Source organism: Lissotriton vulgaris, chromosome 12, assembly GCF_964263255.1.
Source record: "Lissotriton vulgaris chromosome 12, aLisVul1.2, whole genome shotgun sequence".
Classification (NCBI taxonomy): domain Eukaryota; kingdom Metazoa; phylum Chordata; class Amphibia; order Caudata; family Salamandridae; genus Lissotriton; species Lissotriton vulgaris.
In genome coordinates this window covers 273150371-274303803 of record NC_141700.1, presented here as the reverse complement: position 1 = coordinate 274303803, position 1153433 = coordinate 273150371, and the positions used below count along the sequence as shown (strand labels likewise).

The window sequence follows — 1153433 nt, the reverse complement described above, 5'->3', positions numbered from 1 at the left end:
CTTAACCTCATCAAGCACCTTATCCTCAGTCATGGCTTCCAACAACTTCACCTTGCTAATGGCACACACATCATCCATCTCCAACACATCATGAATAGTTGCAACGGCTCCCTCTTTTTCCTTAGATATAACAGTAGGACCATCCACCACCTTCCAGTCTAAATACAACCTGGACAAGCAATCACCTTGGCAATTCCGCCATCCTGGTATGTGCTGCACCACATAACAAAACTCTTGCAATCTGGGAGCCAGCCTTGCCAACCTTGCAGAGGTGCGACTTTCCCCTCCTGCCAGCAGACCCCTAACAAAGGGTTTGTGATCAATGCGCATGACAAATTTATAGATAGGTCCTAAAATACTCAGCACCCCAAGCTGCTTCCAGTGCCTCACGTTCAATTACTGAATAGTTCCTCTCAGAAGTTGTCAGGGTGCGCGAAGCAAAGGCGATCGCCCTTTCACTTTTACCATGCATTTGTGACAGGATTCGTTATGGCACTAACATCCACAGTAGGTATCGACTTCAAATTTGTATGAGAAGGGTCTAAAATTCCTGATTGCAAATTTCTTTCTTGATTTCACTCAAAGCACTGTTGCTGCTCCACCCCCCACTCATACATAGCACTTTTTTTTCAACAACGATCTCAAGCAGCCTGTCTTATTAGAGAATCCTTTCACACATTTTTCATAGTATTTGAGAAGGCCTAAGAACGACCTCAACATGTCTTTCTCCATAGGGGCTGGGGCCATCTCAATAGCTCTTAAGAGATCGTCTTTGGGTTTGACTCCTTCGCTGTGATGCTGTAACCTAAATAATCTGCTTGCTGGACGGAAAATGTACACGTGTCTTGGTGAAGAGTCAAATCTACATCCTTGAGCTGGTGCAGTGCCTGCCCTAATGCTGAAGTGTGCCGTTGAACCTTGTCTCCAAAAATCAAAATGTCATCTTGAAAGTACAAAATGTTCTTCATTCCTTTGAATATCTCACTCATCAACCTTTGGAACACAGGTGCCTCTCAACATAGTCCAAAGGGCATACATTTGAATCTGAATGTTCCTTGCATCGTAATAAAAGAAGTGATTGACTTTGAATCCTCATGCAGTTTGATTTGGTGGTACGCATTCATCAAATCAAGTTTTGAGAAATACCTACCACCCCCCAATGCTAACACAAACTCATTTATTTTGGGCGGAGGGACCGTCCGATATTTCTGTGATCACCACTGGAGAAACCCAGCTGGAAGCTTCCACTAGCTCAATCACACCATTCATGAGCATGTCATCCGATAACTCCTTCACCGCATCTCGAGTGACCAAGGGAATTCTCACCTTATGTTGAGCAGGAATCACATGAGGTTTTAAAATAAATTGAGAGCATATCCCTTAAGGAGGCCTGTTCCCTCTACAAACACCTCCTTAGCTTCTGACAAAATATCTGCAAGTGATATATCATCGACTAACATTACTTGACGAGTACTCCTTGAATTGATTACTGATATGCAGATCATAGTGATGCATTGTGGGCGTGGGAGTAGGGACGACCGTGACACCAGGTAGTGAGGTCAAAGATGGTTTTATTTTTATAGGTCTCAGGGGTTTGGACATAAACGTCTTTCGGTTCCGCAGGGTCAATCTCTCTCGGGCAAAAGCACTTGGGTCCGTGGCGATGATCTTCTCCCGTCTTTTGGTGGGGCTTGGTGGGTTGTCACTCTGGATACCGCCGGCTCCGTGACATGCAAGAGACCAACAAAGAGGGAGGCCATTAGATCAAGTCCTCTAGGGGTGGTGCACCAAGAGGGACCAGGTAATGTGAGGGTAAACCCAGTAAAACGTGCTCAATCTTTGTACAGTGCTCGGTGAACAAGGGGGGGGATAGATGCGAGGTACCGGGGAAGAAAAGGGTAATGGAAGGGAAGGGAGACTACAGAGGTAAGGGACGAACCGGGATTCTTTACACTATTTACACTCGAGCACTCCGGCTCCCCACCCAGGCTGCCCAACGCCGCCGTACCTGTGACAGCCACACTCCTCCCTCGGGAGTGTGGCACGGCGGTTCACGGGGTCGTTGGCCTCCTGGCTTTCCTCCGTTCTCAGTCCCTCCTTCTTCTCCGCGATGTTCCTTCGGGATGCCTCTTTCTTCGTCTCCTCCGCTTCCTCTGCTCTTGTAGCATTCTAATCTAGGACCCTGATCGATACTGTGACCTTATGCCCCTATACGGCTATAAATCCATTTATTCCCTATATTGGCATAACCGATCAAATGCAATATTCAGAAACTCGTCTCTGGCCTCACACGAACAGAGCCACATTTCAGAATCGCTTTCTCTGCCACTTCCTTTGCAGCCAATTAGTGCAATGACATAGCAGAAGTTACTATCTAAGATTCCTAGATTAACACTCCGAGTTCTTCAACAAGATAAAAACTCAGCAACCTGGGAAAGCCCCGCTTGCTATGTTTTGATTAGTAATAGAACTCTAATGAGCACTGATAGAAGATCACTTCCTAGTGACATCTTTATTGACGTCTTATGTCCAACAACTTACGTCAAATAAGGCACCTTTCAGGTATAAATATTACCAACGTTGCCTTAAGCAAACGCTAGCTGCCTCAATGCCATCGCTGCTGACGAAGCTGCTGTTATGCTGATGATACCATAGCTGCTATCGCTACTGCTATCGCTGCTAACTAGCGGACGATGGTGTGGTGAACTTAGGAGCTGAACAGCCGTCCCCTGCAAGAGCCCAGCAGATGCAAGCTGCCCGCAGATGCTGCCCCTCCTGTATATATGTTTTATTCATTTTAAACCATTGTATGGCTAAGAAACCATATCAATGCTTTTACAGTATTATTTCGTAATACTCATCTCACTGTACGTACTTTTTATAATAACAAGTCTTGCAATTGTGGCAATTCATTTCTCTTGTACGAGAAGAAAGACTGTTCAATAAATGTTACCCTTTATTGACAACGCCCTTCTCTCTATTCTCTACATATTGTGAAAGTAAACTGCACAACCACTGACTGAGTAAAATAACTGTCTATTGTTCACACGACTCTAGAGATTGACTCTTATCTGAGGAGCAAAGTTGTCATGTTGCACGGTTGTTGGAAAACTGAATCCCTTCTTGTCTGTACCAGGGAAGCTGATCACTTCCTATTCAGTCAAGAAAGTTTCCAGTGACCTCTGAGCTAGTTGGTAACAAACCCAATTAAGTTTAGCATAGTCAGTAGAGGCCTGGAAGATCCGCACTTCTACGTCGATACTACTGTTTATGTTATTCCAATGCGCAGGGCCTAATTGGAAAATAGGAACTACACTACATGGCGCCCAAACGTTTGGTAAGGTGATAAACTAACGCAAGACGTTAGAGTAACTCAGTCGTGCATTTTTCACACAGACCCCTTTCTCCCGTAAATACTCCAATAGACGTCTGGAGTGGGTGAAAGGTTAAAATCCGCCCGAACTCAGTAGGAAGAGATTCCTATGTAAAGCTCTGGTTTATTCAACGTTGAAGGATACAGTGTTCCAAAATATTGTGCACCTAATCTTTGTCTCCTTGGAGACCTGCTCTGCAAACCTTGCATTTATACAATGCCAGGAGAAAACGGAACCACTGGGGCCGCAGCTGGTGCGACTCAGCAGGGTCCCGACGATACTACTGAACCGGGTGCAATAATCATCCCGGCACATTTAAGAAAATCTATAACGTTAAAACTTATAGTAAGTAAATAAGTAAGTAATAAATTTATTGTGCAGTTAATTAAAACCATTACAATGATTGACCCACTATTATAAACAATAAAACCTCAATTTTCTTTATAAAAAAGCTGATAGCCATAGTTAAACAAAAACATGCGTTAAGATTGGGAAGAAAATCCACACCCCCGGCCTCGGTAGTCCATAATCTTGTTTCTTCATAGAGAAAATGGATAAAATTTCCAGCGGCAAACGCCGCAACACACGAGTTCCACTACTATGTAGTAGGAGTTCCACCGGATGAATACGCTCCTTTCGAGGAGATTGAAATCCCATTAAAATACCAAGAACATTTACTTTGGTTTAAAGGCGCCCTAAAACATAATGATCATATTACCAGGCTCGGTCCACTAGGTAGACCAGGAGGAACGTGGCCGGTTCTAGCCAGCTACACATCACATCTGGACATTGCAAAAATGTCAAAAGAAGAGCTGTTAGTACAGCTAAAAACATTAATTAAAATACATAGGCAATTAGTCCAATATGTAATGCGGACTACTACAGTCCAACCAGCTGTTAATGTACCACAGCTGACCCCTCATCAGGGGAACACTAATAAAATTACACCACAGAACATACAGTCATGTCTTGGTAAAACACCCATAAAACGGGAACACATTCCTTTCTGGTTAGCGTAAAAAATCACTCAAATAGAGGCAGTATTTCCGGATACTACCCCTATCGAGAAACACAGAATCTTGACCATCTGCCTTTCTATGGGAATCGCACCACACGTGGAGGACTGTGACACTTGGGGTACAGTCTTTGCTTCCATTTACACAAAAACACACGGTGTTCCGTCTATGGCGGTAATACCAGATGTACTAAGACAGATTCAGAATGAATACGGTCCAGAACCTGCTTTAACTCTTGGTATGAAATTACTGAAAGACTTCAAGCAGGTCTCGGCTATATTACTAGCCAATATAAAAGGAGAAGCAGCATCTGTGGCGATCCGCCAGAAGTTGAGGGAAACAGATATAACAGATCAGCCAATTGAGCTTGCCAGAATCATAGAGAAATGCTATGAAGAACTAGGTAGAGACAGCTTGGGTGGAAAACCAGTAAAGCCCCAACTGCTCGAAAATCCTGAAAAATTATTTATTAAAAATAATTCAAATACTCCTAAAAAGAGCTGGGATGGAAATAAACAATCCACTCCCAAGGAAAAAGTTTTCCAGTCCAGAGGAAGGTCTCCTCGACGGAGGGAAAGAACTCCGACTCGAGAACACCAGTCTCCCCAGAGGGAGCCCTCTGAGAAAAGATATAACCTTAGAAATAGGGATAATTTGAAAAAACCTGATAGATATCAAAGTATTGATACACGTCCCTCTCGATCTTTTTCGCAGAAATCGGAAAGAAGTGGATGGTCAGACCCAGGAGAGCACACCAAGTCCAAAGACAAGGAACCTGCTCAAAGTAAAAAATCTCAATTTCCGAAAAAGAAGGTAGCCAGTATTAGAGTAATCAACCATGCCGAGAATACTGAGGACACAATTGAAAAACGGGGAGTGGGCACAGACAATGTTAGACAGTGCAGCAGAAATTAGTATAGCCCGCAAGATCTTGATGTGTCATCTGGAGACAGTGGACACGAATGAATACATTCAGGTTGAAACTGCCGACACCAGACTTAGCGAGCCCCATAAGATATACGAAATAACATTGCGTATAGAGGGTGATAAGACTAGGAAAATAAAGGGTCTATTTTGGGATAAACTCTCAAAAGGCTATGATATTCTGTTAGCTGAAAAAGATTGGCCCCCAGAGTTTGTCAGGGAGTGCCCTCGTGGCGAAGAAATTATTATGCCTGCCTTCTCGAATCATATTCCGATTCACAAAAAATATACTTATGCAAGGAAATGGGCAGTAGCCCAGGCACCGGCATTATATAAAAATCATGTAGGATGGGATGAGGACTCACCTCCTCACAAAATCCAGTTAAAAAGTGAACCAACTGCCCAACGACAGTATCCCATTAAGCAAGAAGCTAAAAAATAAGTCAGGGAGATCTTAGATCAACTTGAATACCAGGGGGTGATTGAAACATGCACCTCTCAAATGAACAATCCTTTGTTTCCTGTCTCCAAGCCAGACAATTCATATCGTCTAGTTTTGGACTACAGACACCTTAATGCATGTTGCAAAACATTTGCAGTACAAAATTCGCATAGTGCAGCCCTAATGAATAACATAGTTAGGAAAAAATATAAAACAACATTAGACATATCTAATGGTTTCTTTTGTCAAAACATTGCACCAGAAAGCAGGTATTTGACCGCTTTCTCCGTAATGGGGTCTCAGAAAAATTTCTGTAGGCTCCCACAGGGGTTCAAGAACAGCCCAGGACTATTCTCAGCTAGGGTAACAGAGTTACTACAAAAATATGATGATGAGGCATTATCTTACGTAGATGATATCTACCTCACAGACGACGACTTGGATACTCACTTGAAAAGAGTGAACACCATTATACTTGGGTTCGCGGCAGAGGGTTACAAATTCAACTTTAAAAAGTCTCGAATTGCCCATCTGACAGTATTATTTTTAGGATACGAATTATCAAGTGAAGGAAAAAGCCTAGCGGACAATTTCTTAGAGAAGTGCGCTGTACTCCAAGCTCCAAAAACGCTGAAGAATTTACAATCAATTCTAGGCTTTCTGAATTTCGGAAGAACATACATTCTAAATTACGCAGAGAGGGTTAAACCTCTCTACGAACTAATTAAACCTGATTTGAAACAAATCACCTGGACTCAAAAACGCACAGAAATTTTGAGATCACTGCGAACAGACATGTTAGCAAAAACAAAATTAGACACACGTGACAACACACGCGATCTTGTAATCCGAGTCATCCCAGGAGGATGCGGATTCACGTACCTGACCTCTAAGGAGGGAGAAAAGGTACCAATTTCAATTAAATCTCACTTGTACACACAAGTAGAAAAAACATTCAGTCACACAGAAAGAACTGTGAAAGCAGTGCAAATTGCATTAGCAAATGAACGAGAATTAGCACATGGTAAAAGGATTAATATCCTCACAGCGGAATCCGCCTTCGAGGCGCTATTCAGCCCAGTAAACCTGCCTACAGTGTCACTGGATCCGAAATGGATACAGTGTGTAGATTCTCTAGGAGCGGAAGATGTGAAATACTATTTCGCCCCGCAATTCGAAGAACTGAATGATTTCGAATATGAAGAAGAATATCCTCTGCCAATCGAACTTCTGCCTCTCCCACAATACGCCTGTATAATCTATACAGATAGATTTGTACAGCATTTCAACGTAGAGAGCAAATCCTACGATGCAGCGTGTGCGATTGTTAAAGGTCGTTGGCTGTGCGGTAAATTCAGACCGAAAGTAACAAAAACTGAATCAGTAAGAAACTGTTCGGCTCAGAGAGCTGAAATCAGATCTTTAAAGATGGCGCTCGAAAATGCAGAACGTGAATTCCCGACACTAATTGTGTGTGATTCTCATTTATGCGTCAACTCTTACAACAATAAGTTGCAGAGCTGGATTGAAAACGATTACAAAGATGACACAGGTGCCACAATAAAGCATAAATTGCTCTGGAAACAGGTAGCTCTTTTACAGAAAGAACTACAAAAGACTCACGGGATACAGGCACAGAGTCTTCAACGTGATGGCGTTCACGTTGCAGGGAATTCATTGGCTAATACAGCCACAGCGGAAGCAACTAAACTGGCTTCCGTAGCCACAAAAAAGCGTGCAGAAAAATACATAGACGGGGAAACCATGCTGGCAGTAAAAACGACCGTAAAAGGCGACTGTGCAGCACTACCCGTGAACTATCCACTCCATTATGCATACGTAATCGATGCAAACTCCGTTCCTTTTGCTCGAATCCCTGGAGTGGGGGATAGGGTAATTCCAAACATGAACAGGAGAATACTTTTAATAGCAGACGCACACATGGGTTTGGGTCCTAAGCACAGAATGATTAAGGAATCCCTGACTGAATTACAATCGGTATACTGGTGGCCGGGAATGACTGTACAACACCAAATATATGCAAACAATTGTGAAAACTGTAACAGGGACTGTAGTAGTGAACTACGCTACCGGCTACCAATCAGAAACAGCGTAACGCTGTCTACATCCCATCCTGCGTCCTATTAATCCTTAAGGCTAAACACACTTAAAAAATGTGGCCTCCAGCGCTCGGCTGACGCCAGAACAGTTATAAAAGATCTGCGAGTCTTTATCGGCACATACGCAATTGCCATGTTCCATTCTGACCAGGGTCCTGCTTTCAGCTCTCGAGCTTATAAGGAGGCCATGGCCGGCATGGGAGTTGGGTTGCGGTATTCTTGTCCGTCACACCCCGAAGGGAATATGTGGTAGAAAGAAAAAACCGAGACATAAAGCGATCTATAACAGCGAAGGTATTAGGTTCGGGTGCTGGGTGGGTCAAACATCTAATAAGTGTCCAAATCAGTCTTAATAATTTGCCAAGAAATTCTCTAAAAGGTTTCAGCCCATACGAACTATTGTTCGGAACTAGAATGAGAGTTCAGGACCTCGATAGTCAGATATCAGTGGTACAAGAAAATCCAACAGACTTTGATATAAAAGATCGTTTGGCTGTTTTACAGGACTTGAACGAAACAAGAAAAACCTTAAGCAACATAAAGTTAAAGCAACAGCCGGATACCACTGACGAGGCACCACAAGCAACAGCCCCAGCAAGGCCTGTCTGGATTCCAAAGATTGGGGATCTAGTCAGAGAAAAAATAGCGGTGAAGAAGGAATTTGGGCCTTCTTACAGAAAAGCAGTACCTGTCTTGGCAATCACCGGAACAAGATCAGTTGTACTACCGCCCCTTGCTGGTAAAAAGGAGAACAGAGTTGTATCAATCGACCTGGTAAAACCACAAGCATGTGGCCTATAATCAACAGTAGGCCCAGTGGACTCCCGAGAAACAACAGAATACCCAAACTTGCAACAATCCAAGAAGTTCAAACTGAAAGACTAATCACATTCGATCAGCATGCAGTGCACAGAGAAGGACTATGCAATAATGCCATGGAACTCGTGCCTCTTGAGACACAGATTGAAACAGTCCGTCAAGAAACACCAGTCTACAATAATGTGGCATCAGAAAGTGCTACCGAAAGACAAATTGAAAGAACAATCCCAACAATTGACAGAACTGCCTCTGGTTATTTCATCGACTTCGACAACTTTTCCGAGGATCAAAGCAACCCCGAAGTGATGCCAGAAACAAAAAAGACTTTTAAAGAAAAAGCAACAGAACTCTTTCATCAACTGAAGGAAATGTACCTTATTTCTCCATGGTTAGAGTTCTGGTTCGGTCTAGGTGTATTTTTCCTCCTGCTTTGGCTCATCATGGTACTTTGTTTGGGAAAATTCATTGAGGGAAAATATAGTACAATGGACACAGCAAGTCAGAACATCAACTTAGTCCTCAAACCACACAGATCATCCCACGTGAAGAAAAGAGAACTGTCAACAGTAAATGTCACAGCCATTCCAATACCCGGTGGGGTAGTATGGGAGAAAACTGACTATGAGATCAATGGTCCGGTCGAGATCCTGAAGTATCCTCATGAACTGAAGGTTTCCTTAAGTGACTTTGTAAAACCTAGTACATTCTCTGATGATTGGGACTTTGACAGTATTAATAACATGATGTCTGATTTAGTAATGTCAGCTAGATTCACAGAACATGATTATTTACAAGGTTCATCTAGTTATGAACAGATGTTCTGTTTTACACATTATGTGTAATGATTGAAAGCAGCGCAAGAACTCGCATGCGCCACTAACCTTAATGCAATGCCCAGCAGGAACGATGGGATGACTGTCCTTGTCACCTCCCACTGCACGTCACCCAACAATGGGACAGACACCGCTGTTAGAGCACGCACAGCCGGAGGCCGCAAGGGGAAAATGACAAGGTGGAGGAATGTGGGTTTCTCTGATCTCTTCAGTTCAATTTCTAGGGTCAGCGGCTTCACTGAGAAGACCTCCCTGGAGGTGGGTGAGAAGAGAGAGAGAGAATAATGTGACTCTGTACTGCTTTGAACAGCCCCTCTTCCCCTGTGTTCCGGGACTTACCACTGGTAAGAATGGATACTCCGTGGATAAAGGCTACCGCTTCTATGGAAGTCTTTGTAGCTGTCAACAGGTTTCGAAGAGTTAACTCACTCTCCGCTCCAGGATCACGCACGGAAAAGACTCTCCCCCGTAATATTCTTGACAAGGTACTGCTAGAAGAACCCAAAATACTCCTTTTGGGAGGTAGTCTCGCAGCAACGGCTCTGCAGGCGTAATACCGCCTGATATCCAAGGTTTCCAACGATACAACAAAAAGGAACGATGCAATCTGCACAATCTCCCACTAGGGGTTGAACGGATAACTCAGAAGAAAACACAAAGGTAACGGAAGAGAGCGAGCCCGCTCCCCTCGATCTGTACAACAAGCGCGGTTCTGTTAAACTCACAGGGACACGTTGGCGGGTCGTCGCGGCGGGTGTATGATCACTGGCCTCGCTGGCACTTCGCCGTCGCGGCGGGTGTTGACATAAAGGAAGAAATGGCTTGAACATGAATCTTCACGGCAGAACTCTGGATGAACTAGCAAACAGGTAACGAACCAGGAACAGGATTGACAAGCCCCGTTTTGATCAAGGGGAGGAGCTTAAATAAGGTCTTCCCATTTTGCCTGATCCCGGCGTCGCTTGGCCTTCTGGGACTGGTAGTTTTTCCTGAGATGACTTACATGACGCTGTCTGCAGCAACCTGCCGTTCTGCCTAGGGCGATCGCTACAGAACCCCCTCTCGAGGACTGCCGTCCCGGCGGTCGTCCTGGCTTCCCAGGGTAACGGTCGTGAAAAAGGGCAACCAATTCGGGACAATGTAAGTGATCCGTAGGTTCCCAGGAGCGATCTTCGGGGCCGTAGCCTTTCCATTCGACTAGATATTGAACCCGACCCCGTACTACACGGGAGTCCAGGATGGCCCCTACTTCGTACTCTTCTTGCCCTTCCACTTCCACAGGGCCAGGGCGCTCTGGCAACCGGACACTAGGTAGACAAGGCCGCAGAAGTGACACATGGAAGACTGGATGTATGGACCAAGACACAGGCAAAGAGAGTTTCATGGCCACAGTGTTGATCACCTCACAGATGCCATACGGACCGACATATTTGGGTTTCAATTTGTTCGCACCTTTCAAGTGCAGGTTACGAGTGGAGAGCCAAACCTTGTCGCCCACCTTATACTCGGGCTCCTGAGACCTTCGTTTGTCTGCGAACGTTTTCTGGGCATTCTGAGCCGTTCTCAAACTGTTCCGTGCCTCTATCAAGATCGCTCGAAGATGAGCATGGTGTTCCTGAATAGCGGGTACGAGGGAATGAACCGGCCACTCAAAGGGAAGCATGTTCGGATGGTATCCGTGCAGACAGAAGAAAGGAGAACATCCCAAGGTGGAGTGTACTGCATTATTGTATGCGAATTCAGCCAACCATAGAAGAGTGGTCCAATCAGTGGTGTTTTGTAGGGTGAAACAGCGAAGATATTGTTCTAGGGTTTGGTTCAACCGCTCCGTCTTACCATCCGTTTGCGGATGGTAACTGGAAGATAGGCGTGCGTCTATTTGCAGGGTGTTACAGAGAGCTTTCCAGAAATGTGAGGTGAATTGTGTACCGCGATCTGTTATCACCACACTTGGTAGTCCATGTAAACGTACGATGTTCTGCAAGAATACCTTCGCTAACTCTCCGGAGGTAGGCAAACCGGGTAGGGAGATGAAGTGTCCCATTTTGGTGAGATGATCGACCACCACTAAAATGACTGTTTGTTTCTCACAGGGAGGCATTTCGACTATAAAATCCATGGACAAAGTATGCCAGGGTTTGGGCGGAATAGGTAAGGGGTGCAACAATCCTGCTGGTTTAGCATGGCTAGATTTTCCTTGCGCACAAACCGCACAGTTCTTTACATAATCCTTCACATCCTTTCGGAGACTGGGCCACCAAAAGGAGCGTTCCACGGTAGCTATCGTTTTGTACTCACCCATGTGTCCTCCCAATACTGAGTCATGGGCCCATTCCATCACTGTCTTTTGCAACTCAAGTCGAGGAATGTATAATGCATGGTGATGATACGCCAATTGATCCTTTTCACAACGATGATTTGGCTCTTCAAGGACCCATGTGGGAATGTCAAGATCAGTGAGGGCTATTTTGACGTCCTCCAGAAAGTCATCAGAGGTAATCAACGCAATGGATGCCTCAGCGTTCTCAATGCCTTGGAGGATGGAAGGGGTTTCCACTGGTCGCACGGTCTCTTCCTCCCCCAATCGAGAGAGAGCATCTGCCTTGCCATTTCGGGTTCCAGGTCTATAACGGATAACAAAGTCGAAGTCAGAAAAGAAAAGGGTCCACCTCAACTGCCGAGGTGTCAAGGCCTTTGCTGTTTTTAAAAACAGGAGATTGCGGTGATCCGTAATGATTTCCACGGTATGCATGGCCCCCAGGAGGTAATGTCTCCACTCCTCACATGCTCTTTTAATGGCCAGGAGCTCCTTATCAGTGATGGTATAGTTTATTTCACAAGGTGTGAGTTTCGTTGAATAGAAAGCCACTGGATGAAGCTGTCCGGTGGTAGGGTGGCGTTGTGACAGTATTCCACCTAGCGCATATTGGGAGGCATCCGTTTCGAGAATGAAAGGCAGCTGTGGGTCTGGATGCCGAAGGATAGGAGCTTGCGTGAACTTCTCCTTGAGGGTTTGAAAGGCCTTGTATGCTTCTTCCCCCCATTGGAACAAAACGTTTTTCCGCAACAGAGCTGTGATCGGATGTATTATTTTGGAAAAATCTTGAACAAAGCGCCGGTAATAATTGGCAAAGCCAAGAAAGCTCTGAACGGATTTGACATTCTGTGGTGTTTTCCAAGTGAGAATAGCCTCAACCTTTTTCATGTCCATCTTAAAACCTTGAGCATCAATCACATAGCCCAGAAACGCCACTTGTCGGACATGGAAAAGGCATTTCTCTAGCTTTGCATATAAGGAATTGCGTTGAAGCCTCTCCAATACTTCCTTGACATGGGTGATGTGCTCTGGGAGAGTGGCAGTATAAACCAGAATGTCATCGATGTAGACTATGCAAAAGGTCTCCAAACACCCCCGCAACACCTCATCCATAAAAAATTGGAAGGCGGCAGGGGCGTTGCATAGTCCAAACGGCATTACCCTATATTCATAGAGGCCGAATTTGGTTCTAAATGCCGTTTTCCACTCATCCCCGGTTTTTACTCGCACCAGATGGTAGGCACCCCGAAGGTCAAGTTTGGTGAAGTACTGAGCTCCCTTAAGCTGGTCCATTAAAACGGGAATCAAGGGCAAAGGATAGCGATTTTTAATTGTCACCCTGTTGATAGCTCGATAATCGATGCATGGACGCAACTCTTCGCAATCCTTCTTGGGAATGAAAAACATAGGAGAGGACACGGGGGAAGTGGAATGTCTGATGAACCCAGAGGCCAAGTTGTCGTCGATATAGGTTTTTAGGTACTGTGTCTCCTTTTCGGTTAAGGCATATACTCTGCTGCAGGGGAGATCTGCCCCTGGAACGAGGTCCACACGGCAATCATATGCCCTATGTGAAGGCAAATGAGTAGCTTTTTTCTTGTCAAACAAGGAAGCGAATTCTTGGTACTCAGATGGTAAGACCGTGGCACAGCAAAACTTGTCAACGGAACAAGCCCGAGCTATGTAAGAAGCAGGCGAGGGTTCGAAAGAACTGAGGAGAAGGTCCGGGTTTTGACAATGTTCGTGACAGTATGTGGACGTCATTCTTACCGTACGAGTCGACCAGCACACTGAGGGGTCATGTAGGGTAAGCCAAGGCATACCTAGAATGAGCCGGAATTGAGGTGCGTCAATAAGGTCGAATTGGATGTATTCGTAATGATTGGCTCCGTATTCCATTAACAAGGCCAGGGTATGCTGAGTTACAGGTCCTGATGACAGGACTGATCCGTCTACTGCCTTGACCGTCTCGGGCGTTGTTTTCTTCTCGCAGGGGATACCCATTTGCAATGCATAGGCTTGATCAATATAGTTCCCTGTGGCCCCCGAATCCAACAAGGCATCGACCTGAAAAGGTTTCCGATTTATCACCTGTAAAGACACATTGATATTCATGTGTGCAACTGCAGGGTGAAGGGTGTTCGCTACATAAGGAGAGACCGGAGGGGACGGGAGTCTTGGATAAGTGGTCTCCTTCTGATCCAAGACCTTCAGTTTTCCGACGGCTCCTCCCTCCTCGCGGTGGCCTGGACTCTAGGAAAGGTGTTCTTACCGGATGTAGAAGCCCGAGCTCGACATTCATTAATAAAATATCCGCTTTTGCCACAATACATACATAATTTAAGTCGTCTTCTCTGGTCCTTTTCTTCCTTAGTAGGGGGGCCCCGAATCCCTCCAATTTGCATGGGTTCTGGCCCTTCTTGAGGCTTGGCTTTTTCTTCACCCGTTTGTCGAGGTCTGAACAGAGGATATGAATACCTAGCGTCCCCTCTGCTCCGATCCCCTCTCCGTTCCAACAAACGGTGGTCCAGTTGTACGGTCAGATCAATAAGCTCTTCACATGTCGTAGGCAACTGCACCACCTGTACTAACACATCCTTCAATTCCCCCCGAAGGCCCTGATAGAACAAGGAGATACGTTTCTGTGCTGGCCAGTCTGTCTCTACGATGAGACGATTGAAGGTGGTGATGTAGGATAGTAGATCTTGTGATCCTTGGCGTAAGGTCATTAACTCCCGATCTAATGACAGCATGTGGGACTTTCTGTCAAACAGTTTCCGTAATTCAAGACAGAAGTCGGCAAAATTGTGTAACACGGGATCATTTCTCTCCACTAAGGGAATGGTCCAGCTGGAAGCATTTCCTCCCATGTAGGACATTACGAAGGCTGTCTTGGATGATTCATCTTGAAAGATTTGGGGTTTACAGAGGAAATGTAAGCGACATTGGTTTAGGAAGGTCTCGAACTTACGTGGGTCTCCGAAAAACCTTTCAGGAGGAGCGAGAGGGATGCCATGGGTCTGTAAGATGTGCACCGTAGGGGCGGCATCTGTGGGTGTGGAAGGGGCTGCAAATGCTCCTCCAGGTTGAAATGACTGAGGTGGGGGCAGGGTTGCAGGCCGAATCAAAGGTTTAGGGCTCGACTCCTTCTGGGCGAGATCTGACATATCTCTGCGCAAATCTGACACTTCCTTATATAATGCTTGATTCTCGGCACGAGATGTTTGGACCTCGTTTTGTAACTCCGTGAAACTCTCCAACAAAGAGGTAAGGACGGCATTGGTATCCATCGTCCGGGCTGGTTAGCGTTCTTGGGCTTGTCAATCTGTAATGATTGAAAGCAGCGCAAGAACTCGCATGCGCCACTAACCTTAATGCAATGCCCAGCAGGAACGATGGGATGACTGTCCTTGTCACCTCCCACTGCACGTCACCCAACAATGGGACAGACACCGCTGTTAGAGCACGCACAGCCGGAGGCCGCAAGGGGAAAATGACAAGGTGGAGGAATGTGGGTTTCTCTGATCTCTTCAGTTCAATTTCTAGGGTCAGCGGCTTCACTGAGAAGACCTCCCTGGAGGTGGGTGAGAAGAGAGAGAGAGAATAATGTGACTCTGTACTGCTTTGAACAGCCCCTCTTCCCCTGTGTTCCGGGACTTACCACTGGTAAGAATGGATACTCCGTGGATAAAGGCTACCGCTTCTATGGAAGTCTTTGTAGCTGTCAACAGGTTTCGAAGAGTTAACTCACTCTCCGCTCCAGGATCACGCACGGAAAAGACTCTCCCCCGTAATATTCTTGACAAGGTACTGCTAGAAGAACCCAAAATACTCCTTTTGGGAGGTAGTCTCGCAGCAACGGCTCTGCAGGCGTAATACCGCCTGATATCCAAGGTTTCCAACGATACAACAAAAAGGAACAATGCAATCTGCACAATCTCCCACTAGGGGTTGAAAGGATAACTCAGAAGAAAACACAAAGGTAACGGAAGAGAGCGAGCCCGCTCCCCTCGATCTGTACAACAAGCGCGGTTCTGTTAAACTCACAGGGACGCGTTGGGTCTCCGCTGATCTGACCCCGCTGGCACTTCGTCGTCGCGGCGGGTGTATGATCACTGGCCTCGCTGGCACTTCGTCGTCGCGGCGGGTGTTGACATAAAGGAAGAAATGGCTTGAACATGAATCTTCACGGCAGAACTCTGGATGAACTAGCAAACAGGGAACGAACCAGGAACAGGATTGACAAGCCCCGTTTTGATCAAGGGGAGGAGCTTAAATAAGGTCTTCCCATTTTGCCTGATCCCGGCGTCGCTTGGCCTTCTGGGACTGGTAGTTTTTCCTGAGATGACTTACATGACGCTGTCTGCAGCAACATGCCGTTCTGCCTAGGGCGATCGCTACATTATGGCGATCATTATTTGCATAAATCTGCACAGCCTAGAAATGTTTTTAAGTATAATCAATGGGAACATTGTGCTACACCACCTAAAAGCAGTTCTAAAACATTCTTTGAGAAATTCAAGTACTTCTCAGGGTTTAACACCAGTGATGCAGAAACGTTTTATTACAAACTGTTAGATAAAACAGGAATGAAAACAATGCTGACAAACACTAAATTAATATATTCAGAAGCATTTTATGAAAAAATGATGACATTTGGTTTTGATTATTGGAAAAAAAACATTGAAACAAAAACCATTTGGGGTACGAAAGATTGGCAGGTACAAGGCCTAGAAGCACTATTCAGAACCTGCATGATACCAGAACAAATGATGTTTTTAAATGACACAATTCATCAAACATCCTGTCTTGGCCTAGCTAAGATCAAAGACCTTAACAAACCATCTATTCCAAAGCCAATACCTGAAAATGCAACAACAGATATTGAGATAGACGTATCTAAAATTTTACATTTAAACAGGACACATCCTGATTGGAAAAAGTGGTTAATCTGGCCTACTGACACAAACAACTGTCAAGATAGATTCCTGAATAAAGCACAGGGGTTATAAATGACCAGACAAGACCCTAGATACTCCCAGAGACAACATCCAGGGATAGTAACAACATACAGTGTAGGGAAACTCTGCCTCGAATGGCTAGGATCATCCACACTGGCTGAAATTAAGCAACACTTATCTTTACTTAAAGATGGTGCTGATTTGCGCGATTTCATTCTTGGACCACGCAAACGGCGTCAAAAGCGTTTCATAGCGGCCAGCATCTATGCTGCATACAACGAGGCTTGGAAAGTCACACAAATTGAAACAGCAGAAAAAATACGAGAAATTGATCGTATTAATTTGGAAAAATCACTTTCTGTAGTGGAAAATGGGTTAAGGACTCTGTCCTCCAGAATATATTCGTTGGACAATATTGTATCCTCTGCCTTTGATATGATAGACAGACACTTGCTAATGTTACAGCATGGCCAGTCACAATTACGTTCTATTGTACAATTAGGCTGGATGCTGCAAAATCTTTGTTCAGGCTATGTGCCTTGGCGTTTAATCAACACAACGTCATTGTTTTCCATTTTTAACCTTACTGATAAACAAATCAGCTTGGCACAGAAAGGAGCAGACTATACAATCATGAGCATCGAAAAACTTGAGAGATTACCATTGACAATGTCAGAAAGTCCTGTCATTGAATGGATAATACACAGAATTATCACTATTCCGATAACAACTTTCCGATTTAAAAAGTGCCTTGAATACATACCTACTGGCCAGTATGAACAATTAGGTAAAGGATATGTTAAGTCAGCATGGAAATTACCATACACACACTCATGCTATAGTGACAGCGACAAAAATGTATTTCTTAGTGGTGAAAACTGTAAACGTTCACTAAGCGGTATACTTTTGTGCCAGGGTATTAATTTACATGGAGCCTGTGAAGGTAATTCTAACAACCTTTCATGCCACCAGCTTGTCACACCTGCAACGCAGATAGAGCCCTTCTTTATGCAACTTGCGAATGGGAGTTACATTCTAAGAACGGATCACAGATGTTGTGGCCTTTTGCCAGGAAAAGCGTATCTCGTAAGCGTAACTTCCATGGTCAAATGCTGTATGCAAGCATTGTTCCCGAGCGGCCCTGGAGACATAGAGACTCCCATCTGGCCTCGTCTGCATTTCTCTTCTATACGAATTGATACTTTAAGCAAAATGAAGTCTGTGCTTTTGCAGACAACAGTGCCCATAACGTCATCAAAAGAGACGTATGATCTCCTAGTTGCAAGGACAGATAAGGAGGTTCATGACCTTTTATCAACAAATTGCCCCGTGCATTTCGTAGAAATGTTGAGCCAACTCCTTAACATGTCTAATGCCACAGGCATCCCAGGCATATTTAAGACGATTTTTACGGGACTGTTAACACCATTTCAAGCAATTCTGGGAATCGTTCCAAATTTTGTCCACTCTGTTTTTGGCGGCATACCCCTATTTTTGGGACTTGTAGCAGGGATTTTATTTTTGACCCTCCTTCTTCGATATGGCAAGCCACAGCTCAGACATGACTCCTATGGGAATGGAAGAAACAATCCTGGCAGTGCGCTACCGGGACAGAATAACTAGAGTCCTTGGATTGACCAGGCTGAGAGATCTAAACATGACCTGGTTCCTTTCATTCAGACCGATATGGCAAAACTGCATCTTACCTGTACTTCGATGTATGCTATGCGGAGATGAGTGCGTGTTGGACACCTGCCTTTCACTTCCATCAGCAGTACCAATGGATATCGATACTTTGCTAAGTCCGATAACGGCTCACGCATTGTGTTGTCCCCAGCGGCTACCAATCCTGATGACGGCATTCGTTGAGACTCCTGTACTACGACTAGGTGGTAACAGTGGAGCGAGTGACAAAAGCAACATCACCCAGGTACGACCTTCTGTGAGCATTGCTGATCCAGACTTTGATGACAGCAATCATTCTCACACCTGCCAAGTTACAGCACTATCGAATTTGGTCGAACTGTCACCTGATTTTGTAGACCAATTCTTTGAGAGTCTGTCTGATATGATGTTCTCACCCGAACAGAAACAATAACTTTAAAGAAGCATTCCGACACACAGCGTTCCCATGAACTCTGAATTCGGCCTTCAGTTTTGAACAACAAAAACTGCTAAAAGCGTTGGAACTCTATTTTCCCCGTTCAGCAAGAATTCTTTTGAATTGAACACTTTTTAATATTCACCCTTTTTCTGGCACGAAAAATTCTTTGCTTAAAGTAGAACTATTCTTAGAGAACAGAAGCTTCTACTTCTATTTTTAAATACATCTAGAGACATAATAACTTTACACCAGCCTCTAGCACATTTTACTGCAATGCATTTATATGTGATGAAACTATCTCGCCCTTCCTTTCTGTATTCAGAGATATTTTCATGTGTAATTCTTTTTGCAAAATCGTTCATTTATTCCATATGCTATAATTTTTGAATGATTTCTATGCTTCAATAACGTACAGTACCTAAATTTTCACGTATTACAAATACGCCTATTTCAAATGCATATATGTATTTTGGGGTGGGCAATGTTACACATGCATCTTATTGCTCTAGTTTTAGTAATTTGATGGACATGAATTTGTGGAGTGGGTATAGCGTTCTAATCTAGGACCCTGATCGATACTGTGACCTTATGCCCCTATACGGCTATAAATCCATTTATTCCCTATATTGGCATAACCGATCAAATGCAATATTCAGAAACTCGTCTCTGGCCTCACACGAACAGAGCCACATTTCAGAATCGCTTTCTCTGCCATTTCCTGTGCAGCCAATTAGTGCAATGACATAGCAGAAGTTACTATCTAAGATTCCTAGATTAACACTCTGAGTTCTTCAACAAGATAAAAACTCAGCAACCTGGGAAAGCCCCGCTTGCTATGTTTTGATTAGTAATAGAACTCTAATGAGCACTGATAAACGATCACTTCCTAGTGACATCTTTATTGACGTCTTATGTCCAACAACTTACGTCAAACAAGGCACCTTTCAGGTATAAATATTACCAACGTTGCCTTAAGCAAACGCTAGCTGCCTCAATGCCATCGCTGCTGACGAAGCTGCTGTTATGCTGATGATACCATAGCTGCTATCGCTACTGCTATCGCTGCTAACTAGCGAACGATGGTGTGGTGAACTTAGGAGCTGAACAGCCGTCCCCTGCAAGAGCCCAGCAGATGCAAGCTGCCCGCGGATAGTGCCCCTCCTCCTCCTCCTCGACGCGCTGAGAGAGATGCTGTCTTTTCTCCTGCAGAGAAATCCAGCTCCGGCGTTTCCAAGCCACTCTTGCGAGTGACTGGGATATCGACCCCCTGAAGGAGATACCAGACCTCCATCATTCTATTCCAGAGGTATGGTGTTGACTAAACCCTTAGAGAGAATTCTTGAAGCAAACCTTGGCAAAACCAACTTAACTTAAAGCTACTTACTTACTCCCCTCCCAAGAATTAGGCTTAGGTCAGGTACACTGGGGTAGGCGTAGTTAGAAGCACCAGTTGAGCATTTTAGGCTAATGTATATATGAATGTATATATGTTTTATTCATTTGAAACCATTGTATGGCTAAGAAACCATATCAATGCTTTTACAGTATTATTCCGTAATACTCATATCACTGTACGTACTTTTTATAATAACAAGTCTTGCAATTGTGGCAATTCATTTCTCTTGTACGAGAAGAAAGACTGTTCAATAAATGTTACCCTTTATTGACAACGCTCGTCTCTCTATTCTCTACATATTGTGAAAGTAAACTGCACAACCACTGACTGAGTAAAATAACTGTCTATTGTTCACACGACTCTAGAGATTGACTCTTATCTGAGGAGCAAAGTTGTCATGTTGCTCAGTTGTTGGAAAACTGAATCCCTTCCTGTCTGTACCAGGGAAGCTGATCACTTCCTATTCAGTCAAGGAAGTTTCCAGTGACCTCTGAGCTAGTTGGTAACAAACCCAATTAAGTTTAGCATAGTCAGTAGAGGCCTGGAAGGTCCGCACTTCTACGTCGATACTACTGTTTATGTTATTCCAATGCGCAGGGCCTATTGGGAAAATAGGAACTACACTACACTCTGCTCCGTGCCGCTTGCTTCTGCCTTCCACTCCTCTGGGGTGATCACACACCCTGCGTACATTGCTTCCTGACTTTTGACCAGTCTTGTCTCGCTGACGTCCTTCGGAGGCGGTTCCTCCTCCTCAGATGAGAACGCCCAGTTAAAGGAGCCACTATTTTCTTCCTCGTCGTCAGGGCCGATCAGACCGTCCTTCCACTGGTCAGTCTGTAAATAAGGAGGCGATGCATGGTCAGCAGGGCAAGGACTCCACCATTCATGAGTGGTACGCATCCCTACCTCGTTACACGCATCCAACCCATGAAAAGTGGTCCACCTTCTGCAATATGCACCTCACCCTAGGTTGTCCTACCTTCAAACTGTATACCTGCAACAATAGAACCCATTTAGTTTATGGTCTCCCCTGATACCCACATGGTTGAATGTTGCTGTGCAACAGTTGATACGTTTTCCAATTCTTTAAAATCATGCTCTTTGTGATGATGCTGTACATTGACCTCCAATCAATCAGCAATTCAACTTATATACCACTGATGATAAAATATGCACAAGGTCTAGTCAAGAACCTGCCCTCTCCACACAAAGCATGCGATCTTCAGTACCACCACACTCATCTTCCGCAGTGACTACCTTGGACCTGGCACTTTGCCTAAATATATGAGCAAAATGGCTTCTTTAGCCACATTTCCTGCAATCTTTTTGTAGTAACATACTCTATTGGATTATTTAGGCCTAGAGTAAGAGGTGGGAGATTTGATCACTGCTCCAACTTCCATTTCTTCTTTACTGACACTCATTACTTCTCCCACTAAGCTTTCTTTCCTCTCCATTTCATTCATGCATAGCTGTGATTGCTCGATATCCTTTGCCATGTTTATGGCATCTCTTAAAGACAGATTTTTGGCCGCCCATATAGGCTACTGAATTTTCTTGTTCCTGCATTGTACTATTAATTGATTGGGTATCAATTCTTCAGACATTTTACTGATAGAAAAGAGCCACAAATCAGCCCCCTTGACTTCCACAAATGAACCAGCAAACAATGCTACTTTAAAGGATATTGACATACTTATTTCAGAGGTTGAAACTCTTTTGGGGACGGGTAAGGAGTCTGGTATACATTCCTTTGTAAGTGTGAAGAAAGTCCCCTCTATTTTTAACAAGAAGCAGAAAGTTAAAAACAAAACACCACTAGTGCTGCAGTAAGGTGTAAACCCTGCCATTTGCTGAGAGAAATCTTCTCTGATAGATGTTATCTAAATCCCCTATTGCTAGTAAAATGCCACTACCATTATCACCAACAATTATATGCACAAATAGGTTCTTACCATTAGCCTTGCTTGCCCCTGATTTGGAATCATCACTAACTGCATTAGATGATAGGTGCCCATTGTTATTGCCCTCTCCTAAGGCTTCCTCCCTAGATCTAATCACCCCAATCCCACTACCCACACCAGCAGTGAGGATAGCCAAGTTTTGAAGCTGGTAGGAAATCTGCAGGCTGAGGTCCTTGATTTAAAGTTCCAATTGACATCCTTAAGCTCCCAATTGGAAGAGTTAAGATCAATGGTGGAGAAACCCAAACCTAAAAGTTCCCAATCTGGTATCTGCCCCTCCTATACAAGCCTGAGTAATGAGAGAAATAGTGCAAGAAATCACATCGTTTCGACTTGTCACTCATCTGTGGAAATACTCAGTTATATAGAGTTACACCCTTGCCACCAAATTTGTATCACACCCAGCCCGTCCATCACAAACTATGCCCACAAGAAACATCTGTAAATATCTGGCAAGTGAACATATGAACCATATTGGATGGCCCCATCTTGCTGTGCGTGACAGAGAGAGGGGCAGTATTGGGGGGCCCTCCCGGGCTGGAAGGGTGGCTTTACCATGGAATAAACCAACAACCTTGATGTATATGACTAAGATTCCTCCCTTATATAAGGGTGCTCATGAAGATACAGAGTCACTTATAAATAAGTGTATCTTCCAGCTTCGGTCCGTTCACCTGTGTTATTCGGTTATTTACTCTGATATCACTCCATGATTCCTAGGACCCGTTAGGTGCTTATGATTACATCAGGCTAGAGCAGAAGTCAAGATCTCTAGTTGAAGGCCTAGTGAAAATGGAGTTACAAGATCGTCTGACCAAAGCACCAATGATTAGGGTTAAATTCAATCCCCCCTGCCCACTAAGCCCTACCAAGGGGTAGTCATTACGATCAAATAGATTCTTTCGGCCCTCCAATGGTAGGAGGTATCGATCCCATACGCCCCTTTATGTTTAGCCTGTGATGTTACTCACCAGGACACCCTAACCCTAAAGTTACTGTTCCCCCTATTTCTGTTTCCAATACCCCCACTTGTATAGTTACCACCCCCTCTAGCCCCTTCATATCCACTCTTATTACTTTTAATATGCTGTAGTGGAATGTAGAGGGAAAAAGGAGCAAGCTGTAGGACGTGTCATGGGGGACTTTTATTGACCAAATTGAACTCCGTTTTTTCCAGAAACATGGGCTACTGAACCCCTTTATAGATCTGGATACAGAACCTATTATGTAGTTGCTTGTAGTTCTGGAAAGGGCCGACCATCAGGTGGCCTCCTTATTTGGGCTAAAACACACATCAGTGCCAAAATACAGTTGTTCTCTCCAATTTCACATGATATCTTGGGGATATCGATCACTGGTAATGACTCCTGTAATTTTTTATCACTTGTATAATGTTTACAGCAGGATGACCAGGAGTGGGGGGGGGGGGCTGACACAATTCGGGATCTTGCCTACCATAGGGCTATGTTTGATTCCCATGATAATGTGATTTTTTTGGGTGACTTTAACACTACATATGAAACCTTTGATATGGGTACCCAATCCCCCATACGTGAAGAAGACGAGGAATGGGGGATACCAGCTCTTAACATTTCCCCATGTAAAGCGATGGACTAGAGCCACATACCAACTTCCGTCATTTACTATGACCTAAGGCATGAGGGCATGTAATGGATATTTCCCTTCTGATTTAAATGCCACGTATACCTTTTACTCGCTGAGGATGCACCACAAGAATTGATTATATTTCAATATCACTCCAACTTTGGAAATATGTGATAGATTTTAAGATTATTTCGAGAGATGATAGTGATCATAATGCTCTCCATTGTATATTACATGACCTCTTTTATCCTCTGTTAAATGTTCCAATATCGCTTGCTTCCAATTTATTCCCATTCAATATTAGGCATAGGATTAAATGGGGTCAAGTAGCTCATAATCAACTAACTAGAGATTGTATGAATGGGGCCCTTGGAGAAGCGTTGTCTGAATTAGGTAGGCTAAGTTCCCTTTGCCCTGGGGACAATTTGTGACCTCTGGTATAACAAGGATAAATGAGTCCTTATTTGAAATCTTGGGTGTATGTTTCACATTTACCCATAAAATGACAAAGACCCATAGTAATTCCAAGCGCTCCTGGTATAATAAGTTGTGTACCAATAAAAAAGAACGAACTTCATTTGGCCCTTATGTCGGGGAAATCAGCTGTAATTAGACAGAAAAGGGAGGATTATAATGCAACCCAAGCAAAAGCACTCTGGGATTGGGAATCCAAAGCATAGGAAAATATCCATGAAGCAGCTGTATCTAAAGATTCTAAAACTGTTTGTAAGTTGGTTGCAAATGATCATTATAGTCCTTCGAGATCCCTATCAGACACAATTCCACCTGAGGTCTGACATGCCCATTTTTCGGATCTGTATCAATTACATCAAGCTCCGAGGTGGCTGGATTAACGCAGCCTAAGGATGCAGATTACCCTCTGACAAGTTCTCTCGAGATGAGGGACATGTTGGAGACAGTCAAGGCTATTGCTTCAGGCAAATCAGCTGGCCACGATGGGATCCCAGGTGACATTTTTGGGCAGATATTGAGACTTGGGCCCTCACTTTTAATACATTGGCAAATTATATTTTAAAAAGGGCCATGGTCCCTGCCAGATTGAAAACGACCCAAATAGTGCTAGTCTATACAAAAAAGGCCTGTGCGATTCCCCTCTAAACTATGGTCTCATTAGCTTTATAGATGTCGCCAAAAAGGTCTTTGCCAGACAATTATTGGTAGAATTAGGCTCTGGGACTGAGGAACACCATGTTCTTTCCTCCCTCCAGGCAGGTTTTGGAAGAGGGATTAGTACGATTGACCAGATTTTTTTAGATTTTTACTTATATATTGGAGAATTGGGCATATGCAAAAATCTCATCTTTTTCTGGTCTTCGTTGATTTAAAATCAGCGTTTGATTCAATCCCTTGAGTCAAACTGTGGGTTGTGTTAAGGAATAGTGGAGTGCCACTTGATAACTTGATATTCTGAATATGTTGGACCGCCTTCATCAGGTCACCTATGCTCACGTGAGATGGGGCGGGGGAGGGAAGCTGAAAGATTGAATTGAGATTAAGAATGGTGTACGCCAAAGCTGTGACCTTGCCCCAACCCTTTTTTCTCTGTATCTCAATGATGTGGTATCCTATGGAAAATATGATCTAAATGAAAGCCCATGCTTAGCTGATAACAAAAACTCCCCTTTTGCTATTTGCAGGATGTTACCCTTTTAATATTTAAGAGCCCGAGTGGTCTCAAATGGCTGGTGAATACATTTGAAGTCTTCTGCACTGAGCAAGGGTTTACAATAAACCACTTCGAAAACAAATGTATGACCCTTAATCTGCATAAAACATTCAGGGGATCGATAATGTTGGGGGATGTCTTTTAGAGAGGGTTTCTGAGTTTGACTATCTAGGAGTCAGGTTCACAAAATCTATGACATGGGCCTCACAGGTGGATAAGAGTTGTCTGAAAGTATCCAATCAATCTGCTGCAATTTTGAGGCACTATAGAATGTCCCAGATTAAATCTATATCCCCTGCTCTTAAGGTCTAAGAAGTTAAAGCTGAGGGCAGCACCCTGTATGGGGCTGAAGTATGGGGCACACTTAATTTGTCCAAACGTGGTGTAGCAGAGAACAACCTGTTGTGTTCATATCTAGGACCCTAATTCTATATTCCCGATATATGCCCTTGTGAGGTTATAATCAAAAATATCCTGATAAAGGCATAAGAATCAGATTCATATTCAGTAATAGCCCATGCAATCCAAAGCACAGCACGGCTACTCCCATCCACTCCTCGAAAGCACAACGCGTTCTTTAAACAAACCAAGCCTCCAGCAGCCCGGGAAAACCCCCCTGCTTTTGTTTTGATTTGAACAAGAACTCCTGAAGTCCAGAAAGAACTGTTAGTTCTTAGTGACGTCTTATGTCCAACCTTACGTAAAACCCGGCACCTTCCAGGTATAAAATACCAACAGTTGCCTTAAGCAAAACACACAGTGGTTTGGAGCAGAGCGGTCATCTACTTGCCCGAGAGCCCAGCTGATGCGAGTGACCACGGAAGCCGCCCCTCCCGTTTGACGCACTGAGAGAGACGCTGTCTTTTTCTCCAGCCGAGAAAATCCAGCTCCGGTGTTTCCAGCCTACCCTTGCGGGTTGCTGGAATATCGAGTCCTGAGGAAAGAGATACCAGACCTCCGACATTCTATTACCAAGGTACGGAGTTGACTAAACACTTAAGAGAATTCTTGATGCAGATTCTTGGCAAAATAATCTTAAACTAACTTAACTTAAACTGCTTCTTACTCATCCCTTCCCATGTATTAGGCTTAGGTCAGGTACACCGGGGTAGGCTTAGTTAGAAGCACCAGTTGAGTACATTAGTCAATGTATTTATGTATGTATATATTTGATCAATTTTAAAGTATCATATGGCTAAGAAACCATACCAATGCTTTTACAGTATTATTTCATAATACTACTTTTACTGTACGCACTTTACTTTACTTTAAGTATTGCAATTGTGGCAATTCACTTCTCTTGCATGAGAAAGAAGACTGCTCAATAAATAACACCTTTTTATTGAAAACGCCTGTCTCTCTATTTCTCTGCACTCTGGTGAAACTAAGTATGCACTGCTGACTGAGTGAAATAGCACGACTCTAGAGATATACTCTTATTCTGAGGGAGCAAAGTTGTCATGTTTATGCGGTTGTCGGAAACTGAATCCCTTCTTGTCTGAGCAAGGGGAGGTTGTCCCTCCCTATTCATTCAAGAAAGTTTCCAGTGACCTCTGAGCTAGCTGGCGCAAACCTAAATTAAGTTTAACATAGTCAGTAGAGACCTAGATGACCTCAGTCCTACGTCTACACTGCTGTTTATGTTATTCCAATGCGCAGAGCCTATTGGGAAAATAGGAACTTCACTACATGGCGCCCAACGTTTGGTAAGGCGATAATCTAACGCAAGACAGTAGAGTAACTCAGTCGTGCTTTTTCACACAGAACCCTTTCCTTGTAAAAACTCCAATAAACGTCTGGAGTGGGTGAAAGGTTAATATCCGCCGGAACTTAGTAGGATGAGAATCCTATGCATTCGTTTTTGGTTTGATCAACGTTGAAGGATACAGTGTTCCAAAATATTGTGCACCTAATCTTTGTTTCCTTGAAACTCGATCTGCAACAGAAAACTTTCAGTCAGTTAAATGGCAGAAAATGACGAAGAAAGGGAGCGAGCAAGAATAGCAGCTCGGCTCTTAGAAGAAGACGTAAGTCTCCATGAAACTGACCCGGATGCAATATTCTTTCCAGTCAATGTAAGAAGAACTATAACTCTTAAACTTAAAGAAAACGGACTGACACCACGAGGTGGTGCAGTCATATTCGTGATAGTGGCACATGAATATCGGCAGACAGAGGTATTCTATTCATGGATACATTTTCCAGCAGCACACGCTACGACAAAAGACTTCCACTATTACAAAATAGAGGAACCTCCGGATGAATACACTCCTTTCGAGGAGATTGAAATCCCACTAAAATACCAAGAGCACCTGCTCTGGTTTAAAGGAGCCTTAAAACATAAAGATCACATCACCAGGCTCGGTCCACTAGGTAGAGAAGAAGCAACGGGGCCGGTCCTATGCAATTATGCAACACACCCAGACTATGAAATAATGTCAAGCGAAGAACTCCTAATTAAACTAAAAGAATTAACAAAGGCATATAGAGAATTAGTTCAAGTGGCAAGGGATGATATAAAGAACCTCCAGAAATTGAAGGAAACAGATATAGCAGAACCACCATTTGAACTCGCCAGAATCATAGAAAAATCCTATGAAGAGCTAGGAAGTGATAGTTTGGGTGGGAAACTGGTAAAACCCCAACTAACTGAAAATTCTGAAAAAACATTTATTAAAAATAATTTAAAAACTCAAAAAAAGAGTTGGGAAGGTAATAAACAAACCATTCCCAGGGAAAAACGTTTCCAGTCCAGAGGAAGGTCTCCTCAGCATAGAGAGAGATCTCCAGGCCGAGAAGACAAGTCTCCCCAAAGGGAACCCTCTGAAAAAAAAAAAAAACTTAGAGATAGGGATAAAATAAAAAAAACAGATAGATATCAAGATATTTATACACGTCCCTCTCGATCTTTTCAGACTTCCTCACAGAAATCGGAAAGAAGAGGACGGTCAGAACACAGAGAAGAGCACGTCAAGTCCAAAGACAAGGAACCTGCTCATCAAAGTAAAAAATTAAAATTTCCCAGAAAGAAGGTAGCAAGTATTAAAATTAAACATGCAGAGAATTCTGAGGACGCAGCTGAAAAACGGAGAGTGGGCACAGACAATGCTAGACAGCAGAAGTGAGCATAGCTCGCAAGATCCTGATGAATCTTCTGAAAACAGTGGACACGAATGAGTACATTCAGGTGGAAACTGCAGACACACGAGTTAGTGTGCCCCATAAACTAAATGAAATAACATTACGTATAGAGGGAGATAAAACTAGAAAAATAAAAGGTCTCTTTTGGGAAAAACTCTCAAGAGGCTATGACATTCTGTTAGCTGAGAAAGACTGGCCAGCAGAGTTTGTCATGGCGAAGAAATGATTATGCCTGCGTTCTCGATTCATAAAAAATACACATTGGCAAGAAAATGGGCAGTAGCCCAAGCTCCGGCTTTGTACAAAAATCAAGTAGGATGGGATGAGGACTCTCCTCACCACAAGATCCAGTTAAAAAATCAGCCCACTGCACAAAGGCAGCATCCAGTCAAGCAAGAAGCTAAAAAACAAGTCAGGGACATCTTAGATCAACTTGAATACCAAGGGATGATCGAAACATGCACCTCTCAAATGAACAATCCTTTGTTTCCTGTCTCCAAGCCAGACGATTCATATCGTCTAGTTTTGGACTACAGACACCTTAACTCCTGTTGTAAAACATTTGCAGTACAAAACTCACATAGTGCAGCACTAATGAATAACATTGTACGCAAAAAATATAAAACAACATTAGACATCTCTAATGGATTCTTCTGTCAAAACATTCCACCTGAAAACAGGTATTTGACCGCTTTCTCAATATTTGGATCGCAAAAACAATTTTGCCGACTCCCACAGGGATTCAAGAATAGCCCAGGATTATTCTCAGCAAGGGTAACAGAGTTACTACAAATATATGATGATGAAGCATTATCATATGTCGATGACATCTATCTCACAGACCTGGAGACTCACTTAAAAAGGGTAAACACCATAATACTTGGACTCACTTCAGAGGATTACAAATTCAACTTTAAAAAGTCACGAATTGCCCATCTAACTGTCCTATTTTTGGGATATGAATTATCAAGTGAAGGCAAAAGCCTGGCAGACAATTTCTTAGAGAAATGTGCTGTACTCCAAGCACCAAAAACGCTGAAGAATTTACAATCACTACTAGGTTTCCTGAATTTCGGAAGAACATACATTCTAAATTATGCTGAGAGGGTTAAACCTCTCTATGAATTAATAAGACCAGATTTCAAACAAACCAATTGGACTCTGAAACACACAGAGATTTTGAGATCATTGCAAACAGACATGTTAACTAAAACAAAATTACAAACTTGCGAAAATACACGCAATCTTGTAATCCGAGTCATCCCAGGAAGATGCGGATTCACATACCTGACCTCTAATGAGGGAGAAACGGTACCTATAGCTTACAAATCACATTTGTACACTGAAGCTGAAATGAAATTCAAGTCTACAGAGAAAATTCTGACAGCGGTTAAAACTGCTGTAGCTAAAGAAAGAGCCCTAGCCCAAGGCAGGAGAATATCTGTTTTTTCAGCAGAATCAGCCCTAGAGGCATTAACAAGTCCACGTAATCTGGTTAAAGTGGCCTTAGATCCAAAATGGATAGAATGGGAAAATCCTTTTGCTACAGAAGACGTGAAATACTATTTTGACCCATGTTAGACCTGGCACCTTGGCGTGAGTCTCCCTTCCACTTTTTGCTGATGTGCCTCCGATGTTTTGCTGGTTTTCCGATACTCAGGGCACTGCGCCACGGCTGACCCATGCCGCAGTGCGAGTGCTCCCTACTGTAAATTGTACATGCGATTGGTATCCATTTTTTTTTATTTCAAATCTTTTTTATTGAAGATTGGAGAAAATTGAAAACAAAGACAATACAATAAGTCTTCCAATGCGTAGATGGATGTAGTGATGGCACAAGGACTCTTACAGTAATCAATAATCAAATCAAATGAAATGAACAAAGAGAAAAGGGGGAAAGGAAAGAGGAAAGGAGAGAGAAAGAAGGAAAAAGAGAAAAAAGAGAGAGAGAGGACAGGTGCATCAAATCATCATCAATAGCAATCGATTTACAGAGGCATGGGTCGCAGTGTAGGCGGTAACAAGGACACAGTAAAACATTCTATATAGACAAACAGTCCGTTAAAATGTGTATCATGGGGGGTCAAAGTGTGAGGATGACGCATCTAAGGAGGACCACAGTCTTTTGTTCGAAGGCTTCCATGTGGCTGACTGCAGTGCTGGATTATCCGCCCCTCTCAAGAAGGAAAGCCATTCCAACCATATTTTAAAGTTGACTTCAGCAAAGTTTTTCCATTTATACAGGATGACCTTGCACCCCAATGTTAACATGACGTCTAGCAGTTGTCGGTCATGGATGTCAGGTAGTTGTGTTTCTAAGGGTCCCAAAATGACATATACAAATTCTTGTACAGGTGTGATGCCAAATATTCGATGAATATATGCAAATATTTTATTCCAAAATGACCTCAATAAAGAACAATCAAAAAGCATGTGCGCCAGGTCTCCAGGAGCTTCCTGGCAGTTCCAGCATGTAGGCGTATCCCTCAGTTTACATTTAAACAGTTTCTGAGGGGTCCAGAACACTCTGTTCAGCAACATGTATTTCGTTTGACATAGAATCGGGGATATCTTATTTGACAATGCAGTGTTGTGTATTACCTCCCAATCTATTGGTATACCTGTCGAGTTAGGTTCCGACTCCCACTTGCTTTCCGTTAGCTTATGTGGTTTCTTGGGCAGGGGGAGAAGCAATTTATATATTCTGGACACAAAGTGGTCAGCATGGTACAGTATTCGGAGACGGGTCAGCAGCCAGGGTAAGTCTGTAGTAAGGGCACGCTTAGAGATGGCGGCTTTCAGTTTCAGGAATTGATAGAATTCTATGGGTGGCAAATTGAATTTCTCTTGCAGTGTCGAGAAGGGTAGGGGCCTGCCATTTTCATAAAGGTCAATTACCATATGGATACCACATGTGGCCCACAGTTCCCAGTAGAGAGTTTTCCCCTCTATTCGAAACATAGGGTTATGCCATAACGAGAGTAGGGTGGATTTCTTCATCACCAAATTAGTTTTATGGGACTGGTCAAGTCTGAGAAGCGCCCTTCTGGTATTCAATAGAATGTACTTGGAATGGGGGACATGGGACAAGTCCATGCTGAGGAGAGCCGATAGGGGTGCACCCGCCATTAGTGACCGCTCAATAGACAACCACACCGGAGTATAGGATGCAGAGTCAACCAGCCATAGAGCCCCTTGCTTACAGAGGAAGGCCGTCTGGTAGTTCCTGAACGAGGGTAGGCCCAGGCCGCCTTTTACTTTTGCAAGTTGCAATTTTTTCAGTGATATCCTGGCTTTTTTCCCTTGCCACAGGAACTCTCCAAACAGTCTGTCCACTTTTTTGATAAATTCGTCCGAAAAAGTCATTGGGAGCATGCAAGCCAGGTAGTTAACCAGGGGTGTGCACATCATTTTGAGAGTCTCAGCCCTACCCCACCAGGATAAAAATTTGGGTGACCAGCCATCCAACAACGTAGAGATCTTTTTTAACGTTAATTCCTCATTCACTTTCAGGGTCGTTATCAAGTCTTTCTCGAAATCTAAGCCCAGGTATTTAAAAGCTTTTGGCTGCCAAGTGAGGCCAGATGAACCAAGTATGTCTTTACCCCCGATGTTGTTTAGTAGCTTGACTTCTGTTTTGTCCTTATTCAGCCTGTACCCTGAGACTTCAGAAAACCCATTAATTGTGTCCATTAAGGCCGGGATAGCCTCATCAGCTTTCTCCGTCAAAATCAGCACATCATCGGCGTATGCAGTCAATTTTACAGTACAGTCATCAAACGGGATACCAGCAATGGCTTCATTATGTCGAATATGATATAGAAAGGGTTCTATAGCCAGTAAGAACAGAGATGGTGATAGTGGGCACCCTTGTCTTGTTCCCTGTTTCAAGCAGAAAGAAGAGGAGAAGGAGCCACCCGCTCTAACCTTACCGGTAGGACCGGCATACAGAGCCATTACAAGTTTAGTGAATGTCTTCCCTAGATTAAATTTGTGTAAAACTGCCTCAAGGAAGGTCCAGTCCACCTTGTCAAAGGCTTTTTCAGCATCTAGTGTGACTGCTACCGTGGGGGTATTTAGAAGTTTTGCTTTTTCTAGGGCATGGGCTAGTACTCTGGTGTTATCGCTAGACAGTCTATGTTTTAGGAAACCCGATTGAGATGGGTGTACGAGGGCAGGAAGAACTTTCTGTAAACGGGCTGACAAAATCATGGCTAGTAACTTACAATCTAAGTTAATCAGGGAAATCGGTCTATAATTTTTGGGTAGTGACGGATCCTTGCCATCTTTTGGTAGAACCGCGATAGTCGCCTCTGCCAATGTGCCTCTCACTTCACCTGACTCCGTGAACTCGTGGAAGAGGTTCAGAAGAGGTTTGACTAGATCTGTGGCGAAACTTTTGTAAAATTTAGCCGTAAAGCCATCAGGGCCTGGTGCTTTCCCACATTTCAGCCCCCTGATTGCTTTCTCCACTTCAGTAGCCGAGACCGGTTCATTAAGGCTGTGTTGTTCTTTCGGCCCTAGCACTGGTAGGTCACATTCCTGCAAATACCCCTGAATTTTGTCCTCAGCAACCGAGTCATTCTTAGCATACAGGTCTTCATAGAAGTCTTTAAAGACTTCAGTTATTTTTTGGGGATCCGAATGGCCTACTCCAGCAGAGTCCCTTATGATATTAATTGTATTTTTCTGCACTTTGAACTTTAGGTATGCAGCCAGGCTTTTACCAGCCTTGTTAGATTCACAGAGCTTAAATCTTCGCCTTCTATCTAGCCACACTCCTGCTCTTTCGCTCACCAGCTTGTTATATTCATATTTTCTGTTGGTCATGGTATTGAGTGTCTCCCGATCCCTTGTTCTTTGGTGTCTGTTTTCTAGATTAGCTATCTCAGCTTCTAACGCTTCCAATTTTGCATTGCAATCCCTGTTCATTGCTGAACGGATTTTGATGCACACCCCCCTTAAGGTACTTTTCAAAGCTTCCCAACGCACAAGGTCTGAAGTGTCCCCTCTCTTGTTTATCTCTAAATACGAACGGATTGCCATTTGGATGGCAGTTTTATTTTGTTCTTTATTTAAGATTTCCTCATTAAGTCTCCATGACGTTTGTTTGGGGGACGGTTTGATGTTGCTGATGGATAGAGAGATACATGAGTGGTCTGACAGCACTCTCGGTTCTATTGATGTATCTTCTATCCTTGCAATGCCATTTTGTGTGATGAGGATGTAATCAATGCGGGAATATGAATCGTGAGGGGACGAGTAAAATGTGTAGTCCCTGTCAGTAGGGTTTTGTAATCTCCACGTATCAACCAGATTAAACCGCTGGCACAATTTAAGGAAAGCATTATGTGATTTGTTCGGTTTAAACACACACTTCGAATCTCTGTCTAGGGTAGGGTCAAATGGAAGGTTAAAATCACCCCCTAGTATATGTACTGCCGTGTCAGGTATCGTTGCAATCTGTTTGACTAAGTCCTGCCAGAAGTCTAGATCATTGGTGTTAGGTGCGTATATGTTAGTGACAAAGAATTCCGTGTTATCCCTGGCAAGCTTTACTGTGACCCAGCGCCCCTTTTCGTCAGATGAGGAAGACAGTAATTCTATCTTTGATCTTTTTGATAATAATATCAGAACTCCATTCTTTTTACCAAGTGCACTTGACCCCACGACCTCCGAATAAAACTTATTGCGTAGAGTATAGAACTGTTTGGCGTCTAGTTTGGTTTCCTGCAACATAACAATGTCTCCTTTCTGCCTGCGTACATAATCTAATATCTTCTGTTTTTTTATGGGTTGGTTCAAACCTTTAACATTCATAGACAGAATTTTCAGTTGGTCAGGTGAGGTCGTTCCAAGTGGAGTGGAGAGTGTGGTGTGTGACATTTATACTAGTGTGTGTAACATGAGTGCATTATGACTCCCGAAAAGTAATGTGCCACGTGGCACCTTATATGAGGAACTCCTTGTTTTGAGCAATATGAGGTAACACGGGTAAAAACCATGAGCAGACACTTGGGCACACAGAGATAAAACATGGATGATTTGAGTATGATTATACAGATACAGCCTGTGAGTGATACAACTTGTCCAATCAAGAAAAAAGGGACAGATTAGAAGAGAGAGGAAAAGCAGAGAAGAGGGAAAAGGAAAGAGAAAAAGAAAAGGAAGTAAGAAAGCAAACCCTAGCACGTAACACATATCCCCCCTCTCCCCCATATCCCCCCACCCCACCCACCCCAACTGTACTGCAGAAGCATGGCGACGCGAGGAAAACCGCAGTAACCCTCCCGTCCATACCAATCTAGCATAAACATTGGAACAATTATGCTTAATGCCTATAACCATCCACGTAAGCAGTAATGACATTTAAACGGTGCGATTTTACCAATAAGGCACAATCTGGATATCTGGATGTAATCTGAATTACTTCTATGAGGTTATAGCAGTAGAACGGCAAATAAAAGCAACATGAAGTACACTGAGGACCTTCATAGGATATTATAGCATCATATCCATCGACAGGGCACCCATAAGGGCCAGTAGATTCTAGGCCTATTCCATATTGATAAGTAGCAAAAACAAGAGCACTAAACTGCCGACTAGCGTTCTCTTTAGTCTAAACATCTCAGCACGGCCGTGCTGATACCTGAGCTGCACCAAAGGCACATATTGGTGTACCGAAATATGGACATATTCAGATCATTCCGATTTACGCCACTTCGGAACTAGTGGCAATATATACCAAACAGAACAAATCCAATCAAGTCAAAAGGTTAGATCAGCAGCAGCAGATCGATAGCAGTTCGATAACAAGAAGTGAAGAGCAAAGAAATTCCCAAAATGTGGAGCCAAACCCCTCCAACATAGTACAACTCACGGCAACACTTCCAATGTCAGAAGAAGACTGCGAGCATGGAGCCTGATCCGGCAGGTGACAAGCCTACCAGGCCTGTGATCCTATCAGGACAGAGATAAGCAACTGAAACAGCAACTCCCCACGATGGTCATTTGTAGCCTGAAGACGAGGCCGCCATATTCTCTGGATTGTTGGTTTCCATGTCGCGTTCCATGTCATGACCTTCCATATCCTCGAGCATGCGTCTGAGTTTCATAGGGTCTGTGAAATAGTGAGACGAGCCGCGTATCGTTATTCTGTATTTCGCCGGGCCCGCAAAGCCAAATTGATATCCCCTCGATTTTAGTTGTGGTCGCAGGGCCAAGAAGGCCTTCCTGATCTCCACAGTCTCCTTACTATAGTCTTGGGAGATGTAGATCTTTGCATCCTTCCATAGAATATGATTGTGCTTCCGAACAAAGGCGAGTATTTGTTCCACATGTTGGTAGCGCAACGGCTTACAGGCGATGGGCCTAGGACCTTTTTGCGTCTTGGTGATTCTTCCGGGCACTCTGTGCGCTCTATCAAATTCTAGAGGATTGGCAAAAGTCATACTCGTGGCCTGGGCAAACCATGATTCCAAAAACTGGACGCACGACCCTTCAGAATCTTCGGACCCTTCCGGAACCCCAAAAATGCGCAGGTTCCCTCTTCTATTTCTATCCTCTAACTCAGCCAGCCTTCTAGTAGTTTGGTCAGAGGAGATGTGTAGGTGTTTCATGGCTGCACAGGTTTTGACTTCGATGTCTTCGGGGCTTGTAGAGGCCAATACTGCTAGTGGGCTTGCAGCGCTGGTTGCGCCACCCACCGAAGCAGCCGTAAAGATGTGTCTGGGAACTGCGACCGCAGAACCCGCGTGCAGTCTCGTACTGTCACGCCAGCTGGGCAAGTGCACCCACTTGCCAGCCCCGAACCTTCCCTTGACTACATATTAGTCACCCCTATGGTAGGCCTGCGGGCAGGGTGCGTTGTAGGTGTAAGGTAGGACAAGCCCTGATGTGTGTGGCATGTCCTAGTAGTGACTTACCACCAAAACCGTATTTCACTATTGAAGGCTACCTGCTCCATTAGGCCAGACTGAGCTGCTGGAATTATTACACCCTATAATCCCAGCAGGCTCAAGGAGCATGGTAGCGAGTCATGTTTAGTATGCCTGAACTCAGGATGATAAAATATTTCTTTTAGTAAAGTTTATTTTAGTATCCTGGGTTTGCAAATGCTACTTTTAGAAAGTTAGCATTTTCTTGCCTAACCATTTCAGCCGCCTCTGCTGGTATGTGTATCTGACTGTCTGGGACGTGTGAGTGACAGGGCTGGGGGGATGACAGGTGGTGAATGCGCCGATTTCACCTTAGTGGGAGGTGGGAGTGCCTCTTGACTCGAACTGTAACTGTGCTCTGCCACCACAATGCTGGCTCCACCCTCCTGGGGAGCGACTGATGACTCAGCCGGCACCTGGCCCAGGAAGGGCGAAGCCCCCATCAACAAGGTACTCTGGCCGCCCCTGTCCGCACAATGCTGGCTCCACCTCCTGTGGGGCGGCTGATGCGCCTGCCCCTCACACTGAAAGCAGAAGCCAGAGTACACCCGCCAGGGTACTCAAGGACTGAGAGTGGCTATGCAAAGGCCCCCCTGGCCTGCGAGAACAAAAGAATTGGCCTATAAAAGAAGGAGCCCTGCTCCTTGAAAATTAGATCCTGTTTGGGCCACAGAAGGACTCTGCCCGACGAGAAGGACCGTGAGAGACAAGGAAGGGTGCTGACTCTTGCCTGTGTCTGGTGCCTTGCTGCCGAAGGAGGGGAAGAAGAAAAGACTACGAGAAGACTTTTGCTTTACTTTGTGCCAAACTCTGCTAAAGAGATCTCCAAGGGCTTGCAACTGAACTTGCCCCCTGACCAGCGCCCCAGGACCAGTGGGCGCTACCCCCTGAAAGAAAGCGACTGCGGGTGCTGACCCTCGCTGCAGTACCGACGGAGGAATCTCCTCCAAGGCGACGACATCTACCTGACCACCGTGACCGGGGCCCAAAGCAACAGCGAAAGCAAAGTAAGGACCAGCCGCCGCTGGCCCGAACACCGTGACCGCAACTGCACCGGGAGCCCGAGAGCAAAGCGAAGGAGGACCCGTCCGGTCCAAGCTCTCGAGTGGACTGCGCTATGAACAGCCACTCACCTGCAAAGACGGACAGTTGCCCTGTGAGAATCCGCAAGGTCGGTAACCTGCCCGACAGCTCAGCTGTGAGCGCACAGCTGCACCGGCACTTGGCTGGGTACGTCCTGCACTTGGGGACCGTACTGCCACTTGCCACCACCGCACAGCCGCCGCGCCAGGGTCGGAGCGGACGACGAGGAGAGGACCCTGCCGCCACAGAACACCGCTGCCCCGGATGACCCGTGAAACGCTCGGCTGAGAGTCGCAACGAACAGCGACCCCGGGAAGGCAACGCGACGTGGGACAGATCCCCTGAGAGCCGCCTGCTCCACAAGAACTTTGTTGACATCGGCCTGAGGGCCCTAAGAGAACGCTTAAACTGCTAGAAAGAACTGTGGTAACCTGAACTGAGTAATTTGCAACCGTTATCGTAAAGTACGTTGACTGTATTCACAAGCCTGCTTAAAATCTATATAAAGATATATATTTTTACAGAATACAGTCTGGTCTCGTTGTGTGGTGGGTTGGTTGTAAAGGTGTACTATTGCAAGTGTTTAACCCTATGTGCCCCAAAGATTAGCCTACGACTGCTTAAGCCACACTACCTAGAGGGTAAGCAGAGGTTGTCTGGAAGGTAACCCTCAGCCCTGACGAGGAAGAGAGAGTCCCTGCTTGTCGCTAGTGTTGCACTGCGCCAACTAGAGCCTCCCCCTTCCTACAACCCAAAACTGAAAAAACTAGATGATCTAGTATATGAACGCGAATATACTCTGCCAGCTGAAATTCTACCTCTAGAAAAATATACCTACGTAATCTATATAGACAGATTCGCACAACACTATGATGTAGAAAATAAATCCTATGATGCAGTGTGCGCAATTGTTAAAGGTCGCTTGCGCTCTGGTAAATTCAAACCAATGATTACCAAAACTGAATCACTCAGGAAATGTTCAGCTCAGAGAGCTGAAATAAGAACTTTAAATATGGCGCTTGAAAATGCCGATCGCGAATTCCCCACACTAATAGTGTGCAATTCGTATTTCTGCGTTAAATCATACAACAGTGACAAGCAGACATGGATCAAAAACGGTTACAAAGATGACACAGGTGCTACAATAAAGCATAAAAGGCTTTGGGAACAGGTAGTTCTTTTACAGAAAGAACTACGAAGGACTCATGTGATACACGAATTGAGTCATCAACGTGATGGCGTTCGCGTTGCAGGGAATTCATTGGCTAACACAGTCACAGCGGGAGCGGTTCAACCAGCTTCTGTAGCCACTGAAAAGCGTTCAGAAAAACACATAGATGGGGAAACCATTATGGCGGTAAAAGCCTCATTAAAAGGCGATTATGCAGCATTACCCCTCAACTACCCCCTCAGTAATACATACATAATTGATGCAAACTCCGTTCCGTTTGCTCGAATCCCTGGAGTGGGGGATAGGGTAATTCAAAACATGAACCGGAGAATCTTCTTACTACAAGAAGCACATATGGGGTTGGGTCTGAGGCGGATCACTGAAATATTATCGAGAGACAGAATATCGACCATCAAGAATATCGTTGACAAAATATCGACTGACAAAATATCGAGTTTCTATCTACAAACAGGTAAGTACAAAAATATCGAGTTAAAAATATTGTTTACAAAAATATAGTTTTAAAAAATATCGACTTTACTAAAAACAATGTTAAATTAAATTAATATTAAAAATGAATTACTAAAATATACTTAAAAATACTTAAATTAACTTATAATAATTAAATAATTAATGAAAGTAAAAAAAAAAATATTCATATTTCTTAAAACATATATATATATATAGTAACAAAATATAATTAAATAATAGCCAATATTATCAACGTACAATAACAAAAGTGTAAAAAATACTATTCCCACTCCAAAGAGTGCAACAGTAGGGAAAGCGTTGGATGGCGTAGGGGTTAAAATTACTATTCCCACTCCAGTGAGTGCAACAGTAGGGAAAGGGTTGGATAGCGTAGGGGTTTAAATTACTATTCCCACTCCAGTGGGTGAAACAATAGGGAAAACGTTGGATAGCGTAGAGGTAAAATTTACTATTCCCACTCCAGTGGGTGCAACAGTAGGGAAAGCGTTGGATAGCGTAGGGGTTAAAATTACTATTCCCACTCCAGTGAGTGCAACATTAGGGAAAGCGTTGGATAGCGTAGGGGTTAAAATTACTATTCCCACTCCAGTGGGTGCAACAGTAGGGAAAGCGTTGGATAGCGTAGGGGTTAGAATTACTATTCCCACTCCAGTGGGTGCAACAGTAGGGAAAGCGTTGGATAGCGTAGGGGTTAAAATTACTATTCCTACTCCAGTGGTTGCAACAGTAGGGAAAGCGTTGGATAGCGTAAGGGTAAAAATTACTATTCCCACTCCAAAGAGTGCAACAGGAGGGAAAGCGATGGATAGCGTAGGGGTTAAAATTACTATTCCCACTCCGGTGGGTGCAACAGTAGGGAAAGCGTTGGATAGCGTAGGGGTTAAAATTACTATTCCCACTCCAGTGGGTGCAACAGTAGGGAAAGCGTTGGATAGCGTAGGGGTAAAAATTACTATTCCCACTCCAAAGAGTGCAACAGTAGGGAAAGTGTTGGATAGCGTAAGGGTTAAAATTACTATTCCCACTCCAGTGGGTGCAACAGTAGGGAAAGCGTTGGATAGCGTAGGGGTAAAAATTACTATTCCCACTCCAAAGAGTGCAACAGTAGGGAAAGTGTTGGATAGCGTAAGGGTTAAAATTACTATTCCCACTCCAGTGGGTGCAACAGTAGGGAAAGCGTTGGATAGCGTAGGGGTTAAAATTACTATTCCCACTCTAGTGGGTGCAACAGTAGGGAAAGCCTTGGATAGCGTAGGGGTTAAAATTACTATTCCCACTCCAGTGGGTGCAACAGTAGGGAAAGTGTTGGATAGCGTAGAGGTAAAATTTACTATTCCCACTCCAGTGGGTGCAACAGTAGGGAAAGCGTTGGATAGCGTAGGGGTAAAAATTACTATTCTCACTGCAGTGGATGCAACAGTAGGGAAAGCGTTGGATAGCGTAGGGGTTAAAATTACTATTCCCACTCCAGTGGGTGCAACGGTAGGGAAAGCGTTGGATAGCGTAGGGGTTAAAATTACTATTCCCACTCCAGTGGGTGCAACAGTAGGGAAAGCGTTGGATAGCGTAGGGGTTAAAATTACTATTCCCACTCCAGTGGGTGCAACAGTAGGGAAAGCGTTGGATAGCGCAGGGGTAAAAATTACTATTCCCACTCCAAAGAGTGCAACAGTAGGGAAAGCGTTGGATAGCATAGGGGTTAAAATTACTATTCCCACTCCAGTGGGTGCAACAGTAGGGAAAGCGTTGGATAGCGTAGGGGTTAAAATTACTATTCCCACTCTAGTGGGTGCAACAGTAGGGAAAGCGTTGGATAGCGTAGGGGTTAAAATTACTATTCCCACTCCAGTGGGTGCAACAGTAGGGAAAGTGTTGGATAGCGTAGAGGTAAAATTTACTATTCCCACTCCAGTGGGTGCAACAGTAGGGAAAGCGTTGGATAGCGTAGGGGTAAAAATTACTATTCTCACTCCAGTGGATGCAACAGTAGGGAAAGCGTTGGATAGCGTAGGGGTTAAAATTACTATTCCCACTCCAGAGAATACAACATTAGGGAAAGTAAATATTTTATATATTATTCAAAAATCTAAAAATGAATATCTATTATTAATTAATTAAAAATAAATTATAATGTTATCTAATATAATAATTAATATTTTAAAATTACTAATTAACAATAATTATTTCAATTAATCACCTATTAATACAAATTAATTAAACATTAACAATCAATTATTTAATAATTAAAAATTATTTTACAATTATTTCCAAATAAATACATTTTAAATTTTTTTATTATTTAATTAAATATTAATAAATTACTTCCCACCCTATTCCTCTATAAACCCACAACTCGCTACAGAAATTAAATTAGTAAAATTTACATAATTACCAATTAATCAATTAGTAAAAATTATTTAACAATTACAATTTAATTAATTAACAAATATAAATGAATTAACAATTAATTACTAATTACTATCAATAAATAAATTTACATATTTAATTAATTATAATTAAATTACTTCCCACCCTATTCCCCTATAAACCCACAACCCGCTACAGAATTAAATTAGTAAAATTTACATAATTACAAATTAATCAATTAATAATAATTATTTTCCAATTACAATTAAATTAATTAACACATAAATTAATTAACAATTAATTACAAATTACTATCAATAAATAAATTTACATATTTAATTAATTATAATTAAATTACTTCCCACCCTATTCCCCTATAAACCCACAACCCGCTACAGAATTAAATTACCCAATAATTATAAAAACAAAATTCATTAAATAAAATTATTTATAACATAAATACACACCTTTCAAACATATTATAACATAAAAATACACTATAAAAAATTATATATTATTAAAAAAACAATATTTTTAACTATCTATATTATACACTTCGATATTTTAACTATCTATATTTTTAACAGTCGATATTACTTCACTTACTTTAAAAACGATATTTTTGTTATCTATATTCTGTCCTGTCGATATTTTGTCCAGTCTATATTAAAAACTCGATATTATGTCCAATCGATATTTTGGACTCGATATTATGTCTGTGCACCCTCTGGGGCACCAAGAGATCCTGATATCTCTGATGGAACTACAATTGGAATACTGGTGGCCGGGAATGAGCGTAGACATCTGCTATTTTGCAAAAAATTGCAAGGACTGCAACAGAGATCGCAGTTGTGAAACGGTCCAGCCTGTAGCCCAGATACCACTATTAGGTAGCTTCAGGCTATCTATAGCACAGAAATCCAGTCGAAGAAATGCATCCCCATAATAATTAAGATTAAATTCACTTAAAAATGTAGACCCCAGCGCTCGGCTGACGCCAGAACTGTTATAAAAGATTTGCGAGTCTTTATCGGCACATACGCAATTGGCATGCTACATTCTGATCAGGGTCCTGCGTTTAGCTCTCGAGCTTACAAAGTGGCCATGAACAGTATGGGCATCGCATTGCGGTATTCTTCTCCCTTCCATCCTGAGGGAAATGTGGTTGTGGAAGGAAAAAACCGGGACATAAAGCAATCTATAACGGCGAGGGTATTAGGTTCGGGTGATGGGTGGGTCAAACATTTAACAAGTGTCCAACGTAGTCTTAACAATCTGCAAAGAAACTTTCTAAAAGGTCTCACTCCATACGAACTATTGTTCGGAACTAGAATGCATATTCAGGACCTTGATAGTCACACTTCAGTGGTAGAAGAAAAAACCTTTGATATCAAAGATCGTTTGGCTGTTTTACAGGATTTAAATGAAACAAGAAAAAACCTGAGTAACATAAAGTTGAAACAACAGTCGACAGCCACTGAAGAAAAACCACCTGTCCCAGCAAGACCTGTCTGGATTCCAAAGATTGGGGATCTGGTCAGAGAAAAGATCGCGGTAAAGAAGGAATTTTGGCCTACTTACAGAAAAGCAGTACCTGTCTTAGCTATCAACGGAACAAGATCAGTTGTACTACCGCCACTTGCTGGTAAAAAGGAGAACCGAGTTGTATCCATTGACCTGGTAAAACCACAATCATGTGGCCGATAATAAGTAGTAGGCCCAGTGGACTGCCAAGAAATAGCAGAATACCAAAATTTGCAACTATCCAAGAGGTTCAAACTGAGAGACTAATCACATTTGATAAACCTACAGTGCATAAAAAAGGACTATGCAACAAAGCCATGGAACTTGTGTCTCTTGAAACACAAATATCACCAGTTCGTCAAGAAACACCTGCCTACAACGATGTAGCCTCGGACTATGCAAATGAAACAAATAAAAATGCAAAAGCAAATGAAATCCGGAAGCAATTCCAACAATTGACAGAACTGCATCAGGCTACTTCATCAATTTCGACAATTTCTCTGAAGATCCAAGCGAGCATGAAGAAACGCCTCCAACAAAAACTTTTAAAAACAAAGTAATTTAACTTTTTCAACAACTAAAAGAAACATATCTAATTTCACCATGGATTGAATTTTGGATTGTGTTAGGTGTACTTTTCCTCCTGCTTTGGCTCATCATGGTTCTATGTTTGGGAAAATTCATTGAGGGGAAATATAGTACAATGGACACAGTAAGTCTGAACATCAACTTGGTCCTAAAGCCACACACATCCTTTCACATCGAGAAAAGAGAACTATCATCAGTGAACATCACAGCCATTCCAATTCCCGGTGGGGTAGCATGGGACAGAACTGATTATGACATGGCCCGTTCGAGCTCTTAAAGTATCCTCACCAGCTCAAGACTTCATTGAGTGACTTTGTGACACCCAGTACCTTCTCTGATGACTGGGAATTTGAAAACATTAATAACATGATGTCAGATTTAGTAATGTCAGCCAAATTTACAGAACATGATCACTTACAGGGTTGATCCAATTATGAAGAGCTATACTGCTACAACCATTATGGTGATCACTATTTGCATAAAACTGCTCAGCCTAGAAATGTTTTATCTTTTAACCAGTGGGAACATTGTCCAACTCCACCAAAAGGCAGTTCGAAAACATTTTTTGAGAAATTCCAATACTTCTCAGGGTTTAATAACAGTGATCCAGGAACGTTTTATTTTAAAATAAACTGGCTACCCGTCGACTCCAGAATCAAATTGAAGACCCTCATCATGACCTTTAAAATCATTAAACTCGATACCCCTCCACTGCTTCGACCTCTTCTTACCCCCTATGCGCCGTCACGCAACCTGCGATCTTCCAACCAAAACCTACTACGTGTCCCACGCATAAAACTCTGCCGCATGGGCGGCCGCTCCTTTAGGTTTCTTGGAGCCAAACTTTGGAACGATCTGCCGCAACATATTCGCTCCATAGAAAGCCTACCGGCGTTCCGGAAGGCAATAAAAACGTACCTATTCCCGTAATTCCCTTCCCCTTCCGCCCAGGCCTAGGTCTTGGTTTCTTAGCGCCGGGACGCCTCATTGCTGGGGCAGCTGTGCGCGCTCTACCAAAACTATAGAATAGAATAAAATGTTAAATAGAACAGGAATGAAAACAATGTTGACAAATACTAAATTGATTTATTCAGAAAAATGTTATGACAAGATGTCTACATTAGGTTTCGAATTTTGGAAAAACACCATTGAAACAAAAACAATCTGGGGTTCCAAAGATTGGCAAGTACAAGGCCTAGAAGCACTATTTTGGGTCTGCATGATCCCAGAACAAATGATATTTTTGAATGACACTATTCAACAAACTACTTGTCTTGGACTAGCTAAGATAAAAGACTTGAATACACCGTCTATTCCGAAACCCACACCTGATAGTGACAGCACTACTGATGTGGAGATAGAACACATACTGATTGGAAAAAGTGGTTGATCTGGCCAACAGACATGAATAACTGTCAAGATATATTCCTGAACAAAACACAGGGGTTCAAAATGACCAGACCAGACCCTAGATACTCCCGGAGACAACGTCCAGGGATAGTTACAACATACAGTGTAGGGAAACTATGCCTTGAGTGGCTACAGAAATCCACACTGGCTGAAATTAAGCAACACTTGACTTTACTTAAAGACGGTGCTGACTTGCGTGATTTCATAATGGGACCACGCAAACAGCGTCAAAAACGTTTCATAGCGGCCGGTATATACGCTGCATACAACGAAGCATGGAAATTAATGCAAATTGAAACAGCAGAAAAAATACGAGAAATTGATCGTATAAATTTGGAAAAATCACTTTCTGTTGTGGACAATGGGTTAACGACTCTGCCTTCCAGAATATATTCACTGGACAGCATTGTATCATCTGCTTTTGATATAATAGAGCAGGACTTACTAATGTTACTACATGGTCAGTCTCAATTACGTTCTATTGTACAGCTTGGCTGGACGTTGCAAACTCTGCGTTCTGGCTACGTACCATGGCGTTTAATCAACACAACATCATTATTCGGTATCTTTAACCTTACTGATAAACAAATCAGTTTGGCACAAAAAGGAGCAGACTATATGATTCTGAGCATTGAAAAACTCGAGAGATTACCATTGACAATGCCAGAGAGACCTGTCATTGAATAGATAATACATGGACCGATTACAATTCTGATTACAACTTTCCAGTTTAAATACTGCCAAGAGTATATACCAGCAGGCCAGTATGAAAGGTTGGGTAAAGAATACATCAAATCAACCTGGGATTTACCTTATACACACAGATGTTAAAGTGAAGGAAATAAGGAGGTATTTCTTAGTGGTAAAAATTGTAAAAAATCACTAAGCGGTACACTTCTGTGTCAAGGAATTAATTTGCATGGAGCCTGTGAAGGGTCTTCAAACAACCTTTCATGTCACCTGCATGGCACGCCTGCAAAACAGATAGAGCCATTTTTTAGACCTCTTTCTAACGGTAGTTACATTTAAATAAGTGACCACAGCTGTTGTGGCATGCTGCCAGGAAAAGCCTATCTGACAACTGTAACTTCCAGGGCCATTTGCTGTATGCAAGTATTGTATCCACACAGCAATCCAGATATGGGGGCTGCGTTATGGCCTCGGTTGAATATCTCTTCTATTCGAATTGATACTTTAAACAGAATGAAGTCTATTATTTTCCAAACAACTGTGCCTTTAACGTCATCAAAAGAAACATATGATCTGCAAGTTGCAAGGACAGCAGCAGAGATACATACCCTTTTATCAACAAATTGCCCTGTACATTTTGTAGAAGTGTTAAGCCAAATCTTAAACATGTCTGATACCATTGGCATCGCACATGTATTTAAGACAATTTTTTCTGGACTGTTAGCACCCTTTGAAACAGATCTGGGCATCTTCCCGAATTTTGTCCATTCTGTCTTCGACGGGCTACCCTTAATCTTGGGACTCGTGGCAGTAGTTTTATTTTTGCTCCTTCTGCTTCGATATGGCAAGCCAATCCACAGGCAAGACTCTAGCAACGATGGAAGAAACGATCCTAGCAACACGATACCGAGACCGTATCACTAAGGTCCTTGGATTGGCCCGGCTAAGAGATCTAAGTACCACCTGGTTTCTTTCATTCAGACCGATCTGGCAAGATTGCATCATACCTGTGCTTCGATGTCTGCTATGCGGAGAAGAATGCGTGTTGGACGTCTGTCTTACACTACAATCAGCAGTACCAATGGAAATCGATACTTTGCTCGGTCCGGTAACGACTCATTTATTGTGTTGTCCCCAGCGGCTACCGATTCTGATGACGGCATTCGTTGAGACTTCACCACTACGAGTAGGTGGCGGTGAGGTACGAGAGGAAAGCAGCACCGAACAGGTACAACCATCAATGATAGCAATCACACAGAGAACTGCACAGTTGCAGCATTCTCATACTTAGTCGAACTTTCCCCTGATGTGGTAGACCAATTTTTTGCAGGTCTGTCTAAAATAATGTTCTCTCCAGTCAACGAGAATAACTCTTAATAAAAACAATGAGCACACAGCGTTCCCTGAACTCTGAATTCGGCCTTCTGTTTTTGATAAACAAAGCTACAGAAAATATTCGGAACTTTTCCCCCGATAGCGAAATTATTTTTGCCCATTTTTCAAAATATTTACCTTTTATTTTGGCACATGGTACTCTGCTTAAAGTAGAACTATTCTTAGAGAACAGAGCTTCTATTTTAGGATACTAGAGACAATATTTTACCTCAGCCTCTAGCACATATACAGCAATTTGTATAAACATGTGATGAAATGGTCTCAACCTTCTTTTCTGTATTTAGAGCCATTTCATGTGTAATTTTCGCAATTCATTCAGCTGATATATATATGCATTTATCTGAATGATGACACTGATTGAATAGCGTACAGACAAACACTCATTTTTTCGTGTATTTATCTTATACCATTTCAAATGCGAAATATGTATTTTGGGGTGGGTCGGAAAAAAACATGCATCATTGAATGTTTACTATTGCTTAGTTTTTTAGTAATGATGGACATCAATCCGTGGAGTGGGTGTCGTGTTCATATCTAGGACCCTAATTCTATATTGCCGATTTATGCCCTTGTGAGGTTATAATCAATAATATCCTGATAAAGGCATAAGAATCAGATTCATATTCAGTAATAGCCCATGCAATCCAAAGCACAGCACGGCTACTCCCATCGACTCCTAGAAAGCACAACACGTTCTTTAAACAAACCAAGCCTCCAGCAGCCCGGGAAAACCCCCCTGCTTTTGTTTTGATTTGAACAAGAACTCCTGAAGTCCAGAAAGAACTGTTAGTTCTTAGTGACGTCTTTTGTCCAACCTTACGTCAAACCCGGCACCTTCCATGTATAAAATACCAACAGTTGCCTTAAGCAAACACACAGTGGTTTGGAGCAGAGCGGCCATCTACTTGCCCGAGAGCCCAGCTGATGCGAGTGCCCACGGAAGCCGCCCCTCCAGTTTGACGCACTGAGAGAGACGCTGTCTTTTTCTCCAGCCGAGAAAATCCAGCTCGGTGTTTCCAGCCTACCCTTGCGGGTTGCTGGAATATCGAGTCCTGAGGAAAGAGATACCAGACCTCCCACATTCTATTACCAAGGTACAGAGTTGACTAAACCCTTAAGAGAATTCTTGATGCAGATTCTTGGCAAAATAATCTTAAACTAACTTAACTTAAACTGCTACTTACTCATCCCTTCCCATGTATTAGGCTTAGGTCAGGTACACCGGGGTAGGCTTAGTTAGAAGCACCAGTTGAGTACATTAGTCAATTTTTATGTATGTATATATTTTATCAATTTTAAAGTATCATATGGCTAAGAAACCATACCAATGCTTTTACAGTATTATTTCATAATACTACTTTTACTGCACGCACTTTACTTTAAGTATTGCAATTGTGGCAATTCACTTCTCTTGCATGAGAAAGAAGACTGCTCAATAAATAACACCTTTTTATTGAAAACGGCCGTCTCTCTATTTCTCTGCACTCTGGTAAAACTAAGTATGCACTGCTGAGTGAAATAGCTGTCAATTGTTTTCACACGACTCTAGAGATATACTATTATTCTGAGGGAGCAAAGTTGTCATGTTTATGCGGTTGTCGGAAACTGAATCCCTTCTTGTCTGAGCCAGGGGAGGTTGTCCCTCCCTATTCATTCAAGAAAGTTTCCAGTGACCTCTGAGCTAGCTGGCGCAAACCTAAGTTAAGTTTAACATAGTCAGTAGAGACCTAGATGACCTCAGTCCTTCGTCTACACTGCTGTTTATGTTATTCCAATGCGCAGAGCCTATTGGGAAAATAGGAACTACACTACAAAACTTTTGAGAGCATTGACCAATCTCCTTAATACCACTAAGAAGGAACATGGCCCTGCATTCAATAATACACAAGGCCCAATTAAGGCCGTTGCTCAATTGGAGAAAGCTGAAATATTCTGGAGAACAAGAGAATTATCAAGAAGTTTAGTAGGAGGTGATATCAATGGCTGGCTGTTCTAAAATTAAATGGCTATTTTATATCCAAAAGCTCCTCATACAAATTGGGCTAGGGTAATTTTGGTCTGCCCCACTAACTAATTTCTTATAGATGCATATTGGGCCCATGTTCATTACAGAGAATGCCAGAATGTAACAAAGGGTTCTCTTGCTTCATTTTTCCTAGACTTTAAACATAACACTCAAAGAGACCCTTTCTTGAATTTTATCAACCCTCTACCAGCAAAGACCCTATTTATAAAATGTTGCTATGGCACTTTACCTCTAATGCCCCTACAGAAAAAATTGAACCATCCGATTGCAGCAAGTACCCTATCACCAGTTTGCCAACAAGCTGCTGGATCACTAGTGCACTTTATGTTTTTCTGTCCGGATTATACCCGCACCAGGAAAACATGGATTATACCTTCATGCAGCCAACTAGGTTGTCGAAAGCTCGAGATTGCTATGCGAATCCTCTGCACAAAATTCTCACAGGTAGTTGTGTGTGCGGTATCAAAATATATACACTGGTGTTGGTCTATTAGAAGCAGGGCCATCGCATGATATACATAGCTGATCCATTTTATAGGGTTTTAATTATTGTATTTTTATTGCATTGATGACATGTATTTTTTAAACTGGCATAGCATAGGGAGACCTGGAAAACATTATTTTTATACCCCATAGCTATTGCTATTAATTATTTGCAAGTTTGTGTTTGATATGTTTCAGAGTCTATTTTATATTGTCAAACTGTACATTTATAGCTACTGTGCCAACTTAGTGACTGTTATGGGTGGATAGCCCGAATAAAGTATTTTTGAGATAAAATATGAATGAGGTCTAGTCAATTTAGAGCCTGCTCCCTCCACACAAAGCATGTGATCTTCAGTACCACCACACACATCATCCACTGCATCTACCTTGGATTTGGAACTTTGCCTAAATACATTAGCAAAATGGCCTCTTTTACCACATTTCCTGCAATCCTTATTTAAAGCTAGACATTTTCTGTAGTCTGCTGAATGGTACTTGCTGCCATACCTGTAACACACTCTGTTGGATTGTTTAGCCCTAGAGTAAGAGGTGGAAGTTTTGATCACTGCTTCAACTTCCATTCCATTTTTTACTGACACTCATTACTTCTCCCACTAAGCTTACTTTTATCTCCATTTTTTTCATGTATAACTATAATTGCTCGACAACCATGGCCAGGTCTGTGGCATCTCTTAAAGATAGATTTTTGGCTGCCCATAGACGCTCCTGAATTCTTTTGTTCCTGCATTATACTATAAATTGATTGCATATCAATTCTTCAGACATCGCACCAAACATGCATTTCACTGATAACTCTCTTAATCTGGCCACAAACTCATCAATGGTTTCATTTTCTATTCAGGGGGATGTAAAAATCTTAAATCTATTAATAAGTACATTAATTTCTTTAGCAAACCTGTTGTGTAACCTTTTCTTTGCTTCAATATACACATCAGTAATCACATCTAAATTAGCTTGAGCACAGATAGGGAGATACTTGAAATGCATTGACCCTCATTTCCCAAAGTGTTTAGTAATAAAACTTAATTGCCAGTTGCGCTAAATTTTTGCCCATCTAATGCTCCTATACATTTCAAACATTTCAAACATTTCAATCAAATCCTCCCATTCTACATCCAGAGGATCAGGTTACATTAAAAACAAGGCAGTGTGACTATAGCACCCTGGGATTACATAATGAATCCATAATACAACCGGTGAGATCTTTAAAATTTGCAAAACTAAATACAACTTTTGAAATACAGTCAGTGCTAATTGCATGGGTCTATAAAGAAGAGTCACATGCTAAATAGTGAGTAAATTATGCACTTAGACAGCATGTGCATCACTGATAGATGTATAGTTTAAGCTTAGAATTGGGTTGTAGACACACTTAGAAGTTAGTGAGTGTGTGACACTGTATGTGTTGTTGTAATGACCGGATTCTCAGACCAAGAATTACCCACTCACCTAGATGCAACCAACCCAGCCAAAACGTAACACCATCCCTTCCCGGATCCTATTTACAACAGTTTCTGAGTACTTACCCGAATGGGGAATGGGGAATTCGCAATATACAAGCTTATACCATCAAAAACACTGCTAGATCTAAGGGATTACTAAGAATAGTCACTAATAACTACGGAATTCCATGTCTCATCCTATGATCTCACCTTATAGCCCCGCGTCAATCTGGCCCGGGCTATTCTACCCTCCTTCTCATATTGGAGAGCAGCTCACTCTACCACACCAACCACAATTGGTGTTCTCATTAACGCCCTGTCTTGAGCGATCTCATTACACACCAATCACAATTGGTGTTCTCATTAACGCCCTATCTTGAGCGATCTCACTGTCCTATTTATACCTTCTGCTCTCTCTCTATTGGGAAGTTCCTAAGTACCTAATATTCATTGGAAGTTGTTTCCTATCAAAACTACCCTGTCTTCCATTTCTCAGTTACCTGTAAGAAGGGAATTGCCCATCCTTCTAAACGACAGCACCTGGCTAAAAAGAAAGGTTAATTCAGTCTTAGTAAACAACTCTCAAGTGCAATCACTACATATTGGGGCCTCTTTACACATGAATAGGATGACAAGGAGGAATAGCAATATAGATGAAAGGGAAAATAATTAATCATGAGAATGCACACATACACACCTAAAAGATACACATATCTGACTAATGCATTTGCAGTTATTCTCTGATCAGAAGCAGTACACTTCACTGTCTTCAGTTACCTGTAAAAAAGGGGATCACCAGCCTTCTGTACGTCCGCACCTGGCTATGAAAAGCCCAGTTACTCCCTCCCAAAGGAAAACATACAAATGATACTAATGCACATTGGAGTCTCTTTATTAGAATGACAAGAAGGAAGCTTTATTACTAAAATAACAATTACCAACACATTCACACATAGCTGAAAGGAAAGTGATTCATTATAGCTAATCATTGGGGTCGTTATTAGAAAGAGAACAAGACAAAGAAAACATTGCAATAATACAGTAGGGAATTATTGATGCAAACAGGAACCTAAATATAACCTAGAAAACAAAAGAGGATGAATGATTATATATAGTGCAAACTAGCTAAGAATACCTCACCCTGTTAAGAAGGGTCCAACTGTCTGTTTCTCTCTCTGGTGGAATCAGGACTCTCTCTCCTTCACCATCACCAACGTACTAGCTTCACTCCACTGGTTCAACTTCTGGTATTTCTCCTGGCATCTGTATTTCACTGACTCCAACTGCACTCCAAATGTAACTTCATCGCCTGTTAACAATTCCAACTCTTCCATCTGCCTGGTAACTGCTCCACAGATCAGCTGTCCAACTCACAGCTCCAGCTCTCAGCTCCAGCTCTGCAAACCAACTGACTCCATCTGACCAAACTGATCCAACCGACTTCTTCAATTCCAAAAACCATCTGACCTCTCTGCTCTTCTGTTCTCTGATAATATGGTAGGCTCTCTGCTCATGGAAATTTCCAGCAAGCACCCTGCCTCCCACCGAATTCCTGTACCAAGCCCCGCGCTCCCTGCGCTCCCACAGTGGCCAGCTGTAGTTGCGTCTAGAGCCCGGGGAAGTAAGCACATTCCTTCGATAAGGGCCGGTCCTCACCAGTTTCTAACTAGCGAATAACAGGCTCAACTCTAAACATCACTTCTGACCTACAAGCGCCTCAGACAACTGAGGCAGGAAGACAAGATGGCTGCTCTCTAGTTTAGGCCTTTAGGCTCGAAAAGAGGCAAAAGAGACATAGAATCATGTCAAAGCCAATAGGCAAACACTGCAAATAGATAAATACTGCAAAGGAAAGATGGCTACCCTCTAGTTTAGGCCTCTAGGCCCGAAAAGAGGCAAAAGAGACATAGAATCATGCCAAAGCCAATAGGCAAGCCCTACAAATAGGCTAAAAATAGGGACCTAACCATTATACTAGGATGGTAGTAGACCAAAGTCACCATTACTCAGAAATACAATAAATTATCCGGTCACTACAATTGTAGTCCTTCGTCTACACTGCTGTTTATGTTATTCCAATGCGCAGAGCCTATTGGGAAAATAGGAACTACACTACAAACCTTTTGAGAGCATTGACCAATCTCGTTAATACCACTAAGAAGGAACATGGCCCTGCATTCAATAATACACAAGGCCCAATTAAGGCCGTTGCTCAATTGGAGAAAGCTGAAATATTCTGGAGACCAAGAGAATTATCAAGAAGTTTAGTAGGAGGTGATATCAATGGCTGGCTGTTCTAAAATTAAATGGCTATTTTATATCCAAAAGCTCCTCATACAAATTGGGCTAGGGTAATTTTGGTCTGCCCCACCAACTAATTTCTTATAGATGCATATTGGGCCCATGTTCATTACAGAGAATTCCAGAATGTAACAAAGGGTTCTCTTGCTTCATTTTTCCTAGACTTTAAACATAACACTCAAAGAGACCCTTTCTTGAATTTTATCAACCCTCTACCAGCAAAGACCCTATTTATAAAATGTTGCTATGGCACTTTACCTCTAATGCCCCTACAGAAAAAATGGAACCATCCGATTGCAGCAAGTACCCTATCACCAGTTTGCCAACAAGCTGCTGGATCACTAGTGCACTTTATGTTTTTCTGTCCGGATTATACCCGCACCAGGAAAACATGGATTATACCTTCATGCAGCCAACTAGGTTGTCGAAAGCTCGAGATTGCTATGCGAATCCTCTGCACAAAATTCTCACAGGTAGTTGTGTGTGCGGTATCAAAATATATACACTGGTGTTGGTCTATTAGAAGCAGGGCCATCGCATGATATACATAGCTGATCCATTTTATAGGGTTTTAATTATTGTATTTTTATTGCATTGATGACATGTATTTTTTAAACTGGCATAGCATAGGGAGACCTGGAAAACATTATTTTTATACCCCATAGCTATTGCTATTAATTATTTGCAAATTTGTGTTTGATATGTTTCAGAGTCTATTTTATATTGTCGAACTGTACATTTATAGCTACTGTGCCAACTTAGTGACTGTTATGGGTGGATAGCCCGAATAAAGTATTTTTTAGATAAAATATGAATGAGGTCTAGTCAATTTAGAGCCTGCTCCCTCCACACAAAGCATGTGATCTTCAGTACCACCACACACATCATCCACTGCATCTACCTTGGATTTGGAACTTTGCCTAAATACATTAGCAAAATGGCCTCTTTTACCACATTTCCTGCAATCCTTATTTAAAGCTAGACATTTTCTGTAGTCTGCTGAATGGTACTTGCTGCCATACCTGTAACACACTTTGTTGGATTGTTTAGCCCTAGAGTAAGAGGTGGAAGTTTTGATCACTGCTTCAACTTCCATTCCATTTTTTACTGACACTCATTACTTCTCCCACTAAGCTTACTTTTATCTCCATTTTTTTCATGTAGAACTATAATTGCTCGACAACCATGGCCAGGTCTGTGGCATCTCTTAAAGATAGATTTTTGGCTGCCCATAGACGCTCCTGAATTCTTTTGTTCCTGCATTATACTATTAATTGATTGCATATCAATTCTTCAGACATCGCACCAAACATGCATTTCACTGATAACTCTCTTAATCTGGCCACAAACTCATCAATGGTTTCATTTTCTTTTCAGGGGGATGTAAAAATCTTAAATCTATTAATAAGTACATTCATTTCTTTAGCAAACCTGTTGTGTAACCTTTTCTTTGCTTCAATATACACATCAGTAATCACATCTAAATTAGCTTGAGCACAGATAGGGAGATACTTGAAATGCATTGACCCTCATTTCCCAAAGTGTTTAGTAATAAAACGTAATTGCCAGTTGCGCTAAATTTTTGCCCATCTAATGCTCCTATACATTTCAAACATTTCAATCCAATCCTCCCATTCTACATCCAGAGGATCAGGTTGCATTAAAAACAAGGCAGTGTGACTATAGCACCCTGGGATTACATAATGAATCCATAATACAACCGGTGAGATCTTTAAAATTTGCAAAACTAAATACAACTTTTGAAATACAGTCAGTGCTAATTGCATGGGTCTATAAAGAAGAGTCACATGCTAAATAGTGAGTAAATTATGCACTTAGACAGCATGTGCATCAATGATAGATGTATAGTTTAAGACTAGAATTGGGTTGTAGACACACTGAGAAGTTAGTGTGCATGTGTGTGTGTGGGTGTCACTGTATGTATTGTAAAGGTACAATTATATGGTACTCAGTAATGTATAAAGTTTGCAACACACTTTGAAGTACCCTGTGTGTCACTGGGATGTAGAAGTAGCTATTACTTACAGTCACAGCATGCTTGTCCTGCCCTGACACTGTGAAAGGGCAAGAGTGCTGCATACATGGTAAGACATGGCGGGTGACATGTACGTCATGGGTGCTCATGTGCAGCTATTGATAAATCCTGTAGAGACACGCCCCAAAGCGTGTGCGCATTACGTGCTGATCACAGCAGTGATAAGCTCCAGAGCTCGCGCCGCAGTATTGGCTTCGATGAGACTGGGGATCGAGTGGGTTTAGTCGTGAACCACTTGCACAGAACAGCACTGCAGCAGAGTTGGCTCAGTGGGAATCCACAAAGGCAAGTTCAGGGTCACTCGAATCTACGTATCGCCCTATTGCCGAGTGCTCATGGGTCTGTCTGCTTCTGGAACGGAAGAAGAGGCTGGTAAACTCGTTGCCAAATTCTTATGAAGTAAAAATAAAGATCATAGGGTCGAAGGTAAGTTAAAGAATGGTTTTATTCAGAAGTAAAGATCACCTGAACCAGAAATCAGTCCGCTCACTGCCAGCCAAGCAGCAACTGCCACTCCTGGAATCTCCCCACCGACCGAACCATGCAAAATGTAGAGTGTTGGGGGCGTGGCCAAGATGGCGGGGTGAGGAGTCGCTTTCTCCCGGAGCTCCCGACCCAGCCGTAGCCTAGAGCCTTTAAAATCGCCTGTTCTCTCCCCCTTCGGCACAATACCGGACGGGGAAGGTGTGAGAACCAGCCAGGCAGTTTCGGGACCGGAGATTAGCCTTGCGGTGGCCCGGGAAGCGAAGGCTGGAGCGCAGCGCAGATCGGCGCCGGAGCCGGAACGGAGGTGGACGGCGACAGAATCGGGGCGGGGAACAGGTCTCTGACCAACGCCCGACGAAGCCTGCAGTAGCGCTGTGGGGGACAGCGGCGGAGCACCTGGGTGCCGCGGTGGCGCGGGGTGGCCCAGGAAGGTGTCGGCTGCCCGCCAGGACGCCCCTCCCCTTGGGGACGGCCCTTCCACGACTCGAGGCCGCGGCTGCGGCCTGGATTTCCGGAGGCCTGTGGGCTGGAAGGGCAGAGCTGCTGGAGACATAGCCCGAACAGGGGGCCTCGGAGAAGGGATCTGGGGCCAGACTAAAGAGGGCGTCCCCATAGCCTTGGTAGCCCGGCAGCAGAGCTCCTCCAAAGAGGGCTACGCGGTGCGCTATAACCGGGGGGTCCACTGAGACGGTTCCCCCAGGAGAGAGGAGTGAGAGGCATCACCCGTAGCCACTCGGGGTATGGCGGCTAAGAACAGTTGGAGGAGACCGGACCCGCAGCTATCGAGGGGTCTGGCCTGGGCGTGAGGGGGTCTCACGAGTCCATTGGGCACGAGGGCCTGCACAAACTGCACAGACGCCTGGCTCCTCAGCTACCGCGTATGGAGTGCCACTGGGGATTGCAGCCTTTGGGGCCTTAGGCGGCCAGCCAGTGGTGGTGGGAGGACGGCGGGCGGTTCCCCTCCCCCCCGCGGTCGCGACACACGGCCTGTGGATTTGGGCGCTTCGGAGGAGCTGACGGACCGCAGCGCGGTGGTCACTGGCACGACCTGAAGAGTGGACGCTGACGTGGGCCTTCTGGGGTGGTACACCCGGACAGAGAGCGGGCGGAAACCTACCACCCCATCAGGAAGAGACACGTGTGGTCGGAGATCGGAGGCCTGGTCGGCTGCGGAAGCGGTGGGCGGCGGAGCTGCCCGGCAGAAGGGATGGCGAACCAGAAAGGTGGTAAAAAGAATGAGCGCACGCTCCCGGAACTGCTTGGTAGGTCCCAGAACAGGGGGGACAGAAATCAGCCATCCCCGAGCGCAGCGAGTGGCTCACACTCTGCAGGAGGCGGTGAACTGCCGGTCACCAGGTCTTTCTTGGAGTCGCTCTTCGGCACGTTGCGCGATGACTTTCAAACGCTAAAGCAGGAAGTGGCCGGGGAAGTCCGTGAAATCCGGAGAGAGGTGGATGGCCTAGGAGAGAGAGTGGCCACGATAGAATGCTCTACGCAAAGGCAGGACGAGGAAATCACGCAGCTACAGCAAGAGGTGCTGCGCTTGAGGGACCAACAGATGGACCTCCAGGCACATAATGAGGATTTGGAAAACCGCTCCAGGCGGAATAACATAAGGGTCCGGGGAATTCCATCAGCGGAAGAGGGATCGGATGTGGCGGGATACCTGCGGGAACTCTTCAGAGACATATTGGGCGAAGTGGCCCGATAAGGATTGATAGGGCTCACAGAGTGGGACCCCGGAGATGTGCTAATGCCCCACCTCCGGATATTTTGGCCTTTCTTCCTGATTTCCCACTGAAGGAACGAATCATGGCGGAGGCCCGGAAAACACCCTCACTGGCCTTCCGAGGGCACCCTGTGGCCTTGTACCAGGACTTGTCCACGATCACCCTACAAAAGCGTAAAGCGTTTAAAATCGCAACAGACTTCCTAAAGCAACATGAAACACCTTATTCATGGGGTCATCCTTTCCGCCTTATTTTTAAGTGGAACGGTGAGGTACATCAGCTGAGGTCCCTGCAGGACACATGCGAGGTATTAGGGATCACCGCGGAGGAGGAGGACTCCGCCACGACGCGCAGAAGACGCACCTCGGAAGACGGATGGCGCAGGGTCTCGAGACGTAGAACATTGGCGGCACCTCCGCGTCCAAGCTCGCCCACCATCAGGGCCGAAATGGCGAGCGCCATCCAAGCGGCTGCAGGAGACACTGCGATGAGTGATGGTGTCGCGCTAACAGCGTGAGATTGCTCCGGGGGGAGAACGACATAGCATTGCTGTTATCGCAGGCTTGGGGTCATGGAGGGTGGGGAGGGAGCGGAGGGTGGAAGGGTGTGGCTGGACGTCCACTTCGATACTTTACCACGGACTTGTCCGGATGGACATGGCTGGGACAATTCTTCAGAAGGTGTTGGGGGACCTGGAGGGGGAGGGGGTTGGGGGAAGTTGGGGGAACGGGAGGGGTGCGGGAGGAGGGAGAGTTGGGGAGTTGGGGGTCAGGGGGGTTGGGTGTTGGGTGAGGGGTGGGGTGGGTACAGTCCGTTCAGTGCTCTTGTTGCTTCCGCGAAGACCCGGTGAGGGTCGTGTCGCTGCGAAGGCTCACACACCGCCCCTCCCTATGTGGAATCGCTGCGTATATCACTTTGTTCTAACTCATCATGGCATCCCTTAAGGTTGTGACCTTCAATGTCAAAGGGCTTAACAACCCAGTTACGAGAAGGGCAGTCCTGTCCTTGCTGGAGAATACTCAGGCTGACATTTGTCTCCTCCAGGAGACTCACTTGCTCACACAGGATTGCCATAGATTACGATCCCGCAAATTCCCCACGCAGTTCTTCTCATCGAACACCACCAAAACAGCTGGGGTAGCGATCTTAGTGTCTACTTCCTTTAGGGGTGAGGTATTGCACAAATTCGCAGAGCAGAAGAGGAGACTCTTAGCGCACAGGTTCAAACTAGGGGCCCTGACATTTACCATCGGGTCGATATACTGTCCGAATGAACAACAGGATAGCTTCCTGCGCTCAGCGCTAGTAGACATAACAGCATCTCCAGACAGACACATTATTTTGGGTGGTGATCTGAATATGGTGTTTGACTCAGCTACAGACAGGTCAGCCCAGCGGTCCCCACAGGCGGGGGAACTATCACAGCTGACAAGGTTCCAATTAATAGACCTGGATCTTCATGACCTTTGGCGCTACTTGCACCCTGCAGACCGGGACTACTCTTTCTACTCTCACGCACATAAGACATATGCTAGGTTAGACCACCTTATAGTTACTGGCCCAGTCCGTGCTTTGGCCACGACATCGGAGATGGGGGTCATTTCCGTATCGGATCATGCGCTGGTCTCGGGGAATTTTTCTTTGCCCGCTGATCGGGCTCCTCGCGGGGTCTGGCGCCTTAGAGACGCTCTCTTACATAGGAAAACAGTTGTGCAGCACGTTACGGATGCAATCAGGGACTTCCAAACACACAATGACAACACGGACACTTCAGTGGCAACTCAGTGGGCCGCACTTAAGGCGGTAGTCAGAGGGGAATTCGTTGCGGTCTCCTCGGCAGAGAATAGGGATCGGAGACAGAAACGGGACGAGCTCACGCAAAAAGTCAAGGAACTTGAGGAGGTGCATCGTCGCACAGGGGCCCCCAGGATTTGGAAGCAGCTGAAGGCAGCGAGGACACTCCTGTCCTCATTAGATATGGATAGGGCGGAATATGCGGCGCTGCGGCTGAAACATGCTTATTATACAGGGGGAGATAGGTGAGGCCGCCTCCTGGCAAGCAAACTCAGGGTGGCCCACTAACGCCACCGGGTGAAGGATATCGCGGTGGGGAATGGCGGGATGGTCTCAGAGGACGCACAGATAGCCGAGGCCTTCCGCCGTTTTTATGCCGACTTGTATACAGGTGAGGGCCTGATGGCGCAGGAGACGGAGGACTACCTAGACTCGGTCACCCTCCCGTCCCTAGCACCGTCCCAGACGGAATATCTGGAGAGGGAGATCCGGACTAAGGAGGTTATTGCTGCCATCTCTAAGCTTAAACACGGCAAGGCCCCTGCCCAGATGGCTATACAGCGCTCTTCTACAGAACGTTTAGTGCCACACTGGCGCCTATACTGACGAAACTATTTAATTCCTTCTCCGAACCGGGGGCGATCCCACCAGATCTTTTGCAAGCCACGGTGTCGGTCATACCCCAACCCGGGAAGGACAGGGCCCAGTGCAGCTCGTACCGACCGATCTCCCTTTTAAACGTTGACCTCAAACTGTACACGGGAATTTTGGAGGCACGCCTAGCGCTCCATCTGCCGGGTCTGGTGGAATCGGATCAGGCCGGCTTTGTGCCCGGGAGGCAGACGGTGGATAACACCAAGAGAGTGGTACATATCTTAGAGAAGGCATCCCGGGTTCCTGGGGAAAGCATGCTATTGTCGGTTGACGCTGAAAAAGCGTTCGACCGGGTGCACTGGCCTTATTTACAGCGGGTACTGGCGAAGATGGGCATCGGCGGAAAATTTCGCTCCTGGGTGTTTAATTGCTACCGGTTCCCATCGGCGGTGGTGCGGGTCAATGGCTGTAGTTCTCAGAGGTTTAGTATTGAGCGAGGCACCAGACAGGGGTGCCCATTATCCCCACTCCTCTTCGCTCTGTATATGGAGCCATTTGCCCAGAGAGTACGGCAGAACCCGGATGCGATCGGCGTGAAAATGGGAGGATATATTCACACGGTCAGCCTCTACGCAGACGAAGTGATATTGACCTTAGAGGAGCCGAGGCGTGCTTTGCCCGCGTTCGTTGACGAACTAGAGGCCTTCTCACGGGTGGCGGGGTTCAAGATGAACATGGGGAAATCGGCGGCCCTAGATATCTCTCTTACACCTGCAACACGACGGGAATTACAAGACCTCTTCCCCATGCAGTGATCGGCCCGTCAGGTCCAGTACTTGGGTATTCTGCTAGCGCCCACGCTGCAGGCAACGGTGACAGCTAATTATGCAACTCTAGGTAGAAAGATTAAAGAGGAACTGGGGAGATGGAGTAAAGGCTTGATATCCTGGCTTGGGAGAGTGGCGGCGGTTAAAATGACGGTCCTCCCCCAGATCTTATATCTGTTCCGGCGCTGCCGCTGCAACCACCTAAAGGTTGGATTCAGCAGACGCAGGCGGCCTTATCCCGCTTCGTTTGGCAGGGCCGCAGACCTCGGATGAAGAGGGCTCTCTCCACGTTGGCGCCAGAGTTGGGGGGACTGGGTGTCCCAGACTTGCGCAAATACTTTCAGGCGGCGCAGCTGAGATACCTGGTGGAATGGAGCCGGTGGGAGTCAGACAAGCACTGGCTCTTCCAGGACCAGGCGGTGGCGGGCCGTCCCTTGTAGGAAGTGCCCTTTCTGCGCAGAACGCATCGCCCTCCGAACCTATATGCATCTTTTGTTACGCGGGTCCTACTGAGAGTGTGGGATGTTACCAATCAGACACACAAGCTCACCACGTTTCCCTCTCCGTTTACACCTATTGCAGACAACCCTGACTTCGCACCGGGGACTGCCCCGGGTGCCTTTACGCACTGGCGTGTAGCCGGATGCAGGGCTCTTTTCCATCTGTACGGGTCGGAAGGGGTCCTCCCTTTTCAGAGTCTCAAAGAGGAATATCGGTTATCAGAGACGGACAGGATGCGCTACTGGCAGGTGCGACACTGGGCTTTACAGCCACAGGTACGAGACTCGGCTGACAGGAAGCTACTGCCGTACGAGAAATGGTTGGCGACACGCACCTCGGATGCAAAACTAATTACGGATCTTTATAAGATGTTGCAACCCCCCCCTCCCCACTTTCATAATCCTGGTAGGGAACGCTGGAACAGGGAGCTGGGTAGAACATTGAGCCATAAGGAGTGGAACCAGGTCTCGTATCGTGCACAACACTCCGCTTATCATGTAGGACTGACTGAAACATTCACCAAGGTATCTACATATTGGTACTATACCCCGGAACGGTTACACGAGATGAATAGGCATATTGATAAAACCTGTTGGCGGGAGTGTGGGCACCCTGGCACTCTGACACATGTTCTGTGGGACTGCCCGCTATTGCTTCCTTACTGGAAGGAGGTACTTGATGAGATCGATGCCCATTTTGAGATAGAGTTGCCCCGCTTCCCAGCATATGTCCTCTTGGGCTTACCTAATGGGTTGATGTATCCACTGAAATCACGCAGGGGCAGACAAATTGCCATAGCACTAGGCTCGGCGATTCAAAACATCCTAATACACTGGCGCAACACCACTGTTCCGTCCATTACAGGTTGGCTGCACAGATTGTGGCATGTCCTGGGCATGGAGAAAATGTCACTTATGATGGCTGGGGAGGTGGAACAATTTGAGGAACTATGGCAGCCCTTCCATGCACTACTAGCCACCGAGTTCAAGGAACTAACCTGTCCAAGATACCTGAGATTATTGAGACTCACACCACCGATCGACTACACTGCTTAACAGCCATTAAACCTGGGGGCGTGAGAGGGGAGGGTCGCGGGCGGAATCAAATACATATTTAGCTGAGCAGGGCACTGGACGGGGGTGGCAAGGGAGGGAGGGAGGGACAGGGTGGGGGCGAGTTGGGGGGGACAGTTTCTAGAAAATGGGGAGGGTGCAGAGAGCCTTTTTCTACCTCAGGGTGTTGTTTAATGTTATGCACATGGGTGCGGAGCTCACAAAGCCCCTACTACAGTTGTGGGGTGTCTGACACTACTTTAAGAGGGGTTCCCAGGGTTACAGCACTGATGTCATTGCTTGAATGTTTTTTCTATCTGTGTACTCCTTCAATAAAATACTTTAAACCTAAAATGTAGAGTGTTGCATACACTCTACATTACTCTATCTGATTCCCACCCAGACAAGGCATAGCATGAGGTACAGCACAAGATCATAAAACCTCTCCATACACCCTAGTGCATTCTCCTGAACATTTCCATCACCATCCACAAAGCGGATAATAAAACTCAGCTGCTCTGTGAGACATCTTTGGTTCATCAACTGGCACCGCAAAATATTTTGTCACTTTTTTTTACAATACGCTCAAGTCGTTTTAGCAATCATGAGAGGTAAAGTGCCCACACCTCCTGGACATTTTTTCTTTTAACCTCTCATCTTTATCAGAACTCATCCCTAGCAATTCAATGAAATGTCCCCTATTGTGAGAATCCTCAGTTTCATCTGCGGCAAGGAATGCAAGCCCTTGACGACCCAAGTAACATACTGCCTTGAGAAGATGCTCCACATGTTGTCCATTCTCCTCAACATCCTGCTCCGCACCTATTACTATCATGGAAGAAACTGTCTGTGGACGATTTGTAGGCTACTGTAATATTTTGGAGTTGGGACAAGCAATAACTGACGATTTATGCTTCTGTGACTGTGAATGTTTGGACAAAGAACGAGTAAGCTTTTGTCACTTACTGAAGCCAACATCAACAACATTGTCAGGTTCATTTCCTCCTCTTCCCACAGAAACCACACTAAAATGTGTGCATGCAAAACAATAAACAGCATCTTTAAGAACTGAATACTCTACCCAAGAATGGGTTTGCAATCCCCATTAAACGTACAGTATGCAGTGAAGGGAAATGTTTGAAGTTTTGGTTCCACTGGGTCGCTATAATAATTCAGTGACAAGTTGTCTGCTAAGAAATGTCTTGCGGTGGGATTCTGAGGTTTGTGTCTGACTAGTTTATTGGATTTGAGGTGACTCAATAAATGAGCTGGCTGCATAGTCATCACAGGATGATGAACAGTCAGCAAGGCCAGCCTGGGAAGTACTGTCATCTAAGCTGCCAACATAAGAAGATGAATCTTCAACCTCAGTGTGAAATGAACTCTCAGCTATGTCAGCACGTGAAGAAATATCAGTAATGCTAACAATGGCAGAACTAACGTCAGCACAGGGAGAAGCAGCTGCACTGGCAGCAAATGATGTTTCATGGATGTCATAAGAATGTGAGCATAAGCCATCAATGATAGACAGAGCAGCATCAGACAACGCTTTTGTTCTCTTGCCTTCATTAGAACCTGAAAGAGGGTCTTTGGTATTCCTCTTTTTTAGTGAGCCGACCCAATATTGATCTTACTTTTGGATCTTTGGGTTTTGTTGTAGAGAAAGACATTTTCTGTGTTCCTTTGTTTGCAGCTGAACTCAACAACTGCACAGCTAAAATGTCAAACATACAGAAAAAAGGGTTATGGCATGCCATGGTACACTGCGAATAACAGTGAAGATACATCAGACCATGCTGGGCAGGAAGGAGGGGGCAGGTGTATAGTCTCAGACAACAGAGGGCAGGGATGCAGTGGGTAGGAGCAGCAAGCTAACTGTGTTGGGCAGGAGGGAATGCCAGAGGCAGAACAACAGCCACACAGGGCTGGATGTGGTGGAAGGGGTATGGACTTAGACAAAGGAGGAGGGGGGTTAGGGGCAGAAAGTTTGGATGGGGCAGCACAATGGACAATGCCAGGCCAGACCATGCATCCAGATCCCCTTCCATGCATTACGATGGACATGTTACTTTACAAAAACCCTAGACATTCCCTGGAAAAAAACAAAGGAAAAAGTGACATTATAGTTACGAATTGTAAGAATATCAACTTTATATTAACCAAACCTTAGAAATTCACTGGTATAAACAAAGGTTAATCAATCAATCAATTCCTTATTTCGGATACAGATGTATATCCATAAAAGTACAGACAGGCGACAACATATGCATTAAAAATTACCAGTAACAAAGGGGACATAAAAAAATTGTAATTAGAAACCGGTCTTCCATTAATACAGTACACATAAAAAAAGAACATGATAAAAAAGAGCAATTAATCAAAGTGTTAATTTACCATAAGTTAAAATTTGTGGTTTGCAAACAGAGGGGCCGATTAGGATGGCGGTCGGATCGCCACTGCCATGCAGGCGGTGGCAATCCGTCCCCCATCTGTGCCCGTCCGCCACCTATTTCTCCCCGCCATATTACAATGGCGGGGGGGGGCCGCGGCGGACGGGAAGACCATCTGCCGCATTTCCGCCACTGTGGCGGTGCATCCTAAACCGAGGCACAGGACCTCCGCCCCTGTGGCGGACGGTCCCGTCCCCCGACAGGATGGTCCGCCATCCTAATTGACCCCAGAATGAGGTGAGCGAAATTCCTGGGGGCGCACATAGACTTGCGAGTAAGTACTGCCGCTTTCAGAAAAGAGCCCACCTGGAAAAATAGCTCATCATCTTCCAAAGCAATGACCTTCCCATAAGCGGCCTTATAGTCCATCACAGATTTTGTCCTAAAATAGGGTATCAAAAACCTTTTTACTAAATATCAAATAATAGCTACAAAAGAATAAAAAATACAGCATAGATTGTTTGCGTTGACTATTGCAGGGACAAAGCAAATGATCAAGATGAGAACTATATCCTGCTGAAAAATAAATTTCAGGGTGTCGATCCTTAAACGGAAAAGTAGACCCCTTTCCCAGCGACCAATGGGTTTTAGAAAATAGCCAGACGGGGCATGGAGAATGTTCTCAATGCACATATATCTAACAGAAGATTTTTTAGACTCCTTATCATATCTGAAATTCCTGCAAAATGAGTATAAAGCTGTTTGAAGGGATTTTTTACTCACAATACCAGGGTCTAAGGGGTTTAGAAATAATGGTTCACACTGGTTAAGCTTTATAAACAGCGGCCAGCCAGGGTATTTCCAACCCCCTATCACATTTTAGACAGTCAGATATAATATCCCTAGTAAGTTGGGCTGCAGGGTTTTTCCAAACTCGAAACCAGAATAATGCGGGACAAGCCTTGATATAATCATCAACGTATGGCAAATTAAGTTTGCAGTGGCAAGCATACTGTGAAGAGGAAATGGGGGCGCCCAGGATTGTGCGAAAGAATCTATTCTCTTCTTCCTGGATGCTACCACAATTAGTAAATTCCCATACTTCTGCGCCATAAGTAGCGGTTGGAATACTTTGGAGTTTAAAAATCTTAACAATAGCAGATACAACCTCTGTGTTCCTAGGCTTAGGCAGACCGAGTATTATAGTAGTGGAATTGGAAAACTTTCTCCTGCAGTGGGCCACATGTTCAGACCACATACTGTTAGAGGCAAAAACCAATCCTAAATAAGGAAAAATGTGAGTGCTTTGTAAGCTGTTCGAATCTAAAACAATTGATGAACTAAAATACTTCTTCGATCCACACACCATTAAAAAAGATTTTTTTAAATTGGTGCATAAGTCCAAACTGACCATGAAGTTGACACAACCCTGCACCAAAATGCAGAGAGCTTTTGGGGTGCGGCCCATTAGAACCGCATTGTCGGCATATAAAAGGGCGGGGATTTTGTTGCCATTAATACAGGGAACATCATGGGTGAGTGTTACCAATGGTTTATTCAGGTCATTGATATAAAGAATAAATAGCAGGGGGGCTAGGACACAGCCCTGCCTAACCCCTCACCCAACTTCAATGTCTTTTGATACCTCGCCATCCATACTGATACGCACCCGGGCGTGTAGGTCTTCATGCAGGTAAGCTAAAAAATGTACAAGGGACTCCTCCAGGCCATAGTTTAAAAGAATATTCCAAAGCCATGACCTGTTGACAAAGTCAAAGGCCGAGATGAGATTCATAAAGGCTAAATATATAGGTGGTTTTTTTGCTATATTATATTTGCCAATAATCAGATTGAGGTTAAGGCAGTGCTCAACAGTGTCTATGTTGCTTCTGAACCCCAACTGACAGGGATGTAAGATCTGATCTTCCTCGGCCCATGACCTAATCTTTTTATACAGGACCCTCCCTAAGATTTTTAGCGTGTTATCGATCAGGGAGATTGGCCCGTAACAACTTTGATTTGAGCGGTCCCCTTTTTAGAAAATAGGCACAATAATACTGGAGGACCATGAATTGGGTGAAATGGAGTTTGTTAAATTATTAAAAACGTTCAATAGTAAAGGAGCCCAAAAGTCTGGCTGACTTTTAATAAGATCGATGGGTAGACCATCGGGACCGGGGGCTTTACAGCTCAGGCTCTGATCAATAGCCTCCTCCACTTGAGATAGGTTATTCAAAACCCTAGTTGGACTTTCATACTCGTTAGTTTGGATAGATGGAACAGGAACTAAATAAATCTTCGTGAAATGTGCTTCCCATGTCCCACTAGAGATGTTACAACTAATTGTGGTCAAGGGGTGTCCCAGGGACCTCATGTCCTTAACCGCTAACCAGAAATCCTTCCCGTTTTTTAGCGTGACTGTCCGAGCAAGATTATCCCAGCGCTCACTTATAACTTCCTCTTTTCTAGCCGAGATAGCCAATTTATAGAGTTGTCTGAGGGATTTGATAAGGAGGCAATCTCTAGGTTTGTTAGCGAGCGCCCTACGAAGAGCTCTATTAGTTGCGGAACAGTCAGCGTTAAACCAGCCTGGACCCGGGTGTGTTTCCTATTGAGCCTAGACAACAACATTTTGATGCCCACGCATAGCTGCGTGAAGACGTCAACTGCCTTAGAGTTGTGTTCCTTGAAGGATAGGCATATATCCATTAATTCAGGATATGTTCTCACCATCCTGCCAAATAAGGCTTTATTGTCTATACCACACCAGACCAGTCTAAGATTATCAGTGGAGGGGGACACATCCCTTGCACCACACTCTTTGGTATAGATCTGCTTGGGAGGAAAACTCATAGTTAGGTTGATGGGGTTATGATCCCAGAGAGTTGTGGGCACTACCTCAGCTTTTAACACATGATTCCCTAATGGTGACGTAATAAAAATAAAATCAATGGTAGACGCCGAGCCCCTACCTCTATAGGTGGGTTCTATGCATTTGGCTCTTGTGGGTGCAGCAACGAGTTCCATCACATCTAAAAAGTTATAGGTGCTTATAAGGTTTAGTAATTTCTAGTGGAGTGAATTGCTGAGTAAATGCTATTTGGTAACTTATAGTTAAAGTTGCCCCCAAGACAAATTCCTACAGAATTAGTGACACATTTAGACTTTTGTAGATTATAAATGAAGTTGAATAAGCTGATGAAATTCATATTAGGAATATTCTTAAAATCATTGTTATAAAAATAATTAAACAAAATGAAGCCCCCCGTTTGTAAATTATAGCCTGAAATTTGTAATTGTCGATAGCAAGGGTCCTTGCACAACCACCTGCCACAATGTTAATCCAGATTGAAAGACTTCCTGCTGGTCGACCAAAGTTTTGGGTAGAATCTAGAATATTAAAACATTCAAACCCCTCCAGAAATAGCTCCCTTGTAGCCCAGGTCTCCTGAAGCATTAATATGTCTTGTTTTTGGACTAGTTCCAGCCAATCAGGCAATTTCATCTTAGACGCCAAGTCAGCAACATTTCAACTCAATATTTTAGGAGTAGGTTCTACCTTAAGAACAGTTGGAGCATCTGGTTCACAAATTGGGGACGCAATTGGGAGAGGCACTGGCCAGATAAAACTGGTGTAGTCAAAGGGGGAGATAGTCAATCCTGACGGTCCAAACCTGATAGAGGCAAGAATCTGTTATATAGGGACAGGGGAGGGGATTAGGAGGTGCTTCAGAAAATGTTGTACCCATGGAGGGTTTTTAGAAGTAACCCAGGGGTAAGGCCAATATGTTGGTGGGTATGTTAAAATGGTCCTCCTGTGCCCTTAGTAGTGGTTTAACCACTGACAGATTACGAAAGTTAAGAACTATGCATACCCCTTTGATGCTCTTTGTGGACTGCCCCACCCACCCAACTCTACGTACCATAATGATGTTATCAATAAATGGTACCTTAAACCCTTTATGTTTAGATAACCAATCTACACTCTTATGGCCTAGTTGTTCCCATGATCCAACTTGATTTGGCCTTAAGGGGGGCACGCCAGTCAAGATCACTACATAGGGACAAGCTGCCGGGGGCAGATTTAACACCTCCCTGCTACCAGTGGGGCCTGACAGAGATGTAGTGTCAGTATCGCCCTCACGTGGTATACTACTCAATGCATGAATGTTAATCTGCGCCAAGGTGGGTATTCGGGTTAATAAACCGAGGCATGTTGTTGGCAGATATACTATCTAGATTACCGTTGTTGGAAATACTATTTACTGCACCGCTGCCCTCTAACACAAAACACTTTTTAATTTTCTTACAAACATCACATGGGGTGGGGTTAGGCATACAGGGCAAGATATTAGAATTAGAATTTAGCACATTATTGGGTTGTGCAAGTAAGTCTGTCCTCGGGACCCTAATAGGCACTGTGGGGCTGTCCTGGGTGATTGAGTTCGTCTCAGATATCTTGTGACGAGGCAGGAGCAGCTGTTCCCTCATAGAGGCAAAATTACTATTTAGTACCTCTTTTATATGTTCAAAAACAGTGTCCACAATTCGGTTGGTAACATCTTCACTTTGAATGGAATTCTCTGAGAAAAACTGATTAATTTCAGTCTGAGTACTAATAGAACGGCTGGGTACAGCAGTTGGAGTGTGGACGTTGGCTACGACAGTCTGGGGGTTCGGAGGAGCACGTATCCATGTGCTCAGGCCAGAGCGAGATACACTAGGGCGGGTGGGTTGCTTTCTCTTGGCGCTAGTAACTTTGGCAGGCTTTTTCGTTTCGCCCCGAAGATTGCCTCTGGGGCCGTCGAGGTATCCAGGGGAGTTGCAGCTGATGGAGAACCGTCAGATATGGTACCCTCAAGAGGAATAGCACAGTTGGTGCTGATACCATTGCGTACGCTAGCGTTCTGATTAATGCCCCCCCCCCCCCGAGTTTAGAGGAAGGGAGGACCGAGGGAGAGACGCCTCTCAGTCAATTCAATCTCGTTAGATACAATGCTAACAGCCCTTTCAAACATACTGCCAATACTTGTCTTAGTTGGCCTTAATGGTAGCTGCCCCACTCGCTTTCCCATAGTTGCGATGGGCTGATAAAACAGAAGGAGCAAAGTAATTGTCCTCACCTCAATGAGCTTGACTAGTTCAACGGGGCTCCCTTGGCCTGGGCACACCGGCACGCGTCCCACGCTGCTGGAGCCCTGTAGACCTTTTAAACACCTCCTGGTGCTCTCTGGTCCCGTCAGCAGTGCGCACCCGCAGGGGCTGCTGGGACAAGTGGTCCGTTGGTCCCCCGCAGTCTCTGATGCTGGAATGGCTGCAATGACTCTGGCGGCAGTGGCGGCACCAACAAAAGCAGGTAAGATTCTTGAGCTCCCGCGCTGCGGGAGCCCTGTAGGCCTTTTAAACACCTCCTGGCGCTCTCTTGTGGCATCAGGGGTGTGCGCGCTGAAGGGGCTGCTGGGACAAGTGGTCCGATGGTCCCCCGAAGTCTGCCGACGCTGGAATGGTCGCAATGACTCTGGCGGCGGTGGCGGCACCAACAAAAGCAGGTAAGATTCTTGAGGGAACAAAGGTTAAAGGGATGTTATAGTTAGGTGAAAATGTCACGTAAAACATATAATTTGAAATTGACAAAAAGCACTGAAATTCCCATCAAACTAACTATTAGTTGCACCCTTGCCGAACACTGCTTAAGCCCATAAGAGAGAAAGAGAGACACAGTCAGAGATAGCTAGAGAGACAGAGCAAGATATTTTTTAAAGAGTCAGAGGTGAGAAAAAAAGAGAGTGAGAGATAATTTTATCAGAAGGGATCTTGGAAGGTGGAGGCCTTTGCAATTGTCCACATAGCTCATTCCTTAAAATGTATCTGGCTGTTTTCTTGCTCTGGCAGGCTGAGTGCGGAAGGTGGCCCAGCCATAGTGAAGTGAGTCGGGACGCTTGAATGTCCCTTACTGCTCTGCTGGTGATGGGGTGAGAACCATAAGCATCCCTCAACATTAGTAAGAGCCTTATTAGAAATTAAGATATTGCCCCATTAAAGTATTACCACTGTGTTTAGAAGTGCTCTTGCAGTCCTATTAAAAGTCCCTTTAAAGTGGCAGCCAGAGCTACCTCCTTAGAAGTCCCCCCTTTTAAAGCCGACAGAGCAGCTGCCTTTCTCTTAGTGCTGTCAGACTAAAACAGGAAAATTGATTAATTCAACTTCTTTTGGGAATTACTCTTGGGTTTTCATTACTCGTGTTGACAACTCAGTGAGAAGTTGGCCTGGTATATGCTGTTCACTATTCTAGTGGGCACCTTGCACCAGTCCATTCGACCCTTATTGATGGTAGGTTATAAAGTCAACCTTATAGAAAGCTATCCTAGGGGTAGCAGTGGAGAGCGGCCTTCAGGCTAAGACTTGGAGACGAGCTAAGCAAGTTGTTTTACCATTTATAATCTCTTGACTACCAAATGTAAGCACACCACACAAGGTATATATCAAATATTTATGTATTTATTCTAAACACAACCCCTCTGGACTCTTTATGAGGTCAAAGGTAAAAATACAATACAAGGAACTTAATTAGCATACGATAAGTTGCACAGTATACGTTTTGCCCTAGGGGCCTCACAAACCATATACTAAAATAGTAGTATAAGAACCACGTCTGGGATAGAAAGCAGACCTAGGGCCTGTGGAATCGCTGGGGCTTCTAGGAACAACCAAAGGTTAGGAAGTAGGAGGCCCATGGGAGACGCGTGCAGTGTCTAAACACAGCCGTGGGTTATTATTGACTTTCTATGGAGAACGAACAAGTTAACATTTCAGAGATAAAGGGAACAAGGAGGTGAACTGCGATGGAAAACTTTTAGACTAGGACACTTGGAGAGTCAATACCCACGGGAGCATCCGAGTACTCGTGTTACCTCACACAGGGAATCCGGGTGCATAGTGTCTTTTCGTGTCGGGTTTCGTCGTCGATTCAAATGGAGAGCTGCGAAGAAGTGCTGCAGGTGACCAGAGGAAAAGTGTCGGGGGACCATCGGACCACTTGTCCCAGCAGCCCCTGCAGCGCGCACACCCCTGACGCCACAAGAGAGTGCCAGGAGGCGTTTAAAAGGCCTACAGGGCTCCCGCAGCGCGGGAGCTCAAGAATCTTACCTTCTTTTGTTGGTGCCGCCACTGCCGCCAGAGTCATTGCAGCCATTCCAGCATCAGAGACTGCGGGGGACCAACAGACCACTTGTCCCAGCAGCCCCTGCGGGTGCGCACTGCTGACGCCACCAGAGAGCACCAGGAGGTGTTTAAAAGGTCTACAGGGCTCCAGCAGCGTGGGACGCGTGCCGGTGTGCCCAGGCCAAGGGAGCCCCGTTAAACTAGTCAAGCTCATTGAGGTGAGGACAATTACTTTGCTCCTTCTGTTTTATCAGCCCATCGCAACTATGGGAAAGCAAGTGGGACAGCTACCATTAAGGCCAACTAAGACAAGTATAAATAGTGTGTCACATTGGTTCCGAATTTGCATGCTCTACAAGTAGAGCATTTTCGGAAACCTTGTGCTGGTTGGAGCCACATAGTGTTTTGCCTAGTCTCCGGGCTACTCTTGTCTAGAACAACACCCATGCTTTTAGCCCTCCTGAATGTAATCATGGGAGTGCTTGGTAACCTGGAGCCTAAAATCACATCAGTTAATACTATGGCCATTTTTTCTTTATGATGGTCCTGATTTTTCTTTCTTCATTACTGAATGTAGGGCCATATGTATCAACACATTTCCCCATGGACACAGAATGGGCAACACCCTTTGATACATCTGGCCTGTAGTGATTAGCCTAGGACTTTCATTTATACTTATTTCATCACTAATGGCATCCTCAACACCTACATCCAAAGTCTCCAGTGGTTTAGATTGAAACAAGCTCTCTCTGGGATGCAAACTGGCCTTAGCAATAGCATGTTTGAGTATAGTATCAGAGTACCCACGTGCTTTGAATCTCATCATCATTTCTTGTAAACATACTTCAAAATCCATAGTCAAACTACATATTCTTTTCAATCTCAAAATCTCCCCATAGGGAATGCTAGCTATTAAATGCTTAGGATGCAAACTAGTTGCATGTAGCGTTGCATTCCCAGCGGTGGGTTTCCTGAACAGGGTGGTTTCAATTCTCTCATTCTTGACATATACTTTCACATCTAAAAATTCTATACTTGTTGATATGTGATGTGAAATGGAGATTGAGGGAGTTGCAATTAATGGTTTCAACAAAGGTTAAGGCTTCCTGCTTATATATATATATATCCAACCAAGCAGGTTTCCATTTGAAAAAAGGCTGCAGGAAGATGAAAATCTTTCACAAGGTTTTGATGGCAGCTTGCTAGCAGATGAGACCACAGAGACTCACATCAAACAATATCCATACGCCAGACGCGTTTCGGGAATCTCACAGTCCCTCTTCCGTGGCATGTTGCTGAAGGAGAATGGCAGCGCTGTTACTTAGCGCGCGATTTATTTACAACACCTGCCTCAGTGGGCGTGGCCAAGGACATGGCCTTCTGGGTGTTGCAGTGCACTATTAGTTATCCACAGTGGGCGCACTCCATTGTCCAAATAAAAGCAAATTAAATCCCCAGTGGGTAGGTGCGGGAATCTGCGGTCATCTGCCCCGCTTTATAACTGTCATTAGTGAGCGCGCTGGCACCATCCTGCAAGGTTGTGGGAGATGAGGTTCGCAAAGCAGGTAAAATCTCCTTTTAGTAAGTTCTGCCGTGAATTTTCAATTAATGTAATATTATTTCTCTGAGTGAGTCACGATGTGATACAGGCAGGCTTAATCCGCATAACATAACGGCAGAACTTACTAAAAGGAGATTTTACCTGCTTTGCGAACCTCATCTCCCACAATGCACCAAGGGACAATGTAATCCAGACACACCCCCGGAAGGTGGGGATGGGAGTAAAGAAAGTTGGAGAACGATGCAAGCAGGCTTCAGGTGTGAATTTTATTTTGCCCAAGAAGAAGGGGCTGCAAGCCCTGAAACGCGTAGGTAGTGTTAATTAGCACACGAAAGAAGCAAGCAGGCTGCATGAAGAGGCCAGAGGGCAGAGCGAGGTCGAGTTCATTCCCAAAGCTACAGGGCTATTTGTTGATATATATATATATATATATATATATATATATATATATATATATATATATATATATATATATATATATATATATATATATATATATATATATATATATATATATACTAGCAGCCCGCCCAGACGTTGTCCAGGGGCAATCAGGCTTCGTGCAGGCAGTCCGCCAAACTTTACCGCTCCTCCCCGCGCTACAAACGGCCCGCTCCAGTCCGCCAAAGTTTACCGATCCTCCTTTTGCTTGACCCTCCGGGGGCAATCAGGCATCGCGCAGGCAGTCCGCCAAACTTTACCGCTCCTCCCCGCGCTCCAAACGGCCCGCTCCAGTCCGCCAAAGTTTACCGCTCCTCCCCTTGCTTGACCCTCCGGGAGCAATCAGGCATCGCACAGGCAGTCCGCCAAAGTTTACCGCTCCTTCCCGCGCTTCTAAGTTAGTCAGTGATGTAATTTGAGATTTTATCAGTGATGTCATCAGTGATGTCACTGACCATGTCATGAGTGATGTATTATGTGACATCATCAGCAGTACATTGCGGGCGCGCGAGTTATAGTTAGCTCAACTAACTATAACAGGCGAATTTCTCTGGTTTTATTTGAGTCAAATGTCCAACTAACTATAACATCCCTGAAACCTATGTTTTTTTCTGTGAATTTCTAAGGTTTTTTAAATGCTAATTCCTAACTATAAAGTCTGTAAAACCTATGGTTTTTTCAGTAAATTTCAAAGGTTTTTTCAATCTTAATTTCATATTTCAATATTCATAAAACCTGTATTTTTTGTAATTGTTTTTTAATATTTTGCAACTCTATTATTCTTTTTTTTTATTAAAAATGATGCAATATTTTATATCTTCCCCCAAACAATATGTATATCACTTTTTCTTTTTTTAGAGAAAACTTAAGTCCCGTACCGGTAGTCTACCAAGCTCCATCAGCATGCAAATCCTATCCACCATATTTAAATAATGCGCATTTGGAATGTAATGCATTCATGACACCGTGTCCCGCGTAACAACATAGATGGACGAGGTCGCGCCACCTACTAGTTTGGTATGCGAAGGATATGCAGTATCAAGCCGCGCATTACGTCATGTACGTATGGGATCGCGCCTGCTGCGCGTTGCGTATGCCATGAATGCACACTGCCAGGCCCTGTCTTACATCATAGATGTACGGTGTTGCGCCAGGTATGCCATACCCTCATTTTTTTATGTCTCAAAAGTATATGTAAATAACTTTAAAGTGTATATGACAGCAAGCAATAATCTAAAATATTACAAACATTTATATATTTCTAACTGTAATAAACATATTATAGTAAATATATTGTTTCAAAATTGCATCGGGTGCGGTCTCCTTCCGCACTGAGTGCGCGATTACCATGTGACCTTAAAATAAAGCTTTTGATTAGTGCATACCCTTTCCCATTGTAGCAGTTGAAGGACACCACCCATTTTAGTCATTCTCTCTACAGCAGTTCATGAGACACACCACTTCTGCTTAGAGAGCTTTTCTGAAACTTTTTGCTATGTACACATATCTTGCACTACACACAACATTCAATGACCATCTTCATCAATATTCATCGTCTGTAAAGTAGCCTTCCACCTATGATAGCCATACACCTAAAAGTTGCATAACCGAAGTTTTCCCCACTACCAGAGGTAACATAGTTACATATACTGCCCACAGCACAATGTAATGTAATACAGCCCAGGGGCAGTATCATGCATAGATAATGAACACACGGACACAGATAGATAGTGGAAGTGGGTATGGGTCACGTGCGCTCACAACATTTTATTACCAGGGTCACATATCCAGTGACGTCTGTGGTGGATGTGTGTGGAGTCAGTGTAAACCAGCCCTCAGGGAATAGTTGCTGCTATCATCAACTACAACAGTAATCATTGGCTCACACACAGACATTCAATAATAAAAGAATCAATAGTTTGTACTGCAGTAAGGTAGGGACAGTAGATGTGAAGTAATACAGAAAAATATTCTATTGTAAAAGAAACACAACTTGTGGTATACTGAGACACAGTTAATAGATCTGAAATAATACACAAAAAGATTGTATCATAAACGGTACATCAGTTCTAGTGCACTCAAAAAGCCACATTAAAATCATTCAGCATGTCAACAACCAGCGATGATGTGTGCTGTAGATGGGCAGGCCGTACTACGAGTGATATCTGTTGCCATCAACAGAACATCATCTGCAAGAGAAACTCAATAGAAATTGTGAACACTGGTGTCTACAGTGTAGGCCAGAGAGAGCGGTCCGCATGGGCCCACAGCTACATAAGGTGGAATTCAGCTACACAGTTTGTCATACACGAAGCAACGAAAAGCGTGCCTGGAGCCTGTAATAATACGTATGCATGGTGTAGACAGAGCGCACTGGAGCAATGTCTTTTCCTACAGAACTGCATCATCTACAAGACCAACTCGATCTGAATTGTGAACACTGCTATCTGCAGTGTTAATTGTGGACAGTAATCACACAGACATTCATGAAAACTTTCTCTCACTTCCTCTTCACAAAACACAACAACATAAATTGCAGAAAAATCTGCACTAAATAAAACAAAATAATTCAAATACCATTTCTGCTGTCTACAAAGTAGACTATTCAGTGTTCCTTTGCACTTGCAAATTAAATTTGGTAATTGTAGTAAACCTATAAGTTGTTTCAAAAAACGTCTTCAAGCAAGTATACTAAAAACATAATATGTATATTTCAATAGACGTTGTAGTTACTTGAGTACTGGATTCTATAATTAAGCAATCAGCACTCTGAATTGTGAACACTTCAGTCTGCATTGTAGGCCAGACTCACTATTCAATAACACCTGACAGCCATGTACCGTTCAATTAGAAATCATGGACTTGGTTGCAGCAGATAAGAGGGGGTGCATAGAAATAATAACAAACTTCAACTTGTGACATCCTCAATCATACAATAAAGACCCTGTTTCACTGTTTGGTCCTGCTGTACCACAGTGCACTCCATCGACTGGTGTCAACCAAGCACAATAATCATGTGCAACTGTTAGCTACGGAAGCAACGAGTCTGAAGAACCTCAACGGAGGGAGTTCTATGAAAACCAAGCGTCAAGTAATATCGAACATCTTCCATTGTGGAATCAAGACACCGTTCCGCTGTTGGGACCTAGAGTTGCTTGCACCTAGTCAAAGCGAGTACCTTCATCTCCACTCTTAAATTAAGTTCTAACATCCTCCATTGAGGGATTAAGACACTGTTCCACTGTTGGGACCTAGATTTTGATGCACCTCATTGGAGGGTGTACCACAAATCATCACAAACTGTAACTTCTGACATCCTCAATCATACAATCAAGACCCCGTTTCACTGTTCAAACCTGCTGTACCATGTGTTCTCCACCGACTGGTGTCAACCAAGCACAATATTCATGTGCAACAGTTAGCTACGGAAGCACCAAGTCTGATGCACCTCAACGGAGGGAGTTCTATGAAAACCAAGCAACAAGTATTATCGGACATCTTCCATTGTGGAATTAGGACACTGTTCCACTGTTGGGACCTACAGTTGCTTGCACCTGGTCGAAGGGAGTATCTTCATCTCCACTCTCAAATGAAGTTCTAACATCCTCCATTGTGGGATCAAGACACCGTTCCACTGTTGGGACCTAGAGTTTGATGCACCTCACCGGAGGGGGTACCACAAATCATCACAAACCGTAACTTTTTACATCCTCAATCATAGAATTAAGACCCCGTTTCACTGTTCGGACCTGCTGTACCGCGGTGTAGTCCACCAACTACATTCAACCAAGGCCATTAATCATGTGCAGCAGTTAAATACGGAAGCACAAAGTCTGATGCACCTCAACAGAAGGACCTCTGTGAAAATTCACCTGCACGTTATATCGGACATCATCCATTCTAGGATCAAGACACCGTTCCACTGTTGAGACCTGGAGTTGGTTGTACCTGGTCAAAAGGAGTACCTTCATCTCCACTCTCAGATGCAGTTCTAACATAATCCATTGTGGGATCAAGACACTGTTCCACTCTTGGGACCTACAGTTCGTTGCACCTGATCAGAGAGGGTACGCAAAAATCATCACACACTTTAACTTCTGACATCCTTTATCATAGAATCAAGACCCCGTTTCACTGTTCGGACCTGCTGTACCACGGAGTACTCCACCGACTGGTGTCAGCCAAGTCCAATAATCATGTGCAACAGTTAGCTACGGAAGCACAGAGTCTGATGTACCTCAACAGAGGGAGTTCTATGAAAACCAAGCATCAAGTAATATCGGACATCTTCCATTGTGGAATCAAGACACCGTTCTGCTGTTGGGACCTAGAGTAGCTTGCATCTAGTCGAAGGGAGTACCTTCATCTCCACTCTCAAATGAAGTTCTAACATCCTCAGTTGAGGGATCAAGACACTGTTCTACTGTTGGGACCTAGAGTTTGATGTACCTCATCGGAGGGGGTACCACAAATCATCACAAACTGTAACTTCTGACATCCTTAATCATAGAATCAAGACCCCGTTTCACTGTTCAGACCTGCTGTACCGCGGTGTAGGCAACCAACCACAGTCAACCAAGGCCATTAATCATGTGCAGCAGTTAACTACGGAAGCACAAAGTCTGATGCACCTCAACAGAAGGACCTCTGTGAAAATTCACCTGCACGTTATATTGGACATCATTCATTCTAGGATCAAGACACCATTCCACTGTTGGGACCTAGAGTTGGTTGCACCTGGTCAAAAGGAGTACCTTCATCTCCACTCTCAGATGCAGTTCTAACATAATCCATTGTGGGATCAAGACACCGTTCCACTGTTGGGACCTACAGTTCGTTGCACCTGATCAGAGAGGGTACACAAAAATCACCACACACTTTAACTTTGACATCCTTATTCATAGAACCAAGACCCCCTTTCACTGTTCGGACCTGCTGTACCGCAGAGTACTCCACTGACTGGTGTCAGCCAAGCCCAATAATCATGTGCAACAGTTAGCTACGCAAGCACAGTGTCTGATGCACCTTAACGGAGGGAGTTCTATGAAAACCAAGCAACAAGTAATATTGGACATCTTCCATTCTGGGATCAAGACACCGTCCCACTATTGGGACCTAGAGTTGGTTGCACCTGGTCGAAGGTGGTAGACAGAAATAAACACAGTCTTTAACTTCTGACATCCTCAATCATAAAATCAAGACCCCATTTCAATGTTCCGACCTGCTGTACCATGGTGTGGTCCAGCGACTACACTCAACCAAGCCCAATAATCCTGTACAGCAGTTAGCTACGGAAGCACAGAGTGCAATGCACCTCAATAGAGGGAGTTCTATGAAAACCAAACAACATGCAATATCGAACATCTTCCATTGTGAGGTCAAGACACCGTTCCACTGTTGGGACCTAGAGTTGCTTGCACCTGCTCGGAGGTCGTACACAGAAATAATCACTGACTTTAACTTCTGACATCCTAAATCATAGAATCAAGACCCCGTTTCAGTTTTCGGACCTGCTGTATCACGGTTTACTCCACCGCCTAAAGTCAACCAAGCCCAATAATCCTATACAACAGTTAGCTACGTAAGGACACACTGTGATGCACCTCAACAGAGGGAGTTCTGTGAAAAGCAAGCAGCAGGTAATATTGGACATCATCCATTCTAGGATCAAGACACCGTTCCACTGTTGGGTCCTAGAGTTAGTTGCACCTGGTCAAAAGGAATACCTTCATCTCCACTCTCAGATGCAGTTCTAACTTAATCCATTGTGGGATCAAGACATCGTTCCACTGTTGGGACCTACAGTTCGTTGCACCTGATCAGAGAGGGTACACAAAAATCATCACACACTTTAACTTTGACATCCTTAATCATAGAATCAAGACCCCCTTTCACTGTTCAGACCTGCTGTACCGCAGAGTACTCCACCGACTGGTATCAGCCAAGCCCAATAATCCTGTGCAACAGTTAGCTATGCAAGCACAGTCTGTGATGCACCTTAACGGAGGGAGTTCTATGAAAACCAAGCAACAAGTAATATTGGACATCTTCCATTCTGGGATCAAGACACCGTCTCACTATTGGGACCTAGAGTTGGTTGCACCTGGTCGAAGGTGGTAGACAGAAATAAACACAGTCTGTAACTTCTGACATCCTCAATCATAGAATCAAGACCCCGTTTCAATGTTCCGACCTGCTGTACCGCGGTGTGGTCCAGCGACTACACTCAACCAAGCCTAATAATCCTGTACAGCAGTTAGCTACTGAAGCGCAGAGTGTAATGCACCTCAACAGAGGGAGTTCTATGAAAACCAAACATCATGCAATATCGAACATCTTCCATTGTGAGGTCAAGACACCGTTCCACTGTTAGGACCTAGAGTTGCTTGCACCTGCTCGGAGGTCGTACACAGAAATAATCACTGACTTTAACTTCTTACATCCTCAATCATAGAATCAAGACCCCGTTTCAGTTTTCGGACCTGCTGTATCGCGGTTTACTCCACCGACTAAATTCAACCAAGCCCAATAATCCTAAACAACACTTAGCTACGTAAGGACACACTGTGATGCACAGCAACAGAGGGAGTTCTGTGAAAATCAAGCAGCAGGTAATATTGGACATCCTCCATTGTGGGATCAAGACACCATTCCACTGTTGGGACCTAGAGTAGGTTGCACCTGGTAAAAGGGAGTACCTTCATCTCCACTCTCAAATGCAGTTCTAACATCGTCCATTGTGGGATCAAGACACCGTTCCACTGTTGGGACCTACAGTTCTTTGCATCTGGTCAGAGGGGATACACAGAAATGATCACAGACTTTAACTTCTGACATCCTCAACCATAGAATCAAGACCCGTTTCACTGTTCAGACCTTGTGTACCGCGCTGTAGTCCAGCAACTACAGTCAATCAAGCCCAATAATCATGTGCAGCAGTTAGTTACAGAAGCACAAAGTGTGATGCACCTGCACGGAGAAAGCTCTGTGAAAAGCAAGCAGCAAGTTATATCGGATATCGCCCATTGTGGGATCAAGACACTGTTCCACTATTGGAACCTACAGTTGATTCCACCCGTTCAAAGGGAGTACCTTCGTCTCCACTCTCAGATTAAGTTCTAACATCGTCCATTGTGGAATCAAGACGTCATTTCACTGTTGGGACCTAGAGTTGATTGCACCTGGACAGAGGGGGCACACAGAAATTATCACAGACTTTAACTTCTGACATCTTCAATCATAGAATCAAGACCCTGTTTCACTGTTCGGACCTTACGTACCGTATTGCAATTTTAACTGCAAAGCAATGGCTCCTTCATTTTCCAGTATTGGTCGTCCAAGAAGATCGTGACTACATGGACCACTAGTTTCATTATCTTGAGAACTTTCATTACTAATTTCAGCTGTAATAGTCTTTTCCTGTTCAACTTCATCATTCAACATTTTTAAATATATAGCAAAAAAAGTAAATGCAACACTACCTTTACATGTATTACAAGAATCTTCGTAAGAGTCAAAGTCTTCAAATAATTCACTTTCACTACACCATGGTTTAAACAGTTGCAGAAGTGCTAAATAGTAAAATTCTCGCTTATCTAAAGTTTCACAACTAACTTTCTTGTGGTTTATGAGATTACTCATTGCATGCTTTACTAAACAACCATGACATCCAACTACTGCATATTTTCCGTCTTTTACATTCTTTTAACATTTCTTTTCAAGATGTAATGTTGAAGTACTTCATACAGACATAGATGTTCCAGATGCTGACTCCTTTTTGGTTAGTATGTGTCCAACATATTAGTTTTAAGATTGGCTGTACTGTCTGTTTCATTTACTGCTAATTCTTCAATTTCTTCAAATGGTTTCAACACTCTATATCATTTGCAGGCAAGACCTAAACCTACCAAAATGATTCCTCGTGACTTTGAATTCAAATTTGAAGAGCACAAGCAGTCTGAACATTCATACAATCCAATTTCTCGGTGGGAAAGCATTTTCAAAGTAAACCTGTACAATTCTTTACTAAGGCTTTTCTCTTGTGCAATATCTTCCCACATTTCTTTCATCTCTATTTTTTCTGACTTTGTTATTTACGATGTAACATAACATGCAACAGCAATTGAGTTATCTGCAACATACTGAATGTCCATGTTCGCATTCCACATTTAAAAAATGTCTGGATTGCAATCATTGATATACTTTGAAACTTCTATTCTTTTTAATTTGTAGTTATTCTTTGGAGATTTTCGAGTTATTCTGTGCATTACAAAAGAAAAAATGAATTTACTCTTCCTTTACAAATGACTGGACAGGAAAAACCAAACCGACATCTGGTGTAAAATTTTCCTTTAGACTTGTATTTTCTTATGCAACACTTTCAACAACCGTGACTTTGGAAACTTAAAACTTCCTATATCAAGCTTCTATCTCTGTCTTCTCTTGGTATCTCACCTGTCACATACTATTCAAGAAAAGACAATACTGTTTCATCAGAATCATTTCCAAATTTAAGTTCATCCTTGATCCATAGTAGCATATGTATATGAGGTGCACTTCTTCCTTGATACTCCTTTCTCCAAAAGAAATCAGTAACCTCCAAGAGGTGTATTCTTTTTATTGCAGATAAAAGACATCATAGCTTGAAACCTATCATTAAAATATATGTACACATTTACAGGACCCAATGAACACAGTTCACCACGAGTCTTTATTTCAACATTTTTTATATTGGATTTTGCTTCTCTTAGAAAGTCAAGCAAATCTTCTCATGCATACTCTGCACAGCTAAGTGTGACAAACCATGTTGGTGTACCTAAGTTCCGTAACATACACTTGAGTTCTTCATGACGACAATATCAATACTCATTTGTTCCACGGTGACATGCCATCAAATTGATTAAGTGTCCTTCTAAATTTTCATCTGTTTCTTGAACTTTCTCCAAACATTCTTTCACAGAAAGAACTTATTGATGAACTTTAGTTTTAAGTATGTGGTTCACTGCATATGACAGAGAAGACAGATCACTTTCAAACAAAAGGTGAAATATGTATGAAATGCACTGTTGAAATCTAGGATCTTTCAGAATATAATCTGAAAATTCAAGTGGTCAAATTGAGAAAGTGGTCAAGTCAAGGACTGAAGATATTAATGAACATTACACAATATATCCTTTGCATTCAAAAGAAGTAATAGGAAGCAGCATTGAGTTATTTGAAATAAAAAAAACACAGGGAACTCCAATGAGTGTATGGGAGAAAATCTTGGAAGGTCATTATTTTCCACAGCTGTTTCCTACAGGAGAAGGTGGACGGTATAATGATCAACCTGTACAGATTGCAGCTTCAGAATATCGGTCAACAAGATTCATCTTCTAAACTTATTACCTGTTCACCCACATTTACAGTTTTGTAATAAATATTGTTCTCTATAAGATAAAAGGTAGCCTTTTCAACTTTAACACCCACAAATTCTTGCCATATTTTGCAAATTTTTTCTTACTGCACCACTTACTAGAACGACTACTGCCCAATTTTCCTCTTTCATTCCAGAAATAGTTTCAATATTTTTCTTAAAATCCAAAATTAAGTACACCACTCTTCCTTCAAACCTTTTTGGAAGTCTGTTGGTGGCAGTTTACCTGTTTTAGGCTCCATCCGAATTATAGTTGGAAAAAAATTACCACATTGAATTAGAACAGACTCATATATATTCAATTCTGCCAGTTCCTCCGGAATAGGTACTAATTCTAAGTTATTATGTACAGCTCTAAAAGGCATTTTGTTCACTTCTAATTTGTTGTAACAATATTTACATATACGTTGATCACTACCTAACTCAAATTCACCTACCACCAACAAGTAAATTGCAAATTCTACCCACTTACCACTGTTCTCCTTTTCACTTTTCAAATACAAATCAACATTCCTACTTTGACTTTTATAATAAGTATGTTGACAACAAACACAAACATAGTTTCGTATTTCAGACCACACTACATTAAACGTTCCAATTTCTTCTTCAAACTGATCAGTGCTAATCACTTTCCCATCTCCTCCAACATCTGTAATTGTCAAACTTTCACTTTCTATGAATAGCTGCTCTGAACCAAAATATTGCATTTCAATATCATCACACTTTTTTGAACAACTAATAAAGAAGCATATAAAACACTTGTATTCAGTTTACTTAAAAATAATGCAGGACTTTTTACATAGTACACTTTCCTCACAAACCTCCGCATTTCTGAATCACGTACTGCTAACATCCTCAACTGATGAAAAACACTTTTACAAACTTTTCTTGAAAGACAAGCCAGAGAATGCCCATACTTCTCAGTATATTTCCTGACATAACATGGATCTAGTCCTTGTAACAACTTAACGTTCTATTAAATACTTTCTCTTCAAAATCACAACGAAAAACTTCAGTTTTAAATTGAAAGCACTATCCACTATACTTTCAATACGCTGCTTTTCTTCGAATTCAAACATTTTCCTTTTATATTTTCAGCATGTTTTCATTGAATTCTGAATCACTCTAGATCGAAAAAGTGTCTGACGAATTTCATGAAACTGCTTTTGTCTCCGAATAACAGACACTATTTCTTAATCATATTTCCTTTTTCTGGTATTTGAAATTGAACTCTACTTCACCTTACTTGAAAAATTCTTCTTTTTCCTCCTGTGTGATCCTTTTTTCATTAAATGTTCTTAAAAAAGAGTTCACAAAGTATCTTGTACTTATAGTCGAACAAACTGTTTCTGTACTACTCACATTTTTTTTTAATTGCAGATTTTGCCTTTTGTTGAAATATATACTTTTCTTCTCTTTTCTTTATTTTTCACTTCTTCTTGGCATTTCCAAATTTTAATCCAAACCAAATAACTTTCTGAAAAACAAAAAATAGATTCAATTATTTTTCACATTTCTTCACTATGTTAAAATAGTAACATACAATTACAAACCTTCCACTAACAACTTCCACACCCAGTGCTGCAAATTGATGGAGCACAACAAAGGAGCACTAGGATGACAAGTAGATCCATATAACATACAGCAAGTATGTATTTAATTATTTAGATACACCTTTACAATTTATATGTAACTGCACTACCTCATACTTTTCACCTCTCCGCTGCACCCCACCACCCCACAGCGCTCTCTCTGCAACCCACCACAGACAACTTTATAGATAGTATTTTTAAAAATGTTGATCTATGTACTTAGAACGATATTATCAACCAAACAGCACACACAAAAATTATCATTATTAGCCTACAATTTTATCTACAACTTCCCAAACATAGCACTGCACCCCTGGCTTTAAGTGGGGGGGGTAGAGGGAGGTGTCTGTAGGGGTCTCAGCACCAGCACTTTATTTTTGGGGGCCTCGAAACAGGTCTTTATGGGAGTCTATTTTTGGGCATCGCAAGCCTCATATTTTTTATTTCTTTTTTGCACTGCAGTGAGACTGTGGGAGCATTCACATTACTCACTACTTAAAAGTGCAGAATCATGCCAGGTGACTCGCATTGTAGGAGAAGAAAAATTCTTTAAAAAGACACATTTTCTCTCAGAATTTCTCTTCTCTTTTTGCAACGCATGAGCAACATCATCGTGGGGTAAATAGCAAACAGACCACCAGGCACGCATCGCCCATTGCCCCAGACTCTCTCAGACAGCTTCCCGGGTGCACAGACACAGCCACACCCGAGTACTTCACAGGTCTTCAAAAGATCATTTTTTTAGTAAAGAAGACTCTGTTCTTTTTCACCCCTTTTTACAGCCCCTACATCCCCACTCTCCCTATTGCTGAAAGAATTAGGCTCCCTGAAATTTCACTCTGGTTGCGCCTCTGGAAACGACTACAAGCAAGCAACTCCAGCACAAACCTGCTCTGACCTTACACACTCTCTTGTTTTAGTGCTACGAAAACACACGCCTTGCCTGGGTCTCCTAGTTCTCACACCCCCTCTATAATATGAACATAAAAGCTTTCCAATTACTTTTATATTCCTATACTGTGCTTTACATGGAAATATAGAACTCAAGCTTCTCACCACCCCAAATTAGCACTCTGGTATACTTTCTCAAATGTAAGAAGTACAGGTATTCAGTATCTGTCAGTCACAGCCACTTTAAAACAGTGTAGCTATATACAACTCGACAAAACGTTATGTTTTTAAATTAACGCCTTACACTTAAAAGCTCCTTTACATTTCTTTGGCTAGATGTATCCTTGTTTAAAACACCACCAGAGAAGGTTGGTGAAGTATGCTCCACAAAGAGCAACTCAAAGCTTTGTTATTCTTTATAAAAAATCTGCCTGTCAATACTTTTCGCAAGCCTTTTCGACGCCTTAAGAGGCTGGGTGGATGAGTATAATACGTCGTATTTAGGATCGGGCGGACGATGCACGGAAATAAGAACGTATAGTTGAATAAAGGGCGAGTGCATGCATGGCCGGATAGATCAATGGATAGGTAGATGGATGGATGTATCAATGTATGGATGGATGGAAGGATGAATGCATGCAGGGACCAGTACTTATGATAAACGGGTGGGCTGATAGATGCTTAGGATTGGTTCTGGGATAGATGTATCTATGCATATATAGGCGTATTTCTGCATGAATGGCACAGTGCTTACTATAGGCGAGTGGGCTCATTGGCGCAGGAACAGATATATGTATGTATATAAGTAGGAACATATGCATCAATTAAAAGATGGTTGAATGGCGCAGTGCTTAGGATGGATGGATACTGCGCTTTAATTGGGCCGGTTCTGAGGACCGGCACTTATTTTCAGAGAGCCTCCAAACGGCTCTCTATCGGGCTTTATTTTCGGCCCGCACAAATATAGTCAATTTTTTTTATTGCACTGCAGTGAGAGCATGCACATCGATGTTCGCATGCTTATTTTTTTGCTCACTGCTGAGAACTGGAGACATCACGTTAGGTTACCCACATTGTAGAAGGAAAGGAAATCCTTTATAGAATGTTTTTTTCTGAACATAGGATAATTGAAGAGAATTTTCTAAAGCACACAATGATACTTATCTTGATAACTCCTTCCCCCCTCCTCCCCGCAGCCCTGGGCCACTCCCAGCCGAGTATCGACGCTGTGGAGTTAGTCCCGGGCACAGAATAGTGGCGGCCATATTGGGTGTGGCTGGGATTCCTCGCGCTCTAGTTGCGCATAAAAGGGGACGTCCATGCCTCCGCGCAGCGGACGCGCCGGACCTGTGCCCGGAGTCGTGCCAGAGTCCTGCCCGTCTGCGCCCGTCCACGGCCGGACGGGCCCAGGGGCCGGGGATGCCGTCACTACCCTTACTTATTCTCCCACCGCCCTTAGGAAATTACAATCCGTACACTGCGCTCTCTCTCAAGCAAGTCGAGAGCGTGCCTCCTCATGTGGCATTACGCGCAATGCCTTTCCCCCACGCTCTGCCTGCAAGCCCCTAGCCTGCCCCAGTACCACTGAGACGCATATCCGTGTATTATATTTAAATACACGTTCCTTTGTGAAACACCAGGCCGACCTTTTTCTTCTCCTTAGTGATGAAAGACCTGATATCCTCCTACTCACTGAGACCTGGCTGACTGACGATTCTCTCCCTGACATCTTGGCTGCACTGCTCCCCGATTACTACATGCTTAACATGAACCCACCATCTGGTCGGGCTGGCGGAGGGGTGGCAGCTGTCATTCGAAAGGAGTTCAAATGTATCTCCACGTCCTCTCTCATCCTCGCTGATGTGGACAACCTCATTATCAGCTTGGAAACTGGAGAGGGAGCTCTTACCCTTATCGTTCTCTATCGCCCCCCCATCCCATGCCTCTGTTTCCCGTCGCCTTTAGCGAACAGCTAGCCAACCTGATCACTTCTTCAGCCCGAGTCGCTGTTCTCTGAGATTTCAACTATTGGTATAACGACTGCGATGCTGGCCCTCATGCGGCTGAGCTGTTCGAAGTTCTCGCTAGCCTCAACTTGACCCAACTTGTCACCCCTCCCACCCACATCAGGGGCCATATACTAGACCATATCTGGACCCATAACCTTACAATCTCCTGCCCCGTGATCACGCCCTGTATCTCGTCGGATCATTATATGATCGACACCGTGATCACTGTCAGGGGTCGGGTAAAGGTCCCCCCACTCACAGGTGGGGTAGCCCGCAAATGGAGCGCACTTGATTCTCAAGGCTTCCTCTCATTCCTGGCTGATACTCGCCCTCAGCCGCGTAGCGCCGCAACTGTTCACATACTGGAGGAAGACTTCTCCGGATGGATCACCAAGGCTAGTGACCAATTTGCCCCCCTCTCCAGATACCCTCGCTCCAGGTATAGTAAATCACACAGGTGGTTTAACACCACTCTGAAAACCCAGCAACTTGAATTATGCCAGATGGAACGTAGGTGGAGACGCAACTACTCGCCCACCGATAGAGAGTTATACGTCACTGCACGAAAAAAATACAAAAGTGCAATCTTAGCAGCTAAATCCCTATATATATCTGAAAGGATTTTCACTGCCCCAAATAAGTCCAAGGAGATCTTCACAGTTATGAGCGAACTTACGTCTGACGCTAGAACCCTTCCTTCTCAGACCCCACCCAAGAGTCCTGTAATGCCCTAAACAGTTTCTTCTTTGATAAGATCACTAAGATTAAGAACACTATCCCCCCTGCCCCCCCTGCTGTTATATCAGCTTCCCTCCCTGGAAACCCACTTTCATTTTTAAGTTTTCCCACCCTTGACTCTAACACTCTAGCCAAACTCATTGCTCGAGTCAAATCGGGTTCGCCCAACGACTGTTGTCCCCCCTCTGTGTTCCACGACATCTGCCTGGCTCTGCCGGACTGCATCCTACCCCTGTTAAATACCTCCCTTGAGACGGGCACGGTGCCCAACTCCTTCAAGGAGGCAGTCCTGGTGCCTTTGTTAAAAAAACCTGGTGCTGACCCAGAGGACCTTGTTAATTATCGGCCTATTTCCCTTCTGCCCTATCTATCCAAACTTTTGGAGGCACATGTCACCAGTTGCCTCTCCCAATTCATCGAGTGTTCCAACTACCTCGAACCCAACCAAGCCGGTTTAAGACCAGCCCACTCCACCGAGGCTGTAATCCTGGCAGTTATGGATTCCTTAAGGGACAATGCCGACAAAGGGGCACCTCAAGCGCTCGTCCTATTAGATCTGTCAGTGGCGTTCGACACGGTGGACCATAACATCCTTCTCCACCGTGTCGAGCAGGCCGGCATCCAGGGCCTGGCCTCTGCCTGGCTCAAATCCTTCTTGTCGGGCAGAACCCAAGCGGTTCGCTTGGGTCCTTTCACGGCTGCCAAGGTGCCATCGACCTGCGGAGTGCCTCAGGGATCTTCCCTGTCCCCTCTGCTTTTTAATCTCTATCTTCAACCACTCATTCACTCCCTGAAGAGGTGGGACATCACCTTCTTCAATTATGCAGACGATCTGCAAATCATTTTCCCTCTGAATACTCCAAATGCAGCCACTGACTGTCAAGCGTGGATGCTACAAATCCAACAATGGATGAATCTGAACCAGCTTAAGCTGAACCCGGGGAAAACAGAGTTAATTCTCCCAAGTAACAGGCCCACCTATTGGGGTCCACAGTTCTGGCCGGCGGAGCTTGGCCCTCCACCCGTTCCAGCCAAGTCAGCAAAAAGTCTTGGGGTCATTTTTGACTCGGAGCTCTCCCTTAAGCCCCAGGTGGGTGCTGTCGTGTCATCATGCATGTTCCAGCTTAGAAAAATCAGGAAAGTCTCCCATCTCCTTACACCCGAAGCTTTGATACAAGTCCTGATCGCCCTGGTACTGTCACACCTGGACTTTTCAAACTCTCTGTACCATGACCTACCCAAATCCCTTCTTCACAGGCTTCAAATAGTACAGAACCAGGCGGCCAGGCTGGCCTACAGGACCCCGAAGTGGCAGTCCGCGAAGCCATTACATCGCAAACTCCATTGGCTGCCGGTTGAACGGAGGGCCGCATTCAAGATCGGCTGCCTGGCATTCAAAGCTGTCTCTGGAACTTCTCCTGCCTTTCTCAAATCCTTGGTCACCCTCTACCGCCCGGCACGCAATCTACGGTCTTCTCATCACCAGCTCTTAGCTACCCCCCTAATTAAGCTCAAAACATTCGGTGGCCGCAGATTCGCTCACTTAGCCCCCAACCTCTGGAACCCGCTGCCTCTTCCGTTCAAATCCTCTAATTCTCTTCTGGAATTCAGAAAACTTCTGAAAACTTTTTGGCTAGACCCCCGTGCTTACATCTCTCAGCATTCAATCAGCGCCAGGAAACTTATGGTGACAGAGCGCTATACAAAACCCCCTTAAGATAAGATAAGATAAGATAAGAAGATTTACACCACAGCCAACTTGCATAGCCCACACCCTTTTAAGAGCTTTGCCCCCCTTTTAGTGTACCCACACTTTTTTCCCACCCCTAAGAACACTAACTACACCATAGTAACAAAGAAACAGTGTAAGCTTCCATTGAAATCTACAATGGCACCAAGTTTCATAATTTTCCATCAACACTATCAGACTTCTACCACAGTACAAGAGTGTCTATCAGCACAAAGACTTCTTATCCACAGAAATGTTGTGTAATTTGTGTACCTGTTTGCTGGAACACTCATTACCAAAAGGTATTAAAACATGGGAATTTGCCAGAAAACACATACCATACCATAAAGCGATTCATAAATGGGCACACTGCCACTGCACCACCCTCTTCCCCATCCATCCTTAACCTTACAAAATCAAAGAAAGAGCCACACCAAACCAAGTACACACACTATAGCAATACAGGAACTTAATTTAGAAAACTGTCTGCCGGAACGCTCATGAGCAAAGCGTATTAAAACATGCAAATTTTCGGGTAAAACATATACCATGCCATACAGCACTTTATAAGTACTCCCAATGGTACTACAACACCTCCAGTAGCTTAACATCTGCATGTTACTAAATTCTGTGTTTCAATCAGCAACATAACCACCTCCCACACACCCACCCCAGCCCTTCCTTAACCATACAAAATCAAACAGAAACCCCCACCATTCCTAGTAACGCCACTATGCCCATGCACAGGCTTAATTTTAACAGGTGTGTGCCGGAACACTTATTAACAAAAAGTATTCAAACATGCAAATTGGCAGGAAAAACATAAACCATCCCATAGCACAGTTAATAAATGGGCCCAGTGAAACTACATTACCTTTACTAACTACACATGCCCAGGTTACAAATGTCTGTCTTATAATCAGCAACATACACACCTCCCCCACCCCCACCCATGCCCATGCTTAACCTTACGAAATCGAACAACGAGCCCCAGCACTCCCGTTACCGCCACTATAGTCATATATAGACTTAATGTCAACAGGTGTCTGCAGGAATGCTCATCAGCAAAAACCTGCAATTTTGCAACTAAAACATACACCATTCCATAAGACGCTTTATAAATAGTCACAGTACCACTACACTACCTCAACACCCGCCCTTGCTTAACTTTATGCAATAAAAGAAAGAGCCCAAGCAAACGTAGAAGCGCCACTATAGCCATACAGAGGCTTTATTTCAACAGATGTCTCCCGAAACGCTCATCAGCAAAACGTTTAAAACATGCAAATTTGCAGGTAAAACATATACCATGCCATATGGCACTTTATAAGTGCTCCAAGTGGTACTACATCACCTTTAGTAGCTCCACATCTGCACGTTAATATATTCTGTGTTTCAATCAGCAACATAACTACCACACCCACACCCCTCCCAACCCTTGGTTAACCATACGAAACCAAACAGAAACCCCCATAATTCCTAGTAGCGCCACTATACCCATACACAGAGTTAATTTTAACAGGTGTTTGCCGGAACACTTATCAGCAAAAAGTATTCAAACATCCAAATTGGCGGGTAAAACATAAACCATCCCATAGCACGGTTTATAAATAAACCCAGTGAAACTATATTACCTTTACTAACTACACATGCCCACGTCACAAATGTCCGCCTTATAATCAGCAACATACGCAACTCCCCCACCCCTACCCATGCCCTTGCTTAACCTTACGAAATCAGACAACGAACCCCAGCACTCCTGTTACCGCCACTATAGCCATACATAGACTTAATGTCAACAGGTGTCTGCCAGAACGCTCATCAGCAAAAGCTAATAAAACCAGCAATTTTGCATCTCAAACATACACCATACCATATGACGGTTTATAAATAGTCACACTACCACTACACCACCTCCACGCCCGCCCTTGCTTAACTTTACGCTATAAACAAAAGAGCCCCAGCAAACGTAGAAGCGCCACTACAGCCCTACAGAGGCTTAATTTCAACAAATGTCTCCCGAAACGCTCATCAGCAAAACGTATTAAAACATGCAAATTTGCGACTAAAACATATCTCATGCCATACGGCGCCTTATAAGTGCTCCCAGTGGTACTATATCACCTTTATTAGCTCGACATCTGCATGTTACTATATTCTGTGTTTCAATCAGCAACATAACCACCTCCCCCACACCCACCCCGCCCTTGGTTAGCCATACAAAATCAAACAGAAACCCCCACCATTCCCAGTAGCGCCACTATACCCATATACAACGTTAATTTTAACAAGTGTCTGCCGGAACACTTATCAGCAAAAAGTATTCAAACATCCAAATTGGAGGGTAAAACATAAACCATCCCATGGCACGGTTTATAAATGGGCCCAGTCGAATTACACCACCTTTACTGGCTAGACATCTATATGTTACTAAAGTCATTTAAACACTCTGTAGAGTGTATATCAGGGGATGGGGAGAGTAAACAAAGTTCTAATTCCCACACTTTTGATATACCGTCCCTTTACTACATCTATAATTAAGATATTAAATGGAAAGAATAAATTGACGAGTGTCTCAAAAGGGATAGTGAAGCTGAGATTCGGTAAAACCCGGACATCTACATATATCCAGCACAGCAACACAGCCTAACAAGTAGTATCACTTAAAATCACATGTAGTTCTATAATGTCAACAAAGTCATACAGAAAATATACCGCACATTTTCATTTCTTTTTTATCTCTCACACATTTATAAAACATCTCTTCTAAAGAAGCACTCCCCAACCACTTCTATTCCATAAGAACATACAATAGTTAATACATTTACTACCATATATTTTAGTATATCTACCTTTTCATTAATCACTAATAAGAAACTACGAAAACTATTTACTATACCCAAATGCAAACCAGAAACCATGTTCATATTATATCTCAACCTATGATCACATGATTTAAACTATGCAAACATATAAAAGGAACGTATCACTTTTGCTATCTCCATTTCCTCTCCATGTAATCTACAAACACTGTAGACGGCCTCACAGTACAACAACCCAACTTGACTTGCATTCAAATCTACCTCTCAGTGTCAAAAACTAGACCACAACCTGCCCACATAACATTTCTGGGCTTCGTTTTATCGCTTTTAACTTAATAACACATACATCTCCTACCACCACCCCACCCCACTATTTCCACAAAAAGTTTAATTTGCAAACGTGCAACATTTTGATTATCTCCCCAAATACATTACTAACCAAAATTAACGCTGTACCTCATTTTCAAAACCATACAATCCTATAAAGATGACAAACTACACTTCTTCTTTTTGAAAAATTCCTAAACATATATAAATTACTTATCTAACAACAGCTCAAATTGTATGCATATTTTATAACCAATATCAAACATCACACTTTACTAACACTATATTATTTTGAAATAAAAAATACTTTCAAAATTAAAAACATCACCTCAAATACTTTTTTTTTTTTTTTTTTGAAACCTTTATTGCACATTAACAGCAAAACAAATACGGGCCTACAACCATCCTGCCGGCCACGACACATATTGAAGCAAGTTTGCAAGCAAAGCGACAACTCGATAGTATCTGAGCATAAAATAGCAATCAGCCTGGGTTACACTGGGTATCTTCACACTATCGAGAGACAGGAGAAGTGAAGGTTAATTTTAAAATTTTTAGCATATTCCAAAATATAAACAATAGGAAGGATCAGAGTTCCAACAATCCACCAATGACATAAGAGGGCAACGTCAACCAGAAGAAATCCGAGCAACAGAAAACATAATCAGACTAGCGGCATGAGAATAATACAACAGGATAGTAAGAACAAAATATGTTGCATGCCAGTCGCCGCACCCCTCGCACCGAGCCACCCTACTGACCCAAGAAAGAAACAGAAAAGGAAAGAAACCCAAAAGTAAGAGAAAAAGAAGGCCCATAGAAACTGAAACGGACAAAATAAAAACCCCACCCCCCTACCCCCACCCTACATGCATGCAGAGGCTATGGCCTACCCCCCCCTAGCAGTGTGTCTGTCGCCCCAAAAAGAGTACCCGAAATACAGATGAAGAAAAAAGAGAAGAGAAAATGGTATCACATAAGATCGGAGGAGGGCCATACACATAAACTCAAAACAATCAGCATTCAGCATGTAAATCCTCGGCCGCCCATCCCCGGATCCCCGAACCAAGCAAACAATATTCAACTCCACTGTCTATCCCCTGCAGCCCCAGCAGTATACGCTACCGCAGTCAATGATAGGGGGAACGTCCTCAACCATGGCCCCTGCGATCGGGGGTATCGACGTGGTCCAGTTGCACGGTAGCCATCTTGAGTGGGATAAGCAAACGGAGTGACCCCAGCAGAGTAGGACGCTGTCCAACAAAGTCTGTCCAGTCCAAAGCCATGCGTGCGACAACGATAGAAAGGGGGAGAACGCACAGTAGCAGCCTACCAAAATCAGCCGGCCAAAGCAGTAGCATCCGTTTCAGGAGAAGGTTGTAAGTGTCGCCAGTAGAACACAAAGGCATAGCCAAACATGGCGTCCATGGACGACTCTCCGGCCATTGCACGAACCCACCGTCCTCAGACCACTTCACCACCTTTTCAATCACCACTGAATTGTCGTCAGGCTCACGCACCCTCAATGCCCCTGAACACACCCGAATAGGCACTCCACAACAATCGGGGACAGGATGTGGCACAGTGTCCTGCAATCGAGAGCCAACTCTTCCCACCGGGGGCATGTAGGGGGAAATGGCGTCCAGCCGGTCTCCTAAGTCCCGGGCAGTATCCTGTAGAGCAGATCTAAAAGTACCCAAGGCGCACAGGATGTCTGCAATCTGCAGCGGCGCCGTAGAGGGAAGAGAAGCAGCAGGTCCCTGCACGCAGGGCTCGTGGAGGTGTTGTAGTCCTCGAGGCTGGTCTCCACCTTCACTGCCACCTAGCTGGTCGCTCAATCCGGGTTCCGCATAACATGAACTGGCTGGGGGCACAGGGGCAGCACAAACCATGCCGACACCGTGCACGGCGCCAGAGCAATGTGGGCAAGCAAATATCTCACCGGCAGCAGCCCGGAGTAAGCACAGGAGCTGGGGACACAGCCGTCAATATGGCATCCACCGCTGCACTGGAGGGGACAAGCGATCAATCAGTGCCGTCTGCGGACGGAGCGTAGATACAATGTTGCACTGTAAACGCGATATTCCCCAAGCACGAAGATGAGCAAAGCAGAGCAAATCCCCACGGCGGCAAGCACAGCGTAGCAGCTGTTCCCGCTGGTCGCCTCTGCCCCGCTTCAGTGTCCGATGGGAGTGCAGACATGGCCGGCCATCTCAAGACAAAGACCCGATCAGCCACAGCCAGCGCCGGAAAGAAGGTGAGGGCGCCCCGGTACTTCTACCGCAGGGGGCGCGCAAAGAAACACACCGCTGGAGTCAGAATCACCTCCCGGTCCCGAGGGTTCAAGTCAGAAACAGGATCGGTAACAGGAGGAGTTGCGGGCCGGGAGGAAGACGGAAGGATCGGCGGAGCCGAGGGATCAAGCGGCCATCATGGATGCAGGCTAGGCTCCTCCTTCCACCTCAAATACTTAATCACTACTACAGAACACATAACACACCCTGTTAATTTCTAACTCACCTTTGTAGTTGTTATCCAGATTTCAAATGTCACACACGCATGCAATTCTTTCTTTGTCACATAGTATATGTAAAGCTTCGACTTCATCAAGAATGAAACCAGGAATGGCACAATTTCTCTGTTGCTCCACACATAAATACATGTAAAGAACAAATCAGAATACTTCATTCCTTCAACGACATTCTAAAACTTATCTCTATTGGTTAATTTTGAATTTTCTATACGAAAAGCAACGTAATATTCCCCGCCACATACAGGTCACAAGTTCAACCTATTTTATCACCACACTTTCTGGAACATTCTACCACACCTGTATGGTTAAAAGTTCATACTTTTTTTTGTAACCTAACTAAATACTTTTGCAACATTTTATCGAACATTTAACAGCACGTGCAGGTTAAAAGTTCACAATAGGGGTCAGTAGTTCATCAGGTTTATCCCCAACTCCAGCAGAACCTCAGCTTACACCCCCAGCGCCATCAGACCCGTAGGTCTGATGGCATGAACTTTCCAAATACCAAATTCATTTCATACACACAAATTTACCTTCGCACTCCCTATATAACACCCCCTAAGCACCATACACAAGTTACAATGTTCGAAACAAAAGTTCCTCCGAGTAGCTATAACTACATGCTGACACTACTTGGACAGATGGGGCACAGCGGCCAGAGCACATGACTTCACAGCATTTGACACACAGTTTGGGCTCACGCTTTCATACCTGAGTCCGGCAGCAGCTCAGCTTACCAGCATGAGACTCTACACACTACCTCACATATTTTCCGTACCCCAGGACTTTCAGTCCAGTACGGGTCAGTAGATCGTCCTATTAGTTATAAACACATGCTGACACTACTTCCACAGGTATAGTGCAGCGGCCACGGCACATGACTTCACAGCATAAGACACACAATTTCGACTCACCCTTTAATCCCTGAGTCCCACACCAGCTCACCTCAGCAGCACCAGACTCTAGGCAATATGTTGTAAATAGTTATTTGTGTATCTCATTCCTGCTTTCCCTTTATGTAGGTATTTAGAACTATTGTACATTCGAGTATTCTGCCTCTGCCAAGCTGCATTCCAGACTTGGCAGTTACGGTCGGGTCAGCTGGCGAGGTCCACATTGTTTCTTTGCTCCTCAAATAAATAAGCATTACTTATCAGATCTGCCTCCCTGAAGCTTGATTACCTGCTTACAACACTTGGCGACAATCTTGAAGACTGACCAGACGGAGGGGAGCAGAAAGAAAAAAAAAAAGAGGAAAACGAAATAGTGGAAAGCTGGAGAAAACAACGAGGGACATCTTGCCCAAAAGAATCCATGTCGCGTGAACGAAAATAATTTCTGTGACAAGTTCGATTGAAGGAGAGAGGAAAGTGTAGAAATCTCCGGTTGACGTACGTCATCACAAGGAACTGTAAGTTATGCTCAAGCGCATGCGTTACCTGACATTGACTTTACGTCTAGAGGAGTGCTGCCAAGCAACCGCGCTTTACATCTGTGACACACTGTTGCCAAGTTACAGACGCTATTGTGTGATGGTAACATTACGCACAGAGAAAAGCTTCTGCGCAACCGCGTCTTGCCTTCGTAGCACGCCGTTGCTAAGATACTGACGTTCTCTTATGAGCTAGTATCAGTGTGCAGACGGCCGCAGCGCGTCGCAAGGTAATCTTCAGCGGCACCACTTCAGAGCTCATTGAAGCATTCAACGTATTCAAAGACACTTTGGGCGTTACCGGGCATAATCATTTTCTCAGCAACGAGCGTGTAATCGATGATACGCTCATCAAAATACCTGTCTATTTGATTAAGTGTTCCTTATGTGTGGCGTAAATTCGATGATTCGCTCATCCAAGACGATCTTTGAAAGGTCTTCCTCGCAGAAACCTCATCTGTTATTGTAGTAAGTGACAAATTTTGCCATTTTGACAGTGTGAGGGCAATATTGGTAATACACTCACCATCTTTTGGTCATTGGTTTATGATATTCATCCTCATGATTCTGGAAGTAGGTATCCATGCAATACATACATGTCTTCTTAAGTGATTTAAAATTTCATTCTGTGTGCAACCATTATCACCCACCTGTTAGGTAATAGGTGTGAGCGCAAAATCCGTTCCGCTCGCGGATTTTGCGGATTTTCGGTAAATCCGCAATCCGCAAACTCCCGCGAATTTACCGAAAATCCGCGAATCCGCGAGCGGCGGATTCGGGGGGCAAAAGTTCAAGCCTTCATGCTTGAAGTTGTAACTATTTTAGGATGGCGCCGGAAAGCTGCCAGCGCCATCCTAAAATAGTTACTAAGTTAGCTTCAACAGGAAGTACTAATAGATAAAATAAAGCAGGTGCTTGAGCACCAGCTTTATTTTATCTATTACTGCTTCCTGATGAAGCTAATTTAGTAACTATTTTAGGATGGCGCTGGCAGCTTGCCGGCGCCATCCTAAAATAGTTACAGGATTATAGGTTGACAGCTCACTCAAGGGACCCCTGCGCCCTTCGGGGCGATTCGATAGTAACACACACATGGTCGCTGGAACTAGTTGAAACTCAAATTCAGTGATTCATTCATCAGCCCAAAAACAATCGCGAGCGTCGTCGAGGCTGGGCAGGTGTGCCTTCTTCCCAAATCTACCGTCGAAAATCAGCTGTGATGCTGGATAGAGGCCTTTGTATCCTTGACTTTCACGAGCGCAATCCAAATCGTGCTGTTCCTGTGACCAGGAGCTTCTTTCTCTTGATCTGCTGCTCTGATCGGTCTCTGACCTTTTATACACACAAGAGGCATGTGAACTCGCATGGAAGCTCCGCACGTTTGGTCCCGCTCACAAACTCGCGGTGTGCACCGTCTTCCCGCCATTTACCCACTATGATGGACATGGACAGCTCACTCAAGGGACCCCTGCGCCCTTCGGGGCGATTGCATAGTAACACACACATGGTCGCTGGAACTAGTTGAAGCTCAAATTCAGTGACTCATTCATCAGCCCAAAAACAATCGTGAGCGTCGTCGAGGCTGGGCAGGTTTGCCTTCTTCCCAAATCTACCGTCGAAAATCAGCTGTGATGCTGGATAGAGGCCTTTGTATCCTTGACTTTCACGAGCGCAATCCAAATCCGCGAATCCACAAATTCACGGATTTTGCGGGTCCGCGAATACGCAAATCCGCAAATTCGCAGATCGTGGATCCGCGAAATCCGCCCATGCTTATTAGGTATATATATATCTTTTTTTAATAGTAACAGAGTGTATACTAGTGCATCTGTTAATCATTAATCCAGTGGTATTTGTCACATTATGTCTCAACAAGTAGTTGTGGCTTTACCTCCACAATTTCTTAGTGAGCTGGGTACACCATTCATTTCATGGGAAGATTGGATAAAAATGTTTGATAATTACTTAGAAGCTCTTGATGGACAAGACTTTTCAGCGAAGCAGAAAGAAACTTTATTGCTGAGTGCCTTAGGAAAAGAGGGTCAAAGAGTCTTTCAATATCTTCCCCAAGCACTACAATCTGGACAGTCTACAGTTGATGAATACAAATAAGCAGTAACAAGACTTGAAGTAAGATTTGCAAAAGAAAACTTAGTAATAAACAAATATAAATTCTACATAAACAAACAACAAAGTGAAGAATCAATTGATGATTTTGTTGCACGTTTTCGTGAACTTTCTGTTAAATGTAATTTTGGACAAATGGCAGATGAGCTGATACGAGACCAAGTTATTGTACAATGTAACAACAGGAAAATACAGGAAAGGTTATGGGCAGCTAAAAATCCTCCATTAAAATTGGCTATAGATCTAGCAAAGGTTGTAGAGGAATCAGAAAAGTGAATGAAAGAATTGCAAAATTGTAATTCGCAAGGTCAAATATCTGCAGTTTCTGAAAAGTTGATGGATGATGGGGAACCAATTGAAGATAATAATGTAGCAGTAGTAAAAAACAAGGGTAAGAGTTTACAAAAGAAAAGTTATCCGAGTGAAATGTCTAGTAAGTTTTGCACGAGATGTGGTTGTAATACGCACACTTCAGAAGCAAGGTTTTGCTATGCCAACAACAAAGAATGTCTCAGTTGTGGTAAGTTAGGCCATTTTTCAAAAATGTGCCGTAATAAGTCTAAATCACAAATAGCGGTCATTGAAGATAACTCTTCAGAAATCAGAAGGGACAAAAACAAGACATTGATAATAGAAGGTTCTGATCCAGACATTATCACCTGTAATGAGATGAGAGAGAATAGACCTAAAGCAGATTTTGTGATTGATGGTCATACTGTTAGTCTTATGGTAGATACTGGTTCAAGATATACGATTATACCTGAACGAATGTTTAAGAGCGAATGGGGAGATACTTCACTAAATGATAGTGACATATGTCCAACCGGATACCAAGGTGAGACCATAGATTTAATAGGTTGTTTTGATTCTAATATCATTTTTAAAAACAGATCTACCTACGGCAGAGTATATGTCTCAGTTGATGGTCCACCTATTCTGGGCTGGATTCACCAGTATGATTTACATATTATAGTCAATCCCAGAGCTCTGGTACAGGGAATGGAAGTGAATGAATATTCAATTGAAGACATTCACGATGAAAAGCGTGTATTTAGAGAAGAATTAGGTGAGCTAACCGGTTATGTTCATAAAATTCAGATGAAAAGTGATGCTATACCAGTACAACACGAAGTGAGAAGAGTACCTCTTGCTGTGAAGGAGGAAGTAAAAGGTGTAATTAATGAAATGTTGCAAGGTGACATAATTGAACCTATTGAAGCTTCACCTTGGGTGTCTCCAGTTGTGATCATGCAGAAAGCTGGTAAAAAAATCAGATTCTGTGTGGATTTGAGATCTCTGATCAAAAATGTTGTTGCCGATGTCTTTCCTCTTCCCAAAATAGGGGAATTAGTTTCCACTCTAAAGGGTGCAAAGTTCTTCACTAAGTTAGACTTGAAGAGCGCGTACCATCAAATTCGTCTTCATGATGAGTCAAAGCATCTAACAGCGTTCATAACGAGTGAGGGCACCTTTCAATTCACAAGACTTCCCTTTGGGTTAATATCAGCTGCAAGTGTATTTCAGCAAATGGTGACTGAGATAGTTAAGGGCATGAACAAAGATGTATTCTTTCAAGATGATATTTAAATTTTTGGTGACACCATATCTGAACATAATCAAGTATTAAAATCTGTTTTAAACAGAATAGGTGATGCAGGTTTGACCTTACGCAAAGAAAAATGTTTGTTTTTGGTACAACAAATAGAATATTTAGGATATGAAATATCATCCGAAGGTGTCAAACCAAATCAAGACCTTCTAGAGGCAATACAGTTGGCCCCGTGTCCATCTAACAAGGACCAACTGTGTTCCTTTATGGGTCTAATAGAGTTTTATGCGAAATTTGTCAAGAATTTTTCAGATAAGACAGCCATATTGAGGAGTCTACTTAAAAAAGAAGTAAAGTTTTCATGGGATGATTCTCACACTAACTGTTTTGATTTCATATACAAAGAATTGTGCGAAGCAAGCGTTCTAGCTCCTTTTGACAACAAATTTAAGTCTATTGTGATGGTTGATGCAAGTAGTACAGGTTTGGGTGCAGTACTATTACAGAAACATGTACAAGGATAGAAGACAATTGCCGTTGCTTCTCGTCCTCTCACAAACTCTGAGAGATAAACTATTCAGTAATAGAAAAAGAAGCTCCAGCTGCTGCATGGGAAGTACATTATTTTAGAACCTACTTGTGGGGAACAAAGTTTCAGATCAAAACAGATCACAAACCTGTAGTTAGTGTTTTGTCACCAGGTGGAGTAGGGAAAGGTTCTCCCAGATTAGCAAGACTTGCCTTTAAGCACCAAGAATACCAATACGACATCACTTACATTCAAGGTTGGCGCAATATACAGGCCGACTGTCTTTCTAGGCTTCCAGTGGAGAGTCCAGGTGCTAATATTGATGTTTTTGAGTGTCAAGAAGAGAGTGCTGTTGCTTTTGTTTATGACATGGTCAAGTTAGGAGAGGGCACCTTCACCAAAGAGGAGTGGTTTTCAGCTATGGATAAAGACGTAGTCTTGAAGGAAGTGATAGAACTTGTTAAATTTGGAACAAGGTGTGAGAGTTGCGTAGCACCCTCAGTACGACCTTATATCAAAATATTAGATTAACTTTTAATTTATGATGACTGCAATCTTTAAGGGGTGATAGATGTATTCCTCCTTTTGAATTGAGACCTAAGTTGATAAAACTTGCACACGAGGGACACTTAGGTCAGGCTTTTACCCAGCGCAGAGTTAAGGCAGACTTTTGGTGGCCAGGAATCGATACACAAACAGCATCTTGGGTTAAAAATTGTTCTTGTTGTAAGGAAGGAGAAAAGAGACTAAAAGTTGCTAGTAAGTCTAATATAGGTCACATTTCATCTCCAAGTCAAGCTTGGCATAGTGTTTGTTTGTTTGCAATTGTTGCAATTGACGTGTTTTCAAAGTGGCTTGTTGTTAAATTTGTAAAAGAAATAACCACTGATTGCACTATATACTTTCTTAAAAAATTATTTTTAGATGAGGGCTTTCCATCTGTAGTCATAACAGATAATGGTACGCAACTTACCTCCAACAAAATGCGGCTGTTTTTATCTAGCAGTGGGGTGTCACATCATTGCACCACTCTTTATAACCCTCAGGGAAATGGCCTTTGTGAAAGGGCCAACAGAGTTGTAAAAGGCATAATAAAAAATGACATGTTCTTCTAACTCTTTTTCAAATGATATAGTACAAGAAATGGTGTGAGCTTATCGTACCACTGCTCATGAAAAAGATGGAAAATGCCCTTTTGAACTCATGCGAGGTAGACGTGCTGGTACAAAACTTACACCTTCTTGGCTTAAGAATAGTGTGGTTGAAAACACGTCTTCATCATCTTGTAGACCCTGTATGAAGTTGATTTCTGTAGGAGATTTGGTAAAAGTTAAGCCAGGAAGGATAACTAAAGGTCTCTCCAAATTCAGAGGTCCTTATTATGTAAAAAAAAGTCTTTCCACACTATGTAGTTCTAGACAATGATAAAAAGTGGAATATTCGCAGAGTTGCTCTGTATCAGAAATCAACATCTTCTGAAAACACAAGTAAAAATGTTCTTGATTCAACATCCAGCCATAATATTCATGATTCAATGCATAATAATGGTTATATGATTTTTACTCCTAAAGAAATGTGTGCACCTTCAAGTTCAAGTGCATTGAATCCTAGGGAGGAAGGTGGTGGTGATGCTTTTGATCAGATTGGTGCTCAGACAAATGTTGATATCACTTATTCTCAAAATGATGTATTACAGGATTTCTCAACTTCACGTAGTACTAGATGTTCACGTACTCGTAGACTTCCAGTATATTTAAATGATAATATATGTTAAATGTTTTATCAAAATGTTTATTGCCCTAAGGGAAGGAGGTGTGTTGTAAATAGTTATTTGTGTATCTCATTCTTGTTTTCTCTTTAAGTAGGTATTTAGAACTATTGTACATTCGAGTATTCTGCCTCTGCCAAGCTGCATTCCAGACTTGACAGTTACTGTCTGGTCAGCTGGCGAGGTCCACGTTGTTTCTTTGCTCCTCAACTAAATAAGCATTACTTACCAGATCTGCCTCCCTGAAGCTTGATTACCTGCTTACAACACAATACCTCACTTAATTTTCATAGCCTAGCACTTTCAGACTGGTAGGTATGAGTAGTTCACTTCGCACCCCCTGCATAGCACACCCTAAACACCCCACAGGGGTTACAGTGCTCCTACCCTCCTCTTTCCTACTTTGTTTGCCCTTTTTTACCCTTACTCGCTTCAACGGAATCACAAAATGGTAGCCAACACTTCCTAGTTCCATGAGACTCGAGACAATACATCACATATTTTCCGTACCCACGACTTTCACACAAGTACGGGTCAGTAGTTCATCCTAGTAGTTATAAACACATGCTGACACTACTTCCACAAATATAGCGCAGCGTCCACGGCACATTACTTCACAGCATAAGACACACAGTTTGGGCTCACGTTTTAATCCCCGAGTCCCGCACCACCTAACCTTAGCAACAACAGACTCTAGGCAGTACTTCACTTCATTTCCGTAACCCCCCACTTTCACACCGGTAGGGGTGAATACTTCGCTTCGCACCCCCTCTATGGCACACCCTAAACACCCACAGAGGTTACAGTGCTCCTACTCTCATATTTCCCACTTTTTTCACCCTTTTTTCCCCTTACTCGCTTCAACGGAATCACAAAATGGTGGCCAACATCTCCAAGTTGCAACTACTCGCAGCAGATAAGCAACAAGCTCGTGCTGGTAATGCCTCAGCCAATCAGATGGGAGAATTCCCGAATATCGATATCTGTAAATTTCGATATTTCTCAAAAACTTCTGAACGGATTTACACCAAATAAACATAAGCGTGCTTTCTAGACCGAGACCCTTCTCCCTGCCAAATTTGGAGTAATTCAGTTCACCCGTTCGACCTGTAGCCTTGTCTAAAGTTTCCTATGGAAATTAACATGGAAAAAACACATTTTGGGACCCCCCTTTTTTCTCAGCTCCCCCTTGACGAATCACCCCCAATCTTTCAACATAGGAGCTGATTTCAACAAAGAATTTGTTTTGAAAATTTCATGAAGATTCATCAAACCACCCCAAAGTTATTGGGAATAGAATGTTGCGATTTTCCTATCGTAACTAGGTCCTAATTATAACTACCTACTGGCAACTGCCAGTAGGTAATATATTAATATATATATATATATATATATATATATATATATATATATATATATATATATATATATATATATATATATATATATATATATATATATGAAAAACTCGTCTCCAACCTCCAACGCTGCCAAGTTTCACACAGCCATGGACAAACGAAGAGAGGAACCCAGAAATGGTGCCAAACAAGTGCGTTTATTTTTGCTCAATCTCGCCCAGCATGCCCGCCATTACGCGTTTCGACAGTATCCACTGTCTTGATCACATGATGTGATCGCAGAGTTACATGGGAATTTATTTTCATTTTCATTGACACAAAAGGTGGACTACATAACGGCCACCATGTTCAAAAAAGTGCTTTCAAAAAGGGTACATTGAAACAGATAAAGGACTAACCCATCAATCTTTTAGCCCTCCCTGTATAAAAAATATAACCCATAGTGGGTGAATAAACAGAAGTATATACATATATGTGCAAAGTTGCAAATAAATAAGTATGTACAAAAAACTTCATGACTATATACATATAAATATATAAATACGTAGATCATAAAATTTCAGATGTTAAATCCACAAAATTAATTTGAATTTCTATTTTCTGACCCTTCTAAAAATCACAAATTAGAAAAATATATCCCAAGTGGGATTTTTCAATAAAGTGTCAAGTGCTATATGTAAACACAATCTCATGTAAACATTGGCAATTTATATCATTAGATTCCCATAATGTAACAAGGAGCAGCCATCATTGCTAAAGTGCAAGAAAAGAATATTTAAAGTGTATAGTGCAAACAAAAATTGTTCAAAATTATTAAAAAAGGGAAGAGCCCCTCCCTTTGGAATTCATTGAACTGACAGGTGTTAACACACAGTTCCATCCGGGAATGCAAAACAGTTTCAATGACAAGTTATTTATCTTTCAAGTTTGCACAGGACAGCGTTGTGCCATTACAAAACAATATAATCAGTTCGGGGTTGGGTACAGCTACAAATAATATGAACTACAGACAGGTGTATAAGTCCTCACTGGCGTTAAGACCTCCAGGGGCACGGCTGTTCAGTTCCAAAATGTACAGAGTCTCCAGGACCCTCAGTAGCCCATCCCTATTTCCCCCTCTCCTAAGGGGTGGTACACAGTCTATAACAAAATAGGTGAGGTGCTTGGGATATATATATATATATATATATATATATATATATATATATATATATATATATATATATATATATATATATATATATATATATATATATATATAAATCGCTGCAGGCGCCACAAATTGAAGGAAGCCACAGGAAGATAACTTCATGCTCATTTATTAAATCAGGCAGCTTGCTGGCAAAGCCCAGTCCAGGACACCACAACAGAAATGTAACGCCGGACGCGTTTCGGGTTTAGACTCCCCTCTTCAGCGGCGAATGGTTACAGCAGAAGTGAAGGCGCAGGACGATGCACTTTAATGTTTCTTGTCCCTCCCTGATAGGCTTGGCCCTCTGTGTGGCCTTCTGGGATTCGTAGTGCAGGTCCGTGTTACCCCAGTGGGTGCGCTTACAGTTCATGCAAATAAACCCAATTATACCCATGTGGGCTGTAGTGCTGTCTTGGAAGGTACTTGTCATGCTTTGTAGATGCCTGAAAGAGCTCCAAGACGACAACTCCCTGCTGAGTATCGGCTTGACTTCCTCCCCGAATCCGAAGCTTGAATGGTCTCGAAGCGGGTCTGTGAAACAGTGGGCTTCCTTCACGACTTTGGCAAGCCGTAATACACAAATCGCTGCAGGCGCCACAAATTGAAGGAAGCCACAGGAAGATAACTTCATGCTCATTTATTAAATCAGGCAGCTTGCTGGCAAAGCCCAGTCCAGGAAACCACAACAGAAATGTAACGCCGGACGCGTTTCGGGTTTAGACTCCCCTCTTCAGCGGCGTATGGTTACCGCAGAAGTGAAGGCGCAGGACGATGCACTTTAATGTTTCTTGTCCCTCCCTGATAGGCGTGGCCCTCTGTGTGGCCTTCTGGGATTCGTAGTGCAGGTCCGTGTTACCCCAGTAGGTGCGCTTACAGTTCATGCAAATAAACCCAATTATACCCATGTGGGCTGTAGTGCTGTCTTGGAAGGTACTTGTCACGCTTTGTAGATGCCTGAAAGAGCTCCAAGCCGACAACTCCCTGCTGAGTATCGGCTTGACTTCCTCCCCGAATCCGAAGCTTGAATGGTCTCACAGCGGGTCTGTGAAACAGTGGGCTTCCTTCACGACTTTAACGGCTGGCCCAGCCGTAGAAGAGCCCCGCCGAGACACAACAGACCTGTGCAACCCCACGAGCGGCAAGTGCGCTTTGGGACAGGTGCTTCACAATGAAGGCTAAAATGTGTCACAATCAAGGTAAACACGGCCAAGCAACCCACTGTGGATAAAATTATGAACAATCACAGGACTGTGTGCCAGCTCACATGAGCGTTATTTTTTGGTGACTACAGATTCCAGCAGGCCATGCAGTTGGCCACGCCCACTGGGGGCTGGATATCGAATTAAAATGTAAGAGCACCCAAGGCTCGCAAATCCTGTTCGAATGCCTCTGAAGAAGTGAAAGGTCACGAAATGCATCAGGCAGTTACGAGCATGCTGTTGAGTGTTTTCAACCTTCATTGATGCAGCCTTCATTAAAGATCGAGTAAGCAACAAGAAACCTGTGTGTGGGCTCTTCTGTTGGGGTAACTCTCTTGGACTTTATATATATATATATATATATATATATATATATATATATATATATATATATATATATATATATATATATATATATATATATATATATATATATATATATATATATATATATATATATATATATATATATATATATATATATACACACATACATATATATATATTCGGCATAGATCTCCCTCCAAAGACAGAGCAGGAACCCAAGGGGACGGTTTGGAGAGACTTTATTAGGCAAACAACTGCTCCGGTGGCGGCGAATGCATTTCGGTCCTTTGCCTTCCTCAGCGCCCCGCATCGTTACATTGTGGCATCAACATAGTCCTTTCTCGCTGGCTTAAGAGTAGTGCAGGCTGGACCGCTCCTCCCCCGCTGGTGAATGCATGCACCTGTTGTAGTCCGTCGTGATCCTTGGACTACAGCACCCATAATGCCGTGTTGCAGCACTGCAGGTAGGTGGAAAATAGCGGGAGTAGGAAGATGCTTTCTTGTTGCGGTCCCCCGATGTCAGCAGGTTTGATGGCACAAAGTGCCGATTGTCCGCTCATTAAGTCTCCCCTTACGTCCCCTGTACCGCCACTAGCCTCAGAGTCAGGTTTCCGCTGTGCAGGGACTGAATGCGGACAGCAATTAGCCCAGGAGAGGTAGGATACCTCAGACTGCTTCCTTCCTCCTGACACCAAGGCGGGAACATATATATATATATTGAGAATTTTTTTTTTTTTATTTAACAAAGAGGGAGATGTAGTGTCTTGCAAGTAAGAAATGATGGAACCCTTTTTGCTCCTGATGGACTCCATAGAACTGTGATGTAATTGTTAGAGCAGAATGCAATGAAGGCTGGTTTCGAATGTGGGGTTTACAGTTACATGCAAATAAATACATGTGTGTAATACTAAGCTCCATGTGTGGCGTACTCATTGGTACTGGGGAGGACACTACTAAGAATGGCATATATAACAAAGTATTTTGAACATGCCATTTGAGCAAGTATGTGCCATTGTTGGGGTATTGATTAGGTTACTATTCTCATACCAGCAAGATTTAGAAAAATAAATTGAGGGAAAATATTTTCATCTTTGACTTGTATCAAAGTTGAGGCACGTTTTGGCAGACAAAGGGTAATTTAAAGCAATTTGTGTCTTTAAAATGGAAGTTTCCTGCCCAAATCTGTGTTGACTTTTATGCCATATTACTCCATGTCACAAAGAACCCACAACTCAAGTTCAGGACTTTTTCTTTTACAAACATTTTTCTTAGATGTCTTAATTTAATTGGATCACCTACAGTAAAACAGGAATACACTTCTCAGAACGAGCAAGACTACCATTTGAAATGGGGTCATCTGGTAATCTCAGCGTTGTTATAGAAAAATATCAACAAATTCAGCCCTGCCAAGTGCCACGCATCTTGGTATAATAACACATTTGCAGTCATTTTTCCGCATTACTGCAATGCCTGAGATTGTCACGTAAAGGCAGTTGCAGCCAGTATGACTCACAGGTAAAGGGGCGGGGGATTTTTTTTTTTTTAAAGTTACGTTATCGACGCCGGCCGGGTCCCACAACGTTGGTCTGCGTCGTCCTCTCTACAAGAGGAAGCAGCTGCAGGCAGCCTCCCTCCCCTCCCCAAAGCCAATTACAGCACTGCAATGGCAGAGTTGTGATTGGATGGGACGCCAAACACAAAGATGTCTATGGGGAGGCCATTTTCTCCATGCAAAAGACACACGATTGATGGTCAGAATGCAGAACAAATCAAAACATTCACCCCCAGTCAAGAGATCTGGATTAAATCCATCATTCTTTTATTCACCATGCCACCCTAGTTTAGACCTGGCCATATGCAAATCAGTCTTGACCCTGTGCTTCATTGGAACAGTCCAGCCCGAAATGCCAAGCAAGGTCCTCCCTGGACCGGAAACAAGCATCCTAGGACCCGTTTCGGGGTTTCACACCTCATCAGCCAGTATAGCTTGAATCCAGTGGCACAGTGAGCCCGGGACCCACGTCTGGACATACCCAGCGCACTTAGGGCGAGAAAGCCAAAGACACACAATTTATGGACGGAATGCAGAACAAATCAAAACATTCACCCCTAGTCAAGAGATCTGGGTTAAATTCCTCATTCTTTTGCTCACCATGCCACCTCAGTTTAGACCTGGCCATATGCAAATCAGTCTTGAACCTGTGTCTCATGGGAACAGTCCAGCCCGAACTGCCAAGCGAGGTCCTCCCTGGACCGGAAATAAGCATCCTAGGACCGGTTTCGGGGTTTCACCCCTCATCAGCCAGAATAGCTTGAATCCAAAGGCACAGTGAGCCCGGGACCCACGTCTGGGCATACCCAGTGCACTTAGGACGAGAAAGCAAAAGACACACAATTTATGGACAGAATGCAGAACAAATCAAAACATTCACCCCCAGTCAAGAGATCTGGGTTAAATTCCTCATTCTTTTGCTCACCATGCCACCCCAGTTTAGACCTTGCCATATGCAAATCAGTCTTGACCCTGTGCCCCATGGGAACAGTCCTGCCCGAATTGCCAAGCGAGTTCCTCCCTGGACCGGAACAAGCGTCCTATGACAGGTTTTGGGGTTTTACCCATCATCAGCCAGGATAGCTTGAATCCAGTGGCACAGTGAGCCCGGGACCCACGTGTTTTGAATGTGGCTTCTCACCAATAAGCCACACCCAATCACTGCACTACCACCTGGGAGGCAAATATACCAATGCACCTTTGAATAATATACACTTTTGAGCATGTCTTACCACCCCTGGCACAGCAAGACTTATAGGTTTTATTTGAAAGACTCTTACACTTTTAGAATAAGGCTTGGGGTTTATTACATAATACTCTCTTAACAAAGGCTGTCTCAGATACCAAATGCATTAGATTCAAATATATGTAGGAAACTTATAATATAAAGGCATGAATCAATAACTGAGCAAACTATAATACTGATTAATAAAAAAGCAATAACTGATATAAGATAAGATACACTGGACGTCCTGCAAGAGATCAGAAAGATATATATATATATATATATATATATCCGAAAGGCTGCATGCACAGGTTAGGTGCAACGACGAAGTCCCAGTCAGCACCAAAGAAGCAGACACGAGCCCAAAGTAAGTGCAAAAAGCAAGTAGCGTTTATTCCTTCATGAGTCCGCCATAACGCGTTTCACCACCGGAGTGGCTTGATCACATGACGATACTGATTTATAAAAAAGCAATAACTGATATAAGATAAGATACACTGGACGTCCTGCAAGAGATCAGAAAGATATATATATATATATATATATATATATATATATATATATATATATATATATATATATAAAACAGGCTCCCAACTGCTCTGGATGCAGTTCAAACGGGCGCAGACCTCCAAAGCATCAACTCCAGTCAATTCAGATAAATTATCAGCCAGCACAAGGATACGATGTCAGCAGTGTATTTATTTAGCAGACAGTGCAGAGCAAGTGCCCTCCATGACGCGTTTCGCCCCGCGAAGGGAGCTTGGTCACATGACGCGTCAGGAGTAGGCGGTGAGTTAAATAGTGATTAAAAGCCCAAGCGCCTAAAGACACAGGTCGCAAGGGTAAAATAACAATGTAAACAGGCAATCAAAATAATGTGATGAAAAATCCAAAACAAACATCCAGTGATTGTGAGTATTGGAATGTCAATTAGAGCATATTGCTCAAACAGGCCAAATACAACAATTTATACCATGAAGAAACAAATTCATGACAAATAAATTAAACCCTCTGTTGTTCTCAAGTGAGAAAAGAATGGCGGTGTAAACAATTAAATCCCCCGTCACATCACAGAGATAGAAAGAATAGAATCCCACAAATAAAGGAAAAACGATCAAATGCAAGTGCACATTGAGATTTCCCTTATAGTAAAGTGGCCTGGTAGTAAAGTGGTCATCACAAGATTGCTGATGTATATAAATACAGATTATTAGACCAAAAAATTCAGATGTTAAATACATGGAATCAACATAGCAGCAGAAGACTCTTCTAAAGGAATGTCAGGGTCTCAGGTCTTTGCGCCTGCATTGCCTGTGCACTTACAAGGAGCGTACACAGACAGAATATACAAGAGACACTATATTTAGATAGGGACTACAACTCCCATGATCCCCGATAGGGGAAGTACTTAGGCGGCGTTCACACGCTTCCTGGTTGCGTGTAATTCGGATTGTTTGTCAGCAGATGCCGGAAGCCGCTGCATGCCGCGGCTGTTCAGAGCAGAGCCTAGAGGAGGAGAAGCCGGTGTTCGTACCAGCGTTTGAACAGATCCAGGTAGGATCTGTCCTTTTGGGACTTCGTGTTCGCGGGCGGTAGCTTCTTGCTCCGCCGCACGTTCTTGTTGTCAAGACCAGGAGCGGAACGCGGTGGTAATCCCGCCACGCGTTGCCGTTCCAAAAGCCTCCCCCGAGTGAAACTAACTTCGGGGAGAACTTGTTAAAAGGGGAATTCGATTGTGCTCAGTCATTCCAGCTGAGTGGAAGTCTTGTGGAGTATTTCGATGTGCGGGCGCTGTGGTGGTCGAAACTACGCGCCACCGTCTTAAGCTCAAAGGGTGCATGCACAGCAGAGCTATTGACGAATAACGTTACTATTAGAACCATTTGACTCAGTTGTTTATGCACATTACTAACCCTGGTGGAAAGGGTCCTATGAATTTAAGTTCTTTGGCGTTCTAGTGCAGAGCGGAGTGTTGTGGTTCTTGCTTCCCACACACCGCCGTTTCTGACAGAAGAGGAATCATTCTTTGCTTTGTCCTTGAGAATCACTTTTGCCGTATCTTCTACAGTCGAGTGCTGCTTATTATTTTGTATCCAGTTATAACGTCTCTCGCCTATTGTCCTGGTATGCCACTTACATGGATGGAGTTGTTTGGTGCTTAGGTATTTTGGGAGGTGTGTTGTGCCTGACGTATCTTTTGTGTTCACTAGGCCAGACAGGTGCCAGAAGGCGATAGAAGAGACGTATGATCACAAAGGCAGTGGACAGTTTTATCTCAAGGTATACTGAGTTCATTTAGCGAGATATAATGAGTGTAGCCATGTGTTACTGATAGTATATCTAAGTGGTCTGTTTTTGTCGTTACAGGTAATCCCTTCCCAGCTGACCCCTCCCTTTCCCTTCCTGGTTCTATTTATCCCTCACCTAATGGCTCAACCCCTCTGTGCTTTACTACCAGAGGCGTTGTGACGTTTGGAGGTGGAACATTGTAAGCATCGATCGTATTCAGTGGAGCAATTCTGGACAAGGAAACTACCAAAGAAACTTTAGATGTTACAAGTATATGCAAGCTGTAAATTCATCAAATTTGCATCTGAGCTATTCATGATTTCAAAGACTCAAGATCGTTATGAATCATCAACACTACTTCATATTTAAAAATTCATCAATCAGAAGAAGTAGATCATAAAAGCCATCAAACATATAACAAAAGAAACACACAAATATGGATGACTAAATTCATTATGATAACAACTCTGGAAAAAACCACTAGTTTCATAGGTAATGATGCAATTCATCAAAAGCATTGAGGCCATTGGGGGATCTGGTATCGAGCAAAATAATGAAAAAAGCTTCTCTTTGACGGAGAAGTCTTTCTCGATCACCCCCTCTGCCAGGATTAGCCACAGAGCACAACAGAGTGTATTTAAGGTCTTTTAATTTTTTGTCGTGCACTGATTTAAAATGACGCGCGACAGGGTAGTTCATATCCGAGTTAACTATAGCCCGTATATGTTGCAGAATACGTTGGTATGCTTGCAACTTGGTACTCCCAATGTATGATAAGGAACAAGTGCAGGTCTATTTGTAAACCACAAAATCACTGCGACATGTTAGATGTTCCCTGATTGGTATGACACGGTCACTAAATGCAGATGTATAATAGGTACCATTGACTGCAAAGGTGCAGGCACGGCACGAGGTACATCTGTAAAAGCCCGGTTTATTGAGCCAAGTGGTTTTAGATTGAAGTTCTGGCTGTATACGGTCTAGGGAATCTTTCATGGAGGGAGCTCTCCTAAAAGTAATAGCCGGAGATTTGGGCAAAAAAGGGGCTAGGATTACATCTGTCAATACAATCGGCCATTCAGATCTAATGATTTGGCTAAGTCTGGAACTTTGAGCGCAATATGTAGTGATAAATCTTGCTGCTATCCCACTGGTCAAATCAGTGTCTATTTTGATCTTAGGGGTCAGCAATGTTTCGCGTGAGCGTGCTGATACTTTGCTGAGAGCTTGATCTAGTACAGCTCTTTTGTAGCCCCTTCGAAGTAACCTATCTCTAGATTCTACTAGACATTGTTGAGTGACATCTGGATCACTACATATGCGTTTAATTCTAATGAATTCCCCCAGAGGTATGCTATTGATAGTGTGAGGGGGGTGGGCACTGTGGGCATGCAAGATGGAATTGCCCGTAGTGCTTTTCCTGAAAAGTTTGGACTGTATGGTATTATTGTCAATGTAAATCAAAACATCCAAAAATTCAGCAGAAGTAGCTGAGATGGTGGCAGTGAACTTAAGATTCCTGTCATTCACATTGATTTCATTGACGAAGTCAGCTGCCAGAGTTTGAGATCCTTTCCAGACGATACAAATATCGTCTATGAATCTCCAGTAGGCTAATAGGTGGGGGAGCCAATGAGCGTGGGTGACGCCAAGAACATGCCTCTCCCACCAGCCAACATGCAAGCATGAATAGCTGGGGGAGAAGCATGAACCCATTGCCACCCCGCGCTCCTGATGGTAAAAGTCCCTGCCAAACTGGAAATAGTTATTGAAGAGGCAAATACGTATCATGTCCAATAACATGAGATTATGGTCCCGCATAGTTGCCTCCCGAGAATCAAGAAAAAACTGAACAGCTTCCAAACCCTGGAGATGGTTGATACTGGTATAAAGTGCTTCAATATCCATCACCAGGAAACATAAATCAGGACCCCAAGTGATGCAATTAATCTTCCCCAAAAAATCAGTGGTATCTTTAAGAAAGGAAGGGAGAGAAATCATATGAGGCTGAAGAAAAAAGTCAACATATTTCGAAATATTTTCATTCATGCTGCCCTGTGCTGAAATGATAGGATGACCTGGGACTGGGGTGGTGCACTTGTGGATTTTAGGTAACAAATAAAACAAAGGTGTGATAGGGTGCAATACATTCAAGAACTTAGATTCCTCTTTAGTCAATAAACCACGTTTAAACCAGGCATTGATATCTTTTCTGGTTTTGTCATGACTGTTCAGCATTATAAATTTGGTGGTTTTAGAATAACAAAGGGGATCATTAAGTTGGCGTGCTGCCTCTGTAACATAATCACTTTTTGACCAAAGAACAGTATTCCCCCCTTTGTCAGCACTCTTCACAACTATCTGATTGTTACCTTGAATCTTTTTGACAGGTTTAGTATATTGCATGTTGTTAAAGTCACACTGTTTTTTCTTTCCCAGTAACGTCCTATTCAAAGTCTTAAGTTCTGTAATGACTCTGTCACTGAAGACATCAACAGCATCTTTAGGCATTAATGGCATGAATGTAGACTTTCCCCGAAAGGCTGTAGATGGTGAACGATTAACTGTAACAATCTGGCTGACTGTGGGTTCATTCTGTGAACTGTCTTCATTTGCTAAGGAAATAAGGGTTTGTAACCCCTGCAGATTCCTTACTGAAACAGTTTCTTCCGTTGATGGAGTAATCTGTCCTATGTCCTTGTTTGGATTTTTAGGATGTAGTAGGAAGTATTTTTGAAGTTTGATCTTCCTAATAAATTTAAACACATCAATCCGAGCCTGGACATAGGAAAAGTTGTTCGGTGGACAATAGGACAAGCCTAGGGACAGAAGTTGCTCTTCCGCTTTGGACAGTACAAAGTCAGTCAAATTGATTACTGTGTTATCTTGTATCTGAGTTATTTGTTCCAATTTCTGCGCGTTCTGCCCCTCCCTCCACCTCTTTTTGGCAGCTCGTTTCCTGCGCCGATGTTTTTGGCTGCTGGTTTGCCTGCTTGTGGAGGATTGTTCCGTGAGCGCAGAGAGTACCTCCGGTCCTCGCTTACAAAATGTAGTTCATCGACTACTGAGAAAGTTGTCAGATCAGAGGACCCTGCATCTGTAGAAGGTGTACTGTCCTCAGAGCCTGTGAAGGAGGCTACTGATAGGTTGTCATCGTTAGTTACGCCAGCAGCACTGGTCTGTACATTGGAACTGGAGGAAGCACTTGATTTGTGTTGAAGAGACATTGCCTTTCTTTTGTAAGAATCATACTTACGGGAGAATGTAAAAATGCGTCCTGTAGCATAATCCTGCTTGTCTCTAGCAAACTTATGTATTTTGCGTTCCTGAATAGTTTGTTCCAATTTCGCCAAGCGTTGATCAATTTCCTTTCTGGTGTTAACTATCAAATCAGTTTCACCTGTCGCTTCCAACAGAGCATTTATTTTATCAATTTCAATCAATAGCGCTTCCCTATCAGTATGGGCATATTTTATTAGAATCTGTAGCATGTTTCTAGATGATTGTAGGTTGTTTTCAGCCCACTCCTGTAGCATTTTGGGGTCCGGGTTTTCATAGGTAGGGACAATCATTATCCGTAAGCCCCGGGGAACACGATTAGCCTCAATGTACTTTTCCAAAGATTTTTTCTCCCACCACTTCGATAACTCACTTCGAAGTAGCTTTTCCAGAGTTTTTAAAAGGTCCTTCGTACTGCTGTTGGTGCCGGTAGTACGATTGTCTTGAGTGGTTTCTGCTGAAGTAGCTGGCAGGTTCCCATATAGAGCCTCCGCTGCCGTCTCCCTACTCCTTAGCGCCTCATTGGAAAACATGTTCTGCGAAGGTTAACAGCGGTTTTTACAATCAACCGCTTCACTGCTGGCTGGCTTTAATTAGAGGAAAACATGCCCACAAACCCGCTAAACTCGAAGAAATTAACAAGGCAAACAAGCCCACCTCCGGTGCCCTACCGGCTTCCGCCTCCAAACACCGAGGATAGTCAGCCGACCTCCCTGGCTGCGAAGCTCCTCACCGGGTCCGGTAACCGATAGCACGCCAATAACTGCCTCAGTCTGTTGAATTTGCGGGGGGCACGGCAAGAATACTGAAACAGTATAAGTCCCAAACGCCAATAGCGTAGTCGGATTGCCGAACGCCGAGCCTCCAAACAAAGGGCGGGTCCACAAAAGCCGGAAGCAATCCACTCCCGGTGTATGAATAGAAAACAGGCTCCTAACTGCTCTGGATGCAGTTCAAACGGGCGCAGACCTCCGAAGCATCAACTCCACTCAATTCAGATAAATTATCAGCCAGCACAAGGTTACGATGTCAGCAGTGTATTTATTTAGCAGACAGTATATATATACACAGTAGAGGATCACTCTGGATGTGCACCTTTTACACCATAAAGAAAATACCTCAAAAAATCACAGCCACTGGCTCACTTCACAATGGCAGTAACCACAAAACTCAATACATCACCTGATGCATACACTGCCCACTTCTGGCCAGGGGAAGTCTTCACACAGCTGGGGATCAGAGCTCAGCAATCAGGGTTCAATCCGAGATAGACACGTCTGCCCTAAATCGGAATCCAAACTCCCAAACTTTCACCAGACCAGTGAAGGCTACCCTTTTTAATACAAATCCAAGCATAACGAAGCTTCTAGCAAGCCTCGCCCCCTCGTTCTCATGAGAGCCCGTACCAGTCTGCTCCAAGACCACGGCATCGGTTGATCAGGCCTTTGCTATGGCTTTGAGATGGACCATGTACATTCTTCTGATAAGAACCGGTTTTCTCAAGTCAAAGAAGTGTGAAAAACAGGAGGAAAGCAAAACATGCCCTCTTCAGCTCTGCAGCTTCGTGCAGGCACAGAAAATGGCTTCAGTCATGAATATGGATTTAGTTAAGCCATGCACACAGAAAGGCCCAAAGCAAGATGGAATTGAAAAGCAAGATGACATGATAGCATGTGAAAGGCAATAGTCAGCACTGCCATAAAGCAAGGTAAAGTCAGAAAACAGAATGGTCAAAGCCAATAGTAAAAACTCATATTTCTCACCAACACACAATACAATACACATTCCTGCACAACTTCACACCTTCAAATGCACATCCCACATGCTCTGCTCTTCTTGGCAAGACTGTTCCACTCCGTAACAGCTCCCACTGAAAGACAGCAAGATTACAGAGCAGAAGAGAAGCAGGCAAATGCAGCAACATCCTACATTAAGGAACACACTAAAGTCAATTAAAATGGTGGTGGTGAGGATCATTATAGGGTGCCAAAATCACAAGAGTGGCTCATTTATTACATTCCACCCCATGACCCTCGACCATCACCATTCACATATATCAAAAACTGAATCACATAACTAAAGACATAACTATCAATGAAAAACTGCATTTCTCAACTAAAAAACACAACTATGATTGAAAAAATCAGTAAAACCACAAAAGCATATGTCAAAGCAAGTCTCAACTGAAAGACACAATTATATCATTTCTCAATAGAAAGCAAACCATCTAAACCTACATGTCATAATTTAAAGAAGACTGCATTTCCCAAATACATGTAAAAGCAATAACTCCGGTGCTAAACTGAAAAGCACAAAAATACATATCTGAATACCTATTGAATGGATACACAAAATAAATGAATCAAGCTTGTGAATGCTCCTAATGTCTCTAATGGTAAAACTGGAACTTCTACTGCTTTGGCAGCCAAACTAATATGAATTGCCTGCTGAAAAATAAAAGCATCATCAACAGGTGTCTCTCTGTTCAGTCTCTAGCTCAAAAAATATCTGCTCAAATTGCAGCACAACATCTCAGTTGTTCATCTTTTTCCAAGTTCAAACCAACAGTTCTTCTGTGTGAAAGACACACAGCTCTTCTCACTTGTCGCGTCATCTCCATCTCCAACACATCAGTTCAGTGCGCTCTGCATAGAAGGACCACATCCGGTCCATTCAGCAAAGGCGGACCCCATCCGGTCCGGTCAGCCACAGGACTTCAGCTTCCACTGTCCGGTGTTCACTCCAGGCTTTGGGGGGAGGAGAGGGGCGGGGTGCACAGACATAATATCGAGTCCAAAATATCGTTTGGACATAATATCGAGTTTTTAATATAGATTGGACAAAATATCGACAGGACAACAAAAATATCGTTTTTAAGGTAAGTGAAGTAATATCAACTGTAAAAAATATAGATAGTTAAAATATCGAAATATATAATATAGATAGTAAAAAATATCGATTTTTTAATAATATATAATATTTTATAGTGTATTTTTATGTTATAATATGTGTGAAAAGTGTGTATTTATGTTATAAATAATTTTATTAAATGAATTTTGTTTTTATAATTATTGGGTAATGTAATTCTGTAGCGGGTTGTGGGTTTATAGGGGAATAGGGTGGGAAGTAATTTAATTATAATTAATTAAATATGTAAATTTATTTATTGATAGTAATTTGTAATTAATTGTTAATTAATTTATATGTGTTAATTAATTTAATAGTAATTGGAAAATAAATAATAATAATTGATTAATTGGTAATTATGTAAATGTTACTAATTTAATTCTGTAGCGGGTTGTGGGTTTATAGGGGAATAGGGTGGAAAGTAATTTAATAAAAAATAATTGAATATGTAAATTTATTTATTGATAGTAATTAGTAATTAATTGTTAATTAATTGATATTTGTTAATTAATTTAATTATAATTGGTAATTAATTTATATTAATTGATTAATTGGTAATTATGTAATTTTTACTAATTTAATTTCTGTAGCGGGTTATGGGTTTATAGGGGCATAGGGTGGAAAGTAATTTATTAATTATTAATTAAATAATAACATTAATTAAACTTTATTTATTTGGAAATACTTGTGAAATTTTTTTTTAATTATTAAATAATTAATTGTTAATGTTTAATTAATTTGTATTAATAGGTGATTAATTAAATGGCTTCAGTCATGAATATGGATTTAGTTAAGCCATGCACACAGAAAGGCCCAAAGCAAGATGGAATTGAAAAGCAAGATGACATGATAGCATGTGAAAGGCAATAGTCAGCACTGCCATAAAGCAAGGTAAAGTCAGAAAACAGAATGGTCAAAGCCAATAGTAAAAACTCATATTTCTCACCAACACACAATACAATACACATTCCTGCACAACTTCACACCTTCAAATGCACATCCCACATGCTCTGCTCTTCTTGGCAAGACTGTTCCACTCCGTAACAGCTCCCACTGAAAGACAGCAAGATTACAGAGCAGAAGAGAAGCAGGCAAATGCAGCAACATCCTACATTAAGGAACACACTAAAGTCAATTAAAATGGTGGTGGTGAGGATCATTATAGGGTGCCAAAATCACAAGAGTGGCTCATTTATTACATTCCACCCCATGACCCTCGACCATCACCATTCACATATATCAAAAACTGAATCACATAACTAAAGACATAACTATCAATGAAAAACTGCATTTCTCAACTAAAAAACACAACTATGATTGAAAAAATCAGTAAAACCACAAAAGCATATGTCAAAGCAAGTCTCAACTGAAAGACACAATTATATCATTTCTCAATAGAAAGCAAACCATCTAAACCTACATGTCATAATTTAAAGAAGACTGCATTTCCCAAATACATGTAAAAGCAATAACTCCGGTGCTAAACTGAAAAGCACAAAAATACATATCTGAATACCTATTGAATGGATACACAAAATAAATGAATCAAGCTTGTGAATGCTCCTAATGTCTCTAATGGTAAAACTGGAACTTCTACTGCTTTGGCAGCCAAACTAATATGAATTGCCTGCTGAAAAATAAAAGCATCATCAACAGGTGTCTCTCTGTTCAGTCTCTAGCTCAAAAAATATCTGCTCAAATTGCAGCACAACATCTCAGTTGTTCATCTTTTTCCAAGTTCAAACCAACAGTTCTTCTGTGTGAAAGACACACAGCTCTTCTCACTTGTCGCGTCACCTCCATCTCCAACACATCAGTTCAGTGCGCTCTGCATAGAAGGACCACATCCGGTCCATTCAGCAAAGGCGGACCCCATCCGGTCCGGTCAGCCACAGGACTTCAGCTTCCACTGTCGGGTGTTCACTCCAGGCTTTGGGGGGAGGAGAGGGGCGGGGTGCACAGACATAATATCGAGTCCAAAATATCGTTTGGACATAATATCGAGTTTTTAATATAGACTGGACAAAATATCGACAGGACAACAAAAATATCGTTTTTAAGGTAAGTGAAGTAATATCGACTGTAAAAAATATAGATAGTTAAAATATCGAAATATATAATATAGATAGTAAAAAATATCGATTTTTTAATAATATATAATATTTTATAGTGTATTTTTATGTTATAATATGTGTGAAAAGTGTGTATTTATGTTATAAATAATTTTATTAAATGAATTTTGTTTTTATAATTATTGGGTAATGTAATTCTGTAGCGGGTTGTGGGTTTATAGGGGAATAGGGTGGGAAGTAATTTAATTATAATTAATTAAATATGTAAATTTATTTATTTAAACTGAAAAGCACAAAAATACATATCTGAATACCTATTGAATGGATACACAAAATAAATGAATCAAGCTTGTGAATGCTCCTAATGTCTCTAATGGTAAAACTGGAACTTCTACTGCTTTGGCAGCCAAACTAATATGAATTGCCTGCTGAAAAATAAAAGCATCATCAACAGGTGTCTCTCTGTTCAGTCTCTAGCTCAAAAAATATCTGCTCAAATTGCAGCACAACATCTCAGTTGTTCATCTTTTTCCAAGTTCAAACCAACAGTTCTTCTGTGTGAAAGACACACAGCTCTTCTCACTTGTCGCGTCACCTCCATCTCCAACACATCAGTTCAGTGCGCTCTGCATAGAAGGACCACATCCGGTCCATTCAGCAAAGGCGGACCCCATCCGGTCCGGTCAGCCACAGGACTTCAGCTTCCACTGTCGGGTGTTCACTCCAGGCTTTGGGGGGAGGAGAGGGGCGGGGTGCACAGACATAATATCGAGTCCAAAATATCGTTTGGACATAATATCGAGTTTTTAATATAGACTGGACAAAATATCGACAGGACAACAAAAATATCGTTTTTAAGGTAAGTGAAGTAATATCGACTGTAAAAAATATAGATAGTTAAAATATCGAAATATATAATATAGATAGTAAAAAATATCGATTTTTTAATAATATATAATATTTTATAGTGTATTTTTATGTTATAATATGTGTGAAAAGTGTGTATTTATGTTATAAATAATTTTATTAAATGAATTTTGTTTTTATAATTATTGGGTAATGTAATTCTGTAGCGGGTTGTGGGTTTATAGGGGAATAGGGTGGGAAGTAATTTAATTATAATTAATTAAATATGTAAATTTATTTATTGATAGTAATTTGTAATTAATTGTTAATTAATTTATATGTGTTAATTAATTTAATAGTAATTGGAAAATAAATAATAATAATTGATTAATTGGTAATTATGTAAATGTTACTAATTTAATTCTGTAGCGGGTTGTGGGTTTATAGGGGAATAGGGTGGAAAGTAATTTAATAAAAAATAATTAAATATGTAAATTTATTTATTGATAGTAATTAGTAATTAATTGTTAATTAATTGATATTTGTTAATTAATTTAATTATAATTGGTAATTAATTTATATTAATTGATTAATTGGTAATTATGTAATTTTTACTAATTTAATTTCTGTAGCGGGTTATGGGTTTATAGGGGCATAGGGTGGAAAGTAATTTATTAATTATTAATTAAATAATAACATTAATTAAACTTTATTTATTTGGAAATACTTGTGAAAATTTTTTTTAATTATTAAATAATTAATTGTTAATGTTTAATTAATTTGTATTAATAGGTGATTAATTAAATGGCTTCAGTCATGAATATGGATTTAGTTAAGCCATGCACACAGAAAGGCCCAAAGCAAGATGGAATTGAAAAGCAAGATGACATGATAGCATGTGAAAGGCAATAGTCAGCACTGCCATAAAGCAAGGTAAAGTCAGAAAACAGAATGGTCAAAGCCAATAGTAAAAACTCATATTTCTCACCAACACACAATACAATACACATTCCTGCACAACTTCACACCTTCAAATGCACATCCCACATGCTCTGCTCTTCTTGGCAAGACTGTTCCACTCCGTAACAGCTCCCACTGAAAGACAGCAAGATTACAGAGCAGAAGAGAAGCAGGCAAATGCAGCAACATCCTACATTAAGGAACACACTAAAGTCAATTAAAATGGTGGTGGTGAGGATCATTATAGGGTGCCAAAATCACAAGAGTGGCTCATTTATTACATTCCACCCCATGACCCTCGACCATCACCATTCACATATATCAAAAACTGAATCACATAACTAAAGACATAACTATCAATGAAAAACTGCATTTCTCAACTAAAAAACACAACTATGATTGAAAAAATCAGTAAAACCACAAAAGCATATGTCAAAGCAAGTCTCAACTGAAAGACACAATTATATCATTTCTCAATAGAAAGCAAACCATCTAAACCTACATGTCATAATTTAAAGAAGACTGCATTTCCCAAATACATGTAAAAGCAATAACTCCGGTGCTAAACTGAAAAGCACAAAAATACATATCTGAATACCTATTGAATGGATACACAAAATAAATGAATCAAGCTTGTGAATGCTCCTAATGTCTCTAATGGTAAAACTGGAACTTCTACTGCTTTGGCAGCCAAACTAATATGAATTGCCTGCTGAAAAATAAAAGCATCATCAACAGGTGTCTCTCTGTTCAGTCTCTAGCTCAAAAAATATCTGCTCAAATTGCAGCACAACATCTCAGTTGTTCATCTTTTTCCAAGTTCAAACCAACAGTTCTTCTGTGTGAAAGACACACAGCTCTTCTCACTTGTCGCGTCATCTCCATCTCCAACACATCAGTTCAGTGCGCTCTGCATAGAAGGACCACATCCGGTCCATTCAGCAAAGGCGGACCCCATCCGGTCCGGTCAGCCACAGGACTTCAGCTTCCACTGTCCGGTGTTCACTCCAGGCTTTGGGGGGAGGAGAGGGGCGGGGTGCACAGACATAATATCGAGTCCAAAATATCGTTTGGACATAATATCGAGTTTTTAATATAGACTGGACAAAATATCGACAGGACAACAAAAATATCGTTTTTAAGGTAAGTGAAGTAATATCGACTGTAAAAAATATAGATAGTTAAAATATCGAAATATATAATATAGATAGTAAAAAATATCGATTTTTTAATAATATATAATATTTTATAGTGTATTTTTATGTTATAATATGTGTGAAAAGTGTGTATTTATGTTATAAATAATTTTATTAAATGAATTTTGTTTTTATAATTATTGGGTAATGTAATTCTGTAGCGGGTTGTGGGTTTATAGGGGAATAGGGTGGGAAGTAATTTAATTATAATTAATTAAATATGTAAATTTATTTATTGATAGTAATTTGTAATTAATTGTTAATTAATTTATATGTGTTAATTAATTTAATAGTAATTGGAAAATAAATAATAATAATTGATTAATTGGTAATTATGTAAATGTTACTAATTTAATTCTGTAGCGGGTTGTGGGTTTATAGGGGAATAGGGTGGAAAGTAATTTAATAAAAAATAATTAAATATGTAAATTTATTTATTGATAGTAATTAGTAATTAATTGTTAATTAATTGATATTTGTTAATTAATTTAATTATAATTGGTAATTAATTTATATTAATTGATTAATTGGTAATTATGTAATTTTTACTAATTTAATTTCTGTAGCGGGTTATGGGTTTATAGGGGCATAGGGTGGAAAGTAATTTATTAATTATTAATTAAATAATAACATTAATTAAACTTTATTTATTTGGAAATACTTGTGAAATAATTTTTAATTATTAAATAATTAATTGTTAATGTTTAATTAATTTGTATTAATAGGTGATTAATTAAAATAATTATTGTTAATTAGTCATTTTAAAATATTAATTATTCTATTAGATAACATTTGTATTTACTTTTTATTAATTATTAATAGATATTCATTGTTAGATTTTTGAATAATATATGAAAGATTTACTTTCCCTAATGTTGTATTCTCTGGAGTGGGAATAGTCATTTTTACCCCTACGCTATCCAACGCTTTTCCTACTGTTGCACCCACTGGAGTGGGAATAGTAATTTTAACCCCTATGCTATTCAACACTTTCCCTACTGTTGCACCCACTGGAGTGGGAATAGTAATTTTAACCCCTACGCTATCCAACGCTTTCCCTACTGTTGCACCCACTGGAGTGGGAATAGTAATTTTAACCCCAACGCTATCCAACACTTTCCCTACTGTTGCACTCTTTGGAGTGGGAATAGTAATTTTAACCCCTACGCTATCCAACGCTTTCCCTACTGTTGCACTCTTTGGAGTGGGAATAGTAATTTTAACCCCTATGCTATCCAACGCTTTCCCTACTGTTGCACCCACTGGAGTGGGAATAGTAATTTTAACCTCTACGCTATCCAACGCTTTCCCTACTGTTGCACTCTTTGGAGTGGGAATAGTAATTTTAACCCCTACGCTATCCAACGCTTTCCCTACTGTTGCACCCACTGGAGTGGGAATAGTAATTTTTACCCCTACGCTATCCAACGCTTTCCCTACTGTAGCACTCTTTGGAGTGGGAATAGTAATTTTTACCCTTACGCTATCCAACGCTTTCCCTACTGTTGCACCCACTGGAGTGGGAATAGTAATTTTAACCCCTACGCTATCCAACGCTTTCCCTACTGTTGCACCCACTGGAGTGGGAATAGTAATTTAAACCCCTACACTATCCAACCCTTTCCCTACTGTTGCACTCACTGGAGTGGGAATAGTAATTTTAACACCTACGCTATCCAACGCTTTCACTACTGTTGCACTCTTTGGAGTGGTAATAGTAATTTTTACCCCTACGCTCTCCAACGCTTTCCCTACTATTGCACCCACTGGAGTGGGAATAGTAATTTTAACCCCTACGCTATCCAACGCTTACCCTATGCTTGCACTCTTTGGAGTGGGAATAGTAATTTTTACACTTTTATTATTGTACGTTAATAATATTGGCTATTATTTAATTATATTTTGTTACTATATATATGTTTTAAGAAATATGATTTAATTTTTTTTTACTTTCATGAATTATTTAATTATTATAAGTTAATTTAAGTATTTTTAAGTATATTTTAGTAATTAACTTTTTAATACTAATTTAATTTAACATTGTTTTTAGTAAAGTCGATATTTTTTAAAACTATATTTTTGTAAACGATATTTTAAACTCGATATTTTTGTACTTACCTGTTTGTACATATAAACTCGATATTTTGACAGTCTATATTTTGTCAACGATATTATTGAAACTCGATATTTTGTCTATCAATATTATTTCAGTGATCCGAGGGGCGGGAATCCCACTCATACGGGGACTGGGCGCCACACGCACACCAAGGCGCTGCAGTATGATGATCTGAAAAAAGAAAAAAGCATCACTCTTCTTGCAAAAAACATTTTCCATCACTGTCTGCATAGCTCTCCTCTAGCTCTGGGGAATTGTCTGAGAATTCTACCCAAGCTTTAATCTCTGAATCCTTGGTATGAGAATGAAACTCTCTTTTCTCTGTACAGCAAGAAGAGCTGGGGCAGTATCCTTCCTGTCTATTTCTCCACTCACTGCTGGATACGTGCTCCCTTTATCTATTGGCAGAAACCCAAGACACTTCATCTGCTCCGATAATTTTCCTTTCCTCAACCGGCATTTCACTTTCTTTGGGACTTGTCTGGCTTGTGAATTCTGGCACATACGAATCACAATTCTGATTAAATCTAGGGGAAATGCCTTCATTTTCTGCCCACCTGCTTGTATGATCTTTATCTCCTAGGTGCTCGTATTTAGGTATGCACACCAAATCTGAATCGTGTCTCTAAGACTTTAGCCTTGTCATCTGTAAGGAAATCAAAGGTTCAGTCATCCTCCGTTAGCACACTCTGGGGAATCTTATATTCTCAATCTCCACGCCAGGACTTTTCATGAGGACCTGAGAAATCCCATTGTATTTCATTGTAATACTCTCTGTCCAGTATCTGTCAATACGCAATAACACAAAAGTATCTGTAACTTTAAAAAAAAAAGAAAAAAAAATCCTTTCCCTGTTCATTACAAAAACTATAAAGAACACATTTCTCTTGAACTGACACACAAAATAGACTGTCACATTTCTAAATTAACTACATTTTAAAACCATTCTACGCAAACTGCTTGTGCAGAGTTAAAAACATTGCTGCATTCATTTCCTAAGATAATATTCCTCCCTGTAAAATAAAATTCTGTCAAGATGGCGGTCGCACTCTAAGAGTGCTCAGGACCTCCTCTGTCATCCGCCTGGCATTTGCCCACTACCACTGGCTATCAGCATCCTAGAGTCTCAGGGACGGCTCCTAATCCTACTTTCTATCGTCCTGACCCCTTGCGAGGCCCGCCTGGTACCCGCATCGTCTTACCTGGCTCTCTGCTCCTGGCGGCCTGTAGGATGGCGGCCCCCATGTCTCCTGCTCCCGGAGCCTGACATCCCGGCCGGACGCCTGGCCTGCCTGCGCTCCTCGGCGGGCAGTGGCGCTCGCTGGAGGCACAGGGCCGAGCGCGACCCGCGTCCCGAGAGGGGTCCTCCCGCCCTGGAGTGGGCGGGCTGGTTCTGACAGCATCGACGGCCCGGTGGAACGGAGCCTGAAGCCCCTTGGGGCGAAGGTCGCTGGGAAGCTGCAGCGGTTTGCGGCTCCTGCCGCGCCACTTCTGTGCCCGCCGGCGGCCGTGAGAGTGAGCGCGGACTGCACCTTGACCTGACCCTCGGTGGAGGGCCCACCGAAGCGGCAGTGGCGACACCTGGAGCCCGAGGAGGATCTGCATCATGACTGGGAAGAGGTGAGGAGGCGGGGGAAGCTTTCTGGGTCTCCTCTGCCCCCGTGCCCTTTGGCGGCAGGGTCGGGCTACACGGGCTGGAACCCCTGCTGCTGTGATTGCTGAGGGCGGAGAGGCTGTGCCTAGTAGCCATGTGCGGGGGTGCTGCCGGGCCGGTTGGGCCTCTGCCGGTGCCCGGACTCGCTCCGCTGCTGGGGTAGGCCGTTGCGCCCCTTTAAGGATCCCCGGCTGGGGCGCCCCTCCTCCCCCTCCGGCTGGCCTTGACTGACTGTGCCCTCCGCCCTCTTAGGGGGGAGGGGTGAAAAGAAGCGCGGGAAGGCCTGCAGCTGCGATGCAGGGACTGACGGTGATGTTTTAGGAGTCTCCTCCTCTGGCGCTAAGGTGTGGAACTGCGGGTAGCCGGCCAATGTCAGGGGGTGTACTGCCCTATTCCTTCTCCCAGGTGCCGGAGTGGGGAGTTCCCGGCCTTGTGGGCCCACCAGAGCTCCTCATCTGCCCTGCTCTGAGGACTGGGGGTTCCCCCCCTCTTTTCCCCCCACTGGCTGTATGTCGTGAGGCGCATTGGGCACTGGTGGGGGGCCGATCGGCCACTGAGTCGAGTGGCGCACGCACGTGGGTGCCTGCCTCCCTCCCTCCTGCCTGGAGAGCCCCGGCCGATGGGGGGGCCTTGAGATCCTGGGCCTGCTGAGATTATTTCGGGGGCCAGCGTCGTCTGGACGAGAGGGTTGCCCTGTGATCAACCACCTTCCTTCATACGAGGAGCTGGGGAGGGACTGGCCGCCATACCGGGTGGCGGGCCGCGGCTGAGGTGTTGCTGAGTGCCCCCCTCGGCTGGGCGCCTACGCCTGTCCCCCCAGGGGAATGGGCAAGAATCGCGCTTCTCAGGCCCCAGGGCCCTCCACTCAAACTACAATATACCAATTCATCAGGCCTGATCATGACCCGGCGGCTGGGTCTGTGGCGGCACCGGGGGCGGCTGGCGGAGACCTCTCCACTATCCTGCAGGCGATCAGTGCATCGCAGGCGTCGGTGGAGACCAAGATTGGGGAAGTGCGGGTTGATGTGGCACTGATACGACAAGACCTCCACAACGCCACGGCCTGGATTACGGAGGCGGTGTCCTGTATCTCCACGGTGGAGGATGACGTGGGCGCTCTTAAATCCCAAGTGACCCGACTACAGGCGCAGACCGCGGAGTTGCATCGTAGGGCCGAGGATGCAGAAAACAGGGCCCGAAGAAACAATCTACGCCTCCTAGGCTTTCCGGAGGGAGTGGAGGAGGGGCGCACTGACACATTCCTCGAAACATGGGTCAGGTCCTGGATCCCTAAAGAGAAACTCTCCCCCTGGTTCGCGGTGGAGCGAGCTCACCGCTCCCTTGCTCCTAAACCCCCTCCTGGAGCTCCCGCTCGCCCCATTATTCTCCGGGTCTTTAACTTCCGGGACAGGGACGTGATCCTGGAGGCCGCCAGGGTGCACGGTCCAGTTCATTTCCAAAATTCCAGGATCCTGGTCTTCCCGGACTATTCTAAGGAGGTGCAGTCACAACGCCGGTCCTATGATGAGGTCGAGCAGAAGCTCAGGGCCATGGGTCTTCGGTATGGTCTCCTCTTCCCGGCCCGCCTGAAGGTGTTCTTCCAGGACAAGACCTTCTTCTTTGACACCCCTCAGGCGGCATGGACCTGGCTTACGGAGGAGCGGCCCCTCCTCCCTGGGGTTGCCCCGACGCCTGTCCCGAAGACAGCGCCCCAACCTCGGCTTGGGACGCCCAAGGTGCAGCGGCGCCGAACTGGATCCAGGCGACGGGGCGCCCGCCAGGGGAGGAGCTCTCGGTTGCCGGAAGCACGGCCCCGGAGCTCCCCGAGTCCGGCCTTGAGCCGGAAGGCCTCCTCTCCTGTGCTGGTGTCTTCACTCATCGAGATGAGTGGTGCCCCTGAACTGAAGGGTAGCCAACGAAGGGCCCTGTCGGACTTTGACCTCTCTGGGAGTCCTGTGATCCGTGGTTCTGAGGGGGAGGGAGAGGTGTGATCAATGTTCCCAGTTGCCTGCTTTCACTATACCCTTCCGAGCCGGTACTAACGAGCCTCTCCTAGGCCCCGTGAATGGGGGTCTCCCTTGGCTCTGCTGGGCGATTTGGCCCGGGTCTACCTCCATATTGCCCTCCTCGCCTTGTTATGTTTTCTGCTTTTTTTGTCCACTCCATGCCTCTCCATCTGTGGGCCTATATTCATATACGAGGAGGGGGGTCCGATTCGGCCCTGCTCGTGTCTGACGGTGCCTAACCGTTATAAAGTCTACCTTCACATTGCCATCCGGACTCTGCACTATTCAGCGACTTCTCACTATCCATTCCATGCTGGTTAATGTGGGTGTACATCCGTATACATGGAGGGGCGTTCTCCAAAGCCATGCTCCTGGTTTACGGTTGCTAATCGTTTTAGAGTAGCGTATCACCTCTTGGGGGGGTAGTTGGGAGGTTTTCTTGGGTTTGGGGCGACAAATGCTTCCACTTCAGAAGTGTAGGATGGGGGAGTTGGGTGGGCGGGGAAGGACGGGGGAATGTTGTCCCCCAACAGTTTGTTTTATTTTGCCGCCTACGGGCCGCTGGTTGCAGTTCTCCTTAGTAGGTCGGTCTTACAGGCAGGTCCGCAGCAGACGCGCAGTTCAGTACCTCCACCAGTTTGTTATTTTTGTCTGCCTGCGGGCCACCACTGGGAACGGCTGTGGGCAGTCGTTCTCCCCCTCCTCTCTCTTGACCTTCATAGTTGACGGACAGATCACCACTTTCCATTGCCTCCTTTCTGGGCCTGCTTCTGGGTGGATGACCCTCCCCGGCTGGGGGTGGTCCCATGTGGTTATCAGTCCCTCCCCATCCTATATCTTCCGATGACGCACACTCTCACTAGACTCATCCACATCCTCTCCTGGAATGTCAATGGCCTCTTAGATCGCATCAAGCGCACGGCTGTCCTTCGCGCTGCCCATGCCACACACCAGACATTCTTTTCCTACAAGAGACTTACCTCCTGGGCACACAATGCAACTTCCTAGCCCGCTATGGCTTCGACAAGGTCTGGCACTCGGGCTTCACACGAGGCTCCCGGGGGGGGGGGGCTATATTGCTTAGGAAGGGTATTCCCTTTACTCTGACTACCGCCGAGACAGATGTGCAGGGCCGCTATGTGGTGGTCTCAGGTGCTTGGAATGGCGCCGCCTACACCTCCTGAACCTTTACATTCCCCCGGCACTCCTACCCCGACACTCCGCCAACTTACACATGTGATTTCCTCCCTCCCGCAGGGACTTACGGTGGTTGGAGGGGACTGTAATGCCGTTATGCAGCCCCTTTGAGATACGACAGGGACCCTGTCCGAGGCTCGTGTCACCTCCGCTAAGATCCTTTCGAGCTGGACCTCGGCCCTGGGTCTCTGCGACGTGTGGCAGGTTTGGAACCCCCGCGAGAATTGTTACACCCACACGTCGGCGGCCCACCATACTCACTCCCGCATTGATCACCTCCTGATGCCGGCCACCGACTGCAAGCTAAGTCTCTGGTGCCGCGATCCTACCGAGAGGGATTTCGGATCATCTCCTGTCTCCCTCCGGCTGGGATTTCCTCTGACGGGTCCACGAGTGGTCTGGCAGTTGAACGCCTGGTTCTTGCAGGACTCGGAGTTCGTGGAATCACTTGGCCAGGAACTTCACCATTATTTTTCCTCCAATGTAGGCCCGGTTCCCTCACCGGGGCGCTGTGGGAGGCGGGCAAGGCCGTTGTCCGGGAAGTGGCCAGGGGATTGGTACACGCAAAGCGGTCGGAACAGATGACCCAACTCACGCAGCTGGAATCCCGGGCGGCGCAGCTGGAAGCTGCCCAACTTTCTGGCAGTCGGGAGCAACACTCCCGGAAACTAGCAGCGGTTCGAGAGGAGATCCGCCAGATCTCGCTGGAGTCGGATAAAATGCTCTGGCGCTCGATGGTGGCTAGCATTTATGGGTGGGGGATATGAACGGCAAGCTCCTTCACAACCTTGTTTCTCATCCCAAAGTTAACCGTATTATTCCTGAAGTTCGTTCCAACGATAGGACCCCCAGGTGACGTCCGCAGCCATAACACAAACTTTCGCTACCTTCAAGGCGCACCTCTACGCCCATCGTCCCTCGGGTGCTCCTTGGGCCGCTCTGCTGGATGGCACTGGTACCCGACTGCCTTCTCTCTCCCAGGAGAATGCGGACATTCTGGACCGCCCCTTCACCCTGGAGGAGGTCCAGGACGCTATCTCGCTCCTACACCCCGGTAAAACACCTGGCCCCGACGGGTACCCTCCGGAGTACTACACCGGCTTTCGAGCTATTTTGGCCCCCACTTGCTGGACCTCTTCCACCATGTGGCAGAGACTGGTGCATTCCCACCGGAGTCGGTTTTGGCCACGATATTGGTCATTCCGAAGACGCAGCCACCGTCCTTGAGCTGTGCGGACTACTGCCCGATCTCGCTGATCAACACGGAGATCAAGCTCTTCGCCACTGTCTTGGCTCAAAGACTCCGACCCCTCCTGCAAGACCTGATCCACCCTGATCTATGTGGGTTCATGCAGGCCAGAGGCACCCGCCACTGTATTCGTCGTCTTCACCTAGCTCTGGCCCATCGTGATTGGCTAACCCCATACCAAGCCCTCCTTTTCATAGACTTCGAGAAGGCCTTTGACACGGTGAACTGGGATTACCTGCAAGATGTGCTGGACAGGATTGGTTTCGGTCCCTCGTTCCGCCGTCTCATTAAAGTTCTCTACACTAACCCCAGAGCCCGTGTACTCATTAATGGAGAGCTCTCCGAGGCCTTCCCGATCCGCAGGTGTACGCATCAGGGGTGCCCTCTCTCGCCCCTCCTGTTCGTGTTGGCGATGGAGCCCCTGGCGGCGCTCATCCAACAGGACCCACTTATTGGGGTCTGGGCCTGGGTTTCGAGCCAAGTGGACAAGATAGCCCTATATGCGGACGACGTGCTGCTTCACCTAGCGGATCCTGCAAGTTCTGGCCCGAGGTGCCTGAAGGTCCTTTCGGAGTTCGAGCTCATCTCCGGGCTTCGCCTCAACGCGGCGAAGTCCATCCTGGTCCCGCTGCATCCCTTCAGAGAGCGTTATGACTGGCAGTCGGATATCCCCCTTAGGAGGTACTCGGTCAAATACCTTGGCATCTGGGTGGCTCTTCTACCGGAGCTTGAATGGGCCTTGAACGTAACGCCCTTGGTCGTCAGGATGAAGGCGGATCTCAAGAAATGGTGGACCCTTCCCCTAAACCCCCTGGGCAGAAGTGCGCTCTTCAAAATGATGGTCCTCCCCTGTTTTCTTTACATACTGCAGAACATCACGGTCCACCTTTCGGGTAGTTGGTTCCGTGAGCTTAAACTGCACCCTCACCCGGTTTCTTTGGGGTGGCGGAAGACCACGCTTATCCCTGGCACATTGTCGCATCCCCCCCATTGACGGAGGTATGGGAGTGACCAATCTCCACTCTACTACCTAGCCACAAAACTCATTGTCATCCATGACTGGTACGCGGGTGGCTGGGCCGACCCTGCCTATCGTGTGGAGCTCAGTGTGATGGACTTTGCACGGGTTCAGGTGTTTTTGTACGGTAGTCCAGTGCCACAGGCGATGGCCCCGGTCACCAGGACGATGTTTCTGGCCTGGCGCACGGCCCTACGTCATGTGGGGTGGGACAGGAAGCTCACTCGGCAGACGCCATTTTGGCATGGGTCCTGGATTCGGGAGGTCTCGTCCCTACAGAGGTTCCGCAGGTGGGACCTCATTGGAGTCTCTGTACTCGGGGATGTCTGGGTGGGGGATCGTATCCGTTCCTTTGCAGACCTACAGCAGCGGCACGCTCTTTCTCACTCCCAACTCTATCGCTACCTGCAGCTCCGACACACCCTCTACGCGCATATTTCACCTCCTGTCTCCCTTCCAGAGTTTAGCCCATTAGAGGCTCAGGTGATGATGGGGAACCTTGGCAGAGGGGGGTATCCTGTATATATCGCTCCCTAGTGAATAATGGTCCCGCCTCCCTAGATCTCTCAAGGCTCGCTGGGAGGGTTGGCTGGGCCCCCTAGAAGAAGCAGATTGGAGGGATGCCCTTATGGCGCCAAAACCCTGACCACATCCTCGAAGCTGCGCCTGGTCCAATTGTACTACCTCCACGCGGCGTACCTTACCCTGGCGCGTCTATTCCGGGCCCGGTTGCAGACCTTCCCGACATGCGCGCGATCTGCCTTTGCCCCGGCCGATTTTTACCACATGGTATGGTGCTGCCCGTCGCTTGCGCCGTTTTGGAGAGAAGTTGAGCTTGAGCTTAAGCAGACCCTGGGGTGGGAGGTTCCACATGATCCATTGCGTATGCTGTTGGAGGTCTTTGATGGCCTTGATGGCTATAGGATGGACAAACGCCTCTCACTGCCGACCAGCTCGCGACTTCCCTGAGCAAGAACCCCCCCACCAGCACAACGAACCCAAGCCAGGCGGCCACCAACCTCACGAAGTGGATCACCGACTGCGCAGATGACCTCGCCCCCCTGAGGACCCCACCTAGCAGACCCGGTAGCAAGAAAGCCCCATGGTTCACCGACGAACTCAAGAGCTCCAAGAAGAACTGCCGAGCCCTCGAGAGAACCTGGCGCAGAGACCCAACACCGGACAACATGACTGCCCTCAAGCTCGCCACCCGAAAACACCACCAACTCATCCACGCCACCAAGAAAACTGCATTCAAGGAACGACTGGACAACAACGCACACAACAGCAAGGAACTCTTCAACATCGTCAAAGAGCTCTCCAACCCTAACGCCGGAAACAACGACATCACCCCTTCGCAAGACCTCTGCAACTCCCTCGCCTCCTACTTCCACAACAAGATCGCGGACATACACAACAGCTTCAACACTCAACCGACGAACGCCACGACTGAACCACCGCCCCCCACCACCACCCTCTGCGCCTGGACTCCGATCAGCACCGAAGACACCGTCCGCACTATGAACTCCATCCACTCCGGATCTCCGACCGACCCCTGCCCTCACCACGTCTTCAACAAGGCCGACGCTGTCATCGCACCCCACCTGCGGGACATCATCAACACCTCCTTCGACACCGCTACCTTCCCGGAGAGCTGGAAGCACGCCAAACTCAGCGCTCTACTAAAGAAGCCATCAGCCGACCCCACCGACCTCAAGAACTACCGCCCCATCTCGCTGCTCCCGTTTCCTGCAAAAGTCATCAAGAAGACCATCAACAAGCAGCTGGCCGCCTTCCTCGAGACGAACGGATCCCTCGACCCCTCGCAGTCTGGCTTCGGGGCCAACCACAGCACCGAGACCGCCCTGATCGCAGCCACCGATGACATCCGAGCCCTGCTTGACAATGGAGAAACAGCAGCCCTCATCCTCCTAGACCTCTCCGCGGCCTTCGACACTGTCTGCCACCGTACACTAGTGCAGCGCCTCAGCAACGTCGGAATCCAGGAGAAGGCACTGGAGTGGATCATCTCCTTCCTCGCCGGAAGGACACAGAGAGTCCGCCTCCCTCCGTTCAGATCAGAAGCCACCGAAGTCATCTGCGGCGTTCCGCAAGGCTCTTCGCTCAGTCCAACCCTCTTCAACGTCTACATGAGCCCCCTCGCAGACATCGCACGCCAGCACAACCTCAACATCATCTCCTACGCCGACGACACCCAGCTGATCCTCTCCCTTACCAACGACCCCGCCACCGCCAGAGCCAACCTTCACGAAGGGATGAAAGAGGTAGCCGAATGGATGAAGAACAGCCACCTGAAACTGAACTCGGACAAGATGGAAGTCCTCATCCTGGGATCCTCACCCGCCGCCTGGGACGACTCCTGGTGGCCCCCCGCCCTAGGCAGCGCACCCAAACCAACAGACCACGCACGCAACCTGGGCTTCATCCTGGACTCCTCCCTCTCCATGACCAGACAAGTCAACGCCGTCTCCTCGTCGTGCTTCAACATCCTGCGCATGCTACGTAAGATCTTCCGGTAGATCCCCACCGAGACCAGGAAGACGGTCACCCAGGCCCTCGTCACCAGCCGTCTGGACTACGGCAACTCCCTCTACACCGGAACAACCGCCAAACTCCAGAAGAGACTCCAGCGGATCCAGAACGCCTCAGCACGACTCATCCTAGACATCCCCCGTCGCAGCCACATCTCCGGACACCTGAGAGACCTGCACTGGCTCCCGGTCAACAAGAGAATCACCTTCCATCTCCTCACCCACGCGCACAAAGCCCTACACAACCAAGGCCCAGGATACCTCAACAGCCGCCTCAACTTCTACGCTCCCAAACGCCAGCTTCGATCGACCAGCCACGCCCTCGCCGCCGTCCTCCGCATCCGAAGAGCCACCACAGGGGGACGGTCCTTCTCCTACCCCGCCGCCAAGACTTGGAACTCCCTCCCCACCCACCTCCGCCTGACCCAGGACCACCTCGCCTTCAGGAAGCAACTCAAGACCTGGCTGTTCGAGCAGTAGCAGACCCCCCTCCCCCAGCGCCTTGAGACCCTCTGGGTGAGTAGCGCGCTATAGAAATGCGTTGATTGATTGATTGATTGGGGACAGCGGTGGCGGAGGCCAAGAGAGACAAAGCAGAAAACTGGTCACAGGCCAAGGCACCTACCGTGCAGGGTTGGAGGAAGGGAGTAGACTGGTGTGGGATCCAGGAAGAGGTCCTATTTGAAGCCTGGGTTGTCCTGACCTATTCAACAAAGTGAAGGGTAAATGGTTTAAAATGCTGCCACCATGATGCTCTGTCTCCCCTTTTTAATCCACGTATCACTGTATTTACTGTATGGATTGCTGTGTTAGAGTCTGCTGGACCAGCCATATCTCTGTCATCAATCAGCCCTGTCATGTTCTTTTTAATGCTTACTGAACTGCAACCAATGAATTTTCACTGTTCTTGTAAAACTAATAAAGTTGATTATCAACACAAAAAAAATTTCATTATTCACCAACATGTCTAATTTATACCTTTGAACAGCGATCGTTAACTCAAATAATAAAAACTGGTCTGCTCATTTTCCTCACGTTCTCTAAACTCAAATTTTTTCACATCTGACTCATCCTAGCTGGTCAAAACAAATGGCTTGAGTACATGTGTAATTCTCTCTTCAAAAAAAAAAACTAACTTGTTTTTAATTGCTTTAAAAATATATCTCTTCAACTAATGTTCAAATCTGTTTCAAGGGTGGCAAAAGGACACCTTTTAACTCCTATTCTCTTTACCTTTTTCCTACTTCATTTTTTCAAACTATCAGAAGCTGCTCTCTGTGGCTGTCTCTCAATCCCCCTTAAGGGCTGCATCTCCTTCTTAAGATTTCTGCGGAACCTGCTGGCCTATTGTCAAAAATAACAAGCAGAGCCTTCTTTCTGGCCCCCACCGTATTTCCTCCAAGGCCGAAGTGCCATGCACGCCTGCCAACTTTCATCTGCTCCTATCTGCTCTGCGACTCTCCTCATGGGGGGAAGGAAACCTGCGCCTTTGCAAGCCTCCCAAACATCTATGTCAAAGAAGCTGTCTCTGTCTGCTGGGGCGAGGAGCTGGGATGACCCCTCCCATAGGAATTTCTCCTCAGTCTTCACAGAAAGCCTAACCTCTTCTCAGCGCTGCTGGATGATCTCACTGCAAGCCTCCCAAACATCGAACTCAAAGACGCAAGCACTTCACCATCACTGACGGTGTATTTCATTTCTCCTCCTGCACCAGATTTTTACGTGCCATCCACTCCCAGGACACATTTCATGTCTGAGACGGAAAACAGCCTCACAATTTTTCTTAACCCTTTCACCTCTTGTCAGAACGGAACAGAATTCTCAAGCTAAACATTTTGTTCAACACTAATACACTCTGTCTCCCTTTCTTTCTTTTTTCTGTTCTTATCTCAGAGCTATATACTACCCCCTGTCAGACCATGAGTCTGTGTTTCACTTGTCCTAGTGCACATTTAAAATGTGTGTCTGAGCAGCACAAATTCATACCTCATGTGGAATCACTTACTATGCTAAAATAATGTACATTCTAGTACTTCTAATCAGACCATATTTATACATTTGTTACATTTTACAAATTAAGAACAACCAGGACAACAAGAAACTCTTTCCAAGCATTTTCAGAAAAGGACTTAATTCATTAGTTTGCCTCGGAAATTAATTTCAAATGCTCCTTTTATTTTATCACGTTCTGAAAGAAACCAAACAATTTCAAGCGCTTTTTCCAAAGATGTCAAACAAAGAACATCCCACATTTCAGGATTCCAGTCAATTCCAACCTTTAAACGAACTGTTGTCCTATTAACTCTTCCTCTGCTTTGCCTTTACTTATTTTGCATGATACAAACCATATCCTTTTTCTACCACAGTCTTGTAAGTTTCTCACTTATCTTTGCAATAAGTTATTCTGACAGGTTAACATTGCAGAGGTATTTTTGGCTCCACAAACCGTGTCTCTCATGTCTCAAATTCACACTGCAGCTGAACATGTTTTGTATGCATTTCTTAATAAACATTTGAAAGGGATCCAGCCCTTTCTGCCTAACGTAGCAAATTATTTATAAGCACTTTTTACAAAACACAACTAAACAACACTCCAATTCTCACACAATACAGCACAATTATCCCACTCACGGGCTAGCACACCTTATGGGCTACCTCCCATCCAAATATATACATATATCAATTGGTATCTGAGAGTCCGCTTTTAATTTCTAGAAAACATATTTCTTCCCCTTTTAAATCAATGTTCATATCCTGCTGACTATGTCAAAAATGTTTTGAATGTGGCTTTTCACCAAAAAGCCACACCCAATCACTGCACTCCCTGGGAGGCAAATATACCAATGCACCTTTGAATAATATACACTTTTGAGCATGTCTTACCGGTTGTATGTCTAAACAACTACTGCCTAAACCACGACTGCCTTAACCACGAAAGCCTAACCACTATCTAACCACTATCTATTTTTAACCACTACCTTTTTTAGCACGACTTCCTAAACCACGAAATTAAACATCTCGTGTTTAGCCATTAGATGGCACTATTGTACTTGCAATTCTTCTTGCGTGAACCACTTTGTTAAAAAAATAACTGATCTAAATGTTCTATGTTAGTATGCTTTGACAACGCATACCATTATAATATATATTTTTTTAATTTATACTTTTTTTCACCCCCCTAATCTTCCCTTAATTCTGACAAGTGACGTTATACAGGATACGTTATACTTCGTTGTTCAGCCTTTCGTTGTTCCGGCCGACGTTGTTCAGCAGTCTTCGTTATTCTATCCTCGTTGTTCAGGTGAGTCGTGGTTAAATCATCGTGGTTTAGGATGTTTCCCTGTCTTACCACCCCTGGCACAGCAAGACTTCAACACAAAACAAACAGCACCTTTTGAAAAGATGTTTTATTTAAAAGACTCTAACACTTTTAGAATAAGGCTTGGGGTTTATTACATAATACTCTCTAAACAAAGGCTGTCTCAGATACCAGATGCATTAGATTCAAATATATGTAGCAAATGTATAATCTAAAGGCATGAATCAATATCTGAGCAAACTATAATACTGATTAATAAACAAGCAATAACTGATATAAGATAAGATACACTGGACGTCCTGCAAGAGATCAGAAGGATATATATCACAGTAGAGGATCACTCTTGATGTGCACCTCCTACACCACAAAGAAAACACCTCAAACAATCACAGCCACTGGCTCACATCACAATGGCAGTAACCACAAAACTCAATACATCACCTGATGCATACACTGCCCACTTCTGGCCGGGCGAAGTCTTCACACAGCCGGGGATCAGAGCTCAGCAATCAGGGTTCAATCCGAGATAGACACGTCTGCCCTCACTTGGAATCCAAACTCCCAAACTTCCACCAGACCAGTGGAGGCTCCCCCTTTTAATACAAATCCAAGCATAACGAAGCTTCTAGCAAGCCTCGCCCCCTCGTTCTCATGAGAGCCCGTACCAGTCTGCTCCAAGGCCATGGCATCGGTTGATCAGGCCTTTGCTATGGCTTCGAGACGGACCATGTACATTCCTCTGATAAGAACCGGTTTTCTCAAGTCAAAAAAGTGTGAAAAACAGGAGGAAAGCAAAACATGCCCTCTTCAGCTCTGCAGCTTCGAAAATGGCTTCAGTCATGAATATGGAGTTAGTTAAGCCATGCACACAGAAAGGCCCAAAGCAAGATGGAATTGAAAAGCAAGATGACATGAGAGCATGTCAAAGGCAATAGTCAGCATTGCCATAAAGCAAGGTAAAGTCAAAAAACAGAATGGTCAAAGCCAGTAGTAAGAACTCATAATTCTCACCAATGCACAATACAATACACATTCCTGCACAACTGCACACCTTCAAATGCACATCCCACACGCTCTGCTCTTGGCAAGACTTTTCCACTCCGTAACAGCTCCCACTGAAATACAGCAAGATTACAGAACAGAAGAAAAGCAGGCAAATGCAGGACCATCCTACAATAAGGATCACACTAAAGTCAATTAAAATGGTGGTGGTGAGGGTCATCATAGGGTGCCAACATCATAAGAGTGGCTCATTTATTACACCCACGTCTGGGCATACCCAGAGCACTTAGGGCGAGAAAGCAAAAGACACAAGATTGATGGATGGAATGCAGAACAAATCAAAACTTTCACCCCCAGTCAAGAAATCTGGGTTAAATTCATCATTCTTTTTCTCTCCATGCCACCCCAGTTTAGACCTGGACATATGCAAATCAGTCTTGACCCTGCGCCTCATGGGAACAGTCCAGCCCGAACTGCCAAGCGAGGTCCTCCCTGGACCGGAAACAAGCATCCTAGGACCGGTTTCGGGGTTTCACCCGTCATGGAGAAAAAGCAGAGTGCGTATGGCTCTGGGGCCGACCAGTCACCTCCCTCAAAGTGGGCAAGCCACTTCTCCCCTGCCCTACGCCCGCCCCCAACCAAACCCTTCTGGCTTTCTCGCAGTACAAGAAGCAGAAACGTAAAATGGTATTTGTAATACCATTTTATGTTTCAGCTTCTCGCACTGCGAGAAAGCAGTGGGGCGGCGCTCCATCGCCCACATGGAGGAGCCACCCCTGCGCAAAAAAGAAAGTAGTCTTGAAGTGTGATAAAACCCTGTAATTCCAATTTCAGGCTTTACTGGGACGAATGCATAAAAGCGGAGTTCGTTTTTCAAATGCCACAAGATGGCACTAGTGTACAACAAAAGGAACAGGAATCTCACTATATTATGGCATGGAAATATCCTGTTATCACAGAAACTTGCAACCCAAACAAACTTTAGAATTTGAAGACGAAAACGCAAAACCCTCACCCACCTAATTAATGTGAAAAAGCACACCCGGCTCAAACCATAGTATCAAACAGATGTGGATGTCCAGCTGCAAAACAAAGCTTTTAAATAAATGCCAAAAACTGTAGTAAAAGAGGGGCCGAATTGGAGAACTGTAAATGGAGACGATCCCCTCTGGGGCTACTTTCACATCCTGAAGTCAGTGGGTACCACTTAGCAGAGAGCCTAGACAGACTCTCTCAATTGGTCATGATCTGGTCATGCCATTAATTTGCATGGTCGCCAGCCAGTGAGGCAGAGGCTGGCAAAGACAGGGAATCTCTGTTTAATGTGTTTCTCTGTTGCCCGCCCGGCAACAGGTGTCCAACCTAGTCTGTAGGCTGTTCTATGCTACTGCTAAGTGTGGGTGGCATTATACTTTTAGCGAGAAAGTGTGACTCATAGTTGTTGAATGTCACTGCCACTCATAATTACAATGAAATAATGAAAATGTCGCACATAAGCAATCTGAAACCTTGGCAGCTTTGCAAATTTAAAAGAAGTCCTGAGGTCCACCAAAGAATTCTATCAAATCTGTTAATTTTGCAGATACAGATAGGTAGAGTGCTTTAAAATGCTTTATGTAGCCTTTTTTTTAAGTAACGGTGATTAAGTTATATAGAACTAAAATGTGTAGATGTATGGGGCAGGGTGAACGTTGCTCGCTCGCTCGCTCGCTCTCTCACTCAATTTGCATGGTTACTTAGTTGTCTTGATATGTGATTGAACAATATGGTAACCTTACCTACTTATCAAAACAACTGACATTTATCAGCAGAACCACATCACCCACAATACATTTCTCTGCTGCCATTAGTAAAGATGGCGATGCGCCCGTACACAACCCACATTCAGAAGTTAATTTCCGGTACCTGCCTTTCCCTCTTTTAAGATGGCAGACGATGCAACTAAGCGAGCTGTTTCTGAGATACCCCTCTTGAAAACCAACGCGGGGCCGCGGGATAAAGAGCTTTGGGTTCAGCGGCTGAAGGAAGAATACCAGGCGCTCATCAAGGTGAGGGAGCAGTGTAATGCCAATAGGAAAAGGTACCTCTCGCTCGATATGGGAAGGTTTCTAGTCTGTGACAGCGCTCCATGACAGAGACGTGTCAGTGTGGCGGCCATGTTGAAATGGGGTATTTTGCTAATAATATTAGGAATAGTCATCCCAGTGTACTTAAGGAAATCATAGTTCTGCGCCGACAGTAGGATCTGCAGTTATTGGGCTCCCGTTCTTATAAAGGCGTGTATTAGTTATTTTATTGCTTTATTTCGTTTTACTGTCTTTTTATAACCGTTAGAGCCGAATATGCCCGAGGATGTTGAAAAAATATTGACACTCCAGCGTACTCTCCCGCAGTGAAGAGGAGCGAGAAACAGTTGGTGAGGAGTCCGTCATACATAACTGCTTGCGAAAGAAAATGTACCTTTCCTTTTCTGCGTCCACCACCCTTCCAAGATGTTACCTGAGTGAGGGGTGGACAGAATTTTTATATGGAACCTGCCGTGCACGAAGCTGGGCACGCAGTGGGCAACAACTGATTCACCGACGTCTTTATTTCTCCTTGTTTTAAGAGAGATGGTGAATCGAGGAAAGAACTGTGGGATGAGCAATTGCGATTGCTGTCATTCCAGAGGATGGACGAGGCAGAAGAGTGTGGAAAAGTCAAACTAAACTAAAGAGAGTGCTGACGTGTCCCATAAATCAGCTTGAGTTCAGAGCGCTAATTGTCCCAATACGGGTTATAGATTCATCCCACTTTCAAGAGTGAGGGGGTAGGTTTTAGTGGCTGTACCCCACAAGAGGTAGCCCTTCCGGATCGCCCAAACCACACGGTTTTCATAGCTGCCACGGTTTCAGATTGCTTATGTGTGACAATTTTCATTGTAATTATGAGTGACATTCAATGACTAAGACTGCAGGGTTGGATTGGGATTAAAAATCGGCCCGGGCATGCATAAAAAAATCGGCCCACATTACCATAATGCCTTCCCTCAAATCACTGCTTCAGTGTAATTTTACATAAAAAGGGGTGGGGGGGGGGGGGGGGGGGGGGGGGAATGCACGCATCAGTTTACACTAGTGAGACACACCTGAAAACAAGTGAGGCCACTTCTGCTCAGGCCCCCTTCCCCGCTCAGTATGCCTACATTAATGGGAGGCCTAGCTAGAGAAAAGGGGTGACATCTCTACCTGTTGCTGCTATAAGGGAGGTAATAAGCACCCATCTCCCTCCAGAAAGGCCACTCAGACACACACTGGGCCGCTGGTGGGATAGTCGAACAACAGAGACACCGCTCAAATCGGCCCCCAGGCTGCTCAAAAGCAGCCCTCAGGTGGAACTCGGTCCCCTGCCCCTCGGGCATTGCCCGAATGCCCCCGTTATCAAACCGACGCTGACTGAGCGACTTTATCACAAGCAATAATCGAAGGCGAGTGAAACATAAATCTCAGTAATTCCATCCATTTGAGCAAACAAGATTTTAAAAAGGCTGCAAAACACCAGAAATGGAAGGGGACTAACCCGCCTGACACACAGTGTCTGTCCACAGGGGACACTTTTAACCAAACTGAAACAGGATGTGAGAGAGGTCTCAGCACCTAGATCTCAGCTGCCTCAGTAATTATGATAATTACTAGTCCCTACAGGCTGACGTACTGACTCAGTCTTTTGGACTCAGAGTGCGGCTGCTGCCCTGGGCAAGCCTCAAGAGACTGAGAGGCTGCACGTTCACATTACAGACTGACTCCGTGAGCCTGCTTCATCTGCCTCTGCCAAGACAGGATGAGGTGCACTTCTCCTTAGGTGGGCAGAGTATAGCAGAGCTGCAGGGGTTGTTCTTTAGAGAAGAGTTCTGAAGAGAACACATTTTCACTGACCCCGCTTCCATTGTACTGAGGATAGTTCCCACACGTGCCTTCCGAACGTTACCGGTAACTCTCAGATTTTTGTCAATTATACATGCTCTAGTCAGAGCAATCAGTTCGGAAATTTGAGCAGAATTGATCCCCTTTAGGCAGGATGCTTCAAGAACCATAGCCACTGTGCGTACTGAATAAGCAACACTTACTGCTCCTTTTTCATCTCTCAAACAAGATCCATCCACAAACATCACACTGTCTGACTCTTCTAGTGGAGTATACTTAATGTCAAGTCTAGGCTTCGTACACAATTCTGTAACATCTAAACAGTCATGATTTGCTTTATCTCTCACTTCTTCACAACTTGAACTCGGCAACTAAGTTGCTGGATTCAATGTTGTACATCTTGTCACTGTCACATTCTCAGCACCCAAAATCACTCTTTTATATCTAGCCAGTCTGCTATATGTCATTTGCTGAGTCTGTGTTCTTGTTAACAGTATCTCAACAGAGTGTGGCACAAATACTTTCACTGGATGTCCCATAACAATTGTTTCACTCTGCTCAAGACTCACAGAAGTAGCAGCCACTGCTTTTAAACAGCCTGGTAATGCTGCAGCAACTGAATCCAAAGTAGCAGAAAAATATGCCACTGGACGACGTGCCAATCCATGTTTTTGTGTTAGGACTGATAATGCACACCCATCTCTCTCACAACAAAACAATGCAAATATCTTTTGTGTAATCTGGCATTCCCAAAGCAGGTGCTCTACAAAGACCGTCTCGTAATTCAATAAAAGCTTTCATACTTTCTTCATCCAACTCAATCGGATCAACCACATCTTTTCAACCTCTGTAGAGGTTTTGCAATTAGTGAAAACCCATTGACCCACGGTCTACAGTATCCAACAATTCTCAAAAACATTTGAACTTCTTTTTGAGTCTTAGCAGGACCCATTTGCAAAAGCACATTCATTCGGTATTGTTACCTTTCTAACTCCTTTCTCAATTTTGTGTTCCAAATATTGAACTTTTTTTTTACAAATTGTAATTTTGCTGGTGATACTTTTATGCCCACCTTCTGCCAAATGATTTAGTATCTGTCACACAGGCCTCTCATGTTTTTGATGCCACAGCAGGTCATTAATGTACTGTACTAACACTGAATTCTTGGCATGATCAATGACTCCAAACACTTTTTCAATATCTGATAAAACAAGCATTTACAGTGCAATGGTTTCGCCTTTGCAAAAGTTAGAGCTATTGGCATTGCTCATGACATTATTTTTATGTATGTATTTTTTTAAAAAACATAAATGGCATTGTCATTTACAATGCCAATAGCAGGGCAGGAGAGCAAGCACAAGCAACGAGGGGGCAGGACAGCAAGCACAAGCAATGAGGGGGGGATAGAGGACAGCAAGCACGAGCAACGGGGGCAGGGAGCAAGCACATGCAACGGCAGGACAGCAAGGGGGGCAGGACAGCGAGCACAAGCAATGGGGGACAGGGGAACAAGCACTGAGGGGGAGGACAGCAAGCACGAGCAACGGGGGGCAGGGGAGCAAGGATAAAAGTCCCACACAAAGAGGTCCCAAAAAACAAACCACTGTTAAAAAATTTTTTACTCTGAAAGTAAATATCATTCTTATATTGTGTCGAACATATCATAACTCACTTAATTATGTACTCATTCGCTTGTAGCTCCGACTTTCGTTGTACAGAAGAGGTGCATAACACCCCTGCTGTGCATTAGTATTTCATTTTGAGTTGTCCATCCCTTGCTAATCGTTACCTTGCAAGGGGACAGATCAAGACAGGGCAGCAGGTTGCACAGAAAGTAATACCAAAATAAATACAACCTCATCAAGCTGTAAAACGCCTTTGGGTGACCAGTAGAACTCTCCAGATGAAGCTGACCTCCAGACAGCCATCCACTGCCCAACCAGCCCATGGCAGCTGATAGGGGCGGGGAGGTGGGGCAAAAGCCATATTCGCCCAAGCCCCTCGTATTTAATGTATGGTTCATATGTCCTCCAAGCCTTTCAGGGAACCTTTTGAGGAGAGCTAGTTACATCTAAAATGACTCCCAACCCCACTATCTCCGTCTCACCAGCGCTTTTGAGGCACGCAATAATGTACAAGAGCTATGGAAAAGTATAGTAGAGCAAATTAGAACTATAACTGGAATCTAATTAAAACTAGAACTATTAACCCTGTTGTTTGGCAATACAGCAGAAGACTCAGAATGCACCCTTAATATTGTATTTGGGAGATTAGTTATTCATATGCTGTAGAAGCAAGGCTCACTAAAGCACATTTCTGGTGCTTCATATCACCACCCTCACTGCCGCCCCATTGAACATGGTTAGTGTACAACATGGAAAAACAGCCATAGTGAGGGATAATAATGAGTAAATTCAGAAAATAATGGACCCTATTCCAAATAGCACTGTCGAGGCCTTGAAATGCCCAGGTCTGCAAGGTGCTCAATCAAATGTCCCTAGGGTTTCATTATTCAAACGAATGACTTTTAATTCTGTTTACTCTCAAATTTTTGGGTGAATAAATATTGTACCAAAGTAATTAATCAATATACAGAAAAAAACCTTTGTCAGTCAAAATAGTATAGACCAAAATTGTCTAAAGAAAAATACTCTAGAACTTTATAAACTTGTTACAAACATTATCATATGTTATATGCATTGTATTACGATTGTCAAATCTCTCAACATAAAAGCCCAATGCATTTCGGGTTTAAATAAACCCTTCTTCAGGGAAAAATGTACAATTTCATATTTCGTACACGTTTCCTTGACTTTTAGTCCCGTCGCTGCACACTACAATACAAACCATAGAAAGAAGTGGCTTACACTCTTGGTGCTTGAACATTGTGTCATACATTCAATGTATGTTTAGAATTTGTACATATTTGATGAAAAGAAACAAAAGAGAGAAAACAAAGTAAGAGGACAAAGTAAAAGTGCTAACGAACCTATCCCGTGATGCTTATGGTGCAGGCAAGAAGAAGTGCGTCCTGATAAGTGTTCAAGAAAAAGTCTGTTTCAAGCCGTAATCCCAATATATTATCAAGAGCCACCCTCTTTATGTTACGTGCCGTGTCATGTGTAAGAAAATAAATACTTCTGAAATGTACTCACTGCGCCAGTGTCTTATAAACTTTTCTGGATCTACAAAAAACGATACATGTGTTTAAGAAGTACCATCCCAACTGACAATTGCATCTCCCGAGACATCGAACAAGAAAGAAAATCTTACCGGCTCCTTGTTTGTTAATGGCGTCAGCCAACCGTTAGTTCAGAAGATAATCTCTAGCGATAAACCGGGAGTCAATAGAACGTGGACGTATGCTAATCACATCTCTTCGTGCCCGCTAAAACCCGGTATATTAGATTTATCAAGAGAGTTGAGAAAATAAGTACATAGAAACATCCATGAGTCATGTCTCCTACTGCACTATAACAACAAGGAAAGGCACGGACAGCGGGAGGGCGGGGCGGGAAAGACACGGACAGCGGGAGGGCGGGGCGGGAAAGACACGGACAGCGTGAGGGGGGCGTGGAGGCACACGGACAGTGGGACGGGGGGGCGGGGAGGCACACGGATGGCGGGAGAGGGGGCGGAAACGGCCAGCACTCACCTGGACCTGGACTTCCTCTGGCGGAGGTCGGCCGCACAATGACCAAACGAAACGGACTAAAAAATAAATAAATCCCGCTCACGGCCTTGATGACTATGCGAAAAGGGTGGAGAGGGTAAAAAATGCAGGAACGCCCACGAATCTGGTCCGGCCATGACGGACAGATCTCTGTTCCAATGGCTAGCCTCCATTTATGGAGCTAGCCAATGGAACAGAGGGCGGGACTAAGCCCCACACTGTAGTGACATAAGATTTCTCCTGGGCGGAGCTAGGAGCTCCGGCCCCAGGCGAAACCTAAAAAGTAAGGACTCTGTATACCCTTGAGGAACTCGGCACCATGCCAAAACATGATCTCCAAACCGGAAGGCAAATAAAACATTGACTATCCGGATTTAAAGGTATCAAGAAAAATGCTTGATCACTGTGTAACATTCCGCATCGCAAGGAATTTGATAAAGTATCACCGCTGGATTTGGCACTATTGGGCAGCAAGGTACTGCAATCCTATTCGTTTTCCTCAAATCTTGAACTATTCTATATTTTCCACTTGGTTTCTTAATCCCCTTAATAGATAAGTTACAAGGACTACTTTGAATTTCTTTTTAAATACCTTGCTCAATCATTTGATGAATTACTCCTGCTGTGATTTCAGGACTCATCCTGTACTGAGGTGTGTTTGGATATATGGCACCTGGTTTAGCCGTAACTTGTGTAGGATCCACACCCTTCATCAGACCAATTTCTTTTCCTGTAAAATCCCACACATCAGATCTTACTACATTTCTCAATTCTGCAAGTAAATCTTCTGTAAGTAATGAGTACATGTCATTCACTTCTGTCCCTTGCTTCACTAACATCATTTTAAAAACAAAATCCTCATCTGGTGTTTGAAAAGCAATTCCATCTGGTGTACAATAGATGGTACAGTTAATTTTACACAGCAAGTCCCGAACTAAAAGGTTAATTGGACTTGTATCATATATGACAAATCGGTGCATATCTCTGAACTTTCCAATATGAACTTCTATTGGTTTTGTGATTGGAGTCTTAATATATTTATTTGAAACTCTCACAACTTGGATAGTTTCTCCCGAGAGCGGTAGGTTTGGAATTTCTGCTGCTCTCACAGTACAATGGGTAGCACCAGTGTCTACAAGGAATGTAATATAATTACCTTCCACTTTCCCTTCAACAAAAGGACCTGATTGATCTACCTCTAGAGATGCCCCAAGCACACACTCTTTCTCCCTCCTCAGGCACCGTCATTGAGGTGAGTCTGAGTCACTTTCTGAACATTGCAACAAATATTGTGAAACTACTTGCATAGTTGTATTCTTACCAACTTGTTCACTTGCGTGAAATCCAGAATTTGCACTGTATCTCTGTACTTGAGCATTCACATTATTTGGCATAGGAGCTGAGGCTGCACAGGGGTCTGAGCGGAGGCCACATTCCTGCATTTCGGGACTGACCAAAGGCAACAAAGATAGCTACAAACACCGGATCTTTTCCAATTTCTTCTACGAGGGCGCTGGAACACGCATGAACAGCGGCTACCTGGTACAATAAATGGAAAAATAAGGTGCAGACAAGACGCAGACCCAAACCCTGATGAAGTTGCCGGTAAATCTAAACAGGCAATGAAACATGTTGGTTTTTAATAGAGCGGGCTTACAGCAAGGAATAAAAGTAATATAGCCAGTGTAGCCTAGCTCCTTTTAATTGATAAGTGTCCCAATTCCCATGTACAGAGTTTGGCACACCTTTTGGGTCACTAGCACATAAGCACATATGTAATTTTTCTTTATCTGCACTGTTTATTACCTACCCGGTTTGTTTTCAGTTGGCAGTAGCTGATGATGAGAACGTGAGGACACAGGTGAGTACCAGCCTGTTTATTCCTCCCCGGGTGTTGCTCCCGTGAGGCTCTGCCAACTCCCCTCACCTTTTTTCCTTGTATTGGTGGGTTGTTTTCACGTACACTTAGGGTACATAGGTTACCACAGCTCCACACGTGTATACAAAAAATCTTCTTGCAAAATATGACATGGTTCTATATATAAGCGGATGTACAAAGTTGTCCACTGTGGCGGATATCCTAGGATAGGTATCTAGTAAAAATCTTTTGGAAGACGTGGGTCTTCGCAAAGAATAGGGGCAGGTCTAGTAGTGATGAAAATAGGAGCTGAGGCACCTGTACTTGTGTCTGTGCTGTAACTCCCTGCTGCTGTTGTTGATTCACAACCACCTCATTCTACATCTGCGGATTGAAATTTTGATTTGTTCCATTAATTTTCAGTAGAGATCTACACTCATTACTCCAATGTCAACTTTCCGCACGCATGACATGGACCTGGGGCTTTGTCCCTGCTTTGTTTCCTCTGCTGCCGCCACAGCCACAGCCAAAAAAGTCATCTTCGCATTCTGGAAGGTCCCGGTCCCGGCCGTGAGAGAGGATGCCGGTGGGGGACCACAAGCCCCAGCAGCCTCGGCGGCGCACACGCCGCCCACACTAATTCATAGTGCCAGGAAGCGCTTAAGAAGTGCGCAGGGCTTCCGCAGCACGGGATGCGCCCGTCTGCAACCGGAGTAGGCCGGGCTGGGCCACCCCTCTGACATTCGCGATCACCTTGGACATCTGTATAGTGAGTGAAGCAAGGCGTGCCCCCAGTGGAATTTTTGTAATGGCCAAACTGCTATGTCTAGTTTGCGAGCCTCGGCTTCTATAGACAGTATGTTGGAGAGAGTTGTTAATATTGTCAGCACCAAAACTGAATTAACTGAGAGGCATATGTCCCTGGGATTCATAACCCCTCAACCCATCCCCTCACCTATGAACGGTGATCATATCGGCTCCCCTATGACGCTGAATTCACTAACTGACCTTAACGCGCCTTTGCCAGCCCCGGGAAGCAAAACGAGCATCGAAGATAACAATTCTATCGGGGCCCCAGGTAGGCTGCGAATACTTTGACATACAATTGTTCCAAGGACACAGGCGTTAATGTGATTGTTTCCCCAAATCCTAAAATCCCAGGGGCAAAAAGCAATAGAACTAAGCCTGTGTGCCCAAGGAGGAATCCACCACCTCGTCTAAAACCACAGGTACTGCTCTAAGTACATGGATTCAAGGTTCAACGTTCGCGGCTGATAGTGATTGATACAGTAACTGCTGGCGCCCCTGCTGTTTAAAGTCTATTGATATGCCTAATCACTCAATTCATAATCGGACTCAGAGTCCATACCAGCACCTTTTAATAATTTTACACTGGGAGGCACTGCTATTGACATTATTGTAGACACTATTTTTGAGCGTGTTAAGGAACCTGTTGACAAAAACTTCGCCTCAATCTGGAAGCGCTTGGATTGTCTAGAATCACTTGTTAACAAGTCTAGTTTGCACAGTAATGTATCCAAGTTGTCTGATAAATCACAGGTTCAGAATGGATTAAGCTCTAGCATTTCTAGCATGCCAAGGCTAACCAAAACTGCTGCACACCCTATGTTAATTGGGTCTTGTGATACTTGTCGCAAAGTTAAAGAATGTATTTTCCCTGAGCCTACCATCAACTCGGGAAAAAATTCACACCCAGGTACTTCCAACTCACTACAGTTGTTCAGCCAACGAGCAGCCCTCATTCCTAATATAGCCCCTGTAAATAATGCAAGCCCAGCACATAAGCCCCAGAGTATGGACCCTGCTACCAGAAAAAAATGCTCTAAGTTCACCACCTAAGGCCTACTCTTATGTCGTGGTCTTAGCAGGGGTGCCCCCATAGGGAAAAATCAGCCAGAGTCCTGGAATCCACTACGTAATAAGAGTGCCAATTGGCTGACCACGCATAAAGGGTTTAGTGTGTTTAACATCAGTGATATCTTGATGGTGCACTTGGTTGGTCCCTCATACAAGACCATAGAAGGAGACTGCGTTATTAACTTTCTCCGGCCGGCCCAGATAAATCAATATTAAGCTCAAGAGAGTACAACAGCTCCTTACTTAATGACATTTGGTCATTGCCTCTCTGCTATTTTTATAAACCCAATTTCATCCATAACACACCAGTTATTTCTCCATTCTTGTCACAAAATAGGTTTACCTTTTTCTGGCCTAGACAGTCAAGATTGACTGCCTCTCATATCACTGCCCATCGAATCGGCCCCTATTACATTAGCCCCTGTCCCCCTGGTAAGAGATGTTTCAGGGCCCTCTGATCAATATCTGCAGGTGCTAAGCTGGAACGTTGCCGGCTTAGCCTCTAAAGTTAACAACAAAGACTGGGTTAAGCTGGTAAACAAATTTGACATTTTAATGTTTCAGGAGACCTGGGCCACAGGGGAGCTATATCTCGAGGGCTTTCAATGTTTTAATGTCTACGCATCTGCCCCCATACATGGGCAACCTTCTGGCGGCTTATCCATGTGGGTTAACATTTTGTCCAGTGGCAGTGTCAAAACTATTTCTACAAATAGCCCCAACTTCCAAGCCTTGATGTATACACGGGGGCATCCCTTGATGTATACACGGGGGCATCCATTTGTTTTATTAATTTTTATAACAATGATTTTCTAAGTGTACCTAATATGATTGTAGCAAATCTTTTCAAATTTTTTGTCTGACATACAAATTGCATCAGGGAATCGTAATCTAGCTGGAATTTGTCTGGGCGGAGATTTCATTGTTAAGATTTCTGGGGAAAATATATTGGACACTGACCACGTACCATATGTAAATCTGTGTAAAAGGGGAACTGAATTAGTGGACTATTTGTCAACCCACGAGGTATTAAATGTGATGGACATTGCAGCCACAAATCATAATGACAGTCACCCAACACCAACGTTTAGAGGTCGTGGATGTGCCTCAATAACTGATTATGTTTTTATATCAACCACCCTGGAAGATATTTTAGTTAGATCGGAGGTTATACCGACTGTATTTGGGGACCATAACCCAACTTCATTTGTGCTTAGGGTCACTTCTAGAGCCAATTTTACTGTAGAACCAGGAGCAAGTAATTTATCACCCTCAACTGACAACTTAAGAATTATTTGGAGAGGCATCAACAACAGTAACGTGTTCGATAAGATGTTACCATATTCAAGAACACTTGTCGATACCGGTTTGTCGCCTTTGGACCCCAACACTGAGGCAGTTGCTGCTTTTGCCCATTTATGTGCAGGCATCAAAGAAATGATCTCAAAACCCCGTCTATTAATAACCACAACACTAAGTGGTTTGACAGTGATTGCTCACGAACCAATAGAGAGCTTTGTGCTGCTTTGTCATCTACACCAAGGGCACGCAAGCCTTGTTAGATCACTGAGGAATATATACAATAAAGTGGTTCAGCAGAGGAAAGATGAGATCCTAAGAGAACAATGGGATAACTTGGCCAGCGCTGCGAGTTTAAAGAACCCAAAAGGCTTGTGGGCATCTGTTAAAAATATGAGAACTATGGGCCAGGCTTTAACTCCTTTAAGCTGTAATATAACCAGCGAAGCCTGGGTAGCACATTTAAAAAAAATATATACAGCTCCTATCCAAAATGAGGCCCATATAGACCTTCAATCTGCTACACGAGTCCAGATATCGATAACTGAAGTTGAGGATGCTATTAATCAAAGTCTATGCAACAAGCCCCCTGGCCCTGATGGGCTTTATATTGACCTTAATAAGCATAAACCAGAGTTTTGGGCACCGCTTTTACTCAATGTTTTTAACAACCTAACACATTCTCATATCCCCAGCACTTGGTCAACTAGCATTATAGTCCCGTTTTTTTTTTAAATGGGGGACAGGTCCAACCCTAGCTGTTACAGACCAATCTCTTTGATCGATAATGTACTCGAGATACTGGGGCGGGTATTATTAAAAAATTAGGAGTTGGGCTGAGGATGAAAGTTTTGATAAATGTCAGATTTTAGAAGTAAATTGGGAACTGTAGAGCAATACCTCAATCTAAATTTGATTATTGGTAAATACACAATAGCTTGACAGTCCCCAATTTACTTGGCTTTTATGGACCGCACCGTAGCATTTGATTTTGTAAATAGATCGCAACTTTTAGCAAGGTATTTTAAATTACGGGCTGGGCGAAGGTTTAGTACACCTTTTGGCTTATATACATAGGGATTTGGGGGCTAAGGTGAGGATCAGTAGGGACTGGGCAGTATCAGAGAAAATTGTGATTGGCAGAGGGGTCTGCAGGGATGCGTACTGGCCCCTCTGCTCTTTATCTTATATGTCAATGAGCTGCATAATGAGTTGTCTAAATTGACTAAGGACGTCCCGATGATAAATGGCAACAAGCTACCCGCTTTATTATATGCGTATGATGCGGTCCTAATGGGCCGCACACCCAATGTACTACGCACTTTAGTTGGGGGTTTCGTAGTGTTTATGAAAAAGCTGGACCTTCACACACATTTAAGAAAATCTTTTTTAATGAGTTGCGGCCCCAAAAAATATTCTATCAATGTAATTAACTCTGGTTCAGAAAAACTGTTAAGCACACACACTTTTCCATATTCAAGCGTGGTATTTTCAGATAATGGCTCTTCGCTGCTCATTTGGCACATAGTAGGAGAACATTTTTAAAGGCTACCAACTAGATTCTGTGCTTCCCCCAACCGAGAAGAACCAAGGTAGTGTTATCCCTATTGAAAATATACAAAGCTCAATGTCGCAACTTATGGAGCGGAAATTTGGGGCTACGTGAACTGCAACAGCATCCAGATAGAAGAAAATAGATTCTGTCGGAGAGTTTTGGGGTCACCGATATGTTCTTCTTCCTTTCTTTGCCATCATGAGTTATAATTATCCTTTATTGAGGACTACATCAGGACAGGTCCAGTCATTTTTTGGTTGAAAGTATGGCAAAACCCAGCAGCCACGTTAACTAGAGACATCATAGTTGATTGCCTTAATTGTGATAAGGGTAGCGACATACCATGGTTGGCGGCTGTCAAGGCTAGCCTGACCATTGTAGATCTGTTACACATTTTCACAGACCCAGGCAATATGGCAGGCATTAATAAAACGATTATGCAGGGGGCCCTGTATGAATACTATGGCGACTTGAGACGTAAGCAAGAAACTTTGAAATCCTCAGTCGCTCGATATAGAACTATGGCAGATGCCGATGCACTCCCCCCCCCCCCCCCACCCCCCATATAACTCCCATCCAGTTATCTTTTAAAGGTGACTAACTGCTGGGAACGAAGCTTGCTCTTTCGTCTTAGGGCTGGCACTATAAAATACTTACTTTGCTTCCCCTTAGGCTTCAACATTAATCTCGAGCAAATGCCCTGCCCCTGTGGAAATCGTGGTAGCCAATCTATGCTACACTTTCTATTTTTTTTGTCATTTCTATCAAATATATAGCAAGCAGCTGCTGATCCCTTTCTTTAAGGCTTCGACCATTACTGATTTTAAGGTGCCATACAGGGACATTGTCATGCTCAATGGGGAAAATGTAACCCTCTGTGTTAGAACCTTTCTAAGACTGGCTGTTCGCTCTCGCACCTCTATGAGCACAGTATAAATAGTTTTGTTTTATTCTGGATATCTGACTTAACCTTTTTGAGGTCCGCAGAATTTTATTGTATGTATCATGTTACGTGTCAAAGTGTCCGCATTTTAACATTTTATGCTGTTCTATTCTAAGTAGCATATTGTTACTATCTCTAATTTAACAATCCAAATTGATTGACAAGGATATTCCTTTTTCAACTCCTCTCTACTCATCTTACCACTGCCTCTACCTCCATTTGGTACTTGTCCATTCTGATTTTGTCCTTTCATCTTAAAATCTGTTTGAGAACTATTGTTTCCATCTTTCTGCTCTGCCACTTTCACCTGTGCCCACATCATTTTCTCTTCCAACTTTTTATGCCTTTATTCAATATCATCACTACAATATTTAGCATATCTCAGAATCTCATCAACTGTTTTACTCTGCCAACAAATTAAATGTTGCTGAATCATGGTACTAATATCAGGTTTTAATCCAAAAACAAACCTATATACAAAATGTTCCAAATCTTTGTCACTTATGCTTTCAAAACCACTATACTCTTTAAACACCTGTAATAACCTTTCGTAATAGGCATGTACAGATTCTTTTGGTTCTTGTGTTGTCCTATCAATTTTAACCCAATCTGTTTCTTTTGGAGAAATCTTACTCTTCAAATAAGTAATTGCTTGATTATATTTTTACTTCTTCTGAAGGTGCTCCTGTTTTCAAATCTCTGGGGTATACTTCTTTAGGCCATTCAACAGTAATTTTACACTCAGTCCATAAATCTACAATCTCAAACAAACCATCTAAATCTTTCAACCAAACTTTTGAAACTTTTACAAACCTCTCTACCTGTTTGTACAACTCAAGAGGTTTCTCCCACAACCTGGGGAAATCATTCGTAAAGGATAATATATCCTGCCTTGTCCAAGCACCTGGAACTTCTCTCATTGGACATACCCTTTCAGCCTGTCCTGTTTCCCTTAATGGAAATAAAGACGCATTTTTACTACGTGCAGGCATTTCTTCCTTCTTTTTTGCCTATCTACCTTTCCATCGATCAAAATTATCCAATTTCTTCAGAGTATTCATTAATTCTTTTATCTGCAATCGTTTGCCAGACATATTCAAACTCTCCGAAGTCCTTGTCAGTAAAAATCCAGTCTATACTTTTTCTGCAAAACCTTAGATTTCTCAATATCAACTCTGTATTCTTGTACAGCTTCTGCCAACTTTTCATGTAGATTCTTCAAGATCCACTCTTAGTCTAGCTACATCTATTCTCGATTGAGACTTAATATTTTCCATTCCTCTTATCCAATCATCTAGCTCCTCTGGCGAAGGTCCCACTGAACTCCCTGATACTGGAGTCATTCCTCTATCATTCTGCACTATCTTCCTAGGATCCATCAGTACACTTCTCTGGGGTGTTTCAGTTATCTTCTCACCCACTGGAAGATCTATCAATGAAGTATTCATCTTAACTTGTCCTTACCCACTTATATTCCTAACATTATTCACAAGAACTGTCAATGCATGTACTCTTAATATATTCTGACTCTCACCATACAATGGAACTATAGGACCAATTGTTACTGGTACCGATAATGCTTCTGTATTCAGAGTTATTTGACTAATTCTCTAAGTTAATTCTTCTACCGCTTTATTCAACATATCAATCTCACTCCCTTGCAACACTCGAGTAGCTGATGAAACTTGTGATGCTACTGGAACATTTGTATAACTTATGAAGCTTGCAGAACTTGCGGAACCTGTATTTCAATTAGTGGTGCATTTGGAAATGTTTCTCCTGAACTTTCTTGTTATGGTGGAGGTCTTTTCAATAATATTTCATCCATTAATTCACCATCAGTCTCATAAATTAGAGCCTATTTCTAATTCTGAAGTCTCTGTATGATTCTTTTTCTCTTTACATTTACCTCCTGTTTTGTCTTCAGCAAATATTACTGGATATAATCCATCTGCACTCACATCTCTCCTCCATCTTTTCGTTTGTTCATCCCATCTAGCCTCAGAATACCTCAAAATTATATTTCTGTATATTATCCCATTCCCGTCTCGCTCACTCACTCAATGCCTCATGTTTCCATTCCTCTAGTGCCTCATACTGCATAGGTCTAGGATTTGGTTTCAACAAATTCATTTGTCCTCTCAAATTCTCCAAAATCCTTACATTAAATGTACCATCTTCTGGAAATGCTAAAACTCCATCATCTTCCGTATAACTCTAGCAATTCTCTAACCATGTACACGTATGATATCCACGCTCAAACATCATAAAAGAAGCAGGTGTTCTCAGAGTAGTAGGAATAGGTAGTCCCTCTCTAGTAACTATCAGCTTGTCCTTATATCTTATATCTTTTTTTTTATCATACTCCTTTTTCAACTCTTTACACAAATATCTCAGTAAACTAAATAAAATCCTTCCGTAATTCCGCTAATTCTATTTGCTAGAATTCGACCAATACCAGCGCACCTCACACAACCTACCAGTCAGGGCTCACTACGTAGCTACTATTCTAACCAATAGCCGCACAGCTCATAGCAATTAACCAATCTCGTTTCACTACATGCCCGCTGTCTGACCAATGCCAGCACAGCTTTTTATGACGTCCGTATTACTCCTGCTACTGACCCATCCCTTTACAAAATAATACGGCAATGTATTTCTAGATCTTTTTCAGCTAAAATCTTGGTAGAAAGAACACAAAACAATGCTACTTTGTCTGCTCCACTAAAAAAGAGAGAATTTTTCTTATACTCAAGAAATTCTTTTACTTCCAGTAAAATAACGACCAGCGTTACTCTACTCTCAATCAAGTTAAAGGAGGTCTTGGTACTCCTCTGGGGATACTAGTCAGCGTTTCAGAAGAGCTTTTTCCTTTCAGAAAGAGGTCTTGGTACTCCTTTGGGGATGTAAGGCCAAAGTTTCAGAAGCGGACATTTCACCATTTCATGCAATCTTCTCTCGATCGAGTAGTCCCTATAATAACATCCACAGCCTTTCGCTGTTCGATATTACAACAACAAAGTACTTCTCCAGTGTGATACCTTTTCTATACTAGTCCTCTGCCACAATAGGCTAAAATAACATCATCCCAGGATCTTAACCCCTTCACTGCGGTGGCTATTCCGCCGCAGTGCTAAGGGGGCGGGGCGGCCGCATGCTGGTGACGGAACCGCTCCGTCACCAGCGTCTGTTGCGCTGTGCTTATGACAGAGCGGTTCCGTCATGGCCCGCCCCGCTCAATGGAACGCTCAGCGCAGGCGCGGAATTTGTGCCGTGCAGGCGCGCCAAGCGGGCCATGACGGAACCGCTCCGTCATCAGCACAGCGCACCCGCAGCTGATGACGGCGCGGTTCCATCAGCGTCCAAGGGGTTAAGTAACTCTGTACCCGTACTTCCAAACAACAAAAGAAAGACGCTAACTTTTCATGTTAAAGATCATTAATCATTACCAAACTAATCAATAATTAACCATCCTCTGCTACCAAAAACTGATCCAGCGATCAGGAATCGATAATTTTTCAATCACCTAGGCCCATTTACACTACCCAACTAATCCCTTCACACTGGGGTTCAGTGTGATGCAGGTTTAAACCTAACTTATCAAAGTGCACTACATAACCTGCATTTCTCTTCATATAATTGTGGCGACGGACCCATAGTTGAAGAGTTGATGGTAATAATTATTTACTCACCTATGCTTCTTAATGACCAACTCTGTATATAATTTTTATGAATATTTATCATAAATAATGTAAAATGTAATGCTTATCAAGGTCAGTTACACAAATGCAAAACATAAATTATCACGGAGAGAGAACATAAGCAATGTATAGGAACAAACTCATATCAATTAACCTGTGCATTAAAGGAGTGGCTAGACGAAGAAAGAAAAGTTTCATAAACAAAATACATTTGCAAAAATGATTATGCAATTTCAGGAGAACTTCTATACTAACCCAAGTAAGGAGACAGAGAAATCTACCCTCAGGCCTAAGGGCAGTAGACCACTCGAGAAGAAACGAGCAGCAAAGATTTAGTCAGGAAAAAAGGAAACGGGTAGGCGTCTATCTGGAAACCGCAAACTGACGTCAGCGACTATCTCCCTCTAACTAACATCAGCCAAACCCACCACCACACCCCCAGGGCACCTCAATTATACCCTAAAACCTAAAAGTCCAAACAACATTTGTTTCAGTGTTCGTAAAATCTCGAACCATTGGCTAAGAACGGGGGTGTCTCTGTCACACCACTTTCATTATGACTAGTTTATTAAATGAACGTTGTCCTGAACATTTAGCATTACGTATGTTCCTACCCAGGAAACCATTTTGAACACAATCACAACTCCTATTTCCTGAAAAGGAATACATGTATCAAAACTATCCAGTCCTTCACTCTCTCTTTGTTTGTTTCTGCCATCTCATAAGGAAGTTGCATCGCTTCCACTTGTTTATTGAAATGTCTTCCGCAACTTGGCAGTAAGTCAGCACCCCATGAAGTACAAACGTCATACTTTGCATTCTCTCTTCAATTTGATTACTTTTTATTTTCATTAAACAAATTTAACCCCCAAACTGGCATGCAGGTAAGTAGGCCCATGATTGTCTTTCTACAAGAATCAAACAAAACATTTATTATTTTCATGAAATGTAGTTTGCATTGCACACCATCCCAGCTTTGCACTTACCCATGTTATTCCTAGCTGAATAATATTTACATGCACAAAAGCAAGCGGCATTAGTCTTTTTATTTTTTTCAAAGCCATATGCAAAATGTGACCTAGTTTTCATGCATTAGTTCACATGATTTGTTTTACACATGCGTAAAAGCATATCCCCATATTGTAGCATTTATCAACAAAGATCTTCACAGCACACCGGTAATGTATATTATTGAGGGTTAAAACCTCAAAACCCTGCTCCATCAGCAGAGAATAACAGAGTAGCGGGGTTGTTCAATTGAGCAGAGTTCTGAAGAGAACGCATTTTCTGTGGAATACCAAACATTATACAACACTGGTCCCATTTTCACTGACCCCGCTTCCATTGTCCTGAGGATGGTTCCCACACGTGACTTCCGAACGTTACCAAATGCACTTCTGCACATTGAAGCATAACACTTAGCATTTTCTTGGAATGACTCGTATCAAAACGATGGGACTATCTTGCAGACTGTACGAACATTATAGCTAGACCCCTTTCACAATTGGTAAATATGCTATGTGACAGTAAACCTGTGGACACTTAATCCACGGAAACAAAGATGTTACTCACTGACTTGCACTGGAATGAGGATATATTAAAAAGCTTAACACTTTTGAGAAGCGTCAGCACTATCATCCCTGGGTCAGAACCTGGAGAGTCTCTGAGTAGATATTAAATAGAAGTGATAAGGTGATGGCTGCCGGCTTTACCATACACACCATGGGGCGTGCAAACCAACATTGCTGTCTTTGTTTCATGAGTGCTGGTCACCGGGCTTGGTGAAGCACCTGACCTAGGCATGCAATATCCTAGAGCACTGATGAGGCTGCCATACCCCCTCATTGAAACTCAGGTCTGTATATGGTAGTGGTGGTCACCTAGTCGGCCTGCCAGGCGTGGACACCACACTGGCTGTGGAAAGGGGCTGGCGGGCCGTGCTACAGTGCGTGAAAGGAGCAGTGAGTGGACCTCCGCAGGAGCGAAGTGCTGCATTGAGGGTGGAGGGGACGTGGCATCCACCTTTACCTGTGAGCGTTTGCATCAACGTGTCTTCGAATCTTTTCAAGTCCAAGAATTCCATACTGTGTGAAGCCATCTAACACCCTTGCAGCTCCTGCGCGATTTCTGCAGATAAGGATTCACCCAGTCCACGTCCTGAGGAGAACCCTCAACTGACCAGTGGTTCGAAACGCATTGACCCCCAGCCTGTGATAAGGAAGAAGGGTGCAGCTAGGGAATAATTAATATCACTGCTACTCTCCCTAGCTGTTTAATCCTAAAAAGACTTAATCACAGGTGTATTGAGACAGGCAGGCAGTTCCATCTAATTCGTGTGTCCGCCTGTCCATTGGTTCATTGGTTCATTATTAGAAGGACTGGTGTTTTGTTAAATGTTTTCATGTTTCAATTGATTTGTACATAGTATATTCTTTTGGTGTTTGCAAATTTGAGTATTTATTGTGAACTATTTCCACTCTTGTATACATTGCGCACATTTTTTGTCTGAATGTTAACTTGATTGCTTTGACAAAGGTGTTCTTTGAAGACATACAGATGAATTAATGAAATTTGAATAAAATAGAATAAAAAATCTCTGTATAAACAGACTTGTGGTTCACGCAGTATAGACAGGCTGGGTGTTTCCTAAATAACTAGAAAATAAACCTGACTAGCTACTTTGTTCTGTTTTCTGAGATTGTTGAGGTCCAAGCTGGTCAGTGACAGTACCAAAACTTTCTTTTGTTTAGTACATCCTCCTTGTCTCGGCAGTAGGCATCGGGCAAAATCAGAATGACTCTCATAATGACAGTGCTGAATGCCGTGGTGTCGGAGATGAATGGGTTACAGTGTAGCCAGTCAAGCGAGCTCAGCGGAACCAGCCCTTACGCCTGCCGTAAGCAGCTCAGATCACTAGATGCCACTAGCTTGCACAGTTATGCAGTGGTGCTAATTAGACCAGCTGAGGAGGCACTAGAAATGCATGACTTTGCTTTTCAATGCAGTGATGCTGCCCACCACACTGAAATCTTAGTCTAACACCTGATGCATGGTACTTGGCAGGGCTGGGTTTCACCTTTTTGGAGGGTTTCACCTTTTTGGAACAATTGAGGTTGTGGTTTATTAGGTAATTTCCAACTGTACAAGCGATCCTTTACCAACCTTCTTTTTCAGTGAGCCTGTGCCCTCCATACCATACTTATGAGCACAGTACCCTTTATTCAGTGCTCAGTATTGTTTTACCTCACCCTTTCAAACCATTCCCCCACGTTTAAGGCTTTTAGCTTCCCGTTCTATGTTATAATCTCTTCAGGCAAGCTCTTGGCTCCATTTCGCCCAGGTGACCCTTCACCTTGGAGGCAACCCTTTCCTTGTACTTTAGGGAAAGTGTCTGCTTCCAGCCCAGTCTGGTGACTCTTCACTGCCGATGGTAACCTGGCCATTTTATTTCCCGGCAAGCATCAGGTTCCAGCCTGTTCGGTGACCATTCACTGATGTAACATTTTAATTTTCCTTCCCCCCCGCAAAAGTTAGTTTCCAGCCCAGGAATGAATATCGGTAACCTGAATGAAAGTCTTCACCCTTCCTTTTACAGGTGACCCAGTCACCTACCCACTAACTTCTTCTGTGGCACAAGCACTTCCACAGACTGCTTTCTTCCAGTGCAACATTCGAGACCATTGCGGGAGCCTGCCAGTACCTGTCCTTGGTCCTAACTGTCGCCTGATGCAGCCCTGTTCCCCTTTGGCGGCATGCCCAGCCTGTCCTTATACCAAGCAGGACCGCGTGTAAGTCTCCTCTGCGATAGATGTTTTATGGTCTACCAAATCTTTACTCTTCACTTTCTCAAAAGTGGACAGGTTGGTTTTCTCTGTTTAATCCCAGTAGAAAGAGTGCCCATTGCCAGGCACCCGCAGTTTAATACACTCTTCACCCACAAAGCCCTATTCTGCTAGCTACATTTATGGTTTGGAAAGTCCTAGAGTACTTGTAAACAGACATTGTACCACCCTGCATTCCTCTATCCATCACATCACCTCTAACCAGTACGGGCACTGCTTCCTTGGCGTGACCGCCACTAAATCCCTTGAACCACGTATATCCCAACCCCTTTTGGGAAGGGTGGGGTGAATCCCTGGAATACCACTAATGATTTTTTAGAGTGTGAGAAGGCTTAGTGAGGGAGAAAACATAACTCTTATTAAATTAATATGCATTGGAATCTGTACTGAACTCAGTTGAAGGTTAAACAAGTGAACTCTTATTAAGATTGGCATATTTTTTTTGTGGTTTTTTTTTTGTAATTTTATTTTTGGAAGGTTTTAGCGACAATATATCATCAAAGAGTGCATTTACATGTACACATTTTAGTCCATAATCCACAATGCATGCATATAACCAGGGATCCGGACATATATTCTTTCGTTACAATATTACCTTACCATTATCAGTTAGTCTTACACTGTACACAGCAGGAGTCCACATTGCATCTCGGTTGACTTGTATCAACAACACATTTCTACAAAGGGAGATCTCTACAAATTAACATATAGGAAAAAAGCGCCCTATTTACCCAAGCCCAGGTTCCAAAGAACATCAGAGCAGTTTATCCAATGCATGCCCGCATATTAACACATCACTATCCTCCGAAACGAGAATTCATACATTACTCAGGCCACCATCCCAGGTCTACATTCTCTGTACCCTGTACTCGCTTGTGCGCCTAAAGAATATCTCATAGAAGACCCTTAAGGGACCTCCTAGGAAGTCCTCTCCTCCTCATTATCGCCGTTCCCTTTTAATAGGTAACATTGTAATGGGGCCCAGATATCCGTGGGTCGTGAGGTGATTGGCAATAATTCCAAATATGTATTTAACTGTTCTTGGCAATAAGTAAGGTCACGGAGCCAGTCCTTAAATTTAGGGGCCCTGCCCCTGCCCCATCTACATGCAACTCTCCTTTTAGCCACCAATAGGGCTAGTGCAATAAATTTGCAGTGTGCTGCCTGTATGAGCTCCACATATCCCAATAGAGCCAGAATAGGGGAGGGGTCTATCTCTGTATTAATCATTTTAGACAGTGCTGCGAGCACCTGGCTCCAGTATAGCTGAACTGCATCGCATGCCCACGCCACATGCAAAAAATCAGCCCCTGGGGCGCGGCATCTGTCACAATTGTCAGTGGTGCGAAGTTGAAACCTACACATTCGGGCTGGAGTGTAATACAGTCGGTGTACAAATTTGTAATGTATAATTCTGTATCTGCTGCTGGAAGAAATGCGCTCTGTTTGCTGGAGACAAAATTCCCATTGCCTGTCCGTGAGTGGCGTCTCCAGTTCTTGATTCTTCCAGTATAAAGGATGAATGTTAGAATATTATTTCAGCAGGTTCATATGAAAGTCACATTTCAAAAATTATATTGCTACAGCATACATATTGTAAGACTTCTAGTAGTTTATATTCTACGGCAACTGGTGCTTGCTAGAACTAACGCCCTGGCTCTGGAGTTTCCAACCCTGTATCCCAGCATGCTTGTCTCGTTTAAGATGAACATTCAGATTCTTTTCATAGACACAGGTCTGCTTACTGTGAATGTTTCTCATTTCATTGTTCTTCTTTCATTATCCAGTATGTTGAGAACAACAAGAATTCGGACAACGATTGGTTCAGGCTGGAGTCCAACAAAGAAGGAACCAGGTAGGCTGTGGCAATTACAGAAATAAACTGGTGGCTCAGCTGACAAATGTGCAGCATTCATAAAGTTACAAAAACAAATGAAACCTGAAAACAAATGTTTTATTCCGCAAATAGTGCGGCGGGCAAAAGGGAAAGTGTGAAAAAAAGATGTGAAAAAAAGATATGAACAAATTAAAAGGTCCAGGGAGGTCACATTGCACGGTACCTTACAGACTATGAAATGTCTTCATGTAATGAGAGTGGGGGGCTAAAGAGTCAGAGGGTTAATAAAGAGTGAGGAGTTACCCTGTCTGCTTTCTCTCTGCCTACCCCAATAAAATGAAAACTTTGAATTTGGTTTTAGAGGTACTTTTTCATTCGTTTGGATTTCTTGATTATTTTTTTTTTATCAGGCCTCGCTTGGGTACGCTTGCACGGTCTCTTCGAGACATCCTGTATCAAGATATGTGGATAAAGCTCCACTTACTTTCCACCCATTTTTTTAAATGGCTTCTGTCCCTGCCCTTTGTAAATGGTGTCTTTTCATTGCCCATTAGGCTCTGTAGTCCCTCCTTAGTTCTGCCTTGTCTCTTCATGGAACCTCCCATGAGGACACCTCCTGTTACTTGTGTTACGCCCTAGGTTTTAATTACAGCCTCAATGCAGTATTTTCTTAAAGCCCTTCAGACAGGAGACTCACTTAGTCCTAAACTAGATTGGCATTGATTACTTTACTCGCTAGCACATCTCACATATATATTAGACTTTCTATGAATTTCCCTTCATCAGAGAGTCCGCCTCCCCCATTCAAATCAGAGGCCACCGAAGTCATCTGCGGAGTACCACAAGGATCATCACTCAGTCCCACCCTCTTCAACGTTTACATGAGTCCCCTCGCATCCATCGTGCGACAACACAACCTCAACATCATCTCCTACGCTGACGATGTTGCGTGCTTATCTAGGTTCCTGATCGATACTGTGACCTTATGCCCCTATTCGGCTATAAATCCATTTATTCCCTATATTGGCATAACCGTTCAAGTGCGATTTTCTGAAAAGTCATCTCTGGCCTCACACGAACAGAGCCACATTCCAGCATGACTCTCTGCTACTTCCTTTGCGACCAATTAGTGCAATGACAGAGCAGCAGTCACTATCTGATATTCCTAGATAACACTCCGAGTTCTTCAACAAGATAAAAACTTAGCAAACCTGGAAATCCCCGCTTGCTATGTTTTGATTAGTAATGGAACTCTAATGAGCAACTGATAACTGTCACTTCCTAGTGACATCTTTAATTGACGTCTTATGTCCAGCAAACTTGCGTCAAACCCGGCACCTGTCAGGTATAAATATTACCAACGTTGCCTTAAGCAATGCGAGTTCGTTGCCTGTTGCTGATGCCAGCTGCCTGCATGACCCTGTGTTGGTAAATCTAGCACTCTGTCGCTGCAGCCTGCTATCCTGTGGTGGTGAAGCTGCTGATTACCATTATCGCCGCTACAGCGCGAACTATGGTGCAGTACGCTTAAGGAGCTGAACAGCCGTCCTCTGCGAAGACATCCAGCAGATTCCAGCTGCCCGCGGACGCTGTCACCCCTCCTTCCTCGACGCGCTGAGAGAAGCCGCTGCCTTTCTCGTGCAGAGAAATCCAGTCCCGGCGCTTCCGGTTTACCCTCGCGGGTGACTGGGATATCGAGAGAGACCCCTGAAGGAGATACCAATCCTCCATCATTCTATTCAGAGGTATGGTGTTGACTAAACCCTTAGACGAGAATTCTTGAAACAAACCTTGGCAAAACCAACTTAACTTAAAGCTACTTACTTACTCCCCTTTTCACGTGTTAGGCTTAGGTCAGGCACACTGGGGTAGGCTTAGTTAGAAGCACCAGTTGAGTATGTTAGCCTAATGTATATATGACTGTATATATGTTTTATTACTTTTAAACCATTGTATGGCTAAGAAACCATATCAATGCTTTTACAGTTCTATTTCGCAATACTTATCTTACTGTACGTACTTTTTATAATAACAATTATTGCAATTGTGGCAATACATTTCTCTTGTACGAGAAGAAAGACTGTTCAATAAATGTTAACCCTTTATTGATACACGCCCGTCTCTCTATTCTCTACATCTCGTGAAAGTAAACTGCACTAGACTGACTGAGTGAAATCTATGTCTATTGTTTCACACGACCCTAGAGATTGACTCTTGATCTGAGGAGCAAAGTTGTCATGTTGCACGGTTGTTGGAAAACTGAATCCCTTCTTGTCTGTGCCAAGGAAGCTGATCACTTCCTATGCAGAGAAGAAAGTTTCCAGTGACCTCTGAGCTAGTTGGTAACACAACCCAATTAAGTTTAGCATAGTCAGTGGAGGCCTGGAATATAAGCAGTTCCACGTCGATACTACTGTTTATGTTATTCCAATGCGCAGGGCCTAGTGGGTAACTAGGAACTACACTACATGGCGCCCAAACGTTTGGTAAGGCGATAAACTAACGCAAGACTTGTAGAGTAACTCAGTCGTGCATATTTCACACCCCTTTCTCCCGTAAATACTCCAATAGACGTCTGGAGTGGGTGAAAGGTTAAAATCCGCCCGACCTTAGTAGGAAGAGATTCCTATGTAAAGCTCTGGTTTATTCAACGTTGAAGGATACAGTGTTCCAAAATATTGTGCATCTAATCTTTGTCTCCTTGGAGACCTACTCTGCAAACCTCGCATTTTTACAATGCCAGAAAACGGAACCACTGGGGCCGCAGCAGATGCGACTCAGCAAGGTCCCGAATACACAGACCCGGATGCTATTATCATCCCGGTCCACTTAAGAAGATCTATAACTTTAAAACTTATAGAAAACGGACTGACACCACAAGGTGGTACAGTAATTTTCGTGATAGAGGCTCACGAGTATCGGCAGACAGAGGTATTCTATTCATGGATAAACTTTCCAGCGGTAAACGCTATAACAAAAGAGTTTCACTATTACAAAATAGAGGAACCTCCGGGAGAGTACGCTCCTTTCGAGGAGATTGAAATCCCACTTAAATTTCAAGAGCACCTGCTCTGGTTTAATGGCGCCCTAAAACACAATGATCACATAACCAGGCTCGGTCCACTAGGTAGACCAGGAGCCACGTGGCCGGTTCTAGCCAGCTACACACAACATCCTGGCATTGCAAAAATGTCTAAGGAAGAGCTGTTAGTACAGCTCAAAACACTAATTAAAATACATAGGCAATTAGTCCAATATGTAATGCGGACTGCAACAGTCCAGCCAGCTGTTAATTCACACCAGCTAACCCCTCATCAGGGGAACACAAATAAAATTACACCACAGAACATACAGTCATGTCTTGGTAAAACACCTGTAAAACGGGAACAAATTCCTTTCTGGTTAGCCCAGAAAATCACTCAAATAGAGGCAGTATTTCCTGATACTACCCCTATTGAGAAACACAGAATCTTGACCATCTGCCTTCCTATGGGAATCGCACCACATGTGGAGGACTGCGACACTTGGGGTACAGTCTTTGCTTCCATTTACACAAAAACACACGGTGTTCCGTCTATGGCGGTAATACCAGAAGTGCTAAAACAGATTCAAAATGAATTCGGTCCAGAGCCCGCTTTAAATCTAGGTATGAAATTACTGAAAGACTTCAAGCAGGTCACGGCTATATTATTAGCCAACATAAAGGGAGAAGCAGCATCTGTGGCGATCCGCCAGAAGTTGAAGGAAACAGATATAAAAGATCCTGTTGAGCTTGCAAAAATCATAGAAAAATGCTATGAAGAATTAGGTAGAGACAGCTTGGGTGGGAAACCGGTAAAACCCCCAACTGCTCGAAAATCCTGAAAAATTATTTATTAAAAATAATTCAAACACTCCTAAAAAGAGCTGGGATGGAAATAAACAATCCACTCCCAAGGAAAAAGTTTTCCAGTCCAGAGGAAGGTCTCCTCGACGGAGGGAAAGAACTCCGACTCGAGAACGCCAGTCTCCCCAGAGGGAGCCCTCTGAGAAAAGATATAACCTTAGAAATAGGGATAATCTGAAAAAACCTGACAGATATCAAAGTATTGATACACGTCCCTCTCGATCTTTTCCACAGAATTCGGAAAGAAGAGGACGGTCAGGCCCAGGAGAGCACACCAAGTCCAAAGACAAGGAACCTGCTCAAAATAAGAAATCTCAATTTCAGAAAAAGAAGGTAGCCAGTATTAGAGTAATCAACCATGCCGAGAATACTGAGGACGCAGTTGAAAAACGGGGAGTGGGCATTGACAATGTTGGACAGTGCAGCAGAAATCAGTATAGCGCGCAAGATCTTGATGAGTCATCTGGAGACAGTGGACACGAATGAATTCATTCAGGTTGAAACTGCCGACACCAGACTTAGCGAGCCCCATAAAATATACGAAATAACATTGCGTATAGAGGGTGATAAGACTAGGAAAATTAGGGGTCTATTTTGGGATAAGCTCTCAAAAGGCTATGATATTCTGTTAGCTGAAAAAGATTGGCCCCCAGAGTTTGTCAGGGAGTGCCCTCGTGGCGAAGAAATGATTATGCCTGCCTTCTCGAATCACATTCCGATTCACAAAAAATACACATATGCAAGGAAATGGGCAGTGGCCCAGGCACCTGCATTGTATAAAAATCATGTAGGATGGGATGAGGATTCACCGCCTCACAAAATCCAACTAAAAAGTGAACCAACTGCCCAACGGCAGTATCCCATAAAGCAAGAAGCTAAAAAACAGGTCAGGGAGATCTTAGATCAACTTGAATACCAGGGGGTGATTGAAACATGCACCTCTCAAATGAACAATCCTTTGTTTCCTGTCTCCAAGCCAGACAATTCATATCGTCTAGTTTTGGACTACAGACATCTTAATACATGTTGCAAAACTTTTGCAGTACAAAACTCGCATAGTGCAGCCCTAATGAATAACATAGTTAGGAAAAAATACAAAACGACATTAGACATTTCTAATGGTTTCTTTTGTCAAAACATTGCACCAGAAAGCAGATATTTGACCGCTTTCTCCGCATTTGGGTCACAGAAAAAATTCTGTCGACTCCCACAGGGGTTCAAGAACAGCCCAGGACTATTCTCAGCTAGGGTAACAGAGTTACTACAAATCTATGATGATGAAGCATTATCTTACGTAGATGATATTTATCTCACAGACGACGACTTGGATACTCACTTGAAAAGAGTGAACACCATTATACTTGGGTTCGCAGCAGAGGGTTACAAATTCAACTTTAAAAAGTCCCGAATTGCCCATCTGACAGTACTATTTTTAGGGTACGAGTTATCAAGTGAAGGGAAAAGCCTAGCGGACAACTTCTTAGAGAAGTACGCTGTACTCCAAGCTCCAAAAACGCTGAAGAATTTACAATCCATACTAGGTTTTCTGAATTTCGGAAGAACTTACATACTAAATTACGCAGAGAGGGTTAAACCTCTCTACGAACTAATAAAACCTGATTTAAAACAAATCAATTGGACTCAAAAACACACAGAAATTTTGAGATCACTGCAAACAGACATGTTAGCAAAAACTAAATTAGATACACGTGACAACACGATCGATCTTGTAATCCGAGTCATCCCAGGAAGATGCGGATTCACGTACCTAACCTCTAATGAGGGAGAAAAGGTACCAATTTCAATTAAATCTCACTTGTACACACAAGCAGAAAAAGCATTCAGTCGCACAGAAAGAACTGTGAACGCAGTGCAAATCGCATTAGCAAATGAACGAGAACTAGCACACGGCAAACAGATTAATATCCTTACAGCGGAATCCGCCTTCGAGGCGCTATTCAGCCCAGTAAACCTGCCTACAGTGTCACTGGACCCGAAATGGATACAGTGCATAGATTCTCTAGGAGCGGAAGACGTGAAATACTATTTCGCCCCGCAATTTGAAGAACTGAATGATTTAGAATATGAAGAAGAATATCCTCTGCCAATCGAAATCCTGCCTCTCCCACAATACGCCTGTATAATCTATACAGATAGCTTTGTACAGCATTTCAACGTAGAGAGAAAATCCTACGATGCAGCATGTGCGATCATTAAAGGTCGTTGGCTGTGCGGTAAATTCAGACCGAAAGTAACAAAAACTGAATCTGTAAGAAACTGTTCGGTTCAGAGAACTGAAATCAGATCTTTAAAGATGGCGCTCGAAAATGCAGAACGCGAATTCCCGACACTTATAGTGTGCGATTCTCATTTTTGCGTCAACTCTTACAACAATAAACTGCAGAGTTGGATCGAAAACGACTACAAAGATGACACAGGTGCCACAATAAAGCATAAATTGCTCTGGAAACAGGTAGCTCTTTTACACAAAGAACTACAAAAGACTCACGTGATTCACGCACAGAGTCTTCGACGTGATGGCGTTCACGTTGCAGGGAATTCATTGGCTAATACAGCCAAAGCGGAAGCAACTAAACCGGCTTCCGTAGCCACAAAAAAGCGTACAGATAAATACATAGACGGGGAAACCATGCTGGCAGTAAAAACGACCGTAAAAGGCGACTGTGCAGCACTACCCGTAAACTATCCACTCAATTATGCATACATAATCGATGCAAACTCCGTTCCTTTTGCTCGAATCCCTGGAGTGGGGGACAGAGTAATTCCAAACATGAACAGGAGAATATTTTTAATAGCAGACGCACACATGGGTTTGGGTCTAAGGCACAGAGAGATCAAGGAATCACTGACTGAATTACAATCAGTATTCTGGTGGCCGAGAATGAGTGTAGAACACCAAATATATGCAAACAACTGTGAAAACTGTAATAGGGATCGCAGTAAGGAACCATGCTACCGGCTACCAGTCAGAAAGAGCGTAACGCTGCCTACACCCCATCCTGCGTCCTATTAACAGTTAAGACGAAAAGCACTTTAAAAAAATGAGGCCCCAGCGCTCGGCTGACGCTGGAATGGTTATAAAAGATTTGCGAGTCAATATCGGCACATACGCAATTACCACGTTCCATTCTGACCAGGGTCCTGCTTTCAGCTCTCGAGCTTATGGGGAGGCCATGGCCAGCATGGGAATTGGGTTGCGGTATTCTTGTCCGTCGCACCCCGAAGGGAATAGTGTGGTAGAAAGAAAAAACCGTGACATAAAGCAATCTATAACAGCGAAGGTATTAGGTTCAGGCGCTGGGTGGGTCAAACATTTAATAAGTGTCCAGACTAGTCTTAACAACATGCCAAGAAATTCTCTAAAAGGTTTCAGCCCATACGAACTATTGTTCGGAATTAGAATGCGCGTTCAGGACCTCGATAGTCAGATGTCAGTGGTACAAGAAGAAACAACGCACTTTGATGTAAAAGACCGTTTGGCTGTTTTACAGGAACTGAATGAAACAAGAAAATCATTAAGAAACATAAAGTTAAAGCAACAGCCAAGTACCACTGACGAGGCACCACCCGCAACAGGCCCAGCAAGGCCTGTCTGGATTCCAAAGATTGGGGATCTAGTCAGAGAAAAGATCGCGGTTAAGAAGGAATTTGGGCCTTCTTACAGAAAAGCAGTACCTGTCTTAGCAGTCACCGGAACAAGATCAGTTGTGCTACCGCCCCTTGCTGGTAAAAAGGAGAACAGAGTCGTGTCTATCGATCCGGTAAAACCACAAGCATGTGGCCTATAATCAACAGTAGGCCCAGTGGACTCCCAAGAAACAACAGAATACCCAAACTTGCAACAATCCAAGAGGTTCAAACTGAAAGACTCATCACATTCGATCAGCCTGCAGTGCACAATGAAGGACTATGCAATAATGCCATGGAACTCGTGCCTCTTGAAACACAGATTGAAACAGTTCGTCAAGAAACAACACCAGTCTACAATGATGTGGCATCAGAAAGTGCTACCGAGAGACAGATTGAAAGAACAATCCCATCCATTGACAGAACTGCCTCTGGTTATTTCATCAACTTCGACAACTTCTCTGAAGATCAAAACGACCCCGAAGTGATGCCAGAAACAAAAAAGTCTTTTAAAGAAAAAGCAACGGAACTCTTTCATCAACTGAAGGAAATCTACCTAATTTCCCCTTGGCTAGAGTTCTGGTTCGGTCTAGGTATATTTTTCCTCCTGCTTTGGCTCATCATGGTACTGTGTTTGGGAAAATTCATTGAAGGAAAATATATTACAATGGACACAGCAAGTCAGAACATCAACCTAGTCCTGAAACCACACAGATCATCCCACGTGAAGAAAAGAGAACTGTCAACAGTAAATGTCACAGCAATTCCAATACCTGGTGGGGTAGTATGGGAGAAAACAGACTATGAGATCTATGGTCCGGTCGAAATCCTGAAGTATCCTCATCAACTAAAGGTTTCCTTAAGTGACTTTGTGACACCAAGTACATTCTCTGATGATTGGGACTTTAACAGTATTAATGACATGATGTCTGATTTAGTAATGTCAGCTAGATTCACAGATCATGATTATTTACAAGGTTCATCTAGTTATGAGCAGTTATTCTGTTACACCCACTATGGGGATCATTACTTGCATAAATCTGCACAGCCTAGAAATGTTTTTATGTATAATCAATGGGAACATTGTGCTACACCACCTAAAAGCAGTTCTAAAGCATTTTTTGAGAGATTCAAATACTTCTCAGGGTTTAACACCAGTGATGCAGAAACGTTTTATTATAAACTGTTAGATAAAACAGGAATGAAAACAATGCTGACAAATTCTAAATTGATATATTCAGAAGCATTTTATGACAAAATGATGACATTTGGTTTTGATTATTGGAAAAATAATATTGAAACGAAAACAATTTGTGGTACAAAAGATTGGCAGGTGCAAGGCATTGAAGCACTATTTAGAACCTGCATGATACCAGAACAAATGTTATTTTTAAATGACACAATACACCAAACATCTTGTCTTGGCCTAGCTAAGATCAAAGACCTTAAAACACCGTCTATACCAAAGCCAATACCTGAAAATACAACCACAGATATTGAGTTAGACGTGTCACAAATTTTACATTTCAACAGAACACATCCTGATTGGAAAAAGTGGTTAATCTGGCCTACAGACACAAATAGCTGTCAAGATAGGTTCCTGAATAAAACACAGGGGTTAAAAATGACCAGATTATACCCTAGATACTCCCAGAGACAACATCCAGGGATTATAACAACATACAGTGTAGGGAAACTCTGCCTAGAATGGCTAACTACATCCACACTGGCTGAAATTAAGCAACACTTGTCTTTATTAAAAGATGGTGCTGATTTGCGCAATTTCATTCTTGGACCACGCAAACAGCGTCAAAAGCGTTTCATAGCGACCAGTATCTATGCTGCTTACAACGAGGCTTGGAAAGTAAAGCAAATTGAAACTGCTGAAAAAATACGAGAAATTGATCGTATTAATTTGGAGAAATCACTTTCTGTGGTAGACAATGGGTTAACGACTCTGTCTTCCAGAATATATTCTTTGGACAATATTGTATCCTCTGCCTTTGATGTGATAGACAGAGATTTGCTAATGTTACAACATGGCCAGTCTCAATTACGCTCTATTATAGAATTAGGCTGGACGCTGCAAAATCTTCGTTCAGGCTATGTGCCTTGGCGTTTAATCAACACAACGTCATTATTTTCCAGTTTTAACCTTACTGATAAACAGATCAGTTTGGCACAGAAAGGAGCAGACTATACAATCCTGAGCATCGAAAAACTCGAGAGATTACCATTGACAATGTCAGAGAGTCCTGTCATTGAATGGATAATACACGGAATTATCACAATTCCGATAACAACTTTCCGATTTAAAAAGTGCCTTGAGTACATACCTGCTGGCCAGTATGAACAATTGGGTAAAGGATATGTTAAATCCGAATGGAAATTACCATACACTCATTCTTGCTATAGTGACAGTGACAAAAATGTATTTCTTAGTGGTGAGAACTGTAAACATTCACTAAGCGGTATACTTTTGTGTCAGGGTATTAATTTACACGGAGCATGTGATGGAAATTCAAACAACCTTTCATGCCACCAGCTAGTCACACCTGCAACTCAGATAGAGCCCTTCTTTATGCAACTCGCGAACGGGAGTTACATTCTTAGAACGGATCACAGATGTTGTGGCCTGACGCCAGGGAAAAGTTATCTAGTACAAGTTACGTCCATGGTCAAATGTTGTATGCAAGCATTGTTCCCGAGCGGGCCTCCAGACATAGTGACTCCCATCTGGCCTCGTCTGAATCTCTATTCTATACGAATTGATACATTAAGCAAAATGAAATCTGTACTTTTACAGACAACCGTGCCTATAACGTCATCTAAAGAGACGTATGATCTTCTAGTCGCAAGGACGGCTACTGAGGTTCATGACCTTTTATCAACAAATTGCCCCGTGCATTTCGTAGAAATGTTCAGCCAACTCCTTAACATGTCTAGTGCAACAAGCATCCCAGGCATATTTAAGACAGTCTTTACGGGACTGCTAACACCCTTCCAGGCAATTTTGGGAATCTTTCCTAATTTTGTGCACTCCATTTTTGGCGGCATACCACTATTTTTGGGACTCGTTGCAGGGATTCTATTTTTGACCCTCCTGCTACGTTATGGCAAGCCTCGGCTCAGACATAGCTCCCATGGGAATGGAAGAGACAATCCTAGCAATACGCTACAGGGACAGGATAACTAACGTCCTCGGATTGGCCAGGCTGAGAGATCTAAACATGACCTGGTTCCTTTCATTCAGACCGATATGGCAAAATTGCATTTTACCTGTGCTACGGTTTATGCTTTGCGGCGATGAATGTGTGTTGGACATCTGTCTTTCACTTCCATCAGCAGTACCAATGGACGTCGATACTTTGCTCAGTCCAATAACGGCTCACGCATTGTGTTGTCCCCAGCGGCTACCAATCCTGATGACGGCATTTGTGGAGACTCCTGTACTACAGCCAAGTGGTAACAGTGGAGCGAGTGACAAAAGCAACATCATCCAGGTACAACGTTCTGTGAGCATTGCTGGTCCTGCCTTCGATGACAGCAATCATTCTCACACCTGCCAAGTTACAGCGCTATCTAATTTGGTTGAACTATCACCTGAATTTGTAGACCAATTCTTTGAGAGCCTGTCTGATACGATGTTCTCACCCACAGAGAAACAATAACTTTTTGAGAAGCTTTCCGACACACAGCGTTCCCATGAACTCTGAATTCGGCCTTCAGTTTTGATCAACAAAGACTGCAATAAGCTTTGGAACTCTGTTTCCCCGTTCAAGCATTAAAATTTTTTTTTTTTTTTAAATTGGACATTTTTAATTGACCTTTTTTGGCACGAACAATTCTTTGCTTAACGTAAAAACTATTCTTAGAGAACAGAAGCTTCACACTTCTATTTCTAAACACATCTAGAGACATAACAACGTTACACCAGCCTCTAGCACACATGTTATTACAATGCATTTTTATGTGATGATTTATCTCGCCTTTCTTCTGTCAGAGATACTTCATGTGTAATTCCTTTTGCATAATCGTTCATTGATTTCAAATGCAATAATTTTTTGAATGATTACTATGCTTTAAAAAAACGTACAGTACCTAAATTCCATGTATTACAAGTACGCCTATTTCGAATGCATTTATGTATTTTGGGGTGGGCAATGTTACACATGCATCTTATTGCTTAGTTTTAGTAATTTTGATGGACATGAAAACGTGGAGTGGGTGTTGCATGCTTATCTAGGTTCCTGATCGATACTGTGACCTTATGCCCCTATTCGGCTATAAATCCATTTATTCCCTATATTGGCATAACCGTTCAAGTGCGATTTTCTGAAAAGTCATCTCTGGCCTCACACGAACAGAGCCACATTCCAGCATGACTCTCTGCTACTTCCTTTGCGACCAATTAGTGCAATGACAGAGCAGCAGTCACTATCTGATATTCCTAGATAACACTCCGAGTTCTTCAACAAGATAAAAACTTAGCAAACCTGGAAATCCCCGCTTGCTATGTTTTGATTAGTAATGGAACTCTAATGAGCAACTGATAACTATCACTTCCTAGTGACATCTTTAATTGACGTCTTATGTCCAGCAAACTTGCGTCAAACCCGGCACCTGTCAGGTATAAATATTACCAACGTTGCCTTAAGCAATGCGAGTTCGTTGCCTGTTGCTGATGCCAGCTGCCTGCATGACCCTGTGTTGGTAAATCTAGCACTCTGTCGCTGCAGCCTGCTATCCTGTGGTGGTGAAGCTGCTGATTACCATTATCGCCGCTACAGCGCGAACTATGGTGCAGTATGCTTAAGGAGCTGAACAGCCGTCCTCTGCGAAGACAACCAGCAGATTCCAGCTGCCCGCGGACGCTGTCACCCCTCCTTCCTCGACGCGCTGAGAGAAGCCGCTGCCTTTCTCGTGCAGAGAAATCCAGTCCCGGCGCTTCCGGTTTACCCTCGCGGGTGACTGGGATATCGAGAGAGACCCCTGAAGGAGATACCAATCCTCCATCATTCTATTCAGAGGTATGGTGTTGACTAAACCCTTAGACGAGAATTCTTGAAACAAACCTTGGCAAAACCAACTTAACTTAAAGCTACTTACTTACTCCCCTTTTCACGTGTTAGGCTTAGGTCAGGCACACTGGGGTAGGCTTAGTTAGAAGCACCAGTTGAGTATGTTAGCCTAATGTATATATGACTGTATATATGTTTTATTACTTTTAAACCATTGTATGGCTAAGAAACCATATCGATGCTTTTACAGTTCTATTTCGCAATACTTATCTTACTGTACGTACTTTTTATAATAACAATTATTGCAATTGTGGCAATACATTTCTCTTGTACGAGAAGAAAGACTGTTCAATAAATGTTAACCCTTTATTGATACACGCCCGTCTCTCTATTCTCTACATATCGTGAAAGTAAACTGCACTAGACTGACTGAGTGAAATCTATGTCTATTGTTTCACACGACCCTAGAGATTGACTCTTGATCTGAGGAGCAAAGTTGTCATGTTGCACGGTTGTTGGAAAACTGAATCCCTTCTTGTCTGTGCCAAGGAAGCTGATCACTTCCTATGCAGAGAAGAAAGTTTCCAGTGACCTCTGAGCTAGTTGGTAACACAACCCAATTAAGTTTAGCATAGTCAGTGGAGGCCTGGAATATAAGCAGTTCCACGTCGATACTACTGTTTGTTATTCCAATGCGCAGGGCCTAGTGGGAAACTAGGAACTACACTACAACGACACCCAGCTGATCCTCTCCCTCACCAAAGACCCTAACACCGCCAAAACCAATCTACACGAAGGCATGAAAGAAGTAGCCGAATGGATGAAGAACAGCCGCCTAAAACTAAACTCGGACAAAACGGAAGTCCTCATCCTAGGATCATCCCCCTCTGCCTGGGACGACTCATGGTCGCCACCGGCCCTGGGTACAGCACCCATACCTACAGACCACGCACGTAACCTGGGCTTCATACTAGACTCCTCCCTCTCGATGACCAGACAAGTCAACGCCGTCTCATCCTCATGCTTCAACGTACTTCGCATGCTCGAAAAAATCTTCTGTTGGATCCCCACCGAAACAAGAAAGACTGTCACCCACGCACTGGTCACTAGCCGACTGGACTATGGAAACACCCTCTACGCCGGAACCACAGCCAAACTACAGAAAAAACTCAAACGCATCCAAAACGCATCAGCCAGACTCATATTGGACATCCCTCGTCAAGCTCACATTACCGGTCACCTGAAAGACCTCCACTGGCTTCCCGTCAACAAGAGAACAATGTTCCGTCTCCTCACCCACGCACACAAGGCCCTCTACAACCTAGGACCCGAATGCCTCAACACACGACTGTCCTTCTACACACCCACCCGCCAACTACGATCCTCCAATCAAGCCCTCGCCGCAATTCCGCGCATCCACAGATCCACCATGGGAGGAAGATCCTTCTCCTACTTAGCGGCCAAAACCTGGAATTCTCTCCCCACTCACCTCCGCCTTACACAGAACCACATTTCCTTCAGATAGCAGCTTAAAACCTGGCTATTCGATAAGTAATGCACACACCCTCCCCCAAGCGCCTTGAGACCCTCTGGGTGAGTAGTGCGCTATACAAATTCCTGAACTTGAACTTGAACTATAAAGAGTACAACCTAATCTGGAATTAATATAATAATTATTTTGTCACATTCCAAAGCTACTAATTCTATTCATGGACAAAGCTATTTGAATGTACTTGTGGTACTGTCTTGCATGCAATGCATTATGGGTAGGGTAGATTTACCATATCTCTCAAGTTTATGATGTACACTAGGGACCTCTAGGCACAGCTTGTGCTACTGCACCTGGACAAGCAGTGATGGTGCCTTGCTCACTAGGGACATCTAGGCGCAGCTTGCTGTACTGCATCTACCACATCTCATTTATTTAGACCTTCTATAAATTTCCCTTCATCAGCTCCACATAGAGTGCAACCTAGTCTAGAATTAATATAATAATTACTTTGTCACATTTCCAAGCGACTAATTGTATTTGTACTTAGTACTTATAGTCGTTGCTTATGAGAAGCAAGGCTGGCAGTAACTGCGCCTCTTTTACGGTCAGCCTTACTTTTCCAAAGCAAGGACTATAAGCACAAAATGCGTGTTAGGCACCGCTTACAGGTTTTCAAAACGCATAAATAAAATACAATGTCATTTACAATTGCAATCGCTCCAATTCTCGAAAAGCGAGACCTATTGCATTGCAAATGCATGTTTTTTTTTTTGTAACTTATTTTCGTTTTGTAACTTTGGTCTATCGTGTCCTGAATAGAAGAATCTTGCAAAGACCTAAGTCCATGCCCTGTAGGACATGTAGAATCAATATTGATCCCATCTGGATTTGGAGAACTGTGAAACATTTGCAGACAAGTAGCATGGGATATTATCCACCTTACAGTTGTATCTTTAGCCATGAAGAGTACTTCATTCAGTCCATCATATGTGATAAGTTGGTGGTAAGGGGAGCAAATGGTGCAACAGTTCTAGAAAGAACTGTAATACCCATTTTGCACCCACAACAGAGAATCCACTTGGCTAAGGAGTAGTGAGGTCTGGAATTAAAATACTAGTTTACAAAAAACCTAATTAACCTGGAAGGCATACGGTATTTAATAGCAGGTGGTTGCAACATAAGCTCATTTAGGTTCAAAATGATTACTTATGAGGGAATACGCTCTGATTTAGCTGAGAACCTGATGCCAATTAGTCCTCTAGCAAAGGCTTTGGCTTCTAAAAAAAAAAGTGAGTCACAGGGCTCACTGGGTTTTGAGGATCATATCCAGTAAGCCTTACTGGCCCAAATTAATTTCCATCTTTGGAGCCTGTGCTCTACAAAGTAAGAAGGTAATATAGATAGTGTTATTGAGTAAAGAGGAAAACTCTCCAGAACTATTTGTATACGCTGCGGATGTGGAAAAGCGGGTTCTGCAGTGCTCCTTAAAATACGACTGCTCTGTTCGGAAGTAATGTAACTGCCCCATTAAAGGTGTAGCAACCCTAATAGGAAGTGTGGATACTTCCCTAATGAGCTAAAGCTTTCTATAAACTTCTATTAAATGATATGACCCAGAGCATTGTGTGAGTCGACTTTTACCTCCAAGTCCTGGCTCTCTCACAACAGCACGGTCACTCATTCTTGTTCTAGGATTACTCTTTGGAAGTGATTTCGAGCTCCAAAGAGGACTCTGCAGAGTTTGGTGACCAAAGGTTTGATATTCAGGAGCCACGCCCCCTTAGTCTAGGAAAGGAAAGGCCAGTCAGCTCAACTGCAAGAAATGGGCTGAGACCCAAACATGCAAACCCATGTTAATTCTATGTAAGCAAATCTTCCTGTTCCCAAATCGTCAGAGGAGTCTGGTCAAGGACTCGACACTGTGAAGGGCTTTCAACTTTCCTCTTTCATTGCCTGGGAAAAGTGACTCCTCACAGTGGCCTCGATTCCACACTGGACTTAATATATACATCAGATGTGTCAGGTGTCTCATTAACATGGTCCAATTTAGAAGGAAAACCTAGCATATGGTATTCCAGCTGAGAGAATGCAGTATACTGCTGAAGAAAAAAGGAGCAACAAAATAAGGGACAAAAAGCATCTAAATTGGTGAGGAGTGCAACGAAAAACTGAAGACTCCTTATATAGGGTCTAGGCTGTAAATGCCATCACAGGAAAAGTTGACACCACCTTGGACTGGGAAACTCTGACAAAAAACACCAGAAAGGGACCATCCAGGATAGTTGTGGATTCAAGACTGGCCACACCTAGTACTTCAGGGTAATTGCGTTTCCATGATTAGGCAGGCATAAGAAGAAGAAGCTTATGTTTAAATTCCTTCCTTTCCACTATGATCCTACACTTTACCAGCTGGCCTTTCAGCCCAGAGCTCTGCACTGCTCGCAGAAGAGCCTGATTGCAGTAGGCAACTTGCGAGGCTGCCACATCTGCAGAACGTGGACCATGGCCGGGCAGTGCAGGACCAGAATCTCCATTGAGTACTAGAGCCAGAGGCACCCCTCGTTCCACTTTCTAGATGTAAGGCCAAACAATCATGCCGCTTCTGGTGAGTCTTGTTCCCGGGTCCAAATCTCTTGGCACAGGAGGAAGGAGTGTGGAATGCCCCGGTTACTTACCGGTAATCTTCATTACTCCGAGTCCATGTCTTCCTCGCCACAGTAATTACCCATGAGCCTCCGGCTCCACACAGAACTCCAAGTACAAAAACAGCGCTCTAGTCTCCCTCTCCCTCCTCCAAGATGGCCCCCAGTGGCTCCAGCCAATCCCATAAAGGGACACAGAAGCACCAACACGACCTGAAGAACCAAGCCGCAGACATGAAGCCACCACCAGGGCCGGGAGGGAAGGGAAACTATACTGTGGCGAGGAAGACATGGACTCGGAGTAATGAAGATTACCGGTAAGTAACGGGGGCATTACCTCCTCGTCCTGTCTTCCTCGCCACAGTAATTACCCATGAGCCGATACCAAAGCAATCAGCTTCATGCAAGGAATACACTCTACAGAAATCATGTAGAGAACACATCCAAACACAGGAGGTACAAATATTCCACAGAAATATACACCTCAAGGAATCCCAGCCGACAGGACAGAGGAGGCAAAGGAAACAGAAACCCCACCCCAATCCGAAGTCGACAATGGGACCCGAAAGTATGCGGGGACGACCAACCGGCCGCCCGGCAAACATCCATGGACACCCCCCAAAAGCGGCCCACGATACAGAAACAGATCCTGTGGACTGACCCTGAACAGTAAGAGGGGGAAGAACAGCAACAGAACCGAAGCCAACCGTATGGTCTCCACAATCCAACGCCTGACAGTGGACAGTGAGGGCTTCAGGCCCCGACGAGACAAACCAAAAATTGACAAACAAAAAGTCAACCTTACAAAAGTAATGAGTGCATGAGAATAAACCAACAATGCACGACGCACATCCAACAGGCGGAGAAGGTAATCCGCAGTCGAGGAAGGTGCAGGACAAAGAAATGGAAGAACCACTTCAGCAGAACGGTGAAAAAAGAATCCACCCCAGGAATAAACGTAGGATGAGGACGCAAGACTGCATGATCAGACAAAATGACCAAACTGGAGTAGACCGTAGGAAGGCACCCAGCACACCAATACGCCAGGCAGAAGGAAGAGCCACAATAAACACCACATTGAGTGCCAAGAACATCAGGCCCACCGACACCAAAGGCTCGAAGGAGCCGACAGCAAGGAACGCAATACCAGAGTAAGGTCCCAAGGAGAAGAACACAAGAAAGGACGGGGACGTGGCAAAGAAAACGACATAAAAAGCCGAGCCATCAAAGGAGAAATGCGAACCAAAGGCAGGACATGAAATGCCCGAATGGCGGCCCAATGAGCCCTGAGAGTGGAAACGGCCAAGCCCAAAAGGAAACCATGAAGTAAAATAACAGAATCAGATCAGGTTCCAAGGAAGCCAATAACAGCCTGTGACACACACCCCAAGAGGCAAAGAAATCCCAATGCTTAGCGTAAGACCTCAGAGTAGAAGGCCTCCGATATTGCTGAATGACGTCCGCCACAGACACAGACCAACCGCCATGCCCCAGAGAATCCCACACAAGAGCCAGGCCCGCAGACCCATGGAACGTAACACAGGTAGAGGAAGAAGAGGACCCAATAGAGGGTAAGGCACGAAGGGAAGGCCCACCCTGGAGACACAGCCAATTCCAACATTAGGGGATATCAAGTGCGACGGATCCAATCCGGAGCAATCAGAAGAATAAAGGATCCCTTCCCCTAGATCTTTTGCAAGACCGCCGGAAACAGGGGAACAGGGGGAAAGGCAAACAACAGGCCCCTTGGCCGAAGGAACGACAGAGCGTCCACCAACCAAGCATCCTCGCAAGGCATAATCGTGCAAAAGCAGCGGATTCAGGCAACAGCCCAGGAAGCAAAGAGGTCCACAATCGGAGACCCAAACAACCACCGCCACCCCATGAACATCAAATGTGTGAGGGACAAAGACTCCATGGAAGGAAACACCAGGTTCAGAAAATCCGTCACAGTGGTCGCCGGATACGGCAGGTAAATGGCAGATAGGGACGCCAGGTTCACCTCCGCCCAACAACAAAACAGACGGCTGAGGCAACTGAGGGAATGAACCCTGCATCCCCCTCGACGGTCCACATAAGACCCACCACCGGACTGTCCGTCCGGACAAGCACATGGATACCCCGAAGAAGATCCGAGAATCCAGCAGAGGAAAAAGGACGGCCCTCAGCACCACGCAAATGGAGGAACACGACAACACCGACAGAGGCCAAACCCCCAGAGTCGCTGAATCCCCCAGATCAGCACCCCAACCCAGCAGGCGGGCATCGGTAGTGACCACGCGGGTGGGAACAACCAGAAAGGGGTGGCCCCCGGACAGACGACCCTCGTCCAACCACCAACTCAGGACCACCCGAACAACCACCGACATATGAACCAAAACACCCATATCGAGGGAACAGGGGACCTGACGCGACCAAATGTGGGAGCACTACCGGGTACATGTGGAGGCGAGCCCAAGGCATCTGTAATAAAGAGGCCGATATCACACCTTGAATCCCCAACCACAGGTGTACAGGACGAGAATGCCCCCAACAACAGGGGATTAACATCAGACATCAGGGACAGAACCCGGGGAGGGATTTGGAACACCAACCCCAAATGAGTCTTGAACAGAACCCCAACGAAAGCCAATCCCCGTGTAGGAACCAGGAAGGACTCCGTCACATTCACGAGGAAACCGTGATGCCCCAGGACATGGAACACACTCCGGACATGAAACTCTGCCACAGAAAAGAAGAAGCAGAAATGAAAGCGTCGTCCAGAGAAGGAATACACACAAATGCTCCCCCCCCTGCAAGAGTCCAACAAGAGGAGCCAGACCCATAGTAAAGGACCCGGGAGAAGAGCAGAAACCAAAAGGCAATACCAGGAACCGGTAAAGACGACCCAGGACGCAAACCGGAGAAACCGCTGAGAGACGGGAAGAAACAGGCACATGTATACAAGCATCTTCCAAGACCAAAGACTCCAGGAAACACCCTGAGACACCAGAGGAAGGATCAACTGTAGTGAAACCATAACTAAATACCGGCGCGGGACGAAAGCCCCGACCTACAACAGGCCCATCACAGGATGAAGATACCCGGTGCGTTTGTACACAATAATATAGTAAGGAATACACGCCCAACCTGAACAGATCGCAGGGCACAGGAATCACCGCACGACTGGTCATCAGGGAAACAAATGCCTCCCAAAGCATCAACCGCCTTAGAGGGGCTCAGGGACAAGGTGCGGACCTGAAACAGCCTGGGGGAGTCCGGGTAAACCCAAGAAGTACACCCTCTGAAACCACTTGAAGAACCCATAGGACTGACAGTCAAAAGCCAAGAGCCCACGAATCAAGTGAGGCGACCCCCAACCGGACCAATACCAGGATCGATCCAGACATGACTTGTAAGCCCAGCACGTCCCCTCCTAGAACGACCAAAAGCATGCCGGGAAACAAAGGCACGGAAGTAACCAGTACGCTCAGGAGCAATGATCTTACGGCCCAACACAGTAGTAATCACCATGTCATTCAAAGGAGGACCAAGCAAAAGAACACCCGAAAAAGGGATCATCACCAGGAGACACCACTGCGCAGCGTCAGCCATCCAGGAACGAGTCCACAACTGACGCCTGGCAGCGACAGATGACCCAGCTGCCGAAACCGCCCGCCCCCAATGAATCAAAGGGAACATCAGACATCAGGCGTACATGCCGCTCCAGCATTTCCAGATCAGAAGAAGCATCCTCCCCCTTATCCAACATACAGCCACAGATTGAAAATCCATCAGCAAAGACTGGATCGTGCAAGATGAACAGGCAGCAGCCCCGACAGAAAAATTCATAGCCTCAAAAGTGCACATCACCGCACTATCCACTTTACGGGTAACCGGGACAGCAGAAGAAACCACTGAAACAACAGTCCCTTGAGAAGACATGCTGACCATCAAGGAATCAACCCCCAACGAGGAGGGGCAGTACACAGCAAATCCTGCAGGGGTTTCCTTTACACAAAAAACACGGAAAGGAACCAAGTACACAACCAACCACACAAACTCCAGAACCCTCAAAACTGAAGAATGTAGGGGCAATGATCCAGGCTCAGGGCGCTGACACAGAAAGAATAAAACATCAGCAAGAGGTGACACAGATACAGGAAAACACCAAATGCTTGTGAAAGTGCCCAAGGACCAACGTAAGAACGGCCCCATGCACAAAGAGTCATCAACACAGGCCCACTGCACCGCAGGAACCGGCCCCTGACACCGTAAAGCAGCAGCCACAGCAATAGCAAACATGCGCTGCAACAACCCCATAAAGGGAAACGCCAGCCCAGAAGGAGAACCCACTGAGAAGGAGCAAGGACAGGCACGGCAGAAGCATCACGCCCCATGTCCACTCGAACAAACACAGGCAAAAGTGAAAACTACACGCTCGGTAAAAAAGGACCCTAGGTCGCTAGGCAACCGTCCCAATCACCATAACACACGCCCCCAATAGAATAAGAGCGCATGCAAACCGGCGCGCTCCGCCTAATTATTTGTTTTTAGCCAAAACACACGTCTGAGCACATCTCGCCCATCGACAAGCAACAACACACAGACGTGTCATAAAGAAAGCGGAGGGGAAGAGGAACCGTCACCGCACCCGGCCGCGCCAAGTTAGCTCAGCATGACGCGCAGCCGGGAAAGAGCAGTCCCGAAAACGGTCCCGCTCAGCAGGACCACAGGAGCCCCTACATAGCGTGAGGTCCAAAGCGACCGAGCACAAACAAACAAACGCCCCCAAGGTCCGCTACAGCAGGACACGGAGCGCGGAGGCAAACGAATGGGGAATAAAAGCATGTAAAATTCACAAAATGAAACATAGCGATTCAGAAACAATAAAAACGATATCACATCCCCCACCGAAATACCCAAGGCCAAAAAGGGGCTGCTCAAGCAAGACCCCAGCCTTCAAGAAACAACAACAAACACTCACCCGACCAGCAGGGAACACAGCACTCGGAGAAGTGCAGAAAAAAAGAACAGGTCGTGTTGGTGCTTCTGTGTCCCTTTATGGGATTGGCTGGAGCCACTGGGGGCCATCTTGGAGGAGGGAGAGGGAGACTAGAGCGCTGTTTTTGTACTTGGAGTTCTGTGTGGAGCCGGAGGCTCATGGGTAATTACTGTGGCGAGGAAGACAGGACGAGGAGGTAATGCCTAAAGAAACTTCAATCCGTGACCACATTGGCATTCTTTATGATCCTAGGATCTGTCCAAAAGGATTTGGTGCTTTGGGAGGTTGCACATTGATCAGTTTAGGGGGAGGGTGAACGGGTAAATGGAGCAGTGGAGCTGAGGGTGTGGGAGAGCAGTTTTTTTCTGCACGTGAGCTGTGACTTAGGTTACACTGTGCCCAAACTCAGTGAAGGAGTGCTATAGAAGAAGTCCAAATTGAAAAGTAAAATTATCCTACTCCCAGCTATGTCGGATTATTTCCAATCTTTAAATATGTTTCATAATATTTCCACTCCTCCGTTCCTTTATGCCGATCTATTGTTTCCTTGTATTGATGTATTTTTTCTTAGCGTTCTATGCAGAGGGTCTTTGCCTGTATGTAAGGGAGTTCTATAAATAAACCACTAAATGAATAAACTGCAAGATCCACAATGGGAAACCAGTCCGCATAGAGGATAATCTATGCTGCAATCAGTAGCAACGGCTTGCACAGAAGTCGATCCCCAGATAAAATGTGTGAGGTGTTGCGTGTAACAAGCAAATGTACCATGAACAAAGAACGGCACATTGGAAAATGAAAAGAAAAAAGCAAGATATGCGGTTCAAAAGTGGGGGAAAAGACAAACTGTTTACTGTGAAAGCCAGAAAGTTTGTAAGATGTGATAGACTTGGCCCTATGTGCAGCTATATATTGAACTATGACTTCATGTGGTTAGGCTGAACTTCGCCTTTTAGCATGTATTTGTGTTCGGACTTTTAACGTTTTTTGAAAAACAAATTACCATCCTAGCACACTTGCAGTGTATGTCTAAGAGCTTTAGAAGGTCAAATACACTGCTCAGGCAGTCGCATGGGAGCCCAAACCTGGCACCATATAGCGTGGAGTTCTGATGGCGATTACTGGTGGTCAGGTCTATGTTCAAGGTCATCGCATACTTTGGATGCCTGTCACTTTCACTTTATTAAAGATTAAACATATTGGAGGTTGTTCTAGTCAGCCATGCAATTGTACCTGTGTAGAGCTCCACTGTGTCAGATGTAGGCGCCTCTGAAGCCTTGTTGGTGCCGCAAACCTTAAATTGGAAAAAGTTCAAAGTTTAGCACACCAAAGGCATATTTCCTTCTTTTTTTTTTTTTGCATTTACAGTCCGCGCACTCAGTCTTCCGATGGAGGTGTTTTACAGTCCAAAATGTTAACAAAAGGTCTCTACACCAGTATTAACTTGCAGTCCTTACTTTGATTTACAGGACTGGTTCCTGTGACACCAGTCTTTTTTGACTTGCTTGCAAAGAGACCAAACTGAGAACCCACAAACCAATCCATAGGTCCAAAAATAATTTCAGTATCTGCTTATCAACTGTGATCCTTCCAGCCAGGCCACTGGCTAGTAAGCTACTATATCAGGGTTTTGGGCCCTTTTTGCCATGTTGATTATCTGGAGGATTAAAACGTCAGATTAAGACAGTCTCTTGGTTTATATCTGCATGACAATTCAGTGGTGTTCATCAGTAAGGCTGAGATTCTTCCCTTTCCAAAAAGAATCTGAAGGAACATGCGCACTCTGTTGGCTGTGGACCGAAATTCAGGACACACTCTTCAGGTCTCTTCAGTAAGGGATATTTGGAACATCACACTTGTTTCTGTTTTCCAGAAAAGTCGAGGAATGTCTCCTCTCGCCCTCTGCGTTTTATGAAAACTCCTTTGAAGTGTTTCAGATGGCTATTCTTGACAATCTGAATGGGATTATGCAACTCTGACCCGGGCAGAAATTTCCAGTAATTTCTCTTATCGGTCACATTGTCAAATAGAGCATCTTTTTCTTGCACATGAATAAAACACTTTTGGAAAATGATGCCTTCCGACTCAAGAGCTGCATATTCTAACTAAGGTATGCATTCCTTTTGACATCCGTATTCACCACCAGACCCTAGATTGCAATTCCTCTGTCACACTTTAAACCCTCTCCCAAATTACGAAAGGCCGGCGATGAGTAAGGTCTCAGTATGAGCAGAGGCACCAAAAGGAAAGTGGGATAAGGAGGGGCACAATGACCGGGAGGAGCATGAGTGATTTAGTCTCTGTTTCTTGCTTGGAACTCAGTGATTGGCCAGATGGAAGCGGTGAAAGGATGCAATGAAAGCCTTCTGCAAGACAGAACATTTCTACTGAATATCATTCTGTCACAGGACCTTCTAGAGCTAATCCACTGTTGCCTGAAGATGATAATGAAAGTGGAACATTGCGCTCCTGCTGTAGACAAACATTTATAATGGAGTTACAAATCTCAAGCGGTGATATATAAGCTTGCCACATAAAGGGTCAGTGTAACCTACTAAGATGTTCTGATAATCTTAAAATGGCTTAAGGCAGTGAGGTAATATTGAAGCACAGGTAAATGTTCATCTTCAGGTCACAAGTGTGAATCCCTGTCAAGGCCAATGAGTCTTTCTTGCTTCTGGCGTTAGTTAAGAGAGTGCTGTTACATTATGGAATTGTCACAACTGCTATTTAAGGTGCTTAGAAATTGCAGAAGTGTGATATACGTTATTCTAATTGTAACCTTGTTACCTTGAAGGGATGGATGATCATTTCTCACAATGCAGGAATGTTCTATAGAGGACAAAGGGGAGTAGCTCAGAGAAAAGGAGCCACTACAAGGGAAGGAGTTCCTTTTTGGAAATGGGGCCCTCAAACACCTTGCAGTTGTCATGCTTCATCATCAGGCTTGCTTCTCATAGGGCGGGTGCTGCAATGCCTGATGGGCACTCTCAAGGGGGATCTTTATCAGAGGTCTTCTTCCAAAGCTTGATGTGAAGTGCAAGTTAAAGAGCCTTTTGTGTAGACTGATGAAAATGTAGGTGTTGGTGTAGTAATTAGTGACTTACAAAGGCTAGGCAAGTCTAAAATCAAATTGAAATCCATGAGTATGCCTGATTTATTAAAAACGTGATGTCACTAGTGGGGCAGTGATCCCTGGCGACTTATAAGGTCAACATGTTTCATGCCGTCACTTAGTCAAGCTGTGATCTAGGGCAATTCTTCAGGGCAGTAACATTTATAACTAATCTACACAGTGTCTGGGACCAAGGATGTAACAAGTAGTGTCCAAACACTAAGTGCCCTATAGGTGTACCTGCAGAATGTAAAATAGTAAGAAGTTAAAATGAAGCATGACACCTGCAAGGGTGTGTGAAGGTCCCATTTCCAAAATGGAACTACTCCCCTTGTAGTGGCTCCTTTTCTCTGACCTATTATTATTATTATTATTGGGACATTTGTAGAGCGCTGCGATTACGCACACCGGCGTGTCCACGCGCTGAAAGTGGGAGAGGCAGATAGCAGGGGACACAAAAACTGAGCGGACCGTTATTTAGTATAGAGAAATGTTTTGAGTTTCGCTCGGAACCTAGCCTCCTCTGGTTCCAGGCGCAAGTCCGCTGGCAGTTTATTCCAGTTAGTTGCCGCTAGGCATCTGAAGGACCTGCCTCCCATGCGGGCCTTCTTAATTCTCGGAATCCTCAGTAGGCCGCACCCTGTGGATCTAAGCGCACGTGTTGGTTTGTACACTTCGATCAATTTAGTCAGAGGGTCGGGTGCCCTGCCATTCAAGATGCGATGACAGGTGCAGAGGGCTTTATATTCCACTCTTCTCCTCACAGGGAGCCAGTGTAGCTGCTGGAGGGCCGCCTTAGAAGGCGCCCTTTTAGGCAGTCTAAGAATCAGACGCGCTGCCGCATTCTGCAGCACTTGCAGGCGAGCCATGCTTTTTTCTGGAGCCCCCAGGTACAGCAGGTTCCCATAGTCCGACCTAGCTGTCACCAGGGCATGGACCAGGGTTTGGCGGGCTTCAATCGGGAGTAAGTCCAGGACTTTTCTCATCTTCTTCAGAATCCCGAAACAGACTCCCACCACCCGATTAATCTGGGGGCCAAAAGTAAGACCAGCGTAAAACCACACCCCCAGATTGCGTGCCTCTTGGCAGGGGGTTGGGGTAGGTCCAAGGCAAGAAGGCCACCATGCCGACGACCAGGCAGACTGGGCTCTCCCCACCACCAGCACCTCTGTCTTGTTGCCGTTCAGCTTCAAACAATTGATGGCCATCCATTCGGCTAGATCTTTCATGCACGAACGGAAGCCATCGGCAGCAAGACAGGGCGCATGCGATAGGGAGATCACCAGCTGCGTGTCGTCGGCGTAAGAGACCAGTTGGAGGCCATGGCTCTCCACAATCGAGGCAACAGGCGCGACATACATATTAAAGAGGGTTGGGCTCAATGACGAGCCCTGCGGCACGCCTTGGCCCAGAGGCACCCCCTTTGAATAGCAGTCTCCCTGCCTGACTCGGAAACTTCTCCCATTGAGAAAGTCTTGGATCCATCTCAGCGCGGTGCCAGAGATGCCACCTCTGTTCAGACACTGTAGCAGGATGTTATGCGCTACAGTGTCGAACGCCGCGCTGAGGTCCAACAGGATCAAGGCCATAGTTTGGCCTGCATCCACACCCTCTCTCAGATGTTCCGTAGCCATGAGAAGGGCGGACTCGGTTGAATGTCGTGGCCTAAAGCCAAACTGCGTCGCATGGAGCAGTCCCCTCTCTTCCACGTGCTTCATAATTTGGGTATTGACCACCTTTTCCGCCACTTTTGACAGAAAAGGCAGGAGGGAGATGGGCCTCAGATTTTCTAGTACCTCGAAGCCTAAGTGGGGTTTCTTCCGGAGCGGGAGCACCACCGCCTGTTTCCACCCCTCTGGCAGCTTTCCTGATCCGAAAGAGACGTCGAGGATGTGCCTTATATAAGGCTCCAGGACTTCCAGGCTATCTGCCAAGCGTTTTGGCGACACCGGATCCCACGGGGACCCTGATTTAACAGAGCGGCACACCACTACTAATTCCTCAAGAGGAGGGGTGCGGAAGTATGTAATATGCCCTGCCGTCTGTGTGTCCCCCATTGCTACCTCCAGGTCAGACCCTGTCGGCGGATTAGGGAAAGTCGAGTAGATCTTCTCTACTTTAGCGGAGAAATATTCGGCAATCCGGTCACATGACTCCGTTGAGCAGCTCTCCGGCTCTGTAGGTGCATTTACCGAAGTCAAGGATTTGTAGATGCCGAAAAGTTCCTTGGCGGAGTTTTCCCTTGTCTCCTGTAGGAACAGCATACCTTTTTTGTTGGACTTGGCCCTTTTGGCAGGTTCACCCCTAAACTTTTTGCTTTTAAATGTGACCTAATGTTAGTTGTTTTTGGCTTCTGCGCACTTCAACACTGTGTCCCAGTGTAAAGTGCGTGCGCAAATCTGAGTGCGTGTGGTGAGCTTGGCCTGCCCTCCCATAGGAATGCATGGGGAATAGTGTGTCCATGGTAATTCCTGGTGTGAGAGGAGTGCAGGTGCGAGTTTGGTATGTGCGAACTCATGAGAATAAATGCTGCACAATGGTGTGCACAGATTTAATGTGACTAGTGGAGAAGTGCCACTTTTAGAAGTTGGTAATTCTGTGTGCAGTGAATGTGAATTGCCTGCCTGCCTTGTGATTGACAGGGGCTGGCTGGTATGCCTGGCTCCAGGAGCCAGGATGGGTCTGCCCGGTGGTGAATAGGGAGATCTGCATGTAGATGGGAGGGAGGAGTTGCACCTGAGACCTGAATAGGGCTGTGCCTTCCCTACACAATGCTGGCTCCACCTCCTGTGGTGCGTCTGATGTCCCTAGCCTGTCCTGTGAATAGGGAGAGGGGCTGAGCAAAACAAAGTGCTCCGGAACCAGTTGTAACTGGTTCTCCCCTTGCCCTACAGTTTGAGACAAAGGAAATCTGTGTATAAGAAGGGGCTGTGACCCCATGATAATGTTCTCTTGTTCCTGACTTGAGGGGGGCCTGCTGCTTCTGGGCGTCAGGAGGAATTGCCACTGGGGTCTGCCTCCCTGCTGGAGGGCCCTGTGAGCTGGCCCCTGGGCCCAGACTTTGCCCCCCCTTCCTTCCAAGACTTCCCTGGAGACTTTGGGCTGTAGCTCCTGGGAGTGCTTTATTTTTCATCCTGGGAAGCGCCTGATTGTGGTGCCCTTTTCTTGAGAGGAGCAGCGCTCCTGTTTGCGAGCTGCAGTCTGGAGCTGCGATCATTTTACCGAGGGAGCCCCCGGCGTGGGGATCCCCCTGCTTTAGGGCCCTGATCGAGCGGGTGCCTACCCCGCAATAAACCCGATTTCGGGGCGGGTGGCCACGCCGCATAATTGCTGTTTTTTTTTTAATATCCATAGCAGGCACCTACCCCTCCGAGGACCGTGTGCTTTGCAAATACCCCTAGCGGGTGCCCACACCGGCAGGGACTGCATGTTTAGAGACGGGTGCCCACGCCTCACTGGTGACGGAAAGAAATCACTGCCGCCGGCCCGAGATCAAACTAGTGCCTTGAGGGCCGGTATTTCTTCCCCACCGGCCCCCGATTGCCAGGAATGCAGGCTCGGAGTTGGTAATGCCTATCACTCCTTGAGCCGCCTGCCCGAGGCTGGGTCCGGGAGCTAAGGGGATCCGCGTGGCCGACCTGCCGTAGGGTTGCCTAGCAACCGGGACTCTCGCGGCGATTCCCCTTAGAGTGAAGCGGAAGCAGGAAGTCACGCCCCCGCAGCTGCCGGGTTGGAAGAGAAGAACTTCCGGCGAGAGGTCGCATCCCGAGAGAAGACTCCGCCGAGCGGAGCAACGAGGAAGAGCCCGGTGCGTAGGGGCCCTGCAGAGGCGTCGTTGCTTTGCTAAATCGCCACAGTGGCACCGCAGTTGCAGGCCGCTGCAACGTCTTGACATTGCCCGCAAAGCTATTTTTCTTTAGAACTCCCTCGGCACCGAGGGTGCAGTGCCACTTCCAAGGGGGGCTCACGAAATACCGGGGTGCCCAGGACTCTTCTCGTATGCACAGCTGCCCCGCCAGACAGTGGGCAGCTGCAACGATAGGACATGATTGTGCTGAGAGCCTAGGTGGCTCCAACGCTGGGGCACAATTACTTTAGAGCCCAAGTGGCTCCAACAGAGGCAATATTGTTCAAAGAGCCCCAGAACGGGGCCCATAGGCACTGTAATGCCAGTGCTTGTTTGTTGGCCAAATTCCCCAGCTGTCCCGTGTGACAGAGGGCAGCTGCAACGTTGCGCAATTCTTCTACAGGTGGCACAGTGAATGCCCGTGCCCTTTGGGTGATTTCACAACTGCCCAGCAATTAGTGGGCAGCTGCCACGTTAAGGCCTACCACTCTTGCGCACTCTTGTTTTGCTGCATGCGCAGCCTGCCCTGACACTGTTGGACAAAGGGGCGTTTGAGCCCCATGGAAGGCCAGTTGGCCTGGGGTCATTATCTAAAGTGATTCTGTCGCTAAGTGATTGCATCCTGTGTTTCAGGTCTAATATGTTTTATGCCTATGCGTAATGTATTTATGCATCCTGCCTGGTACCTCTACCAGTATTCTATGATTAGGAGGTTGTTTTACCTAGTATGGTTTATGCTAGTGAGTTCATGTTTCCCTGCGTGATCTATGCCTAGGGTGATTAGTATTGCGTAGTGTGTTCCTACCTTTTACCAGTGGTTACTGGTTGTGTTGTACAATTGTTATTTGGTGCTACAGTTATTCTATGTTCTACATCTACTATTTCTACTAAGTGTTGATTCTGACAGTGGCCCACGTGGCCCTGTCATGTGTAAATTATCCCCTTTAAATACTGCCCAGTGCCAGTTGGCACAATGTATATGTGTGATTATGATCTAATGCAGGGGTCTCCAAACCGGTCCTGGAGGGCCGGATCCATGCCAGATTTTTTAAATTACTATATGTATCTCAATGGGGATATCCAAAAAATCTGGCATGGCTCCGGCCCTCCAGGACCGGTTTGGAGACCCTTGCTCTAATGTGTTTATGGTAATACAAAGGCTATTTTTATATATAACCTTGTGTGAAGTTCCTTTTTGTGGTGTGCCTAGTGTGTTGCTGGTGTGTGTGTGTTGCGCAAACGCGTTACACATTGCCTTCGGGATAAGCCTGACTGCTCGTGCCAAGCTACCAAGGGGGTGAGCAGGGGTTATCTTGGCGTGTAACTCTCTTGCCCTGACTAGAGGACTAGAGTGGTGGTCTCTGCCTCGCTTTGGCGCAAGCCTTAACCAACCAGAGATCCCATTTCTAACATTTTTCTTTTGAGAATGAACACTGGAACATGTATGCTGGACCTTTATGTGCTCTAAGCCCCCAGTTTTTTGTGATGAATGCAGGAAGGTTACCACTCTATCAGAACCTTGATCAAAAATGTTGAGGCTAAACGATAGGGTGGTCTGTAGATGAAATTCCCACTACAAACACAAGGTGCTGTTGTCTGTGAAAAGTTGCTTCCCAAAGATCAGTGGAGTAAGGCAATACTTTTGCTGAATTACAACCAGGATTTGAGTCAAGGTGGATATCTTGAACTTCTGGAGGAGCAAACACATGTTGAAATGAAGACTTGGACGATCCGCCTACACCCTCCCACTATTTCATTTCTCTGAGGTGAAGTAGCCTATATATTTTTACAAGATGCTTTAGCGACACCCACATGGGTGCTGGAGTTATGAGCTGTTGGCATACATTTTCTGACGTGTGTCTGGTTATTGGACCCCACTGAGGGGCATTAAGAGAAATCCCGCCCTGCGAAGGTCATGTTTCTGATATTTGATATAGGACCACGGAGGTTTGCCCTAGAAAACTTGAGCTGATATTTGTTTTTATTATGTACTTTTATGATCTAAAAGATCGAAATAAAGTTGAACTTGAGCTGATGTTTTCTTCTTTGTCAAAAAAGGCAACACGCGTCTTTTGCACAGTCCTATGACGCACTCTTATCCTGTAGTAAGCTGTAATGGTGGGACCCCAGAGGAACATGGACTTCAGGTTGGATCATATTGGAACTCGTTGGTGCCAGTCACAAGCTCCTTTTACACGATCCTATTTTGATGTGCATGCTTCTTTTGTTACAGGGAATGGTGGGCAATTCGGTGTACTTGTAGCGAGAGGCAATATTCTAACCCTTGAAAGAATATTCTAACTTTCTTCTTAGCCTACTGCTGCAAGGACTTGCCAGCAAGACTGGTTCTATAATACAAGAATGACTAATAGCCTCCCAGAAGTGTCACAGTTCTTTTGTGATCTGAAGTTTCTCCTTTTCTGCTTCTCTATCCCAACGCCGTGTAAAGAACGGTGTGACTATACATTTCATTTCACCTACAAAGTATATCATTGATTTATGATTGCCTGGTATAACTTAAGTAGAAACAACACAAAGTTGGAACCCCCTCTGGCTTGCCCTGGATGAGACTCCTTCTCTGTCCCATCAGAGGGACTATGAAAATCAGTGTGTGTGTGTGGGGGGGTGTCTCATGAACATTGCCCTCTTATATGCCCCACCAAAAAATAAACTGCATAGGTTTCTGTCCGTGCTCCTGAGCGATGATTGAGCGTTAGTGCTGGATGTTCCTTGGTACATGTAACGAGAGATACGGTGGTGGGTGTCTGGAGCCTTCGTTCTCTTCGGGGTCATATAAGACATAATAATTGGTAACGGTATAAATACACAAACAATGGAGGGTGAGGAGCCGGAACCCTGAGTATTCGACGAGCCATTCCTGCAGGTAGTCTTGTGTAGCTTGCCTGCTGATATTGAAGCAGGGGGTGACCTTGTGCAGAGTGTTGTAAAGGGTTGTCTTTAAAGGAGAAGCAAGACAACAGAAAGCATCTAGGGGCATTCAAAAAGGTAAACTGCAGCCTCTTTCTTCAGGGTCTTCATTATGATTGGCTCCTTTTCAAGCTGGTACTTGTTGCAGCTAAAGATTGTTCAGTTTAGGGTCTTTCCTTACCTCATGCACCTATCCGCTGTCCAAGACCATTTAATCCAATCCGAGTCAGTGTGGACTTTGGCTCCCATTCAGATTTCCACATATACATCTATACTTAATTACTCTAAGGGATGCCTGACCGTGGGTTACTTTAGAGGCCTCTAGAAAGTGTGCCCCAGTAAAAATGTGTGTCTTTTTTACTGCAATTTTTGGTCCCCAAGGGCATCTCCTCCCTTCCATTGGGTCCCGAAGCAACACCGCAATACCACCACAACACGAAGCTGGAAAAATGAGGAACAAGGCGTTTCTAGGCATTCATTGGGGGTGGATATCCCAGGTGCCGGAAATTTAACTGCTGGGTTATTGAACTCGCCCTCCTTTTCTGACCATATTCGGAAGAGTTTTTTTTACACTCTGCTGTCCGTGTGAAACTAGGCTGCCTGTGGCCTTCGTAGCCATTACCAAAGGGTTGGTTCACTACATTGATCTTTGACTCTGTTCCGTGTTAGGTGGTGAGGGTCGCATGGCTTGCTGTCTGACCTGGTGTTTGTGAAGCTACATCTGTTTTATTGATTAGATTTTGTTCTCTTTTAAACCCAGGACTGAACTAGGATGAAGAATATCGGTCCTAACTGAGGGAGTGGGTAGATTGAGAATAACCTCATCTGACACTAGTGACTAAGTCACAACTTTAACATGCATACAATGGTCCCTCGTGGGTACTTCTGTTGCAAGGCTATGCGCTGTGAGGGTTCGGATTCTTCCAGATCCTTTAAGTTTTCAACTTAAACCAATATATGGAGATTGGGCCATTTAGTAACTTTTTCTTGTAGATCCGAACCTTGAACTGCTACCGTGGCCACTCTGAAAGCAATGGTGGATTAATTGAGCAGACAGACTCAACAGTTGAAATACAACCGTGTTCATCAACACTCACTCAGACCATCAGCTTCAGTAATTCAGACCCCGCAGCCCACATTTCAGCCCCCTATGTTCTTCATTAAAGTATAACTGGGGAATACTGTTTACTTAAAAAAAAAAGAAGAAAAAAAATATTTTCTTTGATCTGCGGGGTCTTTTACTTGACAAAACAAGTTACCAAATTCTTGCAAATGTGTATCTTGCCATGAATGTTTTTTTCTGCAAATGTGTACCTCAAACTAAATAGCTTTTTGGCACTAAAGTAAGCAACCCAATTCATTTTACGCTTTTTATTGGCCTATTAAGAATGAACAGCTACATTGGAAACCAGTATACATGTGCCTCTCTTTAGCCAGTACTCGCCCTATTAAACTACCTCATTAGTTAAATAGTAATTTGACTGATATTAGGTACTTACTTGGCTTTTTCACAGTACACAAAGTAGCAAAAAGGCATTTTACCTTTAAAAATAGATTTCTTTATGCCCTGTGCTTATGAGGGTGGATCCACAGATTGTTGGACCTTCTTGAAATAAATGCCCGAACTTTTTTGATGTGCAATAGATTCACTTCAAATGTCTCAGTGTTTCCAAGAATTTAGCCCAAAATTCTGCACTCTGTTGCTCAGTTATGGTGGGTTTTATTCATAACTAATAGCTGTGGGGGCTTACTTATGTTGCTTTACTTTGGCGTCTCTCCTTACTAACTGTACTGCCTTTCTGTTCTGTTATAGGTGGTTCGGGAAGTGCTGGTACATTCATGAACTTCTAAAGTATGAATTTGAAGTGGAGTTTGATGTAAGTTTTTTTTGTGTTCGTTTGACATACCCTTCTTGATATTCTTTAGGATTCTTGACACCCTGTATCCTGTTTGGTGCATGAGTGTGAGAGCATGTCTTATAGACTCAACATGTTGTTCACCTTTACCCTTTTATTAACTGTTTGGCCTTTTCTGTTAGATGCCTCTTTGAATCCTCTTCCTTGACGTGTTTCTGGTTATCCTGGAGGTTATGTCACAAATTTACTGACCATTCTGTGATGAAAATGTTAATGCCTTTTCTGAGAGATATCTGGCAGTCTTTTATTCACCCCTTCTCTCCTTGTTTCTCCATCCTGTCCGCACCTTCTCTTTGTCACTGCTAAAGAGGGTTACCTCTTATACATTTAGGGTTTTGAATGATCTGACATTTATTTCCTCTGGGCTCCGAATTTTAGGCAGTTTCATTATTTTGAATGTCCCCTCCTCTGTCTGTTGTAAACTGTGCTTAATTTCGATTGAACATCTATTCTCTCAAACTTGCCTTTAACTTTCCAGCGATGTAGTCTCCAGACCTGGACACCATACTCAAGACAGGGCCTCTGCAATGTGGAATACAATATTTATCTTATGTATATGGTTCTTGACACCCAAGCGATGGTTGTAGAGCACGTCACATTTGGGGTTGGAACAGAATCCATAATGGTACATATTTGAGCATTTAACGGGGGGGAAACAAACGTAACAGATCATTAGTGGAGCATAAATCTGCTGAAGGACCATACATGAGCACATCGAGAAACAAGCACATGTTTGGTCATAGTGTGCCTTGATGGTGGTCCTTCCGTTTAGTTTGAGCAGTGTAAAGGAAAGGCTATTTGTATAGTAGTAGGGAGGGAGTTCTTGGGGCCTTTGATGGAAAACATTCCTTTCATGGTGGAACTTTCTTTGAACTTCAGAAAGGTGTTGACGTAACCTACCTTTTTCTACTTATTCTGTCTCTATTGTGTACCCTTTGGCCATTTGACACCACCTTGTCACCTTAATCTCTCCCAGTTTAAGTATTTCTTATCATGTAATGTGCTATTTGCAGTTTTCCTCTCAAACTGCTGATGTTGAAGATTTCAATGTCAATTCTGTGAATCCTCTCCAAATGCCTATGTTGTAATTTCATCGCTTTGTGCCTTTGTGTAGTATTGCAAAACGTCTTGCTGAGGGTATAGTGTGTGGGATGGGCAAGAGTTTGATGTGCTGAAAATGCACGCCCTCACAGAAATCTGCATAACGTTTTCTCAGACAGTCTGAGTAAAGAGATATTACTTAAGTTGAAAATATGTGTTCAGATATGCCTGACATATGTGTATGCTTGTGCGTTCTGTATTTATCGTTCTGTAGAACAGGTGGGGGCTGGCCTGCTACCAGTCTTGGTATGTCTGAACTGCTTGTAACGAGTGCTGGCTCTCTAAAAAATCACAATTTCTATCCCAGACTTGCTGAGAATTGTGAAATAAATTCACTGATGGTGTGGATAGAGTGACGAAATCCTTTCAAACGGGCTTTCCCTAGTACCCATTTCGAATTTATCACACGTGGTTTGAGTTTGGAATATTGTCTTTGTGATTTGTTTAGAATGCCGAGTCAGTCAATTTATTGATATTAGGAACCGCTCGGAGGCCTCGATTGTAAATTGTTTCTTTTTGACATTTTATGACCAGATTCCTGTTACATATCCTTCCACGGCTCCAGAAATTGCAGTGCCGGAACTGGATGGGAAAACGGCAAAAATGTACAGGTATAGCCTCTAAATAAATTACGGTCACATTTGAAGAACTGCGTTGGTTTTGGTCTTACACTGGGCCAATTCAAATTTGGCCCAGGCTAGTAGCAGGGTTGTTACCATTGGGTATTTTGGTTGCTCCTGTGTGATGAGTCGGTATCACAGTACTTTGCAATGGATAGGTATTCATTGGGAAAAACAGACTATTGTGATTGGTGAACACTGTATGTTCATTTGGGTTCAAGAGAACACATTTGCAGGTATATCAGAGCTCATCCAACCCTCTTTCATTGGAGAGTTCGGTTCACTGAATACCTTTTGTGCATCGTATATAACCAGAAGTCCACTAGCTATTAGACTAACTGTCCTTTCGGTGTATAGATAAAGATTTAGGGAAAACAGTGAGTTTTCTAAAAAGATAACCCTCCCCCACCAAATTGATCGACACCCCGTCCTGCAGCGGGCGGGAAGAACACAATGATAAAGCATACCTTGGGTCACTGTGGTGGGTGAGGGTTATTTTAAGAAAACTCACTGTCATCATTAAATCTTTATCTATACCTCGATAGGACAGTTAGTCTAATAGCTAGTGGACTTCTTTTGGTTATCTACGTAATACAGGATGCTGAGTCCACAGTGAATCTGATCCCCCCCCCCCCCCCCCCCCTTCCCTTGATTGTTTTACCTTTGTGCATCCTCACCAAGGACTTATTGGTGGACTGAATGATCCTGCTGGTGGACCTCAACCCTGTGCAGCCTTTGGCAACCAAAACCACACCTTTGAGTTGTTACAAGTCAGTTGTGTGTTATAAACATGTCTATAGGTTATTCTACCATGTGTGTGCTCCCACAAGGCTTTCGTAGTCTGGGCACCAGTTAAGATTCCACGTTTCCTGTTATTAAACCTTTATCAGTATCACTTTAATCAATAGTGCAGCTCTCAAAACAATAGTCCTAATATTCAGTGTGCAGTTATTGTAATCTGTACACAAAAAGGAGTTGGGGAATATCCCCGTACCTGAAGGGTTGAGAGGTTTCTCAATCGAGTATGTCCTCTCTGGGCAGAATATAAATCACAAAAAATACCCCAATGGACCAACTCGTGGTCAATGGTGCTGGTACTCAAACTATACAAAAGAACAAAGGGGGGGGAGCAGGAAGAGGAAGGTGGGTCTCTCTAGTGAAAGGTTGCACCTAACTCAACCATGAGTGTGGGGAAGGAAAACACTCTTTGTTTAATTACGCTCACACACCCTAGTGGTGTCATGCTTCATCATCGGGTCACCCCAATTCCTAAAAGTCGTGGTGGGCTCGACCACAGTGTTGGGAGCTCTTTGGATAGATGAAGACCAGGGGGACTAAAGATTAAAAGACCTCAGGCAGACCCCTGGTTTCCCTTTATTCCTGGGTCTGTCTGGGTTATTAAAAAATCTTAAAAACGGGTCCGTAGGAGTGTTATGGTCCTAAGACACTAGGGCCAACATGTTTCAGTCCTGGGTGGCCGTGTAGGTCCTGGACTTTATTCAGGGCAAAGGATACCCCCTCTGGGAATTTTAAGATGGGGAAGTCCCTATCCTATCAATGTAGCGAGTGTGGAGTAGCTACTCCTCGTGCGTGTGTAACAGATAATTGATCAGTTGTGTGTGATACTCCATCCTTCTTGGGGAGGCTCAGTGTCTCGCCCCGCTTCTCAAACCTAATAGGTACCGGTCCTCGAGGGCTACAAATCTTTCTCCTAAGGCCCTCCATTTAACTAGTTCACTCCCTAGCTTGACATCCCTCCTACTGGATCTCCCAGAGTCACTTAAGGAATGGACTTCAGCTCTTTTCGTCATGCTAATAAGGCATCTGCCATTTTCATTGGTGGTGCTGGTAGACATGATGTTATGTCTTTACAGCAGCCATCCCAAAGAGAGACATTGGTATTATAGCCAATCACACTGCACGCTGCTTGTCTCTTATATGTCATCAAATGAGAGACTCTGGTCTTGTATTCCCCCATGCCATTACAAGGGTTTGTTGTGTGGGACCTATTGTCTTCAAATAAATGTAAGCATGTATCTTGTTGGCATTGTTTCGATGAAGATGCAGTTCAGACAGGCGTTGAAGCTTTGCTCCTCTGAATAAATGGATTGTGCTCGGTGCATAAGAGCATTCCACCAATGCATATCCACTGTACAGACTGCTGCTTCAATTACTCGCCAACTTCTTTTAGTTCCCACCACCACCAACAACCCCTCACCTTTGGCCCTCACAGAACTTCCACAGCACCGGCCAGAATAAGATGTACATCAGACCAATGATTTACTAGTTGATGTCTTGCTTCCCAAAGCCAGTAGTCTCATTCGAAAACATATTGCACTATTGAGAGTGGAGTGGAGGTCGGGTTCATGGGGTTTGTCACCATGCAAATGACTTCTGCCCATCGTACGCTAGCCTGCAGGGGTGCTCTCGTGCTAGTGAAGCTCTTTATTAGTTACCATCTGCTCTTGTGTAATAGGACGGTTTATTTGCATGTTCTCGATCGATAACCAGAACTGGTGCATAACAGCAATTTACTAGCCATTCCCTAATGCATGCACAATTCTAAGAACTAAAGAAGGTATCACTTGTGTACAGTCGTTAGGATTTAACTAAGGGTCCATTCTGTTATTTAATGATTGCAAAGCTAAAATCAGAAGATTGTAAGCACACTCCTAGTTTGGTTGATTTACATTGTCTAGCATGGCTATAAAAATGCTACAGCATGTTATCCCTAATATCTTGTTTTTTTTTTGTTCGGTACAATTTTTCTCGCCCCCATCATTTTCATCATTAACTGTCACAGTTCAGTTTATTTAGGGCAAAAGACAATATAGGGGGGGGGCGTGGCTGGCGGCCGAACATGGCGGCAGCATAGAGGACTAGCTCCGGCGAGGAAGCGACCTCTCCATCTATCCGCACGATAATCCGTGACTATTTGTTACCTCCAACGGCAGCACCGAACGCACGGGACCGGGCGGGACTGGCGGCAGGTTCCCAGACGAAAATCGCGCATTGGATGGCGGAGTTATCGTCGACTGTTGAATCGGCCGGAGCACAGGCCCACCTCCGGGCCCTCGAGTGATCGCTGAGACCAACCGGAAGTGCAGCCTGCTCAGTTGCTACAGACAGGAAGTGGTCGGTGCAACACCCAGTGACGGTCCTGCTCCGCGTCACTCGGCTCGCTCTATCCAGCGAAGACTCATTGGCAGGGTGGCCGCACTTTCTTAAGACTGTCATCCGAACTTTGCCCGACAGTCTGCCCTGCGGGGACCATCACGGCGTCTCACTTTTCAGCAACGGAAGCCTCCTCCATCTTGAACTGAGATCAGCGTAGTGATTGCGCATTCACTCGATACCCCACCGGACCGGCGAACTGTATTCCCTCCGCGATCGAACGATGGCAGGGAAAGGTGTGAAAGGCGGCACAACCCAGACTCGTATCGACCGCTTCACAAACGATAGGACCGCTTCCCCACCGGCGGAGGGAAGAACTCCCCCCGTAAAACCAGGCGAGTCTGGGGGAACGAAGAAGGCGACGCTGGATGATGTTATGAAGGCTCTTACACAGGTCCAAACAACGGTGGGCTCTATCTCGACCGAAATCACACTTATCCGCGCTGACTTTCACAAGATGGCCGAAAAGGTAGGCTCTCTAGAGCTTGTCACGAAATCGCTGGTGGAGGATGTTTCGGAACTGCAGACGGCCATGGAAGCGGTCATGGCGGAAAACAAGCTCCTTAAGGACAAGCTCGACGACCAGGAGGGCCGCTCCAGGCGGAACAATGTACGCATTCTTGGCGTTCCGGAGTCTGAAGGTGTGAGGGCTACGGATCTATACGTGGAGGAACTCATCAAGACTCATCTTCAACCCAAAGGCCTGTCGGCCTTCTTTTCTGTGGAACGAGCCCACAGGGTCCCGGGAGGTCAACCAAAACCAGGGGCCGCGCCGCGGCCAATCCTAGCGAGACTGTTTAACTACCGCGACGGGACATCATCCTACAGGCGGCGCGTGTCTCGCCACCGGTGAAAATCCTCAACTCAACGGTGGCATTTTTCCCGGACTACACGGCGGAGGTGGCCAGGCGGCGAAAAACATTCTTGGATATTAAAAAGGAACTTAGGAAACGTGAACTCCCTTACTCTATGATCTTCCCAGCCAGGCTTCGGGTGGTGGCGGAGAACAGGACATGGTTTTTTGACGACCCAAGCACTGCGCGAGACTGGCTGGACGGCTGGCGTCCTGCTTCTCACTCTCGCCGCCCTGGACGGACTAAGAACAGCTCGCCTCACTCTGATCACAACGCTGCAGGAGCCGAGGGTACGAACAGTGGCAGAAGCTCTCCGGTACGAGATGAGGCTACTCTAAGTCTGGAGGTGGACCCTTGAACATATGTACGTGCTATTGAAGTTTGGGACTGTGGCTGGAACCGCCAAGGACACTGGGCCGAGGGCCTCCGTGGAGGGTATGAGGGGTCGCTAATTCCGGAGTGCTCCTCACCCCCAACGAGCAAGTAACTGTGTGTTTTCTTTGGGGTGGGTTTAAGCACTCTGCTAAATTGGGGTGGCGGGCAGTTTGGAGTCCGTGTAGCAGGGAAGCAGGGAGGGTGGGGATGTTGGGTGTGGGGGGGTTATGTTGGATGATTGGTTTGAACTGTTTGGCTCTACTTCTCATTTTGAACATGCTAGTAGTCACATATGACCGTATTCCTGACACCGGGTATACTGCCTCTGATCCTCGAACACTGAATCGGCGCAAACACACGCTTCGTTGCACGGGGTTGGGGAATTCCCACCTTGATATGGCTCCGTCCCACCCTCTAGGACACCCAATTGCACGCTTGATCACATTATGGCGGATCCCCCACAACCTGCTGTAGTAACGCATGACACTGGGGTGGGGGCGGTACCACCGCTGCGGGTAGTGTCCTGGAATGTTCGGGGGTTAGGAGATAAAGTGAAGAGAGGGCTGGTCTTGCAATGTATTAAAAGACTGAACTGTGATATCGCCCTCCTCCAAGAGACGCACTTAGTGGGGGTGGCCACCAAAGCCCTGGATAGGAGAGGATACCGCATGTTAATACACTCGGACTTTACTTCGGGGTCCCGGGGGACGGGTGTCTGGGTGAAGAGGGCGTCACGATTCATACATCACTCCACGAAAGCGGACGAACATGGCCGCTTCGCGGCGGTGTGTGGGCAATGGGAGGGCGTGCCCATTAACGTGGTGTCTGTGTACATCCCACCAGCGCTACATTCATCGGCACTTCCGGACTTGGGCAAATTTCTCTTGGAACTCCCGGAAGGGGATCTGTTAGTGGGCGGCGACTTCAATGCATTGGCTGATACTGATATGGACAGGTTCCCGGCTCGCTCCCTCCCTACTGGCCCAACGAAATTCAGGGACTTCTTGGAGGCACAGGGTCTGGTAGACATTTGGAGACAACTTCACCCTACTGATCGCCATTATTCGTACTATTCCTCCACCCATGCTTGCCTGTCACGCATAGACTACTTTCTCACATTGGGGGGTGGCAAACTCACTTTTGACAAAGTACAGATTGCGCCACGGGGTATTTCAGACCATTCTCCCTTGATTGCTACACTGTCCAGTTCGGCCACGGCTCGCACACGTCTCTATCCCATTTACCCTGGTTATCTCAAAATTCCCCCGATCCGAAAATCCCTCAACTGCCACTAAACATTATTTTCCAGGAGAACTCCGGGTCGGTGTCCTCACCGGCGATTCTCTGGGAAGCATACAAAACGGTACTAAGGGGCCAGGCCATTGCGACCATAACCGATCATAAACGCAAACAAAAACTAGAACTGGTAGAACTGGAACTGCAGTTGGAACAGGCTAATGTGACTCATATGACCACACCGTCAGAGACCACTCGACACGCGCTGACTCTCTGCCAGCAAAAACATGACGATCTTCTCCGCCGAAGGGTGTTAGAACGTATAGAATCGACAGCATGCAGAGTATATGATGTGGGCAACAAATTGCTGGCTTGGTTGGACAAAAAGCGGGACGGAGGCAGGCACATTCTGCAGTTGCGGGACCAACTGGGGACGTATCACACGTACCCTCCCAAGATCGTAGACCTCCTGGCAGACCACTTCCAAGGGGTGTACACCCCAGAGGTGGTGGTCACGGCTGAAAAGGCGGAACTGGCACTTCAAGATGTAGAGGTGGAGGTGTTAACGCCGGAGGCGCAAACTGAGTTAGAAGCGGATCTCACGGTAGAGGAACTCCGTATGGCGATAGGCGCACTGCACACGGGCAGAGCGCTGGGCCCCAATGGGATACCAATCGAATGGTTCCAAACGATGTCAGACACACTAGGCCCACCATTGTTGGCCATGTTCGAGAACTGCCGTGAGACCGGAACGCTACCCTTGGACCAGCGCTTGGCAACGATAGTAGCTATCCCAAAACCTGATAAACCTCCAGAGTGTTGTACATCCTATCGCCCGATCTCACTCATCAATGCAGAGGCGAAGATCCTGGCGAAGGTCATTGCTAACAGATTGACCCCACACCTGTCCCAGCTGATCCACCCAGACCAGTCCGGCTTTATGCCGCACAGGAGTACGGCATTAAATCTCCGTAGAGTGCACGGCGCGTTGGCACGAGCACACTCCCTGACAGAACCGGCGGCCATCTTGTCACTGGACGCCAGGATGGCCTTCGATATGGTAGAGTGGCAGTACCTGTTCGCAGTTCTGCATCGGATGGGCTTCGGACCGAAGTTTCTATCGTGGATCCGACTACTCTACACAGGCCCAATAGCCCATGTGGCGGCCAATGGCCATATCTCCCGAGCGATCTCTTTAGCGCGTGGGACTCGCCAGGGCTGCCCCCTATCCCCATTGCTGTTCGCATTGGTCCTTGAACCCCTTGCGATCGTTCTCAGAACGACACCACTGTTGAAGGGCATCAGATGGACGGAGACCTGGGAAGATAGAATATCATTGTATGCGGATGATATGTTGGTGTACGTGTCAGCCCCCGAACAGAGTGTTCCGATTTTATTGGCACTCTGCGACAAACACGGTGCGGCCTCTGGCTACACAATCAACTGGACGAAATCGGTCCTTTATGTTTTGAAGGGCCCTCGACCAGTCCTCCCTGAACACTGTCCGTTGGTGGTGACCGATGTCTCCTTCAAATATTTGGGCATCCATGTCACTAGCGATACGGCCGTCTTTACCGACCGGAACCTGGCGCCCCCCCTCCTCCGTCTGAAGGCAGACGTGAGACACTGGTCGTCCCTGCCACTCACACTCTTAGGCCGCGCTGCACTGTTTAAAATGATGGCGCTCCCGCGCCTCTTATACATCTTTGAAAATACGCCAGCCGTGATCCCGCCCTCCTACTTGCAGAAAGTCACCGCAGTTGTCACCACTCTGCTTTGGGGTGGGCGTCCCCCGAGGATAGCTCACCTCAAGCTCAACCGCGGCTGGTACGATGGTGGAATTGCGCTACCGAATGTGCAGCTTTATTATTGGGCATCCCAACTCAAGGTACTCAACCAGTGGATCCATGCATCACACACCGACCCGGCATACATGGCGGACAGGGCCCAACTGGGAACACAAACTCTCCTGGCCCCCCTCTATAACCCAAGTCTCCTTAAGGACCTGATTGGCCCCACTAAACACACAGTTACCTTATGGTACAGGGCACTCACCAAGCTACAGTGGAAGGGAATCATCACGAAGCTCACCCCGCTTTGGGATACCAAAAAACTGGGCTGCCTAAGGACCAGTAAAGGGTTCACCCAGTGGGACAATATAGGCATCTCTACGGTGGGAGATCTCTGGACGTCCACAGGGGTGATTCCATTCGAGCAACTTCAACAACAATATGCCTTGGGCCCCACAGAAACATACAGGTACATCCAAATCAGACACGCTCTCCTGTCGGTGTTGGAACCGGGAACCATTGTCCCAGAATCCTCCCCCCTGGAAGACCGGCTCCTCACGGACTTCATGCAAACGAGGGCCACCTCACTCACATATCGTAAATTGCTAAATAATCTCCCAGACCCCCTACAGAAACTGCGAGAAAAATGGGAGGATGAGTTGGGTGCTATGGATGAGACGGATTGGAATGCTGCAATGGCGTCCCCGAGAGAGGCTGGGGTTTCGGCCAGGTTCAGGCTCATACAGTTAAAAATACTACACAGAACGTACTATACGAGGACCACCCTACACAAAATGCACAGGGCTGACTCCCCTCGTTGTCTTAGGGATTGTGGGGAGGATGGCACATTATTGCACACACTATGGGGCTGCCCTCTCATTGCCAGATACTGGCAGCAGGTCATGCGCACGATCTCACAGGCCCTTGATACCTCCCTCACACCCGAACCGCGCCTTTGTCTCCTGAATATATGGGAGGGCACTGATCTTAACCTCAGACAACAGCAATGGGTTACAATTGGAACAATGGTGGCGAAGCGTGATGTGGCGCAGAGATGGGGGATAGCGGAGCTACCTACTTTGGCGCTATGGTGTAAACACATGGACAAATTAATGATAACTGAAAGAACTGTCTACAAACTCAGAGCAAACCCAAAGAAGTGGAACAAGGTGTGGGAGGCTTGGAATAGGTACAGAGGGGACCTGTGTGACCCGTTGCAGGAGAATGAAGACGAGGATTCAGAGGATGAGGAGGGAATGATTGATTAACCTATGGGTCACTGCGGGGTAGGACTAGAAATGTACTCTTATAGTTGGAAATTCAGCTCACGCTACGCGGGGGGGTGAAGGGGGTAGGCCTGGGGTTGGGGGTCGGCGTGTTCTACTAGTATCTTATGTTCTATATTGCTTCATGTCTATACACTACTATTGAGCCATTATGTTTGGTTTGGTTTTGATTTTTCATAAATGGAACAAAACAAAAATGAACCTTAAAAGTAAAACTTCATAACTCCGATATTTACATCATGATGGTCTGCCATATCATCCTCATCCAGTGCTGCCGGACCGGAGGGTTGTCGGCTGAATAGCTGTGTAGAAGTACGTGATATTCTGTTCTTATCTCATGTCATGATTACTGCGTAATTGTACTGTTGTAATGTGGATGATGAGTATCAATAAAAGTTTTACACCAAAAAAAAAAAAAGACAATATAGGGAAAGTTATTTTAATAGTCCAGTGTACTGTATAAACTGATAGTCAAGTCCCCTTGCTGCTAGTGCTGCCATCCAGCTATGGCGAGACCTGTCCTTGCTGCCTTTTCGATGATGATCATACATGTTCTGTATTAGTATTTAATCTTTAAGGAACAGAGAATTTAATACGAGACCAGTAGGTCAGGCAACTTTTACTGTGATTTTGACCTGTGGTTCCAGGCCATGAACTTTCATCACTTCACCATCCTTCAGACTATTGGCTGATTCATTTCACGCTATCTGTATTCTTCCTTCTCTGCCTTGCATGAAAAGCTAATTTCTATTACTGTTGTTCCTGGTTTTATTGTTCACAGAGGTGGAAAGATCTGTCTGACTGATCACTTCAAACCCTTGTGGGCGAGGAATGTTCCAAAATTTGGCCTGGCACACCTCATGGCTTTAGGGGTAAGACCTTTTTTTTGTTGTGATGTCTGAGAGTTGAAGAGTTTGAACCAATGCAGTGATGGGTTCCAGATTCCAGAAGATGTTTGATTCCTGGGCTTCAACGTTATGTAGTTATCCTCGTGAGTGGGTTTAGCTGTTGCTTACCAGGACCCATATTAAAAAATCCTATGGGCTAAAGGAATTTGTTTCTCGGTACTGGGATTTCTTTTCTAGATACCTTTTGCACTGTTTAGGAGCATCTTTCTGGTTTCCATTGTTTTCTTTGAGGTTAACCAAGAATCGCCTTCCTATCTATTCTCTTAAGATATCCTATGCCTTCAAGGCTTAAATGTATTTAAGTCAGACCTTTACGAAGTAGCGTAGGTGATCCTCAATGCTTCAACCTATACTTCAGTTACTAATGTTGCATTCTGCAACTATTTGCATAGGTGGAAGTATGACCGCAACATTTAGAAGGCATGGGCTGTGGCATTTTAGTGGTGCCCTGAAGTAGGTTGAATATTAGTTGTGCCCGCTTGCCCACGTTCCAAAAGTATGAAATGGCCTGTTTGTTGTACCATGGCTCCTAGTACCCTTGGTTGCTGGCAATGTCAAGACACTTGGGTGACCTTTTGGAAATTAAAGTAAGTTAACATGTTACATAAATGAATCAACTTGTCAACTGTTACTGCTGTTTTCTAGTTGGGCCCCTGGTTAGCAGTCGAAATTCCAGACCTGATCGCCAAGGGACTTATCGAACACAAGGAAAAATGAAGATTGGCTAGCGTGGAGAAGAGAGACCAGTTGGAGAGTGAGGAGATTGATAACCATCTATGTAGCTGCTTACAACTGCATAGGGTTCAGTTACCTTATGAGGTATCATTCCCCAAATGAATAACCAATAAGTTCATCATCGATGCAAAAGTCATACGCCCTGCAGAAGATGGGATGGGCCATCTGATTTCTCTGATTTCCCGTGGTGCTGCTGAAACTGGGACGCATATCTTTGCTTGCCAATAGATCATGGTGCATATACACACCTTGCTAGGTTCACAGTTCCTTCCTAATAATGATTCTTATAAACATTAGAAAACTGTGGTTGTCCTTTCATCAAAGCGATCCATAGTATTAGCCTGTGTGTAATAAGACTTGTGCAGTTTATTCTATGCTCTCGTTTGTAGCATCAGGTTACCTATGGCCGTTACAACATGGACAAATTTAGACCCGAATGGTCATATAGCCGAGAATTGTCAATCAGACACATAGTAGTTTAATACACCAGATAATAATGTAAAGCAGCTGTGTTGTAAGAAGAATTTGATTTATTCTGAGATTTTGGCTGTCATACAGAGAAGAACATAATTTTGTCAAAATTACTCTGCATATCTTCTGTTTGGCCAGATGTGTGTCTTGATGTGGGTTTCACTGTTCTGATCAGTCCATCTTGCCGCGTCTGCTATCACGAAGACTGAGACCGCTCTCAGACTAATTAGATACTCTGGTTCTTCACAAGTTCCCTTTCCTAGTTGGTTTCCCAAGCCTACTACGACCAGGCGCTGCACATGGCCCTTTCGGCTTTGTCCAGGACTGAGTTCCAACTGAAGCCTTTGCTTTGAAACTCACATATGTACCCTAGATGCAAGGAGTGGGAGGATGGCAGTCACTGTCTGGAAATGATTACCCTGGAGGCTATCCAGGTACCTCTCCCTTGTTATCTATTGTTAAGAATCCAGCCCCACTCTCTACTCTACTCTAGTGGATGGCAGGAAACCTGTCCTTGTATGTGGAGACTAGCGTAATCACTGTTTTTTAAATCTATTTATTATCTTGCTCCAGGGTTTAAAACTGGACTGCATAAGGATTTAATTAATCATATTTATTATCATTTGTTTTAAAAGATGGTATCCAAGTGAAAGACTGCCATCCAGCCATCTAGAAGGCGAGTCCAGCCACTGCTCATTTAGGCAATTCTAAATTCTTCTGCAGGGGCCACTGAGTGACTTGTTCTGCCCAAGTTCAACTTTCTCTGCAGTGAGTGTCCTATGCATTGACCGTGCACCGCAGCCCCTCCCCCATACACGCCCAATGGTTGGATGTAGCAGCTATAGTGGTTTACTACAGAACTCGTATTGTGCCTCTCTGCGGCTGTGGCTGTCAGAAAGGTCCACCTCCAGTGCTCATCCTCTGACACCACCCCTTCCTCCTAGGGCTGGCCTGATGATTGTGTGAGTTAACTTATACTGTTCATCACAGAACTTCCGACACACTTGGGCAAATAAATCACTCTCAAACTTCATTGAGTACGCAACGTTTACAGAACTAGTGTATTGTGTTTTACTCTGGGATTATTGGACTGCTTCTTCTCCAGGTGTCTGTAAATTTAATAAATCAACGTCCCTGGTTACAACTTTTCAAAGTAGATGTTTTTGTTCATTTCTTGGTTTGACTTAAATCATGACATGGCTGTAAAATTGTAAAATGTCTCCATTAGAAAACTGTCCCATGGAACCACGGTTGTAATGCTGTGTCTTCTGGGAGGGTTTTACTTTATCCCACATGCATCAGTTGAGACTGAGGCTCTTTGTCTTCTTGCAGTAAATCAAAGCCATAGGACAGTTTTCACGGATTCATTCATTCATTCATTCAAAGTTTTATATAGCGCGAACAAGATCTTTGCAGATATCAGAGCGCTTTACAGAAACAAGGGGTAGGGGCAACAAGAGGGTGATTAGACAAACTATTGAGTACAATATAGTAGTCGGTAGTAAGTGAGAATCAAAATAGGATAGCAATCATGTAAAAATATAATACCAATAAATAATCAGGTAACCAATAATACAAAAACGGTGCAAAGTCTTTGATCCAACAACAATAGAGTTCAGGTGAACTTGGCCATAAGGATGGCTTTTACCTCTTTCTTAAAAAATGCAGTGGAGGAGATAAGCCTGGTTTCAGGAGGGAGTGCATTCCAGATCCTGGGTGCCATTCCTGAGAAGGAGCGTTTGTGTGTTTTTCCTTCCGAAATCTTCGAGGTTTCAGGAGGAGATTTTTTGTACTTCTATTGGATCTCGAGCCTCCTGATATAGACAGCTTTTGAGTGAGGTAGTTGGGTGACTTGGGGTGTACGGCCGAGTGTGTCATACAGGCAATTTTCAGCTGTATTCTGGCTTCAAAAGGCAGCCAGTTCAGGGATTTTAAGTCAGGGGATATATGCGAATGTTTTCTTGAACCAGTGATGAGTCTCGCGGCAGCGTTCAAGGAGGCTCTTAGGGGTGCGGTTGTTGAAAGGGGGAGTCCGCTGAGGGCCACAATTCCGTAGTCTATGCGAGGGATGACTAGGGCTTGTACAGCAGTTTGGAAGTCCTTAGCTGGGAAGAAGGGTTTAAGTTTCCTCAAAGTGTTGATTTGGAAATTAGCTCCTTTAGTTGCTTTGCTAATGTGCTGCTGCATGTTGAGGTGTGCGTCCAGTGTGATGCCTAAGGATTTCGCGGATTGCACGATGGTGGGTTGGACATTGAGCGCAGTTAGGTGATTGAGCCAGGTTTGGGTGATGGCGATTTTCGCAGGACGTGAGATCAGAAGGAACTCAGTTTTCAGAGCATTTAGTTTGAGGTGATTATCGGCCAACCATGATTGGGTGTTTGAGTGTGGAGTTCAGACGTTTGATGTCTTCCGGGGATTGTAGCTTGAGGTAAAGTTGAGTGTCATCGGCGTACATATGGAAGAGTACATTAGATGCTTGAAGCAAGGTGGTGAGTGGTTCCTTGACGAGGTTGAACAATGTGGGGGATAGGGAAGATCCTTGTGGGACGCCTATAGTTACAGGCACAGATGAGGACATCACGTTGTTGAACTTCTGAGATCGGTTATGTAGGAAGGAAGTGAACCATTTGAGAACAGTCCCGGATAAACCAATTCTGGTATTTAACAGCTCCAGTAGGTTCTCATGTTTGACAGTATCAAATGCTGAGGAGAGATCAAGAAGGATGAGGAGGCAGGAGTCATTGCGATCAAGGATTTGGAGGGCGTCATCAATTATGTGCGTCATAGCTGTTTCCGTGCTGTGTTTCGCTCGGAAGCCTGATTGATGGGGTTTGAGGAGGTCAAACTGATCAATGTGTTTTGTCAGTTGGAGTTGTACGCATTTTTCCAGCAGTTTGGCCAAGGTGGGGATATTGGTGATAGGGCGGTAATTGTTTAGGTCAGCTGTAGGTTTCTTGAGTATAGGCGTGACTTGCCCCACCTTGAGGGAGTCTGGGAGGAGTTCTTGTTGAAGGGAGCTGTTAATGATTTTAGTCCAGAGTGGGAGGAGCAGGGGGTGAAGTCTTTTACAGGATTAGCAGGTAGGGGGTCTGTGAAGTGATTAGAGGGCTTCAAGGTGCCGAGCAGTTTGTGAGTTGTTTCTTCAGAGTAGGTGTCGAAGGACGTCCATGATGCGTTGTTTATAGGTTGAGTGGTAGTCAAGCTGATGGGGCTAGAGAAACGGCTTACATCATTGAGGAGATCACTTCTTATGTTGTCGGTCTTTAGCTTAAAGAAAGCAGAAAAGTCTTCACAGTGTGGAATATCGCTTGTTGTGCTGTTTGATTGTAAGGGTTGCATCTTGGTTTGAGTTTTGACTAGTTCGAACAGTTTTCTTGGTCGGTTTTTTGCTTGGTCCAGCTGGAGGCTAAAGAAGTCAGATTTCGAGCGCTTGATTTTCCTAAAGAAGGCATTTCTCTTGTTCTTAAGCGTTTTAAGGTGCAGTGCTGAGGGGTCAGATCTCCATGTGCGCTCTGCCATTCGCACAGCACGCCTGTCTTCATTGAGTCTATCATACCAAGAGTTCGAGTTCTTGGTGGAGACTCTTCAGTTGCAGGGGGGCGGCTTCGTTGATTATTGAGTTCATAGAATCGAGGTAGAGGTCGGTCAGTGATTGAACATCAGAGGCGCCCGAAGGGGGAAGGAGGAGACTGCAGGTGTGGGAGGGCAAGGAGTTAGGGTTAAGATTCTTCATGTCCCTTTTCCAGATCTTGGATTTGGTGGTTTGAGCCGGGTTAACTTTAACTTTTTCGTTGATGAAGAAAGTGATAATGTGGTGGTCTGACCAGTCACAGGGTTGGATCGCCCCCAGTTGGGTAGAGTCCTCTTTGGCGATGATAAGCTTGAGGATCGAGCCTTTGTTGTGTGTCGGGCTGTTGCAGATTTGGGTGAGGTCAAGCGCATTAAGGAAAGTTTTGAGACTATTCACCACTGCGTCTTTCTGATCGTTCCAGTGGAGATTGAAGTCACCCAGGTAGATTTGAGTGATCTGCCGACCGGCGTTGGATGAGATTGTGTCCATGAGTTGTTGGGTGAAGGTGAGGTTGTCCCCGGGCGGGTGGTAGATGACATGTAAAGAGCATACAGGTTTGCCCTCGCTGGAGATATCGAGGCAGAAGAGTTCACAGGAAGTGAGGGAGGGGGAGGTGACTTTAGTAACAGAGAGGTTGCTCCTAAAAATGCATGCGATTCCCCCGCCCGTCTTGCCGGTCCTGTCGAGTCTAATGATGTGGAAGTTGGGGGGAGGGGGGGGGGGGGGGGGGGGGGACTAGTATGTCCATTATAGGAGTTGAAGTTTCAGGTAGCCACGTTTCAGTCAGAATGGCTAGGTCAAGATCCATTGTTATGATGAGATCCATACTGTAAACAAAAACAGTACAATTGGGATTTCGATCCAGCAGCAGAGGCATGTCATGTTCAAAGACAAAGCACATCAGAGATACTAATGAGGTGTATGACTTGCTGCTAAACTTTATGCATATTTACAAGCAGTATACTACTCCCACACAAAGAGTTGAGGTCTCTCGCAGAACAAACAACCCTTCATTGAACTAGCTAAACTACAAATTCACCCACCCAGCAGTGTCCCCTCTTCCCCAACACAAATCAATGTAATGTAGCTTAGGTAGGCTATATCTTCTAAGTAGTCCCTGCCAGCCACTCCCCTTCCAATGCCCGCCAAAGTAACGAACACATCAGGGATGGAAAGTAGAGTCAAACCTGGGCATTAGGCCTTTGACCGAAGGCAGTGCCATCTCCATCGGTCTGGAAGTAAGCCAGAATCATGTCCAAGGATTTGTTTGAAATCTAGTGTGCCGTTCTTAAAGCAGTATTCGTTCGTTGATGAGAACGTTTGCTCAATTTTAAGTTTTCATTAACTTGCTCTGTGTTTTTTTTCTCTTGATGTTTCCTATTTATTTTGCTAGAAAGCACCCAAAGAGTTCTTCCATTTTAACAAACGTATTTTTTTCACTTTACTCTATTAGTTTAATAAATGAGGCACCTGTTCTAATATTGCTGAAAGAACACACACAACATACAAACAGAATGAACAGAATAACGTAACAATAGGGGTCCTTGCCCAACACATTGCTACTTGTTTTATCGATATTCAATGAATGTCGGGCTAAGCAGACCCACAAGAATACAGATCTGTGTTCTTTCGTGTTACAAATTCCTATACCAGTTTGCCACCTTTTTATTTGGCAGCCTTCCACTGGGAGTCATTACAACGCAGGTATATTTTTCTATCTTTACATTTGGAGTATATTGCTTCTTCTGTTCGCCCACCGGCTTCTGTGACTTCTCTCTCAGATCTACTCAATCAGCCTTACCCTTCACCCCATTTTCTCTCCTCCTGACACTATTTCATCTGTCTTTGTTACATTCTTCCCACTCTATCTTCGCCCATAAACTTACACATCTTTCTAAACCCACTGATCCTGACCCTTGAGTTCCTCGCAACTTTCCTTCCCACTCCTTTTTCCATAACTTTACTGTTCACATAAACCCACTGCCCCATCTTGTCCTATCATCTGCGCCTTCGTAGTCTACCCTATTTTCCCTTCCATCTTAATGGCTCCATTAGCCTCTTCCACCTTTAACAGCTTTCTCTCCCCCTGTACTACTTTTCATATATCCACCTATCTCTTATGCAAGCTTCTCCAGTTCCCCCTGCCATTGAAGTGTCCACTGTCAAAAACCTCAGTTTTAAAGCAACAGAACATATTAAGGTAAAACCTATTTCTGAATGTCAAAGGCTGAATAAGTAAGATACACATAATAGCCATCCAAAGACTTTACAAATTAGAAACATATTGCCAATAAGAAAGCTCTTGGAGTTGCTTCTGCTAACAATATTAAAGGCTATATTTATGATCTGTGCATCCCAAAAGATGTCCAACCCAGTTCAAACAGTGACCACCAACCATCCACCCACCAATTTCTAATACGACCCGCATGATGTGAAATTATATATGACCAAAGAATGTTCTTAACAAAGTTTTAAGTATTTCTCTCTGTGAAGATTTTTCCTAGTGTTTGCTTTCTTAACAAGTTAATATTCCAGTAAGCCATTTCTATACAAATGTGGGCTTATTTTTCAAATTCAGAACCACAAAGAAGTACTTGAATAACTTAATTTGGACCTTATCAACACATGTGGATACTGCACCCAAAACACATGGGCATTGATTAACCGAAGGTTGGTTGTGAAAGTGTTGAACTTTGTAACTTTATAAAGGTTCTTCACAAGACACAACTTAGGCTATGTTCCCTAGTTTTCAGTGCTGATAAATGAGATGTATGACATGACCTTTATGGCAGCTGATTTTGTCAAATGAAATTCCTGAATAACTATCATTCCAAACTCTGCCAATACTACAAGAGCCCAACACTATAAAGTTTCCCTCATTGACCATCATGCTTTACCAAACGAAATTGTTCAAATTCTTCATAAATCAGTTTTTAAAGTACAACAGTGAAGACAAAAATCATCTCATTATGTCTTTTTATTTTCTCAATGCACTTATCTTTCTATTTTTCTTTTTTCGTTATTTCATGTTTATCAAAAGATAATTTTCTTTATCTCATTATTTCATATGATTTCTAAAAAATACATACATGGAAAACAATTCATAATCATGAATGCATTTCTATAAAGTTAATACAAAAGTCAACGAAAGAAAATTTCAAAACAAGTATATACAACAAAACACCCCTGGATACCATTCAATATACACAGTCCTACATCAACCATTCCATATCATCCAATCTCACATCAACTACACTCACACAATATCTGTACACAGTAGAGTTTTATGAGACAGAAAAAATCTCTGCCTATAATCCAGTCTCAGTGTGAAACACGAGACTACGCACTAGGTCGACGCGCGTTTCGGTGGGTTTGAAGTTGTAAAAAACCACCTTCCTCAGGACCTTTCCAGATGTGACCTTTCATTTCCCAGGGGGCATCCTGTCAGGGGGGAAAATTTTATCTCAACTAGTTTCCTTGTCGTAGGGTAGCCTCAAGGTTCTATTTCGAATATCATCCGATATCCGATATACCCTTGATTTTCAGATGGAAGATATATTCATTCACTGAAAAAAACCAAAGGTTACAGGGACGTTATAGTTCGAAATTAGCATTTTAAAAAACCTTGAAATTAACAGAAAAAAACAAAAATTACAGGGACGTTCTAGTTGGGCTTGGGTTTCACTTGTCCAAAACCAGTGAAATTCAGCAATTCTAGTTAGGGTAGCTAACTATAACTCACGCCCCTGCAATGCACTGCTTATGACCTCCCATCTTACATCACTCATGACCTGGTCAGTGGCATCACTGATGACATCTACAAAATCACTAACGCGCACTAAAACAGTAATCCCACACAACAGGAATTCTAAGAGGTTGTTGGAGATCACGCCCCCTTTTTCCATCTCTCTTCAAACGTGCCTCCTGGCACACTACCCGTTGGGGGAAGAAGTCCACTTTAGTCCTGAGGCCCTCAGGAGTGCAGCAGGAGTGGTGGAGAAAGGGAGTGTGGCCTCCGAAGACCTCTCCGCAATCATGCTGTCGATTGAGGTTAAATTCCAGCCAAATTAAAGTATTCCTTGTGCATGCTGGAAGACTAAATAATTTTTATAAGCTGCGCAGTGGATCTTTTTAAGATCCAGCGCAAAGTTGCCTGGAAACGCCTGTATCGCATAATAAAGGGACGGTAATAGTTTTGCCCTCAGAATAAAGGGACGGTAATAGTTTTGCCCTCAGGACTCGCTGAATAGCTGTAGTTGTTGGGCTTTCTAAAACGGCATAAATTTTGCAGATGGCAAAAGTGACCATTTTTCCTTTCTGCTTAAGCTTGTGGAGCGCCCAGTTTCGCAGAACCAAATTCCAAGATAGTTATATGTTTGTGCACTATGTAGTGTTAATGGGCCCAAGCTCCATTTCATCCACTTCTTTTTTCGGGTGGCGTCCAAAGATTACTATCTTGGATTTTGTTGGATTTGCAACCAGCTTGTTTTTAGCATTATAATGTAAGGGTGCTGTCTGGACCTATGGCAACTTAATCCCCGAACCGGCAGTGTGCCAGGAGGTGTGTTTCCAGAGGGGTGTGGAGAGGGTGTGGCCTCCGGTGACTTGCCAAAGCTTTTTTTCTTTTTTGTAAAACGTTTTTTAGGGGAGAGCAGCTGGGTGGTCCCCCTTCCCTGCGCCATTTTTGGCCCTGAGGACCCCATCCCCCAGGACCAGGCCTCTTTTCAAGGGGTGAGGTGGGCTGTGCAGCTCCAGGGACCCCATCCCCCATGGCCTAACCTTTTCTTTTTTTTTCTCTTTAATATACTTTATCGGGAAGGGACCCCTCTTGAGCCGATTTCAGCTCCAGGGACCCCATCCCCCAGGTCCTACCCCTTCCTTTAAAATTTTATTTAAAAGGGAGCTGGCCGATTTCGCCCCGGGGACCCCATTTCCCAGGGCCTGGCCTCTATACAGGCTGCCCTGGTCCCACCCAGGGCACCCAGTCATTTGTGTTGGGGACTGTAGGGGGGAGTCTGGCGGCCCTCTGAGTCACTTCCTGCATCCTGCGGGAGCCAGTATTTCATTTGGAGGGGTGGAGGACACCAGCGCCATCTAGAGCTCCAGAAGAGGGGCTGTCTTTGAAGTATTTAGCCCTGGGCAGGTAGTGATCGCCAGGGATGGGGGGGGTCAACAAAGGAACCCCTTAATTATTCTGTTTGCGCCCAGGGGAGGGGGTGGTCCCCGGGGCTGCATGGCCCCCTGTTTTTTTTTCTTTTTTAAATTAAAGCCCTAGGGTGGTGGTGGCGGCCCCTGGGATGCAGGGGTGTCCATGTGCCACCCCCTGCATTCTATTAAGAACAGCCCCAGGGCCTCCCCTGCTTTTTGAAAAACAGCAAACCCCAGGGAGGAGGTGGTCCCCATATCATTTGGAAGCCATAGGAGGGGGGGGTGCGCCCCCTCCCATTACTGTACACTGCCCCCGGTACCTGGCCCCGCCGGAGGCTAATTACTAACAAAGTGCTGCAGACGGGCTTTATTTTTTAAAAAGAATAGGTAGCAGTAGTGGTGAATACCAGCGCAACTTTTGCTGATTTATTTATTTAAATTTTTGTTGTTATTGCTTCTTTTAGCCCTGCAGTGTCCCTGTGGGACCCCCCAAGAGGTCGAGGGGGGTCAGGGTGTTTCTACCCTGCCCCCAACCATCCCCCTTTTTAATTTTTTTTTATTTATTATGTTTTTGCCTGTGACTTGGTTAAACCGTGTCACAAGTTTGCTGCCAACACTTCCTGGTTTGAAGTGTTGGCAGCCAATCAGATCTCAGCACAAGATCGGGAGGGGTCTCAAATCCACTGCGTCCCTAGACATTTCTTTAAATAACTCCAAAACTACTGAACAGACTTATACCAAGTCACACAAAGGCACTTCCCTGGACCAACCTCTACCTCCCTGTCAAAGTTGGTGTAATTCTATTCAGCAGTTCAGGCTGTAGCTCTGTCTGAAGGTCCTATGTGAATTAACATGGGGAAACGGGCTTTTAAGAAGCCCCTGGTTCTCGGCCCCACTTGAAAGATCACCACCAAACTTTCAAGACAGCAGTTAAAGCGAGCGATGTATCAGTTTTGGAAAATTTGTGAAGATTGGTCAAACTGTGCCAAAGGTATTGGCAAATGAATCAAGCATTGGCATAGCCAATAGGTCTCGCTTTTTATTATTATTATTACATTTCTTATATAGCGCCAGAATCGATCCCCGAAGGGGTATCTCCGCGCTTGCCTTGGGAACCCGTCCTGGTTTTTCCCTGTGAGATAGCCCCTACAGGGCATCCCCAAGGTGAAAGCCAGGCATCCCGCCGCGGGGGGGCAGTTGTGGAGATTAAGCAAGCTTAATGCTCAGAGTTGCAGAGTGTGAACCCATGATTAGGTCAGGCACCGAAGCGAGAATTATCGAGTCCGTGGACATTTGAGCTCAACACCCTGCCGCGTCGGGAATCGAACCCTGGTCCCGGGTCTGACCTCTGCTTCAGGGTCTGCCTGCTCTAACCAGTGAGCCACACTTCTCCACCTTGGGACCTTATAAGTATTTAGTTATACAGCACAATATCCTTGGTGCAACAACATCAACTGTTGCATGGCTAAACACTTATTAGGTCCCAAAGGCGAGACCTATTGGCTATGCCAATGCATATTCTGTCTTTCTCTTGCTCATTTGTCCCATTTTTGTTTTTCACTATCTTGCACTGGACCAACACTTGCTGAAGGAAAATAAGTGTGAGTCCCAAAAATGTGTGCTGATGTGCCCCACCTGAAGCCACTAGCTCACAGCGAGCACTGAGTCTAGCATTTCACCCATCACTTCAGTGCAAATTAGCACCAAAGGGGCCGGTGGGCTTATTAGACTGCATGTTGTTAAGTGGTGTGAACAGCAGCAGGGTGACAACAGCCATGGTGCCGGGTGTCCCGTGTTTCACACATGCTCAAATGCTGAGTGCCCACCAGACATCAGTGGAGCCCGCCCTTATTTGTAAAGTGCGCCTTTCCCTGCGCTGCACACGAAGGGCCATGTTCCGTTCCTTTAATAAGGTCCCGTCAGAGCTCCTGTAATCCTTTATTGTGAAAGCCAGGCTCTAGTATGTTTATGTTCAACCCAGACACAATGCTTGGCTACACACCGCCAGAGTCTTTAAAGTAATTAGCACCAAAAAATAAGCCTGTCAAAATGCAGACGCTACTGTAGGCGGTGGTACCAGGGGCCCTTATTTTCAAATACTTCTCTTCCACAGCACCTCTCGTTTTAAAGCAGACCCGTCCATTCCTGTTAGGTTTGTGAAATATACGCAATTTCCGGTAACGTCTTTGGCCACAGAGTGGATATCATTTACACTAGAATCTCGTTTCTTGTTGAACATTAGACCAAGTGGTATCTAATAATGATGACGGTTGGCAAAAAGGACAGCTGAGTATTCGAACTTTGGTTACAATACTCTGGAGGTTCAAAATGTTTAGCCACTTAAGTGATAGCATTAAAGGACATAAGATTACAGTTTACTCCTCCCTTCCGCCGCTCACGCCTCCAAGAGTTCGCACAATAGTCCAAAAGAGGCGGAATCTAAAATTGACTATTTTTGCCGTTTCATATAGCGTGAACTCGACCCAAAGGAATTGGAGCGCTTTACACCAACACCAGTTACGTGTTACTCAAGAACACGAGGACTTGTGGTAGTGGTGGAAAATTAAATTATTAGTATAACTTTACAGTGTGATTGTTTCGCTGCACCTGCTTTTCGTGTCTTCACTCTATAAAATACAAGTCATATGGCTTTCATAAAATAAAACAATTTAAAGCTGAAGGTTTGAAATGTTAAAGTTTCGCAAAACATTTTAACAACTACAAGAGCAGAAACGTTAATAACACCTGTGAACTATAGCGCTTGGAAATGGCACAAGTACGGTATGAAGCGCTATGTGGAACACATTTCCATCATTCTATTGTCATTACGTGTTTAGACATTCTAATCTAGTCTCCTGCTAACCCTTGCAAGCATATTGTATTCATTTTCGTCCCTATCGGTGTTTATTTTATTTACCTCAAGAAGTATGAGAGGCAGTGATTGAACGCCGAGAACAGAAGCATCTTTCGAGATAACCCTCAGCCCAAGAGCCAACCAGGTAAAGTCGAAGAGCCAATCACATCTTTTTGGCGAGGAAGGCGCATGTTGTTTGTGTATTTGGCCAGCCAGCCATCGACACTCAGAGTGTTATTTCACACCACGTGCATTGCCAGATTTTGGGAAGTCAACTGTTGTCTCACATGGAAATAAGTGAGACCTGCAAATGGGTAAAGAGCACCAACTGGGCTCTCACTGGCAGACAGTTCACAAACTAGTTAGTTATGCCAGTTTAGGTCACTGGAGGTAAACTTAAACAAGCATCGGCCGTGAAAGTGATCGCGATCAAGCGCGCTTAATGAGCATGACGAAAGCGTAACCGCGAGCTGTAGGCCACAGTGGTGGCATTTTCTGAAGCCCTTACCAAAAGTCTCGCCAGACAGCGCATGCGCTGGCTCAGGCGAGACCTAAAAACGCTCTTCCAATATAAACTAGGTCCAAACTATAACTATATACTGTCAACCACCAGTAGATAATATCTATATATCTCAAAACCATTAAACAAAAAGTCCTACTACCAACTTGCACAAGTTGCTTGTTACATATGCACTACATCAATCTTTTGCATCCGCACAAAATCATAGTAATTCAGAGTACATTTGTGTTCTTATCCAGTCTGTTAAACTAGTTTATTTATTGAACAGGTCACGCAGTATGAACGTGATCCCACCATAATCTCAAAATTCTTTTAAACTTTTGAGGAAGCCCCTCGCTTTAAAATTTGTTTCCATCGCAAGGGCAATATAGGCCATTCCTCCGTGCCATTCAGTCTGAGTATAAGCTCTGGTAGGCCACCAGGGGAGGCAATGTCTCTTATTACCAAAGTAATACCAATAGTCACCAACATTCTTGCATCCCTATTTCCAAACGATTTTAGCAGCTTGCCAGGTTTTTATTGCCAGATTAGGGTTTTTACTGATTGATATACCAATTACTGCTTCTAATGTATTATTTATTTAAGACCAATATGCTTGTATAACTGGCAGTCCATTGAAGTATGCAAGAAAGTGCCCCAGGCCATTTTCCATCCCACACAATTTGGGTTCGCTTCACTCCCCAGTTCTCTTAGCCTTTTCAATTGGATATGGTGAATACTAGCTGAAACCACAAACCATCATCCCACTGTCTTAGACTCTGTCCAGTCTTATTCTTCAATATTACACAGGTCTTGCTCCCAGCTCTCTCTATGCTGATTTTAAGGGCATCTGGTGCATTGACTACATAAGCTCTGTAGAAACGTGAGGTACCTTTCCAGCCATAACAGTTTTAGCCTGCAGCAGATTCACTTCAGTCTATCTTTGTACCCCTCTAGTGTGTGTATCAGTTGTAAATGACAAATGAATTGTGACTTATGAAGTACAAATTTCGTTGCTAATTACTCCAAATCTTTAATTTGGCTCGAAACCCAGACACCCCCAAGCTTCTCAATCTTGTTGCGTGCTCGAAAACCTTCTGCAGGGCCTTCCTAGCAATCCAAGTATCTTATCATGGTGGCCTTTCCCTTTTTCAACCTCGTTCCACAGCCAGTTCTTTTCGGTGCCTGATTCCAACATTTAAATAGTATTTTAATGATTGTGCAGTGTTAGAGTTGTTTTCTTCCATGCTGCAGGGACAACAGGCCATTTTATTCAAGGGTATGTGTTTCCAAATTCTCAGTGGGTTCCACTCTAGCTTCAAAAAGCAATCCTTAATCGAGAGCAACAAGGTAGCTCAGTAATAAAGTTGTTTAAATTGGCGTGCCCCAACCCTCTGTCATACAGAGTTTGGGAACATTTGGTAGAATCTAGTGGAGTGGGCCCATCCACAAGTAAATTGTCAGAGGATGGCAGTGTGGTGGAAATGTTAGCGGAAAGCGTGTAGGGGTAATTTTTAAGTGTATGTTCAAGATCTGTAGACTTGCATTCATTTTAAACAAAGCGCCCTTCCCATCAGTGATTTTGGCTATTTATTCCAAGCATCTATTCTCGCTGTAACTTCTTGTAACAATGGGGTAAAATTCAAGTTCCTGCACTCCTGCGAGTAACTAGTAATCGGAATGGCTAAGTCTTCTAGCATCTCATCCTCCATAACTGAACGACCTAGAGTTATTTTACGTCATCCTGCAGTTAGGAAACTGGTATTGTTGACTATCTGTGTTTCTTATTCCAGGGTGGTATTTCTTGCCTTTTGTATATATCCCATATTGTGACACTACGCATGCGTTCTTTGAGTCAATCAGTCATTTTTATGGGAGGATTTAGCAGTCTCCAACCAACCAAATATTACCTCATCTGCAAACAACAAATATTGTATTTCAAGTGAATGGATCAGACTCGTTATTGAGGCATTTTCGCTGACTTTATTCCTTTTATGTATGAAATTGTTTTCACATGGATAACCGCTTTGAGTGCTCCCAATAAAGAGGATATGGTTTTCCCATTGAGCTCTAAGAATAAGTCAGTCCCATCCTTTAGAAATTTAGAGAAATTATCATCTAATAACCACTTAGTCACCATTGTTTCTTGGCTTTTCTTTGTGGGTGCTGGTTTGGCAATGATGCCGCAATATCTGCCCCCAGTAACAAACGCAGCAGTGGTGGGTGCCAGTTTTGTTCAGCTGCAGCTGCTGCAGTGTTTCAAGCTTGCGCCCCACCCAGTGTGGGGGCCGGTCTGTCAAAATTGCCATGGCTGATTTGGGTTCCCATTCTGGCCCTGAACTGCCTGGTCTTGCAGAAGAGCCATGACGCTATATTGTTGTTTTTATTGAAGCCTATAAGGATCCACAAATCCATATAAACTCAGAGAGAAATGAAAGGAGCCATTTGATTGGTTTAGCAATCCACAGTATCTAAAAACTAAGCCCACAGTCTAAACAAACAAGACACCCACCCTTTGTAATTTTGCAATTTTCAAGACCACACTGCAGAGCAGCACATTTTTGGAATATCCGTATCCATTGCATTAAAAAAGGAAGATGTTTCAGGAAGTGCGCACCAGAATTGAAAAGGGAGCAACCTGCTGCACAGAACCTCTACCATTGGCTGAGGAAGAAGATGTTAAAGTTCAAAGAGCTGGATAAGCTGCAGAAAACCCTGGTAGGGTCAATCGTGTATTATCCATCTTCAAGGGAAAAAAGAGTGAATGCATGTATGGTGACGTGCACTCTTGCTGCAGAAAGGACTACCTGGTTTAAAGTCAGGTTTCAGGTTTCAAGTCTTTATTTCGATTTTTAACAAATCATAAAAGACACATTAAAATACAAAGGAAGGGGGGCGTGGCCAAGATGGCGATGTAGACGGACGTGCTCCGCTGAGCTCCCGCCGCCGGCCACCAACTTTAGCACTAAAATAGCGACTGCCCGGCTGAGAACGGCCCCGCGAGACACCCGGCGCCGGCCCCGCTGCAGCGACGCCCTTTCTGGACCGGTGCTGTGACCGGAGGTGCCCCGACCCTGGTGGGGAGCTGCCGCGGAGGTGGCAGCAGCTGAGGCCTGGCGAGATCCCCGAGCGGGGGACGAGGACGGGAGTGAGGCCGCGGGGGGAGGAGCCAAGAAGCCGCCTGGGGTCGCCCGCGGCGGGCAGCAGCATAAGTGGTAGGTCCGGCCCGCACAGCGACGTGCGAGGCCTCCCGCGACCCACCGCGGAGGCTTCTGCGGACCTGCCACGCACATCACTCGGCGGCGCGGCCCTGGCCCTGGTTCCCGCCAGGATCCACCGCCCGCCTCAGCGGCGGCCCCAGGGACCGGGCGGCGCGCGCAGAGGAGGCGCGACAGGGCGGACACCCGGCGGACCAACACAGCGGAAAGGAGGTACGAGGGAGGGGGGGAGAACTAGTGACACCGTGCCCCCCCCTCCCCTCCGCGGAGCGCCCGCTTCCCGCCCCCGCCCGGCAGGCGAAAGTCGGGGCTGGAGCTGCGACCCACGACGGGGGTCCGCCATCTTGTCTGGCCTAGTGCCGGGGCCACAGTGGAGCCCTGCAGCTTCTGGCGCCAAGCACCTCATGGGGGTCTCGGCCTAAGACTGCCCACCCGCCCACGCTGTTGCCTTACGCGGTGGGCTCCGCACTGGCCCGGGGACCGGCTGTGAGATAAAACTGAGTGACACGGCGAGAAGGGGCCCCCACACCAGACTCAACCCCTGCCTCCTTGGGGAACCCTTGGTGGAACGCTACCCAGGGCCCTCACCGCAGGGCCACATTGCGACACCGGACTCCGGCGGGGTCCGCAGCTACCGCACCTGGCGCACCACTCACTCCACTGCCCACGTGCCGGGCACCGCAGGACACGGCCACGCTCACGGCCTGGGACCGCCAGTACTAGTGGCGGCCGGTCGCCGGGCAGGGGTGGGCCGCGCAAGCCATGTCCAACAACAGGACTAGGAAGGACCGCTCCATTGCGGAGCTCTTCACTCCCGGCGCGGTGGGAAAGAAGACGGAGGCCGCAGCGACCAGCCACCGAGTGGGCGCCGAAAAGAAAAGCCAGGCCTCGCCGTCCCAGGGACAGACGGACCCGGAGGGCCCGGTCACGCGCTCCTTTCTGGAGTCGCTCTTCATGGGGCTGCGAGAAGACATACAGGCCCTAAAGAAAGAACTCCAAGACGAGATAAAAGAGGTACGCCGTGACACCGACGCCATTGGTGAGAGAGTGGCGGAGTTGGAGACGAAGAGCGACGCACGAGACACGGAAATTGAGGCGCTGCGACAGGAGCTCGTACGCATACACGACCAGCAAGTGGACCTCCAGACCCACGCCGAGGATTTGGAGAACCGCTCCAGGCGACATAACATCAGAATACGGGGGGTGAGGCACTCCCCGGACACAGAGGACCTCTTTCTGTTTACACAGGGCCTGTTCAACCACATCCTAGGCCGGCCGACGGACTCTCCACTGGGCCTGGACAGGGTGCACAGAGCGGGCCCACCTAGAGCATCGACAGCCCACCCGGCCGACATCCTGGCGTGCGTTCAAGACTTTCGGACCAAGGAGGAGATCCTCAACAAGGCGCGCCAGATGGCGCCGGTGGCCTATGGCACGCACTCCCCTGCTCTATATCAGGATCTCGCAGCACTGACTCTGGAGAAGCGACGCATCTTCCGGCCGGTCACAGCAGAACTGCGCAAGCGCCACATCTCCTATAGCTGGGGGCACCCCTTTAGGCTCGTGTTCAAGATGGACAACAACCTCCACCAGCTGCGTTCCCTCAGGGAGGCGTGTAGTCTCCTGAATATCGAAGAGCCGACTGAGACTGAGAGCCGGGGGGATGGAGGCACCGCCGGTGCAGAGGCGCCGGGACGCTGGCGGCAGCAGCGGCGGCGACACAAGCCAAGGCGTCCCGCCACTAAAGAGATAGTAGAAGGCCAGCGGGCGGCAGTGGAGGCCGTCACTCACGGCCTGGCGAACCAAGACAATGACTGACCCCCTTGCCAGGGGCCCATGGATCAATGGGGTGGCGGTTCGACCGGGACTGCTCACTCCGGCGGCGGGGGCGAAGCCTTTCTAATTACACCCTTTCTCCACGAATCCTTTGATGGTCGACCCGGATGGAGAGGCGCTCTGTCCGCCGACACCGTCACCACTGCCCACACTCCAAGTGACTTCCTTCCCACGGGTCCAGCGGACATTCACCTGGATCTGGGACTGTAATGGATCAGACTTCTTTGGGGTTGGGTTGATCTGGGTGGAGGGTGGGACGAGGGGGGGGAGGTTTGTTGGTGCTTGCACCCTTTTCAGCGTTTGGACAATGGGACAGAGGGGGTTCTGGGAGGGGGGTGTTGCACCAGTTGCGGTTGGGGCTGGGGGGGAGTTGGGGGAAGAGAGGGGGGGGTGGGGGGGCTCTCCTTGTCCAGGGGGTTCTACCGTCACCGATGGAGTCAATAGGACTTCACGCGCAATGTCTTTCAGGGTCTTTCGTCACACGACCACCGCCTGCAGGCGGGACCTAGCATCTCCCCTATTGCTTCAGCCATGACGCGTCACCTTACGGTGCTCTCACTCAATGTGCGGGGTCTCAATAGCCCAAACAAACGCAAGGCGATCTTGTCCTTCCTCGAGCGCTCCAAAGCGGACATATGCCTCCTCCAGGAAACACACCTCGTCCGCAGCGACCAACATAGGCTGAAATCGCGCGCCTTTCCCTGGCAGTTCTTCTCCTCGTCCCAGAAAAAAGCAGCCGGAGTGGCAATTCTAGTAGCCAAGTCATTCGAGGGGAGAGTCCTCCAGAAAGAAGCTGAAATTAAAGGGCGGCTTCTACTTTATAGCTTCCAGGTCGCAGGCCATCCTTTGCTTGTGGGCTCGGTCTATGCCCCGAATGAGGGACAAGAAAAATTCTTACACTCGGCGCTAGAGGCGACGACATCCACCACACACACCCGCTTATTACTCGGGGGGGACCTCAACATTGTATTCCACAATACAGCAGACCGCTCAGGCCAGAGATCCGGGCAAGTAGGGGCACTTACGGCGGCAGGACATGCACACATAGCAGACTTGGGCCTCATAGATCTATGGAGACACATACACCCCCAGACAACGGCCTACACATATTACTCAGCGGCGCGCAAGTCCTACGCGAGGCTGGACTACTTTTTGTGCTCCTCTCAACTGGCACTGCAGGTCAAGGAGGTGGAGATACTACCAGCCTCACTATCGGATCATTCCCCGGTGGTAGCGACATTCCGAGTGGGGGCCACACCGGCCCCACAGCGACACTGGAGGCTGCGCGATGGCCTCTTGCAGCTGCCCGACACCCACACACGGCTTACGGTCGCGATTGACCACTTTCTGGAACACAACGCGAATGACGACACCACAAAGGCCACCCAATGGGCAGCCCTCAAAGCGGTCCTGCGCGGTGAATTTATTTCCATTGCCGCCGCCAACAACAGAGAGAGGGCTCTAAAGCGAGCCGAACTCACCCAACGGGTGGCGGAATTGGAACAAATGCACCAACGCACAGGGGCGGCACGGGCGTGGCGCCAATTATGCGCTGAGCGGAATGTCATGTGCTTATCTAGGTTCCTGATCGATACTGTGACCTTATGCCCCTATTCGGCTATAAATCCATTTATTCCCTATATTGGCATAACCGTTCAAGTGCGATTTTCTGTAAAGTCATCTCTGGCCTCACACGAGCAGAGCCACAGAGCCACATTCCAGCATGACTCTCTGCTACTTCCTTTGCGACCAATTAGTGCAATGACAGAGCAGCAGTCACTATCTGATATTCCTAGATAACACTCCGAGTTCTTCAACAAGATAAAAACTTAGCAAACCTGGAAATCCCCGCTTGCTATGTTTTGATTAGTAATGGAACTCTAATGAGCAACTGATAACTATCACTTCCTAGTGACATCTTTAATTGACGTCTTATGTCCAGCAAACTTGCGTCAAACCCGGCACCTGTCAGGTATAAATATTACCAACGTTGCCTTAAGCAATGAGCGAACATGTTGCTGATGCCAGCTGCCTGCATGACCCCGTGTTGGTAAAAACTAGCACTCTGTCGCTGCAGCCTGCTATCCTGTGGTGGTGAAGCTACTGATTACCATTATCGCCGCTACAGCGCGACCTATGGTGCAGTACGCTTGAGGAGCCGTGCAGCCGTCCTCTGCGAAGACATCCAGCCCAGCTGCCCGCGGACGCTGTCACCCCTCCTTCCTCCAGACGCGCTGAGAGAAGCCGCTGCCTTTCTCGTGCAGAGAAATCCAGTCCCGGCGCTTCCAGTTTACCCTCGCGGGTGACTGGGATATCGAGAGAGACCCCTGAAGGAGATACCAATCCTCCATCATTCTATTCAGAGGTATGGTGTTGACTAAACCCTTAGACGAGAATTCTTGAAACAAACCTTGGCAAAACCAACTTAACTTAAGCTACTTACTTACTCCCCTTCTCACGTGTTAGGCTTAGGTCAGGCACACTGGGGTAGGCTTAGTTAGAAGCACCAGTTGAGTATATTAGCCTAATGTATATATGACTGTATATATGTTTTATTACTTTTAAACCATTGTATGGCTAAGAAACCATATCAATGCTTTTACAGTTCTATTTCGCTATTCTTATCTTACTGTACGTACTTTTTATAATAACAGTTATTGCAATTGTGGCAATACATTTCTCTTGTATGAGAAGAAAGACTGTTCAATAAATGTTAACCTTTATTGATACACGCCCGTCTCTCTATTCTCTACATACTGTGAAAGTAAACTGCACTAGACTGACTGAGTGAAATCTATGTCTATTGTTTCACACGACCCTAGAGATCGACTCTTGATCTGAGGAGCAAAGTTGTCATGTTGCACGGTTGTTGGAAAGCTGAATCCCTTCTTGTCTGTGCTAAGGAAGCTGATCACTTCCTATGCAGAGAAGAAAGTTTCCAGTGACCTCTGAGCTAGTTGGTAACACAACCCAATTAAGTTTAGCATAGTCAGTGGAGGCCTGGAATATAAGCAGTTCCACGTCGATACTACTGTTTATGTTATTCCAATGCGCAGGGCCTAGTGGGAAACTAGGAACTACACTACATGGCGCCCAACGTTTGGTAAGGCGATAAACTAACGCAAGACTTGTAGAGTAACTCAGTCGTGCATATTTCACACCCCTTTCTCCCTTAAATACTCCAATAGACGTCTGGAGTGGGTGAAAGGTTAAAATCCGCCCGACCTTAGTAGGAAGAGATTCCTATGTAAAGCTCTGGTTTATTCAACGTTGAAGGATACAGTGTTCCAAAATATTGTGCATCTAATCTTTGTCTCCTTGGAGACCTACTCTGCAAAAACTGCATTTTTAAAATGTCAGACAATGAAGAAGCAGCTAGGTTGGCTTCCATACTAATAGAGGAGGACTCGAGTCTCCTACAGGCAGACCCGGATGCTATTATCATCCCGGTCCAGTTAAGAAGATCTATAACTTTAAAACTTATAGAACACGGACTGCCACCTCAAGGTGGTACAGTAATTTTCGTGATAGAGGCTCACGAGTATCGGCAGACAGAGGTATTCTATTCATGGATAAACTTTCCAGCGGTAAACGCTATAACACAAGAGTTTCACTATTACAAAATAGAGGAACCTCCGGATGAGTACGCCCCTTTCGAGGAGGTTGAAATTCCACTTAAATTTCAAGAGCACCTGCTCTGGTTTAATGGCGCCCTAAAACACAATGATCACATTACCAGGCTCGGTCCACTAGGTAGACCAGGAGCCACGTGGCCGGTTCTAGCCAGCTACACACCACATCCTGACATTGCAAAAATGTCTAAAGAAGAGCTGTTAGCACAGCTAAACACATTAATAAAAATACATAGGCAATTAGTCCAATATGTAATACGGACTGCAACAGTCCAGCCAGCTGTTAATACACCACAGCTGACCCCTCATCAGGGGAACACAAATAAAATTACACCACAGAACATACAGTCATGTCTTGGTAAAACACCCGTAAAACGGGAACAAATTCCTTTCTGGTTAGCCCAGAAAATCACTCAAATAGAGGCAGTATTTCCTGATACTACCCCTATTGAGAAACACAGAATCTTGACCATCTGCCTTCCTATGGGAATCGCACCACACGTGGAGGACTGCGACACTTGGGGTACAGTCTTTGCTTCCATTTACACAAAAACACACGGTGTTCCGTCTATGGCGGTAATACCAGACGTGCTAAAACAGATTCAAAATGAATTCGGTCCAGAACCAGCTTTAAATCTAGGTATGAAATTACTGAAAGACTTCAAGCAGGTCACGGCTATATTATTAGCCAATGTAAAGGGAGAAGCAGCATCTGTGGCGATTCGCCAGAAGTTGAGGGAAACAGATATAAAAGATCCTGTTGAGCTTGCAAAAATCATAGAAAAATGCTATGAAGAATTAGGTAGAGACAGCTTGGGTGGGAAACCAGTTAAGCCCCAACTGCTCGAAAATCCTGAAAAATTATTTATTAAAAATAATTCAAATACTCCTAAAAAGAGCTGGGATGGAAATAAACAATCCAGTCCCAAGGAAAAAGTTTTCCAGTCCAGAGGAAGGTCTCCTCGACGGAGGGAGAGAACTCCGACTCGAGAACGCCAGTCTCCCCAACGGGAGCCCTCTGAGAAAAGATATAACCTTAGAAATAGGGATAATATAAAAAAACCTGATAGATATCAAAGTGTTGATACACGTCCCTCTCGATCTCTTCCACAGAATTCGGAAAGAAGAGGACGGTCAGACCCAGGAGAGCACACCAAGTCCAAAGACAAGGAACCTGCTCAAAATAAGAAATCTCAATTTCAGAAAAAGAAGGTAGCCAGTATTAGAGTAATCAACCATGCCGAGAATACTGAGGACACAGTTGAAAAACGGGGAGTGGGCATTGACAATGTTGGACAGTGCAGCAGAGATCAGTATAGCGCGCAAGATCTTGATGAGTCATCTGGAGACAGTGGACACGAATGAATACAGTCAGGTTGAAACTGCCGACGCCAGACTTAGCGAGCCCCATAAAATATACGAAATAACATTGCGTATAGAGGGTGATAAGACTAGGAAAATTAAGGGTCTATTTTGGGATAAGCTCTCAAAAGGCTATGATATTCTGTTAGCTGAAAAAGATTGGCCCCCGGAGTTTGTCAGGGAGTGCCCTCGTGGCGAAGAAGTGATTATGCCTGCCTTCTCGAATCACATACCGATTCACAAAAAATACACATATGCAAGGAAATGGGCTGTAGCCCAGGCACCTGCATTGTATAAAAATCATGTAGGATGGGATGAGGATTCTACACCTCACAAAATCCAACTAAAAAGTGAACCAACTGCCCAACGGCAGTATCCCATAAAACAAGAAGCTAAAAAACAGGTCAGGGAGATCTTAGATCAACTTGAGTACCAGGGGGTGATTGAAACATGCACCTCTCAAATGAACAATCCTTTGTTTCCTGTCTCCAAGCCAGACAATTCATATCGTCTAGTTTTGGACTACAGACACCTTAATACATGTTGCAAAACTTTTGCAGTACAAAACTCGCATAGTGCAGCCCTAATGAATAACATAGTTAGGAAAAAATACAAAACGACATTAGACATTTCTAATGGTTTCTTTTGTCAAAACATTGCACCAGAAAGCAGATACTTGACCGCTTTCTCCGCATTTGGGTCACAGAAAAAATTCTGTCGACTCCCACAGGGGTTCAAGAACAGCCCAGGACTATTCTCAGCTAGGGTAACAGAGTTACTACAAATCTATGATGATGAAGCATTGTCTTACGTAGATGATATTTATCTCACAGACGACGACTTGGATACTCACTTGAAAAGAGTGAACACCATTATACTTGGGTTCGCAGCAGAGGGTTACAAATTCAACTTTAAAAAGTCCCGAATTGCCCATCTGACAGTACTATTTTTAGGGTACGAATTATCAAGTGAAGGGAAAAGCCTAGCGGACAACTTCTTAGAGAAGTGCGCTGTACTCCAAGCTCCAAAAACGCTGAAGAATTTACAATCAATACTAGGTTTTCTGAATTTCGGAAGAACTTACATTCTAAATTACGCAGAAAGGGTTAAACCTCTCTACGAACAAATTAAACCTGATTTAAAACAAATCAATTGGACTCAAAAACACACAGAAATTTTGAGATCACTGCAAACAGACATGTTAGCAAAAACTAAATTAGATACGCGTGACAACACGATCGATCTTGTAATCCGAGTCATCCCAGGAAGATGCGGATTCACGTACCTAACCTCTAATGAGGGAGAAAAGGTACCTATTTCAATTAAATCTCACTTGTACACACAAGCAGAAAAAACATTCAGTCGCACAGAAAAAACTGTGAACGCAGTGCAAATCGCATTAGCAAGTGAACGAGAACTAGCACACGGCAAACGGATTAATATCCTTACAGCGGAATCCGCCTTCGAGGCGCTATTCAGCCCAGTAAACCTGCCTACAGTGTCACTGGATCCGAAATGGATACAGTGTATAGATTCTCTAGGAGCGGAAGACGTGAAATACTATTTCGCCCCGCAATTTGAAGAACTGAATGATTTAGAATATGAAGAAGAATATCCTCTGCCAATCGAGATCCTGCCTCTCCCACAATACGCCTGTATAATCTATACAGATAGCTTTGTACAGCATTTCAACGTAGAGAGTAAATCCTACAATACAGCATGTGCGATCATTAAAGGTCGTTGGCTGTGCGGTAAATTCAGACCGAAAGTAACAAAAACTGAATCTGTAAGAAACTGTTCGGTTCAAAGAACTGAAATCAGATCTTTAAAGATGGCGCTCGAAAATACAGAACGCGAATTCCCCACACTTATAGTGTGCGATTCTCATTTTTGCGTCAATTCTTACAACAATAAACTGCAGAGTTGGATCGAAAACGACTACAAAGATGACACAGGTGCCACAATAAAGCATAAATTGCTCTGGAACGAGGTAGCTCTTTTAAGTAAAGAACTACAAAAGACTCACGTGATTCACGCACAGAGTCTTCAGCGTGATGGCGTTCACGTTGCAGGGAATTCATTGGCTAATACAGCCACCGCGGAAGCAACTAACCCGGCTTCCGTAGCCACAAAAAAGCGTACAGATAAGTACATAGACGGGGAAACCATGCTGGCAGTAAAAACGACCGTAAAAGGCGACTGTGCAGCACTACCCGTAAACTATCCACTCAATTATGCATACATCATCGATGCAAACTCCGTTCCTTTTGCTCGAATCCCTGGAGTGGGGGACAGAGTAATTCCAAACATGAACAGGAGAATATTTTTAATAGCAGACGCACACATGGGTTTGGGTCTACGGCACAGAGAGATCAAGGAATCACTGACTGAATTACAATCAGTATTCTGGTGGCCGGGAATGAGTGTAGAACACCAAATATATGCAAACAACTGTGAAAACTGCAATAGGGATCGCAGTAACGAACCTTGCTACCGGCTACCAGTCAGAAAGAGCGTAACGCTGCCTACACCCCATCCTGCGTCCTATTAATAGTTAAGACGAAATACACTTAAAAAAATGAGGCCTCCAGCGCTCGGCTGACGCTAGAACGGTTATAAAAGATTTGCGAGTCCATATCGGCATATACGCAATTACCACGTTCCATTCTGACCAGGGTCCTGCTTTCAGCTCTCGAGCCTATAAGGAGGCCATGGCCAGCATGGGAATTGGGTTGCGGTATTCTTGTCCGTCGCATCCCGAAGGGAATAGTGTGGTAGAAAGAAAAAACCGTGACATAAAGCAATCTATAACAGCGAAGGTATTAGGTTCAGGCGCTGGGTGGGTCAAACATTTAATAAGTGTCCAGACTAGTCTTAACAACATGCCAAGAAATTCTCTAAAAGGTTTCAGCCCATACGAACTATTGTTCGGAATTAGAATGAACGTTCAGGACCTCGATAGTCAGATGTCAGTGGTACAAGAAGAAACAAAGCAGTTTGAAGTAAAAGACCGTTTGGCTGTTTTACAGGAACTGAATGAAACAAGAAAATCATTAAGCAACATAAAGTTAAAGCAACAGCCAAGTACCACTGACGAGGCACCACCCGCAACAGCCCCAGCAAGGCCTGTCTGGATTCCAAAGATTGGGGATCTAGTCAGAGAAAAGATCGCGGTTAAGAAGGAATTTGGGCCTTCTTACAGAAAAGCAGTACCTGTCTTAGCAGTCACCGGAACAAGATCAGTTGTGCTACCGCCCCTTGCTGGTAAAAAGGAGAACAGAGTCGTGTCCATCGACCTGGTAAAACCACAAGCATGTGGCCTATAATCAACAGTAGGCCCAGTGGACTCCCAAGAAACAACAGAATACCCAAACTTGCAACAATCCAAGAGGTTCAAACTGAAAGACTCATCACATTCGATCAGCCTGCAGTGCACAATGAAGGACTATGCAATAATGCCATGGAACTCGTGCCTCTTGAAACACAGATTGAAACAGTTCGTCAAGAAACAGCACCAGTCTACAATAATGTGGCATCAGAAAGTGCTACCGAGAGACAGATTGAAAGAACAATCCCATCAATTGACAGAACTGCCTCTGGTTATTTCATCAACTTCGACAACTTCTCTGAAGATTTAAATGACCCCGAAGTGATGCCAGAAACAAAAAAGTCTTTTAAAGAAAAAGCAACGGAACTCTTTCATCAACTGAAGGAAATCTACCTCATTTCCCCTTGGCTAGAGTTCTGGTTCGGTCTAGGTGTATTTTTCCTCCTGCTTTGGCTCATCATGGTACTGTGTTTGGGAAAATTCATTGAAGGAAAATATATTACAATGGACACAGCAAGTCAGAACATCAACCTAGTCCTGAAACCACACAGATCATCCCACGTGAAGAAAAGAGAACTGTCAACAGTGAATGTCACGGCAATTCCAATACCTGGTGGGGTAGTATGGGAGAAAACAGACTATGAGATCTATGGTCCGGTTGAAATCCTGAAGTATCCTCATCAACTAAAGGTTTCCTTAAGTGACTTTGTTACACCTAGTACATTCTCTGATGATTGGGACTTTAACAGTATTAATGACATGATGTCTGATTTAGTAATGTCAGCTAGATTCACAGATCATGATTATTTACAAGGTTCATCTAGTTATGAGCAGTTATTCTGTTACACCCATTATGGGGATCATTATTTGCATAAATCTGCACAGCCTAGAAATGTTTTTATGTATAATCAATGGGAACATTGTTCTACACCACCTAAAAGCAGTTCTAAAGCATTTTTTGAGAAATTCAAATATTTTTCAGGGTTTAACACCAGTGATGCAGAAACGTTTTATTATAAACTGTTAGATAAAACAGGAATGAAAACAATGCTGACAAATTCTAAATTGATATATTCAGAAGCATTTTATGACAAAATGATGACATTTGGTTTTGATTATTGGAAAAATAATATTGAAACAAAATCAATTTGGGGTACAAAAGATTGGCAGGTGCAAGGCATAGAAGCACTGTTTAGAACCTGCATGATACCAGAACAAATGTTATTTTTAAATGACACTGTACACCAAACATCTTGTCTTGGCCTAGCTAAGAACAAAGAAATGAAAACACCGTCTATACCAAAGCCAATAGCTGAGAATACAACTGCAGATAATGAGTTAGACGTGTCACACATTTTACATTTCAACAGAACACATCCGGATTGGAAAAAGTGGTTAATCTGGCCTACAGACACAAATAGTTGTCAAGATAGATTCCTGAACAAAACACAGGGTTTAAAAATGACCAGATTAGACCCTAGATATTCCCAGAGACAACATCCAGGAATTATAACCACATACAGTGTAGGTAAACTCTGCCTAGAATGGCTAACTTCATCCACACTGGCTGAAATTAAGCAACACTTGTCTTTGTTAAAAGATGGTGCTGATTTGCGCGATTTCATTCTTGGACCACGCAAACAGCGTCAAAAGCGTTTCATAGCGACCAGTATCTATGCTGCTTACAACGAGGCTTGGAAAGTAAAGCAAATTGAAACTGCTGAAAAGATACGAGAAATTGATCGTATTAATTTGGAAAAATCACTTTCTGTGGTAGACAATGGGTTAATGACTCTGTCTTCCAGAATATATTCTTTGGACAATATTGTATCCTCTGCCTTTGATGTGATAGACAGAGATTTGCTAATGTTACAACATGGCCAGTCTCAATTACGCTCTATTATAGAACTAGGCTGGACGCTGCAAAATCTTCGTTCAGGCTATGTGCCTTGGCGTCTGATAAACACAACGTCATTATTTTCCATTTTTAACCTTACTGATAAACAGATCAGTTTGGCACAGAAAGGAGCAGACTATACAATTTTGAGCATCGAGAAACTCGAGAGATTATCATTGACAATGTCAGAGAGCCCTGTCATTGAATGGATAATACACGGAATTATCACAATTCCGATAACAACTTTCCGATTTCATAAATGCCTTGAATACATACCTGCTGGCCAGTATGAACAATTGGGTAAGGGATATGTTAAATCCGAATGGGAATTACCATACACTCATTCTTGCTATAGTGACAGCGACAAAAATGTATTTCTTAGTGGTGACAATTGTAAACACTCACTAAGCGGTATACTTTTGTGTCAGGGTATTAATTTACACGGAGCATGTGATGGCAATTCAAACAACCTTTCATGCCACCAGCTAGTCACACCTGCAACTCAGATAGAGCCCTTCTTTATGCAACTCGCAAACGGGAGTTACATTCTAAGAACGGATCACAGGTGCTGTGGCCTCGCGCCCGGACTAAGTTATCTAGTAGAAGTAACGTCCATGGTCAAATGTTGTATGCAAGCATTGTTCCCGAGCGGGCCTCCAGACACAGTGACTCCCCTCTGGCCTCGTCTGAATCTCTATTCTATACGAATTGATACATTAAGCAAAATGAAATCTGTGCTTTTACAGACAACCGTGCCTATAACGTCATCTAAAGAGACGTATGATCTTCTAGTCGCAAGGACGGCTACTGAGGTCCATGACCTTTTATCAACAAATTGCCCCGTGCATTTCGTACAAATGCTCGACGAACTCCTTAACATGTCTAGTGCTACAAGCATCCCAGGCATATTTAAGACAGTCTTTACGGGACTGCTAACACCCTTCCAGGCAATTTTGGGAATCTTTCCTAATTTGTGCACTCCATCTTTGGTGGTATTCCACTATTTTTTGGACTCATCGCAGGGATTCTATTTTTGACCCTTCTGCTACGTTATGGCAAGCCTCGGCTCAGACATAGCTCCCATGGGAATGGAAGAAACAATCCTAGCAATGCGCTACAGGGACAGGATAACTAACGTCCTCGGATTGGCCAGGCTGAGAGATCTAAACATGACCTGGTTCCTTTCATTCAGACCAATATGGCAAAATTGCATTTTACCTGTGCTACGGTGTATGCTTTGCGGCGATGAATGCGTGTTGGACATCTGTCTTTCACTTCCATCAGCAGTACCAATGGACGTCGATACTTTGCTAAGTCCAATAACGGCTCACGCATTGTGTTGTCCCCAGCGGCTACCAATCCTGATGACGGCATTCGTGGAGACTCCTGTGCTACATCCAAGTGGTAACAGTGGAGCGAGTGACAAAAGCAACATCATCCAGGTACAACGTTCTGTGAGCATTGCTGATCCTGCCTTCGATGACAGCAATCATTCTCACACCTGCCAAGTTACAGCGCTATCTAATTTGGTTGAACTATCACCTGATTTTGTAGACCAATTCTTTGCGAGCCTGTCTGATACGATGTTCTCACCCACAGAGAAACAATAACTTTTGAGAAGCTTTCCGACACACAGCGTTCCCATGAACTCTGAATTCGGCCTTCAGTTTTGATCAACATAAAACTGCCAGGAGCTTTGGTAAACTGATTTTTTCTTTGAATTGGACAATTTTTTTAAAAAATATTGACCCTCTCTTTTTGGCACGAACAATTCTTTGCTTAACGTAAAAACTATTCTTAGAGAACAGAAGCTTCACACTTCTATTTCTAAAAACACATCTAGAGACATAACAACATAACACCAGCCTCTAGCACACATATTATTACAATGCATTTTTATGTGATGATTTGTCTCGCATTTCTTCTGTCAGAGATACTTCATGTGTAATTCTTTATGCATAATCGTTCATTGATTTCATATGCAATAATTTCTGAATGAATTACTATGCTTTTAAAACTACGTACAGTACCTAAATTCCATGTATTACAAGTACGCCTATTTCGAATGCTTTTATGTATTTTGGGGTGGGCTATGTTACACAATGTTACACATGCATCTAATTGCTTAGTTTTAGTAATTTTGATGGACATGAATTCGTGGAGTGGGTGTCATGTGCTTATCTAGGTTCCTGATCGATACTGTGACCTTATGCCCCTATTCGGCTATAAATCCATTTATTCCCTATATTGGCATAACCGTTCAAGTGCGATTTTCTGTAAAGTCATCTCTGGCCTCACACGAGCAGAGCCACAGAGCCACATTCCAGCATGACTCTCTGCTACTTCCTTTGCGACCAATTAGTGCAATGACAGAGCAGCAGTCACTATCTGATATTCCTAGATAACACTCCGAGTTCTTCAACAAGATAAAAACTTAGCAAACCTGGAAATCCCCGCTTGCTATGTTTTGATTAGTAATGGAACTCTAATGAGCAACTGATAACTATCACTTCCTAGTGACATCTTTAATTGACGTCTTATGTCCAGCAAACTTGCGTCAAACCCGGCACCTGTCAGGTATAAATATTACCAACGTTGCCTTAAGCAATGAGCGAACATGTTGCTGATGCCAGCTGCCTGCATGACCCCGTGTTGGTAAAAACTAGCACTCTGTCGCTGCAGCCTGCTATCCTGTGGTGGTGAAGCTACTGATTACCATTATCGCCGCTACAGCGCGACCTATGGTGCAGTACGCTTGAGGAGCCGTGCAGCCGTCCTCTGCGAAGACATCCAGCCCAGCTGCCCGCGGACGCTGTCACCCCTCCTTCCTCCAGACGCGCTGAGAGAAGCCGCTGCCTTTCTCGTGCAGAGAAATCCAGTCCCGGCGCTTCCAGTTTACCCTCGCGGGTGACTGGGATATCGAGAGAGACCCCTGAAGGAGATACCAATCCTCCATCATTCTATTCAGAGGTATGGTGTTGACTAAACCCTTAGACGAGAATTCTTGAAACAAACCTTGGCAAAACCAACTTAACTTAAGCTACTTACTTACTCCCCTTCTCACGTGTTAGGCTTAGGTCAGGCACACTGGGGTAGGCTTAGTTAGAAGCACCAGTTGAGTATATTAGCCTAATGTATATATGACTGTATATATGTTTTATTACTTTTAAACCATTGTATGGCTAAGAAACCATATCAATGCTTTTACAGTTCTATTTCGCTATTCTTATCTTACTGTACGTACTTTTTATAATAACAGTTATTGCAATTGTGGCAATACATTTCTCTTGTATGAGAAGAAAGACTGTTCAATAAATGTTAACCTTTATTGATACACGCCCGTCTCTCTATTCTCTACATACTGTGAAAGTAAACTGCACTAGACTGACTGAGTGAAATCTATGTCTATTGTTTCACACGACCCTAGAGATCGACTCTTGATCTGAGGAGCAAAGTTGTCATGTTGCACGGTTGTTGGAAAGCTGAATCCCTTCTTGTCTGTGCTAAGGAAGCTGATCACTTCCTATGCAGAGAAGAAAGTTTCCAGTGACCTCTGAGCTAGTTGGTAACACAACCCAATTAAGTTTAGCATAGTCAGTGGAGGCCTGGAATATAAGCAGTTCCACGTCGATACTACTGTTTATGTTATTCCAATGCGCAGGGCCTAGTGGGAAACTAGGAACTACACTACAGGAAGATGTTGGCTGCACTAGACCAGGATGTGGCGGAATACGCCGCCATGCGCCTCAAACACGCATACTATACTGGCGGCGACCGCTGCGGGAAGCTCCTAGCGAGCAGACTGCGGGCGCAGACCCAACGGCAACAGGTGCGCTCCCTCCTATCCGCTAATGGCAGCCAGATCACGGAAGATGCGGCTATAGCGGCAGCCTTCGGCAACTTTTACGCGGCGCTATATGACGCGGACCGCCTAGACCCTGACGCCGGTCCGGCCTATCTGCACGGTGCTGCGCTCCCCACCCTTAACCGAGCCCAAGCGGACTTCCTGGAGCGGCCCATAGGCCTGGAGGAGGTCATCTCTGCCATTGCCCGCCTCAAGGTGGGGAAATCCCCGGGGCCCGACGGCTATACTGCAGCCTTCTACAAGGCCTTCTGTCAGCAGCTCGCCCCCCTCCTGCGCGACCTGTTTAACACCTTCGACACGCCTGGTGCCATACACCCGGACCTACTGGAGGCGTCTATCTCTGTGATCCCCAAACCAGGCCGTGACCCAACGGCCTGTGGTTCATACAGGCCCATCTCCCTGCTGAACGTGGACCTGAAGCTCTACACTGGCATACTCGCAAGCCGCATTGCGCCATACATGCAACAGCTGATAGACCCTGACCAGTCAGGCTTTATCCCCCAACGACAGACCAGTGACAATACTAGGCGGGTGCTACACCTCATTGAGGCTGGGTCGCGCACTAGACCGGGCTGTATGCTCCTCACCATCGATGCTGAAAAAGCGTTCGATAGGGTGCATTGGCCCTACTTGGACCAGGTACTTCGCCACTTCGGGTTTGGAGAGAAACTCCGCCACCGCATCTTCAATTGCTACCGCCGGCCCAATGCCACGGTCCGGGTGAATGGTTACACCTCCCCGAGATTTGATATCGGCAGGGGTACGCGCCAGGGCTGCCCACTATCGCCGCTCCTGTTTGCACTGTACATGGAGCCGATGGCACAGAGGGTGAGACAACATACCGTCATCTCTGGCATTCAGTTCGGTGCGGACACACACAAACTCAGCCTTTACGCTGACGACATTTTGCTATCCCTCACCGACCCGATGCAATCTCTACGTGCTCTCTTTGTGGAGCTTCACGCCTTTGCCCGGGCCTCGGGTTTCAAGATCAACGAAGCGAAGTCGGAAGCCCTAAACATCTCATTACGCCTGGATGAGGTGGACGAGATTAAATCCGAGTTCAGCATACAGTGGTCGGACGCGTCTGTCCCCTATCTGGGCGTCCGCCTGTCCCCAACTGTGCGGGCCACGGCACGAGCCAACTACGAAGCCCTCACAATCAAACTCCGGGAGCAGCTGCGGCGCTGGAAGCCGCTTACTCTATCATGGCTAGGCAGAATTGCCGCGGTCAAAATGACGCTGCTGCCGCAGATTTTGTATCTGTTCCAGACACTCCCCTTGAATCCTCCGGCTGGATGGCTTCAACAGACCCAATCGGAGCTATCGCGCTTCATTTGGAACGGCCGCCGACCGCGGTTCAAGCATACCCTTGCCACTCTGCCCCCTGCTAACGGAGGGGTCGGCGTGCCCGACCTCACCCTGTACTTCCAGGCGGCGCAATTGCGCACCTTCGTGGAGTGGTTTCAACTAGAATCGGGCAAGCACTGGCTCTTCCAGGACCAGGCAGTGGCCGGCCGTACCCTTCAGGGTGTGCCTTTCCTGCCACGCCGGCATAGGCCCCCTAACCTGTACGCCTCTGAAATCACAAGCACCGCCCTGAAAGTGTGGGACAGAGTGGCTGTGGTCAAGGGACTGACCACCTTTCCATCGCCTATGACCCCTATTTTCGAAAATCCTGACTTCACGCCGGGCTTGGTTACCGGAGCGTTTACGACTTGGCGCACGACGCCTTGTAGAGCGGTGGGCCACATGTTTGACCTGAAAGGGATCCTCCCGTTCCAGCAAGTCAAGACAGACTATGGCGTTGCTGAATCGGAACGCTTACAGTACCTACAGGTGCGACACTGGGTGCTTCACCCCTCGATCCAGCCTGGTGCACAACAACACCTCACGCCTTATGAAAAATGGTTGCTGACGCGCACTTCGGACAAAAAACTGATTTCAGACCTCTACCAACAGCTGCTTCTCACCCAGGCTCACACATACAACGCAGGACAAGTAAGGTGGGAGAGGGACCTGGGGCGACAGCTCACGAAGAAAGAGTGGGAAGGGGTGTACCATAGGGCCAGGCATTCAGCACACCACACCGGGCTCACCGAGACTCTAACTAAAGTCGCCACGTACTGGTACCACACCCCTGAGAGACTACACCAATGGGATGCCCGAGTTAGCGATAGGTGTTGGAGGGGGTGCGGGGAACTAGGGACGTTGGAACACTTGCTGTGGAGCTGCGAGGAGCTCCGCTCCTATTGGAACCCTATCCTAGATCTCATAGACACACATCTAGATACACAGCTGCCGCGCTTCCCAGCCTACATCATATTGGGCCTCCCAAACGCTCTCATGTATCCTCTGAAGTCCTGGAGGGGGCGGCTGATCGCACTTGCTCTGGGGGCAGCGGTCCAGAATATTGTAGCTCATTGGAGAACCGTCCAGGCTCCGCAACAGCTGGGATGGCTGCACCGGCTCTGGGCGATCCTTGGGATGGAGAAACTATCACTGGCTGCGGCAGGGAGGGGGGCGGACTTTGCGGAGCTCTGGCGACCATTCCTCGCCCTACTGACGGGGGAGTTCCGTGAAGTGAGCTGTCCACGCTACCTGCGGCTGCTGCGCCTCGCAGAAACACCTCTCCCGGAGCCCAAGACACGCACCCATAAGCGCACAGTCCTGACACGCGCAGCGCTACCTGACCGATAGTGGACGAGAGGGGCCTACCACTTATGCCCGGACATGGACAAGGAGAGGGGAGGGTGAGGGTGGGAGGGGAAGGGGGGGTTGTTCACTGTTCTTCGTTCCCTTAATGTTGCACTAGCACTACACAGCCTGCACCTCTGTAGCACCTCTTAAGACGCGGCCGGCCCGGTTGGGTTGTAGGCGGCTTGCTGTGTTAAACGGACAGTGTGCCCCGCTGGCCCTGTGACGGGTGTCAGCGGGGCCTCAGACTTTGGCTTCCCCAGGTTGGCTCTGGCCCGCATGTTAGTTCGGAGGTGCATAATACTTGACTGTGCTCAATAAAAGATTTAATACATAAAATACAAAGGAAATTGATTGATTCAATAAATTTAAACAAAAAAACTGTTCACGAATAGAAAAATAGAAAAATAAACAACCATCGAAAGGCAAGCACAGAAGGACATTTAAAACAAATAAATAAAAAAGAATTAAATGTCAATTAATGAAGAACCTGAATAATTTATGAAAGGATGAATTATGTTAAAAAGAGACATTACAGTTCATATTCATTATCAGTGAGCCCTTTCTTGGCAAGAATACAAGGAATGCAGATGGAAAAAGCTAAATCTAATCACAGATGGTTTAACTGGTACATGTTCTATCAGATTCTAACAAATTACGATCCATTTTGGTCGGCCAGGGAGCTATGGCATGTTTTTTAGCCTTAGGAGCCAAGCCCAGCCCAAATATTTTGCCAGACTTACAACAAAAAGTTCGGAGGTATTGGTCCTAAGCGCCCCAATGGCTTCCGTAGATGTTTTGAATGGTAATTTCTGAAACAGAGGTTTTAACCATTTCTTTCGGGGTGCAGCATATCTAGGACAAGCAAAAAGAAAATGTCCTTCAGATTCAATATGACCTGGACAACATTTACAGTTGGATGATGACCCTGTAGACCATTTGTTTGAGAAAGAGTTCAGAGGCAAGGAACCCACTCTAAACTGATGGTACAGCTTTTTGTCTAGCGGTCTAGTTATTATGTCCCAATAGGGCTCTCGCAAAAGGTCAAGTTTGAATGTTAGGAACCTGCCCGTGAGGCTATTTTTGTTAGAGAGTAGAACTCTTTTTAGGCGAGCCGTGGCCCAGTACAGGGATTTGAACTCATCTTTAGAGGGGAAAACGTTGGATTGGGGGGATGACCAAAGGTGTTCTAAGCCCATATCAGTAAGGATAGTTTTTACAGCAAAAAAACATGGGATTTTCCCTGATCCAGTAATAGACCTAACTTCGGCCAGTTCCCTTGCTAATAGAGATAGATCTGGAGACGTCCATATACGTCTCCACAGGGCCACCAGCCTGAATCTAGCCATCTCGTTGATCGGAGGGGAACCTAGGTCCAAGCAGAGGGGGATCGAAGGGGTCGACTGTGGAAGACCTACTAAGTTGCGAAGGAACTTACATTGGGTTTTGAATAGGTTAAGCAGGTCCATATGGCCCCAAAGATCCGCGCCATATAAAATGGCGGTAGAGATTTTAACATCATAGATCTTGAGGGCCGGTAGGACCCGCTTTGTGGTTGATTCCTTTTGCTCTTTAACGAGGCAACCAGTCAGGCTTGCAAATTTGAGATGTTGAATGTTTATTTGGTCCTTCCATCTCAAACGGCTATCAAGGGTAACCCCTAAGTAGGTCATGGTATCAACCTGCTCGAGGTTTACTCCATTCAACCTCACGGAGCTGCGAACTGGATGATTTTTAGTAAAAACCGTGAACTTCGTTTTCCCCACATTTACCACCAGGTTGTTGATGGCACAGTACTCCTCGGAGCGTTCCAAAGCCCGCTGGAGTCCGCTACGTGTTCTTGAGAGGATTAAAGTGTCATCTGCGAAGATGAGAAGGGGAAATCTCATCCCAGCCAACATTGGGGCATCAGTGGGGGTGTCCATGAAGAATTTGACAACTTGATCAATAAAAAGGAGGAAGAGTGTTGGGGCCAGAACGCACCCCTGGCGGACGCCTCGGGTTACGGGAAATGTCTCCGTCACTTGTCCTTGGCCACCCCACCTTACCCTCGCATAGTTGTCCTCATGAAGTCTAACAATGAGGTCTAACAGTTCTAATGGGCACCCCAGATTTTTCAGCACACCCCACAGTTTATCCCTTGGCACCAGGTCGAAGGCGGACTTCAGATCAATGAATGCAGCAAAGATGGTACCGCCGCCAAGCCAAACCACCTTCCAATAGATCAGGCAGAGTCTAAACACCTGATCTATGGTGCTCATTCCTGATCTGAAGCCCGCCTGCATGGGAGACAAAATGCCCTCTGTTTCAATCCATCCCTGGACCCGTCATAGGACCATACGTGCTATAATCTTTTGAATCGAATCGATCAAACTGATGGGGCGGTAATTTCCTGGGATGGACTTATCGCCCTTTTTATAGATCGGGACTATTTCGGCTCCCCTCCACGATTTCGGGACTGTGGGTCCATGGGCTAGGGAGTTGGCTATCATAGTTATATACGGGAGCCACAAGGCGGGATTGGATTTAAATAAATCCGCCGGGATCAGATGCATGCCAGGAGCTTTCCCTCGGAGAGTCAAGGCCAGAGCCAGCTCGGCCTCAGCAGCTGTAAAGATTAATTTTTCCCCATGAGGGGTCAGCGAGAGTGGCTTGCCCAAGGGATTCTTAGCTTCGAGGTCATCGGCTCTGAATTGGGCAGAGTAAAATAATACCCAATCCTCAAGGGGTACATTGTTTCCCGGGGTAGAGGAGTCCGAGTTTTTCCCCCATTTAACTAAATCCCAAAACCTTTTTTGGTTGTTTGAGGAGGATGCCTCCAGAAGATCTGACCAGAACATATCTTCCCACTCCCGTTTAGCTTCCCTAAGGGTTTTCCTGTAATTCAGCCTGGCACCCTTCACTGCGACCATGTCCCGTGATTTAATGGCTGAAATGAGAGCCGAATGTGCCTCCCTGCATTTCCTATTGTACCATTTCTGGGGCAAGGGATTTGTTTTAGTAGGGGCATTTCGGCACGGGAGGGAAAGAAGGGATTTTAGCTGGTCAAAGCATCTAGTATGTAGTCCTATCACATTATTAGCCAAACCAGAATCCGCCCCCAACAAATCAATTTGCGACATTTCATTGTACGCGTTATTTGCCACAGAATTAATATTGTCCCATAGAAGCTTATCCTCCATGACCCGAGGCCATTTCAGTCTCCTCCTATCGTTAGTTAGTTGGGCATCCCCTGTATAGGTGACGGTGGACTCCTCCTGTCTCTTTAGACCTGGTATCTTTAATGATAGTGACAGTGGGTTGTGGTCGCTTTCCGGGCGCTGTAGTACTGCCATGTCAACTAGTAACTGCCAATGTTCCATATTCAACAAGATATAGTCAATGCGGCTCTGCCTCTGCCCATTGTCAAAAGTACAATTTGCTTTAATGTCCGAGGTTGAGCGGCCGTTACATGCACGAAATCCCTTGTGTAGGCAGAATGCCATCCAAGACACTGCCGCCTCTGTTGCTTTTGCCCTCTTTGCCACTTTTAAGCCGGGGATGCCCCAAACAGAGTTCTCAGCCATGCTCCAGGTGTCTCCCATATCAAACAGTGGTTCTATGGTGCAATTTAGGTCACCAGCCAGGATGGTGACATTCCCGCTGTCCATTTCAGAAATTATGTGGTCGATGATGTTCAACAAGGGCGGACTTCGAGCACCGGGCAGACCTCTAGCATAGATATTAAAAATGTTCACATATTGCTGGTTCTCTTTACTTAGTTTGATTTGGAGGAGATCCGGATGCTCAACAGGGAGTTCAGTTGGATAGAAACCAAGAGACTGTTTCACCCAGATCGTCAGGCCACCTGAGGCCTGCCCTTTGCCCCCTTTAATCGCAGGTTTGAAAAAGTTAATGTAACCCAACTTGTAGACAGGCTCGGTTGCCCAGGTTTCTTGCAACAGAATGATGTCGTAGTTGTCCACAAAGTTCGACCAATCAGTAGAGGCAAGGCGGGCCTTAATACCCGCTATGTTCCAGGACAAGATTTTCAAGTTGTCATTCAATTGGACCACGGAGGGAGGTTGCAAGGGTGAGGGCTGTGTGACTGCCTGTGAATGCCCTTTACCATCTTTAACCTCTACGTGCCTAACATGGTCAATTAGAGCTATGGAATTATCCTTAATTGGGATCTCTTGAACAACTATATGGGGTGGTGGATTAAGTAGCCAGGAAACTGGACCTCCGCCCTCAGCTACTGGATTACTGAGTAGGAATGGGCTCACCATACTGTGCTTGATAGGCTCTTGGGCTACTGCTTTAACAGGGGAAGGCTCACTGGGTGGATCGTTGAGTCAATCGATAGCCTCAAGGCCAGAGAGGGGACCAAAGTGATTAAAAAGGAAGGGACGCTGACAGTCGAGAGGGGTTAATACCCAGGGGTGTCTTACAGCTGGGGCCTGACGAAATAAAGGGTAGGATGGGGGGGGTATTTGCCTATGTGGGTAAAAATATGATAAGGCTAAGGTTTGTACATCCCCCTGTCTTGCAAACCTCGGTTCTCTTCGGATGGCATCTACCACCCACATATCTTTGAACGAGATTAAGATACAATCTCCCTCTAAGTCTTTGGTCCCATGTCCCACCCAATCCACTCTCCTCACGAACAGTATCTCCGTAGGAGTGGAGGGAGGTAAAGGGCGGTTTTTATTTAGCCAGAAAATGACTTTATTACGAAGGTCCCCATAAGACTCCTTGGTGCCTGGTTTTAGCGGGGCTACACCTGTCAGGACAATAGTGTGTTGAGCTGCTTCAGGTGGTAAGTCCCCCCTCCCTGTAGTTGGTGAGGGCAGTGCGTTGATCTCTTTGCGTGCTAGGGGGGGCAGGGTTTGTGGTAGGTTGTGGGGGAGGTCCCATGCTTTGACGCCCACCAGTATTTTGCTTATCCACTGTTTTTGAATTTGGCTTTGATGCCTGGACGTGGGTGCTAGTGCCTGGTTTAGAAGATGTAATATTAGGTTTTGCTCCCCCTTTAGGTGTGGCAGTATTTGGCCCTGAGGATTTATTAGGTAGTGGTTTACCCCTTGCCATATTATTGTTACCAGTGGCCTTAGTGGCTGTTAGTGTTTTACTGCCACCCGTGTGATTTGTGCCAAGTAATGTTTGTAGCGGGGCGTGGCTTGGACGCCGATCGGGATGGCGGCGTGAGCTCGCGGCTCCGCGCGGAATCCCGCTAATTCTCCTGTTTTTGGGACCCTAGGCGACCCGAAGACGACGTTCCTGCCCTCTGAAGTGTAAGGGGACAGCTGGGCGCAATTGGAGAGTCGCTGGGGGACTGCTGGCCCCGAGAAGATCGAGAGCGGAGGAGGCCGAGGTGTTGCCGAGGGTGAGAACAAAATGGCGGCGAGGAGGTCGGACGGTCCCGAACTTCAGCCCTGAGCCAAGTTGTCGCCGAGTGGCAAGAGATCCTGTACTCGGCTGCCCGAGGCACTAGGATTGGCGGTGCTGTGTCCTGAGACCAGGGGACGCTGGCCTGATTCGCCCAGGAGTTCGGGGACCCTCGCTGGCCACCGCCCTGAGACTCATCCTTCCCCCCCCTCAGGCCGGAGGGGGGTGACTGAACGGAGGTCGTCCACCTGGCCATTGTTTCTGAGATCGGCGGCGGGGACATTGCACTGCCCGGTGCCCGGAGACCGGCACGGAACCACGGGCGAATCGCTACACGGGCGACTGGGCTTGTGACGCAGCACCCTGGCATGGCGGCGATCGGAGGGCCGATGCCCGGGAGTCGCGAGGGGGACTCAGCGACATCAACTCGGCTGAGTGAGAGTCCCTCCCCGGAGCCTGATCAGGAACAGCGGCTGAACCGGCGTTTGGATGCCATCCTTGATGCGATCACCTCCACTAAAGAAGCATTGCACAATGACATTGCCCAAGTGGCCACGGGCCTGGGGCTGCTACGCGCGGATCACGCGAAGCTGGCAGACAGGGTCAAGGACCATGACCAGCTGTTGCTGGACCTGAAGCCATCGGTGGTGACCGCGGAGCACAGGATCTCGGACATTTTGGCCCGACTGGACTCACTGGAGCGGAGGGCGGAGGATGCCGAAGGCCGCAATAGAAGGAACAACGTGCGGGTCGTAGGCCTGCCGGAACGGATTGAGGGGGAGGATGCGGTGGCCTACATGGAGAACTGGTTCCGCACTGTGGTGGCGCCGGAGGGGCTTACTCCTTTTTTCACTCTGGAGCGAGCTCACCGGGTGCCCGCTCGCCCGCCGGGGCTTGGCCGCCCCCCCCGACCGATGGTGGTGCGGCTCCTCCACTACAAGGACCGGGATCTTCTCATCCAGCGGGCCAGGATGTCGGGCCCGTATGAGGTGGAGAACAGTAAGGTGACGATCTTTCCGGACTATACTCAAGCGGTCCAGAAGAACAGGGCATCGTTCCTCGCTGTGAAGAAGGAGCTCAGGGAGGAAGGCATCCAGTACTCCTTGCTCTACCCAGCCAAGCTGCGGATCATTATGGACGGCACTACGCATTTTTTCCAGACTCCGGACGAAGTTTGGCAGTGGCTCGAGTCATATAGAGCGGGGACGGACAGATCACACCAAAGTAGGCGAGACCAACCCAAGCAGCCCCGGGTGCGGCAGTCACAACGCATCAGATCCCGCAACAGGCGTCAGAGGGAAAAACGGGAGGCACAAATGGCGGCGGAGAAGAGGGATGCGCTCGCAGCGACGGCGGCCATTACAGGGTCGCAACAGGACAGCGAACGAGCAGGAACGGACTCGGGAGGGGAAGGCAGCAGAACAGGAGAGGAACTTTCAGAGGCGGAAAGCTCGAAGGGGCCGATAGTCACCCCACAGACATCGGATGGTATTTTCTGCGGCTGAGATAGAACTGGGACTAGATCGGGACTTCATGGTAGGGTGATATCATGTTGATGGAGGGCGGGTTGCCGGGAGGGGGGGCTGTATGCTTTGGAGGGGATGTAGGTGCGGGGTGCGGGCTCCGCTAGCTGGGGTCGGCGGCGACTCACCCCCCTTGGGCCCTTAAGGTCGACTGTGGTGGAGACCACAGGGTAAGAGTGTGCGAAGTTGGTTCGAGGTTTGGATGGGGGCGGCCATTGGGTTCGTGTGCTCTGTCCTGGGGAGTGGGGTTGGGGAAGTGTTTCAGTTTTGGGAATGTTCGGGGGGGGGCAACTGCAATGGGGGGGCCATGGACCTTTGTTGTTTGATTCGGACTGTACGAAGTTGGAATGGGGACATTACCTAACTTGAAATGCCTAACGTGGAATGTCCGGGGGCTGCGGACCATGGTGAAACGTCACAAAGTCCATGCATATCTGGTACGCAGGGGGGTTCAGATTGCTATGCTCCAGGAGACTCATCTCACCAAAAAAGAGTGCGCTGCCTTGCAGAAAAGATGGCGGGCCAGGTGTTTGGCACCACTTACTCAGCGTATGCCAGGGGGGTGTTGATCTGGGTGAGGGCGGGGATACCCTTTCAAGTGCTGAACCAGGTAGTAGATCCGGATGGCAGGTTTGTGGCGGTGGAGGGGAGGTTATATGGACGGGATGTGGTTTTCTGCTGTGTCTATGCACCGAACACTGACCAAGGCCGATACTTTGATGGTCTCTCGGGGTCCTTGGCCTCTTTCCTGGCGGGTCCGATAGTGTTAGGGGGGGACTTCAACTCGATTACGGATGTTACTCTGGATAGGTCCCATCCCCCCCTAGTAGACTCTCCGGTGCGCAGGCTGGCCGCGCACAGGAAGGACTGGCAGGAACGATGGGGGTTGCTGGATGTCTGGAGGGAGCGGCACGGGGGAGCCAGGGATTATTCCTTTTATTCCGCTCTCCATGATCTACATGTCAGGATCGATTCGGTGCTTTGCGGGGGATCCCTAGCCCCGTTGATTACCCATTCGGAGTACCTGGCTAGGACTATATCCGATCATAACCCCCTATTGGTGCACATTCAGTGGCAGAGGGAACGCTCAGTGATACCAACATGGCGGCTTCGGCCGGAGACGCTAGAGGATTCTGTGTTCAGCGATGCGGTTCGGCAAGGCATTGATAGTTATTTCGGAGTGAATGAGGGCACGGCTGCGAGTAGGTCTACTGAGTGGGACGCAATGAAAGTGGTTGTGAGAGGGGTGTGTTTGGGTAGGTTCTCAAATGCTCGTACGACTGTGCTGAATGACCTAATGAAAGCGGAAGAAACTTTGAGGGACTTGGAGCGCCGCAGGCCGGCTAGGCCAGGTTTACAGGCCCAGTTGTTGGAGGCGAAGGAAGTGGTTGCCACTGAGACGGAACGTTTGAGGTGCTATGACTATAGGCAGTACATCATCAGGGCACACGCAGAAAGGGACAAGGTGGGTACCCTCTTGGCCAGACTAGCTAACCCGGAACTAAGGGGCTGCCCGATTCTCAGCATTAATAACGCGCAGGGTGAGATGGTGTACTCCCAGGCAGCGGTATTGGAACGATTTAGGGGGTATTACGAGGAACTATACCGGAGTCAGCTGGGAGTAGGGGTTCAGGACATTGCGGAATACCTGGGGGAGAGGCAGCTCCCGGTCCTGGACGAGGACGACGCGAGGGAGCTGGGTAGCCCGGTCACGCTCACAGAAATACGGGTGGCCATCAAACATATGGCCCGCAACAAGACGCCTGGGGTGGACGGACTGCCAATTGAATTCTATCAACAATATATGGACAGCCTGGCGCCCAGGCTGCTGGTGGTGTACACGGAAGCCTTCGAGACGGGGGTATTGCCTGGGTCCATGCGGGAGGCCTTGATTGTACCGCTCCTCAAGCCTGGCCGGGATGCCGCGGATGTGAGGTCTTATCGCCCGCTGTCCATGTTGACGGTGGATTATAAGATCCTGAGCCGAATCCTGGCCACCAGGCTGGCCCCGCATATGACGGGCCTGGTACACAGGGACCAGGCCGGGTTTATACCCACGAGGAGCACGGCGCTGAATATCCGCCGCCTGGTGGGAATAATGGACGCCATCTTGGACAGGGAGGGAGCACCGGCGGTTCTGTCTGTGGACATCGAGAAGGCCTTCGATAGCTTGGAATGGCCTTTCTTGGAGGGAGTGCTAGAGAGGTTTGGCATGGGCGAGGGGTATCGGAGGTGGACGAGGGTCTTATATACCTCGGCGACGGCGAGAGTACGAATGGGCGGCCTGGTGTCTGCGGCGTACCCGGTGGGCAGGGGAACACGACAGGGGTGTTCTCTCTCCCCCCTATTGTTTGCCCTGGCGATGGAACCCTTGGCGGTCCATGCGAGGTCAGGTGACCGATACGCGGGGATAGTTAGTGGCGGGCAGTGGTATTATATATCGCTATACGCGGATGACTTGCTCCTGTACCTAGCTGACACCTCGGGGGCATTGGTTGGAGCGATGGATCTGTTGTCTGAGTTCGGCCGGCTGTCAGGCCTTAAGGTCAATTGGGCGAAGACTTGCGTGTTCCCGCTGCGAGCGGGATCGCCAGCCCCTAGCAGCGATTTGGGTGTGGTATGGGAACCCTCTTGCATCACCTATTTGGGTGTCCGCATTTACCACGCGGCTGCGGACCTATTGGAGGGCAACATTGGCCGCTGTGTCCGGGCGCTGCGGGGCAGCTTGTCTTTCTGGTCAACCCTCCCGCTGACGGTCCTGGGCAGGATAGCACTGTTGAAAATGGTGGCGCTCCCCCGCTTCCTCTATTATTTCCGAACGCTGCCTGTCTGGATTCCCCAGGGGGTGTTTAGAGAACTGCGGTCAATGATAATTGGCTTTCTGTGGGGGCACGGCCGCCGTAGAGTAGCCCTGAGCACGCTACTTCGCCCCAAGCAGGAAGGGGGCATGGCTGTGCCCGATCTCGAGCTGTATTATCTTGCAGCGCAGTTACAGGTCCTTACCCAGAACGTGGCCAGGGTGTTCCGGGGCCCGGAGGAGGACCGGGATCGGGGAATACAACGCCACGTGCTGTCCTACATTATTATGCAGCAGCGGATCGAGTTACGGGCCCTCACCATGGAAGAGCGGACGCTCCGGCTGTGCTGGCAAAGGAGCCTTCGGAGGGCGAGGGCATCGCGGCCTTATGCCCCGGAGATCCCGGTCGGAATGTTGACGGCATTGCCGCACGGAGGAGATTGGTCCCCGTTGCTGGATTGGGAGGAGGCGGGCCTGCAGGTGGTGGGCGACTTGTACATAGATGGGGCTTTGGCGCCGTTCGAAGTGCTCCGGGACCAGTTCGGGCTACCTGCTGGGGGCTTCCTCCTACACGCGGCAGTAGTGGCTGCCATACAAAAGCATTGGAAAGAGGGGCTCCTGGAACCCACGACGACTATGGCGTGCCAATATGTGGTGATGGCGGCTGGTACGTTCAAAGCTGTGGCGTGCCTCCATAATAGGATGCTGAACGAGGGGCTGGAACCACTCCAAGGGCTCAAGGCTAAATGGGAGGTGAGCGTCGGCCGGCCCATACCGGATACGGCATGGGGCCACATTCTGCGACGCACGTGGAAGGGCACTAGAAACGCGCGTTTTCAGCAGGTGCATTTCTATGTGCTCCATAGGGCCTATTTAACTCCTGAGAAATTACAGCGGTACTTTCGGGTGCCGGATGCCTGTTGCCCGCGATGTTCGTCCCCGGGAGCGGACATGGACCACTTGTTTTGGGGGTGCCCACAACTGGGGACCTATTGGGTGGAGGTAGGGGAGCTCCTGAATGAAGTGACTGACAGGGAGGTGGAATTCGACATGGCGGCGTGCCTATTGCTCTGGTTCCCGCATACTAAGCACACAAGGGTGACAAGCAAATTCATAGATCTGGGCCTGATATTGGCACAGAGGGAAATATCATGGCATTGGAAGTCCAGGGGGGGACCCTCACTGCGTAGATGGAAGAATGAGCTGTTGCGGTGGTCTGACTGCGAGAGTGTGCTCCGGATGAAGCAAGCTGTGAAGTTGGGGAATGAGAAGGCATTGGATGCGGCGCGTGCATGGGAGTTAGTGGTACAGGCTTTGCGTGATTCTTTGATAGAGGATGAGGATGGCGAGAACTAAGCCGCTGGACACCGCGGGGCGAACACAGAAATATGGTACCGCGCACTGTAGTGGACCCATCCAATTCGACAGAACGAGGCACGCACCTTAGCAGTTGCCAGGGGAGGGAGGGCTTTGGGGGGGTTGGTTCTAGGGTGTTTGGGGAGGGCCGGAAGCCATTAGTTGGTCGCTTGCTAGGGCCTTGGATCTACTGGGTGGATATTATGTGGAGGGTAGAATGGCTGGGTAGAGCGGCCAGGTGTGACGGCCCATAGCGCCTAGGGCAGGTCCCGATAAGGGCGACGTCACTGACTATCACGGGAATGGCTGACGGGAATGTTATTGTGGGTGGGGGGGTAAAAGCAGATACATAAAACGATCTTTCAACCAGGGTCCCTATGGGACGTGCACTGTGATGTGTTCCTCTTGAGCGATATAATATGCCGCCCGGCCTCCGGGATGCGGGCTGAATGGCTGTGTATGACTGGGAATTCTTATTGGACGGGGGGACCCCACAAGTGTACTGGCTGAACAATTGTATCCTGTGGTTTATAACTCTGCAATAAAAATATATTTAAAAAAAAAAAAAAAAAAAGTAATGTTTGTAGCATCGCATGGTTTGAGTTAGTCATAGCCTCCATGCTATCAATTTTTGAGGTCATGAGCCTTGTTCGCTCCAGGACAGGTAGTAGTAAAGTTTTAAACATGGCCTCCATTTTTGCTAACAAAACTTTGTCACTATTGAGGCACATGGGGCAGGTACTTGAGGAGCCCAAGGCCGAGAGGGAAGGGCATAGCATATTGGTAAATACAGAAGGGATTAGAGGGTCTGGAGGGAGCTCAGACCCCTGACTCCTATCGTCTTGGGCTTCATTTATTTTAGGGATTTTTATGTCTCTCTCCCCTGACAATCTAGAGTCCAACTTTCTCTTTTTAATGTTGGGACCAGGGTTGGGTGCGGGGTGGTTGGTGGTTACAACAGAATTAGAGTTGTTAGAGTGATTAAGGGGATGATATCCAGAGAGCTGGCTAGGATCAAGCCCCCCACTAATCAAGGAGTCATCATCATCATCCCCCTGGCTCTATTGGGAGGCCTCTATACTGTGCCTCTCTTCCTTCAAAATATCAGCTGTTGGGCTCGCCCCTATACTTTCTAAATGGACGATTGCGTCCGTAGAGGTAGTGTGGACGCAGTTAAAGGCAGCATGTGGAGCAGAGGGCACAGGGGAGGTGGAAGTAGCTAAGGCCCCCAATGACGATCTCTTGCCACTGATAAGATCAATTGAGTCTTTTCTCGACCATGGCAATTTCCTTCTCCAGGATTCCAGTAGCCCGTGAAATAAATGCGTCAAGGGGGCCAGATACGACTCCCTTGGTAGTGTGGATTTGCACGGATCGTTCTTTGCCTGACCGTAGCGGCATTGCAGGGGGTACAGATGGCAGAGTTTTACAAGAATGTCAGGCTGTATTGGCAACACCAAGGGACAGGAGATGTTAGTGCGGAATCCGCCGCCTACCTTATGGCCTTCCAATCGACCAGGGGGGGTGGGCCTAGGCCGGACTCTGCCGTACTCGAACGGCCTCAAACGGCCCGCTCTTTGCCCGGTCTTCGCCCCGGTCGCTCCCGCGCAGCGGCAGCCCCGCCCAGTTATGTAGGGTGTTGACAGGGCAGGGGGCGTGTCCGGCAGGGAGAGCGGCCACAGGTGTTCCGCGCAGGGACTCCTGGTCAACGGAGTCCCTGCTAGGCTGCTCGCAGCCCTGCCGGTGCGGGAGGGGTCAGTTGGTCTTCTCCTCTTCTCCCACGGATGCTCCTGGCGCAGCGGGACCCGCGGAGCGGGTCCGGCAAGTTACAGCATCTTTCCCCTCAACTCGGGAACAGGCGGTGAGTTGGCTCCTCAGACAGCACGCAAACAACAAGGTTTCCCGCAGGCTGGAAGCACAGAACGGCTTTTGAGCTGTCAGGGGCGTGTCCGGCAGGGAGAGCGGCCACAGGTGTTCCGCGCAGGGACTCCTGGTCAACGGAGTCCCTGCTAGGCTGCTCGCAGCCCTGCCGGTGCGGGAGGGGTCAGTTGGTCTTCTCCTCTTCTCCCACGGATGCTCCTGGCGGAGCGGGTCCGGCAAGTTACAGCATCTTTCCCCTCAACTCGGGAACAGGCGGTGAGCTGGCTCCTCAGACAGCACGCAAACAACAAGGTTTCCCGCAGGCTGGAAGCACAGAACGGCTTTTGAGCTGTCAGGGGCGTGTCCGGCAGGGAGAGCGGCCACAGGTGTTCCACGCAGGGACTCCTGGTCAACGGAGTCCCTGCTAGGCTGCTCGCAGCCCTGCCGGTGCGGGAGGGGTCAGTTGGTCTTCTCCTCTTCTCCCACGGATGCTCCTGGCGCAGCGGGACCCGCGGAGCGGGTCCGGCAAGTTACAGCGTCTTTCCCCTCAACTCGGGAACAGGCGGTGAGTTGGCTCCTCAGACAGCACGCAAACAACAAGGTTTAAAGTCATTTAGGATGTCTTTGTGCTTTAACCTCAAGTTAGTTTCCTCATGCAAAGATGGAGCGCTAGAGTCATGAGCCAGAAGAAGGAAAAGGAGTTCCAGCTGAAGTTTTGCGGGCTGGGAGGAGTCCAATCACCAGCTCACCGTGTGTGAGACACACTGCGGAAAATGCAAAAAAAATCTGCTCTGGAGCAGACAGCAGAAAAGTCATCTCTACATTAATGACCAGATACTTAAAGCATTAGCGTTGCGTTGAAAGCTTACAACAATAAAAGAATTTGCATCTATGCTGCCTTGAAAAAAGTTAAAACATTGTTCGATGAACAACAGTTAAAAACAAATTAAATAAAACAATTCCTTCTTGGGACAAACCAATTTAAAACAAAAACTTCAACGAAAACAAAAACAAAAACAAAAAAAAGATAAAACAACGGATTCCATTAAAAACACACATACCCAAAACATAGGTGAAACCTGCGTACAGTGGGGGTTGGCTGTCGGTTGAAGGTAGGGTACAGGGCCAGGATGCAGGCCAAGCCCTGTGCCCAACCCCTGCTGTGCACAGTCAAAAGCTACTGTGCAGGAAATCACTTGCCCATGGAGGGCAACCCCTGATGCACAGGAGTGAAGGCCAGTACCAGGTTCTGGGGCATGTAGAGGGTGATTTGCAGGGCCTGCCCAAATGCTATGTCCTACGCGCAGTGTGGGGTTGAGGATTGGCAGTCAGCAGTGGTTTGGGAACTGGGTCTGGCTCAGGAATCACCGGTGCAGGTAGCGAAAAGGGTTTTCCCATAAGTCACGCTCCACAGCCAAACCCATCTTCACTAATGGGCTATGCTGTAGGGGTAAGATATCCACAATAGATTGAGTGCAGGACCTGTAGCCAGTCCCTACTACGCACTGCCAAGACTGTGCGCTGTGACGGTTAAACTTACAGATGTTGGGATCTCAAAAACAGTTCCATGTGGAATATGATCCCAGAAATAAAGGTTCATGTGAAGTTATGATTAGCTATGTTTTAACTCCATACATATGTTAGCAAATATCTTAAATGTACAGAAAAACACAGCTAAAGTGCTGTTCTGGTTGCAAAATCAAAACTAAAAAAACTCTGATATCTGCTCGTTCACTAAACTAATCCTAACTTGCACCACTGTCGTGCAATGATTACAACTCACATATTCATCACTCATGACATGTTAAATTACACCATTGAAGACAACATTGATTACATCATACCTGACAGTGCTGATGTAAATGACGAATTTTGATGATTACATTTTAAGAAAAATTAGAAAAACCTCTTTTTCTGATTTGTCATTTTAGGTTTAGTGTTTTTCTGATAGGTTATACTATCAGTAATGAATAGATAGCCAAAGAACCCGTTTTGTCAATATTTCCGTTTTCATTGGTCTCCCTGATGAGGGATGCCTCAACTAAAAATCCCTCTTGATATTAAGGTCTCCAATTGCACAATATCTATCCCTTTCTGCGGGGCTCTAAACCCATTGTGTTATGTCGCTTGGGCTCTTTAAATGTTCTAGGGTTAGTCCGTCACATTTTCACACTCGCAACCTTGACACACATATGGAACTGGTGAATTCAGTGGGGACAATTTCGAAAGCATTTCAGAGTACGGGAAGTGTTACTACAAGAGTAGTCTTTTACATACTCTTACATGTCTTTGTGAATCGTCCCTTTTAAGAAAAGTGCAAACAGGGCTTAGTACTTTCTGTTTATACTCTGCATATGAATAGTCCTTTGGTATTCCCACTTTAGCCATGGAACTGCAGATGCCTGGTTACTGATATATATCGGCGGGCCCGATCATGATAATTTGGAGGTGGGGCGTTACACGGATGACTGAAGTCATATGAGGTTCCCCTCATCGGTGAGGCCGATCTGCAACAGGAGGGGTGACCTTCTTAGTACTGGATAGATTGGGCTAACTCACCCAGCGATAACACACCAGGGGGATGCAGGTGGACCCCGTGACAAGGAGGGGCCCATTCTTCTCTACCAGGACTACTGCCTGTGGAACAGCTGAGAACTGCCTTGCAGACGGCTGGACCACTGACTCAGACAGTGCCTGTGGGGCTACCCTCCCCTTACATGCCAATAGGGACAACTGGGGGTGAGCTGGCACCCAAATAGGGTACACCGCCCTCGTGGGCACAGCATCCAGGATCCAAAAGGGACAGTTCGTTTTGTCCCCCCCACCCACTCCTGGGGCGTGCTGATGGCGGGTTAAGCAGGCTCAATCCCATGAGAGAACCCATTTACTTGGGCTCGTGCTGCCTCCCCTTTCCACCCAGCAGTGACAGCAAGGCAAGAAGGCCAGAGGGGGACTCATTAACACCTCAAAATAGCGCCATCGAACGCACAAAGCAGGTCAAGATGCTGCTATGCTCTTCACAGACTCCTGACCAGGACCTAGAGTCTTTGATGCCCCCCCCCATGCCAAGATTCCCTGGATGCCATCCTCATGGCGATTGAAACCTTGCGGATTCGCCTCGAAAAGAAAAGATGCAGTAGCTGAGGATATCTATTTTCTCTGCAGGGCAACAGAAAGCTGGCCTAACAAGTCACTATCGCAAAGCGCTCTTTGGCTGATGTCCACCCCAGGCATCAGACTTCCAAAAGCAATTGTGGGACCTGAAGGAACAGGTACACTTTTTGGAGACGCGATTGGAAGTGACAGAGGGCAGATCCAGATGCAGCAATGTATGTATTATCGGCCCGCCGGAGGGAAGCAAAGGCCACAATATGATGACCTAATTGGAGTGGTGGTTTAAAGACCTGGTACCAGTAGAGGACCTTACCCCATTGTTCTCCATCTAAAGGGTGCATCAGGACCCTGCGAGGCACCCTCCCTGGGGAGCCGCACAGCAACCAAAAGTGACCAGGCTCCTACACTTCAAGGATTGCAATTCTCAAAGTAGCTTGCCACCATCATCCGGTCCTCAGAGAGAACTATTGCATCCTTTTCTTTCAAGGCTACACCCTGGTAGTCCATTGCGAATGGGATTTTTTTCTGGGGTCCAATGTAAATTAAGGGAATTGGAACTTATTAAGTATGCACTTCTTCTCTTCCCTTCCAAACTAAAAGTAATCTGCAACAACAAGTCATTCTTCTCAGGACCATCAGAGGCCTGGGACTGGCTAGAGGCCATAATGTCTAACCCTGATTCCTCAACAAGAGTCATCCAAGTGATGGGCCAGACACTGTCACCACTCCGGACACTCTTTTAAACTGGGTGGGAGCCGCTTCTTCCATCTGTCCATCTTTCAGGACTCTGGCCCTTGGACACACAAGTTCCAGTCCCTCTCCTCTTACCCAGTTTGGGCGACAGTCCGTTGCCATGCTGCCCGCAGTTTTGTTCTTTGTTGGTTACGGTTTATTTTGAGCTTTCTTCTAGGGTGTTACTGGTCACATTCTTATACTGTACTTTTGTGATGGGACTCCCCCACATGCTTTCCCCAACCTCATTATCCCTACCACATGGGGCACCCTATGGGAATGGGGGTGGGTCATACCTTGACCCCATGACGATTCGGACATGTAATCTATTATCCTCAATTGTTCGTGGGATGCACACCCCAACCAATGGCTATCGCATCCACTTTCCTCAAACAGAAGGTCAATACAGGTTGCTCTATTACAGGAGCCATATACTACACTGGTCGAAGGCATCAAGCTCCAGAGGATATGGCGAGGCCGAGTTTACACCACTAATTTCTCTGCCTTTGCAAGAGGGGCACTCATTTGGGTGCACACTGGGACTCCTCTAGTGGTTCTGTCACAAGGCGTAGATAGAGACAGTGGATACATTTTTCTTTAGATGCGGTTAAATGGTAATCATACACTGACTGATAGGCAGCATATGTGCCCCCAACACAGAACAACCCAAATTCTTACAGCAACTTTCTCTTAGTCTTGCTAAATTGGCTCATATTAACTGGTTAAGAGGGGAATTTATTTTGGTTCTGGACCCCACCTAGGACCGCTCCCACCAACCACTCTCCAGCGAGCCTACAGCTACCATAGCCAAGAGTCTAAAACTCTGGGTGTGGCAATGGGCCCTATTGGATGTCAGGCACCATTATAATCCGTCTATTAGACTCTATTCGTTCTACTATCCTATCTATAGGGTCTATGCACGTCAAGATCACATAGTATGTTCCCACTCCATTCGCCCCTTCATCTGCTCTCCATACTGTCTCAGTTAGGAGCTCTATGATCAAAATACCTTATTGTTAGGCCTACAATGGGGTAGGAAGCTGTCCCCATACCAATCTGGCAACTATAACCCTTCACCTTCAAGGATCCACTGTTTCATGTCACACTGGTCAGTAAGATCTAATATTTTGTTTAACAGAATGAGGGCACGGCCTCCTCCAAAGTGAGGGAATGGGAGGCCTTTAAGGTGGTGATCCAGGGTGAGAGTATATAAACGATGGTGGGTATTAGAGCAAACATTTTGTGTGATCTGGAGACCAATGAGAAAGAATGCATAAACTTGGAGAGGTGGGCTGCCTGGGACCCCTGCTCCCGCCTGCCCTAGGTCAGTTCCTAGAGATGGAAGCCCAGCTACTAGAGAATCTCCGATACCTAGACTGTGCCTCACATTCTGCTGGAGCTCACTCAAAAAGGACTGATCGGGCAGGCTACTAGCTTGGCTAGCCAATAGGGATACAAAATATTTACCAGTGATGGCAATCAGAGGCCCAGATGGTGGGATCCTTTGCCCACAGCAGGCAATACAGGAAGCCTTCGCCTTTTACTATACAGACCTCTATCGGCCCCCAGCGTAGCAAACTTTCCTGATCTCCAGGCATTCCTGGAATGGACTTCTCTCACCACGGTGACTCCAGAGGAGCAGGGGGATCGCAAGGCCTTACAGGAGATAGGGGCGGCCTTCGTGGCCCTGGCGTCCAGAAAATCACTCAGGACAGATGCTCCCCCAGCTGACTTTTACAAAACGTTCCTGGGAGAGTTGGCCTCCAAATTGCTTTGGCTTTAGAGGCGGCACTCTAGATTGGGACCCTCCCCTCTACTCTTTGAGAGGCCTCTATTATCTCACTGCTGAGACTATCTATTGGATGTCCTAGTAAAGTTCGGCTTTGGTCCTTACATTATCTGGCTGAACCAACTTTTATATTCTGCCCCCACAATTCAAATTCACTTTGGAAGGTCTATCTCTCATTTTATCCCAGTCTGGCGCGGTACTAGAAAAGGCTGCCCCCTTCTCGCCACTTCTGTTTATCATGGTGATGGAGCCACTGGCTTCCAGGGCACAGGTTTTGGGATTCACTTGTTAGAATGCCCCCACGCAATCTCATTATATGGCGATAAAATTCTGATTTACTTACATGACATCGCTTCCGACCTCACCCCATCGCGTCTCTCCTGACCTGATTTCAGTCAAGTGTCAGGGTTCAAGGTCCGCTGTGATAAGTCCGACTTGTTCTCATTGGTGGTCAGGGCCGAATGGCAGGTTGCAAACCAGGCAGGGCGCCCCTGTTCGGTGGGAGCCACCTTCGGTCCGATACTTGGGGGGTCTAGGTCTTCCATGCACCCACTGACCTACTTGAAGGTAATTTGACAATGGCGGTTGCCTCCAACAAAGCGCAAATGCAATTCTGGACATCCCTCTCACGATTGGTAGCGATTTGAATAGCAATTGCCACGAGGGAGGAGGTCCCTCACCTTCTCCATTATTTCACTATCTTCCCCTGCTACTCCTAACTCCTTTTTTTTTTTCTTCAAGAACTTCACATCCTCTTAGGTGAACGTTGTTGCCCTAAGTCACACAGACGAGCAACAAGTGCCAGCTCCCCTCAGAGCAAGGAGGCTTAGACACCCTCATCTTTGAATACTATTATCTGGCAGCTCAGCTACGGACACTCTCTTATTAGTTGGCAGACCGCTACCTGGACAACACAGTGCGGCCGACACCCCACTTTCTCGGGTGTGCGTCCTCTGCCTCCTACATCCTACCACTCGGTCTTCCCATAATTTGCCCTTACTGTTGCAGGTAGCACTTTCCTGCGTACTGAAGGTGCTTCACTTTACTACCCATCTCCTGCCCTGTGTCCCCACTACCCCATTCCCGACAAGGAAGAGCCATCTCACTAAATGACAGATACTGGTGTGGGAGGAGGCTGGTCTATCCACCATGGGGGACCCCTTCCTGAATTGGCAACTGATGTTGATCGTGCAATAGGAGGTTCCCAGGGGCCAGTTCCTCCTCTATGCCTGAAAGGAGCAATCTGAGATGCATGGGCCACTCAGGGAGCCAAACCTTCTGCACATCAAGTAATACAAACATTACATACCATGGGCAAGGGTCTAGGGTTAATTAGCTGGCTCCCCAAAGCTCTAATAGTACATACACAAACAAACATCCCTACAACCCCTGAGCATTACATGGGAAACTGAATTTTGGTAGGCAGAACCATGATAAGGAATGGGAAAGGGTCGAGGCCTACCTGTTTAAGGTGTCCATCAAGTATACTGGTCTCCCAGCCAGCTGGTCCTCTTCTTTTCTGGTACCATGGACTTTGTGCCAGATGCAATGCTCCAGGGGCGCATCTGAAACATATATTATGGGATTGTCCGCAGTAACGTTTATATTGGGCTACTCTATGCTCCCAGCTGGAACAAGTCAAAGGAATCCCAGGTGTCTCATCCTGGGAGGCAGGAGCCTTGGGAATATATAACCTAGACCATGAAAATGCAAAACCTCAGCACACTTTCTATATTTGGCCCTCATACTGGCTAAAAAAAAGTCGCAGCATGTTGAAAACTGTCCACTCCCCCAAACCTGGATGGCTGAGCACATTCACCCACTGGGCAAGAGCTGAAGCAGTGGTGCTACACAGAGAGGATGCCAAGGGGCCACCCGATGGCCCACAGCTGGGAGACAATGCTATCCCGATTGATCAACCCAACCCTGTAGTCCATCTCCGATCCCCAGAATGCTGATTCCGACACCTCACCCTGGAGGATCATTACCCAACCCACCTTTCATTGAGACTCCACTTCTGACCTCCATACCCAGGGCTTTAAGTGGGCCAGGTCCTGCCGAAGCTCAGCACCGGAAGTTCTAAAAAGCAGGTGCTGAGACCGGTTCCTAACAGGCTCTCCATTTTGCCCTCACCCTTAGGTTGAAAAAAACAAATCTTAACTCTGCAGCAATACTACCCTACACTGCTTTTGATGTAACGTCAAAGAGACTCCTATTTCTTTCACAGTCTCACAATTTCAGAACTGAAGCATTTTCAATATTCTATACAACAAAGCCATAGTTGTTGCTTATTTATCTTATGCAACTAACAACCATTGACAAAGCCAATACTCCTGGATTGTGGTAGGTGCTTTGGTTACTTGTTGTATCATATATTTGGATGCAATGACAGAAACAGCAAAATATCAGGTGGCACACAATGCTACTCACAGGCTTTAGCTTGGGAGTTGTTAAGCCACGCCCTTAATTACATAGGCCACGCCTCTGAGAGACCCCACCCAGTTTTTTCATCCCACTTAAAGACCTGTCCACACCCTTATATGAACCTAACCTGACAGACCATCTTCTATTATCTGCTCCACCCTCTTCCCACTCGTACACTCCTAGTCCCCTGACCTTGGGACTCTGCAAAACTACAGGGGGTATGAGGGTTATTAGAAAATTAAATAATATTGTCAGATTAATAAAGTGTACATAAATAAAACATCAAATGTAAAACTGAATATTTTAAAACGTTCAATAAATGTTAGGGGGTTTGAAACTGGAAGCCGGAAATTAAGTAAGTATCCTCCGATTGATTCATGGGAGCAGTGCAAGTACTTCAAACAGAATATAGTATTGACGATAATGGGTCTCCATTTAATTTAAAAAGGCTTCAACCGTCATATCAAAATTAAAAATATATATTTATTTGTTTGTGAATTAAATAAAATAGTACAGCATTTGTGTATTTGTTGAATGAATGCTTGTTTCTGTATTTTTGTGTGTATTGTTTTGTGGTTCAAATCATTGAAAATGGTTAGGCTGATGTCCTTGGCTTCCAGTAATGACTCAGTGGGCAGTCACCAGGTTCCAATAATGATTTACTGAGGCTCCCCGGGTTCCAGTAATGATTAGAAGAAGGGCCACAGAAGTCAAAAGGTTAAGAACTGCTGCTTTAGCCAAAGATGAAACATAGGGCCTAGCGCCAACTAGCGGTGTGACTACACATGCAGCCTTATTATTACTGAAGACGGGTAGGCTTCAATCTATAAATGTGGGTAAACGGGTAGAAATCTATAGATGTTGCTGAAGGAGCAGGCTCTGAAAAGTATGGGACCTAGGTCAGAATTCCCCCTCCCCACACCACAGAGACTTTGTAAACACTAGTCCCTTTTTCTATTGGACGTTGTTCTCTAGGTTAAATAGGAGCCCATTCGCTGTATTGAAGAAGACTGGTTACACACCTATTAGTGAAATTCTCCACCAGTCCAGCACTCCATCTACATTTCTCATCCCACTCTCTCCATTTGCAAACCCAGCCGACAAAGTGGCACACCAAAATTCCTTGACCCCACAACCCAGGTTTAACTGAGCAGTGAAGGAGGTAACAGTGGCAACTGCTATGGAACATCTATTTCTTTTAGAAAAATAGCACATAAGAAGGAACCGAAAGTGGGGACAAGCTAAAATGTATTACACACCACACTTACATAGAACCCCATCCACATAAAACTGATCTTATCTGTAGACTGGCCAACAAAGTCCTTCCATACAAAACCACAATACACAGAACACACCCACATACAGGACAGATAAACACCTCATTAAGCCGTTTATCCACAAAGGCCCAGGAATCTCTCACCCAGTGCTTTAAATGGGCTGGTATTGTCCGGTACGGAGTACCGGAACTTTTTATTTTGAGAGGGAGAGTACAGTCCCTTCTCAAGAGTGACATAATACTTTTAATTGGAGAGTACCGGCACTATTCAGAAACAAGCAGGTACTCTGGTACTGGGTACCTGCACTTCTGTTTTTCCATTCCAAGCACTGCTCTCGCCCATCACCAGCTACTGTATACAGGTCCTGGGAAACATCTCCATCACCTTACTCTGGACACAGACCTCAGGCACACACTGCAATCTACTGCACACAGGACCAGGGAAGCACATTGCAGACCCTCTTCTGTGCGCACGATCAGAGAACTCTACGTGGCGCAACTCCTAGGCTGTTTGTTTAATATCCAGTTGCACTTTCCTCTGCTCAGTGAGCACTTGACTCGCTTTGCTGTTTATTTTCCAAAAGGAACATTCTAAAGATCAAATAACGATCCTTGATCCAAAGATCCGATTTTGTTGTTTTATTTTAATTTAATTATGTTTTAATTTGTTCAGTTCTTAGACTGTAACAATGTTGTCAGTTGTGACACAAACTATGTATGCAATCTCTTGTATAGTTTTGCTGCCCCATTATAGCTACAGGAGGTGAGTGAAGGAGACTTATGGGAGAACCCCTTTATGTTTGTGAAGATACCGGTTAAGCTATTGAGAGATTTTAAATACAGATCACATTGTGACTGAATAAACCGGCCCTCGTAGCCGTGAAGGCCCTTTTCTTACACTGATCATGCCCTAAACCTTCTAGAAGTGCTGGATGTTTGAACTAAGGATTCCTCAGGCCTCCAATATTAATTTGACTATACTGATAAGCTGGAACTGCTCCATCTCGAACACCATTTATCTATCTACTGGTGTTGGTGTCACATTCAAACCCTATGAACACATCTATATCTTTTCTCTGCTGTGTTCTTTTTTTAATTTTTGCTGAAGTCTAAGCTGTAAAATTAATTTTTAATACATATTGCATTATGTGTTAGCTTGTTGTCCAGCTGACTTTATTTGCAAATTAATTTCCTCAACAGTGTGCCCTCCTCACTTTTGGTAATGAACAAAACAGGTTGCCAGTACTGTGCAACAATTTACTAAGCAATAGATGAATGAGCAAGCAATTGCTCATTCCCAAATGACCACTCTTTCAGTCGAGATTCTAGTAGAAAATTAATTATACTTTTATTTTTTGTTTTGAAAAATAGAATTATTTTTTGAATTTTTAAATTTTCTTGTTATCGACAATAAACATCAAACATTTTTGAACAATGAGGAGAAGTGGAGCATATTCATGGACGAAAAAAGTGGTTGTGGGGGTGAATTAAACAGACATTTGACACGATACTAGACACCATAAATGCACACAAGACAATGAGTGAACACAAATCAATAACAGGGGAAATGGTGACAGTTGGTGGTGTAGTTTTTTTCAAAAGGTTTGAAGGAACTAGAAAGTTAGTCTCCTACAGAAGGTTATACCCTCGTCCTATTTACAATCACAGGAATAACCTAGTACATTTAATGAAAAAATACATCAAAAAAATGAACAAAGACCATCAAGAGCTTCAATAATTCTTGGTTTGCAGTTATTATGCAAAGTGATGATTGGTCTAAACCCTCAAAAGTGACACCACGGTCAACTAGCACCTTGGTCGACGCGTTTCGAATCCTTGTATAATCAAAGGATTCTCTTCAGGACCATACACATTTAATCTGTAAGACATAATAGATAAAAAGCAGTCTGTCAGTCATCTCCAAGAGAGGCTCTCAACTTTCATTCGAATCAGCACGCATTCTCAGTTTATTACCTGTCGAAGAGTTTGAGGGCTTGGAGCTGTAATTAACTGCAAATTAAAATAATTGGAAATAGGTCAGGAAAAAGTTTGCTATGACCTGCCCAAATATATTTGAGAGACTAGTCTAATATACTCACTAGCAAGTTGGTGCTGTCATGCCCTATTACGAATTGGGAATCCAAATATTCCGGATCCGTGTCCGTCAAATCTTTGAAAAGCCTCGTGGTTAAATCTGGGAAAAAGAATATAAGGGAACATTTTCAGAAAAGATTGTGGGCTTGATTCGTCCCCAACCACAAGACCGATGTTGGACTATAGAGACCGTTACTTGTGCCAAGTATAGTGCTTGTCGGGTGTGGCGTTGATAAAAAATGATGACAATGTACACACTGGACTGTCCGCGCTATCCCCTTACACCGTTGAGGGTATGCTAATCTAAAAAAGTCCCGCGAGGGAATGTCAGGGGGCCGGTATCTATCTTTAGCAACTATGCTCGCAATGCACTTCGCATTCAAACTGCCTACTCGTCGGATTTACGGTACACGTTAATTAGAGGTCATTAAGCTAAGAATTTACCTGTGGCTAAGCGTCCGTCTCCTCCAGTTTGAGTCGCATCCAAGTGTGTACGCGATAGAACTGGTTCCGGGTCTTCACGTCTTAAATGTAAAACGCTTCCGGGTTTGTGTGTCAATCACTTGGGGTTTGTAGTTCCATTGACTTTGTAGTTTATTGCGGTCGGCATGATTGGAACGAGCTTGGTTAAGATAAAAAAGTTTTATGAGAAAAGGTTTTTTTGTTTATAGCCTAATTTCGAAATCTTAGTTCTAAAGGGCAAGTAAAACTAATCGCATGCAGTTTTACTTACTGTCAGATTCCTATGGAAAATTTGGAAGTATAGAGCATGGTAGGAAGTAGCTAGTCATCTCAAATTTATATTATGCAGTTGAAAAAAGATTTTACAAATTATAAAGCTCGGACATTTCGTTCAGACCTTGGATCGTGGTGTTAAATTTCAGAATCAGCATTGCTTCTCGTTGTCGCAACCTGGCCTCTAAGTCTCCTCCTCTAGGGTCATGGTCTATTTTGGATATTATCGTCCATTTGAAATCTTGTTCTCCATGTGATTGATCGATCCAATGTTGGACCAACGGAGCTGTGAGGACTTTTTTCTTTATTCTGGACTTATGTTGGGACATCCTTTGTCTTACTTCCTGAGTTGTTTTGCCTATGTATAGTTTGTCACATGTACATAGTATTCCATAGACCACATTCCTTGTCTTACAATTGGTGAATTGATCATGCTTCCACGATATCCCGGCATGTTGAAAAAGGTTTCCTTCTATAGTAGAAGCACAACAGAGGCATGTGCCACATTTGCGGTGGCCAGGTATGGGCGGAAGATTCACATAATCACGTAATGTGGGTGTTTTTTGTTTGGGAATGGCTGCTCGAACGATATGGTTCGCTATACTTTTGTCTTTTTTGTATGCGAAAAGAGGAACGTTTATCAGCTGGGCATCAAGTTCTTTAAGCAGATGCCAGTTTTGATGGATCATTTTTTTGAAGATGTTAGATGAAGGGCAGTATGTGGAGACACAGACAATGCGTTGTTGTTGACCTTTTTGCTTTTTTACTAGCAGGTCTTCCCGTGGCGTCCACCAGGCTCTTTTGATTGCTTGTTTTAGTAATTTAGCTGGATAGCCGCGAGCTAGGAGTTTCTCTTTTAGGGCATTAGCATGGTCCATGAATTCATCCTTAACACCATGCGCGCTAGCGGAATTCCGCTCGCACGCTGAGATTTGCGGAAAATGCATGTTACGTGATGAGCTGGGCTCGTCATCAGCGTGCGAGGAGGCTACGCCATGACGAGCCCAGCTCGTCATCAGCGTGGAAGGGGTTAAAGGTGCAGTTTCTACGTATGCGTAGAAACTGCCCTACAGGTAGATTTTGTTTTAGACTCCTTGGGTGGCTGCTTGAAAAATCTAGTGCCTTGTTACAATCCGTTTTCTTTTTATATAAGGTAGTAACCAGTTGTCCGTTGGCACAGTAAACTTCAACGTCCAAAAAGGACATTCTTGTCTCGGAAGTCTGAAGGGTGAATTTAATATCCTCTGTCCTATTGTTGATCCATTCGTGGACCTGATTTAGTTTTTCCGAGGTCCCAGACCATGTGAAAAAGACATCGTCGATATATCGTACCCATCCACCAATCCATTGGTGGAATGGGTTGTTGTTGTGGATGAATGTATCCTCATATTGACTCATAAAGAGGATCGCCATTTCCGGGGCAAAGGGACAGCCCATGGCGACCCCCTTTATTTGGAAGTAAAAATCGTCTCCAAACTTAAAGTAGTTTTTGTCCAAGCTAGTTTAGCCAGCTTCAGAATAAATTCTGTTGGGTCATCATTTTGACCCAAACATGAGGTGGGCACAAGATTGGGTGGATTAGTTGTCCTTTCTATTCCACGTCCTGTGTCCACTTAATTATTCGCTTCTTTTTTGTGTTCAAAAAGTTTCATTGAATAACATGAAAAAGATACATAATGCTAGCAAACACAAATTAGGAATAATTAGCAGCTGGGAACAAAGTACAGCTAGCATTAAAAACAAAAAGAAAGCTATTTATATTTTATAACGGCGATAAGGACAAGGGAATAAGGGGAGGGAGGAAGGAAATACTCTTACAACTGGGGAACGTGGTAAATGCATAGCCATAAATGAATAATAAAACAGTCTTATAATAATTAGAAACTCAGTGTGCCAACTAGAAATTAGACAAAAAAGAACAGCGAAATTAAAACAATTACAGAGGTTTAAAATTTTCAGAACGTATATAAGAACTTTTTGTTATTACACTCTTCTCTAGATATCATGTAAGTGGCAACCAGAAGAGATCTCTATTAACAAATGGCTTACAATATGAGGAAAATGCAATATCTAATTGGTGGGAATGGCATAGATTATTCCACCAGTGTTGGACGGAAAGTTTTGTTGAGTTTTTCCAATTAAGTGCAATTTGTTGGAAGGCTAAAGCCAGCAAAAGGTCAAATAGACCATGATTATGAGTAGGGAGGCCCAAAGACTCTAATAAACTATCTAAGAAAAGAGTGACATTAGAAAAAGGAAGGTGTACATTAAATACAAGAGAAATATAGGACTACATTTTTCTCCAAAATAAAATAACATTAGGGCAAAGAAAGAGAGGGGGCATTAGATCAGCTGTGATGGAGCCACATGTCCCACTTTTCATGGTAGTTGAATGGTAAAAAGTAGCTGTAGATATAGGAGTGAAATATAATCTATAGATTGAGTGACTGAGGAAGATCTTGAGATTGGCCCCAGAATTTGTCCCAGAAAGTAATGCACCATTCACAGCCCAGATCTGATTCCCAGGCAAGTTCCACCTTACTCTTGGGTTTGGCTGGATCAGGAGATAAGTTGTGTCTATATATTAGAGAGGCCTTAGGAAGGGTAACAAGAATCTTAAGAAGAGAATCCTCTCCCGAAGAAAGAGGGATTAAAGGAAGAGAATAGAATATGTCAAGAATGATTGTTATTAAAATGGAGAATCTATGCCAAAAAGAACGGGGACAATTAAAAGTGGATTGAAACAAGGGGTCGTACCATCAGATAGGTGATTGACCCAAGCTATTCTCCTCAGTCTCCAGGATTTCCAAAAGAAGGTTCTGTTATTAATGGTAATAAGGGAATTATGAAAAAACCAAAGGTGATGATGGACGGAGCGTTGACAATACGAACACTCACCCCCAGTCAACTGACCTGGGTTTAATCCATCACCGTTCTTTAGCTCACTCCACCACCCCAGTTCAGACATTGCCATATGCAAATCAGTCTGACCCTGTGCCTCATGGGACCAGTCCAGCCCGAACTGCCAAACCATGTCTTCCCTGGACTGGAATCAAGCTTCCCAGGACCGGTTTCTGGCATTACAGCCGTCTTCAGCCGGGCTTGCTCGACTCCAGTGGCAAAGTGAGCAAGGGACTCACGTCTGAGCATACCCTGACAACTAAGGGCGAACAAAGAAAAAACAAAGGTGATGATGGACGGAGCGTGGACAATACAAGTACCTAGGAGCGACAATAAACACTCTGACAGCAACAGCGCAGCCAAACTCTGCCAGAGTCAACAGCATGCAGCTGCTAATTCAGAAATTCAGGCCCCAACAATCGCTCCCAGCGCAAGTATTTTATGCAGCTGATCGGTATGATGGCATCCTGCATATTCATAGTCCCGCACGCGAGGCTACACATGCGTCTCCTTCAAGAGTGCTTAGCACGACAGTGGAACCAGGCTCATGGGCATCTAAAAGACCTAGTGTTGGTAACCGGTCGTGCATACAACTCTCTGCATTGGTGGAACACACAAAACCTTTGCAGGGGACGACCGTTCCAAGAGCCTCTCCCACAAGTAGTGCTGACAACGGACGCATCTCTCCAGGGCTGGGGAGCGCATGTCCTCCATTATACTGTGCAGGGACTATGGACGACACAGCAGAAAAAGATGCATATCAATCTTTTGGAGCTGATGGCAATCTTCTTGGCAATGAAAGCATTCAAATTGCACCTGTGCAACAAAGTCGTGTTGATCCGGACGGACAACATGACTGCCATGTATTACATACAGAAGCAGGGAGGCACACACTCTCTGCAGCTATCTCATCTGGCCCAGAGCATGTGGAAGTGGGCTATCCAGAGGAACATCTTCCTCATGGCCGAACATCTCCCAGGCAAGGACAACCAGATGGCGGACCTGCTCAGCAGGCACAGTCCTCAAATGCACAAGTGGGAGATTCACCCCTCCGTGCTCCAACCATATTTCCAGCAGTGGGGTCATCCAGAGATAGACCTCTTCGCCACAAAAGAAAACGCAAAATGCCAAACCTTCGCCGCCAGGTTCCCACACCCGCAATGCGATATGGATGAACTGGTCAGGCAAATTTGCGTACGCTTTTCCTCCAGCTCCGCTCATACCGCTAGCGGCACGCAAACTGCGGCAGCACTCCATGACGCTCATCCTGGTTGCTCCAACGTGGGCACGTCAGGCTTGGTACACCACTTTCCTAGACCTCTCAGTGGTGCCTCACCAGCTGCTGCGCCTCACTCCCAGTCTCCTCACTCAGAACCATGGAGACATACAGCATCCAGATCCACAACAGTTGAGCCTTGCGATATGGCTCCTGAGGTCATAGAGTTTGGCTACCTCAAACTTGCCCCCTGACTGTATGAACATCATCAAAGAGGCAAGGCGGCCTACAACTAGGGCGTGCTATGCAGCCAAATGGAAACGTTTTGTCATCTACTGTTCCAATAATGACATTAATCCGCTGGATGCGTCCACGCAAAACATCATATGTTACTTGCTGCATCTATATCGATGCAATCTGGCGTATAGTTCCATTAGGATACATTTGGCCGCCATAGCAGCTTATCTTCAAAACAGGCAGCATCTTTCCCTTTTCAGAGTGCCTGCCATTAAAGCCTTCCTGGAAGGACTCAAAAGAGTGATCCCTCCCAGACACCCTCCTTCACCTGTCTGGAATCTAAACATCGTTCTCACCAGGCTCATGGGGCCACCCTTTGAGCTTCTTCATTCTTGTGAGATACAGTTTCTTACATGGAAAGTGGCTTTTCTGATAGCCATCACATCACTAAGAAGAGTTAGTGAGCTTCAGGCCCTAACAATTCAAGAGCCCTTCCTACAAATTCATGCTAATAGGGTAGTGCTGCGCACCAACCCCAAATTTATGCCTAAGGTGGTCTCGCAGTTCCACATTAATCAAACCATAGAACTGCCAGTTTTCTTTCCAAACCCAGATTCAGTGGCAGACAGGGCACTGCACACCCTAGATGTTAAAAGAGCTCTCCTGTATTACATCGACAGGACAAAGGACTTTAGAAAGAACTGTTTGTTGCCTTCTCTCCACAACACAAAGGCAACCCTATTTCCAAGTCAGGTATAGCCAGATGGATTGTTAAGTGCATACAAATCTGTTATCAAAAAGCTAAACGCACTTTAACAGTTTCCCCAAGAGCGCATTCCACACGCAAGCTAGGGGCATCCATGGCTTTCCTAGGTAACATTCCTCTAGAGGATATATGTAGAACAGCCACATGGTCCACCATACATATATTTATCAAACACTACTGTGTAGATGTGCACTCCAAACAGCAAGCCGCTGTTGGACAGGCTGTTCTCAGAACTCTCTTTCTGACTGCTGCAGCTGGCACGGGCAACCGCCGCTAAGGAGGTAACTGCTATTTATTCTATGCACAGATATGAATTCAGCAGCCCACATGCCTCGAACGGAATATGCTACTCACCAGTATGCATCTGTTCTTGGCATGTAGGGCTGCTGACATTCATATCTCCCGCCCTCCTCCCCGGTGCCTGTCGCAGCTGTAGAATCATTTTCAGGCATGGTCATCACTTTCAGTATTACACTCCATCTCTGCCACAATGGCGAAAAACAATCTGGGGATGGAGAGGATGCCCATGCGCACTGTAGTCCATGGGAGGAGCCACCTATCTCGTGATACTTCGAAGACTCTTCCAGGACAACAATGTGCAATCATCCGGACCCAACACTAGGCGGCGATCTATGCACAGATATGAATGTCAGCAGCCCTACATGCCAAGAACAGATGCATACTGGTAAGTAGCATATTCCGTCTCAACAATACGTTTTGGGTTCTTGCCTGTCGCGGGTACTTGGCCTACCACACGAGTGAGGTACAATTTTTATCAGGAGACCTGGGGGAACGCCGGGTGGTAGGAAAATTGCGTCAGCCCGGTGATCCTACAACATTCCTACACAGAAATTTTTGAAAAACGTGATTTTTTTTTCAGCTAAATTTGACGTTTGCAGGGGATTCTGGGTAGGAAAACGTTGGGTGGTCCATACAACCCATACCTCCCTGGACTTCACAGAGTGTCTATTTTTCAGGAATGGTAGGTTTCCTTAGGTGGCCGCTGAGCCTGCGACCAAAAATGCAGGGGATCCATGCAAGCCACACCACCAGCCAAAAGTCAGTACACGCCAGACGCACAGCGCCCATAGGGCTCAAAGGGCTTCAGCCCCCCGTTGTGTGTTTGAGCCTGGGTTGAGACAGCCTCCTGGTCTGAAATCCATCTAATTTCAGCCACGCCAAGTACTTCACAGCTCTTTAAAAGACCATTTACTTGTAAATGAGGCTTTGTTGTTTTCACAACTTCTTAGAGACCCTGCATCTCCACTCTGCCTATTGCTGGAAAAATTAGCCCCCCCCAAAAAAATTTTCCTTAGCCCTCCCCAAAACTTGGCTCTAGTTGCACCTCTGGTACACGCACACCACGATCCACACACACCACCAGTCAAGAGCCATCCACGTACATGGCCAGCCAAGTGCCATCCACACACACACCTCCAGCCTAGTGCCATCCATGCACACTGCCAGCCAAGTTCCATCCATGTACACCGCCAGCCAAATGCTATCAATACACACAGTCAGCCAAGCAAAATCCACGTACACCGCCAGCAAAGCACCACCCACGCACTCTGCCAGCCATGCGCCATCCCAGCACACCACCAGCCAAGCAGGGCCCGACTGGGAACAGCAACCAGCCATGGGAGATTGCTACTCGACCGGCCTTGGGAACGGGGGCATGCTAGTAAAAAGCACTGCCCCTGCTTTTGTTACTGGGGCCCAATATTCCAGCACTGCTGCAAAACCAGCCCCCAGTGACAAAGCCGTCCCCAAAGGCCAGAAAACGGCCTCCACTGCTTTGGCCCGGCGGGTAAAAGTCCAGTGTCCGCTACGGCCAGTTCGGACCTGCAGCCAAGCACCATCCATGCACACAGCCAAGCCTCAGTCCACGTACACCGCCAACCAAGCGCTACTCCTTGCCCACAACCAGGCAAGCGCCAATCTATACATACCATCATCAATCGCGAGTCCACCCACATCATTAGGAATCCACTAGGGAGGGGTACCATGAAACGATAACTCTCCTGATTTTCTACGTGCTCAGTGGGCTGTGATAGCCCCATGAGCACGTAGAAAGTGAAACTGAAATGGGCCTAACGGCTCAATTTCAGTTTCGGTTTCTATGAAATGACGTCAGCGCGACGTATGCGCTGATCGTCATTTCACAGAAACCAAAGCTACAGCCTTGGGAGCAGGGGCAGTTGGGGGGGAAAAGGGAATCCCTCTGGTGCCAACACCAGAGAGATTTCCTGTACCAATGGCGTCAGACGCACGGGAGCCGTCGATGCACACGAGTACTTATGCGTCGGATGGGTCCTATGGGTCCAACACATAGAAGGGGTTAAATCGGGCATAAAAACTGTCCTTTAGTTAACACTTCTGTTTCTTACCTCTCTTTTTTCCTCTCTCTTTCAATGTCGTGCGTCGGACGCGTGGGAGCTGTCGGACGCTCCCACACGTCCGACGCATAGAAGGGGTTAAATCCGGCATTAAAAAACTGTCCTTTAGTTAACACTTCTGTTTGTCACCTCTCTTTTTTCTTCTCTCTTTCAATGTCCCTTTCATTCCATTGTAGTGTAGTTCCTATATTCCCAATAGGCTCTGCGCATTGGAATAATATATCCTATAGATTAGACGTAGGAATGAGGTCAACTAGGTCTCTAATGAATATACTAAACTTAATAGTGAGTGTGCCAGTTAACTCGGAGGTCACTAGAAACTTTCTCGAATTCCCAAGAAGGGATTCGTTTCTGACAACTGCATAAACATGTCAATTTTTTTTTTCAAGAATAAGAAATATATCATTAGAGTCGCGGAAACAATAGGTAAGCATTTCACTCAGTCAGTCGTGCATGCTTCGTTTCTACAGAGTTGCAGAGAAATAGAGAGACAGGCGTTTTCAATAAAAAGGTTTATTGAACGGTCTTCTTTCTCATGCAAGAGAAGTGAACTGCTACAATTGTTATGCAGACTGCAAGGTATAATGCGTACAGCGTAAACAGTAATATGAAATATTACTGTAATAGCATGGCATGGTTTCTAAGCCATATAAAAATACTTACATAAATAACAATGCCTAAAAATACTCAACTGGTGCTTTTAAAATATGCCTACCCCAATGTACCTAACCTAAGTCTAGTACGAGGGAAGAAGTAAGTATTGTGTAGCATAGGTTTAGTTTTCTTTGCCAAGAATCTATCCAAGATTTCTCTTAGGTTCTATTCAGCTCCATACCCTAGTTAGAATGAAGGAGGTCTGGTATCTCTGTCTTGGGACTCGATTTCCCAACACCGTGCAAGGGGAGCTTGGAATCACTGGATCTGGATTCTCGGCAGGAGAAGGGACAGCTTCCTGATCAGTGCGCCAGCTGGAAGGTCGGCTTCCTTCAGCACTTGCTGTAGCAAGCTGCGTCGGGTAAGTAGATAGTCGAACTGCTCTGAACCACCGTCGTGTCTTGTTAGAGCAAGTGATGGTATATTTATACCTTGAAGGTGTCTAGGAATGCAGTAGTTTGACGTAAAGTCTGGCATTATAACGTCAGGAAAGAACCCCTAGGGAATATTTGTTCTTTGCAAAGTACATGAGTTCTTGGACAAATCAATATTCGAGCAAGGGGAAGTTTCCTAACTGCTGAAGCCGATTTTCCAAGAAATCGTTGTGACGTTTGGTACGGGTGGAAGTAGCCATGCCTGTATTTGGTCTGCATGGGCTATGTCTAAATAAGGGCTTGATTACTATGCCTACATAAGGGCAATGTGAATTGTACCAATATAGGGGCATGAATCGGGAAAATTCACTCTGAGCCTAAAACGCCATACAATACCCACTCCACTTTAATATGTACAACATTACTAAGTTCTAAACACATTAAACATATCTAAATATGATGCGTTAAAAAACCCACCCAAAATACATAAAAAATGCATTGGTATTGGTTGTTCACGAAAAAGAGCATTTGTGCTGTACGCATTTAAAAGCAATCTTTCATTCAAAGCATATAGATGACATTTGAAAATTCTATCCGAATGAATCACAAAAATACATTTATGAAATGGCTCTTAAATACAGAAGAAAAAGTTGAGACCATTCCATGGCAGAATATATAAAATGTTTGCATGTGGACAAGGTCAAATATTGTCTCTTGAAAGTTTTCAAAGAATTCTAGTTCTCTATGAATAGTTCTACTTTGAGCAGATTAGTTTGTGCCAAAAAATGACTTTGGAAAAACAAAAGCTTGATCATAGAAAAAATAGAGTTCCAAAGTTAGAAACTTGTTTTGAAAAAATGAAGGTCGAATTCAGAGAATCGCTGACAGAATATCGACTCACAGAATATCGACCTACAGAAACATCGACGCTGGAATATCGAAGGCAAGTATATCAACATCCTATCTACAACAAGGTAAGTACAAAAATATCGAAACTAAAATATCGATGTTATGAATATCGTTTTTTTCTGTTAAAAATAAATGTGTAAAATAAAGTAAATAATACTAATTAATAAAATAAACACAGTTAAACATATTTAATAATGTTTAAAATTAATAAAGCACATATAATAATATAAAATTAAATAAACATATACATAAAATATATAATATATACTTAATAATAACTTTTAATAATTATTTTAATTACTCATAAATTATTTATAAATACTATCAATTACAAATACATCTACACACATAAAATATTAACAAATAAAAAGAAAATAATTATTTTAGTAAATTAAAAATATTAAATATACTTTCAAAATATTTTAAAGTAATTAAATACTACATTATCTAAAATGATACAAAAAATATTAAATAGATAAAAAAAAAAAAACTACAGTAATGAAAACAATGGATAGCGTAGAACATAAAATTACTATTCCCACTCCAGAAAATGCAACAGTAAGGAAAGTGTTGCATAGCGGAGGTGTAAAAATTACTATTCCAACTCCAGAGAGTGAAACTGTAGGGAAAGCGTAGGATAGCGGAGGGGTAAAAATTTCTATTCAAACTCCGGAGAGTGAAACAGTAGGAAAAGCGTTGGATAGCGGAGGGGTAAAAATCACTATTCCCACTCCAGAGGGTGCAACAGTAGGGAAAGCGTTGGATAGCGTAGGGGTAAAAATTACTATTCCCACTCCAGAGGGTGCAACAGTAGGGAAAGCGTTGGATAGCGTAGGGGTAAAAATTACTATTCCCACTCCAGAGGGTGCAACAGTAGGGAAAGCGTTGGATAGCATGAGGGTAAAAATTACTTCCCACACTACTCCCCCGTTAACACACAACACACTACACATACAAAAATACAATTACTATAAATATCAATTAATCAATTAATAACAAATAATATTATTACATTGATGTAATTATAAATTAACTAATTAACATATTAATTTCCAATTAATAAATAATTACCAATTAATAATTAACAAGATATTTACAAGAATAAACAATATTTAGTAATAAATTATTTAGAATTAATGTTATTAAATAAAAAAAATTACCAATTAATTAACAATTAATTAATAGATAACAATAAATAAATACAATCTATTTAATTAATTTAATTTAAGTATGTCACACCCTATTCCTCTATAAACACACAACCCACTACACATAAATAAATCACATAAAAAATGTAATTGTCATTTAATCACTTAATAATAATTAATTACCAATTATTTATTAATTAATAACAAAATAATAAATATTACTACATTAACTCTAATTTAATTAACTAATTAATAATAATTAATTACCAATTAATTATTAATTATTATTTATTAATCAAACATATTACAAAAAGTATTAATTAATTAATTGTAATTAAATTACTTCCCACCCTATTCCCCTATAAACCCACAACCCGCTCTGATACTAAAACGCAAAATGTAAACAAAATTACTCCTTTCTAAACATACATTAAAAAACATGTCTAACAAACATATAAAATACATATAAAAATACACAACACTAAACAAAATTTCGATATTAGTAACATTGATATATTTGATATCGATATTACTGACTTTGATATTACTTACCTTAATATCGATATTCTGTCTATCGATATTATTGCACATCGATATTCTATACCATCGAAATTAAAACATCGATATTTTAATTTCAATATTTTGTCTCTCTACCGGCTCCAACAGGAGGTGGGATATCCGTTTACATAGTATACCATAGAACTGGTAGCTATTCGGTATGGGGCAATCTAATAGAATCAGCTTGGAACATCTGGCCAGGGCTGACCCTGTAATTTGTTCAATGGCGGACAATAATGAAACCCAGAAGGGTTGTTTTTTGGGACAAGACCAAAGTATGTGGGCAAGGGAACCCTCTGCCATGCACCTCTAGCAGCGAGGACTGCCCCCTTCACAGTGCCATTCTAGACAGAGGCCCGCCTTATGCAAATCAGAAATGAGAATGCTTTTCATGGGAACCACCAGGTTAGGCGGTTCTAGCAAATAGACTAAACCATTGTATGCTTTTTAGCTGCCAGACACTCAACAGGTTTTCGACCTTGATTACCCAAAAGGTAAGTGATATCACCCATACTGAATTGATCCTTGACGCTTAATGATAACAAGGAATAGTGGAAAACATTGAAAAATCCCACGCTGGCTTATTTTTAATTGCAATCGTTGTGGCCTGTCTTTGTATTGCAAAAAAACAGATTGACCCTGAATGACCCACGTTTGAATATTGGTGAGAAGAAATGTGCGATATTTACGCAACAGAAAATGCGATACATAGGGCAAAAGGTGTCAGGGGCCGACATCAAGGTCCAATTATATGGGGGACACTTGGTCCTTGACTCAATAAAGATGGACTATGATGAATGTAATTTTTGTTATACTAATACAGGACATTCAGTGAGTCCCCGGAGAACTTCTAGCAACTATATTTCATGTCGTACGCAGTGATTATGTACATGACGCCTTTCTATTTTTTGTATGCCTTCTTATCGAATAATATAATTATCTGCTTTCAATACCTATGTGGTCTGAAAGGGATCATCTGGAAGTTGTGATATAACAGCTGTAGAATGATTGAGGCCTGGCAGAAAGAGTACATCCATTGGACAGGACTCCATTTTGGTCTTTATGAACCAAAGCCTTCTTTACGTATATATAAAAACAGGTTATAAAAATCCTATGAGACCACTAGAACAGGCTGTAGCCAGACCTAAATATGATACCTTGCGGTTAACTGCAATAAACGTCTGCTGCAAAATGTGCATATGGATCCTTTACTTTCAAAAACCTTTATTTAGACAATGAAGTCTGTCAAAGTGCGTAGGTGCCATGTAAAATTAAAATGATAGTGTCACAATTTTTCAAAAGTGTCGGTGATTCGACAGGTAACCCATAGATCATCAGCAAGTTTCCTTAACGGTTAGAACTTTTAAATGCAATTCGACAAACCACTAATAACTCGTTAAAATTATCTTTAGTTAACATTTGCCATATATAGCTTGTTATTACTGTTCAGTCTGCTTGGATAAAATCCAACACTTAAAGAACTAATACTATGTTTCTATTTGAAGGCAGTCTTTGAGGCTACTGAGATTCAAGGTTCCTACCCTTCATTTTGAGCTTCTGTGTTGATTAACTCTGGTTTAACCGCCCATGGTGGAGACAGATCTAAAGATATGGATCCTTGTTTCACATGCCTCCTCCTGCTGTTGTAACACTTATCTTTACAGCTCGAAGTTGGTTAAGAAAGTCTGGTCACCCTACTCTTAGTAGCTCTCGAGCAAAGGGCAAGTGGCCATCTTCTCTGTGTCTGAACACCACAGTCCCATGTTCGGACATATACTTATTTATTTTATTTTTATTATATAAGCATAGACTTGGCCCAAAGGCATTATAGCGATTCACAAGAGAGCAGGAAGTTCTGGTTAAAAAGCATCATAAAATAACCTACTGGCACAAGGAAAACAAGGAACAATCAGTTCATACCAGCAGGGATGTTACAGGGTAAGAAATAATTATCTAACCATTCAGTAAATCAGTAGAAAATAACTATAAGAGCAGAGAGAACAAACATTTCTTAAAAGAAAAGATGGCTCAAGACAACATAGGAGATGTCAGCAATGATCTGTACTTTTATCAAAATATCTCTAAAATAGCTCCGTTTTGAATGTGAACAGTAAAAAGATTATGCTTATAAATGGTGGGAGGGAGCTCCAAAGATTTGTTGGACTACCAGAGAGTGGCTGTCTTGTCTGAAAGTAGAAGATTTGAGTAGAAGGGGCTTTGCGATTCTTGAGCCTTGTTGAGCTCCAGAGACTTTCAGGTTCCCAACTAGGAAGGAGGGAGCAGAGTTGTGGAGGGCTTCATGAGTAATGCATATACAAACCTACCAGTGCCGGAATTAAGGTTAATCCAGAAGGATCCCAAAGCTGGCAGCATTTATTAAGCCAGATCAGGGATTCGTCTAGCACCAGTCAAATATACTGAATTTGTCCTCGTGTATTTTACCAACACAGGGATCCAATTCAGCAGTGTACGGTAGGCGCCTATAGATTTATCTATGATTTTACTTTTGATTTTCTCAGGAACTACTGAACCGATTTACACCATTTAACAAAAAGGGTGATCTGCGAACCGAACACTACCTCTCTGCCAAATTTGGTGTAATTCCGTTCAGCCGTTCGGGCTGTAGCCCTGGCTAAAGGTCCTATGGAAAATTGCATGGGGAAAACACGTTTTGGGACCCCCCTTTTTTCTCAGCCCCCTCTTCACGAATCACCCCCAAACTTTCAGGGAAGGAGTGGAGCGGAGCAGGCCATTTTCTTAGAGAAATTCACAAAGATTTGTCAACCGGCGCCAAAGTTATTCCAAACAGAATGTTGCGGATTTCCTATGGAAACTAGGGCTGAAGTCTGCTCTCCACAGCTACCACTTTGAGAGCCTAAGGTAATCGAAGACCACTAAAATCACCATAAGGGTTGCCTGGATTAGTGCAAGCTGCCTCACTCCTTTATGTGTGCACCATTTCTAAGCCTAAGCCAGTCTCATACGCAGACCGTCTCCCTTGAGAGGTTTTTACACATTTCTAATTGTAGAGTTCTCTGTCTCTGACTCGTGGATCTCTTTAGCACTAAGCATGTCTCTTTTTAATGTGCCTTTTCTCCTTGTGTCTTCCTCTCCACTGTGCTCTTCTCTTTTTGTATTATGCGTCGCTGTCTTCTTAGTGTGGGCATCTCTCTGTATTATGACTATATGTGTGCAAGGTCTTCCACGTTTCTTCATCAGCGATGGAAAATTTTTAACTGTCCCAGTCTTATATTAAGACGCGCAGAGATTACAAATCTATATGTATGTCATAGATGTGATGTGGCCTCTGTTTGCTTTATTTAAGCTTTATTAGCTGTCACAAGAGTGAAAGGGTTTTTAGTGAGAGGCTGACAATCATTATTATTATTGGTGTGTAAAAATGTGCAGATAAAGAAAATGTTCTTACAGGGAGCTAGTATGGTAGGGAAAATGTTGAAGGGGGGATATGTGCTTGAAGGAGATTTTCACTCAAATTATGTTATGCTTTGTACAGCGCGTGCTTATACCATTGGCATTCAGAGCCCTGTATAATGTAAAAAGAGTAAAAAATAACTCTCAGAAAAAGAAGGTATTAAAAGAAGGAAACCATATTGTGGGTAGCAGTGCTTAATTTAAGGCTACAGTGGGGCTCACTAGCACTCATTTCTTGGGATTGGAACTTATTTTTCCTTGACAGACTTCGATTCAGAGTAAGAGAGAGAAAAAAACAGAAGGGGATATGAGAAGGAAAAGCAAGATGAAAAAACAATTACAGAGTGAAAAAGCAGGGGTGAAAAAAAGCCTGCAAGAGTGTGACATAGAGGCAGGGAGTTTTGGGGGTGAACTTAAGAGGCATAAGGTAGAATCAAGACTACACTGCCTTGGTATTCAGCACTCAGACCTTTGATGGCACCGGCAGTGGGCTTCCGAGCAAAACTTTGAGTCCTGGCACCTATTAGTTTCCAAATTAAACACTGGTAAACGTAGGCATCTCTATTTCTCTTTCTTCTTCACGTCTTGCTTCCTATCTGTCTCCTATTATTGCATCTCTCTCCTCTTTTCGCATCTGTTCCTCTGACTGTGCACTTCTTTGTACTGTGTGTTTGTATTGTGCACCTCTCTCTTATGCTGGAAAATGTTGAACTGAGTCCTGGACGTTGATGGTCCTGTTTTAAGACTTGCACCCATTAACAAATATGCAAATAAACCAAATGCATATCAAGCAGCACTTATGTAATGTGTCCGGTTTGCTTTCTTAAAGCTCTCTTACCTGCTGCTAGGATGAAATGTTATTCAGTCAAAGGTGGACTGGCCACAATCATTATGGGGGTTTCAAATCATTCAGTGCACAAAAAAAGAGGGAAGTCATAGGGTGATTCTTAGATGAGCAAAGGATAAGGTGAGGCAAGGGTATGTACCTGAACTCAGATTTCCACTAAAATGTATTATTTTGAGACTTTGTATAGTGCATAACTAGTTTAGAAAGTGCAAAATATATTTGCTACTTGTACATTAAAAAAAGATGGTACTGCAGAAAGGAAATACCATGGTGGGTATGGTACATTAGTACACAAAACAAACGTTATCTTACGCTCATTCTGTCTGCCCCTCTCTTCACATTAAGGTGATACATTCATGTAAAGATGTCTTTCTGTTTTCTCTTGGGAACAAAGAACCTCAGAAGTCTGCTGCTTCTGATGAAAAGTAATCTTTCAAAATCAAACTCTATCCAGGTCCATGTTCAACAAAAAACTGCTTCTTCAGGGACTAACATTCATGTTAACAGGGAAGAATCCTGTGACAACCAGTGGCCAACGTTTGCTTGGTGTACATGTTTGCTATTTTTGTAAGAAATTCAGTTTTATATACATTAATGAGCAATACTGTAATGTATTATACAGACCAAAGAACATAAACCTATTTTGACTTGTATGACACAAACAAGGTGGTGGCTAGGATAATCGATGCACACAGCTTAAAAAGTACCAAATTATCTATATATAACAGTCCGTTATGCCAATGTCCATATATCATTTGGTGCTCTGGAGGAGGGAGAGCCACCTGATCTTCATCGTTTGGAAAGAAGCATTTTCCAAATCAAATTAGAGAGAGTTCTCCCAGCACTCAAAAAATCACTTCTAATGTCGAGGTTGTGGTATCAACTGTCCTTTATTGGTTCATCCAAAATAATCTCTGTCTTTTCCTGCCAACACATGTTTCGTCTATTGCTGAAATCTTAACAGCAGACTTCATCAGGGCTGGGGTATAAATATGATGATGTTATAGAGAAGAAACTCAAAGAGTATTTGTAGTCTCATTACTAGAGTCAGTGACCCAAAGGGGAGCCATTGTATGCTACAAGGGATCATGTGGGGTACGTACACAGTGCAACATAATGTGATATTTTAAGTGTTAAGTAGTAAAAAAAAAGGGGGGAGGAAGGAAGAGGTGGGAGGAAAAAGGGAAAGTGGTGGGTTCTGCGGTCTATGTATGATATGAATATCAATATTATGTGCTTCAGTAATAAGTGCCACACACACGCCAAGTGCAGCACGAGTCACATGGTGTGTAGACAAGCAACTAATTAGTGTAGTGATCCTGTATTGATTGGTATAAAAAAAAATCTGATCCCGATATAACCAAAATTGCGATGGCCGTCACTCAAATCATGAGAAATGAGACTCACTATGTCAAAAGTATTATAAAGCTTATATTCTAGTCCGAAATATGAAGGTATAACAAAGGTAGTCTAACAAAGTATCTGAAAGATTCTGGGGGGTAACCAGAATCCTATTAAAATGAATGAATTTTATTGTATCAATTAACAAAAATTGTTACAAAAAGTTTCCTATAAAATATCCACAAAACGTACTTGCTACAGTAGTCATTATTAACAACTACAAATTTGATGTACTACATCCAGTAAAACAAATCCTGAAAATACAGATCATAGATAATAAAAACACTAAAACCCATGCATCAATTATGAAAAGAAAAGGGAATAAAAAGTGCAAAATGGGTACGCACACTTTTTTTTTTTAATCTAGGGACTTTCCCCTGTATAGCAACTTCACGAAAAAGGCACATTCATAAAAAGATTTCAGATCGAGAGGCATTCAAGGGCCTATTTTGGAAGAGATTCCAATAAAGTGCAGAATACATACATCTTGTCACAACATGCAAATCAAACTCTAGGCATGACCAAAGTGCAGTCTTGAATCCTATTAGTGTATTAAAACTGTATCTCATTGCCTCATAACTTCAAAAGAAAGGCACCATCCTAGTTTGATGTCTTACCTTGTACACCCAAAGTCAAATATGGAGACTTGGTACAAGCAGTGCTAATTGCATAGGATTTGTAATGAAACAGGGATTGACACCAAGTATACTATGTATATCCATACAATATGTGCATCAATAAAACAAATTAGGTCCCAGTAATGAGAAGAAATATGTGTTCCCATTTGTGGGGGGAAGGCGGTAATTGTAATGACAAGGAGCCATGATCAGTGAAGGGTTGTTAGTACATGTAGGGACAAAGTTAAAATGATGCCCCACAGCTCCTGTCTGCATTTAATGGTCAAATATGTCTAACGAGCATAACTGACTAGAATACTGTAAGCTGCAAAGTAAATATGGGTAGAGTAAAACTGCAGAGAGATGCTCCGATGCTCCAAATTTCTGTAAATCGTGGCTGCTTGCGTTGGTAATCAGCAGTAACCACCCTCCTATTATCGAGTCCGGTAAAGACCGCCATTGTGACCTGCTTACCTCAGAAAGCTGCCGGTTCCATCGTGTATCAGGTCCTTAGCGTACTGCACACGTGCCATATTGGATGTTCTATTTACACCTATTGGGATAGTAAATGGACTAGCCCCTACTGCTGGACTAGCAATTTCTCTCCAAAATGCAGTGGCCACCTTGTAGTGTGTAGCGGTACGAAAAGATATAAGTTGCTATAAAGGGCCAATCTATATGAGTGAGCCAGTGGTGTATTATTATACCACAGCAGTGGAATAATAGCAAGTGTAAGTAACTAAAAAAAGCCAGTCTATTAGAATGAGCCAGTATTGTATTATTATACCACGGTAGAAATGACTAAATGCACGCTCGCCTGTATTCGATGAAACTGGCGATCCTACGTAATGAGTTGCAGGACCAAGGTGATCATATAAAAATACACACGACCAGTATTGAATAGAAATGGTAAGTGTAAACATGAGCTAACATTCAGTAACGGCCATGATGGTAGCATTATTAGTATACATCACTTGCATGTATCTATTGAGCATAGTATGGTAATATCCTACTGAGTGCATAGTATCTTATAACCATGAAGGTAAGATAGGAGATGAATAGGTAGTGAGAGAGATACAGAGAGTAATTACCAGAACTATGATTTCACAAATACAATTCCAAAGGGTATAGGCTCAATATATTATGACATTTACAATTTCGATTTTTTCAGTAACATTATACTCCAGAAAGATTAATGCTATTCGGAATATTACACCGTCGTAATGCAATGAGTAAGTATGTCATTAGTACATATATATACCCCATGTTAGTTGAGTTGGTCACGGGGTTCACTGTCAGTGTCCTAACAGAGCAGTATTGCTTATGGGTTAGTTGAACCCAGTGTTTAAGTGAACTGACAATGCAGGGAATAAATGAAAAAATATGAAAATATACAACATTTTCATTATCCCTTCTATTTTGTTAGGTAACGTTCCTTGTCACAATGGCTCAGTATATTAGGCAGTAACCTAATCAGCCAGGAAGTAGTGCAATTCTTGATCAATATTCAGCCTCATCTCAACAGCTCTGAGGCGCATGATCCAAAATGTTTCCTGTCATCGCAGTCTTAATTTCATTACAAGACCTGAGGCTACCATTATGCATATACTTTTTTTTTGCTGCCCAAACATCCAGCCCTTTAACCACATCGCTGCGGCGGCTATTCCGCCGCAGCGCTAAGTGGGCGGAGCGGCCGCGCGGCAGCCGCATGCTGGTGACACAACCGCTCCGTCACCAGCCGCGGTTGGGCTGTGCTTGTGACGGAGCGGTTCCGTCATGGCCCCGCCTGCTCAATAGAATGCGCCGCGCAGGTGCAGCGGCAGGGCCATGACGGAACCGCTCCGTCATCAGCACAGCCCAACCGCAGCTGATGACGGAGCGGTTCCGTCATCAGCATCGAACGGGTTAAAGAACATTAATATATTATAAACTTATTCAGCCTCAAGCATCAAGCAGCCAAATAGCGATTCCTAAATACCGATTTTTAAGTTATCGCTATTACAGATTCGCAAATAGCGATTTCTTATTCCTGATGCTTCTTGATGACATCACCATCCAGGAATTGAATCTGGGATTGCTCACACCTGTTCACTGAGAGAGGCAGAGGAGTAGGCACAGTGTTGGAGCAGAGACAAGCTTAAATGTGAGGAGAATCTGTGGAATTACACCAGTATGGCTCCTGAAACAGAGGACAAAAAAGCTGAGGGGCGCAAGAGGAAGCTGAAATTCAGCAAAAAAGAACTTTAAGTCCTCATTGAGGAAGTTGTGCTGATCTATGACAAACTGATTGGAAAGCAGTCTCTGCAGGTCCCAGAGTTTGTTAAAAGGAAGCTTTGGCTTGGGATCCAATCAAATGTCAAAGCAGTGGAAGTCGCACAGCGCACAATATCCGACCTGCGCAAGAGCTGGTATGACCTGCGTACCAGTGCCAAAGAAAGGGTGGCTGAAATGCTTGCCAAAGCTATAAAAACAGGAGGGGACCATCTACCGAACGTGCCAACACACCCCTGGCGGACAAGGTGGAGTAGACACTACAGTCGGAGGCAGTTGTTGGCATCACACAGATTGACACCTATGAACAGGCCACCCCCTAGACGCAGGACCAAAGTTCCACCACTTCCAGATTTAGAAAGTGAGGAGGAGATCCAAGCTGACACTCCAACTCCACAGGCTGGCCATACACCCACAAGACCAACAGAGGTACCAGTGCGGCGCAGATTCATAGATTTTCGTAGGCGAAGGCCATGGGCAGCTGCAGGAGACGATGGGTCCGCTGTCTGGGATGGGCTGGAGGGACAGAGGCTTAAGGTCCAGTGCCTGCAATGTAAAAACATGCAGGTTATGCAGGTCAAACTTGGGATATTGGCACCCAACATGGGGGAATTCCGGGACTGCATGAGGGAGCTCACCACTGCTGTTGTGGAAGGACATGGGGCCAACAATGAGAACTTTGCTAATGTCACCAAAGCAATGCATGACTTGTGCAGGGTGATACAGGATGACCATGCATCCCAATGTGGAAAGTACCATAATTTGATGTTGCGCCTAGATGGTTACACCTGGGCCATCAATCGGCTGAGCACAACAACAGCTCAGCTGTCCTGTCGTGCTGTGGGGTTGCAAGTTGAGATGAGCCATTGCTGTGGGGATGTGGCCAGAGGCATTATCCAGGACACCATATTCAGGCTATTGCGGGATAGCGGCCATCTTAGACACGACTCGCGCTCATCGCGGTCAGCGTTCCAGTTGATACACTCTGGCTTTAGGCAAACCCTATTTAAGAGGGTCAGCCCGGTCGTGCAGAGCTTGAGAAAGGTCAATTTTGCAAAACTTATTAATTGAAAAAGCTTCATTTTCGTCCGCACAACAGAGGGAATTTGGGGGGAATGCTTTGCCTGTAAACTGCTGCATCCAAGATACTTTTAAAAATCTGGAGAAATTGTTTTTTATGTCCTGTTACCTTCGCATATTTAAAAATTTGAGTGCACTTTACTCCCCGCTCACTTGGCTGCATTTCTTCTGGGAGGCTATTGCGGGATAGTGGCCATCTTGGACGCGACTCGCGCTCATCGCTGTCAGCGTTCCAGTTGATGCATGCTGCACACCGGCTTCAGCCACACCCTATTTAAATGGTGGCTGCTCGGACGCGCAGCGGGCGTGCCGATGGAGCACCTAAGGCAAGCCCGTCAGCTCTAAGTCAGCGCTCAGGGCGAGCCATTCTGCTCGATCCAAATCAGGGAGCAGTTGTATGATTTGCTTATCGAGCGAGTTATTAAAATCCCTTAGACCTCTTCCCTGCCCTTCACATAGCGGCAAGCTGGTAGAGCTCACAAGGGACCATGTTTGTGTGGACTGTGGGTTTAGATTCATACCAGAAGCACCTCCGAATGCTATGTCTTCTGAAACATTTAGGCCTGGGAGAATTAGTGCTTGCCTCATCTATGCCATATCACTGAAAAAAAACTATGTAGACGTTGCTGATCTGATTACTGACAACTGCTTAGACCTATTGTTTATTATGAGACTTGGCTTGATGCCTTCTCAAATCCCATTGTGGCGTTGGCTACACCTGTGGGCTTTAAAGTCCACCGGGTGGACCGCCCAGTAGGTAGAGGTGGCAGTCTGGCTATTTTGTATAGGGAATGTTGTACTCTTTATAGCAAATTACCCACCCGCTGGGGAGACTGTGAGGCCCTGGATTTTAGCCTACAACTTTCGGCCCACTTTACCCTAGGGGGGGTCCCTGACATATCGGCCACCTGGTTCAGCCAGTGTCTTCTTGGAGACCTGTGGGGATGCGTTGGCAGAGCGGGCACTGCGCTTTTCGAATTATGTGGTTCTTGGGGATATTAATCTCTACCTTGACCATGCTGACACGAACAACTGTGCAGCTTTTCTGGACTCCCTGCACTTGGCCAACCTTTTTCAATGGGTCAGGTATCCTACCCATCAATGAGGACATACCCTGGATACTATTTGTTCTAATTTCCCTATATTGGTGGTGAGGCCAAGTCCGGTCACTTGGTCGGATCATTTTCCCATATTCTTTTCATGGGACATTAAGCACTTCTCACGACCAGTCAACTGCCACTGCCCCCCTTCCACAAGGAAATTGGACCCCCGGCAGCTTAGTAGCTCTCTGGCAGTCTCCTGGCCCTCCCTTCTGGGGGACCTGGAGGAAACTCTGTCACAGTTTGCTGACTGGATTTCAAGCGCGGTTGCTACTCTGTCGGCACCATGTCAGCCTAGGCTTAGGAGAGAGTCCCCTTCTAAGCCTTGGTTCACTCAGGAGCTGAGGTCTCTGAAACATGCGTACAAACTATTGGAGAGATTATGGCGCTCCAGTGGCTATGGTTCTACTGATAAACACGCCCTGCGATACAAACAAAAACTCTATTATGCGGCTATTGGAGTGGCCGAAGGCCAGTATTACTCCGCTCGCATTGATCGGGCAACAACAATTCAAAAGAAATATTTGATATTGTGCAGAGCTTCTTAGCCCCTAGTGCCCAGGTGGCGGGGGCCCCTATCTCGGAGACCTGGTGCAACATTCTGGTGAATATTTGTAAGGGACAAAATAACCAGCATACAAGAGACGTTTTCGACTTTTCTCAGGATGCTTATAGGTGGTTTGTTGGCGTGGCCGTTGGTAGCATCTGCCTCCATTTTTTCTGCGTTTAGATTGGTCGATCTGCCCAGCTCTCTCAGAATCCTTAAGGCACTTAAGTCGGATTCACCTAACTACCCGTGTGCAGCCAGGCTTCTGTTTGATGTGGGGGATGCTATTAATTCAGAAGTGAATTTAATGGTCAACCAATCGCTTTTTTTAGGCGCATGTTCCAATGTTATGGAAGCAGGTGCTGATTCTTCCTCTCCTCAAAAAGCTGTCACTTGACCCTTTGCTTCCTGAAAATTACCGTCCTATCTCGCTTCTGCCAAGTCTGGCCAAGGTATGCGAAAAGGTGGTTACATCCCAACTTACCAAATATGTTGAGGTGTCAGGCTTGCTTCATCCGGCACAATCTGGCTTCCGTGCTTCGTATAGTACGGAGTCAGCACTGCTAGAGGTGACAGAGGCGATTCGGGAGTGTTTGGATGCCGGTGGGAGAGCGGCTTTGGTTATGCTAGATCTCTCGGCGGCATTCAACACTGTACCCCACTCCTTCCTCCTGGACCGTTTATTAGAGATAGGTATTTCTGGCTCTGCCCTGCAGTGGATCAGGTCCTTCTTGGAAGGTCGGTCGCAGCAGGTCTGGCTTCCTCCGTGTCTATGCAGGTGACTACTGGTGTGCTACAGGGGTCATCACTTAGCCCCCTGCTTTTGAACATCTATGTGACTCCGCTGGTCTATCTCGCGGAGTTATTAGGGGCTAAAATGCTGGCTTACGCTGACGATACCCAGCTTCGGTTTTCATGGGGCAAGGAGGATGACTCGGTTGTGGCTGCGCAACATTGTTTGTCTTCGGTTTTTCAGTGACTGGCGAATGCAGAGCTGAAATGTAATGAAGGAAAATCCGAAGTGCTTCTCTATGGCTCATTCTCATCGGATATCAAAGAAAGGCTTCGGCCTCCAGGTTTTCCCCGACCAACTGTGGACAAAGGCGCCGCAAAAAAACTTGGCGTCTGGTTCAATGAAAATCTAAATTTTTCGACACAAGTGGAGAAGCTGGCGGGTACCTGCTGATGAAGTTTCTTCCCCTTCTGCCAGGTAGTGCCAGAAAAACTGTGGGCCATGCCCTTATTTTGTCCAGTTTGGACTATGCCAACGCCCTTCTGGTCGTCAGTCCCATTTTTTCTTGCTAATAAACTGCAAGTGGTCCAAAACTCTGCGCCCAGACTTCTTTTGGGTGTGTCATCAAAGGCATAGTGTTCGCTCCCAACTGCGCCCCTTGCATTAGCTCCCAGTTGAATCTCGTTTGAAATTCAAAATGTTGTCTGTTGCACATCAGGCCCTGTACGGGTTAGGCCCCATTTACTTGCAGAAGAGGTTTGCCTTTTATATACCAGGGAGACAGCTGGGCTCGTCTGCCCAGCTGTTGATACAGACTCCTAGGTTCAATCGCCAAAGACTTGGTGGGAACTCCTTTGTGCGCAAAGCCAGTCTGGCTTGGAACAAGCTGCCCTTGGATCTTCGGGGCACCCAGGACCCACTGATGTTTAAGAAAAAAATCAAAACGCTGCTTTTTTAGTCTTTGATTGGTGTGCATTTGTTCATTTCTAAAGCTAGTGCCGGGACACTTTCGAGTAGCTGTGCGGTGTATAAAATAAATATAACATAACATAACATAACAATGCAGTGGAGCAACTCCAGACTGCTGCAGTTGGCGGTGACAACGTTCTGGGAGGTGGGGGAGAGTGAGGAGGCCTCCAGCCTCAGTAGCCTATGGCACTGATAACCACTACCAGGAGGCGCAGTACTCTGAGCACCACTGGCGCCAAAGTCCCCACAAGGGACATGGCAGAGCCAACTGAAAGGCCCCCGGGAGTGCGTGGCCGCAAAAATTTACCTTTTTGAAACTTAAAAATCATGTGAGGTGATCAGTAGCATAAGCATTGTCTGGACTGCCATCTAAGTACCATTGTAATGCCATGTATTTTACTTTTTCACAACACTTGTTTGCACCTGGTATGTCTGCATTAACACTACCTAATTTAGTTTCATTAAACAGTTGAGCATGTAGTGTGTTGTCTCCTTATTACCCACCTTAAAATAAATGCTGAGTGATTTCTGCACGTATCTGTCACCCCTCTGCTGCACTTGTACTGCATGGTGCTTGTGGTGGTTGTTTGGATGTTTGTCTTTGTCTGACTCACTGTCAGAAAGTTCCAGGGTTATGCCTCTGTTAGCGGCAATGTTGTGCAACATGGCACAAGTGGCGACAATTTTGCAGCATATCTCTGGCCTGTACTGCAAAGCACCACCAGTTTTGTGGAGGCAGCGGAACCTAGATTTCAGTAATCCAAATGTCCTCTCAATTACGTTGCGGTGGAAATAAGGGCGGCATTATATCGCTGCTCACTTTGGGTTCCTGGAATTAAGTATGGCGTCAGAATGAAGGACCGCACAGCGTATGCGCTATAACCTACAGGGTGTAAAACAAATACATTACTCACTGCTATGTCTCACCATGGCAGAAGAGTCTGCAAAACAGTATTACATCTGTTTACCAAACAGGTATCCTCCAAATTCCACCGTAAGGAGACATCAGTGTATGCCACTGTGTCTAAAGATATACGAGTCATGTGTGCTGCCAGGGTAACTAGCCACTATATCTGTCATGATGTTTTTTGAATTGCAGACTCTTGTATGTTCCATGAATAGTAGGATTTCTTGTTTCTGAAAATGTACTCATTCACTGAGGGGGGCAAATGGCTACATTGTGTGGATACTATGCTGAGCACTGAAGGTGCTTTTTAACATTGTAACCTGTCTTAAAATATTGTGTCTCTGTTTTTTTTTAAATTGCTATTTTGCACAATTGCACAATTTCTGAAGCGCTGATAAAATTGCCTATATCCTCTACTTTGCAGCGTCCTGAGGCGGAAAGCCGGGACCTGCCCTTAACGCTAGTAAAACAAAGCCAAACCGATTTTAGAGTTTTCAGGCCATTTGCTGCCAGTCACTCACCTCGAGGGTAGCAGAGGTAGGACTACGCAGGGCGGCCATCTTGGATGAGGAGAAGGCTGGTGGGCGAGGACTCGAGTCTTTAGCCACGCCCGCACTCCTGCCCTCGAGCACATAAAATGGCACCCCCTTGCAGGCAGAGCAGCGGACGGGCGCAGCGGGGGCGCCGGCGGGGCGCCGAAGGCGCGCCAAAGGCAAGCCCGTCTGCGCCCGTCCGCGCCTGGCCGGGACCAGGGGCCAAGACCCCTGCTCCAGCTTCCTGGTACTCAAGGGAAGACCTGCTTGCACTAAACAATAAAACCGGTCATATTAGCCCGCTAACAATGGAGGCACTAAGGCGGAATGAACTGCTGATACCCATAGCAGACCCATCCTCCACTACAACTTATATTAGGAGGGAAAAAGGAACATTAACATCTCAGAGCGTGGCCCTGCTTAATACACGCTCTCTCCAAAAACACAATTTGGAGGTGTTCTCCTTGCTCCATGAAGGCAATCTAGACATTCTAGGAGTCACAGAGACGTGGCTAGAAGATTCTTCTATGCCCGACTTAGTGGCTGCACTCCCACCTAACTTCAGTGCTACCATCCATAATAGGAAGGATGGCAGGAAAGGGGGGGGGGGGAGTTGCCATCTTCTATAAAAACTCCTTTAAATCAGAAACCATTTGCGCAGAAAGTATAGAGGGTGCGGACATCTTGGGGGTCAAGCTCTGTTCTACCACCAATTGCCTGGCGATACTCATCGTTTATCGCCCTCCCAGAACTCCCACTTCCTTCCTTGAGCCGTTCTTGGGACTGGTTCACGATCTCCGTACAAGATATGAGGGACTAGTGGTAATGGGAGATTTCAACCTCCATTGGGAGGAGGCCACCAAAGACACTATGTCCAAACAGCTAGATGAGGCCATGACTGCGCTAGAACTTACCCAGATAGTGACAGGCCCTACACACAAGAAGGGCCACACATTGGATCTGATTTGGACCTCAGTTCCGGTGTTGAGCCCTGTCACTATCTCGCCTTGCATATGGTCAGATCATCACTTGTTACAGGGTAAATTAGCTTTCCCAGGGCAAGGAGTAATCCCTACCGCTGCGTGGCGGGTGGTGAGAAGATGGAATTTAGTTAATACCGACACTCTGTTATCTACACTAGAGAAATCCTCCCACCTTAACAGACCACCAAAAGATGACGTAGAGAGGGCCAGCCTCAAACTTTCACAAAAACTGAAAAATGCCATTGAGGCAGTGGCACCTGCACGTAGGGTAAAAATCCAAGACAAAGGAAAAGGGGCCCCCTGGTTTAATGATGACCTTAGACGTCTCAAACGCTCCCTACGTCAGAGCGAGAGAGCATGGCGTAAGGGGTATGATCCTTATTCCCAAGCTTTGTACGCAAAAAATCTTACCACCTATAAACAAGCTATCAGGACTAGGAAAGGTGCGTTCTACGAAAACAGAATTGCGACAGCACCTAATCCCCAAAAAGAAACTTTTAAAGTCCTCACAGAACTGAGGAAAAAGAAGGAACAGCCCCCCTCCTTCACGCAAGAAGACTGCAATAAATTCCAGTCATTCTTCACCACCAAGATATCTGCCCTCCTGACAGAAATTGAGTTCACCCCTAGACTGGAATGCCCAGGAATTAATCCAATACCTATCCCTACTGTCGTACAGCCCCTAACTTCACTACCATTAATCACTAAAGAAACCTTGGAAAGAGTGATGAATCAAGTCAAATCTGGATCACCGGCAGACCCTTGCCCTCCGAGGATCTTCAAACAAGCATGGCCAGGACTGGAGGAAGACATATTATCGCTTCTAAACAGCTCCCTCACTTCCGGACAGGTTCCTTTGAACCTCAAGGAAGCCCGATTAATACCGCTCTTAAAAAAGGCAGGGGCTGACACCAAGATCTTAAAAAACTACAGGCCCATTTCCCAACTGCCTTTCCTAGCTAAATACTTGAGCAACATGTACTGCCCAGCCTCTCCCACCATCTTGAGTTCAACTCCTTGCTGGAACCCAACCAAGCCGGATTCAGGGCCCACAATAGCACGGAATTGGTCATGCTCTCCGTAGTAGACGACCTGCGACTTAAAGCAGACAAGAAAGACCCCTGTGCCTTGGTGCTGCTTGACCTCTCCGCGGCATTTGATACGGTCAATCATGACCTACTATTGTTGCGGATGTGGGATTTCGGCATCCAGGGCACGGCCCATGCCTGGCTGACTTCTTTTCTTACTGAACAAGTTCAGAGAGTACAACTAGATGACCTGGTATCAGAGGCAGCAGAGATCACTTGCGGAGTCCCACAGGGCTCGGCTCTGTCACCCTTGCTGTTCAATGCATACTTGCAGCCCCTCATTTCATCTCTGAACCAGATGGACTGTAATATATATAATTACGCTGATGATACCCAGATCATCATTCAAATCAGTAACACTCCAACAGCAGATTATAAATTACAAAACATCCTAAAATTTACCGTCAATTGGATGACGGCAAACTCCTTAAAAATCAATCCTGATAAGACGGAGGTACTTGCAATTACGACATCCTCTAGCTCTTGGTGTGACCTCCTGTGGCCTCCCGAATTAGGAAGTCCCCCAGTACCGGCAGAATCAGTAAAAAGTCTCGGCATAGTTGTAGATGCTAACCTCACTATGTCGGCCCAGGTCTCAGCTGTAGTGGGCACCTGTGTGGGCTTAATGAGACAATTGCGCAAACTGTCGCCCATTCTGACGGTGGACACTCTCAGGAGAGCAGTATAAGCATTAATACTAGCTCGGCTGGATTATGGCAACGCCATGTATGTCGGTACCCCAAAGAAACTAATGAACAGACTCCAGATCGTAATGAATGACGCAGCCAGACTCCTTTTTAACAAACCAAGAAGGACTCATGCTACCCCCCTTCTTCGCAAACTTCATTGGCTGCCAATAAATCAGCGGGCAAAGTTCAAGGGCCTATGCATCACGCATAAAGCCATATACGGGCAAGCTCCTAAATACATCAAGGAACATCTTGTCCGTATGCCCCTAACAGGAACCTCCGTTCATCAGAAGCCGCATTACTGATCTGCCCACGGTTCAAACTATCCTCCATAGGAGGTCGCATGTTCTCCTACACAATCCCTAGTGCCTGGAACAAACTGCCTGAGAACCTGCGCAAAGAAACAAGTTTGCTGCCTTTTTTTATGAAAAAGCTAAAAACCCTGCTATTTCAGGAGGCATGGGGTACCATCTAGCATCTTGCCTTACAAACAGTGCCCACTTGTATTTACACCCCGCTAAGCGCTTAGAGACCCCTGGGTGATAAGGCGCTCTACAAATCAAAAATACAAATACAAATACATGCATCCCATCAATGCAACCTATTATGTGTGGAAAATGGGCTACCTGGTAGAAATCAAATTTGGTTTGCTGCAATTCCTGTGATGTTGTAGGGAACCTAATGTGGTGGTGTATCCTCTGCAACATGGCGTCCAGGAATGATTTAAAAAAGCACGAAAATGCACTTTGAGAGACACCTCCAGCTCCAGCTTTTACTCCCTGGAAGCTACCTGATGCTAGGAGGTGCAGACACCATAGGACCTGCACATGAGTGGAGATGGCATGTGCCCTGCGAGTATGACGCTGAAATATAGGATCTAATTTTGCTATGAGATCATAGATTGTGTCTGCATTCAGCCTATATTTATCATATATTTCTTCCTCTGTCTGCCCTAACAAAGTTATGCGCACTTTGAAAATTCTGATGCCTTCTGGGACTGTTTAATTAGTTTGGTAATGGTTACCACCTAATTTGTTAACTTTGAAATGGTTACCATCTGGTTTCAAATAAGAAATGCAAATTGCGATTTCCAGCAGAATCGCAATTTGCGAATGTATCTTGCATAAGGTTAGCGAATACCAATTTGCGATTATTTATTAAGGAATCGCAAATTCCGATTCGGTATTTAGGTAATCGCAATTAATTGTGAATTTATGGACAATTCTGCAATTTTGCTTGATGCATGGCTCCTGGCTATTTTGCGATTGCAAACACACCATTTTTGCGATTTGCAACATTTGCGATTGCAAAATAGCTTGATGCATGTGCCCCAGTGAATGTTCGTGAACAAGTATAACTATCCAGTGCACAGGGCTGTCGTCCTCTTTTGTTATCTGCTCAAAACGAGATAATTATACCACTCTGTTGTTTTCCATACTCCTATTGATTACAACTGTTATACTATCATTTCTTTACAGTTTTACGACTAATATATGAGTGTACTATGTGATTAGCCTTAATCTACATTACAGTTTTACAACTAATATATGATTGTACTATGTGATTGGCCTTAATCTACATTTGTTTTATGTGAAACGCTTCCTTGAGCGTTTTTTCAGGCTTACAGATTATCGTGCCTTACACGCAATTGTTGCGATTTACAGGGTTGTTCCTCTTACTTATGTTTAGCCTTCGAATGTATGGTCGGCTTACGTTGATTTAATAAATTTGGATGCTCATGGCCCCTAAATTTTAGGGTAAATACCCTCTCCTTGTGCCTTTTTGCAATCGGGAAATCCCCCCGCTTACGAAGTGACGCACGACTTCACAGATGCCTCACATCGCTTCCTTTTCACAAGTCGAGCACATTCAAGAACAAGCATTTACAATGCAATGGTTTCGCCTTTGGAAAAGTTAGGGCTATTGGCATTTTAAATGACAAAATTTGTATTTATGTGTTGGTTTTGAAAACAGATAAATAAATGGCATTGTCATTTACATTGCCATTAGCTTAATCTCTCGCAAATGTGAGACCTAGTGTACCCTCCGGACGAGCTCAACAGACAGCAATTACTCACGAACAAAAATCATGCAATGAAGACGAGGGAAACTTCAAAATATCAGAAATTACAGCCATTTGAGCAACAAGAAACTCCAAGAAGCTAGTGCTCCCTCCTGGAACCTCATATTAAAGGGCAAAATTACAGGAAGCTAAAAATAATGACACAGACAGCGGGAGGGGGGACGCATAGCAGCCAAGGTTTCAGATTGCCATGTGTGACATTTTCATAATTTCAGCGAATTTATGAGTGACATTTCAGCGACTATGAGTGACACTTTCTCACGAACAAAAATCATGCAATGAGGACGAGGGAAACTTAAAAATATCAGAAATTACAGCCATTTGAGCAACAAGAAACTCCAAGAAGCTAGTCCTCCCTCCTGTAACCTCATATTAAATGGCAAAATTACAGGAAGCTAAAAATAATGACATTTCAGACATTGACAGCTGAAACGCTTAGCACTGAGAACTTGCTACACTGCATGAGATACATAAATTCACTACATGGAATTCAGTTGTGCACGTTTATTTTAAGGTTAGACTACTGCAGTGCTATATTGTAGGCAGCTTTCAGAGATCCCCCCGGCCTTTTGACCAATTTTTAATGAAAAGTCTCACTTTGCTCTGGGAGTGACGGCAAAGGGAGCAGGAGCAGTGGCAGTAGGAAAATTATGACGGACATTAAGCGCAGGGCCCGTGCATTACAGGAGGAAAAAGTGACATGTGTGCAGGTTACAAAAGCGTCCAAAGTACAAGTAGAGGTATGACACTCAAGCACAAGAACAAACGTTACGTAGGCAATGGTGGCACTTGTGCAAGTATCTAAAGCAAACAAAATGTAAGAGGTAGCACACAGTGTGTTACAAGAGAAAAGTGGCGTGTGTATGTTACAAACGAATATCAAACACAGGTAGAGGGATAATACTGCAAAAACTGGCAGACACACTGGCCCCGGTTTGTAAGGCTGTACCAACAAGTAAAAATAAGAAATAGTTGTACATATGCTTCATACGACGCTTCTGACATTTCTAACAGTAACTGGCAGGAGGTGCAATTACTAATTTTAATGGCACGGCTATACGTGGGATGAACAAAGTAGTAGCTATTTCCAGGATGTTGTGTTCTGTATTTTGTGTATGTGTATGTAGTATACTATTCCTGTATCGTGCACACTTGAAACTGAGTTGCACCCACATGTATACACAGGACCTGAAAATACACAGGAACCAATAGACGATGACATTTACATTTGTTCAGAAATCGATCAATGTTTTTGCCGTTTATGCTATGGACATCAACATAGGGCCAGACTAGGACTCGCGTCGATGTCTGTTTATAAATACTTCCGGGTCTGAGCACCGGCGAGACCCGGCACACTTAAAGCACTGGTTAATGGCCTCTGAGAAACGCGCATCAGAAGGATAGTGGAGTCAGCAGTCATGACCTGAACTTCACCCCTGCTCTAGAAGACAGGCCTTCACTGAAGCCTTACAAATGCCCATCACGGAGCCCTGATTACAATTCAAATGCAAATAACTGATGCAAACTGCGCACCTGCTAATTACCATAGCTCCAGGAAGCAGTATTAACCGGGCACCTTCTGTGCTGCGTTACACCCCCTCGCAAGGTCCTGGGAAGGCGAGGGGGGGGAGGGGGTGCAAAGTAGAATTGCGCTCACTTCTCATTTGCGCCACATTTCACCGGGCGCGTATTGAGAGGGCTACCTCCTGAATTGGCCAGAGTTTGCGCCCGATCTGTTAGCCCTGTGGAACACACGACGGAGCCGGTTATCGATACAGGATCAACGACCCCATTGTAATTAGTGACACGTGCAGCTCTTTCCATCGACGTAAGTGCAGCCAATGCATTCACCCACCACGCTACCACATAGGTGCTTTGTGTTAAAACAGTTATAATTATTAGGAACCAGCCAGAGCGAGCCGATGACTACATTTCACATTTAAAGTAAGGTGTACACTTGGAAACATTTTCCACAGTTAAGAAGCACACCCGTATGTAGGAGTGTTTTGTTGCAAGGATTGGTTAACCTTCTCCCTGTCTGACGTCAGTATCAGTGTACAGTGTCAGGGCTGTCACTGTGCACGTGTCTTGCTAAAGGAGCTGGTTGTATACTGTCCCAGGATGATGTGATGTCTGTCACTGTGTGCATTTGTCTTTCTTCAAGGCGCTATGTGTATACTCCCCCAGGCAGTATGTGAAAGGATACTGGCGCCTGAAGCCATTCCCGGCCAGGCCTTCTTTTCGGAAACCACTCCCCGCCTGACTTAAGGAACAAGGAAAGGCACGGACAGCGGGAAGGAGGGCAGGAAATGCACGGACAGCGGGAGGGTGGCGGGAAAGGCACGGACAGCGGGAGGGGGGACGGGAAAGGCACGGACAGTGGGAGGGGGGTGCGGGAACGGGCAAACGGACAGCGGGAGGGGGGGTGGCGGGAACGGCCACAATCAAAAGCACTCACCTGGACTTCCTCCGGCGGCGGTCGGCCACGGAATGACCAAAAGAAACATGGACGACCAAAAAAATAAACCCCGCCCACCGCCGCACTGACGTGCTAAAAGGGGCTGGATGAGAAAAAATCTCCGGAACGCCCACGAGTCGCCTCGCAGAATGACGGACGCCTCTCTCTTCCAATGGCTAGCCTCCATTTATGGAGCTAGCCAATGGAAAACAGAGGCGGTACAAAGCCCACATACTGTAAACGAAAGATTTCCACTGCGCGAATCGCTGCGTAGCTTTCGACAGGCGAATCCTAAAAAATAACTCACCCGCTGACGCGTGCTCTCCTAGGCAACATGCTCTCTAAGCAGCACGCGTGGAGTCTCCAGGCAGAGGTCTGACCCACAATGTCAGCTGAGAAAGTCCTTCCTCTTTTCCAACGTCCTTCTCCTCCAGCGGAAAACTGTCACAAGGAGCAATCAGCTCCCTTTTGGGCTTATATTTAAGCCATTTTCGATCCTCTGGCACCACCTTGTGTTCTTTTACTGTATTTGTTTACTGACTTTCTTCCCTGAAAGAAATTAATTCATTACAATCCTTCACAAATAAGGATTTATAATCAGTCTAAATATTTGATATCATAATTTAACCCTTATTAACTTAATGGAGATGAATAACCCCCAGAACCAGGGAGAATCAAGCATTTTGGGGGACAATATTAAAAGATATTTACAAGAGGAGCTTAAAGTCTCCCTTAAAGAGGCAGTAGATGCAGCATTATATAAAAGAAAGAGGGGATCACCCTCTAAGGACAATTATTTTTCACTCTCTGACGAGGATTTACCCTCTACCTCCCTGCCTAAAAAAAGGGGAAAAGTTGCTCATAAAAGCAAACACCCATCTAAAGCTCTTGAACAGGCTTATACTACTGGTAGCCCTCGTGCTACAATAGATTCAGGAGCTAGCTGCTGCACAAGAGAGAATGCCACCTTAATGATTCACCAAGAAAGGTAGCCCTTAATGGCACAATAGATCAAGAAAATACTATGTCATCAGCAGATAACACTTTTGATAATGACCAACCCTCTACTTCCCAGGGAATTTAAGACCCCTTGGTGAAGAAATGTTTAACCCCACCACCATTAGGCACCCACGCAGAACAGATTGGTGGCCACTAGAACACATCTCCCATTTCTTAAGTCTCTGGGTCAAAAAAAACCCTAGATAAGGACACATGCAACCTCCTTAGACGCAAGTGTCCAAGACTTTCCACGGAGGACAAGGTGTGCATTACAACCAACTTGGACCACGAGATTTTAAGTTTCCTTTTCAAGTTTGGCACAGGTCCTAGGAAGGGCATACAGAGGTACCTGAAACAATCTCAGGATAAACTCCTGGATATCCTAGGCCCTCTCACACGTATCTTGGACATGACTGAAAAAGCAAGGGGTAAAAATATTCCAGTAAACATTGAACTACTGAGAAATTGGGTGCAGAGGGCCTTATACATGCTAGGTAATGCAAATGCCAACCTCATAATGGAAAGAAGAAAAGCTGCCCTGATAAGAATTCCCCCCAAACTGGCGGATCTTGCCTCCAAAGAAGATACTAACCATACCAATGACCTCTTATGTGGAGAAAATTTCATGAAGTCCTTGGTCAAATATGTTTCGACCTTCACTGCCTTCAGCAAAGTGTAGCACAATATGCGTAAGGTTTTTAGCTCACGCTCATTTTTTGAAAGGGCTGACAGTAGGGGACCACCTGCCAGCGGTGGATCCTTCAGGTCCCAGTTCTATCAGTAAGAATACAGAAACCCCCAGTACTATGGGAGAGACTTCCTACAGAATTCTAACCTCTACCCTCAAAGGGTCGGACCCCAAGAAACCGTGGAGGAAGAGCAAGAGCCTCCACTCAAGGTTATCATGGTGAGCACATCTTCTTCGTCGACTCTAAAAGTAGGGGGCAGACTAAGACTCTTTGCCCAGAATTGGGAATTGATAACTCATGAACCCCAGGTTTCAAGTTTCAATATAGATTTTTGGCAAACACCCCATCAAGTCACTAAAGGAATTACAATTAGAAGAAGAGAAGATGACCCTTACAGACATAGAGGTAACTCAGATGTTATGCAAAAGTGTTCTAGCAATAGTAGGCAAACAGGACACTACACAAGGTTTTGTATGTACAATATCCCTGGTAAAGAAAAAGGACAAGGGTTGGCGGCCAGTCATAAATCTGAGATATCTGAACATATTCTTGACTTACAGGAATCTCAAAATGGAAAGTATTCACCTGTTGAGAGACATCCTACAGTCGGGAGATTGGCCAGTAAAACTAGACCTCAAAGACACCTACTTCACGATTCCCATGGACAAGGACAGACAGAAATATTTTTGTTTCAGATGGAAGGGCATACTTTACCAATTCCTTTGCCTCTCGTTCGAGCTGTCCAAGGCCCCGTGGTGTTTCCCAAAGGTACTTCGTCCAGTGGTCACTCAGCTCAGAGAGAGGGGAGTGAGATTAATCATTTACCTAGATGACATACTCATCATGTCACAGGACAGACTAGAGGTACAAAATCATGTACTTATGACTACGAATCTTCTGGAAAGTCTGGGTTTCTTTATAAATACAGAGAAGTCAGTTTTGACTCCCACTCAAAAGGTAGAAATCCTCGGTTTTCAGGTAGATTTGGTCCTATCCCACCTGATTTTACCACACAAGAAAGTGGTAAAGATAAAGTAAGACTTGAGGACAGTCTTATCCAAGGACATGATACTGCTCCGAGACCTTGCGAGGATTTTAGGGCTCCTTTCATCCTCTATCTAGGCCATATCTCCCGGCCCTTTGCACTATAGAGGTTTACAGAGACTAAAGACCTTATGTCCAAGGAAAGGACTATGGTACGAAGACTTGATTCCCCTTTCACCAGATGAACGAGAGTATTTAACTTGGTGGCTAAACAACCTCGGTGCATGGAACGGCAGGGCCATTTACGAGAATGTACCAGACTTTATAATAGAGTTCGATGCAAGCAACACAGGTTGGGGAGCCTATTTAGGAGAAATAGAGACAGGGGGAAGATGGTCCCTGGAGGAACAGTCTCTTCATACAAATTCTTTCGAAATGCTGGTGGCCCTGAACTCTGTTATGAGCTTCAATGACCTTCTAAAGATTTCAAACACTCTGATCCACTTAGACAACTTCACAGCAGTATCCTATAACAAGCATTTGCAATGCAATGGTCTCGGCATCATTAATGGTAGAGCTATTGGCATTGCTCATGACATTTTTTTTTCTTTAAATCACAAATAAATGGCATTGTCATTAACATTGCCAATACACAGCACTCTGCACTCAACAGCACACAATGCTCTGCACACTCACTGCTCTGCACACTCACTCTGCACACACTCACTCTGCACTCACTCACTCTGCACTCACTCCTCTGCACTCACTCCTCTGCACTCCCTCCTCTGCACTCACTCCTCTGCACTCATTCCTCTGCACTCACTCCTCTGCACTCACTCCTCTGCACTCACTACTCTGCACTCACTACTCTGCACTCACTACTCACTATTATGCACTCACTACTCTGCACTCAGCACTCACTACTCAGCACTCACTACTCAGCACTCACTACTCTGCACTCACTACTCTGCACTCACTACTCTGCACTCACTACTCTGCACTCACTACTCTGCACTCACTACTCTGCACTCACTACTCTGCACTCACTACTCTACTTCAACTGACTACCTGTGCTTAGTGTACACTGGAGCTACTAATTAAGCACAGTATAGAAGGCTATTTCCGGTGCGAAGCCCTATTTAGTATCCCTTGCGTGGAGGACTTCCATCTATGTCCAGGATAGCACAGGTACAGCTGGTAACACATGCCCCCTAGTAGTCAGGGGCCGCTTAGATCATGCTACTGAGAAATAGCACCTCTATAAAGGCTGCCACACGACCCTCGCCATAATAGATACTAAGCTGGATCAAGGAGCTCCCAAAATTGGCGATAGGAAACCTCAGGACAACACCACACCCTGGGAGGTGCACCAGGAGTCTAAAGGTTACTCAGGTACAACACAACGCTGTACCATGACAAACCAGAGGAGCAGTGTTAAACTTATTTTACTAACAAATAGAGGAACTGGTACAACCTTAGCCTGAGCCTGGAGAGCAATGAAAAAAACTGAAGGAGAAGGTCCCTAGAAGACTCCTATGGTAAATTGCTCCAGAAGTGGCTTACCAGCTGTAGAGCGAACTCCGAAGTAATTCTCTTGGTCGGGTTGAAACACCAACACGTATACTGATATTAATTAAAAGCATATTGACATAAAGGGGGGCACTGGGCCTTACATACCCAACAGTGACCTCAAACACACTATGCCATGATGACTTACTAGAGTACAGGAGAAAGATGAGGATACCAGCCAAATAATATACCCATTTCTAACTTGACACTAAGCTACAGCTGAAAAGTACAAGCCAAGAATGTGATGCCATAGACAAACCTGTATGTGGTAGCTTGGAAGACTATTATCAATGGTATGCAAGAGAGCTGTGCTAGTGCGCTCATGAACTCGAGGGCTCAAATGAGAGGAACAAACTGAAACTGGAGGGTATACAAAATATACAGGGTACAGGATAGTCCATTGAGACTTACAGTATAAGAATATTTAGGAATAGAAGCAAGGGTCGAAGAAAAGGATAGTTTCCAATGTATATGTCTAATGAACCACTTGGACCCTCCAACGCAGACCGGAAATTGTTCTGCTAGATAATCAGATGGTGCTGTAATTATTCGATATATATCCTGAATATTTTGATCGTAAGCATGTCATTAGCTGCCCAAAGGTTGTAGACACACGTGGTCTGGAGGGAATACAATAGGCCTAGTTGCCCCCCAGTGCCTCTGCTCCATTAAAACGCGAGAGGCCTGCCCCAGTGACAGCTTCTACTTTGCATTACATACATTTACAATACTTCACTGCGCAATCCCACGCAGGGAGCATTAGACGTGTGACGAGACATAAACATGCCTATAATACATAGCGACACGCTCTTTTGGAAGGCCAGCGCTTAGGCATGCTTGATTCGGGACCATGATGGTGTTTTGCACCCTTGACACTTAATTCCTCGTTCCTGACTCTAATCACATCCGTTCCTGCATAAAGGATGCTAAGTTTCCAAATGAACATTCCACGCTTCGAAGAAGACGTACATTTCGCCACTCCAAGAAAGACAAGCAGCGTCCTACACAGTCCAGAAGCACGCCAAGGCGGGGGGGGGGGGGAGGGGGGGGTCTGTGCTCAAAGGGGGCTGATTATTATGACAGATTGTCAATCACTGACATATCACTGCCTCGTTTGTTATTGCAGTCTGCATCTTGGTCTTTAATAAGAGGCGCCTAATACCTTGGAACAATAGTTCCGATTCCCTAAACATGGGAAATCTTGTTTCCTTGTCAAAACTGTGAGTACTATCCATGCGAGAGTCGGACCTATTGCAAGCCTCCTGAAATAGTGAGCTGTTACCATATGCGGCCTTTCCGATCATGCGACTCTGAAGCCTTAGAGGCTGGCGGTTGCCCTACTGCGAGCTGCGAAGGCTCTCAAATGTTAAATGTACACACACCATGTAGCGAAAACCAAAACACTGGAACAGTGCCAACCGGTGCTAAAACGCGTGGCACATACTGCCGGACCCCCTGCCCGGAGCCCGAAAACCCTGCTAAATCACTCAGCCCCAGTTGCTTGACGGGGCCAAAATTGCAACTGCCGCCCGTGTAGGCCTCCCAAAGTGGATATTTTACCACTGAAACATATTAGATGCACGGAACTGACCGTTTAACGTTCTCACCAGGCTTCGAACCCGTGACCGCTGGTCCCATCGTACTTCGGCAGCAACGCTTACTACCATGAGCCCTATTTAAGCTAACATGGGAGCTGTTGTACCTCAGGAGGTGCCCGCGGCCCGGCCCCTGCAACACCCAAGCCCTTCTCAGCGCTGGTCGTGACTAGGCAATACTGCAACCTACGCACCAAACCAGGAATAAATAATCACACTCGGATTGGACCCCAGATGAGGCATCACGCTATAATTTTGTCCAACACCGGGGTGGCGCAAGAAATTCTACAGAACAAATAACCGGCACCAGGGAGGACGCAGGCTATGTACGACCCAAACGAAAGCCACGTAGCACCTATGTGCTGTTAAAGACAACGCCATGTTAGCCATCCCTGCTACCATGACATATGCAATAAGTCCCGTTCAGGAAACACTTGTGTTCAACCCCATGTGATTGATAGGCTCCCTGGTAACAGCAGACCTGCCGTACTGCATGGACCCTTCATAATTTGCCGAGTTTACACGAAGACTGGGACCAATCCCTCTCCCCCGGGGACAAAACTAGAAGGGGGAGGGGGCACAGGCAGCGACAGAACACGCCTCAAAGCTTTCCCAACCAGAGAAGTAACAGTGGGCGCGCAGCAGGAGCTTAGCGCACCATGGTCCCCTACACCCGCGGAAAACTGGAAAGACGATAATGAAAAGGGGGGGAGGGGGTGGGGTAGAACACACGAGCTGGAAAATCACACACACCCCATCAGCGCTAAGCACTTCGGAACAGCTCGCTGCAACCTGGTCTTCGACTAGATGGCACCCATAGTATACTGGCCATACCTGCTTACTAAGGCGAAGCCCAATAGCGATCAGGCCTGCAAATTTCACAAGCCAGAGAGGAGCACTCGTAGCAAATATGCAAATTAAATGGGGCCACATGGAGAGGGTGGTGAGAAGGTATGCGCGTATCTGGGTGACCAAACCAGCTCTAGTGTACTACCGCGACCGGCATAACTAATCGCGTCCTAAAGATAGAAATACCATGCGTATTGCAGCGCTACGACGCCCTATACCGGTCTCACAAACCACTGCCATAAGCCCCCAGGAATACCTGTACCACGTGCTAAGGCTCACAATGCGAGCCAGGGGAGCTTTGTGGAAGGCGCCCGTGGGAAGAGGCAGCACGAGCCCTGGCTCGGAGGAAACCTGGGGAGGCACTGGCGCAGGACTGGGCGCATTGTGCTCTACCCCCCAACATCCCGCTCGCCATCGGAAAAGCCAGCCTGCAGGTAGTAGTGTCTGAATCGGGCCTAAAACACGCCTCACAGGGGCCTCCTCCCGCCACGACTCTTATGACGTACCAGACTGGGCCACGGGCCGCCACATAGGTTAACCATTTAAACACCATCTTTCCCCCTATCGCATAACAGCGCAAAACCGCTATGCCCTTAACATATCCAGGCCATTACTAACTTGCATGCCGGAGGAGAAAGTGCAGGAGCGAATGCTGACACCCATATGCACGCCATCCTGTCAATCTTCACCCCTGGCCATCGCTAGACGCTCGCGTAAAAGCCCCCCGGGCAGGCAGCATGCGGCTCTAATAGTCCCGAGACACCACGCCGATCGTGGACCCCACGCGGCGAGTGTGCTGCGGCCGGAAGTCAGGCACGGTCGCCTGTGACGGGGGCGGGGCCACGTCCAGACCGGAAGAGGAGGCAGGCGGAGTGAAATGCGTCTCGCGCCCGGGGCTCCTGTGAGCGGTGTGGAGCCCCGGGCAGGAGGTTGGGCGCCGCGTGCTGAGCAGAGTCCCCGACATTGGCCAGGTAAGTTCCAAAAGGCTGGGGGGGGGGCTTGGTGCACTTGTGTGTCTGCGTGTATGCTCGTGTGTGTATGTAAGAGTGCGACGGTGACGGCGGGGGGGGCCTCGGTGCACTTGTGTGTGTGTGCGCGCGTGTGTGTATGTGTCAGGGGTGGTGTCTCTGTATGTATGTATGTGCGTGCGTGCATGGGTGCTTGTGTGTGTGTGTATGCGCATGCGTGTGTGGTGCTTGCGCTTCCCAGGAGACAGCGCCTGGCCACAGCGCGCGTTCCAGTTACAAATCGCCTGGAAGGATGCGCGTGGCCGGGACTGTCTCCTGGGAAGCATAGTCGCTAACAAAAGATCTCGGCGGAGACGCGCTTCCGCGCGTTGACGCCGAGACCTAAAAACAGACTTGGAGGTGTGAGATCCAAAGTACTCTCAGACTTAGCACGACAAATTTGGTATTTTTGTTGGGAACACAAGATTATCCTAAGCGCTGAGTTTATTCCAGGGATTCAAAATGTAAGAGCAGACTGGAACTCGAGATCCCTGAGGGTTTCCAGCGATTGGAAGTTACATCCAGAAGTCTCTGCTCTGATTCAGGACCTATGGGGCCCAATCCAGATAGATCTCTTTGCGAGCTGATTAATCTTTCAGGTTCCAACCTACTTCAGCTGTAAACCATACCCAGGGGCTGCAGCAATAGACGTTATTCTTCAATCTTGGGGCAAGAACATAGCCTATGCATTCCCCCCTTTCTCCTTAAACCAGAGAGTCCTGTGGAAAGAGAGAGTAGAGTCTAGCACTATCATTCCTGTGACTTCCTCCTGGAAATCCCAGGTATGGTTCCCAGGAGTGATGGAACTGGCTATAGATATCCCTCGTCTAGCTCCAGCATCCCTGAACCTGCTTCAGGACCCAGAGGGATAGGAAAACCCTTTGGTTTTAGAGGGGAAAATGAACCTTCTTGTTTGGAGGATTTCAGGGGACCCAAGAGATATTCAGACCTTTCATCAGAAGCTAAGAACTTATTGGATAAATCCTGGGTTCCAGGGACCAGGAAAAGATATAAGGATGTGTGGAAAAAATGGTGCAGTTGGTGTCTGGAGAGGAGTTTGGATCCTGTGGAGGTCCCTGTTCAACAGATAGCAAACTATTTAGCAACCCTTTTTAACTCTGGTCTTTCTTATAAGACCATTAAATCTGCAATTTCATCTGGGCATGCTTTAGTGAATAATCTAGCAATAGATAACAACTCTCTTATCAAACGAGTTATGAAAGGGGTTAGACTTAAAAGACCCCCCAAAGCACGTTATGATTCCTTGTGGGATGTTGGTTTTATTTTCAAAGTTTTTGTATCTTGGCAAGATAATACTATCTATCTCTTAAACAGATTTCCATGAAATTGGCAACTTTACTCTACCTAATTTGTTTCAAATGAGTTTCAGATATAAAGGATCTTGAGTTATCTAACAGATTTTATTATAACCAAGATGTACATTTTGACATTTGGAAGAGAACAAAGACTATGTCGGACTCTGTTTTCTATCCCATTTTCAACTACTGTGAAACATTGTGTGTGGTAAGATGCATTAAAGTTTATGATGACTACATTGCACAATTTAGGAAGAATGGAGTTGATCATCTGCTTTTAACTTATGCCATACCCCATAAACCAATCTCTTCAGCAACTTTAGCTAGATGGATACGTACCATAATGAGTGAAGCTGGCATAGACCTACCAACAATAGAGCAACCCACTATTCCCCAAGGAACTGGGTATAATCAGTAACATAGAAAAATGAACCTTGAGGAGTTATTCTATACAATACTTAATCATTCTTAATTGCCACTTAGAGTGAACTCATAAATTATCCATACGGGAGACTGGATTTTTTATATCAAAGAATTTTTCATTATACATATAGTAAATGCATTACATCCGTATTTTATTTGATTGAGGAGTATATAAAATCAGTTTGAACACATTTCTTTATACACATTCCTTTAAGGCAACACAAAAACTACTGATGAAATTCAGCCGCTTTTTACAGTAGTATGTACACCATTTGATCATAGGTATGGACAATGCATCCAGTTAGCCATACAACAAAAGTTCATATTATTCCACTTATTTAAATTCATTCAAGGACTGTAAACAATCAAAGTGGTGTAGTAACGTCGACGTTTCGGTCTTTTCAGATTAGTTCACCAAGACCATCCTCAGGATAATTGTTGTTGCTTCAACAAGCTAGCATCAAAACATAACAATAAAGTTATACTAATTCTCATTAAAACCAGCTCACATATACAAAGATCGTCTGCTCACATCAAAACCAATTACTCTAAATACACCAAAAGTGCCACAATCACCAATAACCAAAAAAACAAAACCTCTGTGTTCTATCTCAATTGATACTCACAAGTACACTATATACATCTCCGATTTTTCACCCTGTAAGACACATAACCAATGCCAGCCATAGTCAATATACGCTAAATTACCCAATGTGAAAATCTACCGTAGCTACCATCTCGTGATCTATTTAACAGATCTTACCTTCCAACAACCAAAGCGGTCCCCACTGTTATTTGTGGAACTTATTTTGGAACGATGTCCTTCAATCTGTATATATATATGTATATATATATAGGTAGATTTCAGAAAGGTTATGGCCCCAACTTTCACAGCTCGAAGTTTGAGCTCTACCCGGAATCCCAGCAGGCCCCACAGGCTGCAGACCTCGCTCTACAACTCCTCCACATTGCCTGCTGCGCCCCGGAAACTTGCGCGGTTCAGGACTTCTGTCTCTGTGAGCCATTTATCCCTCACAATCAACCCCTCACATACATTGTCTCTGCTGCTATCTCTCCCTTAATGCCAGAGACCGCTTGACCAGATAGGATGTTTGGAGCTGTAAGGCAGCCAGCGAGTAGTTTACAGATTTGCAGCCATCACAATGCCTTGCAGGCCAAGCCCTTTTCAATTTGCATTGTACGTGTTTAAAACCTGCTTCGAAACATAATGGGGCCCACGAGTCCTGTGCCTGAATATCAGGGGCATCCTCTATCTGAATTAGGGGATCTTTATGTCAGAAGGGGCTTTAGGGACAGATGAAGATTAAATAAGGTCTCGGTTTGAGAACTGTTGTGATTTGTCACAGGAATTAAACAGTTCTCTTTGCAGTTGGGCATTTAAAATGAATATACAGGTAGCTTTTGGAGAGGTCGCCTTGCGGCAGCGAGGGATCAGGGCCAGCTCAGCTGTTCAACTTTCCAGTGTAAATACAGTGAATGCCACTGGACTTGTTACTGTTCTTGCAATGTGAATGTGCGATATGAAATGTTGTTCCTATTGTTAACATAATTATTTAAATTGCAGGCAGAATGTCGCAGTAAATCCGGTTTGCCTCCCAGGCATTGTTTAACTCTCTTCAGACTACTGGCTGGCTGGACCTTGGCTCCCATCCGGCCAGCCCATGTACTATCAGTAAAGTGCAGTATTCTGCAGGGCGCTCTCACAGTGGAGGCATTCTTGTACATATTTATTTGCTTTTAAGACCTGGAGATTTATTTCCAATGCTCATTCCAGTCTCCAGTAGTTACATTCTTCTCTCCCCTTTTTTACTTTCATGGAAATTAGAACGAAGTTCAAAAACGTTCTGTTTATTCTAAGATGTGGCAATCAGTGCTTGAAATGGAAATATAAAAGTGCAGGTACCCTATTCCAGAGTACCCTCCAATTACAAGTATTGCGCCTCTGCTTAGAAGTGCAGGTACTTACTGCCTCTCAAATCAAAGAAGTGCAGGCAGTCCGTACCTGACATTACCGCCCATCTAAAGCACTGGTTGCAACAGCCTTAACTCCTTGTGTGCTCATGGCGAGCTCAGCTCTTCATGAGGCACGGTGGCCCTGTGCTGATGACGAGCTGAGCTCGTCATGGCACGCGGGTCTTATTCCCCCGCTGTGCTGAGCGTTCTGAAAAACGGACGTGGTCATGACGAGCTCAGCTCGTCATCAACACAGCGTCACCTTGCAGCGTGACGAGCCGAGCTCGTCACAATCACCGTGGCGCTGCGCGCCCCCCCCCCCTCCCCCCAGTGCCGCAGGGTAATTAGCCCCGCAGCGAAGGTGTAAAGAAGCAGCCAGAGCCCTGCCTTCTCCTAGCCCATCTGCTTGCACATTGATATTCTCCTGCTTCAAAGATGTCCACGTGCCTGCATAAACCTGCGCAGACTTTTATTAAGCTCTCAAAGAGGAATGCATAGTGCATCCCTGGTAGTGAATTCTGAAACATAACAACACCTAATTAAACACAACTTCATATTTAATATCGGGCACTTTCCGCTTTTGCTCGTACTGATATTTTGAGTGTCAAGGAAAGTTGAACAAGAACAACCCACTGCTTTCCAAACTGTTCAACCCTCACAACACCGTTCCCTTTCTTTGGTTTCTTTTTAGGAACTTCCGTCTTTGCCGAGCACTTTGCCCAGTCCACATCGAGTCTAACTTTCAGTCTGCTTCAACACCTCGCTAGTGGAGTGAAGCAATATATTAATCCAACTTACTATGCTGGTTACGCCAGTGGCGTAACCAGGCGCTTAATAAATGTCCAATAATAATAATAATAATAATAATAATAATAATAATATGCTACTCTGTCAGCAAAACTGCACATTGATTGCAGAAATACCTACCCAAGATCTGGTCCTGCACACTTCATGACACGCTCCTGCTTAAAATAATAGTGCCGGACTGCCGTTTCCGGTGCATGGGTGGTTATTGGTGGTAAGGCTGGGGGCGTGGCGGTGGAATTTAAACAAGCATTTGCAATGCAATAGGTCTCACATTAGGAAAGTTTGAGCTATTGGTCTTGTAAATGACAATTTTTTTATTTATGTGTTGGTTTTGAAAATAGCTAAATTAATATCTTTGTTAGTTACAATGCCAATAGTTATAACTTTCGCAAATGTGACACCTATAACCTGGGGTTGCGCTGAGTGATGCTGTGGTGGTGCTGCTGAGTTGTGCTGTGGTGGTGCTGGGTGATGCTGTGGTGGTGCTGAGTGATGCTGTGGTGGTGCTGAGTGGTGCTGTGGTGGTGCTGAGTGATGCTGCGGTGGTGCTGAGTGATGCTGTGGTGGTGCTGAGTGATGCTGTGGTGGTGCTGCGGTGGTGCTGTGGTGGTGCTGAATGGTGCTGAGTGATAATGTGGTGGTACTGTGGTGGTGCTGAGTGGTACTGTGTTGGTGCTGAGTGGTGCTGAATGGTGCTGTGGTGGTGCTGAGTGATAATGTGGTGGTGCTGGGGTAGCGCTGAGTGGTGTTGTGGTGGTGCCGAGTGATGCTGGGGTGGTGCTGTGGTGGTGCTGAGTGGTGCTGTGGTGGTGCTGAGTGATGCTGGGGTGGCGCTGAGTGATGCTGTGGTGGTGCTGAGTGATGCTGTGGTGATGCTGAGTGATGCTGTGGTGGTGCTGAGTGATGCTGTGGTGGTGCTGAGTGGTGCTGAGTGATAATGTGGCGGTGCTAAGTGGTGCTGGGGTGGTGCTGCGTGGTGCTGTGTTGGTGCTGAGTGGTGCTGTGTTGGTGCTGTGTTGGTGCTGAGTGGTGCTGTGTTGGTGCTGAGTGGTGCTGTATTGGTGCTGAGTGGTGCTGTGTTGGTGCTGAGTGATAATGTGGTGGTGCTGAGTGATGCTGTGGTGGTGCTGAGTGATGCTGTGGTGGTGCTGAGTGGTGCTGTGGTGGTGCTGAGTGGTGCTGAGGTGGTGCTGAGTGATGCTGTGGTGGTGCTGAGTGGTGCTGGGTGGTGCTGTGGTGGTGCTGAGTGGTGCTGTGTGGTGCTGTGGTGGTGCTGAGTGGTGCTGTGGTGGTGCTGAGTGGTGCTGTGGTGGTGTTGAGTGATGCTGTGGTGATGCTGTGGTGATGCTGTGGTGGTGCTGAGTGATAATGTGGTGGTGCTGAGTGGTGCTGTGGTGGTGCTGAGTGGTGCTGCTGAATGATGCTGTTGTGGTGCAGAGTGGTGCTGTGGTAGTGCTGAGTGATAATGTGGTGGTCCTTAGTGGTGCTGCTGAGTGATGTTGTGGTGCTGCTGAGTGGTCTGTGGTGGTGGTACTGAGTGGTGCTGTGGTGGAGCTGAGTGATAATGTGGTGGTGCTGAGTGATAATGTGGTGGTGCTGTGGTGGTGCTGAGTGATAATGTGGTGGTGCTGAGTGATAATGTGGTGGTGCTGAGTGATGCTGGGGTAGCGTTGAGTGATGATGTGGTGATGCAGAGGGCAGAAAGGCACAAAAAACGAGTCTAACAGAGGGCAGAAGGGCAGAAGAACAAGGGAAAAACAAGTCTAACAGAGGGCAGAAGGGCACAAAAATGAGTCTGACAGAGGGCATAAGGGCAGAAAAAAAAAGGGAAAAATAAGTCTGCATACACTTTGCATCTAGGTGGGTTCAATCCCAGCGAACATTATGTCTCAATGCACAGAATATTTGTTCAGACAAAATTATGCCGGAAATTTTACAAAGGCCACAGACACCTACTTTAAGGTACAGTGTCCATTCAGCAAAAGATATTCAGAACTGGGACCAATAATACAAACGTCATAGTTATGAAGGTGTAAGTGCGAGGATACCGGGGTCTCAATATGAAATATTCACCAGCTATCCACAGCTTAACAAGTGCCCTACATAAGAGGCATTTGAACCCAAGAATAGAACGCTTTTATCGAGAACAGATATCAGAAAAGAATGGTTCCGCCCACAGAAAGTGGAGTAATCCACGTTCAACATGGCCGTCTGGACACGTGCGCAGTCTGTGCCTGTGAAGGAAGCCATGCCCGGTCCAGGCAACCAACCGGATACCTGGTGTTTGTTTTTTTACAAATATCGGATGTAGTGTCTTGTATAATTGCAACCTCCTTGTAAACAAGAACGTCAACGAGAGCGTAGCCAAGTGAACCACGCAGCTACGGGTCACCCACATATAATTAAGAGGCAGAGGGTTCGGATGTCAGTGTTGAGTTGCGGAAAAAAGGAGGATACAGAAAAATTACAAGTTGCTCTTTAACTACAGTAGTCGTTTCCTGTAACTCATGAAGTGAATGAATGAGTTCAGTGCTGATTCGCTGAGGTGCTTTGAAGAAGGAATTCCGTTTTACAATGAACAAATTGTATCACAGACATAACTATGTACTGTCAGGACTTAAAAACAACATGTTGTTTTCTGTATAAGTGAATGCAATTTCAACGAGCATTGGTGCTGCGCGGCTGTAAATGTGACGCTGCGCGGCAATAAAAAAAAACAAGTCAGATGGGGTGGGGGGCGGGGGAGAAGGGGAGTGAGCTAGTGGGAGGGAAGTGTTGGCTCTCGGCATTGCTTGGGCGGGGGGTGCATTCCTTTGAAGTGTGAAGCAGGCAGGCGGTTCGGGAAGCAAATGGAAAGCGGGTGCACAGACACACATGCACTCGGCTCAATCCGCCTGGTTTAGCTTTCCTGGTTTCAACTCAATAGTCTCGACATCTGCAATGCGCAAGCGCATTGGCAGAGGTTGAGACCTAAAAAGGTTACGCACGCACGCTGCCCCGCCTGTCGTAGCCACACATGACTAAATCCAGCCCAATCAGAGGCCCCCCACCCACCACAACACAAAATGAAGGCATGGATTTATAAGTGTCTCGGCGCTTCACGGGGAGACAGAATTAGAGTGCGGATCTTATGAACACTGAACATTCAATTTTACTCATTTTTTGACTCAATCTGTTGATGTGAGTTAGAAGTGGCAATCTGGTATAGACCCGGCCCTGATAAATAAATGCCGGTGCTAAGCACCGGCACAAATTAAGCCCTGACTAACCCATAAGCAATATTCCTCAGTTGGGACAATCACAGTGAACCCTGTGACCAATTAACAGGGGTTATATATGTGTACTAATGACATACTTACTCATCACATTGCGACAATGTAATATTCCGAATTGCATTAATCTTTCTGGAGTTGATGTATAATGTTACTGAAAAAAATCGAAATTGTAAATGTCATTATATTGAGACTAGACACTTTGGAATTGTATTTGTGAACTTATAGTACTAGTATTTACTCTCTGTATCTCTTTCACTACCTATTCATCTCCTATCTTAACATCACAGTAATAAAGTACCATACACTCAGTATGATATTACCATACTAAGCTCACTGGACACATGCAAGTGATGCACACTATGAATGCTACTATCATGGCTGTTAATGAACGTTACCTCATGTTTACACATACCAGTTCTATTCAATATTGGTCATTTTGTATTTTTATATGAGCACCTTGGTCCTACTACTCATTACGTAGGATCGCCAGTTTCACCGAACACAGGTGAGCGTGCATTTGGGCGTTACTGCAGTGGTATAATAATACACCAATGGCTCATTCATATAGACTGGCTTTTTACAGTTACTTACACTTGCTGTTATTACTTCTTTGAAACTCAACGGTTCAAAGACTGACATTCTCCTCCTTGGTCAGAAGGGGCTCTCTCTTTCACAGAACATCTGGCCACCTAGTCTGGGCCCGCCCCTAGACCCGAAACCAGAGGTGAAAAGCCTGGGTGTATGGCTCGAAAAGGATCTATCATTCACAACTCAAGCAAAAAAAGTAGCCGGGACATCCTTTGGGCTCCTCAGGTCGATTCGAAAGACTGCCCCTACTCCCCCCCAACTCTCAAAAACTGTTGATCCAAGGCCTGATACTATCTAGGCTCGATTATAGTAATTCCATCTACTTAGGCGCTCCTGAGGCAACCTTGAACAAACTGCAAAGGATCCAAAATGCAGCCGCCCGGATCCTCACCAACACTCCCGCCAGAGCCTCAGCCAAACCAGCCTTGAAGCTTCTCCATTGGCTCCCGGTAAGAGAACGTGTGAAGTTCAAGGCCCTTTGCCTGGCCCACAGACTGCTTCAAAACAAAGGCCCCCCAATATTAAGAAAATTCATCAAACCATATAAAGCCACAAGATCCCTTCGGTCCGATCAGGAACATCTCATCATCATTCCCAGAGTCAAGAAGGCCCGAACAGGTGGAAGGCGCTTCTCGGTCCACACTGCACGCCTTTGGAACGCCTTACCCCGCGACCTGAGAACTGAACCCAACTATCTACGGTTCAGAAAGCTATTGAAAACCCACCTCTTTCCTTAAATCCTGCCCCCCTCCTTGCCCCCGCTGACCCGCAGTTGTACTGATCTTAGCGCTGGGATACTTACGGGTGACTACGCGCTTTATAAAAAAAGAATGTAATAATAACTTCACTGCCGTGGTATAATAATACACCACTGGCTCATTCATATGTTCCTTTATAGCTACCTATATCTTTACCTAGCGCTACACACTACAAGACGGCTGCCGCGTTTTTGAGACAAATTGCTAGTCCTGCAGTAGGGAATAGTCCATTTGCTATCCCCAATAGGTATAAATAGGACATCCAATATGGCACTTGTGCAGCACCCCAAGGACCCGATACTCAACGCGACTGTCAGCTTTCTGAGGTAAGCAGGTCACAGGGCGATCTTTACCGCACTCGATAATAGGATGGTGATTACTGTTGATTACTGATACGAGCAGCCACGAGTTACACAAACTCGGAGCATCTCTCTGCAGTTTTACGCGAGTGTCAGCTTTCTGAGGTAAGCAGGTCACAGGGCGATCTTTACCGGACTCAATAATAGGATGGTGGTTTCTGTTGATTGCCGATACGAGCAGCCACGAGTTACACAAACTCGGAGCATCTCTCTGCAGTTTTACTCTCCCCATAGTTGCTTTGCCACCTACACTATTCTAGTCAGTTATGCTTGTTAGACACATTTGACCAATAAATGCAGACGGGAGCGGTGGGGTATCATGTTAGCTTTGACCCTACGTGTACTAACAACCCTTCACTGATTAGGGCTCCTTGTCATTACAATTACCGCCTTCACCCCACAAATGGAAACACATATTTCATCTCAATACTAGGACCTGATTTGTTTTTACTGACGTACATATTGTATGGATACAAATAGTATACCTAGTGTAAATTGCTGTTTCATTGCTGATCCTATGCCATTATCACTGGTTGTACCAAGTCTCCACACTTGAATGTGGGTGTACAAGGTAAGACATCCTACTAGGATGGTGTCTTTCTTTTGAAGTTATGAGGCAATGAGATACAGTTTCGATATACTAATAGGATTCTGGTTACCTCCACAGAATTTTTCATATCATACATTGACTATGGAACCCACCACCTTTCCTTTTTCCTCCCACCCTGCCTCCCCTCCCCCCTTTTTTTACTTATCACTTAAAATATCGCATTTTATTGCACTCTGTACGTACCCGACATGATCCCATGTAGCACACAATGGGTGCCTTTTGGGTCTTTGATCCTGGTAATGGGAATACAAATATTCCTTGAGTTTCCTCTCTATAACATCATCATATTTATATTCCAGCCCTGATGAAGTCTGCTGTTAAGATTTCAGCAATAGACAAAACATATGTTGGCAGGAAAAGATAGAGATTATTTTGGGTAACCCAATAAAGGACAGTTGATACCACGACCTCGACATCAAGGAGTGATTTTTTGAGTGCTCGGAGAACTCTCTCTATTTTGACTTGCTCTTGTGGTGGGTGTCTGTGTACTTACTTATTTAATAGAATTTGACCTCCTTTGCTGTCAGGAAAATTGACTTCTTGTCCTGAATTTTTGTTCTGAATTTTGAACGTTTGTCCTGAATTTTTAGTCACTGTACAGAATTTGCCTCCATATCAGGTGATCACCCTGTCTGGCACTGGAAGTTACCCTAAGACTAAACACTGACCTGATATCATCTCAGTTCCACTGAACTACCTGGCAGCTCATTGGCTGCAGTCAGGGCTCGAGTCGAGGGTAGACATAGTCTAACTCCTATTTTCAGGAGGTAGGCATTGTCTACCCCGCTACAAAGCTGGCCACTTTCAGCAGAGTGCCACTTTCCTACTTCTCCCAAATTCACTTAAGTATGTTGAACACCTCCCAGTGTTATTTTCTGACACCGGGTGTTTCAGCAGCGCCTGCACCTTGCTTGCTTTTGTTCCGAGTAGCAACGTGCAGGCGGCGAAGGGGTTGTCAGATTCCAGCTCTGCCCATGACACAAAGCAGGAATTAAGGGGCTATTAGGCCTCTTTTTGTTGGGGGTATTCTGGCTGGGAGCTGCCAGGAGCCTCCTACCGACACGCAATGAAGCTAAACAAAGGCTCGCATCTTATCACTTCACAGGTACTTAAGAGAGAAATGCTTTTGGTTATGTTTACTCCCTGTATATAAGATGCATACACTGTAAGAATGTCAGATGTGTTGGTCGCCCCAGTGTTTACACAAATAATTTAAATACCACTATTTAGTTTAATTTCTTTTATAGCTCTTTAGCACTACTCATACCAATGCACGGTGTCACAGTGCTCTACATCACACACACACACAGATTTTACATTGACAATAAATCATATGTGTGTGCATCATTGTTTACATAAGACAGTGAGAGTTATAAGGTGTAAGAGCCACATGTCCTTCATACCTCACTGTGCTATATTAGAAGAATTACAATTTATGAATTGCAAATAACAAAAGGATCTCGGTCTAAAAAGCAGTAACCCACTTACCCATTTACATCAAATAAAAATCGGTCATCTGAGTGTTACATAATGAGCTCTGCAGGCAACATATTAACCCTCTATGCTACGATTCACAATTAGGACTAGACAAAACACAGATCTCTCCAGCAAATACTTTATCCTCCAGAGTTATCTTACCATTAGTATTATCTGAGATTTAGCTGGCATACAGAGATCTCTGCAGCAGGTGCCTTAACTCCATAAGATGTTTTTTTAAATACAAACATTACAATCAATTAAGCAGAACATAGTTACTGTCACGTTGCTCCTTGTTGCCAATTTCTTTGTGGCAGCAGGGTTTAACAAAAATAAATTTATAAATTGAGGCGAGGATTTGCGTCATTATTTTGGCTCAACCCCAATGCAAAATCTAATTTGCTAAATAATGCAATGCATTCAAATGTGCTCATGATAAACCTGCAAAACATATCTGCAGTCATTTCCTATGAGGTTATGGGTTGTGATGTAACATGCAATGTCACTTCCGATGATGTCACACCCATTCTGCCTAACTTGGTGAGTCCCCCTACTTCTTTTTTTAGGTCTTGAGCCCCGAGTAAAGTATAGGGGCTAGGAGCTTACATGTAGTTTACGGCTTTGACGTGTATGTTACCAGCCTAATTTAAGACCCACTCCCGAACATGTACCCGCTCGGTGCAACCGGACAACAAGCCCGCTCGCGGTCAAAGACTCGCTCAAGGGACGAGTCTGCTCTAGTATTTATCCAGCAGGCGGGGCTGTCCGCACAGCTCCCTCGTCACAGGCAGGTGCAGGCACTGACAGACACACGACTGAACGCGTAGTCTGCAGAGCCGGCCCCCGAGCAGCTGTACAATACCTTCCGGGGGCACAGGAAGGCCGTTTCCTATGCAGCAGCAGAGACTATCTCTTCCGGGGCAGTGGGGAGGCCTTTTCCGGTGTGTAGCAGTAGTGGTGGTTTCTATGGGGATGGGTGGGCCGTCTTTTTCTGGGCGGGTCGTTTTGTCTAACCAATCGGACGGCTTGCTGGAAAGTAAAGCCTCAAAGACCCTCCTTGTGCCTCCCCATAGCCTGTCAATCTGTTTAAAACCATCTTTATGATTACCTTCCCTTGCTTTACCGTATCGAAGTTGTTTGGAGTCAATAGGAAAGAAAAGGCAGTCGGATGTTTGAAATCTTCTGTCGCCTGGAGACGGAAGGTAAGGCCCATTTTCGCGTGCTTCCCGCTTGAGTCGGGAGGTTTGAGATGCAGGTACTTTCACGTATGTGATTGTACTTACCTAAATGTGATGATGTTTTCTCACCATCGTGACGGTAGGTAGCCCTGTCTTTGATCGCGTATTGACTATTCAAATAACGTGAATGATACCAAGTGTTAGTATGTAATTACCGAGCCACCGCTTCCGTTGTTAGGATAGAAACATGCCAAGACTCAAGGGTAGAACCCAGAGTGCCATCAGTACCTGTCACAACATGTCCTTGTCAATTTGTGATACCACTGGCGTTGAAGCCATGAGACAATTTGTAGTGATTGCTACTCATCCTGTCTTGCTCATCCCCTGCTGTCACCTTGTGGAATGTTCATATTCATGACACATTAGAATGTTGGGTTCCTAGCTCTTGTGAATTTAGTTGGGAGCTTGTGATTGAGTTGTAAAAAGACAGCTCCTGGTGGGGTTTTATTCCTTCTTAATATCTAATACCAACTACTACCATCTTGTACCACCATATCAATAAATACCTATTCTTCAAGAACCTACACTGGATTTCATCATCATATATTGTACTACTCAATTCCATCCTGCTATTTTGAATACTTAATTTACATGTGCATTAATGAATAGCGTCCGTGCTGGAATTGGAAATAACTTACTGCCGGAACTCGTAAATTGGGGGTCAAAGGTATAGAGGAGGAAAGGGGCTGAAGTGACGAGGGTTGTAGCTTGAAAAGCAGTGTCTTACAGTCAACATACCGTCTTTTCAAAATAAATCTGCTGCAAAGACATTGGCGCAAGGACATATGTGACAGTAAATCTGTCCTAGATTACTTTATTGGTCATAAAAAACATGCTTTTAAAAATATTTTCCATTGTTAGGACAACTGCTACAGAGATCTTTGTGTGCCCATACATTGTGAAGGGATTATAATAGCAGTAAGATAGCTCTAGTGGTTAACACAGTTCTGGGAGTGTTCTGTGTTTTGCTCAATAAAAGTGTTTGCTCATAATGTAGCATAAATGAGTTTAGATTCTTTTTGTTTTTTCTCAATGTGATATTCTAAGATTGCAAAGAAGGGTTCCTTTGAGAAGTAATAAAGTCTTATAGTACAAACCACTGCAAGCACTGGCTTTGTTTTTATCCCGACCGTTCAATCTCATCATATAATGTCTACAAGTATCGTTGATATGTGATTCATTCCTTCACCACATAATTTATAACCCTTATTGTCTTGTGTAACATTGCCTGTACATTGATTTACACAATTGTATGATTTATTATGCCTTTGTGTGTGATGTAAAGTGCTCTTAACACCCCAAACTGGCTTAAGTAGTGCTATAAAAGAGTTAAATAAAAAATAAGTAGGTGTCATTTACATCTATGTTTGTGTAATTATTCATACAGGCAAATGAAGCTTGCATTCTTACAGTGGAAGCACATCTATTACACAGGGAGTTGAACAAATCATAGTTTCTCTTAAGTGCTTTTGAAGTGATAACATTCTGCGTGCCTTTGTTTCCTACCATTTCTTCTGCGTCTAGGTGTTATGCTCCAAATTTCTCCCTTCAGTATTATTCTCCAACAAAAAGAAAGTTGATGGCCATTTAAATCACACTTTTTTTTTGGGTCGTGCTAGAAGTGTAAATTAGAAAGCCCCCTCTCCGCCTTTGCATTGCTACCTCATGATGGAAAATGCAAAAATAATGTTTGATGGAAGAATGCTGAAACAATGTTGAAAATTCACTCCCACTACAGAGATCTGGGCCTAAATCCATTGTTATTTTGCACACCATGTCATTCCAGTTTAGACCCAGCCATATGCAAATCAGTCTTGACCCTGCTCCCCATGGGAACAGGCCAACTCCAACTGCCAGACCAGGTCCTCTCTGGACCAGAAGCAAGCATCCTGGGACTGGTTTCAGGGTGTCACCCCTCATCAGCCAGGCTTGCTTGACTCCGGTGGCATGGTGAGAACGGGGCCCACGTCTGGGCATACTCTTCCACTTAGAACGATAAATGCAAAAGAACACTTGAGGGAATGCTGAAGCAATGTCGAAAATTCACCCCCAGTACAGAGATCTGGGCCTAAATCCATTGTTGTTTTGCACAACATGGAACTGGAAACAAGCATCCTGGGACCGGTTTCAGTATCACCCCTCATCCGGTCCATGGATGTTTGTTTCCGGTCCAGGGAGTACTTGACCTGGCAGTTCGGGTTGGACTGTTCCCACGAGGAGCAGGGTCGAGACTGATTTGCTTATGGCTGGGTCCAAACAGGGTTGGCATAGTGAGCAAAAGAAAGATGGATTAAACCTATATCTCTTGACTGAGGGCGAGTGGTTGAAAAGTTTCAGCACTCCGGCAATCATCCTACTGTGTTTGTGGTGATGGAAAACACAATGGGTCCCGAAATAGCTGTGTGAACTGGGACTTAATACAATCTTCCTGCTTTCTAGTACTCGCTGGAATTGGCAAACCTTTTATCCAAAAATCCATACATTGGGGGTGAATGTGTTGAAGGGTAAAGGAGGTGGAGTCATGAGGGGAGGAGTCTAACTGCCAATGTATCTTTTTTTAGGTCTCGACCTAGCGTACACTGCGCAGCAGTGTTGGCACAGGCCGAGATTTTATGTTATCTCAATACTGTGTACTTGAACCCGCCCCTTCTTCCATTGGCTAGCTCCATAAATGGAGGCTAGCCATTGGAAGAGATGGGTGTCAATTACTCTTTCCCACGGCTGGATGCGATTCGTGGGCGTTTCTGTGTCTTTTTTTAAGTCCCACCCCTTTTTTCGTCATGGCATTCTGTGGGCGTTTGTAAGCTTCTTAATCCCGCTGTGGGCAGGCCCTGCATGGCCGCTCCCCCCCCCTCGCCTCCCGATTGGTGACACCGCCCGGGCGAGTGGCACAGCCCGCACCGGCCTGAGCCCTGCTCTGATAACATGTACAAATCGGCATTTAGTTTGTTTTTGAACTCGCGATGCTCTCAGGATCACGCAATGTGTAGAAGTGGGGGAGCCGAGATTTTACACATACTGGATGCGATTCGTGGGCATTTCTGTGTCTTTTTTTAAGTCCCGCCCCTTTTTTTCGTCATGGCATTCTGTGGTTATTATTCAGTGAATGTGTTCATGTATTTATTGGCACCTAATTGAAAATGCTGTGGGATTGTGCTGCATCCTCAGCTCTGAGCTGTGACCGGGCAGTGCAGAAGATTTGAGACAGAGATTATGCTGGAGCTGAGCCCCTCCAACACACAGCGCCAAAAACGGAGCGAGAGTCAAAAATACCATATGTACTAATCGCTATAAACATGGCTGCCATATTGAAATAGTCTTTCTTGGGTGTCGCTAATTCGAAACATAACGCTTATTCAAATCATATGCCCATTAGGGATTTATGTGATTTTTTTTTTTATTATTTTTCAGCCCGTGGCAGTACGAAGAAGAAATGCACCACTGTTTCGTTCTTGCAGTTCACATGCCTCTTTTATCATCTAAAATACATTAGTGTTCTTACGTTGCCACTTTAAACATAAACATTAGGCCATATTGTACTCTAGTAGAAAGTTCCTTCCTCGTAGCCACTGCCCTTGGTTAACATACACACATTTATGTTTTGAAAAGATGTGGATGCAGCACCATTTTGTTATTTAATTTGAGAGGTGGCAGTGCTAGTATATCTCTTCAAGTGTAGTCCTGTAAGATATTAGAAAGTCACTGAAATGTGGTATCAGCATTTTCAGCACGTGCTGCAGGCAGAGAGCTGGAGTAGACTGGCTGCTCCCCGGCATGGTTATTCCTCGTAGACTAGAGAAGAACGTGTTTAATAAAATCAAGCATTGGCAAAGCCCATAGGTCTCGCGTTGCTTCCAACCTTTTGTTTTTGCGAATGCTTACTTTTTTTGTTGGGTTTTGTAAAACTTTATTTAGATAACCCTTTTTGCTTCATCAATCTTGTTAATAAAAAGCCTACACCGAGCCACTAGTCGCTGAGATTACAGGACCTTACTTTTTCTAAATTAGTGCACATCGTGCAGGAGCTCTCAGTGAAGTTAGCCAATGGCTGAAGTGGGCTGACACGTTGCACTATGCTGTACCAGTAGTTATTGAAAGAAAAATGGGAATGACACAAAATTAGATCAATGCACGAAGGTGACTGGTTTAAGGCACCACTAAGCAAGGCCTCCTTGAATTATGTGGCGGAGGAGGACCATATTATGCGACATAGTTGACTAAGTTAAGCAGCCAGAAAAGCTATTGGCAATGTAAATGACAAAGCCATTTATTTATCTGTTTTCAAAACCAACACATAAATAAAAAAATTGTAATTTACAATGCCAATAGCTCTAACTTTTGCAAAGGCGAGACCGTTGCATTGTAAATGCTTCTTTTAATTTTTATATCCAGGGCCAAGAAATTGGCAACAAGGACAGACGTAACAGTAAATCTCTTCTGCCTTACTTAACTGGTCACGATAATGCTGCATTATAAAATATTTTTCAAGGTTAAAATACTGGCTCCAGAGACTTTTGTTTCCCCAGCAATTTTCATGGATAATATTAATGGTAATATATCTCTGGTGGGTAATGCATTAACTGAAGGGATCTTTGTTCTGTCTAGTCACAGTTTTGACACAAATTAGCATGGAGGGTTAATGTACCTGCAGCAAAGCATATCGTGTAACATTCAGCTTTGTAACTCACAGTTGCTTGCTGCCTATTTGCTGGTGTTATTTATATCGGGCTGTCCAGTAGGTCTTTCTCCCTCCCTCCCTTGGACCATAGCCTGTTTAATGTATTTTCCACGTGTGCTCAAAAGGAAGCCCTGAAGGAACTCCTTTCTTTGGGCTACGAAGGACAAGGCCATACCTGATGGCCGACCTTGTACCATTGAAACAACTCGCCACCACCCAATTCAAGGAAAATTGTCCTGCCAACTGTCCTTTGGCTCCCCATTAGACCTTTACCCACCCCAAGCTATTGGGAACCCTTATTACAAATGCTGCCTTCCCTGTAAACACCATCAGCAACTCTCATAACTCTAACATCTTCCCACAACAACTTCAAGACCTCCGATATCAAGTCAAACAATAAAAAGAACCTTGGTTGAGGAGTCCAAGACCGCTACTGATCTCTTGCCAAAAGTACATGCGTAGGAGAACTGCTTGTTCTGTCACAGCAGAGCTTTTCAAATGAATAGGTGCTCACATTAATCATATTGTGAGAAAGGGTTTGGATGAGTCGAATATCACTGTGATGGGAAGTGCTAAACGTTGCAAAAGAATCTGTAGAAGCTTTCAGGAGGCATGGGACTAGATGGTGGCAATCCTAGGCAGATCAGCACAAACTTTAGAGTTACTTAGCCTCCCAGTGTCCAAACAATGTCACTTGAAAGCCAGATAGGGCTGGAGACGGATTGATTACAAATAATAAATCGTAGCTAACTACAAATCAAATGTCTTGGGAGCGTAGACCCAAGTTGCATTGCGTGGGGATTAAAATTACCAGATATTTCAACACTGTCCTAAGCTGGATCACATTCTGCTCCGAAAATATTTCTCCCACCTGCACATTAACACCAAGTGAATCAAAACCACCTCCTCCATGTTACTTCTTGAACAATTGTTGGGCGATATATATTTTTGTGTGCAATGCTAGCTGTAAAGTAGCCCATGTGGAAATGCTTAAATTGGACGAGGTGGAACCTGCATTGCTTGTTGTTTTCTTTGTATATGTTGGGACTGTGTTAGGCTCAGTGTTTGTAATCTTTGTCCCACAATCCTGTTCCCATTTTAATCAGAACCATAGACGTGGATTGGGGCACCCTTCAGTGTACCTCCATGAAGGGAGGAAAAAGTGAAGCATCTGTATCAGCAAGGCTAGTTCTCGTACCATGTGTTTAGTGCTGCACTCTACAACCTGCCATTTGAAATAAACTGACCTGCACCCCATCTGAGTTCTTGCCTATTCAAACACCCGGATGGTCTTGCCATTGTTTTCGTCATCTGCCAGTGTGCACACTCCATCCACCCAACCTGATGCATGACCTCCTTGTGCAATTTACCTTTCCAAGTGGCACCACAATGACAAAAAAACACCACTTTTGAAACCATCATTTTCAACCAGTCCCATATCTTGGACATAAAAGACACCACATGAGAAAACCTAACTGGACTCAGCAGGAGCAAGAAATTGGTATTTTAAGTTTCTTGTTAGCAAGGCAACCTGTCAGTAAAGAGAAGTGCGCCCTCTAGAGCCTGATTTATTTTGCAGAACGTTAGAAAATGTGCTGGAGAAGTTGAAAGTCACCCTTTCTGTGTGTAGTTGTTTAAAACGCAATTTAAAAACATAGCGCGTTTCCTCCTGAATAGAAATGAGGATCCTATGTCTAGGATTAGACTCCGACGTTGATTGAGAGGACAGACCATAAAAAAAAAAAAAAAAAATTTGATACTCGCGTCGTTTGATTGGCAGTTCGTTTTGGCCATTTTGCTGAGAACCAGTGTCACCTAAAATTGACATTTCGGCTTTTCTTATGAACTAATGAAACGACGCCTGTCGTAAATGGATTTCCGATTTGTTCTAGTTTTGTTGCATATTTTGATTGAAAAGAAAGCAGCCAGGTCGCTCTGCGGAAGTAGCATGGCATTGTTGTTGATAGGAGGGCGGGGAGCCTTAACGGGCTCGCTTTCTGTCGTTCCCGCTGCCTCGGGTAGATTAGTCCAAGGCTACCTACAGCAAGACACAACTACCACTTGTGCTAATGCGATCTCCCGCCGCCAGCCTGCTCCTGGCACTGTGTGAGTAAAGTGGTTGCCAAGACACCAAATGGAATAACCTGTGCACAGTACACATCCGTGTGCTTTGTTTGAAAACTTGAGCAAGGGTCAAAACCTGCTTTCACGGCATGCGTCCTTGCTCCTTTGAATTCCCGTTCACTTTTCATCCAAAAAAGGCTGCTGCTCCCTTTCCAGCAACACCGTTGGGATATTATCTTTTCTAGTCTGAAAATAAGTACTTGGCCTAAACCCCTTTAAACTCACTCGCCCACTTATCCAAGAGAATGGCCTACTGTTTTGTCAAGGATCATTTACATCAGTGAATCTGAAACAACATCAGAAGTTGTTAGATTGGTGAATTGGATTTAGCACGAAAAGAGGTATTGTTAATGTAAAGGTACACTAAGATTTTACAATCTTAAAGTGGCAGACCGTGATGTTTCGATAACCAGTATTTATAGTTTAGCTAATGTTTGGACACCTCCGGCTGTTGGTTTGCAAAGACTTCTTGGGGGCATTCGGAAAGCTTTCCTGGAAACGTATTGCCCCTCCAACCCCCCCCCCACCCCACCCCCACCCCCCTTTCCTTATGACTGGTTTTGTGCTTAGTCAACTCACAGTTGCTTGCTGTCTATTTGCTGGTGTTATTTATATTGGGCTGTCCAGTATGTCTTGCTCCCTCCCTCCCTTGGAGCATAGCCTATATTCCACGAGTGCTCCATTTCTGTAAACAAGCCTTTAAAATGTGTTCTCATCTTATTTATTTATGACACTTATAAAGCGCTCGATCACCTAATAGGCATCCTGGCGCTGAACCAACCGTGTACACTCAAACTAGTGTGCCGGGGAATGCAAAAGTGACCAGTTATGTACTAGGAAAGAGACACGTTTTTAATCTCTTTCTAAAAGGGAGGAGATCCTCCATTTGTCTCAGCTCCAGTGGGAGCCTGTTCCATAGTCGTGCAGCCGAGGTGCCAAATGCCCTACCTCCTAATTTTTTTAAAAAACCTAGGCACCTTTACCAATACCAAGTAAATGTCCTCCTCAGCAGTATCGGCCCAAGCCCGTGCAGGGATTTAAAAACTGTACAAAGAGATTTAAACTGGACTCTCTGAAATATCGGGAGCCAATGCAACTCAGACAGAGCCAAGGAAGTAGAGGAGCGTCTTTTTCCCCAGGGCAAGTTTAGCTGCTATTGCTTGAATCCTCTGGAGCCTTTCCAATAAATACCTCGGGGATTCCAGCAATAAGGCATTGCAGTAATCTAATCTACTTACAATGGTACATTGCACTATCAATGCTCGAGCATGTATTGGCAGAAGCGGAAGAATTTTGCTCAGGACGCTAATAATGGCAAAACAGCTCCCCACGGTTTTATTGACCTGTGATTCGAGAGTCCACTTATTATTGAACATGACACCCAGGTTACGGACCTTCTCGACCGGCAGCAGTGGGCTGGCTGATGCTAATGGCCAGAAGTTCGGGTGGAGCCCAGTCGGGTTCTTCCCCACTGGACAATGGAGAATCTCGGTTTTCTCCAAATTAAACTGAAGCGAATTCTCCTTCAGCCATTGGGCAGTATCTCGAAGACATTCTTGAAACACCTTCAGTGGTGTGGACTGTTCTCCCTCTAAGGAGAGAATACGTTGGGTATCGTCCACATAATTTACAATATTAATATTGTGTGACCTTATAACAGCAATTAAAGGTGTCATATAAATATTAAATAGGATAGGGCTGAGCGCAGAGCTCTGCGGAACGCCATGCAGGATATCAGTAAAATCTGACTTATAGGGGGAAAGCGCCACTGCCTGTCTCCTATTTGAGAGAAAGGATTGGAGCCAGCTCAAAGCCGTGCCTGCTATTCCCACCTCTTTAAGTCTCTCCAAAAGAGTGGCGTGATTGACCGTATCGAATGCGGAAGACAGGTCAAGCAGTGGTTTTAATCCTGCTTGACCTGTCCTCACGCATACGAAGCTCGTCCATCACAGTCACTAAAGCTGTCTCTTTACCATGGGCTGGTCGGAAACCAAATCTTGTCACATTGGCTGTGCTTTCAAAGACAGAGATACAGTGTGGGGCTCTGTCTTCTGAGGGAGCTTTGTGTTTACTTTTCTTTAACTGACTTCAAAGTGAGAGGATTTATGTGACAGTCATGCTGGATACTGGAAGAAAGTTGTATAATGTTTTATTTTTCTCGTACACAACCACATTTAAGTATCTGTAATTGAACTGTGTAAATACTTCAGAATATATCAGAATTAGGAGAGCACTAGTGAAAGACTTTTGTTTAGTAATTCTGAAGTGTGGTGGAAACAAAAAAATGAATACCATCAAAACAAATCAACACACTAGGTGATGCCATTTGCACACACTATCGTTTGTGCACTGTATAGCTTTATCAGTAAAACTGTCTATGTGCAAATGTAATGGTCATTTCAATTGAAAATGTGTTGTCTGTAATGTACTTCACCATCACACCCTCTACTCCGCAACACTCTACTCCCCTCTACGCTACGCAACTCTCTACCACTCTACTCCATGGCATTCCACTCTAAGCCACACTATCCACACTATACCTCTTCACTCTAGGCCATACCACTATATACCACACTACTCCACTCTGTGCCACCCTATAACACTCTACAACACTTAATGCCACTCTGCGATACTCCGCTCTATGCCACTATACTGTACAACAATCTCTGCCATTCTATGCCACTTCACTTTAGGCCTCTTCACTATACTGAAGGACACTCCACCCCACTCTGCGACACTCCACTTCAGGATAATCCACTGTGACACTCCATGCCACTACATTCTAATACACTCTGCCACACTACATCACTCCACTCTACACCCCTTCACTTTAGGCCACTCCACTGTACGACACTCCACCCCACCCCACTCCAGGATATTCCCCTCCATGACACTCTACTCCATTCTACTCTACGCCACGCCACTCTACGACTCTCTACTCTACTACACTCTATGCCATTCCACTCTACTCCACTCTGCGCTACTCTGTGCCACTTCAATCTAGGCCTTTCTACTCTACGACACTCCACACCACTCTACTCCACTCTACAACATTCCACTCTGCTACACGTCACTCTATGCCCCTTCATCCTACGACACTCTACGCCGCTACACTCTACTCCTATCCACTCTACAACACTCTATGCCTCTCTGTGACAATCTATGCCACACTACAATACTCCAATCCATGACACTCTACGCCACTCTGACATTGTACTCCACTCTAGGCTATGGCACTCCACTCTACGACGCTCTGCTCACAACACTCCCCGACACTCCAGGACCCTCTATGACACCCTGCCATTCCACACTCCACTCTGCTATAATTTGCTCTAGTCCACGCCCACTCCACTTTACTCCACTCCCCACTCTATTCTGTGCCTTCACTCCACTCTGTGCTCCGCTCTACTCTGTGCCCTACTCCTCAACCTTTCGACAATCTGCCACTTTTGACACTTTACTCTATGCCCCACTCCACCCTACCACTTTACAATATTCTATTCTACTCTACCACTCTGACACTACACTCTACTCCACTCAATTTGCTCCACTCTACTCTACACTCCACACCACTCTACTCCATTCTATGCCACTCTGCTCAATTCTTTACAACTCCCCTCCATGCTACTCTCCTCTATGTCACTAACCTTTAGCCATGCTGAACAGCAGCCAAGCTTGTGTACAAAATGACTAAAACACATTGGCAAAGCCAATAGCTCTTGCATAGGTGATACCTACTGGTTTTGCCAGTTCTTGTTTTTCCTAGTTATGCACTTACTGCAGACAGACTTGAATAGGGGCCTTGCTGCAGAGTCATTTAACAGAAGACAAATGAAAAAACACAACATAGTTACAATAGACACCTACCCTTGCTTGGGTTCATATTGTGTAAGAGACATGTCTGGGACAGAAGGATAGGTTTAGCAAGTAGTCTGAGGTAGTGAGAGTCACTGTTTATGATCCTTTGTGACCTAGGACCACTACATTGTACCACAATATTTCATTTGGTTGTGAGTGAATTAAGCAGGGATGTAATTTGTCCTCTGAACAGAGGCATAAATGTCTATGGTTCCTGCTGGAAGGAGAGGAGCAGAGTGCAGTAGGCTGAACATTCATGCCTAACGAAAACCCAAAGGGCGATGAAGTCTGTTGGGTCCCTTTTTAGGGGTAGCTTGATACATTGGTGTGTTCACATGAACCAGTCTGAGTTTTTGGTACGGTTCACCTTCTAAAAAAAGAAGAGATCACCTACCACCTACCCTTGGATAGTCTCTTAAGCAAATTGAGATATCCTGGATGTACCGCTGTGGGTGTGGGGAGAGTGGTGGGGCTGCTTGGAGTTTGCTTGTGCTGGCAACCCCCATGGTATGTGTCTCCTGCTTATGATTTTATCACCTAAGTGCGTGAAAATTGAATCTGAGGTGCACAGTGAGGGACTTAATTTTAGGACGGATTCCCATAAGTTGTTCCAGAAGAGTGGAGCTGCTATTCCTCCATCTCTCTTCGTTTAAATTTAAGACAGATTTTCTATACTTGCTGCTGCCCTCTGCCTCTATCATTTTTGTCTGATTCTGTACAACTGATACATGTTTACTTGAATATTCTCACTGACTAGGTACGTAATTAGGTATTTAGGAAACCCCTGTTTATAACGTATTGATGAACCTTGCCTTGGGCCTCTGCCAGACCATGGTGCTAAGTGCTATGCAGACCATGGTGCTGTTCAGCAGTTGCAAAATATGATTTCCAAACCTTTAATTACTTATTAAACAGGATTTAAAGTCAGAAATATCATCGGGAAGCATTCCACCACCATGGTCATCCATTTCTCCTGTACCCATCTATTTATATATCCTTATCCGGAAGTGGAAATTCGCAGAATATTTTTTTCACTGTTTTTTTTCCCCTTTGATACACCCATGAGGGAGACTTTTTCATCTGCTTTCTAGCCTTTACTCTCTGGAATAATGTGTTGATTTAGAGATCACGTTGGGGCATGATTGCGAATGACATTATATTGCCACTGGATAAAATTTGTCAATCACTATTCAACCTTTTTGGTACCTTTTATCTTAGGAACTCTACCAATACTCGTGGTTACAGTTAATGATGACCATTTGGAAATATGTTCTTTTGGGGTTGGAGTGTGGAAGGAAACTGGTTTCCCATTTTTCTGTTACCACATTACCAAAAAGTTAGCTTGTGATCTTGTGTCAGTCACCCTCTGAAGTTGCGTAAGATTGTGGCTTTTCAAAGGGGATATTACTATTTTTACTACTTTGCTTGCTATAATTCCGTAAAGTGCTCCGATGCAAGCGTCATGTTTGCGCTATAAAAAAACACGATTTAAATAAATAAATACAGTCCTGCAGTGTGTTTCTTCCTGTATTAGATGTTAGGGTGAATTGTGGCCGACGACCGAGGTGAATGTCATTTCCTCTTCTGCAGTAAATGTGTTTAGAAAACGTTGGATGAGCAGCAGGAAATGTCTGTACCTCATGTCATGCCATACCGAAAAAATGCAAACTAGTGTACTGTCTTTCTTTGTCCGAGCACTACAGATACATACTTTGATACTGCTCAAATCATCAGAGTTGTGCCTAGTGATACCATGCTGCCGTAATATACAACTCTGCTGCCAATACATTCAAGATTCAGAGGGATAGTCATTGCAGACCATGTTACCCCTTTATAATGCCCTTCTATCAGTTACTACACCAAAGAATTCCAACAGTGATCCATTCTGGTTCCGTGGTAGAGGAGGGTCCCTAAAAGTTCCTTTAACTCTGCACAGTCTGTGAAAGCAGTAAGTGTCCTAGGGTGGCATAGGGAAGCTTAGGAGTTTTCAGGCAGGGTACGGTTCCAAGACTTGTTGACCTCCAAAAGGATCCTCTGGTGGAGCGCTAAGTTTTAGCATCCTATGTTTGCTATTTAATTGGTACATCAAATTATTGCTTGTCAATGTGCCAAAGAGTTATTGTAATAAGGTCACTTGTGCTCCTAATAAAGTCACTCGTGCTCCACCTTCTTCCTGTATTGGCAGTACTACACTTGGAAATTTTCATCTGGGACTCATTAATTGGATTCAGTTACCCCAGTCAGCAGCAGTTTCCACTCGTTGTTCCCCCTTGTGCTCCCATTCTCACTGATAACATTCTCGCTCTTATTTATTGTTTTTAATTTATCTGTGGGTGTCCCATGTTTAAAACATTAATAAATCCACTGTGTTGAGGCCGGTGTGAACCCATCTCTCCATAAGCAACTCTTACCCAATGCATCATCCTAATCTTTCGAAATTCAACTAAGAAGCTGTTAACAGTGAATTACGTTGAATGTTCATCTTTCTAGCAATGAATGGGGCTATATGTTCTAAGCCCCTTTTATGATGGCAAAAGTGAAGAGTTTGCGGCTAGAAAATAGCCTTTTCATGTATTAATCATCTGTCAAATGGTCTGTTGATGAGTACCTTCACTAAAATCTTCACCCAAATACTCAGTAAAGAGTTAGGCCTATATGAAGTGCGTTCCTCAGGCGCATTACCCCCACACCTCCTTATGAATCTGTGTTATTGTGGCAATACAGAAGTCCCAACAGCATACACCTGACCGATCCAGCCTCCTTATATATATGCAGGGTTTGATCCAGAACTTTGCTAGAGAATCACTAATAGAATTCAGTGGAGAACCCATTTGGTCCTGGAACCTTAACTCCCTTAAGTTGGCTGATTTCCTGTTGTATTTCTTCTACTGACACATCCACATCTAGCATTTCCCTGTCTTAAGCGTTATTTTTTGGGGGATGGTTGGGTCTACTACAAATTCTTATGTATCTTCCGTTCAGATTACGTAAACATTAGGTGCAGGAGGACAGAAGAACTCATGGGCCCAGGAGAGTGAAGAGGTCCTTTTGAGTCTAAAAGGTAAGGGAATACATACTCCCTAATAAATATACAACAGCAGGTAGAGTATCCCCCACCTCTTCCTAAGGGTGGCTGTAATGGTAGGAAAGGAAAATAAGCTACACCTTCGCTCAATCATACTCCATGGTGGGAAAAAGGAAAACCCTTTTTTGTTATACAACCCTCGCCCACATTAGTAGAGTCATGCTTCATCATCAGGTTCACCCTGATTCCTAATGTGTCCAGTTGCTTCAAGCTGCACATAGCGACCTGACATATTAATAAAGCAAGTTATTATGCAAATCCCTGCGAGACGGATTAAGCAGTGCAACCCATTGCTTAATAGGTCACATTGCAAAATTAGAGACGAGTCGCAAAACATGGTACACAGTTTGAGACCTGTCTTAGTACATCTGGTGTTGGGTATTTGACGGAGAGAACCCAAAGGAAAAACCAGAGTATGACATTGGAGTTTTGGTGCGATTATTAATTATTGAAGTTTAATAAATGAAGATTATAATTGCCTTTCATTAAAAAAGCTCATCATGACTGTGTTTGGTAAAGCAGATTTTTACAGATTTGTTTAGAAAAAACACAAAATGTAAGTAAAATATTAATTAAATTTATTTTTCCGGTTTCTTAGGCAAACATTTCCTATTTCTCCACATTCAAGAGGTCTTTAATGTACTGGACTCGGAGAACTGCATCAATGATGGAGGCTCAAATCTGCCAAAGCTGCTTTCCTGATCAGGGTTAAGATTGTTAAAGCGTGCCTGCTAGACAAAAGACATTGGCATCACTTCTGCAAGCAACTTGACATGTATGTAAAAAAACAGGGTTTTGGGGGGTGGTAAGTGGATTTGTTATTGGGCATTCATTTCTACCCCATCACAGGTGTCCCTCAGTGCAAAGTAGAGATTGTAACTTTTTTTAAATAACTCACTGATGCAATTAGTGGCATCTGTATATTTGATGTATGTTTCAACTGCTATTGCTTGTCTTATTCATATAGTATTTATGGTTTAGAGGAAGTTAGGAAGAACACCCTATTTACATACTCCCGTTCTTGCATGTCAAACTGTAGTAGGTTAACTGATTCATTGCCTTGGGGTAACTTTGACTTACCCCTTCTACATGGACAGGGAATATGGGAGACTGACTGAAAAATATAACCACTCATATGGAGTGCTTGAAAACAAAAAAAATGAATCAAAAAACAGAAGCAATGGATGGATACAGGTACTGGGTCCATGCTCCAGGGGATGGCCAAACACAAACGGGAGCAAAGGAAATGAGAGCAACACTCAAGCTAATAATTGGCAAGATATGGTGTGGCTGTAAGCCCACTGTATGTAAAGAAGTCTCAAAGAGACAGTGCATGTGCTGCCCAGGCAAAACCTAAAAAAAGCCAAGGGGCTGGGACTTAGTAGAACATGTGGATCTAACTGTAAGTGATGCTTTCTTGAGAATAAGTTAAAAAAAATAGGGGCAGCCCAAGGAAGACCTTCACTTGGTGCAGTTACAGAGCACTGCTTTTCAGTGCGGAAAGTGATCTGGAGAAGTGACCCAACTCTTAGAGATACAGAGAGGGTCAGACTTGGAAGAAGGAGAGCAGGGATAGTGGGGCAAGTTTGTGTGGTACCAAGTAAGGTGCAAGGGGAGGACGGGAAGGAAGGTGGGAGAAAAGAAAATACATTTTTCATTGATTCAACAAGTAGAACAATGAGCTAACCACATATTAGTTAAAATTAATATCTCAATGTGTATGGACTAAATATTCAACCAAGCAGCAGGTAATAATAACATGGCTCTATAAATGTAGACCTTTATCCTCCTACAAGTGACCCATATTAACAAGCATTTGCAATGTAATAGGGATCGCATTATTAAAGTTTGAGTTATTGGTATTGCTAAATAATGCAACACCAATAGCTCAAACTTTAATATTGCAAGACCTATTGCATTCAGGACAGAATGTCAAAATAAGGACAAAACTTTGTGAAAAAGGTGACGCTTTACAGACACATCAGAGGAAGTTGCGCAATAGTATACAGGAAGTAAATAGACAACCACTATCAGCTGACTATCGATGGCAGAAGGGGGCTTCGGAGGATTTGGGGAGATGCTGGTGTCCTTGGTTTGCGGTTCGAGGCCCAGTTTTTGTGCCCTCGGCCTTTCGTCCATCTGAGGCCAGGTGCAGTGCCGTGTCGGCCGTGGTGCCTGCAGGCCCACGGCCGACGCAAAATAGAGTGCGTTGGGGTGTTGGAGATTGTCTATGCTGGTCGCTGGTGCCAGAAATGAGTTGTGGACAAATGAAATTTGCGATGAAAAAGACTACAGAATTATGGCTATTGGGGGATACATTTTTCCCTATAAAGATGGAATTCTTGAATTTGGAGATCCTTAAATAGGTTTCATTTCAGATGGCAGGGGTAGAGAAGCCAGTTGAATAACTAACAAAAAGGGTGTGGGCTATGCACTAGAAATACAATATTTACTTTTATTAAGTAGTATTTTGAGATCTCAAAGAGTGGAAGTAGTAAGTCCCCTGAGGAAGAGAACTATGAAGATGTTGAAGAGGGGTTGAGAGACCATTGATTCCTAATTCTTTATTTTTATTAAATAAGGAGGCAGAGACCGATTCAAAACATTCCTCTGTTCTATTGTATATTCTGTGCTCACCAGTCACTCTTAACATTAAGCAACGTCTGCATGTAATACTTCAATTTTGTTTTTAGCTGTGGAAAATGATTGGTTTTGAATAAAAATTCTACTAGTAAACAGTGTGGTTATTTGAAAATGTGTTTACTGTTTTTATATAGGGACGTAGTGAATGGGAAGTCTTCTGAAGACTGCTGACTGGGTTCAATGTAAGACCAGTGCCAGCTGGGAGAGGAACACAACGTTTTGTGATCGGTGCGTATTGTTGTTTGTCTTTCTTTTCATCTTGGCTCTAGCCTAGGGGTTGGAGCTTTTATGTTGTGTTATGAGTGACTGAGCATGAGCACTTCCTGGGGCACCGTGTGAGTCTTGTTTTGATCTCCATAATCTGTAGTCAGTAGCTGTAATTACTTGCCATGTGAAAACTGATGGCCTGATGTGAAAATCTGTGAGGCTGAGACTGTGTTGGCATTATATAAATTACAGAATAGGTGTATAGGATGAAGGGTATAATAAGACATGGTACACAAGTAAGACTTTATTTCTTGAGGCCTGGGCCTCCTTTACTTCTCCCGAGTATGCTGCAGACAGACCTCTACACTTTTAGTTCTGTCAATGGTTATGATGCTTCATCCAGGATGAATACGTTTATGGTGATTCAGTTGCTTATGATGGTAATCAGTCTGCAATGTGTGGTCCTCTGAGAATTGATGCCAACGCCTCGCACTTTACAAGATAGTTGATACATTGCCCATACTTCTATGCCAGATTTTAAGGTACAGGATTAATTATCCATAATTACTTTCATTTGCATTTTTGGTACTGAGCAATATCCGACAGTGTATTTACTCCCACAGGTTTTTGTACTATATTATGGTATACTGGAACCCAAAGCAAATCTGATGTTTTGGTAATGTGTCCATGGTCTGTGGACCCATTTCTCCTAGATATTTTGCTGTTGAACTGTTTTGAGTGTATAACATTCTCATGTTCTGATATTTGGTCAATGAATCATGAGATTGTCCACTATAGGTGTTGATGCTGTACCTTTGGTTCACTGGTCATTCTGACTATTTTATGATTTTTGTTCCATGTTCAGAGGGTATGTTTCATGTATGATAGTACATCTGTGACATGGACTTTGCACTTCAAGATATCTTTACAAACAGTCTGTGTTCTGTGTCTGCCAGATTCTTATTCTTAATTGATGGCCCATTAGGGATTTCTGCCAGTGTTCCTGCTGCAACATTTATTTCACTATGCCTACAGAGAGCAAAGAGGAAATTGGAATCTTTTAAACCCCTCACTGCTGAGGTGTTTACTTACCCCTGAAAGTAAATCCCTTGGTGAAAATGAAAGCCCCACAAAATAGAAAAGGTTGAATTAGTGGCTGTGCTATAGCCCATATAGTAGAAGTGAATGTCAATAACAAACTAAAAATAGTTTTTATAAAAAACTGTTGATGCTTTTATTTTCAAATAATTAAAAAGGAGTTTTTTTTGTACAAAAATTACTTTAAAAACAGTGCATGCTCAATACATTCAAATATACCATAAAATCATCTTCAAATTAAAAACTAAACACAATTGGTTCTGAAGATAGGAAAAAGACAGAGGAGAGAACAAAAAGACAGACTATCTTATTTGTCATAACAGTACATATCTGGGAATACGAAATGGAAGAGGCTAGCCCAGGACACGTTTTGCTTATATTGTCTATGGAAATAGCTCTGTCCCTTGATTATGTGCTTTCTTGCGTCGACGCGTTTCGATGGTTAGTTTGAATTTTAGACCATCTTTTTCAAGACAGAAATGATGTGTCTCTCCTATTAAAATGGCACGGGATGTTTGCCAAATTCATGAAGGTCCTGCAGGTAAACATACTCATATAAGTATTATGCATATTTTTTCTATCACTTTCATAATACAGATTAAGTTTTTTGAAACGTTAGATCTTGAATTATCAATACAATTCTTTGCAAAAATTGTAATATCGTTATTCCACATACAGATATCCATCCACTTTCGACCTGGATAGCCATTTCATAAATTTATATTTCTTAATCGTATATACATTGTTAAGTTACCCATTTTCCTATTATTGTAGTGATGAATTAATCATTTCTCATATATGGGCTTTCAGCACAATGTGTCTCATGTACCCGCATTGTATGAGCAGGTCCTTAGAATTGCATTATTGGTGGTACCCCCAGTTATCCCTCCCCATGGGTAAAATGGGAATGTGGGTAGGGACTGGAAATGTTTAGATAACTAGATAATTTACCTTATGACATGGGCTCTTCTATTTCATATTGCTCGGCAGTTGTTCTTATTAAACATGGCATCTGCCCAATGATTGTCGTTGCCTTTTCTGTATGGCCATGGTTCCAACCTCAAATCAACAGGCGTGACACGCGAGTCGTTCGAGACGGGAAGAATTTCAACCCGGTTTTTGCCGCATTTAAGTTAAGGAGACTGCGCAGGGACACCCCATAATTAGTGTGCACCGTATGTTAGAAGGAGGTTACTGTCCGTAAATTCTAATGGCAGAAACTGTTTACATCCCCTCCCTCATGTTTTTACGATTACAGAGAGGTTTTCCGTGGGGTTTTAGAAGTACAAGATACTAACATTCGGGCTAAGAAACTGAATTGAAGAGAGGAAAACCGGACTACTCTCGAAGAGAGTAAGTAAGAATAAACGTAGCTCGATCAATAGGACGCTTTAAACTTTAGAATGGAATACTCATAAGTATATGTTTTGATTGTACTACAGGGAGGTTTTTATATCGAAGCCCGTTTTTAAACACTACCAGACAGCGTGAGAAACTAACCTGTGACGAAGGAAGAAAAAACCAGAGGGCAATTTTACATTGTCTAGAAAGGTATGACACAATGAGTTTAGAATGTAGAGATTCCTAACTAAGAAGGAAGCACCGACCCAAAGCACCGACCCAAAGTACCTATCTATACCTTGTTTCCTTATTACAGAAACAATAAAGAGTGCAATATCAAATCAACCCTGGGAAGTGGGAGGCCGGAATTCGATGAAATTAAAAGTGCTGATAGACAAATAGCCCACTGAACAAAAAGAGGTACATAATTATCATGATTAATGTATGCTAAATCGGAAATAGAATTTTTGGGATAGGTTTTTATATAAAAAAATGTGTGATACACCTCTTCCCTACAGAAAAGGCAACGACAATCATTGGGCAGATGCCATGTTTAATAAGAATAACTGCCGAGCAATATGAAATAGAAGAGCCCATGTCATAAGGTAAATTATCTAGTTATCTAAACATTTCCAGTCCCTACCCACATTCCCATTTTACCCATGTGGAGGGATAACTGGGGCTACCACCAATAATGCAATTCTAAGGCCCTGCTCATACAATGCGGGTACATGAGACACATTGTCCTGAAAGCCCATATATGAGAAATTATGAATTAATCACTACAATAATAGGAAAATGGGTAACTTAACAATGTATATACGATTAAGAAATATACATTTATGAAATGGCTATCCAGGTCATTGAAAAGTGGATGATATCTGTATGTGGAATAATGATATTACAATTTTTGCAAAGAATTGTATGGATAATTCAAGATCTAACGTTTCAAAAAACTTAATCTGTATTATGAAAGTGATAGAAAAAATATGCATAATACTTATATGAGTATGTTTACCTGCAGGACCTTCATGAATTTGGCAACCATCCAGTGCCATTTTAATTGGAGAGACACATCATTTCTGTCTTGAAAAAGATGGTCCAAAATTCAAACTAACCATCGAAACGCGTCGACGCAAGAAAGCACATAATCAAGGGACAGAGCTATTTCCATAGAGAATATAAGCAAAATGTGTCCTGGACTAGCCTCTTCCATTTCGTATTCCCAGATATGTACTGTTATGACAAATAAGATTGTCTGTCTTTTTGTTCTCTCCTCTGTCTTTTTCCTATCTTCAGAACCAATTGTGTTTAGTTTTAAATTTGAAGATGATTTTGTGGTATATTTGAATGTATGCAGCATGCACTGTTTTTAAAGTAATTTTTGTACAAAAAAACTCCTTTTTATTTATTTGAAAATAAAAGCATCAACAGTTTTTTATAAAAACAATTTTTAGTTTGTTATTGACATTCACTTCTACTATATGGGCTATAGCACAGCCACTAATTCAACCTTTTCTATTTTGTGGGGCTTTCATTTTCACCAAGGGATTTTCTTTCTCATACTACTTACTAGTACCCTATTCCCCTGGTGTGCAAGGGGTCTCTCATTTGATTAACCGTTTACTTACCCCTGCCAAAGAATGTTTCTGTTGTTGAAAACATCTTTAGAGGTGTGCTTCAGGGTGTGCCTCAGTCATTACTCAGGCTCTCTTTTGCACCTGTATGTCCTTTGGTGGCGAATATTGCGTATGTTTTCTGCCTTCTGGATCCCGCTACCAACAATAGGTCTGACTTGTTCATGGCAGCCATTTGGAAGCTTACAGACTTTCATGCTTGAAAAAGGAGTCGTCTTCTGTGGCAGAGTGCCAACTTAGCGAAAGGGCCTGATGTAGTCCATATCTCAGGAGGTTTTTAAGACCGTGCTAGGAGGTTATTAAGACAGTGCTCGTCCCTATTTACACAAGTCCACTCATATCCAGTAACAATCTTGAGTTGGAACATTGCCGTTATGCACTCCAAGATTCTACTTCACGAGTGGAAAGCGTTTATAAGAATATATGACATTGTGTTATTTCAAGAAACATGGGACATTGCCCCTACTGTCCTTCAGTTGAGTATGTTTTTCCTAACCAGCGTCCATCTTGGGGGCTTTCCATCTGGATCAATTTGCTACTTGAAGGTAGAGCAGAGGCCTTAGAAGTAAAGGGAAATAACTTCCAAGTAGTAGTAGTATAGAGGGGGGCTTTGGAGTTATACCTTGTGAAACAACAATGATCTTTATAACACTCCCAACAAGAATTTCCAGTGTATTTGATTGTATTTCCTCTCTATTAGAAAGAAGGATAAATGTGGGCCTTCAATTATATGTTTGGCTGGCAGGGGACTTTAATGCCAAACTCCCAATTAAAAGCAATGGTAACATTACAATGGGTGATATGGGAGGGGACACACTGGGTAAAGAGTTAGAGGTACTACTTGATTCAACTGACATGCACAATGCTTTAGAGACTGCTAGTAGGGACAATGTAAGGATATCAACGTTCAGAGGGAGAAATTGTTCCATGGTTATAAACTATGTATGTGTCTTCCGTAACTTGATAAATTGTTTAATTTATGGCACTACTAAATCCATCCAATTTGGCGATCATAATCCTGGTGTAGTAGCATTTGACATCCCAGCTAGAAAGACTCCCAAAATTAGCAACTGTCCTGAGCCTACTACAACCGTCCACTGACAATCTGCGAGTATGTTGGAAATTGTCTTACCCAGTGCAATTTTTGGAAACAGACATTTCAGAGGATACCACCTTAGCGTTTGGATGCTTAGCAAAGCATGGGGAACAGGGGAAGGTAGTCCGTGCCTTTGTAGGCGCTTCTGTGACAAGATAAAAAAAACCTCTTAGTAGGCCCTATAGACCTATGGCACAGTGTCTGTAATGGTTCGATCATGCGAGTTAACTTGCCAGTCACTCACTATTAGAGCCCTGTGCAATAAAACAGAGATCATGCTGAGGAGGTCCGTATGAGAAAGGAGTATAAAACTGTGGGTTCCCATAGGGGAAATGTGGTTATCACCCAGCAATGGAAGGTCTTATCTGATAAGGCACACACAAAGTACAGTAATCTGTTCTGGAAAGCTGTGTCTAGTGTGCGTTCTTTCAACCAGACATCTACCACCCTCTGCTGCCATATAGAGAGTGATGCGTGGGTGGAGCACTTTGCCAAGATTTATTCAGATAATGTTGCAAATTCCTTATTTTTGTTAGACCAGGCTCTCATCTCTTTTAAAGTTTTACATGTTAGTCTTGATGAAGTTACAATAGCATTTTAGTGCGGGGTAAATCACCAGGCCCTGATGTGGTTCACATCGATTTAATAAAACACACAAGATGATGGATGGAATGTTGCACAATGGCAAAACATTCACCCCCAGTCACAGATCTGGGTTTAATCCATCGTTATTTTGCTCACCAAGCCACCCCAGTTCAGACATGGCCATATGCAAATCAGCCTTGACCCTGTGCCTCATAGGAACAGTCCAGCCCGAACTGCCAAGCCATGTCTTCCCTGGACCAGAATCAAGCATCCTAGGACCGGTTTCTGGCTATCGGCCATCTTCAGCCAGGATAGCTTGACTCCAGTGGCGTAGTGAGCACAGGACCCACGTCTGGGCATACCCTTCCCACATAGGGTGAACAGCAAAACACACAAGATGATGGACGGAATGTTGCACAATGGCAAAAAATTCGATTTAATTTGGCCCTATGGGCTCCCCTGCTGAAAAATGTTTTTAGTAGCATGACATCTTCTACTATACCAAGTTCTTGGGTGTATTCTATTATAGTTCCCATTTAAAAAAAAAAAAGGCGACCGTGCAAAGCCCTATTGTTAACGTCCAATTTATTTCATTTACATACCAATCAAGATTTTTGGTTGAGTTCTTTATAACAGGATTCAGGACTGAGTGCATGAAAAGAAAATACTGGATCCATGTCAATACGGCTTCCGCACTGGTATTGGCACTGTGGAGCAGTGTTTAAATTTAAATCTGGTAATCGGCAAGTATATTGTAGCCAAAAAGTCCCTTCTGTACTTAGGATTCATGGATTTATCCATAGCCTTTGATTGTGTAAACTGAAATAGGCTTTGGCAGCATCTCTATGATTTTGGAATTGACGGGACCCTTATCCACATACTGGCTGTGCTTTATTCCAATACCTCAGCAAGGGTACGGTATGGACAAAAAGGTGAATTGGCCGATATTATCGAGACTCACCATGGAGTGCGTCAAGGCTGCGTATTGCTCCCTTATGATTTATTTTTTATATGAATAACTTAACCACCCAACTGATAGCCAGTACTTTAAATGTCCCAAAGATATTTGGCACTCCGCTTCCTGTACTTCTGTACGCAGATGATGCGATTTTAATGGCCTACAAACCAAAAGCTCAGAGAACAGTAGCCCACACTTTTGGGACGCGCCGATTCTTTCAGTGCCTGCCGTGAGGGGAACGGCTTTCTTCTACCCTCCACACTGCCCTTACCTTGCTCTCCCGGGGCCAGCTGCATTGCCGCGCCGCCACACCGCTGTGAGGGGAACGGCCAGGCGGCGGCCTACAACATCTAGGAGGCCCTGCGCAGCGCAGGGCAAAGACGTCATCGGAGGGCGCCAGAGACCCTCTTAGGCAGCGCGACCCTCCCGCAGCGCGGAACACGCGCAGTTGTGCCCGGGCCAAGGGCGGGCCCGTCTGAGCCCGGAGGAGACTGGGCTGGGCCACCCCTCTAACGGGCATCCATGGGTAAGCGCAAGCACCTGGGCAATCAAGATCAGGGGGGGGTAAAAGCTAAAATCCCTAGGAAATCACTCTCCATAATTTCCTATCTGACTTCGGCTGTGGGTGCCCTGAATAAAGAGATAGCCAATGCGTAAAAGGAACTGGGCTTGGGCGCTAGGGAAGACCTTGGCTAGGTGATTAATGTAATGGTAGTGGTGTCTCCCATCTCCGTACCTTTGGAACCGGTGGTATTGATTAGTGGTCCAATAGTGAGGAGTGACGGTCTGCCCACTTACTATAGCTCCTGATGGTGAGGACAAAGAACTGAGGGTTTCTACACCGGCAGAGGATAGGACTCAAAGGTAGTCTATCGAGGAGACCACTGGGATAAAATGTACCAATAGAAAAGCAACTAAGAGGCCTAAGGGTCTCAAAAACACCACGTCTAAAATTGACATTGCGGATTCTCATTGAGAATATTTTCAGTGAACAATTTGAATCTATATTGACTTCTATTGCTAAAGATGTTATTGACACTATGAACTCTTGTGTGGCTGATTTAAATAAAAAATTTGAGCGGTTAAATATTTTTATGGAGTCATGTATGAGGGACAAAAGATTCCCCCCGGAAGCTGCTGTGAATTCAGACCCACTGCATACATCCCCAGAAGCAACCAGGAACTCCTCGTGAGGGAAAAGGAATATGCTACTTCCCAGTATACATCTGTTCTTGGCATGTAGGGCTGCTGACATTCATATCTTGTGCATAGATCGCCGCCTAGTGTTGGGTCCGGATGATTGCACTTTGTTGTCTTGGAAGAGTCTTCAAAGTATCACGAGATAGGTGGATCCTCCCTTGGACTACAGTGCGCATGGGCATCTTCTCCATCCTCAGATTGTTTTTCGCCATTGTGGCAGAGATGGAGATAGTAAAGTAAGAGATGGCCATGCCCGAGATAATGCTGCAGCTGCTACAGGCACCGGGAGGAGGGCGGGCGACATGAATGTCAGCAGCCCTACATGCCAAGAACAGATGCATACTGGTAAGTAGCATATTCCGTTCGAGGCATGTGGGCTGCTGAATTCATATCTTGTGCATAGACTGAATAGCCGTATCTCCTCTAGTGGTGGCTACCTGTGCCAGCTGCAGCAGTTTGAAAAATAGTTTTGAGGACAGCCTGGCCTACAGCAACTTGCTGTTTTGCTTGCACGTCTACACAGTAGTGTTTTGTGAAAGTGTGTATGGTGGTCCATGTGGCTGCCTTACAGATATCTTCAAGAGGAATATTTTCTAGGAAAGCCATGGATGCCCCCATTTTTCTTGTGGAGTGTGCTCTTGGGGGGACGGTTAAAGTGCGTTTTTACCTTTTGATAGCATATTTGAATGCATTTAACTATCCATCTGACTATTCCTGATTTTGAAATAGGATTCCCTTTGTGTTGTGGTGCAAAAGCAACAAACAGTTGTTTTGTTTTCCTAAAGGATTTAGTTCTTTCCACATAATAAAGTAGACCTCTCTTTACATCTAATGTGTGCAGGGCTCTTTCAGCTACTGACTGTGGATTTTGAAAGAACACTGGCAGTTCTATTGATTGGTTGATATGGAAATTGGATACAACCTTAGGCATGAACTTAGGGTGTGTTCTAAGAACCACCTTGTTGGCATGTACCTGCATGAAAGGTTCTTGAATTGTTAGTGCTTGTAATTCTCTCACTCTTCTGAGTGAGGTGATGGCAACCAAGAATGCAACCTTCCACGTTAAGAATTGTAGTTCACATGAATGTAAAGGTTTGAAAGGAGGGCCCATGAGTCTGGTAAGCACTATATTTAGATTCCAGACTGGGGAAGGCGGTTGCCTTGGAGAAATCACCCTTTTTAAACCCTTCATGAAGGGTTTGATTGCTGGTACTCTAAACAGTGAAAGCGTTGCCTGTTTTGAAGGTATGCTGCTATAGCAGCGAGGTGTAGTCGTATTGAAGAGTATGCTAAGTTACATCTTTGTAAATGCAGCAGGTAACATATAATGTTTTGTATTGTAGCGTCGAAGGGGTTGATTTGATTATTGTTGCAGTAAATAACAAATCTCTTCCATTTAGCTGCAAAGCACGCTCATGTGGGTGGTCTTCTTGCCTCCCTAATGATGTTCATGCAATCTGGGGGCAAGTTAAGGTATCCAAACTCTAAGACCTCAGGAGCCAGATCGCTAGGTTCATCTGATTGGGATCTGGGTGTCTGATTTCTCCATGGTTCTGAGTTAGAAGATGAGGTACAAGGCACAGTCTTTGATGAGGAACCACTGAGAGTTCTAGGAACTTTGTGTACCACGGTTGTCTCGCCCATGTGGGAGCAACTAGGATTAGTGTTAGGGAGAGTTGCCGCAGTTTGCATGCCACCAGCGGGTTCAGTGGTGCTGGGGGAAAAGCGTACGCAAATCTGCCTGACCAGTTCATCCATATCGCATTGCCCTGTGACAATGGATGTGGGAACCTGGAGGCAAAGTATTGGCATTTCGAGTTTTCTTTTGTGGCGAACAGGTCTATCTCTGGGTGACCCCACTCCTCGAAGAATGGCTGGAGAACCTGGGGGTGAATCTCCCATTCGTGTAGTTCTTGGCTGTGCCTGCTGAGCAGGTCGGCAACCTGATTGTCCTTCCCTCGAAGGTGCTCTGCTAGGAGAAAAATGTTTTTTGGAATCGCCCACTTCCATATGCTTTGTGCCAGATGGGACAGCTGTGGAGAGTGCGTTCCTCCCTGTTTCTGGATATAGTACATTGCGGTCATGTTGTCCGTCCGGATCAACACCGTCTTGCTGTACAAGTATTTCTGAAATGCTTTTAAGGCTAGGAATATTGCTAGCAATTTTAGTTGGTTGATATGCAGCTTTTTCTGTTTGTTTGTCCAGAGCCCTTGTACTGTGTATTGAAGGAGATGGGCTCCCCAGCCTGTCAGTGATGCGTCCGCTGTTAGTACTAGTTGTGGAACCGGCTCTTGGAACAGTCGCCCCTTGGAAAGGTTTTGTGGGTTCCACCACTGCAGAGGGTTGTGAGTGCGACTGTCTACCAAAACTAGGTCTTTTAGTTGTCCTTGAGCCTGGTTCCATTGCCGTGCTAGGCATTCCTGTAATGGGCGCATTTGAAGTCTGGCATGGGGGACAATGAATATGCAGGAGGCCATCATGCCCATGAGCTGCATGAAGACTTGAGCTGGCAGAGAGTGTTTTGGCAGGAATTTGCGAATGAGTGTCTGCATACTGGCTATCCTTGCTGAGTTTGGATATGCATTTGCCACTGAGGTGTTCTAGTGGCTCCCAGGTACTGCTGTTCGTGGGACGGTTGCAAATGTGATTTTGCGTAGTTGATTGAAAAGCCTAGGCTGTGTAGCATCTGTATTGTTTGAGACGTGTGTGCTGCGCACTGTTGGTATGATTTTGCTTGTATCAGCCAATCGTCCAGATAAGGGTACACATGGACGTGGTGCCTTCTGAGACGCGCTGCTACTGTCGCTAAGCATTTTGTAAACACTCTTGGAGCCGTGGTAACCCCGAAGGGCAAAACCTTGAATTGGTAGGGTTGACCTTCTATTGTGAACCTGAGGTATTTTCTGTGGGCTGGATGGATGGGTATGTGAAAATACGCATCCTTCAGGTCTAGGGTTGCTAGGAAATCTCCTTGTTGAAGCAACGGGAGCACTTGTTGTAATGTGATCATATGAAAGTGCTCGATAGTATGTATTGATTTAGGGGTCTGAGGTCCAATATTGGTCTGAGGGAACCATCCTTTTTGTGAATAAGGAAGTATAGGGAGTACACTCCTGTCCCTTGCTGTTGGAAAGGGACTTGTTCTATGGCCCCCTTTTCTAGCATGCAGTTCACCTCTTGTTGTAGCAGGGTGATGTGTTCCTTGGACATTGGACGATGTCTGGGTGGTATGTTTGATGGTGTGGAAGTCAGTTCTAGGCAATAGCCAGACTGGATCATTTCTCTCACCCACCTGTCTGTGGTAATTGCGTTCCAGACAGGCAGGAACTGTTGGAGTCTGCCTCCGACCGGTGTTAGGTGGTCTGGAGGTAGCGTAATGAAGTCACTGTTTTGTGGCCGTGGAGGCTCTGGTGTTATTGCCTCCACGTCCTCGTCCCTTAATGTTGTTTCCCATGTAACCTCCTCTGTTTGTGTTCTTGTTGAAGGAACCTTGTGTGTTACTTTTGTATGAGGCTGAGGTTTGTGAGGAATTTCCTCGTGTAGTTGCTCTGTATGAGGAGCGACGAAAGGAGCCTCTATGTTGCTGAAATTGCAACGCCCCCATTGATTTTGCGGTCTCTGTGTCCTTTTTCATTTTATCCAAAATGGTGTAGACAGCAGGGCCAAATAGAAAATCCTGATTGACAGGCTGGTTAAGAGTGGTGGACTGCACCTCATTTTTAAAACCAGAAATACGCAGCCATGCATGTCTGCGTAGTAGGACGCTAGTGTTGATTGACCTAGCTTCAGTATCTGCTGCGTCAAGCGCGCATTTGATGGAGGCGTTTGTTATGAATTTTCCTTCTTGTATAAGATCTTGGGCTTGTGCTTTGAAAGGCTCAGGTGGGTGTTGCATTAGGCTTTCTAGCTGATCGTAATGTGCCCTATCGTAACGAGCCAGTAGGGCTTGTGTATTAGCAATCCTCCATGAGTTGGAGGCTTGTGCTGCTACCCTTTTGCCTGATGCCTCTAGTATTTTTGACTCCTTGTCGGGGGAGGTGCTTCCCCAGTGGTTTGGGAGTTGGCTCTTTTCCGTGCGTTGGCCACTACCAGGGAGTCCAGTGGCAACTGTCCTTTGATGTAAGTAGGGTCTGTAGGAGCTGCCCTATACTTTTTTCTATTCTGAGGTTGATTACCCGTGCCCTGGCTGTGTCCTTAAATATGTCAGGTGCATGTTTCAGAACTCCCTTTAACATGGGAAGTGTTTTGACACATTTTTCTGATGTAGGGAAGGTGTCAAACAAAAAGTCTTCCTCAACAGGGTCGTTATGCATATCTACGTTGTGGAATTGTGTGCCCTGTCTATGAGTTGATTAAAAACTACGGTGTCATCAGTAGGTGACGGCTTAGTAGGATAAGAGGGTATATCAGGGATGGGATGGGTGTTGTAAGGGTCTGTTGGCTCCTCCCATGGTTCCTCTTGTGGTTCAGGATCTTGTGGGAAATCATATTGAGGCTGTGGCTCATCCCCCGTGTTACCTTCATTGTCCCCGTGTTACCTTCATTGTCCCCGTGTTGAGAAGGAGAATAAGGAGAGTAGGGAATAAAAGGTGTAGTAGGCATGATAGGCTGAAAAGGAATGAAGGGTCTCGAGGGAGAAGTCCCAAAGTCCTTTTTCTTTAATGGAATAGGGGACTGAGGTTCAAAGTCAAAAGGCCTCTTTTTTTCTATGCAGGATGGTAACTTTACCAGTCTCTGGATTAATGTATATTTTTGCCTGGTCGTCAGAGGGATCTGGGTGGAAGAGTTCTTCCTCTACAGTCCTGGGTTGAGTGTTAGACTTTGGTTTTTCGACGACTTTTGGCTTAGTAACGGATTTTTTCGGCTCGGGGCCTTTTTTCGGGTCGACCGGAACTTTCGGTTCGACGCGTTTCTTGTGCTCCGTAGGTTTCTTTGGAGGAGTGTCCTTTACCGAGTCGATGTTCTTTTTCGGATCGACTGGTGACTTTGGCTTTTTTGGATTAGTGTCTTTTTTCGAGTCGATGGTATTCCTGGGATCGACTGTGTTTTTGGAGCCGGTGTCTTCGGGTCGACAGGCTTTTCCGGCCTTGGCGCGGGTTTCGGTACGGCACCCTTTGCCGGGTCGACGGATTTTGGAACAGCAGGCCTGTTCGGGTCGGCGACCTTTTTTGGTTCGGCGCCCTTTGGTTGTGTGCCCTTGTTCGGTTCGACAACCTGTCTCGGGTCGACAATTTTTGGCTGGGCGGCCTTCTTGGGGTCGGCAGTCTTTTTTGGCTCAACGCTCTTTGGCTGTACGGCCTTTCTCGGATCGACGCCCTTCGGGTCGACTACCTGTTTTGGCTCTGGAACCTTCTTTGGAACGATGGTACTGGGCCCTGGGGTCTTAGAAGGTTTCGGTTTCGATTTTGGAGCCGAGCCGGATGGCGGTGCTTGCAAAACTTTTTCTGATCTTGGCTAAGGCCTTTTGGCGATGCCTTGACCGGAGCCTTTGGTAACTGGGTAATCGGTGTCTGGGGCAGGGTACTCACGATTTGCCCCGGTGGGATGTCGTCATCGGAGTCCGAGTAGTCCTCGACGGTGACGATTTCCAGGTCCAAGTCTGGAGCTTCCTGTAGATCCTGGTCATCATCGAAGATGCTGTCCGGGTCCGGTGCCTGTCGCTGCATTTCTTGCCTAGCGGCCCGTCGTTTCCGAATAGTTTTCTTCGATCGAAACTGGGCGCAGGCTGGACAGGTTTCTTCTTTATGGTCTGGGGAAAGGCACTTGTTGCATACGGAGTGCTTATCAGTATGTGGGAACTTGGAGTGGCATTGTGGGCACCTTTTAAACGGGCTTCTTTCCATCGACGGTCGACTCACGTGACGTCGAAAAGGCCCAACGGCCCGCGTCGACGACCGATTCGAGATGGAAGTCTGGATCGAGTAGAGAGGTACCGAGCGAGAACAGTACCATCGAATCGAAGGCCTTTTGGCCTTTAGAAAAGTTTTGTTTTTGATTCCAAAGTTGGAGTATAGGAGTTAGCATCCGAACCCAATGGCGGAAAAAAACAATCTGAGGATGGAGAAGATGCCCATGCGCACTGTAGTCCAAGGGAGGAGTCACCTATCTCGTGATACTTCGAAGACTCTTCCAAGACAACAAAGTGCAATCATCCGGACCCAACACTAGGCGGCGATCTATGCACAAGATATGAATTCAGCAGCCCACATGCCTCGAACACCTAGGAAACCATTTGTTGCCTTTCCCAGGGGGGAGAGCTAAGTTGAGTCTGGGTGGTGGGCTTGAAGTCTGTCAAGATTGGGATCGTGAGGGTGTAAAGGCACCTAATATTGGCCCGTATTCTGTCAGTTCGCAATTGAGGGGTCCATCTATAGTAGAGAGGAGGAACCTTATACATGGCAAGAACCATAAAATCCCTAGTGATAGGAGAATTGATCTCCCTCCAGAAGCTACCCCTCTGGCTGCAATCCTTTTTGGGGTTCCTCCTTTAAATTTTTCTGATCAAGAATCAACAGCTGCTTTGTTGCGTAAAGCAAAAAATTGGTGTGATAACTATTGTTCAGGACAATCCGAGATCTCTAATCACATCATAATGGCCAGAAGGGTGTCCTGGGTGGGCAGCCGACCCAAGCAAGTTCCTGGCGACTATATCGTAATAAATTTTAATAAACTGTACATAGTCGACAGGTTGTTTTGGGATGCTACTGATGTTTGTGTAGGGGGTATGAGGGCTCTCCCGTTTGGCTGCTTCTATCCCCCAGTAAGTGTGAAGTTTCCCCCTGTTAGGACAAGAGTTAACAGTACTCATTGGTCTTTGATGGGTTGGTCATCTAATTCAAGCTTTGTCCCTGGTCCTGTAAGTCTAGGTGGAGGGGCAGAGGTATTGCCTAAACTGTCAGGATTATTGTTAAGGACTAATGTGGAAGGACTATCCCCTTCTAATAGATTTTCCCCACTCACCCGGCTGGATACAAATGACTGACTAGAGGAGAATGAGGAAGGTATATCCGTAATAAACCCTAGTAATTCTGTCGGTGGCGATATTGGGATAGAGGCCTGCTCATCTGTCTTAAGTCTAAATAACCTGGCTAAGGTTGATACCGGGAGGGAAAACCCCACTAATTGCAGAATTATGTACTGGAATATCGCTGGCCTAAGGTCCAAAAGAGATGACCCAAATTGGCTACATTTTATTAAAACATTTGACATAATCGCTTTTCAGGAGACTTGGGACAGGGGGGATAATTTCTGGTTGGATGGTTTTAGTTCTTACTTTCCCGACCAGCACCAGCGGGAAGAGCAAAGGGTGGTCTTATGTTCCTTTTTTCTTTGAAATTATTGGGGTACACAAAGAGGATAGAGATAGACTCTGCTAATTGTCTGATAGTAGAAGTTAGCAAGTTAAATTACCCAAAGTTATTGTTTGTGAATTTTTATAATTCAGGACAGAGTGAGTTCACGAACCAACATCTGTGCAATTTGAAGTCTTTTTTTTAGAAGACTATAGGATAAATCAATCCACTATTTATCATGTACTACTTATGGGTGATTTTAATATTCATTTGTGTGATCCGCAGTGCTCAATTGATGATTTGCATGGTTGTAATTTTTCGACGATTCCCTACTTGGAACACTCAGTCAGGGGTGAGGATCTAGAGTCCCTCTTGACAGAAGCTGATCTTTTTGAACCCGGCTTTGTTGATCATCATGAACGGTGTCCCACGTTTAAATCCAGGGCTAGAGACCCCATTATTGATTATATTTTCTTGTCACCCACGCTACTAGGCAAGGTAGTCTTTTATAATGCCCGGGAATCACCTTTTAGCAATCATTACCTGGCCATTTTAGAACTGGACAAAAGTTGCGGCTTAGTGGGCAAAGGAGGTTAGAACTTGGTCCCTAGGAGTGTGGTAACACGTGACCAGGGGGGGAGGCTGAGATGGTCCAAGGTTATGCCTGGCACTTTTTTTAGGGACTTATGCGAAAAAATTATATGGAACATTACAATTTGTACTGACCCTTTGAGTACTAAGTATGCGGTACTCAGAGCTTTTGAGGGTATCTGTTGTCAGATAGCACGTGATCTAACCGTCATCACCAAACTAAGAACCACGTACGCTTAAGATGGTTTGACGATAATTGTTCGCATGCCCATCACTCCCTAGTTTTAGCCTTGAAAAAATCACCTTGTGATAGGGCTCTGATAGTTAGACTACGGAAGCAGTACAAGAGAGCAGTGCATACCCGGAAAGTAGAGATCAAGGCAGAGGCACGGGATGCACTATTATCTGTCGAGGTACTAAAGGATAGCTCAAGTTTTTGGGCAATCATTAACACTCCTTTTTAGGGCTCGGGCCTACGTCACCACGAAGTGGGGGCGGAGTTTCCGAGATCTTTTGAGTTCGAAAAAAAAAAGAATTCTGAAAGGGGTCCGGGCTGCCGCATTCTTTAGTGTGCGCCGCGTTTTTAATGGCATCTGCCTAGTGATTGGTCTTCGCTGTGCTGTCTATTTAGTAGCCTTGACGTGAGAGGCTATATTTACTTTTCGTCCGTCATTTATTGCAGTTGTATGGCATATTCTGTGCGCGAACTAGCACGGCAGAGTGATTAATCTTAATTAGGAGCTGTCAGAGTGCCCGTGTAATGCAATCCAGATAGTGCAAGCGCGTTCACCATTGCATTGCATGTATCATGCGCGCGTTTAACATTTACCTTTCGCGCACGGCAGTCCATTCATTTTAATTATGAGCTGTCAGGGTGCCGCGTTCACGGCAGAGATAATGGAAAGAAGTTTCCTGTAGCTTCAAGGGCAGGCACAGTATTTTTTTAAGATACCTCGCATACAAGCACCCTTGCCTTGCCAATCCGCGTGTCTTCTAAAATAAAAGTGCGCAGTCTTTCAAGATTTCTGAAAAAATATTTCTGTTGTTGCACGAACATTTGCCTCTTCTCTGCGAGGAGTGATTTCCGTAGCTGTTTTCTCCTCCCTTCAATATGGTAGAGTTTAACAGAGATTGTCGCAATAAACAAAAACACCTATGTAGATTGCGGCGTGTTTTATTTGCCATCACCTTGAGTTGATTTTTACGTACGTTTTTCACACACACACAGTAGGGAGGGCAGAGTAGTGAGGGCAGAGTGCAGAGTAGTGAGGGCAGAGTGCAGAGTAGTGAGGGCAGAGTAGTGAGGGCAGAGTAGTGAGGGCAGAGTAGTGAGTGCAGAGTAGTGAGTAGTGAGTAGAGTAGTGAGTAGAGTAGTGAGTAGTGAGTGCAGAGTAGTGAGTAGTGAGTAGAGTAGTGAGTAGAGTAGTGAGTAGAGTAGTGAGGTGAGTAGTGAGTGCAGAGTAGTGAGTAGAGTAGTCAGTAGTGAGTAGAGTAGAGTAGTGAGTAGAGTAGTGAGGTGAGTAGAGTAGCGAGTGCAGAGTAGTGAGTAGTGCGTAGAGTAGTGAGTAGTGCGTAGAGTAGTGCGTAGAGTAGTGCGTAGAGTAGTGCGTAGAGTAGTGAGTAGAGTAGTGAGTAGAGTAGTGAGGTGAGTAGTGAGTGCAGAGTAGTGAGTAGAGTAGTCAGTAGTGAGTAGAGTAGAGTAGTGAGTAGAGTAGAGTAGTGAGTAGAGTAGTGAGGTGAGTAGAGTAGCGAGTGCAGAGTAGTGAGTAGTGCGTAGAGTAGTGAGTAGTGCGTAGAGTAGTGAGTAGTGCGTAGAGTAGTGAGTAGAGTAGTGAGTAGAGTAGTGAGTAGAGTAGTGAGTACTGAGTGCAGAGTAGTGAGTAGTGAGTAGAGTAGTGAGTAGTGAGTAGAGTAGTGAGTAGTGAGTGCAGAGTAGTGAGTGCAGAGTAGTGAGTGCAGAGTAGTGAGTGCAGAGTAGTGAGTGCAGAGTAGTGAGTGCAGAGTAGTGAGTGCAGAGTAGTGAGTGCAGAGTAGTGAGTGCAGAGTAGTGAGTGCAGAGTAGTGAGTGCAGAGTAGTGAGTAGAGTAGTGAGTAGAGTAGTGAGTAGTGAGTAGTGAGTGCAGAGTAGTGAGTACAGTAGTGAGTAGGACATCACAGGCAGCAGCTGTGCAAGCTTCTTACACTCACAAGGAGACCACAGGCAGCTGAGGTGCAATCTTCTCCCACTCACAAGAACGACATCACAGGCAGCAGCAGTGCAAGCTTCTTACGCTCAAAAGGAGACCACAGGCAGCAGAGGTGCAAGCTTCTCACACTCACAAGAAGGACATCACAGGCAGTAACGGTGCAATATTCTCACACTCACAAGGAGATCACTGGCAGTACACACCACATGAACACACTCCATAACACATAGCAACAATACATTGGCATTTACAATGCCATTAGCTCAAACTCAAATAAATCCGAGCCCGATTGCATTTCTAATGCTTGTTTTTTGTGGTGAGGACAATGAGGTGCAGGAAAGCAATATCTCAGAGGCCCGTGGCTTTCACACTTTGAGGCAGTTTATGACTCTAATGAGGTATGGATAGTATTACGAGCCAATCATCTTCCCAAGTCATAGCTCCACTTGTTTTTAATGAGGAGGAAATTGAGAATGCAATCCGAGACATTTCTAGTGATGAGGCACCTGGTCCAGACTGTGTACCTGCAGATCTTTATAAAAGTGAACCCAAATTTGGGGTAAAAATTCTGGCCAACGTTTTTAACGCCTCTGGTTCACTAGGGTTCCCTGTATCATGGTCACAATCGATTAGCATCCCTGTTTTTAAAAAGGGTCAGAGAGGGGATCCGCGGTGTTACAGACCAATATCCCTGATCGATTCCTCTGTAAAAATATTAGGTAAGGTGATTTTAGCCAAAATCACAGACTGGGGAAATGAGAGTAAGATCCTATCTAACTTACAATACGGCTTTAGGGAAGGCAGAAGCACTATGGATCAGTGTCTTAACTTATTTTTAATAATTAGTAAATATACCATGGCTAAAAAAGGATGTCTGAGGATAGCTTTCATGGATTTATCTTCTGCGTTTGACCTGGTTAACATGTCAAAGCTATGGAATATTTTGCTGGAAAAGGGCCTTGATCCTTGTTTAGTACATTTCCTGGCCAATCTTCATCAAGACCTGAAAGCTTCGGTTAGGATCTCCCAGGACGGTAAATGTACAAGACCTTTTAAATCAGGCAGGGGTGTCCGTCAGGGGTGCATTTTGGCTCCCCTGCTTTTTACTTTATATTAATGACCTGGATAAGTCCTTAGTGAAGGCGTCCCTGGATATTCCGCGTGTAGGAGACTGTCCTATCCCGGTTTTCCTATACGCGGACGACGCTGTTCTTGTAGCCCGTACTGCGGTAGGGCTCCTATTGCTTTTGGAGCCTACATGCAGTCTTTGGACCTGGTAGTAAATAACTGAAAGTCACACATTATGTCAACAGGTAACCGAGCTAGACAAGTCAAATCCTTTTATTGTAATGGGATGGAAGTGTCCTCCTTTACTTATTTATTTAGGGGGTTTATTTGATGATAGGTCCTCCTGGTTAACCCAACATTTTTTTTTTTTAATGCACTCATTCGATCCTCTTTAGGTTTATTAGGGTTTGCACAGTGTTTGGGGGTCAGACCAATATAGGCCATTTTGAAGATCTATAGAGCTAAATGACTGGCCATTGTGGCCTATGGCTCCTCTATATGGGGTTTTAAAGAGCAGGCTGGGGTCCAGATAGCGGAAAATAAATTTTTACCAAGCCTCCTGTCTGTACCTCAATCTACCCCTACTTTTGCTATACATCAGGAAATGGGGCTAGGCTACGTTTCTGATATTTTGAGCACAGCTCCGTTGCTCTGCTGGCTCAAAACTTGGCTAAATCCCGATCTAACCCTGAATCACCAGATCTTAAGGGATTGTGTCAATTTAGACAAGTCTAGTGAAATTAAGTGATTGTCCTATGTGAAATGTATGTTATCTAAAATAGGGCGGCCTGAATTATTTGAAGCACCCGAAAAGATCCAGAAGGAGGAAGTGAAATGGGTGAAAAATTAATTTTAAGAACCTATTGATGCTGTAGCGCGAAGAACAGGAGCTACGCAAACCTTTAGTTAGGGCACATTGTTTGATGAAAACAACTATTCTTATTGAACCCTATCTGGTATTGGTGAATAAGCCTTTCCATCCATGGCTCCTAACTAGGTTCCGCTTCAATTTGATCCATCTCTCACTTGGGTTTTTCCGGGGTGGTGCAAACCTGAGGATGTAGATCCCTGTCAGTGTGACAACTTTTCACCCCAGGACACCTTACATTTTATGATGTTTTGTCATTTTTATACTGATATTCGCAGGAAATATTTGATACCCATTTTGAGAGGAAGGGGCTTTTTACAGTTCCGACCAGCGTTAGTCTATTTACAGATGCTGAGTAACCCTTGTGACATTTTTCATATTGCGTGTATTCTTGTAATGGCTGTGACTCTTAAGAAAAATAAAAATCTGACCATGAATTTTGCTTAAATAAGATCAATTGGGTGCACAGGAAATTTAAATTGTGAAAATGTTGTAATTTTGTATTTGATGATCTCATAAATGATACTGTTTTTTATTTATTCTATTTAAATGTTTTTATTGTCTGCATTTGTTCTCTAATGTACTTTTATGATTTTAATTAATTGAATAAAGTGGATTGACTGATTGATTGACTTTTATGTCAAAGCCTGATCTTTTAACTAACTTTGGCATGTCATGACATGTGATGCTAAAAGACCTCTGGATGTTTAAATCACATTTGGTCCAAACACTTTAAAAAGTACAAAACGTTTTCCTATTTGGGTGTAACTTTTAGTGCAACAGGATTTTGGGGCCCACATATTTCACAAAATAGGGCAAAATTGGCTAGATCATTGGGATCACTCCTTAGTCTTCTGTGTCCGTTGAATGGTTGGCATTTGACCCCAGTGCTACAAATCTACACTTTACAATGTTTTCCAAAAGCATCCTATCGGGTGGGTGGCTGGGGTTTGGCTGACTGCACGGTATTACAGAGAAAGGAAAATCATTTTTGTAAGAGAGCTTCGGCTGTTCCAGCCTTCCTCCTCGCATTTTATTTGTCATAGCGAACTGCGTCTTACTTGTCTGAGCGATCTTATTCAAATTAGACCCCCCCCCCCCACCCCTTTGTTGTGGCTTTCTTTTTGGCACAATGAGGAAGCTTCACTAATTAAGGCTATCATTTCTGGCTGCCTGACTTGTGACAAGGGCATGTCAATTCCAGGGATGTTACATGTGAAAAATTCTCTTGATGACGTTGGTCTATCTCATGCTTTTTATTCCACTACCTCATGCGTATCCATCAATATGACAGGCGTCTGCATTGTTGCTAGCTCAATTGCACAACAAGAGCTTTGAGGATGAGTCATAGAAAACAACCATTGGAAGGTATTTGTTTTTTGAGTATTTGCTCATAAATGTGGAGGTCACCACAGATAGTTATTTGTGGAAATCCAGAAGGTCTTGGGAGGATTCTTTGCTATTTAGGTTTAGAGCGGATACAGTGAAGTACCTACTCTATTTTCCCCTAGGGCGTCAACCAGATGTAGATGCGATTCCATGTGTGAGAAGTTGGCCTGGTATATGATGTCCACTATTCTAGTGGGCACCCTGTATCCGTCCAAACAACCCTTATGGTGATGGTTGTAAAGTCAACCTTATAGACCAGCTATCCTAGTGGTAGCATGGACAAAGCAGTCTTAGGCTAACACTTCAGAGAGCATGTGAAGCCAGCTGTTTTACCAATTATTATCCCTTGAATATCAAATGAAAGGACACCACACAAGGTATATATCAACTATATATGTATTTATTACTAACACAACCCCTCTGCACTCTTTATGAGGTCAGAGTTCGAGATACAGCACAAGTTACTCAATAAGCATACTATAAGTTGCACAAATACAATTCTGCCCTAGGGGCCTCACGAACCATATACTAAGTAAGTGGTATAAGAACCACTTCAGGAAAGGTGAATATGCCTAGGGCCTAGAGAATCGCTGGGGCTACACTGGACAACCCAAAGTTAGGAAGTTGGAGTCCCACAGGAGGCGTGTGCAGTGTCTAAACACACACGCAAGTTACCATAAAGTTATAATGGGAACGTAAAAGTTATAAAGTAGTAGATTTCGGACACTTCCGGATGGACTACGGGAAAGCCCTGTTAAACTAGGACACTTGGATAGTTAATACCCACGGGAGCACCGGAGTACTCCAGTTACCTCACCCAGGGAAGCCGGGTGCATAGGTGTTCTTTCGTGTCGGGTTTTGTCGCTGAATCCTATGGAGAGCTGCAAGAAAGTGCTGCAGGCGACCAGGAGGAAAGTGTCCGGGTGGATCCAAGGGTGGATCGGAGTCGAGAAGAACCTGAAAGCAGAGGGGACAGAGTCTGGGTCACTAACCAGTGACCAGGAAGGAACCAGGCGATGTCGAGATGCAATCAGGTGAAGAGGTGAAGCTTGTCTCTGCAGCCACGAGAACCAGGAAGCGTCGACGATGACCAAGAGCTGGAGTGGAGCTGTCCCACGACGGATCTAGCTGTTGGCGGTGTCGGTATCCGGATTGGACCTAACAAACCTTGGCAAATGCAATCCACGCAGGATGGGAAGATTGGCTTCTGTTCAGACCAGCAAGGTCTGGGGAGCTTCTCCTTCGCAGGGAAGCTGGAGCAAGCCTGGAGCAACCAGGCAAGCGGTGTAGTTTCACAAAGAAGTCTTCAGAGGGGCCACTAGCCAACGGGCTAACAACCGCGAAGACGCGTTGAGCTGAAATGCAGGCGAAGGCCCCACGCGGCACTCGTGGAGTGTGGTGGGCTGAGCTTCGGTGCAAATGCTGCTCTGGTCTGGGGCTTCTCAAACCCCAATGCACAGCTTCGAGGGTACCTCAGGAGCTGCACAGGTAGCAAAAAGCAGGATGTCCGGTCCCACGTCTCTCGTGTCCGCCACTGGTCTCAGCTTTGCTGTGGATGTGGATCGGAGTCAGAGAAGTCTGGAAGTCCAGTTCCTGCGTTGCTAAGTCTTTGGGTTCCGGCGGGAGCGTCGACAAAGCAAACCGGCAAGTTACTGATGGTGCCTGTTTGCACAGGGTGGTCACTCCTTGACCACAAGGGAGATGTCTTCAGTCTTCCAGTCGAAATGGAACGTCGATGATCCAAGAGTTCGTTTCAGAGTTTCTTTCCAGCATAATCTAATGTCTCTAGACTCAGCTCCTATCTTTACACTAAACTAAGGGGCTGTATTACCTGCTAGGTCCCTCCTATGGGTGGAACCTGAGAAGGGGATGGTTACACCCCTTTATCTTTGTCCAGTTTCGCGCCAGAGCTGGGGCTGGAGTGCCCCAGCAACTGGTTTGAACGGGACTATGCATGGAGCACCTTGTGTGCCCCAGGCAGTGTCTGGAAACGCATCTTTCCATTGAACCCACCCTGCTCCAATCCACTACAGGCTGTCTGGATAGGTGCTAGCACCTCCTTCGACAGGAAACCTATTGTCTAGGCCTCCCCTGCCGGAGTTTCGTCCAGCAGCAGGAGGTCAGACTCGTGTCTTTGGCAGCAGCATCCATTTTGTGATGCTGAGGCTCTGTTTAACTTTAACCAGGTAAAGCAGTAATTACATGTCTTCTCCCTCTAGAAGGGTGGAATGCTGTCCCCGCCGGGGGAGGGGGGGGTAGTATTCCAAAGTGTTTGACACCTTACACAACATGTTTTGATAAAGCCAAACCAAAGTTAGCATTAACGGCGAGGATTATAATGCACTTAAGAGTATATGGTATGGCTATATCATTGAACTGCTATAAGGACATGTTTCCGAAAGCTGCAGACAGGCTAAGCTCATGCTAGAGCACCATCTCAGATAAAACCAAGCACTCTGCCTTCAGGATTGTTAAGGCCTGCCATAGGAGTGACCTATAGGCATATATGTGTCTATATATAAGGATAGATATAGGCATACTATATCTAAGCAAGGAGTGATTACTCCACCTTGCCCAAGCTGAGTGATCAGCCTGTGGTGTCAGTTTGGATGGGCAGCCAGGGGTGGCATAATTCATGCTGCAGCCCCTGGTAGGCCTTGGATGCACCTATGCCCTGGGTACCTATGGTACACTATACAGGGGCTTACAAGGTCACCCAATATCCAATTAGATATGTACCTAAAGTACATGGAGTTCATTTTACAGAGAGAGCAGATAGCCTGGGGCCCTGAATAGCAGGATCCCAGGCCAACTAAGTCAAAAACCAGCTAAACACTAGGCATAAAGTTGGGGTAACCATATAGTCAGATATCTGCCTTCCTACAACATGTCCCTGCAATAATGTTGCTAGTCAATCAGTGGTTCATTTTATTTTATTTTCTTTTTTAAATGTTATGTTTTATATACTAAAAGATTTATGGCTCCATCTCTGAGATCTAGATATTTGAGACATTGAGACAGCTTACCTTCTCCTCCAACGCCTTTCAGATAAGGAAACTTGCACTGTTGTAACTCGTTTTCTTTGCGCTGCTGTATTATCACGTCATACTATGCACTTAAGTTAAAACGTGTTGGGGCAAGTATCTCAGGGGATGCTATTTTGAAATGAAAGGCACTATGTACCTTATTTGCATTATGTATACAGGATTATTATTTGGGCTTTGTTGTGCTGGTACTGTTGTTTAGTTCCTACCAATCCGTAGGATCTGCGCATTGTTTGAACAACATAAAGTAGGAGCTTGGTGTCTAGACTGATTCCGGACACCCCGCAGGATATGTTGGCCTATAGAGCAGCTAGCTCACAGTGCCCTGCTAACCTATCGTGAAGCGAATGGCTTTCTGGCAAACACTGAACATGACAACCCTGACCTCTCAGGGATCGTTGAATCAGTACAGAACCTTTTGCTCAGTCACTCGTGCTCACTTATTCTCAGCGAAATATACAGAGAATACATAGTGGGACGTTCTCAATAATATTTATTGACCCAACGTTATGCTTGTATAAAATACGTGTGCTGCAATGATTAGTAGACAGAAGCAGATAAAAGTGATTACAAGCACCAAAAGCATAAATGGTAGATATGGTATTACCATGGTGCTGAAACAATGTATATATGCAGGCATATAAAACAAGGCAGTAATCTAGCATGCTCTCATGATGCAAACCCTACTTTGTGTACCTAGAGTGTGTGTTGGTGTAAAGCCAAGAATCCCCCCCAAGGGACAAACCAACCCCATTACCTGATGGAATAGGATGAAGGACCCACTCTTGGTCACTAAAAGGACATCCCTCACAAGATGTCAGACCGCTCTGTGGTGATTTTTCATCATGCAAGGACCTTGGTGTCAGAGGAAGTGCCTCCTCTGCTAATCTATGCTCATCTTTTATAATAGAAAGCAGCCTTGTGATTTGCGTATAGATTAATGATGTTATGGATATATAGGTAGCCCTGTTGCCCCGTGGATGAAGATTTTAACATAGTGCAAACCGAGACCTTGTACATGATGCTCAGGGCGTTTTGATAATTTTGTGCGAAGCTAGATGTGTAAAAAAGTTTAGTTTCAAGGAAACTAATCCAACATTGTTGTGCACACAAATATGTACAAAAGGTCACAGCTGAAAGTGTTATTTGTAAGGACAATGTGAGAAATAAGCTGCTTCACTACATGGGCCGAACTGGAATTTAACAGTCTTATTTTAACTCTTATCAAATATGGGTGTATTTTATTGTATGCTTTTTAGTGTTTTTACATGCTGGTATGCATTTATTATCAATTAAATAAAGTTATTCGGAACTGAACTAGTCGATATCCCAGAAACCACAGAAATCATTTAAGCACTTTCATTGCAGTCATCGTTCTAGTTTAATGTCAGGAGTTTCGACATCCAGAGCTTGTGTGTTCCATCTTGATGTTGCTTCCTTGTCCATGGCTGAGCTGTTTGATTTGGAGACCATGTTCCACAAGACTCTCTTCACCCTTGACACCTTCTGCACTGCAATGCAGTATTTCTCTGTTTGAAGGTAGAGAATGGCCCCATAATCTTCAGCAGAGCAGCACAAGAACATCAGAGTAAGGTCCTAAAAGACTGAGCCGGGCTTCCAGTGTTGAGAACTAACTCCTGTATCATATGAGCAGCCTCAGACTGTTTCTCCCGGGTGATTCCTCCCTGAAATAGGTTGCCAGTATATGGCCTGAACTCATGTCTGGAGAGATGGTTCTCCACATTATAGATGCAGAACATGTCCAACATATAGGTTCCATGAGCTCTGATCTGCTGACACTAAATGGACACCACAGAAGATGGACCATCTCGCAGCCTACTCTCTGATTGCAACGCTCAGTCTTTCAAATCAGTTAGTTCGAGAGCATCAGCAGTTGATAGTATTATTATTGGATTCATAAAGTTACAGACATTTAAGTGAGGAAACCCCACTTAGACACATCGATACCTTAAGTTCACACTGCTTTATATATCAAACTCTTCAGTTGCATTCTAAAGCCACACCTCTGGTTTAGTTGATTTGGGCCATCTACAGTACATCTTTGAGGTCTTCCTTACAGTAGCCTCTGTCAGATAATCTAAGAAGGGATGAGTAAAAGTTTCAGCCACTGAGGAAAAACCCCCTGTTCTAGAGACAACATGTAAATGGAGTGCAAAAGGTGGTTTTGCTAAAGTGCAAGCAATACTTTACACTTTTGGAAAACAGTCCAAATCCTCTGCCACATTAAACTTTTCTCCATTGTTCACTGTTACATTTTTAACACATTTGTTCTGGAGAGAGACATGCATTTTTATTATACATCATGCATGTGATGGGGTGATGGCTCAGCATACATACTGTGGACTCTCATTCTGCTTGCCAGCACAGGGGCTATAATACTAAAGATATTGGAATCTCCACACACTGGGTGCTCCCACACACTTCTCTTCTGTGCTTTCTTTCACTATCCTCTCCCTTTTCTCTGCCTCCCTTTCACTTATCATTTCGCTCTCATCAGTTCTCTTCTCCATCCGCCCTCATATTATTTTATCTTGCTCCTCCACTCCCTTTATCCTCCCGTTATTTATTTCCTTGTATTTCCATTGATTTCTCACTTCTCTTACCATATTGCCACATGCGAAGAGCTGGACCACATTGATAATATTAATTCAGTTACCTAATTCAGTTTATAGGCCTAGTTATGGCTTTCACTTTATGATATGGTGATACTTTTTTTGACAGTTTATTTGCCCTTATTTACGGCATATAAAGTGGCATTGGTACAGAGATAGGAACTTGAATCCCTTGACACGATCGCAGCCCCACAAACCCGTACAATATTGTTCACTAAGCCCCACTGGTATCTGGACCTTATTTTAGACATACCCAGAATAATTGAGTATATGTCCCTGTACTAGGAATCAATCCCAATACACAGTAGCAAGTTGAAACCAAAATTGGATTTGTCATGATTGAGTGGCATGTGATCCTATTTTGTTTGAACTAATATAAAACAGGCCCAAGGATTGTCTAAGCTGTCAAATAGGGTGAATCCGATTCTATGTGAGCCATGTCTGGCAACGCAACTAAAACGCCCTTTCGGGAACTGGCTCACAACAGGTAATGTTTGTTTGTGGGCTTTTCTTTACATCTACTACCTAACCAGTCTTCCCAGAGCACTGTGGCGGTTAGCAAAGGAGCTGATAAATGAGCATAGTTGGGAGCAACAATCCACAGTGACCAAGGTAAAGTGTTGCAAGTGAAAGAAGCGTGCAATGAAGACGGCCTATAATTTCAGCCTTACTTTGAGCCGACATAATATGATTACATTCACCATACACATCAGATTCGTCACAAGGAGTCTTTGAAAATAATGATATTGTACTTATGGATGGTTTTTGTTGATGTTCATGGAAAACATCTGATAACCAACAACAAAGGTTGTGCGTTCTATTTTTTTGGGATGGGGTGGTTTTTTCCTTTCTTCACTTCCACATTCAATTTTGAGTTTGTTTAGAATCACTACTGTACTAGATGAGCAAATTCCAATGCCACCCCCCTATTTTCAATTTAAATTTGTAATCTCTTTTCCAGATTACCTTTGCTGGTTCACATCTCTGCATTGAACCCATTATTAGTATTTGTTTGGAAAATACCCTTAAGCTCCTAGTTTGCCGTGGGGTGAGCTATTATTTATTGACTTACTATCTCTGGCCCTCTCTCTGCCCACTGCAACACTAGAGATAGGATAGCATGAATGTAAACTGTGTGAGCAGGCAGTTTTCCTTCTTGCACAAGTTAGTTTCTCCAGGAAGCCAGTCACTGCACCCATTGATCCTTTTTTTTTTTACGCCTGCCATTCAGATGGATTTCATAAGCTTGCCCTTCTGCTGGGTAGGAAGCCTGGGTTCCAAGGGGATGACCTAATGTAGGACTGAACAGGGTGTTTTACTGTATAATTTCCCCTGCTCCTTTCTTGCCAAGGATCTTTCAGAATATAAGGGAGACCCAGGGTGGGCTTGCTCATCATGCTGGCTTGGAATTGGCCTTGCAATGTTTAGTGATCAGACCTCTTTCCAATAACTTCAGAGTAACAACATCCCTTTCCAAAGAGTAGAGACCTCCCATCTATGAAGGAAAGTAGAGTGATACACTGTCTCCTAATTTGCTCAGCTTGCAAACATGGTTTCTGGGAGGCTGCCTTTTCAAGATTTAGACTTCTTCTCAGGGAACTTGGAGGTCCTGGCAAGTGCACGTTAATACTCTGCCAGCAACTACTAGATGAGCCACATGCTCTACCATCTCGGTAAACAATAAAGTATTTCAAAGATTGGAGCCTGCTCGTTCACACGCCTGGCCCCCCATCTTTCAATGCTTTAAAAATACTTAGTTAACCAATCATAGGTAATAGGAACACAAGAATTGGCAAAGCCAATAGCTCTGCATGAAGGGCTGAGCTTTTGGCTTTACCAATGATAGTTTAATGAAGTTACCTGGCAAATAACCGCATAGCCTGTGGATGGAGTGTACATAAAATCATGCAATACCAGTGCAAAAAGTTTTGTATTTAAAAACATTTAGGACTCGTTTTGGGTTCCACCACTAGATGACAATATCACCCCCAATTTGAAACTAAAGAGTAGAAGAAGCAATCTCCATAAAAGTAACTGAATCATGCTAAAGTTAACTGTATCCATTTTGCATAGTTCATTGAAGTCTCCTGCTGGATCATCATGTCCAGCACACACTTTTTAAAATCTGTAGGGCCCTGGAGTCTTAGACACTCTGTGTTCTCTGTTAGTAAAGTAGTGATTTGAGCTTTTGCATTTTATGCATTAAGATGAGCTATAATGGCATGTACCTTTTCTTATCTTTTCTGATTCTGTGGTACTAATGTTTTCTTTGTTGTTTTCAACAGCATCTTTTTTCCTTTTGCTTCTGAAATGCCCCAGGCATCGGAGCACCGAAGTGTTCGAACAAGAGAGCCAGTGATTATTTCTACACAACCCAAGTCCTTAAGCCGTACCTCAAGTTTCCAGCGGACTGTAAGCCAGGAGCGACCAAGCTCTTCATATGTCCCATCCAGCTTAACAAATGTGATTTTTCAAACAAAGGTCCCACGCCCCTTGCCACCTAGGCCTATTCTGGTGGATGAACTTGGAAAACCTGATCGAGGGCGCTCTTCAAAACGAAATGATGTGTCCCGCAATTCTGCTGCCAAGCGAGGGCCATTGAAAGGAGACCACAGCATCACCAACCCTGGCTCTGCTCAGACAAATGGACTTTCAGCTGATGTCCTCCTCAGTCCAGCACCAAGTCGTGAATCTGATAGGAGGAAGAGCAGTCTTTCCCGGTCTAAATCCATCAGCCAAGGAGACTTGAGTGGCCTGAGGGAAAAGGAGCCCGAACTGAGCCATATTTTTAATAATTTTACTATAAAGGAGCGGAGTGCTTCTCCAAGTAGAAATCTGATTCCAGAGCCACTTGCCCTAAAAAGAAGCTCGTCATTGAAGAGGCTCAGCGCATTTTCTGGAATAGAGGGTAAAGCCAAGGCTAGTGCCAACAGTGTGCTATTAACTAGTCGAACTAATGGCTCTCCAAGGACGCAACCTGATCTGCCTGACCATGTTCAGTCCCCTCACACACTGTCCAGTAGTGCTACTGTGAGCAAGCACCCAGTGTCCAACAGCACCCCTCTAAACAAATCCTCAGCTACCAGCGCTCCACTGAGCAGGGCACCCCTGACTATCCCAGTTTTGAGCAAGACGCCGGTTTCCAGTGTTGACAGTATTGAGGAGAAGACAACCGTTTCCACTGTGAGTACACTTTTTGCATTCCACTCTTGTTCATTGTTATCTGCAAGGATAAATATGCTATTGGCGGCATTCCCCTATATAGAGATGAAAGAGATAATAAGCAGATTATTAGCTTTGCATCAAAGGATCGTCACTGATACTCCTAAAAGTAGAATATTCATAACTGCATAAGGGGAACCCGGAATAATTCTTTAAAAAAAGATATAGTCTCTGCATTATTTTGGAGTGAAAACTGTAATTTTCCAAATTGCCTAAAATTGGCAGATTTTTCCACTTTTTTTATTATTTCTCAATATTATATATTACTTCATTTAAATAAATCCCCAAACGATCTGATCAATCTTAGACCTCAGAATATCCAATAATGAGTCGGGGAGCATCATCTCTGGTTTCGATTTAAAAATATCATACATTGCTATTCATATTCATATAATATTTCGTAATGGAAACCATACTATTATAAAGCTGCTATTTTCTATGCACTTTATCACTTAGTTTGTGGTAGAAAACAGTATCCGTATAAAGCTGCTTCTAATTCTTTGAGGTTTGGGAAATGAGAGAATAAATTGACCTGTGGTCCTTTCGGTAGTGATTAAAAGAAGGAAGTCAAATCATAGTCCGTGTTTTTACCACATGAAATTAAAATGTTACATATCTATAGGCTGACCTAAGTTTCGCTGCATCCTATCTTATCCCTGGAATAACTCAAAAACGCTATATGTTGGTATCTATATGTACTTTTTAGCTCATTTTTATCGTCTTTTATTGCAACTGTTTAAAAAAAAATCTTGTACTATTTTTAAATTTAACTCTCAGTTTTAAATTATGACACAGAATTGTTGTATTCACCCATTATGCATTTTTAGATTGCTTCTATGGTTGAACTGAATAAAGCTGAAATCAAATTGAATTGAGTCGGGGAAAACATTCAGAATGCCAGGTCTGCATTAGATTTTCCCCAGCTCAGGAATTTGGGCTAGATATGCTCATTGTGGCATAGAAGATACATGCATAGACGTTCCAGTGGCAACAAAGCACAGGACGTTCTTAAAGTTCATGATGGGCTAATCTAATTGCGAATACAAAGTTCTCTCCTTCAGTCTGAAATCTGCTCCTCAGACTTTTATAAAGTGCTTGATTGCTGTGTAAGATAAGCAGTTTTCTGAAACAAATACATTTTGCATTAGGATCTGCATTCAAAAACCATTATGACAGGGGAGTCCTCCTACAGAACTGATGGTGCGGGTTTGTGAGTGGACAATAATGTCCTCATCACATCAGTGCTCTGGAGTTGCAAGTTGCTAGTAGACTATCTAGGTTTGAAGATTTTTTTTTGTTTTCTGTAGCAACAAACACAACCTCTGATCCAGGTAGATGACACAATACCTCAGCACCAGGTATGATGGCACCAGATCCTGGACTCTTTGGCTGAAAGTTCAAGCAATCTGGCACTGGCTCTTGGCAATAAAATCTATCCATGCAGACCGTGCATCTCCTGGACCAACAAAACTCTCAAGCAGGCTTCTTTAGCAGATATTTAGTAGAAAATAATAAATGAGGTATTGAAAACTGGAGGGCATTTTCCAGGATGGGGTGTCCTCAAGTAAGCTTATGCACTACATGGCAAAATGTCCAAACTTCTCCAGCATTTAGGAAATCTGAGCACATGGCAATGCCATTTTGAAACACTAGTCAGAGAATTTTCTTTGTGCTTTTTAGCCAATACCACCGATTCAATCTGTCCTTCTGAAAATTAGGTATAACGAAGTAAAGATTATTGCTATTGCCCCAGAGTGATCAGGACAGTGGAACTTTTTAGAGCTTCTTTGCCTGTCTTTTATGACATCACAAGAAGCTTCCTTGTAAACCACATCTACTATCCGGGGTGCAGGATTAGTTTAATCATTCCAGCGTGGTTTGCTCTTTCAATCATGCAATAAAGTCACTTGAATTTACCAAGAATGTGCATGGACATCCAGAATTAGGCAAAAAGTTCATCTACAGCATCATCAGATGCTTTCATAGGGAAAAGGATTATTTTTATGGTGCTTTCGTAAGACATGAACCAATGTCCTGCTGGCAGGATTTGATAAATCTTTACCAATTTGTCCCAGCCAAAATTGCAATTTGCCTCTCAAAAAGTACATTGGCTACCGTCATAGCATACAGGCACTTTTGTCATGTTTTTTTTCCGTACCTGAGAGTTCGGAGTTGTTTTTTCTTGATTGCATACATCATGCTGCAGTGTTTCCTTATATCATGTGCCATTTTTATATTATTGAGGAATGAAGAAACTTAGCCTGTTTGGGGTAGCTAATTTGAGCATGAGTTTGGAAATAATAGCTTTATCCTCCAAAATAATGCCTAGGCTATTGTTTTTGCAAAAGTGTTAGAGGGTTTCCTCAGGCAGGCTGGAATATTCTACTGTTATGGCTTCAATGAAGATTCCTACGATGAAGAACTAGGATTACAAGTAAGTAAAATGTCCTTCTCCAGCATTTTGTTGTCTGTGTTATTGTAATTGTATTTATATAGCGCTTAACACGCCTGACCAGGTGTTGTAGCACTTTTTGGCGAGTAGCACGCTACTCCAGAACCCAAAAGGATTAGTGGTGGGTTAGTATAGGGCATGGTACTCACAAACTTTCTCTCGGGGGCCACATTTACAGTGTGGTTTGTGTCCGAGGGCCGCACCGGTGGGGGCGGGGTCAATGGGGGAGGGGGCGGGGTTAGAGCAACAAACAAACTGTGACCATGAGGTTGATCACAGGTCCCTGCAGCGGACGCCTTCATCCACTGAGCCACCAGAACCGGCATACACATATATCTATCTCCTTCTCCCTCTCCCTCTTCCTCTCCCTCTCCTTCTCTCTCACTCTGATTGTCTCACTCCCTCTCTGTCTCTCTGTCTCTCTCTGCCTCCCTCTCTCTGTCTCCCTCTCTCTCCTTCCCTCTCCCTCCCTCTCTCTCCCTCCCTCTCTCTCCCTCCCGCTCTCTCCCTCCCGCTCTCTCCCTCCCGCTCTCTCCCTCCCTCTCTCTCCCTCCCGCTCTCTCCCTCCATCTCTCTCCCTCCCGCTCTCTCCCTCCCGCTCTCTCCCTCCATCTGTCGCCCTCCTCCCTCCATCTGTCGCCCTCCTCCCTCTGTCTGTCGCCCTCCTCCCTCTGTCTGTCGCCCTCTTCCCTCTGTCTGTCTCCCTCCTCCCTCTGTCTGTCTCCCTCCTCCCTCTGTCTGTCTCCCTCCTCCCTCTGTCTGTCTCCCTCCTCCCTCTGTCTGTCTCCCTCCTCCCTCTGTCTGTCTCCCTCCTCCCTCTGTCTGTCTCCCTCCTCCCTCTGTCTGTCTCCCTCCTCCCTCTGTCTGTCTCCCTCCTCCCTCTGTCTGTCTCCCTCCTCCCTCTGTCTGTCTCACTCCTCCCTCTGTCTTTCTCCCTCCTCCCTCTGTCTTTCTCCCTCCTCCCTCTGTCGCCCTCCTCCCTCTGTCGCCCTCCTCCCTCTGTCTGTCTCCCTCCTCCCTCTGTCTGTCTCCCTCCTCCCTCTGTCTCCCTCCCTCCTCCCTCTGTCTCCCTCCTCCCTCTGTCTGTCTCCCTCCCTCCTCTGTCTGTCTCCCTCCTCCCTCTGTCTCCCTCCCTCCTCCCTCTGTCTCCCTCCCTCCTCCCTCTGTCTCCCTCCTCCCTCTGTCTGTCTCCCTCCTCTGTCTGTCTCCCTCCCTCCTCTGTCTGTCTCCCTCCTCTGTCTGTCTCCCTCCTCTGTCTGTCGCCCTCCTCCTTCTGTCGCCCTCCTCCTTCTGTCGCCCTCCTCCTTCTGTCGCCCTCCTCCTTCTGTCGCCCTCCTCCTTCTGTCACCCTCCTCCCCCTGTCTGTCTCCCTCCCTATCTGTCTCCCTCCCTCTGTCTCCCTCCCTCTGTCTGTCACCCTTTGTCTCCGTCCCTCTCCCATTCTCTCTCTCCCTCCCTCTCCCATTCTGTGTCTGTTCCCTCTGTCTGTCTCCCTCTGTGACCCTATGTCTGTCTCCCTCTGTGACCCTATGTCTGTCTCCCTCTCCCTTCCTCTGTCTCCCCCTGACTCCCTCCCTTTCCCTTCCTCTGTCTCCCCCTGACTCCCTCCCTCTCCCTTCTTCTGTCTCCCCCTGACTCCCTCCCCCTGACTCCCTCCCCCTGACTCCCTCCCCCTGACTCCCTCCCCCTGACTCCCTCCCCCTGTCGCCCTCCCCCTGTCGCCCTCCCCCTGTCGCCCTCCCCCTGTCGCCCTCCCCCTGTCGCCCTCCCCCTGTCGCCCTCCCCCTGTCGCCCTCCCCCTTTCGCGCTCCCCTTTCGCCCTCCCTCTGTCGCCCTCCCTCTGTCTCATTCACTCGGTCTCATTTGTTCAGTCTCCCTCCTCCCTCTGTCTGTTCCCCTCCTCCCTCCCTCCGTCTCCCTCTGTCTCCTTCCCTCTTTGTCCCTCCCTCTTTCTGTCTCCCTCCCTCCCTCTGTCTCCCTCCCTCCCTCTGTCTCCCTCCCTCCCTCTGTCTCCCTCCCTCCCTCTGTCTCCCTCCCTCCCTCTGTCTGTCTCTCTCTGTCTCCCTCCTCCCTCTGTCTCCCTCCTCCCTCTGTCTCCCTCCCTCTGTCTGTATCCCTCCCTCTGTCTGTCTCCCTCCCTCCCTCCGTCTCCCTCCCTATCTCTGTCTGTCTCCCTCTCTCTGTCTGTCTGTCTCCCTCTCTCTGTCTGTCTGTCTCCCTCTCTCTGTCTGTCTGTCTCCCTCTCTCTGTCTGTCTCCCTCCCTCTTTCTGTCTCCCTCCCTCTGTCTGTCTCCCTCCCTCTGTCTGTCTCCCTCTCTCTGTCTGTCTCCTTCTCTCTGTCTGTCTCCCTCTCCCTTCCTCTGTCTCCCTCTCCCTTCCTCTGTCTCCCTCTGTCTCCCGCCCTCCCTCTGTCTCCCGCCTTCCCTCTGTCGCCCTCCCTCCCTCTGTCGCCCTCCCTCCCTCTGTCGCCCTCCCTCCCTCTTTCGCCCTCCCTCCTTCTGTCGCCCTCCCTCCTTCTGTCGCCCTCCCTCCTTCTGTCGCCCTCCCTCCCTCTGTCGCCCTCCCTCCCTCTGTCGTCCTCCCTATGTCGTCCTCCCTATGTCGTCCTCCCTATGTCGTCCTCCCTATGTCGTCCTCCCTCTGTCGCCCTCCCTCTGTCGCCCTCCCTCTGTCTCATTCTCTCGGTCTCATTTGTTCAGTCTCCCTCCTTCCTCTGTCTGTCTCCCTCCTCTCTGTCTCCCTCCCTCTTTCTCCCTCCTCTCTGTCTCCCTCCCTCTTTCTCCCTCCCTCTGTCTCCCTCCCTCTGTCTGTCTCCCTCCCTCTGTCTCTGTCTCTCTCTGTCTCCCTCTCTCTTTCTGTCTCCATCCCTCTCTCTGTCTGTCTCCCTCCCTCTCTCTGTCTCCCTCCCCCTCTCTGTCTGTCTGTCTCCCTCTCTCTGTCTGTCTGTCTCCCTCTCTCTGTCTGTCTGTCTCCCTCTCTCTGTCTGTCTCCCTCCCTCTTTCTGTCTCCCTCCCTCTGTCTGTCTCCCTCCCTCTGTCTGTCTCCCTCTCTCTGTCTGTCTCCTTCTCTCTGTCTGTCTCCCTCTCCCTTCCTCTGTCTCCCTCTCCCTTCCTCTGTCTCCCTCTGTCTCCCGCCCTCCCTCTGTCTCCCGCCTTCCCTCTGTCGCCCTCCCTCCCTCTGTCGCCCTCCCTCCCTCTGTCGCCCTCCCTCCCTCTTTCGCCCTCCCTCCCTCTTTCGCCCTCCCTCCTTCTGTCGCCCTCCCTCCTTCTGTCGCCCTCCCTCCTTCTGTCGCCCTCCCTCCCTCTGTCGCCCTCCCTCCCTCTGTCGTCCTCCCTATGTCGTCCTCCCTATGTCGTCCTCCCTATGTCGTCCTCCCTATGTCGTCCTCCCTATGTCGTCCTCCCTATGTCGTCCTCCCTCTGTCGTCCTCCCTCTGTCGCCCTCCCTCTGTCGCCCTCCCTCTGTCGCCCTCCCTCTGTCTCATTCTCTCGGTCTCATTTGTTCAGTCTCCCTCCTTCCTCTGTCTGTCTCCCTCCTCTCTGTCTCCCTCCCTCTTTCTCCCTCCTCTCTGTCTCCCTCCCTCTTTCTCCCTCCCTCTGTCTCCCTCCCTCTGTCTGTCTCCCTCCCTCTGTCTCTGTCTCTCTCTGTCTCCCTCTCTCTTTCTGTCTCCATCCCTCTCTCTGTCTGTCTCCCTCCCTCTCTCTGTCTCCCTCCCTCTCTCTGTCTGTCTCCCTCTCTCTGTCTGTCTCCCTCTCTCTATCTTCCTCTCTCTGTCTGTCTCCCTCTCTCTGTCTGTCTCCCTCTCTCTGTCTCCCTCCTCCCTCTGTCTCCATCTGTCTGTCTCCCTCCCTCTGTCACTCTCTCCTTCCCTCTGTCTCCCTCCTCTCTCTGTCTCCCTCTGTCTGTCTCCCTCCCTCTGTCTCCCTTCCTCTGCCTCCCTCTGTCTGTCACCCTCTGCCTCCCTCTATCTCCCTCCCTCTTTCCCCCTCCCGCTGTCTCCGTCCCTCTGTCTCCCTCCCTCTCCCTTTCTCTGTCTCCCTCTCCCTCCCTTTCTCTCCCTCTCTGTCTCCCTCCCTTTCCCTCCCTCCCCGTCCCTCTGTTTCCCTCCCTCTCCCTTTCTCGGTCTCCCTCTCCTTCCCTTTCCCTCCCTCCCTCTCCCTCTGTCTACCTCCTTTTCCCTCCCTCCCTCTGTCTCCCTCCCTCTCCCTTTCTTTGTCTCCCTCCCTCTCCCTTTCTTTGTCTCCCTCCCTTTCCCTCTCTCCCCCTCTGTCTCCTCCATCTCCCTTTCTCTGTCTCCCTCTCCCTCTCTTTCCCTCCATCGCTCTCCCTCTGTCTCCCTCTCCCTTCCTTTCCTTCCTTCCTTTCCCTCTGTATCCCTCCCTCTCCCTCTGTCTCTGTCTCCCTCTCCCTCGGTCTCCCTCTACCTCCCTTCCTCTCCCTCGATCTCCCTCCCTCAACCTCCCTCTGTAACACTGTCATCTCACCCTGCCTGTGTGTCAGCCCGGTCTGAGACAGCTTCCCGGGCACACACACTCTCAGTGGCACCCGAGCACTTCACAGGTCTTTAAAAGACCATTTGCATCTTAATGAGGCTTTGTTGTATTTCACCTCTTCTTAGGCCCCTGCAGCTCCTCTCTATCACTGGAATCGCTGAGACCCCACAGAGCAGCAGAGTCTCTCTGAGTCTGCGCTGCTACAACCAGCGGTGTTTGCGGACACTTTAGAAACAAACAAAAAAATACATATTCGATGTCTGCAAGGTCCGCGGGCCGCCAAGAAAGGCATGCCGGGCCGCGGGCCGTACTTTGAGTACCTGTGGTAAAGGGGAATAGGAGTTAATTTGAACGGTGGACATGTGAGTCTGTTAGTTGGATCAAATACAATAATGGAGAAATAGAAGAGGTAAAAATCTAGAAACTTTTATTTGGGAGATCATAGTAGTAAGATGAGGTTTGCAATGAGTAAAAAAGAGAGATGGAGGAGGGAAGAATCTCTACAAAGGTATTCAGGAGATCATAGTAGTAAAATGAGGTTTGGGATAAATCGAAAGAGGGATGCATGAGGGGAAAATGTAAAAAAAAAGTTGTTTGGAAGATCATAGGTGTAAAATGAGGTCTGGATTGAGCCTGGAAGGATAGCGGAGGGAAGAGTCTAGAAAGGGTTATTTTGAAGATCATAGTAGTAGAATGAGTTTCGGGATGAGCCAGAAAGTGGAGGTAGAGCGTCTATTGAAAGAGGTATAGGGTGAGACAGAGTAGTTCATTGGCAAGATAGTTTTTTTTTATTCTACAGTAGGAGTAAATTAATAAATATATAGATACATGACTACATAGAAAAGTGATGTTTTCTATCGAGTTAAATTGAACACATTTATTTTCAGTGATTGATAGCAGGAAAATTAAAAAGGAAAACTACTGTTAGGCCAATAATCATGATATTTGTGGAGCTACACTTGAGTAATAATAACATTGCATCTCCAAAGTTGGGATGCTGGAGGGCTTTATTTTTATCAAAATATATTTTTACCTCCTTCAGAAAGACACTTTTTTTCCAACCCTTGCATTATTGCTTTTTAAAGTACCTCCTGTGCCAAAGTGTGGGTAGAGGTACGGGGTGGGAGTGTATGCGCCACTTTTGCCATCATCCCATTGCATCCAAAATTTTTGCTTATGAATGTTAGGTGCCTATCCATTGAATTTGAGCGAATTTAGTTGGGTTGCTGATGAGGCTGATGGGTAGGCGATGAAGCTAACTACCATTCTTAATAAATCTGAGAGGGAAGTCCAGCAAATAAGGATTTCAGTCATCCTGTGCACCATCACCCACCCTTATTGACTAATTATCACAGGAGAAAGCTTCTGCTAATAGAGATTGTATTGGAACCTAGAGAGTAGAATCAATTTCCTATAAAAGGAAGCTTCCATTAATGCTTTGTCAGTTTTGCAATACTTTAATGAGAAAAAAAGTGAGGCATTCATTAATATCAGCCACTGTTAGTTACTCTGGCTACCATTCCAGTCTGTCAGTTTTTGATTTTTGCTCTATGCAAATCAGCTTGTTCCTGCTCCTAGAGAAATGCCGGCTGGCTCTCAAGGTGGGAACACCCACAACCCCTGACAAGTTTTGGCCTTTTTGAGATTCATCAGTGAGGTGCAACTTGCATCCAGTGGAACTGCGAGCTCAGGATCCATGTCTGAGGATATTAAACAGTTATGCCTCCTATTGGAGGAGGATTAAGAATTATTTGCTTAAGGTTGCTCCACGTCTGTAGTGGCTGTGTGGGGGGAAATGGACTGGAATTTGGGCCAAGCAATTGCAGGGGGCAGAGATTTTTGGAAGAATAAACATTTTTCTAGCTGAGGAGACAAAGAATTTTCTATTCATATAAGGACACAATGATGAGAATTACACTTCTCTTCCTCTACTTAAACCACCTCAACAGCAAGAAAAAACACTATACAAAAAAATAACTTGCGATTGCAGTCTTTATTGTAGTCCGCTCAGTTATCCATTAGGGTTACTTACCCCGTCTTAGTCTTGTTTTTGTTCAATCCTGCAGTAAAAAAAAACATATGTATGACCTACTCTATGTAAAGTCAAACATCCATAACTTATCAAAAAACTGGAGGTAAAGTAGTCCTCTTGAAACTTTATATAACATAATTCATTTAATGGCAGTTTTGATTAAAACACATACCTTCTAGTAAAGCAAAACAAAAAAGGTGGTAAAGTCCTCTGCTCGTGCCCTTAATGGAACTGAAAATTCTTAGTTGCATAAGCAAAAATGTTATTTATTTATTGTAATTCTGTGAGACGAAGAGAGGTTCGGACTCTGCTTGAACTAAGCTGTCAAATAACCATTGAAGCTACTTCTATGTTAGGTTCAAAATAAAATATTTTAAAAGTAGAATCAGAACGCCAGTGTGCAGCTTTCGCTTTCATTATATCTTCAAACCTATTACCCAACACAAAAGATTTGCCCCCTTAAAATGCACACTAACCAATCTTACATCAATGACTACTTTTTTCCTAAGACATTTTTCCACCTGACAGTGTAACTCCCTTGAGGCACTTGCAGACCAATGGCTGTACCCAAACTGGCTCATTAGATAATGGTAGGTGGCCTGCTGAAATGGACGACCTACACACATTCACATTTCGGTCTCATTTAGACCCCACATACCCATTAACACCTGGAAGATCTGTAATTTTAGCCTTAAGTGTCTGGCACCTGTTTCAGGTGTAGACAGTTCTGATGGCACTTTAGTTTTACTTGGGAGATAGTTTTCATTCACTGGCACTCAGTGTTAGAGGCAACAACGTATGACCTTGTGTCTCCAAATTTGTTGCTGTATTGGACAGCTGAAAAATTGTCCAACGTCAAGAGGATGCAGCAATTAATCTTCTGTGATGGCAGACATTTGATGGTGAATGAGCTGGTCAATAGTTCTATGAATTTGATGTGCTATTCTAGCTCTTCACAGAACCAACATCCTACTTCTGAAGGGAAGCCACACTTGGCGCCCCGTCTGCTGACATCTGATTCGATGACCATATCTGGTTGGGATTAAAAGATGGCTTTGTCATTCCAGGCCTCCATGTGGTTCAGCCACTGGCGCAGCTCTCATTTGACTTTTTCCAAGAGGGCCATTGCACTTGCAAAGGTGTTGAATTTTCAGCCTCTGAAGGGCCCTGTACTTGACAGGGCCCAAGGTGGTCTCTTGGATCCATTGTATTAGTAGGCTCATGAACTGAGATAACTGTCATAGTGGCTTCTGGTCCTTGAGTAGGACAGCTGTCTGTTCCTTCTTGATGGATTTTATTTCTGCCATCAGAAGTTGAAGCCAGGCTTAACATATATTCACTGCTTAATACAACACCAGCAAACTTGTGCATTTTCCACCTCATGAGAAACAAGACCCTCTATCGAGATAGGGTAAAAGTAGATTTTTTATTGTTGCAGGTAATCCAACAGCATGGCGTAGCATGAGGTGTTTAGACCCTGCTCATATGCACATTGCGAGGAGCCGTTACTTCTTCACAATTAATGTAATATAGTTATGAGAGACTAGCGAGCAGGCACTTATCTTGAGATTTAGAGCAGCAAAGAAAGAGTCAAGATTTTGTTAGCTCCGTTTGGAATCATTTGGAGGTGTAAGTTCGGATTGATTATATTGATTATTTTTTTTCTATGTTTCTTGGAAGTTGATTTTGGTTTCGTATAGCTTCTTGCTGCTGTGGAGTTCTAAGTAAAGCAATAAAATCATAATCTAGGCCTCTGGCCCTTCTAAGAATTCTTTCTATTGCCTCTTGTTTTAATTTCATCACTACTTTTGCTGATAGGCAACACTGAATGGAGAATGCCAGCATTGGAAACAATTCTTCTAAGGTTTCTGTAGCTCATTCGCCAATAAGGATAGTGAAAGGTGAATTTGCCAACATAAGATTGTTACGTGATTACATACTCAAAATAAATGCGATATGTGACATGACTGTGTGCATCACCCACTCTTTGTTTTTATAGGTTCACACAATACAATTACTTAGACAATTCTGGAAAGTCAGCGGATGTATGAGAAATATACAAAACATGACTCAACTGTACTCTACTCTATATTATGTCAGGAATTAAGTGTAACATTACCTCGCCTTTTAGGGACAAACATCTTACTCTTAAAGAGTATTCAGGCTAGTTTAAAGCAGCGCATCACTAGAGGGCTGCCCCCACATTGTTCCTCCTGAAGACAAAAACAGAACTGGATCAGCCTCATAAACTTTGTTGATTAGGCAAGTGATTATAATCTGTGCAAGACTGAAGCTAATTTGCAAGAAATATAGCAAAAGGTTGCAAGTTGGCTTGCTATTTTAAACCAAATATTTCCATTTTAGTAACTGTTTCTACTTGAATATTAGATCAATTACAGTTTTCAAGCAACATGGGACAACTTTATTTTCTACGCAGTTTATCCCTCGCAGGTTGAGGACTTCTATAACCCATGTTTAAGCAAATGCAAGATTCTTCAGTTCATGAGTCTCTTTGGGGAACTCACACACAGTTAACATTTGTTGCTTAGGAACCCAAAGCAACTTGCCTGGAGCCTCTGGAGTGCAGGAGACCTCTCTCCCAAGACACATGCTTCATGTTCCCGGGATATTTTTCAACAAAAGATTGTGTCTTTTTGTAACTAAGAAACGGTGCAGATGGCCAGTGTTTTTAATTTGCTTCAGTTCAATGTTTCCCGTGGTTCATATCTAAGAGTCCTGTCTGTGGCTATGTGTGTAAGCCAAGTGCTTTGTTTTGGGGAGTGGACGATTCCTAAAATTTCAGCTACCCTTTTATTTTCAGGAGAATTTTATTGAGCAATTATTTTTATAAACAAACTATGAGAAAAGGACAATCGGAGAATACAAGGGTCCAGTTTAAAATATACAGTTCAAATGCATAGAGTCCTGGAGGGTTGTTCGAGACCTGAGGGTCTAGATTACAGAACAAAATCCAGATAACAGATGATGAATAAGAGGATAACAACATATGGAGATTCGATAAACCCAAGATGTTCAATATGGTGAAAAAATAAGTGATAGAAGTAAATTAAAATGACTAAGAAGAAAGGGGAAAAGGAGGGGCACTAGTAGGTATAGAGACAAAACACATGTATAATTGTGTAAAGTCCAAGGAAATCTTAGCGTGTATAAGTGCAGGTGCATTCCAGCTCGTATTCTCCACTCAGTCCAAGGGTTCAGCCCAGGGTTTTGAAAGGTGATGGGAATAGTTTTAAATATCTCTCATATTTGTACCCAAGCGATAGAGGACAGGTGTATAAGAGTATCGGGTGGACAATTGAGAATCAATAGACAATAGAGAATCGCAGCTACCCTTTCTAATGTGGATATTCAGTGCTTGTGCTTTTAATGGGCATACATATGGCAGTGTTCAATGCTCTGCCTCACCCCTCCAGGGAAGAGGAGAGACTCAATCACTTGGATTCCAAGAGAGTGCTGAGCTTTTACATACATCATACCAAAGAACACAGGGTGGACAATCAGCTCCTTGTCGGGGTCTTTGTAGCAAAGAAAAGGTAAGACTGTGCATAAGAGAACCACCTCCTTCTGGATTGTGCTCTGCATGAAGATCTGCTAAGCACAGGCTAACGAGTAGCCTCTGGAAGTGTTGCGTGCTCATTCCACCATGGCCAAAGCTGCAACTACTGCGTTAGGATGCTGATTTCCTGTCCTGGACATTTTCCAGGCGGCAAATGTCTGTTCTATTCACAATTCACTATTGTCTAACAATCAGGTTTGCCAAGAAGAGCATTTTGCTCATTCGGTCGTGCAGGACTTCCTGGTTTGAGTCCATCTACAGTCCCATTTCCAAATGAGTACTGCTTTATCTGTTCAAAAGTGAGGAGTCTGCAGTTAGAAGTCTCTATCAGAAGAACAAGTTACTTACCTTCTGTGACGCCCTTTTTAGTTGAGACCCTACCTAGCTGCAGATTCCTCTCCGATCCTCCACTGAACAGACCCTATCCATTAACAGGATCCCAAGTCTAGGAATCTGCACACTGGTCAGACCAACTTGCATTTGGGGGCATATGCACACTCTTGAAAGCAACTGATGTCAATGTACAGGAGTGGTACTGCATATTTACATGGTTACATAGTACATGCATAGGTTCTGCATGTCATTTCCAGAGTGGAACGGCATCAGTGGTACCGCTGCAAAGTTTCTAGATTCAGGCCGATGCCGGGAGATTATTCAAAAGTTAGGGAATCTGTGGTTAGATAGTCTGTTTCAAAAAGTGCATTACTAAAGGTAAGTAAATTGTTTATTAATTTATTTAAAAAATATATCTACTTGCCTTCAGTGATGCAAAGTAAAATACTGCAAATTGAAAAGCACTCCTGATCTAAAGACTTCCAATGTAATAACCGCAGTGTAATCACTTCTACTGTAATTGTCTACGAAGTAACAATGGACATTCATCTTTGGCAGTGATAGTCAAAGTACGGCCCGAGGGCCACATGCAGCCCTCCTGATCTTTACAAGCAGTCTCCTGGTTTCCAGCCGAACTAGACTGCTGCATACACGACTCAGCGCTAACCTCAAAAAGATGTTCAATAAACCAGACTTTATTGAAAGGATAATTGAAGTTGAATAAAGGAAGTAGGTAGGGTGTCCTACACCACTTGACTTTAAGAACACCATCATTTTTTAACACATCTTGTAGCAAACACTAAAACATATGACAGTCTCTTCGCTTACCCTACACCCTCCTTACCGCCAATCCCCCTCGAACCCCACTCGCCGGACAGCCACCCCGCTGGCGGCATTGTGGCCCTTGGTCACATCATGGAACAAACTTTTTGGCCCCTGGGAAAATGTTTGCGATTACATATGATCTAGGGTGAAGTATCACACTACTTTCAAATATCACTAGCAGCTACTGTTGCCATCAAGTACATCTGGCTTCCATGACATGCGGTCAGTAGCCACACTGTTAACTCTTCCACTCCCCCCCTTCCTCCCACAAAGCTCAATTCTGTGAGTTACTGCACTTCTTTTTTTTTCTCCTTTAACTCTCTTCCTGGTAATCTGTGATGATGAGTACCGGCCATTTAAAACACTGTGCCTGAGTCCTAAACCAGACTTTTTTGTGAGGAATGGAACCTTGCTCCTCCTTAGACTTTCCTTAAGGGGTTTCTTTACTGGGCTAAGGTGTTCAAGTGAAGGAGAACAAAGAATTTCTGTTAGTGTCTATTGGGAAATCCTGGAATCCTCCCTTCCACTTTCACAGCAATGGCTGATTGAAACATGCCTTCCTTCCCTACTTGCTCGTACTTTCTTCACAGCTTGTCCCCTAAATGGCACCCACTCACAGTATTCAATGCTGCAACCTCTAAATCTGGCTGCTGATCTTTTGTTGCTATCCTGTGCCAAACAGTTGTTGCCTCCCCTTGCCACTGGTGGCTCTCCCAGCCGTCTAGGTGTTAAAGGTCATGCTGGAGCAGAACAAAAGTGATGCTATTCTCAGTCCGCAGTACCATCAATTTTACCAGGTTTATTTTTTGGGGGCGGGGGTATTTTTAGATCTAAGAGGTTTAGTAGGCCATTTATTCTCCCCAGTACATTACATACTGTATTTTAGCTGTCTTGCTCAACTCTGTTTTTGTTGTCCATATGTCTATGAATTCTTTTTTCATTTGCCTGCAAGGCTCAGCATTTTTTGTTATTGAACGGGACTCCTAATTTGATGATGGATTGTAATATTTGATATGTTTTTTTAATTTATATGTCGTGTCTGTAAATCCCAACATGCAAAGTGTTACTGGATAATACAACAGGTTTGCCAAAGGAGTCAAGCATTTTACAAGGTCAATGTAATGCTGTGATTTATTTTAAAACATTGTATTAAGTTGTTCCCAATAGAGTAACTACTTGTATAGTGCTATGATGGTGCTTTAAAAAGCATGCATTTATTGCCAATATTATTAAACAGTTCCTATCTGCACCCATTGTGCCTTTGACTGTCATTGAAATCTTAGTAAGTAAAGGACAGTGATTATGTGGAGCTAGGTAGTGCACAGAGCACCGTTGTCCTGTCAGAGTATGTATTCGAATTTGGAATAGGTAGCAGGGAAAGCTGACTGGAGCCAAGATACCTCCCTGATGCCTGCCTTACTTCAGAGGAATGTGCCCTATGTCCTGTAGAAAAGACCTGTGGCCCGAAGACGAGACCCTGGTTAAGTGACCTAAACATGAGGCAGGTGATCTGAACAGGGAGAGCTGAGAGGGCCTCTAGATCACAGTGACAGACCCACTGGAAGAGTTTGCAGGTAAGGAGTCCTCTAACCACGGTACCTTAGGACATCCTGGTGCTTTGGCTGTACGATCAAAGGGTTGTGGACTTGTCCTTGCTGTATGTCTGACACACCTGCATTACTTCAACCCTCCAAATGATTTTGGACCCCTTTCTTCCCTCTCGCTGCTCAAACACAATTGCAACAGTATTCTGTAGTTCCCACTAATCTGTACGATGTGCGTGTTTGTGGACAACATAAACATTGGGTTAGGTACCTAGACTGATTCCAAGCATGCCCATATTGTACTCTGGCATAGAGACCCGCTAGCTCACGTTGTCACCATAAGCCTCCCTAACCCAAACAAGGGACAAATGGTTTCTGGCATTCACTGAATATGACCACCCTAACCCCTCAGAGATCGAGGTCACAGATCAGAAACTTTTTGCTCAGTCACTCGTGCACTCTTACTCTCACAGAAATATACTGAGAATACACAGTGGGACATTTTCTATATATTTATTGAACAAATGTTCTTCTCGTATAGAATACATGTGCTGTGAATCAGTAGCAGATGAAAGTAATTACAAGCACCAAAAGAGTTAATAGCAGATACAGTTTCTCCATGGTGCTAAGACAGTGTATATATGTAGGCATGTAATACAAGGTAGTAATCAAAGGCATACTCCTACTATGCAATCCCTACGCTGTGTATGTCTAGAGTGTGTGTAGGTTTAGAGTCAAGAATCCCCCCACTGAATGATCCAACCCCATTACCTGGCAGAAAAGAATGTAGTACTCCCTCTTGGTCACAAATGGGACACCCCTCACGGAGCTGTCAAGCAGCTGCTACGGAAGGCCTCAGCATGCAGGACCTTTCAATCTCAACAGAAGTGTTTCCTCTGCCGGCCCCTGGAAATGCTTCTTTATTTATAATAAATAGCATCCTTGCGATCTACACAGAGATTAGACTTGTTTTGGATATGTAGATAGCCCTGTCGCCCTGTGAAGATGGAACAACATTTTTACGTCATGCGCAGAGGTCTTGTACTTGGTGTTTGAGGCATCATTATAATGTTGCGTGAAGCCAGGTGTATAAGCAAATCAGTTTCAGAGAAGCAAATCCAACATTGTCACACACTCGAATTTGTGCAAAGGTCACAGCAATAATTTGTTTGTGCAGAGAAGAGGAGAATGTAAGAAAATGTGCTGCTTTGTTACATGGGCCTTACTCAGGCACACAGTGCTGCAAAGCTCACTAGAAAACACTATATTAACCACCTGTATCTGAAAGAGACACGTTAGTGATAGATTCCTTACCTTAGAATATCCCCAGGCGTCAGACTGGATCCGGAAACTTTAGCGTAGCAGTACCCTTGCGCGTCGGTAGGTGTCGTCTGCGGCTCCGCGTCCGTCGTCGGCGTCGTGGGCGCCGTGATGGCGTCATCAGAGTACTTAGACGCCACCTCCGCATGCTGACGTCAGTTCTTCTTTTTTCCGTGCCAGCAAGCGCAGATCTGGAAAAAGCAGTAACCCTTAGTCAATTTTTGACTAACTTTTTGGATCTCTTTTGATCATTTCTCGAAGTCTTACGACTCCGATCGGTGCCATAGGGATGCCTGGTTTCAAGCACTGCGAGGATTGCGACCGCACGATGTCGGTCACGGATCCTCACCACCTGTGCCTAACTTGTCTAGGCGTCGACCACGACGACAAGGCCTGCTCCGACTGCTGGGCCCTCTCTTCGAAAGCCAGGCGGGAGTGGTCCCGCAGACGACTCGAACTCCGGCAGTCGGCCCCGCGCCGTGAGAGGTCCCGGTCCCACAGGAGGTCGAGGGACAGGTCTCGGGCTCGGAGCCACCACTGTTCCGAGAGTCGACACTACTCCTCTGGTTCAAAGTCGTCGTCGGGTAAGAAGCACAAGAAGTCGAAGAGGCGTCATCGCTCTTCTGACTCCCCCCCCGACGCTCGCGCGATGCGGCGGGGGGTTCAGGTGATACCGCCCACGCGGCTCCTTCGGAGTCACGGGCGTCCCGTCCTGCTCCACACCCTCCGGTCCCTGGGCGAGACGCGACGCCGGAGGAGATCGAGCGCTTCCTCATGGCCATGAGGTCCCTCTCTCCTTCGACGGGCTCCGCGGCGCCTTCGGGCCCAGCGGACCCATCTGGGGCCCCTATCGGGTTGGGGGCTTCGGCCGCGGCGCCGCAGGCCCCACAGTCCCGACACCGCCGGCGCCTTCGGGCCCGGCGCCGCAGGGTCAAGCAGTCCGACACCGCCGGCTCCTTCGGGCCCGGTGCCGCGGGACCCCACTGGACCTTCTTCGGGATCAGGATCGTCGACTGTGGACCTTACGACCCCCTCGGCGTCGTTCCGTCAGGTGTCGCCTCCGGCGCCGTCCTCGGGTGGCGCCGCCCCCGATGCCTCCTTCGCTCCGGTTCCGACGTCTGAACGGCGCCGCTTTTGACGGCGTTTGGAGATTTTCACTTCTATGAACAGGCCCCATTGATTGAAAACCCTGAGTATCATGAGATGGGTGATGAGGAGGATTGGGAGGGGTCTGAGGACCCTCTGACCCGAGAGTGGCAGCCTCGAGAGGACTGGACAGGGGAACTTGGGGATGCCAGTGGCCTGGACACCTCTCCAGACACTGGCTTTGTCTCCCCTCCTACCGTGGCTTCGGAGGAGGGGGCAACCTATAGTGTGGTGTTGATGAGGGCTGCCAAGGCCTTAGGCCTTGAGCTCCCCGTCGCGGCCGTGAGGACTAACCTCCTCACTGAGGTCCTTAAACCGCAGTCAAGCTCGGCCGAGCCTCTGCTGCCCTTTAATGAGGCCTTGACCGACGTTCTTTTGGGCACTTGGTCCAGGCCCGCTACGGGTTCGCCCGTAGATAGGAACGTGGCCAGACGCCACCGCCCGGCCCCGGCGACCCATGTTTCTGTAGTAGGGGATCTCTGTGTATAGTCATAATCTAGTGAATAGTCCCGCCCATGTGCGTGGACCCCGGCAATCAAAAATAATCTCTTAAGTTGTCAAAATAATGCAGAAACTTCAAAGACACTTAAGAGAGAATTTAAAGACAAATAATGCAGCCTATATCTACAGGCTACACTGTCCAGTACTTCAACTAGAAATTCCACCAAAAAGCACCACACACTGCACAGCCTGCTAGTTTCTACCATAGAGAAACCTGCCTCCCCCAGTCAAAGACTCAGGAATGATAGAGAGGAAGGTAGGGACAGACAAGCCCCATAGGCTGCCATTATGTGGCTTAAATAGGATACTGTGCCTTTAAGAGAACTTTCCAGAACTTCTCCCAGTATCCCAGAATGCATAGCAGGTCCCTCTACTTTCAGTTCTTTTTTCCGGCTCCTGCTTACAGGACCCTGGCATTGAGCTCTCCCTTTTTCAAGGGTTTATTGGAATTTTTTTGGCACTTTTGTATTCTAAAAGTGTTGCAGTTTACTTCTTGGTATCCTCTTCTCCTGTTTTGTGCTGTTTTAGGGCTCTAAAATGCCTGGCCTTTTTGTTAAGTGCCCAGCATGTGAGAGGAAGAAGGCCAAGACTGACCCCCATGATGTCTGCATCGTGTGCCTCCCAGAAGATCATGTCCCTGAGGCTTGTGTCATCTGCCAGCAGCTTTCTGCTCGGACTCTGAGGGACAGATTGAAGATCAGGCTGGCTGGCCTGGAGGAGAGGCGTCTGCAGGCTGCAGGTGGGTCTGTGCAGGCTGGGAAGGTTCCCTCTGCCTCTGCTGAGGCCCCTGGGGGGCTCCCCGGGGGCAGGAAGTCCAGCAAACGGTCCCGGTCTCCGTCGACGTCGATTGCATCGACGACGATGTCGAGAGGGATGACGGCGGTGTGCTCCCCTTCTCCCCGGGGCTCCGGGTCGAGACGGCGTGACGGATCGACGTCGAAGGAGAAGCCGCCGTCGACGTCATCGTCTTCGTCGACGTCGAGGTCTTCCGACCGACGCCGAAGGCAAAGTGGCAGGCATCGGCGCTCGCCGTCGAAGCGGCACCGACGCTCGCCGTCGAGGCGACACCGACGCTCGCCGTCGAGGCGACACCGTCGATCGACGTCAAGGCACCGGTCGACGTCGAGGGGCTCCTAGACGTCGAGAACATCAAGATGACGGCGACGTTCGTCGTCGAAGACGGAACGCTCGACGTCGAGAAGACGGCGTACGACGTCACGGAAGAGGAGGTCGACGTCGAGAAGTCGACGGTCGACGCCGAGGACAAGAGGGTCGACGCCGAGGAACCGGCAATCGACGCCGGAGTCGAGGAAGCGTCGTTCGACGCCGGAGAAGCGTCGCTCTGCGTCCAGCAGACAGCGGTCAGGATCTAGGAGTAGGTCAGCCTCTCCAAAACGACGCAAGAGGGATTCTCGTCCCAGAAGTCACGCTGCTTCGAGTGGAGGACGCAAGAGGAAGCGGTCGCCTGCTGATGGGACTGGCTCTCCGCACCCTTCGCCGAAAGGGTCACCGGGCTCGGTGTACTCGGAGGTGTACACACCATCTCGGCCCAGGACTCCGACTCCTCCTCCTGTTTCTAAGGAGGATCCCCCACCCAAACCGCCACTGCCTTCAGGAGACCCTCCTCCGCCTTCGGTCCCTCCGCATGGGCCCACCCCGCAGCCGAAGGTTCCTCCTCCGAGGTCCACTTCCCTGCCGTCCCTACCTGTTCCTCCTAAGGGGACCCCAAAACCGAAACCCCGTGAGGAACCGACGAAGCCCCGTGAGGATCCGAGGAAGATCCCTCCACGTAGACCGAAGGAGCGGCCACGTGCAGGCAGATCTCGTTCTCGCTCTGGGAGGAAGGAGAGATCGCGACGCAGATCATCCACAAGGTCGAGACACCGCCGTAGGAGGCGCGAGTCTCGCTCACAAACGAGGTCCTCTGGGACCAGGGACTATTCTCCCACCCTATCGGGGTCACCGGACACTAGAGTGTCCCCGATAGATGACCTGGTGGCGTTCCATGACGTCCTTTTACGGGGCGCGGCGAAGTTGGGCATATCTCTGACGGTGCCCACTCCGAAAACATCAGTCATTTTCGAGACGTTACATCAGAAACATCTGTCTCCTCCCCTCCTGCCTCTGGTGCCGGGCCTGGAAGAACCGGCGATGGCCCTGTTTCTCACCCCTGCGGTGACGAAGGCGGCCCCATCCAGATTACTGAAGAAATACCGGGCCCCCGACTCGGATCCGACCTTTTTAAGAACGGAACCTCCTCCTGACTCGGTCATTGTGACGGCGGCCCGCAAGCAGCATGCCACCACTCCGTCCTCCACGGTTCCCCCGGATAAAGAGTCAAGGTGGATGGATTCGGCGGGGAGGAAAGTCTGTGGCACTTCCGCTACCTCCATGAAAGCTGCGAGTGCCACGGCACTGTTGGGCCGATACGACCGCGCCCTCTGGGACTCCCTCGAGCGCTTTGCGGAGCATTTACCTCGGGAGCAGCGGGAAGACTTCGTGGAAGTACTGAGTGAGGGGATGCTGGTGGCCAACCAGATTATCAGCGCGGCAGCGGACTCTTCCCTGTTGGCTGCTCACGGATTTTGCCACTGAGTCAACCAGCGGCGCCACGCATGGCTCCTGCTTACGTCCCTGAAGCCGGACGCTCAGCAGAGGGTAGCCAATCTACCGTTCTCCGGTGAGACCCTCTTCGGGAAGCATGCGGACGACGAGATGGCCCGCATGAAGGCGGAGGCCGAGACGCTGACGGCTGTAGGCTTGGAGAAGCCTAAGGAGACCAAGAAGCAGTACCGCCCATTCCAACGGCGGTTCGGCGGACAGGGCCGAGGACGGGGACAGGCTTCGGGGCAATCGCAACAGCAACACCAGTTCCGTAAGCCGTTCCAGAAGCGCCAGAAGGGCAGGGGAGGCCAGCAGTCGGCCCCAGCGCCCAAGGGCCAGGCGGGGTCTAGGCCCTAGGAACCTACTTCCCCCGGATCTGTTACCCACTCCGGTAGGGGGAAGCATCCAATTTTTTCTGGCAGAGTGGAGAAAAATTACTCAGGACAAGTGGGTGCTGAATATTGTTTGCAATGGATACAGTCTTCGGTTTACCAGCCCTCCTCCAGCTATTCCCCCGGTCAGCTCGCAGTTTCAGCTGCGCGAGCTTCAGGCGGAAGCGGATATCCTGTTGAGGAAAAGGGCGATAGAGAGGAAGAGGTCTGTACTCCCGGTTCTTTCTGGTTCGCAAGAAGGACAAGAACGAGTTCAGGTCCATTCTGGATTTGCGACAGGCAAACAAATGGATTCGCAGAGAAAAGTTTTGCATGCTGTCGTTGCATCAGATTTACCCTCAGTTGCAACGGGGAGACTGGCTATGCGCTATAGACCTACAGGATGCTTACTTCCATGTGCCCATTGCACACAAACACAGGAAGTTCCTGCGGTTCCAAGTCGGCACCAATCACTATCAATACACAGTACTCCCATTCGGACTGAAGTCTGCGCCGAGAACGTTCTCGAAGTGCATGGCGGTGGTAGCAGCGCACCTGAGGAAGCACAAGGTGTTTGTCTACCCGTACTTGGACGATTGGTTGATCAAGGCATCCTCCTTCTCGGAAGCGCGAGCACACTTCCAGAAGACGTGCGTTCTCTTGAACAAGCTGGGGCTGCACATCAACATGGCCAAGTCTGTCCCGACTCCGGTCCAATGCATACAGTACTTGGGAGCCTCCATCAATACGCTGTCAGCAAGCGTGTCTCCTTCGGAAGAGCGACGATTATCACTCCTTCGGAAGGCTCAGGCTCTTATGACGACTCCATCTACAACAGTGAGGACGGTTTCTTCTCTACTGGGATCGATGGCCTCTTGTATCTTCCTGACGCCACATGCACGGCTGCACATGAGACCGCTGCAGGAGTGCTTGGAGGACCAGTGGGATCAGAGGAAAGGATCTTGGGACGACAAGATTCGCCTGTCGCTGCATGCCCTTCAGTCCTTGAAGTGGTGGTGTTCGGCGGAGAATCTCCTCAGAGGGGTTCCCTTTCACAAGGACATTCCCACGCAGACTGTCGGGACGGATGCGTCTCTTCTGGGATGGGGAGCGCACTCCGGGACTCTACAGATTCAAGGCACGTGGTCACCGAGGGAGGCCACGTATCACATCAATTTCCTGGAACTCAGGGCTGTTCACTTGGCGCTGAAGGCCTTTCTTCCGTCCTTCCAGACCAACTCCCTGCTTGTACAGACGGACAATACCACCACGATGTATTACCTCAACAAGCAGGTGGGCTCGAGATCGCGCACTCTGTCACAGGATGCGCAGACGATCTGGCACTGGCTCCTAGCCAGAAGACTGACGATAACGGCCACCCATCTACCAGGTGTGCAGAATGTTCAGGCAGACGCACTGAGCAGACTGCTTCAGGAAAACCACGAATGGGTCATAAACGACGAGGTACTAGGAGAAGTCTTCGCAAGGTGGGGAACTCCAGACGTAGATTTGTTCGCCACCGCCGAAAACAGCAAGTGCAGAGACTTCGCCTCCAGGTACTTCCAACAAGGGACGCTGGGGAATGCGTTATGGATCAACTGGACGAACAGCTTTCTGTACGCCTTTCCTCCCATTCCCCTGATTCCGGCGGTGCTCATCAAGCTGGCCCGGTCCAGAGCTCGGATGATACTCATCGCCCCGGAGTGGCCCAGGCAGTGGTGGTTCACGGACCTACTTCATCGGTCTCTCCTTCCTCACATTCGGTTGCCGTGCAGGCTGGACCTTCTCACGAAGTTCAGGGGACGGATGTTACACCCCAACCTCTCGTCTTTGAGTTTGGCGGCATGGCTCCTGAGATAGTGCAATATGGCCATCTGAATCTGCCCGATGATTGCATGGACATACTGAAGGAGTCTAAGAGACCTTCCACTCGGACTTCATATGCTTACAAGTGGAAGAGGTTTTGTATCTGGTGCCAGTCTAAGAACCATGATCCTACGACCTGCAAGGAAGATGTCATCCTTCCTTACCTTTTACATTTGGCGCAGTCTGGCCTTAATGTCCATTCCATTAAGGTCCATCTTGCTGCATTGACTGCCTACAGGAAATGCCCTTCACAGACTTCCTTTTTCCAGATCCCTGTGATCAAAGATTTTCTGGAAGGTTTGAAGAAAGTATTCCCTCCTGTCAGGCTTCCCTCGCCTTCATGGGAATTGAATGTGGTGCTGTCCAGATTGATGAAAGAGCCTTTTGAACCTATTCATAAGGCTTCGTTGCAGCACCTGTCCTGGAAGGCGGCGTTCCTCGTGGCCATTACATCGGCCCGCAGGGTGAGTGAAATTCAGGCGTTGTGTTGTAATGAACCTTATACTGTATTTCATGCTGCTAAGGTTGTTATGCGTACTCACCCTAAATTTCTTCCCAAGGTTATTTCTGATTTTCATGTCAACCAGACTATAACTTTGCCTACGTTTTTTCAGAACCCTTCATCCCCAGCGGAGAGGTCTCTCCATTCCCTGGATGTTAGGAGGGTGTTGAAATTTTATCTGGATAAAACCAAGGATATTCGTAGGTCTGACCAGTTGTTCATCAATTATGGGTCGGTCAGGACGGGTCTTGCGACCTCGAAGCAGTCCATCTCTAGGTGGATTGTGTCCTGCATACAATTGTGTTACCAAAAGGCTAATAAGACCTTAGGAGGTAAGCCTAAGGCTCATTCCACCAGGGGCAAAGCTGCCACGACGGCTCTGGTCCGTAACGTGCCGATTGCTGAAATCTGCAAGGCAGCCACTTGGAAGTCGGTTCATACCTTTGCTAAGCATTACTGCCTGGACACTGACGCCAGGGCAGACGCTCAGGTTGGGCAGGCTTCGCTGCGGAATTTGTTCGCACAGTAGTGGCGTTATGTATTTATTCTCCACCGCCGCTTTGGTGTGGGGATGGGCTTGCCATTCTATTCACTAGATTATGACTATACACAGAGATCCCCTACTACAGAAGGAGTAGTTTCTGTCCTGTAACTCCAGTTCTGTAGTAGGGGTATCTCTGTTATAGTCATAAGCGCCCGCCCTCCTCCCCGGTGGAGATTTTTCATCATGTAAAGAATGCGACAGGTCTGGCGTGCTTCGCCTTCAAAAAGAACTGAAAGTAGAGGGACCTGCTATGCATTCTGGGATACTGGGAGAAGTTCTGGAAAGTTCTCTTAAAGGCACAGTATCCTATTTAAGCCACATAATGGCAGCCTATGGGGCTTGTCTGTCCCTACCTTCCTCTCTATCATTCCTGAGTCTTTGACTGGGGGAGGCAGGTTTCTCTATGGTAGAAACTAGCAGGCTGTGCTGTGTGTGGTGCTTTTTGGGGGAATTTCTAGTTGAAGTACTGGACAGTGTAGCCTGTAGATATAGGCTGCATTATTTGTCTTTAAATTCTCTCTTAAGTGTCTTTGCAGTTTCTGCATTATTTTGACAACTTAAGAGATTATTTTTGATTGCCGGGGTCCACGCACATGGGCGGGACTATTCACTAGATTATGACTATAACAGAGATACCCCTACTACAGAACTGGAGTTACAGGACAGAAACTACTCCTTCCTGTCCACCCACCCCACCCCCGAGAGTCTGGTCATCCAGGCCTCCAATTCCCAGACTACATTCCCGTCAGCTCCGCCGGACCGGGAATCCAAGAGGTACGAGCAGTACGGAAAAAAGATCTTCTCCTCCCTTAGTCTGGGACTGCGGTCTTCCAATACCGCATGCCTCTTGGGCCGCTACACCCACTCTCTGTGGGAGACGGTTGCGGAATTGCTGCCAGAGTGTCTGTTGGAGGTACAGGCCAAACTCGGCCAAGCCCTTGTGGAGGGTCGGGATGCAGCAAAGTATTCTATCCGGTGTGGACTGGATACCTCCAACTCAGTAGGTAGAGCGATCGCAACTACGGTGGCGGTTAGACGCCACGCCTGGTTGAGGTCCGCCAATCCAATTTTTCGGCAGATGTCCAAACACTCGAATGGACATGCCGTTTAATGGCCTTTTTGGCGACAAGGCAGACCACGCGCTTGAGCGCTTTAAGGACTCCAGGGCTACGGCCAAGTCCTTGGGCCTCTCGGCACCGCACCAGCAAACGGGTGCCTTTCGCGGCCAAGGAAGGGGCGCCCCCACACGTGCTGCCAGCCACACGCCGCAGACTAACATCCAGCGCGGTGGCGCCCGTGGAAATCGCCGTGGGGGCGGTTTGGGACAACGGCGAGGCAAGTCCACACCTTCCACCGCAGCATCCGCCTCTAAACCCTCCTAGTCCGTGCTTCTCGGCCCATGTGACGCCAGTGGGGGGCAGGGTTCGCCATCACCACTCTCACTGGCGCACCGTCACTTCGGACAGGTGGGTGCTGCAGATCGTCCGGAGGGGCTACTCCCTCCCCTTCGAGACGACCTCTCAAGCCATGCCACCGCAACACCACCACGTATCGGGGGATCACTTGCGGCTTCTCCAGGAGGAAGTTTCGCCCTCTTGGCCAAGGGGGCCATCGAGCGCGTTCCTGGGCCAGAAGTAGGACGTGGTTGCTACTCCCACTACTTTCTGGTACCCAAGAAGGGCAAAGGGGGCCTATGCCCTATCTTGGACCTACGGAACGTAAACGGCTTCCTCCGGAAGGAGAAGTTCAAGATTCTGACTCTGGCTCAGGTCTTAGATGCCCTGGACCCAGGAGACTGGATGGTAGCGTTGGACTTGCAGGACGCTTATTTCCACATCCCCGTCCTGCCGGCCCACCGGCGTTACCTGCGGTTCACGGTAGGCCACGAGCACTTTCAGTTTACCGTGCTCCCCTTCGGCCTTACAAGCGCCCCACGGGTGTTCACGAAGGTGATGGCGGTGGTCGCAGCTCATCTGCGCAGGTTAGGGGTTTCAATTTTCCCCTACCTCGACGACTGGTTGTTGAAGGCGGGTTCTCCCCAGACAGTCGTCAACCACCTCCAGACGACGGCGGACCTCCTGCACTAGCTGGGGTTCTCCATCAATGTGCCGAAGTCACACCTGTGTCCCTCTCAGAAGCTCCTTTTCATCGGAGCAGTTCTCGACTCGGCGCAGTTTCGGGTTTACCCACCAGAACAGCGGGTTCAGGATATACAGGCTCTGATTCCAATCTTCCAGCCTTTATCCTGAGTTTCGGTCAGGTTGACGCTGCGGCTTCTGGGGCTGATGGCTTCCTGCATCCTTCTGGTGCATCACGCCCGTTGGCGGATGCGGGTTCTGCAGTGGGACCTGAAGTTTCAGTGGGCCAGCATCAGGGCTACCTGTCCGACCATGTCCTGATCTCAGAGGGCACTGCGAGACAGCTGCAGTGGTGGCTCACGGACCGCGATTGGGTCAGCGGCAGATCCCTCTCCCTTCCCCAACCGGAGCACGTAGTTGTGACAGACGCGTCCCTCCAGGGCTGGGGAGGCCACATGGGAGAGGCGGAGATCAGAGGCCTCTGGTCTCCGGCGGAGTCCCGGCTCCATATCAACCTTTTGGAGCAGCGGGCGATTCATCTAGCACTGAAGGCATTCCTCCCCTCTGTCCGAGGGAGTGTAGTGCAGGTGTTCACGGCCAACATCACCGCCATGTGGTACTGCAACAAATAGGGCGGGGTGGGTTCGTGGACCCTCTGCCAGGAGGTTCTGTGCCTCTGGCAATGGCTGAAACATCAGGGCGTGACTCTGGTGGTTCAACACCTGGCAGGTTCTGTGAACGCCAGGGCGGACGAACTCAGCCGCCGGTGTATGATGGATCATGAATGGCGTCTGAACTCAGACGTGGCGCGAGGTCTCTTTCAGCAGTAGGGAGAGCCTTGGTTAGATCTATTCGCCACCGAAGAGAACGCGCAATGTCATCAGTTCTGCGCGTTGGAATTTCCAAGACGGCACTCGCTCGGAGACGCTTTTCGTCGCAAGTGGAGTTGCGTTCTGTTGTACGCCTTTCCGCCTATACCACTTCTGCCCAGAGTGCTGAAGAAGATCAAGCGCGACTGGGCACAAGTCATCCTTGTGGCTCCGGACTGGGCAAGAAGGTACTGGTATCCCGAGCTACTCAGTATGTCAGTCGATCCCCCGATTTTGCCTCTTCAGGAGGACCTTTTGTCGCAGCAGCAGGAGACGGTCCTCCACCCGAACCTGCCCAGCCTCCACCTCCGTGCTTGGAGATTGAGCGGCGACAGTTGAGGCCATTTGACTTGCCTCCTGAAGTCTGCAACATCATTCTGGCAGCCAGGCGTCCCTCCACAAAGTCGGTATACGCCTGCAGGTGGAACAGATTTGTGGCATGGTGCACAGCAAAGGCTATGGATCCCCTCAATGCCCCTCTTTCTGAGGTTCTTCTCTTTCTTCTTTCTCTTGCCCAGCAGGGCTCTGCTCTGGGCACTATCAAGGGCTACCTTTCTGCTCTTTCAGCCTTTTTGAGGCTGCCTGATCAACCTTCTTTGTTAACGTCCCCTATCGTTAATCGATTCCTGAAAGGCATCACACATACGTTCCCTCCTGTTCCCTTTGTGATGCCTCAGTGGGACTTGAACCTGGTTTTAACATTTCTGATGCGCGCTCCCTTTGAGACACTTCACAACTGTCCTCTTCGCCTTCTCACTTTGAAGACTTCCTTCCTGGTAGCCATCCTCTCTGCCAGGAGAGTGAGTGAGCTCCAGGCTTTATCCTGTAAATCTCCTTTCCTTTCAGTCCATCCGGACAAGGTTGTGTTGAGGACACGGCCCTCTTCTCTACCCAAGGTAGTCACAGCCTTTCACATTGGGCAGTCCATTACCTTGCCCACCTTCTTTCCGCCTCCGCATCCCTCGAGAGAGGAAGAGCGGCTCCACCGTCTGGACCCAAAACGTGCGCTCTCGTTCTATCTGGACCGCACACGCCAGTTCCGGGTGGATGGCCATCTCTTTGTTGGTTACGTGGGCGCTAAGAAAGGGAAAGCGGAGCACAAGCGGACCATCTCGCGGTGGATCATCTTGTGTATCCAGGCGTGTTACTCCTTGGCAAAGAAGGAACCCCCTGTTGGGCTGAGGGCTCATTCCACTCGAGCCACAGCGACTACAACTGCTTTGGGCCGAGGTGTGCCCTTGCAGGACATTTGCCAGGCGGCTACGTGGGCCTCGCTGCACACGTTTGCAAGACACCATTGCCTGGACAGCCAAGTCCGGAGGGATGGCTTCTTTGGCCTTTCCGTCCTCCAGGACTTTCTGGTGTGATTATTGGTTCGCAGACCCACCACCTGGGTTGGTATTGTTGGGGTATCTATTCTAAGGTAAGGAATCTATCACTAACGTGTCTCTTTCAGATGCACAAGTTACTACTTGTGTAACGATATATCTGTAAGAGACATTAGTTAGTGATAGATTCCTTACCGACCCACCCATCCTCCCCGTTCTGCGAACCGATATCTAAGATTAAGGTCACCCCCTTTCAGGGCCCTAGTTTCAAGGCACCAGTGTTGGTTTTTAGCATATCTCTGCGTTTCTGGCGTGGAAAAGCTGTGTCTAAGAACTGACGTCAGCACACGGAGGCGGTGTCTTAGTACTCCGACGACGTCATCACGGCACCCACGACGCCGACGACGGATACGGAGCCGCAGACGACGCCTACCGACGCGCAAGGGTACTGCTACGCAAAATTTTCCGGATCCATTCTGACGCCTGGGGATATTCTAAGGTAAGAAATCTATCACTAACTAATGTCTCTTACAGATATATCGTTACACAAGTAGTAACTTGTGCTACTCACCTTTAACCTCCTGCCCACACAGGACTTTACTAACGTTGCAAAAGCTTGAAGACCAGCACGATCACCAGTAAACCTGTGTCCTGCTCATATATGCAAGAATATCTTCAATAATAGCAATGCAACTAATCTAGCCAGAACTATCAACTCCTTGGATAATGGTCTCTTATCAAAAGAACTCCCTAAAAAAAAGAGGCCTTCAAACAAAGGCTTCTTCTAACTTCCGGACAATAACAAACTGTTTCTAGACAAAAAAACTAAAAGGTCGGCGTCAAGACAAACAGCTAAATTCATTGAACAAAGTAACCTTCTCTTAGATTACCAAAAGAGATTCTGGCTTGGCTGTGGCACGAAAGCAGCACTGACTTCCACACGTGAGAATTCACATAAATGTGAGAAAAAATTGTTTTTTTTTCAACAAAATTTGAGGTTTGCAGGGGATTCTGGGAAGGGAAATGTTGGGAGACCCAAGCATGCCATTCCTTGCTGGACTCTACCGGGTGTCTAGTTTTCAGAAATGTGTGCGTTCGGTAGGTTTTCTAGATGGCCGCCGGGGCCAAAAACTCATGGGACCCCCCCTTGCAAAACCTGGTTGTTTTGTGATAGGTCATTTTGATGTCTCCTAAATACGTTTTGGGCCCTTGCCTGTCGTGGGTACTTGACCCACCCACACGAGTGAAGTACCATTTTTATCGGGAGACCTGAGTGAATGCTCTGTTGAAGGAAATTTGTGGATCCGCACAGATTCCAGAACTTTCCCACACAGAAATGTGAGAAAAAAGTTATTTTTCAGCCAAATTTGAGGTTTGCAGGAGATTCTGGGTAGGGAAACGTTGGGGGACCCACGCAAGCCCACCTTGCTGGACTCCCCCGGGTGTCCAGTTTTCACAAATGTGTGGTTTTGGTAGGTTTCCCTAGATGGCCAACGAGCCCGGGGCCAAAAACTTATGGAACCCCCCCCTTGCAAACCCAGGTTGTTTTGTTATAGGTCATTTTGATGTCGCCTCAATAGGTTTTGGGCTCTTGCCTGTCACGTGAACTTGACCCACCCACACAAGTGAGGTACCATTTTTTTGGAAGACTTTGGGGGATGCGGGGTGGGTAGAATTTTGTGGATCCACGCAGATTCCAGAACTTTCCATCACAGAAATTTGAGGAAAATGTGTTTAAAAAAAAAAAGAAAATTGAGGTTTGCAAGGGATTATGGGTAACAGAACCTGGTGAGAGCCAGAGAAGTCACCCCATCCTGGATTCCCCTGGGTGTCTAGTTTTCAAAAGTGTATAGGTTTACTAGTTTTCTCTAGGTGCCGGCAGAGCTAGGGTTCAAAATCCACAGCTAGGCACGTTGCAAAAAAAAGGGTCCATTTTCACTGTGAAAATGTGGTGTGTCCACGTTGCGTTTTGGGGCATTTCCTGTCGCTGGCACTAGGCCTACACCCACAAGTAAGGTACCATTTTTTTCAGAAGACTTTGGGGAATAAGGGGTGGGTGGAATGTTGTGCATCCACACAGATTCCACAACTTTCCACCACAGAAATGTGAGGAAAATGTGTTTTTTGAGGTGTGCAAGGGATTCTGGGTGACAGAACCTGGTGAGAGCCAGAGAAGTCACCCCATCCTGGATTCCCCTGTGTGTCTAGTTTTCAAAAATGTATAGGCTTGCTAGGTTTCCCTAGGTGCCGGCAGAGCTAGGGTTCAAAATTAACAGCTAGGCGCTTTGCAAAAAAAGGGTCAGTTTTCTCTGTGAAAATGTGGTGTGTTCACGTTGCGTTTTCGGCAGTTTCTTGTCGCGGGCACTGGCCTACCTAGGGTTCAAAATCCACAGCTAGGCACGTTGCAAAAAAAAGTGTCCATTTTCACTGTGAAAATGTGGTGTGTCCACGTTGCGTTTTGGGGCATTTCCTGTCGCTGGCACTAGGCCTACACCCACAAGTAAGGTACCATTTTTTTCAGAAGACTTTGGGGAATAAGGGGTGGGTGGAATGTTGTGCATCCACACAGATTCCACAACTTTCCACCACAGAAATGTGAGGAAAATGTGTTTTTTGAGGTGTGCAAGGGATTCTGGGTGACAGAACCTGGTGAGAGCCAGAGAAGTCACCCCATCCTGGATTCCCCTGTGTGTCTAGTTTTCAAAAATGTATAGGCTTGCTAGGTTTCCCTAGGTGCCGGCAGAGCTAGGGTTCAAAATTAACAGCTAGGCGCTTTGCAAAAAAAGGGTCAGTTTTCTCTGTGAAAATGTGGTGTGTTCACGTTGCGTTTTCGGCAGTTTCTTGTCGCGGGCACTGGCCTACCCACACAAGTGAGGTACCATTTTTCTCCGAAGACTTTGGGGAATGCGGGGTGGGTGGAATTTTGTGGATCCACACAGATTCCAGAACTTTCCACCACAGAAATGTGAGGAAAATGTGTTTTTTACAAATTTTGAGGTTTGCAAGGGATTCTGGGTAAATGAACCTGGTGAGAGCCAGACAAGTCACCCCATCCTGGATTCCCCTGGATGTGTAGTTTTCAAAAATGTATAGGTTTGCTAGGTTTCCCTAGGTGTCGGCAGAGCTAGTGTTCAAAATCTACAGCTAGGCACTTTGCAAAAAAAGGGGCAGTTTTCACAGTAGAAATAAAGTGTGTCCATGTTGCGTTTTGAGCCGTTTCCTGTCGCGGGCTCTAGGCCTATACACACAAGGGAGGTACCATTTTTATCAGGAGACTTTGGGTAATACAGAATTGTAGAGCAGCTGTTATTACCTATTGACTTTCGGGGCATTTCTGCCTTCCAAATAAAAGACATTGTGTCAAAAAGAAGTCATTTTGAAAAATGTCCTATAATTCCCATGATAGTATGGGTACTCAAAATTGCGGAAATGTGCAAATATCTACTGTTTCTAAACTCAATTTTTTGTTCCAATTTCAGATATGAATAGGTGTCTTTCATACCGATTTTTCCATGTATATATTTTCCCAAATGAATTGCTATATACCCGGTACATAATAAAAAAACATTGCAAGACACTGCTCAGTTATTGGCTCTGGGTTCGTGGGGTTTTTGGTGAACCTACAAGTCCTATATATCTCCAAAACCAGAACAACCAGAAAGGTCCAGCGGATGTAACGGTATATTGCTTTCAAACAGCTGTCATAATTAGAAGAAGTTACAAGTGACAACGTTGGCACAAATGGCTTTTTTTCAATTAATTTTCAATTTTTCCTATATTCAACTGTTAGTTTCTATAAAGAAACTTAGAAGGATCTATACAAATGACCCCTTGCTGAATTCAGAATTCTGTCTACTGTTCTAAAATGTATAGCTTTCCAGGATCCATTATTGCTTTTATACCCATTTCTACAATTAACTAGAAGAAGGTTGAAAGCACACAAAATAGCAAAAATAGGCTGTCCCAGTAAAATGCCAAAACTGTGTAAAAGAATGTTGGTTTTCTGACCAAAGTCTGTCAGTCCCTAAAAGCTGGGAAAGAGGTGATTTCAGCCCCGCAAACCCTTTGTTGATACCATTTGCAGAGAAAAAAACAGACGCTTTCATTTACAGCACTTTTTCCCCCAAAAACCAAAAGTTAGCTGTTTTTTGGCTACATTCTGTGTCCCCTCCAGGGGAATCCTCAAACCCTGGGTACCTTTAGAATCCCCATGATGTTGGAAGAAAAGGACGCAAATTTGGTGTGGATAGCTTATGTGGTCAAAAAGTTACAGGGGCCTAAGTGCGACCTATCCCAAATGGCTAAAAAAAGGCTTAGCACAGGGGGATAAAAGGCCTAGCAGCGAAGTGGTTAATAACAGCGGGTGCATTCTGCCTGGATGTGCCTCAGTATGCTTTACATATATGGGATCTGCTCACTGTGGCATGCTTACAATAACAACTGGATTTTTTTTAGTGTATCATAGGTGTGTGGCAGTGCATTCACAGCAAGTCTCAAGAACATTGTCAATATCTAAACAACTTAATCCAGAGAGAACTCTGTTTCCGATGAGACCAGGGTAGCCCACGTGAAGCCTCTATATACCGATGCCCAGAAAGACACCTGTCTAAACAGATATTCTACATCGAAAAAGTCAGATAACATCAGAGCGGAACTCCCCGGGCCACCAGTGGAATCTGCAGTTCCTAGCGAGGTAGTAGTTTGCTCTGTCCTTAAAAGGATTTGACAAAATGGAGCTCCTGGCCGAAATGGGTTGCCCGACTCCCTCTTCAGGGAGGACATAGACTTCTGGTTTTCAAATCTTTCATCGCTGTATACAGAATGCAGGCTTCTGTAGGACCTCCCGGACTCCTAGAGGGGCTCACTGTTGCAACCAATCTTCAAAAAAGGGTCAAGCCCCGACCCCAAGAATTATCGGATGATTGCCCTGTTGGACATCGAGGGAAAGGCTTATGCGAGTACACTCTTGCAGGAATTGGCAGAGTGGGTACACACCGAAGGCCTCCTGCCATTTTACCAGACTGGGTTTGGACCAATGGGCTCAACTGTAGACAATATTACAGTCTTGTCATACTTAGCCCAACGGGCAATAGCACAGTGCTCTCCTCCACTCTTCGCCTGTTTCATCGACTGCTCTGCAGCTGTTGATTGGGTAGTCCGAAGCATCCTTTGGCAGAAAGTGGCACGGTGGAATATCTGCCCAAAATTACTACATGCCATCAGATCTTTGTACTCGTGAACTTAAGTAAGAGTTAAACTCTCTGGTGAGTTTGCCACAGAGAAAATAGTCACTGATCGGGAGCTAAAGCAGGTATGCGTTCTGGCACCAATGCTTTTTAATCTGTACACTGCCAACTTAGGCTCATCACTGCTAGGACCCTCTCTCGCTTCTCCAAAAATCGGGATCACAAAGATCCATCTGATGCAGTATGCTGATGACCTTGTTCTTTTTGGATTACACTAAAACAGGCCTCCAAAAAGCTCTTACTGCTCTGTCAGAATATAACGTCAAGAATGCGAGTAAGTCCAAAATTGGGATCTTTGGCTGCCACCTGAAGAAAAAATTCTTAAGTGGCACCTGGTCCCCCCTGATTATGAGCTGCGCACAAAGCTTTAACTATCTTGGGGCTTGGCTCAGTCAGACCGCCCCCCGCCCACGGCTCCATCGACAAAAACTGCGTCAGAAAGGGAATTGGTCACACATGCTCTCTTCAAACTATATGCCACCTTACACAACTCAACAACTTCGGCAATTCAAAGGGGCAAACTACTGCAGTCACTCAATTATGTGCAACAGGTATTTCCGGGAATGTTAGCACAATGCCTGGAAAAAATACACTACACAGCATTTAAGTAGATATTTTGCTTGCCCGCCTGCACAAGAAACACGTTGATCCGCCTTGAATTCGACCTCACTCAACATAAATTAAGTGCTTGACCGCCTTGGCAAAATACTTCTACTTGAGAACTGCAGTGCCTGAGAATTCCATGAAGGCCTTCATAAAGTCCATATTTCTAAAGCTGAGAAATCCTTGGTCCGCCAGGCTTACCATGGCCAAAGATCTGCTACAATTAGCGACCGAGAACTGGGATCCCAGCTTAATTAATTATGCAACTATGAAATCATCAATAAAAAGGCAGCTACGCTCTTGCATTTTGGATATTGAATACTTGGCAACCAGAAACTTTCAGTCTCCCGCAAATTTTGCACACCCATAAGTTCCACTTTACGCAGGCTGTCTGGAGACCAGCACTACACCAGATTTTAGCCACAAGGCTACATCCGCTCCCCTTAAAGGAACGATATACATCCTGGAAAGCACGGCCGGACACCACAGAGTGTCTATGTAACTACAAAAGGGAGTCCCTGGTACACATTCTGCTATGCGGCCTAACCTTGCAACAAGCCAGCAGAATCTATTTTAGACCCATTTTTCTTCAACTGGGTACTTGCTCTGCAATGGAGAATGTCTGTCAGCTTTACACGTTGGACATTGTGAAGAACATGGCCAACTTTGGTAAATTTGTACATCAGTCTTGCGTACTCTTGAAAGACAAAATGGCACAAGCAGAGTCAGACGAAAACCCCAGTTGATTTTTCTAAGGGGCAGCAACGAGGATTATTCTACCCTGATGGGTTTTAACTACTAAGACAATACTGGCTGTTAACATATCTCTCTTATGGCTTGGTTTTAAATACTAGGTGCTTTTAACTACTACTTTTTCATAATGATTTGCACTTTTTTGTATATTGTAATGGTTTTTATTAACCACACAATAAATGCATTCATATCAGTGCATTTACATGAAGTAATATTACCAGCTCATTGGCACACAATTAACTACGGAAAAAGAAATGGTATTTGGGGAAATATACCTATCACTTACCAGTTAACATGTGGTAACCCACAAAAGAAATCCTTAATTCATAAAATAATAAAGGCGGGGGCCCAAGGTTTTGCTCAAACGCCTGTGCTCTGCAATTTCAAATGTTGGCGGAGCTTAATACCAAGACCGCCTAGACGTGATTCAACCATGTGCCACTTTCATCCACCACCAGGCACTTCCTGCCCCTTTATCTCACTCCTGCAGATTCTTTTTTATTTGTTGCTTTCTCTCTTTATCATAATTTTTCCATCTTTTTCTTTCTCCTTTCACCATTTTCTGTTTTTCTCTCTTTTGTTTTGGAACAAAGTCTGATGAAGAAAAAGTAGGCTCCACCTGCAACCACCAGCCCGCATTAGTCACTGCCACTAAGCCCAATATTTTGAGCTCTGTACGTAAGGGCAAAAACAATAACAACTGGAAAAAAGCCCGAAACCGGTCCTTGGATGCTTGTTTCCAGTTCAGGGAGGACCTGGCTTGGCAGTTCGGACTGGACTGTTCCCATGGGGCACAGGGTCAAGACTGATTTGCATATGGCTGGGTTTAAACTGGAATGGCATGGTGAACAAAAAAACGATGGATGTAGGCCCAGATCTCTGTACTGGGGTGAATGTATGACATTGTTCTGCATTCTGTCCATCAACTGTTGTTTTTGCATCTGTACGTAAGGGTAGCCTCACCCATGAATATTTTGCAGCATCCAATTGGGTAAACTAAATTGTACCTTCAGTCATTAATGGCGCAGAAGCATGTTTGTGGACTTGCAATTATAAATATTTCAGAAGCAAATTATTCTGCACAGAAGGAATCTGGAATTGGCAAAAAGAGCCTTGTCTTGAAGTAACGTTGTCAAAACACGTCTTATGTGCTTTGGATTGAAATTTAGAGAAGCTGTTTTTGGTTGTCAGTGAACTAGATCTGTTTTTCAAAGATCACTGTGAGTAGCCTAGGAACAATGACACATCTACAAAAGCATGCTCGTTCTAATATCAAGTTTGTCGGATATGTTAAAATGCACAGTTTGTCATTTGTTTTTCCTCATAATGGATATAAGGATAGCTCCGACCCCACTTCTGAAACTGCTTGTCCTGTCTCATTGATGGAAGTATTAGAAGTTCGGCTCTAGTTACTCCCCTGTCTCCTGCGGTCATGTATATTTCTGTGGACCCAAATGCACTGTTACACCTTTATGCAGCTTTGCATTCTTTTAGTCCCATTTAAATCCTTGAGACCTCGGATGCTGTGAACGCACCAAAGAATATTGATTCAGCCCAGACTCTCAGAGGATCTGACTTGTCCTTCACATTTTGATTCTATGCTCCTGAGCTCCTTTTGCAGGACATGGATGCCACATCAGAGACCAGGCAGTGCAGGTTCAGGCAGGAGACTGTTACCAGGTTGTACACAGAAGCCGACGTGTCGGAGTACCAGGTTTTCAGGTCAGTGCCTGAAGCAAGTTGTCAGGCTAGAGACCCAGGTGGCAGACACAGTGGAGACCACAAGAGGGGCTCTGTGGCAGCCAGTCTTTGCCTGAGCCAGGATCTGTTTTGGTTTTTGCAGGTACCGGCAAGCAGGACACTGCATGGCCTATATGCAGAGCAAAAGTCAAAGAAAAAACAATCCTTTTATTCATGATCTTTTTTGTTTAAAAACAAAGTTGTAGAATGGCTTGATTTTATACCTGCGCTGCACCACCAGAAGCCCTGATATTTTTTTGTACACATATCCCACAGAACCCATACACACTTCCTGCAGACACAACAATATCTCTGAGATAGAACTCCCGCCTGCAATTTAATTGATCAGTCTGCTACAGTTTGTTGATACGCACTATAATGTTTGTTGACTATGAAAACAACATCCCATAGGAAAATCCACATTTATTTGGTATTGCTAGACTTTGGGCTTTCAGAACCGCGTGTCCTTAGTAGCTTTCTGGTACTCCTGTTTTTCTGATGGATACATATGCCTGTGGCTCCTGTTTGTCCGTTTTAGAAATGAAACAATATTTTTGTTACAAATCTGCCCTATTTACATGTTTTCGCCAGGGCACAATGAGGTATTGATGCAGGACTTGTATCAATATGCAGTTCTAAATATGTTTTTTTTAAAAATCCTGTGTGCATGGGGTGCACGAGGCAAAACAAGTAAACATCTTTAAACGACAACACCGGGGCTGGGTCTGGCCACGCGAGAAGATGGACGCTTGATCCCAGAGCTCTACATCGTAAGGAGCCCGGGGAGGCGATATGAGCTCTTCGAGGATCCGTTATCTGCTTTAAACCTGGTTCCTGAATAGTGGGGAGACCGAAGGTGAGGCAACGACGTCTCCCATGCTGAATGACGACCCCTGTCTGCTGAGGCTTGAGCGAGGTTGTATGATGGGTGGAAGACCGCCTCTCAAGACACAGGTGCAGTGCCGGTGTGGTGACTCACGAGAGTCATTTGAAGTAAATGCGGCTTCCTGCTTTACTATCATTGACGGTCCTGGGATGAATTCCTGCATCTTTTGACGGAGAGTTGACAGCGAGACGATGAATGCTGTTCTGTATTTGACCTCAGACTGTCTGGTTTCGATATATGCTCCCGCGAGTTCTGAGGAGCATATGTGAATTTATGAGCTGCCTTCTACTCTGTAGCCAATTGCTTAAACTGCTCTAGAACTGAGCCTTTGCCTGCTCTTTTCCAACTTTTTTTAGCAAAATAAATTGGGGAATCTAGAATTTCGCCTTGACTGGGTGTGCTGCAATACTGAACTATTGAACTACAACCAATTACAGTTACTGATTTCTCACGTCAGTGAAAAGGGACTGCCTATCCATTCTGGGGAACTGTGCTGCTTGATATAGATATTTTCCCCCTGGCATCATACTTGTATGGTTAATTGCCTCTCGTTGTTATACACTGACCTTGTTCTACCACTTCCTCCTTAATATCAGGACTTACAGTATTTATGGTGTCCTACGGCATGCCATTTTTGCTTTTCATGGGCTACTGTTTAATACTATAAAAACAAACACAGAGGTGACCTGGTTTCACTAAACAACATATATTGGAGAATTCCTCCCGATCCATAGAGGTCAATTCTGTTCCATTGTAGATTACAGATAATCTACCTGGTTTACACAAAGCTAATTCTGACCCAAAGTAGATGCTGATGATCCTTCCTGTGAAGAGTTTGACGCCAACTAGTCACTGTGGCAGATCTGCTCCATCGTGGATTTCATGGCTACGCTTTTACAGAGATGCGCACTAGACTTTGCCTAAGTAGGTCTGGCATCAATGCTAGCATTTTTACATATCATTATTATACTACTATTATCCGACACATCTACTACCTAACTAATACTTCTGTGATTGGATAGACCTTTTGTGCTAAGTAAATTAGATGAGATAGAGGACGCCATTAGGGTTCTCTAAAACATAACATTGGCATAGAAGTATGGACTTGAGCTTCCTTCCAAAACCATAAAATAAAACTGCTATCGTCTGTTCTTCAACAGTCTTCTCTGCCATATGACATAACTCTTTAACCTAAGGCAGGCTTGAGTTTTACCATTCGCATTCCTGGAGGGAAAAGGAGAAAAAAAAGATAGAGGGGGAAAAAATGGTATATCCCGAAATTCCAGATGGAATTGTTTTGTAAAAATCTTGTACATTCGAGGTGTGTGCTCCAAATTGCTTTAAAATAGTTATTGGACCCTTTCACCTAAATACACTACTCTCTAGTACTGTTGTAAATCCGGATTATATATACTACTACATCTGGCTTGCTCCACATATACTTATGCCTATTGACTGATGCATAGATGACACTTACCGAGTACAACAGTTATATATCAAAGGATTTGCGCTGAGAAGTCAAAGATGCCTTCTGGCAAGACAAATGGAAAACCTGCAAAACAACTCCTCTTTTCTGAAGCTCTAAGCCAGGGTCGTTCTACTTCAGTTGTAAGGGGTACTACTCCCTCGACATCAAACCATCCTAACCCTATGATGTCTTCATCATCGGACTCCACCATGGAGTGTATACTCCAGGAAATCTGATGTAGGCCGATGACTGGAGGGTAAGGAAATGTCCATATCAACTCTTTCGACCAAAACCAAATCTATTAGCACAGATATTGCTGGATTCCAGAGTTGGATGGATGGTCTAACTGCGTGAGTAGTAGCAATAGAGAACCGCCCGATGCTATACCAGACCGAGACCAAGAGCTCCTCTTTCTCAGGAGGAAAGTAGTAGACCTGGAAGACTGAAGACGTCGAAACAATGTCGGTTGTTTTGGCTTTCCGTAAAAAATAGAAGGGTCAGATGTCAAATCTTTTCTCAAAGAAACCCTTCCAAGGCTCATAGGCCTAACCTTCAAACCACTGTTAGAGATGCAGAGAGCCCACTGTATTGGACCGCCCAACACGGGGAAAAATGTGAGACCACGCCCGTTCAACATCTGCTTTCTACGACATGAACATGCCCGCCAATTGATCACAGCGGGCCGTACTCCTGGACCATATATAGTTGAAGGTCATGAGATCAGAATGGCTGCGGATTTTTCAAAAGAAACTTAATGACAGTCGTAAAGCTTTCCTCTCTCTTAGACCCTGTCTCAGTCAACGTAATATAAAATATGGCCTTTCTGAACCTGCACGTTTACGGATCACCAAAGGTGAGATATCCAAGGAGTTCCTCGACCCAGAAGACCTTTTTTATTTCCTAGACAATCTTTCGCCTCAAAATATGGAGTTTGCTGAATCTCTACCAGAGTCTTGCTCCCAACTTCTATCATTGAAATCTATAATGTCCTCTAGTGAAACTAGACGTAACTCAGGGCGCTCCCAGAGTCGAGGACGAGACCTAGACCGACCTGCAGATTCCTTGGGAGATCGAGCACAGGCCCTTCTGGCAATTGCTGCCCCTACAAAGGAAAGAGACAGGGACAAGTCACGCTCTCCTCTAAAACTCCTCCATCCGCGGAGGGTGTGCCTTGAACTGTGGCTGATTGATTGACCTTCCTACACTAACGAAAAGATGGAAATTGATTCACTAGATGTCTGCTGAAGAAGACGATTAGATTAGTACTCAAAAATGTGCTTACTTGTCTATATTACTTGTTATTTAATGTTCCTCTTTAATCTGATGTCTCATCCTTACTTCTTCCTTAATAATCTCCAATGATAATACTTAATCATCCTTTTAGTGTTTGCAAAGCTTGTTTAATCGTACTCTTCATATTGCTAACTTGATATGATACTGATAAAGATGATTTCTCTTGTTAATTGCTATACATTATGTACGCTCTAATGTGTTTTTCTTCTTCTTTTATCCTTTCTCCCACATCCACTCTTCTCCTTTTTAGGTCTCGCCTAGACGAAAGCAAAAGCGACGCTTTTGCTGTCTATGCGAGACAACTTATGTTGCCACTTTTCTGGGAATATTGTGGACATCAGACTGTTACGAGCTTTTTCTGCTGTAGTCAGGCTGTCACGAGCTTCTCCTTTGGAGATTTGACCTCGTGAGCGCGCCTTGACTGCATCTAATGGGCCGTGCGCTTCCTTTAGTCAGTTTCACTTTGACGCCTGCACTTTCAAAGTGAAATGAAACAATGTGTCTGGTAGTTGTTCATGTGGAGTGCCTTCTGACCTCGTGAGCGCGCCTTGACTGCATCTAATGTGTGTGGCTTTTTTTTTCAACGTGGCCCGGGCGCTTGCTTCAGTCAGTTTCACTTTTAAGGTGCAGGCGTCAATGGGTCTGGTACTTGTTTTATTTCCATTTAATGCTCTTTGGAACAACAATTTTATATTACTTGTGTGTATTACCACTGGCCAGAATTTCAAAGACTTATATTCACGCAGGTGAAATAATACTATTGTGATTAGGGCCGATTTTTGGAGTCTGACCGTTCAGAGTGCAGAGTGGAGCTTCAGAGTGCAGAGTGGAGCTTCAGAGTGGAGCTTCAGAGTGGAGCTTCAGAGTGGAGCTTCAGAGTGGAGCTTCAGAGTGGAGCTTCAGAGTGCAGAGTGGAGCTTCAGAGTAGAGCTTCAGAGTGGAGCTTCAGAGTGCAGAGTGGAGCTTCCGAGTGGAGCTTCAGAGTGCAGAGTGGAGCTTCAGAGTGGAGCTTCAGAGTGGAGCTTCAGAGTGGAGCTTCAGAGTGGAGCTTCAGAGTGGAGCTTCCGAGTGGAGCTTCAGAGTGCAGAGTGGAGCTTCCGAGTGGAGCTTCAGAGTGCAGAGTGGAGCTTCAGAGTGGAGCTTCAGAGTGGAGCTTCCGAGTGGAGCTTCAGAGTGCAGAGTGGAGCTTCCGAGTGGAGCTTCAGAGTGCAGAGTGGAGCTTCAGAGTGGAGCTTCAGAGTGGAGCTTCAGAGTGGAGCTTCAGAGTGGAGCATCAGAGTGCAGAGTGGAGCTTCAGAGTAGAGCTTCAGAGTGGAGCTTCAGAGTGCAGAGTGGAGCTTCAGAGTGGAGCTTCAGAGTGCAGAGTGGAGCTTCAGAGTAGAGCTTCAGAGTGGAGCTTCAGAGTGCAGAGTGGAGCTTCAGAGTGGAGCTTCAGAGTGGAGCTTCAGAGTGGAGCTTCAGAGTGGAGCTTCAGAGTGCAGCTTCAGAGTGCAGCTTCAGAGTGCAGCTTCAGAGTGGAGCTTCAGAGTGGAGCTTCAGAGTGGAGCTTCAGAGTGGAGCTTCAGAGTGGAGCTTCAGAGTGGAGCTTCAGAGTGCAGCTTCCGAGTGGAGCTTCCGAGTGGAGCTTCCGAGTGGAGCTTCCGAGTGGAGCTTCCGAGTGGAGCTTCCGAGTGGAGCTTCCGAGTGGAGCTTCCGAGTGGAGCTTCCGAGTGGAGCTTCCGAGTGGAGAGTGGAGATTCAGAGTGGAGCTTCAGAGTGCAGCTTCAGAGTGCAGCTTCAGAGTGCAGCTTCAGAGTGCAGCTTCCGAGTGGAGCTTCCGAGTGGAGCTTCCGAGTGGAGCTTCCGAGTGGAGCTTCCGAGTGGAGCTTCCGAGTGGAGCTTCCGAGTGGAGCTTCCGAGTGGAGAGTGGAGATTCAGAGTGGAGAGTGGAGCTTCAGAGTGGAGATTCAGAGTGGAGAGTGGAGCTTCAGAGTAGAGCTTCAGAGTGGAGCTTCAGAGTGCAGAGTGGAGCTTCAGAGTGGAGCTTCAGAGTGGAGCTTCAGAGTGGAGCTTCAGAGTGGAGCTTCAGAGTGGAGCTTCAGAGTGCAGAGTGGAGCTTCAGAGTAGAGCTTCAGAGTGGAGCTTCAGAGTGCAGAGTGGAGCTTCAGAGTGGAGCTTCAGAGTGGAGCTTCAGAGTGGAGCTTCAGAGTGGAGCTTCAGAGTGGAGCTTCAGAGTGGAGCTTCAGAGTGGAGCTTCAGAGTGGAGCTTCAGAGTGGAGCTTCAGAGTGGAGCTTCAGAGTGGAGCTTCAGAGTGGAGCTTCAGAGTGCAGAGTGGAGCTTCAGAGTGGAGCTTCAGAGTGGAGCTTCAGAGTGGAGCTTCAGAGTGGAGCTTCAGAGTGGAGCTTCAGAGTGGAGCTTCAGAGTGGAGCTTCAGAGTGCAGAGTGGAGCTTCAGAGTGCAGAGTGGAGCTTCAGAGTGCAGAGTGGAGCTTCAGAGTGGAGCTTCAGAGTGCAGAGTGGAGCTTCAGAGTGCAGAGTGGAGCTTCAGAGTGGAGCTTCAGAGTGGAGCTTCAGAGTGGAGCTTCAGAGTGGAGCTTCAGAGTGGAGCTTCAGAGTGCAGAGTGGAGCTTCAGAGTGGAGCTTCAGAGTGGAGCTTCAGAGTGGAGCTTCAGAGTGGAGCTTCAGAGTGCAGAGTGGAGCTTCAGAGTGGAGCTTCAGAGTGCAGAGTGGAGCTTCAGAGTGGAGCTTCAGAGTGCAGAGTGGAGCTTCAGAGTGCAGAGTGGAGCTTCAGAGTGCAGAGTGGAGCTTCAGAGTGGAGCTTCAGAGTGGAGCTTCAGAGTGGAGCTTCCGAGTGGAGCTTCCGAGTGGAGCTTCCGAGTGGAGCTTCCGAGTGGAGCTTCAGAGTGGAGCTTCAGAGTGGAGCTTCCGAGTGGAGCTTCAGAGTGCAGAGTGGAGCTTCAGAGTGGAGCTTCCGAGTGGAGCTTCAGAGTGCAAAGTGGAGCTTCAGAGTGGAGCTTCCGAGTGGAGCTTCAGAGTGCAGAGTGGAGCTTCAGAGTGGAGCTTCAGAGTGGAGCTTCAGAGTGGAGCTTCAGAGTGGAGCTTCAGAGTGGAGCTTCAGAGTGGAGCTTCAGAGTGCAAAGTGGAGCTTCAGAGTGCAGAGTGGAGCTTCAGAGTGGAGCTTCAGAGTGGAGAGTGGAGCTTCAGAGTGGAGAGTGGAGCTTCAGAGTGGAGAGTGGAGCTTCAGAGTGGAGATTCAGAGTGGAGAGTGGAGCTTCAGAGTGGAGCTTCAGAGTGGAGCTTCAGAGTGGAGCTTCAGAGTGGAGCTTCAGAGTGGAGCTTCAGAGTGCAGAGTGGAGCTTCAGAGTGCAGAGTGGAGCTTCAGAGTGCAGAGTGGAGCTTCAGAGTGCAGCTTCAGAGTGCAGAGTGGAGCTTCAGAGGGCAGAGTGGAGCTTCAGAGGGCAGAGTGGAGCTTCAGAGTGGAGCTTCAGAGGGCAGAGTGGAGCTTCAGAGTGGAGCTTCAGAGGGCAGAGTGGAGCTTCAGAGTGCAGAGTGGAGCTTCAGAGTGGAGCTTCAGAGTGGAGCTTCAGAGTGGAGCTTCAGAGTGGAGCTTCAGAGTGGAGCTTCAGAGTGGAGCTTCAGAGTGGAGCTTCAGAGTGCAGAGTGGAGCTTCAGAGTGGAGCTTCAGAGTGGAGCTTCAGAGTGGAGCTTCAGAGTGGAGCTTCAGAGTGCAGAGTGGAGCTTCAGAGTGCAGCTTCAGAGTGCAGCTTCAGAGTGGAGCTTCAGAGTGGAGCTTCAGAGTGCAGCTTCAGAGTGCAGAGTGGAGCTTCAGAGTGCAGAGTGGAGCTTCAGAATGCAGAGTGGAGCTTCAGAGTGTCAAGAGCAATGCCAATAGCTCTAACTTTAACAAAGGCAAAACCATTGCATTGTAAATGCTTGTTATTTTACCGAATCACATGCTCATGCTGCTGCCTGGTTTGTCTACATGCACACAGGCAGAATCACTCGGTACAAAATGGCTCCTGTTCACTCGTCAGTACGGTCTTGCGCCGCCCCACCTTCCCCCTGCCAAATACATTCATTCCAAATACTGCTTATTTTCATATCAGACTGACTTCTCACATCTGGGATAGCAGGGGCACCTTCCACAGTGATTAGTGCTTCACAAAAAATAATTCTCGGCTAGCGCTCAGAAGCCTTGAAGCTTTGATTGAATGACACTGCAGTTTGATGCCCCGCTCGTTTTTTGATGCTATGCGTTCCAGACACTGATTTTATTAAGACTCACTTGGAGCTCTAAACTGTCACTTGATCTTTCTTTGGGTCATTTCGTTTGCCCGGAAGGACTAACATATCTGTGAAACCCTCTTCTTTTATAGTTTGAGCATCGTCTTCGTTTAGCAGGATAACATTATACATTTGAAAATACAAATATCCGGGAAGAGCAGAGAGCAAATCTCCGCGATGTTGGGCATTCTCCTATCATAAAGGAAGCGTGTTGGTGGGACCTGTAGCATCTAACGCATCATTTAACCCTATATGCGTGGGCACCTACCACAATAATGTATAGGATGAGTTTGTTCCGTTCCCGTTTTTAATTTGATGTAAAACTCAAATCACTGCACACTCTCTACTACACACTCTCTACTACACACTCTCTACTACAGTCACTACTCTCTACTACACACTCCCTTCTACAGTCACTACTCTCTACTACACATTCTGCTACACACTCTCTACTACAGTCACTACTCTCTGCTACGCACTCTACTCTCTAATACACTCTACTACACACTCTCTACTACACACTCTACTACACACTCTCTACTACAGTCACTACTCTCTGCTACGCACTCTACTCTCTACTACACACTCTACTACACACTCTACTACACACTCTCTACTACAGTCGCTACTCTCTACTACACACTGTACTACACACTCTACTACAGTCACTACTCTCTACTACACACTACTACACACTCTCTACTACAGTCACTACTCTCTACTACACACTCACTACACACTCACTACTACAGCCACTACTCTCTTCGACACACTCTATACTAGACACTCTACTACACACTATCTACTACAGTCACTACTCTCTACTACACACTGTACTACACACTCTACTACAGTCACTACTCTCTACTACACACTACTACACACTCTACTACAGTCACTACTCTCTACTACACACTCTACTACACACTCACTACACACTCACTACTACAGCCACTACTCTCTTCGACACACTCTATACTAGACACTCTCTACTACACACTATCTACTACAGTCACTACTTACTACACTCTCTACTACACACTCTACTACACACTCTACTACACACTCTACTACACACTCTACTACACACTCTACTACACACTCTACATTACACACTCTACATTACACACTCTACATTACACACTCTACATTACACACTCTACATTACACACTCTCTACTACACACTCTCTACTACACACTCTCTACTACACACTCTACACTACACGCTCTACTACACTCTACTACACACTCTGCTACACACACGCTCTACTACACACTCTACTACACACCCTCTACTACTCTACTACACATTCTCTACTACTCTACTACACACTCACTACTTTCTACTACACTCTACTACAGACTCTCCACTCTCTACTCCACACTCTCTACTTCAATCTCTCTAATTCAATCTCTCTACCTCAATCTCTCTACCTCAATCTCTCTACTTCAATCTCTCTACTTCACATTCTGTATTACACACTCTCTACTACACACTCACTACTCTCTAGTACACACTCTCTACTACACACTCTACTACACTCCCTACTACACATTCTCCTACACACTCTACTACACACTCTACTACACACTCACCACTCTACTACACACTCACCACTCTACTACACACTCACTAGTCTCTACTGCTCACTCTCTACTACACACTCTCTACTACACTCTCTACTACACACTCTCTACTACACACTCACTACTCTCTACTACACACTCACTACTCTCTACTACACACTCACTACTCTCTACTACACACTCACTACTCTCTACTACACACTCACTACTACTCTCTCTACTACTCACTACTACTCTCTCTACTACTCTCTCTACTACTCACTCTCTACTACTCACTCTCTACTGCTCATGACAATGCCATTTATTTATCTGTTTCCAAAACCAACACATAAATAAAACATTTGTCATTTACAATGCCAAAAGCGCTAACTTTTGCAAAGGCGAGACCGTTGCATTGTAAATGCTTGTTACCATATACATCTGATAACATTCAACAGTTATTTTTAAACTATGCAAAGTATGTTTGATTTTACTCTACATAAAATAAATTATATGTGCCATAGTTCTTCCTCTTTCTTCCCTTCTCCTTTCAGCTGATTTCCTTTTCCTTCTCTATTCACATTACACTTCTCTAATGCTTGTTTTCTCCTCTTTCCCCCTCAACTTTTAACAAGATTTAACACCGACCGTTATCTCATGGACTGAATGCTCTCTACCTCATTATCTGCAATATCATTGTATGGGTGCTTCTCCTTTTTAGGTCTCGTAGCGAAAACACAGCGCGTAAGCGCTGTGTCTCGCCAGAGATCTTTTGTTGCTGACTCTGCTTCCCAGGAGACAGTGCCGGCCGCGCGCATCTCGCAAAAGGCGATCGGCGCAGGCCACGCTCGTGCGAACGCGCTCGCTGTGTCTGTCTCCTGGAAAGCTCCAGCGCATGCGCATACACAGCGACCCAGTCCCCACTGTCTGCTCTCACCTGTCGCACAGATCGCTCTTCAATCATAAATCAGTGCTCCCCCAAGCCACACGCTTCCCCGGGCACATCAGACTTGCGCTTCCCCGGGCACATCAGACTTGCGCTACTGCTTCTTACCTTCTCGTGAGAGGCTGACCTCCGGCGCAGTCCTCGGTGTCGAGTTCCTGAGTTCGCCGTCCGTCTTGCGGGATCACGGGCTGAAATACTCCTCCACCTAACAAAAAAAAAACAGCGGGGCATCTGTAGGGTCCCCGCCAGACGCTTGCAACCCACAGGGCGCACTCCTGGCCGCGGCCGGCATGTTTTCGGCCAAGGTTTACGTGCACTCTACTGGCCCCGTCACGGAGCCGCGGGAGGGGGCGTGGTGCGTTGCGTGCGTGAGCTTCTACCGAGACAGCTCACGTTGCGCGCCTCTTAGGTTTCGCTTTCGTTGATCTCTTTCCGTGTGATTCATCATCTTGAAAGCGCTCTGAGCCGTCTTCAAGAGTGAGTAACCCAGTGTTTGAACTTACAAAGCCACTTTTAAATTATTGAATTACTGTAGAGTTATGAAGCAGTCGGAGACTTTTTATTCGCAAATATTAACTCAAATCAGACTGTCATTTTATTTTCCTCTGTACTTCATCACGGCTGCTAGTGGGAGGGGCCGAGGAATCTGAGCCCCCGAGATACAAGATGGCAGTGCTTCTGTGCTAGGGTTAACCAGCGGCAGAGACCTCCTCAATTGGTGATTTCACCTCGGTGTAGCATCTGTTCCAAGTCTCAGCCCATTGATTTCTGAGGCTCGCAGTGTGCTCTTGAGCAACGTGGTACCTCATAAATAATGAGCATTTTGTATGAAAGGTGAGGGGGGGCATCTATGGCCACCAGCGTTATTTCTGGTTTTAGATGCTCTGACTCTCGATCAGAAAGAAACCAAAGCGCGCTGGATTGGGTGTCACACGGGGATGGACGGAGAAACTGACAAATGTTATCGCATCCAAACATTGCCTTCGAATGTAAAAAAGTAATACGAGCAGAAGTGAAAATAGTGACTGTTGAATGTTAAACTCATTCTATCCGCAGTTGTTAATTTATTACTTTAATGAGCGCGGCGCCCACTAGGGACACCGCGCTCACTTTACGTTTCGCGCATGGTGGATCATCATCCGGCCGAGATCACTCAGAGGCGCTCACAGACTTCTCCCTGGTCCGCGGAACAAACTGAATCACTGTGTGCAGCCGGTGCCGAGCGGGCTCTGTGTGCTTGTTTATTTACGTGCGTGGTTGGTTGGTCTCCGGCCCCATGACTCAAGGAGTTTACAGACCTCTCCCTGGTCCGTGGGTCAGACTCGATGCCCTCACCGGTGCCGGGTCCGCACGTTTGCCGAGCTCCTCCCGGTTCCACGGAACTCGCCGTGTGCATCAGGTGCTGAGCTGTTTGTTGACTCGCGGGGGGTTGATCACCGGCCCCATCACCCCGGTCCTAGTGAACAGATTGACTCGCACATAAGATGAACCGCTATGTGCAGCCGAGACCCCGGAAAGAGAGGCAGAGAATAAAAATGAGCAACACAAAGTGTCCACCCTTGTTTGGCCGCCTCCATTGTCCCCAGCCCGTCCCGCAGTCGTAGACAGCTGCCACCAGCTCCGCGAAGAAAGGCCGGCCCTGCATCTGCTCCGGGCACCCACTGTGTTTGGCAGAGTCCAAACAAAAAGAGCCATTTGCTGGGTATTATGCGCCAGCACCGTCTCCCAGATCCCTTTTTGTGTGCCCTGATATGTGTGCTAAATGAAGTCTTAATTACATCACTTTTGAATGATAAAACAATGTTAATCAGGCAGAAGAAGTAAATATCAGTTTCCGCCGCCCCTTTTTTATTTGCTTCGCTACTTGTTTTGCAAAGAAATTACATAAAAGCCGGCATAAGGATCACGATCCCCAAAGGAAAAAAAACAGGGAGGGTACATGGGTTGGCACACGCTACCTACACCAAGGGGCAAAATGTACGGAAACAAAGGGCCGAAAGCCAAAGCCCCCCTGGTAGTGGCAAACTCACCCTCTTCCTACTCCACAGCATAAAATACCCACCCCAGCATGCTCATATCTCACTCAGAGGAGCCCCTCACTCGAAGCATAAAAGCACCAGCGAGGCTGTGGACTTTAAGGTGGTGTCAGCACAGCAGCATGTTGCAGGCAGACCTCGCAAACACTCGCATGCAGGCCGTCGAGTGCAGGACAGACTGCAGAGATATATCCCCCACCAGAAACTCAGGCCAGCTGGAGACACACACAAAGACTCAGGTCCTCACCCAGTCACGGCATAGGGCTGCTGCAACACAAACAGACTGAGGTACACCTACATTCCAGCTACACTTACAGCACAGCCAGTGGTGCAGACACAGGCATTCTAACATTCACATGCACTCACACACATAAACACACGCTCACCCGCAAGCATGCATACAAAATACATTTAACAGTAATCTTTTTACTTACCTTAGCTTCCAGATAGGGTCATATTCTAGCTAATATACTCCATTTTATATAACACTAACAGTAACGAATATTATTCACTATTTGCAAAATTAAACAAGCATTTTCAATGCAATAGGTCTCCTATTTGCAATACTTTAAGCTATTGGCATTGTAAATGACAATGTCTTTGATTTATGTTTTAAAAAACAATACATAAATAAAAGGCATTGTCATTTACAATGACAATAGCTCAAACTTGCGTAAATACGAGACCTATTGCATTGCAAATGCTTGTTCCACTCTGTCACCAGATAGGGCTCCTTCAACGCGCATCGCCTGAAAGTTTAGACGTACAGAGAGCAGTTCTATACCCCTAGTGCTACGATCTTTCTGCATGGCACATCCCCTCTCTCCTCCCCTTTTTCATTTTCATCCTCCTTTTTCCTTTCCAGTTTCTTTAGAACCTTACTTCTCTCCATCACCTATCCTTTTAAGTGCACATAACTGACTATCGTACTCTTCCTTTACAATTCTTTAAAGTAAAAATTTAAATAATATCCCGAAAAAAGAAAATAAAACAATGTTTTTGTAATATCTACATGTCTGGCTCCTATCTATAGCATCCTACTATATGTAAATGTTTTTTGGATATATTCCTTTGACAAAAGCAATATAGGTCTTTTAAGAGGTACCCTTTATGCCTAGCTCACCCTTTGTCTTTCTCATTGCCCGGTGCTTATTTCTTCCTTTTCTACCTCCCTTTTCAACTCCCTCTTTTTCTCACTTTTTTCTCCTTGCTTACACTTTTCCCCTTATCCCTATCACACTTTTTCCTGATATCCCTTACCTACGCAACTTTTACTTCTCTACTTCCTTTCTTGCTCTCATTCCCCCATATTCTAAAATCTCTATTTCCTTCTTATTAGCTATTCTTTAAACACCAGTCTCTTTTGACTTTAACACACACATGATAATGAATGTTTCTTCTCCCTCTCATCCAGTACACATCATCTCATGGAATGTTAATGGTCTTACACATTACATTAAACGTTGGAAAGTCCTTTTTTGCAAACGAAAAGAACTGACATTGCTCTTTTACAAGAGACACACTTAGATGCTCTAGAATCCTCCAAATTACGACGCAAATGGGTGGGAAAAGTAATTCACTCGGAAATGTGGAGTGGCTATCCTTTTGCATAAATCCCTACTTGCCACAGTTGTCAAGACTTGGGTTGATCCAGATGGCAGATATGTTTTTGCTAAGTTGAAAACAAGCGATAGAACCCTTTGTGTTGGCTCAGTATATGCTCCAACTGGAGCTAAACGCTCCTCTCTTCTTAATCTGAACTGTTTATTAGTTGAAATTGGAGCATCTAATTATATCATTGGTGGAGGTTGGAATCTTGCTCGTGATGCAGTCTTAGATAGGACGGGTCCATTGGACAGGTGTAATGAGGGAGATAGAGCCTCACTCTGAGATACAACTTCAGACCACGGGCTAGTGGACCACTGGCGCCTTTGTCATTCCACAGATCAGGAGTATACCTTCCTCTCCTATGCTCATAGCACATAGTCTAGGATAGGTTATTTTCTTATATCCCATTTGGTAGTTCCAACTACTAGTGAATCCCACATTCTGGAAGCTGCTACTTCTGATCATTCTCCGCTTCTTGCTCTCGAAGTAGACTTAGTTTCTCCATGTCATAAACAATGGCGAATGAGCACTCAGAGATATCGTTCACCGCAGAGTAAGATCCAACTGCGTTTTCATCTCTCTGACTATTTAATTAATAATGAAGCATCAGTTTCTACTTATAGGACCATATGGGCTGCTGCGAAAGCAACTATTCGTGGGAGGATGATGAAAGATGCAGCGGAGTCTAATAAGATTGCATCCCTTCGTCGCAGTGAGCTTGAGGATCACATTTTTTCTCTCACATGTCAATATTCCTCAATATGCCCAAGTACCGACACTTAGAACTAGCCTGAATGGCAATCAATATTGTGTATACCTCCTAAGCTTAACACGCAAATCACAGTCTGAAAGTTACGCATTATGAACAAGGGGAGAAAGCAGGCCGACTACTTGCAGCACAATTGACACAGCGTGAGGCAGCCTGGAAATTCCCGCCATGCAGTCTGATACTAGTGTAAGCCTTACTAAACCCCAAGATATAGTAAACACTTTTGCATCATTTTATGAGAGACTTTACACCAGGCAACTGAAGATCAATTGACCGCCTACACCCGGCAACTGAAGATCAATTGACCGCCTACCTCACGGATATTGACCTTCCATGTCTCACAGACGAAGGTAGAGATATACTTAATGGTGACATCAGCACAGAAGAAATTGCTGCAGCCATTGCCAAATTGCCATACTATAAATCCCCGGGAGAATATGGAGTTCCTGCATAATATTATAAACGGTCTGGTGAAGAGGCAATTGATACTCTACATGTGGCTTTCCAAGAAGCTGTTCAGACAGCCTCATTAGGCCCCATTTCTAATAGAGCAATAATTGTGGTTATACCAAAGATAGGCAGAGACCCGCTTGCCTCTAGTAGCTATTGCCCTGTCTCTTATAAATGGAGATGATAAAATCTTAGCAAGTATTTTGGCGGCACGCCTTCATAAATTTATCCCATCTCTCATACACCATACACAGGTTGGCTTTGTCCCAGGTCGCTCTTCCAGGAATCACCTTTGAACATTAGCCCACACTATGGACTGCAAAAGAAATAGGGGAGGACGGAGTTGCTCTTTCCTTGGACGCATAAAAGGCATTTGACCGCATTTACTGGGGTTATCTCTTTGCTACCATGAAGCTCTTTGGCTTAGCTGATCAGTTTATTTCCAAAGCCCGCCTACTATATGAAAACCCTGTCGCACAGGTCAGTTGTGGTGGATTTATTTCAGATCCTTTTCCGATACGTAGATGCACCCGTCAAGGTTGTCCCCTTTCTCCCCTTTTATTCTTGGAACCAATTGCTTCACTTATACAACGTTCACAACAGATTCACGGTATACTTATTGCGGGAGGTATATCAAAGATATATTTATATGCTGATGACATTCTCCTTATTCTAAAAGGTCTTTCCCATTCTTTACCAGCCTTGCTTGAGGTTATTGACGGGTTTGCAGTCCTTTCCAGTTATAAGGTAAACTGGGATAAAAGTGATGCTTTACCGTTGTATTCGGCTACCACAAAAGCAGCAATTAGAAAGATACCCCTTTTGCTGGAAATTGTCACAACTCAAATATCTAGGTATTCTGGTTAATCGTGGTTTGCAAGGAATGGTCTCAGACAATCTTTCACCCCTTATAGCACAAATGGAAACTGATATTTGCCAAATGGTCTCTTTTAAGTTTCTCTATGTGGGGTAGAGTACTGACTGTACGAATGGTCACTCTACCTTGCTTCACTTATGTTCTTGGAATGCTTCCGATTTTAGTCCCCCTATCCAAACTACGTCGTATAGATGCTCGCATACGGGGTTTTATTTGATGGTCCATGTGCACTCGTTTTGCTGCTGCCAAACTAATGGCTCGCCGCTCCCATGGTGGTCTAGGATTATGATCTCTAGAACATTATTCTATAGCCCTGCACCTCTCACAACTAACCTATTTACGTCCAGGTGCGACTGATCCTCCACAATGGGTCATAACGGAACACTCATTACTTAACCGTGATGATGGCTTGATTTTCTTTTTTTTAATGGAACCCGTAATCCACGAATATCCCCTCCTCATCCTGTGATGCAAGCTACATACCAAACATGGTATAGAACACACGGTCTTCTTGAGATCTCCCATCGTTTGCACTCTAAGGCTCCACTTTGGGGTAATGAGAGCATTGAAATAGATGGTCATGCACTTCACTGGTCTAGTTAGAGATCTAGAGGAATATTGACATTAGACCTGGTCATGCTAAATGGAGAGTTGAAATCCTTTGACCTCCTCTGTGAGGCATTTGATCTTTCATTACACTAGACATCGCAACACCTTCAATTACAGCTCTGTCTGAGGCGATGTCTGGGCCCCCATTCATGGACGTTAGAACCTTCGCCAATATATGGCTATCTCCTCATCTGGGGACGTCACAAGGGAGTGATGTCTGGTTTGTGTAAATCATTAACTTATCACTTATATTCGCAACCACTACTTAAAGCTCTTCGCGAGAAATGGCAGGAGCGTCTTCAGATTACAATAGAAGAGGAAGTCTGGCAGGACATAGAAGCTCTTGATAACGGTACTCGTGAAGCGCGTTTGAAATTCTGACTTTTTAAAACTTTACATGATTTGTACTGGACACCATTGAAATTACAGCATTCAGGATTATTGCCAAACTCTAAATGTTGGAGGTTCTCGGGCGTTAACTGTGACCTCCTTCATACAATTTGCGGATGCCCTACTATACAATGTTTTTGGGCATATGTGGGGGATACTCTGAAAAAACTATTCCCCTCTGACTTCCCCTTACCCCTATCATTATCGTATTACATGATCTTGGAAACTCATCTGGCTTCACACGCCCACAACGTCTCCTTTTACACATTGCGCTTTCTACAGCCAAAATGTGTATCTTAAGACAGTGGCAGTCTCCCAACCCCCTTCTCAGGAGGATTGGATAATAGCAATGATTCAGACGGCCTACCATGAACATGTAATATACCGAATGAAAGATCAGGAGGAAGTGTTTCAACAAGTATGGACTCCTTTCCTCAGTTACTCTTGAATTATCTTTTTCCCTTTTCTTACACCTCATTGCGCAGGCATCTTTCCTTTCCTTTTCTTTTCTTTTCGTTTCTATTCTTTTCCTTTCATTTCTCCCCTCCCCACTCCCCCCTTATTTTAGGTCTTGCTACCGATGCAGTGCATGCGTTGCTCGCGTAGCGAGACTTATTGTCGCCGTGTAGCTCGCGAAGTGAAGACAGGAGAGGTGCACGAGCTTACCAAAGCCATTGCAGTCAATGGCTGTGACTGCACGCTTTAGGAGACACGCGCTGTGAATGTACGCGTCTCTTATCGCGCTCTTCCACACTTTCACTTTCACAGCGCGTGTCTCCTAAAGCGCGCGGTCACAGCCATTGTCTGCAATGGCTTTCGTAAGCTCGTCAGCAATGCGTCCCCGGACTCAGATAACACCCCTGACCCTGCCCCCACTACTCGGTGGCAGAACTTGCTGACGGCGCTGGTGGGGCACGAGCGCATACAGACAACCTGGGCTCGCGCCGATGAGCTGCGCTTGTACGCCAAGCGTGTGAGCACAGGACTGGGGCCGACAGATGGAAGCTGCAGGTAAGTCTTTATATGTTCCCCTGTGAAATTGATCCAATAAAAGGTGGAACACGTTGGCTGGAAATGTCCTCATTCTGTTTTCTATTCAAAAGTAAAAACGCCAGGACATGTTCGTTACTCTGGAGCGCTGCCAATGTCCAGGCCGTCTGCTCCCCCCTCCTTAAACTTGTAAACTCCAGGGACGGTTACTATGTGGGGGACACTGGTCGTGACGTCACTGCAGCCACGGCCTGGTTCATATACTCTGTGCCCCCCCCCCCTACATGGGCTTTCAGGGGTGCTGCCCTGCTCGGGGTATTGATTCCAATGTCCAGGCGGCCTGCCCCTCTCCCCACACCTTAACCTTGGTAACTCCAGTGGTTAGGGGGACACAGGGTGTAGTCTCTTGACTGAGGGATACAAGTTGACTTGTCCACTGTCTCTCCACGCACAGCACGGCCACCGTAGACCCCTAGCGCCCTGACGCTCTCCTCTAGGCGCTGCCTTGAACTTGGCACTGTCTTCGTGGCGTTGTCATCCTCCGGAGCGACTCCTGGTACCAACCTGTGGAGAGACTCCTGGTACCAGCCTCCAGAACGACTCCTGGTACCAACCGCTGGAGAGACTCCTGGTAACAGCCTCTGGGACCACTCTCCAGAATCAGTGTCTCTATAGTAACTCCCGGGTACCAGCCTCTGAAGTAATTCCTTGTGACCCGACTCAGAAGCGACTCGCCCCCTGCCAGTCTCCGAGTGACCCTTCTCTGCCACCGTCCGCAGTGGTACGTTCTGCATCCACCGCCCCGCGGACTCTTTCCTTTCTCCGTTTTGCCGTCTCTGTATTTTTTGGGTTCCTCCCATCTCTCTGACTGGGTTTAATTATTTCAAGACGAAAACATGTGTTCACCCTCAAGTGGTGCAGTATATCCTCAGTGGCACCTCCGTGAGCTGACCACCCTGCAACCACCCTACAACTTCGAACGATGCACCGCATCCACACTATACCCTCTGCTGTGGCGCTTGCACCTAAAGCCACTAGTATTGTGCTTTGCACCCCCACTAAACCCTCTGGTATAGTGCTTTGCACCCAGACTAAACCCTCTGGTATGGTGCTTCGCACCCACACTATACCCTCTGCTATGGCGCTTGGCACCTAAACCCACTAGAATTGTGCTGTGCACCCACACTAAACCCTCTGGCATGGTGCTTTGCACCCACACTAACCCCTCTGGTATGGTGCTTTGCACCCAGACTAAACCCTCTGATATGGTGCTTCACACCCAGACTAAACCCTCTGGTATGGTGCTTCACACCCACACTAAACCCTCTGGTATGGTGCTTTGCACCCACACTAAACACTCTGCTATGGCGCTTTGTACCTAAACCCACTAATATTGTGCTTTGCACCCCCACTAAACCCTCTGGTATGGTGCATTGCACCCACACTAAACCCTCTGCTATGGTGCTTTGCACCTAAACCCTCTGGTATGGCGCTTTGCACCCACACTAAACCCTCTGCTATGGTGCTTTGCACCTAAACCCTCTGGTATGGCGCTTTGCACCCACACTAAACCCTCTGCTATGGTGCTTTGTATCTAAACCCACTGGTATTGAGCTTTGCACCCACACTAAACACTCTGGTATGGTGCTTTGCACCTACACTAAGCTATTGCCTTTGTAAATTACAATGTCTTTTATTTATGTTAAAACCCAAAATAAAAGGCATAGCCATTTACAATGCCAATAGCTCAAACTGGCGTAACTGCGAAACCTATTGCATTGCAAATGCTTGTCTTTCATTCTCTCATTCCTTATTTACTCGGGTAAGGAGATGGTAATCTCTCTCATTCATGATTATCAATGTCTTTCTCCTCCTACATCTCTTATATTTTATAGTCTCAAATCCTGGTTCCCCTCTCCATGACCCAATATGTTTAACTCAGTCCGTGGCTTTGAGTGATGGAGATCGTGGGTCACTCTTCATAGCATGCACAATATCCTTTTCTTTCGTCATTTAATCCTTGTTTTCTACGTTACCCTTTCCTCCCCCCTCACCCCCTGATTTTGTGTAGTTCTCTCTTTAAAAGTTCACTAATTATCTATACCGGCAATTGACTTCTTAGTTCATTATTGTGTGCAGTACCTATATGTATATGTATGCCTTTAACTTTTGATCAAAAATTACGAAACATTTTTTTTTTATATTAAACGACTTAACACCAAATGTTTAAAAAAGATGTCACTCGGGTGTGCAAAACCACAGCAGTAAAGGAGTTAAAATGCAGATGCTGGTTTTAAAATATTAACACCCTTTAGGATCTGCCTACCTTTGTATCAGCAAAACTCACAAGATGATAGCCAGAAACCGGTCCTAGGAAGCTTGTTTCCGGTCCAGGGAAGGCAAGGCTTGGCAGTTCGGTCTGGACTGTTCCCATGAGGCACAGGGTCAAAACTGATTTGCATATGGCCATGTCTGAACTGGGGTGGCTTGGTGAGCAAAATAACGATGGATTAAACCCAGATCTGTGACTGGGGGTAAATGTTTTGCCATTGTGCAACATTCCGTCCATCATCTTGTGTGTTTTACATGTGTATCAAGCATTGATTGATACTAAGCATTGCTGTATCCAATCTGCTCCTGCAATTAGTTCCCCATCCAAAATGAAGATCTGTGGGTTTCAGGAGGCTTTTAGGCCTGAACTAAAGCATTGAACCAGGGAATAACAAAGACACAGTACAGGATTGAAATTTCTTTCTTTTTTTTATTTAGAAACAGCAGATTTTTTTTTCTGTCATATTTGCTAGGATTGTGTTTGTGGATGACTTTTTTTCTTGGGCTTAAATCTGGTTTGGTCAGTGGTATTTTTGTTATAAATAAACGGTTGATCGTCCGGTTGATCGGCAGCCCAGCTGATTATTGTTGATGTATTTACATTTTTTTTTTAAATTACGAAAACCTTATCAATGAACTTTTCTTCTAATTCTCATACGAGGGTGCTTAGGTGATGTGGCTTCTGTTTTTTTCATGGTTGTCCTGATCGCTCGAGAGAGAAGAGCTACAACCCAAATGAAATTGAGAGGTTTAAGATGACCCAGAATTTATTAGGAGCTTGGAGCATAGTCCCTTGGTTTCGATGTTAGCTACTTTGTGTTGCTGGTAGTTTAAAGAATAGCAATTATCTACTTCTTTTCACCTGTGCACAACAATATTAGACGTCTATTTTGCAGTGGGAATGCAGCGGGCCATTAAATCCAATCTCTGGATTTGTCAGCGTTAGTGCCCATCGAGGAAAGACATGATGATACTTGGTTTTGAACTAGTACTAAAACCAAGTCCTTGTTTGCAGCTATGCACTTGCTTGTTGGTCTTCCAGCGCTTGCGTGTAAGAGCTTGAGAGATGCCCTATCTAACACTACGGCTAATTAATCCCACAAAGGTGATCTTAGCATGGTCCCAAAAATAGCCCAAGCAAATAAGATTAGTTAGTAAGCTGAAAGTGATTTTGAAAAAAACTTGTAGAGGAGGAGATGTTTCTTTTCAGTAGTGCAAATGAAGATCCCGGTGGAACCCGACTGCACTTGTCCAGCGAATAGCAAAATGCCTGGTCTGATGTCGTCTCCCTTAGTAGAACTTCCCCTGAAACTGCAGCAAACGCTAGCGATCAAGCAGGAGCTTAATGGCAGGGGAGCAGATATCTCGGAATCAGTGGTACATACAGCTGTTATGGGTCTACTACTGATGATACATGAGGTAAATTAAGGATATATTGTTAAATCCTGAGGCCTGTCATAATGTCACAATTTGTTCTCCTAATTATATATTTTCAGTAAATGGTCTTTCTAAAGGACTGTTTTGTAAACCTGCAAAGATCTGCTGTCATAAAGAAAATGTCTTCTAAAATTGTATGTTTTTCCAGGTTTTATGCTTAAATACGTTTCTTTTAATAGTTTTTTAAAGTGCACGTTGAACTGCTTTGTGACAGTTATTCCTGAACTAAACGTTTTGTGCCTGCCTAATGTATCTTCGCACCTGTCACAGACAGGGGTGCAGCGTGCAAGTGGCTTTGGATGCCTGTTCAGTAAATATCTGCCTTACAGTCCAATGTGTCAATATGTCTTAATGTTGGATCTGAAAACTCATAAGGTTAAAAAGCTCTGATGTGGCAATTTTGACCTCAAAGCTTTGCACGGTTTCTTCTGTGGATGTGGTGTTGTGTAAACTGTCAGAGGACTACCCTGGACCAGCATTTCAGGGGTCCTGTTGCCTTTGCCCAGAAACAGATGGATTGCACAGATGTTTCTTCATGGAGGTCAGAATAACACGTTCATACTCTCCCACTTGCCCCATGTTGAAGTTAGGAGTCGTTGTCCTTTTTGTGTGTTGTAAGGTCTTTTTAAGAAAAACAGCTGATTTGAATAAAACATGTGCTGTATGAGTCCTCTGGCTAAGCCAAGGGGAGTTGAATGTGACCGAGAGGTGGGGGGGACACCCCACAGCTGCTTTATTTGTACAGTAACCTCCTGGCGTGCACATGGGAATTTCTATTAGGTATTATTGATTCGGAGTTCTGAATTGGATGCTCCGAATTATTAGATAATTTACTTCCTATGAATTTGACTCCACAGTGATTCGAGGACTGTTGTTAAAGTCCCACCCTAGGCCATCTATGAAAAACCCTTCACGCTTGGGTTTTGCATTCTCTTAGAATCAAAAAGTTTTCATTTTTCTTTTTAAAAGTATGTTCCTGCCCAGTTTTTACATTACCGAATATATGTGATGCCTGCATTAGCAGGCGAGTGAATGAAGTTGTTTCTTGCTATAAAATTCAGTTAGGATGATCCAGTTAGAAATAACAGTCGCTAAGATACAAAAACCTATAAGCACCTTCATATTGTAACGTTAAATATATCATTTGTAGGGGTGTGGGCGAGCTGTAAATTGCAAAGCAGAAACATTGGAGTAGCTCCTTTGGCAATTCTGTTAAATGAATTTAAGAAATGTGCACAGTAGGCAAGATGTGTGCATATTTTATTTATATCGAGTTTTAAAAAAGTGTTGTACGCCCAATTTAAGTGCAAATCAGCATGTTCTGTTTATTTTCAGGTGAAAATTATAAAGTGGGACAGATTTATTCTAGAGCTGCTGCCTTCTGAATTTTCTTGTGAGCATACATCCTCTTTATAAGGCACTTTGTGCACATTGAGCATTAGAGAGCTGTATCGCCCAAGAACTTGATAAGTCTTTCCTGACATTTTAGCGCTCATCTGGAGTCTGATTGGAAGGCAATGGGGCATTCACCTTTTTGCAGGCGATGTGAGCCGCGGTGACAAATGATGAAAATTGGAAAGAGTTTCGTATATCACTCTACTAATCTAAATTGATCATTGGAAATCTGTATCCCTTTATCTCTCTGCATTCCTTTACTTTCACTCTTTCCCCCAGACAATGATACTTGGTCTAGAGACCAAGAGTGGAACTTGTTTGCGCAAAGGTAGTTTACCTAGGGTGGTTTGTTATTTTCGTATCCAGCCTGTGAAACTGCTTTTAATCTTTCAAGTTTTTATTAGTTCTTCCTTGTCTTAAAGACCCACAAAGTCTTAAGCTTAGTGAATGGATGCGTCTGCAAACTTTGCCCGATGGGATGGAGAATTTTGGCCAACCCATCAAATTACTAACTAGTGATGCGATGTTTCATTAACATTATTAATTCTTAATAAAAGCTAAGATGTGCATAATAGAGAAGGGATTTGTTGCCTATTTCATACTGGTTGTTTTCGAGAATAGAAAAACGACACATTACCCCATCTCACATTCTTTATCCACTATTATTGGAAGCCTACTTTCCATATTTGTTTGAATGTTAATAACACCTGCCAGATCTATAAGATATAGTTAATGTTTTTGTATACTTTCTTCGCATTAAAAATCACTAAGCTGTACATTCCCTAGGATGGCAAGGTAATGACAGAAAAGTTATCAAGGTCACATGATGGAGCTCTAATGCTTAAGTGTATGACGTTTCTAAATAAGGATCATGCTAATTTGGCAAAGAGAAACAAACGACTCTTATTCAGGTTAGTGTCGACCATTGCTCAAGTATAGTAATACTAAAATCAGCCACCGTGACTTAATCAAGTAGTTGAAGTGCCTTCATAGAAGGAGAAATACTGAGATTTTATTGGGCTTTCTGATAATTGTGCACGTCAGGAAGTAGAACTTTTGGATCCGATCAACCACAACCGAAATCGACTGAGGTAGTGAAAGTGATTAGAACTGTAGAAGAGAGAACAACACAAATCCCAAGACAATCGCTATCACCACTGAAAATGCTGAACCACTTGGAAGTAGACACTGCCTTACCATCAGTTTCCTGCTCATGACATAGCCAGATGAGTACTCTTCTGCCAGGACCACCCTGCATTCCTCAATTGTTCCGTGACATTGTGTGCTGATTATAGCATTTTACTTGTTTCCTGTATCACTTTTTAACATGTTTAGATTAAATAGGGTAACCTCCCTCACTTCCGTCCTTTAGCTTCTATCCTAGTACCCTCACCGCTTGGGTGATGGTACTGAAGATGGCTGATCCCCAAGCACAGATGACCATCCCCAGGATGGGAGTGATGTACACATGTTGTGCAGACAAATATTGCATTACATACAATGCTTCTCCAGAAATGAATGCACTTGACTGTTATTGGACTATGCTATCAGTATGTTACGAGCCCAAGAAAACAACCTTGAGATATTTCAGTGAAATGCGCCCTAATCTGGTGTGAGGCACTGGCCCTCCTCTCCTCCACTTTCTACTACGGCATGTACATAGTATTACTTGCTCTCTCTTCCTCCTAAACACTCCCTGCCCACTATACCTTCTCTCTTCCCCAACATGCCCCGTTACACTACCCCTCCCTAATGCTCAGTGTTGCATGAATCAACTATAAAGGCCGAAGCATCACCCCTGCAGGGCTCCAGATGCAACTGAGAATGAAGACCCACAGCTAAGTGATACGAGCAGAGAACACATACACACATACATAGTCGCTGCATCCATGCTTCAAACTCAGTCACTTGCAATTCGCTTGTATATTTATAGCTGCTGGTCCAAATGGATTGTGCTATAGAAACCTGGGTGAGTTAATGATGCAGACAAAGTGATCCCAGATACAGAAGCAAATGAACTACGATTAAGTAATATCTCAATTAAATTCAAGGAGAGTATCACAACATTGTTTTTAATCACAACGTGTACAGATATTTAATAAAAACGCTATTCATAAATTACATCAATATTTGATCATAAATGGTGCCCCTAACAGAAAGGAAAGGGAGGGGTAGTGATGTGGAAGGTGAGGGAACTAAACAAGTGGCAAAGCAGTGGTCAATTTGACCTCAATGTAAAATTACTAACAATTGATTAACAAAGGATAATGATCCCAATTCATAAATTAATATAACAAACTCATGCCTAAAAAACAAGTCCACAAAATGGTAAATGGAGAAGAAGGCTGAGGATGGAAAAAGTGTTGACGTTTCGACCCAATTTGATGCAGGCGTAGGATAGAGCCTTGCTAGAGGGTCTTCATCAGGACAGGGATGCAGAAGGGGCAATGGATCTGCACGGAAAATTAATCATTTTAATTACGGTCAGAATGATCCATATTACTCATAAAAATGTACACTATTACTGGTCGAGGAGGGAAACATTACCAGGGGGACACGGAAGTTGAGACCAAGGTAATGTGAGGAATACTCATATAGTAAAAATCACCAAATTAGAAGGACTGCAGGCTAAACAAAGGACATTACATTGGAACAGTGCCACTCCCAAGTTATTCAAAACAACCGACAGAGATACTACAATGGTTACTTACATTAATGAATGTCATATAAGGCAGTGATTTCGAAGGATGAGGGAATGAACGGGTCCTAAAAAGGTGACAAAATAGTGGCCCCTTACAACTAATCTGAAAGGTGAGACAAAATTCTCATAACATCAGGTCAAAGAGAATGTAATTAGATTCACTAGATAGGGAATTTTGCAGAGTGAACAGCAACGGGGTATGATGGATGTCCACGTTCAATATATCTGTCGAGCAAACAGCTAGGTTAGTTGTTAAGAAACCTTATATCGAGCAGTTTAAAATAGACCGTAAAAGTGAGGGCATGGTACTCATCAAGTGGATTACCTCGATATTGATGTGTGGTTGCATGGTAGATAAGAAATCCGCCGCTTAGGTCAGGATCCTATAAAAGGTGAATTGTCGACAGTTACCTAACCATAAAGAAGGTACTTAATCAGAGCAGGCGGTGATTTAAAAAGAAGCCTACCTGAAATAGGTAGTTGAGCCGCTAGCCCACGGGGATGTGAAGTCAGTGTCTGTAGATAAGAAACGGCCGCATAGGTTACTTCGGTCCGATTTCTAAAAACATTAGGATGGATTGGCATAGGCAGGAGTGGCCCCATTCCCTTTCCATTCTGCCAACCGACTCCTACACTTCCTCATATATCCCTGTTCTCTGATTCGAATTGGACAACATACGTTATACTTCAAACACACAAATCCTTTAGAGATAGGTGCTGGCTTTGCTTCCACCGATAGGAGCAGGCTTTGCTTCCACCTGACTCAAATATGGCAGCTTCTCAGTAATATTAGACTCTAAGTAAGTGGCATGACAATTACCATCAAAAGAAACACGTGTTTACTTACTTAGCCTCTAAATGAGTAGACATTGCTCTTTTACAAGAGACACACCTTTCAAAAAGGGAGAGAAAAAACTGAAGGGGAACAGAGTAACAAATGTTGTTATTTTGAGCTGTAGAATGCCTCAGTAGGTCCCTACAGCTCAGCCTTTCCTGGCCAGCTCCAAAAACAGGTGGGGTAGCCATCTTGGTGAAAAAAATCTGTTCCTCGTGCAGTGATCCAATTCTGGGAAGACGATGAAAGGAGATATGTTTTTGCCAAGCTGGAGATACCTACAAGTATAGTCTGTTTGGGATCTGTCTGTGCACCGAATGGAAAACAAGGCCCTCTTCCTTCTCCATGTCAGTGGAGTCCTAACTGAACTGAATACGATATACATGATCATCCAGGGTGATTGAACCTGGCCCAAGACGCAATTATGGGGAAACAGTTCCGACTGACACCACTGATAACAAGGACAGTGTACTTTTTAGGGACATCCTAGATGACCAGGCCTCTGAATATATGACTCCTGTTGATCTATTGGAAAAAGAGTACTCCTTTTTCTTAGCTGTCCAAGGCACCCAATCACAGCTAGACTGCTTTCTGGTGTCACTCCAATAGTGCTAGACTGAATATCCTGGAAGATCTCTTGCAGATCATTCTGTAGCCTACTTAGGTGTAGAGTGTGGGAACTCAATAAACCTAGTGGTGCCTCACTGTTTAACACTATTCGATGCCTCGTGCAAAGGCACATATTAAAGCCCCCTTGACGGCCTATCTAAAGGAAAATAAGCCAACAGTTCTATCTGCATAAATCCTATAAGCGGCAGCCTAAGTTACTGTTAGGGGGGAAACTGTTGAAGGACTCCGCATTGGCCAACAAACGCAGAGTAGAACATCAGACCGCCTTAGAGCATGATATTAAAATACTCACTTGAAACTGCACAGTAAACTCCATAACCCTAAATTAGGCATCATTTGGAAAGGGAAAACATGGATCTAAATAATCTCTACACAACCAAGGCAGAATATATGTTTTATAAGCTTAAAGCAAAGCACTATGATCTTGGAGTTACTTATACAATGAAACGTTCCGATGCCTAGTCTAGCAATTCCTGTCAAGGCAGGCCAACTGATCAGAGATGCACAGGAAATTGCAAACACCTTTTGCACTTATTGTACCAGACTGTAAAGTTCTGAGATAGGGTATGCTGTAGCCTGAGAAGAGTTTTATATTTATTTTGAAAAATGTTTATCAACTTAAAGCTACTCAGCCTTAATGCGGACTGTAGAGCACTGATGGTGGGTGAGATCAATAAAGATGAGATAGCCCAGATCTCTGATCTTCCTTATAACTAGGCACCTGGAGAAGGTGGTTTTCCAGGAACATTTTAGAAGTGAGCAAAGGAAAAAACAGTGAAACAGCTTTAGGAGGCCTTTAAAGGGGTGGTAAAAACTGATAACGTATCCTTCATCTCCTAAAAAGCAGTGATCGCTGTCTACCAAAGCCGGGAATAGTCCCTGTGGTAGCTACCATTCCATATCTGGTTGCCGCCCCTAGACTCTGGAACACCCTTCCTGCACATATCCGAGCAAGTCCCTCCCTGTTCACATTCCGCAAACAGCTAAAGACGTGGTTATTTGACCAATAGCCTTGTATATCTTCTTTACCCTAGTTGCTGATCCATCCCTTAACTAGCGCCGAGAAGCCCACGAGTATTCGCCGCGCTCTACAAATGTCAATAAATAAATAAATAAATAAATAAATATCCCTTCTAAATGCTGATATGAAGATTCTGCCAGCAATATTAGCCACTCATCTTAAAAAAAAATAAAAAAAAAATCACACTGGATTTGTTACAATAAATCCAGGTTGGATTTTATCAGGTTAAACATCCTGCAACTATCTGCGCATCTTGACACACCATTTATGGTTAAGAAGGAATTCCTAAGATAACATTTTAATGCTCTCCCTTGGCACAGAAAAGGTGCTTGATTGCCTAGAATGTGACTACGTGTTCAGCACTCTTTTGTGGCTGGGTATGGGAGACAATTTTATTGCCAAAGTCCAATGGCTGTACACTACTTCCACGCGCAAGTTAATTGCGGGGGCTTTCTTTAAATGGAGGAACTCACCAAGGATTCCCATGCCCCCCTTACTGTTCCTGCTGGCACTGGAGCTTTTGGCGGTGGACATTCGCTAATCCCATTCCCCAAGATTTTATGTATACGTATTTAAGCACGCCTATCAAAAATACTGATATATGCAGATAACATTCTGCTAACACTTGCAGACTTCAATCGTTTGCTCCTGCTCTTTATGTCCTTTGTAGCCGAGTTTTCTGTGATATCAGGTTATAAAGTCAACTGGGCCAAATCAAAGCGTTTCCCATGTCAGGGATTATAACCAGAACCACCATCGTGGACTAACCGTTCCAACAGAAAGTAGAGCACTTAAGTATTGGTTGAATATTCATCAGTAGAAGGAATGATATCAGACAATTTAGACCCACTTCAGCCAAAACCAAGTTGGACTATGCAACATGGTTCCACCTTACTTTATCAATGTGGGGATGCAAAACAGGTCTTTACAATGGTGGTGGTCACTTGATTTACGTGTGCCCTTGTACCCTTTTCAGTGAAGACCTCCTTGCTGATGTCTATTAAGAAGGGTTTTAAATATTTCATATAGGGCAGAAGGAGACCAAGGTTGAGCATATCTAGATTAGTGTCCCATACAAAATGTGGGGGCTTAAGTCTATCATGCATTGGACACGCCTACAGCAGCTGGTTTACATGTGTCCCAGAAAAAGAGATACCCCCTATGGGCCCACCTAAAATGTGACTCCGTCCAAAAGGGACCAGGTCTCTAATTACTCGATCAACTCAAAACACCTGCTTTATTGACATCTAACCTCATGATCCAAAACACGATGCAAACCAAGAACCCCTCTCTTAAATTAGATTTCATACTTAGGCACCCATTTTGAATAATGTAGGTATACGTGAGGGAGGGCAACTTATCCAAAGCGAAGTATGAAAAAGAACAGGAATCCTTATCCTGGATCAGCTGGTGAAATCGGGCAACTTGAAATCCTTTGAGGCAATACAGGAGGAATTCCGCATTCCCACATATCAAAGATGGAAATGCATACAATTGAGACGTTGCCTACACAACATACTGAGGGCAAAGGAGTGGGATATCCCTGACTCTCCCGTACATCAATACATGAAGCACCAGGGATGCATAAGGGAGCTACAGCAGGCTTTTATGATTTATTGGGACATCTATACTCTAAACCCCTTCTATTAATGTGAACTGCAAACTAAATGGCAGAGACTTGTGCAAATGGAATATGCAAAGACTGACTGGGAAGACGTGATAGTGAATCTAGATAAAAAATAAAAACAAATCCATAATGAAGTTTTGACTCTTCAAAACGCTACAGGATTGGTACTGTACACCTTGGAAATAAGCAATCAAATGTCTGAAGCACCATTCAAACTGCTGAAGATGTGAACAACCTGCTGTGACAAGGTGCACATCCTCTTACTGCCCAGATATACGCTGACTATGGTCTCAAATCAGAAGCTCTCTCAGCGTAACCTTGAATTACCACTTTCCATGACTAAACCATTAGCCCTGTTACACAACACCACAGATGACATGCCACAAAAGACATTTGTTAACGACAGCCATGACTACAGCCAAGCATGCTCTGCATACCAAGACACTGGTGAACACTACAGCTGCCATCCCATGATAGATGGTTAACTGAGATGTACAAAGTGGCCTTGTAGGGGTGACTTATCTATTAGCTGCTTGACAAAATAGAGACCTTTAAGGGCATTAAATCCCCTATTTTAGATACCACTATGAATGCTTCTTGAGAGGGACATAGGGAATAAGCACCAACATGTGGCTAAGCAGATCAAACGTCCTTTCTCTCCTTTCTTTTTTTCATGCCCTCTTCATGTGCCCCCACTTTCTTTTACACCCGCCGTTAATGCTAGTGACGGGTAGAGAAAATTCTTCTAATGATTTAATGGGAGTTTTTTTTACCAATCTTCCTCTTATTGGTATTATTTTTATCGGTTTTTTCCTACTTGGAATTCACAATATTCATAAGTTATCCGCTGTAGTTCGATTATTGCTTGTATATTCCTGGTTGTCACTGCTTTAAGGTCACTGAAATGGACCTGTATAATTACCACAGACTTTGGAGCAACTTAAATATCTGGGGATATTCATCAATAGACGCGTACAAAAGATAACGTCAGACAATTTACACCCAATTGTAGCTAAAGCCAATGTGGACTATGCAAAATAGTCCCACCTTACTTTATCACCTGCAGTTATATTATTGCCTGTATATTCCAGGTTGTCAGTGCTGTGAGGTCACTGAAATAGACCTGTGTAATTACCACAGATGTTGGATCACCGGGTGCGTTCCCTATCCGTTTGGACCGATAAACTTTATTTGTGTCATTATCTTTTATACTTTTAAGGCTCATTGTATTGTGTAAATACCGTGTAATGTTTGGAAATTGGCATGGATAACTTTATATCCATCTTGCACGATGATTATTATCTCTTCTCTAATTGCATTGATCAGCTGACTGTCAATGAACACATACATTTAAAAAACAGTACATCTACCAGAGTAATATGTGGGACAGGGGGTGTGGTTGAAACCATGGGAGCCACTAGAATTGCCTACACTGCAAATATGCTAGCTGTGTATCATTATGCCTCGGTGATTTAAAGGTCCAGTTCAGAAACCGTGTTACTGGTGACTGAAAACTGTTAGTTAAAGACCATTTTGAGAATTACACTTTCACCTTTAGAAATGGTATTTTGGCAGTTGGGTGCTTCTCAAGTGATTCTTTTCCAGCACCAAAGACCTGTGCTACTGTGCAGACAATAGGAAAGAAAGAACCCTAATCACTAACCATTAGTGCCCAACAAAGGTGATGAAACAGTATTCCTAGTTCAGATTGCCTTGGCTGCCTCTTGTAGAGAAACCTCTACCTTTGTTGGAGTATGAAGGTTAGCTTAGGTATTCACAGGAGACTTTGTATTGGATTGACTGTTCTTTTAGCAGTGTTCGGAAACCATTACCGTAACAGAGGGACATTGGAAGATGCCTTTCAGGACAAATATTCTATTCTTTGCTACATTGAACACAATATTACACTTGTAATTTTGTATTAGTAATTTTTGTTCACAAACCGCATAAATGTGTGTATATAAATGCTCCATAGAAGGTAAAGCAATAAGTCCGATGTTCTCCTCTTTTCGTCTAAAATATTCAATCTTTATTTATTGAGGCACCTCTATGGGGATTTAATACATAACATTAGGGAGACGCAGACTGGACTTTGATTTAAAATTTAGATTCAAAGAGACTTCCTGGATTGATAAATTGCAGCCAATGAGGCATGGCTTGAAAATAAACATAGAACTATACACCTTATTGTTAAGGAATGTTTATAAAATAATACCTAGTGTATTGTTAGTATATTCAAACGAATAAAAGGCATTTCAAGAGAACAGAATGGAATGAAAGGTGTATCCTCCCGTGTTTTAGTCCGCATAATTGTAAGGACTATCGAGAATAACATTGCCACTAGGAGTATATTCCTTTAGAAGTGATTCAGCATTACTAAAATCTGTAGCATTGTATGTAACAATTTTTTTAGTCATCAGCGTTTTGTTTCCTTCCGATTAAATATTTTATTATTGTTTTGGTTGGTGGATTGTTTGTGTATTCAGACTAAATGGAGGGAAATCAAAGGGAATAGGATAAAGTGGAAGGTGTAGCCTCCCGTCTTTTAGTCCGCACAATTGAAAGGACTATTGAGAATGAGGTTGTGTAGTAGAGGTACATATAGCATGATGGTTCTGCAGACTGGAACACTATTAGGGTTCGATACTGGAAGAGGGTTAATATAATTTTGATAAATTAGAGTACCTGTCTGAAAGGACTATTGTGAATGGGATTGTATAGTTGAGACGCATAACAGATCTGGCATCAGGGCATGATGAAATTCAAACGGGGTCAACACCAGGAGAGGGTAGATTTATTTTCAGTAAATTAGACTATTGTTTTTCTGGATAGGTCCTTGAGAAATGCGCTTTTCTGTGGATAAATGGAGTGTGATGGATTTATAGACCAGGTATGATAAAGTGTGAATAGAGTTCAACTATTGGATAAAGTATATGCATTTTTACAGATTTTTCGGTAGTTGTGATTATGAATTATTTTTTATCAGTAGTTCATTCTTAAACATTTTTAAATTTTTAAATTCATTCTTATTCTTCATTTTTCATTTTGAGTGAGAAAGAACATATTTAATTGTTGATCAGCTACAGGATTGATTGATGATATATATTGAAGAATAATTCAGTTACGAATGGCACATTTATACCAGTTGTTTCGCTTTAAAGCTGAACCAGCGCAGGTGTAATGTGGTTCATGACCCTCAGGTGCTATTAATTGTTGCTTTTTGGTGGGCTGTTGAGAGTTTGCATATATTGGGCCATGACAAATGTGGCTGATTTTTTTCGGTGCAAGCTCCCACTCTGAATTGTGATGGGGAAACCCGGGGTTCCAGGTAAGTGTAGGGATGTGTCTTTCACGATGTGCGTTTCAATTTGTAACTTGTAACTGAGTTTTGTATCGCGCCAACTCACCGACAGGTCTCAAAGCGCTACTGACAAAGTACAGCAGCAAAGACGGAAAGAGGATAAAGAGATGTTAACTTGACTACGGGGATGTAAACGCATCCTTGAAAAGTAGAGTTTTCAAGGTTTTCCTAAAACGGAGGAGATTGGCTTCTCTACGGAGCGCCTCCGGTAGCTTGTTCCAGATGGTGGGAGCTTGGACTGAGAAAGCTCTACCTCCTTTTGTTGCCAGTTTGAAGCGTGGGCAAGATAGCAGGAGGGAATCGGAGGATCTCAAAGTGCGCTTAGGTTCGTAGAGTTTTAGCCTGTCTTTTATATAGGCTGGCGCCTGACCGTGGATAGCTTTGTGGCAGATGCACAAGCTCTTGAATTCAACTCTTTGTAGCATAGGGAGCCAGTGCAACCTATGAAGTAAGGGAGAGGCATGAGTTTGTCTTGGTGCTCCAAATATCAGGCGAGCTGCATCATTTAAGATGACCTGTAGGCGATTGATGGAGTATTTTGGGAGGCCTAGATATAATGCGTTGCCGTAATCGATTCTAGACACAATCGTAGCTGAAACAATTGTTCGAAGTAAGCTCCTTGAAAGTAAAGTGACAAGCTTGCGTAATTGCCTGATCAGATTCGTGCATGAGCCAACCACCGCGGACACTTGGTTAGACATTGATAATTCCTGGTCAATTTTCACCCCAAGACTCTTTACACTAGAGCTTGGTTTTGGGGTGGGTCCAAGTTCTTGTGGGGAGAAAAAATCATTCCAGGGGGAGGTAGATGTTGAAACTACAAGAACCTCCGTTTTATCCGGATAGATTTTCAATAGGTTGGTTTTCCATGATGCAATATATGCATCATGGAAAAGGTGGTGTGCTGCCTGTCTTTTTAACTGTGTATTGTATTGGTTTAATGTTCAGATACTACTTCATGTGGGGGCTCCTTTACTTTAAATGATGGATGAGATATGTTTTCTTTAGGAAGAATGAACTGAGTATAGGTCAAGAGTGAAAACTTTTTTGGTGAGTTGGTTCTAATTGTTTAACAATTAGTCTGTGAAGAAATTCTTGGGTGAATTGGTGTTTATGATTTTTATTTTTTCTTAGAAATCGGGGCTATGGATAAACATACTTTTTATAAATTTAGTTTTTTAAGTTCTGTTTATTAGTTTTCAGTAACAATCCAACATCCACATAGCACTTACATCCATGTGCATTTCACCATCAGAGTGAACCCGCCTCCCCGTCAGCCAGTGCAAGCAAACACATCTTTTTTTATCACTGCTGGAGCATTAGTAATCGCATCCAGTTTGTCAGGGTTCAGAATTCACATACATGTTCAAGACACATTGAGCCTACATAATACACATTGACCTATGCTCCAAGGGAGCCAGGCTACCCCTTCAGTTCTTCCATGATGTTCAGTGTCCAATCGTTTAAAAAACTCATCCCATTGTCCACATATTGACCATATAATACTATCTATCTCTCCTCACCTCCCCCCCTGTTCAGCCAAAAAAGATAACGTCTTAACCATCTGTGTCTCGGCACTGTCAGTGCGCAGTTATTGTCACATTATCCGCTCACGTTTCCTGTGGGTGTGCCAGTAAGTAACACCTTAGTGGGACCCACATATATCTAGGTCTGGACACACCTGGTAATATCTCAACGTGTGTAGTCAATTGTTCCTGACACTTCACCAGGTCAGCAATCCAATCTTAGAATTTCGGCGCCCTCCCTCTGCCCCAACGCCAGGCCACCTGCCTCTTAGCGAGTAGCAAAGCAAGGGCGACATATTTGCGATGTGTCGCCTGTACCGGCTGGACATAGCCAAGTAGGGCAATCAGAGGTGTGGGTTCCAGATGCGTGTTCATCATTAGTGCCAGTGCCTCAAATATCTGTATCCAATATTTACCCACTCCTGGACACTCCCAAGCTAAATGCATGAAGTCTGCCCCCGGTGCTCGACATCTGTCACATCTGTCTGACTCCCTCAGGTGGTATCTAAGCATCCTAGCTGGTGTATAGTACAGCCTATGTAAGAATTTGTAATGTAGTATTCGAAGTCTGCTACTAGATGACACTCTTTCCGTCTGTAAGCAACAGTATGACCACTAATCGTCTGTTAATTCGAAGCCTAGTTCCTACCCCCATCGTGCGTGAGCAGGCGCAGCCAGCAATTCCCTCTGTTTGTGAACTGACCGGTAGAGCATGGAAACAAGGCTTCTAGCCGTGTCGTTCTTAAGCAACAGTTGCAGTGGCGCTAGCTCCTGTGGCTCGTCTGGGAAATCGGGGGTAAGGGATTTGATGCCCTGTCTAAGCCTGATTTATAAAAAAACGTCAATCGGAGTCCGTTCCAGTCCCTGAAATAAATGGTCCATTGTGCAGAACTGACCCTCGTGATATACGTCTCCCCAAGTGCGGATATGTGTACGTTTCCTGAACTCATGAAATAGCAATTCCTGGAGAAGAGGCATGTTCGGGTGGTATGTGAGAGGGAGAGATGAGGCGTATGGATAAACAGACTTGCATATACATATGCTCCTGAGGAGGGATCATGTACAGAAACTAAATGAATTTAAAACTCGTATATTGTGAAGGGGCAGACAATTGGGTGAGCTATGATGTGATGAAATTTCCATGTCCTTCAGCGTATGTCTATGCGTCTTGGAGTATGGTTGAGTAATGATGAGTTTTTAAGCCCAATACAAAAGTCTTGTGCTTTCTGCCCACAAGAGTTGATACTGGGATTAATGGCAGTGTTGATTAAAGTACATGGAATTCGATGTGTTGATATTTTCACTGAAAGAAAACTAACGTACTTGATGATTAATGATTTGTTGGTAGATATGGGTCTACAGACTGGGCATGATGGAACACCAACAGAGTTCGATGACGGGAGAGAGTAGATGTAATTTTGTTAAATTAAAATACTACCTGATGAAATTTCCTTCAGCAGGTGGCTATTTGTCTTTGAGTATGTTTGAGTGATGGAGTGTTGGATGATGAGTGTTCAACCTAATACAGGAGCTATGTGCTTTCTGACCATGAGATTTGCTACGGATACCAATGGCAGAGTAAATTAAAGTACAGTGAACTCAATGGGCTGAAAGAAAACTGAGCATATTGAAGAATGATGAATTGTGAAACTGATTCAAATCCCATGATCCTGGATTGTTATACAATAATTGGAAATGATTAAGTATGTCTACTACATTAGTGTTGAGCAATTATATTTGTTTGTTTTTTGTCGTGGGTAGGATGAGGATGTAGCCATGTATAATGGATTAAATAAACTATTACTGCATCTATCAACACTAAAAATAAAAATCTAATTTCTATAAAAAATATGGGCATAAACATTTTGTACAGGTATGAGAAATATAGAACATATGTATAATCAATAAAATAAGTTATTGCACCAGTACTTTCATCAGTAAAGGCAAAAAAATACGCCTTCAAGGGTGCATGCTTTTTTAGTTATGTATTGCAGAATGGTCACATCCAAATGAGATTACAATATAACCACAGACTTTCAAAGCAAGAGCCATAACATCAATACGGAATGCCTGAATAATCGAACGGCTAACTTAAGTGCACTCTGTGGGGGTCTTCTTGTTCATCAGTGTCTTGTGCAGGACAGTAAGAAGTTGCATAGTTAATATCCTGATGAGCTGTTAGAAGAGCTAGTAAGCCTGTTCTGAATTCACTCAATGCATCAGACATGAGTAATCTAATTGTTGGTGTTCAGGTGTAGTAGCTTAAGCTGCTTGAATATGTTATGCTAAGCACTAAATTTGCCAAGCCCTAGGAAATTATTCCACTGGAGGTCGGGCTGGTGTAGCTTGAAGCTCATAGTGTTGCAAGCATGAGAATATTTGCCTAACTGTGATTGATGTCTCATCTGCCTTCCTTGACCAATCATTTATGTTTGAAAGGTGCAGGGCCTTGAATTGTGAACAGTTGTCTAAACAAACAAGAGCAACCCTAATGCCCACAGGAACATGGGTATCAAGTAAAGAACTTGGAACAGGCATTCACATGGAACTAATTTTTAGTGATATTATGTAATGGCGCTGGAATTCCTGAATAGACTTAATCTGAGTTAAACAAATTATATTAGGACAGACAAGGTTCTGTCTAGAATTAATCTACATCAAGCTCACAGAAAACAACCAATATTTCATAGTCCGATTCGATTCAGCCAAATCGAAATTAAACACCCCAAATGAAAGAAACCAAAATCACATAAGCAAAATAGTGACAAATTGAGTCTTCATAAATGGTATAGGTTATTTTAGCAAATTACATCCAGTTATATTCCATACAATTAAACGCAAAGGGTAGGGTCTCAGTGTGTAATTTACAAACTCATAGGGTCAGTCTTTTTGTTGGTGTTGACGGCGTTTCGACCCTTTACAAGACACTAGGGTCTCATCAGGGCTAAAAAGAACGTGGGGGACTGAGAAAATGCATACAATTTATGATTGGGACATGTAGGGCTAGAAGTATACGTAGATAATGTTAAGGTTACATACTGGTTGTGCTGCTAGATGTCTAATTCCATTGGGTAAATGACCACAAGATTGGTCCGCATATAGAGGTCCGGAGGGTGAGCTAGGAACATTCTTTGTCTCTGGAAAGCCATAGCCTGCACAACACAAAACCATTCTCTGATTTAGCGATTTAGACTCCAGACAACCTTACTCCAAACAACATGAAGCGACTCACCAGCACCCCTCACCAACAGAGCAAATGCTCAGGTCCAAGGTAAATGAGCGGCTCACCTGCATAGAAAACCAACTAGAAAAATTACTACAGGGCCTCCACAGTATCACAATTAACCTAAACGTGTCTTTTTCCTAACCTTCACCCTCAACCCCCCTTACATGCAGAATCACAAAACTCAAGCGAAGACAGTCCTGCAGCTGGACCACTACACCTCTCAACAGCAAAGCTCAAAGGCCTAAAAGAACAACCACCACAATGTCTCTGAGCGAGGCGGGAGAGCTAGCCAAATCCTACAACTGGACATCTAATAGACACCCCCCTTGCTCTAAAATCAAGGTTATCACAGGACTAGGGCGAAACCTCCCACCAACGAACACCTCATCAATATCCCCCTGCCCTCCTCCCCTAGAGATCCTAAGAAATGCAGAAAGACTAAATGTATGCTAATAAACTGCAGATCTGCAACCAAACATGCAACCAGAATTGGCAGAAACTATACTGAACCACGACATTGATAGCGCATTCATTAAGGAAACATGGCTAAATGAATCCTCCTACCCGATTATGAACATGTTAGTCCCACTGAGATTCTCAATCATCAAGAAAGACGGAAGGACCACCACAGTGGAGGTATTGCCATTATCCACAAGAACTTCATCAACGTGGGTGAAACAGACACCTTCATCTACAATACATTTGAATACATCAGCATCACCATAAGGATGAAAGACAACATAACCATGAACTGTCACCTTCTCTACCACCCACCAGGTAATCTACTATCCTTTGATGAACACCTAGCAGATCTGATAACGCATTGCTCACTCTCACACACCAATAACCTCATCCCAGGTGTCGTCAACCTCAACTGAAACGATAAAAACAGTACCCTAGTCCAATCCCTAAACAACCTCTTAGTCCGTAATACCCTTGCTCAGCCCTGCAAAGGTCCTAGCTCATGAAGAAACATTAGCTATTGTCCGCATCCTCCCCGTTGACTGGCTGGACCACTACATCTTCTTGTTCCACATCAACAAAATGTCTCCCCTCCCAACTCTTACTCAAACCCTCCAATGGACGATAAACATGAGACAAATTCCTCTATTGAACCTTGAAGAAAGAATTGTGTCACTTCTTCTCCACTGATCAGAGATCATCTCAACACCTGAACTCGCCACCCACTGCAACTTAATGATGTCCTCCATCCTGGACCAGGTAGCCCCTCTAAACTGAAAAGGCGATAAACACTCCCACCAGATCATAGCTCGTTGAAGACTTCAACACTGACAGAAGACAGCTCAGATCAGCTGAATGACTCTGACAAACAAATTCATCTACAGTCCACCAGGAACAATTTAGGAAGAAACACAGTAAATATAAAAAACACATATTTGATGAAAAAGTCTCCTTCTTCCGCAACGCTCTAGATAAGGCCAAAAACCTCCCAAAAGAACTCTTCAACATCATCAAACCTCCAAGCCAGCCTTAAAAAACCCTCCGATATCCAAAGAACGGTGTGACAAATTTGCCATCTTCTTCAGTGATAAATGCATGAAAATCGAGCTCTCCTCTGATGATCACAACCAGTCATACAAAGGGAACCCTTCCCAGAAATGAAGATAACACCCCAGCAATGATTATTCCACAGGACGAGTGCACAATTGATTCCAAGGACCCCACACAAACCTCAGTAGCTGGAAGGCTTTCAGTCTGCTCTCAGAGGCAGACATATCTGCGCTACTGGCCACATCCAAACCCTCTTCCCACCTTGTGAACCCCCTCCCTGGCAAAAAAGTTCAGCCATGCCCTAACACCCCCCTGGACTAAGATCATTAACAGCTCCTTGTTGTCTGGTGTGATGCCAGACTGTCTCGAACTAAGTCAAGTCACGCCACTGCTTAAACGGTGAACTGACCCGAACGACCTCAATAACTTGACCAGCTTCCACTCTCCTCTTCCTAGCTAACACTCTAGAGAGATGTGTCCTCACTCACCTCAACCAACATGTTGCAAACCAGTCTCCTGGACCCTCACCAGTCTGATTTCAGAAACGGATGCAATGCGGAAAAAGCCATTTTGAACATTTATTTATTTATTTATTTATTTATGGTCTTGTATCGCGCCTGAATCAGCCCCGAAGGGGTATCTCCGCGCGTAGCTTGCATGAATTGAGCAGACTGTAGTAAGTGGGGTGACAGAGAGAGTGGCCATGTTATTCGTGTGAGAACAGGTGAGTTTTTAATTTTTTTCTAAAGGAAAAGAGGTTGGGAATTTGCCTCAGCTGAGGTGGAAGAGAATTCCACAACAAGGGGCCTTTATAGGAGGGTGCACGCCCCCCCTGTCTCGCTCTGGAGACTTTAGGAACATGCAGCAGCATGGTGTTGCTGGAGCGCAGAGCACGTCCAGGAGAATAGGGCAGAAAAATTTCTCTTAGATATTTGGGGCCAGATCCATATATGCACTTGTGCATAATGCAGCAGATTTTGAAGTTTATACGCTGTTGCACTGGGAGCCAATGGAGGTGGGAGAGAAGAGGGCGGGAAGGGGTACGGGGGGGGCATTCAGGATGAGTCTTGCCACAGTATTCTGCACCACCTGCAGTCTGCGTAGTTGTTCCTGGTTGGCGGAAATGAGTAGGCTATTGCAATAGTCCACTCGTCCAAGGACTAGTGCCTGTACCAGCGTTTTCCTATAGATGTTGGGTAGGAAGGGGAAGATACGCCGTAGAAGACCAATTGTACGGAAACATGTTCCCGTAACCTGACTGACGTGATCTTTCATAATCAGAGCTTGGTCTAGGCGTACTCCCAGATTTTTGATGGTCAATTTGGGCGCTGGGACAGGTCCTAGCTCAAGTGGCCACCAATCTGGCGACCAGAGCAGAGTGGCCCCTCCGAACAACATGACCTCCGTTTTGGACACATTGCACTGGAGGAAGTTCTGAGCCATCCAACCCGCCACTGCTCTCATGCCGTCTTGAAAAGATTTCATGACTGCAGGAGTGATGGTCTGAAAGGGAAACAACAGCTGAGTGTCGTCAGCGTAGGAGATTGGAGAGAACCCGTAAGATCTTATAATCTCTGCCAAAGGGGCCACATATACGTTGAATAACGTGGGGCTCAAGCATGAGCCCTGTGGCACACCCTTGGTAAGCTTCCTGCAGACAGATTTATGAGAGCCTAGTTTGACCCCTTGTTGTCTGTCTTCAAGAAAGCTTTCAAGCCATGCAAGGGCGGTCCCTTTTACTCCCACTGCCTTCAGACGGTCGAGGAGAATTTCATGCGACACCGTGTCGAAGGCAGCGGACAAATCCAATAGCACCAGAATCACTGAGCTCCCCCTGTCAAGTGACATTCTGATGTTATCTGTCACTGAAAGGAGAGCTGATTCGGTGCTATGGTTAGGCCTGAAACCAGATTGCGAGTGGTCTAGGCCGCCCGCTGCCTCGATGTAACTAGACAGGTGTGCATTGACATGTTTCTCGGCCATCTCGCTGTAATAAGGCAGAAGGGAGATGGGACGGAGGTTGGAAAGCTCTGTCCACGGGAGTGCCGCATTCTTGCGGATGGGGTTCACCACTGCATTTTTCCACTCAGCTGATACTTTTCCCTCTTTCAAAGACTGATTTATTACATCCTGAATGTGGGGGGCTAGCAAGGTGCGGAGGGAGGTCAGGGTTTTGGCAGGAATAAGGTCGTTCGGTGAACCAGATTTTACTTGGGTCATAATTATGTAGAGCTCTTCGGTATTGACAGGAGGAAATGTGGTTAATATGAAGTTGGTATTATTATTGGGGGAGGAAGTATTCATGGTATCGCTATTTGGTTGGGATGCCAAAAATTTTTCATAGATTGCTTCTATTTTGTTTTCGAAGTATGATGAGACCTCTTCACATAGATTTTGTGAGAAGTCATCTGGACTTGTGCAGGCCATGGGTTTAGCGAAAGTTTCCAGAATCCTATACAATTCTTTAGGGGAATTGCCTGCTTCTAATAGTTGTTGAGCAATAGTGTTTTTGCGGGCAGCTTTAATATGTTTATAATAGTTGTTTTGCGCTGCACGGTGTGCCTTTTCGTTCTCCTCAGAATGTAATTTCCTCCACCTTTTTTCTATCCTCCTGCATTCTTGTTTCTCTTTTCTAAGGGCCTCGGTATACCATTTCTCCTGCTTAGCTACAGGAAGCTGTTTGAATGTTTTCAGGGGGGCAATTTTATCAATGGCTGTTGTGAGAGATTGCTGGAACATAGTTAATTTGTGTTCTGCATCTTCGGTGTCTCTAATCTCGGGTTTTTCCCACACCTTTTGTAACGTCTCCAGTGTAAGTTTATGCCACTGTCGATGACCTACACAAATCCCAGACTACAGACCGAAGCTGCCTACTCATGCTCCTATACCTATCGGCGCCTTTCGACACGGTTGACCACAGGCTTCTCTTGGATTCCCTCCAAAAAAGGATCGATGCTTACTGGATGGTCCTTCGCTGGTTTGCATCTTTTCTACAGAACCGCTTCCAACAAATAAAAATATGCAAGCAAACCTCTGATACAACTCATCTGGGATGTAAAGCACCACAATGCAAAAGCCTTCTGGCGATCTGTTAACACCCTGAATGGCAAATCGCTGCCATGCCCAGGATCAAGCCTGTCCAAAGAAGCCTAAGCCTCCTTTCTCATTGCTCATTTTATCAACTCCACACATTTAGTTGATGCATCGGGCTGCCCAAGGGTAGCTTTAGTAAGCAAGCAAGGCCCTTTGTCCATCGTCTCAGAGGAGGAGTTAACCTTAGATGAAAACACGTTGAAAAGACAACCAAAGGCAGACTCCCAGGTGCTCCAGGCCCAAATGGAATCCCCCAGACCATCTATAAGACCTACCCAGCAAAATGGGCTTGATACATGCCCCCCCTTTTCATCCACGATCTGTCAGGTGCTACAATCCCAGCCTCCTGGAAAGGATCTAACATTTCACCAATTTTTAAAGGCGGCAACAAGTCAATACCTGAAAACTACTGTCTGATAGCTCTTATCGCTAATGAGGCAAAGTAATATGCAAGCGCTTTGCTGGAGCGACTCTATGACTGGGCTAACACCACTTCAATCATCTCGACCAATCAGTCGGGGTTCACAAAATGAACTGGAAGCCTGTAAAACATTATGGCGCTGACCCTGCTGCTTGAAGTCTCAAAATCAACCAAGCAATCAATCTATCTATGTTTCATAGATTATAAAGCCGCCTTTGACTGTGGCATACAAAACCTGCGCTGAAAAGAACTGGGTGCACCACCAACGCTTCTAAGAGCAATTGAAAATCTATTCACACACGCTTGAATCAGAATAAAGCTGAGAAACTAGGATAATCTTTCTAGAGCTATCTCAACACCCTGAGGGCTTAAGCAGGGGTGTGTCTTGGCGCCATCGCTCTTTAATCTATTCCAGGCAGACCTCTCGCCAACACTAGCATCGATAAATGTTCATGCCCCGAAACTTGGCGCTATTCCTCTTTCAAACTTGCTGTATGCTGATGAGCTGGTTTAGCTCAGCCGTACCAAGATGGAGATGCAGCGTCTTCTGAATGCCACCCATGATTAGTCACCCAAAAACTGTCTGAAAACCAACACCAAGAAAAGTAAAATCATTAACTGTTGCAGAAGAACGGGCGTTAAAAATGTGCTGGTTCTTCTATTCCACAAAGGTCAAAGAAGTTACCTAATACAAATGGTATAACATTCAATAACAAAGCACACTTCAAGCCATACAGGGAGGAAGTAAAGAGGAAAGGGCTCGCCCTGGCAGGGGGTCTCAGCATATTCTTCAGGAACCTGAATGGGCCAACGATCAGCCTCATCTTGGAAGTAGCAAGGGCGAGGATTGTTCCAACTCTGGCAAATGGAAGCAAAGCCATCATAGGGTGGTCCTCAACTACTGTGAACCATACGGTCATTATAATCTACAGGAGAATTTTCCATCTACCCAGATATACCTCGACCGCCCAGATCAGGTTAGAACTTGGTCTGGTCAAACAAACGATAGCCAGAAGAGCGGCTTTCGTCAACTTGTACTACAGGATCCAGTCAGCCGAAAGGGGCACCATAAATTACAACACCTGGCTCAAAATGAATAAACCCTGTTCAGCTTCTGGAAAATACCTTGAAAATGGCTTAACCCGGACCTAACCTTAAATCAACGCATATTAAAGGACTGTTTTAGCCTAGATAAGGGAGAAGATATCCAATGGCTCCTTTATGTAAAATCTGCATTTGCCAAACTAGGGCAACCTGAAATTTATGAAAGCTCAGATACCATCACTAAAGATGACATAAATGGGTAAAAAGGCACTTTATGTCTCTAAGAACTCAGGAGCGAGAGGCTGAAGAAACCCTGAAACCCACAGTAAGAGCCCATTTCTTAATTGTTACCCCCGATTCACTAGAATTATATTTAAAGGTGGTCACTAGACCATTTCACAGATGGCTCTAAACAAGGTTCAGGTTTAATCAAATATCAACCCTACTGGGCACAGTCCAGGGCTGGAGCGCATCTGAAAAGGCTCTACCTTGTGACTGTGATAATTGCTTCACCCAGGATACCACTCATTTTATGTTATTGTGTAACCATTATGCCGTCATCAGAATAGGTAGCCGCTGGGGACAACACGTTACATGAGTCGTTACTAAACAAAGCAAAGCGTCGATATCCATTGGTACTGCTGATGGTAGTGTAAGACACACGTCCAACACGCATTCTTCTCTGCATAGCAGACATCGAAGCACAGGTAAGATGCAATCTTGCCAGATTGGTCTGAATGAAAGAAACCAGATTGTACTCAGATCTCTTAGCCGGGCCAATCCGAGGACCTTAGTGATACGGTCTCGGTATCGTATTGCTAGGATAGTTTCTTCCATCGTTGCTGGAGTCTTGTCTGTGTTTGCCATATCGGAGCAGAAGGAACAAAAATACAATTCCTGCCACGAGTCCCAAAATTAAAGGTAGGCCGCCAAAGACAGAATGGACAAAATTCGGGAAGATGCCCAGAACTGTTTCAAAGGGTGCTAACAGTCCCGAAAAACTGTCTTAAATACATGTGCGATGCCACGGGGCAATTTGTCGATAAAAGGGTATGTATCTCTGCTGCTGTCCTTGCAACTTGCAGATCATTACTGATTGATCTTAAACTGTACCTATTTATTGATTGTAATTTTTTATTGTGTCCTTTTATGATTTTAATTTATGGAATAAGGTGATTTGGCTCTGACTTTGAAGATTCTATTGATCAGGTTGGGCTAGCTCAGTTATGGTCCCCACTGCGCATCATCAAATCATCTCTCAGGACAACTATCAAAATGTCAAAACAAATTTCATCCCTAGAGGACAAGGCTTCTCTGGAGAGCCGCGCCCATGCATGGATGGTCCTAAATAGTTACCCACTTCTCAAACCATTCTGGGGGGAAGCATTCAGCAACAGGATCAAGGGAGCCTTCCTAAGACATTGACTTGGTGTCCTTCCTACTATTACGCATGCAGCACCCTGACTAAAGGCAGCAGGGGAAGTTCCCTGCAGGCTTTGTGGTTAACCAAAGAAAGACCTGACCCACACCTTTTGCCTTTGCAAGTCCACTCTAAACTTGCACCGTCACTGGCTGAGGGTCTTCTGGAACCAGACCGGAACCCAATCCTGAAGGCAAGCAATAATAGCATGTTTAAATTTTGGGGAACCTCGTGCAATAGCCCAAACAGTAAAATATCTACAGGGAGTTGACCAGGCCTTAAAGAAAGTACTTTATCAGTCTGCACAGCACAGTACCTTACCCCTTAAATACTGTTCTGGATTTGAAACTCAAGCTGATACACAGGACTTGTACTCCAGTCATCATTCGCACATTTCTCCCCTTTGCACAATGCACTTTTTTCCACCTCCACCATTTGAATCCCATTTGCTTTATGCAGAGCAAACTGTTAAATTATTTCTTACAGGTTTCACCCCCTCTTATTACTCGCATTAAGCGGGATTCAATTTTACAGTAGAGACACTGATCTATGAGCCTTGAAGTTCTCATTTTAACGAATTCCATTGGTTACAGTATTTCGTATTGTAGCGATTTTAATTAATTCTAATAATCAAGCTTTCACAAATTGGATGACCCTGGAGTCAAGCTTGACATTTTACAGCCCCCTCCTCTTGGTTGGAATTAATAAATTATGAAATGCACTTCTACTGTAAGGTTTGTACCAGGTTCAGTATTTTATCCTTGTAGAACCCAGCACTGTACCTTTTATCATATATCCAGCACTCCAGCCTGGTTTTTCTATACGGAAAAGCTGTTAGATGTAACCAAATCCTAGTATTCCCCCTCATAAATGTCAGGCTAACATTGTTGCATTATTTAAAATGCTTAGGCTGAAGTTGATTCATATATATAAGTTCACGGGAAAAGCCACTTGCATTTTATATGGGTACGCATACTGAGATTCCTTTGCCATAATTTTATGTCTTATTTAAATCATGTTGTTGACACTTTAACAGACTGGATTGCCTAAATAAAGTATTTAAATCTCTCTCTCTTTCTCTGAAACAACTGTCATAACCCGGTGCTCCCCCCCATAACCCCCCACCACCCCCTCCCCACCTCGGCTCTGTCCTCTAACCCACACTGTTCAATATTTACATGGAATCCCTCAGCGCCAACCTCAACTAAGTAAAAATCCCCTTCCATCTCTTCGCAAATGACACTCAGCTCTACATAGAGATCTTCTCACTAGAAAGCATACACCTGTTGAATGCCACCCTCAAAGAAGTCCCAACACGGGCTATCTCACAACTACCTTTAACCCAACCAAGATGAGACAAAAATCCTGCTCATTTCAGACAGTACAAAACACTAAACAAAATGCCAGTACTGACTCTGAAACTCCACATATTCTTTTTTTCTGGTCACTGTATTTAATACCAGTGATCACCTTTAATTTCTTCTTTTTTACTTTACAGTTTTTTTTCATGATGATTGTTTATATAATACAAATTGAAATATACACGAAATTATAAAACATCACACCATTTTTCTGTACATTGAATTATCAACCACCCACATATGACACACTACACAGACAAATCTTTGCAAACTAACATGCAACAAAAAATGAAACCGTTCAGATTTATGGTGCCCATGAGGAAACGTTATTAATCTTAAATTACTCCTGTCAAATAAGTTCCTCTTCAATGGCCTTCCTCTACCTCACTATGCCAAGCTGATTAACAACAAAGGAATAGCCAAATAATTGTTCAGCATCATCCTTCGATGTTCCAGCACTCATTGAACATGTTTTGAACTTTTCACATTTTATAGGTTCTCATCAGGACTCAGAACTGGCACAAACTCATGCTAGTTTACTCCAATTGTCGTCTGTATTTGTCCTCCTTAGTGAACCAATTCGACTACTATCCACCTCAATTCTTCTTACAAATTACAAAGCCTGTCCTTACAAAGGCTCCATATGTTCACAAAGAAAGACTCCAATCACCGAGAACAGGTAGGCTTCTTCAATTTGTTTGGTGTTTTGTAGTTTCAGTGGCCTAGCCTTGCTAACTATTTAACCACATCGCTGCTGTGCATTTTCCCCCCGGTGCTGGGATCTCAGATTCCCCACTGTTCATGACGAGCTCAGCTCGTCATCAGCACAGCTCAACTGTGCATCATGACGAGCTGAGCTCGTCATGAGCATGGAAAGGGTTAAGGGCATATGCTCGCTTTTGTCATTTCAAAGACCGAGCACCCCCACCCCAGTTGCAAGAACGGATAAACTCCATAGACACTCTTAACTGTACTCTAACACTAGCTGATTCCATCAAATCACTAGGAATCACCGTGGACCCCAAACTGATCATGAAAGATCCTATAAAGAACAGTGGGAAGACTGCTTTCTTCACCATGAAACTTCTCATAAGAATCAAACCCTACCTCCTGCCGACTGACCTTAAATCTGCCACGTGAGCACTGGTGCTGTCTAGATTAAATTATGGGAATGTCACCCTCACAGGCACTGCCAAATCCCACCTGACACCACTTAGAACCGTTCACTCTCAACGCAGCAGCCAGGATGGTTACAGGAATCAAAAAATGTGACCACATCTCCCTGGCATTGAACACTGAAATGGCTCCCAATTGAAGATTGTTGCAGCTTCAGAACTGCTCGTCTTTCCCACAAAGCCCTTCACACTGGAAAATCAACTTACCTCACCTCTGAACTCAAAAAGGCAGGTCAGACCAGAAACCTCAGAAGCTCAAACACCCTACTCCTCATCCCGCCTAAAACCCACAAACAAAAAACACTGGCATGCTCCTTCTCGACCAACGCCCTAAATCTGGAACTCCATACCAATACATATTAGATGAAGCCCTTTTTCTTGAGCTTCAAGAGACAGCTAAAGGATCTCCTCCTCAACCAGCACCTCAACTAGCGGGTCATCAATCGCCCAATTAGTCATTATCTCTACCCCTAGCTCTCCTTGCACCCCCTCCTTGGTCCTTGGTACTTTCCCTTCTTCCTACCCAACCGTTGGTTTGTTATGATTCTACTTATTTATGATGATTCTACTCATTACTTTGATGTTAACACATTCTGATGTTAAGCGCTCTGATACCTTCAGGTCTTGCCAGCGCTATATAAAACTACTAAATAAATAAATGCAGGCAGTATTAATTTATTAGGGGAGGGAGTGGCACGTGGTAAGCAGAGAGGAATTGGGAATTAAGGAATTGTGAACAGATCGTTGCTTGAGAATTACAGATGGCAAGACAGTTGGGGATGGTGTTCGGATTATGCACTTGCCAGAAGTTAAACCTAATTTTTGTCATTTTTGATGATTCATAATACGAACAAGAAGGTGTGAGGATCATCTAACCTAACTTGTATCCCCGTCATGGGCTTACAACTTCTTAGTCCTTACCCTATCACCAGCTCTGTGGTCTTGTAGATGCCAAATTTCAGTTGAGGTGGATTATAACTGTGTAGTGTGGTACAGTTCCGAAATTGCTCTGAGCCATACAATGATCTTACATGAGGGACACAGGCGTCTCTGCTATTCGTAGGACTGCACTGTGGATTGAATGTTGTTAAAACCTTTTGCTTTGATCCACCAGAAAGACTATCATTATTACACCTGACTATTATTTTTTGTACATATGTGGCCATTTGGCTTCTTGGGCCATTCATTTCTTATACTCATTGTTTTATTGTTGCCTTTTTTTGTGTAAAACAAAAAAAGTAATGAAACTAAAAATAATCACCGCATGCATATTTAACATAACTAATCCAGGGCCATACAAGCCACCAAATAAAAAACACAATTTCGGTTTGTCAAAGCTTATAGACCATGTTACTGGGAATGACAGAACATCTTCTGGTTAGAATGCATGGTAGACAAAGATGTGTAAACTATGTAATATATACATCCTATTACCACTAGTAAACTTCATTGTTAAGTTAAAGAGAAAAATGGGACCATTTATTGTCCTTTCTACACCTGCCGAGTTAGGACCAGGCTCAATTGCATAGCAGAGTACCTTAAAAAAAAACAAAGAAAAGAATATTAAAAAAACTGTCTCTGTTCAGAATAAGCAGAATATCTAGCTATAGGTAGTGGACAATTCACCACATGAATCGAGCCTTGGCTTTCAAAAAATGTTCAACAATAAACAACCATATTCTTGGTTAAATTTCGAAAATGTTCAATATTTAATACAAAATAGATCATAGTAGGTATCAGCAATTCTTATACATATATTCTCTGAACTTATAAAACTACACTCTCATAGATTACAAGGAATACATATGTTGTCTTCTTTTTTCCATCCCCCTACACTCACTCAATCTACTCAAACTCACCTACACTCCTATCACACATACCACATACAGACTTTTCTACTAACATACATTGAATCTTGATTAATATTTGTAACCAGCACAGTAGTGAAAACAATATGACAGGACCAATAATTTAAAGCTCTTTTCATCTAGAAAATTTAAATACAGTAAATGCGTTGAGGGACATTTCAATCGCTCTTTTAGTATAGATCCTACATCCGATAACATAAAAAAAGTATTCAGCTTTGTATCTAATTTTTTTTAATGTAATCAGCATAGTCCAATATAACGGCACTAATACTCCTGTTTGATCATGTGCCGACGCGGATTTCTGTGAAAACCATGGAAGTGGCCACACCTTCCTCAGGGAGCTCAGGTGTCTTGTTCCATAACTTGAAGTGGGATAGAAAAATGGGAGGGGGGGGGGGGGACTCACGCAGGTCCCAAAGGAGGTTCGTCAGTGGAAGGAGACGCTCGTTCTAAAGTCAAAGCCAATACACAATGAGCTGTATGTGACTGTCCTGGTTTTCAAGGGAAAGTACTGTATCCTGATTTGTTTGTCACAATTTCAATTGAAGTTAGATGGCAATAGTCCAAGGATGTTCTTAATATCTTAGGGAAAGGTGAAAGAGATTCTGTGAGAAGTCTTGCTCCAGATGTGGCTCGGGTTTGCGAATTACTCAATTGGCTAGCCTTAAAATATGTCTATGTCAGCATTCTCACTGTTAAAGAAAAACAGGAGAGGTATAGCAGGTCAATCCACGGATCTCCTGATGGTTAAGTACCTTCCTTCCATCTCCCGCTTTAAAGGCAACTTAGCATTTGAGAGGCCTTTATATAAATGCATGATCAGGGCATTTTATTCAACCCTATAGCTAACCCAGAACTAGAAACTTGAGAGAGAGGTATAGACTAGTGGAGAATTATATTCTTGCAAAAAGTTTTTTTTTTTTGGGTTATTCCTTTCTCTTTAGTTACTGAGCACAGGAAAGTAAATTATGTGTACTACGTCAGCTTAATTAAGATGACGTCTGATACATTTTACTGCAATGTTGCTCCCTTTGAGCAGTCCAGGAGGATAGAAATGTGTGCATCAGCCTCTGTCACATCTTCGCTTTATAGAACTAATCCTCATTGGCCGGGGCATGGTACCATTGCAGTCCCTAATATCCCCTGATTACTCTTGCCTTACTAATGATCTGCTCTTGCGTGCCACAGGCCTGAGGTATGCGCCCCATAGTACTAGACAAAATGCAAAATACCTTTTGAGAATGTGTATAATTAGTTTGAGGAATATTAAATTATATTAAATTGCTTTTGATGTGACCTGAAGGTACAAAATGATCATTCAAACTATGAAACCAGTGGACCTACCCCCCCCCACTCAATTCCCATGATATCCAGTACATTCTAGGGTGGCTGACCGTTTTCCTAGATGCGAAATTGAGAATTGGCTGATGGAATCTTGAATTTCCAGGTACAGGAATTTATTTTTTCCTATTAAAGACAAATGTACGTCTTGACATTTTTCATACTGTTGTTTTTATTGTGTTTTTCAGGAATGATTTATAATTAGTTTCAGAACTTATGCGGACTTTTAGTGGTTCTAACCCCTAAACTTACTGATTCTCTTTTCTGCATTTAGTTTATAAATTGGCAGAAGTCTACATTCTCAAGTGGGATGCTTAAGAGCATTTATTTTTGGTTTCAGGAGTTGAAATGGCAGTGCTGACAGTGAATACGAGTATTCTAAAGTTATGGTAGTGAAATTAGGGAGAGGGATATTTAATGTTTCCTAAACACAGGGATTAAGTTCTTCAAATATAGCTAAAAAAAATGAAGGGTAAAAAGGGCATCCCTGGCATGTCCTAACTGGTAGCAAGGCAAGTTTGGTTGAGAAGGATGGTATGACTGACCATTTACAACAGAAATAAAAGTTTCTAGAATTCCATTCCTGTTTAGAACATCCCTGAGAAATCCCAGTGAGACATTTGTAAGGATGTCTCAATTTCTGAAATTACCACAGTCGTTAATGGTCCTATAGTGGCTCGAGAGAGGAGTTCAAATAACTGTGGACATTGCTGTTGGATTTCACCCAGCTGGACCCACACCACGGAAGCGAGGATGGCCCCAATCCTCTACCCCTATTCGGACCGCCACACACCTTTATGTATCACAGCGTGACAGCGGACCGAACAAAGGGAGAAGGTAGGAAAAACAAAATAAAGAAAGAGAAAACGCCAAGGCTCTTTCTATGTGTCAGCTAGGCAGTCCCAGTGATCGTCAGTATAGGACTTCTAACCTGCAGCAGAACAGAAAAAGAAACAAAAGAGAACACAAACAGTCACTTCAATTCCCAGTGTCCTGTTACCTGAATCCTCCAATACCCAATAAAGCCCAACACATCCCAATTCCTCTCCTTACCTTGGAGACATAGAAGAATCATCAAAAGGGAGTCTTGTGGCTGACTTGTCCACACAAAGAGAATGCAACAGACTCCTCAAAGCCCAGCGTTATTTTAACAAAGGGGAAAAAATCATACTACTGATAAAAAAAACCCTTCAAAAAGCTATTAACAGCGGAAACGCTGTATTTGCATAGCGTTTTTATCCTATTTGTGGCCACAACTAAAGCGCGTTCACTGAAAACGCCAGAAGCAAAATCTGCTTCAAAAATAGTCCAAAACCATTCACATAACGATGTGAATTGGTAAACAAAAACCCGGAAACCGGCTTTGCCGAGGGTCCCCCGTTAAGGAACCTAGTCCCACTACAATGGTGGAAGAATTGGCCCAATCCCTACCAGGATGTCCTCCAAAATAAGTATTTTCTTGAAGGAATTTCCCACGGAGACAGCTGGCAGGCAGGCGTCCGACGTACTTCGACTCCAGAAGCAGAACGAAGCCTCGTTCTGCTCGGCAGGCTTCACAGCGTCCAGGCACTGAACGCGAAGAAAAAACACCAAAGGGAGAAAAACGCTAACTCCCCATCACTTACTCTGGCCAGTAACACAAAAACCCAACCAGGCTAGAAACCAAGCGTCTACCACTGGCGCTGGATCTCAGATAAGGAAGTCTGAGGAAAGGGGGCGGAGACTACCGAAAAAGAAGAAACAGAAAGAGGACACCGGGAACACCAAACACTCACAGGCACGAAAGGAAGAAACCTGTCTAATTCCTAACAGTACCTCCCCTCAAAGGCCTCCCAACAGGACGGGGTTTAGAAGGGTGACGAAGGTGAAACAATCTGATCAACCGGGGAGCATGCACCCCGGTAGCCGGCTCCCATGTACGCTCCTCAGGAGGATACCCTTTCCAGTCTATCAAGTACATCAACCTCCCTCGTCTCCTTCTTGAATCAAGAATGGCATTTACCTCGAATTCCTCCTCTCCATTCACCAATACCGGAGGAGGAGGAGGCAGGGCCTGATCAGTGTCCCTATACGGCTTTAACAAAGAGGTGTGAAATACAGGATGTATGCGATATTCATCAGGCAACTCCAATCTCATGGCCACAGGGTTTATCACTCGTGTTATGGGAAAAGGACCCACGAATCGGGGTTGCAATTTCCTAGAGCCTTCCAATCTCAAGTTCTTTGTAGATAACCAAACCCGATCACCCACTACGTAAGAGGGGGCCGGTACTCTGTGTTTGTCAGCATGCCTCTTCATATCTTCCTTTGCCTTGACCAAATGATCCTGAGCAATACCCCAAATCCTGCCCAATGCTATCCCCAATGAATCAACCGCTGGGACATGCCCTGAGGGTTGAATAGGAATGGCCTTTGGATGAAAACCCATGGAGCAATAAAAGGGGGACATACCAACTGCAGAATGAATGCTGTTATTATATGCAAATTCTGCAAGGGGGAGGGCTAATACCCAATTACACGTCAAGGAAGTCAATAAGCACCTCAGGTACTGTTCCATAGTCTGGTTGACCCTCTCAGTCTGCCCATCGGACTGAGGATGATAGGCAGACGACAGACAGATTTTCATTTTTAGAGCCTCACATAACTCAGTCCAGAAATGGGACACGAACTGAGCACCCCTATCGGACACAATGGCAGATGGCAACCCATGAAGCCTCACTATAGATGACACAAAAATTAAAGCCATTTCCTTTGCAGTGGGTAGTTTGGATAAGGGGACAAAGTGGGCCATTTTTGTGAAAGAATCAACCACAACAAGGATCACCGTACAACCGGACTCCAGAGGTAAATCCGTAACAAAGTCCATACTGATCGTATGCCATGGCACAGGAGGTACGGGCAAAGGTAGTAACAGGCCGGACGGACTGGAATGAGATGACTTACTCACAGCACATACAGGGCAAGACGCTATAAACTGTTGAACATCCTGTGCCAATGCCTCCCACCAGAACCAACGCAAACATAATTCCCTGGTCTTATGTATTCCCGGATGACCTACTAAGGCCGATGAATGACACCATTTCAGCACTGAGTCCCTCAAGACTGGAGGAATGAACAATTGGGTGTCATGATACAACAATCCATCTCTCATAGAAAAGCCAGGCTGGGAATCCCAAGGAGCCAGATCTAAACCCCTCAACTGGTCTTTCACCGACGTCAAAAACCCATCCACAGAAACGCTGCCAACAATCTTATCGGGAGAGATGAAACACCCCCTGTCCTTGTCTGTCCCCCACTCGTTTGGTTTCACATGTATGCGGGACAAGGCATCAGATTTCAATTGCTGAGCGGCTGGCCTATAGGTAATGATGAAATCGTATTCATTGAAGAATGAAACCCACCTCATCTGCCTAGGGGTCAAAGCACGAGCGGACCTAAAAAATTCAAGATTCTTATGGTCCGTAAAGATGGTAATGGAATGCCGTGCCCCCCACAGATGATGTCTCCACTCCTCAAAGGACAGCTTGATCGCCAACAATTCCCGTTCTGCTACAGTATAGTTTCTTTCAGCAGGTAACAATGTTTTCGAAAAGAAAGCTATAGGATGCATAAATCCGGTTTCTACATCTCTCTGAGACAAGACTCCCCCCACAGCGCCCAAAGAAGCGTCCGCTTCTACAAAAAAAGGTAGCGCCGGGTCAGGATGGACAAGAACAGGAGCTGAGGTGAACCGTTCAATCAACTGATCTAAAGACATTTGCGCCACATAAGACCACACAAATGGTACTCCCTTTCTCAACAGAACAGTCATGGGGGCAACGATTTCCGAAAAATGGGAGATAAACCGCCGATAGAAATTGGCGAATCCAAGCAACACCTGCACCTCCTTTACACATTTTGGCGACGGCCAAGAAGTTATAGCCTCGATTTTGCGAGGATCCATCCGAATGCCCGCAGCAGAAACAAGGAACCCCAAAAACTCTACTCTGTCAGTATGGAAACAGCATTTCTCCGGCCTCACGAATAATTGATGATCTTTCAAGGTCTGTAGTACTTGGCGAACGTGTTTTTCATGTTCAGCCACGGTGTTGGAGAATATTAAAATGTCATCAATATAGACTATTACGCTCGTATCCAAATATTCCCTCAGTACCTCATTGATGAAGAACTGAAAGGCAGCCGGAGCATTACACAATCCGAAGGGCATAACACAATACTCATACAAACCGAACTTAGTCCGGAAGGCAGTTTTCCATTCATCGCCTTCACGGACTCGTATGAGATGATATGCCCCTCGGAGATCTAGTTTGGTAAAAACCGTTGCATGCCTCAGTTGTTCAAGCAATACTGGGATCAAGGGAAGAGGATACTTGTTCTTAATCGTACCCTTATTGAGCGCCCTATAGTCCACACAGGCGCGGAGACCACCTTCACGTTTGGGTATGAAAAAGATAGCAGAGGAGGCAGGTGAAGAAGAAGGACGAATAAACCCTTTCGCCAACATCTCGTCTATGTACTCTTTCAAATGTAGTTCTTCTGGGCCTGACAAAGCATAGATGCGACAACAAGGCAGGGTAGCCCCGGGAGCCAAATCAATCCTACAATCGAATGAACGATGGGGAGGCAAGTCCTTCGCTCGTCCTTTGTCAAACACTTCGGCAAACTCTACATACGCCTCGGGTATCTTTTGCACATCACATCTTAACCCATCACCTACAGCACAAGTTAAAGGAGTAACCCAATCGGTGGCTTCCATATAACAGCTTTTTAGACAATAGACAGAATCAAGAGTCACCGTTCTGCTAAACCAATCTATCCTGGGATTGTGAGTTTGCAACCAAGGTACCCCCAAGACCACACCAAATGAAGGAGCATCTATTAGATCAAACCCAAGGTATTCGGAATGTCCGTTATCACAAATCATACACAATGGTTCCGTCTGTTTTGTTATGGTACCAGAAGACAACTCGGTCCCATCTATTGCCCTCACCGGTTCGGGTTGGTCTTTCATGATCCAGGGCAGCTTCAATTGTTCGGCTAACTTGATATCCATGAAATTACCCGTGGCACCTGAGTCCAATAAAGCCGATACAGGCGCCCTATGACTGTTAGTTATAACCAAACAAACTGTGATCATGAAATGTTTAGGGACCCTCTTGACAATACCAGCTATCTGATATGATGGATTAAGTTTATCTTCTGTTATCACATCCTCAGGTGGCTGCACACATGCCACCACCTTTTTAGATGACATTGATGAAGGTTTTACAGTACATTCTCTGGCAAAATGACCACCTCGCCCACAATACAGACACAAATTCTGCGAACGTCTTCTACTCTTCTCTTCGGCGGACAGGGGACCCCTCACTCCACCTATCTCCATCGGTTCCGGAGTTGTTCGACCCTCTCCTATACTCTTGGCTTCGCTTCTAACGGGAACCACTCGGGATACCTGAAAGCGGTTTTTCTCTCCTCTCCTTTCCTGTAATCTATGGTTCAACTTCACGACTAAGTCTATGAATTCCACACAGTCCTCGGGGGGGTTTACCACCTGTGAAACGACATCTTTCAAGTCCTCTGACAGCCCCTGATAGAACAATGAAGTTCTCTTATCAGCGGGCCAATGAGTCTCTGAAACTAAACGGTTAAATGTGGACACATAAGTCAGTAAATCCTGTTTCCCTTGCCTCAACTTCAATAACTCGGCATCACTGGCTTGCATAAAGGCATGTTTTGCGAAAAGACAACGCATCTGATCCTTAAATGCCCCATAATTATATAACACAGGGTCATCATTGTCTACCAAAGGAACTGCCCAAGAAGCCGCAGTGCCTGCCAAATAGGAAATTACAAATGCCACCTTGGAAGAGTCGTTAGGAAACGAAGTGGGACGACACATGAAGTGGAGATGACACTGGTTCATGAACACACTGTATTTACTGGAATCCCCTGTAAACCTTTCGGGGGCCGCCAACGGTACAGGGGTCGGAGTTGTAACATTAACAGTAAAAGGGGGATTACTAGCGCTAGTACTCCTATCAAAATGGAAAGTAGCTGGTTGAACTAAGGGTGGTTTACTCATCCCCCAGACGGGCTCCTTAGCCTTTCCTGCACTCATTTCCTGTCTCAGCCCTTGATTCTCTTGCTGTAATTCCTGAACTTTAATCTGTAGAGCATTTACAGCCCCCATCAATTCCTGCATGGTAGGGGCCCTCTCCTCAAGCATATTCCCATCCTCATCCATTCTCGCTCGGGCGGTGTAAAGTTCGTGGGCTTGGTTTTCTGTTGGATTTCACCCAGCTGGACCCACACCACGGAAGCGAGGATGGCCCCAATCCTCTACCCCTATTCGGACCGCCACACACCTTTATGTATCACAGCGTGACAGCGGACCGAACAAAGGGAGAAGGTAGGAAAAACAAAATAAAGAAAGAGAAAACGCCAAGGCTCTTTCTATGTGTCAGCTAGGCAGTCCCAGTGATCGTCAGTATAGGACTTCTAACCTGCAGCAGAACAGAAAAAGAAACAAAAGAGAACACAAACAGTCACTTCAATTCCCAGTGTCCTGTTACCTGAATCCTCCAATACCCAATAAAGCCCAACACATCCCAATTCCTCTCCTTACCTTGGAGACATAGAAGAATCATCAAAAGGGAGTCTTGTGGCTGACTTGTCCACACAAAGAGAATGCAACAGACTCCTCAAAGCCCAGCGTTATTTTAACAAAGGGGAAAAAATCATACTACTGATAAAAAACCCCTTCAAAAAGCTATTAACAGCGGAAACGCTGTATTTGCATAGCGTTTTTATCCTATTTGTGGCCACAACTAAAGCGCGTTCACTGAAAACGCCAGAAGCAAAATCTGCTTCAAAAATAGTCCAAAACCATTCACATAACGATGTGAATTGGTAAACAAAAACCCGGAAACCGGCTTTGCCGAGGGTCCCCCGTTAAGGAACCTAGTCCCACTACAATGGTGGAAGAATTGGCCCAATCCCTACCAGGATGTCCTCCAAAATAAGTATTTTCTTGAAGGAATTTCCCACGGAGACAGCTGGCAGGCAGGCGTCCGACGTACTTCGACTCCAGAAGCAGAACGAAGCCTCGTTCTGCTCGGCAGGCTTCACAGCGTCCAGGCACTGAACGCGAAGAAAGAACACCAAAGGGAGAAAAACGCTAACTCCCCATCACTTACTCTGGCCAGTAACACAAAAACCCAACCAGGCTAGAAACCAAGCGTCTACCACTGGCGCTGGATCTCAGATAAGGAAGTCTGAGGAAAGGGGGCGGAGACTACCGAAAAAGAAGAAACAGAAAGAGGACACCGGGAACACCAAACACTCACAGGCACGAAAGGAAGAAACCTGTCTAATTCCTAACAATTGCAATGGCCTCTCCTGGGTCAGACAACTGTGAATTGGTGGAGAGGTGGATACCTCTACCTCATGTGGTCAAGTTGGCGTATTCTCAGGAGAGAGGGACTTGGGTGGGTTTTATTTTTTTAATGGAAAAACAAGGGGAGAGTGAGGGATAGAACATGGGGTATGTCCTGGACCCCAAATTTGATACTAAACATAAACAATGTGGGCTGATCCACTATGTGTAAGCATTACAATCACTATGTGTAGTATGAACATGGAACCATTAGGTGTTCTTAAAAGACCCCTCACACACCAACCTAGTTGGGGTCATGCTTCATCATTGGGGTCCCAACTGGGCGTCCGAGTTCCCCCCGGTTGTGCTACGACGCCTGATTACAGCAGAGCTGGTGTTGTGCAGGTATGTGATGTGAGGTGAATTACTAAAGTTTTAAAATATCTCTAAAATTTTAATATTGGCGGCTCAGGATATGGATAAAAGCAATATATGTATTGCAACTTTTAGGGGATTATTACTGTTAGTTGACTATGTGTGGCGGTCTACATGTTTCAGCCCGTTTAAAAAGAGAAAGGGCTTTCTTCAGGACCAAGTGAGTGATTAGGGTGTGGCAAAGGTGAAAAAATGCCACGTGAAACCTGTGCGGTATGTACTCACGCGCTAAGGTGTGTGGTATAAGTGTCGGCGTACTCACTGACACTTGAAAAATGACCTGTTAGGGGAGGAAAAGGACAAGACATATAATTTGTTGCAACATAAAATGCAATCTTACAGGCAATTTATGAAGGCGCTGTAGTCATTGTCTCAGTGACTACTACAGTGATTGTCGTAGTGGCGTGTGGCCCATGCTCACAGCAACGTGCGAAGACTCATTGTATGCTGTGCCTGTTAGAAAATAAATACTGGCTAGTGAGTGCAAGCGAGCAATTTCCAGGGTTGTAATAGCGAGGTCTCGAGCAGGCGGGTGGCTACTGCAACATGGGTGCCTGGGCCAGGAGACCCGTTGAGGGTAATGGTGGCGCCCTGTGGAGCCAGTCGGCTGTGCTTGCTGTGGCACCGTGTAGTGAGTGGGGGCCACTTGGGGGATGTGCCAAGTGGTCCACGGCGCACTGTGCATAGAGAATTATTATGCAAAAAACTTTCTCATGCTATTGTGTGACATTGTGCACTAAATAAAGATCGATTTAAAGGTAGAATAATTAAAAAGTTAAAAACATGCACATTTGTTATGCGGTCATAGTTACACTATTTAGTGATATTAGGCAGATTATCGAGTCTCTGCCGTGTTCTCTTCGAAGTCCCAATTTGAAAGTCAAGGGCGATAATGAGCATGGTAGTCTATGTGGGCTCGAATGGTTAGCAATGTTGGAGCGTGCATAGTCTTACTTGGTCTCTGTTTGAGTGTCCTGATTCAAACCTGTATCAGTCCCCCATAGTCCCGGCTGGTGCAGTGTGCCTGAGGGACTCCGCTTTTGTAGTGAAAGACCAAGCCCCGGTATGTGCCGATGCCGCTGACACTGCCGTTCATCCAGCTGCGCCCATCATACGGACCCGGATCAGATGCTTGCAAGCACCCACTTCAGGAGGACTCGCACTGAGCCTCCTTGAGTACCTGACGACTTCGTTTGAATTGGAGCTGACCGCGTGACGGTGACCCTACTTATCCCACTTACCGTCATTTTCAACTTTCAGTGCCCAGTACCCCTCGGAGTTCAGCCGCCGCTCCTCGAATATCCGGAAATTTGATTTTTCCAAACTTCCTGAGTACCCGTTAATTCTACACGCTATGTCCTTTTGATCTGTCCCATACCATACCTTTCCTTTTATACCCTACAGTGATTTTCTCAGTTTTTTTGCTGCCTGAACCATTCTCTACAACTTACCTCCAGTGTCCAGATACCCCCACCTCTGTCTCCAAGGAGACACGTGCCCTGATGAAGGTGAGACCTACAGTAGGTCACACACCGAAACCTACGTCGGCACCACTACAATAATCTGGCGAAGCCTATCTGAACTGTTCATCTATTCATCGTTTTCATTTGTAATATCATTTGAAATCCTTATTGTTTAACATTGCAACATATATTCTTTGATAGGATACAGTTTTTTTGTATTTCTGGACTGTTACCCACTTGGAGACATAACAACACTGTACCCAGTAGGATTCCCTAGTCTCCTATTCTTTGTTCTACTTAGACCTATAGGTCTTCGCCCTTTGCAATTTTTAAGATTTTTATTAAATTTGAATGAGTGGATCCTTACAGGATCAGGACGTATGTGTTGGAGTGATTGTATGAATGATTGTTTTCTGTGGGGGTATATAATTTTCTTCTCATTGTGTTTTTGCTGTTATCTAATATATTGGAATTTATGAATTGCTTATTTATGAATATTGATTAAAACCTATTCATGGATTTATATCCTATTTTGGCCTGTTGATCTATTTTCTCCTGGTTCATAGTGACTTTATAAGCACTGGTTGATTAAGTACAGGTGGAGATTTTTGTTGTCTCATTATATTGAATTGGCAGTGACTCAGCATGAGTATAGCGTGCATGTGCGTTGGAGATCAAAGGACTAGACTGGATGACCTACTATGGGCTTCCAACTCGGCGGACATCTTGGAGTGGAGAAGAAGTGCACAATGACTGTTGTGCTGAGGCTCAAATGAGGTGCCACGTATATGACTGATTTTGTGGAGGTCAGGGCACTTGTAAATGTGGTGTATGTGGACAGAGCAGGTCAAGGAGACATCGCGCAAGTTAGCGCGGGCAAGCATCTTGGTTCCTCGTGGTGTCCATTTAGGGCTTAGACCCCAAGCCCCTGTTGGAAAGTGGACATGAGTGTGTGCCACTTTGAGGCTAAATAAAAGGGATGGACCAAAGGTCATCCTGGTCTAGGTAATACACTATTACGTTATATCTGTGTTCAAGTCTGGAGGTAAGGTCTCTTAAAGCCTTAAGAGGAGAGTCATAAGTCATGCTTGGACACTGTAGTGTCATCTGTAATCTACAGAAGTGTCTGATAGAGGTGGAGTACATGCTGTTATGGTCTATTGAGACTATTCCATGGAATATTGTCATTGAGGCCTGTCTTACGGCTGAATAAACAATAGATCCATCTCTGTTCTTTCTGTAGTAGATAGTGTTGTATGTTGGGCATATTAGGGTCCAAGGCCTCAATGATGACCCAGCGCATGTCGTTTGTCGTATTGCCTGCTTTGAGGAAGAGGTTTGTCATTTTCGTGGTGTTTTTTCTGCATCTTATGGTGCTGCGGTGTTCACAGATTCTAGTCTTCACCTTTCTGTTTGTCATCCATATGTAGGTGAGATTGCAAGGGCACAGGATGCAGTATATGACGCGTGCTGTGTTGCAATTAGTGTGTTGTCGTAATTCCCATGTCTTGCCTGGTTGTAGGTAGAGATTATTGGTGGTTTCAGCGAGGTGGAATACACTGCAATTGCCACATGGGAAGTGACCGGTGACTTTTGGGAGCTGCCATGCGTTTAGGACAGTGTTCCCTGGCTTTTGATGTTGGGCTGGTCGTGTCGCTACTAGGGCATCTTTTATAGATTTTGCTTTGTTGTGAGACAATAGGGGAGGATCCCAATTGAGGTTCCCTGTCTTGAGGATTTGCCAATGTTTTTTAATGATGTGGGAGACCTTGTTGGAGACCGTGTTAAAAGTAGTGGCGCATGTCAATGGTGTCGGGGTGGCTTCTCATGACTGTATTTCAATGATCCCCTTGCGGTTTTGGTCCTGCGCTCGTTTTCTGGCTTTGTCTGTGATGTGTTTTGGATACCCACGCTCCAGTAGTTTGGTATTCAAGTCCTTAGCTTGGTCTTTGAAGTCTGCCACGTTGCTGCAGTTTCTCCGCAGCCGGAGGTACTGGCCGTAAGGCAAATTCTCCCGCAGGGACCTGGGATGGAAGCTGGAGAAGTGTAGGAGTGAATTGCGGGCCGTAGGTTTGAAGTACGTTTTGCTCTTTAGGTAACAACCGTCTGCTTCAATGTCCAGATCTAGGAATGTGGCTTTGTGATGATCAAAGCTGTGTGTGAATTTCTGGTTCGGGTCGCAGGTACTGAGCCATCAGGAGAATGTTACGAGTGACTCTGTATCTCCTTCCCAGATGAGTAGGATGTCGTCTATGTACCATTTATAGAATTCTATTGCAGGGATCCGTGACACGTTGTTGGTAAATATGTACTTGGTCTTGAAATCGTATACATAGAGGCCGGCCACAGTGGGTGCGAAAACTCTCCCCATGGATGTGCCGTATTTCTGAAGGTAGAGTTGGCCTTCAAATTCAGGAAAGTTTTCTTTAAGCGCCAATTTGGCGCATACCAAGATAAATCTTTTAGAAGTCTGGTATTGCCAATCCGTGTTATCCAGAGCCGTCTCTAAGACCTGTAGGGTGTCGTCTTGCGGGAGACTGGTGTAGAGGCTCTCTACGTCGAGATAAACCATAAATGAAGTTTCTGGGTTGTAGGCCATGTTTTGTCCTTTTACTCCCCTAACAGGTCATTTTTCAAGTGTCAGTAAGTACGCCAACACTTATACCACACACCTTAGCGCGTGTGTAGGTACCGCACAGGTTTCACGTGGCATTTGTTCACCTTTGCCACACACTAACCACTCACTTGGTCCTGAAGAAAGCCCTTTCACTTTTTAAACGGGCTGAAACATGTAGACCGCCACACATAGTCAACTAACGGTAATAATCCCCTAATAGTTGCTCTACATATATTGCTTTTATCCATATCCTGAGCCGCCAATATTAAAATTTAAGGCAAGGATTCTCAGAGATATTTTCAAACTTTAGTAATTCACCTCACATTACATACCTGCATAACACCAGCTCTGCTGTAATACGGCGTCGTAGCTCAACCGGGGGGGCACTCGACCGCCTGGTTGGGACCCCAATGATGATGCATGACACCAACTAGGTTGGTGTGTGAGGTGTCTTTTAAGAACACCTAATGAGTCCATGTTCATACTACACATAGTGATTGTAATGCGTACACATAGTGGGTCCATCCACATTGTTTAAATTATTTTTTTTAAGACATCCATTATATCTACCTTTCTCTCCCCATTGTTGTCTCTCTTTCCACTCCCCCACCTCGCCAGGCTCAAGTTGAGCCAATGTGAAGAATACAAGTGATTCAACTTTGTATACAGAGCTCATAAACATTTTATATTTGTTAAAGTTAAGACCAGATATAAAGGAGTTACAGCTGGTGTACAGCATACCTTTCTGAGTTTTCATGAGTGTGAACTCTTGTGCTGTTGATCTTTAATAACATAATTGAAACATAGAAGGGCCTCAGCAAAATCTTGCTGCTCAGCGTGTGCTATATTTATATAAATTGTTTTTGGAGTAGTTGATTGGCCAAGTATTAATCTAGTATCAAACAGGGTTTGATGTGTGTCCTGCCTTTCCTGAATGAGTCATGGCTGGGATGAATAGACCTGGGCTACATTCAGAGTAGTGAGAGGAGTTTTCACTACCACCTCAATAGGCGTGGTCTGCATTTAGAGTGGTGGGAGGAGATTTTCCTTGCACCTGAATAGGCCCTGTCTGCCTTGGAAAATGCTGTCTCCACCTCTTGCCAGGAAGCTGGGCCAGAGAGGGCCAAACTGGTTTGGACTAAGCACAGACAATCTTTGCCTGAGAGAACAAAGGAATTTTGAGTATAAATATTGGGGCCCAGAACATTAGAACTCGCTGGAATCCAGGAACCTGCCAAGAAGAGCTGGAAGAGCTGCCAGGAGGAGTACTGCCCCTTTGCTGTGTTGTTGCTTTGTTGGGTTGGCCTGCAGTTGCTGCTTCTGCCATGGGCAGTTAAAGGACTGGACTGAACTTTCTTTACTTATGCTGAGTATCTCCAAGGGCTTGAAGTAGACCTTCCCTCCTGTTCTGAAGTCTCGGGGACTGTAAAGACTTCACCAACTTCTGGGTACCGCTTCTGGGACCACTGTTTCAGTTGCCACAGAGAAAGGGAAACGCAACCGACTCCGTCACCAACTCCATCGCTGGTTCTGTGTCTCCTGCGGCACCGCAGAAGGCACTGTTGGCATCTCGCACCCCAGCCCTGGTCTCACTGGCGACGACGCCACTGAGCCGCTGCTTGCACCGTGACCTGTGGGCCACGCACTCCGCACCGCGTCACTTCACTTCACCATCCTGGTCACACCTACACTGTCGCTGCTGCTGACTTCAAAACCTGTGACCTCATTGTGGCTGGGCGGACCACTCGTAAGTTTCAAAATGCACCGCTTCGTCCACCATAGCAGTCTGGGCAGACCGACGGCAGCTCCCGCTAAACGGCTCTTTCGCTTGCACCATAACCTTCCAGCACCACATCGCACACCGCCTCACCCTGCACCGTAAACCTTGGTCTCACTGACACTGGGCGATCGTCACCAAGCCTATGCCTGCACCGCATCGTGAGGGGACCACACCCTGCACCTCTTCCATTTTGCAACGCAACCGCAATGGTTGCCACGACCGGCTCCCACCAACATTCCAGCCGCATCGAGAAAGGTACTGTTCACGAGTCTGTTCATGCATTCGCTGGCCTGTACCACCGCGGTCTGCTGGAACTGTTAGACTCTGTTGGTTTTAGCATCACATTAGCCCTGGACGGAGCTACCGACTCGTAGGAACTGTGTTTTTTAGATACTTCTGCAATTATAAGGATATTTTGCAAAGTATATCTTTTTAAGTACTGTATGCTGGATTCTTAACGTTTTGGTCTTGTTTTGGATATATAAAAATATTGGATATTTTTCTAAACTGGTGTGGCGTCTTTTTGTAGTGTTGTCACTGTATTAATGTTGGTTATGTGCAAATGCTTCACACACTGCCTCTGAGATGAGCCTGCCTGCTCATGCCAAGCTACCAAGGGGGCGAACAGGGGTTATTTTAGAAGGGTATCCCCTTTACCCTGACTAGGAAGAAGGGTCCCTGTTGGACAGCGGTGCAAACCATTGCTAACTAGAGACCCTCCATTTCTAACACACCTGCATTGAGTAAAGTAGTGAGTTGGTGTGAAGAGCAAAGCTTGACATTGTTATCTTTCTTGGGAAAGGCTGTGACAATACCTCTTCTCTATCCCTGGAGAGGACATTGTCCCTGATAACAATGTGGCATCACGTACCATTGTAGTCCACTAAGTTCCTGAAAAAATATTTGATATCATTTATTGGTGATTGTATTTTCACCTGCAAAACAAAAATTTGATAGTAGCTTAAGAACTACATGATGTATATATTTGCCTGCATCATATCTGTATGTACAATCAAAAAAGGGGGGAGATAGTGGTACTGGTTAGGTTCACCCTCAAATGTACATGTAGTTCACAAAAAAACTGTAAATGCAGATTCAAAAAAACCTAACCCAGGGAATGGGGATTCCGCTGAATGCCCGAAAAAACAAGACCCCTGTCCAAAGAAAAGAAAATTATTTTCTGGAGTCCCCTCATTCACCGAGGGTTACCCCAAGGTGACATGCTTCATCATTGGGGCCATCCCAAACAGCTGCTGCTTGGGGCGTGCTGCAACTTGCAGAACTACGTAATAGCACTTTTTCGTGAAGAAATGTGTAGTGCAGTATTCGTGGAGTGGTGAAAGTGTTGTTAAAAATATCTAGCTAGTGAGCTACAACTTCTAGTTGGTAGGGATAAAAAGGGGTTAAATAGTAGGGAAAAGATATAACTGTTATGTGTATACAGTCCCTAATATTCGGTCGACATGTTTCGTGGTATCCCCTAAACCTCTTCTTCATGACCACACGGGGACCAGCCCCATGCTTACCACTCCTTGTGAAAACCTATAATAAAGTGAGGATATACACCAAATGTGTGAGAACCCAATTCAAAATACATACGGTTTAGTCTTTGACTCGTGGTATTTATGCTTTGGCAATACTATCCCTCATGGTCTGCCGGGTTAGACGGTTTGTAGTCATACCTTCGTCAAAGCACACCTCCGTCTAACAACACCTACTGGCACCCGGGCGGACTGCATCATATCTGTATATGCCAGTTATCTTCTACAATCTATGCTATACCATGATACAGCAGCTAGTTTGAGAACAGGATGGCTAGGTATAATACCGAACAGCAAAACACTTTCTGTACTTAGCATGACTGTCAGATTTGCCTGGTGGGCCAGAATAGTCTGTGGGGGTTCACATGCATGGGCTCCGCCCTGTTGTGTGTAGGATTCACAAAGATATTCAGAGGAGAGCTTCTCTTAAGACTCACTTTTAGTTATACTGGATAGCATTCAGAACTCAAGACCAGGGGTTGTACGTAATAGCCCCAAAGCACAAGGAGGGCTGATTTAAGGTCTTCTATCCTAAAGCTGACGGTACCATGCTAATTAATTCATTCTGAGTCAGACAATAGAATTTGTTAGTTAATCTTTGTGATTATGTGCCATTACTTTTGGGAGAGACAGGTCTTAACTTTCTTCCAGACAGCAAGTGATCTGAATATTTCTTGTCTTTGCTGGGGGAAATTCAATTGTTTTGCAGATAGTCCAGAAAATGTGTTCCACCGGTCAAGATGCGAGTAGAGAGCACAGTGTCCTCTGATTAGCTTTGGAAATTTGCTTAAATTACAAATGGACTTCCTCCTTGTATGCATCTTTTGACAATGTAGACTATTGGGAGACAGTGAAACACTTTGAGCATGGATGTGTTGCTTTCCCACAGTTCCTAAATGCTTGAAGACACATTGTATTATGTAGGTGGTTGGTGAAACGGATAACTCGCTTGTCACTTCATCCACTGGTGGGTGTATTATTCCATTCACATGCAAAACTGGCTGATTGAAAGCATAAGTCTGTTCTACCTAATTAACAGAATAACACCAAATTTCGCAAACTTTTCCCCCCAAAAGCTTCGTAACAAAAGAATTGATTGAGTTCTGTTCACAATGATTTTTTTTGCTATAGCAACTTCGGTTAATTGAAGCAGGCCAACTTTCATATGTGGGGGCACCGTGAGTGCCCCACATATAAAAGTTGGCCTGCTTCATGTTTCTTTTCCATGGTCCAAAAATAGTTGTGCAAAGTTCTGCTCTTAACTAAGCTACTCATGACTTTTTGACGTCTTCTTTGGTGATAAAATCTGTTATCTGACTAATTAAGACTGATTAACTGTCATTCTTGGCTTATTTCCACAGCCGCAGAGTCCACTTGTCCTTGGAACGGGTCAGGTTGGATTAAGAAATCTTGGGAATACAGTAAGTTATTGCAGCTCTATTTCATTATATTTTGTTTTCATTAATAGCAATTTGAAGTAAACCTTTCTGAGCTTGAAGAGTCCTTTCAACGTTTGAATAGTTTTTCCTATTCAGAATTTGACCCCAAATGTCTCGTATCTCTCCAGAGCCAAAATCGGATTGCCCTATCACTTTAGTTTGTCATTTATTTCAGTTACTTTTGGGCTGGGCATATTGACCATAAGAAATGCATTGTCAATTACGTAATGGACATTACTTACTATGGTCTGATTGGGAATAGTTTCCTATTGTTTTCTTTACCCAAGTTGACTGATCATTGGTCATGATTTAAAAGGTAGCACTCTGTTATAGCACTTAAGGAATGTAGCTGTTTTTCTGAGATATACTTGTCTGAGACAATGTAAGGGGGAATTTCAAAGTAAGAGCAACAGTCACACCTTACCCTGCATAACGAAGATAGCCTGCTTTAACTCCATGGTTCTTCCAGAAAGTCTGATTTAGAGTTTGGTGCAGAGGGTATTCGTTGCAAATGCAATGGAGTACTCTCTCTGCCAAACTAAAGTTCCCCCGTCTCATTTAGAGTCGGGCGGAACTGAAGTATGCCAGTGGTGGAAACCACTCCGTCTTAACCATTGACATGCTCCTCTGACTAAGTGCAGTCAGAATATTGGTAATTTGACCCCCGTCTGGTTTAGAGGTGCCAAATAACCAGTGTTCACCGTCCATCATCACCGCCAAGTAAAGTCTCACCGCAAGGGGCAGTGAAAACTTGTAAATCACCCCACGCCATGTTAGAAACTTCCCATGGCAAAGGGGGGTGGGGAAATTGTGGTATTTTTTTTTGTTAAGAAAATCCTGCTTTGAATTTTGTTTTTGAAAATAAAAAGAATATTGATTGTTTGCCATACAGCTCCATCACGTTGATGGAGCCGTCCATCAAACTTTCAATGTATTAACAGGAACTGTCATGACGGTGGATCCTGCCATTGTAAGGGATATCCTCTGGGATGGCGGATAGCTCTAAATCCTGTTGCGGGTACTCAATCAGTCGGGTACTTGTAAACCATGGCTACTCACCCGTCTCCAGGCGCTGGGGGACGGGGGCTGCTGGTTGGGCTGGGTGGAATGATTTGAAGGGCCAGGTCTTGAGGTCCTTCCTTCTTTGGGTCAGCGACTCGGATTGGCTGAGGTGCAGGGGCATGGGTTTCCAGGCCTTAGCGGTGAGGTAGGAGAATGACCTTCCTCCGGTTCTGGTCTTGTCGATCCTGGGTATGGAGGCGAGGGCGAGTTGAGAGGATCGGCGTTGTCTGGCGGGTACGTGGAATGGGAGACTGAGGTTCAGGTATGCTGGTCCTTTATTGTGTAAGGCAACAGAGTACTTTATTTCGTTGCCCTGGCACAGTAAATCATGTCTGCCAAATTCTAAATCAGACCCCAAGTCAGTTCTTCCTAAACCAGACCTGCTAATTCACATGGTTCAATTTTTTCCAATTCAATTCAATTCAATGAACTTTATTTGAATAAAAGACAGCATATCCATAAAAGTACAAGTTAAAAAACATACATCAAAATTAATATGGGTCTCCAATAATACAGTACATAGTTCATAGTTAATCATTAAAACGATCAACTAAAAACGAATAATAATATACATGTAATTTAACAAAATTGCATAGAATTGCAAGTGCGCACCGCAGCTTTCAGAAATGATCCAACCCGGAAGGTTAATTCATCATCATTTAAACCTAACACCCTCCCTTAGGCTGCATTATAATCAATTTCGTGTAGAGCTTTGAAATAAGGAATCAAAAATCTTTTGGTGAGAAGTAAATAATAGGAACAGAAGAATAAAAAGTGCAGCATTGATTGTTTGTGTTGGTTGTAACAGGGCCATGGTAGAAGATCAAGGTTATTAGTAAAACCCACTGGAAATGACAGCATGTATTTCATGGTATCTATCCTTAGTCGGATTAGTAGACCCCTTTGCCAGAAATATCTCGACCGCTGGTATCACATTCTCGATTTCCATGTATCTAGCCACTGAGGTTTTTTTGCATTCAGTAGTTAATCTAGCTTTTTTATATGAAGCATACAGGGTCTTCTGAAGGGATTTGCTGCTAATAGAGCTGATGTCTAAGGAGTTTTTTAAAAATACATGTTCCAGGTTCACACTAGCTAGACTTTTGCGAACCGCAGCCAGCCATGGTATGTACATCCCCCTGTCACAATTCAAACAATCTAAAATTATCTCTCTTGTTAACAATACTGCAGGATTGTTCCAAATTCTCAACCAAAATAGCGTAGGGCGAGCCTTAATATGATCTTCTATGTATGGGAGGTTGAGTTCGCTTTGGCTTGCATACTTGGATGAGGAAATAGATGCACCCAGGATTTTACGACAAAATCTATTCTCTCCACCCTGGATGCAACCACTAGTCGTGTGCCCCCAGACTTCCGCGCCATAGGTTGCAACTGGTATGCATTAAAGTCTATAGATCTTAAGAGTCCAAGGAGTGTTGAGCATCACCTCAACACTCCTTGGTTTGGGAAACCCAAGTATGATGTTAATAGAGTTGGTAAACTTCCTCCTACAATAGGCCACATGGTCATTTTACAAGCCATTAGATGCGAATACCAAGCCAAGGTATGGGAAAGTGCGAGTGCTCAATAATTGATTAGAATTTAAAACTATTGGTGAATTAGAATACTTCTTAGACCCACACGGCATCAAAAAAGATTTTTTTTAATTACTACATAAGTCTAGGGTGGCCATGAACTCTACAAAGCCATTAACCAAAGTGCGTAGGGCTTTTGGGGTATGTCCCATCAATACTGCGTCATCGGCATATAACAATACCGGAATTTTGTTATCATTAATAGATGGGACGTCCTGGGTTAAAGTCACCAAGGACTCACTTAAATCATTAATATATAAAATAAATAGGAGGGGGGCCTGGACACAACCCTGCCTGACTCCCTACCAACTCCAATGGCTTTGAAGACCTCACCATTCCTACTAATACAAACTCTGGCGTCTAGGTCTCTATGCAAATATGCTAAAAAGGAGACCAGTGTCTCCTCCAATCCATAATCTAAGAGAATGGACCACAGCCGGGATCTATTAACAAAGTCGAAAGCCGACGTAAGATCTATGAATGCGAGGTATAAATGTGTTTTCTTGGCTATTTTATATTTGCCAATAATCATGTTGAGGTTGAGGCACTGTTCCACAGTGCCCACTTTGCTCCTAAACCCCAGCTGACATTGATGTAAAACCTGGCATTCTTCAGCCCACGATTTGATCCTGTTGTATAATACCCTCCCTAAGATTTTCAAGGTATTATCGATCAGGGTGATCGGCCTGTAGCAACTCGGATTCGACCGGTCCCCCTTCTTAAAGATTGGTACTATAATACTAGAGGACCGGGTTTGGGGTATGGGGGAATGTATTAAATTATTAAAAACATTGAAAAGTAGTGGTGCCCAAAAGTCGGGGTGACTATTTATAAGGTCGATGGGGAGGCCATCAGGCCCGGGGGCTTTATGTCCCAGGCTCTGAGTAATTGCCTCCTCAACTTATTCAATCCATATCCCAATGGTTGGGATACGCGCCTCACGGACTAGACAAGGGTCCGGAGCAACGTAGATCTTGCTAAAGGGGTTCTCCCAGGACTCGCTAGATATATTACAACTAATGGGCGACATTGTGTTTCCCAGGGATCTCATGCCTTTAACTGCCTGCCAAAAATCCTTGCCATCTTTTAAGGTATTTGCCCAAACGAGATTATCCCAGTGGTCTTTAATGATCTCCTCTTTTCTGATTTTGATGGCTCTTTTATAACTTATCCTAAGTGATGTAACAAAAGAGCTACTTCTAGGTTTTCCAGCAGGCGCCCTCCGCAGGGCTCTGTTAGCTATAGAACAATCAGCATTGAACCATCCAGGGTCTAAGTGGGTTTTCTTGTTGGGCTTAGACAATAGGGATTTAATACCAGTGCAGAGCTGTGTAAAGGCACCAACCACCTCCTGATTGCACTCTCTAAATGTTAAGCAGGTGTCAATCAGAACAGGATAAGATCTTACCATCCTTTCAAATACTGCTCTGTTATCTATGCAACGCCACACCAGTCGGAGATTATCAGTAATGGTTGTTAAATCACTAGCACTGTGAGCATGGTCATAGGTTGGTCTATCTGTAAAACTTAAGGTCATGTTTATCGGATCATGATCCTACTGGAGTGTGGGGATTACCTTTACCTTTGTCACATGTTCGTCTATGCAAGCACTTATAAAAATATAATCAATGGTAGAGGCTGAGCCCCGTCCTCCATAAGTGGGTTTAATATGACCATCCCTAGAGGGCACTGCTGCGATCTCCATAGCATTTAAAAAGTTATTAGAACTTAGGAGATTCACTAGCTGGTCACCTCTCTGGCTCAACAGACCCATGTTAGTAAATTGAGTGGCTGGGCAAATGCCCTGTGGGATTTTAACATTAAAGTCACAACCTATGCATATACTTTTGGCTTTCATATCGCAATTAGCGATTTGTAAAGTAGAGATAAACTCAAACAATTCGATAAAGTTCATATTAGGAACGGATTTAAAATCATCATTATAAAACAAATAAAGTGAAGCCCCCGTGTATAAATAGTAGCCTGAAACTTATTACTATTGGTACGCAGAACTCTAGCGCAACCTCCTGCCCTAATATTAATCCATGTTGAGAGCCTGCCAGCAGGCCTGCCTAGTTCAGGGATGGGGGATAGGACATTAAAACATTCGAAACCCTCCATAAACAGCTCCCGAGTTGCCCTAGTCTCTTGGAGCATAACAATATCTTGGCTGTTAATTAATGCCTGCCAATCCGGTAAATTTAATTTGGATGCTAAACCCGCAACATTCCAACTTAATATTTTAAATGACGGGTCCGCTATCCTTGTGGTCCAGATATCGGGTTTGCGGGGCTGGGGACAAGTTCCAGGGGATACTAATTCCGCTACCTCAGTTAATACTTGAGTCATCGGGGGGTAGTCAATCCTGACAAAACAAATCTGATAAAGGCGCAAATCTGTTAAGGGTTGGGATGGAATAGGGTATGTTAGGACGAGATGCCTCAAATGGGGGTTTATAAAAGTAGCCCAATGGCAAAAGCACAAATACTCGTAGTAAGATCAGTCTGATCCATATGTGGTGATTATATAGCTTTTGCCACAGAAGGCCTGCGGAAATTAATGACTATACAATCCCCCCTAATAGATTTTTGAGATATACCCAACCAACCCACTCTCCGTGCCATGATAATATTCTCAGTCAGTAATGGCCTAAATCTTTTGTGTTTAGACAGCCAGTCCACACACTTACAACGTAACTGCGCCCATGATTCTGTCTGGTCAGATCTTAGGGGGGGGACGCCTGCTAAAACAACAACATATGGGCAAGCCTCGGGTGGTAGGTTTAACACCTCCGTGTTGCCCCCAGTCTCTGATACACAAGCGAAGGTGGTGGCCCCTTCTCATGATCTATTAGATGACATAGTGTTTTTTAAATTACCATCAGTGGTTGTATTTGAATCAACCCGCACTATGTTCCTATTAGCCCCTGTGGTCCCCACAGTTTCGAAACAAGAACGAATTGTATTACACATAACACAATCGTCAACACCTCAGATTAGTTGGGTCATTTGGCGTTTGTTGATAAGTACGAATGCTATTAGAGGGTAGATTTGACATGCTTGGTATTCCTGTGCCATTAGTTTCAGGAGTAGTAAGATCTACCCTGGAGGCAGTATTAGGGATCGTGGATTGGGGGACAGAAAGGGCGGAAAACACAACAGGCACGGAGTCCTTTAACGAAGAAACAAAATTGTCAAGAACACATTTAACACGATCAGTAATTGTGTCCATAATAAAACTCATAGCCACTTCGCTGCTGCTGCTGCCATTACTAATTGTAAAAAAACTGATCAATCTCAGTCTGAGTGCCAATAGAGCAGTGAAGAGAGTGAGTGTCTGGAGCATGAACTTGAGCCTCAACTGTTGTAAGGTTGGTGGAGAGACAAATCCAAGAATTCAATGTTGTACGGGTAGAACAGGGGTGAATGGGTTGCTTCCTCTTTGCGCTCACAGTCTTAACTGGCTTCCTCTTGCGTTTTGACCCGATAGGTGCAGCGGTAATTATAGGGGGATCTGATGCAGGAGGATTGGTTATGATAACGTCTCTAGAATCCTCACAAGGAGCAGTTAAAATATCAGGGTCATGCACGATTAAACTTCTAACTTCAGCTACCGAAGTCAAGGGTTGAAGTGGTAGCCCTAAGCCAAGAGAAAGACGCCTCTGTCAGTTCGATTTCGTAGCTAACAATGCTGACTGCTCTTTCCAGCATGGTGTCAATGCTTGTTACAGGAGTTCTGGATACCACTTGTCCTACACGTTTCCCCATGACTACTTTTAACACACAAGTCTTTTAGATATAAAATGAAAATATCCTTAGCTCACCTAGGGGGACTTGCATCAACAGTCGCCAGATGAAAGAGGGGTGGCCCAGTCCAGTCCTCTCCGGCCTCTGACGGCCTAAGACGGCCTGCCCTTGTCCTGGGCTTCTCCCGGCGCTGCCTGCACGCGTCCCGCGACGCGGGGCGCTGTACTCCTTTTAAGCGCCTCCTGGTGCTTTCACCCCGCGCTGATGGCGTGCGCGCCGCAAGTGCTGCCGGGCATTGTAGTTCAAGCCCCGGCAGCAGCGGCTATGGCGGCAAGGGCAGTAGTGCAAGCAGTGATCCACAGTGGCAGTAAAAGGGTCCCGGGCACTCCCCACGTCAGGTAGGACAACAGCAATGGAATTTATAAAATGAGCAGGGCTTCATTATGTCAGGCAATATCAGCACTCTTAACAAAGCCACATGGTGAGGATCCAATATCACGTGGTGGAAGAAAAGAAAAGCTGGAAACCCCTGCATTGAGCGAATTTCCTGCTCATCCTTGAAGTCTCTGGACAATCAGTGTTCATTATGGCTTTTTAAAACGCCCTAGGACATTGGAGGCAGGATTAGCAAGCTTTTTGTATTTTTCTTTTTGAGTGTCTGGGAGAGGTTGATGTGGAGAGGTGGAAGAAATGCCTTTTGTAGGTCTCTGCACTCTGCTCCACCCTCTCTAATGCCTTGACCTCTTCTCACTTTTGTTTGGGAAGTTGGCAGGTCTGCGTAAAATATTATGGCCAGTAAAATGAAAACGATTGCTCAAAAATTACTTTAATGCCTTTTCTTTAAAAAAATAAAAAAGAGAGAGAGGGTGGTTTTGAAGTGGGAAAAATCTAGTTAATGGTTGCCTCAAGTCTGGGCTATTTAAACATTGTCACTTTGTCTTTGCTTCAGAAATTCTTTGTATTTGTTTATAAGATAAATGTGACTGGCTCACCAGCTCTATTGCATTTCATAATGTCTGGTGATTTTGTAATTTATCATTTCACAGTCCCATTATCCTTCTTTGCTTTTGTACACTACAGTGGAAGGTGGTGGGGGCCATCAGCGCTCATTTTTGGGAACCAGGACTTATTTTCACGATCAGGCTTAGGAAGAGGAAAAAGGCAGAAAATGGAGAAAGTAAAGAGGAAAAGAAAGATATGAAAACCTTGACAATTTGGAGAAAGCAGAAATTAAAAAAAACATGCAAGAGTGAGATATGGAGGCAGGAAGTGCAGGATGGTGGAAGAGTCATTGGATGGAATCCAGAATAGCCATTCTTTATTTAGCACATCTGGTTTTCAGCTACAACAAAAAACAAAGCAATAGGTTCTAGAATACATATATATTTTAACAATTTGAACACTGGGTGCAAGAATAGATTCTTCAACAGCTGCAATTCCAGCTTGTATAAAAGGCTGGGTCACTAGCTTCCATGTTATGGAACTGCAGTCTCTTGGGAGAAGAGGTTTGCTAAGTCTGCTGTTTTTCCTAGTTTACAAAAAAATTAAAAGGCTGACAAGCCATTCTTTAGGATTAGCCTACTAGTCAGTACATGTGCTGTCTTTTGTGACACACATAGTAGGATTACCAAGATCATACAAGGGCTTGGACCCCACCTATTGCTGACATTTGGTTAGCTTTCATTTGCCTGCTGATGTTAGTCCCTCCTATGGAATATGGCCTCATTAACTTCTCTTGTGATTAGCTGCTTTCTGTGCTTCCATTGGGTGCTTCTCAAGCACTACTTTTTTACCCAGTTAAGCGATCCATGAGGGTACATGTATTTTCCGGCTGTCTCTCATGTACTTCTCTTCCCATACACTTTGCTTTGCTCACTATTGCCTGTGTGCTTCTCTGTGAACCCCTCTGTCTTGCACTTGGCCCTGTGTATCTGCCCACCCCTATTGCATTCTCACTGTGTGCTTCTCTTACCGCCGTTCCAGGTTGTGATGCAGGGATTCTGCCCATGAACAGAACTATGTGCAAGATTATAGGACCTTGGTGTATAGCGACTGACTCCTCCTACCACCTTACCCAGAAGCCCAGGACCGAATAGCTATAGTGTCTCACTTGCTCTCCTACACACTCGCAGAGAAACAAGTGATTAGAAACCCCAGAACACAACACTCCCAGATCTCTCAGGAATCGTGGTAACAAGACACACCCTTTCGCTCGCACTCTTGATCTGACAGAGACACTGAATAGTTTAAAATATTTATTTTAACTAACGTGACCTAACATTTATTTATTTATTTATTTATTTATAAAAGCATTTGTAGAGCGCGAACGAAGGCCCTTGGGCATCTCGGCGCTAAAACATGAAGTATACATGCCACAACAAGCAGGAAAATGCATAGTACAAATACAGTCAGCATAGCGGCTAGTCCATAAATCAAAAAGGGAGATGTCATCATGAAAAGACAACGGAGAACAGACAATAGAGCCTAACCTCCCTCCCCTGGCTAAGAAGCAGTATTATTATATATTAGAAGATCTCTTGGCTTTGTCAGCATACCACATACCTTAGCCTATAGATGGGAGTTCTACATCATAGGTGCTGTCTCACTCTTCTCCCTGGAAAGGTCCCCCTCCAAGTGTGTTTTTACCTATTTGTGTATCCGCATAAGACCAAAGTATGTTGTCCCAACCAGCAGCTGCATCGGTATGTTTTGTCTAGGTGCTAAGGCCTGACCAGAACAGAATAACAAGGGCCATTGTTTATCAACCTTGCTCACAATGTTCAGACTAAATACAGAGAACAGGCAGAGAAAGCACACATCAGACTGTTCTCATGTGAAAGGTGCAAACAAAGCCATTTAAAAAATAAAGCTATGTAGTACCATGCACAAAGCTGTGTAATGTCTGCAGAGCTCATGCTAACTTAGTGGAGACGGACATGTTCCCAGGGCCACATGAGAGTTGCTGTCTGTCCCATTGCTTCTCCTCCCCATCTCCACTCTGTGTTGCTTTCGTCCCACCCATGCCCTCTTCTGTCGCCTGTTGCTTGTGATACCCACCAACACTCTGTGTTACTTCCTAACACCCACACCCTCTGTGTTGGTTCTGCCCCCAACCCCCCACCCATGTCCTCTGTGTTGCTCCCACCCAGCCTGGCCTTGTGTTGTCCCAATACTTTAAAAAAAACATTCTTCGGTGCTACATAATTTTATTTGTTTTATTTACCAATGAAAATTGGTTAATTATAATTAAAGAAAATTGTTCATGTCATTCTCTAGTTGCGTGCATGAACCAACAAAGTGACACAACCACCACATCATAGCCCTTTTTAGGTCGCATCCTACCAGACAGTGCAGCTGTGCGGTATGCTAAAGACTTCTTGGAGAGTTTCAGAACGTTGACCTGGGAATGCATTCCGCTTGTTGATTGCTATTGGCTTTGTGAATTGTAACTCACATTTTCTGGCTTTCAGTTTGCTGGCTTTATTTGCTTTAGGCTGTCCATCTTGAGCTCTTACCTCCCCATGCCAAAGTCGTTTTCACAGTGATCTTCCACAAACGCGTTTTCTGTTACAATGGTCCTTTAAACCTTGTTCTTATCTCCTCACATTTACTGGGCATTCTAAGACCAAGACCAAATGTCAAGCTGTATCTTCAAGGAAGCCTGGTGTATATTTTGCTTTTAGCTGACTTCAAAGTGAGATCGTTTACAGGAAAGAGGAGTGCAGCATACTTTCTCCATGGAGCCTGCTTGTACCCTTTTTCTTAAATTTTATTTTATGTAAATGTAAATGTGTTTGTATTTATATAGCGCCTTCTACCCAGAGGTCTCGTATTGCTGTATTCATACCGCTGTGGAACCCGTCCTGGCTTTCCTGTGAGATGCCCACTCCTGGGCACCCCCAAGGTGAAGCCAGACATCCAAGTGCTGCTGGGGCTGTTGTGGAGATTAAGCAAGCTATTGCCCAGAGTCACAGAGTGGGACCCATGATTAGACTAGGCACCGAGGCGAGAATTATCAGGTCCGGGGAGATTGAGTCCAAGAGCTGTCGAGGCGGGAATTGAACCCTGATCCCTGGCCAGACCTCTGCAGCAGGGTCTGCCGCTACTCTTCTCCACGCATTTTAGACATAGCCTTCTCAAAATGCATCTTGTTCTTCACTTCAAAAAACATTTGCCTTTCCATTTGTGTTTGCATGAAGTTTACTATTGGCATTGTCATGGTGGGTGGAAGCATGAATGTTTCTAAAACCATGTTTGAAAACTATTACAAAAAAAAGTGCACTGATTTAGTCTGCTATACTTGTACCACTAAGCTGAAACGGTTCTGCATGTGAATGAAATGCATTTCTGATAGATACTTCTGCCTCTGGATTCCTCACCTTTTGAATGACTCCTTGCGCAGAATTCTACTGAAACTTTTTTCATAGCTCTCCCACGTCGAAGAGGACGTCACAATGGTATGGCTCCGCACACAATTCTGCGTGACATCATCAGAGCCATAAGAAGACCTCAGTGGCGTACTGACGTCCGTTCCCTTTATTCCGCGTTGTCGACCTGTAGTGGTTTTTCTAGGACTCTCCATTTCTTTGAACTCTACATTGTCACAGTTGTCTGACAACTGTTTCTGTGCAATGGCTACTCAGAAGATGCCTGGTTTTAAACCCTGTAGGGAATGTGGGGGCCACATGTCTGTCACGGACCCCCACAAAGATTGCCTTTGGTGTCTTTCTTCTGACCACAACGTCGAAGGATGCTCTTATTGTTGTCAGAGTAATCCGAAGTCCCTCAAAGAGAGGGAAGCGAAGTTGTTTTTGGCCCAGGCGAAGAAAGAGAAGAGAGGTCGGAAGAGGACAAAGTCGAGGCCGAAGTCGCCGACTCCACACACCTTGAGGTCGTCCAAAAAACACAAGAAGAAGCGGCCTCATGGGTCCAAGCGTCGCTCTTTGAAGGACAGATCACCAGAGCTCTTGTCCCCGGTCCAACGGCATCAGAGGAAGGCTGACCTCTCACCTTCTCCTTCACCGCAGGTTACTGCGGTACATTCTCTGATGCCGAGGGACTTTCCGGCGCCCAGGGAAGCGAGTCCTTCACCTCCGTCCACTTCACCGCCTGCTCTGGTGTCTATGGTGCTGCAACCAGAACCCGCCTTATGACATCAGCCTGTTCCGACAGTTTCGGATCCGTACCCACCTTTCCTGGCTCCAGGGGCGGATCCTTCGCATTTTCTGAATGCAATGTATGTCATGTTTGCCAGGGCAGTTACCCCCTCTGGCGTGCCCGGTGGCACAGTGGAACCGCTTTCCTTTAGCATGGGCGATCTTCAACATTAATGCCAATGAATCCATCTTGGACTCTCCCGACCCGAGGTTCCCAACGCCAATACCGTCCCAGGAGGGAAGGATGGACTTTTCTCCGGAGCCGCCGGGCTTCGGTCCTGCGCCGTCTCGACTTCGTGCTCCGCCAGCCGCTCCTGAAGGGCCTCCTTCGACGCCGGCTCCAAAGTCACTGACGCTGCATCTGGCGCCGCCGATTCCGAAGATGCATTTGAGGAGGAAGGCTCAGAGGCTTCTGGAAGAGGAGGAATTCCAGGAGCTACAGGAGCAAGCTAAGGAAGGAAAAATACTGGATCCGATGGATGATTTTGAAAGGCTTCAAGAAGCCAGTGGTCTGGACACATCATAGGAGTGGGAGCTCTCTTCACCCAAAGCTCTTCCTTCTCAGGAGGTGGTCGCATACCATTAAGTTATAAGGAAGGCAGTTGCCCACTGCGGAGGTCAAGTCAAACATTCTATCGGAGGTGCTTCACTCCCCTTCATCAGTGGTGGAACCTCTGCTTCTGTTCAACTAAGCCTTGACAGAACCAATATTGGAGATATGGCAGAAGCCAATGTCTGCCCCAGCTGCTTCTAGAACTGTGGCAAGACGTTACAAGGTTGCACCAGTGGATCCAGCATTTTTATCGTTACACCCTTCACCTTAGAGCTTGGTGGTTCAAGCTTTATGCTTCTCAAAGCAATCCGCAGGTTTCTGTCTCTCCACTCCGGGGGATAGAGATTCCAAGTAGCTAAAGCAGTCGGCTAAAAAGATGTTTTCATCGGCCAGCATGGCTTTGAAGTCAACTAATGCCACGTGCCTGTTTGGCCTCTACATCCATGCATTGATGGACTCGGCTAAGGAGGTGTTTCCTAAGCTGCCAGAGGATGTCCGAGTCATTTCACTGAGGTGCTGTTGGCCAATCAGTCGGCAGCCTGTCAGGTGATCCAGACTCCAGACTCGATACGAATGACTCCGTTGCTAGGGTGATGGGCTCTTCAGTGGCAACTAGGAGGCACGCCTGGTTGAGAGGATCAGGTACATCGCCAGGGCTGGTGCTCAGAGAACCATCTGTTGCTTCTGCAACAAGAAGTCCTGTCCTTGTTCCAGAAAGGTGCGATAGTGGTTGTTCCGGAGCGGGAAAGGGGTCGGGGATGCTACTCCTGGTATTTTGTGATCTCCAAAAAGGATGGGCAATTGAGGCCAATCCTAGTCCTCAGGACCTTGAATTTCTACCTCAAGCAGGAGAAGTTCAAGATGTTGACTCTAGCTCAGGTTCCTCTGGCGCTGCAGCAGGAAGACTGGATGGTATTGATCGATTTAGAGGATGCATATTTTCACATTCCCATCCTGAAGTTGCATCGGAAGTATCTCTGTTTTATGGTGGGGTCTCAACATTAACAGTTTGCGGTCCTTCGGTTCGGACATGCATCCACGCCTCGGGTCTTCACGAAGGTGATGGCGGTGGTGGCGGTGGTGGCAACGCATCTCAGAAGGTCGGGGATTCCTGTTCTCCCCTATCTGGATGACTGGCTGCTCAATGCAAAGTCCACCATGCACGCTGGCACATGAGGGCACTCCGGGGGTGCCTCTGCAGGCAGTGGTTTCAACACAACAGGGATCTCAGGGAGGTGGTCAGAATCTCCAGAGACACTGCAGCATATCTGTTATGGTGCAGTGTTTCAGGCAACCTGTCTCAAGGGAAGCCCTTTCAACCGCCTTCTTTGGTGACCACAGTGATAACAGATGACTCCACTCTAGGGTGGGGTGCTCATCTGGGGGATCTTGAGATCAAGGGTCTTTGGTCTCCAGAGGAGAGATTGCTTCACATCAATTTTCTGGAATTACGGGCAATATGTTTGGCTCTCAATGCCTTTCATCTCTCCCTTTGCGGTCAGTCAGTTCTGGTCCTGACGGACAACACTACTGCGATGTTGTACATCATCAAATAGGGATAAGTAGGGTTGTATCATCTCTGCAACTCTGGTCCTGGGCTCAGGACCATCAGATTTGTCTAATTGCAAATCATCTGGCCGGGGTGCTAAATGTGCATGTGGAAAGTCTCAGTCGGCAATACTCAGCTGATAACAAGCGATGTCTTCATCCGGAGGTGGTCCATCACATTTTCAGGATTTTTGAATTTCCTCGGTTGGACCTGTTTGCCACTCATGAGAACGTACACTGCCCGTCGTTCTCCAGTCACCGATGCAGGGAGCGTTGGGGGTCACGTTTCAGTTAGATTGGGGCTCTCAGCTTCTTTACGCGATCCCTCCCATACCCTTGATTCCTCAGGTTCTGAGGAAGAGTTGCCATGACCGGGCCCAAGTCATATTGATTGCCCCGGATTGACCAAGAAGAGTGTGGTACACAGACGTCTTTCACCTCTCATCGCACCCTCCTCTCCATCTACCTCTCAGGGAAGACCTCCTCTCGCAGTCGCAGGGGCAGGTTCTACACCCCCACCTCCAGAGTCTGCACCTTCATGCCTGGAGGTTGAACAGGGCAAACAGAGTTTTCTCCCACCGGATGTGGTGGATGGTATTTTATCGGCCGGAAGATACTCCACCAAATCTGTCTATTCTGGTAGGTGGGCCAAGTTTGTTAAATAGTGTGGAGAGAGAGAGATCAATTGATCCCTTGCAGGCCCATTTATCTGATATTCTAAGATTCGCTCTTCCCTTGGCTTAGCAGGGTGTGCTGTAGCAACTGCTAAGGGCTACTTGTTGGCCTTTCTTCCCTTACCAAACCAACCCCCTTTGTTTAAGTCTCATATAGTCATGAGATTCATTAAAGGTCTCACAAACCGGTTTCCTCCCACTCCGTTTTTTATGCCTCCATGGAATTTAGTTCTTACCTTCCTGATGAGGTCTCCCTTTGAGCCTCTTCATAGTTGTCCTTTGAGGTTCCTGTCATTCAAGACAATCTTTCTGGTTGCAACTACATTGGATAAGAGGGTTGGTGAGCTACAGACTCTGAGTTCCAAGCCTCCTTTCGCCTCTATTCATGCAGATAAGATGGTTCTTATGACCAGAGCTGCTTTCCTGCCTGAGGTGGTCACTCCTTTCCACCTACGGCAATCTATCACTCTACCCACTTTCTATCCTCCCCCTCACCCTTCTAAGGAGGAGGAGAGACTTCACCGTCTGGACCCTAAGGGGGCGGTCAGCTTCTACCTAGTCAGATCTAAAGACTTCAGGCTGGACGACCAACTCTTCATTGGATATGTTGGAAAAATGAAGGGCAAGACTGTGCACAAGCGAAACGCTATCCAGGTGGATCTTCGTCTGCATCAAGATCTGCTATGCCTTGGCCAAGAAGGAGCCTCTTGAAGGTATTTGAGCTCATTCAACTAGAGTTGTCTTCTTCAGCTTTGGCTAGAGGTGTCCCTGTTGTAGACATCTGCAAGGCGACAATTTGGGCCTTCCCCCACACATTTGCGAAGCATTACTGCTTAGACTCGAAACTGAGGAGGGATGGCCACTTTGCCCATTCTGTGCTGCAGTATTTTTTGGTATAGGTAGGCAGACACCTTCCTCCGGGAGAGGGACTGCTTGAGGATTCAATTGAAAAGGTAAGGAATCCACAGACGGATGTATCAATCATAAGAACAAGTTACTTAGCTTTGTTAACATTTTTTTTATTGGATACAGTATCTGCCTGTGGATTTCTCACTGACCCAACCGCCTCCCCATTGTCTGCCTACTTATACCGAAAATAATTTTTGGAATATGTCATTTTTGTAATTCATTGCCACTTGGAACGATAGGATGCTTGTCATTAGGAAATGTTTATATTTTAGAATTTCCAGTTTCCTTTCTTTTTTGAATCATATACTCTTTATATTTGTGAATATATTGTATACTGTGTATATTTGTGAATTATTGTCGGTTCACCCGTTTGCCTCGAAGGCACGGAAAAAATGGGTGGAACTGACGTCAGCACACCAACAAGGTCTTCCTATGACTCCAATGACGTCAGGCGGGGATTGTGGGTGGAGCCGTCCCATTGTGACTTCCTCGTCGACGTGGGAGAGCTATGAAAAAAGTTTCTGTGGAAAGCTGCGCAAGGGGTAATTAAAAAAATGAGGAATCCATAGGACGATACTGTGTCCACCAGAAAAAGCGTTACCGAAGGTAAGTAACTTGTACTTTTGGAATTTTTGCAGAGATGTTTTAATATTTAGCACTTTCTTTGCAAAATTCCTCCTTTTTTGTGAGTCCATTTAATTTGTGAAACTGCCTTTTTGTGAACAAAGTACAAAAACGAATTTCTGTCTCAGGCTAGCATATGGTGATCTTGGACAATTTACATTGTTTATGGCCCGTTCACTGTCAAGCACAGGATAAGATGTTTTTACAGGAAAAATCCAGCCACATTGTAACACAATTTAACAATGATTGGTTTCCACTTTGATGTGTAAAGCATATGTTTTATGTATGACATCCATGGCAACTCATTTTGGATAGTAGGATACATGTAAAGGTACTTTTTGTTTGTGATAGCTATTTGTTTAGTTAAACAATAATGATGTATCCCGTCTGCCACTGTGCCTTTGTCAGAACACATATATTACTGGATATGTAAACTATTTCTTCATTTGTCCTTGCAGGCACTAGGGTCATGATTTGAATGGTGCAGCAGGTGCAGTAGCACAGGGGCCAAAAGATCTAGGAAGCCCACTGAGCACCGATTATGGCTATATTTTGCTACTAAACAATCAATCAAAAGTACAATTAACTTGTAGGAACTACAGTCATGATGTGAATGGGGCATCAGGTGCAGTGGCACAGGGTCCATAAGTTCTAGGAAACCCACTGAATAATTACATTTACCTTGCAGGCACTAGGGTCTCTTGAATGGTGTAGTAGGTGCAGTGGCACATGGGCCAAACACTTTAGGAAACCCACTGAACACCAATGATGCTGTATTTTACTACTAAACAAGTAATCAAGTGCAGTTACCTTGCAAGAACTGGGGTCATCGTTTGAATAGTGCAGTAAGTACAGTGGCACAGGGGGTCAAAAGGTCTAGGAAACCTCCTGAACACCGATCATTGCTACATTTTACTACTAAACAAGCAGTCACAAGTGTACATGTATTTTCCAGCTGTCTTCCTCATGTACCTCTCTTCCATACACTTCTCTGTTGCCCTTGTGCTTCTTCGTGAACCCCTCTGTCTTGCACTTGCCCTCATGTATTCTCTCACCTCCATTGCATTCTCACTGTCTGCTTCTCTCTCTGCCGCTCTAGGTTGCATTCTATCCCATTACTACTTCTCCTCATCTCCACTCTGTGGCAGTAGGGTCCTGATTTGAATGGTGCAGTAGGTGAATTGGCACAGAGGCCAAAAGATCTAGGAAACCCACTGAACACAGTTAATCGCTATATTTTACGACTAAACAAGCAGTCAGAAGTGCAGATTAACTTGCAGGAACTAGAGTCATGATTTGAATGGTGCAGCAGATGCAGTGGCACAGGGGCCAAACGCTCTAGGAAACCCACAGAACACAGTTAATTGCTGTATTTTACTACGAAACAAGCAGTCAGACGTGCAGATTAACTTGCAGGAACTAGAGTCATGATGTAAATGGTGCAGCAGGTGCTGTGGCACAGGGGCCAGAAGGTCTAGGAATCCCAATGAATACTGATTATTGCTATATTTTACTACTACCCCCAACTCGAAATCGGTTCTGGCTGCGATCTCCCTGCTCCCCGGCAGTGCGAGCACCAAATACTTCACCACTGCTGCTGTGGTACCTGACTCTTCCTCCTTTCCCTAACGGGCTTCCTCCCTTTCAGGCTTCCTTTTGTCCTCACCTAGGACACTAGCACACCTTAAACGTGTACCTAATCACCTTTTTTCACAGTATGGGCAGCTCTTAAAAAAAGCACTTAAACATGTTCTAAAGTATTTTAGTGCTTTATAAGAGCACCAGTTCTGTTGCACAAAGACTCTTTTTTTTATAGCACTGGGGAGATTAAATGATATGGCCAGGATCACAGGATGCTGAGCTGACGCCAAGACTCTAATGCGGTTTCCCAAGTCGGCAGCTCTTTTCCTTATTTCAGATCTTTATTATAGTCACCTGCAACCTGTACAAAAAACATTGACAAAGACAATAGATTTCACATAGGCGAAACCTTTTGGCTTTGCCAATGCTTGTTCTTTATTATTACATGTAATACGATCTTGAAATACATACCTTCAGGTTGTGCACTATACGAAAACCTCTCCAACATTTGATTTTACTAAAATGTTGTCCATGTAGATAAGCAGCCAAGGTCATCCAAAGCTGCACATCACTGACTTGCCTCTTAGTTCACTATTGGCATTGTCAAGGTGGGTGGAAGCATGAATGTTTCAAAATTCATGTTTGAAAACTATTCCTTAAAAAAAAATACTTGCACTGATTTAGTCTAATGTACTGCTACTACTAAAATGATACGTTTCTTGATGTGAAAAAAATACATTTTTGGAATTTTTGAAGAGACTTTTTAATATTTTACACGTTTGTTGCAGAATGTCTTTAACAATGAAGATGACCCAAAAGTTAACTGTGGAGGACACCCTAGTTACTTGCTTTCCTTCACATCAATTAACTTGTAAATTAATGCTTGCCCGTTTTGAACAGGGAGCCACATGCAAAGGTCAGGAGAACGAGGCCATAATAAAAGCTCTACAAGGACGTTATAGTATAGATTATACAGCAGCGCTGGCATCAGTGCAACTAGCTACCAGTACAGAAAAAAAACGCTAGCGCAGTCAACGCTGGTTGTATGAAAGATTTTCTTTCTTTACTTTCAGCCATTTGCAAATGGCTAAAAAACATTGGCTAAGCCAATAGATCTCACAAGACCTATTGGCTTTGCCAATGCTTGTTTACTTTGTTTTTATAGCCATTCTGCACAGCATCCGGGATGCTGTACATCAATGCTAAAACCATTGGCAAAGCCAGTAGATTCTAAAGGCGAGGCCTATTGGTTTTGCCCGCATGCACGTACAAAGGGACACAGCGGCCACATTATAAGACCCCCCCAGGATATAGCGGCATGAACTAGTAAATTTAGCGGCACAAATCAGGAAATTTAGCGGCACAAATCTGGGAATTTAGCAGCATTTAGCGGGATTTTATTTTGGGGTTTTTTCGACAACAAACACATATCTTATTGTTTGAGTTATTTTACAACATGGAGCTATGTATATTTTGTTTATTTACAATTCAGGCCATTTGTTTTGGTTAAAAGGCTACATGTAGGACATAACTTGTTACTGAATAAATGGCCACGGAACATGTATGCCTGGCATGTTAATCTTGGCCATGTACGTCCAGTTCTTCTGAGCACTCCAAATCTAGCCCAGTATTGTGCTGCTGGTTATAATGCAAAAACAATAATGCCCGGATGGATTGCTCTGAAAGGGACCGTCGTCTGGATGACAGAATAATTTTGTAGATGCTGTTGCTCCTTTCAGCATCTGCAGAACTGGTCACACAGTCCTTGTACACAGCTGCAAGTTGGGAAAGAGCTGGAATGCGGTCAGCCAGCCCACGCCAAAAGGTCTGTGTCAATCACTCCAGAAACAGATGCCTGCACTGCTTCTGGGCCTACATTTTCAAAGTAGAGGCGAAGCTCCTGATCGGGAACTTCGCTCAAACCAGGGATGGCTGAATATGCACTCTTCTCATTAGGCAGGATGTAGAGTCGCGCAGGATTGAAAAGGCGCACTTGATTCAAGAATTGTATGCCCACCTTTTCCAGTGAATGTTCAAAAGCTTCATTAAGCTGGACTGATATCTTTTTTTTCTGTGCCAGACTTAATTTTGCCCCTGCAGTGATCTGTAGAAATGGTTGTAGCGACTCCACAGTGAGGACTGAATTGTTTGTTAGGTTCACGTGGAGGTCCTCCAAATAATCATATACCTTCATGGTCACTGGTGTCTGACTCTGGAATAACTCCATCAGGTTTAAAATGCTTTGGCATTTTTCTGCCAAAATGTCCAATTGGACTTTAATGCAGTTTCTTTGGTCGCTGTTCAAAATCTTCTGTAGATTTTCAAGGGAATCTGGAGGAGACTTGCTGAGTTGCATCTCAGACTCAACAAACCCACCATAGGCCTCAAAGTGCTTGCAGTGGTACTGGACAGCAGCACATCAAGAATTCCAGTGGGTACTGCAAGGGTCAGGTGCCACCCGTGCTTTCATCCCTGGTTCTCAGCAAGATGGTGCAGGTCCCTTCTCTTCCTGCTACCAGCCATGTAAAAGATGTGCGAGAAGTACAGAAGGAAAGCCTTTAGCTCCACAAAAGGCTTGCTAAATGACTCTCCAACAAGATTCATTATGTGTGCCAAGCAGGTGATGTGTATGGAGTTTGTATACAGATTCCTCAACACAGTGTTGTATGCCTTGAGCATGTATGCAGCGTTGTCAATGTTAAAAGACAAAATCGTTCTGGAAGTCTATGCTGTACTCTGTGAGCACCTTTACAACAGCTTGCGCTACAGTCCCATGGTTGCACTGTGATAGGAAGACTGTGTCTACCAGGTGGGTATGGATCTGACGGGCACCCTGCAAAGAGACTACTGCAACTAACACATTCAATACACACCACCCTTCGACATCTGGTGTTTCATCAAATATAACACTGATCTTCTGATCTTTCAATAGTTCTTTCAGCTCGTTCTTGGCACTTATATATCTCTCTGGGAGATAACGTTCTTGAAGCTGATGACTTCCAGGTATCGCTCCACCATTCCGTACTCGCTCGTGGAGAAACTTGCACAACACAGGGTGGTCGGTTTTGCTCAGCGGAATGTTCAGCGCTGTGCAGACATTGACCCACTCACTTATAATTTTATGGTTTGAGGCACCTGCAGCTGTACTCTTTGTGAATAGCGAGTTCACAGTCATCTGACGTGCACGTTTTGGCGAAGATTGAGGGTCAGAAGCATCTGAAGAGCGCTTCAAGTGCTTTTGGGACCGCACATGCATATCTACAGTGTGTTTCCATATGTGGTCCCCCGCCACATTGCACACACTGCAAAACAGCACGCCACCATCAGCATGCATCACGGTACTGTAGTCTCTGGCCCGATCTGCTGCGGTTATCTGGGTAGGCAGATGTGATCGGTGCTTCACAGGCTGCAGAAACTTCTCCATCCTGCTTTCGTTGTGGTGGCTTGTTGCTCCCTTGGAATACAGAAGATCTCTGGGTTGTGGCGCAGTCAGTTAGCTCACCTACAAATATATTTGGTGTTACTAGATGCATTTCAAGGGGGGGAAAGGCAATTGTTGAATGGTAAGTTAAGAAAGCGCCGGGGATCAATGATTAAAAATTAACGCAACAATGAAGCACTACACATGGCCAAAAATTGGAAAACTTTTTAGGACGCAACTGCAATAGGAAATGCCGAACGGCGTTGAGCAAACCGTGTTAAAACAGCATGGTCAGTCGCCTACAAATATATTTGGTGTTAGATGTGTTTCAAAGGGGAAAAAGGCATTGCAATTGTTGAAAAAACCTAAGGCAAAAATGTTTTCCGAAAAACAAGCAATCCTGGCCCTAAGTGCTTGCAAATAAAAAATACTATGACAAAGGTTGCATGGCTGGAGAAACTGGACAAAAAAGAGCACGATCAGCTGCCTGCAAAGAAAGTCAAACTTAAGCGCCGAAAACAAATTTGTACAAGTGTGTTTTGTAGGAGCACATAAGCTAAGCGTTGACACTCAGGGGAGGAGAAGAATAGGACCAGTCAAGTGCTATCTGGTATGTACGTAAAAACCTACAATTGCCCCAAACCAAAATAAAGAATTATGAAACTCCCCAGAAGTGTACAGAACCCCAAACTTACCAGCGCTATGAAGCAGGCGGCCCAATTCTGGCTCTTGAAACAGCAGATTTTTTCCTCCTAGACTCTGCAAAAGAACCAAAATAAAGATTTATGAAAGTCCCCAGAAGTGTACAGAACCCCAAATTTACCCGCGCTGTGCAGCAGGCGGCCCAATTCTGGCGCTTGAAACAGCAGTTCCTTTCCCCATAGACACTACAAAAGACCCAAACCCAAAATAAAGAATTATGAAACTCCCCAGAAGTGTACAGAACCCCAAACTTACCAGCGCTGTGCAGCAGGCGGCCCAATTCTGGCTCTTGAAACAGCAGATTTTTTCCTCCGAGACTCTGCAAAAGAACCAAAATAAAGATTTATGAAAGTCCCCAGAAGTGTACAGAACCCCAAACTTACCCGCGCTGTGCAGCAGGCGGCCCAAATCTGGCGCTTGAAACAGCAGTTCCTTTCCCCATAGACACTACAAAAGACCCGAACCCAAAATAAAGAATTATGAAACTCCCCAGAAGTGTACAGAACCCCAAACTTACCAGCGCTGTGCAGAAGGCGGCCCAATTCTGGCTCTTGAAACAGCAGATTTTTTCCTCCGAGACTCTGCAAAAGAACCAAAATAAAGATTTATAAAAGTCCCCAGAAGTGTACAGAACCCCAAACTTACCAGGGCTGTGCTGCAGGCGGCCCAATTCTGGCGCTTGAAACAGCAGTTCCTTTCCCCTTAGACACTACAAGAGACCCAAACCCAAAATAAAGAATTATGAAACTCCCCAGAAGTGTACAGAACCCCAAACTTACCAGCGCCGTGCAGCAGACGGTCCAATTCTGGCTCTTGAAACAGCAGATTTTTTCCTCCGAGACTCTGCAAAAGAACCAAAATAAAGAATTCTGAAACACCCTAGAAGTGTACAGAACCACAAACTTGCCAGCTAGGAAGTGTGAGAGTGATATCCCCCTCAACAGTCAACATAAAAAAAAATAATGACCCCCCCACCCCGGGCCCGCCGCACACCAGGCACGCGGCGGGACCCAAGGCCCAATACTTTTTTTTTTAAATGTGCCCCCGGGGCCCGCCGCCTGCCCCATGTGTGGTGGGCCCCCACAGAATGTGGCCACTGGGCCCGCCGCACACCGGGCACGCGGTGGGACCCAAGGCCCAATACTTTTTAAAAAACATTTGCCGCCGCGTGCCCCATATGCGGCGGACCCCCACAGAATGTGACCCCTGGGCCCGCCGCACACCAGGCACGCAGCGGGACCCAAGGCCCAATACTTTTTTTTTTTTATTTGCCGCCGCACATGGGGCACGCGGTGGGCCCCCACAGAATGTGGCCCCTGGGCCCGCCGCACACCGGGCACGCGGCGGGACCCGAGGACCAATACTTTTTTTTTTAAAAAATGCCCCTGGGCTACACATACCGAAGTCGTCTGTAGTCCCCGCCGCAACATCCTGGGAGGGAGGGTCAGCAGCCTCAGGAGCAGCAGGAGCAGGACAGCACACAGGTGAGGGTGAGGGGGGTATACATGCACGGGCGAGACCACCCTGACCTGAGAGACCCTTTCTATTGGCTCCGTGGTGACGAGAGCCACGGAGCCAATAGAAAGTGCCGGATTTCGCGGGCAGTTTTGTAAAAATCGCAGCATTTTTACAAAACTGACGATTTCGCAATTTTTTTGCAAATCGCGAAATGGCGATATCCTGGAGGGTCTGATTATAGCACTGTTTAGGTCTCGCCTAGCCAGCGCATGCACTGTCTCTTCGAGTCATGCTGTATCTACTCTGTGGGCTTAGAGCACACACATCGCTTTTCATTTGTTCCTTTGTATGTCCTTGCTTCTCTATGGCGAATCAGTTAGATGTGTGCCTCCCATGGAGCCTGGCCCTATTACATGTAGCATTTGCCTACTGCCCATTCATGCTATTTTTTTTGCCTCAGCTCGTGTTTTAGGATTGTTTTGAGTTTTGGCTTTCTGAACAAAACATGCTCAGCCAATGGTATTTTTAGTGTTGCAAACATGCAGCATATATAAAGAGCGAGCTGCGTTGCATTAGTCTCTTGTCTTCAGTTGTCCAACGGTACATTGCATGTAACTGCTTTGCATGCCTTTTACACACATTTTTAGCATGCATATTTTTACCCCAGAAAAGCATTTAAAACGCATACCAATTCCACGCATTGTTTTTATATTTAAAAACAATGTATTTGTGGGGGAGACCCTCCTCCAACGTACCTTAAATGCGTTGTATTGGCATGCGTTTTAAATACATATTCGCTTAAAAAATATCACCGCCAAAAAATGCATTCTTAAGGCTTAACGAGGTAAAAACCTCGTTGCAAAGGCTGTTTCCCCTTGTCTTCATGGCTTGCAGATCACTGTGTATGTTAGCTGCATGGTTGGAAGGGAAGATCGCTGTGTATGTCAGTCGTCCTAGTAGTCCCATGACTCTCCTCACCGAACCCAGGTAACATTTGAAATGCTTCCAAGACTATTGGTTAGTTTGACCAAGCATCATTTGTGTTAACCTGATGTTACTGAAGAAGAGATGTAGAATCGTTTTGTTCCTGCTTTAATATTGACTTAATCTCCATGAAAAAGAAGGAATCGACCTCAGCTGTTGTGACAAAAAAAATTGGACAGAGAGTTTTAACATTCCAGACAGAAACTTTAATGCTAACAATTCAAAGATTCTTTGTGGTGTTTTTTTTTTTCAAACTTAAAGTTGTACTGTTTCTGTCGCAGATACTGGATGTTTGGGTTAGTGCCAGATCCTGTTTATATATGGTTCCGCTGGTCAGCGCATGTCTTACTGGTCACTCTCCACCAGATAGTTCTCCCCCAGCACCCTAATCCATATTAACCTACAGGCAATCCCAACAAGAAACTAAGGTACTTGAGCTGTGTGTGAAGTATTTGATGTTTACATTTGGTTTTCATGTGTTGTTGAAGCTAAATATGGTGTCGCTGTCTCTTGCCGGTATGCTACTCTCCATACCCCGTGATGCACTTACCGTTGTTTTTGTTGGTTTCTGCCCAGAATAGGAGCACATATGGTTTCAGTTGCTTTGTTCCTGTTTATTGTCACATTTGCTGGGACAGATGTCGCTCCGGGCTACATTCCTGTTTATCGTCACATTTACCAAATTTGTCACGATCGCTCGAGTTTTGAGTCTCTCTGTTCTTGTGTATCATCACATTCTCTGAGACAAATGTCACTACAATCCTGCTTATCGTCACGTATGACAAATTATTTTTTACATTGTGTGTTGTAATTTTGGTTTTTACATTCTTGTAAGTATAATTTTATTCTTAAAATGTTGGCATGTTATGTAAAAAACCTTTGCTTATTCAGATCCTCATATTGCTTGATCCATTAGCAGAACCGGAGTGCCTGAGAGGATCATTCACAGGAGGTGCGGGGCTAACACTGGGCACATTGCGCATGCGCATACTTTGTTTTTTATGGTATTCTGCACAGCAGCGATTTACTACAAGACTGAGAAAAGTCTCCTCCCTCTCTCTCTGGTGTGGACCTGTCACAGGGGATAGGATTGACAATAGACTGGGCCTGGACCCTCATAGCCTCGGGGATTAGTTTCCAAGTCTTTGCTTTCTCTATCCAAAACATTTTCCTTTCACACATGTTTTCCTCACAGCTGCTTCACCAGCTCTTGCTGTTGTTTTAATACTCCTTTCTTCCATAAAAGAGCAGTGCATTATCCAAAGTCCATCACTGTATGAAGGATTCCTCCCTAGGATATGCAGTATTCAGGGAGCTTCTGTGCTGGCCTCTCCCCTTTCTCCATCACCTAAATGCAGTAGTTTCCTTAAATCGGTGCAGGTGGAACCACTAGTGTATGTTTTGATAAGAAGAGACTTTCTGTACCTACTGATGAGGCTGATCTGAAGGATATAAGAATTTTGTGCTTGAGTATTCTTGTTCTGAATTACTTCTTCCCCTTTGTGGCTATTCGTATGCATAATATATTGGGTACTCTCTTCTGGTTTCTGTCCGCTTTTTGTGTGGCAGTAAAGAATGGCTCTACATATTGTTATATGGTATACAAAATTGATAATAGAAATTGCTTTCTGATGTTACTTTGAGATTGTTCGTGGGCATTGACCGCATTGGTTTAAAAAATATACTGTTATTCAGACTTATAAAGTAGTGCAGTACAGGAGTCTTTGCACCAGTTAACAATACATTCAGTGAGTTTCCCAGAGCATGCAGTTAATGGTATCGAATACGAGTGAGCATATTAAAAATAGGAGAAAGTGGTTGGTTGTTCGATTGAAGACTGTATCGAAGCAGTCATATATAAGAGGCATTACGATGCGGGTGCTTGGGATAGCAATTCTCTGAGTGTCATGAGGGGAGCTACTACAGAATATGTTGAAGTATGCAAAGACTGATGGACCCCTTGTCCTAGAGGAACCCATACAATAACAAGATCCATAAACCATTCCCCAAAGACTAAGGTGTGAGTTAGGGATTCAGCTAACTTACATCTTAGACTTTGGGGAACTTATGACAATTTAACAACCATTCAAGACCAGTATACTCCCTGGAGTGGCGGGTTATAAGCGCATGAGAGTGTAGTATGTGGATGTTTAGATTCTGATGTAGTGAAATGAGGATGTGGGGAGTCCATGAGTTTCATTGCATGGCCCCGGCTAAAGGTCTGACTGTGGTGGAGGTGCAAAATCCAGAGCTGATAATAGCTGTACCTGTCCTGTGTGGAACTGGGTACTCTACAGGGAGGGCATTACATTTTCATTCCTGTTCTCTGCTTGAGTCGCGCATGAGTCAGCCCACTCTCTAGCTTTTAGGAATTTCCGTAGGCCACCGGCCTCCTCCCAGTGTAATACCGTGCTTTAGCTGGAAGTGAATCATTTGGCGGCTTCTTCCCAATGTTTATTTTGTGTGCCTGAGGAGGGTTTCCACTCCATGGTAATGGTAAGCTTCGACAGAATTAGTATGTAATCAGCAAATTTAGTGCCCGCTTTCCCACGTTCAGAGCGAGGTGCAAGATTCAAAAGGAATGCGTCTGGGGTTGTGTAATAGTACCTACCCGTTATGTCTTTAATAATAGTTTGAACAATGCCAGAATAGATTTATGATAGGACAGGCCCGTATCATGTGGTAAAAAATCTGCTGTTTCATCGCGGTGGCTGGGGCAGCAGGTTGTTGTGGTGAGATGTAATTTGTTAATTAAATTGGGGTACATATGAGCCCTATGGAGTTGAAGGGTACTGAATGTGTTGGGGTCTGTCATTATGGGAGACTTTCTTAGGGTATCCAAGGAATTTAGCTCACTCCTTATTGCTGAGCAGGTGTTCTAACGCTCTCTCCTAGTAAAATTTGAGATTTGAGCTTTACCAAAGGGGGTGGGGGGTAGATGTGTTAACAAGAGAACTGTAGAACCAGGTAATTAGCTTGCATCCCACACCCATGATAAAAAGTGCCAACATGTAATTGTATAGCTGTGGTTCTGTGTTAGTAATATGTCAAAGCTTGTGCAGTGGAGCCAGGAGCATCCTGTGACTCAGAAATGCACCCGGAGGGAGGTCACAGCTATTTAGTAATGTTTCTAAGGGAGAAGTGACGCCATTCCCTAAAAGGGTACCTACTGTGGTATGGTCAACTCGTTCCCATCCCGTTGATGTCACCCTGCCTTTTATGGGTGGGATTGCGAAAAGTAAGGAGAGTGGAATGGCAGGTGCACAGAAGTCAGTAGCAGGTGAGCGATTAAAGCACCTTCCAGTGACTGTATTGGGCTACCCTGGACATACAGGTTTGGGAAATCAGTGGTCTAGAAGCATGTAAAACCCATTGTGCTATTTGAGCCATTTTACTTGACTTCCCTGCATTACCAAGTTTAGCAGGAATTAAGATAATAAAGCTCAAAGTCTGGAGCACTATGTCCCACGCTTGGTCTGCCTGTAGTTGCCACGGGGGAGAAACTCCAAAAGGAGACCTGAGAACAGAGAGATCGTACTGTCCTCTCTATATTCTCTGCAATGACGGCCAGGGGGCAGGAACTCCAAAAGGAGACCTGAGAACGGAGAGATCGTACTGCCCTCCCTATATTCCCTGCAATGACGGCTGACTCAGCGTGGTAGACCCACACCCAAACATATTTGAAGGTGTTAGTCTCCCATCTAGGGAGATTAGACGTGGTGGACTCTCATGTTAATGGGGTCCTAGATCCGAGTGGAAATGGGTTTGTCTTGTCCCAGTTCACCCTTAGGCCTGACACTCAACCAAACAATTCCAGCTACTTGCTATTACACGCTCGCGTAAGCTGCTGCTACCTGCTGATTTTATTATTTTAAAACCACTTGCACCATCGCGCTGCACGAATTTAGGACGCAGGCATTTCTCGAGTATTGTGGACATCTTTGGGGGCCATAATTACTATTTAGCTCTTACCTGCACTATAATCGTCTTGCCACCCGCATTTTGCGGGACTTAGGTCGAATCAGGGCTTGTTGGAACCGCATCACGGTGTTTTGGCCGCCATCTTGGGTGTGGGTAGCCAGGAGGTGCTGATTAACAGGCGCCATCTTGGGTGAGGGGCCAGAGGTTTGCCTCGCAAGACTCCCGCGCTCAGAGGAGTCTATAAAAACAGGAACTTCCTCAGCTCAGGTAGACTTCTACTTGCTATTGCAAGCTCGCGTAAGCTGCTGCTACTTGCTGATTTTATTATTTTAAAACCACTTGCACTTGCACCTGCACTTGCACCATCGCGCTGCTCGAATTTAGGACGCAGGCGTTTCTCGACTACTGTGGACATCTTTGGGGGCCATAATTACTATTTAGCTCTTACCTGCACTATAATCGTCTTGCCACCCGCATTTTGCGGGACTTAGATCGAATCAGGGCTTGTTGAAACCGCTTTGCGACGTTTTGGCCGCCATCTTGGGTGTGGGTAGCCAGGAGGTGCCGATTAACAGGCGCCATCCTGGGTGAAGGGCCAGAGGTTTGCCTCGCAGGACTCCCGCGCTCAACGGTTATATAAGATGTGCCTTCCTCAAGCGCGCAGCGCAGGCGGCGGGCGCGCTGACGGCGCGACAGCGGTGTGCCAGAGGTAAGCCCGTTTGTGCCCGTTCGCGCACAGATCGCGACTAGCGCTAGTTATGCTGCCTCTCCGGCTCCACCCCGTCTAACCTACTCCAGAGCAGAGCTTATTCAGCTCGGTCAACATCTCCCGGTAAGTAATCTGCTGGGTTCTACCATCAATAACTCTGGGGTGCTGTCCTCTGGTCTGCTCAATGTTCGGTCGCTCTGTAAGCATCATGTTGAAATCGCACTCCTAATTGATTCATATGGGCTGGATGTGCTCTTTCTTACAGAGACATGGACTCGAGCAGACAGTGAGGTAGAACTTGGGCTGGCCTGCCCTTCGGGATATAAAATCAGGCATAACCCTCGTCTGGGGAGTAGAGGTGGAGGTATAGGGCTTATCTTTAGAGACACTTTGGCCTTTTCTCAGTTTGAGGTAAAGGTGGTCCAAGGATTTGAACTTATGGGCTTCTCTCTTAAAGGACAAAAAGGAGTTTGGCATTCCGGATTGTTATGTTATAGACCACCCGGCAATGCATTGTCCAAGCTACCAGAACTGATAGACTTAATTTATGATATTTCTAATACTCATGCCAGATTAATTATCTTGGGGGACTTTAATTTGTTGCCAAACGGGCCTTCGGATACTGCCTATAGAGAACTGTGTTAGGCCTACAGCAATCTTCAGTTGCAGCAGCTGATACTCTCTCAGACTCACCTGAAGGGCCATGCCTTAGACCTGGTTTTTGCGGAAACCACCCAGGTTGTGATTAGGGATATAGTCACCCAATGCTGGACGGATCACGCTCAAGTCCATTTTTCCCTATGCCTCCCCGCCGACTCCTTGAGAGAGAGCGGTTCGGGGCCTACCAAAGTCAGTAGGCAATGGTCCAAACTTCTGAACAATACTGCCCTTGAGGATAAGATTGCCATTATCCTGAGTGGACTTTCTAATTCAGGTACTCCCTGTCCCCAGTCACTAGCTGCCCCTGCACCTATTCTCATCTTAGGTGAGTCAGAAGAACTGACAGGTCATCCACGGCTGGAGAGTTTTACTCTTCCCCCGTTCGAGGATTTCTGTTCTCTAGCAAATGGTGTGTCCTCGGGCTCTCCCCTTGACCCACTACCCCATAAATTCTGGAAGCTTTTTCAGGAGGAACTCTTTCGCCCCCTCTATTCCATCTGTCATCAGTCTTTTAGTACTGCCACGGTTCCGGAGTGTTGGAAGCTGGCAGTGGTCTCTCCCCTCTTGAAGAAACCCACACTCGACCCCACCTGTCTGGCGAATTATCGGCCAATCTCGTTGCTTCCCTTCCCGGTCAAGATCATGGAGAACCTCGTGACACAGTCTCTGTCCAGCTTTCTGGAAAGTAACACCTGTTTGGATGTGGCCCAGTTCGGTTTCCGGCCGGCTCATGGTACGGAGTCGGCGCTGGTGGTCGTGCTGGATGCTCTTCGCTCGCGGGTCGACACTGGCCGGGCAGCCTTTTTAGTGCTGCTCAACATGTCGGCCGCGTTCGACACGGTCAGACACTCCTCTCTCATCAGCAGGCTGGAGGAGATTGGGGCAGCGGGACTGGCACGGGATTGGCTAATCTCATATCTTCAGAATAGACACCAGGAGGTGGCCTTACCCCCTTTCAGGTCAGGCATCAGGAGAGTAGGGCAGGGTGTGCCCAAAGGGTCAGCGATTAGTCCCATTTTATTTAATTTGTACCTCCGTCCCCTGATTAGTTTGATTAAGTCCTTCGGCATCTCTGTGATTAACTACGCTTACGACACCCAGCTTATCTTCTCCCTTGAAGGAGATGACGCTGTGTCCAAGGAGACTTTTCATCGATGCATGACTGCCACTGCAGACTGGTTGAGAAACAATTCTCTCCAGTTTAATGGTTCAAAGACCGAGGTACTGTATTGTTCATCTGACCGTACCCCGCGTTCTTTACCAGCAGATTTTTGGCCTTCATCCTCCTTGGGCACAGTGGTGGTGGCGGACTCTGCTTGCAACCTTTGGAGTTATGTTCGGCCCTAATTTACAGCTCGATGGTTTTGTTAACAAAACCATTTCTACTTGCATGATGCTACTCCGCACTCTGCGTAAAAGTCTTCCCCTGCTCCCGGCTCAGGCCAGGCCAGAGGTGGTGCGTGGTATTATCCTTAGCAGGATTGATTACTGCAACGCACTGCTTCTGGGGGCACCCAGTACTTTGATTAGCAAGCTGCAGCGTATTCAAAACATGACAGCGAAGCTCGCTCTTTCCAGGCCGCGCGCAGCTTCCTCCTCCCTTGCGCTAAAAGACCTTCACTGGTTACCAGTTCAGCACCGAATCTGCTTTAAAGCATGCTGCCTGTTCTTTAAGGCTTTGCACGATCAAGGACCAGTCATGCTGCAGAAACTTTTTTCGTGGTACCATTCAGCGAGACCATTACGCTCCTCCCCGGCATGTCTGGTGGTGGTCCCGAGAATCCAGAGGCTACAGATGGGTGGCCGCTCCTTTGGATACGCAGCTGCCAAACTCTGGAACTCCCTCCCCCTGTCTTTGAGGAGTCTAAGGGTATTTCCATCTTGTAAAAAGGGTTTAAAGACCTACCTCTTCCCTAGGACAGTGTAACGGTGTGACTGTGTATCTGGTTCAGTAGAATCAAAGCGCCAGGATACCTTTTGGGTGACAGCTTGCGCTATACAAATGTGCAATAGATACATACATACATAACCTCACCTTTGTTGGCTTCCGTGTCCCTAGGCTATAGAAAGAGGTAATCGACATAGAGTGAGATTGTATCCATTACTTTGCCCTTTGGGATTCCTAATCGCCTGTCAATTGTGCATAGCCGAATTGCAGTGGGTTCCATTGATAGGGCAAATAAAAGAGGAGGGATGGGAGAACTCTGGTGAAATGGTATACTTGGTACGGCTCTGTAATCATGCGCCCAGTATGCACGCTTGCTGATGAAAGGTTGTAGAAGAGTTTAATTGTGTATATTTAACAAGGACCCCCTGAAAGTATGAATCATATAATTCCTAGGTCAGGGAAAACAATATATATGAAAAGTAACAACCTAGGCAATCAATATTTAAAATACCTTATTGGTAAAAGGTAATAAACGAATAGCTACAACTGACTAAAAGACATAATTTTTTATTTAATAGTTAAAACAGTAAACATTTCATTCACATAACACAAAATTAAAATTCACAATGTATTATATCATAAGCATCAACAATTAAAAATTAGTGAACAGTAAACAGTTGATTCTTTATCTATAGTAGATAAGTGGCGAAATTATATGACTCTACGCGCGTTTCGACGGCCAGCGCCTTCTTCCTGGAGTAGCCACGTAATATTACTAGAAATTTTTTCTCTTTAAAGAAACGACCAAGTTAAGATGTCTGCTTCTTATTATGACTTCTTCAGCGTCAGGGGTTGCCGAAGCTAGTTGATATGAAGGATAAATACTAAACGTCCGCCACCGGAACCCTTAATGTAGATTCGAGCTCTGTAGAATCCACGATTTGGCTCTTCTCGAGGTATTCTAGGTATCTATTTAAAATTATAATGTTCTCATAATATTTTGGATGTATTCTTCAGTTTTAGAAGATAATCAGTTGGCAAGGTATTGTTTTAGGAAGCCTCCTATTTGCCTTGAGGCACGAATTCCTTTACTTCTGAGATGGCGATAAAATTATAAAAGATTCTCAAATGTTGGATAGAAGGTTGGTATTAAAAGATCTCCCTGCCTGAGGATAATCGGCAGGGCTCTGTATGTCCGGTGGCGGGTAACTACGTCTGGCAACTGCAAGCGCGGGAAAATGGTGAAACTTTTCATATGTAGAAGAGTTTAATCCATTTATTAAATGCTTCGCCTAGGCCGATGCAGTCTAAGGCCTTATGCAAGAATCTCCAGCGAAAAGAATCTAAGGTCTTATCTATATTGACCACCACCACTGCCAAGTTTGGCCATGTGGAGGATGCTGATTCATCAATTCTAAACACTCTCCTAATGTTCTGGGACTTACTTTGGTCTGAATAAAACCATTCTGGTCAGTGTGGACCAGGCGTGCCATATGAGGCAGCAGCCTGTTGGCCAGAATTGTCCCTAGTATTTTACAGCCTATATTTAAAATTGAGAGGGGTGACATGATTTATCCTCTCTGGAGATCGCTCGAGTATCAGAAAAGCTGCGACCAGTGCCTCCTGAGTAGTGGGTGGGAGAATCATTTGTTTGAATGCCTCGTTGTAGAACACAACTAATTTGGGAGCCAGTTTCTCCGTGTATGATGCGAAGAATTTGAGTGGTAGGCTCTGGGGACTTTCCCTCTGGCTAACAGAGATGTTGTCTTTAACCTCTTGTAGGGACATTGGACACCCTTTTTATGTCTCGCTAGAGCCAGCGCATGCGCTGGACTGGCAAGACATTTAGTAGCTGGCTTTTTGAAGTGCTACCAAAAGGCTTTCTCCGGCCATCAGCGAGCGGTTACGCATGCAGGCGCCATCTCGCCCTTACAACCGCAATTTATGGCCGCACGGCCAATGCTTGTTTCTAAGAATTGTTGCATTTACTGGATTAACTAAAGGACTCCGTAGGTAATTTCTTTCCAGTGTAAAACTGCAATGCTGACATCTAGTGTCCAGTTTTTGGTAGTGTAATGTGAACAGTTCGGGTAATTTTGTCCGATTCTTGAGGATGTTTTAAATAGGCTTTCAATTTATGTTTCATACTAAAAGGTGCTACTAACTAATCTCACCAAAAATTATTTTCCTTTTATCGACCCCAGGAAATTAACAATTCTACAACTGATCACATTCAAATCTGTGGTTTGAGGAGTACAGAGACCGCCATTAATCTAAGCCACTTGCAGTAAAGTGTAGACACGTAGCTGATGCAGAAATTGTAAATCTAATATACAGAAACACTATGGGCTAGAAACAACCTCCATTCTTAAGAAATGTAACTTCCTATACCTTGGTGCTCGAAATAGAATCACAAAGTACATTTGTTTACATCACAAAATCTACAAAAATATTCAATTGAATACTATGCCCCTAGATACTCAAAAGAAAAGTTTAAAATATGTAGCATTGTGACTGCAATAACAGAAACAACATTTATTTTTAGTAGAAATAAACAAGTTTAATCGATGACCTTCTAACCGGTATTTCCGGTCGAATCCCAGTCAAAGAACATGCGGCAAGGATGTCTCTTTTGGAACACCATGTTCCTATCACTGTTCTGTAGCTGTCACTGACTATTGAAGCAATTCAAACAACTGCTCCTGAACATTAGTTTACCCTCTGTAAGCCGAGGAGTGGAAACAGAGCCCAGAATCAGGACTCTAGGAGCTAGGTGGTAACGCATGTGGAGATTGGTAGAATGTCCCTCATCACGACCCTCAAGGACAGGGAAAACGTACTTTAAACTTTCTTGAACAATCACTAAGCTGGTCACCTGTTCATGTCGCAGTATATTTTTTCATTCTCTGCAATGAGAGGATGTGGCCTAATGGCTAGAGGAGTCCACCTCGAAGCTGGGGAACCAGGTTAGAGCCTTGTCAACAACAGCTCAACATCCTGTGATTCTGGGCAAATCACTTATCTCCCATGCCTAACAAAATGAATGTGTCTATCTGTAACACACCTAATGCTCATGTAAATCGCTAAGATACCTGATATCTTTGGGTCGAGTTCGCACTATATAAAACTCTATGTAACACTCAAACCCCCCCCACCAAAAAAATAAGCATTGGCATAGCCAATGAGTTTCCCTTTTAGGACCTTAGTTATGCAGCATAATATCCTTGATGCAACAACATCAACTGTTGTGCTGCATGGCTAAACACTTATAAGGTCCCAAAGGCGAGACCTATTGGCTATGCCAATGCTTGTTCAATTTTATCAGCATGTGTCAATGCAGGGAAGGAAATAGTGGTCAGGAAGGTTTCCACGTTGGAATCTGGTCCGGTGCCATTACTTGGGTATAGTGTTTGTGTTATCGGAAAAAGTTTAATTAATGGACACCTGGGAAGGGTGAAGAGACACATCTATGTCAGTAACCTTGGTAAAGATGGTGCCTCATCTCTCCGGAATAACCAACTAGGTATGTAATCCTCTCAATTTGTCACCTTCTGCGTGTTGTCGGTCAGTGTACGTTATACGATCTATGCAGCGTTGCTGTTCTACAAAGGCTGCATGTTGTTTTCTAACTGAGTGAGGGAAGCATGGTCAGTAATTGGTGTGTCTTCGAAGTCTCAGATACGTTAATCTACTATATCATGTTGGTGGGGAACACGTTTTCTCATCACAATCCTATTCTGTATGCAATGTCCCCACAGTGATACTTCAAAGGTCTCCCAAATATGGAAATGGAGTTGGTTGTATCTGTATTCTATCTAAAGTAAAGCTCTATGAACTTCTTAAGGGAATCATGGAAGGCAGGGTCCTCAAGTGTTCCACATTGTAGCCTCCTGGTTGGTGTGGGTGTAGTGCTCCATCCCCTATCTGATGGAGGATTCTAGCTGCTGATTCCTTAACTTAGAATTTCCCAGGTGTCATAAAAGTTCCAGAAGATTTCTTGTGAGCAGTACCCCTGCGTTTTTCAGTCCTCGTGCGTCGTCCGTGCTGAAAGTGGCATCAGCAGCACTTATATAGATGCCACCTAGGTGTATGGATGTCAGTTAGTTTTTTCAGCGCCAGCAAGTGCTGATCTTGAGAAGGGCTGCCCCGTCAGTCACTGTTGGACTGGATTTGTTTGGCCCTAATCTTGAGGTTAGCAGGAAGCAGGAGTGCATATTGTAGGCCCATATTCCGGTGTTTATGTGTGACTTCTGTAAAACTAACACTGCGGTGTAGCACTGCTATGTAGTTTGAAAAGATCATGGGGTTTGGGGCAGAGGGGGAATACTACAGAATAACTAGCCGGAAGTCTCTGGAGGCTCCTGGTTGCTCCGTGTCTTATGGGCTACTACTCTGCCCCCATCTTACAGTCTGCCCGGGTATGAGGCCCTCTGGAGGTCAGAAAGCACAGAGTGAGTCAGGGTGAGCACCTCTGAGCCCTGCACTCAGGCTGCACTCACTGAATTGCTTCTGCACCCAAGCGTTATTGTCCTGGGAGCCTTCTTTAGTGATCGTCTGCCACATTGTCCTCCAGCTCAACTAGTGGGGGTTTGTTGTCTTATGCGGCGCGCATGGATGCACGCCCCCAAACCTCCTATAGAGTTGTGTCTGCACGCTCAAGGGAGCGCTTCAGTTCCCAGCGGCTTCCAGGAGGAAGCAGTTGCTGATGTGAAAGTCCATTCCAGCTCCCCACTGCCATTTTGGAAGTAGACACTGCGTTAGGCTGTAGGGTCGGTGCGAGTAAAACTGCCAGAAAGGATCTGGAAGTTGATATTCAGGAAGGGTCGCTGATGTCATGAAGTGCCTGAGCTTTGCTTAGCGGTGGCTCCTTAGTTGTGTTATCTTCGGGAAGGCTGATTGACCCTGGGCCAGCACAGGAGCTCACCGAGTCTGGTCTACCATGCCTCCATGGGCATTGGCAACATGAGCTGCTATGGCACTCCCATCTCCAGCTAAAACTATTAGATTCACTTAATGATACAGCTTTAAATTCGTATCCCATCTGGTGGTTTGGTTTGGTTTGCAACTATCTTTTTTAGGAGCCTGACCTTTGGGGACGAAGTGATGAAACATGTTGATTTATTCCTTCATGAATCGGAGGAGTCCATATGGTTTTCCCTTGTGGCAAAGGATTTGCTGTCAGACTTTGGTTCTGAACATGCAGGGTTGAGTCCTGACAATATTATATTTTAACTGCTGGGACAGACGAGCTTGAGTATTTATGGAAGGTAATTGTCAGTCTTCTGGAGAAGGAATGTGATTCATGTGCTTGTGACTGGGTGGAGACTGGGTGTGGTTAATTATATTCCTGGTGCCCAAGTTCTGCAGCACCAGTCTTCTGACTGACTAAGACCATTTGTTTTAGCCCCATCTGGTTCATATGTGGGCCTCCCTCAAATGCTATCCCACAAGTTTATCGAAGGAAGGTCATCATTTGGCTTCCTAGCATGTTTCCATGAGAGGTCTGTATTTTTAACTTTAGTCAGAAGAGCCCCACTTCTGATTTTGGGGCTCTTTTGGCTCTTGTGGTTGTAAGAGTTTCTATAGAGGTTATAAACACATCCTGCAACTTCAAGATCTGACAAGTTCTTGCCTCCGTCTATATGACTTTTCTCTGCACTGTTGAAGGAGAAGGTATCTCTTCCACTACCATCCATGTTATAACATCTTACCAACAAAAAATGCCCAGAGTGTGGCTTACATGGAACTTTTTTTCAGCAGATGGAATTTTGATCAATCATTAGTATGTTCCTTCCATTCCATTAGTGCCATTGTTTCATTTGCAACTGACATACTGCCATGCCATTCCTCATGTTCTGGGCTATGTTGTACCCTATGGGCTTTTTTGCCATGGACTAGGGCACCTCTCTACCTTTTAGTGGCGTTCCTGCATGTGTGCTCCTAAGGCCTTAAGATGGATCTGAAAATGAATCACAGCTTTAAGTGTGGTCTACTGATATTGTCCTTTTAACCAGTGACAGCTAGTGCCCCAATCTCCTCTAGCTGTATTCATGGCAAATATCATAATGCATGGATAGAGGGGCCATTCTAGCTCCCTATATTTGCAGGGGAGGGGCATTGCAGCAAACCAAGGGAACAAGGGTGGTTTCTGCCTTTGTGAAACTGACCATGAAGGCCTGTAAGTAGCAATAATTGAGCAGTCTTTTCAGATAGTGTACCAATCCAGCCTTCCTGAATCTTTCATATTGGTCTGTAAGCTCACTAGGCACTTCCCTAATTTACCCTGTTGTGTGCCTTTGTCAGTCCTGCCAGTTTACACTGTCTTGGCTTAGAGAAGTGAGCTCCTGTATCTTCATATTTCTGTTACTGTTCCTTGTTCCTTATGATCTTTTTCTCTTACTGAGTGCACAGACAGTAGTCTTATTTCTGATTGGGAAGGTTTACCCTAGTTGTGAAGCATAACTTGCCTGGCTGGCAAACAGCTGTTCTGTTTGTTTGCTTATCAGCTAATACAGGACTTTTGGTCTCCCTCGGCGGTCCTCCTCTGGAGTCACTACTAGTTAATCTGTCTATCTATCCTCTGGTATTCATATATTCACTTCCAGTGAGATGGAGTGTCATTGACCTATGGCTGGGGTGCAACCATCAGCAACATTCGTAATCAGCCATTTTACTGTCTACATACGGTTTTTGTGAGATATAACTGCTGACAATTAAATAACAGGCCTCATAGATGTGAAGAGCAAAGTGTTGCAACCTACTATGGCTGGAAAACACAATAGGTGCGTGAGTGTGTGTGTATACTTGTGTGTGTGTGTGTATACGTACTTGTGTACGTGCGCTAATGATTGGTGTCTTGGGTTTGGTTGTCAAATTGAGGATTATGGGCCTGAAGACAGGGCTGCTTTTGTTTTCCTCATTAGTAATGACTAGGAGAATGAAGAAGGACTTGCAAGTACTGCTTGGTTAAGAAAATTCCTCATCTGGCGACCTTGAAGTTTGAGATACCAGCTCCTTTTGTGGCAATCATACTGGGTGGCCGTGCAAGGAATCTCAAAAGCTACACTAATTTCCTGTCTCAGAGGTGAATCCCACCTCATTAGTGCAGAATGTGACCAGGAAGAATAGGATTGTAGGCAAGGTAGTTCACTGATGAGTAAATATGGCACAAGAACGATTCCAATTTTATATTCACAAAAGTTGAATTTGGACTCATAAATAGATTTGTCAACATTAAAATTTCATCAGTATTGTATGATTTCTCATGCAAGTAAATCTCAAGTGGGCTGGGTATGAACATTCGAGGGGGGAACCTTCAAAGTTGAGGGTAATCGCCATATCCTTGCTAGTTTCTAGGTATTCACATAATATTTGTAGACTCTTCCTCATTTTGGAGGTAACAGAAAATGGAGAACATCAGCGGACGATCCAGATTGGTGAAACTCTATGTAGGTGTATTTTAAAACGAGGCAATCCTCAACCTTAACGTGAGGAAATTTGACAGAAACACTATTAATGGTGGCAAGCAAGCTAGGTGCTATGGAATGGGTTTTGGGGAGATAGAGGTACTAGGGTATGGGAAGGGTAGAGGCACTAGGTTAGAAACTGGGATGTAAAAATTAGAATTTAGGTAGAACTACTTGTGTACTTCAAGATGTTTAAGGAGGCAAAAATGAGTGGGAATTCACCCCCCCCCCCCCCCCCAAATTAAGACAGGGTATACTAAGGAAGAAGGGGGGGGGAATGCCCCCCTCTCTCCCCTCTGTAAAAGAGAAACAATGGATCTTTGATATTGTGGGAACTAAGACTTTAAGCATTTTTTTGGACAACATCCAGATGGAAGCAACATTTTAGAAATGTAATTTATTTGGAAACTTTCTAGAAAGCATGTTTAAGAAGAAAGTAAATGCAGTTCAGCTCAGTTCAATAAAACTTTATTCGGCCATGTTCTGGCCATGAAAGTACATTTCACAGAAAACAACACATGCATATATAATTTAAAACTACAGTACGAATGTGGTTAAGAGCATAGATAAAATTCATCCCTATAATAAAAACATTTCCAAATCATTGCTATTGCCAAACCCATATTTTTTCTTTTGCGTATTACCCCTGATAAAAAACCTGCAACCCTATAACAAATAAGTGGGAGGAAAGCGTTTGCAGGTAAATCCGTGCTGGTCTTACTTGTGCAAAATAGCAATTTCTTAAAAGTGGTAAAATATATTTTGCTCTTAACTCAGTATAAAAACCACAGAAGAACATAAAGTGCAACAGATCTTGGTCATAAAAATTATCACATGCACATGGTTGTAAGGTTCCTAACTTTGAGAAACCTTTAGGAGAAAGTAAGGAACCAGTGGATACAATTAAATATAAATCTGGATAAAAGAAAACGATGGTGTGAGTTATTAACAAAAGACCAAAAAGGTTTATCTAAAACCCCGGAACTTATCATCATAACATGTCTGCATGTAGGTTTCTTAAGTTCATTTGATAACCTATCCAGTTTTCTCCTAGTTAAGAATTGAGTTTTTATAACTTTCACCTCCACAGGTTGCAGCTTTTTTTGTTGATTTAATAGGTTGCCCTAGTGCTGAAAGCTGCCGAGAAACATAGCTTAACCAGGGACTATATGCAGCTCTATCTAGCTTCATGCAGTAATCTAAAATCATTTGATTTAGGTTTGGCTCAGTTCTAGACCATATTTTTAACCACCATATCAAGGGAGCTGCAGCATTATTATCTGTAATGTAGACCTGCCTTAATTCTGCATGCACCATAAAGGCTGGAATGTTTGAGGGAGCAACTGAGGGGCAGATTTACAATTCCTGGCGCATCTCTGCAAATCAGCAGGGATGCGCCAGAACAGATGCGTCACGTAATCCCACCCCTTGCGCCACCACGGACGGGTCGCATTTACAATACGGCGCACCATGGTGCAAGGAGGGGCAGATGTGTGACGCATTTTGTGGCATACGCGCTTGAGGAAGGAAAGTTCTTTTAAACTGTGAAAGGAGCGCCAGAGAAGGGCTCGCTCTCATTTTTAAAAACGCACTGTCTAAATCTGTGTTGCGTGATCATATCTATAAAAGCTGAATTTGCACTTAAAATTGTATTTTGCACAGTCTCACCCTTAGTTCCAAGCTCCCCGGTCCACCGCCATTATTTGGAGTGATTGGAGGGACGCGGGACGAGATTCTGGCACCCGGAAGTGATTTACCATTTCCGGGGCCAAACTGCCAATCAGCTGCTTGCAACTGCCAGCACAAACATTTTAAAGCAGATGCCTTGCAAGACGCGCGCAGCGGGCGCGCGCAGCGGGCGCGCCTAAGGCAAGCCCGTCTGCGCCCGACCGGGTCCAGGGACCACGAACCCTGGCAGTTCCCTAAGAAGTATCCTTTCATCAGTGTTCAGACACTTCGTGACTTAAGTGGACCTTTCTGTGCTAAAGGCCTGCACTCCCTGGATATGGCCAATAGCCCCCTTGGCTGCCCTCACTGTAATTTCAAGTTCCAATCATACAATGAGAAGGCTATTCCTCCTATAAAATTCTACTTAATGAACTGTCGCTCACTTCCCAAACATGCAGTGGAACTCACTCTGTTAATAGAAGAGCTTAAACCAGACGCGATATTTCTCACGGAGACCTGGCTACAGGATGAAGTAGACCCAGCTGTCATTCAAACCCTACCACCTGGCTACCTGATTCAAAGAGTGGATCGCAAAATCAGTAGAGGGGGAGGGCTAGCAATAATCTTTAGGGACCAACTTAGCTGTTGGTTCTCTATCGAGGAGCTGCCAGATTGTGAAAATATGAATTTTTCTTTAGAATTCTCGCCTACCTACACATTCTCCGGCCTGCTGCTCTACCGGTCCCAGGTCCCCCAGGACAGTTTCTCAGCGCTCTTCCAGCTCTGGCCGCTTTTTAGCTCTCCCCTCAGCAAATTACACCATCCTGGGGGATCTCAACATCCACTTGGATGACCCCTCTGACCATATGGCCAATGAGCTTTTATCCAGTCTCTCAGAACTCCAATTTAATCAGAAAGGATTCGCGCCGACGCATGTAAAGGGTCTTCTCCTGGATCCCGTGCTCAGTAATGCTCGGAACCTCCGGGTTGATTCTCCCATCCCCCTTCCTTGGACCGACCACTCCCTAATTCCTCTTATCTGGGAAACTGTAGCCAGTATCCCCCCCCCCCCCCCCCCAAGAGCACCACCCTAATTTTAGAAAGGAAATGGTCAAACCTTTCCGCCAGCCACTGGTCTAATCTTTTGGAAGAAACCATTCCACCCACTAGTCTAGATCCAGAAAGGGCAAATAACAACTTTAACCTCTGGATCCAAAACTCATTAGACACGCTAGCTCCCAAGCGATCTCTCCAAAAACAATCCAACCCAAAAACAGCACCCTGGTTCTCTGCTGAACTAAGGGAACTCAAACAAATTTGTAGAAAATTAGAGAGAAGTTGGAGACGGAACCCAACAGAAAGGAGGAAATCTGTTTACAGAAAGGCAATTAGGAATTACAAGTCCGAAATAAAATCTGGCCAAACCTCCTTTTATGCGTAGAAAATCAGTGCAGCCTCCAACTCCCCAAAAGAGGTTTTCCGCATTGCCAAATCCCTGGTCACTATCCCCCAAAAAATACCCAATCCAGAGGACGCACCGACCCGGTGCAATAATTTGGCAGAATTCTTTCACCAAAAAAACGAACGGATTATCCACTCTTTCACCCCCTCCCAGTTTAACTTTCCAGAGTCCAACACCAGGAGTTCTCTCCCCAATCCCACATGCGCCCTAACAGAGTTCCCTCTACTAGATGAGTCATCATTAAAAGCAACCATCTCTAGAGTGAATTCGGGCTCCCCATTAGACTCCGCGCCCACGCGTCACCTCTCTCTAGTCCTAGATGTTATATGCCCAGTCATTCTGGGTACCTTAAATGACTCTATATCAGCCGGTACGGCCCCCCTTGCCTGGAAATGCGCCCAGGTGAGGGCCTTCATAAAGAAACCTACCCTGGACCCCTCCAATCTATCCAACTACCAGCCCATTTCCCTTCTCTCCTGGCTAAGTAAGTTAACAGAGAGACATATCAACTCCACTCTAGTACAGTATCTAGAGTCCAACAATCTGCTTCACTTCTCACAAACTGGCTTCCGCCCCTGCTTGGGGACAGCCCTTCTGGCCGTAACCGAAGAAGCGCGGCGACTTCTGGACCAGGGCGGCTCCACAGCCATTATTCTTTTAGATCTCAGTGCCGCTTTTGACACTGTTGATCATAACATCTTACTGAACCGACTAAAAAGTCTGGGAGTGTCCCACTCGGCATTCACTTTGCTACGGTCTTTCCTCAAAGAACGGGTCTTCCAGGTCTACGAGGGCAACATTTCCTCGAATTGCTGGCCGCTTAGCTGTGGGGTTCCTCAGGGCTCCTCCCTGAGCCCCACACTTTTTAACACCTATATGGCGCCGTTAGCTGAGGTAGTCAGCCCTTTCGGCATACAGATTATAACATACGCAGACGACACCCAGCTGGTGGTATCTCTAAGCCATCCAGATGGCTCATCCAGCTCTCTTGGCAGCTGCCTGGAGGCAGTTGCAGAGTGGATGGAAAGGTCCCAACTCAAACTTAACGATGACAAGACTGAGCTGATGTTCCTAGGAAAATTGCCATCTCCCCTAGCGGCTCCGCTTTGGCCAGCCTGTCTTGCCCCAATGCCTGCTCCTAAGCAGCAGATAAAGAGCCTCAGCATGTGGCTCAACAGTTCTCTGAGCTTTGGCCACCAGGCCACTAAGCTAGCAGCTGTCTGCTTTGGCCTGTTGAGGATGCTGGCCTTAATACTCTCCCGCTTGGATTGCGGAAACGCATTGTATCTGGGTGCCCCGCAGGCAACCCTACAAAAACTTCAGGTAATCCAGAACTGTGCAGCCCGCCTACTACTCCAAATTCCCAGGAGACAATCTGCAAAACCTGCTCTTAGAACGCCTCACTGGCTCCCGATTCGGGCCAGAGTTCAGTTTAAATCGATGTGTCTGGCTCACAGAGCCATGTGGAAATCTGGCCCAGCTATTTCACACTCCCTCATCACCCCCTACCAGCCGTTAAGAAATTTGCGTTCAAGCTCAGCCTTCCTTGCTACCACTAGGAAGGTCCGTCGCGCCAAGTGGGGCGGACGTTCCTTTTCCATGAATGCGGCAAACCTTTGGAACTCTCTGCCCCCCACCCTGCGCGCTGAATCAAACCTATTGGCCTTCCGCAAACTTCTTAAAACCCATCTGTTTTGCAATATGTCCTAAGTAACTTGCCCTCCCTTTGCGGTCCACAAGCGCTACGAGGCCTCAGGGTAGCAACGTGCTATATAAGCACTACTTCATTCATTCATTCATACGGGCGGCACATTGCTGGAGTCGCGTTGCAAGCGCGACGCAGCTCCTGCAATGCACAGGGACCCCAAATTCTTAACGTGGTGCGTCACTCCTTACGCCTGCTTCAAGCAGGCATAAGGATTTGACGCAACAGCGTCGTAAAACTGACTCAGTGAATCTTGTAGATTTCACTGCATCAGTTTTACGGAGCTTTCCTGCGAGGGAACGCCCACCCTGCGACAAAACGCCCACCTGAAACCTGAAGCAGGTTTCATGTGGTGCAGGGCTTTACAACGTGACGCATCTGCCTTGATGCGTCACGTTGTAAATAAGTCGCAGCGTGACGCATGGTTTACGCCGCCACTGCGTCACAAAAGTGACGCAAGGGCGGCGTTAAAGTGTCGCATGGGGCTTGTAAATCTGTCCCTGAGAGTTTTCGTACGTGTTTATTTTCAACTCCTTGTAGTTCATTGCATTCCTTGTTGCCCCATACCACGCTTCCATACACTGTCATGGAGACGCATTTCTCATTATAAATCTTCAGCAGTGGTGGTATGGGTTTACTCCCTAATCTTCTAGCAACGTCCAGTGTGGCTCCTGGGGCTCTTGCTAAAATCTTTTTCTTAAGTGCACGCTGTGCCACCCAAGTGCCGTTTTCGTCGAATAACACACCCAGTAAATGCATTATGTAGTAGTTACTTATTCCAAAATGTGCATGTTATATTTTCAGTGTTTTACAAATGTTTGCTTAATGTGTACTCCTCGGATGATGTGACGGTTGGTTGCAATTCTTTGTAAATTTCAACAAATGATAATTTTGCAGAACACATAGTAAAATCCTCTTGGAGCGTTTAACTTACTTTTCTTTTCACTCGCACAGACAGAGAGAGGGCTATGCAAGATTGTCAAATTTAAACTTGTGGTTAAACGGATAAAGTGCATACAGACAGGACTGCTATGTCCTTTAAAAGAGAACAAATTGAACAAACTGTGCAGTCCATGAGGTTTGTTCAGATATGCTAGAGTGATTACCAGATAGCTTGACAATGCTTGTTTTCCAGGAGATTACTTAAAGAACTTAAATTGTGTAAGAACAGCATGGGTGGGGGCACTTATTCTAAGAGTATAGGTGTACAGAGGGAAAGCAGTGAAGTGATCCCAGCTATATGCATTTCCCTATGACAGATGTCTCTGACTTTGGCCACCTTCCTATTAATACGTTTTTGTTTCTTTTACAGTGTTTCATGAATGCAGTGCTCCAGTGTTTAAGTAACACTAAACCACTCCGGGATTATTGCCTCAGACGAGAACACAGACAGGAGCAAATGGTTACTTCAAGAGCACAGCAAGAGCTCACAGAAGGTATGTTAATATGTATATCCTTTGTACGATTTCCTTAACTCTCCCTTGTTACCATCTGTGGGACATCTACATAAACTCTATAGATTTGTGAATTGGGACCTAATTAAGATGTCGGCGGTCTTAAGTCCGCCCAACACTGTCTCGGTCCTGGGACCGAGAGACCTCTGGTCAGTGGTCCTGACCGCAAAATTAGGATGCGACCGAACACTGTTCAGTCACATTCCTACATTTCCCTAGGGGAGCATGCATTAGGGCCGTAATGCATGCTCCTATAGGGAAATGGGAGGTGCTGTTTATCCGTACACCTAGTGGCAGGCACTTCAGGTGCCTCCCACGGATGCAAGGATCAACAGGGGGAACCATAGGTGCCCCTTTGGTCCCCAACCAGAGCCTGCACACACAAGGAGGCCCTGCTGGGGCCCCCAAACACGCTTTCTGACATGGTTTCCATGTCGGACACACCGGAATGGAAACCATGCTGGAAACCTTGCATCGTAATCCCAAGGGTGGAAAGGCCTGCCCTTTGGGATTACGAGCCGGCTCCGCCTGGTCAACGGGTTCCTTGAGTCCGTCAGAAGCCAGCCGAAATGACCGGCTGGTTTAGTTTCTGGCCGCCAGCATTGTAATGTAGCAGTCGGAAAGTAAACCCAGGGGCCGATTACGATGCAGCCCGGAAGGCTTCGACCATCGGTGAGAGTTTTTCCTGGCCGCATCGTAACTGGCCCCTTAGTGTTTCCTACTGGTCTTCACCATGCTAGTATCACTCCAACTGCTAATGATCTTCTGTTCCAGATTCAGCACAATAGAAAAGCAAATACAGCCACTACTAGAAATCCGTTTTATTGGTAAGGGCTCAGTTATTTAGGCCCAGCCCAATTCATCTGGCAGTACTACAACCTCACCCTAATGAGTGAACTAGCATGATGAAAGGGTCAGCTTTTGTTTGTCATCGCCACCCGCGCTTCCACATTGCTCCTCTTCTGCCATTACCCATCACCACCACAATAGCACCTAGGTGACTGTATGGAAGTTGGAGACCGGTAAACTGGGAAATGGTGAAAGCTATACATTCCCTCCCTATGATCATTGTGATGTGGCTTCCACTGCCAATAACAGACCAAATTTTGAAATGTTGTCTAGGCAGTAACTTGAAGCAGCAATCTCCTTTTGTGAAACAGCACCATCACTCCTCAGTCTTCAACTCTCTCATTTACTCTTCTGTAGGAATACAGATAGACTGAACTGGGCATATAAATATGGTGCAGTTAATAAGCCTTATGTAGTGTCTTTTGTACACCCTTTTAACCCCTTCGCTGCTGGGGTTATTTTCCCGCTGTGCTGGGGGGGAGGGGGGAAACGCACGGCGCCCGCATGTTCATGACGATCTGAGCTCGTCATGAGGCACGGCGCTCCTGTGCTCATGACGAGCTCAGCTCGTCATGACCACACCTGTTCCTGTGGAACGCTCAGCACAGCAGGGGAATTATCCCCGCATGCGAGCGTTCCACGGCTCATGACGAGCTGAGCTAGTCATGAGCACCGGAGCGCCGTGGCTCATGACGAGCTCAGCTCGTCATGAGCATGGAAAGAGTTAAGTTACACATCAGGCCACTTGCTACTTGATATTAGAAGTGAATAATGGCATTCAACAGATACAAATTTCAAATATGTCACAAAGGGACCTCTTGTTTGCTGCTTCTCTTTTCATGTTATGCCTTGAAGGTATGAAGTACGACTGGTCATTTTTCTGTGACCAGATGCTTATCTAAGAAGCAGGGTACCGTTTGGCTGCATTCTCTAGACTATGGTATACCACAGTTCTGCATTGTATGATATTCACAGATAGTCATAAATGTAGAATATTGCCACCCGCATACGGGTACCCAGAACACATCTCTCTCTCTCTCTCTCTCTCTTTTTTTTGTTTGTTTTTTTAAAATATAGTAAAATCTCATCTGTATCTTGAACTGCACTTGAAAAGCACCTATTTTCCAAAACTCAGGTCCACCTTCCATAGAAGAAACAGGCCATCTTCCAAATATTTCTCTCTGATAATCGTCATTTTTTTTTAACACCCAAACACACAGATCTAAAGCTTAGCTCCTACCCATTTCTTCTCTTTCATCACCAAATGGGTAAAGCTTATCCACACAGTTCCACACCGTACAATTCAACTCAATGCATTTGCAATCCCCACCATATAATTTGACATCAAACCACATAATACAAATCAACAACACAGTTACACAACACACCACATACATCTAATCCACACCACATATTTCCACATTGTGCCACAAAATTCAACAGCACACCATACAATTAAACTCCACTACATACTACTCCACAGTGCAAAATACCATTCCGTATAATTGCACTCCATAACACACAATCACACTCCACATAATTCTAGTAGTCAGTACCACATACATACTATCTATATATTTCCACAGCAGAGCATTCCGCATAATTCCACAACTCAAATCCAATCCACTCCACACAATTCCATGCCACACAATTACACAACTAACTAATCCAATTCAATCCAAAATTTCTTCATTTCGGTCGAGGACCATAAAAGTACATTACATATATGAACAGTATAAAAAACGGATTAAAAAGTGTTAAAATCATGATAAAATTTGTACACAGACATTTAAAAGGAATATCAATCAGCGTTTAGCCCAATACTGGTTTCTAAAAAAAACGTAAGCGTACACCGCATAGGGGATAGAAAGCGAGAGACAGCGTATACAATTGGTAGATGGGTATTATACTTCAGGAGTCTAAAAGTATCTTCACTTCTCCTTGTGCCCAGATTCCGACACAGTTGTACCAGCCATCTTTGTCTAACTTTTTTGGTATCCTGAGCAGAAAAAGAATACATAAAGTTTGTTCTCTTCTGCCGTGCTGCATGCCGAACACCCCAGCGCAATACTGGTGGACCATTTTTTGGGAGAATGCTCGTAGCGGAAGAGAACCATGCCTGGACTGGACATAAAGCTTCCTGGCGATGGCTGGTTGTATTTCATCTAGGCATGACTCCAGATTATAGGCATCCTCATCGTTCAATAATTTGGCAGGAAGGGAACCAATGACAGGATTTTCATGATCCCGGCCAAATTTGCCCTCCCTATAGCTACTAACCAATTGTATACGTGAGATTGCACTGCAGGCTACCTCCGGACTGCTACAGAAACTGTCTCTACCTTAGGTATGGAAACCATTTTTGATGTGTCCAAACCAAGCCAATTTGCTGATACCAGGGAGATCCAATATTTCTTTCAGCTCTGACCTATATTCGGTCAGTTCAGGGGTCACCCAAAGTCCACACCAAAATAGTAGGGGTCTGCAGCCAATTTCCTCTTTAATGGGTCTTACCCCTAGATCCAGATGCAGTGGGACAAGTGGGGAGTTAGCTGGTAGACGAAGCAACTGTCGAAAAAAACTATCCTTGGTTTTACTCATGTTCTTCGGAGGGCAATGCCCCCATAATTCTGTCCCATACATAACAGAACTTCTTAGTTTGGTTTTATATATCTCTAGAACAGGTCCTATTGGCATGTGCAAGGAATTTCTGTAAAGCTTAGCCAGCCCGCCTACGGTCTGGGTTAGCTTGAGACTGGATTTGACCATATGGGGCCCCCTATCTATTTTATCTGCTACGGTGAGACCGAGATACTCAAAGACAGATACCCCCTCAAGTTGGATGCCATTCATATGCAGGTTTGGGCGAGTTGTGTGAACGGGGTTAAAGACCATGTATTTTGTTTTCTGTATATTTCTCTCCAGCCCCCTTGTTCCACAGAACTCAGCAAAACCATCTAATGTTCTCTGGATACCCACCTGTGATTTGGACAACAGGAGGGTATCATCGGTGACCTTCAGTGCCCAAGATTAGTTTGTGAGCTAGCTTGGGAGCATCTATGTCCTTCAACCCACTCAATTGGTCAACCAATTCGTTAATATAAAGACAAAACAGGGTGGGGGCCAGCACACAACCCTGCCTAACTCTCTTTATTGGGATGAACAGGTTAATTCCCCATGCTTACCATATCTAATTTGTGCATAATTAACCTCATGCAATCTCCTTAACATATTCAGGAGATAGTGGGGAATCCTGAGATCACTTAACACCACCCAAAGTGCATCTCTGGGCACTAGGTCCAAAGCTCTTTTAGGATCCACAAAGACCAAATATTGACTACCACCGTCCAAATGCACCGTTTTCCAATAAAGGAGTTTGAAGCCTAAATATTTGGTCTACAGTGGAGGATTTTTTCCATAAAGCCTGCTTGTAGGGGACTCATGATTTTGTGTTCCTCCAACCAGGCCTTCAGGCAGCCCAACAGAATCTTTGCAAAGATTTTCTGGGTTACGTCTGACAGACTTATAGGTCTGTAATTGATGGGCAATAATGGGGACTGCAAGAACTGGCATTTCTTGGCGTGATTACCCCTGATTTTTTTCCTCTACCTCCTCTATTTTTGGTACTGTGATAGATTTTGTTTTGCCAACTTAGAGGTTTTGGACACTTTGCCACTGCTAAACAGTCTCAAAGCGCAAGTGTTCCCTGTGTAAAGTCTAATGGTAATTGGTTGTCCATGATTGGTATGTTTGCCTTACTAGTAAAGTCCGTAGTAAAGTGCACTATGTGTGCCAGGGCTGGTAATGCAAATGTTACTAGTCGGCCTGCAGCACTAATTGTGCCACCCACACAAGTAACCTTAAACAGTGAACTCGGGCCTGCCATTGCAGTACCTGCGCGTAGTTTATTAAACTGCCATGTTGTTCTGTCAAGAGCACTCACTTGCCAGACCTTACCCTTCCCTTTCTATGCACATCAGACACCCCTATGGTAGGTCCAAGGTACCCCCTGGGCAGGGTGCAGTGCATGTGCAAGGTAAGACCTGTTCTAAGGTGTGTGCCATGTCTTGACAGTGAAATAATCTCCATTTCGTTTTTCACTGTGGAATGGCCATTTTGCCCATAGGATAGAATGGGAAGACTGTGTAATATGTTTTCCAGCCTATCTTCCCAAAGGCTTAAGATGAAAAGGTGAAGTTTAGTATGCCTGAACTCATAATGTAATAACACATCTTTTTATGAAAGTGTTTTTTTGCATTGTGTGTTTAGAAGCCACTCTTTTAGAAGTGGCTGAGTTTTTGTGCTCTAACATTTCTGTGTGTCTCTGACTGGCTGTGCATTGACTGTCTGGATTTGAAAGCGATAGGATCTGGGGAATGTCTTGACCCAGGGGAGGAGGTGTGACAGCAAAAGGCTGACCTGCATCTGGAGTGTAGAGGGAGGAGAAACCCCTAGAGGTGAAGAGGCCTGGGTTGCTGCTGTAAAACAATTGTCCCATCTCCTGCTGAGTGATTGAGAATCCAGACCCCCACTAATCAAAGGAAGAAGGTGTCACTGTCAGGGAGGCACCCAGAACTGGGTTGAACATGGGTCAGTGCCCCTCAACAGAAATACTTCAAAGCCATTGAGGGGTATAACTATGAGAGCTGAAGCCCTGAACTTTGGAGAATGGCTTGATCAAGTGTGAACAAGACTGGAGCTACTTCGTGGTCAAGAGGACCTTTGCCAAGGAAGAAACAACTGAATAGACTGAAGGAGAGGACTGACCATTGCTGTGTGTTCTTGGGCTGGCCTGCAGTTTGCTGTTTTAACCACCAAGGAAAGGCTAAAGGGACTTTGCTGTGTGCTGTGTCCCCCTGCTTTAAAGGACTTTACTGTGTGCTGTGTCCTGAAGTAACTTATCCCCAAGGGCCCAAGGTGAGCTGGCTCTCTGTTGCGGAAACACAGGAACACAGAAGTTTCCAGGAGAGTCTCAGCGGCACTGTGTTTGCATGCTTGTTGCAGCCTGAGAACTGTGAGGTGTGCCCTGTGATTGTGGGCATCTGGAGTCCAAGCAAGGATCAGTGATGTGGTGTGCATGTGCTTTGTGCAGCCTGAACCCCTTTGTGAGGATTGTCCAGTTATCGTGTGCACCGGAATCCAAGTGAGTCTCATCGACGCTGGGTGCGTTGTGCACCGTTAGACCTTCATGAGCATTTCCCTTATCGTGTGCACCAGAATCCAAGTGAGTTTCATGGATGCTGTGTGTGTGAGCATTGTGCACGCGAGACCTTCATGAGGATTTGCCTTGTTATTGTGCATCCGGAATCCAAGTGAGTCTAATTGACGTTGTGTGCGTGTGCGTTGTGCACCATGAGACCTTCGTGAGGATTTGCCTTGTTATCGTTGACCCAGAGTTAAAGTGAGTCTCCGTGACACTGTGCGCGTGATTTTCATGCAGCCTGAGACCTTCGCGTGGAGTGCCCGGTAAACGTGCACCCGAAGCTCATGGAAGTCTCAGCGACGCAGTGTGCGTGTGCCCTGTGGCAGCCTGAGCTCTTTATAGCGGCCTGGACCGGCAACCCTAGAGGAGTTGAACCGCCGGCCCGAGCCCGCTGTTGCCAAGTCCCAAATATTGCATTGGAGGCCCAAACCACTGGACGAGGAGAGGAGAGTGAGTTTGCACCCCCCAGGTAATGTGTGTCGACTCCTGGGGTGGGGCACGGGCTCGGAGGGAGACGCTCTCTGCCTCTCTCTCACTTCAGCAGCGCGAGCCTCTGCTTTGGCTTGTATCGCGGCCCGTATTTCCAAGGGAGTGCCAGCACCGGGCCGGAGCGCAGAGCTGCACTTTTTGTGTTATGCCATATCCGTGGTGGGGGACAACTGTTGTCAGAGGCTACCTGCGAGTGAGCACGAGTGGCGGATTGACAGCCTGAGGCACCGTGATCGGACCGGGGTGTAGTATGTATTACTCCATTTCTGCATAACGGAGTACCTGATTGCTGTATTACGCATTGCATTATTTCTACATAACGAAGTACCTGATTAGTGTATTATGCACAGCAGCTTTCTAGGAACCTCTTGCATCACGGACCTATCGCAAGGAGCTGGACTCTGAGAGCTCATCCTTAATCCTCCATGTGAATATCGTTTTTTATCCTGTGAAGAACATCATGGCTTACACCTGACACAGAGACTCATCATATCAGCGGCTTGCTGCCACAGTGAGCTAGATGTATCAGGAGCTCACCGCCAGCTCGTTGGTTTTATTAAAAACCCAGCTCCATCTGTTTGTCCATTAAATATCCTACATATAGTAAAATCCAAACGCAAAATATGCTGCATTAGCTTGAATAAAGACACTATTCCATGAAGTAAAGGAAGTTCAAATCTTAAGACATATTTACCTTCAGTATTTCAGCAGATTTTAACTGAGACGGACCCCTGAAGAAGGCATTGCCAAAACGTGCGTAGTGTTTATATAATTGACCGCCAGTTTATGTCGATGCTTCTGTGTGTCATCTATTTAGGACTAAACTCCACTTTTACCTATTCTTAGATCAACTCGGTGTAATACATTGTACTATAAGAGAAAGAAAGCACAACAATGAAGTTTGCATTACTTGGTTAGCATTGCTATATAAAATAATTATGATCATCAATTCATGCCAAGAAATGTATTTTAAATATATACAGAAAAATATTTATATAAAATATTAATGATTACTTTTTTACAAATTAAATCATTGAACATCATATCTCTGTCATTGTTTACTGTATGTGTATAGCAATCTGTTTGTCCATGGTTTCTTTGTCCATAGTAGCTCAAGTTATCGCCTTGCCTTAGGCAACTTTTCCTTTATAGTGTATTACCCATTGCATCTTTCCTGCATAACAAATTACCTGATTAGTGTATGACGCATGGCATTGTTTCTGCATAATGAACTACCTATTTGTCGCATGAGGCATTGCATTGTTTCTGCATAACGAACTACCTGATTAGCGTATTACGCAGTGTATTATTCTTGCATAACGAACTACCTGATTAGTGTATTTCGCATTGCCTCACATCTGTATAACGATGTACCTGGTGGTTGTATTACGCATTGCATTATTTTTACATTGCAAAGTACCTGATTGTCGTGCTACGCATTGCATTATTTTTACATCCCAAAGTGCCTGATTTTTGCGTACGCATTGCCTTATTTGTACATTGCAAAAGTGCCTGATTCTAGTATTACGATCTGCATAACATGCTCATTATTATCGCCAGAAACTCACAAGAGCTGGCTGGCTTAACAACCGGCCAGGAGGAATATTACAATACGCATATGTTAGATTTATATTGTGTGGTCTTATCGTATATCTTTTTATATAAAGTTTAAACTTGTTTTTGTAAAACTTGTGTGGAGTCTATTTGTGGTGTCATCATTGGGTTGCTGTGAGCGTGGTTGCAAATACTTTACACATTGCCTTGAAGATAAGCCTGGTTGCTCGTGTCAAGCTACCAAGGGGGTGAGCGGGGCTATCTCAGAAGGTGACCTTCCTTTCCCTGACGTTGAAACGCGGGTCCCTAATTGGCCTAAGGTGTACCTACCTCAGCCAACCAGGTACCCTTTTTTTATATATTGAGAGTATCTCCACTCCAGCCCAGGTTGTAGGAAGTGCCATCCCTTGTAGTATAGAGCCCCAGGTATCTTGTCCAGACCTGGGGCTTTACTGGACGCGTTTTTTCTCACAGCACTGGTGACTTCTGACCAGGTCAGCTCAGGAATCACTGTAAGGGGGTTAGATAATGGCTGGGTTTCTAAGGTCTGGGAGCTAGCCCCAGTCTCCAACAAAACGTAAAGGGCCTGAATTTTATTTCCAGCTATCAGCCGCTGTATTGGGCTCCTGGGCCACCTTTCCAGTTCTGCTACCTGTGCTTACAAGATTTCAAAAGGCTTTCATGTCCTTGTCCTCTAAGGCCTGCTTCAGAGATGCCCATTGGTCCATGTCCCATGTTTTCTTTGCAAGGGCAAGGTGTCTTTAGAGACCGCTCTCGCAGTTCTGATTTAGGATGTGCTCTTAGATTTTATGGCCTCTATCAAGGCCCGCTTTGCTTCCCGACAGCTGCAGCTGAACTAGGTCAGCTTGACCTTAGCTCGCCCCCGAGGGGTCAGTGTGCTTCACAGATGGTAGCATCTGCAGTTCCAGGGTTAGAGCGTTGTGATCACTGTCATGCAGTAGTAAGACAGTGAAGTCAACAACCCTATCCCACATCCTTGTTTCAATCAGGATATAATCTAATATGGAAGAGTGACCAACCCTATTGAAAGTGTGTCTCCCAGAGAATAGTTTAGGGTAAATAACTTGAACTGTAGGCCAGCGGTGTCCATGCACTGATTGGGGAAATATTGGGATCTGGGATAGCCCAAATCTCATCCTCCTCAATAGGTGGTGAATCATAAAGATCTTTTCATTGGCTCGAATTGGCAATTAAAATCACCCCTATGACTACAATAGCATTTTCAGTGAGTGTGGGAATTAGGCGATCTAGATAGTCTAGGGTCGGGGATTCATGGCCTGTCCTCACAGGCCTCGGGTAGACATTGACCAGAGCCCCTTTATGGTTGGGCAAGTAAGTAAGGGTAATACACAAGATGTCAGCTGAAGAGGACTTGAGTTGGGTGGTCTTGCACCCTAGGTGGGAACCTACCCAAATACACAGGCCCAGGAATGTCTATCCCTTCCCTTTGAGGTGGCAACAATATTAAAAGTTGCAAACCCTGTATGCAAAGTCTCCTCCATTGACCATGTTTTCTGAAAAATACATATATCAAACTCTCCAACAAAATCCGCCACAGTCTGGATTGCCTAATTTGATCTTAAGGCCTGTGACATTCCAAGAAAGCATCCTCATTATGTTTGGATCATGTTGTCTGGCTAAAATGGCTCCTATGGAAACAAGCTCCAAGAGTTGTGCCATTTCGGTCAGGACAGTATGACAAGTACTCGCTAGTCTGGAGGGAGAAACCTGCTCCATCCTGAAGGTTTCAAGGCTTTGAAGTTCTGGTATTTCATGGGTGTTACTCTGGCCGGGGAACCTACGGAGCTAGGGTGGGGTTTTTCTTGGGAGACTCCCTTAGAGCTAGTAGTGAGACTGTCTAGTGGTCCTGATGTATTAGTCTGTACGTGTGTGTTAACAGAGCTGGAGTGTGTATACGTAGGATGGTCACTGCGACTCAGGCTTGAGGGTCCGGGCTCCTCATTCTTTACACCATTTTCTCTGCCCCATGAAATCTCACTCATTCGCTCCTTCCTATTTACCCGCTCTGTCCTATATAGACCAGCTGACTTGACCAGGGGACTAGACCATGAGTCCCATGAGCCCCTCATTCAAGGAACCCTTCGGTAGATAGACACCGGGAAGGGCTAGAGTTTGGTATTAGTCAATCAATGTCCTCCAAAATCCCAAATCTGTTTACCACTGGCACAGTGAATATTAGCGGTCTCAGGTATTGGAACCCATATTCCAGTGGTGGTTGGTTATGATACTGCTCCATCTGGGTAATATATTGGTTCTCTCTTACTTGTGGTGTTAAACTTTTAATATAAAAGTGGGTGAGTGCGAGTAGCCTAATTGTACCAGAATCCTGGGCAGTAGGGTTCCGTTGTAAAAGGTGCTGAACAATCCTTGGGTTTTTTAAGTTAATTACAGCACAGTCCCCACTTAGATCTTTGAGTCTTTTGCCCACCCAACTAACCCTACGGGTCATGAGTATTTCGCCTGCGTATGTGTAGGTGAATTAGAGGTACCGTGCAAGCTAGTGGAGGCATTTATTTTTAAGTTCTAGCTGAGATTCTCTCTGGCCTGCTTTGGTTTCTGGTACTCCAGCCAAAATAATAACATTTGGCGATGAAGCAGGTGGAAGATTGATAATGGGGAGACCGTCTCCTAGCCCACACCCCTCACTCAGGAGCCCTGGTCGATCCAAGCTATTCTTCGGCATATCCTTGCTAGGTACCCCCTGCTCCCCCTGCTTGGGTCCAAACCCTATACTACCACTCGCTTGGTCTGGGATGATAAAGTCCACCTCTATTTGTGCTTTGGGCCTTTCCATCTCCTCTAAAACACCTGTGCCAATAAGTTAGGGAACGTTGGGTTCACTAACTCTCACTGACGTGGGTATTGCGGGTGAATTTCCACCACTGTAACCTTACAGATTGGTCAGCTTGTCAAGGCGGGCCACCAGAGGGACAAGCTCGTCTCTCACAATATTTCGAATTTGACCTCGAAGCTCCTCCAACAGATTTGTCAACCATGGCGAAAATGGAATATCTGGTAGCACACCTTGGGCTTGGCCAATGTTCAGAACCGGGTTGCTCTGTATAGCCATCCTGGCAGATGACCCTTCGTTAAATTTATTCCGCTTTACTCCCACCCATACTGATTGTTTGGATTTGTTGTTCTTGGTTGGGCCCTTGATCACACCCCGTACCATGCAACTGGTTTGGAAACAGTTTCAGTGGCAGTGTCTGCTAGTTGTAAAGATAACAGGGGGGCTTTCCAGGACTCTACTAGTTGAGGGTGGGGCCTGGTCTGGTCTGTTGGGATGCGGCGATGAACAGGGGTCAACTGTCTTTCAGTTTGTTCTCTCTCTGTAGATATTAACCCTATGGCCATCTGAAGCATCCGATCCATGCAGGTTTGCAGTAGAGGAGGAGGTATTGACTGTGGTAACACTTGTTGCTTGTCTTTGATAGCTCTCTTCCCCATATTAAATTCGGCTAGACAGATTTCAATATGGGCCCCCAACTCACACAGCAAGGGACGGGGAAAGCACTGTTAGTGGGAGACCTCTAGAAGTAAAGATGAATAGGAAGAGGGGAATTAAAAAAAAAACACTTACAGTTCGACTCTTCCGTCTTTGCTTGAGGACCGCCTGGAGATAGGCGGGAGGTGAGGGAGAGAGACCAGGTGAATAGCCGAAATCCTTGCGGACTGTGGTTGTAACCAAGGGAGGTGGCACAGCCCAGTCTTCTCCAGTCTATGATGGGCTAAGATAGGCCTCCTGTGCTTTTGTAGCTCTCCGGCACCTTCCAAAAACATTGCGGACCCTCCTCCCTGGGCCATTGGCAGAGTCAGCACCAGCAGTGCACAGGCGATGACCAACTGAGGCTCCCGCTAACTAATCCAATCCAACACACATAATTCCAATACACACTGCATACTTACATTCCAAACACATAGGTAAAAGACATTGCCATTTGCAGTGCCAATAGCTCTAGCTCAAACAAATGCGAGACCTTTTGCATTTTCAATGCTTGTTAAATATTACAAATGGCAGCATTGCACCACCTAGCCAAAGACTGTGCTGGAGTGTTAGATATAACCTTTCAAACCCGTACATGACGGTGAGAAGCATGAAGGAAAAGGGGCTGGTAAGTTCAAAGTCCAATAGGTTGAACAACATGCACCGGTGCTTTAAGATGCCATCAGGTTCCATCACTCAGTGTACACTGTGTTAGCAGTTTGCCTCATAGCCTCATTCCTTTTTTTCTGACGTGTTGAATGAATCTTTGAACACCTCTGAGGGGTTTCACCCTGTTTGTTTAGGTTCTCTACTCAGGGCTGAACTTGAACAATCTTTGTTTGACATCTTTAAAGCGTTTGAAACTTTTACCTTCAATTGTTGTCACTTTTAAAGGTGTTTTGTACTCAAATGCCATCTCTTTTTTAAGGTATCCCTCTTGTGTGAGGAAGAAGGCTTCCTCTTACCCACATTCTGTGTGTTTGGTCCTTTTACCCGTGTCAAATTATGTTACGGAAAGTAAATATTTTCAGAAAACAACAAAAAGAATGATCAAATAGTGTGAGGATATTCATCTAAGAGGAAACCTAGTAGATCTCAGGGTGAAGGAAGAGTGAAAGAAACATAGGAAGCTCACCAGAGAAAGTGCCCCTTCTGTTGAGTGTGTGTGTTCCCCGGAAAAGAATTTCAGAAGAGAGACCCAGGGAGAATAAGAGAGTCTCCACCATTATATGTAGATTCTCTTGGCTCTTCTGAGATCACCAGTCCGCATCACTCATCTCAAAGCATGGTTTGGCACGGATGTGATCAGCTGCATGTAGAACATTGATGCCACAAGCACGTCATCCACTGAAGTTCTCCATGGTTTCAAGACAATCGCAGTTGAAACATTTGCGTGTGCGTTTGAAGTGATCGATGTCTTCCCACTTGACATCAGAACACACGACTTCGAAGCATTCAACTTCAAGACATCTCTAGAAGGTTGGTGTCTAGGTACTTGCTTTTGAAGATCAATGTTGAGGCAGTCAGAGGCATGTGGTTTTTTCAACTGTCCTCTTGAACACCTTTTCTTCCTTGCTTCACCATCGGTCTCACCTAGAATGATAATTCCTCCCGAAGATCCTATTCAGGTGCCACTTTCTCCCTTGGATCTTTTTCATAGACCAGCGATAATATCCAGGGGCAATTCTGTGTCACCCTTTAGGAATATGGTTCTAGATTTCAACACATCCATCAGACCTGGCTAGAACCCCTGAATCGTCCCTCCTCTTAAGTAACTTCTCCTAGAAGACATAATAGAAGGTGGTCTCCATCTACCTCTTCTTCCACACATTCAAATGACTTATTTACACATCCCACACACTCCCATCATCTTCCATGATGCCCTTTTAGGGAAGTGACAAATCTCAATATACAGGATGAGGCCTTTCAATCCAGTCTGTCATTATGGAGATGGTGCAACTGCAAGATGCTCGAAGGCTCTTTTTGCCTTTGTTCCCTCACTTTGTTGATTTTGTGGTGAAAAAGTTCATCTCTCCTGCTGCAAGAAAAATGGTGAGCCTGAGACTGTTGAAGTACAGACATTCTAATCAGGATCCAATGTACGTATGCCAAGAAGCTAAAGCAGACTCCGTCATAGCCTCTGTGAGAAGTTAGCCTGGTATATGATGTCCACTATTCTAGTGGGCACCTTGCACCAGTCTAATCGACCCTTATTGATGGTAGGTCGTAAATTCAACCTTATAGAAAGCTATCCTAGTGGTACCTGTGGAGAGCAGCCTTCAGGCTAAGACTTGGAGACGAGTTAAGAAATTTGTTTTACCATTTATAATCTCTTGAGTACCAAATGAAAGCACAACAACACAAGGTATATATCAAATATATATGTATTTATTCTAAACACAACCCCTCTGCACTCTTTATGAGGTCAGAGGTAAAAGTACAATACAAGGAACTTGATTAGCATACAATAAGTTGCACAGTATGCGTTTTGCCCTAGGGGCCTCCCAATCCATATACTAAAATAGTGGTATAAGAACCACGTGAGAATTAGGAAGCAGGCTTGGGGCCTGTGGAATCGCTGGGGCTACTCAGAACAACCAAATGTTAGGATGTAGGAGGCCCATGGGAGACGCGTGCAGTGTCTAAACGCAGCTGCGGGTAACCATTGACTTTCTATGGGAAATGAAAAGGTTACAATTTTAAGATTAAGGTTGCAAGGAGGTGAACTACGATGGAACCCTTTTAGACTAGGACACTTGGAGAGTCGATACCCACGGGAGCACAGGAGTACTCGTGCTACCTCACCCAGGGAAGACGGGCCCATAAGTGTCTTTTCGTGTCCGGTTTCGTCGTCAATTCCAATGGAGAGCTGCGAAGAAGTGCTGCAGGCGACCAGAGGAAAAGTGTCCGGGTGGATCGGAGATGTGAAGAACCAGAAAGCAGAGGAAACGGAGTCTGGGCCACTAGCCCGTGACCATGGCGGCAATAGAAAGATATATTTTCAGAGAACAAGGGAGACCCAATGGGTGCCTAGGGACCTTGGGCAATTAATTATTATGAAAAACAGTGGTCCATAGGATTGAGTTTTCACAAAGACAAATAGAAATATAGACTCAAATCAGTACTATATTGACAAGATTTTCAGTACCCAGCCGGGCCTGAATTTTTATTTTCAAATATAGGTAAATTTAAAAGACCATCAAGAAGGTCTAATATAGCAGTTAATAGGGTACAAGCCTGTACCTATCCAAAAGTACACTCAAGAAAAATTCAAGAGTAGGAAGAGAGCAAGGAAAAAGAAGGTGAAGAATATCAGGCAAAAAGAGCTGCGGAGCCAATTGTCCCTTGCATCAATAACATGTTAGCACTGCAAGTTCAGACAACCAATTCATGTAACATTATAAACACAATGGACAGGTTACATAATCGGAATGAGTGTCGACGGCGTTTCGATCCCCGGCTCCTAGTGAACTGGGATCATCATCAGGACAGTAAAAGTGTATTGCCTGTATGTGCTTTCTTTAAAACCTTTTAGGCGTTTTACATCAGCCTTCTAGTAGTTATAAAGATAAATGAATCGAAGGGCTGGTACCTCGGTGTCCTATTAGGTGGGTTTTGGGGGTGCTGCCTTAAGTTTCTATCATATGATGGATGAAGAATCCAATTATTCTTGGAACTTTAGTCGTGTGTATTCCGTAATGGGCATATACACTGGGACTCGAGGGTCTTGGCGAGGAGATAATAATCCTATTACTCGCGGTCCGAGTTGGCAGCAAGCGGTGTGCACAATGGTAACGCGCCGGCTTCACGATGATACGGAAGTCCTTCCGTATCATCGTGAAGCCGGCGCGTTATGCAAGGGACAATTGGCTCCGCAGCTCTTTTTGCCTGATATTCTTCACCTTCTTTTTCCTTGCTCTCTTCCTACTCTTGAATTTTTCTTGAGTGTACTTTTGGATAGGTACAGGCGTGTACCCTATTAACTGCTATATTAGACCTTCTTGATGGTCTTTTAAATTTACCTATATTTGAAAATAAAAATTCAGGCCCGGCTGGGTACTGAAAATCTTGTCAATATAGTACTGATTTGAGTCTATATTTCTATTTGTCTTTGTGAAAACTCAATCCTATGGACCACTGTTTTTCATAATAGGCAATAGAAAGATGCCACCAGATGTCGGTTGATTTCAGATGAAAAGGTGAAGTTTGTCTCTTCAGCCACGAGGTCCAGGAGGCATCGACGACGACCAGGAGCTGGATTCGAGCTGTCCCACAAAGGATCTAGTTGACTGCGGTGTCGGTATCCGGATTGGACCCAACAAGCCTTGTCAAACGCAACCCACTCAGGATGTCGAGATTGGCTTTGGTGCAGACCAGCAAGGTCTGTGGAACTTCTTCTTTGCAGGGAAGTTGTAGCAAGCAATAACGGATGTAACAGAAAAGCAACAGAACCTTAGGACTGTGAACTTTAATTCTTTTTGTCCATAATGTTTTTTAGTTTTCATTTGAGAATTTCCTATGCTAAATCGCTGTTTAGAATGTTCCTTAATACTAATATAAATTAGAAATCAAACCGTATCTACACTGAAAGTCGGCAATTGAGCCAAACCGGACATTCAGATCGGGGTCAGGTGTCCAGCCTTGCTCATAACTGTTCCTGTCAAAATGCAAATGGCTTCAGATTTCTAAATTTTATTATTTGTTTTGAATGCTTGAATGTAGTCTGTACTTTTTCCACTTAATGAAGATCTTCTTTCAGTATAGCTCAAACTATTAGTTGATTGAAGCATGTTGTACTGTGCTTGAGACAAGACTAATTTGCAAACAGTTGATTGAAGCATGTTGTACTGTGCTTGAGACAAGACTAATTTGTTTCCTTTTTTAAATCCCAACCTCTCATGTTTTCTATTAAGCATGCTGCATCCACTCATAGTATTTCTAAATTAATCTCCAGCATTCTTTTCCATTTTGTGTTTAGCTTTCTCTGATGTCATTGTTGCCTTGTGGCACCCTGATTCTACTGACGCTGTGAATCCCGTTCGGTTTAAATCTATCTTCCAGAAATATGTCCCTTCTTTCATGGGATACAGGTAAGATGCATGCCTCTGTGATACATATGCAGTCTTGGTTTTTGTATTTATATGGAGAATTCCTCATTATGAATTTGGCCAAGCCATCATGTCCCTACAGTCTAATAAATGCCAATTTTAGTCACTTAGGGCCTGATTACGATCTTGGCTTATGTGGTACTCCGTCAAAAACGTGATGGATATCGCGTCCGCCGTATTACAAGTTCCATGATATCGTATGGAACTTGCAATACATTGGACGGGATATCCGTCACATTTGTGACAGAGTAACCCATCCGCCAAGATCGTAATCAGGCCCTAGGTGAGGGATAGTGCCTGTTCAGACTATCTGATCTCTTGAACAGGATATTATCATTGTCCCATTCTGCACATACAACTGGTGAGTACATCAAAATATCTGCCAGTCTAAAAATATATTTTGAATTTTTATCAAACGAAAGGATATTGTAGATTTTTTATTATAAAATTGTATTCAAGTTTCCTAACTATTAATATGATCCTTAAGATTTCATCTTGCAGAGGATATTAAAAAAATCCTGTTACCTAACGTTACAACAGGAATTATAAAAAGTGCAAAAATAATTTTGCATTAACAATTTCAAGAAGAGGGTTACACTTCTCCCTCTTTGTTAACATAACCTACATCTTTTTTGATGCCTAAAATATTATTTTGCATTATGGGATGTAAAAGGCAAATGAAATACAAAGTCATGGAACCATGTAATTTGTATGAAGTGCCCAGTTGTCTCTATCCTAAAAACAATTAGAAAGGTTCGCATACCCGGCAGTATCAGAGAGAATGACAGACGGAACTTGGACAAATAGAATCTTACTACATGATTTACTTAGAAACTAAACAACTATTGCACTTGGATACAATTGAAGAATTAGCAATATAAGAATCTTTTTAATGAGCTTAAGTTGTGAAATAATTTTGTAGTCAATAATTTGTGGCTTCAGTAACGGTATTCATTGAGTACTAATTTGTGTGTGCACAAATGATCAATCAATGGCATTGATTTAAATCATAATTGTTTAATTTGTTGAAATTGTTGTTAGAATTACTTTTCATACAAAAATCCTGTAGATACATGCATAAGATGTTTGCCCATTTATGCTTCACTGCACAGACTGGAGAGAGAGAAAAAAGACTGGTTACTTTACAATTATAATTTTCATACAAAGAATTCAAATGTCCTAGTGGATTAATGGAAATGTAAATTATCATTTTTTTGGTTTTTGCCCACATGAGACAGATTCCCCATAGGTATGGACTTCATTGAAGCAATCACACTTCTCCAGTGTAATATGGGGTGTACACATGGTTTTACCAAATAGATGCTTGTATGTCACTATAGATTAATTATTTTGAGTGCAACCTATACAAACTTATGGCCCCAGATGATTTACTGGTGTTGGGACAAAAGTTTGGATACAAATATTGTGTACAGAAATATCGGGTCAAGAATATCAGGACTTTAAATATCTTATGAACAGGAATATCGAAGGTAAAAATATTGTTTTAAGTGTTGTTTTTAATATTGTCAGAAATATCAATGTAGTAAACATCTTTGCATATAATATTGTTTCTTTTAGTGTTAGTATGTAAGATATTGTATTTTCTTTACTTCTATTTGTTTATAATTGTTTTATTTTGTTTTTATTTTGCATATTGGTTTATTTTTTAAATTGTATAAATTTGCAAATTTAAATTGTATTAATGTGTTTATCTTTTTATTTTTTAATAGCTGTATGTTGGGTTATTATGGGATAAAGGTGGGGAGATTTTTATAACAAAATGTATTTTCATTTTCCATTTTAAGGTAATATTTTAAAAAAATGGGAATTGTTTAGAATTTTTTAAAAATAAATTAATATGTTTTTGATGTTTTAAAATTACATATTAAATAGGATATATATATATTTATGGATTTTTAAAAAAATAAAACATGATGTTAAAATATTTTATTAATTATCATAAAGAAGTAGATCTGGATTTATTATGTTTAAAGTGATTACATTATTTTTATGAAATTGTTAGAGGTATGAAAAAGTAAATTCAAAATTATTTTGTTAATGTTTTAAATATTTTTACAAATGTTTTAAAATATAAAAATATAAGAAATATATAGTTTTTAACTGTTATCAATAGTTTTATTTGAATTCTATGTAATTGTATTTTTTACAGTTTGAGTGGTAGGAAATAATTTTTAAATATTGTAATTTTGTATTCATTTAAATATGAATTTGTATTTTTTGATTATATATAAGGTTAGTTAAAATTGTGTTTTAATATATTTTTAATTTTGTAATTTACTAAAATGTAAAATGTATAGTATTAACTGTGTATTGTACATTTGAATTCTTTAATACTCTAGGTTTAACGTTTTATTTTGAACTCTACTTATAATACATGAAGTCTTTAGTGTCCTAAGCCTTCCCTCAAATTAGCATATATTGGAGTGGGAATACTAAATGTCACCCTTTTAGGGTCCAGCGCCTTCCCTCAAGTTAGTATAAATTGGAGTGGGAATACTAAGTGGCCGATTACGAGATTGGCAGTCCGACTGCCGGATAACCGTTGCAGCGGTCGGGATAACACCGCCAAGCCTTCAGCTTCCCGACCACCAAATTCTGAGTTGACTGGCGGTGAGCCGGCAGCAGTCTTGCTGCAGCGGCATGCTTTGGCTCACAGAGTGAGCCTCAAGGCAGTGCCCCTGCACTGCAGTGCCTGCACTGTCATCAGTGCACTATTACCATGCACCATGTCGTGCATGGCACAAAGTGGATGCACAACAGTGCAGGCATAGGGGAGTGTAACGTGTCCCCAACTACAATCCCCACTGTGCCAAAACGCACAGGGTCCTGTTTGGGGCCCCCTCCCTGCCTTTCTGCCAACTTTTTTTTATGACGGGATCCCCGCCATGAAAAGGTTTCCTAAAAGTCAGCTCATAATATGCACGGCTGAGCCGGCATCGGCACCGCTGCCATTGTGGCCAGCTTCTCTGACTGCCGTGGGATCCAGGATCCTGGTGGTAGCGGCAGGCTTGTGTCGGGGTGGTTGCAATCTAACTACCGTACTTGTAATCGGGATGTCGGTCCGCCGAGGTTGTAGTGGTTGGACTGCCACTATGAGTACGACCGTCTTTGGACCGCTGTACTCGTAATCAGGCCCTAAATGTCACACTTTTAGGTTTCAACACCTTCCCTAAGTTGATTTGGATTGAAGTGGGAATAGTAAATGTCATCCCTTTAGTTTCCCCACACCTTCCTCAAGTTAGTTTAGATTGGAGTGAGAACAGTAAATGTTATCCATTTAGTGTCCAACACCTTCCCCAAGTTGTTTTTTTAAACTTGTCTTTATTAACAAAGTTGCACAGAGAGTTTTACAGAGAAATACATTCAGCAGAGTGTCATACATATCAATTACGAAGCCATCCATATGTGGACACAAGAAATCTTGATTCAACATTTATGTGCCATACACTTTACCGTCACTTTCATTTGGATGCTCGGATAACTTGTGACAGTATTCAGGATTCTATCCATCCCGTATTCTTGTGTGCAACCATTTTGTTTCAAATATAATAATCAGTACAACATTACAACTTCCTACAGAAGAGAAATAGAAAATGAAAATGTGAGCCAAGGAGGGGGGCGGAGAGCAGCGACCAGGTATCGTCGTCGTCATATCCCTTCCCCAAGTTATCTTAGGTTGGAGTGAGAATAGTAAATGTCACCCCTTTAGTGTTCAACAATTTCCTCAAATTGGTTTAGATTGGAGGGGGAAACAGTAAATATCACCCCTTTAGTGTCCAACACCTTCCCCAAGTTAGAGCGGCGGATGAGCAGCCTTCCCCCTTGCAATTGACTGATCGACCTGCAAGTATTCACTTGCGGACTTTTGACCTTCTTTTGGATGGGAGGGGGGTCTTATCCTAGTTATCCTGGGGAGTGGGAGTTGGGGACAATGTTTAATTGTAACTGGTAGAGGACACCTTGAGTTGCAGCATATCAGAAACCATGAGGGTTTGAGTGGGAAGAGCGGTCGGGGCGTCACACAAGGAGGGGGATGGGTCAGTAACATTGATACCTCCGAATGGCTGATAAGCAAGCGTATAAATGCATGACTTGGAACATCTGTGGTATGCACACAATGACGAAATGCCACAAAGTTCTCTCACACTTACGAAGGAGGGGAGCCCAAATAGCCTTACTACAGGAGACGCACCTCACTCAGAAAGCGGGACAAGCTTTGCATAGGCGATGGAGGGGCCAACTTTTCTATACTACCTACTCAGCATATGCACGGGCAGTGGCGTCACTAGGGGGGTGCGGGGGGTGCGGACCGCACCAGGTGACACCATCACATGGGGTGACACCGTGCAGGCCTGCCAAGTATCACCATAGGGCTTGACACTAACGCATTTCTGGCAAATCTGACACCTGTGCGTGCGACCGGGCCGGCAGACTTCACTTGCCAGTGCTGGCTCAGTAACGGTTAAAAATCTCTCTGTGCCGTGCTACAATCTTACAATATGTCCTTTGCTGCCTGGAGACTCGGGGGCCTGCCCTCAGCAGAGTCGTTGCGTTGCAGGCTCTGTGGCGCCGTGGTGGGGGGATGTGACCTCATGTCAGTCAGAAGCGGCGGCGGGAGACTGCTGCCTGACACAGGACATGCTGCTCTGTGTGAATTCCGCTCCGATCGTGTCTGCTTCAGCCTGCCTGGAAACGGGACTCACTCCTCTCTGCTGTGCAGTGATGCACTCTGACTCCGAGCGCCCGCGCTAGGAGGTGCTGGGGGAGGTCCTGTGAATACCCACACCAGGAGGTGAGCAAGTGCCGAGCAGGTCCTCTGAAAGGCGGCGCCAGGAGCCCAGCCAGGGTAAGAGTATTATACAGCACGGGCGGGCCTCGAAGCCCAGCTGAACCCCAGCCTGGGCCTTGTGTTGCACGGTCACCAGTGCAACGTTTATCTGAGGAAAACACGTATTTCCTAATGTGCGCAGATGTTGGGACTCAGTGGGTTAGAGATTTCAGAAATACCAGAGTTTGTTTTATTGCCGGTAGTTTCAGGCAGGGAAAGGTCTGTAGATGCTTCTGAAAGGAGGGATGAATAACGGGCACAACATTGCAGGGGTATTTGTATAGCTCTCAGGTGACAACGATTAGAGTGCTTACACCTTTTCTGTAGCTGTTCAGACCACAGCTTCCATGAGTGGGTAGAAAAGTCTGAGATGGGTGGGACGGAGCCGGGATGTAAGAGTTAATCCACGCAACCAGTGCAGCAAAGAAGCTGCTTCCGCGAGGCTCGCGCTTGCAGGGGTATCCAGAGAGGTGCGTGCCAGGGTGCGTGCATGAGATGTGGGGAGCGGAAGCACGAGGCACCTGCTATACAGGGCAGTGGCACTACGACAGTCACTGAGGCAGGCAGCGAGACCTCCCTCCTGAACCACAGAGCAGATGAACGCCCAGCCTTGCCGTCCAGGAATCACCTGAATGTGCCAGCAGCACGTGGGCTCTGAAGGGCACATAGAAAATGGTGCCGAGGTGATGTGAGGGTGGGTGTGTGAGACGGAGGAGAAAGAGAGAGAGTGCAGTGTGATTGTGTACGAGTAAAGAGAGACCTAAAGGGAGAGGGCGAATGCACGCATCAGAAAATGAAGGAAGCTGACCAAAGGAGCGCGAGAAGGTGGAGAAAGAGACAGCATAGGAGATCAAACTAAAGGGTGTGAAAGAAAGACACGTTTCTGAACATGTTAAATTCCCACCTTAGAAAAATTCGAAAGCTATGGAAGTAAAATATGTGCCATGTTTTGGCATTTACTTGAAAAGTTTGAATGTGCATTTCCACTTTGTTCACTTCCCACATACAAATGTGTCAGTTTTTACGCCACAGAAAAGTAAAAAAAGATTTCTGCTGATTTAGTAAGAATTTTTCAGCAGGGTTAGTTGCCCTCAAGTCACAAGGTTCCTGAAAACACAGTTGCTGACACAGCATTCCGGTGTATCTTGGCGAAGCACATTATCCTACACGAGCCCCCTGTGAGAAGTTTAAAGTTATCCACGTGTGTGTATTTTCCGTCTCTGGTTGGAGGAGAGTGGAGTTAACTCACAATCCAAATACTAGCAAAACATCTAAACAATTACAAGGTCTGCCCCTAAAGGTCCTGACCAGTTGTGGGGCGCACAGGCACCCCGACAGCTTGCTTTATACATCTCAACTCCCTTGACGCCTAGTTCTGGACTGCCGTGATTGGTAGGAGGCCTTTTTGAAGCACTGGCCTGTCATGTTGTCCCAGCGAAGTATTTCACGGCTTCACAATCACGCGAAACTGACTCAGAACCAGTCCTCTTGTCTTTCAGTAGAGACATCTCACGATTGGAACCCCGTTTCCTGCAGTGTGGGTGGGTGATTCTCACATGCATTATCGCAGGAGACAAGGTCGCAGCTCCAAATTCAGGCAACGCATCTCTCACTTTCGCCTAATATATATACAAAGAAACACAGATCTGCTCTGGTCCGCTTAGTAGCCACAGCATCCCTGATGCATTGTGTTCTCTTGCGCAGCCACCAGCAAGGGGGAGGGGTGCTGCCCGACAACGCTCTTGGTGTTCTGCGGCATACTTCCGGGGCAAGCGCGGGACAGTTTAGGGTTTGAAGGCGTATTCTAATAGAAGGTGTAAACTCTTTATTGCAAAGTACGATCCAGAGAGGCTCAACGCTGACAGAGGCGAGCAAGTGCCAAGAAGGAGCTCTGTGTGCCCGCACTAGGAGGTGAGGAAGTGCCAACTGTAACTTGCCATGACTGCTAAATTGATTAATTCCTAGCCGCCTTCCGTGCCCCTATATGTTTCCCCCGTCTTCAATGCTTGATTTTTGCTCGTGTCACTCACTGTTGTTAAAACGTCACATAATTTCACTGAAATTATGAAAATGTCACACTGAAACCTAAGTTACTTAGTGTAAATACAAATGTATATAATAGTTCTTAAATCACATCGAAGGCCATCTCGGTGCTGCAAGTATTTAACAAACACAGCCCAGAGCCCCCAGTCCAGATGAGCCATGTCCGGTTAGCAGCTCTCTGCCAATGCAGCCCAGAGGTCGGCACAGGCACACATGAAAGCTCCAGCCGACTGCCCAAATCAGTGCACAATAGTTTCAAAATGAGAAGGTGGCAGACTGGACCAAAGCCGTCAAAGTGCCATAACAAGAGAGAGCTGCTTAGCACGGTGCCAGTGCGTGTCACTGCACCAACAAGGCAAGCCAACCATCTCAAAAGCACAGACAGCCACCTTCAGTCAGTCTACAGCACTACAGCCTGCAGCTTGAGTGACTCTCTTCCCAAGAACCTGATGAAAGACGCTCTGGCTCACCTTGGCACTACAGGGGGACACGTAATTGTGGCACAGGTGAGAGAGCACTAAAGTAGTGCAATTATTGTCTGTGAGTGGCAGTTTTGGGTAAATTATGGTAAGTCGTGAGGGGGGTGACACCATGAGTTACCGCACTGGGTGACACCAACCCTAGTGACGCCACTGTGCACGGGGGCACTAATATGGATCCAAGATTGGCCCCATTTCAGCTGACCTGGAGGGTCGTAATGTGGCTATAAAGGGGCTTCTAGAGAGCCGAGACATTAGTATGATTAGCGCCTGTGCCCCCAATATAGAACAGCCAGCCTTCTTTGCGAAATTGAGCCATTGCCTGACACAGTACCTGATGGGCACAACCCTAGTGGGGGGCGACTTTAACAGTGTAGATGACATGCTCCTATATAGATCGCACCCACTGGTGCGCAATTCGCAAGCAGCGCGTGCCTCGCAAGCATTTACGGCCTGGACACAGGGATGGTAGATGCCTGGTGAATCTTGCATCCCCAAGATAGAAACTACTCGTACTTTTCGGCAGTCCTTGAGGTTAATGTGAGGCTAGATGTCCTTCTGTGCTCAGCAGACACGCAGCGCCATGTCATTGCAGTGGACTGCTTAGCGCGCACGATATCAGTTCATAATCCATTAGTCCTCTCCCTGGAATGGATACCTACGTGGAGGCTTTGTCCAGACACACTGGAAGAACAGGTCTTCTGTGAAGAGATCAGGGGGGAAATCGCACAATATTTTGAGGCCAATGTGGGGACAGCCTCCTCGTCGAATGGGACGCCTTCAAGGTGGTCCTACGGGGCCAATGCATAACGTGTTACGGAGGTCAGTCTTGTCCTACTTAGAGAAGTGGAAGGGGCGAGACAACCCTCCGGGAGCGGGAATGTAGAAGGCCATGACTCCCAGAGCTCCAGCGGACATTGGTGGATGCCAAGGAGGAAGTGGCGAGGCAGTAAGAGATGCTTAGATGCTTCAACTACAAGAAATATCTAGAACGTACTCATGCCGACTGAGACAAGTGAGGGACGCTCCTAGCATGGCTAGCAAATCCGGTGAGCAGAAGCCAGCCACTGGTGTAAATGAGAACGAGACAGGGAGCCAGCACTTTACGCAGGCGAAGATCAACAAAGTCTTTACCAGATACTATGCACAGTTGTATAGAAGGTCGAGGGAGGCTGATCATGCAGATGTGGGAGAATATCTTGCGGGCCTGCAGATAACAGGATTGGCTCCTGAAGAGGTGGAAGAGCTTGGAGCAGATATAACACAGCAGGAAGTACGAGCTGCCATTAAGGGTATGACAAGGAACAAAGCCCTGCGCACTGACGGCCTACCGGCCGAGTTTTATGCAACATACGTAGAAGAGCTGACTCCCAAATTGATCACCATGTATCAGGAGGCTCTGGGAGCTGGAATAAGGCTGGAGAGTACTAGAGAGGCCCTTATCGTCCCGGTGCCTATGCCTGGGAAGGAACCGCATGACTACACAGGCTACAGGCCCCTGTCCATGCTAAATGTGGATTACAAAACCTGAGCAAAATGTTAGCTATGCGCCTTCTCCCACATATGCCTGACCTACTTCACGCAGACCAACCAGGGTTTATCCCTGGGCGGAACACGGCCATAAATATTGGGCGACTCCTGACGGTCATGGACTTCACTGGGTATGATAAGCGTGAGGCGGTGGTGTTCGAGGTGGATATTGTAAAGGCTTTGACAGCCTGGAGTGGCCTTACCTCTACGAGGTCTTGTCCAAGATGGGACTGGGAGGAGGTTTCTAAGCATGGTTACGGTTACTGTATGCATCGCCCACGGCCAGAGTGCACACCAGACAAACCATTTCTCCCAGGCAGAGGGTGGAGAGGGGTACAAGACAGGGGTGCCCCCTCTCCCCGCTCCTATTTGCTCTGGCCATGGAGCCGTTGGCGTGCAGGGTACGAAGCGGACAGGATTATAATGGTTTAACAGTTGCGGAAGTGCAGCACTTTATTGCATTATACGCGGATGACCTCCTACTGTTCCTCGGTGACATGGATAGCGAGTTGAGAGGGGCACAGAGAATGGTAGACCTGCCATTTCTGGCCTCAAGGTTAATTGGAGAGCAGTACCCCATGATATCTAATGCACTCCTGCCGTCTGATCTTGGCCACCTGAAATGGGAGCCCAACTGCCTGCAATATTTGGGAGTTAAAATATATCATGAACCGGCGGAGTTACTAGAAGAAAACATGGGTAGAGCAATCAGATTAGTGAAGTTTGCAATTGTATTCTGGAGCACATTGCCGCTTTCAGTAGCGGAGCCGGTGGCAGTCCTGAAGATTGTGGCGCTCCCTCGTCTTCTGTACTATTCCGGAACCTTACCAGTGTGGATCCAAAGACCAATGTTCAGAGATCTTGACTCACTAGTCACGTCATTTATCTGGGTATCAGGGCGTGGAAGAGTAGCGCTGACCTCATTACAGTGCCCGATGGCGGAAGGGGGTCTAGCGGTCCCAGATTTTGAGGAGTATTATAATGCCACCCAGTTGTACTGGATGTTTCAATAGTTGGCGACAAGTCGTGACCCAGAACGGGAACAATACCCTGCCGCGCCGGACACCGCAACCCTGACAGAGATTTATCGAAGGGCCCTACGAAATGCGTCTGACTATACCATGGAAACTAGAGTGGTGGTACGATACTGGGCTAGATACCTGAGACGGGTGGGGGTCAATATTCTCTACTCTGCAGACATACCAATCACAATGTGGGCGTGGTTGCCGCAGGGGGCTCATTGGGCGGGGTTGTAGGACTGGGAAGCAGCAGGGCTGACAAAGATGGGGGAATCTATACCAGAATTCCGCGTTACTCCAGTTTGTAGAGCTCCAGGCTGCATATGATTTTCCGGTAGGCCACTTCCTTAAGCATGGGGCTCTCACCAGAAGGATTAGACAACACTGGGGTGGAGGAGGTTATTATTTTATAACGCGCCTGGTTACCCTTGGGCATCCCCGCGCTCATCCAGAGAGAGACGCCATGACACGAGGCACAGGAAATAGGCAGGAAACAGGTGGGTTTTTAACAGCTTGCGGGAGCGTAAGAAGCTCGTTTCCGAGCGCAGGTACAGAGGAAGAGAGTTCCATAGGATGGCCACATTGATGTAGAATCTCCTGCCACCAGTTCTTACCTTCCTTACCCTCGTGACCTGCAGCAGATGTTGATGGTCTGAGCGGAGGGAACGGGAAGCCTTATAGGATTGAACCATGTCCCGTAGGATAGGTGGGCCTTTCCCCTGCAAGATTTTGTGGGCCATACAGAGTGCCTTGAATTTCACCCTCTCCCTAACAGGGAGCCAATGAGGCGCCTTCAGCACAGGTCGAGCTGACTGACGCCTGGGAAGGTCCATCAGGAGCCTAGCAGCCGCATTCTGCACTTGCTGCAGTTTGTTTAGGGTGGACTCTGGAGCCCCCAGAAACAACGCGTTACTGAAGTCCAGCCGGGAGATGATGAGCCCCTGGATGAGTAACCTCCTAGAAGCCACTGGGAGGAGAGGTAAGATCTTCCGGGCTGATCGGAGCAGACCAAAACACACGCCTGCGGTCTTTTTAGCGTGTGTCTTGAAAGAAAGGTCCTGCTCCAACCACACCCCCAAGCTCTTGATCTCCTGTTTGGGGGTGGGAGCCGCTCCCAAGCAGCTGGGCCAGCTGCTCGGGGATAAGGAGGGAGGGGAATTCCCCAACATCATCAGTTCCGTTTTGGAGCCGTTAAGCTTGAGTGCTGAGCTACACATCCACGTGAAGATCTTATCCAAACACGTGTGCAGCCGGTCGGGATGGTAAGCCGACTGGGGAAGCCCTACCACCAGCTGAGTATCATCAGCGTAGCTGATGATCTTGATACCCAGGGGCAGTATCACACTCTCCAGGGGGTCCATGTAAATGTTAAATAAAGTAGGGCTCAACGATGAGCCCTGTGGCACACCACACTGGAGAGGGACCGATGATGATTTCTCGTGGCCTTCCCATACCTCAAACATCCGGCCTTCCAAAAAGGACACAAACCACTTCAGGGCCATCCCGGAGACCCCTACCCCCGACAGCCGTTGGAGAAGCACCTGATGGTCTACGGTGTCAAATGCCGCACTGAGGTCCAGGAGGATCACTGCCACCGATCCCCCTGAATCCAAAATGCTCCTGGCATTCTCCACGACTGCCAGCAGGGCAGTATCAGTCCCCTGACCGGGGCGAAAGCCCGTTTGGGAGTCACCCAGAAGGGAGTTTGACTCCAGGAAGCCCTATAGGCGGCTATTCACCAACTTCTCCGCCACCTTGCTGAGGCCGGGGAGCAGGGAAATAGGCCTAAAGTTGGCAAGGTCGGGGGGGTCCAGGTTAGGCTTCTTCAAGAGAGCCTTGACAACCGCTCCCTTCCAACTAGGGGGCACCACTCCTTGGGTGAGAGATAGGTTTATCAGGTCCGTCACTGGGCCACCGATGGTGGGGGCTACCTGCTTAAGATATTTCATTGGTGCAGGGTCTTTCGGGGAACCACTTTTCAAGGTCGTCAAGACTGTGAGAACTTCTTCCACAATGACAGGGCCGAAGGAAACCAACTCCGCTGACCGCACCCTGGGCTGAGACTCTGGGTTACCACCAGAGGGAGTCTCCTCGGCTGGCCGGGGGAGAGATGCCAAGATGTTGTCTATTTTGGTTTTGAAGAAGGAAGCAAGTTCAGAACATTTCTCACGTGGGTCATCGTGAATGACCTGAGGTTCGGGAGTTTTAAGGAGTTCTTTAATGACACTAAACGATTCTTTTGAGGAGTTGGCCGCAGAGCCTATTCTCTCCTCAAAGAACACAGATTTTGCTACCCGAATAGCGGATTTGTAGGTACTAAGAGCCGCCCGATATTCTCTCCGGCTCGTTTCGCTCCAATCTTTCCTCCAGGACCGTTCCAGCCTCTTGCAGCCTTTCCTCAAAGTTCTCAGCTCAGATGTGTACCAGGGCGCAGATCCCACTCTCTTACCCCTGGTGAGTTGTTTCTTCTTGGGGAGGAGAGCATCAAGCGAGTTGGTGAGCCAGATGTTTAAATTCTCATCGGCAACTAACGGATTGGACCCAGGGGGAGGCCGGGACGCCTCCAGATGTACCGCCCAAGTGTCCACTGGGAGCCTGGACCAGGCTCTTTCCACGGTGTATACCCTGGGGGCCGATGCAGCTGGAACTGGTACGGAACTGCATGCACTAGCGGGATGTAGGTATGTGGCACTCTCAACAGGAAGAATCAAGACAGTTTCTTGCCTTTATAAGGCAATGAGGCAAGACATGCAGAAGCCACTAGAGCACCCGCGATTACAATGGGAGGAGGATTTGAGCAAACACATCCCAGAGGTAGAATGGGACAACATTTTAGACAGACCCCGAAAGTGTCGACTAACACGCGATTCAAACTGATTAATTTCTACATATTGCATAGGGCGTAACTGAACCCATCCCGCATTTGGCTATACTTTGGCATAGATGCTGCAGCATGTCCGAGGTGCGTAGAGAGAGAGCACGTATCATCCACATGTTTTGGAGCTGCTCCACGTTACAAACCTTCTGAGAGGAGATCAGACAAGTGGTAGGTGGCCTCATAGACATGAAACTCCTGCACACCTCAGAACATTTCCTCCTAGGGTGGTTCCCACACACGGCAAAAAACAGAACAACTGGGAAGTTCAGGATCTGGCCTATGTCCAGAGAGAGATAGCCAGAAACTGGAAGGCACCAGGAGGGCCTAGAATTGCTTCCTGGAAAAGGGAGCTAGAGAAGTGGTTGGGCGGTAGGTAGACTGCTGCTTAGGGAGGCTACCGAGAGGATAGGTAAGACAGATAGGGCAAGAGCCTGGGAAAATCTAGTAAGCGAATTGGCAGCGAATAGACAAGACAATGGCGGGGCGGGCTCCCCACCACCCGAAAACCCCAAAGAGGAGCAGGGCAGACAAGGGCATTTGAGAACAAGGTTGACCGATGCAGAGACGCTTCGAGCACAGAGGTGGATGTTGCATCGTAGGGACTGCAAGTCCCAGGGAGCAAGGTTGTTTTTGCTCACACCTGAGCCTGCTTGTCAACAGCGCCAGTACCAGCACTACTTAACTGCTCGCCGCTCCTGCTTCGCTGGAGCCGATTCGAGCACAGAGGTGGACGCTGCATCCTAGGAACTGCAAGTCCCAGGGAGCAAGGTTGTTTTTGCCCGCACCTGAGCCTGCTTGTCAACAGCGCCAGTACCAGCACATCTTAACTGCTCTCCGCTCCCGCTTCGTGGGATGCGTGCCGGGCCAAGGGCAGGCCCGTTTGAGCCCGTTAGAGACCGGATGAGGCCGGCTGGGCCCCCCCTCCTCTGAAAATAGCGGTTCCCCAGGTTAGTCTAATTTTGCCTTTTGTTGTTTCCTTGGGACACTAACATCTTGGGCTGCCTGTTGTCACTGTACCCAGCTTGAAATGAATACCCGCGAGGGAAAGAGCAGAACTGCACCATCTGGGGGAAGCGTGGCAGGGACTTTGGACCAATTTGTTATTAGGGCCAGCTCTGTCTTAGCCCATGAAATTGCATTGACCGAGCACTGTTTATCCTTGGATATTTTGCAAATGAAATAATCTTCCTTGGACGGTCTGACATCTGCTCGTACACCTGAACGTTGTTTGGCCGCAGGTATCGATTCTTATCGATTAGCTGAGGTGCTAGTCAGACCATGTATGTCCCGCTGCATTTTTCTGCAATAGCGGAGGTTCCAAATAGCCCCCGTCCTGATGATTTGGTCCGAGAAGGTACACCTGGAGGCACTTTACCACGTATCGCTACAAGGTCTGTGCACAAATCTAAAACTCAAATCAAGGAAACTATGGTTCCAATTCCGGAACCACCAATAAAGAGGAAGAGGGGAGGGGGACCGCAAAGGCAGAAAAGTGCAAAAATGCAGAAGACAAACAAGAATGGTGGAACAGTGACTATGACATCCCCATTGATAACAGAGCCGCATCCTTCTACATCTATCTCTGGTACTTTGAACTCTAACCCACTTAGGGGTCAATTCCGATTCGGAAAAAACCGCTCCGAATAGCCGTTCGGAGCGTTTTTCCCATACGAATCGTACCCTGCAACGTCCCCCATACGTACGACGAAGTACGATTCGTACCAGGAGCTGGACTCCGTACGAATCGTACAGAGACCGTATGAATCAAATCCCCGTACGAATCTCCCTCGGAACCCGCTGTACGCGACATCTGTACAGTTCGCGGCTCGTTTTGCTGACCCAGCAAGTACGATTTGTGTCTGGTACGCACCGTACTATGACCCTTTTTCTACAGGAGCTGAAAACAGCCGTAAAAGCAGAGTTCACCCCGAAACAGGTACGGAACGCCCCCACCCCATGTTCGCTGGGTGTACAGTGCGTACACCCTGCGATACGGTGTGTATGTGATTGTGTGCTTTTCTGTACGAATCGCCCTTACCTGACGTGTCTCGTACGAATCGCGTCCTCATACCCTGGTCCGGATCGTACTCGTCAGGTCGTACGGCATGTTTACGATTCGTACGGAGAGGGCTCCGGATACGAATCGTACGGACCTTCTTTTTTTTCCAGGATCGGAATCGACCCCTAAGTGTTCCCCCTGAAGTCTCTGAGGTTTTATGGGTCAAATGGGGGCTTTAATTGCATCATCTCTTATGCCTATCCTCGATAGGCTATCAAGAATTGAAGATAGATTGATTAACTTTTAATTGTTTTTTATGCCTAATATTCGTATCATTGAAGATTCTTTGACAAAAATTGGTCGGCGGACCGAAATCCCAACAAATGTGTTGTGTAATCCTGTAATCTCTAAGGGCTAGGTGTAGGTAATAGCAAATTACCGAATGGCAAATACCGAATTCTACAGATTCGGTATTTACTAATCGGTAATTGCTATGTAGGAAAAGAAATCGGTAAAAATACTGAATCAGTAATATTCGGTAATTACTGATTCGGTAATTACCGAATCAGTATATGCCATTGATTCCTATGGGCCTTGAAGCCCAAAGGATTCAATAGCAAATACCGATTCGGTAATTACCGAATCGGTAAAAATACCGAATTTCCAAGGGGGACAGGGTGTCACTTTGACACCCTGTTGCACCCCTGTTTCTGGCTTGTGTGCCATGTGACACACATACATGCCCTAAGGGCATGCATGTGTGTCACATGGCACAGGTGTACATGCACAGATGTGCATGTACACAGAAATTCGTAATTTACCACCCAATAGTATTCGGTGGCAAATAACAAATTTCTAAGGGCCTGTGGCACTGTAAACTGTGCCACCTACATATTGAATTACAGAATCGGTATATTTACCGATTCGGTAAATATACAGATTCTGTAATTTTCTAGCCCCCTACATTACAATACCCAAATACCAGTTGGTAACGGCCGAAATCGTCCGTTACCGACTGGTATTTGGGCTCCTACATCTGGCCCTAAATCTCCTCCCTCTATTCCCTCATCATCAAACTCTAGGCCTTCATCTTCTAGCAGAATTAGTGGGGTAGGCATAGAACCTGTTGTGGGGTTGGTAGCTTCGGGTGGCTATGTGGGCGAAGAAGGGAACATCTCTAGTGAATTTGCTCAGTTAATACTAAGTACCTCAAGGGAGGCGGGAAACAGACCCCGGGCTAGACCAGCAAGTAATATTATGCAAAATTGTCCTAACTATGGCGCAGGAAATCAATCAACTTTGGTTTGTGGGCAGTCTGGCCAAGTCTTCCCAGCCGTGCAAAATAGTTTGGTCCATAGCTCAGTTGAAAATGGTTTTAGGGCAGTTCACCTCCCACCGGCCGCCGCTCCTTTTGAGGAATGTACCTACCCTACACGCTGGGCAGTTAGAATCTATTGATCAGCTAATGGCCAAAACAATGCATTGGCTCACTGCACAACTGAAGGTAGCCAGGGTTCGGGTCTGGGACATTTGTAACCAAATGATTATGGCAAGACGTGCATCGTGGGTAAGACACACGAAGGATGGGGGGGGGGTGATTGTGTAATTGCTAATTTCAATAATGAGCATGTTGTCAGACTTTTACTAGAGCATCTAGGGAGCAGGAAGCAAGGGTACCATCATGGGGAAATTTCCCTCCTACCTCTAGGGTTTTTTATAGACCCAGTCATTTTTCTTTGCTTACGGGGGAAGTCGAAGCATACCCCTTAGGCCCATAGGCGGATCTTCTGACCTTGAACTAGCTAATAGATTTGCCCCTTTGTCCAGCTTAGATGCCTGCGATTGACTGCCGCCAGTAGCTGTATCAGTGATAAAGAATTCTACTATCCAATCTGATGTTTCTCCTGTGCCTGATTCAAGTCCCCAGTTAGCCTTAAGTTTAATGGTAGGAAGTCATATTACATCTGAAGGTATTAACAGGGGTAGTGTGGACTTTAACTCTGACCCATGCCCTATTGATCTGCGTACTGATGAACATGCTGGCGATAATACCCATAATTGTAGAATTTTGAGTTGGAATATCGCGGGTCTAAGTTCTGTTTACATGCATGTCCGGCACTAGCGGGCAAAGCAAAAGGCGGCCTCATGTTTTTTCTTTCTCTGGATTTAAGGGGCTCCGTAAAAAGGTTAGAGATCGATTCTCCCCATTGTATGATATTGGAGCTTAGTAAGCAAAACTATCCAAAGCTATTACTAGTGAACCTTTATAATTCAGGGGAGTGTGAATATGTGAATCAGGACTTGAGTAGTTTGAATTATTTTTTAAATGAATATAGGTTGAAGCAATCCACTGTTTAATATGGTTTATTAATGGGCAATTTTAATACTCATTTGTGTGACTCGTATTGTTCAATTGATGACCCGCTTGGTTTCAATTATGCTATGATTCCACACTTCGGACACTCTCCACGTGGCGAAGGCCTAGAGTCCCTTTTGACTGATGCCGATCTCTTTGAACCGCGTTTTGTAAACCCCCAATATCGGTGTCCCACATTTGAATCTAATGCAAGAAACACCATCACAGATTATATTTTTATGTCCCCAATGCTACTGAACAAGGTTATCTTTTATAACGCTTGGGAATCGCTTTTTAGCGATCATAACCCGGTCATTTTAAATTTGGACAATTCCTGTGGCATTTTCTGCAAAGGAGGTAGGAATTGGGTTCTGAGTAGGGTGGTAACATGTAACCAGGGGAGAAGGCTTTGATGGGCTAAAGTAACTCCGGATACCTTTTTTAAGGGTCTGTGTGAGAAGTGTTTAGATAATATCACAACCTGCACCAACCCTTTAAGCACTAAGGATGCGGTTCTCAGAGCCTTTGAGGCCATTTGTAGTCAGATAGGCCGTGACCGAACCATAAACACTAAACCGAGACTTACATGTGGTCCAAGATGGTTCAATGAGAAATGTTCACGTGGCCACCGCTCCTTAGTTTTAGCTTTGAAAAAACAACAACTTGATGGGGAATTGATAGTCAGGATGAGGAAGGAGTATAAGACAGTACTCCATACCCGGAAAAAAGAGATCAAGGACGAGGCGTGGAACTCACTATTATCCGTGGAGGTGTTAAAGGACAGCACTAGATTTTGGTCTATTATAAATACCCCTTTTTTAGCGGTGAGGGCCATGAGCCCCAGGAATGTAATATTACGGAGACCCAGTGGCTTTCCCATTTTGAGGCGACTTACGAGTCCAAGGGGGCGTTAGATTCCATCCCTTGGTCTTTGTTTCATCAAGCTAGTGCTCTAATTGAGTTTAAAAAGGGGGAAATTGAGAAAGCTATAAGAGGTACCTTCAGCCATAAAGCGCCGGGCCCAGACTAAGTTCCTGCAGATCTATATAAAAGCAATCTTCAATTCTGGGCTAAAATCCTTGCTAATGTTTTTAGTGCTGTGGGTACAGCAGGGTTTCCGGCATCTTGGTCAAAATCAATTATTATACCTATTTTTAAAAAGAGATAGAGAGGGGATCCTCGGTGTTACAGACCGATTTCAATTGAATCTTTATTATGTTTTGGAACTCTGTGGAGGTCCACATAAAAGAAACACACGATACAAAACTCCATTCATTACCAGAAAGACAGTTTACAACAATTACCGCAATACAAAATATTTCATAGATACATACTTCATAAGCAAGCCTTCAATAAATAGCTAAAAAGCATTTAAAAAAGTTAAAAATGTTAAAACAGAATCTCTCATTTGGGGGGTTATATAAGGCAAGCATAAAAGAATTAGCATTTAAAATACCCATTTGCAAGCATATTTGCCTTAACCATTTACGGCGAAATGGACGCAGCACTGGACATATAAAAAGTGCATGCATTCGATCTTGAGTGGACAAGTGACAAAGGTCGCAGATTGCAGGGACTCCGTACCATTTAAACAAAAGATTATTTAGAGGTAGCAAGTCCTGCCTCAAGAGCAACCAGAATCTCCGGACGCCGTGGGGCAAATTCCAAGCGACATAAGGTTGCACAAATTTTCTTGCAAATGAGTCAGTAAGGGGATTAACACCTTTCTTAGTAAGAATCGAGGCGCTGTCCAATCTGTAGCTAAGGTCCCAGGAGGCCTCTTTCAAGACAGACTTTAACTGGGCTGCGGATAAGGAAAAGAGGGTAATCTCCTCCAACTGCAGAAGCGATACAGCCTTTCTAAAATTTTTAACAATTAGGGAATATTCTCTTAAACTTCCCAATAATTCCGCCTTTAAAAGAATTCTCATAGTCCCCGCTTCTCCTCTGGCTAAGCTTGCGACCCAACGTACTACAGCTGCCAGGCCCTGCACCCAACTGCTGCGCAGGCCGAACTCAAGTCTGCAAGCGGCCACTGAGCAAGCGGAATTAATGGAGGTTACGCTTCTTAATAATTTTCCTTCAACCACATTTAAAAAATCCCAATGCCTTAGGTCGACCAGTTCCAATCCATACAAGAGGGTAGAAGGAATTTTGCCCTGAAGACCTCCAATAAATAAGAAAAGTGTCTCCTTCCCATTGCCGAGTACAATGCACTTAAGCTTCTCCCTTGGGATAAGGCTTTCCGGGCATTGTTGTCGATATGGGATTTATCACTTAAAGTGTCTGAGATTAATTTTCCTAAGAAAACATAACTCTTTACCACCTCAAGTTTGTCACCTCCCACAGACCAGACAAAGCTCTCAAACTTATGTTTTTTCCGGCCTGAAATACACATAATTTTACTCTTTGCTGCATTGATTTTTAGATAATGGGTTTCTGCATACAAATGTAAAGCATGGAGGCGTTTGGCAAGACCTTTAGGCATAAGATCCATTATTAAAATATCATCCGCATAAAACAGACATGAAATGTGCTTTCCACCCAAGACTGGGGCTATACCGTCACAAGAGGAGAGTGAGGCGGGTAGATCTGCAATATACAGAGAAAAAAGCAGTGGGGCAAGGAGGCAACCCTGCTTAAGGCCATTAATTGAAGGAATGATCTTAGATAATCCCCTATCTCCTCCTTGAAGAACTTGACACCATGTGTCTGTATGTAGTGCCTGGGTCATATCTAGCAATTGAGGGGGCATACCCAAAGCAGATAGCTTTCTCCACAGCAGAGGGCGATCAACCTTATCAAATGCTGTGGAGAAGTCTATGAAGGCCACATACACTCTTCCGCCACGTACCCTTATGTATTTATCAGTAATAATCTAAAGGGCGGAGAGATTATCCAGGGTTCCATGCCCCTTGCGAAAGCCTGTTTGTTCTAGTGGCAAAATTTGATTTAGAACCACCCAATCAATAATTAAGGACAATAAGCATTTAGAGAAAACCTTCACGATAGCGTCTAAGAGGGCTATTTGTCGATAGTTATTGGGAAGATTTCTATCACCCTTTTTGAACATGGGCACCAAAATGCTCCCCTTCCAAGAAGATGGGATAGTTTTTTTAAAGAAACAGAAGCTGAATAGAGGGAATAGAATTTTACTCAAAGATACTGGATCCTGTTTCAGGACTGATATCGGGAGTTCATCCGGTCCCATAGCTCCTGATGGACGCATATCCTTAATAGCCAGTTCTATGGATGATTCAGAAGGGGACTCAATTGTGGAATTGATATCTTCACCAATTCCCCTAAGTTCCAGTCGCAGGTCATTACTGGCATATAAATATGAAATGTAGACTACCCAGGTTTGTTCCGAGATAGGAATTGGGAGGGGACGCACTCTTGTACCACAACCCTCCCCAATGAGAGTCCAAAACTGTCTAGATTTTCCTTGGACAGCAGCCTCCCGCAAGCCAATCCATAGGGAGTCCTCCTTTTCTTTTTTCATTTTTTTCTTTACCCTGCTTCTCCTTCTTTTGAGGAGAGATATTTTCTGAAATCTCTCTGCTGATCTACATATATATTGCTCCCTCACCAACTTATTTATTTCCTTATTGAGGGTAATAACTGCTTTAGGGAGGGAGATCTTTCTTATAATTAAATTAGATTTTTTTACTGCAGAGATAATCTCCTTCATAAGAGCCTCAAAAGAGGGTAATTCCAACCCCTGCCAATTATCTAGGTTAGTTAAAGTTTTTTCAAGGATAGGCTCCAGACCCTTCATAGCTTTAAAATCCCAGAAACATCTGCCTGTTTTTTTTTTTTAAAAGAGACCACGTCACCATTAAGCAACCAAGGGTCAGATTTAGGAGGATCCACTGAAAGTGTTAACATAATAACATTATGATCACTGAAGGTTGATTCTACAACAACCAAGTCCCTTAAAAGAGAGAAAATACAGTGATCAACAATTACATAGTCCAGAATTGATTTACTTTGGGAGGAACTATGCGTGTAATTTGCGGGGACATCAGACGGAAGCCTACCGTTAGCTATGAGCCCCTCCATAATGTACAATTCTTCTAACAGTAGTTTACCCCGTTTATTTGTTTTTATATTTCCTGGAAAAATTGCTTGGGGAATCAACAGAGCCTCCTCTTTTGCTTTATTTCTAAAGAGCTCTAGACTAAGGTTGGAAACTTTGCAATTTAAATCTCCTACTAACAGAAAGTTGGGGGAAAGAACTGTCTCCTTGATTTGTTTAATAAAAACAAAAACTTGTTGTAATAAAATATTAAAATGATCGTCTGGCGGTATATAGGCGTTTATTATCACGAAGGGGTACTTTTCTCCCATATTATCTAAATTTAAAAGAGTCACTGCCTGGAAAAGATTACTGGGGTCTACGTAGTGGGAGAAATTCCATTCTATTGGTCAGTAGGCACGCAATTCCCCCTTTTGCATGTCCTCTACTGGAAGGGGTGGCTGCCACCTCCAACACAAAGTAATCTCTCCCTACATTCAATTTGTCAATGCACCATGTTTCCTGGATGCAAATTACACTGGCATTCAAGGAAGAGAGGTACTGTAATTTTTCAGGGTTGTTGTTAATGCCAGCGGCATTCCAGGAAAGAACAGTGAAAGAGCTGCTAAAGGTGAGAAAACAATTTTGGGTTGTCTGTCACCTTGGTCGACAAGGCACCAGGTAACCAGTTCCATTGCTGTTCATTCTCAATTATACCCCTATTTATTGTCATTGGTGCGGGGATAACATGTGTAACTAGCCTTTTCGTTTTTAAGACACGAATCTTTAAGTCTTCGAAAGGCTGAGAAGAACCGGCTTGACCCAGGACCCGTTGATAGCCGTTCTCATAGTGGTTATTAACACATGTAGCAAAAAAGGGCACCACATCAATCCCCTGACTCTGGAAAATTTCTGCTTGATTTAGTATAAGATTCACTATCAACTTGGAATGGAACCTTACCCTAAAAAATGACATGGCCCCAGTTCCTAATATCGTTACTAAGTCGATATCCTTTGATTAAAGTAGTTTCAGACACTCTATGTCCTTAAAGCATTTCAACAATAAAGTTCTATTCAATACCAAATCAAGATCAAATAGTGGGAGAAAATCTAAAATCAATGAATCTGTACGGGTTTCCACCGTATTATTAGAAAAGTTTTGAGCAGGAACTACCCCTTCTGCCAATGTATGGAAAGAAGGGGCAGTAGGGTTAAGAACGGTTGATACCACGGGAACAGATATTCTTATTTCCACTACAGGAAAGTGGACCATGGGCCTTTCTTCTTCTGCGTCCAGTTCTCCTGAAATTGGATTAGAACAATTGGTGGTAATTTCATTGATTTTAACAGGAGGAACCACAGTATTGAATAGCAAAATATTTGAATCATGCCTCGAGATCCCATTATCGATCTCAACCTTAGCAGGGGGCGAGTTATGGCAAACTTGGGAGTCCTCGAAAATTATTTGTCTCTGCCTCCTCTTTTTAAATCTACGGAGAGGCTTCCTCTTTTTTCCTTTACTCTTTTTTTGTTTTCCCACTTTCTCCTCAACCTCCATCCCCTTGAATTCTGGACCAAAAATGGGAAATAGTACCTTTTCTGCATTGGCGTCTGACAATACAACACTTTTTTCATCTATAACAATGCCTGGTTCTGAATCTTTTATACAATTATAAGCAGACATTTTAAAAACTGGGCATAATTCCTTCATAACAGGAGCAACTGGTATATTCTCAGATGGCAAACAAGATGCATTAGCTGGTATTTTTTCAGGAAGTAGAATAGTACAAGGATCCATGCAGGAATTCTTTTCTGGAGTTTTCAATAATAAAACCTTTAAGACTTGAGTGACAGATTCTAATACACAATCTGTACTGCCCACAAATTTACTCAATAACGTTAGAATTGAAGATAACAAATGTTCCAAGGAAATCAGGGATTCTGATATAGGTTTCTCAGATGAATTTGAGCTAGGAGCATTAATGGCCTCAATCCCCGTTATATTGAGCATCGGACTCTTTGACATGTTAGTCTGAAAAGATAAATCTTGGGATTTGAGGGATGGAGTGCTACTATAAAGATGTAAACCAGAGGGGGTAGCGCCAATTGGGGTCTTTATAACCTCTAGTAATTTCCTGGACTCATCTGCCAAGTAGCGTCCACACAACTCTAAGTCAATATCCAAAGGCTGAGAATCCCCATTAATAACCTCCCTTAACTTGGAATGGCCTAACGAGGCATTGGGAATAGAGTTTTCGGATGTTAATGGATCCTTAGTTTGATGTAAAGTATCCAAGTTAGGGGCTGAACACTTATCATTCTCAGAAAATATTGGAGGAGATGATAAAACACCCAAACTTGAATGTAAGCTTAAATTTAGATTTCCCAATTCCGTCTCCTTCTTTACCTGATCAGGCACTGAGTCATGCAAGGGAGTTGAACAAGCGCCCTTATTGAAAACAGTCTTTTCCGGGGGCACCTTATCCACCGTTTATTCCCACAACTGAAATATCTGGCTTTGGCCCTTCAATTGGAGAGTTGAGGCATCCTTGTTTCGCAGGGGGTTGGATCTTGTCTTAGCACAGGATCTTCCCCCCAACAATCTCCCAGATCGAAGCTTTTTTGCGGTCATATTTCAGACTATGCCTCAAAGAAGGTGAAACAATACACAATGCCAGAAAAAGATTTTAAATATGCTCAACGTTTAAAAAAGGCAAAGCAAATGAAGCGCATCGATCAAACTACAAATATTGAGGCAATTGCCAAGGTCTATAAGGGCTTGAATGGATACGAAATAGATATGTTTAAAAATAAATGTTAATAAGTGGGCCCAGCCCAGCCTACTTCAGCCACTGAGGGCCACAGAGGGCCCGCCCTTTGCCCGGGCTTAGCCAGGCGTGTCCCGCGCGCGTCCCGCGACGCGGAGGGCACAACGATGTTTTTAGCACCTGGAGGCGCCGGAAGTGGGCGTGGGTGGGCGGGTGAAAGTTCCCAGGTCCTTCTGGATACTGTGGTCCCCCCGCTCGGCGTCCACTTGATGTCCGTGTAGGTGGCGGTGAGGGGGGGGGCCAATTTAGCAGCAGGGGCACACCGCGCTCACAGCACCAGGTCCGGCAGCAGAGTGTCCGAGTCCACAGCGGGGCACACGCGCTCAGAGCGCGAGGAGCAGGCAGCAGGACAGCAGAGCTCGGGTCAGAGCCCCACAGCCAAAGGTCAGTGACTGGTAAAGAAAAATCCGCAACAGTTTCCCGCTCCCCCCAGGGCACAACGATGTTTATAGCAACTGGAGGCGCCGGAAGTGGGCGTGGGTGGGCGGGTGAAAGTTCCCAGGTCCTTCTGGATACTGTGGTCCCCCCCGCTCGGCGGCCGCTTGATGTCCGTGTAGGCGGCGGCGGGGGGGCCAATTTAGCAGCAGGGGCACACCGCGCTCACAGCGCCAGGTCCGGCAGCAGAGTGTCCGAGTCCACAGCGGGGCACACGCGCTCACAGCGCGAGGAGCAGGCAGCAGGACAGCAGAGCTCGGGTCAGAGCCTCACAGCCAAAGGTCAGTGACTGGTAAAGAAATATCCGCAACAGTTTCCCGCTCCCCCCAGGGCACAACGATGTTTTTAGCACCTGGAGGCGCCGGAAGTGGGCGTGGGTGGGCGGGTGAAAGTTCCCAGGTCCTTCTGGATACTGTGGTCCCCCCGCTCGGCGGCCACTTGATGTCCATGTAGGCGGCGGCGGGGGCAATTTAGCAGCAGGGGCACACCGCGCTCACAGCGCCAGGTCCGGCAGCAGAGTGTCCGAGTCCACAGCGGGGCACACGCGCTCACAGCGCGAGGAGCAGGCAGCAGGACAGCAGAGCTCGGGTCAGAGCCCCACAGCCAAAGGTCAGTGACTGGTAAAGAAAAATCCGCAACAGTTTCCCGCTCCCCCAGGGCACAACAATGTTTTTAGCACCTGGAGGCGCCGGAAGTGGGCGTGGGTGGGCGGGTGAAAGTTCCCAGGTCCTTCTGGATACTGTGGTCCCCCCGCTCGGCGGCCGCTTGATGTCCGTGTAGACGGCGGCGGGGGGGGGGGGGGGCAATTTAGCAGCAGGGGCACACCGCGCTCACAGCACCAGGTCCGGCAGCAGAGTGTCCGAGTCCACAGCGGGGCACACACGCTCACAGCGCGAGGAGCAGACAGCTGGACAGCAGAGCTCGGGTCAGAGCCCCACAGCCAAAGGTCAGTGACTGGTAAAGAAAAATCCGCAACAGACCGATTTCCATTATTGATTCGTCTGTGAAAATTTTAGGAAAGGTAATTTTAACTAAAGTTACAGATTGGGCAAATGAGAGGGGGATCTTGTCTAATCTGCAATATGGATTTAGAAGTGAGAGGAGCACTATGGATCAGTGCTTGAATCTGTACTTAATAGGCAAATATACCATGGCTAAAGAGGGTTGCTTGAGGATGGCATTTATGGATCTATCCTCTGCGTTTGACCTGGTTAACAGGTCAAAGCTATGGAATATTTTGTTGGAAAAAGGACTTGATCCCTGTCTAGTCTATTTTTGAGCTAATCTTCATCAAGATCTTACCGCTTCGGTTAAAATATCCCAGGCTGGTGATTGTACTAGGTCTTTTAAATCAGGTAGGGGCGTCCGGCAGGGATGCATTTTGGGACCCCTGCTTTTTACTCTTTATATTAACGATCTGGATAAATCACTTGTGGAGGCTGCATTGGATATTCTGGGTGTGGGAGACTGTCTAATTCCTGTTCTCTTATACGCGGCCGATGCTGTACTTTTAGCCCGCACTGCGGTAGGCCTTCAGCGGCTTTTAGATGCCTTTGGGGCGTACATGCACTCTCTGGACCTGATTGTGAATATTGGAAAGTCACACTCTATGACAGTGGGTCACAAGCCCAGAAAAACAAAGTCCTTCTATTGTAATGGAGTGGAAGTCTCCTCTGCGTCCTTTCTTACTTATCTGGGGGTCCTTATTGATGATAGGTCAACTTGGGTTTTGCAACAAAATGTCAAAAAGAACGCAGTTACACGATCTTCCCTATCTCTTTTAGGGTTTGCCCAGCGTTTGGGGGCTAGACCAATAGAGGCCATTTTAAAGGTTTATAAAGCAAAGTGTTTGGCCATTGTGGCCTTTGGATCCTCTATTTTGGCTATAAAGATCAGGCTGAGATTAATATAGTTGAAAATAAATTCTTAAGGAGTCTCTTGTCTTTTCCACAATCCACCCCATCGTATGCTATACATCAAGAATTAGGATTAGGCTACGTTACTGATATTTTGAGTACAGCTCCATTGCTTTGTTGGCTCAAAACTTGGCTTAACCCTGATTTAACCCTGAATCATATGATTTTACGGGACTGCGTGAAGTTGGACAAATCTTCTAAAATTAAGTGGCTGCTCTACGTTAAAAATGTTATTCAAAATAGGACGGCCAGAACTTTATGAGGAGCCTGATAAGATCCGGAAGGAGGATGTGATGGGGCTAAAATTGAATTTTACGAATCTTTTGATGCTGGTCCGAGAAGAGCAGGAGCTATGTAATCCTTTAGTTAGGGCTCATTCCTTGTTAAAAACAACCATCAATATGGAACCTTACTTGTCAATGGCAAATAATCCTTACCATCGTTGGCTCCTAACTAGGCTCCGCTTTAATTTGATCCACTTCACATTGGGGGATTACCAGGGATGGTGTAATCCTGATGATGCAGAACCTTGCCAATGTGATAATTTCTCATCTCAGGATACTTTACATTTTATGATGTTCTGTGACTTCTAGTATTCGCACAAGATATTTAGTACCTATCCTAAGAGAGGAAGGGGTTTTTCTCAGGGTAGACCAGCGTTATTTTTTTTACAGTCATTGTGTAACCCAGGTGATATTTTTAATATTGCATCTTTTCTTGTAGCTGCAGTGAGGCTAAAGAACAAAAGGTATTTGAGGATGATTAAACCCTAATTAAGATTTTAAGGATTGTTGTAATTTTTACAAAAAATCTTGGCAACTTAGATAAGATGTTTTATTTTTTGATACTGTTTACAAACATTAATCCCAAATGAACTGTAATATTGTCTATGTATTTTAAACATTATGCCTAATGTTTTGTAATATTGTCTATGTCTGTTTGTTTTTTGTGCTTTTATGATTTTAATTATTCGAATAAAGTGGATTGACTGACTGACAGATGCAGAAGTGTGCTAGGAAAGACGCTCGACAACTACGAACCCATGAATACTCAGGGATCAGACTATATATGTATAGGCGCAACTCAAAGGGGGGAGGGGGCATTGTTTTGCCGGGATTAAGTGTTAAATAAATGCACCAAGATTGCTAATAGCATGTACTATGTACTAGATTGGAAGTGCGTAAGACTCATGATTGTAGCTGATGCTTTTGAAAACCAATTAAATCTGGTTGTAAAATAAAAAAACCTTCCCCAAGTTGATTTAGATTGGAGTGGGACTAGTAAATGTTACCACTTTTGCGTCCGACACATTCCCCAAGTTGGTTTAGAGCGGAGTGGGAATAGTAATGTCAACCATTTCGTTTCAAAGATTTTCTCCAAATTTAGTATTGTAAAAAAAGTCACACATTTTTTTAAATTGTGTTTTTTTTACAGTTTTCATTTATTATAATTTTACATTTTAGCAAATATATTTTTAAGTAAAATATAGGCAATTATAAAGTGAATTAAATAAAATATTTTGTTAGTCTAATTGTAAAAACCAAAAGTCAGATTTTATATGCATTTGTATAATGAACAAATGTATTTCATTGATTACATTGTTTTAAACCTTTTTTAACTTTTTGTCAATGCATTTTTAACATTAACATATTCTTTATTAGTTTATATTAAGTAATTGTATATATTGTATACTATTATTTATTTTATGCTTTACAATTTTTCGAACTTTTTTACAACATGGCTTGACATATTTAACATTTTCAGCAATTTTTTAAATTTTTACGTTTAATAAACTTTTTTTTACTATATTTCCCATTCAAACTCATCTTTTTTTCGATCTCATGAAAGCAGATCATAAAATATAAAAGCACGAAATTACATTAGAAATAAAAACAGGTAAAACATTAGCAAAGGCATATAAAAACATCAGAATCAAGCAGTGCATATCAATTTGTAGAAGAAACGATATTGTATAAAAGCTGCAAGGCCCTTTATGATAAATACTAAAACAGCATAGTTTCAGTATTGCATTAACGCAAATAAAGTGCATTCTTTAAAATAAAAACTACAGACTTGCAAGTAGAGGGATCTTCAAGGTGTTGAAGAAAAATTGACGCAACTCTACAACTGCACGCTTGTGTTTACGCAATAATGTAAGTAAAAAACATTTAGTGAGAGGGATATAAAACTTGCAAAAAAATACGAAGTGTAGAAAAATGGTCTTTGGTGAGGACTTGTCTCAGGGGCAGATTAGTATATCTGTAAAGGCAAATTGTCCCTTGGGAAAGCACAGATACCATCTAATAGAGCCTGTTCTGAAGCGTGTCAGTAACATCCGTTCCCATATGTTCTTTACAACAGTTAGATAGGGGGCTGCTGCTTCTGTAGTTTTAAGGAGGCAGTAATCTCTGACTGTTGGTTTCATTACTTTTTCCCCCGACCCCCCCCACCCCCCCCCCCCACCCTCCCCCTCTGAGCCCTTCTATGGGATAGAAAACAGCTCATAATTCCCCCTTCATCTCTCCTTGTGATGCTTGTTTTGTTTTGAAAGATGTGTGTGTGAAACCTAGGGCTAGGATTGTCTCCCTGATGTACCTGAGCCAGAGGATGTTAGAACCGTGATGGCAAGACAGGCAATCAGATATAATTGCATGGTTAACACCAGCTTTATCGTTTGACCAAATTGAATACCATAGTAACAATAGGGCAAGATTTACACGGTCCTCCATGTATTCCAGGCCTAGCCCCTGGTAAACTATAAAGTGAGGGGTTGAGGGAGGAACATTCAGTATCCACCTGCAGACTCTATTCTACTCCACTTGCACCCTGCTGGTGTCTCTATAGCCCTATACCCCCCGAGCCATAAGTCCGAGAAGGGAGACACTTACTCCTGTACATTTCCAGAAGACGAGTGATTGATTTGCTCCCGAAGGAGGTAGCTAAGGAGAAGATGGAGCCATCAGCTCATGAATAGTGACTTATTCTGCTCCCAACAGAATGGGTCCAGGAGCATGCCTTGTCATACAACAATCCTAAAAAAGGAAACTGGCTCACGCTCTCAATTAGATTGCCTCCTATACATATGGGACGTATTTTAGTATTTCTGATGCTGCATACCATTATAAAGGTCTTGTAGAGGTTGGTCTGCATGTATAGTTTCTCCATGAAGCTCATAAAACAAGATATCAGTAAATTTAGACGGTTAGCAGTCCTAGCAAGCAGCACGGTGTCATCCGCGTAAATTAGTGCCGGCATGGGCTTATTTTTAACTACTTGTTAATCAGTTCACAAGACCAGATTCAAGGTCATTTATGTATAACAAAAACAGGATCAGGGCAAGCTCACACCCCTGGTGTACCTTTCGGATAACCATTTCTCAATCATTTCTATTGGGTGATAGTCTTTTCTAAGTTTAATTTAGCTGGTATTTTCTTTTTTTTTTTTTAACGCTACCTTCTATTTTGTAGTTATTGGTGTTATTTTGGGTCATTTTTCCAAGAACCAAGTCGCTACTCATAATTTTTGGACGGTAGTCATTATATGTTTGTTATTTTATATAGTTTTGGAGTTCATTGTAGGTGCTGCTTTGTTTGGTAGTAAAGCATATATGAATGGGATATTGGTGTGTTGATATTCACCATGTATGGTGTATATCTGAGTGAATGGTTTGGAACACATGTTGAAGGTCCCATCCATCATCCAGGTTTGACATTGGGTAAGTTTAATTTAGTTGTTTACTGTAGATAAGAGTAGGATTAGTTTTCATTATTTAGGTTGTCCTGTAAAAGGAAGGGTTCCTCAAGTATTATTTTTAAATGGTCATGTATGTGTATGTCTTGGTATGTTCTAGTGGCAGGTGGGGTATTACTCTTGGCTTTTTTTTTATAGTGCATGCATTTAAATGTTTTAAAGTGGGAATAGATGGTAGTTAGCTCGTTTACATGGACTTTGGGTAGTATGTCTGTAACGATTTTGCTTGTGGGTTCCTAGGAACTAGTGCTTGCCTTTCTTTTATCTTGTAAGATTTCTCTAGCTTCTATTTCTGTCACATTTGGGGGTGATTGTGCTCTTTTACATTAATTACAAAATTATCTTTTGTAATTACCTTCCCATAGCATGCATTAGAATAATATTTAGTACGTTTCCAGTTTGTAGTTTCTGTTGATGTATTTTCTTGGTTGTAGGTGTTGCCCATGTGATTTAATAATTGCTTTCCTTTCTATGAAGTGACAAATTTGGCGGCTTCTTTCATTATATATGCAAATAGTTTAATGGTGTAAATATATATTATAATTTAACTTTTGCATGTTTGTTGTTAATATGTTAAAAATTTATTTACTTGTCATTTGTTTACTTGCTTGTAGTTTTGTTGAGATGTTTTGCACGATTTTGCAGCTACTCTTTTGAGCTTGTTTTAATGTACAGCAGGTGCTTACTTCTCTGTTGAAAGAGAAAAAAGTTAGATTAATTAAAAATGGTATTTAGTTGCTAGTTTGTCGAGGTTTAAGGAGTTAGGGTTATTTTTAGTCACTGTTTAGGAGAGTTTATAATTTATTATTTATGCGTACTTTCTTTTTTATATATTCTTGATGCTTTGTTATAGATGATATTTTCTGGCAGTTTGGTTTGGATGTGTTTTTTTTTAGGTAGTCAATGTAAAACGATAAAGGTTAGTGTGTTGCTATTTATTTGTTAAATTTATTTTTGTTGTTTAATAACAGTTAGTTTTTAGTTTAACCCCTTCGCTGCTAGGCCTTTTTCCCCCCTGTGCTAAGCCTTTTTTTGGCTATTTGGGGTAGTGCGCGCTTAGGCCCCTGTAACGTTTTGACCACATAAGGTATCCATGCCAAACATGCGTCCTTTTTTTCCAACATCATGGGGATTGTAAAGGTACCCAGGGTTTGTGGATTCCCCTGGAGGGGTCCCAGAAATTAGCCAAAATACAGCTAAATTTAGTTTTTGGGGAAAAATGGGAAAAAGGGCTGCAAATGAAAGCGTCTGAGTTTTTCCCTGCAGATGGTATCAAAAAAGTATTTGTGGGGCTAAAATCACCATTTTCCCAGCTTTTATGAAATTACAGACTTTTGTCAGAAAAACAAGATTTTTTACACAGTTTTGGCATTTTTCTGGGACATAGCCTATTTTTGCTCTTTTTTGGGCTTTCAACCTCCTTCCAGTTAATGGTAGAAATGGGTATGAAAACAATAATGGATCCTGGAAAGCTATACATTTCAGAAAAGTAGACAACATTCTGAATTCAGCAAGGGGTAATTTGTGTACATCCATCAAGGTTTCCTTATAGAAACTAACAGTTAAATAAAGGAAAAATTGAAAATTAGTTGAAAAAACAGCCTTTTGTGTCAACGTTTTTACCTGTAACTTCTAATTATGACAGCTCTTTGAAAGCAATATACCATTACATCCGCTGGACCTTACTGGTTGTGGGGATATATAGAACTTGTAGGTTCACCAAGAACCCGACGAACCCAGAGTCAAAAACTGAGAACCAATTTGCAATAGCTTTTTATTATTGTGGGAAAATGCATACATGGAAAAATCGGTATGAAAGACACCTATGAATTTCTGAAATGGGAACAAAATATAGAGTTTTGAAACAGTCAGCGTCAGTACAAGAGCGTGACAGGACGTTCCTGAAGCCGGCCTCTCTAACCTTCTTGAACATCATGGCTTCCGGTGTTTCCGTAGATGATAACGTTGTCACTGCGTTCAATGAGATGAAGGTGAGGAAACACTCGACCCCAGAAGAAATTAAAAAGAGGAAGAAGGCGATCATTTTCTGCTTAAGCCCGGGCAAAAAAAGCATAATCATTAAAGAAGGAAAGGAGATCCTTGTAGGCGATTGTTCTGCGTGTGAGGATGCGTACAAGCGATTCATCGACATGCTTCCAAAAGACGATTGCCTCAATGCCCTTTTCGATGCCTGTTATGAGACCAATGAAGGCAAGAAGGAGGATCTGGTTTTTGTCTTCTGGGCTCCAGACTGTGCGCCTCTGAAGAGTAAAATGATTTATGCTAGCTCCAATGTTGCAGTTAAAAAGAAGTGTTCAGGAGTCAAGCACGAGTATCAGGCCAACACCTACGAAGATGTCCAAGATCGATACAATTTGGCTATAAAGCTTGGAGGTCAATCGGTGATCAGCTTTGAGGGAAACCCGTAGGAGGCAGTCACCGTGGCAGTGGCTGAAGGAGCTTCCACCTTTGTCTAGTGCTATGTTTTTTTTGTGAGGGGTGGTCAGGAGGAGGGTTCAACGTCTGGTCAGGTAGTTTTTCTGCTCCTTATCTGTACCTTCCCTTTGCGTGTGAAGAGCTTGATGTCCTATTCTTATTGAAACACCATAACGCCAACCTTCAGTATGTACGTGATTACTGCCCAAACTATTTGCCAAACTGTTGTAATTTAGTGTACAATCTACACATTACTCCAAGCTTTGGTTTTCCAGAGGGTAGACTGCTGACAAATGGTCTGGTCTTAAATTCCATATCTTACTTTGTTTGGCACATTCCACATTTTTTATGGTCTTTGCTCATTCTACTTGAGGGAGGAATTCCTTTGTCCTGTGGAACAACTGGATGTCTGGCTGTCAGTTAAAAAAAATCTTATCACGACCCTCTGATATATCTGTGGTACTAGCGGGGTTTTCTCGAGTACATTCCAATTTTGTTTTGGGACCAATCTAACTTATTCCTTTAGTGCTACTTCCTCCTCATCACCCCATAAACCCATTTAGTGAAACTTTGCATAGGTTCAGAATTTAAGCAGTCTACCTTACCTAAATTGCTTCCACATGAAACCAGCTCCCCCAACCTAAAGTCCCAGCCACCAATGAACATTGACCTTTACGAGAATGAGAAATCACTTTCCATCTGTTGTAATGAACTTAATAAAAAAATGTACTGGATAAAAAAATTACAAAAAAAGAAACAGTAGATATTTGCACATTTCCAAAATTGGGAATACTCATACTAGCATGAGAATTATCGGTCATTTTTCAAAATGACTTCTTTTTTACACAATGTCTTTCATTTGGAAGGCAGAAATGCATCGAAAGCCAATAGGTAATAACAGTTGCTTTACAAATCTGAATTACCCTAAGTCTCCCGATAAAAATGGTACCTCATTTGTGTGGGTAAGCATAGTGCCCACAACAGGAAATGGCGCAAAACGCAACGTGGACACACCCCAATTTCACTGTGAAAAATGACCCTTTTTTGGCAAAGTGCCTAGCTGTAGTTTTTTAACCTTAGCTCTGCCGGCACCTAGGGAAACCTTGCAAACCTATACATTTTTAAAAACAAGCCACCCAGGGGAATCCAGGATGGGGTGACTTGACTGGTTTCCACCAGGTTTTGTAACCCAGAATCCCTTACAAACCTAAAAAATTGTCCAAAAAAACACATTTCTGTGTTGGAAAGTTCTGTAATCTGCATGGATCCACAAATGCCACCCCCCAGCGTTCCCCAAAGTCTTCCAAGAACAATGGTACCTCACTTGTGTGGGTCAGCCTAGTGCCCTGCAACAGGAAACGGCGCAAAACGCAACGTGGACCCACCTCAATTTTGCAGTGAAAAATGACCCTTTTAAAGTGCTTAGCTGTAGTTTTTTAACCATAGCTCTGCCGGCACCTAGGGAAACCTATCAAACCTATACAAATTTTTAAACTAGACACCCAGGGAAATCGAGGATGGGGTGACCTGAGTACCTCCCGCCAGGTTCTGTTACCCAGAATCCCTTGCAATTCTAAAAAAGTGTCAAAAAAAATAATTTTCCCCACATTTCTGTGGTGGAAGGTTCTGAAATCTGTGTGGATCCACAAATTTCCACCTACCCCGCGTTCCCCAAAGTCTTCAGAGGAAAATGGTACCTCACTTTTGTGGGTCGGCCTAGTGCCCGCGACAGGAAACTACGCAAAACGCAACATAGACACAAATTTGCAGTGAAAAATTACCCTTTTTTGGCGAAGTGTCTAGCTGTAGTTTTTGAACCATAGCTCTGCCGGCACCTAGGGAAACCTAGCAAACCTATACATTTTTGAAAACAAGACACCCAGGGGAATCCAGGATGGGGTGACTTGGCTGCCTCCTACCAGGTTATGGTACCCAGAATCTTTTGCAAACCTAAAACACATTTTCCACACATTTCTATGGTAGAAAGTTCTGGAATCTGCGTGGATCCACAAATTTCCTCCCACCCGGCTTTCCCCCCGGGTCTCCCGATAAAAATGGTACATCACTTGCGTGGGTGGGTCAAGGACCCGCTACAGGCAAGGGCCCAAAACCTATTGAGGTGACATTAAAATTACCTATCACAAACCAACCTGGTTTTGCAAGGGGGGGTCCTATGAGTTTTTGGCCTGGGGCTCTGCAGCCATCGAGGGAAACCTACCTAACCCACACATTTCTGGAAACTAGACACCCGGGGGAGTCCAATGAGGTATGGCTTGCGTGGATTCCCCAACGTTTTCCTACCCAGAATGCCATGACACCCTCAAATTTAGCTGAAAAAAACACATTTTCCACATATTTTTGTGTGGAATCACAGTGCCGGCACAAATGTCCTACCACCCAGTGTTCACCTTGTTCTCCCGAGTAAAATGATATCTCACTTTTGAGCACTGTGCCCGATGCAAAGTCTTTTTCCAAGAAAGAAGTTATCTACAAATAGATGGTGGCCTTTGTTAAAAAATCCTCTACCAAGTTCCCACACAATTTTCTCAGTCACTCCAAAAGTGGATGGACAACCAGGGAAGTTAAACCTAGATTCCTTACCTGTCTACACCCTGAAATTAGAGACATATCCAGCATATATAGCTTAATTCCATAGCCTCTTACTATGAATGTATTGCCTAAAAACCAAGCGGCCCTTGAACAATACAAAAGACTCATCCACTGCAATTTCTTTTCCTGGAGCATAGATCTCAGAAAATCGATCAACAAAGTGATAAATGACAGGCCGAATCTTAAAAAGACGGTCACAATCAGGGTGAACTTGTGGCAACGCTAAACCATTATCGACAAAATGCATCATCTGAAGCAGACGCAAATACCTGTCATGACTCATGACTGCCGGAAATATAGCAGTTGCCATCAAGGGACTAGTAGACCAATATGAAGCCATTGATGGCTTCCTTAGCAAGCCCATCAAAAAAGTTAAGCCCAAGAACTTCTTCATCTCTTCCAGATTTGTAGGAGTCCACCGGGTTGCTCTAGAGTGGGGCTTAAGGCTGGCACTGTTGTCCCTCAAAAACTGTTCGGCATACAAATTAGTCTGCTCAACAATCTCTGCTAAAAATACATCTTCCATAAACAACTGAAAAAAATGTATCGGCAACAAGTTTTCTGTATTCACTCTACACCCTGGAACACCAGTAAAGTCTGGCAATGCCAGCTGCACCATGCCTGGGGCAACCCAGACGTCAGCACTTTCAACGGGAATCCTTGCAGCCCCAGGCAGCAGCCCAGATGCCTCTTGCCGCACTATACCAACAGGAAGTCTTGCAGCCCCAGGCTGCAGCCTAGATGCCTCTTGCCACACTATCACACATCAATGTCCTCCTCTAACACAGGCACTTCATCCACACTGAGCGTAGCTTCATCATCCGATGATGCCATGTGGAGACAAAACTCACTGCCTGAATCTTCCCCTCCCTTTTCTGCCTCAGATGCATAGTCAGTCTCTGAACCATGGTCAGAGGAAGACAGAGGTAGACTAAAAAAGCATACCAACTACCTTCTGAGCAGTAATCCTGTGGCTAGCCAATATCCTACCTAAGAAAGGAGACTGCACAAACAAGGCAACAACAACCAACACTGTGCAAAATAAGTAAGTAAAAAAAATGTGTGCCTTTATTACAAAGATCAATATACTCAAAAACTATACGATTCACTTGCAAGAGACCTCTACACTCACCAGCACCTACACTGCAGAGAGACAGCAAAAACTATATGCGCTGAAAAGACTTTAAAAAAATGTGCCCCCTAAGTAGGCGACCCTTGCCCAAGGGGTTGCTTCCTTTAGATAAGAAAAGGACTCCCTGGTGTCTAGTGGGGTATTCTGCCCCCCCCCCCCTGGGGCCAGAAAGGCCAAATACACGGCCCGATCTGCTCCCAGGGGGGGCAGAATACAGATTTTTAAAAATGAGGCCCCTGGAAGCGACCCTTCCCCAAAAAATCCCTGGCTCTAGTGGGCTTTTCTGCCCCCCGGGGCCAGAAACGCCAAAAAAACAAGGCGATCTGGCCCGGGGGGTGGGGGGGGGGGGGCTAAAAAGTCTTTAATTAAATTGCCCCCTGTAGGAAGTGACCCTTGCCCAAGGGGTCGCTTCCTTTTACAAAATAAATATCTGGTGCCTAGTGGGGGCATTCCTGCAGCACGATCGCAACGCTGTGCGCAATCGTGCTGCAGGAATGCCCTGTATTGAGACATCAGGGGAGAGGAAATACTCTTTCCTCTCCCCCAATGCCTCAATACATAAGAAAATCCCCCCCGACCCACAGGAGCATGGAAACTCACCTGCTCCTCCTGGACGCGCTGGAAGCAAATGGTTTCCAGCGCGTCCATCGCTTCCTGATGACGTCGGTGTGCGCTGTGCATGCTGACGTCATGGGAAAGCGTGGGGGATCGAGGGTGGCAGGGAAAACTCTTCCGCTGCCATCCCCCTCTGTGGGGGCAAGATCAATACCCCAGGCGAGAGCGCCAGCGCTTCCCCAGGGGCTGTGCTCATGACGGAGCGGTTCCGTCATAAGCACAGCCCAACCGATGCTCATGACAGAACCGCTACGTCATGAGCATCGAAGGGGTTACATTTAATAATTATTTAATTGATTATGTAGTTGTTATTATATATTATTTTTTTTAAGCCTTTGTTGTGAGAATCTAGAAGAGTTTTATTCCTCTTTGCAGCATTTGCCGTTTTTTGCAGCATTTCGTTGTTTTAATTAGTGTGCCTTTTATATTGTTGATTTAATTGTTTGTTTGATTTTATTGTTTAAAGTTGTTTATAGTGTTATTTTATAGATTAAGTATATATATATATTTTTATCAGTTAAGTCCTTGTTTGGTAAACTCTAACTTATGTTTTTCTTTTTGTAGTATAATATATACTTTATTTAAGTTACATATGCATTTGTTTGTAAATGTGTATTATATATTTATGTTTGTGTTTAAATGTTTATAGTTTGTAGGAATGTGTTTGGTGTTTTTATTGTATATATTTTAGGGGCACGATTTTGTGTGCCTTTATTACAAAGATCAATATACTCAAACTATACGATTCACTTGCAAGAGACCTCTACACTCACCAGCACCTACTCTGCAGAGAGACAGCAAAAACGATATGCGCAGAAAAGACTTAAAAAGAAAATGTGCCCCCCAAGTAGGCGACCCTTGCCCAAGGGGTTGCTTCCTTTAGATAATAAAAGGACTCCCAGGTGTCTAGTGGGGTATTCTGCCCCCCCCCCCCCTCTTGGGGCCAGAAAGGCCAAATACACGGCCCGATCTCCTCCCAGGGGGGGCAGAATACAGATTTTTAAAAATGAGGCCCTGGAAGCGACCCTTCCCCAAAAAATTCCTGGCTCTAGTTGGCTTTTCTGCCCCCCTGGGGCCAGAAACGCCACAAAAACAAGGCCATCTGGCCCCAGGGGGGGGCAAAAAAGTCTTTAATTAAATTGCCCCCTGTAGGAAGTGACCCTTGCCCAAGGGGTCGCTTCCTTTTACAAAATAAATCCCTGGTGCCTAGTGGGGGCATTCCTGCAGCACGATCGCGACGCTGTGCGCAATGTGCATGCTGACGCCATGGGAAAGCGTGGGGGGATCGAGGGTGGCAGCGGAAACTCTTCGGCTGCCATCCCCCTCTGTGGAGGCAAGATCGATACCCCAGTGGGAGCGTCAGCGCTTCCCCAGGGGCTGTGCTCATGACGGAGCGGTTCCGTCATAAGCACGGCCCAACCGATGCTCATGACAGAACCGCTACGTCATGAGCATCGAAGGGGTTACATTTAATAATTATTTAATTGATTATGTAGTTGTTATAATATATTATTTATTTTTTTAAGCCTTTGTTGTGAGAATCTAGAAGAGTTTCATTCCTCTTTGCAGCATTTGTCTTTTTTTGGATCATTTCGTTGTTTTAATTAGTGTGCCTTTTATATTCTTGATTTAATTGTTTGTTTGATTTTATTGGTTAAAGTTGTTTATAGTTTTATTTTATAGGTTAAGTATATATATATATATATTTTTATCAGTTAAGTCCTTGTTTGGTAAACTCTAACTTATGTTTTTCTTTTTGTAGTATAATATATACTTTATTTAATTTACATATGAATTTATTTGTAAATGTGTATTATATATTTATGTTTGTGTTTAAATGTTTATAGTTTGTAGTAATGTGTTTGGTGTTTTTATTGTATATATTTTAGGGGCACGATTTTGTGGGGATGATTGTTTCATTTGTTGTTGATGAAATATAGTTTCATTCAATTATAGATGTTTATTACAAGTTTTGTGTTTATTTGAAGTAATTGGTTTTTTGGTGTATTTTTCAAGGATTTACTAGTTATGTTGGTGACAATATTGTAGTCAATATTGTGGGAATCGATATTTTTTACATGTTATATGTTAATTTATAGGTGACAGTATTTGTGTTTCCTATTTTTTTAATTGATGTATGTAAAATTTGTTATTGACACCGATATTTGTGTGCTCGATATTTGTGATTTAAATAGTTGGGTATATTAAGTTGATACTTTCGTTTTGGAGATGTCATTTCCGATATTAGTGTTGTTCGATATTTGTTGGATCGATATTATGTCAGTGATCCCTATGAAAATTAAAGAACTTTTCATTGTCTGTGATTACGATGCTACTAATTTATACAATCCTTCCATTTCTGATCTCCGCAATATGTTTAGAGAAAGACCTGTAGGGATCGGAATGTGTGGATTCTCGAGCCATACTTTGGATGAAATTTTTGAAAATGAAGGGGCTTGTTTTTACTTGTCAGGTGCTGGGGATTTATTTATTCTGGGTGACAAGACTTGTCAAAATGAATGTATATAATAAAACAGGAGATTTACATATGACTCAAACAATGTGGTATACTTAATCCTGTGTATAAAATACTCAGTTGAATTATATTATTTTGGAGAACGAGCCAACCACTAGTTAAGTGAATAAATGTCCACTGACCCCTCCTCAAGGGACCAGACAGTGATCGAACCACATCATCAAACATCTAAAGATTGCAGTACTCCAAGGTCACTTCAAGTCAGGAAAGGAAATAATGACCTCTGAATAGGTGATTTGAAGAGCCACTGCAGATTCAGAACCCCCTATCCCAACTGACAAACTTCCGCCCCTCTTCCCCACCTTTAGAGGTGCCCAGGTTGTATCATTTTGGCCTGACGAGTCCTTTCTGAAACACTTGTCTGCCATGTGAATGACTTTTCCCTAACCCTCTGGCCTAGAGAAATGTTCATCTGCAATGTAACTTGCTCCACCCAAACCGATCTGGCCTGCTAGAGGCAGCAACTTAACGCAACTCACTGCATCCAGCTGTATAGGAATGCATTGCAGAGACATAAACCCGGCATGCTAATAACCTTCCGCATCACATAGCGTTCTGTCTTAAATATGACTGGCAAGGTTAAAAACGTGTTCAGTTGAACATGCAAATTTCTTTAGCCGTACAGTGTCCCTAATTGCCATTCGCATCAAAAACAACAACGCCTAAGAAAAATCCTGAGTGAGAGCCACTGAGTGTTATAACTTAACACCCCGCATCTTGGTGTGCTTGCAAGTCAATAAAAAGTTTTTAGAACGGTTGGTAACCGAACCAAGAGAGCCAAGAAAGATGATGAATTCCTGAAACAGAATATTGAGACCGTTTGGGGTTCTTGAAAGTAAAATGACATAGTCCGTTTATAACAGGAAAGGAACCTTTTTATTGTCATTTGAAGGGCATCAGAAATGTTGACAGACAGAGCGGTGCCTAGGCCATTTATATACAGCCCGAACAACAAGGGGGCATTAAAACTCCCTTGATGTACCCCTCGCTCTATCTTGAACCAATCTGTCCTCTCTCCTGAGGGATCAAACCTCACTGATGTAGAGATGTCATAATGCAGGGCTCTCAAAAACTGAACAAGGTCGCCCTTAAACCCTATTTCAGTCAGAATCTACTAGAATTTAGACTTCACCACACTTTCGAAGGTGCAGTATAGGTCCATGAAGGCCAGGCAGATGAAGCCCTGCTTGGCGATGGTGTATTTACTAATCAGCAGGTGCAAGTTAAGGCATTGCTCCATCGTGCCTAGCGCCTCACAGAAGCCATCCCGTGCCTCCGACAGGGTGTCGTTATCCCTAACCCAGTCTAGAAGGCGTTCCAACACCGTTCTCCCCTTCAGCTTGACCGCAGAGTCCAATAGAGATATCGGCCGATAGCACTCTGGGGATTAAGGGTTGACCTTTTTGAATACTGAGACTATTACAGCTGTACGCCATGATTGAGGAAGGCCTGTCTTACAGAGAGCATTGAAACGGTTCACAACAGAGGGGACCACAGATCCTGGGACCACAGATCATGGGAACCCCATCCGGGCCAGGGGCCTTCATAAGTGGACTTTTATTAGTTCCCTCCCTCACTTCCTAAACTGTGAATTCCCATGCTAGGGGAAATGCTACCTTCTCCACGCTAGACTGAGTGGCACTCGTGGACCCATAGACTGCCTTAAAATGGCTGACTCGGGCCTCCTGGCTGATGGCAGTAAGAACGGTATTGGGCTTAACCCCCACAAATTTAATGTTTGCTGTAGCTGCCGGAAAAGCTCTAGGGCCTTTCGACCTGCAAGCCATAACCAACTCGCCCCAGGATTCATTCTGAAATCTTTACGTCTTGTAATTTGGGCAATTCTGTAGTCCACTCTACATTGGTTACTTTCCATGGGAATCCCTGGGTGTTTTCTTTAGGGCCTTGTGAAGTTGCATTGAGTCCTTTCTGCATTATTGATCAAACCACTTATGCCCACCTGGTCTTGGTCCGCTAGGTTTCATCAGCAGACTACTAGCTCCTAACAAACTGAGTGGACACAACCCAATGGCTCTCAGTCAGGTTATGGCAGACATGTACCACCGGGAGGTGGTTAGAGCAATTTTGTCTAATAGGGTCATCATATTAACATTTCTCCACACCAAATGCAAACCTGGAGTCGACTTTAAGAAAATGGACAGGCAAGATTGTTGACTCATTGGGTGGCTTAGGCATCTCTTTACCCTTAAGGTTAGTAGTGAATTCCAAGGTATCAGGTAAACTAAGATGAACAGCCAAGTTGCCCAGATCCCTACTAACCTCCTGATTGAGGAAGGGATTTATCGCATTATACGGGCTGAGTCAGTCATTTTCAGAGAGATCACCTAAGGGAGAAAGGCGGTTATGAATAGGGACAGTAAAAGGAGGTATTTGGGATGGGGGGCTTTGGCAGATATCTATAAAAGAACCCAAGGGGCAGGATCTTAATCTTACCACTATTGGAATTGCCTTGTTTGGAGGTCCCAATTAGGTGTCTTGAAAGTGACAATGACACAATTACCCTCAAATTCCTTGTACATTTTTCCCAATCCATCCCACCCTTTTGACCATAAGGACGTCAGAAAATTAACAAGCCTATAATTCTCATTAATCCAGTCTACAGATGTGTTAATAAGTTCCAGGGTGGACTCACTTACTTTGGGGCGCAGCATTGGAACATCTGCCAAGATGTCCACATATGGGCACACAGCCGAAGAGAGATGACATCTGAAAGCGCAGGCAGAAATTAACCCTGCTGATTTAAAGCTGATTTAACAGAGTGGGCAGGGTTTCCTATTGAGCGGTGCCCCCCCCCCCCCCGCCCACCCCCACTAATGTGTCAGATGATACAGTTTCCCTCAAAACCAGGGGAGATAAAACAACAAGCCGGGCACAGAGACCTCACTCAATGAATAGGTAAGAGACCGCCCCGCCCCACTACTGCAGCCTGTAAGTCCTGAGCAGAACCTGGGGTTCTCTGCTCAACAATATTGACCCCTCCAACCCCGCTATGGTCCAGTCTGATGTCCAAAGTTCTTAATTTGGCTTCAATGTGCCCCAAGCGTTTGTACAACCCGGACATCTTATACTCAATAAGATCAACAATGTATTTGCTGAATTGCTTAAACTAACCTTCAGTGGTTTCTTTACAAATAAAATGAAGATGCGGTGTGGAAGAATTCAAAAGAGCTGGCTTAATAGGATTGACAGTCTTTCTGAGTGAAGTCCCTTGTTGTAACTAAGTGCTTAATGAAGCTCACCTTAAAATGTTGATGTGCTTCACTTGTCAGCTGGTGCTGGAGGATCCAGTCAATAAACGCATTCTCACTTTTCTTATTCATGTTGGCGTCACATTTAACAGCCCTCTTTTCCATTTTATGGATAACGACGTAGTTTGAATGACAGTTTGAGCAGGAGGGGAAGAAACCTGTTTAGTGAAATGAGTTCTATCCACACCGTCCTGTTTAGTAGAGCTAGCGTGGACTTCTGGATCAGATTGTGACAGGACTATAGAGAGCCGTTACTCAGCAAGAAGGATTTCTTTGTCTAGAGCGCCCACAGCCTTTTCAATGTACCCATCAAGGGTTCTAACTTTCTTGACGGCAGCCCTTTCAGAATTTGGCCCAACTTGCACTTAGCCATCTGAGTTGAAATCACAAGACCACTCAACAGACAGCAAATTAAAACAAATTTTATTGCTCTTTATTGACCAGTTAAAGCCATTCCAAAAAGGGGTTTGAGGAGGAAACTCCGTAAAAAAACTGTACCTCAAAATAACGAAGCCAAGGGGGATGGCCCAGCGTTCGACAGGCTCTGATGGGCACGGACAGGCCAGCCTTTGGCCCGGGTTTTGCTCAGGCGCGTCCCAAGCAGCGGCTTAGCAGAACGCACAAGGTAGCACTGCCCAGGTTGTGTGCCCACCTTCTTGCTTGTGCTCGCATTGGCACCTCCTGGCACTAGTCACTCTGGGACTGGAAGTATGTTGCCAAATCGTCCCATGCAGTGGGGAAGTAGAACGTGCTAGGGGTATGGCTTGCATTGGTGCCACCTGCTGTTAGTCATTCTGGGACTGGAAGTCCCTTGCCAGATCGTACTGTGCAGCGGGAAAACAAATTGCGCTATGTAGCGCTGCCCGGTGTTGTGTCCGCCTTCTCTCCGATGCGTGCGTGGGAGCCTCCTGGCGCTAGTCACTCTGGGACTGGAAGTCCCTTGCGTATCATTTATATAAATATTATGAACATATAGATCAATATAAGCTTAATTAAATGCAAATCAGTCTGTCTGGTCGGAAATTCATTCAAGTGGGATTAGTATGGAGAAGTGGAGAAGTGTGGCTCAGGGGTTAGAGGCGGCAGACCCGGAAGCTGAGATCGGCCGTGGACCAGGGTTCGATTCCCCGCCTCGGCGGGTCTCGGGCTCAAAAATTCCACGGAGTCGACAATTCTCGCTCTGGTGCCTACTCGACTCACGGGATCACACTCTGCGACTCTGGGCAATAGCTTGCTTAATCTCCACTATGGCCCCTCGCGGCGGGATGCCTGGCTTTCACCTTGTGGACACCCGACCGGGGTATCTCACAGGGGAAAACCAGGACGGGTTCCCTAAGCAAGCGCCTAGAGACCCCTGGGTTATAGTGCGCTATATAAATCGAAACACATTTACATTTACATTTACATGGCTTGAGTCTGGCCAAATTACCCAGCATTTTTCTGCTGTTCAATCCTAAATCCTGTCATGCTTTGAAGTTGGAAATCCTGTTATTAGTGGCAAAGCAGTTTTTTTTTTTAGTTCTTATGAAAGCTGGCTTGATTTTCTGGTTGTCACAATGGACTGATTGTCACAATGGACTGATGACTTTACATTTTATTCTATTAAGAGCTGCTCAAGAATCTGCCAGAAATACTTAACATCGCAGGAAGTAGAGTCCAAAACAAAAAAGAGTTCCCAATCTTTGGAGCAATCAAGTTCTGCAGCATTCATTCTCTATGTCCCCTGGCATTATTCAAATGATCTGTACTATACATCTGAAAATCTACACCTCCACAGTTACTTAAGACCTTGATTTGTTCACATACTGTCAATTTGCTAATTTGTTCAGTTCCGGCACTCTGAATTACAGGCAATGATTCAGATGTTCCTCTTTCCCAGCCCATTCTTTCTCCTTCCACACCTCTCTTTTGCTTCTCCTATTCCCTTCTATCTCCCCTAGCTCTGTTTCTTCCTTAATGCTTTGCAGATGTGCATTTTACCAGTTTTTAAGTCCATTCTTTCACACTGGTATCTCTTATGCAGTCTGTACACGTTGTTACATAGTTGTGCCATGAGAAATCAATGGGTACATCTGACCTTTGATGTGTGTCCCATTGTTTCACCTTCTGGGTTCATGTGCCCCAGTCGGAAGACTTGGGAGCACTGTATTTTGGTAATTAGTAATACCTGCACTTAAGTCTTTTCCTGCTGTTTGGTAATAAACCCCACTTCTGTCTTTGGTGAGGCAGGGCTTAACAACCTCAATGTCTCCCTGCATTTTCACTGGGGGACTGCCCTCTTCCCACTCTTTCCGCCAGGAACCTTGGTGTCCTAATTGACCCTGTTCTCTCATTTGATTCTCAGGTAAACAGAACGGTGTCTACTTGCTGTGCCATAATTAGAACACTGAGGAAGATTGCCCTGTATCTATCTCAGGCAGCCCGGAAACAATCTACTGTTGCCTTAGTGTCATCTAGATTAGACTATTGTAAAGCCCTTTACAGTGGCATTAACAAAAGTTCCATCCACCGCCTCCAAATGGTGCAGAATTCCGCGGCCAGGATGATCCTGAATCTCCCTAGGCTTGCCTCTGTAACCATGGCCAGAAGGGACCTACATTGGCTTCCGATCTCCTCTCGGATTTCCTTCAAACTTCTTTGTCTGGCCCATGGTGCAATTCATGGCTCAGGCTCAGAGGGTATTAGGTCCCTCCTACGCGTTGATACCCCTCAAAGAACTCTACGCTCTGCATCTAAGAACATGCTCTCGGTTCCCAGATTTGTGAAGGCTAAATGGGGAGGTAGAGCATTTTCTACCCTGGCTCCAAAACTTTGGAACTCCCTCCCTTTGGAGCTCTCCAGTCAGTCTTCTTTGGTGGTTTTGAGGAAGCGCCTGAAGACCTGGCTCTTCTCTCAGGCATATTAGCGGCTCTGCTCCTAGCGGTATTTTGATTTTGCAGTTGGTAGTTTTGGACTTTTGTTTGTCTGTTTTTGCGCCTTGATGCCCCTTGGGGCTAAGTTTTGCGCGTTATAAAACTCCCTTATTTGAACAGTATGGGGGGCTAAATTCTCACCTCTTATCCAAGGTGACATTGAACAATTATGCTCCTACTCCATCCTTGGGCAAGGCAGGGTGTGAGAAGGGTTTCACTTTCCTGACCACACTTGGACAAGACAGCTCATCCTTTGGTTAAATGGAAGACCAATAAGGAGCATCCCCTTGTCCTTGACTAAGCCCGAGATGAGCTAATATACACGGAGATGGGGTTAATAGTACTAAAAATGTCCTCTGTTGAACAGAGCAGGGGAGCCAGGACATCTCCAACCCCCATTGGTCAATAGATATAGAAGAAATACATCCCCAGCCTTTGGCCAAGGAGGGGGCAAGAAAGAACAAGGAAATCTTAAAGACAATTAAGGTCAGGCATGGTTATGAATGCAAAAAAATGCAATTCCCCTTGAACAGGGGAAGGTTATAGGGGAGTTGTGATTTTTTTTCATTTTTGGTCGTCATTTGCCTCATAAACACCATTCCACTTGCACCTTGACCGAGGTGTATTGCCCTTTTTGCTGGGAAATAAAACGGAAGATAGGCAGGGTTTTACACAAACCCACCCTTGGATTTTTTTTGTTGATAAGCAATTTTATTGGTTTTTGGAAAAAGAAAACCAGCATTCATCGACAGTAGCGTGTTAAAGCAGTTATAATATTTCACCATGTTAGATATATAGAGAAAACATTTGCAATACCTAGGGCCAGATGTAGGTAGGCTTTTACCGGTCGGTAACGGACGAAATCGGCCGTTACCGACCGGTAAAAGTCTTTTCCTATGTAGGAGGCTTTTTCACCGATTCGGTAAATTCCGAATCGGTAAATGTTGATTCGGTATTTACCGAATCAACATTTACTGATTCGGAATTTACCGAATCAGTAAATGAGATGTAGGAAGCACTTAAAAGAGTGCTTCTGTGCTTAAGGAATTCGCTATTTACCACCAACTATTAGTTGGTGGTAAATAAGGAATTCCTATGTAAATGCATAAATGTGCATTTACACCTGTACCATGTGACAGACATACATGCCCTTAGGGCATGTATGTATGCCACATGTACACACCAACACTAATCAGGGGTGCAACAGGGTGTCAAAGTGACACCCTGCCAGCCTTGACTTTTTCCCAATTTTACCGATTCGGTAATTGACATTCATTCCTATGGGCCTCCAGGCCCATAGGAATCCATGGCAAATACCGAATCGGTAAATACCGATTCAGTAAATACCGAATCTCACCGATTCGGTATTTTTTACCAATTTTTTTACCTACATAGGATTTACCGATTCAAAAAAACCTGAATCGGTAAAATTCGGTATTTTAGAATCGGTAAATCCAATTTACCTACATCTAGCCCTATGTCTCAGAAAAGCTTGCATATTGCTCACAGTTCCTGAAGTGAGGTATTTTCACTCTATCTGCCCGAGTCATTTGCCCCATACTTTACAATGTTTCGCCGGGCACCCCCTAGCCTCATACATAGCCTTCTCTTGTGCTGCGCACCAGTGCACCCTTCTGTGTAATTTTGTCATGGTGGGTGGGTCAGGCTTTATCCAATTAGCAGCAATGTAGCTCTTGGCCACCACCATGGCCGTGGTCAGAAGAAATGGTTTATCGAATCTAGAGCTGTCTAACCAATCTGTGATACCCGGGAGCACATTTAGTGGGTTATGTGGGACCTCTCAGCCAAGATCCTCTGTGAGCTCTTTTTCTATGAGTCCCAATATTGTGCAAAAATGGGGCAGGACCATACCATACGAAAAAAATCCGCTTGGTCTTGCTCGCAGTGTGAAGGCGTTTTGGTGTGAGATAGGCAGCATGCATATAGTACATCTGGACCAGACGGAGACTAGCTGAAGTGGTGACTGTTTTAGGCGCCATCAATGCGTCTTTCCAGTCCTCTCCTCAAGAGGTCCGGTCCATCCCTCCAACTGGTTTCTAAGTCGACCCACGAATTTGGAGTGTTATTTGTCAGGGAGCGGTAAATACGAGAGATTCCTCCCTTCTCCAGGTTACCTGTCATAGTTTGCGTTTGGTATGTGCATGTGGAGGGCATGGCGCAGTTGCAGGTATCTTTAAAATTGAGAGGGGTGTGGGTAGTATTGGGTCTGCAAGTCTTGGAAAGTACGCATGTGGTCGCCCGTCCATATGTCCCCAAGCTGTAAAATGCCAATAAGATCCCAGGCCCGAAATCCCTCAAATTGGCTGACCTCTCTGAGATAAGAACCCTGCCAAAGCGGCGTGTACTGGGTCAACCTATTCAACCATTGGATGTGGCGCAGGGAGGCACGTCAAGCCAGGAGAACTACCTGTGTCACCATGGGTAGAGTCCTGGGGACAGGTCCTCTGTCCATCATTGCGTGGATTCTGGGTAGGCCTAAATTGTTTAATTCTACTCTATAAGCCGGGTCAGACCAGCCTCTGGTAAACAAGTCTTGTAACCTGAGCAGGCATGTTGCCAAGTAGGCCACCCACGGATTTTAAGGCCTCCTTCTTCAATCACACTTTCTCTATGAACAGACCTGCTTCTTTAGAAAAAAAGTGCCAGCCGAGGCAGATAAGGCTTAATCATTGGACCCCTGATCTGATTCTCTATCTTGTTGCTCACACCAACTCAGCAGGGGTGACCAGAACTCATGCCTTCTATGTCCCGACATATCCAAGCTGGCAATACACTGCCGTGCGCTCCTAAGCAGTACTCTTCTCTCGCAACCCAGCCACTTCTCCATCTGAGAGTGACCACTGTGCCTTTGTCAAGGCCTGGTCACCCCTCCTGCCAGCCGCCACTCCTGCTGCCTGCCAGCTCCTGCTTCAGCGACCCAGCCGCCGCTGGGCCGCCCGGATCACCCCTCCCGCCTCCCGTGACCTCCTTCAGCTACAGAGCGACCCAGCCGCCGCTGGGCCGCCCGGATCACCCAGCCTGCCGCCTCGCCTGCCCCCGGGCCGAGGCCGCCGCCCAGAAGCTCCCGCCGCTGACTCCCTGCGGCCCCGCCCACCTCCATCCCATTCGCCGGCCCCGCCACCCAGCTGACCCGCCCTCCCAGGCTCCTCACTTAAGGGGCCAGCAGGGGAAGAGCCAGGAGTGACCACTGTGCCTTTGTCAAAGCCTGGTCACCCCTCCTGCCAGCCGCCACTCCTGCTGCCTGCCAGCTCCTGCTTCAGCGACCCAGCCGCCGCTGGGCCGCCCGGATCACCCCTCCCGCCTCCCGCGACCTCCTTCAGCTACAGAGCGACCCAGCCGCCGCTGGGCCGCCCGGATCACCCCGCCTGCCGCCTCGCCTGCCCCCGGGCCGAGGCCGCCGCCCAGAAGCTCCCGCCGCTGACTCCCTGCGGCCCCGCCCACCTCCATCCCATTCGCCGGCCCTGCCACCCAGCTGACCCGCCCTCCCAGGCTCCTCACTTAAGGGGCCAGCAGGGGAAGAGCCAGGAGTGACCACTGTGCCTTTGTCAAGGCCTGGTCACCCCTCCTGCCAGCCGCCACTCCTGCTGCCTGCCAGCTCCTGCTTCAGCGACCCAGCCGCCGCTGGGCCGCCCGGATCACCCCTCCCACCTCCCGCGACCTCCTTCAGCTACAGAGCGACCCAGCCGCCGCTGGGCCGCCCGGATCACCCCGCTTGCCGCCTCGCCTGCCCCCGGGCCGAGGCCGCCGCCCAGAAGCTCCCGCCGCTGACTCCCTGCGGCCCCGCCCACCTCCATCCCATTCGCCGGCCCCGCCACCCAGCTGACCCGCCCTCCCAGGCTCCTCACTTATGACGCCCCCAGAGCGACCCATTACATGTAATGGGGTAACCCTGTAACCCTCAGAACCTGGGTGGGTAATAGACAAAATAATAATGGTTCTGTCGGACAAAAATACACACTGCTTTAGTATTTCAATGTTTCCTTTTGCAGGTCTCGTTCCTAACCAGGATATCAAGACAGGTGTACTAATACATTCACAAACGAACACACTGACCTCAAAGAAAAATGAAAGCAAATTTTTACTCAAATACTTTCACATGTGAAGACAAATATTTAAAACATATATGGCACAAAACCTTTGTGCTAAAGCATAATACACACTAAAAAAAAACGCAATCCCCGCTTTTGGCGTGAACAAACTATTCAAAACCCTGTAGGATCCAAGATTGAATTGATGTACCTACAGGATTATTGTATATATATAGTTGTTGATTCCAAAACGTATATGAAGTAACACATTTTACTTGTTGTTTTTAGTGTGTATTATGCTTTAGCACAAAGGTTTTGTGCCATATATGTTTTAAATATTTGTTTTGGGACAGTGATTGAAGTAATTTGTCTTCACATGTGAAAGTATTTGAGTAAAAATTTGCTTTCATTTTTCTTTGTGGTCAGTGTGTTCGTTTGTGAATGTATTAGTACACCTGTCTTGATATCCTGGTTAGGAACGAGACCTGCAAAAGGAAACATTGAAATACTAAAGCAGTGTGTATTTTTGTCCGACAGAACCATTATTATTTTGTCTAGCCCCCAGAGCGACAGCGCAGCGGACGCGCGCAGCGGGAGCACCGAATGAGCGCCGAAGGTGCGCCAAAGGTAAGCCCGTCTGCGCCCGTCTGCGCCCGTCCGCGCCTGGACCGCGCCCAGGGCCAGGACCCCTGGTCCCCGCAGACCCCAGCCCGCCCGCCGGACGTACGACGCCGCCACCCTCAACGCACTCAACACCGGCCGAATCCCGGGATGCTACCGAGCCACCCCGAGACGCACCCACGGACCCTTCAGCTGCCACGCCTGCAAGTTCTCCTGCATCCGGACCTGCCTCGCACCAGCACCCGCCAAGCCGAACACCAGCAGCAACCACCTCAAGTGCATCCTGCTCAACACCCGCTACGTCCACAGACACGCCATCGAGCTCTGGAACCTCCTCGACACCACAGCTCCTGACGTTGCCTTCCTCACGGAAACCTGGATGAACGACTCCTCAGCGCCCGACATCGCCATCGCCATCCCAGAGGGCTACAAGATCACCCGGAGGGACCGCACCGCCAACCAGATGGGAGGAGGCATCGCCATCATCCACAGGGACACCATCCACATCACGACCAACACCGACGACACCCTGACTACCGCCGAACACCTACACTTCCAGATCCGCACCGACCCGAAGACCACCCTCAGAGGCACCCTGATCTACCGACCCCCGGGACCACGCACACAATTCAGCGAGGACATCGCCGACTTCGTCAGCCCGCATGCCCTCACCTCCGCTGACTACATCCTCCTGGGGGATATCAACTTCCACCTGGAGAACAACAACGACCGCAACACCATCACCCTGCTCGACAACCTCGCCAACCTCGGACTCAAGCAGCTGGTGTCCACCCCCACCCACCTCGCCGGACACACACTCGACGCCGTCTTCTCATCCAGCAAAGACATCGACTTCAGCCACGCCACTGGATTACACTGGACGGACCACAGCTGCGTCCACTTCACCTTCAGAAGAACGACTATCCACCACCGCCAGCAACAGGTTGCTCGAAGAAGCTGGAACAAGATCACAGCCGACCAGCTCGCTGCTTCCCTGAGCCAGCACCCTCCCGCCAGCTCAGCGAACCCCAGCCAGGCCGCCGACAACCTCACGAAGTGGATCAGCAACTGCGCGGACGAACTCGCCCCACTCAGGACCCCGCCCAGCAGACCCGGCAGCAAGAAGGCCCCATGGTTCACCGACTAACTCAAGAGCTCCAAGAAGAACTGCCGAGCCCTCGAGAAAGCCTGGAGAAGGGAGCCAACACCGGACAACATGACCACCCTCAAGCTTGCCACCCGGAAGCACCACCAACTGATCCGCGCCACCAAGAAAACTGCATTCAAAGACCGGCTGGACAACAACGCACACAACTGCAAGGAACTCTTCAACATCGTGAAAGAGCTCTCCAACCCCAACGCCGAAAACAACGACATCACCCCATCGCAAGACCTCTGCAGCTCCCTCGCCTCCTACTTCCACAACAAGATCGCGGACATACACAACAGCTTCAGCCCTCAACCGACGCACGCCACGACCGAACCACCGCCCCCCACCACCACCCTCCGCGCCTAGACTCCGATCAGCACAGAAGACACCGTCCACATGATGAACTCCATCCACTCCGGATCTCCGACCGACCCCTGCCCTCACCACGTCTTCAACAAGGCCGACGCTGTCATCGCACCCCACCTGCGGGACATCATCAACACCTCCTTCGACACCGCCACCTTCCCGGAGAGCTGGAAGCACGCTGAACTCAGCGCCCTACTAAAGAAACCAACAGCGGACCCCACCGAACTCAAGAATTACCGCCCCATCTCGCTCCTCCCGTTTCCAGCCAAAGTCATCGAGAAGACCGTCAACAAACAGCTGGCCGCCTTCCTCGAGACGAATGGATCCCTCGACCCTTCACAGTCTGGCTTCCGAGCCAACCACAGCACCGAGACCGCCCTCATTGCTGCCACCGATGACATCCGAGCCCTGATGGACAACGGAGAAACAGCGGCCCTCATCCTTCTAGACCTCTCCGCGGCATTCGACACTGTCTGCCACCGCACCCTAGTGCAGCGCCTCAGCAACATCGGAATCCAGGAGAAGGCACTGGAATGGATCATCTCCTTCCTCGACGGAAGAACACAGAGAGTCCGTCTACCACTGTACAAGTCAGAGGCCACCGAAGTTATCTGCGGCGTCCCTCAAGGATCCTCGCTGAGCCCCACCCTCTTCAACGTCTACATGAGCCCCCTCGCGGCCATCGCACGCCAACACAACCTCAACATCATCTTCTGCGCTGACGACACCCAGCTGATCCTTTCCCTGACCAACGACCCCGCCGGCGCCAGAGCCAACCTTCACGAAGGGATGAAAGACGTAGCCGAGTGGATGACGACCAGCCGCCTGAAACTGAACTCAGACAAGACGGAAGTCCTCATCCTGGGCGCCTCGCCCTCCGCCTGGGACGACTCCTGGTGGCCCCCCGCCCTGGGCACCGCACCCAAACCGACAGACCACGCACGCAACCTGGGCTTTATCCTGGACTCCTCCCTCTCCATGACCAGACAAGTCAACGCCGTCTCCTCGTCATGCTTTAACATCCTGCGCATGCTACGGAAGATCTTTCGGTGGATCCCCACCGAGACCAGGAAGACGGTCACCCAGGCCCTCGTCACCAGCCGACTGGACTACGTCAACGCCCTCTACGCCGGAACCACCGCCAAGCTCCAGAAGAGACTCCAACGGATCCAGAACACCTCAGCCAGACTCATCCTCGACATCCCACGACACATCCACATCTCCGGACATCTGAGAGACTTGCATTGGCTCCCCGTCAACAAAAGAATCACCTTCCGCCTCCTCACCCACGCACACAAAGCCCTACACGATCAAGGCCCGAGCTACCTCAACAACCGCATCAACTTCTACGCTCCCAAACGCCATCTACAATCAGCCAGTCACGCCCTCGCCGCCGTCCCCTGCATCCGAAGAACGACAACAGGAGGAAGGTCCTTCTCCTACCTGGCCGCCAAGACCTGGAACTCCCTCCCGTCCGACCTGCGCCTGACCCAAGACCACCTCTCCTTCAGGAAGAAGCTCAAGACCTGGCTGTTCGAGCAGTAGCAGCGCCCCCCCACCCCCCCCCAAGCGCCTTGAGACCCTCCGGGTAAGTAGTGCGCTCTATAAATGCCCTTGATTGATCTCGTGTCTCCACCTGAGAAAATTGGGGCCCCCCGGTTTCTTCCAGATACTAGTGATTTCCCACTTCACCAGAATGAATGCCAAATCCTGAAATCTGGATGTGGTGTTGGTTTGAGCAGAGTGTGGAAATAAGTGAAGCAGTACGTGAGCCGGTGTGCATGGGACCACCCTTTCCGTAACTCTCGCTGTCACTTGTCACTTCTTGCCAGTATTGGGTTAGGGAGGGACAGCTCCAAACCATATGTATAAACGTCGCCCCCTGCTCCTGACACCTCGGGCATCTAGCATCCGCACCAGCAAAATATCGGTTAATACGTTCTGGGGTTAAATAGGCTTGGTGGAGTATGTAAAAACTGATCAAACTAAACCGGGCATTTCGAGAAACTTTAGCAGCTCGCTACAAAACATTGTCCCAGTCCTTATCTTCTAGGGGCCTGCCAGTGTCGTCCTCCCATTTGTGTTTCAGTCTATCAAGTGGTTGCACGGAGTCACGCCCAATAGCTCTGTATAAGCAGGCCACCGCCTTGATGGTGCCTCCCGCCAGGCTCATGTATTCACATGGGTGGCGTTGCGGAGGTTCCGCCGTCCCCGCCCCCCACTGTCGCCGTATTGCTCCTGTGACGCCCGGTGTAGGAGGAAGTGTCCTGGTGGTATGTCCCAGTCCGCTCTGAAATCCTCAAAGGAAAGAAGCTCCCCATCCCGAAACAAATCCCCGACCTTTGTTGCCCTCGCTTCCCTCCATATGTGCAGGCCGTGCCACTGCCCTCCGTGAGGGAGAGCCTCCAGTACCTGCACCTCTATCTCTGGGGAGTATGGGCGCTTTGATTTAGTTTTCTGCAGGCATCGGCCCCAGCAGCTGTATATCACCCTATGCTCATTACTGCCAATTTGTTGGGGTCTAATCGTCCTCCGCAGGGTTCGAAACACCGCAGGCCCGTCCGGGGCAAACGGAGGCACCCCCCTATCTGGGTCCTGGTCCCCTGCAATCCATTGTGTAAACCGCTGCAGCTGTCCCGCCAGGTAGTAAGCTTCCATATCAGGCAGTGCCATGCCACCCCCTAATCTGGTTCGCTTTAATGTAGCAAGGGCTACCCTTCTTCGTCCCTACCCCCATATAAAAGCCGACATGCAGGAGTTCAGCTCCCTGAACCAGGCCCCTGATATCCAAATTGGCAATGTTACGAAAAAGTAAAGCAGCCGGGGTAACGCCACCATTTTAAGTAGCGAGATACGTCCCATCACTGAGAGTGGGAGCTTCCCCCAGAAGGCCATAGTGTCCTTAAGCGAGCGGAGCGCCCTCCTTCACGTCCTCCACCGTGTGGAATATGTGGACCCCTGATAGCGAAAGCAATGGGGCTCCCATCTCAAATTCTCCAAATTCAGAGGGGGTCTTGCTTCCCTCACCAGGGAACCCAGCTTGGACTTCAGCCAGATCACACGTAGCCCCGACAGGAAGCCATATGCTCAATCATTGCCTTAGCTCCCGGTAGGTCACCCTATGCATCATTGAGGAATAGTAGGAGGTTGTCTGAGTATAGTGCCACTTGATGCTGTATCTCTCCCACCTGAATCCCCTGGTACTCCCTGCCGGACCGTGCCACACAGGCTAATGGCTCGACTTCTAAGGATCCAACCATTATATTGAAAAAGGTAAAATATCAGGGTCTCTCCTAATTTTCCTGGCTAGGGGTTTGTTGTACAGATTAAACAAAAGTGGTGACAGGAGGCAACCTTGCCTTGTACCCCAAGTAATCTGAACAGGGTTTGTCAGGGAGCCATTAACCAGCACCCTAGCTTCTGGTACTGCATAAAAACCTGCCATGGCTCTGCAAAAGTTTGTCCCTAGGTTTAAAGACATCGCCACAGCTTGTAAATAAACCCAGTTAACCCGATCAAAGGCCTTGGTGGCACCTAATGCCACTACCGCAAGTGGGAGCTCATAGGCAGTGGCCTGATCTATAGAGCCAATCAGCATGTAAGTCAGCTTTTTCAGCGATCTTCCTCGGAAGAACCCTTCTTAATCTTCAAGCTCAGCCATCACCCCATTAAGTCTATCAGCCATATATTTCTCGAAGATCCTATAATCGCAGTTTAAAAGCGATATTGGCCTGTAGGCGTCACAATTTTTGGAGCACTTGCCTGGTTTCAGAATTAGCGCATTGATGGCATCTTTCCATGATACAGGCATTTCAACTCCTGTCAAAAACAGTTCATTGAAGATTTCAACTAGGATAGGTGTTAGTGTACTTGCCAGGGCTTTGTATACTGCATGAGGCAGGCCATCCGGTCCAGGTGCTTTCCCCTTCTTACCTTGTCCTATAGCCCCTTCTACTTCCCTCATATTGATCTTTCCTTTCAGCTGTCTACTCTTACCAGGCGTAAGGGGTTCAGCCCTGTCTTGCCTTAGCCAAGTCATCACCTCTTCTTCTGTAATTTCCAGCTCTTCCTGATAGACTTTTTCTCAAGTAACTATAGAAGGCTTGCTCAATCCCTTTATTATCTCCAAGTAGGGCCCCCGTTTGTTCACATTTGACCTGTTTTATCCTATTCCTCACCTGCTCATTTTTAGCTTTCCGTGCCAGCAGCTTGCCCTCTCCATATTCAAAGTGGGCCAACGGACTGACCTCTCACTTCTTTTTACCCTAACTTGTAAAACTACAGTCAGATTGGATTTTACTTCTGTTATTTCCCATAGCAAACCTCCCTGAACCCCCTTCATCTACTCCAGGGTTGATAAGTTCCCTTTCTATTGATCAGACCTGCTCTTCTAATGTTGAGACTTCTTTATAAAAAAGACGCCTTTTTGCCGCAGCTAGTGCACCCAGTCTGCCTCTTAAAAAGGCTTTATATGCATCCCAGATCATACCAATTGACATGGAACCCCGGTTGATTTCAAAGAGCTCTTTTGTCTCCCTATTTAGTGCCTCTATGACTTCCTCCTCTAGTACGATCGTACGATCCATGGTCCATCTGATTTGGCCAGCCCCCTCGCCTAAATTCAAGCGGAGTAGCACTGCTGAGTGGTCTGACAAATGCACCCTCACGTGATTAATTTCTTGTACCCAATCCTTCATGCTGCTATCTATTAGGAAGTAATCAATCCTTGACTGGTGTCTGTACTTTTTGTTGTAAAATGTGTATCCTTTCTGCAACCCAGCCCTCTGGCGCCAGATGTCGCACAGGCCCAGCTGCTCCATCATTTGTTTGATAAACCCCGACATTTTGGGATTTACCAAGGCCCTGCTGTACGTGGATCTGTCTAGAGTATGATCCAAGACCACATTAAAATCCCCTGCCATGATAATCGGGTCAGAGAAACTGAGTTGTTCAGTGAATAATTCCTCTAAGGGGGTAGTGTCATCCTGATTCGGATTATAATATCCCACCAGGGTGAAGCCACGATCCAGGATCTTCAGTTTTGCCACAAGCCATCTTCCAGCTTTAGCCAAGACACTGTCTTCTATACAGATTTTGCCCCGTGCTTCACCAGGACCGCCACCCCCTTTGTTACGGCTGATTGCCCTGTACACACTACTCGGCTAATTCATTTTTTGGTCTTAAAAAATTCCTGACCCTCCTTCTTCGTCAAATGTGTTTCCTGCATGATAATAATCTGAGCAGGGCAATCTTTTAAGTATTGCAGTATCCTCTCTCTTCTTCCCCGCACTCTAAGGCCATTCACATTCCACGATAGCATTCTTATTGCATTCTCTCGCTTCTCATCCATTCCCTCTAAAGTCTAAAATTAAGCGCCAGTTCAATGGTAATGAAGCTTCTGAAGATATGTTTTTTCATTTTTCTCCCACATGCTCCCCATCCTGTGCTCCCCAGGCCTCCCCTTCCCATGGAAATCCCAACCCCGACTCTTCATGGCTTAGAGCCCTATGAGTGTCCCCCCAAAGTGTGCATCAGATCTAGTGAATATTTGTGAGTAAGCAGAAACTTAAAAAGACAAAAGAAATTTGAACAGCCCTGCAAAAGGTTGGGAAAAACAGAGCATAGACCGTATATGGATAGCCTGGATCCTATACCAGAGGTACTAGCCACCTGGCTGCAGGCTTTCTATAAGCTTGTCTACCTCCTCAACAGAGCGAAAGGTGGGCATCTTATTGTTGAACATCACCTTAAAAAATGCTGGGAACTTCAACTGCACTGACGCACCCAACCTCCTTAATGGTTCAATCCTTTTTCCTAGTTCCCATTACCTTTTGGAAGTGACACTTGAGACGGCTGATCTGAATTCATATTTAACCCCATCTACCTCAATCGACTCCTTGCTCAGAGCCTTAGGCAGAATCTTCTCTTTTAATCTGTAGGTTAAAAAGTTAAGCAGTATTCTCCTGGGCTTGGGCCTGTTAGTGTTGAGTCTAAAGGGGTCCCTGTGAATTCTCTGAATGCCTTTAGCAATCCTGCTCTGATTCCTCCAACTGCAGCTCCCTCTTAATCAATTGGACTATGTAGGATTTAATATCGCCCCCCCTCTCTGCCTTCCGGAACTTTTAGAATCTTCAAGTTATTCCGTCTCTGGAAGTTTTCCAAACTTTTTACTCTATCTAGCTCCTCCCTCTCCTTCGGATTTATCTCCACTATTTCAGTGCGATTTGCCCCCATTGCTTCTCTGAGCTCCCTTACCTCCCCTTTTAGAGTTATTGTTCTATTGCTTAATCATCCATCTTCCTCTCTAGTCCTTCACAGGCAGACCATTATCTCCGCCTGATTTCCCTCCAAGATTTCAAATCTGCTTTTAATCTCCGTAGTCAGGGCTGCTAAGAGAGCTCCAATAGATGGAAAACATGGCGGCCGGCTAGAAGGGGGTCGCTGGAGCGCTCCGGAGTGTGCAATAAGGATATGAACGGAACATGATATTTACAGCCCAAAACTCGGACAAAAGCGAAGTTTTCGGCCAGAGGAAAGAATCTGACTACTAAAGGCTAATTTCACTATATCTGGAGCTCCGGCGGCGTCCTTGGGTTGGCAGCAAACACGGCGATGGAGCGGTCGTGGAGAAGAGCGGCCCTGGGGCTACGCAAGGGCAGCACGCAGCCACAAGGCTCCCCTTCCAGGGGAAAGGAGGCAGCGGCAGAGTGGAAGCTGTCAGGGCCAAGGAGGTGATTGAGGTGATTGAGACTGGCGGCAAGGACGCTTCTCGCCTGCAAAACCGATCACTGCTTCGCACCAAGAAGGGCGCGCAGCCACTGAACAAACGGATTTCCCTGGACTAAAGGTGGGTAACGGTAGGAAGAGTGCAGAGGGTGTTAGTGATTGTGGAAGGGGATCTCCAGATATACATTAAAGAGCACAGGGAGAGGTAGAGGTCGGGTAGATTCTGACTCATTGGAGATTGCTTTTAAGGCGGAGGAGGAGGTAGGGAGGGAGGCTAAAGGCTCTGCTAAGTCAAGACCTACAGTGAGGGAGTCACCAGTCCTACGGGCTGCACCAAACCCCAAAAAATACTGGGATTTTATTTTACCCAGGCGCAGAAGATCAAGGTCACCCCATCACTTAAGACCTATTTAAAGGTTCTGCCCAAAATGCTTATTTTGAGTGAAAGTAGAATGGCAGAGGTCAAGAAATACTTTATTCGGTTCAATTTACAAAAACCATAAAAGTACAAGACACATAAAAGTGGTCCACAAATCACCGAGCAACATGACAGTAAAAAAAACAGCATTTTATAATTAAAAAAGAACATCAATAAAAAATTACAGGATAAAAAACTTGATTCAAGTTACAGTGGGACAATGTTTATGGTGGATGTTCTACAACCAATTGATCTTTTTACCCAATCTCACCGCAATGGTTAAGAACTTAGCCACATTATAAATTTCCCAGATTTCTGCTAACAATTGGAGATACAGTAAAGCTGGTTTGACCTGTCTGAACCCTTTCCCCTTTAACAGGGGTATAATAAATTTTTTCCTAATGTCTTTAAAATGATCACAAAAAAACAAGAAGTGGGCAGTATCCATGATTGAGTAACCGTCACAGTTACATAGATTCAAATCCAAGTCCCTGGTCCAGCTGGGGCGGCCTGAGATTAATAGGTGGACTTTGTTCAGTCGGAACTTGGTTAGAAGATACCTGTGGTTTGTGTTGTTAACAACCTTCAGGTAAAGTTCCAGATCATGGTCAGGAGAAGCAATCAATTGATGAGTCCTAACAGAGGGCTTTAACAGCTCCCTGCCTTCTCTGTCCATACCACTGTACAGCAAAAAAGTGTTCTTTGTCCACTTCAGATCGGCTTTCACCAGGGCGGATGGTTTGTGAAACAGTTCGGGCCGTCCCAACATTACACACATTTGTTCTACATATTTCAGCCAGGGAATCTTGTTCCAGTGATCTAACTTTAGGCAGTCCTTCAGGATTTCATGGTTGACTTCAAGCTCTGGATTGAGCCATACCAATATCCATTTTAAAAGGGGGGCCATAGCAATTCGATTCTCCAAATAATCCACGCCGCATTCCTGATGGACTATGAAGCTGGCCGTGGATCTTGGCAGAGAAAGAATTGATTTTAAAAAGTTATCTTCTATGACTTGAAGAGATTTGATAGGCCTAAAGCCCCACAGGTCTGCACCATACATAGCAATGGCAATACATTTAGCAACATACACTTTTAAAACTGCCTCTATGGGCTTCACCCCCAATTTGTGTGAAAAACCCAGCACCGCGGAGATGGAGCGTGCCAAAACTTTTTTTTCTCTAGCATTTGGGGGTGCCATGTGGAACAGTCATCGAAAACAACCCCCAGATAAGGAAATCTGGAAACTCTTGACAGCTTGTGGCCATTACAGTGCAGCGTCATCACATTTTTTTTGGCCTTTGCTTTGTGGCCTACCACCATAACATGAGACGTACCAAAGTTAATACTTAAATCAAGGTTTGTCATAAAAGCATAAAAAGAATTCAACAGGCTTTGTAGACCCACTGCGGTTCTGGCTATAAGGGCAGCGTCGTCCGCATATAATAGGGCGGGCAGTAGATATTTCCCTGCCCTGGGGATATCCTTGCAAGCTGTGCCCAAAATTCAGCCCAGGTCATTTATATATAGTGTAAAGAGCAGGGGAGCAAGAATGCATCCCTGCCTAACACCATTGGTAATACTGTTTTTCCCCGTACAGTTCCCTTTTCTATCGTAACAAACCGTGGCAGTAAGGTCCCTATGAAGGTCTGCTAGAAAATACACGATATTTGGGTCTACTCCAACACTGAGAAGCTGGCCCCACAACTTGGATCTGTTAACTCGGTCAAATGGCGAGGACAGATCCATGAAGGCAATGTACAGGAATCCTTGCTTCACTTGTGTGTATTTCCCTATGAGCAGTTGTAGGTTTAAACGTTGGTCGATGGTGCTACGCCCCTTTCTAAAACCATACTGAAGGGGGGAGAGGGTGTTAGTCTCCTCTAACCATTCAGTAAGTTTACATAGGACCACTCTCCCTAGGACCTTGACTGCGGAATCTATGAGGGATATGGGGCGATAATTTCCAGGGTCCCCCCTATCCCCTTTTTTGTAAATAGGGACAATCACTGATTGGGTCCATGATTCTGGGATACCTGCTTTGAAAATTCTGTTAAAAACTCTAGCTAAGATTTTGGACCAAAATAAAATATCAACTTTAAAAAGGTCAGCGGGAACCCCATCCGGCCCGGGTGCTTTGTTACTGGTCATTTTTCCAATGGCCACAGCCACCTCTTCCTCGTCCACCGTTAAACTAAAGGGAAGTTGGTAAAAGCTAGTCGTGCCCTCTGCCCCCAATGTTTCCTGTTCATAAACAGATTTAAAGTGCAAGTGCCATTTGTCTGCTTAGATTCCACAATCCAGTACATTGTTGCTTGAGTCTGAGAAAAAGGGTTGATTGACCACGGCCCAAAATTTGGCGCTGCTTTTCAAAACATCGGTTGAGGTCAAATCGGCCCAAGCGTCCTCTCTGATCTCGCGCCGCCTTTTTTCAATGGTGATCTTGTATTCTTTCCTGAGGGTAGCCACGAGCATTCTATCTACTGGTTTAGATTTAAGTGCTACTTTAAGTTTATGGTTAGCAGCAGAACATTTCTTATCGAACCAGCCTTCCTTCCCTTGTGTTTTACTTTTTCCCTGTCGCGTCAGGTCAGACAGAATGTCGGCGCAGACCCTTTTATACGCCTCTATTACCTCATTGTCCCCCGCCTGATCATCCATACAGAGTTTTAGAGCCTCCTGGCTACTAATGCAAAGATTACAAAAGAAATCCTCAGGAATTATTCTACACCACTTAATTCCACGTGTCTGGTCAGTCGATCGTATATCACATTTATCTACAAGATTCAAGCTACATTCCTTGATAACAAGTACATTCTTAACTTTTCACCAAGAAGGGCGCGCAGCCACTGAACAAACAGATTTCCCTGGACTAAAGGTGGGTAACGGTAGGAAGAGTGTAGAGGGTGTTAGTGATTGCGGGAGGGGGTCTCCAGATATACATTAAGGAGCACAGGGAGAGGTAGAGGTCGGGTAGATTCTGACTCATTGGAGATTGCTTTTAAGGTGGAGGAGGAGGTAGGGAGGGAGGCTAAAGGCTCTGCTAAGTCAAGACCTACAGTGAGGGAGTCACCAGTCCTACGGGCTGCACCAAACCCCAAAAAATACTGGGAATTTTTTTTACCCAGGCGCAGAGGATCAAGGTCACCCCATCACTTAAGACCTATTTAAAGGTTCTGCCCAAAATGCTTATTTTGGGTGAAAGTAGAATGGCAGAGGTAAAAAGGCACCAGGAGGGGGTAAGTAAGGAGCGAGGGGTGCAAGAAAGAACCCTTGAAGGAGAGAATACGGAAGGTATGGAGGATTGGATCAACAACATGACCCCGAATTGGTATCAAGTTCTCGCCTCGGATTCATCAGCTGTCTCAGAGGGGGACATCAAATTTCAGAGGAGGTGGAACCGGCCCCAGAAGGGTCAGAAGGCTCAAATCATAGCACCAACGGAAGACGGTCAGTTGGGATGAGCCTGAGAGACAGGGATGAAAATGAGGGTGCCGCACATAACTCAAAATATTCCAACAAGGGAGTTGTGATTGATGTGGTGTAATAATGGCTACAGCACAAAAGGGTCTCAAACTTAGTTATTGAAATGCCTTAGCTTTCACTTCTAAGCCCATTTCTCCCTATTCCTCCCACTGGACACCGTTTTCAACATCAAAAGTACAGTTTCACCTATTGTTAGTTTAGGGCAGGTGTGTGAGTTAGGATGAGACCTTAATTTTGCTCAACGCTAGATGTCTTGTCCGACTCTCAGCTGGCACCCCCACTACACATTATCATCCAATTTGTATTTAAGGATCCCCCAATGCCTCTCGTTGAACATCTTTGATGTTCTGCCTTTCCCAAATTTGACTTGTCCCTAGTCAGGCGTGTCATATAACCATGGAGAACAAGCATTTGCAATGCAATAGGTCTCGCATTTGCAAGAGTTTAAGCTATTGGAATTGTAAATGACAATGCCTTTTATTTATCTGTTTTCAAAACCAACACATAAATAAAAGGCATTGTCATTTACAATGCCAATAGCTCAAACTCTCACAAACGCGAGACCTCTTGCATTGCAAATGCTTGTTTTGTGGTAGGCACTGGGAGATTACATGATTTACGCAGAGTCCAGTGCTTGGAATGTGCATATTTACAGGGGTTGTTAATTAAGGTTAGTGTGTAAGGAGAAGACGTTGGGGCACTTCACACATCTATATCACCAGCCAAAGGCAATCTGCCTCTCTTTGCCACCGTTGCCCCTCTCAAACCCTTGCCATACCGCCTCAGGCTAGGCCGTGTGCATCCACTACAGGTGCATGAGAAAGAAAGGCCGCATCAGTCCTCAGAGGCCAAGGCCTTATGTTATGAAGATGCTTAGAGCGAGGTTTTGCTACCCTTGCAGCACACCCCTGATAACCTGCTGCTGAAACTCACTCCTTGGTTTAGGGTCGGTGCCTCAACCGGCTGAATGTGCACGCCTAAGATGGGTAGCATTGAGATGGAAAATAACACTTGGACAAAATACATTTTGCAGCAAAGGGTATACCACACTAATGGGAAGGTCTCCCGTATTTATAGCATGTGATACTAAGCAATCGCAAATAAGAACAGTTCCTGGAATAGAACTTCAGTGACAACCCCCGCCTAACATGTTTGAAACTCCTTAGCACACGTTTAGTAAATTATATTCAATCATATACATGTGTTTCCACCATAGAGTTCACATAAAAAATTGAATTCTCAGTCCTTTTGTTCAGGGTTGGTTTGTAGCTTTATTTCAGGAGACGTCACAGCCAACACGTGTTTCGTCGATTTGGGGAATGTAACTTCCGACTTTTTCAAGGCTATTCTCCACTGTTTCTGTAGTTATATTTTGAGGTGATACTTCCAACCCTCAGTGGGGTTCTTGTGGGGACGAAGTAAATATAACGGAATCTTCTTCCCAGTGTTGACCAAGATATTGGTTCAATATCGGTGAGCTTATTGCAGTGTTCTCGATCGGGAGGTAATACGTCCCTTCTGCTCCGTATATGTTGCAGTATCACCTCAAAATATAACTACAGAAACAGTGGAGAATAGCCTTGAAAAAGTCGGGGGTTACATTCCCCAAATCGACGAAACACGTGTTGGCTGTGACGTCTCCTGAAATAAAGCTACAAACCAACCCTGAACAAAAGGATTGAGAATTCAATTTTTTATGTGAACTATATGGTGGAAACACATGTATATGATTGAATATAATTTACTAAACGTGTGCTAAGGAGTTTCAAACATTGTGTGGCTTTTGCCTAACCAGAAGAGGGAAGTGGTTCTCTTCTCCTTGTAGCACTGTGTAATTATTATAATTGAGTACCCAAATTTTGGACAGGTGCACATCCCTGAGTGGCGCCAATACCTAGTAAAACTACCACTATTCCAGTAACTAAACCCCCGCCTAACATGTTTATTATTCTCCCAACACATCTCAACCGTCTCCAGCTGTGTCAATGCTGCAACACTCTGAATGCCGTGTGTACATTTAGAAACCAATGCTAATTTGTTTACTTATTGGTCTACCACCCTTATGCTTGATATCACAGGGCGCTGAATGGGACTGCAAGAAGTCTAGGTTTATGACTAATAGCCAAATTATCACGCGTGAAGTCAGGACTCACATCCGCTTGCAGGGACATGCTAGTGTGTGTCTGGAATAAAAGCTTTGCGGATTAGACGCATCTGTGATTTCCACCATGACCACGCATGAAGCAAGGATATGTAGGCATTTGGTAAAACAAACAAATCTATTGGCACCAACAGCCGTTTACACTTTATTATTATTCTACTCAACAGCATAATAGTTAATGCGAGGCATTGTTATATTTTTTTAAATGATGCTGTGGGCTTAAATAAACACATGTGGTTAAAAGCCAAAACAGGCTTGGGATGTATAGCACTCTGTCCATGGAGCTGCAAGTGTAGTCAATGTTGCCAATTAAGTGTTATTTTGGGGGTGGGGGAGAAGGGGCAGGGTTTTCCCTCAGACTGGACTCGTATTTTGCGACTTTCAGCTTTAGCCATGTGACCAGAGTGCCTGTGGGTAGAGGCGGTACCTCGCACATTATTGTCGCATTAAAGGAAGGGGTTTACCAACTTCTTGCAAGCAGGTGTATGGTGCTCATGACAGACCTCCCCAATGAGGGTGAGATGTGATAGTAATCTTTTAACAAATGGGCTACAGGCTGACGTAATCTTTTAGGGTGAGGGAGATAAACACATACAACCATAACATACACCTCTCACCTCTTAAAGCGGCCAGGTCGCTTCTTTTATTGGGGATACTTTTCGAGAACTGGGTTTTCATAAAACAACAGAATGCATTAAGGGTGTCCTATTTTGTTTGCTTCAATGGACTAATCTCAACGAACAGTTCTGTAGCTAAAATGGCCAGCAAACTGCGCTCGTAGTAACATGCAGCGAGATGGCCACCTTGCCCTACATATCAAGATTGTATAACTAGATTATAATTATGAGTGCTTTATACCACAAGCTGAAGAACTGAAGTGATATCGCGGGACGCACTCCGGAAGTCAGGCAGCCTTTGTTTGGACGTGGGCGGGGCCTGCTAAAAAAACAGGATGGAACCGCCGGGGAAGACGTCCGAAACCCTGCAGGCTCCATGCTGAAGTCCCAGCCCCATCAGAGGGAGCGTGCGAAGAGCGAGGGCAGACTGTATGGCACCAGAGGCAACACGGGGCTCCCGAGTGCTGAGGAGACCCCTGCGACATGCCAAGAGTTGGCCAAGGAATGTGCACACCGAGCCGGTGAATGAGAGCTTGGCTGGGTGCATTGTCGGCGCCGTGAAATGTGTACGCGTCACGGACATCCCAAGTTGAGCGCGCGTGCGCATAGAAAGCAAAAGTGAAAGTACAGGAGGCTTGCGAGGACGGAAGGGGGGCAGGAGATGTGCACGGCGCAGCGCGTTCACATTTCCAGTCCGTCCTGCGTGTGCCCATCTCCTGTCTCCCTTTGGAGGCAAGTCAGTAACAATAGAGCTCGCTGGCGACAGCGCTTTCGCGCTAAGGTCGCCAAGCGAGACCTAAAAAGGAAACGGCGTCTATAATAAGGAACTTAATAGGATTTGTACCAATGTTTTAGCAGTATGTGTTGTTTTTCGTTTTTTAAACTCTTTCGCCTTCGCTTTTCCACTTTGTCGGAGGAAAGCAGGTGGCCATTTTGGCTAGCGAAATCCCTTATAACATTCACCACAAGGAAATATAGCCAAACTCTCTTTTCCCTGCTCCCGCACATTGGAAGACAAACAATATTTATACTGTGTCTTGTAAAATAGCACCTATTTTATTCTATTCTATTCCATTCCATATGTGTTCTTTACATTTACACTTCAATTTTTTTTCCTTCGTTTTGAGATTTTAACGTTAAAAATGGGAGGGAGGCGTAAGCTCAAAGGGTAATAGTTAAGATGAACATATATAACATAAGAGATGATTTAACATTAGCCAAAAACTAGAAACCATTATTTTAAAGGAAGAAATGTTGGTGGGGTGTGGCTTGACTGTGTGAGATGGCAGACATCACTGCCTGAGGATCCGGACTAATTTACACTCAAGATCCTAATTTGGAATTCCAGTTGTCTTGTAGCATCTCTTGGTAGGAAGGATGCAAAGCCTCTTTACTCTGGAACATTAATGTTGCTTAAATTGCCTTCGGATAGCATTCGCCTGAGGCCCGGGTGGATGGCTGGTCATGTTGTGAAGTGAGGAGTACCCAAGCCATGGGGGCCTGTCGCTGCACAGGCCACCGGAAGCCGCGTGAGTGCTGTGTGGCGCTCTTCCCCCTGTATGCCAATGTGGAGGACTATTTGTGTCTCAGACAATCCGCAAGGGCTATGGTGGGCTTCGTGGAGGAGCTGCAGTTGAGGCTGCACCCAGGCGTTGCATTAGCACCACCCTTCCCGGGCCACAGGAGGTGAGAGGGGCCTCCCCTGTTACACGCACCATCGATACAAGGCTAGACTTTCCCCAATGGTGGGTCTACTCTGCCTGACCTTACATGCCCACCTGGCATAGGGGGCATGTTGCGTTGCTCCGGGTGCAGAAACTAGGGCGCTAGTTGGAGATGAAGCCCCCTGCTGGAGCACTCCAAGGCCCCGGTCGTCAGCCCAACCTCTGTTGGCACTGGCAGCGAGTTGAGGGGGATTAGCCCCAAGGAGACACCTGCAAGCGCCTTGACCTCAGCCCTTCCCGGTGGAGCACTTAAGAAAAGATAGGGTTTGGAGAAGCTACACTCTGGGATGCTTTTAATGTTCAACAAAAGAGAGGGGGGGACCAAGGAGCCAATAAAGGTTCAGTGTCCATGCTCCTAAACCAAATCTGTTCACAAAAAGAGGACAAGGTTCCTATACCAGGGTGCAAAAGTCACCCACGTATCAGGGTGCAAGCAGTCACCCATACATTAAAAACAGGGAAGAATGGGGAAAAGTAATCCTAGGCAAAAAGTACCCTAATGAGAGAGGGAAAGACATTCTACATCCTCTGCTGCCCTCACACACCCCGGAGGATGTCATGCTTCATCATCGGCATTTTGCTCCTCGTAGGGCCGGCGATGCAATTCCCTACGGGTCCCCCGAAGGGTCACTTTGTCGGAGATCTTTTAGAGGATTAGCTGGATGTTGCATGCGGGTGTGTGGGGAAGGGAAAGGGAGGGTAAATCAATTACGTGCAAACATGATAGTGTAGTAAAATCAAGGGTATGGAAGCAGCGACAAGATTGTCCTGGTAACCCTTGGCAGTTAAAAGTACTGCTTAAAAATGACTGACCCCACAAGGCCCACTATGCCTGGGTGTCACTAGTCAAGGTCAACATGTTTCGCGCCTCTATCGCCCTTAGGTCATTGGCGCTTCTTCAGGACCAAAAACAAAAACAGTGAAGTGCACGTGAACAAAATACATAAAAGTTAAAATGAGAACCCTCTTATCTCAGCCAGGGATGGTCAGAGGACCTGTGTCCCCACTATGTGGTTATAGCTGCTACATAGAAGCTGCTCCTGGATGATACCTAGAAAAAGAGAAAGCAAAGTAAGCCGCATGTGAGCATCAGTAACAACTTGATGCATCACAAAGTGCCACTTATGTGTACACAGGCTTCAAATAGAAAGATTACGCAGGCACACTGGTCAGAGGACCTGTGTCCCCACTATGTGGTTATAGCTGCTACATAGAAGCTGCTCCTGGATGATACATAGAAAAAGAGAAAGCAAAGTAAGCCGCATGTGAGCGTCAGTGACAACTTGATGCATCACAAAGTGTCACTTATGTGTACACAGGCTTCAAATAGAAAGATTACGCTGGCACACAAGACTAGTCCACAGTAAGTCGGGGCTGCTAATTCAAGGAGCCCTTTGGCTCAAATAACGCATATAATGGTGTTAAAAGGCAACTAAACTTGGCTGTATGGGGTTGATCAAACGTATAACAACTATGGGGCAGAAATCTGCCAATGTTGAAAATTGGTAAAAGTACCAAACCGTGAGGCGGGTAGTTCACATCAAATTGCTTACCAAATACTAAATTGAGCTCTCCTCCAGTGGTCGAGGGAATGGACGCCCGCGAAAAGTCGGGCTGTGGAAACAATAGACACAGACCAGGTACATAAACACAAGGGAAAAAACAACGGTGGAGTAAGGTGGAATTAATTGAAATGGCACTTACTAAGTAATGCGGGTGTAGCCTCTAGTACACCTACCCCTGTCCAAACGCTCGCCGAGAATGAATTAAAGGCGGCGAAATGCAGAGTTTAAATAAATGGAATTGGGCGGGGGGAGAGAGGCGGTAACTCTTGACGGTGAAGCCTCACAAGGAGGTGTCATATTGCGCATGTGCGACACAGCGAAGCAGCGGCGCATGCGTATTAGCCGTGCACACTGCTCCATCGCTTCTGCACTCTGGCCTAATAGTCAAGGAAAATAACAATGCCGGTAATGATTTAAGAGTTCACAACAATCTGCAAAATTAATCCGGTTATAGTTACTCCTCACTAGCTAAGGCCTTCCCGTATAAAACAGGTCCTAGTATCATGATTGGACCACACCTCGAAAATTAACCTCAATCTGTGTAGATATTTCCCGTATGTAACAGGTCCTGATATCATGACTGGACCACACCTCGAAAAATAACTTAAATCTATGTGGATGTTTCCAGATTCACAACCATCAACACATAGTCGATGATGAGGCCATAAAATGGGGGCTAAGAGGATACAGCCAAATTGCCTAACACAAAGGACTACAACTTTAATGTTGTCATAAGGGGCATAGTACACATTAAAGGCAAAGCAGTGAAGCGAAAATTGCTCCCAGGACTCTAGTAATTTTCTCCAGACTCCGCCTCATTTAATGTAAATATTTTCATTGATACTAGTACAACTCCACCTCTTTCGCGCACGGACAGAGCAGAAAACCCCAACTGCCTAAGGTGAAAGATTTCACTTTGTACCGATTTTCACACAATGCAGGAATGACTGCAATAGCAAGCTATTGGTGCGAGATAACCACTACCCTAGGTAGAGTAATTGGTAAAAGTTTAAAACCTGACCGTAAAATTATCTTATTAGGGATTATGGATGATTGTAGAGGTCCACTCACTCCTTTATCGCTGCGGCAGGTGGTTTACTAGTTGCAATGATCAGACCCAGTCGCTGAACGAATGGTCAAGAGGCATGGATGTTTATGCAAAATCCGAGGAATTAATGTTTAAAGTTATGGGTGTGCAAAAAAAAAAATACGGAAGAACTTGTGACCTGTGGTGGAACTGTATTCTGGCAGCGTCATAGCAACCTGCATACATACGATCTCAGAATAATTCAGACAACCTTACCTAATATTTATGTTGATGTCTTGTGTCGAGCACAAATACTGTGTAAATGTTTGTACTGCTTATAATTGTACTTGATTTATTCATTTCATGTTAAAAACAATTAGAGTTTTAAAAAAAAAAAGGGAAAGAAAGAAAGATTACTAAGGCTTCCTACAATCTAATATAGTTAAAAATATGAAAATATAAAAAGAATTGTGAAAATTAACATCAAAATAAAGAGTGGCTCTCCTTGTACGTATGTATATAAAGGGGGGAATCTAATGTATACATCACATTTTCTAAAACAAATAACTAAAAAGAAGTCAGTCACTAACAAGTGAGTTATTGATTTTAAACGGGGTCCAGGTTTTTCCCAAAGTCTTATGGGTGGCTTTCAGTTTTCTTGTTTACTATTCTTCTGAGCGGCCTACCTTTCTAGATCGGTCTCTATTTTTCGTTTCCTTTGTAGTTGGTGTTAAACATTAGAAATAATGATTATTGAAAATTACTGCAGAGTGATCACAACTCGATGTGTGTGATTCTTTTACAACAGCCAACAAGACGCACAAGAGTTCCTTAAGTTTTTAATGGATCGCCTTCACGTGGAAATCAACAGAAAAGGCCGACGGACTCCCAGCATCCTCTCTGATGTCAAACGTGCCTCTGTGCTCGAGCCTTCAGACTCTGTGAGGTAACCTAGAGGGGAAACTGGCGGCAAACCAAGCAGCATTGCATGTTTTAAGTCTGCAACGGTGGTCCGTTCTTGTGTGTTTGTGGGGAGAGTTTACATTTCATCTCCTGTCAGACCCCCTAGAATGTGTGTATAAACCACAAGTGCCACTTGTCACAAGTGTGCCAAATTAGAATGTATTGCTTTCCTGCCCATGTGTCAGGAGCATGGATTGTTGTTTCCTGTGCAGATCTGAGATGTGTGTACCCTCTGTCTCATTTTGTCTGTTGTTTTTCTCAGGTTTTTAAATGCTTGATGTGTTTCTCCACTTTTTTTGCCAGTAGTAAGTAGCCTGCAATCGTACTGTGCTCCCAGGCGACCATTTCTGTATATGACTAGGCCACATAGCTGTCCTTTTCATATAGCACTTCTGCCTGCTGATCAAAGTGCTGACCTGACTGTGACCTTCAACAAACTGCATTTTAATTCACTCGCAGGCTGTTTTAGTGCATAGGAAGTGATTTGCATAAGAGCAAGGGCGTGGGAACTTGCAAATTGTATTTTTCTGCAACCTTTACAAAGCTTTAGAGGAAATCTTTCCCGCTTTGTGAAAGATGTTAATTGTTCTGTTTCCCACACTTCCTTGTGAAAATCCTGACAATTTGTCACACACATCATCCCTAATTAACATTAATACAATTGATCTACAGAAGATATACTTTGCATAGACAAGTTAGTGTGCTTTTCCTGCTTAATGCCATTATGCACAGAAAACATATGCAAATAATAAATCCGCCAAGACAAGTCGAGCAAATATTCGCCATTGAGGCGTAAAGCAACGCTTTACGAGATGTAAACTTGTAGAGGAAACATTTGCACCCTTTTCAAGGTTGTCAGGTTTCGATTAGAGTGGAAATTCTCTCCTTCTAGAGAATGTCTTGGTAGGGATGAAGGTAAGTAACCAATATATTTCAGAACCTTCGCAAAGGGCGACAATCGTAATTTTATAAAACGTTTCTGATGAAACATTGATACCGAGAGGCTTGCTCGGGGCTGTGTTTATTACAGTAGTGGGAATAACTTCCAGGACCGAGTCAGCACTCTTGCTGTTAATCTGCGCGCTGTCCATAGGCTGGCTGTAGCACTTCGTACTGTGGTTATCAAAAGTATTCATGGAATGCTCAGGCCCCCAGGCTTCACATTTGGCCAAGTTGGTTCATTACTTGAACCAGTCCGAGTGTAACTGACAGGAAACATTATCAATATTTACAAACCACACTACAGATCGGCCATACAGAGAGATACTAACGACTACGTGTTTTTACCCAGCGCCTGCACCTGTAGTTCTGTTGTCCTCCAAACAACGGGTATTCATATTACCCAGCTCAACAGAACTTATTTATCAACCTCCGAAGGATGAAAGGCTGAGCCTGGGATGCAAGGGTTCTACCTGGTACCCGTTTTACTAATTTAACAGAGCGTGGGTGGGGTAACTGAGAAATACCCTGTACGAGGAAGGGCATAACATTATATTGACTGCTTAATGGGTGGACCTACACACTGCACCATAGGACACTCATTCACCCTACATATTGGTGCGCACATTCATGGAGGAAGGATCCACAAACCTGTATGTAAAATGTTTCTTGAACCCTAGCAAGTCATTGCGAGCACCTTTGAAACAACATTCTTTTTTTATTTTATTTTTTGTATAGGCAGTCAGTACATTTCAAACCTTGTACTAGAAACACATTTACACCTTTCAGCCATCATATCATATATGACAAAAAATACAGCAGTATCTCCTCTTAGAGGGACCTTTGTGTACAGAACATCGCAGTAGGAAAAATCACCTGCTAATCCTTCTCTCGCAGATATTTGCCCCCACCCCCCAGTTACTCTCAGACATGAATCCACTGATTCCTGTCTTTCGTGTGCAGAACTCTCCACGAGCTCCCCAAATTTAGCAAGGGTCTCCGATTATGTTTGCAAATCCTCCTGTGCATGGTCATCTCCCCTACAGCAATGGAGTCGCACCTCTCCTGCCTCTGCCCATTCTGTTACATCCTCGATCCACCCCCTTTCCTAGGTCCCAGCAGGTTCATACATTAGATGGCAACTTGTCATTTCGCTAGTAGCAGGGCCAGTTGTGTGAATTTCCATTTAATTTTCCTGCCCTTGCATTTCCTGACCATCCCCAAGAGACAGGTTGCCGGGTCTAATTTCTCTTCTATATCCTCAATGCCCTCCAATAGTCTGACCACCAACTCCCAACAAGCATGCACCAGGGGACAGTACCAGACTAAATGAAGAAATGTTGCAGTTCTACCCTGATAGCAGTGGCATCCATCTGTTCGGTGGGGTCTATTCTATGTAGGAACACTGGGGTAAAATATGTGCGGTGTATAGAATTGAAAAGTACTGCTTTGTACCGCGCATTGCTCGTCCCTTGCTTAACAATTGCACAAGCAGCTTTCCATTGTGTGTCTTCTAGTGGTGCTCCAAATACTTCTTTCCACATCTCCCTAGCCCGAAATGATATCCTTGGTTTGTCAGCAGCCATGGCTCCGTATAAATGTCTACCTCCACCATATTTTAGTAGCATTCAAAACAGTTCAGAGGAGGGCGGACGTCCGAGTATGTGGGCCAGACCTCTCGCACTATGCCCACAATGCTTGCACTTAGTTTTATTGCCATTTCGTATATATTGTTTCAGGACATAGGCTTAGTTTAATATAAAATCATCTGGTATGGTCGCACAGATCACTGTAGCATATTAGCTTTTTGTACACTGTATATAGTTGTTAGCATATATATATATCTCTAGCACCTTTCAATGATAGATTCTGTGTAACCGTTTAGTTCAAGCTATACAGATGAATTATTTATTGTTCATTTTGTGATGCATTTACATTGTCACAGCTTCTATAAGGGCAGCCAACAGCCTCACATTAGGATAAAACAATACCATCCAAAGGCAATAAGTTTGCTTTTTGAAGAAAACTTCAAAATGTAAACATAAAACTTGCAGAAGAGTGTCATAACTTAAGCTCTAACTGTAGGTAGCTGACGGGTCGGAGCTCAGTGTACCCTCCAAGGCCAAGGGGGAAGAGGTGGAAGGCCCCTCTCCCCTTTGCGCTGTCCATTGTGCATACTATCACATCTCGCCTCACCCTGCGGAGTCTGGGACCCAAACATGGTGCGGGATCAATCCCTGTGGGGACAGGGAGGAACCACTACACTGCGTTGCCAACGCCTAGGTTTTCACGTTCCCCACCATCACTACTTTGTGTTAGGTGTTCCCATGACCTCACCTTCTCCCTCCACTGATCCGCTATGGGACGCTTCCGCATCACTCTCGCCTTTTCCCATCTCAGTGCTCTGCCCTCTGCCCAATTAATTACATCCCGGTCCCAGCTTTCAACTCTAGGTCCCTGCGTTGACTTCCACTCTAGTGCTATCCTTTGTTTGGCCAGACCCATGACCAAGTCAATCAGCCTGTTTCCAACTTTCCTCTTGTGAGGCCGAGGGAAAAGGCCCAGCAGGCACACCTGTACCGTAAGAGCAAAAGGGCACAGCTGCTGGCATTCCCATGCCATGTGGGTAAAGTCTGCATCAGGTTGGAGATATCGTGGACATGACCGTGCTTCCCCCCATATGTGATGTTCAAGCGATGAGGTGTCATATAAGTCATGTGTAGGACATTGAATTGTATGTATATCTGAAAGAGACACGTTAGTGATAGATTCCTTACCTTAGAATTACCCCCAGGCGTCAGACTGGATCCGGAAAGTTTTTATCAGCAGTACCCCTGCGCGCCGGAAGGTGGCGTCGCACAACTCCGTGTCCGTCGTAGGCTCGTGATCGCCGGGATAACATTGCGGCAGCTACTTAGACGCCACCCTCGCGTGTTGACGTCAGTTCTTTCTTTTTCCGTGCCAGACAAGCGCAGATCCGGAGAGAGCGGTACCCCCAGTCAATTTTTGATTGAGTTTTTAGGGACTTTTGTCTCTGTCTTTTAAGTCTTTGACTCCTGGTGTATAGGGATGCCCTATTTCAAGTCTTGCAAGGTTTTTTACCGCTTGACGTCGGTGACGGACCCATACCTACTCTACTGCCTGGGGCACGACCACGACCCCGCGTCGAGCCCCGACTGCCGGGCCATTTCTCCCAAAATTTTGCAGGAGCGGGCCCGAAAGTTGCTTGAGGCCCGGGAGTCGGCTTCACACCGTTCAAGGCCCCGGTCCCATGGGAGGTCGAGGGACCGGTCACGGAGCCGCCACCATCGTTCGATGAAGTCTTCACACTCGGGGTCAGGTAAGATGAAGCACAAGAAGTCGAAGAAGCGACGCCGCTCTTTGCCTTCCCCTGGCCTGTCCCGCAACAAGGCTCAGGGTGTGGATGGTGCCTCCCCAGCGGCTACGGCGGAGCCTACGCAGTCGCCGTCGGCCTACCCGCCCTCCCCGGATCCATCAGCGACTCCGGCCCAGCTGCAGGAATTTCTGTCAGCCATGGCCCGCCTCTTTGGCCCGTCGGGCCCCGCCAGAGCGCCTTCGAACCCACGGGTCTGACTGGGGGCCCTCGCCCTTTTTCATTGGCAGCTCCGGCCCAACGTCATTGACGGCTCCGGCCTTGGCGTCCCGAGACCCCCATTTATCCATGCAGAGATCGCAGCCGATGTTGGTTGACTTCGTACAACCTCCTTCGACATAGACGTCTACGGCATCGGCCGGCTACCCGGCCGATGTCGTCCCCGGCTTCCACCCCGATGTGGAGACGGTGCCGGACCGGTGTCGATCGACTCCGATTCCGACGCCGATGGGGAATTTTTTTCCCTATCTCCATCCTCCTCCTTCTTTCTCACCTGCCCAGCAGGTTATGGCGGACGGGGAGGACTGGGAGGGGTCTGAAGACCCTCTCGCAGCAAATGCCAGTTAGACCCGGACTGGGCAGAGGATTTGGGGGCAGCCGGTGATCTGGATTTCTGACCAGAACCTGACGCACTGTCTCCTTCTACCGTGGCTATGGAGGAGGGTGGTGCTTATTCAGTGGTGTTACGTAGAGCAACAGAGGCTCTCGGCCTCAAGCTCCCTACAGTGGCCGTCAGGACTAACCTGACAGAAGTGCTGCAACCTGCTGCTGCCCTTTAATGATGCACTTTCAGGCGTCCTTTTGGGCATCTGGTCCAGGCCCAACACAGGGGCTCCTCTGGATAGGAATGCGGCCCGACGCCATCGCCCGGCCCCGGGCGACCCCATTTTCCTTTTCCAACAACATACCCCCGAGACCTTGGTTGTCCAAGACTCTGCGTCCCCAAGCGCATTCCTTTCTGCACCTCCGGACAGGGAATCCAAGAAACAGGAGCAGTTTGGGAAGAAGATTTTCTCTTATGCAGGTTCAGGGCTGCAGTCTGTGAACACTGCATGCCTCTTGGGCTGTTCTTCCCACTCTGTGTGGGATACGGTGGCGCAGGTGTTGCCTCAGTGTCCGGAGGAGGCCCAGACGGTGCTCTCCCAAGCGATTGCTGAGGGGAGTGGTCTAGTCAAGTTCACGATTCGTTGTGGCCTTCACGCCGCTGACTCGCTGGGCAGTGAGATTTCCACAACAGTGGCGCTACGCTGTCAAGCCTGGCTGAGGACCACTGGTTTTTCAGGGATGTCCAGAACGCTCTGATGGACATGCCATTTGATGGCACTCGTCTTTTTGGAGACAAGACTCGCGGGCTACGGCCAAGTCTTTGGGCCTTTCGTCCACACACACTCCTTTGGGGTCTGCTTTTCGCTCATTTCGTGGCCAAAGAAGGGGGGCACCCAGATACGTTTGTTTCAAACCCACAGACCTGCGCAGCAACAGTCTCAGCTCAGCCGCGGACGTGGAAACTGCCGAGGTGGGTCACGGGGCCAGGGTGCGGGTCAGTCCACTGCCTCCCCTGCCACCACTGCCTCCAAACCTTCCTAGTGCGGTGTTTCAGGCCCACCAGACGCCAGTGGGCGGCAGGATTCGCCATCACCTTCCCCACTGGTGCACCATCACTACGGACAGCAGGTTTTACAGATTGTCCGAAGGGGCTACTACCTCCCCTTTGAGACTACCCCTCCAGCCATGCCACCTCAGTACCACCGCATGTCGGGGGATCTTTTGGCACTTCTCCAGCAGGAAGTTGCGGCCCTCTTGGCCAAGGGGGCCATCAAGCACGTTCCGACGTCAGAAGTGGGTCGTGATTGTTACTCCAACTACTTCCTGGTTCCAAAGAAGGACATGGGCCTGCGTCTTATCTTAGACCTTCGGAACCTCAATCGCTTCCTCCGTAAGGAAAAGTTCAAGATGCTCACACTTGGCTCAGTTCTTGTCTGCCCTGGACCCGCAAGACTGGATGGTAGCGTTGGACTTGCAGGACACTTATTTTTATATCCCCATCCTTCCGGCCCACCGGCGTTACCTGCGGGTCACGGTAGGCCACAGCACTTTCAGTTTACCGTGCTCCCTTTTGGTCTTACCAGCGCACCTCGGGTGTTCACAAAAGTGATGGCAGTGGTCACAGCTCATCTGCGCAGATCAGGGGTTTCAGTTTTCCCCTATCTCTACTATGGGTTGTTTAAGGCGGGCTCGCCCCAGGCAGTCGTCTCCCACCTCCAGACTACAGCCGACCTCCTGCATTTGCTGGGGTTTTCCATCAACGTGCCGAAGCCGCACCTGATTCCCTCTCAGAAGCTCCTCTTTATCAGAGCGGTTCTTGACACAGCGCAATTTCAGGTTTATCAATCAATCAATCAATCAATCATTGCATTTATATAGCGCACTACTTACCCAGAGGGTCTCAAGACGCTGGGGGGGGGGGGGGGATCTGCTACTGCTCGAACAACCAGGTCTTGAGTTGCTTCCTGAAGGCGAGGTGGTCCTGGGTTAGGCGGAGGTGGGTGGGGAGGGAGTTCCATGTCTTGGCGGCGAGGTAGGAGAAGGACCGTCCCCCTGTGGTGGCTCTACGGATGCGGGGGACGGCGGCGAGGGCGTTGCTGGTCGATCGAAGCTGGCGTTTGGGAGCGTAGAAGTTGAGGCGGCTGTTGAGGTATCCTGGGCCTTGGCTGTGTAGGGCTTTGTGTGCGTGGGTGAGGAGACGGAAGGTGATTCTCTTGTTGACCGGGAGCCAATGCAGATCTCTCAGGTGTACGGAGATGTGGCTGCGACGGGGGATGATGTGAAAAGAGAGAGACCTGTGGTTTGCATACAGCTAAATAGAGTCATAGATACTGACTTGAACTAGACTATGCTAAGTAGAAACCGATACAAATATATCAGTCACTGGAACACATTGTGGAAAATGGTTTGAATTTCAAGCACTGTCCATTTCTATCTCTCCCTAAAAAATTGTAATCAATAAACAAGATCTAACAGGTAAACACACAACAACAATGGGATTTAAAAGGTATAAACACAATTTATTAAAATGCCTCCCTATGAGGGTTACAATCTAAATAAAATACAATAAAAGTATTCACATAGGTGAAATTAATCTAAAAAGAAAGGGGTCAAAGTACAGAGGTCGACACTGCGTTTCGGTGTTCGTTATTATTGGTTACACCTTCTTCAGGACACTTTGACGATTTACAAATCAATCTGATATCGTTTGAAGAATCTCTTTTTAAAAATTAGGAGGACTTCTTGTTCAACCAGTTATGTATTTATCATCTGGTCGTTTCGCGTCATCAGATAATGCGATTTTTTCTGTCACCTGTTTCTGATATCAAGGTGCAGATTCAATAAACCACGGAGGAGCCACCGGACTTCTCTCTTCACTTACGAGTCTATATGGAGTGATGTCGGGTCCTTGTTACAATTTTTGGGATCCCACACTTATTATAGCCTTCTTGCAAACGGTGTGAATATTTGAATGGTAGCGGTTCATCACCTTCAGTTTTAGGGTCGGCCTCCCTGCTCCTCCGTGCTCCGCGTCATTCGAGTGAACTACGGGGGATGTCCAGGATGAGTCGTGCTGAGGTGTTCTGGATCCGCTGGAGTCTCTTCTGGAGTTTGGCGGTGGTTCCGGCGTAGAGGGTGTTGCCGTAGTCCAGACGGCTGGTGACGAGGGCCTGGGTGACCGTCTTCCTGGTCTCGGTGGGGATCCACCGGAAGATCTTACGTTGCATGCGCAGGATGTTGAAGCACGACGAGGAGACGGCGTTGACTTGTCTGGTCATAGAGAGGGAGGAGTCCAGGATGAAGCCCAGGTTGCGTGCGTGGTCTGTTGGTTTGGGTGCGCTGCCTAGGGCGGGGGGCCACCAGGAGTCGTCCCAAGCGGCGGGTGAGGATCCCAGGATTAGGACTTCCGTCTTATCTGGGTTCAGTTTCAGGCGGCTGTTCTTCATCCATTCGGCTACCTCTTTCATCCCTTCGTGAAGGTTGGCTCTGGCGGTGGCGGGGTCGTTGGTAAGGGAGAGGATCAGCTGGGTGTCGTCAGCGTAGGAGATGATGTTGAGGTTGTGCTGGCGTGTGATGTCTGCGAGGGGGCTCATGTAGATGTTGAAGAGGGTTGGACTGAGCGAGGAGCCTTGAGGGACGCCGCAGATGACTTCGGTGGCTTCAGATCTGAACGGAGGGAGTCGGACTCTCTGTGTCCTTCCGGCGAGGAAGGAGATGATCCACTCTAGTGCCTTCTCCTGGACTCCGACGTTGCTGAGGCGTTGTACTAGGGTACGATGGCAGACAGTGTCGAAGGCCGCGGAGAGGTCGAGGAGGATGAGGGCCGCTGTTTCTCCGTTGTCGAGCAGCGCTCGGATGTCATCGGTGACTGCGATCAGGGCGGTCTCGGTGCTGTGGTTGGCCCGGAAGCCAGACTGCGAGGGGTCGAGGGATCCGCTCGTCTCGAGGAAGGCGGCCAGCTGCTTGTTGACGGTCTTCTCGATGACTTTAGCGGGAAACGGGAGCAGCGAGATGGGGCGGTAGTTTTTTAGGTTGGTGGGGTCAGCCGATGGCTTCTTGAGTAGAGCGCTGAGTTCGGCGTGCTTCCAGCTCTCCGGGAAGGTAGCGGTGTCGAAGGAGGTGTTGATGATATCCCGCAGGTGGGGTGCGATGATAGCGTCGGCCTTGTTGAAGACGTGGTGAGGGCAGGGGTCGGTCGGAGATCCGGAGTGGATGGAGTTCATCGTGCGGACGGTGTCTTCGGTGCTGATCGGAGTCCAGGCACAGAGGGTGGTGGTGGGGGGCGGTGGTTCGGTCGTGGTGTTCGTCGGTTGAATGCTGAAGCTGTTGTGTATGTCCTCGATCTTGTTGTGGAAGTAGGAGGCGAGGGAGTTGCAGAGGTCTTGCGAATGGGTGATGTCGTTGTTTCCGGCGTTGGGGTTGGAGAGCTCTTTGACGATGTTGAAGAGTTCTTTGCTGTTGTGTGCGTTGTTGTCCAGTCGATCCTTGAATGCAGTTTTCTTGGTGGCGCTGAAGAGTTGGTGGTGTTTTCGGGTGGCAAGCTTGAGGGCAGTCATGTTGTCCGGTGTTGGGTCTCTGCGCCAGGTTCTCTCGAGGGCTCGGCAGTTCTTCTTGGAGCTCTTGAGTATCCTCCCGAGCAGCGAGTCCGGGACATTCGGGCTATGAATCTGATCTTTCGGCCCTTGTCCTGGGTTTCGGTCAGGATGACCTTGAGGCTGCATGGCCTCAGGGCCTCCTGCATCCTGCTGACCAATCATGCCAGATGGCATATGCAGGCTCTGCAGTGGGACATGAAGTTCCAGTGGGCGCAGCATCAAGGGGACCTGTCAGAGTACGTCCAGATATCGGAGGGCACTGCACAACAGATGCAGTGGTGGCTCACGAACCAGCATTGGGTCAGCGGCAGATCACTCTACCTTCCCCAACCGGAACACACAGTAGTGACAGATGCGTCCCTCCTGGGGTGGGTGGCCACATGTGAGAGGCGGAGATCAGAGGTCTCTGGTCTCCTGCGGAGTCCAGGCTCCATATCAACCTTCTGTAGCTCCAGGCGATCCTACTTGCACTGAAGGCATTTCTTCCCTCTGTCAAGGGGATGGTAGTGCAGGTGTTCACAGACAACACCACCGCCATGTGGTACTGCATCAAGCAAGGCTGGGTGGGTTCATGGACCCTATGTCAGGAGGCTCTGTGTCTCTGGACATGGCTGGAACGTCAAGGCATTTCCTTTGTGGTTCAACACTTGGCAGGTTCTTTTAACGCCAGGGAGGACAAACTCAGCCGCAGGTGCATGAGGGATCACAAATGGCATCTTCACACGGAGGTGGCGCAAGGTCTCTTTCAACAGTGGGGAGAGCCTTGGTTAGATCTATTCACCACCAAGAGAACACTCAATGTCAGCAGTTCTGCACACTTGGCGATGCTTTTCTTCATGAGTGGAGTTGCGGTCTATTGTACGCCTTTCCACCTGTATCACTACTACCCAGAGTGCTGAAGAAGATAAGGCGAGACCGGGCCCAAGTCATTATTGTGGCACCGGACTGGGCTCGAATAGTTTGGTATCCCGAGCTAATATGAGGGTGGATCCCCCATCCTACTGCCTCTTCGGGAGGATCTTTTGTCGCAGTAGCAGGGGACGGTCCTCCACCCAAACCTGTCCAGCCTCCACCTCCTTGCCTGACTTGGCTCCTAAAGTCTGTGATATCATTCTGGCAGCCAGGCGTCCCTCCACTAAATCGGTATACGCCTGTAGGTGGAACAAATTTGTGCCATGATGCACAGCAAAGGCTGTAGATCCCCTTTCTGCCCCTCTTCCAGAAGTCCTTTTGTTCTTCCTGTCTTTGGCCCAGCAGGGCTCTGCTCTGGGCACTATTAAGGGCTACCTTGCAGCAATTTCAGCCTTTATCAGGCTCCCTGGTTAGCCCTCTCTTCTCAAGTCCCCTTTCGTAAGTTTATTTCTCGAAGGCATTACTTACCCTTTCCCTCCTATCTATTTGTGATGCCGCAGTGGGTCTTGAATCTGGTGCTTACTTATTTTACGTGTGCTCCTTTTGAGCCGCTTCACAACTGTCCTCTTCGTTTACTGACCTTAAAGACTGCTTTCCTGGTTGCCATCACCTCCGCTAGGCGTGTGAGAGAGCTCTAGGTTCTTTCCTGTAAGCCTCCTTTTCTGTCTGTTCATCCGACAAGGTTGTGCTCCGCACTCATCCTTCCTTCTTGCAAAGGTTGTTGCTGCCTTCCACATCGTGGAGTGGTGTGGCTCACTGGTTAGAGGCGGCAGACCCGGAAGCAGAGGACGGCCCGGGACCAGGGTTCAATTCCCGATGCGGGGGTAGTGGACCAGGGTCAGCAGACTCGATAATTCTTACCTCGTGCCTACTCTAACCAGGGATCACACTCGGCAACTCTGGGCATTAGCTTGCCTTATCTCCACAACGGACCCCACATACGCCGGGGATGCCTGGTTTCACCTTGGAGGTACCCAGCAGGGACCATCTCACAGGGAAAGCCAGGACGGGTTTCCCAGCGGTCTACAGCGGCGGGGTGATACATGCGCTTTACAAGACACCATTACATTACATCGGGTAAACTATCACCTTGCCCACTTCCTTTCCACCTCCTCACCCTTCCAGAGAGATAGAGAGGCTCCACGTGCGCTTTCGTTTTACCTGAACCACACACAACAGTTCCTTGTGGGTGACCAGCTCTTTGTTGGCTATGTAGGCGCCAAGAAAGGCTGGCCTGTACACAAGCGTACTATCTCCTGATGAGTCATCTTGTGTATAAAAGCCTGTTATTCTCTAGTTAGAAAGGAACCTCCGGTGGGGCTACCCGCCCATTCTACCAGGGCGACAGCAGCTACTACTACATTGAGAGGTGGTGTCCCCCTGTAAGACATCAGTCAGGCAGCCACATGGGCCTCGCTGCACACTTTTACTAAGCATTATTGCCTTCACACCCAAGTCCGGAGAGACGGCTTCTTTGGCCGTTCTGTTCTCCGTTACTTTCTGGTGTGATCTTGGTTCGCAAACCCAGCACCGGGTTTGGTATTGCTGGGGTATCTATTCTAAGGTAAGGAATCTATCACTAACGTGTCTCTTTCAGATGCACAAGTTACTTACCTTCCGTAACAATATATCTGTAAGAGACATTAGTTAGTGATAGATTCCTTACCGCCCCACCCATCCTTCCCGTTCAGGTGAACTGATTTCTAGGGTTAAGGTCTTCCCTTTCAGGGCCCTAATGGTCAGTATCTTGCATGACTCTGCGTTCTTGGCGCGTAAAGTCGTGTACAGAACTGACATCAGCGCGCAAGGGCGGCGTCTTAGTAGCTGCCGCGACGTCATCCCGACGATCGCAATGCTGACAAAAACTTTCCGGATCGTGTCTGACGCCTAAGGGTAATTCTAAGGTAAGTAATCTATGACTAACTTATGTCTCTTACAGATATGTGGTTATCGAAGGTAAGTGACTTGTGCTTTAGGCGCGTATTATGAGAGATCTTCTTGGGGGACTTCAATATCTAACCCCATTCAGCATCTTTAAATTCTCCACCCGCTATCTTCTCCCATTTCTCCTGGAAACCACACAATGGGTCCAAGGATGCCGTAAGAAGGGTGGCATAGAACCATTTCACCTGATGTCCAGCTGCGCGCAAGGTTATCAGTGCGTGTAAGATTTGGTGCGTCTCAGGTTCCTCCCACCCCACAAGTGTTCGAAGGATCGGACCAATGCTGCATAGTGCAGAAACTGTCCCGGGGGAGCCCACAGCTATCCAAAAGTTCCTCAAAAGGGATTAGGGTTTACTCCATGTAACAGTCTCCCACGTTCTCCAATCCTGCCTCTAACATGGGGCACTGTAGCATCATTAAAGAAACTCTCTGCCTCCCATCATCCCACTCCAGATAAGCAGCAGGGAATTCAGAGGACGGAATCAAACTGCCGACATCTAGACTGGGAGGTTGACAAAATAATACAAAAGACGGGGTAGCATAACCATTTTGGAGAGGGAGATCCTAGCCATGATAGGGAGCTGCATACTCCGCCAAAATTGGACACACGATCTTAGTGACTGCATAGCTCTGCCTAGCTTTCTTCTCTTAAATCTTCTAAAGAATGAAAGATATGGATGCCTAGGTTTTTAAATGTATTAGGGCTCCAAAGAATGTTGTGCTGTAATGTCTCCAGTCTGAATATTGGACCTGCTACCGGTAACAAATAGGTCTTAGCTCTATTAACCCAGAGTCCTGATACCTGCTCGAAGCCCTCCAAAATCTGCATCACTGAAGCAGTGCCCACCACCACCTCCTCCAAGAAGATCAACAGGTTATCTGCATACAATGAAATTGTATGCACCTTTGTTCCCTGTGTAAGGCCCAACCCCTCACCTCCGAATCGGGCCCTCTCCTCAAGTGGCTCTATTGCCAGGGCGAACAGAATGGGCGAAAGGGGGCACCCCTAGCTAGTGCCACGGAATATCCTGTATTGATTAGAAATTGTCTTACCCGTTTTGACCCTTGCTGTTGGTGCATCATAAAGGAGCCGTACTCACTTCACCCAATCGTTCCCAAGACCCATCCCCAACATGACTTCAAATAGATGTTCCCACCTAATCCTGTCAAACGCCTTTTCCAGGTCAATTGACCGTATCGCCGCCTGATGGCGAAGCAGCGCCTCCTCATGGTACAGCACAGAGTAGAACCTACAGAGATTGAAGGAAGTGCAGCGAGAAGGAATAAACCCATTTTGGTCGGAGTGAACAAGGGATCTCATGTGAGGAAGTAACCTGCATGCCAGGACAGCTATGAATTTTAAAATCTAGGTTGAGCATTGAAAGCGGTCTGAAATCACCATTCCAGGCCCTATCTCCTTGGTTTTAGGGAGTCAGATTACGAGTGCGTCCCGAGTAGTATCCGGGAGGATCCCCCCACTTGAGGGATTCAGCATAGAGGATCTCCAGATGTTGTGCCAGGTTAGTGGTGAATGGCTTACAGAACTCTACCGGGAGGCCATCTGGACCCGGATTTTTACCCGGTGCCATGGCCCCAATGGATGTCATTCAGAGTCACTGGGCCCCCAACTCCTCCTGTGTCTGGCCACCCACAGTTTTGAGTGGTAAAGCATTAACAAAGTCCTTAACATATGACCGATTGGCAGCTGCCGGGGCAGCATACAATCTCTCATAGTAACTCTGGAAGGAAGCATTGATTTTGTCTGGGATGTAAAGTGTCTCCTGCTTCCTGCTTTATCGGTGTAATAGGCGCACCATGTGCCTCCAGCGCGATAAACATCACCAAAAGCCGTCCAGCTCTCCCCTCCCCCTCTGTACCCTATCCAGGTTCTCCTTGTAACTGTGGCACACTTTAAAAGGCCCATCCTTAATCAGGTAGGGGACTCAGTAGGGGGTGGCAGTGACAAGTGTAATCTTAAGATGCCTGGACTGTCCAGTTCACACCGGCCCAAACCAGTGCGGGCCGAGTGAGTTCCAGATAGGCATCCGGGGCCCTCCCGCCTCGCCCTGCAAGAATTGAAAAAATCACCGTCCCACCATGTAATCAAATAATCTCTTCAGATGTGTGAGGATTCACCACAGGTAAAGTTACACTGTCATTATGGGAAGAGTCTGAGTCAATCCCTTCCGTTTCTCTAGATGAGCGAGACCCTATCTCGGAAGGGGACTTCCTGCTCTGCACAATTGCTGGTACTGCCTGCAGTGACTCCGCTCTCTCTTTTGTGAGGCCTTTGGGCGCCTGGAGGCCCCCGGTCTAGATCGCCCTCTGGTTCTCCTCTTGGGGTCTCGGTCCCCAGGCCCGGCTATACTAGTTTGTGCAGTTTGAGGTGTTCCAGCTTCATATGATTCTATTCAGTCCCTCGCAGCCTTTGGGTCTTTTCAAAAGTATGTTTTACCCTCAAGGAGTATCCTTAAGCTGTCAGGACAGATCAAAAAGTACTGGAGGCCTTCTTCTCTGAGCGCTTTCTTAACCGCTAGGAAAGAGGGTTGTTTCCTCTGGACATCCAGCGTGTAATCAGGAAAGATGGAAACCCTACTATTGCCTACAAAGTATGGCCCCTCCATCCGGGCCTTATGCAGAAGAGTGTCCCTGTCCCTAAAGTGGAGGAGACTAGCCACCACCGGGCGAGGTGGGCGGCCAGTAGCCGGAGGTCTAGCTGGCACTCGATGCGCTCTCTCAAGCGTATAAAAGTTCGACAGGCCCTCAGGGGCCACCACAGTTCGGTGCCATTGTTCCAAATAGGACACCATATCATTGCCCTCTATTTTTTACGTCAGGCCGAGAACCCTGATGTTGTTTCTCCTATTTCGGCCCTCAGCATCCTCCACTCTCCATTCCAGTGTGCAGACTATCTCAGTGGGATCCCCTACCTGCGATTCCAAGGACTGCTGTGCCGGTTCGATGTCCATTAATTTGGATTCCGTGGTTTTCACTCTCTCAGCCAGCTTCTTGTGCTTCTCTCGGGGTAGGTCCAGCCCCACCGACACCGTACTAATGTCCTGGTGCAGGGTGGCTTTGGTATCCGCGATGGCCTCCAAAATTTTCGTTAGCTGCTGTTGCACTGGGTTGTACATATCTCTGGACGGCCTCTCTTGTGAGGTTTTTTCCATGTCCTGGTTAGCCCCCACGGCTTTTGCTTTAGTTTTCCCCATTGCAGCGAGAGGTCAAAGGCGTAGCTCCACTAAGCACCGTTGACGTAGAATGTACTGCCCTGGCTCACCTTCCAGTATTTTAATGTGCCACTGACACTTCTATCGCTGCCCAGCCGCCCGCCTCCAGCGTGATTCGACTCCTGCCTAACGTATTGCACCCCAAGTACCTTTTTACTCTGCTGCATTATTGAATCTGTTATTGGATATCCAAAATACAGAAATTTCAGTTAAAGACCAAGTCCATTAGCGGTCCTCCCCAGGGTAAATGAAAAACAGTGTCTGTCACAGGGGTCCATCAACCGGGACTGCAGCCTCCTCCATGGTTTGTGCTTACACCTTTCCTTGACACTGCACACACCTTGTCCGGTTTCCTCTGAGAAACTCAGCCCATCTGTTGTTGATGGTAGAGACCCACAGCCATTCGGTGCAGGCCTAATGATGGATCAGCCCCCTCACATTCACAAGGGCCTTATTAATAAAAAAGAATCACACTAGGGTCAATTCAGTACACCGCTCAAGGGCTTCAGCAGGCCAGGTGCTCCCTTTCTGTTTTGGTGACTCCAAGGATCTGCCACCTAGGACCAATCCACCTCACCCCAGCAATCTGTGGCAAGTGTGCTCTTATCTTGGGGCCAACCCCCAGCGTATCGCCCGGTTTGTCACCGTTGTGTTTCGTGTAGTCACCTGTTTCCTGGTGCCTCCCGGATTAACACTCCCATTTTTTCGCAAGTCCGCTGGATCTCCGGGGCTCAGGGCCAGGCTCTCAAGCCTCCGCCTGCGTCCTGGGCCTCTAGTACTCCCAGGGGAACCCCCTGCTTTGGCTTTCCCAGCCAGTGGGGGATCACACGGCCCGCACCCAGTGCCTCTGACCTCCAGGGTCGCCCGCCTGAGGCCAGCGCACTATCCCAGCTGCCCTCTGCAAGATCCCACCCGCTGCAGGTCTCCACCTCCAGGCCTCACCGTCAACAGGTCACCGTGCCCCCCCAGTGGGGTTCTAGAGGGCCAGACTCCGTGAGGTCACTCAACGCTCTGTACCGCCTCAGTGGCTTCCCCAGGGATCCCTGGTCCCGGGATTGATCTACGGCGCCATCTTGGGTAGACGCAGGTCAAATCACTGATCCCTCAGGTAATGGCGTGTCAGCACCTCCAGTCAGTGGAGTGTCCAGCTGTTATCTCAAAGACCGCTCCTAGCTCCAGGGCTTTCACCAGTCCGGCGTTCAGGCCCCGGATGCCGCCGGAGTAACAAGATAATCGAGGAGCAACAGGCACCCACCACTGTCTCTACACCACCTTCACCGCATGCTCGCTCCCATAGCGATGATGTATGTGTAAATAGATATGGTAGGGTGGAGTCGGCCCTCCCACCATGGTAAAGCAACTGTGTCATTTCCGAGTAATACCCTATCCCAGTTTTCCCCAAAAGACAACCAATGCGTTTTGTAGCTGAGATACTACATGGTAAATTTCCATATTGGGCAGTGCCAGTCCCCCATCCTCCAATGGTAGGTGCAGAACCTCACAGGTGAGCCTCCTCCGCCCACCCACACCAACGTTGTTAATAAGGAGTATAGGCACTTAAAAACTACCCTAGAAAGTGTGTCTAAAGAGTTGCTGTAGAGTGTATAGACCGCTCTTGAGGAACACCATTTTTGCCACTGCAACACGTCCTACAAGTGAAACGTGGGTGTGTTCCAAAACTGCACAGCTTTAGTCAAACCCCTGTCACACGAGCAATATTATATTGGTGCCTCTTTTGAGTTGTATGTGCCACCATTATCCCCAAATAATGGAAGTGGTCAGTTTCCCAGTGTGGCAAGATCGCAGTGCTGTGGGGGTCTCGCGTCATCATCTGGCCCAGAGAAATAGCAAAGACTTGGCCACATTAATATGCAGTCCAGAAATGTCCCCGAATATCTCAAACTGCTCTAAAGGTAAGGGGAGTGATTCTCTCAGAACTGCCAGATAGAAGTGTGGTCCGCATAAAGCAAAATAAAAAGATCCGTACCTCCACTCGAATTCCCCACCTTGCCATATCTCTCCTGAGTCTCAGGGGCAGTGGTTTCTGTGCCATCGCGAATAACAGGGCAACAATGGTCACCCCTGTCGCATGCCCCTGGTGGCCGTCCGAGAGATGGAGCACAGTCTACCCAACCTGACCCTAGCCGTGGGCTCGGTCTGTAAGTGGCTCACCCTTATTCTAAATAGCAGACGAAGCCCCATGCACTCCAGGACCGCCAAAAGGTATCTCCCATTCAGTGTCAAATGCCTTGGCAATGTCAATTGACACCAAGGCCAGCTCCCCTTCTCTGTCCTCCACTTCATGCAGGACATGCATTAACCATTGAATATTCATGGTAGTACTCCTTCCTGGTATGAATCCACACTGTCACAATACACATATCTATATTTATCATTGTATTGTGATGGGACGATAGTAAGATGGGTCTGAAACCTCAATGATACCTTCACGCATTGAGGGCAGAATTACACTCTTTATTTAGAGCTTCCGTATAGATTTCAAGTAATCGGGAAGCCACTGCTGTACTATAGGTGTGGTAAAATTCATCTGTAAAGCTGTTGCTTCCTGGTATTTTACCCATAGGAAGGGACTTATCAGCTGTCCGAATCTCCTATAAGGAGATTTCAGCATACAATTCCTGCAGTGTCTCAGCACCCAGCTGTAGGATCTGCATCCCTGTCAAGTAGTCCCAGAGAGTATCGCAGTCTGGTTCCTCCAGGTTGGCGTAGACTAGCTGTCAAATGGCACCTAAAAACTTCTAATATGTCACCTTGGGTTTGTGCATCATGCGTCATCCGTTGAAAAGTGTGTACTCAAGACAAAAATGTAAGTATTTTTAGAACTCCTAAGCTGATGTTTGGAGAAAATATTGTTGAATTTCGAACATATATTTATAGCTCATATTTGAGAGTAACATCATATGGTGTTGAGTAGACTTATTACTAATATTATTACCTTGGTGCCAGGACTGTTGAAGCTGTGACTATTCTGTATTATCCAGGTAAAGGCATTCTAAATTGTAAAATCCTTTTTTTATGTTCCTGCTGGCAACCCTGCCTGATGCTCTGAGGGGATCACTGGTGCTACTATTGCATAGGGTGGCCACCAATGTAATCTTGTCCGACAATTGATCGCTATTACAATACTAATATTATTCGTAGCTTAGGATGATTTTCATTGAATACAAGTGGCTCTTAAGAAAGAAAATGTTGGAGGTCCCTGTTCTAGACTGTACCTAGTTTCTATTAGTTGCCTCAACATTTCCTTTTCAGTGTCCTGTTGTCTTTCATCCCTTTCTGAATGCCTCTGTAGGACTGCCAAGGCTTCCTTTTTATGAAGAAGTCCTACCTGTAGGATGCAACACACTCCCTGCGAAAGACCAACACAGTTTCCCCGTAGCACCACTTTGAGTGCCTCCCATTCTGTCGCTCGACTGTGTGGTCATCCAGTTCATGTCAATATAGCCTGTCAGGGACTCGCATCGTTTTCCTAACCACCATCAGGTCCTGCAATATTTCCGGAGGGAATCCCCAGGAGTGGGGGGGAGGAGGAATAGACATGCAACTGGGATGTGATCAAATAAATACTGTGTCCTATGCACCACTTCCTGAATTTTAGTGACTTTCTGTTGTGTAACCAATATTCAATCCAACCTGCTAAAAGTGCCATGTGTAGCCGAGTAATGGGTATATTCCTAATGAGCCGGGTGAGTATCCCTACAAACATCCGGAAACCCCCAATTGATACATGACTTCAACCAACCTGGTTGTCCTCCTAGGTTTAGTGCCTTGTTGGGGGGGAGGGGGATGCTTGATAGTGACAATCTAACTCCCCATTTACCAGACAGTCAAAATCGATCACCCAAAATGTATCAGTCCCAGGAGTAGCCGCCATAACATCCATCACTGTCGCGTAAAAGGAGTCTGCATCAGCATTGGGACCATATGAGTTAATAACTACCATGTTCTGGCCTTTTATTGTACCTGGAACCATTGTCTATATATGCCTTCTACATCAGCCTCCACATATTTGAATGCGAGCGGCACTCCAGGGGCTATCCACACTAGCACCCCCCTAGAGAACGATGAGTAGGCAGCGTACTATTTCTACCCCATCCATTTCTTTTGCAAGGTCCTTGGCTTCAGGTTCATTTAAATGGATTTCCTGGAGACATGTTATATTAACCCCATGTCGTTTAAGTAAGGACATCGCTCAATAGCGTTTGGTACAGGTGCCAAGTCCTCGAACATTCCAGTATAGAAGTTTATAGTTAGTATTGACAGTCATGGTATTGTGTGTTCTGACGTCCCTGTTGCTGTAATGCTCTATGTGAAGATGGCTCTAACCCTCTTGTATAAACCTGTGTACTCTTATCATGAATGGCATACAAAAAGAACCACCCACTCCCCACATACCCACGGACAACCATAGTGGCAACATATGACTAAAGGAGCCCACTCACTGCCATGTCAGGACGAATACGGCACCACAATCTTTTCTACAGGGACCAACTAACTAGAGCAAAAAAAACAGCCACTCTCCTGGCCAGGAGCTCAACCTCAAGATACTCCTAGTCGCATGTGCATCTAGTGACCACAGTAGTTGAACAGAGAATCAACAGTGAGAAACATTAAGCAATAGCAAACATATACATGAAACACCAAAGCACATTTGAGTAATTCTCAAACTGCACAATCAATAAAAGACTTTTTAAAGATGAGTATACAGATTATTTTAGACCTGTACATTTCCACCCTCCCCAATAGACGTACCCATAACCATCTCAGATGCTGGGCTTCGGACCCTCGATACGGCATCCACCAGTGACAGTCTCCCAGGTGACATTTTGCCCACCTCAGAGGACACAGGCGAGTCAAATGCATTGCTCCATTCTCCCCTATATGTATTCTACCAGTACTCAAGGGAGACAAGTTGGGATTGCCTGTGTCGGTGCCTGTCCTCGCCGGGGTGGCACAAAGTCATGTCTCCCATTTCTGGCGATGGTTGGGGCGATGGTTGGGGCTACCAAGCAAGGTAGTAGCTGTGTCTCTATTCTCAATCCAGCCCCAAACATCTTCAGGTCTATAAAAAAAGTGGGCTTTATCTTTGTGCAAGACTTTGAACTTGGCTGGATACAATAACTTATAACTCATTCCTAGCATTCTTAATTTCTGTTTGGCGGCTATGATAGACTTACACCTAAACCAGTTCCGTGTAATCCAGAAAGATAGCTATGTTAGTTCTCGAATCGAGGGAATTCTGGTGTTCGAGGCATGTGGGCTGCTGAATTCATATCTGTGCATAGAGGCAGTCACCTATCTCGTGATACTTCGAAGACTCTTCCAGGACAACAAGGTGCAATCATCCGGACCCAACACTAGGCGGCGATCTATGCACAGATATGAATGTCAGCAGCCCTACATGCCAAGAACAGATGCATACTGGTAAGTAGCCTATTCCTTTCGAACGGCTCTCAAAATGCAATCCTATCTCGGTAAATGAGCACCTTAGCTGTGATGGCCCTAGGCGGGGCCCGTGACACGGCGGCGGAACCAAGGCCCTGTGGCCCGCTGGATGACAAAGATGTCGTAAAGGACTCCCGGTTTTGGGGACAATCTGATCCAGTCCTCCAAGAAACGCTCTGTAGACGAGCTCGCCGCTTTCTCAGGAAACTCCAACACAAGAATGTTGCTGCCGCGGGAACAGCCCTCCGCATGTTCTGCTCTTCCGTCCCAATCTAGAACTGTAGTTGTTATTTTGGCCACCTGACACTTCATGGTTGTGACCTCCCCTGCAGAGCCTCTGTTAGTTTCAGCTTTGGTTATCTTATCGGAGACGTTACTTAAATCATCTCTCAGTAAATTAACATCTATGGAGGTGGCTTCAATCTGATGTTCCAAGGCCATTCTGGATCCGTGGATAGCCAGCAGGAAGTCTGCCCTGGAGGACTCTGAGGTTCTCTCCCCAGTGTCCCCCGTTTCTGTAGTATCCGATTGCCTTGTTAACCTCTGTGTAGGTTGTCGTAGTGTGATGTACTGTGTAATAGCATTCTTCGCGTGTAAGCGTGCAGCCTTGTCTTTACCCATAATGTTTGTCTTGTTGGCGTTTTACCCACCCACTATACAGGCACATAAAGGCCAGCTTTATTGTGCCCTGTAGAGCACACCAATGAAACTGGGGCCGTGACTTCAGCGATTTGGTGGCTGGATGCGAAGGAGAGTCGGAAGAAGTGCCAGTCAGAGACCTTCAAGATCCTATGTCTGATTTTTTTGTGTCCCGCACCACACTACTGAAGAGAGTGCTCAATAGTATCTTGCCGCATCACAGAGTCCATGTAAGATTTATTCTCTACACCCACGCCGCCAAGGTGCAACAGAGGGTCCCAGACGACATTGACCCACAAGGAGCAGGGGAGCCAGGCCTTCCAACCACGTCAGGTAGGAACTGTTAATCTGCACAGCAACCCCTGTGCACCTGGCAGCAGGCAGTTAGCCCCACTTCAAAGGTCCCAGCAGCAATCACAAATTCCACAGGTAGGGGGCACCCAGAGTCTATGGTCACAGGTGTTGTGGGCGCTCTCCCACCACCCGCTAGCTGGCCGAGGGCTGAACTAAAAATGAGACTTTCTGGTATTCACCTCAGCATCATCTACTTCTACAGGATCCGAGGTCCTCCAGGGAGACAAGGAATGGTCGCATTGCCCACCTGCAGTGATAGTAGAGAGGGCAGGGGGCCACCAGCACTCCAAGTAGAGGCTCCACGAGGCAGGGAACGCACTGCAGGAGAGGAAGGCAGCCAGGTCACCCCCTGCATCCAGTGGGCTACAATGCCGGCACTCGAACCCCCACAGTTCTTCACATCCCCCCAGGGACAGCAAGGCACTCCGGCAACGCCATCAGGGCCAGGGGAACCACTGGCAGCAGGCAGCGTCTCCTCTGAGGGGAGCTTCCAGTAAGGGTCAGACCCTGCACAAATGCAGCCTCCAAACACCAGGATCACCCAAGTGGAGGGGCGTCAGGAGCGCGGGGCCAGCCGCCTTCGCTCATCATCCCCCTGCAGCACCGCTGTTCCTAAGTATTATTTAGGGAGAACCTGTGAAACCATCCTTAAATTCGAGTACATTACAAACTCAAATGCTTGTTAGTAAAAAGGCATAAGCAATGTAATGGGTACAAACGGGCTCCAACAGCTGATTAGTCCCTGCATGCCATTGTTGTGCCAAAGGTTAACACACACACATACTTACCTAGAGCTGATATCATTTTTTTACATTTTGAATGCCAAGCATTACTGTATAGTAAGCAGTTTCCACTGTAGTATAACTGAAACAGCTGGACGCATAGGTGCTATAAACATCTTCTGTAACAGCTTTTATTGTGCTCCTGACTAATGCAATATTTTAGAAAACAAACCGGTTTGAAGGGCAAGTTGGTAAAACCTTCGGCATTTCCCCAGTCAAGAATAAGTTCTTCGCATCCCTATATAAAGGAATCCTGCCCTTATGAAACGGGGCAGGTCCAGGGCCATATCCTGGGCGAGTAAAATAATTAAAGTATGAATGAAACTGACCTGCAATGACGGTAGCAGGAAACCATGCATGCAGAAGCTAGAAACATTATTAAAATGTCATAAGATTTTTGTTACTTTTTATTTTCGGCTGCATCAGTATATATTTAAATATGGAAATATTCAATTCATGATACTTGTAAAGAGCTCAGTTGGCTCCCAAGAGGCGTCCCAATGCTAGCGGCGAGCACTAGAGACAGAAAACCTAAAAAAAGCACAGGCCTAGATGCCCACTATAAACAAAACAGGGCCTCAACTTGTAGACACTTATTCCCATTAAACGTGACAAAAACCAGGGTTTTCAATATGTTTCTCAATTCCCTTCTGTGTATGAACTCCAACTACTACCATCCATACTCCCCACCTTTCATCCAATGAAAAATGTGGGAAGAGAGAGAGTACCTCACGGTAGAACCGCCAACGGGGTTACTAGCTAGTAATTACCAGTTTACCCACTTATCATCATCGGTAACTCCCTCTCTTTAGTGAACGAGAAAAAGAGAAAGAAGAAAAGAAAAGCAAGCAGAACCAGTGCTTGTTCTCCTTCTCGAGAACCACAAACAGTGATGATCACTTGTGTAATAGTAAACAAAGAAACCCCAGTGAGAAATAATCAATGTAATTCTCACCATTAAAATTGTAGATGCCCACTAGACAAGAGTCAAAAAGCATGTCTGAAAACAGATTTAGAAGGACTACACCGCTTGGTAAGCGGAAATGCATTCCACAAATTAGAGGCAAGATAAGTAAAAGATCTCCCGCCTCTTCTAACTTTGTGAATGTGGGGAACTTGGAACAGCTTGAGATTATTAGATCTGAGAGATCTATATTGGAAGTAGGGCTTAAATCTTCTCCTAAGGTAGAGAGGACCTTTATGAGTAGAGTCTCTAAAGGCAAAGGTGAGTGCCTTCAATTGGATCCTGTTAATGACAGGAAGTCAGTGAAGATGATGGGACACCGGATAACACAGAGGGTTCTTCAAGATTAGGGTGCGTCGGAATTCCAAATTGTTTGGAGCTGTTGAGTTCGGAAAGCCGGCAGACCCAACTATAGACTGTTGGCATAATCTAATTTAGGTGTAACCAAGGCATGGACAATCGTTTTCCAAAAAGTCTCTGAAATAATGCTAAGCATCCTTCTTAGAGACCTAAGGGTATCAAAGCAAGTGGTGGATTCTTGTCTCAAACGTGAGGTTGGAATCACATTTTACCCCAATGTGCCTAGCCACCAGTGCCAGGGGCACCCAATTCAGACGTTCACCATTTACTAGACTCCGGGGAGGACTTGGTGCCAAGGAACAGAATCTCTGTTTTTTCTGAAATGAGCTTAAGGCAGTTTTCCTTCATCCATTCCACCACTGCCTTCAAGCAGAGCTTGAAAGAACTCGGGGTTGCTGGTGCATTATTATGAAAAACCAGTAGAAGTCGGGTGTTATCCACATAGGAGACCACCCGCACCCCCAAGGTCTCAACAAGTTTAGCCAATTGCTCACTGTAGATATTAAAAGAGGGGGGCTGAGCGCAGAACCCTGAGGCACGCCACACAAGCGGCTTGGATGAGGAAGTGAAAGGTGGTAGGAAGACTGCTTGAAAGCAATCTTTCAAGAAGGATTTGAACCTGGTCTGATTCCAATCCTCTCGAGTCTGTCTTTACAGGGTAGCATGGGAAACAGCCTCAAATGCTGAGGCCAGATCCAAAAACATGACCATAACTGGGGAGCTCCGGTCCAGATTTTCCTTACTGAAATCTGATACCTGAGTAGGGCAGACTCAGTGCTGTAACCTGCACAAAAGCCCCATTGAGAGTCTTTTAGAAGGCAGTGAGACTCTTGGATGTGTTATATCTGCCTGTTGACCCTTTTCTCCAAACGATTAGCAACTCTGGGGAGAAGAGAATCGGTCTAAAGTTGCTTAGGACTTTTGGGTCGGCAGACTTTTTTAGCAAAGGGAGCAATAGTGCTTCCCTCCAACTTTCAGGAACCAATGCCAATTCAAGCGAATTATTCATCAAATTGCTGAGGACGGGGTTAACCACAGATGTGGCAAGATTAATAATGGCAAGAGGGCAAATCCAGAAGGAAAACAAATTTACAAATTGCAAGTTGCTAGCTGAGTCTTCTTTGGAGATAAGGTCAAACCTGGTGAGAGGAGGGCCTGACTAAGAAATGAAGCCCCACGACCAGGAGGGACCTGTCCAGTGAATTGCTCATAAATCTGTTGGATAAAAAAAAAGAAATCTGAAATATCTTGACATAAGTTCAATGAGGGAGAGAGAACATTTTCCTTTTCTTTGGGAGAGAGGAACGAATTCCCCTTTTTAAACTGCTCACAGGGTTTATTAGCTGCCTCAGAAATGGAGGAAGCAATTAAGATGTTTTAGCTTTACCATGATGGTATGATAGCTTCTCAGTGTGGCCTGGTAGGTTGCTTTAGCCTCGTTATCATTTTATTGATTTATATAAATTTGTAACGCGCAACAGCTACCCGCAGTGTGTTTCCCGGCGCCAGGGACAGACTCAAGAAGGAAAAAGGATAGGCATACTGAAGCTAGCTGATAACGACATCTCATTGATTGAAAAACAGAGTTTTGAGTCCTTTGCGGAAACAAAACAAATTTGTTTCAGATTTTAAAACCGTGGGTAAGGCATTCCAAAATTTTGGACCAAGGTAGGAAAAGGACCGACCACCCATCTTTACAAGTTTAAATCTTGGAATAGTGAAGTCACCATTCGTTGAAGATCTCAAAGTGCGGCTTGGCCTATACGGTTGTACTAGGCTCTGTAGATATTTTGGAGCCGAGCCTTGTCTAATTTTTAAAAGATGACACATGGCTTTAAACTTGACACAGCTTGGGATCCTGAGCCAATGCAAGTCACGTAGTGCATGTGAGGCCGATGTTCTCCTCGGAACGTTGCGGAGAAGTCGAGCAGCCGCGTTTTGTACAACTTGCAATTTATTAATAGTTGAAGAGTCAGCTCCGAGATAGAGAACATTTCCATAGTCCAGGCGAGATACCACCAACGCCTGGACTACAGTTCTTTGAGTAGAAGGGGGCAGCATCCACAAAATGTTTTGGAGCCATCTCAGAGTGGCAAAACAGATGGAGGCCACCTTAGTGGCCTGCTGCCTCATAAGACATTCTCCATCTTCGTTCTAACCCTTTGCATAGAGATGTTCCCACCTTAAGTGCATCTGAAAACCAAGGTGCCATAGGTTTTCATTTACAAGAAATTTGGATTTTTAGGGGAGCATAATTGTCGAAATTACAGACTAGCCATAATTTTTTCACCACAGTCATGAGGGCCCTTCCAGTCACATCTTACCATAGTCGGGAACCAAGCCTCGAGGCATGGGCCTTTATCTAGCTAAAGTACCAAAACAAAATCTTGCCTTTAAAGGTTTGCTGGCTGGATCAATTGCACTCCTTTTTGCAATCCATTAGACTAGGATACTTTTTGTATTCTTTTAATTTTTGATGGTGCTTGGAGGAGTAGAAGATGGCGGGTTTGAGCAGGTGGATTCTTCCACCTCGTTTATTTTGTTTCGTTAGCATTTGGGATTGCCTACTCTTACTAGCTTGATAGTTGCAAGAACCGGCACAGTCACTTCGTGCATTGAGATGGTGAGCATTTGTGAGCTTATGGTCCTGAAATGTGGGGTTATTCGGCTTTGGGTTGTTAGGTGTTGGTGGTGAGAAGTTTGTATGACGCCATCATTGCAGCCCTGTGAAAGTGGAACATTTTACTAGTTCTGGGTTAAAAGCAATTGTGCTCCTTTTCCTTCTTGGCTTACTCAAACTTAATAAATAAATGTTGACATAAATAACAAGCATTTACAATGCAATAGGTCTCGCAGCATTAAAGTTTGAGTTATTGGCATTGTAAATGACAATGCTTTGCATAATTTTTTTTTTATTTGCAATTGGTATATAAACATTGTTTGTGAATGGTTAGCTGTTGCTTATGCTAAGCAAAGTTGGCAGTAATATAGAGTGCTAGACTTGCTTGTTATCAGCATGCTGATTTAAAGCGCTGATACCTGCACTGGCGGCAGGTGGTGTGTGTTCATGGTGGAAGCGTGCACTGATGGCTGGTGGTGTGTGTGTGTGCCTGGTGGAAGCGTGCACTGATGGCTCGTGTTGTATGTGCCTGGTGAAAGCGTGCACTGATGGCTGGTGGTGTGTGCCTGTTGAAAGCGTGCACTGACGACTGGTGGTGTGTGTGTGTCTGGTGAAAGCGTGCACTGACGGTTGGTGGTGTGTGTGTGCCTGGTGAAAGCGTGCACCGACGGCTGGTGGTGTATGTGTGCCTGGTGAAAGCATGCTCTGACGGCTGGTGGTGTGTGTGTGTGCCTGGTGAAAGCGTGCACTGTCGGCTGGTGGTGTTTGTGCCTGGGAAAGCGTGCACTGACGGCTGGTGGTGTTTGTGCCTGGGAAAGCGTGCACTGACGGCTGGTGGTGTTTGTGCCTGGTGAAAGCATGGACTGACGACTGATTGTGTCTGTGCCTGGTGAAAGCATGCTCTGACGGCTGGTGGTGTGTGTGTGTGCCTGGTGAAAGCGTGCACTGATGGCTGGTGGTGTTTGTGCTCTGTGAAAGCGTGCACTGTCGGCTGGTGGTGTTTGTGCCCGGTGAAAGCGTGCACTGACGGCCAGTGGTGTGTATGCCTGGTGAAAGCGTGCACTGACGGCTGGTGGTGGGTGTGCCTGGTGGCAAAGCATGCACTGACAGCTGGTGGTGTGTGTGTCTGTAACCGTGCACTGACGGCTGGTGGTATGTGTGCATGGTGGAAGCATGCACTGACCGCTGGTGGTGTGTGTGCCTGGTGAAAGCGTGACAGCATTGTTCACAAACATCCACAAAGCGAATCACTTAACCCGTATTTTTTTGACATGTGTAATTTTGGAGAGCCTTTGACGTGACATCGTTGTTCTTCAACATTCAATTGCTTAGTAGCTCTGGACATAACGCCACATCTTTCACAGGGACCGATTGGAGCAGGAAAAAACAGGCCAGGGTATAGAAATTAAATTGCTCCCAATACCTAATCTAATAGCAAAATGAAAGCGTCCCACGTGAAAATCTGAAAATAGGGCAGTTTTGAACTTGTAAACACACGTTGTGTTAGGGTTGGCAGTGTACTCCTACCACTCCACTTAGCTGCCAGCGACTGCCAGAAGGGGTCAACAGTCATTGTTTAGCCTTTTGTTTATGATGTACATATTGGCTACTCCTATGGAACAGGGTGCTTACTGTCGGTCCTATTTCCCCCTGTGCCTGTCACCTTCCATACAATGGTAGATGCTGCTTCCAGGACATTCTTAATGTATGCAGGATGGGATTTATATGTCTGTCCACGTAACGTTATGTACAACTGGAGGTGCTTTTTGACTAAATGCCAATAAAGAAATGTAAAAAAAAACGTGCTTTGTACTTCACAAGGCATGGGAGACGGCATCGTGCAGGCAATGTTTGTTGCAAGATTCGGAGAATCAACAGTGAAACCTGCCCCACTAGACCATAAAACAAGCCCACAAACAGACAGAGAAAACAAGAGTTTGATTGCTGTTATCCCAAGTACATTTTCAACTCTAGAAAATCCACATAATCATGGCATTAAAGATTGGTTCATGAAAAGATAAAGACTTTCAAATGAACTTTAATTGTACGTGCAGTGCATTTTGAATGTATTATTTATCGAGTTTTATATAGCGCGGACTAGACCCGAAGGTATTAGAGCGCTTTACAGAGATATCACAGCAGCAATAACGAGATACATGTGGAGTAAATAAAAATACATAGTGACACTTTATAAAAATAAAATACAATATATGGTAGGAATGTGGTCAAATAGTTCAGAGGTAGTTACGGTAAGGTGTTACATAATTGGGGAGAAGTGGACGCACAGAGCTGGCACAGCAGCCATACCATGAGTTACTTTTGGAGTAAACAGTGACACATAGTAACAGTTTACTTTCTTTATCCGAAGTTGGTCTGGATGCTGTTGGGACGTTTGCCCTCTTTCTGTCCGTGGCAGCAATAATAGTGCCTGCCGGTACATTTTCTTGAATATATGGTGAGTCTTTTGAGGAGTGTTTACATTTCTTCTCTGGCCTTTGTGCTACTGACTTGCATGTTGAAAGTTCTTTAAAAGCTTCTCTTCCCTGATCCATTATACTTGGGAACTTGGGTAGATATTGGCTCCTACTTTAGGAAGGCAACCATGTCTCTAAAAGGAAACATAATTGTGATCTTTCTTCTTCCAGTTGCACAGTGTACTTGCCTGCTGCACTTTGAATTAACTGATTTTACATTGGAATATCACCCGGAGGCGAAGGCCTCAATGGCTATCAATCCCAGTCCACTCGTTGCCTGGACACAGTAGGTGGCCACATAACCGACCCCCTTCCCTCCCGAAGCTGTCAGAAGGCATCAGAGAGCCCCATAGAGACACCACAGCCTCAACACACAAGCACCACTCAAACCTCCAAAACCCAAACACACCCATTTAAGTCCTCCAAGCTTTGCAAAATAGCTCCAAAAAATGAAAGCAACCGCTTCAAAACACACATGCAGCCAGTCACTTATAGGAGTGTCCCTTTGACATCAACCTCTCTGGGTGCTCAGTGCGTCCCTGCTTATGTAGGTCGACCAGCATTGTGTTCTAATCCCAGAGCTCTGCGACCCTTGTCTTGGAAGCCATCAACTTGGGGTTGCCAGGACAAACTGGTCTGCATTGGTTATGCTGATGTCATTGCCTCTTTGGGGCACTTGCCAAACCCTTCTTTCTGGGTGCCCTGAGTGCACCATCGCCTTTCACTGCAATGGAGACAACTGATTGTGTATCTGTGTGGTACATGGATGCTAAAAGCCTTGAAGGCGTGTGCGTCTCTGCGTGCCGCAAGGCCTACTTCCTGTCTAAGGAAATATTTCCTTTTGGAAGCCCCAGTGGCTGTACAGTTTTACCTTTTGAAATATGCCGGCTGAATAAGTACGCTTTTATCATTTATCAGCTGAGACAAGAAATGAACGTTCTTACAAGATGTTTATCTGTTATCCTATTAAAAAAAGGTGACCATGTTTAATCAATAAACCTGAAGTACGTGTGAAAAGATGAAGCTGAACTACAGAGTGATATTGCTGTGGAGAATGGTTGTAGTCATAATAGGTCAATTAAATAGGTCAATTAAAGACTAGCTTTTTATAATTCCTAACAAAGATCCTAACATAGATGTAGACAAGTCTAATCTAATAGTGACATCTAGCCACAGATTTCTTATTTTAAAATATTCCCCAGATGTCAAATTGGGTCTGGAAATTTTAGAGAAATTCCCTTGGGTGCCGAAAAATGGCAGCATTTAGCTATGCTTGGCGTTGTTGGCATCATCCGCTCCAGAAGTGACGCGTGTGGTGCCTATTTAGGTGGCACCATAGCACGCTGACCTCAGTTCCTTTTTTTCTGCATCATCAGCGTTGATCTAGAAGAGCTCCCCTCAGTCACTTTTTGCCGGACTTTTTTTAGACAGTTTGTCAATGTCTAGTGTGCCGCCTTCTCACACTTTTTTCAAGGATGTCCCTGAAGAAACCCAGGGTTCAAGCCTTGTTGAGCCTGTCATCGACAGATTTCAGTGACAGAAAACCACTTGGTGGGTTTGTGGTGCCTAGAGAGGGACCACGACTCTGGGTCATGTGCGGAGTGCAGGAACATGAACCCGAAGGCCATCGTGAGCGGGCCATGAAGCACCTGGCTTTACGCCATACGTCTCTGTGCTGCTCCAGGGGCTGTACATATGGCAGGTCTTGAGACGGCTCCCGGAGTCAGTCCTCATCACAGTCCTGGACTTCTTCAGGAAAGTCTCAAAGGAAGAAGTCCAAGACGTCAACTTGCTTTTAGACTTCTCTGCATCACTCTCATTCTTTGGATGACACGAGAGAACAATGCCCCAAATCCGGGCCGTTGTCTCAGGTTGTTCCTGTGCAGGCAACGCCAAACACCGTTCCGGTCCGCACTTCCCAGAACCGGAGCGACCCCGCCCAACTCTGAGAGTTTTATGAGGATATGAGCCTCATTTTTGGCCAGCCAAACCTCTCTGAAGCACCCTTGGGCCTCATGGGTTTTGGAGGGTCTTCGACTGAGTCTCCGCCTGCGGGTGCACTCTCTGTATTAGTCGACTCTTCAGAAATGGTTTGTGGATCCGGATTGGCCCAGACCGTGGCTTTGCAAGCTCCTCTGGGGACCACTGCTTTGACACACTTTTCAGCACCACCGGACCCATTGTGTTTCCAGACTCAGATACGGAGCTGGACAGGTTCTGCACAACATCGGTTCTTATGCTGACTAGGCCCACACGGCCTGAATTGGAGATGGAGCCCTGTTTCCCTGAAGTACCTGGTGAGGTACATGATTGTAGGGGATCGGAGGATCCCTATGGCTACTTTGACCCCCTACCAGAGTCCATGGTCGATGACAATTGGTACGAGGACCTGGCTGATGCCAGGGCTCTGTTCACCTCAGCAGACACTGGACTCCTCTCTTGTCCGACAGTGGCTAAGGAGGAAGGTGATTCTTTTGGGATGGTGGTCCGAAGGGCGGCTGAGGTCCTGCACCTAACGCTGCCCACAGTAGATGTCTTGACTGAGGTGCTTCATCCTGGGATATCTTCTTGAGGACCTGTACTACCTTTTAATGAAGTCCTCTCTGGTGTCCTGCTGAGGGTCTGGGCCAAGCCCTGCACAGGCAGTCCTGTGTAGAGGACCATTGCTCGGTGCCATTGCCCCGCTCCTGGTGACCCAAAGTTACTCTCCCACACCACCAGCTAGGGTATCCAAGAGGCTGAATAACTTCAGTAAGAGGATTCTCTCTTTCGCCAGCCTGACACTGGAGTCTGTGAATACCTTGTGCTTATTGAGACTTTATTCCATACTGTGTGGCATAAGGTTGCACAAGTGCTGCTTATGGTTCTGGCTGAGGCCTGGACCATTCTCTCCCAAGCTATTGCTGATGGAAGAGATGCAGCAAAGTCCAGCTCAGATGCTGGCTGGATAAATCCAACTCACTGGGCAGAGCCACTGCTTTGACGGTGGTACTCCAACATGACACCTGGTTGAGGAATACTGGCTTTTCGGGGAATGGGACCACCTCTTTTGTGAGAAGGTGGATTCGGCCTTGGAAAGATCCAAGGACAGTCAGCCCTCTGCCAGATGGTTGGGGCTCACCTTGGCCCCAAAACAGCTGCATTCTGCGGATACAGTGGGGGTTATCATCTGCGGATGCATCTCCTACAAACATTATGGGGCCAGAAGTATGCCAGCCCACCCCTCCGCTCCTCCCCCCGTCCTCCCCAGCAGTTGCACAATCAAAGCCTTGTTAATATTCCCTCAGTCCAGCAGGGGCATCCAGTTGGTTGCAGGATCGGGGCACTATTTGCCTACGTGGCAGAAGATTACTTTAGACAAACGGGTGCTTCAGATTGTCCAATGGGGTTATGCCCTCCCTTTCCAACAGACCCCAACCCCCCCAATCGGCTGATTGGGGACCACCTTGCACTCTTGTAACAGGAAGTACTGGCCCCTCTGGCTAAAAGAGCCATCAAGAGGGTGCTAGCATCAGAAGTAGGTTGTGGTTGCTATTCCCGCTACATTGTGGTGCCCAAAAAGGATGCAGGCCTCCGTCCTATCCTAGCACTCTCACTTATTTCTTGAAAAAGGAGAAACTTGGGATGGTCACCCTGCCTCAGGTCTTATCCGCCTTTGACCCTGGAGACTGGATGGCAGCATTCGACTTGCAGGATGCACATTTGCAGAACCCCATTATGCCTGCCAACAGACGTTACCTGCAGTTCTTGTTGGGCCAGGAGCATTATCAGTTCACTGTGCTTCCCTTTAGCCTTACCATGCCCCTCGGATGTTCACCAAGGTGATTGGGGCGGTTGGAGCACAACTGCGGAGGTCAGGGGTCCCAGTCTTCTCACTACCTTGATGATTGGCTGTTGAAGGCTGGCTCATCCCAGGTAGTCATCTCCCACCACTAACTATGGCGGACCACCTGCATTGGTTGGGGTTCACTATCAACATGCCCAAGTCACATCCAACTCCCTCTGACCATCTCCTTTATCTCAGCTGTTCTGGATACAGTGCAGTTTCGATCTTACCCTCCAGAACATCGAGTCCAAGATATTCGGGCTATGATTCCTATATTTCGGCCTCTCTCCTGGATTTCAGTGAGACTGATTCTGAGGCTACTGGGCCTTATCGCCTCTTACATCCTGTTGGTACAAGATGCCCATTGGCATGTGCATGCTCTGCAGTGGGACTTGTAGACCCAGTAGGCACAGCCTCAGGGAAATCCCTCTGCCCTGGTACAGACCTCACATTGAACTGCAAAAAACCTGCAGTGATGGCTCACGGACCACATTTGGGTCAGCAGCAGACCCCTCTCCCTTCCCCACCCACAGTTCACAGTGGTGACAGATGTGTCAATCCTGGGTTGGGGCAGCCATCTGGGAGAGGTGAAGATCAGGGGACTCTGGTCTCAGGCAGATTCTCATCTCCATGTGAATCTGTTGGAACTGAAAGTGATCCTATTAGCATTGGAAGCCTTTCTTCCTTCTATGAAGGGACGGCTAGTTCAGGTGTTCACGGAAAACACCACTACCATGTGGTATTGCAACAAGCAGGGCAGGGTGGGGTCGTGGACCCTTTGTCAAGAGGCCCTGCATTTCTGGACATAGCTAGAATTTCTGGACATATACTGGGTGGTACAACATCTGGAGGGCTCCCTGTATGCCAGAGCAGACAAATTCAGCCGTTGATGCCTTGCGGATCACGAATAGTGTCTTCATCCGGAGGTGGTGTGAGGCCTCTTCTGAGATTTTGGAGTGCGTTGGTTCGTTGTAATTACCACCTGCCAGAACGCATAATGTCAGCCTTTCTGCAGGCATCTCTCTTTCAGTGACTCATTTCATCTCAATGATTCAGAAAAGGGGGTGGTGGTGGACAGAGTATCTGAATTAAACAGAACACTCATACCCAGTCAACAGATCAGGGCTTGATCCATCACCGTTTTTTAGCTCACTGCACCATCCCAGCTCAGAACCTGGCTACATGCAAATTAGTCTGTCCCTGGCCCAGTGCATCATGGGAACAGGGCAGACCAAACTACCAAGCCAATTCTTAAACTGGGAAGGAAACAAGCTTCCGGGGACCGGTTTCTGGCATTACAGCCGTCTTCGCCCCGGCTTGCTTGAATCCTGATGGTGCAATGAGCAAGGGACTCACATCTGAGTATACCCTTCCACGCTTATGGTGGACAAAACGATTCAGAAAAGGGGGTGGTGATGGACAGAGTATCTGAATTAAACAGAACACTCATACCCAGTCAACAGATCAGGGCTTGATCCATCACCGTTTTTTAGCTCACTGGACCATCCCAGCTCAGAACCTGGCTACATGCGAATTAGTCTGTCCCTGGCCCAGTGCATCATGGGAACAGGGCAGACCAAACTACCAAGCCAATTCTTATACTGGGAAGGAAACAAGCTCCCGGGGACCGGTTTCTGGCATTACAGCCGTCTTCGGCCCGGCTTGCTTGAATCCTGATGGTGCAATGAGCAAGGGACTCACATCTGAGTATACCCTTCCACGCTTATGGTGGACAAAACGATTCAGAAAAGGGGGTGGTGATGGACAGAGTATCTGAATTAAACAGAACACTCATACCCAGTCAACAGATCAGGGCTTGATCCATCACCGTTTTTTAGCTCACTGCACCATCCCAGCTCAGAACCTGGCTACATGCGAATTAGTCTGTCCCTGGCCCAGTGCATCATGGGAACAGGGCAGACCAAACTACCAAGTCAATTCTTATACTGGGAAGGAAACAAGCTTCCGGGGACCGGTTTCTGGCATTACAGTCGTCTTCGGCCCGGCTTGCTTGAATCCTGATGGTGCAATGAGCAAGGGACTCGCATCTGAGTATACCCTTCCACGCTTATGATGGACAAAACGATTCAGAAAAGTGGTCTGCTTAATTCAGACACTCTGTTCATCACCACCCCATTCTGTATCATTTCATCTCAAGCAAAGCTCAGTACAACTACAAGCCGTTCCGCCAGTACCACTCCTGACCAGAGTTCTCCAGAAGATCAAGAATGACTGGGCCCAAGTCATCCTAGTAGCTCTGGATTGGGCAAGGGTGCCGATCTTCCTTCCGAAGTGTGTAAAGTCATTCTAGCAGCCGGACGCCCCTCCACTAAAACACTTGACACCTGCAGACTGGACCAGTTTGTGGCTTAGTGTGCAACCAAATCTGTTGATCCTCTTAGCTGCACCCTTGTCTGAAGTTCTCTTGTTTATTCTCTCTTGTCATGCAAGGTTTTGCTTCAGGCACGTTAAGGGATATCTTTCCGCCATTTCAGCCTTTCTGCGGTTGCCAGACCAACTTTCCCTGTTCAAATCACATGTTGTGACTAGATTCCTTAAGCGTTTGCGGCATATGTTTCCTCTGTGCCCTTCATTATGCCCCAATGGGACTTGAATTCTAACTTTTTTCATGTGTTTTCTTTTTAAGCCAAAGCACAGTTGCCTCCTAACAATAAAGGCTATTTTCCTTGTGTCAGCGAATTACAAGAACTTTCCATTACCGACCCTCCCATCCTCCTTGTTCTGTGAACTGTCTTACCATATAAAAGAGGTCCTTCAGGACCTCACTTTTGGCACACTAGTCATGCCTCCTCAGCTTGGCTCTGTAGTTCTGGTCAAGAACTAAGGTCAGCGTGCCGGAGTGACACCTATTAGGCATCCTGCACGTCACTTACACCGGAGACAACGTCAAACCTATCAATGGATCTGCCGGTGTGCAAGAGAATTGCTCAAACATTTCCGGATGCAGTCTGACGCTGGGGAATGTTCTAAGGTAAGTATTCTGCGGCTAGAGCCGTTACTCGATAAGGCTTTACCGAAGATAAGTAACTTATTCTTTGGTAGACTTAACTGCAGATAGTTGCCAGATTTGGAACCCCATACCAATATCCACGATTGCACATTGACTGTAGGGGCCTGAAAGTGCTCCAAGAAATCCCAAAGTCATCCTTCTGATTCATGATTTACCCATGCCAACATGCAGCTCTGCTTTCCTTCCCTCGAGTTTATATGGACCACATGTTGCAGGTTATACTGAACGTCATTCATAAAACATGATGCTTGAAGGTCACTCTTGTTCAACCAATTTTCTAGCCAGTAATCACTTTTGTGCACCTGGTTCTTAGCTGTCCAGAAAGACCTAGGATATGGATGCAACAGACCATGTCCATAAATCCAAACCCACTTTTAACAAATGCATAACCTGCTGCTCTACCTGGAATCTGTAGAAAATCTGTTGTCAGAATGATTAAACTTTTTCTGTTCATGCTGTATGTTTTTCTTTTTTTTATTAGTGATGATGAGAGAGCCAATCAGATGTGGAAACGGTACCTGGAGAGGGAGGACAGCAAAATAGTAGGTGAGAATTGGTTCTGAAAAATTTACTTTTATTCAATTGTGAGTTTATTTGTGTATTGTTGGTTAGTAGTGCTACCTCTAAAAGTGTCCTAAATTTAGACATTACACTATCTAATGAGTGTGTAAGTGTGTGTTAGTGTGTATGTATGTGTATGTGTGTATGTATGTATGTATGTATGTATGTCACGGTACCTGCAGAGGGAGGACTGCAAAATAGTAGGTGAGAATTGGTTCTGAAAAATTTACTATTATTCGATTGTCAGTTTATTCGTGTATTGTTGGTTAGTAGTGGTACCTCTAAAAGTGTCCTAAATTGAGAAATTACACTATCTAATAAGTGTGTATATGTATGTATATATATATATATATATATATATATATATATATATATATATATATATATATATATATATATATATATATATATATATATATATATATATATATATATATATTGTGCTTTTGTCCTGCTCTGTGAAGCTTTAAGGGCATATCTGAGAAGGTCTCCTACACAAGTGCATTTTTAGAGACACCAGTGTTTCTTAGATAAACTTGCAAACTTTTTAAAGACCATTCTTTCTTTTACCATGGCATATTAGGGTTCAGTCTACAACAAGGGTGCGGAGTTCATTAGAGTACCTAAAGCCTTACTAAAGATCACTAGACTCTTACATTATTCAAAGCCTTAACAAAGATGTTAACTTTTTCAAATCTCAAGCAAAAATGTACTTTACTACAGCACCACCCTGCGCTGTTTTCCACAGCCTCCACAAGAAAAAAGGTCCTGTACACTGCCTAATCTTCTAGGTTTAGAACTTTGAATTGTATCTTTACCGCAGATGCCAGCCAGTGTATTTTTCTAGGGAAAGGTGACACTTTCTCTTTTGGAGACATTAGTGGCAGCCCTAGCAGCCACATTTTTCAGTAGCTGTAATTAATAATCCGATAATAGATTTATCAGTAGTACCACAAATGGTTGATTCACAAAATGGGATCGATTTCTAAAGTTTGATGGAGGGAAATAAAGTGCAGGTTTTGAAATTGACCAGCTAGAGTCTGGGAGTTTCCTGGCATTTTACAGCCTCTACCCTGTGGAAAGGAAATCTAAATTCTGAAGGAAAAGGTGAAAGGCCACTGCTTCAGATGTTGGTATAAGGTTGGTAATTTGGGTCGCATTGAAGTGGTAGAAAGTTTCATAATTAGGAGACCAACTAGGAACAATGGTGACTCTGGAGAATACTCTGCAAAAGCAGAACTAAGTGCTTGATTAGGAAGTTACCATTGTAAATGAGAATAAAAGAACGAAGGGTAAGTATTCTTAAAAGCCTGAAATCATATGTATGTAAAGGAGCAGGGTAAAGACTCATTTGCATATGGCTGGGTCCAAATTGAGGTGGCATGGTGCAAAATAACGGTGGACTGGGAAGCGACCACAGCAATTTCCAGTTGCTGAGATTTTTCAAGCATTCCATCCATCTCCTTTTTGTATGCATTGGTGTGTTGCCCTAAGTGGGATGTTTATGCTAAGACTTGGGTCATGTGTGTACTGTCTGTAGAACCAAGCCATACCTTTCTGATGAGCCCTACCTACTGCAAAACCAGTCCTGTGTTGCTTGTGGTCCAGTTCAGGGAGGATCTGCCATAGCAGTTCAGGCACTACTGTTCTCATTGGAGGAGGGTCAAGACTGCTATGCATATGGCTGGATCCAAACTGAGGTGCCATGTTGTGCAAAATAACAATGGAATGGAATGAGGCCCAAGCAATTGCCAGAGGCTGAGATTAATTCAAGCATACCGTTCATCTCGCTTTTTGGTATACATCAGTTCACGAAAAAACACAGGATGTAGCCCTCTACCAAACAGAAGATGATAAAACCTGAGCAGAAGCACTGTGGAGGCTTACCATCTGCCAGGGTTACACCTTTTGATGCCCAACAGCTCCAGTTCTGTTGGTTGTCCCCTCACCACATAATCACCTACCAAGGAGTATGTGGCTCTCACACCGTCCTTTCCAGCCCTCATCCTGGAGGAGTAAAAGTTGGCACCAGTCTTCTCTGAACAGCCTGTAGAGTCATTTTCCTCTCAGGGCACAGACCCCTAGAGGTTCTCCGCAACATGCCCCTCCCTTAGTGGTGGACTACAGAGGTGCTGCATCTCTGTCTATCTGTAGTGCAGCTTCCAAGGACAGTTGGCAAGTCCATGGCACCTTTGAAGAATAAGCCCTCGCCACCTGTACCCTGTCCTGACAGGCACTTCAAGTGCCAGCCCGTCAACTGATGGATGAGGAAACCATGTAGTGATGCTTCCTTGTCTTGGCAAATTGTTTGGAGGCACTGTTCTTTTGAGGCCTTGTCCAATAAATGAAAGCATTTATGCCTTGAGCGCTTCAGTAGTTTTCCCACCTAGCCAGTCTCACTTTAGAACCTCAGGGTCGTGAAAAGGCAGATGCAGGTCTGTTACTTGGTCCGTTTTTGTGTCCTGAAATCCAAAATATCAGTCTGTGGTGAATATGGCATTTTTATTGTAGAGTAAAGTTGCACTCTCCTACCTCGCAAAGAATAACAAATGTCTGAACGCATCTGGGAAGAGAGTGTATCAATCCTGCAGTCTATGAATGAGGTAAGAGAATGCTAATGCTGTCACAGCCACATCAAGGCACTGTGTTTATAACCTCCTTGCTTTAGACTGTGTTTGGGAAGCCTTTTTGTCATGCTTAGATTGGACAAAAAGGCTACTCATTAGAAGCTGCTGATATCCAGGGACTTCAATGATACACTGGTCATGGACATCCACTTTTGTCTAGCCATGTGTCAGCAGTCTTGGTTCAAGTCCTTACACCTAAAGCCAGAGGTTATTTTTCAATCTCTCAATGTTCGAGGTTCTAAATCAGTACAGGATGGGTGTAATCAGGACCAAATCGTTGAATACCATGCAAGTGATGGGGTACCGTAGAGAACTCCTATTTCTCTGCAAGGGAAGGCCTTACCGTCTTTCCAGGCTTGGTAGTCTTCCACCCCATACCGTAGCTGGGGCCCCCTCTTTCTTAGATGACTAACTGCTCTTATAGACTCTATCTCAAGAGGCCCACTTCTTTCCAGTTGAGTAGAAGGTAAGGCTTTCCTTGCACTACAACAACTGTAACCAGATAACTAAAGAGACACTGGTCCTCTCTGTAGTTAAAAATGACATTACTGGAGAGCTGCCACATGCACCACCATCCAGCAGATAGATACGTTTTTCCAATTAGGAGCAATCTAGGTTTTCCTTTGCCCGAAATGGGGCAGTGATATGGCAAGGATAGCGCTTCCATGATTCCCTTCTTAGGGAAAAAAAAGAGTACCGCTCCATCTTATATTTCTGTGATTTAAATCAGTTGGACAGTTTGCAGTAGCTCATGTTGCTCCGGTTCTTGACGCTGTTGAGATCCAGAACTGCTCTGCCAAATCAGGATGCCCACTCCCGTATAGCCGTCCTGGAGGAACACAGAAAGTGTCTTTAGTTTATCATGGGAAACCAGCATGGTTAGTGTCAATTTAGTCTTTGCAAGAATCCTGGCCTCAGTGACAACCTTTCAATGACATTAGAAGGTCAGTTGCTATGTTGCTAAATGGCTGTTTCTCCAAAGCTGTCTCAAATGAAGTCTCACAGCGCTGTGTAGCCCTGTTGCTTAAGACACTTCTGTTTTCAGTGAACTGTCATAAATGGTATGCACCTGTTACAACGCATTTTTTACAACGCGATACTGTTACAACGCATCTATTACAACGCAGATACTGTTGCAACTTATGTTTTTACAACGCATTTTTTTACAACGCAGGTACCTTTACAACGCATACCATTACAACGTAAGTATTGGTAAGTATATAATTATATTTTAAATGTTATATGTTTTGGGTAAAGGGGTATTTTTAGGGTTCAGGGTCAGTTTTGGGTTTTAGGGTAAAGGGGTATTTTTAGGGTTCAGGGTCAGTTTTCAGTTTTTGGGTAAAGGGGTATTTTTAGGGTTCAGGGTCAGTTTTTAGTTTTTGGGTAAAGGGGTATTTTTAGGGTTCAGGGTCAGTTTTCAGTTTTTGGGTAAAGGGGTATTTTTAGGGTTCAGGGTCAGTTTTTAGTTTTTGGGTAAAGGGGTATTTTTAGGGTTCAGGGTCAGTTTTCAGTTTTTGGGTAAAGGGGTATTTTTAGGGTTCAGGGTCAGTTTTTAGTTTTTGGGTAAAGGGGTATTTTTAGGGTTCAGGGTCAGTTTTTAGTTTTTGGGTAAAGGGGTATTTTTAGGGTTCAGGGTCAGTTTTTAGTTTTTGGGTAAAGGGGTATTTTTAGGGTTCAGGGTCAGTTTTTAGTTTTTGGGTAAAGGGGTATTTTTAGGGTTCAGGGTCAGTTTTCAGTTTTTGGGTAAAGGGGTATTTTTAGGGTTCAGGGTCAGTTTTTAGTTTTTGGGTAAAGGGGTATTTTTAGGGTTCAGGGTCAGTTTTCAGTTTTTGGGTAAAGGGGTATTTTTAGGGTTCAGGGTCAGTTTTTAGTTTTTGGGTAAAGGGGTATTTTTAGGGTTCAGGGTCAGTTTTCAGTTTTTGGGTAAAGGGGTATTTTTAGGGTTCAGGGTCAGTTTTTAGTTTTTGGGTAAAGGGGTATTTTTAGGGTTCAGGGTCAGTTTTCAGTTTTTGGGTAAAGGGGTATTTTTAGGGTTCAGGGTCAGTTTTTAGTTTTTGGGTAAAGGGGTATTTTTAGGGTTCAGGGTCAGTTTTTAGTTTTTGGGTAAAGGGGTATTTTTAGGGTTCAGGGTCAGTTTTTAGTTTTTGGGTAAAGGGGTATTTTTAGGGTTCAGGGTCAGTTTTTAGTTTTTGGGTAAAGGGGTATTTTTAGGGTTCAGGGTCAGTTTTCAGTTTTTGGGTAAAGGGGTATTTTTAGGGTTCAGGGTCAGTTTTTAGTTTTTGGGTAAAGGGGTATTTTTAGGGTTCAGGGTCAGTTTTCAGTTTTTGGGTAAAGGGGTATTTTTAGGGTTCAGGGTCAGTTTTTAGTTTTTGGGTAAAGGGGTATTTTTAGGGTTCAGGGTCAGTTTTCAGTTTTTGGGTAAAGGGGTATTTTTAGGGTTCAGGGTCAGTTTTTAGTTTTTGGGTAAAGGGGTATTTTTAGGGTTCAGGGTCAGTTTTTAGTTTTTGGGTAAAGGGGTATTTTTAGGGTTCAGGGTCAGTTTTTAGTTTTTGGGTAAAGGAGTATTTTTAGGGTTCAGGGTCAGTTTTTAGTTTTTGGGGTACAGGGGTACAGGGTAAAAATAAATTAAAATTAATTTTAAATTAAATTAATTAATTGAAATTAAATTAAATTTAATTACATTAAATTATTGTTGGGGTTGAGGGTCAGTTTTGAGTTTTTGGGGTACAGGGGTACAGGGTAAAAATAAAGTAAAATTAATTTTAATTTATTAAAATATTTAATTAAATTAATTAATTGGAATTACATTAAATTAAATTACTTTAATTTATTTTGGGGGTTGAGGGTCAGTTTTGAGTTTTTGGGGTACAGGGGTACAGGGTAAAAATAAAGTAAAATTAATTTTAAATTAAATTATTTTATTGAAATTGAAATTAAATTAAATTAAATTAAATTATATTTTAGAAAATTAATTTACGATTATAATATTAATATTAATATATACTTACCAATACTTACGTTGTAATGGTATGCGTTGTAAAGGTACCTGCGTTGTAAAAAAAATGTGTTGTAAATACATGAGTTGTAACAGTATCCGCGTTGTAAAAGATGCGTTGTAACGGTATGCGTTGTTACAGTCCGCGTTGTAACATCATATATCCGTCATAAATTGTTCTTGGTCCCATTCAGAAGGATTGTAGCAGCAATTCTGGACTCTGCATGGCAAGGGACTTCCTTCCTATAGGGAAAGGAGTTGCGATCTCCTACACAGTGAATCACTTTTTAAGGTAGTCACAATGTGGTGCTTCCAAAAGAGTCTTGGACTGCAGTCATGCTGAATAACCATGATATCCTAAGCAAAGCTCCTCAAACACTCACTGTAACTCCATCTTGTTGTGTGGCAATCAGTTGACCTTCAGACATACTTTCACCTTTTGGGAGGATTCCCCATCTTCCTGTCTGTCTGCAGCTTGGACCCATCTCCAACTCTTCTGAGTACAGTGAGAGGAACACGGTAGGGAACTATCCATAACTGCTTTGTCCGATAAGTATGATGTATTACTTTGCATAAAAATGTTGTAGCTGACTGCAAATGTATTTGTTTGAGACCTTCACTCCTCTGCTCATGTGCAGGATGGTGTTGTCCACACACATAACACCACAGTACTCATCTACATCAGGAACATGTCAGAAATTCACACCTCAAAGCTTTGCTGGATGGCTGCCATCTGGTATATTCTTGTGGTCTCCCACATTGTGGGACTCAACAGCAACAGGGCTCATAGAATAGACAACCATATATGCTTTTCTCAGAAGTGGGCGATTTTTGAGGAATCCCATCCTTCAAGGCTGGGAGAAACCCGCTCATAGGTTCCTTTGCAACCCATTGGAACAGAAAGTGTGGTCAGTTCCCATCTTGAATGGACAGTGGCCCCAGACCTTTTGGGGACAACCTGATGCTGGGTGTAACAAAAGCATTTCTTTGTTTTTTCTCTCCAAATGTTGGGTTTTCAGAAGTTCAGGGAGTGCTGGGGTACCTAGTCAACTAGGTAACTTCAGCCATGCCTTGTCGGTTCTGTTGTTGTTTTAGCTTCTGCAGAACGACCACATCAAATCAAATTCTTAAGAAGATTTACCACCTCTCCTTGGAGGGCGGAACAGTACTTTACTCCTCATAATTGCTCCACTTGAGAGTATGCTTCTGGAAGAGCTGGCCTTTCTGCATTTACATTTATAACAGAGTACAAAACCTAATGGCGTAGCTTCTGCCACTGGGCAGGAGAGAAGAAATTCAACCTGCTTATATGCTGACTGGATAATGCAATGTCTTTTTCACATCATGGGCGTGAGTGAGGGATGTAAGTGAACTTCTCCAGTACTGGGGTGTCTTTCGTAGATTCACATGCCTGAATCATTCCCCGTCGTCAGAGTGGGAGTCCCATGGTATATAAAAAAGAAATAATATGCACACATAATACCATAAAACCTTGGTAATAACCAACCAGGAAGTAAAGTAGCCCTAAGCTACAAGAGAAAAAACTTCCACACTAATGACTATCATTGTCATTTTGTATAGTCCAAACTGCAGCCAATCAGGCGACAGCACCCACCAGAATGTTCTTTTCAGAGGCTCAGGCTCTCAGATTTTCTACTGCACGTCATGTAAAGAGAGTCTCCCTGAGCTCTGCTCAGTTCTTCTCAAATTTCTACAGGATTTTCTTGTTTTAGGATGTCTTCCTCTAAGAAATCGTTATTAAGGCCTTGTGAATCTTGTGGTAAGCTCCGGCTTTTCTCAGAAGATCCCCGCAAGAAATGCATCTACTGCCTGTATCCGGATCATCAAGTGAAGGACTGCAAGATATGCAGGACCTTCCCTCAAAAGACCCTCAGGGATAGAGAGGGCTGCTTACTTCTGTGGCTACAGAAGCTTAAAGACCAGGACAATCCAGTCTCTGAGGTAGGAAGTATTGCCTCTGGGTCATCTATGACCTCTAGGAAGAGAGCTGCTGAGGAGGTTTTATCTTCTCCTGGGGCTATGGTTGTTAGGAAACAATAACCCTCTAAGGGTTCAGAGAGGCCTACCACTTCTAAGGCTACTCCTCCAGTCAAGAGCAAACCTTTGTCTTCCACGCCCCGAGCAGATCAGTCAAGATTTTGCCTCCAAAACCAACTTCTGAGAAGATTCTACCTCAGAAGAAGACCCCGTCGTCAACGACGCCATCGACGACCCCTTCGTCGACGAAGATTTCCGTTGACGCAACTTCCACATCGACGTTAACGTTTTCATCACCTAAACCTCAAATGCTTATGTCGTCGGCGTCCTCCCCGTCAACGCTTGTCTACGCCTCGGTGAAACCCATATCGTCGACGAAAGGGACTGCATCTACTCCTATCGTCGGCGCACCATCGACGAGCAAGATCAAGAAGACCTCTTCATCCTCGTCGCCGACAAGCTCGTCGTCGAGAACTACATCGTCGACGGCCAAATCGTCGACTAAGACCACATCGTCGACGAAGCCCTCCTCGTCGTCGAAGACAACTTTGTCGACGGCCACATCCTTGTCGACGTTATCACCTTCAGGAATTATTCCTTCGCCGTCGACGACTCTCCCGTCGACGCTAACATTATCTACATGTACTGAAATACAAGTTTGGTCACCGTCTACGGTCTTATCTTAGACGCCGTCTACGACAAAGCCTTCTTTGCTACAAAGACGTGGTTCTGTGCTTGAACCCTTATCTCCATTACGTATTTCTCCACATAAGGTACCTCTACAGGTTCCTGACAAATTGTTGAATTCAGAAGACAGTGAGGAAGATTCTGATGTGGATGATAGACTTAGGACAGCGACAAGCCCTTCGGAGCTGTTTGTTACATACCAGGAAGAAGATCAGGATGATCAGCCTTTGCCTGAACAGGTGGTGTCGCATGCCGCTAATATTTCGTCAGCTCAGATGCCTATAGCCTTATTAACTAATCTTTAGCATATGCTGGACGATTATTACCGCTGTTTCCCGCCATCTGAATCAGCGGATTCCGTGCCTCCTACACCAGTGGCGCAGGCTTCCACATCAGAATTCTGGTCTCCTCGACCTCCTTTGCCAGTGATTTCACATCATTCTGCAGAAGCACACTCATCAGATGATGAAGAAAGGGAGTAAGGTGAGGTAGATGAGAGATCTCTGTTGTCGGAGTGGGGTGAATATCAGATCCAAACGCCTTCTCCTTCACCTCCAGCTCCTGCAGATTCACCTCCAGTGGACATTGGAGGTTTTCACCTCCTTATTGAAAGAGCAACCCAACGTTTCCTAATCCCTTTGTTAACTAAGAAGGAAGAAAGCTTCCTCTATGACTTTAAAGACCAGCCAAGGAGACAGGTGAGGGCGATTCCCATTATAGACTTTATATGAAAAGAGGGACTAAAGGTGATGTCAAATCCTGCATCTATTCCTCCAGTCTTGCCACATCTGGACAAGAAATATAAAGCGCCTGACAAGTCTCCAGCATGCCTTATAGTACCTTCAAAGGTGGATTCCGTGATCGTGCAGGCTGCTCAAAGACGGACTAGAAATCCGTCTTCTCCGATCACAGTCCCACCTGACAGAGACGGCAGGCGGCTGGACTCGATTGGGAAACAAGTCTCCACTATGGCAGCGACAACAGTCCATACGGCCAATTCTCTAGCCATTCTGGGTCGGTACGAACGACAAATGTGGTCTGACATCTCACTATACATAAACATGCTTCTGGAACCTTCTAAATCTGAAGCTCTGAAGATACTGCAAGAGGGAGAACGGATCTCGGCAGAAATTATATACTCTTCAGTGGATGTTGCGTCCACTGGTTTCAGACAGCTGGCGGGGGCTGCTGTCCTACGTTGACAAGGCTGGTTAAAGGCTACTTCTTTTCGCCAGGAGGTACAAGCTAAAATACTGGACATGCCTTTCAACGGAGATTCTTTGTTTGGCCCACATGTGGAAGAAGCCTTACAAACCATTAAAAAGGACACTGAAACAGCCAGATCTCTTGGCACCTTGCAGTTTCGTAAGCCGCCCTTTTGGGGTGAGAGAGGACGTGGGTCATCCTCTAATCGAGGAAGCTTTAGTCAACAATCTTCCTACCGGTCATATCAAGGGAACCAGCGCTACCAATCGCAACGTTACCAGTCATATGGCCAGCGCAACACCTCTTATTCCCAGAATAAGAAGAAACCTTCCTACCGCGGAAAGGATTCCAACAAAAGACAATGAGTATCCTCACCTGCCACCACTACTGCTGCAGTCCCATGTAAAAGGTGGAGGAAGAATCTCAAGATTTTATTCAAACTGGTCCTCAATAACTTCGGACAAGTGGGTCCTAGACATTGTAGCCAGAGTCCATGCTCTAGAATTCAAAACATTTCCTCTAAATTTCCCTCCAAAGGGCCCTCCTCCAGCTCCTCAGGAAATCTGGAGAATGGCGTCCAATTCTAGATCTCCGTTCCCTCAACAAATATCTAAAGAAATTGTCATTTCTGAAGTTATCGCTTCAGGAAATACTTCGTCTTCTGTCGGCAAGGGATCACATGGCCACCCTGGACCTTCAAGATGCGTACTTCCACGTTCCCATTTGCCCAGTCACAGGAAGTTTCTGTGTTTCAGGGTGGCTGGCAGGGATTTTCAGTTCAAGGTGCTTCCCTTTGGGCTAAAATCGGCACCCAGAGTGTTTACGAAAGTCCTGGCTCCAGTAGCAGCGCACCTCCGCCTGGAGGGGATTCAAATATTTCCTTACCTGGACGATTGCCTTATCAAGACGAATTCTTTCTCAGACACAAACGCCCATGTACGAAGATGTCTGTCTCTATTCCAATCGCTGGGTCTTTCTATCAACCTCAGCAAATCACATCTTGTTCCTTCGCAAAGGCAGACGTTCTTGGGAGCGACGTTGGACACGCACGTAGTTCAAACTTTCGTATCAGACGAAAGGCAAAAGAGAATCCAAATGGTAGCCCGCTTCGCGTTGCAAGGAGCACCTGAATGGATGGTGCGCAGGGACAACAGCAGAGGGAGCAGTGCTTTTTTAAACCTTTTTATATTGTTTTACAAGGCATATATAATGCACTGAACACTTATGTGGCTGATTAACTGGTGTTAATTTTAATACATGTTTAAACTGGGAGCTATTCGAACTTGCTTCTGGGATCTCTACATCTTGTTCTCAGTACACCAAAAACATATTCACAAGCATTTCAGCTTTAGTGAACGGTTAAGGCAAATTCGATTATGCAGTTACTGTGTTGCTGATAGTTTGGATCTTGCGTCATGATGTTGTGCTGTGAAGGAGTTGTCAGATGAGCTTGGTGCTTGAGTCAAGAGTGGTGATTGTCAAGAGGAAGCATTGCTTCTACAGGTGGGAGTTGGGATTTTTTATTCTGACATACCCCTGAGTGTGTAGTTTTCCAAACCCACATAATAGGTACTTAGCCTTTTGCCATCATCAGTTGCATTCTTAAATGATTGCATTATTTCCTCCTATGCAAGCGTAGAGTATCTTTTAACAATTACTAATCCCATATCCAAGTTTCTTTTTCTTGGGCCCTGGTGTTAGGCCCAACAGGCTTTAGGTCTCTGGTTCTATTCACAGTTCACTCCAGTGTTAGTGTAAACATTTCCCCAAAAACAACAACAATCAGGTAAGCCTAGACCATGTGGTAGAAATCTGCTCCTTGAAACACCTCAGCTTGAATGAAATGAAATGAAATGAAATTTGATTTGTAGAGCGCATGGCTGCCCGAAAGCGTCCCAGCGCTTGCTTAGGGAACCCGTCCTGGTATTCCCCTGCGAGATAACCCATTACTGGGCATCCCCAAGGTGAAAGCCAGGCATCCCGCTGCGAGGGGCCGTTGTGGAGATTAAGCAAGCTATTGCCCAGAGTTACAGAGTGGGACTCCATGATTGGAATAGGCACCGAGGCGAGAATTGTCAGGTCCGGGGAAATTTGAGCCCAAGACCCGCCGAGGCTGGGAATTGAACCCTGGTCCGGGTCAGACCTCTGCATCAGGGTCTGCCGCTCCAACCACTTGAGCCACACTTCTCCAAAATATACTAAGTTAGAGCTTGCTGCTCTAACTTAGTATATTTTAGCTAGCCTTTTGGAAAAGAGGTAGGTTCTGTGCAAAAATAAAAATGTATAGTGTTTTAAGCTTTGGATTTCTAGGAGATTTTAGGTTTGCGTCTTCTATTTTGCAATCTTGCTCACTCACGTCTATTCCCAAATGGCCACTTATCCTATAGGACAAATCGTCAGTGTTGGTCTTTTCAGTGAGTGCCTTGCAAAGTAATGTTTCTGACTGTCTTCCAGGTACATATGCGCCCTTAGAGGATGTCCGTTTCAAACATTGTGCCTAACAGTGCTTGGCTATCCTTAGTAGTTGCTGTTGTTTCTACTGTACATATTGAGGTTTTAGGAGCACAGCAATGTTTAGCAGGAGATCAGCTGCCACATACAGCACCTCCAATGGGAGGTTTCTTCAAGCCACCCGGTCCCCCATTTGAACTCTCCTATAAAATAATGGTACTCATGATCATGATTCCCAGGCCTTCTTTCAGTGCAGGAAGTATGTGTCAATTATTTTCCAGATCAGAGTACACAGAATGGTGCTCAATTCTTCATGAAATATGTTATCATGTAGGATCAATGCAAAATCAGTAAAATAGTATTGTAGTTGTGGTGAGATCACCATTTTTGCCATCGCTACCCTGTCCATGACCGAAATAGATAAGGTTTTCCAAAAAGCGACATTGTCTCTTGGGCCTCAGGTGCTCTGGCAATGTTGCCCTGAGTCATGTGAGCATCAGTATGGTATATTTGGATTCCCAACTGACGAAAGGTTTGCTGTTATCAAATAAGGTAGTGATTTGGTGTGGGCCAAATTGACTTGCGTAGGCCTGTTTGTTTGGACACAATTTAGTCCAATTAACTTTTAATATCGACATTTATCTGAACTGTTCCAGTCCTAACCCAATGCAGGGCTAGCATCCCTGTGGTACAATTAAATACCATTTTCATACAATGAAATAGCATGAATTGCCCCTGCTGTAAAGATGTCCTTATTCTTTCCTGAGGATGCATTATATTTGCAAGCAGTTGCATAACTAATTCGAAAATCAATGGGGGCAGTGGGCATGTGGCACCCCTGCTGGGTTTTCCTCTCAGTGTCATATAAGGCAAATATCACATGAGACAGCTAACACTTGACCATTAAGGCCTCTGGCGGTCGGCGTAGCATATAATATCGAGATCCATTTCAACAAGAAGTCTCTCAACCCTGTTCTCTGGAACATTTTAAAGATATACCTCAAATGACTGTTGAAAAACTTGTCCAAATCTACAAACATACCTCCAGGTTAGAGGCTTATGCAGGTATCAGCTCAAGTACATGGAACAAGCTTCTGGTATTGGGGAATATAGTATGGTCACATACAAATCCTATTAGTTCTGGGTGAATAACAGATTGTCGTGTCTTGTGTAAGCAGTTTGCGGTTGATTTTGGATAATATAGGGCAATGCTACCTTTGACAATCCTCTAAATGATTTGTATTGCGATTCTCAACCAAGTTTGGGGATGAAACTATCAGGGCCGTACTTTTTGTAGATGCCACAACCCTCTTCTGGTATGCTGTCTGAAATATAGCATGACTTTTTGGTGCTAGGATATCTATAGAAGTTATATCCAGTTCTGCATGTAAGATACCATCTCTAGGTAGAGTACTGTCATCTTTTTCTTTCTGCTATTTGTATTTGCTTCTCAAAGTCTTTCAATAGGTTTGGGAGTAAAAAGGTTAAGTTTGTTCTTTCTAGATATGAAAACAATGATCAGCTATCCCTTTTCATCATACAGCTCTGATTAGTACTGTAGGAAAACATGATTGATTCCTTTCTGCGTACAAAGCCCTGGACTAGAATCATTGTGAGCGGGTCTCTGAGTTCCGGTTTGATCACCCACGCCAGGAAACCCCTGCCTAGTCTCCTTCAATAGTGTTCTAGTTTCTGTAATCTAGTTATTGCAGTTGTTCCAGAAGTTGAGCATCTGTGACCTTACTTTTATACAGCTCTGAACGTGTCTCTGGGCTAGAAGGAACTACCTATTCCAAGCTTTTCAGCTGTTTCTCTAACAATACCATCTAGTTCTTTAATATCTTCTTAATGCCTTGCAGTGTGCTAATGCAGAGCCCCCTTATTAACACCTTAACTGTCATGGCCTTAAACTGTAGGAAAGGGGCATGGCCTGCCGCATATCTGTGCACTTCCCCTATCACATGCGTACATCCTCCATAATCCCTATATCGGATCAGATTCCCATGGGGCATCCAGGAGCCTCAAACTTGCAACATATCCCAGTGATGGTGCTGCTGCAAAGGCAACCCTGAAACGGGATGGTCAACCGGAGCTGATGCAGGTGAAGACTGCTGCTAGGCAAAGGAAAATGACAGCTCTGCTCAGTGTTGGATAGACTGTAGTTTGGATGTACATAGCGAGGAGCAGTAGGTGGTGGGCTGAGTTCTTTTACAGCTGGTGTCAGTTTGGTGAATAACGGAAGTCTCCCTGCTACCTTGAATAAGGTGAAGAGACTGCTGTGGCTGGGCTTGATAAGTCGTGTGTAATGCGTCCAGGACTGACCCAGGCAGCAATGGGGCCAGCCTTGCTTCACCTGGGATCCAGAGGCAGGTTGCAGCACTGCTCCTCTTTGACTCAAAGGTGTTAAGGTGGATGAGAGGGTGAAACGTTTCCCTCTCATCCATACCTGCATGTTGTACCTGGGGCCACAAACAGAAAAAACTAAGGGGTTCACCTAAACTTCCCTTTTCTATAGGGATGATAAAGATGGTGATGGTACATACCCCTGAATTCGGTACAGAACTTGGCCGATTCGGCTGAAATAGTCTTCCCAAGACAAGGGTGCCCTTATCATGGCCACAATTAGCACATACCTATGTCGGGGGTGGGGTTACTGAAGTACAAAGGATCACACTTTAAGCCTGCTACCTCACAAATATCTGACTGCTCATGCTAAATGCGGCTGGCGAGTCAGACCTTATTGTGCCCACAGCCTAAATTGAAATACATAAGACCTGGAGAGTGGAGTAATGTTGTACTCCCTGAATCTGCAGATTTAAATAACATTCCTACGTCTACATATATAGAAGGAAGGAATTTCAGATAGCTAAAAATAAGATTGTCGCAGCCACCAATGAGCAAAATGAACAACGTTGTAAAGATCATGCCCCTCGACTCATGCATAAAGGGATCTAATGGAAGGGACCACAACCCTTGCCTGGGTGTAGTGGATGGTGAACCTTCCATAGCAGACCTGCTATTACAACCAGTCCAACATTTGCCTCAAACACTGGAAACTAAAATTGTCTTGGTCAAGCTAGATGTGACCTTCTGTGACAGGACTACAAAAATTAAGTAGTCCATGTCACTGCAGCGAAGGGCCGCATCTCGGATTTCAGGGGTAAGGTCAAAGAGGTTGAGACCACAGAAAAGATGGTTTCCACCAAAGTAATGTAAGGTTCATACGATTCCCAGAATGTGGTTTAGGACACTAACCTGAAGATTCATTGAGGCATCTCTAAATCGCTTACTATGTGAAGATGAACTATCACTGTGCTTCTGATGGAAAACACTCACCAAGCCTCACAGTGAAACCCCAACCTGGGCACTTCCCTGCACCCAAGAATAGCCAGGTCCTGAGCTACAGAGACAGAACCTCAAAACAATCAGGGGCCTTGCGGTAAGTGCTTCAAGACTCACATAAAAACGGGTTATTTTAGACTATACATGGATGGTACAAAAACAAAGAAGTTGTATGATCCTGTGAAGCAGAACCTTTGATGAATGAATAGGAAATACATGTTGCTGTACTGAGCGAAGATAAAAGTCCTCTTCCACCGTAAACCCCATTTCTTTGAAACTCTTCACCAAGCCTAGAGTTGGTTAGAAGAGCACAGTGTACCAATACAAGAACATCCTCTGAAAATTGGTGGAAGACTATATTTGAGGTTCGACAGATCCAGACAAGAGGGGTAGAGGCTTCTAAAAAGGCAAAAACTCAACTGGCTAATGATATCTGGCATGGGACCCATTACAGGGAAGGCATTAAAAGTGACGTATTGGGTACACTTGAAACTAGAAATGGAACTCGGGTGGGGATGATAATCTGTTAATAGAAGGGTTTTTGTGGCACTATCTGATGCTGGCCAGGAGGAAATGGGGTGGTGGCATAGGAGGTCAGGGCTCTCTGCTGGCAAACCCTCTTGCCAGAAGTGGCTCTAAAGGATGTTGGAATGCCTACTAGGGGTTTTTGGCCATGCGTCTTTTTGGGAGCCTGAGATGTCAGGCAAAAACAATTAAACTGGGCATGAGAGAGATCCTGAGGTGTTAGATCAAAACAAAAATTAAGATCATCCCTGGGTGCCAAGTGCATATCCAAACAAAAAACTTAAATTAAACGGGTGTTCGAGAGACACTTACATTTGATCACTTATTAATGGTAATTACCAATAGTGAGGAATTGTTGGGCTGTTATGGGATTTAATATTTATTTAATGTTTAGGTCAAACCTATTTAGCTAGGCCTATGGAAGGCGTTCCTTCCATAGATTACTCAATAGATGTTTCACTGTTGGAAGTGTGGGGTGGGGGTTGGGAGGATTATTTCTGTTGAATGTTTCCAATTAAATTGTGTTGGCTATTGCAATGGTACTTACTCTACTCAGTTCAACACATAACACCTCTATATCAAGAAAACACGATGAGATTACGAACGAGATGCATCTCCTGTCTTGGAGTGTAAATGGACTCCTCCACAAGGTTAAGAGGCCAGTTGTCCTGCAGACAGCCAAAAGGTATGGGCCAGTCAGTCTCCTGTTTCAGGAACCCTCATGGTAGGGCACACGTGTGACTTTGAGGGCTGTAAGAGCTTTAGTGGGGCTCTACTTGCCGGATTCACTCAAGGAATGATGTGGTGGCTATGACATCCAACAAACCTGGGAAGACAAGATAGTTTGGTTCCTGATGATGACCAGTCAGTTCACATGTCAATGTTAACCTGTCTCAATGTGTATGCACCGCCAAGGTCAGGAAACTTTCTAAGTACCCTAGGTGCAGCTCTGCTGGATGCCTCACAGGGACAAATAATTTGGGGTTGAGGGTGTCAACATGCACCCCAGGTGTTACGACAGCCTAGGATCAAACCAACCAGGCTTCATTTGCCGGCAAATGCAGCATACTGAGGAAAGAGGATACACCTTATTTTCCAGCCTCTAGGAGTCCTTGCCACAATTGGATTACATTTATATCTCCTTGACTGATGAGAAGAGAATAAAAAATATGCACATCCTTGCAATGATTCCAAAAATCATGCACCAATAAGTGTGAGATTAGACACTGGGAGCCTTGCCTATGGCGAATAAATGCTTTGTGATTGCAGAAGGGCGCCTTCAATAAATCCCTTAGCTGGGGTATTGAAGGGTATTATCACAGCAATGTGTGAGTGTTCACTTGCCTTAGATATTATGGGAGTCTTCAAACTTTTAGTATGGGGTGGGGTTTATACCAAGAGTATTTTTCCTACAACTCAGGCCAGTATTCAGATACATGGGGAGCTACAAACTACAATCCAGGCCCTGGCAGGGGACTTTCTACGGTACCCGGTAGCTAGGGTTCTGATAGGGAAATACTGTCACTGTGGTCTGCGATAAAAGGCATATGGTAGGGCTGCCCAATGTCACAGCTTTTGTTCGCAGAAGCAGTAGAATCCCCTGTGGCATTTAACACAGCAGACAAAGAGGTTTAAGACTTTAATGAGTCGCCTGGGGTTATCTTTAAAGTTTTGCTGTACACTGACAATTCGATAGTCTACCTGAAGCACCCAGGCAATCTGGACCTAAGGCAAAGCATATACTAGAGATAAGCAGATCCCAATTTGACTCTGGATCAATTGGGATGTATTGGGTGCATCTTTTGGGAGCCGATCCACACAGTCTAGTGGGCCATATTAGCCACATTGAGAATAGAAACAGTAGGATGACTTATAGGAATCAGTATCTGTGGATCCAGGTCAATATTGGACAGTAATATTTCCCCCTTAATGAACAAATTTAAGAGATGGGCAACACTTGGCTTCTTTCCCAATATCACTACAGTAAGAAAAATATACCTTAGATTCTTTCAGCGACTAAAGGGGTTGGTCCCCTTAGTCTTTTGGCACAATGGAGTACCAAGTGCTCTAACTCCACATTTGATAGTGGTATGGGAATGTCAGATTTTCTTGCCTACTAATATGCATCAACTTTGGCAATGGTCGACCTTTGACCATGCTTGCAGGTCCGGCCGTTCCCCATGCCGCACAGCTGCCGTAAGTTTGCCGCTCCTCCACTGTAATTGTATTTGTGCCTGATTGTCCTGTAATTTTTGTAATTGTTGCCCACTTTTCTCTTCTGTGCCCCTTTGTGAATTGTTTCCATTACTTGCCCTGTGTTGCTGCTGACCCCCTTTTTAGCCTACAGTATCCCGCTCTTTCCTCCATTCCCGCCACTGCTTCACTGCAGCCCCGCCCATTCACCGCCCCGCTCCCGCCTCCCAGCTGCTCCTCCCTCCCACCTCTCCATATATGGAGGCCGCGCCGGAGATGCGCCTATGGCAAGCCCATCTGCGCCTGGACCGCGCCCAGCGCCAGGACCCCTGGCGCCAATGAATGCAACGTCGGCCGCCTCTGCTACGACTCCAGCACCCCCCATGCACTCAACGCCGGACGAGCACGCCCCTGCTGCCTGGCCCCCCAAAGCATGCCCAAGGACCCTTCCTCTGCCGAAACTGCAGCTTCACCAGCATCCCAAGAACCCAACTTCCTCAGATGCATCCTGCTCAACATCCGCTCCACCCGCAAACACGCCATTGAACTCTGGGACCTACTCGACACCAACGCCCCAGATGTCGCCTTCCTGACGGAGACCTGGCTGAACCCCTCCTCGGCACCGACATCGCCATAGCCATCCCGGAAGGCTACAAGATCACCCGCAAGGACCGCACCAACAGAGTAGGAGGAAGAATTGCCATCCTCCACAGAAACACCCTCAAAATCTCGACTGACACCGACGACACCCCCAACTCCGCCGAACACCTGCACTTCCAGATCCACACCGACCCCAACACAACCCTTAGAGGCACCCTCATCTACAGACCCCCCGGACCCCGACCGCAGTTCAGCGACTCCATCGCCGACTTAATCAGCACACCCGCTCTCACCTCCACGGACTACATCCTCCTCGGGGACATGAACTTCCACCTCGATAACAACAACAACACCAACTCCTCCACCCTGATCGACAGCCTTACCAACCTCGGACTCAGACAACTCGTCACAACACCCACCCACTCCGCCAGCCTCACGCTTGACCCCATCTTCTCCGCAAGCTCTCACGTCTTCTTCAACCGCACCACTGAACACCACTGTACCGACCACCGTTGCATCCACTTCACCTTCCGAAAACCCACCACACACCACCGCACCGAGCAGATGCCTCGCCGCCGCTGGTGCAAGGTCACCGAGGACCAGCTAACCACTGCCTTCACCCAGAGCCCACCCGCAGACCTGACCGACAGCGCAGCCTCAGACAATGGATCAACGACTGCACCAACACCCTCGCCCCGCTCAAGAACCCCCAAACACCCACACCAGCAAAAGAGCCAGCTGGTTCACTGAAGACCTCCAGGCCTCCAAGCGAACCTGCCGAAAACTCAAAAACAACTGGATCTGTGAGCGAACACCGGAAAGCTACACAGCCCACAAGAACGCCACCTGCAGACACCACCACCTCATCAGATCCGCCAAAAGGACCTCCTTCAAAGACCGCCTGTGCGACTCGCTGGCCACCTTCTTCCACCGCAAGATTGCAGACATCCAGGACAGCTTCATCGCTGTCACCACCCCGGCAACCGCTGAGACCCCCGCTACCTCGATCACCACCCGCACCAAACGCCTGGACCAACATCAACGACTATGAATCCATCAAGATCATGACCACCATCCACTCCGGATCCCCGGAAGACCCCTGCCCACACCACATCTTCAACAAAGCCTGCAGCACCATCGCACCCCATCCCCGGAAAACTATCAACATCTCCTTCGAGACAGCGACCTTCCCGGAGAGCTGGAAGCACGCAGAGATCAACGCCTTCCTCAAGAAACCCAAGGCGGACCCCAAGGACCTCAAGAACTTCCAACCCATCTCCCTGCTCCAGGCGAAGGTCATCGAAAAGGCCGTCAACAAACAACTGACCAGCTTCCTCGAGGAGAACAGCATCCTGGACCCATCCCTGTCTGGGTTCCGCAGCAACCACAGCACCGAAACTGCGCTCATCGCCGCCACCGACGACATCAGGACCATGCTTGACAACAGAGAAACCGCGGCCCTCATCCTCCTGGTGGACCTGTCAGCTGCCTTGGACACGGTCTGCCACCACACACTATGAACACGCCTCCACAACGCCGGAATCCAAGAGAAGGCTCTGGACTGGACCAACTCCTTCCTCTGCGGCAGAACACAGAGCGTCCGCCTTAACCCCTTCCGCTCCGAAGCCACCGAGATCATCTGCGGCGTACCCCAAGGCTCATCCCTCAGCCCAACATTGTTCAACGTCTCCATGGCACTGCTCGCCCACGTCGCTTGACGGCACAACCTCAAAATCATCTCCTACGCCCGACAACACCCAGCTGATCTTCTCCCTCACCCAAGACCCCCACACCGCCAAAACCAACCTCCACGAAGGAATGAAGGCCGTCGTCAACTGGATGAGACCAGCCGACTGAAGCTGAACACAGACAAGACGGAGGTCCTCATCCTCGGATCCACCCCCCCTGCTTGGGACAACTTCTGGTGGCCGACTGCACAAGGAGCACCCCCCACACCCACCGACCATGCACGGTCTGCCACCACACACTATGAACACGCCTCCACAGCGCCGGAAATCAAGAGAAGGCTCTGGACTGGACCACCTCCTTCCTCTGCGGCAGAACACAGAGCGTCCGCCTTAACCCCTTCCGCTCCGAAGCCACCGAGATCATCTGCGGCGTACCCCAAGGCTCATCCCTCAGCCCAACATTGTTCAACGTCTCCATGGCACTGCTCGCCCACGTCGCACGACGGCACAACCTCAAAATCATCTCCTACGCCCCGACAACACCCAGCTGATCTTCTCCCTCACCCAAGACCCCCACACCGCCAAAACCAACCTCCACGAAGGAATGAAGGCCGTCGCCGACTGGATGAGACCAGCCGACTGAAGCTGAACTCAGACAAGACGGAGGTCCTCATCCTCGGATCCACCCCCCCCCCCTGCTTGGGACAACTTCTGGTGGCCGACTGCACAAGGAGCACCCCCCACACCCACCAACCATGCACGCAACCTAGGGTTCATCCTCGACTCCACCCTCTCCATGGCGAAGCAGGTCAACGCCGTCTCCTCCACCTGCTTCAACACCCTCTGCATGCTTCGTAGGATCTTCAGGTGGATCCCCACCGAAACTAGAAGGATGGTCACTCAGGCCCTCGTCAGCAGTAGACTGGACTACGGCAACGCACTCTACGCAGGAGCCCCGGCCAAACTACTGAAACGGCTCCAACGCATCCAGAAAGCCTCCGCATGCCTGATCCTCGACATCCCCTGCCGCAACCACATCACACCCCACCTGAGAGACCTGCACTGGCTCCCCATCAGCTGGAGGATAACCTTCAAACTCCTCACCCACGCATACAAGGCACTCCACAACACCGAGCCAGCGTACCTCAACAGCTGACTCAGCCTCTACACCCCCACCCGCCAGCTCCGCTCCGCAGACCGTGCCCTCGCCACCGTCCTCCACATCCGAAGAGTGACCGCGACGGCAGATCAATTTCCCACCTCGCCACCAAGACATGGAACATCCTCTCCACCCGCCTGCGGCAGACCGAAGACCTCCTATCCTTCAGGAGACTCCTCAAGACCTGGCTCTTCTTTTAAAATGCCATGATTGATTGATTGAATGGTTAATGATTGAATTCATGAACCAGGGTGGTACTCGACCTACGACAGCAGAACTTGGGCTCTAGGACTTGCTAACCCTATGCACTTTTTGTATGGGGGACACTTGGGGTTCTACCAGCAACTAGAACTGCTGTGTTTGACTAGAATGATACTACACAAGACTATGATGTCAAAGGAAGTTAAAAGGTTTCACACTTCCCCGCTCTATCTCTCTGATGGGATTGACAATGCCATAATCCAATATAATAGGCACACCTTTTGAAGTTACACCTCAAATGGCCATCTTGAACATTTTAGGTGAAATATAGGCAAATAGGCAAAGGAAGCTGTTTGTGAGGCTATGGTTTCTAACACCCAAGAGGAACGTAGGCCAAATTTGAAGGGCCACGACAGCCACCGCAAATTCGAAGAAGAGACTGGAAGGGGAACTTAGAAAAATAAGTCTCACATATTCAGAATCACAAAGGTATCAAGGGTAGGTGGGTCTAATACTATGAAAGTGGTGAATGGAAACTGTGATTATGGAGACCGGAAAGGGTAACATGATCTTATCAAAGAAACTTATTATATTGATTCTGCCACATAATGTACGATTATATACTGAGAAGGCTGCCTATGTTGTGTATTGTTCTATTTTAAAATGCCAATAAAAGAGTTTCATAAAAACATAATGCCAGTAGCAGTTCCATTGTTTCCCCCAAAGTAGTGCTTTATTTAATCATATATTGCATTTATAAATATTCAGTCCTCCAAAGCGGCTGTCTGGAGTTTCCAGGACAAAATTGTCATTCCATATCCACCACAGTGTTGATACAGAAGCAACCAATAGTGATCTGGCAAGGGCTTGCAAAGATATTCAGCCTATCTAGTCTCAGCCCTAGCACTGCAGTATAGTTGAGGAGGGTGGGGAAGAAGGGTGGGAATGTGTCCAAATCCGTTATCCAGAATATATATCGTCTCCTCCTCAAAGCATTGGTAGAAGTGCCTGTTTTGCAGCTTGGTAAAGAAGCAATACATTTAGTCTGGTCACCGTTAGGCACTTAGATGCTTGATCTTGCTTGCTCTACATTCTTGCGATCTCCTCTCAACCAATATGTATTGCCCCTATGAATCTATCTGTGTATTATGTACTGTGATTGGTGCTGGCTTATATCAACACGTCCCGGCATAAGCATGACCAGTGTGAAACAGTTGACCCCACTATCATTTTGTCAGTTTCGTGCCTTTTTCTCAAGCGCTTTTCTTATGGCATGATCATGTGTTCCCTGGTACTTTTGATATGATTTTATTTTTTATTGCTTGGCAGTATTGTTTATTCTCCTCAAATTCCATGTCAATATTATATATTTGTTTAACAAAACCATGAGTGGACTTGGTAAGGTTGTGATCCACCATCTGCCTTTTACCCCACACTTCTATCAAATGTTATCAGTGCCATGCCTGTGAGTGTGTAACATCCTACATATGCAATGACCTCTTTTGACCTGATAATACTGGTCCATAACTTTTTGTATACAAACTCACTGGTAGTAATGCAAAGAAGGGGCACCTAATGTACAAGTACAATCAGATGGGGACCCAGAAGTGGTAGGTTCAAAGATTCATCAATTTTTAGATAAACATTTGGAGTTGGTGCCTCTGGGGATAAATATGCACCCTACTACCTAGATGCTCAAGTACATAGTTCTTGCCAAGCAATCCCTATGGAACACAATCTTTATATACAGATATCCCGGCACTCTAAAGTAACTGTTTGTGTCTACATTTGTTCAAAAAGAGACATTCTGTGTGTCAATCCAAATATCACTGCCAATCAACAATTTTAGGTTCTCTAAGAGTTTGAATTCCAAACAATGTAGAAAACATCACCATTTTTTCAAACAGACATAAGGTACTATTTTAAAAACAAAACATTCATAAATAAAGACCAAGAAAGGACTAATGTTCTCCAATTATTTATTTATTTAAAATCTATTTAAAACATTTATAGAGCGCAACTATCACCTTGCAGGTATCCTGGCGCTGAGATAGCTCTTAGGAACAGATGCACTGGGAGAAAGCAGTTGATTAATTTTTAGGGAACAGCCAGGTTTTGACCAATTTCCTGAAAGGGAGAAGTTCACTTGTTTGACGGACCTCCAGAGGCAGGCTGTTCCAGAGTTTTGCTGCAGTAACCCTGAAAGATCTTCCTCCTGTCCCGACTTTTTTAAATCTTGGCCCTTTAACAAGGCAGGCCGTTGTAGATCGGAGGGCTCTGGTTGGAATGTACCAATCAAACATGGATTGCAGGGGGACGGGCCCAACTCCGTGTAAGGCTTTAAAAACGAGACAGAGAGATTTAAAAGCAACTCGCTGTTTCAAAGGGAGCCAATGAAGCTCGGCCATTGCCGCACTGGCCGAGGATCTCCTAGGCCAGCCCAGGGCTAGTTTGGCAGCGGCTGTTTGAACTCTTTGGAGTCTGTCCAACAGCACAGCCGGGGCCTCGAGCAACAACGCATTGCAATAGTCAAGGCGACTAAGAATGGTGCACCTGACTATTAAGGCCCGGGCCTGCAAGGGAAGGAGTGGGAAGATCTTACGGAGTGAGCGGATAAGAGCAGTGCAGCTGAGCACTGTTTTCGCAACCTGGGCTTCCAAGGTGAGCTTATTGTCCATCATAACACCCAGATTGCGAACGGTGGTAACCGGCTGTGGTTTTTCCAGGGTTTCCGGGGGCCAGAACTCCACTGGAAACGGGCGAGGGATCCGACTTCCGGCACAGAACAGAACCTCGGTTTTAGAGGCGTTGAACTGTAGGGAGTTCTTGTGTAATCAGCAGGCCGTGGCTCGTAGACAGTCATGAAACGACTCCAGAGGAATAGATTCCTCACCCTCCCAAGAGAGAATGAGCTGAGTGTCATCGGCATAGTTAATTGCTCTTAGCCCGTGGGATTTTATTAACATAATCAGAGGTTTTAAATAAACGTTAAATAAAATCGGGCTGATGGACGAGCCTTGAGGCACCCCGTGAGTCACCGGGGAGAAGGCCGATTGATACGGGGGGAGGGACACAGCCTGCTTCCTATCCCGCAGGAAGGAGTGAAACCAAAGCAGGAGAGTGCCACCCACCCCGGCCTCTCTTAGTCTCTCCAATAGAATCATATGATTGACCGTATCGAATGCGGCAGACAGGTCCAGCAGAATCAAGGCTGCTGCCTGGCCCCTGTCTGCACGCATACGAAGGTCCTCCATGGCAGTAAGTAGAGCTGTTTCAGTGCCATGGGCTGGACGAAATCCGAATTGTATTTCGTCCAGGAAGTTGTTACGTTCCAGATGTTTGGAGAGACACGAGCTCACCCAGCGCTCAGCGATTTTTGCCGGGAATGGTAGCAGGGAGATTAGTCGATAGTTCTGTAGACACTCAGGATTCAGAGAGGGTTTTTTCAACAGTGGCCTAATGAGAGCCTGCTTCCAAGAGGCAGGGACTAGTCCGCTGCTCAGGGATTGATTACAAATCCTACAGAGGGTGGGGAAGAGTTCTTCTCCGGATACCTTCCAGTTTTTAGGGGGAATGGGGTCGAGAGGAGAGCCTGAGGAAATTCCTTGGGCCAGTCTGTTAAATTCCACCTCCGTAATGGGGGGAAACTCCCTCAAGAAGTCCATTGGCTGGCACCCTTGGCTCGCTGCTCCATAGTTGATAGTGGCAATCTCAGGGCCGGTGGAGTCGACCAGATTGGGAGAGCTGCCAAGGTTTCCAATGATAGTCTCAATTTTATCATTGAAGAACAGCGCGAGATTGTCGCACAAGTGTTGTGTGGGAGGGATAGATTTTTTAGCGCAGTCAGGATGGGTAAGGCTGTTCAGAATCTGGAAAACCCTTTTGGAGCTGTTGGCAGCTGTACAAATTGTGGAGCAGTAGTAAGCAGATTTGGATTTCATAATCGCATTTTTGTATTCCAGAAGTTTAGTTTTCCAGAGTTGGTTGTTAGCAACAAGGTAACCTAGTCTCCATTTTCTTTCAGCCTGCTTACAGGCCAATTTAAGAACCTTTAAAGAATCGTCGAACCAAGGAGCCGATACTCTACCCTTGTGCTTACATTTTTTTAACGGAACTAGGGAGTCAATGGTGGTCGATATCCTGAGACATAAGGCCTCATAGTTATCCTCGGCCGGAAGATTTGGGGAGAAGCTATCCTCCACTTGGAAAATGGCACCAGAAGTTCTCCGCCTTTCCAGAGCTTTCCAATCTCTATAAGTAACTTCAGAGGAGGTACTGCGAGTCTGCGTTTTAGCTCCCTTACAGTTGATGTAAAATTTAAGGAGAGAATGGCCGGTCCAAGCCATGGGCAAGATATCATTCAAATGTACTAGCTCAGGGGTGGAAAAAATAAGATCAAGTTGATGCCCTGCTCTATGAGTGGGTTCCCTGACTAGCTGTTGCAACCCCACGCTCTCGCAGGAGGCCAAAAGATTATTCAGTCCAGTGTCTAAAGGACCGTTAGGCCAAAGATAAAAATTCCCTAAAATGATTAGCTTATTGTGGGAAGTCGCCATGTTGGAAAGAGAATTAAGTAGCGAGTGTTGGTGCTGAGTGCTAAAGGCCCCCGGTGGGCGATAGCAGATGATTACCGTAAAGGTAACTCCTGTGTGACTGATAATTGAAAGTCCGAGAATCTTTGTTCCTACAACCGGGTCCATATCTAAGATGTTAACATGCCAGAGGGCTCTGTAGATAATTCCTACCCCACCCCCTCGACCTTTGGGTCTGGGTAAATGCAGGATTTTGTAATCCTGGGGGCAGCCCTAATTATGAGGGACTATGGGCAGTTTTTATGTCCTCTTCATCCTAGTCAACGAAAGACAACAGCCGGCACGTGTTTCGTCACGTCATGTGACTTTCTCAAGGCTTTTTCAATTCCAAGGAAATAGAATATGATGATTTTGCTATGATTCTTAGTTTTTTCTCACAGCTAGGGTAATAACCATAGATTTTGTAATAGAACGTCAGGATCCTACCTATACATCCTGGGGATATCAGCACAGAGGTTTTCAGTGGCCAGTTGATTTTCTGTGACAGTGAGTGAGTGAAGGTATTTCTAAAAGCGCACTATTGCCGAGGCATCTTGGCGCTATGTGAGGCAACTAAGCAAGTGCTAACTGACATTTCATTGGGTAAACAGCCATGTCTTGATTTCCTTCCTGAATAACCTCCGATCGGAGATCTGTCTGAGCTGTAGTGGGATGGAGTTCCATAACCTTGAGGCCAGATAGGAGAAACCCTTGCCTCCCCAAAGTTGTCTTTTGATCTTAGGGACAGTGACCAAACCCTGCGTAGTGGACCTCAGAGACCGAGTTGGCAGATAGCGAGTGAATAGAGTTTGAAGGTCGGAGGCACCATCTACGTAGAGTGCCTTATGGACCAAGCATAGTGCTTTAAAGTCCACCCGCCGTTTTACTGGGAGCCAGTGTAACTGCCTGATGGAACACGAGGTGGGATGATGCTAAGGCAGATTGAGAAGTAGTCTCGCCGCTGCCTTTTGAACTGATTGCAGCTTTGCCGTTTGAGCAATGCCAGCTCCTAAATAAAGGGCATTGCCGTAGTCAATTCTGGAGAAAATAGTAGCAATTACAACTGTTTTCCTAAGGCAGAAAGGGATAAACTGCAGTATCTTACTCAGCCCTTTGAGCATGTAAAAGCATGCTCAAACCACTTGATTAATCTGTGGCCTCCAGGATATGTCCTTATAGAACACTATGCTGAGGTTTCTGACTTTGGCCACTGGAATCGGACAGTCCCCTGCTGAGGTGGGCCACCAGAGCTGATTCCAAATGGAAGCTCTTTGGCCGAACTCAAGAACTTCAGTTTTTCCCGTATTCAGCTTTAAGAAGTTCTGGTTCATCCACAGAGTAACCTCCGACATACATAGGGAAAAGTCGGCTGCCTTGGATTCCACAGAATGGGAAACTGACACAATCAGCTGAGTGTCATCTGCATATGACACTAGCTTAAAGCCCTGTTTTTTGATTAGTTTTGCCAGAGGGGCAACGTAGATATTGAACAGAGTGGGCGACAGAGCAGATCCCTGAGGAACTCATCGAGGGAGGATGAATTTTTCTGATTGATATCCGTTCCAGAAGGTAACTTGTTCTCTGTCGGACAGAAAGGAGGTCAGGAGATCCAGCGCTGTGCCCTTGACACCCGCGTTCCCTGAGCCTTTGAATAAGTATCTCATGGTTTACATTGTCAAAGGCCGCTGTTAGGTCCAACAGGACCAAGGTGACTCTACCTCCCTTGTCCTTGCCCTTTTGTATCTCCTCTGCAGCCATTATTAGTGCTGTTTCCGTAGAATGTTTTGCACGGAAGCCATGTTGGGTGTTATCGAGGAGGTTGTTTGTCTCAAGATAAGAAGATAGCTCCAGATTCAAGGCTTTCTCTAATAGTTTAGATGGTAGAGGCAGACAGGAGATAGGGCGTTAGTTTTTTTTCATCTGTAGGGTCTAGCTTAGTCTTTTTTTAGCAACGGCCGGATGCAGGCTTTTTTCCATGCTAGCGGAAAACTCCTGAGGTCAGGGCCTGATTCAGAACCGGCAGTACTAGAGCATTAATCTCTGTTGGCGCCAGATGAAGTACATGGGATGGGCAAGGATCCATGGGTGAGCCAGACTTGGTTTAGTAAGCAGCTCAAGGCCTAATCGGTTATTAAAGAAAGGCCGTGCATGCTGCCAGTGTGTGCCCCTAGTCCCTGATGGTTTGCCCACCACACAGGTAACGCAGTGTGAGTTAAGTACTAACTTACTTAGTAGTACTAGTAGCTGTTGTGCTAACCAACTAGAATATGCCATCACTGCCTATTTTGGAGCGTGGTGGGGGTTTGTGACCCGCCCGACGGTCACGGTCGTCAGATCATCGTGGTGGTAGGGGGAGCTCTGTCGGCTCAGCTCCACATTGAAGGTTTGATTAACTGGATATGATTATGATCCATCAGTGATTCATTCAGATTCACACAGTCAGTGCCTGCCTGCCTGGCAGAGTAGCCACCGCAGCGCTCGCCGTCCGTAGGTACACACACACTGGATTAGGCTGGTTAATGTCAACTGGTAGCCTGTCAATCAGAACACTTCTGGGACTTATTAAGGTTGTGAAATAATAGTGTTTTGTCACTGAAAAATACTTTAAGGTGTGCAGGAAAGAGCATGAAGCACACATCGAGGTCTTTCAATTTGCCCTTAACCTCCAGGAAGGTAAAGTTTTACTGCTGCACGTGTAGTCCGGGAGTTCATGATTTTAGTATTCTAAATAGGAAAGTGACTGGTTTGCCTTGCTGTCTGTGAAATAATATCTTTGTTTTTGTAATTCAGAAGGCTTGCAAACACAGTTCCTGGGTGCACCTGATGAGGGAGAGCGTGTGCTCCGTATGCGCTCTTTTCACAGTGTAAAAATTGGAGATACCCTGTGGTGCAACTGGTTACTCCAAATATTTCTTCAGGTCGTCGACCATGTCTGGTCCCTTTGTGTTCAGGTAATCCAACCAAGCTTATGTTGTTTGTCAGTATCAACCATCTGGGTCCTTATTTCTATATTCTGAGAAGCAGACACGGTTAGTGAAGTGCTTCACTTGTTTGTGCAGCTTGAATTTGCTTTGGCTGCTGTTCGCTTAGTATGTTTTCATTATGTTTAACTTTGTTAATTTTCAATTGTCATTCCTTTACAAGTTGTTGTCTACTACTACTGAGTCATTCTTATTTTGTTATGTGTTCCTCATGGTTTGTGGTGGCCTTAAGCATTTTTAATAGCTTGTCCTGTGGTTCAGCTTGCTCCATATCGGGTCCATCTGTAATTTCTCTAGTTATTGAAGTAGCTTTTAGCTGGGCTCCTTCAAATCGGGCTCCTGGATTTGGCCGTGGTTTTCCGTGGATTTAGGTTTGCCATTTTCTGCAGGTAGAGATCTACTGTGTTGGTGCTATGACCGTAATTGATCCCAAAGTGTCCTTTTCTGAAGTGACAATAGGATTGCAGAATTTTGGAGCACACTAAGACCCTCCTCAGAAAATGGGGGGTTTCAGTGGAGCACTTCCAAGCTGTGTTGAATCCCATTTTTTAGTACCCCCTAGTTTCCCTAAATGTTTTGTGTATCTGACTTTCCCCTTCAGAGAAAGACGGGCGATAGGGGCTGCCAACCTGCTGCTACATAAGTAACAAGTTTGCTGTAACTGTAAAAGGGGTCCTTTCCCACCCATGGGTAACAAGAGTGATCTTGGTTCAATGCACCACAATGAATGTGAAAGACAGGTTAATTTAGCCCCACAGTATCCTACTAAATGTGTAATTCACATAGAAGTATTGCTTTTGGGTTACTAACAATCCCATAAAGCAGAGGTCTTCAAAGTTTTTTATTCTGAGCCCCACCTAAGCAAAATGTTTTGAGGTCGGGCCCCCCTCCAAGACTTTATGGCAAGGATTGGGGGAGCGGGTGGGACATGGCTGCGTTCAAGGAGCGGGGCTTATGAGATGATTTCAGGAATACTTTTTCAGTAGCTTATGAACCGCACTAAATATGAGACTTATAAAACCGCAAATGCATCAAACAAAAAAACAGATATTATCCCAAACAAACTGCTCCCCATAATTGGGGTGTTCTGAGCCCCTCACACTCTTTGACCCCAATGCAACTACACCTGCTGCACTAATGATAACTGCAGTCCTGAGTAGCAGGCTATCTCCTCTGCATCTTTTACCTCTTCCCCACCATGATGGATCATCACCTCGGTCCTAATGCTTGAAAGGAAAGTAAGATTCAGTGCCCCTTTTTAAGGGTAGACAGTCATAACTGTGATACAGTGGGCCTCTCAAATCCCTTGGCCCCAGTCCTGCTGCATCTACTTCTTTAATGATAACCAGCAGTGGCCACTTTCACACTTGGCAGCAGTACCAGCTTCACTAATGACTGTCCCTTAAAAAAAAAGAAAAACACTTATATTGTCCCCTTCTTTGGGGTATCTCTCTCAAGAAGCTGTCTCGGGCTATTTGTAAACATAAAAATTAGTCCCCATACTGTGCTCCCTATTCTGGGCCTTTCTTTTGACAATATCTATGAATCTCGCTCCTTTCCTCTGTCTCCTAGACCATTACTGTGAGGACCCAGGGATTGAGAGGATTAGGGCTCTGCATCTGAATGCAACCATGCCGGCCTTCTATCTGCCACCCCATGGACTCAGCGTTCACAAAAAACTGCCCCTGAATGCCTAATACTGACTTTGAGTTGCCTCTGCCTGAAAGCAAAAGGTGTGGTGGTAGTGCAGAAAGTTAAAAAAAAAAACAGCCTTCTTACCAGCCATTACTTGATTGAGTCACATAAAGCCAGGGCCAATGGAATTATGAGTTTCTGCTGCAGCAGCGTGTTCCACATAATTATCAGTTTACTGTATTTGCTACGTAATCTGCAGATTTCGACAAAAAAACTTAATTGTTGCTCAAACTGAACAAAGGTTACTTAAAACGTGGCAAAGTGTTCTGGAGCAGTGGAAGGCCCTTTGCAAAGATTGACTGGCAATCTTGTAGTTGCTTACTGCTGTATTTGGGTGTTAAACTGGTACTAATGAGATGAAATATTTATCCTGACAGCTTTACCTTGAGTTAAAATTAGAAAATAATGAAGTAATGCTAACCACAAAATGTTGCACATTGTGCCGCATATATTGCCTTTTCTTGCTGCATAATGTGGTCAAACCTGACGCATAATGTGGTCCTCTTCTGCTGAATAATTCCAGTGGCTCTGCATAAAGCTTCATGGTGGCAAAGATTTATTCTTTTTGAGATGTAATGCAAGTGTGTTATCAGCTGCGATCTGGAATAGTGGAGACACTTACAAAAATGTCTGCATTAGATACAGTTTGATTACTTATTGCTAAAAAGTATATTTTGTAAGAACTTGATTTATCTCAATCACTGCATCATTTTGCAGCAGCCTAGCTTAGAGTATGTAAATACTGTTTTAAAATAATGACTTACATATTCACAGTGCTTTCTGCCACAGGCTGGGACCTCATAGCATTATAAACAAGGCCACTGCAAATTATGCAGCAGATGAGGGATTATGCGGCAAATGTAGGAAATCCATAACTATATGCAAAATGCCAAAACCGCGCAATTTCATAATTCCAGTGGCCCTGACTATAAATGCAAAGGTCACTATTCCTCTGCACCAACTAGGGTTCAATTATGTATCGCTCAGCTTTAACACACACCGACATCTGCAGTGATGTTAGTAGCTAACTGAGGTTTCATAACCTGAGAGTGCATTTATCACCAGTTAGTTTAATTAGCATTTATTATCCAATTAAGCTGTTATTGCATTATTTTATACACACTTGCATGACTGTGAAAACACAAAACACTTGGGCTTTTTATTTTTTTTAAAGCAACCTCTTTGACTCTGCCAGCACATCAGGGGCGCAACTAGACCCGAACTTAGGGGGGGCTAACACTCCCAGCCAGGGCTGGCCCTAGCACTGGTCGCACACGGTGCAACAGTCTTTTTTTGGTGCCCTCTCTCCCATTTCCTCCTTCTCCATGAATTCCCTCACTACCACTCACCATCAATACACCTCATTTCTCTATAGCACCTTTCAGACAAACATTTCATTTTTTTATAGTGCTACTCATAGTTTACTCACACTCAGTTTTGTGATCTGCATGGGACACATTCTTTGTAGCAGGCACATTAATCCTCTGTGCTCTGTGGGTGGCAGGAGTGCCCATGTGAGTGCACGGTGAACGCTGCGATAGTGTGAGAGTAGGAGGATTGACTGCAGTGTGAGTGAGGTGACCATATGATTTTGGGTGCGGATGTAAGTGCAGAGTGGGACGAATGAATGCATGGTTAGTGATGGGCTTGTTTGAATGGGAATGCAGATTGAGCAGTGAGAGGGACTGTTGAGTGAAGTGTCAAATGAGTGCAGGGTGAATAGTATGTTCGTATGACTTCAGGGTGTGGTACAGGGTGAACAGCACAAGTGCATTGTGAGTGCAGAGTGATCGTGGTGAGTGCAGGGTGAGTGGGAAAGTGAAGGGTGAGAATGATGAGTGACTTGTCTGAATGCAGGGTGCATTCCCAGACACTTGTAGTAAATCCTCATGTTATTTACAGCAGCGTAGGGTTTCAGATAGAAGTTAAACTATTGCCATTATAGCATCAATCAGGGATCGATGGTGAAGGAAATAAATGTGCTGAACCTGCAACAGACTTCCAGTCTTGTGATTAGGGTTGCCAGCTCATTATTTTGATGTACAAAAATAAACAGTCACCTAAAGCCATATTTTCTGCACATATCTGTGCAGACATAGAACAGCAAATATAAATAGAAAGCATTTTTAATGGTGTTCTAGGGCGGCCTGAATGATTCATGACTGATAATTAAAGGGAACAAAGACCGAAAAGTCACATTACAAATGAATACATACTTTTTTATTTATAACCCTATTTAGTGTCAAGATGAGTTCTTTGCAGGCTTTTTAAACAACACATGGCTGGCATTTTTCTTTAGAGCAACACCTACTTTTTATTCCTATTCATGATATGCATTCTCACACAAGTAAATGTAAAATAAAAATGTAAGGAATAGGCAGAGTGGGGTCCCAGGGGGTACTGGAACCAGAAAAAAACAAGCCTTTGTAACCAGTTTACAAAGTTATGTAAATATGCAAATGGTCTTTAAAGACCTGTAAAAAACGTGGGCTTGCCGGAGATAAGACTCCAGACACTGCCCAGCCAAGCCCACAACAGCATACTCACCGACCTCCGGCCCCACGGCACTCTGATCTCACGTCAAGGACTTCTGAGTAGTTGAAGACAGCCTGGAAATGCAGCAAATCAACATCGCCGCACTTTCAGGCCATCTTCATTTACATGTACTTGCAGAGGCATTTGTGCGCCCCCCCCCCAAACCCCCGCACTTGGCTTGATTAGCTTCAGGGGAGATGTAGCATCCGCTAAATGTGAAGTATGCTGGAACCTGGTGAAACCGTCTGTGGTAGAATCTAAGGCGATAATCTGGGCGAAGGACCTTTCCTGACAAGTGGTCAAGGGGCAGTCCTTATAAGAAAGTCTGACGTAGATTATATGCTTCAAGTTATGTGTCTCAGACTTTTTCCTTATGAACATATAAAGCAAAAGGATGTCAATTCAGACTACATTATTTTTGTTATATGTCTGTATGTGTTCTTATTTAACCCTGACTTGGTAACATTTGATCCAGACGATTTCGCATTAGATGTTATAGCTGTCATTAATCAAACAACTTGACGATATCACAGTTCCTAGAAAGATGAAGGTGTGGCGATATCTGCGTTAAAAGGCAGACATGAAAATTATTCTTCATAAATCAGGGAATATGGCGATGTTCATTGTCTGAGTTAATGAAGATGGCGGCCTCCATAAGCTAGGTTGGATGCAGGTCTTATATAAGATGGAGTTGGCCCTTAGGGACTTAGCGTCAGCCAATGAACCAGGCACCTGAATCATCCAGTCCTATCACTGTTCAGATCTTGGCAGGCCAGCTATTGCCCTCAACTACATCATTGCACTCACATTTTGAGTACTGTGTGTCCCTCAGTAGTTGGTCTTCAGAGGGATCAATGCTTGATATGGATAGCTCATCTGAAGTGAGAAGGATTGAGTGAGGTGACAGGTCATAGATCACAGCAGGAGCAGGTTTAAGAGGCCGAACTCAAAGATGTCCAAAAATAGAGAATGTTGTCAGCCACACGATTCTGTCTCCTTGCTTCAAGGCAAAAGTTCAAAACGGTTTCTTTCACACTTTAGTTTAAAGCTTGATCTTAGGCAGGAGAAAGGAGAGAAACACATAGGCCAGTCTTGAAAAGGATAAACTCTGGGACAACCCCCCTCCAGTTTGGGAAAAGAAGACAGAGCACACGGAGGACCTAAGTGGGAGAGAAGAAGGCATGGATAAAGGCTATATCGTTTTCTTCCAGTGAGCTTGGCTGCTTGTCTGAACAAGGACCCTGTATACTATGATGATAGCCTATTAAGATGAAAGGTCATCATCAAAACAAGGATACAAGGTTACCTTGGTTTGAGAGAAGAAGCCAGAACGCTGATAAACCTGTCACCAAACACAGTCCCTTCTAATGTACCAATCTTAACTTTACAGCCTACTTAATATACCTTAATCATAGTCTGTTCTTTCACTCAGCCATTGCCAGTGAGTATCTCTGGACATTTCTGTTCCTAACTTTAACATATTGAACAATTATGAAATGTTGCTTTCTGTATGATTTGATATTACATTTGTGAAGCTTCATCATTTCATAAAAGTGGTTTATCAATAAATTCTGGTGATGGGATTAGCTGTGCATGATTTTGCTCCTTAAATATAGGCACAACAGTGATCCAGACACAGACCACTACCATCACCACCTATACAATGTACTACCTAAACGCACAAAAAGGATTTCAGTCATGGAATATAAGCACAGAATAGATAGCTAGGTTTTACTGATAAAATACCATTTACAATTAGCACCCTCAGACCAGGCAAGAAAAGACACCCAAAACACGGTCTACGTATTCAATTATTTGGGGGGGGGTTTCTTAGCCCAACCACAGATATGTTTCACAAAAATGTAGAAGATTTCACATTCATCACACATGTAAGTGGGCTACACCAGTATATCCCGCTGGAATTGGTCCAACATGTTCATATTATAACATATTCCCATACATGTGGTATTTTGGTATGATAATAAACTTTATCTTTAAAGTTGGAGCATTGACATAAGTAATACTAATTTCTGGTCCAGGGGTCCCTCCTTAGTAGTGTTAAGCACTAAATTGTTCCGCCCTTGTAAACAAATCAGACCATTTGGCATGCCAAACCTGCCAGAATTTAACAGGGGATAACCATACATTGTTTACTGAAATATGCACATTTTGGTGCTGTAAGTACCACACTCTGCATGTTGTTCACCAAAAACTCAGAGTATGCAATAATTATCTAATCCGATAAATTTCTGAACACTTCAGATAAATATTGCATCTGACTTGGGTCACTTGTAGTCAGGCCCTTAGTGGATGAAGTGGAAACGTGTATGCTCCATAAATGTAGGAAAGAATGTGAGTATATATTACTGATACATCTTGGTTTTCTTCTCAGATCTGTTTGTTGGCCAGTTGAAAAGCTGCCTCAAGTGCCAGACCTGTGGTTACCGCTCTCCTACCTTTGAGGTTTTCTGTGATCTCTCGCTTCCAATTCCCAAGGTAATGGCTTTAAGGATGATTTTTGCCTTTTGCACCTGTACACCTCAACAGTATTTTTGAACTAAAGTTTTATTAACTGACAAGGTTGTGAGGTGGCCATCATTTTTTTAAATCTTCTTTTCTGCATGATCTTTCTTGTGTTATAGGTCAGGATATTCACTGTATTGTAAACACAAGTAGTATCAATGAACTCTCAGAAAGGTCCCAAATGTTCCAAACCTTTATCTGTGTGTGTGTTGTATGTGTGTTGTGCATGCTGCCTTGTTTGATGGGCCAAAGTATTTTGCCCAGTCAGTCATGTCAACATATCTCTGTGAGGCAGGCTGGAAATATTCCTGTTTGTGTTGCCCATTTCAGAGATCTTTACATTTTGGTCAGGATGGGCCAGGATTCTTGCTCTGCATTTATGGATCTATTTTGCCACAAAAGTTTTATTTGGTGAACTCATTTAAGATTATGCACACTTGCATCAAAACATGGCCTCCCCCACATCCTGAAATCAGAGGGATTGATAGTGGTGTCATGTACATGAGTAGAGTCACATTGTATCTTTCTGAATTTCAGAAAAGGCTGGGCTCTCTTCCACATTTGCTTGAAAGTTGATCAGACTCCCATGTGTTATTAGATATGTGGAGTGCTGTGCTCATTACATGGCCCCTCTCTTCATCATGAAAGGGGCGGCAAACACTAAACTACATGTTAGAGGAGGCATAGCTATGCACATTTGTGTTTTTTAGTGGAAATGCATGGATCTTCCATGCTATTTATTTATTTTATTCATGGTATTTAAATAGCATTGTCTCAGCTATGGATTTCAGCAGAGTGCTTTACATGCCTGTCAGGCTGAAAATACCAGGCATGCGTAGTGCATCTACATATGAGCCCAGGGCACACATTTACAGAACTAATATTTTTTGTGACTGGGCAGGGGAGGTTTCCCAAAGGTGCACCATAGGAGGGTTGGTGGGTGTTTGAAGGTGTGGGGTCATCAAACTGTAGGTCATAGGAAGGAGGTGAAAATCTGGGCTTTAAGTATTTACTGAACTGTTCTAGAGAGGATGAAAATTTGAGATATAAGGTAGGTTTGCTCAAATGTTTTGTGACATAAACCAGAGAAACTAGAGTCCGTTCTTTCTTGGCCTTTTCAATCTTGGCCTTTTCAATCTTGAGCCATGCAGTGTAATATTGCCACTCTGTGTGGTGATCTCCATAGATAAGAAGCTGGTCTGTTAGGTAATCTGAAAGTTAGGTAAAGTTTTTCTAAGCTGTGGGGATTAGATTTGATACGTTCTGGAAGGAGTTGCCATAAGAAGTCGGGTTGGGGATTGACGTGGCTAGGTAAGCATTAATGGTTTCCAGTGGACAAAGGTTATCGTGGACAGCAGAACAAAATCATTACTATGGGAACGTCTTTTAGCAGGTTAATTTACATCATACTTCTAATGCTTCCTTTTTCACATGGTCCTTGAAGGAAATATTGGAATCTGAAAGTAAGGTAATGTGTCGTAAGGTAAGGTGGGAAGCCATTGCATTTGAAATGAAGTTAAATGAAAATGAAATGAAATGAAAAGTGGTATTTATAAAGCGCGTGCCTACTCAGTGTCCTGGCGCCAACCACATTAGATTTAATTTGTAGGTTGGAGTAGTGCACTCTGTCTTGGTTGGGTAGAACCTATTCTAGACTGTAGACATTCAGATTTGGATCCTATCAAAGCAGGTTTGAAAGCACTGGATATCATTTTCTGACACCACATTATAATTTTGGTATAGTTGAATTGGCTAAGGGTATTAGTTGTAGAGCAAGATGTTTTGTTGTTTGAGTAGCACCCTTGGGGCTTCCATATGTAAATTCAACATCATGAGTGTGAGTATGGATCCGTTTGGGAATCGTACATGCTTGATTGTGGAGAAGAGAGAACCTGGAGGAATCCGGTTTAGCAAATTGCTCTCTGGAAAAAGTTGTACAAATCCAGCATGGTGAAGCTGGTCTGTTAGGTAATCTGAAAGTTAGGTAAAGTTTTTCTAAGCTGTGGGGATTAGATTTGATACGTTCTGGAAGGAGTTGCCATAAGAAGTCGGGTTGGGGATTGACGTGGCTAGGTAAGCATTAATGGTTTCCAGTGGACAAAGGTTATCTTGGACAGCAGAACAAAATCATTACTATGGGAACGTCTTTTAGCAGGTTAATTTACATCATACTTCTAATGCTTCCTTTTTCACATGGTCCTTGAAGGAAATATTGGAATCTGAAAGTAAGGTAATGTGTCGTAAGGTAAGGTGGGAAGCCATTGCATTTGAAATGAAGTTAAATGAAAATGAAATGAAATGAAAAGTGGTATTTATAAAGCGCGTGCCTACTCAGAGTGTCCTGGCGCCAACCACATTAGATTTAATTTGTAGGTTGGAGTAGTGCACTCTGTCTTGGTTGGGTATAACCTATTCTAGACTCTAGACATTCAGATTTGGATCCTATCAAAGCAGGTTTGAAAGCACTGGATATCATTTTCTGACACCACATTATAATTTTGGTATAGTTGAATTGGCTAAGGGTATTAGTTGTAGAGCAAGATGTTTTGTTGTTTGAGTAGCACCCTTGGGGCTTCCATATGTAAATTCAACATCATGAGTGTGAGTATGGATCCGTTTGGGAATCGTACATGCTTGATTGTGGAGAAGAGAGAACCTGGAGGAATCCGGTTTAGCAAATTGCTCTCTGGAAAAAGTTGTACAAATCCAGCATGGTGTCAAAGACACTTGTCAGAAAGTTGCTATTTGGGCCGGACGTTCAATGGTTTCGAAGGTCTTGGACAGTTGTAGGAGAAATAGAACAGGTAGTATCCTTGAAGCACTGTCAATTGCCAGTATATTTGTTGTGTCTTCTACAGTGGATGTAGAGCTCTGATTGATGGTTTGGAAGTAGATGGTGGCAGTCAGTGGGGTGTAGGCTCTGGAAGCCGAAAACCCTCCCTAATAATTTTCCTATAAAGGAAGAGGCAGCTAATAGGAAGGTATGTGGAACGTGTCCAAGTCAATGTGAAGTTTCCTACAGTGGTGAAATAACAGACTGATTTTCAGAGGTGATTGTGCTGATTCAGAGGGAGAAACTGGCAATGTCAAGGAAGGCTATGCTGAAAAAGAGGGTTCTCCATCATGAGATCTTCTTTGAATTTCATAAATAGATGAATGTGTCTTCCCTTGCGTATGATCCTGGTGTACATTTAAAAATTTCCATTTCTATAAGCGTTTTTGCATATAAAAAGAATACCTATAAGAGGCACTCTTTTGTCTTTCATATTCATATCGAACTGTCATTTGTAAAGAATCCTATTAATTAATTTTGGTTTAGGAAAACAACTTTTCCGCCCAAATACACAGCAGAAAAAAACTGAAAACCTCCCATTGGCACTGCTTTTAATACCGAGAATAAATCAATCCAGCTGTTTTAAATGAATTTGAGAAGGTGCACTGTCCCATCATGCTCTGATTGGGCACTTGGCCAGTTCACGCTTCCTCTTCAGCAAAGATCCTGTAGCACTCCAGCATTATAGGCTTCATTTCTTACCTAAAATTAGTTGCTTTAGGAAACCTTTGGTTTTTCTCAATATATTCAGAGTTTCAACAGTTTGTCTCTTTTCCCTAAAGCTAGGGTATTTTTTCCAGGGTTTTCTTGTCATGAGGAGCCTTTTTTTAACTGTTTATACACTGCTATGACATATCTTTATGACAAATGCTATTCCTATGGTGAAATGAATCCTCGCTGGACAAACACATAGGGTACTATCCACAAAGGTACATTTTGTCATAAGTGTATGGTTGCAGCTGATTTTGTCTTACTTATGCCTGTCAGGACTTCACAAAGGGATTCCTGGCCGACGTAGAGACCTCAGCCATGAGTGCAGAGTTTTCTGGCCCAGGAAGAACTCACTCAGTGGGTGAGAAAGTGGGTGTTCCCAAGGTCTTGTTTGCCTTGGAATTTTGTGAACACCTACAACCAAGAACATTTGTCTGTGTTTACATGCTCCTCTCCTTCCACTATCCACCCTGGAAGAGGTTGGATTTTTTCTCCAGACAAGGAATGTGTCAAATCATATTGAGGGTGGGAAGGGGAATGGACCACACCTATATTTGTTGTGGTTGTGGGAGAAAGGCATTCTCCATAGGAAAAATTATTTCACAATGGAAAAAAAGAAGGAAAAAGGTGTGCAGGTGTACATGTGTGAAGTTATTTACAGTGGAGAAATCCACATGCAGTGAATAGAATCTTGCTGTGGATGTCACATGTGTCGGGTACCCCACAAGTCTTACCTTCTGCTTGTGAAGTAATCTCACAGAGACGACATGAGCTACCGCCACCGTTCCCACCTTAACACAGCAGAAGCAAGTACACTAACCAGGATGGCGATGGGATCGGGGAAGGAAGCTAGAGATGATGGGGATGGTGTCCAGAAGACCAATTAAAGGACCTCCCTCTGTCCGAGGAATGTCCGGTGAAGCACCGTCTGGTTAGGGAAGATAAGGGGAGAACCTGTTACTATGGACACATACAAACCCCCCACTCCTCATAAACACACACATGCGCAATAGATAATCACCTTGCAATGGAAGCACCATGAAGCAAGCAAGTCATCAGCAGAAACTGAAACGATGTAGCGCTCCTGCTCGTGTATAGAGGAACCAAGAACTGGATTGCTAGCCCTTGAGCAGGGAAGGCAGATGAACTGAATCCCTATGTACAAGCGCTCCTGCGCACACTAGGAAGGTGTTGGCGCCCCAGCGCGATAAAGTGCAAACAAAAACAAAGCTCTCCAGCGGGGTAAAGAACTAACAAAACAAAGCACTCCTGCGCACAAAAGGAAGTTGTTGGCGCCCCAGCACGATAATGTGCAAGCAAAAACATGGGCTCCTGCGCGGTAAGGAACTAAGAAAGCAAAGTGCTTCTGCGTGGCACTAGCACAGGGGAACAGGAGCAGGGTCAGTCAAGAAACAGGCAGCGCTCCTGCGCGTACTTGGGATACCTGGTAACTGCGTCTGATGCTGATTAGGGCATCCGATGTCGGCAAAGGCGTTAATCCGAAGCGCTGAACTGGCAGGAACTGCAGCGGTTATGCGGTTACCCCGGATGCGCTAAATGCCGTGACGGCGACTTCTGGTAGCGGAAACTAGACTGCTGACCGCATGTCCGTCGGAAGTAGGGCAATCCTGCTTTCACAACGTTGGAGGAGCACACACACCGCAGTCAATCGGGGAGCATGAAAACCCCACCAGGACCATGACAACAAGACCTTTGCAGAACCTGCGCTTAGGAACCTTTGCGTATTCCAGAAGGCAGGAAAAGTATTTGCATGTGGAGGGATATCTCTTTTCATATTTTCCCTAGTTTTATTGCGAAGCTGCCACACAGTTTTTTGAGAGATTTCTATTACAATAACCAATATGATATTTGTCAGAAGACCACGAGTTGTTGAATCTCGCACTCCCTTGTATTCAAATTACTCCAGTATGTTTGATTTTTATTACATTCATGAGCTGGCGCTGAGGTATCGTCCCCTAAACCCGGGCGTATTGAAATAACTGCAGGTTGCACTTTCCCACTGGGAGGTGTTCCTCAATGCGCACTGCCGGTAGTCCAAAAGTAATAAATTTGCTCAAATAATCAAAAGTAGTCCAAAGTTGCTATCAATACTTCCTTTTAATGTATTGTGCAATGGTGTATACTAATTATTTTCATGAGGTCATTACATAATTTTCTTTAATCCATTGGTGGATATCCATAATGTTTAGAGCACATTAGTATTAGCCCCAATGCATTTCGGGCAGTGATACCGCCCTTTTTCAGGGGGTAAATTCCTAGAGAAATAGGAGAGACGAAATGAGACTACTAGGATTATTGCAAGTAGTTGATGTAAGTAACCAAGTGAACAATCGAAGACCGGATGTCTGATTAGAATAGAGTGAAAGCTGAGGTGTCGAGTAATCCATAAGGTAAAAAAATGTGTTTGAGTAGTGATGAGTGAAGCAAACCAGGTGCAAACAAGCAGCGAGTTTTAACACAAGTACCTAAGTGAAACGTGCCGAGTAAAAAAACAGAGACATCATGAAGGTGATATGTGAATCAGGAGTAGCGTGCCGTCATGCTGGAGAATGCGGTGTGCTGCGGATGCGCTTTAGTGCTGCAGATTAACTTTGCCAATTATAATGGATTATGAGTAAAAACATATCATCATGCCAGTGGCGTTCAACAATTGCGCGTTATAGCAGTGAGACTAAAAACCAGGCATGCTGTTCTGTGTACAACATTATTGGCGTACGAAAAAATCAAAAGTGCTACGACGTGCGATAGTGCAATAAACTAAAAAAACAGATATAGTGGTTTGTGTGTAACACTGTTAGCATGCGTAAAAAAAATCACAAGTGCAGCGAGTTACCTGAGTGTGTGTTGTTTAACACTCTCAACCGATGACGTAGCTCAAACTGAGGCACCCGGTAACTGACGCCATATGTGCACCATAGTAGTGAAAAGCGAAAAGGGTGCCACCGGAGTAAGAGTAGAAAGTACTAATGACAAAATAAATGGTTGCCATCCTTAGAGGGAAAAACGATGTTGACCCTAATGTGAGGTGGGAGAAAGTGTGTTAGAAAGAACCGAATATGCTTGTAAGAAGTGGTTCAAACACAGCGTTTTGTGTATAAATACATTGTTATACACTAACCAATCCGAATTGGAAAGGTTACAAAAGAAATTCAAACACAGCATTTTGTGAATGAATACAATGGTATACAATAACCTATCGGAATTAGAAAGGTTACACAATAAACATGGACTAGATGAACAAAGAAACAGGAAAAGTTTTGAGGGGAAAGATTAGGAAAAGAACAAGGAAGGAAAAAGTTGAAGGAAAAAAGAGGAGAAACACCACAGTTAAAGGAAATTGGAAAATGTGGGGAAAGTCTTAAGAACAGACTTAAAGGAAAAATAACAATTACAATAATTACACTTAACTGGGAGAGTTGAAAAGGAAAATTGTAGCAATTGAGAAGGAAAGAAAGTTCAAGTGAAACGGAAAAGAGGGGGCTCAACAGTTGGGATTCACTGGAATAGTGCAAAAATGTTCAATATGCAAGTAAATGCGGGTCCAGTTAATCACAAAAAGCAACTGAATTCCATTAGATCATTGAGGCCATGAGGTACCAATGAGTTCATCTTTTTGATCTAGAATGTCTCACTTTGTAACAAAAATATTCGGTTATCTTTCCCTTCTTTGATATCCACGACTTCACTTACCAGGAACCGCCGTTGACTAATGTTATGATCATAGTTTGTAAAATGAGTGGCCACTACAGATTTCGAGTTTTTATTTTTGATGTTACTTTTATGTTCGTTTAATCTAATCTTGATTTTTCTTTCAGTTTTGCCAATTTATACCAGCCCACATGGGCATTTTAGTAAATGCACATGATTTTTTGAATCACATGTGGCTGTGCTGTAGAGTTTAATGTTGTGACCTTTAGTCGGATGGTTAGTGGTGTTTCCTCTGATGATGTTGTTACAATTCCCACAGTTGTGGCATGGTATCATGCCTTTGTGTGTCGTAATCAAGGCTCTTGAACTTTGTGCTCTGAGCAACTCAGCCAAGTTCCTGCTTCTCTCATATGCAAATAGAGGTCAGTCTGCAAAAATGTTCTTAAAGTCAGGTTCTACTTGAAGCATTGGCCAGTGTCTTAATATGATCTTTTTGATGTTTCTGCTCTCTGTGGAGAATTTGGTCACAATAACTGTTCTAGATGTTTCTGTGGATCATTTTTGTGTTGTTAACAGCGGAGTACGGGATACTGTCACCACCCGGTTTGTGGTCTTAGTCTGAATTTTTTGATGGGTAACCGCGATTGTGGAAACGGTCCTCCATGTTGGAAAAGTTTTCTGGAAGTAGCTCATGATCAGACATGAATATCTTGATTCTGAGCAGTTGAGAGTATGGTAGCTGTTCTTTGAGAGCTGGTTGGTGAAAACTATTAAAATGCAGTAGATTGTTTCGATCTGTGGCTTTTCTGTACATGGCAGATTCAATTCTCCGGTCTTTAATATAAATAAGGACATCCAAAAAGCTTATCTTGACGTTGTCGATGTTGAAAGTGAACTTTTAACCGGTCATTTACTAGGTTCAGTTGGCCGATGGCTATGACTAGCGATTACTTTGGACCCTGCCGAATCTAAAATATATTGTCTGTGTACCGGAAATATGCCACCAAGTGTTCTTTCCAAGTGGTGTCGTTCAAGACGTCCAGCTCAAATTTGTGCATGAACAGTTTCTCGTAGCTGGGGCCTCACAGCTCCCCATGGATGTCCCTATTAGTTGTAGAAAATATTGGTCTTTGTGGATGAAGTAGCTGTGGTACAGGGTGAATTGAAGCAATTCTAACAAAAATATTTTGAAGTCCTGATTGAGATCAGCCTGTAATAGGAACATTTCTATTACTTCTATGCCTAAATGATGGGGTATCAAAGTGTTCAATGCTGTCACATCAATGGTACATAAAAACATATCTTCATTGCACTCTATTGAGAGGTTCTGAATTTTTGTCAAGAATTCTGTGGTGTCCTTGATGTACGAGGACATATTTTGTGCAAACTCCTGTAGGTGTTTGTCGAAATATTTGACTACCGGTTCATGAATTGATCCTCATGTCGAAACTATAGGTCTCATTGGAGGTTTCAATAAGTCTTTATGGATTTTAGGTAGCATTCGTAAGGTAGGGCATTTGGGAAAATCTTGAATCAAGTATCTGCGATCCGTTGCATCGATGGTACCTGCGGTGCGATTTTTTTCTTTAAGCTCACGTTGAAATGTCTCGGTAGGATTGTATCCAATTATGAAGTATGTGGTTGGGTCATGTACTTGTTCATCAATTTTCTGGTTGTGATAAGATATGTCCATTATGACCAACGCACCTCCCTTATCTGCTTTGATTCATACAATGTTCGTGTTATGTTCGTTGTAAAGTGCTCCGGTCTTTCATGGTGAAATTGGATTGTTTAGACTTGTTATTTTTAAACAAATGCTGTAAATCATTCTTAACTAGGGTCTCAAAAGTATCCAATACCTTATGGCTGATTGGTGCCATATATGTACTCTTGGGTTTCAGCCCTTTGAGAGTGTTTTCTGTTTTTTCAAAAGGTTCTGTGATGACATTGTCAAAGAAGTGTTGCAGTCTTGAAGAGCACATAAATCTGTATAAACTCACCTTGGCCTCTAAGATGTTAGATTTATAAGTCGGTACGAACGATGTTCCTTTTTGTAGAACTGCAACCTTGTGTTGGTTCAAGTGAGTTGACGAGATGTTAATCACCAAATTGTCCATGTCAGGGGCTATTTCTGACTTCATGCACTGCACTAAGCACTTGTCACTAATTGTCACATAATTCTCACTTGTGTTTGACGGTCGTTTTTAAGAATCCAATGTCATCATTGAATGAATTAATTCGGATGTAACATGATTGAATTATGATATAAAATTGTTTCAAATCACCCCTTAGCTATATGAAGTTTATCATTATACTGCTTGAGTATTCATCTCCTCATTGCATATGTGTTTCAGAGAGGTTCTAACCATTTAATTTGCATTTATCAGCGTTGTTAAAGTGATTTGTCTTACCCAACAGAACCACCTTGTATTTAACCACATTTACCCAGGTTCTGAGGGACACAGGGTTACCCCTTTTTTATTTAACCATAACAATGTATTTATACACAAAACGCTGTGTTTGAATCACTTCTTGCAAACATAGTCGGTTCTTTCTAACACACTTTCTCCCACCCCACATTAGGGTCAACATCGTTGTTTCCCTCTTCAAGATGGCAACCATTTATTTTGGCATTAGTGCTTTTTCACTTTCTACTCTTAATCCGGTGGCACCCTTTTCGCTTTTCACTACTACGGGCACATATGGTGTCAGTTACCGGGCGCCTCAGTTTGAGCTCCGTCATCGGTTGAGAGTGTTAAACAACACACACTCCGGTAACTCGCTTAAATTGTGATTTTTTTACCAATGCTAACAGTGTTACACACAAACCAGTATATCTGTTTTTTTAGTTTATTGCACTAACGCACGTCGTAGCACTTTTTGATTTTTTCGTATGCCAATAATGTTATACACAGAACAGCATGCCTGGTTTTTAGTCTGCTATAACACGCATTTGCAGAATGCCACTGGCATGATGATATGTTTTTACTCATAATCTATTATAATTGGCAAAGTTAACCTGCAGCACTAACACGCATCCGCTGCACGCCTCAATCTCCGGTATGACAGCATGCGCCTTCTGATTCACATATCACCTTCATGATACGTCTTTGTTTTTATTCGGCACGTTTTACTTGGGCACTCGTGTTAAAACTCGCTACTTGTTTGCATCTCGTTTGCTTCACTCATCACTGCTCAAACACGTATTTTTTACCTTATGGGTTACCAGAGACCTCGGCTTTCACTGTATTCTAATTAGACACCTTTTCTTCGATTGTTCACTTGGTTACTTACATCAACGATTTGCAAGAATCTTAGTCGTCTCATTTCGTCTCTCCTATTTCTCTAGGAATTTACTCCCTGAAGAAGGGCGGTATCACTGCCGGAAATGCATTGGGGCTAATACTAATGTGCTCTAAACATTATGGATAACCACCAATGGATTATAGGAAATGATGTAATGACCTCATGAAAATAAGGAGTATATACCATTGCACAATACATTAAAAGGAACTATTGATTGCTACTTTGGACTACTTTGGATTATTTGAGCAAATGTATTACCTTTGGACCTCCGGCAGTGCGCATTGAGGGACACCTTCCAGTGGGGAAGTGCAACCTGCAGTTTGTCAGAAGACGCCATGTGGCAAGTTGTAAAGATGGTACGGGTCAGGTACTCTTGTTAAAACTCATGTATTACCAGAGCCTACCTGTCTTGCTTTATACTCTCACATAAAAGAATTTCAGCACTCCCAAACAGAGGCACTCCCTCATAAAGAAAACACCTAGATAAGCGTTGGTCGCAGCACTCACCAAATGAGGCACATCAAGAGACAGTTTTTAGAATAAAGCTTGGGGTTTTCTTAGTGCAACCCTCTCTAAGAGAAAGGCTTTCCCGGATGTCATATGAAAACAGGTGAAATAAAATGTAAATATATATGTATAAATATAGCCTCAATCAGTACAAGGGCAATTTTAATGTGCAAAATAGTTGAATAAAACAAAATGCGAGTTAATAACAGTGGGATACAAGCCTGTATCCATGAACCCACATATCAAACAGACAAACAAAATAAAAGGTTCAGGCAGTTTGCAGTAGTTTCCATAAGGTAATACGCAAGAGAATAAACAACAATTATGAGAAGGTCACCTTTACACAAATACCATATAAGAATAACTGTGTATAAGGTTGACAACTATGTTGACAGCGTTTCGATCTTTAACCGAAATATATAGGATTATCATCAGGACTTTTGAATACAGTGCCTGAAAACAATTGCCTGTAATTTACTCCAGTGTAGCCCTGTGTGGTTTAAGATGTATGGGCGGGATGAAGCTCGAACTCGAATCCTCAAACCGAGGATTACAGCCACACCATTATGCCGCCACGATTCCTGTGCTAGGTCCCAAGCCGCCTTGCGCGCCAAGACCGGGACCAATACAGTCTTGCCTTTATTCAGGGGATTTGCACTCCCTGACGATTATGCGAAGAAATTCATCCCGCCCATACATCTTAAACCACACCTAATCATCCTGTGACTCCGGACTTTTCATTTGTTTGCTGTAACACTTTCCCCCCTAAGTGGGATAGGTATGCCCAGACGTGGGTCCCTTGCTCACTGTGCCACTGGATTCAAGCTAGCCTGACTGAAAAAGGGTGACATACCCTGAAACCGGTCCCAGGATGCTTGTTTCCGGTCCAGGGAGGACCTGGCCTGGCAGTTCTGTCTGGACTGTTCCCATGGGGCATAGGGTCAAGACTGATTAGCATATGGCTGGGTCCAAACTAGGGTGGCGTAGTGGGCAAAAGAACAATGGATTTTACCCAGATCTTTTTACTGGGGGAGAATGTTTGCAATGTCAGAATTCCGTCCATCATTTGTTTGCTGTAACACTTTTCGCCCTAAGTGGGATGGGTATGCCCAGACGTGGGTCCCTTGCTCACTGTGCCACTGAATTCAAGCTAGCCTGGCTAAAGAAGTGGGGCATACCTTGAAACCGGTCCCAGGATGCTTGTTTCCGGCCCAGGAAGGATCTGGCCTGGCAGTTCGGTCTGGACTGTTCCCATGGGGCACAGGCTCAAGACTGATTTGCATATGGCTGGGTCCAAACTGGGGTGGCATAGTGGGCAAAAGAACAATGGATTTAACCCAGATCTTTTGATTGGGGGAGAATGTTTGCATTGTCAGCATTCCGTCCATTATTTGTTTGCTGTAACACAGACTCACTAGTAGCATTTTATTTACCGGACCTGGTCATATGTACTTACACTTTTCTAGTTACTTATTAGTAAATGAAATATGCTAATTGAGTATAAGCCATTCTAACATGTTTTAAGGAGGGAGCACAAGCACTGGTTATCAGTAGTAAATTGCATTGAGTCATAAGGCCAACAAAAACGAATTCAGCAAAAAAAATAGGAGGAGGAAGGCAAAAAGTCTTGGGGTGATCCTGCAGAAAGTCCATGTCCAACAGTGAATCTTTCTCCTTCTGGTTTGTTTGCAATATTTTGTGATTGGAACCACTGCTCTGACATTGCCAGAGCGCGCTTTAAGATGACCATGGGCCTGAAAACGAAACATGCTAACAGCTCTGAAGCAGACCGTTAAGGCAAGGTTGCAAACAGAAGAGATATAGACTGAACCAAAGGACAATGAACATACAGAAGCCTCATCTATGTAAAGGAGACATCCGCCTCTTGATCCAATACCTCAAAAAGGAAATAGCGTGTCTACGACATGACTTGGCAAAGAACAAGTTACTTACCTTCCATAATGATCTTTCTGGTTGATACTGTATTTAACAGCAGATTCCTCCCCATTTAAATATTCCCCAGGTATCAGACTGGATCCAGAAAATCTTTAGCAATCCGCTGCGCAACATTGTGCAGCTTTGTGCCAACATCACCCTGCTCCGGAAGTGACGTGCATAGCCACATATAACCTCCACCAATGCATGCCAATGTCAGTTGCTTTCTAGCCGGTCTACATCCTCAGGTGCAGAGCCCATTAGCAGAGTGGCTGTGACAAGTGAGCACGGATCTAAACCTGGTACCTTTTTTAGATGGAGAAAAGGAGCCAGTTCAAAGAACGAAAAGGCTTGGCGGTTTGTTGGGGAATCCGCAGTTAGAGTATTCCAGCAGAAGGAGTGTAACTAGAGGTAAATAACTTGTTCTTCTGGAGGATACTTCACTCCACAGATTCTTCACCTTTTAAATATAACCCAAACTAATACCCTCCTGATGGTGGGTCTGTGAACTGTCTCAGACCAAAAAGTCCTGCTAGATCGAGCAAGCAAAATTCAGTTCTCAACAGGCTTGGCTGTTCAGGCCAGGGTAGTGCTTTGTGAATGTATGACTAGACGCCCACATAGCAGCCTTCAAAATATCCAGAACTGACACTCCATGTGCCAGTGCAGTGGTGGCAGCTTTGGCTGGGTGGAATGAGCATGTAAGCCTTCTAGAGGGTGCTTCTTTTACAGTGCCAGCAGATTTTGATTCAGATCACGATCCAATGAGAGATGGTTCTCTTCTACACTGCCTTAAATTCTTTCAGTCCAGTGAAGCCCAAGAATAACTAATCGTCCAACCGATGGTTGTTCAGTAGGATCAGTGTAAAAACTGAGAGCCCTTATGGGATCTAACCGATGGAGCCCCACTGTCGCCAGAAAGGAGGCTCAGGTCCTCAACATCAAATGGTCGGAAAAGAAAGTAGTGTATGGTGGATTGACCCAAAGGGCTTAGAGCTTTGTCACACATCACTCCGATGTTATCACAATGAGGAAAACTCTGTTGCATGTGAAAAGCCATAGTGGAGATTGTGTAGAGTTTCAAAGGACCTACCCATGAGGGGAATATGAGCATTAAATTCAGGTCCCATTGGTTCCACTGGGGCTTAATGAAAGGAATAGGTGGTAACATATGTTGCAAACCTGCTTAGCGAATACAGTCTAACTGACCACTACAATCCGGATATGACTGAGATAGTGGAGGTAGTAGCCTCAAGCGACAGAAGAAAACTAATAGAGCCCATTCCTGGTTCAACCAGAACCTAAACGAAGAGAGTAGAAGACTTAGACTTGCAGACATACTTTCGCAACAAAAAGGAAAAGTAAAACCTACAAAAAAACATATGGAATGCTAGAGCATATTTCATCCGATCCGAACTAGATGCAGAAATGAAAACCAACCATGCAAACTCTTTGAAATTGGTAGATACGATCTGGTGTTTGACAATCTCAACATCATCGGGGACATCTCCATAGCGAAACGTGAAGCTTTTGCATCTTTTCTCGAAAAAAATATATACAAAATTGACAGATCCATCTCAACTAACAATGAAAGGACATGGGCTCCAAACATCCACGTTCAACACGAGCATACGAAGAATTCAGTCGCTAACAATATTCAAGTTTCACTAATTACCACCAAACCGAAAAATGGGGCATCATGGAACAAATTCATAGCCCTGCATGAAAGGAGATCTGCATGATCATTACGTCTGTGAAGCCAACATCACATTTCAGTGATCCTATTCCCACTGTATTCATAAAGGATCTAAGTCAACTTGTCTCCTCATTTGACAAAAATCATAAATGAGTCACTAACACAAGGTATCATCCCCGACTGCTTGAAAGTCTCCTAAGTGACTCCTCTCTTGAAAATACATGACGCTAATCCAACAGGTCTAAATAATTTTCAGGGAGTTTTTCACATCCCCTTATTCGCAAAATTGTTGGAAAATATATCCCAAGCCAATTATATCACAAATTGAACAACTCAATTTACTCTATGAAATCTAATTGGGCTGTAGACCTGGTCTTAGCGCAAAATCAGGCATACTACACATTGCGGGCAATGCATTCAGAATAATGGACCAGAATTAATCTTGTTTTCTCATCTTACTTAACCTATCCTCTGCTTTCGACACAGTCAATCACGATTGTCTTATGGAGCTACTCCAACACAGAATTGGGCTCTCAGGTAGACTACTCATTTGGTTGAACTAGTTTCTCCACAATTTCTCATAGCAAATCAAAACTGGGAGGTTCAATGTTGAATTTGTACCAAATCAAGATGTGAATGGCTCAAGGATCCACAATATCTCCCACACTTTTCAACCTGTAAATTAACTGCTGAGATCTGATTGAGATCTTCAATAGGCAAACCTAGTGTACCAGATGTACACAGATGACATGCAGCTATAGCTAAAATGTTCCTATGGTGATGAACTCATGAAACTCAATGGCTACCTCGGAAAAACCCAACCCTGGCTTTTACAAAATCCCCTCAAACTGATCACTATGAAAACAGAATTCCTATTCTTCTGCCCTCTTTACTGTCCACACCTAATACAAGAATGGATGATCCACCTAGATGCGCTCAGTGACATACCTTGTTGCATCTACAAAATCCCTTTGGATAATACTAGATAGAAACCTGAATATGCAAGCACACATCAGTTCATCTATTTGCAGTGCATTGCACCAGGTCAGCCTCCTTAACGAGGTGAAACTTTTCATACCCTGCAAGTTTTAAAAATCGCAGTACTCTGGTAGTGTCAAGACTGGACTACGGAACTTCAACGTTAACAGGCCTCTCAAAAGCACACACTGCACCACTAAAGGCAGCACTTAATGCTGCAGCAAGATTATTAAAAGAAAAGAGACTTTTCAAACACATCACTCCCTCTTTAAAGGTTCTACATTGGCTCCCAGTAGAAGCCACGATCCAATCGAAAATAGCTTGCCTAAGACACAAAGCCCTGCACAATGATCACAATATCGGGGCAGCCACTCCCTCCTGCTGGAATCTCCCAGATTCAGGAAAAAGACCAACTCCCGCACCTTCTTTGGATCTGAACCAAGAATATGGAAATCCCTACCTTTGGGGATCAGTTCAAACCCTTGGACATCCACATTCAAGAAAGAGGTCAAAAGGATTTTACTAAGCAAATTCCTAAATAAGGACATAATAATGACAGTTTCCGCTATATCAGTGAGCTCTTGCTATCATGCTTAGATAAGGGATGTAATGACATTGAACATGAAGCTTATCGTATGTTTATGAAATGAAACTGGATATGTTGTTCAATGCTCTGATACTCGTGGATAATTTAAAGGAAGTGGGCTAATCCACAACTGCAGGAAAGCTTACAGGTAACCTTTTACTGGGATCAAAGCAAGTTGCTGGGCTAGGGATAACACAAAAAGCAGTACTTCAAAAGATGTAGCCTGTAGTAAGTCGATCTGTCAAGTACTGCACCAAGACATACATTTCTCCTCAAAGCAGTTTGGTGGAGGGAACTCCTGGCTGTTAAACTGACATCCACCACCTCGGGAGGGAGGTTGATGTAGTCAGCTGTTGTCATTTAGTCTTCAAGCATGTAGGTGAAGATTGTGCAGCCCATGTGCAGGACCCTGCCACTTGTTGCAACAGACCATTCAAACCCATCCAAAAGGTGATGGGACGATGCTTACAATAAGTCTAACCACTGGCAATCACTCTGGGTAGTATTAAAACCCATTGTCCTTTTGCCCACTATGCCACCTCAGGTTAGACCCAGCTATTTGCAAATCAGTCTTGGCCCTGCCCCAATAGAAACAGTCCAGACAGAACTGCCAAGCTAGGTCCTCTCTGAACTGAACCACAAGCAACCACAGACTGGTTTCGCACTGATTGGGGCCCAGAGGCAAGTCAGAGGGATCCGGCAGTGTGTATAAGAGACATAGCATAGCTTTGTGGAACTTCTACATTTGCTGTGGTATCGCAGAGTAATCTGGAAACTCGGGTTGGCCCAGGATGAGAAATGGAATTGGCTCTGAAGGAGAATGAGTTCAGGTAAGAGACCAAGAGGCAGGTTTATGCTCTTGCACCTTCTGAGGCGTTCCAGGGTGGAGGAAAGCGGCCAAGTGCCACTTGGACGACATCTTTTTTTTTCTTCTTTTAACTTTCTTGGGAACTTTAGCTACTATGATAAGCTGCATCAGGTACGACTTTGGGAACTGAACCTTCCCTTCAACCAGTATTGGCGTGGGGTCTTCCGTGCTTCGTGACATACAGCTTCACTTCACTGTTCCAGATGGCCTTCGGTTTCATGAAGGTACATTGTGGTTCGACCACAAGCACCAAAGAAAAATCTGGTGTGGAGCTCTTACAGACACTTACTTGAACCAGTCCCTTCAGAGTTTGAACCTTGCTATTTTAGAGAATTACATTTTCCCTTGCTCACTGGGATTTAAAATTACGTTTTGAGAAAATAGTCTCATGAAGAGACGAGGGGAAGCTCTGTATCCTTCTCTGGGAGTGTGGAAAGAAAGAAACTGACGCTGGCACACATAGGTGGCATTCATATGCAACTTGGCATGTCACTTCCGGAGCAGAATGACATTGGCGCATAGCCGCATGATACCAACTACTGGCATGCTGGGATACTACTGAAGATTTTCCAGATTCAGTCTTATGCCTAGGGAATATTGAAAGCCTGAGGAGTATGTAGTTGAAAGTATCCATTGGAAATCTATATGTTAAATGGATCATATACTTCCAAAGGTTAAAACAATGATGGATCAGTAGGAATTAGCAATTACAGATGGAATGTATGAAGGAGAAGAATTTGAAAATAGACTCTACAATCTTGAGAAATGTCATCAGAAATTACTTGTCCAAGTAGAAAATTGGGAAAATAGGGTTACACAGTATAGCGAGTAGATTAGTGGAATCCGGAATACAGTCACAAATACTGAACTTAAGAGTTTGTTCAAGGCCTGTTCTGTAGCCTTCTTCAAGTTGATTCTTTGATTGAATTTGACCACACTCGGACTGTCTTCACAAAATTTCAAATGTGAAATATCTTAATTCCTGTTGCTTTAACCCGGATTCATTTTTTTTTAAGTCAAGGAAGTGATTCTACGAGAAAAGTGAAAGGAGGAGCCTATCTCCTATTGAGAGGTTTCAATGTTATTATTCCTGGATGCGTTAACTGCAAATTTATCAAAGAGTAGCTCCCTCAAAGTGGTGACAGAATACCTGAAGCAAATACACTACAAGTGGGAATATCCTTCCTGGTTGTTTTTCCACAAAAACAATTAACAGTACTCTGTGACCAACGTGGAGGAGTACATTGCCATATCAAACTTGGGACCTCATTGAGAGAACGGGGAATAAAGATCTGAGAAACGGTCTCCCGGTTTGCAATCAGAGTAGTCAAGAAGAGAAAAGAGGAGAGAAATGAATAAGTGATGGAAGGTGGACAGGCAAGAGCGAGAGACAATTAATCTGATGGCAGTAGTTTTATTGTAGTCTTTAACTGTTCAGTAGCTAAACTCATTAATTAAATGGAAAGCCCTTCTAAATTGGCTTCTCACATAGGGTGCTAAAGTCGTGCTTCCCCAGGAGATTAATTTATTGTCTCAGGACACTGGGAGACTGAAATCTAGACAAAAGTCCCCTTCAGATTGGACTACTCACATAGTGATAAGAAGGGCAGGGTACTTGAGTTGCGACGCCATCTTTATGATCAAGATCTTTTCCACATATGGCTCAACAAGGATAAAGAAACATTCTATTCCTACCTTTTTTCCTCTATTAGCAGATTGTGTGAGAATTGTTGGTGATTGGAGGAGACTCTAACAAGGCATTGACTCCAGTCTAAGACAGATCATCTACCTCTTGACAGTAGGCCAATATTCCTTCCTCAATAGCAACAGAACGAACTAACCTGAATCTTCTAGACGTGAACCACTCACCCTGGAGTAAGGGACTATACCTTTTTCTCCAATCCTCATACATTCCATTCATGCATAGATTTCTTTCTGATCTCATCAGTCCTGTTGGACCTGGTTTTATGTGTGGATATTAGTGCTGGATGCTCTTAGATAATGGGCCTTTTATGATGTTCCAAGGTCGTTGGAGGATAAATGAGATCGCATTGTGTGATCTCGCTTTCTGAACCGGTATTTGAGAAGCTCTGATGAAATATCTGGCTGAAAATGTTGCGACTGAGGATATGGCCTGGGCTACAGTATGGGATGCAGTGAAGACAGCGATGAGAGGGTAGCTTATTGCTCACTTGAACATGTTTGTAAGACCAGCATGGAATTGAATGGAGCACTAGACATTGAAACAGAAATTTCCAGGCTAGATTCTGAAGACCAGGCTACATGCTGCAGGTCCCCATATCACAAGCTAAACAGAGCAAGAGGAAAATAGAAGCTTTTTTAATTAGAGATGCTGCTTTCAAGTTGTTGAACATGAAAAAATGTATTATGAAAAATGCAAATAAGTTATGGGTAATCAAGATTAGCCAGGCTTGGCTTTTGAAAGTCATCTATTCTGGTAAGGATGTATCTGGCACCACCTACACATCAGACCCGGATTCATGGACCCCTTTTTCTATACACACTTCCACCTCTTCTAGGTGGAACCTTGTGATCCACTTTTACAGGGTTCTCCAAAGTCGGTCCTGGAGGGCTGGATCCGTGCCAGATTTTTAAGATAAATACATTAATCTAAATGTGGATATGCTAAAAATCTGTCAGAGATCTATTTCCAAGCAATTACAACAATAATTACCAGAAATCAACATATAAGTGGCAACACTGTGCACTAACATCTGTTCCTTTCAGAAACAGATTCGGAGCTTGCTGCCCAAATTTTTCCTCGTATCTTAGAATTATTTTTTTTGTCAAATTCTTCAGTGTACAAGGGAATATTTTCCCACCTAATGCCATAGGTTTTAAGCCTTGTAGGAACTGTCACAAGCAGATGTCCGTGACAGATTCCCACGAGGTCTGACCTGGCATCTAGGATCATTTAAAAAGTCCAAGTCGTGCGAGGACTGTGTCTAGATGAACCCCAAGGCGGTCTGCGACTAAGATGCCAAGCACTATGTCTCTGAACATTGACTGAAGGCGCTTAAGTCTCCTTCCCGAAGTTAAGGGCACAGACCCGCTCCGGCTTTCGAGGCTATTCTCCCAACAAATCCTCTACCTATTTGAAGTCCTCAGGTAAGTCCAAGAAATAGACTGAAAATAAGTAGAAGTGGGATTTGTCCCTATTGCACCACTCGACCAGTGAAGTTGTCTAGACATCACAGTGCCTCTCTATCTCAGTCCTGTTGTCCGAACAAATCCCTCAATTGGTCCTGATGCACCCTGAGTTTCCAATTGCATTGGCGATGTTGCAGCAGGCTTTCAGATGAGGCTTGCTGTGCATACATTTGGCACCCTTCCGGTTTCCCCTAGCCTGCCTTCTGGCTCCACGAATCCATGGAACCCTCGAGTTGGGTTACCATCAGCAGATCTGTCCTCTATGCCACCTGTGCCTCTTGACCAAGATACTGGGTCTGCCCTGAATCCAGGGCTAATGGTCAACCTGACTTGAACCCGGCAGACAACCCACAGCAGTCTGGTCACATCGATGCTAGCCCCAACAAGAGAGGAGCAACTGCTTATCTTGTCTGACTCGGACACAACCCCAAATGGACAGCATTGATTATAGGAACCTCAGACCGCAATCCTTTTCGAGCTGGTGCCCGACAAAGCACCAGGCAGTCATTCTACTTTTGACGTGCTTAAGATATATGAGTTCTAATGCAGTCCACAGATACTTCCTGGTTTGCCTTACATGCGCCTTGATGAAGTCCCAGGCCTGCGCACCAGGTAGGGGTTGAAACATGTTTTAGCCTTCTTCACCGAACTTGTGATTCTGACTATAATAATCCTATTAAATCAGGCTATGTTCACAAAACCTGTGTTTCCAATTACAGGACCTACCCCAAAAAATAAAGACACTTGAAATATAATTCAAAAGACCACTGATCTATTTTATTGGAATACACAATATATTTCCACAACAACTCTGCTCTGTCTTTGTCTCGACGTATCGACTCCAAAACTAACCCCACTCAACCTCAACCAGAGTGATGTCATAAACCACCACTGGCATAGCTTCGGTACCACTCAGATACAGTAACTTTCCCTACTCACAACTTGTGTGGCTCAAACAAATTGTAATTGGAAACTACCAGGAAAAACCTTAAAGAGAATCCCCACTCTCAGGACATGGAAGATGTTCCTTCTCAATTGTAGATCACTACCCAAACATCACACCGAGCTGGCTCTTCTAATAGAGGAGTACAACCCTGATGTACTCTTCCTGACGGAGACTTGGCTCCATATAGAAGCTGATCCAGCCACTGTATGGGCAACCCCACAAGGATACACAATCAAGAGACTTGATCGTAATAAGGGTAGAGGAGGTGGTCTGGCCATCATTTACAGAGAAAGATTTAAATGCCGTCTGACACCTACATCTATACCAGCCTGCAAAAGCCTGTTGTTTTCATTAGAGCTATCTTCTACAGATTCCCTCACGGGTCTCTTGATCTACCGACCACCCGGATCGCCAGGTAAATTTACCTCAAACTTAGCAGACTTAGCTGCTAACCTAGCAATTACATCGGCCAACTTCACCGTCTTGGGTGACTTAAACCTTCATTTAGACGATCAACTTGACTCAGCAGCCAACAGCCTTCAGCTGAGCCTTTGAGCAATTGACCTGATACAAAAGGGGTTCCTTTCGACACACGTCAAAGGTCACCTCTTGGACCACGTGTTCAGTAATCTTGATGCCCTAAAAACTGAACCCCCTATTCCTCTACCCTGGACGGATCACCACTTGTTACCCATTAACTGGGTCACTGGGAGCTTCCCCCCCCCCCTGTACAAGACACCTGGGTAGGAAGTGGTCAAAACTTCCCTCCACTAAGTGGGAATCCATGCTTGCGGCAGTTTCTGAGGTCCTCTAACCCTGATATACCTAGTGCCAATTTTGATAATTGGATTGACAACTCCCTAGATTTAGCTCTTCCGAGGGAAGCCCTTAATTGTACAAACAGGCAAAAAGTAGCTCCCTGGTACACCCCCAGACTAAGGGATATGAAATTATCATGCCGCAAATTAGAAAGGATCTGGAGACAAGATCGGACACAGGGAAAAAGGCAGATTATAGAGCCGCCATCAGACTCTATGAAACTGAAATTAAGGCAACTCAAGCCCAGTTTTATGAATCAAAAATTATTTTAGCCGCCAATGCCCCCAAGGAAATCTTCCGGATAGCGATGTCTTTGATCACCCCTCCCCCGGAGCAAATACCACTAGATGGGGCGCTTGCTCGCTGCAATAACCTAGCAACTTTGTTTTATCAAAAAATTCAGACCATTTATTCCTCTTTTATCTCTGATCCGACCGTCCTTGAGGCCGAGATAGTAGTAAGCCCCAATACACCCCCTTCCTGTATTCTAGAAAAAATCACCCTTATAGACCCAGTCTTGCTAGACAAAATAATTTCTAAAGTAACCTCAGGCTCCCCCAAGGACCCTGCACCGCCACAAGTCCTTACCTCGGCTATTGAGTTAATTCGCCCAGCCATTCTGGACGTTTTAAATTCCTCTATCACCTCAAGCACCGTCCCAAAGTCCTGGAAATGTGCAATGGTTAGGGCCTTACTAAAAAAACCTCATTTAGATCAGAATAATTCAGCTAATTTTCGTCCCATCTCTCTGTTGCCATGGATGAGTAAGCTGCTGGAGAAGCACATTAATAACATCCTAGTGGAACATCTTGAATCCAATGATTTGTTATGTGCCTCTCAAACTGGATTCCGCCCTCAACATGGGACAGAGACAGCTCTATTAGCAGTTACTGAGGAGGTCAGAACAGTTTTGGACCAGGGAGGAAAAGCGGCCATCTTACTATTAGATCTCAGCGCCGCGTTCGACACGGTTAACCATGCCACTTTATTACACAGTCTTAGTGGCATGGGAGTGTCGGGCTCTGCACTGTTATGGCTCACCTCCTTCCTAGAGGAACGCTTCTTCCAAGTTTTTGAAGGGGAAGCTACCTCCGCCAAACGGCCACTCAGCTGTGGGGTGCCGCAGGGCTCTGCCCTGAGCCCCACACTTTTTAATGTTTATGTGAGGCCCCTTGCACAGATCGTCCATCCATTTGGCGTCCGTATTGTCACCTATGCAGACAACACTCCGCTTGTGGTATCTTTGAACAATGCTGAGGGGTCGTCTAGCACTCTGAGCTCATGTCTTGAGGCTGTCGCCAGATGGATGGAACTTTCCTGTCTCAGATTAAACGGGGAAAAGACGGAAGTCATGCTGCTGGGTAATCCCTCACCTACCATCCTGACCCCCATCTGGCCTTCCTGTCTAGGTCCCCCCCCTCCCCCTAAACCACAGATAAAGAGTCTGGGAGTCTGGCTAGACAGTTCACTTGATTTCACTGTCCAGGCTACTAAGACTCCTGCCACGTGCTTCGGACTTATGAGAATGCTCCTGAAGGTTCTCCCTCTATTGCCGTTCCCGGCGAGGAGAGTCATGGTCCAGGCCCTGATTCTCTCACGCCTGGATTACGGCAATGCACTTTACCTTGGAGCCCCCCTTGCTACAATTACCAAACTCCAGGTTACTCAAAATTGTGCAGCCAGACTACTTTTTCAGATTCCTCGCTGGCAGTCTGCCAAACCTGCCCTGAAGAAGTTGCATTGGCTCCCCATAGCGTCCAGGATACAATTTAAATCCATGTGCCTGGTTGAGAAGGCTCTTCGTAAGTCAGGTCCTTCCATCATGCTTCCTTTGGTCACTCCATACTTCCCTTCTAGAGCTCTCCGCTCCAGTGTGCTACATCTGGCCACCACCACAAAAGTAAAAAAATCCCGCTGGGGTCGTCGCTCTTTTTCGCACAATGCTGCAAGATTGTGGAACGCTCTTCCGTTGGTTTTGAGAGAAAATAACAACCTGACAGCCTTTAGAAAGCTATTAAAAACGCATTTGTTTGCAAGAGCTTAGCGCCCTGCCCTGCCACCTGAATGGTTCTAGCTAAAGCGCAGTGAGGCCTCAGGGTAGTTACGAGCTATATAAGTTTAATTTTCATTTCATTTCATTTCAAACACTGACCAAAGCCAGCATAATGTAGTATAGGACAATGGAGATAAGGATGATGCCCACTATTATGATGATATGAAACTGTACATGGATTTGCAGGAGGCCAGTGGTATGGCTGTCACCCCTGACACTGGGTCAATTTACCTGTGTCCTTACTCTCTACCGCCTAACAGAGGAATCAACTTTTGCTTTGGTCATCCGGCTTAAACCTGCTGGCAGAGGTTATGCAGCTCCAATACACATCCACTGAGCTGCTTCTTCCTTTTAACGAAGTGCTCACTGACGCATTGATAGTCTTGTGGCCAAACCTTGTTTGTACCTGTTGGTAAATAGGCAAGTGGCCAGATGCCACATGCCTTTTCCAAGAGACCCTGCAGTCCTAACCCAGTGCCTTACACCAGAGAGCCTGGTTGTCCAGGCCTCAATGAGCTGGCTCAATCCTAACTCTTCTCCTGCGACGAATCCTGAAACAACATACAAATGTGTCGAAGTAATTACAAAATTAATGTTTTCTTCTGCCAGCCTAGCCCTTATATAGGTCAATGCTAGCTACATCCCAAGCAGCTATTCAGGTACATTGTGGGATATGGTCAGTGAGATTATCCAGAATGGTCAAGATGCAGCAAAGTAAGTCATCTGTTCTTAGGCAGGGTAGTCTGTACCAGCGTGATGCTTCATTGTCATTAATGGATATGCCATTTGACCACAATCAATCAAGGAATTTTGAAGCGCGGTACTCACCCGTGAGGGTCTCAAGGCACTGGGGGATGAGGGGGGTGGCTGGAGGGGGTGAGCAGCTCTGGTCAGTCGAAGAGCCAGGTCTTGAGGGTCTTCCTGAAGATGTGCTGGGTGGGGGTGTGTCTGTCTGAGGTCGATCGGGAGCTCGATCCAGGTCTTGGCCACGATGTAGGAGAAGGTTCTTCCACCTGTTCTTGCTCTGCGGATGTGCGCGGGTTCGGCGAGGGTGAGGTCGGCGCATTGGAGGTTTCTCTTGGGTACATGGAAGGACATTCTATTGTTGAGATATTGGGGTCTGGTGTTGTGGAGGCATTTGTAGGCGTGGGAGAGTGTCTTGAAAGTTACTCTCTTCTCAATGGGGAGCAAGTGGAGGTTTCGCGGGTGATGTGTTTGTGTTGATGGATGCCGAGGACTAGTCTGGCTGCGGTGTTCTGTATGGTCTGGAGTTTGTGGAGCAGTGACTTGTTGATCCCGGCATTGAGAGCGTTTCCGTAGTCCAGTTTGCAAGTTTATGAGTGCGTGGGTGATGTTCTTCCTTGATTCGGGGAGATCCATTTGAATGTCTTCCGAAGGATACGGAGGGTGTTGAAAAAAACAGGTGGAGGCAACGGCGTTGACCTGTCGAGTCATGGAGAGGGAGGAGTTGAGTACAATGCCGAGGTTCCAGGCGTGGTCCATGGGGGCTGCCGAGCGGGCCACCAGGTGTTGTCCCGTGCAGAGGGGGAGGGTCCAAGGACGAGGACCTCTGTCTTCTCTGAGTTGAGCTTCAGGCAGCTGCTGCTCATCCAGGATGCAACGTCCTTCATTCCTTCCTGTAAGTTGTGTCTGGTGGTGATGGGGTCCTTGGTGAGGGAGGGGATGACCTGGGTGTAGTCGGCATAGTATACTATGCTGAGTCTGTGATCTGTGATGTCTGATGTCTGATCATGGCGGCGAGGGGGCCATGTAGATGCTGAAGCGCATAGGGCTGAGCGACGATCCTTGCAGTACTCCGTAGTTGATCTCTATGGGTTCGGAGAGGAAGGGTGGAAGTCTGATTCTTTGGGTGCTGCCGGTGAGCAAGGAGCGGAGCCAGTTAAGGGCGGCCCCTGTATGCCGGCGTCGTGCAGTCTGGCGGTGAGTGTGCGGTACAAGACGGTGTTGAAGGCTGCAGAGGGGTCGAGTAGGATCAGGGCCGCGGAGTGTCCTTGGTCAAAGAGGGTGCGGATGTCGTCTGTAGCGGCGAGTAGAGCGGTCTCTGTGCTTAGGATGCTGCAGAGGGGTCGAGGATGGAGTTCTCTTCGATGAATTTTGTTAGTTGGACATTGATGGTCTTCTCAGTGACTTTGGCCGCGAAGGGGAGTAGGGAGATGGGTCGGTAGTTCTTGAGGTCCATAGGATCTGCTGAGGGCTTCTTGAGTAGGGGCCCGACTTCTGCATGTTTCCAGTCGTCGGGGAAGGTGCTGGTTTAGAAGGAGGCATTGATGGTGCGTCATAGTTCTGGTGCGATGGCGCTGCAGCTCTGTGTAAGATGTGCAGAGGGCAGGGGTCCGTGAGGGCTCCTGAGTGAATGCCTTTCATGGTCTATGCGGTGTCTTCGGTGGTAACTGGGGTCCAGGAGGAGATGGTGGGCTGGCTGGCATTGCTGGAGGAGAGAATGGTTTTGGAGTCAGGTGTCTGGTCGTTGAAGTTATCAAAGAGGCACTTAATTTTCAGATGGAAGTAGGAGCCGAGCTTGATGCAGAGGTCCTAGCAGGGGGTGATGTCTGTGGTTTCACTGGGGGGTTTAGCGAAATCCTGGATGATGCTGAAGAGTTCCTCTGAGTTGCTGGAGTTGGATAGGATCTTGTTCTGGATGAAGGTCCTTTTGGTGGATCTGATGCGTTGGTGGGATTCTGTCATGGCGTTCTTGTGGGTGGTGCAGTCTTCCGAGGGTTTGCTGTTTCTCCAATTCTTCTCGAGACATCTGAAGGTGTGTCTGGATTCTTGGAGGTCAGTGGTGAAGCAGGTGGCCTTTCTGGGGCGCTGTCTGTCGGGGTGCGAGCTCGTCTGCGCAGTTGGTGATCCATCTGTGAAGTTCTTTGGCTGCAAGGTTGGCGTTCGTGAAGGTGGGGGGGGGGGGTGCATCGTGGTTGAGGGTGGCATTGAGCTGCTCCTCCGTGACCTTGCTCCAGTTTCTTCGCAGAGGGCGAGTACAGGTTTGGTGGCAGTGGGTTTGTTGACGTGGAAGTTTACGCAGTGGTGGTCGTCCAGGGGGGTTGAGTGGTGTGGCTGAAGTGGATGTTGTTACCTCCTGGGAAGATGGGGTCGAAGGTGTGTCCTGCCTTGTGGGTGGGGGTGGTAACAAGTTGTTTCAGTCCGAAGTTGGAGAGGTTGTCCAGGAGGGTGGCGGAGTTGTGGTTGCTGAGGGTGTCGAGGTGGAAATGAAGGTTTCCGATGAGTATGTAGTCCATGGAGGTGATGTCGTGGGGCGCAGTGAGGCCGGTGATGGTAGTGGTGAACGTGGTTCGAGGTCCGGGAGGTCTGTGGCGAGGGTGTCTCTTAGGGTCGTTCTGGGGCTGGTCTGGATCTGAAAATGGAGGTGTTCAGTTGTGGGCGGGCTATCACTCTAGCTGGAGGTGGTGAGTCGGAGGGAGTTCTTGTGTGCGATGGCAAGTCCTCCTCCTGGGCGGTTGGGGCGGTCCTTCCTCTGGATCTTGTATCCGTCGGGGATGTCGATGGCGAGATCAGAGCTGGAGATGGGGTTGGTCCATGTTTCCGTGAAGAAGACGACGTCCGGCGTGAGGGTGTCGATGAGGTCCCAGATCTCTACGGCGGGAGTGCATGTTGAGGAGGATGCATCTCTGGGCTTCGGGGATGCTGACTTATGGTGTGGGGACGGCAGTCGGGTGCATGAGTTGTGAAGGTTTGGTGGCAGTGACAGCAGGAGAACTGGCAGTGGTTAGTGTTCAGCGTAGCCAGCTGGCAGTTGTTGTTCCTTCCAGGGTTGAGTGCAAGGAGGTCAGCTGAGTTCTAGCGGTGGGTGGTCGGAGAGGCAGGGTCCCTGGTGCTGGGCACGGTCAGGTTGCGGACTTGCCTTTGGCATGCCCGCTGCACGCAGCCCCGCAGCGGGCGCTATTAAATAGGGAAGCGCAGGCGGGAGCCGGGACCGGCAGCAGGGAGGGGCCGCGGCGGCAGCAGCGTCTGGATGGGAACGGCCAGAATAACAAAGTAACAAATAACAAATACAGAGGCACAATAAAAGCAATAGAAGCAAGACAGAAAACGGGCACAATAACAAAAGGACAGAAAACGGGCACAACACAATACAGACAACAACGGACCCAGCAGAAGAGCAAGGCTCTCCCACTGGACCACCAGGGATGATGCGCAGGCAGGAGCCTGCATGTGGAGGAGGGCCTCGAACACCTACCTGCACAGGGCAGCGGCACAACAACGGAGCTGCTGGGGGAGAGAGCAGGTCTCTGACCAGGAGGACCACCCCTATCTATTCGCAGATAAGGCAGACTCTGCATTGGTGCACTTCAAGGAAAGCAGGGTCACAGAATACTCCCTCTGCCTCTCTGCAGCAGTATTCCCAGAAATGTTGCTCCTTTTGAGACTTTGGAAGGGTTTGAGGCAAAGATAACACCAAGGCCTTCCAGCAACAGAGTCCCAATCATTTAATGGCTGGGTACGGGGATGTAGCCAACAACATCCAGGCCAACAGGGGCAGCATACTGTCCAGTTCCCTGCTCTTCCAGCATCCACTTCCAAGCCACTTTAGTTTGCCCTCGGTGGACATGTGCACCCTGTAGGAGGCAGGATAAGTTATTGGCTCCAGTGCTGGAAGTGCATCAAATCCGACCGGTGGGTGCTCCATTTTATTCAGCAAGACTACGCCCTTCTAATCCTGTCAGATAAGGGACAAATTCAAGATGCTCACATTGGCACAAGTTCTATCTGCCATGAATCCAGGAGCCTGGATTGTCGTGCTGGACCTGTAAATGCCCACTTTTTCACATTCCATTCCCACAGTCCCTCTGGCCTTGCCTCTGGTTCAAGGGCCGGGGCATTTCCTGTTTTCTTTGCTCCCCTTCAGCTTTACCACTGCCTCTTGAGTGTTCACGAACGTGATGGCGATGGTTGCAGTACATCTTTGGAGGTTGGTGATACCAGTCTGCCCCCCCCCCCCCCCCCTCCTCCTCCTTTACACACCCTTTCTCGACGACTGGCTGTTGAAGGTTGACTTGCCACAGTCCATGTAGACCACCTCCAGATGACAGTAAACCTCCAGACCTTTTTGGGGTTCTCGATCAACGTGCCAAAGTCGCACCTGACTCCTTCACAGTTTTGAGCCTTCCCTCCAGTACAGGGAGTCCATGACATTCAAGCAATGGTTCCCTCCTCTACCCAGAACTGACTGCGGTGACTGACTCATTGCTCTTGGTTTGGAAAGTCATCTCGGAGAGGTGGAGATTAGAGGACTCTGGTCCATGGAGGAGACCCATCTCCACATCAGTCTGTTGGAGTTACTAGGCGTTGAAGGCCTTCCTACCATCCATCAAAGAGAGGTTGGTTCACGTCCTTATGGACAACACCACCACAATGTAGTACTGCAACAACAATGGGGCGCTGGACCCTGTGCCAGGAGGCCCTGTACATCTGAACTACTTGAGTGGCTCAAACTATTTGCCTCTGCCAGGAATGCTCAGTGTCAGCCCTTTTGCAAAAAGCCACTCTCTGATTTGCAGTCCACCTAGAGTAGAGCTCGAGCTCCTGAATGCCTTCCTGGCTCTCCTTTCTTGAGTTCTGATGATCATCAGGAATGACTGGGCCCAAGTCATCCTAATCACTATAGATTGATCCAGGAGAGCATGGTACCACAAACATCTGGATATGTGCATCTGTCCCCTGAACAGGTTGCTGCTTTGGAAGGATCTTCTGTTGTTGCAGAAGAGCAGGTCCTGCACCTGTGCTGTGCAATCTACACCTCCATATGTGGAGATCAAGCAGCAACAGTTGGCTACTTTGGATCTTCCACCCAAAGTAGTGGATGTTATCCTAGCGGCAAGGCGGCCATCTACGAAATCTTTTTACGCAGGTCACTTGGACTGGTTTCTAATGCACATCCGCCACAGAGATCCATTACAGGCAAGGTTGTTGTATGCTTTTCTTTTGTACTGTCTTTAGCCCAGCAGACACTTGCCTTGGGCACTGTTAACCGTTATTTATCATCCCTTTCGACTGGGCCAACTGTGCTTCTATAAATCACCTTTTGTGATGCGTTCATATGGGTTGTATGTTTCTGCACAAGCCTTATGTGATGCTGCAGTGGGACCTTAGGCTGTTTCTCACCTTTGTGTACCCTACCTAGACTGAAGCATGGCTTTCCCTGCTTTCAAAACAGTCTTTCTCATTGTAATAACTTCTGGTTAATACATGTGTTAGCTACAAGCTCTGTCTGTCCATCCACTGGACACCACCTATTTAACGGACAAACTGATGTTGCAGACTAGGGCTTCTTTACTGCAGAACTTTGTGATGCCTTTTTATGTTGGACTGTCTGTCACTCCTCTGGCCTCATCCCCCGAAAAAGAGATTAAGATTCGCTGTATGTACCCCAAAAGGGTTGTGAAATGCTACAGTAATATTATCAAGGACCATCAGATGAATGATCAGGTTTTTGGGGGTTTACCCGACCAAAGATGGGTCATGTGGTGTTGAAAAGTACAATACCAAGGTGGATAGTCCTCTGTATTGAGCACTAGCCAAGAAGTAGCCTCCGAATGCTCTGAGGGATCATTTGTGAAGAGCTAAGGCTGCCACCACTGCGTTGGCACGTAGAGTACCTGTTTTGGACATGTGTCAAGCAGCAACGTGGGAGTCCGCTAATACGCTCACAATGCATTATTGCCTTAATTGCCAGTTCCGATGGGAGGGGCACTCTGTTTGTTCGGTCCTACAAGACTTTTTGATTCGAGCCATTCCACAGACCCGCCGCCTTAGGAGTTAATGCTTTGGTATCTATTTTCAGATGAGGAATATCTGGTATAAAGTATCCTTCAGGTGAACAAGTTACTTGCCTCCAGAACCTATTCCTGGCATATAGTCTATGCGACCACTGATTCCTCACTGCACTTCCACTTTCCCGTTCTGGACTCTTTTCTCCATCTACAAAAAGGTCCCAATTTATGATCTCCACACTGTTTCAACAGATCAGTAAATATACTTCTAAACCAACAGCAGTGACAGAGTCAAGAAAGAAACAGTTTAAAGTTCCCAGCTCCATCATATACATGCATCCTAAAGTAATAGTGCTCCGAGCTCCGGAGCGATATCTCGTAGTGTGCAGGTCCTTATTTGGCAGATGCCTTCTCCATTTGCACTAGATGCTAAGAGAATGCATATAAGAGCATGCTTCATTGATATACAAGACCAGTGAGACTGAGAGCAATGTATGTGGAGTCAAGATATTTGTTTACACCAGTCTTCATACGTGGTGGACATGTGAGAGCATTAAGAATTGTTTGGAACATCAAATCAATGATATCGAATCAAGAAAATTACTAATGTTCAACTACCACTGGCCTCATTGTTTACATTACATGGGGTACCCGACATGGACGTTCTGTATCGCCATTGTTCTCGCTAGGTAAACTCATTTTGCAGATTCTGTTAGCACCTTCAATGACGAGAAAGCGGCAGCTGTCCCAAGTGCAAATAAATGTTGGTCAAAAGTCAGGGCTCTGTACTTCAAGGAAAAACTGACTGTGACTGTTGGGTATAGAAAGTCCTGCTTTGAAAGGATGTGGACACCCTTCCAATCTTAGGTTGAAAGGCAATTGGCTGTGATGAGCTCACACCCACCTCCCCAACTGATATCTGCTGCAGGGGTGTCTCGCCCTCATGATTACCCACCTTGTTCTTTTACTGACTAGGCAAAGATTGGACTGTCTTGGGCTCATGGCATGCCTGACAGGGCTGCTGGGATTCAATCACCTCCTCCCAAACTCCCTTCCCCCATCACTCATCAGCCTCAATTGGGCACAGGGAGCATACCTGTTGATGGAGCGTGTTCCTTATGATGCTGTTCTAAAAAAAGTTGGACATTAGTGTGCTTAAAGTTAAAATATCCAAACTCTTTTCCGAGTACTACATTTCTTGCTGCTTTTGTGTAATATCTGATGTAATTTTAATATAAAGTTGTTAACAAAGGGAGTGTCCCTGTTCTTTTTCCCGTTTGGGGATGCCCACTAGCGCCACTTTTTTGTTTTAAAGTTTGTTTAGTAACAGATGGCAATTAAAGATTTCTTTTTTTTAAAGTAATGTGGATTTGGTTTAAACCTCTAGAAAGTATTTGTTTAGTACCCATTCTGTTAGCTACCCATAACATCAGTTAGGAAGTTGTTTGAGATCTAGGCATCTCAATTGGTGAATCATATACTTTTTCACCAAAATAAAGCTTTGCTCAGGATGCATTTATCTTTTTTGCCGAAGGTTTTTTTTTTTTATTTCTTCAAGTGACACACTTTGGCTGTCAAAAGACTCATAGGCTTTATATAGATAATACGAAAGCTGTGTGAAAAGCAAAGCACAATTTGGAACATTGTTGCTCTATGTGGTGGGACTTTGAATCTTAAAAATACAATTCCTCGTGAGGTGGGCAGTATCTTGAATAACTTACATGTTACCAGAAAGCGAAGGGACCACTGCTGAGAAAGCCCAGACCTCATTGTGCCTGGAAACCAGACAGTGTTTCTCTAATTAAGAAGTACTAATTTCAGAAGTGAGTAAAACAACAATCTGAAAGAAAAAAGTTAGTGTTAGATTCCTTACCTTAGAATATCCCCACGCATCAGACTGGATCCAGAAAGTTTTCGTCAGCATTACCCCTGCGCGTCGGTAGGCGTCGTCTTGCGGCTCCGCGTATGTCGTCTGCGTCGTGATCGCCGGAATGACGTCGCTGGAGTACTTAGACGCCGCCCTCGCGCGCTGACGTTAATTCTTCTTTTTTCCGTGCCAGCAAGCGCAGATCTGGGAAAAGGACGTACCCTTAGTCATTTTTTGACTAACTTTTTGGACATTTTTGTCTATCTTTTTCGAGTCGACTCGACTCCTGGTGCCAGTAGGGATTCCCAGTTTCAAGCTGTGTGACGCCTGTCACCGACATGTCGGTTACTGACCCCCACCACCGGTGTCTCTACTGTTTGGGGGCCGACCACGATGACGAGTCGTGCTCCGACTGCCGGGCCTTGACGTTAAAGGCTAGGCGGGAGCGTTCCCGTAAGCTCCTCAAGCTCCGGCAGCCGGCTCTGCGCCGCTCGAGGTCCCTGTCGAGGAGGAGGTCGAAGGACCGGTTGCGGCGCCGCAGTCATCATCGATCGCCTGGATCCAAGTCCTCGCATTCGGGTAAGTCGAGGCATGGCAAAAAGAAGTCGAAGAAGCAATGTCGCTCTTCGACTTCCCCTCGCCGGTCGCGCGATTCGGCCGAGGGTTCGGTGGCACCTCCCACGCGGCTCTGACGAGGAACGCGCAGTTGCATCCAGCCCCACTCCCTCCGGTCCCTGGGCTCAATACGACTCCGGCGCAGATCAGAGACTTCCTTGTGGCCATGAGGACTCTTTTTCCTTCAGGCTCCGCCGGTCCGACTGGGGGTCCTAGCCCTGTGTTGCCGGCGGCTTCGGCCTCGGCGCTGCTGGCGATTTCGGTCCCGGCGTCGCAGGACCCAGAGGGATCCAGGCCTGGATTCCGGTTGACGCCATTTGACCTTACGACTCCTCTGCTGGCGCCGACCCCCACGGTGGCGCCCCCGGCGCCGTCCTCGGCACCGCCTTCAACTGGTGAGCTTTTCACCTATGCCCGACTCCGTCATTTTTGCCTGTTTATCAGACCACGGATGAAGAGGAGGACTGGGAGGGGTCTGAGGACCCTCTGGCACAGCAGTGCCAGTTAAGTCTGGACTGTGCAGATGAGCTGGGGAATGCCAGTGGTCTAGACTCTTCGCCGGACACTGGTTTTCTCTCTCCTCCGTCCGTGGGTACGAAGGAGGGGGCAACTTATGCTGTGGTGCTGAGCAGGGCGGCTGCGGCCATGAGCCGTGAGCTCCCTGCAGTGGCCGTGAGGACTAACCTCCTCACCGAGTTGCTTCAACCGCCAGTAAGCTCTTCGGAGCCTATGCTGCCGTTTAATGAGGCCCTCACCGACATTCCGATGGGCACTTGGTCCAAGCCCACCACAGTTCCACCTGTGGATCTGAACGTGGCCCGACGCCACCGTCCGGCTCCGGGCGACCCCTGCTTTCTGTCCGTACATCCCACCCCTGAGAGCCTGGTTATCCAAGCCTCCACGTCCCAAACCGCATTCCCTACCGCACTCCCGGATCGGGAATCCAAAAGGCTGGAATAGTTTGGCAAGAAACTGTTTTCCTCCGTCAGTCTAGGGTTGCTGTCCATTAATACCGCATGCCTTTTGGGCCGTTACACCCACTCTCTGTGGGATACGGTGGCGGACGTGCTGCCCCAGTGTCCAGAGGAGGCCAAGACACGGCTCGCCCAAGCTCTTGCTGAGGGGCGGGCTGCAGCACGATACTCCATTCGATGTGGACTTGACACCACGGACTCGCTGGTCAGAGCGATTTCAATGACTGTGGCGATTCATCGTCACGCCTGGCTGAGGTCCACCAACTTTTCAGGGGATGTCCAGCATACTCTCATTGACATGGCCTTTGATGGCCGTCGCCTCTTTGGCCACAAGCCAGATAGCGCGCTGGAGCGCTTTAAAGACTCCAGGGCTACAGCCAAATCCTTGGGCCTTTCGGCCCAGCGCCAGCAAACTTTTGCTTTTCGTCCCTTTCGTGGCCACGGAAGGGGCGCCCCCACACGTTCGCTCAGCCACAGGCCGCAGGACCAGCCTCAAAGTGGTCGCGGACGTGCAGCCCGCCGTGGCGGAGCAGGGGGTCAGAGAGTCGGTCAGTCCACGTCCGCCCCCGCAGCATCCACCTCAAAGCCTTCCTAGTCCGAGCTTTCAGGCCCATTCCATGCCAGTGGGAGGCAGGGTTCGCCATCACCTACTTCGCTGACATACCATCACTTCGGACAGGTGGGTGCTGCAAATCGTCCGAAGGGGCTACTCTCTCCCCTTCGAATCGACCTCTCCAGCCATGCCACCACAGTACCACCGCATGTCGGGGAATCGCTTTCAACTTCTGCAGGAGGAAGTTACGGCCCTCTTGGCCAAGGGGGCCATTGAGCGCGTTCCTGGGCCAGAAGTAGGAAGTGGTTGTTATTCCCACTTATTTCTGGTCCCCAAGAAGGGCAAAGGGGGCCTGCGCCCTATCTTGGACCTAAGGAGTGTCAACGTCTTCCTCCGGAACGAGAAGTTCAAGATGCTGACATTAGCTCAGGTTCTGGCTGCCCTAGATCCTGGAGACTGGATGGTAGCGTTGGACTTGCAGGATGCCTATTTCCATATTCCCGTTCTTCCGGCCCACCGGCGCTACCTGCGGTTCACGGTAGGCCACGAGCACTTTCAGTTTACCGTGCTCCCCTTCGGCCTCACCAGTGCCCCTCGGGTGTTCACAAAAGTGATGGCGGTGGTCGCAGCTCATCTGCGCAGATCAGGGGTTCCAGTCTTCCCCTATCTCGACGACTGGTTGTTGAAGGTGGGCTTGCCCCAGACAGTGGTCTCCCACCTCCCGACTACGGCCGACCTCCTGCATTCACTGGGGTTCTCCATCAACGTGCTAAAGTCACTCCTGGGTCCCTCTCAGAAGCTCCTCTTCATCGGAGCGGTTCTGGACTCGGCGCAGTTTCGGGCTTATCCTCCCGAGCAGCGGGTTCGGGATATTCAGGCTCTGATTCCGATCTTTCAGCCTTTATCCCTAGTTTTGTCAGGTTGACCCTACGGCTTCTGGGACTGATGGCTTCCTGCATCCTGCTGGTACATCACGCCAGGTGGCGGATTCGGGCTCTGCAGTGGGACCTAAAGTTCCAGTGGGCACAGCATCAGGGCAACCTGTCCGACCACGTCCTGATCTCGGAGGGCACTGCAAAACAGTTGCAGTGGTGGCTCACAGACCACGATTGGGTCAGTGGCAGATCCCTCTCCTTTCCCCAACCTGAGCACACAGTGGTGACGGATGCATCCCTCCTAGGATGGGGTGGTCACATGGGGGAGGCGGAGATCAGAGTCCTCTGGTCTCCGGCGGAGTCCCAGCTACATAGCAACGTTCTGGAGCTGCGGGCGATCCGACTTGCACTGAAGGCATTCCTTCCCTCTGTCCGGGGAAGTGTAGTGCAGGTGTTCACAGACAACACCACCGCCATGTGGTAGTACTACAAACTGTGTGGGGTGGGGTCGTGGACCCTATGTCAGGAGGCTCTGCGCCTCTGGACATGGCTGGAACATCAGGGCATCACCCTGATGGTTCAACACCTGGCAGGTACCCTGAACGCCAGGGCGGAAAAACTCAGCCGTCGGTGCATGATGGATCACGAGTGGCGTCTGAACTCGGACGTGGTGCAAAGTCTCTTTCAACAGTGGGGAGAGCCTTGGTTAGATCTTTTCGCCACCGAAGAGAACGCGCAATGTCATCAGTTCTGCGCGTTAGAGTTTTCAAGGCAGCACTCGCTCAGAGATGGAGTTGTGGTCTGTTGTACGCCTTTCCGCCTATGCCACTTCTGCACAGAGTGCTGAAGAAGATCAGGTGCGACCGGGCCCAAGTCATCCATGTGGCTCCGGATTGGGCACAAAGATACTGGTATCCTGAGCTACTCAGTATGTCAATCGATACCCCGATTCGCAGGGGACGGTCCTCCACCCAAACCTGTCCAGCCTCCACCTACATGCGTGGAGATTGAGCAGCGACAGTTGATGCAATTTGACTTGCCTTCTGAAGTCTGTGATGTCATTCTGGCAGCCAGGCGTCCCTCCACAAAAACGGTATACGCCTGCAGGTGGAATAAATTTGTGGCATGGTGCACAGCAAAGGCTGTGGGTCCTCTCTCTGCCCCTCTTTTGGAGGTTCTCCTCTTTCTTGTTTCCCTGGCCCAGCAGGGCTCTGCTCTGGGCACTATCAAGGGATATCTTTCGGCCATTTCAGCCTTCTTGAGACTTCCTGATCAGCCTTCTCTTTTCAGGTCCCCTGTTGTAAATAGATTCTTGAAATGCATTACTCACATGTTTCCTCCTGTTCCCTTTGTAATACCTCAGTGGGACTTGAATCTGGTGTTAACCTATCTGATGTGTGCTCCTTTAGAGCCGCTCCATAACTGCCCTTTACGTCTTCTGACTCTAAAGACTGCTTTCCTGGTTGCCATCACCTCTGCCAGAAGAGTGAGTGAGCTCCAGGCTCTTTCCTCTAAGCCTCCTTCCCTCTCTGTCCAGCCGGACAAAGTTGTTCTGAGGACTTGTCCTTCTTTTCTCCCTAAGGTGGTTACTGCCTTTCACATCGGACAGACCATTACCTTGCCCACCTTCTTTCCACCTCTGCATCCCTCGAAAGAGGAAGAGAGGATCTTCCGTCTGGACCCAAAATGTGCGCTCTCTTTTTACCTAAACCGCACACAACAGTTCCGGGTGGATAAACAAATCTTTGTTAGCTACGTGGGCGCTAAGAAGGGACGGGTGGTGCACAAGCGGACCATCTCTCGGTGGGTCGTTTTGTGCATCAAGATCTGTTATTCCTTGCCTAAAAATGAACCTCTTGTGGGGCTGCGCGCCCATTCCACTCAGGCCACAGCGGCTACTACTGCCTTGGGACGAGGAGTCCCTTTGCAGGTCATTTGTCAGGCAGCTACGTGTGCCTCGCTGCACACGTTTGCCAAGCATTACTGAGTGGACAGCCAAGTCCGGAGAGACGGCTTCTTTGGCCGTTCAGTTCTTCAGGACTTCCTGGTATGATTTTGGTTCGCAGACCCACCACCAGGGTTGGTATTGCTGGGGTATCTATTCTAAGGTAAGGAATCTAACACTAATGTGTTTCTTTCAGATGCACAAGTTACTTACCTTCGGTAACGATATATCTGTAAAAAACATTAGTTAGTGTTAGATTCCTTACCGCCCCAGCCATCCGCCCCGTTCTGCAAACCAATATCTAGGGTTAAGGAATTTCCCTGTCAGGGCCCTAGTTTCATGGCACCAGTGTCAGTTTCTTGCATGGCGCTGCGTTCCTGGCGCGGAAAGCTATGTACAGAACTGACGTCAGCGCGCAAGGGTGGCGTGTAAGTACTCCAGCGACGTTATTCTGGCGATCACAACGCCGACGACGGATGCGGAGCCGCAAGACGACACCTACCGACGCGCTGGGGTACTGCTGACGAAAACTTTCTGGATCCAGTCTGACGCCTGGGGATATTTTAAGGTAAGGAATCTAACACTAACTAATGTTTCTTACAGATATATTGTTACCGAAGATAAGTAGCTTGTGCATTTGGAAGTCTTTACACACATTTATGATTGGTATTGCATTGGTTGTGCTGTTAGGCAGGTTTATTATCAGATGGGGCTAGTCAAGCTTTTTCAAATATGTCCTAGTTATTTTACTGTTCACCTGGTCCTTTCCTCCTCTTCTCTCGGGGTGGGCTTGCTACCTTACTCTACCAAATGTAAATGTCAAAGAAACCCCAGCCATGAGCAATGGAAAGTTACTTAATTTTAAGCCTATCACCATGATATGGATATACTTTGATCTCATAAACATCCCCCACCTTCTTATGGAAAACGTAAAAAAAAATCTATGGGTGATAGTCCTCATCCGGTCTCTTGCGTACAAATGACCTAACTCTGCAGAGCGTGGTGGGAATAGTGCACTCTCTACAAACTCTTTAATGAGCAACGTCGGTTGTCCACTCCTTGTTAAAACAAGCATTTGCAGTGCAATAGGTCTCGATTTACGAGAGTTTGAGCTATTGGCATTGTAAATGACAAGAGCTTAAATTCTCGCTAATGCGTAACCTATTGCATTGCAAATATTTTTTGTTTACAAGTGCCCCATGCTGCGCTTTCACGTTTATAAAGGCCACGCCCTTTCTTTAGACGAGCCCTGTCTAAAGAAAGGTCCGTGGCTGCTATTAACGTGAAAGCGCGGTATGGGGCACTTATACCAAAAAAAGCATTTGTTTGTCAACTTGACAAACAAATGCTTTTTGTGGTAAAAGCGCTCCATGCTGCTTTTTCACTTTAATAACCGCCACAGACCTTTCTTTAGATACGGCTCGTCTAAAGAAAGGAGCATGGCCTCTATTAACATTAAAGTGCAGTATGGGGCCCTTCAAAACAAATAGCAAAAAGTGAATTAATAGTAAACAAAAAAACTACTATAAATATAATAGCATTCTGCGATGTTGTGGGTGGATTAGGGGTTAGATCATTAAAGAAAATAGTGCTCACCAACTACATAACGCAGACCGTGTAACAACACAAGTACAAGTCCAGTTGTTATGAGAGGTTACAAATGCAGACAAGGCAGTACCAAGGAGGGACTACTAAGCCTATTCATAAATGAAAAGCAACAATTTCACAAGGATAGTAATAGGAGCCAATTGAAAAGATGGGTGGGGAAATGGGCTGAGTTTCTATGACATACCTCAATACAGTATGCTTCGCAGAGCAGCGCATGTGCTGCCCAGGCTCGGCCTGAAAAACATTGCTTACAGCATGTTTCCTGCTTTACTTGCGGCGAGATAGGTAAGTGAAACTTCTGTAGTAGGGGATCTCTGTGTATAGTCATAATCTAGTGAATAGTCACGCTCATGTGCGGGGACCCCTGAGCAATAAAAAATAATCTCTTAAACTGTCTTCCTTGCAGTCCTGCATAGACACTTAAGAGAGAATTTAAAGACAAATAATGCAACCGATACATGTTAGGCTACACTGTCCAGTACTTCAACTAGAAATGTAAAGGATATTCCACCAATATCACATTTAAACCTGTCTGCCAGGTTTCACCATGGAAAACACTTCCCCCCTTCACCAAATCCTTGGAATGATAGAGAGGAAGGGCAGGACAGACAAGCCCCCATAGGCTGCCATTATGTGGCTTAAAAAGGGATACCGTGCCTTTAAGAACACTTTCCAGAACTCTCCTGGTATCCCAGAATGCACAGCAACTCCCTCCACTTTCAGTTCTTTTTTCCGGCTCCTGCTAGCAGGACCCTGGAGCATTGAGCTCTCCCTTTTTGGGTGTTATTCTAGCTTTTTTGCAATTTTAGAGTGTCCAGAGTGTTTTCACTCGACGTCTTTTGGCCCTTTCTGCTCTTGCTGGTATTTTGTCTAGTAAGTTTAGCCACTCTTTTCATCAGTTATGCCATCCCTATTTGATAGGTGTCCATAGTGTGCTGGAAAGAAGGCCAAACCAGACAAACACAGGTTGTGCATTCATTGTCTGCCCCCTTCTCATGTCCCAGAGGATTGCGAGATCTGTCAACAGTTCTCCAACAGGACCCTGAGGGACCGGGAAAAGACTCGGCCTCAAGGATTGGAGAAGCGAAGACTGCGTGACCAAGGTGGGTCTTTGCATGAAGGGGCTCCTTCCTCTGTCCGTGCTGCGGCCTCTGTGGGGCTCCCCAGTAAAGAAAAGGCCAGGAAATGACATCGTTCTCCGTCGACGGCCTCAACGTCGGCGCCGAGAGGCATGACCGCAGTGTGTTCCCCGTCTCCCCAGGGCTCTGGGTCGAAGCGGCGGCGTCGTTCGGCGTCGAGGGGATTGACGTTGAGACCTCCGACGAGGTCGACCTCGAAGACAACTTCGTCGTCGAGGTACCACCGACGTCGAGAGGGGTCTCGCGGACACCGTCGCTCACCTTCGAGGCGACACCGCCGGTCGTCGTCGAATCGGCATTCGTCATCGAGGAGGCATTCCTTGACATCGAGAAAGAGATCTTCGACGTCGAAGAGGTCGGCGTCGACGTGTTCGACGTCGAGAACCAGATTGGAGTCCAGAAGAAGGGAGTCCAGGTCCCGAAGACGTTCTAAGGCCAGGACAGAGTCCCAAGGCTCCGTTATCAGCCTTTCTTCTTCGACCACGAGCTCACGGTCGCGGCGGCGCCGTCGCTCGTCAAGGAAACGGTCGGCCTCAAGGTCTCCTTCACGGGTACGGAAGCCAAGGAGACCGAGGGTGGGGGAGTCCCCGGGCTCGGGGTACTCACAAGCCTACTCACCCTCGAGGCATGGAACACCGCCTCCTCCGTTACCTAGGGGCCTCCCCCCGAGGATGCCTACACCTCCTCCTCTTCCTCCGAGGACACCTACACCTCCTCCGAGGACTCACACTCCTCCTCCGCCACCTCCGCCTCCGAGGTCCTACTCATTGCATCTACCTACACCACCCTCAGGCCCTCCAAAGCCTAAGATGCCGCCTCAGCCTCCACAGCCCGCGCCTGTACGGCCAGTGGATCGGTCAAGACCAAGGAGACCGAGGTCCCGATCCGGACGGAGCAGGTCAAGAGATGGTGGGCGGTCGTCTACTAGATCCAGACGACGTCACAGGAGAGACCGGTCCAGGTCTCGCCGCACAGAGTCATCTAGTGCCAGGGACTATTCCCCGACGCTTTCGGATTCCCCTCGGACGAGGGTGTCTCCGGTGGACGACATTGCCTCCTTTCAGGTCTTGTTCCGAGGAGCGGCAAAACTGGGCATCACGCTGACGGTTCCTATGCCCTCAACCTCCGTTATATTCGAGACCCTAAATAAAAAGCAGCTGTCTCGTCCTCTACTACCCTTGGTGCCGGGGCTGGAAGAACCAACAATGGACCTCTTACTTACGCCTGCCTCTACGAAGTCTGCACCGTCGAGGCTACAAAAGAAGTACAAGGCCCCTGAGTCGGACCCTGCTTTTCTGCGTGTGGATCCTGTACCGGACTCAGTAATAGTGACGGCAGCCATCATCGAAGGTGCCCCCTGACAAGGAGAGTCGACTAATGGACTCAGCAGGAAGGAGAGTATGTGGTAAGGCCTCCTCGTCCATGTAGGCCCCCAGTGCCTCGGCGCTGTTGGGGCGTTACAATAGAGCATTGTGAGAGTCCCTGCAGCAGTTTCCGGAACATCTGCCCAGAGAACGCAGAGAGGACTTCCAGGAGAGAATGATGGTCTCTAACCAGATAATCGGCTCCGCAGCGGATTCCTCGCTGTTGGCAGCCCACGGGTACTGCCACGGTATTAACCTGCGCCGACACGCCTGGCTGCGGCTGACGTCGCTGAAGCCCGAAGCTCAACAGAGGGTCGCCAATCTGCCCTTTTCTGGAGCGACCCTGTTCGGCCGACATGCGTATGAGGAGATGGCCCCCATGAAGGCGGAGGCTGAGACCCTGACGGCTGTCGGGTTAGAGAAGCCGAAGGAGTAGAGGAAGACCTACTGCCCGTTCCAACAGCGTTACAGGGCACAGGGCAGAGGTCAGGGTCGGCAGGCTGGTCAGCAGCAACAGCAGCAGCAGCAATACCAGCGGCGACCGTTCCAGAAGCGCCAGAGGGGCAGAGGTGGACAGCAGTCCTCCGCAGCGAATAAGGGCTCGCCGGGTCTAAGCCCTGAGGTGCTACTTCCCCCTCTTCCGTTACCCGCTCCGGTGGGGGGGAACATCCAATATTACCTGGCAGAGTGGAGAAACATTACTCAGGACAAGTGGGTGCTGAATATTATTTGCAATGGATACAGTCTTCGTTTCATCAGCCCGCCTCCAGCGATTCCACCGGTTCTCTCGCAGTACCAGCTACGCGAGCTCCAGGCGGAGACCGATACCCTGTTAAGAAAAAAGGGCGATAGAAGACGTCCCTATGTCTCAAAGGGGAAAGGGTCTTTACTCACGCTTCTTTCTGGTGCGCAAGAAAGACAAGAACGAGTTCAGGCCCATTCTGGATTTGCGACAAGCAAACAAATAGATTCACAGGGAGAAGTTCTGCATGCTATCTCTGCACCAGATTTACCCTCAGCTACAAAGGGGAGACTGGCTCTGCACGATAGACCTGCAGGATGCATACTTCCATGTGCCCATCACACGGAAACACTGAAAGTTCCTGCGATTCTTGGTCGGCAACAATCACTACCAGTACACCGTACTGCCGTTTGGACTGAAGTCTGCTCCAAGGACTTTTTCAAAGTGCATGGCGGTGGTGGCGGCACACCTGAGAAAGAACAAGGTGTTTGTCTACCCATATCTGGACGATTGGCTGATCAAAGCCTCGACCTTCCAGGAAGCACAACTACACCTCAACAGGACGGCAGCTCTGTTGAGTCAGTTGGGTTTGCATATCAACATGTCCAAGTCGGTCCCGACTCTAGTCCAGTGCCTACAATACCTGGGGGCATCGATCGATACGTTGTCAGCAAGCGAGTGTCCTTCGGAGAAGAGACGCTTATCGATCCTTCGGAAGGCTCAGACTCTCACGACTGCTCGATCTGCAACAGTGAGGACGGTGTCTTCTCTACTGCGGTCGATGGACTCTTGTATCTTCCTCACTCCGCATGCACGCCTGCACATGAGGCTGCTGCAGGAATGTCTGGAGGATCAGTGGGACCAGAGACGAGGGACCTGGGACGACAGGATACAGTTCTCTCTGCATGCTCAGCAGTCCCTGAGGTGGTGGTGTTCGGCGGAGAATCTCCTCAAGGGGATTCCCGTTCCCATACAAGGACATTCCCTCTCAGACTATCGTGACGGATGCTTCTCTCCAAGGATGGGTAGCGCATTCCGGACAGTTACAGATCCAAGGACTGTGGTCCCAGGCGGAGTCAACGTACTACATCAATTTCCTGGAACTCAGAGCTGTTCGCTTGGCACTGAAAGCCTTTCTTCCGTCCTTCTAGACCAACTCTCTACTTGTACAGACGGACAATACGACCACAATGTATTATCTGAACAAGCAAGGGGGATCGAGATCGCGCACTCTGTCACAGGAAGCGCAGGCGATCTGGCACTGGCTGCTAGCCAGAGGATTGACGATAACTGCCGCCCATCTGCCAGGTGTGCAGAATGTTCAGACGGACACTCTCAGCAGACTGATTCAGGAAAACCACGAGTGGGTCATAAACGACGAAGTACTCGAAGACGTCTTCGCCAGGTGGGGCACTCCAGACGTAGATCTGTTCGCCACCGCCGAAAACAGGAAATGCCGAGACTTTGCATCCAGGTATTACCAGCAGGGGACTCTCGGGAATGCGTTATGGATCAACTGGTCGAAAAGCTTTCTGTACGCTTTTCCACCCATTCCCATGATTCCGGCAGTGCTCATCAAGCTGTCCCAGTCCAGGGCGCGGATGATCCTCATTGCCTTGGAATGGCCCAGACAGTGGTGGTTCACGGACCTGCTGCACCGGTCTCTCCTTCCTCACATGCAACTGCCGTGCAGACCGGACCTTCTCACGAAGTTCGGGGGACAGATGGTGCACCCCAACCTCTCGTCGTTGAGTTTGGCGGCATGGCTCCTGAGATAGTGCAATATGGTCACTTGAATCTTCCTGAGGAGTGCATGGACATATTGAAGGAGGCGAAGAGGACATCTACTAGGACCTCTTATGCTTACAAATGGAAGAGATTCTGCATCTGGTGCATGTCTAAGAACTATGATCCAACGACCTGCAAGGAAGAAGTCATCCTTCCATACCTTCTGCATTTAGCTCAGTCTGGACTTAATTTCCATTCCATTAAAGCTCATCTGGCGACGTTGACTGCGTACAGAAAATGCCCTTCACAGGCATCCTTCTTCCAGATTCCTGTGATTAAGGAATTTTTGGAAGGGTTGAAGAAGGTGTTTCCTCCTGTTTGGCTCCTGTCGCCTGCATGGGAACTGAATGTGGTGCTGTCCAGGCTGATGAAGGAACCTTTCGAGCCTATTCACAAGGCTTCACTGCAGCACCTGTCTTGGAAGGCGGTGTTCCTCTTGGCCATTACATCGGCCCGCAGGGTGAGTGAGATTCAGGCATTGTGTTGCCAGGAACCTTATACTGTGTTTCATTCTGCTAAGGTTGTTATGCGTACTCATCCTAAGTTCCTTCCCAAGGTGATTTCTGAATTTCATCTTAATCAGATTATAACTTTACCGACTTTTTTTCAGAATCCTTCCACTCCAGCGGAAAGGTCTCTTCATTCCCTGGATGTCAGAAGGGTGTTAGAAATTCTATCTGGATAAAACTAAAGACATTCGTAGATCCGACCAATTGTTTGTCAACTATGGGTCAGTTAGGACTGGTCTTGCTACTTCGAAACAGTCCATCTCTACGTGGATTGTGTCTTGTATCCAGCTCTGTTATCAGAAAGCGAGTAAGACCTTAGGAGGTAAGCCTAAGGCTCATTCCACCAGGGGCAAAGCGGCTACAACAGCTTTGCTTCGTAACGTTCCCATTGCAGAGATCTGCAAGGCTGCCACTTGGAAGTCGGTCCATACCTTTGCTGAGCATTACTGTCTGGACTCCGATGCCAGGGCAGATGCTCAGGTTGGGCAGGCTTCATTGAGAAATCTGTTTGCACAGTAGTGGTGTTGCCTTACTTTTTTCTCCACCACCAGGGTGTTTTGTGGATGGGCTTGCCATTCTATTCACTAGATTATGACTATACACAGAGATCCCCTACTACAGAAGGAGTAGTTTCTTACCTGTAGCTCCAGTTCTGTAGTAGGGGTATCTCTGTTATAGTCATAAGCACCCGCCCTCCTCCCCGGTGCAGAAAAGGATAAAATGATGAATGCTACAGGTCTAGCTGTATACACCTCCAAAAAGAACTGAAAGTGGAGGGAGTTGCTGTGCATTCTGGGATACCAGGAGAGTTCTGGAAAGTTTTCTTAAAGGCATGGTATCCCTTTTTAAGCCACATAATGGCAGCCTATGGGGGCTTGTCTGTCCTGCCCTTCCTCTCTATCATTCCAAGGATTTGGTGAAGGGGGGAAGTGTTTTCCTTGGTAAAACCTGGCAGACAGGTTTAAATGTGATATTGGTGGAATATCCTTTACATTTCTAGTTGAAGTACTGGACAGTGTAGCCTAACATGTATAGGCTGCATTATTTGTCTTTAAATTCTCTCTTAAGTGTCTATGCAGGACTGCAAGGAAGACAGTTTAAGAGATTATTTTTGATTGCTCCGGGGTCCCCGCACATGAGCGGGACTATTCACTAGATTATGACTATAACAGAGATTCCCCTACTACAGAACTGGAGTTGCAGATGAGAAACTACTCCATCTTCTCAGCCAGCTGTTATGTATTTTTGTTGATTTACACATTCCAATATCACATGTTAAAAATATAAATTGATTCCACCTAAATGATGTTTTTAAAAAAAAAATGTTTTATTGGTATTTACATGTTCCAGAATACAAAAATTACATACAACAAATAACATGTTTGTCAGGCAGTTGCATAGGGTCTTGCGGATTACAGTGCTGGTTGTGCTCATATCTGCCCCTAGTTTCTGCGCACGGCTGACATTTTAGCTTAGGGGTTGGTGCGGTTGGTTGCGCTATCGTTGGAACATTGAACGTAACATAAAACATAGAATTGGCGGGCGGATATTTGGTGTGAGGTCGACCGGTCATCCTGGAATCGGGTTTGACTGGTTTAGATCTGGATCTTTGTTCTTCATAACGGTTTGTATGGGTTTAGATATATGTCCAGTTTCTCCCACATTTTCCTATTTGGGTTCTTCCATGGTGTGTATCTGAGTGCAGTATTGTCTGCTCCTCTGAGGAATGTCACCCAGTTCAGCCACCCTTTGAATGTTACTTTGGAAGTGTTTTCACTGCTGTGGTCAAGAAGAAGTCTAGAAGGAGTCTGTCTTGTTGGATGGGTACGTCTGTTGTGATATGGGCATTGGTGGTTGTGGCAAAAGTTCTGTCAAGAGTGCAGCCTATGATTTTGTTAATGAAATTGGTTACCCTCCCCCAGAATTTGCTGATTTTACTGCAGTGATATGAGTTTTGCGAGGTCGCCTTTTTCTGTCTCGCGGTTCCAGCATCTATCGTTCTCTTTCAACCCTATCACTGCTAGTCGCGCCGGTGTCCAGTATGCTTGATGTAGTAGCCAGAATTTCGTTTGTGCTAGCACCGGTGATATCATGTTTTTCGATGGGGCTGCCCAAAAGGTTTCTAGTTCCTGTTCCGTGAGTTTGGTACCTAGCTGCGCTTCCCAGTAGTTGGTGTTTTTGACGTTTGAGTCTGGTGGAAGTGGGGCGAAGTAGTTTGTACAGGTGCGAGACCTGGTGGCCACTCGCATTTATTGTTTCCATGTAGTGAAAGATTGAGGGTCTGTGCTTGGCTAGCTTAGATTTTGTTATGGCTGTTTTGATAGCTAGAAAGTTGTATGGTTCACAGTCTTGCAAGGAAATGCCGTACACATGAGCGGTAAATTTGTGGTTGTCAATTTCAAAGAGATACTCATGATAAACACCTAAAATTACTTTTCTCTGTGATCATTGTTGAAGCAGGGTGTCTAGTGGATGATGCTGTTTGGGGATGTAGTGGTCAGTATTTGGAAAGGGTACTTACTGTAGGAATGTAGCATACAGTTAAGTGTGTTTTGTGTGATCGGGTACAGATCACCTCTTCAGCTAACTAATCTCTGTCGTTTTGTTCGCTGGCATTTGCTGCCATCTTGTGGCCTTATACATGCATAACCGCAGCACTGTACCCACTGTAGAGTACATGCAACCTTTCCCCACCGTTTACCTTAGAATGAATCAGCCAACATGCAGTTGTGTCTTGTAGTGGTCATTTGTTGGCCGCAGTTTTATTAGGATTACATTTATGTACTTTGGCATCATTTGCATGCCCTGGTCATAAATCATCATTGGTGAACTGTCGTATTTGCGTCATAAATCATATGCATTTTTGTCATACATCATATCTGCCATAAATCATATGTACATCACCAATTAGCAAATTGGACTGCCAGTTCATTGGTTAGCTCATTTACAGGCTTTTCTTGTTTTTTGTCCCTTTTGGGTTGTCTCTTTGTTCAGTTGGATTTGTGCTCTCTTTGCGCACGGGGAGGGGGGTAGCTTTTGTCCTGGAGTTAGGCCACAACTCGCTACCTTGTTAGACTCTTTTGTGCCCTGCCATCCGGTGGGGGCTGAGCTGTGAGCGCCATCTCAGTTTCCTACCCCCTTTTGGTAGGCCAACTCACCCAGCCGTGAGACATCCCAAAGTGCGTGGTCCTAGGCACCGCCCTTAGGCCAACTCACCGAGCTGTGAGGCATCCCAAGGAGAGTGGTCCTATTTTGCCACCCCGCCCTTCGGTGTGCCTCCATACCAACCATTGTCCCCGTAGCTCTCCGCCATGCCCTCAGGGAGACTTATTTCTTCCTGCGGCTCCCCCTCGCTCCTCTTTTCTTTTTATCTACCCGCTAGAGCCATGCCGCCCCACAGGTTGTCCCAGAATACTCGCCTGCCTTCCTCTGTCAGGTGCACGCCATCCTTCTCATAGAGTTCTGGGCAGCCCCTTCTGTATGAGCCCGTGCCTGATATTTTCTAACCCATTGGTTCTACAAAATTTGCTCACAGCAAGGTTCAGCTTTTTCTTCGAGTTCTCAACTGTTTTTTTGTGGTTCGGCCCGCACCACTCCCTTCTGCTGATCAATTCCGACGAGATGATGGCGGTGCTCCTGAAAGACCTGGCTGCTTCTGTGAGTGTCTCTCTGTATGTCCTGGAGGAGTGCTTTCCTCCCCCGTTTGGCCAGATCATTCCCCCCCAAATGGATAATCAAAATATCTGGATGCCATTCAACGTCCACCTGCAGATCCGCGAGGGTCGCTGGCAGCTGGTCCTATTTTATTCTTGGTTGGCCCCTCCACCGGATGCATGTGTCCATTGGCCGTACTTCTTGTCTGTGGCCCCCTCGCCGCCACCAGTACTGCATTTGTGTTATGAAGGAATGGCCCAACACCCACACCAGGCGCGGTCTCCTTCCTGCCGAGGCAATGATCAACTTGTCAATCTGCTGCTTGCCCTTTGGGAGAGGCGCCCCTGCCCTCCCCTGGCAGTCAAGGTAGTACAATAGCAACTGTGGTCTCATGTAGGTCTGGTATGCCCGCGACTGCCATTTACCTACTGCCTGTATCCCAGCCTCGGTCATCCCATGTTGCGCCGCTGTTGTTGCTACCCCAATCCTGAATGAATGTGACCCAAAACCCGCTGGTGGAGCCCCGCTTTGCTGAAGGCCATGCGCATGACTGTTGTAAACTGGAATTTGCTAAATTGTGTGCCGTCCCTGTGTTTGAACAGTGGCTCTTCGCCAGCCGGTCATACTGCCATGAATGCTAGCATGCAGCACACTGCACAGCAGCTCTGGTCCTTGATGCATTATAGCCTCACTACCACCACTTTGCCGGTCTGGTCTGTCTTTGACCACCTCAGTAGTATCTCTGTTCAGTTGTTCTGGGCATCACATCGCCTGCTTGTAGGCAGTGCTTGGCTGGCCCAGTCCTCGAGAACGCCACTAGTTCGCCGAGGCGAAACGCCCTGAAGAATGCAGTGAAGAATGCAGCCTTAAACAGGCTGAGCTCAAAGGTGTCCTTTGTTATGCCACAGTGCTCCCAACAGTAGGCCCAGCTTTGTGTAGTCTATTGGGCGCCTGTCATCCTTCCTTGCGCCCTCTGCATGTTTCCACCCTTTCATCGCTATTTTGATATAATGGGAGGCCTTGGGGTCATGCCCTGTCTACAGTTTTGTGTAATATGCCACGGCGGACAGGTGGGCTTGTGCTTGTGCTTTGTGGATTTCCTACAGTTGAATGCCCAATGAACGAACTGCTCACCTGCCCTGCTCGTGTCTCTCACGTCCCCCAGGCTCTGGATACCCCCTATCCGCATTTCCGTCCCAACATATTTTTTATATCGCCTTCCTGCCTCCGGCCAGCTCTGATAGATCTACCCCGCCAGGTCCCACTGTTGTGCCGGGAAGGGGGTCATGTTCTGCTCTGCCCCTGGGGCCAACTCACTGAATCTGTCCATCTGAGCTCTTGACAGGGCGTCTGCTATCTCGTTCTCCACCCCTGGTACGTGGTGTGCTCTCCGGTCTATGTTTCCTTCCAACTTTAAATTAACCAGTTGGCTCATTAATCGCAGTGTGTCTGGGCACCTGGCAGAACCCCTATTGATTGCTTGTACTACGCCCTCGTTGTCTGACCATAGCGTCAGCTTCATGTTACGCAATTCCCATTTCCATATTACTAGCTCTACTATGATTGGGAATAGCTCGAGAAATGTGATATTGCTGGGTATGCCCTGCCTCTGCCAGCTGCTAGTCCATTGGCCCCGCACCATTAACTGCCCAGGATTGCCCCAAAACCTGTGCTGCCAGCAGCATCTGTGAACAGCGCTATCTGCCTTCTTGTGACCCAGCCTTCTCTCCAAAACAACATCCCGTTAAATCTGCCAGGAACGTGCCCCACATTAAAAGGTCCTGCTGGACTCCCGTCCCGTCTGACGTGATGGTGCTTGTGGGTAAGTCCTGTCGTTAGTTGGTTTAAATACCTAGCGAACACCTTGCCTGCTGGGAAGCCCTGGATGCAAAATTGAGCTTGCCTATTAGCCTTTGGAGGTCCCTCAGTGTTGCCTTCTCGCGCCCGGAGAGGTCCCTGATGTCCTCCCTGAAATCCTCCACTTTTGCTGATGGGAGCCTGGATGTCCCTGCCACTGAGTCTAGCTCTATCCCCAGGAATGTGAATTTTGTCACTGGACCCATTGTTTTCTCTGCCGCCAGGAGAATCCCTAGCTCCTCTGCCAATTTCTTAAATGCTACCAGGGTGTCGCTGCACTCGGTTGACGCAGCCGGGCCTGTGAAGAGGAAATCGTCAAGGTAATGGAATTTCCCACCTGGGGGATGCCTGACATGTAGTGCCCATTCTATGAAGGTGCTGAAGATTTCAAAGTAGGCGCAGGATACCGAGCACCCCATGGGCATGGCTTTATCAAAGTAAAGGTCTCCCTCCCACCGGAACCCCAATAGGTGGAAGCTCGAGGGGTGGACCAGGAGTAAGCGAAAGGCTGCTTTAATGTCTGCTTTTGCCAGGAGGGCCCCATGGCTTGTTGCGCTGACCAAGTCGATGGTGAACAAAGCGGTACAAAGGGGGGTGGTGATGGACGGAGCATCTGAACCAATCAAACACTCACACCCGTTCTTAAGCCCACTCTGCCACCCCAGTTCAGACATGGCCATATGCAAATCAGTCTCACCCTGTGCCTCATGGGAACAGTCCAGCCCGAACTGCCAAGCCATGCCTTCCCTGGACCGGAAACAAGCTTCCGAGGACCGGTTTCTGGCATTTCAGCCGTCTTCAGCCAGGCTTGCTTGAATCCAGTGGCAAAGTGAGCAAGGGACTCACGTCTGAGCATACCCTGCCAACTTATGGCGAACAAAGCGGTACAAAAGGGGGTGGTGATGGACGGAGCATCTGAACCAATCAAACACTTACACCTAGTCAAAAGATCTGGGTTTAATCCATCACCGTTCTTTAGCCCACTCTGCCACCCCAGTTCAGACATGGCCATATGCAAATCAGTCTGACCCTGTGCCTCATGGGAACAGTCCAGCCCGAACTGCCTAGCCATGCCTTCCCGATGGTGTCATCTACCATAGCGTAACCCACCGAGTATGCGTCTGCGCTAATCCCATCATTTACCGATGACCCCTCAGGGAAGGACAGATGGTGAAGTAGCCGGTATTGTCCTAGTTATTTTTGGGGAATTTCCGCTAATGGCAAGATCATCAGCCCCTTGCTCATGTTGTAGGGGAGAGGCCTTCTACTCTTCCCAATGCTCTTTCTTTCTCCAATTTTGCAGTGACCACCCCTGGGTGTTGTAGCGCCGATTTTAAATTATTGGCGCTGCCTGGGGGGAGGGGGCCTGTAAACGGGATAGTAAAACCCTCCTCAAAACCTTCTACTAGATGGTGGCGTCTGTTTTGTTGTGGTATGTATTGGCTAGCTTGCGTAATCGGGGAGTGTTGATAGGGGATCTGGCTAAAGTGCAATTTTGAATTCCTTTTAGTCCCCCCTTGCCCTCTGTGTTTGCCTCACTGCTTTTTCTTCTCCTTTTTGTCTCCCCTGTGTTCCTTCTTGCATCTGCACCCTGCTGCCGGGTGTCCCCCGCCACTGGAGGAGCAGATATGTTGAAACCTGCATGAGGCCCGTAGGTACATTCGTTTGCCTCGAATTTCCAGCATATTGCTGCTGCCCCGCTAGTGCGTGGAGCTTCCATGTGCTGAACTGTTTGGACTTTTGGAACGTCCTTCCCTTCCCCTCGTGGAAGGAATGCCGAAAAGGCTGCTCGCTCTTCCCTACCCATGCCTTGGCCTCCCTGGCTACCATCATGTTATGAATGAAACCTGAAACATCCTCCTCATTCTCCTCCATTTCTGGGTGTCTTTGCATTTTTAGCCGGAAACCTTTACCATATTCTAGCCATGCGTCGCCAGGGAATTGCCTCTGTGCATTATGTATGTTGGCCTCGTAAAGCCATAAGTCGGCTGCGAATCGTGGGAATTTCTCTACAATTATGCATGCCATTATTCTGAATGCATCCAGCCAATTGTCAAAATTTCTTTCGTTTCGTTCCTTCCGTCTTTCCCATCTATCATCATCCTTCTTATCGCAAGTAGTCAGATCCAGCCCATCTAACTGTATCTCTAGCAGTGTAAAAATATCAATAAACTCCTTCCTCCATATGCTCTCTTTGACTGCTAGTGGAATGAGGCTTACTTGGCCTGTGGCCCTGGTGGTCAAGGATGCTGGACCGGGGGAGGGCCTTGCGTATGGTTCTGGCACCGGAGGGGCATTGGGCGGGTCGCATGCTGTGGTCGTGCTACCCCATGCCACTATGGGGGACCCTATTCCCCCCGAACCTTTTGTGCTCTCTGGCCCCACAAGCATTCCTGTTGCGCCTTGCCTGGGTCCACTAGGTGCCAAGGCAACCCAGAAACCACCCCTTCAATTTGGGCTCTTGCCGCCCCTAATCCCTGCATGCCCAATCCATTAAGCAACAGTGGTGCCATTGTTTTGAAACATTCTTTCACTATTAAACTAATATGCTCACCACTTGCTGCTGCGTCCCTAGTCCCACCGCTTGGTCCTGCCGCCGCCGGGCTGGCTACAGGTGTCAGGTTCTGTCTCTGGGGGCTGTCTTGGTTGCCGCTGCCAGCTTGGTCGACACTCTCCTTCTCATCTTGGCTGCTGGGGCGGTGACATCCTCCTTTTGTTGGTTGCTTAGTTCTTCCCTGGCGTTGTGCAACAGATGTGGCTGCAGCCACTCGCTCCCATGGACCTCTGATGCCACCCGGATCTTTCACAGCAATTCACTCAGATATTCAGGCTGGTTTTTACCCCCTCGCCTTGCCATCTTCTGGGCGATTCTTGGCTGTCTGGAGTGTACCTGGCGGTGGCTGTGTACCGGTGCTCTGTTAAGGCGGGGTTCTGCCGCCAGTCCGTATGCACCATTGACTCCTACGTGCCCCTCCCGGCTGGGGTGGCTCTACAAGCAAACTGGCTGTTTACTCACACCAATAGCTGGTCCCAGGTGTTAGTCTGTTTTGGCGAGAGATTACTGCGTTCAATCCTCTAACTCCCTGTAGCCAATGGATCGCTGCCCCAATCGTGCCATAAAATTACCGTTCGTTAGCTCAGTCAGCAGCTACTTTTGTTCAATGAGCCGGCCGGGTGGTGCCTGTTCCTTTAAGGCCCCTCGCCGGCGCCGATTGAGCTGAGTAGGCGGATAAAAAGGCTGCACGCGGCCGCCCCCTACTCCCGGAAACAGTGTCCTGAGCTCCTAGCTTGCGGGCGGGACCAAGGAGCGTTCACCGGCAGATAACTTCAATATGCCGGAAAATGTACTGGGTGCTGGGGATGCTGCGACGGCAGGGAAGGAAAGGACTTGCTGCTCCCTGCTCAGGGCAGGCCCCGCTCGCGGATGCTGTAACAGCCTGGGTCCAGACTGAGGCGTGGGTAGCAGCGAACCGGACTCTTTGTGCCGCACCCACAACTGCTGCCAGCTGCTCCCTACGCTGCTAGAAATGCAGCACTGACCTGCTGGCTGTCGCTGCAATTCAAGCCGGGGTCCTCCCTGCTCCCGAATCGCAAATCTGGTGCCAAATTTCAAAGACTGGGCCAAAATCTCTGGCTGGCACTCCTCACCCCTTTCCGCTACCTTCTCTGTCAGCGAGATGCAGGAAGGCGGCGTTGGCAGGGTTCTCCAGGCTCTTCTTGCGGCGCTTACCTATCCACTGAAGTAGAGGTGGGCCGCACCCTATCGTCTTCCTCCTCGGTGTCAGCAGTGGTGGTCGGTCTTTATGGTGGCATCCACGGACAGGGCTTTGCCTCGACTACTCCAAGGACCAGGTAACAAAATCTGTGTCGCGCCGCTGCTGCTCACCCGTACCACGAAGATAGTATGTCACTTCGGGGAGCGGCGCTTATATCCCCCTCCCCAGAGTCTTTCCCACCTAGCTGGCGGGTTTCCCGATTGGGGGGGGTTCGTACCCTGTTTGGGCCCCCATTGGCCATGGGGCCGGGTCTTTCTGGCAGCTGCAGCGGGAGCTTTTCCCACCTCAGCGCGCCAACAACCAGTTTTTTCTGGGGCTCGCGTTGGTTATGGCGCCAGCGCTCGAGGCCCCCTTTGGGGGTGGCCTCTGTGAAGACACTTTTAGTTAAAATGTTTGTGTTATTAGATCGAGAAAACCCATACTCGTGTTGCTCTGTCGTGTCTGTGCTCTTCGCTGTGCTCCATGCTGCTTTATAGGTCAGTAAAGGAGGGGGGGTAACCCAATAAACCCTTGCGAGCTTGGGCAGATAATCTATCAAAAACAAATTTGCCAGCAAGGGATTTGTTTCACACTCTCATAAGCAGCATTAGGGATCTCTATTGAAAAGAGTTTTAGATCCTAGCTGTAAACATCAGTTGCTGTATTATATTTAGAAAGTCCAATTATTTGGGACAGTACACAAAGTCACAGTGTAAGGCTACCACACTAGCCAAACAATAAGGAGAAGCAACACAAAGAGATTAGGTATCAAAAATTGTTATTATTTTGAAGCAATTATAAGGGTTATTCATCAGTTTTTAGTAATTGGACTTTTTAAATGTAATACAGCAACTGATGTTTACAGCTAGAATCTAAAACTCTTTTCAATAGAGATCCCTAATGCTGCTTATGAGAGTGTGAAACAAATCCCTTGCTGGCAAATTTGTTTTTTGCTTTATAGGTCAAGCCTGGGATGCGCATGCGCTGCTCTGCAAGGCATGCTGTTTTGAGGTAAGGCCTTGATGCTCCACCCACTCTCCGCCCATAATTTTTATTGGCTTGTGTCATTGTCCACTGTAAACTGTGGAGTTTAATTAATCAATGGGCTTAGTAGTACCTCCTTAGTACCGCCTTGTCTCATTTTGTAACCTCCCATGGCGACACCCCTTTTTATCTGTGTTGTAACTGTTGGCTTTAATTGCAGCCTCCGAGCACTATTTTCTCAGATAGCTTTGTCCTTTGTCCTGGCTGCTATTGCAGGCAGGACAAGCCGTGTCCTAACGTTTTTTTAAAATTTATTTTCATATCACCGAATACATCTTGCATTTGCGTGAAGTTAAGCTATTGGCATTGTAAATGACAATGCCTTGTATTTATCTGTTTTAAAAACAACACATAAATAAAAGACATTGTCATTTTGAATGCCAATAGCTCAAACTCTCATAATTGCGAGACCTTTTTGCATTACAAATGCTTGTTTTGCCTGTGTTCTCCCCAGCTTCTCTCACCCATCTACCATGTTGCTTCGCCCTCTCCAACCTGCTCCCACAGCCCACTCATTTTTTTTTTAAAGAAGCACTTTCGTGCTGATTTAAAAAAAATTATATATATATATATATATAGAGAGAGAGAGAGAGATCGCAAATCAGTAAATCAGTGAATTAAATAAGTGTATTTTTCTAGTCATGTGCATGCTTGTTGAACTAATGCAGCAGCCTCTTCATAGCATCTGTTTAAAAAAAATATGGATATATTTTTAGTCATGCTGCACATCAGTCAGCCTCAGTGGTGTACAGCATTACTAAAACACATTGGCATAGCAGTAGGTCTTATAGGCAAGACCTTTTGGCTTTGTCAGTGCTTGCTTTTGAACTGTTTTACTTATAACACTCAGATTCAGGATGGTTACTTTAGTATTCAATCCCTTCCACATATCGGATTTCTTACTGTGAGTCAGTCTTCAGCACTTTTGTTTTTCAGTGCAAACCAGAAGAGCACTAAAAATGGAAGATTAATTTCAATTTCTCAATGAGGTTGTGCGCTCGTGATTCCTTAATACCATTTGCAAAACGAGCGGATTAAAATATTGAAAGATGAGTGCATATAGGGAAGTATAGATTGACTATTCTTAAAACCACATGTGCGTACCTTGATTGTATTTATATATATTTTTGGATACTGTGTAACTTTTATGGTTTTCTATGTGCAAAATCGAATAAAGTTGTTTTGATTTTATTTTATTTTATATATATATATATATATATATATATATATATATATATATATATATATATATATATACCACCAATGCGCCCTCGCGCTTTCAGAAGGGCTCACCGCGGCACTCTCCAGCCCTCCGGCTTTTGATTACAGCTCCCGATGAACTTCACAACCTTTCTCCAAACAAATTAATAAGTCCGACGCGTTTCGGGGCTAGAACGCCCCTTCCTCATGGACACAAGTACAAAGGCACATATTCCTCACCATAGTGATTCAAAGACACATTTATTTGAATCGAACTGCCCTCAGTGGGTGTGGCTTTCAAGGTCGGACTTATTAATTTGTTTGGAGAAAGGTTGTGAAGTTCATCTGGAGCTGTAATCAAAAGCCGGAGGGCTGGAGAGTGCCGCGGTGAGCCCTTCTGAAAGCGCGAGGGCGCATTGGTGGTTAATGTATTTGCACGGTCGGCTCGGGCCGTGGGAAGGAGCTCCGCTTCACCAGGCGGTGTGTGTTGAATCGCGTGTGAACTGAGGCGGGCGAACTGTTTCCTGCCTGCCAGCGCGACACTCCAACAAAAACTGTAACTTCACAGCCCGCCTCCACTTCCTACTAAAGGATTATAAAATGACTTTAAATTGTACAGGGGCATGTAACCTACTTAAGGAAATTAATAGAAAACTCACCTGCTGGACTACAGTTACCAGAAACCCTGGTGACCTTACCTTGAAAGCCACACCCACTGAGGGCAGTTCGATTCAAATAAATGTGTCTTTGAATCACTATGGTGAGGAATATGTGCCTTTGTACTTGTGTCCATGAGGAAGGGGCGTTCTAGCCCCGAAACGCGTCAGACTTATTAATTTGTTTGGAGAAAGGTTGTGAAGTTGATCGGGAGCTGTAATCAAAAGCCGGAGGGCTGGAGAGTGCCGCGGTGAGCCCTTCTGAAAGCGCGAGGGCGCATTGGTGGTTAATGTATTTGCACGGTCGGCTCGGGCCGTGGGAAGGAGCTCCGCTTCACCAGGCAGTGTGTGTTGCATCGCGTGTGAAGACTGAGGCGGGCGAACTGTCTCCTGCCTGCCAGAGCGACACTCCAACAAAAACTGTAACTTCACAGCCCGCCTCCACTTCCTACTAAAGGATTATAAAATGACTTTAAATTGTAAAGGGGCATGTAACCTACTTAAGGAAATTAATAGAAAACTCACCTGCTGGATACAGTTACCAGAAACCCTGGTGACCTTACCTTGAAAGCCACACCCACTGAGGGCAGTTCGATTCAAGTAAATGTGTCTTTGAATCACTATGGTGAGGAATATGTGCCTTTGTACTTGTGTCCATGAGGAAGGGGCGTTCTAGCCCCGAAACGCGTCGGACTTATTAATTTGTTTGGAGAAAGGTTGTGAAGTTCATCGGGAGCTGTAATCAAAAGCCGGAGGGCTGGAAAGTGCCGCAGTGAGCCCTTCTGAAAGCGCGAGGGCGCATTGGTGGTTAATGTATTTGCACGGTCGGCTCGGGCCGTGGGAAGGAGCTCCGCTTCACCAGGCTGTGTGTGTTGCATCGCGTGTGAACTGAGGCGGGCGAACTGTCTCCTGCCTGCCAGCGCGACACTCCAACAAAAACTGTAACTTCACAGCCCGCCTCCACTTCCTACTAAAGGATTATAAAATGACTTTAAATTGTACAGGGGCATGTAACCTACTTAAGGAAATTAATAGAAAACTCACCTGCTGGACTACAGTTACCAGAAACCCTGGTGACCTTACCTTGAAAGCCACACCCACTGAGGGCAGTTCGATTCAAATAAATGTGTCTTTGAATCACTATGGTGAGGAATATGTGCCTTTGTACTTGTGTCCATGAGAAAGGGGCGTTCTAGCCCCGAAACGCGTCGGACTTATTAATTTGTTTGGAGAAAGGTTGTGAAGTTCATCGGGAGCTGTAATCAAAAGCCGGAGGGCTGGAGAGTGCCGCGGTGAGCCCTTCTGAAAGCGCGAGGGCGCATTGGTGGTGAATATATATATATATATATATATATATATATATATATATATATATATATATATATATATAATTCAAAATGTTATTTAATTCAGACCTCACCTGAGGTCAACAAATACATAATATAAGATAATTAGATATAAACTTTTAAGATTGCATTAAAACTCATTTAAACATATTGGGTTAAGATTCATGAATAGATGTATATAACTTTTTAACTAACCAAGCTCCATGCTTTTAGTACAGTTCTAAGAAACTCTTTAAAAACCTAAACAGATTGTGGCAAACAAATTCATTAGGAGGGGATTTGCACTGTGATGCCACATGAACGTTAAAGATAACTTTAACTAAATTAAATTGCGGTGGGTGGTATATTGAGGATAGAGAAGTCAGTCCCGTTCCCTTATGTATACCTTTTGAGAATGATATTACTGTTAATCTTGGGGGATGGTTTTCTGCTCCCCCCCCACCTTCCCCTTTTTCAATATCCCAAGTTCTGGTACCTTCTGAAAGCTGATCCATTTTCTCTTACAGAAAGGTTTCACTAGTGGAAAAGTCACACTCTTAGACTGCTTCAGTCTCTTCACGAAGGAGGAAGAGTTAAATTCCGAAAATGCGCCGGTAAGTTAAGGAATTTCTAAATCATAGCAAGTATTTAAGTGTGTAGCAAGCAGAAGAACGCTTCCTCCATGGGACAATAATTAAATATGTATGAATTGAGAGTTCCATGTCGGACTCTGTTAAATGAGGTTAATGTATTGATGGTTTTTGAGGGATTGTGATTTCTTCCCTGAGTAGCATCTATCTATCTATCTATCTATCTATCTATCTATCTATCTATCTATCTATCTATCTATCTATCTATCTGTTGCCCTCACTCTATCTATCTATCTATCTGTCTGTCTGTCTGTCGGTCTGTCTGTCGGTCTGTCTGATCTAGCTATAAGTCTATCTAGTTTTATTCATTCTGCCTCAATCAACTATTTTCAACAATTTCTTCCAGCTCTGTGCTTGTACTGTCATGAATTTGTGATGAAAGTCGAATGAAGGCATTAATGAGGAGGATCAATTAACAGCAGCAATAGCTACTTTATATACATGTGTTTCCTCAAAACTCCACATTAACAGTACATGCCTTCTTGGAGGACAGCAACGTAAAGGAATACCGTGCAGCAAATTCAAAAGTAGGCCTGATAGGCATGAGTTGCACAATGTGATAGGTGAGCACACCCCTGGTGAGGCAGGGGCAATTTAGTACCAACTTGTTATTTGAACCAGGTCGAGGATCACGTTGTATGTAGGGTGGCGTTCTCTTGCACCAAGCAGAATCTGGCACCTCTGAGCAGAGAACCGAAGAAAATGAGGGCATCGGGTGATGGGGGTCTTTGTCAATTGCGGCCTGACCTTGCTTTCCGAGTACAGCCTGTTTGCTGGTAAGATACTGCCATGCCTTGTTGGACATGGCAGAAATGGTGCTCCCCAGCTTACCTGACCATCCTTAGGACCACTTGGCCGAGGTGGTTCAGAATAGCCAAAATGCTTCAAGGCAGGTCATCAAGACAGGGCTTGATACAGCAGATTCCGTTGCCAGTGCTATGGTGGACTTATGTGGCTCTAAGACGTTATTTATGGTTTCAGTTTCAAGGCTTCTCCAAATGCGTCAAATCACCCATGACGGACATTTCATTTTTATGGAGCAAAGCTTTTTGGAGAAATGGCGGATTCCACGTTTGAACGTTTCAAGGTGGGCAGGGAGACTGCCCCAAGACCTTCGGTCCCTGGCAAAGGATTAATGAATGTTTTGTACATTTTGGGGAATTCAAAGATTGTTCAGTTTTTGCCAGTGTCAGCCTTCGCAGCCTCCAGAACAACATAACCACCTTTTCAGGCAGTATAGGGGCAGAGGCAAAGGCAGGGTCGTCTCTCCCAGCAGACCTAATTCTTGTCCTCCTCCGCAGCACCAAGAATTCCCCTTTAGTTTGGCCTTACAGGAGCATGTACATTCTTTGCGTGAATAGGCAACCGCCTTTTTACAAGCCTTGAAGGTTGAAATATCACACCAGTGGATCGTTTAGATGTAAAAATGGAGTATGCCCCACCATTCCAACCGACCCCTCTTCATTCTCCCCTGCCTACAACTCCTCCCCCAGATCTGAGGAGTCCTTTCCATCAAAAGACCACCATCAGATTTTACTGGAGTGGTGGAACTGGTGAGGAGAAAAGTAAATTGGTAAGGGATGCAACTTTTGTACTTCCTGGTTCCCAAGAAAGGCTGCAGTCTTCCTCCGATCCTAGACAGAGGTGATTTCTCCATTGAAACCTAAAGGGCATTGCCGCCTCTCCAATGGACACCATCATGGGTTGTTAGTCCCTCCTTGTTACTGCCTTGTCTGCATTTGTAGAAACTCATGGCGACTGGCCCCTTTACTTCGCCTGCGACACAGCAAGTCTGATTTAGACTGTTAGCACTCATTTATGGATTTCTCCTACTGTGGGCAAGTCGTGCTTTCCTCGCCATGTCCGCTTTCACTTTCAAGCAGCCCCGGACAATGGCGGGTGCTTCTTTGAAGTGAAATAGGTCTCGCATTTACAAGAGCTTGACCTATTGCCATTGAAATTGAAAATAGCTTAAACTCTCGTAAATGCAAGAAATATTGTATTGCAAATGCTTGTTTATTTATGGCCTCACTGTCAATGTCACATTTCAAAGCAGTGCGTTCTTTTGTGTGTGAAGTGGGGTGGGGATGGAGCGAGCGTCAAAGTCACAGAGTGACACAAAGGATGAACAGATAAAAGAATGGGCTGTAACTGGTATAGTCAGAAGTGCTTGTGATTATTGAGCAAATGACCGTGATCGGTTGCCTCAGTGGCAGTGTGCAGAGCTAGTGACAAACTATTCTTGACGGTGAGCCCTAGCATTTAATTTTTCTAAGAAGGAAAAGAAAAGATGAGCTAGTGAGGGGAGGATGGAGAAGGAAGTGAGAAGAAATGAAGAGGAGTAAGGAAAACAAGATGGCTAGAGAAGAGGGAGAACAAAGGAGGAATAAGGAGTAAGACTGAGGGGTGAAGAAAGGGGCCATTATAAAGGAGAGATTAGGAAGAAATTGGAAATATTCTGGTTAGGAAAGGAGGAGAGGGAGCCAAGGAAAGTATTAGTGAGCAAAAAGCAAATGAGAGAGGGGAAAGAAAATGAGATTCAACCCACAAGGTTAGAAAAAATATTGTTATTCATTAGTGAATAGAACTCTTTGAAACTCTCCTTGAAGTTGTTGTGGTTGCTCTCTGCACTCACTCATTCCTTTCAGTATAGGGTGGTATAGCAAAATATGTCCGAGCTGCCTTTGGGTCCAACTGTAGTACAGGACTGGCTGCATAGTGTGTGCCAGCATAATTAGTTTCACTTTTTGTGCTGTGGATTATACATGCCTCCAGATGAGAATAACAGTTCCATGCGTCAGCATTTTCCACCTTTGATGAATTTTATAGAAAGCATAATATAGTGTATAACTCTGGCTCATGGTACCCTACATGATATGATATACCAGTATTAGACCATCAACAACAGTGAACGCCCATGGTTGCATTTCGCATATCTGTGGGTAGTAATCACTTTTCAGGTATAAGGTTTGCATGAGTACCATCCATGTATTGATGGGATGCTTCCCTTACTAGCAAACAAATAAACGCTCATCATCTGAAACGCCCTACCAATCCCCCTCCGACCCCAACTCTTGCTGTGTCTGCTTCCCCGACCCTCGCTGAGTAGGATGATTGATCTAAATATAGATGATGCAATCATTCTGTTCTCCCACGCCCCTCTTTCTCTCACATGTTTCGGTGTGCTCTTATGAGTCCGTTGGAATGACAGTCAGCTCCGTAGCTGTACAGCACTCCACCACTCTGGGGAACCTGGCCCCAGGCACCTAAGTGAGCACACCGTTCAGCCCCTAATCAGTGATAGAACCATCACCTTCAGTCTCACCCCCACACAATTCAGCCAATATCTTTTCCCAAGCTTGTGCAGATTCTATTAGTCCATTTGGCAGCTATCTCCAGATTCCAATAGTGTACAATGTCCACAAAGATCATTAAAGAATTCCTTAGAAGTTTGTTCATGATATTCCTACTAGTGACCTCTCTAGCTCATCCATGGAAGTTTAATAGTATTCTTTGTCAATTAATGAAACCACCTATTGTAAGCCTGTCCACAAAGCCGATATCATATTTGTCAAATGGAAGACTACTGTGCTGTAGGCCTTTACATCCACTATGCACGTGAGTGAAATTCATTCCTTCACAGTCAAACCTCCTTTTATACATTTCCGTAAAGATCATGTGGTGCTGCTCATCAACCCAAAATTCATACCGAAAGTACTTACTAACTTTCATTTGAATCCACAGGTTCTGCCTCCTGAAACGTGCTGCAAAGACAGAACAATAGCTACATTACTTAAATGACTGCTGATGGTTAAAATTGTACATTTACAGTACTAAGACCTTCTGTGAGTCCTACAAGATCCCTGTGACTTTTGACCGCCCACAAAGAGCATCTGTTTTCAATACATGAAAAAACAAGATGGATTGCTGCAGCGATTGTACATTGTCACTCTAAGGCTGAGCGTCCCCTGCTGCCTACTGAGTCAAATCATTCTACCAAGGGAATCAATCGATCAATCAGAAAATGTGTAGAGTTCTTCTTGACACCCGAGAGGTATCCAGGCGCTGGCAGGGTCCAGTTGATTAGCCGAATAGCTAGGTCTTCAGGGACTGTTGCATTGATTCTGCTGGTTAAGCAGGACTGTGTGTTAGGAAGACAGGACGTCAGAATGTAGGGTCTGAGTCTCTCTATGGTGTCTGCGCCTGTCAGCCCATTTCTGACTAGCTCACAGTGCCTCACCTGGGGCCGTATTACATAAGTGCCCCAAGGGTGCAACGGGCGTTTGCACCCGCATTGTGTGCCGCCGGGGCTGGTTCCTACTACAGAAGGGGCTGCAAACGCTTGTGCGGCCCCTTCTGTAATACCAATAGCGCTACTTCTTTCGGTGCACCAGCTTTATCTTCAGGGGGGAGTGCCCCATGCAAATGAGTGACTCACTTTACCTCTGCGCCCTTGCCGTATTACAGACGCAGACACAAAAGCAAATAAGCTCTCAGGCAGGACACTGACATTGCGCCATCTAAAAGGTGGCACACTGCCAGTTCGCCCCCCGATTCCCAGCCCTCTGGAGGGTTCGGACACCCGAGACATCCTTTTGCAGGTGTGGATGCTGTCAATGACTGCACCAGCCCGCAAGGGGTTCCCTAATCCCCCTTAGAATTGCAGGCGGGTTGCCACCTGCACTGTGAAAACACAGAGTGGCTGCTTCAAAGTCGCTCAGTTTTTCACAGGAATGCGCTACCCCCAGGGCATATCCAGTTTGAGGTTGCACCAAAGGCAGCGCATTCCATGTAGTAGAGCGCATTTTTCCTGTTTGTGCCTGGTGCACCTCTTTTAAGGTGCGCCTGGTGCAAACAAGGGAAGTGGGCCCTTTACATAATAGGGCCCCTGAAATCCTAACCTTTCCAGAGTAACTTCAGCAACCTCGAACATGACCCTCTAGTCTCTAAGGGAACTATGGCAACAGATCCTCCCATTTAGTTACTCACTTACTCACTCATGCATGCCCATTGTAAACATAAGAAAGACACAAAGGAAGTATACCGTACATTTATTGAAACTATCGTAGTCTATTATGAATCAAATGTGCTGCGATCATTAGGCAGATGCAGCTAAGCAAAGTAATTAGCATTACTAACAACTGTATAGTACAAACATCTCAACCATTGCAATTTATATATCTGCTAGGTCTGCTCTTACTACATGAGCACAGGGATATATTTGCGATCTCTGAGATTGGCATAAGACCTCATACCGCATCATGAGTGTAAACTAAGTTTACACAGGGCTGCATGTCGGACACTGCTGGAGTTCCAGAACAATCGTCTCTGCCAGAACTCTCCTCTCTGGCCCCCAAGGGGGTGGGCACAGTTTATATGATAGAACTGTTGTGCTGGAGATGCAACTGTGGGACTGTATTATGTCTAAATGTTAGGAACTGTTGCTGAACGAGCAAAGACAACAGTACACTGCGTTATGTATTTCCAGCAACCTTGTGCAAGAAATGTGTAGACGAAATCCCAATTACAGTCCCTGTAATAACCAACAACATGTATAGCATATTCTCAAAATAATGTTACAAAAACAAATGTGTTGTATGTGGCTATGTGAAGCGAGCAGAGGCAGCCTAAAATGTCTAAAATGATAAACTAAGGGAGAACCAAAGTGGGACCAGAAGGGAAATCACTACAGGACTTCAAAACCCTGAAAGTTATGGGGAGGTTGTAGATGAAAGGGTAGCTCATTCCATGTCTTTGCTGCTAGGTAAGAGAAGGAACGACCTCCACATCTGCTACATAGAATGCGGGGGGTGAGAGTTAGAGGAAGAGAGGTGGAACAGAAGTGTCTGGTGGGCTGGTGGAAGTTCAGGCGGTGGTTTAAGTAGGTGTGTCCGCAGTTGTGTAGGGACTTGTTTGCATGGGCCAAGAGCTTGAACTGTCATCTTTTCTGTACAGAGAGCCAGTGGAGTTCCCTGAGGTTGGGGGTGATATGGGTTTATCTAGGGAGATCCAGGACAAGTCTGGCTGCAGTGTTCTTAATGGTCTGTAGTCGTTGGATGAGGTACTCTGCGATCCCTACGTAGAGAGCATTGCTGTAGTCCAATCAACTGGAGATGAGGATCTGGGTGATGGTGCTTCTTGAGCTTTTGGGTAGCCACTTGAGTATCTTTCAAAGCATGCGGAGGATGGAGAAACAGGAGGGGGAGATGGAGTTGACCGGAGTAGTCATTGTCCGCTTGCTGTCCAGCATGATGCCTAGGTTCCTAGCGTGGTCAGTGGGGGTAGGAGTAGGCACGAATTTTGAGGACCACCGGGATGCGTCCCATAAGGAACTTTTGTTTCTTAACATCAGTACCTTTGTCTTGTTGGAGTTGAGCTTCAGGCAGTTGTCCTTCATACAGTTGGCGTCATCTGTCATGCAGTTGTGGAAGTTGGTGTCAGTGGTATCTTCAGAAAGGGAGAGAGTGCGTTCTGTCTTCGGCGTAGGCTATGATGAGTCTGTGAGTTTTGGTGGTACTGGCCAGAGGTGTCATATATGTGTTGAAGAGGGTGGGGCTGAGCAAGGATCCTTGGGGTACGTTACTGATCCTTGGGTTTGGGGGGGAAGGGGGGGGGAGGCAGAATTTTGCGTTTTCCCGTGGGGAGTGGTAGCCATTGCAGTCCTTTATGCCGGAGTTCCTCTTTCAGGCATCTGTTGAGATGCACCATGGAAGAGTCGTCATACATTCATGAAATATTATGCTCTTATGCAAATTCTACCAGAGAGTCAGCCGTCGTTCAGGTGGTTTTGCATCATCTGTTCCCATAAGGATCACATGGATTGCATATGTATTATATATGAAATCCTGTTTCCTATTCTGATTCAACCATGTTAATCTGTGAAAGATCCAATGCTGGAAAAGAAACGAATAACTTACTTTGAACTACACTTCTCTAACGTTGATATCTTTCATAGAATCGTGTACACCCCTCTCTCCTCCCCTTCAGAGCTTTTTTGCAGGCTGTTTCCTTTCACAAAAGCACTGTAGAAATCTGGACTATGGAAACCTCTGGGGGTGTGGAGTTCGGTTTCCTCTCACCTCATTGGCTGCCCTGTGGGTACTTTGTAAGGAGATGATGGACTTAAAAAGTGGCATGGTTGTCTAATTCTATTTTAAGGAATGGCTTTGTACTTCTATTGAAGTGTTACCATGAGACTCCTAGGTCAACAACTGGGAGTGATGCAAGCATGTGAGCCTATAAAAGATGCCAACACGGAAGAACTGTAGTTATAAGTAAGTAGCTTGTTTCTTATCACTTGCACAGATTTAATATGCAAGTGCTGGTTTTGAAAGTTGTTGCAGCTGCCTATTAATTTGTTGTTTCTTTACTCTTAGTTTGTGTTTGTACCACTTTAAGGGCCTGGTATCTCCATTAAGCTTTGGGAACATAGTGGCCACCATCTAGGTAAAACGCGTGCCAATAATATCCTTCCATAGCTTAGCCTAGGTGACTGCTTGGCTTGGCCCTACCAGTTTCAGCTTTGGTTCTGAAGGGCTTACTATTTTGTTATTAGCTTCCATCTTCCATTTGATGTGCGTTAGTGCATATTGAACTTTTTCTTGTCTCTTGCTAACTTTTGAAATAGACTATGATAATATTATTGACTTTGACGTCATCACTCCCAGGTCTTCCATCAATCTTAAACACCTTACACCCTGGAAACAATTGTATGAAAGCTATTGTTTAACCCAATATAGTTTGGTAAGTGTTGAAAAATGTGTTTATATTTTGTGGATTATCTGCAATACTATGACCATTTAAAACCCTAAGATTTATATTGTGAAGGCACCATAAGAATTCACCACCTAGTCTACCAACACACAATGCCTGGGACATCAGAGGAGCAGTGTTCCATATCCCAGTTGAGCTTCCCTTTCGGTATGCTCATCTGTAAGGTTAGGTTGTTAAATTTGATTGCCTTAAGACCAATTCAGTGTGTTCACCTTTGCTTATAATCTGACAAATCACTCGTTGCTGCCTCCTAGGAGCCCCTTTTTACGCACTTATTAATTGGATTGACATACACTTTAAGCATTAGGATGACTGTGCTTTAGGGTTTTGCAGAACTGAATTATCTGAGAATGTGAGTCTCGCCAATTGCCCCTGCTTATCTATTCTGAACTATGTGTTTTGTTTGCTTTTGGGGTGCCATAGGTAGTTGCAAGATTCAGTTAATTTGCATATTTCCTTAAAAGGCAGGTTAAGATAACACTTGCTTTTATTTGCATTTCTTGGAGCAGGTCTGTGATCGGTGCAAGAAAAGAACGAACAGCACGAAGAAATTGACCATCCAACGATTTCCACGTATACTTGTCCTTCGTATCCTTCTGTATGAAAAATGTAATACCCAGAAATCAAGTTCTACATTTGTATCTATTGTGAATACTAGACATTATTGCCTCCACACACTTTAGTGTCACATGTGATTTACACAGCCCAGCTATAGAAGGTTGAAGAAACCTTTTGAAATTACGTGTTATTTCTGCCAAGTGTATATTTAAATTTTTCATGAGTAATGTAGAACTTGGCAGGGGTAAATAACATAACTTGCCTGAATCCAAGCCAAGTTTGCTTTCTATTGTCTTTGTCCCTTAGGGTCTGGGGGGAATAAAACCTGGAAGAGCGAGTAAAACCCAGCTTCCATGCAATGTTCCCTTTAATTTTTTTCCTCTGTGTGTGGCAGTGGATGGTCTCTGTGCACTGCAACCATGGCTATGTGCGCCAGGAACCAGACCACACGCGTGTGCAGTGCCAAATGTCACTCCAAACGTTTACTTAAAATAGTGAAAAGATGGTGCATTTTCACCATTACAGCGCCACGTTAAGGGTCTTAAGGTTTCTTTCTTTCTTTTTTGAAACCATGACTGGTTTTAAGGTTTATGTATGGTCATGTGCATTGTAATGTTTTCTCATCAACTGTCTTTTGTCAATTATGTTAATGTACATTCACTGTTTGAATTGTGATGTCTCCCCTGTTCTGAACATATGTGAATAACTATGCTCAATTAAAAAATAATGAATGATTGAGTAGATAAATACTCCAAACCATATGATTGTTTCTTGGTTTGCCATATGGTAATTGCATAACATGAATGTGATGACTAGATCCTCTTTTCTAATAGTAGGCCCTTTCTAGTTGCCGTTTAGGGCCATACCCCCTTTGATATAAAAACTTTCTAAAACCTGCATTTTCAGAGTTGTGACCTAAAATATGAATTTACCATTGAAGAGGATTTCAAATTACAATTGGATTTAAAATGGGAGAGAGAGAAAAAGAGACTTGTGCTGTGGTGAAATTGTGTAACTAGGAAACCTGAGACCAGTGTCTCTTACCCTGCTTGACCAAATGTATGATCCTAGGCCACAGCCAATTTCACTGTGCCTTTTTATGTCTAAAGTTAAGTGAGACTTTTTTTAATGTTACTAATACCGAAAATACTTATAGGGCGATCAGACCGCTCTCTCTTCACACACTGGTCTACTGTTGTCTCAATCACATTTTTCTACCCTCCACTACAGATACTGCATAGGTCAGTCCACTTCTTTAGAGTGACAGCACTCTGTCCTTTAACAAGGAGCACATCTGCACTCAATGGGATTTCCTTAGGTGCCTTGGACCACTACGGCAGGTTGTGGTTTTTGAGACTGAAAATGTTTTTGGCTTTTAGCATTTTATTTTTATATTGGTAAGGGCCCAGCAATTCCCCCAACAATAAAGTTTTTTAAAAAACTGTGCAAGAATAAAACAAGCATTGGCAAATGGTAAATGCTGTCAGCCAATGCCAAACCTGGATTTGCCAAAGCTTGTTTTAGTTTATTGTCACATTTGACAGCACGTTAAATACATCAGCCCAGGAAGTGTGCTGTACAAAAATTACTCTTGAATATATTGTAATACACTTTAATTAATGTTCCATCCTTACTAAGTTACTAAGAACCTAGACCACATAGAGGGCATGCATGACAAATGAGTGCCTCTTAGTTCAATAACGACATTGTCATCAGGATAGAGATTGGGGGCCTGGTGTTTCTAAGCTCGTGTTTATAAACTTTCACTTCCAAAAAGAGCCACTCAACGCAATCTAATGCCCCAAAGTGAAATACTTCAGTGTTTTCAAAAATTAAAAAAATGTAAGTTTGAAGAGTTTTTATCTTAGTCTGATAATATCGTTTGTGGCACGAATTACATGCCAAAGATGCTGTCAGCTCGAGTTAGGCTCCTGGAGCCGAGCCAGAACCTCGGCTTACCCTCCCTGGGTCATTGTTTGTTTGGCCATCAAGAAGCAGAAGGTGGGGTAATCCGCTGCTCAACAGGCTCCGAGCCCTTCTTGGTGGGGCTACTTACAAGTATTATTTGACAATAAATAATCCAGGTCACATATGGTGGATAATAGGGCATTGATAATGGAGCGAACAATGGTTGCAGTTCTAGTTTCACCAAGAAAATGGGCTCAAAACCCATTGCGACTATAAAAAAGATCTATAGTGCTAAAACAAGTTAAGGCCACAAGATATAAGGCTGTGGGGAACAGCATCAATAGATTTTCTTCAAAAGTTAGCGGATGTTTTTTTTAAATGATAGTTTCTGTCCTTGGCTCTTTTCAAACTATGTCTGCCATGTAGAATTTGACTTAGCCTACATGACTGACTTTATAAGACTTGCCTCTGGAAAAGAGGCACAGTAGGCCTAACTCAGACTGTAAAAAAAAAACTGTCATTGGATAAGGTACAGAAAATTGTCTGGTTGTATTTATGTTAATTTTTTAGCAAAAGCAGGTTATGAGAGAAAGGAAAGGTATCAGGCAAAACCCGTTGCAATGTTGCATCAATGGACCCCCCCCCCCCCCCAATCGAGGGCGCGCACTCGTACACAATCGTGATGGGTGAATTTGCACCGTGTTTACTTTGAGTAACGATACCAATTACATACATTTTGCATACTGGGGAGTTGTTAAATTTGAAGTGCCACTGACTAACTTTTGTAAAAGGTACTTCTTATATTTACTTCCCGGTAGATTATATGGTCAGAAATGTAATTTAAATGTAAGTTCTTTTATTATCTATGCTTTTTAACTGGATCGAATAAAGTTGTTCAGAATTGAAATTGAATTAAGTAATGTGTGGCCTGATGTCCTCTGCGCTCCATCACTCTGCCTCTCTGAGTGATGCTGGCCTGAAGGCTTCCTCCCTAGGGAGGTTTACATGGCAAGGGTGGGTAGTTCTAAGGGAGGTGATGTGTTCTTTGGAGGGGTCCTAATCTACCACACTGACACCGTTATCATCCGAATAAAGGAGTCACTTAAGATACTTGCTGCTTGTTCTCACTCTGCTAAAATCATATGCTACCTTCCCTGCCCCAACAGCCGTCTGGCATGGATATCTCTGCTGTGCTCTGGGGCAGCACACTCAGTACAAGCCGACAGCCTCACCGAGGCGGGATACAGCCTAACAGCGTGGAGGCTTTAATGCCTTTTAACAGTGGGTAGTCCTGCTCCCTGCGACAGAACCCCCTCACTCGCAACACTCGACCAGCACATACCAAAAAGGTTTTGCTTCAGCGCACCCCAATCCACACAATCCCTTGGGTATTCCCCAGGTGCCAGCATCGCTGCCAGGGAAACACCTGGAGTAAACTAAGCTTTTAACAGAGCCAGGAGAGGGCATGCAGGAATTAAAACCTGACATAAATACGAACATATTCTTAGCAAGGGCACCTACACGACAAGCAGTGAACTAGAACTGCAGCAACCAAAGTTGTTTAAAAAAGGAGAGAAGGGAAAGGGTACCTTCCAGCCAGCGGAGCTGTTGTCGTCCCCTTTATCTTTGAAGAAGGGCACGGATTTCACCATCCACTCGCAGACTTGTTGTTGTATTGGTTTGGTAGTAAAGCGAGGCTGCGGGGGAGATTGAGTGCTTTTGTTTAAATGTCCATGTTAATCGCAGCTCGTGAAGGGGCTCCAATTAACATGGATACCTAAATAAAGGCAGACAATCTCCCCAGAAGCCTCGTGTTACTAATAAAACATTACAGCAAATAGTGCGGCAATAGGAAAAGCGCACGCAAATGGCAACATCAAAAAACTTACCTCCGCAATCTTTAAATGCCCGTTTTTCGCGCCGCTCGCCTTTCAAAATTGGCGGCGGCACGAATACTCTCGTAGGATGTGCCCTCTGTGCGCGCTTCACACATGGCACTGCCCGCTCGGGTGTAGAGAAGTGCGCGGCTGCGCGGCTTATTGGGAACAGTGCTTCCATGTCCTGTCCACCAAAAGTGGCAATCGTATTATCACTCATAAAGCATGGTAACATGGGGGCATGACCAAGATGGCAATCAAGCAGCACTGGATCCATGGAGCTCTGTCTTGGGCGACCCCATCGGCTTTTTTTCAACATTGTTCCTCTGTGTGTGAACTTTTAGTGGCATTCCTGCTTGGTGCAGGAGGAAAATTAAGCCCAGGGGTTGATGCGCAGCAACGTTAAGCACAGGAGTGACTAAGGTGGCCTTATGGTGCAAGGAAACTTGCTCCGTGCTGTGAATGAAATGGTCAGTGAGGCACTGGCATGACATGGACCTTCATAACACACAAACGGAGAGAAAAAGGGCACAGCTGGGCTCATGCCTGCCCTTACTCGTAGAATCACAACACAGAAAATGGCGTGACACCCTGTTTCTGCTTGAGACCAGTTGTTTACAGGCACATATGTACCAATATTTTTATAGCTACCTACTACCACTATAACTCCCAAACAGAGGGCAATTCCAAGAATTGGACAAGGTAGGCTCACTCACATAATGTGACATGCTTCATCATTTGCCACCTTGTCCCACCCTGCTAAGGGGATACTATCAGGGCAGACTCAACCTCAGGAGGAGGTTCTGGCCCGAGGGAGTTCTTTTACTTTTTCTGGATAAAATACTTGGATCCAGTTTCGAAATTAAAAGAACCTTAGGATAAACCACAAAGTATACTTTATTCAGGTGGTGTCCTAGGCTAGAATAAAAACACCAAAAGGTATTAACAGGAGAAATATATGATTATTATGACCTATATGCATCACTAAATTGGTAACTCTTATCATGCCAACATGTTTCTGCCTATGGTCTTTAGCCATACGGTCTTATGCATTCTTCAGATTATCCCTTTTCACCAAAACCATGTTGAAATGCATATCTGAATGGAGGAATGGGCAGAATTCTGACATTATCTCCAAGACTCGCTTATCCAAATAAATACAATCATGATCCTGTCCCAAAAAAGAGACCTTGTCATGTGCCCCTTCCTTCTTCATCAACAAAGTTGAAATCATTACATTCAATATCACAAACGCTAACCCTTTTAGTTGTGGGTCGATCATTGACCGTCAGAGCTGTACTCACTTCTTTAAAGTCATTCCAGCTCCTGAATCAAAATACTGTCCATTTTAAGCACACCTAGTCACTTACAGACATCTTTAACTTCAAGATAGTCAACCTTGGCTTCCACTTGACAGCTTCACTCATAAGCATGCTCATAAACTCTAGCCACTTGAACAACACCTCAGAAACCTAAAAACCTGATCATTTAATCTATTGTCAAATATCTTAATCTGATCCAGCTACACTCTGCAACAGGTCATTGAATTTTAGGCATCCCCTGCCAGGCTAAGGCTCTGGAAACTGTCAGTGTCTGATAACTTGCCATATAACTCAAGGTTTTTGATGATATTTGCAATTATATTCTGACATTAACCCAAGTGAGAGAAAGGGACTGCTCCAACTGATAACAGAGTCTAGCTACAGGTATTTAAAGATCAAGGCTAAACATGAGCACTAAAACTCTTGGGCCTTTCAAAAACATTTTACATCTGTGACCGTACACTGCTGATAGTCACTTTGATATGCATGCCCAGTTTGGATGGATTGCTCTCCAATCATTCGTCCATTTTCTGGATCACCTTGTGCTTCATGTCAAGCTCAGGACATTATTTTCCAAAACAAATTTGGTCATTTGCATGGTGCCACAGGGTTTGCACTGTCCCCAACCGTATTCATCATTTATGTGGCCTCCTAGGGCAAGCTCACTGAATCTTCCAACATTGGATTCTGTATTTAAACTGATGGTATAAAAGTATTGATGCAAACATTCTACATAAATAAATAAATAAATAAATACACAAAAGCTCTGGTCATCAACAGTGAATTGGCTGCTGTTCAGCAATGTTCTAGGACTTCATAAACCAAAACCTTTTCTGCTTCAACATTTAAAAGTTTGAGTTCCTGTTTATGGGCCTAACCGCTCCTAAAATTTTTCCCAATCTGGGGACTTTGCTTGGGACCCCAGCTCGCCATTTGGAAATGTGAAAATTTGGGAGTCACTTTTGATTTCATCCTGTTTTCTCATTCCTCTAGTCAGCAACATAAGTATTTTTATCGTTTAGTAACTATGCTGAGCTTTTCACACTATATCTGATATATCTGGTGGAAACTCGAGACTGTATTAAGGTAAAGCTATATGCTGTGGTCTACCGGCCTAAACCATCTGCGTGGCACAAATTCAAGCTGACTCGCTCATCCAGAACAGGCACAGAACTGAGCACATCACCCGAGCACTTCATATCCTTGGCGGATTGTGTGAAAGTTAGCTTAACTTTGATTTGAGCACTCCCAGCACATTACGAAAACAGTACCACTGTTGGGTATTTTGATTTACGTTTTCACTTGAATTCACGTATTTAATATGATGTATGTACCGTTTTTCGTTCATTTATTTATGATGACCCTAGATAACATTGAGATGATTGCTAAGGTCCTGTATCCTTTTGTTCACAGGCCCCTGACGAAGGGTCACATGTACTGACCCGAAATGCATTGGGCAGAGTTATAATGGAGATATATTGATTCAATAATGAAATGGTGCATAAAAAAACTCTTGATAATGCACGATTAAGAAAAAGAAAAATATGTCAATAAAAAGTCAAAATTGATTGCAATAAGACTGAGTGATGAACTTTGTTCCAAAGGAGATAAAAAATAAGAGAAGAAACAATTCTAGTTTCACGTTAAACTTAGCGCGCAGTTAGTGAAAGTTAAGCTAACTTTCACACAATCCGCGATATAAAAAGACACGAACAGGCATCGTGTGACAACGTGCAGCGCTAACACGAAAACTTTTCACAGTGTGGTTACATTTTTGAACAAGTGAGTGCACAGAGACCAAAAACTTTATTCACTTCATATCCTTGTCAGGTTACTAATAAAACGGACCACACAATTCAAAGTTATGTACTTCATTTACAAGGCCTTGCAATACACCTAAACAATATCTCCCAAGGATAAAACAGCCAATGATATGGCAAATGTTGGCTTTCCTGAACACTTTTACAAACAAATATTAGTGGTTTGGTGTGAGTTCTGTCAAGGTCAAGGCAATAGCCCCCGGAATGCCCTTTCAGCACACCTCAGACTGAAGCTGAATATCCTGTTTTTTGAAAAAGGCCAGAAAACCCCCTAGTCTGCCTGCTTTCATCCTCAATCCACCTTGAGGATTCTGAATTTGTCAATCTGTAGGACCAGTTCCTAGCTGCTTGTCGGTTACATTTTGCAGTCGGTTAGTTTCTGCTGGCCCCACCCCTTTGGCTCTCCCTTAATTGCTCTTTAATATAACTAACTGCAAAGTGGTATTAAGTGCTATAAAAAGCCACTGTTCCTGGTCATGAATACATAATCTATACCGCAGTTCAATTTCTAAATGGTGTTGCCAATTGCTCATTCTAGCGTGTTAGTATTAATCTTCTCCAAAACATTTGTGCTGTCCTTGCATACTTCTTTATAGCAAGAGGCAACGGAAGCATTTAAAAGTATCTATTAAAGATTTACAGATCACTTTGATAAGTGAGTATGTGTTTGCAGCATTTTCAGTCTGGGAACTCTCCCGTGCAACCTGATCTGCTATCCATGCTTTTTGAAATTGAGCTTTCTAAATAGTAGTTGCAGAGTGCAACTTGATGGAAGTCGGTTTCTCCTCCATATCCTTTAGGTTTCAGTGCACTCATCTTTCATCGTGGTCTTACTCTCCGCTATGTTTATGTTGTCTTTGTTTCTAGCTAAATTAAATCTAAAGTGTATATGCGGAAGGTGAGCTGGTGCAGCGTATGTGGTTGCGCAATTAGTACTCTCTCTCAGGTTACAGGCACACTATGGTTATCTTCATTTATAGGTTGCTTAAGGATGCAGTTTCATTTTTGGAGAGAACATTGACGAGTGGATTGAGACAAACAGATGATTTGTCGCCACCTGGTAAAACACAAGAAGCATAGTTTCCAGGCTCATTAGCTAGCATACCTCTTTAACTGATGAAGGTGCTTTACCTGACTTTTTCCCTGCCATCAAAGCTTTTGCAAGTTGTTACTTATTATTGAGCCTGCCGACCATGCCCATTTGTTAAAAGTAACTAACTATACCCTATATCTGCCTCCTGAAGTCCTCAATGTGGAACCTTGAATTTCTCATAGTCTTCCTTGGCATGCCATTACCTGGAACACAGTAGAAATTGGGTAAAGAAGTTTAAAACCGCCTCTACAGCTTCATCTGATTGAGTGACTTGACTATATAACAGACTAGCATTGGTTAACATTGATAGTTCTGCTTTTGTGAATCTAATTCCAACATTTTCCTACAAGTGTAATTTTGCAATTTCAAATAGTAATAAAAGGTGATTAGTGCTTTTGTACAGTTGCTATTTTTTCATTTTTCATTAAGTAGCTCAACAAATTTGTCCTTAACTACGCTGTTCTCTCTCAGATCTGAACCGTTTTTCCACAACCAGATACTCAATAAAGAAATGTTCTGTCTTTGTGGACTTTCCACTTCAGAGACTGAATCTCAAAGAGTTTGCAAGTGAAAAAGCTGGTAAGTGTGGCTTATGTTGTGTCCCTTTCCTATGGTTTGCTTGTTCATTGAGTTTGATTCTTAAAAGTAATTTTACAACAAAAAACTCTGCTAAGTAGGCATAGTTTAATGACTGTTGTTCTGACTGAGTCATGCTCACACTGCATTGAAGCCATATGTAAAGAGACAGGCCTCTCCAATGTCCTTCTAAATGAAACCTTTTTCCCCAACCCTAATTGTCTACTGCTCTCAGACCTACTCTCCATTAGCGTTTCATTCTGTAGAAGCTTTAGAGCATCTGAGATTGTAAGTGGAGCAGTAGTGCACGTAAGGGATATAAATAAATGATGAGTTCTTGATGAGCCACTTTCACAGTGAGCGTGAAAAAGGTCAGTTAAATCTGAGTTATAAGACTCATTAAAGATTTTGGCTGCCTGTCTAAAAGGACCAAGAAAAATGACTCTATTTGCCTTTTGCTGTAATTTGTCTCTGAATTAACCATCTTGGGGTATTACAGTTTTTGACAGATATTTCTAACCATAGAGTCCTTATCTTTTGAATATATTCCTCAAGCGTTGTATGGATCTGGAAACAATTCACAGCAGTGCTCCGAAGGTGTTGCCATTTTGCTCTATATTTGATCTGCACTGCCCTGGGAGTGACAGAGCAGAGAGGCATTTAAGCTTCACCTCAGCATGCTGACATCAGTTCCTTCTCTTCACGTCTTCCTATTTGGATCCAGAGCTCCTTACTTACGTTGGTATTCCAACAACCCCATAACATTTCTTTAGTGTGCTAGGCAACTATGTCCCCTCCAGTAGTTACAAGATCAATCCTAGCTGTGACTGCAGGAAGAAGATGCCAGTAACAGACCCATACAAGGTGTCTCTCTGGTACCTTTGTCCTAGCCATGATTCAAAGTTGGGTGACATATGTATTGTTATGCATCCGAAGGTGATCCAGGATACAAAGTTTTGCTTTGCTGAACACAATAGGTCGTGGTCGAAGCACAAGTCCCGCTTAACCTCCAAATTTCATGCCAGGTCTTGGTACTGGTTGCAAAGTCGCTTCTACAAGACTGTCAGCTTCCCGCTTGAATCCCTGGGTAAGTTGGAATCTAAGTCCAAATGCAAACATTAAAAGACAACCCCAGCACTGCCGCACTAATTCTGAAGAGAAGACGTGGGGTTTCAAGATAAACATTGCACCTGCTGACCACCCAGGCTTTAGAGCTGATTCTTCAGTTGGTCGTGGTGTTATCTGAATTTCCTGAGTATTTGTTGACGCTGCAGCCTAACAGGTTTACAGGGAGATCATGCTGCAAATGTATGGTGTGAGACTGGTCATTTGCCAACATCCATATCCAATCCCAAACTTGCCTCGGCCCTGATGTCATGTTACGAGATTGTAATAGTGCAACCAACCTGAAACCTCTATTGAGACGCAGCTACTACCAGAGGATCCATTCTTTTGCCTCGGACTCTCACCTTTTGAAGGACCAGGTCAGATTTCTCAGGATACTAATGATAAAGAGGATGATTCTCTGATCCCTCCTCATTACACTGATGATGCATTGTACCTGGACCTACAAAATGCCATTGGGTTTGACACTTCCTCTGAAACTAAGATTGTCTCACTACATGGACCACCATTGGATAAAAGTGCTTCATTTGCAGAGGTGATGAGGACAGCTGAGGTGCTAAAATTACACTATCCTTCCATTGAAACAGTCATAAATCCTCACAGAAATTCTTTAGCCAGGGCCTGCAAACTCTGAGCCATTGTTGCTTTTTAATGAGGCCCTTACTGACTCTATAATGGGCACATGGCCAAAACCCTGTTCTTGCCAACAACTTAGCAGGCCAATGGCTTGGGGACCTAGACCTGCACCTAGTTGTCCAATTGTTTGACTACACACTCTCTACCTGTGAGCTTTATCATGCAGGCTCCCACCAGCAAGATTAACCCTAATGTTTTTCTAGTCAATCCGCTGGGCAGGGAGTCCATTCTGCAAGTGATTTTGGTCCTAAAGTCCTTAGATGTATGCTTGCTGGGCAGATACACACATGCTCTCAAGGACATGGCCAAGAAGATCTTACCACTGGCCCCAGAAAGTCTTAAAGCTGCTTTGGCACAAATAATACAACAACGTTTGTGATTCATACTGGTGTGGATATTCTGGATTGAATTGGCATGGCCGTTGGTACCACTGTGGTCATGTGATTTACAGGCACCCTTAAAGGACATGCCTGTCGATGGGGCCAGACTTTTTTGGGGTAATGCCAGACCCTGCTCTTTAAGAGTACAAAGATCGCTCAGCCATTGCATGGTTCTTAAGACTGTTGAAAAAGCGAAGCAGCTTCCCCATAATGTAGTTTCTAAATTCAGAGGTTACTCCAGGGGGTGGCCTACAGGCAGCAGCAGTCATTCAATCCTGTGGTGCAGATACCACTTCAGTACTTTCTGATCAAGAGTTTGTTCTAACCTCAGTCAGTCAAAAATACTTTTATTTGATTTCATTAAAAAAAACATAAAAGGGTGGGAAAACCACCATGAATAAAACTTACAAAGATATACATTGTTATTATTTTTGTAAAATGTATATCTTTGTAAGTTTTATTCATGGTGGTTTTCCCAGGTCTGGGGTGCCGGTCTTCCCCTACCTAGACGACTAGTTGTTGAAGACTGGTTCATCATCCACCTCCAGACTACAGTGAGTCTCCTGTCATCTTTCACGTTCACTAGCAACATGCCAAAGCCACGCCTGAATCCTCCTCAGACACTCCCCTTCATCAGAGCCCTTCCGGGTCCGGTTTGGTTTTGTGCTGTTCCACAAAGAAAGATTCTTGCACATTCAGACTGTGCTCCACATCTTTCAACCTTGGTCCTAGATTTCAGTTCGGTCACCTCTGAGACTGATGGCATCCTGTATCCTGCTAGTCAAGCATGCTAGGTCATATATGCAGTCTCTGCAGTGGGATCCGAATGGAGTGGGCCCAACATCAAGGAAACCTCCCCGACCACATTCAGATTTTGGAGGAGACTGAAAAACATCTGCTGTGGTGGTTGCTGGACCGCGATTGGTCCAGCAGCTGACCCTTCTTCCTTCCCCACCCAGAGTTTGGGGCGACCATCTGGGAGAGGTGGAGATCAGAGGCATCTGGGCTCCAGCAGAGTGCTGACTCCACATCAACCTGGAGCAGAGGACCATCCACTTGGCATCAAAAACCTTCCTGCCATGCATCACAGGGAAGCTGCTACAGGTGCTCCCTGAAAACACTATCACAGTGTAGTACTGCAACAAAAATGGCTGGGTGGGGTCACGGGCACTGTTCCAGGAGGCCTTGCACCTCTGGAAATGGCTAGACCACCAAGGAATTTTCCTGGGTGATGAAGCACCTGGCAGGCTCCTTGAATGAAAGGACGGTCAAGCTCAGCATAGGCATCTAGCTGATCACAAATGGCAGTTACACCCAGAGATGACTCAAGTGCTCTTCCAGACACTGAGAGAACCTTGGCTACATCTGTTCCCAATTGCCAAGAAAACACAATGTCAGCACTTCTGTGCATTGGACTTTCTAAGGCGTCTCTCGCTCCTAGATGCGTTCCGCCTTGGGTGGCACTCTGGACTCACCCTGTCCACAGTTCTCAAGAAGATAAGAACAGACCGGGCCTCACTCACCATAGTGGCTCTGGATTGGGGACAGAGAGTATGGCATTAGGAACTCCTGGACTTGAGCACATGTCCTCGGTTCATGCTGCCCCTCCGGGAGGAGCTGCTGTCTCAGTAAGAGGGCAGAGTTCTACACCCTGTCCTTCAGACTCTCCCAAAATTGAGTGGTGACAGCTGAACAAAGTTGTGAAGCCGTCCCACACCGGTCAAAGAATCACTCTGCTGGTATTCTATGCTCCCCCTCACCTCTCTAAGGAGGAAGAGAGACTGCATCATTTGACCCCCAAACTTGTTGGCTTACCTCTTTGCCAGACCAAATTTCTTTGTTCAGATCACTGGTTGTGATGTGTTTTCAAATACTTGACATATATATCCTCCCCAGAAGCTATTTGTGATGCCTAAGTGGGACCTTAACCTGGTCCTGACTTTCTTGATGTGCGCACCTATTTAGCAAAAGCACAGTTGCTTCCTATGACTTTTGATGCTAAGTGATGTTCCTCATTGCAATTACACTAGCTCCTTGAGTGAGCACATAGCAGGGGCTGTCAGCACATCCTCCTTTTACCAACCTCTTCCCATATAGGTTAGTGCTCAGAACCAGGCTTCCTTGCACAAGTTGTGAAAGCTCCCATGTTTTCCAGTCTATCTATCACATTGCCAGCTTTCTTTACACTGCATCATTCCTCAAAAAAGGAGAGGCTCTATTGCCTTGCACCGGAGAGAGTTTTGAGTTTTTACTTGGATTGTATGAAAGATCATCGATTGGATGATCATCTTTTTATGGGATTTTCATGGGCAAAGAAGGGTAAACCAGAGCCAAATAGGACTTTGTCAAGATGAATGGTACGCTGTATCAAAATCTGTTATACACTTGCCAAGAAGCAACCCCCAGATGGCTGATTCCACCCAGCCAAGGCTTCTACGACTGTGCTAGTATAGGAAGTACCTGTTCTTAACATCTATCAAGCTGCGCCTTGGCGTCTGTACATATGTTCCTGAAGCACAATTGCCTCAACAGCCAGATCCAGCAGGAAGGTAACTTTGTCCGCACAGTCTTGCAGGGTGTTTGATTAAAGCCCATTTCACAAACCCTCCACCTTGAGTAGGTGCTGTTTGCTGCTACCTGTTCAAAAGGTGAGGAATCTGTATTTATAAGTATCCACCAGAGGAACAAATTACCTTCAATAATACTCCTTCTGTTGATTACTGTATAGCTTTCCCACTTTCCTCTCTCCTCCCCGTTCTGTGAAGTGGATTCTTTAAAATCAAAAAAGGTCCCAAGACAAAGATCAGCACATTGTCCCCAAAAATTGATCTAAGTTCTGCAAATGAAGGTGCGGAAAGAGATAGTAACTTTTGTCAGCGTGCAGGCCTTATGTTTATCTGCAGCTCCACTCCATCACTTCTGGGGCTGCGTGGAGCTGCACATCGCCACCTTATGGCACATTGAAGTACTGCTATGAAGTTCTCCTATCCAGTATGGTGCCTGGGGAATTTTTAAAAGTTGAGAAATCTGCAGTAAGAGTATCCACCAGAAAGAGTGTTACAGAAGGTATGTAACTTGTAATTTTAGGCAGAGTAGCCTGATTAGGGCAAGTAAGGTGGCAGATAATACTCTTATCGTTTCTAACCCCAGGACGCCAGACACTGTGCAGCATGTTCTCTACCAGTTTCTCTTTTGGAATGTGGTGGGACTCCATTCTAAGGTTCTTCTTCCCTTCTGGGTGGACTTTGTGTCTATGTTTAGTTTTTTTCTGTTTATAGGAAAAGTTGGCTTTGAACCTTATTCATATCAATGGGTTTAAGACTTTTCATCTAGCTGCCATATCTTCTCATGCTGGCAGGCCCAAGAGGGGTTAACTATTTATGTTTCTAATCTGTTGCCTTATCGTATTGTTAGAATTGATTCTTCTGCCTTATATGTTTTTTATTATTGTTTGTGTTCTAATCCCCAATTTAAATCTTGTTGTTGTGAATTTTAATAATAACATTCCCCCTCACAATACCAACTCAGCTTTGGTAAAGGTCCTGAACAGGATGGTATCTCCATTGACCTCTTCAAGGCAAACATTAGTTTGTGGTGTTCCATCGTAACTAGGGTTCTTTGAGCTTGCTTCCATTCTGGTATTCTCAGTACCTGGTCGAAGTCCCTAATTGTACTGATCTTTATGAATGGTGACCCTGCCGACCCTTCAATTTATCGCCCCATATCGCTCCTTGAGTCCATGATAAAAGTAGCAGGAGAATTTCAATGAACTACCTGAAGGAGAGGGCTGACTCAATAAAATGTTCATTCATTCATTTCATTTCTGTCTTTATTTCGATCACTTGGACCATAAAAGATGTACATCAAAGCTGAAAAGCACTTGTGAGTCATTCATTCAAGTGTGCTGAGTCCAAACAATATACTATGTGATCTTCAGTATGGATTTCACAAAGGCTTGGGAACAGTAGAACGGAGCCTCAACTTTAATTTACTCCTCGCCAAGTACACCTTTATGAAGAAGGATCGCCAGTTTTTAGCATTCGTACATCTTTCGATAGTGTACAACACAGTAGTTTATGGGTTATCTTATCAGATTTTGGGGTGGATTCATTGATCATAGCCTTCCTTCGAGACCTATACTCGGTAGGAAAATCCAGAGTAGTTTACGTCCTCAAGAGTGAATTCAGTTGCACCTTTGACCTTGAAAAGTGAGGTCAGACAGGACTGGCTACTTGCACCCCTGTTATTTACTCTCTATATATCAACAATTTAGAGTCTGTCTTATGCAGTCTCTGAAGAGACCCCTCCCCCCAGACCGGGTATAGACCTATACCTTGATTGCTCTATGCTGACAATGCTGTCCTTAAGTCGCACACTCCAAGGAGCCTGCAGTAGGTATAATAGTTTTAATAAAGTGCGGGAGGAATCTGCAGAAGTGTTGGGATTTTAGGGTAAACAGCGCCAAGTTAGGTCTTGTACCGACCTTTTGTTATCTTGGTATTTTATTTGATGCCCGTGGCCTATGGACCTCAGCAGTTGAGAATAGACTGCAGTACTTTAAGAAATCTATTTCAGCACGTCTCAAATTTGCATGTAAGTTGGGGGACAAGCCAGTGAAAGAAATGCTAACCATTTACAACTCCAAATGTGTTTCTGTGGCCCATCACGGGGCGGGTCTCTGGGGTTTAAAAAAATGTTAGTTCACTCCAGAGACTTGAAAATAATGTTTAAAATAATCTTTTAGCTGCCCCTACCACCTGTCTTACCTTTGTTTGCCATGCAGAGCTATAGGCCCCTTTACCTGATGTGATCATCATACAGCATAGTTTATTGTGGCATAAGGTTTAGACTAGGGATGTTACTATTTTAAATCGTATGATTTTGAATGACTGTTTAAATCTAACTTATTCTGGGGGGTTTTCTTGAGTTAAGTTTGTCAAATTGTTTTGCATAAATCTGGGTCATCCTGAATATTTTGATTCACCTAATGTCTTACCTAAAGTGCACAGAAGAGACTTAAAAAGACACGGTTTGTCCTTTTTCAATGACCAAAGATTCTTAAAGGAAAATGGCCAACCCAGTGTTATTAAAAATCAGTTTACACTGGCTTTTGATATGACTCAGCTGCACCTTACTACTATATATAATCGACAGCATAGGTACCTTCTGACACGCCTTAGGCAGGGTGTTTTTTACAGTTTAATCACTTTTCAGCCATTAATGACTGGTCATCATCCTTGATTAACTGCACCTGTGACGGCCTCTCGACTCAATGCACCATGCACTATGTTTTTATGGCCTTATGCTGTACCACCTAAACGTTACATTTTACCTATTCTCCGTGACCGCCATTTTAAGCAATGTATTATGTATGCCTGCTCTGTTGTTTTTACAACAATTGAATTCCCTGGCGATTTGTTGTAGGTGTATAGTTTGTTATGGTCTGTGATACGGTTAAGAATAAACATTAGTACTTCTTGATGATGTTTTTTAATCTTTTTATTTTATTTATCTTGTTTCATCATGTATTTTAGGTCAATAACCTTGTGATAATGTATTTTGTATCTTATTTGCATGTTTGCTTTTATGGTTTTCAAATAAACAAATCGAATACATTTGATATAATGATGAAGATGATGAGTAAGATTTCTCTTCACTGTATTGGGGGTTTCTATCATTTTTTGGGTCATGTGCTGGCATAATCTGCTCACCAAAGAGGTTCAGCGTCCTCATTTATGCATTGCTTGAACTGCATGGGCTGACCATCATTTCATTAGGGAAGGAGTAGAGATCTGTCACTGCCCCCCCACCCCTCTCACCAGATATTCCTCATTTATCTGAAGTCTAAGCACCTTACTTTATGGTTCCCATAATCAGTGAAGCTGCTGACCTTTCCTAGACTAAGCTGGTGAAAGGTCCAAGCCAGTGTTTAATTTGCAAAAAAACGAGCCAGTGTCCAAAAGATTTTTGGGGGATGTGGAGGGACCGCTGCTAGGAGCAGCCAACTGCTGGCACTACCAACTTCACTCATTGGTCTCGCCCATATCATTCTGTCAGACAATTCTTAGGACAGCCCTATAGTTATATAGAGGATCCAATCGTGGAGACTTTTGTAGCGCAGGGATGCATTCAAATTCTGATGGATATTTCTAATGGACTATTCCTCACGAATATCCCCGGGCACCAAACTGGATTCAGAGATTTTCTTGGCATTGATCCCGAGGACTGTGCTTGAATGAATCCTAAGGCTATCTGGGGTCGCCAACCTGTATGTCTCCAAACACCAGTCAGGGTTTCGGTCAGAACATTCCACCCAGACAGCCCTGCTATTCACAGCAGAGACCCTACGAGCGGCCATGGATCAGGGAAAGAAGGCTGTACTTATCCTACTTGACCTGTCGCCAGCCTTCGATACGGTTTCACATAACATCTTAGTGGACCGGTTGGCTGCCGCAGGGGTAGAGGGCAGGTCTTGGCCTGGCTCAGGAATTTCCTTAGCAACAGACGCCAAGTCACAGTGTTGGGTCAATACCAGTCTGAAGCAAAGGTCGTCAGCTCAGGGGCCCCTCAGGGCTCAAGTCTAAGTCCTGTACTTTTTAATCTGTACATGGTACCCCTAGTGGAACTGATCGCTTCATTTCAGATCAGCTCAATATCATATGCTGACGACACCCAACTCATCCTGGTGTTGGATAGGGAACGGCCGGGTGCCGAGGAAAATCTTAGGGAATGTCTAGCAGCAACATTTAAATGGATGACTAACAATCATTTAAAATGTAATGCTGGAAAAACAGAAATTCTGCCATTTGGGAGTCATAATCTGTTCTCCCCACAAATGTGCTGGCCTGCGGATGCAGAAGCCCCTCCTAACACAATCACATCTGCTCGCAATTTGGGCATCAAATTTGATGACCAACTGTCTTTTAAACACCAAGCAGGGGCAGTAGCTGGGACTTGCTTCCAGATCATAAAAGCCTTGAGGAAGTTCTTCGATCTTCTCCCGGTATCGGCCAGAAAAACAGTTGCAGTGGCCTTAATAAATTCTAGGTTGGACTATTGTAACGGCTTATATGCTGGAGCTAACAAAACCGTCCTCCACAGGTTACAAATGGTCCAAAATGCGGCGGCCCGCCTTGTATTACATTGGCCTCGCAGATCCTCAGCCTCAGCAGCACTTAACACTCTTCACTGGCTACCAATAGATAAAAGAATCCTGTTTAAGATCCTCATAATTACCTTCAGGTCATTCCATCAGCAAGGTCCAAAATACCTATGCAATGGCTTTAAAAGAGACCACCCGACACGCTGTCTGAGGTCTGCTAGTCAGAATCTACTTACAACCCCTCGATTCAAGTTGGCAACAAAAGGGGGCAAATCCCTTTTTGTATTAGGTACCAAGGCCTGGAATAAGCTTCCGCCTTTTCTGCGAGCACTGTCCCAAGAAGCCCATTTCAGGAAGGCACTAAAAACTTGGGTCTTTTCCCTGTCCGATGCAGCATGTAGGGCGTTGGTGTAGTTTGTGGCGTGATGTGCAAGCCATTCTTTTTCCCTCTAACCCTTCCATCTGGGTTGGGTGAGCGCCAAGATACTCCCTGGAGTGAAAGTAGCGCTATAGAAATGTCTTTTACATTACATTACATTACACCACCAAAAGACATGGAAGGGCTGTCCCTGATCTAGGTCACTCCAACCTCATTCAAAAGATAGAACTATGACTTTACCTAGAACTTTCCACTTTCCTTTTGCTTCAGACTCAGAACACAGTCAACATGTTGATAGGAATGATGAATCCTACTATTATTATGAGGTCAATCTTGTCATAGACCCTTAGGGCACCACCGGGTTAGACACTTCTTAGGATACTGGGTTGAACAATCCCCCTAGCCCCTTTACAGAGAAATCCTCTTTATTTTGTTGTGGTGATTAGACTGGCTGCTGAGGTTTTAGATCTTCAACTTCCATCTGTAGAAGTAAAGACTATTGTCCTGACGGAAGCCCTGCAACCCGAGCAGACTTTCATAGAACCACTTCTCCATTTGGATAAGCCCTGATGGACACTGAGGAGCACTTGGGCCAGACCGCCTTCTTGCCTACCAGCCAACAGACAGGTTGCCAGAAAATACTGAACTGCTCCTGGTGGCCTTCATTTCCTTATGCAACACCCTACACCTGAAAGGTTTGTGATCCAGGCGTCAACGAGTAGACTCAACTCCAACTCATTCTCTACTACGCCTCCCGATAAGGAATCAGAACATATGGAGACATTCAAGAAGAGGATATACTTTGTGCTCAGCAAATGCCATTTGCATCCTGGGATGATATTCGTAAGCATTGTGGAATACGCTCTTTTTTTTTTTTTTTTTTTGCCAGCAATCCCCGAAACATTCTGCGCCAATCTTACATAGATTATCCAGCATGGTCAGAACTCAGTGAAGTACGTCATCAGCTCTAGGCTGGACTACACTGACTGCTTGGCCAAGACCAATATTACCAGTGTGATGCTCCAGCACCGTTCGTGGATGAGATCTACGATCTTCTCAAGTCATGTACAGTCCTTAAAAAAGGCAGGGGTCAGGGATCCGGTCAACAACATCTAGGCACTCAGGGGCAACGCACTGCTTAGTCTCCGACCTCCACCTCCTTGCTACTATCATCACTGAAATGAAATGAAATGAAATGAAAAAGGTTCTTAATAGAGCGCACTGTGACCAAGCGGCTTCCTGGCGCTAGAGGTGGGGAGCTGAGGGAGACAGGGGAAGCCAGAACTGTTTAGCAGGAATAAGCAGTGGAGAACAGGTAGGTTTTTAAGGCCTTACGGAATTGGGAATAAATGGTAATGGATCTGATTGGTAGAGGGAGACTATTCCAAAAGGAGGGACCCAAAACAGAGAATCTGGTGCCTCCGGTTTTGGATTTACGGAACCGAGGTACATTGGAGAGGAACTGATTAGAGGAGCGTAGGGAACGGTTGAGGACATAGGGAGTGATGAGAGAGTTGATAAAGACTGGGCCGATGCGGGCTCGAGCCATGAAGACCAGACAGCCTATCTTAAAGAGGGATCTCTGGGAGATGGGGAGCCAATGAAGTGTTTTCAGGACAGGAGTGATGTGGGAGGACTTTGGGAGGTGGAAAATAAGGCGGGCGGCCTGATTCTGGACAGCCTGTAGGCAGCGAAGTTCGTACGCTGGAATGCCCACGTACAGGCTGTTCCCGTAATCGAGACGGGAAAGAATCATGGCCAAAATAATAAGCTTAAGGGCGTCAGAAGAAAAGAAACGGGACACCTTTCGGATGATTCGGAGGGAAAGGAAACAGGAGGAGACAACCGAGCTGATCTGGGCATGCATAGAGAGGTCCCAACTGACTCTAATGCCCAAGGTCTTTGCCGAGGCCGCTGATAGAGGTGGAGGGCCAGAGATGGAGGGCCAAAAGGCAGTCGACCAAGGGGAGGAGGATGAGCCAGTCAGGACCAACTCCGTCTTGTCCAGATTAAGCTTCAGTTGATTCCGATTCATCCAATCTGAAATAAAGGCCAAGGTAGAGTGAAATTTGGGTGGGGAGTGCAAGGGAGAAGAAAGATCAAATACGAGCTGGAGGTCATCCGCGTAGTTATACACGGAGACCCCCATATCAAGAAGGGAAAGAATAAGAGGACGGATATAAAGGTTAAAAAGAAGAGGGAACAAAAGGAGCCTTGGGGAACTCCACAGGGGACCAAGCTGGAAGGGGCGGAGTATCAAGTCACTTTAGCTTATCCTCGGTGGCACATGGGCATCTTATTGGAGCCAGGATAAAGTATTGCGTCGACTGGTGACTCTGCTTCACATTCAACAGCTGGGTGTGTCAAATAGTCCAGCAAAGTTATGCCCTTCCATTCCTTTGAGACCTGCCACTCATTCCACCAAAGTGGCTGTTGGAGGACCAGTTATCCATTTTGTGGAAGGAAGTTGAGGCTTTTTGGAGAAGAGTGCCATAGAGAGGATTCCGGCATCAGAAATAGGGACAGGATGTTACTCTTGTTATTTTCTGGTGCAGAAGGACAGAGGCCTCCTTCCTATTTTAGACCTTCACCATCTCAATTTCTTCCTGAAAAAAAGGACAAATTGAAGATGCTCAAATGAACTACTGCCTGTCCTGGATCCAGCAAACTGGATGCTAGTGCTTGACCTGCAAGTCGCCTATTTTTACATTCCCATTATATAGTCCCACAGTCGTTACCTGTGGTTGAAGGTGGGCCACAAGCATTTTAACTTGACATACTCCCTTTCTGCCTCCTCTGGTGTTTACGAAAGTGATGGCTGTGGTTGCAGCACTTCTTCAGAGGTTGGGGTAACCAGTTTTCCACTACGACAACTGGCTGTTGAATGCAAGCTTGCCACAGTCTATTGTATACCATCTCCTGTCGACAATGAAGCTCCTAACATCTTTGTGGTTCTCGATCAACGTGCCAAGGTCTCAGCTGACTCCTTCACAGAGGCATCTATTCATCTGAGCCATTCAAGGTACAGTGCCATTTTGGGCCATGAACCTGATTTTTCAGTCTTATTCCTGAATCACAGCGAGAGTGGCTCTGAGACTTCTTGGCCTCCTGCATCCTGCTAGTGGGCTTTGCCAGATGGAACATGGGGGCTCTGCTGCTGGCTCAGTACCTAGAGAAGCAAAATTTTCCCTTGAGAAATGTTAACCGGAAGAACCGGTATGTCAGTTAAAAATCATAACAAAATACAAGTACATATAAAGAATTCTTACAGTTTATTAAAGTTACAAATGTTAAAAGAAAAGTGGTCCCAGTGGAACCCACTTAACACAAATAAAACATTAAAAGAGATTTTTTACTTTTTTGACTTTCAATTTTGCCAGCAAGATTGAGTCACAGAGACAGAAAAGACAGTAAGACATAAAATGAGTACAATACTTTTTGTATATTCGGACTCTATTGGTCACATCTAAGCTATGTGAGACCAGAGAAATCCAACTTAAGCTCCGTAATCGGACTTCAAGGGTAATTATACTGATCCCAATACCTCGACAGAAAATTTAAGGTGTCTTGATAAAGGTGGACAAAACTTGGGAAAACCACCGAAACGCGTCGACGCTTCACTCAGTATAATTTAGGGTCTCCCCATCTTTTGCTGATATACCATATTACAAGTGCACATAGCTTAGATGTGACCAATAGAGTCCGAATATACAAAAAGTATTGTACTCGTTTTATGTCTTACTGTCTTTTCTGTCTCTGTGACTCAATCTTGCTGGCAAAATTGAAAGTCAAAAAAGTAAAAAATCTCTTTTAATGTTTTATTTGTGTTAAGTGGGTTCCACTGGGACCACTTTTCTTTTAACATTTGTAACTTTAATAAACTGTAAGAATTCTTTATATTTACTTGTATTTTGTTATGATTTTTAACTGACATACCGGTTCTTCCGGTTAACATTTTCAAGGGAAAATTTTGCTTTACTGGTTGACCAACCCCACTTCCCTTGACTACAGTTAAGGGGTACCTCTCGTATTCACTTGCTTTCAGTACCTAGAGAGCCTGGCCGAATCCATCCTGGATTTAAAGGAGATTACACAGGATCTACAGTGTTGGCTACTCGACTACAGCTGGACTGGCAGCAGACTCTACTTCCTACCCCACCCAGAGGTGACTGACACATTGCTTGTTGGTTTCGTAGGTCATCTGGGAGAGGTGGAGATCAGAGCCCTCTGTTCTCCAGTGGAGACTCACCTCTACATAAATCTGTTGGAGTTGCAAGGCATTTACTTGACGTTTGAGGCTATCCTGCCATCCAGTAAAGAGAGGCTGATTTAGGTTCTCATGGATAACCGCTGCCAACAAGCAGGGCTTTATGGGGTCCTTTGTGCAAGGTCACACTGCACCTTTGGAACTGTCTAAGTCTGCAGGGCATCCTACTGGTCATGAACCACATGGCAGGATCTTTAAACTCCAATGTGGTCAAATTCAGCAATGAGCCCTTGCTCAACCTTTTCGCCACTGCAGACAGTGCATATTGTCAACCCTTTTCCAGGTTGGAATTCCCAAGAAGGCTCTCTCTCTTGGAGACACATTCCGCCAAGAGTGAAGCACGAGACACCTCTATGCCTTTATGCTGCTGCCTTTCCTGCCTTGAGTTATGAAGAAGATCAGAATTGACTGGGTTCAGATCACCCTAGTGGCTCCGGATTGGGCCTTGAGTGTGTGGTACCAGGAACTTCTGGCCATGGGTATCTGTCCTCATATCAGGCTGCCACTATGGGAAGATCTTCTCTCGCACCAGCAGGGCAGGGCCCTGCACAATCTACAACTCCATGTGTGGAGATTTAGTGGCAACAGTTGACTGCCTTTGACCTCACTACCGAATCAGTCGATGTCATTGCAGTGGGAAGGGGATATCTACTAAATCTGTTTATGCTGAACACCGGGAACATTTTGTGGACTGGTGTAATTCCCGCCACACAGACCCATTACAAGCAAAGTTGTCATATGTTCTGATTGTTGTGCTGTCTTGCCTTGGTTCCAGTTGAAGATTACCTGTTGCCCCTTTCAGCCTTTTTGTATTTACCAGACCAACCACCCCAAGGTTGATGAATCTGCAGTAAGATAGATTAGCCACCAGAAAGAGCCTTACTTCTGGCAAGTAACTTCTTCATCTGGAGACAGTGATTTTTATAGTTTTAGGATGGTCTAACAGCATGGTTTTCGATTTATTTTTTCCTAGATTCAGAACTATACATTAATTAGGAGTCTTCAAAATATAAAAGGTTCTTCCATTTTAAATTTTAGTGCAAGCGTGCATGCTGGGTCCCACCTCTAAAAAACTTGTCTTCTGAATTTATCTGCCATGTTGATTCCTGGGGGTAAGTGGACTAGGCTGAGTTTGTGATGTGATAACCTGCAAATGGCCACATCCGTCTATCTGATGTTGCTGCTTTTAGAAACTCAAAATGATTGAAGTGCCTCAGTTTCTGTATCGCCGACAAAGTTCTGAGTTTCACCATTGGCGAACACGACACGCGTTGAGTACTGCTCCCAGCTCCACAGTGACGAAACTGCTTGATTTCTTAGCCTGTAGCAGAAAGTTCAGGATTGATTCAGGCTGTCACATTTTGAGTGGCTTTCATAAACAGTTAACCTAGTCTATTTATGAGATAGTGGAAATCCTGAGGTAAAAATAACATAAAACCAAGACCAGTCTCTGAAGACCAGCACCTTTTTTACGACTAAGTGGACGTACCATGCTTCCACCATTAATAAAACAAAATGTACTATTGCTGGGGGCTTTTTCCTGGTGCTTGATCTTTTGAAGTTGCGCAAACTCAACGGCTATGTGCCAAGCACATACAAACAGGTAGTAAGAATCGTACTGCAAGAGAGGAAATTCCAACAACTCACAAGTTGTATACTCTGTTACAATATGTACATTCACAAGTACTTGACAGTTGCAGCAAACAAAATTGAGGCCTGGGTGTTGAGTCCCATATTACCTCTAATACTTACCCCCTGCTACTTTTAGTGATCACTAATCAGATTGTCCTGATTGAAAATTGCAAGCCAAGGAGTTTTGACATGGGTGGTTGGGACATCTTTTAATTTTTTCTATTCTTTTCAAGATTAAATGAGGGGCTTATCCCTAATTACTCTGAGATTGACATTCTAATTCCCCTGCGACTAAGGCTTTCATTAAATTATTTACAGCCACCAAATGTAGTTATGTTAAAGATACATTTTTAAAGTAAGAGACATGGTCCTCAGATTTCGTACGTACTTGGATGTCTGCTTTCCCCATTAAGTCAGACATGAAGTGTTCATGGCAGTGTGCACTTATAGACTTAAATAGGCTAAACATTTACTGTGCACCTTTCCATAATGTTCCACACTGTGAAGCATCCCTCCCTTTCACAGCATGTGCCAGTTTATGCTGGAGCCTCCCTTAAAGTGCATAGGTATTTTTCTTTGACTCAGGTCAGCTTCCCTTGGTGGTGCTGAAGGCCAGCATTTCCTGCCGATGCTCAGGCACACCTTTTCCTGCCAGCGATAAGACCGCTCTTTATCTATCAGTGTTCTATCTTCAACCCAACTACGGATTGGCAAGTGCCAGCACTTGCAGCACATCTCCCTGGAAAAGTTAATTGGATGGATCAAGAGATGCATTGTCCTGCTGTTCATAATGGTAGACTTTGAATATCTTTATAACACGGAGATGCAGGGGGGGGCGTGGCTTGGAAGCCGATGAGGACGGCAGCGTGAGCACTGAGCTCCGCTAGAAACTCCACAATAATCCTGTATTAAACGATGCTTTGACCCCCCTGACAGCACCTGGGGATCGGAGAGTGAGGCGGAGCCGCATCGGTGCAGCCCCGCTATTGAGTAGGGCGCGATCCGGGAGTTCCTAGAGGTTCTCCAGCTTGAGACGGCCGATGGAGGCATACGCAAAATGTCGGCGACACAGCAGGGAGAAGTTCTGGGCCTGAGCCGAGGGAAGCCGCAGACCGCTGACTGAGAAGCCAGTAGAGCAGGGGTCTGAATTCTGGCGCAGCGAGGTTCATCTTTTGAGATGGACCGGCGCCGTGGCAGAGGGGTGAGCGGACCGCGTCGGCCGACACTTGGAGGGCCTGGCGAGATACTGTCCGGCAGCGCGGAGGGCGCGGTGATCGGAACCGCGAGTGCGGGGGGCCTGGACCTCCCTGAGCTAGGCCCAGAAAGTGAGCGGTGGCAAGGAGAAGATCGGCGGCCGGTAGGCAACTGGAGGAGAAGCGGAGATCGGCCCTGCACTGGTGAGTGGGGTGTGGCGAAGACTGGAGCTGCGGGCCGCGGAAGCGGGCGCGTGGCTCCGGGGACGCTGCGGCCTGAAAACCGGGGCACGGGCGGAGGCGACCACTGAGGGGCAATGGCTGGTGCCTGGAGAGCGACCCAAACGGGATTAAGTCTTGGCGCATGAAGTGGAGGAGCCAGAAGGAGCGGATGTTTGACCCTGGTGTGCACGTGAAGGGATCCCAGAGGAGCGGTGCAACACTGCGGGACCTATCGGAGGACAGCAGCGAGTGGATTACCTCCCAGGCGGGGCCGATTGCAGGGACTATGAGAATACAGGAGCTTGGTGCCCTTCTGGAGTAACTGGAACGCCCTTGAGGGCTGAATTAGCAGCGGCAAGCGAGACAGCCAGCCCTTGGACCAGAGTTGCTACGACGGTGGGGACAGGACTTAGCCGGGGCTGCGGACGACTGTGATTTCCTGTTTGGGCTTCTATTGAGGTCCATGAGCTTGGGCCGTTAAAGCTAGCAGGGAGCAACGCGATAGCTCTGAGCAAGTGTGCGCTGGACAGGGCAGGGATGGCAGAGTCCCTCCGATCAGATCCCCAACACTGGCACTATTGAAACACAGTGGTGTCCTGCAACACTGGGCTGGATTGCATCGGCTACTAGCAAAAAAATGGGGTGACCCAAGGAGTCAGTAGACCTGGGTAATGATTATCATACAAAACAATGGTCTCTAACCTTTCTTTTGACAAGAAACAGATTAATCAGGTACTTAGTTAGACTTTCATCTATTCAATGGGCCTGTATATCTGAATTAGCCCGATCCACTTAATGTCACTTTTTATCCACAGAAAAACAAAGTAGAAAAACAACAGCAAAGTATTCAAAACGACATAGGGCAGTTTTAATTCACTTCATTGTGTGTCTGTCTCATAACAAACATTTGTGGTTGCCCAAAAGAAGGCGTGCAAAAAGAATAGAATTTCTAAAGTGCTTAGTAGAAAAAGTTAAGAAAATAACAGTAAAGGGAGTGGTATTTACAAAATCATGTGTATAAGCAGTACATTTGTACAAATTAATTCATTAGGTCCTGGTGTGTATTCTGCAGTTCTAAACACGCTGGGGGTCGCGTAACTAGTTAGCATGGAGGAGTCTCGTTCGTTATCGGAATTAACCAGACAAATCGCTCCACCAACTAAGAACGGCCATGCACCACCTGGGTGGATTGCATCGGCGGCGGAGTGAAGGACCAACTGGCAGATCGTACGCAGGAAGCTTTATTGAAGGTGTACAGAGCTCGAATCCTCTTAAGCAAGCAAAGCAGGCTCAGGCACCTAGCGCCCCTCAGGTGAGAGCTGGAGAACCTTACCATGGGCAAACCGAGAGGAAAGAAAGATGGGGCGCAGCAGCTTTCGGACACTGAGTCCCCCAATCACGTTGAGCTGGATGTGCAGGGGGTGCCTCAGGATTCTGGACTACAGCAGCAATTTGACAAGATTTTGGCGGCCATCGGGGATTCTTGCACCGCCCTGCAACAGGACATAGCACAGGTGACGACAGGCCTTGGCCTCCTGCGGGCAGACCACTCCAAGCTGGCGGATAGAGTGAAACACGTGGAGGGCATACTCCAGGATGTAGCGCCCACATAAACTGCACTAAAAGCGACAATGACAGATGCCTTAGATAGAATTGTGGCGTTGGAGAAGCGCGCCGAGGATGCCGAAAGTAGAAATCAGCGGAATAATATTTGCATAGGGGGTCTGCCTGAAAATGTGGAGGGGTCGGACATGGTGCACTACCTGGAGAACTTGCTGAAATCAGTGGTAGCTCCTGAGGGATTGTCCTCTTTTTACACACTGGAACAAGCACACAGAGTTCCTGCGAAGCCACCGCAGCAGGGACGCCCTCCCAGACCGGTGGTGGCACGCCTGTTGCACTGTAGAGACAGAGATTTGCTGCTCCAAAAGGCGCGGACTGATGGCCCATTCCACGTAGGAAATAGCAAGGTTACTCTGTTTCCCGATTACACCTTCGAGATTCAGCGGCGCCATGCGTCCTTCCAATCAGTCAAAAAGGAACTACGGGTGGAGGGACTCCAGTACTCCCTGTTGATTCCAGCCAAATTGAGAATAATCCTTGATGGGAGGACTTGCTTCCATGAAACACCGGAGGAGGCGTGGACGTGGCTGGAGTCTTACAGAGCTGGCAAAGATGGGACAGAACGACAGACCCTGGAACTTGCAGGTGAGCTTCTGAACCGTAGGTCACAGCGGATTAGACGCAGGCGGCGGGGACTGCGGAGGCCGTCGACATCGCAAACTGAGATGGAGCAGAGAGGAGTGCTGGATTCGGTGTCTGCTATATCTGGTGAACGGATGGAGCAATCACCGGAGGGTACGGACTCGGAGAAGGACAAGGAGCATTCGGATGCTGAAACCTCAGAGACGGATAGTGTACATTTGCCGCTGGTCACACCGAGGACGGCAGATGGACTATTGGATGAGTAAAGGTTTGCAATCTGGGAGGGTGTTGTGCGACTGTTGGGAGTAGGGAAGGGCATGTGGACATTATTACGGAACCAATATGTTGGTGCCTGGGACTGCACTGAGGAGGACCTTAAGGCCCTGTTATGCAATGGCACGCTCGAATAATGGCTCAAGGGGACCAGAAGGAATGCACGGGGGGGAATGGGAAAGCTATGTTCATCCGGGGTTTCGAAGCTGTAATGGACCTGAAGTGTACGAGGTTGCCTATTGGCACTGAGCACCCCCCATTGCCCATAAGGCTTGCCCTCAGTGACTGCTGGTGGGCTTAGATCCGAATTGGTTGTTGAAATGGTTTGGATGGGGACTAGCAATGTTGTTCTAGGTTCTGTTCGTGGGGGGTAGGGGGACGAGGGAGTTGGGGGAAAGGGTGGGGAAGGTAGGGGAAGGGAGGTCACCGGTGTGTTTACTATGGTACAAAGTGTAATGTGGACATTATTCTATTGTGATGGGAACTACACCTGATCTTCGCTGTATTACCTGGAATGTAAGGGGGCTACATACAATAACGAGGCGACACAAGATCCATGCGTACTTGGTCAGGAGAGGTATACATATAGCACTGCTCCAAGAAACTCGCCTCACTAGGACAGAGGGTCTAGCATTGCAACAAAGGTGGAGAGGGCAGGTATTTAGCACCACATGTTCTGCGTTTGCACGGGGGGCACTGATCTGGGTAAGAGCAGGGGTACCTTTCCAGGTCACAAAACAGACTATTGACCCTGAGGGCAGATTCGTAGCAGTGGAGGGGAGACTACGAGGAAGGGACATAGCGCTGTGTAGTATTTATGCACCGAACGTTGACCAGTCGCGCTTTTTCGAACGCTTGCCAGGCACGTTGGCACATTACTTTACAGGCCCGGTAGTGCTGGGAGGGGATTTTAATTCCATAGCGGATGTTTCATAGGACAGATCACATCCCCCTCTGGTGGACTCCCCTGCCCATAGATTGGCCAAATGTAGATTGGACTGGCAGAATAGGTGGGGCTTAGTTGGCGTATGGCGAACATAGCACTTGCGAGACCGGGATTACTCATATTTTTCTGCGATGTACGAATTACCTGTTCGATTAGATGCCGTCCTATGCTCCACACAGGTGGTGCCCTCCATAGTGCACACTGAATATCTCATGAGGACATTATCTGATCATTACCCGCTGATGTTTAATATGCTCTGGATGATGGTAAAATCTGATATCCCCTCCTGGAGGCTCCGTCCCGAAACATTAGATGTTCTGGTTTTTCAGAGAGAGGTAGGAGAGAGAATAACACATTATTTCATTGAGAATGCAGGTACGGCGTCCACAAGAGTAATAGAGTGGGACGCCTTTAAGGTGGTGATACGGGGGTCTGTATAAGTAAACATGTATGAGTGAGGAAGGTACTACTGCAAGACGTGGACAGGGCTGTAAGCAGACTGAAGTTGGCTGAGTTAGCGCGACCTGGACATCCTGAAGCTCTGGCAGAAGTAGTGGCAGCCAAGGAAGCCGTGGCGGGGGAGATGGAGAGACTGAGATGCTTTGACTATAAAACGTATGTTACGAAAGTACATGCGGAGGGGGACAAGGCAGGGACGTTATTAGCCTGGCTGGCCAATCCTACAACATGGCGCTCCCCAATCATGGCACTAAAGGACCAGAGTGGTGGCACGGTCTTCACTCAGCCCGAGATTTTGGACCGGTTCTTAGAGTATTATGAGGCATTGTATGAAAGCTTGCTGGTGGCCGGGGACATTTACGCCTTTTTAGATGGTGTGTCCCTTCCACAGTTGGATGAGGAACAAGCGAAATGCTTGGGCCGAGATATAACACTAGAGGAAATTAGGTGCGCTATCAAACATATGGCCCGCAACAAGACGCCAGGGGTGGATGGATTGCCCGTAGAATTTTACAATATGTGGACCTACTGGCTCCGCGGTTGCTTGAGGTCTATAGAGAGGCGAAAGTCTTAGGTCGCCTGGATCAATGAAGGAGGCGCTTGTTATTCCATTGTTAAAACCTGGGCGGGAGGGTACAGACACAGCGGCCTACAGGCCGCTGTCAATGTTGACCACCGATTACAAGATTTTGAGTGGGGTTTTGGCGACTCGCCTCCTACAGCACATGACGGGGTCTGATTTACGAAGATCAAGCTGGGTTCATCCCCACTAGAAACACAGCTACTAACGTGCAGAGATTAGTGAGGATTATGGGGGAAGATCAACCTGGCACGCCGGAACCAACGGTGCTTTCAGTGGGCCTAGAGTAAGCCTTTGATAGCTTGGAATGGTTGTATTTATATAAGACACTAGGATGTTTTGGACTATGAGATGACTTTGTAGACTGGACCAGGGTGTTGTATAACTCCGCGGTGGCCAGGGTGAAAGTGAGAGGATTGATTTCACCCCAGTACCGAGTGACCCGCGGAACGAGACAGGGCTGCTCGCTCTCTCCGTTATTGTTTGCCCTGGCGATAGAGCCCTTGGCAGCGAAAGCCAGATTAGGACAGCATTATGAGGGCCAGGGATTTAGAGGGGATCAGCAATATATGTCGCTATATGCGGATGATTTATTGATGTTTTTGGTGGATGCAGAGGTTGCATTGGAAGGAGCAGCAAACCTGTTATCGGAGTTTGGTGATGTTTCAGGATTACGGGTGAATTGGGCTAAGTTGTATTTGTTCCCGGTGAAGCCGGGAGGGCCCCCCCTACTGTGTCAAGGGAGGTGTGCTGGAAGCCGACGTGCTTGGTATACCTAGGTGTACATATATATCATGGAGCTAGTGACATGCTAGAAGGGAACGTAGGAAGATGTGTGAGAGCTTTGAAAGGCAGTATGGCCGTCTGGTCTACACTTCCGCTGTCAGTGATGGGACGGATAGCTTTGCTAAAAATGGTGGCTCTACCTAGACTGCTATATTTCTTTAGAACATTACCAGTTTGGATACCGAACTCGGTCTAAATCCCTGAAATCCATGATTGTAGGGTTCCTATGGGGAACTGGTAGGCGAAGAGTGGCTCAAGCAACTCTAGTGCGACCAAGAAGCGTAGGGCGGATTAGCGGTCCCTGATTTTGAGCTGTATTATTTGGTTGCTCAACTTCAGGTGTTGACACAAGCGGTTGCAGTGGAATTTAGAGGCCCTGAGAACTTGAGAGGAAGGGGGATCCCAAGGCACGTCCTATCCTTTATAATTTTGCAACAAAAGCTAGATCTTACTGATCTCTCCCTAGAAGAGAAGACGTTGCGCTTGTGCTGGAATCGTAGTCAACGTTAGACTGGAGTATTACATCCCTATGCCCCCGAAATCCCACTGGGGATGATTACAGCACGACCCCACTGGAGTGATTGGACGTCCTTGATGGACTGGGAACAGGCTGGGATCCAGGTACTTGGGGACTTGTGTGAAGACGGGGAATTGCTGTCCTACCAGGCTTTGCAGGACAGATACGATCTCCCTGGGGGAGAATTCTTGCTACATGCGGCGTTGGGTCATGCGCTACGGACGCAGTGGAGAGAAGGGCTTGTGGAACCCAAAACAACGATGGCATTCCAATATGTAGTGATGGCGGCTGGGACTTTTAAGGCGGTCATGTGCTTGTACTCCAGGATGCTTAGTGAGGGCTTGACACCACTGGATGCCTTGAGATTAAAGTGGGAAACGGGCATTGGGAAGCCTATACCAGAAACCACATGGGAACAGATAATACATAGGGCTTGAAAGAGCTCGAGGAATTCACGATTCCAACTTGTGTATTTCTTTATACTACACAGGGCATATCTAACGCCGGGTAGGCTTAAGAAGTACTTTAAGGTGGAAGGTGCAGCGTGCCCTAGGTGCACGAGAGAAGGGGTGGAGCTGGAACACATGCTGTAGGAGTGCCCCAAACTGGGAGATTATTGGGAGAAAGTGAAGAGTATACTGAACGTGGTCACGGAGCGACGCTTAACGTTTGACATGGCAACATGTATGCTGCACTGGTTCCCTCTCACCTCCAAGACAAAGGTGACCAGTAAATTTGTGGACTTGGGGTTATTGCTAGCCAAAAGGGAAATAACAAGGCATTGGAAATCGAAGGAGGGCCCCAATAGCAAGAAATGGAAGGCTGGGATGCAAAAATGGGCCAGTAGTGAGAGTACACCCAGATTTCAACAGGCGTGACGTCTGAATAATGAGAAAGCGCTAGAATCTGCAAACGCATGGGAAATGCTGGTACAATCTTTGTCTGATCACCACTCAGATGAGGAATAGGTAGAGACTATTATGCATGAAACAGTCCACTTGCAGGTACATTGTGGAAGACGCTGGATTGCAGTTCAAACACAAAATGAGATTTGAATTAAGTGCTTAATGTACCACACACCGGTGGGTAGGGTGGATCCGCGGTTGGGGTCAGGAGTAGTAAAAGTAGGGTGATTAAGATACGCATCATTGAGAACTGTTACATGGTAGTAAGCGCATCATCAGGTCCTGATTGTATAGAACTCATATATATCACTCGACGGCTCAACTGTGATGTGCTGGGAAGGGGTTACAAGAAGATTTGATGTGTGAGGATTGTGGATGACATTGTATTTTGTAACTGGCTGATATGAAACTAATAAAAAAAAGTTTTAAAAAAAACACGGAGATGCAAAAATGGGTACGCTCTATAACCAACTAAACAAGCATTTGCAATGCAATAGGTCTCGCATTATGAAAGTTTGAGCTATTGGTCTTGTAAATTACAATTTTTTTATTTATGTGTTGGTTTTGAAAATAGCTAAATTAATAGCTTTGTCATTTACAATGCCAATACTTTTTCCTTTTGCAAATGTGACACCTATAGCATTTGTAATGCAACATGTTTTGTATTTACGTGACTTGGATGTATTGATATTACAAACAACAATGGCTTTTAATTTTTTTAAATAATTAATACTTAAATAAAAGTTATTGTAGTTTATAATGGCAATAGCTTAAACTTTTTTAAATAACTTTTGTGAAGTTTATGTTCAGTGTATTTTATTGTGACGAAAATCCAAGAACAGAAGTGAAATATTAACATCTTTTTGTAACATTTGTAATAAAGCTTGAAACATTGAGAGAACATATTTGAACCAGTTGTTGAATGATTGCACAGATTGATGCTGTGGTGGCGCTGAGTGATGTTGTGGTGGCGACGAGTGATGCTGTTGAGCTCAGTGATGCTGTGGTAGCACATAGTGATGTTGTGGTGCCCCTGAGTGATGCTGTGGTGGTGCTGAGTGATGCTGTATGCTATGCTATGTTTTGTTTTGCTATCCTATGTTTTGTTTTGTTATGCTATGCTATGTTTTGCTATCCTATGCTTTGATTTGTTATGCTATGCTGTGTTATGCTATGCTATGCTTTGTTATGCTATGTTAAGTTTTGTTATGACAGGCTATGTTATGTTGTGTTTTATTATGCTATGCTTTGTTTTGATATGTTATGTTTTGTTATGCTAGGTTTTGTTGTGTTTTGTATGCTATGTTTTGCCATGCTATTATAGGTTTTGTTTTGCTTTGCTATGTTTTGTTGTGTTTTGTTAAGCTATGCTATGTTCTGTTGTGTTTTGCTATGTTTTGTTATGCTATGTGTTGTTGTGTTTTGTTATGCTATGTTTTGTTATGTTATGCCATGTTTTGTTATGTTATGCTATGTTTTGTTATGCTATGCTATGTTTTGTTTTGCTATCCTATGCTTTGTTTTGTTATGCTATGCTATGTTTAGTTTTGCTATCCTATGCTTTGTTTTGCTATGCTTTGTTTTGTTGTGTTTTGTTATGCTATGTTTTCTTGTGTTTTGCTATGCTTTGTTATGCTATGCTATGTTCTGTTGTGTTTTATTATGCTTTGTTTTGCTATGCTATGTTTTGTTATGCTATGTTTTGTTATGCTATGCTATTCTAAGCTTTGTTTTGTTATGCTATGCTTTGTTGTGTTTTGTTATGCTATACTATGTTTTGCTATGCTTTGCTATGCTATGTTTTGTCATGTATGCTATGTTTTGTTTTGTTATGCTATGCTGTTTTGTTGTGTTTGCTATGTTTTGTTATGCTATGCTTTGTTTTGTTGTTATGCTATGTTTTGTTCTCTTATGCTATGTTTTGTTGTGTTTTGTTATGCTATGTTTTGTTATACTATGCTATGTTTTGTTTTGCTATGCTTTGTTATGTTATGCTATGCTTTGTTTTGTTATGCTATGTTTTGTTATGCTATGTTTTGTTGTGTTTTGTTATGCTATGCTATGCTATGCTTTGTTGTGTTTTGCTATTCTATGTTTTGCTATCCTATGCTTTTTTGCTATGCTGTTTTGTTATGCTATGCTTTGTTATGCTATGCTGGTGAGTCATTCATTAACTCCACTGCCTGCGAGGGAGACACAGCAGCACTTGATGCGAGGAGCGCATTTGGAGAAGGCTTTTTCAAAGGAGATCGTTGTCAGCAAGGTCGCGCTGCTGTTGGGAGCTCTCCTGTAAGAGAGGGAGGCTGTCGGCTCGCAGCTAGCGCTTGACCCCACCCCCATTGGTTGCCTGCACCGGGGGACTGCGAGGCCCAGAAGCCCTAGCTTCCAACACCTGGTGCCTCTTCCCCCGGCGGGAACGCCCCCTGCCTGCCTGCAATAACTTTTCGTGACACCCGCTTCGCGGGTGCCACTCATTAACTCCACTGCCTGCGAGGGAGACACAGCAGCACTTGATGCGAGGAGCGCATTTGGAGAAGGCTTTTTCAAAGGAGATCGTTGTCAGCAAGGTCGCGCTGCTGTTGGGAGCTCTCCTGTAAGAGAGGGAGGCTGTCGGCTCGCAGCTAGCGCTTGACCCCACCCCCATTGGTTGCCTGCACCGGGGGACTGCGAGGCCCAGAAGCCCTAGCTTCCAACACCTGGTGCCTCTTCCCCCGGCGGGAACGCCCCCTGCCTGCCTGCAATAACTTTTCGTGACACCCGCTTCGCGGGTGCCACTCATTAACTCCACTGCCTGCAAGGGAGACACAGCAGCACTTGATGCGAGGAGCGCATTTGGAGAAGGCTTTTTCAAAGGAGATCGTTGTCAGCAAGGTCGCGCTGCTGTTGGGAGCTCTCCTGTAAGAGAGGGAGGCTGTCGGCTCGCAGCTAGCGCTTGACCCCACCCCCATTGGTTGCCTGCACCGGGGGACTGCGAGGCCCAGAAGCCCTAGCTTCCAACACCTGGTGCCTCTTCCCCCGGCGGGAACGCCCCCTGCCTGCCTGCAATAACTTTTCGTGACACCCGCTTCGCGGGTGCCACTCATTAACTCCACTGCCTGCGAGGGAGACACAGCAGCACTTGATGCGAGGAGCGCATTTGGAGAAGGCTTTTTCAAAGGAGATCGTTGTCAGCAAGGTCGCGCTGCTGTTGGGAGCTCTCCTGTAAGAGAGGGAGGCTGTCGGCTCGCAGCTAGCGCTTGACCCCACCCCCATTGGTTGCCTGCACCGGGGGACTGCGAGGCCCAGAAGCCCTAGCTTCCAACACCTGGTGCCTCTTCCCCCGGCGGGAACGCCCCCTGCCTGCCTGCAATAACTTTTCGTGACACCCGCTTCGCGGGTGCCACTCATTAACTCCACTGCCTGCGAGGGAGACACAGCAGCACTTGATGCGAGGAGCGCATTTGGAGAAGGCTTTTTCAAAGGAGATCGTTGTCAGCAAGGTCGCGCTGCTGTTGGGAGCTCTCCTGTAAGAGAGGGAGGCTGTCGGCTCGCAGCTAGCGCTTGACCCCACCCCCATTGGTTGCCTGCACCGGGGGACTGCGAGGCCCAGAAGCCCTAGCTTCCAACACCTGGTGCCTCTTCCCCCGGCGGGAACGCCCCCTGCCTGCCTGCAATAACTTTTCGTGACACCCGCTTCGCGGGTGCCACTCATTAACTCCACTGCCTGCGAGGGAGACACAGCAGCACTTGATGCGAGGAGCGCATTTGGAGAAGGCTTTTTCAAAGGAGATCGTTGTCAGCAAGGTCGCGCTGCTGTTGGGAGCTCTCCTGTAAGAGAGGGAGGCTGTCGGCTCGCAGCTAGCGCTTGACCCCACCCCCATTGGTTGCCTGCACCGGGGGACTGCGAGGCCCAGAAGCCCTAGCTTCCAACACCTGGTGCCTCTTCCCCCGGCGGGAACGCCCCCTGCCTGCCTGCAATAACTTTTCGTGACACCCGCTTCGCGGGTGCCACTCATTAACTCCACTGCCTGCGAGGGAGACACAGCAGCACTTGATGCGAGGAGCGCATTTGGAGAAGGCTTTTTCAAAGGAGATCGTTGTCAGCAAGGTCGCGCTGCTGTTGGGAGCTCTCCTGTAAGAGAGGGAGGCTGTCGGCTCGCAGCTAGCGCTTGACCCCACCCCCATTGGTTGCCTGCACCGGGGGACTGCGAGGCCCAGAAGCCCTAGCTTCCAACACCTGGTGCCTCTTCCCCCGGCGGGAACGCCCCCTGCCTGCCTGCAATAACTTTTCGTGACACCCGCTTCGCGGGTGCCACTCATTAACTCCACTGCCTGCGAGGGAGACACAGCAGCACTTGATGCGAGGAGCGCATTTGGAGAAGGCTTTTTCAAAGGAGATCGTTGTCAGCAAGGTCGCGCTGCTGTTGGGAGCTCTCCTGTAAGAGAGGGAGGCTGTCGGCTCGCAGCTAGCGCTTGACCCCACCCCCATTGGTTGCCTGCACCGGGGGACTGCGAGGCCCAGAAGCCCTAGCTTCCAACACCTGGTGCCTCTTCCCCCGGCGGGAACGCCCCCTGCCTGCCTGCAATAACTTTTCGTGACACCCGCTTCGCGGGTGCCACTCATTAACTCCACTGCCTGCGAGGGAGACACAGCAGCACTTGATGCGAGGAGCGCATTTGGAGAAGGCTTTTTCAAAGGAGATCGTTGTCAGCAAGGTCGCGCTGCTGTTGGGAGCTCTCCTGTAAGAGAGGGAGGCTGTCGGCTCGCAGCTAGCGCTTGACCCCACCCCCATTGGTTGCCTGCACCGGGGGACTGCGAGGCCCAGAAGCCCTAGCTTCCAACACCTGGTGCCTCTTCCCCCGGCGGGAACGCCCCCTGCCTGCCTGCAATAACTTTTCGTGACACCCGCTTCGCGGGTGCCACTCATTAACTCCACTGCCTGCGAGGGAGACACAGCAGCACTTGATGCGAGGAGCGCATTTGGAGAAGGCTTTTTCAAAGGAGATCGTTGTCAGCAAGGTCGCGCTGCTGTTGGGAGCTCTCCTGTAAGAGAGGGAGGCTGTCGGCTCGCAGCTAGCGCTTGACCCCACCCCCATTGGTTGCCTGCACCGGGGGACTGCGAGGCCCAGAAGCCCTAGCTTCCAACACCTGGTGCCTCTTCCCCCGGCGGGAACGCCCCCTGCCTGCCTGCAATAACTTTTCGTGACACCCGCTTCGCGGGTGCCACTCATTAACTCCACTGCCTGCGAGGGAGACACAGCAGCACTTGATGCGAGGAGCGCATTTGGAGAAGGCTTTTTCAAAGGAGATCGTTGTCAGCAAGCTCGCGCTGCTGTTGGGAGCTCTCCTGTAAGAGAGGGAGGCTGTCGGCTCGCAGCTAGCGCTTGACCCCACCCCCATTGGTTGCCTGCACCGGGGGACTGCGAGGCCCAGAAGCCCTAGCTTCCAACACCTGGTGCCTCTTCCCCCGGCGGGAACGCCCCCTGCCTGCCTGCAATAACTTTTCGTGACACCCGCTTCGCGGGTGCCACTCATTAACTCCACTGCCTGCGAGGGAGACACAGCAGCACTTGATGCGAGGAGCGCATTTGGAGAAGGCTTTTTCAAAGGAGATCGTTGTCAGCAAGGTCGCGCTGCTGTTGGGAGCTCTCCTGTAAGAGAGGGAGGCTGTCGGCTCGCAGCTAGCGCTTGACCCCACCCCCATTGGTTGCCTGCACCGGGGGACTGCGAGGCCCAGAAGCCCTAGCTTCCAACACCTGGTGCCTCTTCCCCCGGCGGGAACGCCCCCGTGCAACAACCACCCCATAAATAGGACTATACCACACGCAACGCGGGACGCGCGCGAGGAGAAGCGCGAGGCGAAGCCCGGGCAAAGGGCGGGCCGTCTGTGGCCGTCCGGGGTCGCCGGAGGACGGGACGGGCCACCCCCCTTTAATCTTGCCCACCCGCACAGAAACTCACCACTGCAAGGTAAGAAATAACCACTACAATTACCACTTGAAATCATAAACGTTTTCACGCGGTAACTTACATAAAAACAACAAAAAGATCTACAAATGGGCTTCAAAAAACTACGCTCCCGTACAATCTTTATGAAAAGAATGGGGACTGAAAACGCTATACGGAAATCCACCGACAAAGCTATAAAACCGGGCCGCTTAATTCAAACACCGGCAATAAGTTCTTACTTCACTTCACTCACAGCTAAAGTTACGCAAACTTCAAATACCACAGTCCAAGAAAACTCTCTCAATGCTTATGCAATTATTAAGGAAGCTGAAAGCACCCCCAAATTGCCCAATGCACAATTCCATACGGGCCAACTGGACCCCGACTTAAGTAACAAATCACCATATACTCCAAAAGACCTAAAAAACCTAGAACGAGAACTGTCTAACCTAATAACCTCAACACCTCTAAAGAACAGAGGGAATTCAATGTTATTCGGAGACCTAAATGTTACCAAAACAAACGAATGCTCACAAAAATCGGATCACATAACAAGCCATAACTCGCAAGAAAAAATATCCCTTCCCATTACCTTACCTGAGCTTTCTATGGATCTCTTCAACAATAATAACACAAACAATAACAATATCAATACAACTTCAACCATATCTAAAGCCTTGTTTTCACTGCAAGAGATTCTGGAATCAGTCCTCTCCTTCCTGGGAAACATCCTAGAAAATTCCGACCAAACATTGGATGTTCAAATAGGGATTTTAAAATTTCTGGTAGATAAGAAAAAGAAAAAAGATCTCCTTGTAGCAGGGGAATATAAAAACTCAGTGTCAATCAACTATGAACAAAAAGACTTATTAAAGGATCACAAAAAAGAACAGAAGAAAAGAACACGCGACTTTGGAACTCAGACTTCCGAGATTCTAAAACAACAAAAACAAACTCTGGATAACCCAAACGACTCAGTTGTATATTCCCTAAAAAAACTCTTTAAAGAAAAACATCAACAAAAAAATAAGCACTACCCAATATTTTCAAAAAGAAGTGCAACAAACACTCCCGTTAAAGACTCTATACTCGCAACTCAGGAAATTCCCAATATAAAAAATCAAGAAGAAGGAGAAAGGACATCCAAAATGAAACCGGAAAATATCCCAGAAGGAAGGGAAAGAAGGAGGAAAAAACCACTAAGAAGGATTCAGAAAAAGAAATCTTACAAATTAAAATTTCAAAAACCCGTTATAACACAGAATCAAGAAGAGGACAAAGTGGAAACCTTAACAGTATCCGTAAACGTAGAAAACTCAGCCCTCAGCAAAAACGTCACAGAAATAATACCACAACTGGATCCAAGAGCTAAAGAATATGTCCCCATCAAACACACAGAGGAATTAGAGCAAACTAATAACAAAAAAAATAGGGACGCTATAACTAGGTACAACCACAGTTATACAGAACCTTCCTCCAAAATTCTTCAATTCGAGGAACTCTTTCCAAGTGACCCAGCTCCACTAAATAGAGGAAGATTAATACATTTATTACGACACATCGAGCCATTACACTCACTGAACAGTAATGAACTTGATCTAGTCTCCTTTCCCTGTAAAGATAACGTTAAGCTAACAAGGGTAACTTTCTGGTCATCTGTTCTACCGGAGATCATACTTAAGGAGAAGGAGACACTACATAGACATGGCTACGATGTAGTGGAAAAAAAGGAACAAACGGTCCGTAAAGATATAATGGGGTACAATGCTCAAATTTACGCTCTCTCCAATTCACAAGGGACGCAATTCAAAAGAAATTTCGAGGCGACTGCAAACCAAGTAACGACATTTACCGATCATCTTACTACAGGGCAAGAAAAACTAAAAATCTCGGTAAACAAAGGTCAACGAGCAGTATGGTACCAAGCTCCTAAAAAATCTGACCATGACAATAACATTAAATCTTGGGCTTGGGTCTCTGAGACCCTGAATAGCAACAAAATCAAAATTACCAACCAACATTTTGTTTAGCATTGGCACAAAAATAACTTCTTGGAATATCGCAGGTGGGATAAAGAACAAACTGTCCACTGCCTTGGGAAGTCATCCGGATATCCTGTTCTTACAAGAAACGTGGGCAGTCGAATCTATCACTTGCAAAAACTACTTTGTGTATGAAATTCCGGCTATAAATTCTTGCAGAGGTCATGCTAAAGGTGGTTTAGCCACCCTACTGAGTGAAGAATTTTCCTGGGCACAGGAAATAGTGGAAACTAACCTAGAAAATTTACAGTGTGTCAAGATCTCCACCATGAAACACGGCACGGCCCACCCCAACACAATTCTACTCTTCAATGTTTATGCGCCACCGGGTAAAAAACATGACATAATATTCCTTAACATCATGGAAAAAATTGAGTCTATAACCGAAAATCATCCTCACTCATCCTTTTTAATTGTTGGCGACTTTAACAGCAAAATCTCGAACACAGCAATCAATATTTGGGCAAAACAACTGATTGAAGAAGGCAGGGAAATTACAACTCCACAATTCCCAGATGGTATACTTAGCGATAAAAGAGGGAATCTATTACTGTCAACATTAACAAGACTTAACGGTGTAATAGTGAACGGCAACATGGAAGGGGATATTCCTGCGAACTACACTAGGCGAGGCAATGGGACTCTATCCATTATTGACTACATAATCAGCAGTGTGGACTTGCTAGACTCCGTTACACACTTGCTTAACCAGTTTGGCCAGGAAAGCGATCACGCCCTAATGCTTTTGACTACTGATTGGCTTCCTAAATCCTCTGCAGCCTGTCACATTATTTATCACAAAAGCAATATAGCGATAAACAGAGAAAAAAGACGTATTTACTGGAATTCCTCGACCATCGATAAAATTACATCTCAGATTGATCATTCTCAAATTTTAACGAAAATATTTTCTGAAAATCCTATTGAAAACTTTGAATATATCATAAAAGACTTCAGAAACCTTATATTAAATATGACAACAAAGGATGCAGTTGGAACTGGAAAGATGAATGATGATAACAAAAGGCGCATTTCTAAGAACACCGAAATAAAGAGACAATTAAATAAATATATACGCGCTCAATTCATGAGTCCGACACCATTCTTAAAAAAGGAGATAAATAAACTAAAAAATCAACTGAGACGCGAGAACCAAAGAAATAAAAAAACTTTACAGGATTGTAATTGGGTCGACATCCAGATCGCAGCGAAAAATAACAACCAACGCAAATATTGGTATTTAATAGGAAAACTCTCTGGAACAAAAAAGAACTTACAGTCAATTCCGGTCCCTCCAAAAGACTGGGAAGTTTTTCTGTCAGATCTTTATAAGTTAAACCCAACTACACTATCTGAAAGTAGTGAAGATAATTACAAAGGAAAGGAAAGAAGTCCTATATACAAAACAACAGCATCATCAGTCGAACTGAACATTCGCAAGGCAAGAACCACGGGTGCTTCCGGCCCTGACCAGATCCCTATCAAAGCACTGCAAATTGCCCCCAAGGAATGGAGTCGACTGCTATATCCCCTCTTCAACTATATTCTAGATACTGGCCAGGTTCCAAAATCTTGGCAGGGAAGTATCATCATCCCCATCCACAAAAAGGGTAGCAAAACCAACGCTTGCAATTATCGCCAAATAGCACTCCTAGATGCTGTGGGCAAAGTATTCGCTGCAGAAATTCTTCATCGTCTGAAAGAATGGGCTTTTTCATCTGGCCTGATCCCGATGTTCCAAGCAGGATTTAGACCCAATCACGCGGTAACAGACAATATTGCAGTTATCCAGGCCATCCTCGATAAATACGTAACTCAAAAAAGCCAGACTGTCTATGCCGCCTTTATAGACTACTCTACAGCGTTCGATCGCGTAGATCGACCAACGTTGTGGAGGAAATTGAAGAAGCTTGGTATACAGGAACAGCTGTTACAATCAATTGTAAGCCTACACACTGACACTTGGTGCCAAGTTCAATTGGGAGGAGAAAAAGGTTATACAGAAAAAATCAAAACTGAAAATGGACTAAAGCAAGGGTGCCTTTTAGCCCCAATCCTATTCTCCCTCTACTTAAGTGACCTGTGTTACTTTCTGCAATCTGGTTCCAACCTACCTCCGACAATAGCAAATCAAAAAATAAATGCATTGCTATACGCGGACGACATCGTGTTGTTGGACCTCACCCCCTTCGGATTACAAACATCTCTGGATCTGCTGTACAACTACTCCAAAGAGAACTTTTTAGTTCCAAACATCAAAAAAACAAAAGTGCTCGCTTTCTCTGGGAGGAAACAAAGCGCAAGATACCTTTGGAACTTAGGAGGAGATAAAATAGAAGAGGTGTCGGACTATCCCTACCTTGGCAGGACCCTCTCCAAAAACCTTACTAATGTAAAGCAGATAAATAATCTACAAAGGAAAACTGATATACACATTGCGGCCCTCCAGAAACTCTATAGCGCAACAGGAAATAGACATTTCTCCTCTCTAATAAAAGTCTATAAATCAAAAATACCACCTGTATTATCTTACGCTACGGAGTATATACCTATTAAACAATGGGCTTTTATGGACCGCAAAGAGGGAAAGGTATTGAGGAAAATTTTGAAACTATCAGACGCAGTTCCAGTCCAAGCACTAAGACTGGAATTATCTGTCACTAGTTCATATGCTGTAGCAATTGCAAATGTCATTAGGTGGGCATACCAACTACTGCACGCAAAAGAAAATACATTAAGGTCACTGCTGAAAAAAGAAACCTTTGAGTCCGATACGAAAAAGCAAATTTTCCAAGAAAATATGACCGAGGCATTCCGTATTGCAAATATTGACACTGAAATGTTGCTTACCTGGTCACCAGCACAATTAAAACTGTTTTTAAAATGCTTCACCCCAAAATTAAGTTTCGAGATGGATTCCAAGCACTGTAATAAATTACCCACTTATAAACCTTTTGTTGACACATTAGAATACAAACAATGCCGGTCTTACATCGGTTTAACCTTGACCCATGGTGCAAGGAGAACAATTGCCATGCTTCGACTGGGTATCCTTCCCGTACTCTCATATACCTCAAGATGGCTTCCGGGAGGATCTCCTTTATGTTCTTTGTGCGCAGGCGGCGATCAGACTTTGGAGCATGTACTATCACTATGCCCGAACCAGAACGTAACGTTAGCCCGTACAAGATTTCTTGAGCCCATTTATCGCTCCAGTAGAATTTTGTCGGTGAGAGACCTTATTACTCTGTGTAAACAACCCCCGAATGAATTCATCTGTTATAATTTGTACAAATTCTTGAAACTGTTTTTACCTTTGTATTAAGAAATTGATAAATTTTTTTAATTATGTATATGTTGAGATATATTTGTGGTCCTCGGTTGAGTACCAGTACAAATAAAACTTTTTGACTTTGACTTTGACTTTGACTATGCTGGTGAGGGTGTGTGAGGGTGAGAGGGTTGTGAGGGTTGTTGAGGGTGAGGGGATGTGAGGGTGAGGGGATGTGAGGAAGGGTGAGGGGTGTGAGGGTTAGGGGGTGGGGGTGTGTGAGGGTGAGGAGGTGTGAGGGTGATAGGGTTGTGAGGGTGAGAGGGTTGTGAGGGTGAGGGGGTGTGAGGGTAAGGGTGTGTGAGGGCGAGGGGTTGTGAGAATGAAGGGTGAGGGGGTGTGAGGGGGTGTGTGAGGGTGAGGGGGTGTGAAGGGTGAGGGGGTGTGAGGGTGATGGGGTGGGGTTGTGAGTGTGAGGGTGAGGACGGTGAGGGTGTGTGAGGGTGAGGGGGTGTGAGGGTGAGCGGGTGTGTAAGGTTGAGGGTGTGTGAGGGTGAATGGATGTGAGGGTGAGGGGGTGTGAGGGGGTGAGGGTGTGTGAGGGTTAGCGGGAGTGAGGGTGTGTGAGGGTGACAGGGTATGAGGGGGTGTGAGGGGGTGTGAGGGTGAGGGTGAATGAGGGTGTGAGAGGGTTGTGAGGGTGAGGGGGTGTGAGTGTGAGGGCGAGTGAGGGTGTGTGAGGGGGAGGGGGTGTGAGGGTGCGTGAGGGTGTGGGGTGTGAGGGTGTGGGGTGTGAGGGTGAAGGGGTGTGAGGGTGAGGTGGTGTGAGGGTGAGGGTGACGGGGGTGAGGGTGATGGGGCTGTGAGGGTGTGTAAGGGTGATGGTGTGTGAGAGGGTGTGTGAGGGTGAGGGTGTGGGTGAGGGGGTGTGAGGGTGAGGGGGTGTGAGGTTGTGAAGGTGAGAGGGTGTGTGAGGGTGAGAGGGTGTGTGAGGGTGAGGGGGTGTGTGAGGGTGAGGGTGTGTGTGAGGGTGAGAGGATGTGTGAGGGTGAGAGGGTGTGTGAGGGTGAGCAACGATGTATGCTCTGAAAGGTGCTTGTGAATTTCTGAAAGGTAAACACAAGGAAACAGAAACTTGCACAAATACATATACTTTGCACCTATCACTATACTCTAACTATACACTAGTTTGTGGAGGACGAGAATGGTTTATACTTGACTTTGGTAGAACTGAAAATTAAGGAGCACTGTAAACATCCTACTGATCCATGCTCTTAGCAGTATACATACAAGCTGGAAACTGAATACCTTGTACACAGAATTCATTAAACAGGCCTCAAAAACTGATAACGGATATTTCAGAAACAGAAACAGGTCTCCATGAATGCCGGTAAACAAAAGGGGCGAAAATATTTGCCTGCAATTGAGACACTGTCATTTAAAATAAGTAGGGTGTATGAATAATGAGGTAGAGCAGTGTAAAAAAAGGGTACAGAGTGCAGCGAAACAGTGGGTGGAGTTTGTTTTGGAAAAACAGACACCTGGGGCACGGTGGGAATGCAGAGGAAGGGTCCAGTCATTGTGCAGGTGTGAATGAGTGATGGTTGTGCTGCATAGCTGCATAGAGAGTGAAAAGGGGTGCGGTGTGTAGAGCGAACGATGGGCAGCAGTGCACGGGCACCGGTTGAAGCTGAGCAGAAGAAAGGCAGCGCTGGGAGGGGGGCTGGGCAACCATGGCAGCATTCCGATTCACGAGCAGATGGACCTGTTTATGACCTGCGGAGCGCGTGAAGTGGCTGCTGGCAAACGGAATCAAAGCGGCCGCGGTCGCTTTGATGTTCTTGTCTTGTCTTGCTTTGTGGGAGGGGCAGGTGGATCGAATTCCTGTGCACGCACCTGGCTCACATGAACTGTATGCAATCCGCAGTGGGTAGACTTTTAAAAGCAGCTTACTATAATCTCGTTGAAAACCATGCTTACGCATTGCTTCAGCGAGACCTAAAAAGTGATGGGTCTGCAATTCAATGCCCTTCTCAATCTCAACCTGGTTCTTAACATTTTGACTTCCGGGGACCCACGCTGAATCACTAATGGAAGCCGAGGACCCTGGCCTAAGCAATTTATATGATTTGAACCTCAAAATAATACTAAAAACTACAGAACCAGGTGTAGATCAAACACATATACAAATAATAAAATATTTGGTTTAATCGACAAATTTATAGAAACAAAATGAAACTGTAATTTAATGGGTTGGTCGAAGCTTTTCAAAATATGGTTTTAAGTTAAAAGATGAGATGGTGTGCTAGTCCCTACCTCAGTAATTCCTACACTGTGGTTCAAAAATCCCTGGGGGGGGTCTTTGATGCTTTCAGTGCGTCCGAACTACTAACAAAATAAATTACATTAACAGATTAATAAAGTGTATATAAATAAAGAAGCAAAATGTAAACTTAAAAAAATTAAAACATTCTATAAATGTGAATAAATTTGAAATTGGAAGCTAGAAATTGAGGGCCTGATTACGATGGCGGTGGGACCGCCACCGAGAGCCTATCGGTGGTGCTCCCAACGTCGGAGGAGGGAGGACGGTCGGCGGGCGGAAAGACCGTCCAACACACATCCAAAGGGCTCAAGGAGCCCGTCAGACAGTCTGTAATGCCTAAAATGGTGGTGGTGCCTGCTGAGGCACTGCCATAGGCATTACAATATCAGTTTCCGCTGGCCCTTTCATGGCGGTTAACCTGCCATGTAAAGGCTGGCAGAAAGGAACATTGGGGGCCCATAGCGGGCCCCCCTTACTCCCTGCCCCCCTACACATCCCTGCACCATGTGGCAGACACCGCATAGTGCCTGCCTCATAGTGCAGGGATATATGCAGTGTCCTTACTTTGCATTGCGGTGGGTGCTGCAGCCAGCAGCACCCACAGCAATGCAAAGAATAGGCATTGCGACCACCGTGGTACATGATGCATAACTGGTACCAGGATTATGCAAGGTCCGTATCCCCTTAAACTTGAAGCCATTTGCAGAGCAAATCATATGTGATCTGTGCAGCGAGATTCCGACTCGACACCCATTTAATTTTGGACCAGTCCTTGCAAAAGCTAGTTCTAGGATATCTTAAACTCCATGAACATCTATTCCTTGCTCTCTTTTGAATGTACACATGTCGTCTGCTGCGAAGTTTCCAAACTACCCATGTCATTCTAGGTATAGTCACACTTCAGTTCAGCACTTTAATTACTTGTGTGCACCAGAAGTGTCATGGACTTTCCTTTTACAAATCGTTCTCATTGTGTGTTAGCCTATTTGGTTTTATTTAAACTAAATGGAGACAACAACTACCAGCACTGATTTGTTTAATGTGGTCACTAGCCAAAAACATTGAGCTTGGCATCCTTGGACGGATCAGTCAACCCCTAGTTTCATTGCATCAAAACATTCAAACTAGTAACCCGTGCTTTTAAATGTTTTTATTTTTAATCGATGTTAAGTCTTGGTGTATCAATGCGCCCTGAAATTATTCCAAGACCACAAACAATTGGTAGGTCACTTCTGTGGGTCTCACATGTTTCACAAGAATATTCTCTGTGACTTTTTAGGGGGGCCTTAGACATACGTGTGTCGTCTCACATCATTTCAAGATTTCTTGAGCCACTTCCTTGATGCTGTTGTGTCCAGCAAACAGATTTCCTTGCACTGTTCTGGGGATTGCGTACTTGCTAGAAAGGTAGCAACTCAAGCTCTGATTAATCTGTTCTTTTGTTAGAATATGTGTATAATGCTACTTATATAGCATAAATGTAGCTGGGAAGCAGGGAAACACCAGTAAATGAGCAGTTGTTCTGGTGGCCATTTATTTTTCATTCCTACTTCTTTTTCATTTCTTTTCTTCTATCCTTCCTCCCTTTGAGGTTTTGGAGTTCGGTACCAAAGAGATCCAGATAGCGTCCTCGGGGAACACAGATAACGTTAGGCTAAAGTGTATTTGGGGTTGCTGGTCACAAGACCTTCAAAGTCATCCAATCCACCAACACTGCTTTGAGCCATCCCGTTAGTTGCAATTGCTCGTATGACACACCTTTCATCATTTAAGACCGGACCACCTTATGTGTGCAACCTTCAAAACGCTTGATAAAATGAGACGTGTGGTACAGTAGTTTATCTCCAGAGCCGCTCCAACTAAATAGTTTTTTTTATAGAATGAGCCGAGGATATATATAGCAAAGTAGAACAGGAATGATCCAGGATTTCTCTTCAGAAGAAACAATTAAAAGCATGAATTATCACCATGACTGGAAAAAAAGGGTTAAGGAATCATGAACATTGTGCTCATTTACCCTGCAGGATCACTAATCCATTTCCTTGGCCCCCGGACCTACCAAGGGTTAAGATATGCCAGCACCTTTTCTTGTACCATTACACTACTTGGCACTCCATACTTGGTTGACCACTTGTTGCATGGTTTCAAATCACACGTGTTTCCATATGGTCTGCTTTCATTCTCTTCTTTTCAGATTAGTCTTTAATTGTAATTTTTTCTCTTGTTTTTCTTATTTTTAGTTTCCCCTTTTTCCTCCCTCATAGATTAACAGGCATTCATCTCAGGCACATACTCTTATGTCCTGATGATGATCCTGGTACCTTGCTCTAAGGAAGCGAAACGTTGTACACCTTGACACAACCATTATAATTATTTATTGTATTGTGCTACGGTGTTGGATTTCATACTTGCTTGGAATACTGAGTATATTTGTTGATCAAAGCCTATGTAAATGCTTGAGCTCTTCTTTCCTTTAATTTTTTTTTGGGTGTATGTGTTCCTATTGAATGTTGTTTGTTTTGCTTTGCTTTAAGATAAATATATTCCAGTGGGGCAAACCTATATAATTTCATTGTATTTCTATATTAATTCTTTGTTCTATTCCTGATGTGAGGGACCATTGTTTGTATAAAATACTCGTACCCAAAGGTCCCTGACCAATCTAAATTGGGTTCCCTTTTCTTTGCATAACCAACTAAATAGGTTGGTAGCACCAGGAACTCCTATTGATGAGACAATTGAGCCACTCCCCTGCAAGCAGGCTAATTCTAATAGAAATTATGGGCCATACATTCCTCACCTTTTGAATACTCCTCAGGCATCAGCCTGGAACCATAAACCTTTCAGCAGTACCTCTGCACACCGAAAGGTGACTTGTGGCTCCACACGGAAATAACCTGCAACGCCTATAAAGGTGCCACACCGGTGTGCTGACATCAGTTCCATTCTACACCACCAGACGTGGATTCGGAACTCTCTCAGAGACATTTTACCTCTAGATTTCTTCATGGAATGTTACCCCCAGAGACCGCAGTTTTAGGCCCAGGCGGGACAGTCGTAAACAAATGTCTGTGACCTACCTCCACCAGTTATGCCTGGGGTCAAGTCAACACTCTAAGGCCTGCATTGACCCCGCGGGGACGAACTCAGTCTCCCCCGAAGTTGCTCCCAATTCTTCCTGAGGCATCTGTTCCCTATTGGATTTACTAGCCCCACAAGGGAGGCAGCCCACTCTACGTTCCCTCTTTGGCACCGACTCTGACAACGACTATGACCCGGGTGATAAATTTGCTCAACCCTACTATGACTGCAATTGATAGGAGAATTGACAGGAGGCTAGTGGCCTTGATACCTCCTTGGAGATGACTCTTTTTTTTCCTCCCCTGGAGCAGCCACGGCGGAATCCGCATCATATGCAATGGACATGCGCAGGGTAGGCGAAGTTCTCGACCTCCAGCTTTGAGCTCAAAACAAATGTTCTTACTGAAGTTGTTCAACCAGGACAGACTTCTCCTGAGACCCTTCTCTCGGTCATTGAGGCACTAATGACACCTTATTGGGGCCCTGGGCCAAACCTTGCTCTGGCCCCCCCATCAACCGACAAATTGCCAGACACCTTCACTGTTGTTACAGGCGACCCTTCTTTCATCACGCAGCATTCTTAACCAGAGAGTCTAGTGGGGCTTGCTAATCCAAAGAGATTCCCTACAACTCCCCCTGACAGGGAATCTAAACTGTTGGAAACGTTTGGCAAACCGGTCTTCTGCTCCACCAGCCTGGCCCTCAAATCTGTTAACGCCTCCAGCTTGCCTAGGTGCTACTCCCATGCCCTTTGGGATTTAGTGGTACTAGTTAGGCCCTGGTGTGCCAGCCAACCTTTGCCCTGATTTTGCTCAAACAATCCAAAATGCGTGTGATGCAGCCAAGTTCACAATTCGTTGTTGCTTGGATACCACTGATTCCATCAGGCGAACCATCGGCAACAGTTCTTGCCATTTGCTGCCAAACATGGCTGCAATAGGCTGGCTTCTTCGGCAAAATCTAGTCCTCCCTGATGTGAATTGTAAGAGAGTAGGGTCTGCTTCCTACGGTCACCCCCACTTTTTGCTGTGATTTTCTGGTTTTTGGACTTTAGACTGTCTGTGGCCCTGCTAATCAGGACCACAGCCTAGCTGTTCTCTCTCTAAATTGATACCATGTACTTTAGGTACATACTAGATTGGGTAGTGGGTCACCTTTGTGAGCCCCTGTATAGTGTACCATAGGTTCACAGGGCATAGGTGCATCCAAGGCCTACCAGGGGCTGCAGCATGTATTATGCCACCCCTGTCAGGCCCTCCAAACTGACACCACAGGTCTGTTCACATAGCCTGGGTAAGGTGGTGTAATCACCCCTTACTTAGATATAGTATACCTATATCTACATTATATGTAAATGTAAATGTAAATGTGTTTCGATTTATATAGCGCAACACTTTAACCCAGGGGTCTCAAGGCGCTTGCTTAGGGAACCCGTCCCGGTATTCCCCTGTGAGATACCCCGGCCGGGTATCCACAAGGTGAAAGCCAGGCATCCCGCCGCGTGGGGCCGTAGTGGAGATTAAGCAAGCTATTGCCCAGAGTCGCAGAGTGTGACCCCGTGAGTCGAGTAGGCACCGGAACGAGAATTGTCGACTCCATGGAATTTTGAGCCCGAGACCCGCCGAGGCGGGGAATCGAACCCTGGTCCACGGCCATTCTCAGCTTCCGGGTCTGCCGCCTCTAACCACTGAGCCACGCTTCTCCACTACATTATATATAGACACATAGTAACCTATAAGTCACTCCTATGGTAGGCCTTAACAATCCTGGAGGCAGAGTGCTTGGTTTTATGTGAGAGAGTGCCCTAGCATGAGCTGAGCCCCTCTGCAGCTTTCGGAACCATCTCCTTATAGCTGTTTAATGATATAGCCATACCATATACTCTTAAGTGCATTATAATCCTCGTGGTTAATGCTAACTTTGGTTTGGCTTTATCAAAACATTTTGTGTAAGGTGTCAAACACTTTAGAATACTACCCCCCCCCCCCCCGCCAATCCTGGCGGCAGTGGTAGTATCCTACCCTCCTAGAAGGAGAAGACATGCAGTTACTGGTTTATCCGGTTAAAGTTAAACAGAGCCTCAGCATCACAAAATGGATGCCCCTGCCAGGTAGTCCAGCGCCTAATCTTAGTATAAGTATAGGAGCTGTGTCCCTAGGACTTTAGATTACCCCGGACAAATCTTCACAAGACATATCCTGGACCTTCGACATTCCATTTCGACTGGAAGACGGAAGACATCTCCTTTCTGGTCAAGGAGTGACCACCCTGTGAAAACAGGCACCACCAGTAACTTGCCAGTCTACATTGTCGAAGGCACCCAGCCGGAACTCGAAGACTCTGCCACTCAGGACACGGGCTTCCAGACATCTCTGACCCTGCTTGACGATCCCAGCAAAGCTGAGACCCGTGGCGGACATGAGAGGCGTGGGACCTGAACTCCTGAAAATCCTGCATTTTGCTAGCTGCATAGACTCCCGAGGTAACTCGCAGGTGTGCATTGCGGTACGAGAAGCCCCAGACCCGAGCACCATTTGCACCGAAGCTTAGCCAGCCACACTACACGAGTGTCCCGTGGGGCCCTCTCTTGCATTTCAGCTCGACGCGACTTCCCGGTTTCTGGCCTGTTGGCTAGTGAGCCCCCGGAGGACTCCATCTTGAATCTAACTTGCCTTCCTGGTTGCTCCAGGCTTGCTCCAGCTTCCCTACAAAGGAGAAGCCCCACAGACCTTGCTGGTCTGCACCGAAGCCAATCCTCCTCTCCTGCGTGGATTGCGTTTGCCAAGGTTTGTTGGGTCGAATCCGGATACCGACACCGCAGTCAACTAGATCCTTCGTGGGACAGCTCGAATCCAGCTCCTGGTCGTTGTCGACACCTCCTGGTCTTCGTGGCTGCTGAGACAAGCTTCACCTCTTCATCTGAGATCATTGCGACATCGCCTGGTTCCTTCCTTTTACCTTTCTGGTCACTGGCTAGTGACCCAGACTCTGTCCCTTCTGCTTTCAGGTTCTTCAGATCTTCGATCCACCCTTGGATTCACCCGGACACTTTTCCTCTGGTCGCCTGCAGCACTTCTTTGCAGATCTCCATAGAAATCAACGACGAAACCCGACACCAAAAGGCACCTATGCACCCGGCTTCCCTGGGTGAGGTAACACGAGTACTCCGGTGCTCCCGTCGGTCTTGACTCTCGAAGTGTTCTTGTCTAAAGGGGTTTTAGTCGTAGACCATATGGAAGATCCCTTAAACAGTAACTTTGTAACTTCTTCGTTTCCCATAGAAAGTCAATGGTAACTCGCGGCTGTGTTTAGACACTGCACGCGTCTCCCGTGGGCCTCCTACTTCCTAACCTTTTGTTGATTAGTGTAGCCCCAGCGATTCCCTAGGCCCTAGGCCTACTTTCTATTTCAGACGTGGTTCTTATACCACTATTTTAGTATATGGTTTGTGAGGCCCCTAGGTGATAACTGTATTTGTGCAACTTATCGTATGCTAATTGAGTAACTTGTATTATGCTTTTACCTCTGACCTCATAAAGAGTGCAGAGGGGTTGTGTTTAGAATAAATACATATATAATTGATATATACCTTGTGTGGTGTCCTTTCATTTGGTATTCAAGGGATTATAATTGGTAAAACAACCAGCTTCACATGCTCTCTGAAGTCTTAGCCTGATGACTGCTGGTCCATGCTACCACTAGGACAGCTTTCTATAAGGTTGACTTTACAACCACCATCAATAAGGGTCGATTAGACTGGTGCAAGCTGCCCACTAGAACTAGTGGACATCATGTACCAGGCTAACTTTCACGGTTTTGGCCAAGGCGACCCTTAACCGCCGCCAGCCTGTCCTTCCTCCTCAGGGCACCCAGCAGTTTTGTGGTCGATGCTGAGTGGTAGGAAGTGGAAGCCCTTTTGGGCAAAGGTGCTTTTGAGAGGGTGCCAGCACTAGATGTTAGCGCATAGTTGTTATTCCTGCTACCTCCTGATGCACAAAAAAGACAGAGGCCTTTGGCCTATTTTAGATCTGCACCCTCTCAACGCCTTTCTCTGAAAGACTGTTCAAGGCAGGGGAAACCCAATAAGCCCTTGTAGGCTTGGGCACAAAGTAGTTAAGGTCAAGGGGTGCTACAAGGGACTGGTTTAGAACAGATTTCAAATTATTAGAGAGTTGTACATATGTAACACACTCTTGTGTATCCACAGGATAACCGTCTTGTTTCAACTGTAACAAATATACTGGTGGAAGGTAAAAGGAAAGTATAGAGCAGAAATCGTATTCAATGTTCAACAAATTTTTCTTTACTATAACAGAAGTAGGGAGACAAATACAAATAAAATAAAGCAAATAAAGTCATGAACAGAGATCCATCAAATTCATACTACAGTTCATAACTGAAAACATCAACTCCAGGTATTTAAAGACACAACCAAAATTAATTAATAAAGAAGGGTTGTGAATTGGTGGCGAAGCAACAGAACAGGAGATGATGGAGTGTCGACGTTTCGGTCTAAGTAGCAGTCGTCAGATAGACCATCATCAGGACGGTATTTTTTATGCAGGAAAACTCCCTATACAGAATGATAAATATAACATAATCAACAAATGTCTTTAAAATTAGAAGTACATTAAAAAAGAAATACATTGATAGAGAAACACATGCTCTATACGTCAGATAAAAAACATGTAACAGTCTTATATCCCAGAAGTCACTCCTTCCTAGTAACCCCTGAGAAACAGTTTCTAAAATGAAACTAAGGCAGTATAGATAAAATCATAAATCTGTGTGTCTTAGTCTGATAGACTTGATACATTAAATCAATTATAAAAACATATACAATCATTCCTTCATCTAAAGAGGAAAAAAGTTCATTAAAAACGACAGCTCATCAACAATTGCATTAGAATTCAATATAAATTGTCTACAAACATTTCTAAATTTCCAACTACTTGGAGTTGTCATTCACTTTGCTTTATTGAATCTAGTGGATATATACGAAAATTAATCAGTAAAACTTAATATGGTTTGTCACCTTGAATCCTCAAGTGGATTAGTTAATGAGCACGAAGACGGTAGTGGCATATGGCAAAGATGTCGCATATGTGTGCAGGAACAGCAATGACCTGTGGCAAGAATGTCCAACACGAAGCTTCAACTAAAAATAAATGCAGTCCTATGAGAGGTGGAAGTCATTACCCATAAGTTCCATTTGTGTATTAAATTAAAGCAGAAATCATACCTTTAACTTTTATTTTGCGTTGAAGTCGATTGCCAAATTTCACGTATGGATATATTCTCAAAAGTACCTGTTGGGAGTTAATAACTCGTTTAACTAATTTATGGCATAATGAGTAGTTTAATTGCCAAGATGCAGCGCTAAGTTGTGACTAACACTGGTCTGTGTTATAAGTGTCAACATCAGATAACTGAGATGGGGGAGTGTAATCAGCTTCAATACAATAATATTGCTGGAACGTTATTCGTGTAACATGGCCAGTCGCCCTATTAGGGTACAATGTCATTTTATTAAAAACTTAGGAGCAGCGTCATCTTTTTGTAACTAGTATGGGTTACTACTGTCGGATGGCAGTGAAACTATACTTTCAAACAATTGCGGGGTAGCGTTCTATTAATGCTGCAAGTAAAGGAAACGTTGTTTATAAACGAGTGCTGAAAATACCTCGCGTCAATTGTATTAACCCGTCGTGAAACTATACTTTAAAACAATTACGGGGCAGCGTTCTATTAATGCTGCAAGTAAGGGAAACGTTGTTCTAAACGAGTGCTGAAAATACCTCGCGTCAATTGTATTAACCCGTCGTTACGAAGACACTTACTTGAAACAGCGTTAGAAACCGGCAAAAGGGCGCGTCGTCGTCAGTTGTTTGGTAAACATTGACAAGACTCGGAGCAGCGAGTTTTATGCCCGTGAACCGGAAGTGTTCCAGAACGAAACCGGAAGTGCACCAACTTACTGTCGTTTTATACTTTGATATCAAAAAATTATCAAAACGTGACTCCCAATTTGAAGTTTGTCACCATCAACAGGTCTAACTGTATACATATATGTTCCAATGATTGTAATACTAATGTTATTGCTTTGTAACTTCTTTTATCAATAACGATGATCGACCTACACTAGGACTGATACTGTTTGGTTTTGTCACAATGAATCCAGAATTACTAGTGCCTCTGCAATTTATTATTCTTTTTAGACCACTTTAATCTATATTCCGGAGCATACAGCTAACTGAACCCATTCACATGGGAGTCACGTTTTGATAATTTGTCCCAATCCAAGATGGCGACTACTTTTGCCTCTCCGTGGTAATAACATCTCGTATTTAACGATGTTTTTTAAGACACATATAGGGCATTTTTCTACCCTAAAGCAACATGGCATATAATATATAGAACTATGACTCTAAGAATATCAAAGTATAAAACGACAGTAAGTTGGTGCACTTCCGGTTTCGTTCTGGAACACTTCCGGTTCACGGGCATAAAACTCGCTGCTCCGAGTCTTGTCAATGTTTACCAAACAACTGACGACGACGCGCCCTTTTGCCGGTTTCTAACGCTGTTTCAAGTAAGTGTCTTCGTAACGACGGGTTAATACAATTGACGCGAGGTATTTTCAGCACTCGTTTAGAACAACGTTTCCCTTACTTGCAGCATTAATAGAACGCTGCCCCGTAATTGTTTTAAAGTATAGTTTCACGACGGGTTAATACAATTGACGCGAGGTATTTTCAGCACTCGTTTATAAACAACGTTTCCTTTACTTGCAGCATTAATAGAACGCTACCCCGCAATTGTTTGAAAGTATAGTTTCACTGCCATCCGACAGTAGTAACCCATACTAGTTACAAAAAGATGACGCTGCTCCTAAGTTTTTAATAAAATGACATTGTACCCTAATAGGGCGACTGGCCATGTTACACGAATAACGTTCCAGCAATATTATTGTATTGAAGCTGATTACACTCCCCCATCTCAGTTATCTGATGTTGACACTTATAACACAGACCAGTGTTAGTCACAACTTAGCGCTGCATCTTGGCAATTAAACTACTCATTATGCCATAAATTAGTTAAACGAGTTATTAACTCCCAACAGGTACTTTTGAGAATATATCCATACGTGAAATTTGGCAATCGACTTCAACGCAAAATAAAAGTTAAAGGTATGATTTCTGCTTTAATTTAATACACAAATGGAACTTATGGGTAATGACTTCCACCTCTCATAGGACTGCATTTATTTTTAGTTGAAGCTTCGTGTTGGACATTCTTGCCACAGGTCATTGCTGTTCCTGCACACATATGCGACATCTTTGCCATATGCCACTACCGTCTTCGTGCTCATTAACTAATCCACTTGAGGATTCAAGGTGACAAACCATATTAAGTTTTACTGATTAATTTTCGTATATATCCACTAGATTCAATAAAGCAAAGTGAATGACAACTCCAAGTAGTTGGAAATTTAGAAATGTTTGTAGACAATTTATATCGAATTCTAATGCAATTGTTGATGAGCTGTCGTTTTTAATGAACTTTTTTCCTCTTTAGATGAAGGAATGATTGTATATGTTTTTATAATTGATTTAATGTATCAAGTCTATCAGACTAAGACACACAGATTTATGATTTTATCTATACTGCCTTAGTTTCATTTTAGAAACTGTTTCTCAGGGGTTACTAGGAAGGAGTGACTTCTGGGATATAAGACTGTTACATGTTTTTTATCTGACGTATAGAGCATGTGTTTCTCTATCAATGTATTTCTTTTTTAATGTACTTCTAATTTTAAAGACATTTGTTGATTATGTTATATTTATCATTCTGTATAGGGAGTTTTCCTGCATAAAAAATACCGTCCTGATGATGGTCTATCTGACGACTGCTACTTAGACCGAAACGTCGACACTCCATCATCTCCTGTTCTGTTGCTTCGCCACCAATTCACAACCCTTCTTTATTAATTAATTTTGGTTGTGTCTTTAAATACCTGGAGTTGATGTTTTCAGTTATGAACTGTAGTATGAATTTGATGGATCTCTGTTCATGACTTTATTTGCTTTATTTTATTTGTATTTGTCTCCCTACTTCTGTTATAGTAAAGAAAAATTTGTTGAACATTGAATACGATTTCTGCTCTATACTTTCCTTTTACCTTCCACCAGTATATTTGTTACAGTTGAAACAAGACGGTTATCCTGTGGATACACAAGAGTGTGTTACATATGTACAACTCTCTAATAATTTGAAATCTGTTCTAAACCAATTTCTCTGAAAGAGACATTGAAGATGTTCACACTGGCCCAAGTATTGTCTGCCCTTGACACTGAAGACTGGATGGTGCTGTTGTACCTTCAGTACGCCTACTTTCATATTCCTGCTGGCTGGCCCATCGTCCCCACCTGTGGTTCGTGGTAGGACACGAGCATTTCCAGTCTCTGTGCTCCCCAGTGGTCTCACCAGTGCCATCAGATGTTCACCAAAGTGATGGTGGTGGTGACACCTCATCCTTGAAGGTCAGGGTACCAGGCGGGGTACCAGGCTTCCCCTACCTCAGCGACTGACTGTTGAAAGCGGGATCCGTCCAGGCAGTCGTCAACCACCTCCAGACTGCGGAACCTCTTACAATATTTGGAGTTCACTATGAACATGCCGAAGTCACACATTACTCCCTTCTCAGATACCCCTCTTCATCAGAGTCCTTCTGGACATGCTTCCCTCGGTTAAGAGAATCTAGAAAATTCAGGCTTGATCATTTAGCTTTGATCCTGATTTCAGTGAGGTAGACTCTGAGGCTGGTGAGACTGCTGGTCGAGCATGCCAGGTGGCATATGCAGGCTCATTGAAAGCCAGGGCAGACGAGTGCAGCCATCGACACCTAGCGGATCACGAATGGAGGTGGTGCATGGTCTCTTCCGTGAATGGGGACAACCTTGGCTCGATCTGTTTGTCAACACCGATAATGCACAACGTCAGTCCTACTGCTCGCTGGACTTTCCAAGGCGTCTTGCTTGGAGACTCGTCCACCTCATATCGAACTGTGGACTTCTATATGCCTTTCTGACTATACCAGTCCTGCCCAGAGTTCTCAAGAAGATCAGGACTGACCGGGCCCAAGTCATCCTAGTAGCTCCAGGTTGGGCATGGACAGTATGGTATCCAGAGCACCCGGGCTAGGGCATATGTTCTCCAGTTAGGCTGCCCCTGAGGTAGGTCTTGCTGTTGCAGCAACAGGCCAGTAGTCTGCACCCATGCCTTCATGCTTTCCAACTTCATGCTTGGAGATTGGGCTGCGACAGCTGAACACTTTCAACCTTCCTTTAGAGATGGTTGTTGTCATCTTGGCTGCCTGATGTCGCTTGATGAAAACTGTATACGCCTGTTGTTGGGACTAGTTAGTGGCTTGGTGCTACACATGCCAGGTTGACCCCCTCCAGTTCAGGTTATCAGAGATTCTGTTGTTTGTTCTGTCTCTTGCCCAGTAAGGCTTTGCTTTGGGCGCAGTCAAGGATTATCTTTCAGCCTTCTTAACAGTTGCAAGATGAGCTCTCTTTGTTTAAGTCACCTGTTGTGATGTGAGTTTTAAACGGGCTACAACGCAGGTTTCCCCTCCTTCCTTTGTCATGCCCAAAAGCGACCTTATCTGATGTGCTACACAGCTGTCCCTTATGGCTCCTTACAATTAAGACTGAGTTCTTCATTGTCATCACCTCAGTGAGTGAGCTTCAAACTTTTTGAGTCAATCCACGATACACTATCTGCTTCCCAGACCACCTGGTTCTGCGGATTCTGGCATCCTTCCTGCAAAATGTTTGTATGCCATTAGACTTCAGTCAAACCATCACCCTGCTGGCGTTCTTTGCTCTGCTTCACCCCTCTGAAGAAGGGGAGAGACTTCATTGCTTAGACCCCAAAGGGGTTGCTGGGCTTCTACTTAGATCAAACTAAAGACCACTGGCTGGGTCGATCATCTCCTTGTGGGGGTTCTCTGGTGCGGAAAATTGCAAGGCAATGCAGAAGGCAGCCATCGCCAGCTGGATCATGCTCTGCATAAACAACTGCTATGCAATGGCCAAAAGCAGCTTCCAGAAGGACTGCATGCTCATTCTACTAGGGACAAAGCTGCTGGTCCCTGTCCTAGACGTTTGCCAGGCAGCTATGAGGGAGCCCCTCTTACGTTCATGAAGCACTATTAAATGTTTGGTCGGGTTGGCTGAGAGGGGATATTTTGCCTGCTCGGTCCTTTAGGCCTTTCTGTTATGAGTCAAGTGACAGACCCACTGTCAAATAAGTACTGCTTTGGTATCTATTCAAAAGGTGAGGAATCTGCATCTAGAAGTTCATATCAAAAGAACAAGTTACTTTCTTTCGGTAACTCTCTTTTTGGTAGAGGGTCTATCACGCCACAGACTCCTCACCGACACTCAAATCCTCCCCATTCTGTGACTGGACTCTATCCATTAATAAGATTCCAAGTCCAAGAATCTGAACATTGTCTACCAATTTTCTTTTGGGGTGCTGCTTCGGGGGGGCGCAGGCAATCTTGAAAGCAATTGACATCAGTACATGGGAGTGCGTCCGTGCAGAACCGCAAGGCACCACCATCTGGCGCACAGAGGTACTCTTAAAAAGTTTGCAGATCCAGTCTGATATCTGGAGAGTATTCAATAGGTGAGGAATCAGCGGCTAGATAGTCTCTACCAGATAGAGCATTACCGAAGGTAAGTATCGTGTTCTTTTGTTCCATTTACACATTGTTCTCTAGCAAGACTATATTTCTACCTTCTAGAGTTTGAATATAGAGGGTTTCCACAGTACCACCACTTGCAAGCGGCCCATTCCTCCCACGAATGCAGTGGGATCCTCATGACAAAAAAGGTGCATGTAAAATATTACAAATAATTGTCTGCATTGAATGTTGTGTGTGTGGCACTCTTACTAGGGAAGTGTTTGCAGTGGGGTGTTCTGAATTTTTCACTCCAGACACTGTGAGTGTAGTTTTGAACCTTCAATTTAAGAAGTATATTTAACATGCTGCATTGAATGGCCCATTTTGTATTTTTCTACTGGTTACATCTCCAATACATGCTTATGATGCGGCACGAGTACTGTAACTAAATATGTTGTGTGCATGACACCTACACTTGCATGGTACACCTATCTCAGAAAATGCATAGGGCAAAGGACAGTACAGAATAGGGATCCAGTTCTTGGAGAAAGCATATAGTCGTGGACCATATGGCTGAAACATTCCTACCAAGGGAATTGAGGAGCATTAACTATGCTTTATAGGCCCCTTTAGTTTAATATTACCACCAGTAACGAGGATAAAATCTCTCATAGTAGACCCTTAGGTAGTTCTAATCTTGTATGCTGTGTATCAATTGCCTATTTACACATGGAAATCCTAAAGGATCTTCAACAAGAGCTACATTTTTCAGAGCCTATCCTTACCACCAGCAGTGAGGTCCAGACAGGATCAACCCGAAGATGAAGCATACCACCTAGGTAGGTGGGTGAAGGTTGGCGCCCTTTTAATAGACATACCTAGGCAGGTATGAATTGTTCTCTCTTTTTTCATTTACTCCAATAACTGTTTACAAATTAAGTTCTTTGGATCTGAAGCTGTAATGGCAAACTGCCCAATTAATATTCATTGGCCAGGTTGTTCTGCGCTCCCTTTCGAATGGATATTTTGTGAGGCAAACTAGCAGTACACCCGTCACACCTCAAAGTTACAGTTAGGTTGCAAAATGGTGCGCAGTTTACACCCACTATTTACAACCTGCCTTTCCTTACATTGGGCCGTGTGTTTGGTAAATGTGGTGAAGTTCCAGGGTTCATAGTTGTTTTTATGCTCTCATTCTGTCCCAACCACTAAAAGAAGTCAACCGTTGCGCACATACCCCTAGGACAAGCAGATATTTCTAGTGTTGTGAGAGGAGGAAGGAGCGTGAAAAAAGCAACATAGATATCATTAAATGGGAGTACAACTGAAACTTCACTCTTGCAGATAACCTGCAGTTCTCCTTAGCCTACTTAACATCTAAAATCTCCAGCAGCCTTCCAAGGGCTGTTTGCTGTCCTCTAGTTGTTCAGGACTGATTGTGTATGACAACAATGTGATGTGGGCCTTTCTTCATTTGGATCCAAGCCCTCCTCAGCGATACATCACTTCATTACATCTATGACAATTTCATGAATAGTAGTTTTACTTTTTAGAGCATGCTGGAAGCCGTTGCATTCCTCTGCGCTTTAATTCACACACTCCAGGGTTCAGCTAAGGTAGATGGTTTATGAAATGCATCAGAACTTGGAGAAGCTGATATCCCAAAGCTCCCTTTAGTTTTTTTTATCAAAGAGGAGTGTCCTTCGATTCCAGAAACTGCCAGCTCTTCATCTGGAGCTGCTCTTTGAAATTTTGCACTTTGGAGCTTTGCTATGATGATATTATGATTTATTTTGTAAGAATAGGAGGACAACATTAATCCTTAACAGTGTACACTCTAACTTTTGTTCACCTGTTATTCAATATCACCTAAGAAAATTGATGGCCTCAGTCTTTGGCATCATGTGCAAAGAAACAGAGTAAGTGGAAGAGGAGGATCCATGGCCATTGTAACAGCTTTAATTTCAAGTGTTCAAATTTCTTAAGCCCGTTCACCTCTTATATTTATTATATGACTGTTAAGTGGTGAAACAATTAACAAAGCAGATAGGTTCAAAGAATAGCATCCAACCCGTCCCTGATTACCAGCTTGGTGCTCAGTCTCTGCATTAGCAGCTGCTAATGGTACTACAGCGAGATAGACACAATATATTAATGAAACCGGATGCACCCAATTCCATAAGGAACGATTAAAAAGTCCAGTCCAAGCAATGATATTTCTTATTTCTTCTTTTTTGATTTCCAGATAGTTATCTTTTTGTTGTATAACACCGAGCACAGCCAACACATTTCGTTCCACTGAACTTCCTCCGGGCTGTAGGTATAATGCAAATTAAAATGTATAGAGTAAATGTATATACAAAGACATATACAACATTTACAGTACAAAACATCCCACAACATGCACTTTGCAAGACATCACTATTCACAAATTGAACACAGCACAATTTTATATAAAAAACAATTCATCAACGTTCATATAGATAAGTATTTAAAATTACAAACATTATTCTCCTACATCACTAATGTGCTGTCAATTTAATTACAACAGTATAAATACATACCAAGAAAGCAATATCATGCATAGCATAATCCCAACAATTTAAATGTATATATCCCAAAGGAAAGAATCCATAATAACTATATTTTCATCACCCCCAACTCACATTGGTCTCCATTACTACGAGTCTAGTTTAATAATGTAAAGACATTTTTGCCTCCTTAGTCTAAAGACTGGGGTTGCAACACACACAATCAAAAGGATTCTATATAAAGACATCAGTATTACATACTATATAAGCTGGAATGTCATCTATATTATCAAGGTACACATACATGCTGATCCAATCTCAACATCACCATGCAGTACGATCCTGCAAGAGTAATTTCCAACTTTCAAACATGTAGCAATATGGGGATTCATAGATATTCTTCGTCTTGCAGCCCCATATGTTGTGGGAAAACAAGTGTCACAGTGGACACCTATTAAAATAAAGGGATTTCTTATATCTAAGTAATCCCTAATCAAAGACAGTCACCAAATCACATGACAAAAAAAGACCATTTTACAAATATCGCAATTAATGACAAAAGTTCACCACTCCAGTAATCCAGGACATAAACCACGTCTTTTGCAAAGTCCAGCCCCTATCAGCTTAAGAAGCCAAAACTTTTATTGGGTATAATTCTATACACATATTCTCGAAAGCGCACCGCGTATAAATGCTGAACCAATCGCACACCCTAGCAACAAACGTATGTTTCAGCATATTAGTATTCATGTCCAGGCTAGGATAGATGCATTAGAGTAGCACACGCTTGTCAATGTAGTAATCATATTATTGAAAGGTCAGCACAATATACACGTTGCCTAAAATCCTAAATTACTCCAGTATTGGAGCTTTCATAGATTCACATGCCTGAATCATTCCCCGTCGTTGAGACGGGAGTCTCCGGTACATAAAAAAGCAATGCTTAGTAGTATAGTAAATTGAAAAGAGGCCTAGGCCCATTTTCCTTTTGCAACCCATAACCTTTGTTATGTAAAAGAGCCCAAACTTCTCCCTGAACCAATCAGAGCTTCTCACCCTCTAGAACCCTCCTGAGAGAACCTTTTTCCCCTCAGATTTTCTACTGCACGTTGTGCTAGGGAGTCTCCTTTGAGCTCTGCTCAAACTCTTTAGTTTCTGCTTAATCTGGATTGGATTTGAGAGTTTCTTCTTCTTCAGATTTCGTTTTCTGATGGATACATCTTCCAGTGGATTCCTCACCTTGTGAATATCCCCCTGCGTCAGCAACGTTCGGAAAATTCTTTGCAGCTCGCCGGCGTGGACGGCGTCACAGGAACGCACGACATCCCGCGCTGCTCCGCTGACGTCACCGACTCCATAATAGGCCTACGCCGGCGTGATGACATCAGTTCCCTTTTTTCCGTGTCGCCGATGCTAGCGGTTTTGGGGAATATCTGTAGCTGTTGGTAACTTTGTTACTGTTTTACCCTGTTTGGCTTCTTGCTTCTTTGTTTCTCGCTGAAAATGTTGTCTAAGAAGACCGGGTTCAAGCCTTGTGGGGAGTGCGGCAAGAAGATGTCGATTACGGACCCGCATGAAGATTGTATCTGGTGCCTGAGTTCGGACCACGATGTCAAAGGCTGTTCTTCGTGTAAGAAGATGAACCTGAAGGCTCTTCGAGAGAGGGAAGCAAAACTTCTGGTGGCAAAGTTGAAAGGTAGAAAAGAGAAGAAGGCTTTGAGGTCACGTTCGAGTAGGGCGAGGGCGAGGTCGAAGTAGAGGTCGAGGTCCCACGTGGCGTCGCCTTCGAAGTCATCTTCTGGTCATGCTTCGAGATCAGCGAAGAAAAAGCATAAGAAGCAAAGGCATGGATCTTGTCATCACTCCGGTAAGGATTCAGAGTCGAGGCCGAAGTCGCCTTAGAGGAGGCATAGAAAAGCTGAGGTGTCTCCTTCGCTTGGTGTTTTCCATAAGGTGAGGCTTCGCCCTTGAAGTGGCCGGTGCATTCTCCGACTCCGGTGTTGGTTCCCTCTACGGCGCCTTCCCCGGCTCAAGAGGAAGAAGAGGCTCCTTTACAAGAGGGCTCAGTGACTCCAGTCAATCTGCCTGTGGAAGACGAGGCGAATTCGGTGCCTCCGAGAGGGCATTCTATGTGTCCTTACCCGCCCTTCCCAGCTCCAGGTCAAGACCCTACTTCGTTTTTTAACGCTATGTATGGAGTCTACTCGAGAGCTTTGTATCCCTCTGGTGCACCTTCGGGTCCCATGGGTCCATTGGCATATAATTTAGGATTTCCCCACTCCTATGCTCCAGCTCCTTTTATGCTATTTATGCCTGCACAGGCTTCGCCATGGCTTTTCTCGGCGCCGCCGAAGTCGTCGACGCTGGCTCCGACTCAACCTCGTGAGCAGCAGCTTGGGCTTCCGGATCCGATCTCAACGTCGGCTACCGCTCCGTCGGAGTCGGTCGCGGATCTGACGGCGCGGCTTGTGAAGGAAAGCTCAGCGGCTTATAGAGGAGCAGAGATATAGAGAGGCTGAGGCTGAGAAGGAAGAAGGTGAACTTAATGAGGACTATTTTGATGATTTGAGGGAAGCTAGTGGCTTAGAGCTTTCCGCTGAATGGGAGCTGTCCTTTGTTTCTGATGCCCCTTCAAAGGACGTTGCACCATACCATGTGGTCATTAAAAAGGCTGCAGCTCTTTTAAATTTGACTTTGCCTACAGCTGAATTTAAGGCTAATATATTGACTGAGGTCCTTAATTCCCCATCATCATTTGTAGAACCTTTGCTTCCTTTTAATGAGGCTTTGACTGAGCCTATATTGGGGGTTTGGAGCAGGCCTCTTACAGCTCCTGCAGTGGCTAAGGGTGTTGCAAGGTGGTATAAGGTAGCTCCTGGTGATCCTGAGTTTCTATCCTCGCATCCTTTGCCTGAAAGTCTGGTTATACAGGCAGCCTGTTCGAAGAAGTCTGTTGGTGCTTTCCCACAAGTGCCTGGGGATAAGGAGTCCAAGAAACAGGATCAGACTGCCAAGAAGATTTTCTCTTCTACGAGTATGGCTCTAAAATCGACCAATGCCACATGTTTCATGGAGAGATATATACATGCTTTGATGGACTCTTTACGGCAGTTGGCACCGAAGATTCCTGAGGACAGCAGGAAGGATTTTGATGAGGTGTTGGCTGATACACAGGTGGCTGCACATCAAGTGATTCAAAGTGGACTTGACACTGCTGATTCAGTTGCTCGCATTATGGGAACTTTTGTTGCCTCTAGAAGGGCTGCTTGGCTGAAGTCATCTGACTTTTCTGCGGACGATCAGGCAGCCTTGTTGGATTTGCAATTTGATGGTACTGGATTATTTGGAAAAAAAGCTGATGCTGCTTTAGAAAGATTTAAGGACTCTAGGGCTACTGCCAGATCTTTGGGGCTGCAGTCCAGAGGCTCTGCGACTAAGAGGTTTAGAGGTTTTGGGTGTGCGTCCTTTCAACCCCACCGTCAAGTTCAACAGCAGCAGCAACAGCAAAATCTACTATATAAATCCTACAGGGGCAGACAAAGAGCTTGTCCTCGAGGACGTCAAGCCTCTTACTCTTCCGCTTCCCAACCCCCTCCATCATCAGCAAAGCAGCCCTAGATCCGCCATTCCGGATCATGTGGGTCCTGTAGGGGGTCGGCTTACCCATTTTCTACGGGATTGGGAATCGGTTACATCAGATCTTTGGGTTCTCAATCTCGTAGAGCAGTTTTTCCCAAACTGTGGTCCACGGACCCCCAGGGGCCCATGACACATTCTCAGGGGGTCCGCAGGCAACAGTTTTAAAAGCACTGCAAAGTATCTCGTTTCATTAGCAGTTTTCAAAGAACAATAAAAGTGTCAGGATAACACCAGTGATTAATGTCCCTGCTGGAGAGAGATGAGTTTTGTCCAGTAGCAGCTTGGACTTATCTAATGTAGCACAGAGGGTTAATATGCCTACTGCAAAGAACATGCACCATGCATTTTAAATAAGTCTTTCATATGCATGGGTCAGTGGGTTACTGCTTTTGTCAGAGAGATTCTTTTGTTAAAGTGCAGTTCATAAGTCACAATCGTAATCAAGCACAGTGACCTATAAACTGTCATCAAACAGCTGCTTGCAAACTGCAAGGTACAAGTTTGTGGCGTATGTTTTTTCCCAGTCTCATTACCCTGATGCTGCTTAAAAGGTTTATTTGGGTGGAAATACATTTTTTATTGTTATTGTCAATGCTAAACACTGTTATGAATCCTGAGTCTGTGCTTCTCCAGACCAAGCACTCTTTAAAAATGCCTTCCAGTATGAATGACATGTGAGTTCTACACCTTGTAGTCCCCTTTGCATTATGTAACATTTTCTATACACTGATTTACATGTATGATTCAGTCTCTACATGTGTGTGATGTAAATTGCTCTGACATCCTACAATGGTATGATAGATGCTATAAAAAATGAAATACACGTGACAGAGGGGCTATGGAGAGATGAGAAGCACTGTTGGAGGGTGATAGTGGGGGAATCATTGAAGAACCCCCAGAAAGATTTTCGTATTCTGGTGCATAGTTAGGTCTTCATTTACTATTCTTTAAAAGCTAATACAATTCAATATATAATGGTAAATGTGTTGTAGACTGCACCATTGTTTCCCAAATTTCTTAGGGGGGGAGCCTCCCAAAGCCCCCTTTGTAGTAGTCAGGCTCACTCACTGCACTTGGCATGCACCATATGGGGACTGGTCTGAAATCATTTGCCAGGGCCGCTTTAGGTTTCCAGTTTGGCCTGGCAGGAGCAGGAGCCTCATACTGCAAAATAAAACCAACCATTGAAAAGTTAGTCACGGAGATGCAGGACCAACCTTCCCTTTAACCTTTTTCGCTTTCTTGCAAATTCTTTCAATATAAAATACAACAGAAGTGGCGGAGAGTGTTGTTAGCCTCCTTGGCATAACAACACACTCCGCCACTTCAGAAACGCAGGGCTGCACCATATGTACAATAATATGGTGCAGCCCTGCGTTTCCCCTGCGCTGGCGCTACACTGAACAGAGGAAGATTGTTATGTACAGGAAGGTCCCCCCTTCCTGCACATAACCATCTTGAAATGTCGCTTTGTTACTTCTAAGTATGCTGCTTAATGCAGTACACATGGAAGTTACAGAATGTAGTTTTTAACCCCTTCGCTGCGGGGGATATTCCCCCGCTGTGCTGGGGGGAAGGGGGCGCGCACAGCGCTCACATGCTCATGACGATCTGAGCTCGTCATGAGGCACGTCGCTCCTGTGCTCATGACGAGCTCAGCTCGTCACGGCCACACCCGTTCCCGTGGAACGCTCAGCACAGCAGGGGAATTATCCCCGCATGCGAGCGTTCCACGGCTCATGACGAGCTGAGCTCGTCATAAGCACCGGAGCGCCGTTGCTCATGACGAGCTCAGCTCGTCATGAGCATTCAAGGGGTTAAAAAAAAGATTGTTGATGTGCAGGAAGGGCCACCTTCCTAAATATAAACAATCCAAGGCATTTTGCAAAAACAATGAGAAATTAAGCATTTCACCTTGTTTTGCCAAGTTAAGACCAGGGTTCCCTGACCTTAATGTTGGCGCCGCCTCCCATTTACGTTGCCCTTGTAAATGGGGGGCAGCATCAAAATCAATGGGTGTTGCAGGGAAAACGCCCACCGCAACACCCACTGCCCACCCCTTTCACGCTAAGCATTGGTTGAAAGGGGGAGTCTTATTTACAAGGCAACGTTAAGCCATGTTAAGTGGCTTAACGTTGTCTTGTAAATAAGGCGAAGCCCGATCGCCAGGGTAACGTCTCAAAAAGTGATGCTCCTATGGTGATAGGGGCTTGTAAATATGGCCCTAAAATCTTAAGTAATTTGAGTATTTGTTTTGCGTACAAACGGGTGTTAATTTTTTTCGAATTACTGTTTTAATGTTTGAAATTTAAATCCTACAAATTGCTTGGGGGTCCCCGGCTTCCAGTGGTGACTCAATGGGGGTCCTCAGGTGTGAAAAGTTTTGGAACCACTGTCGTAGAGAATGGGTATGCTCTTCCCTTTCGGGAATTTCCTCCGGATTACCCTCCTTGCCAAGGTTTTTGCTCGGAGGACCACCTACTTCTCCTGCAGCAGGAGGTCCTGTCACTGTTACGAAAGGGTGCGATAGTGGTGGTTCCGGAGCAGGAAAGGGGTCAGGGAAGCTACTCCCGGTATTTCCTGATCCCCAAAAAGGATGGCAGACTTCGTCCAATCCTGGATCTCAGGATCTTGAACCTTTACCTGAAGCAGGAGAAGTTCAAGATGCTCACCCCTGCGCAGGTTCTTCAGGCGCTGCTGGAAGAAGACTGGATGGTGTCGATCGACTTGCAGGATGCATATTTTCACATCCCAATCCTGAAGTCGCACAGGAAGTATCTCCGTTTTACGGTGGGATCACAGCATTACCAGTTTGTGGTCCTTCCGTTTGGTCTTACTACTGTGCCTCGAGTCTTCACCAAGGTGATGGCTGTGGTGGCGTCACATCTCAGAAGATCAGGGATTCCAGTATTCCCTTATCTGAACGATTGGCTGATCAAGGCGGAATCTCCAGAGAAAGTGCTCCATCAGCTGCAAGTCACAACTCAGTTGTTGTACAAGTTGGGTTTTTCGATAAATGTACCCAAATCTTACCTGGTGCCCTCCCAGCGCAACCTGTTCATTGGTGCAGTACTGGACACTACTGTATGTCGGGCATTCCCTCCTCCACAACAGATTCGCGACATACAGGAAATGATTCCTTTGTTTCACAATGGAGCGGTTGTTCCAGTCTTAAAGGTCCTTCGCCTGCTCGGTCTGATGGCTTCCTGCATTCTGTTGGTCAACCATGCACGCTGGCATATGAGGGCACTCCAGTGGTGTCTCCGCAGGCAGTGGTATCAACACAACAGAGATCTCAGGGAGTCTGTGAGGATGTCCAGAGAAGCTGCGGCGGATGGATCTTGGTGGGGTGTGGAAGGCAATCTGTCTCAAGGAAAGCCTTTCCATCTACCTCCATCGGTTGCCACAGTGATAACGGATGCATCCACTCTAGGGTGGGGTGCTCATCTGGGGGATCTGGAGATCAAGGGTCTTTGGTCTCCAGAGGAAAGGTTGCTTCACATCAACCTTCTGGAGTTGCGGGCAATACGTCTAGCTCTCAAGGCCTTTCTCCCTTCCCTTCGCGGGCGGTCGGTTCAAGTCCTGACGGACAACACCACTGCGATGTGGTATGTCAACAAACAGGGAGGAGTGGGGTTGCAGTGTCTCTGCAGAGAGGCTCTGCATCTCTAGTCCTGGGTTCAGGACCATCAGATTTGTCTGATGGCAAATCCTCTGGCCGGAGTTCTGAACGTGCGTGCAGACAGTCTCAGTCGGCAGTTCTCAGCCGACCACGAGTGGAGGCTTCATACAGAGGTAGTTCGTCACGTCTTCCGGACGTGGGGAACTCCTCAGGTGGACCTGTTCGCCACTCACGAGAATGCTCACTGCCCGTCATTCTGTAGTCTCCAGTTTCCGATTCAGGGAGCCTTGGGGGACGCGTTTCAGTTGAGTTGGGACTCAGCTCCTTTACGTGTTTCCTCCCATACCTTTGATTCCTCGGGTTTTGAGGAAGATTCGCCAGGACCGGGGCCCAAGTCATATTGATCGCCCCGGATTGGCCAAGAAGGGTGTGGTACACAGATCTTCTCCACCTCTCCTCGTGCCGGCCGCTCCGTCACCCTCTCAGGGCAGATCTCCTCTCTCAGATGGAGGGGCAGGTTCTACAACCCCACCTCCAGACCTTACACCTTCATGTCTGGAGATTGTCGGGGCAACCTGAATTCCTTTTCTCTCCCACATGTTGTGGTAGATGTTATTCTATGGGCCAGGCGTGACTCTACCAAGTCTATCTATTCATACAGATGGTCTAAATTTGTGACTTGGTGTGGGGAGAAGCCCATTGACCCTTTGAGGGCTCGTTTGTCAGATATACTTCTATTTGCTCTTTCTTTAGCGCAGCAAGGGTTTGCTGTGGCTACAGTTAAAGGTTATCTTTCGGCGTTGTTGGCATTTCTCTGCCTGCTGGATCAGCCGTCCTTATTTAAATCTCCTATTGTTTTGAGATTTCTGAAGGGCCTTACAAATACATTTCCTCCTACTCCTTTTTTGTGCCTCAATGGGACTTGAATCTGGTGCTTACTTATCTAATGGGTTCCCCTTTCGAACCTTTACATAATTGTCCCTTGAGGTTGTTGTCTTTTAAGACGGTTTTCCTACTTGCAATTACCTCGGCAAGGAGGGTAAGTGAGCTTCAAGCTCTTAGTTCAAAGCCCCCATTCTTGACCATTCATGATGAACAAATGGTTCTTAGGAGCATGGCTGCTTTTCTGCCTAAGGTGGTAACTCCCTTCCATCTAGGGCAGTCTATTACCCTCCCTACCTTTTATCCTCCCCCTCACCCTTCCAAGGAGGAGGAGCCGCTTCACCGTCTGGACCCTAAGAGGGCGGTGAGCTTTTATCTTGATAGGACGAAGGACTATCGAGTGGATGACCAGCTGTTTGTTGGATTTGCTGACTGTAGAAAAGGAAGAGCTGTGCACAAGCGCACACTTTTGAGATGGATAATACTATGCATCAAGATCTGCTACGCCCTGGCTGGTAAGGAACCTCCAGAGGGTATAAGAGCCCATTCTACTAGAGCAAAGTCTTCAACATCTGCTTTGTCTAGGGGTGTTCCTGTTGAGGATATTTGTAGGGCAGCAACTTGGGCCTCCCTCCACAATTTCGCGAAGCATTACTGGTTGGATACCGAGGTGAGGAGGGACGGCCACTTTGCGCGTTCTGTCCTCCAGGATTTTCAGGTATAGGAGAGTGGACACCCTCCTCCGGGAGTGGGGACTGCTGTGGGAATCTATTCACAAGGTGAGAAATCCACTGCAGATGTATTCATCAGAAGAACAAGTTACTTACCTTCGGTAACGCTTTTTCTGGTGGATACAGTATCTGCCTGTGGATTCCTCACATGCCCACCCGCCTCCTCTATACCTGGATTTATGGCCATGTTTTATTGTATACGTTTTATTTGAAGAAATATTGTTTTTCAAGCATTGTCTTCACACTGTGTGTGCTACCTTGATTATTTTGTACTGTGTACACTGTTTATATACATCTATTGTTATCGGTTCGTCCGTGTGCCTCGAAGGCACGGAAAAAAGGGCAGAACTGATGTCATCACGCCGGCGTAGGCCTATTATGGAGTCGGTGACGTCAGCGGAGCCGCGCGCGATGTCGTGCGTTCCTGTGACGTCGTCGAGCTGCAAAGAATTTACCGAACATTGCTGACGCAGGGGGATATTCACAAGGTGAGGAATCCACAGGCAGATACTGTATACACCAGAAAAAGCATTACCGAAGGTAAGTAACTTGTTCATTTGGATTACTACCTACTATTGCTCCATTTTTTACAGTGGCTGACGAGAAAAAAGGTTTATTTAGAGCCTGTGCCACCTGTTCGAAGAAAAGGCTCTATACAGACGACCCTCATAAGTATTGAATCTACTGCCTTTATCCTGACCACCAGGCAAAGGATTGTAAGGTATGTCATACCTTTTCCAATAAAACTTTGAGAGTCCTGAAGGAAGGCTTTTACTATGGCTCCAAAAGCTAAAAGCCAGGAAGAAAGTCATGTCTAGTGACAGTGAGGAAGGGTTTTCATCTTCTAGGAGATCTCAAAAAAGAAGGAGATCTCCTCAGGCTCATACCTCGGGGGTAAGACCTGAGAAGGCCCTTAAATAGACCGCCCTAGGGTCTTCTGGGCACAGTCCCTCTAAATCTCCTCCAAGGAAGGAAAAGGAGAAAAGGAGAGAAGGGTCATGCTTCAGGGGTAAAACATACCAAGAGGACAAGCTCAGAGCCCTCAAAATCACACCCTAAGGTCAAACATTCAGTCAAGAAGCTGGCCTCTACACCTCCTGAGGAAAGATTGTGAAAATCGACATCGTCGACGGGAGCATCGACGAAGAAAAGAACATAGTCGTCGATGAAATCTGAGGTAAAATTTGCTTCAAAGGCTTTATCGCCGCCAAGATCTGTGGCGACGACGGCATAGACGACAATGACTACAGCTACAATCGCGTCGTCGACAGGATCTTTGATGACGACAGCGACCACAGGATCGTCGACGGCAACGACGACGACCGTAACAGCAACATCGACGACAATAATATCGACGGCGATCTCGACAACGGGCTCGTCGACGAGAGAAAAACCCCACAAAACGTTTTTTGGCCAGGAAGAGCCCCGGAACTTACCTCTCCAAGTAAGGTGATACCTCTGGTACCATCTCACCTGTTGGAGGAGGAGGAGTCAGAAGAAGGGGAGGATGATGGCGGTCCTTTTGGCTACGCTAGTAGCCCGTCGCAGTTACATGTGAAGTACCAAGAAGGTGACTCAGAGGACGAGTATGAGGAATTTCAAGATCGTCCCCAGCAACAATACCACCAGGAGTATCCGGAGGAGATGATGAGTGTTCCATCTTCATTGTTAAAGGATCTGCAGTTCATGCTGGAGGATTATAAAAAGAGATATCCTGTACCTCATACCTCTAAAGAATTACCAGTGGCTACGCCTCAACCACCCTCTATACCAAGTACGCCAGTGCGTAGGCGAGAGATTTTACCAGAGCCCCTGTCTAGCTCTCCACCAGCAAGATCTCAACAGAAACCAGTGACCACTGATGAGGATAAGGAGGAGAGAGAGATAACAGACCCTAGTAGAGAGTGGGACGATTATCTCATTCAATCGCCTTCTTCTCCTTCGCCGAAGCCTGTTGATTCTGCACCGGAGGACATCAGTGGTTTTCATATTCTGATGGAGAGAGTCACAAACAGATTTGCACCAAATGTCAACTGACAAAGCAGAATGTTTCTTGTACGACTTCAAGGAACCTTATCGTAAGACAGTTCAGTCCTTACCAGTTGTCAGTCTTCTATGGGAAGAAGGCCTGAAATTCATGGAGACACCGGCAACGGTGATTCCAGTACTCGCCAGACTGGAAAAAATATATAAAGCGCCTTCAGATGCTCCAGCTTGTCTTTTAGGCCACCCCAAGCCGGACTCTGTCATTACACAGGCAGCTCAGCAGAAATCAAGAAATACATCAGCTCCTATTACGATGCCTCTGGACAGAGAGGGTAGAAGATTGGACAATGCGGGAAGACATTTTCCTCTATGTCTGCCCTTCTAGTGAGAGCTGCGAATGCTCTAGCCATTCTGGCCAGGTACGATAGGCAGATGTGGTGCGACCTCTTGCCTTACATAGACTGGATACCAGAAAATGATAGACAGGAAGCCAGGAAGATTTTGCAAGAGGGGGAGAGGGCTTCGTCTGAAGTCATAGATTGTGATATGGACATCGCGACCACAGCTTTCAGATCTTTGGGAGGAGCGGCAGTACTACGCAGGCAAGGATGGCTGAGAGCAACAGCGTTTAGACCGGAGGTCCAAAATAAGATCTTGGACCTTCCTTTCAATGGAGAGGATTTGTTCGGCAAACATATAGATGAGGCACTGCAAAGTAACAAAAAAGATACTGATACAGCAAAATCATTAGGAACACTACAATATAGGAAAGCTCCTTTTCGAGGCTCTAAGGGTAGAGGCCAGGCGTCTTCAGAGGAGGATACCAGCAGGGAAGAGTTCCTCTTACTCCACCTCATCTCAGCCCTACCATCAGCAGAATACGCAGCGCCAGTCAGGAGGCTACACAAAATCTACTCCTAAAGGTAAAGGAGGTCGTCAGGGGAAAGACAACACCCAACGACAGTGACAACCTTCAGGATCCGGCTACACCTATCCCTCTGACGTCACATGTTCCCCTGGGTGGAAAGATTGCTTATTATTTCCAAAATTGGCCGCAAATAACTGCGGACCAATGGGTCCTCAACATAATTAAATTCGGACCCACTCTAGAACTTCTGCAAACGTGCCCTTGTACACCGCCGAAACATCAAGAGGTCAAGCATTTACATCAGATGCGGCGGGAGATTCGGACAATGCTCCGAAAGGGAGCAATAGAACCGGCGCCGAACTCCCAGAGGGGAAGGGGATTTTACTCCCGATTTTTTTTCTAGTCAAAAAAGTTCTCCAATTGCGTCCTATTCTAGACCTCAGATCCCTAAACACCCATCTCAAGAGCAATCTTTCAGAATGGTCTCTCTTCAAGACATCCTTCTGCTTTTAGACCCAGGAGATCATATGACCACATTAGACCTACAGGATGCGTACTTTCACATCCCCATCCATCCTTCCCACTGGCAGTACCTTCGGTTCGTGGTAGCTGGAAAACATTACCAATTCAAGGTACTGCCGTTCGGCCTGAAATCAGACCCAAGAATTATTACGAAATGCCTGGTTCCAGTGGCGGCTGTTCTAAGGAAACAGAAACACCAAGTATTTCCTTACCTTGACAACTGGTTGGTCAAGGCACCATCAGCAGCATCAGCCCGATCGTCAACAGCGGCTTGCGGGGAGTTGTTTGCCAGGTTAGGTCTGACTTTAAACGAGGAAAAATCATCCCTTCAGCCGACAAGAAACATCACTTTCTTGGGAGCAATACTGGACACAGAGCTAAACAAGGCTTTCCCCTCGAAAGAAAGGCAACTGCGAATTAAATCTCTTTTCCAAGACTTTACAAAAAGAAAGTGTCTTTTAGTACGCAAGTACAAGTCATTGCTGGGAACGATGTTGTCTTGCATTCCCCTCGTACCTTGCTGCAGGTTAAGGGTGCGTCCGTTGCAAGAGCAACTAGATCCACAGTGGCGTCAAGCGGAGGGATCCTTCGAGGACATAGTCAAAGTGACGCCGGTCATGGTTCAAGCAGCAAGATGGTGGACCCAAAAGCAGAACGTCTCACAGGGTCTTTCATTCCTTACAGAGCCAGCCCAACTGATAATTACTACAGATGCGTCCCTAGAAGGATGGGGAGCGTGCCTTCAAGACCTCCAAGTCAGCTGCCGCTGGAAGTTGTACGAGCAAAAACTGCACATCAACTTATTGGAACTCAGGGCCATCCGCTTGGCATTGCTGGCATTCCTACCAAGGATAAGAGGATCAGCTGTGTTAATAAAAACAGACAACACAACAGCAATGCACTACTTAAACAAACAGGGAGGAGCAAGATCACTCTCCCTGTCTCAAGAGGCCCAGAAGATATGGGAATGGGCACTGCAACACGAGATATCCATAACAGCAGAACATCTCCCAGGGGACCAGAACGTCAAAGCAAATACTCTCAGCTGGCTCAAATCCACCTGCCACGAGTGGGAGATCGATCAAGGGATTCTGGACAACATCTTCCAGAAATGGGGAGAACCGACAGTAGACCTCTTCGTAACAGCGGCGAACAGGAAATGCCGGTCCTTCGCAAGCTGGCTTCCCCAACGAGGATCTTGGGGGGATGCATTTTTTATGGCATGGTCATGCGTCTTTGCATACGCTTTTCCTCCAATTCCCCTCCTGCCAGGAGTTCTTATGAAGATCAAGAAGGAGCCGTGCAGGATGATCCTGATAGCCCCATGGTGGCCCAGACAATACTGGTTCACGGAGCTTCTGCTACTGTCGGAGGTCCAGCGATTCGCCTCCAGCCAATACCGTCGCTTCTGACGATGTCCCAGGGACAAGTGCTCCATCTGGACCCGAAATCATTGCACTTAGCGGCCTGGCTCCTGAGCACAGTGAGTTTCAACATCTGAAGATCTCAGAGGAATGGAAAGACATCCTATCAAAAGCCAGAGCGGATAGTACGAACAAGACCTACATAATAAAATGGAAAAGATTCTGTCTGTGGTGTCAAAGATGTAACATTCATCCTCTGAATTCGGCACCGCATGAGATTATTCCATACATTTTGCTTTTAGCTAAGTCTGGTTTGGCTCATGCATCTATAAAGGTACATTTAGCTGCAAAATCACGCTACAGAAGGACTTCCTCAAACCATCTCTGTGGTCTGCAAGAATCATGAAACAATTCATGAAAGGATTGTTCAGAGTTTTTCCTCCAATAAAGCCTCCACCACCTCTCTGGCACTTGAACATAGTTCTTTCTCAATTATTGAAGCAGCCCTTCGAGCCAATACACAGGGCGGATCTCAAATTCCTATTGTGGAAAGTGGCGCTTCTCATCGTGCTCACTTCGGCCAGGAGAGTGGGGGAATTTCAGGGTCTCGCGATTCAAGACCCTTTGCGTGCAATTTAAGGAGGACAGAATGATTCTCAGAACTAATCCAAAGTTTACTGCAAAGGTACCAACTGATTTTCATTTGAATGAGCCACTAGTTCTAAAAGGGTTCTTTCCTCATCCAACAACAGCGGCGGAAAGAGTATGGCCGGGATGCCCGCCACCCCCTCCCAACACCAATCCCCAAGGATGGGAGAAGTCGGACACAGGTTTGAACTTTTGGAAGGCGGGGGGGAGTTACCCCCCCAGCCGTATTTATTAAAATATGAAACAAAATGAAAACATTAAATAAAAGTTTCATGATTATGTACAATTTTACATTTATTACATTTCGATGAAGACATGTTCTTTGGCTAACCTTAACAGATCTCTAATACAAAGGTTTCCTAGCCGAGTCTAGCATCCTGAAAATGCATACATTCTAAATTAAAATTGTACATCCTAGCATTAAGGGCCAACGGCAAGGTCTTAACCGGTGTCAGATCCCTACTACCAAAATCTCACCCTCGCGGTGTGAGTGGCGCATGCGCAGAGGACTCTACCCTCATTGCCAACTGTAACTTCCCTTGTCGTGGTGGGGGCCCCCTTTCCACTCGACGCCATCTTAAAGGTCGTCTGAGTTCCCGTGTGAGGTATCTGTAGGAAGGACAGCGTGGACTCCCCCCCCCCCCCCCCCCCACCCCCCCATCCCCACTCTCTCTATCCGCCGTCGCGGATATCCGGCCCCCGGGAAATTAGTAGGAGGGGCATCTAGCCGCCTCCCCCCTGGGAGGGGCCTATGGCCGTCTCCCCCTAGGCGACCCATCCTTAGTGGGTGCCGCCTCCCCGTGGAAGGGGCCAATGGCCGCCTCCCCCCGGGCGCTCCCATCCATTCTGGGTGGCGCCCCCCTCTAGGGACCTTGAAATTACTGCTCACCGATCATGACCTTACTGCCACAGGCCGGATAGTTGACCGACTATCTGGCCCCCCTACTCCTCCTAAAGGTCATGCTTCCTCAAACCCCTTAGCCATGCTATGAAGTCTCCTATGAGTAAGTCATTCCCCTCCCTGGACAGATGAACCCCATCATTCAGATACATGTGATCACCCCGAATACACCTGTGAGGAATGCTATGCAACTGCGAAGAGCGGAACAATTTACCAATTTTATTGTTAACCCTTTTTACTGAATGGTTCAGTGCTGACACCGAAAGGCCCCCCCGCCATACCTTCCTTGGAATCATGTGGGACCAGGCAATCGTGCACCCCGGGACTCTTTTAGCCAACCAGCTAACAGCCGACAAAATGTGTTCCAATAACACTCGTCTACCCAGAGTCACCAAGTCATTGCCCCCCAGGTGTACTATGACTACAGATGGCGGTGACCTTTGCCGCCCTAAAAGACCCTCAAAAAACAATTCGAATTGGTCAAAACAGAGCCCGCCTTTCCCATGGAAGGTCACTCTGTACCTGTATTCCCCAGCTGCGTGAGTCGCGTCACCTGCCTTGAATACGTCCCAGGCGCGCCTTACATATGAGTGGCCCACGACCCATACCACTCTCTCTCCAGTCGGTGATCCTTGACCGCTGGTCTCCTGGTGCTGGGTCGACTGCAAATTCCGCCCCGCATGACAGGCTCGCGAAACTGTAATTCAAACAAAAGACAAGAAGCGTGAGTGCATGTCAATTGATCTTTACAACATGTGCAATCGCACATACCTTTTGAAGCAATTCGAGGACCAACGTCCCAACTGTTTTACTTCCTCCGCACTCTGACCCCTGGCTGTAGCCTCAGTAGCAGCCCCTATCCTAAAGGAGTGGGTCCCAAAATCGCACGGGTCCATGCCCGCGGCAGCGATTGACAGTGCTAGCACCCTCTGGAACTGAAATCTCGTCAGTGGGGTGCCATCCTTGTGCCTCAGCAAACTCCCCCCCCCCCCATGTAGCCGCCCTTAGTGCCAAGTTGTGGGACACCCCCGCGCCGCACGGCCACCAGCTGCTGCGTGTGCCCCTGTGCCTGCTTTCTGCCTCAGCGCCGGCCTCGCTGCCGCCTGAGCGCTCCCCTTGGTTTTTCGCCGGTTTTTGACCGAAATTTGTGCTTGTTTGCTGTGTATGCCGTATGATCGCTGTTTAACTGTTTTTCCCCCGTTTTGACCTACATTTGTGCCTGTATTTTATTGTGCCGTTTTGCCTCGTGTTTTGCCCTCCATTGGTGTATTGGTGCTTGTCTCCTTCCTGATTGCTCGCCTACCTCGCCGCTCTCCCTCCCCGCTCCCCGCCACCGCCATTAGCCCCGCCCCTTTTCTCTTCTGTTCCCTCCCCGCTCCCGCCTCCCAGCTGCTCCGCCCACCCGCGCACTTGGCCTTAAATGGCGACCGTGCGACGCAGGTGAGTGTGACCCACTTGTGGGACACCCCCGCGCCGCACGGCCACCAGCTGCTGCGTGTGCCCCTGTGCCTGCTTTCTGCCTCAGCGCCGGCCTCGCTGCCGCCTGAGCGCTCCCCTTGGTTTTTCGCCGGTTTTTGACCGAAATTTGTGCTTGTTTGCTGTGTATGCCGTATGATCGCTGTTTAACTGTTTTTCCCCCGTTTTGACCTACATTTGTGCCTGTATTTTATTGTGCCGTTTTGCCTCGTGTTTTGCCCTCCATTGGTGTATTGGTGCTTGTCTCCTTCCTGATTGCCCGCCTACCTCGCCGCCCTCCGCTCTCCCTCCCCGCTCCTGCTTCCCGCCACCGCCATTTGCCCCGCCCCTTTTCTCTTCTGTTCCCTCCCCGCTCCCGCCTCCCAGCTGCTCCGCCCACCCGCGCACTTGGCCTTAAATGGCGACCGTGCGACGCAGGTGAGTGTGACCCACTTGTGGGACACCCCCGCGCCGCACGGCCACCAGCTGCTGCGTGTGCCCCTGTGCCTGCTTTCTGCCTGAGCGCCGGCCTCGCTGCCGCCTGAGCGCTCCCCTTGGTTTTTCGCCGGTTTTTGACCGAAATTTGTGCTTGTTTGCTGTGTATGCCGTATGATCGCTGTTTAACTGTTTTTCCCCCGTTTTGACCTACATTTGTGCCTGTATTTTTTTGTGCCGTTTTGCCTCGTGTTTTGCCCTCCATTGGTGTATTGGTGCTTGTCTCCTTCCTGATTGCCCGCCTACCTCGCCGCCCTCCGCTCTCCCTCCCCGCTCCCGCTTCCCGCCACCGCCATTAGCCCCGCCCCTTTTCTCTTCTGTTCCCTCCCCGCTCCCGCCTCCCAGCTGCTCCGCCCACCCGCGCACTTGGCCTTAAATGGCGACCGTGCGACGCAGGTGAGTGTGACCCACTTGTGGGACACCCCCGCGCCGCACGGCCACCAGCTGCTGCGTGTGCCCCTGTGCCTGCTTTCTGCCTCAGCGCCGGCCTCGCTGCCGCCTGAGCGCTCCCCTTGGTTTTTCGCCGGTTTTTGACCGAAATTTGTGCTTGTTTGCTGTGTATGCCGTATGATCGCTGTTTAACTGTTTTTCCCCCGTTTTGACCTACATTTGTGCCTGTATTTTATTGTGCCGTTTTGCCTCGTGTTTTGCCCTCCATTGGTGTATTGGTGCTTGTCTCCTTCCTGATTGCCCGCCTACCTCGCCGCCCTCCGCTCTCCCTCCCCGCTCCCGCTTCCCGCCACCGCCATTAGCCCCGCCCCTTTTCTCTTCTGTTCCCTCCCCGCTCCCGCCTTCCAGCTGCTCCGCCCACCCGCGCACTTCGCCTTAAATGGCGACCGTGCGAACGCGCAGCGGTCACGCGCAGCGGTCACGCGCAGCGGGTGCGCCGTTTGTGCGCCGAAGGCGCGCCAAAGGTAAGCCCGTCTGCGCCCGTCCGCGACCGGATCGCGACCAGCGCCAGGACCCCTGGCCCACGAAGACCCCGACCGACCCGCCTGACGTACTCCGCCGCCACCCTCATCGCACTCAACACCGGCCGACTCCCAGAATGCCACCAGGCCACACCACGACGCACCCACGGACCTTTCAGCTGCCACGCCTGCAAGTTCTCCTGCATCCGGACCAGCCTCGCACCAGCACCCGCCAAGTCGAACACCAGCAGCACCCACCTCAAGTGCATCCTGCTCAACACCCGCTCCGTCCACAGACACGCCATCGAACTCTGGAACCTTCTAGACACCACAGCCCCTGACGTTGCCTTCCTCACGGAGACCTGGATGAACGCCTCTTCAGCTCCCGACATCACCATCGCTATCCCAGAGGGCTACAAGATCGTCCGGAGGGACCGAAACGCCAACCAGATGGGAGGAGGCATCGCCATCATCCACAGGAACACCATCCGTCTCACGACCGGCACCGACAACACCCTGACCAGCGCCGAACACCTGCATTTCCAGATCCACACCAACCCGAACACCACCCTCAGAGGCACACTGATCTACCCACCTCCAGGACCACGCACTCAATTCAGCGAGGACATCGCCGACTTCGTCAGCCCGCATGCCCTTCCCTCCGCTGACTACATCCTCCTGGGAGACCTCAACTTCCATCTGGAGAACAACAACGACCGCAACACCAGCACCCTGCTCGACAACCTCGCCATCCTTGGACTCAAGCAACTGGTGTCCACCCCCACCCACCTCGCCGGACACACACTCGACGCAGTCTTCTCATCCTGCAAAGACATCGTCTTCAACCACGCCACCGGACTCCACTGGACGGACCACAGCTGCGTCCACTTCACCTTCAAGAGAACGACGACCCACCAACACCAGCAACAGGCCGCCCGCAGAAGCTGGAACAAGATCACAGCAGACCAGCTCGCCACCTCCCTGAGCCAGCACCCTCCTGCCAGCTCAGCGAACCCCAGCCAGGCCGCCGACAACCTCACGAAGTGGATAAGCAACTGCGCGGACGAACTCGCCCCACTGAAGACCCCGCCTAGCAGACCCGGCAGCAAGAAGGCCCCATGGTTCACCGACGAACTCAAGAGCTCCAAGAAGAACTGCCGAGCCCTCGAGAAAGTCTGGAGAAGGGAACCGACACCGGACAACAGGACCTCCTTCAAACTTGCCACCCGGAAACACCACCAGCTGATCCGCGCCGCCAAGAAAACAGCTTTCAAGGACCGGTTGGACAACAACGCACACAACTGCAAGGAACTCTTCAACATCGTGAAAGAGCTTTCCAACCCCAGCGCAGGAAACAACGACATCACCCCATCGCAAGACCTCTGCAACTCCCTCGCCTCATACTTCCACAACAAGATCGCGGACATACACAACAGCTTCAACAACCAACCAACGCACACCATGACCGAACAACCACCCCCCACCACCACCCTCCACGCCTGGACCCCGATCAGCACCGAAGACACCATCCGCACGATGAACTCCATCCACTCCGGATCACCGACCGACCCCTGCCCTCACCACGTCTTCAACAAGGCCGACGCTGTCATCGCACCCCACTTGCGAGACATCATCAACACATCCTTCGACACCACCATCTTCCCTGAGAGCTGGAAACACGCCGAACTCAGCGCTCTACTCAAGAAACCAACAGCAGACCCCACCGACCTCAAGAACTACCGCCCCATCTCGCTCCTCCCGTTTCCAGCTAAAGTCATCGAGAAGACCGTCAACAAGCAGATGGCCGCCTTCCTCGAGACGAACGGATCCCTCGACCCCTCACAGTCCGGCTTCCGAGCCAATCACAGCACCGAGACCGCCCTCATCGCCGCCACCGATGACATCCGAGCCCTGATGGACAATGGAGAAACAGTGGCCCTCATCCTCCTAGACCTCTCCGCGGCATTCGACACGGTCTGCCACCGCACCCTAGTACGGCGCCTCAGCAACATCGGAATCCAGGACAAGGCGCTGGATTGGATCATCTCCTTCCTCGACGGAAGAACACAGAGAGTCCGCCTACCACCGTTCAAGTCAGAGGCCTCCGAAGTCATCTGCGGCGTCCCTCAAGGATCATCTCTGAGTCCCACCCTCTTCAACGTCTACATGAGCCCCCTCGCGGCCATCGTACGCAAACACAACCTCAGCATAATCTCCTACGCCGACGACACCCAGCTGATCCTCTCCCTGACCAACGACCCCGCCGCCGCCAGAGCCAACCTGCACGAAGGGATGAAAGAGGTGGCCGAGTGGATGACGACCAGCCGCCTGAAACTGAACTCGGACAAGACGGAGGTCCTCATCCTGGGCTCCTCGCCCTCCGCCTGGGACGACTCCTGGTGGCCTCCCGCCCTGGGCACCGCACCCAAACCGACAGACCACGCACGCAACCTGGGCTTCATCCTGGACTCCTCCCTCTCCATGACCAGGCAAGTCAACAACGTCTCCTCGGCGTGCTTCAACATCCTACGCATGCTACGGAAGATCTTCTGGTGGATCCCCACCGAGACCAGGAAGACCGTCACCCAGGCCCTCGTCACCAGCCGACTGGACTACGGCAACGCCCTCTACGCCGGTACCACCGCCAAGCTCCAGAAGAGACTCCAGCGGATCCAGAACGCCTCAGCCAGACTCATCCTCGACATCCCACGAACCAGCCACATCTCCGGACATCTGAGAGACCTTCACTGGCTCCCCGTCAACAAAAGAATCACCTTCCGCCTCCTCACCCACGCACACAAAGCCCTACACGACCAAGGCCCGAGCTACCTCAACAGCCGACTCAACTTCTACGCTCCCAAACGCCACCTCCGATCAGCCAACCACGCCCTCGCCGCCGTCCCCCGCATCCGAAGAGCGACTACGGGAGGAAGGTCCTTCTCCTACCTGGCCGCCAAGACCTGGAACTCCCTCCCTCCCGACCTGCGCCTGACCCAAGACCACCTCTCCTTCAGGAAGAAGCTGAAGACCTGGCTGTTCGAGCAGTAGCGGCACCCCCCCCCCCCCCCCTCCCAGCGCCTTGAGACCCTACGGGTATGTAGCGCGCTTTATAAGTGTCACTGATTGATTGATTGATTGATTGAAGTATTCCTCTATACACCTTATCGGGCACGTGGGGGACCCTCGCGCGCGCTGCACGATAACACTATTTCCCATAGCTCCCTGGTCAGTCTTGGACCTGGCTATCGAGATCACCATTGAATCACCCCTAATTTGGACGTGATCCCTGCACAAGCCTCCCTCAATATCTTTCTTGTTCCTTGCGACAAGTTCGCTCACCCGCATAGCCCCATGGAATGCCAATGCGAAAGCTGCCCGGAACAGAACTGCTTCGAAATGGGAGGAGCACGTCTCATCCAGTTTTGCTACAAGTAGAGACAACCTGTCTAAGCCAATCGGGCGCCTCGCATCTTGCTTGCGACCATCGAGGCGCTGCCAGCCGCGAAGGGCTTTCTTAACCAAAAAGGAATCCGTCGGGTCTTTTATGCCATGCACCTGCGCCATGAATTAAATGGCCGCCCTATGCCTACTGGCCGTTGCCGCTGATCGGCCTTCTCTGTGCAGCGCTACCAGGAACCCCAGGAAGGATTCCTCCTGACCCCAGCTCTGTCTCCCTGTTGGACCCAAAAATGTGCAGTAGGAACGAAACGCTGCTTCATATGCCTTCCTTGTCCTGGGGGCTAAGCTGGCTGCCACGAGGTCTTGTAATCCGGGGCACCGATTAGCCATAGCGCTTCGGGGAACGGTGCCGCCACTAGGTCCGCTGTGGGTAGATAGCCCCTGAACGCCTGCATATGTGAACGAGAGAGTGCATCAGCTGCATGATTCAGTACGCCTGGCACATGTTTTGCCCTGAACTGTACATTCAATCTCATGCAAAGTAGTACAATTTCTTTCAACAATCTCAAGATCCACTTGCAGCGGGCTGCCTGCTGGTTAATACACTCGACCACAGTCATATTATCAGACCAAAACACCACTGAGCGGTCCCTGAAGTCGTCTGGCCATGCCATCAGAGCAACCCAAATGGGGAATAACTCCAAGAACCCAATGTTACCTGTCAGACCGCTGGAGTGCCACCACGTCGGCCATACTTGCGCCGACCATCGGTTACCAAAGATGGCGCCAAATCCCACGCTCCCAGCTGAGTCAGTCCACAGACCAAGTTCGTCTGAAGACGCTGGTGGCTTGTTCCACACAACTCGACCGTTGAAGTCTGCCAGAAATGCCAACCAAATGCGCATATCCTGGCGAACCTCTGCCGACAGTCTCGAACGGTGGTGTCCCTCCTTGAGACCCACCATAGCTTGTGCAATAGAGCGTGAGAAGGGGCGGGCCTTTGGTACCATCCTCAGGGCAAAGTTAAGCTGACCCACTGTTTGCTGTAACTGGTGCAGGGTCACCTTCTCCTTGCCCAGGCAGTGAGTCAAGGAAGCCCGAAACTTGGCCACTTTTCCGATCGGTAAACGGAAACACCCCTCCACAGAATCGAGCTCAATTCCCAGAAACTCCAGTGAAGTAGATGGTCCGACCGTCTTACCTGGCGCCAATGGGACTCCAAACTCCCGCATGAGAATGCAGAAGTCCTGCAGCGCCTGCGCACATTTCGTATCGCCGGCTGCTCCCAAGAACAGGAAGTCATCCAGATAATGCATCACATGCCTATGCCCTGTGGCCTCGGTGAATGCCCACTCCAAAAAACAGCTGAACATTTCAAAATAGGCACAAGAAATAGAGCAACCCATCGGCATGCATTTATCCATGTAATAACTCCCTTAAAAAGCAAAGCCTAGCAATCGCTGATCTCGTGGGTGTACCGGGAGCAACCGGAATGCCGATTCGATGTCTGATTTCGCCATCAGCGCTCCGGGGCCCAGGTGATTTAACATGGCCACGGCATCGTCGAACGATGCGTACCGCACTGAACAAATATCCGGGTCGATGGCTTCGTTCACCGAAGAACCTTTTGGGGAAGACAAGTTGTTAATGAGTCTAAACTCCCCCGGGTCTTTCTTTGGGATTACCCCCAGCGGAGAACACACGAAATCCGCCACTGGCGGGCAATGAAAAGGGCCCGACACCCGCCCCAAGCTGACTTCTTTGGAAATCTTTCCAGCCACTACGCTTGGGTTGTGTTGGACAGATAACTGATTTTTACAAATGGAGTCCCCCCGAAAATCCCCCGCCGGGATGTTGAAGCCATATAGGAATCCTTTCCTCAACACCCCGGCGGATACATTATCCGGGTATTTGTTCAACCAAGGAGTCATAGCTATGATATCGACAGGTGTAGGCAATCGGTTACCAAACATCACCTCACTCTTGCTTAGACCCCCCTTTTCCTCCCGTTCCGCTGTTCTTAGATCTACAGCTACTTTCTGGGTGTGAGGAGTTCCCACAGCCCGCACAAGCATGCCGGAACCTACATGCACCCTGTGGTCTGTTACAGTTGCCTCGATTGAAGCCCCAACAAACCCCCCGCTTGCCGCCATTCCCGCCGGTCTTAGGCTGATAATCCCCTCCGGCGCCCGCTCGAAAGGGCACCGCGGGTTTTTGGCGGACTGACCCTGACCCGCTCCCGCCCGGCGAGGACGTACCTGCCGCCCCAGGCAAGAGCTGCTTGTGCCATGACACCGAGTCGAGGCAGTCCCAGGTCAAAGTCGCATCAAACTCTTTCGCTTTTCGGAATTCCATATCATATCCTTTCCACTCATCCCCCTCATACATGCTATAGAAATCCATAATCCTATTCTGATAACAGGTCAGCTCAGTCATGATTTCTGGTTTGCGTTCCCCCATGACTGCCGTAAATATCGAAAAGGCCTTGACCCAATTTGTTACAGTCTCATCGACCCTAAATTCTGCCATCTTAGCCCTCCATACACTGGGGTGCCATAAATCCTTCTGGGATTTTGCATATTCCATCTCACGATGGTCAGTCAACAAGGAAAACATGTTCACATACTTTTCTCCCCATATCAGTTCCTTTGTGGCCGCAGGGATGTGCTGGGCAACCTTTTCCCGCCTCGAAGGTAATGAACCCTCCCCTGCCATTGGCAATGTGTGCTTACCAGGTTCAACCGTCGTGTCTGCTGCCTTTTACCGGCTAACTGCAGGTCCTCCCGGCGCCACCTGTGAGGGAACAAGAGGAACATTCGCCGTCGCGGCCTCTATCGACTGCCGTAACTGCTCAATTATTAGCCTAGCTTCCTCGGCCGGGTCTCCCGCAGCCACTGCCCCCCCCCCCCCCGTTTTCTTTTTGAGCCAGGGCAAGACTGCCACTTACTGGATGGCTAGTTCTGGAGGCATCTCCTCGTCATTAACCGGGGTAACTACAACCGGGATCGGTAAACCTGCATCTGGGTTTGGCACCGGACTGACCACTGGTGTAATGGGGGCGACTGGGGGTACCACAGGAACCGGAACTTCCCCAGAAACCGCCCTCCTCTTCATACGCTTCCCCCTACCCTCAGGGACTACTCCCGGCGAGGCCGGGCCTATTACCTTTGTAGGGCGGCCTGAGTTTTTCTGGGCCGCTAACTGTCTCTTAACTTTGGCCAAACCCCGGCCGATTGAGTCGACTTTTCCGAGTTTTCGGTCCATGCTTGCCATTCGGTTCGACAAATGGCGCAATACCTTCTCCATCTCGGAGCCCTTTCCTGCTTTCTTGCCGGCCATGGCTTCGAGTACTCTCGTTCTAGTTGATCAACGAGGTCCTGATCCTACGTACTCCAAATAACTGAAAGAAAAAACAACAAGATTACAAGTTCTCAAAATTGCCGCTTGTTCCGTCGAGGGCTCACGAGCAACGAGTGGGTGCAGCCTTCAGAGCACAGGAACAAGAGGACGCTTCTTCGGATTCCCGCTCTATTTATCCTTCTGCGGGAGGGCGTGTACCCTCCTCCGGTACGCCTACTGGGCGTGGTCTTCCGTGTAGGTGTCTAGGCCAACCCCTCTTGGGCGGGAAAAGGCGCGCCCCGGCTACGCCACTTCGGGCATACCAGCCGGGCCACGCCCCCCGCCCAAAATGGTTTCCCGGGGGGATCGGGGCACCCAACCATACGTTCGGGGGGACCGAGTGGTCGCCCCTTTCCATTCTCCATTCGCTGGACGTCCAGCGCTCTCAAATTTTATTTACAAAAGACTAGGCCCTTCCGCAAGTCTTCACAATTTTTGTCACCTTTAGCGCACCCAGGAAGGGCTTCCCTTTATCAAAATGTGGAATTGCCAGATGGATTTCCGGTGTGATTGAATATTGTCATCGGGCTGCTGGAAAGCCCCTGAACGCATGAGTTGGTGCCCATTCGACGAGCGCAGTGTCCACCTCCACTGCTTTGTTTGCCGGAATGCTGATCCAGGATATCTGCAGGGCAGCAACCTGGAGAACTACTCACACCTTCACCATGCATTACTGCTTGCAAGCAGCCGTGAAGAGAGATGCAGTGGTAAGAGAAGCAGAGCTGAGAAACATTATCCAGTAATGGTGAGTCCTCTTTTACCTTCCTCCGTCCATTTGTCTGGGTTTCAAATGCACATTTTTTCTATTGCTATGTTTTGTAAGAGTTTTGCTATACTAATATGCAGAATTCTAAATTGAATATGTATAGAAAGATGATGTCTTAAGTAACTATACTAGATTTGAAAAAAAAAATGTGCTTTATACTACTACTCGCTATTTTGATTGAGGCATGTGAATCTATGAAAGCTCCAATACTGGAGTAAGAAAACTAGTTACTTACCTGTAACTGTATTTCTCCAGTATTGGAAGCTTTCATAGATTCACATGCAACCCACCCTCCTCTCCTGAGAGGCTTACCTCGGATTTAGAACAAAGGTGTTTTATGGCACAAGTGTGCGAAAATCTGAGGGGCAAAAGGTTCTCTCAGGAGGGTTCTAGAGGGTGAGGAGCTCTGATTGGTTCAGGGAGAAGTTTGGGCTCTTTTACATAACGAAGGTTATGGGTTGCAAAAGGGAAATGGGCCTAGGCCTCTTTTCAGTTTGCTATACTACTAAGCATTGCTTTTTTATGTACCGGAGACTCCCATCTCGACGACGGGGAATGATTCAGGCATGTGAATCTATGAAAGCTTCCAATACTAGAGAACTACAGTATTTCTTATACATGCCATAATCTGTATCCTATGTCCGGACCGGCACATCGAATTCCATACAAAAGGGGAACGCTGCCATAGTCAGCCTTTTTATATACCCCTCCCCTAAAGGTATTTGTGTACTGCTCAATGTAACCAAAGAATATGTCACGTTCCGTGCCTTATTTAGATGCTAAAACCAAATAATTCAAGCGTCATCTTAAACTGTATCCAAAATACAATTTTATATTAACATTCTACAATGTCAGCAATCTATCAAATGAATGTCTGTTGTCTTATCCTATATCAATGTATAGATAGGAAAGTTAATTTTTAAAGGTAAAGCTTCACTGTGCTTTTTTTAAATTGGTCACCCAGATCAAGGTCTATACTAAGTAACACGGTCTTGACATGGCGCACTACAGTGACAAATCACACACAGGAAGTGTAAAGTACCCAAAATCCCAAGTTGCCCTTACCAAAGTCTGTGTCCGATATCAGGAGTGGCACATAGCCTACTAGTATGGAAAGGGAAAAACCACCATTCCTCAACCTCCTTATACTCTACTACTCAAACGTGCTAGTATCCCGCCCCAACATAATCAAGACATACCAATTTCAGCGCCATCTTTCAATTGCTAACACAAGCTAAAATTAGTGCCAATTTAGTCTGTATCTGAATGAGCAATATACTATTAACAGCATACAAGTCGCAGTAATAAATCAAATCAGCATGTTACAAATACTTAACCAAATTAAAGTATATACCAAATTATACAATTGCAACATGATATACCATGTTTAATCATGTCAAACAGTATTATAACTAATCCGTGTTAGACCCTCTAGGTAAACCAGTACGATCCGGGAGTTGGAAGTTGAAGCCAAATCAACAGGTAGACACTGATAGTATATTAGTTCAGGAAGACTCACTAAGTCTGCCAATTTCCATTCCTGGAGCAGGACGGTGACCTCTAATTACTGATCCGCCTTTGCTCTTACTTTAGGCTTGCTCCCATTCTCTGTCTGCCAGAAGCACTTGGGTTCTTTTGCTGAGTTTTGTTTTTTTCACCAGTGTTTACATTTTGCTCAATGTCTAAATGTTATTGTGGTAAATTAACCAGATTTTACTCACCCACATTGCAAAGCTCACCTTTTATACATTTACAAAGTGACAGATCCATGAAGGCGATAAACCTGTCTGTTGTGTAGTGATTTGTAGAGGTTGTCTTGCTCCCTGAGGCAATCAGTTTTGTATATGATGTTAATGTTGCTCTGTGTAGGGTGTAAACGGCATGCCTATTTACATTGCCATCATAAAATGAATATTCGGTTGCTACAAGCAATGTATGTTGAAAAATATTTGAGGCTCTAAACATTCTAAACATGCCATATATCCTGTCGCTGATACAATTTCCAGATAAAGTGGTTCATATTTTTTTGTTTGTGGTTGCAGGTAACCCCGTGTATAATTTATATGCTCTGTGCAACCACTCAGGCAGCGTGCACTATGGACATTACACCGCCTACTGTAAGGATCCTTCTGGCTGGCATATCTACAATGATTCACGGTAAGGCCTGCTATTTTTTCTGGCACCTTCTCTAGCATAGATGATGTTTTCCAACATAAGATGGAAAGCGGCTGTACAGCTGAAAACGTAATAGGGTAACAGTAACCAATGCAGAGGTGTTGGAACATCTCTGGTGTTTATGAGCAATGATGCAGCACCTTGTTACTACAGTCAAACAATTAAAGGCATTAGGAGTGTTCAGAAACAATGTGGTGCCTTCATAAGCTTAGTATTGTATATTTGTTGTGCATCATGACCACAACTACTTTATATGAGGGCTGATTATACAGTGAGTCTACAGTATATAATGTATAGTTTTCAAACAATTAACCAGGCATACAATGGCCCTAGATATTTACATGTTTATCATAATAAATCCGTTGAGCGAGTCTAAACATGAGCGCTTTCTCTGTTACCCAATTTTGTTAAGCTATAGTTCATACTATCAATTTTCTTACAACCATTCAAGCACTCATAACGTATGGTATAGTTAATTTATTTTTTCTGGATCCATTGGCTTTTCAATAGTACACACACATCTGCTGCACCAGTGTCCTGATTGTGCTTCAGCATAGTATGTAGACCAGAGGTCTTCAAACTTTTTGATGCCGAGACCCCCTTGTAAAACCTTTTTAGGCTTAAAGACCCCCTCCCAACAAAAGTTTCTAGAAACTGGTACTCCTCATCATCAACCACTATCGACAACCATACATGCGCCTGTTAGACCTCATCACATTCATCCATCATTCATCCACCCACACTTTCACACATCCATCCATCCTTCATCCATCCACCCTTTCATCCTTCCATCCACACAGCCATCCTTCATCCATCCACCCTTTCATCCTTACATCCATCCTTTACCCATCCACCCTTCCTTACATCCATCCATCCATCATTCCTCCACCCACCTTTTCACACATCCATCCATCATTCATCCATGCAACATTTTATCCATCCATACATCCATCCTTCATCCATCCACCATTTCATCCTTCCATCCATACATCCATCCACCCTTTCATCCATACATCTATACTTCATCCATCCACCCTTTCATCCTTCTATCCATAAATCCATCCTTCACCCATCTACCGTTTCATCCTTCCTTCTATCCATATATCCAACATCCATCCATCCTTCATCCACCCTTTCATCCATCCATCCACTCATCATTCATCCACCCACCTTTTCACATATCCATCCATCCATCCACCCTTTTATCCTTACATCCATACATTCAACCTTCATCCATCCACTCTTTCATCCATCCATTCACCCATCATTCATCCACCCACCTTTTCACACATCCACCCATCATGATCCATGCAACCTTTTATCCACCCTTTCATCCATCCACCCTTTCATCCATTCATCCACCCACCTTTTCTGTGCCTCTCTCATGGGGGGAGCGGAGTGGGGGAGGGTCAGTATCTCTCTGCGTCTTCTTCCTTCTTCTTCCTCTCTCATGGGAGGGCATCTCTGTGCCTCCCTGCTGGAGGCAGGGGGCGGACAGGCTGTAACAACATCTCACCTGAAAAACAGACTCTCAGGCACATTTCTCCTGCACAGGCGCCGGGTATGAGGGTTCGTGCTTTGTGCTTTAGAGGCAGGACCCACAGCTCCAGGCGCGCAACGTCCATTGAACTCAAAGGTCTACAGCCTCCTCCCCCAGCCACCCTCCCCTGCCCCCCATCCCTTCCCCTCCTCGTGTATGTGAGCCGGGCTTAAACACCTTCAGGGACACACACAAAGCCGCACCCCAGTACTTCACAGGTCTTTAAAAGACCTTTTACTTGTTAATGAGGCTTTTTTGTTTTTCACCCTTTGGTGTGAATTAGGCCTCCGCCGCCACTAAGTCAAACTGACAATCTGTGCCCCCTTCCCAGGACTGCACGACCCCCCTGGGGGTCGCGCCCCACAGATTGATGACCCCTGATGTAGACTGAGCTAATGTCTCTTATGTTATGTGATCTAAACAGAAGTGTGAAGGAGGGCGTGGCCAGCCGGGCAACATGGCGGACGCGACTCCTTAGAGCTCCGTCAGCAGGGCCCCAACTTCTCCTGTATTTATCCTCTGAGAGGGAAGTGAGATCACCCACGCCGTGCGGAGTAGCTGTGGGACTGCCTGGGGAACCCACCGGTGTGCGGTGCGGAAACAAAGTCGGCTGCGAGAGAGTGAAATCAGCCGGCGGACGGAGCCGGCCCAAGGGTGCTACGGAGGCACGAACCCCAGCCGGGGTCCGGAGGCGACCACAAGGCCCAGCATCGGCGTTGAATCAGAGGCAATGGAACCGTCACTGGCCACCATATCGGGCCCCCTGAGTGAGCCTGCGGGGCGCCCGGAACTTCCGGTGTGCGGCGAACAAGCATCAGGGCCGGGGCGGTGCAGTATCGGCCGTTGGGCAGAGGAGGCGCAAAAACACGGCGTAGACGCGAGACCCCGGCCCGGGCCTGGTCACGCGGAGTGAAGCGCAGACCCGGACACTGAGACGGAGGTGGGGGAGCCGGGCCTGCCTGACGCCACGGACCACTAGACCGGCCTGCGACGGTGTAGCGATCGTCTGGGCGCGCACCGGAGAGTAGCGAGGCAGCGTAGGTGACCGAGGCGGAGCAGACTCGGCCGGCGGGCCGTTGGGGCACCAAGAGGCTGAGAAGGGGCGCGCAAAGTGGAGACCCGGCCGCACTGATACACCCCCGGCTGGGCCACAGGAAAGGAGGTCAGGGAGCCGAGCCTGGGCAGTGCCGTGGACCCTTGGAGAGGCCCGCGGAACGCGACAGCGGCCCCGTAGCAAGAGTGAGGCCGGGCGGCGAGCGGTGCCCAGGGAGCCGCGACGAGGGGCCACGAGTCGAGGCCCTGTGGCAGTTGACTCCACAGGACAGTGGCAAGGCAGACAGCACTGAGTCCTCCTGAAGCTGGAGCGGCCTGAGGGCTGGGCGCAGGCATAGAGACGGCAGTGGAGGGCCGACGGACCCCAGCGGAGCACGGAGGCGGCCCGGCGGTGACCGGTAAGAGCGCAGCCTGGCGCTGGTGGGCGCCTGCATTATAAACACGGCCGGTACTCGCCGCTACCTGGGAAGTCACTGAGGCCTGGGGCGCGGAACACTAGCTCTCCAACAGCTGTGGGGACATCGGACACCGAGGAGGGAGTCAGACGTGCAGCGGGGGCAGCAAAGGCCAAGGCCGGGGGGGCGAAGAGGGCGAGGCGGGCAGCAGAACACTCTATCTTGCTCCGGGAGCCATTTTGGCCGTCCACAGGAAGAGAGGCCCCCGCCCTTCGACCGCATCAGTTGTGGATGCCACCTGCTGGCACCTCTGGACGCTGTGACGAGTCGGTGGTGAGGACCCGGCAGGAGGGGAACTCTCTATACTGCTGAAGTGGTAAGACGCCTGTGAGAACTTTATTGGCTGCACCTGCATAACTCCTGGGAGGGGGGCGCACACTAAGAGATCGAAATCGGACTGTCCTCTAACGACTCAACGACGCATTTTGCTGGTGAAGGCGCACCTGGGCCTGCTAGTCACCAATTGGTACGCAACATTGACCCCCTCGGTGAGTGAAGCGAGCCTGGTAGATTTGGGGGCCCCACCGCCGCCACTGCTGGTCCAACGCCGGGAGCATTACTGCCCACAGCGCAGCAGCTTGCAATGGGCACTCTGCTGAGAGACAAGTCACGGTCGAAGCCGCAGGGCCCGGGTGGCCCCACCCGCCACAGGATCAGCGGCGGATAGATATGGAACCCGCAACAACCCTGGCAGCCAAAATGGACACTGTCTTGGCGGCAGTGGAGCGTATTGGGACTACCTTAGCACAAACCAAGACTTCCCTGGAAGCGCGGCTTGACAAAGTTACTTCGGACTTCACGCTGCTGCATGCGGATCATCGCAAACTATCTGAGTCAGTCGCCACGTAGCGCCAAACAGTCCAGGAATTGCAGCCGGTGGTACACAGCCATGCCTCTGCTTTGCAGGATCTAATTGACAGGGTTCATGCACTAGAGGATCGCGCGGAGGAAGCAGAAGGGCGCTCCCGGCGCACTAATGTCCGGGTCTGCCAAAAGGGGAAGACGGGAAGAACCCCGAACAGTACATGGAAGACTGGCTGCGGGCACTTCTACCGGCCGGAACACTGTCTCCGCATTTCGTAGTGGAAAGGGCTCATAGGGTGCCAGCGCAAGCCCAAAGGCCTGGAACTCGGCCCCGCCCATTCCTTTTTAAACTCCTCAATTATCGGGACCACAATGCGGTGCTCCGGGATGGGAGACCTCAAAGTGGGCAACAGCCAAGTCCTGTTCTTCCCGGACTATACGGCGATAGTGCAGAGGAGACGTGGCTCGTATCCGGCAATGAAGAAACAACTGCGAGAACTGGAACTGCCCTATTCATAACTCTTCCCCTCCCGTTTGAGAGTGGTCACCAAGGAGGGCATGTGCTTCTTTCAAGCCCCGTCAGAAGTTTGGGACTGGCTGGAAGAAACGGGGCGATGGTCGGGACCAAAACCGGCGGTCCCGGATGAAGGTGGATGGCAAGAGCAGCGTTCCAGGAGGCGGAGGAGGAAGAGAGGGACCCGGCAGAGCGCAGGTCTGGGACAAGCCGCTCCGAGCCCGGAGAAAATGCGTCAGAAAGACAGGAGGCCCTAGAGCCGGTTGCGACGATGGGTGCGGTGAATATAAGCAACGACCTGGGCTACGGACAGCCGAGTGAAGCACAAGCCAGCAGACCATCATCGCCGTCCACAGCGATGTCGGATGACATTGTTATGCCTGTGGTTACACCCCAGACAGCAGACTACATAATGTGACCAGAGGCAGACTTGGGACAACCTGATATATTGACAGAACTGAGTATACTACATACTGTATCCTTTCATTGATTGCCCAATGTATTGCTACCGCAGGTAGCGGGCCCTGGGGCCTTGCGCGTAGCACACCGCAGACACACAATCGCGCCCGGCATGGGGAAGGGTGGGGCGATCAGTGTGTGCGTCGCCCCAATGGCTAATCTGTGTCAATCCGGCGTGCACCGCCGATTGGATGCTTCATAAACACCTCTGCAATCTTAAGGGCCCTGAGTGAGGGAACATCATGAATCACTACTGACTGCGCGCTTCCCCAGAAACACTCAAATTGTGGACACGTTCCTTCGAAGAGTAATTGCCTCACTGGGTTTGGACGTTTACCCCTTTGGGAAATTGCTCGTCGAGTTACAATGTTAATGTTAGTTTACATATTTCAGAAGCGACACTTAGCGAACACCCCGCGAAAGCCCAACCCCTGGCCTAGAGGGGCGACCCCCCCAACTCCCCAGGTGACTGCATTACAACACACGCCATGGCGAGCACCACTATTATGACATGGAACATCCGCGGCATGCACACCCTGTCGCGTAGATACTCGATCTTTGCCTACATGCAGAGACACAAGGTGGGGATTGCGCTCCTTCAGGAAACACATATGTCTCCGGTGGAACTGCAAAGGCTCCGCAGGCGATGGAGGGGGCAGATTCATGGCACAACTTACTCCTCGCAAGCGTGCGGTACCCTGATATGGGTGAGAGCTGGCATCCCCTTTGCATGTACGGACGCGCAAGTAGACAATGAAGGTAGGTACTCCTTTGTTAGGGGGAGACTTAATGGGCAGGAGATACTGCTGGGTTCCATCTATGCCCCCAACACAGACCAACCTGCTTTCCTGGCGTCCTTAAACCCCATCCTCCAGCGATACACGGGCCTCCCCTGGTTGTTAGGCGGCGACTTTAACATGGTCATGGACACACACCTGGACTGCTCCTTACCACCTTTGCGCGCAGTGGCAGCGACATCAACAGCACAGGCCTTTAGGAACTGGTTACTACATTGGGACATACACGATCTTTGGCGCACACAGCACCCTGCGAACAAGATATACTCATACTATTCGGCTGTGCACGACCTCCACATCTGCCTAGACCGTATAGTAGGTTCCCAGTCTCTACTCCCGATACTGTCCAAGACAGAGTACCTAGGCAGGACACATTCAGACCACAACCGTCTTTGCTTCCATCTCAACTGGGAGGCGGATAGGCCCACGGTGCCCACATTGCGACTACAGTCTGCAGCGTTAGAAGACGCTGAATTTAGGTAATCTCTGGGCATAGCCATCCTCTCTTACTTTGAAGAAAATGAAGGCACAGCGAGCAACCTAGGGGTGGAATGGGACGCTCACAAGGTGACCATCCGTGGGCACTGCATGGGTGCCACATGGAATATCCGTGTGCAGGTGTCTGAATCTCTAACCCGCACAGTCTGAACTTCTACACTATGAAAGGGAGGGGGAAGGCACTGGCGAGCTAGCACGTAAACTAGGGGAACTCCGCGGTGAGCACGCAGTCCTGCTTGAACGGCTGAGGTGCCACAACTATGCGGCACACACGGCCAGGACACACTCAAAGGCAGACAGGGCTGGCCGCTTGGTAGCCTGGTTAGTCCGAAAGACAGAACGCCTGGCTCCGATCGGTGCCATCCGTTCCAATGACGGGATGGTGGTGTACACGCAGCGGGAAATCCACCGGACGCTGACAGACCACTATCAGGAACTCTACAGGTCGCAAGGCACTGGCCACACACACCTGCTGACGGGATTTCTTGAGTCGGTCACTCTGCCTACTGTTGCAGAAAGTCAGAATGAGGAGCTCAGTGCTCCGTTGACATTGGAGGAAGTGGGGGATGCAATTCGAGCACTAGCGTCTGGGAAGACACCAGAACTGGACGGTCTGCCGGCTGAATATTATAAAGCAAACAGTGACATTCTGGCGCCTAAGCTCCTCCGAGTGTTAAGGCATCAGTGGATGCCGGCCGGCTCCCACCTTCTCTGAAGGAAGCGTTTTTAGTGTCCCTACCTAAGCCCGACAGGGACCCCATGTCCTTAGGCTCCTACCGCCCGCTGGCGATGCTGAACAATGATTATAAGGTATTCGCTAAGCTCCTTGCAGAGCGGCTGGCGCCGGTGGTTCCGCACTTAGTACACCCGGATCAGAATGGTTTCGTACCAGCAAGATCCACATCCTTGAACCTTTGAGGTACTTCCGGGTAGCAGTGGAAGCAACATCGGCCTGGCCCAGGGCGGGATGCCTGGTGCTTGATTTGGAAAAGGCTTTTGATTGCCTGGAGTGGGGATACCTGTCGGCAGTATTGGAGGCGTATGGGATAGACGAAAACTTTCTGCAGATGGTGGGACTTCTGTACAACAATCCCGTGGTCCGTATCCGGATGGGACCGTATGTCTCGGAGGCAGTGGCGGTAGGTAGAGGTACCCGGCAGGGTTGCCCCCTGTCACCGCTGCTTTACGCGCTGGCCATGGAGCCCTTGGCTACGGCCATGAGACAACTTCTGACAGATGGTATCCCGCTCGGTGACGGGGTTTATCAGGTGTCATTGTACGCTGATGATTTACTGGTCTTCGTCCGAGACGTGAGCCGCATACCGGAGCTACTGGCCCCATTGCTAAGCTGCTTCGCTGATGTCTCGGGGCTCCGAGTCAATGCAGGCAAGTCGTGCCTTTATGCGTTTGGAGAGGGGGTGACAGACCCGGAGTACAGCCTCCATGGCACAAGAGTCAAATGGCAGGCGGACACCTTAAAATATCTGGGGATCCAGATTTACCGCCAGCAGAAGGATTTACTAGACGGGAACCTGGGAAGAGCGGTGACGGCACTCAGGGGCCAAATAGGCTTTTGGTCGACGCTCCCGCTGTCGTCCACAGGCAGAGTGGCCCTCGCTAAAATGGTAATGCACTCCATGCTAAAGCAATGGCACGAGGTGGATGTCCAGACGCTGGGCGACCTGTACCAGGATGGAGTATTGATACCCTATGAGAGCTAGTCACGGACGTTGGGCTTCCCCCAGGGGGCTTCCTAATGCACAGATCCCTAACGGCACATATGGCAGCTAAATGGGGTGATGTTGCGGAAGAGCCGGCGCAGCATTTGACGGTACAGTACCAACACGTTATGGGCAGAGGCAGGCACTTAGTCAAGTGGTTTGCTGCATCCCTACGGACACATACGGAACAGGACTTAACCCCGCTGCGGGTGAAATGGGAGAGAGACATGGGGCGAGAGTTGGCAGACAAAGAATGGGAAAAGATCCTAAAAAGCCCGAAACGCATCCCCAGAAATATGAGGTTCCGCCAAATTCAAGTATACATAGTGCACAGGGCCTATCTTACCCCGACTTAATAAATAAATACTTTCACAGAGCGGACGCGTCTTGCCCCAGATGCGGAGAAGTGAACGCAGATCTTCTTCATATCCTGTGGCACTGTCCGGGCCTCGGCACCTATTGGAGGGACATTCATACACTACTTACACGGAGCACCGGCCGCATCATCCCTTGTAATTGGCCCGAGTATCTCCTACACCATTTCAAAAGGCCGCGTAAGGACAAAGCGTCGTCTCGATTCCTCGACCTGGGGATGGTGACGGCAGTACGACTCCACACTAGGAGATGGAAGGCGAGGGACTCACCTAGTACAAGGGCGTGGATTCTGTCGCTCTCGTTATGGGCTCGTGCAGAGTGGACAGCCATCCGGAGGGAGGAAACTATGGGGCTCCGTAAGGAGCCTTTGGCAGAGAGATGGGAGCATATGCCAAACAATCTGCAGGAGACAGGGGACGCCATTGAAGAGGGGGCGACGTGGCACTAGGCTGACACTACAGGCGAGAGGGGCGGGGACACAGAGAACGCCACACCAGACACATACTTTGGTGCACTACGTGAAGCAGCGGCGAGGCGACACCTGATGAGGAGCCATGCGAGTCAAATGAGTGGGAGCAGGGTGGGGGGTTTGGGCTGGAGGGGCCAAGAATTGGGGCAAACGGTAATGTAATTTGGTGACAGTGTCGCAGTTAGTTGTTCCTGTTCTATTGCACATGCTTATCATTTGGAGTTGGGATGAATATGCAAAGCTTGTCCCCTCCCTTGTAGAGGGGTGAAGCGTGTTAACTCCTGTTTACCAATCGGAAGGCACACCTGGGCGCTTGTATCCTGTCCACGAACTAATTACATGTACTGTCATAGCGCCCTCGATGAATCGCACTGTTGATGTAATACCACCCGTGAATAATTGAAGAGCTATTTTGATTGTAAAGATGTGCCTATTGTATTGTTGAATTTACAAATAACAATAAACAGATTTAACAAAAAAAAAAAATCTAAACAGAGGTGTGAACCATCTCTGATGCAAGGTAGGACTTGTAAACAGGAGATGTTTCACTGCTGGTGTATTGGATTCAATCACTGTACTCTTCCAAGTACCAGGTAACAGTTTTCTGATCTGGATCTTGAAAACTAGGCTAGAAATTATTTTGTCTGCATTAGTTTTGGATTGACAGTGTTTAATGAGACCCCACCATGTTTCAAATCCTTTTTTTTTAGGTTGAACCTGGCGTTGCAGCGCATGCGCTGCTCGCTTTGCGAGGCATGCTGTAGTAGGGTATATTTTAGAAGTGGTGTGGAAGACCCGCCCATATTTTTCATTGCCTGGTGGCATTGTCTTTGGTAAACGCTGGCTTCCAATTCAATATGAGGCTTCTTACTCCCGCCTTGTTACCGCCCTGTCTCCTTTTGTGACCAGCCCATCAAGACAGGATCTTTTACTTTTGCTCCTAACAGGGCATTCTTCATCTAGTGGGTGAGCACTATTTAGTTAATTGCCTTCTCCCCCCACCCTCCTGCCCTCAACTCCCCATTATTTATTTATTAAACTAGCGCAGCAAGCTTCAGTTGGATTACTAGCAGCTGTGCTTTTCGTTTGTTAGTTGTAGTCAGAGGCATTCCAAGGGCTCCTGTTCTTTCCTTCTCTCCAGGCCCTTTCCCTTATAGCGCTGCCGTTCATCCCTGCGTCAGACCTGTTTTTCCCTATTGTTTTCGTCGTCACAGAGCGAGTGCTGTACGTGCCTAGCCTGGGCTTCTGCATTTTGGTTGCGCACGGTTGGAGAAGGCTGTCTAGTAACAGGTGTGTATTCTTTTACAATTACCTTGAGTATGGACTCTTACTTTGTCGATTGGTACTTGTATGGAGCAAAGGCCCTGCATGTTTTTTTTTGTCTTAATTTCACGCGTTATTTTTGACCCTGAAGAGTCACCTCCCGGAAGGCCCATCAGGTATGACGCTGCAGGGACTGCCCAGTGGAAGGGGCGGGGGAGTCGGGGGCATGCCCATGCAAACGGGTTGATTTTGAGTCACTCTAAGTGTTGGTCTCTTCCAGTTTGTACTTGTTCAATGTACAACACGCACGACCAAGCGAACCCTTCATTTCCTTTAATGGGAGGATGAGCATACCCGATCCCTTCTGCCCTTTACCACCATAGGAGCTTGCCATGCCATTAACTTGTACTTTACACGGCTCAAGAAGGCAGCCGGATCTTAGGAGGGAAAGGAGCCTGGGAACTATGTCCAGCTGGCTACAAACTCGTTTTTTTTTTTTAATACCTTCGTACCTTGGTCGATAAAAGTCCTAAAGTGCTTCATTAAACCATTGAGTTCGTCAGACGCACCTTGGCCTTTCGCTGTTTACTGTAATGTGTGTAACCATCCGCCAGCCAACTGGAATGAGTCCTGCAAATCTAAGCCCTGGTGGCTAATGTCCGAGTCCACAAACATCTATAACGCGCCACATCAAATCAGCAGGAGTGGTTCTTTGCACTCCCGAGCGCATGGTTCTCTGCGTATCCTTGATTTAGTGCCCTGGCAGAGGCAAAGCGGCCACAGCCTGCTACTGAGAGCCTGCAGGTCCAACCTTGTCAATGAGTTTTATTTCTTAATGAACGTAAATAAAGAAATAGTCCATTGCCCAATTGGTCAATCACTGCTCATTTGGCACTGTAATGCCCCTGCTAATTAGACCTTAATGCACTTTTAACAAAATAATTAGCCTTGTCTGTTTAGTATTAGAAATGCAGAGCTCTTTTGATTTAACTTTGGTTTACATAATGTGGGGGATGAACAAAAGCACATCAGCCATTCAAATTCTAAGCATGGCCTACAGAGGAATGTGTCTCGACGCGTATCCTGAAGTGTTTGATAAGGGGCGTAATCTGGCAGCGTTGCCACTTTCTTCAGTTTACGCACTGCCCAGGTAAAGACTATCTTTATAGTGGTGCTTGCATGTAAATACACCAGTCCTGCTGGTCTCTAGTCAGAGCACCGAATTGCTTCTGAAAAGTATCGGTACACTCCCGTTAAATGTATTGCAGCTGTGCTGAAAAGTGCAGGTACTCCCCCTTTCAAATGAAAGAAGCACAGGTACTCAGTACCGGGTGGTTCTCCAGTATTGGGGTGTCTTTCACAGATTCACATGCTTGAATATTCCCTGTTGTTGAAGCGGAAGTCCCACGGTACCTAATATAGTAATAACATAACCATAGTATAGGCAAGAAATAACAATAGAGTAGCATTGAAACATAGGGCTTAATAGATAGAAAAAACTTGTCACTTTTATAACATATCCAAGTCATTGTAAATATTCCAAACTACAGCCAATCATGTGCTAGCACCCTCTAGAATGGTATCCTCAGAGGCTCAGGCCCTCAGATTTTCTACGACACGTCATGTGAATGGAGTCTCACTGAGCTCAAGCGCCTCTTCCACCTCCGCTCATTGCAGAGCCGCTTCCCCCACCTTCTACATCGGTGTCAAGGTTCCAACGCCAGGACAATCCACATGTCATTGAGGATGACAATGACAATGATGATGATGATGATGATGACAGAGAAGAGGGTGAGCTGGATGATAGATCCCTCCTCACTTTTATGGGGCAATTATCAGATTCAAACACCGTCCCCCACCCCTCCAACTCCTCTTGATTCTTCACCGGTGGACATTGGTGGATTCCATGCCCTTATGGAAAGGGCGGCAAAGAGATTTCACCTCCCTATGGTCACGAGAAACGAGGATTGTTTCTTGTATGACTTTAAAAACCAGCCACAGAAACAAGTACATGCTATTCCAATCATCAATTTTATTTGGCAAGAGGGTCCCACGCCTGGATAAAAAGTACAAGGCCCCTGCAAATTCACCTGCTTGTCTTCTTGCACAGCCGAAACCTGATTCCATTATTACTCTAGCAGCACAACGTTGTGCCAGGAATCCCTTGTCTTTGTTATCGGCTCCTCCGGACCGTGAGGGAAGACGCCTTGATGCTATTGGTAAAAAGTTCTCCATTATGGCCGCAACTACAGTCCGGGCAGCCAATTCTTTAGCTATCCTCTGCCGTTATGACCGACAAATTTGGCCCGACATTTCTTCCATCGTAGATTTGATACCAGACCCTTCTAAGGCAGAAGCGCTGAAAATTCTTAAAGAAAGGGAAAGGATTTCCTCTGAGATTGATTGTGCCGTTGATGTTTCTTCTACGTGCTTTCGACAACTGGCAGGAGCGGCAGTCAGCCGCGGCAGACCTGGTTAAAAGCCACTTCTTTCCGCCAAGAGGTACAGATGAAGATATTGGACATGCCTTATGACGGTGAACCACTGTTTGGCCAACACATTGATGATGCCCTTCAGACGATCAAGAAGGACACTGGCACTGTTCGTGCCCTCTGCACTCTACAATTTAAAAAACAACCGTTTCGGGGTGCGAGGGGCCATGGCTCCTCTTCTTCCTTTCGGGGAGGTTCCAATCAGTACGGTCAGTAAACTTTTCAAAGCCAACAACGTTACTCCTCCCAGAATCAACAGTCGTACAGACAACCACCGGCGGCCTCTTACAAACAGTACAGAGGAAAATCCTCTTATAGAGGAAGAGATTCCTCCAAGAAACAATGACTGTTTCCATCTGCCACACTCAATACCTCCCACCCACACAAAGGTTGGAGGTCGAATCTCCTGCTTCTACTCCAAATAGTCAGAGATTACTACTGATTGATGGGTTCTAGATATTGTGCACAGGAGGCACACTTTTGAGTTCGTAAAAATACCTTCCAATTCTCCGCCCAGCAGTCCTCCTCCTGCCCATCTGAAGGAACTTTTAGGTCAACTCACAATCTTGTTGAGAAAAGGAGTGATCAAAGTGGTTTCAAAACTACAAAGGGGCACAGGTTTCTATTCAAAGTTCTTCCTTATACAGAAAAAGTCGGGAGAATGGCACCCCATTCTCGACCTACGCTCCCTAAACAAATACCTCTAAAAGCAAACATTCCGAATGTTGTTTCTTCAGGAGGTGCTTCCATTGCTATTCCAGGAAGAGTACATGACCACACTGGACCTTCAAGATGCCTATTTTCATGTCCTGATCCTACCCTGATCCAGAAAATTCCTCAGATTCAGAGTGGCTGGGAGAGATTTCCAATTTAAGGCCCTTCAATTTGGCCTCTGTTCTGCGCCCTGAGTGTTTACCAAGGTCCTGGCGCCAGTGGCACCTTATCTTCGTCTACAAGGCGTACAGATATTTCCCTATCTCGACGACTGCCTACTGAAGGCACAGTCATTCGAACTGGCATCCCAACACACTCTACTTTGCAGGTCCCTCTTCCAGTCTCTGGGCCTTACGTTCAGCCTGGAAAAGTCTCTATTTGTTCCCGCTCAACTCAGGACTTTCTTGGGGGCCATAATAGACACCAAACTGGCAAAAGCCTTTGTGTCACACGAAAGGCGTCAACAACTCTGCAACCTAGCGACCTCCCTCTGGTCAAGAAAGTCCGTTTCTGTTTGGCAGTTGAAGTCTTTGCTAGGGTTGTTGTCCTCTTGCATTCCCCTAGTCCCTCACTGCCGTCTGAAAATGAGACCCATCCTGGAGGAACTCGACAAACAATGGGCTCAAGTTTCAGGATCCTTCAACGATATGATCAAGGTCACATCTCAGATGAAAAAGGCTCTGTTATGGTGGACTCTCGAAACAAACGTCTCTTCAGGTCATCGATTTCTGGTGGACGCCCCAAGTTTCACTCACACAACAGATGCATCTCTCGAAGGGTGGGGAGCGCACCTTCAGGGCCTCACAGTCAAAGGAAAGTGGGATACCCACCAAAGGACCTGGCACATCAACCTTCTAGAGTAACTAGCAATATTTCTGGTGCTAAAAGCTCTTTGCACCATCATTCAGGGAGCTTTGGTGTTGATCCGGACGGACAACACAACATGCATGCACTATATAAACAAACAAGGGGGCACAAGGTCCATTTTCCTATCCCTTCAGGCTCAACAAATCTAGGATTGGACAATCCAGCATCAAATCACTCGGACGGCTACGCAAGTTGGCTTCCCCAACCAGAGTCGTGCAGAATGCTTTTTTGAAGAGCTGGTCAAAAATATATGCCTACTTTTTTCCGCTGATTCCTCTGGTCCCCAGAGTGCCTCGGAAAATGAGGAGGGAACCTTGCCACATTCTTCTAATAGCTCCCAGGTGGCCTCGACAAATCTGGTTTACCGTACTCCTGCTCCTGTCACAGTGCGACCCGATTCTGATCCGCCCAATTCCGGATCTTCTGGAAATGGATCAAGCACAGGTTTGTCATCCCTATCTGGCATCTCTTCATTTAGCGGCCTGGAACCTGATCACTATGAGTTTGCCAAATTAAACATTTCTTCCGACTGCAGGGAAGTTCTTGCTAAGGCTAGGGCAACCTCCACTGTGAAAACCTACAAACTCAAATGGAAATGGTTCTGTCTTTGTTCATTCTACTTCATCAAATGGGGAAAGGATCACTTGTCCTGCGAAAAACTCAGGTCTGCAGGTTGGTAACTGGGTGTCTCCCAATAAAATGACCCTCATACACGTGTGTTTTTGCTCTTACTTGGTTACGGTAGCGGTATATGAGGTGTCCCCGCTTATATCACACGTGCGTGCGTAATCACTGGGTCAATTCATTCGTGTGCACCCTCCACCAGGAGGTTATACCTTAAGTTTTAAGGCAGTAGTGATCGTGGAAATGGGGTGATCAGGGCAGTGGTGAGTGAATTTAAAAATAGTCCGGATATCCAGTGCTTGGAAATTTATTAAATATGGGTTCGGGCTATTGTCAAAAAAAGGGGGGAAGTTCGTGCTGCTGTGGAATCTGTTATGAATTCTAGCGCACTTAGAGGTCTAATAAAATGGTCGACAGCTATAGTTGACAATTTGTCAGGCAGCTTTCTTCAGGGTGGACGGAGGCAGAGACAGCACATGCTGCAGACGAGGACGCGAAGGCGCAAGCGCTACCGTCTTCTTCAGAAAACCTCCCTCCCCTGATGAAGCAACTAGCTACTAACAAGGAGGTACAATGAGACCTCTCATCACTTGAAGAATCAGGTTGTAATTTTACCTATTCTTTCACTCAATTCACCACTTTCACCCCCTGGTCCTGAAGAAAGCTGCCTGACAAATTGTCAACTATAGCTGAAACATGTCGACCATTTTATTAGACCTCTGAGACACCCAGTTACCAACCTGCAGACCTGAGTTTTTCGCAGGACAAGTGATCCTTTCCCCATTTGATGAAATGCAATTTAATAGGAGTTTGAAAGGATCTCATCTCTTACTCCCCCCAATTGATTATTTGTTCATTCTACACCAGACCAACTTTTGCCTTTCTTTTTCCATCTAGCAAAATCAGGCCTCTCGCATTCTACCCTTAAAGTTTTTCTGGCAGCAATTTCAAGATTTCGGCAGGATGGTTCCACCTCTCTTTACTCCTCCAGAGTAATTCAACAGTTCTTAAAGGGCCTATTTCGTATGTTTCCCCCATTTCGTTGCCTGCCTCCTCCTTGGCATTTAAACATTGTATTGGCGCAACTCATGAAGCCCCCATTTGAGACAATCCATAAGGTCGATCTCAAATTCATTTCTTGGAAGACTTCGCTACTGTTGGCTCTCACTTCTTCTCATCGAGTCAGTGACATACAGGCTTTTACTACAAAACTGCCTTTTCTACCATTCACCAAGGACTCTGTCTTGCTCCGCACCAATCCGGCCTTTATCCCCAAAGTGCCATCTGTTTTCCATCTTAATGAGCCTGTCATTTAAAAAACTTTTTTTTCCCTAATCCTCAAACATCAACAGATAGGACACTACATTCTTTAGATGTCAAAAGATGTCTGAAATGTTATCTTCAATGGATGGCTAGTATCCGTAGGACTGATCAACTGTTTGTAGCCTACGGACGAATGCGAAAGGGGCACCCAGTCACCAAACAGACAATTGCACGCTGTATATCTACTGCAATTGCTTTTTGCCGTCAGCAAGCTGGGAAGCCATTTACTGCAACTGTTCGAGAGCATTCTACCAGAACAGTTTCTTCTTCTACTGGTCTGTTTGCTGGTGTACCTCTTCAGCACATCTGCAGACCTGCAACATTATCCAGCAGACACACCTTTACCAAGCACTACTGTCTGGAAGCTGCTGACAACGCTGACACAGTCGTGGGGCAAGCTGTCGTGCGTAATCTCTTTAAATAAGGTGAGCCTCTGTTGCCTCCCTCCTCCTGTATACAAGGTACCGTTTTTTCTATGCTGGGATCTTTATCGTACTGTGTTTTACGATTAATTTTTGGTTTACCTTGCATAGTTTTTGGTATCACTGTTAACTACTCTTATTCAATCATGTGAATCTATGAAAGACACCACAATACTGGAGAAGAACAAAAGTTCTTTACCTGTAAACTGTGGTTCTCCAGTATTGGTGTCTTTCATAGATTCATATGCGATCCACCCTCCTCCCCTCAGAGGCTCTTCTCTTCTACTTGATTCTTATGTCACTCTTGTGCTACGAAAATCTAGAACATTCTAGAGGGTGCTAGCGCCTGAGTGGCCGGAGTTTAGACTATTTACAATGACTTGGATATGTTATAAAAGTGACACATTTTTTCTATCTATTAAGCTCTATCGGCCAGATTCATCATGCCGAAAACGGCTCGCAAAGGGCCAGATTCTGAGAATCTGGCCCTTTGCGAGCGCTATTTTTGCATTTGGGATTCATCATCCCAAATGCAAAAATTGCATTTTTAGAAATCGCATATTTGCAAATAATTGCATTTAAGGAATCTCAATTAGAGATTCCTTAAATGCAATTCAAGAAGCATTTAAAAATTGCGAAATCGCTATTTTTGGCCGCTATTTACCGCAAAGTCTGACTTCGTGGTAAATAGCGAAAACTGAGAAAAATGGACTTTTGTGCATTTTTCTCAGTTGTATGTTACACACATGTCCTATGGACATGTGTGTGCGCAACATCAGTCTACATTTTCTTTTCAGGGGTGCTACAGGGTGTCCTTTGGACACCCCTGGCACCCTTGAAATCGCATCCTTATTTGCGATTAGCAAATTGCTAATCGCAAATAAGGAAGAACTCCCCATTCATTCCTATGGGCCTTAGGCCCATAGGAATGAATGGGGAGTTATTCCTTATTTGCGATTAGCAATTTGCTAATCGCAAATAAGGAATATGTAGGAATCACAATTTATTTAGCGATTCCTACATGAATCCCGTTTTGCAAGTCCTTAATAGTGATTCCTTAATAATCGCTATTAAGGACTCGCAAAACGGGACAATGATGAATCTAGCTGTAAGTTTCAATGCTACTCTATGGTTATTTCTTACCTATACTATGGTTATGTTATTACTATATTGTTATATTATGGACTCCCACTTTGACGATGGGGAATATTCAAGCATGTGAATTTATGAAAGACCTCAATTCTGGAGAACCACAGTTTACAGGTAAGTAACTTTCGTTCTACCTGCCCATTTTAAGCACTGGTTTAGAGTAGATGGTAACCACAAGAACACTGTGTTTCACAGCATTGGTTCAAACTTGCCTTCTGTGAGGACTTGTAAGGGATGAGTATTGCATTCTCCTTGAATAGAACATTGCATTCTCCTTGAACAGAATATTGCTTATGGCCTAGAGTAAGAACGCCTGGTCGAAATGTAGTGGTGGCAGCTCGCTTTTTAGCAGAGTTCGGTTAATAAAAGTGGTGCCTATTAACTCGCCTGTGCACCTTTTGTGTAAACAGCTGTGAAATGTATTCAGGCATCGGGCTTGCCGCAGGTCTCCCAATCTCACTGTATTGACAAGCATTTGCAATGCAATAGGTCTTGCATTTACGCAAGTTTTAGCTATTGACATTGCAAATGACAAAGCCTTTTAGTTTTTTTTTCATTTTTAAAACCTAAATAAAAGGCATTGTCATTTACGTGCCAATAGCTTAAACTCGCTTGAATGTGAGATCTATTGCATTGCAAATGCTTTTTTTTGTTGTTGAATTTTATATAGTGCGATCTAGACCCGAGACATCAGAGCGCTTTACATGAGCACCAGATTTGTTACATGAGGATACATCCATTTTTTTGTTCGGCACGGGGAGATCACGTGATTTGCCCAGAATCACAGGATGTTGAGCGTGGTTGCCGAGACTTGAACCAATTCGCCAGCTTTGAGGTTGACTGCTCTAGCCGTAAGGCTACATCCTTTCCCTTAAAAACCACAAGGTTGCCATACTGCTTGTTCTGGAATTCTACAATTCATACAGTTCTCTCTAGTTTAATTAATGGTCTTGGAACATAGATGAACCACAACCTAGAAGAGGGACTTAAAAATCTGAGAGCTGTGAGTGCATGTGGGGGAAAAAACACATCTGTGTATTAAAACTGCCCTTACACACAACAAACTGTGTCATGCTTCATCATAGGGCTGCTAATACACCTCTGCGCAGACCAATGCTGGAGGTGGAGCAATTGGGAGGGGAAGACAATACAACACAAAATAGAAAATAATATTGGATAACCGGTAAGAAATGTGCAGAAAAACGTGATTTAAAACTTGGTCCAAGGAGTCCCTATTATAATTTTAATAGTGGGTACCCTGTCCGGAATAAAATATGGTCTCAACAGTACCAGTGAATGATGGACTGGGGAGCTTATAATGAGACACCAGTCCCTCCACTCTGCAAAACCAAAACCGTCAACATGTTTCAGCCAGCCAAATGTACTACCACGGCTTTCATCATGACTCACACCAATATGATCCCCTGGGTACCTACATTACCTCCATTACAATGCAAGGGTGAAGGATAGCCAGCCTTCTGAGTTACTGCTCAGGTTAAATGTGGGAGATCCCCTTGCTCTCCACAAGGAACCGATTTCATTTAAAATCTAGACTTGAACTGGCGGGGTAGTGAGGACAGCTCCCTATAGTCACACTTGCATCAAAGTGAGCTGTGGCCAACACGTTTGGTCTCTACCAGCACAGCGTAGAATGAACATAGATGCCATATCCTTGTGTTTAAAATTGCAATCCATAGTGCATACTTCTGTGCTCAATGCCAGCATCTAGGTTTGGGCTCAGAAAACTGCTGTATCAAGTCTAGGCTAGTGCCTCACTCATCAATTGATTCCGAGATACCTCTGGTATTTCTTGTCCCTCCTCCAACTTGAAGGCCTGGGGTCAATCCCCCATACATACCTTTACAATCATTCTCAAGGCCAAGTGCTCTTGGATAGGTAGTGTACCTGGTTCATTGTGGAGGTTCTGACATTTTACTGAACAAGAGCTTTTTCTCTGAGTGTTCACTTCTCACCAGCCCAGGCTGTCAATTCAATCCAGTGGCTATGACGTAGGTTTGCCAAGCTTGATGCTTGGATCTACTCCACCTCCTACAGCTAGACCGCATCCAACTCCCCTTCAGTAGAGGCAATCTTGTTCTGGAGGAAGGGAAGAGTGGACACCTTGCTAACATCATTCATCTTAAATGTCTGATTCCTCTGGAATTGAACTTTCAAAATCTTGGCTTCCTCTTAGAGAATGTTGAGGTACTGGCACTGGCCAGTAGGGCCTCCACAAGAACGCAATATTCAAGTATGTGGTTGAGATCTGCAGAATCCTTCTTCAAGGATAAGGAGGCCATGAAGAGATACCTGGTAAGCCTAACATATATATTCCTACAATAAGCCATACCTTTACCCCAGGTACCTTATGTTGGCTGATGCAAGGACTTTCAATCCATTAACATTCTGCAAACTGAAAACTTTTTTAGGAGAACCAAGTTATTAGGGCATCACTACAACATATTATAATCAGTTATATTAGACTGCTTTGCAGCTTAGAAATGAATGCCTTTTTCTTGTCCCCTTCATTTATGACTTTCAAATTCACATCAGTTCTTTATTGTAATTTTGCTTGTATCACTAAAGTGCTACTCTAGCAGCATTATTTTAATTCATGATTACAGTGTTGTATGTATAGTACTTGGAGAATGTAGCCATTTTCTGATACCTTGTTTTTCCATTTAAATGTTTCCTGAGTGTATAAAGCTTTTGCTCATAATAGGAGTGGCTGTAGATGCACATGCTCTGAATACTCCTGCCATTAAGTGTTAGACTTTGACGACTGTAACCTGTTTTTCTTTGAAGAAGTATTTCTAGTCGCAAGGTGTAGTGATTCCTCCCTTAGTTGGGAATGCATATGGGCACCTGCTCTATTGTTAGATTATGTTTTTTTATGCCATCAGCTTCGACGTGTACTGGTCAGGCTCCATGTTTGGCACCTAATAAAGCTTACCGCTAGGACTTTTCAACTCTTCAATTCCCATTGTCATGGAACAAACATAACTGATCTCACTTCATAGTGTTGGTTGCACTTTGACTGTGGCACATCGATGCCTCCCTCCCGGGCCTCTGCCCCCTTTCAGAGCCTACTGCTCCTTTTCTCCGATGGCCCCTCTATGAGAATGTCAGGTCACTGATGGAAAGGACTGCCCCCACTGCCATGCCAACTTTCCCTGGACTGACCACCATTAAGTCTGCAATCTCTGCCTCTTCCCCCAAGCACAATGAGACCACGTGCCAGGTCTGCCTAACCATCCGGTCAAACTAGACGCTTCAATACCGAAGACAACGAAGGTGGGCTCATCAGAGAATGGTGACAACACTCCAACGTCTTTAGGCAACAAGAGGCAGAGGAAGAGACCAGCCCTTCCAAGGCCCAGCTGGTGCAGTCTAGTTTGGAGGCAAGCTCTCCCTCCAAATCTGAAAGAGATAAACATCAGGACCACCCCCGGCCTCCGCTGAAGACTTCAACTGTGAGTATGGTCCCTACCCAGTCACAACCCACGGTCGCATAGTGATTGCATGGACAGGCAGAGCACCACTCTAGCGGAGGTCAGGCATTGAGCTCAGACTCTGCAATGGCCTGCTTTCCACTACTGTCTCCGGGCCATGGAAAGCACTGACGAAAGTCTACGGAGCTGACACCACTCCCTTCTCCGGCCACAAAGGCCACGCATAAGCTGCGGCCTCAGAGCCGGCAGGCTTGTCAACTCTGTCATCATAGATGATGCCGAAATAGATTCCAGCACCAAAATGACCTCTGTATTGGCACCGAACCCCACATCCGCATTAAAGTCAACATCGGCAACAAAGACCTTAATGTTGTTAGGATGTAATTTGTGAGAAAAGACGGAAAAGCAGAAGATGATAAGATGGCGTGGAACTCTATGATAATAGACCTCCAGTGGGACCAAGATCAGGCCTCCCTACAAGCTGAGCTGGAAAACACCGCCCAGGGCAACAAGAGTACTACTAGCCCAGGCCGAGAGGTGTCAATACGCTAGCAGATGTCGCAAACCACATTGAGGGTGATCATATAGTTATGAACCATGTTGCACCAAGGGACGGAACGGGAATAAGGGGGGGGTCATGTTTACGTTTATTGAAGTTCTACAAATTATTGGCAGTGAAGTTGGAACACACCACAATGTTTCGAGCTGTTTTCTCTCTGTTTATGTAATGTGCGAAATTACCTCCACATGAATATATTCAGCTTGATTTGACAACTGTAACTGGAACCTAGAAGAGCATTGTATATTGATTTTTGGTACAATAATGTGTGCTGTAAATAAGACTACATACCAATAAAAAAATAAAAAAAGACCTTAATGTCGAAGGCACCTTCAATGCTGAAAACTTACTCAGTGCCAAAAGTGCCATAGACAGCTGGCTCTGACTTCTCAGGGCTGCCTAATCTCCAGCGCTTACACCAAAAGCAGCTCTTTATCTACCCGCACACTGGGAAAAATTCCATGAATCCGCCATCAAAGCTCCAGGAGACTTTGCCAAGGAAGAAAAAGGTATCCTTTGAGAAGCGAATTGCCTTGGAACCCACACCTCCTCCAAAGTGACATAAGGATGGAGCTCAAGCCCCTCCCTCCCTCCCTGCTCAAACTCCTCCTGAACCCAGAGACGACCCCTGGGATGATGAGGTTGATCTCTCCGGTGGTATAGATCTTGATCTGTACTTGGCAAAATCTTCGCCACCTGGTGACATTACCTTGTACCGTGAGGTCAAACATAGTGTGGCTGCTTTTAATAAAGTAGATATGCACATCGTGCAGCAAGACAATGACTCTTGGTTAAAACCCTTTCAAAGACACAGCACAGCGTCTAGTCTCTCCCAATGCCTAAAGGGATGCTTGAGACTGCATCTGGGACATTTAAGGCGCAAGTAAAGGGTTGGGTCTTCACACCAAGGGTCGATTAAAATGTAGAAACCCTTACCCAGTGATCCTCCCCTACATTTGCAACCACATTCTTCCAGACTTGCAGACTTCCTCATGGTCCAAATGTCACGGGAACGTGTCAACACACAGGGTAGAGGGGACACTCCACTTCCTGATAAGGACAGTAAAAAGATTGACACAGCAGGCAACAGGGTGGCAGTACAATCAGCCACACATTGGAGGATTGCTAACTCAGTTGCACTGCTCTCCTGTTATGACAGGGCCCATTGGTATGAGATAGAGGAACTCCTCTAATACTTAAGCACAGTGGACAGGGCAAGACCATCTCAAACAACACCATCCACTGCACCCTCGACGCAGCTGACATCGTGGCCAGGGGAGTTAATATCATCATTCTGGTCAGGGGTCATGCCTGGCTCTGTGTCTCTGGCTTTAAGCCAGAAGAACAGCTGCAGCTGCTAAACGTGCTGTTGGATGATGAACATGTCTTCAGCCACACAGGTAGATCAGATGCTTCAAAAGTTCAAGAAAGACACTGATAAGGTCAAGGTGATGAGTGCCCATCAGACACACCCTCCCTGGGGGTTTGTTTTTAGGTCACAGTGCGGGTGGAGGGGCAGTAAAATCTTTCCCCACACTCTGCACCCTCCTACTAGAGGCCTCAATGACCATTTCACCAACAGTCAACATGGGGCTCAAGAGGAAATTACAGGGAAAGGGGCAAAGAAGGCTCAGCCAAAATAGCCACCTCCTCCAAGCAGTGACTCCGTTACACGCTCCCTCCCCGCCCCCCCAATAAACCTACATCTTTCTGGGGAAGACTACAGGGGTTTCTCGTGCCCTGGGTAGGGATAACCTCCGACCATTGGCCTGGAGCTCACTGCAACCATGCAAACATTCCACCCTGCGGACTCGCCCTCTCCGCAGATCCCCAGCACCTTCTTCATGAAGAGTTCCTGGCGCTTAACCTCTAAGGGGCAATAGAACCAGTGCCACTGCAGCACTACAGCAAAGTGGACATATTCCATGTACTTTCTGATCCCCAAAAATAATTGGGTCTCTTAAGGCCTCTACCTCAGGCCCCTCAGTATGTACATCCTCTCAGAACATTTTTACATGGTCATATGCAGGATGTACTCCCCCCTGCTGCAGCAAGGTTATTTCATGACTGCACTTGATCTGAAGGACGCCTACTTCCACATACCCATCCAACCCACTCACTGCGGCTATGTTTAGTGGTAGGTGGTCAACATTATCAGTTCAAGATATTACCATTTGGGGTTACTACTGTCCCCAGAGTATTTACATAGTGTCTTGGGGTAATAGCCGCCCTTCTCAGAAGGAGCGGCATTCACATATTCCCCTACTTCGACGATTAGCTGATCAAGAGTGTAATCAAGCATCAGTTTCTCAAGCACCCCCAAGTGACCATATCCTTCCTCTTCAATTTGGGCTTTGTTATAAATACTGCCAAGTCCCACTTTCAGCCCTTTCTGTGCACTGTCCTCAATACAGCCACTGGCAAGGCGTACCCCAGTCAAGCATGGGTACAAGCATCTCAGCAGATACTGCTTCTTTTTAGCAGCTAATGGTCAGAACAGTTACGCGCCTTCTCGTAATTATGGCCTCTTACGTAGTATATCAATTACCCCAATCTCCGTGCTACCCAGGTAGTTTGCAGTGCTTTTCTTTCACCAGGTTCAGCACAATGTAGTATTGTTAAAACAGACATGACCACCATGCATTATCTCTAAAAGCAAGGTGGTATGCAGTTGTCAATGCTAGCACAAAGCATTTGGCATTGGGCTTTTTACCATAGTATACACCGCCTACACAGTACCTTTTAGGAGTGGACAAAGATTTTGCAGACCTGCTCAGCAAGATGCAGCATCAAAACCACAAGTGGGGACTCTACCCATAAGTCCTAATCCTACCACTGAGGGTTTCCTGAGCTTGACCTCTTCGCCACTGCTCAAAACACAAAATGCCAAAGCTTTACTACTAGGTTCCCACAGCCATTGGCAATGCTCTATGGACAAATTGATCTGAGATAGTTGCCTATGCTTTTCCTATTCTCCCACTCCTTCTGTATGTGTTCTACAAGAAATTTGCCTGCCATGCCCAAGCCTTATTCCACTCGTAAAAAAGGACCATTATGCCTGTCCTTGGAAACATACCCATACCCCCACATTTGTAAGCCAACTAAAACAGTCCATTCCACACACATTCACTAACACTACTATGTGGATGTCTTAACACACCAACAAACAGTTGACCAAGATGCACTCTGTTTCAGTCTTCTGCAGCATCCTCCAGCTAACCATCTCTGAGGGGAGTACTGCTTTACCACCAATGCAGAGCATGTATATCTCCAGCCACACATGCTACAAATTAAATATGTTGCTGTAGGAAATTGGGTTACAGGTTGACGTGTGTGGGACCTTACGCAGCAACCACAATTCCTAACCGCGTGAAACACACGCAAAGCCCAAATTAACATGTGCTTACCCTCTGGTAGCTTTGCACAAATGAAGCCTGGTTTACCTTGGAGGCAATGTGTAAACTTCCAACAGTAATAGTGGAAAAACATAACACAAGGAAAACCCCACACCAATTAAAAAGAATAGTGTAACATTTAATAAATTATTTGAAACCAAAATACCCAAAATCCAAGTAGTTGTATCAGAGATATTCAATTGTAAAGATGTAAATGAAAATAGTTCCTAGAACCACAAAGTGCCATTGTGGTTATGTGGTCTCCTAAGACTGGGACAAAGTCACAGGTGCGGTCCTACTGCAATGAAGCATGGGCCGACTAAAGAGACCAAGTTAGGCCAGCTCAACAAATGACCTTAAATCCTGGTTTGCGGTGCGTTGTTAGATCCTGATGCATTGCTCTGCGGCCATTCTGAGGAAGCTGCCATGCGGAGTACTGCTTCGGCCAGGAAGGACTTGTGATGCGATGTCCTGCATCAAGGATGCGTTGTGCAGCAGCGGTTTCGAGCAAGCTGTGGGGTTATCGTGCAAGATCCTGACGGAGATGCGGTGGGCATCGGTGGTTCCAGTGCAGCTGGAGGTGATGTGTCGTGCTGCATTGGTTCTGCTCACAGGACCACAGACTGGCTGGCTGAGCATCTTCAGGCTCACTTCAAAGGGTCCAGAACTGTGGTGGCAACACTTGGGGGGGATGGGGGAGGGTGGGTTGTTAGGCCTTACAGCAGAAACATGTAAGGTTCAAGGTGGTTGGAGCCTTTCAATCCCTGATGCTCAGATCAGGAGGGCAGCAAACTAAACCCTTGGAGCCACTCTGGTGGTCTGGAGTTCAAGATGCAGGTCCGGACCTTCTTACTCAGGCAGCAGAGTAGCAACCCTGAGTCTTCCACAGACCCAGAGGTGTAATGAAGAGTTGGGTCCGAGGGTCCATAATTAATGCCTGGCGCCCACTTTGAGGTAGGAGAAGGTTCTAGAGGTTTTCACCCCAGAGGGGCTTTCCTGCCACGCTGTCCTGGCCCCAGTTTGTGTGGGGGCACATACGACTAGTGTCAAACCCTTTGTGTGTGCTCAGGTATAGCCTTTGTGATGTGCAAGGGTAGTAGGTGACGACCCCTCCCATCATCAAGCCAGAGATGGCCCATCCTGCCAATTCCTATGTCCCCTTTGTTTCACTCTCTGGGAGCAATATAGAAAGTCCAACTGCCAGCTACACCTAGTCATGTGAGCCCGGATAAAGGCTGCAGGCACAAAATAGTTTGGATAAGAAAATGTGCAGCTCTGAAAAACTAATTTCAGAGCTTTTTACTACCAAGGCATGTAAAAGCTAAAAGTACATGCCCAACCTTTCAAATACACTGCACCCTGCGCTATGGGCTACTTAGTGTCCACCCTAGGTATGACTTATATGTATTAAAAAGTAAGGTTTATGCCTGGCAAAAGATTTCTATTGATAGATTGAAATGTCAGTTTAAAACTGCCCACGCAGGCTGCAATTGCAGGCCTGAGACACCTTTAACCACATGGCTGCTAGGCGTTTTCCCGTCCTGTGCTGCAGGATGAAAATTACCATTATTCATGACGAGCTGGCCTTGTCATCCGCGCACGGCAGGTAAGCGCCATGACGAGCCCAGCTCGTCATTAGCCTCGAAGGGGTTAAAGGGCTACATATGTGTGTGGTACAATGTGTGCTGCAGGCCTGCTACTAGCATTTCATTTATAGGTCTTTGGTATATGTTGTACTCTGTACTAGGGACTTGTGAGTAAATTAAATGTGCCAATTGGGTGTAAACCAACGTTACCACATTTTAGGGCAAGACCACAGGCACTTTAGCACGGGGTAGCAGTGGTAAAGTTTGTAGAGTCCTAAGGCCATCAAAAGTCAAGTAAGCAAAAACAGGAAAACCTTTGGGGGAACCACGCCAAGAAGGTCAGAGTTACTTACCCCATAAGGATCTGTTCATAGTGCTGTAGTTCACATGCACCCACCCACCTTCCTTGAAGCCTTTGGCTGTTACAGATCGACATTATTTTAGTCAAATTCGGTCTATATAACTTCTTGCATTGTCCCCACTCTTTCCAGTCTAATGCTCCATCTGAATGCTCACCTACTCAGCGAAAAACCATCTAACACTGGAGTTGGTGCCCATGCGTATTATTAAGGGAGGAGTCACTATACTTTGTGAATCAAAAGACTTCTTCAAAGAAAAGCAAGTTTCAAAAGTCCAAGTCCAACACTAGACGGCAGGAGTATGCATAGCATGTGAATCTACATAACTACTCATTACAAACAGATGCTTACAATGTAAGTAATATAACAAAATGGCTGTTATGATTGACTTCATACGGACATTAGCATTTGCTTATTAGTCATTATGGACCAGATGTCTGTCATTACATCTTTGGTTTAGAAATCTCATGAGGGAGTTACAATCTGAAGAATGCAGAGCATGAAAATAATATAAAGCCATAATCTATCTACCAGTCACCTGAAGCAGCTTGCTGTTCTGAAAAGGGAGGGCGAGTGGATTAAGGAATGAATTACTCAGATTAACCACTGTAATCCTGCATGAATTATGTCGCAGATTCCTGTTCCTTCCATGGGCCACCTGCTTGCCAGCCTTGAACATAACCCCTTGTGTATCAAATTATTAAGTACTCGTAACAAAAACATTCACACATTTCTGTTTTTCTGTTTCATAACATGCTTCTGTGCACTGAGCAGATTTTACCTATACCAACCTTACAGAAGCTATTTATTACTCTGTTTCTCACACTGCTCTTTCTGTATTAGGCTATTGAAAAATCAGATCCCTATTGATCTTCCATGATACTTCCTTTTGTAAGTGGTATATGTGGGATGAGAACAACTCTTCCATTTAGCAAGTAATAACAGTTCTGCAAAAGGTTGTGAATTTTACACTGTTCACCAAATATGGAATGGCCAAATGTTTCTATTCTGATTGCAAAAGCTGTAGAAATTAATCCATATTTGAAGCATTCTCATAACTGTAGAAGTTACTGGTAAAATATTCCAGAATTGCACCCCCTCCTGCATCCTGATCCCCAGACACCTTAGAGAGACCTTACCTACTTTCCCAAGGTAAAAAACAAGTTCTAAGACACTAATAGTGAAACCTGATAAGTAGGCCCATGCTGCCAAAAGACAGACAAACAACCTACCTGCTTACAATCTTTCAAAGATATTTTGAGGCCATGCTATTTTTTATTCACTATGTATAAATACAGTGGATCTTACAGAAACTATTTCAAAACAAATATGATTGATTCAAAGACAGTGGACCTCCATCATCTTTAAATAAGAAACATGTGAGGGAGGAGCTACCCACCCGTCCAAGAAGGCCGCGTGAGTGGTCAGCTCCACCGGACCTGTCCCCCAACCCTAATATCCTGTAATTAATCCTGCTTGCCGACCCTGCCACCAGTCTGCGGGAGGTGTGCGGTGCGCATTCCTGTGACTCCGACCCCGCTGCGACATCGGGGGCCGGAGCTACGCCTCTTGCATTTTGAGGCCCGTCCGCTGCCCGGAGCCTGGGGCTCGATTTGGAGGGTTAGCCGGCCACAAATGCAACAACACCGGGGCCGAAAACCGGAAGTAGCCGGTCGGGTGACGGACCGATGAACTGCTGCTGGCAGCCGCGAGCGGAGGAGCGGTGTTGAGGTGAGCTCCTGTGTGGCCCCCCGCCCGGAAGACAAGGTGCGGATTGCTGGTGGAGGAGAGACGTGGCGGAGGGAGCGCGACCGGAGTCAGGGAAGCGGCTGGTGGACAGAGGTATTGGCTGCCCCTGGCGTAAGCGGACTGTTGAAAGTTCCTGATCGCATTGCCCTGGCTGGGTGACCATCGGTTACGGGACGCCCCCCGGCCAAGCTGGGAAGCCCTCCATCGCTGCTGAGTCCGTCGCAGAGGGGCCGAATACACCTTGACTCTGGAGGGGGAGCTGCTGCCTGGGGGGCCCGCCTTGGTCGAATGCCGTCTGTTGGCAGCTGAGACTCCTGCACGTGGGGCCTGCTCTGCTCTCTTGTCTCGGACCCGGCTGGGCGCCCGTGTTGTTGACGCTCTGAGTAACGGCGGATGTCTGTGCAGGAGGCAGTTGCGGCGCAGTGCTGTTTTCCAGTGGCTTGTTGTGTGGAGGAGTGCCCCCTACTGTGCCATTCTCCTTGAGCCTCCAGATCGCGGGCTGTCTCCTCCAGTGGGAGACATATTGCGGGGGTGCCAGTACATCGTTGGTTGGACGCAGCGCAGAGCCCTCTTCAGGGGACCGGATTGGCTGACTTCTTGACACTGGTGGTGTGCTTTCAGTTGGCCCTGGGGAGCTTGGACGATTGGAGATATGAGTTTCCGGGCAGGCACTCCCATCTTTGCCCTAGACGCGGATGTCCAGAAACAGCGCCAAAGTTTCCTCGGAGTGAAGAAGAAGCTCAGAGACTGAGGTCAGAAATATGCAATGATGTTCCCGGTCCGGTTGAGAGTGGAGGCCGAGGGGAGAGTCTGGTTTTTTGATAATCCAGAGGTGGCATCAGACTGGCTAGACAGTCGCCCCCCGAGCGGGCCGGAGGGGCAAGATCGTGATGGAGGTGGCGGACTACAGGAGCAGGAATGATGGAGACCGCAAAATATTTGGGATATTGAGAACTGTCAGGTAGTGGGTCCGACCCACGTGTATTTCATCTGTATTGATCCCATGACTGCGGGCAGTCACAGACACGGGTAGGGTCATTCTTCAAGGGGGGTTGAGAGACGGGGTCCTGACTTCCTCCTCCTTTCTACCTTTAGTTAGTCAGTAGTTTAGATTAGGGGGCGACAGGCACACTGCCAGTTGGGGATGGGCTGAAGCCATGAGGAGGGGTGCAGGGAGGGGGGGTGGGGGTTGGGAGGTCTTGGAAGTTTGTTGTTCGAGGGATTATTTGCAATCTATTTGGTTTCATTAACATCCGGTGACAAGGATGTTATTGTATCGTTTCCATACAAACACAATGTGAAATGCTAGACAAAGATCGGGGATAAATGTGCTTAGTTGGAATTTAAACTGCCTGGGGGACAAGATTAAGAGAGGAATGGTTAGCCAGTTTGTTCGGCGGCATTCCCTGGACGCTGTGCTGCTACAGGAGACACATCTCATAGGAAAACGTTACATGGCCCTTCATAAAGGGGGCTATAAGTGGTTGGCACAGGCAGGGTTCACTTCGGGGTCGAGGGGGTTGGTGCCTTGGTGAAAAACTCCTTTCCCCTGACTATTCAGGCTACTTGGTCTGACAAACGCGGTAGATACATTGGAGTATCAGGGGAGGACGGTCACTTTTGTTTCCATCTATGTCCCACCTGGCCTTCAATCTGACACGTTCCACGATCTGGGCTCTATCTTCCTAACTTTGCCTTTGGGCTTCCTGTTCCTAGGCGATGACTTTAATGCGGTAATGGACGGTGAGGTCGATCGGCATCCCGCTCGGGCGCTGAGCCCGGCACAGCGGTGGCTCCCCGATTTCCTAGAAACCACGGGACTTGAGGATGGTTGGAGGGTGCGCAATCCGAGTGGGGTGCATTATACACATGTATCCGCCGCACACCATAGCCTGTCTAGGATAGATTATGTGCTGGTACCAGGGGCTCAGGCCTACGCTGTTCGGGAAGCGCGACACTTAGGGAGAGGCATCTCGGACCACTCACGGGTTAGGCTCCGGTTAGAGATCGACCATTCCAATGTAGGCAGGGTTGCCCCTATTAGCGCTTGGCATCTGAGAGACCCCGCCACTAAGAAAGAAATAGTTAAGATTACGGACAGGTACCTTTGGGAGAATAAGGGTACGGTAGAATCGACACAGACCCTGTGGGAGGCATATAAAACTGTCGTCCGGGGGAAGGCCTTATCCTTAATCATCAAGAAAAAGAAGGCGGAATTGGAGAAGGCGGAGGAGGAAGTGATGAGATTGGAAAGGGAAGTAGCACAGGCGGCGACGCCGGAGGGACTTCTCCGGCTCAGACTTCAACAGGATGAGTTTAGGGGCCTCACTAGGGGCAGAATGAGGAGACGCAGGGTAGGGTGTATGAGCACGAAGATAAGGCCGGGAAGCCCGAGTTGCAGGGGGAGAACTCCAGTAAAATGGCAGACCCACAGGCGGTGGCAGATAGTTTTGCGGAGCATTATAGTGAGGTGTATACCTCTGCTGGGGTGTATACAGAGGCAGATAATAGTGCAATGATCAAGGACATCAAACTACCCACACTCTCAGAAGACAACCGGGAATATTTGAAATCCCCGCTCACTGACGACGAAGTGGCACAGGCCATAAGGGGAGTGCACTCAGGGAAGGCCACAGGTCCGAACGGAATTCCCATAGAACTGTATAAGCTGAGCGCCAACAGGCTTGTTCTATTCCTCCGCTCCATGTTTGAGGAAAGCAGGGAGAAGGGACAGGTTCCGTATGACCAGCGAGTGTCAAACATTGTGGTCATTCATAAAGTGGGCAACCCCAAGACGTGTCGTTCATCTTTTAGACCTATCTCATGACTGAACGCGGAGCCTAAAGTTCTGGCGAAGCAGTTGGCGACAAGATTAGCCAAAGTTATCACCTCCTTGATACATGCGGATCAATCCGGTTTTATGCTGCGTTGAAATACAGCCCTCAATCTGCGCCGGCTGCATGGGGTACGAGGCAGGACCCTGACGATTCAGGAACCAGCGGTTCTGGTTTCCTTGGACGCCACTATAGCGTTTGATAGGGTCGAATGGCCCTATCTATTTGCGGTGTTGGGGAAGCTGGGTTTTGGTCCAGAGTTTATTAACTGGGTGCGCCTCTTATATGCAACTCCCTTGGCCAGAGTCGTCGTAAGCAACCGAAGGTCCTCTGACTTTCCTCTTGGCAGGGGCACGAGACAGGGATGTCCCCGCTCCTTTTTGCCTTGGCCCTGGAGCCGCTGGCGGCTTGGGTTCGTTGGGACCGTTTGATACGTGGCTTGCGTTGGACATAGGAAGGATAAAATGTCATTATATGCTGACGATTTCCTGCTTTATCTTACCAACCTGAGGGGATCTCTGATATGTTTTCTGGACGTGCTTGCTATCTTTGGGCGGTACTCAGGCTTTGCAATCAATTGGTCAAATCGGTCCTCTTCGTTCTCAGAGGCGACCCGCCGGTGGTTCCGCATACTTCCCTGATACGTATTGAGCCGGTAGGGTTTAAGTACCTCAGCATTTATGTTCCGCTTGACCTGAAATTACGATTTGCTAATAACATGGGCTCACCTCTGACCCGGTTTCGGGGAGATGTGGCACGTTGGAAGGCGCTCCCGCTCTCTCTTCTGGGTAGAGCGGTGCTTTTTAAAATGATGGCCCTTCCCCGGTTTTTGTACGCACTTCAGAATGCATTGGATCCGGTTCTGGCTTCCTACTTCAGGGATGTAGAAGCCCTACAGAGGCAGCTTCTTTGGGACGGTAAGCCCCGCAAAGCATTCTCTAAACCCACTCTTCCCTGGTATGACGGGGGGATAGGACTGCCGGATCTACGGAAATACTACTGGCTTCTCAGTTGGCGGCGGTGAATCACGCTGTATACGGGTCCCCCGGGGACCCTGGGTACATCATGGACCGCCTCGTCGGTTTCCCCCTTGCGGGACCAACGGCACACGTTGTTCAGGTGTGGCATGCGGCCAATAGACATCTTAGGTGGGAGGGGAAGCTCACACTTGCCACCCCGCTGTGGAGTTCGGAGAACCTAGGAAGTCTAAAGGTTTTGACAAATGGGACCGCATTGGGATTACTCAGATTAAGGATGTCTGGGGAGGGGGCACAGTCCACACATTTCAATCCCTCAAGCAACAATACCACCTTCACGACCGTCAACACTACCGTTACCTTCAGATTAGACACGCATTGCTTGCACACATCCCCAAGGGCACAATACTTCCCGACGTGTCCCCCCTTGAGGAGCGGGTGTTGGATGGTCTCCCGGAGAGGACCATCTCACTAATGTATAAGAAGCTTATCAACAATATAAAGGACCCGTTGGTACTTATAAAATCACACTGGAATGATGATGGGCTGGAGTTAGATGATGAGGATTGGCGGGAGGCGGTTTCCTCTCCTCGGGTGGTAGCGATATAGATGAGGCTCAGGTTGGTACAATTAAAGATTCTACACAGATCATATGTCACGGGGCTGTGTCTGGTCCGTATGAGTTGCTCGGAGGGTGGGGAGTGCACGAGGAGGTGCGGGGAACTCAGAACATTCATATATATATTGTGGCACTGTACTGTGGTGCAGACGTTCTGGGGGAAGATCCACAACATGTTACGGGACGTCCTGGGGGTGGAGATGCGGCCGGAGGCCCGCAGGTGTACCTTGAATGTTTGGGAGCCCACGGATCTGAGTGCATATAGGAGGCAATGCGTGACGTTGGCATGCATGATAGCAAAGAGTAATATTGCCGAGCTGCGGGGAGCCAGCCAGCCGCCCCGGATTGAGAAGTGTACGGAGGACCTGGATTGGTGCATGTTCAGGGAACGATCAGTGTATGTGGCTAGGTAGTGTCCTGAGAAGTGGGGGAAGGTCTGGGAGGCTTGGAATCATTACCGTGGAGATATCTGTGTACCATATGTCAACAAAGGGAGAGGTAGGGAGAATCAAGGACACTCTCTTAATCCCCGGTTAAATGTCATACAACAAAAGAAGAGAGGTCTGGTCAGTCACAAGGCTGCCAGGAATATGGAGCAAAAGATAAGAGGGTTTTAACACAGTCACTCTAATTGAGTAGGAAGGCCCTCACACACCGACCTGGTCAGTGTCATGCTTCATCATCGGGCCCCACCGAAGAGACCGAGTGTCTCTTCGGTGTGCTGCGACGCCAGAAAGACTGCGGAGCTGGTCGTGTGGGGAGGACGTGTTGTGAAAAATAGAGATTAAGAGTGCCTAACAGGGTATCAAAAAAACTTTAATGAGTGATCCCTAAGACACGTGTAGGTGGTATATGTGTCTGAATTTAAGTGCCAAGGTTGTTAGGACTTGGTTAAATTCAGCTAAATACCACGTGGTTAAATTAATCAGTCAACATGTTTCTGCCGTACTAGTGGTATGTATTCACCAAGGCATTCTTCAGGACTATACCCCGGCGGTATGGACACTCTAATAGTCCACCCTAACCTGGGGACGTGAAAGTGAAAAAAGGAAAAGTGAAAAAAGTGCTTAAAAATTAGAAGAGCAAATGCTCATTCTGAAAAAACCCCCAAATTCAGGGGTGTATCAGCACTTTAAAATAGGGCGCTACTAGCACCATGGGTCTCGGGAGGAGGATTGGAGCGCGCCTGGCACATCGCCCTCAGCGCTCTCAACCCGTTTCTCAACCTGCAAGAATCCTCAAAACCGCTTTTTTCACTTTTCCTTTTTTCACTTTCACGTCCCCAGGTTAGGGTGGACTATTAGAGTGTCCATACCGCCGGGGTATAGTCCTGAAGAATGCCTTGGTGAATACATACCACTAGTACGGCAGAAACATGTTGACTGATTAATTTAACCACGTGGTATTTAGCTGAATTTAACCAAGTCCTAACAACCTTGGCACTTAAATTCAGACACATATACCACCTACACGTGTCTTAGGGATCACTCATTAAAGTTTTTTTGATACCCTGTTAGGCACTCTTAATCTCTATTGTTCACAACACGTCCTCCCCACACGACCAGCTCCGCAGTCTTTCTGGCGTCGCAGCACACCGAAGAGACACTCGGTCTCTTCGGTGGGGCCCGATGATGAAGCATGACACTGACCAGGTCGGTGTGTGAGGGCCTTCCTACTCAATTAGAGTGACTGTGTTAAAACCCTCTTATCTTTTGCTCCATATTCCTGGCAGCCTTGTGACTGACCAGACCTCTGTTCTTTTGTTGTATGATATCTGTGTACCCCCAATATGCCCTTGATCCATTTTTGCTATTTTGTATAATTTATTTTGGATGTATGGAATGTAATGATGACACTTTGCTAGAGCTTCTACTGTCACCTGATGTTCTTTTTCTTTGTTGTTTCATTAATAAAAAGATATTTAAAAAAAATAAGAAACATGTCTAAAATGTTTTATATGGTCAAACATTTACATGTTTTAGTCCTGGCATATTGCAGCTCGTAAGTATATCTAAGTTATAAAAGAAGCTGTTTATCTGCCCCCTCATTTTAGTAGTAGTGAAGTACTGTGCATGGCACCAGTGTCGAGAGCATAGTTAAAAAAAGAATTGCTCCCAACAGTTGAAGGTTTCAAAAAGCAACATGCATGAAGGTATCTGCTGTGCATTTTTCTAAAATACTATTCTGCTGTTCTTTTCTGACTGAGGCGCACTGGGGGTGTCATAGCCAGTTACGTTCTTCGAATACAGCAATTTCCTGCATATTGAACTTATTTTTCTACTAGAAGTTTTCACTTTCCTCATTTTGCATAGTTGAATACTACGTCTTGGTGTTCAAAGCACGAGTTTGTATGAGATGTGCTAGCCTTCTCAGTCTAATCTACAAATTTAGAATTCTGCATTCAAATTATTAATGATACTTTTTTGATCTTGCATTAATCATACAGTTTTGAATGTATTTACTATGAACATATCTTCTCACTTACATTTCTTAGATCTCATGTTGCATAGGCATCATTAGAGAGTATGTATGCTGAAATGCCTAATTTGTTGACTTTGCTGATTGACTTGAACAGAATTGTTCTTTTGTGGTTGTGTGTTAAACTCATCTTCTACTCTCTGTACCTGAAATGCAATTATGTATACCTTGAGATTGCAAGAGGGCGGGCTGTGTGGCAGCTAAAGGGTTGTTGTAAAATATTTTGCACTGCCACAAAACTTCCTCCGGCTCCTTTTCCCTACTTTTCCAGAAGTCATAACTTGGTGTGGGGGTCTTTTTGTGTCTTCTCCACAAAACTATCTCCGGATGCTCCTCCCTACTTTTCTTGGAGTCATAACTTAGTGTGGGGGTTGTTTTTCACTAGTCTTTGTTATTATTATAAAGTGGGATGATTAGACGTTGAAGGTAGCTCATTCTGTGGGGTTTAATCATGGGTCAGTCAAAATAACATTGTACCATACTGTTCACTGAGTGTCGGTATTTATTGTGTCCTATATTCAGTCAGGTTGTGTTTTCTAACTTAGCAGAAGGCATCCTGTCTGTGTTGATCTTTGCCCTGAAGTAATGGTGTCTTTATAATGAAGATTAAATTAAAGTTCTGTAAGTAGTCAGATTAAATCAAAATTAGGAGCTGACGGGGGCGTGGCTTAAGCGCGAATGTAAACGGACGCGCCTTCAGAGAGCTCCGGTGCCCCGCTGCTTTCATAAGCATTTATAGCGGAGTTTCGGGGGCTGTGACGGGACCCCCTGCCTGCCGAGGGGTCACAGACACTGGTGTGACCACTGGTGGGCCAGCGACGGACCTGGGTGCCGGATTGAGGACCCTGCGGGGTATCGGGCGCGACCTTCCGCGGCCCGCCATCTTGTCCCCTCCTGCGCGGGCAAAAGCGCAGCCCTTGGCGAAATCTACACGGAGGTGCCCTGTGGATCGGCAGTGACATCGGGCTGCAGTGCGTGGGCCCGGAGGACAGCGCTTGCAGGCTGGTGAGCCCTGCGTCGCCCGAGCGGCTGGGAGGCACCCCGGAGTCCCCAGGCGGGAAGAGCAGCCGAGCCGGAAGTTGCTGCGGACCGGCCAGGCGCACGGGGCCAGACCGCGGCTCCTCACGAGGTGCTAGGCCGCACTGGACGCGGCGAGCAGACGGAGGAGCCGGCAGCCACACGGGGGGCGGACCCGACGCGGGGGACCGGGAGGTGGACTAAAGGATTGCACTGCTGCGCTCCGGGCGCTTCCCGGCTCGGAGCCCGCGGCTATCTGCCTGCGGTGTGCCTGTCCCCCAGCCTTGCCCGGGACCTGAAATGGCGCCTCCGCCTTGACGTGCCCTGGCCTGAGGCTGCGTGCAGCGCCCGGGCTCTTCCATCGGCGGACTCCCCCTCCACAACAGCGAGAAAGAGATAGTCGCTCACCCGATGCCCCAACTGCCCTGGAGGGCGAGATTCCCTGCGGGGGTTCCCTGCTGCGGCCTGGGATCGGCCCGACTTGCCTGACCTCAAGATGGCGGCGGCTCCTGGGGGACGCGGCGATCCCCGATGTTCATGCTGACAGCCTCACCGCCTCACTCCTGTCATCCCCCACTTCACCCAGCGCCTTGGAGGGATCTCCTTGATCGGCTGCAGTGGGTGAGCCCACCCCCCTCTCTGGGGTCACGTAGGAGGGAGCGAGTGGCGAGCGTGACGAGCAGTGACTGCGGCCTGCGGCCGGGGCGAGACTGGACGCCTGGGAAACCTGCTGGGAGTGTTGACGGAGAGTGTCTGCCTCCACTCCACGAATTGGGGGCCCGGATCTTGGCGCGCCCGCCCGGGTGCATGCAAGTGAGACACCCCCTTGCAGCCTCGGACCTGTAGACTGACGGCGCTGCCCTGGTGAGTGCAGGGGGGTGCGAGAAGGGCTGAGACCTCCACATTGGCTGCTGGCGGACCCCGGGAGGAGACACTTTGGGGTGTCTCGGTACGGCCCCGTGCCTGGCTTGGCGACACTGGTGGCTGGGAACAAGACGCCCCGTCCCGGACCGGAGATGACTCGAGGAAGAGGGGGCAAGGCGGACCAGGCGGTGGCGCCGAAGGGTACCTCGGTGGTCGCAATGTGGGGCAAGGCGGGAGCGACCGCTCCGGTTGAGGAGCATCCACACCCTGAGAACGACTCCCCGCCGGTGACACAGGCCTTTATGTCCTCCTTCATGGCAGACCTCAAGTCCGAAATTGGATCCCTATGCACGGAAGTGCACTCGTGCGTTAAAGAGATGCGCAAAGAGGTAACAGAGCTGGCGGACAGAGTCGACAGTCTTGAAAAAGTTATGGACACCCGCACAGAGGACCTCGAGCAATTATGGCAGAAAGTGGCAGCCTTGGAGGAACAAAACATAGAGCTCCAGGTTAAGCAGGAGGACCTAGAAAATAGGGGTCGGCGCAATAATCTCCGCATCCGGGGCGTGCCACTCGATGAGGAAGGGACGGACATCATGGCTTATGTCGCGCAGCTCCTGCACGAGGTGCGTGGCGATGAGGAGGCCTCCCCACCGCTGCTGGACCGCGCCCACCGAGTCTACGGAGCCGGAGCTAGATCGGGGCTCCTCCCGGACATCCTGACCCGTGTCCACTACTTCACGGAGAAAGAAGCCATCTTAAAGGCATCGAGGGAGAAGCCGGATCTCCGTTACGGGGGACACAGAATCCAGATCTTTCAAGACCTTGCCCCCAACACCCTTCATAGGAGGAAGGTCTTCCGCCCAGTGACAGAGAGGCTGCGTTCGCTCAACTTCCCCTACCAGTGGGGGCACCCATTCGCCCTCATATTCCGATGGGAAGACAAGCGGCGAGTTATCCGATCCTACCATGAAGCGGCACAGCTCCTTAAGCTTTCGAAGTCCCCGGCACATAGCCCCTCCCGCCCCAAGCAGCAAGAAAGGACCCCGGCTCGCCCGGAGTGGACCAGGGTGCCCGGGCGGCGCCGAGCGTCCCCAATGGATGAGCACTCCGCTTCACAGGCCAAGCAGGACATCATCGAGCACATCCGCTCTCTGGAAGATGATCGCGACAGCCAGGCGTCGCGGCCTCGCACCCCGTGAGTTGAGCCGACAAGCCTCTTGAACACCACTGTCAAACTCATCCGGATTGGCCCTACGGAGTGCCTCCATGAGAAGCCGTGGAACGATGCTGGTCCCCTTGGGGCGAACGTGAGGACACATCCGGGCGGCCCTTGCCGCAGAGCTCTGACCCCCGTCAGTGGACCCAGGTAGCCTTATGGATTTTATTTTGCTCTCCCCCTCTTTGTACTGCACCAGATTCGCTTCCCCCGAAACTGTCCTGGGCAGCGGGGCAGGCGGGCTCCGAGGCTACAGGGACCTCTACCCTCAACACAACCCCCCCCACTTTGTCCCATAGGAAGTGACATTCCTGCGACCATCCAAACCCTCGGGCAGAGGATGTCCGGAACGTGGGACACTACGCTAGGGCCCTGTTGGCCCGCTATGGTTCTTTACTCTCGTGGTTCTTTCTGTTCTTCCTTCCGGACTACTCTTCCTACTTTTCTCCTGAGCTGTCCCTACGCTGTCCCCTCTTCTGCCTTTGGATGGGGTGGTGGCCCCGAGGCTTCTGTGGGTGCGCAAGCGGTTTGTCAGCAGTGGTTATGGGGGAAGGAGAACGTCTCCAACCATGCGGGGTGGAGGACATCGGGAGGTAAGGCGACAACACCCCCCCTAGTGCAATGACGACGAATGTCCCCAGGCCCCTCAAGATCATGTCGCTTAATGTCAAGGGGCTGAATTCTCCCAACAAACGGAATCTGGTATGGCGCTACCTTCTCCACCACTCCCCTGACATCATATTCCTACAGGAGACGCATCTCCTGTGGGGAGACACTAGGCGCATGACACATCCTAGATACCCCACACAATTTTGGGCATCGGCTGACACTAAAACGGCAGGGGTGGCAATCCTGTGTAGAACGGGCTGCAGGCAGGGACCCACCAAACCATATAGGAGCAGTGATGGGCGCTTCATCCGGGCTACGGTGCAAATGGGGGGGGGTACAGTTCACCCTGGGTAACGTATATGCACCCAACCAGTCGCAGGACAAATATCTCCAGTCGCTCCTGAGAGACCACTTCAAATCCGACGAGCCGCGTACAATCTTGGGAGGAGATTTTAATCTAGTATGGGACCCGGATGTAGATCGTGGGGCAAACGCGTACAGCGGTGCGGGCGCGATGTCCTCTACGCTCAAGACACAAATCACGGACCTGGGACTGGTCGACGTGTGGCGTTATCACAACCCGGGGGTCCGAGACTATACCTTTTATTCCCACTCCCATCGAACTTATTCGCGCATCGATCACATCTTCACCTCCCTAGATCTTGTCCGGGACACATTGCAAGCTGCCATCCCAGATATCTCGCTGTCGGATCACGCGCACGTGGAACTCACGCTGCAAGACCCCCAGGCGTGCGGCCCTCGGGAGCGACGCTGGACCCTTCCGCCGGGTATCCTTCGAGACCCCGAGGACGTGAACAGCATCCGTGAAGCCATAGACTCGTATTTCGCCGTTAACGATCGGCCGGAGACGCCCCTCTCAGTAGTGTGGGACGCCTTCAAGGCCACTATACGGGGTCACATCACATCCCTAGCGATTGCAAGGCGACGAGAGGCCCACAAGCTGGAAACTACGCTTACGGGCGAAATTAAACAGGCGGAGACGCGCGATAAGACTCGACCCTCCCTAGCGTCTAGAAGGGAGTTAGCCAACCTCAGGGGGCAATTGCGCCTGTTACGCACTAACAAGGCGGAACACTCCCTGCTAACGCTGAAACAGAAATACTATGAGGGTGGAGATAAAGTGGGGCGCATACTGGCAAGACGGCTAAAAGCGAGAACGGCTAGAGCTCATATCGCTAAAATCCACTGTCAGGATGGCTCCACGGCTATCTCTGAGAGAGCAAAGCAGGACGCCTTTGTGACTTATTACACCTCCTTGTACGCGGGGGCACCCACGTCGGGGGAGACACGAGCGGCTGTCCTCGACACCTACGAGGGGCCTCTGTTGCCACCGGCATGTGCAGCGGAACTAGAGGAGCCCATACTGGACGAGGAGATCTCGGCGGCCATCAAAGAACTCCCCACCGGGAAAACCCCAGGGCCAGATGGCCTCCCGCTGATCTTCTACCAAATGTTTCAAACCCAGCTCCGCCCCTACCTGCTTCAGCTTTATCATTCTTTCTCTGCCCAGTCGGGTCCATCCGCTGACATGGGAATGGCGGAGATCGCGCTGATCCCAAAACCTGGGAAAGACCCTGCGCTTTGTGCCTCCTATAGGCCTATTGCCCTCTTAAACACCGACTTGAAGATATACACCAAGATACTGGCCAGGCGACTGGACCCCTACATGCCGGAGCTCATAGACCCGGACCAGGTGGGCTTCATCAGGGACCGACAGGGAGCTGACAACGTCCGCCGACTGGCACCCCTGGTAGGCAAGGTGCGACATTGGAATATCCCGGCCTGCCTTCTCTCGCTTGATGCGGAAAAGGCCTTTGACCGGGTGGACTGGACCTTCTTGAGGGACGTGCTCCAGAAGCTTGGTCTAGGTCCTAGAATGATAACTAGCATTATGGCTCCGTACCTTGGGCCACAGACCAGGGTCAGAGTAAACGGCCAATTGACACCGCCGTTGCGGATACATAGAGGCACGAGGCAGGGATGTCCGCTTTCACCACTCTTGTTCGCCCTTGCGGTGGAACCACTGGCAGCAATGATACGACGCGACCAGAGAATACACGGCATAACCCACGGGGGGAGAGTGAACAAGGTGGCGCTATTTGTGGATAATTTGATCCTCACTCTCACACGCCCCTGCGAATCCCTGCCGGCGCTTCACGAGGTTCTGTGTCTGTATGAGCAGGCGTCAGGCCTCAAAATAAACCACACCAAGTCCTGGGCGCTCAACCTCACTATTCCTTGGGATGAGGTCCCATCCCTGAAGTAGGCGGTACCATATCAGTGGGCGGAGGACCGGATCAAATACCTGGGCCTCACGCTAACCCCCCACCTGGAATCCTGGTCCTCGGTCAACTGGACGGAGTGTCGAAAAGCGGTGCTGGAGGATCTCCGGAGGTGGAGACCTCTGATGATCTCCTGGCTGGGGCGCCTCAACGCGGTCAAAATGTCGATATTGCCAAAAATACTATACCTCTTTCAGTGCCTGCCCACTCCGATACCGCTCCACTCCATCCGGGGCCTCCAGCGGGAGATCACCTCCTTCATTTGGGGCGGGAAGCGCCCCCGGTTCTCGCAGAAAATCCTCATGGACCCGAGGGACAGGGGCGGTCTAGCATGCCCCAACTTGGTTCATTATTACTGGGCGGCGCACCTACGCTTCGTAGTGGAATGGGGTGCACGCGCAAGTGACAAGCACTGGTTCCACATGGACCAGGCGGTCACGGGACGCACTATATGGGACCTGCCATGGCTCCCGCGGGCAGCGCGCTCCAGGAGTGCGTATATAGCGATCCCCACAAAAACGGTCCTGGACATCTGGGATACTATTGCTGTGTCTAGGGGCCTCACAACGTTCCCGTCCCCGCACACGCCGAGAGCGGGACACTCACACTTCCCACCAGCACACCGAACTCGGGCGTTTGATAAGTGGACACAGGGAGACTGCAGAGTCATTGGGGACCTCTTCCTCGGGGGCTCACACAAGACCTGGGAGGAATGCAAAGAGGAATTCGGGCTCCCACCGTCGGCTGCTTTTCAGCACACCCAGCTACGTCACTGGACCTCGAGCGACGAGGTACACCAGGCGGCCACCAGGGCCTTCACGCCCTTTGAGAAACTGGCACGCTCCCTCGGGGGGCTGAAGAGACTCATCTCGCAAATATATCGCATCCTACAACACCCTACGTCACCCCCCGCACACCCATACCAGGAACAATGGCAACGGGCGACGGGTGTAGACATCGAGCCCCCGCAGTGGAGCAGGCTAAGGCGCGATATACCTAACATCTACCGCAGTGTCCCGCAACAGGAAAATGCCTATAAATTACTCACCCAATGGTACTACACCCCGTTGCGACTTAGTAAAATGTTCCCTAGGGCCTCGCCGCTGTGCTGGAGATGTGGCTCTGCGACTGGTGATTTTGTGCATATATGGTGGGCGTGCCCAACTTTGACGACCTTTTGGAAGGAGGTACTTAGTCACATCAAAGGGGTGCTAGGTTTCCCCATACCTGAAGAAGTGCCCACAATCCTACTAGGCATACACCCTAGCACACTCAAGGCGCTTACTCGCAGCGATTGGATACTCACATTACACATGCTAGGCGCGGCTAAGCAACTTATAGCCCTGTACTGGAAACGACCTGTAGCACCGCCCATAGCCTCTTGGTTTGTACGCCTATGGCAGGTGCTAGCGCTAGAGCTGCTCACAGCAAGACTGCAGGCGAGAGACACACGCTTTACAGCAGTTTGGAAACCCCTAGTGCGATACATTTGCTCTATACAGTACGCGCGATACATGCCCCCTAGATATCGTACGCTACGCCTTATAGAGGACGCCTTTGTCCCTGCGGATCCTGCTAGACTGCGTCCTTGAACGTCGTACACGCTACAGTCTCCAGCACTGCCGCGCATGCCCCTCCGCTCCACCCCTTGGCGCGCCATCCACAACCACCGTTCACTCTCCTTTCTCTCCTCCCTGTCCTCAGATTTCCTTATTCCGACTATTTCTTCTCTTCCTCCTTGCCGCTCTGACCTTCGTCTCGTTCTGAGACGGTTGTGCCCCGTTGGGCTGTTTCTTGCAGTTGGGCTAGTTGCCTGCTACCTACTTCCCATGCATAGCGGGCGCGTGCTTGCGTGCGAGGCGCTTCTGGATTGCTTCCCCATAAGCCACGCGGCCGGCTCTATCAAGAGAGTTGTAGGCATGGCGCTGTGTTAAGGCTCCGAGCCGGCTCCAGTTGATACGCAAACACAGGACTCATTATAAACGCGGCCGGCCTCACTGAGAGGTTGTAGGCTTAACGCTGTGTTCCTGAAAATAAATAAATATGGCCTGCTTGGGCCTGAAACAAAATTAGGAGCTGACCCACATCTTGAAAAAACCTTAATGACTCCACTCTGAGCTAAATTAGTCAGTTTCTGGAAAAACATGGTAATGAAGGACATGTGCTCAAAGGAAGCAGCATCAGACACCAAATCTGTGAGTACACCACCAGCATATGCAACGATCTGAACTGCTGTGCAGTTCAGTTTTCCACTGTCCTATTGAGTGCTGTATTGACTACACATACTAGCTTTCCACTGCATTTAGAAAAGGTTTGATTAATTCTTACCAGTAGAAAATTAATTGTTTCCAAATGATGACTTTGATAAACTTGTTTATATTTTAAAATAACTGAGTTGGGAGCAAACCCAAAAATACCTCCCAAAATCCGGGTTTTTAACATGATTTCTTTCTGGTTTTTTTACCAGGGTGTCACCAATTGGCGAAAACCACATCCAATCCAGTGAAGGCTATGTACTGTTTTACGAGTTGGAAGGTTCTCAGTGGAAGAAATAATGCTACAAACAACTTAACTACTAATAAAAGAAAGTATTCCATCATGACCTCATCCTAAACGTTTACCTCACAGACTTCTATTTTTGACTTTTTAAATATTTCTTTTCATCAGTTGAATTTACAGAATCTGGCAATAGGGAAGACCAGCACAAGCATTTTTGTATGTTCCTATTTTCCTAAATAACAGAGAGATTGTCTTGATTCAAACCCAGCTGTGTAAAATATTCAATACAAATTGTGCTTGAGCCATTTTTAAAGTAATACATGAACACTGAAACAATTATTTAAACAGTGAGAGGTTTGTAAATATTATAGATAGTTTAAAGTTTTGTAAATACAGATGCTGTAACTTTTATTAATAAATTTACTGAAAAAATCTTGGCTCTTTTTCATATAACTAATGAAGTGGATTCAACCCCTTTATATTTACATTAACAAGTTAAGACAATGTACCTTGTACCATGATTACTCAATAGTTCAAAGCCAATGAAAGTACCAGTGTTCGTGACCAGTACAAGTTGCCCTTTTCATTATGTCATTGTGAGAATTCCCTTTGTAGAATATCTGCTTGAGCAAGCAAACAACAGAACCTCTTAGAATGAGCAAGCACTGGAAAATTCCTCTTTAAAGTTGATGTAGTGCAATATTAGGAATACATTTTATAGATGCATACACTCAAATATAAAATCCCAAACCCCAATACAAAGGTGAAGGATAGTTTTAAACCTATGTAAGTTGTGAACCCGTCTAGGCCTAATAAATGGATGTGCTGAAAAAGATAACTCTGGGTTCTGAAGAACTACATAGGTCATAGTGTACATTAGTTTTAGAAAACAAAACGAGAGGCCGACAGTAGACTCCAACGAAGCTGACCTTAGTAGCCCAGTAAACCAATACCATTGAATATTAATTCTTTATGAACGCCTAGATATTGACAGTACATCACCTCTCGGCCTTAATACAGCTTTCATTGGCATAACAGAAGTACCCCGCCAGACAATTAAAAAAGAACAATCTAAACAACTACTGCAAGACCAATGTTCTTTATAGTAGAAGTAGTGTAGTAGCCTCCTAAACTCCATAATAGCTACTGACACTACTAACTATAATCCCCAATACAATTCTATAGAGCCTTACGATGGAAGCTAGGAGAATTATCAAACAGTGTAGAGTGGGGTGTACACAAATTTCATGAGGGTTTACAAACAGAAGAAGAACTATCGGGTACTATAAATTATATAAATAACTACCTTTCAGGTAACTGCGAACCAGTCCTTCGCATATTAGAATACAGGGGTTTGTTGTAAAATCTACAAAACCTGTCTCAGTTGTTTTCCCAAGAGTAAGGCATCCCCTAGAAGGCCTCTAAAAAGAATTGACCAGTCCCCCAGGAGTAGTGAGAGAAGTGGTTTAGGGATAATGTGCGATGTTCACCTTCACGGCTTATAAAGGTTTATGTGAAGTTAGGAAATACCCCATGAAGTAAATAGGAGTCTAATTCTAGTGTAAACTATACTACAAAAGATCAAGTTGACTAAAAGACTTGGGGTCTCCTTTAGAACACATGGTTGTTAAGGGGGTCTCACGAGACAAGGACAAGATAAAGAAATATTGCAAAGATTTGCATAAAGCAACATTAAAACTTGCATATGCCTGGCCCAAAGAGGGCACATTTGATACTACAATGGTAGAAAACCTTCCTACAAAGCAAATTAAAGCGAGGTAAACCAGGGAAAAGGAAGACCGCACTAGGCCTATAGAAGGTCTTTTGTGAAACAAATATGAGAAAGTCAAAGATGAAGTCTCAGACCACCCCTTCAGCTCCTCCACCTCTCTACCAAGATGTGCAATTACATTTTTTTTTTTAAATATATTTATTACATTTTTCAAAGAATTTTCCAAATATTCCAACATATGTTTACAGCACATTCCAATTTCTCAGGTGATTATATATACATTTCATTACTTATATCATAAAAAATTCATCCAACAAACAGATGTAAAATACATGCTACCCAACCCAAAACAGCATTCAAAACAGCTAAAAGAAGAGAAAAAAAAACAGACAGCTGCAATAATAATATATCACACTTTCTTGTGCTATTCTAGGTTTATCCTACTGGTTTTCCACCTCGTGATAGGTTGCCATATTGTATTACCTAATGCCTTGGCCCTTCTGCCTTTCCTCTCGTATATTGCTTTTTCTAGATTATATATAGTGAGAAGGCTGGCAATCCAATCTGAAAATAGTGGGGGAGCCTTATTCAGCCAATTCCTTGCTATGCAGATGCGATACACTGCAATTGAAACAAAAATAAACTCTACAGGCATAGCTTCTACCGTGTCTACCACCCCTAAAATAATTAATTAATCTATGAGTTTAATCTTTTTTGAGTTCAAATCATTTTTATTAAGCAATAACAAAAAAGATAACGGCCATGAGGCATCCGTAGGATTACAATCTTATTGGAGTGACGCCGTAATCAAGCATGGATCAGTGCATGTAAAACAATACATACATACATACATCAACGGAAAATAAAGCATATTAAAAACAAGAAGGTAACATCAGTCCGGATCTGTAAATGATATGAGATGAATGAATAAATAAATCAATAGATCAATGGATGGATAAACAGATAGACAAGGCAAACAATAAAAGAAAAGAAAATATGCCATCATTACATTCTTACGGTTGTACACTGTTCCATAGAGTTCTCCATCTAGATCTAGTCATATAACACCAGGTATACTTTAACGGTCATGCACAATGTGTTTAAGGCTGGTAAGCCCATGTGGACAGGATATAACCAGTACAATTAATTAATACCTCGGCAACCCCGCAATTACCAAGTAATTACCAAGTATGGACCTCATTGGTGGTATTTCATGGTGGGTCGAAGGTAAAGGAGGCTTGGTCTAAGGAAGACCACAGTTTTTTGCTGGTAACCTGCCATGGTGACGAATGAAGAGCGGGATTATCGGTGCCTCTAATGCAGTATAGCCATTCCCTCCAGGCATTAAAAGAGACCTCGGATGTTGATTTCCAATTGCATAGGACTACCTTGCATGCTAGTGTTAGCAAGAGATCCAGGAGCTGACGGTCGTGATCCCCCTTTAGCAGTGGGTCTAGAGCCCCCAAGATAATGTAGATGAATTCCCTTGTAGGGTGTATGTCAAACGTGTGCCCAATGTAGTCAAAGATTTTAGTCCAAAATGTGTGAAGCATGGGGCAATTAAATAACATGTGTGGAAGGTCACCGATACCTGAGGAGCAGTTCCAGCAGGTCGGTGTGTCTCGCAGGCCAACTTTGAATAGTCGTTGCGGAGTCCAGAAGGCCCTGTTAAGAATCATATACTTGGTCTGTGATAGTATCGGCGAGACCTTATGAGTGAGTGCTGATGCATGTATCCTGACCCAGTCTATGCTTATCCCAGTGTTATTTGGTTCCGATTCCCATTTGGTTTCGTTACGCCTCATCGATTTGTTGGGTGTTGGTGCAAGAAGTTTATATACTTTTGAGACAAAATGTCCAGAGGACTGAAAGTGAGGGAGCATAGATTTTAGCCAAGGTGTCGCTAGCTTGAACGTTCTGGTGGATAGGGCTGATTTTAGCTTCAGGAACGAGTAAAAGTCAATCGGCGATAGGGAATGCCTAGTCTGCAGAGTCGAGAATGGCAGTGGCATGTTATTTTCGTGTAGATCTGCAATTACATTAATACCTTTATTAGACCAGTGGTCCCATATAATGGGTGATCCGCCAATTTTAATTGACGGGTTACGCCATAAAGAAGCAGATGATGAATTGTGGATTTGTAGACCAGTCTTGTGGGCGCGATCTATCTGCAAAAGGGCTCTCTTAGTATTAAGCATGATGTATTTAGAGTTCGTAAGGTGTGAGAGGTCCATTGTGAGCACAGCAGAGAGTGGGGCCTTGCCGATAATGGTTTTCTCAATGTCAATCCATAATGGCGTATAAGTAGGGTCCTCAGTGAACCAGGAAGCTCCTTGCCTGCAGAGGAAGGCGGTTTGGTAGTTTCTGAAATTTGGTAGACCTAGGCACCCTTTAACCTTTGGCAGTTGCAGTTTCTTCATGGCAATTCTCGGTTTCTTCCCTTTCCACAGAAAGTCCGTTAGCAGCTTCTCAATTTTATGTAGAAAATCCTCCGAGAAGGTCATGGGAAGCATACATGCCAAATAGTTTACCAAGGGACTGATCATCATTTTTAATGTTTCCGCCCTACCCCACCATGAGAGGAACTTTGGAGACCAGCCATCTAAGAGTTTTTGTATTTTTTTGTAGAGTATCTCCTCATTAATTTTTAGGGTAGTTATCAAGTCCCTTTCAAATTCCAAACCCAAATATTTAAAACTCTTCGGCTGCCAGGTTAGCCCGAAATCGCCCAAGATGTTTTTATCACACAGGTTATTTAATGACTTCACCTCAGTTTTATCCTTGTTCAGGGAGTACCCAGATACACTTGAGAATTCTTCGATTGTGGAGAGTAACGCCGGTATAGCCTTATCAGCTTTTTCACTCATGACCAATACATCGTCAGCATAGGCCGTGAGTTTGATTGTACACGATGCAAACTGGACTCCTGCAATTTCAGGGTTTTCTCTAATATAATACAGAAAGGGTTCAATTGCCAGGAGGAATAAGGACGGGGACAATGGGCAACCTTGTCTAGTACCTTGTTCTAGACTAAACGGGGAAGAAAATGCGCCGCCGGCCCGTACTCTAGCCGAAGGACAGGCATAGAGGGACATGACTAATTTAGTGAATAGGGGACCCAGGTCGAATTTGTGTAGTACGGCATTTAAGTAAGTCCAGTCTACTTTGTCGAACGCTTTTTCAGCGTCTAGTGTAATTGCAACGGTGGGCGTGGATAAGAATCTCGCTTGTTCAATAACGTGGGCCAGAATTCTCGTGTTATCGCTCGAAAGCCTATTCTTCAGGAAGCCCGCTTGCGAGGGATGTATTAGGGACGGCAGGACCTTCTGTATACGTTTTGCTAAAATCAATGCCAGGAGCTTACAATCCAAATTTATCAATGAGATGGGTCTGTAATTTTTGGGGAGTTTATGATCTTTGCCTTCCTTGGGTATTACCGCAATAACGGCTTCAGCCATAGTTCCCTTAACTTCTCCTGTGGTGCTAATTTCTCGAAAAACTTCCAGTAGAGGAGTGGCAAGAATATGGGCAAAAGACTTATAAAATGGTGCTGTATAGCCATCAGGGCCGGGGGCTTTCCCTTTTTTAAGGGATTTGATCGCGCTAACAACCTCTGATTCAGAGATCGGTTCATTTAAAGATTCCCTTTCTGCGGCCGTAGGTGTTGGGAGTGTGCAGTTCGAGAGATACTTCTTCATTTTTTCACTGTCAACATGTACATTCCTAGCATAGAGTTTCTCATAAAAGTCTTTGAATATATTCGCAATCTTAGTGGGATCAGAGTTAGGAGTACCGTTTCCATCTAGTAAAGAAGTAATGGTGTTCTTTTGAATTTTAAATTTAAGATATGCCGCTAGCCCCTTCCCTGCTTTATTCGAGTCACAGATTTTAAAACGCTTCCTCTTGTCCAGCCAAATTCCTGCCTTCTCACTGATAAGTTTGTTATAAGTATATTTTTGATTGGACAATTCAGTTAGGACTTCAGAGTCTCTACTCATCAGGTATTTGCGCTGGAGTTTTGAAATGTCTTCTTCTAATTTCAACAAGGCCGCGGTGCGGTTCTTATTAATCGCAGAGGATATTTTTATAGTAAGTCCCCTTATAGTGGATTTCAGTGCCTCCCAACGGATGGTGTCTGAAGTGTCCCCTCTCTTATTGTACAATAGGAAATCTTTAATGGCGGCGTCAAGGGTTTCTTTGTGTTTCGTATCATTAAGAATAGTGTCATTGAATCGCCACATAGATTGCCGGGTAGACGGTTTAAGGTTAGAAAGTGTAAGGGAGACGCATGAATGATCAGAGACTAATCTGGGAGCAATGTCCGCGTCCTCAACTCTTCCCACTGCATTTTTAGATATGAGTATATAGTCAATTCTCGAAAACGAGTCATGTGGCGGGGAATAGAAGGAATAGTCTCTACCATCCGGATGCATTAATCGCCACGTGTCCACCATATGGAACCTATTGCATAGTTTCATGAATGCCTTATGGGCTTTTCCTGGGCGAAATACACATTTAGAGTCTCTATCTAATATAGGGTCATATGGGAGATTGAAGTCGCCCGCCAAAATATGGACTGCTGTGTCGGGAATGGAGACGATCTGTTTCGTGAGGCCTACCCAGAAGGACGGATCATGTGTATTTGGAGCATAAATAGTCGTGATAAAGAACTCAGTGTCATCTTTGAGTAGTTTTGCCGACATCCATCTCCCTTTCGTGTCTGTTGTGGTAGAGATTACCTCCACATTCGCATTCTTGGCCACTAGCATCACCACCCCGTTCTTTTTTGAGATTGCTTCAGACCCTATCACTTCAGTGTAGTATTTGTTACGCAATGTGTGAAATAGCTTCGCCTCTAGTTTTGTCTCCTGCAGCAGGGCTATATCTCCACGCTGCCTACGTAAATAATCAAGTACCTTTTGACGTTTAACTGGTTGGTTGAGACCTTTTACGTTCAATGACAAAATTCGAAGGTTAGCTACAGTTGTTGTCCCTATTGGAGTATCCATAACAGCAGCCATCAGTTATACAATAAGTGATACAGTCTCATGACCCATGCGTATGCGCAACGGTTAAACCGAGAAGAAGGTCTCATACCTTCGTCAGAACCAGCAGTGTCATACCTAGAACCAAGTACAGGGAATCGTAGGATAGAGTTTAAGCTCCGGAACAGAATGCGGTGTAATGGACGCAAGATAGGATGCAAGATGGACAAAACTAAACAAAATAATATACAAAATGCATAAACAATCCCCCCCTTCACTCCCCCCAGCCTCCCTCCACCCTCCTCCCTCCCCCGCAGCCCACCCCTCCCTCCCCAATAGTAGAAACAGCAGAACATGGCGACTCGGAAATGACGACCACGAGGCCGCCTCCAAGCAGCTCGCTCAAAACTATTAAACTTTGGGCTGCAATCCCAATCTAATGAAGAAATAAACCAAGCATGTAGGTAACAATAAACGACGAACAATAATGGTACCATGACCTTGAGTACGGAAAGTCAACGCCTTGACTTCAGTATCATAAACCAAGCACAAAAGCACAGTAAAAGGGTTATCGTGGGTGCCCCTGGTACCTAGAGGAAGTGTTGCAGAGCAGCACCGTAGCACAGAACTTTTTTGAGATTCAAGAGGGACACAAGCAAAATCATGATAGCATAGGTATAGACATTGTGAATCATTTTCAAATCCAGAATTAAAGAGATCGTTCTGATACGGGTTCTAAAGGATACGCTGGCAGAGGGCACAAAGGGTACGTAGACCATCAACGTGTCAGGCAAGCAGACCAGAACCAGATCCCATGTGGGCTTGTCCTTATTGGAATTCGTTCAAATACAGTCGTGGTTAACAGCCCTTTACCAGAATCGGACAAGAGACCCTCATATCAGTTCCAGATCAGATAGTCATTCCTTTGCGGATTCAGGAACATGAGGGTAACAGTACCAAAAGTTCTAGCCTAAACTCATCCTACGCCAGGTGCAGAGGCTCCTTGTTGAGCTGAAGGGGATACTTCCATGGTGCCATTGCCATGGTCAAACAGGAGTTGTCGCAGTTTCCTCGGGTCAGAGAACACATGTGTCACACCTTGTATGGTTACTCTAAACTTCGTCGGACCAATAAAGCCATACATGTGACCAAGTGACTTCAATTGTGGCCTCATTGCGAGGAAGGCCTTCCTTACTTCCATAGTCTCCTTACTGAAGTCCTGTGAGATGAAGATTTTGTGACCCTTCCATAGCACATGGTTGTGTTTGCGGGCGAAGGTAAGTATCTGCTCTGTGTGTTGGTATCTTAGTGGTTTACACACGATCGCTCTTGGGCCCTTCTGGTCTTTAGAAATTCGTCCTGGAACCCTATGCGCTCTATCAAACTCCAGTGGTTGAGTGAAGGTTAGATTTGTGGCCTGCGTGAACCACTCCTCGAGGAAGGGTATGCATGAGTCATGTGACTCCTCCGCTTTTTCCGGCATTCCAAAAATTCTTAGGTTCCCCCTTCTGTTTCTGTCTTCCAATTCTGCAACTTTTCTCACCAGGTGGTCTGAGCATAAGGAGAGGTTCTTGATAGCTCCACACGTTTTATTCTCAAAGTCTTCCAGTTTGCTTATCCTGGTCTCGGACTCCGTAATTCTTGAGTTGATGTCTTTGATATCCTGGCGGATAGCTACAACCTCTTCTTTGGTGGATTTGGCCAAGTCTCTGACCTCTTCTAGCCTACTCAAAATTGTTGCCATGGCATCCGTCATTTCTTTATTTCCTTTGACTGGCGTCGGTGGGCTTGATTTCAGGCGTTTAGAAGTTGCACCGTTTTCTTTATCCCCCATCTTTGGTTGTGCGTAGCGACTTGATGTTGTTATGTTCGGATTCCCATCAGCACACGGTGTTGATACTGAATTGCGCTGCGTTGTGAATAGCGAGAGACGATTTTTATTGAAGAGAGATTATAGATGTACATTCATTAGTGTACATTCATTAGTACATTCATTAGTATGAGCCGTCGCTTTGCACAATGTTCGAGCTGTTTCTTGTAAATAGCGTTTAAATCATCGCAAAAATCATCAAATGTCATTTGTACCCTTGTAAATATTGACGATAATAGTTGCTGCAGAGGTTCAGCCAGCACGCCACACACAGTGACACAGACTCAATCTACATGCATGTCACCAGATTTCCTAGGGTTTCCGCAGGTCTATTCAATGCCTCTGATACCAGCTGCGTCAGAGATTCAATTTACGTTCTGTGGATGTTTACAACTGTTATATATATATGTGTTTGTAGCGTTATTTCTAGGAAGCGTGGTTAATTTGTTCTGGTGACCTTCTTACAGTGACTCATAGCATGCCAGAGACCACAGGATGCATCGTGGTGTTCAGGTGTAGGTTGTACAAACACTGTGTTAGATTAACAAGGGACCGCCATTTTAGACAGCCACCACGATCATTCATGTAATGTGCAGGATTCTGCTTGTTGTTTTTCTTTCTTTTTTTTAAAAAAGATAGGCTGTGTCTGAGCGTTGGCCCGATGTACCCCTCGGTTATCACAGAGATGTGTGCAGTCACACGCAGATTCTCAGATACATTACAGGGTGATCAAGTCGCAGAGACAGGCTCTCCGGGTGACCGCCATTCCAGCTCGTCAGCGCTGTATTCCGCATTAGCGCACTAGCGCAATCAACCGCCAGACACTGTCAGCCTCGATCCTTACTCACTGCGTGTGTCGCCGTGTGGACTCATGATCCTGCACTGCCCTGGGAGAGCCTAGCAGTCCGTAGTGTGCGGCGCGGATAAATCTCCGGGAGACCGGGGGACCACGTGGTTGTGACCGTGATCGGGCTCCACCGCGGAGTGTAGCTCCCTCCGGTCAGGACAAACGGGCAGTCAACTCCTCAATCTCCGGTCGGAACCGACTCAAATTTTCTCCATTGCCGGTTCAAGACTTCCGACGGCCAGGCACCCGTTTTGGTCAGGGTTGGAGGCGGATTGCAGCTTCCCACCACATATTCGTTTCAGCCGCTCGGAGGAGGACAGAACTACGCCGCCATTCTCTCCGGCGTCCAAGCCACGCCCCCTATGAGTTTAATCTTAATCCTAAGTGTTTTGTCAAAAAATTCTTCAATGGCCATTTTCAAAGTGAATAATTGTGGGCATTGTGAAAACATATCTACAATGTCTGCCCCATTCGCATTGCATCGTGGGCATGTTATTCCCGTCATCCCACCCCATTGGGCGATTCTAGCCGGGGTATGATAAAGTGAGAACACTGTTTTGAAATGCTGTGATTGGAGGGTTGCCGAACATAACACTGTTCTGCCCAAATCCAATGACTCCTGAAAAGTTTCTGAGCCTGACCCCAGTTTTTCCATCCATTTTTGCGAAAATTTCGCCCTTTCATCTGATTTGTTTTCTTTCAGTTCAGCATATAGTTGTCTAATCGTACATTTACTAGTTGTTTCTATATATTCCATAATTTTGCATTGTCCCAACCCTGCCGAGCCACCTTGTTTTTGTGTTAGAAAGCTCCTCGCTTGAAGATATTTATAGAAACTATTATGCTCTAATCCAAATTTCATTTTGAGCGACCCAAACTGTAACATATTGCCCTGACTATCCAGCAGATTCCCTATTTTCGCTATGCCCTTATTATACCAGTCATACATAGTGGCATCCTTAAAGATCTCCCTCGGCAGTGAGCTGTTTGTATATAATCTTGTATAATTGTTAAATCTACCTAAACCAAATTTTTTAGCCACTCCTTTCCACACCCTATATGCCGCTTCCAAAGTCTTAAATCTTGTGTGTTTAAAATACGTGAATTCAGTTGTATTTAAAAACCCGTTCTCAGCCTCCTCACCCAATAATAAAGTATAAACATTGGCTAATCCTACCTCAGTACCCGTTATATGTTCCGAACCTCCCCCACCTATTAACACCCTACTATACTGTAATACAGCAGCCCAATAATAAAGTCTGAAATCCGGTGCTCCCCAACCACCTTTTTCTCTATCTACAGTTAAGTGTCTATAGGCTCTCCTTGTTTTTCCTTTAACCCAAATAAATTTATTCAAAATCGCTTCCAACTTGCTGAACCAAATGTTATCAAAAAATAAGGGTATAGATCTAAATAAATACAAAACTTTAGGGAATGTTACCATTTTGATGACATTAATTCGGCCCATTAAGGTCAGGTGTAAATTATTCATTCTTTCTGTATTTGTTTTAATTTTTTCCAGCAGCGGACTCATATTGATTTCTACTAGTCTATCTAAATCAGCTGTAATCTTCACCCCTAAGTATGTAACTTCGGGTGTTATTCTTATATCATGATAGTTTACCCAATTGTTTTGTATTATTTGTGTTTTTCCTTTGTTTAATGAATAACCTGCAAATGTGCCAAAGAGTGCAGCCTCCTGTTCGATTTCTATTATAGCCGACCCTGGATCTGGTGTAACAACTGCCACGTCATCTGCATATGCAAGTTTCTTATACGCATGTCCATATAATCCAATCGGGAGAATGTTTGGGTTCCCTTCTAATCTTCGCAAAAGGGGATCTAGATATAAAGCGAATAACAGTGGTGAGGCCGGGCAACCCTGTCTTGTACCACGCTTTATGCGTATATCCTCCGTAAACCCTCTGTTTATCCTCACCTTAGCTGTTGGAACTAAGTATAACGCCTTTATGGCCTTTATATAACCTGTTCCTATCCCAAACCACTCCAAGACTTTCCACAAATAGCTCCAGGAGACCCTGTCAAAGGCCTTCTCTGCATCCAAGAAGATGGCCGAGGCAGGGTCTCCTGCAGCTCCCGTAACATCCAATATGGTAACCATCCTCCTTGTGTGTTCCGTAGTCCCTTTACCCGGTATGAAGCCATGCTGTGTTGTATATACCAGCCCCTCAATTACCCTGCTAAGCCTTTGTGAAAGGGCCTTGGAGTATATTTTTGCATCCGCGTTCATGAGTGTAATTGGCCTATATGAGCCAGGATCCAGATGCGATTTATTCTTTTTCAGAATAACTATAATACTTGCACCGGCCCATGATTGTGGTATGTTTTCCCCCATCTGTGCATGTCTTAAAATTTCTAGCATATCAATCCCCAAAGTGTCCCAAAAAGTCCTATAAAATTCCGCTGGTATTTGGTCAGGTCCCGCGGTCTTCCCCGAAGGGAGTTTCAATACCGCATTATGTATTTCACCCAGTGTTAGTGGTAACTCCAAAGCCTCTTTATCCTCCAAAATCAGTTCCTTGTGAGGAATACCAGCCAAGTAGTCCTCTATTTCCTCCTCCTCACTTCTCAAATCTTGATCATAAAGTTCTGAGTAGAACTCTCTAAACACCTCCCTCACATCTTCCACCTTAACATTCCCCCCTTTATTCTTGATTTCTTTGATTTCCCCGGCTGCCAGGTCTTGTCTAGTACGAACTGCTAGCATATGCCCCACCCTCTCATTGAATTCGTAACATTTTTCCTTTTTTGCTAAATAATTACTCGCTGCTTTATTAGCCAATCTTTCACCAGTCTCTGCCTTTTTCAGTTCTATTTCTAATAAAATCTGCTCAAGGGGTTCTTGATTCATGACCAAATGAATAAGCTGTTGTTCTAAATTCCTTAGATCCTGTAGCCTACTAGTTAATTCCAACTTCTCTTTTTTACTCCTATGTAGAGTATAAGCCAGTGTTTCCCCCCTTATCCCTGCCTTGAATGCGTCCCAAACCACACCTGTAGCTGCCGTACCTCTGTTTGCCTCCCAGAACTGTCTAATCCATGCCTTCATTCTGCTGACATAGTCATCTTCTTTGAGAAGCCCCCTTTCGAATGTCCAATTATATTCTTTGTGACTGGTACTGCAATTCTGGGAGATAGTCAACACCAGTGGATTGTGGTCTGAGGAAACCCGAGGTAGCATTTCTATTTTCACTTCTGGTACTAAGGGACTAGAAACTAAGAAATAATCCAGTCTGGCTATACTTTTGTGGGGGGCAGAGTAGAAAGTGCTACCTGTCCCCGTAGGATTATATGCCAACCAAACATCTACCAGTGCATTATTATTCATTAAATTAGCAATAGCCCTTCTTGTTCTCTTCTTACGATCTCCCTTCATCCCCCCTCCCATCATACCCAACCCTGATAGCCCATTGATATTAAAATCTCCACAAAGGATTATTGGTTCTGGCCATAATGACAATTCGGTATCTAGGAAATCAAATAAATCAGGCTCATCTTCGTTGGAGCCATATACAGAAACAATTGTGTAACGGGCTCCAGCTATTTCTCCTTCTACCACCACCCATCTGCCTTCAGCGTCTTCCTTCTTTCTCTTTACTGACATAAATCCTTTTTTTGCCAGTATGGCCACTCCTTTTGTTTTAACATCTTGCTGCGTGTGTGCTAGAACTGATCCATAAGATATTTATCCTTTCCTCTCACATGTGTCTCCTGAAGACATATAAGATCCAGTTTTAATAATCTACACATGGCCGCTACTTTCTGCCTTTTCCCACCGTCATTCAGACCACAAATGTTAATGGTAGCTAGTCTTATTGCCATCTGATTTTGAAATAAAGCCCACAATCATTTTCCTCTAGTTTTTTTACTGCCACCTGTTTGTGCCTGCATAACTTCTTACTTTGTGCTGTACATACCCTTACTTCTTCGCCACCACCTTCCCGCCCCCCCCTCCCTCAACCCCCCCTTTCCCCCCCTCCCCTTGCTAACCCCCCCCCCCTGTTACAGGCAAATAGGTCAATCTTGACCTATGTGTGGCTGCTCTCTGCTGTAGTGTCGCTTCCTTCTCCCACCCAAGTTGCCCATATTTACATACTCAAGACTCAATACTCAATATTCTTAGTATTTTCGTATGCATCTTATGCTGGTTCTGATTCCCTACTCTTCCTGCCTTTCTGAGACTCTGTAATCTCTGCGAGATATTCACCTGCCTTTATTTCCGAAAAGAACATTCTGATGCGTCCCCCTGTGACAACTTTTAGCTTGGATGGATACATCAAATATGCTTCGGAGCCCTGGCGCTGGAAAGGAGTGATAAGCTGCCTGAGCTTCCACCTCCTTTCCACAGTCGTATGGCAAAAATCAGGCCTAGTAAAAAATGTAATCCCTTCGACTGACTTTTTCCTGTCTGGTCTCGCAGTCTCCATAATTTCCTGCCTAGCCAAGAAATTCCCAAAAAAAACAAGCATTGCCCTGGGTAAGCCATTCTGATTAGTGCCTCTTCCTCCCTTCTGCGTCAGTGGGAATCTATGCGCTCTCTGTACTTCAAGTTCCCACTGCCACTGTGCCTCTGGATATGCACCTTTTAGTAATTTAATCATTAACCCCCTTGGGTCCTTCCCTTCCAGTCCTTCCTCTTGGCCCAAAAAGCGTAGGTTGTTCCGCCTTTGGCGATTCTCGAAATCTTCCAGCTTCCACTGTAAGTCCTCAATCACCTTTCCTTGCTCTGTTCTTGCATTCTGCCAATCTGTGACTTCGTCCTCCAGTCTTCCAGTTCTCTCTTCCACTTGTTCCACTCTACCTTCCACCTCCACATATTTTCTATTCATTTTCCTAATGCTTGCTTGTATTTTCTTAGTGTCTTGTCTCGCTCGTCTGCTTTCTAAGCGAGCCTCTAGGTGCATTTGTTTCAGCATGGAGAACATACCATCCAAAGTCGCTTGAGGTGGGATATCATTTAAGTCATGGGAGGCATTTAAGGGGTAACTCTCAGGTGCGTCGCCCAGATCTTGTTCCTGATACATTTTGGAAGTGCTACCATAGTCCCATAGCAGTTTCCTATTTGTGCTTGACGCTGCTCTGTCTATCTCTCTATCTCGCCTTATCATAGTTCTTCTTCTTTTCTTTTGTGTTTCCTTGTTTCTATGTTCACTAGAGAGGGATCCTTCTGACTCTGTCCCTGATGAGAGATCTGTGGTAGTACCCTCCTCCTCTGACCCCAACAGAGAAGAATCTGAGCCCTCAGTCACTGAGTAGAATTTTTCTACCTCCGGGGAACGTACTCTCCTTCCTTTAGCCCCCTTTGTTGTGCGACTCTCTAAACTTTTCATACTTCCCCAATTAGACTGTGCCATAACATTCTTATCAGCAGGTGTTGGCTCTAGATTTACTTCCATCAGCGCTTCGAGCATTTGAGTATTATTAGTGTTCACCGGTACAGCCAACTCCTTCAGCTGCCCATTGCTAAGCTTACCGGTACTGTTCGTCGTCTCTGTATCAGCATCTACGCCTGTGTTCGCGTCCTCGCCAGCCTTCGCAGTAATTTCCTCTCTCAGCGCGGCTCCCGCTTGAGGCGTACACGTCTGCGGCCCCGGTTGCCTAGCAACCGCCGTGCTTGCGTCCTCGCGGTCGGCGAGAACAGTTTCCGCATTTGCCTTCGTGTTTGGGTCTGAAGCGCATCCAGTGACCGAAATTGTAGGCTGGCTTCTCCCCGCAAATGCCTCCGTGACAGTGGATTGCCGCAGATCTCTACTGGAGGCAGGTACAGTGTTCGTATGTTTTGGCGCTCCGCTATCCGATTGAGAGCGCCTCTATCTTTTGTGTCTGTCCTTTGGCTCCAGGAGTTCCCGCTTGTGCCGCTTGTAACACCGCTTTAGACTCGGCCTTAGACTCGGCTTTTTCCTTATCTTTCAAAGATCTCTCTCCTTTCTTAGACTGCATCTTTAGGGCAGCGTTGCTCGGTGCAGTAGTTGCTGTGGCTCGTTTGCTCAACGTGGATTTTGGTATTGCACCTGTGTGTTGCGACATCCTTAAAACTGTAGTGATACCATGAACGAGCGCTTTCTTAAAATGTTCACTATAATAGAGTCTCAGGGTTGTAATCACCTTCTGCAATACCTCGATGCCAGTACCTCCTTTAGTACCTCCTTTAGCACAGAATACTCTTCGGAAAATCAGCTTACTTTACTCCTACATCCAGCCTCTTAGTCCATGGGTCCAGGAGAAGGAATGAGTGCGACTGCACTCTACAGCAGCATAGCGGCCATCTTGCCTCACCTCACCGATGTGCAATTAAATTTATATAGTGCAAAGGTATGGGGCATATACACGATGCAACCTGGTGCACTGCTCTCACTGCCCACTTCTTCACATTCCCCTGCTGTGGAATATACAGACCCTGAGTATAACCCACCAACAGAATCTTCTTCTGAACCCAGAGAGTATGTACGTACACCATGGGAGACAGGTGGTGACAGTACTGAATACGTAGGGACGGTAAACGCCACATTTTCAATTCATTTGGAGGATGAGATGTCCCCACTTGGAAAAATGGGGGTGCACTTAACAAATGGGTGCTGCTAGAAAGCAGGAAGGCTTTCTGAAAAAAACATGTCCCAACAGTAAAAATGAGACAAGAAAGGTAGCCATCACATCAGAACATCCTCCAACAGGGTGCTGGAGGTTCATGCACCCAGGAGCTGAGCAGAATAGTGTAGGCAAGTGGGTCGAAATGCAGGAGGGTGGACAGGTAGACTCAAGGGTGACTCAGGAAAGGGAAGAAGGGCCCCTGGGACAGTGTAGGGCTCTAAATGGCCACATATGACTGAACAAAGAGCACCAGAAAACACAGTCCTTACACATAGCATCATAGGGGAAGAAGATTTGAGATCAAAAAAATCTTACGAAGTATGGGAGGAGGCATTAGATGACATCACTGAACATATAAACAGAGTGTCCCTTCTTGAGTGATGTAACAGGGAACAGTCTTAGTATGCCTGTGAGGGAGAAGAAAGCAATAAGGCAGGACAAGCTTTACAAAGAGGGCAACTGAGGAGATTAGCATTCAGTGGTGTGCATGCACGCCCATATGGGAGAAAGGAAACGTTCGACATAGCAAGAAAGAAGACACTGAAGAAAGATCTAGCACGTCTACTCCATGTGTCCAGGCAATGATTTGACGCCCAATGCAATAGTAGCCAAACATAAGAATAGTTTGCGTAATGTCCCTTTTACTGACAACCTAGCAGGTTGGAAAGAAGGATTGACATCACAGACGACATCATGGCCACGAGAGGGTTCCTTTGAACCCTGAGACATGGTGAATTGAGAAAAGTGCATTTCTCAGGGCATAGGAGATCCTTAATGGGACTTTCCCTATATGCAAGAAAGTCTTGGAGAGTGGCAGAGGTGTGCTCATAAGTATGGCTCATGTCACCCTACTGGCCATAGGACTATAGTCCTGACACAAGTGCCCTTGATATTCAAAGGCCCTGGGGCGCCCCAGTATATACCATGGACCACCTTGCTTGACGGGCTGGGAAATAGATAGATATCCGCTCGGATTACTCTTGCAATAGGGGACATTAAAAGCTTACTAAGTTCCCTTATTGGAGATGAGACAGACACACTGTTCACAAAGGCAGGAGTAAAGGATGTGACATTGACCAGCCCAAAATGTGATGGTGTACCCAGAGTAAGGGAAATTGTTGGGAGACAACTGAGGAAAATGTTTCCAGACAGGCCGGACATTAGGTCTCTTATGACACATACAATGCAACCAAATGAGGATCCAATCCAATTCCTCAGCAGAATGTAGGAAAATGGGCACAAGAAGTAGAGGGGGTTGGGACGTGACTGGACAGAATGCAATACTGTTTTATAACATAGAGAACAAGCATTTGCAATGCAATAGGTCTCGCATTTGCGCGAGTTTGAGCTATTGACATTGCAAATGACAATGCCTTTTATTTTTGTTTTCGTTTTTAAAACATAAATAAAAGGAATTGTCATTTACAGTGCCAATAGCTTAAACTTGAGTAAATGCGAGACCTATTGCATTGCAAATGCTTGTTTTCTGTGGTGCTCAGGTCCATATTCTGTTCCAGTGCGAATCCGGGCACTTAATACTAATGTCAATTATTTTACAGGATGTATGTTAGTCTGTCTGAATTCAACACGTAATTCAATGTATGCATTGTTTACAGTTTGTGTCTAACTTCAAAACATTTGATAGAACGAATGCAGTGGCATAGTTTGCGTGTGTGTGAGTCAGGTTGCACCATGTACATGATAAACATCTTGCATTGGTTGGAGGCTGTCTACATGAGCCTTTAGCACATCATACATGCAGTGCAGTATTTATAGGTTATGTTCGGGTGTCTGGCTGCATTATTGTGCATATGATGCTCAAAGTGTGTATTATTTGTGTGTCCAAACTAGGCACATTATAAAATAGTGCAGTTTTTATAGTGCATATGTCTGGTATCCCTGCACAGGCAACACCTAGTGAAATGTTTGCTTCCTCTGTCTGCACTGCGCATATCATAAACAGAGTGCTATTTACAGATGTCTTTTTGTGTCTGCACTAAACAAGATACAAACAGTACAGTGTTTAGGCGTATGTCTGGTACTCTAAGCGTAACAATTTAACAAATAGTCCAGTGTGTGCAGTCTATGTCTGACTGCACTAAGGACAAGCACTTTGAAGCATAACTTAATGTGTGTCTAAGTCTGCAGCTCCCAATTATTACGCGCTACATTAACTGTCCAAATGTTGTGCGCAGTGTGTGTGAGAGAGTGTTTGTGAGAGAGAGAGTGTTTGTGAGAGAGAGAGTGTGTTTTTGAGAGAGAGAGTGTTTGTGAGAGTGTTTGTGAGAGAGAGAGTGTTTGTGAGAGAGTGTTTGTGAGAGAGAGTGTTTGTGAGAGAGAGTGTTTGTGAGAGAGAGTGTTTGTGAGAGAGAGAGTGTGAGAGAGAGTGTTTGTGAAAGAGTGTTTGTGAGAGAGAGAGTGTTTGTGAGAGAGAGAGTGTGAGAGAGTGTTTGTAAGAGAGAGAGTGTTTGTGAGAGAGAGAGGGTGTTTGTGAGAGAGAGAGTGTTTGTGTGAGAGAGAGAGTGTTTGTGAGAGAGAGAGTGTGAGAGTGTTTGTGAGAGAGAGTGTTTGTGAGAGAGAGAGGGTGTTTGTGAGAGAGAGAGTGTTTGTGAGAGAGAGAGTGTTTGTGAGAGAGAGTGTGTGAGAGAGAGTGTTTGTGTGAGAGAGAGTGTTTGTGAGAGAGAGAGTGTTTGTGAGAGAGAGTGTGAGAGAGAGTGTTTGTGAGAGAGAGTGTTTGTGTGAGAGAGAGTGTGTGTGTGTGTGTGAGAGAGAGTGTGATAGAGAGTGAGAGAGTGTGTGTGTGAGTGTGTGTGTGAGAGAGAGAGTGTGTGTGTGTGTGAGAGAGAGTGTGTGTGTGAGAGAGAGAGTGTGTGAGAGAGAGTGTGTGTGTGTGAGAGAGAGTGCGTGTGTGTGTGAGAGAGTGAGAGAGAGTGTGTGTGTGTGTGTGAGAGTGTGGTAGCAGTGAACAGAAAGTCCCCTAGCAAGAAGACTCGGTGAATACATTCCGGTGAGTAATGGGGTGAACACAAGCTGTGAAATTTTTAATTAAAAAAGTACAATAAAACCAGTAGAGTGGATCAAAGGATTGAGTAATGTTCCCTCAAAAGTAAAAATAAACACGTCACAAGGTTCCCGAGAGTCGATGATTCAACAAGTGATATGGTGGACATGCATCAATAATGTTTAATTGAAAAGTGCAGTAGAGTCAGATGAAAAAAGAGGAGAGTTATGAAGTTACATCTGTGCAATTCACGACGATAGTTGGAAAATACAAGTGAGGAACCCTAAAAGGTTCACCCCAGAGCGAGAGCGGTAAAGTCAAATGAGCTGAAATCATGCTGGCTTGAATGGCCATTCTCAGTGTGAGCGTGGGTGAAAGATGGAAGTCGCGTAAGCTTTACACGGGTGAAACCTGCAAGGAAAAATGTGAAGAAGTGAATGCTGGTAGCGGCAAACTGCAGTGGTGGAAAAAAATAAAGATCGGGCACCAAAAAATAATACTTGGCGAGTTTTGCCTGTCCAGTGTCAATGAAATGTAAAATAAAACAGGAGAAAATGTACCCAGAGCGAGAGCGGTAAAGTCAAATGCCTGCGGTGAAACATGCAAACTTAAAAACACTGTGCTTTCAGAGGTATTATTCTGATCGATGGTATATCAAACACTTTGGGAACAGCTGGACAGAAATAAAAATGTATCAGCCCGTGTGTCAAAACTCTGCTAAATCTAAGTTGTCCATGTTAAAGCAACAGGGGCTTACCCGAGCTGAAATCATGCCTGGTGGGTGGGCGGGGGAGCCAGCGAGTGGGAGGGAGGGAAGGAGCATATGGGGATGGGGTGTGAGTGAGGGGGAGCAGAAGCCTTTGATGTGGTGTGCGAGGCCAAGCGCGCGCTGGAGAAGCGTCACGCTTCAAGAACATGCATTGTGAGTAATCCACGGAGAAATCCGCTTGGTCAAGAGAGTTTGTTCCCCTGCTATAGGGTCGAGCTATTTAATCCCTGCGGGATTTAATAGCTCGACCTAAAAACAATAGAAAAGGGAGCCCACTTCCTTCTGTATGTGCAACCCTATATATTAATGCAAGTACATTCATATCAACAATTTGCATGCCTGAAATAAGACGCAGCCAGCAACATCGGCTACATCAGTGCACCTTTTCCTGTTTTTGAGGATGCTGCACAGCATTGGTAAAAAGCATTGGCAGAGCCAGTAGGCCAAAAAGGGTGAGATCTATTGGCTTTGCCAATGCTGGTTAGCCTTAGAGTCAACACGTGTTTCGTCATGATGCGGTGTGCTCCACGACTTCCTCTGGGCCGTATGGTCTATGAAGTTTCCTTAATGAACTCAGTCCTTAACCCAGGTTGTAATTCCATCCCGAATTAAAACAACAATCTTCACAAAACTCTCCACTATCTTCAAACTATTCTCTTGTCTTATAATTCTCGAGTCCACCAAGTTCAATATTTTTAAGGTATTTTGTTGATCCAGAGAAGTTCTCCCTGAATATCCCTCACTGTGCATCCCTCTGCAAACGTATAAGCAAGTGTACTCTACGGTGAAAAGGAACATCCAGTGTAAGCTCTTCTGCATGTTTAAACAGCCATTAAAATGTATTCCCCTACACTTTACACATGCTGATGGCATCCAAATCTTTTAAAGATCAAAAAAAAGTGCAGATCCAATAACAATCAGGACACATCTCCAACTTAGTATTATACATGACACGGAGTCATGTATCACAAATTGGGCAGCAATAGTTCAGGCTTTGCTTTCTTCCCGAACATGTACAGCTTGGCAGCAGGAAAAAAAAAAAAAAGAAAGCATCAAGTGTCATTTACTTTCCCTGCACAACACATTCGGCAAGGCAGACTAGCACACGCTTTAATCGCTCGCACTGAGGCAGGTTGTACCACGAACGAGGTCCAGCCGGGACTCTGAGAGCATCCCCTCATGATCCCTGACTTGTTATGAATTAGAATACTATACAATTATCCTACTAATGAAAAAGGACCTGCAAGCCCTGGCCTGCTGCTAGTGTCGTAGCAACCAATAGAAATATTTTCCCTACAACACGTAGCAACGACCCTACACCACAGCATTTCTTTGGATAGTGTCTGGGGGCCTCCCATTATTGTACTTTATGCCTTCTTTCGAAAAAGCCAACCTTTGAAATTGTGACAAACCCACAGCATACAATGGAAAATTAACAAAGGGAGGAACTCATTAAAACTCTTGATTATACATAAAACTCCCAGGGCTAGAAGGAGCCCAGAAAGCACCGCTTGTACCCCTGGCCCCACTGCACCCCCTCAGTACCCGGGTCCGGTTCGTCGTCATTCACCTCCAACATCTCGATCTCTTCATCCCCATGAAAGTCTCCGACCTATGCCCCTGCCACAGCCCCCTCGGCGTCCTCCATGGGTACAAGTGCCCAGCCCGACACACACGGGTCTCTTCCACTCCCACGGCATGATCTTATGGTGCAGCCTACGCAGGGGGGCGTCAGGCAGCTGCCGCCAATAGAAGCAAGGCGTAAACGGCAGTGGACCAATCATGACTCTGATACATTCCGGGGCGTGGCTAAGGCGCCGATGAATGTGGAAGCGGGACTCCGGAGCTCCTCCGCGCCCGCCTCGCACCATCACATATCCTGCGTCCCGGCTCGGACCCCGAGCCCACAAAAGTGCCCAGGAGGGTATCAGGAGCGCGTAGGGGGAACCTGGAGGTCCGGGGGCCCCTGTATCTGCCCTCACTGAACTTTTGGCGGAGAGCGAGGCACCCGGGGAAGCGAGCGCCCAAAATGGCGGCCGCCGTCCTGGCCTGAAACGCCTGGCGGCGGGGCCCTGGAGGAGACGAGGAGCCCTGGGACGCTGTGGCGGCTGGCCGTTTGTCGGCGGGGACCCCCTGGCATCCGTCGGAGGTGAGGAGCACTAGCTGGCACCACAGTACGCGGGACCGGAGGGCGAGGGACGGCCGGTTTGCCTGACCCTAAGATGGCGCTGCCCGAGTGCCTGTGACTGCCTTGGCGGCCGTTTGCGGAGCCCCTGGGACCCCGTGGGGCACTAAGTCTGCCCTCCTGATGGTGGGTTAGCCACTGAGCCCACACGGCCAGTGGCGCCCGGACAGTGACGGCGAGGAGAGCAGGGGAGGAGGCACCGGCTGCCCGCTCCCACGAGGCACCTGATCTGAAGGCGGGAAGGGGTGCCTACCTGGCCAGAGAAGCCCGCGTACCGAGTGCCGCATCGGGACTGGGGCTTGCAGGCGCGAAATCAGCCTGAGACTCCCGGACGAAGGAGGACTCGCCAGGCGACCAGACACAGAGCACTGGTGCCCCACGGGCCTGGTGGAGCAGGACCTGACCCTTGGGCTGCTTCTTGATCTAGACCCCGCGTGACGCGGGCCCAGAGGTACGCGAGAGCGGAGTGCCTGTAACGGAGCTGGAGTGGAGAGCGGGAGCACCGGCGGCCACCGCAGGGGCACACGACGCTAGCTGCCCACCAGCATGGTGCGGGGAGGCAGAAAGAAGGGCTTTGAAGCCCTGAAGCTGGATGACCCGGGACACCTCGTGGAAGACGACCCGCTGGGGCCTGGGGCGGGGAGCTCGACCCACCCGCGGGATCCTTCCCTGGGGGACATCATGCAGGCGATCGTGGCGTCGCGGGAAGCTCTCGAAAAGCACATGGATACCATTGGATCGGACCTGACCCTGCTGAAGGACGACCATAGGAAGCTAAAGGAGCGGGTGGCGACCTCGGAGGTTACCCTGAAAAGTCTGCCTGGGGACGTAGCTGCGCTAAAGACATCACTGGCAGAGATGGCGCAGAAGGGTACGAGTGCTGGAGCTCAGAGCTGAGGACAGTGAAGGGCGCTCTCGGCGCAATAACCTCCGCCTCGTGGGGGGCCCCGAAAAAGTGGAGGGGCAGGATGCGGTCTCCTACCTGGAGGGCTGGCTGCGGACTGAGGTGGCCCCAGAAGGACTTTCCCCGTTCTTTGCCATTGAACGGGCACACAGAGTCCCTGCGCGCACCCCCAAGCCGGGGGGGCCGCCGCGTCCGATTTGTACTGCGTCTCCTGCACTTTAGAGACAGGGACCATATCCTGCGGAGGGTGAGAGACCTCCCGGACCTGAGAATCGACAATAGCAGGGTCATGGTCTTCCCGGACTTCACTAGAGACGTGCAAAAACAACGGGCCTCCTTCCTGGCGGTCAAGCGGAAACTGAGGTCGCTGCAGCTGCCCTACGCTATGCTGTTCCCGGTGCGGCTGCGGGTGGTCGCTGGGGAGAGCACCCACTTTTTCCTAACACCACAGGAGGCTTGGAGCTGGTTGGATGCCAGGGGGGAGCCGGGCACGGATCCCCCGCCGCAGACCCCACCCAGGAGACGCTCCACGGAAACGACGCCGACACGACGATCTGGCTCCCCATCGGGATGGCAACAGGAACGAGCCAAGGCGGTGCAGGCAGTGGCGGCCATCAGCCAGGGAGACGCCAACCCCTCCAGTAGCGCATCGGAGCAGTCGAAGGCCAGTGCTCCCAGCCCTGGCTCCAGCAGTGGGCACGAGCTCTCGGAGACGGACCTGCCGGTGGTGACTCCCCAAACAGCGGATGGTATTCTTGGCTGATCTGGATCGTGGGACACTGGCCGCATATGTAAGGTACTGGGGTATGGATGGGGGCCGCTTCCGGACGCTATGCAGTGAGGTGCGGATACCCCCCGGGACCTATCACTGAGATCTTGGGGGAGGGGAGAGTCGGGAGACCTCTCCTGAGTGTTGTTGGGGGAAGTGGGGCGGGGCGGGGGGCTTCGGGCCTGTCTGGGGTCGGCGTCACGGCCGCTCCAGCCCTATTCTGTAGTGATACGCTTTTGATACTTGAGTTTGGATGGGGTTTCCATGTTGGTTGTCTGTCCTGGGGTGTGGGAGTTAGGGTAGTTTGATTACACAAGTTGGGGGGGGGACGGGGGTGGGACCTGGGCGTGCTGGGGGGGTCACTGAGAGGGTAGATAGGACACGGTAGACTCTACCATGGTATCCGACTGTGGAAAGGCCACCATACCTGCCGTAACGAAGAGACATCCTCGCGCGGGGATGGGTCCGTCTAACCTAGATGATAACTTGTTCCCTCTCCATAGGACTTCTTCTCTCTCTTTCCCTCTGCAGGGTCACCAAGGTCAGAACCCGGAAGACGGACAACCGGATGCAGTCCTACATGAACCCGGAAGTCCCGCCCCCGACTACATCCGGGAAGATATAAAAACCGGCGAACCACCACGAAGGGCGTTCCAACCCGCGGACTTGTGGCAGGAGGCAGCAAGGAAGGAACCGGAGCTGAGAGAGAGAAGCGAGGAATCGGAGAGCCAAGCGGAAGGAGTGGAGGAGGCCGCCGACGGCGACGCGTGGTCTGAGGACTGGTGGAGTCCTCAGGAGGTGGCTGGAGAGCGGCCGCAACTCACCAGGGAGTTGCGGCGGGCCACGTGAGTAACCGTCATCCGTCTCCGTGTGCCGCTTGTAGATAGTTGTAATTAGAGTAAATAGTATAGCGCTGCACTTACTTGAGCACGAGAGCACAGTATATATATGTATAGATAGACCCCCACCTTCCTACACCTCGACCACCCTGTCGACCCGTGGTCTCCCCTCCTGTTTGTCGGCCTCTACCACCTCCCCGTGTTACCCGTCCCTCACTATCCATTTTCGGTATCCTCACTTCCCGGTGTCGGTGATAGCTGTAAATCTTGGGAGGAACGAAAGACTAACGGTCCTCTATTTCTTCTCTCGCCCCAAACCTCCGAGGCTCACCAACCGAAGTCAAAGACCCAACGGCACTACAGAGAAGGAAGACTTACACCATCCTGACGACATCAGCCCAGCAGCAGGAGGTCTTCCCTTCCCTCCCCGACCGGACGTCTTCTCTACCTCGGACTTCGCCAAAGGAACACCATCGGTCCCCTTTGGTTCAGAGACTTATTATCCCCACCTACCTGTGTCTACAATAAAACTCGCTAAACATAGCGCACTATATCTGGCCTCCCCGCCTGTTATTCCGGCCCGCCGAATCCCACACCCCACACCGACTTAGGCTACAAATGTCTCACATGGAACGTAAGGGAGATGCACTCGATGCATAGGCGACACAAGATCCACTCCTATCTAGTCAGGTGGGGCATTCACATCGCCTTCCTTCAGGAAACGCATCTGCTAGCTAAGGAAGGGAAAGCGCTGCAGCGACGTTGGAGGGGGCAGGTCTATCACACTGGCTACTCTGCTTATGCTAGGGGGGTGGCCATTTGGATACGGGCGGGGGTACCTTTCCAGTGCACACAACAGGTAATTGACCCGGAGGGGAGATACATAATGATACGAGGCAAGCTGGATGGGAGAGACCTTAATCTGGGTTGTTTGTACGCCCCGAATGTGGACCAGCCTGCATTTCTCTCTCTACTGTCCAACAAACTGGCCCCGTTCTTAGTGGAACCCTTGCTCCTGGGCGGCGACTTTAATAGTGTGACTGACACTGCCCTGGACAGGTCGCACCCCCCCTACCGAATGCACCAGCTGGCAAACTTGCACTTGCGCGCTCCGCCTGGCAACGCCAGTGGGGACTGGTTGACTCCTGGAGGGCTAACCACCCGTCGGACAGGGACTACTCGTTCTTCTCCGCTCTCCATGAATTGCACGTCCGCATAGATGCCTTCCTGTGTTCCCAGGACGTGCACGCAGAGGTGTGCCACAGTGAGTATCTCACGCGCTCGATCTCTGACCATAATCCGCTTCTCGTGCGGATGCGCTGGTCGCAATTCCGCCCGAGGATCCCAGCCTGGAAACTCCGTCCTGAGGCACTAGACGACCAGCTCTTCCGAACCACAATAGCCTAGGGCATCGAAGCGTACTTCCAGGTGAACGCGGGCACGGCGGGCTCAGCTGCGACGGAATGGGACGCCTTCAAATCTGTGATGCGGGGCCAGTGCATTGCGACGTCATCGGGGGTGCGGAGAACGTTACTGGAGGAAATCGCGAAAGAGGACGAGACACTGCGGGGGCTGGAGAGGGCAAGGCCTGAACGGCCGGACACTCACAAGGCCCTGCTGGAGGCGCGAGAGGCGGTGGCGGCGACGGTGGAGCGCCTCCGGTGCTTTGACTACAAGGCCTACCTTACGCGAGCGCACTCGAAACGTGACAAGTCAGGAGCTCTTCTGGCCTGGCTGGCCAATCCGGCTCGCCGGAGCTCGATCATCCTTGAGCTCAGGGAACACGCGGGGGCAGCGCGATTTGATCAACAGGGGATCAATGAGTTGTTCTATGACTACTACACGGAACTCTATCGCAGCAGGGTCCTCCCATCGCTGGAGGAATTCCAGGCCTTTATGGAGGATCTTGACATGCCGGAACTGGGAGAGGAGGACGCGAAGCGGCTCGGGGATAAGATCGAGGAGAGAGAGGTGCGAGTCGCCATCAAGAGCATGGCGAGGAACAAGACGCCGGGCACCGACGGATTCCCAACGGAACTGTATCTCACCTATGCTGATCTCCTTGCGCCCCGGCTGACGTGGGTATACAACGAGTCGAAGCGGCTGGGTCGTCTTCCTGCGACCACGGGGGAGGCGCTGATCGTCCCCCTGCTGAAACCGGGCAAGCAACCGTGGGACAGAACAGCGTACCGCCCACTGTCCATGCTCAACATGGACTACAAGATTTTAAGTAAGATCTTGGCGACGCGATTGCTCCCCCACATGCCCATGCTGGTTCACGCGGACCAGTCGGGTTTCATCCGACCCGCAATACGGCGCTTAATGTGCGGCGACTCCTACATGTACTGGAGGCTGACACCTATGACGGCGACGAGGCAGTGGTGTTTGCTGTCGATATGGAGAAGGCCTTTGACAGCCTGGAATGGCCTTATCTCTTCCACGTGCTGCACACGCTGGGCCTCGGCGAAGGCTTGGTAAATTGGACGATGCTGCTCTACCAGAACGCGACGGCGAGGGTCAGAACTGGGAGGGTTATCTCCGAGATGTGCATGGTGGGCAGGGGCACCCGCCAGGGATGTCCTCTCTCCCCCCTGCTGTTTGCCCTGGCTGTCGAACCCCTTGCGGCGCGAGTGCGGCTGGGCCGGGCGTATCAGGGCCTGGACGTCTATGGACAGGTACACCACATCGCATTGTACGCAGATGATCTGCTGATGTTCCTGGCGAACTCGGCGGACTCCCTGCGTGGAGCTAAGACCCTCCTACAATCGTTGAGCAGAGTATCGGGCCTCCGAGTGAACTGGGCGAAGTCCCACCTATTCCCAGCCCGCCCACGGAGAATATGCCCACAAACCACGGAGGGCGTGACGTGGGAGGAGAGGAGCCTGCGATACCTTGGCACCTCGATCTTCCATGACAGGACGGATATCCTTGAGGGAAATATCGGGTCGGCAATCAGGCACACTAAAGGGAACTTTGACTTTTGGAGCACGCTTCCATTGTCACTCATGGGGAGAGTGGCGCTACTCAAGATGGTGACCTTGCCGCGGCTGTTTTACTTATTCGGGACCCTCCCGATCTGGATCCCGGCGAGCTACTTTCGGCGGCTGCGATCGATGGTTATCGGCTTTCTATGGGGGGCGGGCAGGCGCAGGGTGGCGCATGCCACACTTCTCCGCCCTCGGGTGGATGGAGGACTGGCAGTGCCGGACTATGAGCTCTACTACCTGGCGGCGCAACTGCAATGGCTAACGCAGTGGGTGGCAAGAGCCAGAAAAGGGGAGGACGGATCAGGAGAACTGGCGGGCCCGGTCCAGGTGTTGTCCCGGATTGTCCTGGGAGTTCCGATGGGAGATTTCCACCTCATTCAGGAATTTGTGACGGCCCGAAAATGCTGGAACAGATATCGCCGAAGGGGCGGTATTACGGTTCCGTACGCACCTGAGATCCCACTTAAACTCTGCGGGGCACTTCCGCATGGGGGCTCGTGGCGCGGGCTAGATGGTTGGGACCAGCAGGGGCTGTCATCCATGGGCGACCTTTACGAAAACGGGGCGCTGTTGCCCTTCGACCTCCTGAAGGACCGCTTTGAATTGGCGGGAGGGGACTTCCTCCTTCACGCGGCACTAACGGCGGCGATCCGCAAACACTGGAAGGCGGGCATGTTGGAGCCGCCGCTGTCTCTGGGCTGCCAGTACGTCGTGATGATGGCGGGGACGGTCAAGGCTGTCACGTGCCTATATCGACGCATGGTCTCGGAGTCCGTCGCCCCACTGCTGGCCTTGAAGGCGAAATGGGAGGCTGACTTGGCGACTGAGATCCCCGAGGAGGCATGGAATGGCATACTGGAAAGGGCCCGAAACGGGACGCGCAACGCGAGGTTCCAGCTGGTGCACTTTTATGTCCTACACATGGCCTACCTGACCCCTGACAAACTACATAAATACTTCCCGGCCCACCCGGCGTCCTGCCCACGTTGCCCGGAGGATCTCGCCGATTTCCAACACATGTTCTGGTCCTGTCCTGAGCTGGGTTCCTTTTGGAGAGAGGTAGTGGAGGTTCTGAGGGAGGTAACGGAGAGGGACCTGCAACTCACCATGGCACACTGCATCCTACACTGGTTCCCACACACATCAAAAAACAAGGTTACTAGCAAATTTCTGGACCTGGGGCTCCTCCTGGCGAAGCGGGCCATTACGTCCCAATGGGAGGCGACCAGGGGCCCCACGGTAGAACGCTGGAAGGCTGAGCTGCATAAATGGGCCCGGTGTGAGGGAGAGCTTCGTCTGCAGGCCGCGCTCAGGGCAGGCAATGACGTGGCACTGGAGAGGGCCAGGGCGTGGGAGGGGCTGGTCCTGGAACTCACGCTCCTGGACATGGACGAGGAGGACACCCCGGTGCATAGCCCGGCTCCGGCGGTGCGCCCGCCTGACGTGGAGATGACTTAGGCCCCCTCTGCTGCTCTCCTATTTGCATTCCATTGTGATGACTTACGGATGGTTGCTGATAAATCCTGGTGCTTTGCTTCGGATCTGGTTTAGCCGGGAGGGTTGAGGACTCGGTTCGGTGGTACTCTAGCACGCCTGGGGGGGTGGGGGGTCCGGGCGGGGGCGGGGGGCGGTTCTGGGAGGTTCTGGGCGAGGGGGGGGGGGGGTAGGTGGGGATGGGAGAGTTGAGGGGGGACGGGGGGATGGTTGTTCACTAAGGGTAAAGAGTGACTCTTGGTTCACCTGGACTTGGGGCACGGAAGAGGGAGCGTGAGGACTGAAAAGCAGCACTGCCATTTCCCGACCGCCTGGTAGTTATGAACCAACACAGTATTCTCCAGCGCAGCTTTTTCCCCATGGTATTGCCGCTCAACCTCCGGGGTGTGAGCTGAATGGCTGTGTGACACGGGTGCGGGGAAGTCGCGCATTAATTGAGCGCCAAGGGAAATGGCTCGAATATACTGTATGTATCAATGACCTTGCTGCAATAAAAAGATATTTACAAAAAAAAATGACTCTGATACATTCCGCTGTCCCGCCCTGGCTGTGAGCCTTGAATGCTTGAATGGACGACGAAATTAGAGAAAGCCTGGAAATTTTGTTTTTTTGGCTCGAGACACTTGTTGTGGCATTAATCCTGCTAGACTGCTTTAGTTGCGTAATTACATTCTATGTGAAGTAGAAAGAGAACAGAAGCAACTGTATTCATAGCCTAATTCGCTGCCGTTTTGGAAGATTCGAATGACGTTTATTTTAGCTAAGATGTACTGTATATGGCACGACGGCAGATGTTTAATTTATGGTACGTGCAAAAGTAAAAATAAATAACTCATCTAATGCTTGAATTTTTCCTTTTGTGTAAGAAATATCTTTCAAATTGGGTAAAGTTATTCTGTTCCATATTAAAGCAAATACTCGTGAAGATTCCTGACTTTTCCTTATATAGCTGCTTGAATAACTAGAATGATTTCACTAGCGAACAAAAGTTAGTCCGTTTTCTAAGGCTAAAAGAATATGGAGAACAAAAAAACCAAGGAGGGTCCATCAAATGCCTCCTTCCAGCAAGGAGAACGAGGCAACAATGAGAGAAAACCGAACGGACAAAAAAAAAAAAGGGGGCGGAACAGCTACCGAATCCCTCCCTCCAGGACTCCCTGACCTGCCTCATGGTTGCCAAGGCAATATTTCTAAAAATATTGTCGTGCTACCGTAAGGCAGGTCATGGAGTCCTTGAGAGGCGGGATCCAGAGCAGACAAATCTAAACAGGAGCTTTTTCCAATGGCAGGCCTCAGTTTCCAGAGGCCTGCCAATGGAAAAAAGGTGTGGCTTCACGGCATACTGAAATCTCCTGCTCACAATATCTCTTTGCCTGCAGCAGGGCATGCCCTGCAATGCAGGCTTCGATCTAAAAAGGGTCTACCAGCTGAAGTGCAAGACAAACTGGATAATGTAGTGGTCTTAGATGCTAAACAGAGATACCTGCACACACAATACATTACTGTAAGAAGAGACAGGAAAAGATAAACATAAGAAACACAAAGTAGAGAAAGCAGCAACCAAATTGGTCCAGCAGAAAGTGACCAAGGAAACAGAGTGAGGAATTGCCACTGCCACCACCCAGCTAGCTGCAGTGTCCCTGGGTATGCCCTCTCTGGGCCACCCAACGCCACCCAACCAGTATGCACAGAGAAGCAATAACAGAAATAATGGAAGGAGGGCATGGAAGGTTTTGCAGGAATAGACACATTCCAGAGTGGAAAAACATGTCACTATTGCAAGATGCCAGGACATTTCACTAGAGAGTGTAGGTTCAAAATGAAAGATGTACTTAACCAGACAATGGTGACATATGGCCAACAAATGGCACCACCTTGCCACAATTTGCCATGTATCTCCAGGTGATATACCTCCTGCTGCCCTAAATGCAATTGCCACCTCAACCAAAGATACAGCCCCAACAGTTACAGCAACCAGTGCCTCAAATGCAGTACAGGCAACAACAGACAAGGCAGCCCACCTTCCAACACTGGCACTCACAAGGAGGGTAATTGTCAGAGAGAGAACCTGTTCCAGCAAAATAGCATAGGACAATATGCCCAATGAAGGTGCCCGCAGAGTAGTCTCATGTGTCCAGTCTGATTGGTAACTCACAGGCTAGACGAGGAACCCACTGTGATGGTACCATAAATGACAAGGAGTACATCTTTCTCATCGATACTGGGGCCACTAGGTCCTGTATCTGTGAGAAGGGGCTCCCATTGTCAAATTCATCAATGGACACATGGGGGCTCTCCGGGGCTGTGATAAGGGTTCCTTTCACTAAACCTTTGGAGATGGAAATAGGGGAGGTATGTTGACGGCTGTCTCTTACTCTCCCAAAATGCACCAGCTAACTTGCTAGAATGTGATCTTATGGCGAAGTTAAACATGGCTATTCAGTTTAAAGAGGATGGTTCTTTGATAGGTTCAACACCAGGAGTATCTCGCACAGGCATCATGACTATGGTCACACACCTTTTAGGCAGTGACCAGGTTAGGCCTAGACCCACAGACAATTTAGCCTTCACTAGAGCAGTGTACACTATCATAGCAGACACACTGGAATTGACATGGAAATTAGTTGAATTACCTAATAGCTTTCTCTTCCGACGACAGGGCCCCTATTCTGAAGAATTAGTCTAAGCCTTCATTCTGGAAATAGAGGCTCTGGAAGTGTCTCCCACCTATGGGACACTGATGGCAAGTGACCACACCTGTGTGATGAGAGCATGTGTCATCTTTCATTTTTTTTTGTAAAACGTTTTTTATTGCAGAACCAAATGTGCAGTACTTTTATCATTGTAGGATCTTATCAATGCAGATTTCTCGTCCTCACAACCCCGCACCCGTTCAGTATACACAGCCATTCAGCCCACATCCCGAAGGCCGGGCGGCGTCATTTGCGTACTTGGTGCTTATTACCTTATTACCTTTTTTTTAAACATTGGTAGTCCCCATATGAGGCAGTCTGCTGTCTGCTTTTCAACTTATATTCCTGATCCCCTCGATCATCAATCAGTTTTCTTCTAGTTTTGCCAGTTTTGTACCCCTAACCTTGCCCTCTCTTACCCCCCCCCCTCAGTGTCTTTGCCTACGCCTAGCTCTAAAAAGCACGGTTCTGTGGTGGTAGACAGAAGCATCTTATCATTTACTGTGTGTGTGTGTCTGGTGAGGGTGCCGGCACCGCAGCCATCCCAGTTGGGTCCTCAAGTTCCTCTGGCTCCACTTCCCCTTCCTCCTCCACTGAACTATCTCTTAGTGTCTGCACTAACATTTCCCACGCCATCGCTGCCTCCTGGGCCCGCTCATCGGATCCACGCGGGGCTAGTTGATACCTGACCGTACTCTCTCCTGCTGCCCATTTTAGAAATTCGTTCAGCCACCTCCGGTGTGTCGGCCCCGTTTTTGACTTCCATCTCTTGGTCAACTCCCTTTTAGCTAAGATGAGGCCCATGTCGATGAATTTGCTCGATAATTTATTTTTGGGTGTGTGTGGGAACCAATGGAGTATGCTGACCGCTCGATCGTATTGCAGGTCTCTATTCGCCACCTCATTCAACGTGTTGCCTATGTCCCTCCAATAATCCTGCAGGTGAGGGCAGTCCCTTAGCATATGCACTAAATCCGCCCCTATCTTATTAAATCTTGGGCACGCCGCGTCCTCTACTCCGAAGTAGTGTGCAATTTTTCTCGGTGTGAGGTAGGCCCTATGAAGAACATAGAAGTGTATTAGCTGAAAGCGCGCATTTCTAGTGCTCTTTCTAGCCCGCTGTACCAGTTGGGACAACGCGGTATCCGGGATTTCTATCTGCAGGTCTGTTTCCCATCTGGCCTTCAACACCGCGAGCGGCTGCAAGGACTCATTCAGCATTCTTGAGTAAAGGCACCGTACTGCCTTGAAGGTGCCCGCCGACATCATTGTGTACTGGCAGGCCTGTGTCGTCTGCGGTTCAATCAGCCCTTCCCCCCCAATGCTTCTGCACAGCTCCTACCACAGCCGCGTGCAGAAGGTAATCTCCTCTCGGGAGATCGTAGCGTTCCTGCAGAGTCTGGTATGGGGTCATCACGCCATCATCATACAGATCTCCCACCACCTGCAACCCTGCTTCCTCCCATAGCTGTAGTCTCGACCAATCCCCGCCATGCGGGAGTGCTGTCACCATGCCCAGTGGTATTTCGGGCGCATATGGGTGCTTGACTCCCGCTCGTTTTTGCGAGCGGTTCCAACACAATCGGAACGTTCGTTCTACTTGGGATAGGTCTCTGAGCACCAGCTTTTGTTGTAGGGCGATATACGCCAACACATGGCGGGGGGTGCCGTCATCCCTCTCCTGGTCCGGCCCGCAGTAAGCTCTCGCAATTTCTTGCGTAAAGGTTTGTAGTTGGGCGGCCATGTAATAGAGTTTGAAATCTGGGACCGCTAGGCCTCCGTCGTCTTTGGGGCGGGTCAGCGTCGCTAACGCAACTCTGCGTCTGCCCTTTTCCCATATGAACGATGTAACCGCCGATCTCAACCGCCGAAAAACTGCTCCAGGCACCCAAATGAGGAGAGTCCTGAAGTAGTACAGCAAGCGCGGTAAGGCTACCATTTTTAAAAGGGATATCCGACCGGCCACCGACAGAGACAGGGTGGTCCAAAAGGTCATGCTGTTCTGCAGAGCGCGGACACAGCGTCCCACATTGCCGTCTAGCATGTCCGCTGTCTCGTGGTATATGTGTACTCCCAGGTAGGTCAGGCAGTCAGGTTCCCATCTAAGTAGTGGGCGGGCGGGGGGCTGCTCCTCCCCTGTTCGTAGGGGGAAGAGACAGGTTTTAGCCCAGTTCACCTTCAGGCCCGACAATGCGCCAAAGCGCGCCAGCAGTCTCTCTGCACCCTCTACCGCACCCTTGGCATCTTCCAGGTAGAGGAGAATGTCATTTGCGTACAGTGAGATGAAGTGTCGCGCCCCTCGGAATTCCAGTCCCTTATAATAGACACCCCGCCTGGCCATTACTGCAAGAGGTTCCACCGCCAACGCAAATAGTAGGGGCGAGAGTGCACATCCCTGTCTGGTACCCCGATTCACCTCATACTGGTGGGAGACCAGAGTGCCAACCCTCACTCTTGCTCTCGCTGACGCGTACAATACTTTTGTCCAGGTTATGTATCCATCCCCCAGGCCAAAACTCTGCATCACTCTAAATAAATACTCCCATTCTAGGCTATCAAAGGCCTTCTCTATGTCCACAGCCAATACGAGGGGAGTCTCTGCCTCCGGAGGTGGATCGTCCATCAGTGTAAGTAGCCTACGGATGTTGTGCGTCGTGTTACGGGTGGGTATAAACCCGGATTGGTCCTTATGGACCAGTTCTTGCATGTGAGTTAACAATCTAGAGGCTAGCACTGTGCTCAGGATCTTGTAATCTGTCGTTAACATGGATAGTGGTCGGTAGGACGCCGGGTTCATACTCTCCCTACGTGGTTTCAGTAATGGAACCATTATGGCTTTACACATTGATTGGGGGAGTCGGCCTCTTTTCTTAGCCTCATTGTATATTGTTTGGAGCTTTGGGGCCAATTGTTCCAGATATCGCCCATAGAATTCAACGGGTAGTCCGTCTATGCCCGGAGTTTTGTTACGTGCCATCCTCTTCACTGCTCCCCTTATTTCTGTTAGCTCTATTTGGCCCCCTAGGGCGTCTGCCTGTTCCTGTCCGAGCCGCGGTAGCTGCAATTCATTCAAATAAGCAGCTATTGCTTCACCCTGGTCCCCTAGCGTACTCTTATACAATTCCTCATAATACGAGCGAAAGCTCTCTAATATATCTGGTTGCGTGCTATAAGTGCGGCCCCCTTCCCCCTTCAGGGCTAAGATCGGGTGGCTGCTCCTATTGGGGTTCGGTAGCCATGCTAGGAGTGTTCCCGTTTTATCCCCCTCCGCGTGCGATTTCGTTAGGTACCTTCTGTAATCAAAACTGCGGAGGCGCTCCACCTCCACTGCCTCCCTCGCTTCGCTAACCTTCTTCTGAAGCTCGGGTTGGTTAGGGCGCGCTAGTTCGGCCTCCCTCAGCGTGCGCTCAGCCTTTTCTAGATCATCCAGCAGGGTCCTGCGCACTCCCGCATATTTCCCTATGCAGTGTCCTCTGACTACGGTCTTGAAGGCGTCCCATTCCACTACTCTGGTAATAGCGGAACCCTCATTCTCTACAAAGTATTGTGAGATCCTCCCTTCCAACTCTTCTCGGAAAGGTGGGTCATCCAGCGTGTCCGGCCGCAGCCACCACGTCGGAATCTGCGATATCTCATTCATCCAGTCCAGGGTCAGGAGTAGCGGGTTATGGTCGGATATTGTGCGCGCTAGGTACTCAGTCCTGGCCACTGCTGGAAGCACCGACTGGGAGCTCAGGAAGGTGTCAATGCGGACATGGAGGTCATGCAGGCTGGAATAAAACGAGTAGTCTCGCTCCACTGGGTGTTGTGTACGCCAAGCGTCCGTCAAGTCCCATTGGCTCTGCCAGTCTGACCTGCATCTCGCTAATCTATGTACTGGGGATGTATGCAGTGGTGGATGTGATCTATCTAGTACTGTATCTGCTATGGAATTGAAATCCCCCCCCATCAACACAGGACCTGTGAGATAACTTGCAAGTTCCCCGGAGAGCTTCGCCAAGTAATTTGCCTGATCTACGTTGGGTGCATAGATACTACTGAGTACGATGTGTCGGCATCTCAGCTTACCCTCAACTGCCACAAAGCTCCCTTCTGGGTCCACTATGTGTCTGGATATTTGAAAAGGAGTACCCCGTCTTATCCATATTAATACCCCCCTTGCAAAGGCAGAATACGTGGTGTTGAATAAGTGCCCTCTCCATCTACGCTGTAGCGCGATTCCCTCTTTCTTTGTCAGGTGGGTTTCCTGCAGGAACGCTATGTGTACCCCTCTTCGAACCAGGTAAGCATGAATCTTGTGCCTCCTTGCCATAGTGTGCAGCCCCCTCACATTCCAAGACACACATTTTAATGATCCCGCGTTAGCCATTGTCCCATAGTGTTCGGTTTAGTTCCATGATGTATCGCCTTCTGGCGTCAGGCAAGACACTGTACCCACCCCCCCTCAAAACTTCCTTGTCCCCCCCTCCCTGTACCACGCCTTGAGTCACCCCAACACCTCTAGCCCCCCCCCCCCCAGAACAGGACCTAACCCCAAAAGTGCTGCTCCCATCCAAACCATGTTCGAGCAAACGTGCTCACAAGTCCCCCAATTCCACAGTCTGCACTACGGAGGCCTTAAGGGCCCTGCGGAGCGTGAACTAGGCTCAAGCACTGTAATCACAGTCCCGATACCCCCCGCCCCGCAATACTCAGTATAACTAACGATAATCCAGTCTTACAGCTGCCTGCTCAGGTGTCCAAGGCGGTAGCCCCAAATAGCCCTCTTTCCAGTTAGAGCACCATAACTCCCTCTCAGCATCCAATTATCCAATTATTTCCCCTGATGTCTGTGGCGTGACCTCCGGTCCCCTCGTGCTGCCAATCTCCGACAGTTCTATCTCTGAGCCGGTTCCCTGCTCTTCCGAGCCCGAAATCCTCCCTGATTGGGCAAGCGCCGAGCCCGAAACGTCCATTACTGCCTGCAGCGCCGCTCTCCTCTCGTCCTCCGTCTGGGATTCTGTAGGCCTCTGGATCCCCGTCTGCGCCCCCGGAGCCTCAGCGATTTCCTCACTGGTTGCCTCTGCCGCTCCTCCTCCTCCCTGAACCGGGCCCCGTCCGTGCCCGCTTTGTAGGTGTCCCACCAGGCCCATGCCTCCGCCGCTGTAGGGAAGAACAGCGATTTCTCGTCCACCACTAATCGGAGTCTGGCCGGGAACAGAAGTGAATAATGGATGCCTTCGGTCCGCAGTTCTTTCTTGATAGAAAGGAAAGATGCCCGCAGCTTTTGAGTCTTGAATGTGTAGTCTGGGAATAGCGTGACTTTGCTATTATCCACCTGGAAGGGTCCCGCCTCCCTGGCTCTTTGCAGAAGCCAGTCTCTATCCTTGTAGTGTAGTAGTTTGATGACCACAGGGCAAGGTGGTAGGCCCGGTTTTGGGGGTTTGCCCGGGACTCGGTGCGCCCGCTCCAGTGTGAAGAAGGGCAAGAGACCCTCCGGGGTCACTACATTCTTCAGCCAGTCGCTCAGATAACCCACCATGTCCGAGCCCTCTTTTTTCTCCGGAAGGCCCACTAGGCGAACGTTGTTCCTCTGACTACGGTTTTCGGCATCCTCCGCCTGTCTCTCCAGGGCTTGTATACGGTCCAGAGCCTCTGTGAGTCGCCCCTCCATGGTCTTGTGTGCTGGCGCCATATCCTTCAAAGTATCTTCCGCAGATTTGACCCTGTCCGCTATCTTCCCGTGATCCGCTCGTAGGAGCCCCAACCCTGTCGACACCTGCACAATGTCTTGATGTAGAGCGTCCTTTGTTCCTTTGCTATAGCCTCCAGGATGCGGTCTTGCATCTGTTGTAGTTCCGTTGGGGCCTGCAGAACATCTTCGGGTTGGTCCGTGGCCTGGCCTCCATCTCCTTTCGGCCCCTTGGGTTTCCCCATCCTGTTTTGGTCTAGAGCCCCAACGAGGTTCGCCGGTGTCAGGTACTCCTCGCAGTAAGCTATTAGGAGGGTAACGGTCAGGCTGGACTCCGTTAGTGATTTACCTTGGGTTACTCCAGGTCACTAGACTCATTTACGTACCCGCCCTCCACCGCAGGGCCCGGTCAGTTCGGTGCGTTGTCGGCACTAAGCGCAGGTCCTCCGCACCTCAGCGGGCGATCCTCGTTTCCCCGACCTTGGCTCAGATCAGCGCTCACCCGCCGGCGCAGGTCAGGCAGGCATCCAGTGTCCGGGCACAAGGGCGGAGACGCGCCGGTCAACGAGCGACTCCCTCACTCCCGAGGACCCACCGCAGTCCCGGCGCACCCCCGGCCCCACAGGTGGACAGCAAGCGACAGCGCCAAGGGGGGCCCAGGAGCGGCAGTCCAGGCCCGCAATGCCCGGTCAGTGTAAGTGTCAGTGTTCAGGTGGCGAGTGAGCCCTTCCGCGTATAATTGTCCTCTGAGCCCCAAGTTCCCTTCAGGTCGCCGCCTCACCGCAGCCCCCACTGCACTCCAATATGCTTGAGGGGGAGGCAGGCTTACCGCCACCGCGATGATCCCCAAAAATCGGCGGCGACGATCGGGGTCAGCGGAATAGCCAGCCGGAGTCCGAGGCGAGGGCTGGGGCTCCAACGGTGACTCCCCGGTCCCGACAGGAGGTGTATTCGGCCCCCGCAGACCTCCGGTAGTCGGCAGGGCCCGGGTCCGCCGTAGGCCCCAGGCCGGGGTGTCTCGTAGTTAATTGTCCCGTCGGTAGGGCATCCAGCCGGGTCAGGGCGTCACGTGCCAGCCGATCTCCACTCTGCTTCCTCCCCGATGCAGCTCTTAGGGCAAGGTCCCCTTGCAGTAGGGCGCAGCCCTCCGTGGCTCCGCTGGATGCACCGGAGGTCGCTGCCGTTCCCGGGGGCCAGGTCTCCGACCGGGCCCAGAAGCCGGGGAGTCCCGTTTGCGTTCCGCTCCGGCAACGGGCCACACAGATAGTCGCCCGGATCAGGGAGCCAGACCCGGAGCCCCTGGGTCAGGATGTACCCTCGCCGAGCCGATCTTCATCGGACAGGAGAAAGCCTCACGGCAACACCGCTTCCGTGTCCTCAGGCTGCGGGCGTCTTCGGTCGCGTAGTCCGGGCTATGATGCGGGCGCCATTTTGCTCGCCTCCGGGTGCTTGGTCCGTTGCCGGTTTTCAGACGTTTTTTCGGCGGCTACCAGGGCGCCGCCGTTCCCAAAGCAGGCACTGGGGTCCGCAGTCGGGTCTCCCCCCTAGGTGTCCGGGGGAAGTCCACACATGCAGCGGATATCAGGCAGGATTAGCGGGCGGAGGTCAGGAGCCGCTTCAGGCGGCGACCATCTCCGTCGGCTGCTAGCCACGCCCCAGCATGTGTCATCTTTCATGATTCCAACATGCAGGTGGGAGATTTATCAGATGACCAGTTGTTTGTTGATGAACCCAGAACAGAGATTGTTTTCCAAGACAGTATACCCCTACACACCACACTGGAGACCACGCCTGTGGTACCAAGACATTTCTCCAGCCCTATCAAAGACAATGACTTTGCACAGGTACCTTCTAATTTGTGGACACAAGGCCCTATGATGTAGGCCTCATCCGCAGAGCAGTAACATTTAAAATAACCCTGAAGGAAGGAGCAATACTACCAAGAGTGAGACACCAAAGAAGCTGATGAGGAATAAAGGCCCATTATACAGTCATTGGTGGAACAAGGAATCATATACCCAGGTGTATCCCTCTGCAATACCCCAATTTACCCCATCAAGAAAACCAAGGGCAACTTGTACTGTATGATTCAAGACCCGCACCCCCTTAGTGGCATAGTGATACCAGAATTTCCTATAGTGTCCGACCCTTCTATCATCCTCACCTAAGTACCCCAGAGATGCTTAATATTTTTTTGTTCAAGACTTAAAAAATGTATTCTTATCATTCCCCTGCACCCAGTCACTTTTTGACCGCATTTTCCTATCAAGGTTCTCAGTACCTCTATTCTCGATTACCTCAAGGGTACTGCGAGTCCCCTAGCGTCATTAATAGGACTGTTAAGAATGACCTTACCAATTTTCAATGTGACAACACATGTTTGCAGTGTGTCGATGACCTACTGATCTGTAATCCAGCAGAAGAGCAGTGTAGAAAAAACACTATGTCCCTGTTGTGCACCCTTGCACCATGAGGATAAAAGATGGGCAGGGACAAATTACAGCACTGTCAGGAAGAAGTTCAATACTTGGGACTACTGCTGTCAGCCTCTGGCCACTGAGTTGCACCCGAAAGAGCAGCATCTATCTGACAGATGACCGAGCCAGAGCCTATGAAAGGAATGCAGAAGTTCCTGTGCTTATGTAACTATGTCAAACAATGAAAGACAAGATTACATGGACTACAGAGCAAATACAAACATTTAGCAAGTTAAAAACAGAGATAACATATGTACCAGTGTTTAGAACACCAGACTACAATAAAGAGTTTTTCCTTTTTTGCCACGGTAATGACCAGGTGATGACTGCTATCTTCACTCAAAAGTATCCTTTAGGTCACAAGCCAATTGCGTATTTTAGTGGCCTACTTTATTCTGTCAAGAAAGGCCATTGCCCTTGTGAAAAAGCACTGGCTACAGCAGCTTTTGCAGTCGAGAAAAGAGCGCCCATTTTCATGGGTGCCCCTCTGACAATGTAGGCAGAACATGCAGTGGTTGCAATAATTCAGAAAGCTAAAACGACACTGACAACACAGAGTATCAGTCTATGAAATAATAATATCATTTCCATCTCTGAAAAAGGTTAGATGTCAGACAGTCAACCCTGCTACCTTTTTTGCACACCTCATTTCCGGCACAGACGATGATGTGCATGACTGTGCCACATCTACTACAGAAGAGTGTAGCCAAGCAACCGAAGACCTCATCCCGGGTAGCATTGTATATTTTGTGGTTTGGTGTTCTACAATAGACCAGGACACAGGAGTATGACATACAGGTGCTGCAGTGGTCAAAGCGATGCAGCATGACTCTTCAGACACACTTCAGATAACAGAACAGATAACTTTGCCATCCCAGTATTCAGCCTTGGCTGCTGAATTAGTAGCTTTAGTGGCGGCTCTTAAACAAGGGGAAGGAGAAACAATAACAGTATACTCTGATTCAGCCTATGTTACCACACCACTGCACTCTAGCATCATGTGGTGGAGCAGACGCAGATTCCTTAAGTCTGTTGGAAGTCTCATTATGCACCATCCCCTCTTGGAGGACTTGATACAAACTTTAACACTGCCATATGCAGTGGCAGTGGTGAGGTTCACAGCCCACACTAGTGCTTAGGATGTTGTATCCTGCGGAAACGCCCAGGCTGATAAGGCAGCCAAAGATGAAACAAAAAAAAAACCTTAGTGACACAGACACCACAGTTGTAATAGCTAGTAAAACATCTACACCATCTTACCCTTTGGATGCATCAAGAATTTCACTGAGACAGCTAACCTGTACCTTAGAAAAATGCAATAATGTGCCCCAAACCATGAGAAACAGTTGTAGGAAGCTAGAGGATGCACACAGACTGGAACAGATGTAATATATAGTGTTGAGTTTTAACGGGGTAACCCACGTAAAACTACCAGACCTGGGTCAGTATTACAGTGCAATAGAGTGGCGGTTGTAGTAGCAACTTTCTTATACAAAGGAAATAATGGAAAAGCATTCACCACTCTTGCTTATGTATGATGCTCAAATCAGATTTTAATTCTAAAGTTGAAAGGCATCAAATGCAATATGAAGTCAAAGCATTACTAAATGACAACATAGTTGCTCCAGTAGCAACCTCTTTTACACAGTAATTTTCCATACATTTTCCTTGGTCAGTCCAGTGAGTGAGATGCCCTACCACCGCTGTGGATCTCTCAAACTGATTTAGTTTCTTTTTCTTTTGCTTTCAGGAGCAACGCAATAGCCCACCCTGGAACGCACACCGACCGTGCTTTCCCCTACAAGTAGGTATTTGTTACCTCACTCATCCAAGCACTCACCCCTCTTTTGTAAATACCTCCACCCCAATCAAATATTTCTCTGATTACTCGTAGGTGCTCTTCCCAGACCTGTCCTGACGAAGACCCCAATGTGAGGATTAAATCACCCTCAAATCTAGAGGTCGAGAGGTTGACAACCAACAACCCAACCACAAGCTCAAAGGATTGACTGTTACGAATAACATGTACATTTGAGCTATGTTTACGTTCAGGAACAATTAACCTATGTTAGGCTGGAAAGGTTTAAATTCATGTATTAATGATGTGTATATGTCACTATACCTTTACCCTGTTCTTCACCCACAGACTCACCACCATCTACCCTAACCTTTCTTCTTCTTCCTTCACACCAAGAGCACTGTAAATATTGATCGCACTGCTATCTGCAGCATAATGTCGATAACGGACCCGCACCGCAAGTGTCTTTACTGCCTGGGGCACGACCACGGCCCTGCATCGTGCCCCGACTGTCGGGCCATGGCTCCGAAACATTTGCGGGAGCGGTCCCGAAAGTTGCTTGAGGCCCGGGAGTCCACTCCGTGCCATTCAAGGTCCCGGTCCCGTGGGAGGTCGAGGGACCGGTCGCGGAGCCGCCACCATCGTTCGACGAAGTCTGCGCACTCTGGGGTCAGGTAAGACGAAGCACAGGAAGTCTTCCCCTAGCCTGTCACGCGACACAGCTCAGGGTGCAGGTGGTGCCTCCCCAGCAGCTCTGGCGGAGCCTACCCAGTCGCCGTCGGCCACCCACCCACCCACCCTGCCCGGGTCCGTCGGAGACTCCGTCCCAGCTGTTGAAATTTCTGTCAGCCATGGCCCGCCTCTTTGGCCGCGGGTCCGACTGGGGGTCCGTGCTCTTCTTCGTCAGCGGCTCCGGCCAGACCCCGTCGACGGCTCCTCTGCGCCTCGAGACCCCCATCGATCCATGCATGGATCCCAGCCGATGTCGGTTGACCTCGTATGACCTCCACTGACATCGACATCGACGTCTACGGCACCGCCACTGGCCAGCTCCCCGGCCGATGTCGTCCCAGGCTGGTGCCGGACTGGTGTTGATCGACGCAGATCTCCATCCTCCTCCATCTTTCCCATCTGCTCATCAGGATATGGAGGACGGGGAGGACTGGGAGGAGTCTGAAGACCCTCTCGCAGCCCAATGCATGTTAAACCCGGACTGGGCAGAGGATTTCGGGGATGCCGGTGATCTGGATTTCTCACCAGAACCTGGCGCACTGTCTCCTTCTACTATTGCTACGGAGGAAGGTGGTTATTATTCAGTGGTGTTGCATAGGGCAGCAGAGGCTCTCCACCTCGAGCTCCCTACAGTGGCCGTCAGGACTAACCTCCTGACAGAAGCGCTTCGACCCCATTTTCCTCTTACAACACCCTACCCTTGAGAGCTTGGTTGTCCAAGCCTCTGCGTCCCCAAGCGTATTCCCTTCCGCACCTCCGGACAGAGAATCCAAGAAACTGGAGCAGTTTGGGAATAAGATTTTCTCTTTTGCCAGTTCAGGGCTGCGGTCTGTTAACACTGCATGCCTCTTGGACTGTACTCCCACTCTGTGTGGGATACGGTGGCGCAGGTGCTGCCTCAGTGTCTGGAGGAGGCCAGAACGGTGTTCTGCTGAGGGGAGAGAGGCTGCCAAGTTCACGATTCGTTTTGGCCTTGACACCGCCGACTCGCTGGGCAGAGCGATTTCCACAACAGTGGTGCTACGTCATCACGCCTGGCTCAGGACCACTGGCTTTTCAAGGGATGTCCAGAACACTCTGATGGACATGCCTTTTGATGGCACTCGCCTTTTTGGCCACAAGGCAGATAGTGTGTTGGAGCACTTTAAGGACTCTCAAGCTACGGCCAAGTCCTTGGGCTCTTTGGCCACGCACACTCCTTTGGTTATGCTTTTTGCTCCTTTCTTGGCCAAGGAAGGGGCACCCAGACACATTTGTTTCAAAGCCACAGGCCTGCGCAGCAGCAGTCTCGGTGCAGCTGCGGATGTGGGACCCGCCGAGGTGGGTCACGGGGCCAGCGGGCAGGTCAGTCCACCAACTCCCCTGCCACCACTGCCTCCGAAACTTCCTAGTCCGGTGTTTCAGGCCCACCAAACACCAGTGGGCGACATGATTCGCCATCACCTCCCCCACTGGTGCACCATCACTATGGACAGGTGGGTTATACAGATTGTTCGAAGGGGCTACTCCCTCCCCTTCGAGACCACCCTACCAGCCATGCCACCTCAGTACCTACACATTTCAGGAGATCCTTTGACACTTCTCCAGCAGGAAGTTGCGGCCCTCTTGGCCTAGGGGGCCATCGAGCGTGTTCCGACGCCAGAAGTAGGTCGAGTTTGTTATTCCCACTATTTCTTGATTCTGAAAAAGGACAAGGGCCTGCATCCTATCTTAGACCTTCCGAATGTCAGTCGCTTCCTCCGGAAGGAGAAGTTCAAGATGCTCACACTTGCTCAGGTCTTGGCTGCCCTTGTCCGGCAAGACTGGATGGTAGCGTTGGACTTGCAGGGCGCTTATTTTCATATCCCCGTCCTGCCGGCCCACCAGCGTTACCTGCGTTCACCGTATGCCACGAGCACTTTCAGTTCACTGTGCTCCCTTTTGGCCTTACCAGTACCCTCAGGTGATCAGGAAAGTGATGGCCGTGGTCGCAGCTCATCTGCGCAGATCAGGGGTTTCAGTCTTCCTCTATATCGACGGCTGGTTGCTGAAGGCGGGCTCGCCCCAGGCAGTCGTCTCCCACCTCCAGACTATTGCCGATCTCCTGCATTTGCTGGGGTTCTCCATCAACGTGCCAAAGTCTCACCTGATTCCCTCTCAGAAGTTCCTCTTTATCGGAGCGGTTCTGGACACGGCGCAGTATTGCGTTTATCCTCCCAAACAGCGAGTCCGGGACATTCGGGCTATGATTCTGATCTTTCGGCCCTTGCCCTGGGTTTCGGTCAGGATGACCTTGAGGCTGCTGGGCCTCATGGCCTCCTACATCCTGCTGACCAATCATGCCAAAAGGAATATGCGGCTCTGCAGTGGGACCTGAAGTTCCAGTGGGCCCAGCATCAAGGGGACCTGTCCGAGTACGTCCAGATGTCGGATGGCACTGCACAACAGATGCAGTGGTGGCACACAAACCAGCATTGGGTCAGCGGCAGGTCCCTCTCCCTTCCCCAACCGGACCACACAGTGGTGACGGACGCATCACTCCTGGGATGAGGCAGCCACATGGGATAGGCGGAGATCAGAGGTCTCTGGTCTCCGGCGAAGTCCAGGCTCCATATCAACCTTCTGGAGCTCTGGGCGATCCTACTTGCACTGAAGGTATTCCTTCTCTCTCTCAAGGGGAGAGTAGTGCAGGTGTTCACAGACAACACCACCGCCATGTGATACTGCAACAAACAAGGCGGGTGGGTTCCTGGACCCTATTACAGGAGGCTCTGCGTCTCTGGACATGGCTAGAACGTCAAGGCATTTCCTTGGTGGTTCAACACTTGGCAGGTTCTTTGAACACCAGGGCGGACAAACTCAGCCGCAAATGCGTGATAGACCACGAATGGCGTCTTCACTCGGAGGTGGCGCAATGTCTCTTTCAACAGTGGGGAGAGCCTTGGTTAGATCTGTTCGCCACCGAAGAGAACGCGCAATGTCAGCCGTTCTGCGCTTTGGAATTTTCAAGGCGGCACTCGCTAGGCGACACTTTTCGTCACCAGTGGAGTGGCAGTCTGTTGTACGCCTTTCCGCCTACACCACTTCTATCCAGAGTGCTGAAGAGGCGCAACCGGGCCCAAGTCATTCTTGTGGCCCTGGACTGGGCTCGAAGATTTTGGTATCCCCAGCTACTCAAGCGTGGATCCCCTGATCCGACTGCCTCTTCGGGAGGATCTTCTGTCGCAGCAGCAGGGGACGGTCCTCCACCCGAACCTGTCCAGTCTCCACCTCCTTGCTTGGAGATTGAGCAGTGACAGTTGATTCAATTTGACTTGCCTCCTGAAGTCTGTGATATCATTCTGGCAGCCAGGCGTCCCTCCACTAAAACGGTGTACGCTCGTAGCTGGAACACATTTTTGGCATGGTGCACAGAAAAGGCTGTAGATCCCTTTCTGCCCCTCTTTCAGAAGTCCTTTTGTTCCTTCTTTCTTTGGCTCGGCAGGGCTCTGCTCTGGGCACTATTAAGGGCTACCTTTCAGCAATTTCGGCCTTTCTCAGGCTCCCTGATCAGCCCTCTCTTTTCAAGTTCCCTGTCATAAGTAGATTTCTCAAAGGCATTACTCACCTTTTCCCTCCTATTCCGTTTGTGATGCCGCAGTGGGAGTTGAATCTGGTTCTTACTTATTTGATGTGCGCTCCTTTTGAGCCACTTCACAACTGTCCTCTTTGTTTACTGACTTTAAAGACTGCTTTTCTGGTTGTCATCACCTCCGATAGGCGCGTGAGTGCGCTCCAGGCTCTTTCCTGTAAACCTCCTTTTCTGTCTGTTCATCCGGACACAATTGTGCTCTGCACTCGTCCTTCCTTCTTGCCAAAGGTTGTTACTGCCTTCCTTGATGAGATGGACTCGGTCTGTAACCTGGTAACACCTACAGGCTACTCTATCTATACGGTGAACTGAGGCTCGAGAGGGGGCGGGCTTGCGCTCATAATCAAATCCCACTATCAGTGCCAACTCGATAAAGTAGATATCAAAGGTAGCGAAAGTGCTCGCTTCTCGATTAAAGTCAGCCCCCAGTTCTGTGTTACTGGCCTTCTGGTCTATAGACCCCCCGGCGCTGAAGTTCCCTTTATTAACTCTCTCCTACAGTATCTTAATACCAATGTTATTAACTCTGCCAACTTCACGATTATTGGCGACCTTAATCTACATCTCGACAAGAATACCGAGTCTAAAGCGGCAACTTTTTTAGCGGATCTTGCGGCTTTTGAACTCGAGCAACTTGTCTATGGCCCCACCCATAGAGCAGGACACCTCCTTGACCCCATTTTCACCAACATCACGGGCGGGTCCTCGGGCATACCTATTCCCATGACCTGGACTGACCACTATTTAGTGATGTTAACCATCCCCTGCAAGTTAAGTGCTGTTGTAGCATCCACTTCCTCAGTTCAGAAACGGCCGTGGAGAAAACTCCATCTTGATGAACTCCATGACATTTTGGCATTACATCCCCTACTCCTGAGTGAAGACTTGGATGCAGGATACGACCAATTTTGCCTCTGGATTACCCAGGCTCTCGACACGCTTATCCCTGCCAGATGGACCAAGGCCCGCACCCACAAGGCGAGCCCTTGGTACAACTCAGACCTTGCCATCTTGAAAAAGGAATGTAAGAAGGCAGAGAGACGTTGGAGGAAAAGTTACGACACCAGTCTTAAACAAGAATACGTCCTGCTCCAAAAATCCTACCATCGGAAAGTCTGCAGAGTGAGAGCAGCATACTATGCCAGTGAAATTAACAACAGCCCTAATACCTCAAAATCGGTTTTTAAAATTCTAAAAGATCTCACGGCAAAAAAAACTGTCAATGCCATCACTACCTCGCCCGACCTCTGTAATAAAATGGCTAATTTCTTCACAGACAAAATCAAGAAGATATACGACACTTTCCCCAAAGACCCACAGTTACCGGTTACCTTTGATCCTACCAGACCCTCCCTCACGTGCTTTCCCACACTTGACTGTGATACTTTCTCTAAAATCTGTAGAAAGATTAAATCCGGGTCTCCGGCAGATCCCTTGAAACCTGACCTTTTTTGTGACGCTCATGCACTCATCTCAGACCATGTTCGTGACATCATCAATCGGTCACTCTCCACTGCCAGTGTCCCAATTAAATGGAAACAGGCATGGGTATCCCCCATTCTAAAAAAACCCACTTTGGATCCCTCACTCCCAGAGAACTTTAGGCCGATCTCCCTGCTCCCTTGGCCTGCTAAAGTGGCCGAGGCACATGTCAATAACATCTTGTCCAACTTCCTCCTGTCCAATAACATTCTGGACGACTCCCAACACGGGTTTAGAGCTGGTCATAGCACTGAGACAGCCTTGCTCAGTGTCTCTGAGGACCTCCGTTCCATTCTTGACGCCGGCGGTACTGCAGCACTGGTCCTATTGGACCTCAGTGCTGCCTTTGATACGGTGTCACATGAGGTCCTCTTGATGAGACTGGAGGAAATCGGAGTCACAGGGGCCGCCCTGGGGTGGTTTAGAGACTTCCTGTCTAACAGGTCTTTCAGAGTCTCCACCCCCCCCTACATCTCGAAGGAGCATAGCATTGGACAGGGAGTGCCGCAGGGCTCGTCCCTTAGCCCTACCCTGTTCAATGTCTATGTCCGCCCCTTAGCGGAGGTGGCCAGAAAGAATGGAATGGCCTTGGTATCATATGCAGATGATACCCAGTTGGTGGTGGCTTTGAATAACAACAATGGTCTGGAAGCCAGTCATTTCAAACAGACACTCATCGACATCACCAATTGGATGACGGCGAACTTTCTCCAACTAAACGCCGGTAAAACCGAGATTCTCCTCTTGGGAAAGAACACCGCTTCCTGGGGAGACAACTGGTGGCCTGACATTTTGGGCTCTCCCCCCAAGCCGAAAGACTGTGTTAAAAATCTAGGTGTCTGGATTGACTCGGCTCTAAAATACACCACCCACACTAAGAAAGTAGCCGCCACGTGCTTCGGCATCTTACGCAACATCAGGCCCATCCTGAAGTTCTTTGACTGCCGCACCCGCCAGCTCATCGTCCAGGCGACGATCCTTTCTAGACTGGACTATGCCAGCTCTCTCCTTTTAGGAGCAAACCTGGCCGAAACCACCAGACTGCAGAGAGTCCAGAATGCGGCTGCCAGAGCCCTGGTCGGCCTACCTCGCCACTCTTCTGTTTCAGGAACTTTAAGGAAACTGCATTGGCTCCCGGTGGGAAGAAGGATCCAGTTTAAGGCTCTATGTTTAGCCTTCAAGATCCTTAAAACCGCCTCTCCCCCACTGTTGAGCCCCCTCCTGTCTGAGTATACACCCACCAGATCTCTCCGTTCAGAGGGACAACATCTAGTGACCATCCCACGCACCAGACTTGCTAGAGTTGGGGGACGCTCTTTCAGCCTTCTTGCCGCCAAGCTATGGAACAGCCTGCCTGTAACCATACGGGGGATGCATGATCTTCTAGCCTTTAGGAAAGCCATCAAAACCCATCTTTTTCAATAACTCTGTTTTTTGTACATCTTCATTCTTCCCTTTGGTCAGTTCACAGCGCCGGGACGCCCCTTGGCTGGGGCAGCCGTGCGCTATATAAATTCACATAACATAACATATCGGGCAAACTATCACCTTGCCCACTTTCTTTCCCCCTCTCCACCCTACCAGAGAGGAAGAGAGGCTCCACCGTCTGGACCTAAAACGTGCGCTCTCATTTTACCTGAACCGCACACAACAGTTACGGGTGGATGACCAGCTCTTTGTTGGCTACGTAGGCGCCCGCTAAGAAAGGCCAGGCAGTACACAAGAGGACTATCTCCCACTGGGTTGTCTTGTGCATGAAGGCCTGCTATTCTCTGGCTAAAAAGGAATCTCTGGTGGGGCTACACGCCCATTCTACCAGGGCAACAGCAGCTACTACTGCATAGGGACGTGGTGTCCCCCTGCAAGACACCTGTCAGGCAGCCACGTGGGCCTCGCTGCACACTTTTACTAAGCATTACTGCCTTGACAGCCAAGTCCGGAGAGACAGTTTCTTTGGCCGTTCTGTTCTCCGTGACTTTCTGGTGTGATTTTGGTTTCCAGACCCACCACCGGGGTTGGTATTGCTGAAGTATCTATTTTAAGGTAAGGTATCTATCATTAACGTGTCTCTTTCAGATGCACAAGTTACTTACCTTCGGTAACGATATATATCTGTAAGAGACATAAGTTAGTGATAGATTCCTTACCGCCCCACCCATCCTTCCCGTACTGAGAACTGATTTCTAGGGTTAAGGTCATCCCCTTCAGGGCCCTAGTTTCAATGCACAAGTGGTCAGTATCTTGTATGGCTCTGCGTTCCTGGCGTGGAAAGTCATGTACAGAACTGACGTCAGCGCACGAGGGCTGCATCTAGTCATCTACTAATATTTAATTTTCTAAGCATCCCGGCGATCACAACGCCTAAGACGGACGCGGAGCCGCACAACGCCACCTTCCGAGGCGCAGGGCAGTACGGATGACGAAAACTTTCCGGATCCAGTCTGACGCCTAGGGGTAATTCTAAGGTAAGGAATCTACCACTAACTAATGTCTCTTACAAATATATTGTTACTGAAGGTACCTTGTGCTTCTTTCCCAATGCATTTATTACCGTAGTTACCTTTCACACAATGGATCCATAGACGTTAGAAGTGTGTGTCACATACCTATATTGAAAAGCCTTATTTTTATAATTTATGTCATTGCCATGAAATTCAAAGGTTGTGGGTTTGTGCAACAAAAATGAGAAGTTAGTGTAGGAAAGCAAACTTAAACTGCAAGGGTGTCTTCTGGGACCGATTCTTTTATATAAAGGTGGCATGTTGATGTTTAAATGTATTAGTATAGTGTACTGATGATGCATGTTGTTGTATTTCATATATAAATGAAAAATTAGAATCAAAACTAATAACTCTTCCTGAACCAAAACAACTGTGGTGCCTCTAATGAAGAGTCACCCTTTACCAATGTCATGTTGTCAACTTTTCCAAAAACCTCCAGAGGTCAGTCTTGCACTTTTGCATGCCCTCGGGTGTGTTAGATGTCCGCCTCTAACAGTGGACATCATTCCCACCTTCCTGCGCTCTCTAATGACACCAGGTAAAGACCGAACAAACCCATAAACACCTTTCTAATAGAGACTTCCTCAGCATGTGAATTCTCCCAGGGGCCAGGCAGGATACAGAAAATTTTAATAGCAATTTCCTCATGAATTACTAGGTGCCATTATACAACCCCATGTTGGATGCGGCAGATGTTTTGGATCTTCCCAGTCGCACTTCAGAGTTGAAGACTAGTCTTCTAACTGAAGTGTTCAACTAAGGCCAAACAAGCCAAGAACCTCTGATTCTCTTCAATAGAGCACTTACTGATGTGCTATTGGGCACCAGTTATTAGGCAAGTGGCAAGGTGGCACTCATCTGCTCACTGGAACCCCTTTTTTCCCCTCAAGCACCCACTTCATAGAACTTGGTAGTACAGGCATCCATGAGTCACCGTAACCCTAATGCTTTCCCTAGAATCCGTCCTAAAGGCATTCCTCCCGACCATCAAAAGGGAACAAATGCAGGTTCTCAAGGACTATAAGACCGCCAAGTACTATTGCAACAAACACGGAGAAGTGGGGTTGTGGGTCCTGTGCATGGAATCTAAACATCTCTGGAAGTGCCTGGGCATTTCTCTTATTGCCCAGCATGTGGCAGGAACTTTAAATTCCAGGCATGATGACCTCAGACGCTTTTGCATAGGGGATCACGAATGGCAGTTACTATTGCAATTGGCACAATGCATCTTCCAGTCATGGGGTAAACTTTGGCTTGTTTATTTGCCACTGCAGAGAATGCTCTGTGTCGAAGCTTTTGCGATTGGAGTTACCAAGGCAGTTCTCCTTCTGAGACACCTTCCATTTGAGTTTGGGCTCTTCCCCGGTATGGTTTTTCCCCATACCGCCTCTGCCTAGAGGGCTGAAAAAGATAAAGAAAGACCAGGCTTTAGTTATCTTAGTGGCTTCGATCAGGCAGCCCTTTTGGGAGGACCTCATGTTGCACCAGCTGTGCCGGGTCATGCATCCGAGCATGCACAGTTTGCATCTCCATGCGTGGAGATTGAGCAGTGACAGTTGATGGCTTTTGTTCTCCCTCTCAAGGTGGTTGGTGTCATCTTGGCAGCAGGGGGTCCTTCTACTAAACCGATATAAGCAGGACGCTGATAGATGTTTGTTGCTTGGTGCTCCCCAGTAACATCCACTTGTCAAATGCAAAGATGTCTAACAGCTTGTTGTTTTGTTTGTCGTCAGCTCACCAAGATCTTGCTGTGGTAACACTTAAGGGTTTTCTTTTGGCCTTTTTACGTTTGTCAGGTCAGCCATCACATTTGACTCGCATGTACCCACCAAAACCTTTTGTGATGCCACAATGAGATCTTCATGTGGTCCTCATTTGCCTGATTTGCACTCCCTTTTAACCAATGTATATCTGTCTTCTATGCCTGTTGCCCATTAAGATTGTATTCCTCTTCGCCATTACTTATGAAAGGCAGGTAAGTGAATTCCAGGTCCTGTCTTTCCAAGAGCCATACACATCGTTCTTCGCAGACAAATTAGTCCTCTGGATGAAAGCGGCACTCATGGAGAAGGTAGTTATGCCCTTATGCATTGGGCAATTCATCACTTTGATTACTTTTTTTTACACTCCACTTCACCCCGATAAGGAGGATCAACTCCACTGTCTTGACTCTAAGAGGGCTTTCCGGTTTTACAGTGATCAGACCTAGAGCATTGTATAGACAATCTACTGCTTGTGGGCTTTTCCAGTGTGAAAAAGTGGAAAGCAATGTAGAAAAGAGCCGTCTTCCAATGGATTGTGCTATACATTAAGATCAGCTAATTTTACCAGTACAATGGCTGCTCCCACTGCATTGGTGCACGGTGTGCCAGTCTTGGACATCTGCCAGTCTGCCATGTGGGCATCAATCCACATGTTCACAAAACACTAATGCCTGGACAGCCATGTCTAACAGATTGGGTACTTCTCCCAATCTGTCCTACAGAATGTCGTGGTCTGATCCAGTCCACAGACTCTCCACCTGGGGAGGTTCTGGGTTGGTATCTATTCACAAGGTGAGGAAATGGCGGATAGAAGTCCCTGTCAGAAGAACATGTTTGTTGGGATTCGGACTGTCCGGTATGCGCTAACCTAAATCGCGCTATACCCGGAAGCACGCGGGTAAAAACTACAATTCCCAGCATGCTTGGACGCACGTTGTACGTGCAACAAGAGTCACGCAGCCGAGGGAACAAAGCTCTTTCCGGGGATTGCACCGCTGCCGATAATTCTTGTGGAGTTTCCTGGTCGGTTTGTAGCATCTTGAAGAGGCGGTAAGAGCTCTTTTGTTTCTAGCCTTCCCGCAGTACTTTGGTCCTGGAAGGAGTACGCTTTACTTCGATCATCGTTGGGTGCACGTTTGTTGTTTGAAGAGAGGCACGCCCTGCTTGCATCGGTGTTTGCCGGATTTAACTATTTGTTCAGTGAACTCTCTTGGCTGAGCGAGTTCACGTTTCCCCGTTGGATGAGATAGGCATTCCACCGTCTTGATGCGGGGAAACGCGGTGGTGTAAATGAGTTTCCCCGTTGGAGGAGACATTGATTCCTAGTCTCTTGCGGGGAAGCTATTACTTTGTATGGTTCTGCACGGGGCATTCTGGGCTCAGAACAGTTCCCTGGATTTACCACAGAGCACATGGTATCTTGGCCATCCTAGCAGAGTCGCTGGGAACTTCATGGATATCTGTGACATTATCGTGGTACAGGTATAGCTAAGAATCATTATCCATGTCTGCTGTTGATGTTTGATTTCTATCTGCAATCCTTTATATTTATCCTATCGCAGGAGAGAGGAGCATAAGGGTATCATATCGGTGGGACCTTACTGACTACGGAATTATCACAGACAGTTTTGGGTATGTTGTAGAACCCAACCCATTGTATATGTTGATAGAAACATAGTCTGTAGTTCCAATGTGTTCTTTTGTTTCCCATTACAGTTGGTAAACACTTGGTATCACCCTATTCTCTCCTTGCTTGGAAGACACCAGTATTTTCCTTTACAGGTAGGAGAGTAGAATAAGAACGATCCTATCGCAGGAGGGAGGGTCAAAGTTAGCCTTGTTATCCATAGATACTGATAGAGTGCTCCTTGTGTCTTCACAGTTCTCCCTCCCTGCTGATCACATCCTTTCCTTCTCTTGCTTGACTATTCTGGCAGTCTGTGTATTTATACTTCAGACTCTGGGGCCGTCTAGAGGTGGACCCCTTAAAGCATTGGCACAATCCCGAAGATTCTGGAAGGAAGAGCCTGACAATGTTACTTACCTTTGGGAACACCTTTTCTTAACCACAGATTCCACACAGATCCACCCTCCTCCAGGTGCTAAGGAACAACCCATAGAGCTGAAACTGGCATATTCTGATTTCTATGGGCTCAGTGTCCAACGAGGGGGAGGAGGTGGATAGACATCAGAAAGACACTGATGTCAGCATGTGCAGAAGGTGCAGATATAGTTGCCCAGATATCAACTCGAGAGCTGGATGATTTGACCAGAAGCCTTACAATGCCACCTATCCACATGTGAGGGAATTGCTATCAAAATTCTTCATATCCAGTCTGCTCCCTGAGGTCAATTCACAAGGTAAGGAATCTGCAGTTCGAATCACTTCCAGAAAAGGTGTCACCGAAGGTAATAGGATTTTTAGACTGCTGTTTTAGGCAGAGGGACACAGAAACTATGCAGCTCGGTGAGTAGCAGCATAGACCCCCAGCCCTAATGATACAGTAATGGTTAGAGCTTCAATCTCTAGTCTTGCTGATTTGGTATCTGGCTCTGCCATATGACCTTCAAGACTCGAAATCCTAATAGTAGCACTCCTGTACCTGTGCCATCAAAAAGAAAAACAATCTCTGCTTCTTGACAGTTGCAAACCTACGTAATGAAAAAAGCTAAATACCAGGCATTCCCTCATAAGCAGCACGATGATCAATTGCAAACCATCCGTGTATAATTCCCAGCAAACACCTGATTTCATGCAACCCTGTATTTAGTTACCTAACATAGATCGCCTACTCCCTGTGGCAACTAAAACATTGATTAAGAGACCACAAAACTGCACTGAAAAGTTAGAATAGCAAGGAAAGCTTCATTGCATTTGAAGGAATCCATGTGAGAGAACTCTAAATTAGAAAGTTTTAGGAGTTCGAGCTTGACAGATATTTCGAAACTGGGAAATCTATGAGATCAGAGCGCAACAAATCTCGTAATGCAACTCAAGGCAGAAAAAGTCATATGAAATTGTATACATTTTCAAATGTGAGGAACCCTCTGAAGGGGTACCTGCTGTGAATACAGTCATTCCCAAATGTGCTCGGCTAGAGGAGGATATACTAATAGAGATTAACTGTGATTCAGACCCTTTAACATCAATACGCCAAACAACTTAGTACAGCTTAGGCTGGGATGGAAAACTGGCCCTACTGTAATACCGAGATTGGAGGGAAGAACTGATGTGCCCTAGACCAGTGGATCTTAACTTGTGGTCCAGGGGTGTCTGTGACTGCTTAGAAAATTAAATATTATTAGTAGATTTAAAATGTGTATATCATTAAAGAAGCAAAATGTGAAATAAAAATTTTTTCTGGAAATGTGAAGGACTTTTAAATTGGAGGCTAGACATGTAATATCCTCAGATTTATATATGGCCACAGTGGGCATGTGACTGGGGGCGAGTGTCTGAAAAGTTTCAGCGCTCCATCCATCATCTCCTTGTGTTTGCTTTGTTCTTCCTAAGTGGGCAGGGTACGCCCAGACATGGGTCCCTTGCTCACTTTGCACTGGATTCAAGCTAGCCTGGCTGATGAAGGGTGTTACCCCGAAACCCGTCCCAGGATGCGTGTTTCTGGTCCAGGGAAGACCTGGCTTGGCAGTAAGGGCTGGATTGTTCCCATGAGGCACAGGGTCAACACTGATTTGCATATAGCCGGGTCCGAACTGGCGTGGCGAAGTGAGCTAAACAACGATGATGGATTCAACCCACATCTGTACTGGGGTGAGTGTCTGAAAAGTTTCTGTCCTCCATCCAACATCTCCTTGTGTTTGTACAGTGGACATGCATTTTTTATTAAATATTGGTGCGACTGGCAACTTTAAAATGCTCACTTTGGCTTGGGTATTGCCTGCTCTTGACCCTGTATAGTGGATAATTGTGTTGGACCTGCAGGGCGATTATTTCCCCATCCGTGCCCTGCAAGTCCACAGGGGATACCTACGGTTCACAATGGGCCAAGGACATTTCTGCTTCACTGTGCTCCCCTTTGGGCTTATCAGTGCCCCTCAGATGTTCAGAAAAGTTATGGTGGTGATGGCTGCTCATCATTGGAGGTCCCAGTTTTCCCCTACCTCACTTACTGGCTCACCACTGCTCCATCAAAAAAGATCAATACTGATCAAGGTCTAAAACAAGGATGTGTGCTAGCCCCAATGCTCTTTAACTTATACACCGCGGATATGTCTATATCACTGAATCATGCAAACCTATGGAAAAACGACATCTAAAAGCCTACAAAAGAGTGTTTCGGCTGCCACATTACACCAGGGAATCGCTGGGGAGACTAGAATTCCGCCTAGAGGCCCTAAAATTTCTATCCTGAAACACTATCATATATGCATCGGGACCACACCTGGCACGCTGAAGTTTATCCTTTAAAAAATAATCTAAACCAAAAATAGCCCCTGGAGCAAATATTTAATGGCATTAGCTGATGCCCTCCAAATAGATTTAAGCGTATTAAATTCTCCATCGCTCCTTCACACAGTAGCAAAGAACATACTGAAGAAACAGATAAGATCTTTTTCTAAACTTGCTGACGTTGAAAATATTAAGACCATCTCATTCTCACAAGCCTTGGTAGCTTCGTACGACAATGTCTACCAGGGCGGTCTAAAGTCACAGCCATACCTTAGTTGTTCAATTGGTAAAGCCTGCCTCACCCAAATCTTTGCTGCAAGGGTGATGACGCTACAATTTAAAGACTTTAATCCAAACTGGTCGCTCCTCTCCAATATTGTGAAGTGCAGGCTGTGTGGTTACAAATCTGAATCTTTCCCACATCTACTCTGCTGTTGCCTGTCACTACTCCACTCTAGGCGGACATTGCTAAAACCACTCTTTCTAACCTAGGACTTAAGGACTTGCAGCGACACTACGATCTGCATATTCACTACTATGGTCGCCTCGGAACTGGCACAAATAGGCAAATACTACAAGACGGTGCAAGAGCAGCTCAAAAGAACTCAATTAAGTGCAGCACTGACGGCCGACCAACACAATGCACGGTGCACCCGGCTTAACTTCAACTGATCCCAATCACATGATCCTTTATGCAATGACGGTTGACTTTAAAACTTGCATTCTAGTCTTCTGACACCACCAGTTCGTCATGGACATATGGTACACAAAGATCAATTTTTCTCAAAGCACTTTGCACTTTGATCTAACAGCAATTGCTTTTAAGTAACCGCACTAATAATAAGATAACTATAATTGTTTTTAAAACACTTGTTTCCTATTACTTTTTAATGTCTGTTCAATGCTCTATATTGTTACGGTTTTAATTAATCAAACAATAAATGTATTACGTACAGAATCGTTTGCCCTTTACATTATCAGATATTGTTATTAGTTTGGGACAGAGCACATCGGAACATGTTTTTTTTCTTCAAATTGTTGACCCTTACTAGTGTGGTGACGGGGAGTATGTGCTTTGTCACTGGTTCACCCAGATCCTGATTAAGCGTCTGTGAGTCTTTGTCATTACATTCGCCATCTTTCTGTCGCCCTTGTGTCTTTTCACCACCTCCTCCATGCTTTCAAGCACGAAGACATATATGCATGATCCCACTGAGGGGTCAGCACGTATGATCACTGTCTGTCAGGAACAATATGTGTGTGAGTAAGGCCCGCCAATCAGCCTTCCGTCCATTGGTGCAGTAGATGCACAAAGAGAAAAAGCCCCATTCATTGGGCATCCTTCCTTCATCATTTGTTTTCTCAGCTACTCTACCTATGGCCTTCGTACAGCTCCTGTCTCCTCATACATTTGTTTATACCACCTTCTTGTTGCTTTAGACATTGCCCTCCCCAAAACCATTAGTCCCCGTTATACCTACGTACTCTAATCTTTCCTTAACTCTAGTCAAGGGTGCAGTTATAATCATGAGCAACAAAGTCAACAGCAGTTAAAAATGCAGTCAAAATCTATTAGCAGGAAGAGCAGTCAAAAAGCAACGTTTGTGTACAAGTGAGCCAGTCTGCCCTCTCCAGTCTATCTTTCTTTTGTCCTTAACTCTGTCTTCCCTTTGTGTACAGAAACTTCAATGTGGAGGTATGTTCCTATGTAATTTAACAGCTGCTGTTGGGACACTTTCCAATACACTGATGCTTCAGCCGCAAACTCCTCATATACACCCACCCGACTGCCAGAGGATGTGAAGTGTGAGTTTGCCCTGGGATCAACAACAGGCGCCACGGACAAATATCTACTAACCACTCTCAGGCCCTCCGGGAATCCTGTTTGTTGATGTCAATCTGTCATAGAGACCAAGGCAGCGGTCAGCAGCAACCAAAGTTTATTAGAATGATCATGGCAAGACGAGTTGTCTGTGAATGTTATCCACCAGGTCTTCAAAGAAAGCTTGTTCCTTACAGGTTGTGCAATGTTCCAGATGAAGGTGACCATTGTGGGTCTTTAAGGTATCAGTCAGGTTCTCTCTTTCCCCAAGTCCCTAGACCAGTAGAAGGGAAGGTGACAATGGCGTTTGTTTCTCCAGTTTATTTTGTGGTTTTAACAAGATGATGTACACTGAAGTTGGTAAAATGGTAGAATAGTATGTAAGGAGTGATAATTGTCATCACAGTAGGTCATAATCAGTAGGTTGAGGATTTTTTGTCGAAGGTCAACCCACTGATGAGTTCACCTCAGACTGAGGAAACTGTTAGTGGCATTGACAGGGTTTTGTCCAGGAGGTGAAGTTCTTCCCAAGCAGTGCCATGGTCAATGGTAACTTTTGAATTTTCATATTCAAAGTGGTGGAGTGTACACGATTGCTGTGGTCAATGGCTGCTTGTTAAATTTGAAAGTTGTGTTACACAAATACCACCCCTAAGTGCACAAAGTAAGCGAAGCCAGAAAGTCTGGGATTTTTCACTGGGGCTAGGGGTCTTTGGACCAATGTATATGATTTTTTTAAATCATGAGCCAAATATAATGCATTTTAGAGTGCTATATTAAACTGTATTGAATACAAAGACATGGGTTCTAAAGAAGAGCTCAGGAAATGTTTGAATCCTTTCATGCTATACTAGGCAAGCATGACCTGCACCAGTTATGTTGGGGATTCATCCGCTCCGAAAAACCTTAGAGACAATGCTGGCATGGCAGAGGAAAGCTCCAGGTTACAAAGTACCTACAGGTTTAGATGGCAGACTGGTTTACCACTTTTACAGACTTAGGACCCAGGCAGCAGTAGTCATAACAGATGAAATGTCTATTAACGAGACATAAAATACCAGCCATAGCAGAAAATGGCATCTGTCATCAAGGAGACCTGCCATGAGTCTTCCAAAGGTGATCTAAATTATCTCTCAAAATATTGGCCCACATGCATCAATCTCGGCTTTTGCGACTTCTAAATTGCGATAAAAAGCGAATCGCAATTTAGAATTCGCAAAAGCCTATGCATGATTATTTTTTAAATATTTATGCAATTCAGTAGAAATCGCAATTTCTACCGAATCGCATAAAAAATGCGATTTTGAAATTGCGAAATCGCAATTCCCATTCATTCCTATGGGCCAAAAGGCCCATAGGAATGAATGGGAATTGCGAATTCGCAATTTCAAAATCGCAAATCCTGATTGCATTTCAAGGGTGGTGAGAGGGGTTCAAATGAACCCCCCCTGCACCCCTGAAATGTATTTTTCGCATCATGTTGCACACACACATGTCCTAAGGACATGTGTGTCCGTAACATGAATGCTTTTAAAATGCGTTAAAAGTGTAAATTACACTTTTTGCAAATTTACCGAGTAGTTCAACTACTCGGTAAATTTGTCCCTCTAATTGCGAATTCGCAATTTCAAAAGTATTCATACATTGCTTTTAGGAAATCGCAAATTTGCGATTTCCTAAAAGCAATCGCATTTTTGGAAATCGCAAAAATGTTGCGATTTCAAAAAATGCTTGATGCATTCCAAAAAGCATTTTTTGAATCGCAAACGGCCGATTTTAAGGAATCGCACCGTTTGCGACTCCAAAAATGCTTGATGCATGTGGGCCATTATCTTTAAACATCCCTCCTTTGGTTTAGAAAAGAGCTAGAGGCTCACCTCTTCAGGAACACCTGATTTCAAAGTAAAACCAAGGGAACAGGCGTCACTGTTGGACTCACCACTTCATCCTTCCACTAACAGTTCCATCTTCTCCCCAACTATGTGACCATCACATAACCCCCTAGTTATCAGTGCATCCACTCACTCATTTACCTGCCTCACGTATTTTCAGTTACAGAAAAATAAACATATTGCTGCCAACTACTTGTTTTTCACTTCTAATAATTAAACTCCCATTCCCCTAAATAAAAGCATGGTATGTTCAAGAAAAAAAGTGTCCATAAATACTAGTTTTCAATATTAGTAAATATACATTTGGTTCCTTCTATGACTTTGCAAGGCTCACTGGAGCATGCATCCCGCAGTACATCACAGGTATAGCAAGATCTGTGCATGTTTTATTTTTCCTCTCAGAGCACAGGTGCACCGTACATGCTTTGAGAGAAGGTTGAACACTTTTTGAAACTTGGAGGAGGACTCTGTCGTCTGGAGGGGCACACCAAGTGCACCGACCCCTGCTTTCTGAGTGTCACTAGTTGGGTGTTACAACTACAAATTATTGTGATAGCAAGAGATTGCTGCAAAAATACTGATTACTGAAATATCCACTTTAGTAAACTCTTATGGAAATATAAAAAAAATATTGACTACAAAATTATTGTCAACAAAAAGATGAGAAAAGTAGTCCAAGATCAAACTTAAAAAATAATTAAGTAAACATTATGGCAGATGCTAAGCAACCAAAATATTGATGACTAAAATATTTGTATATAACAAAACAAAATAACTACACATGAAATAATGTACTGAAACTCTGAAGAACAAAATAATACATCTAAACAAAATACTCTAAACAAATCTATAAACCTAATTATCAGTTTAATAACTATCTTCTATTTAAGGTAATACCTAAAAAAAGGTCCATAAGTAAAACTTTAACCAATTATATTCAAGTGAAACAGATTACAAGTAAAAAAAACAGAAATCATTATAAAAAAAGTATAAATACAGAATATGCACAACACACTAACATCTTCACTGTGAACCCACAACTAAGGAGACTGTCACTCTGCCCTAGTGCAAACCTTCCAGCACCTCAGATCCTCATTCTGCAAAACTAAAAGGACTGCTTCCAGAAACAAGCTACGTTTAATCATATTTTTGTAAATAGAAACGTGTTCTATAGTACCTTCAACTACAATTAACAATAATTAACATTTGAAAAGGCAACTAAATGGACTTTCTTAATATATTTCATAAACAGAGAAGTCAAGAGCATTGCAACCCAAGCAAAATACATTTAAAAATGTGAAATGCTGCACATACAAAAAACTGATAAACCTAAACATATTATTAATATTATTAAATTAATATATATATATATATATTTTTATATCTACACCATTTACAGATACCACAATGTGTAATGTAGCTACCTACAGGTCTTCATAGAAATGCAAACCACTACTAACATAGGATTATACTTATACTAAAGAAAGTTTTATTAACAAGCGATCAAGCTGGCAATGCACAAAACAATACGCAAATGGCTGCTACAGTTGTGCAACTACCATAAATGTAATATGAAAGACTGCAGTAATCCACTTAACATAGATGAGGTGTAAAATTGTAATAAAGTTCAAAGCTTAGAAGAAGCAAGCTCTAATTAGCTGCATCATTAGGAATAATACTTAAAAACTAGAAGCATGATGTACAAAATGTTATATTTGTGAATTGGAAATAGCAATATTTAACAAAGCGCAATTTCATAAATCAAAATTTTCAAATTGCAAATTAGTATATGCAAACAAATTAGATCAGAAAATAGTGATTTCTGAATGATTGCTATTGCTGAAAGCTGATTTCCAGCTTGCAATTCAGTGCGCATTGTAAGATGACATCATAGACTCAATATGTCAGAACCATTTACATACCTTACAATAATGCCCTAATCTATTCTAACCAATTTAGCAAATGCACAAAATGTTAGCTGCAAAATTACACTCTTTCAAAATAATCAAGGATTACACTACCATTGCTCAAACATTTCTCTAATCTACTCAACCATAATATCAATAGAACACCAAACTCAAAAACCTCATTAAGCAGTACAAAAATAAAATCTAAATAGTTGCTCAATAATTTGCAAAATAATGAAAACAAAATTTGCATTTTTTAATCTGAAAGTAACAAAACTTACAAAAGTAAATAATATTAACCCTTTGCCTGTTTATGACAGAACCACGCCGTCATGAGCCACGGGCGGCGTGGGCTCATAACTGCGTGGTTCCGTCTTGCGGCTGCCACTCCACCCACATGGCATTAATTCCCCGCCTGTGCAGACGAATTAATGAGCGGGCGGGGCCGTGACGGAACCACGCCGTCATGAGCACATGCTGCCCGTGACTCATGAAAGCGTGGTTCCGTCACGAGCACCACAGCGCCGGGCTCACCGCCTAACCCCCTGCGCTGCAGCGAAATTCGGGGGTTAAGGATATAAAAGAAATTAATATTATCTGGTTCTTCCCACAAGTTAGAACATTTAATTTAAGAATCACAAAAATATTATAACACTTTAAAACATTTTCCATCAAACATGCATAATTCAAACAAATGCATTGCACTATACAAAGATTTCATTTCATACACATCACAAATTGTTAAATAACAAAATGAAATTGTATCCCACCCAAAATAAAAACTTTTAATACATTTAGAACCCACCCTCAAATAAAAAAATCTCCAGTCTTTAAAAAAGTAATTCATGAAAGAAATCTATATCATATCCTGGGATTGTGGGTTTCATCGACTATTTGTGTGTTTCATCGACTACTCATCCGCTTTTGACAGTATAGACAGAGGAAAACTTTGGGCCAAGCTCTCAGGCTGGAATGTAGACCCTAAACTTTTGAATCTATTGATTTTACTTCACACAGAAACCTGGATTCAAATAAAACTGGGGGCAGGCAATTGCTTATCAAGGGAAATACCAACTACAAAAGGACTGAAGCAGTGGTGCATTCTCGCACTGTCCCTGTTCAATCTCTTTTCGTCCGACCTCTCCGCAGACCTCGATAACTGTAATCATCACGCCCCAAATTTAGGGGGCCACACTCTGTCTAACCTTCTGTACGCGGACGATTTAATATTAATAAGCCGAACTCCCGTAGGCCTCCAACACCTTATAAATACAACAAGCAACTTCTCAGAAAGGAACGGGTTAAACATAAATCTAGAAAAACGAAAGGTGATGATATTAGATCAAAAATTCAAAAAACAACAGCCACAGTGATTTCTACGCAACCAGAAGATGGAAATAGTCAAAGAATACAAATACTTGGGCATAATCTTCGATATGAAAGGGTCATTCGAACAACAAAAAACGGCGACCATAAACAGAGGGATATCATTGGCCGTTGCATTAAAGAGCATAAAGAACAAAATAACAGGTCCAAACCTAATCCCTCTGCTAGATGTGCTACAAGCAAGACTACTGCCATCGATAACTTACGGCAGCGAAAGCATGAGAGGGAGAGACGAGTCCATCTTAGATAAAGTAGTATCCAAAGCAATGCGAATACTTTTCAGTCTCCCACCGTACACCTCGCCAGCACAATTAAGGCTTGAGTTCGGCCTCCAAAAACAACAAATAGCACGCAAGGGTGCTTACGCCAAATGCTGGCACAAAATACAGAGAGCTGAGATAGGTACCTTGAACTCATACCTATGGAAAGAGCTGGAAAGGAACAAGGACAGCCCTGCAATGGTCTATCTCCTAGCAGCAATAAACTCTCTTGTGCTAAAAGATCTCTGGGAAGCGAACGGTACTCACAAATGCTTCAAGCGGCTCGTAAATAAAACAGTGAAGATACTATCCCTGGAAGAAGATAAATCTGCACTTACCAGGAGGGCCCAAGGGTGGTTCGTGATCCAGAGCTGTACCAGGCTCCTACCACAGGCATACCTAGGCACAGGATTCTCACGGGCAGTAAAGGAATCCTTTATGCAGTTGAGGATGGGGGTAATACCATCAAAAGAACATCTTCCCCCATGGACACGTTCGGAATCCAATACAAACTGCAGACTCTGCGGTGACCCAAAAAAGGACGTTTTGCACTTACTATGTAGTTGTAAAGCCCCAGAGAACGAACAAAGGCGACAACTAACACAGCTTTGGAACCAAAGACGTCTGCGAACCCGCCGACAGGCATTGTTGGCATGCTTGATGGGGGGAGACATTCATTTAGCCTGCAGGCTGGTACGTTTTATGAAAACAGTAAATACTGCGCTAAACCCAGTTGCCAGCACCTGAACTGGGAAAAATCAGACGCCGGGCAAACAATCTTTACCCTTAAAGAACTTCCTCCTGTCAAGTTTGTCAGTGAACTTTCACGGTACTGTAAGCACAAAAAGTACAAATTGACGTTCGTCTTACAGGAAACTCTGGGTTTTTAACTTTTTTAACTAAGGATTGTTTTAAGATGTTCAATAATTTTATTTATATATATTTATATATTCATATATAATAATACTGAAAGGCTTTCATATTAATGTTATTGTAATGAAATGATTTGTTTTTTCACGTGCTTTGCAAAAGTGCTCAATTATGTATTTTTATCTCAATTGCAAATATTTTTATTAATCATGCAATAAAGAATTTACTAATACATATCCTGGGAATCACTCCTAAACCCGAAATTCTTTTTTTTTTTAACCGCATCGCTGCTGCGGCGATTTTTGCGCTGTGCGGCTGTTTTCCCTTTTCCGCGTTACATGACGAGCTCAGCTCGTCATCAGCACACGCCACCCATGGCTGATGACGAGCTGAGCTCGTCATCAGCAGCGAAGGGGTTAAACGGTAATGCTCCAGGAAAACTGAAAAATGAAAAGAAAATGTTTGAATATAAAATATGATAACCATTTTCTTAAAAAGGGTAAAAGGAAAATGCATCTCCAATCTCAAAATCTTCTTTCCATTAGATTGACTTCGCCTGTTAAAAAAATATCCCCACCCACAAAACAATAAAATTCCAAAATTAGAAAGGCAAAATACATACACTTCCTACATAACATAACTACAATATACTATTAGAAGCATTGACTATACTCTACACAAGTCGTTAACATACACACATTATGTAATATAGCATAATACTAAACACTACTAGCCAGATAAATAATTCTAAATCCACTAAAGATCAGAAATATCATTACTAACCCACAGAACCAACTGGAATATGTTAAATTTAGAAAAATAAATCTCCTTACCTGAAATGCATCGCTGTATCCCTGGAACCTCCATCCTCTTTGACTGCAGCTTAATACAAAACTGAATTTTTTAAAAACGTCATTTTTTTAACAAAGTCAATGAAGATATTATTTAAAAATGTTTATCATTTAATAACATATCTTATAGTATGCTATAATTATTTAATACATTTAAATCATATTAATAAATGTAAATACTAATAATGAACAGTATAGTCAATTATTAATATTTTCATTTTTGTAAAATGAATGGGTTCTTTTTTTTGGAAAACTTTTTATTAACTTTAGATAATCAAAAATAATGCGCCCAGCTTGACATTCATAAACAAAACACCACAGTACTGTACCAGACGAAAGTTAACAGTATATGAAATTGTTCCCCCATAGAAGTCATCAAAATGATATACATTGAAACAACAGTGCACAAGCCCCTCACTTATGGAGTATGCAGCGGAGGTGGTTGGGTCCAGTCCTTGGAGGTTTGGTGGCTCTGTCGCAGGTGAAGCTGCAGGTGCGGCAGGAGAAGGGTCCGTGGGTCCGTTTCGGGGCGACCTAGAAGCAGGTGTGGTTTCGTCCGGCGTTGAGTGCGTGGAGGGTGCTGGCATCGTAGAAGAGTCTGGTGTTGCGGCGTTCGATGGGTCCAGGGGTTCTGGCGCTGGGCGCAGACGGGCGCGGACGGGCTTGCCTTAGGCCCGCCTTCGGCATGCCAGCGGCTCGGCCACACAGAATCCGGCATATATGGGGAGGTGGGAGGGAGGAGCAGCTGCGAGGCGGGAGCAGCGAGTGGGCAGGTGGGTGGGGAAACAGTGGGACAGAAGCAGAATGGGGCGCAAAGAGGGGAAAAACGAGTGGCACAGATGCAAAAACGGGGCACACAGAGGGGGAGAAACAGTGGCACAGAAAGCGAAGACGGGGCACACAGAGGGGGAAAACAGTGGCACAGAGGTCAAAAACGAGGCACAACAGAGGGGAAAAACGAGTGGCACGGAAGCAAAAATGGGGCACACGATGGGGGGAAAAACAGTGGCTCAGAGGGCACAGAAACGGATGTAGAGCACACTTACCAGTGGGTACTCGGCAGCGGCAGCAGGGGCACACAGGCGGAGCTGCGTGGAGGGGGAGCGAGTTACCAGGAGGGTCAGGGGTCGCTCACCTCGCTGCGCAGCGTCCGGCTTATATGGGGAGGGGGGGGGAGCAGTTGGGAGGCGGGAGCCGCAAGTGGGCAGGGGGGCGGGGAAACAGTGGCACTGAGGTCAAAAAATGGGCACAACAGAGGGGAAAAACGAGTGGCACAGAAGCAAAAACGGGGAACACAGAGGGGGAAAAACAGTGGCACAGAGGTCAAAAAACGGGGCACAACAGAGGGGAAAAACGAGTGGCACAGAAGCAAAAACGGGGCACACAGAGGGGGAAAAACAGTGGCACAGAGGTAAAAAAACGGGGCACAACAGAGGGGAAAAACGATTGGCACAGAAGCAAAAACGGGTACACAGAGGGAGAGAAACAGTGGCGCAGAGGTCAAAAAGCGGAGCACAACAGAGGGGAAAAACGAGTGGCACAGAAGCAAAAACGGGGCACCCAGAGGGGGAGAAACAGTGGCACAGAAAATGAAAACAGGGCACACAGAGGGGGAAAACAGTGGCACAGAGGTCAAAAACGGGGCACAACAGAGGGGAAAAACGAGTGTCACAGAAGCAAAAATGGGGCACACAGAGGGGGGAAAAACAGTGGCACAGAGGGCACAAGCGGGGCACAGAAAGGGGGTAGAGCACACTTACCAGCGGATACTTGGCAGCGGCAGCAGGGGCACACAGGCGGAGCTGCGTGGAGGGGGAGCGACCTACCAGGAATAACACCCTAGATCTTAAGGCCGATATTCAGAGAATCCACAGAGATCGGTTTTCAAAAAATCCAAATAGGAAAACCCCTAGGAGAATCCTAGTTAACTTTAAAACCTTCCTATTAAAAAAGTGTGTACTATCTGAGGCACTGAAAGCTGGCTGTTTCACCAAAGGAGACTGGTCGTTCCAGATTAGCTCAGATCTTTCCAGAATTACGCAAGATAGACAATGGGAACTGGGGAAGTCTATCCCAATACTAAGATCCCTAGGTACAACAGTCCAATTGAGGTACCCTGCTCTTCTGAAAGTAATGAGGAAAATAAAATGTTTATCTTTAAAGACCCTAAGGATATAGGGATCTTTATAGATCAAATCAAGGCTCAGGGATAAAATTAAATTATATTTTCTTTCTCTCTTTACGTGTTTCCAGAGGAGGGAGTGAGCTCCACTGGGTGGTCTATCATCAGGCCCAGGGCATCATCATGGGGGGTTCCCTTGGGAGGGGGGTCACAGCTGGAGAAAGTTATTTTTGTTTTTCACTGGGTGGGGAGTATATTAGGGAAAACATAAATAAAAAGTCCTCATTTACTTAACCCAAAGGATATTGTAATAAAAAATGGAGTTGACCTTGAGCAAGAAAACTGCTGGCTGCCTGTAACTTCTTTAACTTCTGCAATGGTGGGCCAGATAAAAACGTAATGCCTCCTTTAGCATCAATCAAAGTTCTAACGTAGAATGTTAATGGCCTTAGAGTTTTGGGTAGACAGAGGAGAATTCTCCAATATCTAAGTCAATCGAATTATGATATTATCCTCCAGGAAACACATTTAACTTCTGACGAATGGGAGTTTAACTGATCCAAGCAGAGATGGATCGAAAGCTCCATTCACACATCTCAAACGTGTTATACCAAAGGAGTGGCCTTGATTTTCAAGTACTCAAAATTGCCAAAGCAATACCAGGGGATGTTAAGGCAGATACCAAGGGGCGATGGATTATTGCCAATGTCAAAATCCAAAATGAGTGGCTTACCATTGTAAGGTATTATGGTCCAAACATAGATAATGATGGGCCTTTAAATAATATTTATAGTCATCTGATTCAATCCAACTTTCCTATCGTTATGGGGGTGGTTTTAATATTCTTTTGAATCCCTTTCTTGATAGGACTAAAGGGGGAAGGGTTGTGTCCACTAAGATGGGTTCTTTCATGAAAGTGCTGATGAAAGACTTATGCTTGATAGATATCTGGAGGAAGAATCACAAGGGAGTGGGCGGCCCCTCAGATTTTACATTCCATAAATAAAAAATATGGGCACTTCTCCAGGATTGATTTCTTCCTGGCAGATGGTAGACTGTTGAATTGCATTACTTCTGCAACGCATGTCCCGGAGCACCTTTCTGATCACTCTGCTGTAGTTCTAGAGTTACAAATGCTTGGCGCTGTGAAACGCTATCTTTTTTAAAATTAATAAAGATTCAACTTCATTGCAGGTAATATGGGATGCCTACAAGGCATTTATTAGAGGTACAGTAATAAGTTTGATAGCTAAGAAACATAAGGAGGGCAGAGTGATGATTAAGAAACTGGAAGATGATATTTCCAGGGCAAGGAGCGAAAGTAAATCTCACCAAGATATGAGGAAAGCAGAGAGGTCACAGCTGAGCGACAGGTGCTAATAGACCACTTAGAAAGACATTACCAGAAAACCTAGCTCATTACAAATATGGTGAGGGATGCTGGAATCTCCTTGCCTGGAAGTCCCGGATAAACCAGACTAGGAATGTAATTAAAGAGGTAATTATGGTAGACTCCGGCGAGATTTCCTTGGATAACTCCATAATAGAACAGGCATTTGAAGTTTTCTTTCAGGATTTATACACAGAGGACCTAGTGGTCTTGGGGTCTCAAATTAAAAATATATTAAGGGCATATCCCTACCATCCCTCTCAGAAGATCAAACCAGTCTGCTGAATCGGAATATTTCTTTGGCAGAACTTAAGACTGTTATGGCACATCTAAAAAGCGGTAGCGCCGCTGGGACAGATGGTATCCCCAATGAATTCTGTGTGGCTTTGATTGACAAGATTGCTCTGATACATCCTGATCAGAAGGGGTTCATTAGGGGCCGTCAATTTCATGATTTAATGCATGACTTGATTGGTGGGATTGACATCGCTTCCACCAATAGTTTACCCCTCACGATCTTTGCATTTGATGCAGACAAAGCGTTCGACAGGGTGAACTGGCCCTTTCTAAGCTATATGATCCGAGCTTTTGGGTTGGGGATCACTTTCTCAGAGCTATTTGTAACATCTATAAAACCCCCACAGCAAGGCTCATTAACAATGGAACTTGACTAAATGGATTAAGTTGGTGCGGGGGATGAGACAGGGATGTCCCCTCTCCCCTTTACTTTTCGACCTATATATAGAACCCTTGGCATGTAGTATTAGGGTCAATCATATCTTTGCCCCATTTGGATGGGAGGGATGGAAAAATAAAGTTGCGCTATACGCGGACGATTTGATGATCTTCACTAGAGACTCCCCCGCTATCCTGCCTAGACTTGAGAAAATTCTGATGAGTTTTGGGAGGGTTTCTAGTTACTTAATTAATGCCCAAAAAAATGAAATTATGTTGTGGAATACGCAACCAAGTAACATAATATTACACAACAAATCATATATCTAGGTTTACAAATTACACAAAATATTACTAAACTAGCCCAAGTGAATATCGCCTTAAAATGGAAAGAGGCGGCCGCATTATTAAGATCTTGGATCGGTCTTCTACTGTCTATCCTCGGCCGCTCTAACTTGATCAAAATGTCAATCCTGCCGAAATTTACATTAATCTTTGATACGATCCCCTTATCTTTTGATCACTCATCCTTGAAAAATTTCCAAGGGGTTATAACTAGTTTCCTTTGGTCCAACAAGGGGGTGAGGATTGTGTGGAGGAAGTTGCGATGTGCAAAGCTAGAGGGGGTATAGCTAGCCCTGACTTTCGTTTCTATTGTTATGCCTGTCAATTAAAGAACGTAAGGTCCCTCTTATTTAATTCCTTTCTTTCCTCCCCTGTTCCAAGCAATGTCCAAAAACACTCCTCAGGGCTGCAATGGTTGTTTGTTAAAGTTTGGACACCCGAAATATAAAAAAAAATCAAACTTAAGGTCCTAAGATCTGCTTGTGAAGTCTGGTACCATGCCAGGAAGATTCTTAAGATTCCATATAATAGAGCGGGCGCTCCTATCTGGAAGTCTCCAGGCACTCCGGTGTGCCTTAAAGATAGCTTTTCGATTCCTTTACTGGAAGAAGGTATTCTGAAATGGAGTCACAGATACAAGATAATAAACTTCTTCCATGGGAGGTACTCTGTAACAGCACGAATCAAAGACTCTCAAGATTTAAGTTTTATGAGCTATCCAGTTGGGTCGTTAAGTTGGATAAGGAGAGAGAGGTAAATGAAGGACATGAGCATATCCTACAAGGCCCCCTCCATCAACATGAAGAGGTCACCAAATGGTATTGGCTTTTGGTTAAGGGGGAACCGCCCCTAGTACCCATGGAGGAGTGAGGTACTGGGTTTTCTCGGAACCGATACTACTACAATAACCCAGCGGTGTCAGGGTAACACCCGAAGACCCCGGATTCCCCTGTCTTGGCAAACAGAGACACAGGATACTTCTCGATGATGTCAAAGACCAAAGTTTATTGGTTGCAACCAGGGACAGAGGTCTACGAAGTACACACGGGTAGTTCGACAGAGACTGCACCAATTCAATGAACGAAACTCGGTCTTTTATGCCGAAAATTACGCCTCTGGCAGCATCACAATTTACATTTGGAGCATACAAAACTGACCAATGAACCAGTAGCATTTCAAAAAGTAGCGAATCACGACAGTCAAAGTTAATCCCACTTTCTGTTGTCCAGCCCACCAAAACGATCGCACATATGCTAGTTTCCTGTTCGATCAGGCCGGACAAACCCATCATAAAACCTTCAACTCAGATCGATGAACATGTCGTAAAGGAAAGGCAGAAACAGATGGAAAGGAGATAGAGGAGTGGGAACGGTGGGCCATAAACTCAGTCCACGTCCTGCTCTTTGATCTTTATCAGTGCAGCTGCTGAACAAGGAACTGGCTCAGCGGGATTCGCCCCAGGCGAGGAGTCAGTTCGGCCAGGTCAACCAGAAGTCAGCTAAGGCGTACATGTCAAAGACTCGTTCGGCCATAATCATAAGGCCTATGTTAGGGCAACCATACACAAGATGGCTGCCACATACAAAATGGAACCCGGGGGTTCAAACTAAATCCTCAAATGCAGAGTGTTCTCCTATATCGATTCATACGAAAACACTCAGACACGTTAGACTCGCCATTTGCGGTCTGCTGACACCAAGATCGTCCATTTCCGACAATCTTTATAAATCGGGTTTCGGAACTATCGAACCCAATTCGGAACCACGGAACCACAGACCCTCCTTTTGCCCTATCATAGGCAATAAACCCAGACCCATTTTAATCTGAATCCGGATCTATATTCATCAGGTCATCGATATGCTGTTGTAGCATCATCTTATTACTATGCATCTCTCTCCGGACAGGCTTCCGTATGCACAAAGTAGCACAAAGGCCACAAATAGCCGGAGCACACTGTACACAGAGACAGAACATGAACAGAATCACTAAGACCATACCAATGACCATCAAAATCTTCCAACCTCAAGTGGATATCAATCCCCATAACCAACCCATCAAAGACCAATCTCCTTTGTCCAAATGGACAGAATCGGAGATCTTGTGCAATTTGGAAATGGCTTGGAAGACTGACGGAGCGTTGTCTGGAATAAAAACACAACAGCTCGATTGAATCAATCTACAAACTCCCCCTCGATCTGCCAGGATAACGTCTAGGGCAACTCTATTCTGAAGTGTCATAAGTCTATCCGACTGGAGCTCAGCAGTCAGGTTACCAAGTGCACCGGAAGTCTCAATTTTGGTGGACTCAACCACTCTCGTAAGCTGACGAATATTCCTACTGTTAGCCATAGGTCCCCAGAACGGCAGAAAACCCTTAAAGAAATCACCCAATTCTTGTCCTGCAGTGTCTTCTTGGCTAAAGACACCTCTAGCAATTCTCATCTTGTGGTAATCTGCCGCAGCTGTAAAAGTGGGGGGTAACAGAAAGGAAACAAAACACGTGCCCGAAAAGTCATGAGGCAACCATGTGTACGCTTTGTCATAGCAAACAAAGTAGGTACCCTTGGCAGCTAAGAACGCTGGGGAAGACTGAGATGGAAACACATAAGTCTCAGCGCAAACGCTCTTCCCTAACTGAGCCTTCGGATTCTTACAGTTGCCCTGCAAACAATAGTAGCCTTTATGAGGCACTATCCAGATCGGTAGAGGACTTTTCGCTCGCTGGTTAATACTCAGACTTACTCCATATCCAGTAACGTTCCAACCACTATACGGTTGCCTCTCATCTTTCGGAATAGTCTCTACTGCATTAGTCCCTTTAATCATGTCGACTATGCCTCTAGCTATAGGACTATTCTTCGGATTATCTCTCGGTGAACGTAAGGGGTCAACACTGTGGGCATATATAAACATGGTTCTGTAAGCTCGAATCGAACCATTCAAACTAAAAGGCAAGAACAAATAGGGAATTCCTTTATCAGTTGTATGAGGCATCAAACCACAGATCCAGCAGTTCGTTGTATTGATCACTAACTGATGCTGGTGCAAAAGCTGTATGAAGGAATTATTAGCGAACTCCTTACGTCTGACTACCTCATATTCAGGCAAAGGGTGGAAAGAATGAGAGGAAATAGTAGGTGAAGATGTAGGTTGCACAGTGGAATTAGACGTCATTTTAAAAACAAACGCTACATAACCAATTATGAAAATTACAAAACTCAATAGCAAAAGTATGCATGGTATCAAAAAGCATTTCTTCAACATTATTTTGCAAATGCGTTTTCTAAAAGTCAGTGTCTGCACAGGTCTCTCCAACTCAAAGAAATCCATCCTAAACTAAGGGTGCTGCCCGCGGTGGTTGGTTGATTCTGCTTGAGAGTGCCTCTGCTGCACCCAGGAAGGCTGCCTCGGACCAACAGAATCCAAGACCTAGTGTCTCAAGCTTACACTCCCAAGACTGGTAGCAACCGCGACCCTAGCAGCAAGAACTGGATGGCAGTTCAGAAAAACAAAAATACGTAGATCCTTGGTGGAGAGTTAACCTGCAAACATTAAAAAAAATCAACGTTATTAATTTATTTATTTGTCCTTTATTCTCGATCTCAAATTGTATCTGTCTCTTCCAGGTAACTCTTGATGGGCAAACAAAAGATGAGGCTCGGTAGTGTCCAACCGCTCTACAGGAGGTATTGATGCTTGCAAAAAACGATGACTCTCGAGTTCTGAATTAGTCCCAATCAAACGAGCATCACTGAACGTAACAAATTTCGGAATTGCCTCTGATTCAGAATCTGCAAGACCATCCTGAACCCACTTATCATACGGCAAAGGTAACGGTGCTTTCTTCGTGTGGGAGCCGTGGATCCAGTGGCGTTTCCCACGTACTCGCACCGCAGATCTCGTCGACAAAAGGACCTGGTAGGGTCCAGTCCAACGGGGCTGCTCGTTCTTCGTACGCTGGAAATTCCTGACGAAGATCCAAGAGCCGGGTTCTATGGCGTGGCCTGGATCTTCTGTAGCTTGTGGAAGAGAGTTATATACCTGTTGGCGTAAAACACTCATTTTAGTTGTCAATTCATGCAAATAGTCAAGCAAAACAGGATATTCAAGGTCACTAAATCTCGTTGGTCTTGGTACGCCCCAAATATTCGCCGGGCGACCAAACACAACCACATACGGACTCAAACCCATTCGTGAATGCACAGTCATTCGGGTGGACAAAAGTGCTAATGGCAAAGCATCTGGCCATTGTAAACCAGTGCTCTCTTGAATTTTGGCCAACTTAAGTTTCAGAGTGCCATTATAGCACTCAACTAAACCAGCTGATTGGGGATGATTTGCAGCGTGGAATTTCTGTCTAATCCCGAGACCGTCACACACTCTCTTCATCACTTGACCCACAAACTCACTTCCGTTATCACTCCAAATGATTCTCGGCAAACCAAATCTCGGGAAAAACTCTTTTATCAAAGCTTTGGCAGTGGACAAAGCAGTGTTGTCCTTAAGGGGGTAAGCTTCTACCCATCTAGAAAAAGAGCAAACAACCACTAACACATACTTTAAGTTGTTGCATCTTTCCATATGGATAAAATCTAGCTGCAAAGCCTCGAACGGATACGTAGGAGGAGCAAAATGACCAGCTGGTGTTGGAGTTCCCTTGCCAGGATTATGCATCAAACACACCATACAATTCTTGACCAAATTCTCTGCACATCTGGGAATTCCTACATTCTGCCAAACCGGAGCCAACAATTTGCAAATCCCTTTCACACTAATGTGTGCCAATCCATGTGCCATTGTAACAACTGGAAGCACATACGCGTTTGGCAGCAACCATCTCTGGTGTTCGGACAAATCAGTCCAACAACCATTCGAATCCAACCTACCCTTACTCTCTCTCCATTCATCCAACTCTTTCTCCGAAGCCTCACTCTGGATAATCTTCACACTCTCAATAGTGTCTTCGCACATACTCTTCTCTGGAACCCATCTCGCTGGACCCACAACATACATTCGACTCGTCAAGTTCCTAGCAATTTCTTTCGCAACCTCATCCGCAAACGCATTACCACGACCAACATCATCCGTAACCTTTTTATGGGCACTACATTTCACAATCGCTAATTGCAAAGGTAGCGTAAGAGATTCAAGAAGTTCATTCACCAGCTGCCCATGCTGGATTTTCGTCCCATGCGATGTCAAAGACCCACGTTCACGCCACAATCCTCCAAAACTATGAGCCACACCAAAAGCATACTAACTATCAGTATACACATTCACTCTTTTCCCTTTCGCCAAAACACATGCTCTCGTAAGTGCAATCAACTCCGCCGCTTGAGCAGAATTGTATGGGATACGTGCAGCTTCGACAACTGTATGCAAAGTCGTCACGGCATATGCTGCAGTGGTATCGCCATTCGGTAATTTAAAACACAAGCCATCAACCCACAAAGCATCATTACAATCAGGAAGAGGAGTATCTCTCAGATCTATCCTTCCTTTCGTCTCTTCTTCAGTTCTCAAGAAACAATCGTGTTGCTCTTCGCTATCATCGTCTGTCTCAAGCGAAATCGGCAACAAAGTAGCCGGATTTAGGGTATTGCACCTCTTGATGTGCACATGGCTTGCTAACAACGTAAGCTCATACCCTGACAATCGAACACTAGTCAAGTGCTGTGTCTTCGTCCGATTCAACAAGGTATCCACTGCATGTGGAACCATAGCCACTAGGGTATTGTCCATAACTAAACCAGCAGATTGTCGAATCGAAACAGCCGCTGCTGCAGTTGCTCTCAAGCAACTCGGCAACGCTCTAGCCACAGGGTCTAATGTTGAGGAAAAGTACGCACATGGGCGTTGCTTCCCGCCAAATTGTTGAGTCAGAACCGATAATGCACATCCCTCTCTCTCATGGACATACAATGTGAAAGGCTTGCTGTAGTCGGGAGTACCCAACACAGGAGCCGAACACAATGCATTACGTAACTCAGAAAAACTCTTCTGGCATTCCTCAGTCCAAGGAATCGGATTTGGGGTTTCGTTAACTGTAAGTGCTATCAAAGGTTTCGCTAAAAGAGAAAAATTTGGGATCCACTGTCTGCAGTACGACGTAATACCAAAAAACGCACGTACTTCTCTCTGTGTCGTAGGGACACTCATTCTCGCAATTGTCTGAATTCTTTCTGGGGTCCGTTTCCTTCCCTCCTTCGATAAGAGGTGACCTAGGTAGGTAACTTCTTGGCGACAGAATTGCAGTTTTGAAAGAGAAACTTTGTGATGGCAATCGGACAAATGAGACAACAAGGACACAGTGGCATCCTTACATATGTCTTCAGTATCGGCAGTGACCAACAAATCGTCAACATACTGGATAAGGGCTGCACCTACAGGTAAAGCCAACAAGTCAAGTTGCGTCTTCAGAGCTTGACTGTAAATCGATGGACTCTCACAATAACCTTGAGGAGCGCGCTTAAAGCGGAAACTTCGTCCTCCTAAAGAGAATCCAAAGATATCTCTACTCTCTATGGCAATCGGGATGCTGAAGAAAGCATTCTTCAAGTCGATCACCGAAAACCAAGTAGCAGAACCTGGAATCAATGTCAACAATGCAGTAATATCGGGTACAACAGGGAATTGCGGAACAACAATTTTGTTCACTTCACGAAGGTCGATAACGAACCTATATACAGGAGGCTGTGAAGAATCAGTTCTCTTCAGAACAAGCAAAACTGGACTATTGCACACATTACCTCGAGTCTCTTCAATAACGTCCTTGTCAATCAAATCATAAATGATCGCCAAAAGCGCTCGTTCACCATCACTTGAAATACGATATTGCGGAATGCGTGGTAACTGAGCATTCGTCTTCAACGTCACAACATATGGGGGAATGTCTAACAGGCCCACATCATTTGGACCCGTAGCCCACAACGAATCTGGTAGCAAAGACAATTCAGGTGGGTGACAATCTTTCGAGACATATATCGGAGAAATCACGTTCTCACCCAAAGTAAGATGTACTCCTGACAGAGAACAGTACAAAGTCGCATATAATCTCTTCAACAAGTCAAGGCCTAGTAAGTTCTCATTACAACCTGTAGTCAAAAGAAGGGGTGCTTCAAACCTACGAGGACCAACAGAAAGAGGCATTGGAACGGAAATCGGATTCATAACGTGGGCGCCAGAAAAACCTATAGAAACATTATTAAAGCCAGACAAAGGTGCGCCAGGGAGTTTAGAATGCATAATAGAACTCTTCGTAGCACCAGTGTCTAGCAGAAATGGCTCTGACACACCTGATGCAATCACTTCCACGTAAGGTCCACTCTGATCTACCGGAACTGAAACAACTCCCTCTCTTTGTCCATGGCTGTCCTAACAATCAGTACCTTGCTCTCCATCGCCTTCAACATAGTAATCATCTACATAATACTGTGTAGACCTACCGGATGAATTCTGCTGTTGATCGAAACTGTTCATTGAATTCTGCGGAGGCAAAGGGCGCGCGTTCTGTCCGCGACCTCTTCCTCTAGGCACTTGTTGAGCACCTCTACCTCTAACACTAGGAACACTATTTGCACGTTGCAACAAAACCGGACAACTGTTCTTATAATGGCCTTCTTCTCTACAATATGCACACTGATTAGGCCCATACTGAATATGCTGTTGTTGAGGAGTCTCGTCTCTTTGCGAGTTCCTCGAATACTGTTGAGGCTGCTGATTATCACGCTGATTATTAACACGCGGTGGATAAGCTTGTTGTAGAAGAACTTTAGTCTTCAATTCCCTAGTCTTCTTATCCGCTCTCTCTAACTCATCCTTACGCCTATTCTCGTAGTACTGAGCCGTAGCAAGAATTTGCGCCGAAGTAGAAACAGGCCAAGCACTCTCGGAATCCTTCAACTTAGTACACAACTCAGGAAGAAGATTATGCACAAATTTATCAACGAACAATCTCTGGCCACCTTCGGTAGCCATATCCTGACCACTATGATCAACAAAGGTTTCCTCGAAACGCGAGAAAAAGTCTGAAACAGACTCATCTTTCTTCTGCTTACAAGCTGACAATTTGTCCCAATTAACACGGACTTCAGGCATGAAAGTCTTCATGAAAGTGATAATCCTACCAGGAAGTTCAGCAATAACATCTTCAGGCTTAGCACCTCCAACTTGTCTATCATTTGCTGCAACAAGATTCACCCACGAGTCACCCAATTCATGATCATGATCTGTATGTCGAATGACATTCCAGATGGACTGTGGAACAACATTCCCAAACAGCATATCTATATCCGCCAAATTCATGACGCACGAACTCACAGTTTGCGCAAGTTCTTTATAATATCCTGCAGGATTCTTCCGCGGAGCTGGTAAGGTCTGCTTAAGGCTAGAACTTCTGCACACTTCCATGGAACATGAACCCATACACGCTGAAAATGCGCTAAAACAGCTGGGTTAGCATTAGGATCAGCAGGTCTCCATACTGGAGGAACCTCTCGCATAGGATATTGACGCACATGTCTCCTAACTGACGAATCTGGCTCAAACAGCCGTTCAGTAGGAACATCGCTTCGAAGCAACAGTAACGTTGACACCGCTTTCTCGATGTCATGTAGACTCACAATCGTTCCTTTGGCAAACTCGGAACGCAATCAGGACAACTCTACAGGAACTCTACCCAATTCGTCCATCCATTGTTCATGGAGGAACACACACATAAGCTCAAAAACGTAACGCTGCTTTGGTGCTTCCCATTGTCGGAAAACATCCATAATACCTTCTAGATCATACTGGGACTTATACGTCACCCATCTACGTACCATATGGTCCAAAACCACTCGCTCATCTGTATCGGGCAATTGGCTACGCGGCTGTCTACGCACACTCACAGGAGACATACCCATTTGACCCAGAATAGGAGTTAGAAAATTGGAAAAGGCAGCGGTCACCCGCTGTCTTGGAGAAGGAACAGTCGGAAGGACAAGAGGAGACGAAACAGTAGTAGTAGGATCCATAGTCGGAGCAGGCATAGAGACAGTAGTAGCAGGAAAAGGCAAAGTTGGCAACCCTTGAGAAGGCTGCGCATAAGGAACAACAGCCGACAAAGGTGCTGGCTGTGGAGGAATAACAGGAGGCAAAGCGATAGGTGCTTGTGCGGCTACAACTTGTTGTGGTGGTGCCGTAACATTCTGCACATAAGGTGGTGGTGAATTTAGCAAATGCAACATCAAAGGGTCTTTCACAAGATCCTTCTCATCTTTCTGCTCTTTAGCCGGCAAGACTGGGTAGCATCTGTCTACCGCTAACTTCCTCACTCTAAGCATCTGCTCACTGTCTTTCTCTTCTTCATTATCTCTGTATGCAACGGCAGCTTGTACCATTGACATACCCTTCCTATTCTTCTTCGCTAACTTAATTTCTTTCTGTTTGGCTTCCTTGCGCCATATGCGAAAAGAGTCAAACATTGCCGGCCGGGCTTTCTTCTTGAACAACTTCACTTCAAGATTATCTAAGACTTCTGTCTCAAAACTACCATAACGGGGCCACTGTAGGACACCGTCATTCTTCGTGTATTTTACCCAAATCTCATTATAGCTAATAGGACCTACTCCATGCTTCACGTATAAGTCGTATGTAGGGGTTCCGATCGGAGGAACCGGACACGAATCCTCTAACCGGGAATCCCTCAAAGTACCACAACTAAACAAATTCCTAAGACTGCTAAAACCAGGCATCTTGCTCACTAGTCTAGCTTCAAACAACAAGGGGAATCTAAAATCGATAAGCTCGTGAATACACAAATCCCTTGGCTTTGGGGCCTGCAGGTACCAAATCAAAGCTATCCACTAAAGGATACAAAACAAACTAAGAACTAGGAGACGCTCCCTTTTATACTTAACTGAGTTGTCGATGGCGTCACCAGAAGACCCGTCAATCGTCTCGCTCTACAAACGTCTAAGGCTCCAAAACAGGGCGACAGTCAGGGCAGCAGTCCTTCGTAGCCGTCGGGACATGGGAAACCTCGCAGCAAAGACCTTCGGAACCACGTCAACATACAGGGGTCATTGAAGTGGCTGGCCAACCTCCGGAATTTTCACACGAAGCTCCTCACGAACCTCTGGCTTGGACCGGTACCGCTGAAGTCGCCCAACGTTGGGCGCCAATTGAGGTACTGGGTTTTGTCGGAACCGATACTACTACAATAACCCAGCGGTGTCAGGGTAACACCCGAAGACCCCGGATTCCCCTGTCTTGGCAAACAGAGACACGGGATACTTCTCGATGACGTCAAAGACCAAAGTTTATTGGTTGCAACCAGGGACAGAGGTCTACGAAGTACACACGGGTAGTTCGACAGAGATTGCACCAATTCAATGAACGAAACTCGGTCTTTTATGCCGAAAATTACGCCTCTGGCAACATCACAATTTACATTTGGAGCATACAAAACTGACCAATGAACAAGTAGCATTTCAAAAAGTAGCGAATCACGACAGTCAAAGTTAATCCCACTTTCCGTTGTCCAGCCCACCAAAACGATCGCACATATGCTAGTTTCCTGTTCGATCAGGCCGGACAAACCCATCATAAAACCTTCAACTCAGATCGATGAACATGTCGTAAAGGAAAGGCAGAAACAGATGTAAAGGAGATAGAGGAGTGGGAACGGTGGGCCATAAACTCGGTCCACGTCCTGCTCTTTGATCTTTATCAGTGCAGCTGCTGAACAAGGAACTGGCTCAGCGGGATTCGCCCCAGGCGAGGAGTCAGTTCGGCCAGGTCAACCAGAAGTCAGCTAAGGCGTATGTGTCAAAGACTCATTCGGCCACAATCATAAGGCCTATGTTAGGGCAACCATACACAAGATGGCTGCCACATACAAAATGGAACCCGAGGGTTCAAACTAAATCCTCAAATGCAGAGTGTTCTCCTATATCGATTCATACGAAAACACTCAGACACGTTAGACTCGCCATTTGCAGTCTGCTGACACCAAGATCGTCCATTTCCGACAATCTTTATAAATCGGGTTTCGGAACTATCGAACCCAATTCGGAACCACGGAACCACAGGAGTCCTGGAGAAGAGACCTGACTTGGTCCAACGTTACACACTTATGGTAAGTATTGATGCGCATATTATGGAATGTGCTGCCCATCTTGGGAGAAATCATATGCTTACACTCCATAGGGCATACTGGACCCCAAAGAAACTTTCAAAATTGGGAGGTGAAGGGCGGAAGGTATGCCTGAAGTGTGCCTCGGTTGATGCAGACGACTTGCACATGTTCTGGCAGTGTTCTCCTATCCAGGGCCTCTAGCACAATATGAGGCGGTTTTATGTAATCGTTCCTTTCCTTCTCATATAGTTTGCAAAATAAGACCAATTGCAAATCAATTTGTTTTGACTGTTTGTCACATGGGCACAAGATTAAATCAGCATGGTTATATATTGTACCAGGATAACCTAACATAAGTGGGATCATATTCAAACGGAACCGTAACAATATGAATCTATGTTGTGCATTTGTGACGTCTGCCATATAGAAGAAATGTCCTCTCTCTGTCACTGGAGGGATTGATCTGAGACTTACCACTGCCTGCTTCTGTCTATGATGTTCCTTTCTCCCATACTCCGCCCTCATCAGAAACATATTTTTGATCTTTTCCTTTGAGACCTTTCTGTATTCGACTTGGTCCTTAAATAATTGAGATAGGCCAATTTTATTCAAGAGTGTTTCTACATAGCACAACCATCTGGACCTCGTACAGTTATCCATATTTAAACAATTCGTTATTATTGTTTGTGTCAGCGGGACTGTGTCCCTTCGCCAAATTGAGTGCCACAAAAGGACAAGGGCCAATTGTATTGTATCTATGATGTAGGGGAGTCCAGCTCTAAATGTAAAATATAATTAGAAGTCGAGACAGGGAGGCCAACTAGAGATTTAAAAAACGTATTTTCGATAGTTTGGAGGGCGCCCATTTCTACAGTGCCCTATACTCCAGCCCCATACGTCACTGCTGCCGTACCTTTGGCCTGATAAATATTTTTTATTGGTAATAGCGGTCTATCATCCAATTTTTTAGCAATTTTTTTTACAGCAGACAGGGTTCTCTCCATTACACCTCTGAGTCCTTCCACTAACCTTGTCCATGACAAGTCCTTATCAATGAGAACCCCCAAATACAGGAAGGAGTCCACCACCTCTATCCTCTCTTTCTCAACATGGAGATATGGTGTTCTATGTCTTTTTCTTGCTCCCACTATCACTTCAAAGGACTTGGTGTGGTTTACCCTCAGATCAAGTGAGTCCATGAAAGATGCATACGAGAATATCAAATGTTTAAGGCCGCACCCCATCCTAGCAATCAATACCGCATCGTCTGCGTATGCAAGGATAGTTAGGAATTGCGAGTTAACTATTGGGACATCTCTTGTAGTCTTGTACAGGGCTTTTTCTACTCCATTTGTATAGATAGAAAAGAGAAATGGAGCAAGGACGCAACGCTGCTTTACTCTTCTGGCGATTTTAAATGGGCGTGTCCAGCCTTCATTTTTAGTGTACCGTACCGAGGCCATAGCGTTAGAGTACAACTGTCTAATAAAGTTTGATATTAATTGATCGAATCCCATCTCCCTCATGATAGTCCACAGCTTTTCATGGACCACACAGTCGAACGCTGCCGACAGGTCCATGAAAGCCATGTATATCTTCCCCTCCTTCATCCTGGTGTATTTTTCTATTATGAGTGCCAAGTTCAAGCACTGATCTACGGTGCCCCTTCCAAGCTGGAATCCATATTGGGCCTGAATTAAGATATTGTTTTCCTTGGCCCATCCCTCTAACTTAGAAAGGAGGAGCCGGTCCATGAGTTTTGCTGTCGTGTCCAGCAGGGAGATTGGCCTGTCGTTTTTTGGGTCGGCCCTGTCCCCTTTTTTATAAATAGAGACTATAACACCTGCAGACCAAGATTGAGGGGGGGCGACTCGGATTATGCCATTCATCACGTTCGTTAATAATGGTGCCCATAGGTCTGGTGTTCCCTGAAAAAGATCTATTGGAACACCATTTGGTCCAGGAGCCTTGCCTGAGCTGCACAACATCAAACGTTTCCCTACTTCCATGAGTAAGAAGAAGAAGGGAGCCTGTTGGCCTTGTTCCATGTTAACAAATGGGGACTGGAGTGTTGAGGCAAAGGTGTTCTCAAAATGGGCAACCCATGCTTCCTCATCTACGTTATTATCTAATGTAGGCTCTGTGAGAAGTTGGCCTCGCATATGATGTCCAGTATTCTAGTGATTCAGAAAAGGGGGTGGTGATGGACAGAGTATCTGAAATAAACAGAACACTCGTACCCAGTCAAGAGATCAGGGCTTGATCCATCACCGTTTTTTAGCTCACTGCACCATCCCAGCTCAGAACCTGGCTACATGCAAATTAGTCTGACCCTGGCCCAGTGCATCATGGGAACAGGGCAGACCAAACTACCAAGCCAATTCTTATACTGGAAAGGAAACAAGCTTCCGGGGACCGGTTTCTGCATTACAGCCGTCTTCGGCCCGACATGCTTGAATCCTGATGGCGCAGTGAGCAAGGGACTTATGTCTGAGCATACCCTTCCACGCTTGTGGTGGACAAAACGATTCAGAAAAGGGGGTGGTGATGGACAGAGCATCTGAATTAAACAGAACACTCGTACCCAGTCAAGAGATCAGGGCTTGATCTATCACCGTTTTTTAGCTCACTGCACCATCCCAGCTCAGAACCTGGCTACATGCAAATTAGTCTGACAGGAGGGATTTGTGGACCACCTAGAGACTCTGTTATCGATGCTCCCTCATCCCCATGAAGCTTTTTGATGTATATGTACTTTTGTTCTTCGCCCCGCCCCCTCTACCAATGTACTGCTAAATATGGTATGCTTCTTCTGTACTGTGTCTTTTGTTGATGCCTTGTTTTAACAAAAAGATATGTTTAAAAAAAAAATGTCCTAGTGACTGGGTTCCTATACTTAAACTAAGTTTAGGGGTTGGACTAAATCTAGGGTCCCACCTATGGGAGGACCTGGGGAGGGGGTGGTAACACCCCTTCCCCTTTGTCCAGTTTTGCGCCAGAGCTGAGGCAGAGTGCCCAAGCAACCGGTTTGAACTGGGAAATGCATGGAGCACCTTGTGTGCACCAGGCAGTGTCTGAAAAGCATTCAATGAATGCAACCAACCCTGCTCCAATACACTAAAGCCTGTCTGGGGAGGTGCTGGCACCTCCCTGGACAGGAAACCTATTGTCCAGGTCTCCCCTGCCGGAGTTCCGTCAAGCAGTAGGAGGTCAGACTCATTTCTGTGGCAGCAGCATCCATTGTGTGATGCTGAGGCTCTGTTACACTTCTACCGGGTATACCAGTGTGTCCATGTCTTCTCCCTCTAGAAGGGTGGAATGCTACTTCCGCCGCCAGAACTGGCGGGGGTAGTATTCCAAAGTGTTTGACACCAAACACAACATGTTTTGATAAAGCCAAACTAAGGTTAGCATTAACCGTGAGGATTATAATGCACTTAAGAGTTTGTGGTATGGCGATATCATAGAACAGCTATAAGGATGGGTTTCCGAAAGCTGCAGAGGGGCTCAGCTCATGCTGGGGCACCCTCTCACACAAAAACCAAGCACTCTGCCTTCAGGATTGTCAAGGCCTGCCATAGGAGTGACTTATAGGTTAATATGTGTCTATATATATGGGTAGATTTAGGTATACTGTATCTAAGTAAGGGGTGCTTACACCACCTTACCCAGGCTGCAAGGGCAGACCGGTGGGGCCATTTTGGAAGGCTTCCCAGGGGTTGCAAAATGTATGCTTCAGCCCCTGGTAGGCCTCTGGGGTACCTATGCCCTTGGTACCTAAGGTACCATATACTAGGAGCTCACAAGGTAACTCAGTAACCAATCTGGTATGTACCTAAAGTACATGTAATCAATTTAGAGAGAGAGCAGCTAGGCTGTGGTCCTGATTAGCAACTCCCTCTCTTTGTCCATGGCTGTCCTAACAATCAGTACCTTGCTCTCCATCGCCTTCAACATAGTAATCATCTACATAATACTGTGTAGACCTACCGGATGAATTCTGCTGTTGATCGAAACTGTTCATTGAATTCTGCGGAGGCAAAGGGCGCGCGTTCTGTCCGCGACCTCTTCCTCTAGGCACTTGTTGAGCACCTCTACCTCTAACACTAGGAACACTATTTGCACGTTGCGACAAAACCGGACAACTGTTCTTATAATGGCCTTCTTCTCTACAATATGCACACTGATTAGGCCCATACTGAATACGCTGTTGTTGAGGAGTCTCGTCTCTTTGCGAGTTCCTCGAATACTGTTGAGGCACGCTGATTATTAACACGCGGTGGATAAGCTTGTTGTAGAAGAACTTTAGTCTTCAATTCCCTAGTCTTCTTATCCGCTCTCTCTAACTCATCCTTACGCCTATTCTCGTAGTACTGAGCCGTAGCAAGAATTTGCGCAGAAGTAGAAACAGGCCAAGCACTCTCGGAATCCTTCAACTTAGTACACAACTCAGGAAGAAGATTGTGCACAAATTTATCAACGAACAATCTCTGGCCACCTTCGGTAGCCATATCCTGACCACTATGATCAACAAAGGTTTCCTCGAAACGCGAGAAAAAGTCTGAAACAGACTCATCTTTCTTCTGCTTACAAGCTGACAATTTGTCCCAATTAACACGGACTTCAGGCATCAAAGTCTTCATGAAAGTGATAATCCTACCAGGAAGTTCAGCAATAACATCTTCAGGCTTAGCACCCCCAACTTGTCTATCATTTGCTGCAACAAGATTCACCCACGAGTCACCCAATTCATGATCATGATCTGTACGTCGAATGACATTCCAGATGGACTGTGGAACAACATTCCCAAACAGCATATCTATATCCGCCAAATTCATGACGCACGAACTCACAGTTTGAGCAAGTTCTTTATAATATCCTGCAGGATTCTTCCGCGGATGTGGTAAGGTCTGCTTAAGGCTAGAACTTCTGCACACTTCCATGGAACATGAACCCATACACGCTGAAAATGCGCTAAAACAGCTGGGTTAGCATTAGGATCAGCAGGTCTCCATACCAGAGGGACCTCTCGCATAAGATATTGACCACATGTCTCCTAACTGACGAATCTGGCTCAAACAGCCGTTCAGTAGGAACATCGCTTCGAAGCAACAGTAACGTTGACACCGCTTTCTCGATGTCATGTAGACTCACAATCGTTCCATTGGCAAACTCGGAATGCAATCAGGACAACTCTACAGGAACTCTACCCAATTCGTCCATCCATTGTTCATGGAGGAACACACACATAAGCTCAAAAACGTAACGCTGCTTTCGTGCTTCCCATTGTCGGAAAACATCCATAATACCTTCTAGATCATACTGGGACTTATACGTCACCCATCTACGTACCATATGGTCCAAAACCACTCGCTCATCTGTATCGGGCAATTGGCTACGCGGCTGTCTACGCTCACTCACAGGAGACATACCCATTTGACCCAGAATAGGAGTTAGAAAATTGGAAAAGGCAGCAGTCACCCGCTGTCTTGGAGAAGGAACAGTCGGAAGGACAAGAGGAGACGAAACAGTAGTAGTAGGATCCATAGTCGGAGCAGGCATAGAGACAGTAGTAGCAGGAAAAGGCAAAGTTGGCAACCCTTGAGAAGGCTGCGCATAAGGAACAACAGCCGACAAAGGTGCTGGCTGTGGAGGAATAACAGGAGGCAAAGCAATAGGTGCTTGTGCGGCTACAACTTGTTGTGGTGGTGCCGTAACATTCTGCACATAAGGTGGCAGTGAATTTAGCAAATGCGACATCAAAGGGTCTTTCACAAGATCCTTCTCATCTTTCTGCTCTTTAGCCGGCAAGACTGGGTAGCATCTGTCTACCGCTAACTTCCTCACTCTAAGCATCTGCTCACTGTCTTTCTCTTCTTCATTATCTCTGTATGCAACGGCAGCTTGTACCATTGACATACCCTTCCTATTCTTCTTCGCTAACTTAATTTCTTTCTGTTTGGCTTCCTTGCGCCATATGCGAAAAGAGTCAAACATTGCCGGCCGGGCTTTCTTCTTGAACAACTTCACTTCAAGATTATCTAAGACTTCTGTCTCAAAACTACCATAACGGGGCCACTGTAGGACACCGTCATTCTTCGTGTATTTTACCCAAATCTCATTATAGCTAATAGGACCTACTCCACGCTTCACGTATAAGTCGTATGTAGGGGTTCCGATCGGAGGAACCGGACACGAATCCTCTAACCGGGAATCCCTCAAAGTACCACAACTAAACAAATTCCTAAGACTGCTAAAACCAGGCATCTTGCTCACTAGTCTAGCTTCAAACAACAAGGGGAATCTAAAATCGATAAGCTCGTGAATACACAAATCCCTTGGCTTTGGGGCCTGCAGGTACCAAATCAAAGCTATCCACTAAAGGATACAAAACAAACTAAGAACTAGGAGACGCTCCCTTTTATACTTAACTGAGTTGTCGATGGCGTCACCAGAAGACCCGTCAATCGTCTCGCTCTACAAACGTCTAAGGCTCCAAAACAGGGCGACAGTCAGGGCAGCAGTCCTTCGTAGCCGTCGGGACGCGGGAAACCTCGCAGCAAAGACCTTCGGAACCACGTCGACATACAGGGGTCATTGAAGTGGCTGGCCAACCTCCGGAATTTTCACACGAAGCTCCTCACGAACCTCTGGCTTGGACCGGTACCGCTGAAGTCGCCCCACGTTGGGCGCCAATTGAGGTACTGGGTTTTGTCGGAACCGATACTACTACAATAACCCAGCGGTGTCAGGGTAACACCCGAAGACCCCGGATTCCCCTGTCTTGGCAAACAGAGACACGGGATACTTCTCGATGACGTCAAAGACCAAAGTTTATTGGTTGCAACCAGGGACAGAGGTCTACGAAGTACACACGGGTAGTTCGACAGAGATTGCACCAATTCAATGAACGAAACTCGGTCTTTTATGCCGAAAATTACGCCTCTGGCAACATCACAATTTACATTTGGAGCATACAAAACTGACCAATGAACATGTAGCATTTCAAAAAGTAGCGAATCACGACAGTCAAAGTTAATCCCACTTTCCGTTGTCCAGCCCACCAAAACGATCGCACATATGCTAGTTTCCTGTTCGATCAGGCCGGACAAACCCATCATAAAACCTTCAACTCAGATCGATGAACATGTCGTAAAGGAAAGGCAGAAACAGATGTAAAGGAGATAGAGGAGTGGGAACGGTGGGCCATAAACTCGGTCCACGTCCTGCTCTTTGATCTTTATCAGTGCAGCTGCTGAACAAGGAACTGGCTCAGCGGGATTCGCCCCAGGCGAGGAGTCAGTTCGGCCAGGTCAACCAGAAGTCAGCTAAGGCGTATGTGTCAAAGACTCGTTCGGCCACAATCATAAGGCCTATGTTAGGGCAACCATACACAAGATGGCTGCCACATACAAAATGGAACCCGAGGGTTCAAACTAAATCCTCAAATGCAGAGTGTTCTCCTATATCGATTCATACGAAAACACTCAGACACGTTAGACTCGCCATTTGCAGTCTGCTGACACCAAGATCGTCCATTTCCGACAATCTTTATAAATCGGGTTTCGGAACTATCGAACCCAATTCGGAACCACGGAACCACAGGAGTCCTAGAGAAGAGACCTGACTTGGTCCAACGTTACACACTTATGGTAAGTATTGATGCGCATATTATGGAATGTGCTGCCCATCTTGGGAGAAATCATATGCTTACACTCCATAGGGCATACTGGACCCCAAAGAAACTTTCAAAATTGGGAGGTGAAGAGCGGAAGGTATGCCTGAAGTGTGCCTCGGTTGATGCAGACGACTTGCACATGTTCTGGCAGTGTTCTCCTACCCAGGGCCTCTAGCACAATATGAGGCGGTTTTATGTAATCGTTCCTTTCCTTCTCATATAGTTTGCAAAATAAGACCAATTGCAAATCAATTTGTTTTGACTGTTTGTCACATGGGCACAAGATTAAATCAGCATGGTTATATATTGTACCAGGATAACCTAACATAAGTGGGATCATATTCAAACGGAACCGTAACAATATGAATCTATGTTGTGCATTTGTGACGTCTGCCATATAGAAGAAATGTCCTCTCTCTGTCACTGGAGGGATTGATCTGAGACTTACCACTGCCTGCTTCTGTCTATGATGTTCCTTTCTCCCATACTCCGCCCTCATCAGAAACATATTTTTGATCTTTTCCTTTGAGACCTTTCTGTATTCGACTTGGTCCTTAAATAATTGAGATAGGCCAATTTTATTCAAGAGTGTTTCTACATAGCACAACCATCTGGACCTCGTACAGTTATCCATATTTAAACAATTCGTTATTATTGTTTGTGTCAGCGGGACTGTGTCCCTTCGCCAAATTGAGTGCCACAAAAGGACAGGGGCCAATTGTATTGTATCTATGATGTAGGGGAGTCCAGCTCTAAATGTAAAATATAATTAGAAGTCGAGACAGGGAGGCCAACTAGAGATTTAAAAAACGTATTTTCGATAGTTTGGAGGGCGCCCATTTCTACAGTGCCCTATACTCCAGCCCCATACGTCACTGCTGCCGTACCTTTGGCCTGATAAATATTTTTTATTGGTAATAGCGGTCTATCATCCAATTTTTTAGCAATGTTTTTTACAGCAGACAGGGTTCTCTCCATTACACCTCTGAGTCCTTCCACTAACCTTGTCCATGACAAGTCCTTATCAATGAGAACCCCCAAATACAGGAAGGAGTCCACCACCTCTATCCTCTCTTTCTCAACATGGAGATATGGTGTTCTATCTCTTTTTCTTGCTCCCAGTATCACTTCAAAGGACTTGGTGTGGTTTACCCTCAGATCAAGTGAGTCCATGAAAGATGCATACGAGAATATCAAATGTTTAAGGCCGCACCCCATCCTAGCAATCAATACTGCATCGTCTGCGTATGCAAGGATAGTTAGGAATTGCGAGTTAACTATTGGGACATCTCTTGTAGTCTTGTACAGGGCTTTTTCTACTCCATTTGTATAGATAGAAAAGAGAAATGGAGCAAGGACGCAACGCTGCTTTACTCTTCTGGCGATTTTAAATGGGCGTGTCCAGCCTTCATTTTTAGTGTACCGTACCGAGGCCATAGCGTTAGAGTACAACTGTCTAATAAAGTTTGATATTAATTGATCGAATCCCATCTCCCTCATGATAGTCCACAGCTTTTCATGGACCACACAGTCGAACGCTGCCGACAGGTCCATGAAAGCCATGTATATCTTCCCCTCCTTCATCCTGGTGTATTTTTCTATTATGAGTGCCAAGTTCAAGCACTGATCTACGGTGCCCCTTCCAAGCTGGAATCCATATTGGGCCTGAATTAAGATATTGTTTTCCTTGGCCCATCCCTCTAACTTAGAAAGGAGGAGCCGGTCCATGAGTTTTGCTGTCGTGTCCAGCAGGGAGATTGGCCTGTCGTTTTTTGGGTCGGTCCTGTCCCCTTTTTTATAAATAGAGACTATAACACCTGCAGACCAAGATTGAGGGGGGCCGACTCGGATTATGCCATTCATCACGTTCGTTAATAATGGTGCCCATAGGTCTGGTGTTCCCTGAAAAAGATCTATGGGAACACCATTTGGTCCAGGAGCCTTGCCTGAGCTGCACAACATCAAACGTTTCCCTACTTCCATGAGTAAGAAGAAGAAGGGAGCCTGTTGGCCTTGTTCCATGTTAACAAATGGGGACTGGAGTGTTGAGGCAAAGGTGTTCTCAAAATGGGCAACCCATGCTTCCTCATCTACGTTATTATCTAATGTAGGCTCTGTGAGAAGTTGGCCTCGCATATGATGTCCAGTATTCTAGTGATTCAGAAAAGGGGGTGGTGATGGACAGAGTATCTGAATTAAACAGAACACTCGTACCCAGTCAAGAGATCAGGGCTTGATCCATCACCGTTTTTTAGCTCACTGCACCATCCCAGCTCAGAACCTGGCTACATGCAAATTAGTCTGACCCTGGCCCAGTGCATCATGGGAACAGGGCAGACCAAACTACCAAGCCAATTCTTATACTGGAAAGGAAACAAGCTTCCGGGGACCGGTTTCTGCATTACAGCCGTCTTCGGCCCGGCATGCTTGAATCCTGATGGCGCAGTGAGCAAGGGACTTATGTCTGAGCATACCCTTCCACGCTTGTGGTGGACAAAACGATTCAGAAAAGGGGGTGGTGATGGACAGAGCATCTGAATTAAACAGAACACTCGTACCCAGTCAAGAGATCAGGGCTTGATCTATCACCGTTTTTTAGCTCACTGCACCATCCCAGCTCAGAACCTGGCTACATGCAAATTAGTCTGACAGGAGGGATTTGTGGACCACCTAGAGACTCTGTTATCGATGCTCCCTCATCCCCATGAAGCTTTTTGATGTATATGTACTTTTGTTCTTCGCCCCCCGCTTCTACCAATGTACTGCTAAATATGGTATGCTTCTTCTGTACTGTGTCTTTTGTTGATGCCTTGTTTTAACAAAAAGATATGTTTAAAAAAAAAAAGTCCTAGTGACTGGGTTCCTATACTTAAACTAAGTTTAGGGGTTGGACTAAATCTAGGGTCCCACCTATGGGAGGACCTGGGGAGGGGGTGGTAACACCCCTTCCCCTTTGTCCAGTTTTGCGCCAGAGCTGAGGCAGAGTGCCCAAACAACCGGTTTGAACTGGGAAATGCATGGAGCACCTTGTGTGCACCAGGCAGTGTCTGAAAAGCATTCAATGAATGCAACCAACCCTGCTCCAATACACTAAAGCTTGTCTGGGGAGGTGCTGGCACCTCCCTGGACAGGAAACCTATTGTCCAGGTCTCCCCTGCCGGAGTTCCGTCAAGCAGTAGGAGGTCAGACTCATTTCTGTGGCAGCAGCATCCATTGTGTGATGCTGAGGCTCTGTTACACTTCTACCGGGTATACCAGTGTGTCCATGTCTTCTCCCTCTAGAAGGGTGGAATGCTACTTCCGCCACCAGAACTGGCGGGGTAGTATTCCAAAGTGTTTGACACCAAACACAACATGTTTTGATAAAGCCAAACTAAGGTTAGCATTAACCGTGAGGATTATAATGCACTTAAGAGTTTGTGGTATGGCGATATCATAGAACAGCTATAAGGATGGGTTTCCGAAAGCTGCAGAGGGGCTCAGCTCATGCTGGGGCACCCTCTCACACAAAAACTAAGCACTCTGCCTTCAGGATTGTCAAGGCCTGCCATAGGAGTGATTTATAGGTTAATATGTGTCTATATATATGGGTAGATTTAGGTATACTGTATCTAAGTAAGGGGTGCTTACACCACCTTACCCAGGCTGCAAGGGCAGACCGGTGGGGCCATTTTGGAAGGCTTCCCAGGGGTTGCAAAATGTATGCTTCAGCCCCTGGTAGGCCTCTGGGGTACCTATGCCCTTGGTACCTAAGGTACCATATACTAGGAGCTCACAAGGTAACTCAGTAACCAATCTGGTATGTACCTAAAGTACATGTAATCAATTTAGAGAGAGAGCAGCTAGGCTGTGGTCCTGATTAGCAACTCCCTCTCTTTGTCCATGGCTGTCCTAACAATCAGTACCTTGCTCTCCATCGCCTTCAACATAGTAATCATCTACATAATACTGTGTAGACCTACCGGATGAATTCTGCTGTTGATCGAAACTGTTCATTGAATTCTGCGGAGGCAAAGGGCGCGCGTTCTGTCCGCGACCTCTTCCTCTAGGCACTTATTGAGCACCTCTACCTCTAACACTAGGAACACTATTTGCACGTTGCGACAAAACCGGACAACTGTTCTTATAATGGCCTTCTTCTCTACAATATGCACACTGATTAGGCCCATACTGAATACGCTGTTGTTGAGGAGTCTCGTCTCTTTGCGAGTTCCTCGAATACTGTTGAGGCTGCTGATAATCACGCTGATTATTAACACGCGGTGGATAAGCTTGTTGTAGAAGAACTTTAGTCTTCAATTCCCTAGTCTTCTTATCCGCTCTCTCTAACTCATCCTTACGCCTATTCTCGTAGTACTGAGCCGTAGCAAGAATTTGCACCGAAGTAGAAACAGGCCAAGCACTCTCGGAATCCTTCAACTTAGTACACAACTCAGGAAGAAGATTGTGCACAAATTTATCAACGAACAATCTCTGGCCACCTTCGGTAGCCATATCCTGACCACTATGATCAACAAAGGTTTCCTCGAAACGTGAGAAAAAGTCTGAAACAGACTCATCTTTCTTCTGCTTACAAGCTGACAATTTGTCCCAATTAACACGGACTTCAGGCATCAAAGTCTTCATGAAAGTGATAATCCTACCAGGAAGTTCAGCAATAACATCTTCAGGCTTAGCACCCCCAACTTGTCTATCATTTGCTGCAACAAGATTCACCCACGAGTCACCCAATTCATGATCATGATCTGTACGTCGAATGACATTCCAGATGGACTGTGGAACATCATTCCCAAACAGCATATCTATATCCGCCAAATTCATGACGCACGAACTCACAGTTTGCGCAAGTTCTTTATAATATCCTGCAGGATTCTTCCGCGGATCTGGTAAGGTCTGCTTAAGGCTAGAACTTCTGCACACTTCCATGGAACATGAACCCATACACGCTGAAAATGAGCTAAAACAGCTGGGTTAGCATTAGGATCAGCAGGTCTCCATACTGGAGGAACCTCTCGCATAGGATATTGACGCACATGTCTCCTAACTGACGAATCTGGCTCAAACAGCCGTTCAGTAGGAACATCGCTTCGAAGCAACAGTAAAGTTGACACCGCTTTCTCGATGTCATGTAGACTCACAATCGTTCCTTTGGCAAACTCGGAACGCAATCAGGACAACTCTACAGGAACTCTACCCAATTCGTCCATCCATTGTTCATGGAGGAACACACACATAAGCTCAAAAACGTAACGCTGCTTTGGTGCTTCCCATTGTCGGAAAACATCCATAATACCTTCTAGATCATACTGGGACTTATACGTCACCCATCTACGTACCATATGGTCCAAAACCACTCGCTCATCTGTATCGGGCAATTGGCTACGCGGCTGTCTATGCTCACTCACAGGAGACATACCCATTTGACCCAGAATAGGAGTTAGAAAATTGGAAAAGGCAGCAGTCACCCGCTGTCTTGGAGAAGGAACAGTCAGAAGGACAAGAGGAGACGAAACAGTAGTAGTAGGATCCATAGTCGGAGCAGGCATAGAGACAGTAGTAGCAGGAAAAGGCAAAGTTGGCAACCCTTGAGAAGGCTGCGCATAAGGAACAACAGCCGACAAAGGTGCTGGCTGTGGAGGAATAACAGGAGGCAAAGCAATAGGTGCTTGTGCGGCTACAACTTGTTGTGGTGGTGCCGTAACATTCTGCACATAAGGTGGCGGTGAATTTAGCAAATGCGACATCAAAGGGTCTTTCACAAGATCCTTCTCATCTTTCTGCTCTTTAGCCGGCAAGACTGGGTAGCATCTGTCTACCGCTAACTTCCTCACTCTAAGCATCTGCTCACTGTCTTTCTCTTCTTCATTATCTCTGTATGCAACGGCAGCTTGTACCATTGACATACCCTTCCTATTCTTCTTCGCTAACTTAATTTCTTTCTGTTTGGCTTCCTTGCGCCATATGCGAAAAGAGTCAAACATTGCCAGCCAGGCTTTCTTCTTGAACAACTTCACTTCAAGATTATCTAAGACTTCTGTCTCAAAACTACCATAACGGGGCCACTGTAGGACACCGTCATTCTTCGTGTATTTTACCCAAATCTCATTATAGCTAATAGGACCTACTCCATGCTTCACGTATAAGTCGTATGTAGGGGTTCCGATCGGAGGAACCGGACACGAATCCTCTAACCGGGAATCCCTCAAAGTACCACAACTAAACAAATTCCTAAGACTGCTAAAACAAGGCATCTTGCTCACTAGTCTAGCTTCAAACAACAAGGGGAATCTAAAATCGATAAGCTCGTGAATACACAAATCCCTTGGCTTTGGGGCCTGCAGGTACCAAATCAAAGCTATCCACTAAAGGATACAAAACAAACTAAGAACTAGGAGACGCTCCCTTTTATACTTAACTGAGTTGTCGATGGCGTCACCAGAAGACCCGTCAATCGTCTCGCTCTACAAACGTCTAAGGCTCCAAAACAGGGCGACAGTCAGGGCAGCAGTCCTTCGTAGCCGTCGGGACGCGGGAAACCTCGCAGCAAAGACCTTCGGAACCACGTCAACATACAGGGGTCATTGAAGTGGCTGGCCAACCTCCGGAATTTTCACACGAAGCTCCTCACGAACCTCTGGCTTGGACCGGTACCGCTGAAGTCGCCCCACGTTGGGCGCCAATTGAGGTACTGGGTTTTGTCGGAACCGATACTACTACAATAACCCAGCGGTGTCAGGGTAACACCCGAAGACCCCGGATTCCCCTGTCTTGGCAAACAGAGACACGGGATACTTCTCGATGACGTCAAAGACCAAAGTTTATTGGTTGCAACCAGGGACAGAGGTCTACGAAGTACACACGGGTAGTTCGACAGAGATTGCACCAATTCAATGAACGAAACTCGGTCTTTTATGCCGAAAATTACGCCTCTGGCAACATCACAATTTACATTTGGAGCATACAAAACTGACCAATGAACAAGTAGCATTTCAAAAAGTAGCGAATCACGACAGTCAAAGTTAATCCCACTTTCCGTTGTCCAGCCCACCAAAACGATCGCACATATGCTAGTTTCCTGTTCGATCAGGCCGGACAAACCCATCATAAAACCTTCAACTCAGATCGATGAACATGTCGTAAAGGAAAGGCAGAAACAGATGTAAAGGAGATAGAGGAGTGGGAACGGTGGGCCATAAACTCGGTCCACGTCCTGCTCTTTGATCTTTATCAGTGCAGCTGCTGAACAAGGAACTGGCTCAGCGGGATTCGCCCCAGGCGAGGAGTCAGTTCGGCCAGGTCAACCAGAAGTCAGCTAAGGCGTATGTGCCAAAGACTCGTTCGGCCACAATCATAAGGCCTATGTTAGGGCAACCATACACAAGATGGCTGCCACATACAAAATGGAACCCGAGGGTTCAAACTAAATCCTCAAATGCAGAGTGTTCTCCTATATCGATTCATACGAAAACACTCAGACACGTTAGACTCGCCATTTGCAGTCTGCTGACACCAAGATCGTCCATTTCCGACAATCTTTATAAATCGGGTTTCGGAACTATCGAACCCAATTCGGAACCACGGAACCACAGGAGTCCTGGAGAAGAGACCTGACTTGGTCCAACGTTACACACTTATGGTAAGTATTGATGCGCATATTATGGAATGTGCTGCCCATCTTGGGAGAAATCATATGCTTACACTCCATAGGGCATACTGGACCCCAAAGAAACTTTCAAAATTGGGAGGTGAAGGGCGGAAGGTATGCCTGAAGTGTGCCTCGGTTGATGCAGACGACTTGCACATGTTCTGGCAGTGTTCTCCTATCCAGGGCCTCTAGCACAATATGAGGCGGTTTTATGTAATCGTTCCTTTCCTTCTCATATAGTTTGCAAAATAAGACCAATTGCAAATCAATTTGTTTTGACTGTTTGTCACATGGGCACAAGATTAAATCAGCATGGTTATATATTGTACCAGGATAACCTAACATAAGTGGGATCATATTCAAACGGAACCATAACAATATGAATCTATGTTGTGCATTTGTGACGTCTGCCATATAGAAGAAATGTCCTCTCTCTGTCACTGGAGGGATTGATCTGAGACTTACCACTGCCTGCTTCTGTCTATGATGTTCCTTTCTCCCATACTCCGCCCTCATCAGAAACATATTTTTGATCTTTTCCTTTGAGACCTTTCTGTATTCGACTTGGTCCTTAAATAATTGAGATAGGCCAATTTTATTCAAGAGTGTTTCTACATAGCACAACCATCTGGACCTCGTACAGTTATCCATATTTAAACAATTCGTTATTATTGTTTGTGTCAGCGGGACTGTGTCCCTTCGCCAAATTGAGTGCCACAAAAGGACAGGGGCCAATTGTATTGTATCTATGATGTAGGGGAGTCCAACTCTAAATGTAAAATATAATTAGAAGTCGAGACAGGGAGGCCAACTAGAGATTTAAAAAACGTATTTTCGATAGTTTGGAGGGCGCCCATTTCTACAGTGCCCTATACTCCAGCCCCATACGTCGCTGCTGCCGTACCTTTGGCCTGATAAATATTTTTTATTGGTAATAGCGGTCTATCATCTAATTTTTTAGCAATTTTTTTTACAGCAGACAGGGTTCTCTCCATTACACCTCTGAGTCCTTCCACTAACCTTGTCCATGACAAGTCCTTATCAATGAGAACTCCCAAATACAGGAAGGAGTCCACCACCTCTATCCTCTCTTTCTCAACATGGAGATATGGTGTTCTATCTCTTTTTCTTCCTCCCACTATCACTTCAAAGGACTTGGTGTGGTTTACCCTCAGATCAAGTGAGTCCATGAAAAATGCATACGAGAATATCAAATGTTTAAGGCCGCACCCCATCCTAGCAATCAATACCGCATCGTCTGCGTATGCAAGGATAGTTAGGAATTGCGAGTTAACTATTGGGACATCTCTTGTAGTCTTGTACAGGGCTTTTTCTACTCCATTTGTATAGATAGAAAAGAGAAATGGAGCAAGGACGCAACGCTGCTTTACTCTTCTGGCGATTTTAAATGGGCGTGTCCAGCCTTCATTTTTAGTGTACCGTACCGAGGCCATAGCGTTAGAGTACAACTGTCTAATAAAGTTTGATATTAATTGATCGAATCCCATCTCCCTCATGATAGTCCACAGCTTTTCATGGACCACACAGTTGAACGCTGCCGACAGGTCCATGAAAGCCATGTATATCTTCCCCTCCTTCATCCTGGTGTATTTTTCTATTATGAGTGCCAAGTTCAAGCACTGATCTACGGTGCCCCTTCCCTGCTGGAATCCATATTGGGCCTGAATTAAGATATTGTTTTCCTTGGCCCATCCCTCTAACTTAGAAAGGAGGAGCCGGTCCATGAGTTTTGCTGTCGTGTCCAGCAGGGAGATTGGCCTGTCGTTTTTTGGGTCGGCCCTGTCCCCTTTTTTATAAATAGAGACTATAACACCTGCAGACCAAGATTGAGGGGGGCCGACTCGGATTATTCCATTCATCACGTTCGTTAATAATGGTGCCCATAGGTCTGGTGTTCCCTGAAAAAGATCTATGGGAACACCATTTGGTCCAGGAGCCTTGCCTGAGCTGCACAACATCAAACGTTTCCCTACTTCCATGAGTAAGAAGAAGAAGGGAGCCTGTTGGCCTTGTTCCATGTTAACAAATGGGGACTGGAGTGTTGAGGCAAAGGTGTTCTCAAAATGAGCAACCCATGCTTCCTCATCTACGTTATTATCTAATGTAGGCTCTGTGAGAAGTTGGCCTCGCATATGATGTCCAGTAATCTAGTGATTCAGAAAAGGGGGTGGTGATGGACAGAGTATCTGAATTAAACAGAACACTCGTACCCAGTCAAGAGATCAGGGCTTGATCCATCACCGTTTTTTAGCTCACTGCACCATCCCAGCTCAGAACCTGGCTACATGCAAATTAGTCTGACCCTGGCCCAGTGCATCATGGGAACAGGGCAGACCAAACTACCAAGCCAATTCTTATACTGGAAAGGAAACAAGCTTCCGGGGACCGGTTTCTGCATTACAGCCGTCTTCGGCCCGGCATGCTTGAATCCTGATGGCGCAGTGAGCAAGGGACTTATGTCTGAGCATACCCTTCCACGCTTGTGGTGGACAAAACGATTCAGAAAAGGGGGTGGTGATGGACAGAGCATCTGAATTAAACAGAACACTCGTACCCAGTCAAGAGATCAGGGCTTGATCTTTCACCGTTTTTTAGCTCACTGCACCATCCCAGCTCAGAAACTGGCTACATGCAAATTAGTCTGACAGGAGGGATTTGTGGACCACCTAGAGACTCTGTTATCGATGCTCCCTCATCCCCATGAAGCTTTTTGATGTATATGTACTTTTGTTCTTCGCCCCCCCCCCCCCCTTCTACCAATGTACTGCTAAATATGGTATGCTTCTTCTGTACTGTGTCTTTTGTTGATGCCTTGTTTTAACAAAAAGATATGTTTAAAAAAAAAAGTCCTAGTGACTGGGTTCCTATACTTAAACTAAGTTTAGGGGTTGGACTAAATCTAGGGTCCCACCTATGGGAGGACCTGGGGAGGGGGTGGTAACACCCCTTCCCCTTTGTCCAGTTTTGCGCCAGAGCTGAGGCAGAGTGCCCAAGCAACCGGTTTGAACTGGGAAATGCATGGAGCACCTTGTGTGCACCAGGCAGTGTCTGAAAAGCATTCAATGAATGCAACCAACCCTGCTCCAATACACTAAAGCCTGTCTGGGAAGGTGCTGGCACCTCCCTGGACAGGAAACCTATTGTCCAGGTCTCCCCTGCCGGAGTTCCGTCAAGCAGTAGGAGGTCAGACTCATTTCTGTGGCAGCAGCAGCATCCATTGTGTGATGCTGAGGCTCTGTTACACTTCTACCGGGTATACCAGTGTGTCCATGTCTTCTCCCTCTAGAAGGGTGGAATGCTACTTCCGCTGCCAGAACTGGCGGGGGTAGTATTCCAAAGTGTTTGACACCAAACACAACATGTTTTGATAAAGCCAAACTAAGGTTAGCATTAACCGTGAGGATTATAATGCACTTAAGAGTATGTGGTATGGCGATATCATAGAACAGCTATAAGGATGGGTTTCCGAAAGCTGCAGAGGGGCTCAGCTCATGCTGGGGCACCCTCTCACACAAAAACCAAGCACTCTGCCTTCAGGATTGTCAAGGCCTGCCATAGGAGTGACTTATAGGTTAATATGTGTCTATATATATGGGTAGATTTAGGTATACTGTATCTAAGTAAGGGGTGCTTACACCACCTTATCCAGGCTGCAAGGGCAGACCTGTGGGGCCATTTTGGAAGGCTTCCCAGGGGTTGCAAAATGTATGCTTCAGCCCCTGGTAGGCCTCTGGGGTACCTATGCCCTTGGTACCTAAGGTACTATATACTAGGAGCTCACAAGGTAACTCAGTAACCAATCTGGTATGTACCTAAAGTACATGTAATCAATTTAGAGAGAGAGCAGCTAGGCTGTGGTCCTGATTAGCAGGGCCACAGCCAGACTAAAGTCGAAAAACCAGTGAAACACAGCAAACATTGGGTCTAACCATAGGAAGCAGATCCTACACTCCAACAGGATCTACAGGGTTTTTAAAGTGCAGTGCATTTATTATCCTCCAGAAATTAGGGGTGTTACCCATTTTTGCTGCCTTGTTAAGATCCTCCCATATATCTTCTTTTATTGCCTTCTCTTATTTCTCTTATTGAGTTTATATATAGCCCACAGTCCCCTGATTTCATCTGTGTTTCTGGATCTGCTTTTCAGAGCATACATCAAGGCTCTCCTTGCCGCTGAGCAAGGGTAGTCAAACCATACCCTTTCGGGTCTCTTATTAATTTCTTTAGTACGTGTAAGAGCCAGTTTTCCCTGCTCAAGGAGATCACAGAAGGCCTTCATCATTTCTCCTGCTTCGGTCTCTGGATCTAGACAAATTGCTATATTGCTAAGTGTAGTGGATATGATTTTTGCAGTCAGTTTAGATTGATTTACATGAGCCCATTTTAGTTGTAAACCATTCCTTCTTGCCACTGTTGGAGTATAAACATTTTGAGTCTTTAAGGGTTCCCCTATAGATACTTTTATCTGTATTGATAAGATGGCATTGTTGCTAAAGATTGTAAATTGATTACCAACCTAATGGCTCTTAAACTAATAGGGGCAGTGACTAGCATATAGTCAATAGTTGACTCTAGGTTATTTCTTTGAATGGTTCCTACCATGTTCCCTGATGATGATTCTAGATCACCTGTCATTACCATGTTTCTTTCTGTTAACATCCTATTATTACAGTTACCATATTCATTGTGCACAAAATGATTTAAAGTGTCACCCCCCAAATCCTCTACACCACATATAGGAGCTGTATTGTATTTGCAGGGATATATGTTAAAATCTCCCACCCATACAAGATTAAAAACACAATTTCTACTATTGTCTATGGCATGTTTTACAGCCTTATCAACCTTTTTCACAATAGCATGTTTATTTGGGCTAATATCATTATTGTAAGTATTAACTAAAAACCATCTGCCTTCTTGGTGTATCTCCAGTGTAAGAATAAGGGAATTTTCACTTAAGGATTCGAATTTTATTACCTTCCCTGGAACATTATTCGGGATCATAGTCAAAATACCCCCCTTAGCCGAAGATGAGGATTTAGCTGGGGTTTGATAAGAGCAATATCCATTCACATAAATTGGATCAATGGACCATGTCTCCTGGAAGCATACAATATCATGGTCTTGCCATATTTTCAACCAATTCTCCTCACTTAGTTTTTTGGGAAATGCCTGCCACATTCCATGAGGCTATCTTAAAGAATGTTTTAATGGGCCCCTTTTGTGGCTCAGTTAAATAAGAAGTTATTTCATTAGGACAAATCCGGAGCCCCTGACTCTCAGAGGTAGTTTGACAGATTTGCGGTGGTCGGTGTAGTCAATCGCATGCTTCCAGGTCAGTTAATGGGGCAAATCCATTTTCAAGAGTTAAACTTTGCATCCTAGTCTTCCACGGGCGATTCTCTCTTTGGAATAGATTGGTCCTTTGGTGTAGTAATGAACACGGTTTATAAAAATAACGGTGGTACAACAATTTCAGAATTTATTATGGTGCCATTACCTAGATGTTCCAAAATGTATATGATTATGAATTCATTATTAAAATTTAAAACAACACAATCTCCCGCCATTTCCTTTCTCGCTGGACCCACCCACGCTGCCCTTCTGGCCATAATCAACTGGCTTGAGAGATTCCTGACTCTCTCCCCTCTTCAATTTTTCTGTCAACCAGTGTAATGCTTTATGCATCAATTGTCTTGTAGATTCTGGTTGACCCTCATTCATCAAAGGTGTGTTCCCTAGAGCCAATACCAGGGGTGCAGCTATCGGGGGGAGATGTAGGATCTGTGATTGACTTTGTGTTTGACATACGTACGCCATTTAATTTCTTTGGAGATATATTTGATTGTCTGGTCCCATCTCTACGCCATAGTGCATTTGTCCTCAGGATGTTGGAGCTGTGTTGGGGGGTGGTAGTGGGTAGTTTATTGCATTGTGCATAACACTTGCCTGTTTCTGACATGCTTGGCTATTGGTAGTTTTACTCGAGGCACCGCTCGTGTACTGCTTTGAGGATCCGGGTGGACCATTACTGTAATTAGAAGGTGGGGGCTCGCTATTTGGGGTAACCCACCTCACATCTACACTACTTGGGGTATTTTGAGGTTGAGTCTCTTGATCTGATCTTCTTCTTAGACTTAACTCCTTCCCCACTGGCTCCTTCCCTATAAGCGCCATGGTCCCTAGTAACTGGTCATTTTTTTCCATCTGTGATTCTGGGGCCAGTAACTTCCCTTCCATCCTTGTCAATGTAGCTATAATAGGATTCAACATCGTAGCTACTAGAGTCTCCAGTCTATGCCACATACCCTCATTTGTTAAAGGGTCAGTAGATGTTATAGGGGCTACTAGGATACGTTCTTCTTCCTGGGTATTCTGGACAGTTTGCTCCTCATCGCGGTTCCCTCTTAGTTTATCTTTATCTTTAGCTTGCCTGGGCGTCTTTGCAGGTTTTTGGTTCGGTGAGCCTCCCCCTCTTTTTCTAGGTTATGGTCAATTAGGATCGCCAGTACGGTAATAGGTGTACCAGACATAGCATTAGCTGGCGCAGATACCAATGGTGGAGAATTTTGGCCAAATGTCTTCCAATAAATGATGGAACTAGCTCCCCATTAGTGTCACGGTCACCCCTCAATAGCGGTAAATTGTATTTGGAGATGATAAAATTCAAAGTTTCTCCACACTCGTTCCTATTTTGTTTGTGAGTCCATTCACGTTCCATGTGACAAACTTAAATCTTCCCTCCAACTACTTTCTGGTTGGGTTCATGGTTGGTGCAACTGTAAGTGGGCTACTGGGATTAGATTGGTCATTACAATGTAGGTTAACAGACTTACAGGCAGATGCATCAAAGAAAATACGCGAGCAAACGGGCAGATTCTCAGAATCTGGCCGTTTGCTCCCGGTCTTTTTGCATTTGGGATGCATCATCCCAAATGCAGAAATCGCAATTTAAGGAATCTCTAAATAGTGATTCCTTAAATTGCTCTTGCATTTAAGGAATCCCAAAATGAGATTCCTTAAATGCAATGCATGAAACCCAAAATAATAGCGATTTCGCTAATAGGGGGAGCAAATTACCATGAAGTTGAACTTTGTGGTAATTTGCTAAAACTTTGAAAAATGCACTTTTGTGCATTTTTCAAAGTTACATGTTGCGCACACACATGCCCTTAGGGCATGTGTGTGTGTAACGTTTGTGCACAGGTCCATTTCAGGGGTGCAACAGGGTGTCCTTTGGACACCCTGGCACCCTTGAAATAGTGGAACATTAGCGATTCGGTAATAACTAATCTCTAATAAGGAATGGCTTTACCATTCATTCCTATGGGCCTTTAGGCCCATAGGAATGAATGGGAAAGCCATTCTTTATTAGGGAGTAGCTATTACCGAATCGCAAATAAGGAATCTGTAGGAATCGCTAATAACATTGCGATTCCTACATGCATCCCGTTTTGCGAGTCTTTAATAGCGATTCCTTAAAATTCGCTATTAAGGACTCGCAAAACATAACTTTGATGCATCTGCCAGTTAGTAACAACACTCTATGCTCCGTTACCAAACCAGGTACCTAATCAACAGCATTGAAGGGCGTATTGCGCTCCTGACCCTTGGATGCACCTTCTCTACAGTAATTTGCAGCATCCCCTACGCTGTATTTACTGCAACTGAGTCTGTCATTATCTTCTAGAATACTGAATACCTGGTACTTATTTGACAAATGTAGATCAGGGAAACGATGGAGGAGTGCCCTTGATATCTGCACATTTTGTGCTCTAGCATGAAAGTAGTTAGAGCTGTGTGAGTGTCGATAGAAATACTTCATTGGGAGTATGTATGTCCATGTTTCGATCAGCCAATGGTGGTAGTACTGCCTTTGCATGAATATCTCCAGCTGTACAAGGATTTACAATGCAATGATATAATAATAATCATCATCTTTATTGCTTAGTTAATAAAAATCATTGCAATCAGCTACATCATACGGCACATATAAGAATGCTTAATTGATAAAAAAAACCTTTTCAGTCGGCAGCATTGTTGGATTACATGAAATAATGCCTAAAACAACCCTTTTTGTAAGTAGAGTTAGTTAAAAAAGTTTGAGTAACTACGATGATTCAAAAGAAATACGAGAGGAGTATAAAAATTGTCATTTAGTGCGTGCAGTAAAGTGCAAAAGGAGTCGTGATGAAGTGCAAAATGTCGAATGTGGAGTCCATTCTCCTACAAGCTCTTATGGCAGTGCAAGTTTCTGTAAAGTTGGCTTTGAGAGACATGACCGGGCTAGCGTGGCAGTCAGAAGGTCGTCCCCCTGAAGATTGTGTTGACTAGTAGCAACCAGTTACATCAATTTTGTGACATAGTAACCAATCCACAGTAACACACTGTTTGTAATAAAAAAAATATATTAGCTTTTGTAGCATGGTTACCTCATAGCGTTGCCTCTGTGAAGTTCATGTGACAACAGAAGAAAACAGTTTTGAATGTGCAAACATGTTTAAACAGGTTATGGAGTATTATAATAAAATGGGCACTGCGGGGTTGAGCACTGCCTCCATAAAGTACATGTAACAACAGGAGAAAAACAGTTTCAGAGATACGAACATGCCTAAAAAGAATGTGGCACAGCCGGGTTGCCAGAGCAGTGCTTAATTTGTGAAGTAGCGTGTATCATTTCATGATCCTCCTTTAAAGCAAAATAGAAGATGCAATAATATAACTTAGCACTTTTGTTGTCTTGCGCCTTCCTAGGCCTTGAAACGACGATGGGAACTGACTCACAATTTCAGACTGAGCATGGATGTTGTAGATGAGAGATATCAGTACCATGACAGCAGCAGTGGCAAAGCTAAGTAATCATGCTCTCGATGAGCTTCCTTGAAGACCTGATTGGCACTTGTACTGACGTAATTTTGTGTCTCATGGTTGTTGTAAATGACACTTGACTCTGTAACGGTTTAGTCACAGCCCATGTGTAAACCTCCATGTTTGACAGGGTAAGGCATGGCAAAGGAGATAAGCGGTAACATTTCTCTGCCAGCATGATATTAATCGATGCACCACTGTCTATAATGAAGGATTTAGGGCAACCATTCACCTTTAATGTAATTTCAGGGCAGTGTCCGAATTAAAAATGTGGCTCTGTTTGGTGTTTCTCTTTTGGTCTACTTTACAAGCAGCTAATCCTACATGGGCATGCCGTTGTTTGGTAGATATCATCAATGCACATATGTCTTCTTCACTAGCGCTTGACAGTGACATCAAAGAACCTTTGTATGATCAATTTGATGATGATCGACTTTTTTTGTTTCCACTTGTTGTAATTAATTGGCCTCGTAGGCATGGCGAGAATGCTTCTGGAACCTTCTGGTGCCAATTTTCACCGTGACACATTTTGTTTCGCTTTAGCTTTACCAGTCCCCTACAAAGTGGTTAACTTTCCTGCAGCCTTTCCATGTCTGTCCCATGGCTGGACATTTACCTTCATGGGGAAATGAAAACCCACATCAGAAGCATATATTTTTTTCTTTATAGAATTTGACTTGTGCGCATGTGTTCTGTGCGTATGCTTGCTTTTCATGATCAACGCTGATTCATTGCGCGCTGTTCCTGCTTCCATATCAGCAGCTTCATGATCTGCTTGTTCTACTGCCCTCACACCCATTAGCATTTTCTCTAAATTGAGGTGTCTCTCTCGACATGTGTCTTCTGAAGGAGTCTGAGAGACAACCGTTCATGACTCTGAGCTTCTTTATCATTGAAATCACAAAACATACAGTGCTTGAAAAGTGCTTCAAGTCTTTCAACAAACTCATCCATCATTTCACCAGCCTGTTGTCGTGCTTGATTGAAGATGTTCGTTTCATAGATGACATTTGGCATCGGAGTGAACTTGGCTTTCAACACTTCTTTTATATTTTGGTACGATATTCCATCAGTTTGTGAGAATTTCTTTAGCACTTCTTTCACTCCTTCACTGGGAAGGTTCTTCAAGTATTTAATGCATACATGCCAACCCCCCACTCCCTGATTCAGGCAGGAGACTATTGATTTGAAGGCTAGTCTCCTGCCTCCCAATTCTTGTATTGGGAAACCTGATTCCATGTTGATTGCCAAATGATTTGCTTGAAATAACTTAAAGAGCTAAATTGAGCTAACAAATGACCTCGGCTCTCTGCTCTTCCTCTGCTACCTCCCATAGTAGTCAGTACATTATAGCTTGATATACAGATGAGCCCGTCCAAAGCTATTGGTTTAAATGTGAGCTTAAGGAGGCCCAGGGGAGAGAACTCTGTAAAGGAATTCATTTGCGTGCCTGCGCCCTGCTTAAAAATATTCCTCTGTGGGCTTCAGCAGGCACTAAGGATTGGTCTTGTGTGAGTATAAACTGCCAGAAACCGGCTCCTGTAGGCAAGTGCACAATATTGGCAAGCTCCTTCTTGCTATAGCGTTTTTTCCATGCTCCTGACTCAGGTTAAGGTCATAAAAAAAATTGTGAAACCCAGCAATAGCCCCTTGGAGAAAAATGTGTTTCAAACAGGATTTCAAACTCCTTTTTTGTTTGAACTTTATAACACTTCCAAAATTAAAATGTTGATGCCAATTTCATTCACGCGCACTTTTATCTCCTTCTCCAAGAATTGCCTTTGACATCAGAGCTTTGTTCTTAATTCTTGGAGGGGGGGATTGGATCATGTGAAATGAATCAATATGTACTTTTTTACAGTTTAACATACTGCATACAAAAGCAGTTTAGAACTCTGTTTTCGTTAGCACCAAAAATGAAACCCTGATTCTTTCTATACTCAGGATGTGGTGTTAGGACTAGAGTTGCAGACTTTGGAACTGGAGTTCCAGCTTCAAGTCCCATCATTGGCTCAACATCCTGTGAGTCTGGGAAATTCACGTAATTTCCCCATGCCTATAAACAATGAATAGTGACATTCTGTAATGTAACTGGTGCTCCTGTAAAGTGGTTCAGTACCTTTTGGTCAGTTCATGCTATATGAAAAATGAACAAAAAGGTAAAAACAATGCATTAACATTAGTACAGACAAATAAATGCCTATTTAGTGGCTGATTTGTAAATTGTGCTTTCCCCACTAAAATTGTGCAATCTTAGGCAAATAGTTTATTTCACCAAAACTCCTTTTTAGGGCTCGTCCTATTCCATTCCGCAAGGAATGAATAGGACGAGCCCTATTGTGGCAAAACTAAGAGCTAAACTAAGCTCTTGAAAATGCGGATATCCAGAAGTGCATAAGACCTCGATGATGTCTCGTGAACGCGCTTCTATTCGCCTGAGCAGCCTGCCTGCACATCAAAGCCATCTGTTGCTTTGCTGCTCGGCCTCAGGCCGGCATTTCTCCTCCCCTAATTATTCACTACATGGCCGGCCGGCACATCAAAGGCTGCTGCTCCCCATGCGTCTCGTCACCCTATCTTCCCTTGTTTTCACTTCTTTCACAGCCGCGCTCTGCTTTGCGCTCTGCTTTCAGTTTACTTTCAGTTTTCCTCTCTTGATATAACTTAATACTGCAGCCTGCCTTTCTCTCACAGACAGACCAGCCTTGCGTGGGCTCTCACTCTCCAGCTCCGCTTTAGATTTCCCATTTACTTTCGCTTTCCTTGTTTTAGGACTCTCTTTTTGTCCTAGCTTTACTCTTTGCTATCTGCCTCTTAGTATCACCCATTGGTATTCATTTCTGCTACCAATACCTCCTCTGCTATTCCTTCTCTGTGAAGTGGCTCTGTGCACTTCTGTGTTAAACCTTCTGTCTGCAGTTTCTTTCCCAGCTCCTCTCTTGATATAACTTAATACTGCAGCCTGCCTTTCTCTCACAGACAGACCAGCCTTAGTGCGTGCGCTCTCACTCTCCAGCTCAGCTTTAGATTTCCACACTTCTTAGTCTGGTTCCCCTGCCCCTTCTCTCATCCGCCTGTAACGCTGTCACAGATATTCAGAGCTGTTAGTGTCACAGGCATGGATTGTATCTGCGTGCACAATGTTATGTTTTTGGATTGTTACTAGTTGTGGCTGCACTCTCTCTGGGCTTAGTTGGTCACACTAGTCTTCCCTTCTGCTCCCCTGATTGTACTCGTTTTTCTTGCCTTCGGCTCTCCCACTCCATCTATCCATCCATCCATCCATTCCCCCCACTACATCCATCCCCCCACTACATCCATCCTTCCCCCCACTCCATCCATCCTTCCTCCCACTCCATCCATCCATCCCACTCCATCCATCCTCCCCCCACTCCATCCATCCTTTCCCCCACTCCATCCACTCCATCCATCCATCCATCCATCCCACTCCTTCCATCCATCCATCCCACTCCATCCACCCATTCACCCCCACTCCATCCATCCATCCATACCCCCACTCCATCCATCCCCCTAATCCATCCATACCCCACTCCATCTATCCATCCATCCACCCCCCACTCCATCCATCCATCCCCCCACTCCATCCATCCCCCCACTCCATCCATCCATCCATCCCCCCATCCATCCATCCATCCCCCCACTCCATCCTTCCATCCATCCCACTCCATCCATCCATCCATCCCCCCACTCCATCCATCCATCCACCCCCCACTCCATCCATCCATCCCCCCACTCCATCCATCCCACTCTATCCATCCATCCCCCACTCCATCCATCCATCCATCCCACTCCATCCATCCCACTCCATCCATCCACCCCACTCCATCCATCCATCCATCCCCCCACTCCATCCATCCATCCCCCCACTCCATCCATCCATCCCCCCACTCCATCCATCCATCCCCTCACTCCATCCACCCATCTCACTCCATCCATCCATCCATCCACCCCCCACTCCATCCATCCACCCCCCACTCCATCCATCCATCCATCCATCCATCCTCCCACTCCATCCAACCATCCCCACACTCCATCCAACCATCCCCCCACTCCATCCATCCATCCATCCCACTCCATCCATCCCACCACTCCATCCATCCATCCATCCATCCACTCCATCCTTCCCACTCCATCCATCCATCCATCCATCCCCCACTCCATCCATACATCCCACTCCATTCATCCATCCATCCCCCCACTCCATCCATCCATCCCACTCCATCCATCCATCCACCCCACTCCATCCATCCATCCATCCATCCATCCATCCACCCCACTCCATCCATCCATCCATCCCCCCACTCTATCCATCCATCCCCGCACTCCATCCATCCATCCGTACGTCCCACTCCATCCATCCATCCCCCCACTCCATCCATCCATCCATCCATCCATCCATCCATCCATCCATCCATCCACCCCATCCATCCATCCACCCCACTCCATCCATCCATCCATCCCACTCCATCCATCCCCCACTCCATCCATCCATCCCCCCACTCCATCCATCCATCCCCCCACTCCATCCATCCATCCATCCATCCATCCATCCATCCATCCATCCCACTCCATCCGCCCATCCCCCCACTCCATCCATCCATCCCCCCCACTCCATCCATCTATCCATCCTTCCCACTCCATCCATCCATCCATCCATCCATTCCCCCGACTCCACCCATCCCTCCCCGCCCATCCATCCATTCCCCCGACTCCACCCATCCCTCCCCGCCCCACACTCCATCCCTCCCCCGCCCCACACTCCATCCCTCTCCCGCCCCACACTCCATACCTCCCCCGCCCCACACTCCATCTCTTAATAAATCATGTTACATATAATGTTCCCTAACGTTATATATATGTAGCAAATTCTTGGTAAATAAATTGGGTTCAAGCAACACTGTACTTCAATGAGTGATTTTAACTAGTTTAGTCCCGCAATGAATGCCCCATATCCCCTAATGCCTTGCAACAACAAATATATATGAATTTATTTTATTTATTTATTTAGTATTTTGTAGAGCGCACAGCTACCTCCGACGGAGGTGTCCCGGCGCTGAAGACCTTATCTCAGAAGGGGAAAGGGGGAAGGAGGAAAGGAGAAGTTTAGATCTGGGAGAAGAACCAGGTCTTTATTTTTTTCGGAAAAGGGGTTCTGAGGTGGTGAATCTTAACTCTGTGGGTAGCTGGTTCCAGAGTTTAGAGGTGACAACAGCAAAAGCCCTTCCACCCGTGCGTGTGAGACGAAATCGGGGGGTTATGATTAAGCGTAGATTATTGGATCTGAGGTTACGCTGTGAGTGAGAGAGCCTCAGTCTGCGTTGGAGGTATGCAGGGCCACGGTCATTGAGGGCTCTGAAAGCCAGGGTTAGGGCTTTGAATTGGATCCGCATTTTTATTGGGAGCCAGTGGAGTTTGATAAGGTGGGGTGAGATGGAGTGACGAAAAGGGATATTGTTGATTAACCTGGCCGCTGCATTCTGGACTCTCTGTAGCTGGTTGATGAGATAGGATGGGGCCCCTACATACAGGCTATTCGCGTAGTCTAGATGGGAGGTTATCAGGGCGTGGACTACTGTTTTTCGGGAGTCAAGTGGTAGGTAGGGGATGATTTTTTTTAACATGCGTAGCTTCCCAAAGCAGGCAGAGGTTACTTTGCTGATTTGGGTTTTACAGGAGAGAGAAGTGTCGAATTGAAATCCTAGGTTTCGGGCCGCTGGGACCGGCACTGGGGGGGGGGTTTAGTTCGGATGGCCACCAGATATTGGGGGGTAAAGGAGATTTTTGATTAAAAAATAAGACTTCAGTCTTATCAGTGTTGAGTTTTAAGTTGTTCTCAGACATCCATGAGGCGATCTTTAACATGCAGTGGCGGAAGTTGTCAAATGATTTTTCAGCGAGGTCTTTGTAGGAGAACACCAGTTGGGTGTCGTCTGCGTAGAATTTCTCCTTGACTCCACACGATTCGACACTCTTTACTAATGGTTTAAGGTACACATTGAAGAGGAGAGGGCTTAAGGCGGAGCCCTGTGGGACTCCCCAAGTCAGTGGTTTTTTGGCAGAGAGAAACGATCCCAGCATCACTTGCTGGGTTCTGTTTTTTAAGAATGATTTTACCCACAGGAGGGGAGGACCGCCAATCCCTGTCTCTTGTAAGCGAGTCATGAGTGTGTCGTGCGAGATGGTGTCGAATGCAGCGGACAGGTCGAGGAGGACCAGCATGGCCTCCTCTCCCCTGTCCGTCCATTCCCTAATTGACTCAGAGACTTCAAGTAGTGCAGACTCTGTACTAAAGTCCGGTCTGAAACCAGACTGGGTGTCATGAAACAAGGAGTTAGATTCCAGATAGTCTGATAATTGTAGTTGAACTGCCTTCTCTAGTACTTTGGCGGGTTTGGGCAAAAGTGAAATCGGACGGTAGTTACTCAGACAAAGAGGGTCCATACCTACTTTTTTTTGGATAGGGATAAGTAGTCTACATGAGCCCCCTCGCGGCCATCGTACGCAAACACAACCTCAGCATAATCTCCTACGCCGACGACACCCAGCTGATCCTCTCCCTGACCAACGACCCCGCCGCCGCCAGAGCCAACCTGCACGAAGGGATGAAAGAGGTAGCCGAGTGGATGACGACCAGCCGCCTGAAACTGAACTCGGACAAGACGGAGGTCCTCATCCTGGGCTCCTCTCCCTCCGCCTGGGACGACTCCTGGTGGCCTCCCGCCCTGGGCACCGCACCCAAACCGACAGACCATGCACGCAACCTGGGCTTCATCCTGGACTCCTCCCTCTCCATGACCAGGCAAGTCAACAACGTCTCCTCGGCATGCTTCAACATCCTACGCATGCTACGGAAGATCTTCTGGTGGATCCCCACCGAGACCAGGAAGACCGTCACCCAGGCCCTCGTCACCAGCCGACTGGACTACGGCAACGCCCTCTACGCCGGGACCACCGCCAAGCTCCAGAAGAGACTCCAGCGGATCCAGAACGCCTCAGCCAGACTCATCCTCGACATCCCACGAACCAGCCACATCTCCGGACATCTGCGAGACCTTCACTGGCTCCCCGTCAACAAAAGAATCACCTTCCGCCTCCTCACCCACGCACACAAAGCCCTACACGACCAAGGCCCGAGCTACCTCAACAGCCGAGTCAACTTCTACGCTCCCAACCGCCACCTCCGATCAGCCAACCACGCCCTCGCCGCCGTCCCCCGCATCCGAAGAGCGACTACAGGAGGAAGGTCCTTCTCCCACCTGGCCGCCAAGACCTGGAACTCCCTCCCGACCGACCTGCGCCTGACCCAAGACCACCTCTCCTTCAGGAAGAAGCTGAAGACCTGGCTGTTCGAGCAGTAGCGGCTCCCCCCCCCCCCAGCGCCTTGAGACCCCACGGGTATGTAGCGCGCTTTATAAGTGTCACTGATTGATTGATTGATTGTAGTGCATGTTTCCAGGCTGCAGGGACAACACTGGTGGAAAGGGAGGAATTCCAGATTTCGAGAAGAGAGTCGATAATTAAAGGAGCAATATCATTCAGGATTAAGGCTGGAGCAGGGTCTAGGGGAGAGCCTGATTTGCAATCCAGAAATAATTTCGTGGCTTGTTCCTTAGTAAGAGGTTGGAATGCTGTAAAGGCAAGATTATGATTCGTGTCAAGATCTTTAGTGTTGACCTTACCATTTTGATGGATAGTGGTTGCAATGTTGATAATTTTCTCTTCAAAGAAATTTGAGAGATTGTCGCATAATGTTTGCGACATGGGGATTGGGGCAGCGAGAGCATTAGGCTGAGAGAAGTCTTTGACTATGTTGAAGAGGGTCCTGGTGGAATTATTTGCTTTGGCAATGGTATCAGAGAAGTAAGTGCTCATGGAGTGGTGTTCAAGTTTACGAAACTCTTTAAGGCCTTGTTTATAAAGCGCCTTGGCTGCTGGGTCATAGTTCTGTCTCCAGAGTCGGTCAAGCTTCTTGCACATGCTTCTATGTGCCCTGAGTTCTTGTGTGAACCAAGGGGCAGAAGGTTTTAGTCTGTGGGAGGTGAGAGGACGCAATGGGGCTATTTTTTCTATTGCAGAAGTGAGGTCATTGTTTAGTGTGCATACTGCGGCGTCCAGGTCATCCAGAGGAGGGTTGCGACTCGTTGCGTATGTTTGCTCTAAGGCAGTTAGAGAGAGTTTGTGCCATTTTCTGCCTTGAGTTCTTATGGCGGAATCTTGTTTAATAATTTCGCACCCTATCCTTCTGCTGCGCCTAGAGGAGGCTGGTGTTACCGGCACTGCTCTCGAGTGGTTCCGGTCGTTCTTAACCAACCGGGCCTTTAGCGTGACCGTCCCGCCTTATCAGTCCAAATTCCATCCGTTGAACCTGGGCGTCCCCCAAGGCTCCTCGCTGAGCCCTACGCTGTTTAATCTTTACGTAAGGCCGCTAGCTGAGGTTGTCAAACAGTGGGGTATGACCATGGTGTCATATGCCGATGACACCCAGCTAGCGGTCACGATCAGCGGGGATGCCGAAGTCGACGCTCCCAGGTTTCAACAAGGACTGAGGGCGGTCGCCAGCTGGATGACGTCCAATTGTCTTCAGCTAAACGCTAGTAAGACCGAGGTCATGGTATTTGGTAGACAGCCGGAACTGTGGGGAGAGAGATGGTGGCCGGAGGAGCTGGGTCCTGCTCCCATCCCAGTCGCCGAGCTTAAGAACCTCGGGGTCTGGCTGGACCCTTCCCTTACGTTTGCATGCCACACTAAACGCACGGCTGCATGCTGCTTCGGCATCTTGCGTGGGCTCCGTCCTGTGCTAAAGTTCTTCGATGCCCCCACCAGGCAACTCATGATCCAAGCTACGGTCATCTCCAGGCTGGATTATGCGAGTTCCTTGCTGGCCGGTTTGAATGTGGCAGAGATCGGGCGCCTGCAAAGGATCCAGAACGCCGCAGCGAGAGCGGTGGTAGGCCTCCCAAGATTCTGTCCTACCTCCAGCACCATACGGGCGCTGCATTGGCTTCCGGTGGCTCAGCGGATTCAGTTTAAGGTCCTCTGCGTCGCCTATAAGATCTTGAAGGGGTCCCCGGCAACGATCCTTACGACCCTCCTGGCCAACTACATCCCAGCACGACCCTTAAGATCGGCAGACCTTGAATTGGCCGTGGTGCCGCGCTTTAAGCGAAGTAGGGCCGGTGGACGCTCATTTCGAGTGCGGGCCGCTGCTTTGTGGAACTCCTCACCCCCGGCAATTCGCGCTATGAGCGATTTGCTTTCTTTTCGTCGCGCTGTGAAAACGTTTTTATTCCCTTAGTTGTATGCTTGTGCTGTTTTATTTAGTTGTGTTGTGTAGCTGCCTTGTCGGGCGCCAGGACGCTCCTTAGCTGGAGCATCTGTGCGCCTAATAAAAACCACATAACATAACATAACATAACATTTGGGGTAGAGAAATCTCAAAAGGTACTAAGTAGTGGTCAGACCATGTCAGGGGTAAAGGGGGAAAGGTTATAAGTTTCTCATGATTAGAGAATATGAGGTCGAGAGTGTGCCCAGCGACATGAGTAGGGCCAGTTACCCTTTGTGATAGATTAAGATTTTGCATTGAATCCAGGAGAAGGGCAGCACGATTGCAGCTGCTGACGTCTACATGATGGTTGAAGTCTTCCAGAACAATGAAGTCAGAGTGTTTGAGGGAGAGATCTGCTGTAATTGCCAGTAGCTCTTGGATGGCAGGTTGGGAGGAGTTAGGGGGGACGTAGGCCAACATCCCTGAGGAGATGGCAGTGGTGGAATCTATGATAGAGAAGTATAAAGCTTCTATAGGTTTGGCGTTAGTGATTTTCCTGGTGGTGATTTTTAGGTGATTCCTTAAAATTACCCCTATTCCTCCTCCTGGTTTGAGGCCTTCGCGGCTAAATCCAGAAAATCTGTAGCCCGGTGGAATAGCTAGAGCGATGTCAGGGTTGGAGCTGTCTTTAATCCAGGTCTCAGTTAGAAAAACTATGTCCCAGGGTGTAGAGGACAGTAGCAGCCAGATGTCATTGGCGTGGCTGGGTAGTGAGCGGCAGTTCACAAGTCCCATAGAGTAGGTTTTGGTAGGGAGGGGGTTGGTGTCAGCGGGTTTGCGTGGGCAGGTCCAGGTGGGGTGGAGCGAGAAAGAGCAGTTAGGGCATTTGTGTGCAGAGGGTCTAGGTAGGGGAAAGCAGCAGGGTGAGGGGGATGAACAGGATGTCTTACCTATGTCCAGAAGCTGTGATTTGGACCAGGTTCGTATCTGGGCGGCCGGAGAACTGGCAGCATGGCAGGCCCTAGGCACGGAGCAGGCGCGGACGGGCGCAGACGGGCTTGCCTTAGGCGCGCCCGCTGCGCTCGTCCGCTGCGCGGTCGGGAAGTGCACATGATTGAAGTGTAGGGGGGTGTGGCCTAGGGAGATGGGCGTGGCCTCGAGGTGCCGAGCGAATGGCGCCAAGCTGGAAGTCAATCCACGTCAGCGCTAGAGTCCGCTGGGTGTGGTTGTGCAAAGTAGCATCAAGGAGTGAAGGCTTTTTTTAAAAAACCCAGTAATCACAGTGAGCAATCAATTATTAAAAGAAAAGCAGTTTGACGATTTAACAGTCTCTTCTCCCGGCTTCCGCCTCAGGAGATATGCAGTCTTCTCTTCTATGACAAATCAGGCTGGGAATTTTCATCAAGTTCAATTATGTTTTCAGCTACATACTTGAGCGACGATAATCTTATGACCGGGAAAGTGCTTGACAATGTACTGATGGTGAGTGGGTCACTCATTGCATTGGTTTTCAGCCGGGGAAAACGCTTGTTAATTTGCTTCCATGTCAAACTGCCTGCTGCGGGGTTGCTCACTCTTATTTGTGCACACTGCTTCATTCTTTGAATGAGATTTCAGTGGTTAGTTTCTGGTATCCCCCCCGTGCATATCGCGCACCACCATTTGTCTGCCTAGCCCTAGGCATCAGTCTTCAAATGCTGCAGCTCCCCCGCCTCCCCCCCCCCCCACAGCAATGCCGAGAGCTTTTTTTTTTTTTAGTTACGAGCAGAAAAGACCAACAATTGCTCCGTTTTTCACACACCCTCGCACACCTGACCCTCTCCCACCCTCTCACCCTCACTTACCCCACCCACCCTCTCACCCTCACTTACCCCCTCACCCACCCGCTCACCCTCACATACCCTCTCACCCTCAAACACCCTCTCACCCTCACACCCCCTCTCACCCCCCTCACCCTCACACCCCCTCTCACCCTCACACACCCTTGCACCCCTGACCCTCTCCCACCCTCTCACCCTCACTTACCCCCACCCACCCTCTCACCCTCACTTACCCCCTCACCCACCTGCTCACCCTCACATACCCTCTCACCCTCACACACCCTCTCACCCCCTCACCCTCACACACCCTCTCACCCCCTCACACACCTTCACTCACCCTCACCCCCTCACCCTCACACCCCCACACCCCCTCACTCACCCTCACACCCTCACACACCCCACTCTCACACACCCTCACCCTCACACACCCTCACCCTCAAACCCCCTCAACCTCACACCCCTCACCCTCACATACCCTAACCCTCACACCCCCACACCCCCTCACACACCCCCTCACCCTCCCTCACCCTTACCCTCACACCCCCCCCCACCCTCACACACCCTCCCTCGCCCTTTCTCACCCTCACACACTCTCACTCCCTCAGCACCACCACATTATCACTCAGCACCACCACATTATCACTCAGCACCACCACAGCACCACTCAGCACCACCACAGCATCATTTAGCACCACCAGAGCACCACTCAGCACCACCACAGCACTACTCAGCACCACCTCAGGACCATCACAGCACCACTCCACAGCGCCACTCAGCACCACCACAGCACCACCACAGCACCACCACAGCAGCACCACTCAGCAGCACCACTCAGCACCACCACAGCACCACTCAGCACCACCACAGCATCACTCAGCACCCCCACAGCATCACTCAGCACCACCACAGCACCACTCAGCACCACCACAGCATCACTCAGCACCACCACACCACCACTCAGCACCACTCAGCACCACCACAGCACCACTCAGCACCACTCAGTGGCACCACAACATCACTATAGCTACCTCCATCCATTCCACTCCATCCATCCACTCCATCCATCCCACTCCATCCACCCCACTCCATCCATCCATCCATCCCCCACTCCATCCATCCATCCATCCCCCCACTCCATCCATCCATCCCCCCCACTCCATCCATACATCCCCCCCACTCCTTCCATCCATCCCCCACTCCATCCATCCCACTCCATGCATTCATCCATCCCACTCCATCCATCCATCCCTCCACTCCATCCATCCCCCCACTCCATCCACCCCCCACTCCATCCATCCATCCCACTCCATTCATCCATGCCACTCCATCCATCCATCCATCCATCCCACTCCATCCATCCATCCATCCCACTCCATCCATCCCACTCCATGCATCCCATCCCACTCCATCCATCCATCCATCCATCCCACTCCATCTATCCCATCCCACTCCATCCATCCATCCCCCCACTCCATCCATCCATCCCCCCACTCCATCCATCCATCCATCCATCCATCCCCCCACTCCATCCATCCATCCATCCCCCCCACTCCACCCATCCCCCCCACTCCATCCATCCATCCCACTCCATCCATCCATCCATCCATCTCCATCTATCCCACTCCATCCATCCATCCACCCACTCCGTCCATCCATCCCCCCACTCCATCCATCCATCCCACCCCATCCATCCATCCATCCATCCATCCCACTCCATCCATCCATCCCACTCCATCCATCCATCCATCCATCCCACTCCATCCATCCATCCCACTCCATCCATACATCCCCCCACTCCATCCATCCATCCACTCCATCCGTCCATCCCCCAACTCCATCCATCCATCCCCGCACTCCATCCATCCATCCATCCATTCCCCGACTCCATCTATCCTTCCCCGCCCCACACTCCATCCCTCCCCCGCCCCACACTCCATCCCTCCACCGGCCCACAATCCATCCCTCCACCGGCCCACACTCTATCCCTCCCCCGGCCCACACTCCATCCCTCCCCCGGCCCACACTCCATCCCTCCCCCGGCCCACACTCCATCTCTACCCCGGCCTACACTCCATCCCTCCCCCGGACCACACTCCATCCCTCCCCGGCCCACACTTTTCGGAAAAGGGGTTCTGAGGTGGTGAATCTTAACTCTGTGGGTAGCTGGTTCCAGAGTTTAGAGGTGACAACGGCAAAAGCCCTTCCACCCGTGCGTGTGAGACGAAATCGGGGGGTTATGATTAAGCGTAGATTATTGGATCTGAGGTTACGCTGTGAGTGAGAGAGCCTCAGTCTGCGTCGGAGGTATGCAGGGCCACGGTCATTGAGGGCTCTGAAAGCCAGGGTTAGGGCTTTGAATTGGATCCGCATTTTTATTGGGAGCCAGTGGAGTTTGATAAGGTGGGGTGAGATGGAGTGACGAAAAGGGATATTGTTGATTAACCTGGCCGCTGCATTCTGGACTCTCTGTAGCTGGTTGATGAGATAGGATGGGGCCCCTACATACAGGCTATTCGCGTAGTCTAGATGGGAGGTTATCAGGGCGTGGACTACTGTTTTTGGGGAGTCAAGTGGTAGGTAGGGGATGATTTTTTTTTTCATGCGTAGCTTCCCAAAGCAGGCAGAGGTTACTTTGCTGATTTGGGTTTTACAGGAGAGAGAAGTGTCGAATTGAAATCCTAGGTTTCGGGCCGCTGGGACCGGCACTGGGGGGGGGTTCAGTTCGGATGGCCACCAGATATTGGGGGGTAAAGGAGATTTTTGATTAAAAAATAAGACTTCAGTCTTATCAGTGTTGAGTTTTAAGTTGTTCTCAGACATCCATGAGGCGATCTTTAACATGCAGTGGCGGAAGTTGTCAAATGATTTTTCAGCGTGGTCTTTGAAGGAGAACACCAGTTGGGTGTCTGCGTAGAATTTCTCCTTGACTCCACACGATTCGACACTCTTTACTAATGGTTTAAGGTACACATTGAAGAGGAGAGGGCTTAAGGCGGAGCCCTGTGGGACTCCCCAAGTCAGTGGTTTTTTGGCAGAGAGAAACGATCCCAGCATCACTTGCTGGGTTCTGTTTTTTAAGAATGATTTTACCCACAGGAGGGGAGGACCGCCAATCCCTGTCTCTTGTAAGCGAGTCATTAGTGTGTCGTGCGAGATGGTGTCGAATGCAGCGGACAGGTCGAGGAGGACCAGCATGGCCTCCTCTCCCCTGTCCGTCCATTCCCTAATTGACTCAGAGACTTCAAGTAGTGCAGACTCTGTACTAAAGTCCGGTCTGAAACCAGACTGGGTGTCATGAAACAAGGAGTTAGATTCCAGATAGTCTGATAATTGTAGTTGAACTGCCTTCTCTAGTACTTTGGCGGGTTTGGGCAAAAGTGAAATCGGACGGTAGTTACTCAGACAAAGAGGGTCCATACCTACTTTTTTTTGGATAGGGATAAGTAATGCATGTTTCCAGGCTGCAGGGACAACACTGGTGGAAAGGGAGGAATTCCAGATTTCGAGAAGAGAGTCGATAATTAAAGGAGCAATATCATTCAGGATTAAGGCTGGAGCAGGGTCTAGGGGAGAGCCTGATTTGCAATCCAGAAATAATTTCGTGGCTTGTTCTTTAGTAAGAGGTTGGAATGCTGTAAAGGCAAGATTATGATTCGTGTCAAGATCTTTAGTGTTGACCTCACCATTTTGATGGATAGTGGTTGCAATGTTGATAATTTTCTCTTCAAAGAAATTTGAGAGATTGTCGCATAATGTTTGCGACATGGGGATTGGGGCAGCGAGAGCATTAGGCTGAGAGAAGTCTTTGACTATGTTGAAGAGGTTCCTGGTGGAATTCTTTGCTTTGGCAATGGTATCAGAGAAGTAAGTGCTCATGGAGTGGTGTTTAAGTTTACGAAACTCTTTAAGGCCTTGTTTATAAAGCGCCTTGGCTGCTGGGTCATAGTTCTGTCTCCAGAGTCGGTCAAGCTTCTTGCACATGCTTCTATGTGCCCTGAGTTCTTGTGTGAACCAAGGGGCAGAAGGTTTTAGTCTGTGGGAGGTGAGAGGACGCAATGGGGCTATTTTTTCTATTGCAGAAGTGAGGTCATTGTTTAGTGTGCATACTGCGGCGTCCAGGTCATCCAGAGGAGGGTTGCGACTCGTTGCGTATGTTTGCTCTAAGGCAGTTAGAGAGAGTTTGTGCCATTTTCTGCCTTGAGTTCTTATGGCGGAATCTTGTTTAATAATTTGGGGTAGAGAAATCTCAAAAGGTACTAAGTAGTGGTCAGACCATGTCAGGGGTAAAGGGGGAAAGGTTATAAGTTTCTCATGATTAGAGAATATGAGGTCGAGAGTGTGCCCAGCGACATGAGTAGGGCCAGTTACCCTTTGTGATAGATTAAGATTTTGCATTGAATCCAGGAGAAGGGCAGCACGATTGCAGCTGCTGACGTCTACATGATGGTTGAAGTCTCCCAGAACAATGAAGTCAGAGTGTTTGAGGGAGAGATCTGCTGTAATTGCCAGTAGCTCTTGGATGGCAGGTTGGGAGGAGTTAGGGGGGACGTAGGCCAACATCCCTGAGGAGATGGCAGTGGTGGAATCTATGATAGAGAAGTATAAAGCTTCTATAGGTTTGGCGTTAGTGATTTTCCTGGTGGTGATTTTTAGGTGATTCCTTAAAATTACCCCTATTCCTCCTCCTGGTTTGAGGCCTTCGCGGCTAAATCCAGAAAATCTGTAGCCCGGTGGAATAGCTAGAGCGATGTCAGGGTTGGAGCTGTCTTTAATCCAGGTCTCAGTTAGAAAAACTATGTCCCAGGGTGTAGAGGACAGTAGCAGCCAGATGTCATTGGCGTGGCTGGGTAGTGAGCGGCAGTTCACAAGTCCCATAGAGTAGGTTTTGGTAGGGAGGGGGTTGGTGTCAGCGGGTTTGCGTGGGCAGGTCCAGGTGGGGTGGAGCGAGAAAGAGCAGTTAGGGCATTTGTGTGCAGAGGGGCTAGGTAGGGGAAAGCAGCAGAGTGAGGGGGATGAACAGGATGTCTTACCTATGTCCAGAAGCTGTGATTTGGACCAGGTTCGTATCTGGGCGGCCGGAGAACTGGCAGCATAGCAGGCCCTAGGCACGGAGCAGGCGCGGACGGGCGCAGACGGGCTTGCCTTAGGCGCGCCCGCTGCGCTCGTCCGCTGCGCGGTCGGGAAGTGCACATGATTGAAGTGTAGGGGGGTGTGGCCTAGGGAGATGGGCGTGGCCTCGAGGTGCCGAGCGAATGGCGCCAAGCTGGAAGTCAATCCACGTCAGCGCTAGAGTCCGCTGGGCGTGGTTGTGCAAAGTAGCATCAAGGAGTGAAGGCTTTTTTTAAAAAACACAGTAATCACAGTGAGCAATCAATTATTAAAAGAAAAGCAGTTTGACGATTTAACAGTCTCTTCTCCCGGCTTCCGCCTCAGGAGATATGCAGTCTTCTCTTCTATGAAAAATCAGGCTGGGAATTTTCATCAAGTTCAATTATGTTTTCAGCTACATACTTGAGCGACGATAATCTTATGACCGGGAAAGTGCTTGACAATGTACTGATGGTGAGTGGGTCACTCATTGCATTGGTTTTCAGCCGGGGAAAACGCTTGTTAATTTGCTTCCATGTCAAACTGCCTGCTGCGGGGTTGCTCACTCTTATTTGTGCACACTGCTTCATTCTTTGAATGAGATTTCAGTGGTTAGTTTCTGGTATCCCCCCCCGTGCATATCGCGCACCACCATTTGTCTGCCTAGCCCTAGGCATCAGTCTTCAAATGCTGCAGCTCCCCCGCCTCCCCCCCCCCCCCAGCAATGCCGAGAGCTTTTTTTTTTTTTAGTTACGAGCAGAAAAGACCAACAATTGCTCCGTTTTTCACACACCCTCGCACACCTGACCCTCTCCCACCCTCTCACCCTCACTTACCCCACCCACCCTCTCACCCTCACTTACCCCCTCACCCACCCGCTCACCCTCACATACCCTCTCACCCTCAAACACCCTTTCACCCTCACACCCCCTCTCACCCCCCTCACCCTCACACCCCCTCACACCCTCACACACCCCCTCACACACCCTTGCACCCCTGACCCTCTCCCACCCTCTCACCCTCACTTACCCCCACCCACCCTCTCACCCTCACTTACCCCCTCACCCACCTGCTCACCCTCACATACCCTCTCACCCTCACACACCCTCTCACCCCCTCACCCTCACACACCCTCTCACCCCCTCACACACCTTCACTCACCCTCACCCCCTCACCCTCACACCCCCACACCCCCTCACTCACCCTCACACCCTCACACACCCCACTCTCACACACCCTCACCCTCACACACCCTCACCCTCAAACCCCCTCAACCTCACACCCCTCACCCTCACATACCCTAACCCTCACACCCCCACACCCCCTCACACACCCCCTCACCCTCCCTCGCCCTCCCTCACCCTTACCCTCACACCCCCCCACCCTCACACACCCTCCCTCGCCCTCTCTCACCCTCACACACTCTCACCCCCTCAGCACCACCACATTATCACTCAGCACCACCACATTATCACTCAGCACCACCACAGCACCACTCAGCACCACCACAGCATCATTTAGCACCACCACAGCACCACTCAGCACCACCACAGCACTACTCAGCACCACCTCAGGACCATCACAGCACCACTCCACACCACCACAGTGCCACTCAGCACCACCACAGCACCACCACAGCACCACCACAGCACCACCACAGCAGCACCACTCAGCAGCACCACTCAGCAGCACCACTCAGCAGCACCACTCAGCACCACCACAGCACCACTCAGCACCACCACAGCATCACTCAGCACCACCACAGCATCACTCAGCACCACCACAGCACCACTCAGCACCACCACAGCATCACTCAGCACCACCACACCACCACTCAGCACCACTCAGCACCACCACAGCACCACTCAGCACCACTCAGTGGCACCACAACATCACTATAGCTACCTCCATCCATTCCACTCCATCCATCCACTCCATCCATCCCACTCCATCCACCCCACTCCATCCATCCATCCATCCATCCCCCACTCCATCCATCCATCCATCCCCCCACTCCATCCATCCATCCCCCACTCCATCCATCCCCCCACTCCATCCATCCATCCCCCCACTCCATCCATCCATCCCCCCCACTCCATCCATACATCCCCCCCACTCCTTCCATCCATCCCCCACTCCATCCATCCATCCATCCCACTCCATGCATTCATCCATCCCACTCCATCCATCCCTCCACTCCATCCATCCCCCCACTCCATCCACCCCCCACTCCATCCATCCATCCCACTCCATTCATCCATGCCACTCCATCCATCCATCCCACTCCATCCATCCATCCATCCCACTCCATCCATCCCACTCCATGCATCCCATCCCACTCCATCCATCCATCCATCCCACTCCATCTATCCCATCCCACTCCATCCATCCATCCCCCCACTCCATCCATCCATCCCCCCACTCCATCCATCCATCCATCCCCCCACTCCATCCATCCATCCATCCCCCCCACTCCACCCATCCCCCCCACTCCATCCATCCATCCCACTCCATCCATCCATCCATCCATCTCCATCTATCCCACTCCATCCATCCATCCCCCCACTCCGTCCATCCATCCCCCCACTCCATCCATCCATCCCACCCCATCCATCCATCCATCCATCCATCCCACTCCATCCATCCATCCCACTCCATCCATCCATCCATCCATCCATCCCACTCCATCCATCCATCCCACTCCATCCATACATCCCCCACTCCATCCATCCATCCACTCCATCCGTCCATCCCCCAACTCCATCCATCCATCCCCGCACTCCATCCATCCATCCATCCATCCATTCCCCGACTCCATCCATCCCTCCCCGCCCCACACTCCATCCCTCCCCCGCCCCACACTCCATCCCGGCCCACACTCCATCCCTCCCCCGGCCCACACTCCATCCCTCCACCGGCCCACACTCTATCCCTCCCCCGGCCCACACTCCATCCCTCCCCCGGCCCACACTCCATCCCTCCCCCGGCCCACACTCCATCTCTCCCCCGGCCTACACTCCATCCCTCCCCCGGACCACACTCCATCCCTCCCCGGCCCACACTCCATCCCTCGCCCACACTCCATCCCTCGCCCTCTTGCCCTGCCTCTATCTCTCACCCTGCCTCTATCTCTCGCCCTCCCTCTATCTATCTTTCGCCCTCCCTCTATCTATCTATCGCCCTCACTATACATCGCATCACCACAACATCACTATGCGCTACCACAGCATCACTGAACGCCACAACATCACTCGTCGCCTCCACAACATCATTCAGAGCCACCACAGCATCAATCTGTGCAACCATTCAACAACAACTGATTCAAATATGTTCTCTCAATGTTTCAAACTTTATTACAAATGTCACAATTTTTTTTTTATATTTCACTTCTGTTCTTGTATTTTCATCACAATAAAATACACTAAACATAATCTTCCAAAAAGTTATTTGCAAAAGTTTAAGCTATTGCCATTATAAATTACAATAACTTTTATTTAAGTATTAAATATTGAAAAAAATACAACCCATTGTTATTTTTAATATTAATACATCTAAGTCATGTAAATACAACACATGTTGCATTACAAATGCTATAGGTGTCACGTTTGCAAAAGTTAACACTATTGGCTTTGTAAATGACAAAGTTATTAATTTCGCTATTTTCAAAACAAAAACATAAATAAAAAAGTTGTCATTTACAATACTAATACCTCTGACTTTACTAATGTGAGCCCTATTGCATTGCAAATGCTTGTTTATCCATTATCGCGTATGAAAGCACTGTCAAATTTGTGAGTTCAGAATACTAGTTAAAAAAACTTATTGTGTTTGATTTAATAGACTCTAATATTGCTTTATAATATTCTGGCCATTGTAAAGGGTTTACATGACAACTCCCTTGCCTCTTAGTTCACTAATGATTTATGCTGCAAAACTATAATTTGTTAGTATTTCTTATCACAGTGCTGTAATGTGACATATTAATGTCAAAGCTTCTACATGTTAGAGACATACACTTTTTTAGGTTTAAATTTCTTTATTGGTTTCAAGATTGAACATATGCAGTACATTGCCATACGGAATCCACACAAAAGAAAGCACAGGACAGATCACTGCTTTGTTGGATGTAGCACGTTGCAGCACCCCCGTGGTTCTCATGGCCCCACTGGAATCTATGAAGTGTGCAGCTGTGGGGAGGTGTGGATCCAGACAAGAGTTCAATGCTATGCCAGGTAGATAGGAACAACATTAACAAACTTCCCACCCATCCCCAAAAATCCCCGCCCCCCGACCAGTGTGCCGATGCGCGTGAATTGGAGGGCTCGCAAGCGTGGCTCGATCACGGAGCCCCATTCCCCCTTTCATACGTGGCGCAGCCATTGTCCGTCAGGCGCAGAAGGCGAAGGTAGCGTGGGCATGTAATTTCGTTAAATTCCTTGGAGAGAAGTGTTAGTAGTGGTTGCCAAACTGTTTGGAATGTAGCGGTGGACTGTGTGAGTGTGGCTTGGATGCGTTCCATCCCAAGTATATGCCATAGTTTGTGTAGCCAACCTGTATGCGTTGGTCGTATGTTGGTCCCCCATAGACACAGGATGTGCTGGGTAGCTGCCTGCAGCGTGAGCCCCATTTGTCGCCCCCTGATGGACTTCAGCGGATATGTGAGCCCGTTCAGGAGGCCCAGTATAGTGTAAGCAGGGAATCTAGGGATTTCGGTGTCTAGGGAGCTATCAATGTCATCTAGAATCTCCGACCAGTACCCTGTAACTTCCGGGCAGTCCCATAGGAGGTGTATCAGCGTGCCCTCGGATCCACATCCCCTCCAACAGGTTGGGCTCCGGGACGGGTTACCCTTGTGCAGCCTCGCCGGGGTGAGATACCAGTATGTTGCGAATTTCACAGCCGCTTCGCGGCCCGCTGTGTTCTTGGCCGTGTGGTTGGCTAGATAGTATACGGATTGCCATTCACGGGGTGACAGTGCCCTCCCTAGTTCTTTTTCCCAACACCGCTGTCCAGCCGTGAGTTTTCCCTTTGTGGGGGGTTCAGCATCTGGTATAGATCAGTAATCAGGCCATGATCAGACTCTTTGGTGACCAGCCACTTCTCGAATGCTGTCAAACCCCTGGCCACCAATGGTTCAATCTCGGGTTGTGTCAGCCAATGTCTGATTTGAAAGTATTGGAAGAGCTTCTGTGATTTGATTTCGTAGGCTTGGGCCACAGAGGAAAGTGGCATAAACCCCTCTAGGTCAAAGAGATGCCCCACTGACCGGCAGTGGGAGTCTCTCCATTGGTGGAACGCCCGGGCAGTCGTGCCAGGTGGTAAATCAGGATTGTCTTATAACGGGGTGAGCGGCGAGGGGAAGGATGTGAGTTCCTGTCTGGTGGCAACGTAGTCCCACACCGTCAGTGTGGTCCGCGTGATAGGGGACCTCTGGAGATAGCTTGGACTTTGAGTGCGACGGAGGAAAGATATTTCCCACAGGGAAGTTTGGGCCATTGCCCTATCCTGGAAGAGACACCTCTTCTCTGATTCAGACCTATGCCACTCCATCAGGTATCTCAACTGTGCCACTTGGAAATATTGCCGTAGATTGAGGATCCCCAAGCCCCCCTCATCCGGCTTCCGGTAAGCAGATTGCTTACGCCGTGGTAGCCGCACTCCATAAGTAGGAGTCAGCACCCTGCCGTGGAGCGGGGTCTGCCTTATAGAGTGCCTCGTAGTAATCCCTGAACGCCCCTGCGATGTGTGCATCATCACGGAGTGCCACTCCGTCCTTATTACATATAGTCTGAATTTTCAATCACTGAACCTTGGCCCTCAGCTCGCTCGCAAGTAGGCGTCCCGACTTGTTCCCCCCTACGTAATATACGTAATATGCGTGTCGGAGCCAGAGAGATGCGTATTCTGCCCTATCGATGTCGAGGCTTGCTAATTGGGTCTTGGCCGCTTTCAATTGTTTCCAGAGACGTGGGGCCCCCGTTGGACTGTGCGCGCACTCAAGCTCTGTTACCGTGGTTGTCAGGGAGTCCCGCTTAGCCTTTCAATCCCTGGTTTCCGCTGCTGTTGTGGCAATAGGCTCCCCCCTCACCACTTCTTTCAATGCCCCACACACCACTGGCGTTGGACGTATCTGGGTGGTCATTAACGTCCAGTTTGCCCGCGATGCATTGGCGGAGTTGTTGAACTATCAATTGGGATTCTTGTAGCCTCCACCGACCCCGTGGCCACCCAGTATGAGGGACTCTAAGTGTGAGTTCTACAGCGGAATGGTCAGAGATGGCCGCTGGACAAATATCAACATCTGCCACCCGAGGTTCTAGCTCAGTGGAGCCTATGAAGTAATTCAGTCGGGCGTAGGTGTGGTGCACGTGACAGTAAAAGGTGTAGTATGAGGCCTCTGGGTATTTAGCTCGCCATATGTCGCGCAGCCCTCTCTGCGACAGCCACTCTTTCCCTCCCACTGATATCCCGCCTGTGTTGCCGTAACATTGGCCTGATCGATCTTTCTCTTTGTCCATCACTAAGTTAAGGTCCCCCCCATGAGTATGAGGGGGTCAGGAGAGCGCAGGGCCTCTGACAAAGCGTTCCCCAGAAAGTGTTCCTGGCCGGTATTGGGGGCATAGAGGGACCCTACAGTGAGTATCAGGTTGCCTACTGTGATGCTGTGTGGGAGAAGCCTCCCTTTGACCTCCCCCACCATGTCCTGGACTTGGCCATGAAAACGCTTGGCGACTAGGATCGCTATCCCTGCTTTTTTATCAGGAGCGGAAGAGAAAAATTGGTGGGGGAACGCCTGGGATCTCATCCTATGGCAATCTTTGGAGAGCAAGTTTGTTTCCTGGAGTAAGCAGATTGTGGCACCTGAGTTCTCTAGATAGGACAGGACTGCACGGTGCTTGACTGTGTTATTGAGGCCCTTTACATTCAGGGTAAGAATTTTCAAAGGCGTGTCAGCCATCAGGGTACCGGGGTCGGCTGCCATTTGCACCTCCCGGCATACCCACCACTCTTCCTGCTCATGGGCCGCGGCCCTAGTCAGCACACTGCCCCCCCCCCCCGAACCCCCAACTTCCCCTGCGATTGCCCCCCAACCCTCCCTCCCTGCTCCAAGAGATCTCCTACACCCCACACCCCGACCCCAACACCACAACCCCAACATCCCCTGCCCCTCTCCCTCCCTAACCCCAACAACCCCCCCCCCCCCCCTGTGTCATTAGAGTCCCAGGCCAATCAATACACAGTCCTGGCCCATGGTAAAGTCGTGTGTGGGAACATGTGGTAATGGCGACCTTTCCGGCCCCCCTCCCCCTCCCCCCCAACCCTCGTAGCTGTGAAGCAATAAGAGCCCCTCGTTCCTCATTGGCAGTCTACTGATCCTGTGTCTTTGGACACCTCTTGAACAGCCGAGGCCTGTTCACGGGCCATACTGGCAGGGTCTGGCTTCAGGGACTCCTTGGGTGAGCGCCTGCGGGTAACCTTTTGCCAGCCGCTCCGGGACGAGCACTGGGGGCGATTCGGAGATTGCTGCTGTGGGGCGTCCTGGGAAGAAGTGACGTCCGGGAGGTCGATGTCTAGTAGGGCGCAAGTGTCCTGCAAGTAGCGCATCTGATGCAAAGTCCCATTCCATTTAAAGATCAGCCAGAAGGGGTGATCCCAGGAGTAGGGAACCCCCTTAGAACGCAGGAACTCGGTGACCACTTTAAAAGTTTTCCGCTTGTGCAGAGTGATTGCTGAGAGGTCCTGATAGAGCGCCACCGAATGCCCCTGGTACATAAGAAGTTGCTTGAGGCGCACTTCCCTCAGGATCCTCTCTTTCAGAGGGAAGTCCGGGAGAAAGGCCAAAATATCGGGAGGAGGAGCCGGTGCGCGCCGAGCCAAGCCGACCCTGTGCGCCCTATCAATACGGATGTCAAAGTCCCGGTCTTCTCCCAGAATCTCTAGGAACATGTCCTGCAAAAAGGCCACAACACTCTCCCCTTCTGCGTTCGATGGTACCCCGCAAACTTTAATGTTGTTTCGTCGAGATCTATTCTTGAAGTCCTCTGTATGAGCTTGTAAGTCCCCTTGCTGGTCACGGAGGTGTATAATTTCCTGCTGGAGCTGTTCCACCTCTTCGTCCCTGCCTTGCTCTGCCTCTTCAATAGCTGCCACTCGCTCGCCCAGTCCGTCTACATTCCGGCGGAGTTCCCGGTGCGCTCCGGCCATGTCTTGCTTCAAAGCTTGGAAATCATTGCGCAGGGAGTTAAAAAGCATTTCCAAGAAGGATTTGGTGATTGGGACATCTCCGTCCCCGTGGTCGGCAGAGGGTTTGTCCGGGGGAGAAGGTGGGTTCTTGTCACCTTTGGGGGGCCCTTGGTGAGCATGTCTGTAATTGTCTGCCCTCCCTGTAGTGGCCATTGTCCGTGCTCAGGCCGTAACCCCTTCGCTCACAGCGCAGTAGTGTTTTGCCGGTCCCATGTCAAGCGGCGTGGGGGGAAGGGGAGGTGGGCCCACCGCTTGCAGCAGGCACCCACCTCCGGAAGGTGTGGAGACAAGGCACCACTGGGGGCAAATTCAATGGTGGGCAGTGCCCCAGGCTCCGCTGTCTCTTCTGTGTCAGGGGGGTATCCCGAGAGCCGCCACCCACCTGCCAGCACAGGCCTCGGGGAGAAGCGCCAAGACCCGGAATGGGCCCCTAGAAGTCCGGAGTCACGCTGGCCCGCTATGCAGTCATCCAGGGGGGGCCCTATCAGGCCCTGCGAAGGCTCCCTCGCCACCAACAAGAAATGGCACTCACTCCTGGGGCAATCTGCAGGGTGCGCCCGGCCTCATGCACCGCCCAAGCTACTTCAGCAGGGGGAAAAGGACCCCCTGTCCTGGCACGGGCACTGCTTGGGAGGTCCGCCACCAAGTCGGCCTGTAGGCCTCAAGGCCGCTGTGTGGAGTGAGGGTTCTGGCTGCGAGCCGGTCGTCGGTGGCCTCGCGCTCACAAATGTTGCAGTCCACTAGTGCAGCATGTGGAAAGTGGCTTGGGGGCCCACCAGGCGTCCATTTGCGCATAGGAGGCCCAGGCTGGTGATCAGGTCCTCCCCCCGCATGGACGCTGCTGCTGAGGGGCGTAGGCCGCCAGACCACGGCCTTGAGTTGCGTGGCCGCCGCCGGCCTTGAGCGCCGTCGCCTTACTGGTGACCACCTTCTAGTCTTTGTGTGCCAGTGTGAGAACGATCGCGACAGCACTCACCGGATGGCGGCCTAGCCGCAAGAGGGGGGGGGTCCATGACGTTGGCACTGGCGAGAGTGCACCTGATCCTCCAGGCGGCAGGCCCTGCGCCGGGGCCTCGAGTTATGGCGACAGCCCGGGAGGGGTCGCGGCACACGCCAGATGCTCCGATCGGTGGCGCCAGCCGGGTAACCGTGCCTCTACCTTTGGGAAGAGGCCGGGAGCCGCGGCGCTGGGTGTTCCGGCTCCCGTGCCCTCAAAGATCAGGTCACCCCTGTCGCTGGAGGCCCGGCTGCTCGCTGCTCTGCTCCGGTCTCAGGCGGCAGCCATGTTGTGTTTGTCAGCTGCCTGTGCTTGTCTTCGCCAGCCGCCGGGTCTTAGGGCTCGAAACTGCTCATGGGCCGGGCGCTGCTTGCCCAGCACTCCCACGGGCCAAATGCTCGCCTATTCGGGGGTTAGGAGCTCGGACAGGGCCGGGAGTGGGGGTTCGGAGCGGGGAGCCTCGGAGACCTGCTACTGTTCAGGTCGCCATCTTGGCCACCGACATACACTTTTTTGAAGAAAAAAATTTACAACTGTTTTAATTATGTCACTTGTCACATACAATGCAGAGCTATGTAACCCAGAGACAGACTTCCACATATTACACATAATATAATGTGTTGACTTTTAATATATACATTATGCAAAAACTGAAATAATAAAGAAACAATACCCCCATCCCCCCTGCACTGTCTTTGCATCACACTGATAACAATACAGATTCGCCTGCACATAAAGAAGCATTTTCTGCAGGATCTTAGAGGTCCAGAACCACAACTCCTGGTCCTCAACCCTCAACTGCCACGTCCCTCACAGCAGGGGGCTCTACGTCCAGACCCCGATACGTCGCCCATCTCTTCCAGATCTTAAAATGCTTCAGCGGGCATCCTCGTGCCTGAAAGATAGGAACCTCCAGACCCATATTGAAATCGAAACCATTCTTCCAAGCCGAGAGCCGAGTAGGAGCCCCAGCCTTCCAATTATGGGCAATGTCTTGTTTGGCCAGCATAAAGCACAGTAGCATCAGATGGCGCTTATAAATATTTCCCCCCACCCCCTCTATTATATGTAACAGCACCAATTTAGGGGAGTACGGGAGCTCCCACCCCAAGACCTCAGCAGGGCAGGCCAAAACCCCCGCCAGAACCTTTCAAGCACCGCGCACTGCCAAATCGTGTGAAACAGGGTGCCATCTGCGGAGCCACATCGTAGGCACACTGGGGTCTCTATCAAGCTCGCCCTCCACAACCTGATGCAGGTATAATAAACACGGTAGAGATAATTAAATTGGATCAATCGAAGGCGCATGGCTATCACCGCTCCTCGAGGGGATGCAAGCGCTTCCGTCCAGTCCTCCTCATCCAGGGAACCAAGGTCATCCTCCCACCTCGCCCTAAGTTTATTTGAAGTATTTGGCCATTTGTCACCAGAGTTTGATATATCTTGGAAATGTTATGGTCTCGTAGGTCACCAATAAATACTTTAGCTTCAACAGGACTAAACTCAGGATGAGACTCCAACTCCACAATGCTGGGAAGGATGGCATGTCTAAACTGCAAGTATTTAAAAAATTGTGTTTTCGGCATCTGATATTCATGCTGAAGATCCTGGAAAGATTTTATGACCGTGCCATGCATAACGTCCCCTAGGGTAGAGATCCCAATATTATCCCAGTCACCGGAAGCCCTCCAAGCCCGCAAGTTGTGGGAATATACCACAGTCCCAGGACCAAATTAACCTGGCGGAACCAAGAGGGCCTAACAGGGAATGGATGATTCTGTAACTGGTATAGCAAGCGCGGCAACAAGACCATCTTAAAGATGGCCGCCCGACCTGGAAGAGAAAGGGGCATATGAGACAAAGTTCTCAATTCATCGTGCACTCGCGCCCAGACCGATGCAACATTACGATTCCGAGACTCCCCTGATAAATCCGACAGAAAACCCTCCAGATATTTCATATCGACCGCGGTGACCTGCACCGCAGAGGCCCAGGTACCCAATTCTATTGGACGACCCAATGTCCACAGCACGGACTTTCTTGCGGTAATAAATAGACTAGAGGTCTCCCTGAATATTTCCTTAATGTGCAGCAATCTAGGGTCCGTCCTATTGATGTTGGCCAAAAAGAAAATAACATCATCCGCGTAAAGTGCGATACGGTCCGATAGTACCTGTGCCCATTCGAAACCTGCCACTTGTGCGTCAATCCGCACCCATGCGCCAAGGGCTCCATTGCGAGGGCAAAAAGAAATGGCGACAGCGGGCACCCCTGACTAGTACCCCGCCCAATAGGAAAAGTAATGGAGGTAGCTCCCGCAACCCGGACCGATGCCGTAATATGTGTATAAAGAGGCTTTAAATTGGCCAAAAAGCTTGGGCCCAAATTCAAATTATCCAGGAGCGCAAAGAGAAAAGTCCAGCTAAGGGAATCAAAAGCCCTATCCATATCCGCCAAGAGAAGAGCAGCTGGCATCTCCAGCCTCCGAATCAAGTCTATAGCGATATGCGCCTGCTGAATATTGTGCCGTGTCGCCTGTTGAGGCATGAAGCCCGCCTGGTCCTGATGAACCAGCGTGGTGATATGGGAGCTAAGGCGAGTGGCCAAGGCCTTGGCCAAAATCTTGGCCTCGATATTTAGCAGCAAAATCAGAGAGTATGAAGAGTGTTGGTCCGGAGGACGGCCGGATTTTGGAACACAACCACCTCGGCGTGTCTCCGGTCCCTTGGAAGGCAGCTACGCTCCAGCGCCTCCTCCACAACCTGAAGGAGATGGGGTCCCAGTTCCGAAAAATATCTCTTAAAGAACTCACAGGGGAATCCGTTGGACCCTGGGGCCTTCCCAGAATTATGTTCCCCTAATGCCGTACCCAGTTTCTCCACCATGAGTGGGAGATCTAATTCCGCCAGAGCCTCATCGGAGAGAGACAGGGGCGGAAGATCCAAAATGAATCGGCGGACCCGTGGGGCATACAAATCGGCATAGTAGTGCGCAAAGCTCTCTGCAATAACTGAGGGATCCCCCAATGCTCTCCCATCCGGCCCCAAAAGCCCAGGGAGAACCAAAGAACTCGCAGCCCCCTGACACAGACGATGAAGCAATTTACTGGACTCATCGCCCCATTGATAGATCCTACTACGGGATGCCGGACATGTCCAATGAGCCTCATCCAGCAATAAGTATGCCTGCGTTTGTCTCGCCACTAATAACTGTTGATGCGCCATGGCCCCCCCATCCTCCCTACCTGCGCGTTCCAATTCCAACAAGTGAGCTTCTGAGCGCACCAGGGACTCCTTCTTAGACCGGTGCGCCGCAGAACAATAAGATATGTCCACCCTCCCGAATAGTAGATTTCATTGCTTCCCATGACGGTGCAGAGTTCGGCACCGAGCCCACATTAAGATCCAGATATTGATCAATAGCCCGACCCAAATGCTCCCTATACTGCTCATCTTGCAGATGCCAGGTGGAAAGATGCCAACGAAAAGGTGGCCTCGCAGGGCCGAACCATAGTGCGAGTGCGACTGGGGAATGGTCCGATGGACCCCTGGGTAGGATCTCCGCATCCGTCACCCTCCCAGCCACTGCATCCGGTAAAAAGACATAGTTCAACCGTGAGAACGATTCATGCACCGCAGAGAAATATGTATACCCCTGCTCCTCCACGTGCTGTTGTCTCCAGGAGTCAACCCAGCCCAGACCCGACACCAAGGAGGATAATTTTATTGTTTGACCAGCAGCTGACATTTCCCCTTGTCGCCATCTATCTCGAACCCCATCCACCACATCATTCCAGTCACCACACACGGCCCTCACTCCATCCGGGACATCCGCCCACAAAGTCATAATGCCTTCAGCCAATGTCCAGGACAGAGGAGTAGGGGAATAGACACTACCCAGCACCACCAATTCCTCATAAATGGATCTTTGGATAAAAATATACCTCCTCTGGGTGTCCGCCCACGTCTTGGAGTGAACATATGGGACACTGCGATGAATAAGGATAGCCACCCCACGGGAGCCCCTCGTGAACCCAGAATGGAAAACCTGGGAATACCCATATCGCCATAGGTGCAGGGTCTTGGTCCCCAATAAATGTGTCTCCTGCAACATAAGAATATCAGCCCGGTAGCGCCCCCACTTTACTTTATCCAATGCCCCCCTAAAATTCCAACTCACAATCCTAAGGGCACCAGCAGTAGACCGTGGGCTAACGGCAGAGGCGGAGATCCAGAGAAACCGTACACACAATGAGCAGGACCTGCAGCGACATATAAATACACAGAGGCACATAGCAGCAATATGACAGTGCAGTAAAATAAAAACAATCCTCTAAAACGTAAAAATGAGAGCAAAACACTTCTGATATATGATTAGAAGACTTGCAGATAGTGAGCAAAAACATCCCCACCCCAATACCTCAAAACCACTGAAGTATCCCCAAAAGCCCCTCCATGAAACCTGGGCTGGCCCCCGGACTGCAAAGGCCGGCGGGGGATAGTAGGCCGATTATATACTTCAACAGCTTAAAAAATATGCATGTATGTTTCTCCACTAGGAAAGTCACGAAGTGGTTACGAGGCCGGCTTCCCCGAGAGGGGCACCGAGGCCCATCTACTAACATCACCATGGGACTGCGAGCGGCATCTGGATCTTGAGCGCCCTTTCCCTTTAACTTTGGGTTTAGGTGGCTTGCGAGTGGATTCACTCGTTGACGAGTCAGGCTCTCGTCTTGGCGGTGTGTGCGAACGCACCCATAATGTCTCATCTGTCCATTGGAAGACATTCTCGGGGAATCAAAAAAGAGCATCCGTGATTGCTAGACCACCCTCAGCTTAGCAGGATACAGGCGAGTGTGTGGCAGCTTCAAGTCACGTATGGGGGGCCTTCGCCGCCATAAAGGATTGGTGCTTCTGCTGAACCAGGCGAGTATAGTCCGAATATATAAGGATACAGGCATTGTCAAAATGCAGTGGTTCCTTAAGGCGGGTGTGTTTCAGGATAGCATCTCGATCATGATAGTTTCGGATTTTTGCTATGACTGGTCGTGGTTGTGCTACGGGTGGCGGCTTCTGCATGAGGGCCCGGTGCGCCCTCTCAATGATGAAGCAGTTAGACATAGATTCTGGGGGAAGCCAACCAACTAGCCATTTCGTCAAGAACTGTTCCATGTCCCCCCTTCACAGTCCTCCTGGAACCCCACAAAGTGCAGATTGCTCCTCCGTGCCCTCCCTGCCACATCCTAAACACGAGAAGCCAGGCCCCTAGTGAGGGTCTCCAATGACGCTGCTTTCTTTTGCAGTGTACTGACCGAGTCCTCCACTCCAGAGACCCTATTTTCAGCCGCCGTAATGCGCTCCGTAGAATTGCGCTGGTCCTGGTGGAGGAGCAAAAACTCAGAACCCACCTCCCCTATTTTAGTCTTGAGGGATTTGCCGGACTGCGTTATTGCCGCCATAAGGGCAGCATTGTCTGGGACTCCTCCCTGCGCACCCTCCTGCTCCACAGCCGAGGCAGCGGGACCAGTAAAGTGGTCCATGGTGCTTTGTTTAGCCGGGCCCCCAGTGTGCGTATCCCTCGTCATGATGCTGACCAGACTCCGGCCCCAGATGGAACTACCACCCCACAGTATACCCGACACTGATGATGAAAAGGCCACACCAAGTCCGCCCCATATGCGGGAGGGGCACGTCCCCACCACATAGAAGTAGGCCTCCAGTCAACGAGATGCACCACCCCAACCGGGCCACACAGAATGTCCCTGGGGCCCCCACGCACTCACTCCACACATGGCCCTACCTTGCCACCGGAGCAAGGCACGCACGGGGGAGGAAGGACCACGGCCCCACCGGAGAAGGCTCCGTCACTCAAGGCCGGATGGACAACAGTGCAGCACCCAACGCTACTCAAACTCTCTCAAATGCGCACGCAGCTCGATATGACCGCCAATAGTACGCCAATACAGTTGGGGGGGTGGGGAGGGGAGGTCAATGCAGGCCACCGCACACAGCTGAGAGCCCTCCGTGCAAGAGCCAGTAACTACACTCACGGACACCCCCAAAGTGTGTCACCATCCCACCCGCTCGTGGCCCGATCAGACCACCGAGGCGGGTGCAGGGCTACATGGAATGGGTCCACACACACCCCCAAGATAGGCCGGCTAAGGGCTCTGCAAAGGCGATGGATCCCTCAAGGCCTGAAAATGGCAGATCTCTGTAGGGATATGAGAGGAGAGAGGAGGGCTCTCCACTGGTCCACCAAGCCGCTTCACCCCCTCCACAACAATTCACCAGCACTGGGTCCTTCGCCACTTCACTACAAGCAGGAACCCACTACCAGAGACAGACAGCAGCAACCACAGGTCAAAAAAAGGCTGCCCCCTGCACATAGGCCGGCTGAATTGCGCACAGTCCTCCCTGACTTGTGTCACCACACAGCACCGCCAATCTCTCGCCCCGCGCGTTTGGCCCGATCTGACTACCGGAGGGGAGGCAGTGAAGCAGGAGTAGGGTCCACTCACGCCCTCAGGATCCACTGGTCAGGAGCCCCAGCGAGCAACAGACACCCAGGACTCAAGAGAGGCAGAGCTCCATAGGGGCGCGGGGTGGGGGCACGCCGCAGACTCACCAGGCCACCTCACCCCCTCCGTAGCAGCACGTCCACCCTGTACAGTCCTCTGCCTCACCGTCGATAAGGGCCCACAGCTGAGGCTCGATGTGTGCACCCAAGGGCCGGGCAGCGCCCAACTCTAGTCTTCGTTCATGCCCGGTCCAGCCACTCCACGCAGTCGCAGGCTCGTCTCAGGGCCCACCAGCCACGCACCTCGACAGAACGGACTGGAGCAGGCCCGGGATGATTAATGGCACCGCCGCCATGTACCCGCGGCACTCAGCACCCCCTCTCAGCGTTTCCAGAGCGGAGAAGATAGTTGAAACAGGATATTTGAAGGATTTAAGGACAGGCTCAGCGGAGCTCACCTACAGTACGACCGCCATGATGGCTCGCTAGGCCACGCCCCATCCACTTTTTTGAATTTTGAAGAGACTTTGCCATATTTTGTGTGATGTTTATGGTATGATTTACATAGCAAACATTATCAGTGCTCGGCTCATGCACAGGCCCTAAAAGACATGCTACACTCCTGTCTCAGCTCTCCCTGTTAATTTGTTGGTTCGCCCCCTCTAAGGAAGCATTAACCTTTAATGTCAGAGGTAGGTACCCATCTAGTGGCTGAACTGTACAGCATGAAAATCGGTGATTATTGCTTTGTCCTTTGTCCTTAATCCTTGGAGGGGGAGATTAGAGTGTGTGAGACGTATCAACATTTTATATTTTTGCCAGTTTTACACAGCACAAATAAAAAAATTGATTTTTGGACTGATTTTGTTGCACTAGCCCAATCTATTGGGTGGCTGACAAAAAATAAAATGCGGATTGCCTCTTGCTCAGGCTCTAATCTCCCCCTCCAAGAATTTAAAACAAAGCATTAACCTTTGATGTTAGAGATAGTTACACATCTAGTGGCTCAATTGCACAGCATGAACCTGAACAATTGAGGATCAATCCCGGCTCCACTGCTCGACAAAATGTGTGATCCATCGCTAGTGCATGGAATACAAAGTAAGCCCCTTTATAAATTAATGGCCCAGCCATTTTCCTGTATAGCTTTAATCATTCCATCAGTACTTTATTAACTTGTACCTTCTGCTTCACAGCATCCAGAAAGGGTGATTCTGTAGCCATTTAATATGCACACTTCTTTGTCATGTATCTCTATGTGAGATTATGGACATCCGCTACTTTTGATGAAAGAAGACACCGATCCAGATGCGTAGTACACCTACTCTTTATTATATAGATTCCTCTTCATCACTTTTGTTCTTCTACATTTGGAGGAGCTTTTCTCCACCCATGCTGTCATGTGTCTATTCTGCAGTGGAAATGTCTTAGTTACCCACGCTACCTGTCGTATCCACTGTTCTGGCTGAGGACTTAAGAGGTCTCTGTACTGCAGGGTCTTATGTCCCCGGACCATGACACCTTCTATCAGTTCATATACCTTAATGTCACTAAAGTTATAGCGAGTGACATAAATAACACATCTACTTTATAAGAACCATGCTATCACTGCTGCAATTTGTTATCCCACTCTCATCTTTACCACTCTCTCATATTTGTTACCAGAGCACCTCCCAGGTGTGCACACAGACTAGTACATCTTGTGCCACCAGATTTTCACAAAAGTTGATCTCAAATATACTACTGCACTGTGCAAAAAAGAGTATGTGCTCTAATGTGCTCTCCCAACCTCATCTTCATCACCAGCTCATCTTCCAGGTGTACGGATTTGTACTCTGTACTACAGACTGTCACAAATATTGAGTCCGATTATAATAAGAACACAACTAGTCTATTAAGTGGGTAAGAGCACTTCTTTGTGATTTGAGTCCTTCTTCATTACCTCCTTTTATTTCTCACTATCTCTTCTTCCAGGTTTATTGGCTTATATATTATGGACCGTTATATTGACTTGTCATATATTTATGACTATAACACATATGACTTGCTTCCTGGAAGTTAGCATACAACTTTCTTCTTACAGTTGTGTGTATGACCTATGTCTATGAAGCAGAAGTTATTTCTTGAAGATGGTAAAAAAATCTCTCTCCCGGTTACTCATATGACCACCTTTCACGTTACAGGTTATGCTGGCCGTTGTACCCACTCATGTTTCTTTCTCTTATCGAAGCTGAAATATTGACTTATATGTTAATGATCTTCTTATCATCTCCTTATTACAGCGCATCTATGAAATCATCAAACGTTTCTATCCATGCAGCCCACTTGGCATTCATTTTCTGTTTTTTCGCTGTGCCAAACGGTGGTGGTGGTTTCAGGAATGTGATTGAGTTATATTTTGCGCTCCCTTCTGCTCTATTAGGAGCATATGCTGTTCAGGCAGTTATCAATGTACAGGATGCCACTTGCAACTGCTGCACGAATTGCCTCGCGCGTGGGTCGTCACATCCTATTCAAGGTCATGTGGCGTTTTAATCGCTGGTAAGTAAGTTCCAGTTTTCGTACCTGGACATCACTGCTTTCAGCGTTTACTTTGTATGGATGATTGCTCTATGCTATGGCATGGCATGGTCTCTCTGTTGGCAGCCTTATCAGCAAGCTTCTGTCAAACTTCTTGAATGTGCTTCTCTGCAGGGCCTTCATCTTCATCAATAACCGAGTATGGGCTGGAGTGGGGCTTTGACTCTACATGAGCCAACCTCCGACTGCTTTGCATCGATTCTGGGTGAACGTGACATGGACAAGCAGTTTGCTGCACTGTTGCAAAGTCTCAGGGTGAGTTGCCTAGTTTCTTCGGGGCATGTATCTCCTACTCGTCACCAATTATGGTGTCCTCCCGATCGCAGGAGCATGCCAATGAAATACGCCACACACAGAGCTCTGCAACAAACATCTTTATTCTTCAACATACAACCACACACTGCACACATTTGTCATAACTTTTATAACCACACCTTAACACCTCCAAGCATTCCTGTTTAGTCTGCCAAGATCTGCAAGGCTTTTAGCGCCCATAATCTCAAGGCACTACAAAAGCTACAAATAATTTAAAATGCAATTTGATCACAATGGAAGCATTCCTAGACTGTTTAGATACATAAAAGGGCTAATCCACTTTTTTTTAAGTAATCTGTTACTTTGGTTTTGGAAGTAATCTGTTACTTTGCTGAAGTTTTGCCTGTTTAACTCATTTTACTTTTATTTCGATGGCTGGTCACTTCTTGTGTTATTTTTTATGTCAAAACTTTTGTAACATAAAGAGATGAAGGATGGAGTGCTGAAACTTTTCAGACTCCATTTCCATTCTTTCCCCACCCCAGTTCAGACCCAGCCATATGGAAATCAGTCTTGACCCTGATGGAGCAAGGTTTCACACATACAGAAACTTGCTCAGATTCAATCCTCTCGAAATAACATGCAATTTATTAACCAACATGTTTCGAAATTACTAAAACTACATTACACAACATTTCTAGTATCTAGGGGATGCTTTCCTATGTGTTTTTACTAACAGTAACCCGAGTGTGCTAATATGGCCCCAGAAAACGTGGGAACCTTTCTGCGCATGCGTCTGCTACACCTACCTAGTGTGACGTATCTCTGCTTTTGGTGGGAACTCTTTGCAGCTGCGCATTAGTGCCAAAGATGGACGCTTCGTGCTTCACATACTAATGCACATGCTCCTGCTTGAACTAAAACTTGTGTGTTCTGCTTAACTATTAATGCCATAGTTAAAATAAAGTAATGGGGTTATAGTAGAAATAAGTGGTATACAGTGCATTCATTTATTTTTGTATTCTAATATGTCTCTCTTTGAATTTATTATTAGCTTGTATTTGGGCCTGAAGGGTGCTGCAAACCTCCATCTTGAATTCCGTGCGCGTGCACATTTAAACACCGAGAACATTGAAGCTGTCATTGACAAGCAGCCAAGTCCCATCTTACCCACGATGTGTATGGGAACCTGACCGTATGACCCCAGGAGAGGAAGAAATATGAACTGTATTTAATACATTGTATATGATATGACGCAAATAACACTGGGTGGAATAAAATTCATGAGAAAGTAAATTATGAGCGGGAACATTGATCAATTACATCGAATTGAAATGATCTCATCTTAGTATTGTGTGATGACCTCTCCTCGTCTTTGTGCCCAATCAAATGAAGGAAACACATTGAATTTGCAACATTAAGGGGGTGGTACACACACTGAAAATGGTATAACTAAGGTAGGCTTAGTCAGTTAGATTGTCCGACTTGTCACAGACCTGTCACGGACCCAAAGTATGCTGAAGGAGAATCGAGAGCAGAGTGTTCGTCAAGCACTTTGACAGAAGAATTGATCTATCCAGTCGAGGTCCGAGAGTAGCTGAGAGAGAGGGGTGTAACGCTGGCACTGCACTTAGTGGAGGTTACCTGTACTGTTCTGCACCTGTCCTTTCCTGTTGGCACCTGATTAGTCCGGAGCTCTTCTTTTGTCCCAGCCTGAGGCCAGGGTTGGTCTTTGCACCATTCTAGGTAAATATAATCGATGTGGTATGTCCTTGTAACATTTTCCCTTTTCATCCTTCTCAGGTACCAATGTTTAAAGGCATTTTCTTAAAGTCCTGCAAGATTTATGTTTTAATAGTTATTTTCTTCCTTGCAAAGTCTTTAATGTTACTACTGTGGCCTCTAACTCACAAAAAATAGCATAAAGTGTTTAAAACTTTTCCAGAGTCTGTGGTTATTTTTATGAAAGTAAATGTTATATTATTAAGTATTATTCTAACTCCTTTGATCCTTAAATTCACTGTGCTTAGGACTTAGCCTATAAGTGACAAGGATTTGGTAAGTCATGGTGTATAGGTATAAGTCCTATGGTGAACAAAACTCTGATAGGCAGGAAGTCAAGTTGGATTACCGGTTCAAAGTGTGAATGTTCATGGGCCCAGGTGAGTATGATTAATTGGACGGGTAATCCCGCGCCATCAACCCTATGCCTCATGGGAACAGTCCAAGACCAAACTGCCAAGCCACATCTTGCTTGGACCAGAAACAAGCATCCTGGGACTAGATTCAGGGTAACACCTCTCCTCAGTCAGGCTAGCCTAAATTCAGTGGCAAAGAGAGCAAGGGACCTATGTGTAGACATACTCTGACAATCAACGGGTGACCAAAGCAACACAAAGAGATGATGGACGGGGTGCTGAAACTTTTCAGGAACTCACCCCAAGTCACAGATTTGGGTGAATCCATAATCATTCTTTAGCTCACTTCACCACCTCAGTTTTGACCCAGCCATGTGCAAATCAGTCTTGACCCTTTGCCTCATGGGAACTGTCCGAACTGAATTGCCAAAGCCAGGTCTTCCCTAGACAGGAAAAAGCATCCTGTGACCCTTTTCGGGGTAACACCCCCCATCGGCCAGGCTAGCTTGAAAGCAGTGGTCAAGTGAGCAAGGGGCCTATGTCTGGACATATACCCTGCCAACTTAGGGCGAACAAAGCATCACTTTTGTACCATTTTCCTTTTTATTTCTAGTTTAATATAGCAGGAACACGATCAGAGCTCTTTACGTGAGCACCCGTTACATTTCAGATGGACACATTCGTTTTTAGGCACCAGTAGATTAGCAGTATGCCCAAAATCACAGGATGTTTAATCCCTCAAATAAGGACTCTCACACAACTCTGAATATAGCATAAAAGGTCACCTTTATTACCAGGACAGCCAAAGACAGACCCGCAACAATAACTTTTTCCAACAATACTTTGCTTTTATTTTCCCCAAACCTTTTCCATAGAATACATTTCCTTTTTCCCCAATGCTTTAATTCCAAATAACCATAACTTGTTTTCCATACCATCAGTATGTTTTCCTTCTTTCCATCTCTTCCCCCACCTACCCTCCCAAGCCCTCCCCCTTAGAGAAAGGATGAATCCGCTCTAGATTATCCTATCCCTTCAAACACGCCAACAACACAACAAAAGAGTCTGCCTGTAGTGCCCTAAGGTGACATCCTGGACATTTTATTTTATTTATTATTATTTTTTTTTTTTTTATGGACACATAACACGATAACACAAGACTATGGACAAAAACCACCATACCCTTGACTTCTTTCAAAGCCAGGGTGGGTGGGTGGGTCAAACGCGACACCACCACTCCTCTCACTCGCTCAGAGTGACGTCAAACCCTCCCTCCCCTCCCCGCACTTGGACCTACCCCCTCCCACTTTCCCGCCACCCAATCAGGCCGCGTGAGGTCGTCCCTCGCGCGAAATACCCCAGGGGGGACATCGGCTTCGCCAAGTCCCCCTGGGGGCCCAGTCTCCTTTATAGGCATCGCGCCCTATCAGACATGCCAACCCTCCAGATTCAGGCGTGAGTACCGATTTCAAGGCTAGTCTCCCGCCTCCCGATTCCTGCTAGCAAAATCCCGATTCCTCAGGGGTTTCAGCTGACAGGGCTTGGTATTTATTACGCACCGGAAGGGGTGAAAAACCAACAAGGCGTCCTTAACAAAGGAATGGTCTTTTAAAGACCCGTGAAGTACTGGGGGGAGGGGGGGGCTGTGTGTGTGCTCTGGAAGCCCACGGGTGTGTGTGTGTGTGGGGGGGGGGGGGGGGGGGGGGGAGGTGCATGCACTGCCAGCAACCTGCCAGGCCAGTGCACAGACGATGTAATAAGAAATTCCCACCAAGAACTGTTAAATCTTAAGCGTTCTCTTTCTTATATCTACACACATCAAAATACTAATCTGCGAGAGATGAAATAACGAATTTGTCAATTCCACCCATGTCGCTCAAAACTACAGATCACAACACCCCCGCTTCCCTGAAGTAACGTCAAATAAACGCCAGCCTTTAAGATGCACCGGAAGTGATCGTTTGTGGTGCAGGAATATGTGGCCCAGCCGCCCCTGAGCCGGTACTAGGAGCTGTGTGCCCATCCGCACAGTCGTGTGTTGCAAAGGTGCCGTTCGGATAGAATTACGCTTGGAGACCTGGTTGCGGCAGAAAGGTAAGGGCAGCGTTACAGGGGCGTGGCAGTGCCCTATCAATGAGTTGGTGTCGTACAATGGATAATAATTTAGGGTCAAGTCTACGACATAGCCACGAAAAGGTCCCAGCAACAGTCTGGTAGCTCCCGGGAGGTGATCGTGAGGGAGTAAGCCTGGTAAAGCAGTCTAGGGTATGACAATGTGTGGGCAAATGTATGGTTGCTGCAGAAGCAAGTTGGCAAGACTCGCTACAGTGAGGAAGGCAGTGTAAACATGCAGGCTCAGGACATGGTGAACAAACAGCGAGGTCCCTCGGGAGCCCCTGCTTTGGCATCCCATGTCGAAAAGGAAGATCATCCTGGAGTCATTCTGGATTCATCTGATGATTACAGTCAGGCTATTCCTGCAATTATCTGGGGAAGTCATCCCAAGCCATCCTGAAGTATGCCTGTAGGACGAAAAATGTAAATGTGATGACGAACCTAGACTCATCACAAAAACTACAGTAGGATGGTGTTCTGATGACTTCTATTGGCAGGGAGTGATTACCTTTTACAACTCCACGAATACTAATTGACAACTTCAGGATGAGTGAGAATTACTCAAGGATGGGTTCTAGCTAATTAAAGGATGACTGTCAATTATTCCAGGATGATCCAATAACCGCTTCAGGATGAAAGTGGATTACTCTGGAATGATCCCATGACAATTTCTGGATGAGTGTGGATTATTCCTGGATGATCCTATGACAGCTTCAGGATGGCTATTGATTACATCAGAATGGCCCCATTATATTTTCAGAAAGAGTGTTGATTACTCTAGGACAGTGTTCTTCAATCTGTGGGGCGCGCCCCCCTGGGGAGGCGCGACACCTTCCCAGGGGGGGCGCGAACTCCACCTAAATCTGACCTTTGTTCCCGGCGTCGCTCCATTCTTCTTGTAGGATTCTGGTATGTCTAAGGGGGAGGGAGGGGAGATCGATGGGGCAGGACGTGCCCATTCTTTTGACATGTTAACTCTCCCAGGAGGGGGTTAATTCGCAGAGCTGACAGCTTCAGCTGCAGTGGGAGGCACGGAGCCTCCTCTGCTAAAATCAAAAGCCAACAAACAGACTTTCGGTTTTAGCAGTGGAGACACCTCGCCTCCCACTGCAGCTGAAGCATTTCAGCCCCGTGAAGTAACCCCTTCCTTGGAGAGTTAGCTCTTCGCAGAAAGACAAAGTTTCCAGAGTTCGAGTCCCGGCAATGAAGCTGAACATCCTGTGATTCTGGGCAAATCACAATCTCCCCGTGCCTAACAAAACAATCCAACTATCATGAAACTGTGCTGCTCATATTTAAAATCTCCCAATTCCGCAAAGGGCCCTTTAAGCAGTATGAATAACTTGAATAAACATTTTAAAACATGCATTGAACATCTGCCAAGCAGTGGACATAATTGTCAAATATTTGTGTGCTCTAAATGTTGCTTCCTTACAAATACATTGTTGCTATTAGCTCTTCTTGTCGGTATTTTTGATTTGAGAGAAGTAAGGCTCGGCTGCCAGCATATGGTGCGATGAAATGTGTATGTGTTTGAGTGCGTGTGGTAGTTGCCTGCTTGGAGTTTAAGTGAGAGGGTGGGATGCTGATGTTTCAAGGTAGTTCATACTTTGAGGGCGTGTTTGTTTTAAGTGGGGATATTGTTCCCAGCAAGCACTCATGCAAAGCAATTATTATTATTACTGATCCGACAAGCTTTTTGGACAGATTTGTAGTAGTGCAGATAAATGATGTCCGGTTTCTGTAACAAATTTATATAATGAATTGAATGGATTTTATAGTCCTAATCGTGGTATATAAACTGCCTCCTTGGTAAGTGTTGAGCAGTGGCAGGCAGGGAATCAAGGAGACCGCTATCATTTCATGTTCTGTATAAAAATGCACATTTAAGTCGTTCCAAGCAGATGTTTCTGGCTCTTTGTGTAACTATTTCAGGAAGCATCTTAAGGAGCCTAATTCACCTGGATTCTGTCCCTTTATTTTCATGGTATGGATTGCACGTAGGTGGGAGGTTGTCATTTAATATCGAGTCTATATCATCTGTGGGCTGTAAATGCATATATGTATGTGTGAAAACCATTAAAATCAGACCGCTTCTTCCCACTCTGTACATCAGATGTGTTAGCGCCGACTTAGCCCAGTTACCATGTGCTTTTTGTTGATTTAAACAAAATTCAGAAACTCTTTGAAGATGTGTTTGAACTGAGGGGAAGCCATGGTAGTAAGAGCTCCACGCCTCTTTGTACAACGAGGATTTCTACTTACCAATAGAAGTGAAATATTACCTCAGAATGTGACTGCTCACAGCTGCTGGTTTCCAAGGAGGGACCTTCTTCTGGTTCCGACGGCTATTGTAGAAAGAAGGGGATGGGGGGGGTTCTTGTTGTTGGAAAGAAAGGCATGGGGCTGCCATTGTCTGCTTCTCCAGGGGGGAAAAAGTGCAAGGCCATATAGTAAAAGCATGGCGTGCTTGCAAAATATATAAATAAACAATACATATAAAAGGGGCAAGGTCAGAAGAAAATAAAGGCATGCGGTCACGAGTTGCCAAATAAAACAAGTGGTGCGCACGTCAAGCCTGTGTGGGAACAATCCTAGCTCCTCCCACGGCCTATTGGTGTCGATTACGCGCTTGAAATTTCTGTCAGGTGGTGGGCGGGCTCAACATCTAAAAAAATTCAGCTGGGGGGGCTCAACCAACAAAAGTTTGAAGACCTCTGCTCTAGGACATGGGTACTCACAAACTTTCTCTCTGGGGCCAAATTTACAGTGTGGTTTGTTTCCGAGGGCTGCACCGGTGGGGATGGGGTCAGTGGGGGAGGGGGCGGCGCTAGATCAACAAAAAAACCTATGACCATGAGGTTGATCACAGGTCCCTGCAGCGGATGCCTTCTTCGACTGCACCACCACACCCGGCATACACACATCTATCTCCCTCTCTCCCTCTTTCTCTCCCTCCTTCTCTCCATCCCTCGCTACCTCGCTCTCTCCATCCCTCGCTACCTCGCTCTCTCCATCCCTCGCTCTCTCCCTCCATCCCTCGCTCCCTCCCTCTCGCTGCCTCTCTCCCTCCCTTGATCCCTCTCTCCCTGTCTCTCTCACTCCCTCTCTCACTTCCTCCTTCTGTCTCCCTCCCCGCCCACACTCCCTCGCCAACACTCCCTCGCACACACTCCCTCCGTCACCCTCACTCCCTCCGTCACCCTCACTCCCTCCGTCACCCTCTGTCTCCCTTTCTCTGTGTCCCTCTCCCTCCCTTTCCCTCTGCCTTTCCATCCCTCCCTCCCTCTGTCTATGTCCCTCGACCTCCCTCTGTCACCTCACCCTGCCTGTGTGTCAGCCCCGGGTGAGACAGCTTCCTGACACACACAGCCGCCCCCAAGCACTTCACAGGTCGTTAAAGGCCATTTGAATGCTAATGAGGCTTTGTTGTATTCCACCTCATCTTAGGCCCCTGCAGCTCCACTCTGGCTAAGTGAGAATCGCCCGACCCTGGCCCCCACAGAGCAGCAGAGACTCTCAGAGTCGCGCTGCAGCAGACAATCTTTAAAAGAAAAAAAAAATACATTGGTAGGATGTCTGCAAGGTCCGTGGGCCGCCAGGGAAGGCTTGCCGGGCCGCCCCTGGCCCGCGGGCTGTACTATGAGTACCCATGCTCTAGGATGACGTGGTGAAAGGGAGGCATGTTTTTGTCCTTGATATTTGGATTTAAGCGGGGACACCAAACAAGTTCATTTTCACGTTCTGATGCGTCATTTTTTGTTGTGGATTTTTGATGAAGGACACTAGCCATCCCTGCTAAAAGGGCCAGGTTTTCAAGTTTCTGCAAACTCATCCGCGAACTTGCATCACCAGGCTGAGAAGTTATGCTTTCAGCATGAGCTTTCTTACCAACTCTTATATAATCCAGTCCACTCTGCTTGGCTTTTTTGTACTTGCATCTTTTCTCTGCAATTTCTTCCTCTTGTAGTTCGCGTCACCCCCTCTTAAGTCTACCAGCGCTTCCCCGATTGCCACAGTCCATTAACATCTGCTTTTCCTCCAGTGCCCTTTGAAGTAACACCTGTTTTAGACCCTCTGTTGTGGCAGAATAGCTTGCAATTAGCTCTTGAAAAATATCCTGAATCATTAGACACTGTTTCTTCACTAAAAAAAAAGCAAGAGAAAAAAAAATATTTACATATAAACTTCAAAACAGATAAAAACACATTGACCACTTGCAATATATATTCACGCTCTAGCCATAATATTTAAATAAAGAGGTATTGATAATAAAGGACAAATGTACAATCTATCCATAACCAAGTAAGTAAGTTTTCCTTAATAGACAGTACACATTGTAAGCCTGAACTTGAACCTCCTGAAAAAAGTTGCCTAAATAAAATAGTTTATCCAAAAATGGCTGCCTTATAGTAGTGCCACAAGCTAAACGTTTCAGTCCTTTTCATAAATGTTACATTTGTCTCTGGAGAGCAATCCAAGGCATATGTGGGGACATGCATGTTCATTTTTACTGTCCATTATTGGATTAATTGATCACAAATGTAGGTTTTTACTGAAACAGGTTGGTAATTTGTACCGTTATCCTGCAGTTGCAAACTTATTATAAAGGTTTACTTATTGTGCTTACCAGATGATTGGAACAGAATCATAGCTTTAAAATCTCTCTCTTCGGTGATTGGCCGACCAGCTTCATCTAGATTTTCGACCAGCCATTTACAAAGAACTTCCCCGGGATTGTCCAAAAGCAGGAAGTCACCATCTTTTCGAACACACACAGAATGATCGCAAGTGAAAAACAGGACGTTGAATGAAACCATGATTATGTCCTGCTAGATATAAAAATCAGGAATTAGTTTGTATGTGGTTTCAGAGGTAAAATACAAAGCATATCAAACTGATTAACAGATTTAATTGGAGAAAAGCACCCCAAAAAGTACACTGACCTGGTGCAATTTCTATCTAATATGCCTAGATGTTGGACTACAAAGAAGTGTTTGGGCATGCACTGAAGGCCATTGAGGAAATTACCTAATAATCAACTTTATTTTTGGAGAGCCAGAGTGTATGCTTAGGTCTTGCTGCTCAGGGCATATAGTAATAGCAAAGTAGAGGCATTGTGAGAGAAATAGAAGAACTATCAATAAGTGAACTTTCACACGGGGTTTGTGACGGAAAAGTTACCTATTCCCACAGATGCATAGGGAGTCAGATGCCTGCTACCCTCTGCCCACCGGCACCCCAACATGAAAGGACAAGCGTTAAAAATGCAATAGGTTTCACCTTTTATTAAGCTAAAGGTATTAGCTTTGCTAGTAGTACGTTAATTGTGCAATATGTAACGGCTTTATAAATGAAACAAAAAGACATTACAATGACAAATACATAAAGCAAAAGCATTGGCATAGCCAATAGGTCTCCCCTCTGGGACCTTATAAGTGTTTTGCCAGAGTGGCAGATGTAACAAGACCGGCTTCATTTATACAGAGATCTTAGCGGTCAAGGTAAATTAGCGCAAACAGGGAATACGTATTTGGCCCGGTCTCAATAATATATACAAACAAGTTAAAAACATTGCATGCACATGGAACGAAACCAGAATGATAGCCAGTTTTGCGAAAGTAGATATTGCAAGATGTTGGAATGCGTCTGACTACGTTTCCTAAATAGGGGGTAAACCTCAATCGCCACAGGCAACCAGCCCTTTCAATTACACAAATAGCAAACAAAATAAGGAACCAGCATTACAACGGCTAAGTTATTTGAAGCATTTATCCTTATGCTTTGAAACACATCCATGAAAACTGCCAGTGTTTTAGAAGATGTGCTGCTCTGCACACTACACAACTTGGGGAACGTGACCAGGATTCAACAATAGAGCACACATTCATTTAGTAATGGAAAGCTCACTACAAGTTGAAAGGACACAAGTAATGCTCAACAATATACAGTATTCACATAAATAAATGCGTTTAGCGATTGACAACTTTTCAGTAGATCGAAAACTGTTCCATTTGGTCGAGAATCTAGAATACACGCAGGTGCACTTGGAACCAACATGGGACCTACAATACACGGGTAGTGATTTATTTTTCCTTACGGCGAAGAACTTGCTGAAAACACATTTTTAGGCTTTTTGCAATTTTCCACAACTTACACAGGCACGCACTACGTCACACAAAAATACACATGCTCAAACACAAAAGGTGAATATTAAACAAGCAGGCAGGCTGATACAGACAAACATCAAACACACATACTGCACACACATTGCAGCACAGGCATTCATTATAACACGTACGAAGCACACACATGCAGGGAGCTGCGTCTGAATTTGGCCCCTTAATGAAAACTCGTGCTTTCCGAAAAATGAGGAAGCTGGTCTGGGACGGAAATTGAGCAGCTGGGACCGAGAGCGGAGGATCGATGCTGCTCTTTTTTAAGAAAGGCAGCGCTATGCATGGGGGCTCTGACCCAGGATGGGCGCGTGCAAATATAGCGTGGAGCTTGCCCCGATGGACTGCAGCACTTACCTGAGTATACGCTGGAATCGATTAAAGAAGTGGAGTTGGGAAAATAAAGAGACCGATGCCAATCCATCGGTCCCTTTTCCATTGCACTCACGACGGTCTTCGATCTTGCCGCAGAACAATTACGTCACTTCCGGCGCTCCCTGATGTGCGTAAGCTTTTGCAAGAGGAATCCTCCGGCTTCAGATATATGCAAAGGTGAGAGAGCTGCTCTCCATTGAGGACCTGCGGTTCGAGTCCCTGCCAGCCGGCAGGGACTCGATTACAGTAGGTGATTTTGGTATTGTGTTCGAGGCAGCTGTGCTTTTTAAAAATGTATTGTAGTATTGTGATGGAGTGAATTCGGCAGTCACAATGACGACAAAGCTTGTTTTCCTTTGCAAGACCTATTCCTCGGGCCATGAGAAGGTCTGTCCGCAGTTGTTTAATGAGTCTAACAATTGGATTCCACTAAACTATGAGGCAGATTTACAAGAACCTTGCGCCACTTTTCCCATGTTAAAAGTGACGCAAAAGTGGCGCAAGGGGCTTGTAAATCTGCCCCTATGTGTTTATGGAAATACTCTATGAAGGAAGTGCAGCCTGGGGGTACAGAAAGTATCATTTGCAATCACAGCAGCGCCTCCCGGCTTTCCGCATTCATAAACAGTTTGGGGGTTTGTAGGGCTTTTGGATTTTAGGGCGTACATGGTCATTTTAGGGTTGAGGGTGGGTTTGTGTTTTGGGGGGCCAGGTGTAATTTAAGAGTTTAGAGCATGTTTGGGTTTGGGGTGCGAGGGTTAATTCTAGGGTGTGTTTGGGTTTTAGGGTACAAGGGTTAATATTAGGGTGTGTTTGTGTTTGGTGTGTAAGGGTTAATTTAAGGGTTCAGGGTGTGTTTGGGTTTTGGGGTGCCAGGGTTAATTTTAGGGTTTGGGGGTTCAGGGTGTGTTTGGGTTTTGGGGTGCCAGGGTTAATTTTAGGGTTTAGGGTGGGTTTGGGGTGCAAGGGTTAATTTGGGGGTTCAGGGTGTGTTTGGGTTTTGGGGTGCCAGGGTTAATTTTATATTGGGGATCAGGGTGTGTTTGGGTTTTGGGGTACAAGGGTTAATTTGGGGGTTCAGGGTGTGTTTGGGTTTTGGGGTGCCAGGGTTAATTTTAGGGCTTAGGGTGTGTTTGGGTTTTGGGGTGCAAGGGTTAATTTGGGGGTTCAGGGTGTGTCTGGGTTTTGGGGTGCCAGGGTTAATTTTAGGGTGTGTTTCGGTTTTTGGGTGCAAGGGTTAATTTGGGGGTTCAGGGTGTGTTTGGGTTTTGGGGTGCCATGGTTAATTTTAGGGTTTAGGGTGTGTTTGGGGTGCAAGGGTTAATTTGGGGGTTCAGAGTGTGTTTGGGTTTTGGGGTGCCAGGGTTAATTTTAGGGTTTAGGGTGTGTTTGGGTTTTGGGGTGCCAGGGTTAATTTTAGGTTTTAGGGTGTGTTTGGGTTTTGGCATGCAAGGGTTAATTTGGGGGTTCAGGGTGTGTTTGGGTTTTGGGGTGCCAGAGTTAATTTTAGGGTTTAGGGCGAGTTTGGGTTTTGGGGTGCAAGGGTTAATGTTGGGGTTCAGGGTGTGTTTGGGTTTTGTGGTGTAAGGGTCAATTTGGGGGTTCAGGGTGTGTTTGGGTTTTGGGGTGCCAGGGTTAATTTTAGGGTTTAGGGTGTGTTTGGGTTTTGGGGTGCAAGGGTTAATTTTGGGGTTCAGGGTGTTTTGGGGTGCAAGGGTTAATTTGGGGGTTCAGGGTGTGTTTGGGTTTTGGGGTGCAAGGGTTAATTTGGGGGTTCCGGGTGTGTTTGGGTTTTGGGGTGCCAGGGTTAATTTTGGGGTTTAGGGTGAGTTTGGGTTTTGGGGTGCAAGGGTTAATATTGGGGTTCAGGGTGTGTTTGGCTTTTGGGGTGCAAGGGTTAATTTGGGGCTTCAGGGTGTGTTTGGGTTTTGGGGTGCCAGGGTTAATTTTAGGGTTTAGGGTGTGTTTGGGTTTTGGGGTGCAAGGGTTAATATTGTGGTTCAGGGTGTGTTTGGGTTTTGGGGTGCAAGGGTTAATTTGGGGGTTCAGGGTGTGTTTGGGTTTTGGGGCTCCCAGCTGCAGGAGGTCAGACGTTTATCTGCAATTCATTGTGCAATTATCCAACAGTTTGCATTTTTCTGGAAAACTGAAACCAAAGTGGTGGACGTGCTCTTTAAATAGACAAGCAATTCCTGTTAAAATCACCAGACGAAAAAACATCTTATTGAAAACACAATAGTACCTTTGAAGTATTCAGATGCTTATTTTCAAATCACCCCAAAGTCATCAGGAACAATGTCATCTTGTAAAGTTATCGGAGAGTCATTTACAAGTCATCCTCAGATCATCAGGAATAATGACACCTTCTGAAGTCAGCATATACTAATTTTCAAGTCATCCTTAAATCATCACGAATAATGACACCTACTAAAGTCATCAGATACTTATTTTCAAGTCATCCTCAAATCATCAGGCTGAGCTTCTGCAGCTCGCTGATGACTTCAAGAGCTTGATGATGTCTGATGACGTGTAAATGACTTCTAAGGTAGTTTGATGATCATCCAATGACTCTGGGATGGCTTCTAAAGTAATCCTGTTTGACCTGGGATGTCTGCTGAGGACATTCCTTTTGATAGTGACCTAGCATCGGTCAGATGGAGTGTGTCAGTCTCTCAGAGTAGGGGGCTGTCTCACTACGTGAGTGGCTCGCCAATATATTTAGAGCCACTGCACACTTTTGTTGAACGACAAACTTTTGCGACCTACCTACCTGCAATGGACATGAGTAGGGACGATTTTTGAATGCAACTAAAAGGATCTTGCCGGAGGTGGGGGCGCAGGGCATTGCCATTTACAGACTGCACAGTTTGCATTGAAGCGGCCACACACTTTGCACAGACATCAAGTTTCACTGATAAAATTATATACTACACAAATGTGAAAATTGGGTTTCTGTGAAAATGTACTATTTGAGCATCACCAACTAAAGTGTCTTGATTTGTTTAGATCTGATTAAAATCTCTGTTTTCAGCACACTTCAGAATCAAACAAAATTTGCTTACTTTTTACTTTCTTAAAGGCTGAATGTATACAGTACTTTTATAGGTATTTACATTTTGTGTTTTTGCATAAATCAACACCCTACAGCCTTTCATTTGACACTCCCTCTTTTCCATCAAGATTTTCACATCATTCACTTTAGAAACTCCTCTCACTCTGCAGTCAGAGAAAGAAAAGTAAATACCAATCCTATCTGAAAAGAATAAGCAGCAATTTATCAGAAGAGACAGCCAAACATTTGACACTTGTCTTTGGCAAATGTTACAAGATAAAAAATACAGAATTTAGATGGATCTTTATTAATTTCTCGGACTTTACTGACCCACCACAAATCCGCTCGCGAACCACACTTTTCAAAATACTGCAATGTGTTATCATAGACACCATTTCCATTATTAGATTGAGAACCAAATGTACTCTGGGTGTCTTGATCATTGTTTGCTCCCTTTCAGCTAATTAAACTGGTGAGCTCCTGAGGCGGTAAGCCGGGAGATTTCGTGAAAACTGCTTTGTGTTTTAAAACTTTTAACAATATGTGTGATACTGTGTTTCTTAAAACCTAAAATCCTACCTGCCACTCGCCCAGTGTACCCCCAGTGCAGCAGACCTTAGCGCTGAGAGGGGAAACTTTCCACGGCTGACGCCATTGACTGGAAGCACTGCGGCCACGCCCACCACCCTTAGGCCACGCCCCCCTTACTCGGTATTTAGGCGCGCTGATGTACTAGCGCGACTAGAGAACTGGTGAGCTCCTGAGGCGGAAAGCCGGGAGATTTCGTGAAAACTGCTTTGTGTTTTAAAACTTTTAACAATTTGTGTGATACTGTGTTTCTTAAAACCTAAAATCCTACCTGCCACTCGCCCAGTGTACCCCCAGTGCAGCAGACCTTAGCGCTGAGAGGGGAAACTTTCCACGGCTGACGCCATTGACTGGAAGCACTGCGGCCACGCCCACCACCCTTAGGCCACGCCCCCTTACTCGGTATTTAGGCGCGCTGATGTACTAGCGCGACTAGAGAACTGGTGAGCTCCTGAGGCGGAAAGCCGGGAGATTTCGTGAAAACTGCTTTGTGTTTTAAAACTTTTAACAATTTGTGTGATACTGTGTTTCTTAAAACCTAAAATCCTACCTGCCACTCGCCCAGTGTACCCCCAGTGCAGCAGACCTTAGCGCTGAGAGGGGAAACTTTCCACGGCTGACGCCATTGACTGGAAGCACTGCGGCCACGCCCACCACCCTTAGGCCACGCCCCCCTTCATTCTATAAAAATGTGCTTCCCCCGGAAGCGCAGCGGACGAGTGCAGCGGGCGCGCCGTTTGCGCGCCAAAGGCGCGCCTAAGGCAAGCCCGTCTGCGCCCGTCCGCGGCCGAACGGGGCCCGGGGCCACAGACCTTGGTTCATCTACACCAACCACTATAAGGTATGGCAGACATGCTTTGCTTGATCTCCAACCTGACATGCCTGCAGCTTGTAAGCATGCCATGACCGCCCAGTCGTTAAGTAAATGTACAGGGTGTAGCTTTGAACCCATGATTCACATTCCAACAACAAGCATGGGTCATTCCATGAAAGCAGCTCTACTCAATTGTAGATCTCTCCGCAAGCACGCCCTCGAAATATTTCATCTACTCGAGGATCAAAATCTTAACATTCTATTCTTGACGGAGACCTGGTTAGATGAGTATTCAGACCCTGACATTATCCAGGCCATGCCCCACGGCTACTCCCTCTCTAGATTGGACAGAAAAGACGGAAGGGGGGGAGGCATTGCCATAGCCACGAAAGCCCCTCTAGTCTGCTCCTTAGCTCCTATACAGATCGATCACAGTGAAGCTGGATCCTTCACAATTAATACCGGCCCCAACCACTCCGTATCGGGCATCCTGATTTATCGCCCACCTGGCAGAATGTATGATTTTACTTCTACTTTAATGGAAGCCATTACTCACTTAGCACTTAGAAAGTCCAGACTTCTAGTGCTAGGTGATCTCAATGCTCATTTTGAAGATCCACTAGACAATGATGCCTCTGAGATTCAAACGGAGCTTCTTTCGGTTCAACTTGAAATGAAAAACAAGGAACCGTCTCATCAATTAGGTCACCTACTGGATCCTATCTTTGGTAACTGGCAGGGAGTTCACACCTTAGAGCCTATACCCATACCTTGGTCGGATCACTACATTATCCCGATCACGATTCAATTGGACAGAACTGAGCATTTCCAACACCAATCTCTGCGGTATAAACGCAGAAAATGGAAGAGCTTTTCTATAGAATCTTTTATTAAAATTACCCAGGAGGAGGGCCCTCCTAAAGGGGAAGACTGTGAAGCAGCTAGCAACAACCTAAATAATATCGTAATCAAGGCCCTCGATATTACTGCCCCCAGTCGTATCATGACCAATGCCAGGAGACTAAAAAAAGCTGCTCCCTGGTTTAGCCAAGAACTGCAGACCATGAAAACAACCTGCAAAAAACTTGAGAGAGCTTGGCGCCAGAATTTCTGTGCAGAAACTAAAATGAAGTATAAAAACTCTCAAAGAGTGTATTACAAATCTGTACGTCTGGCTAAGGCAGAGCACTATCATTCCCGTATCATGGAAGCAGGCAATTCCTCAAAGGAATTATTTCAGATTTACAAAGAAATATCTGTAGTGGATACTAACTCCTCCACTCAAAATGATTCTGTGGAATCATGTAATGAAGTTGCACAGTACTTCTCAGGTAAAATCAACAAAATATATACAAGCTTCGCCAATCATGTAGAGTCGGCTTCTGACTTCACAGAAAATGACAGTCTTATTAAGACTCTAAAGTGCCTCAATTCTTTTGAAGTTCCCCCGTATGAAGTCCTGTCTAAATTGTGTAATAAAATCAAATCGGGCTCTCCCCGAGACCCGGCGCCTCCGAAAATTTTAGCTGAAGCCTTCCCTGCTCTAGAACCTCATTATAGACATCTACTTCAGATCTCATTCTCCACAGCTTGCCTGCCGGCGGACTGGAAACAGGCAGTTGTACTACCGATCAAGAAAAAGCCGAATGTCAGCCAAGACATTATGGACAACCTCCGGCCAATTTCCCTGCTACCATACTTAGCTAAGCTAGCCGAGAAAATTGCCAACATCCAACTCATGGAACATCTTGAAGAACACAATGTTTTCCATAAATCCCAGTCGGGCTTCAGATCCAACTTCTCAACGGAAACGGCTCTCCTCAGGGCCACTGAAACCCTACGAGAGGGAGCAGACGAGGGCAAGACCATGGCCCTCATCATGCTCGACCTCAGTGCCGCGTTTGACACTGTAGCACACTCCATCTTGCTACAGTGTCTAAACAAAGCCGGAGTAACCAACAGGGCACTGGGATGGCTGAAAGCCTTTCTGATCGATAGGAGCTTCCAAGTCCAAAGAGGGACTTCCCTCTCAGACAGTGTACGGCTTGAACAGGGGGTGCCTCAGGGCTCGGCCCTGAGTCCCACCCTGTTTAATCTATACATGGCCCCCCTGGCAGAGGTGGTGCAATCGTTCGGCGTGGAGCTTGTCTCTTACGCCGACGATACGCAACTTTTAATATCTTTGACGCAAGCCTCATCCACGGAAGCCGCTAACTTTAACAACTGTATGAGCAGGCTGGCCTCTTGGATGACAGAGCACTGTTTAAAACTGAACGGAACCAAAACAGAGGTCATCATCATTGGAGGTAATGAGACCAATTGGACTAAAGAATGGTGGCCCACCTGTTTGGGTCCTTTGCCCCCTCCCAGCCGGGAGGCGAAGAATTTAGGAGTCTGGGTTGATAATAAGCTATCTTTTGATAGCCATATAAAGAGAACTGTAGGCAAGTGCTTCGGAGTGATGAAGACTCTCAACCGTACCCTTGACTTGCTGCCTCTCAACTCCAGACGGACTATGACGCAGGCACTAATAACTTCCCGGATTGATTACGGGAATGTTTTACTCTTAGGCACTTCAGAGAAAAATATAAAGAAATTACAGGTCCTACAAAATTCGGCAGCACGCCTAGTATTAAGACTGCCCCGCAGAGCCCCTTCACGACCCTCTCTGGCAACTCTCCATTGGTTGCCTATCAAGAAGAGGATCATTTTCAAAGCTCTGCTATGGTGTCACAAGATCCTCCATAACAAGGCACCTGCCTATATGTCGGATCTGGCTTCGCCATATGAACTCAACAGAACCCTTAGATCAAAAGGTACAGGTCTGCTCAGAATTGCCCGTCCTAAAAAGGCCAGAATGGGAGGCAGATCCTTCCGCACAGTGGCAGCGAAGCACTGGAACCTCCTGCCCATGGACACCAGGTTAGAGGTGAATGAGACCTCTTTTAGGAAGAAATTGAAAACTTGCCTCTTTAATCCGTGATAGGTTCTCTTTCTCCACAAAACTCACTCTCTCCACAGCGCGGGGACACGCCGGGAGGCGTCACCAGGCGCTTTACAAGCTCCTTTAAACTAAACTAAACTAAACTATCAAAACTGATAGCAGATAGGTTAAAGTCCCAAACTGGCAACTGCACCCGTAATGTAATTAAGTGCCTGTTCTGTAGGGCAAACAACGCAGGGGGTTAGCATCAATGAGCAAGCAAGAGTCCATAGTCTCTCCAAGCTCTATGTTCTGCAGCTAATTCCTAAGTAGCATGTTCAGGCATAGCCCAGGCTGTGGTGCCTGTTAGAGAGTAGTGATTGGTCATTTTTAAATTCAGTCTGAACGTCCTGGCTGGCTGTGGCACAAACACTTGTTAACTATGTCAAGAGAAGAGAAACTTTAGATTTATAGCAGAGAATAGGGACCAATGTTTTGTACAACAGCACAGTGTACTGGTAGATCGCGAATGCCACGCTTTTTTTCTCTTCTTTGCACTGACTTTTATGGATGTGGCCCATTGCAGAGTTTCCCCTAACTGTGTGTACCCGTGGTCTACTTAGACCACTATGTATCTATTTAATATACTAGCCCAAATAATTCAACAGTTAGAGGAGGTCCGAGCACTTTACTATATTTACAGGCATTTGAAACAATTTAGTCAACTGGAATTGGAATTGGATTTGGCAATCTTGTTTCAAATAGTATTAAATTCGTTTTAACTGGAGCTTATTGTGTGGTTGGTGTACACAATCTAGATCGTCATCAATGTATATGTTCAATTGCTTGCACCACTTTTCTAAAAGATTAAAGAAGCTTCCATTTTTCCAAAATCCATACTTCTATAATCTTGAAAACCTGTGCTTAAGATGGCTCATTAAATGTCAACAGTCAGTTTAACAACAAATGAACTAACATTCTCAGGTTAAGGGAGCAGAGTAAGTGTGTAAGATAATTGCTCAGTGTGTTCCTAGAGTGTATAATTTCAAAATTCAGAAAATACATTGATGGAAAGAGAAAGCTAATCTAATAGAAGTGGTATAGAGCCGCATAATCTTGGCAGGCTTATACAATTGAGGTTATTTTCTTGTATCTTTGGGCCTGTAATACATTTAAATAGCTGTAACCATATTGAGGGCTCCCAGAGATGGGCCGTTTTTAAGAAAGGTATTTAGGCATACTTGTCATTTAAACACACATTGTTACAGATGTATTGGGCTTCAGTTTGATATCATTTAGTGAGGAGAAGATAGTGTTAGTTATATGGTCAGATTTACTGAAATTTCACGTTGATGTTGTGCCGTTTTCCAATAACGGTTGTACCTCACAAGTGTCACCCACAAGATTTATAAGATTTGAGAAACACTTTCCAGAGTAATATCATTGAAAGTGGATGATAAATATGTACCATTACTGTCTGGTTGCAAATACATATTGGGGCATGCTGAAAGCATGGCTAGGAATGCATTTCTCCCATTGCTTACCATTGGTTTTGTAACTCACATTTGCTTGCTGTTTGCAAGGTTAATTTGTTTGAGGCTGTCCAGCACATCTTTGTCTCTTCCATGGAGCATAGCCTCTGCCAGCTCTCTGGCTCCTTGTATTCTTCCACTAGTGCTTGCTTTCTGGGAAATCCATTTTAGGTCTTACCTATGCAGCACACACGCGCTGCATAGGAGGGCCTTTAGCCGTCGCCCGGCTCGTTTTCAAGCACACACTCGTGCTTGTGGCGGCATCCACCTTGCGGGAGCAAGCAGCGGCGCGCATCAAATTGGCTGTTGTTCGCTCCGGCAAGGCAGATGGTGCCACAAACACGAGTGTGCTTGACAACAGCTGCATTAGTCATTCCCTCGTGCACGGCTCTCTCTCCTGAAACCAGCTGCTGTTACACTTTTAGCAATAGCTGTGACTTTCGCTCAGCCGACTACAAATCCTTTGAAATCCTCCATCAGAATTTGGTTTATTTACTCTGATGAGGCGTGACCTGCTCTGACTTCACTCCCGGGCGCATACCTCCCTGACGTGCTCTGCCGGCATAGCTCAGCGTACCACCCCTCTTCCGAGTCTATGACGCGCCCTCCTGCTTCCCGCGCTTGCAGGTTTATACAGCGCCAACTCGACATCAGAGCGCTGTGCCCATGTTAAGGTTTAACTTTGGTAAGAAGTGTTGTTTAGATGAACAGTCACTGTTTTGATGAACACCCTGCCCACGGCCACACATGCTGCCCGCCTTGCCAGCTTCCAGTGGCCTCACTTCGATAACACACCCTGAGACCTATCGCTAGAAGCATTATTTTGAGCCAAGCTGCTGCTGCTGACTCTTCCATGTGGAGTTATATTTAGATCTTAGTAAAGTATTTGCTGAAAAGTAAAGAAATGAGTACAGGAAAAGGCAGCATAGCAAAGAGCCTAATTAGTTCTACTGCACCTGCCTAATTTTGAAAGTGTTTTTTGTTCAGAAGGATTAGATGGTTTAAATAACTTGAATGTGTGTAATTGGGTATAATGTAAGCTCGATTGCCATATTTGCCTTTAGAAAAGTCAGACTAATTTCTTTTCAGTCGAGGCACATTTTCGACGGCAAAATCAAAGTCTCTCCAGCAGCCCATGGTGGACGGTTTTACATTACGAAGCCAAACCCTTCATTTCCAATTCTGCTACTCTGGATGCTGCTGTTGCCTCAAATTTCATCACATCGCACAATTGTGTTCTGCTCCCAATTGTCCTGTTCAGCACTGGCTGTGCACCCAATGGTTATAATCTTCTTGACATTATTCCTCTGAAGTGTTGTCCAGAGAGCCAAAGCCAGTGACTTACTTCTGCTCAGCCGACTACGAATCCTTTGAAATTCTCCATCAGAATTTGATTTATTTACTCTGAATCCTTTTCATCTGATTTTTGCACTTAATATTTTTTTCACCAACGTCTGCTACTCAGAAGTTGTCTGAATTCTGATCCTCAAAATGGGCACCTCTGAATTGTCATTTCTAAGGGAAACACAATGACATGCCTCCAAGGCAAAGGACTCCCATACCCTGAAGTTTGGGCCAAGATTATAGCTCATGTTTTTTAATGCAGCCTGTTCCTGTGGCTTCCCTTCCTCATTGACAATGTTGGTTATCATCCCCATTTTTAACAAGCATTGGCAAAGCCAATAAGCCTCGCCTTTGGGTCCTTATAAGTGTTTAGCTATGCAACAACTGATGTTGTTGCACCAAGGATATTGTGCTGGATAACTAAACACTTACAAGGTCCCAAAGGCGAGACCTATTGGCTATGCCAATGCTTGTTTCTTTTTCCATGGAGCAGCCCAGGAAAGTACATATCTTTTCAGTTGTTTCTCTCATTTGCTAGTTCACAGCAGTTAACATAGTGCATCCCTGTGAAAAGATTTCCAGTCGCCTAGCTTTCCACTTGACTGATTATGTTTATCTCTGCCACCCATGCCATAGGTTCTGGTAGTAGGGCAGTCATGGATGCTGAAGTAAAATACCATGCTGCAGTTTAAAAGTAAATGACCAATAAAAAGTCCTTTACATTTTGTTTTTATGTTTTCACAATTGCTGCACATTCAAAGACCGAAGTAAAATCTTAGGCTCTGTCTTCCCAAAGAGCTTGGAGTTTACGTTACTTTCTGTAACTGCAAAGTGAGATGGATTTCCATACATTATCTTTTGTGTGCTTTATAGCTTTATCAGTAAAACTGTACGTCTGTGCACATGTGAAGGGAATTTCCATTCAAAATGTGTTGTTTGTTTCAGCAGTGCTCCAACACACCATGCATACTCCATTCTATGACACTCATGGGCGTCGCCCGCTAATAAAATGGCCCCAAAAGCCCTTACTAGATGAAAAATAAAATTATAATAAAGTTAATTTATTACCATTTATTTTTCATTCCCCTGTCCCGAACCGAGGGTCAGGATGGGGCGGGGCTTGCGCAGTGACAGCAGGGAAGAGGGTGGACTACCTTGAGCACTTTTCAAAGTGCAAATGTCCTTTTGGCTGGCTATCACATGTGCACACTTTGAAAGCTCTAACCCAGCTGTCTTAAGACAGTTGAGTTAGAGCAAGTGCAAAGCTCCGGTGTCGTTGGGAGCAGCGAGAGAGGCCGATCCCTCTAATCCTGGTGCTTTCTCACGCTGGTGAGAGAACACCATGATTGGTTAATGCAGTTGGCTGAGGCCTGCCTGAGCATTGGACTGTGATACCAAAGGGGAGGATAGACAGAGCATTTGAGCAAATCAAACACTCACCCCCTGTCAACTGATCTGGGTTTAATCCATCTTCATTCTTTAACTCACTCCGCCACCCCAGTTCAGACATGGCTATATGCAAATCAGTCTGACCGTGTTCCTCATTGGAACAGTCCAGCCCAAACTGCCAAGCCATGTCTTCCCTGGACCGGAAACAAGCATCCTGGGACCGGTTTCTGGCTAATCAGCCGTCATCAGCTAGACGAGCTTGAATCCAGTGGCAAAGTGAGCAAGGGACCCACGTCTGGGCATACCCTACCAACTTAGGGCGAACAAAGCGATACCAAAGGTGATGATGGACTGAGCGTTTGAGCAAATCAAACACCGCTACTCTACTCTAGGCCACTCTATGTCAAACCACTGTATTCCACTCTGATCTACTCCAACAAGTCTTTACTCCACAATACTCAACTCAACTCCACCCCACTCTACTCCACAACACTATTTTTAAACTCTACGACACATTACTTAACTCTATGCCACGCCAGTCTGTGATATACTACTCCACTCTATGACAGCCTATTCTACGCTAATGCACTCTACGACAGTGGTTCTTAACCTTTTGACTTCTCTGAACCCCTACATAATCATTACTGGCACCTGGGTACCCCCAATGACTCATTATTGAAATCCGGGACCACCAGTGACTCATTATTCAATGACGATGACCCTACCTAATCATTTTCGATGATTTGAAACACAAAACAATACATAAAAAATACAGAAACAAGCATTCATCAAACATTTACACAAATGATGAAATATTTAATTTTCAAATAAGGTTAAAAAAAAATCTAAATTTTAATTTTACTTGGAACATTAGAGCTTATCTTAATTCAAATGAGGCCACTCATCATCCATAATATATTCTGTTTGCTGCTGTTGCACCGCTCCCACAAATCAATCTGAGGATAATATTTTTATTTTTAACCTCGTTTCAAATTCCTTTACAATTCCTTCTTTAATCTGTTAATATAATTACATTTTCTGAGTAGTCGCTGCCCCCCAGTGGTTACCTTACCACAGGTTAAGAACCACTGCTCTACGACACTCTGCCACTCCACTCTATGCCATCCACACTTTGCTACTCCACTCTATGCTATTCAACTCCACTCTACCCCAATCAGCTTCACTCTCCGCTACTGTGTCACTCCAATCTACGCCACTTTACTCCTCTCCACACCACTCCCCCTCTACACCACTAGTCCACTACATGCTACTCTATGCCGCTTCATGCCACTTTAAAACACTCAACGCCACTCCACTCTACACCACCCCACTCTGACACTCTACTTCACTCCATTCTTTATTACTCTACTCCACTCCACGATTCACCATTGTCATCCACACCACTAACTTTTAGCCATGCTGGTGGTGTACAACAGTGGAGTGGTGTGGCTCACTGGTTAGAGGCGGTAGACCCGGAAGCAGAGAACGGCCCGGGACCAGGGTTCAATTCCCGACGCGGCAGGGTAGTGGACCAGGGTCAGCGGACTCGATAATTCTCGCCTCGGTGCCTACTCTAACCAGGGATCACACTCGGCAACTCTGGGCATTAGCTTGCCTCATCTCTACAACGGCCCCCCACATTCGCCGGGGATGCCTGGTTTCACCTTGGAGATACCCAGGAGGGAACATCTCACAGGGAAAGCCAGGACGTGTTCCCCAGCAGTCTACAGCGCCACGACGCCTCAGGGCAGCAGTGCGCTTTACAAGACCACATGCATTACATTACAACATGGCTAAAACGCATTGGCAATGCCAATAGATCTGGCATAGTCAAGACCTATTGGCTTTGCCAATGCTTGTTTTGTGTGCAGCTTTCCCCTCTTTGAGAACTTACCACAGCAAGATCACACTCCTGGAGTCTGTTAAATGAGCTAGTATGCCATCAACAAATAATATTCCCTGAAAAAAATGGTTTTCTTGTGTCTTCTTTCCCCAAATTATGCAAAACCTACAATAAGATGGTTTTTGGATACTGCTCAAAGCCTTCTCAGTGAGAATCTAGGTGTAAAATTAATTCCTCTTGCCAACTGGACTCTAAGTTGCTCCTGTTAATTTTCGTTCAACTTTTACAAGCATGTCTTTCAAAGTGCTCTGCATTGTTTATTGTTGCAACTATAGAGTAACACTCAAATTTGTGTCCAACCGCTATCGCTTAAATACTTAATTGTAGCACATACTGACCTGAATGGGGTAGAGCTCTCTGTAAATCATCATTAACTCTTTAGATAAGGTATATCCTCCCTAGTCACAAAAATGTTAGGAAAGACTAATGGGTATTCTGAAATGTATATTCTAGATATCCATGCTCAAAAATTGATTTCTTTAAATCAAGTACTTTATTATTTTTATGAGGCAAGCACAGAACATTAAAAGAATGAAGACTACCCTGCTGTCAGTGTGACACCCCTTCTTTTAAAAAAAGCATGGCCTCGTGTACCATTTATGTCTTCTTGCATCCTCATGGACTTGTTGCTGCCATTTTTTCTGCAATATGCGATAGGCTACAAAATATGTCTACTGCTTGCCCACTCTTCCTTTGCTGTTACTATATAGTTCCATGCCAGAAGAGTTCTTTTAGATATTTACTTGCTTTGCTGTTGTCCACTTATTTGCGTCTTGTCCAGTTCAGTTCTGGTCACCCCAAATACATGTACTTCACAACTATTTTCCTTTCAGTCTGCGGAAATCCATACTCGTCTACGTGGACTCCTCTTTCCCATGTTTTTACTTTGGTATGATGCAGAGTAAATATAACTGAGGTGTAACTTCACCTGGGGTACTGAGTTAGTCCCTTTTGCTGTGGTGAATGTATGGACTCATAATGTTTGCATGCATGCGTGTAGTTGTACCTCATGTGAGAAAAAGCTATTAGTACCCTAAACATTTTCCATGACACTTGCATTCTAACAAATATGAAAGGAAAGCACATCCTAAGCTTTGAAATACACTTTTGTTATATTTTCATCCCATTCCCAGAGGGTAATCACTTAGGAGTTGTGTTAATCCTCACTGGTTCCCGAAATAGGTTGATTGTTTATGGTTCGTGTCCTGGGAAAGAAGCCAAGCTGGGTCAAGCTATGGTTTTCACTCCTCAACAACCGTTTTAAATGCACTCACGTCATCCCCCCACACACTTACACACACTTCCCATATCTTGTTGATTACATTTCCAGTTATGTACCAGATTATAGCACAAGGTTAAGGGGTAAATTGGAGTTAGAGTACCAAAATTCACCCCTACCATCCTCAGGTTTGTGGTTGCCACCAAGTTTGTGGGAACAGGAGCAGTGGGAAACTGCCGTATGTGCTTTGAGTTGCTAGACTAGTCTACCATAAAGGAGGAACCGGCTTCTAGCACCCTACATTATTCTGCAAAATCATTCTCTTAACTTTCAGAAAAAGTACCCCATGCATTTTCTTCAATGATTTAATTAACATCACTCTTTCTTAATCTACTTCTTTGCCCACAAGTAGGCTGCAGAGTTATATTGGAATCCCATCTTCAACTTCTGGCTTTCTCATATTTTGCTCCTCACTGGCTACAACCATTGGGGCTTGTCTTGTCACCCTGCCTACCCTCAAGCAGGCATCTATTAATACCAGGATCATTTTCTCACTCAATGGTACTTTCTTTGAAGTCCCTCTATTCTCTCTGTATTGCAACTGTGCTCTGGTGTAATGTACTTGTGTATTTAAGAACGGAAATACTGCTCAAAAGGATATAACGACAAAGGGAAGTATGGAGAACAGAGGGTGGGATAGGGGACAGGTAGGGAAGGACAAGGAGAGAGGGAAAATAGGGACATAGATAGAATGAGGGAGGGACAGCGAGAGTTATGAGTTACAGGGGCAGAACGTGTTATAAGGATGGGGGTAGGGAAAGAGAGAGGGAATAATAAACTAAGGAACAAAGGGGAGCAGAGAGAGTGATGTATCCAGAAGAGAGACATGGGTAAAGACGATACGGAAGGAAGAAGTGAGAGGGATAGAGACAGTTGGAGGAACAGCGGTAAAGACAGAATGAGGGATGAGATAGGGTCAAGGATATAGCTTGAAGAGAGAGAAAAGGACAAAGACAAAAATAGGGAAAGGGCCAGAGGCAGTGACTTGGACAGTGGGCTGTAGATGGGAAAGTAGAGATTGACATAGAGGGACTGGGGAAAAGAGGACAGTGACAAAGAGACCCCAAGCACGATGGACACATCCACAGGGAGGGACAGAGATAGATCAAAAGGGACGAAGAAAAAAGGGATAGCGATAGGAAGGGGACGCATAAACTGGGTAATGGGATCTGAGAGAGGAACAGACAGTGACTGAGGAAATTGACAGTTGTATAGAAATTATTACGCTTGGGAATATAAATTATGAGAATGGTAACATAGATTAGGTGCCTGCCCAATAAACAACTTCCTTTACCATTTATACCCTTAGTTTTATTTGCAAAATGGCAATAACTCTAGTATTGGAGATAATTAGAGATTATGTCCGTACGAAATCAAAGTTAATTTAATCATTATCATTTTTGAACAGTTATTGTAGAACTGACAATATCACATTTGAAACACTTCTGTAGATGTTTTACTGGTAATTCCAAGTTTAAAAGACTCAAATTCCATCTTAAATGCACAATTCACTAATTCACAATAGAGTATCTACAAAAAAAAACCAATCCTTGAACATTAGGTCTTACTGAACAAACATTGCGGTCAATCCAATGGGAAGAATTCTTCGTGGTTGGCAGCAGCAAATCAGCATTCCTAGACCATTGCGACATATATTGAACCAGTGGATTTGGGTAAACTAATATGCTCTTGGGCTGAAAAAGTAAATGACTGCTAATCTACAAAAAATGGCGCTGATGAAGCAGACTGGTCTACAAAACATGTGTTTGCCGGTTTAATGATGGAATCTGGATCTACCTGTGGCATTATGTTGGAATTTTAAGCTTTTTAACCATTAAAACATCTAGAGAAAACTTTCAGAGGCACGTTTGTCCTTTCTACAAAATAACGGATAAAAAAATAGTATAATAATGTATCCGGCTCATGGACTTAGTAAACAATCTAAGTAACTAGACCATGAGGTCTGGCAATATTTTAGAGACACTTTTAAGTTCAGTAACACTCTGTGGGCGCAAGAGATATTGTTATTGGCAACACAGTACATCATCCCTCCTACGTACAACGCACAAATGATACTGTGCCACTCACTCTCACTGGGAAATTTATTTCAGTGCTCAGGTTGCCTTCACTTTTGGAAAGTAAATTCTGGGCTGATTTTCCAAGTACGCAGACACCTCTTCCACAATAGGTAGCATTCTAAATCATTGGGTCTCTCCTCAACTGCAACAGATATTTGTTACTATTTTAGGTGTATTTTTAATATGTGTTAGTCCTTTCTCATCTGTTTCTTGTTTTTTAGCAGATATGTTTGTGAGATCTCATTGGTTTAAAATTGTAGTAGGTGAGAAAAATGCCCCTTATTATCCCACTCACACAAGATTATACAGATGGAAGGAGGGGTAAGGGTTTTGAAAAAGAAACCTCTTGCCTTTCTAAAGTGTTGAGGAACATGTTTCGGCCCTTTCTTCTTTTGCCTATTGGTCACCAGTCGATGATCAGGACCTAAACTGACCCCTAGTTCTTACCAGCTGGTTATTCTCTACTCTGTGGGATATGGTGCTGTAGAGAATAATAAAATGAAACCGGTCCATTAGGGATATATAGGAGTGTCTTGTTCCTTGTTTATTTTCCTTTCGAAAAACTGAGACCATAACACTGCTCTTCCTCCGCTGTCCAACACCCTTCTGTTTCTAGACACAGAGACCCTCCACTTTAGGGAGGTGTACTGATGCCATCACCCCTAATTGCATTAAATGCAGCCACTTGAATTGAAACATTATTCTGTGGACTAAGACCACACCCTAACAGGCCATCCACAATTAGATATGTGTCCATTCCAGCAAAAAGTTAAGTGAAGTCTTATAACATCATTTCTCTTTTTCAGGATTTGCTGCAAGTGATGAAGCATAGCAGCTGTGATGTCGCAAAAGTTGTTTACTACAACCTTCGGCCAGGTAGTGATTGGGCCACCTGGGTCTGGGAAGACCACCTACTGCCTGGCGATGCAGGAGTTCCTGACAAAGGTGGGGCGCAAGGTTGCTGTGGTGAACCTGGATCCAGCCAATGATGGGACTCCATATAAGTGCGCCATTGATATCTCTGAGCTGGTGACCCTTGCTGATGTGATGGACAGTTTGAAGCTTGGACCAAATGGTGGGCTGATCTATTGCATGGAATTCTTAGAGGCTAACTTGGACTGGCTGCAAGAAAAGCTGATTGCATTGAAGGGGCATTACTTTCTGTTTGACTGCCCGGGGCAAGTGGAACTTTACACTCACCAGAGTTCTGTGAGAAACATCTTTGCACAACTGGCCAAGTGGAGCTTTCGGGTGCGTTGTTCAGGCTTTGTTGATTGGGTGGTTTATTGGCATTTTCTGCTGGTGAATAAGGAAGGAGCATATGATCTTAAAGAGGAGACATTTAAAAGGGACACCTTGTTAATCGCACACCATTTGTTGAGTATCCCAGCCCTTCCACCATGTGCATTGGTCATGAGTGCACTTAGCATCTTCTGGAGAAACTGCAATAATGCCCTCCAATGAGTAAAACAAAACAAGGTGCAAAGCATCTGTGTAGGTCCCATCTTTATTCAGCAACAGAATGCAGATCAGCCTTTTCACAGATTATCTTTGGTTCATTGTGCATAATTTGATTAATATGAAGTTTCTGTAAGTCAGTTCATTTTCTTGGTTTCAAATACTTCTAATACCATACACCTATCTCAAGAACAACATGGCGACAGTATTTCTTTTGATACACATTTACAGGTTCTTTTGACTCATGTGCTGTTAACTCGATTTCTGAATATTCTAAATGACACACATGATTCATTGCAGACAATGGGTAATTACTTTAGTAAACCACCTCTCAGACACTCTGTTTTAATTATTCTCTGGTGCACACACAATGGTGCTTAGTGATAGTATACATTTATTGACTGCATAGTTCAAAAAGTCAAAATACATTTATTTGATAATATCCCTTCTCAGCAAAACAAGTTTTAAAATCATGGCATTTGTTAAACATAAACATACATGACCTACATATTAAAATTCTCTACAGTTAAAAGGACAACAAGCAAGTAGCACACTGTTTTCCCCTTGCTTTCCTACCGCTCCTTCAGATAATAAAATTGTTATATGCTCAAAACCTGCTGGAGGAGTCCATAAAGTACAACAAGTGATCAAAATACCATTATTCCCTAGATAAATCCATAGACAATCACAAAGATTACCAGTGTTTGCTACGGAAATGTGCAAAACAGCCTAATAAGGTGTTTTTTAACCAGTAATTAAGCACTTCTCTTCATAATTATATCTAATCATTTCCTATGCTTAATACGTACTTTTATGTTCTCACATTTCATTATATAAACGCAGTTCCAAGACACAGCGTATTCTTCTCTCTATTTCAAGGAAGCAAAAAAAAACTTTTTACTCAGAAAGCTGTGCAAAATACAATTATGTGTAAAAGCAATTCTGGACTTGACTTGCAAAAAAGACAAGTTGGCATTTCCCTTGGGGTATTTGTCTTTTCTCCCTTATTTTTATTCCAGCGCATAAGACCCAGTAAATGCACATATCTTAGTTTCATCATCCACCATTCAAGCCTTCTTGTGTTACTATATTTCAAATAAGGCTGAAGATCTCCTCTAAAGTCTGTAAAAGACATACATACAAGGTATTTCCCTGCCATACAGTCATCCTGAGCTTTTTGACGGCAGCTGTTTTGGTTAACTCTTTCGTCTGCCTTTTACGGCATGTCATGAGGATCCACATATTTTCCCGAAATAAAGCTTTGTTTAGTAGACACATTAATTTATCCAGTCACCATTTGTCTGGATTGGAGATAAATGTTTAGAATATATCTCAAGGATCCCACGTCTGAATTTACGAGAGTAAGTCAATAATCAGTCAGTCGGTAAACATATCTGACCATGATGTTTGTGAGTCCTAACTTGAGTCTTAATGCACTGTTAGTAGTACACGTGGTACTCTCCTAAATATTGGTCTCCACTGTGTGAAGACATTTTGAGGCTTTCACGTCCAATATTCCACTACCATAGAAGAGTAGATTCACCACTTCCAATTTATAGGTCTCTTTTTTGGGGGGGGGGGGAGATATATTTTTTGTTTTTGAGACATTTATTTTAAGATCTCTTAAAAACAATATTTCTCAAATGTATTTGCCTCTCTAACCCTCTTATCAATAAGAATAGTATTGTCTGCATTGAATATACACAGAACTATTTAATTTTCCCAAATTTGAGGGAAAAAAATCAGCCAGAGATAAGATGCATGGAACGCCTGCTATACAATTCAATTCATAAAGCTTTATTCGGAACATTAAAAAACATGTCCATAAAAGCACATACAGTTGCAGATACAAACATTTCATTAAACATTTCATTAAAAGAAAACACATAATACATATATTATCCAGAGGGGGATGGAATAAATATTTAAAATAATTAAAAACACATACTTTTCCTGGCGCTAATTGCTTTAAGCAAAAATGTAGCAGTAAAAAAGCAAATGTCCGGATGGTGCAAATTAAAAAGCAGTTTCATAGAGTCTGTGATTGTTCTCACTCCAAATCTTTTCAATATCGGCTTTAGGAAGAATTTCCGTAGTTCACTATACAATTCGCATGATAATAAAAAGTGCTTCGTGCTCTGTTCCGTTTTGTTATCACATGCACAGGGTCCATTAGGGCACATTTTAATATTAGGGCACGCAACAAGATGATGTACTATTCCCATCCTCATTCTGGTTAGTACAAACTGATGCGAAACTCTGGTTACCTGTGACAAATACGGATGAAATCCAATAAAGTAATTCATGCGATTGTACAGTATACATGTGGATAGTTTAGAATCCTCCAGAAAATGCCTTTCGTTGCAATAATTCAAAAAAGTTATTTTCATATTTAGTTTAGAGATATCCGAGGCACTGTATGGATCATTAAGCCCAAAAATCTTTTGGGAGCATTCAATAATGTATTTAATCCAAGGGATCTTTAAATGCTGATCTAAAGAAAGGCAATCCTCAATAATAGCTCCGTTCAATGAGGTGCCATCGCTGAGCCAAATAGAGCGCCACAATAATAAGGGTCTTAACTTGATCATATCACTTTGGGTTTGAATCCCTGTTTCCTTATGAATCAGGGTGTTGGCGGTAGACTTGGGTAAACACAGGAGCCTTTTCAGGAAAAAATTCTCCTCCACCTGAAGGCTCCCCGCTGGTGACACACCCCATACACCAGCCCCATAAAGGGCTGCAGAGAGACATCTAGATTGATACATTTTTAACATGTCTTTAATACGTCTACTCCCCAGCTTCTTGGCAAATACAAAGACCCCATTAGCACTCCTAATCATCTTTGTTTTAACAACTCTGTGTTCAGTACCCCAGCTACCATTGTTAGAAAAAGTAATTCCCAAGTAGCAGAAATTTTCTACTTTTTCGACCGATTCACCATCGATAAAATAATGGGATTTACTTTTCATTTTAGCTCTTCCAGGCCCACACTCCATCACATATGTTTTGGATTTATTGATCACCAGTTTCCTGTTTTTGATGAACTGCACAAAGCAGTCCATCAGGCGTTGAAGACCCAGGGGAGTCCTGGACACTAACACGGCGTCATCCGCATAGAGTAATACGGGTATGTTAAGATTGTTAACTCTAGGGGCATCTGCCGTGACTGTCTGCAGGACAGAATCTACCTAATTTATAAAGAGGGTAAAAAGCAGGGGTGCTAAAACACACCCCTGTCTAATTCCCCTCCCGATCCTGAACTTGGTCGTACACACCCCATTAGGTCCATATCGAACACTGGTACTAAGCTTTTCGTAAAGGCGGGCTAGGAAATATATTATACCTTCAGGAGCCCCCATTTCTAATAGTTTGGCCCATAATATAGCGTGGTCTACCATATCAAAAGCGCTGCTTAGGTCAGCAAAACATAAATAAAGCGACCCTTTTTTGGCCTGGGTATATTTCCCTACCAAGAGCTCTAGATTCAGACACTGCTCAATGGTGCCACGTCCTTTTCTGAATCCAAACTGGCAGTTAGTTAAGATCTCATTGGTTTCTGCCCATTCCTCTTGTCTTAATAAAAGGACCCGGCTCATAATTTTGACAGATGAGTCCAGTAAGGATATTGGTCGATAATTTTTGGCATCGCCCCGGTCACCTTTCTTGTAAATGGGGACGATTATTGACTCCTCCCAAGTAGACGGTATTTTAAAGCAAATAGCTGCATTGAAGATTTTGGCCAACAATGGGACCCAAATCTCCGGTGCGGTCTTATACACGTCTATGGGTACACCATCGGGTCCCTGGGCCTTCCCTCCCTTACTGGCTCTAATGCTAACCATAACCTCATCTATGGTGATATCTAGGGCTATGATGGGCCAGCCTTCTCCATTAGATACAGTTCTATTACTCGAATCAAAGATAATGGAGAAGTGTTGGATCCAAGATTCCATACTCACATTTGATGTGAGTTCTGGTACCTTTTCATCCTTTAGGAATGGACTATTCACCGTAGACCAGAACAAAGTACAGTTCTTTAATTCTGCTGCTTGGCTGAGGTTGTCCCACGCTTCCTGCTGTAATTCAGCTTTTCTACGTTTAAGGATCAAATTATAATCCTGCCTAAGTTGAATCACCAGACTCTTATCTCTTGGTCTAACTGCTAAAGCCTCTTTAAGATCCCTCCGGGCAGTAGAGCAAGCATGATCAAACCATCCCCTTTTATATCTATTCTTGTGCCCAACCTCTTTGGTAAACTTCTTATTGATGGTTGAATTAATTCTATTAAAGTGGTCAATACTGGCAGCCGAGGTATCATCCTGTTCTAAAATTGCCGTGATTTCCATCAGACAACTAGAAATGATGGACTCAGATGTTATGTCCGCTTTTTCTCCCTTCCACCTCAACCTCTACCCATTCTGCCTATGGGGTTCAATATTAACGATACTACCCTGTTCACGTATATAGACATTGTTCCATATTATTACTTCAGTAGTTAAACAGTTATGATCACTTAACATAACATCAATCACCTTGGGCACTGAGCATAACGGAATAAGGGTTGAAGACATGCATATAAAATCAATAATAGTGTTCGCGCCCCTTCTTTTAAAAGTCGGTATATTTTCACCCGCATCATTTTTGACATTTTCCATAATTTCCATGTCATATTGTATCAGAAAGTTATTCAGGGTCTCTCCATAGGAGTGATGGGGAAAATGGACATCAGCATCCCCCAAACGATTATACACACCGCATAACTTCTGAGATAATGGGCATACAGAGACATTAAAATCCCCCACGAAAATAAATTCAAAAACACCGTTAAAATTTTTAACACAATTATTCAATGCCCTATCTAATTCATTAATTGCAACATGTCTAGTGCCATCAAATATGTTATTGTAGAAATTAATCAAAAGTATATTTCTACCCGCTTCTTGTGCTAGCCATAGAATTTGTGACTGAGCCCCCACTTTTACATACTTTTTCACCGAGATAGGTAATTTGACTGAAATCAACACCAACAACCCTCCTTTAGCTCTACCATGGTTTGAGGCCAAGGCAGGGAGTTCATAGGATACAATGCCATCAATGCCATTAAAGTTTTTACACCATGTTTCCTGAAGGCAAAGAATGTCAAATAAGTTCACGAATTCTTTCCATCCTAGCAGATCCTCCTTGGCCACTAGCCCTGCAATATTCCAGCTGGCGATATAACAAGTTACACTATCCCTCTCATGGCTGACAATAGGCGGTTCATCACTAAGTATGGGCATGTTATTCTCTATATTAAAAAGCTCTATGTTATACGTTGGATTTGAGACTTCTCCCCCTGTCGGCATACAATCTATATTCACATTATCGTCCAATTCATTTACAAACATAATTACTTCTCCATGATTATTACTTTTTGCGTCACCCCGGGAAGGGTCAATCTCATGTCAATCATTTTGATCTAAAAAACTCAATGACTGGTACCTGTTCTGAATTGGGACTTGATAGACCATCCCACTAACAGGCAGAGAGGTATTACCATAGGTTGTAAATGGGTTGGGGGTATGTGTTATAAAATTATTCCCGCCTGACACAGGATTCACCATATGCATCGGCGGGGTAAATGTACCATCTTGAAAACCAGGACAGAAGTTAGGCAACACTGGTCTATTTACAAAAGATGGGTAAGTAAAGTTGCTCGTTACCACCTCCCTACAATTAACAGAAGGCAGCCTGCTAAGATGGTTGTAAAAATAGCCCAGTGGTCTGGCAGCTACCTCTGTCTCTGACTGCGTGATTGAGGCTGCTCTAAGCAAAACAGTCGCAACATGTTGCGGGTGCTTAAAATTAATGATCACACAATCACCCCCACATGTCTTTTTGGTGTTACCGATCCAATTGACTCTTCTAATAGAGACAATTTGATCAGAGTAGCCCACTGGGTAACCACAATGGCGGTTTAGCCAGGAAATTGTTTTATTCTTCAAAGATTCCGCTGACTCCTGAGTATTAGGGGCCTGGGGTAAGATCGGGACATTAGTTAAGACCACAACGTAGGGTACACATTCAGGTGGGAGGTCTACTGGACGCCTGCATATCCGTATGGGTACCCCATTGGTTCCCCCCTGGGGCAGCAAGTAAAGCTAAGACAGCTGGTACCGGGGCTGTCTTAGGAGCTGATATAGGTCTATTATCGTTCTGTAAAGTACCCGACATTATGCTTGTTGACCCAGCAATTAACTGCTTTGAAGGTCTGCCTGCCTCCTGGGCCATTGTAAGTGTTGGTGCAGGTGTCTCTTTAGGTAGTTGTTTCCTGGTGTTAGTGGGAGGGGCACTATTTATGGGTCGTGATTGCGACTGCACCCTATCCTTTGTAGAGACAGAGGTTGAGCACGCTGGTATTTTGCTATCTAATATAGATTTTTCCAAGTTACCAGCATGCTGATCCACCACGGCCCTTAGTCTTACTACTTCTGCCCGCAGGTCATCAATTTTAGAAACAAGGGCTCTACCACCGTATTAAATTTGCTATAGATAGTACTCAGTAACAGGTCAATTTGGTCGGGCTTAATGGAAACAAAATTGTCGTTTGCTAATGACCCTATTTCCTCGGCGCTCTCCCTATGTATGACGTCTTCTTTTATTCTTTCTAGTAGAGTGATTACCCCGCTTGGGTGCCGTTTTCCTACAGGCTCGCATAAATTTAGTAGCCCTAACGGACTGCTGAGGTGTACCCCCGGTGTTATCACATGGGTCATCTTCCACCCTTGTCAAATTCTCTGAAGCCGTAGTTAAATCAACATTGTCACTGATATTACCATACTCCACTGCTGTGTCTGTCTCATTGACGATGATATCTGCATTAATAAGATCCGCAGATGGGGTCAGTGGGGGGTCTGGAACAGTACTTTTCCCCAGTGATTTCCTTCTGTCACTATTGATTCTGGAAACTACTTTCAGCAAATAGTTATCCGGTAAATTAGTTTGAACTGACATTTTGGGGGGTTGATCAAGGGTCTCAAATATAATAGTTTTTTAAAACGAAAGGAACAAAGTTGTTTCCGCAGATATTCACCTACGGGTACTCACAGGTCGAACCAAAGGGGGTGGCCCTGCCTGGCCTGTTCTGGCCCCTGACGGCCACAGACGGCCCCGCCCTTGTCCCGGGCCTCTCCCGGTCGCCCCGCGCGACTCGCGGGGCGAGAGGGGGTGTCAGCCTTTTACTGGCGCCTCCGGAGTGCTGGGGAGTGTGGTCCGGTCCGTCCGGAGTGCCTCCCGGCGTCTTGCGCTGCCGCCGTTCCCCTCACGGCTCTGCCCGATGGCAAGGATGCAGGTATGCCTCTGGTGTTCCCCCCTGGGCTCCCGGGGGGTCAGCTTTTTACTGGTGCCTCCGGGCGCTCTTGGCGCGTCACGGGCGCGCTGCCGCCCCAGAGGCTGCTGGGGAGTGTGGTCCGGTCCGTCCGGAGTGCCTCCCGGCGTCTTGCGCTACCGCCGTTCCCCTCACGGCTCTGCCCAATGGCAAGGATGCAGGTATGCCTCTGGTGCCTGCTATACATATTGAGAGCAAGTTTGGCACCAGAATACATTCCCAACTGAGCCCGTTAGGGGTAATAATTTTATTAGACAATGCCCAGCTGCTACACAACCCAGATTGTGTCCTTGAGTCCTCGTATAGTTAAATGAGCAGCTTCAATAAGCTGGGAGAGAGCCCCCAACTGGCCATTTTCTTCCAGAGGTGAGACAGATTAATGTTGTCTAATGCAGTTTCAGGTCTATACACAAGACATAAATCAGAAGTTTCGTTTTAAAGGCAAACTCTTAAACTAATAGTTTTAAAACGATACAACCATCAGTAGCTGAGTAGCCTTTCCTAAGGCCAAGCTGCATTTTTGGGAGGGTGTACTCTATCTCGACCCTATCTTCTAGAGATCCTAGAAGGTTCTTACCTGGCATGCCCAATAATGTAATCATACGGTAGTTCCTTGGCAGTTCTCTTAAACCTTCTTAAAATTGGGATCCTAATACTGCCTTTCCAAGATGCTGGACTTTTCCTGACATTAATCACCTCTGTAAAAATGGGGGTACAAGCCTGGGACCCCAAGTTTAAATTGAGTTTAAGTATATTGGCCAAAAGGCTGGCTGGTCCGTGGGCTTGTGATCTTTTAAAATTACATATATGTTCTTCAACTTCCTTGACTTTTGGTCTAGGCTTTATACATTTTGTGCTACTTTAGTATGTACGGTTACCGGGACCTTCAATAACCAGATACAACAGTCCCTCGTTCATCGAGGGACTGTTGTATCGACTTTGGAGAAGGCAATTAAGAGCCCCTCCCATTATCAGAAATGAATAGCTGTGCAAACTCTCGAAACATGTTTATTACATCTGAAGCGGACCAATTCTGAACTAGCCATACTATTTTCACAAGCGGGCCACTCCTACTAGGAGCATTCTGCCAGTTCTCCAAACCTTTTAATAAACAAAATCCATTCCACGCATTCCATTAAGAATCTACATCTCTATCTTTATAAATTACCTCATTTCCAACAGTATAATAAACTACAAAGAATTAACTGAGACGGATCCCTGAGGAAGGCAAAGCCGAAACGCGCCTAGTGTGTGTATATTAGACCGCCAGTTCAATGAAATGTTTATATTTGCCATATGTTTAAGACATCAGAAAAATTTCAATACGTACTACACTTAGGTCAACTCAGTTTATATTTTGTATTGTTGAGAGTAATCACAACATTGACTGCATTACTTTGTCAGAATTGTCATGTATATACACAATTGTCTCTTTTTTGTAAATAATTATCTATTGATACAAAGAAATGTATTTTTAACATATACATAAAAATGCTTCTATAAAACATTTACGAATGTTTTCTACAAGTAAATGATTGAACATCCAATCTTTGAATGTCACTGAGTGTATGTTCACATAATTCTTTCTACCTTTGGTTTCTCCGCCCATACTAGCTAAGGCCCACCGCCTCCCCTTAGGCTTCTCTTTTCAAATTGTAATTCTCCCTGTAGATAGGCATTTTTTATAATTTATACAGGGGGCCCCGTTCTTTCCCAAACCCACGCCCAAGGCTTTTTTTCAGAGCCTGCTGAACATCGTTAAAAATCCCCGAGACGGGATTTTAGTATTTAAATCCCCGATGAGGAGGGTTTGGCTGCTGATATTTCAAAGTTATTTCTTCCAATAGCAGTATAAGATTCATTAATAATTTTGAATGAATATCATGCGTTGGTAAGAACGTGTTAACTGTCACTATTTTGTTTTTATTGTTATCTTGCAATGCAGTTATTCCTTGGTCCGGTTAACCCGAAAGTTCAACGGTTAACAAACAACTATATTCCTTCAGTATACTCCTCCTTTTGAGATTTATATTTCCTCCGACAAGAACAATTAAACCACCTTCAGATCTGCCAAATTTGCTCTTAACGGCTTTTAAATTATACACCTAGTAGTCCTGAATCACTATATTTTCGATTTCCCAAGTTACTTGTAAAGCCTTTTGGTAGACAAAAGAGAACATGACACATTTCAGCATCATCATAAGTGTTGAAGGAGACAAAAAGACAAGAGGATGCAGAGCATACCACTTCCAAGAGTTACACAAGTGGGTGAGCAGGAGAAGTCCAACAATGCTCTGGGATATTCCTATCCAATAATGTGTCTTATCATCTGGCTTTATATGTTTTTATCATTTCAGTATGTGAGTCAATCACAGCTGCAATCCAATTCCAATCATGCTCAGTTAACCGAGTGGCTACTGGGATTTTTGTTAACCACATCGCTGCTGTGGTTATTTTTCCCCTTTGCTGGAAATTGTACTTAGGCTATATTCATGAGAGAGCTCAGCTCGTCATCAGCACAGCTCAACTGTGCCTCATGACGAGCTGAGCTCGTCATGAGCATGGAAGGGGTTAATATACATTTTTATTTCCATTTAACATTCACGAAAACAATTGACTGACTAATGTAATATCATATTGTGGTACAAGTAAAACAAGCAGAACATCCCTCTTCCTCCAGCCCCCAGCCATAATTTGGCAGAAATAGTGACATGACATATACTTTCAAATACTTCAACAGTTCTGAACAGGGAGTATACGTATACAATGTCATCTAAGACCTCCAGGACCTCGTGCCCCTGCCTCTAACACATTGTAGACTCCGTCTTAAGCAAGTCCACAATCACCCCCCCCGCTCTTCCTTCTTTCAGTGGGGCCTCGTATCTTGTGGCTCAAGCAACTCTGTAAGCATTGCTGCCCATGCCTGCTTATCATCAGCCAGTTTATTGTCCCTCCATGTCTTACCCTGCAATATACCATAATCAATTCGCCAATAGTGACTGGCCTGGTGATGGCCACCTAATGGCAATCCTGATTTTTTTCTGTCACTTATCCCAATAGTATGAGCTGCCTGCTAGGCCACTTTTTCTTACGAGTCTGAACCATTCCCAGTAGACACAGTGTAATATTCAGGTCAGTCGTCCATACTGATGCTTTTTCCAGCTTAGTCACCAATGCCCGTCAGTAGTCCGCAACCACAACTCACCCCCACACCATGTGCAGAAAATCTGTGTCAGCCGTGAAGCAGCAGGAAGAGGATGAGGACGAACTCCCAGGATAAAAAGTGTGTAGCAGTTTAGGGGCCATGTACACCAGGTGCATAAAATTATATAGGATGAGCAAGAACGGGCATTAGTAATGTTACCCATCACCCTCTCATTTACCGCCTGAGACTGTTAGATGCTCTCCCAACACCTCGTGCCACCTACTCTGGATCGCCAGTGTGGGTGAACGAGCATTCTCCTGCAGTGTCCTATGCACCTGTGAAACCATCCACCTTGCACCCATCAGATTAAGTAATGCCATCAGAGTCTGGGGAACTTGAGGTACCTCAGGAAACATGGGCCAGATACCCCTACCCTGGCTGCTATTTTAGTAAACTGTATAAAATGATCCGTCCCTAAGGTAAAGGTGGCCATGGCGTCTGTCAAAGTGATAAACCTGCCATTGGGGTATAAATCCTGCACGCCTCGCATCCTCCCACCCTCCAGTGCTCTACTGCCATCTGCTGTGCAATATGCACAAAGGGCCTTAGAGTCCAGATGCAGAAATCCAGCACAAATTGAGCTCGTTTCAGCACCCTCCAGACCACTCGCTTCCAAATTTGGCAGACCTGCTCCATCACACACGGCATGTAACTAGGGACGCCAGTTGCTAGCATTAAGAGTTCCGGCAGTGAGGATGCCCCATGTGTTCTTCCAACAACCGCTTCTTCCAATTGCCCCTATTCCTGCCAGTGACTGCATGCTGCAATTGGGCGGCCAGAAAATAAAGCACCATACACGGCACTTCCATTCGATTTGAACCCGCCCCCTGCTCTAGGTCCGTTTGAGTGTAGCAAGCCCAACCTGCTTCCTCCCCATGGCCTGGAGTAATTCTAGTATGACCCTGTCTAGCTCCTTAAATGTCTGCTTGTGTGCATCGTACAGTGCCCTGGAAAATATACAAACAGTACGGCAACTTGATCATCTTGACCAAGGCTATGTTAACCAATCAGGGATAGCTGGAAAGTGTTACAGAAACTCCCCGATGTTCGTAGATCCACCAACACCCTGCCCATATTTAACCTATGGAACAATTCAGGATCCCTCTTCACTAGAATTCCGGGGTACCAAACTTTATTGGTCTCCCACTGCAGATCCAGCCCGGGAGCTCCCTCAGTGGCACAGTTCATGAGGGCACCCAACATGAGCAGTTTCAACTTTAGACGGTTCGCCCAAAGGCCATATAAGTCCCCAAATTCAGACGGGCTGTCCCTAATATTAGGACCGAATACACCCGCTGTTGTAAATACACCTGAGCGTCATCTGCGTACAGAGAAACCACATGCTATGCTATGCTATGGTTTTGGTAAAGCGCGACAGCTGCCCCAGCAATGAGGCGTCCCGGCGCTAGGAACCCAGAACCTGGTCAGAGGGGGGGGGGGACAGGACAAAGGGGAGGTTATTGGCAGGGAAATAGAAGTGTTTTCACCGCTTTCCGGAATGCCGGTAGATTGTCTATTGAGCGGATGTGTTGTGGCAAATCGTTCCACATCTTGGCTCCGAGGTACCTAAAGGAGCGTCCGCCCATACGGCTGAGTTTTATGCGAGGGACGCATAAGAGAGTTTGGTTGGAAGATCTTAGGTTCCGAGTTGGGGCATAGGGATTGAGGAGAGGTCGAAGCAGAGGGGGGTTGTTGAGTTTGAGAATTTTGAAGGATAGAATGAGGGTCTTGAATTTGATTCTGGAGTCGACGGGTAGCCAGTGAAGTTTTTTGATGGTCGCTCTGGCTGAGCATCTACGGGGTAGGCCGACCAGAGTTCTGGCTGCAGAGTTCTGCACACGTTGGAGACGTGCTATCTCGCATTTGTTGGCACCAAGAAGTACCACATTGGCATAGTCTAGACGCGAGAGGATGGTGGCTTGGATGATTAGTTGACGGGTTTTTGCATCAAAAAAACCTAGTATGTGGCTGAGGCTTCTCAGCAGGCCAATACAGGTGCCGGCAACTTTCTTGGTGTGGGCCCGAAAGTTGAGTGAGTCATCCATCCACACACCTAGATTTTTCACTAGGGATTTGGGGGGGGGGATGGTTCCCAGGGAGGATGGCCACCAATGGTTATTCCAGAGGCTGGTGTTTTTGCCCAGGAGGAGTACCTCTGTCTTTCCGCCGTTAAGTTGTAGACAGTTTGTTGTCATCCATCGGGCGACTGCAGCGAGTCCGTTTTTGAAATTAGAGGATAGAATGGAGGGACTTTCAGAGAGAGCGATGGCCAGCTGTGTATCATCGGCGTAAGATACCAGCGTTAATCCCCACTCTTTGGCTACAGCTGCCAGAGGCTGGACGTAGAGGTTAAAAAGGGAAGGGCTCAGTGCGGAGCCCTGCGGAACTCCCTGTGCGATGGGGTGAGGTTTGGATAGGAAGGGGGGGGCAGAAACTCGAAAGGACCTGTTTACGAGAAAGGATCTGAACCAGTCCAAGGCGTGACCAGCCACTCCGAAGGTCTCCAGACGGTTGAGAAGGATGGCATGGGATACCGTGTCAAAGGCCGCGCTGAGGTCTAGAAGGATCAGCGCGGCACTTTGACCTGCATCTAAGATCACTCGGAGGTGCTCTGTGGTGGCTAACAGAGCAGACTCAGTGCTGTGGCCTGGTCTAAACCCGTTTTGTGATGGATCGAGGATGTCATTATCAACCATGTGCTGGGATAGAGTGGTGTTGACATGCGCTTCGGCGAGTTTAGATAGCCATGGGAGCAAAGAGATAGGACGAAAGTTCTCCGGTTTGGTTGGATCTAGGGTGGGTTTCTTGATGATAGGCGAAACCCACGCTTCCTTCCAGGCGGAAGGAACACATGCAGAAGTGAAGGAGAGGTTCAGAATGGCGGTGAGAGTAGGAAGAAAGAAGTTGAGTGACTCTAAGAATTGAGCCGGGCGCATAGGGTCTGCGGGGGAACCAGATTTGACCTTTTTGCATAGCCTGGAGAGGATGTCATCCGTAATGTCTGGGATATGTGACATGATAGAATAGTTGGGAGAAGAGGAGGAGTTGCTGATGGTGTTGGGGTCGGGTTGAGGGAAGGAGGTATAAATTTTCCGTACTTTATCAACGAAGAACTTGGCAAGGTCTTCACACTGCTGCTCGGAAGAGATAGTGGGGAGGGGGGCTTTGCTGTTCTGCAGTTCTTGTACAAGTTTGAAGATTTCTTTGGAGGGGGTGGGGCTGGATTCGATCTTATCGGCGTAGAAGGCGGATCTCGCCGCGCGGATGGCTTTGTGGTACTTTTTCTGTAGCGTTAGATATTTCGATTTCTCTTCTTTGTTGTAGTCCCTGCGCCAGAGGCGTTCCGCCTTTTTGCATTCTTTGCGTAGGTTTTTGAGGATATCGTTGTACCAAGGGTTGGATGGGGTATTGCGACCTTTTGTCCATTTAATCGGAATGAGGCTGTCTAGTCCGCCCGTGATCCACTCATGGAACGCACTGTAGCTGGCGTTAATATCAGAGTGGGCGTCCAGGTGATAGTCCCCTAGGGTCGTGTGCAGATCGTCATGGGATAGTTTGTGCCATGGTCTTTTTAATCGACGGGTAGGAGCCGTGTTACCTCGGCTTTTGGTGACCGGAATGGCGAGTTTAATAAGGGAGTGATCTGTCCATCCATTGGTAGGGGAGGCTCAGAGGTAAGTTTGTCTAGATTAGAGAAAACAGGATCCAGAATATGGCCAGCTAGGTGGGTTGGAGTGGAAATGAAAGAGTTGAGTTGCAGTGCGGAGAAGTCTGCAAGGAGCGTTTTGATAGTAGGGTCGTTTAACTGGTCGAAATGAAGGTTCAGATCTCCCAGAATAGTGAAATTAGAATTTTTGGTTATTAAGGAGGTTGTTGACTCGAGGAGGGCCTCGATGAATTTAGAAGCGGGGCCAGGTGGGCGATAGATGTAGAGACCCGACACTGACACATGCATGTTTGAACCCACCATCGCACCCCAGCGGACTACAGGGGTTTTTAATCTCTGCTTGAATCCGCTGCTCTGAGTCGGTTATGGTAATAACAGTTCTCTCCTGTATTGCCTGGTGCTGGTCTTTAGGCCTTGCATGTTCATTATTCCCCAAGGTGCCTGGCCATTCTATGGATATTCGGTTTCATTATTTAGAATGATCACTAGATCGTTTTCCCTCAACTCTTCTATTTCAAAGCCTAGAATTTTTATTTCGTCCAATAACCATAAAACGTCATCTGCCACGATCCTTGAGTAGAATTTGACCACTACGTTGGGCCAATTTGATATTTACTCACCACCTCGGGGAAGGGTACGAAAGCAATACATCTGGTGATATTTTAAAAAGTCTTGGAACCGCGCTAAAAATTGAAGAATTTTAGAGTGATGTCTCTCGGCGGACATCTTCAGAGCTTGCATGCAAGATCTAGCTGCCTGGATGTCCGCCAACTGCCTCAAGCTCAACGGAGGCAAGACCGAGGTGCTGGTCGTGGGGGGCTGCCAATCAGCGTGGACGTCGGCATGGTGGCCACCTGCCTAGGTCCAACACCCTCTCCGTGCCAGAAAGCAAAGAATCTGGGCATCTGGTTTGACACTGACCTCACCTTTGGCCCCCAGATCAATCAGGTGGTCGGATCATGTTTTGGGACCCTTAAAAGTCTCAGGAAGACTTTGAAGTTTTTACCTGTGAGAGCCCGACAAACCTTGGTGCATGCACTAGTCACATCAAAGATGGACTATGGCAATCTTCTCTATTTAGGGACCTTGGAGAAGAACCTCAACCGCCTACAGGTCCTACAGAATGCCGCTGCCCGCTTAGTGCTTAAACTACCCAGAAGAGCCTCATCTGCCGCGGCCCTCCGATCTCTGCATTGGCTCCCGGTCAGAAGCAGGGTAGAATTTAAAGCTCTATGTACGTGCCATCGGATCATCAATGGGAGATCTCCTCTTCCTCTGCAGGGACTTCTGACCACTTACGAGCCGTCCCGCTCGTTGAGATCCTCTGGCTCTGGACTCCTGGTCGTTCCCAAGGTGTCTAGAGCTCGAATGGGCGGAAGATCTTTCAGGTACCTTGCAGCCTCAAGATGGAACAAACTACCCATGGCATTGAGATTAGAGCCATCAGAATCAATTTTTAGAGCCAAACTTAAAACTGCACTATTCGCTCAGTAAGGTATGCCGCTTCTATAGGTTCCAGTAAGAGTTGCTCCTCAGCGCGGGGACACGCCGTTGTGCGTCACCAAGCGCTTTACAAAACCCCCTAAATAGAAAATAGAAATAGAAATCTTCTTTTGAGTCAGCAAGTATATCCAGCAGTTGGAACCTCTGAGGATATTTTGCCAATTTATTACCTTCGCAGTGGATTCCTCTTGCCTAATAGGCAATCCTGTTCAGACTCATAAATTATATCTAGATCGTTACTGATAGGATTATATTTATGATTAGAACCATTATTCAGGATCTAATTGAGCAAATCCAGGAAAGATCGTTCAGTTTACTTCTGAAGTATTCACAGGATTTATTTTAATCCGTTTACTTGGGCAAGTTCCTGCAATGATATTGCATTTAGATTTTTTCAGCTTTGTTTTGAGTATTTGCATTAATCTGATTCCCAATAAACTTCGCTTTGCGATTTTGTTCATGTTCATCTTCATTATTGTATTGCCAGTAATGTTAAACATTTGCATCTTGTTTCTCTTCTTGGCGATTCTTTGCTTCCCTATTTTCTTGAGCTTTTTCCATCCTGAAGATTTCTTTTTTATTTTATTTTGGGAAAACGTATTTTCAATAGTAGGGCAACCTGGTTTAAATTAACCGATGCCTTTACATTCTGCTGTGTTGTTAATTGGGGCTGAATTATTGTTAAACTTTAATTTTTTTGTAATTTTGTTTTAGGCTTTTGAGTCTCTGCTTCGATCACCTCATAGGTTGTCATGTCCTCGTTCACCACTCTCAGTGAATCTTTCAGGGTCTTTTTCATTATCAAGCATTTTGATGGTCCCTCAACCAGTTGCTCTAATTGTAACATTGGTCCCTCATTTTCTATTATTTTGGTACTGGCTGTTGCATTATTACCTTTGATACCTTTATCACCTTTTGTTTTTAAATCTGGTAAGCTGTGTAGGAGTAATACGGTAATATCTGCATTGTGATCAGTATCATTCACTAATTTAATTAATAGCTTCAAAATTGACACAAAAGTATTGTGAATAGATGACATCAATAATACTCCATCACTTAGATTGGTGTCAAAGTTGTGTCAGACTGTCCCGTCCGGGCCCCTCTAAATCTCATCTTGGCCCCACAGAGGCTAAAGTTGTCTAAGATTGAACTTCCATTTCAGAATATTAATCCTGTCATATAAGGCAAAGAGAATCTTCTTTTCATCGGTTGAATCTTTTTATCCCATGAAGCATCTGGTCTGAAGCCAAAAGTGGAAACCTTCCATTAAAATGGGTCTGGAAGTTACCTGTACATTGCCCAATTCAAGTTCACCAGATATCATTGAGCAAGTGACATGCCAATTGCTTTGGTCAACATCTTCCCCTTCAATGATAATTTCAAGACTGAGTTATATCCACTGATGTCAGGATCAAAATGCACTCCAAGGGGCACTGAGCTGACTATCCAATATGAATTGGAACCTTATGCTATAGGCTCCGAGTGACTATCCTTATGCAAATTATTTTGACCCCTGAAAGATGTACCACCTGAATCCTGGGCTTATGTCGATAGGCAAGGGGGGCTGGGGGTGGCAAATATTTTTAGATAAGCAATTGATGATGTGATTGTTGGTACTGTTAGTATTATTATGCAATCCAACCCCGACCCCCTCTTCCTTGCCAAAAACAGCATCAGATGATGGGCACAACATTCCATTGCAAAACATGTCCGCAGTGGGATACACTCTCTTAAGTGCAGAGCTTCCCATAGGACTTTGTCCACATTACTTTGAATCTGTGTCATTCAGAGTACATGAGCAATCCAGCACATTAACATCTGGCTTGATTTGCAGAATTATCTTCAATTTACCAGTCCTGTAGGGGATTATTTACTTTCCTGTGGAAAGTAATAATCTTTCATGCTCTTCCATATTCTCATGGATGATATTATAGTATCATTGTGCGCTGTGGTTATGACATTTACAACTCTTTCCAATTAGGTGACTGACTCCTCTGCCTCTGCTAGCACATTACAGTAGTCCCGAAAAGTCAATGAATCTTTACATTAAGTGTCCCGCTTGACCTGTTTAGTAGACACATCTGAACTTTCTCCTGCATGTTACATAAAAAACAGGAGGAAACCTGGAGTCCAATGGAAATATTTTTTATGTCCGGAAAAGCTCTCCTCTGATGCTAGTTTTACAGTTGGTTTCAGTGTGTCTGCGTCATAGGGTATGGTACTGAAGTCCCTTTTCCTGTGGTAGTAGGCAGGGGACCGGAGGGCAACTGTGATCTGGCTGAATTTCCACATTGGGAATCACCCTAATCTGAAGCAGTAATTGAATCTGATGATGTTAATGTTGCATTGAGTCCCAGCTCTAACCCCTGCAACTACGTTCTTAGTTTCTCTACAAATACAACTGTCCTGGCTCTTTCGACTGATCAGAACACCGGTACATGCTGTCTCGGCAGGATCATGCCAGCTTCAATGACCTTTTACTGCAGCACTCACTCCATAATGCAGAATGATTTTACAATGGCCACTGTAGGTATTTTTGCCCTGAATGGAGGAACTGCTGCTTATATTAGAAACAGTCTACCATTAGTAGGTTGTCTGCAGATCTGCGCCATCGTGGTGGTTAAATCTGGTGTCCATACTTTTCAGTGCAAAATTGGATCTTCCCTTAAAGATTATTTCATGCCAATCACTCTTTGTTTCCTAGCTATGATTTTCTCATTTTTGGTTTTTCTCTCCTTGCTTCCTGGTTGTAGATTTTTCTTGAATTTTATGTATCATTTCTTGGCTTTAGTCGTTGATTGTTTGTATTATTAGCATTTTCTTTTTCCTCTTGTAGTTGTCAGCAGTGCATTTGGTGGATTCCCATTATTGCACAGACCCAGCCAAGTTCATCTCTGTTCTCTGCACCTCGCTGTCCACTATGCTGCATGTGGAACTGCCTCATGTCAACGTCCTGTCAAAGATGGACCTCATCGAACAGTTTGGGAAGTTGGGTAAGGTATCCTAGAAATTAACCACTTGTGGGATTGGTAGATAACTGGAGGTTAATGAGATGTTGTAGAGAAAAGGAGGTACCTAAGTAATGGGGACTATTGGGAGGGAGAAGTGATAAGAGAAAAGAAGGATGGGAGCTGAAGGAAAGAAGAACAACTGGGAGAGATGGGAATGCCCATTAGACGAGAGCAACTGGGAAGAATGGACAGAGCAATTGGAGTAGCAATTTGGAGGAGAAAGACTAGATTGCAAATGAGGTGTGGACTATGCCTGCTTAAATATCTGGACAGAATAATTTAAATGAGGCAGTCACCTTGAACCTTCTGGTTTGCAATGTTTGTGCCTGAATATTCCCTGATATTTATCTCCTGTGCATGTTTTATTTTTAATTAGGACAACTTATTGTATGCAATAGAGAACACCTGTGTCATAAGGGATCCTCATCCATGTATACCTATTGTATTCTCTGTGTTTGAAATAGTTGTCCTGGCCTGCGCTCTGGGTTTTATCTATTTATTTGCAGAAGTCCATCTATTGCATCACGTGGAGAGGCTAAGGCCCAATTGTTGCCCATCTATGGTATGACCCATGTTTATAAGGAGCTGCTGTCTACCAGAAATTAAGAAAATTATAACATCATTTGCTACCCATTTGATTATTTGCAGCCTTTAACCTTGATTTCTACACTGAAGTGTTGGACCTCTCGTACCTAGTGGATCACCTGGCCACTGATCCCTTCTTCCAGCACTATCGGCGCCTAAACCAAAAGCTGGTTGAAGTGATAGAGGATTACAGCTTGGTTTCATTCGTGCCACTCAATGTACAGGTAAGGTTTGCATTCTTTCGTAATAGATAATGGTGGAAAAGAAAAGAAGTATGTAGCCATTAGGAAGAATGATGTGGCATTCCTCACTGACTAAAATATAGGTAGAGAATTACAGGGTAACATAGAAAAACCTCAGAAGAAAGTAAATGTTAGAAGCAGGTAAACAAGTCACCCATTTTTTCACTGAAATGTTATGTTCTCTCTAATCTTCCAAATCTTTTAGGCACACTAGATATTTAAAAACAAGGTGATGGAGTGAATGCTTTAATAAATCTGAGCCACTGGCAGTCACTCGAGCCGCATCCCAGTTAATTGTTTTTCACCCACCATGTCATCTCATTTTGGACCCAGCCATATGCAAATCAGTCTTAACCTTGCTCCTTGTGGGAACAGGCCATCACGAACTGCCAGGCCAGGTCTTCCCTGAACTGAAACACAGCAACCCATGACCCTTTTTGCCCCTATTAGGGCTCTTCAGCCAGGGCTAGCTTGGCTCCAGCATCACAGTGCGCCCGGTACCCACGTCTGAACATATCGTCGCACTTGGGCATCAAATTAAATAACAACCAGGTGATGGATGTGATACTTGAATTAATCTTGCCCACTCGTATTTGCTAGGGAGCGCATCCCAATTCATTGTTCTTCAGCCACCAATCCACCTCAGTTTGGACCCAGCCATATGCATATCAGCCTTCACCCTGCTCCTCATGGAAAAAGTTCAGCCCAAACTGCTGGACCAGGTCTTCCTGGAACAAAAATACAAGCAACCCAGGACCGTTTTCGCTCTTACTAGGGCTCTTCAGGCACCTATAGCTTTGTCCCAGTGGTACAGTGAGGCCTGGACCCTAAAACCAAGGGGAACCTAGTCCTGGGTTGCATGTGTTCTGCTTTAGTTAGGAACCGGCTTGGCAGTTCATGCTGGACTGCTCCCACTGGAGCAGGGTCAAAACTGATTTGCATATAGTTTGGTCCAAACTGAGGTGGTATGATGTGCAAAATAAAAATGCCTTGGGATGCACCCCCGAGTAATTACCAATGGCTGAGATTAATTCAAGCAATCCATCCATCACTTTTTGTACACTATAGTATGTCATCCTAAAAGAAACGGGTCTGCCCAGGTGTGGGTCCCGTGCACACTGTGTCACAGGAACCCAGCTCTACCTGGTTGATGAGCCCATAACAAGGGTTAAAAAACCGGTCCTAGGTTGCCTGTGTTCAGGTTCAGGGAGACCTGGACTGGCAGTTCAGCCTGGACTGATCCCACTGGAGCTGGGTCAAGACTGATTTGCAAATAGTTGGGTCCAAACTGAGGTGGCATGGTGTGCAGGATAACAGTAGATTGGGATGCTGAGATTAATTCAAGCATTCCATCCATTCATCCATCAGCCCAATCACTGTTCTGTTTTCTTATTGTGTTACCCCAAGTAGGATAGGCACACCCAGACGTAGGTCCTGTGCACACTGTGTCACTGGAACCAAGCTGTACCTAGCCGATGAGCAAAACCAGTCTTGGGTTGGTTCAGGGCTGACTTGGCAGTTTAGACTGGACTGTTCCTATTGGATTAGGGTCAAAACTGATTTACATATAGCTGGGTTCAAACTGAGGTGGAATGCTGTGCAGAATAATGATGGATTGGGATGTGGCTTGAGTAATTACCAGTGGCTGAGATTAACTCGCACATTTCATCCATCACTTTTGTGTACTTCACTATATATTTAGGCAGGTGATATTCTCAAAAAACAGTCCAATGACAGGTGATTGAGTTATTTTTTGCCACTTCAGAACAATTAATGTTTCTGTAGTGACAAGCCACAGCGTCTTATATTCAACAGCATGGCAAGTTCCATAAACTTGTGACTTTATTTTAATCAAATGCTATCAAACTGCTTATTAAGTGGCACAATCTTTGGTAGCTGCTAATACATGATATGGCTTAGTCTATGTGTTGCTTATGGAGACATCTTCATTTCAGACTATAAAAAGTAATTTAAAGCATACATTTAATTAATCTCTTTCCATTTCAAAGCCTCATGTTGTGCGCAGTGGTCTAAAGGCACTAGAAGCTGAAGGCACCAATAACTGCATGTATTTGTACAGTATTGAGGTTGCAGACCGAACAGAATGCCTCAGGAGTTCTTATCTGGGAGGAACTGCAGTCGCTTAACCCCTTGCAAAAGTGCTTTTGTAAAGTTGTCCGAACCATGTAATCCATTACATCGTCTACATGATTTTCTGAGTTACAATATTTTTTCTGCAAAAGATATATATTTATTTATCTATCTATCTATCTTAACTGAAGAAAACAAACGTTACAGGGAAGTCTTAGTTAAGCTTCGATGCAATTCGCACAAAACCATAGAAATTCAGCAGGTATAGTTACCTGAGATAACTATAACTTGCACCCCGCAATGCACTGCTTATAACCACATATTCCATCACTCATGACATGGTCGGTGACATCACTGATGAGATCATTGATGATCTCATCCACAGGACCACTCGCACACCTATACATCCTCTGATACACCCACTCACACACTCACACAACCACTCATATACCCATTCATAGGCCCATACAAGTACTCGAACAACCACTGACTCATCCCTAGAGCCACTCATGCACCCACTCAGACAATCCCACACCCACTCACTCATCCATACACGGACTCATACAACCAGTCCCTCTCCCATACAGCTACTCACACAGCCACTCTGCCACTTATACAGCTACTCACACACATACATAAAGCATCTCATCTTTTCACCTACTGGGAATAGTTTGAAATTTACTTCTGACAAGTGCAGAAATAAAACTTCTTCCACGGTTGGGAAAAAAGTGGTTGAGGGGAAGTGAACCTGTAAATGCTCAACAGATTTTTGCATGCACAAAATTTACCCATGCATATTTGCTCATGCTAAAATATAATTCACAAATATTTTCTAGGAGTACGATTTCCCGGCCTACTTCTGTAAGTTATGGAGGATTCAAGAAAGCTGTAAATCTGAACCAATGCAAGGGCATACACCATGGGTACCCTTTTGTGACTTTATTTTTTACATAATTGGGCCTCCAATTAGGTTTTAAGTTTACCAAGACCTTTTGTTTTTATTAATACCATCGATGCTAGTGTTATTTTCCTCCTGTGCTGACCTTTTGGTTTTCCCATAGTTCATGACGAGCTCAGCGACAATGTGTGCTTTTGGAAACCCAAAAATATCTTTTCTTTTTGCCAATGCTTGTTATAATGGTGAGGACCTGGCAGGGTTTTTGCCAATGTTTGTTACAATGGTGAGGACCTCGCAGCTCCCACACCAATTAAGTTTTACAAAAACCATTTCAAAACAAGACACGCATTGACAAAACAAAAGGGCTGACCACCAATATCAGACCTATTGGCTTTGCCAATCGTTGTTTATTTCCATGTTTCCTATAATCTTGTTGAAACTGGTTGCACTGATTTTCTAATATGAATATTTTGGGGGGAAATACTAGCATGGATCAACACATTTTAGTAGAAGATTTTCAAAGAAATGGTATCCAAAATTTCACATTAGATTAGCAAATTGTTTTTTCCTAGTTGCATTTTTTGTTTACATTTAATTTTAAAGCAAAGACTCAATCTGGCTTTTAAGCCTATGCAAATATTTGCATCCAATCAGGGAGCATGCTGGAAGCATTATACGTAGCCTCATATTGTTAAACTTTTCAAACATGTGTAAATATTTTTATTGTGGGATTACTGTCAGCAGTGCAGTCTGAGCTTACAAAATGTCCTTAGAGCGCTCACCCTAATACTAAAGGCTTTGCACTAATGAACCATAAATACAAGTTCAAACAGCATTAACATATGGACACAAATATTACCTTAACTGCAGACCATGTCTTTCCCTGATCCATAACATGGTGCTGTAAACAGGCAGCAACAGGGATTGTGCTGCTGGGGGTTGGGCCTTCTTTTCCCAAGGACAAAATAAACATGAAAACTTGTCTTTGACCCCATACAATATGTCCTGGGAGTCGGGCTATAGGGGAATTCCACACCCCTGCCCCTGATAAATCCCTAGTATATGGTACCGGTGGTACCTAGGGCATGGGTGGTAAAGGGGTCTCCAGGGCTTGCAGCAGCACTTAGTGCCTCGCTGAGAAACCCAAAGAAACTAATGGCAGTACAATCTGTTGCAAGCTGGAGGAGCAGTGCAAACTACTCGAACTCTACTTTGCCCTGAACATGTGTAGCAGTCAGTGTACTGTCCTATTTATATGCCAGTCACCTCTAAGGAAGGTCTCATAAAGCCCAGGGTGCAATATATCAAGGGTGTTGGCATATAAGTGCAAGCTTATAAGACAACATAGTGCCCCTTAACATTAAAGGACACTATATGTGATACAGTCCATAGGATAACATTCGTTGTCACTCTGGCAAACCAGAGGTTGGCAGCTACATTATGGGACTGACTAAATATGTCATGTTCAGTATCAAACATGCCTTCTCACCCCTGACACACAACTTGTGTCGCGCACGTGGGGCATGCACCCAGGTGGCTACCTTAGAGTTGCCAATGTGGTTGCCCCAGCTTTACTGTTCTCTGGCCGGCAAGCCAGAGTTTTCTGCGTTTGCTGCCCTCCTGCCAGACGGTGTGATCACTCCCAGGAGTCGGGAACAGAGGCTTCAGCTGGAAGAAAGTCCCACCTCTTTCCTCCCAAGTAGGCTAGTGAAGTGGCACATCAAGGCTGTGAACTTCATAGGATGCTTTACTCCTGATATGCATCAGGACAGACTCCCAGAGGAGGAAACAGCCCTGCACCAGGCACATTTGGGCCTGAACAGGTAAGAAATTAGTCAAGGAGGGTGTACACACCCAGAAGGCTAGTTCTCTCCTCCAGGGTGGACAGCCTTGTCTGTACACTAAAATGTGATTTCTGACATCTTTAGGAGTGGCAGAATGGAGCGTTCAGGGAAGAAAAGGTGACCCACACCTCAGTTGTGATCACTTCAAGGGAGGATTAGCCTCGGGGACTAGCAGCCCATTTGCTGCTTGCTCCCACACTGCCCTAAATGCAGGATTTAAGGAAAACCCCTGACACCAGAACCTCAGTCCAGAACAAACTTTATCAAAGAGGACCAAAGAAGAGACCCGTGTCTACGACAAAAGGACTTGCACAAATCAAAAGACGGCTACTCTACACTTGTGGCAATGCTCCTGGAATTTCCTGACTGAGACTGTTCCTAGGCTATCTCTCGGTTACCCCAGACAGAGGGACCGTGTGGAAGCCTGAAGCACCCTCAGACGCACTAGTCCCCTGCAAACTCTGGGTAAAACAATGCTTTGGAACTGAAGAATCGCTAGCCATCAGACCCTCCGATGGATTGCCCAAATCAAGGTTGTCTAGTGCATTGTGAGAACTATAGGCCTGCTTTCCACAAAGTTACAAGCAGCTCCCACGCCCCCGTGAACTCCAGACGTCGAAGTTACTTTCTGCTCCACTTACCAGTACGAAGGCGTTTTGGTTGCCAGTCCTGCAACCGACCGCTGCATTTAATGCTGCTCCTAGAGGGAACTCTACCCGATGTTCACCCAACATCCACAGTGGCCCGTTGTGCTTTTTCATCTTTTTCCCCCCGTAGCACCATTTCAGTGGTAATAGCAGCTCCCTTGTGGCTCCCGTTCAGCACCAGGGACAGCCAGGACAACTCTGCACCTGGGTTCTACAGGCAAGGTGAAATTAAACAAACTGTCACCCGCATCACCTTTACCCTGCAAGGGTACAATGCAACTCGACCTTCCAGTGACCGATCATCACTAGAGATTTTTCCCATTACTGAAATGTTAAATTTTCACTGTGTTATTTTGCACTGATTTTATGTTGCTTCAAAAATCTACAACTCCAGTTATATGTATGCTATTTTGTTTGTTTTAGTGTCTAAATTATGATAAAAATACACTTAATTTTTATAATTGGTGTCAGATTTCTCTCAAGTCATGTCAATTACTTATCGTCCATGTTGGTAATCTTAAATGCTTAACACATGTTCCTCTAGTAAAGCCAGACTGCTCTTTGCCACACTAACTGGACTAAGTTAAGGATTTATTAGTGTGAATCCAAGAAGAATCATTGGAGAATTTTGACAGTATTACATATGGCGTCTAACAGTTGAGCATTGACATCTGGGGGCATCTACATATTTAAGCATTTACTAGTCTCTCTAGTTATCAACTAATGATGTCTAACTTACCAGTTTACAATAGCTCCTGCAATTTTGGATACTGTCCATAAACCTTTTTTGTGTAACAAAGCGGAGCCTTGAAAAGGTCACTTTGTTACGAAACACGTCTGCTGCCAGTTGTTACACACAAGTTCAGAATCAAGTCCTGTGCTAAACCTTTAACAGTTCTGGAATATTACTGCAACCTCTGGACTGACCATCTTCAAACTATCATATACTGCACTACACATTAAATATGCTTCAATATTGTTTTTTTCTATTTTGTGATTGTAAACCTTTGGTTTATGATCGGTGCACACCCCAGTGGTAGCTGCATGTTGATACCATGTGAGCACCTTCATTAACTATAGGCTATAACTAATACTTGACCCAGGATGTGCGATTTATATGAACCACAACTACCAAAAATGTTTGTATTAGTTTAGCCTACACAACCACCACCAATTCTCACCTCAAATTACCGTTTCTCTAGTAGAGCTTTTAAGGATAGGATGAACACAACGCCATCCATGCTTAGCTAGAGTGACAAAGCCTTTTGCCATTTTTCCACCTAAATTTTTCAGCATAAGATTAGAAAGTGCTTCATTGGTTTTACTGAGGTGGGTATCCTGAAAATGTTTCGCAGTACCATGTGGTCATTTGTGATTTTGCAAGATAAATCCAATCCAAGTAATTGACTTTAGAAGCAAACAATTAAATTATGTCACTCATCATTGAAATAAATATATGTTAAGGCTCTTTGCAGCCCACCCCATTCCAGTAGTGCATTTTACAAGGCTTGGGTGAGTCAGAACAAAGTTTAAACACTTTTTCTAAATAAAAAAAAACCAACAACTTCCAAGTAAAAGTTAAAAAAATGTTTTTTCAGTTTTTACAACCGTACAGTATATAGTGGTATGATCATCAATGATGAGTGACATAATTTACAAGTGTGTTCAGCACAGGCTGTTGGATAACATAACAGAGAACCAGAGAGCTCTGATGAACACACGATGCATTACACAAGGAGTAGCATGGCTGTGAAAACATAATCTCAACATGGCTTGCACATTTCAGCTCCAATAGACAAGCAGGTATCTCATCCACAGCCATATATTTATCTTCTAACATCCAAAGTCTACAAGCAGTCTACCACACTACACAAAATAGCGCATAGAGGGCCATCTACTGAATATGCACATAGCAAGAGTTGATAGCCCACGTCCATAGTCTCCACATGAACCTCCCCCTCATCAGTATCTCTAGCGTTTTCAGTACATGCCAGGAAAGCTTGGTAGCGACCCTTAATAATCTTCGGACAGCTGCTCTTTGGCATCAGGTCATGATGAGCACCGGATTGAGTGTCACAATACTCCATGTCAGCGTGCCTTTGGTGTGGCGTTCGGAGCACACCCTTCGCCCAGTGCATTGCTAATCTGTGTCTAGAAAGCATCAATCCCAGGGAATCTAAGCATCTAACAGTCTTCGGGACATCTCTATCATAGTCCAGTAGCATCAACAAAGGGGACGAACTAATGGCCTCACCAGCATTCTTTCATAGCTCCCCCAAAACCTCGGCCCAAAAGCAGTGTACACCGGGGCAGAAAAAGCCATGTGAGCAGACCCAGCGTCATCCTTACCACACCGAGGGCAGCGTGAATTGTCATACAAGCCGTAGTGCAGTGGTCTTCAAACTTTTTAATACCCCCATGAAAAAAAATCATCGGGTCCCCCTCAAACTTTTTCACAATTATTATATTAAACTGGCAATGCTTAAATATATATAGACGTAATTAAACATTGCAGTTAAGCTCTATTATCATTTTAAAAATGCAATCAAATACATGAATGCCAAACGCACTATTTTGGTCAGGCAGGTCTTATTCGCATGTAAAAGTATCCACAGTGTGATTATTATATATGGGGGTGGGGAGTTTGAAGAATATTTGGAGTCCCTTCCCTTTTGACAACTTATCCCAGTCAGCATATAAATGGCGAAAGATTTTAGTGATGCCCTTTTACCGAGCAGCTTACTTCAGCTAATTTTTTTAATGCTGAAAACAAAGCACTGTTATCAGCATTATGCTTTTGCCAGAGCCTGGGGACCCCACCCCTGGGATCACTTGAGGCCTCCGAGTTTGAAGACTCCTGCCATAGTGAAACAGTCGAGCCAGCGTGTAATGCTCCCGATTAATATGCTTTAAGTGGTTTAATATAAAAAAAGGTATTCCAGTTAATGAACAGCCCAGAGTGACTGCCGAACAATACTACCTCTCGAAGAACCGGGGACAGGTTATACCCTAGTTTCCCGACATAGAGTGGGGTATTGTCCACGTAAGTACTCACAATTAAGTTGTAATTTGGAAAGCAAATTCCCCGATGTGCATGGCATACATGCAGCATGCAGCAATTGGCTCGGCTAAGAAGGCGTACAATAGTGGGGACAGTGGGCAGACCTGTCTGGTACCCCTTGTGGTATCTATGGTTCCCGAAATCGAGCCGTTGACTCAGACCCGGGCAGTCAACCTAATATAGAGCACCTGGACCAGCTGCAGAAAAACATCTCCCACCCCTACACTCTGTAACACGGAAAGCTTGAACTCCACTCCACCGAATCAAATGCTTTTTCCGCGTCCAAAAACACAGCACTGGCGTATAAATTTTGATCGATACGGGAGATCGTGCTGAAGAGGGTCCTAAGATGTATATCAGAGACTGGTCCGAAATAAAGCTAGACTAGTCTGGACCCACAATGTCTGGGAGCAAAGGCGCCAAGCAATTAGGTGTTTTCATGTCAGTATTTAATAGTGACAGCAGTCTGTTGGATGAGCAACAATTGCTGGCTTACCGGTTTCAAAAGAGTGGCCAACACTGCCTCTCGCATCGTAGGGGGCATACTCCCCATCCTCACCATTTCTTCAAATAAAGTAACAAAGTGCAGGACGAGTTTATCCTGGAAGTCCTTATAGAAGGCCACCATCAGCCCATCTGTCCCAGGCGCCTTCCTACCTTTCATATCCTTCTTTGCGGCCACGATCTCCAGAGGGATTGGCGGTGTCATAGGATGCTCCCTATGTGCTAAAGTCAGCCACTTCATAGTGATATGGGCACGATAGTCCACAGTGGCCTGCTCATCATGTAGTAAACGCAGTGTATATAGATCTGCGTAATAACTGCAAAAATGATCCGACACCTGCGCTGTGGAATAGAGGTGGATACCTTGCTCATCTTTAAGTGCCAACACCATGATGTCCTCTGGTTGTGGTTGCACCAGCGATGCCCCTCGCGGTATACCCTCACAGTTGCATACTTCCCCAGATGAGTGACAAGTGCTTGCTCTAGCCTTGCCAGTTTCACCTCCAGCCTTGACTGTGGATTCTGGATCAACTGAAACACCATGTTTGGAGATGGTGACCCCCGGCGTTGGCCTTGAAGGCCTCAAAGACAGTAGCAAACTTTTCTACAGAGCCAATGTTGGTGTCAAGGTACTCATCAGTCGCTTGCGTGAGTTCCTCCCGGAACACGGCATCAAAAAGGGAGCGCTGCGGAACCGGCAGGAGAACGCAAGAGGCCGTTGACTGTCTATTTTAAGGACCAACAACACCAGGTCTGAATAATACAGGCAACTGCTCGCTTTGTTTGACTCAAGGCATCAGACTCTGGACAGCAGCCAATAATCTATGCACGTGTAGATACCCTGAACCGTGACGTAATGAATATCCCTGACCCTTGGGGGGGACCTATGCCGCCAAATAACCATCAGGCCACACTGTACGGTGATATTGTTGAGGGCACAAGCCAACGCCAAGGACGCCGGTAGCAGTCCCTGTCAGGGCACAAGATGCAATTAAAATCACCTTCCCACATCTGAGGTAGATCACCACACTTAGCAAGCCTAGCACACAGCAGATTGTAAAACTGTGGGTCATCATAGTTTGGACCATACACCCCCACCAGTAACACAGCCAGATTTTCCTTGTAACAGTGCACTACCGCGTAACAATCATTTGGATCCTCACATACCTCCTGAACCTTAATGCCAGAATTGCGCCGGACCCTGATTAACATGCCCCGTGTCTGAGCTTCAAAAACTGCTGCATAACAAGGGCCCCATATACTTCGCTGTGTGAGTAGCCCACTGCTAAGGACCAGTTGTGTTTCTTGTAGTAGGGCCAGGTTGATGCCATGACGCTGTAAGTATGCCACAATCTTGTGCACCTTCCTGCAATCATTCAGCTCCCTAACATTCCACAGGATTAATTTCAGCAATAGTGGACTCTCCGCATCTGCTGCTGTCACCAGACATACCATCAGTCATTGCCATGCCTCGCAAACTTCATAAACCATGGATATCGCAGACCACACTTCGCAGGCAGCACTCGCCAGTGCATAGTTAACGGTTGTATTAAACCCATCTTGCCCCCCACCCACACTCTGCCCCCCAGTAAACAACACAGCAATGCAGTTCCCACCCCGACCCCACCCCGTACCCACTCAAAAGAACCCCAATTATAACTGTGTGGAGTGCATATGGGGACAAATAATGCCCTGCCAAACTCCCCTATAACACTGAAGTGCAGGGGGCTGCAAACAAGCATAGTGTGCGCTAAAAACAACCATAACAATAACCAAGTGATGCATTCTGCAGCCGCCGCCTTCCATTCACCTGCAGAATACTTATCTGGGAAACAAGAGCCACACCTATCACCTGCTGAAGCTACATGAGACACAACCAAACTGCAATGGCTAACAGCCCAGAAGAAACAGGAGAAGCCACAACAGGATATCCGGAGTCACACTCCTGAGCCACCAACTGAACTAACAACTCAATTAAGGTACACTTATTTAGAAAGAAAACAAACATGGCCAAAACAGAAGACAATAAGAGTACTAGTCCTGCTCCTCCATGTTCTGAGATGCTGCCAGCTCACCCTCATTAGCTTGCGGCGAGCTTCTCTGAATCCCCAGTAGCCGCATGCTGCTTGAAGAACTGCTGCAACAATTTAGGGTTGCTGAAGATCTTGGTCTGTCCATCCACCAAGATCCGCAGATGAGCAGGATAAAGCGTAGCATACTTCAGGTTCAGTTCCTGTATCTTGCGCTTAGCTGGAATAAACTGCCCCCACGCCTCCTGAACCTGCTGCGTGAAATTCAGGAAAATGGAAAGTTCAGCACCCTTGTGGTGAAGTACCTGGAGCTCACAGGACTGGCGTAGCGCTGCATCATGGTCTCTGTAGTTCACCAATTTTACGATGACTAGCTAGTTCGCACCCTTGGCACTGGGTGTTGTGCAAGGAAACCTCTACCATGAACACATCCGAGAATGTCTTACGCCCCAGAAGATCAATGAGTAGTTGTTCATCGTACCGCTCCACTTTGCCGACATTTGTAGATTCAGCCAGTCCCACTATCTGAAGATTGTTTCAATGCAATCAGACCTCTGTTTTCGCCTGTAAAGAAGAGAGCACCTTCTCCATCTGCTTCCCAGATTCAGAAGTAGTAATTGTCGTTGACCTCCGATATTCACTTCTCGGTCATGTCAAGACCTTCTGCATGCTTATCCAGGTGTTCTGATATCCGATCCATCTGGAAGGTATAGTGCATCGATCTTGCTGTCTATTTTAGTGAGGCTGTGCTGCATTGCGGTCATAATCTGTAGCAGCTCCCTACCCATCTCCTGGCCTGCTTCTTCCTGAACAGCCTCAAGTGCTGCTGCACCTTCATCATGATGCTTGGGTTGGGGGAGGTTCTGCAGCTCAAATATAGCTTGGGTTGTGTTCTGTCTGTTTTGCCAATTGAGTACATCTGATGCTCGTCCAGCGGCTCCCTCACCCCCCTAGCCCGTGAGCCACAGCATCCATCACTACTAACGAGCCTGCACAAGAGCAACCTCTGTGACCCAATCTCTGCAGTGCTCCCCGGGTCCGGTGCCATACTCGCTCTCCTGGATTGCTGTAGGCTACGGCTACCGGCCTGTTCAGCCGCATGGTCAAGGGCGCTCCCCATGCCCGGGGCAATCAGGAAAGAAGTGAGTCCCACTGTACCACTAGCGGGGGTCCCTGAGAGTAGGGGGAGCAGAATTGGTCCATCTCCTACGGTGCTGCTGGCAGGCCTCACCATCTTTTCTCCACTCTGGCCGTGCGGCGGTAAACGATCTAGGGCTCCAGGCACCCAGGTGGCGTTCTCGGGCTGAATTCTAGCTGAAATACCGACACCACCCTTTTAGCTCGTACAGGAGGCAGCAGAGGCGGCACAAGGCCTCAATTTTAAGCACCAGGATGTTGTCGAATTGGTGTGCAGCTGAAGGAGCTCGCCTAAAAGGCCCCCATTTTCAGACCCAGCAAACTCCGCCCCCCTCAAATACAAAAATTAGGCACAATGGAAGGTGGTAAGATTCTCAACTTAACTTTCATCCCAGCGCAGAGGTTCCGTGATCTAAGGGTTTTGTGCAAAGCAAGGGGCATTGGCTATAAAGTGACATCTAAAAAGGAGGAGCTTGAGAAGCTCCTCAACTGCTATGAGAAATAGAGCTTCCTCTGAAGAAGACCCTGACGAGTGTGAGTATGAGGATGAAGCCCTAGGCCAAAGATATGATGGGGAAGAAGCTGAAGTCCTCAACTCTCCACCCTTCCTAAGACCCCCGTCTACAGCGGGAAGTGACAGGAGTCAGCCTAGTAGACCCCTCAATTATAAAGTGGTAGGAAACTTAAAGGAAGAGCTTGACCTACTCTCGCTAGAAAAGAAAAATCTTCAGCGTGAGGAAAGGAGAATAGCCCTTTAGAAAAGAGGGTTAAGATGGACTTAAAGCCCAAAGATGATGGGAGAATTCTCCATAGGGAGAAAGAGTAATTTTTTAACCTAAAATCCCCACAGGGATTATCCCCAAGTATAGTGATGGTATTGATAAGTGGTTTGCAGCATTTGAGAGGGCCTGCAAAATGAGGAGTATAGGGTGTCAACACTTGGGAGCTCTACTTCACCAGCTATTCTCAGTAAAAAGCAGAGCTAGACTGCTGACCCCTAATGAGGAGGCAGTTGAGTCCTATCAGTACTTGAATGAGACCTTGATAGAAGGATTTGACTCAATACTGTAGGAATACATATTGTAGTGTTAGGACACCCATAAGGCTAAAAATCAGTCAAAGCACTGGAAGGCTGGATCAAAGGCAATGAGATGGACACTTATGATTGGCTTTATAATTTAATTATGAAGGAGCATATCTGCATCTGGGAACAGGTTTATTTCTGATGGTAGTGGACCACACCACTAGGTACCCAGAGGCAATTCTCCTCAAGACTGTCACTGCCCCTTTCGTGGCAAAGTTGCTCCTTGGCATCTTCACTAGGATTGGGTTTCCTAATGAGATGATCTCTGATAGAGCTGCCATTTTCATATTTGGATATCTTAAGGCTATATGGGATGAATGTTGTGTGAGCTAAACATTCACCTCCCCCTATTACCCTCCGACAAATGGTTTGGTTGAAAGGTTCAACAAAACCATGATAGGCATGGTAATGGGCCTCCCTGAAAAAATCAGAAGGCAATGGGATGTCCTGTTACCTTGCCTGCTGTTTGCCTACCGAGAGGTGCCACAAAAGAGGTTGGATTCAACCCTTTTTAACTTTTGTTTGGCCATCCTGTAAGGGGTTCTCGGAGTCTGTTCAGGGAAGGACAGGAGAAACTTCTCAAACAGGCCAAGCAAGACATAGTGGACTATGTACTGGGCCTCCTTTCACATATGGCTGACTATATGAAGAAGGCAAATAAGCAACTGCAAGAAGCCAGGAGCGTATAAAGCACTGATATGACCAGAAATCCGCAATGGTTGAGTACCAACCAGGTCAGCCTATCTGGGTGTTGGAGCCTGTGGCTCCCAGGGCCCTCCAGGACAAGTAGACTGATCCCTATTCAATCTGGGAAAAGAAAGGGGAAGTCATCTACTTGGTAGGCGTAGGCACCCCAAGGAGTCCTCGCAGAGTTTTCCATATCCACCGCATAAAACCCCAACAGGACAGAACTCACATGACCATGGTGCTAGTCACTGATCAAGTCAGGAGGAAGAAAGCGAACCCCTCCCTGACTTGCTCTCTAATAACCCACAGAATAGGTCAGTTGAGGGTTTTGTTTTGGCTGACTCTCTCAGTGCACAACAGCAGTCTGACTGACTGACAAGTTCTAGTACAGTTTGCTGAGCCCTTCTTTTTGATCATGGTCAGACAACATGGTGTACCCGTTATGTGGACACTGATGACAGCCTTCCTAACAAAAAAGTATACAGATAGTCAGACCATGTCAAAGCATGCATTAAGACTGAGTTCAGCAAAATGCTAGAGCTAGGTGTGATTAAACCCTCTTACAGTCGCTGGGCCAGCCCAGTGGCACTGGTCCCCAAGCTTAATTCCAAAAGTGGGAACGCTGAAAGGAGGTTCTGTGTGGATTACAGGGGTTAAAATGCAGTTACTAAAATGGATGAATACCCCATTTTAAGAGCAGGTGAGTTGATTGATAAGCTGAGTGCAGCCAGATTTTCAATATAACATCAGGGAACTGGCAGATTGGATGCAAAGGAGAGGTCAGCATTTTCGATTCCAGAGGCCCACTTCCAATTCAGAGTGATGTCCTTTGTACTAAAAAATGCACCTGCCACATTCCAAAGGTTGGTGAATAATGTTCTCTCAGGACTAGAAAACTTTAGTGCAGGATATCTAGATGATCTAGCTGACTTCCATCTGGGAGGATCACCTGGTTCACTTGAAGGAGGTCTTACAGGCCCTGCATCAGGCAGGCCTAACTATTAAGGAGAGTAAGGCCAGATAGGGAAGAGCTCTGTTGTGTACTTGGGTCACCTCGTAAGTGGATGTCACATCCAACCTTCCCAACCCAAGCGCCAGACTATTCTGGAGAGGGAGGATCCCAAAACCTAGACAGGTCAAGCCCTTCCTTTGATTGGGTACCACAGAAGGTTTGTGAAGGGCTATGGGACCATTGTCACCCCACTCATTGAACTTGCCTCCAAAAAGCAGCCTAAGAAGCTCCTTTGGACTACAGGATGCCAAAAGGCCTTTGACTCCCTGAAAGAGGCGATGTGCTCAGCAGCTGTCATGAAGGTGTCTAACTATGGAAAGAACTTCATTGTCCAAACAGATACTTCTGAACATGAGATTGGAAAAGTGTTGCTCCTCCCTTCTCCCAAGCAGGCTAGCGAAGTGGTGCATCAAGGCAGTGAGCTTCAAAGTCCTTACCTCCTCTGATATGTATCCGGGCTGATGTATCTGAAACGGCCATCCCCCTGCCAAAGGCAAATTTGCAACTGGACAGGCAGGAAATTAGGTAGTTAAGGAGGTGTACATCCTCAGAAAGCTAGCCACACCTCCAGGATGGGCAGCCTGGTCTGTACACTAAAAATATATTTTTGCTAGCTTTAGGAGTGAGAAAATAGAGGGGTCAGGATAGAAAAGATGACCCACACTCCTGAATGTGGTGACCTCAGTGGCGTATTAGTTGCAGGGACTAGCTTCCATTGGCTACTTGCTCCCACACCCCTAAATCCAGGATTTAAGGGACACCCCTAACACCAGAACCTAGGTGCTGAACAGCCTGCATCAAAGAGGACCGAAGAAGAGACCATTGTCTATGACAGCAGGACTTGCACAAAGCAAAAGAGGGCTACCCTGCACCTGTGGCAACGCTTCTGGAACTGGCAGACCGAAACTTGTCCTAGGCTATCTCTTTGTTCCTCCAGACATAGGGACCCCTGTGGAAGCCTAAAGCACCCTCAGACTCCTTTGGACTAAAACAAATTCCATGCAAACTGCAGGTAAAATGATGCTCCGGTTCCGAAGAATCGCTGGACATTGGGCCCTCCGAGGGATCGCCCAATCCAGATGGTCTAGTGCTTGTGGGAACTGTAGTGCTGCCTTCCACAAAGTTAAGGCACCTACCTCGTTCCCCCACCTCCACCGGACATGGAAGTTATTTTCTGTTCCACTGGTCGCCAGTCCAGTACGTGACCGCTGCATGTGACTCTGCACTTAAAGGGAACTCCATCCAACATTCATCCAACATCAAGAGCAGCCCCATTGTTGTGTTTTTGCATCTTTTGCCCCTATTGCACCGGTTCAGCAATAAAAGCAGCTCTTCCATGGCTCCCGTTCAGCACCAGGGACAGCAAGGACAACTCTGCACCTGGCCTCCTTGGGCCAGGTAAAATTAAACTGACTGTTGAGGCTTGGTCCAGGGACCTGCATCACCTTTACCCTGCAGAGGCACAACGCAACTCGGCCTGCAAGTGACCGATTGTCACTAGTGGTTTTTTCCTTTGACCGCAATGTTATATTTTCTCTGTATTATTTTGCACTGATGTTGCTTCAAAAATCTCTCACTCGGGTTATATGTATGCTATTCTGTTTTTGCATGTGTCTAAATTAACTTAAAAATACAATCTATTTTTATAAATTGGTGTAGAATTTCTCTTGGGTCGTGTCAATTACTTATCGTCCATGTTGGTACTCTGAAGTGCTTCACACGTGTTCCTCTAGTAAACCCTAACTGCTCTTTGCCCACTACCAGGACTGAGCTCAGGATTTATTAGTGTGAACTCAAGGACCATCTTTGGGGTGTCTTGACAGTATTACATGGTGAGGCCTAACTCCCACACCGCATAAATACTTCACTTTCATACCACTAGTAAATGATGTAGGTTCTCATACATGCAAGTGACTAGCGGGACACAGCTTGAATCTCATCACAGCCTCACTCTGCTTACTTTGAACCTGCTCTGCTTCAGACTTTCACTTCCTACTATTTATGATGTTGTCTAATGGTTGATCAGTGACTTCTGGGGACATCTACATATTACATCATTTACTAGTCTAGCTAGTTATCAACTATTTGTGTCTAACTTGCCAGTTTGCAACAAGTGATGGAGTGAAGTATCACCCCAAATCCGGACGCACTGCTTTGATCCTTATTGCACAACAAAGATGCCACAATTTTTTCCATATTTCACAAATGTTTATTCGGCATTTTTTTTTAAAAATTCCAATTTTCTAATTTTGTTCTCTCTTGTCACATGGGAGACGCTTATGTATTTATATTTTCTAAATGTGGCAGATATGCCTATCCAGGCCTTTTTCTGTTGCACAAATTTTACATAAGTCATCCACATTTGTAAATCTTTCTTGACCCAATGCATTTCGGACCTTTAGCTTCCCTTCATCAGGTGTTTTCTACAAATTAAAAAGCATCAGTATTAGATTCTGTGTTTAAACAATAAATGATTTTACTGTTTTTCCACATCAATATCAGACTGTGTATATAAGCACATTATACATATGAAATCATGCCTCCGTGTATGGAATGGCTCACCCCATATTCAACGTTCTCCCGCTAGCTCCGTAATTTAAACATTACGTCCAACGTACAGATAGAAGTTCGCCTGAGTTTTTACGTTGGACGTAATGTTTAGTTTGTTGAGAACCCCTGACGAAGGGCTGCTAAAGGTCCGAAATGCATTGGGTCAAGAAAGATTATCAAATGTGGATGACTTATGTAAAATTCGTGCTACAGAAAAAGGCCTGGCTAGGCATATCTGCCGTATATAGAAATTATAAATACATAAGCGTCTCTTATGTAACAAGAGAGAAAAAAATTAGAACATAGGAAGTTTTTGAAAAAATGCAGATAAACATTTGTGAAATATGGAAAAAATGGTGGCATCTTTGTTGTGCAGTAAGAATTAAAGCAGTGCATCCGGATTTGGGGTGATACTTCACTCCATCACTTGTTGCATTCATAAGTACGTGTGACAGGGCAGACCACGCTCCGGGCTTGCATGCGGACAGTTTAAATAATGCAATATGGAAGAAACTGGTGTGCGATTGACCGCCCCCCTTTTTTTAAAGTAACTTGCCAGTTTGCAATAGCCACCGAAATTTTAGACTGTCCATACCTTTTTCATGTGATGACTTGTGCTGAGCTTTGAAAATGTTGCTTTCTGATGAAACACAAGCCACCTGGTGTTACACACAAGTTCAGAATCATGTCCTATGGTAAACTTTAAACCGTTTTGGAATAAATATTATTGGAACCTCTGGACTGAAAATCTTTGAGCTATCACATACTGCATTATACATTAAATGTGCTTCGGTATTGTTTGTTTTCTATTTTGGGATTGGGAACCTTTGGTTTATGATCAGTGCACACCCCAGTGGTAGCTGTGTGTTGATACCATGTGAACACCTTCATTAACTATGGGCTATAACTAATACTTGAACCTATGTTGACCATGGATGTGCGATTTATATGATCCACGCCTACCAAATGTATTGTATTACAACACCGCCAACACTCTGAATCTGCTCACCTCAAATGTCTGTTTCTCTAGGAAAGTTTTTAAGCATAGGATTAACAAAGCGCCATCCACACTGAGCTAGAGCATGACAAATCCTTTTGCCATTTTTCTATTCCTTTAGGCGTAAGATTAGGAAGTGCTAGCCATGCTGAGCCAAAAAATGACAAAAACCTTTTACCACTCCAGGTACAGTGTTACAGCTTTGGATTAGTAAAATACCATCCAAGCCAACCTGGAATGAAAGAAAGCAACCCCTGACACGTGCTCACTCTAGCTAGAGCTCATCGGAGAGGTATGGCTTTGTTCGACACAAGGGAGCTCTCAATAAAAGTCAAGACCATACCCTTTCAGGCTTAGAGTGCTGCATACATTTTGCAAAAAGGTAGCAAAGAACTATGGATAGTTCCCAGGTTTAGGTGGCAGCGGGCAGCCTCTTTATATGGAGCCCCCTTTCAAAATCACCAACACGCTTAATCTGCTCACCTCAAATGTCTGTTTCTCTAGCAGAGTTTTTCTACATGGGATTAACACAGTGCCATCCAGGCCAAGTGAGAATGTGACAGAGCCTTTTTGCCATTTTTCCAGCAAAGTCTTCAAGCTTAGGGGTTCCAGCCCTGAGGCTCCAACAGTGCTTATGCCTTCCTGGTGCCTAGAACATCCCTATCTCAATGGCATATGAAAAGAAGTTTGAATTATTTTGGATGTAGTTTTGATGTATGGGCCAGCGGAAAGGGGCTATATCACCCTCAATTTCCATTATGAATGTCTACACTGTTCATGATCTGGGTCACCCAGCAGTCTGTGTCCTCCACAAACCTTGGGCATTTCTGAAACCTAGCGGCCTAGATGAATCCAGGGCAGTGTGGCACCAGGGACAGGAACGGATGAAAACTGTGGCCATATGAAGTCAGTGTTTTCTTCTCATGGTGCCTGGTTTAGTCAGTACATGTTGTTGGCTATAGGCCAATATATGGGTAGAAGTTAGGGAACGTTGGATGGTAAGATTTTGTGGGTCTCTGCAGATTCTGAAAGTTTTCCTTACAGAAAGGCGAGGCGAAATGGATGATTTTAACCAAAGTTTGAGGTTTGCAGGGCTTTTAGGTCCCGGGAAGACCTGGCTTGGCAGTTCGGAGTGGACTGTTCTCATGAGGAACAGGGTTAAGACTGATTTGCATATGACTGGGCCTGAACTGGGGTGGCGGAGTCTGAAATAGGGTGGCGAAGTGAGCAAAAGAACAATGATGGATTCAACCCCCAGATCTAATGAGTCTGAAAAGTTTCAGCTCTCAGTCCTTTATCTTATGGTGGTTGCTTTGTTCGCCCTAAGATGGCAGGGTATGCCCAGACGTGGGTCCCTTGTTCACTTTGCAACTGGATTCAAACTAACCTCGCTGATGAGGGATGTTACCCCGAAACCTGGCCGGGCAGTTTTGGGGTAGATTGTTCCCATGAGGAACAGGGTCAAGACTGATTTGCATATGGCTGGATCTGAACTGGGGTGGCGAAGTGAGCAAAAGAACGATGATAGATTCAACCTAGATCCAATAGTGACCAGGGGCGAGTGTCTGGAAAGTTTCAGTGCTCTGTCTATCATCTTATTGGGCTTGCTTTAACAAATAATAGTAGAACATTGGTTACTTTAAATTCAATTTCTCTCCATTTTTGCATTCTTAAATGTAAGCCAGTGTGGAGAAAAGAAAACATAAAAAATTTATTGAAAATTGAGTTATCATTTCACTACAAATTCTTCTGATAAGAGGTTGTGATACTACCCAGGTACTTCTCCATAGGCATTCAAATACTTACAGTCATCAGACATCCTGGGGTTTCCACTATTGCTTTTGAAATAATCACACTGAGTCCGACAACAGAACAGGAAATACTTTCATCTTTCTTTAGATGTCCCATTTAGATTTTTAAAAGTAATCTTTGTCAAGGTCGGCTTCATCGTCAAAGAAGACTCTTTACTCTTAAGGTTTGTTATATTCCTTTTGAGTTGGTTTCTTGCACTTCATACTAAAGTACAAACCAATTCCACTCATTACTGTTTTTTTATGCTGTGTGCACTTGTTTAGCACTAACTACCATGTGTATGATACTGTATTGCTTTCAGAATGTTGCAAAATACTTACGTGCTCACCAAGAACATAGAGTGGCTTGGAGCCCTCTCATTTCTTACCATTAGTTGGCTATCCGGTCAGTCTTATTTGCGTGTCCCACTTGTCAATCTTGTGTTTGTCTCTTCCATGGAGCATAGCATCTTTACTATCTCTTTTGATTGGCTGGCTTCTGTGCTTCTGCTGCTTGCTTTAATAGTGCTACTTTTTTTCTTTTTAATTAAGTATTGCACAAGAGTGGATGTGTTTTCCAGTCATCTCCCTTGTGTACTTCGCTTTCCCTGCAATCAGCTTTGCTCACTGTTGCCTTCGTTTTTCTCCCTGCCCTCTTCGATGTTGCGCTCGCTCTCGTGTCCAGCTCAGTGTGCTTCTACCTCGCCCGCTCCACATTGCTTTCTTGCTTGCTGTGTTTCTCCCCACCCGCCCCTGGTGTTGCTTCCCCCACCATGTCAAACACTGCAGAGAGGTCCAGGAGGATTGGGGTTGGAGTGTCTTCTCTGTACAGTCGTGGGGATGTCATCTATGGCGGCGATGAGGGCAGTTTCTTTGCTGTGGTTGGGTCTGATACCAGTCTGAGTGGGGTCAAAGAGTTGCTGGTTGTTGAGGTATTCGATTAGGTGTCTGTTGATGATTTTCTCCAAACCTTGGCTGGTAATGGTAGCAGAGAGGTCGACCTGTAGTTGGCGAGCTTCGGGGAAGGTCGCAGTAGGGGTGGAAGCATTCAGAATGGATATAAGCATGGTGTTGATGGGTTGCAGTACTTTGGAGTAGGCATGGTTTGGGGAGTGGTCCAATTGGGCTCCTGATCTTCTGGGGTAATACGGAACATGTAGTCAGCATTGGTCTTTTGCTAAGATTGGGAGGCATTTGTGGGTTAAAGCTGCTGTAAATGGCAGTGAATTTATTGCTGAAAAATTGAGACATTGTTTCAGAGGTCCTGTAAGGTGGGGGGGGGTCGAGTTGGTGTCGGGTATGGGAACTATCCAGCCAGATGCTGGCTATCAACTCCTAGTTGCCCAGATCAGCAGAAAGACTACGCCCATTTTTTTTTTGGGGGGGGGGGGGTGAGGCAACGGCCTGCCCCACCCCTGCACTAGGAAAAAATTAGTCCCTGGTGCGTAGTGGGCTTTCTGCCCCCCCCCCCCCCCCCTACCCCCCTTGGGGGCAGATTGGGAGTTAGTGCCGTAAAATTCCCCCACCCCGCCCGGGCAGAAAGACTCTGCACGTTTTTTATGGAGGTGTGGGGCATTGGCATGCCTATTTTGGGCTGACCCCACCCCTACACTAAGATAAGAAAATAGTCCCTGGTGCCTAGTGGGCTTTCTGCCACTCACAGGGGGCAGATCGGAAGCTATTGCCCCCACATGCCCCCAGGGGGGCAGAAAGAATGTGCCCATATTTTGGGGGGTGCGAGTATTGGCAGGCTAATTCTAGTACGATCCCAACCCTCTTTTATTTAAAAAATCCATGGTGTCTTGTTGCAGATAGAGGTAATAAGACTGTCCCTTTTGTGTTTGGGCAGCTCCCATCTCTGTACATAAAAAAATAATATAAGCCTAGTTCCTAGTGGGCTTTCTGCCCCCTCCCTGGAGGTTTTGGGGGGATGAAGGCGTTGGCATGCCCATTGTGGGCAAACCCCACCCTACTATTACCCCTAATCTCCCCGGGGGGCAAATTGAGGGTAATAACCCCCATCTGAGCCACAAAGGGGTCTGAAAGACTGTCCCTTTTGTGTTTGCAGTGGGGGCATTGGCATGCCCATTGTGGGCAGCCACCACCCCTCTTTTATAAAAAATGAAAACAATAATCCCTGGTGCCCAGGGGGTTTCTGACCCCTGGGAGGCATATCCGGGTCTAGTGCTCCTTCTGTGCCCCAGGGAGGGCAGAAAGGCTGGCCATTTTTGGAGTGGGGGCATTATAATGCCCTTCTAAGGAAGCCCCTCCCCCTAAGTATTGAGAAGGAAAAAAATCCCTGGTGTCTAGTGTGCTTTCTGCCCCCCTTTCCCCCCATGGCGTACCCAAACAGGAACCCATTAGGGAATGCTACTATTGGAAAGAGGAGATTCTCCCCTTTGCAGTGACACCTTTCCGGTCTGCCTACATGGGAGGGGAGGGGAGAAACCGTGATTGTCACACGAGCACGTAGGCAGTGAGAGTGAAACGAGCCGATCAGCTCATTTCACATTTTTACTTTCAAACATCAGCGTGCCATGCGTGCCGATTGTCAAAAAATAAATGACTCTGGAGGTTGGGAAAGCTCTTCTCCAGCTCCCAGAAAAAAATAAAAGGAAATCCCAGTGCTATTTACAGCAGAGGGATTTGTGCTCCTATGCAGAAGACTGAATGGTTACGTTCTCAACACACGGCCACCGTGGCGCATGACGGAACCATTCTGGCATGGGCATGGCTATATTGCCTTTCTCCTTATCTAAGAAATAAAGTTGCCTTGTTGGCCAGATCAGCAGAATATTGCTTTCCTCTAACTTGAAGAATGTGCCATTTTACTCCTATTAAAGTTTCGTTTAAACTAGGCCTTTTAAAAAAAAAGAAATCTTCTCGGTACCATATTTGTGCCTAAATACATCTGACCATCTTGTTGAACTTTCTGTAGCCTTTTAACATGGCAGTGCTGGCCAGTGCTATAAATTAATGCGATGTCAGCTGCCTATAGATTTGATACACGCAAGGTAATGATTTCGCATATTGCAGATTTTGTATGACAACACATGTCCTTGTTAGTTTGACCAAGGTATTAATATAATTCCTAGACGGAGAAGTGGCAAGTCTAATCCGCATGGCATCGCATTATTGTGAAATCAAAGATCTGTACAGAGGATATTTTCTTTGTCTAGCATATGGATTTTCGGTTAGGGAAATGTCAACACCTCCTCAGCAAAGGAAACATGTGGTTAACAAGATGAGGATGACTGCAACTAGTCCACACAGAATAAATGGGCAGTATAAAAATGTATTCATACATTTAGCAAGTGTGACTCTAGCCGCGTGGCAAAGATACACTTGCATTGACTGTGGATTGAGACCGTGAAAGAGGCAACGGTAAAGGAAGTACCATAAACGGCGTGTCCGTTTCCATCATTGCATGGTTCATGTTAGTCATTAGATTAACTTTGGGTCATATCACGGTAGATTTGAGCAGGTAGGTTTTGTGTTACTTTTGAAAGGTGAAGAATAAACGTTGCTCTGTATTTAGTAAGAATGAGTTAATATAATAGGAGCCAGGCAGCGAAATAATTGCTCTCCACTTAAGTTCTTCTTGATTTAGGGTATTTATAAATGAGACCGGATTTACTGTTGGTAGAGGGAGAACCTGCTGCTATAGATAAAATTCATGCTGGCTGGTTCGCTGTTGGAGTTGTATTACAGTGGCCAAAAGGGAGCCTGTTTACAGAAAGTTACGCATTGGCAAGGCGCCTGTTGTGTACACTCTAATGCACAATTGATATATCGCCATCACAAAGGTGTACATTCAGAGAAGTAACGTTGTGTGGTGCCAAAGGCTTAACATTACCATTGTGATTAAGAAACCATAGCGAGCCATTGTTCTTAGGCCACTTTTCATAATTGCAGCGGTTACAGTACAGTGAAGCTTCTACTTACCTGAATGCACCATTAAGAATATCCCCAGTAATCATACGACTGATTCTTGAGATGTTTCCAACTACCCCTTTGTTTCCTTATTTTCGGATATGTAAGGAAATGTTGTCCATTGCTCTGTAGAGTCTATAAAGAATTGACCTTTACTCCAGAAATTGCAGTGCTTTTTGCATCACTAACTTACCGTTGCATCTACTCTTGAGATGTTTGGCAACCTTTGCCAATACCTGTGTGCAGCAGCGCGTGCCCTTTGTGTGCGGTGAAGTACTTCTAGTCTTTTGCAGTTGAGGCTGTCTGGAATGAAACCTGGTGACTACTGAAGAGCACTACAAACTAACAATGATCTTTCCTTGCCCCTCAGTGTCTTCTGACTGAATTTAGACGTATGCTTGGACACAACTCTCCTCCTTCCTCCAACCCCACTGGTTAAACCATTATTCCTTAGCTTCTCCCAGCTTTACAAACCGTGTACAGTTCTTTTTGTATTTTTATTTATTTAAAATCCGCTGCTTGCAATTTTCCTTCCAATTGTCCTCTTACATTCTGTTGAGGATGACGTTGGTACTCCTTACATTTGGCACCCCCTTCTGGCTCCAACATCTGGTCTGTACCCACGTCTTTTTTTCTTCTTTTTTTTTTCTTTCATCCTCATTCGCCTCTAACCCCCGCAAGCTAATGGTCTGCCTGTCTCCACTGGTCCTCACAATGGAGAGGTAGGTTTTCATTTTTGGGTACCGCCCTGTCACCAGCCTACCAGTGGCACACCCGCATTCCACCTGTTGCTGACCTCTCGTTGTTTATGAGAGGGGGGTCATGCTCTCTACCAGTTTCAAAGAAACCAAAGACCAGGGTTATCGATGCAACCCTCCCTGGATCACTCTTTCCTGACGACTCAGTGATGCCAAGGGGAGGATCCATCCATCTCGGTCTGAGAGCTTCCCAAGAGGCCTAATCATAGGACAAAAGAAGAGGTAAATGTTCCTTACAAGTAGCCTAGACGGGTTTGATTTCTATACTGTCGGAGCGAGGGACCATTTTAAAAGACAGTCCCAAATTTCTGTTTTCTTACTACTCTGCAGTCTGGCCAAGTCCATTATAGATGTTTTGTAGGCTGATGAAAGCCATTCAGAATGTGTGGGAGGGGAAGCCTCGGCCCACTTTTTGCATATTTCATGCCTGGCCAGCAGAATAGCAAAGAAGAGAAAACTCCTGGCATGTCCAATTATTTCTGTTTGGATACCAAACATTATTAGGCTCAAGGTGATATATACTGGCTGTCTTAAGATAAACGTAAGGATAGAATACACCATCTGCCAAAAGTCCAGTACCTACTTTTAAGATAGTGACAACAGATACCTGTCCGTTTAGAACCTCTGGGATGCTTTTACTGCAGTTTTTTCGAGGCACATGTATTGGGCTCATGGCAAATGTCTTAGACAGTTACACAAACAACAATTGGGACGAGATCTGAAAGCGGCAGACCGTAACTATACAATGATACCATCCCTATGCCTTTTTCGAATTGTCACAGCCCGCAAGAGTCAATTGAGAACTCTAGATATGGATAGAGCAGAACTTTCGCTAAAGAAGAAATCAATTAACAAAGCTGTCTACAATTTTTATGCAGTTCTATACACCTCTGACTCACTCTCTTCAGACACACAAAGAGACTACAGAGATAGTAATCCGGGTCGTTGGGGTCCCATACATCACCGGAACAGAGTGAATTTTGTGGCATTTTATCTGGCCATTTTTCCTACAACAAACACAGATATCTTAGTTTTTTTAGTTATCTAACAACATGAAGCTATGTATATTTGGTTTATTTACAATGTAGACACTTTGTTTCCCTCGAAAAGAAAAAGAATGGCCTCAAGATCGCCGACATCCACAACAGCTTCAACGCCATGACCACCCCAACAAACACTGAGACCTCTGCCCCCACAACCACCACCAGCTCCAACCGCATACTCTCCTGGACCAACGACAACGACACCATCACGATCATGAACACCATCCACTCCGGATCTCCGTCAGACACATGCCCACACCACATCTTCAAGAAAGCCAGCACAGCCATCACACCCCTTCTCCAGAAAGTCAGCAACCTTCCCGGAGAGCTGGAAGCACGCCGAGATCCATGCCTTACTCAAGAAACCCAAGGCGGACCCCAAGGACTTCAAGAATTTCCGGCCCATCTCCCTGCTCCCGTTCCCGGTGAAGGTCATCGAGAAGACCGTCAACAAACAACTGACCTGCTACCTCGAGGAGAACAGCATCCTGGACCCTTGCCAGTCTGGGTTCCGCAGCAACCACAGCACTGAAACTGTCCCTCATCGCCGCCACCGATGACATCAAGACCCTACTAGACAACGGAGAAACAGCGGCCCTCATCCTCCTGGACCTGTCAACCGCCTTCGACGCGGTCTGCCACCGCACACTACGAACACGCCTCCATGGCGCCGGGATCCTTGAGAAGGCCCTGGCGTGGACCTCCTTGTAGTATCCCTTTTAGATGACATCATTTTAGTACATTGGAATTGTTATGTTTTCTATCTGTGTTCTATATTCTCTATGTGGGAGTTGCTCAGATAATCTGGCATTCCTTTCTTGGTGGTTGTTTAAGCTGTTTCCTCTTTGAATAAAGATTTACTTCATGAAGAGCGTTTCCCATTTACTTCACTCCTCCTTCCTCTCTGGCAGAACACAGAACAACCGCCTTCCCCCCCCTTCCGCTCCAAAGCCACCAAGATCATCTGCGGCATACCCCCAAGATCATCTGCGGCATACCCCAGGGCTCATCCCTCACCCCTACGCGGTTTAACATCTACATGGCACCACTCGCCCACGTCACCAGACTGCACGACCTCAACATCATCTCCTATGCGGATGACACCCAGCTGATCCTCTCCCTCACCAAGGACCCCACACCGCCAAAACCAACCTACACGAAGGAATGAAGGCCGTCGCCGAATGGATGAGGAACAGCCGACTGAAGCTGAACTCGGACAAGACGGAGATCCTCGCATCCACCCCATCGGCCTGGGACGACTACGGATGGCCGACCGCACTGGGAACAGCACCAACACCCACCGACCACGCACGCAACCTGGGGTTCATCCTCGACTCCACCCTCTCCATGACTAAGCAGGTCAATGCTGTCTCTTCCTCCTGTTTCAACACCCTCCGCAGGATCTACAAGCGGATCCCCACGTGCTTCTCATGCGTCGCAAGGGGTCCCACGAGCGGCGCCACACCCAGCTCGTACCTGGCGCCTCCGCACACAAGTGCTCAGACATGACAGGTGCCCCCTCAAGAAAGCGAGAGTCTGACGGAAGCACAGACACCAGGACATGGACATGGCCACTCCAAGAATGCGCCACAGGCCCGGGAGTGACAGCCGTTTCCTGGCCATCGGCCCCATCCAAGCAAGGAAGGGAGGTTTCTTCTCAGGAGAAACTGTTAGCTCTTATCCTAACCCTGACGAGGCTATCCGTGCCGCTTCCTCCCAATATACATTTAAAGCTGGGCAGGTATACACCATGTGTAAGATAGCAGCAGATTGGAATCTACATTTAAGGCATCTGATTTTATCCGAATTTACATTTGCACCCCACCTCGTTAATCGGTCCGGTGTATAATTGCAGGAGGATCTGTCTCTCAGTTACTGTTTTTTTCTGTGCTTACATTCCTTATTTCACTTCTCTATCACCTGGTTTAGGGCTCAACCTACCTGGTTTTCTACTTTTGCGTGCACCTTCGTTTTGTTCTTGAGTAAGCCAGGATTGTATGATTTTACTATAATTATATATATAAGATATTTACTCCTAAGGGCTTTGTTATATTGTTATAGCTTGGATAGGGACTTGTCTTGATGATGCAAACTGACATAGCACAGAACCTTCAGGGTAGAAGGGTTGTGAAGGTTCTCTGTTTCCAAAAGTAACGACGAAACAAAACAAGCACTTGCAAAGCCAAACGGCTGCCAGCCAACACCAGAACTTTTGGCTGTGTCAAAGCTTTTGTTTTTATTTGACGGTAGTGATCACTAGGAGTCTTGGTCCATGGTACACTCATTTTAGATACCCATTAGATAGTTCACCCCTATATCCATACAATAAAATGAAATGAAGATGCTTCAATTCCAGTCCTATACCCTGGAAGGATCAGGAACGCTATTGTGACATCAAGCCCACAGCCCAGAAACCTCTGGGATTATAAGGAAAGAAATGATTAGCCGGAGTGAGAACAAAGAAGCTGTGGACCACAAGCATAAGTGTCTACCCATAGAACCATACATAAATACAATAAATTCTACTGACCACTACCCTCACTCATCATTCACTCACCCAATGTTCACATTGGTGTGCGAAAGTATTCTTTATGTGAAGACATTTCTGAAATGCAGATCAAGGATGAGGGAGAAGAAATATGCCTGGAAATGTTTTCTGAAATCTGTGATTCGTAGACTTCCACATATTTTTTGGAGGAATGTTTAAGGGTTCCATTCCGAGTTTAACCTATTTGGACGGTAAAATACAATCCTGGTGTCTGCTCCTCCCGTACCAGATATTTCACCAGGTAATTACTCATCGGGAAACAGGATGAAAATGGGGAACCACCAGGGGAATTGTGTGAGCTGATACTGATTGATACCCAGAGAAATTCTACATTTCGCAATAGGCCACGTATATTCCACTTGGAACTGCTCCACTTTGGAAATTACTGATATCTGTGCTAGTGCAAATATCAGGTGTGAAATTGCCAATGCAGAACTATCGCATGTCCTAACAGAACACTTTAGTTCTGTGTTCCTGCTGGAAGTGAAGTAGTGTAATGTTTAAACAGACCCCCCAGGATATAGTGACTTTTGTAAAAATGCCCCGATTTCTACATAAGTGCCGATTTCACGGGCACTTTTGTAAAAATCGCGGCATTTTTACAAAAGTGCCGATTTCGCAGCAAACTGCGATATCGCGAAATCCTGGAGGGTCTGTCTAACAGACCAACAGCATTACTAAATATAGATGTTAAAATCTATACCCAATTATTAGCTATGTATTTGCAAAACCTCAGGTGCAGCTCCTCTGTATTGGCGGAGGAGCGTCGGCCCACTCATCAGTCAGCCATTCAGAGAAAATAAAAATGATAATGAATCAATATAATTTTATTTTTCTTTGACTGATTCAGACATGCGTGCAGGGTGGACCGGGTTGGGCCATGACAGGCAGATGGTGGCACTTAAAAGTTTGCATGTATGTTTGGTCGACCGTCCTAGGCCGACCAAACGAACATGCATACTTCTATTTCTCCAAACCAGCTGTGTTCACACCCAGGTTGGAGAAATGTCGAGTGCTCCCAGGCAATGTCTCAGCGGTAAAGCAGGCCACTCAGACCAATCCTGGTGCTGCTGTCCCAGAGCAACGCCAGGATTGGTTGAGAAACCTCTGCCTTCCCAGAGACTGCTAGGAGTACCCCAAGACTGCAGTGGCCGTCAGAGGCTGCAGAGAAAAAGTGAGCATTTTAAATTCTTTTTTTTCCTCACCCCCCTCCTCCCCCGAGCACTGCCCATCCGTCCCCTGATTTTTCCTCACCCCCCTCCTCCCCCGAGCACTGCCCATCCGTCCCCTGACCTCCCACCTTGGTGGAGTGGCGGCCGTAACTGGAAAACATCCTTCCTGATCTGATCCAGCCTGATAGTCTTGGTTCATCAAGACTGGCCAGACATGGGGGGGAGGAGCTACGCTAGCAACCAAGATGGCCGCATAGACTCCCGGCTCCGCCGACCTCCGCCAGCAGCTCGTATATCCTGCAAATTATCCTGACTTCACACCGAACTCCCGTATGTATGAGGAGTAACTGACACTGAAGGCGCAATCCCGAACTTTCTATCATACCGGGTGACAGAGATACGCCGTGTTTTATTTCTCGGCCTACCTCGGAGCAGAAGCCGGGGCCTCGATTTCCAACCCATCCGGGCAGGAATTGAACAACATCGGCTGTGAACCCTGGGCTTTGTCCGGTCTCCCGAGCAGAGCTATAATCTTCCTGTTTTTGGCGGCGACTTCATATCCTGCCTGCAACACACACGCTACGGCGTGCCACATCGTTTGCTGCGGCCTCGTATCCTACGTTCGGAGACATAGTAAGCTTGTCGTGGGAGTGAGGACGGGAGCCCTGATCAGCGGCAAAGGAGTAACGTCGTGAGGTGAGAGCGCCCGTTGCTGGTGTCCGCTCCAGATTTGCTTGCTACCCCGGAGAAGCCGGCCTCCGGGGTTTGCATCCTGATCTGTGGCTTGCGAGGGGAGATGGAGGAGACAGGAGACTCGCCACCGCTGCACGCCGTAATGGCGGCCATCAGAGCGCTCAACTCGCAGATCACCGTCAACTACCAGGCACTGTCAGTAACAATGGACGATCTCTGCCGGAGACCGGACAGCGGTTTTTTGCCATCATTGCAGCCAGCGTTGGCGCCAGCGGAACATTGTCTATCCGACTTCGAGGTCCCCGTGCAGACGCTGGATCCCTTTGGCGCTGCGGATTCCTATAATGCGGATCGCGCACCCATGAACATTGTCTGCGTTCCCTGCTTGAACCCTATCTTGCCGAATTTCACTATGGACAAACTTGACTGCCTTAACAAGATCACCTGTGACTATTGGAGAGTTTTATCATTTTGCCACTCTTTTTCTCGCTTGCTTTGTGTGGATCGTGAACTCCTATCCTTTACTTGGCTTGTTCGTACTGACTTGAATTTTCATGCAAGCATTATCGCTCTCACCGTTGCTGTGGCCTGGGTTATAAGTGCTCCAGTGAACATTCATACTGGCCAGGGTTAACTTGTGGGGCTTTTCAGGATACGGGACAACAATTTACTCTGCTGTTGGGATTGTGACCTGTTAACTGCGGGAGTCGGTGGTATGTTAGGTGCTTCCCCGGATTGATAGTGTATTTCGCTGCATTTATTTTGAACTTGTTTCCGGGGGGTCGCATCTGGTGGGGGGTAGGGGAGTCCGGGAGTGTGTGTTTCTGTTTCTCCTCCTCCGCTACTTACTTCTTTTAGGGATGCTTCGGGACGACAGGCACACTGCTAGTGGGTTAGGCCGTAGCCATTGCAGGGGTGCAGGGTGGTGGGGGGGGGGGGGGGGGGGGGTTGTTATTTTGCCTTTGTTTTGTTCTATGGCCCCTTTTTCTTCTCTCTCTTCTCTCTTTTGGTTTTTCCTCTGGGCGACAGGCGCGCTGCTAGTGGGGTAGGCCGTAGCCATTGCAGGGCAGCAGGGTGGGGGTGTGAGGGGGGTTTGTTATTTTGCCTTTGTTGTGTTCTATGGCCCCTTTTCCTTTTGCCAAGCGCTTGTTGTTCGCGTGGTTGTCAACATACACATGGGAAAGCGACATATTGTGATTGGCAAGAAGCGCGCGATCGAGAGAGACTCAGAACCTCGGTGACGAAGCCGACCTAGTCTGAAAGTTGACGCAGCGGCTCGGCAGCGTGCGCTGCAAACCAGCTGATGCTGGGGGTTGTGACAGCTTCTGGTTTCGTTTTGCTGGAACCAAGCCAGCGGCAAGCTACCAGGGAGGCAGCAACCTATGATACAACCGGACCTCGGTGGGGCCTAGCTGCAGGGAGTTGAGGTCTGCGCTGCCATGGCTTGGTGAGATGGCGCCATGTCCTGCTCCCTGTTGGAGTTTTGTCACTTTCAGGACATTCGCCAGGTGCGGGACTTCTTATGTCCCCACCAACGAGAGCCAGAGAGCAACCAGCGAGAAAGCGGTGAGTGGAGTACTTGCAGGGTACTAGGAGAGCAGGGACCCAGGCAGCAACATAACATATTGTCTGTATCAACATTGACCTTGTACCGAACACCGGGCATGGGCAGCAGCAGTGGAGTGCTGTGACTGACCACAGCCATAACCCTAGTGTTGCACTGGTATCCATTGTAGGAGAGTAGGGTCTGCAATCCTATGATCACCCAGATTTTTTGCTTTTGTTTCACTGGTTTACGACTTTCTCTGGCTGTGGGCCTGCTAATCAGACCCACAGCCTGGCTGTTCTCTTTCTAAATTACGACATGTACCCTAGGTGCATTTACCAATTGGTACTGGGCCACCTTATCAGACCCTGTAACTCAGGGCATAGGTGTACCCAGGGCCGCCAGGAGCTGCAGCATGAATTATGCCACCCCTGGCTGGCCGCCTAAATTTGACACAACTGGCTGCATGACAGCTGGGGCGAAGTCGTGTAAGCACACTTTGCTTTAGATATAGTAGCCCTATATCTAACCATACAATGGACACTCGAGTTCCTATCAGTCACTCCTATGGCAGGCCTTGACAATCCTGAAGGCAGAGTGCATGGGCTCGTGTGAACTAGGCTCTGGCCCGAGCCGAGCCGGTTGCAGCTTGCGGAACCAAGACCCAATGGCTGTTCCATGATAACGCGTACCCCATCGGTAACTTCGGTGTCGCGTTATCAAAGCATGTCGAGTAAGGTGTCATACGAATCGGGATGCTGCCCTCTCACCAACCCTGGCGATGAGGTTAGCATTCCGCCCTTCTAGAGGGACACGACATGTATGTAACTGGGAACCCCGGTTAAAGTTAACTAAAGCCTCAGCTCCACAAAATGGATGCTGCCACCACAGACACGAGTCTGACCTCCTGCTGCTGGGAGTCCTTCCAGCGGGGAGAGCTTGGACCAAGGGTTTCCTGTCGAGGGCGGTGTTCGCACCGTCCCAGACAGGGTTTGTGTATTCTGGGTAGGTAGGGCTTTTGCGAGAAGGTGACTGCGGAGTGGCACCCCGGTGCTCACTACGCATCTGCCGGTCAGAACCAGTTCCAGGGGCGCCAGCCCTGGCCTGGGGAAAGTCCGGCAGGGGAGAGGGGTGTAACTACCCCCCTTCCTGGTCCCACCCTTAGGGCAGGACCTAGTCATGTACCCGCCCCTTTCTTTAGGATAAAGACCGGAGCGGGGACCCTTCCAAATTAGATCATCTTTGAATCAAGAATACTTTCTACGAAAGGACTTCGAGACTCTTCTCAAGATTTCTCCCTTGTGACTAAGGAGTAGTCACCCTGCATCAGCGGGCACCATCTAAGAACTCTGCGGGTTGCTGCAAGTCCTTCCTCAAGGATCCGACGGCCCAGCTCGACGAGAACCGGCTTCCCTGGCACCTCTGACCTCTACCCACGTCATCAGCTCAGCTGTGATCTGTGGGTGCGACGAGACCTCGAGGGACCGGCCATCATCAGAACCTGCACGCTCTTAAACCAGCACGACCATCGAAGCAATTCCCTGGTGAGTGCTCTGGGGTCCGAGAAGCCCCGACCCTGAGCCGCTCCAGCACCGAAGTGCAGTCTCCCAGCATCTCCACGATCTGCGTGGGGCCCTTCTGCTCGCTGCTCAGCACGTTGTCTGGTCACTAGCCGCTGGCTTGTGCCCTTCTGTGACGACATCCGAGAATCATCACTGCTAGTCTGGTTGCTCCAGACTGGCCCTTGCTTCCATCCTTGCGAGAAGCACCCCGGACCCTCCTGGTCCACTCAAGACGCCAGCTTAGGCCCGTCCGTGGCCCCGAGATTTGCCAAGGCTTGTTGCCCCATCCTGGGCCCAGCGACGCCGACCGCATCATCCTTCGTGGGACAGCTCACACCTCCACCGTGGTCGCCGACAACGCCTCCTGGTCCGTGAGACTGCAGAGCCTAGCGTCGCCCACTCACCTGGTCGAGGTGACGGCCAACCGGTGCCTTCCTGGTACCCTTTGACTACTGGCTAGTAGTACGAACTTGGTCCCCTCTGCTTTCAGGTATCATCAATCTCTGATCCAGGCTTGGATCTCTACGAACTATTCATCACTGGTCGCCGGCCAGCAACTCCTTTTCTTCCGGCTCCTGGCTCGTCAGCAAAGACCCCGACGCCTGTAAGACTTGTGCAGCCGCAGCCCTCGTGGCTAGGTAACTCGGCATTTCGGTGCCTGCATAGCCTCTTTACTCTAGGGTCCCGAGTCCCTCGCTTCCGACTTGCCTTATCGGGTCCGCCCGAGACCTTAAACTTTCCGTGTCCTCGGACACTTGTTTTAATTGTGCACTTGAAGTATTTTCCTAAGAGATTTGGTTTGTGCTTAGTACCCTGTCCTCATAAAGAGTACAGGGCTGTTGTGATTCTTAATAAATATCCTGTTTATTTTCATAACACTTGTGTGGTGTCCTTTCACTTGGTGTTCAAGGGGTACATGTGTGGTAAACAGCTGGCTTAACGCGCCCTCTCGAGTCTTTAGCCTTAGACTGCTCGTATCCACGCTACTAGGATAGCTGGTCTATAGGTTGACTTACAACCAAACACCATAAGGGTCGTTGGAACGATACATAGCGGTCGCTAGAATAGCGAACGTTGCATATCGGGCCAACTTCTCACATTGGTGGCAGCGGTGGGATTTGAGCTTGCTGTTGTTTTACCACACGTATCCTAAGAATATCTTGTTGAAAGATCGCATAAGTACTGTTAGTACATATAATCAAAGCTTAGAATACTCTGAGTTCTACTGAACCAGCTGTTGCAGCTCCTCAAGGCTTAGCACACCTTGGTTGCAACTCTTAGCAAGGGAACAGTAGGTAAACACATAGTGTAGGTAGGTGCATCACTTACACCACACTAGAAACAGTATGTCGGACAAAGGAGGAAACTCTGAGTCTCCCCTTGTGTCAGTTGACCCTCCACAGGTCATCCCTTCAAGATATACTGTGCTGAGCTTCAAGGAGTTAAGACAAGTGTGTCACTCCAGGAAGATCAAGCAGGGGTCTAACCCCATCACGTCCTTTCTGATTGGTCTCTTGGAGACTTATGATGCAAGAAAAGCCGAGACCCGTCTTAGCTCTTCTAATCCAGAAGGAGACATGCCTCCCCTCGAGGGAACCAGAGACGATCCTGACCTCATCCACCTCGCAACTGAGAACGAAGATGTGGAGGATGATGAGGATGAGGATCCCTCTGGGGATGAGGCAGATAAGGGACAGGTAGAAGTCGTCAGACTAAGCAGGTCCAACTTAAGCAAACATGATAGCGGTACTGGGGGACCCCTGGGGCCACTATCAGGTCAGCTTAACATTGGGAATGGACGAGCCCGATCTCTGTCAAGAGACTCTGGCAGATCCCTTCAAACCAATGGCTCTCACAACTCTTCTCAAAGAGGGATGACTTCCCCTCAGAGGAGAGTGTACGAAGCTAAGGAAAGGGCAGCTAATCTGAGGATCGAAAGGGAAGAACTTGCCCTGGCCAAAGAAAGGCTTGCCTTTGCGAGAGAGCAACAGTTAAGTGGGGTAGTCCCCACTGGTGGCAGCAATGTACCTAGCAATAGGGAAAAGAGTTTCGATACGAAACACCTTGGTAAGATAGTGCCCCCCTTTAAACAAGGGGACGACATCCACAAATGGATTACTGCTTTGGAGAGGGCCTGCACTGTGCAAGGTGTTCCCCAGAGTCAGTGGGCAGCTATCTTGTGGCTCTCCTTTGAAGGCAAAGGAAGAGACAAGCTCCTCACCACAAGGGTGGAGGATGCGAACGATTACCAAGTCTTGAAAAATACACTCGTTGAAGGGTTCGGCCTAACCACTGAGCAGTACAGGGTGCTGTTCAGGGATACCCAGAAAACGCAGTCTCAAGATTGGTCTGACTTTGTCGATTGTGCCACTAAGGCTTTTGAGGGCTGGTTGCTGGGCAGTAAGGTTACTGATTACAAAGGATTGTATAATTTGATGATGAGAGAACAAATTTTAAACAATTGTCAGAACCAGTTGTTGCATCAGCATCTTGTCGACTCGGATCTGACCTCTCCCCAAGAATTGGGAAAGAAGGCAGACAGATGGGTTCGCACGAGAGTTAAACAGAACCAGGGCCAGAATCAAGGTGGTCAGAAGAAAGCAGACCAGAAGGGTAAAGATTCAAAGGGGGAACAAAATGACCAGAAGTCTTCGACAGGTCCCCAACAACCCAAAGAGGGTGGGGGTCAGGCTCCCCAAAAGAAGAAAGAAGGCCAATCCAAAAGATGGTGCCAGTACTGTAAAAGTAAATCTCACTGGTTTAGTGAGTGCACCAAGAAAGGAGGAGGGCAGACTCCTGCCACTGCAGCCCCTAAGGCACCTGTGCCCCCTAGTACAGTCAGCAGTGGTAGTGCGCCTCCCAAGGGTTTAGTAGGGTTAACCCTGGGTTCTGAGGGGCGTGACAACCTAGTTGGCACACTCACTCAGGCTGTCCTTGTCAGTACAGGGGACGCGGATGTGTCCCCTGACATAAGTCCCAATACCTTGGGCAAATACCGACAGACGCCTTTCATAAATGGAAAGATGGCTCAGGCCTATAGGGACACTTGTGCCAGCGTCACCATGGTGACGCCTAACTTTGTGGACCCTGGACAGATCATGCCAGGTACGGAATTCCTGGTGACCAATGCCAGCAATGTCACTACCAATCACAGTATGGCAATTGTAGCTTTCTCCTGGGGAGGGGTAACTGGCCAAAAGAAGGTTGTAGTTAGTCCAGACCTCCCAGTGGATTGTTTGTTGGGCAATGATTTGGAGTCATCACAATGGTCAGAAGTGGAGCACCGGACTCACATGGAAATGTTAGGCTTGCCAGCACATGTGTTCGCTGTGACCAGGTCACAGGTCAGGAAATGCCCCACTGAACAGGTGCTGGATCCTGGAACAACGGACCAGACACCTCCCAAGAAAAAGAGCGGTAGGGTTAAGGCTGCGCCTTCCCCCTTGCCCCAGGTCGTGGATCAAGTCTCAAAGGAGGCTGACCTACAGGAATTGAGGGAAACTGAGCCGAGAGAGTTCGAACTTGATCAAGTTGAATTCTTGGGTTCAGGGGGACCCTCAAGGGAAGACCTGGGGAAGGACCAGTTAGACTGCCCTTCTCTTGAACCCCTCAGACAGCAGGCTGCTGCTGAGGCTGCTGGGAACGCCACAGGTACCCACAAGGTATACTGGGAAGATGGACTCCTGTACACTGAGTCAAGAGACCCCAAGCCTGGCATGACCAGGAGGCTGGTTGTACCCTTGTCTCAGCGTGGTTTCCTACTTACCTTGGCCCACGAGATTCCCTTAGCAGGTCACTTAGGCCAGACGAAAACGTGGGACCGGCTTGTCTCACACTTTCACTGGCCTCATATGAACGAAGATACCAAGGAGTTTTGCCGCTCCTGTGTCACTTGCCAAGCCAGTGGTAAGTCAGGTGGCACGACAAAGGCCCCCCTTATACCAATGCCTGTGGTGGGGGTGCCCTTTGAACGGGTGGGGATCGACATCGTCGGTCCCATGGAACCACCAACAGCATCAGGGCACAAGTTTATACTGGTGGTAGTGGATCATGCCACCAGGTATCCTGAAGCTATTCCCCTTAGGACCACTACAGCACCTGTTGTGGCAAGAGCCCTAGTTGGAGTATTCTCCAGAGTGGGCTTCCCTAAGGAGGTCGTCTCCGACAGAGGTGCAAACTTTATGTCGAGCTACTTAACTGCTATGTGGAAGGAATGTGGTGTCAACTACAAGTTCACTACACCCTATCATCCACAATGCAATGGGCTTGTTGAGAGATTCAACAGGACCCTTAAAGGGATGATTCATGGACTACCTGAAAAGCTTCGGCGTAGATGGGACGTCCTGATCCCCTGCCTCTTGTTCGCCTACAGAGAAGTCCCACAGAAGGGGGTTGGCTACAGCCCTTTTGAACTTTTGTACGGGCATCCTGTAAGAGGACCCCTGTGTTTGGTGAAGGAAGGATGGGAGAGACCTCTCAAAAAGCCTGCAGCCAACATAGTGGACTATGTGCTTGGCCTCCGCTCGCGGATGGCTGAGTACATGGAGAAGGCATCTGAAAACCTTAAGGCCAGCCAAGAACTCCAAAAAGCTTGGCATGACCAAAAGGCTGTCTTGACTGTTTATCAGTCCGGACAGAAGGTGTGGGTGCTGGAGCCAGTGGCCCCAGCAGCACTCAAGGACAAATGGTCCGGGCCCTACACCATCCTGGAGAAAAAGGGAGAGGTCACCTACCTGGTCGACCTGGGAACTCCCCGGAGCCCCCACAGGGTGCTTCATGTCAACAGGCTCAAGGCATATGTCGACAGGAAGGACATGAGTTTGCTCATGGCCCTAGATGAGGGACAGGAGGAGGAGAGTGACCCTCTCCCCGATCTGCTCACTCAGAATCCTGACGATGGATCGGTAGATGGTGTTGTCTTTTGTGGCAGCCTCTCCGAACATCAACAGAGAGACTGTAAACAGGTTCTTCAGTCTTTCAGACATATGTTTTCTCTAACACCCAGCCAGACCGATTGGTGCACCCATGAGGTTGACACTGGTGACAGCTTGCCCGTTAAGAGTAAAATCTACCGGCAGCCTGATCACGTTAGAGACTGCATCAAGAGTGAAGTGCAGAAAATGTTGGAGCTGGGAGTCATTGAACCCTCGGACAGCCCTTGGGCTAGTCCCGTAGTTCTGGTGCCGAAACCTCACACCCCGGGCGGTAAGAGAGAGATGAGGTTTTGCGTAGACTACAGGGGTCTCAATGCAGTCACTAAGACTGACGCCCACCCAATACCAAGGGCAGACGAGCTTATCGATAGATTGGCTTCGGCCAACTACTTAAGCACATTTGACCTGACAGCTGGGTATTGGCAAATCAGGTTAGCTGAGGACGCCAAGCCTAAAACCGCATTTTCAACCCCTGGTGGGCATTATCAGTTCGTGGTGATGCCCTTTGGTCTGAAAAATGCACCTGCCACCTTCCAAAGGTTGGTGAATCAAGTCCTTACTGGGCTGGATGACTTCTGTGCGGCGTATCTTGACGATATTGCTGTCTTTAGCTCCACCTGGGAGGATCACCTGGTCCACCTGCGGAAAGCGTTAGAGGCTCTGCAAGCAGCAGGCCTCACTATCAAGGCCACCAAGTGCCAGATAGGGCAGACACAGGTTGTATACCTGGGCCACCTTGTAGGTGGGGGCCAGGTTCAGCCACTGGAGAGCAAGATACAGTCAATCAGGGACTGGGCTCCTCCAACCACCCAGACTCAGGTTCGAGCTTTCTTGGGCCTGACTGGATACTACCGGAAGTTTGTCAGGAACTATGGTTCCATCGTGACACCATTAAACGAACTGACAAGCAAGAAAATGCCAAAAAAGGTTCAGTGGACAGCGAGCTGTCAAAAAGCATTCGATGACCTAAAGCAGGCCATGTGCACGGCGCCTATCCTCAAGAGTCCGGACTACTCCAAACCATTCATTGTCCAAACAGATGCTTCTGAGTTGGGTGTGGGAGCTGTTCTTTCTCAACTGAATTTTGATGGTCAAGACCAGCCCATTGCTTTTATAAGCAGAAGGCTGACCCCTAGAGAGAAGAATTGGTCAGCTATTGAGAGGGAGGCCTTTGCTGTGGTTTGGGCCCTGAAGAAGCTGAGGCCATACTTGTTTGGCACTCACTTCAAGATTCAGACCGACCATAAGCCCCTCTTGTGGCTAAATCAGATGAAGGGTGAAAACCCCAAACTGCTAAGGTGGTCCATTTCCCTACAGGGGATGGACTTTACAGTGGAACATAGACCTGGTACTGATCATGGCAATGCCGATGGGCTCTCCAGATATTTCCACTTAGAACAAGAAGACTCACCTGGTCAAGGTCAGCTTATTGTTCCGACGTTTGGGGGGGGGGGTCATGTAGGAGAGTAGGGTCTGCAATCCTATGATCACCCAGATTTTTTGCTTTTGTTTCACTGGTTTACGACTTTCTCTGGCTGTGGGCCTGCTAATCAGACCCACAGCCTGGCTGTTCTCTTTCTAAATTACGACATGTACCCTAGGTGCATTTACCAATTGGTACTGGGCCACCTTATCAGACCCTGTAACTCAGGGCATAGGTGTACCCAGGGCCGCCAGGAGCTGCAGCATGAATTATGCCACCCCTGGCTGGCCGCCTAAATTTGACACAACTGGCTGCATGACAGCTGGGGCGAAGTCGTGTAAGCACACTTTGCTTTAGATATAGTAGCCCTATATCTAACCATACAATGGACACTCGAGTTCCTATCAGTCACTCCTATGGCAGGCCTTGACAATCCTGAAGGCAGAGTGCATGGGCTCGTGTGAACTAGGCTCTGGCCCGAGCCGAGCCGGTTGCAGCTTGCGGAACCAAGACCCAATGGCTGTTCCATGATAACGCGTACCCCATCGGTAACTTCGGTGTCGCGTTATCGAAGCATGTCGAGTAAGGTGTCATACGAATCGGGATGCTGCCCTCTCACCAACCCTGGCGATGAGGTTAGCATTCCGCCCTTCTAGAGGGACACGACATGTATGTAACTGTGAACCCCGGTTAAAGTTAACTAAAGCCTCAGCTCCACAAAATGGATGCTGCCACCACAGACACGAGTCTGACCTCCTGCTGCTGGGAGTCCTTCCAGCGGGGAGAGCTTGGACCAAGGGTTTCCTGTCGAGGGCGGTGTTCGCACCGTCCCAGACAGGGTTTGTGTATTCTGGGTAGGTAGGGCTTTTGCGAGAAGGTGACTGCGGAGTGGCACCCCGGTGCTCACTACGCATCTGCCGGTCAGAACCAGTTCCAGGGGCGCCAGCCCTGGCCTGGGGAAAGTCCGGCAGGGGAGAGGGGTGTAACTACCCCCCTTCCTGGTCCCACCCTTAGGGCAGGACCTAGTCATGTACCCGCCCCTTTCTTTAGGATAAAGACCGGAGCGGGGACCCTTCCAAATTAGATCATCTTTGAATCAAGAATACTTTCTACGAAAGGACTTCGAGACTCTTCTCAAGATTTCTCCCTTGTGACTAAGGAGTAGTCACCCTGCATCAGCGGGCACCATCTAAGAACTCTGCGGGTTGCTGCAAGTCCTTCCTCAAGGATCCGACGGCCCAGCTCGACGAGAACCGGCTTCCCTGGCACCTCTGACCTCTACCCACGTCATCAGCTCAGCTGTGATCTGTGGGTGCGACGAGACCTCGAGGGACCGGCCATCATCAGAACCTGCACGCTCTTAAACCAGCACGACCATCGAAGCAATTCCCTGGTGAGTGCTCTGGGGTCCGAGAAGCCCCGACCCTGAGCCGCTCCAGCACCGAAGTGCAGTCTCCCAGCATCTCCACGATCTGCGTGGGGCCCTTCTGCTCGCTGCTCAGCACGTTGTCTGGTCACTAGCCGCTGGCTTGTGCCCTTCTGTGACGACATCCGAGAATCATCACTGCTAGTCTGGTTGCTCCAGACTGGCCCTTGCTTCCATCCTTGCGAGAAGCACCCCGGACCCTCCTGGTCCACTCAAGACGCCAGCTTAGGCCCGTCCGTGGCCCCGAGATTTGCCAAGGCTTGTTGCCCCATCCTGGGCCCAGCGACGCCGACCGCATCATCCTTCGTGGGACAGCTCACACCTCCACCGTGGTCGCCGACAACGCCTCCTGGTCCGTGAGACTGCAGAGCCTAGCGTCGCCCACTCACCTGGTCGAGGTGACGGCCAACCGGTGCCTTCCTGGTACCCTTTGACTACTGGCTAGTAGTACGAACTTGGTCCCCTCTGCTTTCAGGTATCATCAATCTCTGATCCAGGCTTGGATCTCTACGAACTATTCATCACTGGTCGCCGGCCAGCAACTCCTTTTCTTCCGGCTCCTGGCTCGTCAGCAAAGACCCCGACGCCTGTAAGACTTGTGCAGCCGCAGCCCTCGTGGCTAGGTAACTCGGCATTTCGGTGCCTGCATAGCCTCTTTACTCTAGGGTCCCGAGTCCCTCGCTTCCGACTTGCCTTATCGGGTCCGCCCGAGACCTTAAACTTTCCGTGTCCTCGGACACTTGTTTTAATTGTGCACTTGAAGTATTTTCCTAAGAGATTTGGTTTGTGCTTAGTACCCTGTCCTCATAAAGAGTACAGGGCTGTTGTGATTCTTAATAAATATCCTGTTTATTTTCATAACACTTGTGTGGTGTCCTTTCACTTGGTGTTCAAGGGGTACATGTGTGGTAAACAGCTGGCTTAACGCGCCCTCTCGAGTCTTTAGCCTTAGACTGCTCGTATCCACGCTACTAGGATAGCTGGTCTATAGGTTGACTTACAACCAAACACCATAAGGGTCGTTGGAACGATACATAGCGGTCGCTAGAATAGCGAACGTTGCATATCGGGCCAACTTCTCACATCCATCTACCTAGAATACAAGCACCATTACTAGTAACCTCTGTCACTGATCTAAATCCTGCTCATAACGACTCATAGACCATAGAAATGCGCACAGCCGAACTAATGGAGTGAAACCTCCTGGCTTAAGCTAAGCATGTGTGTTGACATTGCAAATAATAATGCCTTTTTATTTTTTAAACATAAATAAAAGGCATTGTTATTTACAATGCCAATAGCTGAAACTTTCGTAACTGCGAGATCTATTGCATTGCAAATGCTTGTTCTTTCCAGCGGGGACTGAAAGCCATATGATTTGACTAATTTATGTACTTTCGGATAACTAATGACATTCACAACTGGCTGAAACACGACGAGTCCCCTAATACCTTGGAGGGGGATATAAGAATAGGTATCTGTACTTGGATATAATAAAAGGAGGAGATGTGGGAATTTTGTTAGTTTTCTTGGTGACTGTATGAGCTGAGCTCAGGTATCTATATCTATACTGTCTTGCGCCCATCATCGCCAGAAAGAGACAGGGCAGGCCCACCCCCCTCACCCTTCCCCCAGCTCACACTTCTATGTAATTGTCTGCTCCTTCTTGGATTTTCAAAACAACGTCCCCTGTCAGCTGTCCTCCACGACCTGCAAGCAACACAATCTTATAATGAAAGAAAGTTTAATGGGGCCTTTGGGGACATTGTTCTAATGTTGCACGCCTTGTACTGTGCCATACTGCTTTTCGAAACTGGCACCTGCACTTTGATCATTATTGCTCAGCCTTTCTGCTGCCTAAATAAACCATTGGTGCACCCCCGGTGAGTCTGTTCATCTGTTTCTTGCAAATCACCAACTGACGCTTCCCCGTGCTCTTTGACTACCACTGCATTTTAATCTGGGCTTTTGTTGGGCTGGGACATCATCGCCCGGTTGCTTTGGAATTACCTGTACTATTTGAGACTTTTAGTAACTCCTGAGAGTGAAAGGGACTTACGGTATTAGGTAAACTAGCCGTATATCACCTGTGTTGCACTGGTTTCCATCCTGCCCCCACCCCTTCTTTGGTTCTCTGGTCTATGCCCTGGGGCTCTGGGGAGATGTGTAGTTGGCCTTGGCGGAGCCTGTTACGCGATTGGTTCACTGTGTGCATCTATGAATTGCCAATCCTACAAACTATAAACCGTAATTGAAAACGGGGATTCTTTAGTTACTGAGTTGTCATATTCACATTTTGTTTTCCTCTTTCTTTTGTGGTATTTGTTTTATTTATTTACACCTAAGGGTGAGACCTGGGCGCAGCAGAACTTTCAGACCTGCAACCCCCTGGCCACTTCAATTGTCTTAATTTCAAAATTCATCTTTGACATTCATAATTATCTGTAGTGTTATTTTTCATTATTTGTACCTTTTAAAGCTTGCAATGCCCCACTACTCAATCAAAAATGGGTAAGTGAAAAGCTTAAGAGGTCTCTCTTTGGCCTCGCAAGACAAAATAAATCCCTACTCACACTGCAGAGAATTGCAACCAAAAAGAGGTTGACACCTGCATAGACAAAGTGGAATCTTTAATCAGCGTAGACAATTCCAAGAAGGCAGCCTCCAAGATTACACATTTATTTAATAAGCCTGACAAAAATATCCCAGCACCAACACACAACAAGCGTGTGCCCTCTCCACTTTCATATTCTACGCTTAATCCTGTATCAACTCCCACAACTCAAACTCATCTAGCTAATGTGGATCCTGTACTTCCTAGTTCCCAGATTACTTGTAGCAATAGAGGTGCAGCTCTCAAAGATCTAAAGGCTGACCACGCTGTAGACCAGCCTACATTCCAAGAACCTGATAGTAATCTTTCCCAACTCCTGTTGGACCATTTTTCGGCCCAGATACTATTTGACATCATAGGCACGTTGAAAGAGGAGATAGCTAACCTTACATTTCTAATTACGGGACTATTATCCACAGGCCAGGATAAATCTTTTACAGACCATGTGAGCGAGCGATGCTGCCATGGCCTTGGTGAGAATACGAATCATATGTCCCAACTATCAATGTTTGCTATTGACTCATCACAGCCTAAGTTAACCTCTAATTTAGCTCCAATTTCTTTACCATGTGCTGGTCCTACTAGAGCGCCAACATTCCAGAAAGAGGGGAAAGGCTCTTTGAATTGGAAATCAATAGGTCTTTTAGCAAAGCACCACCTCGAAGTCCTCATCCTCCTCCCCCTGTCCAATTTGGGCACAGCATCAATCGGGGAATACATTGCTAAGCCACCTCATTCTGTCTATCCACCTAATCATCTTTCTGTAACTCAAAAGCCTAATCCACTCTAGGAAAATCACCCAGGCGTAGAGATCTATGATTAACATGCCAAAGCTAGGACTCAGGTCTATTGAAGATAGTGATTTGCTTATCAACAAGGTCACATATTGGATCAGAACCCAAAGGGGAGGCCTTTCAATCATCCATGCAGCCATTGCTGGGGTGCATAGGATGCCTATGACTAACTCCCCCTTGGACTGCATTCTCTTAGTCCTAACTAATGAACTTTTAGTTCAGGGCCTGCTTGGTCCATTCCTTCGTCAGGTTCTTTCATTCAATTCAAAGTTAATATCACTAAAAGGCCAGGCCAGGCTGGATTCCCAACCACCTCCTTTGCCATCCAGCCATCTTAATCCATCGTGGGCCCGATAATGCCTTAATGCCTGTGCACCTGTGTTTTATCCCTCAACTTCCCACCAATTTCCATATGCTAATCCATACCGATTTGCCAGTGTTTCCTTTGTTACCTGTCCTAAACTGTAATGGGCCTTAAATGCAATAGACTGACTATCTTCATCTAAGCCTCCTATTCATTATTAAGCCGTTTCCACATCAGTCCAGTCGCGACCCTTGCCTAATCTCATTACCACTAAACTAATCCCTGACCCTCTGATTGCGACCAATGAGATTCTTATATGCTCATGGAATGTAGCTGGAATTGATGACAACATCAAGGACCCTGCCTGTAAGTTTCTTCTTTCAAATAATTTCAATATAGGAATCCATGGCCGTTTTGACACATCACAGACCTGGCTACATTTTGTTTTGTAATAATGCAAAACCTTCCTCAAAAGGCAGACCTTCTGGTGGCTTGATAACTTGGATTAAAATATTTCTCCATTGTCTTTATAAAAAGCTAGATAACTTGTGAACGGATATTCTAGGGCTAAATCTTAGTCCCCCCCTCTCATAGAGACTCCTATTAACATCTTGAACATCTACAACCGGACTGCTCCCAAAATAAAGAATCTTTAACTATTACTACATTTGACAACCTTCTTTCCCTGCGCCCTAGCGATATTAGCAGACGACTTCAACACCACCTATGAGCCCATTGACTTTGTAGCAACTATAACTCAAAGTGAAGCTGAAGCCCTTGGCATTCCAACACTGAAGGCTGACCCTTTCAAAGATTGGTGGGTATAGTTGCAATAGCAAACTCCCACTCGACCTCTATTACGTTACCACTGGCTTGTTAAAGCTCTAAACCTAGGGCATATTCAATTACTACTCGCCGCACATCAGCTTTGGTAGTTATTATTCCATGTTTTATTTAAGGATTTTTTTTGTGTACTTTATATATTTTTAGGTCTCGGCCTAGCGTACACTACGCAGCAGTGTTCGCGCAGCTAGAGTCCTTTTATAGGGGTTTTGAAAATGGACCTTGAAATTCCACACAGCTCGTGCGTGTGCATTTCCAAGGTCCATTTTCATTGGGCTTTGCGTGCGTGTACTTTTTTTAACAGAACACGCAATAGGCCATGGGTGGTCACGTAGCTCCACCCATGGCCTATTGGTGTCTGTTACGCGCATCAAAGGCCATATGTCTTCAATTATCGCGGCCAGACACAGCCGCGATAATTGAAGACATATGCTTCGCAGTGGGGCGCGCGCACCAATCGCGGGCGTTTTTTGTTTTACAATAGCGATCGCAAAAGCGATCGCTTTCACTGCTGCTTGTTTTTTCTGTGACGAGCAAGCGAACAATTATCTGTCCTAAACAATGTCTTATTAAATTTTGTTCTGAGCTCCCTGTTTTGAAGAGTGGAGCTGCAGTTTCAAATGCTGTTGGCTGCATCTCTGGGAGACTCTGTGACCTGCATTTCACCCCAGCGCTCGACTTGCTCAGACAGGTTAAAGCCACAGAGTTATTGATGAACGCAGAGTTGCATCTCCCGCATTCTCCACTGCCCATACAGGCGCTTTGATCTGCCCTCTCTTTTTGTGTCTCCTTCATAACCGGGGCTCGGAGTAAGACTGGTGAAATGCGCGTAACTCATCGCTCAGGGGCCCCGCAAACTTACAAAACAACAACAAAAACATAAAGCAGCAGAGATGGCCCCAGAAACAGTGAAGGGCCGGTGGGTGACGGGGGGGGATCAAATAGGGATGGACCGGTCTCTGCGAGGGGCAGGGATGTCCCTGGATACAGCTGTGTGATCCCTAAAACTCTCTAAAATCTGTTACGAAAACTCCACCTCGGGTCGTTTCAGGCAGTTTAAAAAATAAACTGTCTTTACAATTTCAACATGTTCAAATATAAAGTCACGTTTCATTTCAGGTTATTGTTAGATATTACTTGTTAACACACAATACACACATATCACGGACACACACACACACACACACACACACATACAAATGCACAAATGCGCACACACACACCCAAACACATGCGCCCAAGCATGAATACACATTCACACACACTCACACACACACACACACACACACATGCGCACACGTGCATGCACATACTCATACACACCAATACACAGACACACTCGCACACACTCATGCACACACACACATGCACACACACACAAATGCACAGACACGCGCAAGTGCATGCACATGCATGTACACACACAAATGCGGACGCGGACTGCAGAGGAGACTCATTTATGTGGCGTGAAATATAAAGGAATGAAGTGTGGTTAGGAGATAGCTCGTGCCATCGCACACAACAATACATACATACATACACACACACATACAAATCCACACGTGCACACATACACATTCACACACATACACCCAAGCATGAACACACACACACACGTGCGCACACATACTCATACACACACACAAATGCACAGACACGCGCAAGTGCATGCACATGCTTGCACACACACAATAGGGACACGGACTGCAGAGGAGACTCGTTTATGTGGCATGAAATCTCTCTTTGTGGAGCGACTGTTGGGACCGCAGAGCAGGGGACGTGCATTACTGAGGTTGGTAGAACTGCAGATACAACAGTGCAGGAAAACGGATGGCTATTTGTGGTGCCTCATTTACAGCTGGGGGCTAACACAAGCATTGTTAATATTGAGTGTGCTTTATTGCCTTGTAAACTCAAGCGGAGTACTTTTTAATGATTTAAGGGTTGGTAGCCTGTGTGATTTTTTTTATTATTACGCATTCCTGAGCAACAGATAAAACAGTGTGTGATGGCTCAGTCTTGGCCAGGCCTACAAAGGGATGAAGTGTGGTTAGAGATATCTTGCGGCATCGCACACAATACACACATACTCACGCACACACACACACATACAAATGCACACATACCCACCCACACACATACACCCAAGCATGAACACAAACACACTTGTGCGCACACGTGCATGCACATACACATAAGTTCAAGTTCAGGAATTTGTATAGCGCACTACTCACCCAGAGGGTCTCAAGGCGCTAGGGGGAGGGAGGGGGCATTATTTATCAAATAGCCAGGTTTTAAGCTGCTTTCTGAAGGAGAGGTGGTTCTGTGTAAGGCGGAGGTGGGTGGGGAGAGAATTCCATGTTTTTGCCGCTAAATAAGAGAAGGATCTTCCTCCCATGGTGGATCTATGGATGCGCGGAATTGCGGCAAGGGCTTGGTTGGATGACCGTAGTTGGCGGTGGGTGTGTAGAAGGACAGTCTAGTGTTGAGGCATTCGGGTCCTAGGTCGTAGAGGGCCTTGTGTGCGTGGGTGAGGAGACGGAACGTTATTCTCTTGTTGACGGGGAGCCAGTGGAGGTCTTTCAGGTGACTGGAGATGTGAGCTTGACGGGAGATGTTCAGTATGAGTCTGGCTGAGGCGTTTTGGATGTGTTGGAGTTTTTTCTGTAGTTTGGCCGTGGTTCCGGCGTATAGGGTATTTCCATAATCCAGACGGCTAGTGAACAGTGCGTGGGTGACTGTTTTTCTTGTTTCGGTGGGGATCCAACTGAAGATTTTTTTGAGCAAGCGTAGGATGTTGAAGCATGAGGAAGAGACGGCATTGACTTGTCTGGTCATCGATAGGGAGGAGTCTAGTATGAAGCCCAAGTTGCGTGCGTGATCTGTAGGTATGGGTGCTGTACCCAGGGCCGGTGGCCACCATGAGTCGTCCCAGGAAGAGGGGGATGATCGTAAAATGAGGACTTCCGTTTTGTCCGAGTTTAGTTTTAGACGGCTGTTCTTCATCCATTCGGCTACTTCTTTCATTCCTTCGTGTAGATTGGTTTTGGCGGTGTTTGGGTCTTTGGTGAGGGAGATGATCAACTGGGTGTCATCTGCGTAGGAGATGATGTTGAGGTTGTGTTGTCGTGCGATGGATGCGAGGGGACTCATGTAAACGTTGAAGAGGGTGGGACTAAGAGATGATCCTTGTGGTACGCCGCAGATGACTTCGGTGGCCTCTGATTTGAATGGGGGTTAGGCGGACTCTCTGGGTTCTTCCGGCGAGGAATGAGATGATCCAGTCTAGAGCTTTTCCTTGTATTCCGACGTTGCTGAGGCGTTGTATGAAGGTGCTATGACAGACTGAGTCGAAGGCAGCGGAGAGGTCAAGTAGGATGAGGGCAACTGTTTCTCCGTTGTCCAGTAACGTTCGGATGTCGTCTGTGGCTGCGATGAGGGCGGTTTCTGTGCTGTGTTTGGCTCGGAAGCCGGACTGTGATGGATCAAGGGAGTTGTTGGATTCAAGGAAAGTGGCGAGTTGACTGTTGACAGCTTTTTCGATGACTTTGGCCGGGAAGGGGAGGAGTGAGATTGGGTGGTAGTTCTTAAGTTCAGAGGGGTCTGCTGTGGGTTCCTTCAGGAGGGCGCTGAGTTCTGCATGTTTCCAGCTATCCGGGAACGTAGCGGTGTTGAAGGAACAGTTGATGGCATCGCGGAGATGGGATGCGATGATGGAGTCAGCTTTGTTGAAGATGTGGTGGGGACATGGGTCGGTTGGTGAGCCTGAGTGGATGGAGTTCATCAGGCGGATGGTGTCTTCGGTGGTGATTGGGTTCCAGGCGCAAAGGTTGTGAGAGTGCTGTTTTGGTTTGGGGGTGAGTGGGGTGGGCTGGTTTTCGGACTGGTTTTCAAAGCTGTTATGTATTTCGGCGATTTTGTTGTGGAAGAAAGAGGATAAGGAGTCGCAGAGGAATTGGGAGGGAGTGATGTCGTTGGTGCCGGCGGTGGGGTTGGTAAATTCTTTGACGATGTTGAATAGTTCCTTGCTGTTGTGAGCGTTGTTGTCGAGTCGATCCTTGAACGCTGATTTCTTGGTGGATCGGATCAATTGGTGATGTTTGCGGGTGGCGTCCTTGAAGGTGGACAGGTTGTCGGTGGTTGGGTTTTTTCTCGAGGGTACGACATAACTTCTTGGATTTCTTAAGGTCATCGTTGAACTAGGGTGCCTTTTTACTACCTTGTTTGGTCTGGTGGTTTTTCAAAGGTGCTAATTCGTCAGCGCTGTGGGTGATCCATTGTGTGAGTTTGGATGCCGCTTGGTTAGGGTCCGATGATATGGCGGGAGGGTTTTGGTTAAGTGATGTGAAGAGTTGCTCAGTGGTGATTTTGTTCCAGTTTCTTCGAGGAATAGGTTGTGGAGGGTTGAGGGTCTCAGTCTTTTTGTAGCTGAAGTGAACGCAGCTGTGGTCCGTCCAATGGAGAGTTGTGGTGTGATCGAAGGAGATGTGTTTGCTGGAGGTGAAGATAGGATCGAGCGTGTGACCGGCAAGGTGCGTGGGTGTGTTGACAAGTTGTGTAAGTCCTAGGTTGGCCATGTTGTCCAGAAGCGTGGTGGTGTTGCTGTTGTTTTTCTTTTCCAAGTGGAAGTTAAGGTCTCCCAGTAAAATGTAGTTCTCTGAGGTGAGAGCATGTGGGCTGATGAAGTCAGTGATGTCTTCATTGAATTGTGTGCGGGTACCAGGTGGTCTGTAGATGAGGGTGCCTCCAAGTGTGGTCCTGAGGTCGGTGTGGATTTGGAAGTGATGGTGTTCGGCTGTAGCGAGGGGAATGTCGGAGTTGGTCGTGATGGGGACCGTGTTCTTATGGACGATGGCGATGCCTCCTCCTGTTTGGTTGATGCGATCCTTTCGGATGATCTTGTAGCCATCTGGGATGGCTATGGCGATGTCAGGCGCTGAGGAGGCGTTCATCCAGGTTTCTGTAAGGAAGGCGACGTCTGGGGAAGTGGTGTTGAGTAGGTCCCAGAGTTCAATTGAGTGTCTGTGGATCGAGCGGGTGTTCAACAAGATGCACTTAAGGTGGTTAGTGTCCGAGTATTGTTTAGAGGATGTGGATTTGGTGTGGGTCCTGATGCAGTCGAACTTGCAGGAGTGGCAGGTGAAGGGTCCATGGGTGTGGCCTGGGGTCGCTTGGAAGCAATTTGGTGGGCGACCGGGGTTGAGGGCTGAGAGGGTTGTGGCATCATAATATAAACGGGCGGAGAGGGTAGTGCTGGGGTCAGGGGGTTTGGCACTGGGCGCTGTCCAGGCGCGGACGGGCGTAGACGGGCTTACCTTTGGCGCACCTTCGGCACGCATGGGGCGCGATCGCTGCGCGTAGAAGCTAAGGTCATATGTGGATAGTGGAAGGGGAGGGGCGAGGGAGGATCAGCTGGGAGGCGGGTGCGGGCTGGAGGGGACGGGCTCCGAGGCACAACAACAACAAAATGGCTACAGAAGCGAAAACGGAACCGGTTGGGGCCAACAACAGAGAAAACTTCGTGGGCAGAGGCACAATCAATCACAATAATTTAGCAATTAATGCAACAGGTTCACAATTAAAGCGAGCGTTACGCGAGGCGGGTAATTTATGCAGTAACGAGGCAATGCAGGCGCTACTATAAGAACAATGCTAAAATGAGCAGCACGCTACAAAATGCAGGCAGCAGGCAGCAGTACGATACCAGATGCAGGCAGCAGTGAGAAGAGCAATCTTAGGCAATGGCGCAATGTAAGCAGCAGAACGATCTCAGCAAGGGCCGGGGGCTGTGTGGAGCGACCGCTTCTGACGGAGTCAGGACGGTCACAGTGATTTCCAGGACCGGGCTTGCCTAGTAAGTCAGTGGGAGGGAGGATCAGCTGGGAGGCGGGTGCGGGCTGGAGGGGACGGGCTCCGAGGCACAGCAACAACAAAATGGCTACAGAAGCGAAACCGAAAGCGAAACCGGAACACAGACACACTCGCACACACACACAAATTCACAGACACGTGCAAGTGCATACACACACACACAAATGCGGACGCGGACTGCAGAGGAGACTCGTTTATGTGGTGTGAAATCTCTCCTCGTAGAGCGACTGTTGGGATCCCAGAGCAGGGGACGTGCATTACTGAGGTTGGTAGAACTGCAGATACAACAGCGCAGGAAAACTGATGGCTACTCATACACACACCTACACAGACACACATGTGCATGCACATACTCATACATACACCTATACAGACACACTCGCACGTACACACAGATGCGCACACACTCATGCTCACACACACAAATGCAGTGCAATAGCACGTGCGCTAATTTCCCTTTCTTGGAGCACAGGATGTCTGTATTCCACCCGGTGTGTTACAACTATGTTAACTGGGCAGATTGGTTCTCATGGTGCTTTCACAGTAGATCATTTACGGATAATACCCAACCGCAGCCAATGAAACTTGAATAGTCCATACATGAGCTCCGCCACAAATTAAGCAGGGAAGCTTCCAGCACGAGCAGGCTGACAGCACTGCGCTAGCTCACGTTTTACCACCCCCCAATCAGTGCTATGAATGGGCAGGGGCTGTCCGGTACACAGTGCGCCACCTGTGCCCACCGAAGGTGCTGCACCACATGGGAGCCAAGGCCCGGTATCAGTTTACACACAGGCAGACACTACTTTTGGATTCAGGGCGGGGTAGCAAGGTGCCTTTCATGCAGGCTCTGCGTGACCTGCACAATATTTAGTGCTCAGAGAGGGCAGGCGTCCTTTCTGCGCTGCTGCCAACCACAGCCGATGAAACCTTAATAATCCATGATTGAGCTCCGCCACAAATTAAGCAGGGAAGCTTCCAGCACGAGCAGGCTGACAGCACTGCGCAAGCGTACGTTTTACCACACGCGAGAGAGTATGTGTCTGTGTGCATACCCAGAGGTACACACTGCACTAGTGCACGCGCCTCTCCTTTTCTTTAAAAGCATTCCCAGCTCGAGGCGCACATGCACGCCTGTGTTGTGAGTGCCTCCCGGGGTACATGAGCTCCAACACAATGGAGTCTCAAGGCGATAGCGGCATGTCCTGTGCCCTGCCCAGCACAGTCTGTCTGTGTGTGTGTTTGTGTATATGTGATGTGAGAGTGTGTTCGTATGGGTGTGTGAGAGAGCGCGAGAGAGTATATGTCTATGTGGATACCCAGAGGCGCACACTGCACCAATGCACGCGCCTCTCCTTTTATTTAAAAGGATTCCCAGCTCGAGGCGCACAACCACACACACACACACACACACACACAACCACACACACAACCACACACACAGCCGCACACACACACAGCCACACTCACACACACAGCCACACTCACACACACAACCACACTCACACACACAGCCACACTCACACACACAACCACACACACAACCACACACACAACCACACCGTAAGTGCACACTTTCACCGGGCACAAACACCACCAGCAGTCCGTGCAAGCTTCCACCAGGCACACACCACCAGCTGTCAGTGCATGCTTTCACCAGGCACACACACCACCTGCCGTCAGTGCACGCTTTCATCAGACACACACCACCAGCCGTCCGTGCACGCTTTCACCAGGCACACACACCACCAGCCGTCAGTGCACGCTTCCATCAGGCACACACTTTCACCAGGCACACTTACCACCAGCCGTCAGTGCACGCTTCCACCAGGCACACACTTCCACCAGCCATCAGTGCACACATCAATTGTTAACGCATCCACAATTAACTATTGTAGCAATCACAGTATGGCAGACTTTACTTTTAAGCATATTCATCTAAAGCGCAGCTTGCCACTATTGCTACAAAAATAAATACACATTTTTTTGGCCTACAATTTATCGAATTTTTTTGCAGTTGGTGTTGCAATATATAGACATTGCCATTTACAATGCCATTAGCTCTAACTCAAATAAATCCGAGACCTATTGCATTTCTAATGCTTGTTTTAAATATTGTGGGAACACATTTATCAAAATTTGACAATTGACTTAAGCACACATTTCATTTTGTGCAACAATCACAATACAATTTCATATTTATATTTCAAAATCTACAAACTGTTACTGTACAGAATAAATAAAAGCAAAAAGACGACAACAATCCCCTACACTCATACCTCATTCAGATACTCCACAACCATATCATAATCATACTATCACTATCATACTACCCCCAGACCAACACTGCATGCACAGATAGGTAAACAGTGGGGTGGCAACATCCACCCTCTTGTACTGTGCTGTACTGTGTGTCTGGGGTATCCCACTCTCTGGCTGACGTACGTTTCAATGGACAATGTCAATGGTCTCCATCTTCATCAGGACCTTAAGATTTGTATGTAATTATTTATGATGGGTAAAAACATTGGGGGATCTACATCTGGTAAGGAACTTAGGAAAAACGCTCCAACCAGGTCTGTACAGGCAAGGTTTATGTATTTTCTATGTGACCACTGTCGGCGTATGCTGAAAACCTTTCCTTCTCTTGGGTGTATATCTCAGTGGGTTCTTCTCATGTCATCAATAAAGGAAAAGAAAACTTTGTGTGTATATGGTATATGCCTGTTATCCCATATGTCTGCTCCCAAAGGTTCCAGCTCTTTTTTCTTGTGTGGCCTTGTGCTGGTTTAGTATTTCAATTGCAGGGACTTCTTTATTAATCTTTTCTGTCACAAAATTTTTTCAATAACCGAGAGAATTATCTTTCTTTACCTCTCTAACGGACGTCCTATCACCTTCATTTCCGATATTCCTTTGAATAGGGATCTTTAAAAGATTGGTCCACAGCTGCCCTACAATTTGCCTCTTTGACGCTCTCTATTGGCCTTGGGGTTTGCAATGGAAGAATTGATTTGGAGAAGTCCTGTGCTTTTACATTTAAGAGAGGTGAAATTAAATTGCGTATCAACTACTGTACTCTTGAAATCAGATTGTAAAATAATTTAAGATCATTCCTAGAGACTATGTTGATCACAATGCCCTAGAATTAATCTTATCAGGTGATTTCCTCTACGATTTATCAGCGCCAACAATACAGCCATTACCCTCTCCTCTTGTCTCTAATAACAGAAGAGGCATTAAATGGCCCCCTATAGCAAACCACCCTGAATTGTTAGCTGAAACAAATAGTCTTTTCTTGGTTAAGTTGCCAACATGGGATATTCCTCTGAAAGATTTCCAATCTAGGCTGTTTAAACCATCTCAGAATAAACCTCTTAAATTCACTTCTTGGTATGACCAAGATTACCATAGAGCTAAGACATGTCTTTTGAGGGAGATCAAGGAACATAATCCAGTTGCTTTCCGAGCCACTTGTCAATCCTATAAACAGATTTTGAAAACCATGCATTGCAAATGGGATGAATCTGCATGGTAGGACCTCCTTGAGGCTGACCAGGGTAGGCATGAGCCACTCTGTTGGCAGATTATTTCTCATTTCCACTCACAGGCCATCACACAAACCGCCACCACATTTACCACCACCAGCCGGGCTGACCATTTGTTGACACTCTACGCCGATCCTTCACTCGTTAAATCTAGTCTCGCCACCTCACAGCCTACTCCCTATGTGTGCAATGAGCTGTCTTTTTCCTTGTCAGACATGAGACTGTCTATCAAACTTTTACACCAAGGTAAGGCCCCAGAACCTGAGAATATTCCTGGCGATCTTTATAAATCAGCAGTTGACATCTGGACCCCCTATAGCAATTCACTTTCTAATGAAATCCTAAAAGGTGACAATCTTCCTCCCACCTGGGCTGGGGCTGATATAAACCCTATTTTTTTTAAATGATGACTGGAGCAATCCAGAAAATGATAGACCAACAAGTCTTTTAGATAATCTTCAAAAAATGTTTGCTCTTAGCACCACCTTGATTTATGTGAAGCCAAAGTCTTATTTCCTTTTCAGGCTGTGTTCCGACATAAGATCAACACCACAGAGCAAGTACTTCGATTTCTTCTTATTGTATGGAAGTATACAATTCTATCCAAAGACCACCTTTATGTGGCATTTGTTGGTCTAAGAGCTGCACTCTATCTGGTCCCCAGATCACCTCTCTTGGAGGTCCTCCCTGATTTGGGTGTTCCTCTTGATATTTTAAACACTGTAGTCAGGCTCCGCCAATCTAATTATGAGAGGGTGAGATGGGGCCCTGATGGCAGAATGACAGATCCTATACCTGTACAGAGTTCTCCAAGGGTGTGTTTTTGCACCTGTTGTATGCCCCCTCTTTTTTTTTTTTTTACAGTAAAACATTTGAACCAACATCCCCTTCCCGCCTCCCCCCTCCCTTGCACTGCACCTCCCTCATGAAACACTATATATGCGTACAGGTTTATAGACATGTCTCCACGCTGGCCAATTCGCGAATTAGATCGGAGAGTCATTAATGATAAGTCTGTCGATAGGGTCTGGATTCACTGACGTTGGAAAGATGGATAGGTCAATGCCCCGGTATTTGGCCCACCTGGTCCAAATCTTTCCATGCTTTTGCGGGCAGCCCTGAGGCTGAAAGACCGCTGCTTCGGCCGACATTCATTTATCCAATGCAGATTTCCATGCCGCCACCCCTGAGGGGGAGGAGGACTTCCAATGTTGAGCTATGTCACGCTTGGCCAATGTTAGTCCTAGAAATAGCAAATGTCTTTTATATCTGTTCCCCAATATCTTCTGTGCTATGGAGAAGGATTAATCGAGGATCTGCTGTTGAGGTCCCAGCCTAGCTCCCACCCCAGACAGGACAAAAATTTTGTAATGCAGTGCAGCCCCAGACCATGTGTAGAAAGGATCCTTCTTCCGACTTGCATCTGAGGCAGATGGGGGATGGAATAGCCTCCATCTTCCAGAGACGGAGGCGGGTGTAGTACACTCAGTGAAGATACTTGAACGGCATCAATCTATATCTAGAGGACACGGCTGAACCCCTGGGGCTGGCGAGGGCCTCAGTCCAGTCATCATCTGTGAGGGTCGGTATATCTGCCTCCCACGCTGCCCTTATCCGGAGTATGTTTGTCTTGGAATGTGTGGTCAGGGTCTGGTAAGGTTGGCGGTATTTGTGTCCTCCCAGATCTCCCATCAGTAGTCTACCCTCCAGTGGGTGAAATTCTGGTAGTACCGTAAGGTTTTTAATCAGGGGAGACAGAGCGTGGCGGACCTGAAGATATTTTTGGAATTGGGACGTGTGTAGGCCAAACTCCTCCTGCAACATTTGAAAGGATTTAAGTGTGGGTCCGGGCATCACATCACCCAGCGTCGAGATCCCTATAGTATCCCATCTACTGCCGGACAAGACCGAGAACGGTCGGGGGCATGTGCCCCGCCAAAGGGGAGTCTAGCTCCTTAGCAGACACCACCAACCAATGGACCAAGAAACACATCTCCATATCTGGATAACTGTGCGACAGGCCGGAGGAAGAGTCGCTCCACCGCGTAGGCCGGATCATTTTGTGGGTTTTACCACCAATCATTGATGACCAGTAGCTGGGACGCCCAATAGTACGACCACACGTCTGCCGCCGCGATGCCCCCTCAGTAGGTGGATTGGACACAGGTCGCCAGAGCCACCCGAACCGCCCCTCCGCCCCAATGGAATCTATTCAGGAGTGCATTTATTTGACGGAACCATGTTAGGATATGGGTAATTTTGCAATCTGTACAACAAGCATGGCAAGGACACCATTTTAAATATTGCGGACCTGCCGTATATGAAAACGGGAAGATGGAACCATACCGTCGTCTCGTCTCGGACCACCGGGAGCAGAGGGGCGATGTTAAGCGACCACGCCACAGTGGGGCATCTGGTGATATGGACACCTATGTATTTAAACCCTTCGTCTGTAATGACCAGCTGTGAGGCCCAATCTTGACACCCCTGATCACCGCAGATAAGAAAGAGAGTCGACTTGGACGGGTTGGCGTGTAGCCCCGTCGTTTCACCAAACACCTGCAGAATCTGCAACACCCTCGGTCCGTGACCCAAGGGTCAGAGAAAAAGAAAAGCGCATCGTCTGCGTAAAGTGCAATTTTATCTGAGTATTTAGGTTACCAAACCAAGCCCCTATAGACCGCGTCTAGGCGCACCCACGCTGCTAACAGTTCTATCGCCAAAGCGAAATGAAGCGGGGAAAGAGAGCATCCATGCCTAGTCCCCCTCCGAATATGGAAAGGGGTCGAGCAATACCCGGCCACCCGTATAGAGGCTATTAGATCAGTGTACAGTAGTTTGACATATGCTCGAAAGCGGGGCCCTAACAGCCTCTAATAGTTTAAAAAGGTAAGTCCAGCTCAGGGAATCGAATGCCCAGCCGGTGTGCTTCGGCAACCGCGTTATGTGATCGTTTAATGTTAAGCCTGCCTGGTGGAGCGTTGCGGCATAACGCCTGACTGGTCCGAATGGACGAGGTCAAGGATACAAGTGCGGAGGCGATCAGCCAACACCTTCCTCAGCAGTTTCGGCTCAAAGTTTAATAATGAAATGGGGCGATATGAGCCCTGGTCTTCCGGTGGACGGCCCGGTTTGAGGAAAACAACAATTTCGGCATGGCGCCAGCCCGGGGGCAAGATTTCCTGTTCGAGCGCCTAGGGCAACGCGCCGAGAAGATGAGGGCCTGCGGTCCCCATGTGGGGGCGTAAGAAGTCACAGGGGAACCCATTGGGGCCTGGTGCGTGGCCCGGGTGGGTATTGGTGAGGGCGGACTGCAATTCGTCTAAAGAGATGGGCTCGTCAAGGGCATCCCGCTGCTCATCCGAGAGACGCTTCGGAGGGATATCTACTAGAAAGGCATCTATGAGCGGTTTGGCGAGCTCCTCGCGATCACTGTACAGCGCGGCGTAGAAATCTGCGAAGACCTGTACTACTGCCTCCGGGGAGGCGCACAGGTTCCCTGTAGGGGACCTAAGTACCGGGAGCTGCGTCTGGGAGGACCTCGCCTGGTACCGGGAGCTGCGTCTGGGAGGACCTCGCCTGGCAGAGCCTGAGTAGCATCTGACTGGATTTATCACCCCACTGATATATCCGGTGTTAAGTCGCCAGCCAGGCTTCTTTGGCATTGTCCGTAAGCAGTTAGTCCAAGTGCTGTTGGACATGGGGCAGATTGCTGCGGGCGACCGCGTCGGAGCCCTCCACCACTGAGTTCTGGAGAACACGCTGTCGCTCCTCCAAATCTTGAATCTGCGCCAGGCGGCGCCTCTTCTCTCCTGTGCTGTAGCTAATATCCACCCCACGTAGCGTGGGTTTAAAGGCTTCCCACAATGTTATCCAGGATGGAATGGACTCGGCATTAAAGGCAAAATAGTCCACCGTTGCACGGTGAAGTGCTTCCTGATACTCAGGATCTCGAAGCAACCATGGGGACATGCGCTAGCGATAGGAGGGACGACTGGCCTGCAGACTGAGTTTTAGCTGGGTAGGCAAGTGATCCGACAAGCTGCGCGGGAGGATGGAGGTGTATACTACCCTGTGTGTGTAGTTGCGTGGGAGGAACATGTAATCCAAACGTGAAAGTGTGGGGTGCAAAGATGACACATATGTGTATCCAGCCACAAAGGGATGAAAGGCCCGCCATATGTCTGTCCAGCCCAGAGTATGTGCCAGGATGTTAAGTTTTGACCTGGGAGGAGGGGCGGTCGGAGGCTGCGCCCGCCCTCTGTCTTAAGGGCCCATGACGTCATTCCAGTTTCCCCGAGTATAGTCAGGAAGTTCTCCCCAGAGTTGCGTCAGTCAAACATTTGTGAACAGGCTAAGGGGGATGCCCCCTCTTTTTTTAACTGGGTCGTCGATAATCTTGATGTGAAGAGAAGTGACGTCCCAAAGTCAAGCAAAGTTAAGATTCTCGCGCTCCTCTTCCCATACGACACCCTTCTCCTCTCTTGAACTCCATCCGGATTACAAATACTCCTAAATAAATTTGAGGACTTCTGCCTCCTAAGAAGGTTGGAAATCAACTCTCGGAAGACAAAATGTATGGCCTTCACACCCCACAGAAATCTCAAGTACCAACTTACTTCAGGACCTACTGCTTTGTAGCTGGTCTAAACTTTCGATTATCTTGGGGTTAGGATCTCTAATTCTCTTTCTTGGTCACCCTAGATCTCTAAAAGCAGCTTGACTGTGCCTCATACTTTGGCTGGCATTTTAAAAATACATAAAGGTTTTCCAAATTGCAGGCTATTTTCCTGGCTCTAAAGATCTACCGAGCTAAGACTCAAGCAACTGCACTTTATGTTGCTGAACTTGGGGGAATACAAGTCAGAACATTTTGTTAAAATCCAAGGAACTCAAGTTTCTCAAGTCCCTGCTCAAGTTACCCCAGGCTGCTCCCGTACCCGTTATTTTGGATACTGCCCACAAAGGGATGGAGCATCTTGCTGTCTTAAAACTTCTTTTTTTATTGGATCAGAAAGTGGTCTAATCCTGAACTGAAACTTTATAGAAGGGCTCTGTTAGAAATCAAGAGTTTACACAAAGGCAATAAGATCAAGGAATGGTTTACAAAATTAGGCCTGCAGTCCTTTTACACCTTTCCCTAGCGTATTACCCTTAAATCCAAGACCTTCTTAAAAAAACTATTCTGATTTCTTAGTGGCCCAATGGTGGCAATCATCTAACCTGGGCTCCCTTTCACTTCAGCTTGTGACCTCTAAACCTGGCCCTAAATTCGAGGCTTACCTTGACGAGATCACTCATTTTTTGGCGAAAAGCTTATACATCAAATTTTGCATTGGTATCCTTCCGTTAAGGTGTATTATGAAAGCAAACTGTGCGGTTACAAACATGAGGAAATTAACAACTTTCTGTGGTTTCGCACAGTTTATTGGCCTCCTAGGCACAAATGGATCTGTCCCCTATGCCTCAACTTGGGCATTGATAGATTCTAGGTGGCCTGCAGGTTTTTCTTATCTGACCCCTCAAGGCCTATAGTAGATATCTACTCTCAACCTGGTCCATACGCTCTAGACTCTTCTCTGCTGATACGCAGACCCTTGCCGAAACCTCAAAACCTATTTTTTTCTTTTACTTCTCCTATCCAAGTAGCCATAGTAACATTGCTGGATCTTGTGTTTTAGCTTCGTGCACTTTATCTGACCCTAAAAGGGCAGATGCGTTTTGGTCCACTCTATATTTTTAACTGATTGGTCATCTACGCACTATTACACTTTAGCCTCACATTATCCTTACTGTGCTGCTTATTTTAGCTTAGTGAATACCATTCTCTCACTGGCAGAGCCATCACTGTACCTGGCCCTGGTGCTGTGGCTTCCAAATCCAGGTTTTGAACAAAACTTTAACCCTGCTTGCTCTCTTTAGTTGCTCCACTGACTCCATGTTTAAGCGTAGGCTAGACACTTAGTTCAGCAGTCTAAATCGTTGGAGCACATAATGGACCCTTGAATAAGGTTTTTGTCCGCCTTCCCTGTTTTCTTTTTTTTTCTCCTCCTTGCCTAGATTTTATGCGGAAAGGCAATCTACTCAATTCTGGCACTTTGGTCCAAAGTGCTTCAAATTGTTGCAGCGTTTTAACCTGTTTTACTGGCTTAATCAATATTGTAGACGCTTTTGGGCATTAACTGTACCTTTAGGCTTAGTGTGTATTACACTGTATTATGTTATCTACCCACGAGTATTCTATTGCCATATAATGTTATCTTAGTATGCATTTTATTTGGACATTATTTGCCTTTGTCTTTAATTCCTTTTTATATTTGTAATCTGTGACTTTTATATGTTCTGACATTAATTCTCTCATTAAGTAATTTTGTTCGCTGCATATTTTGTATTCATTTCTGTACTTTTGTGGGCTTAGGGCCCGAAACAAAGTTTTACTACTACGGTATCCCTATTTGATTTTTCTTTTAAAGGTTTGATACTCATGTTACACTATATGGGGTCTTTCTTGTTTTTTAGGGGGGTTGTTCATATCGCATTCTGTGTTTAAAATGTCAATGTTTTTGTTTTTCCTGAAAATCAATAAAAGTTTTGATGGTAAAAAGAAAAAACATTTTTTTGCAATTATTTACTATTTTGAGCTATGTAAACTTGTCACTGCTATCCACGACATATTTCGAGCATCTTGTATCCCACCACAGAATATTTGACCCAAACCAAGCATAACCTAAGTTTCCCACCTCTGGACTCGTTCAAAATACACTTCTCCATTCAGAGATTCATCCAGAGCACAGTAACAGACTCCAAATTAAGCCTCAACAATTCATTTTGCAGTGGTAATAATTCATTCTGCAGTTCTGAATAATGCAACATAATCATTAACTTCTTTAGAGTTTCAAATATTAAGGGTTGAATTTAATTTAAAAAATAGGTGAGTACTACACCAGAACGATTTTACACAAGATAGTGAAGGCGTCACATGTGTATTGCCTGCGCGGGTGCGGGGAGGAGGGGACATTCTATCATACTTTATGGAACTGTGGTCGGATAAGAATGTACTGGACAGCCGTGATGCGTACCATTTCTCAGACTCTATCTATGTCCCTTTTGCCTGATCCCCGGCGCTGTTTATCGAATGTATGGGAAGCTAATGACTTAACGCATCGCCAACAGGATTGGGCTATGTTGGGTATGATGGTGGCGAAACGCAATATAGCAAGGCTATGGGGCTCGGATGTATTGCCCACGCTCAGGAACTGGTGCAGGGACATGGATGATGCAATGGTGGCGGAGAAGGCGGTGTTTGTCCACCATGGGTGCCCTGGGAAATGGGAACAAATATGGGGTGCTTGGAATAGGTTCAGGGGTAATATTTGCGAGCACCCTAGACTAGATGAGGAGGAGGTTGCCTCGGACTGATAATTGCTATTACGATCCTGTGTGATATTGCATTGTTGTGCCTAATTCAAAGTATTTCCTACAACTTTGTGACTTGGACATTAGTTACGCTTGATTGTGTCTGTACTGTATATCTTTAACTATGCTGCAAATGTATGCTTCTTCGCCCTACCTGTTTACTTAATAAAAACAATAAACAAAAAAAAATAGGTGAGTGCCATACAGTTTAAAGTAGCTTATTATTATGAGATAACAGCCACTGTGTTTCATCAGCACTTTTTTTCTGCTTGCTTTAATAAATGTGATTTTCCTACAGGATAAGGACAGCATGCGACAGGTGATCAAGGCCGTGGACAAGGCGAATGGGTACTGCTTCGGGGATGGAGAGCAGAGGACACTGGAGGTCATGATGTCTGCTGCAGTGGGGGCAGACTTCCAGTTCACGTCGTATCCTTTTTAAAGTGCATTCTTGTTGTCCACAATGCATATGAACATTGATTACCCCTGCTCCCCCTCTTCCCACATGTATGGTTGCTGTGGCATACAGCGGCGTGAGAGGATATTTGAGAGGTTAAGCACTATCACTGTACACATCTAGAAATTAAAATAATTTACACAAACTGTATAGCAAATTGATGCATCCTTGAACTGTGCTCCGCTTATACTACTGTATTCTCGAATAAGTTAAGATACAACCAAAAGACTAGCACTCTGCTGCTTATTGTACTCTTTAGACACATTTTTTCGTAGTAACTACCTTTGACTCTGAGGGCAGTTGCGGCCCCATCGTGTAGTTAAAGCCTCATTATTTCAGGAGCCTGGTCTTCAGGTACATGCCTGATATGGGACCTCTAATGCATTCAACTCGAACAGTTTGTTACACTAGAGCAGGGCTACAGTAAATCCTACTGTTCCATCATGTTGGCTGGGCCCATCCCACTGATACTTATTCCTTTATGCCCTTGGGTCTGTCCACAACTAGATAATCTAGTCTTCATCCTTTATAGCTCTCACAAGTCTCATTTGGTGTGCATAGGGTACTTGGACTCAAGTGAAACAACTCCTAAAGTGAGGCCTTATTCCAATGGTGCCCGCTAAAGGGGTCAGGAGAGATGGATCTGCGCCAGGTTTTCAGAATCAACCGATTATGTAAATGAGTTTCATTTAGAATGACTGAATATACATTTATCTTGTTTGGATATCCTGAAACTCTGGCATGGATCTGCCCCTTCTGACTATTATATTGGACACATATGTCTTACTCACATATTCGCTATAAGGGTAAGTGGGTGCATCATTCTCCCACTTAAACAGTTAGATTACTGTGGCCCAATTAAAAAGAAAATCTATTTTAGGAATTGAAGCTTTGCCTTTCTGCTTTAGATTCTTATCTCACACCTGAAACGTCTGTGGTAAAATGAGGTCTCTAAAAAATTGAGTTCTTTATTAAATGACAGATTTAATTATCACTTTACGTTACGAAAGGGGATGTGATGTTATTGTTAGTTGAATTTGTTCTTTAATAGGTGTTATATAAGATTCACGTAAACTTGACCAGTGCAATATGTGGCATGTTCCTATGTAAAGGGTGAGAAAGCTTAAAGGGATCTAGGAAGCAGTTCTCTTTTCCGACTTGATTGCCTAATGTATGCCTCCAAACAGTACTTTGTTCTTATGCAAGGGGCTGTAAGCACCACGGCCACTGCCCTTTCTGTTTCAAGCTGTAGAGCTGTTGTCCGCTTTAAGGGGCTAATTAAGTTTGTTGAAGCTATTGTGAATGCTGGCGTGGCAGTTCTGCTTTGCTCATTCATGTCCAAGATCTTTGCTTTCTGCCTAAGGAGAGATTGGAAGGTGCTGCATTCATGTATTGTCTTCAGTAGAGGCAATCACTAGCCAATCTCAAAGTTTTACACTGGTTATTTTGAAGACAACGTCTGTGGAGTTGCTTGTATCAACAATACTAGAAGAGCTGGTAACTAAGACTGTTGGTGAACAAAAGTGCTCAAAACTGCTCTGTTGAACTTCAGAGGTACTAATTGCTCTTCCAGTGCAAGATGCTACAACAGTATCCTCCAGGACAAGAAGGAGAGATTGGATTTCTTGTAAGACAAAAAATGTCAGTGACGCTTTCCTTGGTCCTAAAAGGACCTACAGAGAACATATGGACAGGTATAGTCCCTAAAATTAAAGAGCATTCATGTGTTTGATAAATAAGACAGTTCTCAGTTCCATCAAGTGGGCCCATCAAGAGGGCCTCATTGAAAAGTCCCTGCACTATTCCTTGTGGGTTCGTATGACGACTGTGAGAGTGTGTAGGAAATGTTATCCTCTGACTGCAGTTTTCTCATTCCATGTATCTTTGACGTTTTGAAAGGCTTAGTGCAAAGTTTCCACCATCTGGAAGTTATATTAACATGCACCATTGAAGGGTATGTTTTATTCATTGGATGCACGCAATTTGAACTATTTTGTGTTCCTCGAGTTACTTACCTGCACATGATAAATGACTTCATAGTCTATATGCTTTTTTGCTGTCATATGGAGCAGAAATTCAAGACTTGGCTGTTTGAATAAGTGATCAGCTACAGGTGAATTTAGTCTTGCGTAATTCAAAGGACAATTCAATCTTTGAAAGTTTTCATTAGGCTTATTATTCTATAGATAAGGTACAGGTACAGGTAGAGCTGCATAGGGCCCCTACTTAAAAGTCCAGTCGTACATTATCTTGTGCAACCTACATTTTATTTGTTTGGGTTGACAATCTGACTTTGGCAGACCACACTTAAGAATGTGGTGGTTACTTCAAGCCTATCTTTCATATGGGGTTGTGGGACAGCTATTTGTCCTGTTAGGCTGCATGGCGCAGCTCTCTGCATCGGTACTTGGAAATTGAATGTTTTTTTTAAGCTATTTGATGATCAGATAAATTAATAATTAAAACATTTGCCAAGCGGCAACATCAGAATTCTTGGTGCATAGAGGGGACTCAGCTTGAGTTTGCAAATGTACATTTCTGTTTGGATATTTGATTCCACGTTGCTCAAAAGTGTGAGCCTGTGGCAAGACTCCTCAGTCTGCTACCCAAAATTGTCTCTTTACCCTGCATCCTGTGATCATGTCTCTTGCAGGATGGTGTGACCTTGCCATCTCCATGCGATCTGCATAGGCCCACCCCTCAGCTCTTAAAACCTGGCGCCCTGGAAGGAACCCAACTCTGCTTCTTTCACCTGGCAGTCTGGGGCTGCATAATGTCTTGCTTTCCTTATTCTGACCCCACTGACCTACTTTTGGCTTGGGGTGCACACCTGTGAGTGAGCATATGCCACAACATGGATCTCGGACACAGTTCTGGAAGGCACCCTAAAGGGCTAAGCTCCTGTACAATTGGAGTGGGACTATCTTGGTATTTGTATTTTTTTTTACTTGCCACAAGACGTTGGAATCTTGCAAATGTCACTTTCAGTAAGTGGTATCGACCTTTGGGGGAAGGCCTCCTTTAGTGGTGCTGTTGCATACTTGCCAGATAGGCAGCCTGTAGTCCATACTTGCCTCTCCTTTCAACTTATGGTAAGCTGAGGACCAGTGGTCCATGAAGAGAAAGGGATAATGCTTGGGAGACCCTCCTCTGGTTGTGGGATACCTGTTTTTTTAAAACGTTTGACCCGAAGTGAACCATTCCAGAAAGTGTTGAGGAGGCACTGACATTTAACTTTGGCAGCCACTGGTGCTAAACACAGTGGGGGTGTGCACAAGAGTACTTTGTAACTAGTCGCATGCAGGAGTTGTGCAAATATGTTTTCAAATATCATTATCTACTGCAGCATGTTGAACGGCAACATTTTCAATGCATGCTAGGGCAGCTTTAAATTCAGAACTTTTGTTGGTGCATTCCTTATTGTGTGACACGTTTTGGGGCAGGAACCTATGAAGCCAATTTCATACACTCAATTTGCACCCGTGTGTATTGGATCTGCCATTTTGAATTGGTTTAACTGCCTCATCTGGTGCTGTTTTAATGCATGTGGGTTTTGCAGGTGTGCACAACATAGTGGCCACATCAATATGGCATAACTGATGATATTACTGTCAAACGTGCACACACTGCTCGTCAAGAAACAATCACTGTCTCATCTTACCCTTTGTCAGACACACGTTTGAATTTTAGATTTTTTATGGGTGATTTGCAAATCTCTGTTTAATTTGTCAGACATCTGAATGGGTGGCATAGAAAAAATATTAGTCTACTCATGGAGATTCATACATCACTTAATGTATGGAAATGATTTGGCTGTGCTGGCTTGTCATGATTTGCTACTCCGGTTTTCATTGGTGGTGCTGTGGATGGAGTTAGACTTCCTGGGTTACGGTGAGCGATGGGTTCTTCATGAACTGACACATAGAAACTCTTCACTGTACACCAGTTATTGTGGAGTATTTTATTGGTTTGTAATATAAATGTTGCAAACATAACTGCTGCTTGCATTTTGCATCCACCATTATTTATGTATTATTTACACAGAAGTAGGGGAACTATTATTTCCATGGAAAAAATGGCTCGTAATGTACAAATGTTGTTGGACTGCTGCTGGAGGAAGATAAATTTACATGGAAATGGAATGCATTATGATTAGATAGTGGAGTGAAAAGTGCTACATCATAGAATCGTGATGCGGAAGGAAGAGATGTATTTGACATATCGATGAAGAAGTTTATAGGACATTGAGACATGGATATACGTGTTATTAGAGAGGCATTGTGTGCAAGTGGTAAAGATGGAAACTATATAGCAGCTCTAAGACTTGTACCTTGGGCGGACTAGCACAAGGACTGCGAAGGGAATAATTGGTACAGTATATTTCTGTGTTGGGGATAGAAAACTCACTGAACACTGATTTGATAGAAGCAATTGCAATGTCTGAAAGAGAGCTGCTCCCTGCTCTGTGTGCTGGACTCTGGAATGACTAACAATCATACAGGAGATACCCTTTTTACTGGAAAAGGGAGAGGGTGTATAACACTACAAAAAACCAAAAGCTCCTTTTCCCGTCTTTTTGTAAGGAATGAGGATCTGTGTCTCTGGCACTCTCTAGTGGAACATCCAACACTGTATTTCTAAACTATAAGGTCTAAAGTAGGTTTCCAAAAAGCTAATTGCAAACACAAATTATTTTAACTAAAACAAAACCCCAAAAAACAAGAATCTATTTGATATCTATTTTATTTCCTAGAAAGCATTTTGTCATTACACGTATCAAAAATTAAAACATTTAATTCTCATATATTAAAAAAATGTGGTTACAAATAAAAAACAATTCCATACTGACAGAGGATGCCGTAAAAAGTATTTAGAATAAAGAATGTAGTTGAAAATGACATATAAAAAGGGGGTTACTGATGATATATAAAGATGAAATTAAGAGAGTTCTATCAGCAACACGATCCAGGTTAAATAGACAAGCTCAAAAATCATATTACTGTTCCAAAATGGCTGCCATTAAAATCGCCGGGCCGGAATGGACACATAATGACAATCCCAAATCATTAATAATAAACAATACGGGATGCTGTGGCAAAAATAACGAATGGAACGTAAGAAATACTGTAGAGAATTGTACCGAGGAAGGAATGATCCGAGGCAGGAGTTTCAGATTGAGACTTTTATTGAAGTCTTAAGTCCATGATTAACTGACCCATAGCAGAGCAGATTAGGGCAGTGAAGGACAGCAGAAGAGAATGAATTCAAAGAGAATTCTAGAATGGAAGGGACAGGTAGAATAGGGATAGAAATAAAAGAAATAGCAAAGAAGAAAGAACAGAACATTACACATCTTCCCCTTTTTGGAGAAACTTAAAATGAAACATTCTATAATAAATCATATTATACAACATATTAAAATACAAATCCAAAGGAAATAAAAAGCATTAAGATAAAACAAAATCCTTAAAATGAACAGGTAACTTACAAATTCTTTTTGAAGGTAAATTGGTAGAATCAATAACATTTTCTAAAGAAGTATCAGGACTTACATTTTATTGAAACGATGCAACAGTTGAACCAATAACATTTTCTAAAGAAGTATTAGGACTCACATTTTCTTGAGATGACGCAAGATTTGAGGTAAACCTTCAAACAAAACATAATAATTCACATCATGAGTAATACCAGTTTTGTTATAAATAGCAGCTTGCTCATCAGAAATAGGAACACGTCTGTTCATATTCCACCATTTCCCATTATGAAGCAAACAAGAACTGAGTCCAACCTTAGATATTTTGTAAGGAGAAGAGAAAGAGGATTCCCCTTTCCTGACAAGAAAAGGTTTCTTGATAAGGACATACGAACTAGAACAAAATTCTGTTGATTGAACATGTTTGCGAATATCAAAATGATATTTTTGTTTGTTCTGTGCTAAAGCAACAGATTGTTGTAAAATAGCATTTTTATCAGTACTGGTGACACAGCTTGAAGAGGAATTAGAAGAATGTCGCTCGAACCAAGAAGGAAGAAGTAAAGAGTGACATTTTCTACCTCTTAAAAACTCAAAAGGGGTGAAGTTAGTAGTTGAATGAGGTGAGTTGTGATATGCATTTACTTTATTTTTAAGAAAAAGATTCACATCTAACCCAGAGGATAGGGCAGTTTGAACCCCTTCTTTGAGAAAACGGTTCGCTCTCTCAACAAGTCCATTAGCAGCAGAACTGTACAAAGCTACTTGAATATGTTTAATATCCATGAATTTTTAGAAATCTTGCATGGCATTCGATACAAAATGAGTACCGTTGTCCGTAACAAGCTCTCTTGAAAGACCTTCAGCAGAAATAACATTTTTGAGAAATTGCAAAACAGAACTGGTCGAGTCTGATTCAACAAAAGAAAAATAAATCCATTTGGAGAAATAATCAATCAAGACTAATAAAAATCTTGACGAGGTAGCGAGGTAGGTAACAAATTAAAAGGTCCAGCAAAATCCAAAGCAACTTTCATCCATGGACCTTCAGGTAAAGAAACTGGACATAGTGGATGTTGTGTTGTCTTCCAATGTTTGTCAGAGACATCACATTGAGGACATAAATCAACAAAAGACGAAACTTGAGTATTTAGAGAAGGCCACCAATAATTTTCTCTGAGTTTCTTACAGGTATCAGTGACTCCTAAATGTCCTGAATTTGCAATTGATATAAGCTTGCTCCTAAGAGAAATTGGAGGAATAATACAACCATTCCTAGTACAGATGCCATTTTCTAGTGATAATTCTGAGGAGATCTGAGCAAATGGTCTTAAATTATGTGGAACATTGCGAATGGGAGGACAACCTTTAATAATAAAATTAGAAATCCTATTTAAATCATGATCAGTAGAAGTAGCCTCAAGACAATCTTTTTCTGAAATGGCACCATTAGATGAAGAAGCATCAATGGAGGCTACCACACAGTCAAATTCATCTATGACATCATGGGTTGCAGGTAATGGAAGCCGAGAGAGGCAATCTGCCCTGAGGTTTTTTCCACCTTGAATATACTTAATGGTAAAATTGTATTCTTGCAACTTAGATAGAATACGTACAAGGCGAGCAGAAGCTTTACCCAAACCATCTCCTTGCAAAAGGTTAACGCCACCCTTCCGTGAACCCTCCAAATCTTTTACAACCCCATAACAATATTTTTCCCAGAAACCCTAAAAGCCCCTAACTACGTTTAATGCAAACTTTCCTTGAAACTTAAAATTCCTATACTACCTCTTAATGTTGCCCATCCCAGAATGATAAAAAACACTTACTACTCCTTAATGCCAGCCTTCCCAGAATCCCAAAAAAACCTTACTACCCCTTAAAGCTACCCTTCCTTGAACCAGATAATCTTACTGTTCTTTTCCTTGACCCTACAGACTCCTTACTATCTTTTAATTCTACACTTCCCCGAGTCTTAAAATCCTTAAGCACCACTAAATGCCGCCCTTTCCTGAACTCTTAAAACTCCTTGCCATCCCTTAATGGTACCCTTCCCTGAACCCTAAAAATGTCTTCCCCTTAAATGTAACCCCCCCTAAACAGCTCTTAATACTACCCTTCCCTAAACCCACAAACCTCTTGCAATAGCCTAGCGCTAACCATCCCTGAGCCCCTACAACAGCTCACTACCCCATAACGCTACTCTTCCATGAACCCTAAAAAGCTCTTACTACCCTTTAATACTATCCTTCCGTGAACCCTAAAATCTCCTTATTGCCCCTTCATGCTACCCTACCCTGAACACACTTTAGTCCCTCTTAATGCTACCATTTCCTGAAGCCCAATATCTCCTTACTCACTCTGGGACTCGGCCTGCTGAAAGCCTAAGGGTGAAATACTGGGAAGAAAAGGGGAATGAAATTACTGATTCCTCCTGTAATTCCTAATTTTTAAGGTGACCCTCACGTGACCCCTGTTATTTCTATTGCTATCTGCTTCACCGCATTATCAATGACCCTTGGCTCAGGAACTCTGGGGAAGATCATCAGGGAAGTTGTTATAGGCCCCTTAGTCTTGTCAAGCAGCACGGAAAAGCTTAGCTCTTTAAAGTTACAAGAACATTTCTTGTGCATTGGTGGAAAAACTTTGAGGACTACATTCTGCTGCTTATGTACAGTGGAGCTGCACTTCGTTTTCGTTTTGGAAGAAATGTGCCCCACCCCAGTAATGAAGTATTTTACATGATATTCAATACTTTGCTATACTGCTACAATTCAGTAATACCGCTACCATAACCAGTTATAATGACATTACCGTAAATTTAGAGATTAATGCACCAGCATTGTTTTCGTCTCTTTTTTAGAAATTATTGGTGTAAATTGGCACTAGCTTTTTTGCCTGTGCTTTGGTACTAATAGGCACAGAATGCAGTACTTTTCTCCTAATGCACAAATAGCGTACATGCACTGAAAACCATTTTCTGCAGCGTTCACAGTTTTTTTTACTGTTTTTCACGCAAAAGTATGCCAATGAATATCAAAATACACCACATATTAGTGTGTGACTCTTAAAAATGTGGACTATTTAGCTAAGGTAAATTTCCCTTTTGCTGTCTAGTTGACAACATAGCTACTTAGATGACATTTATTTAGCAGTACTTTAAAATATGAATAGAGTGGGCTTTTGCTTGGCTAGATTCAGATGTCTGTTACTCTAGCACCTTATACTATCAGCTGCTGATGTATTATTCTGCTTTCCAGGGGTCGTATTACTAAAAGGGCTGATTTTTTCCTGTTTTCTCCACGGCTCACCTTTAAACAGTTACTCCAGATGCAAACAGGGAATATATGCTGTGAGAAGTTGGCCTGATATACGATGTCTCCAATTCTGGGGGCACCTTGTATCAGTCCAAACAACCCTTATGGTGTCTGGTTGTAAGTCAACCTTATTAGACAAGCTATCCTAATGGTAGCATGGACTAAGTAGTTTAAAGGCTTAACTCAAGAGGTTGTGTTAAGCGAGCTGTTTTACCAATCACAATCCTGTAATATCAAATGAAAGGACACCACACAAGTTATATATTATAAAAATATATGTATTTATTACTAGAATAATCCTCTATACTCTTTGAGTCTAGAGGCACAAGCGTTTAAACAAAAGCACAGTTAAACATATAAAAGGGACCCACCTGGACTTTGTTTGGAAGGTTGCTGCTGACCCTGCGCTTGAGCCTGTCCACTTGCCGGGGTGTGCCTGTACTGCTTGTTCCGCCGCTACCCCTCGCCGCACCCGCTCCGCGGGTGCCGCTTCGCGGCTTGGAGGCTCGGAGGAGGGAGAGGTGAAGGCTGCACGCCAAAGCTGGGAGGCGCCTGGAAGGAACAACTCGCAGGCGCTCGCAGGGACTCAGTAGACCAGGAGTCCCTGCTTCCCCAGGCCTGAGAGCGGACGCGCCCACCTTCAGACACGCCCCCCGCCTGACCAGGTGAAGAGGCGCGTGTTCCCACAAGCCGCTGGGACCCACCTGGACTTTGTTTGGAAGGTTGCTGCTGACCCTGCGCTTGAGCCTGTCCACTTGCCGGGGTGTGCCTGTACTGCTTGTTCCGCCGCTACCCCTCGCCGCACCCGCTCCGCGGGTGCCGCTTCGCGGCTTGGAGGCTCGGAGGAGGGAGAGGTGAAGGCTGCACGCCAAAGCTGGGAGGCGCCTGGAAGGAACAACTCGCAGGCGCTCGCAGGGACTCAGTAGACCAGGAGTCCCTGCTTCCCCAGGCCTGAGAGCGGACGCGCCCACCTTCAGACACGCCCCCCGCCTGACCAGGTGAAGAGGCGCGTGTTCCCACAAGCCGCTGGGACCCACCTGGACTTTGTTTGGAAGGTTGCTGCTGACCCTGCGCTTGAGCCTGTCCACTTGCCGGGGTGTGCCTGTACTGCTTGTTCCGCCGCTACCCCTCGCCGCACCCGCTCCGCGGGTGCCGCTTCGCGGCTTGGAGGCTCGGAGGAGGGAGAGGTGAAGGCTGCACGCCAAAGCTGGGAGGCGCCTGGAAGGAACAACTCGCAGGCGCTCGCAGGGACTCAGTAGACCAGGAGTCGCTGCTTCCCCAGGCCTGAGAGCGGACGCGCCCACCTTCAGACACGCCCCCCGCCTGACCAGGTGAAGAGGCGCGTGTTCCCACAAGCCGCTGGGACCCACCTGGACTTTGTTTGGAAGGTTGCTGCTGACCCTGCGCTTGAGCCTGTCCACTTGCCGGGGTGTGCCTGTACTGCTTGTTCCGCCGCTACCCCTCGCCGCACCCGCTCCGCGGGTGCCGCTTCGCGGCTTGGAGGCTCGGAGGAGGGAGAGGTGAAGGCTGCACGCCAAAGCTGGGAGGCGCCTGGAAGGAACAACTCGCAGGCGCTCGCAGGGACTCAGTAGACCAGGAGTCGCTGCTTCCCCAGGCCTGAGAGCGGACGCGCCCACCTTCAGACACGCCCCCCGCCTGACCAGGTGAAGAGGCGCGTGTTCCCACAAGCCGCTGGGACCCACCTGGACTTTGTTTGGAAGGTTGCTGCTGACCCTGCGCTTGAGCCTGTCCACTTGCCGGGGTGTGCCTGTACTGCTTGTTCCGCCGCTACCCCTCGCCGCACCCGCTCCGCGGGTGCCGCTTCGCGGCTTGGAGGCTCGGAGGAGGGAGAGGTGAAGGCTGCACGCCAAAGCTGGGAGGCGCCTGGAAGGAACAACTCGCAGGCGCTCGCAGGGACTCAGTAGACCAGGAGTCCATGCTTCCCCAGGCCTGAGAGCGGACGCGCCCACCTTCAGACACGCCCACCGCCTGCAACGCCCACTACATAACAAACTGCCTGTCGCTCAGCGGGACGCGAGCGGGACGCCGAGCGAAGCCCGAGCAAAGGGCGGGCCGTCTGTGGCCGTCAGGGGCTGACAGAGGCTGGGCTGGGCCCCGTCCCTTTCCTTTTACCAACCGCGACGACTCACGCTCGGTGCCTGTTGCCCTTCTGTTGCCCAAACCATGTCTACACGCTCCGGTAAGCCTCTCAGGGGTGAGGTCGAAAGGGTATCTAATGTCGCGAGCCCTGTCATAGGGTCAATGGACCGTTTTATTACCAGGGTAGCGGCGGTGATTGAAAAGGAAATCGCCATGTCTGAGCGGCGTTTATCTGAAGTATACCTTCCCGCAAGACGCTCATCATTGGGGACAGTCGCCCAGTCGCTCACACCAGCCATTGCCCGGGTTCAAGCGGGTACCCCCCCTAGTATGGTCAGTGCTCCCTCAGAACCCCTCCATCTGACGGGTATTGAGCAAAATATAGATAGGCTGGAAACTCTGGCCGCTCTCCTTCCTATAGTTACAATGGAAGACGGTGGCCCTAGTAACCTGTCCATATCACTACCACCTATTCCGACAAGTGATGTCATTAGAGATCCCGAGTCCCCAAAATCGCCTGCACCCACCACAGTTGTCCCAGATGGAAAGCTAGTTGGGGCTTCACCTATCACCGGGACTCCTGATACTAGGCAGGAATTTCCCCCCTGTAGGTAAAAAGTCGCGTAAACACAAGAAGGGTAGGCTAGTGAGACAGGCCGCCCTCTATCAAAGAGTAAGGAAGTCCCCTGTATCTAACACAAGAATTACAAGGGGTGCCCCTATGCTGAATGAAACCGACATAGAAGGGGATGTATTGATTTCTCCCAAGGGGCCTCACATATCCAAGGTCTCAAAGCTAGCTGACTTAGTAGCGGTTGAAAACATTCTGGAGAAGGTATATACCCTCTTGAAACCGTTACTAACACAAGTAAAGGGTCTAGGGGAGAGGATTGACAAACTAGAGCAGTCAACCTTGGATGGGTTACACTCACTCAAAACAACAATCAAACAAGCAACTAGAGTGTCTGTAAATAAGGACGTGGGTGTAAAAGGGAATGATTTACCAGCGCAGAAAGGCCCTAAGCCCCTAACATCCCAAAACAAAGCTGCTCCTAATAATTTAGTAATCCCAACTCCTAAATCCCCTCCCCATCCGAAACCAGGCCCAAGTCACAAGGGACTCTCAACACATATAGAGCCTGAGAAAAATAAGCCGAAACCTCTTCCTCAAAAACAGCAACAGATAACTAATGGTAATAAGGAAGTCCAACAAAAATTAGAAGGTAGCAGTAAACCCAGTGGCCCAACGACTAGGAAAGCCCCCAGGCCTGCAACACAATGTTCTGCCCCAATTATCTCCCCACAGGCCCCCAGTATCCCCCCACGACGGATCCCTCCAATTAATCTCCCACCAGACTGTCAACCATTTGTTGCTGTCATGGTTAATGTGCCTCCCCTAAAGGATGGTCAGTTGGAAAACCATCAATCACTCAAGAATAAGTGTATCCACTGGCTGAAGGCAAATAAACCAATCCCCCCGGGTGTGGACGGCATTATCCTAAGTGTCCGCAGAGTGAGATGGGTAGGGCAAGGGAAAAAAATGCTGGAGGGAGACTGTGTAATTATAAATTTCCAAGATCACAGAGTGGTACCATCCATTTGTACTCCTATTAAAAATATGGGGGCCCCGGGGGTTAAACTGGTAGACCTCTCATATTTTTACCCTAGGCACCTTGTTAGCCCAAATGGAGGAAGTGTAAGTTCTCTTAATTCTGGCCAAAACTGGGCCGGTGTTGTAGGAGGCAATAGGGAGAAACAAATGTGGGCAATTGGCCCCTGCTGACTGGAACCAGCGAGCAGAGTAGAACAAGTAGAACCACCACCCACCCAAATAAACCTTGTAAGTGGAATGGGAGGCCCTATAATAATTCCACAAGATCCCTGCTCTCCTGGGATATATAGGGGGAGCCCTATAGATAGGGGCTTTCAGGCGCCCAGCGACCATCCAGCTGTGACGGACCTAGTCTTTAAGGTTTTCAGCTGGAATGTCGCAGGGATTGCTGGAAAACTGGCCCTCCCAGACTTTACTGCATGGGTTGATAAGCACTCCTTGTGCCTCTTCCAGGAAACCTGGAGCCTGATACCGGTCCATAGGGTGGGTTTTTCCTCATACTTCTCTCCTGCGCGGGTCTCGGATTCCGGGAGAGGCCGCCCGGCGGGCGGCCTTCTAATTTGGGTCGCGGCTTCTCTAAACTGTAGAGTAGTGGACTATCCCACAGGCTCCCCGGACATACAAAATATTACCCTTATAGACCAAAGGGGAAAAATTGTTCTAAACATCTTTAATGTGTATGCTCGGGGTACAAAGGATGGGAGAAAGTCTCCAGTAATAGCTCTCCTCGAGACCCTGTTAAACAACACCCCCCATAAGACCCGCACCCTGGTTGTAGGTGATATGAACTGCACGTTCGAGCCTTTGGGCTCGGACGTTTCCCTCGACCAGGATGAGGAGGATGCCAGGTGGGGGATCCCGGCTCTGGACATCGCACCGATTAAAAGGTGGACAGAAGTGGCGCTCCAAATATACTCCCTTACTCTTGAATTTAATCTAAGGGCAGCGAATGGGAGAACTTCCTTGGACAGGGGGGGTGCACATACCTACAACAGACCAGGGCACACATCTAGGCTGGATTATGTCCTAATAGATGTGTGCTTATGGCCTTATGTAAGGGACATGCAGGTGGTCCCTTCGACAGAAAGCGATCACAACCCACTCTCCCTAGAAATGGAACAATGGTGGCAACCCTTAAGGAAGGCCAACACCAAAGAGGTACTCGGACCATTAGATGAATCTGAAGTCTCCCCATGTGGTAGAAGAATTAAATGGGCGAAACTGGTCCTATCCGAGGCAAAGGTTGGGGAAATCCAATACCATCTAAACCACGCGGTAAAATCTCTCGGAACCTCGCTAGAAAGGGTGGGTAAAGTGAGTGGGTTATTTCTCTCCCTGATTAAAGCCTTAACCAACGTGTTTACCCTGTACTCTAAAAAGCCGGGCAATACAGGAACTAAAAAATCTGTTGAGGGGTGGTATACCCAAGCGTGCAGCACCCATAAGGCAAAGTTAGTTGAGGCAGTTAAATCTAAATCCCAGAGTGTGATCCAGGAAGCTAGGAAGGCCTATAAAAAGACCCTTGGTTTGGCTAGAAGGGAGTGGGAAGAAAATTACTGGGAAGACCTACTCCAGGCTAGCAAAATTAGGGATTCAGGGGTGTTCTGGAATCTCATAAGGAAACGGAGCAAATCTGATGCAGCCATGAGACCCTGCAACATCCCGCCTCAAAGCTGGGTAAAACACTTTGGGTCTCTATACCTCCCACCAGACGGGGAACTGTCTGTAGGGATGGATCTCACACTAACAATCGAACCTCATGCCTATGACCTCTTCACTCCCTTAGAGATTGAGGGGGTTATAGGCTGGGTGGCACCACGCAAGGCACCGGGCCCGGATGGCCTTCCGGGTGATCTCATGAGGGCTTACCCAGCGGAATGGGGAAGGATCATAGCGGCTCTCCTAAATGATATTATGAGGGGAGGAGTAGTACCAGAATCCTGGAAAGGGGCGGTGGTTGTCCCCATTTATAAAAAAAGGGTGCAGGGAAACCCCGGGAAACTATCGCCCAATAATTCTGATAGACTCCACCCAAAAGATAGCTGGTAAAGCTATCCTTGGTAGGATCCTCCATTGGGTGGAGGAGAATAAAATCCTATCAGACTTTCAGGCTGGTTTCCGGGCTGGTATGGGGACTATAGAGCAGGTGTTTAGGTTGTCCCTTTTGGGGTGGAAGGTGGTGGAACTAGGCAAGGGTAGTCTTTACTTAGCCTTTATAGACTTGAAGACTGCCTTTGACCTAGTTCCCCGGGAAGAGCTTTGGAGGGTCCTTCGTGAGTTGGGACTACCACCTTACATCTTGTCCCTTCTCATAATCCTTCATGCCCACACTTTTGCACAGGTCCGCTGGGGTAAAAACGGAGAGCTCACTGAAAAGATACCAGTGTCTAGGGGCGTAAGACAGGGTTGCGTCTTGGCACCCACCCTATTCTCGTTATATCTGAATGGGGTGGTAAAACACCTTCAACAAGAACCAGTCGACGCCCCCTGTCTTGGAGGTGTCCGTATCCCAACCCTGCTTTTTGCGGACGACACGCTCCTGATTTCGAAGACCCCACAAGGACTACAGAAACTTCTAACACGATTCCAGGAGTTCTGTGTTGCAAAAGGGCTAATAATAAATGTGGACAAGACAAAATACCTAGTTGTTAACCCACCTAAAAAATTGGGCCGCCCACCTACACTCAACTCTATTCCCCTGGAAAAAGTAGCCGAATTCGACTACCTTGGCATCCGGATTACGGATAGGATGACTTGGGCAAACCACATTGAAAAAATGGTCCTTAACCACAGGAGAGTAGGAGGAGCTCTCATGAGGGAATACAGGGCCTCAACCAGGAGATCACTTACCCCAGTACTCGACATCTACAAGGCCAAAGTAGCGACATCAGCCTTGTATGGGGCAGAACTGTGGGGCCACTGCCGACTGGATGCCTTAGTTACTGCTGAGAGCAAGCTATTAAAATCATTCATCGCTGTTCCTCTGAGCACACCGTCAGTACCAGTGAGGATGGACACGGGATGCAAAAACATTAAAGATCAGGCCCAGCTTTGCCCGCTCCTGTTGTGGACACGGATCTGGAGGTGCGAAGAATTAAAATCTTATGCTGATGCCCTGAGAGACATAATGAGCCAGGGGGGTTGGGCCAAAATAAAATGGTTAAAGGATACCAAAAAGTTGTTGGAGAATATAGGACTAGGAGATTGCTGGTCATCCCGCTCAGCCCCTCCAAAAGAAGTTGTCAAGGCGCTTTTTTGGAAATGGATTGCTGAGCGTCTAATCTCTAGCTCCAATCATTGCAGGTCCACTGCCACCTTTTTGCAAATTAAAGACACTGTGGCCTTTGAACCTTACTTGGACTTGATTACTCTCCCCTTTGACCGTGCTCTTTACTTTAAATTTAGAGTTGGTTCCCTCCCGCTAGGTGCCCTGGTATCGAAATGGTCAACACTGGATCGCATTTCTCCCAACTGTGCATGTTGCCCGAGTAAGATTGAGTCCATTGCGCACGTTCTATTTGAATGCCCGGATTATGCAAGGCCTAGGAGCTCTTGGCTGAAACCACTCTGCCGCAACATGGGCACACGCAGTCATTTAGTAGCCTTGCGTATCCTAAGCACGGACACTTCCCCCCCCATAGTGTGTGGAATAGCTAAATTTTTAAAGCAGTTTTGGCTAATTCGATGTAAGAGATTGTCAGTAGCTGTTTAATCCTCGTTTTAGTTAATTTATTAATGGACTTTATATCCTTTTATCACTTTTTAATATTTCTTACTGACTTCTTGTGGCATTAACTTTTTGTACACTGTATTGATTGTATTATGAATGTGCTTATAAGATACCTCTGTATATCGAATAAAAGCTTATGACTGACAGATAAAAGTTGCACAGTTATGGATGAGGCCGGGGGGCCACGCAAACCATATATTAAAAAAGTGGTATAAGAGATACCAATCTAACAGTGGTTAGGCCTAGGGCCTAGGGAATCGCTGGGACCAATCGGGACTAGCAATGCTGAAGTCGGAAAAAGCCCGCGGGAATCGGGTGCAGCGCTTAAAGCACACGCATGCACCAATGCAATGTCAATGGTGCATAAAAGTTGCAAAGTTACTGTTGAAGGAACCTTCCGACTGACCTAGAAGGACAAAACTTTAGACACATACATTAGAGGTGTGTACCAGTGTGGGAACACCGGCGTTGCTGAGTTACCTCACCCACAGGAAGCGGGTGCACAGGTGCGAAGTAGTGTCGGGTTTCGTCACGCAGGTCGATGGTGCCTTAAGATGAAGATGCTGCAGGCGTTGGGAGGAGAAGTGTCCGGTTTGATCCAAGGGTGGATCGAAGTTGTAGAGTACATGAAAGCAGAGTGGACAGAGTCTGGGTCACTCAGCAGTGACCAGGGTGGAACCAGGCAATGTCGGGCGCAATCAGGTGGTTGTCGAGAAGCTTGTCTCCCCTGCCACGTGGACTCTGGGGCACAGAGGATGTCCAGGAGTGGATCACGAGCTGTCCCACGAAGGCTCTCGCTGTCGGTGGTGTCGGCTTCCAGATTGGAGCAAACAACCCTTGGCAAGAGCAATCCACGCAGGACTGGAAGATCGCTTCTTTCTCGGACTAGCAAAGTCAGAGAGGGTGCTCCTTTTCAGGGGAGCGAGGGCCAGTCCAGAGCAACCGGACTGGCAGTGTAAATTCGAAGGTTCGTCGGTTCTGGGGCCACAAGCCAACGGGCAAGTGACCGGACCAACGCGTTGAGCCAAAAGTTGCAGAAGGGCCCCACGCAGCACTCTGTGAGTGTAGAGGGGTGAACTTCGGTGCAGGAGTGGCTCAGGCTGGGGCTTCTCAAACCCCAATGCACAGCTTCGAGGGTGCCTCGGGAGCTGCACGGTCAGCGCCTCGTGGTCTTTCCAAGATGGCCGGCCCCACGCTTCAGGTCGCCTCCACGGGTCTCAGCTTTGCAGGGACTGTGGATCGGGCTGTTAGAAGGCAGGAACGCTGGGTCTTGTCAAACTCTGTCGCTCGAGTTCCGGCGGGAACTGCAACAAAGCAAACGTTGAGGTGCTGGATGGTGCCTGTTTGCACAGGGTGGTCACTCCTTGACCACAAGGGAGATTCTTCAGTCTTCTACGTCGAGTAGGATGTCGAAGGGTCAGAGTTTCGTTTCATAAGTTTGTCAGGATAATCTGAATGCTTGGGCATTGCTCCCACTCTTATCCAAATCGGGTGGGCTGGATTACCTGCTAGGTCCCTCCTATGGGTGGGACCCAGGAAGGGGTTGGTTACACCCCTTTCCCTTTGTCCAGGGTCGCGCTGGGACTGGGGCTGGTGAGCCCCAGAAACGGTTTGACCGGATTATTCAAGGGGAAGCCTTGTGCTCCCCATTGCACTGTCTGGTTTCTTTCAAACCTCCCTGCTACAATCCACTATCTCCTGTCTGGGGTGGTGTGACACCTCCCCACGACAGGAAACCCTTTGTCTAGGCCTCCTCGGCTGAGTTTCGGTCAGCAGCAGGAGGACTCGTGCCTGTGGCGGAAGCGTCCATTTTGTGATGCTGAGGCTCTTTTAAAAATCAACCGCGTTTCAGTAAAGTAACATGTCTTATCCCTCTAGAAGGTTGGAATGCTACCCCGTCGCCAGGACTGGCGAGGGGGTAGTATTCCAAAACGTATGACATCAAACACGACATGTTTTGATAATGTCAAACCAAAGTTAGCACATAACCGCAGTGGATTATAATGCACTTAATAGTATATGGTATGGCATTATCCCGGAACAGCTTAGGGAATTGTTCCCGACAGCTGCAGACAGGCTCAGCTCATGCTAGAGCTCCATCTCACATAAAACCAAGCCCTCTGCCTCCAGGATTGTTAAGGCCTGCCATAGGAGTGACTTATAGGTATATATGTGTCCAGATATAGGTTTAGATATAGGAATACTATATCTAAGCACGGGGTGATTACACCACCTTACCCCAGCTGAGTGATCAGCCAGTTGTGTCGATTTAAGTACCAGCCAGGGGTGGCAAAAGATATGCTGCAGCCCTTGGTAGGCCTTGTTGGCACCTATGCCCTGAGCACCTATACTGCATGGTACAGGGGCTGACAAGGAGTCCAGTTCCAATTGGGTTATGTACCTATAGTACATGTATGTGAATTTAGAGAGAGAACAGAAGGCTGTGGGTCTGATTAGCAGGCCCACAGCCACATTAGGTCGAAAACCAGTGAAGCAAAAAGCAAAGATTTGGGGTGACCATAGGATAGCAGACCCTACTCTCCTAAATATGCACTCTATTATGATGAATGCACTACTCTCAGGACAACCACAAACTTGTGCTGCCATGGGAAAGCTCAATCATGTAGCATACGGAGCAGCTGTTTAAAAGCAAGAGAGTTTCAACCGCTTGCAGGCGTGTGCAGTGAATTCTGCACCATTGTGCTAGGGGATTTCTGGGAGGTCCATGGGACCCCCTTTCAGACCATGACACCTTTTTGTGGACATGTTTGCCTGTACACTCACCTCAGTAATACGATGCGGACACAGAGACAAAGTGATTCCCTCATTTGCTAGGGCCAGGCCCCAATGCAAATGAGGGGACGGCCTCTCACAATTGCACGTGTGCTACATGTGAGCTAGCACTGTCCTTATTACAGAAGGAGCTGCACAAGCATCTTGTGCCCCTTATGTAATACCAAAGTGCCCTGTCTTTATGTAATACAGCCCCAGGATGTCCTTCCATCAAAATGCACATGGGATTATTGTAAATCTAAAAAATAAACTCAACCATGTTGTTTGTCACATTCCACACTATGCTACATGCATTCTACACAGAAAGCAGAATATATATATTTTTTTAACTACATTTCCCCACCCTTGGCAAAGCCAAAAGGACAGGCTTTAGGGGTAAACAACATTTGTGTATACAGTGTATGTAAATAGCATTTGTGAATGCCTGTGTTTACATTAGTTGGTAATTTATATACAGACCTATCAGCTTTGCCAATACTTGTTATGAATAGCATCCCAAAGTATATAGGTTGTAATAGTTGAAGGTTTTGTAGCTTAGTGAAGTACACGTTACAAGGTACTCTGTCTCTTAAGGTTGGTTTATGTAGGAATTTGGTCAAGATGGTATTTCAGATTGTTACAATTTGGTTTTGGAAAACGCTGGTCAGTATTTTACAAAGTAATAGGATTAAAGTTGTTGTAATACTATTTGGAGTTTTAAGCTCTTCAATGAATTTTTTAGACATGTTGAAGGCAGTGCTTAATTTGAGCCAGTGGTTTCCGGTGCTCAGCAGCAGCACTTAATTGCTAACATCAGCACTTATGACAGTCTGCCACTTGGCGGCGCTGTTTGTTTTATTTAGCGATAAGCATAACGACACTTGTTTTTTAATTCAATGTACATTAAAAATAACTAATACCTCTCACCCCAGCCATTCTTATATCTTTGGGGCCCTGGAATAGTCTGAATTGTCACACCTTTAGGAGTGTGATGGTTTTTTAGAAGGTGTGATTCTACGGTCATTGGTAGCACTGTTGGGGGCAGTGGGTTGTGCATGCTGCAGTAGCCTCTTGAAGAGGGGCCTGGCACTTACTTTTTTATTTTATAAATTAAGCACTGGTTTGAGGCATTAGATTGACGTTGGGGAAAGACATTTGGCAACTTAATTTCATATTTTCTATCCTTAAGCATTAATAGCTAAAAGACTCTTCGGGTTCTGAGTGTGTGATCCTCTCCATTTCCTTCGTAATTGGCGTATTTCAAGTTGTTTGTGGCCACCACCTCTGAGTTAACACACTCTGGGGTTCCAGGACTCTGGCTATCTGATTCTTTCCTTAACCCTATCTTCCCCAGCACCCTTGGCATTCAGGATAAGTATGTGGAGCCTGAGAGTCGGACGGTGGAGGAAGAGGCGATGGAGTTGTGATTTCCGTCACCCAGTGTACCACCCTGCCAGGATGCCTAGAGACAGGACGCGATTTCCGGTCACTTATGGACCTGAAGCATGGATTCCATCATGAAGTAATAAGATGAAACCTCTTTAGAAAAAAAATGGCACTATGACTCCATGCTCTCGTCCCTGTAGACCTCCGGTGTCGGCATTAAACAAGAAGCGAAGGGAGAGGTTTGTATGAGGGACCCTTCCCTTGAAAATGGAAGATACTGGCTGCTGTTTTACCGTTTTGTTTAGATATTTCTTTTCATGTTTAGAGCTTTAATAATAAAAACTTAAAATCTAATTTGTTTCTGTTTTATAATGGATTTTGTTTTATGCTCGTTTCCGGACACTCTTGTAGATACATACAAATCCTTTTACCCCCAGTCCCTAAAGGTACTCTCCTCTGATGGAAAGAAATAACGGTAACGTTTCATTTCCTTTTCCAAGAGTCCAAGATAAATGAGTAACTTAAAACACTTGGAAAACGTAATCAAATACCCAAAGATAGGCGGTTGTAGTGAGCATTT

The 1153433-nt window shown here is 46.0% G+C and overlaps 3 protein-coding genes and 2 pseudogenes across 5 annotated transcripts; all 5 read left to right on the top strand.

The window, feature by feature from the left end:
* The first annotated feature begins 142089 nt into the window (after positions 1-142089).
* UFC1 (ubiquitin-fold modifier conjugating enzyme 1) lies at positions 142090-211881 on the top strand. Its single transcript, XM_086945033.1, has 6 exons — positions 142090-142259; positions 164650-164717; positions 198076-198139; positions 199814-199890; positions 209396-209486; positions 210168-211881. Exons 1-6 carry the CDS (start codon positions 142137-142139, stop codon positions 210237-210239), a joined length of 495 nt encoding a protein of 164 aa, XP_086801159.1. The 5' UTR covers positions 142090-142136; the 3' UTR covers positions 210240-211881.
* Positions 211882-322886: 111005 nt separating this feature from the next.
* USP21 (ubiquitin specific peptidase 21) lies at positions 322887-881160 on the top strand. Of its 2 annotated transcripts, none has more exons than XM_086945031.1 (15): positions 322887-323079; positions 337459-337635; positions 339638-339731; positions 368982-369879; positions 474695-474754; positions 519577-519700; positions 536321-536432; positions 606779-606916; positions 643491-643555; positions 679420-679523; positions 738375-738461; positions 746777-746858; positions 755320-755427; positions 836538-836652; positions 880697-881160. In XM_086945031.1, exons 3-15 carry the CDS (start codon positions 339649-339651, stop codon positions 880782-880784), a joined length of 2064 nt encoding a protein of 687 aa, XP_086801157.1. In that variant the 5' UTR covers positions 322887-323079; positions 337459-337635; positions 339638-339648; the 3' UTR covers positions 880785-881160. The 2 variants fall into 2 exon arrangements, with proteins under 2 accessions (XP_086801157.1, XP_086801158.1); XM_086945032.1 differs by having other exon boundaries at positions 322946-323079; positions 746780-746858.
* Positions 568485-569115, top strand: LOC147673944 (cofilin-1 pseudogene; annotated as a pseudogene).
* A 15233-nt stretch (positions 881161-896393) lies between the features above and the next one.
* Positions 896394-911826, top strand: LOC147673942 (uncharacterized; annotated as a pseudogene).
* A 119517-nt stretch (positions 911827-1031343) lies between these two features.
* LOC147673941 (GPN-loop GTPase 2-like) lies at positions 1031344-1153207 on the top strand. Of its 2 annotated transcripts, none has more exons than XM_086945024.1 (6): positions 1031344-1031481; positions 1049013-1049457; positions 1068245-1068401; positions 1069068-1069228; positions 1132305-1132435; positions 1152822-1153207. In XM_086945024.1, the coding sequence occupies exons 2-6, from the start codon at positions 1049047-1049049 to the stop codon at positions 1152892-1152894; spliced, it is 933 nt and encodes a 310-aa protein (XP_086801150.1). In that variant the 5' UTR covers positions 1031344-1031481; positions 1049013-1049046; the 3' UTR covers positions 1152895-1153207. The 2 variants fall into 2 exon arrangements, with proteins under 2 accessions (XP_086801150.1, XP_086801151.1); XM_086945025.1 differs by having other exon boundaries at positions 1031446-1031550.
* Positions 1153208-1153433: the final 226 nt, after the last annotated feature.

Bases quoted from the DNA above. Each gene is read 5' to 3' on its own strand.
- UFC1 (XM_086945033.1), top strand. From the start codon at position 142,137: ATGGCAGACGATGCAACTAAGCGAGCTGTTTCTGAGATACCCCTCTTG. The intron at 142,260-164,649 runs GTGAGGGAGCAG...TTCATTATCCAG, and splicing joins AATACCAGGCGCTCATCAAG to TATGTTGAGAACAACAAGAA. The intron at 209,487-210,167 runs GTAAGACCTTTT...GCTGTTTTCTAG, and splicing joins CACACCTCATGGCTTTAGGG to TTGGGCCCCTGGTTAGCAGT.
- USP21 (XM_086945031.1), top strand. From the start codon at position 339,649: ATGGGAAGTCTTCTGAAGACTGCTGACTGGGTTCAATGTAAGACCAGT. The intron at 474,755-519,576 runs GTAAGTTATTGC...TTTCTTTTACAG, and splicing joins TAAGAAATCTTGGGAATACA to TGTTTCATGAATGCAGTGCT. The intron at 536,433-606,778 runs GTAAGATGCATG...CTTTTACAACAG, and splicing joins CCTTCTTTCATGGGATACAG to CCAACAAGACGCACAAGAGT.
- LOC147673941 (XM_086945024.1), top strand. From the start codon at position 1,049,047: ATGTCGCAAAAGTTGTTTACTACAACCTTCGGCCAGGTAGTGATTGGG. The intron at 1,049,458-1,068,244 runs GTGCGTTGTTCA...TTCCTCTTGTAG, and splicing joins TGGCCAAGTGGAGCTTTCGG to TTGTCAGCAGTGCATTTGGT. The intron at 1,132,436-1,152,821 runs GTATCCTTTTTA...TATCTTCCCCAG, and splicing joins GCAGACTTCCAGTTCACGTC to CACCCTTGGCATTCAGGATA.